This window comes from Diabrotica virgifera, chromosome 2 (assembly GCF_917563875.1).
Source record: "Diabrotica virgifera virgifera chromosome 2, PGI_DIABVI_V3a".
In the NCBI taxonomy this organism is placed as follows: Eukaryota; Metazoa; Arthropoda; class Insecta; order Coleoptera; family Chrysomelidae; genus Diabrotica; species Diabrotica virgifera.
Window position 1 is genome coordinate 263089944 of NC_065444.1, and position 875353 is coordinate 263965296.

The following is an 875353-nucleotide window of genomic DNA, read 5'->3' on the forward strand; positions in this document are numbered from 1 at the left end:
TTTAAATGGATTCCACGATAAATATGAAATATAAATCAAACAAAAAAAATTTTCGTTCTAATATTCGTGATTGTTAGATATTGTGTTCAGGAATGATAAAACCTCAAAGATAAGGCTACAGTTAAATCAGAATACACTGAGTATTTCATTCAAAACAAGATTTAATTTCGGTATTTTCAAAACCACCCATTGAGTAGTCCTTTTAACAATACAGTTTAATCGAAAGAATTAATAAGACGTTCTTATTCAGCTAATTGAAAGTAGTATAAAAAATATTTATACATGTCTGGCTAGTAAAATTAATCAATTAATTAATCGTGCAACATTATGGATAGCAATGATCGAGCTCGGCGTACCCAAGAAACTAGCTGCGGTAATACAAATGTGTGTAAGTAACTCCCTTGCACAAATTAAAATAGGAAGAAAAATATCAAATGCTTTCTGCGTAAATTCTGGACTGAGACAGGGAGATCCGTGGTCCCCATTGTTGTTTATCCTGGCCTTAGAATATGTCATGCGAAAAATGTATCCAAAAATCAAACCAGACATAACTGCTCGGGGAGCAAAAATCATACTCGCCTTTGCCGATGACGCAGACGCAGTGGCACAATCAACATTAGAAATTAAGGATATTTTCTCGAGCTTTGAAGAAGCTGCATTAAACATCGGTCTAAAAATAAATGAAGACAAAACAAAATACATGGTCGTCTCAAAACAAGAACGACGGCGAATGAGGCAAAATATTACTATAAACGATCATAACTTCGAAGTGGTTAAAAAATTTAAATATCTAGGAGCAATAATCACAAATGACAACAAATTAGAGCTAAAAGTTGAAACGCGAATAATGGCAGGAAACAGATCTTTCTTTGCAATGCAACATCTAATGAAGTCAAAACTTCTTTCACGAGGTGTAAAAATCCAGATATATAAGACCATAATACGACCAGCAGTCGCGTATGGAAGCGAAACATGGACGCTAACAAAAAGAGAAGTAAATAAATTACTGGTGTGGGAACGTAAAATCATTCGAATGATATTTGGCCCTTGCAGAGACAGCGTGACAAACGAATGGAAGCGCAGATACAATAACGAGCTAGAGTCTCTATTCGCAAAGGAAATTCTAGTCAGATATATAAAGGGCAATAGACTCAGATAGGCAGGGCATGTGATACGCAGTGACGACAATCGCCTTATAAATAATGTGTTCTGGGAAAGTCCAGATGGAAGAAGGTCTGTAGGGCGGCCTAGAAAAAGGTGGAAAGATGCAGTCAAGATCTAGAGAAAATGGGAGTGCGACAATGGGAATTAGTGACACAGGACCGACAAACATGGAAAGCAATAGTAAACGCGGCAAAGACTCACGAAGAGTTGTAGCGCCATTGATGATGATGATGGCTAGTAAAAGGTTCATCATCATCATCATCATCATCATACAACCTCTTCTGTCCACTGATGGACATAGGTCTCTCCCATTCTTCGCCACTCTTCACGGTTCTGTGCTTCTTGTTGTCGTAAAAGTAAAAGGTTAGTAAAGGCAAATTAAAATGGAGCTTCGCAGGACGCAATGTCTGACTGAAGGATAAAAGATGGATCCACAAAATACGACAATGGAGACCATGGTTAGGAAGTAGAAGCAGATGAGGGCCACAAATGAGGTGGGCTGATCACATTAAGAAGATTGGAGGACACCACTGAAAGCAAGTTGCGCAAAATAGATAACACTGGATTACATTCGGTGAGGCCTATATCCGAAGTTAGATTACTTATTTAATGCTGAAAAATAAGAAGAAGTAAAGGTCAAGATAAAATAAGGCTGCATATTTTAAGAATAATATGAAGACTCAGAGTGCTGGCTTAAACAAACAGAATGGATTTGAACTAAACGAGACAATGGAAAGAACCGTGCAGGATAGTGACGGGCAGGATAAAAAAACACTAGAGAGAAGGAATGCAATTCAAATTATAAAATTCTCAGTAGCAATAGTGTGATATTTATTCTTAAATACAGAGGTTTCCTTTCACGTCTCTACTCTTTTCTTCTCCTTCTTATTCTTTGAGTGTATACTCAAATTTCTTTGCGACTTGTATTAGGTGAAAATTGCTGTTGGAATTATTTTTGCTTAATAACTGTCAGCATAATAATACAAACGTCAAATTGACAAAATGAATCCAAAATGTGTATGTACACAAAAGCAAATTAGTGAGGAAAAATCCATAAATAGCAGTCCTATTAATACAAAAATTGTTTTAATTGATTTTGGAAAAGTACCCTTTCTTCATAAAAGGTGTAAAGATATCTTAATTGATTTAGACGATCAAGTAAGTAACAGTCTCATCTGTTATATCCATATTATATCCATATTTTTTCTTTCCCGTCTTTTGGCTTGTGTTATTTTCTCTACTAAGCTATTCCAGTCCATGCTAGTTCTGCGTCGATGACAGTTTTATATTCTTTTTTCCTCTTTGGGTTCCTGGTTTAATTCGTTTCTGATATTATCGTTGTTTTTCCTATCCAGCTACGTTTTCCCATAAATGTTTCTCAGTTCCTTCATTTCAGATTCAATTATACTAATTTCGTATCTTTTATTTATAACTAAAGTCTCGCCTATATCTTCAAGCATTTTAAGTCTTTCTACACTTTTTTCTCGCAATATCTTTCTCGATTTGCCTCGTTTTCTTGGACAAATTAACCTTCTGTACAAGTTTAGGCTTCTTCTTCTTCTTCCTCCTTGTATGTAGGCTTTAAAGCCTGTTTCTTCTTCAATATTAGCCTCCTAAATTGTTTAAGTTATCGCACCATTTTTTTCTTGGCCTTCCAATACTTCTTCGTCCATTTGGTGACTTATCTGGTGCTATTCGTACTATCCTATCCTCCGCCATTCTACTAATGTGTTAGTTCCACTCATCCTGTTTCCATTTTGTCACACATCATCTTCTTATGTTTTCGCTTCTCTCCCTATCCAACAGACTTTTCCCTGATATTCGTCAGGACTTGTCTCCAGATATGTCAGGTCTTGTCTCCGCCGTGTATGTCACTATAGGCAATATAGGTGTAATTGCTGCTTTATAGATTCTTGCTTTTGTGTCTTGTGTTAGGTGTTTGTTTTTCCAGATTGTGTCATTAAGAGATCCCGCAGCTTTACTTGCTTTTAAGCTTTGTTGTCGTACTTCCTCTTCAACATCTCCATAACTGGTTATATCTATTCCCAGATATCTAAACCTTGCTTCCTGCTTTATTATTTTCCCATCAATTTCGATTTTACATCGTAGTGGGTATTTAGATGTTGTCATACATTTGGTTTTTTCTGCTGATATTATCATATTGTATTTCTTAGCTGTTGTATTGAATATGAGTGTTAATCTTTGGAGATCGTCTTCTGTCTCGGCGATTAAAGAGGCGTCGTCTGCATAACATAATATTTGGATTTCTTTGTTTTCCATTCTGTAACCATGACCTTTACGTACTGCTTCTATTATTTCGTCCATTATTATATTAAAGAGCAGTGTTTGTGTTTATTTAAGTTTAGGCATTCGATCGAATCCTTTGTGCTTTGACAAAAGTGGTAATGCTGGGTTCTTTATACATATCCATTAATTATTTTTTGTTTCCTTTCTCCTACCCACGTACAGTCTTATTTCCGCCAAATATGTATCTTAGTATTTTTCTTTACCATTTCTTTAACATTTCCTTCTCCCTTTTATTTAATACCCATGTCTCACACACTTATTTTGTCGTCAGTGTAATGACTGTGTGGTATACTCTGAGTTTGCAATTTATGGATACGTATTTTGACTTCATTTGATTTCAAGCTCCGTATCACCACACTCATGTACTGGAATTTTTCGATCCATTCAAATTTTACTGCCTGGTACATTTATTATCAACTGGTTTTCTTTATTTCTTTATTTTAGCTGTTGCTTCCATAATCATATATTTGTTGTTATTTTTATTGATATTCAAATGGTACTTCAATGCTTCTTCGATAATATTCTTCGATCCTCTTTTTACTTCTTTTACGCACTTTGCTTGAAATTATTAAGTCATCGGCGAAGGCTATAAATTCGTGCTCGTTTTTAAAAATGGTTTCTTTTGCCCTAATTCTATTATTCTGACAACAACTTTCAGAAAGATTGGATAATGAGGTGGATAGGTAATGGCCCTTATTAATTTTATGAAATATGATTTTTTTAGCCCCTTAATGAATTTGAAGTTAAAAAATCAAGCAACTTAAGCTGTCATGGGGATACTTTTACCATTACCCCAAATTCCGGAAAATTAAATGTTGGAGAAAACCAACTGAAACTAAAATGCTACTACAAACCGCAAGCGCCATTTTTGAAAAGTGCAGATGTTTTCACTTTAACTTCATCTGACTTTGGTTTAATAATAACAGCTAGAGGAGAATCAACAGGTATGATATATTTGTTTTTTTTTAGGTATATATGCTTATATTATATAAATTAGAGCAACGGGCTTAAATGTTTTTGTACTCACGATGGGATGTTGGTGTCTTGGTAGTTACTTGACCTGCATTTTCGGTAAAATAACACGGTTCAAAGAAATTTAACGTACACGTACTAAAGCGTCCATCCTTCCGACGGAGCTAGGGCGCTGATAGGATCAGTGCCGCGTAAATGACGTTGTGTTTTAATATTTACCATTATGTAAATTAACCAACCTGATAATATTTTTAACGCCAACACTGGCGGTGTACCTTGATATTCTTGGGGATATGATGGTCCGACCGATTTTATCACAGAGCAAATATTTTTTTAATTTCACAGTACTTTGGGATGCCAACTCTTTCCTTTTCACTATTATATATTTACTATCTTTCTTTACCGACGTTTAAATTGGTAAACTGATGAAGCGCGCTTCTAGACGCGTTGTTGGTCCGAACCTTTAGCTATCCAATTAGATACTGTCCGTCTTACTACCCCTTGTAGGTGCAGATCTGCATTTTTGTTTCATTGATATTGAGACCTTTCCGGAATTCCCCAATCTTTTCAAACCTTTAGAAGACAAAGTTATAAAGGGTTGCACGTTGAAATATATTCTTTAACAAATAAAGGGTCATCCTCCACGGAAAATATTAGCTGCAGTTGTCTTTCTCTTTATTTGTTTGTTTTAGCTACCCTGTAAATATCTGTTCTCTTATTTGTCTCTATAGTTATGCTACTTTTTCGCATAAATTTGAATAAATTTGAAAGATTTGCAAATTGACGTGATGTTAACATTCTTATTCTTCATATTATGTCCTTTCAGAACGTTGGTTACCATCATAGCTATTTTAATTTTATTCACTGCCACCCTAAATAGCATGCTTGTATCAACACAATACCAATCTCGCAAGTTCTTCAACCATGAGGTTCTTCTTCGTCCTGGACTGCGTTTGCCTTCAATTTTTCCTTGCATAATATTTTGCAGCAACCTATATTTGGGACCTCTCATTACATGTCCGAAATACTCCAGATTTCTCTGCTTGATGCTTTTTATAATCTCAGTAGTCTTGCTGAGACGTTCTAGTATTGTGAAGTTTCTAATCTTCTCCACCCAAGAAACTTTTAAAATCCTTTTATGGCATCACACTGCGATAGCCTCAAAGCGATTTAGATCGATTTTATTCACAGTCTAGAGACGTTCTAGTATTGTGGAGTTTCGAATCTTCTTCACCCAAGAAACCACCACATTTCGAAAGCCTCAAGACGCTTAAGATCGATTTTATTGATAGTCCAGGACTCGACACTATAAAGTAAGACCGAGAACACGTAGCAGCGAAGTAGGCGGATCCTCAATGCCAATTTTAGGTCTCTGTTACATAACACCTTGGACATCATTCCAAAAACGGCTCTGGCCTACTCTATCCTAGATCTAATTTCACCGTGACTTTCTGCGTTACAATTGAATTGCTGTCCAAGGTATACGATTTTATCAACTTGCTCAAGTTTGGTATTATGTATTTACATATATAGACGGTTATATATTCTCTTGTTTACTTATTACGAGTATTTTGGCTTTCCGAATGTTCAGATCCAGAAATGCCTCCCTACAGCTTTCAACGACACTATCAAGTAGTGTTTGCAGATCTTCTTGACTAGAATCTAGGAGTACTGTATCGTCTGCATATCGCATATTATTGATGACTTCACCGTTCACAATTATTGTTCCTTTTTGTCTTTCAGAAAGTGCATTTCTGAAAATTCTTTCGGAGTAAACGTTGAAAAGCAGGGGTGACAAGAGGCATTCCTGCCGTACTCCTCTTTTAATATTAAGAGACTTTGATTCTATACCATCTACTAAAACTGATGTTGTTTGATTCCAATATTTTGCAATTATATGCATGCGAGCATTTCTGCCGTCCAACCAAGCCAATGTCTTTTAGAACTTCGATCAATATAGAGTGCTTAACACGACCAAATGCCTTTTGGAGGTCGATAAAACATCAGTATAAATATATGTACAGATATATCACGACATCTTTGAGCAAGTACGTTCATCCCAAACAATGCCTATCTCGTTCAAAACCAAACTGTGTGTCTCTTAAGTATTCCTCGCAATTAAATTCTTATATTGGATTAGCCTTTTCTAAAGTATTAAATTATTATATTTTAAAATAAAATAAAAATATATACCATTTTTATTAAGTTGCAATGCGAAGGCTGTCTTATTTTTCACTTAGAACAGAGAGTGAAAACTAGCACTCTAAATCGACGATTTTCGACTCCATTTGGAGTCATCATCAGAGAGGCCTAGGTTTGCTGCTCTCTGCCCCAAGTGACGAAACTCCGAGAGCTTATCCCCGCATTGCAACTGAAGTTTATGGAGCAGGTGTCTAGCGACATCTAGCAACTGAAAGTCTAAGTTTTCAACCTAATAGAAATATTAAAAATATTGAAAAATATTAGAAATATTGAAAAATATTAAAAATATTCCTAAAAGATATTTAATTGAAAACTTATTGGACCATTTTCCTGGTAAAACCTCCATGGCTTCTATAAGCTCTCGGAGTTTCGTCACTTGGGACAGAGAGCAGCAAACCTACGCCTCTCTGATGATGACTCCAAATAGAGTCGAAAATCGTCGATTTAGAGTGCTAGTTTTCACTCTCTGTTCTAAGTGAAAAATAAGACAGTTTTGCCTTCGCATTGCAACTGAATAAAAATGGTATGCATTTTTATTTTATTTTATTTTATATTAATTTTACTCTCTTTTGAGTAAATAGGTCCATTTTCCGTTGGAATTTACCAGATGAACAGACGGGGTCGTGAATTGTAAGTTTTTGAATTCCCTCTTGTCTTCTTCGCTTCAGCATCCATCTGGCTTGCAATTCTTAGAAGCCATGGAAAACGGTCCAATAGGTTTTCAATTAAATATCTTTTAGGAATATTTTTAATATTAACTTAGAATTATTAAGAAGAAAACTTAGACTTATTATATTTTTATTCATAGTTGACATGAAAATATTATTGCAGGACCTGTGATATCTGCATCTGAGAAACACATCAAATTTTTTGTCACACCTAAAGAGAAATACGGCAAACAAGTATTTTCACTTAAAAACAATATGCCCACAGAATTCATAGTTGACATGGACCACAAACAAAAATTGTTCGTTGTTAACCCAACTCGGGGTATTATAGAAAAGGAGATATATATTCGAGTAACTTTTAACCCAAAAGAATACGGAACGTACTATCAACAATTAAATTTTTTGATTTTTGGTAACGTATGTAATTTTTTCTGTACATAAAGACCCATAACCAACTATTTTTTTTTGCTAAAAAAGGGGTAGTTCCCTGGATTGGCTGTATACCTTATAGTTAAACAAACTGGAACATGAAGTAAAAACCACTTCTATGTAAAAGGTATATTTACTAAAAATTTTTAGAATCCCAATGGATTCAATAAAATGAGTTCATCAGAACGTTTTCAAACCTATCGGTCCATCATCAGTGATTTGAATACTTGCAAAATAGCCCCAGAACCAAACAATGGTTGTGATTATAAATAAATCTACATTATGATGAAATAAATTTAAAATGGCTAAACGCCGATGTTCAAGGATTAAACCTCTGGGAACATGGTGAAACTCTACCCGAGGACCCAATCAACCATCTTCGGTCAACGATGACTACTAAGAGACTTATAAGAGACCATATTATAAGAGACTTAGTAGTCATCGTTGACCGAAGATGGTTGATTGGGTCCTCGGGTAGAGTTTCACCATGTTCCCAGAGGTTTAATCCTTGAACCTCGGCGTTTAGCCATTTTAAATTTATTTCATCATAATGTAGATTTATTTATAATCACAACCATTGTTTGGTTCTGGGGCTATTTTGCAAGTATTCAAATCACTGATGATGGACCGATAGGTTTGAAAACGTTCTGATGAACTCACTTTATTGAATCCATTGGGATTCTAAAAATTTTTAGTAAATATACCTTTTACATAGAAGTGGTTTTTACTGCATGTTCCAGTTTGTTTATTTTTTTTTGCATTTCTACTGCACCTTATTGGCGGCTAGTATGAAAAGATCTATTGAACTGCAACTATACCACCCTCTTAGGTTTCTCAGCCAGGAAATTCTTCTTCTACCTATGGATCTTTTACCCTTAATTTTACCTTGCAGTATGAGCCTTAATATCTCATATTTCTAACCTCTGATAATGTGGCCTAAATATTCCAGCTTTCTTGTTTTGATATTCTTTATCACCTCTCCATTCTTTTGTAGCCTTCTTAACACTTCTGCATTGGTAACTCGTTGGATCCATGGTATTTTTAAAATCCTTCTATAGCACCACATCTCAAATGCTTCCAACTTCTTTATATTGTCTATTCTTAGTGTCCATTTTTCCATTCCATACAACAAAGTCGAGAACACGTAGCATCTTAAGGCTCTTATCCTCAGCTCCAGAGGAAGGTCTCGATTAACAAACATTTTTTTTCATTTTTATAAACGCTTGTTATTTCAATGCGCATCCTGATTTCTCTACTTTGGTCATTGTTTTCATTTACCTAGGTTTCCAGACATTTGTAGTTATTCACTCTTTTTACTTGTTTTCCCTCAATATCTAGCCTTCCTACTGTATGTTGCTTAGAAATAATCATGAACTTGGTTTTCTTAACGTTCATTTATAGTCCATATTTTATACTGACTTGAGGTAACCTATTTAGTAATCGTTGCAGTGCTTCTAGACTGTCTGAAAAAATAGCGGTGTCGTCTGCGATCCTTATGCTGTTCAAGATTTTTTCGTTTATTGATATACCCTGTTCTTCCTCTGATATTGCTTCCTTAAAAATAGCTTCGCTTTACAGATTGAATAACAATGGAGACAACTCGCAACTCTGTCTAACACCTCTTTTGATTTCTATGGTTTCTGTTTCAACATTTTCAATTTTAACCTTTTTGCTTTTTGATTCCAGTACGGATTGGCAATAACCTTACGTTCAAAACCCCAAAAGTTCTACGAGTTTCTGATGTACTCTATCAAAGACCTTTTGGTAATCCATAAAGCAGATATAGCGATCCTGGTTCATATCTAGTCGTCTTTGCGCGAGAACTTTAAAAGCGAACAGAGCCTTTCTCGTTCCTAGTCCTCCTCTGAATCCAAACTGGGTGTCATCTATATCTTCTTCTATTGTTTTGTATAGTCTTCCATGTATTATTTTGAGGAATTTAACACAATTCTTCTTATTCAGGTGCCATCTCCGCTACGGAGGTTGGCAATCATCATAGCTATTTTAATTTTTGAGGCAGTAGCTCTAAATAGTTGTTTTGAGCTGCATCCAAACCATTATCGCAGGTTGTTCAGCCATGAAATTCGTCTTCTTCCGATGCTTCTTCTGCCATCTATCTTTCCTTGCATTATGAGTCGCAGGATGCCATACTTCTCGCCCCGCATCACATGTCCGAGATACTGTAGTTTTCTTTCCTTAATTGTAAGTTCAACTTCCTTCTCTTTACCTATTCTTCTCAGTACTTCGTTGTTCGTAACTCTATCTACCCAGGAAACCCTTATAATTCTTCTATAGGTCCACATTTCAAAGGCGTTAAGTCGTCTCATTGTCTCTACATTTAACGTCCATGATTCCACTACATAGTATAGTACACTGTATACGTAACATTTTGTTAGGCGTACTTTAAGAGCTAATGTTAAATCTTTGCTACATCGGACCTTTTTCATTTTCATAAAATTAGAACGTGCTTTTTCGATTCTGACTTTGATTTCTGCAGTGTAGTCATTATTTGCTGTTATAAGTGTTCCTAGGTCAGTGTACTTTTTTACTCTTTCGATCTGTTGGCCCTCTACTATTAAGATTTCGTTAGTATTATGGTTGTTTTTACTAATTTTCATAAACTTCGTCTTTTTTACATTAAGAGAGAGTCCGTACTCCCTACTACACCTTACTATTTTACTCATGAGTCTTTGCAGGTCTTGTAAACTACCGGCTATTATTACTGTATCATCTGCATATCTGATGTTGTTAAGTAATACTCCATTTACTCTTATGCCGACTGTTTCATGTTCCAGAGTTTCTTGCATTACCTCTTCAGAATAAGCGTTAAATAATAGAGGTCATAGTATGCAGCCTTGCGTGACTCCTCTCCTCATTTCCATTTCTTCAGATGTTTCTTTTTCAATTTTTACTCTTGCTCGCTGATTGTAATAGAGGTGTGTTATTAGTCTTAAATCTCGTTCATCTAGGTTTTCAGTTTTCAGAATTTCCATGAGTCGATCATGTTTTACTTTATCAAACGCTTTATTGTAGTCTATAAAACAGACGTAAAGAGGACGGTTAACATCCAAACATCTCTGTATCAGCACGTTGATAGAGAATAATGCCTCTCTGGTACTCATACCATTGCGGAACCCATATTGAGTGTCACTAATATCCAGCTCTAGTTTAGAGTGTATTCTGGCGTGAATAATTTTCAACAGAAATTTCAAGGTATGTGACATTAAGCTTATGGTTCGGTAGTCACTGCAGTCTTTGGCATTCATTTTCTTTGGCAAACACACAAATGCTGATGTCAACATTTCTCTAGGAATGATTCCCTTGGTATAGATAGCGTTGAACAGTTCCACTATTATGTCCAGGTTTTTCTCGTTGACCAACTTTATCAGCTCGCTAGGTAATTCATCTGGACCAGCAGATTTATTGGTTTTCATAGAGTCTATTGCCTGACTAACCTCTGATTTGGTTATCTCTAGGCCCACATCTCCGGTTTGGCTATCTACGGATGTACTAGTATCTCTCTGGTCATGAAATAGTTCCTCAATGTACTCTTTCCATCGTCGTAGTTTTCGTTCTGTCTCCATTATATTTCCATTTTTGTCAGCAATATATTTGAGGTTCTTCTATTTCCTATTCCGGCTAGTTCTTTGACTTTTTTATGTAGGTTGAAGTTGTCATATCTGTTTTGCAATTCTTCTATTTCTTTACATTTTTCAGAGAAGTAGGTTTCTTTAGTCTCCCTAATTTTTCTTCTTATTTGGTTTTGAAGCTGTTTATAGTGGGTCTAATTGATGGTTTTGTTTTTTCTTCTTTCATTCATCAACTCTAGAATTTCACACTGTTTTAACACTTATATCCGAAAATAATAGATGTCGCTACAGCGTGTAAAAGCAAATTATTGTTTATAATTTTGCTTAGTGAGACAGTTTGTTTTCTTTTTGCTTCAGAGTAGACCATAGGCCTCTCTGAAGAGACCAAAAGGGTGAAACACATAAGAGGATGATGGTCGGCTCTGAAAGAGAATGGAATATTAACTGTCTTTCATTTTCATAAATTTTATTTTTAGTGAAAAATTTAATGAAATGCAAATTTTCAGGAACCTGTAATAGTATCTTTATTCGGAAGTTACAGTAAAGAGAAAGTTGACCCAGAAAAAACTTGTTACATAAACTACCCTTTACCATTCGAAGATACGGTCAACTATAACGCTTATTTCAAAGACCTTTGCCAAGACCTAAAAAATGAAAAGAAAGGTTTACCAATTTATCTGAACACAACTGACCTAGATCTGGGAACAGTGATTTTAAAAGATGATGATCTTGATTCTGGCGATTTTAATGGTAGAAATGTAGATTTTGTCTCAACAGAAACGTTGGCGGTATCGTCCAAGAATTTCAGTGTTACCAATGATATGAAACATGAAATTGTTGTTAGTTGGATAGAAGGTATTACTAAATTAACAATAATTAATAGTTATGCTTCTCTTTGCTTTTATCCTACGCTAATAACATTTCTTCTTAAATTTGTATGACATCATCAAATTTGATTGGTTTATATTATCATCTTCTTGTTTTTCTATAAATAGAGTTCTTCTATAAATAGAGCTTTTGATTCTATAAATAGAGAAGTAATATGGTCAGTAATGGAAGACCTGCAAATCCCGCAAAAGATAGTAAGCGTGGTAAAAAATGCATATAGCAACGTACTCGCTAAAGTACAAATAAACGGAAACAGATCGTCAATAATAAACCTAAGGAGAGAAATGAAGCAAGGGGACAGTCTCAGCCCAGTTTTATTTATATTAGTAATGGATAGAGTAATGAAGAGCGCTAAAAGAAGGTCAAGGTAATTACAGTCAACAATGGGGTATAGGAATTTAGTACCAATGAGAATGGAGGGATTACTATATGCAGATGACCTAGTAATAATAGCAGACGATAAAGAGAAAATGCAAAAATTAATCGATATCTGGGTGGAAGAAATAGAAAATTTGAAAATGGAGGTAAATGTAAGCAAAGCAAAGACCATGATACTAACCCAAAAGAAAAGGGAGAAATAAACCAAACGATATTTAGGTGCAAAAACGAAATAATAGAAACAGTCTCGACGTTTGAATACCTGGGAGTAATAATAAAATCAAATGATGGAAAGCTAGATCAAGAAAGATACAGGACGATAAAAGCAAATAAGATCTACTATGCACTAAATAAAACAATATTTGGAAAGGGGGAAATATATAAAGAAATAAAACTGAAGGTATACAATGCAATATCTGAACCAACTTTAATATATGCAAGTGAGACATGGGTAAACAATGCAAAACTAGACAGTACAATAAACGCAGACAGAATAAGAAATGAAGATATTAGACAAAAACTGAAACAGGAATCGATAATAACCAAGATCCAAAAAAGAAAATTAAAATGGTATGGACACATTAACAGAACGGACCAGGGAAAGCAGGTGATGGAATCAAAAAGATATGGTAAAAGAAGGAAAGAGTAGACGGTTCGGATAATCTCCCTGCTGAACTCTTCAAAAACGGCGGTGACACCCTCTTTAAACACATGCATAAACTGATAACTGCAATTTGGCAACAGAAAGAAACACCCACAGACTGGAAGTTGGGTGTACTGTATCCTCTACACAAAAAGGGAGACATGATGATGTGTGATAATTATAGAGGCATCACTCTACTCAATATGGCATATAAAGTGTTGTCCAACGTATTGTACGAAAGACTTCTCCCCTACGCTGAAGAAATAGTAGGAGGATATCAGTGCGGTTTCCGTCCTAATAAATCAACAACGGACCAGATATTTACAGTGAGGCAGATTCTTGAAAATCCCAAGAGTTCGGCGTCGACACCCACCACATATTCGTGGACTTCAAAGCCGCATACGACTCAGTTAATAGAGGTAAACTTCTACTTGCTATGGTAGAATTTAAAATACCGCTTCATCTTGTCCAATTAACTGAACTTACGCTCACAGGAGCACAGAGCGTGGTAAAGATCCAGAACGATTTCTCAAGACCCTTCCATTGCAAAAATGGACTAAGACAGGGTGATGGACTATCGTGTCTCTTATTTAACCTGGCATTAAAAAAATAATTGGAGAGTCCCAAATTAATACGAATGGTACTATCTTTAACAAATCAGTACAAATTGTCGGATATGCAGATGACATCGACATCATAGGTAGATCTAAAGAATCTCTGACTGAAGCAGTTCGGTCGTTAAGAGCATCTGATCAGAGAATGGGGCTAAATATAAATGTTCAAAAGACAAAATATATGTGTTGCACTAGGTCAAGCAACCCGACACCTACAAAAATAATAATTGACGACCTAGAACTAGAAGGTGTCGACACCTTCATATACTTAGGCTCGCTGCTAACTAAAAATAACAATGTCAGTGAAGAAATTAAAAGAAGAATAGTGCTTGCCAATAAGCGCTACTATGGCTTAAGAAGACAGATGGCCTCAAAAATACCTAGAAAAATTAAATTGACTGTCTACAAAACACTAATAAGACCAGTGCTAACATATGGCTCAGAAACTTGGTCACTTACTCAGAATGACCAAGAACTGCTCAAACGTTTTGAGCGAAAAATTTTAAAACGAATATAATATGGTGGCATAAAAGAACAAGGTTTGTGGCGCAGGCGTTACAACTTTGAGTTGTATAGAAATTTTGGAGAACCTGACGTTGTACAATTCATTAAGGTAGCACGCCTTAGATGGATAGGTCATGTAATCAGGCGAGAGGAAGATGCCATAGTCAGAAAGGTTTTTGATCGAAGAGGGCCGATAGGACAACTAGCAAGAGGAAGACCGGGACTTAGGTACCAAGACAACATAGCAACTGATTTAAAGTCTATTGGAATTAAAGCATGGAGAAGAGTTGCCAGAGACAGGAGCGAATGGAGGATTGTTCTGAAGAAGGCTTTGGCTCATAAAGAGCTGTAACGCCACTGATGATGATGATGAAAAGAAGGAAAGGGAGGCCAAGGAAAAGATGGATTGATCAGATTATAGAAATTGGACAGGAAAAAGGAAAAACACATCAACAAATGAAAGAGTTAGCAAAGGACCGCAAGAAATGGAAGATATGGATAGAGGATGAATAATACCTCCGACGCCCCTGAGGGGCATAGGGAGTTTCGAGAAAGAAGAAGAGAAGAAGTATTTATTCAGTCTTCATTCATCTCCGGTTATCCCCGGTATTACATTTTATTTTGGTGTCTCGCATCCTCTGCCTCTCCTTTGGCGTTCTTCATTTAATTACTACCATTTCTTATATCCTATATTATTGTTTTTTTAGATGACAAAGTTTTTCAAATTCTGCCTAAAAAAGCTAGTGTGCCTCCCGGAGCAACAACGTTTTTTAAATGCCTCTTCACTCCATTTGAGAATGAAAAAGTGTATTTTAGAGCATTTACTGCACAAGTCTATTGGTTGTGTGCCAACGCAATTGCTGATCCTTCTGATATTAACACTATTATAATTCCATTAACTTTATCGATAAACGTACAAGGTGAGCACCATAAATTATTACTAGGTATTTTTTTACATAATTTGGGTTCCGCGATACTTTAGGTACAAGGGAGGCTCTTTTCAATTATAAAAGTTCTGATTTAGGTATGCAGCTATGAAGCTAACATTAAAGTGGATGACAAAGGCAAAATAGAAAATTACTAATCGTCCACCAAGTTGATCATGTCTTGATAGACCACAGGGCCGCAACGAGCATGCAAGATGTGAAGAGCCCATAAGGAGTATGTTGCGAATCTGACCATCTCCTAGTACAGATAAAATATAGATGCAGAATTCAGAAAAACAGATGGGACAAACAAAAACAAACAACAGAAAGAGACCTATTGAAAGATCGAGAAAGCGATTGCAGGATGATGTGGATGAGGACGTAAGTAATCTTCTTGGCAGTCGATCGTGGATATTGGCGCCCATACCCATGGGCTTTTCGGGTGCTTTAAACTATATACAGTGTGTCAATTTGAAAAGTTGCCACCCCCTATAATTTGGTCCCTTTAGAAAAAATAAAAATATGCAAAAATATGCATGTGAAATTTATTTGTGAGGGGGACATTTAGTAGACCAGTTTTCAACTAAATTACATCAGCCTCTAGCGGAGGAGGACGCTACCCCCAAAATCTTTAATAGAAAGGGCGGTTGAGTGATACCTCATTTTAAAGATCATTCAATTATTTTTCAAAAATACCACATACCTTATATTTCTGTTCAGTACTTTTGGAAAAATCTTGGACTCAATACTCTAAAAAAATTTTGGAGTTCTAAACTCGATACTTAATATCTTCACGGTTTTACTTGATTTTTCCAAAAATACTCCAAAAAAATACTTTAAATACTAAAATACCCAAAAAAATTCAAATTGGAGTTCAATACTCCAAAAAAAGTTTTGGAGTTCTGAACTCGATACCTACTTAACATCTGTATGGTTTCACTTGATTTTTCCAAAAGTACTGAAAATAAATAAAATGTATGTAGTATTTTTGAAAAGGTAATCGAACGATCTTTAAAATGAGGTATCACTCAACCCCCCTTTCCATTAAAGATTTTGGGGGTTATGTCCGCCCCCGCTATAGGGTTGATCTAATTTAGTTGAAAACTGGTCTACAAAATGTCCCCTCACAAATAAATTTGACGTGATTTTGTATATTTTTAGATTTTCTATAGGGACCAAATTATAGGGGGTGGCAACTTTTCAAATTGATACTCTATATGGCTATCCAAAGTACATATACAAAATATAATGTGCAACATCTTCACGTCTGGTCCCCCCCTAAAAGTTTTTATATGGGCGCCCGTGGCTACAGACCGTAACGAATGGTTAGGTTTGATGAGGGAGGCTAGGACTCGAATTGGGTTGTAGAACCATAAAATGGATGGATGGATTGCTTTTCCTTAAAGTCATAATATATGGTAGCTACTTGGTTTTTATTTCCATTATATTGGAGATAATGATACTAAAGTAAAACGTATTGCATTTTGCCACGGGGTATTAATTCCTGTATTAAAAACCTATGGTTACTAAAGTGTTTATAGATTGCTATTATTCTAGGAATTTCTTTTCAAGAAGATCTGATGCCGTTAACAAATATTGGACTTAAACCCCGACATCTATATTTTGCCCCGAGTTTAGTTGGTACAATTGCTTATGAAAATATGCTTATTTACAATAAACTGCCTGGTCCTGTAATCTTTAAACTTGTGGCGCCTGTAAAAAGGTAAGTTTGTAAGCTTTTTACTGAATGATTTTAAAAAAATCCACGAGAAAAATAAACTTCCTGTAGCTGGCTGTATACCATAAATGAAAAGAATACGAGATCCTTTGTAAATGGTAAACGGTAGATTTAAAATTCCCTAAATAAGAGTTACAATCAATCGAAGAAGGTTTTCGGATTAAAAAATCCATCATCAGTGTTACTAAAAGTCAAAAAATAGTATGTCAAAACGGCAAACAGGTGTATGTTTTCAAAAAACTTTTGATAGTGTGTAAAAAATATATTTTATATCAGCTAAGTACTTTCAACACATAACGTGCCATCATCAGAGCTTCCTAAAAGGACATATTTAAGATAAGATTTTTTTTCATATAAAAAATGAGTGAAAAACTTACGTCCTCTTAAAATACCTTCATAGAAGAGCAATTGCCTAACAACACAACAAAAAACATGAATACTGGGCAAAAGCCACAGATATAGGGTAATAACCCTTTACAGTGAATAGAATCACATCTAAATTCTTTTATTAATTTATAAAGACAACATGGCTGAGTCAGACCATTTTGAGCCCACGTGAACAGCAGATCAGCTGAGGAAGACTGTCATTTATTAAAATGGTAAAGAAGGAACTACAATCTTATGCGACCTCTATATTCATAAATATTAATTAAAAAATTGAAAATGACTAAAATAGTATGCCTGAGTCACCAAAATATTTTTGGTAAAAACCCTTTAAATGTTGAAAATTTTTGTGATATACTACATATTTTTAATAATGTTTAGTGATGTTGCAAATATTCCTGAATATTACCCAGGGCAACACAGGACCCTTCCCACGTTAAATGGCCAACCAACTCTAATATGTGAGGTTTCAATCCTTAAATTCCAACCACGTGGAAGAATCCTGTGTTGCCTTGGGTAATATCCAGGAATATTTGCAACATCACTAAATATTTTTTGCCCAAAACATCTTGGTGGCTCAGGTATTTTGGCTTTTAGTAACACTGTTGATGGATTTTTTAATCCGAAAACATATTTTTAAACATACCTTTTACAAAGGATCTCGTATTAAATGATTTTAAATTCTAAAAGTGAGCAAATATATTAAAATGTTTAAACAATTAACACTGTAAAGATAATTGAAATACTATGCTTTAATAAAATTAAAAAAAGAAAAACCATAAACAATAAAATAAATCACTGAAAATGCTATTATATTTCGTACAGTTATTTTTAATTTATTACAGTATTTTAATACTTCATTCATTTAGTTTTTATTTTAAATTTATTTAACTTTTTTACACTAACACTATGATACTAAATCATAATTAATTTATATAGGGTGAATCATGAGGAACTGTACATACTCCTACATCGTATGCAGGCCTCTATGGGGAATAACAAATGACCATTGAAAAGTGTCCCATTGTTTAATAATATACAGGGCGAGTTGTTAATTTTTACAGAAATTTGTATTCGTCATAATTTTGGAACAGTCGATCTTGAAGATCGATGTGTCTCTTATTTTGGTAAATCGTTACACTATTACCACCCAATCAACTGATTTATTCAAACTAGACAAAAAATCAGGTCTGGCTTTAAAAAATTACTTAGTTTTGGTCTTAGAAAAAAGTTTCACCCTGTATACGGTTTTTGAAAACTCTAATAAGAATTTTACAAATTAGACAAATAGGTAATTAAAATGGCATGTTTATTTTTTTCCCCACACCATTACTTAATTTTTTATAAAAAAATCAAATTTGACTATGAATAAAAAGTTTGGTGAAGTGAACCATAGACTTAAAAAAATACCTTTTATTACAAAAATTATTTTTTTTTACAAAAATTTTTGATTTATAAGTAATAATACTACCACTGCTCGTGCAGGACGTTTTAAATAATACAAACTTTTTAGCCAATTCCCAGAATTTTAAAAGGAACAGATTGTTTTGAATAATATTAAAACATCTTCCTGTATAACATTTGTTTGTCAAAAAGGAGATAAACAAATAAACCTAAATTAATCAAAAACAAAAAGAAATATTTTCCCGTCGTTTTTTGCATCACTATTATCTCACCATGTATTAATACTATGTACACCTGGTTCCAAAAAAAACTGATACGACTCTTGAAGCGTATTTTGTAGAAAATTGAGCAGTGTATTTTGAAGGATAAATACTTAATATTTACATACTGTCAATGTCACTGCCAAATCTTAAAATTTGTCAGATAGCTTATTCTGTTCCACGGTTATTAGACTTTATTATTAATCTTTATTATTAATACTTTCTCCGCAACTGAGAGTATCTTATCAACTGGGTTTTTTTTTAAACAATAGATGATAAAATAAAAATATTGACAGTTCAAAAATGTGAACATTACTGCATTGTGTGTGGCCTAAGTTTGGGCTGAAAACTGAAATGTATTACATTTTTACAAAATTTTGGAATATGTTTAATTACGTAGACCAATTTTAACAGTTGTTTTCAATACAGATTTCAATCCTCTACAAATAGTTTCTAATGTCTTTTGATGTCAAATAATTAGGGAAGCTGGAATTTAACAGTTTAGAATTTTACATTGAGTTAATGCAAAATTGTGACGCATGTCAAAATTCTCAATGTATTTTAATTGTATTCATTTTCTTCGAATCCTGAGAAAACTAATAAATATTTTTGAAAAATTTAAACTCAGAATGAAAGACTACATTATTACCGAGGGCTGAAAGTCCCTGAAAACTTCTATAATATTTATTTTAATAAGTTACAGGGCTGAATTGAATATTAATTTGTTTTGTTGTATAATCCACGTTTACAATAATTATGTGATCTATTTGATGTAAAAACTATCAGTTAGATAGTTAATATAAAAGTTTAGATAGATTTAAAATAATATAAACATTTAGACCTTAATAATTAGTACAATTTATGAATTAACGTAATATGTAATCAGTTGTTTGTTGTTTGTTTATTTTATTATTTGTATGTCATAATAAATATAATGTCAGATCAATCAAATACACTGCTCAACATGATCAAATCTTACCAAGAGTCGTATCAGTTTTTTTAGGAACCGGCTGTACATATGTGTATAAAAATTATTATTTCATTCATAGTAGTCCAGAAAGCCACTGCGCATCCGCTAGGAAAAATATTCTAATACGGATTTTTTGCACAATCTTACTCAAAAAGGACCCCTTTTAACAAATTTGCATGTTGCCAGGACCAAAAGTTGGTCAACAATTTGTTGTTCAACCAACCACATATTTTTTTTTGTTTTTCTCCTAAAATTATTTTTTTGCATGGAACAATTTTTTTTAGGTTTTTTGGATTATTCCAAATAGAAAAGGTCTTCAATGACTTTTCTCTAAAGTTAATAGTTTTTGACATATAAGCGATTAAAAATTGAAAAATTGCCAAATCGGCCATTTTTAACCCTCAAAAACTATGTGAAAAACTGAAAATTTGAATGTTGCCAAGGTAAGTAGATATTCTTTAAACATCGATTGATGAAATGCCGAAGAGTTTTTTGCAATACAATATTCAAAACTCCTCTGTTTTTTATTTGCGAATCAGGCGTGCGCGACACTATTTTCCACCGTTGCATGTGTATACAGTATGGTGCAAATGAAACAAATAAATTAGTTATTTCGTAAACCCGCGACTTTAAGGAAAAATCCCGAAACAGGTCGATTTTTATTTTTAAGTTATGATATTGTGGCATATATGGTATACTAGTGACGTCATCCATCTGGGCGTGATGACGTAATCGATGATTTTTTTAAATGAGAATAGGCGTCGTGTGCTAGCTCATTTGAAAGGTTCTTCAATTCTATATTAAGAAATATAAACATTTACATAATTATTTATACAGGGTGTCCAATAATTTAATTTTTTTTTTCAATTTGTCAAATAATTTAATTTAATAAAAATTTTTTGGACACCATGTATAAGTAATTATGTAAATGTTTATATTATTGAATAGAGAATTGAAAAACCTTTCAAATGAGCTGTCACATGACCCCTATTCTCATTTAAAAAAATCTTCGACTACGTCATCACGTCCAGATGGATGACGTCACTAGTATACCATATATGCCGCAATATCATAATTTAAAAATAAAAATCGACCTGTTTCGCGATTTAGAGTCGCCGGTTTACTAAATAACTAATTTATTTCTTTCATTTGTACCATACTGTATAAACATGCAACGGTGGAAAATAGTGTCGCGCACGCCTGATTAGCAATTAAAAAACAAAGGAGTTTTGAATATTGTATTGCAAAAAACTCTTCGGCATTTCATCAATCGATGATTAAAGAATATCTACTTACCTTGGCAACATTCAAATTTTCAGTTTTTCACATAGTTTTTGAGGGTTAAAAATGGCCGATTTGGCAATTTTTCAATTTTTGATCCTGGCAACATGCAAATTTGTTAAAAGGGGTCCTTTTTGAGTAAGATTGTGCAAAAAATCCGAATTAGAATATTTTTCCTAGTGGATGCGCAGTGGCTTTCTGGACTATAGGAGATTCTGACCAATAGCAAAAATAAATGCAAATTAAGGTGATAATTTTTGATAATATCCCGTCGTCAAGTATATTACGTCGGATGCCCTTCGTTGCTACAAAAAAATACATTCAGTGACGTTAATGACAATTAATGTTTTAAAAGTTATGAAAGTGATGACTTTCAACCGTAAAATATTTTATAACAACTGTGTGTTTAACAGTACTAATTTGTACTTACATAAATAAATTACAATAAGATTTTGGTTTTGAACAGTTTTATTCATAAAATAATCGCAACAAATTGCACTCGATCTCTAAAATTAATATAGAATTTTAGAGCTCTTGTGCAATTACTACTGATAATTTGACATTTTCGTTGTTTGAGTACATAATTTGACTTTTCGTTCGCCATGGATATTATTTATTTGTGTTTCTTACACTGTGTACTTTTTTGCATTATCATATTTTACAAAATAGTTTGTCGAATCTATTTGCCAATGTAGCCGCCGGAGCTATGTACTTTATGCAGGATGGGGCATCACCACATTTCTCAGTTGCTGTTCGTCAATATCTTCATGTAACTTATGGAAATAGGTGGATATGACGCGAAGGGCCTCATGCATGACCACCTAGATCACCTTATTTTAGCCCTGTCGACTATTCCCTATGGGGTCGATTAAAAGAAATGGTTTATCGAGAAAATATCAATACGCGACAAGAACTAAGTAATTGATAAAATTATTGATTCTTGTAACATTATTAGAAATCATCCCTTATCTCTCAGGAGGTCTATTAGACAGTTGATGGTCCGACAAAGATGGATTTCATTTCGAAAATCTGCTATAAATCTCAAAAAAACTTGTTTTATTTGTTTCTTAAGTTCTTTTATGTATCTATATATACAATAATTGTTGTACACACATATATATTGTTAAATTTACTTACACATACAAATATAAATCCGTTTATGTTCAATGTTCTACATAATATGTATTTTCTTTTCGTTAATTTAAAAAATAAATTTACTGTATTTTGCCTTTTGAAATTAAACTCTGAGAATTCAATAAAACGACACTACCTATGAATCACTAAACAAATACTATACAGGGTGATGTTTTAGTATTATTCAAAACAACCTCTTCCTTATCAAATTCCGGAAATTACCTAAAAGGGTTTTATTATTTACAACGTATAGCACAAGCTGTGGAAGTATTTGGAAGTATATAAATATGTATAAATTAAATATTTGTTCAAAAAGAAAATAGATTTTGCAAAAAAAATTATTTTTTTTTAAATGCATGGTTCACTTTACTTTTAATTCATACTCAAGTTTGATTTTTTATAAAAAATTAAGTACCTAATCGTGTGGGGAAAAAATAAATACGCCATTTTAATTGCCTATTTATCTAATTTGTAAAATTATTATTAGAGTTTTCAAAAACCGTATACAGGGTGAAATTCTTTTTATGACCAAAAAGAACTAATTTTTTAAAGCCGGACCTGATTTTTTGTCTAGTTTGAATAAATCAGTTGATTAGGTGGTAATAGTGTAACAATTGACCAAAACAAGAGACACATCGATCTTACCGTTCAAAATTTATGACGAATACAAATTTCTGTAAAAATTAACAACTCGCCCTGTATATTAATAAACAATGGGAGCAGACACTTTTTAATGGTCATTTCTTATTAGTCCAAGTAATGAAGCTTAAAATATTACAAAACCTCGCAGTTTTTACAGAATGAATCGATTTGCTTGAAAATTTTAGAATAAGTAGTGGATAGTCCAAGGATCAAAATCTATATGATGCCCAAAAGCGCTTTTACTATGGGGGTGGTTGCCACCCCATCTGGGGGGTGGAAATTTTTTATTTTATTTTGACCACAAAAGTTGGGAAAAACATTCATTCTAAGCAAAAAACGTTGTATACATTTTTTTGATAAAATTAATAATTTTCGATTTATTCGCTATCGAATATGTTAGTTTTATATCGAAAAAATCAATGTTTTTAATCAGTTTTCTGCTAATAACTCAAAAAGTTTTCGTTTAATCAAAACATCTTCGCTTAACAAAAATGTAGCTTTTGAAAAAATAAACAAAACCATTTTTTTAATTTTCTTTAAAACCAATAGCAATCGAGCTATACTTTATTATATGTTAGCTCTTCTTCGTCAAATGCTAAATATTGTAGTTTTAAAGTCAAATGACGGGAAAGCTATGCATTTTTCGAAGATAACTTGTTCAAACTAATTTAAAGTATCTAAAAATATCTATCTCCAGAAATAAAAAAAGTCTCTAGCTCAAAAAATTAATGGCTCATAATGAAAAGAATGTCAGTCCCTATTTTTTCAGTGAAAAAGTGATTGGAAGCAACCCCCTAATTACCACCCTAATAAAAATTAGTCATTAACCTTGTTTTATCTTCTTTGTTTGTGTATTATTAATGGGTTCTAGAGGTTTGACTGGCTTAGAATGATTAGTTTTTAAAAAAATTGCGTTAAAAGCGAATAACGAATTTTTGGAGTTTGGTAAAAAATTCTATTTTCTTCAGAATAGAAAGGTTACCATCAGATATACGAAAAAATGTTTAAATATAAAATTGTAGTTTATTTAATTCTCCAGAAATTACTTTGCATAAATTTTTTCTACGGCAGAAATTAAGTGAGATATTAACAATTAAACCTTGTAATAACATGCAAAAACCACCTCTACCAACCCTTTCAAAGTCCCAAATTTTTGTGAATGAGGATTTTAAAAGGATTTAATATTAATAGCTTTATAGATCTTGTAAAAACCCGTAAAATTCTTTTTTACCAAACTTTTTAAGGCAAAAAATAAAAAAGTTACGGTTAAAAAATCAATATATTTTTTTTGAAGAAAAAAAAGGAGAAATCCAATTGGAAGCATAATATTGTAGGTTATCGGTATTTTTAGTCATTGGCCTTATTCATTCTTCTTTATTTATGTATTGTTAATATACTCTAGAAGTTTGACTGGCTTAGAATGATTGGTTTTAAAAAAACTGGAGTTAAAAGCGAATAAAGAATTTTTGTAGTTTGGTAAAAAATGCCATTTTCTTCATAATAGAAAGATTAGCATCAGATATACGAAAAAATGTTTAAATTTGAAATTTTAGGTTATTTAATTCCCAAGAACTTGGTTTGAAACAAATTTTTTTATGGCATAAATTGAGTGAATAGTAAATGAGTATATATCGAAAAACATTGATTTTTTAGATATAAAGCTAACATTTTCGAAAGCAAATAAATCGAAAAATATTAATTTTATCAAAGAAACATATATAACATTTTTTGCTTAGAATGAATGTTTTTATCAACTTTTGCGGTCAAAATATAATAAAAGATTCCACCCCGAGATGGGGTGGCAACCACCCCCATGGTAAAAGTGCCTTTCGGCATTATATAGATTTTGATCCTTGGACTATCCACTACTTATTCTCAAATTTTCAAGCAAATCGATCCATTCTGTAAAAATTGCGAGGTGAAAAGCTTCGCTTCCTGGATTATATTCCCCATATGGGTATTCATACGAGGTAGAAGTATGTACAGTTCCTCATGACTCACCCTGTATAATATACATTTATTTATGATTTACAATACGCGATAAACCGACTAACGAGTTCATATTCAGTTTGACTCTTACAATCAAAATTTCTCTATTTATATTCTCCGGTTCTGCTTTCTCGAAATATCCAGAATACTCTACAGTGTCTACAGAAATCCTGTCGACACGGCATTATTCGAATGGGCCCCAAGCGTATCGAGAATGGTTGGTCTGAAGACAGGTATATGCGTTTACTGTAACACCTACTTTCAGTCCACTCTGTATATAGGAGATCAGTTGTCAACTAGATCACTACTGTAAATTTTAATAGGTAAGATATTTCGGCAGCCTGATCTGATAATCTACGTATAAAATATAATTTTATTTCAGAAATCAAGTTATAACCGAATGAAACTCTAAAACTCGTTTAGACCTAACATTTAGGTCCATACGATAATGTAAAAAGAAGAAGAAAACAAGTTATGTCAGTTTTGATAGTTCACACTAACCAATATTTCAAATATTAAACATGTACAGTGAACTTCTCCAACATTACACTGAATTTGAAGATACAGAAACTCTAGAGCGCTCCCGAGCAGTCTGGTTGGAAGATGAAGAAACAAGATGGGAACAATTAAAAAACTTCATTGACGAATTCGTTATTTCACAGGAGTATGAAGACTATCTGGAACAGAAAAGAAACATTATTAAAAAGGATGCGGAAACTCAGTATGATCCTAAGGATTATGTTCAGATTCCGAAAAAGCAGATTAAAAAGGTACCAAAATATCCTTTAACAATGGAAGCCAGAAAAATGGCTGCGTTTATCACAATGTTTGAATGTTATCTCGCAGATAAAAGAAACGATGAAATATTACAACGCCAAAGGGAAGGAATTAATGTGATAAGGTTAGTCAATTAGTGTATTGCTTATTATTTTAAATTTTCTTTATAATAATCGGACATCACATTCAGAATTTTTGTTCGACCTCTTCAACGCTTGAACCTTGGGCTATGATGCCCAAGCCGTCTACGTACAAGAAGTTTCTAGTAAAAGTTGGCGTTGGTTGATCATTGGTGTTTGTTTAGGTCATTGGTGCTAGTACGCTTCTTTGAGTCAAGCCGTTTGTTTGGGCTCACCAGCGAGATATTTCCTCTCCAAACTCAAGTAGAATCGTCTATTTTGCTGTAGTGTAGTTCTTACAGTGGGGCCCTTTTTCCTTAGCCTTAGCTGAAGGAAAAAGAGCCTCAGGACGAAGAAGAAGATCCTGGTTTGCTAACCTGAGAGCATGGTATAGAAAGACCTCAACGTAACTATTCCGTATAGCAACCAACAAGGTCATCATAGCCAGAATAATCGCCAACGTTCGGAACTGACAGACATCCTAAGAAGAAGAGTAGTCCTTAAGAATGGCGTAGACTTTCTGCAGCAGGTTTCTGTGGTTGACGAGAACTAGACCTGTTATCTTTTTTTCTTCAAACCCGTTCTCGATGTGTTTGGTCAGAGATAGAACTTAACTGGTGCAGTTCCTCCCAGGTATATAACCAGCTTGTCGTGGTATGATTTTTGAGTCAACCGATTTCTCTATACAGTGAAGGTTTTTCATACAGCTTACATAGATATGTGGTACAGAAGCTATAGAAGGTGGTAAATCTTTGGCGTTTCTGGATTTTACCTAGGTTTTAGTGTAGGTACATATTTTACTTTCCTATACAATTTTTGGTATTTGGAATGACGTTCGGTAGTTATTGAGCAAGCATAGGATCCAGATTTTTGCCACTGTGCCAAAATGTTTAATTTTCTCCATGCATATTATCATCGACACTTGTAGATTCACTTTTGAGTGAATTAAGTTATTTCAGTTCTTTTATGGTAAAAGTACCTACTTTTTTTCAGATGTTGGCGAGCAGTTGATACCTGCTTTTTACGGTGTTATGATTGCCGTTAAGAAGTAGTTGGTGGACTATCTGCTTGGGAATAACGTTCGAAGGTGCTTTGCTCCCCTTTGGGTAACCATTTAGTTTTCTTATTAGGTTCCAAGCAATTTTGCTGTTTTGAGACATGTCCATACGCTCGAGGGATTTTATCCATTTGTTCGGTCGAGCTTCGCTCAGTACTGTCATAAGAGCGTTGTCATAGTACATTGTTTCCTCGAGAAGGTGTCTTTTTTAATAGTCTTTCAACATATTTAATGTACTTTTGAAGACATCTGATATACCTAGTATGAATTGTTTACTGCAGCATCTTGGTATGTGCTGCTGAGACGCCCTCTGCAAGACTTGTACAAAGGTTAGATAGTTTTCAGGTGTTAAATATCAAATATTTATAATTCATATCCGATATTGAACAGTATAAATGTATCACCCCGTATATGACATCAGCCAATTTGTTATTATATTTAAACATGTGCGGGTTATTTCATTTGTTTAATTGTTTCAATTCATAAACAATATTTTGGCAATGGACATTAATTTAGCTGACTAAGTAAAAACCTTCGTTCTTTTTGTCGTGTGGGCTATGACCCAATTCATGTTGTCATTTGCCAAGTGCTATTGGTGTTTCAATAACAGCCGATCATCCTTCACTGAGCCCGAAGATTATACATCAGGTGTTAAATCTAGGGCTTCGAGGTCGGTTTCCAGGTTGTCAAAGTTTCTCAAAGTTTTCAGGCATTTGTAGTTTGAGTGGTTTGCTAGGTAGTTTACAGATGGATGATAAGGTGAAGGCCCCGCTCTAGATAGTTAGTAGTTCAGTGTCGTCGGTAGTTCTCTATTGTTGACGTTTCGATAACGAGTCGCTTGCCTTCAATGTTGGGCCTGCATTGAATGAAAACTCAATCATCTCTGTGTATTTATTGCAGGCATATTGTGAGTCCGACACAGGAGATTACGTCTTCTTTATATTTTGTAATGCCCTCGATCAGACTGGCAATTGTCAGTTTTGGCTCTTTTCAGAAAGTTCTGAATAGGCTCTTCTTTGAATAGGCTCTGAAAAGAGTTTGTGTTGTGTTCCGGTGATGAAAGGATTGGCCACTGGCCTGTAGGGACAGTGTTTCTAGGGAGCGCCAGCATACTCTATGTACCCCAGAAGATAAGTATAGAGTACAAAAATGCACGCATGGAGGCTCATTCCTTGCTCAAATATAATTAACACATTCCATCTAACCTCTTGCATTGATATGTTTCCTAAAGATTTTGATTACGTTTTAATTCTTATAATATAAACAATAATATAAGTATGAATATTAACATTATTATATTTGAAATTGTTAGGTCAAAAATAGAAGAGATTAGAAAGCAAACAGCTTGCTCCGTAAAACAAATTACAACTCAAATCAATCAGGAAATTGACCATGAAACTGAAGAGTTCTATGCGATTTTTAACTTTGATCTCAAGCAAATAAAGCCAAAGTACAAAACAAAAATCAAAGAAGCTGTAATTTCCTGTTCGAAATTCCCACGTTACAGGAATTACAATAGAAGAGAAAATATACCACAAATTGCTAAAGCCATTTTAGAAAAACTAAGAAAATCACGAAAATCAAGTGATAATAAAATTAACCCTACAGCTGAATGGAATAAAACAAAAATGAGTAATTCCGAAGTAATACTTGATCAAAAAGAAATTGAGAAAACATTTGATAAGAAAAGAAGTAAAGTATCAGCAGAAGAAATTGTTTTACCTACAGGTATGTTCTTATTCATAAATATACTGAGTATCTAGTAGAAAATAAATCGAAATATTTATAAACGATTGTAATTTTTTTCTACTTCTTTTCCTCGATTTATTCTTCTTCTTCTTGACTAGCATTACACCTCGGGATGAGTCTTCGCCGCATCCACTATATAGCCCTCCCTCTTTTACGATCTTGCGCTTCTATTTTCCATTGTTGTACCCCAATTCTAGATAAATCGGCTTCAATAGCATCCTTCTTTTTCTAGGACTCCCTACTGATTTTCTAACATGGGGTCTCTTAAAAACACTGTCTTTAATACCCTGTCTTCCTGTGATCTTACCACATGAACTGCCCAGCTTATCCGGTTAGCTTTTATTGGTTTTCCAACGTAAGACATTTTTAGATCTCTAATTAATCTAATGAATGATTCTTCTTTTTCTGGTGCCTATCCGTTACGAATGCTGGCCATCATTCTGACAATGATAATCTGATTAGTTGCTGCCTTGAAAATCCCTGTAGTGGATGTCGCAAACCAGGTCCTCAAGTTCCTGAGCCAAGATATTCTTCTTCTTTCGACGCTTTTTTTACCATTCACTTTTCCCTGCAAAATGCAACAGGTTGTTTCATTTCTTGTGCTGTGGCCGAAGTATTCTATTTTTTTTTCTTTTCACCGTGCACAATATTTCCTTCTCTTTGTTAAGTTTTTGAAATATTTTGGCATTTGATATTTTGTCTATCCATGATATCTTAAGAATTCTTCTATATGTCCACATTTCAAACACTTCCAGTCTCTTCGTCGTTGCTTCCATTAGAGTCCAAGACTCTACTCCATATAATAAGATGGATAATATATATTATAACATCGGATGAGTCTGAGTTTCAGTTCTATATTCAAATTGTGTGATTTGAACAGCTTGGACATTTGGATGAACGCTGCCCTTGCTTTTTCTATTCTAGTTTTTATTTCTTGGGAGTGGTCCCACTGCTCATTTAATGTAGTATCAAGGTACGTGTATTTTGGCTCAGATTCTACTACTTTTTGGTTGATGGTAAACTGTACCCTCTCAATTCGTTCTTTGGTGATTATCATGACTTTAGTTTTAGAAGTGTTAATTTTTAGTCCGTATTTGCTACTAACATCTGCTACTTTGTTCATTAAAAGTTGTAACCCTTGTGCAGTGTTGGCAAAGATAACGGTATCATCGGCATATCTAAAATAGTTTGATAGTCCGCCGTTTAACAAGATTCCTGCTTCCATGTGTTCTAGGGCTCTTGGAGCCCTATAATATAATACTACACACACCGGCAAAATTAGCCGAACACCTTAAAAATGGGACATGTTTGATGTCTCTAATTTCCTAAACCACTGGTTCGATTTGAGTGATTCTTTTAGTATGTTACAGCCTTATTATTTAAGAATATCATAGTAATAATATTGTTGCTAGATAAGTAAATATCATTTTATACCGGGTGTACCAATCATACTGTGTTTTTTCTTAAAGTTTGGAACACCCTGTGGAATATTCTAGCATATGTAAAATATTAAAATTAATACTGGATTGTCGACTGAGGCTTTCTTAACATTTTTCTTTTTGATTCATTTACTTGTGTGAGATATTAAAAAAGTTATGTGCGTTAACAACTATCCATGTTTTTCATCAATAAATCCTCATAGTAGGGGAGGAAAGTATACTAAATTTGCAGTTACTCGAGCGTTATGGAGACCTATTAGATTGTGAAGAGTATGTGCTAAAATCAGAAAAAGGTTAAGTTAAGTTTTCCATAAAGTGGAGGACTTTTCATTTTTTAATTTAATTTTCCATTTGAAACAATCATTTTTCTCCGACTATAGCGCTATCTATCCATAATTCGAAAAAATGTGTCGAATAAAAGTTGCTTATTTTTACGTAAAGAATCCAAATCTGCAATAAAAATTGGGGGCTCCTATTTAAGATTTTAAATTAAATCCCCCACCCCACATCCGCGGGGGCTCGTAACACCCCACGGAGAGGGGTGGGGGGTAAATTAAAAATTTTAAATACGAACCCTGCGATATTTCGCGAAATGAACATCAGATCGTAGAACTGCAAAATACACCTATTCAATATTTTTCAAAAATCTACCGAATGGCACACCTCAATACCCCCCACGGAGGTAGGGTTAAAATCTTAAATAGGAGCCCACGATTTTTATTGCAGATTTGGATCCTTGACGTAAAAATAAGCAACTTTTATTCGCAACATTTTTTCCAATTATGGATAGATGTCGCTATAATCGGAAAAAACGATTGGTGGAAATGGAAAATTAAATTAAAAAATGGAGAGTCCCACACTTTATAGAAAATCTACCTTAACTTTTTTTGGTTTTAGGACCTACTCTTACACAATCCAATAGGTCCCCATAACGCTCAAGTAACTGCAAATTTAGCATACTTTCCTCCCCTACTATGATTTATTGATAAAAATCATGGCTAGTTGTTAAAACACATAACTTTTTTATTTTCCAACATAAGCAAATGAATCAAAAAAGAAAATGTTAAGAAAGCCTAGTATGATTGTAACACCCGGTATAAAACGACATTTACCTGTCTTGCAAAAATATTATTATACCGATATTCTTAACTAATAAGGCTATAACAAACTAAAAGAATCACTCAAATCGGACAACAGGTTTATGAAATTCGAGCCATCAAACATGTCTCATTTTTAAGGTGTTCGGCTAATTTTGCCGGTGTGTGTATAATAATTTATTTATTTAATTTTAGATCCGGTAAACAACCTAAAGGAAAACGACGCACTTGGACAAAGCATTACTGACCTTGTAGAACAATTTACAGCTTTAGACGACTTAATGGAAAATGCACATATCAAAAAGTCCCCTCCTAAAATTAACTATCCTAATGACAATTTTTTTGTATGTTATCCAAAACGACTTATATTTAACAGCTATGAAAAGGGCAAAACTTACAGAAAAACTGTCACCATACGTAACTGTAGTTTTCATCCAAGAAAATTCAGATTCATGCAACTAACCACTCCAAACGAATCTGACAAAGATTTATTTGAAATCCAGCCTCTATTTATTACAAGGGTTCATACTGGAAATACAGCAACGATTAGTATTAAATTTATGCCTGATAGAAACGAAGAAATAGTCGCCCGATTATTGTTTCTTTCGTACGATGAAAAATCCCAACAGTGTCAAAAGTTTTCCCTACGTGTGATATGTACCCTTCAGAAGCCTGACGTTAAAATTAACACTAGTGTTATACATTTTGGTAAAGTTCCAATATGGAAGACGAAAAGAACAAGCAAAACACTTAGGATCAGTAACGATGGTGCTAAACCATGCCACATTTTTATTAGAAAACTTATCGATCCGCTTCATTTGTCAGATGAAGTTAGTATTGAATTTCCCACCAGCTCAGATATTAGAGAGTTTAACAATTTGGACGACATGCGTGGTGTTGTACAAAGTATTACCAGAGAAATGGTTGAGAATGTTTTTAATAATTTTGAATTTGAGACGAAATATTTCCAGTTGGGCCCATTTCAAAATAAGGTGAGTAGAATCAGGTGGTAAGATTTTAATTCCATAGTTTTTAATTGTTCGTGACTTCAATATTATTCGTCAGCCCTGGAGAATAGGATAGCAATATCAACTCTGGGTAAAGCAACCATCAAAGCAAGAGCAGGTGGAGGCTTTTCACAAGGAGGAGTTCTGTCACCTCTACTTCGGGCAACCTTGGAAGATGATTTTCTCAAAAATCTTACCACAAAAGACTTTTATTGTCTAGGATACATTGACGATATAAGATGATATAGGATCAAAGAAATAAGATGAAAGTCAAAAAAGATGGAAAACTTACGGAACATGTAGATAGAGGCATGGGAATAAGATTCACTAAGCCCTATGCTATTTAATATAATCATGGATGAAGTCAAAAAGAACGGCAATAAAGGATGAGGAGACAGAATGTGGAAGAATGAAATTACAATTCTCTAGATGTCGCTAGGTTGCGTCTCAAAAGGTGGAATCATTGTATCGCGATGGTTTCCCTTAAATAGGCAGATTGTTTATATTCCTTTCAGAGTTGTTACTGCATAGCTTCACTGAGGAGGCATGAGGATGCTGAAATAGATATATGGAGATGGTGGTCCAACTCTGAATCGAATATAAACAAAAACTGCCTTTATCTTTTACAATTCTCTATTACGCAGACGATGAAATATTGCATCAGCATTAAACAAGTAATGGAAATAAAATACCTATGGATTACATTGTCCAGCTATGGAGACACTAAAAAGAAGTAAGGGATCAAGTACAAAGAGCAAATAGATTATAGCAGGATGCCTTAATGGCACCATATGGCGTAACCGACACATTAACTGAAATGAAATTAAAAATCTATAAGGCTAGTATAAGATCAATAATGACGTATGCATCAGAAACAAGACAAGCCACCGCCAAAACACAGGGAATGCTGGAATCATCAGCAATGAGGATACTCAGAAGAATCACAGGAAGCAATCTGAGAGGCCGAGTAAGGAGTGACAAGATCAGAAGAAAATGTAATGTACAGGGTATAAACGAGTCTATACTAAATAGAAAAAACCACGAAGTGGTAGAAGAAATATAGGCCGATTACGTAAGAGAAGGAGTAACAATTTTCTTTACAATATTACATTAAGCTGGTTGTTGCCAATTAACAAGCAAACTTGCTTATATAAAAGATACATAAAATAATCAAACCTAGAGCAAACAAAAAGTACTTTGACAGTTTATTAAAAGAAGAATTTGACAGAAAACCAGATGAGCCAACTGAGACAGTAACATCAACGGTCACCAAAATAATAAATGAGGAACAAAAACTAGAACAGTGGAGACAAGCTCTTAAAGAAAAGTAGAGTATTTGGAATGTCGTTTGGATCAATGAAGGGAAAGTAAGTGCTGTATTGTGTGATAGATAGATTCCTAGATAGATAGGATAAATTGTATAAAACTACCAAAAAACCAGATAGGATGTGCAGCTGGTTCCTAAAAAAACCGATACGACTCTTAGTAAGATTTGATCATTTTGAGCAGTGTATTTGATTGGTCTGACATATTATATTTATTATGACCATTGTATAACTAGACCATTGTGTAAATAAACAATGTTATGACAGACAAATAACAAAATAAACAAACAAACAACTGATTACATTATGTTATATGAATGTTAATTCATAAACTGTAATAATTATTAAGGTCTAAATTTGGATATTATTTTGAATTCTTGCAGTTTTCACATTTTTAAAACGATTCTCTTCTAATCTCTTCAAAAGCGTGCGATCTTCATGAGCGGTAGATATTTTTGGTCTTCCAGAACCTTGCTTTCTTTCGAGAGTTTCTTGTTCTCTTCATCTTTTACTAATATTAAATTGTTGTTCCTGTTGTTCTGTTTACGTTAAAATGGGTTTTTTACGGCAGATAGTGACCAACCATCTTCTAATTTCGTTACAATTCTTGCTTTTAGTTCTTTGCTAGCATGTGGAGCCAGTTTTTTGAGGTTGAAAAGAATACGTTATCTGACAAATTTTAAGATTTGGCAGTGAAAGTGACAGTATGTAGATAATAAGTTAATAAGTATTTATCCTCCAAAATACACTGCTCAATTTTCTACAAAATACGCTTTAAGAGTCGTATCAGTTTTTTAGGAAGCAGCTGTATCTACGGAAATGAATGTTTGGTACTTACTGGATGCTAAGATGGATGAGTGGAGTGGCAAGAAAGGATAAAATTAAGAAGTAGTGTATTAGGACAAGTCTAGGGGTGGTACCAATTGTTGCTAAAATGAAAGAGCATAGGTTAAGATGATTCGGACATGTTTAACGTCAAACGTTAATATCTGGAGGAGGCGCTAAGTAGTACATAGAGATAAAGGTACATAGGCATAAACACTCATACCAATAAGTATGGTCTAAAACTGAACATCAAAAAAACTAAATTCATGATTGTAATTAAGAAGCTATACATCAATGTGAATTTAACCATAAATAATCAACCAGTTGAAAGAGTTACGTCCTACAAATATTTAGGGGTTTGCTTCACTGATACTAATGACCAGACAAGAGAAATCAAGAGGCGAATAGAGATAGCGAGACAATCCTTTGTCAAAATGAAAAAGTTCCTATGCAGCCGGGACATAAATATAAACTTAAGAACAAGAATGTTAAGGTACTATGTTTTCTCCGTTCTGCTGTACGGCATGGAAGCTTGGACATTGAAAAAGATAAACATCAAAAACATTGAGGCATTCGAGATGTGGTGTTACAGGAGAATGTGGAAAATACCATGGACAGAAAGAGTAACAAATTAAGATGTTTGCTGAAGATGGGGAAGGAATGCGAAGTCACAAAAACCATACAAACGAAAAAACTGGAATATCTAGGCCACATATTGAGAGGAGAAAAGTACTCTTTGCTAAGACTCATAATCCAAGGAAAAATCTCGGGAAAAAGAAATGTGGGACGTAGGAGGATTTCCTGGTTGCGAAATTTAAGGGAGTGGTATGGGTGCAGTTCAATACAGTTGTTCAGAGCTGCAGCCAATAAAGTTAAGATTGCTGTGATGGTAGCCAACCTCCGATAGGAGACGGTACTGCAAGAAGAAGAAGGGATAAAGGGGATTTATATTAATGTGACCCAAGACAGAAACTTATGGAGAAATATAATTAGGAAATCCGACTTATCCTAGGGACAAAGACAAAGAAAATGGTGATGATGATGAATTGAAGTAAAACCATTTAAGTTTATTATATATAATATATTACCGTTTTCCACATATTTTCATGGTACTTTATGTTTTAGATCATCAAAATTAATATGAAAAACATTGGCTTTCCAGGAAACTACATCGAAAAACATATAGTAGAAGTTGATGGTTCCAATGAGTATACATACAACGAATTTTACGAAATTATAATCGATGCTGATGTCACTGGACATTTTATTAATGTAGTACCAGAGATCTTGGACTTTGGATCATGTTTTATAAACTCTGTATATCAATTAAACATGGAGATTAAAAACAACTCCACCTCTACCCACGCAGTCGCAGTAAAAGTCCCTTATTCAATAAAAGAATACATAAAGCCAGATACTGCATATCTTTACCTACCTCCTCGAGGTTCAAGATCAGTACGGATCAGATTTTTTGCTAGAAAAGGCATAATGGAATCTATCTATTTTGACAAAGATTTATTGTTACTAGAAGTTCCACTGGAAGTTCATATTATGACTAAAAACTACAGTGATATATTTCCTGTAGCAGTTACTATTTTTGCTGTACTTACGTGTCCAAACTTATTAAATATTCGCCCACTGGAGGACACTAGCACTGCTATAGCTTCTTCAAAATGTTTATACATAGATCTTGGTCAGTGCTCTATATACGAAACTGTAGTTACAGATCTGGTTATAGAAAATAATACAAACATAAAACAGATTTACGGATTTACAGATTTACCTTCTTGCTTAACTTTTGAGCCTAATTATGGATTTCTACAATTAGATCCAGGTTGCCAAGAACAAGTAAGGATGTTACTGCATCCTGATTACAAAGATTTTTGTAAAAACTTTACTAAAACAAAAGATGTAGATTCTTCTGTTGAATACACCGTAAATCTTAAATCAATGTACACTATTAAAACGAAAGATATATTTTTAACTACCAAGAAATTACTTTCTCCCATACAAGAGGTACTAGTCGAAATGTTTAAACCTACAAACAAACAACTACTGGAAGATATATCGAACTGTATGGAGTCAGTTAGAAAAGTATATTTCAAATCTACCAATTCTATAGATATTGATTTACACAAACTTTTAATAGATACCGAAGAGCAACATAATACTAGCGAAAATGAGGACACAGAAGAAGAAAATAGTGATACGACAATAAATGATAAAGACAAAGATATAAATAACGAATTTATTAGTGAGCAAGAGAATCCAGAAAATGAAAATAATACGGTTCTTGCAAGTGATAATGTTACACAAATAAAAATTAAATTTACTATACTAAAACCCTTGATTGACTTTTCCTATCAATTCATTCAGCTTCCTGATGCACCTTGTGGTTCCTACTCCTTCACTTCGATAGAAATTAAAGCTTTGGATATAAAATTACAAGAAGAATTTAAATACTTAAAGACTAGAAAAGGGTTAAATTTTGAAGCGTGGTTTAAAATTACCGGAGACAACCAAGAGATAAGAGTCGAACCCTCATGTGGTATTCTAAAGAGCGGTCAATCGAGAAAAATCTTCTTCATTGCGACACCTGTTATCCCAGAACATATCGTTAAAGAAACCGCTAGAGCTATAAAGTATTCTGAAATATACGAGCTGAAAAAACGGGAATACGAACGTGCCAAGCACAAGAAAAACGACAGAAGAGGTAAAAAAGAGAAGAAAGGAAAAAATAAAAAAAATCTGGCACAGAAGGCGGAAAAAAAAGTTAAGAAAAAAGGAGCAAAAAATGACAGAAAAAATAATATAGGTAAACATATTTAATATTATTTATTATTTTTCTTTTAAATAAATTTAGAAAAGAATCGGTTAGTTTGTTAAAAAAAACCTTTTTCTATTCTCATACTATAATATAAGTAGGTATCAATAATTATGATTTCACTACCTGTATCATAATGAACTTCATTATGATACAGATTTTCATTACGATACAGATTTTTAACAAATAGAATCGCGATATGGCATTCGCGATGAAGGTGGCACACGCGCAGTGACCAATGGCGAGTCAAATACATACGCTTTGACATTTCTCAATATGTAAACAAACTGACAAACTACTTAATTTGTTTGCGTTACAAAATTAATAAATTTGGAATATATTTTTTGTTGTGAATCATCCTAGAAAAATCGTGTATACAACTTACATTTAATTATCATTATGAAGCTCGTACTCTATACGAAACTCGCCGCTAGGCGGCTCGTTTCGTATCCCTCATACTCGCTTCATAATGACCATCATTATGAAGCTCGTTGCATAATATACTATTAAAATGAGCCATGATAAAGTATTTTGGTGCATTTATTTTTTGTTAATAATCAACGTTAAAACGAAGTCGTCCTCTTCTTCTTCTTCTTCTTCTCTTAGCTCGTTTTATCCGTTATGTTGTCGACAACGGCGGATCCAGCAACCTTGCAAGGAGGGGGCAATGAAATAAAAAATTTCTCGTCACTCGCGTACGCAGGATTCTTTTTCGGTATGGGCTATTACTTTATTTTTCTTCATGTACCATGTCCTTTCAGAACGTTGGTTACTATCATAGCTATCTTAATTTTATTCACTGCCACCCTAAATCAACTACGAAGTGCTTTTTCGTCCTGGACTGCGTTTGCCTTCTTTTTTCACTTGCAATATTTTGTAGCAGCCTATATTTGAAACTTCTCATTACATGTCCAAAAGACTCCACTTCTCTTCTTGATGCCTTCTATAATCTCAGTACCTAGTCTTGCTGAGACGTTCTAGTATTGTGGAGTTTCGAATCTTCTTCACCCAAGATACTTTTAAAATTCTTCTATAGAATCACATTTCGAAAGCCTCAAGGCGATTTAGGTAAGTAGATCGATTTTATTCATTGTCGAAGACTCGACACCATACAGTAATACCGAGAACACGTACTTTGGAGAAGGAATTCTGTTTTATGTTTCATTCCGTTATTGCCGTTATTCAATTGTCAACAGGACACAAAACTCATCATTTATTTTCAATGGTAATTATCTCTTTCTTAAAAAAAGGCGACACCAGGCGAAGTCTCAAGGAGGGGGCAATTGACCCCATTGACCCCCCTTGGATCCGCGCCTGGTTGTCGAATTTTTTGTGGTGCTGGTGTCTATTATCTTTTTCCATTGTTATTTAATTCTCGACATCATTTTCATTTCTGTGTTGTTTATCCCCCTGGCATTACCTGCTTTTGTTATTTAATTCTCGACATCATTTTCATTTCTGTGTTGTTTATCCCCCTGGCATTACCTGCTTTTATAATTTCATTTATTCGAGATGGAGATTTTATTGATAAATTGAAGGATTGTGGAATGTAATCTTAGATTCTCCCTAGTCTGCTTATTGATTGTCCGTTTGCCTTGCTAATTTTAGAAGGAACAAATTCAGGTCGTCTCCAGAATCTTGGTTCCAACAATAGAAGATTTCGGATATAATGCCTGGTTGCACCAACAAATATTAAGTTCCAGCTTAGCCCAGCTCAGCTATAGATCCATAATTTTTGATTTTTATCTAAGCACGTCTTAACTGAGACGAATTTTAAGATGCAATCCACGTTGGCAATCCATTGTGGCAAGCTGAAAAATTGAACCAAGACTCAATGGTGCAACGCGTATGTTTAGTAACCTAACTTTAAGGCACGTCTTAAGCGTACAGAAGCGCGTAGCGCGTCATCAATATAACTTCGGGAGATAGTAAATATCATACATTTTTTCGTAAGGTCTGCGAAACTTTGGCAACAGTGGTAATCTTTGACATTATCTAAGATAAATATTTTGACAATTATACTCATAGGCCCGCTAAATGGAAGTAGTAGAAAACAATTTTATTATTACTAAATAAATATTTATAAAAATAAAACAAAATGGGTGAAAATTTTATGTTAACATAGGTATTTGCACGAAATAATAATAATAAATAAATCATTTTGTTGTGAAGCGAAACAAGAGCGGTCTTATTTTATTTAGTTCATAGAGCGCCAAAAGCCTTTCAACCCTTTTCTTTAAATAGAACTTGTAATGAACTTTTCCAATTTTTTTAAACTATTGATAATATTGTAAGAAAAAAAATCCTTCTAAAACATTACATGAAACAACAATAACGAATTCTTAAAATAATATAAGTACTACTGCACTGAACAGATATCAATAAAGATAACAGAAAAGATAATAGAAAATCTGACGCAGGTTTGTCAAAATGACAGTGACAATTTCTCTATGTTGCCTAATTAGTCATTAGTTATAATATTGTAGCGTGATTAGTGTAATTACTTCTAATTACAATAAAACTAGCGGTTCGTAATTTATATACGACTTTATTATTTATTTATACAAGTTTACTTTACAAACTTTAGCTTAAGACTAACTCTATTCACAAAAATTATGCCTTATATATCCTAGTCGTTATTCTCGATCATTCCGGGCTAAGCCAGCTCTCCGACTATCGTGTGACCTTCCAACAACCGCGCATCGGTTCCACGTATAGCGTGCTTCGATCTAGACTTTTCTCGGCTTACGCCTTGCGGCTGGTGACTCATTGTTTTGCTACATTGCTCCCCTCTTAAGATCTGAGCGTCCCGATCAGCAACTCTAGATGAAGGCCCAGGATGGCGGAATCTACACGACTCTCCAGCTTTGCATACACCCTTCAAGAAGAAATAACAGTCTACTGTCTTTGAAGGATCCGACATCTTCGGGTTCATGCAACACACAGTAATTCGTACGCCAGTTTCTCTGAAGACCACTTCAAGCATGCTTCTCACAATCTTCCAATCCAGATTTTCTACTGCATGGCCTATTTTTGGTAAAGCCAAATCTTTGATGTCATAATGACACACGATTTTCTTCAAATTACATAGAGCACGCCATATGTTCTCATAGCTTGGCGTGTCCGTATAAGACTTCCTGGTCACTATATACAGCAAAGATCGAGGACCATCTTCCAATCGCAATACTCTTCCAATTTTAGGTTGTTGATTCCTTAACTCGTCCAGGCGGCCGAACTTTATATTGAATACGGACGAGATTCCTTTAGTCATCTCGAGGTCTTGGGCATCACAGTGGGCTAGAGAGACGTTTTCTGGAACACCAAACAGATCTTGCTGAACTTCTGTGGTCACGCCGAATCTAGCACTCTTTCTTTCTGCGTAATTTGACATAAATTCCTTAAAACTTGGCTGTGGTGCATCTTTCATCTCCTGTTGGAGGACTCGGGCTTCCTCTGTTTCATTTGAGCCAGCATATGGTGCAAGACGATTTATGTGAATAACTTTTGGTTTACCGTTTGGTAACTTCTTAATTCTGTATATTACGTCATTTATTTTCTTCTTAACTTCATACGGACCTTCCCATTGTCTTTGCAGTTTAGGACACAGGCCTCGACGACGTTGTGGATTATAAAGCCAGACAAGATCACCTACTTCGAAGCTTTCATTCTTGCATCGAGAATCATATTGATCTTTCATTCTGTCACTGGCTATCTGGATGTGTTGTCGGGCAAGTTCATGAATGTTGTTCATTCGTAATTTCAGGCGGTCAACGTAGTCTTCGCCTGCAACATGTTCCTCGGAAGGTCCGCAGCCAAACTCTAGGTCGCAGGGCAACCGAACTTCACGACCCAACATCAGGCAGGTTGGTGTTTGACCTGTAGTTTCATTTACGGCCGAGCGGTAGGCCATCAGGAATAAATGAATGTGTTGGTCCCAATCTCGCTGATGTTCAGATACAACTTTGGACAAGTGTTTACCCATCGTTCGGTTCATCCTCTCGACCATCCCATCTGATTGAGGATGCAGGGGTGTTGTTCTGGTCTTATTGGCACCAATCAATTTACAAACGTTTTGGAAAAGAGCTGACTCAAAGTTTCGCCCTTGGTCGGAGTGGATCTCCAAGGGAACACCAAATCGGCTAAAGAATTCTTTAACAAGTACCTCTGCAACGGTAGCAGCTTCTTGATTTGGTAATGCATAGGCCGCAGTCCATTTTGTAAAATAATCCATGGCTACCAGGATGTATTTATTTCCAGCATCGGTTTCTGGAAATGGACCTGCAATGTCGATAGCTACTCTTTCCATAGGACTTCCAACATTGTACTGTCTCATGGGTGCTCTCTTTTTACCAACCGGACCATTACCGGATGCACACAGTTCACATTTTCGGCACCATCTTCTTACATCATCTTTACAGTTCACCCAATAGAACCGTTCTCGAACCTTTTGCAGAGTCTTCGTAATACCAAAGTGTCCACCTGATGTACCGTCATGCAACTGACGCAATACTTCTGACACTTTACTTTTAGGTACAATCAACTGAAGCTTAGATTCTGTACCATCATCGTTCTCAAAGGTTCTGTACAGAAGATCATCTTTTAGTATCAGGCAATTCCATTGGCTCCAGTAGGCCTTGACTTCCGGACTACATGCACTAATGTTTTGCCAACTAGGTCTCTCACCTCGACGCATCCAATCCAATACTCTTTTTATACATGGATCGTCTTCTTGGGCTTCTTGTAAATGTTGTGGCTGCCATTGCTCATTAACGACGGTAGTTCGTCTTACAGGGCAAAGCTGTTCATCTACTTTAAGCCGGTGATTACAACTTTCACTGCATGGCCGTATCGAGGAAGCATCTGTATTTGAACCAACTCTTCCAGCCCTCTTCATGCGTCTCTTCGGCATCGTGTCACGAATCACCCTCCGTACCATTTCCACCAAACGTTCATCTTTTCTCTTATCGCCTTTTTCCACGGTTATTACTCGATTGTTTCGTGAAGCTTGGCTAGCTGCTTCGTGTTCCAAGGCAATAGCAAGTGCTTCATCTAAAACTTTCGGTCTTGCTAGTCGTAAAGCTTTCTGTAGTTCACTATCTTTCAGCCCATTGACAAAGGTATCTACCGCAATTTCTTCTAAAACGCTGTCTGGCACCTCCGGATAAGCCAACCGCACCACACGAGCCACATCTGCTTCAAATTCTTGCAGATTCTCACTTGCTCGTTGACTTCTATTTCTCAGTTGTGCTTTGTATACTTGTTGTAGATGGGCATCTCCATAGCGTTTTTCTAGACGAGTGAACAAGGTCTGGTAACATTTTTCTTGACCCTTAGGAATTGATCTTAATATATCTGTAGCATCACCTCGTAAAGCAGCAGTCAAGGAAACAGCCTTTTCTTGTTCGGTCCAATGATTGGCGGTCGCAATAGCTTCAAACTGTCTAAGATATATGGACCAAGAGGACTTTCCATCAAATGGTGGTAATTTGAATCTCATATTATGCGACGTTTCGTCTCTCGGTAGTTCATCTTTCACTAAAGGATCTAACGTTGCTGCATTAACTGATGGTTGTACTTTTGTATCGGTTATCCTGCTCTCTAGCTGTTTGATCTTTTCTTCTACGGTCTCTACACTTTTCTGCATCTTATCGAATGTTCTAGAAACTTCTTCAAATTTCTCATTGTTCTGTTTACAAACTTCTTCTAGTTTTTCGTTGTTTTGCCTACAGACCTCTTTAATTATTTGAGAAGTCTCATCGAATCTTTTAGCAACATTTTCGAATTTCTCGTCGCTTTTTCTACTAACTTCTTCAAGTTTCTCGTCGCTTCTTCTACTAACTTCTTCAAGTTTCTCGTCGCTTTTTCTACTAACTTCTTCAAGTTTCTCGTCGCTTCTTCTACTAACTTCTTCAAGTTTCTCGTCGCTTCTTCTAGAAGTTTCATCGATCGTTTCAGAAACAGTTTTTAATTTCGATAAGATTACTTGTTCTGCTGACTGGAAGTGGAACGTCTTTGGGTCTTCTCCGTTCTTCGTGAGGACATCCTCGAGTCGTGCTTGTAGGACTATCTTGAGCCCACTGCTGTCCAGATCCCGTTCCTCGAGCTGTTCACGGAGCTGTTTTACTGTAAGTTCTTGTAGCAACATCTTTGGTCGGCACACACGTACTTTCCAAAATGTCTTTTAACAGTCTTTCCGAATACCGAACAATCAACGCACTTTAACTATTCCCGACGAATAAAGTCCAAAAGTATTTTAAAGTCTTTCCGAATACCGAACAATTAACGCACTCCGGTTATTCCCGACGAATAAAGTTCAAAAGTCTTTTAAAGTCTCTCTGTAATTCACTTATTTATATCGCACTAAGTTAACCGAACACCGACACCAACTGTAGCGTGATTAGTGTAATTACTTCTAATTACAATAAAACTAGCGGTTCGTAATTTATATACGACTTTATTATTTATTTATACAAGTTTACTTTACAAACTTTAGCTTAAGACTAACTCTATTCACAAAAATTATGCCTTATATATCCTAGTCGTTATTCTCGATCATTCCGGGCTAAGCCAGCTCTCCGACTATCGTGTGACCTTCCAACAACCGCGCATCGGTTCCACGTATAGCGTGCTTCGATCTAGACTTTTCTCGGCTTACGCCTTGCGGCTGGTGACTCATTGTTTTGCTACAATATGTTCGATTTCTTGTTAAAAATAAAAAATTTTAGTAGGTCTAAAATGACACAAAATCTAGGCATGGGATAAAAAAGGTTATTTGAAGAAAGTGTATTTTTTTTGTTCTTCTTAATGGCGATACAATCTCGTTTTTTAATATTGTATTTAATTGCAGAGTAATTTCCACATACTAATATATTTCTCAAATTGGGCTATGTATCGCCATTCTTTACTATATTAAGAATATGTGTGCCAAATATCTCGACAAAATATTTAAAATTACAGCCACAATCTTGGACCGCGTTTGTTGCTACCTGTTGATCGCTACTGTTGCCTCTTAAGATATGTTGGTGCAACCAGGCATAAGACTTCTCATTGTGTTAAATAGATTTCGCTATAGCGTCTAACAGCAAATTATTTCATACAATTTTGCTCAGTGAGATGTTTGGTTTTAGTTTTGATTCAGAGCAGAACACAAGCCTCTCTGGAGATCTCAAGATCTCAAAATGGTGAAGCTTACGTAAGAGAATGATGGTTACCTCTGAAACAGAATGAATATTAACTGCCTTTCATTTAAATGTATTATATTTTGGTTTTAGCTCGACGGGGAAACGGAGATGCACTCCAAACTGAGCCTGAAATAAAGATTTCAGATTCAGAAATCGTTCTCAATTACGAAGACTACTATCCAGCTGAAATGAGCTACTGGAGAACTTTAAACGCTTATACAATTACTTCTAATTTTACTTGTGCAGTAACATACACAAGTGACTTTATGGTAAGGCCAAAAGAACTGATCAGTTTGCAAGCCTGCTGCCGAGTTGTTAGACCAGATTTCATATCAAAATTAAATTTTCAAAGAATAGATTTTGGCTCCGTCGTAACAGGTATGAGTCATAATCATAAATTAGTCTAAATTTATCATCTGCTGAACGCAGGCCTTCCGTAAAACTTTCCTATCTGTCTTTAGCTTCTTCATCCTCTGCTTCGATATACCTCTTGTCTTGGTCGCTATTCTAGAATCTTTCTGGTCCATCTATCATCCGTCAATCTGGCAACAAGTCCGGCCCAAGTCCATTTTGCCATGGCTATTCTTTCAACTGCATCCGTGACTCTTGTTCTTCTTCTTATTTATATGTTTGTTACTTTCAGGCCCGGCCCTAGGGATTTTGCCGCCCTGGGCAAGATCGGCAATCACCGCCCCCTCCCTTGGTAGACTCATGATATGCCATGTTACCACAGAGCAAAGAAAAATAAAATTACGGATTTGCTTTGCCTAACAGCTTGCCTCATGAGCAACTGTTTTATCGTTGTTTTTATTGACGGTGATCTCTACAAGAGCATCGTAGGTTTCTTCAATTTCATATCTGATGGGGGTAATTGCATCAATTCTACTTTTCCGTCTAGTTTCGTAGTTTGTAGTTTCATTGAAACCACAAAAGTTTCAATGTCAGGCTAGAAATATGATTTCAACGATGAATAGACGCTGCAAAAAGTTGTCAATTTTTGTCACTAAGGAAAAGAAAGAAACTGCAAACTGTGAGGATATAGCAGCATCGTTCACGACTAAGTTGAGTGAATGGCTAGAACATGGGATAAAAAATGCTCTAGGATTCATTTTGAAAATTCTGTTTTAAAATCCTAACTTCTTCCCTTTCATGTTTGCCCATTATCATACCCATGTTTTCTCATATCTTCCAAACGTATTCCCAGTTCATTCAGTTTTTGCAAAATATCTTCTGTAATCCCAAGCCAGTGGTTTCCAGTACAGGCACAAATGCAAGAAAATGTTCTGCAATTTTAACACTTTGTGAACAGGAACCTAAATTGATAAACGTACAACAATTAATAGTCATCTGTTCCACCCCAGAAATATCAGGAGTACATTCTAAAATTATACTATAATACTGTTCTGATTTCAAAAAGTTTTTAAAACTTTATTTTTGATTTGATTATGAAGGAGCTGAATAAATTCGTTTTGAATACGTTTTCCCAAGTAGTAATGCTGCTTGTTACTACTATTCGTTGTTCTCCTAACGTGCTCTTGTAAAACATAATCAGTTTTTTCAAAGAGCTCAACAAGCTTTAAAAATTTACCATTGTTTTGATGAAACAGTTTATCAGAATCGCCCCTCAATGGAAGACATTGTTGTGCTAAGAACTGTATTTTTGATACCTATAAGTCGTTTTATTACATTTTTCCAATGGCGAGTGTCTGAGTTTAGAACTTCTTGTGTTTCTTCGTCTATGGTTTTGCCCGATTCTAGTCTAATTGTTTGTTCTACCCACTGCCGCTGTGACTGTAGATGAGCTGGAGCCTTAGCGTGGCTGGACAAAGCTTCAGCCGTATGTTTCAGATTATTTATCCATTTTCAATCAATTTAATTTTGTCATTGGAAAATATTTTACAGAAAAAACAATACACAGAATTGTTTGTCAGAATAAATTAACGACTTTCTCTCAACATTTTCACCATTGCACATTTTGTAACTGTAGTAGTTAGTTGTAAATCTAGGTAATGTTATGATCTATTATCTGTTAATCTATGATTATTATTTCTTCAATTTAAAAATTGGCTCTCTTCTAAAATTTGCCGCCTCTAACTTTGCCGCCCTGGGCAGCCGCCCAGTTCGCCCACCCCTGGGGCCGGGCCTGGTTACTTTTCTCTGATAGTAATACCTAACATTGATCTTTCCATAGCGTGTTGTGTAACTCTTTTTTTATTAATTGTTCCTTTTGACAGAGTTAGTGTTTCAGAATCATATGTAGGGTAAAGGAGGGTAAGAGTACGCACTTAGTTTATTTTGGGTTGTAACTTGGGGGAAGAAAGACATAACAATATAAAAAGAAAGAACATAACATATTTGTTGAATATCGATCTTTATTTATTACGTAACAATAAAATCATATTTTATTGTGTTTAAACAAAAAAACATCCCTGTAAAAAAATATTTTGAAAAAGTTTCATTTGCGTACTCTTGAGCTCGAGGGAGGCTAAAAGTACAAATGAGATAGGGTAAAAGTACGCACTAACTAAGAGTCTTACAATGGTCGCAAACGAAAGGTCCGCTTCCTTCATACGCTGAACAGGCCTCATGCCACCATTCTGCACATATTCCACATTAAATCCAATTGTCATTAAATGACTGTCCACATCCTGGGCACTCAACAGTCTCTTCTAATTCTCGATTTGAGATGGTAGATGGTTTGAGTTGCTCAATATCAAAAGTTATATTAGTTTTGACGTTTGAAGCTTTCTTTTTGTTTTCTTTGTCACTATCCTTCATATTTTTCCTTTTGATCCGCTTTCCCATCCTTGAAATCTTTAGACTGCGTACTTTTAGACTCATGTGACATGATTCAAAGAATGGCCGCTACGTGCCTGCACTAAACAGACTATTCTCTTTAACTCCACTCACTAGATAGCTAATCTTATGGTCTTTGCCTTAATATTAATGCAAAATATGCCTACCACTGTTAAGAAACCTTAAACTCTTACGTTTTAGAGTAAAAATATTACATTCCGAAGGTGAAAAAGAACAATTTACCTTGTAAAATCCAAAGATAGAGTGTCAGGTGGATGACAATATGGTGGGTTATTCTCCAGTTAAAAGCACACTAAAACGTGAAATCACGAAATTCCTGCAGTGATGCCAAGTGTTTAAAAATTCCCTGCATACTTTTAGCCGACCGCGTACCCTTACCCACGGTACACAGAGAACCGGTATGCCGATTGTCGTCGCTAAATTTGGTTTCGGCCGCGCAGCACGTCACGTGGGAACCTAACAGATATTTGCTTATTGTTTGGATGCATTGTTTCGTATGTGGTGACGTTGAAAGTGAATAGATTGAGGCGGTTTTAAAATATTAAGCTGTTAACGATTAAAGTAATTCTATATTATTTTAGTTAAAAATTGTTGTTTATTAGCATAACTGTGTATTTTTAAAACTATTATAATATAACTATTAGTTTTATAGTAATTTATTAAAACCGAAACTATAATGCCATTTGAGGTGATATTACGCATGTGCAGAATACGAACATATATTAGAATGAGGGATATTAACAGAAAAAAGTTTTAAAAACTGCCAGAGATCCCTTGACAAAAAGATATCTAAATCTTCTAATTTTAAAAAATGATTTTATTTATAGATATTAACTCTAATATTATTAATAAAACTTTTCCCGCAAATTTGTTTTTTTTAATAATATACATAATATGTATTATACAGTAGGAAAAATGAAATAATACCCATGAACGAACATATAAAACACTCTGTATTTTCCTGTCACCGTGCCACACAAAAAATTGGGCAGCGCAAGTACATGTAATAATTATTATTACATGTATTTGCGTTGGGCAATTTTTTGTGTGACACGGTGACAGGAAAATACAGAGTGTTTTATATGTTCGTTCATCGGTATTCTTTCATTTTTCCGACTGTACATAGTATTAATATACATAATTGATTTAAAGTTAAACCAGGTTAGGAATCTAAAAATTTAAAGTGCGAACATTTTATACATACATATACAGAGTGGGCCAAAGAAAACAGTCCACCTCGATATTTGGCAGTATTTATTAGATTTTAAGGAAATGAAGAAACAGGTCGATTTTTAATCTAAGGGGCATACATTTTTATGGTACATACATCTGTCATTTGTCAACCCCCTCCCTTCCATTTCCCCCACCCCTTATTTTTAAATAGGGAATATGGGTCGTGTGCTACCTCATTTGAAATGTTATTAAATTCTTTATTCAGTAATGTTAACATTGACATAATTATTTATACAGGGTGTCCGAGAAAAATTATTTTGAATTAAATTAATTGACACAAAAAGAAGAATGTATGCAATTTATTTAAATCAAAATACATTCTACTACTGACAGAAAACAGAGAAAAATGTTTATTTGATAAATAAATATTGTTTTTCGCTTAAATTCAATATTCAACCTACCAAGAGGCAGATGGGTGGCAGCTTGAATATTGAAATTAAGCGAAGAGCAATGTTTATTTATCAAAAAACATTTTTTTGTTTTGTGACAGCAGTAGAATATATTTTGAATTAAATAAATTACATACATTCTTCTTTTTGTGTCAATTAATTTAATTAAAATATTTTGTTCTTGAACACCCTGTATAAATAATTATGTTTATGTTTATATTACTGAATAGGGAATCGAGTAACCTTTTAAATGAGCTAGCACACGACCCCTATTCCCTATTTAAAAATAAGGGGTGGGGGAGTGGAAGGGAGGGGGTTGACAAATGACAAATGTATGTACCGTAAAAATGTGTCCCACTTAGAACAAAAATCGACCTGTTTCGTCATTTCCTTAAAATCTAATAAATACTGCCAAATATCGAGGTGGACTGTTTTCTTTGGCCCACTCTGTATATGTATGTATATTACAGTCTAATAAAATGTTCGCACTTCAAATTTTTAGATTCCTAACCTGGTTTAACTTAAAATCAACATTTTTCTATTTTGTAAATAAAATTTGAAAGCCATCAAGTAATTGGTTCTATTCATCTAAAACTTCAAATTTCTTAATTGATTTGTGGTTAAATTTTTATTTTTAGTCAAATATTTTTCAACAATCTAGAATAACAGTAAGTAGACACAATTTTATGTGAAACATTTTTACAGACCCAGTAGTAAAGTGAATGTTTATATTATTTCTGTTTTATTTTTTTAATATAGTATGGTGAATGTATATTGGACAACAGATACCTAAAATCTTTATTTTTCAACGGAAATTCATGTTTAAATTAAATGCACATTGGAAAATGACAGTAAAAAGAATATACAATAAAATTTCTTATTTAAAAGGCACTGATAGGTACATAATTTTAAAATTCAAACAATATTACCGCTTCATTTAGCATTGCCGGATGAAAATTAAGGTTCCCATATGACGTCACGCGTTCGCCTTCCATGCGTGCGAACATACCGGTTCTCTGTGTACCGTGCCCTTACCCTCCTTTACCTTAAGAACCGGTAAAACACATTGGTCAAAAACCTTCCTGTTCAAACAAACTGGAATATTAAACTTGAAAATGTCGTCAATCTACCAAAGGCAGCCCATGGGAGACCTATCCTTTATATTTCAGTTATCTGATTATCTCGTCCTAAGCGAATCTCATGCCTAAATATTTGTAAGCTATTATAGTGGAACCTCGATAACTCGGATTAATCGGGACCGCAGCCGATCCGGGTTATCGAAAATCCGGGTTAGCCGGAGAATATGGTAAAAATTAATAAAATACGGTATACTTACATATAAACTCCGTTATAATTGAAGTAACATGAAATATATATATGCACAGTACCTACACATCTAAATTATTAAAAACACGCAAACACAAACTCAATCAAACGGAAGCAATCAATACAAGACTGTACTACACACAATACAGTCACAATCGGAACGATGTTATGAACAGTGAAAACTAAGACCATTGTTTAAAAAATAATTTTTTTAAATAGTCTTTTTTAAACAATGCTAAGACAGTTTGAAATAAATAAAGGAATAACAGGTGCCTGTTGTTTTCGATAAATCCGAGATAATTACCGTCGCTCTGCCGCCGTCGCCGTGTGCCATGAGTCATTTTTACTATCGTATACGTAGTTCAAATTACACAAATACACACTATCTCTCAAATATTATATTACATACTATCCCTTGCAAGATAATTTGGATGGAATTCCCCAGATTAAGAGATTGGGCCGACGATATCAAGCACAAAATAATCTGCGGAATTCCATCCGAATTATCTTGCAACGGATAGTACATTTTTATTGTTGAAATGTTTGTCTGATGAAAATCGGTCCGGGTTAGCCGGACTTCCGGGTTATCGGGGGCCGACTTATCGGGGTTCCACTGTACTTGGTCGATGATCTATGGCTTTCAATCTAAATTTTATCGCTGACTGCAAGGTCGACGCTGACTACAAAGTTGACGGTTAACCAACTGTTTGTTTATAACAGGTATGAGTGAAGTCAAGGAAATAATAATCCAAAACATAAAGTACGAGATTATTACGCTAGGTACCAGTTTATTAAATCCTACAGGACCATTTAGTATGGATTACGCGAAAAAATTAAGTATTCTTCCAGAATCCTACCTAAAAATACCTATTAAATTCAGTCCGACGAATCAACAAAAATTCGAAGAATATTTTGAGATATCTTCCACAAGCACCATTTTACCGTTGGTACTGCAAGGGTTTGGAGTGGCACCGAGTGTTTCTTTTTCACCACCATTCGTAATCTGTAGATTAAATAAAGCGACTGTCAGATCAGTAGACGAACAAGTCTTAAAAATAGTCAATAATACAGAGGCAAAAGTAAGGTTGCATTTTAAGAAATTTTTCGAGATTGAAGGAGTTATTAAACCTGTTCCGGTAAAAAGCTCAACAAAAATTGATCAAATTGGCGATGGAAAAGGTAAGTTACAATGTATAGTGCCTTCTTCTTCTTTTTCTTTCTCTTTATAGCATGATCGATCATGCTAGTAGGCTACTGCCTGTTCGGGGTCCGGACAAATAATCCCCGGACAAAAAATGCCGAACAAAAAATCCCCACAAATTATCCCTGGACAAAAAATTCCCGGACAAAAAATCGGCGCAAAAAATCCCCACAAATAATCCCCACAAATAATCCCCGGACAAATAATCCCCGGACAAAAAATCCCCACAGAAAATCCCGGACAAAAAATCCCCACAAATTTTTTTGGACAAAATATTCCCACAAAAAATCCCCAAGAAATGTTTGCTGCCGAATAGTTCTCTAAAAGTTTTCCCGTGAATGGTGGTAGATATGAGGAATAAGCTAAGGCTGTGGAAATCATGTTGTAATTGGCTTAAATTCTTAAATCTTTTGTTCATTCTGCTTTGAATAGCTCTGTTCAAAACATTGTCTATTCGTAATGATAACTGCTGGTACTGAAAACGATAATCTTGATTATACTAATGCAAAAAATCCATTCCATGCATCGCCAGGAAAGTTATACAAAGCTTTTCAATTATTTTGACTTTTCTGGTGATTTTGGGAATAAATTTACGGACATTACTATTCGTTATCCAGTTTTTAAAAAACGTAATTGAGGATCTGTGTGCATAAAAAACTTTAAAAATTTATCCATAAATCAAACCAGACATCGCTGCTCGGGTAGAGGCCAGATGGGATAAGGTCTGTAGGGCGACCTAGAAAAAGGTAGAAAGATGCAGTCAGAGAAGATCTGGAGAAAATGGGAGTGAAACAATGGGAAATAGTGGCACAGGACCGACAAACATGGAAGGAAATAGTAAACGCGGTAAAGACTTTAGAAGAGTTATAACGGCATTGATGACTAAATATTTTTGACGTTACATTTACAAAAAGGAACAGAATTTTTTGCACTACAATCAAGATTATCGTTTTCAGGACCAGCAGATATTATCACGAATAGACAATAAGTACAACATGATTCCCACAGCCTTAGCTTATTCCCCATATCTTTCAAGATTTCTGAAAAAACTCACAATTGGAATTCCAAATTTGGTAATCGAAGTTACAATTCATGCTTAATTTTAATTTCTAATCAATATTTTCGTGCCGAAAACTGGTTTCATGGCGATTGCTATAAATTTCATGCACTGAGGCTGAAAAACATTTGCGTCGATTGCATTCAAGGGAAAACTTTTAGAGAACTATTCGGTAGCAAATATTTCCGGGCATTTTTTGTCCGGGTTTATTTGTGGGGATATTTTGTCCAAAAAAATTTGTCGGGATTTATTGTCTGGGATTTTTTGTCCGGGATTTTTTGTGGGGATTTTTTGTCCGGGAATTATTTGTTTGGGGATTATTTGTGCGGATTATTTGTGGGGATTTTTTGTGGGGATTTTTTGTCCGGGGATTTCTTGTCCGGGGATAATTTGTGGGGATTTTTTGTCCGGGATTATTTGTCCGGGGATTTTTTGTCCTAGCTTCATATCTTCGTCTCTGTCTGACTCACCTTCTTATGTCCTGTATTCCACAGTTTTGTATGATGTCTTCACTTCTTATACTATCATGTAGAATTTTGCATTGTATACTTTTAAGTGTTTTCATTTCAACTGTTCTCATCATTTGTAACGTTCTATTTGTGTCTGGTCTTGTTTCTGCCGCATATGTTATGTCTTATTGTTTTTTATATATTTTGACTTTGGTATCAGTATTTAGATATTTGTTCTTCCATACGATTTCTTTCAGGCATCCCCAGATTCTAGCTGCTTTCATTGTGTGTTCTCTGACCTCTTTTGAGAGATTTCCATAGCTTGTTATTTCCACACCAAGATATTTGAAGTTATACCTGTTCCACAGTTTTGGAATCAATTTCCAATTTGCACCTAATCGGTTCTTTGGAAATTACTAGGCACATAGTCTTCTCGGTGTTGATGAGCATATTTAGTTCTTTAGCTTTAGTATTAAATTCATGCAGTAGCCTTTGGAGATTGTCTTCAGAATTGATGATAAGGACAGCATCGTCAGCGTAGCAAACGACTATAAAGAATGTGTTCCCCATCTTAAATCCAGCTGTTCTAGGAAGGTTTTCTGTTATTTTGTCCATTATTAAATTAAGTATGAAAGAACTCAGTGAATCGTCTTGACGGATTCCTGTGTTTATAACTATGCCTTCTGTTGTCAAATGTCCTACTCTTATTTATTTTTTACGTTGTTTGTTAATATCGTGTACTAGGTTAATTAGCCTGTGGTTAGCCCTTTTTCTCCCATTATTTCTAACACTTCCTTTAATCGCAACACACGTCCTCTGTCAAAAGCCTTGGTCATATCGACGAAACACATGTATGCAGGTTTATTAAATTCTATGGATTTTTCCGCTATCTGTCTGATAACTAGTCCGGATTATAAGCATTTTGCTTTTTTTGATTTTTTTGCTTATTTTTAGGATTTTTAGTAAAAACGCTTATTTTAAAGATATATTGCTTATCTTTATTTATTTTACTTCTTATGATAAACTATAGTTAAAAGAGCTATAAAACCCTAATAATTCAATAAATCATAAGAATTATTTTAATCCTTTAGGCTTAGGAGATAAACGGAAAAACCCATCGTTATACCTGTCCATGTAATAAACTAATATTTGTCTGCAGAAAGCCCAAATTTATTATATTGTTGTAAAATACTTTTCGGTAGTATCGGTACATTTGTCTAAATTTAAGTACGCACCAATCGCACCTGCAGATGTTAAAAGAACTTTTTCTACGTATAAATAATGTGTCTACAGATAGAAGACATGGCGTTTTACAAGAAAATTTTGAAAAACATATTATTGTTAATTGTTTTTATGCTAATGTCCCGGCGTAAAAAATATATTAATAAATTAATATGTTGATTATTCTTCGATTTTTTATTATATTATAGTTTAACACTTTCGTAATTTTTTATTTATTTTTAATAATACGATAATTAAAAGTAAATGTAATTTAATGTTAATGTCCTTTATTCATATTTATATTATTATATCCATGTTTACTTACAGGTTTTTTTTCTTGGACCTTATTTCATAAAAACTTTGCTTATTTTTGCGACATTTTTTGCTTATATAAGTACTTATTTTGACCTTTCTATCATGCTTATTATCCGGGCTTTACTGATAACAAATATTGCATCAATGGTAGATCTATTTTTCCGGAAACCTTGTAATAAAATGTGTAACATACATATGTCTGAATTTTCAATATGAAGGAGGCAGATAAAATTACATTATTAAAAGGATTGTTTTGTATTACCAAGTAAATTAAATTTATTTAATTTTTTATAGATCTGAAAAACAATGCTGCCAAAAAAGGGAAAGATGGTAAAACAAAAAAGGACAAAAAATCGAAATCGGACAAAAAAAGTCATAAAAGCGACAAAAAGAACAAAAACAAATTTTCGGACGAACTTACACCTGACGAACTGTATTCGATACCAAATTTTGTTCCTACAAAAGGGGCTTCACATTTTGATCTTATAAATGTAGAAAATGGTGAGATAACATTAGAAGCAAAAGCGACACGTTCAGTAAGATTTGGGTTTGGTATGAAGGACACTTTAAAAGATATGAAACAAAGAAACCGAGATAAAAGCAAGAACAGAAATAAAAAAGGGAAAGAAGAATCAGATAAAAAAAGTTTTGACAAAGAGAGAGAGAATTTAGAAAAAGATGTTAAAACTGTTTATATTGCAAAGTACAATATATTTTCTGCAGGACATTTTCTTAAAGAATTAATTTTGATATGTAATTTTAAATAAAACTATAGCGTATTATTTTGTTATTTATATTGCTCGTCATTTATGCCATTTCTTTTTCTATTACTATTATTCGCAGTTTATTTTAGTCTAAACGGGATCTATTTTGCCACAAATCTGAAAAAAATCGAAAATTTTTGCTTTTTAGGCTAATATTTTCGCCTATAACTCAAGAGATATTACTCCAATAAAAAAATTATACAAGGTACCTAAACGTTTCCTTTTTCAATTTTACATATTTGACTGGCTATAAATTAGAAATTTAATATTTACTGTTTGAAAAATAGCAATAATTAGGAAAAAGTACAAATAAATTAAGTTCATCCTTTCAATTTTTTTGACCTCAACCATAAATTACAGACTTATATCCAGCCTAGAAAAACTCTAGAATATTACCGAAACGTTTACTAAAGTTCGTTAGGATCGATTTAATAGCTTTTGCATAATAATTTTGCTATTCAGGGTCCTTAAAAAAATTGTAAATTTGCAAAATTTTGCTGTGCTTAAAATAAGCAATGTACCTAAACAGTTGAAACTTTTTCTATGTATAAAGAAAGGTTCGAGCTTTCAAACACACTTTAAAAAATTGAAATCGGTCAACTAAGAGAAGCTATGGACATTTTTAAAGTTGTGATGGTGGTAGTAGCAATAGTAGTGTAAATTTAAAATCGCGACTGAATTCTGCCGTTACGTTAGCCGCCATCTTGATTTTAATGTACCGGTTTAAAAAGCCGTATTTGCCCAATATTACCACTATTTTCAAATTTTTGATAAAAAGGGTAGGTAAGGACTGAAATTGTTGCAAATGAGATTTCCTATAATTATTTTTGTGCAGTCAATAATTTCCGAGTTAAAGGGGAAAATAGCGGAAGGGCGGGAATCATCATTATTGCATTGTATTAATTGCTCATTCATTATTAACTTTACGACATAACTAACGTATATAAACAAAAATGGATAGTATTATATTTTATATCATTTTGATCTCTCTATTTTTTTTTTGCTAAAATCCATATTTGATGTCGCACGTATGCGGTAAAGGGCGCGAACTTAAGATCTTTCGGGAAATGTTATATAGGAATTAGTTTTGTAAAGCCTTAAATTGTAGCAATTTCGATTTCCTACAATGTCTTTCTTGCAAATTTGTTCCTGCGGTTTGATTTTTTCGAGTTGAAGAGAAAATAGTGACTAAGTATAATTATTGAATTATCTTTACTTAGAGACATAAATGGATAAATCTACACAAACAAAAATAAGAGAGAATTAAGTTTTATACAATTTTGATTTCATTAACATTGTTTATGCTACAGTCAACATTTAAGGATCTACGCTACGCCTATGACAAGGCTAACGAGACACAAGCGATTAACTAACCGTAGACGCTGACGTCTTCAGCAGCAAGCCATAAACAAAACCGATCCTAAGAACTTTTTAATTTTAGTAAAAAAATGAAAGAAATCAAAATCGTATAAAAAATATAATTCTAATTCTTTCTTTTTTTGTTTATGTACAATTATGTTATAAAATTAATAATAACCGAGATTCATTTCAATAATAATGCTTCCCCCGTCCTTTCCACTATTTCCCCTCTTAACTCGAAAAATATCGACCGCACGAAAATGATAAAAAATGGTCGAAAATGGTAAAAAATAAATTGTAGTAAATCGCATTTGCAATTTCAGTTCCTAACATTTTTGTCGAAAAGTTGAAAATGGCGGAGATATTGAGCAAAAACGGTTCTCCTTTAAAATCAAGACTAACACAACAGCGGAATTCAGTCGCGATTTTAAATTTACCCTACTATTGACCTCCCCTAAATGTTAGAATTATAAAATTTGGGGCAGCTCAAAAACAATTGCTATCATGCTAACTGTACTAAGTTACAACTTAATTTAGTTTTAGTTTAATCTTCTAGTCTTCTGATGAAAATAATAATTAACGAAATATTTATATATTGTACTAACATGAGTTTCACCCAGTAAAAACCGAATCCACAGATTTTTATGTATCTTTCTTCATTAAATATTTTAGCCGTATCGCCATGAAACCGATGACGGGAATTATAAAAACGTTTGTCATAATCTCCGCGAGATTTCGAGCTAACAAAAAGCCAAAGCCTCTGATGGAAGTCTGGAATCTAATAATAAATGGCCAAGAAAGTAAACCGATCTCCTTTTGTGTACAAGGATTAGCAGACTTGCCTGCTATAGAGGTTGGAAATAATAATGAACTCATTTTATCCACAGCGCAAGTTGATACAGTAGCCAAGGAAACTTTCTTTATGAAAAATAAATGTTGCTTTAACCTGAGGTAAGGTGATATCAAAGATATTTTCTTCTTCTTTAAGTGTCGTTTCCCAATCGGAGGGTGGGTATCATCATCAACTGCATATAAACCAGTCTCTTAAATTCTTGAACCATGACACTCTCCTTATTCCTATACTCCTTCCTCCTCTTACTTAACGAAAAAGGTACGTAATACACTGGGGTGCAAAATTAACCGGACACCTTAAAAATGGGTCATTTTTGATGTCTGGAATGTCCTAAAACTGTTGTCCGATTTAAGTGATTTTTTTAATATATTATAGCCTTATTCTTTGACAATATCGCTGTAATAGTATTGTTGCTAATCAGTTAAATTTTCATTGTATACCGGGTGTACCAATCAAACTGTGTTTTTTTCTCAAAGTTCGCATCACCCTGTGGAACATTCTATTCTAGCATTTATAAAATACTGAAATTAAATTACAACTATAGCCTCATGTTTTCTCAACATTTTGTTTTTTGATTCATTAGCTTACATTGAACCATAAAAAATTTATATACTTTAACAACTAGCCATGTTTTTCATCAATACAGGGTGTTTTAAATAAGTATGACCAACTTTAAGGAGAAATTCTGCATAAAAAATAATGAGAGTTTGCTTTATACACGGTATGTCCGCAAATTTTTCGTTTCCTAGATAGGGGGTGTTGAAATTTTTCTTACAAACTGACGATTTATTTATTGCTTTAAAACCGCTTGAGATATGCAAATTAAATTTGGTGGGTTTTAAGACGTAGTTATTGTAAATTTTTTGACATACAAGTAACAATTTAATATTCACCATTGGCGCGCATACGGGTAATATGAGCGGTTATATTACCCGTATGCGCGCCAATGGTGAATATTAAATTGTTACTTGTATGTCAAAAATGTACAATAACTACGTCTTAAAACCCACCAAATTTAATTTGCATATCTCAAGCGGTTTTAAAGCAATAAATAAATCGTCAATTTGTAAGAAAAATTTTAACACCCTCTATCTGAGAAACGAAGCATTTGCGGACGTAGGTTTATAAAGCAAACTGTCATTATTTTTTCATGTAGAATTCCCTTGAAGTTTGCCACACGTATTTAAAAACACCCTGTATTGATGAAAAACATGGGTAATTGTTAAAGTACCTAACTTTTTTATGGTCCCACATAAGCAAATGAATAAAAAAACATAATGTTGAGAAAACATGAATCTATAGTTGGATTTTAATTTCAGTATTTTATAAATGCTAGAATATTCCACAGGGTGATGCGAAGTTTGAGAAAAAATAGTTTCATTGGTACACCCGGTATACAATGAAAATTTACCTGTTTAGTAACAATATTATTACAGCGATATTGTTAACGAATAAGGCTATAACATATTAAAAAATCACTTAAATCGGACAACAGGTTTGGGAAATACGAGACATCAAAAATGACCCATTTTTAAGGTGTCCGGTTAATTTTGCACCCCAGTGTATTAATAAAAATGTTAATTCAGACAACAAAAGCAATACTTAAAATTTGTCCAATTCTTGGTTTTATTGGAAGAACAAAACGATGTTCATCAATTCATTATTTTCGTTAGTTGATTCAATGTATTACGTTTATTGAATGGATGAACATCCATTTATTAATATATAATACTTCCATTATATATACCATAATATCACTTTATTGGTATTACGAACACTGTTCACTGAGTCAAAGAACACTATTCATTGAAAGAACAACATCGTTAATTGAGCGACGAAGACTATTCGTTGTGTCAATACAATAACAGAGTTATTTATACTGAATGCATTAGCTCAATGTATGCTATTAATTGATTAATAATAATTTTGCAAATCCTCCTTTTTTGTCCTAAACCTAATGGACTTTACACTGTGTGATTTCTCACATGATTTCACTTATACAATGCGTTGGAATAAGTGTTACCCCTTATTAACTTATTTAATTTAGCACAAAAGCAACACGCTCGGACAGGTCAATTTTTTAAAATAATCAAAGTATATTATAACATCAATGTTTCGAACTTTACGCGATCCCTCTTCAGGCGACAGGCACAACTTTAATTTTTTTAAATGGGAAAGTACATCATGTTATAACTCATTCAGAAGCGTTTAAAATAGTGATTCCATGTATAACGCTTTAATCCTTTTTGAGAGCGCAGGTGCAAAATTTCGATCGAATTCTTTTTAAACGCATTCATTTTTTTGGAATCCTGAGAAAACTTATCAGTATTTTTGAAAAATTTAAACGCAGAATAAAAGTTTACATTATTACCGAGGGCTGAAAGTCCCTTAGAATAAACAAAAAGTTTCTTTTGAATGGCATATTTGAAATTAAAAATCATACTAAATTTTCTCTTTTTCACCCCTGTGACTTATTAAAATAATCATTATAGAAGTTCTCAGGGACTTCAGATCCTCGATAATACTGTAGTATTTTATTCTGCGTTTAAATTTTTCAAAAATACTAATTAGTTTTCTCAGGATTCGAAATAAATGAATACGATAATAGACACACGAAAACTTCCTTCCAGTACGGACTACACTTGGAAACGAAATGAAATTATTCGGTACTTCGGCAAATAATTCTTTTTTAAACAATGGTAACGCAGAGAAGCTCTGGGTATCACCATAAGGAAAAGCCGTTACATTTCAAATGGTCAAGCAAAACATTTATTGTTTCAACAACTGCGTTTATTGTTACCATGAACGCATTGATTGTGGTTATTAAACGCAGTAGTAGATTGATTATTGCATTCGTTGTCATAGCAATCAGTTTACATCTATGGAATAATCATATATTACTCTATATTAACAACATTTGTACATTGTTTTAATGAAAGCTGTACATTGTCACGACAAACCAAGGTAATTGCTTATCATCTACGAAATCAAGAAAGTGTTTTGCTGCCAGAATTACTATTATTTATTAAATATACGAAACTAATTTATTGGCTGAATAAATTGAGTGTTATTGATTAATGTAGTCTAGTTATTTTGACAATTATTATTCAATCATTGTGACAATAACCAAATACATTCATCAATGTCTAAAAGTTCGTTGAAACAAAAAATTAAATTTTTGTTACAGCGAAATACTATTCAATAATCACTGTTAATCAATATTAAGAACTACATTTTTTTGAGTGCTTATCTTTTCCCGTATTATCAGTCTAAGTATTTCATATCGCTGTCGCAAGGATATTTTGTTAACATTTAAATACTGAAATGCCATTCAGAACTTTCTAATCAATATATAAATGTAAACTGGGCAGATCTGCCCACACCAAACAAGTTGATACTGCCCTAAATGAGACATGCAGAATAGTAACGGGGTTCATGAAACCAAATTTATATAAAACGGCGGGTTTTGCAGAATCTCCAAGACGCCAGAGTACATAGAGAAAATTGAACAGATCGCTGACAAGCGGTGTGCCCTATACATAGCTCGAATACCACGAAAGCGACTAAAATCCAGGAACAGCTTCCTTGGACCAGTGCAGGATGAACCACCTGAGTATTTTCCTCTTCCGCAGGTTCGATGGACCGGCCAGCCTCTGGAGTTTAAAACATGGAAAACTATGAATAGGATAAGAACGAGTGTCTAATCTTCGGGCTCAGCTGTAGATCTATCGTCTGTTATTGAAACACCAAAATGCACTTAGATAATTTATTGATATAGACCGACACTAGGGTACCTGCAACCCCTGGAGATGTTGCTGTACCGATACGTGGTTCGTATGAAATTAAAATGAGACTACCTTACGATGCTATATGTTGAATGTATGCGGTGACTCGAAGGAATGAAGTTGTTGTTTGTTTGGGTTTATATGACTGCGGACACTAAATCCATTCGCCAATTTTACTATTTTTTATTTTATTAGTCATTTTTTCGTATCTTATCCTAAAACTAATACTAATATAATAAACAATTCTACTAATAAATAATTATTTTTGTATTTTTTTTTTAATAATTTTTTATATATTTTTTTTTTATTTATTTTTTTCTAAATGATGTTCTCAGAGTTCCACAGCAAAAACTGCAACATTCTTCTTTAACCCTCTACTTCATTCGAAAGCTATTTTACTATGGACTGTCCAAGTTCGTCATTCATTTTTATCTACATATTTTTTTTATATTTTTTTAATTATTATATATTTTTTCTATTTTTTTTATATATCTTTTTTATATTTTTTTTTCTTTTTTTTTTGTTTTTTTTTTATTTTTTTTATATTTCTTTTCTTTTTCTTTTTTTTCTTTTCTTTTCTTTATCTTTTAACATATAACAATTTACAAGAAATACTTACTCTATATTTTACAATTACAATTTAAGCTTAATATCTAAAATATGTTTATACAATAGTCGGTATACCAACTCATTATTTTCTAATGTTAATAAATAATTTAAATTAACGGGATGGTGGACATCAGTCAAAGAATACAGTGAATTTAAAAACATATTAACTTTATTAGAGATAAGAGAACATGTCAAAATTTTGTGTTGTAGATTGCCCAACTGTCCACAAATACATTGTGGACTATCAGCTATATTAATTTTAAATAAATATGATGGAGTAAGACAGTGGTCAAATCTCATTCTGCATATGGTTCTTGTCATATCTTTTGTCGACTCCATTTTAGAAAACCAAGGTTTATCCGTTATATAGTTTCTGATGGATCTGTAGTGGTTTCCTGTATTTGCGTTTTCATCAATATACCTTTCTTTCCATTCTTTCTTAATCTCTTTGAATAAATTTGATTCAATATCTTTTGGCGTACAAAGATAATGGGTTAATACTCCTTGTGTCACCGCGTTTTTAGCCAATTCATCTACCATTTCATTTCCAGTTATTCCACAGTGGCTTTTAACCCATGCCAATTTAACAGACTTTCCTTGTTGCTGAAGTTCTATAATTTTATTTATGATATATAATTCAATGTAGTTCACTTTTGATTTAGGATTTATAGCACTAATTTTACTAAGAGAACTTTTACTGTCACTAAAAATTATAAACTTTGAATGATTTATATTAGATAAATATTTTAGTGCTTCCATTATCGCTATTAATTCAGCTGTGTATATACTCATAATAGAATTTAGTTTAAACATTTTACTAATTTTATTACTGCTATCCCAATAGGCACACCCCACACCTTCAATATTTTTTGATGCATCTGTATATAGCATAAAACAATCTTTGAACATTTGTGAACTGTCTGAGATAAACACTAATTTTCTTAAAGATAGAGGCAAATTGCTATAGTCCCTTAAAAAGCATACCTGAACTTGTTCCATAGTATTAAAGTCGATATTATAATTTGGGTGTATGTCATATTTATAAAGTTGTTTATCATATATTATCATTTTTGAATATAAATCTACTATATTTAGAGTTTTCTTTTTTATCCAATATTTTTCTGTCAAGTCTGCTAAAAACAGTTGATGTATTTTGGAAATTAAAATTGCCTTTTTTTCATACAATCTAACTAAAAGGCTGATGCCAAGTTTTTTTCGTCTTATATCCATCGGTATTTCACAGCATTCAACTTGTAGATTATTTATCGGTGTACTTCTTAGGGCTCCTATACACAATCTAAGGGATTTATTAATGATTTTGTCTATTTTACTTAAATGACACTGTGATGCGTCACTGTATAATATTGATCCGTAGTCGAATATAGCTCTTATATTATTTTTAAATAACAACAATGAAATATTTGGATCTGCTCCCCAACGTAAGTGTGATACGAATCGAAGAAGGTTTATTCCTTTTTCTGTTTTTTTAACTATATGGTCTATATGTTCTTTCCAGAGAAGCTGTCTATCCAGAGTAATACCCAAATATTTAACATAACTTTGTACAGGATAGGATATATTGTTTATTAAGATGTAATTGGGTATTTCTTTTCGTTTTCTTGTAAAAATACATAATTTGGTTTTGGAATCAGATATATTTAGTCCATGTAATTCACTCCATATTTTAATATGTTTGTCTCCTTCTTCAATGGATTTGACTGCATTTTCTATTTTAATGTTTTCTTGATAAATAACTATATCATCTGCAAATTGTAAAATTTTTGTTGAGTGTAAATTTTTTTCTATATCAGAAGTGTAAATTAAATATAACAAAGGGCTTAATATTCCTCCTTGAGGTAAACCACCCATCGCTAGTCTTGGACCAAATGTGTTATTATTTACCGATATATAAATTTTTCTACAGTCATACAATTTTATTATTTTTTGACAGAAACATTCTGGCAGACCTATTTGTATCATTTTGTTATATAGTATATTTAAATTAACGTTGTCGTATGCTGCTTCGACATCTAATAAAAGAGCTATTACTGAAGAATTTTTCGTAAACGCTAAATTGATATCTGTTACCAAATGGCTCACTGCTTCCACAGTAGAATGATTTTTTCGAAATCCAAATTGTGTTTGTGATAATTTATTGTTTTTTTCTAGCCAACTTTCGAGCCTAAGTTTTATCATTCTTTCCAGTGTTTTTGTTATGCAGGAGCTCAATGAAATACCTCTATAAGATTCTGCTGAATCAGGATTCCGATTTGTTTTGAGAATAGGAATCACCCGGTACTCTCTCCAGTTATCTGGAATATCTTCTGATAGCCATATTTGATTAAAAAAATTTAATAGTGTTTCTTTTCCTTTTTGATGTAAATTGGCCAACATAATATAATGTACATTATCTATACCTGGAGAAGTATTTTTCTTATTCTTAAGGCTTATTTCTAATTCACAGAAACTAAATGGAACTGAAAGTGGATGGTTAGAATTTTTCCTTTCCATTACATTAATTTTTGAAAATATATTATCTGGACATAATTTTCTTAAAAACTCCTCAACCCATTCTCCTTCCGTCACTGGATTTACTTGTGGTTTAAAAATGTTTTGTAATCGTTTGGCTTGATTCCACATATCTTTGATTGGTGTATTTTTGTTTAAAGTTTTACAAAAATTTCTCCATGCATTACGCTTACTCTCTAATACAACTTTTTTGGTTTTTGCTACACATTTATTATAATTTATATAATTTTGTATATTAGACTGTAGTTTAAACTTGCGTAAGGCTAGTTTTTGTTCTTGTATTACCTTTTTACAATTGTCATTCCACCAAGTTTTTCTAAATCGTGGATTAGTCCCTGTTCTCTTCTCCGGTATACATATCTTACAATATTCATTTAATTTATTTAAAAATTGTTGGTAACTTAAATTATTATCAATTTCCATGAAATTATCAGTGATAGAAGAGAAAAGAGACCAATCCGCTTTATTTATGTTCCACTGGAATTTTGTATTTACACATTCCGCTTTATTGACATTAATATTTGACTTAATAACAATAGCAAAATGGTTTGAACCTAATGTCTCGTCCACAACATCCCAATCGAAAAAATGACTAATATTTGCTGAGCATATTGTAAGATCTATTGCAGATTTATTATTGCTATTCGATCTACGCATCAAAGTCTCTTTACCATTATTTAAAATTACAAGATTACAGTCCTCAATAGCTTCTAACAGATTTTTTCCTATAGTGTCTACAGTACTACAACCCCAAACATAATTGTGGCTATTAAAATCACCACCAATGATAAAAGGCTTCTCTAGACTATTAAAAAACTTTTTCCATTCATTTACTGTGATTTTAAGATTGGGTTTTACGTATATTGAATAAATGTTTATCTTTTTGCCGGATTGAATTTTAATTGATATGCTATTGCACATTATGTCATTGATTTGGTGAAAAGTAGGACTGTTGTAAAATTTAATTAATTTTTTTAAAATTATGGCTACTCCACCATATCCGTCATCTCTATCATTCCTAAAGACATTATAACCAGTAAAGTTAATAAAATTACTTTTTTTTAGCCAAGTTTCTGATATTAATCCTATATCTATTTTATTGTCATACAAGAATTTTTCTAAATATCCCTTATTTGTTTTAATTGATCTCGCATTCCATTGAAGAAATGAAACGTTAGCCATCACGAGGTAATAATAATTGTGAAATATTGTTTTTTAATAATTCCAACGTTTTTTTATCTAAGTTGTGATTAATTTGATTTAATGTTGCTGAAATAAAATTTACTATTATTTCTCCTATATTATTTTGATTATCGTTTTGTGTTTGTGTTTTGGTAGAATAAATGGGATTATTAAGATTATAACAAGGCTGACTTTGTACTTTTGGTGTTTGCAAAATTTTTCTGCGTGCTTCCATTGTTTCTTTATCTACACTACTAGAATCAATACTACTTGATCGTTTTCGTTTATATATTGTATATTTATTAGAAGTATTTTCTTGGTCTTTGCTTACTGTTGAATAATATTTTTTATATTTATTATTAGCTTCATAATATGTTATATTTTCATTATTCATAACTTTTTTAATATATTCCTGTTTTTGTCTTTCTGTACAATCTGCTCCCTTGTCAGTAGCGCTGTGGTTTCCTTTGCACAATACACAAAGTAAATTATTCGGATTGGAACAATTAGATTTGTTGTGTTCTTCGCCACATCTTTCACACCTATCTTTTCCTCTACATTGAGCACTTATATGCCCAAATCTCAAACACTTTAAACATTGGATTATTCTGGGTGTATAATTTTCCACCTCGTATATCATTTTTTCTATTATTACATTTTTTGGTATAGACTGACCTTTAAAAGTGACAATTACGGTTCCTGTTTTTACATAAATAGTATTACCATTATCTTGAGTCACTTTCCGCATAATTCTTTTTACATGTAATACTTCGAACTTAATTCCAAATCTAGGTTTAATTAATGATAATAAATCATTATCTTCTATCTCTTTATCTACCAATTTTATAACACCTTTCTTTTGAGTAAAAAACGTTGGAATATATGCCTCGTACTGTTTGCTTTTTAGAATTTCAGAATCAATTAATTTATTAGCACTAGCAAAATTATTTAGTTCTACCTTGATTTTATTTCTACCAACTACTGTAATTTGTGTGATATTATTTTCAATTTCAGGTACTGCACTTAAAATCAAACGGGCCGTGCCGATCCTGTGTAATCGACCAATGTTACCGTTTTTATTTTCTATGTGTACTATATAAGGTGCATTATCTCCAAATTGATATCTATGTTTTAATCTTAAATTTATTACTTTATTTAAATTTTGCTTACCTGACTTATCTGTTTGATTTAAATTTGTCAAAGTTTCATCGTTATTGGAACTAAATTTGTTACTTACCTCAATAATGCTACTTGTTTGGTTTTGTTTGTTTGTTACCTTATTATTTAGCCTATTTTTATTTAATTCCTCATATTCCATCATCCCATCTCCTTCCATTTCTACATAAAATTTCTCTTTATCTGGAGGTTCAGGTGGTATACCTTCCATATTACTTGTTTTCTGAAATTTAACTTCTTGTCGCGAAATTTCACACTTTCTTACAGAGCACTAGTTTAGTACTTCTTTATACAACTAGCAATACTCAAAAAGTTAAGAAAAAACCTTGAAAATTAATAATTTTTAGGAGGACTTCTAAATAAACTCAAGGAATGAAGTTAAAGGCACATCTTGTCTAGTTGAGTTGACTCTAGTGAATCAATCTAAATGTATGTTCTCTCTTGTTGACAACATGAATTGGGTAATAGCCCACACGACCAAAAGAACAAAGGTTTTTATTTAGTCAGCACAAATATAGTCCATTGCCGAAATATTGTTTATGATTTGCAACAATTAAACAAATTAAATAGTCCGCACATGTTTAAATATAATAACAAATTATTTCATGTGATCTACGGGGTGATAAAAATATACTGTTTAATATCGGATATGAATTATGAATATTTGATATTAAACAATGGGGGTCGCTCCAGTAAAGTCAAACATGGTAAAATGGGGGAAAATAGAGCAAGATTATGAGAACTGTGACTGTGGATAAACACAAAATATGGAACATGTTCTTACATGCAGAAACTGCCCCCGTCGGTGTACCCTCGAAGATTTGTGGCTGGCCACCGTCGCTCGTCTGGGATGGCTCGTTTAATTTACATAAGAATTTAGGGCTTTAATCATCGGAAACTACTTTGTGGATCCACAGCGTAACGCTGCAAAGTGGTTCGTCTGTTTTTGCGCTTACTCTCATTTTTTTCATTAATTCTGAGGTATATACAGAGCCTATTTTACTTCAAATCTGGCCCTAGGCACTACACATTGTTCAGGTCCCTAAATATAATTTAATAATAATAATACTTAATAACTTTTTTTAAATATAATAATAATTATTTAATAGAAATATAGTTGCACCAGAAATTTTTATTAACAATAAATGGCATTTATAGGTATTTAAACGTGAGTAAAAATTGAATAGGTATAGACTATAGAGTGCATTATTGGTACATTATAGATAACAATAAAACTTTAACGGGCCAATATTGATGAAATATATTCAAGAGACTGCTCTGCTCATGTTGAATAACTGTCCTCTTATTCATATTTTTGCAGTCATTATACCAATCGGAAGTTAGAAGAACAATTTTTTGTAGAAAACAGTTTACAAGCGACACAATAAACACTGCTACATTTAGAACCGTACAGTAACTACTGGCGAAGATTTTTCCCCATTAGCTTTTAAAAAATTGCACTTTGCAAATGTCTGGTTTTTCTATTGTCCAATTGTGTAACACATTCACTAATTTTATCAATATTTTTATTTTTATTTGGTCGATTATTTATAAAATCTTGTTGAAATTCCTGATTTAAATGATTTGGCTAATCCCCTATATCGCTAGGAAAAAAAATTTACTGAACTAATTGTAGTTTTCTATAGGAGATAACGGAGATGCACTTGTGCCAAATGAAGTCGCTTGAAAATCAACAGTAGAGTCATCATTTTCTTTGATTGCAGCTCACCCTTCATCACATAATTAATTTTCACTATCACTAGTCATCACAGATTGATAAGAAACAGGATGGGAAGACGAACTTCCTTTTTGGGCACTGTTGTGGGGTGTAAAAAATGATAATATTGCATTTTTTGAGCTTGCCGTTCCTGTTCTCTTAATTTTTGCTTTTTTCGTTTTTCACTGCTACTTAAATATTTGTAACTCATGATAATAACGAAACGATTAAGAAATATAAATGTTTAAAGAAATTTAATAAAACGACTAATGATTAATGAATAGATTAATTTAACTTAAGACGCACAGGACTGAAAACCAATGCAAGCAAGCAAGACCTTATCTTTGCAGAAATCGGCATCAAACTATATATATTTTGAATAAATATTATAAGTACCTAGTTAGTAGGTATATTTATACTTAAAAGATAATAGTGAAGATACCTCTTGTTAATCCTTTGGAGTGGTGTCTTAACAATTTTGTTCATTGTTATTGAATTTACTCTTATTGTTATCATTTATCATTTCCTGTTCGTAAAACGAAAGAATTTGGAAAATTTATTTTGCTATTGCAATAAATTTTTTTGAGGATCTTTCCGGGCCCCATTAAAATGCGGGCCTGAGGTAGGTGTCTCACTGGCCTAGGGGTAAAATAGGCCCTGGGTATATATTATCTTCATTATAAAACAGGAATTATATTATGAATTCTAATTTGTTTTCTTTTTCAGTTATACTTTTATACCAGTCGATGAGTTGGTGTCTATATTACCCGATACAGGAGATATTTTACCTTATGAAGAAATCCCTATTACTGTTATGTATCATGCTAAAGCGTGCGCACCAAAAGTTGTGGAAATGGTTTGCAAGCTGTATGTAAAGCATAAGTTGGACGCAATTGTGGGACCAAACTACGACCATTTCTTTATTGTTCGTTGTGATAGAGCGTATACACAACTCTGTGTAAGTAAATTGGTATAGTCTAAGTAAGAAATATAATAGAAACACCTTTAAGAGCGGAAATATTGAACCTTTCTCTGTTTACCGACCGGTTTAAATTCGGTCTGTGCGAAGCGTTTAGTTGGGGAGCAGTTTCTTACTAGAACGTAATACTTAAGTGTATTAGTATTTTAATTGAATTAATTAATAAGTTTAACAGAACATCGACGTCATTTAATATAACATCAGGACTGAGACAAGAAGAACGCTTATTACCGTTGTTATTCAATCTTGCCTTAGAATATTCAGTAAGTAAAATATCGTCTGAGCTGACAGGGGACATGCGAATCGAGGATCAAAACTATTGTTGGCCTTTGCCGATGATCTAAGATCTAAATGCAGTTGCTCATTCTACAAGAGACGTGAAAAAGGTGTTTTCACAACTCGAGGATGAAACAGGTAACCAGGGTCTTCGAATAAATGAAGAGAAGGCGAAATACATGCTAGTAACCAAAAATCCAAGACCAAGAGTTAAGCAAAACTTAACTATTAATGACCACAACTTCGAAGTAGGAAACTAGTTTATCTATCTTGGGGTGGTAATCACAGATGACAGCCGCATAGTAAAGGAGGTCTCAGCAAGGATAGCTACGAGGAATAGAGCATTGTAGACCCTAACATCCTTATTAATATCTAAGCTGCTAAAAAGACAATCTAAATTAGATTACAATAGAAAAAACTACTTCCTGTTCCATATCTGCGTTCTGTCTATCTTGAGTGGGATGATTTCTTGCATATCTAAAAATTGTTGCTTTAAATAGAACACAATTAAGTTAAAAACTTTATATGTAGAAAATTACCATTGTCATTCTCTATTTGCTGAATTGGAAGACTTTTATCTGTGTTTTCACTTTCCTCGAGTGTCTGAACAGACATACTATTAATATTACCAGGACTGCCAATATCTAAAAAAAATAAATAATGAGCAGAATATCTTTTTAGAATCAACATACCCAATTTTAGACAATCAACATACCCAAAAATATTTTGCTTTTTTTACTTTTGAAACTGTCACTTCCTCAGACGAACTAGATTCTGAAAAGAATAAGACAAAAACTTAATATGCACCTATACTATGATATGCATAAAACATTTTTTAATGCTCGTACAAAGCAAAATATGTTTTATATCATAGAATCCAAAGTTACAAAAAAATTAAGTACCTATAAATTTAAAAACTTACCATGATCTGTTTCAGGAATATATTCCGAACTAGAATCTTGAAACAATTCCTCTACTTGATATTCCTGTGCAAGCGCTAAGATACGCATAGTTCTGCTGTTTTGATTCATATTCTAATTAATATTTCGCATAAAGTTAGGATAGAATCCTTCAATTTAGACAAAACTGATAATTTCTATGATTTGTGTCAGTTTTATTAATAAACTGGCTATTAGACCAGGGCCCATCTGTAAAAATATTAGTACATTTGGACGTTGAGAGGTGACTCAAATTTTTTTGCAGAAATTACTTGAAAATAACTCAAATAATAATATTTGAGTTATCCTCCCTCTCAAAAAGGTCCGGAACATTGTTTAAATAATCAAAATGTCAAAAAATTAAGGAAAAATTCGATTTTTTTCTTCGTTTTTTGATTATAACTTTAAAAGTATTCATTTCCGAGAAAAGTTGCACTGACATAAAAGTTGCGTAATTAAATTTCCTACAATATAGAATTGGTTAAAAATTTAAAAAAATAGTCACACTTGTTGCAAAATAGCAATAATTCCGAAAAAAAAACATACAAAAACAAGTATTTGTATTTTACGTTTTTCAACCATTTATGCTACACGTAGGACCTTTATATTTCACCCAGAAAAACTTTATGATACAGTAAAACAACAATACTGTAAATTTCATTAAGATGTCTTTAATAGATCTTGCAAAATAAATTTTGCAATCTAGCTTTCGCAAAAAAATTCATTTTTTCAAAATGTTGTAAACTGAAAGTACTGAAAGTAAAGCAGATAGCAAGTTGAATTTTTTTTGCGTATAGAAGTGTACTGTACCTTTCATTTGCAATTTTCAAAATTAAAATCGATTAACAACGACGGCGTCAGGAATTTTTTTAAATAAAAATTAATTATTGGTGCTACGCGCAGGACAGCGGATAGTTTGCTCTGATTGGGCATTCCAATGACCTTTGATAATGATTGATAATTTTAATTTTTATTACATTTCGATATAAGTAAATAAATTTGTTTGTTGCAAAATAAAAACACATACTCTATCCTTTGAAATAACACTTTTTTTAGCAAAAACTTTATTTGTTCATATATTTTAACTTATATAATAAAAGTTTATTATTTTTAAACATATGCAATTGTTTAAACAATATTTTACAGTCAATAATAAAATTAGTTTGATTTTTGTGGAATTAAAATATTAAAATACAACAAAATATAGAGTAAGAAAATAATATATTAGATAAAGATTGGAAGAAATTTTGGTGGAAATGAACTTGTGTGAATCGAACACCGCTGTCCTGCGCGTAGCACCAAAAATTAATGTTTATTTAAAAAATTTCCTGACGCCGCGGTAATTAATCGATTTTAATTTTGTAAATTGCAAATGAAAGGCACAGTACACTTCTATAAGCAAAAAAAATTCAACTTGCTATCTGCTTTATTTTCAGTCCTGCAACATTAAAATCCTGCAAATGTAAAATTTATTTTGGAAAATCTATTAAACTGATCTTAATGAAATTTACAGGGTTGTTTTACTATATCATAAAGTTTTTCTGGGTAAAACATGAAGGTCCTAGGTGTAGCATAAATGGTTGAAAAACGTAAAATGCGAATACTTGTTTTTAAACGGTTTTCTTCGAAATTATTGCTATTTTGCAACAAGGGTGACTATTTTTTAAATTTTTAATCAGTTCTATATTATAGGAAATTTAATTACGCAACTTTTATGTCAGTACAACTTTTCTCAGAAATGAATAGTTTTAAAGTTATAATCAAAAAACCAATAAACAAATCGAATTTTTCCTTCATATTTTGAGTTTTTGATTATTTAAACAATGTTCCGGACCATTTTGAGTGGGAGAATAAGTCAAATATTATTATTTGGGTTATTTTCAAGCAATTTCTGCAAAAAAATTTGAGTCACCTCTCAACGTCCATCTCAAAACAGATGCGCCCTGGACTATATATCTAAATTGTTTTTGCAATACTTTTACTAAATAGTTATGTTAAACCACTTCTCACTACAAAATAATTGCACCAAAAACAAACACAACGGCATGCAATAACACCTGATAAACAACTAATGATTGATTTACCGCGCAAAAATAGGCAGACTTTCTTCTGCATATTCTGCAAAAAGTTGTTAACTGCTCAGTTGACACCTTCTTGCAGATACGTCGAGAGTTAACACCTTTATGCACTTCAGGTCCTTTGTTAATGGGATATTAACTCCTTTTTTATATACATTTTTAGGGCTATTAATGCCATCTTTTGACAAAAGGTTTTACTACTTAATAGAAATGGATGTTAACACCTTTTTGCATTTGGTAAGATCAAATTTACAAAAATGTAAGTTAACACATTCTTGCACTAATAGCTTCAATTGAGACTGTACATGTACATGTCAATTATTTGCACAGTTGTTACATATGGAAGCGAAACGTGGACACTAAACGAAACGAAATAAGTCAGCTGCTGGTATTTGAAAGGAAGATTCTCAGAATGATATTTGGCCCTCAAAGAGATAAATTGACAGGAGAGTGGAGAAGGCGCTGCAACGCTGAATCGCTGACTAAGTTTGGTAGGTACTGAAAGCATCGTCAGACATATAAAAGCTAACCGGATAAGATGGGCAGATCATGTAGTAAGGTCAGACGAAGCCAGAGTGTTAAAGACAGCGTTTTATGAGAGACCAGAGGTAGAAGATCAGTAGAACGTCCCAGAAAAAGATGCAAGGATGATGTTGAAGCAGATTTATCTAGGACTGGGTACAACAATAGGAAATGGAAGCCCAAGATCATAGACAGTTGGAAAAGTAGTCAATAAGAAGACTAAGAAGTAGTTTACTGGTTGTGTTGTGAAGTGCAATTAATATTTCGACCAATTACAAGTGTAATAATAAAAATATCTCCTGTTTTAAAAAAAGTATTTTAGGTTTTGTATTTTTAAAATAAATAAACAAAATATCGGGAACATGCATGCATTTCTTGCTGAATTTTAAAATTTTTGAACTGTATACTTAAGTTAATTTTAGATTTACCTATGTTTTTCGTTTGCAGTCCGATAAGTACTTAGCCTACAAAAGAAAAAGGAAAATTTTGGAAAAGTGGCAATTTATTTCTCTACATAGTCTCCTTTTAGCTCAATACACTTGACCCAGCGATGCTGCAACTTCGTTAACCCGTCTGAAAAATACCTTTTCTCGAGGTCTGCAAAATAGGCTTCCGTGGCGGCGATGACCTCCTCATTCAACATAAATTTCTGCCCAGCGAGTGTCTTTTTCAAGTTTGGAAACAAATAGTAGTCGCACAGGGCCAATTCTGGAGAATACGGTGGATGGACCACCAGTTCGTAGCTCAATTCGACCAATTTGGCCATGGCGACGGCGGAGGTGTGATCCGGTGCGTTGTCATGGTGGAAGAGCACTTTTTTCTTTGCCAAATGGGGTCGTTTTTCTTCAATTCGGCGTCTAATTGGCCCAATAATTCGGCATAATAGGGCCCTGTGATTGTTTTGCCCTTATCCAGTTAGTCGATGTAGATCACACCTTGTGAATCCCAGAAAATGCTGGCCATCACCTTTCCGGCCGATTGGACAGTCTTCGCCTTCTTAGGAGCACGTTCGCCGGGTGCTGTCCACTCTTTCGAATGTTCCTTCGTTTCTGATGTATACCAGTAAACCATGTTTCATCGACGGTTATGAAACGACGTAAAAACTTCTTTATATCACACTTAAATACCGTCAAACACTGCTCTGAAGTGGTCTCACGGTTGCGCTTATTGTCTGAAGTGAGCAAACGCGGCACCGATCGCGTCGATAGCTTTCTCATGGCTAAAATTTCATGCAGGATATGACCTACGCCCTACGCGGTATTTTGAGATGCCTACTGTGTCAGCTATCTCGCGCAGCTTCAGTCGGCGGTCTGCCAATACAAGATTGTGGATTTTTGTCACGTTATTCTCCGTGATATCCATTTTCGGGGCACCTACGCGTGGCTCATCAAATACCGACGTTTGTCCACGTTGAAATTCATTAAACCAATTTTTGACGGTTGCCATCGAAAGAGAAGAATCACTGTATACAGCATCCAAGCGCTCTTTGATTTCACTGTGTGATTTGCCTTTCAAAAACAAAAATCGAATCACCGACCGATATTGCTCTTTTTCCATTTTATTAAAATCCGCGGACACGCTGACTTTTGTATGTAATCACAACAAGACTATAATTTCGATTCGGCTGAAATTTTGATATTAGCCATCTATGAGAACGCATTAAATGACAGTATACTTAATTTGCGATAGTGACGCCATCAGGCGGAGAGGCTAAGTACTTATCGGACTGCCCTAGTTAAAGTTCTTTTAGTATCAATAGTTCTAACAATAACAAGAGTAATTACGAAAGCTATTCTACATCAGTATCAGTAAGTTAACCAATATTTTACGGATAAAAGTTTAATTTTCTAAAGGACCTTATTTATGTATTGATCTTTTGTATTTTAGGCAACCCCACTATCTGACAGTTTTGATTGCTTCGAATTTGGAACCATAATCGAAAGTAACTTTAACATATTCAACTTTGGTCAATCTTCAGTAAGTTTTCGTCTTCACGTTAATTCATTAGAAGCTACCAATGACAAGATCGCGGTCGTGCCTAATTCAGGAGATATAGGACCCGGCCAACATTTGCAGGTAAATATCGTATTTTATAAACAGGCGATAAATGAATATACCAGGGGGAATCTAAAATATGCATTCCACAACCTGTTAATTTATCTTGGTAAAAATCAACCGAATTTTTTTTCCTAGTACCTACTCAACTTGTGAGTAAAACTAAGAAAATAATAAAAGACAGTTAATCGTCCAATAACCAGTCTACTTTGTAGTTGTTATTTTTTTACTGATAACAGTAGTAGTGACACTGCTTCGGGAACATCCATAAACTACGTCGTAAAAATTTTGGAGTTTTTAATACCCTCCCCCCTTCCACCGTAAAGCGTCGTTTACAGTTGACCCCCCCATACCGACCGCGACGTCGCAATTGCAACTAGTCACCCCACTTTTTAGAGATTTTTTTAAAATTCCATGTTATTTCTGGATTTTTTAAAGTTAGCTCTCCAAGTTTATTTACGAATGTATCCAAATCAGTATACCCTATTCCACGAACATACGCCTGTTTTGGTTTACTTCGACAACGAATATTTTACTGTGCAAAATAAGAAGAACGAAAGTAAATTGCAAATTACATTGTTGTTTATTGGAATAATTATTAGCGCCATTTACTTTCGTACTTCTTATGTTGCACAGTAAAATATTCGTTGTCGAAGTAATCCAAAACAGGCGTATGTTCGTGGAATGGCCCATATTACTATGTAGCTTATTAATATCTGCGTACTTTTTTCTCTCAATTCACTGTACAACTAATAATTGGTTTTATTGGGACAAAAGATAACACTTTTATCGGAGTTCCTATGCTTTCTTAACTGCATCATATAAATTTTAATATTTATTTTGTTTTGATTCCAATGCCATTTCTTTTATTAAGTATAAATAGATAAACACAATGTACTAACTAAATAGAATAGAATATTTTATTTCTCTTCATTCTTGTAGAATTGTTTCACACAGAGTATTCAGTAAATAAGTGAACAGTTTAATATTTATTGCTTCCAGACGTTGTTCTGAAAAGAAGCTTTTATGTAAAGATATAGAACAATGTTTTATTGTTTGTTAGTCTGTATAAAACTGCTAGCAATATTATTAAGGCTGTGAGTAATAAAAACAAAATGAAAAGTATGCGATAAAAATAATATACTAATTTTTTTAATTCTAAAATAGAATATATTTTTTATATTATTAAAAAATGATTTTTATTAACGTTTCGACGCCCAAATCGGGTGCCGTTGTCAAAATACAAAATACTACTCTTATTACGGGAACATCCATATTATTATTATTAATTATTACAATATTACATCCATATTACGGGAACTCTTATTATTGTCAAAATTTTTTAATAATATTGTGGCTTACTTCCCATTATAAATAGTTAAAATTGTAAAAATGCCACAAAAAAATAGCTTCAGAACAATATATTTTTTATATTCATAAACTTCAAACGACGTCGGATGTGCACTCATGGCCCCCTCCCCTGTCGTATACCGTCGTAATAAGCAAAGTCCCCCCTCCCCCTTTTCAACGACGTAGTTTATGAATGTTCCCTTCTCTTCTCTCTTACAGATTAACTTAAAAATAGAATGCCTAACAATGGGAGACAACAACTTCAATATAGAATATTCCCAGAGAAACATTTTGGAGGAAAATTCAACTTCGAACATACTTTTATTACCTATTGCTTACCATACAACTATCGGAAAAATCCGGGTAAGGAATCAAAAACAAATAAATAGTATTAGTTTAATTTAATATATATCACCAGGCTTCCGGGTTGAACCGCCTCGATATTCTCTGGGCCGAGCTTTCGACGTCCTCTCTGACGTCATCTTCAGGGTTTCCAGAGTCTCAGTCTCCTGAGTCCCCAGATACTACACTGTTGACTGGACACTGCAATACTGTTGTTTCCGATGGGGACCATTCAGTTATACCGTGGTTCGCTAGAGTGGCGCTTGTGTAGAGGTTGGCGCAAAGATTTTTGATGGCGGAATTTGGATTGGTAGGTGGAGCGGACGCTGTTTTCTTTAGCAGGGGTCTCCATGTCGAACGCAACCGGGTGCCAGCATCTCTTTTGTTTAGACAATGTGGCCGTTTTTAATCTCGATGTCTTGTAGGATAATTCTTGGTTTATAGAAGCGGATGGGGGCTATGGTTCTGGAGTGTTCGAACTCAGTTGTGTGACCTGTATGAAGATGATGTTGTTCTAGAGCTGAAATTGAATCGGAATTGTGAACAGATATAGAATTTTCGTAAATCCTATTTTAGGTTATACGATTGGTTTGGACTATGTAAGATTGATGGCACTCAGCAGAAGATATTTGGTGTACAGGGCCTCGATTTTTGACCCTTCGCTTCGTTATCAAACGTATTCGTTTCGTATCTGTTTAGTATACGAAGCGAATACGTTCGATAACGAAGCGAAGGGTCAAAAATCGAGGCCCTGGTTCTCTACACAGAGAAGTGTTGTGAAGGTGTTATTTCCCAGGACCTTCATAGTTAAGATGATAGTAGTCCCTCCATGGTAGAAAAGTAAGTTTCAGATAGTGATGTCTGGAGAGCCTTGGGACGGTAGAGCTTATCTCTGGCTTCTCCAGGTGCAAGTCCTTTTTGAATGTACGCTTTCTACGAGCATGCATGCCTTTTCTAGCCGGGATTATTACATTGAGTGCGTGCGTTTCCAAATTTAGAATGTATTTGCCATTAAAGCTACAAGAAGTAATTACAACTTTGCACTTTAATTTTCAATTTTTTAGTTTTCTGTAATTTCTCTGTCGTATACTTTTAAATTTATTTCCAGTAAAGTTGGTAGGTTGTGACTAATGTTAGAATATTTTTTAGATTGCTGAAGTTGTAGAGCATGATTTTGGTGCCCTATTTACCAAGTTGCATTTTTGGGAATATCTTCAAATCGACAGGTTTGTAGAATTTATTACTTGCGTCATATTCATCGTCAATTTATTATTGACCTGCAATCAAACGTCTTCTGAATTTGTATTTGAGAACAGACGCCATTAGCGATCAAACATTGTATTAGTTGGATTATCGTAGCTGTTCGATACTTCATTTGAATCTTTGGGGTAGTTACAAGACGGCCAAGCAAGCAAGCAATAGTGTTTAACCCAGCCTGAGAGACTTGCATACCCCTTGATACTGACATTCGGGTGATACAATTTATTAGGGCGAGGAGCATTAACTCCCAATAGCGGGCGTCATTCTACATCACCCCAATGCTCCAGACTATCCACTTCCCTCCCCACACTCTGATGCGCTATAGTGGGGTCTCTATCAGCAAAGTGCTTATCATACAAGGACGACTCCCACACGAAATCCTACCCAGATCAATGCAGGCCAGCGTGAGACGCTCTAATCCCGCTATCTCTAGTGACTTGCATCGATCTGTATCGCTTTCTCGAGCCTCAAGTCGCACTCTGGGCTACTTCTAGTTCGGCGCTCGAGTATGTGGGCCCTTATTGTCCGTTTTTTGGGTTTTGTTAGTATTTTTTTTGTGGCTTGCGCCTTTTGTTAGTGTTATGTTACGGGCTGACGCAGGTGTGAGTTTGATAGTGGGGAATTAAGGCTGATTTACAAGTCAGTGACTGACCCTGTCTCTTAATGATATGCCCGCTATTGATCTTAATACTTTCATTTCGATATTGTTGATTTGTTGTTTCTGGTTTTTTTAAGCGTGTTTGTTTTACCAGAAGAATAATTGACTGGCGCCCAAGAGAAGACAAACGCAGCAGAGGACGACCACCAACTCGCTGAAAGGATGACATTAAATGAATGTCCAAGAAATGGCAACAACACGCACAGAACCGTGGAGAGTGGCGAAAAATGGGAGAGACCTATGTCCAGCAGTAGACAGAAGAGGTTGCATGATGATGATGATGCTGATTTATTGTTTCGTCTTTCTTGTATCGGTCCTTGTCTCCGCTGCATATGTTAGGATTGGTCTTACTGTTGTCTTGTATACTTTTATTTTGCTTTCCGTGGTCAGATATTTGTTTCTCCATATAGTTTCTCGGAGGCAACCACTTACTCTTGGTGCTTTTGCTGCTTGCGTTGTGGTCTCTATTCTTAAATTCCTGTCAATAGTAATCTCTACTCCTAGGTGATTGAATTTCATTACTTGTTCTACAATTTTGCCGTCTTTTTCTAACTTACATCTACGCGGCTCTTTACTTATCACATCACTATACATTTAGTTTGTTCTACTGATATTCTCATATTAAGTTTGTTTGCTGTTATATTGAAAGTATGGAGCTGTCTTCGTAGGTCATCCTCGTTATCAGCAATTAGTAGTGCATCATCGGCATAGCATATGTAGTATCGTGATTTTATGCGCTCCCTGGAAGCACTGGTCATGTGTAAATCAGAATTAAAGAAAGGACGAGACCGACTTGGTTTGCTAATTGAGAAATTCGCTAATAACTCCCTGACAATATTGACAATCTTTGCCAAAAAATATAATATCTGCGTTTATTAGGAGTTAAAGTGGCAATATTATCGTAATTAAAATATATTTAAGTACGTGTGTCTAATTGGACGCTTTTGAATTTACTTCCCGCGGTCTAAAAGGATGGAATTTCAATCTTTTAACTTGCCACAGAAATCATGATCTGTTTTTACGAATTAATAGAAAACAGTTTAAAAATTGAAAATTAGTAGCGTATCAGTAGTATGTTGAATACAAATCAACGCCTAGCATAACCTTTAAGGTGATACAGTAGCGATCAACAGGTAGCAAAAACGCGTTCCAAGATTGCGGCTGTAATTTTGAATATTTTTTCGAGATATTTGGCACACGTATTCGTAATATAATAAAAAATGGCGGTACAGAGCCCAATTTGAAAAATATATTAATATGTGGAAATTACTCTGTAATTAGATACAATATTAAAAAAACGAGCCTGTACCGCCATTAAGAAGAACAAAAATATACACTTTCTTCAAATAAACTTTTTTATCCGATGCCTAAATTTTGGAACTACTCAAATTGTTTATTTCATTGGTAGTTCCAAAATGACACAAAATCTAGGCATCGGATGAAAAAGTTTAATTAAAGAAAGTGTATTTTTTGTTCTTCTTAATGGCGGTACAGGCTCGTTTTTTTAATATTGTATTTAATTACAGAGTAATTGATGGATTCGACCGTTACTTGATGGAAGTTCATTTTATCTAACAATAAAACACTGAAAACGTTTGTTTTCTATACTTCCACAAAATTTATTATAACTAAGTGACTACAGCTGTTTCGGCGAAGTGCCTTTCTCAAGTGATATAGTTTACAATGTGTTTGCCTTTTTAAGTCTTCAACTGAAGAGGTTGAGGTGGGGAGCTGTTTGTCTCGAGTTGGTGATTCAGAATTATATCTGTATTTTTCAGTTTATTAATTTCCATAGATTCTAAAAAAGATAGCTTAAGGCCTTTATTTTGAATATGTAGAATTTGAAACTCTTCATTGAAAGAATGATTATGATCTAGAAGGTGAAGTGCGTATGTAGAACTGTCTGTTTTTCTATTGTTGAATGCCCTTTTGTGTTCTGCTATCCGTTTGTCAAAAGTTCTGCCAGTTTGACCGATGTACGTTTTCGGACAGTCACCACAAGTTAGTTTGTACACACCACTCTGTAGTTGCTTTCTATTTCGGCTTTTATTGTTCTTAATATATTTGCTTAAGTTGTTGTTAGTTCTGAAAGCTGGTGTTATTCCTTTCTTTTTTATGTATCTGGCTATCTTTGTTGTTATCTTGCCAGTATATGTGAGAGAGCAGAAGGTACTGGGTTCTTTCTGTGGTGGTGCATACACTAATTTCAGGGCTTTCTTATGGAGTTTTTGGTTTAAAATTTTGTTAACTGTTTGTTCGTTATAGCCGTTGTTAACTGCTATTTGTTTATTGATGTTTAGTTCTATCTTGAAGTTATTTTTTGTCATGGGAATTTCTGTCAGTCTATGTATCATGCTATGGTAGGCTGCTAATTTGTGTTGTGTAGGATGGGATGATGAATTGTGTATAGTTGTGTCAGTATGGGTAGGTTTATGATATACGGAGAACTCATGTTTGTTGTGTAGTCTGGAAATCGTTACATCTAGAAAGTTTATGGAGTTATTCTGTTCTGTTTCTATTGTAAACTCAATATTATTATGAAGTGAATTAATATATGATATACTAACAGACAACTTGACCAATTTCTATCATATATTAATTCACTTCATAATAATATTGAGTTTACAATAGAAACAGAACAGAATAACTCCATAAACTTTCTAGATGTAACGATTTCCAGACTACACAACAAACATGAGTTCTCCGTATATCATAAACCTACCCATACTGACACAACTATACACAATTCATCATCCCATCCTACACAACACAAATTAGCAGCCTACCATAGCATGATACATAGATTGACAGAAATTCCCATGACAAAAAATAACTTCGAGATAGAACTAAACATCATTAAACAAATAGCAGTAAACAACGGCTATAACGAACAAACAGTTAACAAAATTTTAAACCAAAAACTCCATAAGAAAGCCCTGAAATTAGTGTATCCACCACCACAGAAAGAACCCAGTACCTTCTGCTCTCTCACATATACTGGCAAGATAACAACAAAGATAGCCAGATACATAAAAAAGAAAGGAATAACACCAGCTTTCAGAACTAACAACAACTTAAGCAAATATATTAAGAACAATAAAAGCCGAAATAGAAAGCAACTACAGAGTGGTGTGTACAAACTAACTTGTGGTGACTGTCCGAAAACGTACATCGGTCAAACTGGCAGAACTTTTGACAAACGGATAGCAGAACACAAAAGGGCATTCAACAATAGAAAAACAGACAGTTCTACATACGCACTTCACCTTCTAGATCATAATCATTCTTTCAATGAAGAGTTTCAAATTCTACATATTCAAAATAAAGGCCTTAAGCTATCTTTTTTAGAATCTATGGAAATTAATAAACTGAAAAATACAGATATAATTCTGAATCACCAACTCGAGACAAACAGCTCCCCACCTCAACCTCTTCAGTTGAAGACTTAAAAAGGCAAACACATTGTAAACTATATCACTTGAGAAAGGCACTTCGCCGAAACAGCTGTAGTCACTTAGTTATAATAAATTTTGTGGAAGTATAGAAAACAAACGTTTTCAGTGTTTTATTGTTAGAATTACAGAGTAATTTCCACATATTAATATATTTTTCAAATTGGGCTCTGTACTGCCATTCTTTATTATATTACGAATACGTGTGCCAAATATCTCGAAAAATTATTCAAAATTACAGCCGCAATCTTGGAACGCGTTTCGCTACCTGTTGATCGCTACTGTTTCCTCTTAACACTAAACAATTTTAGGTTGAACGAACAATTTAACGAAGTTGAGCCTAACACATCAGATTCCATAAATATACAGATGCCGGACTGTGTCCTAGGATCAAAACATTATCTTACACTATTAGTAGAAAATCCTACACAGTTCGATACGGAGATTATTTTTAAAAGAAAAAAAGTTTGTGAGTGTGAAACTAAGCAAACTCCAGTTACTTTTAATAAGACTAAATTGCTTTACGATTGTCCACATAGAAAAGTACTGTTGATCGAAACTACCAACCAGCAGATTGAGGTAAATACTTCATAATACCACAGATAAATACGAAATTTGTACCAGAATTTTTTTCTTCTTCGTTTTCTTCTTCCTCTTTATAAGCAATTCTGCTTGTTTATTGACGGATTGATCTCTATGGAAGGTTTTCACTCCATCATTTGCCCGTTTGGCCGATACTTCTAAAACCACAGAACTACGCGCACACAAACAGTATGAAGTTAGTTGCTAAATTTTTGAAGTTACATATCAGTGCAAATAAACAATCTGAAAAATATATTGGTGTTTTGTTAATTCAATTATATATACGACGGTGATACGATATTTACTGATAATTTATTAGTAAAATATATTTATTTTGAATATTAGTGGTAAATGTACGATAGCTCTCCAGAGTATGGTATTGTAACGGTTCACGTTACGAAATTAGCTCTTTAAATATTTTTATAATTATTTTCTCTTGATCTATTAATTAATTCCTCTAATTTTCGCGTAATTAACTATTCCTAATTATTATCTTTTATATTTAAAATTTTCTGGCAACGATGCCACACCTATTATGTTGCAGTGGCGGCCCGTGAGGTAGTGCCATAGAGCCATGGCACTACCTTGCTAACTATGCAGAAACATATTTTTTATCTTAAAAACATTTTAATGCCTGTTTATTTTTTTTGTGAATATTTCTCTTTATTTTTATAAATTATATCAAATCTGGCAACTGTGTAGCGCAATGCAAATCTACCGACTCTGGCCACCCACAGCTGACCGGATAAAGGATGAAAATCATAAAAATCCCAGTGCCGAACGGCATAGTGGCTCGTGAGAAAAGAGAAAGATTGTATGAGCATCCTGTGTAAGTGACAGAGAGAGAGCGGTATTGCACTTTTAACATACGTTTAAATTGGAGTCTCCGTGCCAGGCTCGAAATCTCGAAAAGGAAGTTAGTGGATCTTAAGATACAATGTTTTAGATCTACATATTTCTAGTTTCTTTACGCGTTCGCTTGACGCTATTGTGTTTATTGTCTACTACTGTATTGTATATTTGTGTTTATACTCTACTATATTTTTTAATTTGTAATTATTAGTTAGTGCGTTGTGATCGTGGGTGTCGTAGGTATAAAAATAATATTTTGATTATTTTCTACGTTTAATTTATTTATTGACAATGAATCAAATTAGTATATTAAAAAACTCTTTTTGTGGTTTTTCGTTAGAAAAAAAAACTACAAATTAAAGAACTCGGTCGGCCTTTACCCGATTTAAAAATTAAAAAACAAAGTGGAAATGGACAAAAACTTCGCTGTCGTAAGTTTAATAAAATTATTTATGATAAAAATAGCTGGTTGTGTGGTTGCGAACAAACTAATAAACTCTTCTGTTTTGTATGCGTTTTGTTTGGAGGTGACGAGACTTGGTCAAACAAAGGCACCGACGATCTTGTACATATATGGGAGAAATTGAAATCCCATGAAAAATCTAAAGTGCACATGAATAACGTTTTTAGCTTTTCAATGCTTGGTAAGTTAAATATAAAAACCCAATTAAATTCAGCTTATCGTGATACTCTATTTATATTTTATATCCTTTTTGACCATATCGTAAAACCGCCACAAAAAATTTAGGCAGCTGCCCGGATTCTGGCACTACCTTCCTAAAGTTATACGAGCCGCCACTGTTATGTTGTGGTAATATCACTGGTTGATTTGCTATATAAGCCACCTAACGAGAAATATTCTTTCTGTTCTGAAAATTTGACAAGGCGGTCGTGCTTTACTTGGCTGTGAAGTGCGCTAGAAATAGGTCGACGAACTTTTGGTTCCATAATGGGGGAAGGTTTCATTTATTAAATCAGTTTATTTTTAAAATACAGTTTCACTGAAGTGAAAATGGTATCCCGTGGTTTTCCCAGAATCCATCCAGTGTTTCCAGAGGGACAACAGTAATGAAAACCTGAAAAATCCGCCATTTGGGAAAATATTAAACCTTACCATGTAGACCCTTCGACCACCTGGAAGCAGCCGATTCCAGCCACGGCCACAGCCTAGTCAATCTGAGAGTAAGTCATTTGGGAGCAAGCTTATGGGAGGTTCCAGCTCCTGATTTCCTGTACACCTGGACCTACAGGAGGTACAGTTTTGCACCACCATGGTGCTAATTTTCCGGTATGCGGCAGCAACCTTTTCAGAAGTCAGTTGGGTTTGTTTGGGAACAATTAGTGTGATTTGAGTAACTATTGTGGTTTATATTGCAGACATTTGGTTGATGTATTATGTAAATATTTATTTTTTTTTTTTTTCAGATTTAGCTTGCATTTATTTGTTTTTTTATATACATAAAAGTTAAGTACGTTCCCAAACTCATGTAAAAACCTGCGGTATCGTACGTTGGGCTCTGCGTATTTGCCCAAAAGGTATTAGGTTTTTATATTTTATTGTTAATTTATGTCGATTTCATGTCATTATGTAAATTTAGGTTGTATTCTTTGCTTGTGTCCCAAGTATTTCGTCGTTACTTTATTTCATTGCATTTGCTCGGTTAATTTAAGTCGCGGTATATCATTTCTTTAGCGTTCATTCATTAACTTTGATTAATTCATTATTGTACTTTCTCTTAGTCAGGCTTGTGCCTATTTATTTGTATTATTTTCATCTTTGTCGGGTTCAATTTAGTGGTACGTAGCAAGCGTACTATAAGCATTTGGTAGAAGTCTCATGTAAGTTGTACCCTATAAACTATAATATATAAGTAAGAGGTATATATTTTTGTACATACATATAACAGGACTGTTGTTATATTGTATATCATATAATTTAACGATAACTTTTGTCATGTTAGAGTCACATTACATGCATTGTTTAACTCAAAGATTGTCAAAAATCTAGGTAGTTGTTTTTAATAAATATTTACTTATTTTGTATATCATTTATTTTTATTATTCATTTATGTTCATGTTTACTGATTTAATATATTTAATATTTGACAGCAGTGTAAGATACCTGGGAAAGTGATCGAAGATCATTTCCTGGCGCCCATGATTTGTTAGTTTTATTTAATTGGTTCTTCTTTAGCACTTATTCATCTTTATACATTTTCAGTACATTATTCTTATCTTAATATTTACCTTTTCTAGTCATCACCATTATCTACTTTGAGCTACTGTTCTTCGACAGGCATGCAAACGAGCCGTATCCATCCTTGAGTGTCAAGTTGTTCTCTTGCATCTCTTGCTAGCCAACTCTATTCAGTTTGCCTTTGTCTCTTCATACTTCTACTTCTATCCCTTTTAATTCCCCTTTCCTCAACTTCATCATCTTATCATTATTTCCCCCTACATAATACTACTGCACAAGTAGTATTTTTATTACCTCACCCTCTCTTCATTCTTGTTCCACTAGTTATCTGCGTTTTTCCTTACTTCTGTTGGAGTTTATCTTCCTCTTTACTTTCACTCCAACAGAAGTTCTTCTTCTTTTTTCTTGTTACAGTATGTTACGCGTTTGAACAAAAACCGGTTATCAGACAATATCAGATAGTAAGATGCTGAATGTATTTATATTTGTATGTATAGGTATACCTATATATTTATTTTAGAAAAAATCAAGCAAAATAATAACAATGACGATAAGTTATCATATACTAAGAGAAACGACAGTGGCGTACGAAATCCATTTGAGTCATAACAGATTATTCACTCTCTACTTTCGTGTATACGGAATACCCACAGATGAAAGCAAAGTATCTGCCTATAATACTGATTTTGTTATGGCTTTTAAACCTGTCCACTTATCCACTCGAGTTCCACCAATGCAATTGTTTTGGTTATACAATCATTCCCAATTTCCAGCCACGGTAGAAATAACCAAATCAAAAATGACCGGGATTTACAAAAAGTTAAAATATAATGTGTTTGAATGTACCCAGGATAAAAGTGAAATAAGCCCTTTTGGAAAATTTGCACTTAAGTTCAAATTTTGTCCCATTGAATATCGTAATTATACAGTAAGTGTACCATTTATATATACCTACCGGGTGGTGAATCGTCAATCGGCCCATAGGAAACTCATTATGAAATTCTAAACTCTACACTGTTGAATTCCTGCGTCCCTAATCATTTTACATCAAAAGTCACGAGAATCTATTTGTAAAGGACTTTGTATATTTGAAAATAAATTGTTCTACGAATTAAACACATTCCAAAATTTTGCAAAAATATACATAATACATTTGTCAGAGTAGTGTTGTAAAAATTAGACCACACGTAGTGCAGAATGTGTATAACTGGTTGCGTTTTGGTCACAATGAAGTTAGATACAGTCGGAAAAATGAAAGAATACCAATAAACGAACATATAAAACACGCTGTATTTTCCTGTCACCGTGTCATACAAAAAATTGGCCAGCGCAATAATCATAGAGGTATATATTAACATAGAGGCAGCCTACCTTCCGCGCTTCCTGACGACAAGATCTCATGGACTGATTTGCTGCATCTCTTTCTAACACATTGTATCGAAAATCTATGATGACATTCAGTGTGAATATAGGCACGGAAGAGGAGGACAACTGTAGCAGCTTTACTATGCGTAAGAGTGAAACAGCACTAATCCAAATAAAAAAGATGGTGTCGTCACTTCGCTCTGAATGACACTCTCTCTATGCTAATATATAACTCTATGGTAATAACTATTGGGTGCGTTCGGACGACCATAGCGGTTGGCTGTCAGCAGAAATAGGCTGAGTGGTTGCATCCAGCCGTGATAGAGAAAGCTTAGTAAATCTCTCAGCGGCTGACTTCCAGCGGTGACGTCTGACAGCTCCTGCTGGCTTAGCTGTCCAGCCGCTGTGGGCGTCCGAACGCACCCATTATTACATGTACTTGCGCCGGGCAATTTTGTTTGTGACACGGTGGCAGGAAAATACAGCGTGTTTTATATGTTCGTTCATGGGTATTCTTTCATTTTTCCGACTGTATATTAACCCATTAACGCCCAAGTTTTTTTTTTTATTTAAAAATCTTTACTTTTAGGGTTAATTTGATGTAAATGTTAATAATATAATCCAAAAAAACAAGTTTTTCGATTTCCAGTCTTTTTTTTAATTATATGGTGTTACCATATGATAACGCTGCGCGCTTAAGGAATTTTTAGTATCGCTGAAACCAAAATTTTTAATTTTGTTTTAAATATTTATTTGAGAATATTTTCATCGTCTGGTGTGGTATCCTATAAAACAATTAACACAGAAACCAACGTTGCATTTTTTACACATTGTTCGTCCAGATGTTGTACATCTGTCTCCAGCACATCGCCTTCTACTGCTTGATGTAACAAATGGTCGAAGCGATCAAAACGAAGATCTGGCAAGTTCTGTCTATGTAGACTAGGTCTTCCTGTATATAACGGACGACTTCCATATCTTGCGAGAAGAACTTGGGCCAATTCTCTCCTAAACGATAGCAAGGATATATTTTTTTTATTTTTTTATATAAATGCCATGAATTATGGACCGCAACATCCAACAACCATGTTACAATTTGCCAGTACCATTTTTTACTGCAAATTGCTACTAGGTAGGTTGAAACACACCTTGTCCATCCAGTCGGTACCCACCATATTTTGTAGTATTCAGCAATATAGTGAGGCCGACTTACTTGAATGTGGCCTTTTTCTTCATGAGAAAATCTTTTTACCGTGTCCAATGCTGAACCATTACAACTCGTAGATGCTATTGTAACAACAGAGTTATCTTTTTATCGCACCAGTAACACTATCACTTCTGCTAACTAAAATCCACGACTGAAAAAAAATAAGATTATGACTCCGTAAGCGCCCACCGCAACCATATGGTAACGGCCTACTTTGACTATTCCTACCGAATTCGCTACATTTAAATGTTGATAAAATACAACAATTTATAATAAGTTGGGGTATAATAAACTTAGTTTTTTTTTAATATGCGAATATAGTTGCTAGAAGACTATCAAAAATTGATTACGCAAAACGGATGTCCATCTTTTTCTATAAATTTAAACCACACTGTCATATGATTATCTCTCGACGGTTGAGAAAAGGCTAAAATACGAATCCGTTACGTTTTATGGGTGCCTGAAGTATTCCTAGAAACGATAGTTCGCAAAATATGTGGCTGACTAATTCCATGGGCATACCGCAGAATTTTTAAAAATAATGTGTTTTACGTTACCATATGGTAACGCTGGGCGCCAATGGGTTAAGAGCGAAGGCGCAAATATTTTACGGCTATCCCTACTTTTTGCTTCTTTACACGGCAAGTTAAGTGTAGTAAAATTCTCACTAGTATAGATATATGTAAACATTAGTTGACAATAACATTGCCATCATTAACATATATGGCTATTTCGTTCAGTTTTTGAATGTTCTTGGATAACCGTTACTTGTATAATCGTTAATTTTTTTTCCTTTCTTATTGGCTTTGGATTGCTTGATCCATTCAGCCACGATAGATAATAAATTACTGTTTGCTACAATATCCTAAATATGTACATGTGCGCACATATAATACCTATGCACGCACATACATAGGTAGATACTAATAAATAAAAAGCAAAAAAATACAAAACAGGAAGTGGAAACATTAAACTCACCAGCAGGTAGGTATACTCTTTATTCAGGGCTCTAACCAATTTAAATTATTTTTACAGATAATGAATTAGACAAAAATACTAAATGCTAATACTAAATACTAATACTAAATACTAATAAATTATACTCGTATAAGTTTTTTTTCACAGCGCTAAGGCTTCAACCCGGTTCAACACCTCGGAGATTTAGACCTTCTTTGTGTTTTTAATTTTTTAATGTATTATACTTTTTTTTAATTTGATTTGTTTTTTAATTTTTTGTTGTGTTTTCTTTTTTTTTAATTTTTAGATTATTAATTCAGTTTCAGATGATTAATTACCGAATAGGATTATTTTTTCACTACGTATTCAGTGATTACAATAATTTATATACTGTACAATAAGAACTATTAATCGAGAAAATAGAAAAAGTGATAAAGTAATTTGAATAACATATTGTTACTATGGAACGCTTAGATAAATTTTGCACATCTTTAACAACAAAATACTTGGATCACAGAATATACCCTGGTGTATTCTGTGCTTGGATCTTCCATAAATAATAAGCAATAAATAACTTTTTATTAATTTCACGTCTTAAATCAATTATTTATTAAATACACTATCAATATTACATAATAAACAACTCAAAATATTCCTGAAGCCGTTTCAAATATTAATAGCCTGTATGTCACTGTCTTGTCATCACATTCTGTTCGACTGAGTGCCTTAGATGACATAATATGTTCGACTTTTAAAATATCACCACGGATGTGGTGTTCATTTTTTTCGAATCCTGGAAAAACTAATAAATATTTTTGAAAAATTTAAATGCAGAATGAAGGTTTACATTATAACCGAGGGTAGAAAATCCATTAGAATAAACAAGAAGTTTCTTTTAAATGGGCTATTTGAAATTAAAAACCACACTCAATTTTCTCTTCTTTTTCACCCCTGTACCTTGTTAAAATAAATATTATTTCAGGGGCTTTCTACCCTCGGTAATGGTGTAATCTCTCATTCTGCGTTTAAATTTTTCAAAACACTAGTTTTCTCAGGATTCGAAAAAAATAATGCATTTAAAAAGCATTGGAACGAAATTTTGCGCCTAGCTCCTCTACAAATAGTTTTTCATGATTTTTGATGTAAAGATATTGGGGAACCAGGAATTAACCCTTAAGTACTAACATCTTAAATCAATGGCGCAAACACTAACTAACCGCCTGACAGACGGGTTTCACATTTTACTGGTTATTTTTCTTTTGTTAAATATTATAATGCAAAAAAATATTTCGATGACTTACTGAAAGTATTACTTATCTAAAAAACACAGTAATTGATCTAGTTTTTCTGTATTTATTAAACTGCAAAACATTATAACAAGAATGGAAGGATTGTTTGTGTGACTTTTGATTCCTGAAAAAAAGTGGGATAAAAATGAAACAAATTAAAGAATTTTGATAAAAATTTACAATCGAGTTAAACAAAGAGTAATAAACATGAAAATAAAAAAAAATTTAAAAAATATTAAAACAAAAAAAAACTGAGAGGCACTAAAATTTGTACAGTGTAGCAATGGTAGTCAGTGGCAACATTTTCATCACAAATTGATCCCACTTCGCTTACGTCGTCTTCTACCTCATCAAGTCATTTCAAAAGAGTTTCCTCATAGTCTTTATCCCCTTATTTGAACTTTTTGACGAACTGGGGCACATTATGTTAAATGACGAACTGGGCACAAACACTAACACCCCGTCTATTAGACGGAAATCACACTTTGAGTCTAAATATCTTTCGAATAACAACCTGCAGCAAATTGCTGAATTCAATACTAGTAAATAACAACCCAACTTGAAAAGTCATAAACGGATGACCTTCAAATTTTTCTAGGAAGGGAAATATCCCACTTTCAACAAACGATGCCGTCTGAGAGACGGTGTATTAGTACTTAAGGGTTAAACAGTTTAGAATTTCTTATTGAGTTTCCTATGGCATATAAAAAAATACAATAAAATTGTGTCAATATTAATATACCTAGGTACCTATATGTAAAACTTTTCACGTAGTTTTTAAATTGTTTAGGCCAAGATTTCCATTTTAATAAAGGGAGAAGAAACAAGACTTACTTTAAAAGGTACAGGCACTTCAAAAAGTGCACTGGAGGAGGACTATTTTTATATTTCAATGCCACAAGTTTGTAAATCTACAGGAAAGTTCCCAGTTGTGTTTTCTGTTGATTACTTAATAGTAAGGTGCATGCCGATATGTAATTACACCGAGAGGATTATTTTTATTCAAAATATTACCACCAACCTACTTATCTATTACGAATGGAACTGGTAAGTATAAGTTAATATCTTATCTAACAATAAAACACTGAAAACGTTTGTTTTCTATACTTCCACAAATTTATTACAACTATGTGACTACAGCTGTTTCGGCAGAGTACCTTTCTCAAGTGATTTAGATTACTATGAGTTTGCATTTTTAAAGTCTTTAACTGAAAAGGTTGAGGAGTGGGGAGCTGTTTGTCTCGAGTTGGTCATTCAGAATTATATCTGTATTTTTTAATTTATAAATTTCCATAGATTCTAATAAAGATAGCTTAATGCCTTTATTTAGAATATGCAGAATTTGAAACTGTTCATTAAAAGAATGATTATGATCTAGAAAGTGAAGTGCGTATGTAGAAGTGTCTGTTTTTCTATTGTTGAAATCCCTTTTGTGTTCTGCTATCCGTTTGTCAAAGGTTCTGCCAGTTTGACCGATGTAGGTAAGTTTTCGGACAGTCACCACAAGTTAGTTTGTAAACACCACTCTGTAGTTGTTTTCTCTTTCGGCTCTTATTGTTATTAATATATTTACTTAAGTTGTTTTTAGTTCTGAAAGCTGGTGTTATTTCTTTCTTTTTCATGTAGGTATCTGCATAGATACCTACATAACTTACCTACCTACAGGTAACTGGGTACTAGAACCCAGTACCTTCTGCTCTATCACATATACTGGCAAAATAACAACAAAAATGGCCAGACACATAAAAAAGAAAGGAATAACGCCAGCTTTCAGAACTAACAAGAACTTAAGCAAATATATTAAGAACAATAAGAGCCGAAAGAGAAAACAACTACAGAGTGGTGTTTACAAACTAACTTGTGGTGACTGTCCGAAAACTTACCTACATCGGTCAAACTGGCAGAAACTTTGACAAACGGATAGCAGAACACAAAAGGGCTTTCAACAATAGAAAAACAGACACTTCTACATACGCACTTCACCTTCTAGATCATAATCATTCTTTTAATAAACAGTTTCAAATTATACATATTCAGAATAAAGGCCTTAAGCTATCTTTATTAGAATCTATGGAAATTAATAAATTGAAAAATACAGATATAATTCTGAATGACCAACTCGAGACAAACAGCTCCCCACTTCTCAACCTCTTCAGTCAAAGACATTAAAAAGACAAACCCATACTAATCTAAATCACTTGAGAAAGGCACTCTGCCGAAACAGCTGTAGTCACATAATTATAATAAATTTTGTGGAAGTATAGAAAACAAACGTTTTCAGTGTTTTATTGTTAGATAAAATGAACTTCCATCAAGTAACGGTCGAATCCATCAATTAATATTTTATCAATCCGAAGTTTTATTTCCAAAGAAATAAAACCTCTAATGAGACCAAGTTGCTGCGAACCAAGCGAATGATGGATAAGAGAAGGCACGGGGAGGTCTAAAAATTGCACCTCACAACTTGTCTATTCGTCATGGCCAAATTCCAACGAACACTTGGTCCTGATACTCAGAAGTAAAACTGGTAAAACTAATACAAAATAATATGCTGTAAAACGAAATTAAGAGACGGCTTATATTTACATTTGGCAACACGGCAGTTTTATTTATTTTGACACAGCGAAGATAAAAATATACAATTTGTAAACACAATCAGTCATATTCATTATCACCTGTAACCCCAGAATAGGTACATCGTATTGTTGCGATATTGTCATGATTTCGATCGCGAGTATCATGATATTATGTTAATTACGTTTAGTGCAAGATTTACAGCACGGCTATTTACCTTAAGGCAGAGAACCCGAATTTCTGTGTAACGTGTTGTGTGCAGATAAAGTTAATTTTACGAATGGTGTGTGTAACTTTCATGATTGCAAAAAGTATGAATTTGTGGCTAGGATTATTTATAATCATCTGATTGAACCATTCGAACTTCTAAGAAGATTGAATGGAGAAATGTACTCATATGTTTTGTAACATGTTCTATCGATACTTCTTGAAGACGTAGCTTTATTGTAATAAAAAAATTTCATGTAAGTTAAAACACTATACAAACCTTACTTATTAGATATTTAATAAACACAAATATTATGCTGTTTTTCTATCACTGTTATCAGTATTTTATCAATACATATTGTGCCTATGGTCGATGATTCATGATAGTTGAGTTACAGTAAAATTATTTTAACACAGAAGAAGGAACGCAGCGTTGCCGGCTGTATTTGCTTTTCTGTGGACATTAATCAAATGCATTAAAAGTAATAAACATTTTTTTTGAAAACGGTTGATTTTACAAAAAAATTGTATCAGACTTTTTTGCTCTAAATGGTGCCCTTAACCCATACCTAAAAGGAACGCACTATTTTCCGGAACACCCTGTATACTCGATTTTGACTAATTTTACAAACATGATAAATTAAATAAACATTGTATTAGTGTGCAGAATGCTTCATCAGTTGTTAAATGGACCTGGTGAATATCTTTTGTTCTTCACACAAGACCAAGACGGGAACCAGCTTCTGTAGTGAGTAGTGGTTGCTTACGTAGACTCTGATTGTCTTTGTCGAGTCGAAGCAAGGTGTAGAGCGAAGAGCGAAAAGCTTTGTTCGCGAAGAACGAAAAAAATTGTTTAATTTTTATAGAAATAAAATTATTAATAATAATTAAGGGAGTGTGAGCCGTATGGCTAAATCTGGATAAACATTTCAAATATAAATTTGATTAAATTTTGATTATATTTATAATAGTGAAAATATTTATAATAAAGGTGCTTTTCGAATTTTCTAATTGGCAAAAATGTCTCTAATTTTCTAAAAATCTTGCCAAATCATTCTCAATTCACAAACTTGATAGGCAGCTAACCGATCTTGTCACCGGTAATATGCAAAATATTAACACAATAACGATTTAGATTTGAGATGTTTAATTTTATTAAGCAAATCTATTGGAGAAAATTGAGATTCACCAATATTACCCTTGTATATATGTATATCACTCTCAAATGAAAAATTTCATTTATTAATTTTTCACTGATGTCTTCTTTATAAAACTCGCGCTCAACATATATAAATTTTTTTCTTAAAAGGAAACAGTAGCGATCAACAGGTACCGAAAACGCGTTCCAAGATTGCGGCTGTAATTTTGAATATTTTTTCGAGATATTTGGCACACGTATTCGTAATATAATAAAGAATGGCGGTACAGAGCCCAATTTGAAAAATATATTAATATGTGGAAATTACTCTGTAATTAAATACAATATTAAAAAAAATTAGGGCACTCGTGGGAGTGCCGACAGAAGTGAAAACTTCTTACGAAGCAAGCCCCTTCGGGTACACACTCTATCCCTCCTCCGACCATTATAACTTCAGTCGAACTTATACGCAATTCAACCTATAGTATATAAATTACTAATATCTGCCGTGTCGATAACGGTCGCGAGTTCAATACTTTTTCCCCATCCAAAGTGAAGTGATATACCTACATTATATACCCATTGGGTGCATCCTATACTATTTATATATACATACACATAATACATAAACGTACAGAATGCTTTTTCTCCATCCAGAAAATGCACAAAATCGCTACATAAGTTTTCACTTCAAAAATACTTTAAATTCGGATCACTTATAATGATTGCAGTAGGGACTGTGTGGCCCCTTATGCGCTTGCTTCGCAAGGTCCTTCGGGTACACACTCTATATTATCTCCTCCAATCATTATAACTTCGTTTGAATTTACACATACGCAATTCAACCTATAGTATATAAATTACTAATATCTCGCCGTAGCGATGACGGTTGCGAATTCAATGCTTTTTCTCCTCTTCTTCTTCTTCTTCTTTTATATAGGCAGTACTGCCTGTTTTTCTTCAACGGTGCCTTTCATTCTGCCCCTAAGTTGTCATTCCATCTTTTCCTTGGGCGTCCTATACTTCTCCTGCCTAACGGTGACTTGTCCCTGGCTATTCTTACTATCCTTGATTCAGACATCCTGCTTATGTGCTCATTCCACTCTTCTTTTCTGTTCTTTACCCAGGTATTTATATTGTCTACTCCACATATGCGTCTGATTTCCTCACTTCTTACCCTATCCTGTAGTCCTTTTCCAGCAATCCTTCTTAAGATCTTCATTTCGTTGGTTTCCAGATGTCTTCGTGTTTTGCTTGTATCTGGTCTTGTTTCGGCCGTGTAAGTCATAACTGGCCTAATAACTGACTTATATATTCGGGCCTTTGTTTCCAATCTTAGGTGTTTGTTTTTCCAAATTGTGTCGTTTAGGCATCCGGCCGTTCTACTGGCTTTAATTATTTGGTCTTTTACCTCTTCTTCGATATTGTTGTCGGCTGATAGATTAATTCCCAGATATTTGAAAGTCATTACTTGTTGTATAATTTGATTGTCTAACTCCAATTTGCATCTTATTGGTTCTTTGGCAATTACTAAGCTTTTTGTTTTTTGGACTGATATTTTCATATTCATTTCTTTTGCGTTAATGTTGAACTCGTGCAATAATCTTTGTAGGTCGTCTTCGCACTCTGCTACTAACACGGTGTCATCAGCGTAACAGAGTATTTTTATCTCTCTATTGCCCATTTTGTACCCTCTTTTTTTCTTCACTTGTTTTATTATTGCATCCAATATTATGTTAAACAGTAGAGGGCTTAGTGAATCTCCTTGCCGGATTCCTGTGTTTGTTTCTATGGGTTCTGTTATTATTCCATTGACTTTCATCTCTATTTTATTTCTTACATAATATATGTTTTCTATCAGTTTTATGATATCCAGTGGTAAATTTTTCTCATATAGAAGGTGTATCACATCTTTTAATTGGATTCTATCAAACGCTTTCTCTAGGTCTATGAAACAGAAAAAGGCTGGTTTGTTATATTCTAATGATTTCTCCGCTATTTGCCTTATCACAAAAACTGCATCGTTACATGATCTTCCACTTCTAAATCCTTGTTGTTCATCCGATATATTTATGCACGCCATTATTTTCACCATAAGTATTTTTGTTGTGAGTTTCAGTATAGTGCTCAGTAAATTTATCCCTCTATAGTTACTGGGGTCTGCTCTATCACCTTTCTTAAATAACGCTATCATTTGAGTGGTTCTCCATTCTTCTGGAATTCTTCCTGTATTTATTATTTTACTTATAAGGATATTCAGTTCTTTGTGAAGTCTATCTCCTCCGTACTTTAAAAGTTCATTAGCTATTCCATCTTTCCCAGGAGTTTTTCGATTTTTCATCTTTTTTAAGGCGTTCTTTATATCTACCTCTTTAATTTCTGTTTTCTCATCCGATTCTAATCGTGGTGTTTCCAGTTCTTTGTGATTAGCTGTTTGATAAAGGTTTTTTAGGTAAGTTGTCCATGTATTTGTATCAATATGTTTTACTTCTATCAATTCCTTCATCTCTGCTCTTTGACCTCTTATCATTTTCCACATTTCCCTTTGCATCCCATAAAAGTCGTGCTCCATCTCTTTTGAAAATGCTTCCCAATGTTCTGTTTTCTTCCTTCTTACTATTGAGTTTAATTCATTTCGTACTCTTTTATATTCTTCATATGTTTGTCTCGTTCTTTTTGGACTTGTATTCTAGGTAGGTTTTCTTTTTTTCTTGGCATTTTATTTTTATTTCTTCACAGAACCATGGAGTTCTCCTTTTCTTTCGTATATGTTTACTTATCTTACGTTCTCCAAGTGCTTCCGTTGCTGCCATTTTGATATTATCTCTGATCTTCCTCCAACTTTCTTCTATGTCTTCATCCGGTGTAATGTAGTTTTCATTCAGTACTTTTTGCAATCTTCTCTGGTATAGATCTCGTGTTGACAAGTCTCGTAGCTGTTCTACCCTTATTCTTGTCTCACATTCAACAGGGTCTTCTTTCCTGTTTCTTTGTAGCTCTATTCTGATTTTTCCAAGTACTAGGTTGTGATCGCTTCCAATATTAGCTGCACTTAAACATCGTATGTCTAGTACTTGAGAGTGGTGGATGTTTCTGTTTGTCAATATATAATCAATAACGGATCTGTGTCCTCTTGTATTTTGGAATGTATATTTATGCTTTTCTCAATCCACAAAAAAGTTCTATACCTATATTATACACGCGTTGCGTGCGTCCTATATTATTTATACAGAGAGGGGCTAAATTATGGAATAAATTCATTTTCTCTAAAATGGACGACTTAGGAGAAAAATCCCGAAATAGGTCGATTTTTATTTTTAAATTACAATTTTTTGGCATACATTTCATACTAGTGACATCATCCATCTGAGCGTGATGACTTAATCTATGATTTTTTTAAATGGGAATAGGGGTCGTGTGCCACCTCATTTGAAAGGGTGTTCAATTATCTATTCAGTAATAGAAACATTAATATCATTATTTATACAGGGTGGCCAAAAAAATAATTTTTTAATTAAATTAATTGACGAAAAAAGAAGAATGTAGGCAATTTATTTAACTCAAAATACTTTCTATTGCTGTCAGAAAATAGAAAACAATGTTTATTTGGCAAATAAACATTGCTTTTCGCTTAAATTAAATGTTCAAACTGCAAAGGGGTAGGTGAGAGGCTGTTTGTGATTTAACTTGAATGAAAAGAAATGTTTATTTGTGAAATAAACATTTTTTTTCTTTACTGACAGCAGTACAACGTATTTTGAGTTAAATAAATTACATACATTCTTCTTTTTGCGTCAATTAATTTAATTCAAAAGTTATTTTTTTGGTCACCCTGTATAAATAATGATATTATTGTTTATATTACTGAATAGAGAATTGAACACCCTTTCTAATGAGGTGCCACACGACCCCTATTCCCATTTAAAAAAATCATCGATTACGTCATCAAGCTCAGATGGATAAAGTCACTAATATGTAATATATGCCAAAACATTGTAATTTAAAAATAAAAATCGACCTGTTTCGGGATTTTTCTCCAAAGTCGTCCATTTTAGAGAAAATGAATTTATTCCATAATTTAGCCCCTCTCTGTATATACATACTCCTAATATGTAGGTACCACAAACGTGAAAATTTCAAACCAATAAGCCTGTTGCCACATCCTTACAGAATGATTACCAAAATAGTTACAGGCTAACAGGCTATCAAATAAATTCGATAGTTACCAGCCTGTTGACATAGTACCATAGAACACCTACAGACAATAACGACACTTAGAAAGTGCAACGACTACAATGAACCTCTTCATTTGGTATTTGTGGATTACAATAAGGCATTCGATTCGATAGAACTCTGGCCGTATTAGAAGGAATGAATAACGCAAGGATTGATTCTAGATATTAGAATACTCCTCAAATACATAGACGACAATGCAACTATGCAAATAAATGTATCATAAGGTCTAACAACAAGCCAAATAAGAACGGAGAGAGAAGTTAGACAGAGGACAAAAACAAATAAAACAAAAGTGATGACAAGTCAATATATCACAGTTGTATTCTACCAATTATGACGTATAGAATGGAGACGATGACACTTACAGAGAACAGAGGTATCAGCCAATAGATTGAGAACGACACAGAGGGCTATCAAACGAGCTATGTTAGGGGCATCTCAGACGGAACATATACAAAATGAGGATAGGCGAAGCAGGACAAAAGTGGAATATGAAATTGGAAGAATTGAAATGCAAACGAAACGGACCTTTGTAGGACACGGGCACGACAAAATATCGAAACGTGGACGAGAAACATTGTACATTGGAGACCACGCGAACACAGTCGTAGTAGAGGAAGACCACAAAAACGATGGCTAGACGACATCAAAGCAAAAATGGGGAGAAACTGACACCAAATAGCACAAATCAGAGAAGAATTAAGAACTCATGGGGAGGCCTTTGTCCAGGAGTGGATGCCAACAGGATGAAGAAGAAGATAATATATATACATACAAAATTGTTTTCGACTAAACGATGACGGTCGCGAAATCAATTCTTTATCCCTATCCAAAAATAGGTGTTATACGTGCGTGCCTTCTACACTATTTATATATGCATACACATAATAATATAGGTATACGTACAAAATCTATTTCGCCGAAGCGATGACGGTCGCAATGACGGTCGCGAATTCAATGCTTTTTTCCCATCTAAAAAGTGCACAACGTCCTTAAAGAAGTTTTCACTTCAATAATATTACTATTATTATACGTACATTATAATAATATATACGTACAAAATTTATTTCGTCGAAGTGATGACGGTCGCGAAATCAATCCTTTCTCCCCATCCTAAAATATATTTTACATTTATTTTATATTTAAATATTTCTACACAATTTATATATGCATAGGTACACATAATAAATATACGTACAAAATTTATTTCGCCGAAGAGATGACGGTCGCGATGACGGTCGTCAAATAAATCTTTTTCCCCATCCAAAAATAGGTTTTACATTTATTTTAAATTTAAATACTTCTATACAATTTATATATACATACACATAATATACATACGTACAAAATTTATTTCGCCGAAGACATGACGGTCGCGATGACGGTCGCCAAATAAATCCTCTTTCCCCATCCAAAAATAGGTTTTACATTTATTTTAAATTTAAATACTTGTATAGAATTTATATATACATAGACATAATGTATATACGTACAAAATGTATTTAGCCTAAGAGATGATGGTCGCGATGACGGTCGCGAAATAAATCCTTTTTTCCCCATCTTAAAATATGTTTTACATTTATTTTAAATCTAAATACCTCTACACAATTTATATATACATACACATAATATATAGCATAAGCGATGACAGTCGCAATGACGGTCGCGATGACGGTCGCGAATTCAATGCTTTTTCCCCTATCCAAAAAGTGCACAACGTCCCTAAAGAAGTTTTCACTTCAAAAACGAGCCTGTACCGCCATTAAGAAGAACAAAAAAATACACTTTCTTCAAATAAACTTTTTTATCCGATGCCTAGATTTTGTGTCATTTTGGAACTACTAAAATTTTTTATTCTATTGGTAGTTCCAAAATGACACAAAATCTAGGCATCGGATAAAAAGGTTTATTTGAAGAAAGTGTATTTTTTTGTTCTTCTTAATGGCGGTACAGGGTCGTTTTTTTAATATTGTATTTAATTACAGAGTAATTTCCACATATTAATATATTTTTCAAATTGGGCTCTGTACCGCCATTCTTTATTATATTACGAATACGTGTGCCAAATATCTCGATAAAATATTCAAAATTACAGCCGCAATCTTGGAACGCGTTTTGGCTACCTGTTGATCGCTACTGTATCACCTTAATATTGTCGTCATCTTTATCTCGGAATATCCGTATAATATTAAAAAGCGAATGAATTTTTTTCACATTAAATCTTCTGGATATTGCTTATTATATGACAATATTAAAAAATATTTCCCAGCGAAATATTGCGTCGGGCTCAAAATTTTCAGTCGCATCACTACTAACTAGGCCGAGGCAAATTATTAAAAAATCTCAAAAGCTTTTTGCGCCGTTTTTCTTTATTTGATGTAAATTCTGGATTTATTCCATAATTGTTGGTAACTAATTTAGATTATTCAATAAAGATTCTTCTGATTTTTTGTAAATATTCTAGAAGCCCTGATATATTTTTAATCTCCATATACCATATTTTTATCTGACTGCACTGTAGTATTTGACTGCTGTGATTTATTGCTGTTAAAATTTTAAACAAAATCGATTAAAGGTCATAATATTAAAATTTAATACTCGGCTATATTTAATATAGCCGAGTATTATCTAATTAAACGCATTATGGACATAAAGTGAAGAGCAAAAAAAACGGAAAAAATGACGTCTGTGGTCTGGTCGACGCCGGGCCCCTTACATCGCCGGGTCCCGGTAAAATGTACCGGATGTACCGCCCTCTCGGCGGCCCTGGGCCCAACATGTGTGTTCGTTTAAGAAATAGTCAAAAATACGATAAATTATATATTTTAATCGTATAAGCGAAAATTATAATTATCGATATGTTACAAGGTTTGTAAGACTACAGTATTTACTTCTTATATTCCATGTTGCAATTTTGAGGATTTTTACACTAATGTTAAGTAATTTTGCTGATATTTAACAATTTTTGCAATAAATACGTTGAATTTACAGTGTCGATATCCCCAATTTCATAAAAATAACAGCCCGAGAAGAAAATGGTTACCTCTTACCCAGCCAGTCCCATGCTGTTACCATACAGATAAAATCATTTCATCAATCCCTAATTTCTGATTTTGTGCTGTCTTGTCGAATGACTGTCTTACGACAAGTAGACCCAACGAGAAAAAATGAAGATATTGAAAAATACTTGTTATCCGAAATCGAAAAGTTGCAAGAGGTGGCAGTTGAAAATACCCAATTAAAAGAAAATAATAGCGTTCAGTACAAAGACGCAGAGAAACAGGTATAGTATTAGTCAAAGTTTTAAAGTTTTCAGCCTAATAGAAATATTAAAAATATTCCTAAAATATATTTAATTGAAAACTTATTTGACCATTTTCCTGGTAACACCTCCATGGCTTCTAAAAATTGCAAGCCAGATAGATGCTGAAGCGAAGAAGACAAGAGGGAATTCAAAAAACTTACAATTCACGACCCCGTCTGTTCAGCTGGTAAATTCCAACGGAAATGGACCTAGTTACGCAAAGCAGTAAAACCAATATAAAATTAAATAAAAATGTATACCATTTTTATTCAGTTGCAATGCGAGATAAGGATCTAGAAAATCTAGATTTGAAAATCTTCAAATCCGCCTCTGGGTACATTAGCACCTACTAGGTATTACTTACTATTATGGGAATGAACTACAAGTTGATGAAATGTCAAACATATGACGCATTTTTTTCATATATGAATCTTTTTAGGAAAACCCTGAGAAAGATACTACTAAATACATCATGACCCTTACAATCAGAGTAAATGTTGTACATACACGGGACTTAACTAACTTCGTAAAACCGTCAGAGATTTTTACATACCATCCCCAAAATAAACTGGAAATAGATGGTATAACAGTACAACCTCTAGGAAAAGGGAGGAAAATTTCTAAAAATGATAACTTGCATAAAAATCTTATGGAAGAAGTCTTAAGAATGATAATTTCGTAAGTATATTAACTCAGTAATATCCTCATTCCCCACACTATATAACTGTAATCTTCAATAACTGTACTCAGTGATATTAAAACTGTTACACCCAGAAAGAATAATTTATTGAACTTCATTTTTTGGCATCATGGTAGATTTACATCAAGAATGAAACGATAACATTGGCAAGAATTGTTATTAACATGTAATAAAAAAAATTAATAATGTGTTTGGCGACCCCGTATACAGCTAAATACACTCCTGTACACGTCTAGGCATTGACAAAATGAGATGATCGATGTCTGATTGTGGCACCACGTTCCAAGCAACTTGAACTTCATGGATTAACTGTACCTATCAAGAGTTTGTGGAGGATGCTGCAAAGTGGACAATCTCCTTCCAATCATATTCCACACATGTTCGATAGGATTTAAATCCTGTGAAAGGGGTGACCACGGCAAAACATTAACGTCAGCTTTTTGTAGAAGCTCCATAGTTGGACGAGAAATAGGGGACGCGCTGAAAAAGCACGCGTCGACGGCCGTCTAAATATGACTGTAAAGTAGTTTATAAGATGTCATCAATATAACGCGCAGATGTCATCACAACTGGTGATCGGCTACCATAGCCAATAGCCCCTCAAACCATTGCTATAAGTGTCCTCTGTACATGCCTCTCAACAGCGAACCCGATATCTCGTCGCTTTCCATGGCGACGGTGTCTTACCATCCTACGACCATCATGTATTCCTAAACAAAATCGCGATGCATCACTGAATGCTACATTATGCCATTCTGCCACCCAATGCTGCCGTTCTCTGCACCAATTCAAACGTTGATGACAGTGGTCCGCAGTCAAAGGAAGCACTCGTCGTGGATGGAATGAAACCAGTCTAAAGGCTCAAATGCGTATAGCGTACGCATAGTAACAGGTCTACGTTCTACTGCAAACTATTGGTCAGGGATTTGACGCGTAGTAGCAAAACGGTCTCGCAGAACCAGTAGTCTAAGCGCCTATCTTGACGCTGTGGTCTGTGGTACGCCTCGACTGACCAGTAGTTGATCTTCTTCGTCTTCCTTTTACTTCGTTTGCTGACACACGCATAATCATCATTGGCGTACAAAATTAACAGAACAGTCAATTTCGCGATCCGACAAACTCATATCTCTATAAGCATTAATTCTACCCCTGTCAAAATCGCTGACATGGTGGTAATATTATTGGTGTCTTCAAACATAAGGCATTTTATTTTATTTTTTATTTTATTTATTTACGGGTTTCCCCAATTTCATAAAAAATATACATATTGTTATGCTCTACTTTTTCTATTTATTTAGATTAATTAGCAAATTCTTAATTTAATTGATTATTCAATTATTTTATTTCTTGCCTATGTAAAAACACAACTAAGTAAATTCCAAATAAATTTTCCAATCAATTTTATTCTCAGGGCTAATCTTGTATTTGATACAATACCTGTGACCTGTGGCTTCTAGTATTTCTGGTTGCTTACTTTTTCCAGGGTAGAAACAGGGAAATTGAAAACACTCAAAATCATATAAATGTAATCTATTGTTTTTATCAAATAAGCCGTGTACATAAGATTCAAAAATGCTAAAATTCAACTTTCTTGCAACAATCTCTAACTTAATAAATTAAACTCTAACTCTGATATCTCCTTGTTTTGACAAAATATTTATTTGATTAATTTCTTATATACTCATACTAAATTGAATGAATTTTACTTTTCTTCTCTTGAATTGATTTCTCAAATTTGAAATGACTAACTGCGTTAAAAAAATTGTTCAATAAACAAATAAACAAATATGGTTTTGATATAAATAAATTTTCTCAATTCCGACAAATGATTTGACTAACATTTCATTCTTCACTCCCTCGTTTTCTGGATTGCGCCGTCTTTGATTCTCCCAACACGTACTCTCTGGATGTTGCGAAAAAGTCCCTCTCGTCCAAACTGCTTCCAAGAAAAACACACAGGACTTGCTCGAATATCTTGTGCACAAACGGATAATAATCAGCTACTCGTTCTAGACAAAACAAAGGAATCTCCCTCGGACCAGGAAAATTAACTCTTCAGCCGGTCGACGATTTGGTTTCAACTTGATTCTGCTCGCAAAGGCCGATCACACCACTCTACACTGATTCTACACTTTGGACTGCTCTCTTCCGATGTCAATTACACAGTGTCTTTATTTTTCTCTCAAATCCATACTCTCACATTCATTATCCCTTCTCCTGATATTTTCCATCCAATAAACAACAACCTCTCTCAAGCCATTTATTTCTTAAGAAACCAAATATTCTTCCAACAACTTTTACAATTTGTCAAATTTCAAAGAATATCATAATTAGTTCTTTACTACTTTCTACTTTTAAAACTAAAAACTAATGCAGTTTGTTTACCACATTAAAATACCTTCCCGGAAGGATCTTAAAACCGTCTTTGTTTTCGACCACGATGTCAACTCTCTAATCACCGAATTGTGTGTTCATGTCCCGTGCATTTCGTCGAATCACTTATTAGTCGTTTCACTTTTTCCCGAAACACTTGCTTAATAGCAAAATTAAATTCTAAACAAATTTGGTGATATACAGGGTGATGAAAAACTATGATTTTATGGTCGTTGATATAAATTTAATTTTTTTTGAATTTCCTTAAAAAAACAATTCCACAACAATATATAAACAATAAGTAGAAGTAAAAGTAGTAGTAGTAAAGTCCAGTAAAACTGTAAAAATAAAACAAAAAAATAAAATTAAATGAAAGTGTGACAGCATAAAACTCTAGTAAGTAAATTACAATAAAACTAAATTTAACATACACACAATCCACGTTATGCAGTGACAATACATAATAATAATATAATATAAACCGACATTAATCAACTAACTACAGACAATAAAAAGTCAATAAATTACATAATACAAAAGTATTGACCATGACAAAAATTAACAAATCTACTGAAAATATAATATTAAACATTAAACATAAGTGCTAACCGGAAAAATTGATTTTAGTCGGTTTTTAAATACTCTACTGGAAGAAGAGAATCGCCATTCAGGCGATTCAAAGTTCTATCTATTGGTGAGTTAAGACCATAGTTTGTTGAATGATGATGTACATGGAACAAGTTATTATTTCTCAGATCATGGTTTGGAATATTAAAGTTTATTAATTTTAATAAATCAGGGCAATTGATTTCACTATTTAGGTAATAGTTTATAAATAAAAGCTAGATCATTTATAATTCTACGGTCTTTTAAGGAGTGCAAATTGAGATCACTACGGATGATGGTATAGTTGTGGTTTAGTTCAATAACATTACATCCCAATCTGTACGCTGCAAATCTTAAAAACTTATTTTGAACTCTCTCGAGACAAACAACATGAACATTATAAAATGGTGACCAGACAATAGAGGAGAATTCTAATATAGATATAACCAATGATGAGTAAACAGCCTTTATTGTATTAAGGGAAAGATCATCACAACTGAGAAGTATATAACCCAATACTTTTGAAGCCTTTGCTGTCACATAGTTAATGTGATCCACAAACGTTAAGTTTTCATCGAATATTACTCCTAAATCCTTTACTGCTTTAACATAAGAGAGCGCTTTACTGTCGATGACATACGATGATTGATATTTTTTTGCAACTTTGTGGAAGCTAATGAAATGACATTTATTAACGTTTAAAAAGAGTCTGTTTTTGTTATACACTGATTAAAATTAGACCATATAAAAATTTTTATGGGGGGCAGACGTAAAGATGTTGCACATTATATTTTGTATATTCTTTGGATAACCATATATAGTTTAAAGCATCCGAAAAGCTAGGAGGCCACGGCCCCCCCCTGCCCATGCCTGACACGTGTTTCTAGGTTTACTCTTTATCAAAAAGGCTTTGCGAAAGACCGAATTGCACAAAAACGCACCGACTAAAATAAACTAAAATAATAAAATATACCTACTAATAATAAAAAGAGCTAATAAAATAAGATCAACTAAAAATGTCTGTACCAACGGGTCTTCATAAATCGGTGTCTTCACACAAAAATTTAAAGATAAATCTTTATTTTTACAAAAAGTAAGTATACTATAAAAAAAAAAGAATGTGTGTGTACTTTGTACGCACGTAAGAAGTTATACTTCTATTATATAATTTTAACGAAGTAATTGTATTCTATTTAAATATTAAACTAACTTTCTTATCTACCACTTTCAAAAAATTTTTATTAAAACAACTAAAAAAATGAATCGTAGAGGATTGGAACCCGGGACGTTTCGAACTCTGACCGAACGCTCAACAACTAGACCACCGAGGTCATGTGATTGGCACGTACGTTTCGGATATAATTATGAGTGCAGCTGATCTCACTACTATCAACTTTGTTAAATTTCGAAACAGTAATTTCACTTTTATTTAATAATGGTACGGTAAACAATCCTCATTTTTTAATATGTTATTCCTTACAAAAATACCTTTAATTTAAGCACAAATAATTAAAAATCGTAAATTTGGGTCAAAAGTTATTAACTTTTTAAGAATTCCCATAAGAGCCCATGTTAAAACTTAACTTTGACCCTTAATAGTAATTAAACGGCACGGTAAAACATTTTTAAAAAAATCAAGTCTTAGTTTTTTTGAAGTAAACTATAACATACTAAAATTTCATGCAAATCCTTAATTCTTTGCCGAAGGTGTAGAACGTCATTAACTTGTGATATTTTGAAAATTGATCAAATTATTTTAATTTTGAATTGAAATGATTTAAGTGCACTTTACATCAACAATAAATTGAACAAGAAATTGACAAAGTTATTCAAGGCCAAATTTGACGAGTACAAAATGTATGGTTTGTAAAAGAAAATGAAGGAATTTGATGAAATAGAACAATTGGATATGTTTTATTTTGTCAAATTTCTTTATTTTCTTTTTATTCACGGCAAAATTGGATGTAGAATTGTGTTTTGTATAAGCCAAATTTGACCTTGAATAACTTGTTGTCAATTTCTTATTCAATTATTGTTGATGTAAAGTGGACATTAGAATTGAAAAAAAAATACAACAAAACATATAGTAAGAAAACAATATATTAGGTGAATATTGATGGTAATCAAATTATATAAATAAAAGTATTACATTATTACATACTATGTATTTTGGCAGATCAAACAGGTAGGTTTATACTCATGATACATTAAGAATTATTACGTACCTGTTGCTTTTAAAAACTATTTAAAAGTCACTACAATATTATAAACTGTTTTGTTTCTGTCCTCACAACAATAAAACTAATATATTATACATTTGTTTACCTTTACTTTTCCTCCAAACCACAGCTGTCCTACAGCTGCCATATTGGATAATTTTTGACATGTCATTTGAACATCCAATCAGAACAAAGTTATAATGCGCGTATGCGCCTGGGTGATGCGTATGCGCCTGGTTTTAACATATAAAAATTCACCCTCATCGCGCGTAAAGAAGTATAACTTCAATAAAACATTGATAATATTGTTATGCTGGTTCTGTTGTCAAAAAATTAGGTTCAAGAGATTATTCCTTCTGGGTGTAACACTTCTAACGTCATTGAGAATATTTCACAATCTTCTTTTTTTTTTAGAGATGTTGTCTTTGACCAGCCACTTAAAGAAATTTTAGAAGGAATGAGAGATGAAACGGACATTTACTATTCCCAATTAAAGCCTAACAAAAAAGAACCCGAAACATTGAATACAGAAGAAAGATTAAAACAATATTTGGCAAGACCGTCTTTATCGATTTTAGCAGATACATTAAAAACATTTATTCATGATGGCATACTACAGACTTCTGAAATATCTACAGTAGTCAGAAATAGAATAAAGCAAGACAGTAAAAAAGAACATGAAGAAGAAGATACTCTTGAACACGATAAAGAAACAGCTGACAATATAACTTCTGCATGCAAAGATGAGTGTGTTTGTAAAAAAGATTAAATTATTTTATGATGTCTTGTTTCAAATTTTTTATTTGGACAAATACCCAAATCAATTGCTTATTCTTATCAATTGTTATTATTAGCAAGAAGGTATGTATCGTGGGCGTACTGGGAAAATCCACAAACTCACAAAAGTAAAGTTTTGAGAAAAACGCAATTAAACATTAAGGTATTAGCTCTAAAAAATGAGTTACACTGGCTGTTCAAGTTTTGGTACTTGGATATGATTTTGAAGGATGTTAACCGGGTAATTCTCATATAAGAGGTATCGAGTCCATAGAGGATACGGCCAGGGCGAAAAGTTACTGTTTTGACAATAAACACTTATATTACGATTTTTGTCCTATTTAACTATCTTTTCACGTAAGGGCAAGTCACTTTATGCATATTTTATTACTTTTTACAAAGCCCGGGTAAATATATTGGGCAGGGTAGAGACATCAAGATCAGGGTAGATACTTATTTGGCCAGAGGATAGAATTTGTGGCAGTAAAAGTAACAAAACTAGTAATATCAACTTTAATTAAACATGGTATTTAACATAGAATCCGACTATCATTTTTACCAATCACATTCAACATTAATCAGATTTATTTCAGCCAAATTCTTTGTATTTGATTCCTTTATTTTTATAAGTTAAGCATTCTCGGGAAAGACACTGTTCGTTATATCTATTGCAACAAATTATATGAAGCAGATTTCGATGTTTTGATACAGAGATGATAATCTTAGCTTGAAATAAAGCTGTGAGCATCCGATCGATATTGGCGTGTGTAACATACAAACAAGTGTCACAAGATGATATTTTGATGTTGCAGGTCTTCATGAAAGATATGTGGAGATTTCTTAGAATATTCACAAGAACTGTGTTTTGTTTGCGATCTCCTTCCTTCGTCACATAATCTCTTTTGCTGGCACATAACATCATATTCGAGTCATTTTGGAGAAAATTTATAATTTTTGTCTTCATTATTTCAAAGCTTGCTTTGGCTGTCCTTTTATTTTCCAGTAATTGTACGTATCCAATTTTTCTTAAAAGGTTTCATATTTTTTCATTCTGTAGTATGCCGTATTTTCTCACCACTTTTCTGCTTATCATTCTTTTGAAAATTCTTTTTTTTTTATTATTTGGAAGAGAGGAATAATTTTCTTTTAATTGTTGATTGAGCACTTCTGCAAACAATAAACTTTCTTTACTATTTCTTTGAAACTTGAAAAATTCAACAGCTGTTCTACTTTTCTGTTAGGTGTCAGTTTTTCAGGCTTTCGTAATCTTTGTAACCATTTTTTGTAACATGCTAATTTAGTTTTAAGTTTATTAATTTATGGTCTGATCTTTTTTCTTATGAATTAAATATGTTTGTCTTCTGGCTTGGTCTGATTTAAGTTTGGCAGCTACAACCCTTCTGAGAATTAAAACTTTGCTAATTATTAACATCTGCCATCAATGGTGTTGCCGAAAGATTAGATATCTTGAAGCACAAGTCGCTGCCTTCGCTGTCTTGCTTTCTTTTTCCATATCTTGTGTGCCTTACGTTGCTCTGTAGGAGTCATTTGATCGAAAGTCTTTATAAGTCCTTTCTCCTTCTTATTTAAATATTTTGCTTTTCCTTTTGCTTTTGCAATTCATATTTTTCTGGATAATTTTTAATCATTTGATATCGTAGTTTCTCTGCTTTACGTTTCTTCTGTAATCTTTCTTCACGTGTTAACTTTTTCCGTGGTGCCATGATCTGTAACAATATTAGAAAATAATATAATAACAGCGTGAACTGAGAACCACCTTTATTTTTTAGTCTTTAACTATTTACCAGAATTGTTTAAATTATGTATTTAACACAGTAACATTGATGAAAATAAGCTATACCTGAGTTAGTTTGCATTCACAGTATCTCCCCTGATCAACAAGTCTCTCCCCTGGCAGTTATTTTGCCAGGGGAAATATGGCAGGAGAGAGACGTTTTCATGATAATTTTTTATGTTCTAATTGACATAAGAAATGTTTCGGTACATTATGTATCACATTTTAACTCTTACATTATTATTAAATTAGAGCAGTAAATGCAAATAAATTAGATGAATATTATAACTTTTGTGACTTACCAGTGGAGAGACACAATGACCTCACGAAGCCACCACACTGCTGGAACTTGTTGCAATAACTAACAAATGGTGGCTCTCTCATGGCTCTTGTGTTTTGCATTGCTAACTTCGCTTCGATAGATGACCCTGAGAACTATTTCAAATATATCTGTTTTATATTATGTGTTTAGTAGCTCAATGAAATTTGCCAGGGTAGATACACAAAACAAAGTGGGACAAACTTTAAATTTAAAAATTATTGGAAATAAATAAATATTGTTATATTTTTTATTAATAATAATTAAATATATTTAATGAAGTTCGTGTTTAACATATTTTAGTTTAGCAACTGATACAAAGAAGTTATGTATCGTTTTCAAATTAAACTGAAACCGGCAAGAGGACAGGCCAGGGTAGAGACATTTTTAGATTTTATAAGGCATTTCAGAAAAATATACTTTAATTGGTCATTTAATCATAATGTTATTTAATAAAGTACATTATGGTGATGTGTTTCATAGCAAAAAATAACAACTTATAGTACAAGATTTCTATTTTTAACTGATTGCCACTTAAGTTACCTCTTATATAAGAATTACCCAACCACAGGTGGTGTGCACATATATGTACATAAAAATATTTGGAAAAACATTATTTTGTTTATGAAAACTTAGAAAAATATGGAGTTAGTTAATTTTCTTTGTCATTGAATTTGCCGATTTTAGTACGGTAGATGACGAATTTAGAGATGTAGGGTTTTTCCTGTTAACATATTGATGTTGTGGATTTAATGGTAGTAACATGTCAAAATTGAAAAAAGAAATGGAGTTAGTGGATTTTCCCAGTACGCCCACGATATACAAATAGCGTTATACTTTATACAGTCGGAAAAATGAAAGAATGCCCATGAACGATCACATCAATTACATATTATTCAGATTATTAATAATATATCTCTCTCGTTTGTTATTTATTAAAAAAAACAGCAAATACAAAATATGTGATTGATGTGATTGTTCATGGGTATTCTTTCATTTTTCCTACTGTATAACGCTTCATACACAACATTGCTACCACTCCACTCTGTTGTGTCTTTTTTTATACTGTTTCTGATATTAGTGATTGTAGTAGCTTTTCCACTTCTATCCCATACGCTGTCTGATAATGTCCTCTAGACTGATTTACAGCTCGTCCACATGAGGGCGGTTTATTGCCAACGTCGAAGTCGCGGTTTACCTGAAAAACCCAACCGCCGCAGTTCAAGTTGCCAAGGAACAAATGGAATCGTACACATGCAACCGCTCCGTCGTCAAACCGCTCTCATGTGTACGATTCAAACGTCGGCTAACCGCGGCATCAACCGCTGGAAAACCGCCCTCAAATTGACAAGCACTTAGTTAGACTCTTGTTCAGAGCTACTACAGAAATCAAGGTATTATATATTATTGTATCAGTAAAATAAACTATGTAGGCCTCTTCAAATGACCCCTTTGAAATTGGCAATTTACTTCGTACTTTGGCATGTAAATTGCAAGTTTGTGTAAGTATATGAAAGATTTTCAGTTTCTTTCGTAATCAAATGGTATGCCTAGTAATTTGAATCCATTTGAATCTGGTAGGTTTTTTGACAATACATATTATATACAATTAAATTATCAGTAGTAAGTTTATTTTTAACAGTGGATTGTTGCGTGTAATAAAGTTAAAACTTAAGCACAACAACAAAACATCTAGAGATTCTTATTTTTTTGGCATCATAATGGTGGATGGGTCTTTGCCTGTCCGGCTATGTCCTTCCATTCAAACCTCTCTTGTGCCCTTCTCCATTGTCTTACATTCACAGTTTTTCGGGCTTTTCTGGTCATCCAACCATTCCGTTTTGGACCTCCTTTTTTCGTTTTCATATCGGCTTCCATTGTAACATTTTCTTTGTTGTTTTTATTTTCTTGTCTCTAGACATAATATCCCAGTTATGAGAGTCTTTTCTTTTTCACTAATTTATAATATCGTACCCTTCGTTTTATTAATTGATTTAGTCATTTCTTCTTATTCTCCATGTGCTGTCTTCCTATTGCACCGGGACATATACTTTTGTCTATCGTTCTCTTGAATGTCCTGAGCTGTGCTTCATCTTTGTCTGTCATTACGTAGGTATCACAGTCCACAAATCCCATTATAAGAATGATAAAAATAGAGCAAAAGGGTTAATAACGCACTGATAAAATTTTTAATTATATTGATTTTTGTTTTAAAATATATCAATTTGTACAAAGTGGATCCTGTATCCTCCTGAATACAGCTAGAAATTTGTCACCATTATTTCTGGTTACTTTCTGACCTTCTTCGGTGCTACTATACAACTTTTCTATAATTGGATCACCCTTCTGTAAAAAAAAAACAGAAAACTCAAAAAGGACCCCGCACAAACCTTATGGAAAATAGGTCCCAGGGGATTTCGTTCATACTTTGGGAAAATACTCTTTGAAGCATCCTGATAAAAAGTTCTCATGGGCACAACTTAATCGTATGAAGGATTTTCAAGATATAGAGGCCCAAACTCGGAAAATTATAAGATTTACGGGGTATTCCAATTCCGTGAGTTACTGGTTATTTGGCAACATGTAAAGTTTGGATCAAGGAAAAGTACTAGTAGTCTAGGATTTTTTTCCTGGCTATCCAATGGCGACCTTTACTTTGACCTTGGCCTTCAACGGACGTTATCTTCTAGAGTTTCGAGGGTTTTCGGCATTCAATTGATATAAACAGATTACTCATGGGTTTTTGGGATCGCTAAACACTAATATGCCATCAGAATTGCCCTCCGGATGACGTGGTGGCCAGACGTCATCTTCTAGAGTTTCGATGGTTTTCGGCATTTAACTGATGCAAATGAATTACTGGAGGGTTTTTTGAGGTCGCTAAACACGAATATGCCACCAGAACCGATTCCCGGAGCACCTGGTTTCCAAGGTCAATGAAAGGGGCTCTTGGAGTTTCGAGGGTCTTTGGTACTACATTAATGCAAACGGATTAGTTATAGGTTTTTGGGGTTGCTGAACACAAATACGTGATCAGCACAGACACAGGAGCACCTGGTGCCTAAGACAGGTTATCTTCTGGAGTTTCGGAGGAATCAAATGGATTACTCTTAGGTTTATGGGGTTTCCGAACATGCATACATGCATACTACCGAACATGCACTATGGCACGTCATCTTCTGGAGTTTCGAGGTCCTTTATACCGTTTTCAAAGTAAAAAATATTAATAAAATAACTATATTGTGATCTTCAATTGTTTTAATTATTTATAAAAAATATAAACTCAATTTATATCTGACAATGTTTTTCCTTCATTTATTTTAATATCATTTACTACATTCTATTTTGATAGTGGTATTCATCGTGGCCACTAGATACTCCAGAGTCTTTTATCTAAGTCATATTCGTGTTCAGCAACCCCAAAAACACAAGAGTAATCCGCTTGCATCAACTTAGTACCGAAAACTCTCGAAACCCCAGAAGATGACGTGCCTTAAGCACCAGGTACCCCGGTGTCTATTCTGATGGCGTATTTGTGTTTAGCAGCCCCAAAAACTAATGAGTAATACCCATCTGCATCAATTTAATGCCGAAACCTGTCGAAACTCCAGAAGAAGACCTGCCTTAGGCATCAGGTGCTCCGTGGATCGGATATGATATGATATCGAATTAACGTTCAGCAGCCCCAAAAATCTGTGAGTAATCAGTTTACATTAATTTAGTACCGAAAGCTCTAGAATCTCCGAAGCATGACGTGCCTTTGGCACCAGGTACTCCGATGTTTGTTCTGATGGGGTATTCGTGTTCAGCAACTCCAAAAACCTATGAGTAATCCGTTTGCATCAATGTAGTACCAAAGACCCTCGAAAATCCGTAGCCGAAAAATTTAATGCCGAAAACCCTCGAAACTCTAGAACATGACGTCCGTTGAAGGTCAAGGTCAAAGTAAAGGTCGCCATTGGATAGACAGGAAAAAATCCTAGACTACTAGTACTTTTCCTTGATCCAAACTTCTACATGTTGCCAGATAACCAGTAACTCACGGAATTGGAATACCCCGTAATTCTAATAATTTTCCGAGTTTGGGCCTCTATATTTTGAATATCCTTCATACGATTGAGTTGTGCCCATGAGAACTTTTTATCAGGATTCTTCAAAGAGTATTTTCCCAAAGTATGAACCAAATCCACTGGGACCTATTTTCCATAAGGTTTGTGCGCGGTCCTTTATAATTGTTTAATGAAAAACACATATTGACCAATAAAATGAAAATTTCACACTGAGTTGTTAATATTTGGCTTGCATAGCTTATGCAAGGCACAATTCTAGGAAAGCTCAAGAAGAAAGAACTTGAGGGAATGGTTTGAATGCAGTAGTGCAGAACTATTTCGGGCTACAGTCAACAGGGTGCACATAGCAATGATGATTTCCAACATTCGTTAGAAGATAGAACTTGAAGAAGTTATATTGACTAATAAGGTTATAAACCTCGAATACAAGCAAAGTTGGTTACTATGTGGCCAAAAATAAACAATGACTGATTACATTGACATCTGCCTTTTTATTTTAAGACTCAGATTGAGTATTTTTTAATTCAAAATGTAATTATTAAAAAGAGTATATAGAAATGGGAGGGGGCCACAGAGTTGCCGCTTTTAAAATATAAGACCTTATTTTTATCTTATCTTAATTTCTACTTTACTTACCAAATCTTCTTCTAAAATTTGTTCAAACAGAGGATGCATGGTAAAATGATGACACATCCATTCATACAAATCTTTAACATCTGTTACTGTATAGACAATACCACCTTCTGATAAAACATAAGCATATTCAGCTAAGAGATTTTGATTAATGATTCTCCATTTATGTTTCGCTTTCTTGAAGTGTGGATCTGGATATAGGAAGAACATTTTCTGTAACTAAAACAAAATTTGAAAAACTCTTTATTATTTAAATTATTTATTTCAATGCATACAGGGTGTTTCATTGGGAAACGTAATAACTTGAATGGTACATAGGGGCTATTGGGGTGGTTCTATATATACTACCTTTATTGCCCCACCAATTTTTATACCCGAGTTTTATCAATTTTGTCCATTTCTTTCTGGAATAACTTTAGAACCACCTTGTATATATTTTTTTGATATTTGGTACACACATTTCTCATTTAAAACCCAAATCAGCCAACTACTAATAACAAGAAAAATTATTTTTAAAATGGGTATAATATGTTCATTAACATGTTCCGTGCAGATGGCATACATGTGAGCCACATGATGCCTTCACCAATGTGCAGATGGCGCGCATGTATGCCATTTTTAATATGTGTTTTTCTGTCCGTTCAGAGTACAAGTCTTAGGATCAGACATCAGCACGCAATCTGTTAACTTTAATAATTTATTATTAAAAGTTAATAATACAGTAATACCCCGAACTTACGCGACAGATGGGACCGAGCGATAATCGTGTAAGTCGAATTCGCGTAAGTCGAGGTATAATTTCGTATTATGTAGGTATGTCTTTTTACAGCGTCGAGAATTTTTTCCTTGTCCTTTATAGTTGTTCTGACCGTCGATTGCGATAGATCAAACTTCTTTGATAATTCACAAAATTTCATTTTTGATTCAAAATCTTTAATTACGTTAAGTTTACATTCCAAAGATAACGTTTTTCTTTTCTTATTTGATACAGGCGGATCAGTTTTACTTCATTTGTATGACATTATTACTCTTTCAAGTCTTCTTAGATATAAAACAAAAAACCCCTTTACAAAATTAACAAACACCCACTCCATTAAACAAAACTGTAGATAAGAAATACCTAATATAAAATAAAATCGCTGATTCCGTGTGAAAAGTCCAAACATGTATAATACATTGGATGAGCTTCTGTCATATTATGTTGTATAGTCTGTGTATAATATTAATATACACGGATTATACAACATTTGACAGAGGCTCGAAACAAATGACTGAATGAAAAGCCCTATAGTGTGTGGGTGGTAATTCTATCTCGTCGATAACTAAACGATCGTGTGGCGCTCAAATAATGAATCGACAAGATTTTAAAATCGCATATCAAATAACAAATCGTCAAGATTTGAAAATCGCGTAACTCTGGGTTCGAGTAAGTCAGGGTACCTAATGTAAGTCGAGGTATTACTGTACAATAAATTGAAAATTAAAGTCAGTAAATTGTGTCAAGAATGGAAGCGAATCATTAAAATTAGCTTTTTATGCCCTTTTTAAATGTGCAAACAGATTTTGAAAATTTCAATATACAGGGTATTGTTTCAAGGTCACAATTACTTTCTATTTTTTTGTTAATCCCGGTCTGGATTTTTCTTGTGATTACTAAATGGGTCGTTCCAATATAGTTAATAAGTACTGATTATTTTCAAAATGAATACTTGTTCATTAGAGATTAGATTACTAATTTAATCTAGTTTTTGTGCTCTTTTTAAATATGCAAATGGATATTGGAAATTTCAATATACCTACATGATGTTGTTTCAAGGTCACAATGAATTTATAATTTTTGTTAATCAGGACCTGGATTTTTCTTGTGATTAGTAGTTGGCTGATTTGGGTTCAAAATGAGACATATGTGTACCAAACATCAGAAAATATACAGGGTGGTTCTAAAGCTATGGGCCCAGAAAGAAATAGGCAAAATTGACAAAGCACCCTGTAACTTGTTTATAACAATCGGTTTGGTGGGGCAATAAAACACCCTGTATATACTGCTAATAGCTATTCTCCACATTCTATTAATTATCCGTTAATTTCGTATTAGGGATAGGATTGCGTATTTGTCTGACTGAAGAATATATCGGAACTGGCTGAATGACTAACGTTGATGCCATAAAAAATAGCTATTCTCCAGAACCAACTGTTCTCTCAGTAGATCACTCTGTATTGACTATACAAAAAATACGTACCTGTCCTTTTTTGAAAAAATTTGGCAAATATTTCATAGCGTTTGACCTTAGACAAGCTACATTCTGATACTCAGTAGGATGTTGCGACCTCAATGCAGTAATTCTGTCCATAACGTAGTCAGAAACTTTTACTCTTATTTCCATTCCTAACATTAATGTCTGTGGAAACATGGGAGATAAAGTAATGAGTAAGCCACCATAACCACAGCCAATATCTGCAAATTCTATTTTCTGGGGATTATTCTCATTGTCTACAAACTTTTCTGGATAAAATGGACTCCAGTCCATGAGTTCTGGAGCATGGGGACTAAAAATAAGTGTAATAATGTTAATAATAATTTAAAAATATTTTATGAACATCTTTGGCAACTATTTCAAGAATGCATAAACACAAGCAAAATCCCTATGGAATGGAAAACATCATATCTCAGTGCTATACATAAAGAGGAAGATAAAAAGATTGTGAATATTACAGAGGAATAGCTATAACCAGATGTATGAGTAGAATACATGGTAACATTTTCAAGAATTAAATCGTGAAAGATCATTTAGATTCTGAAGCAGAAGAACAATGTAGGATTTTGAAAAGGATAATCCACTATTGACCACATTATCTCCTTTAAATACATGTTGTTCATTGACATACGGAAAACCTATGATTGTGGCCACTGAAAAAACTGCAGCAATCAATGGATAGAACGAATATTAATATAGAATTAAAAGCTGTCCAAAGTACTATACAATCAATCCATAACAAAAATAAAAACAGGGATACAAATACTTTATTTAAAATGTGCCTCAAAAGTAACTTAAAAAGACAGAAACAAAAATTTAGAACAATGGGAATACCACTCAACAACACTATGGTATATATATATGCTCAACTTTGCAGATGATCAAGTAATAGTGGCTCAAGATTACGATGACTTAAACTATATGGCCCGAAAATTAATTAAAGAATATCGTCGCCTTAGTACTATAACTTGATAACTCCAAAATTGGCGTTTTTGAGATAACTAGTTCACAAGATGTATTTTATTTGCCTCCATATTGTGTTAAAACTTGATAATTCTCTCCAAACGGGTTAAGTATTTATTTATGATTTACGAAAGTTGATAAAACTCAAATGCCCCCAATATTCAGTGCTAAAACTTGATAAGATGGAGTTATCAGGTGATTGTTTAATCGAAATAATCGTGAATGCGACATACACTGAATGCTACAACTAGCTAACTCTAGTTATCTAGTTGTAGCACGTGTTTTTCTGAAACCATTGAGCCTACTACGTAATTGCTAGCTGTTGATTTGGTTCATGTTAATGCAGAAGTTCAAGAATTGTTAGAAGATCTGGCAACCTCCATGGCGTAGGGCTAATTTTCACCAAAATAATGCTTAAATTATTAGTTTTTTAAAAAGTTAACATTATGGTAGTGCTAAAAGTTGTTAACTTTACTTTTTCATGTTATTTTCCATATTGGGAAACAAATTTGCATCATATTCCTAAATAGATCAGTAGCCAAAAAGTTAAGGAACAGTATTTTAGAGCTGCAAAGTGAATTCCGTATTTACCAACATCATGGTAGCAATAAAAATATCTTAAAATTCTTTAACCCTTAAGTACTAACACCCCGTCTCTCAGACGGCATCGCTTGTCGAAAGTGGGATATTTCCATTCCTAGAAAATTTTGAATGTCACCCGTTTATGACTTTTCAAGTTGGGTTGTTCTTTAGTAGTATTGAATTCGGCAATTTGCTGCAGGTTGTTATTCGAAAGATATTTAGGCTCAAAGTGTGATTTCCGTCTAATAGACGGGGTGTTAGCGTTTATGCCCAGTTCGCCATTACACATAATGTGCCCCAGTTCATAAAAAAACATCAAATAAGGGAATAAACACCCTTACGAAACTCTTTTGAAATGGTTTGATGAGGTAGAAGACGACATAAGCGAAGTGGAATCATTTTGTGATGAAAATGTTGCCACTGACTACCATTGCTACACTGTACTAACTATAATAGTATCTGTCAGTTCTTTTTTGTTTTAACATTTTTTAAAAACCTTTTTATTTTCATTTTTCTTACTCTTTGTTTAACTCGATTATAAATTTTTATTAAGATTCTTTAATTTGTTTAATTTTTATCACACTTTTTTTCAGGAGTAAAAAGGTAAACAGACAATCCTTCCATTCTTGTTATAATGTTTTTTATTTTAATAAATGCAGAAAAACTAGATTAATCACTGTGTTTGTTAGATTATCAATACTTTCAGTAAGTCATTGAGATATTTTTTGCATTAAAATATTTAACAAAAACAAAAATTACCACTAAAATGTTAAACCCGTCTGTCAGGTGGTTAGTTAGTGTTTACGCCATTGATTTAAGATGTTAGTACTTAAGGGTTAAACCCGTTTATCTCAGAACTACTAATTTCGAGTTATCAAGTTATAGTATTAAGGCAACCATATGATATATGGGGTCTAGAAGTAAATAAACAGAAAACTAGATACTTGTGCATTGGAGGACAACAAAAAGACCTCATATTTATTTATTTATTTATTTTATTTTACGGGCAAGCCCAATTCTACAAAAATACATAGTGTACAGAAAAAAAACAATAACATAATATAATATAAAAAAACAGACATACAGAAATATAAATATAAATATAATATTAGAAGTAAATATGTACTATCAAATAATATCATAAAACCAAGTTAACAAATTACATACGCTTCACTCAAATATTGATCCCATGTAAGTTTCTTTTAAAACGACTGATGGAGTTGTCGAACAGTTGTAAATTGTAAAGGGAGTTTGCTAAATTCAAGACTCTGGGTACGAACGAAAAAAGTGAATAATTAAACCTGTGGAATGGTACATAAAATGTTCGCACTTGTCTAGTGGTGCGAGGTGGTACAAACAGTGCGATCTTATTAAGTAGTTGAGAACAACTGCATATACCATTTAAGATCTTGAATAATAGCAAAAGGTCCCTTTGTTTTCTCCTGCTTGCAAGAGAAGGGACCTGCAGTTGATGCTGCCATACAGCGTAATCTTGATAGGTATGAAGCTTAAAAGCAATGTAACGGAAGAAACTATTTTGGACTTGTTCAAGTTTCCTAATGTAGACCAAGTAGTGTGGGGACCACACTGAAGAACAATACTCGAGGTGAGACCTGACCAAAGAGAAGTAAAGAACTCTAATACTGGATATGTTTGTAAAATCACGAGTTGTTCTTTTTACAAAACCCAGCATTTTCATAGATGTTTGAATGACATTGATGATGTGAGTATTGAAACAAAGAGAGTTTTCCAGTGTAATCCCCAAGTCCTTGATTTTATTAACAGTGTTGAGCAATTGGCCATCAATGTAATAGTTTGATAATATTGGGTGGTGAGTACGGTTAAAGTTAATTACATGACATTTGATTGAATTAAGGTTCATACCGTTAAGTGAACACCATGCAGAGAGGTTATTCAGTTCTGATTGCAATATGGCAGCATCATAATGATTTTTTATAACTTTAAAGCACTTCAAGTCATCAGCAAATAGCAAGGCGTTACAATCGTGAAAACAGTTGGTAATATCATTAATAAATATATTAAAGAGTAATGGACCCAAATGGGACCCCTGTGGTACACCTGACTTAACTGGAAAGGTTTGTGAGTAAAAGTGGTTTACTCGAACTTGTTGAAATCTTTCGGTTAAATAACTCTGTAACCACTGCAACAAAGGTCCACTTATGCCATAGGAGCTAAGCTTTTGAATCAGGAGTTCATGATTTACTCTGTCAAAGGCCTTGGAAAAGTCAGTATAAATTGAATCAACTTGAAGTCCCTCCTCCAAGGCTTCAGACAGAAAATCAACATAGGTCAACAAACTCAGTTCAGCAGACTTCCCTGTAGTAAAACCAAATTGCTGAGAGTTTAGGATCCCGGAGCTATCGAAGGTGAGGAAATCAGTTATAATACTCTCAAAAACCTTTGGTATAACACTAAGAATAGATATAGGGTGGTAATTACTAATATTAGATTTATTACCAGATTTATATATTGGTGTGACATATGAAAGTTTCCAAAAGTCTGGAAACTGACCTACATCCAAAGATTTATTAAATATATGAAACAAAGGTCGCGATAGTACAAAACTGAATTCCTTAAGAAAATTAGGTGGTATACCATCAGGCCCAGGACCCTTGTTGACACTTAATGATGAAAGCTTTTCGTAAATTTTGGAAATCTGGATACGATATGATGAGATATTGAGTTGAGACTGAATATGGTCAACATTGCAATTTAAAGTAATATCACTATAAACTGATAAAAAGTGATCTGCAAATAAGTTGGCAATATCATTGCCACATGAAGCTACAGAGTCATTCAGGGACATTGAGTCAGGTATACAATTGTTTTCACGCTTGCTACCTACAAATTTCCAAAAATGCCTTGCGTTATTTTGTATAGAAAATTCGGTGAAACGTATGTAATTGTCATAACAGCATTTAGATAGATTTTTACAATTTGTTCTCAGATGACAAAAATCAGCATAGCTTTCAGGAGTCTTTAAGGTTTTATAAATTTTATGAGCTTTTATTTTTTCCTTTAACAATTGCTTAAGCTCAGAAGAATACCAACAAGGAAATTTCTTAGTACTAAAATATTTAATTGGAGTGAAATGTTCAATGAGAGAGTAAATAATGTCATAAAACATAGCGATCATGTCGGAAAGATCTCTACCACGAAACAGGTTATCCCATTCTATATATTCTAGACATTGGTGAATTGCTGGAAAGTTTGCATTACGGAAATCATAATAATATTCGTTACCAGAAATTGACCTATCAAAAACATTAAGCTGCAATGATGTTAACAGAGGAGGATGATGAGAGTCAGGTGAAACCAGAGCATCGTCAGCTTCAGAAATGACAAGCTCTTCTGGGGCCAGGATAAGATCCAGAATAACACCCCTGCTATTAAATATAAAATTACATTGAAAAAGATTATGATAAGCACACATATTTGAAACAACCTCAATGCCATCAACTACATTTAGAGGTGATGAAGTTTGTGAGGTTGCAGAAGAGCAATAATCTTCAACTCTCCACCTAGCTGAGGGGAGATTATAGTCACCAAATAAGTGAAATTTCAGGGATGAAAACTGTTCACTTAGAAGCATCAGTTGGTCAGCATGAACTTGATAGGTGTAGGCTGGAGATTGAGGTGGAATGTATAGAGCTCCCAGAATAAGCTTGCCGTGGAACCGTACAAACAGCTGTTCAATAGAAGGATCAGATTGGATTCATAATGATGAATATTTCTTTAAAATAGCTATTAATACTCCACCCCCTCTAAGAGATGAACTATTGGATGACATAACTATGATAAAGCACTGCCATGACTACAAATATCTAGATATCAATATTTTGCATAAAATGGAACATTAGACAAAGCCATAAGAGGAAGAAGTACAGCAGGTAGAAAAGCATTCACAATGTTAAACAGTATTTTATGGGATCAATCCATCAGCAAATAAAATACACAAAAGGATATAAATATGAAACTATAGCGAAAAGTATATAAAAAGAATGAACACTGACAATGCTAAGAGTACTTAACAGAAATAGATTTCTGAAGAAGAGCAGCAGGAAGATCTAGAAGAGAAAGGATTACCAATGAACGCATTAGAGAAATGATGGGAATCAAATGAACCATAACAGATGACTTATCAACCAAACAACTTATCTGAATCGGACACATACAAACAATGGATGAATAATGAATACCAAAGGAAATACTAAAATGGCACCCAGAAGGAAAGAGAAAAGGATAAAGGATGTAAAGCATACAAAGAGCTGAGAGAAAGAAACAGAAGAGGATCTCTGGAAAACTGGACGAAGTGGCGATTGGAAGTAGCAAAACTGCTAAGAACGTTATAAACCGAAATGTAGTAGTAATACTAGTAGTAATTTAAAAATATATTTCTTACTAATCAAAACAATGATCCGCTATCGGGTTGGAATGTGCTCGTTGCCTATAAAATCGCTTCTGGGGCAACCGTACTGTCGAATTTTCAGCCATTTTTTATAGCTTCTATTTAATTATTACTGTTTAAAATTTAAAACATACAAAAAGTTTAAAAAATTGAACCATTCTAACCTTACTAACACATTTTGTCACATATTGACGTCTTGTCATCTTCTTTTTTAATTCATTTAACATAAACCTAGAAAGTTTTATTAAATAAATTAATACTACACCTATGGATAAACCTTAAGACGATTTTTTAGTCTTTGTGGAGTTCAATTCATTTTATATGAGTAAACAAATTATTAGAAATTATATACTTTTTAATAAAACTACAGTAAAATTTAAATATGTTATAATTAAAAAAGAAGAGTATCTGTCATTAATGTCAAAAAACCAATAAAAAGTACTTGTCAACAAAGTATATTTATATTTATTTACTAAAAACTTAAAAATCAGCAATCAAGATATTGCAATAATCTTTCAATATGATAACATAATATCAATATTCATTTCGTATTTTTACATTAACCAAAACTCTATAGACATGTTTCACAAGGCAGAGAATTCTAAAGGGAACTTTTTAGAGCAAACCAAGGCAGCCAGAGAAGAAAGAGCTTTAGAGAAAAAACGAGAAGCTGCTGCAAAAATAATCCAAGCTCATGTAAGAGGATGGTTATGTAGAATTCGATTTACCAGGAATATTTTGTAAGTATATTTTATTTCTATATACTAGTGTAGTTCACATTTATTTAATATAGTGTAATTTGGAGTGAGGATGTAGCCCCTCTGATGAGATCTGGGGAGACTGAAATGTACTTAAGGACTGTACTTGCTATCTTTCATTCTCTCTGTTTACTCAGATTGTGAGTACACGGAACCACCTTTCGCTGAAATTTTTTCTAGGCAAGTAGCCGAAATGTGACTGCTTGTTGTAGAGTCCCTTTCGTCTCCTTTATTCGTTGTCGCCTTGCCTTATAAGTTGTTAAAGGCAGAAATAAAGGATGTAACCAGAAATTGGTTCCACAAGAGGTTTCAGATTTATAGATCTATGACTTCTCATTTCTTTCTATAATGTAATGTCTATAAATGATGGCACAATTAAACTTCTAGTGGGTAGAGTCCATTTTTCTACTTTTGGCAATCTATTTTCAGGCATTCTCTGCAGTTAAGTCTCGTAGCTTCTATTGTGTCTATTATGTCTAGATCAATTTTCATTTCTCTCCTAATATCTTCGTTTCTCACCCTATCAAGTCATCGCAACATCGTCTCCAATAGTTCAGTAGAGTAGAGTAGAGTAGAGTATTTATTGGTAATAATGTACAAATGTACTTTTACAGGTCAGCAATAATTAAAATTGTCTAAAATTACATTAAAAGTTGACAGTACTTCAGTAAAAAAAAAACCTATTACTAAAATTTCATTCATAGTTCCACCTTAATTTTTGATTTTTTCCTTGGATTTATTTCCCAGAGTTAGGTGCTGTAAAACCCAGTACTTTTTATTATTGTTTTATAATTTTTTCTTTTATTTTCTTTTGTTATTTTAGTCTTCTACAATAGTCCTCTTCCAGTGTTGTAAGCATGTAGTCTATATCACTCTCATCTTCAGCTAGAATGGCTTGGTCGTCAGCAAAGTGTATTGTGTACAATCTTTCGTCTTCAATTAGGATGTCCATATTGCTGCACTTTCTTCTCCACACTGAGAGCACCTCATCCAGATATATTTTGAAGGGTGTAGGTACTGTGCAGCACCCTTGCCTCCCAGGCACGTAGCCAAGGGAGGGGTCCATGGGGTCCGGACCCCTTCCAAAACTGTCTCGGCTTTGGTACCAAGGCAGCAAGTTTATCCCCAAGGTATTAGGTATTATTTTTTTGAAAAAGTGAACAAAATTATTATTATTTTTTACTAGGATTATTTCTATTTTTATTCAGTGTATGGATCAACTTATATCCAATTTAAACATCAGATTTACCAAAAACGAAAGTATTCTATCAGCATTTCAAATTCTTTTACCTTTTACTTTTTATAGAAGACCAGGTGTACTCTTTTCTATGGAATCCTATATTTCGGTAGTAGTCACTTACATCGCCAGGGATGCTAAATGATATTAAAGATACAATGGTGAAATTAAGTATTAAAAACAACTTACTAGGGTGAGATTTTCGTCATTTATGTAGATGTTATATCCTACCCTAGTTTTTAATACCTAATTTCACAATTGTAGCTTTAATATCATTTTAGCGTCCCTGATGATGTTAGTAACTACTAACAAAATATTATATGAGTCCGTTTACACTGTACACAAAAGTTTGTCATCATTCTTCTTTAGACGGCTACGGCTAGGGCATAAGTAGCATACTGTCCGTTTTCTTTTGATATATATGCTATAAACATAAACTGAGAGTGGAAAACAGGCTTTCTATTTGTTTTGTGCGAATTATGGCAGTATATCACATACGATTGATATAGTACTTATGTTTATCATTCCTTAAAAAACACACAGTATCCATGGTAATGTTACGGTTGCTATCATAGACCGATTTTGTCAATTCCTTGGTATAAAAATTTGTAAGAGGTAGGTAATCCTCCGGTATCGAAATTTTTGCCAAGATAGGGACTGGCATCAATCATGTATTTGGAGAATGAATCGCAAAGCATAGCAATCTTTATGCCCGAACATCGACGGCTTACAGCTTATGTTACTATCGTTAACACTAAAGCGTCGTAATATTTACGACAGGATACCTAATTCACACACTTCCGCACAAAATTTAACTGACGTTTATACACCAATGTGTACCTACTAAAGAACTGTAGAACCTAAGTTCTTGGGATTTTGCATTGCTGAGAAATTTCGCAAAAAATAATTCAGCGTTGTATATGTTATGAGTATTAGTATTCTAGGATTAAAATAGTTTTTTTGCAAATTTTGCATATGGATCTAAAATTTATTCTGAAAATTTTTTTTTCCTTACCGTCTAATCTAACAAAAAATTTGAGTTGTGTTTGGACCCCCCTCAAGCACATTTCCTGGCTACATGCCTGCTTTACACCTTTACTAATAGGAGTTTATCTAGTTAAGTTGTTTCCAGTTTTAATGGTTCCTATAATATTTTTGTATTTTTGTAAAGTTGTTGTACTGCTTTTGTATTTTTTCTGCTTATTCCTTGTTTTTCCATTGCTACCCAAAGCATTGAAAGTGGTACACTATCATGTAAATTGTGTTCTTAATAGTAGAACAAACTGAGATGAGAAGGAGCTTGTAAACCCCAAAAATAATGTAGCATTATAAAAAATTTATAATTGTTCAATTACCCTTTCATTGCTGACAAAATATGCCTGGCCCAATCTGGGTGCTATCTCGATTTTTCGCTGCATTTACATTGTAGTGTCTTGGTCGAGATGGCCCTAGAATTGCTTCATCCATAATCTGAAAACTGATGTTATAAAAACACTTGTATCTACATACTCAATAGAAAGACAACTTGTTTCAATCAAAGTCAAACAAATACTAACCTCTAAACTCTAAACGAGTGGTGTGCATATCTGCACATACCTGGCAGTATTCATCACTCATGGCAGGCACCATCAGCATTCAAAGGGTTAAGCATTTTATCATGTATTTAGTATTTTTAAACTTTTAGGCAAGACTTTGATGAAGCTATTCCACATACACCAGAAGATGTTTCCAAAATTCAGTACAAACCTGCAAATGAAATATTTCACCATGCCCTTAAACTCTTATTCGTTTGGAAAAAAGAAAGAGACAAAGAGAGATTTGCTAAACTATGCCGATACTTAGTCGCCACTCTCAACAGTGATTCACTAAAAATTAGCTACGTAGGAGTTGCATTTAACAAGCAAACAGTGATACGGTGGATATCTCACATGAATGAGATTTTATGGAACTGTTGTGGATATTTAAATGATCTCAAACCCGAATTGTCGGGCGATATGAAAAGTATTGTAATGTATTTACATTTATTAGTTTCTTTTACAAGCACTAACACTTGGGTAGTTCTAAAAAATAAGAATATGGAGATGTTTTGGTCTGGAATGAATCAGCTATGTGCCAACTTAATGGGACAGCTCTTCCACAAAGGGTTTTATCTGGTATTAAAGGTACAGTCATATATTTTACTTATACAAAATATTTTAATAACATAAGACTATTATCTACTTACAAAATATCAAATTCACCATCTACACACAGCGCAAAATTAACGGAACACCTTAAAAATGGGACATGTTAGATGTCTCGAATTTTCTAAACCTCTTGTCCGATTTGAGTGATTTGTTTAGTATGTTATAGCCTTATTATGTAAGAAAATCCATGTAATGATATTGTTGCTAGACAGGTAAGTGTCATTTTATACCGGGTGTAACAATCATACTTTGTTTTTTCTTAAAGTTCAGAACACCCTGTGGAACATTCTAGCACATATAAAATGTTTAAATTAAAACTCAGTTGTAGCCCTAGGCTTTATTAACATTTTCTTTTTGATTCATTTGCTTATATTGAATAATAAAAAAAAAGAATGTGTGTGTACTTTGTATGCATGTAAGAAGTTATACTTCTATTATTATGATTTCAACGAAATTAATATACTTTAAACAGTTTATTTATATTTTATTTAAATATTAAACTAATTTTAATGCTTACTACTTTTTAAAAATTTTTATTAAAACAATACCAAAAATTAAAAAAATAAAAGAATAAAACACACACAAACACATTGAGAAATGCCACAAATGATTTCTGAACAATAATTGTTGGAAAAATCACTGAAATCGGACAACAGGTTTAGGAAATTCGAGACATCTAATATGTCTCATTTTTAAGGTGTTCCATTAATTTTGCCACTGTGTGTATCTCTTCTTGTCAGCATTTTCCTGTTAGTTCAGACTCGACCATCATCCTGTCCAACCTTTTCTGGTTCATCCTCTCTAGTGGTACATTTTACTTTACTTTTCTCTTGTTTACTTTTTACTATTATTATTCTACATATACAGGGTGAGTTTTTAATGTGACATTGGTTGATAATTCTATTATGGTGCAGAATCCAAAAAGTTATTTACAACAAATGTGGGCAATGATATCGTCCAGGCTTGGAAAATGAAATCATGGCAATTCGCACTTTTGATCCCACTGCTCTCAAATTGTTTAACCAGGAGATGCGTCTTCTTCCAAGACTCCTTCGATCCTGTATTCTTCCTTGTATTATTAATTTCAACTAGTTATGACACTCGTCCATCATGGCATGTCCCAGACATTGCAGTTTTCTAACTTCAATTGTATTTAAAACCCCTTTATCTTTTCCCATATCCTTCTCATTTCTTTCCAATATCCTTCTGTAGACCCATAACTCGAAAGCTTCTAATCTGTCCGAAACGTCTTTCTTTAATGTCCAAGCCTCTAACCCATAAAATAATACGGAGAACACATAGCATCTCAGAAGTCTTATCTTTAAAGAAATTGTAATGTCCCTGCTACAGAATACCTTTTTCAGTTTGTTGAAAGCGTTTCTTGCCTGTCCTATTCTTGCTTTAATCTCTTCTGTGTACTGGTTAGTTTCATTAATTATTGTACCCAGATATTTGCATTATTCAACTTTTTTAATTTGTTCTCCATGTATTGTTATGCTTTCTCGGCGCTGTTGAACTTTTGTAATTACCATAAATTGTGTCTTTTTGTGTTTAGGAACAGTCTGTTTTCTCCGGTGGCTTCTATCACTCTGTCAACCATTTGTCGAATAGTGTCGTTAGTGTTTAATCTCAAATATTCATCATTCATATCCGATATTAAACAGTATATATTTATCACCCCTTATATCACATGAACCAATTTGTTATTATATTTACACATGTGCGGGTTACTAATTTTGTTTAATTGTTGCAAATCATAAACAATATTTTTGGCAATGGACACTAATTTTGCTGACTAAATAAAAACCTTTGTTTGAAAGTCGTTTGGGCCATGACCCAATTTATCCTGCAGCTAAAAAAGAGCATGCATTAGAATCATTCACCAGAGTCAACTCAACGAGGCAAGATGTGCCTTTAAATATATTCCTTCGATGAACTTCGACGAGTCAACATGTAGCATCATCATAGAAGTCTCAGTTCAAACTTCATACGAAGTGTATCAGTAAAGTAACGTCTCCCGGGAAACCTAGTGTCAGTTTACATAAATAAATGATCTACTTGCATTTGGTGTTTCACTAAAAGGCGATAGATCTACAGCTGAGCTCGAAGATTATACAGTTAGCGAACTGTATATTATTGATTGGTCTGCCATTTACTTTTATATACGAATTATACCCTGTATAGCAGTGTGACAATTCATATAGTAAGAACAAGAATTATGAGAGAAATCTAAATATTAGAAAATAATATACAGGATATCCTATTTAAAAATTTTATGCTTTACAACTTTGATCAGTGGCGGTTTCTCCATAAGTGCACATGTGCACGTGAACCCCCTAACATTATTTTCACACCAACATTCATATATGTAATATTTATCATTCTATAAATAACGTTTTAATCTACAGTCAAAATCGTTTACAACGACACCGGCTATAACGTACAATCGGATACAACGAACAAAATAGTAGGACCCGTAAAATGACATATACAAAACGCATTTATATTGCTTATAACGAACAAATCGGTTAAAGCGAACATATTTCTTGGAACAATGGCAGTTGAAATATTGGTTACAACATACATATCTGTACCTCGGCAAGATACAACATCCATTTTTTTTTCAATTATGACCGTTTTACACACTATATTAATAAACAATTAATAATATAATAAATAATATAAATAACAAATGCATGATTTAAATGACAATAGATACAATGTTATAATATAATATTGTTTTCACATCGAATAACACTTTTTGTTGGAAAAAGTTTAAAATTGCTTTAAAATTTACTGTAAAGTTATGAAAATGGGCATTGTATTGTTGTATCTCTCCAAGGTACTGATATTGCCAAGAAATGGAAAGGAAGGTTTTATTAATTTATGATTATGATGGTATTATGTACATCCGGGCTGGATCCAATTGTAAGTCCTTTAAACACTAATTAGACCTCCTAGGCGGCTCCATGGTATCATAAGATTTTGTTTACATTATTCCACCATTTGACCCAAGACGCCAAATGGTGTGATTTATATTATTTGGGGTTTTTAAAAATAAATAGTGTATGTATGCCTACATTTTTATAATACGAAAATGAGAACCCGTTATATTATGAGTATTGTTTATTGACTACCTGTACTCATTCCAATACATATTATTATATGTATCTATGTATGTACATATTTAGATTTACATAAGTACAATAAACACATATGTTAAATATTATGTATAATATGTTATAACATATTATAGGTATAGATTAAGTTACACATTTTTGCATCAAAAACTCACAACGAGCTGACTGTTGCTACCAGTGTAATATCGTTTATAGCAACCTGTTCGTTATAACATATATGTATAACCGCTTACAGAGAACACTGGCTACAGCGTACAAAAACCACCAGTCCCCTGAAGTTCGCTATAAACGGTTTTGACTGTAATTATACAGTAATTGAAATTCGAAATAACAGATCCAAGGAGTTTATAAGTATCTAATAGGTAACATTTAATTATTTTTATTCTATTTCAAAGGAGAAAGTTCACGGATGCGAGGCCTTAGACAGAACCCCGTGTTCACCGCTCTCACAGTGGTTCCTATCCCAATGACTTTTCATACGACAAAATACAACTCACCACCCGCCCTGCTACCCGCTATAGCCCACAAGTTTAGATGGCCACAGGATCACAAGTTGGATGTGATCTTATGGCATGATCGTTGGTGTTTTCAACGTGCACGGCACACGTATGTTTAAATTTTGCTTTCATGAAGTTCGAATTTCGGAACTATATTAAGAATGGAAGGATTTGTGGGCGTAAATGTTAGCGTGGAATATTTAAAATCAATTAAATTTTCTTCATTATATTTAGAAGAAAAATTAAAAATGCCGAAACCAAATTTGTTAATTAAGAATGTACCAAAGTGCAAACGTCGGGATTATAAATGATTATTTAAAATGGAGATTTGTGTAAAAACTTACAAATTGTGTAGGTGTGAAGCACATATTTGGAGAAGAGGAAGAATAATGAATAAAATAGAAGATACGATTTTAACTATCCAGTTGATTGGAATTCTCCAATTATGTACTTGTTACGATGCCAGTGACAACTGCAGAAACAGAACGATGTCTCTCTGCATTGAAACGTATCAAAACTTTCCTTAGAATAGCTATGGGCCAGGATCGATTAACTGCACTCGCAATGTTTTCAATAAAAAAAAATGATTCAAGAAATTCCAAATTTTACTGAATTTGTTTGTGAATAATTTATCTAAAAAATAACAGGCGACTGACTTTCGTTACAAAACTTGCTTGTAACATTTAAACACTAAATTATAATTTTAAGTCAATAAAATACATTATTTATTGTAATTTTTAATAAGGTCCTTGATTTTTACAATTTGAAGACACTCAAAAACCTTTACCTACGGAAATAGGGTCTCAAGGTCTTTTTATATGTTAACATTATGTGTGCACCCCCAATATTTTACACCAGGCGCCGCCACTGACTTTGATTGACCAATGTCACACTAAAACGACATACCATGTATATGGTATAGGATCATTTTTTCGCTTATTTCATTGTAAATTACAAAATTACATTAGAGTTTTAATTAAATCATTGTTTTGTTATTTAAATAGGTACCTACTATATTTATAATATAATACTTTATTTCAGAATCTACTTTTGAGGGGTCTAGCCAGAACAAAGATATCATTTAAACATGTATCTTTATCAGCAATACTGACTCTTTCTTTGAGACCGTTAGTTGCAGCCAACTATTCAGACAAACTAATGACGATATTTTTGATAAATATTTTTTCTGTTCCTGGTTTGGTGAAACATCTTCAGAACTTGTCGTCAGAGGTAAGTTATATACGGGGTGTTTCAGGAAAAGATAACACCGTCTCTAGGATAGGTAAAAAACTGAAAAATAATTGGGGTTTGCTTAGTAAAAACTTATTGACCAAAACCTTTATTGGGGTTTGCTTGGGGAAGATTATTAATAGTCAATATTAGCAGTATTTGTATTTCAGTGCATATCTACACTAGGCAACCACAAGATATTTCCAAGGAGTTTGGAATTACTTTCTAGTCAGCAATCTATGAGAATAGTTTTTAATACTTTAGAAGGAAGCTATGCATTATGTTTACTGGCAAATTTAATCCAGATGGCATACATAGAAAGAAATAGTACCCTAAGGGAATTGTGTTTTCCAACATTTACAGTAAGTAGAAATATGTTTTAATAATATTTTTGTATTAAAAATTTAATTTTAACTATGTTCCGCTCAATTGAGGTGGAATACTATGAAAATTATGAGAAACTTGTTGTTGAGATAATAATACATACTATCACAACATGACGTTCATAAAGAACGTCCTAAAAAAGGATTTTTTTTTACTATGTCCTACTATCTTTTACTATGTTTTTACTATGATTTAATTTTAACTATGTTCCGCTCAATTGAGGTGGAATACTATGAAAATTATGTGAAACTTGTTGTTGAGATAATAATACTATCACAACATGACGTTCATAAAGAACGTCCTAAAAAGAGAGAGACTGTATCTACAGCTATTATACAGGCTGTTTCATTGGGAAACGAAAATACTTTAATGGTGAATAGAGGTCACTGAGGCCGTTCTAGGTATACTAAATTTTTTGCCCTACCGACTTTTATATCCGAGTTACAGGGTGTTTTATCGATTGTGCTCATTTATTTCTTAAGCCATAACTTTAGAACCACCCTGTATATTTTTTTAATATTTGGTACACATATATCTCATTCAAAATACAAACGACCGGCATACTAATCACAAGAAAAATCCAGGTCCGGATTAACAAAAAATTATAAAGTAATTGTGACCTTAAAACAACACCCCGTATATTGAAATTTTTAAAATCTGTTTGCATATTTGAAAAGAGCACAAAAAACGAAGTCTATTGGTTCTCTTCGATTCTTCGGCCAGACAATTTTTTGACTTTAATTTTGAAATTATATATTTAATTTTTTAAGAACTCAACATTAAAAAGCAGGTATTATTAACTTTTAATTATAAATTATTAAAGTTATTGAATAAATACCTATTTTAAAATTAATCAATACTTATTTACACATTGGAAAGACCCAATTATTAATCACAAGAAAAATCCAGGTCCGGATTAACAAAAAAACATAAAGTAATAGTGACCTTGAAACAACACCCTGTATATTGACATTTTCAAAACTTGTTTGCACATTTGAAAAGACCTCAAAAATCCGAGTTTATCGGTTCACTTTGATTTTTTGTGCAATAATTTATTAATGTTGTTCTGAAGCTATTTTCTTGTGGCATTTTTACAATTTTAACTATTTATAATGGGAAATAAGCCACAATATTATTAAAAAATGTCACCGTTGCATGTGGTTGTCTTTTTAAAGACATATCACATGCTATGATTTTTTGTGACGGATATTCTTGAGTTGGGGTTGATTTCATGTAATCGAATGAACTATATTTCAGTAAAGTGGTCCCAGGAACGCAACTCATAAATATTGGCAATATCATTTTAAAGTCTTCTACTTTAAAATGTATCAATATGTATCTGAATTGCCGATATAAATGAGTCAAATTAAATAAATTATTAGAAGAATTTTTTTACTAAGCAACAACATTTTTGTTTATGTTAGTAGTATTTTGTATTTTGACAACGGCACCCGATTTGGGCGTCGAAACGTTAATAAAAATCATTTTTTAATAATATTGTGGCTTATTTCCCATTATAAATAGTTAAAATAATTTATTAACTTTAATTTTGAAATTAAATATATTCAAATTTTTAAGAACCCTGAAATTAATAAGCAGGTTTTTAAAGCACTTTTAATAATAAATCATTCAAGTTAATGAATAAATACTAATTTTAAAAATAATTAGTTATTTGCTGCGTTAGAAGGACTCACTTACTAATCACAAGAAAAATCCAGGTCCGTATTACCAACAAAATGCAAAGTAATTGTGACCTTGAAAAAACACCCCGTATATTGAAATTTTTAAAATACGTTTGCACACCTGAAGAGAGCACAAAACTAAGTTTAATGCCCGGATTTAATTTTTTGTGCAGACAATCTAATGACATTACTTTTAAGATTATATCGAAATTTTTATTATGAATTCTCAGAGTTCTTAAAAATTTCGACATAATTTCAAAATTAAATTCATTAAATTGTCTGGCCAAAAAAATTGAAGCGAACGATCAAACTTAGTTTTTTGTGCTCTTTTCATACCTATGTTCAAACGGATCTTGAAAATTTCAATATACAGGGTGTTGTTTCAAGGCTACAATTACTTTATATTGTTTTGTTAATCACAGAAATAAAATGCATGTTATGAAAAATAACTTTTTCCACCTACCTCTGCCGAAAGTATACTTTTCCGGACCTGATTGTAGGGAGCAAAGTTGTACTTTTCCTCCCTAGGGAGGAAAATATTTTTCCTCCCTAGGGAGGAAAAGTAAAAGTGACGTAATGGTATTTCATTCATGAAATATAACTTATTGACGCCCTGTACAATATCTATTTTCTATTACGTAAGTATTTATACATTTTAACGTTTATTTGAAAACACTCTGTATTTTGCAGAATGGTAAAAAACAGTAAATTGTTATTCTAATTTAACAATGTTTACATTAATAATTTGACTTATATTTGACAGTTGACAGTTATATTGTACCTACTTGTTAGTTTTAGTTCTAATACATTTTGTTGGTTAGTTACATAAATAAATTAAGTAAAAATTAAAAAATTACTTGTTATTTGAGGAAGGTGGAAAAACCATATGTATAACATGGGAGTAAAGTGCCTTTTCCTCCCTTGAATGATTACTGCCCTCCGCTACGCGTCGGGCAGTAAACTTCATTCTCGGGAGGAAAAGTAGCACTTTCCTCCCTTGTTATACAAATAGCTATTACTGTTTTGGTACTATACGATATAATTTTACATAAAAATTGCAGGTTGTTGTTACTGGATTATTGGAAAGCTGCCAGAACTATGTAGTTAGCAAACAATCTACACTAACTCATTGGCATCCTGTGTTAGGGTGGTTTGCGCAGCCTATGGACATGTTTTTGCTCACAGCTATACCTCATGTCAAAGAGCAATTGCATTACCTGTGGAACACCGAGATAATCCAAATACTTCTTGGTAAGTATCGTTACTTAATAACTTCCTGATTTTTTCCGCACAATATATTCTTGATAATATTCTTCTCGATATTCCATGACGAATGTTGGCGATCATCATGTCAATATTTACCTTATCTGCAGCAACCACGGAAAAGCTACAGATGTTTTGTTGAACCAGGCTCTGAGGTTCTTTAACCAGGAGGTTGTTCTTCCTGGACCTAGCTTTCCAAATATTTTTCCTTGCAGAATGGCTTGTAGGATGGCATATCTGGATTCATATGTTCAAAGTATTCTAACTTTTGAGATTTGGTGGTGGTCAGTAGGTACCTCTCGGTTCTTCTTCATTTTTTGAGAATCTCATAATTTGTGACTCGTTCAGTTCACGGGATCTTAAGTGTTCTCCGATATAGACATATCACAATTTCTTTCAATCTCCTGCACATATCTTCACCATATGTGCACGATTCAACACTATAAAAAAGGACAGAGAAGACGTAACATCGCAGAATTCTATGAAGAAAGGTATCTAATTAAATGTACCTAATTATAAATTTGTATCTAACTTTAAAATGTGAAGCTTTTTTCCTACATACTTATTTTGAACACCATGTATATACGATGCCATAAATATTGTAAACAGATCCAATAAATTGCAAGTAGTTTCTTTTATATGTTCAGTAAGATCATATGTTCAGTATAAGATCAGTAAGATTTATCTGTCATCTCGAAATGAAATCATTACTTTTCTTCTTCTTTAGTGCCAACTCCATTGTTGAAGGTTGGCTATAACCATTGCGAATTCGTCTCTTACTTCTGCTTTTCTTATAAGCGTCTGTGTGCAGAACGCTTCACCAGTTGTTGAATGGACCTGGTGAATATCTCTTGTCCTTCACACAACACGGGAACCAGCTTCTGTAATGGTTGAAAAATAGTGCAGCCGATATTTGAAACAATTGTGCATTTAATGATAGAAGTATATAATTTGGACCACATATAATGCACATATAAAGGATCAAATTTAGATATGAGGCCATCTCAGATTTTGCCTTTTACAAAAGTGGCGGGTATTCAAAACGGCGACTATACATTGTGACTAATAGCACGATAACTTTTGAACCAGGCTTCAGATTTCAACCAAATTTGGTATATAGGTTCTTTTTTTGATGTATAAGATCAAGGTCTTGAACCGGAAGAACCGGTTTACCAGAAGTTGTGTTTTTCGTGGTTTATATGTAAAATATGCCGTTTTTTTTTTCATTCTTTCACCCTGTATGTATTAATTTTCAAAAAGTTAATACCGCCATTAAAAAGAGCGTAAAAATTTTTTTAGAAAATATTTTTAACTTTTTAGTTATGTTAATTACCATTTAATAAATGCAAAACGTATCTTCACATGTACCTTTATGCGGCAGATTCGTGCAAATATAAGAATTATTGTGCATTTAATGGTAGAAGCATATAATTTGGACCACATACAGGGTGGGGCATTAGTGTGACAAAGTCCAATTACTCGTTTCTCGTAAGAGATACGAGAAAAAGTTATTTAGGTAAAAGTTGGGGCACACATAGTACCATAATTTAAAAATACTTTCAAATATACAGGGTCGTCCGTATTGACAGGGTGACACAAACTTATGTTTTTTTTAATGGAACACTCTGTATTTTTTTACATTTTTGGATTCTCCTCGATGTTTCCTTTCTTAAAATATATAGTTTTGTAATATTATACGAGGTAGTTTAAAAGATAATTACGTTTTTTTGTTAATTTCGTAGCAAAATCTACACCCTGTAGAATTTTAGTGATTTGATATCAAATTTTTATTTTATGTTCAAACGATTTTTAATATAGTCTACTATTGTTAAACATTAACAGTATAGCGAAATGTTTAATTTTAGTATACAGGGTGGGTCGAAACTCGGAATGAGTATTTTCTGAGTTTTCTTAAATGGAACACCCTGTATTTAAGTATTTTAAGGAAATGATATTTTATGGTACTTTTTTATTTCTTAAGCATTCCCTATACCTAAGTACTTTAATTTGTAAGTTATTCGTGATTCTTTAAGCCAAACATTAATTGTAAGAAAAATTACGTGAAATTTTATTAGGTGACTGTGAAAATATTTAATCAAAAATAATTTTTGGAAAAGAAAATACATCATAATCTAGTCTGATCCTTAATTTATTACTATTGGATGAAATATCCCAATAAATTCGTAGTTAAGGTTGTTGGTGCGCAAAATATTAATAAAAACATACAATATTCTACCTAGTCGGCTATGACACTAAATTTCCTTAAAAATTTGATATTATACTATTTTTATAGATCCAGTTGCTTCGCTACCATTACTAATATGTATTTTTCTTATGAGAAACTGATTAATAAAATTTTGGTGCTAGTGGAATATAACAAAATGTGCTACTAGCAATAAGAATTTTTCATCAGAAATTCCCTGATAGAAGACAACTAAGAAGAGAAACGATTAAAAATATACTAGAACGGTTTCAACGGACTGATCACTTAGATTATGATAAATCTGCTCGAATAAAAACTATTGTAAGTGAAGAAAACAGCAATTAAATGTAATCCTTAGTGTCACTGAGGATCTGCATATTAGTCAAATCGTTCTTACAATCTAAATATCTTGTCTGTTGAAACCGTTTTAGTACCCTTTCAAAAGTTTCTCTTTTTGCTTGTCGTCTATCAGGTAATTGCTGATGATACATTTTTATTGCAAGTAGCTCATTTTTGTTATACTCTCCTAGCACAAAGCCATTTTAATCCGTTCCTCATTAGAAAAATTAATATTAGTAATGGTATCAAATCAACTGGAACTATATAAATAGTGTAATGTCAAACGTTTAAGCAAATTTTGTGTCATAGCCAACTAGGCAGAATGTTTGATTCATATTTTAAGCACCAACAACCTTAACTACGAATGTATTTGGATATCTCATCCAATATTAATAAATTAAGGATCATGCTAGATTATTATGTATTTTTTTTTTTCGAAAAATTACTTTTGATTGGATATTTTCACGGCTACCTAATGAAATTTTACGTAATTTTTGTTGCAATTAATGTTTGCTTAAAGAATGACGAATAACTTAGAAATTAAAGCACTTAGGTATAGGGAATGCTTAAGAAATAAAAAAGTACCATAAAATATAATTTAATTACAATACTAAAATACAGGGTGTTCCATTTAAGAAAACTCAGAAAATACTCATTCCGAGTTTCGACCCACCCTGTATACTAAAATTAAACATTTCGCTATACTATTAATGATTAACAGTAGTAGACTATACTAAAAATCGTTTAAATGCAAATAGAAAATTTGATGTCAAATCACTACAATTCTACAGGGTGTAGATTTTGCTACGAAATTAACAAAAAAACGTAATTAACTTTTAAACTACCTCGTATAATATTACAAAACCATATATTTTAAGAAAGGAAACATCGAGGAGAATCCAAAAATGTAAAAATATACAGGGTATCCCATTTAAAAAAACATAAGTTGGTGTCACCCTGTCAATACGGACGCCCCTGTATATTTGAAAATATTTTTAAAATATGACACTATGTGTGCCCCAACTTTTACCTAAATAACTTTTTTTCCTATTTCTTACAACAAACGAGTAATTGGACTTTGTCACACTAATGCCCCACCCTGTATACTACACATATAAAGGTTCAAATTTAGATACGAGGCCATCTCCGTTTTTGTTCCTTTTACAAAAATGGCGGGCATTCAAAATGGCGACTATACATATGTGACTAATAGCACGATAACTTTTGAACGAGACGTCAGATTTTAACCAAATTTGGTATATAGGATCTTTTTTTGATGAATAATATCGAGGTCTTGAACCGGAAGAATTGGTTTACCAGAATTTGTGTTTTTACTGTTTTTTTATGTAAAAATATGTTGTTTCTTTTTCAATTCTTTCACCCTGTATATATAAATTTTTCAAAAAGGTAATACCGCCATTGAAAAGAGTGTAAATATATTTTTTAGGAAATATTTTGAACTTTTTAGTTGTGTTAGTTACCATTTAATAAATGCACAACGTATGTTCACATGTACCTATGGGCGGCAGATTCGTTTTGAATGCCCGCCATTTTTGTAAAAGACTAAATCTGAGATGGCCTCATATCTAAATTTGAATCTTTGTATGTGTAGTATGTGTGGTCCAAACTATATGCTTCTACCATTAAATGCACAATAATTCTTATATTATTATTTGCACGAATTTGCGCACATAGGTACCTACATGTGAAGATACGTTATGCATTTATTAACTGGTAATTAATATAACTAAAGAGTTCAAAATATTTCCTAAAAAATATTTTTACGCTCTTTTCAACGCAGGTATTACCTTTTTGAAAAATTAATATATACAGGGTGAAAGAACTGAAAAAGAAACAACATATTTTACATAAAAAAAAACAGTAAAAACACAAATTTTGGTGAACCGATTCTTCCGAATGCCCGCCATTTTTGTAAAAGGAACAAAAACTGAGATGGCCTCGGATCTAAATTTGAACCTATATATATGTGTAGTATATGTGGTCCAAATTATATGCTTCTACCATTAAATGCACAATAATTCTTATAATATTTGCACGAATCTGCGCATATAGGTACATGTGAAGATACGTTTTGCATTTATTAAATGGGAATGAACATATTTAAAAAGTTCAAAATATTTCCTAAAAAATATTTATACGCTCTTTTTAATGGTCGTATTAACATTTTAAAAAATTAATACATATAGGGTGAAAGAATTGAAAAAAAAACAACATATTTTTACATAAAAATCAGGAAAAACCTAACTTCTGGTAAACCTATTCTTCCGGTACAAGACCTCGATCTTTTACATAAAAAAAAGAACCTATACACCAAATTTGGTTGAAATCTGAAGTCTCGTTCAAAAGTTATCGTGCTATTAGTCACATATGTATAGTCGCCATTTTGAATCCCCGCCATTTTTGTAAAAGGCAAAATTGAGGTGGCCTCCAATCTAAATTTGAACCTTCATATGTGTAGTATATGTGGTCCAAATTATATGCTTCTATCATTAAATGCACAATTCTTATAATATTTTGCACGAATCTGCCGCACTAAAAGTGGACTCTGATTTTCTTTTGTCGAGTCGAAGCAAGGTGTAATTCGGAGTTGAAATAAGTAATAAAACGTGTAGGGTGATTATTTTATCTCGGTAACACAAAACACTATTGACAATCACTGTACAATAATAACAACTATTACTGAGTTTAATACAAAACACATATACATTTTTTGCTATGTACTGAGAAATTGTGAATAAAGTGAGCCGCGATTATGAGAGTCAAGCCAATGAGTAATAATGAGAGAGAGATAAATAATTCGCGTGAACAACCGTGTAGTAATAATGAGAAATGTGAACTGTGAATTAAGAATGTATTGTCATTCGGGATATTACATTCTGAGTTATGCTAAACGCGACCGATAGCTCTGAGGCTGACTGGTAACTAACTGAAAAACTGAACTGACTGAGAGCATTAGAATTCTTCTTTCTTTCGGCTTTTGCAACAAGAGGGGAGATCAATTTATCAAACTTCTATGCGCCTCTAACTCAAATTTTAGAGTAAACAAATACTTCTAATGCGGTCCGGTACGACAAAGAGCTTTTATTAATTTTGAAAAACATAAAAATGCAACAGCGAGACCACTTGAGTTTCCAATTCCAACCATAGCGATCCACACATGATAAATTTAGGATATAAAACTGTTTTTATGTCGGCTGAAACTGTGAGAAATAATCTTAGAATCTATTGTTTTTATAGCGCAACTATCATTGAATAAAAGACTCCGGCAGGACCAACGTAAATGCGGTATTAATATAATGGATTTTTCTCGTACTCGAGTTACTTGGAATCTGCAAAAAGGGCAGATGTGTGTTCATTTTGAAAAATAGTCATATATGCGATATATTGAGATCGTATAAGCAAAAAATTATAAATATCGATATGTTATAAGATTCATAACACGTCTGCGTGATTAACCCGATTCAGTCGCGAATGTTTTTCAACCAGGATATTTGTCTAAAATGATCGGTCCATGGTATTTTCAAAATTCTCCTAAACACATCTCAAAAGCTTCCAGCTTTCTCATTAAGTCAACATTAACATTCCATGCTAATGCCATACCTCATTGCTTTTAACGGGCTGAATGAGTAGGACTTTCTTTTAAATGCTCAATGGTTTTTGACATGGTTCGTACAGATATACATAAATGACAAGTATTTCGGTGGTGATATGCTTGTATTGGCTAACAAGTAAAATAATTTCTTCTTTTTATAGGTGATCCGTTGTCAACATTAGTCGCTGATACAGAGCCTCCCGTGCAGATTATGAGCCCTACCCAGATGAGTGTAGGCGGAACAAGTTTTTTTAAAAAAGTATTAGAGAGCAAAGGTACGAAGCCAGCGATTCAGAAAACCTACAGAGCTTTGGGCAGTCCCGAAGTCCACAGGATCGTGTTGATATGTTCGCTGTATCATACCGCACTGAACACTCTAACGCAGCTGCAACTCGATATTTTAACGGGTAAGTTTTTAAATTATATTCGTTATTCCTGACGACATTTTTAGCATAATCTAAACCAACTTTTTAACGTCAACTGATTTGACGAGCTAAAAAAATTCTTTTAACGTTGTAACAAACTAACTTCTTACACTACGCCCCTGGAGGGTGACTGTAATATTATGATTGTCAAACCCCAACACATGGCCTCTCAGATCGCGGTACCTACATGATCCAATGGCTGCACATGGATTCGCTCCCGGCTTCAGGTAGGAAGACCTAACCCTTCGGTCATAACTTAACTTTCGGGTATGAGTTTCGGAGCGAACTCGTGTACAATAAAAGTGGTTTTATAGGGGTTGGGAGCGAACCCATGTGCGCCGGATCCAATGCCCTGATTTTGTGTGGTTCGAATGTTTTGTTTATATTTTAATATTTGCAGATGTGAGTAGAACACACATACCTACAGTATTATATTAGCTTTTGCTTTTATTTAGTTAACGATCAACCTTTGTATAGAAAACACGAAATACACAGCTCCATCCCATATCGTAATTTTCATTGTAAAAAACCCTAAGCCCTCTGATATTAATTATTATTAGTAACATCGCATTATTTATTCGGCTATCCAACGTATATTATGTTAAAACATTTATTATTTTTTAAGCTTGTTTTAAATGTAGTTTAGGTAAGTTGTACAGAAAAAAGTTTTGAATACTTTGTATAAACATTTTTTTAACTGATATTTTTCGGTTTTTATATTACATTTTTGATCTTTCTTAATTTTCTCAAAAAGAAGTTTATCTCATTTTTAAAGTAAAATAATTTAGTGCATTTTAAAGAATACGTCTTAAGATTAAAAAAACACCTGTGATAGAATTCTAATATATCTGTTTCAACTTGAGTAATATCCTCTTAAAGTGGTATGGTCTAAAGTCTAAGAGCTAGCAACGTTTTCGAGAAATCATTTTAAGACGGCTGATTCTTTCATATATTGTTCCCTATGCTTCCTCGAACACCGTACCGGTCATCTGGCTGCTGATACAGGTTGCGTTCATTACTGCGCAGCACACCTGTACAGGTGAACACAAAATCAGGGTGATTGATTAGTGTGAAAAAGCTTAATAGATCCGCTATAGTAATAGATAGCAAAAAAGTTAATAACAAAAATTGTAGCTAACTTTGCGCTTCACATTCCAAAATTAGTTAGAATGTTACAGGGTGTTCAATAACATAGTGGCAGACCAAACTTTGGAGCACCCCATATTTTATTTTATATTCGAAATCTTTTTAACTTCCCCATCACAAAAATATAAAGGTTTGTTATGTTATACAGGGTATTTACCAATACCTGTTTTCTTTATATCGAATACAGGGTGAGTCAAAACGCAAGCACATTATTTTCACAGTAATTTTAAATAGAACACCCTAATTAATAACTTGCTCTGAAAAATTAAAATATCTCGAAAACTGACAAACAGTGTGCCAAAATTTGTGAGAGGGATGACTTGAGCGTTATAAATAAAAAATTATAGATACTATAGATTTAATTTTAGAAAAATGTAGGTTTTTTGTGTAAACTTTTCTAAATTTTTCAATTTCTCAATTTTTCCAAAATTTGTATTTTCGTAGGTATTTAAAAAAAACTAATTTCGCAGTTGCTTCGTAATGAAATTATAAAAAGTCCTATTGTAATCCTTCTTCAATTTTTTCCGTAAGTAAAAACTTCATTGACTCTATATTGCTAAGTCATCATTCTCTTTGCCTTATCCCTGTGCGGGGTCGGCTTCCCTAATTGCATTTCTCCACACAATTCTATCTTGGGTCATATCAATGTTAATCCCTTTTACCAACATGCCCTGCCTTATCGTCTCCCCCCAGGTCTTCTTTGGTCTTCCTGTCCTACTCATTCCAGGAATCTGCACTTCAGCTATTCTTCGTATTGGGTGATTAACGTCTCGACGTTGAACATGACCACACCATCTTAACCTATGCTCTCTCATTTTGTCATCAATTCTAGACTTCTCCTAATATATTCGTTTATAATTTTATCATTCTTTATCACTCCACTCATCCATCTAAGCATTCTCATTTCCGCCACATGCATTCGTTGTTACTCTTTCTTTTTCACTGCCCAACATTCAGTTCCGTACATCATAGCCGGTCTTATAGCTGTTTTATAGAATTTTCCCTTCAGCTTCATTGGATTTTTTCTGTCACACAACATACCACTCGCTTATTTCCACTTCATCCATCCAGCCCTAATTCTACTGCATGCATCTCCATCTATTTCTCCATTACTCTGTAATACCGATCCTAGGTACTTAAAACTATTGCTTTTCACAATCATTTCACCATCCAAAGATACCATTTTATTTGTAGTAACACCACCTTTAAATGAACATTCCAAATACTCTGTTTTTGTCCTATTAAGTTTTAAACCTTTTTCCTCCAGAGCTTGTCTCCACTGTTCCAGTTTTTGTTCTAAGTCTCTTTCACTATTTCCTATTAACACTGCATCATCAGCATACATTAGGCACAATGGAATGCTACCCTGTAGTTTCGCTGTTATCTGGTCCAAAACTAATGAGAATAAATAAGGACTAAACACCGAGCTTTGGTGCAATCCTACTTTCACCTGAAAATCAGTCTCTCCCACACCTGTCCTGACAATGAAAATTGTAAGTAGTTACTATATTGCTAAGTAGTACAGGCAAACAGATTTAACTGCAACCCTCAAGGTCACTTGCACCGCATAAACGAACGTTCGCATAAACGAACGTCTGTCGTGTCCTCTCACGGTTGCAGATCAATTGATTTTACTGTAATAAACATTTTCAGGATGATGCAATAAACTTCTTTCTTTACTATTATATAAAAAATAACACCATAACCTTTGCTTTTTTCATCGTACATTTACATTGTACATTTAGTTTCCTCCAAATGTTTGTGACTTGTGAATCAATGTTTTTTTCTACAAGAGTTTTCTTACATTTCATTAAGAATTTTCAGGTAGACCGCACCCTCGGAGTAGACCGCATACTATAGTAGCTCCCAACGTTTTCACATTTTTTCAAACTAAGAGAAAACAAAAAAAAGTGTAATTTAATTTTTTATTTTAGTTTTTAAATTATTCTAGAAACCCGCGGCTTATCTGGTAGACCCGCCACTGTACGTTTCTGGAATTTTATTTCATACTTAGCGCTGCGTAGTAACAGCGAGCGTCTATATCGTTTGAAAGACGAGACGTAGGGGGATCGGTTGGGTCGCATACGGAATTGACCACATGGTAAAGAGAGAACGACGCGACAACTCAATAACGTGTTAAACAAAGATCAAGCTGCGGTGTTTTTCATTGAAAGAGACGAGTAAACAATTCCAGCCTATAGAAAAACAAGAGCATCAACCCAAGTCGAGGTTATTCGAAGTGAAATTCTAGTGTAGACGGAGCTAAAATTGTTGTTTTATTGTGTTTATTTAATTAATTTAAGGTGTGTTTTCGTTATTATTGCGTTCCGTGTTTATTGTGTTTGTGTGTATAATCTAAAACGTGATATAATTCAGGAATTTTTGTATCCTATCACCTATTAGGCGTTGTAAATGTAAAGGATGATGTCAGAATAAGTTCTACTAAAATGTAATACCTAATTGTTGGCGCCTATTTATTTTTAATGCCGGATTTATACTCAGCCATTGCCACTGTTGCTGCCGTTGTCGGAAATATTGCCTGAAATACGATATCGACGCGAGTGAGGTGTTCACAGTTCACATCAGTTCCTCGCCAATGGGCCAATGTCCTCACAACTCATTTCTCAAGAATGGAATGTGACGACAGCATCGTCTTGCTCCCTTACTCACTTGCCGCTTTGCCGGAGGCAAATGACTCGCGCTCGCGCTGCCAGTCCTTTGACTTCCATCTCGAAAACTGACTTTTGAGGGAGCGCCGTACAATGGCAGTAGCATTAGAAGCGGCAGCGCGAGTGAGCTATAAGTTAAATGCGGTATAACGTTTTTAAGAGCATAGGCGCAAATATTTTACGGCTATCCCTACTTTTTCTTTCTTTGCACGGCAAATTACGTGTAGTAAAAGTAAAATTCTCACTGGTATGGAGATGTAAACATTATTTGACAATGAAATTGTCATCATTAACTTAGAGATGGCTTTTGAATGTTCTTGGATAACCGTTACTTGTATAATCGCTTAAATTATTAATTCAGTTAATGAATATGATTATTTTTTGTGTATTCAGTGATTACAATAATTTATATATTCTTCTTCAGCCTGTATTCACCCACTGCTGGACATAGGCCTCTTCCATTTGCTTCCATCGATTTTTACTCTTGGCATTCTCATCCACTGCTTGTCCGCGACTTGTTTGATATCATCTGCCCACCTCTTCTTCTTCTTCTTCTTCAGGTGTCATCTCCGCTACGGAGGTTGGCATTCATCATAGCTATTTTAATGTTTGAGGCAGTAGCTCTAAATAGTTGTTTTGAGCTGCATCCAAACCATTCTCGCAGGTTCTTCAGCCATGAAGCTCGTCTTCTTCCAATGCTTCTTCTGCCATCTATCTTTCCTCTTCTGCGGTCTGCCTACTCCTCGCCTGTTCTCTCTTGGTCTCCAGTTTGTTAGTCTCTGTGTCCATTTTTCGGGATTATCTCGGGCAACATGTTCGACCCATTGCCACTTGAGCCTTGCTATATGTTCTTATATTATTCAATAATTTATATATGTACTACATAATATACAGTGAGCACGTAAAGGTTGGAATAAATTCATTTTTTCATGAATAGGCAATTTTGTAAACAAATCCCGAAACAGGTAAATTTTTATTTTTAAATTACTACTTTTTCTTATATATACAGTATGTCCCTGTAAGTTGTATCCATATTATGGAAAACTTTTTTATTATTAATTTTACTAAAAAAGCTATTCTTTATAAAAAGTTCTGCATGGTCCAAAACCCAAGTTTCAACCATCAGATATCATATTTTATGAATGTTATACGAGGTATGTCAAAAAGTTTGAATTTCACTCAAGAGCTTTATTTTTCACAATATTGAAAATTGCTATTATGAAAAGTTATTTGGAATTAAAAACTATATTCTAATATGCAATTACATCCTTGTAATTGAAAAAAAAATTGAAAAATTATGGATAACTAACATTACTTTCAGTTATTTCAATTCTGATAACTCTTTTATTATTAATTTTACGAAAAAAAGTGATTCTTAATAAAAAGTTCTAGATGGTCTAAACTAAAACCTAAAATATAACCATATTATATCAACTCTTATCAATTTTATACGAGGTATGTCAAAAAAGATAAATTTAGATCAAAAGTAAAGTATGTACCTTTATAGTTCAGAATATTTTAATTAGAAGGATGTAATTACATGCTGAAACATAGTTTTTAATTCTAAGTAACTTTTCGTAATAACAATTTTCGATATTGTCAAAAATAAACGTATTTTACTCTTGAGCGAAATTCATATTTTTGATATATGTACCTCGTATAAAATTGATAAAATTTGATATAAGATGGTTGTATTTTAGGTTTTAGACCAAGCAGAACTTTTTATTAAGAATAACTTTTTTTCGTAAAATTAATAATAAAAGAGTTATCTGAATTGAAATAACTGAAAATAATGTTAGTTATCCATAATTTTTCAAAAAAAAAAATTCAATTAGAAGGATGTAATTGCATACTAGAATGTAGTTTTTAATTTCAAACAACTTTTCATAATAGCAATTTTCAATATTGTGAAAAATAAAGCTACTTTACTCTTGAGTGAAATTCAAACTTTTTGACATACCTTGTATAATATTCAAAAAATTTTATATTTGATGGTTAAATCTTAGGTTTTGAACCATGCAGAGCTTTTTATGAAGAATAACTTTTTTTCGTAAAATTAATAATAAAAAAGTTTTCCATATGGATACAACTTACAGGAACATACTGTATATCATACTAGTGACGTCACCCATCTGGACGTGATGACGTCATCGATGATTTTTTTAAATGAGAATAGGGGTCGTGTGATAGCTCATTTGAAAGGTAATTCAGTTGTCTATTCAGTAATATAAACATTAACATAAATATTTGTAAAGGGTGCCCAAAAAAATTTTTTTGAAATTAAATTTATTGACGTAAAAAGAAGAATGTGTGTAATTTATTTAATTGAAAATACATTTTACTGCTATAAGAAAACAGGAAAAAATGTTTATTTGACAAATAAATATTGTTTTTTGCTTAAATTCAATATTAAAGCAGCCACCTACCTGCCTCTTGACAGTTTGAACATTTAATTTAAGCGAAAAGCAATGAATATTTTTCTAATAAACATTTTTTTCTATTTTCTGAGAGCAGTAAAATGCATTTTGAATTAAATAAATTACATACATTTTTCTTTTTATGTCAATAAAGGGCCTAGCCGGGTAAGATGGTGAAAAGTGCCCCCAACTGAATTTAAATTCCTTATAGGTCACTTTTTAGCACATATAGAGGAACTCACTTTCTGAAATTTTTAGCCCCCTAGGTGGTCACGTGACCCCCCTAGAGCCTAATTAGGCTTTTTAAGTTATTATTTTTTATCTCAGCCGCGTCAAGAGCTAGCCAAAAACTTTATTTAAAAAAGTTGTAAGTTTTAAAAAGATCTATATGAAAAAAAATTTTTTAAATTTTTTGGCGGGAAATTCGAATATTTAGAACCATTTTAAACTTTTAAATAACCCTGAAAAAAAAACTAAGACACTCGTTTTTACGAAAATCAATTATAATGTGTATTTTTGCACAGTCCTTCACCCTGAATTTTTTCAAATTTTTAAAATTGGTGAAACGTACCTTTAAAAATAAAAAACCGCATTTTTTCGGTTTTTTTTCGTTTTTTGATTACAATTTTATACATATTTTTCAAAAAAGGTAACACCGTCACTAGAATAGGTAAAAAAATGAAAAATAATTGGGGTTTGCTTAATAAAATTTTTTTGTAACGCCATCCATTTTCAAGATACAGGGCGTTGAAGGAAACAAAATTTTACACATTTTTTACGATTTTGCCGAAACTACTGGCAACATTGCAATAAAACTTGGCAGGTTTTAAGAGGTAGTTATTGTGCATTTTTTGACATACAATTAAGAATTTTATATTCATCATTGGCCCGCATACGGGTAATGGTCTGAAATTTTTAAAGAAAAAAAGATGGTACGCCACTGACATATTTCAAATTAACAATCATTTTTGAATTCCTCGTTCCATTTGTGACAAAAAATCTATCCTCCCATTTTTTCATACGACGCGTCGCTTTGTTGCAAAAAATAAAATATATTAACGCTTCCAAAATATTCGAATTGATTTTTATAATGGATGTACGAGTTAATGTATCTAGATGTATATAGAAGTTCGGATGCTTTGTAAGGATTAAGATCTTTTATTTTTTGAATAAAAATGGCGCGTCGTATGAAAAAATAAGAAGATAGATTTTTTGTCACAAATTAAACGAGGAATTCAAAAACGATTGTTAATTTGAAATATGTCAGTGGCGTACTATCTTTATTCTTTAAAAAGTTCAGACTATTACCCCTATGCGCGCCAATGATGAATATCAAATCCTTAATTGTATGTCAAAACATGCACAATAACTACCTCTTAAAACCCGCTTAAGTTTAATTACAACGTTGCCAGTAGTTTCTGCAAAATCGTAAAAAATGTGTAAAATTTTGTTTTCTTCAACGCCCTGTATCTTGAAAATCGATGGCGTTACAAAAAACTTTTATTAAGCAAACCCCAATTATTTTTCAGTTTTTTATCTATTCTAGTGACGGTGTTACCTTTTTTGAAAAATAACTATAAAATTGTATCAAAAAACGAAAAAAAAAACCGAAATAATGCGGTTTTTTATTTTTAAAGGTACGTTTCACCAATTTTAAAAATTTGAAAAAATTTAGGGTGAAAGATTGTGCAAAAATACACATTATAATTGATTTTAGTAAAAACGAGTGTCTTAGTTTTTTTTTCAGAGTTATTTAAAAGTTTAAAATTGTTCTAAATATTCGAATTTCCCGCCAAAAAATTTAAAAAATTTTTTTTCATATAGATCTTTTTAAAACTTACAACTTTTTTAAATAAAGTTTTTGGCTAGCTCTTGACGTGGCTGAGATAAAAAATAAAAACATAAAAAGCCAAATTGGGCTCTAGGGGGGTCACGTGACCACCTAGGGGGCTGAAAATTTCAGAAAGTGAGTTCCTGTATATGTGCTAAAAAGTGACCTATAAGGAATTTAAATCGAGTTGGGGGCACTTTTCACCATCTTACCCGGCTAGGCCCTTTAATTCAAAAAAATTTTTTGGACACCCTGTATAAATAATTATGTTAATGATTATATTACTGAATAGAGAATTGAATTTCCTTTCAAATGAGCTATCACTGACCCCTATTCTCATTTAAAAAAATCATCGATGACGTCATCACGCCCAGATGGGTGACATCACTAATATGATATATATGCCAAAAAGTCATAATTTAAAAATAAAACTTGATCAGTTTCGGGATTTTTTTCCAAAATCTCCCATTTATGAAAAAATGAATTTATTCCGACCTTTTCGTGCTCACTGTACAATAAAAACTAAATACATAATACTTAATCAAGAAAAGAGGAAAAGTGATAAAGTTATTTTTGTAATAATATATTGTTACCATGGAACGCTTACATACATTTTGAACATATTTAGCAACAAAATACTTCTTCTTATACTTGTTGTAGATCTGTCGATCTGTTAATTCCGACGTTGAAGTATTTCTTGGGAGGTAGACTGCCAGCTATCTCTCCATCTCCTTGGTGGTCTCCCCGGTGGACGCTTGCCTGCTGGTTATCTATGCTCCTCCATTCTTTTTACATGACTGAACCATTCTCTTCGTCTTTGCCTGCCCCATCTGACTACATCTTGCACGCCACATTGTTCCCTGATGATGTTGTTTCGTATTCTATCTCTTCTTGTCTTCCCTGCTATTGCTCTTAGTGTCTTCATTTCGGCTGTTCGTAGCATGCTTGTGTCACAGAATCCTGGTGTATTCTCTGCTTGGATCTTCCATAAATAATAAACAATAAATACATACATACATAATCGGTTGCCTCTTTTACCATTAGGTGTCGAGGATTCCTCCTTTATATAATACTCTCTGCAAATTTACGCCACTTCTTCCTATCTGCTGCTAAAACTTTTGCTTCTTGCCACGATGTTCCTCTTTTCTTGAGTATTTCGTTTACACTAGTGTTCCAGCTTTTCCTTGGTCTGCCCCTCGTGCTTTTACCCACTGCTTTGGCCTCCCATGTCATTTTCACTTGTCTCTCACCACTCATTCTTATCATGTGTCCAGCCCATTTTAACTTCTTTTCTTCAACTTTTTCGTTGAGCGATTTTACCTGTAATTCATGTCTTATATCTTCGTTTCTTCTTTTGTCTAATCTTCTTGCTCCCACCACTTTTCTTAAGTATCTCATTTCTGTAGCTTGTAATCTTTTTCTTTGTCTGTCATTAAGTACCCAGTTTTCTGCCCATATATTGTAATTGGCATATATACAGTTTTATATACTGTCATTTTGGTTTTCCTCGATATTTCTTTTTTGTTTAGGAAATTTTTATACAGTGAATAATAAGTTCTCGTTGCCAATTTTATTCTGTTTCCAATTTCATCTTCTTGTGTACCTTTGTTGTTTAACATTATTCCCAAATACTTAAAGAGGTCTACTTGCTCAATTTTTTGCCCTTCGATTTCAATATTTACAGTTGCTTCTTTGTTGGCTATTGTCATTACTTTAGTTTTCTCCACATTTATTATTAAGTTGTAGTTTTTTAGTTCTTCAGCCCAGATTCTAATGTTATCTGCGAGAGCCTTTTCAGTTCTTGCAACTAATACAATGTCATCAGCAAATGCACAGGCTTCAATTTTTATTTGTTGCAAATTTCTATACCCTATAGCGCATTTTTTAGTTTTTTTCCAACACTTTTTAATAACTTCATCCATAACGGAAATAAATAACAGTGGGCTCAACACTCCACCTTGTCTAACCCCGTCGTTATTAGAAAATTCGCCGGAGATTAAGTTACTTGTCCTGACCTGGTTTTTTGTGTTGACATACAAACTCTTTATTACACTTACAAGTTCTTCATCTACTTGTTTATCAGGCTTTGCCATATTCCTTCTCTATTGACCATGTCAAACGCCTTTTTCGTATCTAAAAACGCGAGGTACAGTGTATCGTTTTTTAACAGTGTTTTTTCAGTAATTTGCTGTAGTGTGAATATATGATCTTGTACGCTGTGTGATGGTCTAATTCCACTTTGTATATCCGCCAGTCGAGGCTCAAATTTCTCGTAGTTTCTTTTCTAGGATAACCTCGTAGATTTTCAACGCTGAGCAGAGAAGTGATATACCCCTATAATTACTGCACTCTTTCGTGTCTCCCTTTTTGTGTATAGGCAGTATTATTGAAATGTTCCAATCCTCTGGGATTTTTTTGTTTGTCCACGCTAAATTTAGTAGGTCATGTAATTCTTGTTTACCCTGTTGTCCAGGATATTTCAATAATTCAGCATCTATTCCGTCGATTCCTGCTGCTTTACCAACTTTTAGTTTTTCTAGTGCATCTTCAACTTCTTCCATCTTTATTTTAGTTTCACAAACGTCTTCTTGCCCTCTTTCAGGTGTTTCATCTGTTATCTGTGTGCGATTCTCTGCTGTTGTATTTTCATTGTTTAAAAGTTCCTTGAAATATTCTCTCCACCTTTCTATAATGGGCTCATCCTCAGTTATTATATTTCCGTTTCTATCTTTTATCTGCTGTAGTTTAATTTCCGTGTTACTTCTCATATTCTATATTCTATATAAACAATAAATAACTTTTTGTTAAGTTTACGTCTTAAATCAATGATTTATCAAATACACTATCAATATTATTTAATAAACAACTCAAAATATTCCTGAAGCCGTGTTAAATATTTAGTAGCCTTGTTTTTCACTGTCTTGTCACCATATTCTGTTCGACTGAATGCTTTGTATGCATAGATATAATAACTAGTAGATTAGCCAAGGTATGGGCCGCTCTGTGCATCGAGGTGTAACGTGTAACACCAGTATTAAGGATTGAGTGGTCTAGCCATCTTTGTCTGTCACATGCGCGGGATCGCTTGGTTAAAAGACCAATCAACTTCTGCGTTACGCTTTTTTTGCCCAGTATGTCTTGTCATATCTTAATCTGTCTATGGTTGTATGACAAAGAACGAATGTTCGATTTGGAAAATATCATCACGGACATGGTTTTCATTTTTTTTTTCGAATCCTGGAAAAACTAATAAATATTTTTGAAAAATGTACACTCAGAAAAAAAGGTCATACATCATTACCGAGGGTAGAAAGTTCCTTAGAATAAACAAAACGTTTCTTTTTATCCTCGGTAATGATGTAGTCTTTCATTCTGCGTTTCGAAAAAATTATGCATTTAATTAACATTGGAGCCGAAAGTTTGCGCCTATTTTATTCTGTTCTTTTGCGTTATTTTGCCGGTTATTAGCGCGCTCATCACTGTATAGTTTTATATGAGACAGGAGAAATGTCATTACAAAATATTACGATGTGACGTCACATGGGTTGGCGCGCTTTTTCGATCGTTTGAAATGATTTAAATACACAGAAGTTTTTATTGTACTTCTAAGTTATTATGAGTTTTTGAGGCGTGAAATTTTGGAAACCTTATTTTTAAACGAAACTGAACATGATTAAGTATGTCATAAAACAAAAATGTTCAAGTTCCCTATTTGAGCTATGGCAAGTTTAATTAGTTTAATTTGTTATTGCAAAACAGCTTTCGAAAGGTCTATTGTGAAAATAACTTGTTTTGTGCTTTAAAATGAAGATCTTTCAATTCGAAATATAAAAAAATTGTAGAGCTCGATCGGTTATTTTGTTGCTTAGATACCTTATTATAGTAGCCAAGCGGGGTTACTCGAGCGCGTTAGATTATCATATGGGGAGAAACCTGGTACCCTGAAGGTGTACATCTACCATATATTGGCTCTTAACACAGGGAAGTTCGTTAAGGGGGACCCGAAAAAAAAATCCATCCTTAAAAATACTCATAATTGTCAGATTAAGATAAGGTAAGTTAAGTACATGCAAAAGAGTGTATATTTAAAAAATCTGACTATTTGAGCGGAACGTAAGGAAATGGGTGAGTCAAAAAGATTCACAAAAAAAGCGAATATTTCGCGAAATGAACATCAGATCGGAAAACTAAAAAATACGTCTTCAATGTTTTTCAAAAATCTATCGAATGGTACTTGGAAATTTAATAGAAATTTAGAAATTTACCCCCCCCCCCACGGAGAGGGGGAGGGGGTAAATTTTAAATACAAACCCCGCGATATTTCGCAAAATGAACATCAGATCGAAAAACTGAAAAATACGTATTTAATATTTTTCAAACGTCTATCGAATGATACCAAACACGGCCCCCCACGGAAGGGGTTCGAGGTAACTTTAAAATTTTAAATAGGACCCTTAATTTTTCAAAAATCTATCGAATGACACCATACACGACCCCCCACGGAGGTGGGGTGTTGGGTTACTTTAAAATCTTAAATAGGAACCTCCATTTTTATTGCAGATTTGGATTCCTTACGTAAAAATAAGTAACTACTATTCGAGACATTTTTGCGAATTATGGATAGATGGCGCTATAATCGGAAAAAAACGATTTTTTAGAAATGAAAAAACCTCGCTAAAATGGAAAACTTAACTTTTTGGTTTTAGTTTTAATCTTCACAACCGAATTGGTCCCCATGACGCTTTAGTAACTGCAAGTTTAGCATTTAATGCTCCCCTACTATTGGTAGAAGTTATTCTTGACATCGTCCTTTACAACGCCTGATAGGTTTCAAAAAATCCTGAATACAAAGTGATTCGTTAAGAATGTCCATGAGTTGTAGATTCTAGACCTCAAAATATTAAGATTTAGAAAGTGTTTTATTTAAAAAATTATGAATTATTTTTACCCCGTAAGTTAAAACTAGATACGTAGAACGTAAGATAGATAGATCCTTATCATACTAGCCAAAAAGTGTCGGTACTGTACACCTTACTAAACTGTGTTAAATAAACGTTTCTGGCTACTACAAGAGGCGTACGACAGGGGAAAGTCGTACTTGTGGTTTACCCTTCCCAAATTTTACTCCACTGACTGAATCGCTATTATATCATCATTTGGTAGGCGCTTCACCTTTTAGATGGGGAAAAATACCTTCTCCAAATTGCGATTGCGGTGCTGAAAGACACACGGTTAAGCATTTGGTGGAGGAATGCTCCATCAGATCGTCCAGTGGCAATCGGTCCGATTTTTTAGTGGCGACCAATGAGTCGATTCAATATATTTACCAACTAAATTTTCGTTTATAAATATTAATTATTATTTATAATGCCTTGTTATCTTTATTTTTATACAAAAACTGTGATATAGCCATACGCTAAGGGAGTGTTTAAGTATTACGTAACGCGGTTTTTAAAGATTTTTGACCCCCCTCCCCCCTACGTAACGCACCTTAATGGGGCGTTCACGTATTACGTAACGCAATTTTTGAAGGTTTTTAACCCCTCCCCCCCAACTTGCGTTACGTAATACTTAAACGGCCCCTAAATAATAAAATAATAAATAGCATCATTTTAAGATTCTCCAGTACTTTCCTTGTAAATAATATAATCTTCATTCGTAACAATAAAATCATTAGTTTTCGAGATATTTGAAGTTAAAAATGAAGAGGTATAATACATTAATAAAATAGCTGTGCCGTTTCGTTTTTAACTTCAAATATCTCGAAATCTAATGACTTTATAGTTCCGAATGAAGAACATAATATTTACATACATAGCAAGTATTGGAGTATCGACATATTTGCCAAAAATAGCAATTCCGCCAGTGGCGTAGAATTTGGGAAGGGTCAACCATTCACTGTCCCCTGTGATACGCCTCTGGTACTAGCCAGAAACGTTTATTTATCATAATTTAGTAAAGTGTACCTTGCCTACACTTTCTAAAGGATGATACCTTGCCTAAAGGATGATAAGGATAATATGTCAAATTGTTTTAAAGTATTGCGTAAAAATAGTTATTAAATATGTAACACAGTACTACTACTACTACTATCGGTTTACAGCGTTCTCCGACGCCTTCCGACTCCTAACCGCCATTCTTCTCTGTTTAACCATAGACCTGAAAGGATTTCTCTTTCCTCTAGTTTTTTTTTTCAATTCCCTCCCTCCAGCTTCTTCTCGGCCTTCCTCTTTTTCTCCTCCCTTGTGGTGTCCATGCCAAAATCTGTTTAGGGATCCTGTCATCTGGCATTCTCTGTACATGGCCGTACCATACCAGTTGTTTTGTTTTTATGTCATCAATTATTGTATGTGTTACTCCCATCATTTCTCGTATTCTCTCGTTCGGTATCCGATCTCTTCTTGATTTGCCTGCTGCTCTTCTCCAGAAGTCCATTTCTGTTGCTAGTAACATTTTCTGCGCTCTTTGTTTCAGTGGCCAAACTTCACTGCCATATGTGATTATACTTTTAAGTATGCTATTGTATATAAGCTGTTTGTTCGCTTTAGATATTGTCTGGTCCCACAGAATGCCGTTCATCATGGATATGGCTCTTCTACCCTGTATGTTTCTGTCTTTTATAGCAGCATCGAGTGTTCCATCTTGAGTTATCTTCATGCCCAGGTATTTGTATTCATCGCAGTGTTTAATTTCTACCCCATCGTCTAATGTAATGGACTGCTTTGTTCCTCCAATACACATGGCTTCAGTTTTCTTAATGTTGACTTCGAGGCCCCATTTGTTACATTCTTCTATTAGCTTCCGCGTCATGTAACTTAAGTCGTCATGATCTTGAGCAATCAGAATTTGGTCATCAGCGAAACATAAAGTGTATAGTGTTGTGTCGTCATTGAGAGGGATTCAACAACCCTGCTTCAATCCTTTCGTGACCTTAAATCCCTCAGAAATCCTTGATCCAGTTTTAATTTTTGCAGTCGTTCCATTATACAGACTTTGGACTGCTTTGATAAGACCATGTTTAATGTTGGTTTGATGTAGGGTTGACCATAGTTTGCTGAGGGGCACACTGTCATATGCTTTTTGTAAGTCTACGTATACCAGGTGAACTTCTTTATTTACGGCTGTTTTTTTCTCAATAACTTGCGTAATAGAGTACAGGTGGTCTACTGTGGACCGCCCAGCTCTAAAGCCAGCTTGCTCCTCTGCTTCGTAATCTCTATAGTCATTTTCTATTTTGTTCTTAATAAGTTTCCCATACATCCTACTTATTGTGCTGTTTACCGCAATTCCTCTGTAATTTTCACATTGATCCTTGCTGCCCATTTTGTGGATTGTTGACGTGATAGATAATTTCCATTCTTTTGGTAATTCCGCACCATTTAAGCAATCTTGGAAGAGTTTTCTTAGCTGTTCTTGAAGTTTGTCTGTGCCGGCTTTCACTAATTCTGCAGGGATGTCACCAGGACCAGGGGATTTTCCATTTTTCAGGGATTTGGTTATTTCTTCCATCTCTGATTTACTTATTTGTAATGGAGATGAATTTATATGTATACCTATCGTGTTGTCTTCTATATTAACAAATTCTGGTCTTTGTTCTGTTAATAATTTTTTAAAATATTCTTCCCATTTTTCCGTTGTTATTGGTGATATAACGTCTTTTTTCTTATTAGTTCTCATATTTTTAATTAATCTCCAACTCTCTGTGCTTCTTCTACCTCCTATGTAAGTGTTGATTTTTTGGCAGTTCTTTTCCCATGATTCGTTCTTTTTTTTGAGTTATCTTCTTTCTTAATTTGGCTTGGGCTTCTTTGTAAATTATTTTATCGTTGTCTGTTTTTGTTGATAGGAACGTTTGGTATTTCCGACGTTTATCTGTAATTTCTTTTTCTACTTCTTCATCCCACCAGTATGGTTTTATTCCTTTATGGTTTTCGTCACATTTCCCCAGTGCTTAGATAAGAATCGAAAATAAAGGTGCAATGTAAGTGAGACCTAAGGTGGTCCTATCTATGAGCTGAGCTGGGCTATGCTGGTGCTTAAGATTTGTTGGTGCAACCAGGCATAAGTGATTTGGGTTACGAGCATATCTTAATATTTTGAAGTCTAGACTCTACAAGTCACAGATTGGACAGTCTTAATGAATCACCCTGTATATCCTGAAATCGACCTGTTTCCACAGCTTGGACTAGTATTAATTAAAGATGAGTGTAGTGCAAAATATTATGTTGCTAAAAATTGCAAATAAATTGACATACGAGGAGCTTCTGAATTTTAAAGCAGCCGGGCGTCCGAAACCAACTATGCCAATCAAACAGACTACGTTGGACAAAACTAGAGAAGTGAATCGATATTTTAGTGCTTCGATGTACAATGTTTCTGAATGGATTTGTGGGTGTGAAGTACAAAAAGCATTTTTTTGTTTTCCGTGTCTGCTCTTCGGTGATGATTATTCGTGGACCAAAGCTGGTGTAGTTGACTTAAAGCATTTGAAAGAAAAATCTCAGAAGCATTCTCTTTTGTCAGCTCACATAAATAGTTGTTGTAGCTTAGCAATGTTGGGATCAGTTGTCATCAAGTTGCTATCAGACAACGAGTATAACCAAGGATTTAAAACATACAATGAGAACGTTTCAAAAAATAGATTCGTTTTGAATAAGATGATCGACTGTATATTATTTTGTGGTGCATTTGAACTTGATAGGCGTGATAAACAGAATAGAAGAGAACCTTCAGACAGTCAGACAATATTTGGAGGTTTAATAGATTTTGTATCTGAAGTAGATATAATTTTTAAAGAGAATTTTAAAAATAGCGCAATTTTTAAAGATTCTTCAAATGATATTAAAAATGGTCTTTTGGATTCGATATTAGCTGTTATTCAGGGAGAAATTAGATCCGAAATTCTACAGGCTGACTTCGTTGCCATACAAGCAGATACAATAACTGACAACAACAAGGTAGCAATTATTTTGCGGTACGTTAAGGACGATGTTGTATGTGAGCGCTTTTATACACTTATACAGTCTAAAGGAATTGATATAGAATATTTATCAGCCGTGATTTTACAAGAATTACAACAAATGAAACTTAATGAACATCCAGAAAAATTAGTAGGTCAGAGTTATGATGCCGCATCTGTCAGGAGCGGAGGAATGGGGGGCGTCCAAGCCAAAATTAAAAGTTTCTGTTACACTTCTGCGCACTTTATACATTCTTACGCACATCCACTAAATTTAATATTGCAAAAAGCGGCAAGTCAGGATAGAGCAGTCAAAGTATTTTTCGCCAATTTAGAGAGTTTTTCTTCATTTTTCGGAAAGTCTCCGGAAAGAACGGCCGTTTTAGACGAAATTGTAAAAATCGGCTTAATAAAAGAAGTACCAACGTACTGGGATTTCAACACAAAAGTCATAGAGACAGTCTATACGAACAAAAGCGAATTAATAGATTGCATAGACAAAATTATCGACAGTGAAACAAACAACAGCTCTATAAACCAGGCTATGAGTTTGAAGAATTACTTAGAAGATGAGAATTTTTTGTATTGGTTGAATTTTTTTCATGCGGTGATGCCACATTGTGATGTTTTATTTGATGTTTTGCAAAAGCGCGACCTCGACATCGTAACAATAGATAAATGTATAATGAATTTTAGGAATAAAATACAGGCAATCAAATGTAACATCATGACCAATTGTGAAGTCTGTGAACTTGAGAACTCGTTAAAAAGAAGGAAAATCGAAGATTCAAAACGGCGGATTTCACTTGAAGTTTGTAACATAATTATTTGCGAAATCGAACACAGATTTGGACGCAGCAACTATTTGATACTCTCCCAATTGTTTTACTCAGATAAGTTTATATGCTATAGACAAGATTTTCCTGAAAATATTTTCAAGTTAGTGAAAACGGAATATCCTGTTATAAATCATTCAAAACTTAAGACCGAGTTGGAAGTTGTGTATAGCAGAGAAGATTTTAACAACTACGAAGGTGCAACTTCGTTTCTACAGTTTTTTATTAATCATAATTCGTGGGGTGCTTTTTCCGAAAGCGTAAAACTGTTGAAAATTTTGTGTGCGATTCCTATGAAGACCGACGAGACCGGCCGTTGTTTTTTGACATCACAAAGAATAAAAACGTTTTTCGGAAAGACGATGAGTCAAGAACGAATGTGCGCGTGGGCTATGCTAAGCATAGAAAAAAACTTCGTAAAAAACATTAAGGACTTCAACGAAAAAGTTATCGATCATTTAGCATCCCAAAACACTAGTGGGATCGACCTGGTGTACAAAACTCACTAATGTAAGTAAGCTTTTTTAACTGCCATAGTTAACGGGTGCTACTATAGTAGGCTTTCTACCCCGAGGGGACAGTCAATCTGCGCATATTGCTCTATTAAATTACTTAATACACTGCACAGTGGTTCCAAATGCTGAAAACGTGGTCATGAGGCGAAAAAAGGCGTCCCTATTTAGGGATTTTCATGTTTACAGTTGTTTTCTCATACTATCGTAGAGTCCTAATACGCAAGTATGAGCATCAGATTGGATGTATTCTGGTTCACAACTCACGAAGAACAAGTGGGTCATGCCCGGGGATATTTTGTTCGGCAGAGAAAGTGAAAAACAACAGGTATATTGAAAACGCTGTAAAACTTTTTGTAGTTTATCAATTTTATCGCTGTAAAGCAGATTCTTTCTATTAAGTATGTAGTAATGTAAGATGTAACTTAAATCGACATTTATTAACAATAAATGCCTTAAATTTGTTAATGCATAAATAGTGAAAATATACTTGAAACAATTAAAATTTTGTAAAGATGCATTGAAAAAGTACAAAATTCTGCATAATTCTGCGACTAATGTTTATTAATCTTAAAACATATGGTAAGAAGATACAAAATCACTTTGGTTTAGCTGCCTATAACTGCCTATGCATTGCTAGCAGTTGTTTGAATACAAAAGTGGGAAATGAGGCATATTACATGATTCTGGCGATTGTTGAGTATGTATGGGCAGTTGTACATTAGTAATAGGTTCTGAATATTGTACTTCATAAAGAAAATGTATTGGTAATCAGCAGTTTCAAAAGTCCCATATAATAGGTTTGTTCGTAGTACGATCCAATCGATCAGCAACCGTTGCCAACCATCAGACGCATGCGCAGTTAACAGTTAGCGCTGCGCAGTTAACAGTTCGAGTTCGTAGACTACGAACGCGCTTGCGTCTGACGGTTGGCAACGGTTGCTGATCGTTCTACGAACAAACCTAATATAAAATTTTAAACAAAAATGCGACCAAAATAAAATTTTCGAATTTTTTTCGTCCATATTGGATCCGCCATTTTGTTAAAAAAAGACGTAAAGTTAGATTTGTAATCAGCGACCTTAACCTACCAAATTTGATAAAAAATTTTCCTTTTTGATTGATATTTTCAATTTCTTTCCGCCATGTTGGATCCGCCATTTTGTTTTTCAGAAAAAATAATGCCAGATTCGTAATCAGCGATGCCAAAAACCCTTAAGAACGAAAGTAATTCCAAAATGTATAAACAATATACGCTTTTAAAGGTTCATGACCACGTTTTCGGCATTTGGAACTACTGTGCACTGTGACGTGCCAAGAACACCTTATTCTTCTTCTTAAAGTGCCTTGCATTTCTGCCTATGCATCCACCGTACATTGTCTTGTCTGGTGAGATGTTAGATATTCAGGATTAAATATTTCTGTTTTTAGCAGCATTGCCAAGCATTTCATAGCTGTGGATTCCTGTCCATTGCCGAATATTACGCAGCCATGATATCTTTCTACGTCCCAGGCCTCTCTTACCCTCTATCCTTCCTTCGAGTATTAGTTGCTGAAAAGTGTATCGTTCTCCTCGTAATATATGCCCGAAGTAATACCTAATAACATAGAACACCTAATAACATATTGTTATTGATACAAAAAAAGAATGTGTCTTTGTACGCACGTAAGAAGTTATACTTCTATTAAATTTTTTCAACGAAATAAATATACTTAACAGTTACAATACAAGAAATTGACAATGATTACCAAAAATTAACCAAAACTTAACAATGCCAAAAAAAAAAAGAAAAAAGTATGAATCGTCCGGGATTTGAACCCGCAATCTTGCGATTTCTCGATCTCTGGTCCAATGCTCTACCAACCAGGCCATCAAGGCGCATGTTAATGACGTTTCAGATATACATAATTACGCATCATGGTGACAAGTGAAATATAAAAATAGATGTTTTATTATTTTACGCCCAAGGAAGACAAATCCAAAGACACAAAATTATAATAAAATACCTTTTAAACCACCTTTTTCAAATTGCGCAAGTTGTATTATTAATATTAATGTTAATAAATGAAATATAAATATTTTGACGTTTCACAATTTGACAATTCACTTTTAACTGCAGTGCCTTAAAAATTTTAAAGCACTAGTGCCTTAAAGTAGCATTTTTAACGCCCCTATGGAGTGCTAAAAATTGCATTTTTAACACGTTTGTAGAAAAATATATTTAAAAACACTAATATATTCTTTCCACACCTTTTCTGGACTGATACATACATAAATTAAAACATTTAGTAACTAACTCCATACTGCCCGTGTGCTCATGCGCGCAGATTAATAAAATTTCACCCTCAATGAAATCGCGCCTAAAGAAGTATAACTTCAAAAAGTGACTTCACTGAATCACAAAACTTCATTTTTCGGAAAGTATCCAGAAAGAACAGCCATTTTAGACGAAATTGTAAAAATCGGCTTAATAAAAGAAGTGCCAACATGCTGGGATTTCAACACAAAAGTCATAGAGACAGTCTATACTTACAAAAGCGAATTAATAGATTGCACAGACAAAATTATCGACAGTGAAACAAACAACAGCTCTATAAACCAGGCTATGAGTTTGAAGAATTACTGAGAAGATGAGAATTTTTTGTATTGGTTAAATTTTTTTCATGCGGTGATGCCACATTGTGATGTTTTATTTGATATGTTGCAAAAACGCGACCTCGACCTCATAACAATAGATAAATGTATAATGAATTTTAGGAGTAAAATACAGGCAATCAAATGTAACATCATGACCAATTGTGAAGACTGTGACCTTGAGAACTCGTTAAAAAGAAGGAAAATCGAAGATTCAAAACGGCGGATTTCACTTAAAGTTTGTAACATAATTATTTGCGAAATCGAACACAGATTTGGACGCAGCAACTATTTGATACTCTCCCAATTATTTTACTCAGATAAGGTTATAAGTATGCTATAGACAAGATTTTCCTGAAAATATTTTCAAGTTAGTGAAAACGGAATATCCTGTTATAAATCATTCAAAACTTAAGACCGAGTTGGAAGTTGTATATAGCAGAGAAGATTTTAACAACTACGAAGGTGCAACTTCGTTTCTACAGTTTTTTATTAATCATAATTCGTGGGGTGCTTTTTCCGAAAGCGTAAAACTGTTGAAAATTTTGTGTGCGATTCCTATGAAGACCGACGAGACCGGCCGTTGTTTTTCGACATCACAAAGAATAAAAACGTTTTTCGGAAACAGGATGAGTCAAGAACGAATGTGCGCGTGGGCTATGCTAAGCATAGAAAAAAACTTCGTAAAAAACATTAAGGACTTCAACGAAAAAGTTATCCATCATTTAGCATCCCAAAACACTAGTGGGATCGACCTGGTGTACAAAACTCACTAATGTAAGTATGTATTAAGTGCTTTTAAGTGCACTAATGTAAGTATGCTTTTTTGAAGTTATACTTTAGGCGCGATTGAGTGTGAATTTTTATTATTCTGCGCGTATGCGCACACAGACAGGGCCGCGCCGTCCACGTGTGCAACGTGTGCGGCGCACACAGGCGCCAGCAATTAAGGAGCGCCACTAGAGTTGTTACAAAAATTTTACGCAGGTCAAAACAACACTTACCCATTTAACCACCCTGCATATCTCAACTTTAAAGGTAGGTACGTTACGTATTGATTTATACAATCTACATAAACAAGAAAAATCCTGTAAAGACATGCAGCCACCGGTCCAGCAGAATTTATGCTTTAAAGCCATTATACAAAAATTTGATAGAAATGTATGATGCTTTATGTAGTAAGTACCTATAACACATTCGGATAAATTTGATCTTGATTAAAAATATCAAGCTAGATATTTAGAAGATAAAATATCAACATTTACATTCATATGCTCGGTCCACATATACCTAGGTATAGTGTGAAGTTCTGATGAAAGTTAACTTCGTTAGCAAAATTTTACAATTAAAAACAATGAATATGCAGCCTGCCTTAAATGCTTTACAAGAGTTAAGGACGTAGGCGCAAAATTTCGCGGCAATGTGTTTTAAATTCATTCTTTTTTTTTTCAAATTCTTAGAAAACTAATAGGTATTTTTGAAAAATTTAAACCTAGAATGAAAGATTGCATTATTATCGAGGGCCGAAAGTCCTTAAAAACTTCTATAATGTTTATTTTAATAAGTTACATGGGTGAAAAAAAAAATTAGTGTGATTTTTAATTTCAAAGATTTCAGTCAAATGAAACTTTTGGTTGTTCTAAGGGACTTTCTGCCCTCAGTAATAATGTAATCTTTCGTTCTGCATTTTAAATTTTTCAAAAATACTTATTAGTTTTCTCAAGAGTCGATAAAATGAATTCATTTAAAACACATTGGGCGAAATTTTGCGCCTACGCCATTAAAACAATTCTTCCTCTAGTTTCGGATAGATAGCAAATTTAATGATGTTATTACTACAGTAAATGAAACTTCAGAGAAACTGGATGTGGAGCCCAGTTTTCAATCAGACACACAGTTCGGTGTCGGAATAAAAGCAAACAGTTCGATTACGAACATAAAGACGAACTGATTTTGGATCCCAAAATGTCATACAAAATTTATTTTATTGTGTTCTCGACCAAGCATTAATTTCAGTAAATGTAAGATTTTCCATATTGGAAAATCATGTTGACTCTTTCAAATTTTTATATAATTTTTTGCACGATTGATCATTTTTGACTGCTTACCGTGACAGATTTTACGTCAGTAGGTGACATTTACTAGCAACTCGACGGTAAGTAATCCAACTCGACGGTAAGTACTCCAACTCGACGGTAAGTACTCCAACTCGACGGTAAGTAATTCACTTACCGTCGAGTTAAAAAATCTCTTAATTTTAATTTATTTTTGAAAGAATAAAGAAAACTAACGAATTATTTATTAATATTGAAACTTATGGTACAATTTGTTTGCGGAACACCCTTCTTCCCAAGCCCGTTCAATTTCTTCAAATTCACTTTCGCTCATATTTTAATTTATAATAATCAAAATTGTACTTAAAATTATTGACAACTAAATAAAAACTCAATTCTCCATTGTTGTTATGCACCCTAGTTACTACCTAACAACCAAAGTTTCTATCTTGATAAAATGAATGAAACTAGTCAATATGACGAAAATGTTTAATTTTATAATTTATAATGGTATCAATCGTGCAAAAAAACGTTATAAGCATGTCGAACGTTAAGGATAACCGATCTCAGACAATAATTGAAGTCGTCGCTCCGCTCCTCCTCCAAACAATTGTCTTCGATCGGTATAAAACCCTTACCGTTCTCCATACTTAATATACTATAAACGACAGTACAGAACACTCACAATTAAAACTTTTGTGTAGAAATTTGTAAAAAAATGAGATTTAATGATCATTTAGATACATATAGAGGGAGACGATTTAATTGAAGAAATTATACAGCTTCAGCCTTTGTTAAAAGAATTAAATAATGTTTGTAAAATTTTAAAATTTATATTTTTAAACGAATTTACTGAAGTGTTTTCAAATTTAGCAATAGCTCTTCGCATTCTGCTCACTCTGCCCATATCTGATGCCACTGCTGAGTGATCTTTTTATAAACTGAAACTTAAAAAATGATTTGAGATAGACCATCAGTCAAGGGCAGTTGATAAATTTATCTACCATCTCTATAGAGTCGTCAGTATTAAATCAAATTGATATTCACCATATATTATAAACAGATTAAATGTAGTAATAAATAACACAAAAACCAAACTTCAATTTAAGAATAAAAAATAAGTTATTCAGTGAATTGGGGAAATGTAGTGCTACCTCCAATTTTTATTAATTATTGTTATGTCTTTGTGCTTTTTAAATTCTATGTGTTATGTGTTAATTTATTTATTTATTTTAAAAACTATTCTCAAGTAAGTGCCTACACCACACCCTACCAATAACTTTTCTTTGAACATATTCCTTTAAACAATAGCTCAAACAAAATAACCCTTGCTTTTCTGATCTTTTTATAATTTACTTTTACAGTTTCTTAACCAATCTTTTTGATAATTTTTACTACTTTTTCATTTAATTAGCTTTCTTTTTTATTATTTCTATGCAGTTCATAGATTTCAAAGTGTCTGGCACCTACTAGTTTATTAAATTTATGACATCCCTTAGTCATTTGACCGGGAACAAGACATAATTCAATTTAATTATTAAAATAATTTCCTATTTGTCATTTCCTATGCTTTGACCTCTGCCCGTATCGTAAAACATCTACGAGCTAAGACCATCACATTTGTACAAGTGTCTACAATAAAGTTTTCATACTTGGCTACATTCAATACACAACCACTTGAGCATTGTCTTTCTCCATTCTAACAAGTCATCACCTGTTTCACAGCACGCATCTTCCTTCAGGATCCATTCCAAATTAAAAAAAAAAAAGTTACTTTGTTTTGACCTGCGTAACATGTCTATTTACCGTATAACTCTCCCAGCAAACCAATTGGCATAAGTTGGACGAATTAATATGATAACAACTAAGTGGCAACGCATCCCTTGTAACGGCATCATTTAACTACTTGTAACGCCGACCTGAAGATGATCTATAATGTAGAGATCGAAACCGGTCGTCAAAGTATAATTAAATGATTGTGAGTAAGTCTGTGTTTCATTACTACATTTAATATGGACTCACATATGCAACCCATTCAATATTTCAATATTTTATAAACAGATTGTTCGAACTGAAGACGCGAAAAGTTAATTTTTTATAAAATAACTAAGTATTTCATGTTTTCCTACCTATATCTTTAGTTTTTTGATGCTGTTACGCCAAAGATTTATTTTTACTTAATTATTTTAACTTGCTTTATTTTCCTGTTGCATGTGTAAGAATTTTTAGTTATTTTTTTTTGGGTTACAATAAATGATTGTTCATTTTGGGCGCCATTAAATGTTTTGTACACAGGCGCTACCACGTGCTGGCGCGGCACTGCACACAAACAGTATGGACTTAATTGCTAAATCTTTCAATTTATGTAGATGTTATAGTCAAAGCCCGAATTTCAGGCACTCCTAGGTTTGACTAGGCAATCCTCAGGTCTGACTGACGGTCTTAGTCAAAGCCCGAAATAAATTACAGTTTCGGCCTTTGACTAGTCAAACCTAGGAGAGACTAAATTGGCCAGGCAAAGGTCGAAATTTAATTTTATGAAATCGGGTTGTTAGATTAGGTTTAATATAACGTCATTTTTTAATTTTAATGTTTATTATTTTTATATTGCCGTAATTAAAATAAAAAAATTAGTGTTTATTCTCACATGTTGAGGCATTATGGCATTTAGAGTTGCACAATACCTACGTTAGCCCTTTTACACTTACGTAATTTGAAAGAGCATTTATTATTGCAGTAGCATTTTATAAGTCCTTGTCCTCCAAATTTAGAATCTTTTGTACTAATTTCTCTTGGATACAGATACAGCTTAACGTCTGGAACATCTTCGAAATTAGGAAATTTCTCTTTGCATTCTCTTATTTGATTTCTTGAAAAAAGTGTGTTTATTAGTGTGTGTTAACTCTAGATAAACCGTCAATTGTTTTATCTTGTATGATATTGAAAATATTTCGAGCATCCTCTTTGGCTCTATCAAAGCTGGGGATAGGTATTGTTACAGTTTTTCCGATCGAAATTTTTTTTTTTTTTTTTTATTAACTCCCAGTATATTTACAATCTGTCACATATATAATATTGAAGGACAATAAGTAAATGGTCGGATATTTACATTGGACATGTAGGAAATATTTCCAGTGAATTATTTCCTTTACATAATTAACCTATTTATTTAAAACCGTTATTTGTTTGTTATTCTGAGTACACTTAGTTAAACCTGCTTATCAGGTCCGTTGGTTTAAATTTTTTTAAGCGGCGCACCTCACCTACTGTGTTAAATAGATCACTCGCGAGGGGGTTCACATGCGTATTTGCTCTATCCCGTTTCACTATGTCGTTTTATTTCACTTTTGATGGTGGGGATTTCCAAGTCTCTTTCTATTGCTGTATTTGGCACGTACCAAGGGGCATTGACTATTATTCTTAAAACCTTATTTTGGAACCTTTGAAGTATTTCTAAGTTTGAATTTGACGCTGTGCCCCATAGCTGGATTCCATATGTCCAGATTGGTTTTAGAATTGATTTATATACAAGTATTTTGTTTTGAATGATCAGTTTTGATTTCCTGCCGATAATCCAGTATAGTTGCTGCAGTCTAAGTCCTAGTTGTTTTCGCTTGTTGAATATATGTGTTCGCCATGTGAGGCGTTTGTCTAGGTGCATGCCTAAGTATTTCACACTATCAGCTTGTGCTAATTGGCTGTTATTTAGTTTCACTGGTGGACACTGATCTCTTTTCATCGTGAAAGTAACGTGAATTGATTTGGATCCATTCGCTTTTATTTTCCACTTTTTTAGCCATACTCCTATTTTGTTCAAGTTTGTTTGTAGGTTTCTTGTAGCTCCTGCAGGATTGTGATGGGAGGCTAGTATTGCTGTATCATCAGCAAATGTTGATACTGTTGTTTGTTCTGTAGTGGGAATGTCTGCCGTGTACAATAAATATAATATTGGGCCCAAGGTACTACCCTGTGGTACTCCAGATTCTATGTGGTAGATGTTAGTATATTCAGACTGTTGTTTTACTAAGAAAAATCTGTTAGTTAGGTATGATTTTAATAATGGATAGAAGTTGTGAGGTAAACCTTTTTTATTTTATACAATAGTCCAGGATGCCACACCTTATCAAAAGCTTGGCTAATATCTATGAATGCGGCTGAACAATACCTTTTCTTTTCTAAGTCATTGCTAATTTGTTTAACGACTCTGTGGACTTGTTCTATTGTGCCATGTTTTGCTCTAAAGCCGAACTGATGATCTGGTATGAGCTTTTTTTCCGTTAATATTGGCTGCATTCGCTTGAGTAGAAGTTTCTCAAATATTTTTGATAAGATTGGCAAGAGACTGATGGGTCTGTACGAGCATATTTCATTAGGGTTTTTACCTGGTTTGGGAAGCATTATTATTTCTGCTACTTTCCACTGATTTGGAAAGTAGCTCAGCCTTAGCATTGCGTTAAAAATTTGTAGTAATGCTGTGATTCCTTTTCTAGTGAGTTTTTGCACTATAATGCCGGTTATTAGGTCATAGCCCGGTGCTTTTTTTGGTTTAATTTGGTGTACAATTACATCTCTTATTTCCTTGTATTTAAAGTTGCTTATGGGCTGTTCCATTTGGAGAGGTGACTCCAGGTAGTTTTGTATGTCGTCCATGTCTTCTTGTGTACTCTCTACTTCATTTGGTTTAAACACATTTGATAGGTGAAGTGCAAATGCGTTGGCCTTTTCTTTGTCGTTTCTGGCCCATTTCCCCTGTTGATCTTTTATAGGGGGAATATGTTGTTGTGGCCTGTTCAATTTTCTTGTTGCTCTCCAGAGTGAGTAGTCTGTTGCTTCCGTTGGCGTTAGGTTTTCAAGATATGCCTGAACCGAGTCATTTTTCATCGTTAACAGAAGTTTTTTTAGGTCCTTACTTGCTTTATTGAGGTTTTTCTTATTTGCTGCTGTCCTTGTTTGCTGCCATTTCTTGCGTAGTCTTCTCTTTTCAGCAATTTGGTCTTTTATTATGATTGGGTTTTCGTCGATTTTATCACTGTCTTTTTGTATCGGGGTTGCAACCCAACCCGCAGTTTGAATGGAAGTTGTTAGTTTTTTTAATGCTACTTCTATATCCTCGGTTGTTTTAAGAGGAATTTTAAGATCTATACATGCATCCACCCGTTCCTGAAAGGTGTCCCAATTTGTTTTATGATTGCATACTATAGGTTGTTTTGGTCGCCCTACTATTCCCTCAAACATGGTTAAGAGTATTGGTGAATGATCAGATGACAGATCAAAGCTGGACTGTATTTTGAGTTGTTTAGTATTAATGCCTTTTGTTACGAAAAAATCTATGGCATCTGGTGTTTTCTGTGGATCACTGGGCCAGTATGTAGGTTCTCCTGTGGCGAAGTGCTTTAAGTTACTGTGATTTATAGTTTGAAGTAATTCTCTACCTTTCGTAGTTATTAGTCTGGAGCCCCAGGCTTTGTGTTTGGCATTATAGTCTCCTCCTGCTATGAATCTGTTTCCAAGCGTTTCGAAGAATTTAGAGTATTCTTGTTTTTTATTGTTATGTTTTGGAGGACAATAGACTGCAGAAACTTTTAGAATACCGCTTCCAGTATTTAGAGCAACTGTTGTTGCTTGCAGGTGATCTTTCGCATAGTTTGTTTCTTCGTTGTGGTTTATATTGCTGCGAATTATAATTGCAGTTCCACCATGGGCTGCTCCATCTGGGTGATTTGTTTGGTAGATATTATATTTTGCGATTTTCATATAAGACTTTTTAGTAAAATGCGTCTCTGCTATTAACATGATGTCTATTTTGTTTTCTTTGAGAAACGTCTTTATTTCTTCTGCATGTTGGCTCAGTCCGTTTGAATTCCATTGAGCTATTTTTAGTAACTGTTTCATTTCGATAATTGGTTAACTAGGGCTGTGATAAGGTTCATCATGGTCCCCATCTGTGTGATTAGGTCCTTCATCATTCCTTTTAACTCGGTTATGTCGTTTTGCTGTGGAGGTATCATTTGTAATGGTATCTGAGTTTGAGTATACCGTTGGTATACCGATCGAAATTGAAGGCACTTTTTTTCACTTAATTGTTTCATAGCATTAGCCTGGGCATGAAGACCTTCAATCGCATTTCCTTTATTTATTTTAATCTTTTCTGTATGTGCACAACGCATGCTCGAACGCGTACCAAGGAGATGCTCGAAATATTTTGGGTATCATACAAGATAAAACAATAATTTACGGTTTATATAAAGTTGGTACGAAATACGGAACAATAAACACACTTTTTTCAAGAAATCAAATAAGAGAATGCAAAGAGAGTTTTCCTAATTTCGAAGATGTTCCAGACGTTAAGCTGTATCTAAGAGAAATTAGTACAAATGATTCTAAATTTGGAGGACAAGGATTTATAAAACACCACTGCAATAAGAAGTGCTCTTCAAAAAGTGTAAAAGGTCTAACGTATTGTGGAACTCTAAATGCCATAATGCCTCAACATGCGAGAATAAACACAATTTTTTTTATTTTAATTACAATATAAAAATAATAAATATTACAATTAAAAAATTCTATTAAACCCAATCTAACAAATTACGACATTTTAATAGCTGATCGGGGTTTAACTAGTCAAACCCCGATTTCATAAAATTAAATTTCGGCCTTTGCCTAACCAACGTAGTCTCTCCTAGGTTTGACTAGTCAAAGGCCGAAACTGTAATTTATTTCGGGCTTTGACTAAGACCGTCAGTTAGACCTGAGGATTGCCTAGTCAAACCTAGGAGTGCCTGAAATTCGGGCTTTGACTATAACATAGATATGTAACAGCGCAAATAAGGAGCAAAACGAATATATTAGTATTTTTAGTAAATATATTTATTATAATTATTGTGTCTTTGGATTTGTCTTCCTCGGGAGTAAGATAATAAGTATTATTAAAACATTTTTATTTTATACTTCACTTGATCTATTTGTCACCGTGATTGTAATTATGTCCGAGAAGCGATGTATACAGAGCCACAGTATAAAGAGGGACAGTAAAACCTCTTCCATGTCGGCACTTTGATCAAGAGAAGTAATACTGGCAGTACGCAATTGGTAATTCACCAGTGGTAGTGGTGGATGCGGGTTTTCCCTGTTAAAACCCGTACGTTTCTATGCGACTAGCAATGCGAGAGTGGGGTAAAAGCGACTGGGAACATTGCGCGGTCGCCATGCGCGACTAGAGATTTTACTTCCAATTTTTCGGAGAGTGGTTCTACTGTCACTGTCCCTCTTTATACTGTGACAGAGCCGTGGTAGGTCATTGATAGAGCATTCGACTAGAGATCGAAAGGTCCCGCGTTCAAATCCGGACAATTCATATTCCTTTTTTATTTTATTTTTGGTATTGTTTTAATAAAAATTTTTGAAAGTGGTAAGTATTAAAATTAGTTTAATATTTAAATAAAATACAAATAAACTGTTTAAAGTATATTTATTTCGTTGAAATCATATAATAGAAGTATAACTTCTTACGTGCGTACAAAAAAACACACACATTTTTTTATTAACTACGATAGTTAAAGGGTGCTACTATAGTATGCGGTCTACCCCGAAGGGGTGGTCAATTTGCGCATATTGCTCTATTAAATTACTTAATACGTTGTAACGTGCCAAGAACGTCTAATTCTTCTTCTTAAAGTGCCTTGCATTTCTGCGTAGGCGTCCATCGTACATTGTCTTGTCAGGTGAGATGTTATATATTCAAGATTAAATAATTCTGTGTTTAGCAGCATGGCGAAGCATTTCATAGCTGTGGATTCCTGTCCATTGGCGAATATTACGCAGCCATGATATCTTTTTACGTCCCAGGCCTCTCTTACCCTCTACCATTCCTTCGAGTATCAATTGCTGAAAAGTGTATCGTTCTCCTCGTAATATAGGGCTTTTCATCGATTGTCATTTGTTTCGAGCTTCTGTCATATGTTGTATAATCTGTGTATAATATGAATATACACGGATGACGGAAGCTCGAAAAGCCCTATATGCCCGAAGTAAGACCTAATAACATATCGTTATTGATACAAAAAACTTAAAAATAATAACATATTAATTACACTTTTATAAAAAGAACTTTTTATAATACCACGTTTTTATTATTTATAGAACACAATATAAAATTATAAACTATTTTGTTGTTTTAATTCCTATGTCATAAAAGATTATTGTAATCGATTTTAAACTCATAAATCAAAGAAAATGTTGAAAATGGTAAAAAAATAATGAAATATGTTTCGAAAGAATAATAATTGTGATAGACCTTAAGGGGATCGGAACAAAATGCAAAATTTTGACGCACGTCAAAATTTTCAATGTGTTTTAAATGTATTCATTTTTTTTTTCGAATCCTGAGAAAACTAATAAATATTTTTGAAAAATTTAAACGCAGAATGAATAACTACATTATTACCGAGGGCCGAAAGTCCCTGAAAACTTCTATAAATGTTTATTTTAATAAGTTACAGGGGGTGAAAATAAAAGAGAAAATTTAGTATGATATTTAATTGCAAATATTTCATTCAAAAGAAACTTTTTATTTATTCTAAGGGACTTTCGGCCCTCGCTAATAAAGTAGTCATTCATTGTTAGGTTTTAATTATGGTATGGACTGTAATTATTTGCGCTGGAACGGATATATTGCATTAAGAAAACTATATTTATATTTGAAGTTTATTCTGACAATATGTAATCTATGCAAAACGTGAATCTTCTTTTTTATTTTCTTTGATCTTCTACGAAATTGTCAAAACAAAATTGTATAACAAAAAAAGTCAAAAAGTTTCTAACATTCATTCTGCGTTTAAATTTTTCAAAAATACTTATTGGTTTTCTCAGGATTCGAAAAAAATGAATACATTTAAAACAAAGATGAAGTAGTTTTCAATCCTAATAGCAATACATATTAATAATATTAAAATATTACTAAACGATTTTTAAATTGAAAACTTATTGGTCCATTTCCTTGGTAACACCTCCATGGCTTCTAAAATTTGCAAGCCAGATGGATGCTGAAGCGAAGAAGACAAGAGGGAATTCAAAAAACTTACAATTCACGACCCCGTCTGTTCAGCTGGTAAATTCCAACAGAAAATGGACCTAGTTACTCAAAGAAGTAACGACCAATATAAAAATAAAATAAAAATTCCATTTTTATTCAGTTGCAATGCGAAGGCAAAAAAATCTTATTTTTCACTTAGAATACGGAGCGTAGTCCAGCACTCTGAATCAGCAGAACGTAGGCCTGCTGCTCCATACTCTAAGTGACCAACACCGAGAATTTATCCCCCACATGAAATGGACCAATAAGTTTTCAATTTAAAAATCTTTTAGTAATATTTTTAAATATTATTAAGGCTATGGGTACATAATTCGCAAATATTTTACGGCTTTCCCTACTTTTTCTGCCTTTACACGGCAAATTACGTGTAGTAAAATTCTCACTGATATCGAAACTGCAGATGTAAACATTAGGTTGACAGTGACATTGGCATTAGAAAGGTAGAGATGGCTATTTCGGTTTTGTTCAGTTTTTGAATGTTCTTGGATAACCTTAACGGCCGGTTTCACAAGGTAAAGTTAACTTGTGGTTAAGAGATAACCTTAAAATTACCCCAAAATATGCGTTTCAGTTTCATAATTGTTACCCTTCTGGGTATACCCATAAGGGTAACCCACTCCAACCTCTGGTTAAAAATTCTCTGAGTTAACCATACTTCGCCGTTGACCTGAAACTAAAACGCATATATTGACGTAACTTCTGGTTATCTCTTAACCACAAGTTAACTTTACTTTGTGAAACCGGCCGTTACTTGTATAAATGATAGGATTATTTTTTCACTAGTTATGTATTCAGTGGTTACCATTATTTATATACTATACAAATAGTCGAAAAAGAAAAAAAGTTGTAAAGTTATTTTAATAATGTCCTATCACCATGGAAAGCTTAGATAAGGTTTGAACATGTTACGAACTGCGTTGTATAAATGTAGTATTACTCAATTAATTTATAAAGACTTTATTTATTTCTTTATTTGCGCAAATTAGAATATTTTACGTTGTTACAAGAAATGTGTTACTGAAAAGCGAAGAAATAGACGGTTAGCTCAATTGAAGTAAGTAATTTTTTACATAAATCAAATTACTTTTGTATTTTTCAAATTAATTTTAAATTTATAGTGAAAATATGATCTATAAAATCTATGGGTAAACCAATAATTTTCGCATTAAATTTTATTCTCGTTTAAAGGAGTAGACTATATATTGGATTGTTGGAAGTTTTTGCCGATTCTAGATATGTTTGTGGTCATATCAAATGATTTATTACTATGATTACTACAAAGCGTAGCGCCAGCCGTGTCTGCATTACACCAATCGTGATGGAATTAGTTTTCCATGTGCTTGTGATTTGTGAATTCACATTTTTACGTAATACCAAATTATTAGAATTGCACATGAGTAAAAATTAGTGACTCAGATCCCAAGCGACAAAAGAGTTACGCGAGGATAAAAATGAACAATTGTTATTTGTTAATCTTCTTCACAATTATTAAATTTTATTTGATAAAAGAATGACCTCAAAAATTAAGAATCTTCTTCTTAGTTTGTAAATTTTTCTACGACACACATTCATAAATGCTGCCATATTGTAACAAAAAAATACCTACGCCGAAGACGTCCACCCACCAACTTCACTTAAACTGAAGCAAAATACTACTAAACAAGCACATACTTCAAAAGCGTAGTACATTCTTCTATGTAGGCTGGTAAATAGTAGCAAATACTACGGAGAAAAGCAAATGCTTTTTAAGTGTAGTGAAATCTTCAAAAATGTAGTACGTACTTGAAGCATTAGCATTTACTACATTTTCTGCCACCATGGGCATGTTACTTTATAGCTAAACTCGTACCTATTTACGGCTATCGGAACAAACTCTTATAAAATAATACTTTTATTTGAACTTTAATGACTTCAAATACTTGGATTTTCCATAAATAATATATAAACAATAAATAACTTTTTATTCATTGTACGCCTTAAATCAATTATTATTTTTCAAATAAACTATCACTACTATTTAATAAACAACTCTTTGATTGATTTTATTATCATCGTAAAAGCGTTAAAAAGCAGTAGCAGAATGAACTGCTATATCAAAATAGCGGGTCGGACACATCTCTACTTGTCACTGTCTTGAGTCTTGTTATAGCATTATATTCGAATGAGTGCGTTGTATGACAAAGATAGCGAATGTTCGATTTCCTCGGACATGGTGTCCATTTTTTTCGAATCCTGAAAAAACTAATAAATATTTTTAAAAAATTTAAACACAAAATGAGAGACTAAATTATTATCGAGGGCCGAAAGTCCCTTAAAATATATAAGAAGTTTCTTTCGAATGAAATATTTGAAATTAAAAATCACATTTTCTCTTAGTTTTTCACTCCTGTAACTTATTAAAATAAACATTATAGAAGTTCTCAGGGACTTTCGGCCCTCGCTAATAACGTAATCTTTCATTCTGCGTTTAAATTTTTCAAAAATACTTATTAGTTTTCTCAGGATTCGAAAAAAATGAATCCCCATTTGAATAGCATTGCAGCCGAAAATTCGTACCGATCCTCTTAATATTGCTATTAGGATTGAAAACTACTTCATCTTTCAATTGCCAGATGACGCTAGTCACCTTGTCCATTCACGTCAGTTGCGGTGTGGGGGATAAACTCTCGGTGTTGATCACTTAGCTTACAGTAGAGCAGCAGGCCTACGTCTCTCCGATGAGACTCCAACAAGAGTCGAAAATCGTCGATTCAGAGTGCTGGACTGCGCTCCCTGTTCTAAGTGAAAAATAAGATTGTTTTGCCTTCGCATTGCAACTGAATAAAAATGGAATTTTTATTTTATTTTCATTTAAAACACATTGAAAATTTTGACATGCGTCAAAATTTTGCATTCTGCTCCGTTCCCCTTAATATAGCTAATTTTATATTAACTTATAAAATATGAATTTGTATTATACTAACTTAATAAAATAAGAAATATTAATATGCTAATTAAGGGGAGAGGCGCAAAATGTCGCCTGTCAAAATTTTCGATGTGTGTTAATTGCATTTTTTTGAAATCCTGAGAAAACTAATAAATATTTTTGAGAAATTTAAACGCAGAATGAAAGATTGCATTATTACTGAGGGCCGAAAGTCCCTGAAAACTTCTGTAATATGTATTTTAATAAGTTACAGGGGTGAAAATAAAAGTGAAAATTTAGTGTGCTTTTCAATTGCAAATATTTCATTCAAAAGAAACTTTTTATTTATTCTAAGGGACTTTCAGCCCTCGGTAATAACGTAATCTTTGATTCTGCGTTTAAATTTTTCAAAAATGCTTGTTAATTAATTTTCTGAGGATTAATTAATTAATTAGCTAATTAGTTTTCTCAGGATTCGAAAAAATGAATATGTATATTTAATACACATTGAAAATTTTGACGGGCAACTTTTGCGCCTTTCCCCTTAAAGTAAACTAAAAAAAAACTAATAAAATAGAAAATTAACTAAAAACCAAATTAGAAAAAGTACAGACATACATATTTACAATTATCTGGGAACCTGGGTTGATGACGAAAATGACCAAAATAAAGAAATTAAAGATCAAGTTGAAACTGCCAAGCCGTTTATAAAAATGAAGACAGTGCTTACAAACAAAGACTTTCAGTTGCATCTCAGACTGAGGGCTCTCAGATGCTAGATATTTTCTATATTACTATAATACGGAATGGAAGCTTGGAATAGAAGTGTTCTAAATGTGGTGTTACAGAAGAATATTGAAAATTCAGTGGGTTCAAAGGATTACCAATGTTGATGTGCTACGACATTAAAATAAGGAGTTAAATAGAAATTATGAACAGTATAAAAACATGAAAACTGGAATATTTGGGTCACATAACCAGAGAAGAAAAATATGAGTTGCTGAGAATTATTATGCAAGGAAGGATCCAAGGAAAAAGAAGCATAGGAAGAAGACGCATCTCCTCGTTGAGGAACCTTAGAGAATGGTTTAACTGTAGTTCATTACAACTATTCAGAGCAGCAGCCAATAAAGTGACCATAGCCATTATGATATCCAACCTCCGATAGGAGATGGAACTTTAAAAAGAAGAAAACAAAATAGGAAACATCCTGGATTAAACCATGGACCTCCCGATCTGCAGTTGAATGCTCTACTACTGAATGTTGTTCTTAAGCTATTGTTTTCACCCAATTTTGAAAAAATGTGAAAACTTTGTATTATCCACGTCCGTCTGTCTGTAATCACAACTCCTCCGTCAATATACCAGCTAGAATGACAAATGAGGTGTCAAATGAAAGCTGATAATCCAAGGATGGTACTAAAGGTGAGATATTTGACCTAGGCTGTCTTTCCGTCGGTCCGTACGACCGCGAATATAACTCCTCCGTCATTATACCAGGTAGAATGACAAATGAGGTGTCAAATGAAAGCTTATAATCCAAGGATGGTACTAAAGGTGAGATATTTGACTTAAGCGGTCTATGCGTCGGTCCCTCCGACCGCGAATAAAATTCCTCCATCATTATACCAGCTTGAATGATAAATTGAGGTGTCAAATAAAAGCTTATAATCCAAGGATGGTACTAAAGGTGAGATATTTGACCTAGGCTGTCTTTCCGTCGGTCCGTACGACCGCTAATATAACTTCTCCGTCATTATACCAGGTAGAATGACAAATGAGGTGTCAAATGAAAGCTGATAATCCAAGGATGGTACTAAAGGTAAGATATTTGACCCAGGCTGTCTTTCCGTCGGTCCGTACGACCGGGAATGTAACTCCTCCGTCATTATACCAGGTAGAATGACAAATGAGGTATCAAATGAAAGCTGATAATCCAAGGATGGTACTAAAGGTGAGATATTTCACCTTGGCGGTCTGTCCGACCGCGAATATAACTCCTCCATCATTATACCAGGTAGAATGACAAATGAGGTGTCAAATGAAAGCTTATAATCCAAGAATGGTACTACAGGTAGATATTTGACCTAGGATGTCTTTTCGTCGGTCCGTACGACCGCGAATATAACTTCTCCGTCATTGTACCAGGTAGAATGACAAATGAGGTGTCAAATGAAAGCTGATAATCCAAGAATGGTACTAAAGGTGAGATATTTGACCCAGGCTGTCTTTCTGTCGGTCCGTACGACCGGGAATATAACCCCTCCGTCATTATACCATGTAGAATGAAAAATGAGGTGTCAAATGAAAGCTGATAATCCAAGGATGGTCCTATAGGTGAGATATTTGACCTACGCAATCTTTCTGTCGGTCCGTACGACCGCCAATATAACTCCTCCGCCATTATACCGGGTAGAATGACAAATGAGGTGACAAATGTAAAAGTTTAGTAAAAATGACTCAAAATTAGTAAATTCGTATATCAATCCACGCAAAGTTACACGTAAAATTCAAATATCGTCTTCCAGTTCTACTTTCGATTACTTTGGGTGAAAACCTAGGACTTACGAAGTCCAATTACTTGTTTCCTTGTGGCATTTTTACAATTAACTATTTTGAATGGGAAATAAGCCACAATTAAATTGAAAAAATAATTTTATTAACGTTTCGACTCCCCAATCGGGCGTGGTTGTCAAAATAAAAAATATTACTAAATTAAACAAAATTCTTCTAATAGTTTATTTAATCTGACTCATTTATATCGGCCATTCAAACATATATTATACATTTTAAAGTAGAAGACTTTAAAATGATATTGCCAATATTTATGAGTTGCGTTCCTGGGACGACTTTACTGAAAGATAGTTCATTAGATTACATGAAATCAACCCCAACCCAAGAATATCCGCCACAAAAAATCATAGCATGTGATTAAAATTAAACGTTAATACAATTATTTTTTCAATTTAACTGTGGCTTATTTCCCATTCAAAATAGTTAACTCTACTATTGAGCTATATACGCTGTTGACTAACTTACTTTAAAACGGGATCTAAATGACATTTCATTATTTGCATTTAAAAAGGCGTAAAATTCAAAACAAAACTGAATGCATCCATGTAAAAGCTTTTGAATATTGCATTATCATCGAGTTCTGAGCTATTCTGAAAATCCACGAGGAAAATAAAATTCCTGTAGCTGGCTGTATACCATAAATCACAAAAAATACAAGATCCTTTGTAAAAGGTATATTTAAAATACTCCAATAAGGGTTACATCACAAAACAAAACGTTTTCGGATTAATAGGTAATCCATCATCACTGTTAAGCCCTAAAATAGTAAGTATAACCTAATTAATAATAGAAAATGTGATAAAAGTTTACTAAGGTTAAGAATTGACATAGGCCATACTTACAATAGCATGCATGCGTGAGCCACCAAAAAGTTATGGGTGAAAACCCTTTAAAAGTTACAAGATCTTAAATGATACTACATATTATTGTTAATGAAGATCGATCTTGCAAATATTCCTGGATATAACCCAGGGCAACACAGGACTCTAACCCACGTGGATATGATTTGCAAGGAATGAACCTTACATATTGAAAATTGAGTGTCAACTGAACTGACAGGTGAAAGAACTTCAGAAATATGTCAGTGACAGATTAGATTGTCAATGCGACGTTACGAACTATTTTGTTACTTCAGCCAATGAAATTTAAATTTTATTCTGAAATTTTTAGATATAAACATTTTAGATATATCCCGTATGCACGCCAATGGTGACTATAAAATTCTTAATTGTATGCCAAAAAATGCGCAATAACTACCTCTTAAAATATACCAAATTTCATTTCCATATCACAAACCGTTTTAGAGCAATAAATAAATCGTCAGTTTGTAAGAACAATTTCAATACCCCCCTATATAGGCTATTGATTATGTACTATAGAAAGGAACTACAACGTTAACGGGGTTTTATTATTTCATATGGTCAATGAATCTCTATATATGAAAAAACCGCGGAGTGCTACCATTTAAAGGGGTGCGTTTTTGAGAAATCGGTGAATTAGTCCCTGGGCACAGGTTACATTAGGGTGAGTTCTATGCACTTTTGGAACAAACACGTCTACATAAAAATTGTTCCTGGTTAAATTTCATATCTAAATATAACGTTGTAAGGTCAAATATACTTTTTTTTACAAAAATATATTCAAAAGAAAAAGCACAAAGAAACCCAAAAGAAAGAAATTTTGTTTTTTGTCCCATAACTTTTGTCCACGGGGATATAGGTATAGACATTGCTTCACAGAAAAAAAATTTACATATTTTTTCTTTAAAATGTTGTTTGGTAGAGGTCATTAGCATTTACAGTTTTCAAAATATGATTTTTCAAAGTTCGCCACTCACAGCAATTTTGGGCAATTTTCCTTGTTATTTCGCAAATATTGTTCTGTAACTTTTTTCTACGTAACTTTAGGCATATGAAATGGTACATGTAAGAGGAATAGAAATCAATTACCTCTAAAATATTCTACTGTATAATGTTGTACGACTTCTTTTAAAGAGGTTATCTTTTTCAAGATTTTATACTTTTAACGAGTTTTTATATTTTTTACGATTATTTTTTAAATTTCCCATTATAACTTTTTTTTCTACATTTAGGTATATATTATAATAATAAAAGAGAAAGCTTATTCTGTTTACTTTAAAATGGTGTATTATAAAAAATTCTAGGACTATTTTTGAATAAGAATATGCTTTTTCAAAATGTAATAAGTACTTGCAACGATTTTTGATTTTAGGATTATTTTTTAAATTTCTCATTATAACTTTTTTATGTGATTGTGTGTTATGATTAAATCTTATTTTTTATTGGTAATACTTTGGATCCACTTGACTCGGCCGGGCAAACTTCAAAATATGGATTAATTCCAATATTTACTGTCAAAGCTCCTGCACCACAAACTTTGCTTGAAAAAAGTAGCAGGTAAATGTACCAAAGGATGTACAAAAAACTGCGGCTGTATGAAGATAGGAATTAGTTGTTCAATATTCTGCAAAGGGTGCATGTGCATGGGTACTAATTTTGGGAACTCTAAGATAACTGAGGTGTTAGAGGAAGATATTGAACCTAATGCTAACGAAGATATGGACTTTGATTTTGAAAATTTTTTAAATGTCACGTTTAAATAATTTTAACTAAAGTGATGTTTTCTAAGACTAATGTTTATGTCATTTGTGTAAAAGAAAGCCCTCTTTATTGAGCAATATATAGTATATTCATGTACAAGAAAAAAAAGTTGAGATAATGAGAAATTTAAAAAATATTCCTAAAATCAAAAATCGTTGCAAGTACTTATTACATTTTGAAAAATAATTTATCTTATTCAAAAATAATCCTATAATTTTTTGTAATACACCATTTTAAAGTAAACAAATTAAGCTTTTTTATTATATAATATTATATATACCAAAATGTAGAAGAAAAAAATTATAATGAGAAATTTCAAAAATAATCGTAAAAATAATATTTTTTATAGCAGGTATATAATATCTATATAATATATAATATAATTTTATATTATATATATAATGTATATATATAATATGTTATATATATAATATATTATATAATATATAATATATTATACAATAATAATATTATTTTATTTTTAAATTATATTATAAAAAATCGTTAAAAGTATAAAACGTTGAAAAACCATAATCTCTTTAAAAAAAAGTCGTATAACGTTATACAGTACACCATTTTAAAGGTAATTGATTTCTATTTCTATTACATGTACCATTGCATATACCTAAAGTTACGTATAAAAAAGTTACAGAACAATATTTGCGAAATAACAAGAAAAATTGCCCAAAATTGCTGTGAGTGGCGAACTTTGAAAAATCATATTTCGAAAACTATAAATCCTAATTACCTATACTAAACAATATTTTAAAGAAAAAATATGTAGATTTTTTTCTGTAAAGCAATGTCTATACCTATATCCTCGTGGACAAAAGTTATGGCACAAAAAACAAAATTTCTTTCTTTTGGGTTTCTTTGTGCTTTTTCTTTTGAATATATTTTTGTAAAAAAAAAGCATCGTTGACTTAAAAAAGTGACATTTAGATATGAGATTTAACCAAGAACAATTTTTATGTAGATATGCTTGTAACAAAAGTACATAGAACTCACCCTAATGTAACCTGTGCCCAGGGACTAATTCACCCATTTATCAAAAACGCACCCATTTAAATGGTAGCACTCCGCGGTTTTTTCATATATAGATGTCCATTGACCATATGAAATAATAAAACCCCGTTAACGTTGTAGTTCCTTTTAGCTGTCTTATTTTGAATATAATCAATAGCCTAATATCGGAAACGAAGCATTTGCGGGCATACCTTTATAAAGCAAACTGTCATTATTTTATCATGCAGAATTACCCCTTAAAGTTTGCCGTACTTATTTAAAAACACCCTGCATTGACGAAAAACAGGGGTAGTTGTTACAAGTGCCTAACTTTTTTATTATCCAACATAAGCGAATGAATCAAAAAACAGAATGTTCAAAAACCTGAGGCTATAGTTGGGGTTTAATTTCAGTATTTTATAAAAGCTAGAACATTCTACAGGGTGTTCCAAAGTTTGAGAAAAAAACACAGTTCGATTCGTACACCCTGTATACAATGACAGTGTACCTGTCTAGCAACAATATTATTACAGCGATATTGTTAAAGAATAAGGCTATAACATATTAAAAGAATTACTTAAATCGGACATCAGGTTTAGGAAACACAAGACATTAAAAATGACCCATTTTTTGGGGTGGTGGTTTTTTGTGCCGGTGTGTGTATTCTCAGAAAACATGCCAAATAACAGCCAAAAATTCAAATGGCCCAAAAAAAAGATTTAGTATACTTATGCCATTCAGATATGATACCAGAAACCCACCATAGTTTTTATAAAAATATTTCGGCACAAGATGATGTAAGAGAAGAGGACAACAACTACGGGAAAACCTGTCGGTAACTGCCACTAAAAATGAAAGAACTATTGGCCGATATAGAAAGGTGGCCGGTATTGCCAGTTTTTGTAGTCTAGATATACATAATTGGTTTGAGGAATTTTTAAATTGGCCGTTAGTACAGGTATCCGATGTTGGCAGGTGCCCGCTAACACAGGTTTTACTGTAAAAGTAAATGTGTCTGTCTACACTTTGTACAATTTTCTCCGTGCAAAACTGTTGTAACTTTGAAATTCTAATACTGAATGTGTAGTGATTAAAAATTTTTGCCGTGCAAAAGTGTTGTAACTTTGAAATTCCTATTTTTTTGCATTATAATATTATTTTATTTAAATTTCTATTTTTGATTAATGTAATATAGGCTGAAAAGCAGGCAAAATCATAACTAAATGTTCATTTTTCTTAAAACTTGTGTCTTATTTCATCGATATTAGCACGAAAATAAACAAAATCGGCTTTATCTCGAAACTTACTTATTTTGACTTACTGCAGTCTTGCACTGAGGGTGCAATATATAAAAACGCTGAAAACTTTTTTTTTCGATACTTCCACAAAATTTATTATAAAATTGTTTTATTGCTAGATAAAATGAATTTACATCAAGTAACGGTCGAATCCATCAATTACCTATATAAAAACGTTTTAAAATTTGCTTGGGACTTGGGATAGGTATTTTCCATTATGAAAGAAACAAGATTCAGATAAGATTATTTATTGACATATTTTAGTTTAAATATTCTATGGTTTGTTTTTAATCGAGGAGGAGTAAATTAAAAAGACACGTTCACGCCCAAGAAAGTCACTAGAAAAATCACCAAATACATCTTCTTTTTTGGTTGATCATATCGGCCTTCGACGACAATCCATACATATTATATTATACCTACTAATAAGTCACTAAAGAGTTCTAAAAACAATTGTTTTTTTATATAAAAGTAGACTAAAAATCTAAAAATTAAAGCAATAATGCAGAAAATACAAAAAATCGCTGATATAACTTAATTAACCTATGAAATGCCAGTGGTGTCAAAATTTCATAAATGTCATTAGTGTCAAACTTTTATAACAGTGGATTAAACTTGTCTGAGGTTGGACCAATTACAAACAAGCATTACGGCGCTGTAAATTTGAATGATCCCTCTTGGTTTAAAAACAGATCATATTGTCAGAAAATATATTCTAATTGGTACACTATGATATTATGTACTTTTATCAACGAAAACTTTTCGTTTATAAATTTGCAAAAGTCTGTGTGTTATTGCGTTGCCACTCCTGCAATACTTAGAGCAGGTGTATCGATGGATTCTTATGTAGTTTTGCCTTCTGAATCCAAATCTGAAAACGGCATTTCGATATATCTAACCGTCTTCGAGATAATCGACCTCAAAGTCTAAAATGTGACGTCACAATCCGGTTATCTCCTACAGACGCACTAAACGTCAGCTCAAATGGTTGATTAGGAAGTAGGCTACTTTTTTTTTTAAATCTCGATTTGCCAAGCATAGGTTATTTACATTTGAGTTTGACACTTCGTGAATGTCAAACTAAATTTTAAATTAAGTATTAATAAAACATCAATGACATTTGATAGTGAATTTAATTATTATATAAAATAAATAAGATGTTCAAAAATACAATTTGAGTATAAATATTTTAAAAGCAATAATTTATTAACAGTTTTAAAAAGGTTTATACCAGTATAAATACGGCCTCCCCTTTATGATAAATGGACTGTTCCATTTGCTATAAAATTAAAATATTATGAACTCGACACAACTGGATAGTAATTGTAGAAGGTAATTTTTTTGTTTTTTGAGAATTTTGCCGAAATTAGCAAAATTACTAATTATTTAGTAATAATTATTAACTATTTAGAAATTATTTTTTTGTCGAATTGGCAAAATTATTAACTAAAATCACTAGCCAGTATTGTGTCTGTGTACATCCTTCTAATGGAAAAAATATTTGAAGATTTTTCTCAAATTATGGATACCAAGAACATTTTCATTTATAACTCTTTTATTTTTAATTTGACAAATAAAAGTTATTCTTCATAAAAAGCTCTTCTTGTTCTAAGATTTATGATGCAACCGTGTCCCAAAAGTAGGGGAACGGTCGAATATTTCGCGAACTAAACATCGGATGGAAAAACTGAAAAATACGTGTTCAATCATTTTCAAAAATCTATCCAATGACACCAAACACCAACTCCCACTAGGTGGGGTGGAGAGTAACTTTAAAATCTTAAATGGAAACCACTAGTTTTTCTTGCAGATTTGCATTCGTTACGTAAAAGTAAGCAACTTTTATGCAAGACATTTTTTCGAACTGTGGATAGATGGCGCTATAATTGGGAAAAACGATTTATCCTGATACCATAGGTAAATTATAGAAACGGTCTAATATCTCGAGAAATACACTACCAAATAAGAAACCAAAAAACAGGTTTTTAATATTTTTCGAAAACCTATCGATAAACACTAAACATGACCCTCCAACCCACCCCCTGGAGGTGGGGTGGGGGTAACTTTAAAATCTTAAATAGCAACCCCCACTTTTTATTGCAGATTCGAATTCGTCATGGAAAATAAGCAACATTTATTCGAAACATTTTTTAAAAATGCTGATAGATGGCACTAATAAATCGTATGTTTCCAATTAAAGCGCCATCTATCAACAATTCTAAAAAATGTTTCGAATAAATGTTGCTTAGTTTTTCATGACAAATCCGAATCTGTAATAAAAAGTGGGGGTTGCTATTTAATATTTTAAAGTTACCCCCACCCCACCTCCAAGGGGGTGGGTTGGAGAGTCATGTTTAGTGTTATTCGATAGGTTTTCGAAAAGTATTAAAAAAATTTGTTTGGTTTCTCATTTGGAAGTGTATTTCTCGAGATATTAGACTGTTTCTATAATTTACCCATGGTATCAGGATAAATCGTTTTTCCCAATTATAGCGCCATCTATCCACAGTTCGAAAAAATGTCTTGAATAAAAGTTGCTTACTTTTACGTAACGAATCCAAATCTGCAAGACAATCTAGGGGTTTCCATTTGAGATTTTAAAGTTACCCCCCACCCCACCTCCAGGGGGTGTAGTGGAGGTTGGTGTTTGGTGTCATTGGATAGATTTTTGAAAATGATTGAACACGTATTTTTCAGTTTTTCGATCCGATGTTCAGTTCGCGAAATATTCGACCGTTCCACTACTTTTGGGACACCTTGTATAAAATTTTATTAATGTTATACGAGGTATATAAAAAATATGAATTTCGATCAAGAGTAAACTACCTTTATAGTTCATAATATTTAAATTAGAATGATATAATTGCACATTAAAACATAGTTATTAATTCTAAACTACTTTTCATAATAGAAATTTTCCATATTATGAATTAAAATACGTAAATATACAAAGTTTTCGTTATGATAATGCTCGCATTTTCAGCTTGTATTTTATGTATTTCTTTACGGAAACATATGTAAAAACCTTTCATGTTATACGTACCAAGGCAACATAAATATTGGAGCATTTTCTTCTGTCCTGGTTTCTTCGACATTAGACTCACATTGACTATTTGAAGTCACATTAAACATGTTAATATATATTTTTATTTTTTCAAGTTCATCTTCAGTAAAAGTTATATTAAGGCCTGTGGGGTTGGTCAGTTCTTGTATAATGCAATCCATTTTTGGTTTTGCTTTTGAAACTATCTGTGCGTCTGCACTAGGATGCATGAGAATGTCAAAAAGTGTTGTCCCATAATTATTTCTTTTAAAAAACATTGTTTTGTGATAAGATATGTTTGTATGTTCGTAGATAAAATCTAATAGAACCTGATTTGGTGTATGTGTAGCTGCCTTGCCATCGTTATCTCCAGAAATAATTAAATCTTGTACAAATTCAATCCCGTGTTTATTTAAAATATAAGTTAATAACATTAGAAGACATTTTTGTTTCTTTTCTAATTTGCTGGCTTTGATAAAGGGTGTTTGTGATTCTACTAATATGTGTAAGCAGGTACCTCCATGATTGTCACGTTGACTTATAATGTCTTTGATTACATCGATATGTAAATTTTCGTCGAAAAAATTTAAAAATACGTTGAGTGTTTCATCCGAAATCCAAGGGAGCGCATTAGCGAATGGTGTTCGGCCATTTATGGTTTCAGTTAGGAACAACATATCGATTAAAATATTACTAAATGGCTGTATATTGTTTAGTTTTCGCAAAAACTCCAACACAACTTTGACGGTGGAATGATGATTTCGAGCTGAAGCTAAATGTAAACATGTTCTTCCAAGATTTACTGTTTTTAAGAGTATATTCTTCAAGTGTATGCTGTCGACATTTTCAAAAAACCATTCCAATAATAATTCGGTGCTACTTGTCCTTCCTTGAGTAATAGATTTGTATAGAATATTTTTGTTTGAGTTTAATGATATGAGCTCTTTAAACAATTGATAGAAAAATGCTCTAACAAATTCCAATAAACGTGTTACGTCTACATTTTCGTTGTAAACAGCTAGTTCTACAGGTGTAAGCCCTTGTTTATCTTTGGCCAGTAACATACTTTGCGTAATACCAGGAAATTTTATCTCTATATTCTTCAACCATTCCAATAAGGGTAAAAATAGGGGACTTGATGTACGGTTGGCCGCAATATGAAGAACTGTATGCTTGTCTTTATTGGATTCTAATAGAATTTCTTTAAATAGTGATTGTTCGTCAATGGTTTCGTATAATAAATTCATCACTTTGGAAAAAAGTTCTATCTCTTCTCTGGGTGAGTAACATATAAAAACTATATTCAATAAACCATTTTTATTTGCCAAAAGTATCTTCCTTAAAGTTGTCAAATTATTTTTCCCAACTTGTAACACTATTTGAAATAAATCTATACGTCTTAATACTAAAATCTTTTCTAAAAGGGTAAATTCTGTTTGAGTTCCGACCAATATATTACCAGTGGTTTCTGATAGGCTAGTCATAACTTTCTCTAAGATATCATAGTGGCCGTCTAGTTGTTTTATTAATACCGTAAGCATTTCTGGTTTAGCTCTCGAGTTACGGCGAGGAAATGTGTACAAAATTTCATGAAAAACTCCGTCAAATTTACTGTTTGTCAAAAGCATTTTTTCCAGGATTTTTGGGTGTGTTAGTAATTTTTCGATTATTAGTTGAGCGATATTTAAATGACCCTCGTGTGCAACAACATGTAGAATTGTATCCCTATTCTCTATTATTGGTATTTCTTTTGCAACTTCTTTTGATAATTCTGTTTTACTTAAGTCACTTTCTTCCAATTGACTATTGAAGAATTCTCGAACAAAATTGTATGCTTCTTCGTATAAGACAGTCTTAAATAAAATAGATTGTGTAATTTGTGCAGAAAAATAACAAACAACGTGTTCGCTGAAAAAGAATCCTGTAAAGCTTCTATGAATAAAATCAAGACGATCTCCCTTTAAAATTAATAAACCTATTCTGGCTAGTTGCACTCTAATATTATGAACAAAGTTATCCTTGTATATATCCGGAAATAAAACTTGGCAGGAAATTATGCGAAATTTTTCTCGTAACCAACTGGAATCTCTTTCTCGTATATCTTCAGAAGCAACTGTATTTCCTAAATTTTTCTTTTCGTCATAGAAAATGTCGTATTTTATTTCTACAAATCTGTTGTAAAGATTAAGTAATTTAAAATCATCTCCGATTTGAAATTTGTCGTAAAATACAATTTCTGCCAACATCCTCAAATGGAGAGGGACGATAACGAAGGAAGTATTTCCATCGATAATTTTATTCTTCCATTTGTTTAGTAGATTCCTAGCAATCTTATCAAACTTTATATCATCTACATAACTCCTTAGATTATGACTAAGGGTCAAAGGATCTGTAGAAATACTTGTTATTGTGTCGTTTATCTCGTTTGCATCTAAAATAATTTGCAGTTCTGTTACATACTCGGAAATTTTTTTATGTAACTCTTGCACATTGTCCTCTTCAAAAAATTTTAAACTATATTTCCAAAACTTACATAAAAACGAAGTTTGCTCTTCTTCGTCTAAAGGCTTAATCAAAATTGCCAGAGTCTGAAGAGCATTTTCAAGCATTTCCTTTTCATGGAAACGAGACGTGACGTAAATTTGAGTAACATTACTTTGTACAAGGCTTTTAATCAATGTAATCGTTTGTTTTGTATAAGTTGGACTAATCTCATCGAAGCCATCGAACAAAACAACAACCTTAGGAACCATGAATCTTGTTGATCTCTCTTCTAAACTAAATTTTAAGAGGCGTTTCTGAAAAGAATCTTTTACAAAATCGTTGGTTGTTGCCATTTCTGTAAAATAGTCAATTGCACAAGCAATATCATTCTCTGTGAAAGTAATTTCTCTTAAAGATTGTATTTTGTGTCTAACATCTTTGTCATTCAGTTTTTCTTTATTAAATGCAAAATCATTGAGATTGATTCTGATGACCCACAAAGAATTCGATTGTTTTAACATTTTTAGTGATAGCCCTGTTAAGAACGTAGATTTTCCTACTCCTGAATCATTGGAAATAATTACTATTTTGCTTTTTACGTTTGTAGGCACACTAAAGAAATTTTCGTGAAAATAATGATCAGTGCATATATAATCTTTGTCAATGTTGTTAATAATTGTAGCCATATTACCTTTAGATTTTTTCCAAAAGAGATTATTGTCTTTACAATCTAGCCAATGTAGCGATGTTACCGTAGAACTGATGTTCATTCTATAAAATTCTCTTTGTATAAATTCTTCGTCTTCTCTGTTGTCTTCATCGCCTTCTTTGTACCATATAACTCCATTAATGTCCGATTCGTCGAGATTGTATTCATGAATAAATGCGTTTAATACTTTTTCATTGACTGCGGTAATGAAAAACAACTCCTCCTTATCGGCGTTTTTGAAAATGCTGTGGTGAATTCTTTGCATGTACAGGTTTCTTTCTATATAGTATTCTTGGATATAATCATTAAAATAGAAAGCATCGTCATTTCCTATCTCAATAATTTTACCTTCAACTAGCTTTGTTAAACTCTGGTTGTCAAATATTGATCTTGCAGTTTCATGATTTATAAGTTCGTTAAAACAAACTGAAAAATTTTGAAAAGAGCATTTTCTTTTTAATAAGTTACTTTGTGATTGTTTAGTTAGATCTTGAAAGTCCGTTTGAAGTTCTTCAATTCTAACGTTATTATCGTGATTCAAATTTATAATTGAGTTGTCGTTTTTATTGAGTATGAAAATGACTTTTTTCGAGTTATTTGCGTGTCTTTCAATAATGGTTTTAAATTTATTAAACAATTTTCTCCATACACTGTTGTCGACCAACAGTTTATTCTGGTATTCAATAATTAACAAATTATGACTTTTCTCCGAGCTAAAAGAATCTATGACAAGCTGTCGTATATCTTTCAGAAGGAGTGTCCTGAGTCTTAAAAATACAAAACTGTCATGCGCTCTAAAATTATTAGAGTTCTCTAAGGTCTGAAGTAAATGAATGGAGGCAAATCGCGATGAATCTGCCAATAAAAATAAAAAATGTTTGTTAGATTTTAAAAATTCGTTGACACAATCAAGATCGTTTTGGAAATTTATGTCTAGCGCTTTTAATTTTTCGGGATAAGCTTTATTAAGGCCAGATGCCATTAGAGTATGAATTTTTTTATTTAATGTGCTAAAAAACTTTTTAACTTTATTTTTACCGAGATAGTCACTGTATCTTTCAAAGTATTGCTTAAAAAAATCAAGAATTTCTTTTTGAAACGAATGTGTCACTAAATCAGCATTTAACAGTTGGAATGTTACTCCCAGTTCCTTACTTAAAAATGTATTCAACTCATCAACATTCGGATAATTCGTTATAATACGAAACTTATCAATAAATTCTTTAATATTACTATCGAATTTATAATCATCTAATAACAATGATATTGCTACTGTGTTAGTAATCATATTCTGACACTTCTCTTGTACCAAGTTTTTTGTCTCTTCTAGATCTGCATTAGGTGATTCGAGTGTTCCCAAAGTTTTTTTTGGAAATTTGTTAGTTATTCCCGCACTATTAATTTCACTGCAAATGTCAGATATTGTCAGACATTGTGGCACTTTCTTTAAAAAGTTAGTTAAATTTTCTTCATCCTTGATAAGCGTGTGACGTTCTTGATGTAAGCGACTGCCAAGAGAAGAGGTTGTTTTTAGATACTCTTCCATTTTGCTTTCTTCGTCTTTTACTATCGTTTCAATTTTTCCAATGGTGGTTTGCAAATTACTGACTAATTGGTTGAACGAAAGTTTCGTTGTACTCTTACTTGCAGATACTTTCTTTTCTTTTTTTACTTTCTTTCCTTTTTTTACTTTCCTTACTTTTTTTACTGTATCTGAAATTGCATCTTCTAATGCAATTATACGTTTTAAAAGTTGTTCTAATGACGTTTTTGTTTTTGCTGAAGCCATTTCTAATTTTACGCTGTTTATTGTATCTGTTATAACAGATTTGTTTTCCAATACTTTTACTGTTGACAAATATTCTTCTATAGATGGAAACTTTTCACAATTTTTGGAAGTCAAAACATTTTCTAAAAAATTTATTTTCATAAATTGTAACAAGTCGTCTTTAACGCTTGGACAAAATTTGTACTTCTTGTACTTTAGTGCACCTGTGCTTTCTTCTAAATATAGTATATCATCTTGGTTAATATCGTCTTTTATGAAGTAATTTTTCCATTTAGCGATGTCTTCGTTAGTTTTATGTGCTACTAGTGTACCACCATGGTTGCGTTTATTACTCGTTTTAAAATCAAAATCGGTGTTTGTGCAAAGATCCAGTTCTTCAAATTCACTATCATGATATTCTGGGTTTGATTTGATTTTACAGAATGACAAAAAATACTTCGGCACACTGTATTCTCCTTTCTCGTCCTTAGTAGTTAATTTGTTCACCGTAATTTTATGTTTTTCAATGTCCTGTTTGTGTTTGGCCTGTAAAAACCGCCATCTACATCGGATATCTTGAAAAGTTTTTCTGTATTTAATAACAACGTCATCAAATTTTTCAGCAATATCCAATTCGGTAGCAATATCAAAATACGCGTAATTATTTTTTAGAGCTCTGTAAGTAAATAACATTAAAAGTAACAACTGATATACGGTTCCGTGTAATGAGGTTTTTAAACCTGAAGACGCATATGATGTACTTGCAGTAGATAAATTTGATTCTTGATAGTCGTCGGAATCCTCTGTCAATGTAGAAGTATTACCTTGAATAGACGTGGAGGCACATTGTGGGTAGGTTAGGGCTGAAGCTTCATGTAGTAATTTTTCAAAGTTGGACCAATTGGAAAATCTTCGTGAATTTCGTTGGATTGCTTCTAATACTGATTCACCTTTGTTGTTTGTAGCATTAACATCCCAGGTAACGTTTTGAATCAATACTTTGGCTACGTTTATGCGATTCTTTAAAACAGCCAAATGAAGCGGATTATTTCCGTTTTTGTCAGTAACATTTAAATCGACACCGGATTCAATCAACATGGCTGCTATCTCTGGACGATCAGAAATGACTGCGTGATGAATAAGCGAAATGCCATTTCTAGCATCGTTCAAATCGGCTCCATTTTCTATGAAATGCCTAACTTTATATGCATCACCTTGTTCAGTAGCATCAAATATGTTACTAGTAAGATAATCATAGTCGTCGTTTGAATTGTGGTCCATCATTTTATTTCCTTTTTAATAAGAATTAAGCCATTTATGTATTTTGATCTAAAAAGTATTATTTTAATTTAAAAAATGAACTTTTTTAAAACATATATGGAACTGGCGATTACTTGGAAATTCACGTTCAGTAGTATAATATAATAGCATAAAACAATGTTTTAATTTCCACAAAATATAATCAACTTGAATCTGTTTCACTGATTATTTCATTCATAGAGATTCTGACCAATAGAAAACTACCGAAATAAAAATTACAGCGATAATTTTTGATAATTTCCCGTCGTCAAGTATTTTACGTCAGATGCCCCTCGTTGCTACGCAAAAATACATTCAGTAACATTAATGATAATTAATGTTTTACAACTTTTTACAGAGAATCACAAGAAACAGATTTAGCAAATATTCAGGCGAAGATATCAATAAAATATTAGTTAAAATGGTTTAAAATTACAGTTTTATTCATGAAATAATCTTACCGAATTACTCTCAATCTCGAATTTATCGATTTGTTTTGCCTTCGTGACACTTTGACATAATTATTTCACTCCCCTTCGGGTCGTGAAATTAAAACTGTCAAAGTGCACTCGGGATACAAACCGATAATTTTAGAGCTCTCGTACAATTACTACTGAAAACTGACTGGCACATAAAACTGTAACATGTGTAAAAACTATAAAATTATTCTTACTATATATTTTATTATTATTATGCTTAATATTCTCAACATATGACCTTATTTAATTACTTATTTTATTAAAAAAGTCAGTTTTCAATCTAATAAAATATAAAACAAGATTAAATTAAAGACCTTATTGGGACCATTTTTTTGGTTACACCTGAGTGGCTTCTAAAAACGCAAGCCAAACGGATGCAGGAGCAAAAAGAAGATGAGGGAATTCTACAATTTGCAATTCAGAAGTTGACCCTTATACTCAGATAGAAGTAAACTAATATATGAGAACTACTCGGAGAACTATGAGTAAACTAATAAAAATAAAAATTAATAAACAGTTTTATTTCGTTGCAAAACGAAACCAAAGCCGACTTATATTTCAGTTCGTTCAGAGAACGCTACAAGCACTCTGAAGAGCGTTACAGGCACTCTGGAGAGCGCTCTCTGAAAGAACTGAAATACAAGACGGCTTTGGTTTCGTTTTGCAACGAAATGAAAATGTTTATTCATTTTTACTTATTTTATTATTTATCTTCTATAAATTTCCCACGTAAAAATTGGCTAAATTCATATTTATGTTTTATCACATCTGAGAACCACTAGCATAGGATTACACACACGTCCGTGAGAAAATCATTAATTTATCATCATTAAAAGTTTGTTATAACAAACCGGAATATTTTGAAAAGAGCACTTTGTTTTCAACGAAAACTTTTCGTTTATAAATTTGCAAAAGTCTGTGTGTTATTGCGTTGCCGCTGTTGCAATACTTAGAGCAGATTTATCGATGGATTCTTATGTCGTTTAGTCTTCTGAATCCAAATCTGAAAACGGCATTTCGATATCTCTAACCGTCTTCGAGATAATCGACCCCAAAATCCATTCAAAATCTAAAATGTGACGTCACAATCCGGTTATTTCCTACCACGCACTAAACGTCAGCTGAAATCTTTGATTAGGAAGTAGGCTACTTTTTTAATCTGAATTTGTTAAGCAAAGCAAATGTTATTATTTACATTTGAGTTTGACACTTCGTGAATTTAGCTATTAATAAAATATAAATGACATTTTATAGTGAATTTAATTATTATATAAAATAATATGTGTAATAAATGTATAAAAATACAATTTGAGTATATTTTGAAAGCAATAATACATATTATACTATATTAATAATAAATCAGTAGAAACGATTATATTTAAATTTGGTAAATTATAACTCCACTCGACCAGCGCACGACCACACAACTCGAAACACAAGTACGCAAATACGGTTGCGTGAAGCGTGGCTCAAAGCCGTGGAATTTACGAAACTCGTTCGGTCTGTAGATCCAAGTAAAGTTCTTCAGTAAAAAGTATCTTTATCATGTATGTATTATTTATTTTACAATATTGGAAAATTGTTATTTAAAATGCGGTTTGGAATAAAAAAGTATGTTCTGATATATTATGAAATTACATCCTTCTAATGGAAAAAAATATTTGACGAATTTTCTCAAATTATGGATACCAACATCATTTTCATCTATAACTCTTGTATTTTTAATTTGACGAAGAAAAGTTATTCTTCATACAAATCTCTTCTTGGTCTAAGATTTATGATGCAACCATCATGAATCAAATTTTATTAATTTTATACGAGGTATGTAGGAGTGGAGACCAAGAGAAGATAAACGAAGTAGAGGAAGGCCGCCTACACGATGGACAGATGATATCAGGCGGATTAGTAAAAACTGGCAAAAATCAGCACAAAACCGTGAAGTGTGGAAACAATTGGGGGAGACCTATGTCCAGCAGTGGACGTAAATTGGTTGGATGATGATGTAAAAAAATATGAATTTCGAGTAAAGTATCTTTATAGTTCACAACATTTAAATTAGAATGATATACTTGCACATTAAAACATAATTTTTAATTCTAAACAGCTTTTCGTAATAGCAATTTTCTATATTATGAATTTAAATACGTATATAAACAAAGTTTTCGTTATGATAATGCTCGCATTTTCAGCTTGTTAATAATAAGTTCAGTGCCAACTTGGTTAGAACAATGTCTACCCAGAACCCAATAGTTATTTTTGCAATAAATGTATAAAATATATCACCTTCGACTCAGTTGTGACTGAAGATATTTATGAACTTGATAGTTTGATAGTTTAGACAATTGTCCATTTAATTGGACGTCGGTAGGGAAGGGTGGGGTAGTTTGGTACACTTTTTTTTGAGCTTATATTTTGGTACTGTTTGTATTAGCAAGTCCAGCAAACATGGAAATAGTTAGTATGATGTTTAACGATATTATTTTTTGTAAAATACGTATAAATTTTTAAACAGTTTATAAAAAAAATTGAAATAAAATTACATACATCATTTTCCCAATGTGCCCCATGGTGGGGCAGTTTGGAACAAATAATCTCAAACTGTCCCAATGGTGAGAAACATGGAACTAATAATAAAATTGATATTTTTGATAAAGTTATTTGTGATTTTCATAAAACAACACAAAGTTTATAACACAGCTCATAAACGATACAAGAAAGTTAAATATTAGATGCCAACCTTCTGGTACTATCTGGCATTTCATTGGGATATGGCAATTTAGTTACATTGTCGCGTTACATTGGGATATGACAAGTATACCTAGAGCTAATATCATACTGTATCGGATAGAAAAATCCATAATTTTGCTTGAGGGGTAGTTTGATACACTGTACCAATCTGCCCCCGTCTATTAATCCAATCTGCCCCAACCGACCCTGGCGTCTAAAAAATTAAGTCGTCAGTTTACAATGCAGTCTATACTTGCACTTAAATATGGCATTGAACCTATAGCCGTCTTAGATTATTACATTAAATCACGAATAGCAGCACTCTTTATTTTGCCGACTTTATTACCATATGATGAAATGTTAAAAAATTTACTTTTGCCGCCTAAAATTTTCAGTTGACCACAAAATTTTTAAATGCACTCCTACACATACACGAGTTATGACGACTTCATGTCGACTGACAGCGCGCCCATAACCAAAATACCGGAAATACTGGATTGCGTTAAGACGGTAAATTCGAATAACCGAAATACCGAGCGGCCGTGGAGTAACGGCATATTCGCTGGCCTCATACGCCAGTGCACGTGGGTTCGAGCCCTGCCAAAGACAAACCATTTTCATTTCCAATAATGACACGAGCCGTTGGTCCCCCTGGGCTAGTGTACATCGGCACTAGTTACTTGAAACAGGGTTAAAGATGTAAATGGCGCCGGAACTGTCCGAAAGGATCTCCCGGCAAAAATGCCATACGATATTATTATTATTATTATTATTACCGAAATACTGGATTGCGTTAAGACGGTAAATTCGAATTGTCCCATGGTGCCCCACGTACCAATGTACCCCACTCTACCCTATATTTTGTCAATATTCATTTCAGTTACTAGCGTCCAGTTGGTACACACTGGACACACAGAAAAACTTGATTTTTTAATGGGTATTTAGAATATAACAAGAAATCAAAACAACTATTTGAGCTTACCAAAAAAACTTTAATCAAGAAACAAAATAAACTAAAAAAACTAACACAGTGTTAAAAAAATCAAATTCAAAATATCATTCTAAATAAAGAAACGCCAAAAATGGCGTTTATTTTATTTATTCAAATGGCAAATCTTAATTGAGGACCAGTTTCAAACGTTGTAATATAGTGCTAGATCCCACCCTTTAAAAGAACACGTATATTTAACATTAAATGGGCGTCCAGTTGGACGTTGGCAGTCAACGTGATAAGTTACTTTGTGATTGGTCACTTAGATGTTGAAAGTCCATTTGAAGCTCTTCAATTCTAACGTTATCATCGTGATTCAAATTTGATATTAAGTTGTCGTTTTTATTCAGTATGAAAATAACTTTTTTCGAGTTATTTGCGTGTCTTTCAATAATGGTTTTAAATTTATTAAACAATTGTGTCCATACGGTGTTGTCGACCAGCAGTTTATTCTGGTATTCAATAATTAACAAATGATGACTTTTCTCAGACCTGAAAGAATTTATGACAAGCTTTTCTATATCTTTCAGAAGGAATGTCCTGAGTCTTAAAAATACAAAACTGTCATGCGCTCTAAAATTATTAGAGTTCTCTAAGGTCTGAAGTAAATGAATGGAGGCCAATCGCGATGAGTCTGTCAATAAAAATAAAAAATGTTTGTTAGATTTTAAAAATTCATTGACACAAACAAGATCGTGTAGTAAAGTTATGTCTAGCGCTTTTAATTTTTCGGGATAAGCTTTATTTAGGCCAGATGTCATCAGAGTATGAATTTTTTCATTTAATGAGATAAAAAACTTTTTAACTTTATTTTTACCAAGAAAGTCACTGCGTCCTTTAAAGTATTGCTTAAAAAAATCAAGCATTTCCTTTTGAAACAAATGTGTCACTAAATCAGAATTTAACAGTTGGAATGTTACTCCCAGCTCCTTACTTAAAAATATATTCAACTCATCAACATTCGGATAATCCGTTATAATACGAAACTTATCAATAAATTCTTTAATATTGCTATCAAATTTACTATCATCTAATAACAATGATATTGCTGCTCTGTTAGTAATTATATTCTGGCACTTCTCTTGTACTAAACTTCTTGTCTCTTCTATATCTGCATTAGGTGATTTGAGTGTTTCTAAAGTTCCTATTGAAAATTTGTTAGTTATTCCTGCATTATTAATTTCACTGCAAATGTCAGATATTGTAAGACATTGTGACAGTTTCTTTAAAAAGCTAGATAAATTTTCTTCATCCTCGATAAGCATCCTACGTTCCTGGCGTAAGCGGCTGCCAAGAGAAGAGGTTGTTGTTAGATACTTTTCCATTTTGCTTTCTTCGTCTTTTACTATCGTTTCAATTTTTCCAATGGTGGTTTGCAAATTACTGACTAGTTGGTTGAACGAAAGTTTTGTTGTACTCTTCCTTTCAAATACTTTTTTATCTGAAATTACATATTTTAATGAAATTATACGTTTTAAAAGTCTTTCTAATGACGCTTTTGTTTTTGCTGAAGCCATTTCTAATTTTACGCTGTTTATTGTATCTATTATAACAGATTTGTTTTCCAACACTTTTACTGTTGACAAATATTCTTCTATAGATAGAAAATTTTCACAATTTTTAGAAGTTAAAACATTTTCTAGCAAGTTCATTTTCATTAATTTTAACAAGTCGTCTTTAACGCTTGGACAAAATTTGTATTTCAGTGCATGCGTGTTTTCTTCTAAATATAGGATTTCATCTTGTTTAATATCGTCTAGTATGAAGTAATTTTTCCATTTAGCGATGTCTTCATTAGTTTTCTGTGCTAAATCAGTTAGTTTGCCATTCATTTTGCGTTTATTGCTCTCCCGAAAATCAAAACTGGTGTTTGTGCAAAGATCCAGTTCCTCAAATTCACTATCATGATATACTGGGTTTGATTTCATTTTACAGAATGACAAAAAATACTTGAACACACTGAAGTCTCCTTTGTGATCATTAGTAGTTAATTGTTTCACCGTAATTTTATGTTTTTCAATGTCTTGTTTGTGTTTGGCCTGTAAAAACCGCCATCTACAGCGGATATCTTGTGTAGTTTTTCTGTATTTAATAACAACGTCATCAAATTTTTCAGCAATATCCAATTCCGTAGCAATATCAAAATACGCGTAATTATTTTTTAGGGCTCTGTAAGAGAATAACATTAAAAGCAACAACTGATATACGGTTCCGTGTAATGAGGTTTTTATACCTGAAGACGCATATGACGTACTTGCAGTGGATAAATTTGATTCTTGATTATCTTGATCATTGTCGGAATCCTCTGTCAATGTAGAAGTATTACCTTGAATAGACGTGGAGGCACATTGTGGGTAGGTTGTGGCTGAAGCTTCATGTAGTAATTTTTCAAAGTTGGACCAATTGGAAAATCTTCGTTGATTTCTTTGGAATGAATCTAATACTGATTCACCGTTGTTGTTTGTAGCAATAACATCCCAGGCAGCGTTTTGAATCAAGACTTTGGCTACGTTTATGCGATTCTTTAAAACAGCCAAATGAAGCGGATTATTTCCGTCTTTGTCAGTAACATTTAAATCAACACCGGATTCAATCAACATGGCAGTTATTTCTGGACGATCAGAAATGACTGCGTAATGAATAAGCGAAATGCCATTTCTAACTTCGTTCAAATCGGCTCCATTTTCTATGAAATGCCTAACTTTATATTCATCACCTTGTTCAGTAGCATCAAATATGTTACTAGTAAGATAATCATAGTCGTCGTTTGAATTGTGGTCCATCATTTTATTTCCTTCTTAATAACAATTAAGCCATTTATGTACATATTTGGATCTAAAAAGTAGTATTTTAATTTAAAAAATGAACTTTTTTAACTATAGGTATATGGAATTGGCGATTACTTGGAAATTCACGTTCAGTAGAATAATATAGCATAGCCTAAAACAATGTTTTAATTTAATAGTTTCACTTTCTTCGAGTAATTTTCTCCCCGTGCATCAAAATAATCAGATAGTTTAGCTGTCAAGTGTGCCTTTTAAAAACAACTCTCGTTCATTTTCACATTTTGGCGAAAGAGCCCTCCTCCTTCGGAGTCGCCAAAATATGAAAATTAACTCTAGTAGTTTTTAGGCAATATGCTTTCAAGCAAAATTATCGATAATAGTGCAGCCGATATGTGAAACAATTGTGCATTTAATGATAGAAGTAGATAATTTGGACCACATATACTGCACATATAAAGGTTCAAATGTGGATATGAGGCCATCTCAGATTTTGCCTTTTACAAAAATGGCGGGGATTCAAAATGGCGACTATACATGTAAAGAGAAATCCCGACATACAATATCTGCTGTCGAGATTCTCTTTAATTTAAGTTTGAAGCAAGTAGCTGAGACACTAATCAAAGAAGCAAGATAAAGTGAAGTGACAGTGACAAAATGTCATGAATAAACTTTCTTAAAATTACTTAATGTCATAAATGATTAAGAATTTTTTAACGTAGAATAATTAGCTTAAATTGTTGTTTCTTTGTATTTTCAGGTAGTATAATTTTAAGTTTGTAAATATTGTAAAATTAATAAACTTTGTATTTTCAGAGCAACATCAATTTAGTTTAAAAAAAGTCAAAAGTCCCAAGTCCCAGTCTATAGTGGTGTAAAAAGTAACATATTACATACATTGTGACTAATGGCACGATAACTTTTGAACGAGACTTCAGATTTCAACCAAATTTGGTATATAGGTTATTTTTTTGATGTATAAGATCGAGGTCTTAAACCGGAAGAATTGGTTTACCAGAAGTTGTGTTTTTCCTGGTTTTTATGTAAAAATATGCTGTTTTTTTTTAATTCTTTCACCCTGTATGTATTAATTTTTCAAAAAGTTAATACCACCATTGAAAAGAGCGTAAAAATATTTTTTAGGAAATATTTTTAACTTTTTAGTTATATTAATTACCATTTAATAAATGCAAAACGTATCTTCACATGTACCTAGATGCGGCAGATTCGTGCAAATATTATAAGAATTATTGTGCATTTAATGGTAGAAGCATATAATTTGGACCAAATATACTACACATATAAAGGTTCAAATTTAGATACGAGGCCATCTCAGTTTTTGTTCCTTTTACAAAAATGGCGGGCATTCAAAATGGCGACTATACATATGTGACTAATAGCACGATAACTTTTGAACGAAACGTCAGATTTCAACCAAATTTGGTATATAGGTTCTTTTTTTATGAATAATATCGAGGTCTTGAACCGGAAGAATCGGTTTACCAGAATTTGTGTTTTTACTGTTTTTTTATGTAATAATATGTTGTTTCTTTTTCAATTCTTTCACCCTGTATATATAAATTTTTCAAAAAGGTAATAACGCCATTGAAAAGAGTGTAAATATATTTTTTAGAGAATATCTTGAACTTTTCAGTTGTGTTAATTACCATTTATTAAATCCATAACGTATGTTCACATGTACCTATGGGCGGCAGATTAATTTTGAATGCCCGCCATTTTTGTAAAAGACTAAATCTGAGATGGCCTCATATCTAAATTTGAATCTTTGTATGTGTAGTATGTGTGGTCCAAATTATATGCTTCTACCATTAAATGCACAATAATTCTTATACATATTATTATTTGCACGAATCTGCCGTACATAGGTACCTACATGTGAAGATACGTTATGCATGTATTAAATGGTAATTAGTATAACTTGAAAGTTCAAAATACTTCCTAAAAAATATTTTTACGCTCTTTTCAACGCCGGTATTACCTTTTTGAAAAATTAATATACATATATGTACAGGGTGAAAGAATTGAAAAAGAAACAACATATTTTTACATAAAAAAAACAGTAAAAACACAAATTCTGGTAAACCGATTCTTCCGGTTCAAGACCTCGATATTGACATCTAACATCTCGTTCAATAGTTATCGTGCTATTAGTCACATATGTATACGCTCTGAGCTTCGCTGGTGGCGCTCCTGGCGGATTACTAATTCAACTTTCACCGGTAATTTTTAAATTTAATATTTAATTGTTATCGCTTAATATTTACAACGCAAAAAATTAATTAAATTGTAATCGATTTTTTTTAAGATTTTGCTAATTATTTTGACGTTCTATTGATAAAATATGAATTTCTTACTTCAGATACTTTCACAATTATCGTGTAGATGGCGCTACAATTAATTTATAATTACATATTACGGAACATTAAAAAAAACTTAAATTCAGTATTTAAAACGTAAATATATTTAAGTTAAAAATATATACCACAGCTTTGACCAACTAATATTTTTTATAATTAATGTTTTTACTTTTAATTTTAAATTAATCACTTTGACATTTATGTCAAATTTCCGGTAAACGTTTACAGACTTGCCACTACTGGCGCTCGCGAATTTGTAAATATCCCCTCTACGTACGAGCTCACAGCGTATAGTCGCCATTTTGAATGCCCGCCATTTTTGTAAAAGGAACAAAAACTGAGATGGCCTCGTATCTAAATTTGAACCTCTATATGTGTAGTATATGTGGCCCAAATTATATGCTTCTACCATTAAATGCACAATAATTCTTATAATATTTGCACGAATCTGCCGCATATAGGTACATGTGAAGATACGTTTTGCACTTAATAAATGGTAATTAACATAACTAAAAAGTTAAAAATATTTCCTAAAAAATATTTTTACGCTCTTTTTAATGGCCGTATTAACTATTTGAAAAATTAATACATACAGGGTGTAATAATTGAGAAAAAAACAACATATTTTTAAATAAAAACCAGTAAAAACACAACTTCTGGTAATCTTCCGGTTCAAGATCTCGATCTTATACATCCAAAAAAGAACCTATATACCAAATTTGGTTGAAATCTGAAGTCTCGTTCAAAAGTTATCTTGCTATTAGTCACATATGTATAGTCGCCATTTTGAATCCCCACCATTTTTGTAAAAGGCAAAATCTTAGATGGCCTCCTATCTAATTTTTAACCTTTATATGTGTAGTATATGTGTTCCAAATTATATGCTTCTATCATTAAATGCACAATTCTTATAATATTTGCACGAATCTGCCGCACTATAATTTTGATGCATTTGTGTAATTTACCCCCAATAATTTTTTGATCATATCCCGTCGTCAAGCTTTACGTCAGATGCCCTTCGTTACTACGCAAAATCGAACATTCAGTGACAGTAATGACGATTAATGTTTTACAACTTGTCACAGATAACACCAAGAAACAGTTTTAGCAAATATTGAAGTGAAGATATCAATAAAATATTGGTTAAAATGATTAAAAAGACAGTTTTATTCATGAAATAATCTCAGCGAATTACACTCGATCTGTAAAATTATTATCCACTTGTTGCCCTCGTGACACTTTGACATAATTTCACCCCCCTTCGGGTCGTGAAATTATAACTGTCAAATCAATAATTTTATAGCCCTCGAGAAATTACTACTGATTATTGCATTCATAGGAGATTCTGACCAATAGAAAGCTACATAAATCTAAATTAAATCGATAATTATTGATAATTTCCCGTCGTCAAGTATATTGCGTCAGATGCCCTTCGTTGCTACGAAAAAATACATTCAGTGACATTAATGACAATTAATGTTTTAAAAATTATAAAAGTGATGACTTTCAACCGTCAAATTAATATTTATAACAACTGTGTGTTTAATTGTACTAATTTGTACTTACATAAATAAATTACAATAAAATTTTGGTGTTGAACAGTTTTATTCATGAAATAATCGCAACAAATTGCACTCGATCTCTAAAATTAATATAGAATTTTAGAGCTCTTGTGCAATTACTACTGAAAATTCCGACTGGCACGGAAAACATTAACATGTTAAAAACTATAAAACTATTCTTATATGTTTTCCTATTATTATTCTTAATATTTTCAACATATGGCCTTATTTAATTACTTCTTTTATTCAAAAATTAAAAGTTTTCAATCTAATAAAATATAAAATAATATTAAATTAAATACCTTATTGGGACCTTATTGGAACCCTATTATTTTTCTGGTTACCCCTCGTGGGTTCTATAAATGCAAGACAAACGTATGCTGGAACAAAAAGAGGATGAGGGAATTCTACAATTTGCAATTCACAACTCACCTGTCCAGCGAGGAAAAATTACAACGAAAAATGGACCCTTACACTAGATCCTAGATAAGAGTAAACTAATAGAAATAAAAATGAATAAACATTTTCATTTAAAATGTTTATTCATTTTTACTTATTTTATTGTTTATATTCTATAAATTTCCCACGTTAAAATTGGCTATAGTCATATTTTTTATCACATCTGAGAACCACTGGCATACACCCACAAGTCTGTGGGAAAATCATAATTTTATCATGGAAAATCTTCGTGAATTTCTTTGAAATGATTACTGTTTCACTATGACCTATAAATGATTAAGTTTCTTTACCGGGATTAAGAAAGAATTTGATCGGATTTGTAACATTTCTGCCTCTCGTATTTTCCTCAATATTCGGTTCCGATGACGTTTCTTGTATTATTGTGTCAATTATGCTGATAATATTGCACTTATTTGAAGCGTCATAAAACATGTTAATATATTTTTTAATTTTTTCAAGTTCAGTGTTAGTAAAAGTTATCCTAACACCTGTGGGATTGGTCAGTTCTTGTATAATGCAATCTATTTTTGGTTTTGCTTTCGAAACTATTTGTTCATCTGCCTCAGGATACATGAGAATGTCAAAAAGAGTTGTCCCATAATTGTTTCCTTTAAAAAACATTGTTTTGTGATAAGTTATGTTTGTATTTTCGTAAATAAAATCTAATAGAACTTGATTTGGAGTATGTATAGCTGCATTGCCATAGTTATCTCCGGAAATAATTAAATCTTGTACAAATTCAATGTCAAATTTCTTTAAAATATAAGTTAATAATAACTTGAGGCTTTCTGGGCTTCCTGATTCTACTGTTATATGTAAACAGGTACGTCCATATCTATCTAGTTTATTTATAATTTCTTGTATTACATTAACCTGTATATTTTCGTCGAAAAATTTTAAAAATACGTTGAGTGTCATATCTGACTTCCAACGGAGCGTTTCAGTCAACGGTGTTTTGCCATCCTCTTCAGCTAATAACAATATTTCAATTAAAATATTACTAAATTGTATATTGTTTAGTTTTTGTAAAAACTCCAACACGACTTTGACGGTTCGATGAAAATTCCGAGCGGAAGCTAAATGTAAACATGTTCTTCCAAATTGTGCTGTTTTTAAGAGCATATTCTTCAGGTGAATGCTATCGACATTTTTAAAAAACCATTCCAATAATAATTGGGTGCTACTTGTCCTTCCTTGAGTAATAGCTTTGTATAGAATATTTTTGTTGTAGTCTAATGATATGAGTTCTTGAAACAATTGATCGAAAAATTCTCTAACAAATTCTAACAAAAGTGTTACGTCTACATTTTCTTTGTAAACAGCTATTTCTACAGGTGTAAGCCCTTGCTTGTCTTTGGCCAGTAACAGATCTTGCGAAACACCAGGAAATTTTGACTCAGTCTTTTTTAACCATTCTAATAAGGGTACAAATAGAGGACTTGATGTACGGTTTACTGCTTGATGAAGAACTGTATGCTTGTTTTCGTTGACTTCTAACAGAAGTTCTTTAAAAAGTGATGCGTTATCAATAGTTTCATATAATAAATTCATCAATTTGGGATATGGTTCCGTCGTTTTAGAACAACAGTTAAAAATTATATTCAATAAACCATATTTATTGGTTAAAAGCAGCTTTCTTAATGTTATCAAATTCTTTTTTACAAGTTCCAATACCGTTTGAAATAAATCTATACGTTTAAAAACTAAAAACTTTTCTAACAATGTAAATTGTGTCTGAATTCCAACTAAAATCAAACCATGAGTTTCTGATAGTCTAGTAAGAACTTTCTCTAAAATATCATAGTGGCCACTTAGTTCTTTTAATAATATTTTAAGCATTTCTGGGTTAGATCGTGAACGAGGACGAGTTACATTATGCAAAATTTCGTCAAAAGCTCCGTCATATTTACCGGTTGTCAAGAGTACTTTCTCCAGAATTTTCGGGTGCTTTAGTAATTTTTCAATTATTAGTTGGGCGATTTTTAAATGCCCCTCGTGTGCAACCACATGTAGAATTGTATCACTTCCATGTATAACTCTTATTTCCCATGCAACGTCTTCTATCAGGTCTTTGTCCCTTAAGTCATTTACTTCCAATTGGCTGTTGAAAAATTCTCTAACGAAATTGTACGCTTCTTCGTATAGGACAGTTTGAAATAAAATAGTTTGTGTAATTTGTGCAGAAAAATAAATCACAGAGTGTTCGCTGAAGAAGAACCCTGCAAAGCTTCTATGAATAAAATCAAGACGATTTCCCTTTAAAATTAATAAACCTATTCTAGCTAGTTGCACTCTTATGCCATGAACAAAGCCATCCTTGTATATATCGGGAAATAAAACTTGGCAGGATATTATGCGAAATTTTTTTCGTAACCAACTGGAATCTCTTTCTCTTATATCTTCAGAGCCAACAGTATTTCCTAAATTTTTCTTTTCGTGATAGAAAATGTCGTATTTTATTTCTACAAATCTGTTATAAAGATTAAGTAATTTAAAATCATCTCTGATTTGAAATTTGTCGTAAAATACAATTTCTGCCAACATCCTCAAATGGAGAGGGACGATGCTAAAGGAAGTATCTCCATCAATAATTTTATTCTTCCATCCTTTTAGTAAATTCCTAGCAAACTTATCAAACTTTATATCATCTACATAACTCCTTAGATTAAGACTAGGGGTCAAAGGCTCCGTAGAAATACTTTTTATTGTGTCGTTTATCTCGTTTGCATCTAAAATAATTTGCAGTTCTGTTACATACTCGGAAATTTTTTTATGTAACTCTTGCACATTGTCCTCTTTAAAAAACTTTAAACTATATTTCCAAAACTTACATAAAAATGAAGTTTGCTCTTCTTCATCTAAAGGCTTAAGCAAAAGTGCCGGTGTTTGAAGAGCATTTTCAAGCATTTCCTTTTCATGGAAACGAGACGTCACATAAATTTGAGTAACATTAGTTTGTACAAGGCTTTTAATCAATGTAATCGTTTGTTTTGAGTAAGTTGGACTAATCTCATCAAAGCCATCGAACAAAACAACAACCTTAGGAATCATGAATCTTTTTGGTCTCACTTCTAAGCTAAATTTTAAGAGGCGTTTCTGAAAAGAATCTTTTACAAAATCGTTGGGCGTTGCCATTTCTGTAAAATAGTCAATTGCACAAGCAACATCTTTTTCTGTGAATGTAATTTCTCTTAAAGATGTAATTTTGTGTCTAACATCTTTGTCATTCAGTTTTTCTTTATTAAATGCAAAATCATTCAGATTGATTCTGATGACCCACAAAGAATTCGATTGTGTCAACATTTTTTGTGATAGTCCTGTTAAGAACGTAGATTTTCCTACTCCTGAATTGTTAGAAATTATTACTATTTTGCTTTTTACATTTGTAGGAATGCTAAAGAAATTTTCGTGAAAATAATGATCAGTGCATATATAGTCTTGGTCAATCTTGTTAAAAATATTATCAAGATTACCCTTAGATTTTTTCCAAAAGATATTATTGTCTTTACAATCCAACCAATGTAGCGCTGTTCCTGTAAAGCTATTGTTCAACTTGTAAAATGCTTTTTGTTTAAGTTCTTCTCTGTCGTCTTCTTCACTTTCTTTATACCATATTATTCCTGTAGTGTATGATTCGTTAACATTGTATTGATGAATAAATATTTTCGAAGCTCCAAATTCGTTTAATGTTTTTTCATTGACTCCAGTAATGAAAAACAACTCCTTATCGGCTTCTTTGAAAATGCTCTGGTGAATTCTTTGCATGTACAGGTTTCTTTCTATGTAGTATTCTTGGATATAATCATTAAAATAGAAAGCATCGTCATTTCCTATCTCAATAATTTTTCCTTCAACTAGCATTGTTAGACTCTGGTTGTCAAATATTGATCGTGCAGTTTCATGATTTATAAGTTTGTTAAAACAAACTGGAAAATTTTGAAAAGAGCATTTTCTTTTTAATAAGTTACTTTGTGATTGTTCAGTTAGATCTTGAAAGTCCGTTTGAAGTTCTTCAATTCTAACGTTATTATCGTGATTCAAATTTATAATTGAATTGTCGTTTTTATTGAGTATGAAAATAACCTTTTTCGAGTTGTTTGTATGTCTTTCAATAATGGTTTTAAATTTATTAAACAATTTTCTCCATACACTGTTGTCGACCAACAGTTTATTCTGGTATTCAATAATTAACAAATGATGACTTTTCTCCGATCTAAAAGAATCTATGACAAGCTGTCGTATATCTTTCAGAAGGAGTGTCCTGAGTCTTAAAAATACAAAACTGTCATGCGCTCTAAAATTATTAGAGTTCTCTAAGGTCTGAAGTAAATGAATGGAGGCCAATCGCGATGAATCTGCCAATAAAAATAAAAAATGTTTGTTAGATTTTAAAAATTCGCTGACACAATCAAGATCGTTTTGGAAAGTTATGTCTAGCGCTTTTAATTTTTCGGGATAAGCTTTATTTAGGCCAGATGCCATCAGAGTATGAATTTTTTTATTTAATAAGATAAAAAATTGTTTAACTTTATCGTTACCGAGAAAGTCACTACGTCCTTTAGAGTATTGCTTAAAAAAATCAAGAATTTCTTTTTGAAACGAATGTGTCACTAAATCAGCATTTAGCAGTTGGAATGTTACTCCCAGTTCCTTACTTAAAAATATATTCAACTCATCAACATTCGGATAATTCGTTATAATACGAAACTTATCAATAAATTCTTTAATATTACTATCAAATTTACTATCATCTAATAACAATGATATTGCTACCGTGTTAGTAATCGTATTCTGACACTTCTCTTGTACTAAATTTTTTGTCTCTTCTATATCTACATTAGGTGATTTGAGAGTTTCTAAAGTTTTTGTTGAAAATTTGTTAGTTATTCCCGCACTATTAATTTCACTGCAAATGTCAGATATTGTAAGACATTGTGGCACTTTCTTTAAAAAGTTAGATAAATTTTCTTCATCCTTGATAAGCAGGTTACATTCTTGGTGTAAGCGACTGCCAAGAGTAGAGACTGTTTTTAGATACTCTTCCATTTTGCTTTCTTCTTCTTTTACTATCGTTTCAATTTTTCCAATGGTGGTTTGCAAATTACTGACCAATTTGTCGAACGGAAGTTTTGTTGTACTCTTCCCTGCAAATACTTTATCATCTGAAATTACATCTTTTAATGCAAATATACGTCTTGAAAGTTGTTCTAGTAATGTTTTTGTTTTTGCTGAAACCATTTCTAATTTTACGCTGTTTATTGTATCTATTATAACAGATTTGTTTTCCAATACTTTTACTGTTGACAAATATTCTTCTATAGATGGAAAATTTTCACAATTTTTGGAAGTTAAAACATTTTCTAACAAATTCATTTTCATAAATTTTAACAAGTCGTCTTTAACGCTTGGACAAAATTTGTATTTCAGTGCATCTGTGCTTTCTTCTAAATATAGGATTTCATCTTGTTCAATATCGTCTTCTATGAAGTAATTTTTCCATTTAGCGATGTCTTCGTTAATTTTCTGTGCAGTAACAGTTAATGTGCCATCTATTTTGCGTTTATTGCTCTCTCTAAAATCAAAACTAGTGTTTGTGCATAGATCCAGTTCTTCAAATTCACTATCATGATATTCTGGATTTGATTTGATTTTACAGAATGACAAAAAATACTTCGGCACACTGTATTCTCCTTTGTCATCCTTAGTTAATTTGTTTACCGTAATTTTATGTTTTTCAATGTCTTGTTTGTGTTTGGCTTGTAAAAACCGCCATCTGCAGCGGATATCTTGTGTAGTTTTTCTGTATTTAATAACAACGTCATCAAATTTTTCAGCAATATCCAATTCGGTAGCAATATCAAAATACGCGTAATTATTTTTTAGAGCTCTGTAAGTGAATAACATTAAAAGTAACAACTGATATACGGTTCCGTGTAATGAGGTTTTTAAACCTGAAGACGCATATGACGTACTTGCAGTAGATAAATTTGATTCTTGATCATCGTCGGAATCCTCTGTCAATGTAGAAGTATTACCTTGAATAGACGTGGAGGCACATTGTGGGTAGTTTGGGACTGAAGCTTCATGTAGTAATTTTTCAAAGTTGGACCAATTGGAAAATCTTCGTGAATTTCGTTGGATTGCTTCTAATACTGATTCACCTTTGTTGTTTGTAGCAGTAGCATCCCATGCAGCATTTTGAATCAAGACTGTGGCTACGTTTATGCGATTCTTTAAAACAGCCAAATGAAGAGGATTATTTCCGTTATTGTCAGTAACATTTAAATCAACATCGGATTCAGTCAACATGGCTACTATCTCTGGACGATCAGAAATGACTGCGTAATGAATAAGTGAAACGCCATTTCTAACTTCGTTCAAATCGGCTCCATTTTCTATAAAATGCCTAACTTTATATTCATCACCTTGTTCAGTGGCATCAAATAAGTTACAAGTAATATAATTATTGTCCTCATCTGAATTATGGTCCATTATGTTATCTTTTTTTCATTGAAAATCAAGCCATCTAAATATTTGGACCTAAAAAACAATAATTTGATACTCTTGATATTTGATGGATTCGACCGTTACTTGATGGAAGTTCATTTTATCTAACAATAAAACACTGAAAACGTTTGTTTTCTATACTTCCACAAAATTTATTACAACTATCTGACTACACCTGTTTCGGCAGAGTGCCTTTCTCAAGTGATATAGTTTACAATGTGTTTGCCTTTTTAAGTCTTTAACTGAAGAGGTTGAGGAGTGGGGAGCTGTTTGTCTCGAGTTGGTCATTCAGAATTATATCTGTATTTTTCAGTTTATTAATTCCATAGATTCTAAAAAAGATAGCTTAAGGCCTTTATTTTGAATATGCAGAATTTGAAACTCTTCATAATCATTCTTTCAATGAAGAGTTTCAAATTCTGCATATTCAAAATAAAGGCCTTAAGCTATCTTTTTTAGAATCTATGGAAATTAATAAACTGAAAAATACAGATATAATTCTGAATGACCAACTCGAGACAAACAGCTCCTCACTCCTCAACCTCTTCAGTTAAAGACTTAAAAAGGCAAACACATTGTAAACTATATCATTTGAGAAAGGTACTCTGCCGAAACAGCTGTAGTCAGATAGTTGTAATAAATTTTGTGGAAGTATAGAAAACAAACGTTTTCAGTGTTTTATTGTTAGAACTCTTGATATTGTTTATGAAGGTATTTAGGAACTAACACTCAGATAGTTGTAATAAATTTTGTGGAAGTATAGAAAACAAACGTTTTCAGTGTTTTATTGTTAGAACTCTTGATATTGTTTATGAAGGTATTTAGGAACTAACACCAGAATGTTATAGTAGGGGAGCAAAGTATGCTAAATGTGCAGTCACTCGAGCGCTTTGGGGACCTATTGGGTTGTGAAGAGTAGGTCCTAAAACCAAAAAAAGTTAAGTAAAGTTTTTCTTTTTAGTGGGCGCTTGCCATTTTTTAATTTAATGTTTCATTTCCAACAATATTTTTTCCTATTATAGTCCCATCTATCCATAATTCTAAAAAATGCTTATGCTTATTTTTATGTAAAGAATCCAAATCTCGAATAAAAATTTGGGGCTCCTATTTAAGATTTTAAAGTAACCCCCACCCCACCTCCGTGGGGGGTCGTGTTTGGTACCATTTGATAAATTTTTCAAAAATATTGATTAATATACAGTTTTTCGATCTAATGTTTATTTTGCGAAATATCGCGGGATTTGTATTTAAAATTTTAAATTTACCCCCCACGTGTTCAATATTTTTGAAAAATATTGAACACGTATTTTTTAGTTTTTCGATCTAACGTTCATTTCGCGAATTATTCGCTTTTTTTGTGAAACTTTTTAACTCACCCATCTGCTTACGACCCGCTCAAATCGTCAGATTTTTGAAATATACACTCTTTCGCATGTGCTTAAGTTACCTTATCTTAATCTGACAATTTCGAATATTTTTAAGGATAGATTTTATTTTTCGGGCCCCCCTTGACGAACTCCCCTGTGTTAAGAGCCAATATATGGTAGAGGTACATCTGCAGGGCACCAGGTTTCTCCCATATGATAATCTGACGCGCTCGAGTAACTGCAAAAATCCCCGCTTGGGCTCCCCTACCATTATAAGCCAAAAGTGCTTTTGGATTATAATAACAGAATTCTCTGTTAAACAACAATTTAACGAAGAAAGAATAATAAAACTCTTTGGATTGGTGACAAGGGATCGGGGACAAGTGAAGCTGCCATAGTGTCATCATGTGAACAAGTCAAACCATAGCTCAGATGTTACCTAGGGCGTATTAATGAAATATTTTAAACATCCATCTTTAAGTTCGCATTTTTAATCGATGTTTTCTTGACGAATTACTTGTGAAGGGTTTTTACCCACATATTTTTGTAATACTGTATCTTGGTGGTTAGCATGTAAGATCACGTAAGCACTGATGATAATTGGTCAACCAATCGAAAACTAGTTCTGTGATGTAGCCCTTTTTAGGGATTTCAAATATATACCTTTTATAAAGGATTTTATTGTTTTTTGTATTACATGGTATACAGCCAATTACAGGAAAACTTTTTCCTTGTGGGTTTAAAGAAGTGATCGTCAACCTTTGCTAGAAAAGGGAAGAAGATTAAAGATTTCCTATTTACAATTAGCCGTCGCGTCGGTTTGAAAAATATGTTCAATCTTTATATTTCTGTTAAAATCTTGTATTGTAATTCTAGTATCTGTGTTAAGACATTGTTAAGACATTTTAAATAATAGTCCCTTCACTCACGGAAAAATATTTCAAAATCTCTAAATTTTAAAGAACCGCCTAGTCCACAGTACATCGTTCTTTTTGGAAGATGATTAGAAAAGTCTTAAAAATGGTTGGTTTTAACTGCGCACTGGCGGATCCAAGGGGGGTGTCACGGGGGGTCATGACCCCCCCCCCATAATTGTAAACCCACGTATACTATGGTTGGAAAGACTAAGTGACCTTGCCTCAGAGAAAGGTAATTAAATCACCCTCAAGACCCATGACCCCCCCCCCCCCAAACAACATTTCTGGATCCGCCACTGTAACTGCGTCGTTTGAGCGAGTCTACCACTGAAAAATTCTGGGTGCAGGTTGGAGGCCTTTCCGCACGCCTCACGCCTAAACCTGTAGCTCTAGCGCGGTTAGGTTTTGTTTGCAAAACTATAAAAATTTTAATTTTAATCCAAAGATTATACGTTAAAATAAAATAAATTATTTTTGTCGGACAAAAAAGGGGCGCGATCGTAGAGTCCTACATCCGCAATATGTTATTCTAGCGCGACAAAACTCTTAATTTTCAATTGAAAGTACTTAATATGTATTTAAATATGTATAGTCCGTTCGCTATAACTTTTCCCATGCGGTACGATTCATTTTCAATCAAATTAAGTCAAAACAGAAAGTGAAACGTACGCCGATGTGTGTAGTATATAGTATACAGTATACAAAATGTATATACACATCGACGTTCGTTTCAATTTATGTTTTGACTTAATTTGATTCAAAATTAATCCGCATGGGAAAAGTTATAGCGGACGGACTATACAGGGTGTAAAAAAATACAGGTCATAAATTTAATCGCATATTCTGGGACCAAAAATAGTTCGATTGAACCTAACTTACCTTAGTACAAATGTGCACGGAAAAAAAGTTACAGCCCTTTGAAGTTACAAAATGAAAATCGATTTTTTCCAATATCTCGAAAACTATTAGAGATTTTTTATTGAAAATGGACATGTGGTATTCTTATGGCAGTAGTATTTTAAGAAAAAATGATAATGAAATTTGGACACCCCATAAAAATTTTATGGGGCTTTGGTTCTTTTAAACCCCCCCAAACTTTTGTGTATGTTCAAATTTAATTATTATTGTAGCGCCATTAGTTAAACACAAGTTTTTAAAAACTTTTTTGTCTCTTAGTAGCTTTTCCAAAAGTCAGTTTTTATCGAGATATTTGTCAAATCCACCACATATTTGTATATGGTAAAGTACGATTATGGAGACTTGGTAACTAATCCGTTCTTTAACGGTAAAATATTGCAAAACCTCTAAATTTTAAAGAACCGCTTGGATTGACATGAAATATGGCATACACATAGCTAACAAGTCAAAGAAAAAAAGTGATATTGTGCCGATATGTGCTTTTACCCTGGGGGTGAAAAAATATTCGTCCAAAGAAAGTCAGGAAATGGATAAACTGGCTAATTTTAAGTAACTTTCGTTCTATACAGTTTTTTCACTAAGTCAATAATTTTCGAGTTATTTGGCAGTGAATATGTTCATTTTTTCAACAAAACAACCACGTTTTTAGACGGATTTTCGCAAATAACTCAAATAGTAAGTATTTTGTCGAAAAAACATTCTTAGCAAAAATATAGCCTATAAAAATTTTTTAAAAATGGTGTATATGTCACGTCTCTACACCTAGTAGAAGCAGAGTTATAGCTAATGAAAAATAGGTTCATATTCGTCAAATTCCAAATGGAATACTTTAACGTGAAATAACCAAAAATGAAGCACATTTCGGGGAAAACTCATTACGACTTATTTAAAGTGTTTAAAAAAAGCTTCATTTTATTTTATAAAAAAATAAATTCTAGCATCAAAATTAAACAAGTTACGCTCAAAATAAAGTTAGTCCCTTTTGGTTTTGGTAAAAAAATCGAGAAAATCGCCCCCAAATTAGTATCGTAAATGAACTTAATCGTTATGACTTCACAAGTTTCTTGACTCGTGTATATATTGTTTATATGATCTGTAAGTTTCATCGGTTCAAAGTCCTTATTATTGAAAGGGCTGTAGTTAAAAGGGGTTGAACGAGTCACTGATCACGAATGTATGCAAATTTAGAAACACCAAATCTCAATAAATTTTTGTCTAACAAAAAAACAAAAAAATACATGATATTCAGAAAAGCAAATCTGACTTTTTTTGTTTTTCGAGATTTTTGGTATCTCTAACAATTTTTAAGTTATTTTGAAAAAAAGCATATTTTTCAAAATTTAAATTTTTAAAAATTTTACTTTGAAACCAAATTTTTTCAAAAATAAGCACTTTAAATCGATGAAACTTACAGATCATATAAACACAACATAAGTAAAATAATTTGTGGAGCGGTAACGATTAATTTCATTTAAGTTGCTAATTAGGGGGTGGTCTTCCCGATTTTTTTTTGCAAAAACAAAAAGGAACCAACTTTATTTTGAGCGTAACTTGCTTAAATTTAATGCTAGAAACTTTTTGTAAAAACAGAAATAAAGCTTTTTTTAAATACTTTAAAAAAGTTATAATGGGTTTTTCCCAAAAAGTGCTTAATTTTTTGGATATTTCACGTCGAAATATTCTATTTTAAATTTGGTGAATATGAATCTATTTTTCATTGGCTATAACTCTGGTTCTACGAGATCCAGAGACCTAACGTGTACACCATTTTTTTTTACTTTTTTATAGGCTATATTTTTGCTAAGAACGTTTTTTCGACAAAATACTTACTTTTTGAGTTATTTGCGAAAAACCGTCTAAAAATGTGGTTATTTTGTTGAAAAATGAACATCTTCACTCGCAAATAACTCGAAAAGTGTTGACTTAGCGAAAAAGCTCCATAGAACAAAAGTTACTTAAAATTAGTCAGTTTACCCATTTCCTGACTTATTTTGGACATATATTTTTTCACCCCCAAGAGGGGGTGAAAGTCACCCCCAGGGCAAAAGCACACATCGGCACAATATCACTTTTTTTCTTTGACATGTAAGCTATACGTATGCCAAATTTCATGTCAATCCAAGCGGTTCTTTAAAATTTAGGGCAAAAACCGTGAAAGAATGGACTAAATAATATGAAAATTTATTTATGATTTACATTTATAAGTATATTTTGAACCATATTAAAAAAGAAGCCACATCTCGCTAAAAGATGCTTTATCAAAAAAAATACAAGGAGGCAAAAAAGTTTTAAAAACACTGTGTTTAACTAATGGTACCGCAGTAATAGTTTAATTGGAACGTACACAAACATTTGGTGGGTTTAAAGGAACAAAACCCTCATAAAATTTTTATGTAAACATATTAAAAAAGAAGCAGCAACTCGATAAAAACTGCCTTATCGAAAAAATACTAAGAGGCAAAAAAGTTTTAAAAATATTGAATTTAACTAATGGCACCACAATAATAATTTATTTGGAACGGGCACAAAAGTTTGGGGAGGTTTAAGGGACCAAAATCCCCATAAAATTTTTATGGGGTGCATAAATTTCACTATAATTTTTCTTTAACATGTTTTTTCGCACTAACTCTTTCTAAACGCGCCTAACCAATACTCTGAAATTGTTCAGAAAGTGAACTCGCTCAAACGAAGCAGTTAAAACCATTTTCAAGACTTTTGTAATCATCTTCCAAAAAGGCTGATGTACTGTAGACTAGCCTGAATTGTCACCGCTTGAAAGTACCCCGCACAAACTTTATGGAAATTAGTTCCCAGTGGATTTAGTTTATACTTTGGGAAAATACTCTGTGAAGCATTGTGATGAAAAGTTTTAATGGGCACAACTCGATCGTATGGAGGATTTCCAAGATATAGAGGCACAAACTCGGAAAATTATAAGATTTACTGGGTATTCCAATTCCCTGAGTTACTGGTTATCTGGCAACATGTAGAAGTTTGGATCAAGGAAAAGTACTAGTAGTCTAGGATTTTTTCCTGGCTATCCAATGGCTACTTTTACTTTGACCTTGACCTTCAACGGACGTCATCTTCTAGAGTTTCGAGGGTTTTCGGCATTCAATTGATATAAACAGATTACTCATGGGTTTTTGGGATCACTAAATACGAGTATGCCATTAGAATTGAGCTCCGGAGCACGTAGTGAACAGGGCCACTGCAAGGGCCGTCATCTTCTAGAGTTTCGATGGTTTTCGGCATTTATTTGATGCAAATGAATTACTAGAGGGTTTTTTTGAGGTTGGGGGCTGAGTACCACCCCTTCTCGGAAGTAAAAAACATTATGTTTAAAGTAAGTCCGGAAGTGGATAAACTAATTCTAAGCAACTTTTTCTATGGAGTTTTTTCACTAAGTCAATCCTTTTTTAGTTATGTGCGACTGAATATGTTCATTTTTCAACAAACAAAACCACGTTTTTCGACGGTTTTTCGCAAATAACTCAAAAGTAACTATTTAATCGAAAAAAAATACTGGCAAAATATAGCTTATAAAAAATTGAAAAAAGTGGTGTGCATATGAAATCTACAGACCTCTTAGAACCAGAGTTATAGCCAGTGAAAAATAGATTCATATTCACCAAATTTCAAATAGAATATTTCGACGTGAAATATCCAAAAAATTAAGCACTTTTCGAGGAAAACTCATCACAACTTTTTATAATGTTTAAAACAGCGTTATTTTTGGTTTTTTTTTTAAATAGTTTTTAGCGTCAAAGACAAGTTACGCACTAAATAAAGTACGTCTCTTCTTTTTTTGTAAAAAAAAATCGTGAAAAGCTCCCTCTAATTAGCACCCCAAATGAAATTAATCATTACAGCTTTACAGTTTACCTTATAGATGTATTGTTTATATTATGATCTGTAAGTTTGACAGGTTTAAAGTGTTTATTGTTGAAAAAATTTGGTTTTAAAGTAATTTTTTATTAATTTTGAAAAATGCATTTTTTTTTAAATAACTTAAAATCTATTAGGGATACAAAAAATCTTATAGAGTAAAAAATGTAGATTTTGCTTTTCTGAATATTTTGGATTTTTTGTTATTCTGTAAAACAAAAATTGGTTAAGATAGGTAATTAAAATAGGTTAATTTGCATAGGTATACTCGTGATTAGTGACTCGTTCAAGCTCTTTCAACTACAACTCTTCAAAAATATGCACTTTGAATCGATGAAACTTACAGATCATATAAACACAACATAAGTAAAGCAACTTGTGAAGCGGTAACGATTAATTTCATTCGGGATGCTAATTAAGGGGTGATTTTCACGATTTTTATTACCAAAAAAAGGGCCCAATTTTATTTTGAGTGTAACTTGCTTTCTTTTGTTGCTAGAAACTGTTTTAAAAAACAAAATATAAAGCTTTTTTAAACACTTTAAAAAAGTTATGATGAGTTTTAGACGAAAAGTACTTAATGTTTTGGTTATTTCACGTTGAAATGTTCGATTTGGAATTTGACGAATAAGAACCTACTTCTCTGTAGAGAATAAGAACTCTGCTTCTACTGGGTCTATAGACTTCATACAATTATTTTGGTTTTTTTTTAAATAGTTTTTAGCGTCAAAGACAAGTTACGCACTAAATAAAGTACGTCTCTTCTTTTTTTGTAAAAAAAAATCGTGAAAAGCTCCCTCTAATTAGCACCCCAAATGAAATTACAACATTACAATTAAAACACCTACACAATTTTTTTCACTTTTTTTTATAAGCTATGTTTTTGCTAAGAATATTTTTTCTTTTTTGTTTTTGCCTAGTTATTTACGAAAAACCGCCTAAAAACGTGTTTATTTTTGTTGAAAAATGAACATATTCACGTGCAAATAACTCGAAAAGTATTGACTTAATGAAAAAACTCTATAGAACAAAAGTTGCTTAGAATTAGTCAGTTTATCCACTTCCGGATTTATTTTGAACGTATGTTTTTTCTACCCCGAGAAGGGTTGGTACTCACTTTTTTTATTTGCCATATTAGCTATGCGCACTCCAAATTTTATGGCAATCCAAGCGGTTCTTTAAAATTGGACCAAAAGCCTCGAGTTAATGGACTATAACTTTAAAGAAATACGTACCTCCTTGTATTTCATAAATTTCACTTTATTTTTTTATGTAGGTACCTACTTATATGATAAAACTGTCATATCCCTTTTTATTATTAACACAGAATTCTACAAAACCAACATCACATTCACATATTCTTATTTACGAAGATTTATATCGCACCCTTAGTATTAAAAGGGCACATCTCGAAAATTAGCGTTTCTGAGTTTTTGGCATAAATGGGCACAAAACTACTAGTACTACAACTTGGCCTTGACAGAAATTGAAAACGGAGAATATAAAGCAAGTCCCGATATAATGTGACCCTTTCGTACTCCCCTCTCCGCCAACACATCTTCCCGCGAGATAGACCCATTCAGTAAGGTGCCGATGTCTGTCGAAGCAGGTGTGTTAGTGAGCGCTCTCATTACGAGTTGAGCACTTCTATTACAAAACTTGAGGTACGTGTTGTTTTATATTTTTTGTTTTATAAAGGCACATTAAGATTAAATGCTGTATATTTCTAAAACTTCCGAAAATTTATGGGTTTATTTAAAAAGAGTTCTTTATATTACTAAAACTATTGTATGATTTTTGGAACTATATCTAAAGGATTCTTGTTATTACAAAAATATCTGTTTGATTTACAATATCATTGAAAGTTAAATCCTTGTAATACTAAAATAATTCAACGAGTTTCTTAGTTGTGTCCATAAACTACAAAGTTTTTTGGTACTAAGGCCTTAATTATTGTTATTATTTTATGTACTAACAAGTATTAAATAAGAGGGTAACCATATCTTAACCTCTTACAGATACATTGCAAAAAAATTGAAGAAATATGTCATCACGATCGCGAAGAATTATGAACCTTCTTAATGTTTCACATCTACCTGATGAATGGGAAAACAGTTGCGATAAGGACCCAAACGTAAGTTTATAATTTACTAACATGTATAAACTACTTACATATTATTTTGCATTTTTAGGTCAGCAATGAAGAAAAAGAGAACATCCCTTTAAGTTCAACATCAAAACGTTCGTCGAGATCGTCATCTAGTAGTTCCAGTTCGTCTTCTAGCGTCAACAGTAGCAGTTCGTCATCTTCTAGCAGCAGCTCTTCCTCTCGATATTGTTCACTGGAACAAGGACGATTTGTTTCCCATATCTTAAAAGGTAAAGAAATTGAAGCCCAGCCTCAGTCTTTATCATCTAGAACTACTTCACCTTCAATACTAGAATCCACAGATATCGTAATTTTAACACCACGAACTCCAGCTGTACATTACCGTATATCGCCAATGAATTCAGAAGAGAGTGATGCTGATATTAGTGACAATGATCCCACTTATAATGAACATCAAGGTAGAAAACGTTCGCCAAGCTCATCTTCAAGTTCCTCTGATGATGGTACTTCTGAAGTAGTCGCAACATCGCCCAGGAGATCGAAGAAACGTAAAGCTGATCCTACTAAATGGAAGCAAAATAACCAAAAGATAAAACGAAATGCAGGAGAACAATACATTTCTACTAAGACTAGAAACGTTGTTCCTGCGCGCCAAATGAAGAGTCCATGCAATCAGAAATGCAGATTGAAATGCAGCGAAAACTTTGATGAGGCTAAAAGACTTCAACATTTCAAATGTTTTTGGGCACTAGGAGATTTGCAATTACAGCGTATGTTTATAAAAGCAAGAATGGCTTTAGTTGAACCTAAATATAAGTATTTAAACGCTCAACATCCCAGAGCACCAAATGCTGCTTTCTACTTGTACGATGATAACGCCAAAATCAGAGTCTGCAAAACATTTTTTATCAATACGTTGGGAATAACAAGTAAAATGATTCGCACAGTAAGATATAAGACTAACAATTGCAATTCTGTTGAAGAAGATAGAAGAGGCAAACATAATAGTCATAGACGCGTGGATGACAATCTGAAAGAAGATATCATTAGATTTATCAATCTAATACCACGAATTGAATCGCATTATTTAAGAGCGTCGACCTCAAGAGAGTTCATAAGTGGATCGAAAAGTATTACTGACTTGTTTAGAGACTTTCAAGAAAAACAGAAGAATAATTCCCGAGATTCTGGAAAGTTTCATTTGTTTTATGAGATTTTTACTACCCATTTTAATTTGGGTTTTTTTCAACCCAAGAAAGATCAATGCGATCTTTGTTTACAGTATAACAACTCTTCTGCTGATCAGAGGCTTGCTCTCAAAGTCAAATATGATACTCACCTAGAAGAAAAGGAATTAAGCCGAGCAGAAAAAAAGAATGATAGAATGACTCTTGACAAATATAATTTATGCGTTTGCTACGATGTTCAAGCGATAATGCAAAGTCCCAATGGAGAAACATCATCGTTTTATTATAAATCCAAATTGAATAGCTACAACTTTACTTTGACTGTGTTAAATAAATTACCAGAGAATGAAGACGATTTTAAAGGCTATGGTGACGTGCATTGCTATTTCTGGGATGAGACCCAAGGAAAAAGAGGTGCAGTGGAGATTGGAAGTTGCGTTTTAGACTTTTTAAAGAAGGTTTGTGAGGATGCAGGTGAACATGAAGTTAACGTAACATTTGTAACAGATAATTGTTGTGGCCAAAACAAAAATAAATACATAGCTTCTTTATACATGTTTGCAGTCACTACTATAAAAAACTTAAAGGGCATAACTCACAAATTCCTTATAAAAGGTCATACGCAAAATGAAGCCGACAATGTACACATGCTGATACAGAAACAAATATCAAGAGATTTAAAAGCTGGTCCAATCTTAACACCACTTCAATACACCACCGCAATTCAGAGAGCTAGGAAAACGGGGAAACCTTTTATCGTTCATACTTTGAATCATGATTTCTTTTACGACTTGAAAGATTTACAAGTCAAGTGGGGATATCATTTCAACGTTGACGAAGAGAAGAATACCATCGTATGGAATCACATCAAAGTTATGAAATTTACGAAAGGGAACCCATTCTTTTTTCAATATAAGACATCATACAAAGACGCGTTTAAACAAATAAATGTTAGAAACAAAAGAAAGAAAATGTTGGATAATAAAGAAATATCTATCAAAACAGTTTATAGTGCGCCATTTGAGTTAAGTTTAAATAAGAAACAGGATCTCAAAGAATTAATTTCTAAGAGACTTATTGACCCTTATCATGCCTGTTACTATAATAATATGTTAATGTAACTGTTTTCTAATTGTAATTTTTAATACTTTGTTTTATTTTTGAAATGATTTATGACTATTACTTAAACCTGGTGGCTATTTTATATTTCATAGTTCTTTAGCTACTATTCCAGTCGTTAGCTATTCTATTCTATTCAAACACGACTGATTGTAAAAAATGAATATGATAGATCTTAAGCGCTCGCACAAAAGAAGAATGATTTTATGTTGAGAAAATTTGTTAATTTTTTTGTCTAGTAAATTCAGTAATTTTTTGTGAGAACTATTTTAGTTTTGTGTTACATTATAAACGTTAAGACAATTCTGGTTTTTTTTATATGACTGTCCCAAAAAGAGTGTTATAGTTTTTGTTATTGGATTTGTATGCTACATGCCTATTACTTTTTGGTTTTTGAGAATAAAGTTATTTTTTGTGAATATTTTACGATTTAATGTTTTATTAATTCCTTTACAAGAGGCACTTTTATCATTGAAAGTAGTTAAACATTATTATTACACAGCCATATTTAGATTTGTAACTTAAAAAATAGTGTATATTTAATCATTAAAAGGCTTAATTCGTAAGATGCCTTCAAAATTTAAAGAAATTTAGTGGGAGAGGGGCCTATCTTGGGAGAGATTTTTTGAAACGTTTTTTTTTAATTAAATTATTTTTTTTTTCTAATATTTCGATTATCCATTATAGAGTACAAATACTGTAAATTGTATACCTAGATTTTTATTTATCTATCTTTTCAGATAAAAATGTTATAGGTGAGTAAATGAAAACGATGAAGTTGCTTAATCTTTAATCTCGTTTTCCCAAAAGTAACGATTTTCGAGATGTGCCCTTTTAATACTAAGGGAGCGATATGTTCACGTGTTTTAGACCTCTGTCTTCCATAATCAGTTTCTAGTTCGCGCCATTTTGTATATACAAATAAAAATAAATTCCATATCGCGGTTATACATCCTAGAGATTGTGCAAACGAGAGTATTTTGTTTATATGTATATACAATGTATGATAACGTTGTTCTTGTCCTTGATTCTTGAGTTAACATACTCATATATATTCTATCGTATTTGCAATTTTTATGGATGTCTTTGTGAATGAATTTTAATTTAAACCTATAGTCAGAGAAGTTTTTCTGAAATTATTTTCTTCTGGCATCCTAGTTTTTTTACATCTAAACTAAAACAACAAAAAAAAAAATGGTTCGATGATGATTGCCTAAAATCCATAGCAGAAAGAAATATGGCTAGAAGGAACATGCTACAAAACCCCTCGCATAACAACAATGAAACGTATAAACAGAGAAGAACAGAGACAAGAAAACTAATTAAAAAGAAGAAGAGGGAGTATCAGGAACAAATAATCAGAGATATAGAAGAAAAACGAATGAGCAAACAAGCAAGACAGTTCTTCACAGGAGTTTTAGAGATCAAGACCGGGTACCAAGCAAGAACAGGAAACTTCCTTTAAAACGACAGCCGGCAGCTTATCACTGATGACAAGGATATCCTAAAAACCTGGAAGGAATACTTCTATCACTATTAAACGACTAATCTAGCAGAAATACACCAAACATAGAAGTATATACAGCTGAAATAGAATACCAATACCCGACATACGAAGAAGTAACACAGGCAATTAAAAAACTTAAAAATAATAACGCACCAGGTAGCGGTGGTATACCCGCAGAGTGCTTAAAACATGGAGGAGAAACGTTGTACAGTTCTATATACAAGCTAATTCAAGACATTTGGCGAGAAGAAACGATGCCAGATGAATGGAAAGAAGGGGTTATTGTACAAATCCACAAAAAAGGAAACAAAGAGCAATGTACTAACTACCGGGGAATAACACTCCTAAACACCACCTACAAAATCCTTTCAAGCATCCTGCTAGAAAGAACCAAAACATACACAGAAGAAATCGTTGATTTAGACCGGGTATAGATATTCACAATAAAACAGATAATGGAAAAATGCTGGGAGTTTGATCTTGAGCTTCGTCAGATGTTCATAGATTTTAAACAAGCATTTGATAGAGTAGGGCAGGGCTAGACTGTGGACAGCGATGCAGGAACTTGGCTTTCCAAAAAAACTAATCAAGTTGATACGGATGTATATGGAACGGTTACGATGTAAGGTGAGAGTTAAACAGCAATACTCGGAGACATTCGAAATAAACAATGGACTAAAACAGGGAGATGCACTTTCACCACAACTTTTGTATTTTGAATAGTATTTTGTATTTTGACAACGGCACCCGATTTGGGCGTCGAAACGTTAATAAAAATCATTTTTTAATAATATTGTGGCTTATTTCCCATTATAAATAGTTAAAATTCACCACAACTCTTCAACTTAGCTCTGGAACACATAATCAGAAGAATTGAAAAACCAACTACAGTATTTCATCGAGACGGGCCAAACTTACTATAGCATTTGCAGACGATATCGATAACAGGAAACACCCAATTAAGGATGAAGGAGACTTTCGTGAGGTTCGAGAAGGAAGCAGAGAAGATGGGGCTCCTAATCAACGAAAACAAGACGAAATATATGTATATGAGCCGCAATAACCAAAGCAGAGACAGAATGGGTCAGAACATCACCATCGATGACTTTAACTTTGAGAGTGTTAGAGAATTTAAGTATCTTGGAACAACAATAACTGAACACAATAACGGATCACAAGAAATAAACAATAGGATACAGGCCGGCAACAGATGTCTTTTTGCCCTCCAAAACCTTATAAAAATCGAAACAACTAACAAGACGTACGAAGATACAAGTGTATGAAACAATCATACGACCCGTTGTGATGTATGGAAGCGAGGCGTGGACGATACAAAAGGCAAACGAAGAAAGACTACGCGTTTGGGAAAGAAAAATCCTAAGGAAGATCTTTGGGCCTGTGATGGATGAAGCATCAGGGCAATATAGGATAAGAACTAGCAAAGAGCCCGAAGAACTTTACCCAGACGCCAACATCATAGGAGAAATAAAGTCCAGAAGACTCCAATGGGCAGGACACCTCAGAAGACATTCTGACCAAAGAACAGTAAGCCTGGTGTGGAGGAAGTGCCAACTGGAAGAAGATCACGCGGACGCCCTCAACTTCGGTGGCGAGGTAATATAGCAGGAGACCTGAAAGCTATGGGCGTGGAGAAATGGATAGAGGTTGCCCAAGACAGAGAGGAGTGAAGGCATGTTGTCGAGTCGGCTAAAACCCACGAAGGGTTGTAACGCCACGGAGTAACGAGTAATCCTAGTTTTTTTGCTTGCTGTATGTTAATCCATTGAATGGTCATCAAATATACTTTGAAAAAATAGAACAGTCTAGCGAATTTTTTAAAGTTATGGTGGTAGGTTAGCCCCTATTAAAACACTTATTTTATTGGCAAAACGGGAAATTTGCAATAAACAATTTTATGCCATTGACTAATACCATCCAATTCAATAGATTAACCAGAATATTTAAGAATGTTACCGATATAAAAATTAAAAAAAAAACAGTTCTGACTACCTAAAAGTTTATCCAAAATTGAAGAATAAACACCCTAAAGAATTAACAACAAATGTAATCTGCAGTATCCCTTGTATATATTGTCTTTTTTTAAGTAAAGAATATAAAGGACAAAGGTCAAGATCCATAAAAGATCGAATTAACTCCCACAAAAGTGACTGTACATGATATCCAGAAAGATGCACTCTTGCCACATATATTTACATGATAATAATCACATGATGGACTATAGTTCCGTCTTTCTAGAGATGGCGTTCATAGCAGAATGTACTAACAGTATTAATAAAAAATCAGACATTAACCATTTGAGTGAAATATATTCCTATTTACTATTATTGGAAGAAAGTAAATGTAATCAAAATTTTACAGGTTTGCCTAATATGTGTCATTTAATTGATTAATAATGTTGATTGCTGATATATGTTATAGTTCAGCATTGTATCTAATAGTATTAGATAGCTGTGTTTTAAAAAGGGTTGCCCAAATTAGAACTTTCATCTGTCCATGTTGCCTCCCACTCATTCTGCAGCTGAGCTATTTCGAGTATATTTCCAAGTGAAGCGGTGGCTTGGAAATACAATGAAGGCTACACAATGAGGGTGGGAGCTCACTCAAAATGGTCTTAAGCCTATTCATACCGAGTAGGTTTTTCTGCCTGACTCGTTATTAAAAATATTAGTTGCAAATGTAAAAAAAATGCACGAAGACCTGCACTTGTGTCAAGCATGGGCTCAAATGTTCTGATTATTGTCTGCACTTATAATTTTGTTGTACAACACAATTGTTCAGACATGTAAAAATATTGAGCCAAATAAGCAAATTAGAAGAGGTTGAACAAGATATGGAATCTTTTGAATCTCCAAGAAATTCAGAAGATGCTTCAGATGAAGATGGGGAAAGAGAAGAAGAAACCATAAATATTCAAATCGACGGTGGAGACATTGAGATAAAAAATGAAGATTTTGGGGGGAAAATAAATCTGAAGATATACTTTAGCAGCTACCTGTCCTACTAAAAAAACAAAAAGGTTATAAGAAAAAATTAGTTGGTTAAGCCAGAATAGCCAGTAGGTATAGGTTATTTTCAAATAAACTCCATTTTTTGCACTTTTTCCCCAATTATTGCTATTTTTTAAACATTAAATTTTTTCCTAATTAGTATAATTTTTTTTGGAATGGGAAATATCTCTCCAGTTATAGGCAAAAATATGGGCACAAAAAGCAAAAATAACCATTACGTTGGTGCTCCGTGTAGCTGCTCCACATAGTGGATACGTTGGTGATCCCGTTCGGCGCTCACCCTCGGCGCCCAATCGGTGGCGGTTTTTATGTACATAGAGGAGCGCATGCCGTATCCATTGGAGCAGTTACACGGAGCACCAACGTAATGGATACCTGCCTTTAAGTTAAATAGTGAATCTAAAATTCCTGCTCCGATGAAGCTCTTGTACAGCGAAACATATAAAGTTGACAATATTCCCTGGAAATTAAAAATATGTTTGTTTCATGTTTTGCTTTATTATTGCATATGAATTTTAATCAAGTAATCGCTAATTCGATAAATACATTTTTGTTTTAAATTTCGTTTATTGTACATACAGGGTGTGGCATTAGTACGAGGAAGTCCAATTTCTCGTTTGTCGTAAGAGATACGAAAAAAAAATTATTTGGGTAAAAGTTGGGGCATAGATAGGACCATGATTTAAAAATATTTTCGAATATACAGGGCTACCCGTGTTGACAGGGTGACTCAAACTTATGTTTTTTAACGGTACACCCTATATATTTATACACTTTTAAATTCTCCTCGATGTTTTTTTCTTAAAATATAAGGTTTTGTAATATTTTACGAGGTAGTTAAAACGATAATTACGTTTTTTATTAATTTCCTAGAAACATTCACACCCTATAGAATTGTAGTGATTTGAAATCAAAAAATCTATTTATGTTCAAATGATTTTTAATGTAGTCTAATATTGTTAAAAATTATTAGTAGGGTTGGTATACAGGTTACTAAATAGTATACCGGGTTAGTCGAAACTCAGAACGAGTATTTTTTGAGTTTTTTTAAATGTATACGAAACGAGTTCTTATGGTATTTAAATGGAACGAGTTAAAACACCCTGTATTTTACTATTGTAACGAAATTATATTTTATGGTACTCTTTTATTTCTTATTGGGCTTTAACTGGAATATATTCATACAAACCTGAGGTAGAAGAGTTCCAAAGTTTTGACAATTGGAATAGAGTATGTTATCTCCAGCTGTTACTATCTAAGCACTCGTATATTCTGGTAAAACTTGACACGTCTTCAATATTAGCAATAATTTAAAAATAATCGCAAATTATATTTTTAGTTCCTATTTAAGTATTCTATAGCCGTTTATCTTCGATTGGACGTATATTTTATCAGTTTATATGATTTTGTTGATATCTTATCTATGGTTTAACTAAAGGTGTGAAAATAGAATTTGCCAATGGATTTCGATTTATACAATAATGTACCTACATAAAAGGACATGTATTGACATGCATCTGAGTCATAGTGCATGTTAAGATACCCAATAGGAATCTACATTGAATTCCCGGTATACAGAAAAGGCATTAAAGGGGACCATATCCGGAACGAGAATTTGGATTGATATTTTTACCACGAATCCATGAAATTTTGACCTAGGCACTTGACCTAATGTATCATCCATAGGGCATTTGAGCTATGTAATTTTATTTGTGTGAAAGTTTTCAACTAACTTCACATTTGATCTTGTTCTGAAGCTATTTTCTTGTGGCATTTTTGTAATAACTACTTTTAATGGGAAATAAGCCACAATTTTACCAAAAAATGATTTTATTAACGTTTCGAAGCCCAAATCGGGTTTCGTTGTCAAAATACAAAATACTACTAAAATAAACAAAAATGTTGTTGCTAAGTAAAAAAATTCTTCTAATAATTTATTTAATCTGACTCATTTATATTGGCAATTCAGACGTATATTATACATTTTAAAGTAGAAGACTTTAAAATGATATCGCCAATATTTATGAGTTGCGTTCCTGGGACGACTTTACTAAAAGATAGTTCATTCGATTACATGAAATCAATCCTAACTCAAGAATATTCGTCACAAAAAAATCATAGCATGTGATCTGTCTTTAAAAAGACAACCAAATGCAACGATGACAGTAAAATTCTCGCGTTAGAGATTCCATAGTAAATCACGGGGGAAAACCAGGAAAAAACCTCGCGATACTATCCCGACATCGTAAGTAGTTGATCTTACATTTAATTTACTTTTCATAAAACTAATACCAAATTCTGACTTCAATATGTTTAAATTATAAATAATATTAATAATACATAGATATACAATAAGTAATACTAAAATATAAAATTTCTACTAACTCGATATGTTATTGACTTACTAATCGTGGTATTTTCTTTCTATTGACTTCCTCTTTCAGTATGGGTAACCACATCTTACTGCATTCTACCGAGGAATTTGCGACACAATTGGTTTCATTTAGCATAATTAGAGCCGCTTCTTTGATTTTTCTCTTTTTACTACCTGATTCTTTCAGGACTATACTTGAATCTCTCCACTGAACTCTATGTTCATTATCCCATGCATGTTGACATATTTGAGATCTGTCAAATTCTCTATTTTTAATATAAAACTGATGTTCACTTGTTCTAACGTTTAATGGTCTTGATGTTTCACCTAAATAAAATTGTTCGCATTCACAAGGTATTTTATAAATACAATTCTTTGTTCTTTCTTGTTCACTGTTAGGTTTAGTTTTAGATAGAATAGATCTCAATGTGTTTGTTGTTTTGAATGTTGAATTTATTTCCTATTGTTTTAAGTTTCTCGGATAGTCCTTTTATATATGGTATTGATATTTTCCTCGTATTATTTCTTGTGGATGTTATAGGATCCCGTTCTACGTTGTTCTGTTCTATTCGATCCAGTCTTGACAATTCCTTATTTATAAACGATAATGGATAATCATTTTTTAATAAAACAGATGTTAACAATTGTTTTTCTTCTAACAATGAATTTTCGTTAGAACAAGTAATTTTGGCTCTATCATATAAGGATTTAATGATTCCCTTCTTAACGTTGATGTTGTGATTTGATTTGTAATTGAGATATCTGTTGGTGTGTGTTGGTTTTCTATACACTTGAGTCTCATATCCAGTATCCTTCTTTGATACTAAAACATCGAGGAAAGGTAGAGTGTTATTATATTCCTTTTCCATTGTAAATTTTATTGTCTCTTCTTGATCGTTTATAATATTTAGGAATGTATCCAACAATTCTGGTCTATGAGGCCATATTGAAAACACATTATCTACATATCTCCACCATACTGTGGGTTTTAAATTTTGTTTAGAAATGATATTAGTTTCGAAATCCTCCATAAATATATTAGCCAATAATGGAGATAAAGAAGAGCCCATTGATAGACCAAACTTTTGTTTATAGAATTCATTATTTAGTTGAAAATAGGTATTATTAGTACATAATGTCAATAACTCCATTATAGCTGATACATTTAGTTTTGTCCTAGTTGTCAATGTATTATCATTTTCTAATTTGTTTTGATTATGTTTAAAGTTTTATCTAATGGCACATTTGTAAATAAACTGTTTATGTCAAAACTTACTAAAATATTATTTGGATTAAATTCAATATTTGAGAATTTGTTTAAAAAATGTTGTGTATTTTTTATAGATGTGTCATTATTATTTGTAAATGGTTTTATAATATTTAATAAAAATTTTGATAGTTCTACAAGGAGAATTGATGGTACTACAAATGGGTCTAAGTGGAATATTCGCTTTATGAATTTTCGGTACTCCATAAAAATGTGGTGTCTTACTGTAATGAGGTGTCATTAATTTTCTTTGATAGTACGTTAGATCATTTTTAAATTTGAATAAAGTTTTATAGATTTTGTTTTCCAGTGTCTTCGTTGGATCCTTCGTTAATTTGGTATACGGTCCATTTGTAATTAGATCTGTAATTTTGTCCTCATATTGTACTTTATCCATTATTACAGTTGCATTTTCTTTATCTGCTGGTAGAATTGTTATAGAGTCATAATTTTTTAAAGTTTTTAAAGCTTTCATTTCCTCTTTGCTGATGTTCTGTTCAATTTTATTAGATTTTTCCAATTCAAGTTTACATAGTACCCTATATTGTTCTTTTTCATGAGTTGGTAAACACTGGGATATTTTTCAATTGAGCTAATTATGTCTAATTTTGGAATAGATGGATGAGTAACAGCATAGTTTAAACCTTTTGACAATACCAAATTTTCCGTTGCGTTTAAATATCTATTTGATAGATTGACAACTGTCGCTAATATGTCATTTCTATTTAGGTTATCAAAAGTATGTATACATTTTGTTCTAAAAGAATATTAAATTTATTTAAATGTATATGTCTTTGTTTTTGATATGAATTTTGATAAATTATTTGTAAACTAAAAATAATTCGATCAAAATCAGAACTTGATATCATTCCGAAAAGCAAATCTTCAATACTAACGATATCTTGGTGAATAAAAAATAAATTTGACCTATGAAATTGTAACCTTTCCCGTATCATTGATAAACTGGCTCTATGTAGAATATTTTGGAGTCCTCTGCTTGAGTATGCTGGTCGTAATCTCAAGCCCTTTGGTATTAAATTGTTGTTCCTACATCGTCTTAAAAATTTAATTGAATTTCGACAGTGTGCCAATATCAAACAAATGAAATAGAGAATGTGGAAAAATCCCCTTACGAATAATTCACACATCCACTATTTCGGTCTGGGAAAAATTTTTTGAATAGAATCAAAGATCCAAACACCAGCTCTTAGAAATGTGTTTCGCCCTCTTCAACCTCTCTGGGCTCATCAGTAAAGATGAGAGGTTTAATATCTTTAGACACGTTCCAATCAAAAAACAACATTCGAGACCTAGACATAGCAGGAGCGTAAATCTACGCCCAATCATTTGATCTATTAGTAATTTAATACAATGAACATTTATTTTCACCAAAATTGTTGACCCCTTTTACCCTCTTTTGCCCAAACCAAGAAATCCTCAAACCCAATTGTTTCCGACCCCCCCCCCCCCCCTCCTCCCACATATTCTGCCCAATGTGTGCTGGAAGACACGTTTTATAAAAATATATTGCAAATAAACCAGAAAGTATTAGTGCCTAAAACTCCTAAAAGTTTTTTCTCAGAACTATGTTTTGACAACTTTTTAACGCAAAGCATGTTCTAATGATAGTTGAACATTATTTAAAAATATATTCTTAAAAAAATCATGTTTTTATCAAAGCTGTAAATAAAAAGTCATATACTGCGTTTTAATAATTGAGCAGCGGACATGTTACTGGATCAGAAATAGTGCCGTATCTGCATTTTATTTACAAATAGGATTTTTTACAAGGAAGAATAGTTACCAAAAAAGAAAAATAAATAGCTTATAATTGTTTATTATATACGCAAAATACCTACATGTCATAAATGTTCAAAATACAAATAATCGTAATGTTTAAAAAATGAAAAAATAATTAAAGCGGTAAATGCGCTGTGTTCAATTAAAATGCGGCAAGTACATGATACTCGCTAGCACATACCGCTTTTTAGTTGAGTGCTCTGTAGATACCGCATTTTAATTAAGCAATTATTGAAATTTAGCACATGCGGCATATTCCAATTTGTTTTTTTTTTTTTTTTTTGGTAGTAAATAAACAGACATTGCAGACATTGCAAACTTTCAGACATTGCAGAAGCATAAATAAGGTCACAAGGAAACCACATATAGCAAAAACTCGATTTTCAATTTTTTTTGCAGATACCGCGTTTTAATTGAGGACGGCAGAGTAGGTAAACTAAATTTACCCCTTGTGTTGATAAATAACGCGCATACTCACAGAACAAGAAAATGAATCAACATAACTTAATACTTTGAAACCGTATCAATCAAACAAAGATAGCCAACTGTATAGAGAAAGAACAGGTGATTGTGACAACCAAGGTTTGAACTATTGAAAAAGCCCGCAATATTAAAAAAACAATTATAAAGTCATGTATCTTGTAAGATACATTGGGCCAAAGAGGGTTAATTAATTTGCCGTAAAGGTATGCTTCTTTTTATGAGCATTTTTCAGTGCGTCACAAATGATAGAAAAAAAGATAAGTCCGTGATAACACACATTTATGACATTTATTCTAACATGACATTTTAGTTAAATCTGACAGTTGTCACATTTTATTTTCAATTTGGAATAAAAACAAATCAAATGTGTTTATTACATTTATAAAATGATATTTTCTTTGATTTGTATAGTCTTATAAATTGTACAGATTATATTCGTAGATATATTATATAATTAGTAAATAATTTTTTTTCGATTATAGCGCCATCTATTGACAACTAGAATAAATGTTATAAATGTCACCGACGAAATGTAATCACCGACGTGCGTTTTTTTCTGTCACATACAATTTAATGCGTTAGAAAGAATTCGAAAAACTGAAAGATCCTCATGAGAAAAAGTCATAATGTTTTTAACACATTGCATGCCACGTCGCTCATATAGGGCTTTTCATCGATTGTCATTTGTTTCGAGCTTCTGTCATGTGTCACATAATATTAATATATCTACGTCATACGTCTTTGGTTTGTGTCAAGGTATATACCAATAACGTATGACGTAGATATATTAATATTATGTGACACATGACAGAAGCTCGAAACAAATGACTGAGAATGAAAAGTCCTATATGAGAGACACAGATATTTTGCCAGGGGCCACGTCGCTCATTTTTGATATACACGCATGACTAACATTCATGGCCGTGGATATCAGTGGCCCCCGAGAGTAGTATCCCGATTAAAGCGTGGCACGCAATGTGTTAAGGCAGGAGTCATCAGATGGAATCTTAACACTTTTTTTCTATCGTCTTTTGCAAGTGCAAGGCAGTGCAAGACCAATATAATAATATATATGCATTAGAAACAAGACCGATACAGCCACAACACAAAGACTACTGGAAACGGCAGAGATGAGAGTACTGAGAAGAATTACGGGAAATACGCTGACAGATCGAAAGAGGAGTAAACACATTAGAAGATAATGTAACGTAAAGTGAATAAACAAATAGATACTAAATAGAAAAAGAATGGAATAACCACATAAGCAGAATGGGGGAGATACGTGTGGTAAAAATAGCAAGAGATAAATCACCAATCGGTACAAGAAGAATCGGTCGATCGTGCAAAAATGGAGTAGTGACAACCTTCCATAGAGGTATCAATCCGCCAATGAGCAAGCAGAATTGCTTATAAAGAGAAAGAAGAAGATCTTTAATCATGCTACGTGCTCTCTCTAATGCACACACTGCTTGATTAATTTGTAAAATAAATCGAGGCCAGAAAGTTTTTCAAAAATTGTGGTATAACTAATAGGCGAGCAGCAGCAACCCCTAAAATGACGACATACCGACCACGAAAATCAACTTTCAGGTGAATGACCAATTTTGGTCATTCTTTATGTTTTCGAGGTAGCTGAATCCCAATATGTTTATTTTTATTTAAAATTGGTGGAACATGTTCAAAAATCAAATTTTATGCAAAAATGTGAAAAATAAATTTTGATGATTTTTCAAATTTAACTCGCTGTATCTTCGGTCGCTGTAAATATTTCCTTTTGAAAATTTTATTGTATCATCTTTGAAGTATTTAAATAATAATGAGATTTGTCCGAAATGTTTAAAAAAATTAAAAAAGGAGTTGTTAATTTTTAAACATTTTGTTGTCAGATTTCGTTAGTTTCATGTTTACTTCAAATAGTTGAGTGACAAACTTCTCAGTTTGTAATTTTAACCAACACAGCATTAAAACATAACTCATGAAGAGGTTGTCTGGAAAATTTCAAGTCAAAATATGCAATAGGAAAAAGTTATGTGACTTTATAGACGAGTGGGACTCCCCCAAAAAACGCTTATTTCTCGAGATACTGACCACGGTGTGGTGAATGGCTAATTTTGGTCATACTTTATGTTTTTGATGGTGCTGAAAACGAAAATGAAGTTTATTTTGAATTTAAGTGGGGGAACATTGTCAAAATCGCAATTTTACCCTAAAATTAAAAAAAATCACGTTTTTCTTAAAAATAGAAGTTGCACCATTTTTTTTATAAAACATTTTGTTCTTTGTACTCTATATTTTAACATAAACTGGATTAAAACGCTAAATTTCAAATTTTGTCAGTCAACTTTTGCGATCAAACTTTGCAATTCAGGAATTTACTTTCAGCCTTTTACTTTAAAAAATTCATAACTTTTATTATAATAAGACTGAAAGATTAAAGCAGATCCCATTGTCTTCAGAAATGTGAGAGATATATACTATAAAAATTTCAGAAAAAAATATTAAAATGGAACAGAGTTGTAGCGAGTTAAATGCAAAAAAGGTGATTTAATTTTTTTTTTATTTTTAGAGTAAAATTGCGTTTTTGACAATGTTCCCCCACAAAAAAATTCAAAATAAATCTCATTTTCGTTTTCAGCGCCATAAAAATCATAAAGTATGACCAAAATTAGCCATTCAACAGACCGTGGTCAGTATCTCGAGAAATAAGGGTTTTTTGGGATGTGCCGCTCGTCTATAAAGTCACATAACGTTTTTCCTCTTGCATATTTTGACTTGAAATTTTCCAGAAAAATCTTCATGGCTTATTTTTTAATGCTGTGTTGGTTAAAATTATAAACTGAAAAGTTAGTCACTAAACTTTTGTAAGTAAACATGAATCTAACGAAATCCGACGACAAAATGTTTAAAAATAATTAACAACTACTCTTTTAGTTGTTTTAAACATTTCAGATAAATTTCATTGTATCTAAATAAAAAATTTTCAAAAGAAAATATTTACGGCGACCAAAGATACAGCGAGCTAAAGTAGTTGAAAAATCATCAAAATTGATTTTTCGTATGTTTGCTTAAAATTTGATTTTTGAACATGTTACACCAATTATAGATAAAAATAACCTTCCTATTCGGATTCAGCGACCGCTAAAACATAAAGAATGACAAAATTTGCCATTCAACTATCATGGTCGCTTTTTCGATTTCTAAGTCTCAAATTAGGGATGTGCCACTCGTCTATAATGTTATCTTACTCCGTTAAAAAAACAATATGAACGACATTTGCAATCGCCAATCAAATTCAAAATAAAACAATTTAAATATTTTGATTGATTAAAGGAAAATTACTAGAAAGGATTAATTTTATCATTTATAATTGAATATGTGTTAGATAAAACTATACTACAATTTGACATAATTATCTTTTTGTTATTAATCGTATAAACAATAATAGATAACAATACACTTGAAATATAACAGACTTTGAAATTTATAAGAGAATTAAATACAATTCCTATTTTAATTAATTTCAATAGATTTAAAAACAAACAAAAATGTAGAATTTTATATTTAAGGCCATCGGTACATAATTCGCAAATATTTTACGGCTATCCCCACTTTTTCTGTCTTTACATGGCAAATTACGTGTAGTAAAATTCACACTGGTATGGATATGTAAACATTACTAGAATGTCATGCTACTTGACAATGTCATCATTAACTTTAAAGAGATGGCTTTTGAATGTTCTTGGATAACTGTTATTTGTATAATTGCAAATTATTAATTCAGTTAATAAGTGTGATTATTTCATTCATAGGAGATTCTGACCAATAGAAAGCTACAAAAATAAAAATTAAACTGATAATTTTTGATAATTTCCCGTCGTCAAGTATATTACGTCAGATGCCCTTCGTTGGTATGAAAAAATACATTCAGTGACATTAATGACAATTAATGTTTTAAAAATTATAAAAGTGATGACTTTCAACCGTCAAATATTTATAAGAACTGTGTGTTTAATTGTATTAATTTGTACTTACATAAATAAATTACAATAAAATTTTGGTTTTGAACAGTTTTATTCATGAAATAATTGCAACAAATTGCACTCGATCTCTAAAATTAATATAGAATTTTTGCCCTCGTGACACTATGACATAATTTCACTCGCCTTCGGCTCGTGAAATAAAAACTGTGAAAGTGTCACTCGGGAAAAATTCAATAATTTTAGAGCTCTTGTGCAATTACTACTGATAATTTTTCACTAACTATTTCAGTGATTGTAATAATTTATATGTACAACAAAAACTAATACTCAATCGAGAAAAGAGGAAAAGTGTTAAAGTGATTTTTTTATAATATATTGTTACTATGGAACGCTTACAATTTTGAACATCTTTAACAACAAAATACTTGGATCACAGAATATATTATTCTGATGTATTCTCTGCTTGGATCTTCCACAAATAATACACAATAAATAACTTTTTATTAAGTTTACGTCCTAAATCAATTATTTATCAAATACACTATATATCAATATTATTTAATAAACAACTCAAAATATTCCCGATGCCATGTCATATATTTAAAATTGTCACTGATTGTCACTGTCTGACTGACAATATGCTGACAATGTTCTATTCGACTGAGTGCGTTGTAAGACAAAGATAGATTTGGAAATATATCAATATTATTTAATAAACAACTCAAAATATTCCCGATGCCATGTCATATATTTAAAATTGTCACTGATTGTCACTGTCTGACTGACAATATGCTGACAATGTTCTATTCGACTGAGTGCGTTGTAAGACAAAGATAGATTTGGAAAATATTACCACCGACATTGTGTTCATTTTTTTTGAATCCTGAAAAAACCAATAAATATTTTTGAAAAATTTAAACGCAGAATGAAATACTAAATTATTATCGAGGGTTGAAAGTCCCTTAGAATAAATAAAAAGTTTATTTTGAATGAGATATTTGAAATTAAAAATCACACTAAATTTTCTCTTAGTTTTTCATCCCTGTAACTTATTAAAATAAACATTATAGAAGTTCTCAGGGACTTTTGGCCCTCGCTAATAACGTAATCTTTCATTCTGCGTTTAAATTTTTTAAAAGTACTTATTAGTTTTCTCAGGATTCGAAAAAAATGAATCCCCATTTGAATAGCATTGTAGCCGAAAATACGTACCCATCCCCTTAAGATATCTGAATAGTTTTGATTACAGACAAATTATTATATACTTATACTAAATTTCAATAAGACACGCAGTGCATATAAACAACGATTTTAGTTGTTAAAGCTGTTCAAAATAATTTATCCACTTGCTCCATAATAACAGTATATTTACATCCCTTTATCACTTTTTCTCTTTTCTAGATTATTAGTTTTTATTGTATAGTATATAAATTATTGTAATCACTGAATACATAAATAGTGAAAAAATAATCCTATTAAATTAATGAATAATTTAAGCGATTATACACGTAACTGTTATCCAACAATATTCAAAAACTGAACGAAATGGCCATCTCTACTAATGAATACATACATCGCTGTCAACTAATGTTTACATCTATGTAGTGCATAGCTTATGCGAGTAAACTATAGTTGTCTCTATTCGAGTTTAACTGGATAAAAAAAAAGAAGAAAAGTAAATTAATATTGGAGTTATATAAAAATCAGAAGAAGCAATTTCCTTTTATTTTAGAAATAATTGTTGATTTACTTTATTTAAATGTCTGTTTATATTTCGATATCTCGATATTACCGCATTGTATTTTATTTTTAGGTTTATGCTATCAGAACACAGTACTCTACAATTTATGGTTATTTCTCTGTTCGCTGGGTCCAAATTGTGGAATAAAACCTTTTCTGGATCATTTAGCGTTTAACACCAAATGCTCCGCACCAGAATTTCAGTTACTGCAACTATTTTCGGACTGTATGCTACACTACGTCACGTAAGTAACCAATTAAATAAATAACTATTACTATCCGCCATTCTTCACTGTTTAACCATAGATCTGGAGAGATTTCTCTTTCCTCTAGTTCTTTTTCAATTCCCTTCCTCCAGCTTCTTCTCAGTAGTGCTAACCAAGGACAAAAACAGATGTATCAAGACATGGTAGACACGCAGTTAGAGTCTAAGAGATTAGCTTCCATCCCACTAAGGAGAAGACAATAAAAGAAAACTTTGAAGCCATGTGGGGAAAAATTAAAAATACTCTCCTGGAGGCAGCAAGCCAAAATATACAGAAAGAAAACCGTAAACAAAGACAACCATGGATGACAAACGAAATATTACAAATTATGGAGAGAAGAGGGATGGTAAAAAACAAAAACCTAACAAAATACAAAGAACTCAACAGGGAAATTGAGAGAAATATAAATGTAGCTAAGAAAGAGTGGATGAAAGAAAAATGTAAAGAGGTAGAAGATTTGCAAAGGAAGCATAAAGATAGAGAACTATACAAAAAGGTTAAAGAAGTCGTAGGAGTATGGAAACCCAAACATTTATCTATTGTAACAAACAAGAAAAACCAAATGGAATTATGTAAGTATATATGTAACCCATTATCCCGCTTGTGGGCATAGGGTAGTAGAAAAGTTTTTCCATTCCTGCCTGTCTTTCGCGATGTAACTCATCTGTCTAAAGGTCAAATTGGCTTCTGCTTGGGTACTTCTAAACCAAGTTTCCTTGGCCGTCCTTGTTTTCTTCTTCCTTGTGGGTTCCAATGTAACACTTTCTTTGGAATTTCGTTTTCGTTTTTTCTTTTTCGGGCCCATAGCTCTCGGTTGTTTATAACTTCGGGCCACCATATCTTGAATATTCTTCTTAGACATCTATTTATGAAAACCTGGAGTTTATTTTCTACTGTTTTAGTAAGTGTCCAAGATTAGTACTCCACTAGTACTTAGAAGTACTCCATTCTTTTTCGACATAGTACTTCCTAGATAATTAAACTCGTCTATTTGTTCTATAATTCCTTCTCTTACTCTTAGTTGTATATTTTGTATCGTATTCAAGCTCATCGATTTGGTCTTTCCTTTATTTATTTTTAATCCGACTTTGCTCGCTTCTGTTTCTAACGCGTCTATTTTTTCCTGCATTTGTCTCTTCTGCGACTCTAATAGGATGGAGAACAGTAGTGGCGATAGTACCTTGGATAGATCCTTGTTTAACCCCTGTTTCTATTTCAAATTTTCCAGATAGTTTGTCTTGGTGCTGTACTACACTTTTAAAATTATTATAACCTTCTTTGGTTAGGTTTATTAATTTTATCGGGATGCCTCTATTCTTAAGCAATATCCATATATTTTCTCTACTAATTGAATCGAAAGCTTTTTCGAAATCTATGAATACCAGATATAATAATGATTGCTGTTCTGTTGCTTGTTCTGTAATTATTCGTAATGTATTTATTAAATATATGACGACCGCCCTCTTCAAAATCCATTTTGTTCTTTCCTTAGGCCATCATCGATTGCGTAAAATGGAATTAGACCCTGAAAAACAGAAAGAAATACGTTAACAATATCTTAAAGATTTTTCTAAAGATCTAAAGAGCTATAAACATTTATACTTTAAAGACTAAGTTTTTCAACCTAATAAAAATATTTGTAAATTAAAATATTTTTAAAAGATCTTTAATTGAAAAACTTATTGGCCCATTTTCCTGGTGACACCTCCAAGGCTTCTACAATATGCAAGCCAGATGGATGCTGCAGTGAAGACAAAAGGGAAGGAATTCTACACTATGCAATTCACAACCCCCGTCTGCAGCTTGGTAAAGTTCCAACGGAAAATGGACCTAGTTACTCTATAGGAGTAATACTAATATAAAATAAAAATGTATACCATTTTTATTCAGTTGCAATGCGAAGCCAAAACCGTCTTAATTTGTACTTAGATTAGAGAGTGCAGCCAGCACTCTTATCGACGATTTCACCTCTTGTTAGAGGCTCTTCAGAGAATGCATAGGCTGCTGCTTTCTCTATAAAAATACGATTTTTTAGAGAAAGCAGCCTATGCATTCTCTGAAGAGCCTCTAACAAGAGGTGAAATCGTCGATAAGAGTGCTGGCTGCACTCTCTAATCTAAGTACAAATTAAGACGGTTTTGGCTTCGCATTGCAACTGAATAAAAATGGTATACATTTTTATTTTTATTTATACTTTAATTAGGTAACAAGATGATAGAAAAACTCAAAAGAAACAATTTGAGCTTCTGAAAATGTTCGTAAGTTTATTTTTGGCCAAGATATCGATATTTTGGCAACGAATTTCTTCACTTACTTGACTGTGAGCCGATCTTGCGCCCCATAGCGCGCCATTAAAATATCGATATCTTTGCCAAAAATACACTTACGAACATTTTCATAAGCTCAAGTTGTTCCTTTTGAGTTTTTCTATCATTATTGTTAATTGAAGTATAATTGTTTATAGCTCAAATTTGTTTGAAACCCTTATAAACAAATTAATGTACAATTTTTTTAAGTAAATTGTAATTTCAAACGGGCATAACCTTAAAACAAATGAAGATAAAGTAATTTAACAAACTTTGTTTGGAAGCCTATTAATTAAGCTTTAAAATGAGATCGTCTAAGGCTCATTTTAATTCGTAGAAGCCGAGTTACCATCGATAAAGCTTCGAAAAATACTTATTTTGCAATTTGTATTGTGCACTAATTTTAAAATATCTTGAGTTCTAATTGTTGGATTTAAGTTTAGTAAACGTTTTTTCTTCGTTTTTTATTAAGGAACAAATTTTATTTGAAACACTTTTTTATCTCTTAGTTTATGAGCCAGAGCCTTATAAAGAATTAAATTGTTTATAACAATTTTTTGACCACTCGGATCAAAATACATCCTCGAAATTCGTAGCAGCCAAAAATCCATAAGAAACCGTTGAGTTTGCCCATCAGAATTGAAAAGGACACGGTGACCCCTCTGGCGCCTAGACTATTATATCTGCTATTCAGTATGTTTACTTGAAACTTACGGACACTCAACTATCTCAATTATCAATTATCTCGAAACACTCAATTATCTCGAAAACGGCTTGCACGATTTTTTCTACGTATATGCAAGGGATTTTCTAATGCGTTCGATATTATAGTGCTAATTACATTGTTGTCAGATCTTCTGTATTTCTGCAAATCTAACAAACTTTCTTATTTCAAATGGAACATCCTATATATTTTTTGCGTTTTAAAGTCCTTAAGAAATGCTGAATATTTTTCATGTTATATTCCCTATACCTAAATGCCATAATTTCGGAGTTATTGCTACATTTATTTTAAAAAAATTTTTTTTTTTAAATTTAAACAAATTATAAAAATCTATTTTCTCGGACCAGAAGGATATTATTTTAGGTTCTTTGGATCATTGGGAACAAAAAAGGTCTTTTGTAATTTTTTCTCTAAAATTAATAGTTTTCGGGTAATCAACAATTTAAAACTGAAAAAAATGGAATAATGACGATTTTTAAGGTTTCTAAACCCCAAGTAAAAAATATAATTTTTGAAATTATAAAGTACCTAAATGTAAGCCCAACTCTTCTTCTGATAGCTTGGCATAAGATTTTTTGTCTCTTTTTATTGTAAAACATTGATTTTTAATATTTAATGAAGTGCATATGAGAGGACGGGCGATCGGGCTTCATTAACATTTACAATTAAATATTTTAAAATGAAACAACCTTAAATTACTTATCGGTATCTGATAAAATAAGGATTGATGTTGAATTTGGTACTTCGCAGTTTCAAAAATAAGATTGTTTATTTGTGTTCTTGAACCTTGAATATCGTCGTTATTCGATTTTTTTCAGTTTTAAATTGTTTATAACTCAGAAACGATTAATTTTAGAGGAAAATTATAAAATATCTTTTTTGTTCCCCTTGATCCACACAACCTAAAATAGTGTTTACCCGAGTCAAAAAAATTGATTTTTATAAGTTGTTAAATTTTTTTTTAATAAATGTAGCAATAACTCAGAAATTATGGTATTTAGGTATAGGGAATATAACATGAAAAATTATCAGGATTTCTTGGTGACTTCAAAACACAAAAAATTTACAGGGTGTTCCATTTGAAATAAGAAAGTTCATTAGATTCACAGAAAAACGGAAAATATGACAACAATGTAATTAGCACTATATTATCGGCCGCATTTAAAAACCCATACTTACCAAAACCTATAAAAATCGTTTAAGCCGTTTTTGAGATAATTGAGTGTTTCCATACGTAAAACTCACTCTGTATGTTTGTAATAGGATTAAGGTTAAGGTTTCTGCAATAACGTGATGACAGCTGTACATCCTTTTTAGAATTTACATAGACTCATATTAAAATATTTACTTTTTAGGATATTGGACGATATGGAAATGTACGAACAACAAAATCCGTTTAGACTCTCAGATTTCATCGTCATGTCTAACTTCCTCAATATATTTTTGTACAAGGCGGTATTGGGTAATTTATTTGGTAAGTGGTATTTTAAAATATGGTCAGACTAGTGCCCATAACCTTTTTCCTCTTACTATCCTTTCTTCTTCCAAACAACTGGAAGGAATCCGTAACCATTATCTTACACAAGAAAGGGGACAAAGCAGATATAAAAAATTACCGTCCTATAACACTCCTCAATGTAATGTATAAACTCCTAATAAAAATTTTAACCAATAGATTGACGACAAAATTCGACGGATACCAGTCGAAAGAACAAGCTGGTTTTAGAAAGGGATTTAGCGCAAGTGATCATTTATTAAGTATGAAAATCCTTATAGAACGAGCAAATGAATACAACATCCCTCTATATATAGCGTCCATAGATTTCGAAAAGGCTTTTGACAGTGTCGAACATTGGGCAGTGAAAAGTGCTTTGATTAACAGCAGAATTGACCACAGATATACAGACCTAATAGCCAATATATATAAAGATGCCACAACAACAATTAAAGTATACGAAGGAACACAATCAATTCAAATAAATAGAGGCGTAAGACAGGGTGACACAATATCACCGAAACTTTTCAATCAGGTTCTGGAAGATATCTTTAAAAGATTAGAATGGGAAGAAAAAGGTATAAAAATTTGTGGACAACGCTTGAACCACCTAAGGTACGCCGATGACATCGTATTGATAACCGATAAAAAAGAAGAATTGTTTGAAATGATGAAAGAATTGGACGTAGAAGCCGGAAAGATATGCCTTAATAGGAATTACAGCAAGACCAAAATCATAACAAATACAGATGAGGACATCACAATGAGGATCGGACAAGATGAAATAGAACAAGTTGACGATTATATTAGTCCTGTCGCCAAGGGGGGTACAACGGCCTCCTTAATTCAGATGGACTTACCCAAATTTTTTTTATATATTTTGACCCGTAGAATACGAATTTTTTGGGTAACAGTAGATCCGGATGTCGATAAGATTGTTATAGACAAAGAACTTGAGGAATTACATAACAGCGATTTCTCGCAAAACAAAACATCTTTTTGTATTTTTTGGGTCATTTTAAGCAAAAAATATTCCTACAAGTTTTTTCGTAGATTGCATAGTTTTCGAGATAACCGCGGTTAAACTTTCAAGAAATCGAAAAATTTCAATTTTTGAACCCGAATAACTTTTGATTAAAAAATAAAGTAGCAATTCTGCTTACCGCATTTGAAAGTTTAAGTCAAATTATATCGGTTTTGATTATTTGCATTGCTAAAAATTAATTTTTTTATTGTTAAAAAAAAGCTATAAACACATAGTGTTTCCCGTGCCTAATACATGCGTTTTAACGCATGCTACGTAGAAATTGCCTCGCTTGCACTTGTAGCTACTCTACCTACTCGTTCGATTTTAAATGAGAAATCATTGAAAACATCACTCACGCACTAGGTGTTTGTAGCTTTGTTTAACAATAAATTAATAAATTTTTAGCAATGCAAATAATCAAAACCGATATAATTTGACTTAAACTTTCAAATGCGGTAAGCAGAATTGCTACTTTATTTGTTAATCAAAAGTTATTCGGGTTCAAAAATTGCAATTTTTCGATTTTTTGGAAGTTCAACCGCGGTTATCTCGAAAACTATGCATTTTACGAAAAAACTTGTAGGAATATTTTTTGCTTAAAATGACCGAAAAAATACAAAAAGATGTTTTGTTTTGCGAGAAATCGCTGTTATGTAATTCCTCAAGTTCTTTGTCTATAACAATCTTATCGACATCCGGATCAACTGTTACCCAAAAAATTCGTATTCTGCGGGTCAAAATATATAAAAAAAACTTGGGTAAGTCCATCTGAATTAAGGAGGCCGTTGTACCCCCCCTGGCGACAGGACTATATATATCTGGGTCAAATTATAAAACTTAACAAGGAAAACCAAACAGCAGAGATCAAAAGACGAGTTAGACTGGCATGGGTGGCATTTGGAAAACTAAGCTACATCCTTAAAAACAAAAGATATCCACAATATCTTAAGACCAAGGTATACAATCAATACGTACTCCCTGTTCTCACTTACGGTTCCCAAACATGGACAAGATCATAAAAACGCAAAGAGCAATGGAAAGGCAAATGTTGCACATAAGACTATTGGATAAAAAAGAATGTGTGTGTACGCACGTAAGAAGATATTCTTCTATTATATAGGTAATTTCAACGAAGTAAATATACTTAACAGGTTATTTGTATTTTATTTAAAAATTAAACTAACTTTCTTATCTACCACTTTCAAAAAATTTTTATTAAAACAACCAAAAATAAAAAAAAATATGAATCGACCAGGATTTGAACCCGCGTCATTCCAATCACGGAGCTAACGCCCTACCAACTACACCAGCGAGGTCCTTCTAATGACATGTAAGTTTCGGATATAATTACACAACACGGCGACAAGTAGTGTAAAAATGTTATGTAGTGTAAAATAATTATTTTACTACAGAGAAACACAAATCCAAAAACGCAAGAATTATAATAAATAATACATTTACTAAAAACACTAATATAATCTTTTAATGACTTATTTGCACGGATACAGATACATAAATACCTATCTTGAAAGATTAGCAAGGAACTACATACTGTCTGTATGCGCAGGCGCGCAGATTTATGTACAATTTTACCCTCAATCGAATCGCGCCTAAAGAAGAATATCTTCAAACAGAGAAACGAGTGGATACGAGAGAAAACCAAAGTTAGGCATGTTAGACAACAAGTTGCTAAGTTGAAATGGAGATTTGCCAGACACACTATAAGACAAAAAGAAGACCGATGGAAATAAATTCTCATAAATTGGAGACCATGGGAACATAAACGAAGCAGAGGAAGGCCACAAATGAGATGGTCAGATGATATCAAGAAGCACGTGGGTTCTAGGTGGATAACTGTAGCGACAGACAGAGAAGAATGGAAAAGGATTGGGGAGGCCTATGTCCAAAGATGGGTCGAAGAAGACTAATTAGATAGATCCTTTCTTCTATTTCCTTTTCAGTCCTGCCACTATGGTTAATTGTTATGCCTAAATAGTTGTAGTCCCTACAAGCATCAATTACAGTGTTCTCATCTATGATCAGGTTTCCTGTTGGGCTTCCAATGCACAGGTACCTATTCTGTTTTTGACCAGTTTAAGTATAGACGCCATTCTTCATATTCTTTAAATAACCTTTTAGCCATAAATTCTAGGTCATTTTTGTCCTGGGCTTATCCACTTTATCAGGGCTTCGTTTAGATATATCTTAAACAGAACTGGAGAAAGCCAAAATCCTTGTCACAATCTTTTAGTTACAAGGAATTCTTCCGTTAGGGTATTTCCTACTTTAATTTTTAATGTGGCTTGTTTCTGCAATTGCTTTACTGCTACAGTAATCGTATTAATTTTTTGTAGAATTTTCCAGGACTTATAGTTTTTTTTACTGGTACTACTGCATCGTGTGCTTTTGTTAGGCAAACAAATAAGAGATGGATCTCTTCGTTCCTTGATATTTTTTTTTCAGTCACAAGTGCACAATTGGGAAATAAAATCCTGCTACCTATCTGTCAACATGCTAATAGGTCATCAGAAGAACCATCTCTTATTGTTGTTTCTTCTTCTTGGTGTGCCTATCCGTGACGAATGTTGGCGATTATCATGGTAATCTTTATCTCATCTGCAGCAGCGTGGAAAAGCTATTGTGTGAACCAGATTCTAAGGTTCCTTAACCAAGATGTTCTTCTTCTTTCTGGTCCTCGCTTTCCAAATATCTTTTCTTGCAGGATTACTTTTAGGAGGGCATATCTGGATTCCTTTCGCATAATGTGTCCAAAGTATTGTAACCTTCGAGATTTGATGGTGGTCGTTGTCTCTCGGTTCTTCTTCATTCTTGTGAGGACCTCCTAATTTGTGACTCGGTCAAACCACGAAATTCTAAATATTCTCCGAGATCTTCGTTCAAGGCCACGATTTAACACCATAAGAAAGGGCAGAGAAGACGTAGCATCGCAGGATTCTTACTTTTATACCAAGAGAAAGGTTGTGACCCTTGAAGAAGCCCCCGATCCGGTTGTAGGTGGATATAACTTTTCCGATGCGCACTCTTCTCTCATGGTTGTTGGTCCATTCTTTATTTATTATGATGCCGATGTAGTTGTAGTGCGTCACGCTTTCTACAGGAGTTGGGTTAACGTAGAGTTGTATCTTTTCTTGCTGACAATCATGAGCTTTGTCTTTTTTACATTTATACTGAGTCCATATTGTTTAGTGTAATACGTGATTTTGTTCAGAACTTATAGATCTTCTAGGTTGTCCGCAAATACTACGGTGTCATCTGTATATCTAATATTTTTTAGCCGGTACTTTTTTAGTAGAATACTTTTTTCATTTCCCTGCAAAGCTCCGATACATATTTTTTCAGACAGAGACAGAGACAAAATACAGCCTTTCCTCACTACACGCATGATTTTCACATATTCGGTGTGTACCTCCAGCTCTGAGATTTGGAGTCTGATTCCAGTGAAGGTTTCTAATTATTTTCAAATCTTGGTTGTTAATTCCTGCTTCTTTTAGTATTTGCATCATTTTGACGTGTTGTACTCGATCAAACGCTTTCTCGTAATCAACCAGACATGCATGTACGTCGCAATTGACGTATCTGCATCTCTGGAATAATACTTGTATTGAGAACAAAGCTTCTCTCGTACCAACAGAATTTATGCATCCAAAAACTGGTTAAGAGAAATTTCACTTTCACACAGCTTGTAAATTCTTTTATGGAACATCTTTAAGAACTATTTCAGGAGAAGACTCATGAGGCTTATCGCACGGTGTTCTTCGCATTTTTTGGCTCCTGGTTTTTCTCCTTTTTACGTGTAAATAATAAACTGTCTGACAGCTTTGAAATCAACAGTGGACTCAAACAGGGTGATGCGTTATCTCCACTACTTTTTAACCTTGTATTAGAGAAAGCCATGAGGTCGGCCGAAATGAAAACAGAACTGCTATCGGTTCAAGGTCCCAAGTTATTACTGGCTTACGCAGATGACAGTGATCTTGTTGGAGACTCCATCCTATTCACAAAAGCCATTTTCAACAAGGTGGAAGGAGCAACAAGCGAAGTAGGGCTGAGGATTAATGAAGAGAAGACGAAATATACGTGTATAAATAGAACGACACGAAGCGACAGGATAGGACAAAATGTGACGGTCAACACCTTTAATTTCGAAAGAGTAGAACGTTTTAAGTATCTGGTGGCCATAATCACAGGTGACAACGATGTTACTGAAGAAATAAAAGACAGAATCCAATCAGCAAATCGCTGTCTATTCGCACTGGATAAGCTTATAAAATCAAAAAATCTTACAAGAAGTTCCAAGATCAAAATCTATAACTCCATCGTCAGACCTGTACTAACATATGGATGCGAAACGTGGACCATGACCAAATCAGACGAAGAAAAGCTCAGACGTTTTGAACGAAAAATACTTAGAAACATTTTCGGACCTCACCACGACATTAACACAAATCAGTATGGGATCAGAACCAACATCAAATTAAAAGCACTCTACAATGACACCGATATTGTCCAAGAAATTAAATCACATCGACTAAGATGAGCAAGCCACGTGCACAGACTTCATAACGAGAGACTTGTAAGACTGGTATGGGAATAGATTCCTACAGGCAGGAGACCACTCGAACGTCCCAGAATGCGATGGAGATATAACATCAAATCAGATCTCCGAAAAATGAACATTCCCTTTGATCCTAGGTTGATGGAAGACCGAACAAATTGGAGGAAAGTTGTACAGTCAGCCAGGACCCACCCAGGGTTGTAGCGCTACGTGATGATGATGATGATGGTTTTTCTGGAACTGGAATAAACTCATGACATCATTAATTCTGTTGGTATTTCTCCATAGTTTTACACAATATTGTTGAGCATCTTTGTGATTATTGCTATTGATTGATTGTCCATTAGTCTGGGTAGTAGGTATTGTTGTTTGATATTTTATTATTTTTATGTATAGTCAAAATTATAAACAATAAAATAGACCTTTCGTCATACCAAATTTCATCAATTTTAGATTTTAAAACGATACACAACAACTCCCTGTTTAGCTCTCTGCACGCAATCCTAATGTTGTTGTATAAAAGAGATTGCAGAAGAAGCTATACTCCATCAGGTCATTGGTTGATCAAGGATATTAAGGTCTCCGTCTTCATAGCCGACTTGGAGAAAGGGCGTCGAGCTCCGCAACTGCTGCTACAGACCATGCCTCATGTGATTCCCCATGATGATAGAGTTAGACTTTTTAGGAAATATATTACTAACGAAAAAACCGTACTGGGTTTGACGGAGTCTGTCTGCGCGTCACCTCAATCTACGCTTATTACCGTTCACAGGTGAGTTTGGTTTATAAGTTTGAATGGATTAAATTAAATTTTCTATTTACCGTGTACTCAATTTCAAAAATATTAGATTAATTATAGATTCTGCCTCGTAATATATATTTAATTTTAGGAACCGAATTGTAGAAGATGGTTATAGACAACTGGCTATGTTACCTTCTCAATCCTTAAAGGGGGTAATAAGAGTGAGATTTATAAACGAACAAGGCCTTGACGAAGCAGGTATAGATCAAGACGGAGTTTTCAAAGAGTTTCTAGAAGAAAGTATCAAAAAGGTATTCGATCCTTCGCTGAATCTTTTTAAAGCGACTAGCGAAGAACGTTTATATCCATCACCTACGTCTGCAGTACAGGATAATCATCTGCAGCTGTTCGAGTTTGTTGGACGAATGTTAGGTGAGTACAAAATTCTTCTTCTTCATGTGCCTTGGAAATTAATATGGCTATTCTGACTTTGCTTACGGCATATCTGAATAGTTCGGCAAATGTCAATCCGAAACATTGCCGCAAGTTTTGAAGCCACGAGTGTCTCCCCTCCCTGGACCCCTTCTACTGTCTATTTTCACTTGGATACTTAGCTGTAGCCCACATAACAATTTCATGTTCTTAGTAGATTCATAGAACATACTTTTCAGAAAAAGTATATGCTGAGAATATGCGCAATTGTCATTGCGAATGTGCAGAACAGATACTGAGTATATACTACATTACAGTACTTAAACGTTATATGTATATACTTAGAATGTACTACCGCACTTCTTTTCAGTATATACCAAGAATATACTTTTTAGAATATTCCAAGGAGGTGCTATAAACCTTCTATTTATATACTTAGAACGTACTACCGCACATCTTTTTAGTATCTGGGAAGAATATACTTTTAAGAATATTTCAAGGAAGTGCTATATTGCTCAGAAGTATGTTTTCAGCATCAACTAATCTCATCTTAGGGATCTACTGGTTCTACCAAGTACCTAGTTGTTACATATTCTAATTGCATATGAGAATGGTAGATAGTACATTGTACAATATTACTTAAAAAGTAAGTATATATAAATTTTAGTTATTTATTTAAATATTATATTTATTTATCTAAACTAACCTATAAATAACAAATTTATATACTTAAGTATATGTACTTACCTACTATTTAAGTAATATTGAGTTACCAAAATGAATCATATTTTGAAGCACCGTAAACAAAATAAAGAGATTATGTATGCTCCTAGTCCTAGTCCTTTTAGTACTTTATCGTTCGCCTTCATCCTTAACACTGCATAATTAGACACAAATAATGTCTGTTTTCGTTTTCATATTTTACCGTTGTTTCCTTAATCCCTATCCAGGTAGGAAATTGTCAGAATGAGACTGGCCGTTTGCAGTTTGGTTGGTTGAGGGTTTTGGCACGTTTTGATGTTGGAATGGCCCATATCACGTCGATATAATTCCGATCCGATATTTTATAAATACTTGCTTTTACGATCTGGTGATAAAAATGGTAGATGGTGTATTCTTTCAATTCTTTGTAATTTAATGTACCTAATCCAACGATGTAAAAATTACTCATGGTAAACTCGAAATGGTAAATTCATTTCAATTATGAAAACGAACATTTTTGTTTCGTTAATACAATTAATGTTTAAACTTTTTTACCATACAATTAAAACAATTTTAAGAAATTAATTCATCCAATACTAAATACATACATAAATTTTATTAATTTTTCTAAAAATAACGAAGTTAATAATCTATAAAGCTAACATTATTATATAATATTTTTAAGATATTTTAAAAGTACTTAAGTATGTGTTAAGATTATACTCAAATATACTTGTAAAGAATATTCGATAAAGGTATATTCTAAGAATAAACTTTTACGAATATTCCGAGATAGTATGTACACGAATGTGCTCAGTATATTCGGTACGAGAATATTCTTTGAAGTATATGCAAACAACATGATATTTAGAATGTTTTTTAAGGTACATGCTATGCATATACTAAAAAGATTATACTCCGACGAATGTTGGTAGTATATGTTTTGAACATGTTGCGAACATCATTGTTATGTGGAGTATTCTATATTTACTGTGTCTCATAACGTCACCCAAGTATTATTAGCACATGCGAATGGATTACCAACGAACGTATTAGAGAAATAATGGAAATTAAAAGAACAACCACAGATGACTTATCAAGAACACAACTTATCTCGTTCGGACTAATGCAAATAATGAATGAACAATGAATACCAAAGGAAATACTAAAATAGCAACCAGATGGAAAGAAAAAACTAGGTAGACGGACGAAAATTTGGAGCAAAGGAATAGACAAAGAGCTGGGGGAAAGAAACATAGAAGTGGACAGATGGAACAACCGAACGAAGTGGCGATTGGAAGTCGGAAAGCGACATAATCCGACATGTATTACTCGTATATTTTCTTCTACTTGAAGGTTCTTTGACGTATCTTTGAGGTATCTTCGAAGGATCGGGTTAAGTGTACTTGTTAAACTCATACTTATACTAAAATCACAATATAAATGCGCGAGAATCAATCAAACCAACACACGTTGAATGTTACAAGGAACACAACCAAACCATGATTTACAATGTATGTGTATGTTACTGTGAACGTCCGAATTTGGACACACACCAAATGTCTTGGTGAAAGACCGAATATTTATAAAAATAAAAATACAAAATTTGTTATACCATACTCTGTATTAGGATACAAAATGACACGTTTCATATAGATAATCGGCGATGCATTATTGGAATATTTGCCTAGCGTCGCCGTTTGGTACTGAGTACCTCGGTTAACAGATCACTTGATTCGTTGTCGAAATTCTTTTTTCACTCATTGAATATTTATAAATCTTGTTATAGTTTCGGACTATCACCGGTGTATGTCGACAAACACAAAAGAGTTTCGGCGAATGTCGGAAATAAGCGGAAATAATCAGATATCAAATTTTATCAATAGTGGTCGTTAAAAAATATGAATTTCGCTCAAGAGTAAAGTACCTTTGTATTTCTCAATATTGAAAAGTATTATTAAGAAAAGTTATTCGGAATTAAAAAGTATGTTATAATATGCAATTATATTCTTTTAATTGAAAAAAATAAAAAACATTTAAAATTTTTCTCAAATTACGGATACCCTTGGGTATCCTATGGATATCTTGTTTAAAAATAGTCCTAGAATTTTTTTCAATACACCATTTTAAAGTAAAGAAAATAAGCTTTTTTTTATTCGACAATGTATATACCTAAATGTACAAGAAAAAAAGTCATAATGAGAAATTTAAAAAATAATTATTAAAAATATAAAAAATCATTAAAGTATAAAATCTTGAAAAAGCATAACTTGCTTAAAAAGAGCCGTAGAACCTTATACAATAGACCATTTTACAGGTAATTGACTTCTCTTTCTACTAAATGTACATTGCATGTACCTAGAAATGCGTAGAAAACAATTACAGAACAATGTTTGTGAAATAATGGGGAAAATGGCCCAAAATCGCTGTGAGTGGCGAACTTTGAAAAGTCATATTTTGGAAACTGTAAATTAGAGAGACTTCCACCAAACCCTATTTGAAAGAGAAGGGATGGAAGTTATTTTTCGCTGAAGAAACAGCTATACTTATATCCCTATGGAAAAAAGTTATGGGGCAAAAAACAAAATTGCTTTCGTTCGTGTTTTTTTCTTGTTTTTCTTTTGAATATATTTTTGTAAAAAAAAATATTTTTAACTCTAAAATATGATATTTCGATAGTAAATTTAACCTGAAGCAATTTTCATGTAGACGTGTGTGTACCAAAAGTGCATAGAACTCACCCTAATTCACCCTGTGCCTAGGGACTAATTCACCCCCTTCTCAAAAACGCACCCATTTAAATGGTAGCACTCTGCGGTTTTTTCAAATATAGAGATCCATTGACCATATGAGACAATAAAATCCCGTTAACGTTGTAGTTCCTTTTAGCTCTCTTATTTTGAACATAATCAATAGCCTACCATATAAAGTTGATACATTGTAAATCATGATTCGGGAGTGCTCCTCGTAACGTTCATCGTGTCTTGGTTTCTTTATTTCTAGTGCATCTTTATTGTGATTTTGGTATAGATATTTTTTGTTAAATTGATTATATCATTAGTGTTTTTTTTTTTTTTGTTTTAAGGTAAGGCCGTCTACGAAGGCATTGTAGTTGACGTTCCTTTTGCCTCGTTTTTCTTAAGCCAAATATCAGGACAGACTACGCAACTGTTGTATAGTTGCGTTGATGAGTTACCATCGTTAGATCCGGAACTATACAGGAGTCTAAATTACGTCAAACATTACAAGGGTGACGTATCCGAACTTGATTTGACCTTCAGCGTTGACGAGGACAGTATGGGAAAAATTGTTACCCACGAATTAGTACCAGGTGGAAAGGCCGTACAAGTTACCAACGAAAATAAGTAAGTACTTCAAAGTAGTTAAAAACTAGTAGGAACTTTTATAACGTTTCGGTTAAATTAATGTTTTTTATTGTTGGCATCTGTCAACAATATGACGTCGTCAACGTTTTTATTTAATGACAATAGATGGCATGTAGCGGGAATGCCAGAATCATAGGCCAATTACATTGCTAAATGGAATGTACAAAATGCTTTCTGGTATTATCTAAAATAGATTGTTAGAATACTCCGAAAATATATTTGGTAATTATCAAAATGGATTAAGCTCAAATAGAGCCGCTATAGACAATGTATTCATACTAAGAATGATATAAGAAAAAACTTATAAAGACGACATATAACTATATAATCTGTATATAGACTTTAAGCAAGCTTTTGACAGTGTGAAAGGAGAAAAATCGCTGGAAGATCTTCGTAATCTACATAGGTATACCTAAAAATATATGAGCCTCATAAAAATGATGTTGCAGGGTTCAACAGTCGCAGTTAGAGTAAATGGAGAACTGGCTTCCCCTATTTGACATCCATGTCGGTATGAGAAGGGAGACCCACTATCAACCATGTTGTTCAACCTAGTTCTGAAACAAAAACGAAGTACATTGAATTAAAGATTGATGACATCGAAGTTATTGGAAAGAAGAACCAAAATGTATATCTACAGAACATTGATTAGACCCATAGTAACCTATGGTTGTGAAAGCTGGATAATGACAAAAAAGATGAAGTCACAACGGCAACAGGTGTATGTTCTCAAAAACCGATAGTGTGTAAAAAATATTTATTAAAATCAGCTGTTGGACATTACAGAATTCACGTTACAATGTGGTAGCTATATTGTCTCTAAGTACATCGATGTGCTATTTAATATTTGTAAGGGTTTTCACCCTAGATCAGAGGCCTAGCCATGTATCAATTTAATTTTAATACGTTGTTTGTCAACAATTACTCTTCTATCAGGTTTTTATACCTATAAAACGAAGCTCTGATGATGGCATTTGCAATGCCGAAGACATATCTATCAGTTTGCTATCTACATTGCTATCAGTTTTTGAGAACATACACCTGTTCCCGTTTTGACTTATAAAGAAGTTTGTACGAGTCATACAGTATTTTTCTATTTAAAAAAGATGAAGCCCAACTTAGAACATTCGAAAGAAAGATAGTGAGAAAAGTATCTGGCCCGGTGCAAGAGAAAGACACATGGAGAATCAGAAGAAACTATAAGGTTAATGAATAAAGAGATATTGAAATATTTGTGAAAAATCAAAGACTGTCATGGCTGGGACATGGCCAGAAATAAGAAGATGTAAAGGGAGCAAAGAGGATATTTCTTACAAAGACAATACTTCAGTATGTATTTTTATTGATAAATAATACATAAATGTCCATATCTCTTATTTTTAGAATAAATTACATTCATTTGATGGCCCATTTTCGTATGCATCTTCAAATAAAAGACCAAACTGCATCTTTCATCAAAGGATTTAGATCAATTATCAATCCAGACTGGTTAACCTTGTTTTCGACACCTGAGGTAAGTTGTTTGCTCATTACAACAGCTAGAATCTACAACAAAAACGTTTTTATAGTGTTCATGTCATTGTCAGTATATTTTTTGTTTGTAATTTATTAGGCTATTGATTATATTCAAAATAAGATAGCTAAAAGGAACTGCAACGTTAACGGGATTTTATTATTACATATGGTCAATGGACATCTATATATGAAAAAACCGCGGAGTGCTACCATTTAAAGTGGTGCGTTTTTGAGAAATGGGTGAATTAGTCCCTGGCACAGGTTACATTAGGGTGAGTTCTATGCACTTTTGGTACAAACATATCTACATAAAAATTGTTCCTGGTTAAATTTCCTATATAAATATCACTTTTTAAAGTCAACGATACTTTTTTTTACAAAAATATATTCAAAAGAAAAAGCGCAAAGAAACCCAAAAGAAAGAAATTTTGTTTTTTGTCCCATAACTTTTGTCCACGAGGATATAGGTATAGACATTGCTTTACAGAAAAAAAAACCTACATATTTCTTCTTTAAAATGTTGTTTAATAGAGGTAATTACACTCACAGCAATTTTGGGCAATTTTCCTTGTTATTTCGCAAATATTGTTCTGTAACTTTTTTCTACGTAACTTTAGGTATATGCAATGGTACACGTAAGAGGAAAAGAAATCAATTACCTTTAAAATGGTCTACTTACTGTATAGCGTTGAACGATTTTTTTTAAAGAGATTATGGTTTTTCAAGGCTTTATACTTTTAAAGATTTTTTATAATATAATATAAAAATAAAATTATTATACAATTTATTATATATTATATAATATTATATGATATATAGTATATTATATATTATATATTATATAATACCTAATATAAAAAAATATTAGTTTTTACATTTTTTACGATTATTTTTAAAATTTCTCATTATAACTTTTTTTTCTTGTACATGAATATACTATATTACTCAATATAGAGGGCTTACTTTCTGTTCTTTAAAATGGTGTATCATCTATATTTAAATAATCGAAACCGAGTTATTCTTTGATATTTTTTTACCTTTATTATTCAAAATTATTTCTTTTACAAACATAAAAATTAGTCTTAGAAAACATCACTTTAGTTAAAATTATTTAAACGTTGACATTTAAAATTTTTTCAAAATTAAAGTCCATCTCTTCGTTAGCATTAGCTTCAATATCTTCCTCTGACACCTCAGTTATCTTAGAGTTCCCATAATTAGTACCCATCACCCTTTGCAGAATATTGAACAACTAATTCCTATCTTCCTACAACCGCAGTTTTTTGTACATCCTTTGGTACATTTACATGCTGTTTTTTCAAGCAAAGCTTGTGGTGCAGGAGCTTTGACAGTAAATATTGGAATTAATCCATATTTTGAAGTTTGCCCGGCCGAGTCAAGTGGATCCAAAGTATTACCTATTAAAAATTAGATTCAATCATAACACACAATCACATAAAAAAGTTATAATGAGAAATTTAAAAAATAATCCTAAAATCAAAAATCGTTGCAAGTACTTATTACATTTTGAAAAAGCATATCTTATTCAAAAATAATCCTAGAATTTTTTTATAATACACCATTTTAAAGTAAACAGAATAAGCTTTCTTTTTTATTATATACCTAAATGTAGAAAAAAGTTAAAATGGGAAATTTAAAAAATAATCGTAAAAAATATAAAACTCGTTAAAAGTATAAAATCTTAAAAAAGATAACCTCTTTAAAAGAAGTCGTACAACATTATACAGTAGAACATTTTAAAGATAATTGATTTCTATTCCTCTTACATGTACTATTGCATATGCCTAAAGTTACGTAGAAAAAAGTTACAGAATAATATTTGCGAAATAACAAGAAAAATTGCCCAACATTGCTGTGAGTGGCGAACTTTAAAAAATCATATATCGAAAACTATAAATCCTAATTACCTCTACTAAACAACATTTTAAAGAAGAAATATGTAGGTTTTTTTCTGTAAAGCAATGTCTATACCTATATCCTCGTGGACAAAAGTTATGGGACAAAAAACAAAATTTTTTTCTTTTGGGTTTCTTTGTGCTTTTTCTTTTGAATATATTTTTGTAAAAAAAGTATCATTGACTTTAAAAAGTGATATTTAGATAGGAAATTTGCATAGAACTCACCCTAATGTAACCTGTGCCCAGGGACTAATTCACGCATTTCTCAAAAACGCACCCCTTTAAATGGTAGCACTCCGCGGTTTTTTCATATATAGAGATTGATTTACCATATGAAATAATAAAACCCCGTTAACGTTGTAGTTCCTTTCTATAGTACATAATCAATAGCCTATATATGTATATAAATTAATTAAAATATTGTAAACGATCTTATCCTTTGGCAATTATAAAAAATCCTATCACAAATATATACGGAGTGGGCCAAAGAAAAGGGTCCACCTCGATATTTGGCAGTATTTATCAGATTTTAAGGAATTAAAAAAACAGGTCAATTTTTGATCTAAGGGGGCACATTTTTATGGTACATATATGTTATTTGTCAACCTCCTCCCTTCCACTTCCTCCACCCCTTATTTTTAAATAGGAAATGGGGGTCGTGTGCTCATTTAAAAGGTTATTGAATTCTCTATTCAGTAATATTAACGTTGACATAATCATTTACACAGGGTGTCCAAGAAAAAAATTAATTAACAAAAAAAGAAGAATATATGTAATTTATTTAACTCAGAATACATTCTACTGCGGACAGAAAACGGAAAAAAATGTTTATTTGATAAATAAACATTATTTGTTGCTTAAATTCAACATTCAACCTACCAAGAGGCAGATGGGTGGCAGCTTGAACATTGAAATTAAGCGAGAAGCAATGTCTATTTATCAAAAAACATTTTTTCTGTTTTGTGACAGCAGTAGAATGTATTTTGAAATAAAAAACTTACATACATTCTTCTTTTTGTGTCAATTATTTAATTAAAATATTTTTTTCTTGGACCCCCTATATAAATAATTATGTTAATGTTGATATTACTGAAAATAAAATTGAATAACCTTTTAAATGAGCTAGCACACGACTCCTATTCCCTATTTAAAAATAAGGGGTGGGGGAAATGGAAGGGAAGGGGTTGGCAAATGACAGATGTATGTACCGTAAAAATGTGTCCTCCTTAGATCAAAAATTGACCTGTTTTTTATTTCCTTAAAATCTAATAAATATTGCCAACTATAGAGGTGGACTCTTTTGTTTGGCCCACTTTGTATAAAGAGAGATAAACAATATTCGTACGACAAAAATACATCATAATTTGGTAAACCAGATGGTGTTTTTGAAGGAATTAGTCAGCATGCATCGGGAAAATAGTCAGCATTCAGCAGATGTTGATACTTCCTCTATTAAAGAAAGAGCAAACTAACTCAACCCCTCATCTAGTCTTACAAAAGCCTAATGCGACAAGTCACGCAGTCTCTCCGATACTTTTGTCGATATGTAAACATTGAGTGACCAAACGTCATTTGAACGTCATCATGATAAACGTCATTTGAACGTCATCATGATAAACGTCATTTTATTTTTTTATATCCCGGATAATACTTTTGTTAGTTATATTTTAAACAAATTATAATATATAGGTACATTATGTTACGTTATATTTGCATGGTTTACAAGCAAGACTTTTATTATTTTAAAAATTCTTTTGAAAGTTTGCTGATTCTAAAATTTTGAAAAAATTGGGTGAATTGACCGTAGATGGCAATTTATTGGATCCCATAGATTGGATTATAAAATTACTAGTATTGTTATAATTCTCCATAGTCTAGTCGGGTTAGACGAATAACAGGCCTAACCTTGCATTAGGAGCTGCTTCAAATTTTATTTTTCTAATCTTTAGGGAGGGTCAATATTAGTATAAATTTAAAATCTCGACTGAATTCCACCGTTGCGTTAGCCGCCATCTTGATTTTAAACGAGAACCGTCTTTGCTCAATATCTCCGCCATTTTCAATTTTTTGACAAAAAGTGTACAAACTGAAATTGTTGAAAATACGATTTTCTGTAATTTCATTTATTATCATTTTTTTCGTGCGGTCGATATTTTCCGAGTTATGAGGGGAAAATAGTGACAGTTGGAGCATAATTATTGAATTATTGAATTATCTCGTTTATTATTAGTTTTACAACAAATATGTACCTGTACAAAAATGAAGAGAATTAAATTCTACACAATTTTGATTTCTTTCATTTTTTTTGCTAAAATTAATATTTAAGGTAATACGTATGCGGTAATGGCGCGAGCGTAAGAACGAATTGATTTTATAGCAATTGTTTTTGTTCAATATCTACGCCATTTTCAACTAAAATTGTTCAAAATATAATTTCCTACAATTTCTTTTTAACAATTTTTTTCATGCGGTTGATTTTTCCGAGTTACGTGGGAAAATAGTAAAAAGTGGTGGGGGGAGCATAATTATTGAATTGAATTTTGTATCCGAGCTTCACCAAATTTTATAATTATATCCTTTAGGAGAGATCAATAGTAGTGTAAATTTAAAATGTCGACTGAATTCCGCGGTTGCATTAGCCGCCATATTGCTTTTAAATGAGAACTGTTGTTGCTTAATATCTCCGCCATTTTCAACTTTTCGACATAAATGGTGGGAAAGAAAATTGTTGGAAATGCAATTTCCTACAATTTCTTTGGCACATTTTTTTTATACGATCAATATTCTCTGAGTTAAGGAGGAAAATAATGGAAGCGGAGGGGAAGCATAATTTTTGAATTGTCTCATTTATTATTAACTTTACGACATAAATTGTACGTAAACAAAAATAAAGAGAATTATATTTTATACAATTTTTGAAACTTCCAATGAAACATCAACCAAACTAAGTATATAAAAGACATTATATACTTACATTAAGTTCACTTAATTTTATTAACTAGCGGGTTTTATTGGTTGAATTTGTCTGTCGATATTTTAAGTTTTATGTCACCTAATATATCGTGATGTTCCAACAATTTTTTTTTTTTAATTTTGGACCCTGTTGGGGGGAATTTTCCCATTTCCCCCCCTTGTAGACCCGCCACTGATTCTCTCGAAAAATTGTAGTAAATCGTAATTGCAACAATTTCAGTTCTTACACTTTTTGTCGAAAAGTTGAAAATGGCGGAGATATTGAACAAAAATTGCTACAAAATCAATCATGTCTTACGCTCGCACCTTTACCACATACGTACTACCTTAAATATTGATTTTATCAAAAAAATTAACGGCATCAAAATTGTACAAAATTTAATTTTCTTCATTTTTGTATAGGTAAATATTTGTTGTAAAACTAATAATAAACGAGATAATTCAATAATTCAATAATTATGTTACAACTGTCACTATTTTTCCCTCATAACTCGGAAAATATCAACCGCACGAAAAAAATTATAATAAATGAAATTATAGAAAATGGTATTTTCAACAATTTCAGTTTCTACACTTTTTGTCAAAAAATTGAATATGGCGGAGATATTGAGCAAAAACGGTTCTCGTTTAAAATCAAGATGACGGCTAACGCAACGGTGGAATTCAGTCGAGATTTTAAATTTATACTAATATTGACCCTCCCTAAAGATTAGAAAAATAAAATTTGGGGCAGCTCCTAATGCAAGGTCAAATGCTATCCCGACTGGGCTACCACCCCTTATATTATTATACGCTGTATAAACTTTTATTAACACATTGTCATATTAAATTTCTTTTAGCTACAACGTTTAATTTCTGGTGATAATGTTCCCTTAGACCTTAAAGATCTGAGGAAAAATTGTCAATATTACGGAGGATTTCATGATTCACATCGAGTAATCGGATGGCTGTGGGATATTTTAGAAAAAGACTTTAACGAGGAAGAGAAAACGATGTTTCTCAAAGTAAGCTTGCCCAGATTTACTTTAATTTAAAGAATTATTTATTTTCTACTCGTATTACAGTATGCAGCAAAATAAACAGTACTGAAATGAATATTGAAATGTTTATGATTATTTATATATTTAGTATACATGATACAGCCCTGCAAAAATTATTTACGACGACGTTCCCGATAAAACAGATGTTAAAGATGCCCCTGGCCATAAAAAACTTTAATTTTAGTCTGCAATTCTGAATTGTCAGACGGTGGATCCGTCTGCATCCTTCAGCGTTCCCCACATGTACGCATCAGGTGGTGTTAGATCTGGTGAGCGTCAATCTCCCAAAATGATCGCGCAATATTCGAAAAGGCTTCCTGGCCGTGTGACAAGTTACCCCGTCTTGCTGGAACCATTGTTGATTTTAAGCGTACCGTTTTCGCGACCTTTTCCATATGACTAAAAATAGTACTGCACAATAAAAAAAATTTCTGCAAAACTGAGAACCATCCTGGAGCACCTAACATTAACACGACATTTACATACGTTATATCGACGTTCGGAAACCACTTAGTTTGTTTCAATGCATGACATACACATATTTGAGGTATTCGCATTTCAGTGCTGTTTATTTTGCTGTAATATACTATTTTATTTTAAATCATGAAGATTAATCACATGTTTGTCCTTTAGTTTGTAACTAGTTGTTCCAAGCCCCCACTTCTTGGATTCGCACATCTTGAACCGCCTTTTTCGATAAGATGTGTTGAAGTTGGTGACGATGAAGATACTGGTGATACGATAGGTAAGATAATAAATTTGTAAATAATATGAAAATTAACTATGGTTTGTAAATAGAGCTGGCATACGTAAGAAACTAGGTGCGGTAAAACAAATGTATACAGGGTGTCCAGAAACTCTACCGACAAACGAAGACAGGAGATTCTTCAGATAATTTTAAGATCATTTAACCCAATTCACTTAGTCCGAAAATGCTTCCTAAGGGAGCTAGAGCTCTTTGAAGATGGCGTCTTGTAATTCGTTTTTCTTAAATACCTCCAGAATGCTTTTATTTAGAGAAACAAAAATTGGTACGCGTATTTATCTTCAATATATAAATCTAATCCATCTATTGGAAATTTCTAGTACCGATCATAGGCGTCCGTTTTAGGTAGGGCAACGGTTATTTTATCGCATAACTTTTTCATCTTTAACTTTTATGCATTTCTGACACTGGATTATTAAATTGTGAAGTATTCTAGTACTAAAAGGTACTCTTGTTTTAAACCGGTAGGACACACCGTTTTCTAGAAAAATCAATTTGAAAATTTTACGCTTTATGAATTAAAAAAAAATTTCAAAAAAAAACTGTTTAGAAAGACAAAAACTGGTACATTTATTTATATGTATGTATACACCGTTCTTAGGCGTCAACGCCCTTCGGTAGGGATCTATGGAGGAGTATCACCAAGCCGGAAGCCCTTATCCCTTCCCGTACCGCTCCTCCATAGGCCGGTCAGACGCCAGTTTATTCCAGACCAAGCCGTAGACTCTATCGAGTTTTATACTACGGCGTTGGCCTTTTATAAATTTCATGACCTAGCTGAGGCTCGAACCAGCGACCGCAAATCGCAAATCCACTAAACTTGTCGATCGACTGAGCCCCAGCTAACTGGACCGTCAAGACCGACTCATTTATTTATATTCCAGGGATAAATCGATTTCATTAATTGTGAATTTCTAGTACTGGTCATAGGCGTCCGTTTTGGGTAGGTCAACAGTTATTTTATAGCATACCTTTCTTGTCTTGAATTTTTGAGCATTTTTGACACTAGATTATTAAATTATGAGGTATTTGAGTACTAAAAGTTACTCTTACTTTATGTTGGTAAAATACTTCGTTTTTTGTTGAAAAGTTCTTTCAATTTTTTTTCAAATTCCAAAAACGAAAAAGTTTCAAATCGATTTTTCTAGAAAACGGTGTGTCCTACCGACTTAAAGCAGGAGTACCTTTTAGTACTAGAATACCTCACAATTTAATAATCCGGTGTCAGAAATGTATAAAAGTTAAGGACAAAAAAGTTATGCGATAAAATACCCGTTGCTCTACCCAAAACGGACGCCTATGACCGGTACTAGAAATTTGCAATGGATGGAATCGATTCATCTCTGAAAAGTAAATATGCACATCAATTTTCGTTTTTCTAAATAGAAGCGTTCTGGAGGAATTTAAGAAAAACTAATTCCATGACGCCATCTTCAAAGAGCTCTAGCTCCCTTAAGAAGCATTTTCGGACTAGGTGAATTGGGTTAAATTGTCTTAAAATTATCTAAGGAATCTTCTGTCTTCGTTTGTCGGTAGAGTTTCTGGACACCCTGTATAAGTTACTCCGTTGTACAAGTTTGAATAGGAGGGAAAACACCTAATGCATTCTGTGTAAATTATGGATTGAGACAGCGAGATTATGTTGTCCCCATTTGTTGTTTAACATGGCATTAGAATATGTCATGCAAAAAATTGATCCGAAAATCAAACCAGACATCGCTGCTCGAGGAGCAAAGATCATTCTCGCCTTTGCTGATGAAGTCGATGCAGTAGCACAATCAACATTAGAAGTCAAGGATATTTTCTCGAGCTTTGGAGAAGCTGCCTTAGATATCGGTCTAATAGTAAATAAGGGTAAAATAAATAAAATACATGGTCGTTTCAAAATAACAATTAAAATATTTAGAGTTAAAGAATTTAAATACACTCACCGGCAGAGAAAACGGGCACCCCAAAAAATGGGTCATTTTTAATGTCTTATATTTCCTAAACCTGATGTCCGATTTAAGTAATTTTTTTAATATGTTATAGCCTTATTCTTTATCAATATCGCTGTAATAATATTGTTGCTAGACAGGTACATTGTCATTGTATACAGGGTGTACGAATCAAACTGTGTTTTTTTCTCAAACTTTGGAACACCCTGTGGAATGTTCTAGCTTTTATAAAATACTAAAATTAAAACCCAACTATAGCCACAGATTTTCTTAACATTCTGTTTTTTTATTCATTCGCTTATGTTGGATAATAAAAAAGTTAGGCACTTTAACAACTACCCCTGTTTTTCGTCAATACAGGGTGTTTTTCAATAAGTACGGCAAGCTTTGAGGGGTAATTCTGCATGATAAAATAATGACATTTTGCTTTATAAACTTATGCCCGCAAATACTTCGTTTCTGAGATAGGGGCTGTTGAAATTGTTCTTACAAACTGACGATTTATTTATTGCTCTAAAACGGTTTGTGATATGCAAATGAAATTTGGTAGATTTTAAGAGCTAGTTATTGCGCATTTTTTGGCATACAATTGAGAATTTTATATTCACTATTGGCGTGCATACGGGATATATCTAAAATATTTATACCCGTATGCACGCCAATGGTGAATATAAAATTCTTAATTGTATGCCAAAAAATGCGCAATAACTACCTCTTAAAATCTACCAAATTTCATTTGCATATCACAAACCGTTTTAGAGAAATAAATAAATCGTCAGTTTGTAAGAACAATTTCAACACCCCGTATCTCGGAAACGAAGCATTTGTGGGCATACGTTTATAAAGCAAACTGTCATTATTTTATCATGCAGAATTACCCCTTACAGTTTGCCGTACTTATTTAAAAACACCCTGTATTAACGAAAAACAGGGGTAGTTGTTAAAGTGCTTAACTTTTTTATTATCCAACATAAGCGAATGAATCAAAAAACAGAATATTAAGAAAACCTGAGGCTATAGTTTGGTTATAATTTCAGTATTTTATAAAAGCTAGAACATTCCACAGGGTGTTCCAAAGTTTGAGAAAAAAACACAGTTTGATTCGTACACCCTGTATACAATGACAATGTACCTGTCTAGCAACAATATTATTACAGCGATATTGATAAAGAATAAGGTTATAACATATTAAAAAAAATACTTAAATCGGACATCAGGTTTAGGAAATACAAGACATTAAAAATGACCGATTTTTGGGGGTGCCCGTTTTCTCTGCCGGTGAGTGTATTTAGGAGCAAAAAATCACGAATCACAAAAAAGTAAAAAGAGAAGTTGAAACGCGAATAATGGCGGGAAACAGATCTTTCTTTGAAATGCAACAATCTAATGAAGTAAAAACTTCTCTCACGAGTTGCATAAAAAGATATACAAAACCATAATAGGATCAGTAGTCGCGTATGGAAGCGAAACATGGACGCTTAGAGTCCATGTTTCTTCGGAGAGGAAAATAGTCAGATATATAAAGGCCAATAAGATGAGCAGGACATGTGATACGCAGTAACGACAATCGTCTTATAAAAAAAATGAGTATCTCCTTATAAACAATATATAAAGGCCAGACGGGAGAAGATGTAGAATGGTCTAGAGTCTAGAAGAAGGTGGAAATATGCAGTCAGAGGGAATCTGAAGATTATGGGAGTGAGACATTGGGAAATAGTGGCACAGGACCGACAAATATGGAAGGCAATAGTAAACGTGGCAAAGACTCACGAAGAGTTGTAATGCCACTGATGATAAGGATGATGGAAATGGAACTATTAATTTTTTAATCAAAGAATAATATTCTTCTCTCTATACTTCATATAAGCTGGGTGATTCCAATACAGATTTTTAATAATCTGGATGTTCTTGTATCACGTCCTGAAAGATGTAATAGGTCTATAAGTTTGTCGTGATTAATGGTGTCAAATGCTTTCTCATGGTCTATAGTGCAAGTCTAAACATCTCTTTTCGCGAGAACGTTACTTTTGGAATACTATTCCAAAACACATTAGATTGTTTTTGTGTCTATCAATAAATGATTAATTTGAAAAAATTTACTTTAAGTTACTATATAATATCTCCTTTGTAGCTATTTACGAATTCGTAATTTTATTGGCTACGTTTAGGCCTCATTTACTTTAAAAAAATTATCTTACTCTATAACAAATGAAAAAAATGCAGAAGGGGGACAGAAAAGTATTTTTGAAGTGTGTAAAAGTTTTTAATTTCCTAGTTGAGCGTTTTCGACTTACAAAGCCATCTTCGGAGCTATGATCAAAGGTTTAAAGTACCACTAAAAAGAGAGAGGGATCCCATTTTAATTGCAAAAAATTCGTTATTTGGTGTTTTATATTAAAAACTTTGGTCGATGATTGAATGTTTTAAAGTAAATGTAGGTAATATAAGTTTTTTATATAAAAAAACTACATACGGAATATTTTGTAATTATGGGACCCCTCTCTCTGTTTAGTGGTACTTTAAACCTTTGACCATAGTTGATGATGGCTTTGTAAGCCTAAAGCGTTCAGCTAAGAAATTTAAAAAAATTTACACGCTTCAAAAATACTTTTCTTATCCCATTTTTTTAGTTCTCATAAGTGTGTAGAGCACATATCAGTCTTTTCAATCAACAATAACAAATGTTTCATTTTAGGTAGCGTATTTAGAGGATTTTTCACGATAAGAAAAAAGGATCCACAAAATCGTCTACCGACTTCATCCACCTGTTTTAATCTGTTGAAGCTGCCGAACTATCAAAAGAAGAGCACCCTGAGAGAAAAGCTCAGATACGCAGTGACCTGCAATACTGGTTTTGAACTGTCGTAAATGTTTTTTACGTCAATAAATCAGCTGATTAACAATTTATTCAAATTTAGTAAGAGTTAAGCCAAACAATTTTGAGTACTGTGTTTGTTGTAAAATATTTGTTTATAGCATATTTAAAACACAACTTAGTTATAGAATATATACTGCGAGGTATAAGTTAGGGATATAGAAAATGATATAGAAATAGATAAAGAAATGCTCATTTTCATAGTTGATTTTTTCGTCAACAGATTAACGGATTCCGCTAATTTTTTTATTATTTTAGATATTTCTTTAGTATTTGCACAGTTGTGCCAAGGTTTACTCAAACTTATTTTTTGTATTTATACCAAGTGGAAGAAAAGAAATGTTTTTCTCATGTTAAGTTTGAGACACCCGGTAGGGAATACCAGGGACCAGGTACAAATCTGAATATAGATCGGAATCGTATTGTAGTCTTATGTTTTGTGAACATTTTGTTTTTTGACTGTACCTGATATCTTTAGAAACAAAGAAAATAGGTGGTTTTACTCTTTAACATGTGTTTTAACTGAAACCAAACTAAATTAATAATAAACTAGTTAAAACAATAAACTAAAAAACTAACAGTTATACTCCAGGCTGTGGGTGAAAAATAGGTCGATTTCAGGATATAATTCAGGAATTTTTGAAACCTATCAGGTGTTGTAAAGGACGATGCCAGGAATAACTTCTACTAAAATGTAACCAAAAATATTGTGCGGTTTTTTTTATTGCGATTTTCATTTGTTAAATTTGCAATTTTTAAAGATTTTTAATTTTGCAGCTTAGGATATTGATTCTAGAGAAAAACTTTTTAATAGAAAGTTGTAGTGAATTAAAAACCTACAATTTGAGCTATGGTCAGTTTAATTTCGTTTATTGGTTATTGCAAAACAGCCCGCGAAAGGTCCAAAATGGCCGTTTTTTACAATTGCGTTATTTATTGTACAAATAATTTTTTTTTATTTTTTAAAGCTTTAAAATGATGATCTTTCAATTCCAAACATAAAAAAAATTGTAAGGCCGGATTAACGAATTTGTTGCTTAGATATTATAAATTGTTTATCCCAAGAGGTCAAATGTCGAAGGCTATAACTTTTTGAAGAAAAATCGTAGAGAGTTAGTGAAACATCCAATCTCCTTCTTAAGAGTTATATTTTCATATTCTGATGTAAATAAATACGTGAAACATTTTTAAACCTCTAATTTTTGGGTTTGAAAATAAGGGGGCAAATTTCGTTATAAACATTTAGAGCTGAAGCGGCCCTGTACATCCTATGAGTTTTTAACTTACAGACTATTGTTGCTGAAGACGAAACGAAGATTTATAAAGAAATAAAAAATTTCTACGACCAACTGAAGCCGAGCTAAATGTTGGGTTTGAAAATAGGGGGGCAAATTTTGTTATAAACATTTAGAGCTGGAGCGGCCCTGTACAACCTATGAGTTTCTAACTTACAGATTATTGTTGCTGAACACGAAACGAAGATTTATAAAAAAATAAAAAAAATTTACAACCAACTGAAGCCGAGATAATTGTTTCTTTTTTCTTAAATCGTAGTGCCTTTATTTATTACAATTAAGAAATTATTTTACAGTCATTGACTAAAGAAAGACTTATTTATCTTAAAATAAAACTTATTATAAAATATAATTACATTTAATTATTAAAAATTATTTTTAAAATCGGTGCTTTTGCGAGCGGCCGAATTTTGCAAATCGCCCGGCTCGCTTCAAATCCGCGCGCTCGGAAAATTTTTACGCAACCTTCTGAAGAAATAATATTACAAACATGATACATATTATTATATATGAAATATATAACTATATTTTTAATTTTTTCATTGTTATATAAATATAATAATAATAATAATGTTACTTCTTATTATACAATATACAACTTTTTCTTCTTGTAGTGACTATCCGTTTTGGATGTTGGCGACCATCATGGCAATCTGTACTTGCACACTAAATCGGTACTGCTGCTCTAAAAAGATTTGTAGTTGTTGTGTTGAACGACGTACGTACATTTTCTAGCAAGGTAATCCTTCGCCTTCCTGGTTCTCAGCTTCCAAATGGGGTTTGCCAAATTGCCATGATGGTCGCCAACATCCAAAACGGATAGTCACTACAAGAAGAAAAAGTTTTATATTGTATAATAAGAAGTAACATTATTATTATTATTATATTTATATAACAATGAAAAAATTAAAAATATAGTTATAATATTTCATATATATTATTGTGTATCAATTTATCAATCAAAGATAGAATAAAAATTTTATTTTTTTTTATATAACGCGGGCACATAAATTTGATACACCCTGTATATTGATTTGTAAATATTTATTAGAAGTTAGCTGTCGCGCAAGGTGGTTTCTCCTTAATGAGCTTTTCCCTGAAAAATATCAGACATTTGTAAATAAAAGTGAAGTGAAAGTTATTTAGGATTATAATTTTAAACCGATTGTTTATTACGGGAAAAGTAAAACCACAGGTAGATGTAATTATTAGTTTTTAGAAAAATAGAGGTAAAGAGAATTGGAATTTTAAATATGTTTGTTTAATGACAGGAATATTTAGATAATTTCCGAAAAGTCATTTGTTTTGAGTAGAAGTATTGTTTGAAGGAATGACTGGGTTTTTCGATTGAAACAGAGGGAGGTGGAGAGAGAAATGTTTCTGATTAGCTTGGCAATTTGGAATGGGGAAAGTTTTGTTTGAATGTTGAGACAGTTTTGGAAAAGAAAGATCATTGTGTGTTACCGGCAGCCGAGAGGGAGCAGTCAAAAGTTTTCGTGAGTAGTTCAGCAGCAAGTACTACTGTTTTGTTTTTGATAGTGGGAGTAGCCGAAAAGTGGTACGAGAGACAAATCAAATCGAGAAGAAATACCTCTTTGATTCTGTACAGTCCAAGAGAGTAAGTTACAAGAATTATCATTATAAAAATTATTTGTGACACCAAGTAAAAAAAGATACTTGGGTCTCAGGAGATTATTGTTGAGAGAAAGAGAGGAGAGAGTTTTGGATTTTATTGAACGAGTCCTGGTCAAAGGAAGCCTGGCTTGTGTTTTGGAGAAATAGTTGCTGGTATCCTGCTGGATTGTTTGCTGAGAACGGAGAGGGCTTTGATTGGTAGTCTAATATAATCAACAAGGAGGAGCTGTTTGGGTCAAGAGGAGACATCATTGTGTGTGAATCAAAAAGGTCAGTCAATAACCTATGTGATAGATTTTTTTTATAATCAGAAGTTAATTTTTTTACGTAAAAGCATATGAATTTAAGATTCCAACATTTCAAAAATTTAATAGGAAGTATAAGTAATTTTGCGAATACCAAATTTGTTTGTTAGCTGGGTTTATTAATGGTATCAAGAACAAAGCGATAAATATTTGTTTGAATTAGATTAATTTATATGGTAAAAGTTGCTTTTGGACAGTTATGCCCACAGAATTTAATTGATAAATTTACAGAACATTGCTTTTGATAATAAAGGTAATTGTATGTTTTTATTTATGATTTTTCTATTTACTTCCTTTTCCTATTTTATCATGATAAGGATCAACTAAGAGATGCTGAAACCACGAGAGAAGATAAGTATAACATAAAATAATTTAGACATTTTTTTATATTATAAAAAGGCACCCTGAGATTCTTTCTTAATTTTTATGTATGATTTGCGTTAATTAAATAATTGATCAAGTAAAAAATAATTAATATAAAAGTAATAAAAAGCAGATCATAACAACATGGCGCCCAACGTGGCGCATTAAAGTATCTCTGGTTGTGAATTTGAAAGGATAGGAAACGGAAAAACAGGTGAAGGAAAATTTATTTGCCCGTCGGAAAAAGTTGCTATATTTACAATTTATGAAATATTTTGTTTGAGTTATTTTTTTTATCTAGGTACAATTTTACATATTTATTTTATTTTTGATTGATTTGAATTTTGATAAATTTGAAAATTTGTGTGATAAATTGATTATATTTGGGGAGAGAAAAATTTTCGTCTCTACAGCATACAAGGTATTTTCGAATTTCGTATCAGGCGGGGAGAAAAATTTAACTACATGCCGACCACCAGAAGCAAAAGCAAAGAAAACAAAAAACAAGAAGAACAAGAAGAACCTATAGAACAAGAAGACATTTTCGAAACAACAATCATGGCATCAGAAAAACAGGAATTATCAGGAATAGATAAATTATTACAACTGATGTCACAAAAAATGGAAGAAAATCAAAGATAAACAAAACAAGCAATGGATGAAGCAAAAAGGACAATGGATAAAAATCAGGAAGAAACAAAACGAGCCATAGATGAAACACAACAAAAAATGGGTCAAAAAATGGATGACAATCAACAGGAAACAAAACAAGCAATAGAAGAGAACAATAAGAAAATAGAGGAACGCATAGAAAAATATGAAAAGGAAATAAGAGGTTGTTTGACAACAATGAAAAACGAAATGAAAGAACAAGAAATGAAAATTCAAAATAAAATGGAGGAGTTAACAAATTGCCAGAAGAAGGAACTAGAAAATTTGGAAAATAAGTTGAAAAATGTTATTCAAGTAGACAGAGAAGAAATGGAAAAAAGAATAACTGAAAATGAAAAACTAATTGATGATATCAGAAATCAACAAAATTCCGGAGAAAGAAGAGAAACGATTATCCATAGTACAGAGGATGTAAAAGTAAGATTTGGCGGGGATGTAAAAAAATTACACCCAGTAATTTTCATAAATAATTTAAAAAAGAAAGTACAATACATCGGTAACTTCGAAACAGCCAAAGAAACTATAAGGAACCATCTTAAAGATGAGGCGAGTTTATGGTTTGATAGCAAAGAAGGAGAATTGGACAATTGGCATAAATTCGAACAAAAGTTCCTGAGTTATTTCTGGGGAAAAATACAACAGCTAGAAATAAACAAGGAGTTGCAAAATGGGAGGTACCATGATAGAATGGGTATTTCAGAAAAAACATATGCACTACAATTATACAACAATGCAAAACATCTACAGTACAATTATTCTTCCGAACAGCTAGTAGAACTGATAGCCAGGCATTTTGAAGATACCTTAGAAGATCACATAACGTTACAAAACTACAAAGATATCGACAGTTTATGCCAATTCTTACAAATAAGAGAAGCAAAAATGAGAGAAAGAGAAATAAGAAGATCGCAACAAAATTATAGACAACGCGAAAATCAAGACTACAGAGATAGAAGACAAAACTTTAGGAGAGATTATACAAGAAGAGAATTTATTCCGAGGAGGGAAAACGAAAATAGAGACAACGGAAGAGGAAACTATGAACAAAGAAATCGGCAATGGAACGAAGACAGATATCGAGAAAACCAAAATAGAAATAACAACCGCACATATCAAGAAGACAGAAATGATAATAGAAGGAATGAACAGGAAAATCGTGGAAACCGATACGGGTCCGACAGACCAAGAGAAAATAGAAGAGCGGTAAACAATACGCAAATAGGTGAATATGAGGATGAGAGACAAAGCGACGGAAGAAGAAGCGAAGAAGAACAGCAAGCGTCTTTTCACGAAGGCGCTCACTAAACACAAAAGAACAAACAGGAATTTTTTGTCACCCGAAGGAATTTATTAAATTGGCAGGAAATAATGATAAAAGAAGTGGAGTAAATTTAAAATTTGTAGATGGTTTTATCAATGAAAAACCGATTAAAATTATGATGGATACTGGTTCGGAAATTAAATTGATTAACAGGAAATTAATAGAAGAGGTTGATTTAACGAATTTAATTTACAAAATTCCCAGGGTAAATTTAGTGGGCGCAAATAAACGGACTTTGGCAACAATAAATGAAGGAATACGAATAAAGGTTCGATTGGGGAAGAAATTTTATGCACTACAATGTGTTATAATGCCGAACATGATGCATGATATGATCGTAGGAGTGGATGAATTGTCAGAAAAACATGTGGTGATAGATTTCAAAAATAACACGATGTAAATCACAGAGGGAAAAGAAGAAGAACAGGACATTCTGGAAATGGACAAGGAACATGAGAAACGGAAAAAGGATAAGGTAGACAAAAAACAAACGGTGGAAATGAATTTGGCAATGAAGCAAGGACAGAAAAGAAAGAGGAGAAAGCAGCAGAAGATAAGTAAAGACAATGAAGCCTGGGATTCCTCGAAAAAAGAGATGAGCCCAGAAGAAGAAAAAGAAGAAAAAAGATTGACACAAGAAAATGAAGCTTGGGATTCCTCAAAAGAAGAGATGAGCCCAGAAGAAAAAGAGATCAGAATAGAAAAAGAAGGCGAAAGAGATACCATTGAAACTGTGGTATTTGAAGAAGAAGTATGCAAAATGGAGGAGGCAGAATACACAATAAACCTGTGTAAAGAAACCGAAGAAAAAGAAATAAAATTGATATGTGGAGAAGAAAAGGAGAAGGAACTGCGTGAAATATTGAGGGAGTATGAAAATTTAATAAATGAAGAAATCAGAGTAGCCAAAAAGTATGAACATTCATTTGAGGTTAAAGACTTAGGAAATTTTCGATCGAAAACTTACCCCATCCCATATAAGTACCGACAGGAGGTGAAAGGAGAAATCAATAAAATGTTAGAAGATCAAATCATAGAGAGATGTGACTCGCCGTATATCAACCCCATCGTGATTGTAAAAAAAAATCAGTGGAGAATTGAGGCTATGTTTGGATGCCCGGAATATAAATCAACACACGGTATCTCAATATGAACCACCTCTCAACATCGAGGCTATTTTGGGAGAATTACAGGACCACATATTTTTTCTAAAATTGACTTAAAACATAGTTTTTGGTTGATACCTTTAGCAGAAAAATGTAGAAACTACACCGCTTTTTCGATCGATGGTATTGTGTACCGATTTAAAGTAGTGCCTTTTGGGTTACAAAGCGCTTGTGCAGCGTTGGTAAGAGCTCTCCATACAATATTAAACAGGTATGAAGATTTTATAGTACACTACATCGACGACTTACTAATTTTTTCACCAGATACATCGAGTCATTTGAAACACATAAAAATTATCTTAGAAGAGTTGGACAAGGCCAGATTAAAATTGAATATTGAAAAATGTCAATTTTTTCAAAAAGAAGTGACATATTTGGGTTTTAAATTGGAAACAAAAACAGTTAGTTTAGCCGAGGACCGGGTAAAACTCATAGATGAATACCCAAGGCCAACGAATTTGAAAACATTGAGAGGTTTTCTTGGTACGATCAACTATTTCAAAAAACTAATTCCTGATTTGAGCCAGAAGGAGATTCCATTGATAAAATTACTGAAGAAAGGTGTTAAATGGAATTGGAAAGAAGAACAAGAGAAAGCTTTCCAAATATTAAAAGAAGAATTCTCGAAAGGAACTAAAATATATCATCCCATGTACAATTTACCTTTCATATTACGAACTGATGCGTCCATCCAAAAATTCGCGGGAGTTTTGTCGCAGATACAAAACAACCAAGAAGTGCCAATTTGTTTTATTTCCCGGGTGACAAAAACACACGAAAGAAAATACAGTGTGACTGAATTAGAGTTTGCTAGCGTACTTTTTTGTGTAAATAAGTTAAGGTTTTATCTATTAGGAGCAAAATTTACAATTGAAACAGATCATGCAGCTTTAGTGCATATCATGAAAAATCGACTGGTTAACAATCGTATAAATCGAGGCATTTTGTTACTACAGGAGTATGATTTTGAGTTTCGATACATAAAAGGAAAAGACAACATTATAGCCGACGCTCTCACACGGGATGAAGACACTGGAAAAAAGGAAGCAATTGTTTTTCAGGTGGGACTAAATATCTTGACACAAGAGGAAGGTGTATTTTCGTTAAACGAAATAAGAATAAATCAAGAAGATCTGGAGGAAAAAGAAGAGCGGAGAGGGAAAATGACATTTTCTTCAAAAGAATCGATGGAAAGGAACTATATTTGGTAACACAGACATTGGCAGAGAGGATCATACAAAAATTACACGATGACAATGGGCATATCGGTAGCAGGAAGGTTTGGCTGGTTTTTCGAGAAAACTATATCTGCCGAAAAGATTACCGGATTGCCAAAGAAGTGACCCAAAAATGCGAAATATGTCAAAAATATAAAAGCAGAAATTTCAGAAATGAAAATATGGCTAAAAATATTGTATCCCGTCAAAAATTGGATATTTGTAGCAATAGATATGTTAGTGATCTGATAATGACCACGCAAAGGAACAAACATATTTTGGTGATGGTCGATATATTTTCAAAATACGTAAAGTTATACAGTTGCCGTACGACAAAGGGGGAAGAAATAATGAGAAAGATTGACAATTTTATAGCCACAGTAGGAACACCAAGAAGAATTCTCTTAGACAATGCGACGTATTTCCGGAGTGAGCGTTTCAAGGGACAGCTTCAAGACAGGGGAATAGGGACAAATTTTGTCAGTATCCGACATCCTCAAAGTAATCCTTCAGAGCGTTTTATACAGGAGACTACGAAATTCCTTTGCATTGCTGCAAATGGACAACATCGACGATGGGATAGGAAAGTGGCAGAAATAGAAAACTATTTAAACACCATTCCAAGTACGGTGACAAAAGAGACTCCGGAATATATCATGAAAGGTGTTATGCCAGTACGCCCATGGGAAGAACCTGAGCAGAGGGAATACCAACGAGTTTTGGAAACTGTGCAGAGGAGGCTGCAGCGCAGTAATGAGAAATATCTCCAAAGATAAAATCATAATAGGAGACGACGACCAGTGACTTTTCAGAAGGGAGAAAAGGTGCTTGTAAGGGCATTACGAGTATCAAATCTCACTGGGGACGTTTGCGCAAAACTAATGCCTATTTTCCAGGGGCCCATACATCGTGCACAATGAAAATGGAATAAACAGTTATGTTCTGAGGCATGTGGAATCAGAAAAAATTCGAGGAGTTTACAATATCCATGATGTGTACAAATACCACGAATAAAGACAAATGCATAAAATTTAAGGTAGGATAAGAGAATTAGGTTAGGATAACATGATAACAAGAGAAAAGTTTGTTGTCGAGAGAAAATAATTTTTTTTGCAATTATTAAAAACAATTTTATCTCAAAACAAGGCGGGGTTGTTATTGTGTATCAATTTATCAATCAAAGATAGAATAAAAATTTTATTTTTCTTATATAACGCGGGCACATAAATTTGATACACCCTGTATATTGATTTGTAAATATTTATTAGAAGTTAGCTGTCGCGCAAGGTGGTTTCTCCTTAATGAGCTTTTCCCTGAAAAATAACAGACATTTGTAAATAAAAGTGAAGTGAAAGTTATTTAGGATTATAATTTTAAAATGATTGTTTATTACGGGAAAAGTAAAACTACACTTAGATATAATTATTAGTTTTTAGAAAAATAGAGGTAAAGAGAATTGGAATTTTAAATATGTTTGTTTAATGACAGGAATATTTAGATAATTTCCGAAAAGTCATTTGTTTTGAGTAAAAGTATTGTTTGAAGGAATGACTGGGTTTTTCGATTGAAACAGAGGGAGGTGGAGAGAGAAATGTTTCTGATTGGCTTGGCAATTTGGAATGGGGAAAGTTTTGTTTGAATGTTGAGACAGTTTTGGAAAAGAAAGATCATTGTGTGTTACCGGCAGCCGAGAGGGAGCAGTCAAAAGTTTTCGTGAGTAGTTCAGCAGCAAGTACTAGTGTTTTGTTTTTGATAGTGGGAGTAGCCGAAAAGTGGTACGAAAGACAAATCAAATCGAGAAGAAATACCTCTTTGATTCTGTACAGTTCAAGAGAGTAAGAATTATCATTATAAAAATTATTTGTGACACCAAGTAAAAAAGATACTTGGGTCTCAGGAGATTATTGTTGAGAGAAAGAGAGGAGAGAGTTTTGGATTTTATTGAACGAGTCCTGGTCAAAGGAAGCGTGGCTTGTGTTTTGGAGAAATAGTTGCTGGTATCCTGCTGGATTGTTTGCTGAGAACGGAGAGGGCTTTGATTGGTAGCCTAACATAATCAACAAGGAGGAGCTGTTTGGGTCAAGAGGAGACATCATTGTGTGTGAATCAAAAAGGTCGGTCAATAACCTATGTGATAGATTTTTTTTATAATCGGAAGTTAATTTTTTTACGTAAAAGCATATGAATTTAGTATTCCAACATTTCAAAAATTTAATAGGAAGTATAAGTAATTTTGCGAATACCAAATTTGTTTGTTTAGCTGGGTTTATTAATGGTATCAAGAACAAAGCGATAAATATTTGTTTGAATTAGATTAATTTATATGGTAAAAGTTTGTTTTGGACAGTTATGCCCACAGAATTTAATTGATAAATTTACAGAACATTGCTTTTGATAATAAAGATAATTGTATGTTTTTATTTATGATTTTTCTATTTATTTCCTTTTCCTATTTTATCCCGATAAGGATCAACTAAGAGATACTGAAACCACGAGAGAAGATAAGTATAACATAAGATAATTTATACATTTTTTTTATATTATAAAAAGGCACACTGAGATTCTTTCTTAATTTTTATGTATGATTTGCGTTAACTAAATAATTGATCAAGTAAAAAATAATTAATATAAAAGTAATAAAAAGCAGATCATAATATGTATCATTTTTGTAATATTATTTCTTCAGAAATGAGATTTGACATATAAAAGTTTATCAAGAAAAACAAATACAGTGGTAAATAGACTGTATATTATAACGGTAATATTATTAAATTGTTTTCGGTCAAAATTTAATACAAGTTACGTAAAAATTTTCCGAGCGCGCGGATTTGAAGCGAGCCGGGCGATTTGCAAAATTCGGCCGCTCGCAAAAGCACCGATTTTAAAAATAATTTTTAATAATTAAATGTAACTATATTTTATAATAAGTTTTATTTTAAGATAATATGTCTTTCTTTAGTCAATGACTGTAAAATAATTTCTTAATTGTGATAAATAAAGGCACTACGATTTAAGAAAAAAGAAACAATTATCTCGGCTTCAGTTGGTTGTAAATTTTTTTAATTTTTTTATAAATCTTCGTTTCGTGTTCAGCAACAATAATCTGTAAGTTAGAAACGCATAGGTTGTACAGCGCCGCTTCAGCTCTAAATGTTTATAACGAAATTTGCCCCCTATTTTCAAACCCAACATTTAGCTCGGCTTCAGTTGGTCGTAGAAATTTTTTATTTCTTTATAAATCTTCGTTTCGTCTTCAGCAACAATAGTCTGTAAGTTAAAAACTCGTAGGATGTACAGGGCCGCTTCAGTTCTAAATGTTTATAACGAAATTTGCTCCCTTATTTTCAAACCCAAAAATTAGAGGTTTAAAAATGTTTTACGTATTTATTTACATCAGAATATGAAAATATAACTCTTTAGAAGGAGATTGGATGTTTCATCAACTCTATTCTAGTTTTTTTAAGTTATAGCCTTCGACATTTGACCTCTTGGAATAAACAATTTATAATATCTAAGCAATAAATTCGTTAATCCGGCCTTACAATTTTTTTATGTTTGGAATTGAAAGATCTTCATTTTAAAGCTTTAAAAAATAAAAAAAAAATTATTTGTACAATAAATAACGCAATTGTAAAAAACGGCCATTTTGGACCTTTCGCAGGCTGTTTTGCAATAACCAATAAACGAAATTAAACTTACCATAGCTCAAATTGTAGGTTTTTTAATTTACTACAACTTTCTATCAAAAAGTTTTTCTCTAGAATCAATATCCTAAGCTCCAAAATTAAATAAAAATCTTTAAAAATTGCAAATTTAACAAATGAAAATCGCAATAAAAAGAAAGCTCACAATATTTTTGGTCACATTTTAGTAGAAATTATTCCTGGCATCGTCCTTTACAACACCTGATAGGTTTCAAAAATTCCTGAATTATATCACGTTTTTTCACCCACAGCCTGGAGTATTAACAAAACTTTAAAAACAGAAAGGCACATAACGTAAACAGTTCTTATCGACACCTACAAGAGTTATTTGTCAACCAGGTAAGCGATATGTACAGCGCAACATAAGAAAGACAAGATTGTTTAATGGAGGCTCGGTGTTTTGGGGTGGAATTCCCCTGGGAGTAAGTACGGATTTGGTGTCTACATGGAGGCTCTTTAAATAACGAGAGGTACATTACACATCTTTTTTTTCTCAGAACACTCTTTTCCTTTCGCACTATATATAGTAAATAATTTCATCTTGGTGGTATGATAAGAGATGGTCCTTCTGACGTATCGCACGTCGTCAGTTAAAACACATATTAAAGAGTAAAACCGTCTGGTTTCTTTGTTATTAAAGGTATCAGAGAAATTAAAAATAAAATGTTCAAAAATATGAGACTACAACATAATATCAATGTATGACCACCTTTGTACGTTTTCCTCCGTTCAGGTTGTCTCAAACTTTTGTTTCGGTTAAAACGCATGTTAAACTACATAAAGATATCAGACCGTCTTTGTTTCTAAAGATATTAGGCACATTCAAAAAACAAAATGTTCCCAAAACATAAGATTACAATACGATTCCGATATATACTCACATTTGTACCTCTCCCTAGATGGTGTTTCAAACTTAACATAAGAAAAACATTTCTTTTTTTGTACCTGATATAAGTACAAAAAAGAAGTTTGAGTAAACCTTTGCACAACTGTGTAAAAACTAAAGAAAAATCTAAAATAATAAAAAAATAGCGGAATCCGTTAATCTGTTCACGAAAAAATCAACTATGAAAATGAGCATAATTTTTTATATCCCTAACTTTTGACGAGCACTTTATGTAAACACGTCAAGATCACCTATCAGATGTGACTTCTAAGAAAACTCGTTGAAAAGTCTTAAACATTCTCCTTATTCTGTTAATACTTTAAAGATTACCCCTGTTAAATAGGTAAAATACCCTCACTCCCAGATTCATTTTTTTTTTCATTTTTTCACGTTCTATGTGATTAAAAAATAAGATTCAGCGCAATTTTAACCCTCCATGCCCCCTTCCTTCAAAAACATCATTTTTTCGTGTTTATTTTTTTTAGGTGGGATGCACTCAATTTATAAAATTCAAAAAATTCAGAGGCGTAGTTGAGGCTTTTACAAAACACAAAACATGTCTTATTGTTATAGACCCGTAGGTTTACTGCACTCAAAAAGTTTTTTTTTTTTCTAAAACGGCGTATATCTTTTTTTGAGCTGTCTACAGGTATAATTTTTTAATATTGTTCTGAAGCTATTTTGTTGTGGCACCTTAATGCAATTTATTATTTTTGTTAAGAATAAGCCACCATTTTAGTTTGAAATTAAGTTTATTTGACGTTTCGATTATTTTTAACGTTTAACGTCTAATTCCTTGTTTATTTTTTGTATTTTATCAAAAATTATACTTTTAATTTTTTTCTGATTTTTCCGTAAGGTACGCCACTTTCAAAAACCAGAAAAACTGGTTTTTGACGGGCTTTTGGGGATTTTCCCTATTTTTGATTTGATATATTTAGTCCATTCTTTCACGGTTTTTGCTCTAAATTTTAAAGAACCGCTCGGATTGACATGAAATATGGCATACGTATAGCTTACTAGTCAAAGAAAAAAAATGATGTTCGGCCGATGTGTGCTTTTGCCCTGGGGGTGAAAGTCACCCTCTCTTGGGGGTGAAAAATATATGTCCAAAATAAGTCCGGAAATGGGTAAACTGACTAATTTTAAGTAACTTTTGTTCTATAGAGCTTTTTCGCCAAGTCAACACTTTTCGAGTTATTTGCGAGTGAAAATGTTAATTTTTCAACAAAATAACCACATTTTTAGACGGTTTTTCGCAAATAACTCAAAAAATAAGTATTTGGTCGAAAAAAAATTTGTATCAAAAATATAGCACGTAAAAAAGTGAAAAACACGGTGTATATATTAGGTCACGATACCTAGTAGAAGCAGAGTTATAGCCAATGAAAAATAGATTCATATTCACCAAATTTTAAATAGAATATTTCGACGTGAAATATCCAAAAAATTAAGCACTTTTTGGGGAAAACCCAATTTAACTTTTTTAAAGTGTTTAAAAAAAGCTTTATTTCTGTTTTTACAAAAAGTTTCTAGCATTAAATTTAAGCAAGTTACGCTCAAAATAAAGTTGGCCCCTTTTGTTTTTGCAAAAAAAAATCGGGAAGACCACCCCCTAATTAGCAACTTAAATGAAGTTAATCATTACCGCTCCACAAATTATTTTACTTATGTTGTCTTTATATGATCTGTAAGTTTTATCGATTCAAAGTTGTAACATTTTTTTTATATACTAGGATTAGTTAATAATTAATTTACCCGTTGGATTAAATTTTAAACCCACTAGTACTCATTACTGGTACGCCTATGGCCGTTTCCGTAAATAACTACCCTTAGCTAAAATTGGCTATCATAACGGTACTGGTACAATTCGTGTCGGTATGACCAACGCAAATAACTGGAGTCTATTATTATAAACGGAACCATTTTTTTTATTGCAGCTTTGCCGAACACAATGTTTTGGAAATAAACCTTGCCCTTATTTTATATAGCGCTTGCTATTGTTATCTGTTTCGCATAGAAACCTTCCAAAGTTTACTATCAACCTTCCGTTAGGTATGACACTTTATACAAAGCGGCATGGCATTACAAGGTTTTATTACCAGTTTGCGTTTCGGTAATATTTCAATTAACTTTCCCTTTCGAAAACCCCAGTTAGGTTCGTTGCCTTCTCTTGCGGTCTGTTTGAAGCGCGACCCTATTTCAAAGGATCTATTTTTTTTAACACTTTACAACTCAAATACCGTTACTTTACTTAAAAACGCAAATAGGTCGGTTCCTTTTAAGAGTTGCACTTTTTTTGAGTAGGGAGATTATATCCCCACTTTTTTAGAAGGAAAGCATCGCAAAGTTTGCGAAGAGAAAGGAACTTCGTGGCTGAGTATCGTGGGGTACAGACGTCTGTCTAGTATCTAATACCTTATCTACGATCTACCTTACCTACAATATATCTTATCTGAGTGATATTCACTCTCGTATTGTATCTGTAATCGGATCTAACATCCGCTTAGATTGAATTACCAAATAACTTCAGTGTTTGCTTACTAAGTAAAGTAAATAATATAGAGTCAGTGCAGATTAAGAGGCTGAGCAACTGTAAGTGTCTTAATAATCCTACCTAAAACTATTTCCAAAAATAGAGCAATCTAAGGGCTATCTACCTCAACATATCTTCATCTGTGGTTAAGGCTAACCTCCGATGAATCTCATCAGCGATTTCATCAATACAATTTTTTATTCATTAATAAAACTTTTCATTATCAAAACCAAGTACAAACATTCACTAATTCGGTAATAGCTGTGCGATTGGCTTTTTGTTTATGAAACCAAGTAGGGGGTGGTTTTTGATTTTTGAACAGTAAACGTTTGTTAACTTTGTATGCTTTGCATTCAATTTTATTATATCTTTGTACGTTATATTTTCTATCAATCATTAAGGTTACCATATCCGTTATCTCGAGATAAGTCCTAAACCAGTAAAGAGAGATTTCTCATTATAGATGCTTGATTTGTTTTTTTTTAATTCATAACCAGGCTCTCTTTACTGTGTTTTTAATTGTGCATGTTTTTGTTATAATATGTTACTTGTATTTATTCCATCATAATTTTTGTTTATTTCTAACTGTACACCACAACACATTAATAATTGTTGGTGCAGTTTTGATGGGTGTATATACATTGTTTTCTCTTTATTTCTTGTGTTTTTTTTTTTGGACTCACCCTTCTGGTGAGCCATTTGTTTAATATATTGTTTTTTATTTATTTTACTAGTTTTATTTATCTACTCATAATAAATTCCCTGATAATAAATTACCGCTAAATATTTACTAATTAACTGTCTATATCTTTTCTTGTATTTGGTCTCAGAACCTCATTATCTTTTCTTACCTACCTGTTTTCGTTTCGAAGGTTTCTTAATTTTCCCCTTTCAACCCCAAAAAGTTAAGTGGCGCCCTGTATCTCTTCTCTTATCTACCTTCTCTTGTCTTATCTTTACCTATTTCTTCTATTGGCTCCCTTCCACGTTCCAAAAGCTAGTTTCGAACCCACGACTCGCTCTCCACCTACCATCTGGCTGCCGTCGCAGTGTCTCCATTGGTGACCTTTCTAGCACCATCAAAAAAAAAGGTTTCCGAGGTTACAAAGTGCTTATTTTTGAAAAAAATTGGTTTTAAAGTAAAATTTTTAAAAATTTTAATTTTGAAAAATATGCTTTTTTTCAAAATAACTTAAAAATTGTTAGAGATACCAAAAATCTCTAAAAACAAAAAAGTCAGATTTGCTTTTCTGAATATCATGTATTTTTTTGTTTTTCTGTTAGACAAAAATTGATTAAGATTTGTTGTTTCTAAGTTTGCATACATTCGTGATCAATGACTCGTTCAACCCCTTTTAACTACAGCCCTTTCAATAATAAGGACTTTGAACCGATGAAACTTACAGATTATATAAACAATATATACACGAGTCAAGAAACTTGTGAAGTCGTAACGATTAAGTTCATTTAAGATACTAATTAGGGGTAAAACCAAAAGGGACTAACTTTATTTTGAGCGTAACTTGTTTAATTTTGATGCTAGAATTTTTTTTTATAAAACAAAAATGAAGCTTTTTTTAAACACTTTAAATAAGTTGTAATGAGTTTTCCCCGAAATGTGCTTCATTTTTGGTTATTTCACGTTAAAGTATTCCATTTGGAATTTGACGAATATGAACGTATTTTTCATTAGCTATAACTCTGCTTCTACTAGGTGTAGAGACGTGATATATACACCATTTTTTAAAATTTTTTACAGGCTATATTTTTGCTAAGAATGTTTTTTCGACAAAATACTTACTATTTGAGTTATTTGCGAAAAACCGTCTAAAAGCGTGGTTATTTTGTTGAAAAAATGAACATATTCACTGCCAAATAACTCGAAAAGTATTGACTTAGTGAAAAAACTCTATAGAACAAAAGTTACTTTAAATTAGCCAGTTTATCCATTTCCTGACTTTCTTTGGACGAATATTTTTTCACCCCCAATAGGGGGTGAAAACCACCCCCAGGGCAAAAGCACATATTGGCACAATATCACTTTTTTTCTTTGACTTGTTAGCTATGTGTATGCCAAATTTCATGTCAATCCAAGCGGTTCTTTAAAATTTAGAGATTTTGCAATATTTTACCGTTAAAGAACGGACTAATTTTGAAATTTATAAAATGGGGAAAATTCCCAAAACCTCTAAAAACCAAATTTCGGGTTTTTGAATGAGGCGCACTTTCAAAAACCGGATTCTAGTGAACAACTTCTTCTTAACGTGTCCTCTTCTTAGTGGTTGGCTACTACAATTGCGAATTTTTGTCTGTTTTCAGCTGTTCTTATTAGCTTTTCAAAATTTACCCCTTTCCATTATCGGTTGTTTCTTAGCCACGATAGTCTTTTCCTCCCTAGTCCTCTCCTTTCTTTCGGTTTTTGCTTTCACTATAAGTTGAGCATATTGGTACTTATTATTTCTCAGTATGTGGCCTAGGTATGATGTTTTTCTAACTTTCACTGTGTTGAAAAGTTCTCGTTTTTTACCTATTCTATGCAGCACTTTCTTCTAGCGTTCTAGGGAACTACTCAGTAGAATCAAAATTTGTTTACAATGCAAATGATTAACCAATTAAAAAAAGAGGTTATGATATGGTTGTTGGCCAACGGCACCTATCGAATTGTTTTTGAATTACTAGATTCATAAAAGATTTCTGTAGAAACATTAACTTTGGAAGTCAGTATCTGAAAATTTTGGAAATATGGGCTATTTACTTTGAAAATGTAGTTGTGTTTGTAGCGTTCTCGTTCAATGTAATAAATATGTTCTTTCGGGTAACAAACTACAGCCGAAGACAATGTTCGTTTTTTAATACATTTTTATTTAGAATCAAAACATACAAAAGATAAAATAATTAGCCTTAATTACTCGTTAATTTTGTTAATAAAATAAAATATATTTATAATCTATGTATCGGATTTTCGGTTCGGGTCGATGTGACGATATTTGGTACATTAATGAATAATACCGACGAACGCGTGGATTAGGAATTATATTTATTTATTAATATGAAATGTACGTATAAGGAGAGGACATCTCGCTCAACTCGCCAGGGTTAAAGACATGTAAGGAATTACGATCACCTCTCGTGTAGGATGGGTAAAATGAAACCGTCGAAGTCGTTCAACGCACCAAGACGACGGGATATACTCCACTCACCTCTTATGCCTTGTTGTTGTTTATTATTCCCCGATCAACGCTCCGAGAATAATAATCCAACTAGGCTTTTCGTTCCGCCTTTTATACCGTCCGAGACGGTATAAAAGTACGTTTAGCTTAATTCATTGGCCTACTTTAGAAGATAAAATTATATTATCGTCACATGTTATATTGTAACACCTGTCTGCCAACATAACTTCCGAAATTTTCATGCATTTGATGTATAGAGGAATTAATTTTGTTGTTTTGTTACTACAGTGCAATGTTGTCCGTTATACAGAAACGAAATTGTGTATATGCTTGTAGGAGAGAGTAAAAGATAGGATTAACAGCCCTTGTTAAGTCTAAATTTTAAATAACATCCAACAGAGCTCCTAACCTGATACATTACTGTTTGGGAAAAAACTTTCTTGTTACGTTTACAATTTTTTGTACAAACCTCTAACTACTACATGTTTTTTTTTCTGCATATTTTTATATTTCAATAAACAATACAGAGAAATAATTATATCGCCGATGAGAATATAGACATAATAAGAATAGACAAGGCATAGTGAGCAAAATAGCGTACCGCGCGGGAAGTCGATCGGTGGTATGTGACAGACAAAGATGGCTAGACCACTTAAAGTGAATATTGTCCAATGACGTCCTTGATATTGTCGTTGTCAGCGTTACACCTCGATGCACAGAGCGGCCCATACCTTACGTAGTTTATCTTTAGTATGTCTATGGATGAGAAACCATTAGTTTGACATTTGACAAGTTATGAGACATAACTAGTCAAATGTCAAATCCTTCGTTTTTATCTTAGACAAGGAAAGAGAGAGGACGAGTAATCTTATGACCAAAAGTGAAGCCAAACCGACACCAGAGATTTTGATCATCGACGTATCTTTGGGGTATTGTTATGCATTGAGTATTTAAAATAAAAACATGAAATGTATTTAAAATGAAGAATTTGTGTACGGTAAATGTTTTATTAAGTTGCTCATATTACGTACATATGTTTCAATACGTACATATGTTTTTATTACGAATTTTAGATGATGATTTACTTTATTTTTTATGAAATTTTAACCTTCAACGAACACCCACCACTGGCAACCCATTGTTATTTTTGACGTGACCGCCATGTTTCTGGTGACAAACAAACCAAAAACTGGCTTCACTTTTGGAACGTGTGTTTTAAATGAGTGTTACCCGTCCTCTCTTTTTTCCTTGTCTAAGGTTTTTATGATGCAAATATTTGCGAAAGTAAAATCACGTGAGTAATCAGGCAACATTGTCTATTTTTCAATTATGAAGCAACTGTATTTTCTTCGTAAAGAGCCTTTATTATCGTACCTCTTCCACGGCTTGTCGCGTGGATTATACATTAATTATACTTGTTTATATGAAGAAAAATAAAAAGTGTTAGAAGACTGAAAATTTTGAAAAACTTGAATTGATACATGAAGATTTTTATGAGGCTTTTTTGACGTTAGACTTAAATTGGTATAAAATTTAGCAGATTTGATATTATTAGAGATAAGTTGCTTATATTGGCAGCGTGATCGGCAGAACTAGGTTTTAATTTGATTATGTATTTAAAGAAATATTATCCTAGTTCTATCGCTAACTAAAGCTGCTTATTGATGTAGAAAAATTAGCATTATTAAATGAATTATATACAATATATTTTTTGTATATATTATATTGGACAAATATTTATGTGAGTGTAGTTAGATTATTTGCTACCATAGTGTCAGATCTATTGAGAAGAAATTGTAAATTATTGACTTGTCTTATTTTGACTTGTAGAAACCACTCTACACTCAGATTTGTCTTTGTGGAATTTTTGAACACTATCCCGATGGTCCTCTGACCTAGAAATAAGTCACAAGAAAATTTTGGCACCTTCATTTTTCAATATGTCCCTCACACAGTTGAACACACTTTTTTCCATCAGTGTTCCAACATTTCGATAGCGTGCTGGAAGAAATTTTGCTTCGCCTGTGCCAAACCAGTACTACTACAGTATTTCATCGAGAAGGACCAAATTTATTAAGGAAGTAAAAATCTTCTCTTGTAGGTAGATGGTATATAATTTATTAAAATTTTTTAAAAAGATCCAAGTTGGACTTAAAGTGGGTACATCACTAGTACAAAACAAACGTTTTCGGACTAATCAGTCCATCATCAGGTTAAAAACCTAAAATAAGTAAACCACTGTATAAAAAGGCAAAGTTGAAATTTTGACTGTTAAAAAGTTAGGAAAAATTGAAACATGTGGTTACTTACTTCAGATCCAAAGTAGTTTAACTAACTACATACAGTCAGAAAAATGAAAGAATACCCATGAACGATCACATCAATCACTTATTTTGTATTTGCTGTCTTTTTCTATAAATAACAAACGTTTGTTATAGAAACAGACAGCAAATACAAAATAAGTGATTGATGTGATCGTTCATGGGTATTCTTTAATTTTTCCGACTGTAGGTAGGTCGTATGACCTTACCGGTATAAAAATTAAGCCATTTCGGTTACATCGATGGCGACAAGTCGATGTTATAAGAATACAATGTAATGAGACTATTCTTCATCTTGGCTTCAAACTGACAGACTGAAATTTGACATTGAAAGAATATTGACAAGACCTTCTAGATATGGAATTTTATTTGTATACAGTTATTTTGTATTGTAAAGATGCCAAAAATTCTAAATGATTGAATTTAAGTAACTATTAAATAAATGAATGAGATTGAAACCGTTTAAATTAAAAATAACATAGAATTATTTATGATAATTCTATGACTATTGAAAGCGAAAATTTTGCCTGCAAGGTAATGACGTCACTTGTTCGAAAAAAAGAAAAGAATAAAGAAAAAATGAAAGAAAATTAAAAGAAAATTTATTAAATGAAGAATATAAGGTAAAAGTATTAATGATGGAGTTTGACTGTTATGATATGCAATTTCAGTTAATTTAAAAAAGATAGAGTAGAATTAAGAGTATAACTGAAATGAAAACAAAATTAAGAGTAAGTTAATATGGCCAAATTTACTGTTGGCCTTTGCCGGCGATATTAAACCTAATATTAAACACCAGATGAAGGAAATTGTCGTCAGATTCGAGAAGGAAGCAGAGAGAAAGATATTTAATCAAGGCGGATCCAGTCTTGATATTTTTAAGCCATGAAATCTGGTGCCTACCGGGACCCCGTTTTCCTTCAATCTTCCCCTGGATGATCAGTTGCGATTGGCGGTTCCTTTCGTTTCTCATTATGTGTCCCAGGTAGCTAACATTTCTAAGTTTGATGATCTTTAGCACTTCCCTATCTGTACCTATTCGCGGTGTGCAAGTACTTGGAGGGGATACGAGAAACGATCGTGCGCGAATAGCGGAGAAATATTGCAACTTTCTTAAATAATTCATATTGTCAATTAAAATTGTCAAATTGACGTATATTTCATACCTACTGTCATTGAAGAAAAAAAATTATATATTCATCATCATTCTCTTTGCCTTATCCCTATGCTGGGTCGGCTTCCCTAATTGCATTTCTCCACACAATTCCATCTTCGGTCATATTAATTTTAATCCCCTTTACCAACATGTCCTGCCTTATCGTCTCCCCCCAGGTCTTCTTTGGTCTTCCTCTCCTACGCCTTCCAAGAATCTGCACTTCAGCTATTCTTCGTATTGGGTGATTAACGTCTTGACGTTGAATATGACCAAACCATCTTAACCTATGCTCTCTCATTCTGGTATCAATTGGTGCCACACCTAGACTTCCCCTAATATACTCATTTCTAATTTTATCGTTCTTTGTCACTCCACTCATCCATCTAAGCATTCTCATTTCCGCCACATGCATTCGTTATTCCTCTTTCTTTTTCACTGCCCAACATTCAGTTCCGTACATCATAGCCGGTCTTATGGCTGTTTTATAGAATTTTCCCTTCAGCTTCATTGGAATTTTTCTGTCACACAACACACCACTCACTTCTTTCCACTTCATCAATCCAGCCCTAATTCTACTGCATGCATCTCCATCTATTTCTCTATTACTCTGTAATACCGATCCCAGGTACTTAAAACTATTTCAAATTCCAAACATTCCAAATACTCTGTTTTTGTCCTACTAAGTTTTAAACCTTTTTCCTCCAGAGCTTGTCTCCACTATTCCAGTTTTTGTTCTAAGTCTCTTTCACTATTTCGTATTAACACTACATCATCAGCATACATTAGGCACCATGGAATACTACCCTGTAGTTTCGCTGTTATCTGGTCCAAAACTAATGAGAATAAATAAGGACTAAGCACCGAGCCTTGGTGATATCCTACTTTCACCTGAAATTTATCAGTCTCTCCCACACCTGTCCTAACACTAGTCGTTACTCCCTCATGCATATCTCTCACAATCTGTACATATTCGCCACGGACTCCTTTCTTATTGAGTGCCCACCACAGAATCTCTCGAGGAACTCTGTCATATGCTTTCTCAAGATCAATGAATACCGTATGAGCGTTGGTCTCTTTAGTCCTGTATTTTTCCATCAGCTGCCTTACAATGAAAATTGCATCTGTTGTTGATCTGCCCTGCATAAAGCCAAATTGATTATCTGATATTTCGGTTTCTTCACGTATCCGTCTATCAATTACTCTCTCCCATATTTTCATGGTGTGGCTATAGCCCTGTATTTTGTACATTGTTGTATGTCCCCTTGTTTTTGTAGACAGGTACTAATATACTGCTTCTCCATTCGTCTGGCATTTGTCCAACTTCCATAATTCTATTAAATAGACCTGCTAGCCAACTTATTCCTGTCTCTCCCAATGCTCTCCATACTTCCCCAGGAATATCATCTGGTCCGACTGCTTTTCCTTTCTTTATTTTTTGAAGCACTTGAGCCACTTCCGCGTTTGTTATTCTGGTAACCATTGCTGTTACTGTCTCCGTTAACTCCACAGGCTGTCTGTCAAATTCTTCATTTAATAAACTGTCAAAATACTTTCTCCTTTCTGCATCTCTTTTTGGAATCTTTTTCGTGAATTAGTATTTTATTATTGTCATCTCGGATACATCTAATCTGATTAAAATCTCTTGCTTTCTTTGCTCTCTGTTTGGCTATTTTATATATCTTTGCTTCGCCTTCCCTGGTATCAAGTTGATCGTATAGGTTTGAATACGCTTCTGCATTAGCTTTTGCTATGTACTGCTACTTTCGCTTCCTTTTTGGCGACCATATAGTTTTGAAGATCTATGTCCGATCTGGTTTCTTGCCACTTTTTATATAATTTTCCCTTCTCTTTTATTTTTCCTTGTACTTCATTTGACCACCACCAAGTCTCTTTATCCTCAAACTTCTTTCCTGACGTTTTCCCAAGTATTTCAATAGCCGTCTCTCTAATAATATTGGCTATTTTTCTCCAAATTGTGTTAGGGCTTCCTGTCATATTCCAACATATTTTTTCTACTATTCTTTCCCTGAATTATATATTGCTCCACAATATTGATATGATATGCAATTATTATAAAGGTAAATTTAATTAATTGTATTTTGCTTGCAGTACTGCATTTTAATAACTAATTTTATTTACTACATACAATTGTTTACGTTTTAATAACATAACTTCTTATTATTTTTTTGGACTATGGCCTTGACAATTATCCAGTAACCAGGACTAATATAATTGGCCAATATAATTAAAAGTGCGAAAAATGTTGCTGAGCATAGAAACCAGGTGTCGCTTTGCCGAACTTGCACGGTCCCAATTCTCCTCAGAACATTTTCGTTTGTGGTGTGGGTTGTCCAAGGTATTTTCAATATTGCTCTATAAAGTCAGAGTTCATAGGCTTCTAACTTATTTATCAGTGGCTATTCAACTGATTGTAATGGGAGAAATAAAGGACAACCATTGAGTTGAGCTATACCACATAGTCAGAGTTCATAGGCTTCTAACTTATTTATCAGTGGATATTCAACTGATTGTAATGGGAGAAATAAAGGACAACCATTGAGTTGAGCTATACCACATAGACTGATCTCTTATTTGCAAATAATCTAATTCCAATACTAAAATGAAATATTGTATAAAATGTAAATAAAAATTAAGGAATTGATTGTACCTATATCATATCAGCTTTTATGTTATATGACAAATAAACTCAGTGAATACTAGTGAGTTGTTTTTTTATTATTCTATATCACATTTAGCCAAATGGCTGTCTCTCCTAGATACCTACAGTATCAAAAGTATTGAGCTCTGTAGCCTGATCAGGGAACACAAAATTTTACGAAAACCTCCAAAAAAATAAAGGAAGGATGAAAATTTGGAAATAGGTAGTTGAAATTGTCTATTATTATATAAGAAAAAGTTTACAATTCTACATCCCCTCCATTTTACTAAAATTGGGAAATACGGGGTGAAAAATATTTTCTCGTGAGTGAAAAAATATACGTTCAAAATAGGCCCGGAATTGGATAAAATGACTAATTCTAAGCAACTTTTGTTCTATAGAGTTTTTTCACTAAGTCAATACTTTTCGAGTTATTTGCGAGTGAATATGTTCATTTTTAACAAAAAAAAAAAACATATTTATGGACGGTTTTTCGCAGATAACTCAAAAAGTAAGTACTCTAGCGAAAAAAATATTCTTAGTAAAAATATAGCTTATAATTTTTTTTTTTAAAATGGTGTACGCGTGAGGTCTACACACCCAGTATAAGCAGAGTTATAGCTAATGAAAAGTAGGTTCTTCTTCGTCAAATTCCAAATCGAATATTTCAGTGTGAAATAACCAAAAAACAGAGCATTTTTCGGGTAAAATTCATTACAGCTTTTTTAAAGTGTTCAAAAAAAGGTTTATTTTTGTTTTTTAAAAAAATTTCTAACATTAAAAATAAGTGAGTTACGCTCAAAATATTGTTGGTTCCTTTTATTTTTTGGTACAAAAATCGCGAAAATCACCCCTTAATTAGCTTCCCAAATAAAATTAATCGTAACCGCTTCACAAGTTACTTTACTTATGTATTGTTTATATTATCTATAAGTTTCATTGGTTCAAAGTGCTCAGTTTTGAAAAAAATTGGATTTAAAATAAAACACTTTTTTTAATTTTGAAAAAAAAATGGAATTGTTCATGGAATTAACTTAAAAATTATTAGTAATACCAAAAATCTTAAAGAGTAATAAAATGTACCTTTTGCTTTTCTAAATATTTTCTATGGCTGTTTAAAATTTGCCTAAACTCGTGTTTAGTTACTCGTTCAAGCCATTTTAACTACAGCTTTTTCAAAAATAAGCACTTTGATCCGATGAAACTTACAGATCATATAAATAATACATAAGCAAAGTAACTTGTGAAGTGGCAATGATAAAATTTATTTGTGATACTAATTAAGGGGTGATTTTCGCGATTTTTTTACCAAAAAATAAAATGGACCAACACTATTTTGAGCGTAACTCACTTACTTTTAATGTTATAAGTTTTTTTAAAAAACAAAAATAATCCTTTTTTTAAACACTTTAAAAAAGTTGAAATGAATTTCCCCGAAAAGTGCTCCGTTTTTGGGTTATTTCACATTGAAATATTCGATTTGGAATTTTATGAAGAAGAACCTACTTTTCATTAGCTACAACTCTGCTTCTACTGGGTCTACAGACCTCATGCATACACCATTTTTTTCAGTTTTTTATAAGCTATATTTTTGCTAAGAATATTTTTTCGCTGCAATACTTACTTTTTGAGTTATCTCCGAAAAACCGTCCAAAAACATGTTTTTTTTTGTTAAAAATGAACATATTCACTTGCAAATAACTCGAAAAGCATTGACTTGGGGAAAAAACTCTATAGAATAAAAGTCGCTTAGAATTAGTTATTTTATCCAATTCCGGACTTATTTTGAATGTATATTTTTCACCTTCGAGAGGAGGGTATTCCCCTCTATTTTTGAAAAATGGAGGGGATGTACAATTGTAAACTTTTTCTTATATAATAATAGACAATTTCAACTACATATTCCCAAATTTTCATTCTTTCTTTATTCTTTTTTGGGTCAGATTGTTCTTTGATCGGGCTACTGGTGGGGGTAGATATTACTGATAACGAAGTAATAATATAGCAGATCTGTCGAGGTTCAACACTATGATCCCCTGCACACAATGGTGGTATATTTCGATATGTGGAACACTTATTCACAACAAAATCTCAGCACTTGTGGCTGCAATTAAAAAAAAATTGGTACGGCCGCGAACTATGGGTTATGACCAGCTGTAGTAAAACGATTTTATTAACATTGAAAAGTAATATTGTAAGATGAATCTACGAAGCAAAAAAAGTAATGGCGTATACGCACAAATTTAGGGCTCATTGTATTGTTTGGGAAACCCAATGTTGCAACGAAAATCAAAGGTGGTAGAATAAGATTCTTGGGTCATCTGGAAAGTATGCTCGAAACATTGGGCAGAACTAGAGGCAGTAGATGAGTACCTAAAGGACAAAAAAATTAGTATTAGAATAGGGAATACAACGTCTTGATGACATATTTTATATCCAATACTAGCAGAATCAATATAGTCCAGAGAAATAAGATGTTTATCGTGACACGTCCCCCTCCAGGCCGAAACCAAATTTTTTGAGTAGTATGGACATCTATATTATTAACCTATATGTTTCCTGCAGCCGATTTTTGATGATGTACATAGTTATAAACAAATGAAGATCAAAAAACGGTAAATTTTCGCTTTTTTTGTCTATTACCAAAAAGTTAAGCACTTTAAACAAATTTGAGAGTAAGAAATTCATAAATCGTATAAAAAACTTCAATATGGCGTTCGCTGAATATGTCCATCCTTATTGGTTGCTTAGAAAATTGCAAAATAAATCATAAATTTTGAGTTTTTATAAATATTCATAACTTAGGTAAAAATTAATTTAGAATCTTCTTATTACACGGAATGCCGAGACTTCTTGTACTTAAATTATATTTTAAATTTCAAAGCAACTGGTCAAATAGTTTAAAAGTTATTTAATTTGTTTATCCCAAATTTATTTTTTTGCAACACTATAAGTCAGAAAATTATGAGGTTACAATAATACTTCGGACAGTTTATGAAAGAAGAACATTTATACTATTACCTTAATTATAAATAAATGACAAAAAATAATTTTAAACAATGTAAAATTATTTTTCAAAAACATGTCGATTTTTTGCTTACTTATAAACAATTAGAATAACTTTTTAACCGTTACCCGTAGAAAAATTATTTTTTCATATTTAGAAAGACTGAATTTTTATACACATTTAGAAAGAAAAACAACTGTCCTAGGACAATTAGGAACAAAGTTAGCCCCCCCCCCCCTTTTTTTAATTCACATGTTTTTGCAAAATAATTTTACAGTATTTAGAATTATTTTTTGTCATTTTTATTTAATTAAATCAATAGTATAAATCTTCTTCTTTCATAAACTATCCAAAATATTAGTGTAACTTCATTATTTTCTGACTTACAGCGTTGCAAAAAAAATTAATTTGGGATAAACAAATTAAATACCTTTTAAACTATTTGACCAATTGCTTTGAAATTTAGGGTATGATTTAAGCACCATAAGTCTCAGCATTCCGTGTAATAAGAACGTTCTAAGTTAATTTTTACATAAGTTATGAATATTTATAAAAACTCAAAATTTATGATTTATTTTGCAATTTTCTAAACAACCAATAAGAATAGAGATATTCAGCGAACGCCGTATCGAAGTTTTTTATACGGTTTATGAGTTTATTACTCTCAAATTTTTTTAAAATGCTTAACTTTTCAGTAATAGACGAAAAAAGCGAAAATTTACCGTTTTTTGATCTTCATTTGTTTATAACTATGTATATCATCAAAATCGGCTGCAGGAAACATATAGGTTATTATTATAGATGACCATACTACTCGAAAAATTTAGTTTCGGCCTGGAGGGGGTTGTGTCACCAACATGATATTTTTTTCCTTATTTCTCTGAACTAATAAGCGAATTTAGGAAGGCAAAAAGTTAGGCCTGGATCCCGCGTACCCAAAAAAATTGATTAAGCTGAGAATTTGTTAATAACGGTGTCTAGTCGGACAAACTTTGATGTACGGGAACACTAGAACAGGGGAAGTTCTAATTGTGGAACAGTTTAAAAATTTGGTATGGTTTGTTTAGCAGTAAATGGTTGACTTCAATTAGTGCGGTCGTAAATATTAAATTTATCTGACCTGGCCCATGTTAAGACCCACCCGGAGTGATAAGCAACTGAGGTAGACAGAGTTGGCCTTTGACAATTAACACTGACTAGACGGTACTCCTATAATAAAGCAAAGAATCCACAAAATTTACAATAATTACGACGACAAAAACAAAAAAACTGATGTAAAATATTTTGCTTTGCCTTATATACCCGAAATTAATGTTTTCAAATGAGTTTTAAAATAAATTTAATTCTTTTTTAATTGCTAAGATTATAGAAAAACAAACATTCAAACATATTTACATTTTACCTGAAACCGGGCCTTTTATACTATTGAAGTACCAGTACAAGTATTGACCATTGAAGTCAACCATTTACTGCTAAACGTACCATACGTTAGATTACGAAAACGTCCTATGTATTTTGTCGGACAGAACATCCAATTGATTTGCTACCCTTTCATTAAACTCTCTTGCAAAAATCAGACTGCTATTATTACTAACCAACACGATTCTTGTCATTTGACATCATTAAAATGCCCAGTTGGTAATAAACACCAGTCTGTATTTTGCATGAGAGTTTAATGAAATGGTAATAAATCAATTGGAAGTTCTGTCCTACAAAATACATGGAACGTTTTTAACCTGACGTTCCAAATTTTTAACTTGTTCCATAATTAAAACTTCCCCTGTTCCAGTGTTCCCATACATCAAAGTTTATCCGACTAGATACCGTTAAGCTATTAACAAATTTTCAGCTTGCTATTAATCAACTTTTTTTGGTACGCGTAATCCAGGTCTAAGTCTTCAAGAAGACCATAAATATAGTCCTAATAAAAAAAATTACACTATACAACTCAAGAAAAATACGTATATACTTTGGATTTATAGGTCAAGAAAAACCTTTCGACGAAGTATCAAGAAAAAATTATAAAATATAGTACCCAGAAGAGACATCGAGAGTATGTAGAATAACAAGAATATTGAAGAATACATAAAACACCAATAAGAATTGTGTTATAGACAAAGATATAATAGGTATATTCGCGGAGCAAATCCTGAACTTACCCAGAAGGAGACGCCTGTTCATTACAAAATTGGGCGTGCGCGGAAGTCGAATTTTTCCCTCTGAACATCTAATGCGCATGCGTTCTCCCTCTGGGTAAGTTTAGGATTTGTTCCGCGAATACACCTAATAGGGCTTTTCATTCACAATCATTTGTTTCGAGCTTCTGTCATGTGTCACATAATATTAATATATCTATGTCATACGTTATTGGTATCTACAATAATACAAACCAAAGACGTATGACGTAGATATATTAATATTATGTGACACATGACAGAAGCTCGAAACAATTGACAGTCGATGAAAAGCCCTATATCACAATCATGATTTATGATCAAAAACAGTTTATAGGGCTTTTCATTCACAGTCATTTGTTTCGAGCTTCTGTCATATGTCTTATAATCCGTGTATATTAATATTATGCACAGATTATACAACATCATATGACAGAAGCTCGAAACAAATGACAATCGATGAAAAGCCCTATGGCAAGGAGGAGGGCTATTTACAGGTTGTCTTGTCCGACGGTGGTGGGGAGACTTATATTTTTGACTTTACGTCACAAGAGTTTACATTCCCATATTTTTAAATTATTTTCGATCATTGAATGTGTGTTATTGTGTATATATGTGTATTATTTGTGTTATTATGAAATAATAAGACAAATAGTACACATTTTATCTTATACCGGGTAGTGAATCGTAAAAAGGGCCATAAGAAACTCAATGTAATATTCTGAATTGTTGAATTCCTGTTTCCCTAATTATTTTACATCAAAAGTCATAAGAGAATACTTGTAGAGAATTAAAATCTGTATTAAAATCAAAAGTTAAAATTGTTCTACGATTTAAATGCATTCCAAAATTTTGAAAAATATGATACATTTGCCACAATAGGTATGCGTGTAAAAGTAAGGCCACACGTTACTATTTAACTGACAGTGCTCATACCATTGACTTAATAAAAAAATCTTTATTATTAATCCTTTCTCCGCAATAGGGCTTTTCATTCACAGTCATTTGTTTCGAGCTTCTGTCACATGTCGTATAATCCGTGTATATTAATATTATACACAGATTATACAACATATGACAGAAGCTCGAAACAAATGACAATCGATGAAAAGCCCTATTGGGGGTATCTTATCAACTGTATTGTTTTTAAACAATAGATGATAAAATAAAAATATTGACAGTTCAAAAATGTGAACATTATTGCATTGTGTGTGGCCTAAGTTTGGGCTGAAAACTAAAATGTATTACATTTTTACAAAATTTTGGAATATGTTTAATTACGTAGACCAATTTTAACAGTTATTTCCAATACAGATTTCAATCCTCTTCAAATAGTTTCTAATGTCTTTTGATGTAAAATAATTATTAGGGAAGCTGGAATTCAACAGTTCAGGAATTTTACATTGAGTTAATGCAAAACTTTGACGCATGTCAAAATTCTCAATGTGTTTTAATTGTATTCATTTTTTTCGAATCCTGAGAAAACTAATAAACATTTTTGAAAAATTTAAACTCAGAATGAAAGACATTATTACCGAGGGCTGAAAGTCCCTGAAAACTTCTATAATGTTTATTTTAATAAGTTACAGGGCTGAAAATAAAAGAGAAATGTGATATTTAATTGCAAATATTTTATTCAATAGAATCTGCTTGTTTATTCTAAGGGGCTTCCGCCCTCGGTAATAATGTAATCTGCATCCTGCGTTTAAATTTTTCTAAAATACTTGTTTTTCTCAGGATTCGAAAAAAATCATATTACGATTCAAATGACAGTAAACTCTCGTGACGTAATCTCACCCTTAATGTTCATTGGTTAGTCGATTTAGGCAACCGTAGTAATGTCTAAGAACCGTGATTTACAATATTTATGGATGAAATAAAGTCATTTTCAAAATAAGTGAAAGAACTATTCATCGGACTTAGAGATTTCCAAAATTAGAAATCTCAGAATGAGGATTTGCATAATAATCCTAACATTCCTAACCGAAACTAAGAAACAACGGTGCTACTTCGGTATGCGGTCTACGGCAGAGTTTCTAGTTTGGTATGCGGTCTACCGTCTGATATGCGATCTACGGCAGTTTAGCTGATTCGGCATGCGGTCTACGTACAAAAACAAATTAGAGAAACTATTACAAACTTTTTATTTATTATTTATATTTATACTTTACTTTACTTGTCATACTTGTGCTTTACTTCACACTTCACGTGTTATTCTGTCTAAATCCCAAACCGAGGATTAGCGGCGTGTAATTTGGGTTGCCTATATAAACTTGAATCAACGAAATGGGCCTTGAGTGTTAATTTAAAACGCTGAAAAGACCCTTTTTTTTATTTCTCTATGAAAAGACCGTTTAGTGATAATAAAAAGGGTGGGTTGTGATTGCGCGCAGCGGTCAAATACCTCCTGCCCTGCGGTTCTCTCACTCTAATACCCGTAAGTTGGGTTTGGACCGAAGGGTTAGGTCTTCCTCCTTTCAGGCAAAAACCGATATTTACTGCGGTTGCATGATATTTAATATTAAAATAGTATTGGATGTGGTACAATGTAGACTCTTTGTATAATTACCAATTGAACAGTGAAGCTGTTAGTAATAATAAAATAGTAATGTTTGTAATAGTTTCTCTAATTTGTTTTTGTACGTAGACCGCATGCCGAATCAGCTAAATTGCCGTAGACCACATATTAGACGGTAGACCGCATACCGAAGTGGCACCGAAACAACTACCTACCTACTTATAAACGAATCTGGATAACTGAGATTGGACAGCATTAACATCATATTTAATGGTAAACAAAAATCAGAAATAAATTACAGAATAGATAATATACTAAAATTATACAATACTGTAAACAAAGCTTTAATAAATTTAAAAAAAAACGAATCGAAAATTGGGATAAACCGTAATCGTACCCCCTCCTAACTGCCAAAGTGTCATGGCCGCCGTCGGGACCTATTGTGCTGACATTTACAATGTTTACATATAGAAAAGTTTGTTTTTTTCTGCTTATAATGCCGTTTTCTAAAGATAGTAGTGAACAAAATCGATTTGCTAACAATATTTAATATATTTTAAATGTGCTAAAATTGGATTCAACAGCAAAAGTCGCATAAATAACATATAAATAACGAATTTGTTTACCTATTACAAATGGGGTTATGTGGTTGTAACTGTTTATTTTGGGAATAAAATGAAAATGATCAATTAAACGACTGGAAAACTGTAAGTATTACAATTAAAACATGTTTATCCTATCATAAGAGTTCACTTCATTTTAAGAAAGCTAATTATTATTATACAATAGACATTTATAAACTGCCATGTACTTTTAAGGTTACTTTTGATCTGTTTTCAAAGCTTATGATTAAATGTTACCTCTTTATTAATTAGATTTGCCAACAAAAGATGCATGGTTAAGGCCAAATGCAATTCCTTTGCTAAAGTCAAAAAAAAAGTACCAATACAGTTTAAAAAATTATTTTAAAAAGGTCTCTCAAAAGACATGAAAATATACAACAACTCAAAAAACTAGAGAATGTAAAGAAAGCCAGGTTATTGGAAATGGAATTCCTGTTTAATTGAAAGCCAGTAAACTATCCAAGACTTTTCAGAATCAAATGTGTCAACTTGTAAAACGATTCTTCTGACATTTTTAGTAAAAACCAGATTATCCTCAAGAAAAATTCTGTTTTAAGTGAAACTCAAAGTCATATATATAAATATAATTTTGTGAATGTGTCATCTTTGAATGAAACAAATTTTTTACCTAAACAAATAAATGTTTGGATCTAATTAAAAACAATGCTGAATCAAGTACAGTAGAAATACAATCCTTTGAACTTCTAAATGTGATTGTTAAAAGTGTCGAGATAGCTACTGCATAGGGATTCGAAAGGGATAGACTTGTTATGAACGCACTTGATCATGTACTTCTTACTGTTATAAAGTTGAAACAAAACTTATTTTATGCTTTTTTATCAGTCACTTTTAATTGTGTATCAACTTTACGTGGTACATCGTGCAAAAATTGCTAAAATGCAAACATTATATTTATTTTCTGTGTTACATTGGATACTATGATTGAATGTCTTCCTCTTTTAGATAGTGAAGTGAAGAACATCTTGAAGTTCCAATGATGTTTCAAGATGATATAAATCAAAATAATGGTTGTATGTTAGAAGGACAGAGAATACGAAGAAATGTTATTGCTGCATACTTAGTGTAGTGAAATACAAACTTCAAACATTATAATATATTTTTTTATTTCAAACATTTCATATGATTATGAAAGAACATCTTCCTCTTTAAAACAATGAAGAAGTGAAAAACATAATAAAGTTCCAACGAAAATGATTCCAGATGAGGAAAATCGAAATAATGGTTGTATGTTACGTGTATAGAGAATACGAAGAAATGTTATTGCTGCAAACTTAGTGTAGTGAATTAAAAACTTATTGTCAAATACAAATCAATTTATTTCATACTTTTATAATATATAGTGGTACAATTTTATATGTGTTCAAATAAAAATATTAATAAATAAAATGCAATAAACACAAATCATGTATATCTTACAATGAATTACAAAATCAAAAATTAATTACAAAAATATCAAAATAAATCTAAAATATTAAAAAGTAACCCATAATTTTTATAGTACCTTCATACTTTGGTTGGTACTCTAATAATTTGGAAATCCATTAAAGTTTGTAGATGGAAATTGCAGGTATCTAAAAAATATATAAAGTAACTCAACAATCTCTTTTCAATTAGGGTTGCAGTTGATAAAGATGAATGACCCTTGCTCGAGAAATCAAATGTATCTAAAAAAAAATTAAGTAACAGCTTTCTAACAAAACAATCTTAAGGCTGTAGGACACTATGCATTTTCTTGTATCATTTCTAATATCGTTTCTGATATCGTTTCTTGTATACATTTTCTTGTATCATTTCTTGTACGTACATTTGTGCCCTGTATGACACTATGCAAGTTCTTGTATCGAAAACTGTATGAAATTTGGCACGTGATTGGTCGAAATTTTGTTTGTCACCCTGTCACGTTACATTGGTATGGTACTTATGGTAGTACTGTGTCTACAGCTGATTTTAAGGATTTTATAAAATTTATAAACTTTTAAAAACAAATATTTTAATGTTATAATAACTAGAATTTTTACGTTGACTGTTGATTATTTGTGTTTTTTATTTTGTTTTGATATTTGTGCTAAAATATTTGCATTATAATTATCTTCAGTTTGATCCAAATTGGAACTATTGTATTTTCCTCTATTAAAAAATTATGCAATATGAAACCCAAAGTTATTCTAAATATATGGTTATTAGTAGAACAGTAGTCCATACCAAACGGTATATTAAGTATCAATAAAATATTTATAAATAATACCTACAAAACACAAATAAATTCATCAAGACATAAATCATATGATCTCATTTTCAGCCGCCATTATGACATTTAGAAGTTTTACCAGCAGGTTTTACGTTTTTGCTCTTTGCGCAGAAATTGTCGCAGTTATTGTACAAGAATCTGTGCCTGACACAAATTCTTGTATCGTTTCTGATATCGTTTCTTGTATCTGTGTATGACACTATACATTTTTTTGACATATCAGAAACGATATTAGAAATGATACAAGAAAATGCATAGTGTCATACAGCCTTTAGCACTAAACGGAAACAAAGATACTGGTAAGTATTAAAACATTTTTTGAAAAATCTTTCTGAAAGTGAAAATAAAGACTACTCTCTATGGGAACAACTAAAACTGGGTATGCTTTACAAAAAAATGTATCCAGAACAAACTTCTTCTCTATAAGGCAATACTACTACAAGTTTGGATGTACAGGATTTAATTCTGGGGAACTGCCAGTAACACAAATATGCAAAGACTACAAAGATTCCAATCCAAAGTCTTTCATGATGTCCGATTTTTTTAGTACCACTACCAAATATCACGCTAAACTTAAAATTCTTACAATGAAGATAGCTAAAGCTTGAGTACACATAGATAGATCCAACCAAATAAATAAAAACAATTAATGTATGTAAAATGTATGTTAGTCTTCTTCCACTTGCAGAAGATATTTTCAGTTGTTTGTGCCACTGTGAACTTAAGATCTCTAATATTAACCGATGATAAATTTATGAAAACTGATTTTAAATATTAAAAACTTTCAGAGATATTTCAATTTTCGAAACATCTTATAAGAGTGAAAAATATTCAGAGACACCTTACAGCCATAAACCAGTAAAACTAAAATATTTAATGTTTTTGTATAAATTAATATTAATATTTATGAACTTTTTAAATATATCTTTAAAAATTTTATGATAAAATGTTTTTGAGTAAAGGCAAGATTTTTTTTGTATGGTAATAGAAAAGATTAATATTTGAAATCATATACAGCATCACATTTTATAAATTATAATCTTTTTATTATAAAAATAGTAATACAGTGTGTCTACGGATGGGGTGCCCAAGAGGAAAAACTTTTTTATTTTCAATTTTAGCGAAAAATGTCATTCTTGATAAAAAGTTTTGCTTGTTCTAAAACCCCATAAAATGAACTAAAATTCAAGTTTTTCAAATCCTGCTTATTTTTATAGCCAATTTTATGTAAATCCCTATAAATTTTTGCACTAAGTTCGAAATTGTAACAATAATAACTTGGGAGAACAACCCTTTCACTTCTCTGGATTACGAAGCCAGACTTTGTCGTTCTCCTTGAATCATCCAATTATTTATTAATTAAATAATTATTAATACAACAATTTTAATAATGAAATTTATCACAAGATAAATTCTTTATTGATAGCTTAACATTGTCAAAAAAATTGACCATTCGCAAATTATTTATCGAAATTGATAGTTACTAAGCTACATTGTGGCTTGGCAACACTAGATTATTGTTAAGATTTCAAACTTAGTGCAAAAATTTACATAAAATAGGGATTTGCATAAAATTGGCTACAAAATTAAGCAGGATTTAAAAAACTTGAATTTTATTTCGTTTTATGGGGTTTTAGAACAAGCAAAACTTTTTATCAATAATGACATTTTTCGCTAAAATTGAAAATAAAAAAGTTTTTCCTCTTGGGCACCCCAACCGTGGACACACTGTATATAATTATAATACTAAAATCACAATAAAGATGCACTAGAAAGAAACAAACACAAGACATGATGAATGTTATGAGGAGCACTCACAAATCATGATTTACAAAGTTTATACATTGTAAATCATGATTCGGGAGTGCTATTTGTATCATTCAACATGTCTTGGGTTGTTTATTTCTGGTGCATCTTTATTGTCAGTTTAGTATAAGAGAATTACAAGTTTTATGTTAAATCTTCTGAATCAAATTTTTGTTAGGTATCATGTCACTCTTACTAATTTTATCCCATAAACACTTTGAAATAATACATTTTTTAGTTCCATGACTGTTATCAATTGTTGGATATCATATATTGGCTACCATATTCGCTATTGTGGCTTTATTGACAGCAGCTCTAACTAATGATGATGGAGTCGATTTTCCATACTATGGTCTTAGATTGTTCAGCTATGATTGTGAGATTCTACCAGAACCACATTTACCTTGGATCTTTCTCTGAATTATCAAATGCAAAAGTTTATATTTTTTAGGGTGTTTCATACCTAAGTATTATTGACCTAAGTATTCCAGCTTGTGTCTCTTTAGTCAAATGGAAATTATTATATGAAACTCTACAAGAACACATTCATATTATAATCAATTAAGTATATTAATTTTAATCACAAATGTTTATTGGTTGAGAGAGTGACTTTTTTACTTATGCTCAATCAAATATTTTTACTATTTTCTGTTAGTTTTTTAATAGTTATTTATGATATAAATGTTAAAAGTACACATTTAAGGCACGCATGTGAAAGTCTGCAATTCACATGAGTGCCTTAAAAATGTACTTTTTAACACACATATCATACAATATTTTTTCTGCAAACGTAATTACAGAATAATATCTACAAAAACTTTTTTCTACAACCGTGTTAAAAATTCAATTTTTAGCACTCCATAAGAGCATTAAAAATGCTACTTTAAGGCACAAGTGCTTTAAAATTTTTATGGCACTGCAATTCGTATTGACCGTATAGACAATTTTGATGTAATGTCACAAAAATATAAAAATGGAATGTCAGTCAAGTTCAAGTAAAAGTTTTTGTAGATATTGTCCTGTAATTACGTTTGTAGAAAAAATATTGTATGATATGCGTGTTAAAAAGTACATTTTTAAGGCAAACTTTCACATGCGTGCCTTAAACGTGTACTTTTAACACTTATATCATAAATAACTACCTATTACTTGAACTGACATTCCTTTTTTATATTTTTTTGACATTACATCAAAATTGCCTATACAGTCTATATACAGTAGCGTTTTTAACGCTTGTATAGAGTGCTGAAAGTTGCATTTTAACACGGTTGTAGAAAAAATAAATTTTATGTATATTTTATCTAAAAAAGTATTTAAGCACTTAAATATTTTTTCAAAAATAGAATATTTTTATGAACTTCTTTAATTCTTTTTTATTTTAACTTTAATGCAATCTGTTATCATTATAACAATATGACAGATATAAAAAATGACACAGTGGGAACTACACTCAGGGGTGAGAACTCTTTACATATTTATATTAATTTAGTCTACATTTACCATATTTCTGACTTTTTTACAAATTAGTAACTACTATCTACTTCCCAGTGGTGTAGAGATCTGTAACTTTTCTTAACCCTCTAGTGCCCTAGTTTGCCTCAAGGCGGACCATAATAAAAATTTCCATCCTTACTATTTAAGTATTTTATAGCTGCAATACCGAAACCAGCCTCTGGACTAGATCAGATAAGCATCCAGCTTTTAAAAGTTTGGGTGATCAGACAGATTTTTACCCTATAATTTTCAGTTTAGCATGATATTTGGTAGTGGTACTAAAAACATCGGACATCATAAAAGACTTCGGATTAGAATCTTAATAGTTTTTGCATATTTGTATTACTGGCAGTTCCCCAGATTTAAATCCTGTACATCCAGACTTGTCGTAGTATTGCCTTATAGAGAAGAAATTTGTTCTGGATACATTTTTTTGTAAAGCATGCCCAGTTTTAGTTGTTCCCATAGAGAGTAGTCTTTATTTTCACTTTCAGAAAGATTTTTCAAAAAATGTTTTAATACTTACCAGTATCTTTGTTTCCGTTTAGTGCTAAGATTGTTTTGTTAGAAAGCTGTTACTTAATTTTTTTTATATACATTTGATTTCCCGAGCAAGGGTCATCTTTATCAACTGCTACCCTAATTAAAAAGAGATTGTTGAGTTACTTTATATTATTATATTTTTTAGATACCTGCAATTTCCATCTACAAACTTTAATGGATCTCCAAATTATTAGAGTACCAACCAAAGTATGTAGGTACTATAAAAATTATATGTAACTTTTTAATATTTTAGATTTATTTTGATATTTTTGTAATTAATTTTTGATTTTGTAATTCATTGTAAGATATACATGATTTGTGTTTATTGTATTTTATTTATTAATATTTTTATTTGAACACATATAAAATTATATCACTATATATTATAAAAGTATGAAATAAATTGATTTGTATTTGACAATAAGTTTTTAATTCACTACACTAAGTTTGCAGCAATAACATTTCTTCGTATTCTCTATACACGTAACATACAACCATTATTTCGATTTTCCTCATCTGGAATCATTTTCGTTGGAACTTTATTATGTTCTTCACTTCTTCATTGTTTTAAAAAGAAAGATGTTCTTTCATAATCATATGAAATGTTTGAAATCAAAAAATATATTATAATGTTTGAAGTTTGTATTTCACTACACTAAATATGCAGCAATAACATTTCTTCATATTCTCTGTCCTTCTAACATACAATTATTTCGATTTACCTCATCTTGAAACATCATTGGAACTTCAAGATGTTCTTCACTTCACTATCTAAAAGAGGAAGACATTCAATCATACTATCCAATGTAACAGAAAATAAATATAATGTTTGCATTTTTAGCAATTTTTGCACGATGTACCACGTAAAGTTGATACACCATTAAAAGTGACTGATAAAAAAGCATAAAATAAGTTTTGTTTCAACTTTATAACAGTAAGAAGTACATGATCAAGTGCATTCATAACAAGTCTATCCCTTTCGAATCCCTATGCACTAGCTATTTCGACACTTTCAACAATCACATTTAGAAGTTCAAAGGATTGTATTTCTGTAACTGTACTTGATTCAGCATTGTTTTTAATTAGATCCATACATTTAATTGTTTAGGTAAAAAAATTGTTTCATTCAAAGATGACACATTCACAAATATGACTTTGAGTCTCACTTAAACAGAATTTTTCTTGAGGATAATCTGGTTTTTACTAAAAATGTCAGAAGAATCGTTTTTACAAGTTGACACATTTGATTCTGAAAAGTCTTGGATAGTTTACTGGCTTTCAATTAAACAGGAATTCCATTTCCAATAACCTGGCTTTCTTTACATTCTCTAGTTTTTTGAGTTGTTGTATATTTTCATGTCTTTTGAGAGACCTTTTTAAAATAATTTTTTTAACTGTATTGGTACTTTTTTTATGACTTTAGCAAAGGAATTGCATTTGGCCTTAATCATGCATCTTTTGTTGGCAAATCTAATTAATAAAGAGGTAACATTTAATCATAAGCTTTGAAAACCGATCAAAAGTAACCTTAAAAGTACATGGCAGTTTATAAATGTCTATTGTATAATAATAATTAGCTTTCTTAAAATGAAGTGAACTCTTTTGATAGGATAAACATGTTTTAATTGTAATACTTACAGTTTTCCAGTCGTTTAATTGATCATTTTCATTTTATTCCCAAAATAAACAGTTACAACCACATAACCCCATTTGTAATAGGTGAACAAATTCGTTATTTATATGTTATTTATGCGACTTTTGCTGTTGAATCCAATTTTAGCACATTTAAAATATATTAAATATTGTTAGCAAATCGATTTTGTTCACTAATATCTTTAGAAAACGGCATTATAAGCAGAAAAAAAACAAACTTTTCTATATGTAAACATTGTAAATGTCAGCACAATAGGTCCCGACGGCGGCCATGACACTTTGGCAGTTAGGAGGGGGTACGATTACGGTTTATCCCAAGGTTATGAGATGTTAGCACCTCATTGATCGAATTTCGTAAAAATAATTATACCATCCTTTTGCTCACGGTTTGTACAGCAATGATCACTAGGTTTCAGATTTTGATCACCTGTAGTGTATTTTTTATTAAGGGTTGAAAATTCAAGGACGAAAAAAAAGATGTTGGCACCTCATTGATCGAAATCTTTAAAACAAATGACTGTATTCGATAGGAAATAAAGCGCTGAGCAATGATCACCTATTTTGAACATTGATCAGGCTTTTTTTGCACTGAAAATAATTATTAAAGTTGCAATAACATTACCACGCACGCGCAGTCCATTAAAAATTTTATATCTAACAGGAGCCCAGTTCTTTAGCGCGGTAAAAATTTTAAACCTACTGTGAAATCAGTGCCTTCCCGAGTTTTGCTAAATTACTATGTTACGGCTAGTATTTCTGAAATATATCTATACCATCTGAAAGTTAACAAAGTGCTCACGAAAGGACACACATTTCCAGGGTTTAGTCATTAGCAGATAATTTTGTATTAATTATTTGAAAAATTTTCAAGGACAGTCACTCTTCAATCTCATCAAAATTCTTGCAAGCTTTTTACTCTTAGAACGAATCTTTTTCTTACAGTGTTGCGCGATTTTGAATAAGTAATAAATTATAAGTTCTGACCTAGAAAACTCAGAATTGATTTTTACATTATAATCACACAAAGCGGTTATAGTTAAATTTGTTGCTATCTAGAGAATGTAAAGATTATTCGTGATAATAAGAATTGTAATATATTTCTTTGTTGTGGATATTAGGACTAATATAATCCAAGGAGACTAAGTCAGATCACACTATTGGCAACTGAGCATCTTAAAACATATGTCTTATTATATGCATTGTTGTCAGGTCTAAAAGTTACTTTTTCTCTTAGAGTTTTTTATACCTACCTAATAATACTATTATAACTATTATATTATATTATATTATATTATATTATATTATATTATATTATAATAATTATACTATCATTTTTTAAAAAGGAATTTCTTTTTTTAAGCAATGATACTATTATATAAAACTGGTGATTTTTTCCTTCGCCATGCGACGGGGGATACAATCAATTGCCCTGTACAGTCGCTGCACTCAATTTTTTTCTGGCATCCTCTAATTTTATTTGACAACCAACGTTTTCTGACTCGTACTTTTTTTTTTATTTTATAACTATGAGAAAGACTGGATTGATTTGGCTAATTTTGATTTTGAAATATTTTTAAAAGTCGTGTTCTCACCATAGATATAATAACACAATAGATTAGGCCAGGTCCGAAAAATAGCCTAACGCGGAGAAGTTCGGGTCGGTGGTCTATTTATCTCTCTTTACCGGCGCTTAGCTTTCTCTCTCTAGCATATGATGGCTGCCGCCTCTGTGTCACTGTCGTTCCATTAAACCCACCTCTTGGTAGATACGCTCACACTCGCACGACAGACAAATATAGCTAGACTACTGTACTTAACCCGCGAGTAGTCGCACCGTTAGATAGAATCTCACATTATATCCTTTTTCGCGATAATTAACTTGATGAAAAATTTTGCAATTTTGAAAAAATTTCGTAAGTGCCTCGAGGAAGGGTGTAGTAATACGTAGGACTTTTTTTATTTTTTTTCTTCTTCTTCTTTTTGTGGAAATTATGGCTATGGGGACAGCCAATTAGCTTTAATAATTGTTATAAATAATATTTTTATTATCTGGACCAGAATAATATTTCATTGTTTATATAATATAATAGGTACAATAAAAAGTATTTTTCAACATTTACTCTGCGATAAAGTTTAAAATTCAAAACCCTCCAGTGATTGACAGACTCCTAAGCCTAAAAAGACTGGCCAGAAGACCAAGCTGCTAGGTCAATTCCAGAGAGTCGTCAATCGTCAATGGACGACACCTGCCACAAGCCAAGAACTTATACCATATAATTACGGGTGATTCCATTTCAAATCACTCAATTTTGGATCAAAAAAACTTTTGGATCTCCGATTTGTCTGAAAATTTGTATATATATAGCATCTGAGAGATGTAGAAATAAAACATTTAAGGTCGAATTGTCTTCTTCTTCTTTTCTCAAATTGTTATTTTAAGCGATTTTATAGTGATTTTGTATTTATTTAAACAAATTTGCATTTTCTATCGTAAAGTATCAATGAAAAACATACTATTTTAATACAAGGGACTCAAAAATGTCATTTATGTGGCATTATAGGTATAGGTAACAAGTTATTTGGATTCAAAACAGGTTTTTGATCAAATTTTATAGTGTAGAAAACGTGAAAATACCGTCATTTTCCTTCATTTCCAAAATATGTACATCATAATCGATTTGGCTGAAAATTTGCCCACAGATAGCCAAAACATAGGACTTTAAGTGGTTAGAAGGATTTGAATTATATTACAATAGTAAAAAAGTTACATGCAATATCATGGTCAAAAATATAGGCGGTTACTGTAAGTATAATTAACTCAGAAAATATCGACCTCACGACAAAAATTTTTAAAAAGAAATTGTAATAATTGTAAATACGATTTATTTTTAACAATTTCAGTTTCTACCATTTTTGTGGAAAAGTTAAAAATGGCGGAGATATTGTACAAAAACGGTTCTCCTTTAAAATCAAGATGGTGGCTAACGTAACGGAGGAATTCATTCGCGATTTTAAATTTAGACTACTTTTGACCCCCCTAAAGATAAGAAAAATAAAATTTTGAGAAGCTCGGCATGCAAGGTCAAATGCTATCCCGACTGGACTAATTATACTTTTGAGTATTTTGAGTTTGTATTGTAATGTAATTCAATGCTCCTCCTAGCGGCGCCGCTTGGTACACTTCGCGTCATATAAAACTGGTACACTTTTTTTCCCAATGTAAACCTGTGTTCAGACTGACAATTATTGTTCGTGAATCACTTCGTTGTTGCCATCACAGATAACGCAATTGCACTAAATCTAAATACAAAAAAATAACGTTTAAAATGTATATTTCGAATAATTGTAATACATATATTTAAATTACACACTTGTTCACTGTAAAAGTTATTCATTTTGTATTAATTTCAAATTAAATTTTTCATTTTTCCAGTGTGTTTTATGTATTCTACACAACTTAATGCAGTTTTGTCCTACAATTTACGAGAAACCAATCACACCTCTCGATTTGACATTAAACATAATAATTTAAAGTCATGCCAAGATTTATTATCTATCATTATTTTTGAATTGAAATATTTTTATAAATTATAATAAAAACCGAATCAATGTATGGATACTTAATTTAGATGACGGAAAATTACAATTGTTTTAGTTTTTAGTGTATTAAAAAATGCGGTCTGTCGCACAGCCCCGTTTTTACCTAGTTTGATATAATATTTTCGTTGAACTGGCAACTTTGCCCTAGAAATTGGAATGACACTTGTGATAAGATCAACTTACACAACTTGAAAAACACGATTTTCGGTTATAAGAGTTGTACCAGTTTTTTTTGACGCGAAGTGTACTATCGTATCTCGGTTAACAGAATCCTGACTCTTGGTCGAAATTTATTTTTATTCATTTTGTCATTCCCCGTTAGAGGATAGTCTAACCACACTCTGCTGCAGATATTTTAATATATGCAGTTCTTCTTCGTTTCGAGTTGATTCAGTTCAGTCTACTTGCATAGCCTCTTTGATAAGGGGTAGAGACCCCGAAACACGGTGTCAGAGGATGGCAAGAGACTCGAATTGAATCAAAACGAAAACGATTATTTTCTTTTCTAATTCAAATCATTCTAACCACTTAAAGTCTATCTGTGGGCATATTTTCAGCCAAATCGATTATAATGTATTTTGGGAATGGAGGAAAATGTAAAAATAGTTATTTATGATATAAGTGTTAAAAGTACACGTTTAAGGCACGCATGTGAAAGTTTTCAGAATGAGCGAAGCGAGTTCTGCAATTCACATGAGTGCCTTAAAAATGTACTTTTTAACACGCATATCATACAATATTTTTTCTACAAACGTAATTACAGGACAATATCCACAAAAACTTTTACTTGAACTTGACTGACATTCCATTTTTATATTTTTTTGACATTACATCAAAATTGCCTATACGGTCAATACGAACTGCAGTGCCATACAAATTTTAAAGCACTAGTGCCTTAAAGTGGCATAACGATCGTATGGAGTGCTAAAAATTGCATTTTTAACACGGTTGTAGAAAAACGATATTTAAACGTTTTATACACTATAAAATTTGATCAAAAACTGATTTTCCATCAAAATAACTTGTTATAATGCCATATAATGATATTTTTGAGTCCCTTCTACTAAAATATATTTTTTTTCATTGATACTTTACGATGTAAAATGCAAATTTGTTTAAATAAACACCAAATCATGTAAAATCGCATAAAATGACATTTTGAGAAAAAAAAAGAATAAGACATTTGACCTTAAATACTTATTTTGTATTTGCTGTCTTTTTCTATAACAAAAGTTTGTTATTTATAGAAAAAGACAGCAAATACAAAATAAGTGATTGATGTGATCGTTCATGGGGATTTTCATTCAGTCATTTGTTTCGAGCTTCTGTCATGTGTCACATAATATTAATATATCTACGTCATACGTTATTGGTATTGCCAATGATACAAACCAAAGACGTATGACGTAGATATATTAATATTATGTGACACATGACAGAAGCTCGAAACAAATGACAATCGATGAAAAGCCTGTTTCTACTTTTTTTACATATTACACAGCAATTTTTTTGTATGTTTGTTAAAGACAAGTTACATTTTCCTACTATTCTTTGTATGTACTGGTGGCCGGTGGGAGGGGTTTTAACACCCAAACCACCCCCTGGGTGCGCCACTGGTGCCATTAGTATGAGATGAGTAACAGCCATAACAGGATGTTTCTGTCGCAGCTTAAGGTCTGTTAAGAAGACTTATTCTGTCTGTCGATCTCACTCTATCTATATATTTAATATCGTTCTGTATTTTCTTGTTTGATAAGATCTACGTACCCAGTCGTCATTATTATCATGCAAATTACCTTTTTGGAATCCCTAGTTTGTCCATAAATACCTATATAAGTAGTACACGTTGTTTTTTAATGCAACCACATTTTAAAAATTACGTTTGTTTTCTGTTATCCACCTTGTTTCAAAATATAAAAGATTGAATATAAGAAATAAAACAAAGCAGGATTCGTCCTTTAAATCGCTGATACGGTAGCGAGGTTTGATAATTGCATTGCAATTTGCAACCCAGAAAATAAGCTAGCTTCCAAAATAAGCAACTTGTTACAGAATATGTTTGTTTTCAATCAGAATTGTATTGATAATTTTCAAATAACAAGTTCAATAGTTAATTTCAAAGTAAGCTGCTTATTATTACAATGTTAATAAATGCTGAAAGTTATACCTACTAAGTGAATAAAACGTTAATGGAAGCCATCGAGATGAATTATTACATATTATTTATAAATATTTACTTAAAAACGTAACTTATTTCAAACAATTTTATACTGTATTGTTCTGAAGCTATTTTCTTATGGCAACTTAGGATAAAACGCCAAATAAATTTAATTTCACACTTAAATTGTGGCTGATAGCCAAATAAAATAGTAAATTATAATTGGTTTAACGATATATACTGAAACTTAGGCAACAAGGCAACACTGTATAATCAGCTGTCTATCAAGTTAGCCAACTTGTACATTCATAATACTCCAGTAGAAGGGATAGAACTATTAACAGAGAGAGAAAAAAATTACTTCTAATGCAAATTGTTGTTACCATCAGCAGTGTTGCCTGAGTTTCAATATTTATTTAAATCAACGAACTTGGTTGAAATATTACATATAAATGTAAATATTTAGAAGTTTATCTCGATGGCTTCGATTAATGTTTTTTCCATATTAGATATAAGTTCACCATTTATTAACATTTTAACAATAAGCCCCTTACTTGCAAATTAACTATCGAACATATAATATATGTATTTATTAAACCGATTAAAGGCAAATATGCACCTATATATAGGTATATTTTTTTATTTTTAAAAATAAAATGCAAATATTGAGCATAGTTATTTATTAATATTATCTTGCCCAAGCATACTTTCGATCTAAGTATACCTTCCCAGAATGAAGACATTTACTTAAAATTAACGATACAAATAACATACACTGGACAAAGGACAAACAGATTAAAATATTTGAACGAGATAACATTGTTCAGAGTTTGGTGGTAAAAATATACGGTGAAGAGTACATTAATAACTGGCAAAATAACGGAAAACATATTACGTTGTGAAATAAATAGATATGAAACCAGTAGAGGTGGGAAATTATATATAAAAACCTAGAAATTTACCTTATATTGATAGTTTGGCTACGTATCGGAGTCAAATTATGACAGAATTTATAAAATTTTCCTGCCACAGTTTGACTCCTATACGTCGCCAAACTCATCCGATACGTCTTAAGGTGAGAAACTATGAATATAATGTAAATTTATAGATGTCTATTGATAATTTCCCACCTCTACTAGTTTCATCTCTTTTTACCTCTCAACGTATTATGTTTTCCGTCTTTTGCGTTATTTTGCCTGTTCTTAGTGCACTCATCATACTGTATACCTATTCAGCAAGAATGTTCTTATTATAGAAACTAGCTTCAACTCAATTCAATTATCAAACCTTGCTTACGCATGATAACGCAAAAGATTGAAAACATAACACGTTGTGTAATAAAAAGAGTTGAAACTAGCAGAGGTGTTAAACTATTGATAGGAACCTATAAATTTACATTACATTACATACTTCACCATCTTTAGACAATTTTAGTATGAAAGGAGTATGACAAGTGCCACTGTTACACAATTTTATAAAATTCTCCTGTCACAGACGTCTAAAGGTGAGAAACTATGTAATATAAATTTAAGTATAGCTTCCTATTGATAATTTTACATCTCTACTAGTGTCATCTCTTTTTATTTCACAACGTGTTATCTTTTCTCTCTTTTACGTTATTTTGCCCGTTATTAGCGCGCTCATCACTGAATATTTTATAAATTCTTGGCTTGTGGCAGGTGTCGTCCATTGACGACTCTCTGGAATTGACCTAGCAGCTTGGTCTTCTGCTTCTGGCCAAAGTCTTTTTAGGCGTCTGTCAATCATTGGAAGGTTTTGAATTTTAAACTTTATCGCAGAGTAAATGTTGAAAAACACTTTTTATTATACCTAATAAATAAACAATATTTTAAACTTATTTTTATTTATAAACATATTTTCCGTATATTAATTTTCGATATTGTCAAAAATAGAGATATTCTTGAACAAGGAGCACATTATTTAGACACTTTCTATACAACTAATAACGCATTTGATATCTGATGAGATTCAATGTATAGAGTAGGTATAGAGATCTTCCTCCTTACGTGCGGTTTCATAATCAGTTAAAGTGGACTTTAAATTTTAAGTTGGTAACCTTATCATATGGGGCTTTTCATTCACAGTCATTTGTTTCGAGCTTCTGTCTTATGTTGTATAATCCGTGTATATTAATATTGTACACAGATTATACAACATCTGACAGAAGCTCGAAACAAATGCCAATCGATGAAAAGCCCTATGGGTAAATGTCAATTTTAAAGTGTTAAACATCAACTAAAGTTCACTTTAACGTTGACATTTACCCATATGAATTATTGCATTGATAAAGGTAATATGAATAGTCTCCCGTTTTATACCGCTCACGTGGCTTTGGGAGTATAGCAGGGTAGTCTGCTATTGGCTCCGTGCGTCTCCCCTCTACTTACAGTCACGTGACACACTGTCAGATTTTGTCAGGACGTTTTAACATTGAGTCTTATGGGATTATTTTGTTAAACTTGAATATTTTATTTTGTAGTGATAATAACCGAATACAATTGTTAGAATTCATTAGTTATTAATTTATACTGTAATTTATAGTGCAACAAAAATATTTTCTTTTTCGTTAACAAAGATTTATTGACATAAACTGCGATAGTGAGGTTATGTATACAAAATCAAACTGATAATCAATATTGGAAATAGAAGAATTTATATCAGATTAAGTGCGTTTTTATTTTCTGTTTATATTAATACATAATATCACTAGCGTGACAAGGAATTTTTTTTAAATGTCTCATTTAAACATACACAAAGCGTCCTGATAAAATTTCAAAAAACCGCCACCATGAGCAGGTCGGTCGATTTTGTTTTGACACTTTGTTAACGCTCAGAGCGAATATCTAGGGCCTACGGTATACAAGGAAGGTAACACCTTCAACCACCTTCAACAGCGTGCCACGCTTCAACCGCCTATTATTACCCCTGGTTTTACCCAAGGTACTCATTTTATTCAGGCTGAGTCGACCTGGGGCCTATAAAAATTTTAAAAATGTCTAGTTGTTCTTGCCGGCGGTAGGATTTGAACTCCGGACCACCGGCACGCGAGCCAAGCACACTACCGCTTAGCTACGCCGGCCTCGGCGTAGCCTTAGCCATTTATTTATTAGCCTTAGCCTTTATTTATAGTATCATGGCCTTAGCTATTGATAAAGGTACCAACTTAAAATTTAAAGTTCACTTTATCTGATTATGAAACCGAGCGTTAAGTCGTGTTCTCACTATTAAATAATTTGATTAAACAGTTTGAGCAAACTCCGGAAGTACGTCAAAGTGGCGTCACAATTGCAGTTTGTTAAAATTTTAAAATCTGTGTTTTCACTATCAGTCTAGTTTGATCAAATTTTTTTTATTGAGTTGTCTAACTTGTTTGTACTTTACTTAAAATTAAAATTTTTCATTATTATCCTTATTATCCACAATGAAAACTCAGAATGTGACGTCACTAACTTTCAGTTTGCTCAAACCAGTTTGATCAAGTGGACCGTAAAGACCGCGTCCCACCATCAAATAATTTGATCAAACTGGTTTGAGCAAACTGAAAGTGACAGTTAGTGACGTCACATCCTGAGTGTTCATTGTGGATAATAATGAAAAATTTTAATTTTAAATAAAGTACAAACAAGTTAGACAACTCAATACAAAAAATTTGATCAAACTAGACTGATAGTGAGAGCACAGATTTTTAGAATTTCAAAAAAACTGCAATTGTGACGTCACTTTGACGTACTTCCTCAAGTACGTCAAGTTTGTTCAAACTGTTTGATCAAATTATTTGATGGTGAGACGCGGCCTTGATAGTCGTGACGTCAAATCAATGTTGGCTACTCTGAAAAGTTTCCAAACAAAGCAAAAATTCACACGTGGTGTTTGTTTTGGTTTTTATAATTGGAATATATTGCTTATTGTAAGATGTTTAATTTTTACAAAATGGTAATGTGTTGGGTGGTGGGTACCCGTGATTGTAATCAATGCTCATAGTATATTTCCCACCGTATTTCCATATAGGACTGGTTAAGAACCTGAAGAGCAGTAAGTACTATGTAGTGTGTAAATCCTTGATTTTGTGTAAGGACATTTATAAAATTAAAAGCAATATGATTGATATGACTAACAAAGATTGTGTCTTAAGAAAAAATGTGCAGATTATTATTAAAATAAAATAAAATTAAAATGGATTACACAAATCACGTGTATAAACAATTCACAGACGTCAAACCTTTGCTTTGTTTGGAAACTTTTTGGACCTTTTGACGTCGCACTATCACGGTTCATTATTTGATAGTGAGAACCAGAGATATGTCAACAATAGATCTGGCTAGGGATATGCTACTCAATGCATCGGCCTCCTATACTGTGGCATCGGGGGGTAACCAAAGATATTATACACATAGATTTGGTCAACTCCGAAAAATAGCGTAACGCGGAGCAGTTCGGGTCGGTGGTCTATCTATCTCTATCTACTGGCGCTTAGCTTTCTCTCTCTAGCATATGATGGCTGCCGCCTCTGTGTAAAGGCCGCGTCTCACCATCAAATAATTTGATCAAACAGTTTGAGCAAACTCCGGAAGTACGTCAAAGTGACGTCACAATTGCAGTTTTTTTGAAATTCTAAAAATCTGTGCTCTCACTATCAGTCTAGTTTAATCAAATTTTGTGTATTGAGTTGTCTAACTTGTTTGTACTTTATTTAAAATTAAAATTTTTCATTATCCACAATGAACACTCAGGATGTGACGTCACTAATTGTCACTTTCAGTTTGCTCAAACCAGTTTGATCAAATTATTTGATGGTGGGACGCGGCCTTAACTGTCGTTCCATTACTCCCACCTCTTGGTAGATACGCTCACACTCGCACGACAGACAAAGATAGCTAGACCACCGTACTTGATATTGACGTTACACCCCGATGCATTATTTAGCATATCCCTAGCCGGATCTATTCTTGACATATCTCTGGGTGTAACGCCAATATTAACCCGGAAGTAGTCGCGCTCACTTCTGTAACGTGAATAGTCGCGTGTTAGATTCTATCTCAAAATTGGAATTTAAATACGGATTTACAACAAATTTTTATTTTATATTATTTCTAACAATTATTAAAGCTAATTGGCTGTCCCCATAGCCATAAATTCCACAAAAAGAAGAAGAAGAAGAATAAATAAATAAATAAAAAAATCCTACGTATTACTACACCCTTCCTCGAGGCACTTACGAAATTTTTTCAAAATTTCAAAATTTTTCATCAAGTTATCGCGAAAAAGGATAAAATGTGAGATTCTATCTAACGGCGTGACTACTCGCGGGTTAAGTACAGTGGTCTAGCTATCTTTGTCTGTCGTGCCAGTGTGAGCGTATCTACCAAGAGGTGGGAGTAATGGAACGATAGTGACACATAAGGTAGATTATTGTATACTATCTATGAACCTTGAGTGACACAGAGGCGGCAGCCATCATATGCTAGAGAGAGAAAGCTAAGCGCCGGTAAAGAGAGATAGATAGACCACCGACCCGAACTGCTCCGCGTTACGCTATTTTTCGGACCTGGCCTAATCTATTGTGTTATTATACCTATGGTGAGAACATGACTTCTAAAAATATTTCAAAATCAAAATTAGCGAAATCAATCCAGTCTTTCTTATAGTTGAGGTTGTCAAATAAAATTAGAGGATGCCAGAAAAAATTGAGTACAGCGACTGTACATGGCAATTGATTGTATCCCCCGTCGCATGGCGAAGGAAAAAATCACCAGTTTTATATAATATTATCATTCCTTAAAAAAGAAATTCCTTTTTAAAAAATGATAGTATAATTATTATAATATAATATAATTATATAATATAATATAATATAATCTAATATAATATAATATAATAATTATACTAATATTATTAGGTAGGTATAAAAAACTTTAAGAGAAAAAGTAACTTTTAGACCTGACAACAATGCATATAATAAGACATGTTTTAAGATGCTCAGTTGCCAATAGTGTGATCTGACTATCTCCTTGGAATAAAATAGTCCTAATATCCACAACAAAGAAATCTATTACAATTCTTATTATCACGAATAATCTTTACATTCTCTAGATAGCAACAAATTTAACTATAACCGCTTCGTTTGATTATAATGTAAAAATCAATTCTGAGTTTTCTGGGTCAGAACTTATAATTTATTACTTATTCAAAATCGCGCAACACTGTAAGAAAACGGTTCGTTCGATGAGTAAAAAGCTTGCAACAATTTTGATACTCGATTCTAGATCCTGACCCGAATATTAGCGGCATGTAATTTGTGTTGATAACCTTAAATCGCGAAATGGCCTGTTTATTATCGGTGGCAATTATGTAGTTCACTTTTTCAGCAATAAAACTACACTAGCATTTGTTTCAAGCTCTATTTTATTCTTCCAAGAAATAAAGTCATCATGGTTGGAAAACTCTATTGTATCGCATTGCATAGGAATGCTATGAGAAGTTTCATAATGTTTAATAAAGTCCTTTTTAAAAGTTGCATGATAATTACACAGAGAACATTTATGATGAAATGTTTTAGTTTCTGCAGAAACTGATACATTTGTGTGCACTTTTTTGACATGAAAGTTTAAACTTGACATATCTAAATTGTTTATCACAATGTGTGCACTTATAGACGTTGCCTTTAAGCACTTTTAAAGGGGCAATTGCATCCAATTTGTCGGGATGCGAACTTTTTACATGTCTTTTTAAATCATGTTTATGTTTATACACTTTTTCGCATTTCACGCACTTATTAATTCTTTCCACACCTAACATTTTCGATGTCAAGAAAATGAAATACATACTCAAAAGCAAACACAAACACAGAACTGTAAACAGTAGAAATGATTGAATCGGAAAATTGATCTAACAGCTTCACTGTTCAATTGGTAATTATACAAAGAGTCTACATTCTACCACATCCAATAATATTTTAATATTAAATATCATGTAACCGCAGTAAATATCGGTTTTTATTCACTAACTAGTCTTTTCAGCGTTTTAAATAATTCAAATTTCGTCGATGTTTATATAATATATAGGCAACCCAAATTACACGCCGCTACCCCTCGGGTCAAGATTTAGACAGAATAATTTTACTCGGACCGAAGAGTGACTGTCCTTGAAAATTTTTCAAATAAAGAACAGAGCTCCTGTTAGATATAAAATTTTTAATGGACTGCGCGTGCGTGGTAATGTTATTGCAACTTTAATAATTATTTTCAGTGCAAAAAAAAGCCTGATCAATGTTCAAAATAGGTGATCATTCCTCAGCGCTTTATTTCCTATCGAATACAGTCATTTGTTTTAAAGATTTCGATCAATGAGGTGCCAACATCTTTTTTTTCGTCCTTGAATTTTAAACCCTTAATAAAAAATAAACTACAGGTGATCAAAATCTGAAACCTAGTGATCATTGCTGTACAAACCGTGAGCAAAAGGATGGTATAATTATTTTTACGAAATTCGATCAATGAGGTGCTAACATCTCATAACCTTATCCCAATACAGTCCAACTAAACAACTAACTGTTGGATATGGAAACTTAGACTTAGGATGGTTCTTTAGACTAAGAGAAGCCTATGAACCTGAGGTTTCAAGATTTTAGTATTCCTTTTAGTACTCTTTCAAGGATTTTTCCTTTAAGATTTATTGCACAGACGGAAAACGAATAAATGCAAATAAATATGCAGTTCATTTTAAATTATTATGGAGTTGTACGATTGAGCCCAAATGTATGCAACTTACATTACAATGTAAACCAGTTTTGAGTGTTTTCGTCTTTGATTGTTTTCCATTCAAATTTTGTTTAATAGTTATGTAGTTATAATTACGATACACTCAACCAGAGTTATAATATAAAGTTATAACGAGTACAAACTTTAGACCTGCGATAACATTTATTTCTAAAAGAGATAATTTTATGAAGGAATTAACTTTTCTATAATTATTAAAGTTGAACTGATTTATGGTTTTTGATAAACGTCGCTCATTAATGATTTCTTCGCAGAAATCTCTATAATAAATTACATCAATCGATCAATCACACTATTAACAACCTAATAGAGACCTAATATCAAACTGTATAGTTGGTTGCCTACAATGCAGGTAAGATACAAGTAGGTAAATTATTCTAAAGCAGGGTCCCCACTGGTGACGATCCAGCTGTTCGTCTCAAATATTTGATCGGGGTAAATTGTGTTAATAGGTGCGTTCGCGGGTACAGTTGAAAAATTGTCGCCGTCTAACCTCACTTAATATAAATAATACCGTTAATAGATAAATATACAAGGTATATTTACTTTTAATTATTATTAATAACTAATTACCTATTAAATTATACTACTTAAATATACCTTGTTTATTTATCTATTAACGATATTATATTTATATTTTGTATTTTAAAGTGCGCATGCGTGTTCTGACAATTTATCCATTTTTCTGACAACTTCAGGTACCCGCGAACGTAACTAATGTGGACGTGTTCGTCACATAAATCGGACGCAAGAATTTTCGACGCGCACGTTGTCGGTGCTTGAGCGAAGATGAAAAGGTTTGCGTCGCATACAGTTTGCAGTGTGGACGCAAAACAATTCCGTTATTTACTCCACACCATCTGAGCAGACGCACACAACGAACGATAAACAAATTTTCGATAGTCGAATAGTCAAATTTGCGACGAACGAAATTGCGAATAGTTAAATTTGCAGTCATTCGAGCGTTGGGGAGACCTATTGGGTTGTGATTATTAAGTCCTAAAACTAAAAAAAGGTAAGTAAAATTTTCCATTTTAGCGGGGACTTTCCATTTTTTAATTTAATTTTCCATTTCCAACAATCGTTTTTTCCGATTATAGCGCCATCTGTCCATAATTCGAAAAAATGTCTTGAATAAAAGTTACTTATTTTTACTGCAATAAAATCCAAATCTTCAATAATAATTTGGGGGTCCTATTTAAGATGTTAAAGTAACCCCCCACCACACCTCCGTGGGTGGTCGTGTTTAGTACCCTTCGATAGATTTTTCAAAAACATTTTGAAAGTGTATTTTGCAGTTTTTCGATCTGATGTTCATTTTGCGAAATATCGCGGGGTTTGTATTTAATATTTTAAATTTACCCCCACCCCTCTCCGTGGGGGTCATGTTTAGTACCATTCGATAGATTTTTGAAAAATATTGAAGACGCATTTTTTAGTTTTTCGATGTGACGTTCATTTCGCCAAATATTCGTTTTTTTTGTGAAACTTTTTGACTCACCCATTTCTTTACGCCCCGCTCAAATCGTCAGATTTTTTATTTAAATATACACTCTTTTGCATGTACTTAACTTACCTCATCTGACAATTTCGAGTATTTTTAAGGATTTTTTTGTTTTTCGTGCCCCCCTTAACGAACTTCCCTGTATTAAGAGCCAATATGTAGAGGTACATCTGCAGGGTACCGGTTTTCTCCACATATGATAATCTGACGAGCTCGAGTAACTGCAAAAATCCCCGCTTGGGCTCCCCTACCAATTAGTTCAATACGCACGTAAAAATTTACCAGTGAGAACGCGGTTTAAAATTTTAAATATTACCAATGAATTTAAACGCTCAGAATGAGCATATGCACATATCCACATCTAAAATAAAGAAAAAGGAAGGAAACTTTAATAATCTAAATTATGATTTGTTTCCACAGATCCAAGGAATGAAATTTTTTTCGTTAAATATGTCATTTTGCGTAAATTGCTATATAGGAAGTAAGTATTGGTAGTAAAGAGTCGATTTGTAACATGGATTTTTAATAATGAAAAATTTTTAATTTTGAAGTAGTATAAAAACACAAATACATTTATTTAAAAAAATTAATAAACAACACGTGAAACGAGTACAAGGCATTGGACAGAGAATTTTCTTTTTTTATAGATTTGGTTGAAAAATCTTTGGAGTATCGTAATTCCCTCTTCATCTACCAATCTGAGTAACTCAACGGGAATTTGATCAGGTCCAATTGCTTTCTCGTCTTTGTTCGATTGGTATTCTATTGTATCATTATATAATCATTATACAAAAGTTCCAATTGTTGTTTTTGCTACACTCAGTATATATATATATATATATATATATATATATATATATATATATATAGGTACTTTCATTTAGTACACCCTGTATATAGTTTCAAATTTGATTGATAATTGTATAGGTAATCATATACCTACAAATGTTTCAATTGTTGTTTTTGCTATACTCAGTATATAGGTATGTACTTTCATTTAGTACACAGGACACCCTGTATATAGTTTCAAACTTGATTGGTGTACTTTCATTTAGTACACAGTACACCCTGTATATAGTTTCAAACTTGATTGGTATTGTATCATTGTATAATCATATATACAAAAGTCACTGGCGGATCCAGGGGAGGTGTCACGGGGGTCATGGCCCCCCCCCATAATTGTAAACCCACTTATCCTAGGATTGGTAAGACTAAGGGCCGGTTGTTCGAACGCTAATCAACAATGATCATTATCAAATATTTAATTAATGTCACCAACTGTCAATGTCAACTTTGATTGGGTTGCTGAAATCATAATTATTGATTACAATTATGAAATTACTTAATCAATTATGTTAATAATTGTTATGTTAATTGATTAACTAATCCATAGCCACCTTTACTTAACGTAAAGTAAAGGTGGCTATGACTAATCTCATAATTATAATCAATTATGTTTTCATCAACCCAATAAAAGTTGACATTGACAGTAATTAAATATTTGATAGTGATCATTGTTGATTACCGTTCGAACAACCGGCCCTCAGTGACCTTGCATCAGAGAATAGTAATTAAATCACCCTCAAGACCCATGACCCCCAATAAAAATTCTAGATCCGCCACTGACAAAAGTTCGAATTGTTGTTTTTGCTACACTCAGTATATAGGTACCTACCTACTTTCATTTAGTAGGTCCACCCTGTATATACAGGGTGCGCCAAACCTCTGGTCTTCTTTGATTACGGCTAAACTATGAGATATACAAAAAAATGTTTAAAACAAAACGAATGTGTATCAAAGAGGTCTATAATTTAAAATTATTTTCAATTATACAGGGTGAGTCAGAATGACGGTATGAACCAAAGTTGTATTTTTTTAAATGGAACACCCTGTATATTAAATCATTTTTGAATATATTATTTAAAAATATGAAAAATTTGTATAAGGTCTTATGGGCCTAAAGTTAATAATTTTCGAAATATTTACATTTTTATTGAGAAAAATGGTAATATTTATAGGGTTGTGGATTATGTTTCCAAGGAAATAAAAATTTAGGTGATAGGTCAAAGTTTTTAAAATATAGTGTTATTTTTAAATAATTTAATATTTTTTACTTTTAGCCATAAAATATACAGTGTGATCACTATTTGCAAATACAAAATTTTCTCATTTTTTTTTAAATGGGACACCCTGTATATTAGTTTTGTGTTTTGTAGTAAATATTACAACCTTTCTTTTGGTATAAGGTTGTATGTACCTAGCATGTTTCGTTTTGTAGATATAGTGGAACCCCGATAAGTCGGCCCCCGATAACCCGGAACTCCGGCTAACCCGGACCGATTTTTATCAGACAAACATTTCAACAATAAAAATGTATTGCTGTTACAAAATCTCGTGAACCTAATTCATTCATTTGGTGACGTCAATATACGAACGAAACGATTGATGAATCCGACATTACTGAAAATATCAGGGTGCAGATGGGACCCTGTCGCGCAATTCGCAGCAAATAAAATAGTCGTATGTTTTTGGCTTCATTTTATTTCGGTTATACATACGCATTTTCAAGGTTCACGAGGTTTTGTACCAACTCTATGTAATATAATATTTAAGAGATAATGGAACCGGATTGAACTACATATACCATAGTAAAAATGACTCATAATACACCACATTCTTGTCGAAAACAACAGGCACCTGTATTATCCTTTATTTTTTTGAAACTGTCTGTGTTAGCATTGTTTAGAAAAGACTATTAAAATTCTTTTTTTAACAATGGTCTTAGTCATCACTGTTATTAAATAACATAACATCAGAGACGGTGTTGTGTGTAGTAAAGTCGTATTATTGTTCGCTTCCGTTTTGTAATCGTTCGTAAATTTATTCAGATTTTGTGTTTGCGTGTCTTTTGTCTATAAGGGCAACAAAACGTAAAAATGTTGTAGTGACAATGGAAAAGAAACTAGAAGCATTAATTAGAATTGATAAAGGTAAATCTTGCAGCATTATATTATGGTGTCGGTACATCTACAGTATCGGATTGGAAGAAAAATAGAACTAAAATCGAAGATTTTTTTTTTCAAAATGATAACAAAAGACAGTTTAATCGGTGCAAAGCTAATAAAGCTAAGAATGAGACTTTTGACGACGCTTTGTATGTGTGGTTTTGTGTGGAATGCGAATGTGGTTTACCAGTGTCTGTGTGACAATTATAACGGGGTTTATCTGTAAGCATACCATATTTTATTAATTTTTACCATTTTCTCCGGCTAACCCGGATTTTCGATAACCCGGATCGGCCGCGGTCCCAATTAATCCGAGTTAACGGGGTTCCACTGTATTTAAAAAAAACTATAGATTTTACGTGTTTGCGGATTTTCTATTTAAAAATTTTTTTGCAAAAAAAATAATTATAATCTGGTTTTAGAAACATACACTAAAATATAAAATATGAAAATAAAAACGTAATTAAAGATTAAAATAAATCGTATGCTAGTACAATTCAATTGAATTTAATAACTTTAAATTATTTTACAAAAAAATATTTTACCATATTAATGAATACATAAATTAGTTACTAAATTAAATAAACAACCAAATTTTAAATCAATCGTAGTAATTCTTCTACCGCAGCAACTTTCCTATACCAAATTAATAGGGCTTTTCATCGATTGTCATTTGTTTCGAGCTTCTGTCATATGTTGTATAATCTGTGTATAATATTAATATACACGGATTATACGACATATGACAGAAGCTCGAAACAAATGACTGTGAATGAAAAGCCCTATTGTTAGTTATATTGTATTTACGAGTAAGATCAGTTAATAACTTTTTAATTTACCCACATCCTGAGAACGTATAAAGTATGCTTTGAAACAAATGAACGTTATGGAAGTATATTAAGAAGTAAATAGTATCTATGTACCTACTCGTGTCACAAAATCTGGTAATAATTTCTAATGGTTTCGCCCAAAACAAATGTCATATCCAAAAATGTTTCGGTTAAAAAATTAAAATTTAAAATATAAAAAATTGTTACAAAAATTTCAACTACAAAAGTATTACCAGTTTTTGTGACACCAGTAAATACTATTTATATTAATAAATAATTTGGATGATACATTTAACATTCATTTGTTTCAAAGCATACTTTATAATAATTTTTATATTCTCAAGATGTATGTAAGTAAATTTAAAAGGTAAATTAAAAGTTTAACTAAATACAATTTAACTAACAATTAATTTGGTACAGAAAAGTTGCTGTAGTAGAAAAATTACTACGGTTGATTTAAAATTTGGTTGTTTATTTAATTTAGTAACTAATTTATGCATTCATTAATATGGTAAAATATTTTTTGTAAAATAATTTAAAGTTATTAAATTCAATTGAATTGTACTAGCATACGATTTATTTTAATCTTTAATTACGTTTTTATCTTCATATTTTATATTTTAGTGTATGTTTCTAAAACCAGATTATAATTATTTTTTTTGCAAAAAAAATTTTAAATAAAAAATCCGCAAACACGTAAAATCTATAGTTTTTTTTTAAATATCGACAAAACGAAACATGCTAGGTACATACAACCTTATACCAAAAGAAAGGTTGTAATATTTACTACAAAACGCTAAACTAATATACAGGGTGTCCCATTTAAAAAAAATGAGAAAATTTTGTATTTGCAAATAGTGATCACACTGTATATTTTATGGCTAAAAGTAAAAAATATTAAATTATTTAAAAATAACACTATATTTTAAAAACTTTGACCTATCACCTAAATTTTTATTTCCTTGGAAACATAATCCACAACCCTATAAATATTACCATTTTTCTCAATAAAAATGTAAATATTTCGAAAATTATTAACTTTAGGCCTATAAGACCTTATACAAATTTTTCATATTTTTAAATAATATATTCAAAAATGATTTAATATATAGGGTGTTCCATTTAAAAAAATACAACTTTGGTTCATACCGTCGTTCTGACTCACCCTGTATAATTGAAATAATTTTAAATTATAGACCTCTTTAATACACATTAGTTTTGTTATAAACATTTTTTTGTATATCTCATAGTTTAGCCGTAATCAAAGAAGACCAGAGGTTTGGCGCACCCTGTATAGTTTCATACTTGATTGGTATTGTATCATTGTATAATCATATTATACAAAAGTTTCAATTGTTGTTTTTGCTACACTCAGTATATATCTACATTAAATACGAATTAATAAATAATAATCTATTCCCTAAAATAAATGTCCTCGCCTTGAACAAGCGCAAGCGGAAAACCAACGACAATCAGCTGTTGATTAGACTGCTGCGCATGCGGACAACGCGAACCACACAAGGGAACAAGCGCAAGCGACGCTTCAACCGCACCGTTGCCATTTAAAAGTCAGTCTGCAACGAGCTGCGGTAGTGCTTGTTTCGTGATCAATCTTCAGAAAAACCCATTTTTATTTACTTAAACTCTTCTCGTTTCTATTTAGTTTTTTACGCTATTGACAACTGTGTGTTTGGGTTTCGAACTGTGCTATAGTTTTCCTTTGTAGTGTGCGACAAATCCGTGAAACAATACAAATATTACGCGAAACAATTAGGTTACAGGCCAGTGTTGAGGATACTCGTAATTTTGCATACAGTGAACTCACTCGGTACTTTCCCAGCATTTGACGGTCTTCAAAGGGTAGTTTATATCATGCTGTTGGGGTGAAATAAACTGTCGCACTGGGTCAATACATATTTGATGGCTGTGGCGGTTCCTAACTGCCACTCGAGGGTGTCAATGTCTGTCTCGATGAGCCTAATGCAGGGTACAGCCGGGCCTACGACCGGAGCAGGGCAACAAGGAGGCCTGCATGGGGCCCAACCCTACTATCATCCACAGCATGCCGCAGCACCGGCCCATACACAGGAACAGGTCCAACCGGATAGGCCCATTGGGTACGGAGCCTTCGGAGTTGTTTGGTAAGTTAAAGTTAAGACATGCACAGAGGCGTAGGTGGATACTGCAACAAGCAGGATACATGATAAACTTGTTTTATTTCGTCTAGTGACCCTACTAATTAGCATTCATTTCCAACGATGCATACTAATGCTGTTTTAATCGTTTCAACAAACCTTGAAACGATTCTGTGTTCAACATTACTGCTAAATACTACATAAGTTATTGACAAAATGCATTTTTTTTTGATGTTATGCATGTAGTTTTTATGTTTTTGGATAATGTTTTTGACTTTTGATCAACTTTTGTTTGTAAATTTTTCTCCAAACCATTGTCGACAATTTTAAATTCACAGTCCATTAAATTCAAGTTCAAACAAACATAATTTTCGTAGTCTGGTCATTTTCACCAAGATTTTCGCCTCTGTGGTTCCACTAGATGCCACATTGTTCCACTAGTCACTAGATTATTATTCTCTACTGTTCTTTGCACGATATCTTAATCATCGAGCTATACTTAATATTCATCCTTTTTTTAATACTTCTTCTTTTGGTATCATAAGCGAGAATGGGTCTTGGTCTGTCTGGCTATGTCTTTCCATTCAGATCTCTCTTGTGCCCTTCTCCATTGTCTAACATTCTAATTTTCAGGTCGTCTTCCAACCATCTCATCTTAGGCCTTCCTTTTTTGTGCTTGCATTGTAATGTTTTCTTTTGTTGTTTTTACATCTTCTTATTGTCTCTAGCTTGACATATCCCAGCCATAATAACAGTCTTTGACTTTTCACAAATCTTACTTTTCTCAATATCTTTCTCTCTAATGTCTTGAGTTGGGGTACATCTTTTTTTGTCATTACCAGGTTTCAATATCAATTTAAAGTGTTTCGGTGAGATAGGGTCACCTTGTTTCACGCCTTTATTTACATACTTTGATATCCTTAGAAGTTGTTCGGTTGAAACTGATCTTTGCTGTGGTATTCTTTAGACTCACTGTTAGTACATCTCTTAATTTTGAGATCTAAGATGCTCTAGTTCTTCCATAATTTTCGTCCGATTAATTGTGTCAAAAGCGCTTTTGAAATCGATGGATATACGTACCCCATTGGGTACGGAGCCTTCGGAGTTGTTTGGTAAGTTAAGACAGACACAGAGGCGTAGGTGGATACTGCAACAAGCAGGATAAATGATAAACTTGTTTTATTTCGTCTAGTGACCCTACTAATTAGCATTCATTTCCAACGATGCATACTAATGCTGTTTTAATTGATTCAAGTGATTCAACAAACCTTGAAACGACTCTGTTCAACATTACTGCTAAATACTACATTAAAATTCAATAAGTTATTGACAAAAAGCATCTTTTTGGTGCTATGCATATAGTTTTTATGCTATGTTTTTATTTGGATGATGTTTGTGAATTTTGATCAAGTTTTAATCAACTTTTGTTTGTACTGACTTGTGTTAAATTTTTCTCTAAACTTTTGTCGACAGTTTTAAGTTCACAGTCCATTAAATTCAAGTCAAACCAACATAATTTTCTTGACCTGGCCATTTTCACTAAGATCACTATATGCATCATTGTTCACCAATTGTTTTTCCATTGTTCTTTGCACGATATCTTAATCCTTGAGCTCTGGCTTGTATTATTCATCTTTTTTTCCATACTTCTTCTTTTGGCATCATAACCCTGAATGGTTTTTTGCCTGTCTGTCTATGTATTTCCATTCAGAACCATCTATTTACTGCCTTTCTTCTCCATTGTCTTACTTTCATAGTTTTCAGGTCGTCTTCCAACCATTTCGTTTTGTGCCTTCCTTTTTTTTCGTCTTCTTATCGGCTTCCATTGTAATATTTTCTTTGTTGTTTTTATATCTTCTTTTCTCTGGACATGTCCCAGCCATACCAGTCCTGGACTTTTCACAAATCTTATACTATCGTGCCTTTCATTTAATTCATTAATTTCGTTGTTTCTCCTGATTCTCCATGTGTCGTCTTCCTCTTGCACCGGGCCCTATACTTTTCTCACTATCTTTCTCTCAGTTGGACTTCATATTTTTTTGTCATTACCCAGATCTCACAACCATAGGCTACTACTACCATGGGTTACTAGTCCAGAGAAATAAGATTTTTCTCGTGACACATCCCCCTCCAGGCCGAAACCAAATTTTTTGAGTAGTATGGACATCTACATTAATAACCTTTATGTTTCCTGCAGCCGAATTTGATGATATACATAGTTATAAACAAATGAAGATCAAATAACGGTAAATTTTCGCTTTTTTCTTCTATAACCAAAAAGTTAAGCATTTTAAACAAATTTGAGAGTAAGAAACTCATAAATCGTCTAAAAGATTTTAATATCGCGTTCGCTGAATATGCCTATCCTTATTGGTTGCTTAGAAAATTGCAAAATAAATCATAAATTTTGAGTTTTTATAAATATTCATAACTTCTGTAAAAATTAACTTAGAACCTTCTTATTATATGAATTGCTGAGACTTCTGGTGCTTAAATTATATTTTAAATTTCAAAGCAATTGGTCAAATAGTTTAAAAGTTACTTAAATTGTTTATCCCAAATTCATTTTTTTTGCAACACTATAAGTCAGAAAATTATGAGGTTACAGTAAGACTTCTGACAGTTTATGGAAGAAGAACATTTACTATTGACTTAATTAAAAAAAATGACAAAAAGTAATTTTAAACAGTGTAAAATTATATTGCAAAAACACGTTGAATTTTTTATTTACTTATAAACAATTAGAATTACTTTTAACCGTTACCCGTAGAAAAATTATTTTTTCATATTTAGAAAGACTGAATTTTTATACACATTTAGAAAGAAAAACAACTGTCCTAGGACAATTAGGAACAAAGTTAGCCCCCCCTTTTTTTAATTCACATGTTTTTGCAAAATAATTTTACAGTATTTAGAATTATTTTTTGTCATTTTTATTTAATTAAATCAATAGTATAAATCTTCTTCTTTCATAAACTATCCAAAATATTAGTGTAACTTCATCATTTTCTGACTTACAGCGTTGCAAAAAAAATTAATTTGGGATAAACAAATTAAATACCTTTTAAACTATTTGACCAATTGCTTTGAAATTTAGGGTATGATTTAAGCACCAGGAGTCTCATCATTCCGTGTAATAAGAAAGTTCTAAGTTAATTTTTACATAAGTTATGAATATATATAAAAACTCAAAATTTATGATTTATTTTGCAATTTCCTAAGCAACCAATAAGGATAGACATATTCAGTGAATGCCATATTGAAGTTTTTTTATACGATTTATGAGTTTTCACTCTCAAATTTGTTTAAAATACTTAACTTTTTGGTTATGGCGGAAAAAAGCGAAAATTTACCGTTTTTTGATCTTCATTTGTTTATAACTATGTATATCATCAAAATCGGCTGCAGGAAACATATAGGTTATTAATATAGATGTCCATACTGCTCAAAAAATTTGGTTTCTGCCTGGAGGGGGTTGTGTCACCAACATGATATTTCTTTCCTTATTTCTCTGAACTATACTAAGGGTTTAATTAATGTTCTGTAGAATCTAAGTATGGTACTTCTCTCCGTATCTGTATGAGCCGTTTTACATGACCGAGATTAATTTCGAAAATTATTTCAAGAATAATAACGAAAATTTATGTAGTAAAATTATATAATTTTTCCATTGTTCCTTGTTTTACACCTACAGTTAAATCTTAACATAATTGTTGTGAAACGAATGCGTAGTGTGTAATGTGACTGACGTTAAATAGAATTTTCTTATAAATAAAAGGCCACTGATGAAAGAAAACTAAGTTAGAGGTACCATAAGAAAAGAAGAAATGTGAAATGACATTTTAAGGTTATAAGTTACAACTTTCATTTGTTTATTTTTTAGCAATATATTTGGACAGAGAAGTAAATTCTTGTGCAAAAATAATTAATTGAACAAAGCAAAGATGCTTCACTGAATAAACAAATCGTAATAATTATTGTGATCAATAACAACAAAGTTGTAATTATAAAGGTTATGTTATCGTAAACACCACCGCGTTATTCAACGTTCTGCGCAGAAACTCGCGCAGTTTACTCTGAAAACTTTCTAGAATATAGAACAGGTTCTAAATTTTTATATTGGAAATTATCATGAGAAATTTCAGAGTAAATCTTGTGTTTTACATCTAATATTTTTATTAGATAATTTTTCCTGGTAGTTATCAGCGTCAGTTTCGAAGTAAATCTCGGTCATGTAAAACGGCTCTAATGAAGAGCTTTTACGTATCTGACTATATTTTCTTCCATTAATTCTTCTTCAATTTCGGAATTTGTTTTTATTCTTCTGTTACATTTGGGCCCAGTATCGTTTTCATTATTTTCCTTTCAGATTTCAAAAGGCATCTTCCTCTTTCATGTTAAGAAAAATAATAATATAGGCTCATCTTTGTTCTCTTACTTAGAGTCTTGCTTCTCAGCAGATTTTTATTCATTCCAATTTGCATTTTGCAAAAAGCTTTATTATTGCTTATTTTTGCTTTCAGAATTCCTTCCTCTGTTCTCTCTTTTCCGGTTTTCCCTATTGTTACTCCCAAATAGCTAAAGATGGATATAAGTTATGGTTCTGTGATAGATAATAGATATTTCTGAGTTGTTGCGTCGCCACATGTATTTGTGTCATTTGTATTTTGTTTTGTGCTGGTTTATCTCTAGCCCTATTCCCTTTACTTCCTTAAGCTTCATGTACACTTAGTAAGTTTACTAGCCGCCTTTCAGCCAGTAAACAATAAACATGCCTAGTGTAAATGAGGCTTTAATTGCTCCTATAAGTGTCATCATAGTCTTTGCTATGATGACTAGATCATCTGCATATATTATCGTTTGTTTTTAAACAAGAAGGAGTAAACTAAAAAGACAGATTTACAACCAAGAAAGTCACTAGAAAAATCACCAAATACATCTTTTTTGGCTGATCCGTTGATTGAGATATATTTCATAAATGCCATTAGCGTCAAAATTTCATAAAAGTGGAGTAAACTTGCCTGAAGTTGGACCAATTACAAACAAGCATTACGGTGCGGTAAATTTGAATTACTGCTCTTGGTTTAAAAACAGACCATAGAAGTTGATCTGTAATAAGTTTTTGTTTATGAAGTTTGTCCTCCTTATTATTGCTTCCAATATCATGCTAAAGAGTGTCGGGGAGATAGTCACCTTGTTTCACCCCTTTGTTTACTTTGATCTCTTTAGAAGTTGTTACGTTGAAACTGATCTTAGCTGTGGTGTTCTTTATACTCATTATTAGCATAGGCCTCCATTTTTTGGGATTCTAAGATGCTCGAGCTCTTCCAACATTTTCGTCCGATTCATATTGTCAAAAGCTCTGTTGAAATCTATGAATATTACGTGCATTTCTCTGTTGTATTCTCTCGATTTTTGAATTATTTGCTCCACTGTATGTATGGAATTAATTGTCGATCCCCCCGGTCTGAACCTGTTCTGGTATTCTCCTAATATTCTTTCAGCGCATGATTTAAGTCTCATGTTGAGTATGTTTACTAAATAGAATTTTATAGTGGTATTTAATAAGGTTTTGCTCTGTCATCATCATCATCAGTAGCTCGACAACCCTTTTTGGGTCCTGGCTTGTTCTATGATTTTCCGCCATTCTGTTCTGTTCCTTGCTTTGTTCGTCCAGTGGGTAATCTCACAGGTTTTGCTCTGTAATTCTCTAAAAAAGAGATTAGATAAGTGTCGTTTGATTTTTCTTATCTTAAAGCACGTAGGTAGGTATTGATTTTTGTGCAATTTCTTTCCTGATAATATTCATTTTTCGTTTTCTTTACCATCTTCCGTACGCTAGCTTGTTGTTCTTAAAATGCTTTATTAACGTGGGGACTTTTTGTGCTGAGGAATTTGTTCTATTTTTCCGTTTTGACATCTATCACTTCAGATAGTAAAGCAACACCAGTAAACGCCAGAATATCATTTTGTGACCTGTTCTTTCTTACTTTTCTTACAATGCACTTGCTGAATGTGAATAATGTTGTTTTTCTTCTATAACAAACATTTACCAGCAGTTTAACCTACAATTATATATGTAATGTTATCACAATTATTGAGATATATGTATGTACTAGACTTAATTTTATGTTTTCGCACAATTCAGTCATTAACCTTTAAGATAATGATCTCGTTTGATAAGCAACTTGCTAGTTTAGTGGTGACGTAGGTATTAACTGTGTTTATACAGAGTGTCACAGATACGTTTAACATTAGACTTTCGGACACTGTTGTTTTATATTTTGCTTGAAAATCGATTTTTTTTTCTCGGTTTCTTCAAATTATCTACAGTAACTGTGGTACTACTGATAAGTACCTGCTCAACCAACATTTTAGCTGCTTTTAGCTTGAAATTGACAATTTATTGTGTATTTTTATTTTTTATTTGCGTCTAAAGTCTAAAGCACTTGTATAGGAATCTGGACGGTAAGATGGAGATTTTACAACATAACCATAACCTATTTATCTTGACCAACTTTTCTTAGAAGTGTCTGCGTTACTCCATATTTCATCCAGATAAAAAATATACTACGTTCATCCCCAAGCTAAGCTCGAAGTTACAGTGATCGGTATCGATGGGTGTGGCCTTGAATTTAGCTTGGGAATGAACGTAGTGTCTATAGTGTCTTCTCTTACCAATTTTGACTTTTTCTGAAATAGCGCCTCCACGAATAAATTAGTTCTTTGTCTAATAGCACAGATTTTCTATCGTGTTTCTTCCAAACAAAGGCTTATTTGTGCAAATTTTTTGACAATTTGTTTGTTGTTATGTTTGGCGAAGTTTCATCACTTATATTATTTAGAAAATAAAATAAAGGCACGTTTCCACGATTTGTTTGTATTATAATATCTATTAGTGGGGTTTTCTTCCTGTTGACGTTGTCCATGCTTTGTAATACTTCCTTGATTGTTTCACAAGTATGTATATATACAGGGTGAGTTTTTAGTACAACATTGGTCGAAAATTACGTTATGGTACAGAATATCCAAAAAAGTTGTTGCAGAAAAAATGTAGGCAAGGATATTCTCTAGGATTGGACAATATGCTGAACTCTACAGGGTGATTAATATGTATGTAGTAGTAAAGCAAAGCAGATGGCCTCTTTTCCGTCAAGAAATTAGAGAAGTGATCATCACATTTTTCTTGCGTGATTGGATACAGTTTTTTTAAATACCCCCTATATATTTTCTCATATTTAGATTCCTCCTATAATGCCTGTTCTTACAATATGAGGTTTCACATTACTAATATACAAGTATTTAACGAGTTATGACTATTTTTAATTCGATATCATTATGAAACACACACGCTGTATATTATAAAGAAGTAATAAATAAATGATTATTTATTTTACGTAATAAGGTAAACAATATGCTTTAGTTTTCAAATTAAGTTTAACATAAATCATTGACGAATATTCGTATACAGGGAGAAACACAAAAGAATAAGATTTTTTCATATTTTTAAACATACTTACAACCTATATTTTATTTTTTTTTTGAATGATTTCATTCATGATTCTCTTTCATTTCGGAATTTTGAAAATACCTTCAATTTTTGGAAGTAGAAACAACTTAGTTATGTGTTCTTTTATTCAATAAATAATAATTACTTAATACAAAATATAAACCATAACAATATGCAATGAATGTACCAATATTACCAATGAATATGAAATTAAGGAAATAAATCTAAAGTAAATGTTCAAAATGTCCACCTTCAACGTGTATGCAAGTTTGAAACCGATATTCAAATGACCGAACCACATACGATATTATTACTCTTTTTTCAATATTATTAAAGCTATTCTATTTTTCGTATCATTTGGCGTTGTTGGAGGCTTCTGGGATACAAGGTCTGTTCGTACAGGAATCAGAAACTATCACTGACTATCAGCAACCGCACGACGCATGCGTGTTTCAATTGTGCGAGCGCTAATATTGAAACACGCATGCGTCGTGCAGTTGCTGATAGTCAGTGATAGTTTCTGATTCCTGTACGAACAGACCTACAAGGTTTTTTTTTATATAAATACACATGATTTTTTTTTTTGAAAATTCCGGTGATCGCAGTTGCCAAACAGTTGGTCCTTTTATGCCTATCCACCTCGCAGGAGAGCTATTTAGATGATTGTGAATAAGAACTTAATAACAGTGTGATGAATTGGACAACTGTCATGTAAAAACTACATTCTTTGTCAAATATTAAGTAAACCATTTTAGAGGAAACAAAATCCAGATAAAAAAATGTGGGCCAATTACATACCACCCCAAACATTTATAGATTACCTAGTTTGATTATGACTGTTAATAAAGTAGGGATTGCTTGATCCATAGTAATGAAAATTATGTAGATTCACTGCTCACATCTCAAAAAAGCACATAATCGACAAAAATCGGTCTCCATGTACTTGCTGCTGAGACTATTGACAAAAGCTAATCTGCGATGATAATCAATTATGATATAAATATCAATTTGATAATAAGAAATTATTTTTAAAATTAAAATCAAGCCACAAAGACCGATTAAAAAGGTAATAATATGAAAAATAACCTGTACCTATAGTATTGTCAAACCCCATAATGTAAGAAATGTAAGAACGTTTTTATGAGAGGAATCAAAATAAGAGAAAATATACGGGGTGCCCTATTTAAAAAATTGTATGTTTGCTTTTACTACGTAGTTATTAATTAATCACCCTGTAGAATTCAGCATATTATTCAAGCCTGGAGAATATCTTTGCCTATAATTTTTCTCAAGAACTTTTTTGAGGAAATATGTACCATAATGGAATTATCGACTAATGTCGCACTAAAAGCTCACCCTGTATATATAGAAAATATAATATTTTTAGAACTGCCGAATTTTGTGTTATTAAAGTTCCGCAAGTATTTTACTATTAATAACAGATAATATACAGTGATGAGCGCGCTAATAACCGGCAAAATAACGCAAAAGATGGAAAACATAATACATTGTGAAATAAAAAGAGATGAAACAAGTAGAGGTGGAAATTATCGATATAAACGTATAAATTAACATTTCATTACATAGTTTCCCACCTTTAGGAGTACGACAACTGTTACAGTGACAGGAGAATTTTATAAAATACTAATGTCACAGACGTTTAAAGGTGGGAAACTATGTAATGTAATGGTAATGTATACGTTTATATCGATAATTTCCACCTCTACTTGTTTAATCTCATTTTATGTCACAACGTATTATGTTTTCCATCTTTTGGGTTATTTGCCGGTTATTAGCGCGTTCATCACTGTATAGAGACTTATTGTGACAAAACTTCGTTTGCGTGACTTGTGAAATTTATACATAAATAGTAAAGACAAAAAAATAATGAAACACCCTGTAAAACTGAAACAAATCTTATATTTAATCCTGTTGTACAGAAACTATGCATTTTGATTTTTGATCCAAAACTCCAGTATGTCTGTGTGAAATAAAATCGTGATTTTCTGGTATATCTTCCCTACATGCTCTTTCCTATACTTGTTCTTGTACAAGTACAATGAAGACCAAAACTAGTCCTTGGTTTTTTTATAGTAGTTTGTCTTGTTGTTGCAACTTGGGAAACAGGTAGTTTTACCTTACCAAAAATCGAGTTTTAAGTGAGGCATCTGCTGTCTATCTCTATCGTAGAGATTTTGACCTCCAATAGCTTCAGTTTATAAAACAGGTAGATTTTGGTACATTTCTAATAGCTAAGATTTGTTAGATTGTAAAAGATTTTATAAAATTACCTGGAACTCAAGTTTTCTTTGTTAGTTTCGGCATAAAATGAACTTATATGCCAATAAAAGAGTAAACACATAGGGATGTGATTATTTGATAGGTAGCCCAGTAAAAATCTAATTAAGACTAAATACATATAAACCTGTGATTTTTGGTTATGTTAATGAACAATTAATTGTTCATTCTATCTGATTTTGCTTTGTTTTGTTAAACAATAATAAAAAGTTAAAATAGTATATTGTATAGGATACTATACAAGTGAGAAAAAACACATTTCTCACGAGCGCAGAAGTTTGTTGGCACGAGGCAACTACCGCAAATCAAGCGAGGAAGAAATATATCATTTTCTCATGTGTTGTACACTGTACCTTTTCTATGGATATGCGATTTTGTCAAGAGTTCAAACTTCAAAATTAAATAATTTAGTCGCTTTTAGCTTATATTATATACATACATTGAAGTAAAATACATATACCTATACATGTAGGTATTTAATATTCTTAAAATATACGTTATTTATTTAAAATTCTAATTAACAGTTATTTTTGAAGTTTTGAAAGGTACCTAATTCCTGGTAAGTTTCGCTTCAACACATTTTGTTTGACAACTTTAATTGTGTTTGTGTGTATGTGACCATGGAAACGGCGATCATATGTAGAAGAACCGGCGGAAATCCCGTGAGAAAAAATATTTCTCACTACAATGGCCGACTTTTCTCACTGCATGAGAAATATTTCATTTTGAATGTATGTAAGTAGTGAGAGAAGTTGCACATTGTATAGCATCCATAGAAAAAATCATTTTGCCTGTAAAACGTTTCTTTTACAATATTTTAGAGAAAAATGGTTCAAATAAAAGTTATAGTTCTACTTTACTAGTTTATGAATTAATATACATATGTATATAAACATTTGACCGAGATAATTGCAAAAATCTTAATTTTTGCAGTCATTTATAAACGTTAATTTTGTTTTTTTTTAATGACATGTAATATAACTTTATGAAATTGTGGCAATTAATGAGTTATTGAAATGTGCTAGATTTGAGCCAGATCGACCAAATAGTCTATAAGTTATTTAATTTGTTTATCCCGGAAAGCAATTTAGGACTCTAGGGGTATTTAGGATATCACAATCGATTCTTTGAGGCTTCAATTTTAAGGTATATTAAGAAAAGTTAAGATTATGTTAAAATGGTTACTAAAAAAACTGTTTGAAAAGGGGCCGACTTTTTAGCTTATAAACATTTTATAATACCTTTGATATTTTTTTGGTACGCGCTGGTCAGTTGGCTCACTAAAAAGGTGTTGAAAAGTACAATTGTTTTTAAAGGAGCCTATTACCAATAGGAACCAAAATAGCAAAACCATGTTTCCATTGTTCATTAACATTGTACAGAAAAAAGACTGAAAATTGAATAGATTATAAATGAAAAGCTAGGTTTTGTGATCCAATGTTTATGGCATATAAAGAGACGGTGAAAGAAGTTATAACTTGTTACATTTTTATGGAATAATTTAATTCAATTGATTTTTTCGGCATTTACCAATTTTTACGTGAGGTTTTTGTCTAGGAAAGAGGAGGATTGGATGCTCTCTTTCCATGCTTGAAAATTCATTCACAATTACTTAAAATAAAACTCTCGTGCAGAAGTTGATTGTAAATAAAAGTTCAAAAGGAACAAAGACAAAAAATATCTCCTTTCGATAAAATAAATGTCTAGCCGCCGCTGAGCTGGTTCAAAACAGTTCAGTCCCGGTATAATAACACTGAAGAATCGGTACAGTATGTCACAATGATATTCACAAATTCCAAATTTACTCCTCCAATGTCCAATAACAATAATCTTCTTCCTGCATATCGACAAAGCGTCATAACCATTTGTTTAGTTTTGCGTGCGAAACGAATACATTAAAGAAGGTGAATTAGCCTTTTCAGGTGAGAAGGAAGATTTTTAAGGTCGCGGAACAGTTAGAAATGTCGGTCTGACGCAAATTTTAAAAATATATGTGCATAATATAGTGGTTCCGTAAAAACAGTTTATACGAGAGATTTTACAAAAGTATAATTCGTCACGACCGACGTTTATAAGCCAGCAAAGAAAAAGAGCCAAAAAATCAGGTTTTTGAAGATTCTAAAAGGTATATGGTGGGAGAAGCTGATGAGAAATCCTTGAAGACCTAGAGCTGATTTTATTTTGTTTTTTTTAACAATTATAAAACGTAAATAAACCGTTTTTGTCTATAAAATGTTACACCTACACTTTAGAGAAAAACGGTTCAAATAAAAGTTGTAGATCTTAAAAAGTTCATGTTCGACTGGTATATTATTTGACAAAAATTACATGATTTTAAAGTCAATTAAATGTAATATATTTCACCAGGGCGTTATTATTCAAAATAACTCCCTAGGGTATTAAATTTAAATAACTGGTTAAATACTGTCAAGTTGACAAATAACAATTTATAGTGCTGTCGCCAGGGGGGTACAACGGTCTCCTTTATTTAGATGGACTTACCCAAGTTATTTTTATGTATTTTGACCCGTAGAACTCGAATTTTTTGGGTAACAGTTGCTCCGGATGTCAATAAGTTTGTTAAACAAAGAACTTGAGGAATTACGTAACAGCGATTTTTCGCAAAACAAAACATTTTTTTTGTATTTTTTGGGTCATTCTAAGCAAAAAATGTTCTTACAAATTTTTTCGTAATAGGCATAGTTTTCGAGATAAACGAGGTTGAACTTTCAAAAAATCGAAAAATTGCAATTTTTGAACCCGAATAACTTCTGATTAAAAAAGAAAATAGCAATTCTGGTTACTTGCATTGCTAAAAATTAATTTTTGAAGTTATACTTCTTTACGGGCGTAATGACGGTGAAATTTTATATGGTAAAACCTAGCGACCGGGCGCATGCGCATTATAACTTTGTTCTGATTGGATGTTCAAATGACATGACAAAAATTATCCAATAGCAGCTGTGGGACTGTGGTTTGGTTATAATGTATGCTTGTTGCGTTTTAAAATTTGTAGGAAGAGAAACAACAAACAAAAAGTTAGTTAATGGTTATACTGCCTTTTTAAATAGTTTTCATATTATATTTTTGGACTTATTTACATAGAAGAGATGATTGTTGCATGCCAATGTGAAAGCTCATCAAACTGTGACTAGTATGCCTGCCGCAGATCTCGCTTATTCAAAGCTAAAGAATCTTTCACTGGTAAGTGTTTTATAAATAGTTGATCAAATTTTGTTATGATATTTGAACATAGGCACTTTGCACGACGCAAGTGATTGCGAAATTTATTAGTCGTTATACGGGCTCCGATACCTACCTTGAACCTACCAAAATACATAAGTAGTATGTAATACTTTTATTTACATAATTTGATTACCATCAAAATGTCTATCAATATTTACCTAATATATTGTTTTCTTACTCTATGTTTTGTTGTATTTTTTCAATTCTAAATCATTTCAATTCAAAATCAAAATAATTTGATTTACATAAGTTAAAAATGTCAAAAGGTTAATCTGTTTAGTTAGACGATCTTCGCACATAATGACAAGCTGTCTCTGTGGCTAAGTTTTAATGCGAGTGAATCCCAATACAACGCAAATACCAGCCGCGTGGTAAGTTGGTTCGAATCCCAATAGAAACTTTTATTTTTTTACTTTTTTTTTTATACATTTTATGATTGTAAGTATATTTATTATATAATTTTATTTTCAGAAAATACGTATTTAGTTAAAAAATTTTCCGACAATTAATGTTCAGAAATCATTTGTGGCATTTTTAATGTGTTTGTGTGTGTTTTATTTTTTTATTATTTTAATTTTTGACACTGTTTTAATAAAAATGTTTGAGAAGTAGTAAGTATAAATTAATTTAATATTTAAATAAAATATAAATAAAAAGTATATTAATTTCGTTTATAATCATATAATCATATAATAGAAGTATAACTTCTTACGTGCGTACAAAGTACACACACATTCTTTTTTTTTATTGTCAAACAAAACTATAAACAAATAGTGTTTTAATGCGTTTTAATGCATGCTACGTACAAATTGCCTGTTTGTAGGCACGCCTGCTATTAGTTCGATTTTATATGGGAGATGCATTGAAAACATCACTCAAGCATTAGGTGTTTATAATAACATTGTTTAACAAAAAAAAATTAATTTTTAGGAACGCAAATAATCAAAACCGGTATAATTTGACTTGAACTTTCAAATGCGGTAAGCAGAATTGCTATTTTATTTTTTAATCAAAAGTTATTTGGGTTCAAAAATTGCAGTTTTTTGATTTTTTGAAAGTTCAACATCGTTTTATTATCTGGAAAACTACGCATCCTACGAAAAAACTCGTAAGAACATTTTTTGCTTAGAATGACCCAAAAAATATTTTGTTTTGCGAAAAATCGCTGTTATATAATTCCTCAAGTTCTTTGTTAATAACAATCTTATCGACATCCGGATCAACTGTTACCCAAAAAATTCGTGTTCTACGGGTCATAAAAATACATAAAAAAACTTGGTAAGTCCATCTGAATAAAGGAGGCCGTTGTACCCCTTCTGGCGACAGGACTATTAAGTAAAACTATGGTTACCATTACCGCAATTCCGTTACGACTATTGCTGATAAATGTACTTAATTGAAAACTAATTAATTCAAAATTTATTCAAATTTTTTGCATATAAAGAATATTTAGTCGGACATTAAACGTTAAAAGCATCACGGGTATTATGGATAATAACGCATTCGATCAACGTATATACCATTCACTTCAAGCATTATTATTGGGGGTAATTACACAAGTGCATCAAAATGATCGATAATTTTGCTTGAAAGCGTATTACCTAAAAACTACTAGAGTTTATTTTCATGTTTTGGCAAATGAGCCCGACTCCTAAGGAGGAGAGTCTCAGATGTTTGCCTCTTCCTTAAACTGTAGGTGTCTAGGGACTAATATTTGAAGCTTGGGCAGAGGGAGCAGATGTGATCTGGAATTCAGGGTCCTCTCCTGATGCTTAGATTCTTGAACTAAAGCTTTCTGTGCCAGGTACTCCAAACTCTCGAGGAATGGGTGCAGTGAACAGACACTCTGTATACACGATAATTTTATTTTGTTAAGTATACATAGAGTTTACTATTTTTTATATCTAATACGGATATATCCTTCGCACTTTATGTATATGTACACCATATGTATATGTATAATTAAATGTACAAATTAAATTAAATTAAATCTTTTTAACATTACATAATATGTGACATATAGTGCAGTCACTGGAGGTGGATATGAACTATTATCTCCGATTTCGTTGAACCTCCATAGATATGCATGAAAATTGGTGAGTGTTTAGAGGATATCTCAAGGAACAAAGGTGACATGGTGCCAACTTGCGCTTTTACCCTGGGGGTGGATAACACCCCTTCTCGGGGGTGAAAATTATTTTATTGAAGGTAACCCCATAATTCGATAGAGGGACCAATTCTAAGCAAAATTTGTTATATAAAGTTATTAAAATAAATCAAAATTTTTGAGTTATTGAAGATCAAAGATTTTAATTTTTCTTGAGAAAAATGCATGTTTTTAACCGATTTTTCATCAATAACTCAAAAACTATAAGTTTTTGCAAAAAAGTTAATATTACCAAAATTGAAGCTAATAAAAAATGAAATAAATCCTTTACTAGAAAAACCTTTTAGTGTTAACTAAAAGTGAGTTATAGGTAATTGAATATATATTTTTTTCGGCGAGTAAAAAAATCTAAGTATTCAAGCTGAAATAACGGGAAAATGATGCATTTTATAACATAAACTTATTTAACGTTTGTCAAAGTACTTAAAAATATCTATTAAATGAGCCACCGAACATTAAAATTTATGCACCAAAACTTTTTCAAAATTTTTTTTTTTAATTTTTCCAAAAAATGTTTTTGTTTTTTTTTTAATAACTCCGTTTATTTTTAAGATATCAGGTTTATCTAAAAACCGTTTGGAAGTTAATTCCAAGGGCTTTTTAACCACGTTGAATTTAATCTTTTAGACCCCTCATTTTTTTAAAAATAAAAGGTTAAATGACCCCGGTTGCATGGTTTTCACAGCAAAATTTAAGATTTAATCGTTTCTATCTCGGTTATTTATTACCCTATGGAAATAGTAAACTAGGTAAAATATTTGACACAGAATAAACTAAAATTTGGGTATTTATCATTTTTTACGTATATTGAGTATTTTTGGAGTTGTTATCAAAAGAATATGAAAATTACAATAATTTTAAAAATCATGATTTTTTTAAATTATACCTTTTTTTAAAAAATATGCATTCTAAACCGGTCAAAATTATTGAAATCATTACTTATGCTAATCTAAAGAAGTTATTGTAAGGATTATTATAAATTTTAATTTTTGTGGAAATGGCGTATGTTTTATTTTTCACTTTTTCCTAAAAAATTCGAAAGGGTTCTTTTATTTTCATCATAACTTGCTTAATACGCTATTAACTTTTTCTGAAACTCATTTAATATGTAGGTATTTCGAAGTAGGTTGACAAATGATTAGCACGTATCTTTTATACATTGCATCGTTTTCCCGTTATTTAAGCTTGAATACTTAGGTTTGAGTACTCGTCGAAAAAAATACATATTCAATTGCCAATAACTCACTTTGAACTAACATTAGTTTAGTTCTTTAAATAAGGAATGTATTCAGTTTTTTATTATCATCAATTTCAGTAAGAATAACTATTTTGTAAAAGCTTATAGTTTTTGAGTTATACGTGTAAAACCGATTTAAAACATGCATTTTTTTACGAAAAAATAAAATCTTTGGTCTGTAATAACTCTAAAAGTGTTGATTTATATTAATAACTTGATATAACAAATTTTGCTTATAATTTGTCTCTCTATCGATTTGTGGTATTATTTTTAATAAAATAATTTTCACCCCCGAGAAGGGGTGGCATCCACCCCCAGGGCAAAAGCGCAAGTTGGCATTATGTCACCTTTGCTTCTTGAGGTATCCTTTAATTACTCACCAATTTTTAGAAAATCGATGGAGGTTCAACGAAATCGGAGGTGAAAACCTTCAGTGACTCCACTAATATTCCTGGAAAAGAAACCGAGGCAATTCTAGACTTAATGCATGCGAAGGGTATCGACCTTTGAGCGGAAGATAAAGAGAAGAAAGACTCGATATTTTCGGTACCCGTTCTCTTTGTTTTCAGCCCAAATATTTATAGCCTGTGACAAGGTTAGTACTGTCATATATCACTAAAAAAGACGTTTCGGTTTATGTCGTCCGACTGTAATTTTAGGGAGAGTCGTAGAGGATTAATTCATCTATATGCAAAGCACGGGGTGAGTATTGTACGGATTTTTATAGGAACTATTACAAAATAAAATAAAGTTTTTGGATTTGATAAAGTGAATTTTTTTGGATTAGATGTATGGCAGCATCAATTACAAATATTTGTACTTATATTTGCATTTGTTTTTATCATATTTTTACACTCCCATATTAACTATTAGGAACAGGTTTTGAAACCCAAACTGATCCTAATTTTTGTTTACTACCTAAGTTATTTGACATGACACATATATTTGTGTTGTATTGACAACTTTGAAATGATATAGAATTCATCACCTATAACACCAATATCTACACCTTTTCTATAAACATGTATGGAAATTTTTTTTCGGAACATAAGTAGGCCCTTCAATGCAATATGTTAGGTTCTTGATTTGCAATTAACCAGTGTAAATTTCAAGAAAATGTCGCGATGTTTCATATTTAATTCATTTGTTCCACTGGATACGTTGCACTGAACTGAGATCTCTGATTTGCAATTAACCAGTGTAAATTTCAATAATATAACGTCGCGATGTTTTAAAATTAATCCATTTTTTCGACTGTAATCCCTTTACCCCTGGCTATCGCACCTTCTCGTGTCTTCCCAGCCCGCGTGGTGTTGTCAGAGAAATTTTTGTAAATGTACTGGAATAGTGACACAAAATGTACACACACTAGGAGTACCCATCATCATCGGCTAGATACCATCAGTCCACTGCAGGACGTAGGTCTCCCTGTTTGTATCCAGAGTGCACGGGCTTATGCAGTATGAACCAATGAATTTTTCGTAATCTTTCCTTGATCATGATCTGATATCGGTCTTCCACCTTCCATCCTTCATCCTTGCTAGGTGGCCAGCACATCTCCATTTCAATTTGAAAGCGCTCTCCACAACATCTGTAACTCTGGTTCTGTTTCTTAATTCTTCGTTTGTGATCGTATCTTTTATTGTTTTTTTTTTCTCTGATTCTGGCCTTGGTTTAGAATTAGAACCTTTAGCCACGTAATTGTATAACTTATCACATCACTAACTCAGGTTTGTAATGTGTAGTGTGTGTGTTGAGTAAGTGTCTTGTTACTTTGCAAAGTCGACGTCATTGTCTTTGCAAAGAGACGCTAATTGTATCCGAACGTCTGCGGTCCCTCCGGTGAGATCTTTTTATTGTTAATTCTATCATTGAGCGCTCCATTCTCCTTTGTGCTATTCCTAATTTTGAAGCATTTTTTGTTTAGGGACAGTGTTTTTGCACCGTAGGTGATTACTGGCAGAACACACTAGTCGGAGACTTTCCGTATGTTGCTGTATTAATGTGCTATTCTTCTTGAAAGCTCGACTGTTTGGTTGCCCTTGCTACCCATGGTAAACATTTGTAATATTGTTCAAAAAATATTGACATCAAAGGAGGGGTTTAACATGGAGCGCCCATGTAACCAAATTATCTGAAGAAAATAAAAGGAGACTAGATATTCTGTGCAAAATATAGAGCTACTTAGATGAATGAAGATAATACTCGGCAATCAAGACCTAAATAGAGGCCTACTGGATCTCTGCGAAAACTGCGAGAAAATGTTAGTGACATTTCCAGGTGGACATCTAACCATGAGAGAGATGAGCCAAAGAAAAGACATTCCTGGTTTGAGAGCTATACATGTTACGCAGGCAGATTCAAATCTGAAGAAGGGTCGTGTCGCGTACAGGAATTCACAATTTGGTAGAAATGTAAACATTTCAATTCCATTCAGGGGGCATGTACTTCTGGTCCCCAGACATAGCGGGAAAATATATGCAGGGATAGCCTGAGGTACGCAGATGACACTACAGTTATACTAGCAGCGGATGAAGTCTACCGCACATTCACCAAATGACGAATTTCGAAATAATAAGACATATTTGTATACTTGGGCTCCCTGGTAAGCAACAAGAGCGATAGCTCAGAAGTACAACAGCTAAATTAATTAAAATATGGAAAGACCAAACAATACCAAGGAATACTAAACCCAGAATGGTCAATATCCCTATTTTCCCATTGGTACACACGCAGCCGAAATATAGACTCAAAAAAATCGATAGAATTAAGATCGAAGCCTTGAAAATGTGGCTCTACAAAAGAAATCTACGCGCGTCCTGGACAGAATACAGAACTAAACTGTTAATTCTGGAAGAGCCTAAGAAGAAAATCTCTAACTTATGAGCAGACCAAATGAAGAATCTTGTGGGACTACATGAAGCAGTCCGTCTGGCACAGGATTGCAGCCAATGAAGACAGCAACTTAACAATATTTAGAGTATCACCTCGCCCTGATAAGAACTCCAGGAATAAAGAGGAGACGATGGTGCCTTTATTTCTCATTGTTTTATATGCTCCCCTGTTTTTATATCTCTAGCAAAAAACCTATAGATGTTACAAATTACAGATCTTGGTATTCAAATTTCCCATTTTATTATGCCAATTCTACTTGTGTTCTATTCAAATTCTATTCCGATTGTAGTTTGTCATTAATAGTTCACACATTTTACAAAACTATAAAGATACAGTTCACAACCATATTTAATGTAATTTGCAAATTTGGACGAATTTGTGTTGAGTTAATCTGTGTCAACGAACTTCAATCTGAATTAAGGTCGGGTTTAAAATACTTTCAAGGACTCCACATTGCTTTTAATATCAGATCTATTGTTCATTCAACATAAATTTTGACTCTTAGTAAAATATATGTATAATATTATTTATAATCTTATCGTTTTTATATTTAATTAAAGCATAATGCGAAATAAAACCTATTTTTTTTGTGACTGTTTCTGCGTCATGAGTAGAAACATTATGACTATGTTTTTTCTAACTTGCCTCTACAAGACTGTACATGCCATATTGCACCACATTGATTATCGGGCGGCAACCGTGTACGTCAGTGTGTTATGGCCGTAAACTTGATAAAATACAAATATGAATTATTTGGCAGATTATACAAATCATATTAGATTTCTTTTTAATCTTCTTTTTATCATATTTTGATACTTATCGGAAGGAAAATCGAAAGACACAAAAATTATAATGAATATATTTACTAAAAACACCAATATATTTTTTTCTCACTTTATTTACACGGATACATACATACGTAACTTCAAAGATTTAGTAACTAACTTCATACTGTCTCTGTGCGCGTAGTTCATACTGTCGTTTTTATAAAAATATACTCTCGACATTTTTCCCAATCGCGCCTAAAGAAGTATAACTTCAAAAATGAGAAGAAAGAAGAAGGCCTTTATCTACATTATAGTTTGTCAGTAGGTAAATATTTCAAAACTGGTTACTTTAATAGCTTTCAAAATTCAAAAGTTACTTGATTTTTGTTTTCAACTGGGGTGTATATGAATTGCACTATTAATAAATCCATTGCATTAGCTTACGTGAATCGTGAAACAAAGGTAACGTTTTGGCGATTTTTAACGCTTTTTTATTTTTTTTTAGTCAAACCGCGAATAACAATTTGTTTCCTAGATACCGATAAAACATATTTTCTAACTAAATGAATAGCATTTGAAGTAATTTCTCCTACAACTAATAGCCTACTGATTACCTCTGTCAACAATATTTAAGTGGCCATCGATAAACCTTGGATACTAATGAAATAAGCCAAGTTAAAAATAGTACGTGTCAATAGCTAGTGTGATAAAATACGTAATGCTCCTAGTTCATTTAAAATATATTTCTAAAGGTCTAGTTCAGCGAAAAATAGATGTGATTCCACGAGTGTTTGAAATTTCGCATAAGGCCGCCCGTCCTTTAAATACATCAAAGCATCAAATGATAAAAATTTCAATTTTGTTGTGTTATATTATTACATTCGTTAGTTGGACTGCATTCCGAAAAATGAGAGACGTTTTTAAAACAAATATCCCAATCCACTTAACCCTTTCGTTCACGGATTAAAGTTTAAGCATAAAATCTGAAATTTGCAAATAACAAGAATGATTTTTTTGCGAATTTTTGATATTAGTTTTACATTTTCAAAATGCACAATTTGGTAACTACAAGATGTCCTCAGTTGACGACATCGTGGATCAATGGTGTAAAAATATTAGATTTTTTTTAAATACTGACAAAAAATAAAACCTAAAGTATTTTATTCAATAAGTAATGTATGGTAATCAAACAATTTTTTTCCTTTACTTATACAGAGATGAACAACTCAAAAGAATTGCCACTATAAACCAGTCATAAGTAACTATAGATTAAATATTTTGTTCAAAAGCTTTTAGATGGCAGCATAAGTACTCATTGGACGGAATAGGATGTCCATAATCGAGGACAATATATTTCAATGGTAAAAACACATGGAGCTACATACAAAAAATTATAGATAGGTTGTCCTCAATTGACGACACCTTGTACGAAAGGGTTAAAAGGACGGAATAGGATGTCCATAATCGAGGACAATATATTTCAATGGTAAAAACACATGGAGCTACATACAAAAAATTATAGATAGGTTGTCCTCAATTGACGACACCTTGTACGAAAGGGTTAAAAAGGAAAGCTTTCAACCAGTGCGTTCTTCCAATCCTCACATACGGAGTACGGAGCAGAAACCTTAACCTTGCTCTCACAAAAACATCAGCGAAAAAATTGAGAGATCAATGCTTTTAATAAGCTTGGGATATAGACTAAGAAACGAGGAAGTTAGTAGACGAACAAGAGTGGAAGACATTATCGAACATATTACAAGGCAAAAATTGCAACTAGTCCCGCAAAAGTTGCGGGACTAGAATGGAAAACGGCAGGTGAAAAAAACAATTGTTTGAGTGAAGACCACGGACAGACAAGCGAAACCGGAGAAGATCCCCCAACACGATGGACCGACGACCTCAAAAGAATTGTGGCCAATTGGTTAGCAGAAGCACAGAATAGGTGAAGATGGAAATATCTGGAGGAGGCCTATGATGATCAACAATGGACAAATCAGGGTTTGTCAATCAATAATGAAACCCTTCCTCACGTCACTAGGTAGATATATAAAACCTTTCTTCTGCTTCCCTATATCTCGAGTAAGGCTGATTTATGTTAAAACGGGGACGTGGACGACACGGCTGTCTTAAGGAGCACGTTGGAGAATCGTCTGATATGAAAAACATTGCCTAGTTTATCATACAACGGAACGAGGCGACACCGGGGACGTGCGCTTTCTATTGGTCTCCGGCACGTATCGTGCATGCCCCGTCCTAACATAAATCAGCCTTTATACTGTGACATGATTATGTCACCCGACAGTTTTCAGCTACTGGCCTATTTATTATAATTTAACAGACCCTTTTTGTTCGCTGAATTTGTTTGTGAATGCTTTTAAAAGGGGTACCTTTTTAACAGGTACACTGTACACACCTCGATATTTCTTTTTCATTCTAGAAAATGCTTATTTTATATTTATGTAAATAACCCTTCGATTGTTATTCTAGAATAAGATGAATTCTTCCGTAATAATCTTTCTTATTGTGGAACATTGTATAATAATGTATAAATAGGAGTTTTTGGAATTAGTAGGGCAGTTGCGAATTTGAAACCGTCGGTGTACTTTTGAATTTGTAATTAGATAAATTAGTAGATTTGGTGTAATAAATAAATTAGATATCGTAGTTTGTAGAATAAAAGATATAAATTCAGTGTTTTCCATTTGTTTAGTTGTAAGTTATTAAAAATAAATAAAGTCAACTAAAATTAAACATTAGTGCCTAAAAGACCATAGAAAAGTCAAGTCAGTTTTGTAACAATACGTTCTTGTTAAAATAAAAAATGTGGTAGATTTTCTAAAGATATTATCGCATTCGTTTAAAAGGAATAGTTTACCAAGGCGTAGAAAAGGAAGTCATAAAAATTAGTTCGTTTCATTCGGTATATAATGAGAGGAATGTCCTTTATTGTCTCTTATCGGCAGTTAATCGTATTTAATTTACTTTTGTTATCTCAACCGTTCCCCGAAACGTCAGTTCACTGTAACCGCGACTGGTATTGGTTATTGAAATATTAATCTATTGATATTATTAGAATTATCTAACAATAATGACATTTGAGTAGTAAGAATGTTTACACAAGATTTTAGCGGTTATGACCTAAACTGTTACTTTACCATATAAATTGATATATTCTATACTCTGTTTTTAAACCAGGAGGAGTAATTCAAATTTACCGCACCGTAATGCTTGTTTGTGATTGGTCCAACCTCAGGCAAGTTAACTTCACTGTTATGAAATTTTGACACTATTGGCATTTCATAGGTTAATTAAGTTATACCGGCGATTTTTTGTGTTTTCTGTGTTATTCCTTTAATTTGTAAATTGTTAGTCTGCTTTTATATAAAAAGCAGTCGTTTTTAGAACTGTTTAGCGACGTATTAATATAATATAATATTTATGGATTACCGTTGAGGGCCGACATGATCAACCAAAAAAGAAGATGTATTTAGTGATTTTTCTAGTGACTTTCTTGGGCGTGAATCTATCTTTTTAGTTTACTCTTCCTGGTTTAAAAACAAAGCATATATATATATATATATATATATATAACAGCGCTAACAGGCCTTATAGGCCTACGGCTTCTAAATTCTGGATAATATTTCTCCATTCTTTTCGGTCCTCTGCACTCTTTCTCCAGTCCTTCACCCCAATTTCTTCCAAATCCCTCTGCAGTAGTGATGTTGATTATAGTTACTTTCGAGTATTCGTTACAAATCGTTACTTTTGTATAAAGTAATCATTGACAGTATTCGTTACTTTGATTACTATGATTACTTTTGTTATTTTTGTATTTGAGTACCGGTAATCATATCGAGAATCGCATTTCTCAGTAGGTAGGTATTTTGTATAAAGTAATCATTTACAGTATTCTTTACTTTGATTACTATGATTACTATGATTACTTTTGTATTTGAGTACCGGTAATCATATCTAGAATCGTATTTCTCAGTAGGTAGCTATTTTGTATAGGTATTCCGATATACCAACGACCTTCACCGACCTGTTTAAGGGATAAAAATGATTTGATTATTATGATTACTTTTGTTACTTTTGTATTTGAGTACCGGTAATCATATCGAGAATCGTATTTCTCAGTAGGTAGGTATTAGGAATAGGTATTCCGATATAATAACGACCTTCACGAAGTACGAAGTAATCAGAGTAATCAAAGTAGATAAAATAGTCGTTACTCGCTCTGTTACGATTGGTACGAAGTAATCAGAGTAATCAAAGTAATCAAAGTAGATATAATAATCGTTACTCGCTCTGATACGATTCGTACGAAGTAACGAAGTAATCAGAGTAATCAAAGTAATCAAAGTTGATACAATAGTCGTTACTCGCTCTAATACAATTGGTATGAAGTAACGAAGTAATCAGGGTAATCAAAGTAATCAAAGTAGATACAACAGTCGTTACTAGCGCTGATACTATTGGTACGAAGTAATCAGAGTAATCAAAGTAACGATTTGCCTCTCTGTATAGTAATCGTTACTTTCGGTATTCGTAAGTAACGAGTACTTTGTAACGAATAGTTACTTTTTCAACATCACTACTCTGCAGCCTCTAACCATCTCTTCCTTGGGCGACCTCGTCTCCTTTTTCCCAATGCTCTGTCATTCAATATTCGTTTGACGTTTCTATTTTCGGGCATTCGAGTAATATGTCCCAGCCATCTCGTTGGGCTCTCTCTTTGGGCTTGAGTTGGGCTAACTCTTTGGGCTCGTATTTTTGTCGTTATTTTTGGTCTCCCATACATCCTCATTACTTCTTCATTTGTTCGTCTCCTCCAGGTTTTCTCCGCTATCTGTATACCTCCAAAAATTTTTCTCAGGACCTTCCTTTCGCATATCTGTATCTTCTTCTCCTCTTGTTGATTCATTACCCACGTTTCGCTCGCATACAACACTGTGGGCCGTATTATCGTTTCATACATTCTGATTTTCGCGTTTATTGATACATTTTTTGCTTTTAATATCGTGTTTAAGGCACCCACAACTCGACTTTCCTTCAATAATCTTTTATCTATTTCTTTTTCTTCCCTTCCAGTACTGGTTACAGTCACTCCCAGGTATTCGAATTCTGCTACTTCCTTAAATTTATATTCATCTCCTTCTCCTTTCATTTTTATATAGTTATCCTCTTTATTTATATCTCCTTTCATTACCATGTATTGTGTTTTTCCTTGGTTGATTCTTAATCCATACCTTTTTGCTTCCGCTTCGAACTTTTGGAATATTTTTTGGAGATGTTCCTTTGTTCTTGTTAGGATGACTAGATCATCAGCGTAAGCTATAAACTGCTGTCTGTTGTTAAATATGGTACCGCTTGTACTAATTTTTATCCTTCTTAGTATGTGCTCTAGTACCAAGTTAAATAAGTCTGTAGCTAGAGGGTCACCCTGTTTCAGTCCTTTATTCACTGTGAATTGTTTTGAAAAATTTCCTTCCAGTGTTATCCTGTTTTTTGTATTGTTGAGCGTCATTCTCACTAATTTAACCAGCTTTCTTGAAATACCCAAGGATCTCATTGCTTCATATAGCATATCTCGGTCTACTGAGTCGTAAGCCTGTTTAAAGTCAATGAACAACATGTGTAGTCCCAAATTTTGTTCGTAGCTGTTGTTCTGTATTAGTTTTAATAAACATATTTGATCTGTTGTTGATCTTCCTGGTCTAAAACCTCCTTGGTATTCTCCAATTATTACTCACTCGGATCTAAGCATATACTCACCCAAACTTATATGGAATCACTATGTATTTGAAACCTGCAGCTTTTGGAAGCTATAGGTGTAAATATTTTAGTTGAAACGATAAGAAGAAAAGTTGCCGTGCCCAAGGACTATATAGCAGAAGGAAGTTACGAGATCCTGTGTTAACCCGGCAGCACAAGATTGATCACGTAAATTGCTGTCTTCAACTTCAACACCAAAACTGGAATATGTATTGAAAATTGGCAAAGTGTGCTATTTTCCAACTAAAGTAGGATGTGTAATATCATATGATTAACGAATTCGTGTACTTGTGTAATATGTTCTTATTTTTTACGAAATAAACGAAGGAAACAGAATTAGGAAAAAGGAAATACAACTTAATTGCTAATAAAACATATAATGGACTAATTAAACATCTAAGATCTAACAACATCATGAGAAAAATGCAAAATATACAAAACCCTGATAAAACTGGCCCTTATATATGGATCAGAGACATGGACACTGTCGAAAAGCAATGAGAACTTAGGTACATTTGAACGCAAAATCATTTGACACATAAGGGGGTGAAAGAAGATGACGTATGGCGCAGACGATATAATTTTGAACTATACGCAGCTTACAACGAACCCGACGTCATAACATCCATAAAGATCTAACTTCTGCGCTGGATGGGCTATATTGAACGGATGTTGGAGACTGAAACAAGAAAGCATATAATGAGGCAGACACCAGTAGAGAGAAGGTCAAAGGGAAGACCCAAACTTAGATACATGGAACAAGTGGAACAAGATCTGAAAACACTTGAGACTACCAATTGCAAGAACAAAGCAAGGAACAGAACAGAATGGCGGAAAATCCTAGATCAAGCCAGGACCCAAAAAGGGTTGTCGAGCTACTGATGATCATGATGAAATACAACTTATGATTACTTGTAGCGATCTAGCTGAGGTAGATCGAAACCTAAATGGACCAAAATTGAAGAACACTGTATTTTTTAAAGTTATACTTCTTTACGCGCGATATGAGGGTGAATTTTAATAGGATTAAAACCTTTGATCCCGGCGCAGTCGCATTACAACTTTGTTCTGATTGGATGTTCAAATGACATGACAAAAATTATCCAATATGGCAGCTGTGGGACTGTGGTTTGGTTATGTATGGTTGTTGCGTTTTAAAATTTGTAGGAAGAGAAACAACAAACAAAAAGTTAGTTAATGGTTATACTGCCTTTTTAAATAGTTTTCATATTATATTTTTGGACTTATTAACATAGAAGAGATGATTGTTGCATGCCAATGTGAAAGCCCATCAAACTGTGACTAGTATGAGTGCCGCAAAATTACTGATAAAAAACCTATTAGCTCGAAGGCGTAGAGAACTGTGGATAACAACAATCAACCGGGACGATCTACGATCTCGCTTAGTCAAAGCTAAAGAATCTTACACTGGTAAGTGTTTTAAAAATAGTTGATCAAATTTTGTTATGATATTTGAACATAGCCACTTTGCACGATACAAGTGATTGCGAAATTTATTAGTCGTTATACGGGCTCTGATTGGGTGTTGAAATGATCTGTCAATAATAAATAATTGTTCAATATGAAGGTAAACAAATGTATAATATATTAGTTTTATTGTTGTGGGGACAGAAACAAAAAAGTTTATAATTGTAGTGATTTTTAAATAGTTTTTAAAGCAACAGGTACGTAATAATTGTAAATGTATCATAGGTACCTACCTATTTAAACCTACCAAAATACATAGTATGTAATACTTTTATTTACATAATTTGATTACCATCAAAATTTCTATCAATATTCACCTAATATATTGTTTTCTTACTCTATGTTTTGTTGTATTTTTCAATTCTAAATCATTTCAATTCAAAATCAAAATAATTTGATTTACATAATTCAAAAATGTCAAAAGTTTAATCCGTTTAGTTAGTCGATCTTCGCACATAATGACACACTGTCTCCGTGGCGAAGCGTTTAGTGCGAGTGAACCCCAATACAACGCCAATACCAGCCGCGCTGGTAAGTTAGTTCGAATCCCAATAGAAACTTTTATTTTTTTATTTTTTTTTATACATTTTATGATTTAAGTATATTTATTATATAATTTTATTTTCAGAAAATACGTATTTAGTTAAAAAAATTTCCGACAATTAATGTTCAGAAATCATTTGTGGCATTTTTAATGTGTTTGTGTGTGTTTTATTCTTTTATTATTTTAATTTTTGGCACTGTTTTAATAAAAATGTTTGAGAAGTAGTAAGTATAAATTAGTTTAATATTTAAATAAAATATAAATAAAAAGTATATTAATTTCGTTTATAATCATATAATCATATAATAGAAGTATAACTTCTTACGTGCGTACAAAGTACACACACATTCTTTTTTTGTTAGGGTGCCTGCATGACTTTTTTAAATAATCATTGACTGAATTTCTCTTTTAAATTGAATCACATGAATTTTTCTTTAATAATAATTAAGCTGTATCATTTTGTAAAAATTAGGTTACATATAATTTTTTTTGTAAACAGTTATGGTGCATTTTTTGTAAATTATTAGTTCCCTTTCATTTTACATTTATTTTCTTCCAAATGTTTATTATTTGTGAAAAAATATTTTTTTCTACGAGAGTTTTCTTGCGTTTTATTATTTTGCGTAAATCCTTTAGGAATTTTCAGATTGTGATTGGTACCCCGCTCACTATAATAGAACTATGTGTACAGGTAGACTGCATTCTGTGGGTAGACCGCATACTACAGTAGTATGAAAAAAATGCCATTGTTTGCTTTTGCGTGTAGAATTATATTAGAATTGACGGAAAGCTCCAAATATTGATACAAGTAAATTAAACGCAGTTTGTAGAACACGATTTTCGACATCACCTCGTCGAACTGGAGATCATGCTGCTGCGCCGACATATATGAGCCGGTTCGTCGCTTCGATGGACAGATGTGGAACCACCTGCTCGATTTGGAACAGCTGGCCATGTTTCTGAAAACAATCCTGTACACCCTAAGCGATCGTTTTTACTTTTTTCTCTTCTTTTTTTTTTCGATAATATGCTGCTACTACACCGTTAAACATAAGTTGGCAATTATTCTTCTTGAGGGCAAACAGTATTTTTTATTTATTAAATAAAACTGGTGTTACTATACAGTGATGAGCAGAAAATTGTGTTGTGTATATATACAGGGTGTCTAATTAAGTCGGCCATAGAAAGTTTTTTGTTATACGTGTTTTTGTACCGTCTCGGACGATATAAAAGTCGGAACGAAAAGCCTAGTCGATCATTATTCTTGGAGCGTTGATCGAAGAATAATAAACAGCAACGAGGTATAAGAGGTGAGTTTAAGTAGTATATCCCGACCATTTTCCGCAATCCTACAACCCCCGTCGTCTTTGGTGCGCTGAACGAATTTCGACGGTTTTCCTTTTACCTATCCTTATACGAGCGGTGATCGTATTTCCCAACATGTCTTTTCCCCTGGCGAGCTGAGAGAGATTTCCTCTCCTTATGCGTCCATTTCATATTAATAAAGTAATTCCTAATCCACACGATCGTCAATATCATTCATTCATGTACAAAATATCGTCACATCGACCCGAACCGAAAACTCGATGCGTAGATTATAAATATATTTTTGAAGTTATACTTCTTTACGGGCGTAATGACGGTGAAATTTTATATGGGAAAACCTAGCGACCGGGCGCATGCGCATTATAACTTTGTTCTGATTGGATGTTCAAATGACATGACAAAAATTATCCAATATGGCAGCTGTGGCACAGCTGTGGGACTGTGTTTGGTTATAATGTATGCTTGTTGCGTTTTAAAATTTGTAGGAAGAGAAACAACAAACAAAAAGTTAGTTAATGGTTATACTGCCTTTTTAAATAGTTTTCATATTATATTTTTGGACTTATTTACATAGAAGAGATGATTGTTGCATGCCAATGTGAAAGCTCATCAAACTGTGCCTAGTATGAGTGCCGCAGATCTCGCTTATTCAAAGCTAAAGAATCTTTCACTGGTAAGTGTTTTATAAATAGTTGATCAAATTTTGTTATGATATTTGAACATAGCCACTTTGCACGACGCAAGTGATTGCGAAATGTATTAGTCGTTATACGGGCTCCGATACCTACCTTGAACCTACCAAAATACATAAGTAGTATGTAATACTTTTTTTTACATAATTTGATTACCATCAAAATTTATATCAATATTCACCTAATATATTGTTTTCTTACCCTATGTTTTGTTGTATTTTTTCAATTCTAAATCATTTCAATTCAAAATCAAAATAATTTGATTTACATAAGTTAAAAATGTCAAAAGGTTAATCTGTTTAGTTAGACGATCTTCGCACATAATGACAAGCTGCCTCTGTGGTGCAGTTTTAATGCGGGTGAATCCCAATACAACGCAAATACCAGCCGCGTGGTAAGTTGGTTCGAATCCCAATAGAAACTTTTATTTTTTTATTTTTTTTTATACATTTTATGATTGTAAGTATATTTATTATATAATTTTATTTTCAGAAAATACGTATTTAGTTAAAAATTTTTCCGACAATTAATGTTCAGAAATCATTTGTGGCATTTTTAATGTGTTTGTGTGTGTTTTATTTTTTTATTATTTTAATTTTTGGCACTGTTTTAATAAAAATGTTTGAGAAGTATTAAGTATAAATTAATTTAATATTTAAATAAAATATAAATAAAAAGTATATTAATTTCGTTTATAATCATATAATCATATAATCATATAATAGAAGTATAACTTCTTACGTGCGTACAAAGTACACACACATTCTTTTTTTCTTCAAACGTCAAATAATGATGACATTACTTATCTAACTTGATCCTGTCAAAGTTTGATGTCTCCGCCGGCAGCAGTTTTTTTCCCATTTCTTTACGGCGGAGGGAAAGATGTTGTCATGGCAACAATATGAAACATGTCACAAAGCAACAATACAAATGTCATTAACAACAATTAAACATCATTTTTATTTATAGTAATATTAAAAGTACAATTAGTTAATGAGGCATTTTCAAAATTGAAACCGTGCAAAAATGTTCCCGACTCTTGATACGCATTGGTAATTGTTGATGATACTGATGGTCGAGCACAACTTTCAGCAATCATTCCCGATGTTGGCGAATCATGAGGGTTTAAAAATTTTTGAGCATTATATGACTTTGATAGTTGTCACAGTTAATTTCGAGTAAAAATAGCGTATGAATTGTACTATTTATGGTTGAAAATTGCTACGTTTGAAGAAAAAATAGTATACTTTATTCGGCAAAGAAGCGACTTTTCTTGACTTGCCCTCTATTACGCGCCGAACGAAGTGAGGCGCATCAAGATCGGGCGCGTCAAGAAAAGTCATGCTTCTCCGCCTCATAAAGTAATATACTATTATTAACGAAATTAACGAGTAATTAAGGCTAATTATCTTATCTTTTGTATGTTTTGATTCTAAATAAAAATGTCTTAAAAAGTGAACCTTTTGTCTTCGACTGATTTTGTTACCTGGAGCAACAAACGCAACGACCACGTTACAGTTTTATAAAAAAAAAAAGAATGTGTGTGTACTTTGTACGCACGTAAGAAGTTATACTTCTATTATATGATTATATAATTATAAACGAAATTAATATACTTTTTATTTATATTTTATTTAAATATTAAACTAATTTATACTTACTACTTCTCAAACATTTTTATTAAAACAGTGCCAAAAATTAAAATAATAAAAGAATAAAACACACACAAACATATTAAAAATGCCACAAATAATTTCTGAACATTAATTGTCGGAAATTTTTTTAACTAAATACGTATTTTCTGAAAATAAAATTATATAATAAATATACTTACAATCATAAAATGTATAAAAAAAAGAATGTGTGTGTACTTTGTACGCACGTAAGAAGTTATACTTCTATTACATGTTTATATGATTATAAACGAAATTAATATACTTTTTAATTATATTTTATTTAAATATTAAACTAATTTATACTTACTACTTCTCAAACATTTTTATTAAAACAGTGCCAAAAATTAAAATAATAAAAGAATAAAACACACACAAACACATTAAAAATGCCACAAATGATTTCTGAACATTAATTGTCGGAAATTTTTTTAACTAAATACATATTTTCTGAAAATAAAATTATATAATAAATATACTTACAATCATAAAATGTATAAAGAAAATAAAAAAATAAAAGTTTCTATTGGGATTCGAACCAACTTACCAGCGCGGCTGGTATTGGCGTTGTATTGGGGTTCACTCGCATTAAACGCTTCGCCACGGAGACAGTGTGTCATTATGTGCGAAGATCGACTAACTAAACGGATTAAACTTTTGACATTTTTGAATTAGGTAAATCAAATTATTTTGATTTTGAATTGAAATGATTTAGAATTGAAAAAATACAACAAAACATAGAGTAAGAAAACAATATATTAGGTGAATATTTATAGAAATTTTGATGGTAATCAAATTATGTAAATAAAAGTATTACATACTATGTATTTTGGTAGGTTTAAATAGGTAGGTAGGTACCTATGATACATTTACAATTATTACGTACCTGTTGCTTTAAAAACTATTTAAAAATCACTACAATTATAAACTTTTTTGTTTCTGTCCTCACAACAGTAAAACTAATATATTATACATTTGTTTACCTTCATATTGAACAATTATTTATTATTGACAGATCATTTCAACACCCAATCAGAGCCCGTATAACGACTAATAAATTTCGCAATCACTTGCATCGTGCAAAGTGGCTATGTTCAAATATCATAACAAAATTTGATCAACTATTTTCAAAACACTTACCAGTGTAAGATTCATTAGCTTTGAATAAGCGAGATCGTAGATCGTCCCGGTTGATTGTTGTTATCCACAGTTCTCTACGCCTTCGAGCTAATAGGTTTTTTATCAGTAATTTTGCGGCACTCAATGCGGAAACAATGACAAGCCACACATGAGTTCAAAAAGAGTTAGTGTTATTCTTGGTTAAAGTAATAGTATAACAAGCCACTAACAAATTATCTCAGCCCTTCGTTAATAGATGGCCCGATAAAGCTATGGTCAGACTATTGCATAGGCCTAGTTTGTTCTAGTATCTACTCGACATAATGACAAGCCATATCAAAATGGCGAACATGTAGTGAAAATCCAGCGATATGTAATTTTTTCCTAAATGTGGTTTGTCACATTATTACCATTCAAGATTAATGTAGTGGCTTATGACGTGGCTTGTTATATTATTGCATTTGGTTGTAGGATAATGAACAAAGTCCGTCAATAAAAACCAAACACACCCGTCAAAAATTCCAACAAGTTGATGGAGACAAAGAAATAAACACTGTTTAACACCTATAGGGTTGAAACCACCCCGAACTCACTCAATAATAGAAAATTCTGAATCTACATAATATATCTAAAATTTGGGTATTTATTATTAATGGAATAATGTAATAAGCCACATTTTTTTTTAAATAATAGCTGTTTTTTCTCGAGTTTCAAGTAATTTGATTAATATTGTTGTCAACTATAGTCCCATAGGGCATGATTCATCGAAATATCTAAACTAAAACAATAAAAGTTGTTACTGGATTTTTTAATATTATTTTTAACATTTAAAGTCATATATCTCACTTTTGCCTTTTTGAGGCTTGTCATTGTTTCACATTAAGCCCTTCAATTGTGCTTAAATAGGCTTCGATTGAGAGGTGTTCTTGTAGCCCCACTGAAGACGTCTAAAGAGACAGAAACGTACATATGTGGATGGTGCATCACCTCCGAACCGAATTGAAACTTAAGCTGTTTTTTTAATATGTAACTTTACTTCCCTATGGATGTCTTTGGGTCCAAAAACTTGCGACAAAGAGAAGTATGCTTTGTTAACAAGCATTATCCGTTTCCGTAGTTTCTCCTCCTCGCTGCCGTTCTCAAATTTAAGCTAATCTTGAGGAGTTTTACCTTTGTTACAGATCTCGTTAATATCAATCTGGACCATCTTATGTCTTTTTCGCCTATCAATTTTAGAAATTTATAAATTCTGCGTGAAAATTTTCGGTATCTGTTTCCTTGCAGTGGTTCTACGTATGGCATTTCTTACTTCATCGAGTGTAAGTCGTGGGTATGTTCTTCCTTCGATGGTATCTTTGGAGCTCTGGTTTTCATCAAGATGAAATCACCACTTCTCAATAGCTTCTTTGACGTTTTTCTTTATTTGTTTGTCAAGTTTGTTGTCAACTATGTTGTCCTGCATTTGCAAATCGAATATATCAGCAATCGTCTCAGTATTTTCATTTTTATTGCACCTTCAAATGCTTCGGCTAATAATTATTCTACTTTAAATGGGGCTGCTAAAAGATTTCTGTTTTTCTGAGAGAACAATTTGAGTTCTGTTCAATACAAAATAATATTTGCTCACCCTAAGTTTGTTTTAAAATTCCACATTTTAAAAGTATTTCAAATAAACATTGGTTTTGATTTTTCCTCGTACGTGTCCTGTTTATCGTGCTGTTTCGATGCTTATTCAAATATTTACAGTAAATAAAAATAAAACACAGGTAAAGCTATGTACAAATCACTTCCTGTAAATTTATAAAAGGAACAATTTAGGTCAGGCCACACAAAACTGAATTGCATAAACGCAGAGGCATGGCTCCGATAAAGATAGATAGCTTTGTTTTATCTGCAAGTAATCTGTACTCCCAGCAAATTTACGGATCATAAAAGTTCTGCTTCAATTTAAAAAACAACCACTAGACCAGGGCGCATCTGTAAAAATATTAGTACATTTGGACGTTGAGAGGTGACTCAAATTTTTTGCAGAAATTGCTTGAAAATAACTCAAATAATAACATTTAAGTTATCCTTCCTCTCAAAAAGGTCCGGAACATTGTTTAAATAATTAAAATGTCAAAAAATGAAGGAAAAATTCGATTTTTTTCTTCGTTTTTTTATTATAATTTTAAACGTATTCATTTCCGAGAAAAGTTGTACTGACATAAAAGTTGCGTAATTAAATTTCCTACAATATAGAATTGGCTAAAAATTTAAGTCGCCCTTGTTGTAAAATAGCAATAATTGCGAAAAAAACATACAAAAACAAGTATTCGCATTTTACGTTTTTCAACCATTTATGCTACACTTAGGACCTTCATATTTCACGCAGAAAAACTTTATGATACAGTAAAACAATACTGTAAATTTCATTAAGATCGGTTCAATAGATTTTGCAAAATAAATTTTGCAATCCAGCTTTCGCAAAAAAATTCATTTTTTCAAAATGTTACAGGACTGAAAATAAAGCAGAGAGCAAGTTGATTTTTTTTTGCGTATAGAAGTGTACTGTAACTTTCATTTGCAATTTGTAAAATTAAAATCGATTAACTACTACGACGAACCCCCTCCGTGGCTCAGTGGTAAGAGCGCCTGCCTTTGGATCGAAACAATCCGAAAGGTTGTGGGTTCGAATCTCACCAGGGTCAGAAATTTTTCATTTATTATAAATTAATAAATGAATATAGTTTCTGTCCTTGTGGGATCGGTACTCACCGGAGGGACCGCAGACGTTCGGATAAAATTAGCGTCTCTTTGCAAAGACAATGACGTCGACTTTGCAAAGTAACAAGACACTTACTCAACACACACACTACACATGACACTAGGTACCTAACTGTTCAAAATTACCGTACCTACCATGCCAATGGCCATTAGTTGTCGAGGCATTAGCTAAATAAAAAAAAAACTACTACGACGTCAGTAATTTTTTTAAATAAACATTAATTATTGGTGCTATGCGCAGGACAGCGGATAGTTTGCCCTGATTATGCATTCCAATAACCTTTGATAATGATTGATACATTTTAATTTTTATTACATTTCGATATAAATAAATAAATTTGTTTATTGCGAAATAAAAACACATACTCTATCTTTTGAAATAACACTTTTTTTAGCAAAAACTTTCTTTGTTCATATATTTTAACTTAGAGAATAAAAGTTTATTATTTTTAAACATATGCAATTGGTTAATCAATATTTCACAAACAATAATAAAATTAGTTTGATTTTTGTGGAATTAAAATATTAAAATACAACAAAATATAGAGTAAGAAAATAATATATTGGATAAAGATTGGAAGAAATTTTGGTGGAAATGCAACTGCGCGTGGCACCAAAAATTAATGTTTATTTAAAAAATTCCCTGCCGCCGTGGTAATTAATCGATTGTAATTTTGCAAATTGCATATGAAAGGTACTATCTGCTATCTGCTTTATTTTTAGTCCTCCAACATTTTAAAAAAATTAATTTTTTTTTGCGAAAGCTGGATTGCAAAATTTATTTTGCAAAATCTATTAAACCGATCGTAATGAAATTTACAGCGTTGTTTTACTATATCATAAAGTTTTTCTGGTTAAAATATGAAGGTCCTAAGTGTAGCGTAAATGGTTGAAAAACGTAAAATGCGAATACAGTCGGAAAAATGAAAGAATACCCATGAACGAACATATAAAACACGCTGTATTTTCCTGTCACCGTTTCATACAAAAAATTGGCCAGAGCAAGTACATGTAATAATTATTATTACATGTACTTGCGCTGGGCAATTTTCTTTGTGACACGGTGACAGGAAAATACAGCGTGTTTTATATGTTCGTTCATGGGTATTCTTTGATTTTTCCGACTGTACTTGTTTTTGTATGGTTTTTCTCGAAATTATTGCTATTTTGCAACAAGGGTGACTATTTTTTAAATTTTTAACCAATTCTGTATTGTAGGAAATTTAATTACGCAACTTTTATGTCAGTACAACTTTTCTCAGAAATGAATAGTTTTAAAGTTATAATCACAAAATCAATAAAAAAATCGAATTTTTCCTTCATATTTTGACATTTTGATTATTTAAACAATGTTCCGGACCATTTTGATTGGGAGGATAACTCAAATATTATTATCTGAGTTATTTTCAAGAAATTTCTGAAAAAAAAATTTGAGTCACCTCTCAACGTCCATCTCAAAACAGATGCGCCCTGGACTACACATGAAATCAACTTCACACGAAATATTCACACTTATACGTTAATCTATTGTGACGATCAATTGATACGATTTATTGATTTTTTAAAAGCTGTTTAGACGCTGCGATATACTGTCGCGATTGATTATAAACTGAAACAACTCGATCGTTACAATAAATTTATGCAATCCGATACCAACTCCAATCCAACTACAATTATGATAAATCGCTGCGATGTACCGTTTACACACAACGATAAATTGAATCAACTCGATCGATATCGATAAATTGCTCGGATTTATCGCGGTGTCTAACGCTTCCTAAGACGAGTAAATATTAACTCTTGTATCAGACAAATCAGTAAAAATAAATAAGTGAAGCGATTACATTTGTATACCTCCTCGGCCTTATTATGAGACATGATAAATATCATATACTCCAACTGATAATACAGGGTAAAATAGAAAGTAAACGCGGATCCGGAAGAAGAAGACACTCATGGCTTCCAAACTTACACCAATGGTTTGGACTAACATCGATCGAGTTATTCAGAAACGCCGCAAACAAAATTAAAATTGCTATGATGATAGCCAACGTCCGCAACGGACAAGGCACATGAAGAAGAAGAAGATTACATTTGTGTAGTACAGGATACTTGGCAGAAATATTAGGTTCATAGGACTGAACGAGCTCCTTTCGGACCCCATGATATACTTTGTTGCTATATAGGTGTTCCATTTTATCTTTGCCCATGCGTCATGATTCATTTTCAAACAAGTTAAAACAAAGTGAAACGTACGTCGATGTGTAGTATCGTTGATACGTACTGTCAGTGGTAATAATTAAGATATGGCTATTATCATTTTATAAAGTTGACATTACTGACATTCTGAGCTCTCTACTGTGGTCTAAAGATATAAGGCAAGAAACGAAATTGACAATCTATCGTACCTTGGTAGAGCCTATTATGACTTATGGGGCAGAAGTTTGGCAGATGACAAAAAAAGATAGGAAAAGAATAGAAGTAGTAGAAATGGATTATCTAAGGAGAGCGTGTGGTATATCTAAAAAAGATCACATCAGGAATGAAGATATTAGACGGAGGACACATACTGTATATTCCAGTGTAGATAAAATTGAAACTAGACAACTAGTGTGGCATGGTCACGTGAAACGAATGAATGAAGATAGATGGCCAAAGAAAGCTTTAAATTACATACCACACCAAAGAAGAAGAAGGGGAAGACCTTCAGTTGCCTGGGAAGAAAATGTACGGCACATCATGAAAGATAGAGCCATCAAAGAAGACGAATGGATGGACAGAAAACGATGGCGGTCGAAATGCGAGAAGCGGCAGAGGCTGTAGGAACCTCGCTGATAGATAGATAGATAAAGTTGACAACTTGACCAATTTCTATCATACATTAATTCACTTCATAGTAATATGAGTTTACAATAGAAACAGAACAGAATAATTCCATAAACTTTCTAGATGTAACGATTACCAGACTACACAACAAACATGAGTTCTCCGTATATCATAAACCTACCCATACTGACACAACAATACACAATTCATCATCCCATCCTACACAACACAAATTAGCAGCCTACCATAGCATGATACATAGACTGACAGAAATACCCATGACAAAAAATAACTTCGAGATAGAACTAAACATCATTAAACAAATAGCAGTAAACAATGACTGTTAACAAAATTTTAAACCAAAAACTCCATAAGAAAGCCCTGAAATTAGTGTATCCACCACCACAGAAAGAACCCAGTACCTTCTGCTCTCTCACATATATTGGCAAGATAACAACAAAAATAGCCAGATACATAAAAAAGAAAGGAATAACATCAGTTTTCAGAACTAACAACAACTCAAGCAAATATATTAAGAACAATAAAAGCCGAAAGAGAAAGCAACTAGAGTGGTGTATACAAACTAACGTGTGGTGGTGGTGACTGTCCGAAAACTTACATCGGTCAAACTGGCAGAACCTTTGACAAACGGATAGCAGAACACAAAAGGGCTTTCAACAATAGAAAAACAGACACTTCTACATACGCACTTCACCTTCTAGATCATAATCATTCTTTCAATGAAGAGTTTCAAATTCTACATATTCAAAATAAAGGCCTTAAGCTATCTTTTTTAGAATCTATCGAAATTAATAAATTGAAAAATACGGATATAATTCTGAATGACCAACTCGAGACAAACAGCTCCCCACTCCTCAACCTCTTCAGTTAAAGACTTAAAAAGGCAAACACATTGTAAACTATATCACTTGAGAAAGGCACTCTACCGAAACAGCAAGTAGTCACTTAGTTGTAATAAATTTTGTGGAAGTATAGAAAACTAACGTTTTCAGTGTTTTATTGTTAGATTTTGTAAAGTTATTTTATTGAAGTGTTTAATCTTTTTTCACGTCTTAATTTTGCAATACTAGTTTCTGTGATTAAAAAAGAGACCTAGTATAAAAGGTAATTCGTGAATAATTTCATGCATGGGAATAGTTAGAGTGGAAGAATTAAAGGAACATTTCACTACCTAAGACAAGTTGAAAAAGAGTAAAATGTGAAGGCCCTTATGATCCGTCAATTGCGTTTCATAAACCTATGAGTATCGTTATTTTATCGTTTTCGCTCATACTCTGTGGTGTTGATCACATGTAGGCCGTAACGCTCAACTAGCATGCTATACTATAGCATGGATGATTGGTTGCACGTTATTTTTACAATCTACATAGATACCCCAACTCCATAGCTAGACCTCTTTTTTGAGTATTGCTTCTTCTGAAAAATATGATCTTTTGCATGTTGTCATACAGGAAAGATCTAAGGTAAACGTGGCCTTTGCAGACAAAAAACATTATATAAATAAAGCCACGGTAGCCAATATTTTCTCAAAACTATCAACGGTCATGGAACTAGATGGGTTTTTATTAAGTTTACCAAGTAATTTAGCATTCCAAACACCTGCATTGCATTGTAAAACACCCTTCTGTTTAGGCTGTCATGAGTAGATTTAAAATAAACGAAAGATATAATAAAATATGTTATGTATTAATGTCATATTCCTTTGTCTCTTCCAGCATAGAAAGTTTAAAAGTTCTAAAATGAATTAACCTATTTTCACATTATATTCAATTTTTTTCCTGTTTTTATTATATTCTATTAATCTTCTGTCTGAATGTTACCTGAAATTCCAGCATACATGTAAGTTATCGGGCTGATGTTTTCTTCTAAATTATTTTATTATTTTTAATGATTTGTGTTTTTGTTTTCTGTAGCTTTTGTTTGAAGTTACGATGACCGATAAATTGTTTAGTCTCCGTTTTAAATACTATGTACATTAGTTTCGCCAGACCTGTTTACGTTTGATTTTTATTTCAACGCTTAGGTAGATAATATAATTTTTTTGTAGTAATCGATCGGTTGTTTTATTTGTGTTAATATTATTAATCTCATTTTAACAAATTAACTATAACTAAACATATTGCAACAAACTCTCAATTAGCGGAATAAACAAACAAACATTAAAAGCCTTATCGGTCACTAGAATGAACTACTCCTAAGCTTCTCGTTTGATGATACCGATACATACAAAGGACCTTTTGACTAAGAGATAACTGTTCGAGAATTACGACAAAGATAAACCCGTCGTGACCTGTATAATACCATACTTTCAATCTTTAGAAAATATCAGTTGATTTAGGAAATAGTGAATTTTTACATAGTTACAAAAAGATGATGAAGGTATTCACATTCAGCCAAAGAACTGAACTTACACTTATACCCAAGTCAAAATAAAAAACAGTGGCAATAGGTTTCAAATTGAGATCTTCTCCAAATCACGTTCTAGGTGAAAAGAAATGATTTTTTTATGAAATAGCGATTTAAATTTATGGGATCATAGTTTAAAAAAAACCTGCATTTATGTGTTTTATAGATCTGACTAAAGCCTTCGATGGTGTAAGTAAAATTAAAAGATGTGCTAAGATTGCTAAAGGAGAAAAATCAGCTCAACAGAAGATAAGGATAATTAAAGACATTGATACTAAGAACAAACCAGAATAAAAGTCGTGAATGAACTAACATCGGAAGTAGAAATCAACTCGACAATCCGATAAGGGATAGCTTGAGCCCATTGTTTTTTAATTTAGTACATTCAAAGTACAGGAAAAGGATATAAAATGGTAGAAATACAAATAAAAATCCTTTGTTATGCTGACGACGCAATCTTAATCTCGTATAACGAGGATAACCTACAGCGAATGGCACAGACTTTGAATACAATGGCGAAGAACTACAGCATGAAAATATCAACAGCTAAGACCAAATCCCTGGTAGTGTCAAGAAAACCCATAAGATGCAAAATAGTAATTAACAACGAACTAATTGAACAAGTCTCGAGATTCGAATATCTGGGAGTCGAAATATGTAGTTATGGAGATGCTAAATAGAGCGTCCGAAATCAAGCAATTAAAGCCAATTACTTGTCAGGATGTCTGAGGGATGTCATCTGGAGAAAAAAGATTAAAGGCTGGAAGGGAAAGTACGCATATCCAAATCATGTGTAAGACCGATCATAACGTACGCGATAGAAATAAGATGTGACACAGCAGAAAGCAAGAGGATACTGAGAACGTTGATGTCAATCACTGGGAAAACACTGAGGGACAATACAGAATGACAGAATAAGAGATCTCTGTAACATACAATACATAGTACGGTGGGAAAGACAGAGAAGACGAGATTGGAATCAGCATGTGACGAGAATGTACAACGAGAGAATAACCCGTAGAGCCAGAGATTCAAAGCCAACAGGCAAGAGACCAATCGGAAGGCCCTTTAAAAAGTGGCGAGATAGCTGGCAGTCAACATCACAGCTACGAATACAACTCAAAATCGGTTAAGAACAAGCCAAGAGGCCTAATATAAGAAGAAGATAGTTTAAACGGAAACATTGATTATTTTTCTTCTTGTTGTTGAGCCACTTCTATCAGAGATTGGAAATCATCAGTTATCCTGATCCTATTTACAGATGATCTAAAGAGTTAATTGATGTGCCTTCTAAACACTCTCAAATTCGCAACCATGACATCCTTCTACGGCCTGAATCCCTTTTTTCCGTCTATTTTGCCCTGAATTATACATATTTTGAAGTAATGCGAATTTTGTGAGTGGAGGATCCAGGGGGACGATCAATTCCCCTTCTCAAACCAAGTGATTTAATTTTTTTTGAATTAATATATAAAAATTATAAAAACATTCATTTATTTTTATAGAAATTTAGTCAATTTCCTCTTAACGATGCTGGATCCGCCGCTGATTTTTGTACCCGAATTAGGTGACCCAAATATGTAGTTTTGGTATGTAGAGTATAGATAATATGGATAGTATTTTTATGTAGGTATATTAAATGGCCAAGTACTTGGCCAGTATTTTGGTTGAAAATACGTTATTTTAACGTTTTGATTTCCACTTGGAAATCGTTTTGAAAATGCAAATCAAAATTTCCATTCAAATGTATACCACCTTTTTTAAACTTTCAGAAAATTTTTTATATCAATAGATTATCTAGATATCATGACAATATAATGTTAGTTAGTCAATTTGAATATGTCAGAGACTTTTATATCGTGAAAATCATTGAAAATTATAAATAATAACCAAAACATTATAACCTACGACAATGATTAAGGAGTATTTAAGGCCATCGGTACATAATTCGCAAATATTTTACGGCTATCCCTACTTTTTCTGTCTTTACACGGCAAATTACGTGTAATAAAATTCACACTGGTATGGATATGTAAACATTACTAGAACGTCATTCTACTTGACAATGTCATGATTAACTTTAAAGAGATGGCTTTTGAATGTTCTTGGATAACTGTTATTTGTATAATTGCAAATTATTAATTCAGTTAATAAATGTGATAATTTTTTCACTAACTATGTATTCAGTGATTATAATAATTTATATGTACAACAAAAACTAATACTCAATCGAGAAAAGAGGAAAAGTGTTAAAGTGATTTTTTAATAATATATTGTTACTATGGAACGCTTACAATTTTGAACATCTTTAACAACAAAATACTTGGATCACAGAGTATATAATATTATCCTGATGTATTCTCTGCTTGGATCTTCCATAAATTATAAACAATAAATAACTTTTTATTAAGTTCACGTCTTAAATCAATTATTTATCAAATACACTATATGTATATCAATATTATTTAATATACAACTCAAAATATTCCCGATGCCATGTCAAATATTTAAAATTGTCACTGATTGTCACTGTCTGACCTGACTGACAATATGCTGACAATATTCTATTCGACTGAGTGCGTTGTAAGACAAAGATAGATTTGGAAAATATTACCACGGACATTGTGTTCATTTTTTTCGAATCCTGAAAAAACCAATAAATATTTTTGAAAAATTTAAACGCAGAATGAAAGACTAAATTATTATCGAGAGCCGAAAGATTAGTTTTCTCAGAATTCGAAAAAAATGAATCCCCATTTGAATAGCATTGCAGCCGAAAATACGTACCCATCCCCTTAAGGTAAATAATTATTACTGATATAAAAAGAATTAATATAATGTGTTCGTATATACCTACTTCAATTCAAAGTCAATATGAATATTTTATTATTTATACGTTATGTGCGTATCAGATTAAAAAATTACTTAGAAAAATATAGACTCTGCTTACTTCTATATAATTTGTTTTTATTTATTTTATTTTTAAAATTACATATTATAAAATACCATAAAAAGGTTATTAATGGTGTTAGTTAATATTGTGTCTTGTAAATGAAAGTTTCCACCTACACTTACGAATGTCCTCCTTAATCTTACAAAACCATGATGTGTTTTGTTGTTAACTAATTATTTCTTTTTGTTTTAGGTGAGTTTTGGATCTTGATGATGTATTTATTCTAAAATAACATAGAGGGGGCGTCTGCTTTGGAATAAAGTCAGTAAGTCAAATAAAACGTTTTTGAAAAAAATTGCTTTACAGTAATTCCTAATTTATTCATGACACCTCTTTGATACGAACTTAATGATTTTTATTTATTTTTATATCATTTGTGACGCTAAATATTTTAGAATAGAATTAATTTCTGTAGCTTTCTTTCCTGGAGCATTCTTTTAAGCCTCTGGATTCTCACTTTTTCAAAACTATTAGGTGTTAAGGTCTTTGCAACCCCCTTGGACAGTTTCAAAAAGTATAGTACTATTAGAACGCTATCAGTGTACAGGGTGATTAATTTTTGGGTCGAAGTCTGCTGTATCTGGTATTATTTGCTCCATAGTTAAATCGGTTGAACATATCGGTCCATTTCAACAGGGTTAAAGAAATATTATGTAACCATAGTTTGAAAGAGTAGGTATATAAATTGTACTTACATGCCGATACAACGAATAGGTGCATACTAAAACGCTCAATTATGTTGGCTGTTAAGGGTAATCACTTCAGCTTTATGTCTGCACATAGAATATTGTGAAATGTTTCTGAGGAAGAGAGTTAGGAAACAAACAGATACCTACACGATAAAACTATTGATATGATTGTTCCTCAAATTGTAAATGATGTTATATTTATTAAAGTTATCTTTATTTATTATAGAGTCTTATTAAAAAATGTGTTATGTATTTGTTTATTTATTTATTGAAAAATAATTTGTTTCTAAAATATCTAAATAACACACATTTTTTTAATGGAACTTGTGTAATAAATTAAAATAACTGGTTGTAATCTACTCTTTTAGATTATTAAAGATTTGAAAGTCCGCGTATTGAATGAGTAAATTATGTTATTGTATGAAATATAAAATTGTTTAGAAATTGCGAATTTAACATTGAATTCGCAATACGCAGTCTTGACATAAATAAACCATTGTTAAAGCCCGAAATCTTATAAAAATATTTCACAAACAGAATTTACAGTCAAGGATATAACTCCGAATTGCTATTGAACAAATATTTGGGATAATTAAAAACGTGTTCAGTAATTTAGATATCTGGGAATAGATATAATAACCCGGTCTATATAGACATTTCAAATAACAAAAATTGCCGGAGAGCCAAATTTTTGTGGAGAGCTAGAGTATACCATAACAAATAAAGTTTAAAAAGTCCCCATCGATCCCATGTGTGCGTCAAAAATTCGGGGTCAAAGGTCAAAATTTGAGATTTTTTGGATTTTTTTAGAAAACGGTAAGTTTTATCAAAAAAAAACCTTAAACCAAAGTTGTAGATCTTAAAATTCTCTACAAAAATAGTTCTTACTATTTTTTTCCTAAGAGTTGCCATTCCTGAGATATCGCGATTCAAAGAGTCACATTATACATGATATGCACACGTTTCCACACCACCTGTAAGGTAGTGTACTCGGCGCGTTTTTTTACCGTGGTTTCCCCTGTAGGCCTACTCCACTAACTGTTTTGACAATTTTAGGATAATTTAAGGAAACAGTACCGGTCAAGTTCTAGATATTACCTTATTATTGATATTGATTATTGATATTGCTATTGATTATCAGGTTAACTATTGTTTTGATTTCTTTAGATATTTTAATCAGATTCATATTCTTGAAAGTCTACTTCAACAGTCAAGTCTTCTTCGATTTCATCTTCTTGCTCTTCCTCTTGATGGATGGTCAAAAATTGTTCAAATGTGACTGAGTCATTGGTCTCTTCATTAAAATCACAGGAGTCTTCCTCTGTTGTACTAAACTGGACATTTGAGCAAGACTGACCTTGGCAGTTGGTACACACTAGAGAACACAGCAACCCGACTTTTTTACATCCACATTTGGCACTACAACCTTTTTTGCAATTGCAAAAAATAGTGTTAAGGAGTTTTTCTGGAACAGGTGGGAGTAAGGTTTTAATCGGTTCCAGAGTATTATCTATTAATTTCCAACCCCAGTCTTCTGGATTCAGTTCATTGCCTAGCCATGTTTGAACTTGATAATATACTCGATAAAAATGTTGAAAAGCAGATGCTGATGTTGGAGGAAAACATGATAGTTGTACTTGTTTCTTGTTTCGCGTATTTTTTACAAAAGTTAAGTATCGGTATTTATCAAGACAAATAATTTTTTTTTGGAGCTCCATAAACCGCAAGAAGAAAGCGAATTCCTTCCGTAATTATTGTTTGCGGTGTAGAATCAAGTTCTGTAAAAACTTTACAGCAGTCAGTCAAATCTTTTTTTTCGAATAATTTAAGTACTGACGTTTTGCCCTTTCTGTACATTGCGGACGTAGTGTCGCAGCCGGTTATCGCATGTAAAAATAAATTGTACTTTTGGCATTTGGGATAAGCCGATAAACTATTCGAAGAATATATCTCTGTTCGCTGTTGAGCCCTTCCAGGTTTCAGAAAATAAATATCTTTATCTACTGGAGTCCTTGCAGTAATCAGTACCAAGAAATCAACATCTTCACCAACTACAATTGTTGTGTTTGTTGCCTTAAATTTTTCAATTGCTGTCTCAATTATAAGGACATCTGCGTCATGTTTAGCTTGTTTCACTTCAATATTCAATATGTAAAAGTTTATTGCAAATAAAGCAAAACTGAGACATTTTTAAAACTATAAAATTGTACAAATAACGGTAACGGTACTAAATGGTAGACGCTTGTAATAAGTACTTATATTCACTTGAACTGAACCTTTAGCACTAAGCCAGGCCAGGCTGCACATCAAAGAAACATGAAACGTAAATTACGTTTCATGGAAATAAACCACTGCTAAACAAATATACGTCCGGCCATTTATGAAACTCTCCGAAAATAAAAATGTGTCATGAGCATGAATCACACTCGTTTCATTGGTAGGCGGACTTTGAGATTTGTTTAGCAGTGTTTTCTTTTCATAAAACATGTTTTTCGTTTCATGTTTCATGTTTTTCGTTTCATGTTTTTCGTTTCATGTTTCTTTGGTGTGCGGCTTGCCTAAAAGAAACAGATAATATTATGAACCAGACCTACGGACAATACTGTAGCCATTGCCTATAATAGACAATCTGTTCTTTTTTAAACAATGGTATAGCCAAATGTTTTTCAAGGCCACGTGGATAGAGGAAATTCAGTTTGGGACTGATTACCTTTTGAAGAAATATTTTCAGAATAGTATAATATACTATATATAAAAGAGACACAAATAGGCATTTATACTTGTCTTAAGGGCCACATATATACGTGGCTTATATGTGCATATAATGTATAAAGTAACTTTTAAAATCGCGATATCTCAGGAATGGTAACTCTTAGGAAAAAATTGTAAGGACAATTTTTGTAGAGAATGTTAAGATCTACAACTTTGGTTTGAGGTTTTTTTTTTTGATAAAACTTACCGTTTTCGAAAAAAATCCAAAAAATCTCAAATTTTGACCTTTGACCCCGAATAACTTTTGACGCACACATGGGATCGATGGGGACTTTTTAAACTTTATTTGTTATGGTATATCCTAGCTCTCCACCAAAATTTGGCTCTCCGGCAATTTTTGTTATTTGCCAAGCATTTTGATGTCTAAGTTGACCGGATTATAATCAGTTACGGAGATGTTGAAGGTGAAGTACGACAAGAAAACTTAAAAGCAAGTAAAGCGGCGGGATTTCTTAATGAAACAATCTGGAAGAATAAACACCTAACACAAGACACAAAAGCAAGAATCTATAAAGCAGCAATTAGGCCTATATTGACATACACGGCGGAGACAAGACCTGACACATCTAAAACGAGACGACTACTAGAAACAACAGAGATGAAAATACTTCGACGAATATCAGGGAAAGTCTGTTGGATAGGGAGAGAAACGAAAACATAAGAAGATCATGCAATGTAGAAGGATGGGTGACAAAACGGAAACAGAAGTGAAACGAACACATTAGTAGAATGGCAGAGGATATGATAGTACGAATAGCACGAGATAAGTCACCAAATGGACGAAGAAGTATTGGCAGACCAAGAAAAAGATGGTGCGATAATTTAAACAATTTAGGAGGCTAATATTGAAGAAGAGACAGGCTTTAAAGCCTACATACAAGAAGGAAGAAGAAGAAGAAGATGTTCAGTAATTTAATTGTAATATCATGATCATGATCGCAATAAAACATATTTCTTCTCCAAATTTCTAGTAATTATCTCCTATGATTAAGCGTTGTTATGAATATTGATCTAGTAGATATACATATAAGGGTACTCCGTCAAAATATCCCGTCGATAAAGCTCCGACAAAATAGCCCCGACATAATATCCCGCACACAAAACAGCTCCGACAAAATAGCCTGCAGACAAAATAGCCGCGGAACAATTGCTGGGCCACAAAATAGCCCCGACAAAATAGTCCCGACAAAAAAGCTCCCTTCAGAATTCATCATGAAATAATCCCTTAAAAATATATTTTTTCGGAAATGGTAATTATCCTCTATTCAGATGTTTATCTTAACCATATTAAATAAAATGACACTTTTATAAAAAAGAACTTTTTTATAATAAAACCTTTTTATTATTTATAGGAAAGAATATAAAATAATTTAACGATAAACGATTTAACGATAAAATGCTTAAAATTCCAAAAATTACACTCTAATAAAAATAGTTATTTATGAAACAGTTCGTGAAGTATGCTTTTTGCGAACGCACGCGATTTTTAGAGCACGAGCGACAACGGAGCGAGTGCTATACATCGCGTAAGTTCGCAAAAGTACTTCACGCACAGTTTCATGCAATATTTTATCTACGATAAACAAATTAAACAACTGTAACTCTTCGTCACTGGAATTCATTTCTATTCTACAATTTTTAGAACTTTGTCATTTAAAAATTCTAACTATCATACTTTCAAACCACAAAATTGTCAAAAATTTTGATGTAAGTCATTGCTCATATTGTCATCACCATGACAACGCGAAAGTTAAGGATATTTGATTATATGAAAGTGTGCTAAAAAACCCATTGAAAGTGTGCGAAAAAGTAAATCCCATTTAAAATACTTTGTTACTTCACGCACACTTTAAACTCTTCACGCACTTCTATCTATAATGACAGTTTTCACAAACTAAAAACTTATACATAATATGACATAGGGTAGATAAAGTACTTTTTATAATATCACGGTTTTGTTATTGTACATGTACATATGTAGGACACAACATGTTTGGAAAGAATAATTAACTTATAAAATATAAATTTTTAGTAGGTGTATTAACTGTTATTTATAATTATTATTCCAAAAATTACACTAGTATGAAATAGTATTTTTTATAATACCACGGTTGTTTAAAATGGTATATATAATTTTAAGTATATAAACTTTTAATTATTTATTAAAACAATTTAAAAAAGATACGCAACAGCCGGGTTCCAACTGGGGACCTCTCGATCTGCAGTCTAATGCCACTGAGGCACCATCAATTTGTAGATATCGATTTATTAACGTACTTTAAAATATCATTGCATTAGTCACATTTTTAAAATAGTTTGAAATTAAAAAAAATCGATTTATCCATAGAGTGTGATTGGTCAGTGGGGTAAAGCTTTGTAGATCCGTTATAAGTAATAGATAGAAATAAAAGTTAATAACAAAAATTGTAGCCAACTTTGATTACAGATGGATAATATAAATAGTAAATTGTAAGTTTTAGACAATTATTCAGCCATGGCTTACTTAAAATTTGGAAAGATTTAGACCCGTAATTATTAATAATTTTGCTCTGAAAAATGAAAATATCTCGAAAACCAATAAATTTACACATAGGGAATGTTATACAAAAATTATAGTATGGTAATGGTACTTTTCGGTATTGATATAAAATACAGGGTGTTCTATTTAAAATTACTGAGAAAATAATGTACTTGCGTTTTGACTCACCCTGTATTCAATATAAAGAAAATTAGCGAAACAAACATTTACGAAAATTTTGACAATAAATAAAAAAATATGACGTCAATAAACATTGACCTTGTGCTTGCTTTGATTTATACAGGTAGTTAAACTTGTTACGATTTTCATATAAAAATGGTTATAACTTTGTAAATACCCCGTATAACATACCAAACTTTTATATTTTTGTAATCGAAAAGTTACGAAGATTTCGAATATAAAATAAAATACAGGGTATTCTATTAAAAAAAAAACAAGTTTGGTCTGCCACTATGTTATCGAACACCCTGTAACATTCTAACTAATTTTGTAATATGAAGCTCAAAGTTCGCTACAATTTTTGTTTTATTAAGTTTTATCGCTATACATTACTATAACGGATCTACGGAGCTTCACCCCACTATATAATTAATCACCCTGTATAATAGCAGTTAAATAGTGCATTGTTAGCTAGTTCTAAGCTATCCTGAAAATTTCAGGTGTCTAGGTAGCCTAGAACTATTTTTAAAATGGATTACAAAATTTGCGGAGTCCGTGACACAAACCAAGCCAAGTATATAAAAAGGTTTTAAAATGGTCTTTTCAGAGAACTCGAGCCCTGTGGCTTCTGTTAGGAAAAACCAGAAAAAAAATTCCTCGTTTTTCCTCGCGATTCACTAACACGAGAATTTTACTGTCACCATTGCGTGTGGTTGTTTTTTTAAAGACGGATCACGTGCTATGATTTTTTTGTGAAGGATATTCTTCAGTTGGGGTTGATTTCATGTAATCGAATGAACTATCTTTCAATAAAGTCGTCCCAGGAACGCAACTCATAAATATTGGCAATATCATTTTAAAGTCTTCTACTTTAAAATGTATAATATATGTCTGAATTGCCGATATGAATGAGTCAGATTAAATTAAATTATTAGAAGAATTTTTTTACTAAGCAACAACATTTTTGTTTAATTTATTATTTTGTATTTTGACAACAACGTCCGAAGCGGAAGTCGAAACGTTAATAAAACCTTTTTTTTTTTTAAGTTAAATTGTTAAATTGGTACTCCGTTAAAAGGTAAAACTTTTTATTGGGGGTGTTTTCGCCGGGGATGTTTTCGCCGGGGCTGTTTTATCCGGGGCTATTTTGTGTGCGATCTATTTTGTCGGGGCTATTTTATTTACGGGCTATTTTGTCGAGGCTATTTTGTATCCGGGCTATTTTGACGGGGCTGTTTTGACCGGGCCATTTTGACGGGTCACGACAAAGATATAGGTATAGTCGGCACAGGTATATCGTTAGAGCGTTTTCAAAAGGATAAAATGGATTTTGTGCGTAGATTCATCACTAGAATGGGGCTTGGATCTATTACCATGATCCTGAATCAAAACAAGAAGCTAAAGAGTGGTGTGAACCTAGATCTTGGGCTACGAAACGAGTTCGTGTCCAGAAACCGGCCAAGAAGGTGTTAGCACAAGTTTTTTGGGATGCGAAAGGAATCTTGTTTATGCGTTACTTGCAAACTGCTGACATAATAAATTATGATTATTAATGTAACCTTTCAGACCAGCTCAAGGAAAAATTTATGAAAAAAGACCCTGTTTGCAATAGAAACAAATCCTGTTTCATTAGAAAAATGCACCGTGTTATTTTGACAATGACCATTTTGACAATGGCTAAAACCCATGAATTAAAGGTCGAATTGTTGGAGCATCCACAGGATCCACCAGACTTGACCCCTAACAACTTCCATCTGTTTCCATTAAAAAATTATTAGTAGAAAACATTTTTCATTAAATGATGAGATCATAATATATGTGGAAGTATATTTTGCAATCCTTCCAGATTCTCACTCCTGGAATGGAATTTATGATGTTCAGGGAGACTATAATGAATACTAATAGTTAAGAGAAATAAAGAAAAAAATATCCTGTTGGTGACACAACCCCCTCCAGGCCGAAACCAAATTTTTTGAGTAGTGTGGACATCTATAATAATAACCTATATGTTTCCTGCAGCCGATTTTGATGATATACATAGTTGTAAACAAATGAAGATCAAAAAACGCTAAATTTTCGCTTTTTTCGTCTATTACCAAAAAGATAAGCATTGTAAACAAACTTGAGAGTAATCGTATAAATAACTTCAATATGGTTGCTTAGAAAACTTATTATTGGTTGCTTAGAAAATTGGCAAATAAATCATAAATTTTAAGTTTTTATAAATATTCATAACTTATGTAAAAATTAACTTAGAACCTTCTTATTAAACAGAATGCTGAGACTTCTGGTGCTTAAATCATACTCTAAATTTCAAAGCAATTGACCAAATAGTTTAAAAGTTATTTAATTTGTTTCATCATCATCCAGCCTCAAAAGTCCACTGCTGAACATAGGCCTCCTCCCCTCGTTTCCAACCCCATCTATCCTGCGCCGCCCTCATCCAGTTTTTATTTACCTTTCTTAAGTCGTCAGTCCATCTTGTAGGCGGTCGACCGACGCTTCTCTTGTCTTCTCTTGGCCTCCATTCCAATAACCTCTTCGTCCATGAGATGGGCGATGGACGAAGAGGTTAATTTGTTTATCTCAAATCAATTTTTTTTGCAACACTAAAGTCATAAAATGACAAAGTTACAGTAATACCTTGAATTTTTTATGAAAAAAGAAGATTTACACTATTAATTTAATTAAAAAAAAATGACAAAAAATAATTCCAAATATTGCAAAATTATTTTGCAAGAATATATGAATTAAAAAAAGGGGGCTAACTTCGCCCCTAATTGTCATAGCACAATTGTTTTTCTTTCTAAACGTGTATAAAAATTCAGTCTTTCTAAATATGAAAAAATAGTTTTTCTACGGGTAACGGTTAAAAAGTTATTCTAATTGTTCATAAGTAAGCAAAAAGTGGATATATTTTTGCAAAATAATTTTACACTGTTTAAAATTACTTTTTGTAATTTTTTTTAATTAAGTTTAGTATAAATGTCCTTCTTTCATAAACTGTCAGAAGTATTACTGTAACCTCATAATTTTCTGACTTAAAGTGTTGCAAAAAAAATGAATTCGGGATAAACAAATTAAATAACTTTTAAACTATTTGACCAATTGCTTTGAAATTTAAAATATAATTTAAGCACCAGAAGTCTCAGCATTCCGTGTAATAGAAAGGTTCTAACTTAATTTTTACATAAGGTATGAACATTTATAAAATCTCAAAATTTATGACTTATTTTGCAATTTTCTAAGCAACAAATAAGGATATACATATTCAGCGAACGCCATATTGAAGTTTTTTTATGTGATTTATGAGTTTCTTATTCTCAAATTTTTTAGAATGCTTCACTTTTTAGTAATAGGCGAAATAAGCGAACATTTACCGTTTTTTTGATATTACTTTGTTTATAACTATGTAATCATCAAAATTGGCTGCAGGAAACATCTAGGTTATTATTATACAGTGCGTCCATAAAGTAACGCATAAATTAATTATTTCGTAAACCGGCGACTTTAAAGAAAAATCCCGAAACAGGTCGATTTTTATTTTTATTTTCTGATTTTTTGGCATATATATCATACTAGTGACGTCATCCATCTGGGCGTGATGACGTAATCGATGATTTTTTTAAATGAGAATAGGGGTCATGTGATAGCTCATTTGAAAGGGTATTCCATTCTCTATACACTAATGTAAACATTAACATAATTATTTATACATGGTGTTCAAAAAAACATTTTTTTAATTAAAATAATTGAGACAAAAATAAGAATGTATGTAATTTATCTAATTCAAACTACGTTTTATTGTTGTCAGAAAACAGGAAAAAAATGTTTATTTGACAAATAAATATTGTTTTCCGCTTAAATTCATTGTTAAAGGTGCCACCCACCTGCCTCTTGATAGTTTGAACATTTCGTTGAAGCGAAAATCAATGTTTATTTGTCAAATAAATTTTTTTTCTGTTTTCTGACGGTAGTAAAACGAATTTTGAATTAAATAAATTACATACATTCTTCTTTTTGTCTCAATTATTTTAATTAAAAAAATGTTTTTTTGAAGACCCTGTATAAATAATTATGTTAATGTTTACATTAGTGTATAGAGCATTGAATACCCTTTCAAATGAGCTGTCACATGACCCCTATTCTCATTTAAAAAAATCATCGATTACGTCATCACGCCCAGATGGATGACGTCACGAGTATGATAAATATGCCAAAAAATCGAAAATTAAAAATAAAAATCGACCTGTTTCGGGATTTTTCCTTATAGTCGCCGGTTTACGAAAAAATGAATTTATGCGTTACTTTATGGACGCACTGTAGATGTCCATACTACTCAAAAAATTTGGTTTCGGCCTGTAGGGGGTTGTGTCACGAGAAAAATCTTATTTTTCTGGACTATAAAGTGTATTTCAAATCATAAAAGTGTATTCATCTTATCAAATAACCTGTTATTATGTCCTGACTGCGTAGATTTTTATAGCGCACAATTTGCAGAGTTAATAAATACGAGCGAATATACACAATATCTTTCAGTACTACAAACTATTAATCCTTTATTTAAGATATAATTAATCAGTTTGTGTAACAACATGTTTTTTATCGCTAACACGTGTTTGCTCCCCTAATTAATACACCTCCGATTATACATCCTGATAAGTCTATAAATTATCAGGACAACATGCACAGCAGAAGAGAAAGTAAATACGTGTGTATTCCCTGCTAGTTGATTGACAAGCGAAGTAGGTGTCAACGAATAAGGTACAACTGCACAAATAGTCACTGATAACTAGTGATAAGAATGTGGGTAATGTATCAATAAGAAAAATGATACGTGATAGACTGCAGCTACCACTCAAAACCGACTTATATAAATAATGTTAATCAAAAGTAAAACAATATTAGAACTAGCAGTTGATACAAAACATTCATAAATATACCTGTATTATCGCGGACTCGACTAAAATGAATTGTGATAATCCAAATTATACGTTTTGCAATGAGTTATAATCAACTATTTTCAATGGGAAATAAGCCACAATTTTACCAAAAAAATGATTTTATTAACGTTTATTTTATTAAAATTTTATTATTATTTTGTATTTTGACAACGACACCCGACAAACAATAATAAAATAATTTTTTTGGTAAAATTGTGGCTTATTTCCAATGTATCAATAAGAAAAATGATACGTGATAGACTGCAGCTACCACTCAAAACCGACTTATATAAATAATGTTAATCAAAAGTAAAACAATATTAGAAATAGCAATTGATACAAAACATTCATAAATATACCTGTATTATCGCGGACTCGACTAAAATGAATTGTCCAATGTGATAATCCAAATTATACGTTTTGCAATGAGTTATAATCAACTATTTTCAATGGGAAATAAGCCACAATTTTACCAAAAAAAATGATTTTATTAACGTTTATTTTATTAAAATTTTATTATTATTTTGTATTTTGACAACGACACCCGACAAACAATAATAAAATAATTTTTTTGGTAAAATTGTGGCTTATTTCCCATTGAAAATAGTTGATTATAAAAATGCCACAAGGAAATAGCTAGGACCAATGAGTTGGTCTTCAAAACTTCTAGAACGAGAAAATATTACCTATTTTGAAGTATGCATCAAGAGGCAGAGAGATCAGAAGAATTTTTTGTAGGATTGATTTACATAGAACGTTGAGGTCAATATTTAACTGAGAAAACACTGAGAGACAGAATACCGAACGACAGAATAAAAGATCTCTGTAACACAAAAGATAAAAGATATAGTTACGGTGGGGAAGACAGAGACGACGAGAGTGAAATCAGCATGTGACGAGAGTGGACAGCGAGAGAATAGCCCGTATAGCCAGGGATTCGAAGCCAACAGACAAGAGACCAATAGGAAGGCCCTTTAAAAGGTGGCGAGATAGTTGACAGTCAACATCACAGCTACGAATACAAGCTCAAAATCGGTTAAGAACAGGTGAACAGGCCAAAAGGCCTAATTTAAGAAGAAGAAAAAGATTGATTTACAAGAGATAGTCTATTCCTCGGACACACAACTCAACACAATTTTGTTAGTATGTGCATTTGAATATATGGACGACCTCAGTGCAAAAGGTAACAAGTCAAATTTCCTGGTTTTGAGGAAACGAAAAAACGGTTCTTGAGTTTTTTCGAATAAATTTTTAAATTTTTTCAGAAAACAATACAAAATAGTGGTTTTTATTGAACTTTAAAAAATTTTATAGTTGGACTTTTAATTTAATTAAATTTTTCGACTTGTTACAAAATGCACAATATTTTCCTTACTTGTTACCATTGACACAGACTTACTCGGGTACTATATCTTTTTTTCAGCAACTTTAAGGCACAAAAATACTAAATTTATTATAAAATGACTTTATGTTCTTTTACTGATTGGAAACAAGTCAACCAGGCAGTGATTATGGTGATAAATTCAAATACTGCCCTGAAGGTAACAAGTCCACTTATTTCCTTTTGCACAAATTAAATTTTTCATATTTAACTTGTTACATTCTACACGTAAAAAAATGTAGCCTTTCAGTGGTAGTTGACTTGTTTCTTTTTGCACAGAGTTAGACATTGGTAGTAAAACAATGAATATCACATGATAAAAAAATCCGAAAAATGACTTGTTACCTTTTGCACTGAGGCTGTCCATATCTTGATGTGCATAAAACACTATATCTCGATTTCCAGATATAGTCCTGTCGCCAGGGGGGCTACAACGGCATTCTTAATTCAGATGGACTTACCCAAGTTTTTTTTATGTATTTTGGCCCGTAGAACACGAATTTTTTGGGTAACAGTTGATCCGGATTTCGATAAGATTGTTATAAACAAAGAAGTTGAGGAATTACATAACAGCGATTTCTCGCAAAACAGAACATTTTTTTGTATTTTTTGGGTCATTCTAAACAAAAAATGTTCCTACAAGTTTTTTCGTAGGATGCATAGTTTTCGAGATAAACGCGGTTGAACTTTCAAAAAATCGAAAAATTGCAATTTTTGAACCCGAATAACCTTTGAATAAGAAATAAAATAGCAATTCTGCTTACCGCCTTTAAAAGTTTGAGTCAAATTATATCTGTTTTGAATATTTGCATTGCTAAAAATTTATTTTTTGATTGTTAAAAAAAGCTATAAACACATAGTGTTTCCCGTGCCTAATACATGCGTTTTAATGCATGCTACGTAGAAATAGCCTCGCTTGCACTTTTACCTCTTCTACCTACTCGTTCGATTTTAAATGAGAAATCATTAAAAACATCACTCAAGCACTAGGTGTTTATAGCTTTTTTTAACAATAAAATAATAAATTTTTAGCAATACAAATAATTAAAACCGATATAATTTGACTCAAACTTTTAAAGGCGGTAAGCAGAATTGCTATTTTATTTCTTATTCAAAGGTTATTCGGGTTCAAAAATTGCAATTTTTCGATTTTTTGAAAGTTCAACCGCATTTATCTCGAAAACTGTGCATCCTACGAAAAAATTTGTAGGAACATTTTTTTGTTAGAATGGCCCAAAAAATACAAAAAAATGTTTTGTTTTGCGAGAAATCGCTGTTATGTGATTCCTCAACTTCTTGGTTTATAACAATCTTATCGACGTCCGGATCAACTGTTACCCAAAAAATTCGTGTTCTACAGGTCAAAATACATAAAAAAAACTTGGGTAAGTCCATCTGAATACAGGAGGCCGTTGTACCCCCCCTGGCGACAGGACTAATACTTGGCTAGCATCAGACAAGCGCAGGTATTGGCATATCCACAAATTCAAACTGAGATATAGGTATAGGGTGTTGTTACTTTACAAAGGTCTATACATCAATGTATAATGAAGTACATACCCATTAGGCCTGTTTTAAGTTTTGCTGATGCAACAATTTTAGTTCTATTTGCTTTCATCATCGTTTGAATTCTCCGATTGAAGTGTCCTCTCATTTTCGTATTTCCTTAACAATTTTATCTACCTTTTGGAACTCCGGAAAGGTTGTTTTAAGTGTACAAAAGCATCTAGCTTGCTTGGGTGGCTGTGTTTTTCTTACTGCAGTTACATTGTACTATATTCATTTGTTTATTATCTCCATATTTTAGAGCTATTTTTCTTAATATTTTGTACTTTTCTCATGTACTTTACGAATCCGTCGTATCGAGAACTTTAAATTCTGTAACAAAAAGTAATCTAATGTTGCACATTTAACATTCAGAATAAATAAAAGTCACCGACGAAGATATCTACAAGTTAAGCGTGTGCAAGAATCGACCTAGTGGCCTACATTTTCGGCCGATGTGCTTATGTCACAAAACGCAACGGTGTGTACGATTTGCTGATAACTTTTAATAGTTACGGTTTTCCATTGGACTCGAACGAAGTAGGCATTCAGGAACTACTTTTGTTTTTGTTTCAATGACATGCCGTGAAATACATTTTGCATTGACGCTACAGTTGTCTTTTAAATTTTGCATATAGCCATAAAGACAAAAATTATATGTATAAACTTAAAGTACTTTATTGCTTTTCAAAATATGTCCCACCAATATTAATTCACTTTTGATGTTCAAACCAACTGGTAAAACAGTTAGTTAACAACAGTAAAACCGCAAGTCGATGGGACTTAGGTCGGGGTTATACGGTGGATGGTTTAACTATTCGATTAACAATTTCAAAAACTCTATTGTCTTTTGATCAGTGTGAGCACTTGCATTGTCCTGATGTAGGATGATTCGCCGTTGTGTGTTGCTTCGTTGGAGGTTCGCGATAACTTCTGGTAAACAAACGGGTATAGGTATAGGCAGACAGCCTCCTTGTTGAAGATATGCTTTAGTGATGGTGAATGTGGTGATTTTTAAATCACGCCGTGATCAGTGACCGTGAGTTTTAGATAACGGTGATTTTAGTGACCGCGATCGTCGTTCTTTTATGTAAAGTAACAGGTAATCACAATAATTATTGTAAACTAAACACGATCGCGATTACTCCATATTAGGTCATACTATAAAAACATATTGCTGATATTGAATATGTTTAACGCAACTAGACGACTGACTTATTTAGGTATAATATTTTATAATAGCAACAACAACAACAAAGTAATCCATTTAACAAGCAATACAAAACTTTCTTGACAACGCTTTGTCTTTATAAAACTAAAAATAACTAAAATATCAAGTAATTTTTTTATATACTTTTAAGAATGTTTTTATAAAAGAAAAAAATTATCAATAAAAGAACATAAAATAAGTACATCGTATTTCAGTTCCTAAAATTCACTGTTGGTAAATCCCCATGTTAATAATCGCTGTTCCTCAAATCGCGATCACCGAATCACAAAAATAATATTAGTGCAGTCACTGAAGGTTTTCACCTCCGATTTCGTTGAACCTCCATCGATTTTCATGAAAATTGGTGAGTAATTAGAGGATACCTCAAGGAACAAAGGTGACATGATGCCAACTTGCGCTTTTATCCTGGGGGTGGATGCTACCCCTTCTCGAGGGTGAAAATTATTTTATTAAAAATAATACCATAAGTCGATAGAGGGACAAATTATAAGCAAAATTTGTTATATAAAGTTATTAAAATAAAACAACACTTTTTGAGTAATTAAAGACCAAAGATTTTATTTTTTCGTAAAAAAATGCATGTTTTAAATCGGTTTTTCACGTATAAATCAAAAACTATAAGCTTTCACAAAAAAGTTATTATGTATTACTGAAATTGAAGATAATAAATAATTGAATACGTTCCTCACATAAAGAACTAAATTAATGTTAGTTCAAAGTGAGTTATTGGCAATTGAATGTGTATTTTTTTCGACGATTACTCAAATCTAAGTATTCAAGCTTAAATAAAGGCGGAAAACGATGCAATGTATAAAATATTCCTGCTAAACATTTGCCAAAGTACTTCGGAATACCTATCAAATGAGCTTCAGAACAAGGTAATAGCGTCAAAATTAAGCAAGTTATAATGAAAATAAAAGAACCGTTTAGAATTTTTTAGGAAAAAGTGAAAAATAAAACATACGCCATTTCCACAAAAATTAAAATTTATAGTAATCCTTACAAAAACTTCTTTATATTAGCCTAAGTAATGTTTTCGATAATTTTGACCAGTTTAGAATGCATATTTTTGAAAATAAGATATTATTTAAAAAAATTATAATTTTTAAAATTATTGTAATTCTCATATTCTTTTGATAATAACTTCAAAAATACTCAATATACGTAAAAAATTATATATAACCCAATTTTAGTTTCGTCTGTGCCAAATATTTTACCTGTTTTACTATTTCTATAGGGTAAAAAATAACCGAGATAGAAACGTTTAAATCTTAAATTTTGCTGTAGGAAACATGCAACCGGGGTCATTTAACCTTTTATTTTTAAAAAAGTAAGGGGTTTAAAAGATTAGGTCCAACGTGCTTAAATAGCACTTAGAATTAACTTTCAAACAGTTTCTAGATGAACCTGATGTTGTAAACACGAAAGGAGTTATTAAAAAAAAAACAATAACATTTTTTGGAAAAAATTTTAAAAGATAAATTTTGAAAAACTTTTGGAGCATAAATTTTAACGCTATCAACATGTTTGGGGGCTCATTTAATAGATATTGTTAAGTGCTTTGACAAATGTTTAAGTTTATGTTATAAAATGCATCAGTTTCCCGTTATTTCAGCTTGAATATTTAGAATTTTTTATTCCCCGAAAAAAATATACATACATTCAATTACCTATAACTCACTTTTAGTTAACATTAAAAGGTTTTTGTAGTAAGAAGTTTATTTCATTTTTTATTAGCTTCAATTTTGATAATAATAACTTTTTTGTAAAAACTTACACTTTTTGAGTTAGTGATAAAAAATTGGTTAAAAACATGCATTTTTCTCAAGAAAAATTAAAATCTTTGATCTTTAATAAACTCAAATAGTTTTGATTTATTTTAATAACTTTATATAACAAATTTTGCTTGAAATTTGTCCCTCTATCGAATTATGGGGTTATTTTTAATAAAATAATTTTCACCTCCGAGAAGGGGTGGCATGTGGCATACACCCCCAGGCTAAAAGCGCAAGTTGGCACCATGTCACCTTTGTTCCTTGAGATATCCTCTAACCACTCACCAATTTTCATGCAAATCGATGGAGGTTCAACGAAATCGGAGGTAATAGCTCATATCCACCTTCAGTGACTCCACTATATGTAATTTTCATTACAACCTAACTGTGGCTCAGCCCATATAAACACAATATTAATTTAATGGTCAATGATATCGAATAGTCAAATTTTAAATAAAAAAAGCAAATAACAATTTAAAATTTAAGCTTATTGTATGCTATATTCTGAGGTAAATTAGGTATTTGAATAAGCCGTTTACATTCCCCCAGAGCTGCTGAAGTGGAATCTAGTTAGTTCTGTATTAAAACTTTTTATTCCTTGAAAATACTCCGCATAAAAAATAATAATTGTGGATGTAGGGAGTATGTGCTTTCGTCAATAATTATGCCCCAAAAGATGTACTAGAAATCTATCTCAATACTTATGGATTTACGTTGTTCTGCAGCTCTTTGTTCCGGATGAATTCTATCATACCCGAAAAGTATTCCATTAATGTTAATGTTCATATTAAATATATATATTTTCTTTGTCCATATAAAACATATTTTTTGAATCGGCTCCGGCTTCCCTACCATTCCTCCCTCCAAAGGCGCAGGACAACAATCCCGATTGTTAGTCTCTGCCACAAGGGTGCGAGCAGGAACCGTACATTGTACGAACGTCTGGTTCAGACTAGTAGTAGGCTGTGCGACGCCGTCCGCTCCTGTGACGTCACCCGGATCGTCAGGGGTGCGCTGCTGGATCGATGTGGTGGGTTTCAACCTCCTCTGGGAATGTACCAAAGAGAGAGAACGGCGAACAAAAAAATCGGTTGTTTAGCGCCTAAAAACCTTACGTTCGATGTAAAACTTGAATGTTTTGCAGCTGAAGGACTAAAATCTCATGAAATTTTTAAATATTTCAAAACAACAGGATCTTGTTTTATTTCTGCTAAAAAACTACATACATAAATCAAACATTCGCATTTGGAGAAATTTTTTGTGTTGAGGGATTTATAATTGATCAGGACCTTAATTAATCATAAAATAAATAAATAAATAAAATAATAAACAACCATTCTGTGCATAGAAATTAACACTTGATATTAATAGAAATTAGCACTTGATATTAATAGAAATTAACATTAACACTGTGCATAGAAATTAACACTGTGCATAGAAATGAACACTGTGCATAAAAACACTTGAAAAGCTGAAGACTCGAAAAGGTGTACAGTCGGAAAAATGAAAGAATACCCATGAACGAACGTATAAAACACGCTGTATTTTCCTGTCACCGTGTCACAAAGAAAATTGCCCAGCGCAAGTACACGTAATAATAATTATTACATGTACTTGAGCTGGCCAATTTTTTGTATGACACGGTGACAGGAAAATACAGCGTGTTTTATATGTTCGTTCATGGGTATTCTTTCATTTTTTCTACTGTAGGTAAAGATGGAATACCACATGAACTAGGTACTGAAATATTGTGGAGAAGCAATGGCACAACATTTAACAACATTAATTAATAAAATTATAAAACACCGGAAGAATGAAGAACGAGCGAACTAATTTTACTATTCAAAAAAGGAGATAAAAATAGCCAGAAAACTACAGAGGTATCAACTTGTTAAATACTACCCGAAAACTTACAAATTTTACAAGAACCAATGAATCAGAGGATAAATTTGGCAGATAAACAACAGGGTTTTCGTACTGGAAGATTGTGTATTGTGTACAGATGCAATATTCCTCATAAAGCAAATTACTGAGGAATCACTAGATCAGGGGTCACCAATTGACGGACCGCGGTCCGCATCCGGACCGTAGGCTAGTTTTTTGCGGACCGCGATTAAATTCAGAATATAGTGTTTTGCAATTTTGAAAATGTTTGGCCATGAAATTGTGTACTATTAATCCGGTCAACTTAGACATCAAAATGCTTGGCAAATAACAAAAATTGTCGGAGAGCCAAATTTTGGTGGAGAGCTAGGGTATACCATAACAAATAAAGTTTAAAAAGTCCCCATCGATCCCATGTGTGCGTCAAAAGTTATTCGGGGTCAAAGGTCAAAATTTGAGATTTTTTGAATTTTTTTCGAAAACGGTAAGTTTTATCAAAAAAAAACCTCAAAACAAAGTTGTAGATCTTAACATTCTCTACAAAAATTGTCCTTGCAATTTTTTTCCTAAGAGTTACCATTCCTGAGATATCGCGATTTTAAAAGTTACTTTATACATTATATGCACATAATAAGCCACGTATATACATATGTGGCCCTTGGTAATCAGTCCCAAACTTAATTTCCTCTATCCACGTGGCCTTGAAAAACATTTGGCTATACCATTGTTTAAAAAAGAACAGATTGTCTATTATAGGCAATGGCTACATTGTCCGTAGGTCTGGTTCATAATATTATCTGTTTCTTTTAGTGCTAAAGGTTCAGTTCAAGCGAATATAAGTACTTATTACAAGCGTCTACCATTTAGTACCGTTACCGTTATTTGTACACTTTTATAGTTTTAAAAATGTCTCAGTAGCACCGTGAAAGTTCACGAAGAAGAAGTAGCTATAGATCCTGTATTATTATTTCAACGCATGAGTATCACTGAAGCTTTTGAGGATGAGATTGAAAAATTTTTTGAGTATGAATTAGCTCCTTACCTCTTATCACTTTTCGATGCAGCTGGAATGCGTAAAACAACAAAGTCAGCAATTTGTGATTGCTTTGAATCAGTCAATACTGAGGTTGATCGTAGAAACGCTACTTACATTATTGATGGAAGGTACCTACTACATCACGTTGTGTGGGATCGAGAAGAAACCTTTAGCGTTATTTTTGATAAATATGTTCAGTATCTACGCAGACATTACGGGATTACAGTGACAGTAGTTAACAGCTGCGAATATTGAAGTGAAACAACTGAGAATGACGCAGATGTCCTTATAATTGAGACAGCAATTGAAAAATTTAAGGCAACAAACACAACAATTGTAGTTGGTGAAGATGTTGATTTGTTGGTAGTTGGTACTGATTACTGCAAGGACTCCAGTAGATAAAGTTATTTATTTTCTGAAACCTGGAAGGGCTCAACAGCGAACAGAGATATATTCTTCGAATAGTTTATCGGCTTATCCCAAATGCCAAAAGTACATTTTATTTTTACATGCGATAACCGGCTGCGACACTACGTCCGAAATGTACAGAAGGGGCAAAACGTCAGTACTTAAATTATTCGAAAAAAAAAAGATTTGACTGACTGACTGTAAAGTTTTTACAGAACTTGATTCTACACCGCAAACAATAATTACGGAAGGAATTCGCTTTCTTCTTGCGGTTTATGGAGCTCTAAAAAAATATTTGTCTTGATAAATACCGATACTTAAGTTTTGTAAAAAATACGCGAAACAAGAAACAATTACAACTATCATGTCTTCCTCCAACATCAGCATCTGCTTTTCAACATTTGTATCGAGTATATTATCAAGTTCAAACATGGCTAGGCAATGAACTGAATCCAGAAGACTGGGGTTGGAAATTAATAGATAATACTCTGGATCCGATTAAAACCTTACTCCCACCTGCTCCAGAAAAACTCCTTAACACTATTTTTTGCAATTGCAAAAAAGGTTGTAGTGCCAAATGTGGATGTAAAAAAGTCGGGTTGCTGTGTTCTCTAGTGTGTACCAACTGTCAAGGTCAGTCTTGCTCAAATGTCCAGTTTAGTACAACAGAGGAAGACTCCTGTGATTTTAATGAAGAGACCAATGACTCAGTCACATTTGAACAATTTTTGGAAGAGGAAGAAGATGAAATCGAAGAAGACTTGACTGTTGAAGTGGACTGTCAAGAATATGAATCTGATTAAAATATCTAAAGAAATCAAAACAATAGTTAACCTAATAATCAATAGCAATATCAATAATCAATATCAATAATAAGGTAATATCTAGAACTTGACCGGTATTGTTTCCTTAAAATATCCTAAAATTGTCAAAACAGTTAGTGGAGTAGGCCTACAGGGGAAACCAAGGTAAAAAAAAAACGCGCCGAGTACACTACCTCACAGGTGGTGTGGAAACGTGCGCATATCATGTATAATGTGACTCTTTGAATCGCGATATCTCAGGAATGGCAACTCTTAGGAAAAAAATAGTAAGGACTATTTTTGTAGAGAATTTTAAGATCTACAACTTTGGTTTAAGGTTTTTTTTTTTGATAAAACTTACCGTTTTCGAAAAAAATCCAAAAAATCTCAAATTTTGACCTTTGACCCCGAATAACTTTTGACGCACACATGGGATCGATGGGGACTTTTTAAACTTTATTTGTTATGGTATACCCTAGCTCTCCACCAAAATTTGGCTCTCCGGCAATTTTTGTTATTTGAAATGTCTATATAGACCGGGTTATATGTTTAGCTCAACTTATGTGTGCGAAGCAGCTTTTTCAATAATGTTCATTAAAAATCGGTACAAATCACAGCTAACAGATGAATATCTCAAGTCCCTCATGAGAATCAGTTGCACTAAACTCATTCCACACTTCAGACAGGTTGAACATTTTTTTACACAGGAAATAATTTTTTTTTAACAAATTCAAAATTACCTTTTTGCGCCGAAAAATCTGTTTTTAAGATTTTTGGGTAATTTTAAACTAAAAAGGTTTCTTGTTATTTTTCTCAAATGTTGATAGTTTTCGAGTTATAAGCGATTTAAAATCTGACGCAAAAATACGCATTTTCGAGGCTTGAAAACTCATGTGTAAATTATTAGTGTTCAGGTTGATAAGTGCCTAAATTGAAGCTTATACATTCAACTTCAAGATTGTTACGAATATTCGGGACTTATTTTAATTTAGACCGTTGTTTTTTAATTGTTAATCGCGTCGCACTTTACATATTATATATGTACTTATGCGAAAATTCATTAAAATTTTATAATATACAAAGTTTTTTTAAATAATTTATTTATTAATTCAGTTAATTATTGCCAATGTGCTAATTAAATACGCCAATCATATAGTGCGATACGCACCATAGAGAGCGACGCGCCGCGACGACTTAAGGTTCGAGTGGACGCGCATAATTAACAGTTAAAAACAACGGTCTAAATTGAAGTAAGCCCCGATTACTCACCAGAATCTTAAAATTGAATGTTTAAATTTCAAAAATGAATAACCATTTTCAATTTCGTTGCAAAACGAAAACACAGCCGAACCATATTCTAGTCCAATCAGAGAGTGCCGCAAGCACCCCTACCGGTTTCGAAACTTATTAGTCTCTCATCAGGAGGCATATATGCTGCTCTCCCCGATCCAACCAAAACAAACCACAGCGTGCAGTCCCGGATTGCAACGAACGAAATGGCATAGATGCCCTAGCGGCAACTGCTAGCAAAAAGACTAAGTTTTCACTATAATGGCATATAAAACAACATAATGCTATTCTACACCCCACCAGAATGAAAACAATGGGAACCTTCTCTGGTTACACCTCCGAGGCTTCTACAATTTGCAAGCCATACGGATGCTGAGACTAAGGAAGATGAGGGAATTCTACAATTTACAATTCACGTCCCATCTGCTCAGCGCGGTAAAGTTGCAACGAGAATGGTTCCCTTCATACTCCACACAGAGTAAATGTAAATCAAAAATGAATAACCATTTTCAATTTCGTTGCAAAACGAAAACACAGCCGAACCATATTCTAGTCCAATCAGAGAGTGCCGCAAGCACCCCTACCGGTTTCGAAACTTCAGTCTCTCATCAGGAGGCACATATGCTGCTCTCCCCGATCCAACCAAAACAAACCACAGCGTGCAGTCCCGGATTGCAACGAACGAAATGGCATAGATGCCCTAGCGGGAACAATGGGAACCTTCTCTGGTTACACCTCCGAGGCTTCTACAATTTGCAAGCCATACGGATGCTGAGACTAAGGAAGATGAGGGAATTCTACAATTTACAATTCACGTCCCATCTGCTCAGCGCGGTAAAGTTCCAACGAGAATGGTTCCCTTCATACTCCACACAGAGTAAATGTAAATCAAAAATGAATAACCATTTTCAAATTTTAGTTTAGGTACTTAGGACGACGTCAAAAATAATATTTTACACATGAGTTTTCAAGCTTCGAAAATCCTTATTTTCGTATATTTTTCAGATTTTAAATCGCTTAAAACTCGAAATCTATCAACTTTTGGGAAAAATGACTATTTTTGTTTAAGATGACCCCAATAATGCTAAAATAGCTATTTGTATAACAAGGGAGGAAAGTGCTACTTTTCCTCCCGAGAATGAAGTTTACTGCCTGGCGCGTAGCGGAGGGCAGTAATCATTCAAGGGAGGAAAAGGCACTTTACTCCCTTATACTCCATATACATATGGTTTTTCCACCTTCCTCAAATAACAAGTCATTTTTTCATTTTTACTTAATTTATTTATGTAACTAACCAACAAAATTTATTAGAACTAAAACTAACAAGTAGGTACAATATAACTGTCAACTGTCAAATATAAGTCAAATTATTAATGTAAACATTGTTAAATCAGAATAACAATTTACTGTTTTTTGCCATTCTGCAAAATACAGAGTTTTTTTAAATAAACGTTGAAATGTATAAATACTTACGTGATAGAAAATAGATATTGTACAGGGCGTCAATAAGTTATATTTCATGAATGAAATATTATGACGTCACTTTTACTTTCCTCCCTATGGAGGAAAAGTACAACTTTGCTCCATACAATCAGGTCCGGAAAAGTATACTTTCGGTAGAGGTAGGTGGAAAACATATTTTCGGCGGCAAAAAAGGTGATGTTTTGAATTTGTTAAAAAAAATTGTTTTCAAAACGAATACAAAAAAAAACAATTTCTTTTCAAAAATTTCGAGCGGCACCCTTTTAATTTGTTTAAAGGGGATATTTTTTAACAAGAATCCGCAAAGAAACCGAATTAGAACAACCAGACAGAGGTAGCATTCACTCCGGACCCCGGAAGTGTCATAGGTTTTCGAAACGGAGCCTCAGGGAACATAATTGGTGACCCCTGCACTAGAGTATAATAGACCAGCATTTCTATGTATGATTGACTTGAAGAAATCATTTGACAGAGTAATATGTAATCCATCTGTATAATAGAGAAGTCCTCCTAGATATCATAAAAACTATTGAAAACATCTACCAAAACAACAAAATGGAAGTCAGAATAGATGAACAACTTACAGAACCTATAGACATAGGCAGTGGAATAAGACAGGGAGACTCATTGAGTCCTATGCGCTTCAATTTAATCATGGATGAAATCATCAAAAAAGTCAACAAGAAAAGAGGATACAGAATGGGAAACAAAGAGGTAAAAATACTCTGTTACGCAGACGACGCAATATTGATAGCCCAAAATGAAGATCAAGATAGTCCACAGATTTAACATAGAAGCAAGAGAATTCAATACGACAATTTCATCTAAGAAAACTAAAACAATAGTAAACAGTAAAGAATCAATCAGATGTAAAATAGAAGTTAATGGTGTCAGTATTGAACAAGTAATGGAAATAAAATACCTTGGAATTACATTGTCAAGCTACGGAGACCTGGACAAAAAGTGCGAAATCAACTATAAAAAGCAAATAGATTGGCAGGAGGTCTCAATAACACTATATGGCGAAACCCACATAATAGCATTGAGGTGAAGTCAAGAATTTGTAAAGTTGTGTAAGACCAACAATGGCATATGCATCAGAATCAAGATCCGATACAGTCACAACACAAATACTGGTGGAAACGACAGAAAGGAGAGTAATGAGAAGAATTGCAGGAAATACGCTGAGAGATCGAAAGAGGAGTTAAGACATTATAAAACTAAAAAGGGGTAGTTCCCTAGCTTGGCTGTATATACCATATAGTTAAAGAACTTTAACATGAAGTAAAAACCACTTCTATGTAATAGGTATATTTACTAAAAATTTTAAAAATCCCAATGGATTGAATCAAATATGTCCAATTCAGAACGTTTTTGGACCTATCAGTCCATCATCAGTGAATCTAAAATAGAATAAGTAATCCCACTATTAAAATTGAAAAGATGGTTGAAATTTTGAAAGTTAAAAAATGTGGTTATGATTACTTACTCAAATTAATACTTGCTAAATAGTCCCAGAACCAAACAATGGTTGTAATTATAATTCAATCTACATTATTTTGAAGTAATATTGAAAAGGCTAAACGCCGATGTTGAAAGATATAACCTCCGGGAACATGGTGAAACGTACAAAAAAAACTTATAAAAAATTATAAAACAATGTAACGTACAGTGTATAAGCGGATGGACACTAAATAAAAAAAGAATGGAATAACCACATAATCAGAATGGGAGAGACAGGTGTGGTCAAAATAGCAAGAGATAAATCACTAATCGGTAGAAGTATATCGGCCGATCGCACAAAATATGGAGTGACAACCTTCCATAGAGGTATCAATCTGCCAAAGAATAAGCAGAATTGCTTATATAAAGGAAGAAGATGTTCGTTGTTGAATATGAATTTTTAAGCAAATAACCGCTAATTCCTAACAATTCCCTAGATTCTCTTTTAATTAATACTTCGTACAAGAAAATTAAGCTGTTGAAGATAAATCGGATTGATGTATATAATGCTGGACTAAGATTTTATCAAAACTAATCCTAAATATTTCTGAAACAACTATTTTAAGGTCATCTTTATTGATATGACCGTCAGTATATAATACCAGCGATCTAATAAAATCCTACGATTAATGGTTTATTTGTTTTTTGTTTGGCGTGCTACAGGTATGCAAATCATCCTTTATATTAGTCAGGTTTTTGTGCTAGCCATGTCGAAGGTACCGTTATAATTATAATTAGAAGATAGCAGAAGCTTAACTAATTCGGTGTTCCATGATTTGAATATTTTGGCGTAAAATCGTACACTTACCGAAATGTTTTCTTAATAGAGATAATCATTAATATAACACTATGAAATAAACACCCTGTATAACAAGAAGGAATACATACATAATTATTATTTATTTTACACTATAAGGTAAATCATATATTTGCTAGTTTTCAAATCAAGTTTAAGAAAAATCATTGACGAATATTCGTAAATACCTATACAATCCAATCCCATCCGTTAAATAAGAGAGTATAAATAATGTGGAATTTTTTAACAATTTTTAGGCCCAACAAACCATTTTTAAGCTAATAAACAAACAGAATAACTTATTTAAAAGTTAAGATTTAAAAAAATTGAAGGCATCATTATACCTGCTTACGTGAATTGACAAAAAATGCTACAGAACATTGAGACTGTAACCTTAACGAACAAAAAATTGAAAAAATGACGAAATTTTGCCGGGAAGACATGGACAATAAAAATAATTATTATACGCTTTTAAAAGTATCATATTTCAAAGTTTTAATTCACGGCACCCCAATTAAAAAAAATTAAAATTGGTCCACTAGATGCTGAGATAATTGAAATTTTTAAGCCCATCAATATTTTAAATAAGCATGATTTAATTTTTGAGACGGCTGTAATTGGTATCCCCACCACTGCCTCTCGTCGATTTTCCTGTATTTTCTTTAAGTTTTTTAAAGGCAAAACAAATGTATTTGTTTAAAAAAACCTTCGTACTATTGTTGTAAATACCGTTCAACTTTGATCGATAGTAACTTCTGAACTAACTGGCCAATCTTAATGTTTTTTTAATACGCATCTTTCATTGAACTTTCGATATAAGTTTAGAAAAAAAATGTTAATTGAAAATTGGAAAAGATTCTATTTATTTATTAGTTTAAAAATTTTACAGTTGTTTAAAAAAATCCCTAGGCTCTCTTGTTCTATTCAACTGATTTCAATGATTCGCTTAAAAAGCCTTGGAAACCTTGAATGCCCTTTTATATGTAAAAAAATTTCAAATATTTAAAACTTTCGGCTCTTGCATAATTTTGAAAATTAACTTTTTTTTTCAAAAACTTAGATTGCAAAACTACTCGATCAATATTATGTTGTAATTTTATTAGGTATTTTTTTGTATTAAAAAGATCTCTTTTAAAAGATAGCTTTTAAATACCTGAAAAATATTTTTGAAACAACATGGATTTTTGACCCATTTTTAATAGTTTTTGCTATTTTTGCAATAATAATTTTTTTTCATTTTACAGTAATTTCTATCTGTGTAGGAAATTTAATTACCAAACTTTTTTGTCTATTTTAATAATTTTAATTTATTTTATTTTTTTCTATTTTATTTTAATATAATTTATTTTTATTTAATTTATTTTCATATAATTTAATTTAATTAATATTTTTGATTTTATTTTATTTTATTGGTATTATGTTTACTACTCCACATAGTGTATGGTTGCGCGATCTGCCGTTTCAGTCGTTACAGTCGATTTTATTTTTTAGAAAACTATGTTTCCAAAAGTTGAATTTTTCTAATTTTTTTCACGAATTGTTTAATAAAAAATTTAGCCCATCTTTTGAACTGTCTTTATAGTGAAATTATCATTTATAGTAAATAATATTTCTAAACGATTAAACAAAAAAAGTCTCAAAAACATAATACATGATTATGTTTTAGAATATATTTATACAGGGTGTCCCGAAAAGATTGGTCATAAATTATACCACAGATTCTGGAGTCAAAAATAAGATGATTGAACCTCACTTACCTATATACAATAGTGCACACAAAAAAAGTTACAGCCCTTTGAAGTTACAAAATGAAAATCGATTTTTTTTCATATATCGAAAACTCTTAGAGATTTTTTATTGAAAATGGACATGTGGCATTCTTATAGCAGCATCATCTTATGAAAAAATTAAAGTGAAATTTGTGCACCCCATAAAAATTTTATGGGGGTTTTGTTCCTTTAAACCCCCCCAAACTTTTGTGTACGTTCCAATTAAATTATTATCGTGGCACCATTAGGTAAACAAAATGTTTTTAAAACTTTTTTGCCTCTTAGTACTTTTTCGATAAGCCAGTGTTTATCGACATATTTTGAATATTTGTCAAATCCACCACATATTTGTATATGGTTAAGTACGATTATATGAGACAATAGAGACCTGTTAATAATCTGAAAATTTATTTATAATTTGCATTTTTAGGTATATTTTGAAAAAGAAGCCACATCTCGATAAAAGGTGACTTGTCAAAAAAATACTAAGAGGCAAAAAAGTTTTAAAAACACTGTGTTTAACTAATTGTACCACAATAATAGTTTAATTGGAACGTACACAAACGTTTGGGGGCTTTAAAGGAACAAAACCCCCATAAAATTTTTATGTAAATATATTAAAAAAGAAGCCGCATCTCGATAAAAACTGGATTATCGAAAAAATACTAAGAGGCAAAAAAGTTTTAAAAACGTTGTGTTTAACTAATGGTATCCCAATAATTAATTAATTAGAACGTACACAAAAGTTTGGGGGGGTTTAAGGGAACAAAACCCCCATAAAATTTTTATGGGGTGGACAAACTTCACTATAATTTTGTTTTAAGATGTTCCTGCCACAAGAATAATACATGCCCATTTTCAATAAAAAATCTCTAATAGTTTTCGATATATTGAAAAAAATCGATTTTCATTTTGTAACTTTAAAGGGTTGTAACTTTTTTTCTGAGCACATTTGTACTAAGGTAAGTTAGGTTCAATTGAACTATTTTTGACCCCAGAATATGTGGTATAATTTATGACCAATCTTTTCGGGACACCCTGTATAATTATACATATTTACAATATGTTTTAGAACAGATACCGCCAGGTTTACTGTTTTTTCTATTTTCTGAAAACGAACTCATTACACACAATTCACTGATTTACGTTCATTAAATTCAAAAATTCCTCGTTCATTAAGCAATGTCACTCGGCTTATTTAATCAATTACATTCAGATCTTACGCATACCTGCATAGTTAATGTTGAGTAATAGTTCTGATTCGCCTTCGAAAGATGGCGCTGCTATCTGGAGTTGCTGGGGTGCCCGAAACCGAGTTGTAATTTTATTAAGAGGGAGGCGGAGCACCCCGTGGATTGATCAAGGGGAATGCCGTCTCGTCCTGTAGACAAGACAGGAACGGATCCCTTCCGGATAAAGAAATATGGAAAAAATTCGTTCAACTTTGTCAACGTTATAGTGCTCATTGCAATAAACAAAATGTACAACAATCAAAGGCAATTTTGCAACCAGTTTTCGATAAAGATAAATTAAAAAAGTATGGACTTCGTAAGTGCTAGATTTTCACCCAAAGTGGTTGAAATATAACCGGAAGTCGATATTTGAACTCTTCGTGTAACTTTGCGTTGATTGAAATACTATTTCACTAATTTTGAGTCATTTTTACTAAACTTTAGGTAGTGATGTTAGAAGAGAATATTCTCGGCCAGAAAATTCTCTCGGGAATATTCTCGGCAAAAATGTTCTACAGAAACAAAAATAAAAACTAGATACGGGTCAAATTATTATAATTTAAAAAATATGTAGGTATATTGTTTTTGCCAATCCCACGAACCACTAGCAAGGGTGTTTATTGTTTATAGTGTCAATATTTATTGTTTTGGTGCAATATTAACGTGCAACTATTTTGAATGGTATTCATTTAAGAAGAGAAGAACAAGTTGAGGAAACTGAGTTTGTAGATAATTTAGCAACTTTAAAATATGGTGATGAGTCGGCTGAAATAATGGCAGATTTGGCACTTTATCGGTCTAAGGAGGGATTTTTTGGAAAACCATACGTTGTAAAATCAATTGAAAAACTAGACTTAATCATATGGTGATGAAAATGTTTCGGAACAAAATTAACTAAAATAGTTGTTGATATAATTAAGCATGCCTTCATCCAGTGCAGTAACTGAAAGAAGTTTCAGTACTTATGATTTTTTTATCCACTCCTAACTGCTGAACGGGCTCGTAAGGTAACTTTTATTACTCACAATTTAATAGATTCTGAATCTGAGGTCTCATCTTTTATCATACCACACCGATTATTTGCTGTTAAGAAGAAAATTTCATTTTTTTTATCAAAGATTTCAAAGAAAAAAATTTTTTCTGTTGTTTTTGTATTTTTTATATACAAACAACACTGTTGTTTCGTCTCATAATTTTTTATATAAGATCATGATTTTTAAAACCCTATTTTTCATCTTCAACAATAATTTTGAAGTGTGTCATGGGGTTCATTCTCAGAAAATTCTCCATATCGAGAATATTCTCGAGAATATTCTCCGATTTTTCATTCTCAAGAATTTTCCAACACTAACTTTAGGTCATAATTGTTTAAACGGAAATTACTTCAAAACCGGAACTAAAGATTCAAGCTCGGCTTTTTAACCTTCCGTTACTCGCGCCAATTTTTTGTGATCGAATACTCGCGCACGGTGCAGAAGACCGGGTCCAAAAATATGGGTCAGCAATATTTGAAAAAAAATTTTTTTGCAAAATTGTGTACAATTATATTATTTAATGAATATATGATCATATAATTTTGTAGATATGCGTTTGTGTCAACATTATATTACTTTAATAAAAAGTAACTTTTTTCATCATCATCTTCATACGTTTCCTCGTCAGTCGATACTTCCTCCAATAATTTTAATAATCTTTGCTTCTCCTTCTCGTAATCCATATCTAAATACAAATAAACAAATATATAAACATTAAAAATAAGAAAAATATCTTAAATTACCTTACCAATTAAAACTTACTACTTTTAATTACCTTACTAATAGCCCAGTAAATGAACGGGAAATTCGGCGATACCGTGTAATTTTCAGGGGCAACTCCGAATTGCATGAAAATTAGGATTTAGGTTCTACTTACCCTCCACTTCAAAGTTGAAATTGTGCCGTTGGTTGCTTTTACTTGGGGGGTGACAGTCACCCCTTCTCAGGGGTGGAAAAACATACGTTCAAGATAAGACCGGAAATGGATAAATTGACTGGTTTTAAGCAACTTTTGTTCTATAGAGTTTTTTACGTAAGTCAATACTTTTCGAGTTATTTGCCATTGAAAATGTTGATTTTTCGATAAAAAAACTAACAGACGGTTTTTCGCAAATAACTCAAAAAGTAAATATTTTATCGAAAAGAATATTCTTCGCAAAAGTGTAGCTTATAAAAAACCCAAAAAAATGGTGTATCAGTAAAGCCTATCAATCAAATAAAAACAAAGTTGTAGCTCATGAAAAATACGTTCTTATTCGTCTAATTCAAAATCGAATATTTCAAGGTGAAATCATTGAAACATTAAGCACTTTTCGGGAAAACCCCATTTAAACTTTTAACCATTGTTAACAAAAGTTTTAGCATTAAAAATAAGCGAGTTACGCTCAAAATAAAGTAGGCCCTCTTTTTTTTGTAAAAAATCATGAAAATCTCGCCGTGTTTAGCTCCCCAAATGAAATTAATCGCTACCGCTTTACAAAAAATGTACTTGCTATTTTTTATATGATCTGTCAGTATCACCGGTTTAAAGTGTTTATTTTTGAAAGGGTTATAATTGAGAAAGCTTGAATGGGTCACTAATCACAAGTGTATGCAAATTTTGAACAGCCATATCTTAACCAATTTTTGTCTTACGGAGAAACAAAATGAAATTAGCATATTTATAATAGCAAAACCTACATATTTTTACTCTTTAAGATTTTTCTTATCACTAATACTTTTTAAGTTATTTTGAAAAAATGAAATTTTTCAAAAATTTTTAGAAAATTTCATTTTACTATAAAACTAAATGTTTTCAAAAATAAGCACTTCAAACCAATCAAACTTACAGATGATATAAACAATACACATACAGTTAAAATAGATGGTAAAGCCAAACGATTAATTTCATTTAGGGTGCTAAATAGGGGGAGGTTTTCACGATTTTTTTACCAAAAAAAAGGGGCCAACTTTTTGTTTAGTGTAACTCGTTTATTTTTGATGTTGTAAACTTTTGTAAAAAAACAAATAATAAGCTTTTTTTCGATACTTTAAAAATGTTATTAAGGTTTTCCCGAAAAACGCTTCTTTCTTCGGTGATTTCGCGTTGAATTATTCGATTTGGAATTAGACGAATAAGAACGTATTTTTCATGAGCTACAACTTTGCTTCTTCAATTTGTACACTTTACTGGTACACCATTTTTTTCGTTTTTTTTTATAGGCTACATTTTTGCTAAAAATATTTTTTTCGATAAAATATTTACTTTTTGAGTTATTTGGGAAAAACGGTCTGAAAACGTAGTTATTTTGTCGAAAAATCAACATTTTAAATCGCGAATAACTCAAAAAGTATTGACTTACGTAAAAAACTTTATAGAACAAAAGATGCTTAAAATAAGTCAGTTTATCCATTTCCGGCCTTATTTTAAACATGCGTTTTTCACCCCCCGAGAAGGGGTGACTGTCACCCCCAAGTAAAAGCAACCAACGGCACAAATTCAACTTTGAAGTGCAGGGTAAGTAGAACCTAAATCCAAATTTTCATGCAATTCGGAGTTGCCCCTGGAAATTACACTCCAAAACGGTCATTTATTGGGCTATAATTAATAGGTGTTTTAATCGATTTTTCGTTTTATCAATAGACTCTTTTCATGGACCCAACCCTGTAACCAGAGAAGGGTGCGAGTGGAAGAACAAGACAGACAGAATAAATAATCATGTTCGTTAGTTAATACATAATTTGGCAATTAAAATGGGAGTGGTTTGATTCGTGTTGTGGACTCGACTCGACGATTTTTGTTATTTTGCAGTTTCATATTTGAGTGACACGCAACAGTCTTTTCGGGATAATTTATTGGTTTCAAAATATTTTCCTTTATTCTTGAATCTTGAATACAATTTAACACGTTGACTGCCATGAGTACCAAATGTGGTACACAGTTAACTTGCTATTTATGCTGCAGCTCTTCTAGAGCGTATTGACTCATGAGGCCTTTGTAACAACATTTTAGGGGTTAATTAATATCTATTAAGGTATTTCACACAATTTTCAACCTGAGTACCTATATGTTTGCACTCATGGCACCACGAGGGGTTTTTTCCTCAGGGAGCCATGAGCGCCACCTCTGGCACACTTAATAAAAGACCCTAATTCTAATAATGTCCTAGTTGTGACATATGCTCAAAGCATGTGCCGTCTATGATAAATGTGACACACAGAAACGGAGACAAAATTGAACCAGAGGTTGTAGTAGAGTATAATTCAGGAAAATCCTTCATATATGTATCGGATCATATAAATTCTTATAATTCATTTTCAAGAAGGTCATTTATGTTGTGTGGCCCTCAATATTTGAACTTATCTTCTGGACTGAGTACCATACATGGTACTCAAATGACACATTGGTAATGCAGGGAAAAACAGGCAAGATTGTAATGCCTTCAATAGCAAGAATCTTTTCCACCGTTATAAAAGAAAAATTACGACGTTTTTTAAAAGAAAAAAATTAAGTTCCACATTATGGCGAAGAATAAGCCGGAGTCCGAAGAGCCAGATCATGTCTAGATAATAATTCATCATGAGGTCAGTGATAGATAAGAACAAAGAAATATTGAAACACATTTTTAAAAATTCACATTGTAAGACATGAATGAATCAAATAATATAATATTATATGTAGTACCTTTTTTGTAGATGTATTTAAAAATGCAACTGAAAAGTTATTACTATAAAGAGTGATCTGTAGGTAATACCTATAACTGTGGCTATGCTTGACTTAAATAAAACAATTAGATACAAAAATTAAATATACAGGGTGTAACAAAAATACAGGTCATAAATTTAATCATATATTCTGGGACCAAAATTAGTTCGATTGAACCTAACTTACCTTAGTACAAATGTGCACATAAAAAAAGTTACAGCCCTTTGAAGTTACAAAATAAAAATAGATTTTTTCCAATATATCGAAAACTATTTATGATATTTTATTGAAAATGGACATGTGGCATTCTTATGGCAGTAGTATGTTAAGAAAAAATTATAGTGAATTTTAAATACCCCATAAAAGTTTTATGGGGGTTTTGTTCTTTTAACCCCCCCAAACTTTTGTGTACGTTCCAATATAATTATTATTGTATTACCATTAGTTAAACACAATGTTTTAAAAACTTTTTTGCCTCTTAGTACTTTTTCGAAAAGTCGAGTTTTTATCGAGATATTTTGAATATTTGTCAAATCCACCACATATTTGTATATGGTTAAGTACGATTATGGAGACTTAGTAATAATATGAAAATTTATTTATGATTTACATGTTTAGCTATATTTTGAACCATATTAAAAAAGAAGCCACATCTCGATAAAAGGTGCCTTATCGTAAAAATACAAAGAGGCAAAAAAGTTTTAAAAACACTGTGTTTAGCTAATGGTATCGCAGTAATAGTTTAATTGGAACGTACACAAACATTTGGGGGGTTTAAAGCAACAAAACCCCCAAAAAATTTTTATGTAAACATATTAAAAAAGAAGCCGCAACTCGATAAAAACTGCCTGATCGAAAAAATACTAGGAGCCAAAAAAGTTTTAAAAATATTGAATTTAACTAATGGTACCACAATAATAATTTAATTGGAACGTACACAAAATTTTGGGGGGGTTTAAGGGAACAAAACCCCCATAAAATTTTTGTGGTGTGCACAAATTTCACTATAATTTTTCTTTAAGATGTTCCTGACATAAGATTGCCACATGTCCATTTTTGTTAAAAAATCTCTAATAGTTTTCGATATATCTGAAAAAATCGATTTTTATTTTGTAACTTCAAAGGGCTGTAACTTTTTTAATGTGCATATTAATACTAAGGTAAGTTAGGTTCATTCGAACTATTTTTGTTCCCAGAATATGTGATTTAATTTATGACCTGTATTTTTGTTACACCCTGTATATTATGACCTTTATCGACTTTTATTTCGATGAGAAAGCATACGATAGCGTCCCAGGAAACAACTGTGGGAAGCAATGAGAAGAATAAACGGTAGAGAGAAATGGGTGAATATAACACAAATACTATAAGTGTGGACGATTCCACTTCAAATCACTCAATTTTGTATCAAAATAACTTTTGGATCTCCTATTTGTCTGAAAATTGGTATATAGCATCTGCGGGATGTAGAAATAAAACATTTAAGGTCGAATTGTCTTCTTCTTCTTCTTTTTTTTTCTCAAAATGTTGTATTAAGCGATTTTACATTGATTTGGTATTTATTTAAACAAATTTGCATTTTCCATCGTAAAGTATCAATGGAAAACATAATATTTTAATGGAAAGGACTCAAAAATGTCATTATATGGCATTATAACAAGTTATTTTTATTCAAAGCAAGTTTTTGATCAAATTTTATAGTGTAGAAAACGTTAAAATACCGTTTTTACATTTTCCTCCATTCCCAAAATACATCATAATCGATTTGGCTGAAAATTTTCCCACAAATAGCCAAAAACATAGGACTTTAAGTGGTTAGAAGTATTTGAGTTATATTACAATACTAAAAAAGTTGCAATATCATAGTCAAAAATATAGGTGTCTACTGCAAGTACAATTAACCCGGAAAATATCGACCTCACGACAAAAATTGTTAAAAATAAATTGTAATAATAATTGTAAATACGATTTATTTGGAATAATTTCAGTTCCTAACATTTTTGTCGAAAAGTTAAAAATGGCGGAGATATTGAGCAAAAACGGTTCTTCTTTAAAATCAAGATGGAGGCTAACGTAACGGAGGAATTCATTCGCGATTTTAAATTTAGGCTACTATTGACTCCTCTAAAGATTAGAAAAATAAAATTTTGGGCAGCTTGGCATGCAAGGTCAAATGCTATCCCGACTGGACTAATATACTTTTGAGTCTGATATTATTGCATGTATTTTTTTGTATTGTCTTCTTCTTCTTCTTGTGCCACTCCTATCGGAGATTGGAAATCATCAAGGCTACCCTGACTTTGTTAATCTTGTTAATAAAATAGCCCCGTTAAATATTTTAATAACAATATCGCAAAACTTAAACGGATAGCAGTAGGGAAAATACTTGTGTATCCAAATTAACTATAACGGTATAGTTGTTGAACTGGAGAATATTTTATATAACTTGAATGAAGTGAATACTGGTAGTGACCAGACCGAGAAGATTATTTCTAGAATTGATGCTAGACTAAGAGCCACTAGAGGTGAAATTTGCTAATAATTTTAGGCACCTTAAGAGTCTAAAACTTACATCTTCTTCTTCTTGTGCCACTCCTATCGGAGATTGGAAATCATCAAGGCTACCCTGACTTTGTTTACAGCTGACCTAAAAAGTTCATTAGTGGTACAGCCAAACCACTCTCTCAAATTCCGCATCCACGATTTTCTTCTACGGCCTGGATTCTGTTTTCCTTCTATTTTTCCTTGCATTATATTTTGAAGTAATGCGTATTTATGACTTCTCATCAGGTGACCCAAATACTCGAGTTTTCTTCGTTTTGTCGTTAATAAAATTTCTGGGTCTCTTCCTATCCTTCGTATTACTTCAAGATTTGTGATTCTTTTAACCCAACTTATCTTCAGCATTCGACGGTAGCACCACATCTCGAAACTTTCAATATTTTTTATGTTGTTCTGTTTGAGAGTCCAGGCCTCTACACCGTATAATAGCGTGTTAAATACGTAGCGACTTAGCATTCTTAATCGTAGAGGGATGCTTATATCTCTGTTGCAGAAGAATTTTCTCATCTTTATGAAGGTGGCCCTGGCAATTTCGATACGTCTTTTTATTTCATTGTTTTGGTCTCCAGTTTCGTTTATTAAAGTTCCCAAGTATTTATAACTTGATACTTTTTCAATTTGAATGCCGTTTATACTAATATGTGCTGGTTGTGTCATGATTTTACTGAAGACCATATACTTGGTTTTTTTGATATTAATGTTTATGCCATAATTGTTGCAAGCAATATTTATGTTTGTAAGTAATCGTTGTAATTCTTCTACTGTTCTTGCAACTAGTACAGTGTCGTCTGCGTATCGAATATTATTTACAACCTCTCCATTGATTACGATTCCTTCATTTGCTTGCAAAAGGGCTTCCTGACAGATGCTTTCACTATATACATTAAATAGCAGTGGTGACAAAATGCATCCCTGTCTTACTCCTCTACGTATTTCTATTGCTTTTGATATCTCGTTTTCTATTTTGATGTTAGCTTTCTGATTCCAATATAAGTTGAGAATTATTCGCAGATCTTTATTATCTATGTCTTTTCTTTCAAGAATGTCTCTTAGCCTATCGTGGCGTACTCTGTCAAACGCTTTTGCAAAATCGATAAAACATGCATGTACTTCTTGATTAACGTCTAGGCATCTTTGTGTAAGAACATTCAAACCGAAGAGAGCTTCTCGAGTACCTAGTCCTTTTCTGAACCCCATCTGTGTATTACTAATATCTGACTCCAACTTTTGATAAACTCGGTTGTTGATGATTTTTAGAAATATCTTTAGTAGATGGCTCATTAAAGATATTGTTCGATGTTCTGAACATTCTTTTGCATTGGATTTCTTTGGCAGTGTAACGAATGTAGACAGCAGCCACTCTTGAGGTATAATACCAGTATTGTATACTGTGTTAAATAAGTGCAATATTATACCTATTGATTCATCATTCAAGAGCTTTAGTAATTCAGTAGGAACCTCATCGGGTCCATTTGCCTTTCCAGTTTTGGAATTTCTAAGTGCCATTTCTACTTCACATTTTAGGATTTCAGGTCCCGTTTCACCATTTACCTTGTCAATGTTATTTCTGTTGTCCTCAAACAATTCTCTTATGTATTCACTCCATCTATTAATTTTTTCTGTTAAGTCTACAATAATATTTCCGTCTTTTGTATTGTAATATAATTCAAATCCTTCTAACCACTTAAATTCCTATGTTTTGGCTATCTGTGGGCCAATTTTCAGCCAAATCGATTATGACGTATTTTGGGAATGAAGGAAAATGTAAAAAACGGTATTTTAACGTTTTCTACACTATAAAATTTGATCAAAAACTTGTTTTGAATCAAAATAACTTGTTATAATGCCATATAATGACATTTTTGACTCCCTTTTATTAAAGTATTATTTTTGCATTGAAATTTTACGATATAAAATGCAAATTTGTTTAAATAAACACCAAATCACTGTAATATCGCATAATAGTACATTATATACCGCGGGACTGAAGTAGTACATTTAATCCTGAAGGTAAAGTTTATGGCCCGACCGCAGGGAGGGCCATAATTTACCTGAAGGATTAAATGTACTTCAGTCGCAAGGTATATACGATACTTTTCGTACTTCCGGTATGATTTTATTAATTATTTCAATAATTTCAATCAGTTTTTTCTCTCTTCAACTCATTTAATAAACTGTCTTTAAAATAAGTTACCATAGTAACATTGCGTTGTGACAGTTATAATTTAGAAACATTGTCATTACTAGTGTCATTGTAAAGAAACATTGTTATTGATAATTATTGGTATCATGAGTGAAGAAGGTGTATCTGATATTGATAAAAGAGCAGCCGAAGTAGGTGAAGAATTGTTACCACCGAAATCTAGAAAACTATACGAGCAGCAGTACGATGCTTTTAAAAAGTGGTGCCGCTTAAAAAATGTGAGACAACCTACTGAAAATGCGCTGTTAGTCTACTTCGATGATAAATCAAAAGCGGTTTGTGCCTCAACTCTCTGGGCACATTACTCAATGCTGAAATCGGTTATTAACATTAGAGAAGATATTGATATAAGTAAATTTCCAAAATTATTAGCTTTTTTGAAGAGAAGAAATGAGGGATTTAAGCCAAAGAAGTCAAGAATTCTCACGTCTGAGCAGGTAGATCAGTTCTTACGGGAGGCTCCGGATGATAAATATTTAATGCTTAAGGTAAATTTGGAAATTTGTTTATATTCAGAAATTTTAAGAAATCAATTTTTTTGTAGGTTGCACTTATTTTGGGCGTTGCGGGAGCTTGTCGTGGAAAAGAGTTGGTTGATTTAGAAATCGACGATGTGAGAGATTTGGGCGATTCCTTCCTAATTGCGATTAGAAACACCAAAAATAAAATTGACCGAAATTTTGTGATCAAAAATTCAGAAAACAGTGCCATCAGTTTTGTGGCGATATTTCGGAAATATGTGGCATTGCGAAAGACAGGGACAACTCATTCAAAATTTTTTGTTCAATACATCAACAAAGAATGTACTACGCGAGTAGTAGGAAAAAACATGTTTGGTACAATTCCACGGCAAATAGCAGCTTTCTTGAAATTAGAAAATGCGACGTCTTATACGGGACATTGTTTTAGACGCACATCTGCGTCTTTGTTAGCTGATTCGGGAGCAACAATAGACGTGCTGAAGAGACATGGAGGATGGAAATCCTCCAACGTGGCCGAGGGATATATTGAATCGTCTATTAAAAATAAACAAAAAATTTCAGATAAAATATTTGGTCAAGTCGCCGATTCGTCCACTATAGTTATGCCACAGTCCTCATTCTCGCTTCCTGTTTCCGCAGGATCTTCGAAACAAACACCAGTTCAATATGAAAAGGACCTATCTGTTACTCGTCAGTTACCTGCTGCATTAACCCAGGAAAGACTGGTCAATATGACGAACTGTCACAATATTAATTTGAATATTAACGTTAATTACCATTCTAATTAATTATATTTTTCAATAAAATATCCCTTAAATTCGTTTGTTTGTGATTTAATCGTTCCGGGAGTTTCGTCAATATTTAATCCCGGAGGGATTAAATGTGACACTTTAGTACCTGTCACAAGGGAGTGAAGTTGTCACTTTAGGCCCGGAAGTACGAAAAATAACATTTTGAGAAAAAAGTCTCGCAGTCCCTCAGAAGCTATACACCAAGTTTCAGAAAAATCGGAGATCCAAAAGTTTTTTCCAGAGTGATTTGACATGGAATGTACCGTATATTTTTAGAAGAAAAATAGTAAAACAAAACAGAAAGTTCATAAATGAATACTATCAATAGAAATTGGAATAAAATAATTAGTTGCATAAATTAGTTTAATACAAATATTAGATCAAAATTCTGTAAGTTTATAAGTTGGCCACACTTTCCTCTTTTTTTGACCGTACCTATATCAATAAATTAATTGCTCACTTTTTACCTGAACGAAAGTATAGGTTAATTACATTTATACATTCAATACATATTTCTCTTATTTCGTTGATACGGTTAACAATAATTGTTTCATCGCTTGACACCAAATTACTCGACCAAATGATTTTAAAAGCAAAATGCTCGATAACCATATGTAGTATAAAACTTCACCTACCTACAATCGACAAAAATATGTAAATATCGCACTGATTACTTCAATTAAAAAATTTTGAATAAATCTGCTCACTTCCCATTTCATGCTTCTCGGTTCGGTTCACCTGCAAAACGTATTTCGAGCTATAACAGCCAAATAAACAAAAATTGCGGCAAACCAGGCAACTGTCACTCAACAAGTTACATTCTACTAGATATTAATAGTACGGCGGCTAACTTTACAAATGGATGGAAAGTAAACAAATTGTTAAAAATACGAATAATACGAATCATCTAAAGAATCCCGTGGAATTAAGAAAGTCATGCTACGTCTTTTTGTTTTCATACTTGAAAAAGTCAGTGGCCTGTCAGAAAGTGGAGTTGAATGAGGAGGTCATCGCCACCATGCAAGCCTACTTTGCAAACCTCGAGAAAACCTATTTTTCAGACGGATTAAGCCCATGGCTACATAATTCGCAAATATTTTACGGATATCCCTACTTTTTCTGTCTTTACACGGCAAATTGCCTGTAGTAAAATTCTCACTGGTATGGATATGTAAACATTACTACTTGACAATGTCATCATTAACTTAAAGAGATGGCTTTTGAATGTTCTTGGATAACTGTTATTTGTATAATTGCAAATTATTAATTCAGTTAATAAATGTGATAATTTTTCACTATGTATTCAGCGATTGTAATAATTTATATGTACAACAAAAACTAATAATCAATCGAGAAGAGAGGAAAAGTGTTAAAGTGATTTTTTAATAATATATTGTTACTATGGAACGCTTACAATTTTGAACATCTTTAACAACAAAATACTTGGATCACAGAATATATTATCCTGATGTATTCTCTGCTCGGATCTTCCACAAATAATACACAATAAATAACTTTTTATTAAGTTCACGTCTTAAATCAATTATTTATCAAATAAACTATATTATATCAATATTATTTAATCAACATTCCCGATGCCATGTCAAATATTTAAAATTGTCACTGTCTGACTGACAATATGCTGACAATATTCTATTCGACTGAGTGCGTTCTAAGACAAAGATAGATTTGGAAAATATTACCGCTGACATGGTGTCCATTTTTTTCGAATCCTGAAAAAACTAATAAATACTTTAAAAAATTTAAACGCAGAATGAAAGACTAAATTATTACTAAGGGCCGAAAGAATAAAAAAATCTTAGAATAAATAAAAAGTTTATTTTGAATGAGATATTTGAAATTAAAAATCACACTAAATTTTCTCTTAGTTTTTCACTTCTGGAACGTATTAAAATAAACATTATAGAAGTTCTCAAGGACTTTCGGCCCTCACTAATAACGTAATCTTTCATTCTGCGTTTAAATTTTTCAAAAATACTTATTAGTTTTCTCAGGAAAACGAAAAAAATGAATTCCCATTTGAATAGCATTGCAGCCGAAAATACGTACCCATACCCTTAAAGAAGTTACCTATATTGATAAAACGAGCTAAAAAGAAAATTGAGAATATAAATGACCACTTTTCCAAAATTTTCTTTTTTCTTTTGTAGGGTAAGTACCTACTTATCCGACCGTCTTCGTGTGTATTCTGCAATCTAAGATCACTTTTTAGATCCCTGTAAACAATATAAAATATTTTTACGAAAAACCTTGCTTAGTAAACCAATAAAACGTCAAGGTGTATGGTATTGATATTATTAGCAGATCTCAAGAACAAATAACGTCCCTTTCGAATTAATGTCAGATGTACCCTACATGTTTTATACTATCTACCAAAGAGACGTAATGCCGAGTTGGTCAAAATTCCTCCATATTTCTTCTTCTTCTTCTTAAAGTGCCCTCTGCTCACTGGAGGTTGGCAACTACAATTGCAAACTCTTGTCTGTCTTCAGCTGTTCTTATTCATCATCATCACCATCATCATCAACCTCAACGGCGTTACAACTCTTCGTGAGTCTTTGCCGCGTTTACTATTGCCTTCCATGGGAAATAAAGATGATTCAGATTTTATTACAGAATAGGGCATTTACTATGTGCTTACGTATTTCAGGTTTAACCTTACACTCAACGAAAAAGGTACGTAATATCAATAAAAATGTTAATTCAGACAACAAACGCAATACTTAAAATTTGTCCAATTCTTGGATTTATTGGAACAACATAGCGATGTTCATCAATTCATTATTTTCGTTAGTTGAGCCAATGTATTACGTTTATTGAATGTATGAACATTCATTATGTATACCGCAATATCACTTTATTGATATTATGAACTCTGTTCACTGAGTCAACGAACACTATTCATTGAAACAACAACGTCGTTAATTGACCGACAAAGACTATTCGTTGTGTCAAAACAGTGTTATTTCTCCTAACGGATTTCGTTGATTTCTACAATTATTTCCGTTTATTCTTACAATTAATTCCGTTCATTCCCACAATAAATACGGTTATTCTTACAAGCAATTCTATTCATTCTTACAATCAGTTTCGTTCATTCCTACTATGAACGTATTTTATATCAATAATTACTGAATTCATTAGCCCAATGTATGATATTGATTAATAATAATTTTTTAAATCCCCTTTTTTGTCCTAAACCTAATGGACTTTGCACTGTGTGATTTCTCATATTATTTGACTTATACAGTGCGCTGGAATAAGTGTTACTCTCACCCCCCCCCTTATTAACTTATTTATTTTTAGCACATAAGCAAAATGCTCGCACAGGTCGATTTTTAAAATAATCAGAGTATATTATAACATCAATGTTTCGAACTTTACACGATCCCTCTTCAGGTGAGAGGCATAACTTTGATTTTTTTAAATGGGAAAGTACATCATGTGGCAGCTCATTTAAAAGCGTTTGAAATAGTGATTCCAAAAATGTATAACACTTTAATCCTTTTTGAGAGCGCAGGGGCAAAATTTCAATCGAATTCTTTTTAAGCGCATTAATTTTTTTTGGAATCCTGAGAAAACTAATAAGTATTGTTGAAAAATTTAAACGCAGAATAAAAGTTTACATTATTACCGAGGGCTGAAAGTTCCTTAGAATAAACAAAAAGTTTCTTTTGAATGGTATATTTGAAATTAAAAATCATACTAAATTTTCTCTTTTTCACCCCTGTGACTTTTTAAAATAATCATTATAGAAGTTCTAAGGAACTTCAGACCCTCGATAATACTGTAATATTTTATTCTGCGTTTACATTTTCAAAAATACTAATTAGTTTTCTCAGGATTCGAAAAAAATAAATACATTTAAAAATAATTCGACCGAAATTTCACGATAATAGACACACGAAAACTTTCTTCTACTACCGACTACACTTGGACTTGGAAACGAAATGAAATTATTATTCGGCACTTCGGCAGAGGTAACAGCATGGTTCAAGAAAGAATTATTTTTTAAACAATGGTAACACAGAGAAGCTAGGGGTATCACGATAAGGAAAAGCCGTTACATTTCAAATGGTCAAGCAAAACATTTATTGTCTCAACAACTACGTTTATTGTCACCATGAACGCATTGATTGTGGTTATCAAACGCAGTAGTAGATTGATTAATGCATTCGTTGTCACAATCAGTTTACATCTATACAATAATCATATATTACTCTATATTAACAACATTTGTACATTGTTTTAATGAAATCTGTACGTTGTCACGATAAACCAAGGTAATTGCTTGTCATCTACGAAATCAAGAAAGTGAGTTGCTGCCAGAATTAACATTATTTATTAAATATACGAAACTAAGTTATTGGCTGAATAAATTGAGTGTTATTGATTAATGTACTCTAGTTATTTTCACAATTATTATTTAATCATTGTGACAATAACCAAATACATTCGTCAATGTCTCAAAAGTTCGTTGAAACAAAAAATTAAGTTGTTACAACGAAATACTATTCAATAATCACTGTTAATCAATATTACGAACTAAATTTTTTTGAATGTACCCTCTTCAGAGTACCGTATAGAGGCATTAGTTCCTGACTCTTTGAGCTATTGCCTTCTGTGTTTGTCGGTCCTGTACCACTATTTCCCGTTGTCTCGCTCACATTTTCTCCAGATCTTATCTTACTGCATCTTTACACCTTTTTTTAGGCCATCATACAGACCTTCTCGCATCTGGCTTTTCCCAAAACACATTGTTTATAAGGCGATTGTCGTTACTGCGTATCGCATGCCCTGCCCATCGTAGTCTATTAGCCTTTATATATCTGACTAGGACTAGATTTTCTTTTCCGAAGAGAGACTCTGAACTCGTTATTGCGTCTACGCCTCCATTCGTTTGTCTCGCCGTTTCTGCAAGGGCTATTATATCATTTGAAGGATTTTACGTTCTCATTACTTTCTGATTAGCTGTTCATTTAGTCCTGTTCATTGTCGGATGTCTCATAGTCTTTTCCTTCCTAGTCCACTCGTTCTCTCGGTCTTTCCTTTCACTATTAGGTGAGCATATTATGGTACTTATTATTTCTCAGTATATGGCCTAAGTGTGATGTTTTCCTCCATACTAAAACTGTGAAAATGCCAGTAAATGTACGAAGAATGGCATGGTGAAGGTTACACATTATTTAGTTATTTTAATGAACTAATATCAACATCTGAATCGATAAATAAAGGGGCATAAGTGCTAATTAATGCGATTGCCTCACTCTCCGGTCACAATTTTTCTGCCATAAATAGCTATAACCGGCATTTTTCTCGGTATATTTTTTTCTTCCTGCATGTTGTATGCGTTTATAGTGTTTTAATGTTACATGTATGGTGTTACTTTTAGAACAAAAGAATTATCTTCTATTCTTTCCTAGCAATAAAAATGAAAAACAGTGTCGATTGTATAATGAATGCGTTAGTGCGATATATATAGTCAGAGGCTCTTAATTTCTGTCCATATTAACGTAGAAATTACATATACGAAAGAAACTTATTTTTTCGTCAAACGTCAAATAATGATGACATTACTTATTTAACTTGATCCTGTCAAAGTTTGATGTCTCCGCCGGCAGCAGTGTTTTTTTCCCATTTCTTTACGGCGGAGGGAAAAATGTTGTCATGGCAACAATATGAAACATGTCACAAAGCAACAATACAAATGTCATTAACAACAATTAAACATCATTTTTATTTATAGTAATATTAAAAGTACAATTAGTTAATGAGGCATTTTCAAAATTGAAACCGTGCAAAAATGTTCCCGACTCTTGATACGCATTGGTAATTGTTGATGATACTGATGGTCGAGCACAACTTTCAGCAATCATTCCCGATGTTGGCGAATCATGAGGGTTTATCCCACCGACGACTTAATTATTTTAATTTCTAACATCTAGACGACTTTGATAGTTGTCACAGTTAATTTCGAGTAAAAATAGCGTATGAATTGTACTATTTATGGTTGAAAATTGCTACGTTTGAAGAAAAAATAGTATACTTTATTCGGCAAAGAAGCGACTTTTCTTGACTTGCCCTCTATTACGCGCCTCACTTCGTTCGGCGCGTAATATCGGGCGCATCAAGAAAAGTCATGCTTCTCCGCCTCATAAAGTAATATACCATTTCACGTTAAAATTGGTCAGTGCAAAAAAATTTCTTCATTATACAAACATTACAAATATGTATTGAATAGCCACACAAACACTACTGGGACTATACTTAAGGAATCCATTTTTATGATGAACTCAGGTATGATGACTCTAGTTACTAATCTTCAGAGAAGACACGTTGACGGACAGAACGTCTATAGACGTCTAATTTCCATTGATGTAATGTGACACAACGTCTATAGACGTTGCATTTTTCCCCGTTCTACTGTGCAAAATACATATAGTGTCACAACACTTGATTATACATTTGACGCACTGTCCGTCAACACAATTATACCATCTAGAATCTAGAGAACAAAAAGTCCCAAATATTAATGGGGACTTAATATGGTTCACTGATGGATCTAAAACTGCCCATGGTACTGGATCAGGAGTCTTTGGGCAAACATGCAACTACCATAAATCTTACAGCCTAGGTCAACATCTTCTTCTAATATTAGGCCTCTTGGCCTGTTCTTAACCGATTTTGAGCTTGTATTCGTAGCTGTGATGTTGACTGCCAGCTATCTAGCTACCTTCTAAAGGCCCTTCCTATTGGTCTCTTGCCTGTTGGCTTCGAATCCCTGGCTATACGGGCTATTCTCTCGCTGTCCATTCTCGTCACATGCTAATTCCTCTCTCGTCTTCTCTGTCTTCCTCACCGTACTAGGTCAACATACAATTGTTTTCAGGCTGAAGTTTTTGCTTTGGTGGCTTGCATTGATGAAGACCCTAAAGCTAAGAGAATCAACCTTTACACAGATAGAAAATGGGCTATTCTGGCAGTAAAGAACCCTCTCACCAAATCAAAACTGGTGAGAAACTGCAAAGATCTACTCAACAACCTGGCAAAAGACAATAAAGTGTCTTTAATATGGACGCCGAGTCATGAAGGGGTGCATGGGGAAGAACGAGCAGATATGTTGAAGGTCCAGAACCTTTCTGTGGCATCACTAAAGATGCTACTTAAAACGAGACCCAACAACAGGGAGACAATAAAGAAGTAGGTAAATGCAACAACTTGTTTAAGTACCGTCTTCCATTCGGAGGTTGGATATCATTATCACTATCTTTACTCTATCTACCTGTGCTCTGAAGAGTTCTATTGAACTGTATTTAAACCAGTCCCTTAAAATTTTCAACCACGACACTCTCCTTCTTTCTATACTCTTTCCTACTCTTATCTTTCTTGCAATACTTCCGTGTTCCTTTTCTTCTGTGACCATGCTGTTTTAAGCATCCTTCTGTTCACCCTATTTCAAATGAATGTAGCTTATTTATGTGTTCTTGCTTCAGTATAATTCCATATTGTAGTAGGTATCGAAAATATGTAACATATCAGAACTCTTTCTTACTCAACAACGGGAACAACAAGAAGGCAAATGCAACAACTGGAAACTTTTACTAACGACACAGATACCTTAATCTTCTAGTTGATATTGTCTCCCCTCTTTTCCTCTTCCAGCTTCGCCACATTTCATCTTTCGATTTGCGTCTGCTCATCTCTATTGTTTGTGTTGGTAATCGGATTTTGGAAACCTTCACAAGAGAATAGTATGTAATCATACAGAAGTAAAAAACTTCATTTGTACAATGGTATAAAAATTTTATTAAAAACTATTTAAAGTCATCCAAAAGGATCTGCAAAACGTTTTCGATCTAGATCAGATCATCTTCAGTGCCTAGAACGAAGTATTTCCACGTTAGAATGAATGCAAAAGGTTAAAATTGTGACTAGTTAAAGAAAAAATGTGGTAATACTCACGTTCTGCCTAGTACATGTAACTAGCAACCTTATGAAACTGGTGACATCGAGAAATATGGTTTACATTTTAAATCTATAATATTTATAGCGACTCGCAAGTCGATGTTAAAGGATTAATTTATATGTTAGGAGTGCTCAAAGGGCAACATGGTTCCCTGCTCGATAAAAAATCGTGGTTCTTGCCAGTTCAATGGACACAGACCAACAAAGGTGAAGGAGATGACAATCCAATTATTAGACAGAAGTGACATGACAAGACAGGAAGTCAATTTTTGGTTATGAATATAAAATAGTGTTTTTAGAATTTCGATTATTACTTAAACTGAATGTAGATTAATAACTGTATTAAGTGAAATTTAAATTATAATAAATTAGGAATATAATGAAAAATCGAAAAGGCTACTCTCTGTTACAGAAAAAACTGTTGTTACTGTTAAATTGATAAATGTTACTCATAGTAGAGTCAGTGACGTCACTGGTGACAGTTGTGAAAGAAGACGAATATTTAATTTAATTTGAAGTAAAAAGTGAAAGAAAATTAATTCAATGTGAACAACTTCAAGACCTATAAAGGTAAGGTACATAGTAATGTTGTAAAAATAACAGAGTAATGATGTAAAAATAGAAAGAGTATTGTTGGTTGCCTATTATTGTAGTTGTGATCGTTGTTGCAAATTGAAAAAATATTCTAATTTAAATTTATTCTCTGAATTAGTGAACTGATAATTTGACATTTATAGAAGGTAATGAAATAAACAGATTGAAATGTATGAAATATAAAATACTATAAAAGATTTACGGATTTAAAAGTGTACATTTGAACTGGTGACAGCTGTGAACGAAGACGAATATTTAATTTAATTTGAAACAAAACATGAAAGAAAATTAATGCAATGTGAACAACTTCAATACCTATAAAGGTAAGGTACATAGTAATGTTGTAAAAATAAAAGAGTAATTATGTAAAAATAGAAAGAGTATTGTTGGTTGTCTATTATTGTAGTTGTGATCGTTGTTGCAACTTGAAAAATATTCTAATTTAAATTTATTGTCTGAATTAGTGAACTGATAATTTGAAATTTATAGAAGGTAATGGAATAAACAAATTGAAATGTATGAAATATAAAATACTATAAAAGATTTATGGATTTAAGAGTGTACATTTGAATGAAAGTTATGTAATCCAGATTGAATGTTGGGATTATTTTCGATATGAAGTAAAAATTCGAGTTGAACTGATACACTAAATTGATAAACTAAAAATTTGAAATTGTATAGTTAGTAACGGAGTAACAGATTGAAATATTGTCAAAGGAAGTTAATGAATAGTGTTGAAAAAGAAAAGAATAACTAGAGCAAGAAGTGCAAGAGGAACCGAAAAGACAGAGACACGAGGCATGGCAATATAACTTTGTGGTTGGTAAAAAATTTTTTCAATATGCCCTTGGTCTCTTTTTCTTTCTCTTTCCCATATTTAACTATACCTTCCTTAACACAACTTATCCTTTTTTCATTTCCAATTTTTCCTTCATATATTTCCCAAACACAAAGTTATTGCCATCCCTAACACAGTTTACCCTGTTTCCTTTCCAACCTCCTTTATTAAAAAAAAATTTTTACCAACCACAAAGTTATATTGCCATGCCTCGTGTCTCTGTCTTTTCGGTTCCCCTTGCACTTCTTGCTCTAGTTATTCTTTTCTTTTTCAACACTATTCATTAACTTCCTTTGACAATATTTCAATCTGTTACTCCGTTACTAACAATACAATTTCAAATTTTCACTTTATCTATTTAGTGGATCAGTTCAACTCGAATTTTTACTTCATATCGAAAATAATCCCAACATTCAATCTGGATTACATAACTTTCATTCAAATGTACACTCTTAAATCCATAAATCTTTTATAGTATTTTATATTTCATACATTTCAATCTGTTTATTCCATTACCTTCTATAAATTTCAAATTATCAGTTCACTAATTCAGACAATAAATTTAAATTAGAATATTTTTCAAGTTGCAACAACGATCACAACTACAATAATAGACAACCAACAATACTCTTTCTATTTTTACATCATTACTCTTTTATTTTTACAACATTACTATGTACCTTACCTTTATAGGTATTGAAGTTGTTCACATTGCATTAATTTTCTTTCACGTTTTGTTTCAAATTAAATTAAATATTCGTCTTCGTTCACAGCTGTCACCAGTTCAAATGTACACTTTTAAATCCGTAAATCTTTTATAGTATTTTATATTTCATACATTTCAATCTGTTTATTTCATTACCTTCTATAAATGTCAAATTATCAGTTCACTAATTCAGACAATAAATTTAAATTGGAATATTTTTTCAATTTGCAACAACGATCACAACTACAATAATAGGCAACCAACAATACTCTTTCTATTTTTACATCATTACTCTGTTATTTTTACAACATTACTATGTACCTTACCTTTATAGGTCTTGAAGTTGTTCACATTGAATTAATTTTCTTTCACTTTTTACTTCAAATTAAATTAAATATTCGTCTTCTTTCACAACTGTCACCAGTGACGTCACTGACTCTACTATGAGTAACATTTATCAATTTAACAGTAACAACAGTTTTTTCTGTAACAGAGAGTAGCCTTTTCGATTTTTCATTATATTCCTAATTTATTATAATTTAAATTTCACTTAATACAGTTATTAATCTACATTCAGTTCAACTAATAATCTAAATTCTAAAAACACTATTTTATATTCATAACCAAAAATTGACTTCCTGTCTTGTCATGTCACTTCTGTCTAATAATTGGATTGTCATCTCCTTCACCTTTGTTGGTCTGTGTCCATTGAACTGGCAAGAACCACGATTTTTTATCGAGCAGGGAACCATGTTGCCCTTTGAGCACTCCTAACATATAAATTAATCCTTTAACATCGACTTGGAGTCGCTATAAATATTATAGATTTAAAATGTAAACCATATTTCTCGATGTCACCATTTTCATAAGGTTGCTAGTTACATGTACTAGGCAGAACGTGAGTATTACTACATTTTTTCCTATAACTAGTCACAATTTTAACCTTTTGCATTCATTATAACGTGGAAATACTTCGTTCTAGGCACTGAAGATGATCTGATCTAGATCGAAAACGTTTTGCAGATCCTTTTGGATGACTTTTAATAGTTTTTAATAAACTTTTTATACCATTGTACAAATGAAGTTTTTTACTTCTGTATGATTTTTTAATTGTGGTATACAGCCAGCTACTGGGTATTTTCCCATTGATTTTAGAATAGTATGTGTCGCAATCTGCTCCTCTCATACTTCTTACGCCTATTATGCTACTATACTTTATTTCTCGTTAAGAACGGAACGTTTGAAGAATTTGCTTATGAAGAACAGTGTTGCCAAACATCTCAGGCACGTGTTGCTACTAAAATACCGATATACGATTCATTCTAATAATCAGACGGCGTGGCATCGGTGCGCTTCTATCGTCCATAAGAAATACGTAGCCCTATGCCCTATCCAAGCCACGTTCCGTTCTTAACGTGAAACGCGCTGTAGTATGGCTGCGATCAAGACATGATCTATATGGTTATTTTTTCTTACATGGTTGGATTTTCATCTTGCCTTTTGAATATTTACATTCTTTTTTCACATTTACATTCTATTTATAACTGTATAAACCTGTTAGGTATACTATTACTATAATTAAATTTATGCTTTTAATAAAAGCTTTATATACATATAGCTATAAATTAAATCTGTTTGTTTTTACGATTATATTCGATTATGATTTTTTAAATAAAAGACATAAATAATTGTTAATTTTGTCCCGTCATGCGACTACATCATTGTTTTACGATTATGTAAGTTATTCTAGGATACAGCATATTATTTACTTCATATTAACTACTACATCACGGGATCATGCATTCCAGGACATAAAAGCTGGATTAAAATTAAGCTACTACAACAAATTTAGAGGGTAGGTACTTCAATGGATTAAACCATTATTATGTAGTCCTGTCGCCAGGGGGGTTACAACGGCCTCCTGTATTCAGATGGACTTACCCAAGTTTTTATTATGTATTTTGGCCCGTAGAACACGAATTTTTTGGGTAACAGTTGATCCGGATGTCGATAAGATTGTTATAAACAAAGAAGTTGAGGAATTACATAACAGCGATTTCTCGCAAAACAAAACCTGTTTTTGTATTTTTTGGGCCATTCTAACCAAAAAATGTTCCTACAAGTTTTTTCGTAGGATGCATAGTTTTCGAGATAAACGCGGTTGAACTTTCAAAAAATCGAAAAATTGCAATTTTTGAACCCGAATAACTTTTGATTAAAAAATAAAATAGCAATTCTGCTTACCGCATTTGAATGTTCAAGTCAAATTCTATCGGTTTCTAATATATACATTGCTAAAAATTTATGTGTTTATTGCTAAAAAAAGCTATAAACACATAGTGTTTCCCGTACCTAATACATGCGTTTACATGCATGCTACGTAGAAATAGCCTTCCTTGCACTTGTACCTACTCTATCTACTCGTTCGATTTTAAATGAGAAATCATTGAAAACATCACTCCAGCACTAGGTGTTTATACTTTTGTTTAACAATAAAATAATAAATTTTTAGCAATGCAAATAACTAAAACCGATATACTTTGACTTGAACTTTCAAATGCGGTAAGCAGAATTTCTATTTTATTTTTTAATCAAAAGTTATTCGGGTACAAAAATTGCAATTTTTCGATTTTTTGAAAGTTCCACCGCGTTTATCTCGAAAACTATGCATCCTACGAAAAAATTTGTAGGAACACTTTTTGGTTAGAATGGCCCAAAAAATACAAAAACATGTTTTGTTTTGCGAGAAATCGCTGTTATGTAATTCCTCAACTTCTTTGTTTATAACAATCTTATCGACATCCGGATCAACTGTTACCCAAAAAATTCGTGTTCTACGGGTCAAAATACATAAAAAAAACTTGGGTAAGTCCATCTGAATACAGGAGGCCGTTGTACCCCCCCCCCCCTGGCGACAGGACTAATGATAAAGACGATAAAATAACAGTACAGGAAGTCTAAATATGCAATATGAACCATAAAAAAACGAAAAAGGAGAAAAACATTTTCAAACTACAGAGGGCTAAGTGTCATAAATTCACTCTCAAGACTAAGGAAAAATAATAACAAATAGAATTAAAGAAGAGATGACAGATGAGGAATAACAAAATGACTCGTTCACTTAGATGCTGTATAGACAGCCTATTTTCTTTAAAGTAGGTTATTGAAAAAAAATTAACCCACAACCTCTCAACTCATAGTTTTTCTAGATCTGGCTAAGGCATACGATATTGTTCAATAATCTGGGTACGGTATTTCTCATGAGCATCTTTCAGTGCGTCACAGTTTTTCGATTTCTTTCTAACGCATTAAATTGTATTTGACAGAAAAAAAGGCACGTCGGTGATTACAGACATTTATAACATTTATTCTAGTTGTCGATAGATGGCGCTATAATCGAAAAAAAATTATATTATTTACGAATTATATAATACATCTACGAATATAATCTGTACAATTTATAAGACTATACAAATCAAAGAAAATACCATTTTATAAATGCAATAAACACGTGTGTGTGTGTGTGTGTGAAAAAATGGCTTGGATGCGAGTCCGTTAGCCACAGATTTTTATTTTATTTTTACCTCAATTTATTAGTTTTGTTATATTTATACCTATTTTACTTAAATGACTATATTTGTTTCTTTCAAGTAGTTTATGAGTAATTTAAATATTTCCATTTTATGACAACTTAGTAGATATTCTATACTAATTGGAAAATGAACTTGTGTTTGTCGTAAATTGTAATATAATTGATTTATATATCTCTCGTTAATTTTGCATTCCAAGAAAATATGGTTTAAATCTCTAATCGAAACATTATCACAAAAACAGACTGATGAATTAATTATTCCTAATTTGTGCAGATGTGCCTCATATTTCCCGTGTCGAGTTTTTAATCTGACGATAGTAGAAATATCTTGCTTTGGCAGGTTATATTTAAATATGTATTCAGGTGGCGGAGGAAGTTCTTGATGTAAAGAAAAATATAAATTTTTTGACATGCTTGTAATATTTTTCCATTCTTTTTTTCCATATTTTATTTATTCTAACTTTGACGTCATTTATTGCATCTGTCGATAAGATGTGAGTTAGTATCTCACCTTTTTTTATTGCATTTTTGGCCAACTCATCCACTTTCTCATTACCCAATATACCGACATGCCCTTTTGCCCATATAAATACTACTTCCACTTTAGACAAATTTGATTGTTTATAAACAAATTATAATTTTATTTGACAAATAAACACAATTGATTTGTTTTTATGCCAAATTGCAAATAAAATGTAATAACTGTCAGATTTAACTAAAATGTCATGTTAGAATAAATATAAATGTGTATTATCACGGACTTACCTTTTTTCCTATCATTTGTGACGCACTGAAAAATGCTCATGAAAAGGACCATAGCAATGGAAAAGCAGGGAACAAACAAAAAATATAAAATCAGTACAAACGATTTTACAAAAATATGACTATAAACATTGAAACTGGAAACAAATTAACTAGAGAGATTCCTGTGGGATCTCACTATATTTTGATGGGCTTTACTAAATTTTCTCCAATTGGTACTCCATTTTTTAAAATTGCTATTATCAGTATCCATTTTTTTAATGTATTCGGTGAATTTGTTCAATGTCTTAATCATTTCTTTTTGTTTTAGGTAAGTTTTGCCACATACATATTGCTGTTTAGAAATTTTGGTAAGTTCGTTTTCTCTTCTAAGATTGCGAATAAAATTTTCTTTATCCTGACAATTTTTTTATTGTCGTTTTACCAGACTCCAGTATCAGCCTAAGAAGGTATCCATTGAATTCTGGCAGGAAACGATGGGGCATTTTTTTTTTCAAAATCTTTCTTCTTCTGACCGAGTATGACACTAGGCCAGAAAACTACCCTGAAGGTAGTACTGGATTATCCATGTTGCGGCTAAAACCTTAAGTATGTCTCCAGAGTAGTGGTCTTTTCATTTAATAAAAAACTAAAATTTCATACGAGGACCATCATCTTATCAATATATTATAGTATACATATCGCCCTAATTCAGATTTGCCTATCCTAGATAGACGATCGATATCAAGGCCCCAATAACATACAGACTCTCATTTGAGGCCGTCCTATAGGCACCAGACACAATGAGAAGCATTCGCCTTTGCGAAGTCTTTAACAGCCTTGCATACTTCGTCGTGTTCAGCACGTTACATCACACGGGGCAGTGTAGGTTACCACCAACTGGAAAACTCCATTTAGCACCTTTCTTTTGGTGCTACCTGGGCCTCCAATGATGGGCATCAGCCGTACCAACTCCTCCAGACTTCGGTTCTCCTTCTCCACTGTCTTTTCGGCGTGTACTCCGAACCTCAGTCCTTCTTACAGCCAGACTGCTAGGTACCTCTTATCCACCTACTCATACGACGCAAGGCTGTGTGCATTCCCGCCCTCATCTGCAGTCTTAGCACCCTATCGTACAGGACATTCCACAAGGTGGTAAGTAGTATCGAACCCTGCAGAACAACCTGCGATAACCTGATACTGGTATATTTTTCCCTTATGGACCTGTCCGTAAAGTTTCTATCAACCACGTTGACCAGGTACTCACTGATGCCCATTTATCTCAGCCTGGACATAATTTTTTCCATGGTGCCGTGTTAAAGGCATTCTTGATGTCTAGCAAGATGAGAGCCACCCATCTCTTTGTATCCTGCGTGACTAGAGAGGTCACTTCTGAGACAGCATCTATGGTGGACCTTTGACCTTTTGACCATGATGGTACATATAATATACTTAGGGCCGGTTGTTCGAACGCTAATCAACAATGATCACTATCAAATATTTAATTACTGTCACCAACTGTCAATGTCAACTTTGTTTGGGTTGCTGAAAACATAATTATGGATTACAGTTATGAAATTAGTTAATCAATTATGTTAATAATTGTTATGTTAATTGATTAACTAATCTCATAATTATAATCAATTATATTTTCAGCAACCCAATCAAAGTTGACATTGACAGTTGGTGGCAGTAATTAAATATCTGATAGTGATCATTGTTGATTAGCGTTCGAACAACCGGCCCTTAGAGAATTCAACCAAAAATGGAGTTAATGGAACTCATCCCATATAGGGATAAACGGAAGAGAAGAATAATGATGGTTATTTTTGGTGCTTTGTACCTATTTGTACATATTTATATTTCTAATAAAAATGCCATCCTTATTATTTCAGTAGCACACGTGCAATAGTTTTGAAACTTTAATTGGGTCAAATCACTTACGAATAGGTGTTAAATCACAAAAACGTGGGTACCTACCTGATAATATAAAGCATTACGACATGGAATTTTTATTTTTAACGTTGGATGGAGGTTTATTACAAAATGCATCTTTGTTGATAAAATAAGTAGACCAGCTCCGAGCGTGAAGTTTACTTTTGTACGTATCTTGCGCTCAAAGCTGATATAAATATGTCACTGCCTTTCTTTTGATAGTTCATGCGTTCCATAGAAAGGTATTCGTATTCGTGGTTATATTTGTCACAATGAATGTGAGAAGACTAAGGAAAACGGCTTTTGGAGTACGTGTTGCACAAATATGTTTGAAGACAAATGTATTGATAGATATTCTAAAACAATCGGCGTATATTGAAATCCAATCAACTTGATAGAAGCTGTTAGGTGTATTTTCAAAATATATTATTCTTTCGATTCAATTTGTTCCAATAATACGTATGTATACGGAGACCATCCAGTAACTACGTAAGAACACGAAGAAAAATATTTTATTTATCTTAATCAACAAAAAAAGTGACATCAATTCTACAGAGAACCCAAAGTATTCCGCCTGATCACTTAGGACTTTCATCTTTAGCTCATTCTGAGCAAAAAAGGTCTCTTGCCGTTTTTTTCTAAAATTGATTGTTGTCGAGTTTTGAAAAAAAAATTTGAAAAATGCGAAAATGGCCATATAACTCGACAACAATCAATTTTAGAGAAAAATCACAAGAGACCTTTTTTGCTCAGAACAACCTAAATTATCTAAAAAAAAATCGTTCGCAATGAAAAAATTTTTTGAATTTGTTTAAAAAAAATTGTTTAAACAATTTTTCGACCACGGCACCGCCTGGTACCATGTAGATGTGTCATAAGGACCTCTTTTTGAGTAAGTTTGTGCAAAAAAATCTAATCGAAATATTTTACGCTAACGGTTAATATTAGCGCTAATTGTTAATAATTAAAAATAACAGCTTTGTAATAAAATAATGACAAAAATCTCTTCAGGACCTTGAAGAAGGGGTTTGAAACTTGATTTGGTCACTTTTTGAATTTCATAATAATAATTTTTAATCGAGTTGTAAAAAAATATTGTTCGATTTTTGTGAATTTGTTTAAAAAAATTATTTAAACAATTTTTCGACCACGGCACCGCCCGGCACCCTGTGGGTATGTTATAAGGACCTCTTTTTGAGTAAGTTTGTGCAAACAAATCGAATCGGAATAATTTCGCTAGCAGGGGCGATGATACAGCCCGGTCTAAAATATTTTTCTTTGTGTCTAAATATAATTGAAGTGAATTATTTAAGAAGTCACAAGGTCGAAGAAAGAAAACGCATTAATAGACGTGGGAAGTGACGAATTTCCCAAGACATTCTTTGATACAAATATTTAAAAACTGCTTTTGATAATTTTTGTTAAATTTTATTATAAGTTTTTTAAGTAAACTATTTCAATATAGAAAATAATAAAAACAAATCTGAAGTGTCAAACACTGCAACTGTCAAATAGGTGTTACCAATTTGTGCCAAAATGTCATCTGTGTTCGATCACAGTTACAGTGTGTTCCGAACAAATGTGCTTCATAAAAACGCTTTATAATCCATTTATACAAATTAAATGAAACAAGTTATGGTATATTTCTTTTAAGTTTATATTAATAGAAAGCTTTAAATATTATTTCTACGCGTATATAATAAAATATGTCTAGTGGCTGTAATTCCAGCGTACTTGCTAAACGATTCTATTTAGTGTTGGTATCATGTGACGTCACTTGCTATGATGCGAATGACATGCAACGGTATTTATACTGTACGAACTATATACAAGTTCTTTCATTGGTATTGTCTTCGTAAAGAATAAATTTTTCTAGGCCTTCATCAAAACACTTTTATTTTTAACTTAAAGGTCAGCGTTACTACTCTTCTATTGTCTTGTGAAACATACACAGAGAAAACAATGATTTTGTGGTGCTTTGTTCCTTTGTCTACTGTTTTTTCTATTCGTAGAAAAGGTGATTCACTAACTGGCCACTTAGAACTTACGTTAATGGAGAATGCGACGCAGTATATAGAAAAATTGTGAGTAATCGGAAAAACGTCAAAAACGGGTGCACATAATGTAAATTCTAAGTATACAATGTTACATATGACATGTTTTAGCTATTAGAAAGGGCCGGCGTAGCCGAGTGGTAGTGTGCTAGGCTAGCGTGCCGGTGGTCCGAAGTTCAAATCCTACCGCCGCCCGGCAAGAATAACTAGACATTTTTAAAATGTTTATAGGCCCCAGGTCGACTCAGCCTGAATAAAATGAGTACCTTGGGTAAAACCAGGGGTAATAATAGGCGGTTGAAGCGTAGCACTGGCCCTGTTACCTTCCTTGTATACCGTAGGCCCTAGATATAGCAGACTACCCTGCTATACTCCCAAAGCCACGTGAGCGGTATAAAACGGGAGACTATAGCTATTAGAAACTAAATATTTATATATTTTAAAATCATTCAACGGTCGCAAATTGCTGCATAAAAAAATGAAGATCATGATCAGATTATAATAATGTAAATTTTCCGCAAATCGCCAGGAAATTTTGACATTCCTGTCAAAATTTCTTGAAGAAAAAGTCAGGACTTCCTTACTGTAAGGAAATGTCATTTCCTTAATGTAAGGAAATGATATTTCCGTACAGTTGTTAGTGTTCTACATAAATGATAGAAAATTATTAATAATCCATAAAACGTCTGTATGCATTTTCGTACTTTTCTCTTGATTTCTTTGGCAATAATTCTAATGAAGCAGTATTTACTGCCTCAACCAGCTCTGGAGGAGTCCCAGGAATGGAAATTTCATCATCACTTATCATTTTACTTTCGAGAACACCAGCAATTAAATTTATAAGCGTCAAGTTTGACAATTCAACCTCAATACGTTTCCATAGTAACCCAAGTAATTTTATTAGGAATTTCAAAGCACCATTTATTTGGGAATAAAATTATCGCGTTTTTTTTAAATCAATCAATATCTGTCGAATTTTAAACGATTTGCGGAAAAATAGTATGTTTACCTCGTAGGAAAAGCCACATTCCTGGACTCTGTGTTGCTAAGTCTCGGCTTGCGCCTCGACTTAGCAATCTTCACAGTCGTCCAGGAATGTTAAGCTTTTCCTACCCGGTAAACAATGTACTATTATCATAATAATACCGAAAACTTAAGTCATATTTCATCGTTGGTTGCAACCAAAAAATACTGACAAAAAGATATGGAGTAAAATTGAAAGAAGGCCCAATACTGGTATTAACAGCTAAAAAACAGCCTTTAAATGGCAAGTAGTCTTTGGCATTCTCTTTAAATGTACACATGTCAAAGGTGAATGGTGTATAGGTAATCGATTTTGACAAGAACTATGACCCTGAAAATTTCACGTATACTGGTGTACTAAATCGGCATAACTCATAGCTCTTGTCAAAATCCAATACCTATACTTTTCCCATTCAAAAATACCATTCAGGTGCAGATTAAAATCAATTAAAGTCAACCAAACTTATATGGAATCATCTGATATTTTTTATTATTTTAAGCGAATTAATGCTGAATGAAAATTTCTTCCATCGTATCTCTCAGGAGTCTAACTACAGGTTATAGAACCAAATCTACATACCTGCGAGCTCTTAAAGTTGGTTGGATGAAAATTAAAGGTAATCGAGAGCGAGAGCCAACAAGAGCTCCACAACTAGCCACAAACGAATTCGCCGGTTATCACTATTTAAACAGATTCTGGTCTCGTCTGAAAAAAAGCACAAAATTCCAAAACTGTTAAGGGAGCTGTATGTGTTCTTGAGCCCACTGGAGGCGGTCCAAAACATGTCTAGATTGTAGCTGAGGAACTCTTATTGGTCAACGTCTCCTCAAACCTTAATCTAAAATTCTTCTTCTTATTGTAGCCAACGATACTCTGACTCCTGTAGCATGCCTGAATTCTCTTTGGAGGTCTGGTACAGGCATAGAAGAATTTTTACAGATGGAAATTCTGATATATCTATTCTGTCGATCATTGGTAACTCGGGGTCTACTAGACCGAGCATTATTCCGTATCGAGTTTGTCTCCAGGAACCTATTCCATATCCGTGAGACATCACTCTGAGAAACACACACTCTTTCCGCCATGAACCGCTGTGAATGGCCTTCTTTAACTAAATCGATAACTCTTATACGGTCCAACTCGGAAATTAAAGTACGATTCATTTTTAATCACGTTTTCAAAAATTTCACCAGAATAATTTTTTTTTTTTTATTTAGCTAATGCCTTGACAACTAATGGCCATTGGCATGGTAGGTACGGTAATTTTGAACAGTTAGGTACCTAGTGTCATGTGTAGTGTGTGTGTTGAGTAAGTGTCTTGTTACTTTGCAAAGTCGACGTCATTGTCTTTGCAAAGAGACGCTAATTGAATCCGAACGTCTGCGGTCCCTCCGGTGAGTACCGATCCCACAAGGACAGAAACTATAATATTCATTTATTAATTTATAATAAATGAAAAATTTCTGACCCTGGTGAGATTCGAACCCACAACCTTTCGGATTTTTTCGATCCAAAGGCAGGCGCTCTTACCACTGAGCCACGAAGGGGTTCAATAAATTTTTTAAATGTTTACACCTTGGCAAAACCAGGTCAATTAAATGGGTAATCAAATAAAATAAAAAACCAAAAATGGTGTATTTTTTATAAAAAAGGCCCATTAAATATGTGATAAAGATACGGATTTATAAAAGCGTAAACATCGTGCATACGAGGGGTGATGCATAACTTTTGAAACTATGTGTATTCAGTCACTTTCGTATGGAGCCAATACGAATAAAATCCTATTTCTAAAATCAAAAATCCTAATTCTACATGTTATGAACGCCAAAAGGTGTCAGTGGCACCTGACTCAAGTAGCACAAAACGACTTTTTGGCGTCAGTGGCAGCGAATGTGTTAATATACTGATTTTGACATGTTTATGCACTTTTGGATGCATTTTATGCACTGTAAATGCAATTAAGCATTTTCTCAAACAAATTTTATCTAATAAGTGTGTCCCTAACTTGTTATTTCACTTTGACTTGTTCTCCACTTAATTTACAACTTACATTATCTTTTGTCATTTATTGCGTTTGAAATGAAACTACTGACCCTATTGAAGTATATTAACTCTTGTAGTTAATAACATTGTTATCCAGACGTCAGCAGCGATTGCATTAAAAGAGAAGAGTTAGTGTTATAAGTCCATATAACCGTTAATATATGCCTCAACACTTGCACAAAAGTCAGGGTACGTTATACTATAAATAGTAACTATAAATAATAAAAATTAAAGGCTATATTTAAGCACATGACTGCCGTTGCATGCAGAAATTATTATTATACATACAAAGCAGCGCATTTACTCGTATGTGGTTAGCTAGAGTAGGATTGCATACAAAGGAAACACATTTTCGATATTTTTAGCACAAAAGGTCGAAACGCACTTCACGATATTATCGTCTTAAAAGGACTTTTGATATTTATAAAATATCCTTGTTCGTGTATTTTCAATGTTTTCAGTTTGGTTTAGTAACTTTTGCATGACTTGCCAAATGAAAACGTTCAAAAATCGGTTAAATGTCTAGAACTGCACTCTTCTGACGTTTATTCAATATGAGTTGACCTTTACCGCCTTTTTCTTAGTGATTACTTATTATTTTTGTACTACAAAGTACTAAAAAGTGTAAAACCAAGGATCTGAGAATATACCCGAGATTACTTGAAGAGTGGATATATATAACGGTCCAAGTGACAAAAAATCAATATTTCTGTTTTTTTCATTATAATGATCTAGGCAACAATGCTGTTAATATTATGGGCCAAGTGACAGTTGCATTGGAAACATCTCTAAATAAATTTAACAGATAGCGTCCGCCGTTACGTATAGTGTTCCGTTTTTTACATTTAGTGTTCCGTATATTTTTGTCACTTGTCCCGTTATACAGGGTGTTAGTAAATAAGTATGAAAAATTTTAAGGGCTAATTCTACATGAAAAATTAATCCCGGTTTGCTCTATAAACATATGTCCGCAAATGCTTAGTTTCCGAGAAACGGGGTGTTGAAATTTTTATTTCAAACTTCCAATTTATTTATTGCTCTAAGACCAGTTGAGCTATGAAAATGAAATTTGGTGAGTTTTAGGAGGTAGTTATTACGCATTTTTTGACATATAATTAAGAATTTTATATTCATCATTGGCGCGCCTACGGGTAATGGTCTGAATTTTTTTAAAGAAAAAAATAGTACGCTACTGAGATATTTCGAATTAAAAATTATTTTTAAATTCCACGTCTAATTTATGATAAAAAACCTTTCTTGCCTTTTTTTCATATGGTGCACCGTTTTTATGCAGAAAAATAAAACATATTGACGCGTGTTTTTCATTTTTTTTAGTACATTATCAATAAATAATATCCAATATAATAATACTAAACTAGAACAATAACAGAAAATATTACTAATAAGATTTTAACTAGGTGCAGAGCTACAACAAATGTTAAAAATGATCTCCTTTAGAGGTTATAGAAGAATTTTATATTCATCATTGGAGCGCGTACGGGTAATGGTCTGAATTTTTTAAGAGAAAAATAGTACGCTACTGAGATATGTCAAATTAAAAATCATTTTTGAATTGCTGGTTCAATTTGCAACAAAAAATCTTTCTTGCCTTTTTTCATATGCGGTGCCGTTTTATGTAAAAAAATAAAACATCTTAACGTTTACAAAGTATTTGAACTAAGTTTCTATGCATATGGAAACTACCTCAAATACTTTTTGTATGTTTTTATTTTTTTGTATAAAAACGGCGCCTCGTATGAAAAAAAGGTAAGAAAGATTTTTTGTCGTAAATTGAACGAGGAATTCAAAAATGATTTTTAGTTTGACACATCTCAGTGGCGTACTATTTTTTTCTTCAAAAAATTCAGACCATTACCCGTACGCGCGCCAATGATGAATATAAAATTCTTCTGTTACGTGTAAAGGAGATCATTTTAAACATTTTTTGCAGCTTTGCACCTAGTTGAAATCTTATTAGTAATATTTTCTGTTATTGTTTTAGTTTAGTATTATTATATTGGATAGTTCTTGATGATGTACTAAGAAATGAAAAATACGCGCCAAGATGTTTTATTTTTCTGCATAAAAACGATGCATCATATGAAAAAAAGGCAAGAAAGGTTTTTCATCAAAAATTAAACGTGGAATTTAAAAATAATTTTTAATTTGAAATATCTCAGTGGCGTACTATTTTTTTCTTTAAAAAAATTCAGACTATTACCCGTATGCGCGCCAATGATGAATACAAAATTCTTAATTGTATGTCAAAAAATGCGCAATAACTACCTCCTAAAACTCACCAAATTTTATTTTCATAGCTCAACTGGTCTTAGAGCAATAAATAAATTAACAGTTTGAAATAAAAATTTCAACACCCCGTATCTCGCAAACGAAGCATTTGCGGACATATATTTATAGAGCAAATTGGCATTATTTTTTCATGTAGAATTAGCCCTTAAAATTTTTCATACTTATTTACTAACACCCTGTATATCTCCACTCTTCACTTACTCCGTGGCGACAACCCTTCGTGGGTTTTAGCCCATTTCGATAACATGACTCCATTCCTCTCTGTCTTGCTGCCTTGAGCAATCTCTATCCCATTCTCCATGCCCATAGCTTTAAGCTTTCCTGCTAGAGTGTCTCGCCACCTGAGTCGAGGGCGTCCACGTGGTCTTCTACCAGTTGTGACTTCTTCTTCTTCACGGCCGACAAATTTACGCTAGCAGTAGCATTAAAATGAAGAGTGATAAATGAAACCAACAGCGATAATACTGGGCGGCTCCACGATGCTGTAAACTGTCGCTCAAGATCGGGAAAAGACGCGTCGTCAAGATCATATCGCAGACGGATGCCCACCTGCAGTGCATCCCTTGCAGGCCCGTTATCGCCGGCCCTGCATGGAGCCACTACAAGACCAAGCAAGATGCGGCGCTATGCACGTTGTAAATTTTGTCGCTCTCGTGGAGCCATGATTTTACAGCTGTTTTGCCGCCGCAATTTTACTGCTACTGCTAGCCGTTCGCTTAGGCTCGATTCACATTTGCGTGCTTTTAGGCCGCGTGCACGTTGCGGGCGATCGCTGGCGGTTGCAGCAGTACATGAGTTGAATTTATTCACTGCACACTCGAGCTGGCCCGCGGCGTGCACGTGAGTGTGCAGTGAATAAATTCAACTCATGTACTGCTGAACCGACAGCGATCGCCCACAGAGTGCACGCAGCTTGAAAACACGCAAATGTGCATCGAGTCTTACTATTCGTCAGAATGTCTTCTACAGTGTCCTGCCCATTGGAGTCTCCTGGACTTTATTTCTTTTATTATAGTAATGTTGTTCTGAAGCTATTTCCTTGTGGCATTTTTATAATCAACTATTTTCAATGGGAAATAAGCCACAATTTTACCAAAAAGATGATTTTATTAACGTTTTGAAGCCCAAATCGGGTTTCGTTGTCAAGATACAAAATACTACTAAAATAAACAAAAAGGTTGTTGCTAAGTAAAAAAATTCTTCTAATAATTTATTTAATCTGACTCATTTATATTGGCAATTCAGACGTATATTTTTAAAGTAGAAGACTTTAAAATGTAATCGAATGAACTATCTTTTAGTAAAGTCGTCCCAGGACGCAACTCATAAATATTGGCGATATCATTTTAAAGTCTTCTACTTTAAAATGTATAATATACGTCTGAATTGCCAATATAAATGAGTCAGATTAAATAAATTATTAGAAGAATTTTTTTTACTTAGCAACAACATTTTTGTTTATTTTAGTAGTATTTTGTATTTTGACAACGAAACCCGATTTGAGCTTCGAAACGTTAACAAAATCATTTTTTTTTGTAAAATTGTGGCTTATTTCCCATTGAAAATAGTTGTTTACCAAAGAATCAATTGCGATCTGCTAAATAACTTGTAATATCCAAATTACTATACAGAAAGTTGGAGGTTAATGTGCAACAATAAAACTCTAACTATGGGAGCCAATTGTTTAAGGCTTCGTCTAGCTCAGTCACTCAGGTGTAGGTACGTCTTATCTTAATTGAAAATGTGTGAAATGAGTCTTGGAAGGGACAAATACAACATGAAATTAACTAATCATATTTATTTTACATTAAAAAATAAAATAGTATGAAATTTTATTATCAACAAAGCAAATCCTGCCTGAAGCTTTACAAAATATGAATGATACTTATGGCATTGTTGTTGTATGCACTGGTGGCTTCGTGCAGTTGGATCACTTGTTGAAGGTAGTTAGAAGGTAGATAAATCTAGATGCTTTTCATCTGTGTCTTCAGGTAGCCGTTGTGTTTTAAAGGGCAGCTGCAGTTTCATTTCATCGTCGTCGATATGGTGCACCAGGAAGTCACTCTCGACTAGTGTTGGAAAATTCTCGAGAATGAAAAATCGGAGAATATTCTCGATATGAAGAATTTTCTGAGAATGAACCCCATGACGCACTTAAGAATATTGTTGAAGATGAAAAATAGGGTTTTAAAAATCATGATCTTATATACAAAATTATGAGACGAAACAACAGTGTTCTTTGTATATAAAAAAAAATACAAAAACAACAGAAAACACAACATTTCTTTAATAAAAAAATGAAATTTTCTTCTTAACAGCAAATAATCGATGTGGTATGATAAAATATGAGACCTCAGGTTCAGAATCTATTTCTATCATTAGCTCATCCTAGTCATCTACAATCTGCATTTCAATGTACTGATGAGTTGTGGGATTTTGTGTTTCAGATGAGTGGCCAGCTCAGTCATGGATTGGTTTACGTCTAACAATTTTAAATTGTGAGCAATAAAAGTTATCTTACCAGCCCGTTCAGTAGTAAGCCGGTTTCTTTTAGAGGAGTGGATAAAACCATAAGTACTGAAACTTCTTTCAGTCGCTGCACTGGATGAAGGCATGCTTAATATATCAACTACTATTTTAGTTAATTTTGTTCCGAAACATGTACCTTTTCACCATAATATGATTAAGTCTAGTTTTTCAATTGATTTTACAACATATGGTTTTCCAAAAAATCCCTCCTTAGACCGATAAAGTGCCAAATCTGCCATTATTTCAGCCGACTCATCACCATATTTTAAAGTTGCTAAATTACCTACAAACTCACCTTTCCTCAACTTGTTCTTCTCTGCTTAAATGAACACCATTCTAAATATTTGCACGTTAATATTGCACCAAAACAATAAATATTGACACTGTAAACACCCTTGCTAGTGGTTCATGGGATTGGCAAAAACAATATATCTACATATTTTTTAAATTATAATAATTTGACCCGTATGTAGTTTTTATTTTTGTTTCGGTTTTTGAAAATATAGAAAATTTTTGCCGAGAATATTCTTGAGAGACTTTTCTGGCCGAGAATATTCTCTTCTAACATCACTACTCTCGACAAGGGGGACAATAAAAATATAAAATTAGGCCAAAAAACTAAAACGGATACAACATTGTTTTAGCATCTGCACACGTTTTTAAAGATTTCTTGACAAGTTTTTTAAGATTACAAGGTTAAAGAAATATTAAATAAAAAGAGCGAATCGGCAAGCATCAGCGGAATATAATAATTAAATTTTACAATAAATTATTTAAATTAATGAATATACCTGCGATTAAAAAGCTTGAAAATAAACGGGGTCTGAAGAACTAAGGTTATGTATAAAAAATAATATAAGAAATTATCAAAAAAGACACTGGATATACACTGGGGTACATAATTAAATGCAATAATATGAAAATTATGTCAAAAAAGAATGAAGACCAAAAAAGGCATGTATACTTAGAGGATCTAAAACAAAAAGGAAACATTAAAAAATCAGAACAATTAAACCAACAAATTATTATTAACCAGTATATTTTTGGAACAAATGACCAATGTGGTTTACTGATAATATAAACGATAACAATATTGGAAAGTCTAGTCTAGTAGATTACGTGACTAATTGTACGTGATTTTGTTATCATAGTTAAATGTGTAGTAAATATATCCAACTAAATAAATAAAATACTTTTTGTTTTAAATGAAAAGTTATATTCGAAAAAAAAATGTTGATGGGCTCGACCGTTACTTGATGGAAAATCGTTTTGCCTAACAATAAAACACTGAACCTTCTGTACACCCAGCACATTCTGCTTTATCACTTATAAAGGTAAGATATCAACAAAAATAGCCTAACACATAAAAAAGAAAGGAATAACTCCAGCTTTCAGAACAAACAACAACCTAAGTAAATACATTAAGAATAATAAGAGTAAAAGGAAAAATTAATTACAGAATGGTGTATACAAACTGACATGTGACTGTCCAAAAACTCACATCGGTCAAACTGGCAGAATCTTTGACAATCGTATAGCACAACACAAAAGGGCTTTCAATAACAGACAAACAAATTCTGCTACGTACGCTCTTCACCTAGATCAGCGATACTCAACCTTTTTCTTTCCTGGGCCACATAGTAGCTATTGCTACGGCTTGCGGGCCGCAATCAAGATGAAGTAGTATACAGGGTATTTCATTGGGAAACGGAAATACTTGAATGGTGAATAAAGGTGAATGAGGCGGTTCTAGACATACTAAATTAATTGCTCCACCGACTTTATAACCGAGTTTTATCGATTTTGCCCATTTCTTTCTGGACCCATAACTTAAGAACTACCTTGTATATATTTTTGATATTTGGTACACATATGTCGGATTTAGAATACAAACCACCCAACTACTAATTACGAGAAAAATCCAGGTCCAGGACATTTTCAAAACCCGTTTGCACATTTGAAAAGAGCTTTAACACATTCACGGTCACGCTTCATATGTAGACACGTCTTCTTATGGAGTAAATGACTTCATATGCAGTCGTATCCGTGAATGTGTTAATGGAGTTTCCATTTTTTGCGCAGACAATTCAATGACTTTAATTTTGAAATTATGTCGAAATTTTTAAGAACTCATACTTTCAAAACAAAAATTTCGATATAGTTATTTTAAAATTAATGTCATTAAAATTGTCTTCGCAAAAAATTGAAGCGAGCAATTAAATTTAGTTTTTATGCTCTTTCTAAATGTGCAGACGACTTTTGAAAATTTTAATATAAAGGGTGTTGTTTCAAGGTTACAATTATTAAAAAAAAATTGTTAATCCGGACCTGAATTTTTCTTGTGATTACTAAATGGGTCATTGCAATGTAGTAAATAAGTATTGATTATTTTTAAAATGAGTATTTGTTCATTAATTTTATTAATTTATTATTAGAAGTTAATAATACCTTGCTTTTTAATCAGAGTTCTTAAAAATTTCCATATAATTTAAAATTAAAGTCATTAAATTGTGTGCCTCACTCCCAAACACGTCTCAAACACATCGGCACACTATCAAATAATTAGTGAAAACACGTGAAATTTGACAAATAATTTGATCACAGGGCCCTTCAGTTAGCCTTCGGGCTGCATAAAAAACGCTAGAGGGTCGCAGGTTGAGTATCACTGTTCTAGATCATAATCATTATTTTAAAGAATAGTTTCAAATTCTTCATTTTCAAAATAAGGGCCTTAAGCTATCTTTATTAGAATCTATGGAAATTCATAAATTTAAAAATACCGACATAATTCTAAATTATCAACTTGAGACAAACAGCTTCCTACTCCTCAACTCATTCAGTTAGAGACTTTAAAATGCAGACAAATAGTAAAATATACGGGGTCCGGACAAATGATCCCGGACAAAAAATCCTCACAAATTATCCCTGGACAAAAAATCCCCAGACAAAAATCCCCGGACAAAAAATCCCGGACAAATAATCCCCACAAATTTTTTTGGACAAAATATCCCCACAAAAAATCCCCAAGAAATATTTGCTGCCTAATAGTTCTCTAAAAGTTTTCCCGAAATTTTACTAAATTTCGAATTCCAATTCCATGCCGAAAACTTCAAATTTTACATGACAAGAGTGTGAGTTTTTTCAAAAATCATGGAAGATATGGGGAATGAGCTAAGGCTGTGGGAATCATGTTGTAATTATTCGCTTAAATCTTTTGCTGACTGCGTTGAAAACTATGTTTAAAACATGGCCTATTATCTGTGTGCATCACCAACGCATTTAAAATAAAATGGGGAGTGCGACAGGGAGACACAATTTCACCAAAATTGTTTACAACATTATTAGAGCATATGTTTAGGAACGCACATCTGAGTGAAAAGGGAATTAATGTCAACGGAAAAATTCTTAGTCATGAGATTCGCTGACGATATTCTTCTTGCTTCTTTTTGTTCTTTTTGCTGACAGCATCCATGATATTACATTCAAATATGAGCAAATATTTCTTGGGGATATTTTGTCCGGGGATTTTTTGTCTGGGGATAATTTGTGGGGATTTTTTGTCCATGAGGTCCTAGCTTCTTGAAAACAAAATTTTTCAGTGTCTTATCATTAAAAAATAAATTGAGTTAAGTTATACTTTTTAGTAAAGGAATACTAACTTGTGTTATATTAAATAAAATTTAAAGTCGTATGAAGTATATGGCAGACTTGAATTGCAATTTGGTGCTCCCACGCTTCTGTAACCTTTAAACTGGTCTTGTCTCACCAGAGAATAAATAAAAAATAACAATAATACATTCAATTTAACTTTCAATGCCGGCTGATCATATTCTGGTTTAATGACACCGAAGTCAATGGTTCATGGTTCTAGCAGTTCCAATGTTTACAGGGTGAATGTTACCCTAAAATAATAATGTAGATAAAGACACTTATGTTGCATCTAATGTGCAGATAACTAGTAACTTACTTCAACGCAGAAGTAAAAGATGCAAAATTAAAGTTTGGAAGAACATATCTATACTAAATTTACAATCAAGGTGCAGTAGAAATAAACAAACCAAGACACGTTAAATGCTACTAGGAGCACTCCCGAATCATAAATTACAATGTATAAACTTTGGAAATCATGATTTGGGATTTACAATGTATATGGTACATTCCATGTCAAATCACTCAGGCAAAAAATTTTGGATCTCCGATTTGTCTGAAAATTGATATATAGCTTCTGCGGGACGTAAAAATAAGATATTTAAGGTAAAAAAATCTTCTTTTTTTCTCAAAATGTTATTTTATGCGATTTTACAGTGATTTGGTGTTTATTTAAACAAATTTGCATTTTCTGTCGTAAAGTATCAATGAAAAACATAATATTTTAATAGAAAGGACTCAAAAATCTCATCAAATGGCATTATAACAAGTTATTTTGAATCAAAACAAGTTTTTGATCAAATTTTATATTAACGTTAAAATACCGTTTTTTACATTTTCCTTCATTCCCAAAATACATCATCATCGATTTGGCTGAAAATTTGCCCACATATAGCCAAAAGATAGGACTTTAAGTGGTTAGAAGGATTTGAATTATATTACAATACCAAAAAAGTTACATGCAGTAATATCAGACTCAAAAGTATATATTAACCCAGTCGGGATAGCATTTGACCTTGAATGCCGAGCTGCCCAAAATTTTATTTTTCTGATCTTTAGAGGAGTCAATAGTAGCCTAAATTTAAAATCACGAATGAATTCCTCGCCGAGGAACGTTAAATATAAAACGTTAGCCGACATCTTGATTTTAAAGGAGAACCTGTTTTGCTCAATATCTCCGCCATTTTTAACTTTTCGACAAAAATGGTAGGAACTGAAATTGTTCCAAATAAATCGTATTTACAACTATTACAATTTCTTTTTAACAATTTTTGTCGTGAGGTCGATATTTTCGAGTTAATTGTACTTACAGTAGACGCCTATATTTTTGACTATAATATTGCATGTAACTTTTTTGTTGTTGTAATATAATTCAAATCCTTCTCACCACTTAAAGTCCTATGTTTTGTCTATCTGTGGGCAAATTTTCAGCCAAACCGATTGTGATGTATTTTGGGAATGGAGAAAAATGTAAAAAACGGTATTTTAACGTTTTCTACACAATAAAATTTGATCAAAAGCTTGTTTTGAATCAAAGTAACTTGTTATAATGCCATATAATGACATTTTTGAGTCCCTTCTATTAAAATATTATGTTTTCCATTGATACTTTACGATAGAAAATGCAAATTTGTATAAATAAACACCAAATCACTGTAAAATCGCATAAAATAACATTTTGAGAAAAAAAGAAGATTTTTTTTTAAATATCTTATTTTTACGTCCCGCAGAAGCTATATACAAATTTTCAGACAAATCGGAGGTCCAAAATTTTTTTTGCTCCAAAATTGAGTGATTCATGTTCGAGAAAAGTTGTATCGACATAAAAGTTGCGTAATTAAATTTCCTACAATATAGGATTAACTGAAAATTTTAAAAATTGCCACCATTGTTGCAAAATAGCAATAATTTCGAAAAAAATATAAAAAAAACAAGTATTCGCATTTTACGTTTTTCAACCATTTATGCTACACTTAGGGCCTTCATATTTCACCCAGAAAAACTTTATGATATGATAAAACAATACTGTAAATTTCATTAAGATCGGTTTAATAGATTTTGTAAAATAAATTTTGCAATCCAGCTTTCGCAAACAAAATTCATTTTTTCAAAATGTTGCAGCACTGAAAATAAAGCAGACAGTAAGTTGATTTTTTTTACGTATAAAAGAATACTGTACTAAAATCGGTTAACTACCACGGCGGCGTCAGGAATTTTTTTAAATAAACATTAATTTTTGGTGCTACGCGCAGGACAACTGATACGTTCGCTCTGATTGGGCATTCCAATGGCCTTTGATAATGATTGATAAATTTTAATTTTTAGTACATTTCGAAATAAATACAATAATCGAACAATAATCAAAATAGGTTGATTTTTATGGAATTAAAATATTAACATACAACAAAATATAGAGTAAGAAAATAATATATTAGATAAAGATTGAAAGAAATGGTGGAAATCAACTTGTGTGAATCGAACACCGCTGTCCTGCGCGTAGCACCAAAAATTAATGTTTATTTAAAAAAATTTAACGCCGTGGTAGTTTTGACGCCTTTCATTTGCAATTTTGCAAATTGCAAATGAAAGGTACAGTATTCTTCTATTTGTAAAAATAATTTAACTTGCTATCTGCTTTTTCAGTGCTGCAACATTTTGAAAAAATGAATTTTTTTTTGCGAAATCTGGATTGCAAAATCTGTTGAACCAATCTTAACTAAATTTACAGTATTGTTTTATCATATCATAAAGTTTTTCTGGGTGAAATATGAAGGTCCTGAGTGTAGCAGAAATGGTTGAAAAACGTAAAATGCGAATATGTACTTGTTTTTTTCGCAATTATTGCTATTTTGCAACAAGGGTAACAATTTTAAAAATGTTTAACCAATCTTACATTGTAGAAAATTTAATTACGCAACTTTTATTTTAGTGCAACTTTTCTCGGAAGTGAATACTTTTAAAGTTATAATCAAAAAACGAAGAAAAAATCGAAATTTCCTTCATTTTTTGACATTTTGATTATTTAAACAATGTTCCGGACCTTTTTGAGTGGAAGGCTAACTCAGTTATTATTATATGGGTTAATTCTAAGCAATTTCTGCAAAAAAATTAGAGTCACCTCTCAACGTCCATCTCAAAACAGATCCGCCCTGGACTAAAGAGAGAAATCTAATTTACGATTGTCAGAGAAAATTTCTGTTAGATATATTTGCCGCAGTTTACAAATTTTTTGAGCTTTTTTAAATATGATAAATAAATCCACGAAAGAGAGAATAATTATAGATACGTTTATTATCTGAAAACTTTTCTCTTCAGAACCACTCTGTAAGTTGACGTAAAAGAAAACATAACGCGAGAGGATGTGTGATCGTACGAAGACATTGTGGTATACTTGGACCCGTCGCAATACATCGACCACAAAATACCTAGAGAAAAAGAAAGAAAAGTGATACCGGAGGAGAGAAGGCCGACTGCCTAGCTGGGATATTTTTAAAAATGAAACAGGTATGTTTGGAAGATCGTTATATTACATACATGTTATAAGACGTAAGACGCAGTAGTATGACCGCAAGCAGAGATGCAATCAGCTGAAGAATGTATTTTAATGGATACAACATGTATATTCCATCAAACCAGTAATTTCAATCCTTATTGTATACGGACAAAACATGAAAAATTGTAAAAACTGTAGGTATCATGCCGATAATGAAAACAACACAGCTTGAAGTACATATTATATAAATGGGGATTTATAATTACATCAAACAAAATAATTAACAAAATTGACAATAATGCGATAATTGAGGGCTAGAGTGACTATTGCCGAATGAAGATAATTAAGATCAAAATTGGGACATTATTTTCTTATTTATTCTTACTATCGTGTGATATTCACCAGATTTTTTTTAATACTTACATAAATATATTAAATTTCTTTGTATTAAACATTCAGTGACATTTATCCCAATTAATATGACACATTTACAACTTGTCAAAGTGAACAGCACACTATAGCAAATATTCAGACGAAGATATCAATAAAATGTTCTTCTTCTTAACGTGCCCTATCAAGTCCCCTTGATGTTGGCGATTAACATGGCGAAACTGTCTCTGTCTCGAGCTACTCTAAATAGTTGTTCTGCTTTCTTTATTCCTATCCTCTCCCTGATATCCTTCAACCAAGAAGCCTGTTTTCTACCAATTCCTCCGCGTCCTTCGATTTTACCCATCATAATAAGTTGAAGAATATTATACCGGTCTCCCCTTACTACGTGTCCAAAATAGGCCATCTTTCTATAATAAAATATTAGTTAAAATTACTTATAAATAATAATAGTCTCCCGTTGAAGCAGAGATGCAATCAGCTGAAGAATGTATTTTAATGGATACAAAATGTATATTCCATCAAACCAGTAATTTCAATCCTTATTGTATACGGACAAAACATGAAAAATTGTAAAAACTGTAGGTATCATGCCGATAATGAAAACAACACAGCTTGATGTACATATTATATAACTGGGGATTTATAATTACTTCAAATAAAATAATTAACAAAATTGACAATAATGCGATAATTGAGGGCTAGAGTGACTATTGCCGAATGAAGATCAAAATTGGGACATTATTTTCTTATTTATTCTTACTATCGTGTGATATTCACCAGATTTTTTTTAATACTTACATAAATATATAAAATTCAAGTCTTTGTATAAAAACATTCAGTGACATTTATCCCAATTAATATGACACATTTACAACTTGTCAAAGTGAACAGCACACTATAGCAAATATTCAGACGAAGATATCAATAAAATTACTTATAAATACCTACTGTTTTATTCATGAAATAATCTTACCGAAGTACACTCGAGCGCATAAAAAATTGTCGATTTTTATTGTCTTCCTAATAATTTGACATTAGATGCCGAACTAAAAGTTAATTATGGTTTATTTTCTTGCATATGACAGTTGTCAAAACTAGGAAACTCATAAATAAATAGAGATTATTTCATTCATAGGAGATTCTGACCAATAGAAAGCTACAGAAATTAAAATTAAACTGATAATTTTTGATAATATCCCGTCGTCAAGTATATTACGTCGGATGCCCTTCGTTGCTACGAAAAAATACACTCACCGGCAGAGAAAACGGGCACCCCAAAAAATGGGTCATTTTTAATGTCTTGTATTTCCTAAACCTGATGTCCGATTTAAGTAATTTTTTTAATATGTTATAGCCTTATTCTTTATCAATATCGCTGTAATAATATTGTTGCTAGACAGGTACATTGTCATTGTATACACAGGGTGTACGAATCGAACTGTGTTTTTTTCTCAAACTTTGGAACAATCTGTGGAATGTTCTAGCTTTCATAAAATACTAAAATTAAAACCCAACTATAGCCACAGATTTTCTTAACATTCTGCTTTTTTATTCATTCGCTTATGTTGGATAATAAAAAAGTTAGGCACTTTAACAACTACCCCTGTTTTTCGTCAATACAGGGTGTTTTTCAATAAGTACGGCAAGCTTTAAGGGGTAATTCTGCATGATAAAATAATGACAGTTTGCTTTATAAACTTATGCCCGCAAATGCTTCGTTTCTGAGATAGGGGGTGTTGAAATTGCTCTTACAAATTGACGATTTATTTATTGCTCTAAAACGGTTTGTAAAATGCAAATGAAATTTGGTAGATTTTAAGAGCTAGTTATTGCGCATTTTTTGGCATACAATTGAGAATTTTATATTCACCATTGGCGTGCATACGGGATATATCTAAAATATTTATACCCGTATGCACGCCAATGGTGAATATAAAATTCTTAATTGTATGCCAAAAAATGCGCAATAACTACCTCTTAAAATCTACCAAATTTAATTTGCATATCACAAACCGTTTTAGAGAAATAAATAAATCGTCAGTTTGTAAGAACAATTTCAACACCTTCTATCTCGGAAACGAAGCATTTGTGGGCATACGTTTATAAAGCAAACTGTCATTATTTTATCATGCAGAATTACCCCTTAAAGTTTGCCGTACTTATTTAAAAACACCCTGTATTAACGAAAAACAAGGGTAGTTGTTAAAGTGCTTAACTTTTTTATTATCCAACATAAGCGAATGAATAAAAAAACAGAATGTTAAGAAAACCTGAGGCTATGGTTTGGTTATAATTTAAGTATTTTATAAAAGCTAGAACATTCCACAGGGTGTTCCAAAGTTTGAGAAAAAAACACAGTTTGATTCGTACACCCTGTGTATACAATGACAATGTACCTGTCTAGCAACAATATTATTACAGCGATATTGATAAAGAATAAGGCTATAACATATTAAAAAAATTACTTAAATCGGACATCAGGTTTAGGAAATACAAGACATTAAAAATGATCCATTTTTTGGGGTGCCCGTTTTCTCTGTCGGCGAGTGTACATTCAGTGACATTAATGACAATTAATGTGTTAAAAATTATAAAAGTGATGACTTTCAACCGTCAAATATTTATAACAACTGTTTGTTTAATTGTACTAATTTGTACTTACATAAATAAATTACAATAAAATTTTGGTTTTGAACAGTTTTCCAAATTGCACTCGATCTCTAAAATTATTATCGAATTGTTTCCCTCGTGCCACTTTGACATAATTTCACTCCCCTTCGGGTCGTGAAATTAAAACGGTCAAAGTGTCACTCGGGAAAAATTCGATAATTTTAGAGCTCTTGTGCAATTACTACTGACAATCTACCTAAAAATATTCTCAGTATAATATAATAGGATAATTGATGACAAATCCTTGAAGACACATAAATGATTTTGCTTTGTTTTTTTAAACATTCATAAAATGTGAAAAAATAATTTTTTGCCTATAGAACGTTTCTTATACATTTTAGAGAAAAATGGTTTAAATAAAAGTTTTAGTACCTATAGCTCCTAAAAAGTTTTTGCGAGTTTCTAAACTGAAACTGAACTGATTGCAAATTTTAGTAAGTATATTTTATAAAATGCATCATTTTTCCGTTATTTAAGGTTGAATACCTTATTTCTAAAAGGTTTTTCAAGTAAGGGATTTATTCAATGTTTTATTAGCTTCAATTTTGGTAATGATTTTTGAACATTTTTGTAAAACCTTATAATAATTTTTGAGTATTTTATGAAAACCTGCTTCGAAACATGCATTTTTTTACGAAAAATTAAAATTTTTTATCTGTAATAACTCAAAAAGTATTGATTTATTTTAATATCTTTATATAGCAAATTTTGCTTAAAAGTCCCTCTATCGATTTATGGGGTTTGCAGGGTAATAGCGCAAGTTGGCACCAGTTTATTTTTGTTTCTACCTCTAGGTATCCTCTAACCACACTACGCACTAAGAAGTATTTTATTTAGTTAGCTGGATATCTTTACTAAACATTTAACTCTGATAACAAAATCATGAAAAATTAGTCACGTAATCTACTAGACTTTCAACCAAAAGAAACCACAACGATTAAGAATCATTTTTCTATTATCTTAAAGTATTAACCACACTCCTAATGAACATATTTATTCCAATATTGTTATCGTTTATATTATCAGTAAACCACATTGGTCATTTGTTAAATTGGACATGTTCCAAAAATATACTGTTTAATAATAATTTGTTGGTTTAACAGTTCTGATTTTTTAATGGTTCCTTCTTTTTTTGGTCTCCTAAGTATGTCTCTACACTTTTTGGTCATTATTCTTTAGTGCACAATTTTATTATTTTTACATTTAATCTTAAATTCAAAATAATAATATCAAGAAAGCATCACATGAAAGGGGCTAGAAATGGAGGCGTGTATTAAGATCAATACTAAATTACTTTTTATCAATTATGTCTCTATGTACATATATTAGTACGAGAAGTTGTTCTTTGGAAAAACTCCAGGTCAAAGCTGATGACCTAGGGCCTACCAGTATTTCCTGCTGGCGAATTTTTTGATTTGCATTCTTACTTGAACTTCATGCGTGTCCCATTTCCCTACATTTACATCACCTTGTCTTTCCTTTCTTCGCATGCACCTTCGTTTTCTGGGATGTAATGCCTTTCATCATAGTAACAAGCTGGTCAATTTTGTCTTCATCTTCTTCCTCTTTTACAGTCCTAACTTTACTGTACCCGCCAAAGTCCTGGGTAGCTGATTCGTATTCGAGGGCGGCAGACAAGACATCGACCAGCGTCTTGTGACGAGCTAATCGCAGTGTTCTTTGCATTTCATGATCACGAAGGCCATCAATGAATGCTTGAACATCCAACTTTTCCATTTTGTCTGCAGGAGCTGTTGGCTAAGCATATCGTACTAACCTGGCATTATCTACCTCATATTCTTCAACAGCTCCATCTCTCTTTTGTCTTCGCTTTTGAAACTGCACATGATACACATGCTCCAAATGTTCATGACCATATTATTTCTTGTTTAGTCTCTTCTTAAGCTGTTCGAAATTATCTGTCTCCTGTACGACTGTGGTATTAGAAAACGTTTTGTTTTCACAAGTTTTTTTCTAAAATGAATAGCTGTTGAGATAAATATGTCAACAAAAGGAGAAAAAAGATTAAATTTTTTAAATTGTTTTCACAAATTGTTGAATAAAAAATTTAGCCCACCTTTTGGGGTGCCCGCATAGTTAAATTATCAAATTATCATCTACTATGTATTTCGAAGCGATTAAAGCAAGAAAATAGGATCATATTCTGGGATGGCCAAGATCCTTGATAGTCCGAGCCGTTTTTCAAAATTTGAAATTTAAACGATTATTTAAAAACTGCAAGAAAGGTATTCAATTTTTCTTTCAGGGTTTGAATTTCACGAATTTTAAAGTGAAATAAAATGGATCACATCGTTGTTTCAAATATGCAAATAATTCTACAAGCAGCCTTTACTAATTCAGGATACTTCGATTTTTCACCATCCTTCCATCTTTTTCTGGGACTGATCTTCTACGGTCTCTCAAAAAACATTGTCTTTAACACTTTGTCTTCCTCTAATCTTACCACATGACCTGTCCCTCTTATGTTGGCTTTTATGTCTGATGATGTTTTCAGTACCATTCAGAGTCACCAATCCAGCATTGCGGCGCCTTCTCCACTCTCTTGTCAATTCATCTCTTTGAGGGCCAAATATCATTCTGAGAACTTTTCTTTCAAATACCAGCAGTTTATTTATTTCCCGCTGATGTAGAGTCCATGTTTCACTTCCATATGTAACAATTGGGCGAATAATTGGCATGTACAGTCTTAATTTAGATTAGCAGCTTAGATCTTAATAATGACGATAGGGAGTATAATGCTCTATTCCACGCAACTATCCAAGTTGAGACCTCTTTTTATATATGGTTGTCATCTGTGATTATCGCCTCTAGATATTTAAACTTTTTTACTACTTCGAAGTTGGGTCTAGGACGTTTCATCGCCGCCGTTTCGATGCCGCCAGTTCGATGCCGATGCCGGCCGATTCATCGCCAGTCAATTAATCGCTATCTGATATATTTCCGAATTTTCCACAGTTACAATTATTAGTTATTTTTAGTATTAATTAGGAATTCTAGGAAATGCGAGATATGACGGCGATGAAATGGACTGGCGATGAACCGGCGGCATCGAAACGTCCCATTCCGTCAAAGTTGTGGTCATTAATAGTTATGTTCTGCCTAACTCTTGGTCTTGGATTTTTGCTTACTATAGTATATATTTCGTTTTCTCTTCATTTATTCGAAGGCCCAGACTACCTACTTCTTTCTCGAGTTGTGAAAACACCTCTCTCACGTCTCTTGTAGAATGAGCGAATTCACCTAGATCATCAACAAAGGCCAACAATAGTTTTGATCCTCGATTTAGAAATCCCCTGTCAGCTCAGATGATATTTTACTTATTACATATTCTAAGGCCGAATTGGATAGCAACGGTGCTAAGGGGTCTCATTGTCTTGAGGTTACACTTAGTTTTTTAAATATGTTGTCAGTAATTGTAAGATATTTTGAAACATAAAAATTGAAAGTAATTCAGGTACATTTATTGAGAGCCACAAATTATCCCACAAAGAGCCATAGTTTGGCCACCCCTGAATACGATTTACCCAACCCAAAACAAATACCACCTGGTCTAGTAGAAGAATCATTAGAAATTATACGCCAAAAATATCAATGGCACAGAATACACTAAACCTGAGTAGGCATTGCTTGAATAACACCTTTTTCACCTACAAGGTTTAGAGATACAAATAAGTTGAAGGAGCGCCGATGCATGGGTTCACCACTGCCATTCGTAATACCAAACCTTTTTGTGCAGGATATAGTAACAAAGGCAATAAATAGAGTATAAAAATGTGTGTACTTTTTACGCACGTAAAAAGAACCCAAGACCTCTCGATCTGTAGCCGAGTGCTATACCAATAACGCTACGACGCCGACGTCTCTGTTTGTATAGTATCGGGCATAAAGACAATAATTCACGATAACAAACAGACGAAGTGAAGACAAATCCAAAGACACAAAAATTATAATAAATATATTTTCTAAAATACTAATATCACACCTTTTTTTGCACTGATATATTTATACATATTAACTTGAAAGATTTAGTAACTAACGCCGTACTTACTGTCTGTGTGCGCATGCGCGCAGGATAATAAAAATTCACTCCCAATCGCGCCTAAAGAAGTATAACTTCAAAAAGTTAAAACAGTTTTAAGATGGCTACTCTACATCTACGATTGAAAAAGCACGGAAATTCCGCAACAAAATCAGAGATCCGGTAACATAGATAAACGATGGTTGAACATACTTTGATATTTATTACTCCTTATAATTTTAAGTACGCTTTTGAAGGTATAATCGAATAAATTAGAAACATGAACTATCCGACACGTCCCCATCATTTCCAAGTCAACGATCTGTTATCTTCGCCTCCGTTGTCAGGAATGTGAATAGTAAGGACTGATTTTGAAATTAATAGTCCGCATTTAAATGCTAATGTATACTGGAAGGCGATAGTTTATTGTCCGAAAGGAGTATTTCGAATCGGGTCACTTATTTCCGTGTATACTTAGTCATAGACACTCTTATCGTTCAAAACTAACGTGTACCATACCAGTTTAGTTTTTGAAGTAACAGTTGGGTGGTTCAGTGTCCTTTGTACGTTGTTGTCGGGTTAATACAGGTCACTTTTAAATAAAAAACACCGTAGTTATTATTGACCATATACTTTTTCCTTTAAAAGCTTTTTAAATTGTAATAACATTTTCAAACCGTTTTTCAAAACATTTTCAGCCGTTATTTAATATAATTTGTATGATTTTGATTTATGACTCAATATCTTGTGGTCTGGCATCCATTCTCATTCTTCCTGAGTCTTGCCATGCATAAGATCAGTATTGCAGATAGTAAAAATGATCTGCAGAAATAACAAAAGTTACGAAATCGTCAGTTTCAGCAGTTTTGCTGAAATTTTAAATTTCTGGTCCCTTATTCGTTATACTGAAATCTATACATATAAATATATGTAGGTTTTCTTTAAAGACAATCGTAATAAAAGTCCGTTTGATGTTTAACAGTTTTAATTAATAAAATAGATGACTAAATTATTGATACCATTAAATTGACGAAAAGTAAAAGTGAAAAAGTGTGTAATTGCGACCAAAATCTTACGTGTTCTTATTCTTACAAAAATGAAATGTATTTATAGATAATTTGCGTCTAATCAATATAATACCCGTCTTAATTCGTCTTTTCTAAGTATTATTCCTAAGAGCGCGTCTGGTCGTCGCTGTGATGTTATATCGACTGACTATATTCCTTCCCACACAACCAAAATTCTCTTACTGCTAATCTTCGTCTATTCACGGTTTAATTCGTTTTCGTGAGAACTACCCTATTAAAATTTGTTCAAAGGGCTCTACTTGTTATTTTTATGTCTTTAAGGACGATTGAAAATAAACACAATCTTCTTACCGCCACCCGCCGATTGGTTCCACCCATCTGTCCACACATCTGTAGCTGTGGGCGTCGACCGACGTTCGTTCGTTTCGTGTTTGTACTAATAATTAAGAAAAATTATATATTACATATATATTCCGTTTCATAACGTCTTACGACGTTGTCCGACTCCCAAACGCCACTGTATTGTGTCCTGAGTTAGGTCTTTTTAGATTTCGAGCGCTAATCGCTTTCCTAACTCCCAGATTCCAGCTCTGTGCTGGTCTTCCTCGTTTTTTCTTCTCTAGGGGTTGCCACATCATAGTTTTTTTAGGCATTATTTCGTCCTCCATTCAGCTCACATGCCCATGCCATATGAGCTGTTTTCTCTCAATATCCTCAACTATAGTGCCCTCTACACCCATTTGTTGTTTTATTACTTCATTCCTTATTCTTCCGGCTCTTGATATTCTCATCGATCTTCTGATGGCATGCATTTCCGTGGCTTCGACCATTTTCTTATATTTCTCGGTTATTCTCCATGTCTCGGCTTCATAAAGTAGGCTAGTTTTAACCATGTTCCATTTGCTTTTCTTTGATATTTCTTTACTCCATAGAACTCCGTTTAGACATGCTATAGCTCTTCGTGCTTGTATGATTCGATGTTCTATTTCTCGGTCGTCTTTTTCTATACTGAAATCTACGTTTATAAAAAAGATTTCCATTATACAATACTACGCGATACAGCGCTGAGCAGACTAATAGAAAAATCGAAATGTTTTGTTAAAAACATGAGGCAGTTCACAACATAATAGCTAACTTTTCCAAAGACTGTGAATTCTAAAAATCTTGATGAAAGTGAAACACAAGTGTTTAACTAAAGCTACATAGAACGCATTGAAGAAAAGAGCAGATATTGAGAGTCTCAAGCCCCCAACCATTCTTGTTACTCCCAACCATATATACTCCGTTTTCGACCAGCTAACCTAAAATCCTCCCTCTTAAATAGCTCTTCTCCAACATTTCTGTGGTCTCCTCTACTAACACGATATCGTCAGCAAAGAGCATTGATCAAGGAACCATCATCTTTCCACATCTGTGTATAAGCTTAGTTACAATTGCAATTAGTTTCTTACCTCCTTCTAATATCATATTTGTGGTAATCCTATCTTCTCATGCAGCTTTATTTCTCTTCATGTTTTCCAATGCGGTAGTTACCTCTGAAATTGTTACTTTTGGCATTATTTCCGATCCAACATTTTTTATTAATTTCCGTGCTGGTCTCATTTCATCGTCAGTATGCTTTCTCTAGTTGTGATTTCATTTTCGTCTTTTCCCATTAATGATATTAAAATAACTTAAAACCATAAAAATTTACAAAAATGTATCGCAAATTTCTTCAAATGAAATTTGCGATGCAATGACATAAATATGAGAACTGACACAATTATTATGGTTTCAAGTTTATTTTTCGGGTCTAACTACAATGCTATTATGCAAAAAGTTATGTTGTATCGCAGATTTAAAATGAGTTTATCTCGAAAACAGTTGAGTTTATCGAGATGAATGAGTATAACTTTTTTAAGTAGAAATGTTGGGAGAATAAAAATTTTGATTCAAAATGTATGTATAGTGGGGGATGAAAAAAGTTGAACGTATTAACTGATCGCTGAAAGACGTATGTGGCGCCCTCTGGGTAATACATCATTTTTGGTGACGAATTTAGATTTCTCATCCCAAAAAACCCCAGCTTACCAAATTTCGTATTATTATTCCATGCCTGTCAGGAAATATTCAAGAATAAATAAAATAAAAGTTTAACTTTGACACCCGTATTGTATTTCGGTTATTGTCAACTTTCGTACTAAGGTAAATTAGCTTAAATCGATCTATTTTAAGCTCAGAAATCTAAGGTTAAGAAGCTATGGCCCATTCTTTACCCTGTATATGTATAAAAGTAGTGTGTATAACTTTCATAATTACTTATATGAATGTGACATAATCCAATACCTTGGATTATCCTTGATTTCGATTTGCTAAGATTATATCTTAAGTATTATATTTTTTAGTCTGATGTTCGTCTCTACTACTCCTTCAGACATCACATGCCCACAGCTGCATCACCTGTATATTGTATAACACCTCAGTTTCATATTATTTTTAATACACGGCATAAATTAAATACGAATGAAAACAATACATTAACCTTAACACCTTCTTACCATCAATATTAATGACTAGAAAAGCCACACCGTGTTAAAAATTTCCCCTATTGCAATCCTCCCTACGGACAACATGCAAATGTTGCTATATACATATATAGTGCAGTCACTGAAGGTGGATATGAGCTATTTCCTCCGATCTCGTTGAACCTCCATCGATTTTCATGAAAATTAGTGAGTGGTTAGAAGATACCTCAAGAAACAAAAGAGACATAGTACCAACTTGCACTTTTACCCTGGGGTGTATGGCACCCCTTTTCGGGGGTAAAAATTATTTTATTAAAAATATCCTCATAAGTCGATAGAGGGACAAATTCTAAGCAACATTTGTTATATAAAACTATTAAAATAAATCAATAGTTTTTGAGTGATTAAAGATCAAATATTTTAATTTTTCGTGAAAAAAATATGTACATGTTTTAAAGCAGTTTTTCATAAATAACTCAAAAACTATGTTTTTACAGAAAAGTTATCCTATACAAAATTGAAGCTAATAAAAAAATCTAATAAATTCCTTACTCAAAAAACCTTTTAATATTAATTCAAAGTGAGTTTTAGGTAATTGAATGTATATATTTTTTGTCGAGTACTGAAATCTGAATACTCAAGCTTAAATACCGATAGAGCTATGCATTTTATAAAATATGTATTTATTAAACACTACTTGTCAACGCACTCAGAAATACCTATCAAATGAGCTCCAGAAGAAGTTAATAGAATCAAAATTAAGCAAGTTATGATGAAAATAAGAGAACCCTTTTGAATTTTTTAAGAAAGAAGAAAATGTAAAAAATAAAACATACACCAGTTCCACAAAAATTAAAATCCCTATAAGATTTGCTTTATTTTAGCATAAATAATGACCTCAAAAATTGTGACCGGTTTATAGTGCATATTTTTGAAAAAAATATATGATTTAAAAAATATGAATTTTACAAATTTTCGTAAATTTCATGTTATTTTGATAATAACTCCAAACATACTCGATATACGTAAAAAAATGATATAGGAACAAATTTTAGTTTTTTTATGACAAAGACTAATTTTTGATTATTTTTATGGGATAAAAAATAACTTTTAGAAACTTTTAAGGGGGGGGGGGGTATGGTTTGAAATATTTAATTTTTTTTTACTATTTCAAATAAAAGTGCATACTTTCAAGACTACTCTCTGAAAATTTCAAAATATTCGGAGTAAAATTACCAGAGATACAGCGTGTTGAATATCTCTACCTTCGACTCACGACCTTTGCCGCGACTTCGCGCCAGCACGCTTGAGCGTAGTGAGAAACGTTAAACAACTGTTCGCCTTCTTTTTTGTAGATTACTCCTCGATTCAAAAAACATATTCCAATGTGCATCACTTTACGATTTGCCAGACAAATAAGAAGATGAATATACAGTTGTCAAAACTTTAAACTCATTTTTCTCAAAACTGCTTGCTTTTTCAAATGCGGTAGACTGAAAAATAACTCGGCCGATCTACCTGATATTTTGCACAGATTTTCTTGAGACATTTCATGAGGTAACAACGTCGAGATATTTTTCTTTTTTGCTTATTTTTTGTTCAACAATAATAAATCTGTTGATTTTCACAAAAATTTTACCAAAAATTTCATTTTTTTGATTTCTGAGTGATACCAAAAATTCAAAAATCGTTAAAAATAAAAAACTCGACGTTGTGACCTCGTGAAACTCATAAGCTAATTAATCTTTTTGAATTTTTTGTTTCGTATGATCTAGTGACGAGTTCTGATGTCCACCGCAAAATCCACTTTTTTGTGAGCTGCCTGTCAAAATTTGTCACCACTGGCTTACTTTTCAATATTTTGGATTGAATTTTTTTCTAAATATTCTTTGAAATGTACTTAATATGTTTATTTAATTTAAAAATAAAATAATTGTACCATAGCTTCGAAAAAAATTCACAAAAATATGCTTGATATGTTGATTTCAAACCATACCCCCCCCCCTTAAAGCTTAAATTTACTTCGAGAACCATGTAACCGCGCTTTAACCTTTTATATTAAAAAAAATTAAGAATATACTTATAGGATTTAACTCAAATTTACTTTGGTTTTATAGCCCTTGAAATTACCTTTCAAATGGTTTTTGGATGAATCTGATATAAAAATTAACGGAGTTATTCTAAAACAACAATAACAGTTATGAAATAACACTTTATGAAAAATTTGTTATTTTTAAAACTTACAATTTTTGAGTTATTTATGAAAAACCCGTTTACAAGAAACATTTTTTTCACGAAAAATTAAAATTTTCGATCTTAAATAACTTTATATAACAAAATTTGCTTAGAATTTGTCCCTCAATCCACTTATGAACATAATTTTTACCCCCGGGAAGGGGGAGAGAGAAAGAGAAGGTGGCATCCACCCCTAAGATAAAAGCGCAAGTTGACACCATTTCACTTTTGTTCCTTGAGGTATCCTCTAACTACTTATGAATTTTCATGAAAATCGATGAAGGTTCAATGAAATCGGTGGTGAAAAACTCCAGTGACTGCACTAACATGCAAATGGTGCTATAGACAAGCTAGTCGTACCAGTTTCTTGCACAGACACGGTGATTAATGTTGTACGAATGTACCGATCGCGAAGAATTGCAGCCAGCGATGAGATATAATAATAAAAAAGTTGTACATGCGGCAGGTGAAGAAGAAGAAGTCACCTGCCCACTAACTCGTAATCGTCTGCCGATATTGTTGGAGGTACCACGGTACCAGCACGCGACACAGATGAGATTTTTTGCCTTCCGCTGAAATTAACGAACTCATGAACGTATCGATAGGGGTGGCAGATTTTTCTTGACTGATCTAATTTTATATATTTTTGAATAATAATAATAATATGTAAGCACTACGAGCCTAGTAGGCCCATGGCTTGATGTACTATTCTTTTCCACTCCCTTTTGTCAGTCGCTTTTCTTTCCCAGTTCCTTACGTTAATTCTTCTCATATCTTCTCTAACTCCATTACTCCATCGTGACCTCGGTCTTCCTCTTCGTCTTTTCCCTGCCAATGCACTAGATAGTACCATTCTGGGAATTCTAGATGGAATCATCCTCTGCACATGGCCCAACCATCTAAGTCTTTGCGCCTTAATTACTGCTAGTATGTTAGGATCTTGATAGAGCTCAGTTAGTTCCTTATTTGTTCTTCTTACCCATTGTCCATTTTTATATTTTTGAATACGAATGTTTAATTGCTCGATTTACTGAACTACATATTGTATTACTTGATAGTGGTTCCGTCGTTTGGGAAGGCACTAATTTACATATTATTGTACTTGTACAGAATTTGAAGATTCTTACTAAGCCACTATGCCCTATGAAATCCAAATTTATCTAGAATCTCCCTATCAACTTGAAACTCCTCAAAAATTTTACATTAAACGAAGTCAATATTATATCATTCATAACAGATTCAACCCCAAAAAGTCCCAAAGGTATGACCCAATTATCGTAAGAATTTTAGGGCAATTTACCAAGAAAAGCCCTACCTTATTTTACACTGTATAATGCCGTTTTAAGAACAGGATATTTTCTTTTAGTTTGAAAATTAACCCAAATAATCCTAATTCCAAAACCACCGGAGGAAATAAAGCCCTACAGACCTATTAGCCTCCTCCCATTATGTCTAGAATCTAGAATATTGGAAAAACTGCTGTTATCCAGAATAGTTCCAATTTTAAGGGATAAACAAATAATACCTCATCACCAGTTTTTCTTTAGGCCACAGCTCGCTACCACTGAACAAATCAATGGAAAACAGAAAATGTTAATCCGGAATATTTTTAGACTTCTCCCATGCATTTGACAAAGTATGGTATGCCTTTTATACAAAATCAAAAATCCCTTCCAAAAAAATCACTTCCAAATACTAAGGTCCTATCTGCAAGACCGCAGATGGAGAAAACACATTTTTACCAAGCAAAAACAGCTGGGCTTTAAACTCCGCAAACTATACTGGTTAAATCGAAAGTCCTCCGAATGATAACTAATGCTCCATGGTACGTTCCAAACAAGATGGTCGCACGAGACCTCAAAATGACAACTGTCAACGAAGAACTCACCAAACTCTACCAACGATATGAACAGAGACACTAACAGACTACCCCAATAATCTAGCTCAAAACCTAATGACACAACTAATCAGACAAAGACTCGAATGAAGAAATTCAGCCGACCTGTTAACTATAAACTAGTCGCAGAAGCCCAATAGAATTTAGTATCAGAAGCCCAACCAAATTAATCTTGAAAGACATATGTGGCACTATTCCAGTGCCCAGAATCCATAAAAAATTGTCGTCAATGGGCACTTTTCTACAAGACGTTTTTTAAATATTGTACAGACAATTTACTTTTTGTAATTATATTTCAGATTTTACATACAGGGTGATTGATTAGTAGGGTAAAGCTCAATAGCTCCGCTATTGTAATAGATAGCAATAAAAGTTAATAACAAAAATTTTAGCCACCTTTGAGCTTCACATTACAAAATTAGTTAGAATGTTACAGGGTGTTCGATAACACAGTGGCAGACCAAACTTATGTTTTTTTAAATGGAACACCCTATATTTATTTTATTTTAAATTCGAAATCCTGTTAACTTCTCCATCACAAAAATATAAAGGTTTGTAATGTTATACAGGGTATTTACAAAGTTATAATCAATTTTGTATCAAAATCGTAACAAGTTCAACTCCCTGTATAAATAAAAATAAGCAAAACAACAATGGTTTATTAATGCCATATTTTTTAACGTATTGCCAAAATTTTCAAGAATGGTCGATATTGCTAATTTTCTTTATATCAAATACAGGGTGAGTCAAAACGCAAGTACATTATTTTCTCAGTAATTTTAAATGGAGCACCCTGTATTTTATATCACTATTGAAAAGTACCATTACCGTACTTTAATTTTTACATAACATTCCCTATGTCTAAATTTATTAGTTTTCGAGATATTTTCATTTTTCAATGGACCAGTAGCGTGGCCACCAAAATCACCAGAATTTAATAAACTGGACTGATTTTTTTGGGGTTACGTTAATAATGAAGTTTATAAAATACCTCCAACAACAATGGATGAGATGAAAAATAGAATACAAAGTGTATTTCGATGTGTTAATTTACAAATGCTCCGTAGAGTAAGTAGCTCATTCAATGATCGTTTTTAGGCGTACATAAATGTGTTAGATCATTTTGAACACCTTATGTAATTAAATATTAAAAATATTTTATTAAACGTAGCTTCTAATTTTTTCAAACATGTTTTTTTGCAAAATGTATTACTGATAAATTATGTTTTGTTCTTTATTTGTTACATTTACATACAAAAGTAGTGTTTAATTGTGTTCACAAAATATTGTATTTTGTGTTTGTATGTTTTTTTGTAAAATTTATTACTAATTTTCTTTGTTTATTTGTTGCATTTACATAAAAAGATAGTTTTTAATTGTTTCAAAAATGTTGCATGTAGTTGTGTTTTTGTTTGTAAAATGTATTACTAATAAATTATTTTTATTTCTTTATTTGCTACAGTGTTACATTGATTACCGGATTGATAATCGGTAATCTTCAATTGTCAATTCAGTCATGGCTTATTTAAAATTTAGATAAATTTAAACACCTAAAATAATTTGCTCTGAAAAATGAAAAATGTTATATAAAAATTAAAGTACGTTAATGTTACTTTTCAATAATGATATAAAATACAGGGTGTTCCATTTAACATTACTGAGAAAATAATGTACTTGCGTTTTGACTCACCCTGTATTTGATATAAAGAAAATTAGCAATATCAATAATTCTTAAAAATTTTGACAATAAATAAAAAAATATGGCATTAATAAACCATTGCTGTTGTGCTTATTTTTATTTATACAGGGAGTTGAACTTGTTACGATTTTCATACAAAATTGGTTATAACTTTGTAAATACCCTGTATAACATTACAAACCTTTATATTTTTTCGATGGAGAAGTTAACAGGATTTCGAATATAAAATAAAATATAGTGTGTTCCATTTAAAAAAACATGAGTTAGGTCTGCCACTGTGTTATCGAACACCCTGTAACATTCTAACTAATTTTGTAATGTGAAGCTCAAAGGTGGCTAAAATTTTTGTTATTAACTTTTATTGCTATCTATTTCAATAGCGGAGCTATTGAGCTTTACCCTACTAATCAATCACCCTGTATACTCGTATTGGGATGTTAATTAAAAAATAATGTTGTGTACATGAACGTCAAGATATGGAACTGCAATTTTAACATGAACATTATTTAGGAGTAGAAAAAGTCGTAAGTTTCCCTCTCCACATCATCCAGTGATGGTGTGGGGAGGTAAAATTGATAGGTACAGTCCAGGAAAATAATAATTTTATCGAATATAGCATACGGAACTCTCTGAATCGATTAGGAAAACTTTTTATTTTATCAACTTATTCCAGATTACCATAAATGCACTTCTAATCCAAAATCCGCCCCAACGCCAGCGTCTCTTTCGGAATCGTATTGTTTTTGAATCTCGCAAAGCTCGTACATAAAGAACGTTCACACGAATGTAAGATCTGAAATAGTCGCGACAACATACACACACGTATCAGCGGACAAACGAAACGAACCCATTTGGTCATATTATGGTTCGCTGCTCTGGAGTTCAGCTAACAAATCTAATATGAAAATACCAAGAATTCAATCTAAAACTCTAAAAACGATCACTGAAGTCCCTTGGTGTATCCAGGATGGCGCAATACATATTGATCTGCAGGTACTAACATTCTCTGAAGAGTGCAAAAGACTGAACAATATCAAAATATCAAAATAGATTGCGCGTGCATCCTAAAACACAATGGCATACAATCTTCTCAACAACCAACAAGCGGAGAAATTGAAGCTATATGATCCCTTGGACCTACCTAACCAATCCCGATAGTGCGTAAGTAGTGGAAGCTACATGTTCAACACAGATATAATAACCTGTAGATTAGGCTAGAGCTATGGGCCGCTCTGTGAATCGAGGTGTAACGCCGATATCAAGGACGCCATTGGTCAATATTCATTTTGAGTGGTCTAGCCATCTTTGCCCGTCATATGAGCGGTATCGCTTAGTAAAAAGAGCTAGATAGACCACCGATCCATTGCCGCGCGTTACGCTTTTTTGCTCAGTATGCCTTGTCTACGGTTAACATGTCTCTGGTTCAACAGCGCCCAGCCATTGTAGTCTTGTCTTGCCATGTTTAGTTTTCGTATTCGCGTATCTGTGTATGTGCGCATCCCACCAGTAAAGAGACCAATATGTGTTGTTCAACCTTACATCTCTCTAACATTGTAAAGACAAATACTTTTACTTATTGTTTTTATTGTAAAACATTATAAAAAATCTTAGATGTTAAAAAAACCAGTGCCGCCCAAAATCCCGACAGCCAAAATCCCGACAGCCAAAATCCCGACAGCCAAAATCCCGACGGCCAAAACACCGACAGCCAAAATCCCGACGGCCAAAACACCGACACGCCAGAATCCCGACATGCAACAATCCTCGCATAAGTAAAATACCGACTTTTGTTTAATATTTTAATACAAAATACTTTTGTTTACTAACAAAAAATAAAAAACAGATGGCCATAAACAAAAAACAAGAAATAAATGTAATTATATGTTAAAAAGAAACTTATCAAACCTGTCGGGATTCTGGCCTGTGGGGATTTTGGCCTGTCGGGATTCTAGCGTGTCGGGATTTTGGCCGTCGGGATTGTGGCTGTCGGGATTTTGGCTGTCGGGATTTTGGGGTAGACCCAAAAAAACTACCCCCACATCTCTTCCAACTCTGAGTAACGTGGTCTCATTCATTTTGTGTACCTCAAACATTGTTCATGTACTAACATATGGATGGGAGACGTGGACCATGATCAAAGCAAACGAGGAAAAGCTCAGACGTTTTGAACGAAAAATACTTAGAAAAATTTGTAACGCAATTTGTAACACAAACCAGTATAGGATCAGAACCAACTTCGAATTAAAAGAACTCTACAATGACACCGATATTGTCCAAGAAATTAAATCACAGCTACTAAGAAGGTCAGGTCACGTGCATAGCCTTCATAACGAGAGACTTGTAAGACTGGTATGGGAGGAGATTCCTTCAGGCAAAAGACCACACGGACGTCCCAGAACGCGATGGAGAGATAACATCCAAGCACACCTCCCGAAAATGAATATTTCATTTTCCATTTGACCCTAGGTTGATGGAACAGCGAACAAATTGAATAAAAAGTTGTACAGTCAGCCAAGATCCACCAGGGTTGTAGCGCTACGTGATGATGAAACATTGTTCATCGTTTTTTGTGTTACAAGATGTGAAGAAGAAATTTTATCGAATATAGCATACGGACCTCCGTGAATTATGCATCGTAATCGATTAGTAAAACTTTCTGTTTTATCAACTTATTCCAGATTACCATAAATTCACTTCTAATCCAGCCGTCCATGGAAAAGAGATTAGTTAAAATCCGCAATCCGCCCCAGCAGCGTCGGCGTCTCTTTCGGAGTGGTATTGTCTTTGAATCTAGCAAAGCTCGTACATAAACAACATTCGCACGAATGTAAGATCTGCAATAGTCGCGACAACATACACACACGTATCAGCAGACAAACGAAACGAACATAGCCGTAAATCCAGTTGGAATCAGACAGGAAGCGGTGTCGGTGACGGCGCGCCGGGAAATTACAACGAGCTACAGTTCTCCGACGCGACGCGGACGCGACGATACCAACAATTCGACGCTATTCCATATTTGTTAGGTACTGTTAGCCTGCTTTGCTTTTTAGATTTTATTTATTGCCTATCACTTTGTAATAGGAGAATCATTTCAATGAATGCAATAATTATATGAACAATTTTACAGTTGGATGCATTTACGCATACACTTCAAGTTCTTCTCATTGATAAATTATAATTGGAATGATTATAATTATCGAAGCTTCCCATTTTGGGTATAATATTAAATAAAATGGGAACGGAGTTCCTATACAAACTACAGTTTGTACGAGTATACAAAATAATACTCCAGACAAATAAAATACCTGTTCCCATGACTTTGACCCGACCAGGTATCTGATAAGTTTTTGCATGTTTATGGGCATCGATAATAGACGGAGAGGCAGCGCTGAAAAATCTATTTGAATTTACTAAAACGAGATTTTTCACAGTTGATTACTGTGAGTGTGTAGAGAAACACACTGCGGTTGGTCAAGCGAAACGTAGAACAGGGGTTACTGAGAGGGTATCAAAGTTGCTTTCCTACGAAGGTAATTATTTCCATTTACTAAGGCTGAAAATCAGTACACACATTCTAAATTAAATATAAATAAGAGTTATTATAGTCGGTCAGCTGTATGACGGGACAGAGCCGGTCGGTCGGCCCCAATAGTCAATTGAGGACATGAAGCATTTTGGCTCGCAATTTTTTCGTCCAGCGTGGATTTACTTGAAATTTTCACAGAAGGTAGGGAATAGTCCAAGGATCATTTTCTATATCATGCCGCTATCATACGCTAAAACATTGGGGGTGGTTCCCACCCCATCTCGGGGTGGACCCTCGAATTAACCATGTAATTCGATGGAAAAAGTGATTCTAAGAAAAAAATGTTTTTTACATTTTCTTCATAAAACTAATATTTTTTGAGTTATTCGCGCTTGAAAATAACAGTTTTTCGACGAAAAAATTGACTTTTTTAGAGGTTTTTTTGAGAATACCTCAAAAAATATGCATTTAATCAAAAAAACTCTAGATATCAAAATTGTATCTTTTAGTAACACAAACCAAATTATTTTCCAATAATATCTTTAAGACCAATTCAAACCGAGATACGGCATGTTAAAGGTTAGCTTTTTTCGTCAAATGCATAATTTAAAATATTCAAAGCCAAATAATGGGAAAAATTTGCATTTTTCGAGGAAAACTTAAATATAATCTTTTTTCAAGTGTATAATTAGACCTTTCAAAAAATAATAATAAAAAGTTTCTAGCGTGAAAATTAAGCGACTTAGGTATAATCAAAAAAATGTCGGTACCTGCTTTTCTCTACGAAAAAATCAGTGAATACAACCCCCTAACTACCTTCCTAATTCAAAATTGGTCTTCACGTTTCTGTAGTTCCTTGTATATTTATATTATCAATACACTCAAGGAGTTTGACCTATTTAAAATGCCTAATTTTGTAAAAATATTATATCTCACTGTGCACTGATTTTCAGCCTTAGTAAATGGATTTAATTACCTTCGTAGGAAAGCAACTTTGAACTGAAGCAACCCTCTCAGTAATGAGACCCCTCAAAAATGATTTTGTAGGATTTTTAAACAGCTATAAGACTGTGTAAATTAAATTCCGTAAGATGCCTTAGTTTTTAATTGGGGCGGGTTTAAAAGGCTCGAATAAGGGGGTGTTTGCTGGAGGTTTTAAACAGCAATATCTGGCTAACTATTCAATGTGATGAAAATCTATGCACAGGGTAATTTTAGTCATTAAAAAAGCTACAATTTGGAAGGTTATAATTTTTTTCATATCTTCAGTATTTTCGGAGATATTTTGAAGTAAAAGGTGAAAAATACCAAATTGCAAAAAATCAATTTTTCTTTAAACTCCAATTTTTCTAAAATTAGGTATTTTAAATAGGTCAAACTCCTTGAGTGTATTGATAATATATAAATATAAAAGGAACTACAGAAAGGTGAAGACCAATTTTGAATTAGGAAGGTAGTTAGGGGGTTGTATTCACTGATTTTTTCGTAGAGAAAAGCAGGTATCGACATTTTTTTTGATTATAAGTCGCTTAATTTTCATGCTAGAAACTTTTTATTATTTTTTTTTGAAAGGTCTAATTATACACTTGAAAAAAGATTATTTAAGTTTTCCTCGAAAAATGCAAATTTTTCACATTATTTGGCTTTGAATATTTCAAATTATGCATTTGACGAAAAAGCTAACCTTTAACATGCCGTATCTCGGTTTGAATTGGTCTTAAAGATATTATTGGAATAGAATTTGGTTTGTGTTACTAAAAGATACAATTTTGATATCTACAGTTTTTTTTTATTAAATGCATATTTTTCGAGGTATTCTCAAAAAAACCTCTAAAAAAGTCGATTTTTTCGTCGAAAAACTGTTATTTTCAAGCGCGAATTCGAAAAATATTAGTTTTACGAAGAAAGTATAAAAAATATTTTTTTATTAGAATCACTTTTTCCATCAAATTACATGGTTAAAATGTAAGAAACCACCCCCAATCCTTGGACTATTCCCTACCTTCTGTGAAAATTTCAAGTAAATCCAAGCTGGACGAAAAGATTGCGAGCCAAAATGCTTCATTTCCTCAATCGACTATTGGGGCCGACCGACCGGCTCTGTCCCGTCATACAGCTGACCGACTATAATAACTTTTATTTATATTTAATTTAGAATGTGTGTACTGATTTTCAGCCTTAGTAAATGAAAATAATTACCTTCGTAGGAAAGCAACTCTGATACCCTCTCAGTAACCCCTGTTCTACGTTTCGCTTGACCAACTGCTGTATGTTTCTCTACACACTCACAGTAATCAACTGTGAAAAACCTAGCTTTAGTAAATTCAAATAGATTTTTCAGCGCTGCCTCTTGGTCTATAACCTATGTTTCCTGCAGGGGATTCGGTGGACTTTTTAAATTATTAACAATGTAGGGCCAAAAGTGCACCATTTTAAAAACTTTTGTCTACCAGTAAGAAGTTGAACGATTTTGGAGGTAAATATCCTTAGTGATGTAACTTTTATGCTAAAAACGTTTTTGTAAAGTATTCCGAAAATTCAATATCCTGAGTGGAATTCAAATGGGATCTGTGATGTCCTTTATGATTCAATATTTACTCTGAAGATCTATGTGCAGAAGCCGAGAAAGCAATCTTTGGTCAGAGGAGTTCAGAATTTTACTTATTTGCTATGGAACTTGAAGAAAAAAACTGTTCTGTAATCTACTTCTATAAATACAGGTCAGCATCCGAGTCATGGGCCACATGGGAGACATGGGTCGTAACCGAAGCGAGCAGTAACAAAATAATAGTTTTCGGAATGTGTTGTAATTGTAAAGAATAGAGCCAAAAACTCTTCTGCTCACTTCAAAGTGGAAAACAGGTGATGAAAAACGCTGTCACATTCATCATGACTGCAAAGAATCAAGAGCCAATGTAGACAAACTTACATGTAGACCATAATGATCGCCAGCATCTAATGAAGATGTGGTACTACAAAAAGAAGTAGAAAATGTGTACACAGAAATTTATGGCCCTACTACGTAGTGAATTTTCAAAATAAATGAAGCAATTGTCATGTTCTGTTGCTCACAAGAGCAAACGCCTGGTAGTTTTATTCCATTTCTATAATATTGCATTTTGTAAACATTTTGAATATACTTTCTATTGTATTATTTTAATTTATATTTTTTCTTTACAGGTAAGTTCCTCAAATCAAACTGAAAAGTTGGTAAGTGCTATCAGCATAACTACGACAATATTATTATTATTGTCCTTTATTATATATTCTTATTGAACAATAAAAAAATGTCTTCTATATATTGTATACTGTTGTCTAAGTTACAATTTTTGAAACAGCCAAGATTCTAGTACCTGAATGTTCCTAAAAAATACATGTATATCAAGGAGAGAAATAACTCTAAAATAATTACCCGGGTAAAGTGCGAAGTCTCGCGAGGTATCGATAATATCCGATAGTAAGTCTGAAATATAATTTAAATAGTTCAGATTTCGGGCTTTACTCGAGTAAAGTAAAAGACATTCTACCTGCTGCTTGGTTAAATTCTTAATTAGGTATACTGTAATAAATACAACACAAATAGATATTATTAATTTGCTTCGTTTTACAAGGATAAAACATAATCACATTTTTGTATAGTAGTGTAACTAAAGCTTTATGGGTTGATTACTATTTTTCGCAAGGTCTCTATCTAAGAAGTACCATCTTCTCATACCGATTCGGAAGATACGCAAAACGGGTAACTACAAAGTTTTATATAACGGTCGCTGAAGAATGAAACAACTAATCTGATGGTGATGTACGCTTGACCTCATTGCCTAATGATGCTGTGAATTATGCGGTTCATAAAAATTCGCAAATAATTCAACACCTCGGTATTTAAATTGCATCAATATGGGTGTATTAAGGTATTTATGTATTTATATAGATGATTTATGATTATTAGTCGAATGATGATGTACTATGAAGGAAATGCTTCATTGATCATGCCATTATATCTATAAATAGACTTTATTATAGAACACACAATTAAAAGAGCAATACTACAATGAATTATAGAAAGTTTGTAACTTGTTCAGAGGATATTAAGAAAGGCATGTTAAGATACTAAAAATAAATAGAAAAAAAGAGATAGTAAAAAGTCAGAATACACTGACACAAACAAAAGGAAGTATGACACGAGTGGAAGCAACTTCTACCTGTAGGGTGTAGGACTGAAATGCACTGTCATTTCAATTCTGCACGAATCTCTTCCATATCTTTTATCTTGTGTCATCGCCTTTGCTTCTCTCCATGTACTACTACTTTTTGTCAAATTGATTTGCAATTACATCATTTCAAGTCTCCCTAGGTATTTCTTTCTTCTTTTTACCCTTTGTTTTAGTTTACCGTATATTTTAAACCGACACTTTATTTTTTAGTCGTTGCAGATGACCACACCAACTAACTGTCTTTTTTTCACATACTCTGCCATCGACTATTTATAATTCATCTTCCTATAACATTGTCTCTTAAACGATCTCTTCTAGTTACTCCTTGTGCCCTTCATAAAAATCTTATCTTTGAAATAACGTGAATGACTCATCTTCAATAATTATATTATGACACTGATTTTAAAATTTTGATGTAAATTAGGGTAAAGTTAGGTAAACGGGTAATTCTAGGATTAAGGTGCGATGTACTCGCCAGGTTCTGGTAAAATAAATGCAAATGTAGAGCTGCTGGAAATATTTTTGTAACTCCAAATGCCACAGCAGCTTGTCTTTTTTTAACAAATATAGATTATAATTTTTATTTCTGCAGTATTTATAGTTTTACTTTCCTTACTTTTGTAAAATGCTTTTTTTTTTATTAAACTGAGATATCTTTTAAACAGTTACGGCCTAATCATTACTACATATGTACTTAATTACATTATTTTGTCCAGACATGTCAGTCATCATATTATTTATATATTTTTGAACCAATATCGCGTTACATCAGTTCCATCTTTGCTGGCGAGCCACAAATCTTCAAGAGTACACCGATGAGGAGAGTTTCTGCATGTAGTAAGATACTCCATATTTTGTATTTCTCCACTGTCATAGTTCACATCATCTTGGTATATTTTCCCCATTTTGCCATGTTTAATTTTATTGTAGCAACCTCATTATCTTCTATTGATAGTTTTCCACGTTTTGAAACCCAGTTATTGGCCGGTCTATTGAAGCTGCGCAAGAGGAACCTATTCGAGCGGTTCATTCTACACTGTTCTAAGGAGGCATTTCCGGAATTTCTTTCTAGGGCATGCCGCTCTCGGACTATTGTCCGCGATTTGTTATCTGTGGTAGATTTCAAAGTGGCTTTGGTTTCATACAACCCGTTACTATTCTGCATGTTTCCTCTAGCGCACTATCCACTTGTTGGATGTGGGTAGATCTGCTCCAAACGGGGCACGCATACTCAGCAATTAAAAAAACATAGTGCCTATTCCGTTGTTCTTAAAACTCCAACACATGCACCCCATTTCCTTTCCGTTAGCTTTCTGAGTATGCTGTTCCTAGTTGTTCCTTTCCCTCTCATGTTTTGCAGTATTATCTGTAGGTAAGGGACCGGTCCAGTGTTAGTCCAAGATATTTAGGTTGGTGTGTGTTCTTAATTTATTGCCATTACAAGCAATTTGGAGTTTTCGCTTACCTTCCTTTGCGCGAAGATGGGAGGCACAGACTTGGGTTTTAGAAAGATTCAGTCTCAGGGCGAATTCTGCAGATAGTACACAGTTATTGTGGTTAAGGCAGGGCGATATAAAAAAATGCCTCGCATTCATTGTCTTCGTTAAGTGATTTTATCTACTCAGATTTTTAGATATTGACCAGACTGCATCGTATAAGTACTTACGCCATACAATTCGGTTGGGCAGAGATAAAAATCATCACATAAAAATAAATTCGGTTGGGCATCAAAATTTCATAGATTTCCGACAAGCGTACGATAGTATTAAAAGGGATCAGATGTGGAATGCAATGGTAGAACTTTCAGTTCCAAAAAAACTTATCCAGCTTGTTAAGATATGCGTAAATGGCTGTAGATCCAGAGTACGGATAGGTAACAAACTCTTAGAATCGTTCGAAATAAGCAGTGGCCTGAAACAAGGAGATGCACTGTCACCTCTAGTTTTTAATATAATCCTGGAGAAAGTAGTAAGAACAGCACAAATTAGAACAGAATTACTGACAGTAAATGGACCAATATTACTACTAGCATACGCGGATGATATTGACATTGTGGGAAACACAGTAACCAATGTGAAAGAGACTTTCAATGAATTGGAGGTGAGGCAAGGAAAACTGGTTTAATGGTAAATGAAGAGAAAACCAAATACATGTGCATCAACAGACAAAAGGGACGAGATAGAATTGGGCAAAATGTTACGATAGTCCCATATAACTTTGAAATAGTGGAGAGTTTTAAATACCTCGCAGCAACAATCACTGCAGATAACGATATCACGGAAGAGATTAAAGGGAAAATTCGGGCAGCAATTCCACAGTACTATTAAAGCTAAGAGCCTAACAGGAGCATCAAAGATCAGAATATATAAAACAGTGATTAGACCGGTGCTCGTGTATGAGTGTGAGACGTGGAATCTGACCAAAGCAATTGAAAGAAAACTTAGATGTTTTGAGAGAAAAATCCTCAGATGAATCTTTGGACCTTATCACGACCCTAACAGCAATCAATACCGAATGAGAACAAATGCTGAGGTCAAGCAGATGTATAGAGCGAGCGACGTAGTCCAAGAAATTAAATCTCAGCGTCTAAGATGGGCTGGCCATGTCCATAGACTTCCTAATAACCGCCTTGCCAAACTGATCTGGGTGGGAAGCTTCCACAGGAAGAAGGCCCTTAGGACGCCCACGAATGCGATGGAGAGACAATATATGGTCAGATTTAAGAACAATGGGGCTACCCACTGATCCAACTACCATGGACGACCGTTCGAGATGGAAGCGAGTTGTGCAGTCATCCAGGACCCACTCCGGGTTGTAGTGCTACCAGAAGAAGAAAAAGAAGAAGAAGAGATAAAAATACTTGAGCTTCCTCGTCGCATAGGATTAGCCTGGGCAGCTTTTGCTGGCCCAATTGGTACCTGTTTGGTACTTCCTATGACTTTGATATCTTCCAATTTAATACTCCAAAGTTTGATACTTTGATCTTTTGTAAATAATACATCGGCAATGTTTAGTTCGCTCAGTGTATTCGTACTCTAATGAATATACAATAAAAATAGTTTCGTCTTAGTATAATCAAGCGACGAATAGACGGTATTCGTCGCATTTCTTTCGGTTTCTTGCATGCATTTGCGAGCAAAGAAAAGTAGTAGAAGGAACTAAGTCGCGACAGCCAAGAAATATAGCTGTAAAATGTCTGGATCGAAAATCTAAATCCAACAGTAAACAAGTTTTATTGAGAATTTAACGGCTTGTAATGGTTTACATGTAAATTCCATAATTCTGATTTTAAAGATTGTTTTACATGGGATTAAACCACAATAATAAACATGGGAATAAAATAGTTTGAGGACTTCTTTAATTCTGATTTTATACAAACAAAAAGTAAAAAATAAAAATGTACAGAATAATTTAACCAATACATGCAGAATCCTTAAGGGGAGGGGTACGTATTTTCGGCTGCAATGCTATTCAAATGGGGATTAATTTTTTCGAATCCTGAGAAAACTAATAAGTATTTTTGAAAAATTTAAACGCAGAATGAATGATTACGTTATTAGCGAGGGCCGAAAGTCCCTGAAAACTTCTATAATGTTTATTTTAATAAGTTACAGGGGCGAAAAACTAAGAGAAAATTTAGTGTGATTTTTAATTTCAAATATCTCATTCAAAATAAACTTTTTATTTATTCTAAGGGACTTTCGGCCCTCGGTAATAATTTAGTCTTTCATTCTACGTTTAAATTTTTCAAAAATATTTATTGGTTTTTTTTAGGATTTGAAAAAATGAACACAATGTCCGTGGTAATATTTTCCAAATATATCTTTGTCATACAACGCACTCAGTCGAATAGAATATTGTCAGTCAGACAGTGACAATCAGTGACAATTTTAAATATTTGACATGAATCGGGAATATTTTGAGTTGTTGATTAAATAATATTGATATAATTTTGTGTATTTGATAAATAAATGATTTAAGACGTGAACTTTATAAAAAGTTATTTATTGTGTATTATTTATGGAAGATCCAAGCAGAGAATACATCAAGATATATTCTGTGATTCAAGTATTTTGTTGTTAAAGATGTCCAAAATTGTAAGCGTTCCATAGTAACAATATATTATTAAAAAATCATTTTAACACTTTTCCTCTTTTCTCGATTGAGTATTAGTTTTTGTTGTACATATAAATTATTACAATCACTGAATACATAGTTAGTGAAAAAATTATCACATTATTAACTGAATTAATAATTTGCAATTATACAAATAACCGTTATCCAAGAACATTCAAAAGCCATCTCTTTAAGTTAATTATGACATTGCCAAGTAGAATGATATTCTAGTAATATTTACGTATCCATACCAGTGTGAATTTTACTACACGTAATTTGCCATGTAAAGACAGAAAAGGTAGGGATAGCCATAAAATATTTGCGAATTATGTACCCATGGCCTTAATGTGGATTTTCTTATAAACCATAGTCGAAACGTTTGAAATGGTGAAAAGTAAAAAGAAATAGTAACAGGATGTAACCTATTATATTGAAAAAGGGAAGAAACTTTAACACAAAGATTGAGAAAAAATATTTGCAGGCGATCTGTGACCGGGAAGTAGAAGGGGTGAATTTTTAAGAGTAAAAAACAGTTTATTGTAATTTTCGACAAAACTACAAGTGCAATAAAAAAAGTTAAATGTTAAAAAAAAGTTAAAAAAGTTAATCAAAAGATCTAAATTTGTAATTTATATCATATTCCTTGTAAAATATACACTGTGAACTGCTAACTCATGCTAATAGCTAATGGCCATAGATCTCACATATTAATTTAAATAAAAAAAATAATGAAATGGACCTTTTTTATGTTTAAGAATCGAATGTTAAGATTATTGGTCATGGCCTGGTGCCTGGTCAATTCTAAATTTAAATTCATGTATTTGTATATTTATGTATGTACTAATTAAATGTTTTTACTGCCATGGTAATGATACGGGAATGGTCCGATAAATATTTAGCATACAAAAGAAAAACGAAACTTTTGGAAAAGTGGCAATTTATTTCTCAACATAGTCTCATTTAGCTCGATACACTTGACCCAGCGATGCTCCATCTTCTTTACCGCATCTGAAAAATTCGTTTTCTCGAAGTTTGCAAAGTAGGCTTCCGTGGCGGCGATAAACTTCTGCCCGGAGAGTGTCTTTTTAAGTTTGGAAACAAAAAGAAGTCACACGGTGCCAAATCTGGAGAATACGGTGGATGAGGCAGCAGTTCGTAGCCCAATTGAGCCGGTTCGTTGTCAAAGTGGAATAGCAATTTTTTTTTGCCAAATGGGGTAGTTTTTTTCTGCAATACTTCGGCATAGTAGAATCATACGTCTTTTGATGTTAGGAAATTCAAGAGTATAGGTAGCTACATAAATGATATAATATAGAAATAGAGAAAGAAATGGCGTTAGAAAACAAGCATATGATATTAGAAATGCTATTAAAACCTATGTTAATAGTAACGCAGCTGGGTCCATTTCAAAATGATCGTTATTAACCACAATTAATGACGATACTAAAAATAGTCTATATCGTAGTATGTAAATAAATGTTAGATTAAAAATAATGCAAAAATCTATAGTCCAGGAACCGAAGCTATTCACCTCGCAATTTTTACAGAATGGATTGATTTGGTTAAAAATTTGAGAATAAGTAGTGGATAGTCCAAGGATCAAAATCTATATCGTGCTGAAAGGCGCTTTCACCATGGGGGTGGTTGCCACCCCATCTCGGGGGTGGAAATGTTTATTCTATTTTGACCACAAAAGTCGATAAAAACATTCATTCTAAGCAAAAAATGTTCTATTCATTTTTTTGATAAAATTAATAGTTTTCGATTTATTCGCTATCAAGATTGTTAGTTTTATATCGAAAAAATCAATGTTTTTCGATATATACTCATTTACGATTCTCTCAATTTTCGCCGTAGAAAAAATTTTTTCAAACCAATATCTTGGGAATTAAATAACCGACAATTTCATATTTAAACATTTTTTCGTATCTCTGATGCTAATCTTTCTATTCTGAAAAAAAATGGCATTTTTTTCAAAACAACAAAAATTCGTTATTCGCTTTTATCTCCAGTTTTTTAAAAACCAATCATTCTAAGCCAGTCAAACTTCTAGAATCTATTAATAATACATAAATAAAGAAGAATGAATAAGGCCAATGACTAAAAACACCGCTAACTTACATTATTATGCTTTCAATTGGATTTCTCCTTTTTTTTTCAAAAAAATATATTAATTTTTTAACCGTAACTTTTTTATTTTTTATCTTAAAATATTTGGCAAAAGAATTTTGTAGGTTTTTATAAGATCTATAAGGCTATTAATATTAAATCCTTTTAAAACCCTCGGTCGCAAAAAGAGGTGACTTTGAAAGGGTTGGTAAAGGTGGTTTCTGCTTGTTATTACAAGTTTTAATTGTCAATAGCTCACTGAATCTTTGCCGTAGAAAAAATTTTTGCAAACCAAGTTCTTGGGAATTAAATAAGCTACAATTTTATATTGAAATATTTTTTCATAGCTCTGATGCTAATCTTTCTATTCTGAAGAAAAGTCTATTTTTTACCAAACTGCAAAAATGCATTATTAGTTTTTAACTCCAATTTTTTTTAATTATTCATTCTAAGCTGGTCAAATTTCTAGAACCTATTTATAATGTATAAATAAAGAAGGCCAAATAAGGGCAATGACTAATTTTAACTAGGGTGGTGGTTAGGGGGTGGTTTCCAATCACTTTTTCGCTGAAAAAATAGGGATTGACATTCTTTTTATAGTAAGTCATTTTATTTTTGATCTACAGACTTTTTTTTATTTCTGGAGATAGATATTCTTAAATACTTTAAATTAGTTTGAAGAAGTTATCATCGAAAATGCACAGTTTTCCCGTCTTTTGACTTTGAAACTTCAATATTTAGCATTTGCCGAAGAAGAGCTAACATATAATAAAGTATTGCTCGATTACTGTTGATCTTAAAAAAATTTAGAAAAAGCGGTTTTGTTTATTTATTCAAAAGGTACATTTTTGTTAAGCAAAGTTGTTTTGATAAAACGAAAACTTTATGAATTATTAGCATAATTACGTATTTTTTATGGGAAATAAGCCACAATTTTACTAAAAAATGAATTTATTAACGTTTCGAAGCCCAAATCGGGTTTCGTTGTCAAAATACAAAATACTATTAAAATAAAACAAACATGTTGTTGCTAAGTAAAAAAAAATTCTTCTAATAATTTATTTAATCTGACTCATTTATATTGGCAATTCAGACGTATATTATACATTTTAAAGTAGAAGACTTTAAAATGATATCGCCAATATTTATGAGTTGCGTTCCTGGGACGACTTTACTAAAAGATAGTTCATTCGATTACATGAAATCAATCCCAACTCAAGAATATCCGTCGCAAATGAAACGTTAATAAATTCATTTTTTAGTAAAATTGTGGCTTATTTCCCATAAAAAATACGTAATTATAAAAATGCCACAAGGAAATAGCTTCAGAATTATTAGCAGATAACTGGTTAAAAACATTGATTTTTTTTTATATAAAACTAACATTTTCAATAGCGAATCAATCGAAAACTATTAATTTTATCAAAAAAATGTATAGACCTTTTTTTGCTTAGAATGAATGTTTTACCAACTTTTGCGGTCAAAATAAAATAAAAAATTTCCACCCCCGAGATGGGGTGGCAACCACCCCCATGGTAAAAGCGCCTTTCGGCATGATATAGATTTTGATTCTTGGACTATCCACTACTTATTCTCAAATTTTCAAGCAAATCGATCCATTCTGTAAGAATTGCGAGGTTTTGTCCTATTTTAAGCTTCATTACTTGGACTACTATACATATAGGTATTGTTTTCACCCATTTCTTTCGCCACATCTTACGAGCCATATCTCTTTATTTCAAATACCCTCAAAATTAATTTTTCAAGATCCATCTTCAGACGCACGTTGCCGCAGGAAAAACAAACAAGTTTGTATTTTGAAAGTAGTCGTCCATACACGTGCATAATCTGACGGCTATTACTTATTCAATATAACCGTTCCTATTTATATGCCCGTGTTTGTTTCTATCGTCCGACTACGCACGATTACGTCAGACTCTTTAGTCTGACGTTAGTCCAATGTAACCGTAGCCTTAGAGCCCGTTCACATGACAGGCGTTTAACGGGCGATTACAACTACATACATTTTACTTGAAACCGTTCACCTTAAGTCATTAAAAGGCGCGTTGGCATGTGAACGGCGTCAAATGAAATGTATGTAGTTGTAATCGCGCGTTAAGCGCCAATCGTGTGAATGCGCTCTTAGAACAAGCACTCGCGCTGCCTGTCCTTTGAGTTTGGTCCCCAAAACCGACAATTGAGGGAGCGCCGTGCAGTGGCAGCGGCATGAGCAGTGGCAGCGCGGATGACCTATTTGCACACTCATACTGCCCACATGCCTACCAAATTCCCTGACCAACTGGATTGAGTGTAAATTCGGCATTACACATGCGGTAAAAACGACCACGAGTCCTATTGTAACAGAAAAGCTTGTGTTGGAGTGAAAGTAAAGAGGATGATAAACTCCAACAGAAGTAAAAAAATTAAATTTACTAGTAGTCCATTCGTTCACGGTTTTTGCTCTAAATTTTAAAGAACCGCTTGGATTGACATGAAATTTGGCATACCCATAGCTTACATGTCAAAGAAAAAGAGTGATATTGTTCCGATGTGTGCTTTTGCCCTGGGGGTGACTTTTACCCCCTTTTGGGGGTGAAAAAATATAAGTCCAAAATAAGTCCGGAAATGAATAACTGACTAATTTTAAGCATCTTTTGTTCTATAGAGCTTTTTCGCCAAGTCAACACTTTTCGAGTTATTTGCGAGTGAATATGTTCATTTTTCAACAAAATAACTACATTTTTAGACGGTTTTTCGCAAATAACTCAAAAAGTAAGTATTTTGTCGAAAAAACGTTTTTAGCAAAAATATAGCCTGTAATAATGGGGAAAAAATGGTGTACGCGTTAGGTGTCCAGACCTCGTAAAATCAGTGTTATAGCCAATGAAAAATAGATTTATATTCACCAAATTTCAAATAGAATACTTCGAAGTGAAATATCCAAAAAATTAAGCACTTTTTGGGGAAAACCCATTATAACTTTTTTAAAGTGTTTAAAAAAGCTTTATTTTTGTTTTTATAAAAAGTCTCTAGCATTAAATTTAAGCAAGTTACGCTCAAAATAAAGTTGTTCCCTTTTGTTTTGGCAAAAAAAATCGGGAAGACCACCCCCTAATTAGCAACTTAAATGAAATTAATCGTTACCGCTCCACAAACTACTTTACTTATGTTATGGTTATATGATCTGTAAGTTTCATTGATTCAAAGTGCTTATTTTGGAAAAAATTTGGTTTTAAAGTAAAATTTTGAAAAATTTTAATTTTGAAAAATTTGCTTTTTTTCAAAATAACTTAAAAATTGTTAGAGATACCAAAAATCTCAAAAATCAAAAAAAGTCAGCAGTGCTTTTCTGAATATCATGTATTTTTTTGTTTTTCTGATAGACAAAAATTGATTAAGATTTGGTGTTTCTAAATTTGCATACATTCGTGATCAGTGACTCGTTCAACCCCTTTTAACTACAGCCCTTTCAAAACTAAGGACTTTAAACCGATGAAACTTACAGATCATATAAACAATATATACACGAGTCAAGAAACTTATACACGTCGTAACGATTAAGTTCATTTGAGATACTAATTAGGGGGTGATCTTCCCGATTTTTTTACCAAAAAAGGGACTAACTTTATTTTGAGTGTAACTTGTTTAATTGTGATGCTAGAAATTTTTTTATAAAACAAAATGAAGCTTTTTTAAACACTTTAAATAAGTTGTAATGAGTTTTCCCCGAAATGTGCTTCATTTTTGGTCATTTCGCATTAAAGTATTCCATTTGGAATTTGACGAACATGAACCTATTTTTAATTACATAGTTATAACTCTGCTTCTACTAGGTATAGAAACGTGATATATACACTATTTTTTAAAATTTTCTACAGACTATATTTTTGCTACAAATGTGTTTTCGACAAAATACTTACTATTTGAGTTATTTGCAAAAAACCGTCTAAAAGCGTGGTTATTTCGTTGAAAAAATGAACATATTCACTGGCAAATAATTCAAAAAGTATTGACTTGGTGAAAAAACTCTATAGAACAAAAGTTGCTTATAATTAGTCAGTTTATCTAATTTCGAACTAATTTTGGACATATATTTTTCACCCCCGATAAGGGGTGAGACTCACCTCCAAGGCAAAAGCACACATCGGCACAATATCACTTTTTTTCTTTGACTTATTAGCTATGTGTATGCCAAATTTCATGTCATTCCAAGCGGTTCTTTAAAATTTAGAGGTTTTGCAATATTTTACCGTTAAAGAATGTACTATAAGATGTTAGCTAATGGAACAAAAATGTGTGGCTTCTCCGTTGAGAAGCTGAAGTAAAGAAATATTAAGGAAAGCTGAAGTTATAAAAATACTACTTGTGCAGTAGTACTTGTATGGGGAATGAAAATTGAAAAGAGTACGATGAAATAGATGGACTGATTATAGAAGTATGAATAGACAGATGGACTGAATAGAGTTGGCTAGCGAGAGATGCAAGAGAACGACAACTTGACACACAAGGATGGATACGGCTCGTTTGCATGCCTGTCGAAGAACAGTAGTTCAAAGTAGATAATGATGACTAGAAAAGGTAAATACTAAAATAAGAATAATGTTCTGAAAATAAATGAAGGAGAATAATTGCTAAAGAAGAACAAATTAAATAACACTAACAAATCATGGGCGCCAAGAAAATGATCTTCGATCACTCTCCCAGGTATCGTACACTGCTGTCAAATATTAAATACATTAAATCAGTAAATGTGAACATAAAGGAATAATAAAAATAAAAGATATACAAAATAAGTAAATATTTATTAAAAATAACTACCTAGATTTGCACAATCTCTGAGTTAAACCACATTGAATTATTAAGTGACTCTAACATGACAAAAGTTATCGTTAAACAGCACATACAATATAACAACAGTCCTGTTATATGTATGTTACAAAATGATATACCTCTTACTTATACATAGGGTACAACTCACATGAGACCATTTACCAAATGGTTATAGTACGCTTGCTACGTACAGCTGAATCAAAAACCGACAAATATAAAAATAATATAAATAAATAGGCACAAGCCTGACTAAGAGAAAATACTATAATGAATTAAGTAAAATTAATGATTGAAAGTTAAGCGAAGAACTATAATATACAACCGACTTGAATTGACCGAATAAATGAAGAAAAGCTAATTAACACAAAATATTTGGGAAACAAGCAGCTAATACAAGCTAAATTTATATAATGACATGAAATCGACCTAAATAAACAATAAGATATAAAAATTAATACCTTTTGGGCAAATACGCCGAGCTCAACGTACAATACCTCAAAATTATACATGTTTGGGAACTTACTAAATTTATAAGTACCTATATCAAAAACCAAATAAATGCAAACTAAATCTTAAGAAAAATAATTAATAACATAATACATCAACCAAATGTCTGCAATATAAACCACAATAGTTACTCAAAGTCACAAAACTGATTCCCAAACAAACCCAACTGACTTCTGAAAAGGTTGCTGCCGCATACCGGAAAATTAGCACCATGGCGGTGCAAAACTGTACCTCCTGTAGGTCCAGGTGTACAGGAAATCAGGAGCTGGAACTGACTTACTCCCAGATTGACTTGGCTGTGGCCGTGGCTGGAATCGGCTCCTTCCAGGTGGTCGAAGGGTCTACATGGTAGGGTTTAATATTTTCCCAAATGGGGAATCTTTCAGGTTTTCATTACTGTTGTCCCTCTGGAAACACTGGATGGATTCTGGGAAAACCACGGGATACCATTTTCACTTCAGTGAAACTGTATTTTCCAAATAAACTGACTTAATAAATGAAACCTTCCGCCATTATGGAACCAAAAGTTCGTCGACCTACTTCCAGCGCACTTCACAGCCAAGTAAAGCACGACCGCCTTGTCAAATTTTCAGAACACGTAGTAATATTCACCGCTACCAACCCACGAAACTAACAGGTAGTTTTTAGTGTGTTGAGGTATGGCGTCATATTACAAATCAAACAGTGATACCACAAATAATTAGATGTGGCATCGTTACGAGAAATTTTTAACTATAAAACATAATAATTAGAATAAGTTAATTACGCGAAAATTAGAGAAATTAATTAATAGATTAATTAATTAATCGTATAGTAAATAGTTATAAAAATATTTAAAGAATTCAAAAGTGATTCCGTAACGTCTCAGATCGTTACACTACTATTCGGTTGAAATTTTGACATCGGGCGGTGGAGCTGAGTGTTTATCGGACCGCCTACGTACACAGATTTGTGTATTTTAAAATATCGATGTTGATATTTTTGTGCATATTAAAAAGTGATTAATAAAATCTGCATAAAAACAAGAACTAATGTATAACCAAATTGCTGATAATAACTTGTTGTTAACTAGCTATTAAAATTTACGTTTATCGACATCGACGACGTATAGAAATCGTAAATAAATTAAAATACTCTACTTGAACTTAACTATGACATGTGTTTGAGATAACTATAACACGAAAGGCTAAGATATTTTATCAACATCTTGAAACTTTTAGTTTACGCCATTTATCGATTATGGATGTTAAGGATTTTTTAAATCCTTGGCTTCTGTATGAATTGGCGTCATATATTTTTAGTTCTGTACACTTCAATCTTATATACGAGGGTCATTCGTAAAATAAGGGTCCCTTTGCCTCTGAAAAATGGTTCCACGTGCTGGGAGAAATCTGGCAACACTGCCTTACACATAGTGTTGGAAAATTCTCGAGAATGAAAAACCGGAGAATATTCTCGATATGGAGAATTTTCTGAGAATGAACCTTATGACGCGCTTATGGATATTGTTAAAGATGAAATAGGATATTAAAAATCATTAAATTGTATACAAAATTATGAGACGAAACAGTGTCCTTTATATGTAAGAAAATACAAAAACAACAGAAAACAAAATTTATTTGACAAAAAAAATGAAATTTTCTTAACAGCAAATACTGGCCGTGGTGATCTAATCTGAAAAAGATGAGGCCTCAGATTCAGAATCCATTTTTATCATTAGCTCATCCTGGTCATCTACATTTTGCACTTCAATGTACTGATGAGAAGTTGTGAGAGTTTGATTTTCACGAGTCGCCAGCTCAGTTATGGATTAGTCTACGTAACAATTTTAAATTGTGAGCAATAAAAGTTACCTTATCAGCCCGTTCACCAGTAAACCGGTTTCTTTTATAGGAGTGGATAAAACCATAAGTGCTGAAACTTCTTTCAGTCGATGCACTGGATGAAGGCATGCTTACCGTCATTGGACGAACCGAACAACTGTGTTGGCTGAAAAGCAGTTGATGAATGTGTCTGTTGATCCTTTTCAAATAATTGTCTCGCTCCCACTGGACATTTAGCACATTTTACTAAATGTTTTGTCATTTTTGTTGCATTTTTCAAGTATTGATTATCACAAAATTTGCAAAAGTACTTGTTTTACCTTGTACACTTTTAATTTTACAGTACTTCCATATATTCCATTTAAAGCGAGCACCACACTCTCGCGAAGTTACTTCGGGAAAGTTCACCGAAGTCCGAAGTACCCGCCACTACACACTCATTCTACTTCGCGAGGAACACATTCACGCCGGGCGATAAGGACTTCGGTTCCTTTGACTTGGTCTCAAAAACCGCTTCAGAATGCAAGTAGGCCGAGGCGCAGCAAAGTCGCATGAACAACCTGTCTTCACTCTCGTACTCGCTGAATTTCGATCGACTTCGCGAGTGGTGTAGTGAGCGTTTTAGGTTTTTTAGTAAATTATGCTTTACTTCGATCCATTATAAATATAGCACCAAAACAATAAATACTGACACTGTAAAAGCCCTAGCTAGTGGTTCATGGGATTCCTCAGCCCCGACTACTCAGATTTTCGGAGATTTGATCTAAAATCGCGTGAAAGCGAAAAAGCATTTCATGAGCGGAGCGGCAAGTAAGTGTTTTGAGCTTCAATAATAATAAAGTTTGGGATGCAAAAAAATACTAGGTGAATTGGCAAAAACAATATAGAAAATTCTCGAAAATCATTTTCTGTCCGAGAATATTCTCGCTGAGAATTTTCTGGCCGAGAATATTCTCGAGAATATTCTCGTTTTCGAGAATATTCTCTTGAGAATATTCTCTTCTTATATCACTACTTACACATCAACCTTTCCTCTCTCTTACCACACCACTTTCGCCTCGCTGCATTGCTCAGTATCGGCCTAGCAGCCTTTGAAGATGGAGGTTGCGGTTGCTGTTACCGCCGATATGAAATTCATGCTGTCATACGTTTTTTAAATGCAAAATTGATTTCACCTGTTGACATTCATCGTCAGTTAATCAAAGTTTATGGATAAAAGTGCATATCTGTTCATGTTCGCTTTTTCTTCTTTCTAGCATGATAGATCATGCTTGTAGGCTACTGCCTGTTCATTGCCATCAAATCTTCCTCGGACGATGAGGTCCAGCATTCTTGCCATCGTTTTGGTGGTCTACCATGTGGGCTTTTACTTGCTGGGTTATGCGTTTTTGCGCTTTTACCGAGTCTGCTGTCCTCCATTTTCTTTATATGTTTGTTCCAATATCTTCGTCTTTGTCTGACCCACCTATGTCCTGTATTCCACAGTTTTGTCTGATGTCTTCACTTCTTATTCTGTGACGTAGAGTTTTGCCTTGAATACTTCTTAATGTTCTCATTTCAACTGTTCTCATCATTTGTAACGTTCTATTTGTGTTTGGTCTTATTTCTGCCGCTTATTTTATCATCATCATTCTCTTTGCATTATCCCTATGCGGGGTCGGCTTCCCTAATTGCATTCCTCCATACAATTCTATCTTGGGTCATATCAATATTAATCCCCTTTACCAACATGTCCTGCCTAATCGTCTCCCCCCACGTCTTCTTTGGTCTTCCTTTCCTACTCCTTCCAGGAATCTGCACTTCAGCAATTCTTCGTATTGGGTGATTAGCGTCACGACGTTGAATATGACCAAACCATCTCAACCTATGCTCTCTCATTTTGGCATCAATTGGTGCCACACCTAGACTTCCCCTAATATACTCATTTTTAATTTTATCCTTTTTTGTCAGTCCACTCATCCATTTAAGCATTCTCATTTCCGTCACATGCATTCGTTGTTCCTCTTTCTTTTTCACTGCCCAACATTCAGTTCCGTACATCATAGCCGGTCTTATGGCTGTTTTATAGAATTTTCCCTTCAACTTCATTGGAATTTTCCTGTCACACAGCACACCACTCGCTTCCTTCCACTTCATGCATCCAGCCCTAATTCTACTGCATGCATCTCTATCTATTTCTCCATCACTCTGTAATACCGATCCCAGGTACTTAAAACTATTGTTTTTTACAATCAGTTGACCATCCAAAGATACCATTTTATTTGTAGTAACTCCATCTTTAAATGAACATTGCAAATACTCTGTCTTTGTCCTACTAAGTTTTAAACCTTTTTCCTCCAGAGCTTGTCTCCACTGTTCCAGTTTTTGTTCTAAGTCTCTTTCACTATTTCCTACTAACACGACATTATTAGCATACATTAAGCACCATGGGATGTTACCCTGTAGTTTCGCTGTTATCTGGTCCAAAACTAATGAGAATAAAAATACGGACTAAGCACCGAGCCTTGGTGTAATCCTACTTTCACATGAAATTTATCAGTCTCTCCCACACCTGTCCTAACACTAGTCGTTACTCCCTCATACATATCCCTCACAATCTTTACATATTCACCAGGGACTCCTTTCTTATTGAGTGAACACCACAGAATCTCTCGAGGTCGAGCCGCTTATGTTATATAGGTCTTATTGTTGTTTTATACATTTTGACTTTGATTTCAGTATTTAGATATTTGTTCTTCCTTACGATTTCTTTCAGGCATCCCGAGATTCAAGCTGCTTTCATTGTTTGTTCTCTGACCTCTTTTGAGAGATTTCCATATCTTGATTTCCGCACCAAGATATTTACAAGATTCCACAGTTTTGGAGTCAATTTCCAATTTACATCTTATCGGTTCTTTGGAAATCACTAGGCACTTAGTCTTCTCGGCGTTGAGGAGCATATTTAGTTCTTAAGCTTTAGTATTAAATGCATGCAGTAGCCTTTGGAGAATGTCTTCAGAATCGGCGATAAGGACAACATCATCAGCGTAGCAAACGACTATAAAGAATGTGCCACCTATCTTAAATCCAGCTGTTCTGGGAAGGTTTTCTATTATTTTGTCCATTATTAAATTAAATATTTGAAAGGGCTCTAAATATGAGCCCTTTCAACATGTTCGCAACGAACGGAACAACCGAATTTTCGTTCGGCCTTTACTGAATTCTGTGCCCAATTTGCGAACATGTTGAAATAGTAAGCACTTTTACCCATAAACTTCGATTAACAACTGACGATGAATGTCAATAGATGAAACATGTAGCAAAGATTTAACATTAGCTCTTAAAGCACGCCTAACAAAATGTTACGTATACAGTGTACTATATAATGGAGTTGAATCATGGACGTTAAATGTAGAGACAATGAGACGACTTAACGCCTTTGAAATGTGGACCTATAGAAGAATTATGAGCCTGGGTAGATAGAGTTACGAACAACGAAGTACTAAGAAGAATAGGTAAAGAGAAGGAAGTTGAACTTACAATTAAAGAAAGAAAACTACAGTATCTCGGACATTTGATGCAAGCGAGAAGTATGATCCTGCGACTCATAATGCAAGGAAAGATAGATGACAGAAGAAGCATCGGAAGAAGACGAATTTCATGGCTGAAGAACCTGCGAGAATGGTTTGGATGCAGCTCAAAACAATTATTTAGAACTACTGCCTCAAAAATTAAAATAGCTATGATGATTGCCAACCTCCGTAGCGGAGATGGCACCTGAAGAAGAAGAATCACATCATGAATTTCACATTGGTGGTAACAGCTACCCCAACCTCTATCTTCAAAGGCTGTTAGGCCGACACTAAGCAATGCAGCAAGGCCAACGTGGTGGGGCAACAGAAAGGGAGAGTTGATGTGTATGGCAGTGTTGCCAGATTTCTCCCAGCACGTCGTAATCTTTCTCAGCGGCATAGGGAATGACCCTAGTAAAATAATTTATCATAAATATACATCGATCTTGTCTATTGCAGAACATACGGCTCTTTAAAAGTCTACCAATTGATTTTCGGTATGAAAGGTGTCGATATTATTTTCTCGTTGGTGAACTTGGTCCTATATACTTCGATACCACTATCGTGGTATCGTTCTATTTCATCGTCGTCGATCACATAATCATATCTTAAACTGTTGATCCTTTTTTGACTTTTAATGTTTATTTCTGATGGTTTAAGGTTTTTTCGAATAGTTTCTTTTTTATGTAATGGGGGCAGGCAGGTCGCCACAACCTCCAATCCTGATAGTCCGTAAAAATTTTGTAGAGGGGCCTTCTACCCTTATCCAATTGGCTTCAGCTTTAGGGCCCTGGAAACTCGTCCCCACCCTCATTTGGAGATAGGATTTTCTGACTATAAGATAAATAAATAACGTTTCAAATTCTATGTCACACGATACCCCTTTTCTGTAAGATTTTAGGGATGAAGACCACCACGCTTTGGTGGTTGGAAATTGGAAATGATAACATTTTTTCAAAATATGCTCCCCTAAAAATAAAAATTGACGGGTCCTAGTATTTTTCCTTTTTTTGCGTTACCCATAACAAAACCTTGCTGGAAAGTTTTTGATGGCCTACCCTGTATATCGATACGTATTTCCTGCCTTTAAGTGTTCTTAAATATTGACTTTATATCCGCTCTGAAAAATTCTGGTAAAACATTTTGTCCTTGTCCTTATCACGACCTAAACCAACTTTTTCTGTGTTCCAGATAATCGCTTATTTGGCTTGGGATTTTTATAAATGCTTTTATTCAGTGAAGTACATAATATTATATCGTTTATTGGGCTTTATTTTAGAGCTTATTATTCCTCTTCATAAGGGTGGTGAAAAATCTAATGCCTGCAACTATAGACCTATTGCCATACTACCGGTACTCTCCAAAATTATTGAGAGACTCATTAAAACTCGACTTAAGTCCTTAATGTTTTTAACAACATTTTATCACAAAATCAATTCGACTTTTTAACTAATAAATGTACCACTGATGCCATGTTTTCTGTACTACATGAAGTTTACCAAGCAGTAATATTTATACTGCCACTGTTGTCTGTGACTATGTCAAAGCTTTTGATTGTGTAAGTCACGACATCTTGATTAAAAAATTAAATTTATATGGAATTCGAGGTATTTCTTTGAATTGGTTCCAATCCTACTTGAATAATAGGAAACAACTAGTTCGAGCAAATGATACTGACTCTAGTCTCAAAAACATTGTATGTGGAGTACCCGAGTACCACATACAAGGTTCAGTATTGGGTTCTCTTCTGTTCCTTATCTTTATAAATGACATCACTAATTTAAAAATCGATGGGAAAATTTTTCTTTTTGTTGATCACTTGGAGCAACTCAACTGGAGTACCCGAGTACCACATACAAGGTCCAGTATTGGGTTCTCTTCTGTTCCTTATCTTTATAAATGACATCACTAATTTAAAAATCGATGGGAAAATTTTTCTTTTTGCTGATCACTTGGAGCAACTCAACTATTGCATCTCTTCATGAAACTATAACTTCGGATCTACTGATGATCTAAAGAAAGACCTGGTCTGACTCTAATTTACTCTCTTTTAACGTAGATAAAACAGTAGCATTATCCTATAAAGGAGCTCTTCAACCTTTGCCTCTTAATAACAGCCAGATCAGTACCGTTGATTCTGTAAAATTTCTTGGTATTTTTTTAGACAGCAACCTCAAATGGTCTCTTCATATCGATTCGTTAAGTAAGAAATTCGCCTTAGCTTGCTATGCAATAAGATCTGTCTCAAGGGAACTCAATTTAGCATATTCTAAAATAACATATTTTTCGTTGTTCGAGTCTCATCTTCGATATGGTCTTCCTTTTTGGGGTTCTAGTACAGCTGCTCAATTTGATGTTATTTTTAAATTGCAAAAAAGAGTAATAAGATATCTGTTTGGCCTCAGAAGATCTACACATTGCAGAAGTTACTTCAGAGATCACGGAATTTTAACACTTCCATCTTTATATATTCTAGAAACGGTTTGTTTAATTCGTAAACACCTTCATGTCTTTCCAGCAAGGCCCAATCATCTTTACTCCACCAGAAATTCAATATTTGATATTTATTTACCGTTCCCATCCACTGAGTTATGTAAAGAAATCTATATTATATTCCGCAAAAAAACTTTACAACCATCTCCCTTTGCAACTTAAATCTGCAACATCGTTCCCAAAGTTCCGTAAAATGACAAAACCTATCTATCTAAAAGACCATATTATTCAATAGAAGAAGTTCTTAATGAATAACAGAAAATTGGGTTTCATACGCAGTAGCTTAAACTTGTCAGTTTTATCTAATTTTAGTAAATTGTAGTTGTTATTTGTTATTGATATTATTTTTCTATTATTTTTCTTTTGACTGTATGTAAGCTTTGTCCATAAAATTGTAAAAAAATTCGGTGACAATAAAGCATATTTCTATTCTATTTCTAGCTTTGAGTGTGTTTTCAAGCTTAGCCCTTTCGCGGACACGTCTTCATATGCAGACACTTACAAAGGGAGATGACTGTCTGCATATGAAGACGTGTCCACGAATGTGTTAAATTGTCGCACAATAGGTACTAGAATACCCTATCTACATTTTATTTCGTACAAGTATGAGTAGAAAAATATGATAGTGATTGAAGTCTATTTATAAATATAGTACTCATGATTTGTTATCTGTTTGTTTAAAAATAATTTACTAATCACATATTTTAGTTAATATATTAATCATAAACAACTATAAACACAAAAGATTTTTAAAAACTTAGATTTAACACGTTTTATCATAATGATCACATTAATAACCGCAAAATATAAATGCTAATTTATAAAACATCTATCGTTATTTTCCTCTCTAAAAATGTCCTGTATCATCGTAGTAGAGTAAATGATTAATAGATCACTAACAACCTTTTTCCTTTTCTATACAAGTAGAGTTTTGAATGACAAGACAAATAATACAGACTTCTAATAATTTAACTTTGACATGAAGCTTGTTCTGTAGTCTCCGTTTCTATATAATTTTTACCTATAGACAAGGCGAAAACGGCGGGTTCGTTGGAAAAAATATTCCCATGAGATTTTTTTGCATAATCACATTCGTGAGATATTCCAGAATAAGATTCAAGAAGTCGCCTACGCGAAAAGTGGTCCAAATTTTTTTAACAATTTTTTTTTTAATCAAATTGCAAAAATGAATGTTTTCGGCTCGGACAAATTTTTTTAGATATTTCGGACCATTCGGGACAAAAAAGGTCTCTTGTAATAAAGTTGATCGTGTTCGAGTTATAAGCAATTTAAAATTTGAAAAACGCGAAAATGACCATTCATGACTAAATCAAATTTAAATCCCCCCCCCCCCCTACATGATCCTGAAGAAATTTGTGTCAGTAATTTATTACTAAGCGGTTATTTTTAATCATTAATAATGAGCGGTAACATCGTATTGACGCAGCTGTAAATGTGAGTGCGAGTGAGATGCGCCATTGGACTGCCGGAATGGCATCTCTTTTGCACTCATCATGGACGGCCGCCTAATACGTGTATGGCGCTCATTATTATTACTTAAAAATAACAGCTTAGTAATGAAATAACGACAAAAATTTCTTCAGGATCTTGTAAAGAGGGATTTAAACTTTAATTTACTCACTTTCTGACTTTCATAGTAATAACTTTTAACCGAGTTATTAAGCCTTGAAAATCGCCATTTTTCGTTTTTTTCAATTTTAAAATGCTTTTACCGCGAAAACGATAAAGTTTAGACAAAAATTACAAGAGACCTTTTTTATCCAGAATGGTCCAAAAAACGTAAATAAAAAATTGTACTGGCCGATAATATTGATTTTTTGCAATTTGATAAAAAAAAATTTGGACCACTTTTCGCGTGGGCGACTTCTTGAATCTTATTCTGGAATGTCTCACGAATGTGATTATGCAAAAAAATCTCATAGGAATATTTTCTCCAAAGAACCTGCCGTTTTCGCCTTGTCTACTATATTTAAGGCATTTATTGTGTCTTTAAACTTAAACTAGGTTTTGTGTCCTCTTTTCGTAGAAGTCTAGCGCCCAATTGGACAACATTAAAAACGCTCGTTTTGATTTAATCACCAGCGTCATGACACGTTCAAATACACAAATAGGTTACTTATAGTCGACCCTAATTTTAACCAGTCATTCATTAATAGCATTTAGCTCCCTACCATTTCCTGCATTCTTCTTGTTCTCGTAGCACTACAATCCGGGGTAGGTCTTGGATTGCATAACTAGCTTCCATCTCGAACTGTCGTCCATGATAGTTGGGTCAGTGGGTAGCCCCATTGTTCTTAAATCTAACCATATGTTGTCTCTCCATCGCATTCGTGGAGGTCCTCTAAATGATTACTTTATACAAAAGTAACGATTTGTAACGAATACTTGAAAGCAACTATAATCAACATCACTACCTAAGGGCCTTCTTCCTGTCGAAGCTTCTTTGTATGGTTATGGTAGACATTTACTTAAAAATACAAATTACACACAATGGACAAAGGACATTATTGTTTGTCCTTTGCACTGTGTGCCCTTGAAACATATGTGCTAAAATTAATTTTGGCTATTTTTTATTTGTAAAATTCATATATTTGAGCATTCAACCGTATCTTATTGTGCATATTTAATTATGTACCAGAAAAAATCAGCCACCGCACTATACCTTCAAGCCGAACTAACAAAACCTATAAATCTGACCATTCCACTATATTTCTTACTTACACTATACCTACGAACGTACATCTAGTATATCTTCTTCTTCATGTTCATTCGGAAATATGCATCTTGAATTTTACTGCTCTAAAAATTTTTGATTTTGTCGAATAATAAATTTGATAAGACAGTTTCTACACCATTGTCTTGAATACCATGCCGTCATTCCGCTAAGTTTTATTTACCATATTAATGCGACGTGCAAAGCTATTCGTCACCTTCTCTAATATTTAGTCCTAGCCTAGAATAGCAATAATATGCCAACCCTGTCATCGTATTTCAAATTCCTGCGGTTTAATACCTATATAATTACGTAAGGGACATAACCTCCAATTTTTATACTTTATTCATAACCATCGTGAGTTGCGATATTCGAACATACTTCAAAAGTCTTACGTGTCCGAGAAATAACTTCCTGGAAAATATTCTTAGTAGAATAAGAAAAACTGTAAACTGTTATGTATGTAAAAAATCAACGTAGAAAATTCAGAATCTTTGAGAAACAAGAACTTTGGTTCTGTTACTTGTTATTCATGTAAAAATCAGGGTTTTGCGTTATTTATAACTTTGATAGTCCATTCTACTCCAGGGAAATAAACAAGAAATAGACCATGTTCGGGTTTGTGTATAGTCTGGGCTGATTATCGGAGAATAGGCCATTTTTGGGAAAAGTTATTTACCAGCAATTTTATTGCTGGAGTCGAATCTTATGATTCTATATATTAATAATATATTTATGCAAAGTCCGCAGATAGTGTGCTACTTTTTTTATAAACAAAATGGCGCCCGAAAATCGTGTTTTTTTCAATTATTGCTCTAGAACTCCGAAGATTTTAAATTTACAACAAAAACACTCGAATAAAAATTCACCATGATTAAATTCTGCATAGAGACGTGTTTTTCCCGATCTGCTCCGATGAAAATTTTCCTCGGAAAATGCGGGTTTTCCCAACAAAATCTTTAATTTTCAAATAAAGTTTTAGATAAGTAATTATTTACCAATAATTAAATAATTTGGTGACTTAAAAGCCTTCTTGGTTTAGATGATAGTTCCAGAAGCTGGTGAAAATGAAACGAATATTTTAGCAACAATTCAATTGTTAATTAATAATTTACGGTCGCAATAATAACCAAAATAATTATGATGCATTGATCAAATTTTGAAATGTTATAAAGATGAGATGCCTATTTAACATTTTGTCGACAAAATATAAATTTTTTATTTTTTTGCATAATCTTTAAATGTTTAAAAAAAATAGTTATAAACAAATTAACGTTTCTCAGAAAGTTTTTATTATATTATAATTTTAAAAAATAGCTAAAATGCGCATTTCAAATATCTTGAAAATGAATGCTTTAAAACTTTTTTGCAACCATTTGCAAAAAAGTTATGAAACAGCAAAGTAAACATACGATCACTACGGTGTTAATATTTTTTTTAATTCTTTCAAAGCGTAGAAGTGAGTTTAAAGTACAAGCTAATTATTTATAAAACAATATCGATTATCAGCTTAATGGGTATATTTTAATTAAAGATTATAAATATATTTTTTTGTAATTTACACGCGCGAAAGTAGAATAATACAGTACCGTAGCTACCCGCCCACATACACAACTCGCGCGAGTTTAAGCGTGTCAGTCGCTTCGAGTGAACATTTTATCTCCGGCTCTGTATCAAGCCTACTTTCGCGCTAAAAATTACAAAAAAAAGTATTTTTAATCTTTGATTAAAATATAACCATTGCACTAATTTTTGACATTCTTTGTGAGTAATTAGATTGTACCATAGACTCACTTTTAAGCTTTGAAACAATTAAAACAAATTATAAACAATGGAAATATCGTATATTTATTTTGCTGTTTCCTAACTTTTTTGCAAATGGTTGGAAAATTTTTTTAAAGCATTCATTTTCAAGACCTATGAAATACGCATTTTAAGTATTTTTTAAAATTAAAATATAATAAACAATTTCTAAGAAATGTTAATTTGTTTATAACAATTTTTTTTAAACATTTAAAGATTATGCAAAAAAATGAAAAATTTATATTTTGTCGACAAAATATTAAATATGCACCACACCTTTATAATCTTTCTAAGTTTGATTAATGTCTCATGATTATTTTGGTTGTTATTGCGACTGTAAATTGTTAATTAACAATTGAATTGTTGCTAAAATATTCGTTTCATTTTAACCGTCTTCTGAATTTATAATCTATACCAAGAAAGCTTTTATTTCACCAAGCTATATAATTAATGATAAATAATTACTGACCCAAAAAATTTATTTGAAAATTCGAGATTTTGTTGGGAAAACCCACATTTTCCGAGGAAAATTTTCGTCGGTGAAAATCGGGAAAAACTTGCCTCTATGAAAAATTAATTTGGGGTGAATTTTTATTTAAGTATTTTTGGTGTAAAGTTAAAATCTTCGGAGTTATAGAGCAATAATTGAAAAAAATACGATTTTCGGGCGCCATTTTGTTTATAAAAAAAGTAGCACACTATCTGTGGACTTTGCATACCTATATTAATAATATATAAGATCTTATAATTCGATTAAAGCAATAAAATTGCTGGTAAATAAACTTTCTTTGTACTTTACTAATTAGACCAACGTATTATAACTATTTTTTTTTCAAAATTTAAAGATTATGCAAAAAAAAAGAAAAATTTTTATTTTGTCGATAAAATATTAAACAAGCATCTCATCTTTATAATCTTTATAAGTTTGATCAATGTATCATGATTATTTTGGTTATTATTGCGATCGTAAATTGTTAATTAACAATTGAATTGTTGCTAAAATATTCGTTTAATTTTCACCGGCTTCTGGAATTACAATCTATACCAAGAAATCTTTGATGTCACTAAGTTATTTAATTATTGATTAATAATTACTTACCTAAAACTGTATTTGGAAATTATAGTTTTTGTTAGGAAAACCCGCATTTTCCGAGGAAAATTTTTGTCGGAGCAAATCGTGAAAAACATATCTCTATGCAGAATTTAATTGCGGTGAATTTTTATTTGGGTGTTTTTGTTGTAAAATTAAAATCTTCGGAGTTATAGAGCAATAATTGAAAAAAATACGATTTGTCGGCGCCATTTTGTTTATAAAAAAAGTAGCACACTATCTGCGGACTTTGCATACCTATATTATTAATATATAGGATCTTATAATTTGATTCCAGCAATAAAATTGCTGGTAAATAACTTTTCCATGAATTTTGCTAATTAGCCCAGAGTAGTATGTAGGTATCATAATATAATGCAAAAAGTAGAGATTTTCAATTAAAAGCTCTTAGTGTTTTTAAAAGTCCAAGAGGAAAATAAAATTCCTGTAGCTGGCTGTACACCATAAATCGCAAAAATACGAGATCCTTTGTAAAAAGTATATTTAAAATTCCCTAAATAAGGGTTACATTAAATCAGGGTTTCAGGGTAATCAAGGGTTTTCGGATTAAAAAATTCGTCTTTCAGGGTCACTAAAAGCCAAAAAATATCATGCCTGAGCCACCAGAATGTTTTGGGTAAAAACCCTTTAAATGTTGAAAATTGTTGTGATATACTATTTAGTGATGTTGCAAATATTCCTGGATATTACCCAAGCCAACACAGGACTCTTCCCACGTGGTTGAAATTTAAGAATTGTAACCTCGCATATTGGCGTTAAATGGCCAACTGGCAATTTAAGGATTGAAACCTTACATATTGGAGTTTACAATCTTTAAATTCCAACCCCGTGGGAAGAGTCCTGTGTTGGCTTGGGTAATATCCAGGAATATTTCCATCACTAAATATTATTAAAAATAATATGTAATAAGTATATCACAACAATTTTCAACATTTAAAGGGTTTTTACCGAAAACATTTTGGTGGCTCAGTCATGCTATTTTTTGGCTTTTAGTAACATAGTCTAGGGCCCATCTGTTTTGAAATGGACGTTGAGAGGTGACTCAAATTTTTTTGCAGAAATTGCTTGAAAATAACTCAAATAATAATACTTGAGTTATCCTTCCTCTTAAAAAGGTCCGGAACATTGTTTAAATAATTAAAATGTCAAAAAATGAAGGAAGAATTCGATTTTTTTCTTCGTTTTTTGATTATACCTTTAAAAGTATTCATTTCCCAGAAAAGATGTACTGACATAAAAGTTGCGTAATTAAATTTCATACAATATAGAATTAGTTAAAAGTTGAAAAAATAGTCACCCTTGTTGCAAAATAGCAATATTTGCGAAAAAAAAACATACAAAAACAAGTATTCGCATTTTACGTTTTTCAACCATTTATGCTACTCTATATGCTACTCTATATTATTTTCTTACTCTATATTTTGTTGTATTTTAATATTTTAATTCCACAAAAATCAAACTAATTTTATTATTGTTTGTGAAATATTGTTTAAACAATTGTATATGTTTAAAAATAATAAACATTTATTCTCAAGTTAAAATATATGAACAAAGAAAGTTTTTGCTAAAAAAAGTGTTATTTCAAAGGATAGAGTATGTGTTTTTATTTTGCAATAAACAAATTTATTTATTTATATCGAAATGTAATAAAAATTAAAATGTATCAATAATTATCAAAGGTCATTGGAATGCCCAATCAGAGCAAACTATCCGGTGTCCTGCGCGCAACACCAATAATTAATGTTTATTTAAAAAAATTCCTGACGCCGCACAGTGGTTCCAAATGCTGAAAACGTGGTCACGAGGCGCAGAAAAAAGTCCCTATCTAGGGATTTTCATGTTTACAGTTGTTTTCTCATACTATCGTAAAGTCGTAATACGCAGGTATAAGGATCAGACTGGATGTATTGTGGTTCATAGCTGAGGAACAAGTGAGCCATGTACGAGGTTATTTTGGCCGGCAGAGAAAGTGAAAAAGAACGCGTATATTGAAAACGCTGTAAAACGTTCTGTAGTTTATCAATTTTATCGCTGTAAAGCAGATTCTTCTTTTTTAAGTATGTAGTAATGTAAGATGTAAGTTAACTTAAGATTTAGTAACAATAAATACCTTAAATTTGTTAATACATACGTCACAAATAGTGAAAATATACTTGAAATAATCAAAATTTTGTAAAGATACATTCAAAAAGTACAAAATTCTGCATAATTCTGCGACTTATGTTTATTAATCTTAAAGCATATAGTAAGAAGATACAGAATCACTTTAGTTTAGCTGCCTATAACTGCCTATGCATTGCTGGCAGTTGTTTGAATACAAAAGTGGGAAATCACGCATATTACATGATTCTGGCGATTGTTGAGTATGTATGGGCGGTTGTACATAGGTAATAGGTTCTGAATATTGTACTTCATAAACAAAATGTATTGGTAATCAGCCACTTTAAAAGACCCTTATCATATAAATTTCTAAACCAATATGCGTTTAAAATAAAATTTTCGAATTTAAACTACCAAATTTGATAAAAAAATTTGCGTTTTGATTGATATTTTCAATTTCTTTCCGCCATGTTGGACCCGCCATTTTGTTTTTCAGAAAAAATAATGTCAGATTCGTAATTAGCGATGCCAAAAAACCTTAAGAACGAAAGTAATTCCGAAGTGTATCAACAGTAAACGCTTTTAAAGGTTCATGACCACGTTTTCGGCATTTGGAACCACTGTGCGCCGTGGTGGTTAATCGATTTTAGTTTTGAAAATTGAAAATGAAAGGTACAGCACTTCTATAAGTAAAAAAAATTTCAACTTGCTATCTGCTTTATTTTCAGTCCTGTGCCAGTTTTAAAAAATGAATTTTTTTTGCGAAAGCTGGATTGCAAAATTTATTTTGCAAAATCTATTAAACTGATCTTAATGAAATTTGCAGTATTGTTTAACTGTATCATATAGTTTTTCTGGGTGAAATTTGAAGGTCCTAAGTTTAGCATAAATGGTTGAAAAACGTAAAATGCGAATACTTGTTTTTGTATAGTTTTTTCCCAATTATTGCTATTTCGCAACAAGGGTGACTATTTTTTAAATTTTCAACCAACTCTATATTGTAGGAAATTTAATTACACAACTTTTATGTCAATACAACTTTTCTCGGAAATGAATACTCTTAAAGTTATAATCAAAAAACGAAGAAAAAAATCGAATTTTTCCTTCATTTTTTGACATTTTGATTATTTAAACAATGTTCCGGACCTTTTTGAGAGGGAGGATAACTCAAATATTATTAATTGAGTAATTTTCAAGCAATTTCTGTAAAAAAATTTGAGTCACCTCTCAACGTCCAAATGTACTAATATTTTTACAGATGCGCCCTGGTCTAACACTGATGATTGGGGATAACCCTTTATTGGGGAATTTTAAATATACCTTTTACAAAGGATCTCGTATATTTGTTTTTAAAAGTATTTTATGAGAGCTTTAAAATGGGCCGAGATAAAGTTAGCTCATTAGTTATGTTATTAAAAAACAAAACAATTATCTCATAAAAGAAATTAAATTAATGAGCTTTCTACAAAAATGAAAATTAATCTTATTCCATGTACAAATGTACAGTTAACTTAATTTATGTACACTCCCCGGCACAAAATTCGGCAACTCAAAATTTTTGATTAAGATTGACAATCTATAACTTTATTATTTGTATTCCGATTTTCAAGATTCTTGAATCAGTTTGTAGGTACATGTATTGATGTCGTTTGTTATTATTCCGGTAAAAAAAAACTTTTGCTTAGATAGCATTATACGGGGGTGACTGGAAGTATTGTTTTTTTTTTTCATAACTTTAAAAAATTCTGTGAAAAAATTGGAGGGCTGATTTTATTTCATACTCCTTTTGTATTATCCTAGAGGTATCACTAAGGTTTTGTTTTTTGAATTATCCGAATATCTCTTTTCTTGTAAGAGTTGTAAATAAAAACACTGCTTTGAAGGTTTATTTAATTAAAAATATCAAACGCACTAAAATTAACAAAACAAAACAATTAAATAGCGGCTATGTCCACCTCTTGCAGCAAAGACTGCTCGCAATCTGTTTAGCATCGAATAAAGATGTGTTATCCTTGCCTGGGGAATAGCCCGATATTCCTCTACCAGGGCCATAACTGTACCAAATTTTCTGGAGGCCTAGGATGACGGCGAATAGCTTTTTTTAATTCACCCCATAAATGATCAATAGGATTGAGATCTGGGCTGAATGCGGGCCATTCTAATATTTTTAATCCAACCTCTATTTTATGAGTTAATCAGTGTTTTTATTTACAAAAAATGGTACAGCTCTTACAAAATTTTAGTGATGCCTCCGGGAAAATATGACAGAACTAAAAAACAAAATCAGCTATTCCATTTTCCACAGAATTTTTTAAAGTTAGGAGAAAAAACAACGCTTCCATTCACCCCCGTATAATGCCATCTAAGCAAAAAAAATGTTTACCGGAATAATAACAAACGACACCAATACATGTACCTACAAACTAATTCGACAATCTTGAAAATCGGAATACAAATAATAAAGTTATAGATTGTCAAATTTAATCAAAAATTTTGGTTGGCAGAACTAGGCCACTCAGGACACTCATCTCAGTAGCTGACCTGATCAATAAAGATAATAAATATCGAAAATTGAGAATTTTTAACAAACATAAAATACTATTATTTGAAGTATATACTATGAAGTTTTAGACGTAGAAAAATCTGGGATTTTATTTCATTTATAACTTTGATTCGCAGGATACGTCTCACTATATCTGACCTGATCAACAGAAATATTGCATTAACCCTAAACCCTCAAGGGCCGACCCTGCTCGAACCCATGTCACTTCTCGACATCATAATATCTGGATATAAGAGATACCTCGAGATCCATACGAATTCCTTTGTAATGAGTCGAATAATTTTGTAGATTTACGATTCGAGTTGACCTGTGGGGACATTAAACAAAATGGTCTTCAATTCAACGTGAAGATACAACAAAAGGTTTATAGTTTTCTTCAAATCGCCGGCAAAGCGTCCACATACAGGACGTCACGGTTTTTAAAGTGAAATACTCTGGTGAGGAAAGCAATTATTATTTAACTGTGTAATACGTATACTCATGGACAAAAATATGGAATATTTTGAAATTATTGTAAATATAGGTAATAAAATGAAAGACAGTTAATAATTAAAAATAAAAACCTTATCTTGTAAAAGGTATATTTAAAATCCCTAAAAAGGGCTATATCACAACAAAACGTTTTCGAAATAAATATTCCGTCATCAGTGTTGTCACAGGTTTACATGCTTTAAGCCACCAAAATATACGGGTAAAAACCCTTGAGTTGTTTTTTAAACAGTTGAGGTTACATTATATTATCCAATTTTAAAGGATGTTAAAAATATTTCCAGGTTAACCCCTGGCATCACATGACATCATATTGGTTGGGAAATTTGTAGGTAGGACCTTACATGGCAGAGTTTAGGTGACAACTCGGAGTTGTCGGAGTGTGAAACCAAGAATGATTGGGAGCAAGCAGTTCATGACGAATCAGACAGACTTTGTGCCTCAAGCAGACTTTGCTGCCTTAAACCGAAGTATGCCTGATTAGCCTGATCAAATGAAAGCCGTAATTAAGGCTGGTGGAGGTAGTACACCCTACTAAATATCGTTTTTCACAAAAAATGTTACAATTAAAAAAAATACTTTTTGTTTCTTAACAGATTTTCAAGTTTTTTGAATTTTTTATTCTTTTTTTCTGTGTAACATTCTTGTGTTGTAATAAATTTGACTTTTAAATGTTGTTTTGTTTATTATTAAATACTCAATTGGGAACATCTTGAACTTTTTTAAACGCCAGTTTTTTTGTAAAAATCTGAGTGTCTGGTTAATTTTACACTCCAGTGTAGTTTTATAAACTATAATTTACAAAGAGAAAGGCTCTAAGAAGTAAACGTGTCATCCTGTAGAGTCTTTTAGGTGAGATGAATAGTCGAAAATGATTACCGAGAAGCGGGAATGACCTGTAAAATATATGAACTGAAAGCGGAACGTGAGAAGTAAATAGAGACGTTAATATTTTAGACTAGGTGACACATATGAGATGGTTATTGAAAATAATATGGAGATGGAGTTCTTGCTGAGAAGTGAGAATATCCCACATGACGAATGGACGCGGAATGTTTTATATGGTTTTGGATCGTCGAGAATTTTAAGAATTCTAGTACTATTTATGTAATAAATGAAGTACGCCAGGTTTTTGTATATTTGAGAATGTACTTGTAGAATAATTTGTTTTTAAAGAAAGAAAGGCTAATCTTTACAGATCAGTTAGAAAGTAAAGTTATAAATATTGCTGAAATTTGCAATCAAAATCGAACGGGGCCAGTTCAGTTAGTCTAGTCTTCAGAGATTTGATCATCTAAAGGCAGCGTTTAGACACCGCGATAAATCCGAGCAATTTATCGATATCGATCGAGTTGTTTCAATTTATTGTGTGTAAACTATTTTTTTTTCTGTAAAACATTTTGATCTAAAACTTACCAGAAAACTTCTTTGTACTCTCTATTTTAACATAAACGTGATTAAAAAGCTAAATTTTAAACTTCGTCACACAATTTTTGCGATTAAACTTTGCAATGCACAAATCCGCACCTTTTCCTTTGAAAAATTCATAACCTTTATCAGGATAAGAATAAAAGCCTGAAACAGGTACCATTGTCTTTAGAAATGTTGGAGCTATATACTGTAAAAATTTCAGAAAAAATATTAAAATGGAACAGAGTTGTAGCGAGGTAAACGCAAAAAACGTTTTATTTTTTTTATTTTTGGGGTAAAATTGCGATTTTAACAATGTTCCCCCACATGAAATTCAAAATAAACCTCATTTTCGTTTTCAGCACCATCAAAAACATACAGTATGACTAAAATTGGCCATTCACCTCTCCGTGGTCAGTATCTCGAGAAATAAGCGTTTTTTTGGGGGGTGTTCCGCTCGTCTATAAAAAAATCAATAAATCGTAGCAATTTATCGTCACAATAAATTGCTCGCATTTATCGCGACGTCTAAACACCACTTAAGCTCCTCATAGACATTGCATGTGTCAATTTGTGACCTACCAAAATGTAGGTTAAAATTTTCATGAAAAAATTTATTGTATCTATAGTCCTGTCGCCAGGGGGGGGTACAACGGCCTCCTTTATTCTGATGGACTTACCCAAGTTTTTTTATGTATTTTGACCCGTAGCACACGAATTTTTTGGGTAACAGTTGATCCGGATGTCGATAAGATTGTTATAAACAAAGAACTTAAAGAATCACATAACAGCAATTTTTCGCAAAAAAAAAACATTTTTTTTTTTGTATTTTTTGGGTCATTCTAAGCAAAAAATGTTTGTACAAGTTTTTCGTAGGATGCATAGTTTTCGACATAAACGCGGTTGAACTTTCAAAAAATCGAAAAATTGCAATTTTTGAACCCGAATAACTTTTATTAAAAAATAAAATAGCAATTCTGCTTACTGCATGTCAAATTATATCGGTTTTAATTATTTTCATTGCTAAAAATTAATTTTTTTATTGTTAAACAAAGCTATAAACACATAGTGTTTGCCGTGCCGGCCGTGCCCAATGCATGCGTTTTAATGTACGTAATCTACGTAGAAATTGTCTGTATGCGCGCCTACTCGTTCGATTTTAAATGTGAAATGCATTGAAAACATCATTCAAGCACTATGTGTTTATAGCTTTGTTTAACAATAAAAAAATTAATCTTTAGCAAAGAAAATAATCAAAACCTATAGAATTTGACTTGAACTTTTAAATGCGGTGAGAAAAATTGCTATTTTATTTTTTAATCAAAAGTTATTCGGGTTCAAAAATTGCAATTTTTCGATTTTTTGAAAGTTAACCGCGTTTATGTCTAAAACTATGCATCCTACGAAAAACTTGTAAAAACATTTTTTGCTTAGAATGACCCAAAAAATACAAAAAAAAAAGTTTTGTTTTGAGAAAAATTGCTGTTATGTGATCCGGATCAATTGTTACCCAAAAAATTCGTGTTCTACGGGTCAAAATACATAAAAAACTTGGGTAGGTCCATCTGAATAAAGGAGGCTGTTGTACCCCCCTGGCGACAGGACTACTAGTGTTAACTGTATTTTATTGTACTCTCAGGATACTTTTAATAAATAATTCGTGCATCATTTTTATATTAAGTTTCGAATCTAAGTATGTACTTAAAATTCCTTACCAGAGTAATGGGACTCTCTGATTGGAAATGCAGTTATGTGGCTATCGGTAAGTTCCAGCATCAATTATGTTCCATTTTATATTTTCCCCCTTTAATCTGTAGGTATCAAACCACATACCAAAAATCTTTTAATTCTCTTTAGCCTTTCTCTTCAAATGGCGTCAATACTTAAAAAAGCACCTTCACACCTATCTTGTTTTAGTCTGATCAACATTAACAAAGAGCTTGTAACTCCTTGTCCTATCTTTACCTCCTTCATTGCATTTTCTTCTTCTAGACCTCCATTACTTCTATTAATCCTTGCAGATATATATCCTGTTCGTTTTTTTGTTGTCATACCGTAAAAGTCACGAAAAATAATGTTCCTTTGATCTTCATTCAATTTTTCAAAACATTTGATTAGACACCTAAAAAGGTGTCTTGGTGGGGTGTAGAATAGCATTATGTTGTTTTATATGCCATTAGAGTGAAAACTTAGTATTTTTGCTAGCAGTTGCCGCTAGGGCATCTATGCCATTTCGTTCGTTGCAATCCGGGACTGCACGCTGGGGTTTGTTTTGGTTGGATCGGGGAGAGCAGTATATGTGCCTCCTGATGAGAGACTAATAAGTTTCGAAACCGGTAGGGGTGCTTGCAGCACTCTCTGATTGGACTAGAATATGGTTCGGCTGTGTTTTCGTTTTGCAACGAAATTGAAAATGGTTATTCATTTTTCACCTAAAAAATTTATTTTACAAACTCAAAAATATTCTATTTTTTATTGTCTTACTTGCACTGAGGTCCTATTTGCTTTGCTTCCATGGCCTTATTTTTGTAGCTAATATATTTCTGCCCTTTACTCTTTTGATAACATTACGCTGATATTCGTCCAATTTCCTAATTCACTTACGCCTTACCAACCAGCACTGGTGGTTGGTTGATTGTTTGTTCATAATAATTTTAAAATATGAACGTTTCTCTTCCAATATACAGAAAACTTTTTGTAAGCAGCAATAAGAACAAACAATAGAAACACTATGAATTTTATAGGTTATGGTAAACGTGGTTATGCAAAATGACAACTGACAATTTAGTGCGGAAACAGCCTTAGTCCGGGACTAAGGTAGTCTAAGGTGGACTAAGACAATATATGAATATTTTAAATCATTATAAAATCAACTATACTTACGGGACTTAGCTTACATGTCTTCTTCTTCTTCTTTTTATATAGACATTACTCTGTCTGTTTTTCAATATGCCTCCAGTAAGTTGTCATTCCATCTTTTTCGTGGTCTTCCCACTGATCGTCTTCCTATTGGGGAACCGTCTTTCGCCGTCCTTACTACTCTATTTGTTGTCATTCGGCTTATGTGGCCGTTCCATTCTACTCTTCTGCTTTTCACCCAGTTATTAATGTTGTCCACCTTGCATCTCCTTCGTATATCTGCACTTCTAGCTCTATCCCACAGCGTCTTACCATCGATTTTTCGCAATGTTTTCATCTCTGCTGTTTCTAGCATTCTTTTTGTCCTTTCTGTATCAGGTCGTGTTTCTGCCGCGTATGTCATTATTGGTCTGATGACTGTTTTGTAAATTCTGCCTTTCACTTCTTTTCCGATGTTTTTATTTCTCCATATTGTTTCATTCAGGCAACCTGCGGCTCTGTTTGCTTTATTCACCTGGTCTTCCACTTCTGTTTCGGGCTTTCCGTAGCTGCATAGTGTGATGCCTAGATATTTAAACTCCATGACTTATTCTATTATTTGACCCTCCAGCTCTAATTTACACCTTATTAGATCTGCTGTTATAACCATGCATTTAGTCTTTTTTGGGGAAATTAACATGTTAAATTTTCTAGCGGTTATATTAAATTCGTGCAGGATACGTTGTAAATCATCTTCACTTTGAGTTGCGTCGTCTGCATAGCAGATTATTTTAAGTTGTTTTTCTCCCATTTTGTATCTCTTTAGCTTACATGTTGGTGTAATAAACTCAAAATTGCTCAAAATGTGAAAATTATATTGGTATTTTAAATATTAAATTGATCAAGTTTCATTAATTTTTGTTTGTTTTGTTACAGGTAAGTTTCCACCAATACAAGGAAGATAAAAACGTCTTAGTACGTAAGTAAGAGCACTTTTTTGTACATTATTGTGTACATAATATGCACGTAATTTTTATACATGTTGTCAGGCGCGGATCTAGAAATTCATAATAGGGGGGTCAGACGTACCGCAAATATTTTGTTGTCCAGATTTAGCAATACGACTCATGCTTACTCTAAGGATACAATTCAGTCATCTCAGATACCTACGGTATCAAAAGAATTGAGCTATGGTTGACAGAAAAAAATAATAAATAATAAAAAAAATAGTTACAGACCAAATACAATAGGGGGGTCCATGGACCCGTTGACCCCCTCTGTATCCGCGCCTGCATATTGTGTAACTGGTTTCGATATATAATTAATAGCAAACATTGACTTTGTACTCTGTAAATCAGTAAATCAATTACGTATTTAGGAATGTAACAAGTTGACATGATTCAATTTCTTGTTAATTCCCCCCACGAAATTTATATTTTGTTATTATCTCAGGGAATTCGTCTAGTTCAGAGGTTCTCAATCTGCGGTACATGTACCACTGGTGGTACATATCATTATTGGCGGTGGTACACAAAACACAGAAAAAATTAAAATAGTAGTACTTAGTAAGTATTGATAATACAATTTAAAAATACAGGGTGTTTGATATAGAATGGGCCATTGGCGGTGGTACACAAAACACAGAAAAAATTAAAATAGTAGTACTTAGTAAGTATTGATAATACAATTTAAAAATACAGGGTGTTTGATATAGAATGGGCCATAGCTTAACCTCAGGTTTCTGAGGTTAAAATAGGCCGATTTAAGCTAACTTACCTTAGTACAAAGTTTATAATAACCGAGATACAGGGTGTCAAAGTTAAACTTTTTTTTTATTTATTATTGAATATTTCCTGACAGGTATGAGATAACAACATGAAATTTGGTATGTGGGGATTTTTTGGGTCGAGAAAACTAAATTCTCTACCAAAAATTATGTATTGCCCAGAGGGCGCCACATACGCCTTTCAGCACTCGTTTATTACGTCCAATTTTTTTTATCCCTCACTCTTTATAATTTTGACATTAAAATTTTTATTCTCCTATTAGTTTTACTTAAAAAAGGTATACTTTCATCTCCCTAAACTCAACCGTTTTCGAGATAAACGCATTTTAAATCTGCGACACACCATCATTTTTAGCATAATATCATTGTAGTTACACCCGAAAAATAACTTAAAACCATAAAATTATCCAAAAATGTATCGCAAATTTCTTCAAATTGAATTTGCGATTAGACAAGGCGAAAACGGCGGGTTCGAAGGGAAAAATATTCCCATGAAATTTTTTTGCATAATCACATTTGTGAGACATCCCAGAATAAGGTTCAAGAAGTCGCCCACGTGAAAAGTGGGCCAATTTTTTTTCAACAATTTTTTTTTAATCAAATTGCAAGAATCAATATTTTTGGCCCCAACATTTTTTTTTTAATTTTTTGGACCATTCTGGACAAAAAAGGTCTCATATAATTTTTCTCTAAAGTTGATCGTTTTCGACTTATAAGCAATTTAAAATTGAAAAAACGAAAAATGGCGATTTTCAAAGCTTAATAACTCGGTTAAAAGCTATTATTATGAAAGTCAGTATATGACTAAATTAAAGTTTAAAGCCCCCCCTACAAGATCCTGAAGAAATTTTGGTCATTATTTTATTACTAAGCTGTTATTTTTAAGTAATAATAATACGCGCCATGCACGTGTGCGGGGCTGTAAATGCTGAGTGCGAGAGAGAAGCCATTCCAGCAGTCCAAAATTGTGCATCTTACTCGCACTCACATTTACAGCAGCGTCAATACGATGTAACCACTTATTGTTATTAATTAAAAATAACAGCTTAGTAGTAAATTAATGACACAGATTTCTTCAGGACCATGTAAGGGCGACTTTAAACTTTGATTTAGTCACTTTCTGACTTAAAATAATAATTTTTGACCGAGTTATTAAGTCTTAAAAATGGCCATTTTCGCGTTTTTCAAATTTTAACTTGCTTATAACTCGAAAAAGATCAACTTTAGGGAAAAATTATAAGAGACCTTTTTTGTCCAGAATGGTCCAAAAAACCTTAAACAAATTAGTACGGGCCAAAGATATTGATTTTTGCAATTTGATTAAAAAAAAAATTGTTAAAAAAAAATTGGCCCACTTTTCTCGTGGGCGACTTCTTGAACCTTATTCTGGGATGTCTCACGAATGTGATTATGCAAAAATATCTCATGGGAATATTTTTCCCAACGAACCCGCCGTTTCCGCCTTGTCTAGATGCAATGACATAAATTTGAGAACTGGCACAATTATTATGGTTTTAAGTTGTTTTTCGGGTGGAACTACTACAATGATATGCTAAAAATGATGGTGTATCGCAGATTTAAAATGCGTTTATCTCGAAAACGGTTGAGTTTAGGGAGATGAAAAAAGTATACCTTTTTTAAGTAAAACTAATAGGAGAATAAAAATTTTAATGTCAAAATTATACAGAGTGAGGGATAAAAAAAAACGTAATGAGTGCTGAAAGGCGTATGTGGCGCCCTCTGGGCAATACATCATTTTTGGTAGGTAATTTAGTTTTCTCGACCCAAAAAACCCCCACATACCAAATTTCATGTTGTTATCTCATACCTGTCAGGAAATATTCAATAATAAATAAAAAAAAGTTTAAATTTGACACCCTGTATCTCGGTTATTATAAACTTTGTACTAAGGTAAGTTAGCTTAAATCGGCCTATTTTAACCTCAGGAATCTGAGGTTAAGCTATGGCCCATTCTTTACCAAACACCCTGTATAGGTGGTACCAAAAATAATAAAAATAACTGTAGGTGGTACATCACTCAAAAAGGTTGAGAACCGCTGGTCTAGTTCCTTTAGGTTTTCATTTAATGTCTTTAATTGGTATATTTTCTTGATTTTTTACTTTCATGTTAGAAGTTTATCAAAAATATAAACAAATACTTAAGACACACAATAAAATGTTACAGATAACCTATGCTGTTAAATCTTGGCTTGTTAAAGGTGCAGGAATAAGGGCTTCTTATCGTGCCATGTTGCGCTTCTGTCTTGCTTTCTTCTTCGACGGTAGAGCTTGAGTATTTCTTCTTGGGCTGTCTATATTCCTCTGCATTCTGGTCTTCTTTGTGTCAGTTGAGTATTACTAACTTACTTTCCGTGTCCTCTCCAGTTCTTAGTTTGAGTCTTCCTCAATCGCTATTATACAATTATACAATTTTTATTTAGATCATCTGCAGTGTGGTTTCATCTTTGTAATCCTGCCATCTTCGACATCTTTTCATTTTTTTTTCAAACTAAGTTTGTTTTGTCCCTCTTATCTATTTCGGATCTCATTGATAACGATTATGTATTTGTGACTGCCTGTGTTCCTAACTTATTACCGGTGGTTCATAATACCCAGAACTTTGTAGCTGATTTAATTTTCTTTCTTTCTTACCTGTTCTTTTGACATCTCTTTGCATGGAATGATTCATTCATGAATGAATGAATCAATTCCTTTTTTAGTGCCTCCCATGGTTTATTTACCTCGTATATGATATGATAACATCTGTGCTTTTCTCAATCTCCCCTAATATATCTCACATATGCTCCTGGGGGCAGTAAATTTAAAAAATGTAAAAAAATAGCCTACAGCTTACTTGTTCAAAAATCTCCCAGCAATTTGAAATTACGTGGTAACGGATTGCATGAAGTAAAGTTTGAGTAATAGCTAATGAATCGCTTCAACTCGTTCGGCATTTTCAAAACCAACAATTTCTTTAAAAATCAATCTACTGTGTGTTTAAACTCATTGAACTGTGTAACTATTTTTCCTCGGGTGCTTCTGGATCTAAATTTCGACGAAATAACTGTAATCAGTTTTGTGTCGTGTACAATCGATTACCAGTTAGTCAAATTAATTGAAATCTAATAGATTTGTGTTTTAATCCCTATCAAAAATTTAACTGTTGCGATTAAAATCGTTATTTATAGAAGTTTGCAATAAAACAGTATTAAGTACAACGGGCCTTGTAGGCCTACGGCTAAATAGTCTACATTTCTAATTACATTTTATTTTAATCTTCTAAATTTTATTTAATTATAAATATGAGGTATACCTATATGTCTCTTATACAGTCCTTCACCACCTCCTTCCATCTCCTTCTGTCCAATGCTAGTTCTTTCCATCTCTCAATGTTACTCTTCTTCAGGTCTTCGTGCACACTGTCCTTCCATCTTTTCCTTGGCCTGCCTTTCCTTCTCTTTTGTATTGGTCTTCGTGAGAGTGCCATTTTTGTCATTCTGTTACTTCCCATTCTCTCCATGTGTCCCAAAAATCTTATTCTCTGTGATTTAATCGTCGTCGTGATCGTTGGCTCTTTATATAGTTCTTCAAATTCTTTATTGGTTCTTCTCCACTGACCTTCTATTTTCACACCTCCATATATTGCTCTTTGCATTTTTCTCTCCCATCTTTCTAAAAAGTTTGTTTCCGTCTTGCCTTTATCTCCCCTTCCTCATGACCATTTTCATCTATTTTGGCTCCCATGTAATTAATTCCTTTGGCTCTTTTGAACGAGTTTTTTCTTCATCTATTTATACTATGATGTTATTTTCTTTTTCTTTTTTGGATCTCTTCCATTATCATATACTTTGTCTTTTCTTAATTTATTTTAAGTCCCAATTTTTTGGCTTCTGTCATTATGTTTTTCATTAACTTTTGCAGTTCTTTCTTGCTTGTTGCTAATAGTGTCAGATCATCTGCAAATGCTATGCATTGATGGCCGTTTTTAAATATCGTTTCTTGCAAGTTTATTCTGCTTTTCCTGATTATTCCTTCCAATGTCAGATTGAATGCAGTTGTTGATAGTGGGTCTCCTTGTAATCCTTCCTTGGTTTCAAACTTTTTTGGATGTATGCCGTTTTCATGCTATTTCGTTTGTTGTGTTTTCCATCGTCATCTTTACCATCCTGACAATTTTACTTGATATCCCCAATTCTTTCATCAGTTCGTACATCTGCTGTCTGTTTACTGTGTCGTAGGCCTGCTAAAAGTCGATAAACAAAGCATATAGTACTGTTTTATGTTCGTAACAGGTAGTCTCATAGGCGTAACCAGGATGATCCTAAGGGGGAGGGTTACAACTACTGGAAGGTCTCTGAGGGCTATGGTGCAAAGTACATCCCAATGGGGGGTTATAACCCCCAAAACCACCCCTGGTTACGCCTATGGGTAGTCTGTATTTCTTTTAAGGCAAATATTTGGTCCGTCGTTGATCTGTTATTTCTAAAACTATCCTGGTATTCTCCCAATATTTTCCGAATATTGATTTAGCCTTTTTCTTATACTTTGTGCCAAGATTTTGTAAACTATTTCTAGTAGTGCGATGCCTCTATAGTTTTCGCATAGCATTCTATCACCTTTTTTATGTATCGGGCATATCCTTGCTTTGGTCCATTCTTCTGGCATTTTTTCTACTTCCCACATTTTTTTATCAGGTCATGCTCTGTGGGTATTTCTATTGCTATCTGATCCTCTTCAATTTCATGGTTTGTTTCCTTGTGTACTTTATAGTACACAAGTTTCTCATTATTTTTTCCGGCTCATTTAGCAGTATCCCTTTATCATCTCTCATGTATGGGTTGATTAAGTATGAGTTCTTTTTAACTCATTGAACTGTATAACTATTTTTCCTCGGGTGCTTCTGAATCTAACTCGACGAAATAACCGTAATCAGTTCTGTGTCATGTACAATCGATTACCAGTTAGTCAAATTAATTGAAATCTAATAGATTTGTGTTTTAATACCCTATCAAAAATTTAACTGTTGTGCATTTGCGATAAAATTGTTATTTATAGAAGTTTGCAATAAAGTAGAGTGTGGAAAATCGCCTGCACGTGTCAATAGTCCAGCAGGACTTTTAAAAATGCATGAATGTGATGCAGAAAAATTACATTTCTTTAACTAAACCAAAAGACTAATGGGATTTTTAAACGCAAAACTATTTTTGTATTTATTTATAATTATTATTTCGAGCGATAGGAGAACTATAAAAAGGTTTTAAATGAGAGAGGTAGCACTCACCTCAAGAATTAAAAACCAATTATTTAGATCGTTTACCATCGAAAGAATTTAGAAAACTATCTTTTCTTCTCGATCGAGATCCGCTTCCTTATTCCAAAATGAAGAACCAGTATTTTAATTTTAAAACATTTGAAGATAGGTGAATAGCAACAATGGTCCTTTCCGGTAGCCACCTCGACCACCAGGCATGACACCTCTAGATTTTTTTGTATATGGGCTGCATAAAAAATGAAGTATTATATCCCCATCCCTTTACAAAAAACTAAGATTGTGAACTTAAAGTTCGCAATGCACTCAATTATTTCCCTGCAGCAATGATATATTACTGTAGAAACCCTGTATAAATTACAGTATTTTTGTAATCACTTGATATGAAGTTCTATAAAAATAAAAGATAGTTGGAGGGTGTTTTGTTACAGGTACGTATCCATACAAGGGTGAACCCCGCTCCGTGTAGCAGCTCCACATAGTGGATACGTCGGTGATCGCCGCTCGGTGCTCACTCTCGGTGATTCAACCGGTTTGCGGTTTATATGTAGGGGAGCGCATGCCGTATCAATTTGAGCAGCTACACGGAGCGGTGTTCACCCTTGTATGGATACGTACCTTGAGATTTTAGGAACCCCTATTCTAGTATACAGTGTGTCAATTTGAAAAGATGCCACCCTCTATAACTAGGTCCCTACTATAGAAAATCTAAAAATATGCAAAACACGTCAAATTTATTTGTGAGGGGGCATTTTGTAGACTAGTTTTCAACTGAATTACTTAAACCTTCAGCAAGGGCGGACACAACCTAAAAATCTTTATTGGAAAGGGAGTTGAGAGATACTTCATTTTAAAGGTCGTTCAACTACCTTTTCAAAAATACCGCATACATTGTACTTCGATACTCTACTCTATAGTATAGAGAACTCCAAAAAATTTTTGGACTATTGAACTCCAAATTGAATTTTTTTGGAGTATTGGAGTATTTTTGGTATTTTTTGGAGCATTTTTTGGAAAAATAAAGTAAAACCTTAAAGATATTAAGTATCGAGTTCAGAACTCCACAATTTTTTTGGAGTATCGAGTCCAATATTTTTCCAAAAGTACTGAAAAGAAATATTATGTATAGGGTAGGTATTTTTTGAATAGATAGTTGAACGACCTTTAAAATGAGGTATTACTCAACCCATGTTTTCAATAAAGATTTTGGGGGTTATGTCCGTCCCTGCTAGAGGGTTGATGTAATTTAGTTGACAACTGGTCTACAAAATGTCCCCCTCACAAATAAATTTGACGTGTTTTTGCTTATTTTTAGATTTTCTATAGGAACCAAATTATAGAGGGTGGCCTTTTCAAATTGACACACTGTATGTGTCTTTTTTGCTCCCTGTATTAATGATTCCTTTTAAATACTAAAACCATAAGCAACTAACGATTCCAAAAATACTTGAAACAGATCCCCTAAATGTCGGTAAAACGAGCCGCTTCCATGAACACCAAATTAATAGCAAAAAGTAGATATGTATCGCGTCTATCATTGCCTACATCTATTTTATATTTATAATTATTATTTCGAGCGATAGGGGACCTATAAAAAGGTTTTAAATGAGGAGAGAGAGAGAGGGAGCACTGACCTCGTGGGAGTACTCGCGGGGATGGTTTCATCGACCTCGGCGACGTCGTCGTCTTCGGCGTAGACAATTTGGAAACTAGATATCTTCACGAAATGGCGCGTTAACCCCAACCAACCCCAACGGCTCGGCGCGGGCGAGGCGAACCCTCCTTTAGTAAAGTAGATTACACGGGACGCTAAAAAATCCTTCGCTGGATTAATAAAATATGACACCGTACAATGAACTTAAACTTTAGTATTTAAAATGTGTGGTGCAGTCATAGATATTATTGTTACACTGCTTTAAAAAGAACATTATTTTTTGTAAAGTCAGGATTTTGACTAAGTTTTCAATCTAATAGCACATAAGACAACACCAAAAAATGTTGTTCCACATCCTACAAGACTGAAAACAATGGGAACCTTCTCTGGTAACAACCCCGAGGCTTCTACAATTTGCAAGCCATGACGAATGCTGAAACTAAGGAAGATGAGGGAATTTTACAATTTATAATTCACGTCCCATCTGCTCAGCGCGGTAAAGTTCCAACGAGAATTGTAGAAGCCTCGGAGGTGTTACCAGAGAAGGCTCCCATTGGTTTTAGTCTGGTAGGATGTGGAACAACATTTTTTGGTGTTGTTTTATGTGCTATTAGATTGAAAACTTATTCTTTTGCTAGCAGTTGCCGCTAGGGCATCCCTGCCATTTCGTTCGTTGCAATCCGTGACTGCACGCCGAGGTTTGTCCTAATTGGGTCAGAGAGAGCAGCATATGTGCCTCCTGATGAGAGACTAATAAGTTTCGAAACCGGTAGAGGTGCTTGCTGCACGCTCTGATTGAACTGGAATAATGATGCGGCTGTAGTTTCGTGTTGCAACGAAATTGAAAATGGTTATTCATTTTTGATCAAGATTTTGAATTGCGAGTCAAAAGCCCGGCAAAAATTACGTTGGTGCTCCGTGTAACTGCTCCAATGGATACGGCATGCGCTCCTCTACTTATAAACCGCCACCGATTGGATCGCCGAGGGTGAGCGCCGCTCCGGTAGCACCAAAGTAATGCATACTAGTGATGTAACGAATGTCATTTTTTGAACATTCGCGAATACGAATGCGAATATCTGCTACCGACATTCGCGAATGCGGATGTTTTCTAAATGTATACCTAATGAGAAGTTAATTGACATCTAATAGTGTAAATAAATCTGATTCTTAAGGAATCTTAAGGCTTAATAAAAAGACCAAATAGGTAATAAAATAAAGGCTGATAATGTGATTATCCGAAGTTAAGTTATAGGTCTGGATCCCGCGTACCTAAGAAATGTTGATTAATAGCAAGCTGAAAATTTGTTAATAGCTCAAGGGTGTCTAGTCGGACAAACTTTGATATATGGGAACACTGGAACAGGGAAAGTTTTAATTGTGGAACATCAGACTACGAAAACGTCAGATGTATTTTGTCGGAGAGAACTTCCAATTGATTTGTTACCCTTTCATTAAACTGTTATGCAAACATCAGACTGCTATTACTAACCAACATGATTACTGTCATTTGACATGTTCTTCGTGTTCCACTCATTAAAATGCCCAGTTGGCGATAAACACCAGTCTGATTTTTGCATGAGAGTTTAATGAAAGGGCAACAAATCAATTGGAAGTTCTGTCCGACAAAATACATCTGACGTTTTCGTAGTCTGGCGTTCCAAATTTTTAACCTGTACACCATTAAAACTTCCCCTGTTCCAGTGTTCCCATATATTTATAAAAAAGTTAGTCCGACTAGACACCGTTAAGCTATTAACAAGTTTTCAGCTTGCTATTAATCAACTTTTTTGAAGTTATTCTTCTTTAGGCGCGATTCGATTGAGAGTAAAATTTTTCATAAATCTGCGCGCCTGCGCACACAGACGGTATGTCGTTCGTTGCTAATCTTTCAAGATAGGTATGTATGTATGTATCTGTATCCACGCAAATAAGTCATTAAAAGAATATATTAGTGTTTTTAGTAAATGTATTATTTATTATAATTCTTGTGTTTTTGGATTTGTGTTCCTCTGTAGTAAAATAATAAAATATTATGTAGATATAACATTTTTACACTGTCTATTTGTCGCCGTGTTGTGTAATTATATCCGAAACTTACGTGTCAATCACAAGGACCTCGATGGTGTAGTTGGTAGGGCGTTAGATCCGAGATCGGAAGGTCGCAGGCTCCAATCCTGGGCGATTCATATTTTTTTGTATTTTTGGTTGTTTTAATAAAAATTTTTTGAAAGTGGTAGATAAGAAATTAGTTTAATATTTAAACAAAATACAAATACCCTGTTAAGTATATTTACTTCGTTGAAATTACCTATATAATAGAAGAATAACTTCTTACGTGCGTACAAAGTACACACACATTCTTTTTTATTTTCTTATGCGGGATCAAGACCTATTACCTTTCTTTAATAAAAAAAGATGATAAGTGAATATATTTTGATTTTATTATCCTAATATTATCTTCAAATTATTTTTCTGATATTCATATTCGCAAAACATTCGCACAAATTTTGCGAATACGAATGTGAATGCGAATATTCAAAAATATGCGAATATTCGCGAATGCGAATACGAATATTCGTTACATCACTAATGCATACGTGCCTTTTAGACGGGCCTGTATCGTCGCCCCCGTTAGCGAAATTATTCCGATTCGATTTTTTTGCACAAACTTACTCAAAAAGAGCTCCTTATAACAAATCCACAGGGTGCCGGGAGGTGCCGCGGTCGGAAAATTGTTTAAACAATTTTTTTAAACAAATTCAAAAAATCAATATTTTCATTTCTAACTAAATTTTTTTAGATCGTTTGGGTCATTCTGAACAAAAAAGATATCTTGTGATTTTTCTCGAAAATTGATTGTTGCCGAGTTATAATACGCGATTTAAAATTTAAAAAATGCGAAAATGGCCATTTTCAATGCTTAATAACTCGATTAAAAATTATATTATGAAAGTCAGAAACTGATCAAAGCAAAGTTTAAAATCCTCCTTAAAAATCTTGAAGAAACTTTTGTCATTATTTTATTACAAAGCTGTTATTTTTAATTATTAACAATTAGCACTATAGGCCAGTGTGTATCGTCGCCCCCGTTAGCGAAATTATTCCGATTCGATTTTTTTGCACAAAGTTACTTAAAAAGAGATCCTTATAACAAATCCACAGGGCGGCACCCTGTGGATGCCGCGGTCGGAAAATTGTTTAAAAAATTTTTTTAAACAAATTCAGAAAATCAATACTTTCATTTCTAACTAAATTTTTTTAGATCATTTGAGTCATTCTGAACAAAAAAGATATCTTGTGATTTTTCTCGAAAATTGATTGTTGTCGAGTTATAATACGCGATTAAAAATTTTAAAAATGCGAAAATGGCCATTTTCAATGCTTAATAACTCGATTAAAAATTATATTATAAAAAATCAATGGGAAAATCCCAATAGTTGGCTGTATACCATAGTTTAAAAAAAAAACAATACAGAAGTAAAAACTTCGAGATGTATTCTGGTATAAAATCGTTTAATACGATTTTATACCAGAATACAAGTTTTTACTTCTGTATTGGTTTTTTTTATATTATAAAAGTCAAAAAGTGATCAAAGCAAAGTTTAAAACCCTCCTTAAAGATCCTGAAGAAACTTTTGTCATTATTTTATTACAAATCTGTTATTTTTAATTATTAACAATTAGCACTATAGGCCAGTGTGTATCGTCGCCCCCGTTAGCGAAAATATTCCGATTCGATTTTTTTGCACAAACTTACTTAAAAAGAGATCCTTATAACAAATCCACAGGGCGGCACCCTGTGGATGATGCAATTTTCCGACCGCGGATGTGGAGGTGCCGCGGTCGGAAAATTGTTTAAACAATTTTTTTAAACAAATTCAGAAAATCAATACTTTCATTTCTAACTAATTTTTTTTAGATCATTTGAGTCATTCTGAACAAAAATGATATCGTGTGATTTTTCTCGAAAATTGATTGTTGTCGAGTTATAATACGCGATTTAAAATTAATGCGAAAATGGCCATTTTCAATGCTTAATAACTCGATTAAAAATTATATTATGAAAGTCAAAAAGTGATCAAAGCAAAGTTTAAAACCCTCCTTAAAGATCCTGAAGAAACTTTTGTCATTATTTTATTACACAGCTGTTATTTTTAATTATTAACAATTAGCACTATAGACCAGTGTGTATCGTCGCCCCCGTTAGCGAAAATATTCCGATTTGATTTTTTTCCACAAACTTACTTAAAAAGAGATCCTTATAACAAATCCACAGGGCGGCACCCTGTGGATGCCGCAATTTTACATCTCCACATCCGCGGTCGGAAAATTGTTTTAAACAATTTTTTTTAAACAAATTCACAAAAATAATTTTTTTACTTCGAACAAATTTTTTTTATATAATTTGGGTCCTTCTTAGCAAAAAAGTTTTCTTGTGATATTTCTCTAAAGTTGATTGTTGTAGTAATACGCGATAGGCTTATTTATTAAGCCTTGAAAATGGCTATTTTCGCATTTTTAAAATTTAAATCGCGTATAACTCGACAACAATCAATTTTAGAGAAAAATGGCAAGAGACCATTTTTGCTCAGAATGCCTCAAAAATTAACAAAAGAATTTTGTTAAAAATGAAAATATTGATATTTTGAATTTGTTTAAAAAAATTGTTTAAACAATTTTCCGACCGCGGCACCTCCTGGCATCCTGTGGATTTATTATAAGTACCTATTTTTCACTAACTTTGTGCAAAACAATCTAATCGAAATAATTTTGCCAACATGGGCGACGATGCAACCTGGACTATAGCACTAATTCAGAATGGCCCAAATTATTTAAAAAAAAAATGTGTGTGTACTTTGTACGCACGTAAGAAGTTACACTTCTATTATATGATTTAAACGAAATTAATATACTTTTTATTTATATTTTATTTAAATATTAAACTAATTTATACTTACTACTTCTCAAACATTTTTATTAAAACAGTGCCAAAAATTAAAATAATAAAAGAATAAAACACACACAAACACATTAAAAATGCCACAAATGATTTCTGAACATTAATTGTCGGAAATTTTTTTAACTAAATACGTATTTTCTGAAAATAAAATTATATAATAAATATACTTACAATCATAAAATGTATAAAAAAAATAAAAGTTTTTATTGGGATTCGAACCAGCTATCAGCGCGGTTGGTATATTGGGGTTCATTCGCCTTAAACGCTTCGCCACGGAGGCAATGTGTCATTATGTGCGAAGATCGACTAACTAAACGGGTTAAGCTTTTGACATTTTTTAATTAAATTAAATTATTTTGATTTTGAATTGAAATGATTTAGAATTGAAAAAATACAACAAAACATAGAGTAAGAAAACAATATATTAGGTGAACATTGATAGAAATTTTGATGGTAATCAAATTATGTAAATAAAAGTATTACATACTATGTATTTTGGTAGGTTCAAATAGGTAGGTACCTATGATACATTTACAATTATTACGTACCTGTTGCTTTTAATAACTATTTAAATGTCACTACAATTATAAACTTTTTTGTTTCTGTCCTCACAACAATAAACTAATATATTATACATTTGTTTACCTTCATATTGAACAATTACTTATTATTGACAGATCATTTCAACACCCAATCAGAGCCCGTATAACGACTAGTACCATACTGTCGGTGTGCGCATGCGCGCAGATCAATATAAATTCACCCTCAATCTCAATCGTGCCTAAAGAAGTATAACTTCAAAAAATTTGTTTGAAATGAAAAAATTATTTTTGTGAATTTGTTTTAAAAAAAATTGTTTAAACAATTTTTCGACCACGGCACCGCCTGGCACTCTGTGGATTTGTTATAAGGACCTCTTTTTGAGTAAATTGTACAAAAAAATCGAATCGGAATAATTTCGCTAACGGGTGCGACGATACAGCCCGCTCTATTTAGAGCCAGATGGGCTTGAGTACATAATAATATGTATGCATATTATGCACTTTTATGTCCCCTCAATACCTCGACGTTCTTTTTTATATTTTTTGGTGCGTAGATTCAATTTTTCGAGGGTATCTCCTAAAAACTATAGATATATGTATTTAATTTTACCAAAATAAAAATTGTTCCTTTTGAAAAAATGAACAAAACGACATTTAGTATATACTGATCCAATTTTTAGAACAGGAGTTATAACAAATTTCGGGAAAATCAATTGCAGAACAGGCATTCGATGGGGCTTTTCCAAGTATAACTTAGCTGTCATACGTGCGATTAATTTTCAAATTAAGTTAAAGGTAATTGTGTTAGCTTAAAAAAACTTGAAAATTACATTTAATAAAAAAGTTATTATTACAATTAAACATAAAAAATTTCACTAAAAAGTTGCGATTTAATTTGTTTATAAGAGATTTAAACAAAATAAAGCTATAAACTTTAAATCTGACTAATAGAAGTTATAGAACAACTCAAAACGAAATATTTTTGTCAAAAATTAACATAGAAACATTTACCAAAGCTTAAAATAATCGTTTTGAGTTGTTCTTAGTGCAGTCACTGAAGGTTTTCACCTCCGATTTCGTTGAACCTCCTTCGATTTATATGAAAATTGGTAAGTAGTTAGAAGATACCTCAAGAAACAAAAGTGACATGATGCCAACTTGCGCTTTTACCCTGGGGGGTGCAAATTATTTTATTAAAAATAATCCCATAAATCGATAGGGTTTTGGCTTAGAAAAAAGTGAAAAATAAAACATACGCGATTTCTTTAAAAATTAAAATTTATAGTAATCCCTGTAAGAGTTTCTTTATTTTAGCATAAGTAATGACCCCCAAAATTGTGACAGGATTAGAATGCATATTTAAAAAAATATGATTTGAAAAATCAGAACTGTTCAAATTTTCATAAATTTTTTTTTATAATAACTTTAAAAATGCTGGATATACGTGAAAAATGATAAAGATCCAAATTTTAGATTTTTTAATAAATATTTCAGTTTTTTAATTACTTTTGTAGGATAAAAAATAACCAAGAAACGTTTAAAGACTAAATTTTACTGCGTGAACCATGTAACCAATGCACTTTAACCTTTTATATTAAAGAAAATAAATTATTTAAAGAATTAAATTTAATACGGTTTTATAGCCCTTGAAATTACCCTTCAAATGGTTTTTGGATAAACCTGATATTATAAAAATTAACGAAGTTATTCTAAAAAACAATAACATTTTTTGGAAAAATTTTCTTAGCATAAATTTTTGAAACATTTTTGAAGCATAAATTTTGATGCTATCAACTAGTTTTGGAGGTTATTTAAAAGTTATTTCTGAGTACTTTGGTAAGTACATAAATATGTGTTATAAAATGCATAGTTTTCCCATTATTTAAGCTTGAATACTTAGATCTGAGTACTCTCTAAAAAAATATACATTCAATTACATATAACTTCACTTTGAATTAATTATTAAATGGTTTTTCGACTGGAATTTATTCTATGGTATATTTCACGAATATACGACTGTTTTGGATTATCGCGACAACGAATATTTTAGTGTGCAGCATAAGAAGTACGAAAGTATTTTGCTCTAATAATTACTCCAATAAACAACAATATAATTTGCAATTTACTGTCGTTCTTCATATTTTGCACAGTAAAATATTCGTTGTCGCGATAATCCAAGAGGGTCGTATATTCGTGGAATGGGGTATATTTTTTATTAACTTCAATTTTGGTAATGATAACTTATAACTTTTTGGTTAAAACTTATAGATAAAACAATATTCCTTTTTTAATGTTTTTCAATAATTCCATCGTTCCTTCTTTTTTTCGGTTTAAATACAACATTACCTCCATAATTTTATGAATATTTCGTTCACATTTCTCCCCACTATATTCGCTTCTTTCGTTCGATACAGCAAAAGCAAACCAAGCATCGAACCTAAACTCACGCACCCTTGTTCTCTCCGTCGAAAGAGGCTCCACACTCCACTCTGGGTATGAATTGATGGACCAGGCACAGTCACGTCTGAGGAGGGGAAAATTAATAACAAAGAGGAAAAAGAGAGATTAGTTATGCTAATTTTTGAAATGTTGAATGAATGGTAACTTTGAGATGGAAATGGAAAAGTTTCGACGGGAGCGAACTTAGATTCGAATTATGTATATTTTGAGGGTCTGGTGGTTGTTATTTATTAGGAAAGATTTTTTTGACAAATACTTAAATAACACGAGAGGGTCGTACTACGTGATCGTGATAAAGCCGTGGTTGGACTTAAAGGAAACATTAGAAAATTTCCAAAAAATGTATACAAATACATAACATTATAGTAGAGATGACAGTAGATAAATTAAAAAATATGTATAGTCTAGTCGCAACATAGGGGATCCCGTGGGCACTTTTAGGTCGCCGCGATTTGATGGGTTTTTTGGGTCGCTGAATCCAATGGAAGTGGTCTGGAAGGCCAAATGTGGTGCGTTTAATTGTTATTAACAAATTATGGTAAAATTAGGTGTTTTTCAGGAATTATTAGAAGCCCTGTAAATAAATTGGTAGTGTTATGGTCTTCTCTGGTGTATTTTTGGTCGCTGAATCAAATGCGACTAGTCGCGATTACTTAAAATGTGTTCTTATTTTGTTAATAACAAAATATTTGTTTATTTGTCTTTTTCATAGTATTTTTATACGCTAAATCGATTGCCACTAGTCGTGATAGCTTAAACCACGTTCTGACTTTGGTATTAATAAATTATTGCAAAAATAACGGTTTATAGTACGTTCACTTATGATTTTTGCTCTAGGTTTTAAAAAACCACTTGGATTGACATGCAATCGCATACACGTAGCTAACATGTCAAACAAAACAATTGATATTGTGCCGATGTCTGCTTTTACCCTGGGGGTGATTTTCACCCCTTTTTGGGGGCGAAAAAAAAACCTTTAAAATAAGTCCGAAAGTGGATAAATTGATTAATTCTAAGCAACTTTTGTTCTATACAGTTTTTTCACTAACTCAATACTTTTCGAGTAATTTTTGTTTTTTTGTTGAAAAATGAACATATTATATTCACTCGCAAATAACTCGAGAAGTATTGACTTGGTGAAAAAACTGTATAGAACAAAAGTTACTTAGAATTAATCAGTTTATCCAATTCCGTACTTATTTTAAAGGTTCCTCTTTTCACCCCCGAAACGGGGTGAAACTCACCCCCAGGGTAAAAGCACACATCGGCACAATATCACTTGTTTTGTTTGACATGTTAGCTACGTGCATGCCAAATTTCATGTCATTCCAGGTGGTTTTTTAAAATTTAGAGCAAAAACCGTGAGTAAACGTACTATAAACCATTATTTTTGCAATAATTTATTAATAACAAAGGAACGTGGTTTAAGCTATCACGACTAGTGACAATCGATTTTGCGTATAAAAATACTATGAAAAAGACTACAAACTTGCTGTAGATAACGCATTTCGAGCTTTTCGGCGAATAAACAATTATTTTGTTATTAACAAAATAAGAACACATTTTGAGTAATCCAAACTAGTCGCATTCGATTCAGCGATCAAAAATACACCAGAGAAGACCTTAACACTATCAATTTATTTACAGGGCTTCTAATAATTCCTGAAAAACACCTAATTTTACCATAATTTGTTAATAACAATTAAACGCACCACATTTGGGCTTCCAGACCACTTCCATTGGATTCAGCTACCCAAAAAAGAATGTGTGTGTACTGTGTACTTTGTACGCACGTAAGAAGTTATACTTCTATTATATTATTTAAACGAAATTAATATACTTTTTATTTATATTTTGTTTAAATATTAAACTAATTTATACTTACTACTTCTCAAACATTTTTATTAGAACAGTGCCAAAAATTAAAATAATAAAAGAATAAAACACACACAAACACATTAAACAAGCCACAAATGATGTCTGAACATTAATTGTCGAAAAATTTTTTAACTAAATACGTATTTTCTGAAAATACAATTATATAATAAATATACTTACAATCATAAAATGTATTAAAAAAAACAAAAAAGAAAGTTTCTATTGGGACTCGAACCAGTGCTGACAAGCGCGGTTGGTATTGGAATTCATTCGCATTCAACGCTTAGCCATGGACACTATGTGTCATTATTTACGAAGATCGGCTAACTAAACGGATTAAACTTGTGATATTTTGATATTTTGAAAATTGATCAAATTATTTTAATTTTGAATTGAAATGATTTAGAATTGAAAAAATACAACAAAACATAGAGTAAGAAAACAATATATTAGGTGAATATTGATAGAAATTTTGATGGTAATCAAATTATATAAATAAAAGTATTACATACTATGTATTTTGGCAGATCAAATAGGTAGGTTTATACCCATGATACATTAACAATTATTATTACGTACCTGTTGCTTTTAAAAACTATTTAAAAGTCACTACAATATTATAAACTTTTTTGTTTCTGTCCTCACAACAATAAAACTAATATATTATACATTTGTTTACCTTTACCTCCAAACCACAGCTGCCATATCGGATAATGTTTGACATGTCATTTGAACATCCAATCAGAACAAAGTTATAATGCGCATGCGCCGGGCTGATAGGTTTTAACATATAAAAAATCACCCTCTATCGCCGGTAAAGAAGTATAACTTCAAGAAACGTATAATATAGTCGGTTCGCTAAACTCAGACGCAACTGGCTAGATATTTTAGTCGATAATTCTTTTGTTTTTTGCCAATTTTGCAAAAATTGGCAAAATTACTAACTATTTAGTGATTATTAACTATTTGGTAATTATTTTTTGCCAATTTTACTAAAATTGGCAAAATTACCGACTAAAATATCTAGAAAGTTGCGTCTGAGTTTAGCGAACAGACTATACCACCATCAAATCGCGGCTACCTAAAGGTGCCCACGGGACCCCCTATGTTGCGACTAGACTAGTAGGTGTCTAGTCGCAACGTAATTCGATATTTTTAAGACATTCCAGAAGCCGCGACAGATAAAATGTTTTAACAACCCATTAATCATTCAGAATTAGTCGACGGATATTAGTACAGTTAAAATAATTTTAAGACGATAACTGGTCGATAATGATTTAATGAGTGAAATTTAAAGTTTTTTCTACTTTATTGGCAAAAAAAGCAAGCTCATTAGCAGAACCCAATTAAAAATTATTTTGCACATCATATTTGAAACATTATTTGGTTGAAAAATCTCATTTTGGTTGCCAAAAAAATATATTATTTGTCTGGACTAAATTACAGTTCTGTTTATCTTAAAAGGGATATGTTACTATCAACATTCACACAGTGTTGCCAAACTGAATTTTGTTATTTTGAGTGTAAATTTTCCCAGCGATCTCCGAGGGTACACATCACATAAGGCGACGAAATAAAGTCTAAAGGCTAACTTTTTTAAAGTAAGACGGATCGTTATGAAACCTTTTGTATTCGATTCAGGAGAGCTTAAGGAAAATTCTTAAACACTTAGCATGAGGGACAAATAAAAGCATTGTTGTAGGCGGAAAATCCATTTTCCAAAGTGCATCTCAAAGTGTTGAAAATATAAAAATTCACAACTCGAAAAAATAATCATGGAAATGAGTTAAATTTTCATACTTCGGGGATTTTTGAGGGCGCTGAACAGGAATATCGAATCAACGAAACTGTAAGAGGTACCGCATACCGCAACGTGCATGTCTCCTGGAGTTTTATGGAAATTCATTATGAAAATCGTTGGAACTTGTTATCCCGAGGTTTTTGAGGTCGCTAAATACGAATATGGCTTCGGCGAGTTTTACGAGGTACCTGGTGCCCATTATGCATGTCATCTACTGGAGTTTATTAATAGTTGAAATTTATTATCTCGGGGTATTTGAGGTCGTTGAACACGAATATAGCATCAATGATGATGTACGAGGTACCTGTTGCCCGGTATCTACGTCATCTCCTGGAGTTTTATGAAAATTCGTTATAAAATTCAACAGTGAGTAACAATATCAGTAAGTTATTTTAATTCAGAGCGCGAATTATGAAAACAAATAATTCGGTATTTTTTTTTTTTAGTAAATGCGAAATATTGTTAGATAATAAATATATTATAAAGATGTTAGAACCTCGAATATATTATTAAAACTCTCAGAAGCCTTAAAAACCCCAGAGTAACAAGTTCCAACAAATTTTATTACGAATTTCCATTAAATTCCCGGAGACGATGTAGCTACAGGGCACCTGGTACATCGTAAAGCATCTTCATTGCAATATTCGTGTTCAGCGATCTCAAAAACCCCCGAAATAATAGATTTCAACTATTTTCATAACGAATTTTCATAAAACTCCAGGAGATGGCGTAGATACCGGGCACCAGGTACCTCGTACAGCATCTCTGAAGTAGTATTGGTGTTCAGCGACCTCAAAAACCTCAGGATAATAAATTTCAACGATTTTCATGACGAATTTCCATAAAACTAAAAGAGACGACGTGCATACCGGTATACGGGGCACCAGGTACCTCTTAGGGTGCGTTCACTACGGAGACCAAAGGGTGGTATCCTAGCCTAGAGCAGGGGTCGCCAATTATATTTCCTGAGGGTCCGTTTCGAAAACTTATGACCCTTCCGGGGTCTGGAGACACGAACTTCCTGTCTGGTTGTTTCAATTCGGTAAACAAATCAGAAGGGGGCAGTGCGAAATTTTCAGGCAGAAATTGTTTTTAACAATTTTTTTAATAAATCCAAAACATCACCTTTTTTGCTCCCGAAAATATGTTTTTAGCATTTTTGGGTCATATTAAACAAAAAAGATTTTCTGTAATTTTTCTCAAAACTTGATATATCAAGTTTTAAGCGATTTATAAACTGAAAATGCGAAAATAAGCATTTTCGAAGCTTGAAAATTCATGTGTACATTATTATTTTTGCGGTTGCCAAGTTCCTAAATTGAAGTTTAAACATTCAATTTCAAGATTCTAATGAGTTATCGGGGTTTATTTGAATTTCGACCGTTTGTTTTTATTGGCGTATTTAATTAGCACATTGGCAATAATTAATTGAAAAAATAAATAAATCATTAAGAAAAAATATGGTAACAATAAATTATAAAATTGTAATAAATGTGAAGTATTTGTTGGGCATTCTTTGCAGAAGTACGTATAATATGTATAATAAGTGCTACGCAGCCGCACCATAAATTGCGATGTGCGGCTACTTAAAAGTCGTGTGGACTCGCATAATTAACAATTAAAAAACAACGGTCTATATGGAAGTAAGAGTAAGTCCCAATTACTCGTTAGAATCTTCAAATTGAATTTATAAACTTTAATTTAGACACTTGGCAAACTGAAAACTAATAATTTACATATGAGTTTTTAAACCTCGAAAATGCGTAGGTATTTTCACATTTTTCAGATTTTAAATCGCTTATAACTCGAAAACCATCAACTTTTGAAAAAAATGATAAGAGACCTTTTTTTAAATACAATTTTCGGGGCTAAAAGGTAATTTTGAATTTGTATAAAAAGATTGTTTTGCCCGGCCTCCCGGGTCCCTTCTGATTTGTTTAAGGGGACATTTTTGAAGAGGAATCCACAAAAAAACCGAATAAGAAAATTTGTCATTCTTTACAAAATTAAATTATCAGTGAGAAAAATGACATTTTTTATTATGTACAACCTGTCTGAAGTTTGGAGTGAGTTTGGTGCAACTGATTCTCATTGGGGAGTTGAGATATTCATCTCTTAGCTGAGATATGTACCAATTGTTAATAAAGTTCTTTCTTGATAAAGCCGTTTCGCACACATAAGTTGAGTCAAACATAATATATAATTTCATGGCCAAACATTTTCAAAATTGCCAAACGCTATATTCTGAATTTAATGACGGTCCGCACAAAAGTAGCTCACGGTCCGGATGCGGACCGAGGTCCGCTAATTAGTGACCCCCTGGCCTAGAGCATGGTATCGTACTCTTCATATTCGCGAATTCTCGCATTTAAAATAATGCATTTATTTTACATTGCGATCGATAATATAGTTTCGATATCCAGGTAAAATAAATGCATTATTTTAAATGCGAGAATTCACGAATATGAAGAGTACGATACCATGTTCTAGGCTAGGATACCATCCTTTGGTCTACGTAGTGAACGCACCCTTAAAGCTTCGCTGCTTCACCGACCCAATTTTCGTGTTAAGCGACCTCAAAAACACCCCGAGTAAAAAAATTGAACTAATTTCCATGATTATTTTCAGAGTTGTGATTTTTTTATTTTTTGAACACTTTGAGATGCACTTTGGAAAATGCATTTTTCGCCTACAACAACGCAATTTTTATTTGTCCCTCATGCCAAGTGGTCAAGAATTTTCCTAAAGCTCTTTCGAATCGAATTCAAAAGGTTTCATAACGATCCGTCTTACTTTAAAAAAGTTAGAGGTTAAGGCGATTTTAGTGCTTTATTTTCTCGCCTAGCACTTCTGACAAGGCTTGTATTAAATTATTCGTACAATCAATATTTTATTTGTAAAAATCTCGCCGTCCCACCTCCACCTCCACGTTCGATGCCCGCGATCGCAATATCTGTTGATCGCCAAACAATGCAGCAAACCGTTAATACGTATCCGAAATTTCAGTTTCAGCCACAGTACACGAACAGCATTTACACGGAAATACTGGACCTTTTGTAGTCTCGAAAAATTTCGTGACAGCGAACAATAATAACCAGAAATCGCATCAAAAAACCGCAGACAGGGCCTTGCCATATGCCAGCTTCGTCACGCAAATTCTGTGCAGATTCGTTCTGTTCGAGACGATTTCTTTTTTCGGCTTGTTTTTTTGAAGGTTGGCTTGTGTGATATAGACAGTTGGTAGATGCCAGTTTTAATTAAATTACATTAAGTTTTGATAAAGAAAAAACAAACAAAACCTTATCTGTAGATAAACAAATAAATATACGAACATATTTAGCACTCTCAGAGAACAACTTCCTGCACAGAAAGTTCATAAAAGAACTAGACTCTTGCACAAATTTTATTAAACAAATAATGTGCGTATCTACATAGATAATCTTCTTCTTCTTAGGGTGCCTGTCCGTTCCGAACGTTGGCGATCATTCTGGCTATGATGACTTTGTTAGTTGCTATACGGAATAGTTGTGTTGAGGTCTTACCATGTTCTCAGGTTAGCAAGCCAGGATATTCTTCTTCGTCCTGGGGCCCTTTTTCCTTCAATTTTACCTTGTAAAATGCACTGGAGTAGCTCGTATCTGCCTTGATTTCTCATTATATGCCCTAAGTACTGCAGCTTACGGCCGTTCACGATGTTGACTAAATCTGCGGTTGTGTTCATCCTCCGTAGTACTTCTTCATTGGTGACTTTGTCTGTCCATGGTATCTTCAGGATCCTTCTGTACAACCATAGCTCAAAAGCTTGAAGTTTCGATAAAGTTTCCGCCTTCAAGGTCCACGTTTCTACTCCGTATAAAAGCACTGAGTACACGTACCATTTAAGGAGCCTTATTTTTGTTTTTAGAGTGATGTCATGGCTCTTGAACACAGGGCTCATAGTCAAGAATGCACTCTTTGCCTTTCCGATGCGACATTTAATCTCTTGAGTATTGTCCCACGACTCATTGATTATAGTGCCCAAATAGTTGTATTGTGAGAGACGTTCAATTCTCATTTGATGATCATTAGCTTGGTTTTGCTGGTGTTTATATCTAGTCCATATATTCTACTGGTTTCAGTTATTTTATTCATTAAGTTTTGCAGCCCTTCTATGGTATTGGAAAACACTATTGTATCATCTGCATATCGCAGGTTATTGAGATGCCTTCATCAATATCTTTTAGAGCCTCTTCAAAAATGTGCTCTGAGTACAGATTGAATATCAGCGGTGAAATTAAGCATCCCTGTCTCACTCCCCTTAAGATTTTGACCTGATCTGTATATTCTCCATCTATTCGGAGCTTAATCTGCTTAAATAAAAAAAAATATTATCTTTTAGAAGTACCTAAAGGCCCGTCCTCACTTAGTAGCATAAAAAAATGATTATTTCCAGGCAGTTCCAGTCAGGCATTTTCCAGCCAAATCCAGACGAGAAATACCAAATTAAAGTGACTGGAAATCTGGGTTTTGATCTATACTGTTTTGTTTGAAACTGTGTCTCTGATCATTATGATCCACATAATTGGCCTACCGAACGCACAATTCGCTATACCATCAGTAAGTTTGAAACCCAGTTTTCGTTAGTGGATAACACAACATGACCAAAAAGACCACATTCAGCACGTACTGAAGAAAACAGAGCGGAGGTAGCGGATGGTGTACGCGATAGTGATGTTTATTATATGTAGTTACTTTCGAGTATTCGTTACAAATCGTTACTTTTATATAAAATCATCATTTACAGTATTCGTTACTTTGATTATTATGATTACTTTTGTATTTGAGTACCGGTAATCATATCGAGAATCGTATTTCTCAGTAGGTAGGTATTTTGTATAGGTATTCCAATATAACAACGACCTTCACCGATCTGTTTAATGGATAAAAATGATTTGATTACTATGATTACTTTTGTTACTTTTGTATTATACCGGTAATCATATCGAGAATCGTATTTCTCAATAGGTAGGTATTTTGTATAGGTATTCCGATATAGCAAGAGCTACTATCTAATCTACATCGGCAAATGGCGTAGATCTAGATAAAAATATAGGGTTCTCGCATTCGATCTTTGTTAATGACATACATTACATATTTTACGTATACCATTACACCTCTCTCTGTTTCATCTTCTACCTTCTCCTCACTCTCATACTCTTAAAACGCTTCATACCGATAACGATATTCGATAACACTCGTAAAATACCGGTCCCGTCCGTTACTCGCTGGGATACGATTGGTAGAAAGTAATCAAGTGTACTGGTTGTAGACACAATAGTCGTTACTCGTTCTGATACAATTGGTACGAAGTAATCAGAGTAATCAAAGTAGATACAATAGGGCTTTTCATTCACAGTCATTTGTTTCGAGCTTCTGTCATATGTCGCATAATTCGTGTATATATTAATATTATACACAGATTACATAACATATGACAGGAGATCGAAACAAATGACTGTGAATGAAAAGCCCTATAGTCATCACTCACTCTGATACGATTGGTACGAAGTAACAAAGTAATCAGAGTAATCAAAGTAATCAGAGTAGATACAATAGTCGTTACTCGCTCTGATACGATTGGTACGAAGTAACGAAAGTAATCAGAGTAATCAAAGTAATCAAAGTAACGATTTGCCTCTCTCTATAGTAATCGTTATCTTCGGTATTCGTAAGTAACGAGTACTTTGTAACGAATAGATACTTTTTCAACATCTCTAGTACGCGAAAATAACGAAGAATCGATTCGTCGCCATCCCCAACAGCTTGGCTTGTCGTATGCAACACCTTGACGTATATTACGTAAGGATCTTGGTTTAAAAGCCTACAAAATTCAATTAGTGCAAGTCAGTCGACAGTTCAGTCGAAGTGCTCTTGATATGCTTGCAGAAGATCCACTGTTTTCGAAAAAAAATTGTTTTCCGATGAGGCCCATTTTTGTCTTGAGCTTACGTGAATAAACAAAATACCCGTATTCGGGTTGATGAGCAATCCGAAGAGGTTCAAGAGTTGCCATTACATTCAGAAAAAACAACTGTTTGGTGTGGTTTATGGGTCAATGGAATCGTCCGTCCATATGTCTTTAAAACAGAGGCCAGCCAGAATGTCACTGTGAATGGAGACCATGATCGTGCCATGATAACGGACTATTTGCTGTCAGAAATTGAAGCTCGTAGTTTCAATATCATTTGGTTCCAAAAATATAGCGCCAATTGCCATACAGACCGTGAAAGTATGGCTTTGCTGAGAAATCGATTCGATGAGCAATTTATTTCACGCTTCAGACCAGTAAATTGGCCGCCTATATCCTATGATATCACACTTCTAGACGTTTTCCTTTGGGGCTGCTTAAAGTGTATAGTCTACATGAATAAACCGGCTACGATTGAGGCATTGGAGGCCAATATTATTCGAGTCATTGGTCAAATACCAATCGAAATGCTTGAACGCGTCATCGAGAATTGGAACTTCAGAAAGAACCGTCTTACCGCAGGCACGGTCCACATTTGAAAAAAATTATCTTTAAGAAGTAATTGTAAGTGAATGGTTCTTGTTATGACAATAAAGATTTTGAAATAAAATTCATTTTTTTCATTGTTTTTTCTTTTTGAAAAAAGTACCTCTAAGTGAATGACCCTTTATATCCTATTTATTAAATACGTATTCTTAAACGGTTTTGATAAGCAGATCCCCTTCTTGCCTTCTTTATTTAATGCAATGCTACAACAACAATCTGTCCAGCGCCCTTGTTTGCTGAAATATTATCGTACTTCCTAAAATCTAATCAAAAACTAAAATTTATCTTTATACAATTCTCCCGACAATAGAAAATGATAAAGCGTGGAAAATTGTACATATTCCCATTCTCCGTCGTGTAGGTCCAGCCTTCCCGGTGCTATTATATTAATAACGGCCTTAATAACCTCAAAACTTCAAAGAGATCAACGCCACCCTAGACTACATCCGACCGTTAGTGGTAACCAGCATCCAACGTTGCCAGAACTTTCACATTATATCGCTCACACCCTGGCGAGGGTGCTTTAATTGAAATAAAACAACTAAGATAGCGTGCAGAGTGCTTTCAGAAATGGCCTATTCTTGAAAACTGTTGTAGATAATAAATTGTAAAGGTTGAAAGTTTAACCGCAAGAAGTGATAAACTATTAAAAGCTTTAAACATCTTAAACAAACTCATAAATACGGTAAGTATAACCAAAGGTTGATATAATACACCGATGGCCAAAGAAAATGCAATCGCTGATACTCATCCATATTCTTATTATGGCATGCCACAGGTCTTCTAAGTTCACTGGAGGACGTGGCAATCGATTAGGTTTCGACTTATCATAATTCCACACATGTTCGATGGGTGCCAAATCGGCAGGTCCTGGTGGCGACCAGTCTCGCGATAGTCTGGCGAAAGTCTCTATACCAGATTCTTGTATGAACTCCATGGTTTCACGGGCAATATGAGGTCTTGCGGTATCCTGTTAAAAGATCGCATTTGAAGTGGTTTATAGGTATGGATGAAAAACCGATTACAGTACTTCAACAATCGTGGAGCTGTCAGAGTGCCGTTAATAAGAACTAGAGGTGATCTGCTTTCCAAACATATAGCCCCCATACCATAATGCTTGGTTGTCTTGCTGTATGACGTCCACCAGCAAGTCTATATTTCGTCTCTCACCTCGAAAATGTCTTAACATTGTGCTCCCATCAGAGCCACCCAAACAAAACAGGTTCACCACTGGAGCAAACAAAATTCCATTGGCCACTCCAGTTTTGCCGAGCTTTAAACCTTTCTACGCGTCGAGTCTTATGCTGGGTGTCAAGGTAATAAAAAATTCGGACAATAAACTGTCAATCCCATTCCAAGTGATCTGTAATTAACTGTTCTTTTTGAGACTACTTGTACAGGATTTATATTAGCATCCAAAAAATAAGAGTAATCCATATCGATTTAATTTTTAAAGTCTTAAACAAATATTATTTACATGTACTGTTTACATTACGTAAATGGGTGACATTGGTTTTGCAATGTAGGCCACTCGTTTTGAAAACACTGAAGTCAGCAGTTATGTTACTATTAAGAATTCATGGTCACATTCAGATATAGTCAATCATAACAAAACAAATACGATTTATTTATAGATACGGAGAAAGTAAAGAAGAGATTATTCATTATTCAGACATCGACGTGGTTAGATCGAGACGTTGTCCACCAGTCCACCAACTAGTTACTGTCGTATTTGGTGTTCTAAATAAATATATTCTGGTAAATAGTGTTTTAACAAATCAACCCCATCATCGGGGGTAACAACAACCCCCGTACCACCATACCTTCCTGTAGCTGCAACTAAATCATCTCTTATTTAATGTACGCTGTTCCGTCTATTTCTGAAAGCAAGAGATATTATGATGCCGGAAATCATGGCCTTGCAATAATCTAGATTCTAGGACGTCTAACGTGAAATTCACACTGGGATTGCAGTACGGTTAAGATAGGAATGCGCATTCAGTGTTGCCACAGTTCCTGTGCGACGCTCTTGAGAGAGCAATCAACAACTGGTGAAGACCGACAACGATAAGACACCAATAAGTCTCATGATTGGATCTAGCTACTACAAACTCTTAACACCGTTGATGGATTAGCTTCAACTCTACTTATTGAAATTTCCCGTTAACCAAAAGCTGTCATTTGTTCTGTTGCTAATTCCAGTATATCAGTATAATATTCCATGCAGCTTCATAAATAGTTTTCCATTGTTCTTATATAAACTTAATAAAACTCAACAAACTTCGCAACGCTGCATTTTTCGTCTGAAGCTCAGACTCTGCAAACGTAGGGCGATTGTGTCCCTTGTCGATGTGCTTCCCTCTGCATTTCGATTTCAGATTGTATCATATTTTTGAAATGTTGCTTCCTTGCTTGGAAGGCAACCAAACGTGCTGAAAGGAAGTGCGATGGGAATTCTATCGATTCTATTATGAATGTAATAAAATAACTTATCTTGAAGTTATTAAAAAATTTAATAAAAAACCAAGTCCCGTTATATTTTAAAATTAAAACGATATTTGGTAGTTAGATTATGTCTTTTTATTCACATTAAGATTTATAGCCCGAATTCATGTTGAATTAAAGAACAGGTTGACCAACAAATCCTCAGATTGTTGTGGTAAATAAAACAAACTTATTTACTTAAAAAAGTCATTAAAAAGGCAAGTCTCTGTGTTTGATGTGTTTTATGCTCATCTATACTGACACTTAGTGGTGTTGCCGTTTCTCCTATATAAAAATTGTTGCATTCACAGTATATTTTATTTACCTATAATATGCAATTCTTTAATATCTCTTATGGTCATTTAGGTTTGGATTTGGACATATTAAGTCTCATTCTTTTGGTTGTTTTGAATGTTGTTGTGATGTTGTACTTATTTACTATGCTTTTTAGTTTTTCTTAGTTTTTCTGATGAGCCCTTTACTATGGTATAAAACAGTGGCGGCTCGTTGCCTTGGAGACAGGGTCGGCAAGGTTTTTTTGTCTCCTCATATAGGTATACCATCAAACTAAAAGACTTAAATCATCATAGGAGATTTTGTTGTTTTTTGTTTTTTTATTTGATGTACTTGACATTCTCTCTTGTTTCATAGTGTTTCGACAATTAATACGTGTTGATTCTTTTGAGACAAGATAAATCCCGTTTATTTGAGGCAGAAATTGGTGGTAGTGGTGATAAGAAAATTGATGAACAGTTTGTTATAATGAATTGCAGTACTTACTACATAGAATTATACATACATATTTTGTAACCTATCCCACTTTCTGAAAATATTTGGATCGGCATAATTTTTAAGTACCTACCTAACTTGTTATAATAAATATCTTGGAAATTCTTTGGCGAAGGTAACTTTTAAATTTTGTATCGTCAAAGAGGTCAAAAATTTGCAAATCTTCAAAATTCGAAAAACGAGTATCTATTTGCATATATTAGTAGGTATCCAAAATTTCAAGATATACCTGGTTCGGAAATATCAAGCGAATCCAAAATGTGACTGTGTATATATTGGAAACTACTATCATTACGAAAATCTCTGAGATTTTGCACCAGCTTTCGTATTCTATTTTTTTAATAAATAATGTCAGTTGACTGATTTTGAACAATAATGAATATCTTGGGCAAACTCTGTCTTAAAAATATTTAAAAGAATATTAAAAGAGTAATTATTTAATAAAGTTCTCAAACCGATTGCTTCACGGATCGAGGTATCGCCAATTTCAAAATCGTCGCCTTCGATAATAAAATCAAAAACTTCCAAAAGCTGTTCACGAAAATCTGCTATAGATACTAAAACTACCAGAGATAATCTGCCTAGATAAAACTAATCGAGATTTAAAATTTCATCGCGTCTGACAAACTGTTCGCTTTTTTTTTCGAAACAAATTTGTTCTAAAGCAGTAATCCGTTTAGGTGAGCTAAACTGGTAAGAAAAGACGATATTCTTTATTTTTTTACACGTATCATGCAAAACTAAATTCATTATATGCGCATAATAGTGAGTAAATAAAGCTTGTGATGCAATATGTAGTTTTAACTTTTGACTGGAGACCATTCAATTCACCACACATCACAGCAACGCCGTCATAAGATTGCCCCAGTTTGCCCTACCAATTTATTTTTGATATCAAAAGATTTTAATCTGTTCTTTAAAACACCAAAAATATATTCTGCCTTATTTAGTCTAAGATCCGAACCTAAATCGACCTTCACCGGGCTGATAATAGAATGAAATATATTTTATAATCAATTAAGTATATTAGAAAATATATTAAAAATAGGTTCGCTAAAAAAATCCTGGACAGACTATTTTTAATTATTTTTTGAAAAATGATTTTTATTAAAATATTGCAATATCAAGATAATAAGAAAATTTTGTTTTGACTGAAAGTGTGAAACGTATAGAATGTGCAGCTATTGGGTTGTCCATTATTTACCTGGGCGAACTACTGGGTTGGCAGGTATAAACAGGTATGTCGATGCCAGTTACTTTCACTTGATTTGATAATAGAAAAAATTTTATATCACCATAAGCGCTGTTTTATTGCGAACACGTTGATATAGGGTTGTCTGCAAAAAATTCGGTCCTACTAGAGGTTTGCGAATTTTAAAGATTTGAATTTTATCACGCGTGGAAATGTATGACATCGCAGTCGCCTGTGATGGGACCCTGAATATAAGAAAGTGCGCATGCTCGGTATGTAAACTGTAGAGGGTAGAGGTACCTCGACTACCCTCCATATAGTTTTTTTAAACGAACAATTTTTATAAGTTTCATCAGTAAAATCACTTAAAGACTCGTCCGAGCCACACAAAAAACACTTTTTAGCCATTTTTTATCACAATAATACAGAATAACACGTGTTTTCGATGCAATCCAATATTATAGCTACTCCAAAATAATACGCACTGTTTACTATATGGAGGGTAGTCGAGGTACCTCTCCCCTCTACAGTTTACATACCGAGCATGCGCACTTTCTTATATTCAGGGTCCCATCACAGGCGACTGCGATGTTGGGTCCTTTATTATTACATTGTATATTTACCTCGGATCTTTACCTCTGTCATACATTTCCACGCGTGATAAAATTCAAATCTTTAAAATTCGCAAACCTCTAGTAGGACCGAATTTTTTGCAGACAACCCTATATCAACGTGTTCGCAATAAAACAGCGCTTATGGTGATATAAAGTTTTTTCTATTATCCAATCAAGTGAAAGTAACTGGCATCGACATACCTGTTTATACCTGCCAACCCAGTAGTTCGCCAGGTAAATAATGGACAACCCAATAGCTGCACATTCTATACGTTTCACACTTTCAGTCAGGACAAAATTTTCTTATTATCTTGATATTGCAATATTTTAATAAAAATCATTTTTCAAAAAATAATTAAAAATAGTCTGTCCAGGATTTTTTTAGCGAACCTATTTTTAATATATTTTCTAATATACTTAATTGATTATAAAATATATTTCATTCTATTATCAGCCCGGTGAAGGTCGACTTAGGTTCGGATCTTCTACTAATTGCTTTTACTCACGTCTCTAAAACCTAAAAATCTCTCACAAATATTACCACGTAACGCGTATCGAACAACAATAAATGATAATTGTGAATGACATGATAATCAGAAGTTTCATCTACTTCCAGCGAAAAGCAAATTGTTTTCTAAATCTCAGATTCAATAACGTTATTCAAAATGTAACTATTTGATTAGGTATATGTAGTAGTTCATTCTGTATTACGAATACACTTCGAATCAGAAAGTAAATATTTCTAAAACAATTTCATTATTTTCTCTATAATTACTTTGATTTTTAACAAATGCTTCGATCCATCATGTCCACTAAATGATAATTCCTGACAACTTAAAAAAATTACAATATCAATTAAACGACGTAAAACGGCGTGATTATTTTTGACAATTTCTGCCGATGCGATCTGGCGATGCCAAATGAAACACCGACCGGCAGATTTAAATATGCCGTACCTGCCTACGGAGAGAATGTATGTTCGCTTGCTCATCATCGACTTGTTATTTCGTTGAGTTTTACGCGTAAATCGTCAAGCTACGGAGTGCTACGGATGAGTTAGGTACGGCTAGCCGAAAAGTCAGATGAATGGCTCGGATCATTCATTTTTTGAGAAGTCTGTTATGCGCAGGGATCACTTAACGCTCGGATTGATCAAATCCTTTTAAAAACCATGAATATTTAGTCTGTATTATCTGACAGATTTTTTTTTACTTCACAGATACAAATATTAAAAAAATTTATCTATATAAATGTGTGGGTCGGCACTGCCGACCCTGACCGGCCGCCACTGGTATAAAAAACAAAACACCATAGCAAGCAGAAGCGCCCAGAAGAGGACATTAAGAGATGACAATAATACCATATGTAATGGGCTTATCAGAAAAAATAAAATGGCTGGGAAATAAGTACATTACACCATTCAAAACAACCAATACATTGAGATCCATTCTGTCCAAAACCAAACCTCAGCACACAAGAGAGATCAAAGAACTGCATATGTAAAATACCCTTGGCATAACAATTTTTATTATTACCAGAGAACGGCAGTTCTCGTCAGTGGCGCACAATACCCCTACATGCGACACTATATTGTACACGAAATTTTCTATTTTCTAAATCTAACTGAATTGAAAATTGGGCCAAATCCCATCTTCAAGTTTAAGAAAAGACAGTGACACATCATCTATGGCGAGCAGACTTCCCCGTGGGAGCATTTTTTTGTCTTTTCGCCTACTATTCCTAGACTGAATTGTTACCTAAAAGGTAGGAGGGGACAAAAGGTCCTGGAGAAGACATTTCACCAACCTTATGAGTTTGAAATCCCTTGTAGTTTCATAGAGTTTTGAAACTCTCGCTGAAGTTTGCTTTACTTATTTTAATATTAATTTTTTTATATACGGTTGTGAATAATCTTCAATCTTTACATAGTTTTAGTGTGTGACTCAATGAACTTATGAAATAAAGACGAATATAATTAAATTCGATTGTTTGACGAAGGCCCTTTAAAAGGTGGCGAGATAGCTGGCAGTCAACATCACAGCTACGAATACAAGCTCAAAATCGGTTAAGGAACAGGCCAAGAGGTCTATTATAAGAAGAAGAAGAAGATTGTTTGACACAAGAATACAAGAATGACAACTTCATTACATACAGACATAAAACCCTTAAAATTGCTATTTTTGAAATATAGGCTATTGATTATGTACTATAGAAAGGAACTACAACGTTAACGGGATTTTATTATTTGATATGGTCAATGAATCTCTATATATGAAAAAACCGCGGAGTGCTACCATTTGAAGGGGTGCGTTTTTGAGAAATGGGTGAATTAGTCCCTGGGCACAGGTTACATTAGGGTGAGTTCTATGCACTTTTGGTACAAACATGTCTACATAAAAATTGTTCCTGGTTAAATTTACTATCTAAATATAACTTTTTAAAGTCAAAGATACTTTTTTTTACAAAAATATATTCAAAAGAAAAAGCACAAGGAAACCCAAAAGAAAGAAATTTTGTTTTTTGTCCCATAACTTTTGTCCACGGGGATATAGGTATAGACATTGCTTCACAGAAAAAAAAACTTACATATTTTCTCTTTAAAATGATGTTTAGCAGAGGTCATTAGGATTTACAGTTTTCGAAATATGATTTTTCAAAGTTCGCCACTCACAGCAATTTTGGGCAATTTTCCTTGTTATTTCGCAAATGTTGTTCTGTAACTTTTTTCTACGCAACTTTAGGCATGTAACGGTACATGTAAGAGGAATAGAAATCAATTACCTTTAAAATGTTCCACTGTATAATGTTGTACAACTTCTTTAAAGGGGTTATCTTTTTCAAGATTTCTTTTAACGAGTTTTTATATTTTTTACGATTATTTTTTAAATTCCCCATTATAACTTTTTTTCTACATTTAGGTATATATTATATAATAAAAAAAAGAAAGCTTATTCTGTTTACTTTAAAATGGTGTATTATAAAAAATTCTAAGGTTATTTTTTAATAAGATATGCTTTTTCGAAATGTAATAAGTACTTGCAACGATTTTTGATTTTAGGATTATTTTTTAAATTTCTCATTATAATTTTTTTATGTGATTGTGTGTTATGATTGAATCTTATTTTTTATAGGTAATACTTTGGATCCACTTGACTCGGCCGGGCAAACTTCAAAATATGGATTAATTCCAATATTTACTGTCAAAGCTCCTGCACCATAAGCTTTGCTTGAAAAAATAGCATGTAAATGTACAAAAGGATGTAAAAAACTGCGGTTGTAGGAAGATAGGAATTAGTTGTTCAATATTCTGCAAAGGGTGCATGTGCATGGGTACTAATTGTGGGAACTCTAAGATAACTGAGGTGTCAGAGGAAGATATTGAAGCTAATGCTAACGAAGAGATGGACTTGATTTTGAAAAATTTTTAAATGTCAACGTTTAAATAATTTTAACTAAAGTGATTTTTTCTAAGACTAATGTTTATGTATTTTTTGTAAAAGAAATAATTTTAAATATTATAGGTAAAAAAATATCAAACAATCACTCGGTTTCCATTATTTAAATATAGATGATACACCATTTTAAAGAACAGAAAGTAAGCCTCTTTATTGAGCAATATAAAGTATATTCATGTACAAGAAAAAAAATTATAATGATAAATTTCAAAAATAATCGTAAAAATTGTAAGAAATAATATTTTTTTATATGAGGTATTACATAATAATATTATTTTATTTTTATATTATATTATAAAAAATCGTTAAAAGTATAAAACCTTGAAAAACCATAATCTCTTTAAAACAAAGTGGTACAACGTTATACAGTAGACCATTTTAAGAGTAATTGATTTCTATTTTTATTACGTGTACCATTGCATATACCTAAAGTTACGTAGAAAAAAGTTACAGAAGAATATTTGTGATATAACAAGGAAAATTGCCCAAAATTGCTGTGAGTGTCAAACTTTGAAAAATCATATTTCGAAAACTATAAATCCTAATTACCTGTACTAAACAACATTTTAAAGAAGAAATATGTAGGTTTTTTTCTGTAAAGCAATGTCTATACCTATATTCTCGTGGACAAAAGTTATGGGACAAAAAACAAAATTTCTTTGTTTTGTGTTTCTTTGTGCTTTTTCTTTTGAATATATTTTTGTAAAAAGAAGTATGATTGACTTTAAAAAGTGATATTTAGATAGGAAATTTAACCAGAAACAATTTTTATGTAGGTATGTTTGTACCAAAAGTGCATAGAACTCACCCTAATGTAACCTGTGCCCAGGGACTAATTCACCCATTTCTCAAAAACGCACCCCTTTAAATGGTAGCACTCCGCGGTTTTTTCATATATAGATGTCCATTGACCATATGAAATAATAAAACCCCGTTAACGTTGTAGTTCCTTTTAGCTATCTTATTTTGAATATAATCAATAGCCTAATATCTATAATAGAGCAACTGCCTTTTTCTTTGTTCCGTAACGGTCCATTCGATTTTTCGATATAGAGCTACTCCCGTTGAAAACTTACAGTCACAATATCCGCATTTATTGTCACAATGGCACCCTTAAGGGTAATTTAGTATCTCTCGTTTTCCCTTTAGCTCTACTCCATCTAAGGGTACAAAGACCCCGGATCGTAATGCAACATTTTCGAGCCGAAATATTTCGCTTTAGATGTACAACAAGAGGGTTTCTCTATTCTAATACCTGCTTGGAGATTTACTTTTGAATTGAATTAAAAATATGTGTGTGGCAAGATAAGTAGTATTTGATAAACGTTATCAAAAAATTAGCTGAATTAATGGGGAACAGAAATTAAGCAAATTTTCAAAAGGTCTAATGACTGAGAAAAATTGACAACTTGTGACAAAAACTCTTTTTTACATTGTTAAAAAATAATAGGTGCCACTATAGTATGAGGTCTACCGCCGCGTTTCTGCTATATTTTGTGGTCTATCGAACAACACTATAATCTTTACTCAGAAGGGTTTGCACACAAAAATGAAAGGCAACAAACCGTTTTACATTGTTCACTGATTTTTCTCCAAATTACTTGTGAATCAATATTTTATTCTGCAAGAGTTTTCTTTCATTTCATTATATTCGGCAAATCCTTTAGGAGTGTTCAGATTGCAATCGGTAGACTGCACACTATAATAGGTAGAGTCCTTTTCATGAGCATTTTTCAGTGCGTTACAAATGATAGAAAAAAAGGTAAGTCTGTGATAATACACATTTATGACATTTATTCTAACATGACATTTTAGTTAAATCTGACAGTTGTCACATTTTATTTGGAATTTGGCATAAAAACAAATCAAATTGTGTTTATTGCATTTATAAAATGGTATTTTCTTTGATTTGTATAGGCTTACTAAATTGTACAGATTATATTCGCAGATATAATATTATATAATTCATAAATTCGTAAATAATTTTTTCTTTGATTATAGCGCCATCTCTCGTCAACTTGAATAACTAGAATAAATGTTATAAAGTCTGTAATCACAGACGTGTCTTTTTTTCTGTCACATACAATTTAATGAGTTAGAAAGAAATCGAAAAACTGTGACGAAAAATGCTCATGAAAAGGACCTTATACACAGGTAGACCGCATACTATTGTGGCACCAAATGAATGCTTTCTCCTGGTATATTTCTCTTCTCACCATCACACTCATGGTTCTGGACGACGAAACGTACCTATACTAGCTTAAAAACCTCTCTGTCTCTGGTCTTTTATTTTAACTCATCCATATTTTGTCTTTTGCATATTTCTGTAATTGAGTCGATCTTTGGCCTTCTACACGAGGTGATCTTTCCTTGAATAATAAGTCTTTCAAGGTTTCCTGTTTCCATGGTCTGCTCTCATAACATATCCAAAGTATTTTAATTGTTGGAGATGGACTTTACTGACCGTTTAGTGACCTTTAGCTCATTTAAAAATGAAATTATTTGTCCTATGACACGGAATTCGTAACACTCTTCTCCAACAGAATATTTCAGTGACGTCTATCTTTCTTCTTTCCACTTGTCTTGGGGTCCATATCTCAGTATTGGGAATATCAGCAGTTGATAAACCTCATTTTCATTCATGAAATTTGAGAGTCCTTCCATATTTTGGCCACAGCGATTTTTTCTAGATCACATCTACGTTTTATACACCTTTTGTTTGTGATCAATGCTCCCAGATAAAAGTATGAGCTCACAACCTCAAACCGATCAATCGTGGTTATGTGTAGATGATTGTTATTGTAGTCTATCCCAGTGTTGCCAATCGGCGGATAATTATCCGATTTGCGTACCTTTTTGAGAGTTGTCGTATCTTCTTCGTATCTTTAAATAAATCGGATATTTGCGGATATTTTTCAGTGTATCTACCATCGACTAAAACTTTCTCATCCATATACATATTCCCAACACCAACAACACATTAATTTTGTTTGGTTCCGCCCAAATTTTTATAAATAGTCTATACTGGATGAATGTTAGTGACATCCAATACATTTCATCTTTTGACAAAAGGGACATGTGCCGATTCTTTTATTTAGAATTTAAATGCACAAGTGCATCCACTTAAGGCTAAGGCATACTAATACAATTCAAATTTCAAAAACCGTCTGCCGTCCGATGTTATTGCTTTGATGAGTATTAGTTCGATGAGTATGAGTTTATTGCCGTCCGATGAGTTTTTAGTTTTTAGTCTTTAAACTTATGAAAGCTAATTCACGCACGATTTAGTTTTATTTTCATTTTATGTAGGTAGTAACTCAGGACTCGATAAAAATAATGCATTTTAAAAGCATTGACCAGAAATTTTGCGCCTATGCTATTAATGTAGCTGTAGTTTATTTTGTATTGATTTATTTATTATTTATTTTTCCAGTACCTAGTTTAAGTAGTTATTACGTTTTAATAAAATAATATTTAAAAGTTTTTTTTTACTTAAATAATTATAATAAATTAATATAACGATCCAAATAATGAAATATTTAGATTTATTTATTTATTTAGAATTTAACCCTTACGATAATACAAAATACGAATAATATAATAATAGTAAGTAAATAGTATTTACATACATGAATTAGGTAATAATCAGCTAGGATACGAGAGTTTCATCTATAAACGAAAATTTTTAAACCGTGAAATAGAGAATCCAGTAGATTAAAGGGCCGGTTTTTCGAACACTAATCAGAAATGGAATCAACTGATCATTATCAAATATTTAATTACTATCAACGTCAACTTTGATTGGGTTGCTAAAAACATAATTGATTACAATTATGAGATTAATTGATTAATTAATCAATTATGTTAATAAGGGAGCGTTCAAGTATTACGTAACGCAGGTTGGGGGGGGGGGGGGGGGGGTCAAAAATCTTCAAAAATCGCGTTACGTAATACTTGAACGCTCCCTAATTGTTACGTTAATTGATAATTAATAATTAATTAATCAATCCGTTATGTTAATTATCATAATGATAATTGATTACAATCAACTGACTGGCGTACGAACAACGGATTTTGTTATTTGATGGTTGTTAAAGGGACTGAAAGAATAACATTGGTAACATTGATTTTAATAACAGAATAATTTTTGACCTAGCGTACCTTTTCGTGACAAATCGGATATTTTTCGAGCGATCATCGGATAATCTAGAGAAATGGGATTGGCAACACTGGTCTATCCACTGTCATGATCTTTGTCTTTGATATGTTTAACTGCAGACCAAATATTTGATTTTCATTTTCAACCAGTCGTATGAGATCAATTAACTCTTCCTGACTATTTGCAAGAAGAGCTGTATCATCTGCAAAATGTAGGATGTTTTAAGCTATTTATTGAAATAGTTCATGGGTGGATGGAATTTCTAAACGTTTTGTAGAAAGGGGATGAACTTAAATGAATGAACACCCCCGAAATAAAATCCTGTCTACACCACTGTTTAGGTGTTGGTCGTTAAAATTTCCATAAAGTTTTACTGTAATGCCTATATAGTTGCCGCATATCCATTTCCTTTGTCAGAGTTAAAATTATGATGTTTTTATACAATTTAATTTGTATGGGTTAATAACCACATTCGTATATTATTTCTAGTAGTTATGGAAAAGCCATAATGATTATTTGCATAATAAAACGTGCATCCTTTGTCAACTTCACAAGAAACCAGTCAGTTTTATTTTTATTGCACATTATACGCTTATAACCGTGAGAAATTTCCATTCTAACCTATAAATTAATTCTTGCTGGATGTCCGCCCTATCTACTCCTCCACATTATTGAAATGCTCGACAATTACATCTATATTGCACCAATGCCCAGATGGATTTACATTCACACATTCACAGGAACAGGTAGCGTAACATAACAATCTAATACAAAATTCACCATTTCAAAAGACTACATTAAGTCATTAAGCTATATGTGGGATTAGCAAGTTTTTTAGTATCAACTACGACTCTCGCCTGTCACTGCAATAATATTCAACTGTCTGACCTTTCGAACTACGCTCATTTTCAATTTTTCAAGAAACCAGCCTTTCACAAAATTTTTTTCGGTGTAGGTAGTCACTCGATACTTTGCTTAATGAAATTGTTATCCAGCTGGGACAAGTCTAGTGGTTATAATATACAGGGTGGGGTGTAACAAAAAGGCAGGTCATAAATTAAATCACATATTCTGGGAACAAAAATAATTTGATTGAACCTAACTTACCTTAGTACAAATGTGCACATAAAAAAGTTAGATGCAAAATTAAAATCGATTGATATATCGAAAACTATTAGAGATTTTTTATTTAAAATAGAGGTGGGACATTCTTATGGCAGGAACATTCTTTTAAAAAAATAACAGTGAAATTTGTACACCCCTTAAAAGTTTTATGGGGGTTTTGTTCTCTTAAGCTCCCTCCCGCAATATTCGTGTACGTTCCAATTATAGTTATTAAGGTACCAAGGTATTTTAAGCATAATAACGCTTGAGGTTAATGATCTGTATACGTTGACCGAAAGCGTTATTATCCATAATACCAGTGGTGCCTTCAACGTTTAATGTCCGACTAAATATTCTTTATATGCAAAAAATTTGAATGAATTGCAGAACTCGCTATCGCTCATTCTGCAAACTTTCACATGCGTGCCTTAAACGTGTACTTTTAATACTTATATCATAAATAACTATTAATCGAATTTATATTTCAACTTGTAACTGACTATAGGATTATATAGCAAGTTGTTATAGCAAAATAATAAAAAACCTGTCTGAACCATACACAACCCTAAACCCTCTTCGCGAGGTTATTGCTTTCATCATTTCGAAACGACAAACCTGAATGCGATCACCGACCCATGGAACCGACGTCCACGACAACGACCAAAGAATCCGAGAATCCGCGTGTGTAGCGTGTTTTCTAACCCCCCGGCACCGCGTCTTTCTTTTGCTTTATTTTTATCTCAATTTTTTATTGTTTCTCGATGCTTTGTGCCTTTTTTACCACGAATATCATCAGTCATGTGCGCTTCCGCGAACACATGACTACCACGATTACTATAAAACGAGAGATTAAGAAGAGCCATCGGAAGATATGTTTTCGTTTAAACAAGAATACGATGAAGTTTTATGAAACTAATAGAGGGATCAGATGCAAGTTGATTATGTGTAGTTAAAATTAAACTGCATAGAAATGCAAAGTGCATAAAAATCAGCTCACTTTAAACTTTTGACTTGAACTATACAGGGTGTCTGCGTAACTTGGAACCATATGGGAAACTTTTTTAATATCAATTTTACGAAAAAAAGTCATTCTTTATAAAGTGCTCTGCATAGTCTAAAACCTAAGATGCAATCATCAGACATCAAATTTTGTCAACAGTATACGAGGTATGTCAAAAAATATGAATTTCGCTCAAGAGCAAACTACCTTTATATTTCAAAATATCAAAAAATTTTATTATGAAAAGTTATTTGTAATTAAAAACCATATTCAAACATGCAATAACAGTCTTCTACTTGAAAAAAAAATTCTGAAATTTTCCTAAATTACCGATTCCGAACATCATTTTTATTTATTAGACATGTAATAACTCTTTTATTAATAATTTTAGGAAAAAAAGTTATTCTTCATAAAAATCTGTGCATGGTCTAAATAAACCTCAAGTTATCCAAGTTTGTTAATTTTATACGAAGTGTGTCAAATAATATGAATTTAGAAAGAATTTAGAATTTAGAAATTCTTTCTAAATTCATATTATTTGACACACCTCGTATAAAATTAACAAACTTGGATAACTGATGGTTGCATCTTGAGGTTTAGACTATGCACAGATTTTTATAAAGAATAACTTTTTTTATAAAATTATTAATAAAAGAGTTATTACATGTCTAATAAATAAAAATTATGTTCGGAATCGGTAATTTAGGAAAATTTCAGAATTTTTTTTTTCAAGTAGAAGGCTGTTATTGCATATTTGAATATGGTTTTTAATTACAAATAATTTTTCATAATAAATTTTTTTGATATTTTGAAATATAAAGGTAGTTTGCTTTTGAGCGAAATTCATATTTTTGACATACCTCGTATACTGTTGACAAAATTTGATATCTGATGATTGAATCTTAGGTTTTAGACTATGCAGAGCACTTTATAAAGAATGACTTTTTTTCGTAAAATTGATATTAAAAAAGTTTCCCATATGGTTCCAAGTTACGCAGACACCCTGCATATTTGAAGTTATATTTCTTTACGATCGAGAGTGAAATTTTATAAAGCTGGGCGAATGCGCACACAGACAATATGTATTTCGTTGCTAATATTTCAAGATATGTATGTATCAGCGCTGTCAGCGCAAATAAGTCATATTATATCATATAAAAGGATATATTAGTGTTCTTAGTAAATGTATTATTTATTATAATTTTTGTGTCTTTGGATTTGTCTTCCTCGGGAATAAGATATTTTATAATAATAGTAAGTATATTTAAAGTATTTTTGTATACTCAACTTGGTCTATTAAATTTGTGAGCATGTATGAGAAATCTTTTAACCTGTCAAAGCAATGGGAACATAGCTCAGTGGTAGAGCGTGTGACCGGAGGTCAAGAGGTCCCGGTTTCAAATCCCGGACGATTCATATTCTTTTTTTTTTATATTTTTGGTATCATTTTAATAAAAAAAATTAAAAAGTGGTAGGTAAAGAAAATTAGTTTAATATTTAAATAAAATACAAATAACCTGTTAAGTATATTAATTTCGTTGAAATCATAATAATAGAAGTATAACTTCTTACGTGCGTACAAAGTACACACACATTCTTTTTTTTTTTTCAGAAACTATTACTCGGATTAAAAAAAGGGATATATACTGAATTCGCTCTATCGAGATTCACTTTGACACTGACGTTAGTAATTACTTTTTTGGGAAGTTCATTTGTCAGAAGTGACTGGAAATTACTACACAACCAACGCACCTGCTCATAGCCAATATTCTTAATAGTAAACAGACATAAAAATAACATAAACCTTACGCCAATCAATAATTATTTATTTACACCATTATAATGTATTGATAACAAATGAGAAAATTATTTTTCCACCTACCTCTACCGAAAGTATACTTTTCCGGACCTGATTGTAGGGAGCAAAGTTGTACTTTTCCTCCCTAGGGAGGAAAATATTTTTCCTCCCTAGGGAGGAAAAGTAAAAGTGACGTCATGGTATTTCATTCATGAAACATAACTTATTGACGCCCTGTACAATATCTATTTTCTATTGCGTACGTTCCTATACATTTTAACGTTTATTTATAAAACACTCTGTATTTTACGGAATGGTAAAAAACAGTAAATTTCTATTTGGATTTAACAATGTTTACATTATTAATTTGACTTATATTTGACAGTTGACAGTTATATTGTACGTACTTGTTAGTTTTAGTTCTAATAAATTTTGCTGGTTAGTTACATAAATAAATTAAGTAAAAATGAAAAAATGACTTGTTATTTGAGGAAGGTGGAAAAACCATATGTATAACATGGGAGTAAAGTGCCTTTTCCTCCCTTGAATGATTACTGCCCTCCGCTACGCGTCGGGCAGTAAACTTCATTCTCGGGAGGAAAAGTAGCACTTTCCTCCCTTGTTATACAAATAGCTATATTGTACAAAATAAAAATATTTTGTAGAAATAAACTCCACAAAATTTTATGAGATTAGTAGACACTCCCACTATTTCTAATAATTCTTCTTTTTTTTAATGAAAGATTAAGTTAATAGTGTGAGGTAGGAATTTTTGTGTTGTATGTTTCCTATTCCGAATGTGTCAAAGTGAATCTCGGTTGAGCGAATTCAGTATACCTACTGTTTGAAAGATACAGAAGTTCGAAACCTATAACGCCCGAAACATACTTGGCGTTTTTTTTTTCGATCGGAAATTTTACCGTCGCGTCGCCGCCGTATCAGTACTAGTGCGTAGGATGATATTGAGATCTACACATTGTGCTGAAAAATGGACGATCGGATTATTTAACGATGACGATCGGATTATTTAACGATGGCGGTAGAAAGTCAGAATTTTGTCGGATTTTTACCAACTACGCCGAACTAGTGATGTAACGAATATTCGTATTCGCATTTGCGAATATTCGCATATTTTTTAATATTCGCATTCGTATTCGCGAAATTTGTGCGAATGTTTTGCGAATATGAATATCAGAAAAAAATAATTTGAATATAATATTAGGTCAATAAAATCAAAAATTTATTCACTTCTCATCTTTTTTTTTATTAAGAAAAGGTAACTTAACCTCGTATAATCACATTATCAGCCTTCACGTTATTTTATTATTTGGTATCATGTAATAAAGCTTAAGATTCAGATTGACTTACACTAAATATCAATTAACTTCTCATTAAAAATTTTGAAAACATTACGAAATAGGAACATATTTAAAAAAACTGAATATTCGAATACGCATCCGCATTCGCGAATGTCGGTGGCAGATATTCGCATTCGTATTCGCGAATGTTCTAAAGATGACATTCGTTACATCACTACGCCGAACTGGTGGCATACGTGACTACACATATTATGTCCAAAAGTTTAGAATATTGGAATAATAAATTTCATCTTTTTATTGATTTTTATGTAATATCAACTCTTCTGAATAGTTAAACATCATTTTGTGGTATAGTTAAAAATAATTTGGCATAGTTAAAAATAATTTTTAATAAAACTAATAATCGGTATTTATTTCATTGGCCTGCATGCATGCTTGTAGGCGATTTAGCATGCTGTCGATTAACTGGTCGAGCTGGGCTTGCTTATTTCTCTCCCATTCTTCACAAGCAGCATCTTTTAGTTCTCGAAGTGTAATAGGGGGATTGTTTTGCTTCTTGATGCGTGTTTTGAGAATATCCCAAGCATGTTCAATGACGTTCATGTCGGGGGAATTCGAGGGCCACTGCAATGTAGATATTTCTTCTTCTTCTAGAAAATTTTGCACTGCTGCTGTTTGACGAAGAGGCGTGTTGTCATGCATAAACACAAATCCATCTCCTACTGCCCCTCGGAATAGACGCACGACAGGATTTAAAACTTATGTTTTTAGGTATATTTTGAAAAAGAAGCCACATCTCGATAAAAGGTGCTTTATCCAAAAAAGACTAAGAGGCAAAAAAGCTTTAAAAACACTGTATTCAACTAATGGTGCCACAATAATAGTTTTATTGGAACGTACACAAACGGTTGGGGGGTTTAAAGGAGTAAAACCCCCATAAAATGTTTATGTAAATATATTAAAAAAGAAGCCGCACCTCGATAAAAACTGGCTTATCGAAAAAATACTAAGAGGCAAAAAAGTTTTAAAAACGTTGTGTTTAACTAATGGCACCACAATAATGAATTAATTGGAAGGTACACAAAAGTTTGGGGGGGTTTAAGGGAACAAAACCCCCATAAAATTTTATGGGGTGGACAAATTTCACTATAATTTTGTTTTAAGATGTTCCAGCCATAAGAATGATACATGTCCATTTTCAATAAAAAATCTCTAATAGTTTTCGATACCTATATTGAAAAAAATTGATTTTTATTTTGTAACTTCAAAGGGCTGTAACTTTTTTTATAAGCACATTTGTACTAAGGTAATTTAGGTTCAACCGAACTATTTTTGACCCCAGAATGTGTGGTATAATTTATGACCAATCTTTTCGGGACACCCTGTATAACGTTGGTTATTGAATAAAAACGTTCCACAATTAAAAATTCCCCTGTTCCAATGTTCCTGTACATCAAAGTTTGCCCGATTTGATACGATTAATATATGGACAAATTTTCAGCTTGCTATTACTAATCTTTTTTCTTCAAACGTCAAATAATGATGACATTACTTATCTAACTCGATCCTGTCAAAGTTTGATGTCTCCGCCGGCAGCAGTTTTTTTTCCCATTTCTTTACGGCGCGCCGCGGCGGAGGGAAAAATGTTGTCATGGCAACAATATGAAACATGTCACAAAGCAACAATACAAATGTCATTAACAACAATTAAACATCATTTTTATTTATAGTAATATTAAAAGGACAATTAGTTAATGAGTTTTCCATTTTCGCACTAAATTTGCGCTTGCGGTTGCAACAACAATAAGCTGTCTTTAATAATTGCAAACAACTGTCAAACAACTGTAACCAGGGAGACGCAAATCCCACCGACGACTTAATTATTTTAATTTCTAACATCTAGACGACTTTGATAGTTGTCACAGTTAATTTCGAGTAAAAATAGCGTATGAATTGTACTATTTATGGTTGAAAATTGCTACGTTTGAAGAAAAAATAGTATACTTTATTCGGCAAAGAAGCGACTTTTCTTGACTTGCCCTCTATTATGCGCCTCACTTCGTTCGGCGCGTAATATCGGGCGCGTCAAGAAAAGTCATGCTTCTCCGCCTCATAAAGTAATATACTATTATTTGGCACTAAATTTGCGCTTGCGGTTGCAACAACAATAAGCTGTCTTTAATAATTGCAAACAACTGTCAAACAACTGTAACCAGGGAGACGCAAATCCCACCGACGACTTAATTATTTTAATTTCTAACATCTAGACGACTTTGATAGTTGTCACAGTTAATTTCGAGTAAAAATAGCGTATGAATTGTACTATTTATGGTTGAAAATTGCTACGTTTGAAGAAAAAATAGTATACTTTATTCGGCAAAGAAGCGACTTTTCTTGACTTGCCCTCTATTATACGCCTCACTTCGTTCGGCGCGTAATATCGGGCGCGTCAAGAAAAGTCATGCTTCTCCGCCTCATAAAGTAATATACTATTATTTGGTACGCGGGAATGTGGAATACCACTGCTACTGAAATATCCTCAGGAATGTTCCCAAGTATTTACCCTAAATTTTTTTTAGAAACACTGTTTATTAAATATTAAAAAAGTGGTTCCGCCCGGGATCGAACCGGGGACCTTCTGCGTGTAAAGCAGACGTGATAACCGCTACACTACGGAACCAGTTGCTAATACATCTGTGGATTATTTCGATTAATTTAATCTGTACAAAACCTGTTTTTAATGCCTAATTAAAAGCTGAGATTTAAGTACCGTATCGTTTTATTTATTTAGACATTCTTGAAATTGTTTTAACTTAAAGCTACATAAGAAGATGGTCAACGCGCAAAAAATCATTGTTTATGGATGGACAGATATTGATCGTCGTGTATATTAAAATTAGTATTTTATTAGTATTTTACAGGACTTTTAGTGATTATTACGAATACTATGAGTTTATTAAATTTTAAGAATATTCGTAGACGTTTTAGGTGACTAAATTGTTATCTTTATCACAGTTTAATTTTAAACATTTCAAGTTTATTTACATTTACAATATATTATGGAGAGATATATTTTATTGAGTATTTTTGGAAATATTAAAAATCGTTTTCAAGTTAAATCAAGCTTTATTATACTTTAGCCCAAACTGATGACACCAACCTTCTAGCGTTATAGCTTTTAGAAAATATTCAGAACTTATAATTTGGTGATCTGTTAAAATAGTTCAATCTTCTTCTTCTTCTTCTTCTTGATGTGAGATCATCATGGCAATCTTTGTTTTATCTTCAGCAGCATCTAAAAGCTGCACAGATGTTATGTTGAACCAGGTTCGGAGTAGTGATGAGTAAAACAAGCTTGCAAGCTTGGTCTTGGTCTTGCAGCTAAAAGGCAGTCTTGGTCTTGGTCTTGCACTAGCCGGTCTTGTTCTTGGTCTTGCTGCAAGAGTCTTGCTGGTCTTGCTTTTTTGGTAGTAATAATTTGAACCAAACAATTTCGAATAAAATGTACATTGAAATAAATACAGATGTGAATAATGAAACTATATTTTTTGCTTTAAAATTTTAAAAGAATGTAGAATTTAGTTTCAAACGGATACCAATTTTAACATTATACATTCACCTAATTATTTCATTAAAAAGTATGTTTCAAATGTAAAGGTTTATTTTCAAATTTCAATTTTAAGTTGAATTGAGACACTATCTGCTTTTTATGTAGCATATGATATAAAAGAAATAAAATGTGAAAAAAAAGAAGAAAAAAGAAAAAGTTATTAGTTACATTTTATTTTATTTGGAGGAAATACGCCCTTTATTTAATTATACATACTTACATACAAGGCAAAAGCGAAACTGTTTTTTATGTGGAGAAAAAATTTAAAAAACCTTCAATTTTAACCAGATGTAAAATTCCTATTGAAATGATGCATCGAACGTGAACACTGATTTCTCATTAAAAAAAATTATTTTCAGTTCATATGAACGTTTAACCTATAAAGTTTGTACACATACTTAGTAAACATTCTGCATATACAGGGTGGCTGTATAGTGTGACAAGGCTCGATATCTCGGAAACTGTTCATAATAGAGAATAACTGAAAATAGAAAAATTAAAGAAAATCATTTTCCAAAGAATCCAGTACCGCTCAAAAAAATTTCATTATTTTTAGCTTTTAAGTTTCAATTAGAAACAAATATGGCGGAAAATCTATTATACCGGAAACTGTTGAACTGTCATAGGAATAATTGTATTTCTGTTTCTACATGTACTGTTTTTTAAATGTCATTTTTGAGTATTACAGAAACGACGTCATCAGTATACTTTTCATAAAATGTGTTCTTATATGACAGTCTTAATACGGAGCATTTTTTTTTAAATTCGATTGTGCTCTCCTTTTTTTTGACGTTCGATTGTTTTTTTTGTTATTTGAGTGGCCTGCTTACGTTAAATAACCTGTACTTACTGTTGTAAAATTATAAGATAACGCTAGAAAAGTTAGAAGAGGATTGTTAAAACCAATTCCCCTTAATCTGTTTTACTACCGATCAAAGTATATATCAAAATTGTTGATTTTTAGCTTAAAATATTGTATATTTTAAAAATTCGATATTTTTAAGGTTTATTACAATGTCAGTATATATTATTGAACTAAAAAAATAAAGTTAAATAATAAAAAACCAATTTCGCGGAGAAGTGCAAGAGTCTTTCAGGTTGGTCTTGGTCTTGCGTAGTCTTGTAAGGTTCGGTCTTGGTCTTGGTCTTGCTGCAAGGCCAACACAAAGACCGCAAGACCAAGACCAGTCTCGCTCATCACTAGTTCGGAGGTTCTTTAACCAGGATCTTCGTCTTCCTGGATCTCGCTTTCCAAATAATTTTCCTTACAGGATGGCATGTAGGAGGGCATATCTGGTCAAGAGTTTAATCTTATATACCATTGAAAATTTACCTTTCTACAAAAACAAAAAACGTGGTCGGGAAACTTACTAAAGGGCTGCTGTATTCAACTAACACTTGGTTGAATTTGATTTATTTTGGAATTTTTTACGTGAATGATAAGTTACAAAGCAGTGAAGCAGCTGTCCTTACAATTTGTTATTTAGAAATGATTGTAATTCATCCAAATGATGAGCCGCGCAGGGGTCCGGAAGCCAATCATACTGTAGGTTGGCAACTGGTACTGTCATTGATTTTAGATCGATAAGGTACCAGTTGGATAAAGCGCTTACTGATAAAGTTCTATTGTATAAGTACACATATATTCGCCATTTTACATCATATTAATTTTGTTTTTCTCTTCTAGGTAAGTTCTCCAGTCACTCATAAAGATAGTAAGTATTTGATTGCATGATTCGTTAATTTTATTAAAGTTTTCTTATATTCGACTATAAACATATTAATAAAGTAAATATTTAAATTAGGGATATTAATAAAAAGATAAAATTTGAATATCTTTTTTTTTGAGGTGGGAAGGTGTCCCAGGTGTGTCGGATTCAGTCCGTCCTACTTCATCTTGACTGGCCGCCTACCGACTAAACCCACCCCCTCTTTCTCCAGCCGACGAGTCTGGAACCGCTCTTAGTCGATGTCTGACCCGTCGACCTTACTCCTAACTCCTCTTTGGCACTCTTCGCGCGCATTCCATGGATTGGGTGGCCTCCCGCTCCCCCCTATCGCACAAGCCTTACGCCAGACCGGCCGGTGAAGCGACCATCCACGCGCAACCCATGTGCGGGCTGGGCGACCAGTGTGCCCCCCATCTACGATGGAACTAGCAAAACAGAACCAGTTGGCAATTACGAGTAACACCAATCATTCATACATTCATCGATTCACACTCGCATTCATACCCATTTACTCCAGGTTAAAAAGGGAGGCAGTCAGCGAGGTTGGATGTAAAATGTCCTCTCCCACTAGCTGCCCCAGGACAGAACAAACAAAGAAATAACAAATAAACAGAAAATAGACAGAACGAAAACAATACCCAAGACAGTCGGAATGGACCAGATGTAGAGAGTCTTCCCCATACTAGCGCTATCTGTTACGACGTGCACCAAATAAATAAATGAAAATGAATGAAAATTTGAATACCTGGAATATACTATTTTCCCTCCATGTATCCAACTTTTTCTCAAATGCTGGTTTGGTATTTCCAAGTTACTTTTGCTATTTGGAAATTTTAGAATCATTTGGATGTGAAAAGGAAACTTTTATTTCTTTTTATTTTGCCATAAATTATTCGCCAAACATAATTATACGTAGGTATATCACATAAAAATGGTTCGGTGTTGCATATGATGTCATTAGGTTGACTTTCGATTTCACAACAGCGTTACTACATTATAATCGTGAGTATCTTCTGTGAGTGATAACTACGATAAAAGTGGTATAGGTCATATAATTAAATTGTCAGTAAATATTTTTTAGTACAAATATTATGCAGAATGAAACAAACAGAGCTTGTTAAGCTGTTGCGTAAGTTGTTTTATCTTACAGTTAATAATAAACTTCAAATATCAGATACCAGATTACAACTACATATTGTACATACATATCTCATTGTTCTATCGTTTATTTAATGACCGAACCTTGTATCTTTGAACAGATACTGATTTACGATTTATAAGCTGCTCACATTTTAGTTCAGTCAATGACGGTGTTTGGCTCTGAATTCCTTCCTAATGTTACAATTTATTTGGTATTTTCACAGTAATAGATCAAGAAACAAATTCTAACCTATGTCAAAATATCGATGGTGAAAGTTCCCAACCTCCTATGTCATTTTTGGCTATTTTTTTTTGTTACCCTAAATTAAAGTGAAAAACAAGAAGGAATACTTGTGAACAGTGTTCTGAAAAACAAGAAGGAATACTTGTGAACGGTGAAGCCATCAATAATTTGCGATATGAGGACGATACAGTACTCCTAGCTTCTAGTCATCTGCAAACACTACTTAATAGTGTCGTTGAGATTTGTAGGGTGTCAAGTCTGGATCTGAACATACGGAAAACCAAAATACTCGTAATAAGTAAACAACAGCATATAAAACCGTCTATATATGTAAATAATACCAAACTTGAGCAAGTTGATAAAATCGTTTACCTTGGACAGCAATTAAATTGTAACGCAGAAAGTCACGGCGAAATTAGATCTAGGATAGAGCAGGCTAGAGCCGCTTTTAGAAGGATGTCCAAGGTGTTACGTAACAGAGACCTAAAATTGGCATTGAGGATCCGTCTACTTCGCTGCTACGTGTTCTCGGTCTTACTTTATGGTGTCGAGTCCTGGACTGTGAATAAAATCGATCTAAATCGCCTTGATTGAGGCTTTCGAAATGTGGTGCTATAGAAGAATTTTAAAAGTTTCCTGAGTGGAGAAGATTCGAAACTCTACAATACAAGAAGGTCTCAGCAAGACTACTGAGATCATAAAAAGCATCAAGCAGAGAAAGCTGGAGTATTTCGGACATGTAATGAAAGGTCCCAAATATATGTTGCTACAAAATATCATGCAAGGAAAAATAGCAGGCAAACGCAGTCCAGGACGAAGAAGAACCTCATGGTTGAAGAACTTGCGAGATTTGTATGGTGTTGATACAAGCATACTATTTAGGGTGGCAGTGAATAAAATTGAGATAGCTATGATGGTAACCAACGTTCTGAAAGGACATGGTACATGAAGAAGAAATTAAAGTGAATATGTATTTTTACTGTTTACAAGCTCCTATGTCGTTATTTCATTAATTGGCTTCTAGATGGCCATATATTTATGAAATAACGACATCATCATCAACCCGTACGCGTCCACTGCTGGACATAGGTCTCCCTCAGCTCTTTCCATCTTTCTCTGTTTTGTGCGGCTTGCATCCAGTTGATCGTCAGCCCATCTGGTTGGTGGTCGTCCTCTGCTCCGTAGTGCTTCTTCTCGTGGCCTCCACTCCAATAACGACATAGGAGCTTGTAAACAGTAAAAATACATATTTCTCTTTAATTTAGGGTAACAAAACAAAATATCCAAAAATTGACGTAGGAGGTTGGGAACTTTCACCATCGATATGTTTTTCTTCTAGGGGTGGTTCCCACCTCTTCTCGTCAAAATAAGCCCAAGAATCGTTAGAGGACCTAATTTTAAGTAAAGAGCGGTTTTATAATTTTTTTTAATAATATATTTTCGGACGATTTTTGGCGAATAACTTAAAAACTATGCATGGAACGAAAAAAAGTCTAATAAACATTTTTGTAGCGTATAAAAAAACAAAGAGATTTGGTTTTTCAGAAATATTCTAGTTGCAATATAAAGTGAGATATGGTAGGTGAACGGAATTTTTTTTATGAATGCTAGAATCGTTGAGTTCAACTCGAAATAAGAGAAAAAAGATCGATTTTTCGGGTATACTTAATGCTGACAACACTTTTTGTAGTGATTGAAAAGATCTTTAATGAGCGCTGTTAAATAATGTCAATTACATTCAAACTAAGCGAGAGAATATGCAAACAAGCACATATATTTTAAGAAAAAAATGAGCAATATGTTTAACTCCGCATCTACCAGAATTTAAATACATCGTTTTCCTTGTACAATACCTTTTATTTTAATGTTGTTTCTATGCTCAAAAAGTTGGACTAGTTTGAAATGCCTGTTTTTTGAAAAAAATGATCAAAATTATAGAGCGCATTTTTAAACCTTCTTAAAATCTGCCATTTTGTTTGTGTATCTCGAAAATGATACGACACGAAAAAAATAATTCAGTACAAAAATGTAGGTTTTTTTTTAGTAGTAGTTTTGTATTTCGAATTTTTTTCAGTAGTGTAGAAAATCTGTCAGAGATCTTTCTTGCGTTTTTTAACCCTTTTGAAAACTATAGATAAATAATTATAGAAAACTAAATTTCGTTTAAAATGGTTTTTGAATGGATGCCGTATCTTGAAAATGAACGGAGTTATTGTAAAAAAAGCAAACAGATATTCTCCTATACACCCACATCTTAACTGCTTCCAATTTTCTGCAGATATCTTCGTTGAAGGTCCACGATTCAACACCATAAAAAGACAGAGAATACGTAGCGTCACAGCATTCTTACTATTATACCAAGAGAAAGATTGTGGCTATTGAAGAAAACTTCTACCTTCTGTTGAAGGTGGATCAAGCATTTCCGATCCGCGCTCTTATCTCTTGATTGCTTGTACATTCCTAATTTATTATGGTGCCGAGGTAGTTGTAGTGCCTCACTCTTTCTACATGGGTTTGATTGACATAGAGTTGACCTGCTGTTCTCTTTTTCTTGTTAATTACAATAAGTAGAGCCTATTTTCAAAATTTCACCAATACCGATGCATTAGGATAGAAGTTATAGGTAATATCCAATTTTTATTCTCATTGTATATATATGTAATATCGGTTTACAACGTTCTTCTACGTCTTCCGATTTCCAATCTCCATCTCGTTCTGTCATTCCATAGATCGTCCTCGAGTTCTCTGTCCCTGATTTCTCTATCAACTCCTTCTCTCCAACTTCTTCTAGGCCTTCCTGGTCTGCGCCTTCCTCTGGGTTGCCATTCGAGGATTTGTCTTGGTATTCTATTCTCCGGCATTCTCCTTACGTGTCCGTACCAGCTGAGTTGTTCCGTCCTGATGTCGTCAACAGTAGTATGTGTAACCCCCATGATTTCTCGGACTCTCCCGTTTGTTATTCTGTCGCGTGTAGATATTCCCGCCGAACGGCGCTAGAAGTCCATTTCTGTTGCTCTAAGCATTTTCTCTGTTCTGTCTTTTAGGGGCCAAACTTCGCATTCATATGTTGTGATGCTTTTTATTATAGTGTTATATATTCTTCTTTTATTTTCCTTAGAAATATTTTTATCCCATAGTACGCTGTTCAGTAAGGATATGCCTTTCCTTCCCTGTATATTTCGTTCCTTAATAGCTGCATCTAATTTTCCGTGTTGAGTGATCTTTACTCCCAGGTATTTGTAGTCTTCACATAATTTTATTTCTTGATTTTCCTCTACACGGAGGCTATGTTGGTCTCCTCCGATACTCATGTATTCAGTTTTTTCCATATTCACTTCTAGGCCCCACTCTGTAAACTCTTCTAATAGTTTTCGCATCATGTAAATAAGATCTTCAGAGTCCTGTGCGATGATCATCTGGTCATCCGCAAAGCACAGCGTGTACAAAGTTGAGTCCGTTAGTGGTATGCCCATTTGCCCATATTCGTACATTTTTTCTTCCATTTGTTGAGTGCTGCTTCGAGGTATATTTTGAATAGTGTTGGTGAGATACAGCATCCTTGCCTTTAGTTACTGTGAATCCAGGTGTTATGAGATTTCCCGTTTTAATTCTTGTTGTTTGTTGGTAGTACAACGTTTCTACGGCTTCAACCAATTCTATATTTACATTTGTTATCTCCAGTGCCTCCCATAATTTAACCAGCGGGACACTATCATACGCTTTTCTAAGATCTACAAACATCAGATGGACTTCTTGGCCACGGCCACGAGCAACTTTCTTTTCAATTATCTGAGTAATGGAGAAAACATGATCTATTGTAGATCGACCTGCGCGAAAACCAGCCTGTTCTTCGGCTTCCATATTTTGGTATTCTTCTTCTATTCGATTTTTAATAAGTTTTCCATATATTCTGCTGATACTACTAGTGAATGCAATTCCTCTATAGGTTTCAGGTTTTGATTTATCTCCCTTTTTGTGGATAGTGCTCAGATGTGACTCTTTCCATTCTTCAGGTTTTCATGGTTATTCAAGCATTGCTGGAAAAGTTGTCTTAGTAATTAGAACTTTAAGTCCATATTTGATGAGTTCCGGAGCTTATTTCCTGGGAAAGATGATTTGCCATTCTTCAACTGTTTGCATATGGTTTCGACTTCTCCCTCATTTACTCTGATTGGTGATCCTATCAACCTGAGGCCTTGTATACCGTTGAATTGTATCTGTTTGAGGGGCTCTCTTGTCTCTGTTAGTAAATCTTCAAAGTATCCTTCCCAAGTTTGTGGTGATATGGACTGAATAATGTCTTTCTTTCTGTCGTTTCTTAAATTTTTTAATAGTTTCCAACTTTCTGAACTTTGGCTTCCACCTATGTATGTATTTAGCATGGTACACTTTTTTGTCCAGGATTCGTTTTTCTTTTGACATATTTTTCTTCTGACCCTCGCTCGTATTATTCTCATTGACTGGAGTAATTATTACATCTGCATGTCTCATTGTTCTATCTTTACTTGACTTTCTTTACTTTATTTACCGAACCTCGTATCTTTCAACAGATAATGATTTACGATTAATAAGCTGCACACATTTAGAAAAACCTTGTTTATTATGCTACAATCATATTGTTTTGGAATTTACGAGGTCTTAGAAAGCAATGCAGTGATCGTAAATTGAAAATTCAACTCGATATATAATCTACAGTGTATTTATCGTATTTATGGCACCCGTATGCGTACGTTTATTTCCTTTTTTCTTTCCACACGATAATTACGATAGTGACTTACAGTGAAATATGCTATGTATATAACTGTGGGGTATGTCAATTATACACTACGATGCGACGGTTAGTAAATCTTAATTTTCAACAAGGTGAATGGTAGAATGCAAAAACAAAAAAGGCAGTTGGGAGAGTAAATATCGTAGGTAAGAGTATAGTGACAGTTTTCGATCAACAAGAAATAAAAAAAAAACAATTCAAGGCACTACTGGCTCTAAAATTACACGATTTGAAGTAACCTATTATTGGCCAAGCAATGAAAAAATAAGTAATACAATGTTTGTTTAAAATAATAAAGAACGTCCTAATTGAAGATTATCATAACCTGGTCAGCACAACATCTGTGTAGCTTTTCATCGCTGCTGCAGATAAGATAACGATTGCCGTGATGATCGCTAATATTCGTCACGGATAGGCATATCAAGAAGAAGGAAGATATTGCTAGTATCAGCTGCAATTATTTTAAGTAATCTTTAGGTATTTTCATTTACAAAGAGCCGATGATTCTCTATGGAGTTGATTCAAAAAGAGAAGGCAACAACCTATTTGACTTTTACAGATGGTTTGTCTACGCAGTTAGGCCTGGATCCCGCGTACCAAAAAAAGTTGATTAATAGCAAGCTAAAAATTTGTTAATAGCTTAAGGGTGTCTAGTCGGACAAACTTTGATATATGGAAACACTGGAACATGGGAAGTTTTAATTGTAGTGTAGAACAGTTTAAAAATTTGGAACGTCAGATTACAAAAACGTCCCATGTATTTTCATTAAACTCTCATGCAAAAATCAGACTCCTATTACTAACCAACATGATTCCTGTCATTTGACATGTTCTTCGTGTTCCACTCGTTAAAATGCCCAGTTGGTGATAAACACGAGTCTGATTTTTGCATGAGAGTATAATGAAATCGTAACAAATCAATTGGAAGTTCTGTCCGACAAAATACATGGAATGTTTTCGTAGTCTGACGTTCCAAATTTTTAACCTGTTCCACAATTAAAACTTCCCCTGTTCCAGTGTTCCCATACATCAAAGTTTGTCCGACTAAACACCGTTAAGCTATTAAGAAATTTTCAGCTTGCTATTAATCATTTTTTTTTAGTAACCGGGGTCCAGGTCTATAATATTAACACTTATATAGTAGACCAGGGCGCATCTGTAAAAATATTAGTACATACATTTGGACGTTGAGAGGTGACTCAAATTTTTTTGCAGAAATTGCTGGAAAATAACTCCTATAATAATATTTGAGTTATCCTCCCTCTCAAAAAGGTCCGGAACATTGTTTAAATAATCAAAATGTCAAAAATGAAGGAAAAATTCGATTTTTTTCTTCGTTTTCTGATTATAACGTTAAAAGTATTAATTTCCGAGAAAAGTTGTATTGACATAAAAGTTGCGTAATTAAATTTCCTACAATCTAGAATTGGTTAAAAATTTAAGAAGTAGTCACCCTTCTTGCAAAATAGCAATAATTGCGAAAAAAACCATACAAAAACAAGTATTCGCATTTTACGTTTTTCAACCATTTATGCTACACTTAGGACCTTCATATTTCATCTAGAAAAACTTTATGATACATTAAAACAATACTGTAAATTTAACTAAGATCAGTTCAATAGATTTTGCAAAATAAATTTTTCAATCCAGCTTTCGCAAAAAGAATTCATTTTTTCAAAATGTTACAGGATTGAAAATAAAGCAGATAGCAAGTTGAAATTTTTTTGCATATGGAAGTGTACTGTACCTTTCATTTGCAATTTGCAAAATTAAAATCGATTAACTACCAAAGCGTCAGGGTTTTTTTAAATAAACATTACTTATTGGTGCTACGCGCAGGACAGCGGATAGTTTGCTCTGATTGGGCATTCCAATGACCTTTGATAATGATTGATACATTTTAATTTTTATTACATTTCGATATAAATAAATAAATTTGTTTATTGTAAAATAAAAACACATATTCTATCCTTTGAAAGACCACTTTTTTTAGCAAAAACCTTCTTTGTTCATATATTTTAACTTAGAGAATAAAAGTTTATTATTTTTAAACATATGCAATTGTTTAAACAATATTTCACAAACAATAATAAAATTAGTTTGATTTTTGTGGAATTAAATTATTAAAATACAACATAATGTAGAGTAAGAAAATAATATATTAGATGAAGATTGTAAGAAATTTTGGTGGAAATCAACTTGTGTGAATCGAACACCGCTGTCCTGCGCGTAGCACCAAAAATTAATGTTTATTTAAAAAATTTCCTGACGCCGCGCCGTGGTAATTAATCGATTTTAATTTTGCAAATTGCAAATGAAAGGTACAGTACACTTCTATAAACGAAAAAAAATTCAACTTGCTATCTGCTTTATTTTCAGTCCTGCAACATTTAAAAAGAATGAATTTTTTTTGCGAAAGCTGGATTGCAAAATTTATTTTGCAAAATCTATTAAACCGATCTTAATGAAATTTACAGTGTTGTTTTAATATATCATAAAGTTTTTCTGGGTAAAATATGAAGGTCCTAAGTGTAGCATAAATGGTTGAAAAACGTAAAATGCGAATATTTGTTTTTGTATGGTTTTTTTCGCAATTATTGCTATTTTGCAACAAGGATGACTATTTTTTAAATTTTTAACCAATTCTATATTGTAGGAAATTTAATTACGCAACTTTTATGTCAGTACAACTTTTCTCAGAAATAAATAGTTTTAAAGTTATAATCAAAAAACCAATAAAAAAAATCGAATTTTTCCTTCATATTTTGACATTTTGATTATTTAAACAATGTTCCGGACCATTTTGAGTGGGAGGATAACTCAAATATTATTATTTGAGTTATTTTCAAGCAATTTCTGCAAAAAAAATTGAGTCACCTCTCAACGTCCATCTCAAAACAGATGCGCCCTGGACTATAGTTCAAAAATCGAATAAATAATACATTTCCAGATCGAATACATACTCATATAGTAGTCTAGAATTAACCATTCAATTTCAATGAAATTTTACTTTAATGCAAAACAAAATGTTGTATTGAAATTACCACTGTTTTTAGTTTATTAACATCGATTTTTATTTTCAATTTTGATTTCATTTCATCAATTTAATGAAAACAAACGAATCCATTTGCACACAAAAAGCTAATGAGCCATTCTCTATTTCGTAAAAATGTTCATACACGTTATATTTTATATAGGGAGCAGCGGTATCATCATAACCTTTCCACTCTAGTGTGCAGTATAAATATTGAAAATGTTCATCTACCGAAAGGTGGTTTTTCAACCAAGTTTTACGTTTACTTTTCCGCTATATAAGGGGCCGTTGAGACTCTCTTCCAGACATCTTTTATGAAGGAAAATAATACGGGATGACATAAAAAAAGGCAAAACGAGGTGGAAGGGTGTAATGTGGACTATCTCTCGATGCAATTAAGGCAGTTTATGCCAGTTGTCTAGTTTTAGAATCATTACATTGTGGATATTTTAGAAGCATTATTAGTCCAGTCATCATAGATGAAAACAGTGGCGTAACCAAAGAGGGTTTGGGGGTTGTAACCCTCCCCCATTGAGATGTACTTTGAGCTATATACGCTTAACACCATTACTATTCCATATCCCCTAGAGTCCCTCAGTAGTTGTAACCCCCCCCCTTAGGATTATCCTGGTTACACCTTCTTTTTCCTCTTTATAAGCAATTTTGCTTGTTCATTGGCTAATTGATACCTCTATGAAAGGTTGTCCCTCCATTTATCCATCCATCAATTTATTATTATCTATGATGTAGAATTAAAAAATACATACAACCCTTAATTTTCACTCTTCTATCACCAACCCCTATTTGTTAATAGCCATCTATATATTTACATCTATAAGATTCTCCTGTCACAGTGTTAGTTTCCATACTCCTCCGAGACCGCTTGACCGATTTTTATGAAATTATATAATATGTATATTCGGTAGGTCTTAGAATCGGTCGTAATCTATTTTTCATATCCCTGAGTGATAAGGGGAGTTCCCCCTAACATTTTGTAATGTTAGGTGGGGTTGTGTGTACATAACGTACTCTATAAGACTACGAGTACATACAAATTAAAAAAATTATGATCAAAATCCATCAACAAGTTCCAGCGATATTAATCGCAGCATATGTTTGCAGAATCAGTTTAATTTTTTGAGTGCACGTATTTTAGTAATTCCCCTCCACCGACCACGAATTAATTCCGTTCGGACGCCATTTTTAAAGCTTTATTAACCACTCTGTTGGGGTTCAAACTTTACTCAAACTTTTACACATAACCTATATATCTTCAACTTCAAAATGGTTCTAGTTAGGTTGCTTAATTGTTATAAACAAAGCAGCCGTCAATTAAATAAAAAAAGTGGCTAACTTTGACCGTAATTAACCTAGGCTTAGTTTTGCTTTAAAAATTCGTATAAAAATACCAGTTTTTCAAATTCCATTGTAGTTTTAGCCTACAGTCAATATTAACAAAGTTATTCAAATTGTTTATAAGCCAAAAATGACTCTATTTTAGTAAAATATTTTCTGAGTGATAAAAATGACTTTTTAATGATTTTTTAAATGCTTTGAAAATATGACTATTCTTCTGTCATGTTGTTTTCACAGAATTGCTATATCATTATTATTTTCTGAACAAAAACATTGCGAAAAAAAAGCTATTTTTGATAAACAAATTGAATAAAATTTAAACTAATTGACGCATCGTCTTTTTTGCAAAATTTTGTGCATTGTACGGACTGTTTGACTCAACTTTTCATGCAATATGAAAGTCCTAAATTCATTTTCGCAAAAGTTATAGCAAATTTTTTATTTTCTAAATTTTAGTTTTATTTTGCAATATCCGAAGCAACAAATAATCGGACCAAAATTCAAAAAACGCTATTTTAAACCGTGGCTCATCTACTAAAAGAAAAATATTATAGATAAGACATTTAATTACCCTATTTTTACCTGTAGAGATTTAAACGAAAAAACTCTCATTTTTGACCCTTATTTGTTAATAACTAAATTTCTCGTCCAAATAAAATAGTACCCAAAAAAACCCATTGTCAACCTGGCTGCTCAAGTGTCCCGAACATGGTATATTTTTGCCTTATTTCCCTGGTGTAGTAGTCTTTGTGTTGTGATTGTATCGGGCCTTGTTTCTGATGCATATGTTATTATTGGCCTTACACTGGCTTTATAAATTCTTGACTTCATCTCAGTGTTAATATGTCAGTTTCGCCATATAGTGTTATTAAGGCATTTTGCCAGTCTATTTGCTTTTTGTACTTGATTTCTCACTTCTTTGTCCAGGTCTCCGTAACTTGACAATGTAGTTCCAAGGTATTTTACTTCCATTACTTGTTCAATACTGATTGATACCATCAATTTCTATTTTACATCTGATTGGTTCTTTCTTGATTACTGTTGTTTTAGTTTCCTGAGATGAAATTGTCATATTGAATTCTTTTGCTCTTATGTTAAATCTGTGGACTAATCTTTGCAGATGATTCTTTGAAGATGTTCTTCAAATGATGAATTCAGAACGTCTGCTCATAAGCATCATAAAGAGAAGAAAAACAGAGTACTTCGGCCATATAATTCGAGGACCTAAATACCATCTGCTTCGCCTTATAATACAAGGAAAAGTGGAGGGAAAGAGATGGATTGGTCGAAAAAACTTTCATGACTACGTAATATTAGACAATGGTGTGGCTTCACACTAGAAGAATTATTTCGCGCAGCAGTCAATAGAGAAAAATTTCAGGAAATTGCAAACATGATGACGGCCAACGTCTGAATACAGACACGGCACCTAAAGAAGAAGAAGAAGATATCTTCTTGTGCATCATCCAGATGTCTTCTTTATACTTGGGCCACAGTGGTGCACACATATAATCCCTTGCAGAATTTACGTATTATATAATTATTTTCATTCCTTGATTTTCTACTTTGCTTAGGGACTTGGAAGATTCTCAGAGACTGGGAAATCAGTACCAAACAAAAAATATTTGTATGCTTTGAAAGAGTAACTAAAAACAGCAACAAATTTCACAGAGTCCAAAGCCTTTTTGAATACCATCGTTAAAAGTTATCATGTATTAAATTTCAAAATACAATAATTCCATTTTAAAATTTTTATTTGCACGTATTTGTTTACATTCACTGATTTGTGAACCGATTCCTTCATTGGCAGTATCGTTTCCCATTGAAATATTTGTTCAGGAACGGCTTACCTCTATTGCAATCGTCAGAACTCGCGATAATCAGTATTTGTATCTAAAGTTTACGAAATTTTCAAGGAAAATGGTTTCCGCTATTTGTTATTAAGCAAGTTCTGTATAAAAAAGAAAAATATAACCTTCGAATAATATTAAACCTTGCAACTTATGTGTTACAACATAAGAATACTGAGATTCTAGTTAACGGGGGTAAAACAAACAATTCTGCAAATTGATGATTTTGTAAAACAATTTAGCATTTTCATTACGTGTAGAAAAATTAACAAAGCACACAAAAAATATTTTAATTAGTGCAGTCGTCTGAAACGAAAATGCTACTGAACCTCTAAAAATTATACGAGCAAGCTGAATTTGAGTATGTCAATTTTGGGACCTTATGAAAGATGCAAAAAGGTTTGCCACTGCTCCCCAAGCTTCCCACTCATACACTCAAAAAAATTTAGTTCGTAATATTGATTAACAGTGATTATTGAATAGTATTTCGTCGTAACAACAATTTAATTAAGTATTTTCTATGGGAAATAAGCCACCATTTTACTAAAAAATGAATTTATTAACGTTTCGAAGCCCAAATCGGGTTTCGTTGTCAAAATACAAAATACTATTAAAATAAACAAAAATGTTGTTGCTAAGTAAAAAAATTCTTCTAATAATTTATTTAATCTGACTCATTTATATTGGCAATTCAGACGTATATTATACATTTTAAAGTAGAAGACTTTAAAATGATATCGCCAATATTTATGAGTTGCGTTCCTGGGACGACTTTACTAAAAGATAGTTCATTCGATTACATGAAATCAATCCCAACTCAAGAATATCCGTCGCAAAAATTTATTTTAATAGTATTTTGTATTTTGACACCGATTTGGGCTTCGAAACGTTAATAAATTAATTTTTTAGTAAAATTGTGGCTTATTTCCCATAGAAAATACTTAATTATAAAAATGCCACAAGGAAATAGCTTCAGAACAACATTAACAATTTAATTTTTTATTTCAACGAACTTTTAGACATTGATCAATGTATTTGGTTATTGTCACAATGATTGAATAATAATTGTGAAAATAACTAGAGTACATTAATAAATAATGGTAATTCTGGCAGCAAACCACTTTCTTGATTTCGTGGATGAAAAGCAATTATCTTGGTTTATCGTGACAACGTACAGATTTCATTAAAACAATGTACAAATGTTGTTAATATAGGGTAATATCTGATTATTCCATAGATGTAAACTGATTGTTGTGACAACGAATGCATTAATCAATCTACTACTGCGTTTAATAACCACAATCAATGCATACATGGTAACAATAAACTCAGTTGTTGAAACAATAAATGTTTTGCTTGGTCATTTGAAATGTAACGGCTTTTCCTTATCGTGATACCCCGAGCTTCTCTGTGTTACCATTGTTTAAAAAAGAATTCTTTGCCGAAGTGCCGAATAATTTCATTTCGTTTCCAAGTGTAGTCCGTACTGGAAGGAAGTTTTCGTGTGTATTCATTTTTTTCGAATCCTGAGAAAACTAATTAGTATTTTTGAAAAATTTAAACGCAGAATAAAATATTACAGTATTATCAAGGGTCTGAAGTCCCTGAGAACTTCTATAATGATTATTTTAATAAGTCACGGGGGTGAAAAAGAGAAAATTTAGTATGATTTCTAATTTCAAATATACCATTCAAAAGAAACCTTTTGTTTATTCTAAGGGACTTTCAGCCCTCGGTAATAATGTAATGTTTTATTCTGCGTTTAAATTTTTCAAAAATACTTATTAGTTTTCTCAGGATTCCAAAAAAAATGAATGCGTTTAAAAAGAATTTGATCGAAACTTTGCATCTGCGCTTTCAAAAAAGATTAAAGTGTTATACATTTTTGGAATCACTATTTCAAACGCTTTTAAATGAACTGTCACATAATGTACTTTCTCATTTAAAAAAATCAAAGTTGTGCCTGTCACCTGAAGAGGGATCGCGTAAAGTTCGAAACATTGATGTTATAATATATTTTGATTATTTTAAAAATCGGCTTGTCCGAGCGTTTTGCTTATGTGCTAAAAATAAATAAGTTAATAAGGGGTGGGGGGTAACACTTATTCCAGCGCACTGTATAAGTGAAATCATATGAGAAATCACACAGTGTAAAGTCCATTAGGTTTAGGACAAAAAAGGGAGATTTGCAAAATTATTATTAATCAATAATTAATATCATACATTATTGAGCTAATACATTCAGTAATTATTTAATATAAAATACGTTCATATTAGGAATGAACGAAACTGATTGTAGGAATGAATAGTATTGCTTGTAAGAATAACCGTATTTATTATGGGAATGAACGGAATTAATTGTAAGAATAAACGGAAATAATTGTAGAAATACACGAAATTTATTAGATGCATCAAGCAGTATACGTTAGGAGAAATAACACTGTTATTGACACAACGAATAGTTTTCGTCGGTCAATTAACGACGTTGTTTCAATGAATAGTGTTCGTTAGCTCAGTGAACAGTGTTCGTAATATCAATAAAGTGATATTATGGTATACATAATGAAAGTATTATATATTAATAAATGGATGTTCATCCATTCAATAAACGTAATACATTGGATCAACTAACGAAAATAATGAATTGATGAACATCGCTTTGTTGTTCCAATAAAACCAAGAATTGGACAAATTTTAAGTATTGCTTTTGTTGTCTGAATTAACATTTTTATTAATATTACGCACCTTTTTCGTTGAGTGTAGGAGGAAAACGGGAGACAACCTTTTACCAAGAACATGTACGCCGTAGAAAAAAATGTTTCAAACAAGAAATGTAGCTAAGATAATTTTGAACAATGTTTGATAGAGGTTAGGAAACTCTTTCAGAATGTAGATAGAACCGCAATGTGCTGAATTGGTGGCTCTGCATGGTAGTGAAAACATCGTCAGACATATAAAAGCTAACTAGTTAAGATGGGCAGGTCATGTGGTAAGATCAGAGGAAGACAGAAGACAGAGAGGAAGACATAATTTTTTGAGAGACCAGACGGTAGAAGATCAGTAAACAGTCTCAGAAAAAAATAGGATACTGTTGAAGTCTATTTATCTAGGATTAGAGTACACCAATGGAAGCACAAGATCGTAGAAGATGTAGGGTCATAGTGGATGCGGCGAAGACTGACCCCGAGTTGTAAAGCCAGTCAGGAAGAAAAAGAACAACAACAAAATAAAAGAATCAAATCCGAGTAGTGAATCAATCCGACGGAATCGAATCATTAAAAATAACGCATTGGCTCCGTTCTGGTTTCCGATTCTTTCATATTTTAAGTAATTCGGAAAGTAAATTCAGCTTTCTATACTTCTGTATTGATTTATGAGAAAAGCTACTTTTCGTGCTCCGCTGGGTGCATTTCTGTAATTAAAAAAATGAAAGTTACGTAAAACATCTTTTAGATTTTGTACTATTTAATGAATGAATAAAAATTGATTAGATTTTATTGTTGAAAGTTTCTTCAATTACGGAAAACAGTTCAATTTGTTGTAATTAACGTGACATAATATTAATAAGGCACAAGAGGAGGTGTTTCAGAACATTGTACACCAAAACTTAATGTAGCTCTAGATCACGAGTTTGAACAGGAGCAGACCATTCTTCTTTACATTCATCCCTATGTATCGACGTCCCTAATTATATTTCTCGATAAGTTTCTATCTTGAAGCATACCAATATTGGTCCCCTTTACTGACATTGCTTAAGCGTCTCGCCCTGTCCAGATATTTTTTGGTCTTCTTCTCCTACTCCCCTCAGGAACTCGATGATCACCAATTTTTCGTATTAGGTGATGAACGTCTTGACATCATCTTATAAGCCTGGATCCGCGTACCAAAAAAAGTTGATTAATAGCAAGCTGAAAATTTATTAATAGCTGAACAGTGTCTAGTCGGACAAACTTTAATGTATGGAAACACTGGAACAGGGGAAGTTTTAATTGTGGAACGTGGTTTTAATTGTGGAATGTGTCATCCTGATAACTTTATGATTGTGAAAACTAGCAGGTTGTTTTTAAGTTTAGTCAATAGCAACCTTTATATTATATATAAAAAAATGTTTGTCTGACAAATATGTTGGGCAATGTCTTAGGTCCGACACGTAGAACATGTCAAACGGCAGGAATTATATTAGGGAAGTGCAATTAGAACGAAAACATGCATTGTTTTGGAAAAATTAAAACAAGCTTATATTTTTCTAAAACTGCTTTTGTTAGTTTATATACTTGTTATAGTAAATCGAAAAAAAAAATTCAATTTTTTTCTCAAATTACGGATCCTCATCATCATTTTATTACAATTATGATAACTATTTTATTGTCACTTTTACGAAAAAAAGTTATTCTTCTTAAAATGCTCTCCCTGGTCTAAAATCTAAGATACAACCATCAGATATTAAAACTTTTTTAATTTTGTACGAGGTATGTAAAAAATATGATTTTTTCTTAAGAGTTAAGTGCCTTTATTATTCACAATATTTTAATTAGAAGGATGTAATTGAACACTAAAACAAATTTTTTAATTCCAAACAACTTTTCTTAATAACAATTTTCGATATTGTGAAATGTAACGGTATTTTACTCTTGAGTGAAATTCATATTTTTTGACATACCTCGTATAAAATTAATTAAATTTGATATTTGATGAGTGCATCTTAGATTATATACGATGCAGAGTATTTTATAAAGGATAACTTTTTTTCGTAAAATAAAGGTTAATAAAATAGGTTTCAAGTTACGCGAGTTTCGAGTTTGAAAAGTTGCGGTACGAGCGCAAGCGAGTTTTGCAATTCAAACGAGTGAGAAATTACCTTTCTGCACGCGTTACACACTATACTTTGTCTACAATCACAGTTTTTGCTAAAAATAAAAATCACAATTTCCAAACGAAGATTTATTATAATAATAAATTATAAACTTTAAACTGTATTTAATTAATACTAAACAATTTAAATTCATTATACCTAAACAAATTATACAGAAATCAGTTGTTTGAATTTAAACTATTTTAAATAATTATTACAAAATAATGTCACATTTATTGACGTTATATTTATGCAGTCACGGGGTTCCACCAAACCTACTTCATTCGACGTATCTTGTTGAGGTTGCTAAATCCTTATTGGTTAATTGATAATTATAAAATGTTTATTAAGAATAAAATTGTAAAATAAAACAGTTGTATCGTCCTTAATTTAATTTCTACTCTATACGCTCTGAGCTTCGCTGGTGTCGTTCCTGGCGGATTACTAATTCAACTTTCACTGGTAATTTTTAAATTTATTATTTAATTGTTATCGCTTAATATTTACAACGCTAAAATGTAATTAAATTGTAATAGATTTTTTTAAGATTTTGCTCATCATTTTGACGTTCTATTGATGAAATATTAATTTCTTACTTCGGATACTTTCACAATTATCGTGTAGATGGCGCTAAGATTAATTTATAATTACACATTACGGAACATTAAAAAACGTAAATTCAGTATTTAAAACGTAAGAATATTTAAGGTAAAAATAAATACCACAGCTTTGACCAACTAATATTTTTTATGATTATTGTCTTTAATTTTAATTTTAAATTAATCACTTTGACATTTATGTCAAATTTCCGGTAAACGTTTACAGACTTGCCACTACTGGCGCTCGCGATTTTATAAATATACCCTCTACGTACGAGCTCACAGCGTATAGTTAAATATAATAATTGTAGGTTATATATTTGTCAAACTTTAACCACGGATGTAAACAGAATATGACGTTACTCAGAATGAGGTAGTCTGCTTTGCAGAAAAGAACTTTCCGGCACAGAAACGTCACAGGAAAGTGCATTTTGAATAGTGGTTGTAGAAAAAACCGTTTGAGAACTTCTTTAATATTAAGATTAAAATTTGGGTTGTTTATTGACTCTAAATGAGTTTTAAACAAATGTTTGTATACCAAAATGATGATCCGCGCAGGGGTCCGGAAGCCAATCATACTGTAGGTTGGCAACTGGTACTGATATTGATTTTAGATCAATAAGGTACCAGTTGGATAAAGCGCTTACTGATATTTTACTCTATTAAATAAACATTGCAATAAAGCAAAAAAAACATAAATTTAATTACATTCTTTTTCTGTTTCAGGTAAGTTGATCTACATCGCAATATGGATCATTTATAAATTAGTAAGTAGTAGACGTAAAGTTCATACCAAACCCTTCTTTCAGTGCGTCAATGATAAAATGTCTACTAAAGTAGGATGACAATCTTAATTTTATCCCTTGACATTGTGAAAGTATGCAACTATCCGTCAACGAATACATAACTTTCTGAGTTCTATGTAGACAAGGCGAAAACGGCCGGTTCGTTGTGGAAAATATTCCCATGAGACTTTTTTGCATAATCACATTCGTGAGACATTCCAGAATAAGATTCAAGAAGTCGCCCACGTGAAAAGTGGTCCAAATTTTTTTAACAATTTTTTTTAATCAAATTGCAAAAATTAATATTTTTGGCACGGACAATTTTTTTGTAGGTTTTTTGGACCGTTGTGGATAAAAAAAGTCTCTTATAATTTTTCTCTAAAGCTGATCGTTTTCGAGTTATAAGCAATTTAAAATTTAAAAAAACGAAAAATGGTGATTTTTAAGGCTTAATAACTCGGTTAAAAGTTATTATTATGAAAGTCAGAAAGTGACTAAATCAGAGTTTAATGCCCCCCCTACAAGATCCTGAAGAAATGTTTGTCATTATTTTATTACTAAGCTGTTATTTTTAAGTAATAATACTGAGCGCCATGCACGTGTTTGGCGGCCGTAAATGCTGAGTGCGAGAGAGATGCCATTCCGGCAGTCCAATTGTGCATCTTACTTGCACTCACATTTACAGCCGCGTCAATACGATCTAACCGCCCATTGTTATTAATTAAAAATAACAGCTTAGTAATAAATTTATAACACAGATTTCTTCAGGATCATGTATAGACCGGGGCGCATCTGTAAAAATATTGGTACCTTTGGATGTTGAGAGGTGACTCATATTTTTTTGTAGAAATTGCTTGAAAATAACTCATATAATAATATTCGAGTTATCCTCCCACTCAAAAAGAACCGGAACATTGTTTAAATAATCAAAATGTCAAAAAATGAAGGAAAAATTCGATTTTTTTCTTCGTTTTTAAATTATAACTTTAAAAGTATTCATTTCCCAGAAAAGTTGCACTGACATAAAAGTTGCGTAATTAAATTTCCTACAATATAGGATTAACTAAGAATTTTAAAAATTGTCACCCTTGTTGCAAAATAGCAATAATTGCGAATAAAACATAAAAAAAGAAGTATTCGCATTTTACGTTTTTCAAACATTTATGCTACACTTAGGACCTTCATATTTCACCCAGAAAAACTATATGATATATTAAAACAATACTGTAAATTTCATTAACATAGGTTTAATAGGTTTTGCAAAAGAAATTTTGCAATCCAGCTTTCGCAAAAAAAATTCATTTATTCAAAATGTTGCAGGACTGAAAATAAAGGTTTTCAAAAAGCAAGTTGAATTTTCATTTACAGTAGAGCGTCGATTATCCGAACTAATTGGGGGACATGGGAGTTCGGAAAACCGATTTGTTCGGATAATCGAATTATATTGAGATTGTCATACATATTTATCCACAAGTTAATAAAAACCATATTTATATAACTGTATATTTGTTTATACCTTGACACCTAGTATAGTATACCTAGTGACAAATAGCAATTAAACAAAAAAGTGCAGTCTTTGCAACAACATATTTTTGGATACACAATTGAAGAAAATTGAAGATATTTTAAGCGTTAATTACTAACACTTGCTCAGTACTCGAGTGCGGGAGTCGGGAGTTCGGATAACCGGTCGTTCGGTTGATCGACGTTCGGATAATCGACGCTCTACTGTACATATATAAGAATACTGTACCTTTCATTTGCAATTTGCAAAATTAAAATCGGTTAACAACCACGACGCCAGGAATTTTTTTAAATAAACAATAATTTTTGGTGCTACGCGCAAACAGCAGATACGTTTGCTCTGATTGGCAGTCCAATGACCTTTGATAATGATTAATAAATTTTAATTTTTAGTACATTCCGATATAAATAAATAAATTGGTTTATTGCAAAATAAAAACACATACTTTGTCCTTTGAAATAGCACTTTTTTTTAGCAAAAACTTTCTTTATTCATATATTTTAACTTAGAGTTTAACATTAACAAAGTTTATTATTTTTAAACATGCAATTGTTTAAACAATATTTCACAAACAATAATCAAATTAGTTTAATTTTTGTGGAAGTAAAATATTAAAATACAACTAAGTATAGAGTAAAAAAATAATATATTATTAAATAAAGATTGGAAGAAATTTGGGTGGAAATCAACTTGTGTGAATCGAACACCGCTGTCCTGTGCGTAGAACCAAAAATTAATTTTATTTATAAAAATTCCTGGCGCCGTGGCAGTTAACCGATTTTAATTTTGCAAATTGTAAATGAAAATCAACTTGCCATCTACTTTATTTTCAGTTCTGCAACATTTTGAAAAAATGATTTTTTTCTGGATTGCTGGATTGCAATATTTATTTTGCAAAATCTTTTAAACCGATCTTAATGAAATTTATAGTATTGTTTTATTATATCCTAAAGTTTTTCTGGGTAAAATATGAAGGTCATAAGTTTAGCATAAATTGTTGAAAAACGTAAAATGCGAATACTTGATTTTTTATGGTTTTTTCGTAATTATTGCTATTTTGCAACAAGGGTGGCAATTTTTAAAATTTTCAGTTAATCCTATATTGTAGGAAATTTAATTACGCAACTTTTATGTCAATGCAACTTTTCTCGAAAATGAATACTTTTAAAGTTATAATCAAAAAACCAAGAAAAAAATCGAATTTTTCCTTCATTTTTTGACATTTTGATTATTTAAACAATGTTCCGGACCTTTTTGAGTTGGAGGATAACTTAATTATTATTATATGAGTTAATTCCAAGCAATTTCTGCAAAAAATATGAGTCATTTCTCAACGTCCATCTTAAAACAGATGCACCCTGGACTAGTAGCGGAGGTTTTAAATTTTGATTTAGTCACTTTTTAACTTTCATAATATAGTCTAGGGCGCATCTGTTTTGAGATGGACGTTGAGAGGTGACTCGAAAGTTTTTTGCAGAAATTGCTTGAAAATAACTCAAATAATAATATTTGAGTTATCCTTCCACTCAAAATGGTCCGGAACATTGTTTAAATAATCAAAATGTCAAAATATGAAGGAAAAATTCGATTTTTTTATTGGTTTTTTGATTATAACTTTAAAACTATTCATTTCTGAGAAAAGTTGCACTGACATAAAAGTTGCGTAATTAAATTTCCTACAATATAGAATTGGTTAAAGTTTCAAAAAATAGCCACCCTTGTTGCAAAATAGCAATAATTGCGAAAAGAACCATACAAAAACAAGTATTGGCATTTTACGTTTTTCAACCATTTATGCTACACTTAGGACCTTCATATTTTACCCAGGAAGACTTTATGATATAGTAAAGCAACACTGTAAATTTCATTAAGATCGGTTTAATAGATTTTGCAAAATAAATTTTACAATCCAGCTTTCGCAAAAAAAATTCATTTTTTTTTAATGTTGCAGGACTGAAAATAAAGCAGATAGCAAGTTGAATTTTCTTTTGCTTATAGAAGTGTACTGTACTGTACCTTTCATTTGCAATTTGCAAAATTAAAATCGATTAATTACCACGGCGTCAGGAAATTTTTTAAATAAACAATAATTTTTGGTGCTACGCGCAGGACAGCGGTGTTTGATTCACACAAGTTGATTTCCACCAAAATTTGTTCCAATCTTTATCTAATATATTCTTTTCTTAATCTATATTTTGTTGTATTTTAATATTTTAATTCCACAAAAATCAAACTAATTTTATTATTGTTTGTGAAATATTGTTTAAACAATTGCATATGTTTAAAAATAATAAACTTTTATTCTCTAAGTTAAAATATATGAACAAAGAAAGTTTTTGCTAAAAAAAGTGTTATTTCAAAGGATAGAGTATGTGTTTTTATTTTACAATAAACAAATTTATTTATTTATATCGAAATGTAATAAAAATTAAAATGTATCAATCATTATCAAAGGTCATTGGAATGCCCAATCAGAGCAAACTATCCGCTGTCCTGCGCATAGCGTCAAATACTTGTTTTTTTTTTGTTTGGTTTTTTCGCAATTATAAGGGTGACTATTTTTTAAATTTTTAACCAATTCTATATTGTAGGAAATTTAATTATACAACTTTTATGTCAGTACAACTTTTCTCGAAAATGAACACTTTTAAAGTTATAATCAAAAAACGATGGGAAAATGGAATTTTTCCTTCATTTTTTGACATTTTGATTATTTAAACAATGTTCCGGACCTTTTTGAGAGGGAGGATAACTCAAATATTATTATTTGATTTATTTTCAAGCAATTTCTGCAAAAAAATTTGAGTCACCTCTCAACGTCCAAATGTACTAATATTTTTACAGATGCGCCCTGGTCTAATAATAATTTTTAACCGAGTTATTAAGTCTTAAAAAGGGTCATTTCCGTGTTTTTCAAATTTTAAATTGCTCATAACTCGAAAAAGATCAACTTTAGAGAAAAATTATAAGAAACCTTTTTTGTCCAGAATGGTCCAAAAAACCTAAAAAAAAATATTCCGAGTCAAAAATATTGATTTTTGCAATTTGGTTAAAAAAAAATTGAACCACTTTTCACGTGGTCGACTTCTTGAACCTTATTCTGGGATGTCTCACGAATGTGATTATGCAAAAAGATCTCATGGGAATATTTTTCCCAACGGACCCGTCGTTTTCGCCTTGTCTAATGTATAATAATCACGATAGAGAAAATTCAACAAACTATGATGCATTGAAAGAAGAGTTTGGTATGAACTTTATAGTTTTCCTTGAAAAATTTGATTTATGACACTTTTCCCGAAAGAAACGTTAAAACATGTTGATGGTCGCTTTTTGAACTTCTTGTCACAAGTTCGAATGATGATACTGTTTTTACCGGACCGTGAGCTTTAATTTTTAATTACGGCATTTCGGTTCGCTCCATCTACTGAAATATTTTTAAGTTTGCGATATTACAGTTTGTAGGAAAAAGGTCTGTTGGTGAAATAATCACAAAAATGAAACTTTTTGAGTTAATACACTTTTGAACGGCATGTGCGATGTTTTTCTTGGTATAAGTGATTTTTCAAAGGAGTAAAGTGCTTTCTTCACCAAATTTATCAATTTCCCACACTTCCTTTGATTGATAGCATCCCCCGTCGATTTATAGAAAATACGTGCCTCAGTCTAGACGTTGACACATCATTCAAGAACGGCCGTACAGCCCGGTTTGGCCCCTTCGGCTCCCCTATGGTAGATGCAGTGGCGTACATCGTCCGCACTTTGATCAATAAGTTGACGAACCAGCGACCACAGGCCTGCACCGGACATTTGGGGACCGGGGGCCGGTCAATGCCATAATGATAGTTCGAGAGAAGCTCTAGGAGGTCATTATTTGGGGGTTGGGGTAATTTGAGAGCCTGTATAGGTATATTATAATGTAATGCTAGAGGATTGGGAAATTGATATCGATTTTGGTCTATGGTATGATATATTTAGTCCTGGCGTCTTTTGTGAGATTTCATATTAATACGATTTATAGTAAATTAATTATACGACTATTTTTCTTGTTAAATGCCTTTAACCTTCCGATGACCAACCTTTTTTTGTTACACGGATGACCAACGGTGGTCAAAAATGACAATTGACAAAAAAATTAAGTTGTTTTAAGACATAAAATAATGTATTCGTAATCTTAATGTTAGTATTGTATCAATAAATGATAAATAAACATTATAGTTTGATAAAATTGATCCAAATAATGCCATAACCCAGACATCCAAAGTGAAAGTTATCTTCCAACACCAGATTGTTCTATATGGTCCACATATTGTTTAGTAAAAAGTTACACCATTTTCAGCGTCCGGTTTGGGGGGGAGAAGTCGGTAAATTACTAGTTTTTTTACGTTTTTCGTCAATATTTCTAAAACTATGCTTTAGCGTATACAATGTTCTATACAAAAATGTTCTACATACAATTTAAAACAAAAAAGGTCTTATACGTAATTGTTAAAAAATCAACGGTTCCAGAGTTACGGAGGGTGAAAAGTGGAGGTTTTCGATACTTTTTATATTAATTGGGCAATTGATGATTATTTTGGATGGTGAGGTTGACTTCAAGGGCTTATCACTAACATACCATCGGCCACTGAAATAGCAAATTTTATTTACAAAACCCAATCCTGTTAAAGAAAATTTCTATAAATTGCCCAAAGAATATAAAAAGTATCGAAAACTTCCACTTTTCACCCTCTGTAACTCTGGAACCGTTGATTTTATAACAATTATGTATAGGATCTTTTTTGTTTTAAATTCCATGTAGAATATTTTTCTATAGAACATTATTTACGCTAAAGTATAGTTTTAGAAATATTGACGAAAAACTTAAAAAAACTACTAATTTACCGACTTTTCCCCCATCTCCCCCACAAACGGGACGCTCAAAATGGTGTAACCTTTTACTGAACAATATGTAGCCCATATAGAACAATCTGGTGTTGAAGAAAAACTTTTACTTTGGATGTCTGGGTTAGGCCTTTTTTTGGACCAATTATACTATACTACCTCCGTAACTTTGGAACCGTTCATTTTAGAAGGATTATGCATAGGACCTTTTTTATTTCAAATTTAATGTAGAACATTTTTGTATAGAAGGTTGTTCATGCTAAACCGCATAGTTTTAGAAATATTGACGAAAACCCTAAAAAACTATGAATTTATAGATTTCTCCCCCCTCTCCCCCCCAACCCCGACGCTCGAAATGGTGTGACTTTTTTCTGAACATTATGTGGACCATATAGAACAATTTGGTGTTGGAGGGTAACTTTCACTTTGGATGTCTGAGTTTGGGTCTAGTTATACCATACTATTAGTAAAACATATTTTAATTACAACTGAACAAAAACAGGAATCATCATTCTGAACATAGAACTAAAGAAATTTTAAAATAGACACTAATTTACGTCGCCACAGGTTTAACAAACAATTTTTTTTCAATATTGGAATGTTTCTTACAAACAACTCCACATAATAGACGGTATTTACTTAATATAAAATTGGAACATGGAAGGCCAAGGGAGTTCGTCTTTGACCCCAAATTCAAAAAATATTTTTTTTTCGTAAAATATAGGGAATTTTTTTATTACAAAATATGAGGGTATCTAGAATGATATTAAAGTCAAATAAAAAAATAATGAGTTAAAAATTGAAAATATTTCTGAATTTATTAAACAAAAACATACACTGGGGTCTTTTTCGATTTACTTTTCATCAATTACACAGATAATTCTCAAACAAAGAAATGCTTTATAGAATAGGCAAGGAAAAGGAACTTTTCAACACAGTGAACGTTAAATACATCATACCTAAACATCATCCTAAGCCATATACTGAGAAATAATAAGTATTATACCGATATGCTCAACAAATAGTTAAAGGAAATATTGGGGGAAAGAGGGAAAAGGAAAAGACTATAGTGGCTAAGAAACATCCGACAATGGGCAAGGTTAAATTTTGAACAGCTAATAAGAACAGCTGAAGGTAGGGAAGAGCTTGTAATTGTAGTAGCCAACTTCCACATTGAGGAGAGGGCACTTTAAGAAGTGCACTTTTGAAATCCATCAAAACTATCAATGGTAAGTGAAAAAGCTGACACACAAAAATATCTGTATCTCTACATAAATCTATTAGTACAGAACTATCCCGTTTTAATTTATGAATAAAGGAAGATTATCACACATAAAAAATTGAAGAGACTGTCACTGCGTGAGACCGGTATGCGTTAATAATAACGGTTCCACGGACAATACAGTAATTCACATTATTTTGCAAGCGAAACCGTCCTATTCACTTTCTGTACACTTGAACTTAATACAACGAAATAAAATAAAATCCAACACTCTTATCTGTTCTGACCTAGATAGCAAGTAGGTATTTGGAATGAAAACCGATTAAATTTATCTAACAGACCGTTCCGTTATTGTGTTCCGTTTTTTAAAATAAATTACATGGTGCACACGCCCACGTGGAATGCAAGAGATTAGCAGATAAATTGGGGAATTAATTGGTCTTCCTATTTTTACACCGACTTCGTGACAACCGTAGATTGTTTGGTACTTTTCATCTAACGCATGCAATAATTGTTAATAATTTTCATTTTAACACATTCGCTGCCACTTATAATTCAGTCACTTTCGTATGGAGCCAATACGAAAAGAACCCTATTTAATTACACAGCTTATTAACGCCGAAAGGCGACAGTGGCACCTTACTCAAGTAGCACAAGACGCCTTTTGGCGACAGTGTGTCAAGCTAGGAATCGAATATCGATATAAATGACTATACTCTGACAATATTAACAAGATTCATTGTCACACGTCATTCAATATTGGTCAAAATAGTGTATGTGTCACCTTCTTGAAATTATTGTAGGAGTATAGGTTCCCAAATGAATAAGATTTTTTGTTTAAACTGTTTTGATACCACAAAATACATTTAAACTCAAAGTACGCAACAAGATTTTTTTTAATGGCATAGTCCTAGTCCTAATACCTAGTCATTCAGCCAGTTTCAATAGATTCTCCAGTCAGACAAATACACAATCCTATCTCCGTCTCCAAGTGCGTCTCAGACGCACTTTGTGACCAGAACAGGCCTCATCTGCTGGAGTTTTGTAGAAATTCTTTACAAAATCGGTGCAAACTCGTTATTAAATGTCTCCGAGACATTTCGTGTCCAGTAGGGGACTTGTCTACAGTAGTTTCATGAAAATTCGATACAAAATTTGTTGGTCCCGCTCATCAGGTGCCTTCGATGATATTCCTCATCAGCGGCCCCAAAAGTCCTCAATTAACGACTTTGCATACTGATTTTGTATCCAATTTTCACAAAACTCCAGGAGGCGAGGCCCGTCCTGGTCACCAGGTGCGTTGGAGACCATCGCCGTCATGATATTCGTTATCAGCGTCCCCAAAACCCCTCGATTAACGACTTTGCACATTGAGTTTAAATGTAATTTCCACAAAACTCCAGGAGGCGATCTCCCTTCGGAGACGACTTCCCATCCTGAGCTCCAGGTGCCTCGAGGACCATGGCCATCCTAATATTCGTGATCAGTGTTCCCAAAAAACTGCGAGTAAATGAGTTTGCACTGACTTTGTATTCAATTTCCATAAAACTCCAGATGAGATCTTTTATGGGCACCAGGTGCCTTGGAGACCATCGCCGACATATTAGTGTTCAGCGACCCCAAAAACCCCTAGTAACGAGTTTGCATTGATTTTGTATCCAATTTCCATAAAACTCCAGAAAACGAAGTCAATTATTTCCAAACTACAAATTTATCGAAAATGCATTTTGGAAAATGTGTTTTCCTCTGTCAATAATGCAATTTTTATTTCGTCAGCATCGTATTCGTTTACAAAGTTTCCTAAGACTCTCACGAATCGAATGCAAAATGTGTTTCATTGACATTCATCCAACTGCAAGATTTGATAGGTTTGAGCTTTTCACTGATTCATTGCATCTTTTTCTTCAATTTTTGTTGCCTATAAGTTTAAAGTTTGTTCTAAATAGAGTTGAGAACATTATGTTAAAAAAAAACCAATAGAATTGACTATTTTTTAGACTTTCCTAATATTTTAAAATTTTGGGATATAGTTACACCAGAGAATGATTTTATGATCCCTCTGCTAAAAGCTAAATGTATAATTTAATTCCCCACTCCAGTTCTGTTTGTATTTGCATACGCATGTGTAATATTCCATATTATCACTAATAACATTCAGCATGTAGAGTGCAGATTGTGAAGTTAAATAATGAAGTTCATGAACTGCATATATGCGCATGTATACGCTAGGCCTCGATGTCCGTGTGGCAAATTTACATCCATAGGTATGCATCAGCTGGTCCAATTACGACTCTAGGGGTGACTCCGTTTTTCTATTTAACATTCATATACATACTGTATATTTCATCATCGGTTGGTTGCGTTTATGGTTTATTTAATCTAATACAGAATTTAAAGACAACATAAAAAATTATAGGTGTTTCATTCAATATATTGGAAATTAATTCGAAATAAGCAAATTATACCATCTCGTCATGGTCAATTTGAATTCCGTAATAAACACTCGACAATAGACCAATCGCATAACAAATATTATAGAGAGCTATACCTTAGGTACCTTGGGATTACTATTATTATGCGAGATTACAGAAGGATTTCAAATAATTTATTTCAAATATTTCTAAAAAAAGTTATAGAGAGTGTCTCGAATATAAAATAAACATTTTTTTCTTAGAATTATCCCAAGAAATCTTAAGAAAATTCAGAGAGAACTCCAGAAGTCAAAAAAATGGTAACAACAAAAAAACAGGAAATTAATTTGTTGTCCCTCATCTCCCAACAGAGTAGTCTTTAGGTTAAGTTAGTATAGTGTATGACCTCTACAGTTTTGATTACTGTCCTATATCTGTTAGGCAAACTCATGATCAGATGGTAAATGTCAGTCTTTATGCGGTATTCTGTTCCACTCCATTGAAAAGCCCTGTCTTGTATTGAATGCAATATTTTGGTGTAAGATGCGTCTCCCCAATATATCACATACATGCTCAATTGGATTTAAATCTGGCGATTGTGCAGGCCATGGTGAAACCTCAATTTCATTATTGTCGAGGAATGTTCGCACGACCCTGGCAGTATACGGACGCGCATTGTCGTGCAATTGAAATTGGAGACCATTTTGTTGTGCAAAGAATACAACAATAGGTTCGAGAATAATATCGCGGTAGTATGTTGCATTTAGAAACCGTTCGAGATTGGTTCTTCCACTAAGAATGATGCTACCCCATACCATTCAACTGCCGCTTTGCTGTTTATGAGTCACCTGCACAGTGGCTAATCTTTCAGAATTACCAGATCATCTCCAAATTTTTGTCCGTCTTGTATCTGGTGTAACTGTAAATAAATGGGGACTCATCTGTGTGAAGTAGAGGCCCACTCAAGTAGTGTAGTATAGTTGGGACAATCTATATAAAATATGTTTTAAGTTTTAAATAACTTTATCAAAATATAATATAGGGTATTAGCCCGATACGAAGACACTGACTTTTGACCGTGAATTATAAACGTGATGTATTCATATTATGAAAGAAGTAAAAGAAGTATATTAAAGTGTGTAAATGTATTTTAATTTCCTTAGCTAAGCGCTTTCGACATAAAAGTCATCTTCAGAGCTAATGGTCAATATATAAAAAGTACCGGCTACTTAGGATTGTATTTGCTTGCATCGCGTTAAGAAACTTGGAAGTCTGGTCAATTGTACAACTCCGGCTGATGAAAGTTAGTTTAAATTTTTAATTGTTCCTTACTAAAACAATAAGAACAACCACTGAGACGATACATACATATAAACTTTTGTCATGGTACAGGTTTTACCCAACCATTTTTGAGTGATAAGAGCTGGCGACTGACTGACATTCAAAAAAATAATTATATGTATGTATCGTCTCAGTGGTTGTTCTTATTGTTTTACTAAGGAAAAATTAAAAATTTAAACTAACTTTCATCAACCGGAGTTGTACAATTGACCAGACTTCCAAATTTCTTAATGCGATGCAAGCAAATACAATCCTAAGTAGCCGGTACTTTTTATATATTGACCATTAGCTCTGAAGATGACTTTTATGTCGAAAGCGCTTAGCTAAGGAAATTAAAATACATTTACACACTTTAATATACATACTTCTTTTACTTCTTTCATTCATTTTAAGTGTGTACAAAACCTATCAGTTTTTCAACTATTCATATTATATGCCGGGTATAAAAATGCAGTGTAGGTGAATTTAGAATTAGAGTTAGTATTAGAAACTTGAGATGTACAAATGTAGTGGTATAGGTAATGTGACGTCACATTACCTATACCACTACATTTGTACATCTCAAGTTTCTAATACTAACTCTAATTCTAAATTCACCTACACTGCATTTTTATACCCGGCATAATATGAATAGTTGAAAGACTGATAACGTCCGTTATTGTAAACAATTATGGTTGAATCACCGTTTGTTCGATGTAAATTTAATGTTAGCCAAACAACAGAGTTTTAATTAATATGAACCCATAAGGCAATATTCACACTTATTTATGACATAACCCAATTTGCGTATTCTTGTGACTACTGCAGTTGATAAGCGTGATTTCCTCTGGATGACACAGGCACTCTCACAGCTCTTCAAACATTTAACCGTACTTTATGCAGTCAGTCTATTTCTAATGGTTTAGCCACTTTACAAACACCTGATGGGTCTCTTGCAGCCTCATTGGTAATAGTGATGCAGTTGCAGTGCGATCTCGGAAAGTATGCAACCTAATGAAACGGTCTTCAATATGGTTGGTTATCCTTGTACCTGTATGACGTTTAGCAACATCAACAGTTTCTTGAACCCTTAACCACAAACGACTAATGATACTTCTGTTCGTGTGGAGGATCTTAGCAACGTCTCTTTGACTTCTGCAAACTTGAAGCATCATAATAGCACGCCACTGCGTTTCGCGATTGAAATGATGTCTCTCTATTATTGGCAATTGCAAAACTAAATAAAAATCCTCATCGAAAATCAAATACCAATAAAGAAATATTACTTTTTATCTTATAGACAAAAACGCATATTGAAGTTTTGTTAAATTTTTTATAGCCATCCTTATTAGCATTACCTCCAAGTTGGTACAATAATCAACAAAACAATAAAAAGATTAAAAACATAAACTTATTTTTATATTTGCAGCTAACATTGACTTAAAGCTATTAATATAGGTGTCCCCTAGGCCCTAGATTATTTGATGTGTATTATTTTGTAGTGGAAATGACCAGTTTCTTCCAAGTGGAATGTGGAATGAAGAAACTTGTTCTGGTTTTCCAATCCAGTATGATAGAGTAATTTGTACTAAAATTTTACAGTAACAATACGGTATTTTAAAAGGAAAGAATATAAAAAGAAAATGATTACGTATACACAAGAATAATTCGATTTCCAATGGATTGTATAACGTTGAAAAACAAGGAAAAAACGTAAAAGCTTCGGCCCAGTTTTTCCTTTGATTGGGGGTTTTTATCTAAAGATCCGTTATCCGATATAATATCAACGCAATCTCGATGTTTCAGATACACTGATAGCTGCTGGGTGATATTTATCTAGGTCGCATAGTTAATAAAAAAAGTTATAATTTTTTATTAAGTTCAAGTGTACAGAAAGTGAATATCAGGTTTTCGCTTGCAAAATGTGTAATAAAATACCGTGTTTCTATGGTGACAATGGAACGCTATTATTTCACAAATACCGCAAGACAGTGGCGGATTGGAAAATAATTATCTTAAGAATATGACTCAAATTGTTGCTTCTTCCGTGTTGTGTAATACACAAGTGGCCTGTTATATGTTTGGTGAGAGCTTAAAGTCGGATTTATGTGCTTGTTACGCACGGGGAGCTATACTATAATACAGTGATGAGCGCTCTAATAACCGGCAAAATAACGCAAAAGATAGAAAACACATTAAGTTGTGAGATAAAAAGAAATGAAACTAGTGGAGGTAGGAAATTTAGTGATAAAAACCCATAAATATACATTCTACTTATTGTTTCCCACCTTTAGACGTATCGGACGAGTTTGGCAACTGCCACTGTGACAGTGACAGTTTTAGTTGACATCCTCTTCTGATAAGTCTAAAGCTGGGCATTCACGGTCAATCCATTTGGAGCCACGCCAAATGGCTTCAGTCAAATGGATTGACGCCAAAATCATAGTCCATTCACGATCACTCCAAATTGGTTATCATTTCGTATTTAACGTGGTTAAACGAAGAAGCACAATGTCCGATTCCGAAGATTACCGAAGAAGAACTCGGCGTAGAATGAACGAAAAATGGACGTGGGTTTGGACATTAACGGCAGGGTGGCGCGATGGCATGACGCGGTGTTTCGCCACTCACGAGCAGACGGCACAATTACTTGGCGTCAAGCAACGGCATGACGCGATGGATTACGGAGCGAATAGAAATCCGGATTTTGACATGACGCCAAAAAAGCAATCATGCTTCAACACTGACGATCAAAATTTGGCTGTATATCACGCCATTTGACGCGATGGCATGACCGTGAATGTCCAGCTTAAAGGTGGTAAGCAATAGGTAAATAGAATGTAAGTTTATTAGTTTTTATTGCTAAATCTTCCACCTCCACTAGTTTCATTTTATTTTATCTCACAACTTAATATGTTTTCCATCTGTTGCGTTATTTTGCCGGTTATTAGCGCCCTCATCACTGTATTGTATTATATTGTAGCTAAATAGTGAAATATAATTTATATTATAGTACGTACGACGTACACCCACAGATGATATAGGTATATTTCAGAATATGTAATATATGCTTAGTATCTCGTAAAAAGAAACTAGTAAAGCACTAGTTAAAAAACTCCCTAATTCTGCGTTTTTGGTCTTCGTTTAGCTAGAACTTAATAGCCAGAACGAAATAGGTCATACGTGATAAACGTATGTCGGTTTGGAAAACTAAAAAGTGAGGAGGAGTATAGCGGCAAACAAAATATGCCCTAATATAAAATACCGCTCGACGAGGCATATTCGTCATTACTATAATATACAGGGTGTAACAAAAATACAGGTCATAAATTAAATAACATATTCTGGGACCCAAAATAGTTCGAATAAACCTAACTTACCTTAGTACAAATATGCACAGAAAAAAAGTTATAGCCCTTTGAAGTTACAAAATAAAAATCGATTTTTTCGAATATATCGAAAACTATTAGAGATTTTTTATCGAAAATAGATATGTGGCATTCTTATGACAGGATCATCTTAAAGAAAAATTATAGTTCAATTTGTGCTTCCCATAAAAATTTTATGGGGGTTTTGTTCCCTTAAACCCCCCCAAACTTTTCTGTACGTTTCAATTAAATTATTATTGTGATACCATTAGTTAAATTCAATATTTTTAAAACTTTCTTGCCTCTTAGAACTTAGCCCTCCGAAATTACAAAATGAAAATCGATTTTTTTCAATATATCGAAAACTCTCGAGAGATTTTTTATTGAAAACGTGCATGTATCATTCTTATGGCAGGACCACCTTAAAACAAAATTATAGTGAAATTTGTCCACCCCATAAAAAATTTATGGGGATTTTGTTCCCTTAAACCCTCCCAAACTTTTGTGTACGTTCCAATTAATTCATTATTGTGGCACCATTAGTTGAACACAACGTTTTGAAAACTTTTTTGCCTCTTAGTATTTTTTTCAATAAGCCAGTTTTTATCGAGATGCGGCTTATTTTTTACTATATTTACATAAAAAATTTATGGGGGTTTTGTTCTTTTAAACCCCCCAAATGTTTGTGTACATTCCAATTAAGCTGTTATTGTGGTACCATTAGTTAAACATAATGTTTTTAAAACTTTTTTGCCTCTTAGTCTTTTTTTGATAAGTCAACTTTTATCGAGATATGGCTTCTTTTTCAAAATATACCAAAAAATTTAAGTTATAAATAAATTTTCAGATTATTAACAGGTGTCTATAATCATACTTAACCATATACAAATATGTGGTGGATACGACAAATATTCAAAATATCTCGATAAACACTGGCTTATCAAAAAAGTTCTAAGAGGCAAGAAAGTTTTAAAAATATTGTGATTAACTAATGGTGCCACAATAATAATTTAATTGGAACGTACATAAAAGTTTGGGGGGGTTTAAGGGAACAAAACCCCCATAAAATTTTTATGGGGTGCACAAATTTCACTATAATTTTTTTTAAGATGTTGCTGCGATAAAAATTCCTCATGTCCGTTTTCAATAAAAAACCTCTAGGAGTTTTCGATATATGAAAAAAAATCGATTTTCATTTTGTAACTTCAAAGGGCTGTAACTTTTTTTGTGTGTGCACTATTCTATATAGGTAAGTGAGGTTCAATCAACCTATTTTTGACCCCAGAATCTGTGGTATAATTTATGACCAATCTTTTCGGGACACTCTGTATTATGTTTCCGACAGGTTTGTAATGTAGTGCTGTGATGTTGGGGGTTGCTGGACGAAGACACTCCCGAACAAACAAACTTAAACTTTTTACATATCTTTATTCTTACAAGGTTAAAGGTACAGTTACAACTACGTCGACCGACATTATAGTTAGGATAGGTCAAGGTGACCCATATCTCGGTAACTATATCCCCTGACCACGCGCCAGCAGAGTTCAGCGAACACACTGATACAACAATGAATGTCTCAGGTACTCGACCTTCCCACTTATATCTTATTATATTAAAAACAATGCCCATATGTATTACCATATATGGTTATGCTATACGTATTTCAATAATGACGTGTGCTGTGTTTGCAGTCTTGCGAATGAGTTGAATACTTTGAACTTTGCTACTATCGTAATAAATTATACAAATTGCAACTATAATATTGACCTTATTCTTATAACAAATAAATTAGGAAAATTCCGTGAGGGTTGTCGTGTACCATCACATCTCTCTGGGCGGGGAAAAGATGAAAGGGAATTTCAGTAACAATTTCCTTTCATCTCTATTTTATATTATTTATGCTGACTGACGTCTCTCCTTTATAAGAAAATTAAACAAACATATTAAAGAAAATGAGAAAAGAAAAAAAATGAGATATATAAATATTTACACTGAACCTTAAGTACTAGTAAAAGTCTTATGGTGGACTATTATTACACTTTTACACTATAACACTTTTCAGTACTTATTCTTTTTATATATTATACAGCTTAACGTTATTCTTATGTATGACTACTTGTTTACCCTTTTTCTCAATAATTACGTTAGGCGTTTCATCTTTAATTACGGTATATGGACCCGAAAACAAACAGTTAAGTTTTGTGTTTGGCTCCTTTTTTATTAATACCTTATCTCCTGGTTTATAAGTTATTTTACTCGTTTTGGCATCATATATTTTTTTTTTTGCTGTGTTTTGTATGTGTTAGTGTTTCTCTGGCCTCCTTTGCGGCTACTTGTAGTCTGTATTTCAGTTCCATGGGATAGTCGTCAAAATTATACAGGGGTTCTATTTCGTTTTGAACATTTGTCGGCAGTCTACATATTTTTCCGAACACTAATTCGAACGGAGTATAACCCGTTGCTGAGTGTACTGAAATGTTATACGAAAAACAGAAATATTGCACCCATGTACTCCAATTTGTAGGGAATTTTGATAGTTGTATCCTAAGGTACGCATTTAAATGTTTGTGAGTATTTTCTAAAGCTCCTATTGTTTCGTGGTGATATGCTGTTGAGTTTAGTTTCTCTATTTGCAATAATGAGCATGTTTCCTTAAATGTTCTTGCCATAAACTCTGAGCCTTGGTCTGTGACTATTTTTCTGGGTACTCCATACCTCAGAATAAAATTTTCTACCAATGCCTTGGCTACTGTTTCGGCTTCTTTGTTCTTTATTACATATCCTTCTATGTATTTACTTAGCTCACATTGCAGTGTCAATATATATCTATTCCCACTGTCATCCATCTCAAATGGTCCTACTAGATCTATAAATATTGTGTCGAATGCGCAGGTGGCAGTCGATGTGATAGTTAGAGGTTGTTTGGTTATGATAGAATGCTTATGTCTTTGACAATCGTCGCATCTCTTCACAAATTCCTCGATATCTTTTCGTAAACTATTCCAAAAATAATATTTCCTTATATTTTTGTACATTCTATTTATTCCGGCATGCCCTCCTGTTGGTAACATGTGAAAATCATTAATTATAATTCTTCTTAATTTTTCATCTGCTATATTCTGTTTGTCTTGTACTATACATATTTTGATATCTCTTTCTTTAAATATTTTAGGATCCTTTCTTATCTCTTCAATAATTGGCTGATTCTTATTATTCTTTACTAGTACTAGTTCCTTTATATTCTTTTGTGCGCACATTTGAATCAAGGCTCTCAACGATGCTCGTAGCGCAGACGTTGATCGAGGTTCTTGATATGTCGAGTTTCTCAACGACGCTCGTAGTGCAGACGTTGATCGAAAATCTCGAATCAGATAAATAATATCGTCTTCTTCATTGTACAATATACTACTATTTGTATTTTCTTCAGCCGAATCTAGCTTCATTGTTTTGCAATCGTCCTTGTCTATCAGTTTTACCTCTACCGCACTTTTCGGGAATTTCAACAATTCGACTACGTCTGGTTGATCAGTCCATTTGTTCTTCGAATCGGTGATTTCCTCCTGCTTTTTCGTTTGTGCTCTCGTCATCACTAATATACTTTTCTCTGAGTCCTTATTTAGTTGCTTTAGTTCTTCTGATGTAACTTCTATTCGTGATAAGGCGTCAGCTGTTACATTTTCAGCTCCTTTCACGTATTTAATTGTAAAGTCGTATTCTTCTAACTTCAATCTAAATTTGGTTAATCTGCTGGAAGGGTTTGTCATACCAAATAGGTACACCAATGGTCGGTGGTCTGTCAAAATAATAAATTCTTTCTGTAGAAGGTAATGTCTCCATTTAGCAATGCTCCATACTATTGCCAGTAATTCTTTTTCTATCGTAGGATAATTCATTTCCGCTTTATTAAGTGTTCTACTGGCATATGCTACCGGTTTGTCATTCCCGTTTGACAAAGTTGCTCCTAGTGCGATGCCAGATGCATCTGTCCGTAGAATAAACGTGTTCTCCTCCGATAAATCTGGGAATTCCATTACGGGGGGGTTTGATAATGACGTCTTGAGGCTTTCAAAAGCTTTTTGGCATTCTGTTGTCCACTCAAATTTTACATTTTTCCTTGATAGTCTATTTAGAGGTGCGGCTATTTCTGCAAAATGATTGATATGTTTTCTGTAATAATTTGCAAAGGCTACGAATCTTTTTGCTTCTTTTGCATTTTGTGGTATTGGATATTGTTCCAATGCGGTGATCTTTTCCGGATCTGGTGCTACACCTTTATTCGAAATCTTGTGTCCTAAATATAATAGTTCTTTTTTCATAAACTCGCATTTAATTGGATTTAATTTCAGATTTACTTTCCTTAGTCTCTCTAATACCTTCACTAAATTCTGATTATGCTGTTGTAGACTGTTGCCAAAGACTATCAAATCATCAAGATATATAAACATGTTTTCATAATTTAAACCTGACATTGCCATAGTCATGGCTCGTGAGAAACATCCTGGGCTTGTCTTTAACCCCATCGGAAGTCGTGTCATTTGATATTGACCTCTATCGGTTGCGAATGCTGTGTACGGTCTGGACTTAGAATCGAGTTCTATTTGGTAATATCCTTGGTATAAATCTAAATGTGAAAAATATGTTGCTCCTGATAAAGCGTCTAGGATTTCTTCTATGCATGGTAATGGAAATCTGTCATTCTCAATTTTGTTGTTTAGTTGTCTGTAATCTATCACAACTCTCCATTTCTTGTTTCCATTTTCATCGTTTTTCTTTGGCACTATAAGTAGTGGAGATGAGAATTCTGATATTGCATTTTCAATAATCCCGTCTTTTAACATTTTGTCTACTTGTCTATTTATTTCCGTTTTTTGTCCGTGTGGTAATCTATACGGTTTTGTATAAGCAGGTGATACTCCTTTTTGCAATTTTATTTTTGCTTTGTATACGTCCGTCGTTGTGCATGGATCGTTTTCTAAGAAAAACACATCGGAATATTTTACACATATTTTTTCTATTGCTCTTTTTTCCTCTAGCGATAAATTTTTTGTGTTTATTATATTCAAAAGTCTTTCGGCACGACTCACCGATTGTTTTGATTCTCCCATGTGGAAAACGTCGAACTTGTCTAATCTTTCGACCTTCGGTCTAAAATTCTTAACAATTATTTCTCTATCATTGATATTTAATATCCTTATTGGTATTTTTCCGTCGACTGGTTTTGAGACTGTTCCTGCCGAGAAAATTCCTTCCGCTATCTCCTGTGGTATAGTTACAAAATCTCCGTAGTGTGTCCCGATCTCGAAAAAAAATAATTTTTCACATCTCCTAGGTATTATTATCGTATAAATTTCTCCCATAGATAGCATTTTAAAATCTCTTCTCATTCCTTCTACATGTAACGATAATTTTAAGGATTCGTAATCTATTGTAGCAAAATATTGGTATAAAAAATCGCTACCAATAACCCCATCGACTTTATTTGTGAAACTCTTCATAACTGCAAATTCCTGTGTCAACGTTATCTTCTCTGAGTTATCTAATATTTCAAGGTCACACAATAAGGTTCCCCTTGTATATATAGTTTTTCCGGTAACACCTCGCAAGCTAATACGTCGGGTTTTGTTTATGTCGGTGTAGTTTTTATCTAAACATTCTTCAAATAAAACGCTGACTGTTGCGCCAGTGTCAATTAATAGTTTTTTGCGTTTTCCTCTGTAATAAACATTAATATAATTTAATCCACTTGCTGTGGAATTATCTGCCTCCATTTGATGGGCCACGAAAAAAATCTACTTCTTGTATTGTGCTTGTGTGTGGTTGCTCTTGGCGGGGCTGCTCCTCTGTTGCGAAATATGCTCCTGGTGAATTTCTGTTGCTGGGGTTTCTACCTTGCGACCAATTATTATTTCTCCCTCGATGACCATGTCCTGCTCCTCTGTTTCTTTGAGACCTACCTCTGTTATGATATTGTCTTACTTCGTTTCCATTTGTATTTCTATTATTATATGTCTTGTTACCTTCTTTTCTCCTGTCAAAACTATTTTTGTATCCGTTTGTTGTATTTCTTCTTCCGCCTCTATATGTTTTATTCATGTGGTACATTCCTGCAGTTTCCGTTCGAGTTAGCGATTCTTCGTTCTTTGCGCTTGTTATCGCTTCCGCAAAAGTGCTAAAGTTCTTGGCTTTCAAAATTGTCTTTATCTTGTCATTTTTTAAACCGTTAGTAAACACGCTTATTGCAATTTTTTCGTTTACTTTGGCCAGCACTTCTTCTGCATCTCTGTTTCCCTCTGCTTGTGCTATTGTTAATTTAGCCATGAGCTCCTCTAAACTTCTTCCAAATTTTTCTATTGACCTATTCTCTTGTTTCGCTGAGTTGATCTCCGCTGACAGAACAGGGATAGATTGTTTTACTAGAAACTTTTCTTTAATATCGGTTATTAGTGCCGCGTTTGAGTTGTAAGTGGTCTTCAGTCGTAATTTTGCTGCTTGCGTTAGTTTCACCTTCAACAGGTACTTTGTTAGTTGCGGTTTTCCTTCATCATCTAAAAATTCATCGTACAGTTCAATTGCGTCTATGAATGCTCTAATTGATTCTTCGGTGTTTCCTATGTGAGGGATCAGGTTCCCTGCTGTTTTCAGTTCGAATTTCTCTCCCATCTTGTCGTTGTTATGTTCAACTTGTCTTTTCCGTAGTTCTGTTTGGACTTTTCCGATCTTTTCTCCAATTTTTGCAATAATATCTGCAATGAATTTGTCTTCTGCTGCCTTACAGCTGTCACCTTTGTATATTTTATGCACCGTCCTAAACTGTTCCGTGATAGTCCTGAGTTTTTCCACCCATTTATCTGTGATTAGCTTATTTTTCCTTCGTTCTATAGTGTCTTTTGTGAGATTCCTATTTAATATAGTTATATCTTCCAGAATACGTTGAAATCTTTCCTCGAACATAAATTCGGCTTGGCCTGACTACGTTACTCAATAGTATATGGCCTAGTGTCTCGAAGTCTCAATTACTTCGTAAAGCTTATCATTGCCGTTAAGTTTATCAAATATAACAAAATGTAACATATAAAATAATATAATAAAACATAAATGTAAGTAAAATAAAAGGATCAATAATATTGGATAACCGTCAATATTTAAAGTGTCAGTAAATAAGTAAGTGAGTAATTATATAATAAAAAAAAAATCAAAATTTCAATATGAAAATAAAAAAAATAGTCATCAAACTTACTTCATAAGCAGTTAAACTGTATTGTATTAAAAAGAAAAATTACTCACGAATATGGGTTCATGTGTCTATGCATTTGGTCCTGGATTCTGGGCGTCTAACCTCAGCATCTCCATTGATTTAGATACTTCCTGTCGGATGTGGCGTCGAAGCTGCTTCTTCCATCGTCGATACAGTAGCCATCCGACGATGATTATGGCCAGGCTGAACGATACAATTCCCAAAACTCCCGGGATTGATAGCTTCTCGTTTTCGCCGGTTTCAGCTGTCACACCTCCGCTGTTGCCTGCTTGGTTTATGAAGATCTGTTCCTCTTTTTCTTTATTCTGGTTGTTTCCCATCTTACGTGTAGAGCTGCATACCTCAATCTATATGCGAACCAGAAAACTCCATTCTTTAACTTAAGGCACGGGTCGCCATGTGATGTTGGGGGTTGCTGGACGAAGACACTCCCGAACAAACAAACTTAAACTTTTTACATATCTTTATTCTTACAAGGTTAAAGGTACAGTTACAACTACGTCGACCGACATTATAGTTAGGATAGGTCAAGGTGACCCATATCTCGGTAACTATATCCCCTGACCACGCGCCAGCAGAGTTCAGCGAACACACTGATACAACAATGAATGTCTCAGGTACTCGACCTTCCCACTTATATCTTATTATATTAAAAACAATGCCCATATGTATTACCATATATGGTTATGCTATACGTATTTCAATAATGACGTGTGCTGTGTTTGCAGTCTTGCGAATGAGTTGAATACTTTGAACTTTGCTACTATCGTAATAAATTATACAAATTGCAACTATAATATTGACCTTATTCTTATAACAAATAAATTAGGAAAATTCCGTGAGGGTTGTCGTGTACCATCACAGTGCAACTCGACCTGGGACAATTTTATGAGTGTTTAGTTATACAATACATTAAATAGTGCAATCCATCTTTCTGTTGGAAAGTGCACATGGAAAATCAGTTGGGCTAATGCAGCGAGAGCCCGACACCACAATGGTCTAAAAGATGCTGATTAATTTAACAACTGAGGTAAGAAACACTTCAAATTTGTTCAAAAGAAGAAGAAAAAATATAATCCTTACCAGACTAATTAATAACTAAAGATCAGTTAAGAATATTAAAAAAGAAATAAAGCGGATTTTCACAATATTAAGAGCATTGATTTCGCTATTAAAATCGCTATTAAAAATCGCTACTTCAAATTTGTTCAAAAGAAGAAGAAAAAATATAATCTTTACCAGACTAATTAATAACTAAAGATCAATTAAAAATATTAAAAAAGAAATAAAGCGGATCTTCACAATATCGATATCGATATTAAAATTGCAATACAATTGTTTAGTCTTAGTCAATCGTACGAAGTGAGAAAGCATTTATTTTGAAAAAAATGGAAAGAATGCAAATGATAGGTTCAAGTACATCGTCAATACACGCTCATAAACCTACAATTAATTGTGAACGAAATATCGCTCCGCCAATGGCTAGATCATTTAGACGTCAAAAACGTTCACTAGAAGAGTTGGATGGCCTACTTTTGTACGTAGTCATTACGTAAAAGTGATGTTTCGATGTCAGAATAGAAGCTCGTTTTAGACAATGAAAGCCGTATTGTAATGCGATTATACCTTCCTGATGGCCGCCGGATAAATTCATTCGGCTGTTGTTCTGTTGTGTTGACCGTTACTGCTGAAAAACAAATGCTGTACGGTAAAACGATAATAAAACATAACCTTAAAGGTATTTAGGTTAAAAAAGTAACGACTAGGCCACTTTTGAATAAGTAAATAGAATGTATTTTATTTATCTTATTTAGTTCTTGCAGTAAAATGTATGTACACAACAGTAGTAAAAGAAAATAAAGATGCAAATTAAAGTTATTTTTCTTCTGGTTTTTACCAAACCAAAAGAGATAATTTTAAGGTTTGGTGCATTAAAAACTATTATGAAGTAATAACGAACCATGTTAGGTGGAATTGATGAGAACTTAGAAAGAGAGGCCAAATATATATAAAAATATAAAAGAGGGGGAAAATATACCAAATGCAGAAGACCAATGTCAACGCAATTATCATATTTTAGTAGTAGAGCCAATCGATAATGAAGAATAACCTACAAAGGAAAAAAATGTAACTATAATGTAAAGAATATTAGCTACGCCTTTGAAGGGAAGACACCTGACGGATGACACCTGGAATGGGTGACATTGATTATTATTTACTTCCAATTACATCCCAATTAGTTTATTCTGAGACACTTTAACAGTTACAGTTTACTTTAGGGCTATGCAGATTCGAACGCAAACGAAGACTCAGTGGAAGCAGTGACTCTAACGAGTGGTGTCTCATAATCCATGATCTTAAACGTCCACCATCTTTTCAGAGCAGAATTTGGAAAAGAGGATATAACCCGAATGTCTGTTCGGGGAACATCCATAAACTACGTCGTAAAAATTTTGGAGTTTTAATACCCTCCCCCCCCTTCCGTCGTAAAGCGTCGTTTACAGTTGACACCCCCCCACATACCGACGTCGCAATTGCAACTCATGACCCCCTTTTTAGTGATTTTTTTTTAAATTCCATGTTATTTCTGGATTTTTTAAAGTTAGCTATCAAAGTTTATTTACGAATGTATCCAAATCAGTATTACTATGTAGCTCATATCCGCGTACTTTTTTCTCTCGATTCACTGTACAACTAATTAGCTTTATTGGGACAAAAGACAACACTTTTATCGGAGTTCCTATGATTTCTTAACTGCATCATATAAATCTTATGAATCTAACTACAATGTACTAATGTACTAATTAAATAGAATAAAATATTTTATTTCTATTCGTTCTTGTAGAATTGTTTTACACAGAGTATTCAGTAAATAAATAAACAGTTTAATATTTATTGCTTCCAGACGTTGTTCTGTATAGAAGCGTTTGTTTAAAGACATAGAACAATGTTTTATTGTTTGTTATTCTGTACAAAACTTCTAGCAATATTATTAAGGCTGTGAGTGATAAAAACGAAATGAAAAGTATGCGACAAAAGTAATATACTAATTCTTTTTAATTCTAAAATATGGTATTTTTTTATATTCGTGAACATCAAACGACGTCGGATGTGCACTCATGGCCCCCTTCCTCTTGTCGGATACCGTCGTAATAAGCAAAGTCCCCCCTCCCCCTTTTCAACGACGTAGTTTATGGATGTTCCCTTGTCAGGTATTAATCTCGGAGATCAATATACCAAAGTAGAATATAACCAATTGGTATAAACATCTATCCAATTGTCAGACCACAAGCTGTCCCATTGAGAAGGAGATTTAACTTCAGAATGTCAAGCTGGGAAAAGTATGCAGCATGCTAGATTTTGAGCTGCTACGTCTTGAACCAGAACCAGAAATGTATGAAAACTTATAGAATTAATAAAAAATGTGTCTAGGATGTTATCCCCAAGGGATGTAGACTATATGATGCCGGGATGACTAGCGAGTCCAAAGAAGTAACGAGAACATATGAAACCCTCTACGTAGCTGATCTTTTTAGCCACGGAGAGGACACACAGTATGAAAATAGCATGGAACCATGTTAAAAAACACTAGGGGTAGACTAAATCAGGCGACAAACGACCTAAGAACTCAATTTACACTAAGAGAACTCCACACATTGGTATGAACTACCAAAAATACATTGAAGAGCGGTTCGAAGAAAAACTTATAACAGTGGCTGCTTTTGTAAATCTGACAACAGCCTATGACACAGTAAGGCACAAAACGCTGCTCTAAAAATTGTATGGCAGTCTCAACGGCCACAATTTAGTAAGGGCCATGATGTATTCTTTACTGCAAAACAAACTTTTTTGGTCATGCTGAAGGACAAAGCAAATAGGTGGAGAGTTCAAACGAACAGCCTCCCCACAGGAAAATGTTTTAGCACCAATGATTTTCAATATACTATATATACAAACGGCCAACCCACGCCGACTAAGCACTTCCTCTGTGCTGAAGAAGAAAAACAAAATATTTAAAATATAGACGAAAAACAAGTTGCACTGTACTGTAAAGATGGTATATGTTTTTTTATGCTGAACAAGTCATTTCCATTGGATTTTAACATTAATTAAATTCTTGATTGATGGTTTAATCCTTGGTAACCGTTATGTCTTGGAGACCAAAATTGATTTTCGATTTATTGCAATGACACTTAATTTAAATAAAGCAATTTTACCATAAAATCGCACCTAGCTACTAGCTTTTGCCGAACAATAAAGATACGGTTCATCGATTTTGTAACACACTGTAGAAAAGAAAGTTCCAATTCCCGCCACTCAGTAATCGTAAAGTATAAAACGGTTTTCATGGCTGATTAGTTTTATTGGTGAGAAATTGTTGCAATTATATAATTGTTTGGGGGTGTCGCAAAAATAACCATGGCACTATGGGAAAGGGAGTGGTGTCGCTGTGGTTCTATAACTCGTTCAATTCACTTTAATCATTTAGTGTATCTATATTTATTAACGCAATTCCCGTTTGTCATGTATAAATAAACAAGAATGAAAAACCGCTAAACTAAACGCGATAAAAATGAGTGGCGCACAGGCGCACATAATATTCCAGCTATAGAGAACTGATACGAATATTACGTGGCGCAAAAATATATTTTCATTTTGATGGAAAATAAGATTCTAGTTTTATTTTGAAATATTTTCCGTAATATTTGCTAAATTTGAAGTAAAATTGTATTTCAATCTCTCTCAATATTGCCTCAAACAAGAAATTGAAGAGTACTGTGGACAGCGGCATCTCCCTGCTTTAATCCCTTTTTAATTTCAAATTTTCTTGTTGCGCTCCCTTCTACCCTTACTCTATTGTCGGTCTTCATTATGGTCATTTTTACTAGTCTGATCATCTTTTCCGGAATTCCAAGTACTCTTAGGGCCGGCCTGGTACAGACGCCTTCTTATCAAGGGATCATAAGCTTGTTTTAAAATCTGTAAAGAGGAGGTTTAACTTTAGGTGTTGGCTGTTGCTCGTACGTACTGCTCTGAATAATTTTCAACACGAATATTTGATCTATGGTGGATCTGCTCTTTTTTTAATCCTACCTGGTATTCACCAACCTGCACGTATAAGTACCTTTCCAGTCTGCTTCTTATGACTGGCGAGTATCTTACATGTTACATCTAGGAAAGTAATACCCCTGTAATTTTCGTACAGATCTATCTCCCTTGTTATGAATGGGAAATACTATTGCCTCTCTTTATACTTCCGGCATTTCCTCTCGCTCTATATTTTCGTCCAGCAAGTTACAATACTACCTTTGTTAATTTATAAATGAGAATAGAGTGAAGAATTCTCGTTCAGCAGAAACACTTTTAATTACAGAAATCAAGCTTCCTACTTTAAACAGTGAATAGTGTTTTTTTAGAGATTCAGTAATAAACCTTTTATTTTATGTGCAGTTTATCGTCAATGTAATTACCACTGTGATTTCTTATTGTTGGTAAAAAATTTATTACAAATCAAATAAATCCCTGAATAGATATTTGTGAAATCAAGTAATGTTGAAAACGAAAGGCGCTCGACTCAAGAACACGCGAGGAAAAGTTAGTGTATATTAATACCGTTGTGATCGACCTAAGACCTTCTTTGTAATTAGAGCAAAATAATTATTATCTCACACTAAACAAAATTACATTTCGTATACAGTATAATATTGTTTATCGTTATTCATTTTCTCTACTGAAATGTTATTAAGGTTTCGTAAATTGATAGTTTTCTCTTTTTTCTTGGAGATTATTATACAATATGGCTTATGGTGGTTTGTAAGAAAAGTTTAATTACACTAACTAATTTTAGAGAATTACCTTGTACACTTTTAGGAGAGAAAGTTAAAGAAACTATAAATAAAAGTATTAAAAAGAGCTTTAAGCACACTTTTGTCCGTTATATAAAGGTGAGCAGCATCCAGAACTAACATACGATGCTCACCCACTCCAAAAGGTTCCAACAATCTTAAGGGGTTACATAGGTCTTGCAAGTAAAAAAAAGTGACTTTTTAAAAAAATATATCATGAAAACTAAAAATTATTTTTATTTATAATTGGGAGGTGTAAAAGTATAGTACTTAAGGTACTCTCAAAAAAATTTTCAGCCAAAAATATTCATTTTTGTAGAGTTGACTGCAATTTTTCGACAACAGCCCTTTTTTGCGGTGGGAGCATAACTAAGTCCAGTCTCATCTGAAATCAAAAAATCAAAAAGTTTCTTGTAGTTTATACCTCTGGCTAGTGAATAAACGAAGGAATTTAAAAAAAAAATGAAATTTGAAGATTTTACATAAGTAACACATTTTCGACCCCAATTTTTCTCATTTTTTCAAAAATTGCCAGTAAAAAGTAGTTTTTTTTTTATAAAACAAAAACAACTTCACCTAATAAAAATGCCTTCGTTCATTCACTAGCCAGAGGTATAAACTACAAGAAACTTTTTGATTTTTTAATTTCAGATGAGACTGGACTTAGTTATGCTGCCCACCGCAAAAAGAAGGGCTGTTGTCGAAAAATTGCAGTCAACTCTACAAAATGAATATTTTTGGCTGAAATTTTTTTTGAGAGTACCTTGAGTACTATACTTTTACATGTTCCAATTATAAATAAAAATAATTTTTAGTTTTCGAGATATAATTTTTTTAAAAAGTCACTTTTTTACCCGCAATACCTATGTAACCACTTAACACATTGGCTGCCGTGAGATACACATGTCCGATAACAGCCGTGTGACACACCGTAGTTGTCTCAATAGCATAGAAAGGGGAGCCTCATGGCTGTAGGGACCAATTTTTTTTAACATGGCAGCCAGCGTGTTCAAACGGTCTAGACGCAGCATTTCGAGCTGTCCTAACACGTTCCACGCTCATATAAAGTCCTACTAAAGCCTCTGAAATATATCACGATCAACCCTAATACTCTCCAAGCTTCGCTGAACTACTTCAGGAGCCTACGAAACACTGTAGACAGTCATAATAGATTGTAAGCTTCAAAAAAAGTTCTGTAGAGTATCTGAAGTTTCCTAGTGCTTCAAATACTCTGGAACAAGCTTCAAATATTACAAACTTTTCATGCAATTAACAAAAAAAGGATTCATCTGATTTTGCATGAATCATTGAATAAATATGCAAAATGTTGCAGAAATAGTGCCCAAAATTTTTAAGAAAGAAATCTAGAATTATTGGATCAGCCACCGTATTCGCCAGACTTGGCCCCCTGTGAGTTTCTTTAGTTCTTAGGACAAAATCGGAACCTAAGGTATAAGATTTGACAATGTGGAAGCAGCGAAAGCAACCCTTTAAGTAAAACTTTGTAAAAATGTTTATATTCATTAGTTTAATACGGAATCTCACTATGGAATCGCTCTACTATGGAATCTAAATTTTGATTCACGCATATAAAGCTAAAGAAGCATAGAGAATTTGCATCCCATGTCCTCTATCAGCTATCCAATTGTGATTGGATAGTAAAGACGCGGAACAAACATAGATGGAAATATGGATATAATGGACAAACCGTGGCTGATTGACGATGATGACTGACTTCTTTAAGGAAACATGACATCTATTATTATTTTGTAAACCTAAACTAGTGCAAAATCATAAAGACGTTATTTAAATATACACAATTATAACTTTTTCAGTTAAGATCCTTGAAAAAAAATTTCTCTTGTAATTGTGTACATATTTACGTTAGAAAACGGATAATGCATCTAATTATGTGCATTGATAAATGTCCTTTCTAAATTTATCTTAAGTTTTACACCATGAAAATAGACTGAACTGCGAAGTTTCACACAAACACTCATCTCATGGAGAGCTTCGAACTTTTCGAGGCCGTTTACCTAAATATAATATGTACATACATAAAAGCAGCAGCAGCAAATATACGAGGTGAGTCTGCAGGAAGCTAGGACAAATAATCCCCGGACAAATAATCCCGGACAAAAAATCCCCACAAATTATCCCCGGACAAAAAATCCCCACAAATTATCCCTGGACAAAAAATCCCCGGACAAAAAATCCCGGACAAATAATCCCCACAAATTTTTTTGGACAAAATATCCCCATAAAAAATCCCGGACAAAAAATCCCCAAGAAATATTTGCTGCCGAATAGTTCTCTAAAAGTTTTCCCGAAATTTTACGAAATTTCGAATTCCAATTCCATGCTGAAAACTTCAAATTTTACATGACAAAGGCGTGTGAGTTTTTTCAAAAATCGTGGAAGATATGGGGAAGGAGCTAAGGCCCCGTTCTCATGACAGGCGCTTGATTGAACTATACGAGGTGAGTCTGCAGGAAGCTAGGACAAATAATCTCCGGACAAATAATTCCGGACAAAAAATTCCCACAAATTATCCCCGGACAAAAAATCCCGGGACAAAAAATCCCCTGACAAAAAATCCCCACAAAAAATCCCGGACAAATAATCCCCACAAATTTTTTTGGACAAAATATCCCCACAAAAAATCCCGGACAAAAAATCCCCAAGAAATATTTGCTGCCGAATAGTTCTCTAAAAGTTTTCCCGAAATTTTACGAAATTTCAAATTCCAATTCTATTCTAAAATCTTCAAATTTTACATGACAAAGGAGTGTGAGTTTTTTCAAAAATCGTGGAGAATATGGGGAAGGAGCTAAGGCCCCGTTCTCATGACAGGCGCTTAACGCGCGTTTTGATAACGCGCGATTACAACTACATACATTTTACTTGAAACCGGTCACATGCCAACGCGCGTTTTAATGACCTAAACGGGGCCTTAGCTCATTCCCCATATCTTCCACGATTTTTGAAAAAACTCACACTCTTTTGTCATGTAAATTTTGAGGTTTTCAGCATAGAATTGGAATTCGAAAGGTAAAATTTCGGGAAAACTTTTAGAGAACTATTCGGCAGCAAATATTTCTTGGGGATTTTTTGTCCGGGATTTTTTGTGGGGATATTTTGTCCAAAAAAATTTGTGGGGATTATTTGTCCGGAATTTTTTGTCCGGGATTATTTGTCCGGGGATTTTTTGTCCAGAGATAATTTGTGGGGATTTTTTGTCCGGGATTATTTGTCCGGACCCGTCTGCAGCGGAGCATAGGTTGGTCCCCAATTCAAAGTCGCTGAGCTTGAGGAAACTCGCTTTTGAGATACGAGCTGCAAAGGCGATTGATGTATGGTGTGAAAATTTTACGTTGAAGGATATTTTACGTTGAAGGATATTTTACGTTGAGCTTAATCTGACACTGTATTGTAACCCGTTTTCCTGACCTAATAAACCAAACCCAAGCAATTGGACTTGTAAGTCCTAGGTTTTCACCCAACGTGACCGGAAGTTGAACTGGATGTCGATATTTGAACTGTTGGTGTAACTTTGTGTCGATTTATATACAATTTCTCTGATTGTGGGTCATTTTTGTCAAATTTCCGGTCATACCTTTTTAACCGGAAGTTACATCAACACTGGAACTAAATATCACATGTACTATTTCTGTGACTGTAATGTGGCACTTCCGATTACACCTTCTGGACTGGATGTGATATAAAAACCGAAAAGTATATATTTATTTTCGTCTTTCTAAGGCGCGTCGCGTCGAGTGTTATATCACTTGTACTATTTCGGCGACTTTAAGGCCCAAACCAGACGGGCCACTCTGCAGCGCTACTCTGTGGATCCACAAAGCAGCTTCAGATAATTTACCGTGGGTTCTTATGTGAAGTGGACGGCGCACCCCAGACCAGCGACTGTGGCGAGCCACAGTCGCCGAGCCTCACTGCTATTGGCGTCCACTAGTGGCAAACGCCATTCAGACGGACCACTTTTGTGGTAAATATAAATAAAATAAAATATAAATTCAAACATAGATATTTACAATAATAATAATAATAATTCAATATAAAATAAATAAATAAAAATAATAATTCAATAAATAATTTATTAAATTTAACAAAAAAAAAAGACTACCAACTCTCTTCTGAAAATAGAGGGACTGTTTTTATAATTTAGAAGGGAGTTGATGGTACCAAAAATATTTTAACAAATATATATTGTTTATTTAAATTTGTTAAATGTATTTGTTAAATGTAATTAATAGATTATGGCAAATTAATTAATAAATTGTAAAAAGAGATTAAGTAGTTTAGTAAAAAATGTAAAAATATAAAAAATATCTGTAATCCCATCAGGAAAAAACGACCTGGATTAGTCACTAGAGGCCAGGTCATATGTATAAACAATAAATAAAGTAAAAAAAGTAAAAAAATAAAAGACTAAGTTTTTCAACCTAATAAAAATATTTGTAAATTAAATATTTTTAAAAGATTTTTAATTGAAAAACTTTATTGGCCCATTTCCTGGTGACAACCTCCAAGGCTTCTACAATATGCAAGCCAAATGGATGCTGCAGTGAAGACTAAAGGGAAGGAATTCTACACTATGCAATTCACAACCCCCGTCTGCAGCGTGGTAAAGTTCCAACGGAAAATGGACCTAGTTACTCTATAGGAGTAATACTAATATAAAAATAAAAATGTATACGATTTTTATTCATTCAGTTGCGGTGCGAAACCAAAACTGTCTTAATTTTTACTCAGATCAGAGAGTGCAGCCAGCACTCTTATCGACGATTTCACCTCTTGTTAGAGGTTCATCAGAGACTGCATAGGCTGCATTTCTCTGGCCCAGGTAAAAATCTTCGACATATCCATCTCCCACCGCAACTGACGAGATGGTAGTAGGTGCCTAGCGGCATCTGCTAAATAAAAGACTAAGTTTTTCAACCTAATAAAAATATTTGTAAATTAAATATTTTTAAAAGATTTTTAATTGAAAAACTTTATTGGCCCATTTCCTGGTGACAACCTCCAAGGCTTCTACAATATGCAAGCCAAATGGATGCTGCAGTGAAGACAAAAGGGAAGGAATTCTACACTATGCAATTCACAACCCCCGTCTGCAGCTTGGTAAAGTTCCAACGGAAAATGGACCTAGTTACTCTATAGGAGTAATACTGATATAAAAATAAAAATGTATACGATTTTTATTCATTCAGTTGCGGTGCGAAACCAAAATTGTCTTAATTTTTACTCAGATCAGAGAGTGCAGCCAGCACTCTTATCGACGATTTCACCTCTTGTTAGAGGTTCATCAGAGACTGCATAGGCTGCATTTCTCTGGCCCAGGTAAAAATCTTCGACATATCCATTGGCTTGCATATTGTAGAAGCCTTGGAGGTTGTCACCAGGAAATGGACCAATAAAGTTTTTCAATTAAAAATCTTTTAAAAATATTTAATTTACAAATATTTTTATTAGGTTGAAAAACTTAGTCTTTTATTTAGCAGATGCCGCTAGGCACCTACTACCATCTCGTCAGTTGCGGTGGGAGATGGATATGTCGAAGATTTTTACCTGGGCCAGAGAAATGCAGCCTATGCAGTCTCTGATGAACCTCTAACAAGAGGTGAAATCGTCGATAAGAGTGCTGGCTGCACTCTCTGATCTGAGTAAAAATTAAGACAGTTTTGGTTTCGCACCGCAACTGAATGAATAAAAATCGTATACATTTTTAAAAAAATAAAGGACCACTTTTGTAGCTGCTGCAGATGTTTACGAGAATTTATAGGTGAGCACCTAAAATGACTTTCGATTCGGAATGGTTTTTGATTGAAGTGTAAAACAGACCGGATATATGTGATACAAGAACCCGAGGGCATATTTATAGGGCATTAAAAGGAAAAGCGTGGGACGTCATCTTTGAATTATTTGTTTCTGATTTTAAAGAAGGTAGCCCTATCGAAAAGAATAAATCCCATAAGCAATGTTTTCTCTATTTATATTTACATTTTATTATACATTGGATGCATTTGAACTGATTAAAACAAATACTTACAATCTTGTTTGTTTATTTATGTTAAATAGTGGGGTCCCATCCTAGGTTAAAAAAGGTTTTATTGTTTGTTGTTGAAAACAAAACGATAAGATATCAGTTAAAAGGGGGTTGCAAGCTAACATGTTTTTCACTTTCACTCAGTTGTCAATTTGTATCAAATTATTTTACGCCTGTAGGATACCAGACGTACTGGTTTATTTTTTATGTGCTTCTTTCTGTGATATAGCTGTTTTTGTCTGGTTCTTCTTAATTCCATTTATGGAGTTTATTGGTACTTTTTCAAAAGCGTTAAAATTTTATAAAATATTTAAAACTATGGATATTACAAACACTGATTTTGACGAACACACTTTTTTAAAAAATTATTAGCCGGCAAGTTTTTAATCATTTGATTAAACTTACTGTTTTTTCTCACCCATTACATTAAGCGCCGCACCCTTCCAAACGATCCACTTCGCAGCGTAGTCGCCGGCGCTAGAAAATCGCCTGTTTCAGCCACTCTGTGGATCCAAAGAGTAGCGCTGCAGAGTGGCCCGTCTGGTTTGACCCTAAAACAGTACTTGCAGTTGCAACTTTAGAACCGCAAGTCCTACGTCAAATTTCTCACTTTTAATACTATCCTTGAGTTCTAAGCTCTCACCCGACGACTCATTTATCATTCTATCAGTTCTAATCTAATAACTTAGGAGTTATATTCTCGGGCAGATAGACGGAAGAACAGACAGGGATGAAACTGGAAGCATATATATTTGTGCTAAGGCGCGTCGAATAATATATCGCTTGTACTATTTCGGCGACTTTAAAATAGTACTTTAGGTTGCAACTCTAAAAGTCGAAGTCCTGAATCAAATGTCTCACCTTTAATACCATCCTTGGGTTCTAAGCGTTTCCGTTCGATACCTTATTTGTCATTATATCTGATCTAATGACGTAAAAGTTGAATTTTTCAAAATGAGTGAAAACAATTATTGTACTTTACTTTGATTCAAAGCTTCATGAATAAGAAATGCTATGTGTGAAGATTAAAGACAATATACTGATGACAATTGTATAGCAAGAATCTTAAAATTGTTGTTAATATATTGCGGGTGACAGTGACTTGCTGCCATCATCATCTGTGGCGTCACAGCCCGTTATGAGCCAAGGCCTTCTTCAGAACAAGCTTTTCTTCATGCTCTGACTCCAATAGATTTTAAATAGTCCTATATGTTGTCTTGGTACCTAAGTCTAGGTCTTCCTCTGGTTCGTTATCCTATCAGCCCTCTTTTGTGAGCTCTTTACCAGGCTCGCCTTCAGAAGGACTTTAAGATCTACATTGTTATGGTTTGTTCAACAGTAAATGGTTTGAATTCAATTAGTGCGGTCGTAAATATTATTAAATTTATCTGACCTGGCCCATTGTTAAGACCCACCCGGAGCGATAAGCCACCGAGGTAGACAGAGTTGATCTTTTGCATTTAACACTGACTAGACGGTACTCCCATAATAAAGCCTAAAATAAATTTTACTTGAAACCGGGCCTTTTATACTATTATCGGTTAATCCGGGCTGTTTATAGTGGTAACTAATTGAACTTAACCATTTACTGTTTAACACACCATAAATGTATATAACTTTTTTATACATACAATACACACTGAACTGTAAAAAAATTCGATCCACCATGCATTTTAAACTAGTCCAACTTTTTGAGCATAGAAATTAATGCACCAAAAATTAATGTTTATTTAAAAAAATTCCTGACGCCGTGGTATTAGTTAACCGATTTTAATTTTGCAAATTGCTAATGAAAGATACAGTATTCTTTTATGTAAAAAAAATTTAACTTGCTGTCTGCTTTATTTTCAGTGCTGCAACATTTTGAAAAAATGAATTTTTTTTGCGAAAGCTGGATTGCAAAATTTATTTTGAAAATCTATTAAACCGATCTTAATGAAATTTACTGTTTTATTTTATCATATCATAAAGTTTTTCTGGGTGAAATATGAAGGTCCTAAGTGTAGCATAAATGGTTGAAAAACGTAAAATGCGAATACTGGTTTTTTCCGAATATATTGTAGGAAATTTAATTACGCAACTTTTATGTCGGTGCAGCTTTTCTCGAAAATGAATACTTTTAAAATTATAATCAAATAACCAAGAAAAAAATCGAATTTTTCCTCCATTTTTTGACATTTTGATTATTTAAACAATGTTCCGGACCTTTTTGAGTGGGAGGATAACTTAAATACATATTATTATATGAGTTATTTTCAAGCAATTTCTGCAAAAAAATATGAGTTACCTCTCAACATCCAAATGTACTAATATTTTTACAGATGCGCCCTAGTCTAAATGTGTTAACATTATATCCGTAAATTCGATCATTTTTCTCTTTCACAAAAAAGTCTCGTTTCACCTACCATATTTATCTCGGTTTGTATTGCACTTAGATTTCTGAATAAACGAATCTCTTTATTTTTTTCTTAAGTTACAAAAATGTTTTTTACACTTTTTTTCGTTAGATGCATAGTTTTTAAGTCATTCGCAAGAAACCGTCTGAAAAGGTGTTATTTTTCAATAAAAATGGTAAATTTTCAATCACGAATAACTCACAAATAACACAAAAAAAATGTATAGAACATTTTTTCCTGTGGATATTTTGACCAAAAAAATATCTACCCCCGGGAAGGACTGGGAACCACCCTCAAGATAAAAGCATATATTGGCATAGGGTAGGTTTCTTGAGCTATTCCCTACTTCCTGTGCAATATCAAAATTGATCATTGACTGAACCAAAAATAACTCCATTGAAATAACTTCTGTACATTGGCCAATCTCAGTAATGAAACGGATTATCTATACACAGTGAAGAAACTGCTTCATATTAATTTATTTAATAGAATCTACAAGTAGGTGATGTAACTTCGCTGAACACAAAAATATTTGTCTTGTTTGTCAGGTATATTTTTTTTGCCAACAACTTGGCTCTATTCGCCATCAGAAGTAAACATCTCTAGCAGGTAAAAATAGTTTTCAATGCAGACGTTTCCTTTCAGCTTTTTCAGACTAGTGTCGGGACGGGACAGAATTTCGAGGGGGATCCGGTATGACCTTGAGAAGCGTGGGAACCACTAATCATCGAATACTGTGTATATTATGTTTTATGTGTGATCGAGTATTTATTGGTTGTTGGTAATTTTGAACGTCAAAATATTTGTGTTTACCGTCCACCTTTGATCAACATTCGATATTTATGAAATTACTTTTATGCATGTATCCTTAAAAATAATAAATAATGCACTAAAATACGGGGAGCTGATGATATTTATAGTATTTATAATTTCCTAAAAATAGGAATGCCAAACTGGGAATAATTAGTACTAATATAAAATAAAAATCAGGAACTAAGGATTTGGACGGTTATAGCGCGGTTACAATGGTAAGCTATCAAGCCGAACTTTATGCTCCTTAATAAGATTTTATTTGATATGACTTTGTAACAATGGCACCATCATCTTTTTTTGGTAGTTGGCTCTCTCTTCGTATTCCAGCACCCCACCCATACTAACAACCTTTACCACTACCGTCGATGCGCGCTGGAACAACGTCAATTATTATTTAGAATAAACTTACGTTGTGTTTAGTCTGCTGTCCAGATACCCACTACAACTTGTGTCTATGTTTATAATTGAAACAGACTGTATGACTTGTACACATTTCTAAATAGGTCAAACCGGCAAACAGGTGTATGTTCTCATTGATATTGAAAGTGTGTGAAAACACACACACTTTTTTACACACTTTCAATTTCTTTGAGAACATACTCCTGTTTGCCGGTTTGACCTATGTTTATAATAACTATAACTGAGAACTTGTTACGCTTCTTTTATAACTATTTATAACTACAGTAGTACGTTTTAGTTACAAGGAATAAAACACCTGCATAATAAAAAAATATATTGTATGTATTTCTGCATAAACAAAACATATTGTCATATTAAATCCAAAAATTCGGTCCGCGATCATATTTTTTAATTTTATAATTGTTTTGCGTTCGGATTAGCGAACGTTCGGATTACCAGGATTCGGATTATCGATGCTCTACTGTATATATATATTAGTCGATAACTAACAGTGATTTTTGGTTTCAGGTAAGTTGACTACTACGTGCGATAAGTTTCAGTTCGTAAGTAATGACATTAGTTCGTATTAGAATAAAATTCAAATTCAGAGTCGCTGATTCACTTAAGCCTTTTGTACTGCTGCGTTTAAACAATTTCTGTCTCGATTATGGCTCTAAAAATTAATCCACAAATGAAGCTGCCAGCTCAACAAACCCTTACGTATTGTGTGCCGACGATTTTTATTTATTATTAAAATAATTCCTAGAAATAAGAATTATGTACTTGATGAAATCAAGCTATGAATTTTTTATATTTATATCGACGCATCAACAATGCAGGATTGTTGGCCTGTTTTTGGCTTATGTAATTAATGTAACGAAGCTAGGACAAATAATCCCCACAAATTTTTTGGACAAAATATCTCCTCAAAAAATCCCGGACAAAAAATCCCGAAGAAATATTTGCTTCCGAATAGTTCTCTAAAAGATTTCCCGTGAATGTAAAAAACTCATTTTTTTAAGCCTCAGTGCATGAGAGTTCTAGCAATCGCCATGAAACCACTTTTCGGTACGAAAATAATGATTAGCAATTATAATTAAGCAAGAATTTTGTGAGCTTTTTGGCTGTGGGAATCGTATTGCAATTATTCGCTTAAATCTTTTGCTCATGCTGCTTTGAATAACTCTGTTCAAAACATTGCCTATGTCGTGATGACAACTGCTAGTCCTGAAAACGATAATCTTGATTGTAATACAAAAAACATGTTTCTTTTTGTTTTAACGTCAAAAACTATTTAGTCATCATCATCATCAATGGCCCTTATAACCAATGGCTTTTATAACCCTTCGATACTCTTTGCCGCGTTTACTCCTGTGCCACTACATATTTCCTATTGTCTCATTCCCATTTTCTCCAGATCTTCTCCGACTGCATCTTTCCACTTTTTTTAGGCCGTCCTACAGACCTTCTCCCCTCTGGCCTCTCCCAAAGCCTGGTTTGGTTTGATTTTTGGATAAATTTTTAAAGTTTTCTTATGGATGCACACAGATTCTCAATTACGTTTTTTAAAAACCGGATATCGAATAGTAATGTCCATAAATTTGTTCACAAAAGCACCAAAAAATCACAATAATCGAAAAGCTTTGAATAACTTTCCTCACGATGCGTGGTTCTGGCATTGGAATTGAAATTAGTGGAAATTTCAATAATTTTTTTGATACAAAAAAATCTTAATACTGCTATATTATTATCTGCTCTCATGCACTGAGGCTCAAAAACATTTGCATCGATTGCATTCACGGAAAAACTTTTAGAAAACTATTCGACAGCAAATATTTCTTAGGGATTTTTTGTCCGGGATTTTTTGTGAGGATATTTTGTCCAAAAAAATTTGTGGGGATTATTTGTCCGGGATTTTTTGTCAGGGGATTATTTGTGGGGATATTTTGTCCAAACAAATTTGTGGGGATTATTTTTCCGGGGTTTTTTGTGGGGATTTTTTGTCCGGGGATTATTTGTGGGGATTATTATTTGTCCGGACCCCAATGTAACGCATAGCAACAATGTTGAAAGTCATTTTTGTACAACAATAGTTAATGGGGTTTTGACCAGGTTTTGTCCAAACTTTTCACAGAAATATATACAAGGGAAAAGTCGTTCCCAATGGAACATTTTAGTCATTTTTTTATGACATAAGAAACTGGAGACTGAAGGCTTAGTTAGAGTTCTATTAGCACATAGAACAAGCTTGATTTTGATCAGGATACAGCACTAACGACCATTTACTATTGATAAATTACGTGATAGAGAAGTCTGCCGAATACAACAAAACATTGGCACTAGAAAGCATTCGATACTACAAGTGAGAAGATAATATTAAAAGCATTGACATTGAATGTCGAATAGACCGTCGCTACACTAACATAATCAAACGTATCTACCAAAATGCCACGACTAGCGTAAGACTATCTGAACAAGAAACAAATAAACTATGTATTCAGCGAGGAGAAACACTCTTAGAACACTTTTAGAACCTACTTGTAAGAAGACAGATCTGAAAGAGTATGATATCGATATAAATGGAGAGAAGCTTTAGAATGTGTGATTCGCAGATGACATCATCCTTTGTCGATCGTCAAATCGACAGTCGTATGGATGATGCACTTATGTTGGCAAAATAATATCACGCTTCCTTGTAGGACGGACTAAAGATTAGCAAGACGCAAATAATGGCTAATCTGGTTTCGTACATTAAACTATGAATTTAAATCGGATTTACCCATATGCCTCAAAAGGAAAATATTTGACCAGTGTGTGTTACTTGTACTCACTTGCGGAGCGGAAACATTAACACTCACAAAAAAGGTACTGAACAAGATTCGCGTAACTATCAGAGGGCTATGGAGCAACCGATGTTAGTGTATCTCTGAGAGACCGTATCTCAAACGAAGAAATACGTCGTAAAATAAAAACAACAGACTTTATTGATAAAATCGTGTTGCTAAAGTGGATTTGTGCAGGACACGTCGCCAGATTATTAGATAACCAATGGACAAAATGTATTATCAAGTGGAGACCAAGACAAGAAGCACTTCGGAGCAAAGTACGCCCAGTAACTGCTTGGGCTGACGATTTGAAGCATGTTAGCAGTAACTGTACACAAGCCCCACAATACAGAAACAGATGGAAAGAGCTAAGGGAGGCGTATGTTCAGCACTGGCCATATGATGATGAATATTTAATACGTTCAGTTAGATTTTATGAAACGATAAGATAAGCAAGGAGTTTTGGGTATACGATATTTTTCTAGGGCAGTTTCTAAGTTGTCAGGGATGTTGTATTTATATTGACGCTTATTATATTAGGTCACTGTAGCAGGAATTATTTTACCCTCCGAGATCACTATTGCACATTTTCATATACAAGTTTATTTTAGCATTGAAATAATTAGTCATGAATACATTCATGAGTAAAGTTAATTTTTGATTTCCAAAGTTATTACAAACAAACGACTACTGCTCGCTGTAGTGGTAACGCCATTATACATTACTGGTTAGAATGGTTTTATATTTGAAATGAATTGTATAAAAGATCTCACCAGTTCGAAGTGCGACGAGGCGTAAAAGCACCGAGTGACATAAGTTTGAAATTGTTTGGAATTCTCTTCTTGATCCAAATGCATCTTGCGGTTACAATAAGATTCGCTACGAAATTATTACGCATCAAATACATACCATTCATATTTATTACCTGTTTTTCTCCTAATAATCGGTTTTGAGTAAACCAGTTTCACTTGCTGCTAGAGAATCCCACACAAAATAAAATTGTTTCAGTGCTGTATCTGGGTATTCCTTTTTTTCTAATATCGTGTGAAAGTTCTAGTGGAATTTGGCATATTAATTTATAATTGTTAAATATAATTGTTATTATTTAAAGTTGTTTACAACGTTTTTGATGCCATCAAACCATCGTCAGTAATGTTTGAAACATTGGCAAAAAGTCACTTACAAACAGTGTTGCCAATCGGCGGATAATTATCCGATTTGCGTACCTTTTTGAGAGTTGTCGTATCTTCTTCGTATCTTTAAATAAAACGGATATTTGCGGATATTTTTCAGTGTATCTACCATCGACTAAAACTTTCTCATCCATATATTCCCAACACCAACAACACATTAATTTTGTTTGGTTCCACCCAAATCTTTATAAATAGCCTATACTGGATGAATGTTAGTGATATCCGATACTTTTCATCTTTTGACAAAAGGGACATGTGCCGATTCTTTTGTTTAGAATTTAAATGCACAAGTGCATCCACTTAAGGCATACTAATCCAATTCAAACTTCAAAAACTGTCTGCCGTTCGATGTTATTTATGAGTTTTTAGTCTTTAAACTTATGAAAGCTAATTCACGCACGATTTAGTTTTATTTCCATTTTATGTAGTGCATTGCTTAAGTAAACGTTTCCAAATTTCTCGCACATGAGATGTAGTTAAATCTAGTTATTTTTTGTAAAGTTCTATCAAATCTAATATCTTAAACAAAAAAATTTCATCAAAACATGTTATAATTGCCTAATTATATTTATGATTTTTTTGAGGAATGTAATGGTACTATGCAGAAAATAACTTTCCGGCACAGAAACGTCACTTTTCTGCACACTACTGTCAGTTATTCTGTGAGAAAATATTAAGTTTGTTAACATAAAATTGTACAGAAAAATGCATTTGGAATAGTGGTTGTAGAAAAATCCACTTATTCGAAACTAGTAATATCTGGATATCTACTAATTAACTCAAAAATCCTTCAAATTTTTTGCCTATAAAAATTATTTAGTCGGGCATTAACATTGAACGCACCACGGGTATTATGAATAATCACTTTGATACCTTAATAACTACAAGACTGTCAAATACATTTCTATTGTTTTAGTTGTAATAAATCTTTAGTTGTTAAAAGAGCGTAGGCGCAAAATTTCGGACCAATAATCTTTAAACGTATTCATCTTTTTCGAATCCTGAGAAAACTAATAAATATTTTTGAAAATTTTAACGCAGAATGAAAGATTACATTATTACCGAGGGCTGAAAGTCCCCTAGAATAAACAAAATGTTTCTTTTGAATGAGATATTTGAAATTAAAAATCATACTTAATATTTTCTTTTCCTTTTACCCCTGTAACATATTAGAATAAAAATTATAGACGTCTTCAGGGACTTTCGGCCCTCGGTAATAATGTAATCTTTCATTCTGCGTTTAAATTTTTAAATAATACTTAGCTTTCTCAGGACTCGAAAAAAAATAATGCATTTTAAAAGCATTGACCAGAAATTTTGCGCCTATGCTATTAATGTAGCTGTAGTTTATTTTGTATTGATTTATTTATTATTTATTTTTGCAGTACCTAGTTTTAGGTAGTTATTACGTTTTAATAAAATAATATTTAAAAGTGTTTTTTTTACTTAAATAATTATAATAAATAAATATAACGATCCAAATAATGAAATATTTAGATTTATTTATTTATTTAGAATTTAACACTTACGATAATACAAAATGCGAATAATATAATAATAGTAAGTAAATAGTATTTACATACATGAATTAGGTAATAATCAGCTAGGATACGAGATTTTCATCTATAAACGAAAATTTTTAAACTGTGAAATAGAGAATCCAGTAGATTAAAGGGCCGGTTGTTCGAACGCTAATTAGAAATGGAATCAACTGATCATTATCAAATATTTAATTACTGTCAATGTCAACTTTGATTGGGTTGCTGAAAACATAATTGATTACAATTATGAGATTAATTGATTAATTAATCAATTATGTTAATAATTGTTACGTTAATTGATAATTAATTATTCAATCAATTATGTTAATTATCATAATGATAATTGATTACAATTAACTGATTGGCGTACGAACAACGGATTTTGTTATTTGATGGTTGTTAAGGGGACTAAATGAATAACATTGGCAATATTGATTTTATAACAGAATAATTTTTGACCTAGCGTACCTTTTCGTGACTAATCGGATATTTTTCGAGCGATCATCGGATAATCTAGAGAAATGCGATTGGCAACACTGCTTACAAACGGCATTTAAACCTCTAAAATGTTAGGTTAAAGTCAATATGAGTAGGAGCCAACGAACTGTCAATACTGATGGAATAGGCATGAAGAAAATTAATGCCGCCAACATACAAGAGAGAGGTCCTAGAGAGACAGAGAATTTTTCAGGTAAAATTTGACAGGCCGTGTAATTCCAGTTGCCTATATCAACTTAAATCGGGAAAATAGACCTCATATTTTTATAACTCTATTAACTTAACTTAATTTTTAAATACTGCCTATCAGCCCTGATACCAAGTTAAAAAAATATGAGGTCCATTTCCCCGATTTCAATTGATATATTATACTGCCTGTCAAATTTTACCTGACAAATTCTCTGTCTCTCTCAGGACCTCTCTCTTACATGTTGGCGTCAATCTTGCTTCACTATTTGAATGGGACGGGACCATTCCATCCGTATTGACAGTTCATTGGTAGGAGCTCAACAACCTTCCACACGACTTTTGACTCATCCTTAGATTAAAGATCTATTGTAACTCATCCTTAGATTAAAGTTAAAGTTGTTCTTCCAGACTAGGCTTTTTAGCAACCTGAATGATGGTATTCTTTGACACTTCTACGAAGTCATGGGGCTCGGGTTGATAATGCTCAAATGTATTGAGCGTTATTCTATCCAACCCTGGGCAGTTGCACATAACGTTTTCTCCCGTCTCGTGATCAGCCTGACAGAATCTTCAATTCGCACTTTTTGTAGTATGATTTTATTCGAACATTATGTTCCTTTCAGGCAACAGTGACCTGTAGGAGACCTACGATGATTCGCAGATCATTCCTATTCATATCTAGTCGAGCTTTGGATCTACGAAAGTTCGTATATAAAAGCCTTCTAATGTTTGAGACCTATTTGTTCGTACCATTGATTAACGTTTCCTCAGTTCCACCCGTCCGACATTGTTTTTTTGGTTGTGCTTCTTGCTATGCAAACGACAGGTTCTATGTTTAATGATTTTTTGTCCCTCCCCTGGTAAGTAGGTCCACTTTTCCGTTCCCTTTAATACCAGATGTCGTGGCACCCATAGAAACTGATACTTTTTTCGATCCGAATCAGATTTGAAGATAGTTCCAAACTAACTTGGGGTCAATTCGATTTGGTCCCAGGTCCCAGTGCCTTTAATGTCACCTGACTAACAGATATAATTTTTATAGATTTGCTCCTGCAGGTCCTCTTTATTAGTTCCTGGAGGCATATTTCTTTAGCATACATTTCCACTTGGAAGATAGCAGAGTAATTACCTAGGCTTTCACTAAGGCTAATCTTGATTTCCCTGTGTTGTTATCTCGTCAGAAAAAGAGATCGAAATCGCTCCCTTCTCTCAAATAAAGTTGAAAAGTAGCCACAGAGTCTTGAAGAAGGTGAAGAAAGAGTAGAGCTCCAGCAGGAGGGCTCACAGAGTGTAGACAGTGCGGTAGGTAGGTAGTGATGTTGATTATAGTTACTTTCGAGTATTCGTTACAAATCGTTAATTTTGTATAAAGTAATCGTTTACAGTATTCGTTACTTTGATTACTATGATTACTTTTGTATTTGAGTGCCGGTAATCATATCGAGAATCGTATTTCTCAGTAGGTAGGTATTTTGTATAGGTATTCCGATATAACAACGACCTTCACCGATCTGTTTAAGGGATCAAAATGATTTGATTATGATTACTTTTGTATTTGACTACTGGTAATAATATCGAGAATCGTATTTCTCAGTAGGTAGGTATTTTGTATTTTGTATAGGTATAGATATAGATCTAGATAAAAATATAGGGTAGTCGCATTTGATCTTTGTTAATGACATACATTACATATTTTACCCCCATTATACCTTCCTCTGTTTCATCTTCTATCTTCTCTTCACCCTCACAGTGTGAGGCTCTGAGGCTCACACCCTTAAAACGCTTCATACCGATAACGATATTCGATAACACTCGTAAAATACCGGTCCCGTCCGTTACTCGCTGTGATACGATTGGTAGAAAATAATCAAGTGTACTGGTTGTAGATACAATAGTCGTTACTCGCTCTGATACGATTGGTACGAAGTAATCAGAGTAATCAAAGTAGATATAATAGTCGTTACTCGCTCTGATATGATTGGTACGAAGTAATCAGAGTAATCAAAGTAGATACAATAATCGTTACTCGCTCTGATACGATTGGTACGAAGTAATCAAAGTAACGATTTGCCTCTCTGTATAGTAATCGTTACTTTCGGTATTCGTAAGTAACGAGTACTTTGTAACGAATAGATAGATTCTTTTTCAACATCTCTATAGGTGGGCAACACCCCGTTTCAATTATATTGAAATTTTGATTGATTATTTATTTTGCTACCCTGTATAATTGTACAAGATATCTTCAAAATAAAATAAATTTTAATGGGTCTTTTCTATGTCACTTAGTATATTTTTTTGTTATATGGGTATATTATGTATTACTTCTTTTGGTATATATGAAGTATTGTCTCTTCTTGTCATATTGCATAAACTCTTGCTGAAAAAGATGTCAAATCTTTTTCAGAGTGTTCTCTAAGAATTTATTGATTTAGTTGCTCTTCCCCTAACCCAGTGGTTTCCAACTTATTTGTACCTGCGCCCCCCCCCCTTAAAAAAAATTGTTGCGCCCCCATATTTTTCTAACAATCTAATTTCATAAATACTCAACTGTACAGGTTGGAAACCACTGCCCTAACCGTATATATCAACTATCACTGCTCATTGAAAACAATTAATTGAAGATAATCGACCTTTTTTCTGGGTTATCAGGCCGTTCTTGCCAAACCAGATTTATTGTTCAAACTCTTCGACGTTATTTTTCTGGGGTTCGTGGGATATTTTCTGGTACTTTCTTTTATTATTAGTTTTATTTGTTTATTGTGATATTTGGTTTCAAACCGTGTCGTATTGTATAATTCCTTCTAATTTTTTCGGTGTCATGTCTTCTTTTTTCTAATCCTTCATCTTTGGTTTTCTTAAAACGTTGTTTACTCCTGTCCCTAGTATGCAAAGTTCACTGTTATCGCTTTAATATACATACTACTATGAGATACTGTTGGACATGCAACAATGAAGTCCCTTACTGACCTTAATATCCTATTTTTTTATTATTATTTGTTGTTATGAAGCTATTTCCTTGTGGCATTTTTATAATCAACTATTCTAAATGGAAAATAAGCTACAATTTAACCAAAAAAAAAGAAGATTTTATTAACGTTTCGACGCCCAAATCGAATGTCAACATACAAAATATTACTAAATTAAACAAAAATGTTGTTGCTGAGTAAAAAATGTTTCTAATAATTTATTTAATCTGACTCATTATATCGGCAATTCAGACATATATTATACATTTTAAAGTAGAAGACTTTAAAATGATATTGCCAATATTTATGAGTTGCGTTCCCGGGACGACTTTACTGAAAGATAGTTCATTCGATTACATGAAATCAACCCCAACTCAAGAATATCCGTCACAAAAAAATCAGCATGTGATATGTTTTTAAAAAGACAACCAAATGCAACGGTGACAGTAAAATTCTCGTGTTAGAGATTCCATAGTAAATCACGAGGGAAAACCAGGAAAAAAAACCTTGTGATTTACTATGGAATCTCACGAAAAACACGAGAATTTTACTGTCACCGTTGCATTTGGTTGTCTTTTTAAAGACAGATCACATGCTACGATTTTTTTGTGACGGATATTCTTGAGTTGGGGTTGATTTCATGTAATCGAATTAACTATGTTTCAGTAAAGTGGTCCCAGGAACGCAACTAATAAATATTGGCAATATCATTTTAAAGTCTTCTACTTTAAAATGTATAATACACAGTGTGTCAATTTGAAAAGTTGCCACCCCATATAATTTGGTCCCTATAAAAAACATTTTGTAGACTAGTTTTCAACGAAATTACATCAACCCTCTAGCGGGGGAGGACACAACCCCCAAAATCTTTAATGGAAAGGGGGGTTGAGTGATACCTCATTTTGAAGGTCATTCAATTACCTTTTCAAAAATACCACATGCCTTATATTTCTTTTAGTACTTTTGAAAAAATCTTGGACTCAATGCCCTAAAAAATTTTGGAGTTATGAACTCGATACTTAATATCTTGATATCTTGTATAAATATTTATATAAATATATCATATAAATATATAATTGTATAAATAAAATATCATAATATATTTATTTAAATATATCATGTAAACCATATATTACAATGTTACCACTCTAATTGGTGTGCTAGTTTCAACTACTCAGCAGAATGTAAGTATTCTCCACATGTTTTTTCTAATTAACAGTCACAATTTTAACTTTTTTGCCTTCAACTAACGTGGAAATACTTCATTCTAGGCACTGAAGATGTTCTTAATTAGAACGAAAACGTTTTGCACGACTTTTTATGAAGTTTTTTAATAAATCATTTTATACCAGTATACAACTTGGTTTTTACTTCTGTATGAGAATTTTTTAATGGTTGAAACTTTCATATTAATTTTATCAACACAAGAAACTGAAAAAATGATTAAGCGAAAGAAAAAATATTGATTTATTTTGAACCACTGCACTCTAGAGACCATACCTACCTTGTAATAAACAGGAACAAAAACAAAGTTAATGGAAATGCATCATACATGTGACTTATCGGACTTTGTCTACTTGGCGCGCACCGCGTATGATAAACGAGTATACACCTATCTCGGCCGGTGCACGGTGCAGCAGGATTTCAAGTTTATTTTCAGCAGTATAGAGTTTTGATCGTCGTACGTTAAGTTAAGGATGTTGAACTTCTCGGTCGTGTGGCTACGATGATTGCGTCGGCCGGGTGGCTTGACTCTTGGTCTTGGTGGACGGCGGATCCTCTCTTCGGCTCGGGCTCGAATATGTTGCCGCTGCCTGCTGCAGGTCCGCCATCAGCAGCGGACGGGCCGGTCTAGAACAGGTTCAAGGTCGCGGCGACGGGCGGACGGAGTTTCCTTTGTTTCTTCTATTGATCATCAGATTTGGGTGACTCCGCACTTGGACGGTGTCGATGCATTCATTAGCGGCGTATTAATCATTATTAAAAAATGTCTCAAACTTTTTTATTTTTAACGTAAATAGTGTAGTATGTTCATTGATAAACATCAAATAACTTTTTCCTTGATTAGGAAAACATTTGTCAAGCAACATCTCTGTTGGCAGATTTGAATTCGCCAAGAATTTGTCTGTTTCACCGACCATTTAGTCATATTAGTCATAAATATCAGCAAGAGTTATGCTCATACAACTGAAAGCAAGACCAATCGACATCGAGTTGATATGACAATTTCAATGTCAATCGAAAGGTGAAGGAAATAGCTGGAAAGTTCCGAAAACGCAGCAGCGGAAAAATAACAGATGATGAAGGCAATCTTGCCATAACCAAAGAAGATAAAAAGAAAGTATGGGAAGAATACTTGGGGAAATTTTTCGACGACCTTAGAACAGGAAAAGAACCCACCATTGAAGATAATTCAGGTCCCGAAATCCTACCAGAAGAAGTAACCACAGCCATCAGACAAATGAAGGATGAAAAGGCACCGGGACTTGATGAAATACCTGCAGAACTGCTAAAGCTATTAGATGGAGCACAAATAAAAATAATAGTTGAAATATTTAATGACATATACAAGGCAGGAAAAATACCAGTAGAGTGGCTCAAATCTAAGTTTGTACCGTTCCCCGAATAGTTTGAAAAAAGAAAAATAAATCATGCATCTCCATTTTAATCTGAAAATTTTCCCATGGAAAAATGTAGATGGGCAGGGAAACATAGCCAGAATGACAGATGGGCGATGGACAAAGAGGTTATTGGAATGGAAATCAAGTGAAGACAAGAGAAGCGTCGGTCGACCACCTACAAGATGAACCGACGATTTAAGAAGGATAAATAAAAACTGGATCAGAGCGGCGCAGAATAGGCAGGGTTGGAAACAAGGAGAGGAGGCCTATGTTCAGCAGTGGACTTTTGAGGCTGGATGATGATGACTAAAGCTATTTTATTTCTAAATTTAAAAAGGTCGTTGCTACTTGATTCCTTAGCATATTGTGTTTTGAAAAGAAACGATTTTTAAATACAACACGTATCGACTTGCAATTTTTTGCACTGTGTTTGGGATGACCTCAGGAAAAAAGTCTACAAGAGAAAAAGGGGTGGGTAATTGCATTTAAAGTGCATAAAATTCATCCAAAAGTGCATAAACATGTCAAAATCAGTATATTAAGGGCCAGATTTTGCTACTCGGGGGTTTGTGGGGTCGCTGCACATGAATACACCATCAATAGCACCTGGTGCCCAGGGTTTTTTGAAGGATTTTCGGTTCTAAATTGATGCAAACACAGTTTATGACGTAGGTGAAGGCCTGTGGCTATCTGGCTCTGAATATCGTTTGTTCTTAGAAACCAGCTCTTTATTTTTCGATAATTACGAATTTGAACATTTTAGAGCACATTTTACATGTACAATTAATTAATACATTTATGATTTATCACATCATTTATCACTTTTCATCATTTTGACCCTCGTTGAGGAATTTTCTTCGTCTTCGCTATTGCCACTGTCATCAGCATTTAGAACGGTGAGTTGGGTGCAACTGCTGCCTAAATAATTTTTACATGCAACTGTACAAGATAGCATGTACATGCACCAGGACATCCTCTCACAATCTGTAGTAGGGTTCTTCTTCTTCTTAAGGTGCCGAGACCGCTTGTCGATCGTTGGCTCTCATGTTGCCCAGCATATTAACAATGACTGTCTTATTTACAGCCGCACGAAATAGTTCAGTGGTACTTTTCACAAACCATTGGCGTAGGTTTTTAAGCCAAGAAGTTGTACGGCGGCCCACACTTCTTTTTCCCATTATTTTACCTTGCATGACAAGGTATGTCATATTTTTCTGGGTGACGCATTATATGACCAAAGTATTCCAATTTGCGCCTTTTAACTGTGTTCAGTACTTCGCAACTTTTATGCAAACGTTGCAAAACCCTTTCGTTTGTGACTCTTTCTACCCAACTGATCTTCAGAATACGGCGGTAGACCCACATCTCAACTAGGTTTTTCAAAAGCGATTCTGTCAGGGTCCATGCTTCAACCCCGTAAAGTAGTACTGGGAATATATAACACCGAACCATTCTTATGCGAAGTTCCAAATTTAGATCATGACTGCACAGGATTTTCTTAAAATTCATAAAACTTGTTCTTGCTTTGGCAATTCTACTTTTTATTTCTGTACTAGGGTTCCAGCTTTCATTAATATGAGTACCCAGATATACAAGATTATTTACTCGTTCAATTGAGTCATTACCGATTGTTACGTTAAAGTTATAATTATTTACGACTATAGGCTATTGATTATGTACTATAGAAAGGAACTACAACGTTAACGGGGTTTTATTATTTCATATGGTCAATGAATCTCTCTATATGAAAAAACCGCGGAGTTCTACCATTTAAAGGGGTGCGTTTTTGAGAAATGGGTGAATTAGTCCCTGGGCACAGGTTACATTAGGGTGAGTTATATGCACTTTTCGTACAAACACGTCTACATAAAAATTGTTCCTGGTTAAATTTCCTATATAAATATCACTTTTTAAAGTCAAAGATACTTTTTTTTACAAAAATATATTCAAAAGAAAAAGCACAAAGAAACCCAAAAGAAAGAAATTTTGTTTTTTGTCCCATAACTTTTGTCCACGGGGATATAGGTATAGACATTGCTTCACAGAAAAAAAACTTACATATTTTCTCTTTAAAATGATGTTTGGTAAAGGTCATTAGGATTTACAGTTTTCGAAATATGATTTTTCAAAGTTCGCCACTCACAGCAATTTTGGGCAATTTTCCTTGTTATTTCGCAAATATTGTTCTGTAACTTTTTTCTACGTAACTTTAGGTATATGCAATGGTACATGTAAGAGGAATAGAAATCAATTACCTTTAAAATGGTCTACTAAATTTTCCATTATAACTTTTTTTTCTATATGGTATATATTATATAATAAAAAAGAAAGCTTATTCTGTTTACTTTAAAATGGTGTATTATAAAAAATTCTAGGGTTATTTTTGAATAAGATATGCTTTTTCAAATTGTAATAAGTACTTGCAACGATTTTTGATTTTAGGATTATTTTTTAAATTCCCCATTATAACTTTTTTATGTGATTGTGTGTTATGATTGAATCTTATTTTTTATAGGTAATACTTTTGATCCACTTGACTCGGCCGGGCAAACTTGAAAATATGGATTAATTCCAATATTTACTGTCAAAGCTCCTGCACCACAAGTTTTGCTTGAAAAAATAGCATGTAAATGTACCAAAGGATGTACAAAAAACTGCGGTTGTAGGAAGATAGGAATTAGTTGTTCAATATTCTGCAAAGGGTGCATGTGCATGGGTACTAATTATGACTGAGGTACTAATTATGACTATACTAATAAACTGAGGTGTCAGAGGAAGATATTGAAGCTAATGCTAACGAAGAGATGGACTTTGATTTTGAAATTTTTTTAAATGTCAACGTTTAAATAATTTTAACTAAAGTGATGTTTTTTAAGACTAATGTTTTTGTAATTTTTGTAAAAGAAATATTTTAAATAATACAGGTAAAAAAATATCAAAGAATCACTCGGTTTCCATTATGTATTTAAATATAGATGATACACCATTTTAAAAAACAGAAAGTAAGCCCTCTTTGTTGCGCAATATATAGATAGTATATTCATGTACAAGAAAAAAAGTTATAATGAGAAATTTCAAAAATAATCGTAAAAAATGTAAAAAATAATATTTTTTTTATTTATTTTATTTTATTTATTTATTGAAATATACATCCACCAGGTATAAACCCATAAAGGTGTACATAAGAAAACTACATACATTGACTGAACACTTGATGACAAAATATAAAATAAAATAAAGAATAACCAAAAATGTTTCTGTTGTTAATACACATACACAATAATAAACAAAGACCTTAATAAAGAAAAATAACATGGCATCAATTCGATAAGCTATTGCGTATTTCGCGTTTAAAGATGTTAAAACTAAGAAAAAAAATGTCCACAGATCTTAAGTTATTGACACTTCTGCACATACTTTTTATCGGACAATAGAAATTATGTTGCGAATTAGGCACCGAAATATGAAAAGTTACACCTGAACGTGACACAGCTCGTGGTACATTAAAGTCTACAAGACTAAGTAAAACATCGCTATTAATTAGGCAATTGACAATTTTGAAGATGAATATTAGGCCGTTTATTTCACGCTGCTTACGCAGTGAATGGAATCCAAACTCAGAAAGGAGTAAATTATAGCTATAGCCTCTAACCGGATATCTGTTATATTTTTTGAGGTAACAATATCTTAAGAATCTTTTTTGAACAGATTCAAGATTAGAGACAAGTTCTGCATGATTAGGATTCCATACCACGCTGCAGTAATTAAGTTTACTACTAACTAGTCCAAAATATAAACTACGCAAAGCTTCCACAGACGTTACATCTCTGCAGCTTCTAATAATATATCCTAAAGATTTGGTTGCTTTAGAGACCACGGTATTAATATGAGTTGAGAATGTTAATTTACTGTCAAATATAACACCAAGATCTTTAAACTCTGAGGTAAAAGACAGTAAAATGTTGTTGACCTTATAATCGAAATGTATGTTATTGATCTTTCGGGTATAGGACATTACTTTACATTTCTTTATATTTAAGGATAGTTGATTATCGAAACACCATTCATTAATGGCAGAGATATCCTGTTGAAGTTTAACGCAGTCGGAAATATGGTTAATTTTGCGAAATATTTTCATATCGTCCGCGTACAACAGTGTTTCAGAGTCTACGATGGAGCAGATATCATTAACAAAAAGGAGAAATAATAAGGGACCCAGATTTGACCCCTGAGGTACTCCAGACGTGGCAACAAAACGAAAAGATCGAAAGCCTTGATATTCTACGAACAAACTCCTATCAGTTAAATATGATTTCAGTAATATTTGAAAGTTATTGGAAATTCCAAACTGATCTAATTTTGTTAGCAATTTATTGTGTGAGACTCGGTCAAATGCTTTACTGAAATCAGTGTATATGACGTCCACCTGTTGTCTTGAATCTAAAGCTGACGAAACATATTCTGTAAATATACAAAGATTTGTTGCCGTACTCCGAGCTTTCACAAAACCATGTTGACTGCTGGTAATCAAACAACGCACATGAGCATACAAGTAATCTGTCAAGATAATTTCGAACAATTTAGAGAATGCTGATATAAGAGCGATAGGTCGATAGTTAGATATATCAGAGTTTGAACCTGATTTAAAAATAGGACAAACTCTTGTATTTTTCCACGCAGCTGGAAATGCTGTTGTCTTAAGAATGAGGTTAAAAATTACAACAAGTGGTTCTATGAATGACTCGACGTGACATTTAAGTATCGAAACAGGAAAATTATCAGGACCGCAGGAAAATTTATTTTTTAATTTCTTTGCACCTTCTATAATATCGTTACTGGTAATTTTACCGATATTAAAGTAAGAACTTGGATTATAATTAAAATAAGATGTAACAGAAGGAGAGCTATTACTATCAGAAATATAAACACTCTTAAAGAAGTTTGCAAATGCGTTTACTATATCTTGACTCGTGGTAAACTTATCACTACCGTATTTCATCAGACCAGGTATCCGTGATTTATTATTTTTGGCATTAACAAAGTTCCAAAATTGTCTCGCATCTGACTTAAAAGAATTTTGGGATCTTTCAATAAATTTTTTATATTCTAGTTGTATTTCTAATTTAATAGTTCTCCTGAGATCTTTAGCTCGTTGGAGGTAAAAACAATATTTACTTCGTCTATACATTCTCAGATAATGATGTTTACGTTTAACTTTGGCGATTATTTCAGATGTAAACCATGCTGGATATTTTTGAGATCTAGTTGAACTAAGTGGAACACATTTACCTATAATTTCTTGGAGAGACAAACTAAACGAATCTACAGCAGAATCTACATCTGAAAAATGTTTTAAATGACTCCAGTCCATTTCGGTTAAAAGTTTGTTAAATTTATTTACGTTATATTTTCTAAAATTAAGACGTTTCTGATTCGGAACAAAATATTCATCTTCTTTGACTTCATACGGAAAATAACAAGTTAAAGCAGGATGATGATAATCAATAGGAACTAAGGCATTGACTTCAGGTGTAACTTCGCAACTAAAAACTGACGGTGTTACAATCAAATCTAATATCTTTCCATGTATATTTTTTATTTTGTTACATTGTACAGAATCTGTATAGTTTAATAGTTGAACAAATCTATTAATTAAAGGAGTTATTTGACTATTATTAACATAATATGCCGCAAGATCTGTTAAATTAAAATCTCCAATCAAAACGACCTCATGAGTTTCATGGAAAGTTTCAATATAGTCAAAAAAATCAGAATACTCACTAAATGTCACGTTAGGTGGAATATAAACTGTTATAAAGAAGATTGGTTTGATATTGGTTTTGAAAACTTTAACACATAAAACATCAATTTTTTCTATAGGAAACACTACACTATGTTGTTCTGAATGACACACGTTATTATTTACAGCAAAAATCACTCCTCCTCCAAACTTGCCAAAACTTCGATCTTTACGATAAACTGTGTAGGTGTCTTCAGGAAATAGTTCACTACTGCGTACTCCATCCCGAAGCCAAGATTCTGTGATTGCAATAATGTGATATTGTGATATTAGGACATTTTGAAAAAATATAGTTGTTTTCGAATTTAGACCGCGACAGTTTTGATAGTATACAAAAAGGTTGTCATTATTTTTCGGTGATCCAGTGGATGATACTACAGGTTTTTTGAGACAATAAATGGTAGATTATTTTTGTATTTTATAATCAAATTTTTTTGGTATATAATTTGGTATATTTATATTAGGTATTATATAATATATTATATAATAATTTTGTTTTATTTTTATATTATATTATAAAAAAATCGTTAAAACTATAAAACCTTGAAAAACCACAATCTCTTTAAAAAAAGTCGTAACGTTATACAGTAGACCATTTTAAAGGTAATTGATTTCTATTCCTATTACGTGTACCATTGCATATACCTAAAGTTACGTAGAAAAAAGTTACAGAACAATATTTGCGAAATAACAAGGAAAATTGCCCAAAATTGCTGTGAGTGGCGAACTTTGAAAAATCATATTTCGAAAACTGTAAATCCTAATGACCTCTACCAAACATCATTTTAGAGAGAAAATATGTAAGTTTTTTTTCTGTGAAGCAACGTCTATACCTATATCCCCGTGGACAAAAGTTATGGGACAAAAAACAAAATTTCTTTCTTTTGGGTTTCTTTGTGCTTTTTCTTTTGAATATATTTTTGTAAAAAATAGTATCTTTGACTTTAAAAAGTTATATTTAGATAGGAAATTTAACCAGGAACAATTTTTATGTAGACGTATTTGTATCAAAAGTGCATAGAACTCACCCTAATGTAACCTGTGCCCAGGGACTAATTCACCCATTTCTCAAAAACGCACCCCTTTAAATGGTAGCACTCCGCGGTTTTTTCATATATAGATGTCCATTGACCATATCAAATAATAAAACCCCGTTAACGTTGTAGTTCCTTTTAGCTATCTTATTTTGAATATAATCAATAGCCTACTACCTGTTTACTAATAACCATAAACTTTGTTTTTCTTGCGTTGAGTTCGAGTCCATATATCGCGCAGAACGCCACCATTCGGGTCAATAACGCTTGAAGATGTTCAATTGATGCTGTCACTAACAAGGTATCATCTGCGTATCTGATATTGTTCATAAGCATACCATTAATGAATATGCCCTCTTTTGCGTTTTCCAACACTTCATTTAAGATTATTTCAGGGTAAAGATTAAATAACATTGGTGACAATATACAGCCTTGTCGAACTCCACGCTTGATTTTTACTTCTTCAGAGCACTGATTCCCAACCCTAACACATGCAGCCTGGCTCCAATACAAATTTGCCATTATTCTAATGTCCCTACCGTCCAGTTAGGGACGTAATGTCCCTAATAGTAAAGGTGTAAATAGTAGGGTTACAAAATACCATTCTCATTAGGTTAGGGAGCCTGCGTTCCGAGTCGTTTGTATGGGAGAAAACTCATTGTTTTCCAGCGCCCAACCCCATTCCTAGCGAATTTAAGGCATGTCCATACCATGCCTGAACTTGAAAATAAACTCTTCTTCCAACATCCGGAACGGATAAGCACTTTAAGAAGACGATGTGTTGTATTAGTCCGTCCACTGTTAGACTAAGAGCCGCTATAGGTGAAAATTCTTAATCATTTTAGGCACGACGGGACCCTATAACTTAAATAGTAGAACCTAAAAGAAAACGTTTGAACACTGTGCCGCCACTTTTCAGTGGCACATGCGTCTACAGTGGCGCATCAAACTTTCCACTTATGGACGGGATACATAAATTAAAAAATACCCTCCCTAATTACCAGAATTTAATTTTTTTAATTTTTCTAAGTTTTATGCGATTAAGACATAAGATTCATCGTAATTTTAACCCACCACCCCCTTCTCCCTGCCCCCACCATCAAAAACTTTATTTTTCGATTTTATTTTTTTTTTTGGTGGGATGCAATCAATTTTAAAATTTCAAAAAATTTACACGCATAGTTAAGGGTTTTATAAAACACGTCTATTTTTTATAGACCTGTAGGTTGAGTGTACATAACCTCAAAAAAATTTAAAAATTTTTTTTTTTTTGAAAAAAAGTATATAACATTTTTTTAGGGATAGCTGCAGATCTAATTTTTTCTTAGTCTTGTGTATTTTATCAAACACTATATTTCTAATTTTTTTCAGATTTTTCTGTAACGTTGGTCACCTTCAAAAATCCAAAAAACTGTTTTTTAAGGGGGTTTTGGGGGGTTTGAACGTGTTTTTCTGATTTTTAAATATTCTAAAGAACTCAGTTACTTCAAGTTACATATAACTTATAAAAACAAAATTGATTTGATATATTATGAAGTCTATAAAATAGGGAAAATCCCCCAAAACCCCCCAAAAAACAGTTTTTCGGATTTTTGAAGGTGGGAAGACTTACGGAAAAATCTGAAAAAAATTTAAAATATAGTGTTTGATAAAACACACAAGATTAAGAAAAAATTAGACCGGCAGCTATTCCTCAAAAAAAGTTATACGCTTTTTTGAAAAAAAAAATTCTTTTAATTTTTTGAGGTTATGTACACTCTACCTATGGGTCTATAAAAAATAGGCCTGTTTTATAAAAGCCTCAACTATGCGTGTGAATTTTTTGAAATTTTAAAATTGATTGCATCCCACCAAAAAAAAAATAAAAACGAAAAATGAAGTTTTTGATGGTGGGGGCAGGGGGAAGGGGCTGGTGGGTTAAAATCACGATGAATCCTATGTGTTAATCACATAGAACTTAGAAAAATAAAAAAAAATTAATTCTGTTAGTAAGTTCTGTTAACTTTTAATTTATTTATCCCGTCCATAAGTGGAAAGTTTGATGCGCCACTGTCGACGCATGTGCCACTGAAAAGTGACGGCACAGTGTTCAAACGTTTTCTTTTAGGTTCTACTATTTAAGTTATAGGGTCCCATCGTGCCTAAAATGATTAAGAAATTTCACCTATAGCGGCTCTTAGTCTATGTGAGCATAATTTTGGCTGAATCTAGGTTTGTTAGATTTCATAGCTACCATCATGTACATTCTGAGAGGCTATCATTCAGCCAGCTCGACGTATGGTTGATCATCGTCTCTTACGTAAGCATTATGTAGAGGGTTGTTTGTAATATTCATAGAACTCGTGGTTGAACCTTTTTCTCCAATGTTGTCGCAAATGCCTCTATTGTACATGAATGTACATAATATATGTAGGATTCCGTAAAGACAATCGTAGACCGTGTGATGTGTAACAGTTTTAATTAATAAAATAGATAACTAAATTATAGATACTATTAAATTGACGAAATGTAAAAGTGTTTGTGTAATTGCGACTAAAATTTTACGAGTTCTCATAAAAGAAAATGTCTTTGAAATAATCGCGTTTATCTACTTAATATATGACCGGCTTGTCAATATACAGGGTGAGTCATAACTATAGGGACATAGACTAAGGACAGGTTATTTGGACCAAAATATGGCTATTGGGCCAAATATACCTTAATAAAATGTTGCTGAGAAAAAAGATACAGGGTGTTAAAGTTAATTTTTGTTTTTCGTTTTTTGCTAATAGTTTCCCTGTATATTTATAAATTTCTATCAAAACTGGCACAGAGGCATAATCTTAGACAAAAAATAGTATTTTATTTACAATTTTACGTTTTGTCATAAAGGGCGCCACGTGGATCATTCCTGATGATCAAATTGAGTCTAAACTTTTTCTGATGAAACTTTTTAGTAATTTTTATTAGAAAATATGACGTAAACATCATTTTTACGTAAAATTGGTACTCTTGTTTAAACATGATAATTTCAACCGTTTTCGATAAAAACGCAATTGAAGATTTCAGGAACTCAGAAGGGGATATCAAATACCAAACTAATAAACAAAGTTGCAACTGAAATGATTGTGACGAGGCATTTCAATCAAAAAAGTAATGATTACTTTTAAAAAATGCAACACTACACTACACTGTCACATCAAAAATAATTTACTCTGAACAAATGACATTTACCAACAACAATTATCTGAGTCCAAAGCATACTTTTCATAAATGAAATAATATTTGAAATCCGTTTTTAAGACTCTAAGCAGTTCGACTGCGTTTTTATCGAAAACGGTTGAAATTATCATGTTTAAACAAGAGTACCAATTTTACGTAAAAATTATGTTTACGTCATATTTTCTAATAAAAATTACTTAAAAGTTTCATCAGAAAAAGTTTAGACTCAATTTGATCATCAGGAATGATCCACGTGGCGCCCTCTATGACAAAACGTAAAATTGTAGATAAAATACTATTTCTTGTCTAAGATTATGCCTCTATGCCAATTTTGATAGCAATTTATAAATATACAGGGAAACTATTAGCAAAAAACGAAAAACAAAAATTAACTTTAACACCCTGTATCCTTTGTCTCAGCAACATTTTATTAAGGCATATTTGGCCCAATAGCAATATTTTGGTCCAAATAACCTGTCCTTAGTCTATGTCCCTATAGTTATGACTCACCCTGTATAAGTACGTATTAAACTTTGCGTCCTTTCGATTATTGGAAAATACAATCTCTTTCCTCATTCGAATCTCAAAATCGACTGCCTCTCGCATCCCTACGCTAAAACAAATTCTCTATATCTAATCTCAATTTTCCGTTTTAACCTATTAAAATTGGATGAAAGTATGTACCGACTTTTTCCAATAAACGAAAACCAATAAAATTAGTCAAGACGGCTACTTTTTCGTTGGAACGGACTGTATATATGTAGAATTGTAAATATTTTACCTTAATTTTTAAGACTACTGTATATAATTTTTCTTAATTATTATTACGAAAACGAAATAAGAGTCTCACGCATAAGAACACATGTGCGGATTAGCTTGGGGATCAGGAATCGGAGTTAGTTGAGACGCAAGATAAACATAAAGCGTCGTTTAAACACAACGACAAGTCACAGCAACTAGTTGTGATGACAAGTTGAAACGCTGTTTAGACGCTGCGATTCAATGCGATACCACCTTCAACCCAACTCCAACTTTGATAAGTTGTGCGATGCACCGTTTACACACAATGATAAGTTGCAACAACTCGATTGACCTTGATAAGTTGTTTGATTTATCGCTGTGTTTAAACGATCCTTAAAGGATCGTTTAAACACAGCGATAAATCAAACAACTTATCAAGGTCAATCGAGTTGTTGCAACTTATCATTGTGTGTAAACGGTGCATCGCACAACTTATCAAAGTTGGAGTTGGGTTGAAGGTGGTATCGCATTGAATCGCAGCGTCTAAACAGCGTTTCAACTTGTCATCACAACTAGTTGCTGTGACTTGTCGTTGTGTTTAAACGACGCTTTATGTTTATCTTGCGTCTCAACTAACTCCGATTCCTGATCCCCAAGCTAATCCGCACATGTGTTCTTATGCGTGAGACTCTTATTTCGTTTTCGTAATAATAATTAAGAAAAATTATATACAGTAGTCTTAAAAATTAAGGTAAAATATTTACAATTCTACATATATACAGTCCGTTCCAACGAAAATTTGACCCCCCAGAAACTCAGAAACAAAGAGCTTTTTCAAAATTTAAAAAAATACGTAAGTTTTTAATGGGAGGGGGACGAATTTTCCTGCAAAATTCATGCCCTCAAATGTAACCCCCTACAGCCCCGCATCGACCACCACTTTTTTTAAATAGCAAGTGTGGTCGAGTGGCACATGATTTAAAAGGTAATTTTTTCTCTAAATGACGCTCTATTTTTTTTAATTTACGTAATAATTTTGAAAATAATTTTGGTTTTAAAACATTTATTATAAATTAGTTAAATCCAAAATTATCTTTAAAGTTATTCCGCAAATTATAAAAAAATTACAGGGTCCTGTAGAGAAAAAAAAATACCTTTCAAATGATGTGACTACACTTGCTATTAAGAAAGCTGGGGGTTGATGCGGAGCAGGGAAAGGGGGACGAATTTTACATGAAAATTCGTCCCCCTTTCGATACAAATTAACATGTTTTTTTAAATCTTGGTTTCTGAGTTACTGGGAGGGGGGTCAAATTTTCGTTGGAACACTCTGTATGAAATTCTTAATATAGTTTCAGAGTTGTGTGGACTGTGTTTTTGAGTTGCTGGTTTAAGTGGAATTTAGACAGGGATTATGATAAAGGTACAGACACTATTAAAAGTTTTTACCCGTCACTGTTTCACTACGCGCTATTCTATCTCGTCACATATACGGGTTTCACACGCGGTTGCTTCCCGTACGAGAGGATTGTGACTATGGGTTTGTCGATTGTGGTGTGAACTGATGTGGCGTACTTAGATTTTTTCTTTCAATAAGATATTTGTGTCAGCTTCAACGAGCTTCTCAAATCCTTTTGATATTATTTGTAATAATGATATCGGCTTGCCAGATGAAACTCCTGGCTTTAGAATCATTAAAACTTTAGCCATTTTGTCAGCATTTGGTACGTACGTTGAAATGATGCATTTCGGTGCAACTATATCAATTTTTTTTGTCTCTTGTTTAATTAATTTTTAGATAAATACATAATATCTAAAACCAACGTCATTCTATAAATACTGTTGTTATTTTGCGTTATGCTTTAAAAGGAAATCAATAATTGTAACAGTTTTAAAACTTCAATTTCATTTCTTTAAATTACCAACCCCTTAACATTGACCCCGAGTACGTCTTTTGTGCTTTGGGTTGGACCCCGCTTTGATTTCTTCGAATCACTTTTGACGGTCTGGCGATGATGTCTGCGGGATACCGTCTGGGAGTCGATGATCAGTACGATATTTCCGGTCTTAACCGATTTTAGATGGAAACGATAGGTGATAAGACGTAACGTACATGATTTTGATTGCTATGGACCTTGTGTATCGTCCAGGTATTCACCATGCGTGAATCATGAATCATGACTGTGATGAGTAAGAAGAACTTACGAATAACCACAGAAATGTTATTACATAATTAAATGAGGATTATAAATACACTCAGGTGCAAAAAAACCGATCCACTAAAAATTTGGTCATTTTTGAAGTTTCGAATTTCCTAAACCTGTTGTTCGATTTAAGTGATTGTTTTACCACGTTATAGCCTTATTCATTGACAATATCGCTGTAATAATATTTTTGCTAGGTCATTGTATACCGGGTGTACGAATAAAACTGTGTCTTTTTCTTAAAGTTCGCATCACCCTGTGGACTATTCTAGCATTTATAAAATACTGAAATTAAAACCTAACTATAGCCCCAGGTTTTCTTAACATTTTGTCTTTCGATTCATTCGCTTATATTGGATAATAAAAAAGTTAGGTACTTTAACAACTGGCCATGTTCGTCATTAGTACAGGGTGTTTCTAAATAAGTGTGACACACTTTAAGGGGTAATTTTACATGAGAAAATAATGTCCGCAAACGCTTCGTTTCCGAGATACGGGATGTTCAATTTTTTTTTACAAACTGACGATTTATTTATTGCTTTAAACCAGTTGAGATATGCAAATCAAATTTGGTGGGTTTTAAGACGTAATTATTGCACATTTTTTGACATACAATTAAGAATTTTTATATTCACCATTGGCGTGCGTACGGGTAATATTATCAGTCATAATACCCGTTTGCGCGCCAATGGTGAATATAAAATTCTTAATTGTATGTCAAAAAATGTGCAATAACTACGTTTTAAAACCCACCAAATTTGATTTGCATATCTCAACTGGCTTTAACCCTACGTTAGGCGCGTCGTTACTGCTGACAAGCTTAGGCGCGTGGTCTACGATTGTAGACCAATAGTTTTTTGTCGTATAATACCGAATTTTGACAAAATTAACATTAGTGGTTAATAACATGTTTATTTATGTTCGCACTTTGATATTAGATGTGTTTTGTTCCTTGGCTTTTCTCATTTTGACAGTGGTAAAATTAAAAACGAGGTCATGATTTTTGGGTCTTTATTCGCTAGTAAATGAAAATGGTCACAAAAATAAGCTCAGTTTAGTAAAATGCACAAATATTTTTTATATTTGAACTTATAGAATGACCAATAGGGATAAATAATAAAGAATAGAACTAAAAAGTAAAAAAATAACAAAACTATTAAATGGTCAAAGTGGCACAATTTTAGTCCGTCAAACATTCAGTGCAAATATCCCCAAAATGATCCTTGAATGCAAATGTGTCACATTTTTGGCATGCCCTTCTTGTCGACATATTGCAAATTCATGCACAAATACAACATCGTCCCACGTAATTTGTTGAAATATTAGGGGAAGGGGGTACGACTTCTTGAACTCCGAGCAGTACGCTCGTCGTCGTCTAAGTTCTCGTAGCAGTGAAGGCATAGTTGATCCATATTCAATTTGCTGTTTGATTAGTTCCCATGCTAAGTTTTCAATGAAGTCGCTTCTTGAAACATTTTCATTTATGTTATTAGCTTTATATACACAGCAGGCTACATATTAGCTTTATATATACAACTAAAAACTGGAACGCGCTTAGTCGCGTGGTCTACAGTCGTAGACCAGTGCTCTTTAAATAATGGTAAAAAAATAATGCAAACAGATCGAGGGCGTTTAGCAAACTGAAGAGTAATTTGGAAGTGGAAGTATTAGTGATAGCTACTAAGCGGGATGGAGGCGTATGTGCAGTTTTATGCAATTGGCGACCACTTAAAGGAGAGTGGTCTACGATTGTAGACCACGCGCCTAACGGAGGGTTAAAGCAATAAATAAATCGTCAGTTTGTAAAAAAAAATTGAACATCCCGTATCTCGGAAACGAAGCGTTTGCGGACATTATTTTCTCATGTAAAATTACCCCTTAAAGTGTGTCACACTTATTTAGAAACACCCTGTACTGATGACGAACATGGCCAGTTGTTAAAGTACCTAACTTTTTTATTATCCAATATAAGCGAATGAATCGAAAGACAAAATGTTAAGAAAACCTGGGGCTATAGTTAGGTTTTAATTTCAGTATTTTATAAATGCTAGAATAGTCCACAGGGTGATGCGAACTTTGAGAAAAAGACACAGTTTGATTCGTACACCCGGTATACAATGACCTAGCAAAAATATTATTACAGTGATATTGTCAATGAATAAGGCTATAACGTGGTAAAACAATCACTTAAATCGAACAACAGGTTTAGGAAATTCGAAACTTCAAAAATGACCAAATTTTTAGTGGATCCATTTTTTTGCACCTGAGTGTACTATGAAAATTACTGGATTATTAAATTATCGACAAGATGAATGATTTTATTTTATTTAACTTATTTCATTATCATCAGGACTTATAGCCCAATAAATGACCGTTTTGGAGTGTCATTTCCAGGGGTAACTCCGAATTGCATGAAAATTTGGATTTAGGTTCTACTTACCCTCCACTTCAAAGTTGAATTTGTGCCGTTGGTTGCTTTTACTTGGGGGGTGACATTTACCCCTTCTCGGGGGTGAAAAACGCGTGTTTAAAATAAGGCCGGAAATGGATAAATTGACTTATTTTAAGCTCCTTTTGTTCTATAAAGTTTTTTACATAAGTCAATACTTTTCGAGTTATTCGCGATTTAAAATGTTGATTTTTCGATAAAAAATGTTTTCAGACTGTTTTTCCCAAATAACTTAAAAAGTAAATATTTCATCGAAAAAAATATTTTTAGCAAAAGTGTAGCTTATAAAAAAACGAAAAAATGGTGTACCAGTAAAGTCTACAAAGTGAGTAGAAGCAAAGTTGTAGCTCATGAAAAATACGTTCTTATTCGTCTAATTCCAAATCGAATAATTTAACGCGAAATCACCGAAGAAAGAAGCGTTTTTCGGGAAAAGCTTATTAACATTTTTAAAGTATCGAAAAAAGCTTATTTTTGTTTTTTACAAAAGTTTACAGCAGCAAAAATAAACGAGTTACACTGAAAAAAAAGTTGGCCCCTTTTTTTTGGTAAAAAAATCGTGAAAACCTCCCTCTATTTAGCACCCTAAATGAAATTAATCGTTTGGCTTTACCATCTATTTTAACTGTATGGTATGTGTATTGTTTATATGATCTGTAAGTTTGATTGGTTTGAAGTGTTTATTTTTGAAAACATTTGGTTTTATATTAAAAAAAAAAAATTCTAAAAATTTTTGAAAAATTTCATTTTTTCAAAATAACTTAAAAAGTATTAATGTGATATTAGTGATAAGAAAAATCTTAAAGAGTAAATAAATGTAGGTTTTGCTATTATAAATATGCTTGTTTCATTTTGTTTCTCCGTAAGACAAAAATTGGTTAAGATATGGCATACACTCGTGATTAGTGACCCATTCAAGCTTTCTCAATTATAACCCTTTCAAAAATAAACACTTTAAACCGGTGAGACTGACAGATCATTTAAAAAATAGATAGATAAGCAAATTGTTTGCAAAGCGGTAGCGATTTATTTCATTTGGGGAGCTAAACACGGCGAGATTTTCATGATTTTTTACAAAAAAAAGAGGGCCAACTTTATTTTGAGCGTAACTCGCTTATTTTTAATGCTAAAGCTTTTGTTAACAATTAAAACAAAGCTTTTTATAAACACTTTAAAAAAGTTTAAAAGGGTTTTTCCCGAAAAGTGCTTAATTTTTCGGTAATTTCACCTTGAAATATTCGATTTGGAATTAGACGAATAAGAACGTATTTTTCATGAGCTACAACTTTGTTTTCATTTGATTCATAGACTTTACTGATACACCATTTTTTTGGGTTTTTTATAAGCTACAATTTTGCTAAGAATATTTTTTTTGATAAAATATTTACTTTTTGAGTTATTTGCGAAAAACCATCTGAAAACGTAGTTTTTTTTGTCGAAAAATCAACATTTTCAATGGCAAATAACTCGAAAATTATTGACTTAACTAAAAAACTCTATAGAACAAAAGTTGCTAAAATCAGTCAATTTATCCATTTCCGGTCTTATCTTGAACGTATGTTTTTTCACCCCCGAGAAGGGGTGACTGTCACCCCCCAAGTAAAAGCAACCAACGGCACAATTTCAACTTTGAAGTGGAGGGTAAGTAGAACCTAAATCCAAATTTTCACGCAATTCTGAGTTACCCCTGAAAATTACACGGTATCGCCGAATTTCCCGTTCATTTACTGGGCTATTATTATTGTAGTTAAATATTACAGGCATTCAAAACGTTTATTATCTTAACTAAGATTTACAAGTCATTGGCGATAATTATATTTTATTTCTTCTTCTTTTCTTACATCACTCCGTTTCTGTACCAATTTCTGTCTACTTCCGAATCCTATTCGAATAACCTAGTTCTACTGCCCTGGGATCCTAGATGTATGTTTTCGGTAAATATGTATCTGGTCTTACGGAATCTTCTTGTGATCTGGTGGTAGAAATGCTTGGTGCTCTTCACAGTCTCTTTCCTCATGGTGTGTACTGAAGTATTTCTTGGATCGTTGAATTTATTATCCTGTCCTGCCATGGATGTCCTTTAAAGAACTTGTAGTATATCGTATCTGTTCTTATCATGTACTTTCAGTTGGTTTCTGCCGCAGAATTCCATATTGGTCCTGCATACAACATCACCGCTCTAACGCAGGCCTGGGATAACTGGATATTTTTGGCCTGTGGTAAAGGGTTGGTTCTGAAAATGAATAGTTAGATCAATATCTTCGTTATCTGTCAAGATGGATTTCTAGGTATTTGACGACTTCGTCTCCTTGCATGAACTGGGTCTTTTCTGCGATGATTTTTATTTTCCATTTGGCTGTATTCTGTTTTCTCTAGATGGATGTTCAGTTTTGATGATGCTTCTGTGGTCATTGCTGCTTTTTATGCTGCTGTTTTGTCAACATAGAGGGCTGTATAGATTATGGAATCAGTGCGCAAATCTGAAACAACAATATTATATACAACAACGGCGATAAAATTTTCGATTTCAAATTGCAAATTTTGTTTTCGCCTCACTGAGTGATCTTGCTGGTTGCAGTTCACAATTTCTTCCTTTTCTGAATCCAAATTGGTCTTCCTGGAGAATTTTTCTTCTTTAAGCAGTATCTGTACATGTAGGAACGCTGTACATTTGAATTTACTCCTAGTAGTCCGTTTATTGCTATTAGGGGAGTGCATTTAGATTTTCACTTCGGAAAAAATCAAACAAGATAAAACTTTTTGTAATTTCATTTAGAAGTGTTTAATAAACAACATATCAAAAAGTTCTACTCGAGAAGTGGGTGCTTCATTTTTTATTAAACAAATGAACAGTGAAGTTAGATGTTTTTTCAAATAACTCCGAAAATATAACTTTTAGAAAAAAACTGACTTGACCATTGAAAAATTCAGAAAATTTTACAAAAAAAACCTTATATAAAGATTTTTCTAAAATTAAATCTCTAGCTTCTGTAATTTTTTATTTATAACGCTAAAGTCACCCTTCTCACACACATTGGCGCACTGTAAACTAGCGTTGGAAGAAGTGCACGGTTGAGTTTTTTTAATGTAATTCTTTAACTAATGGATCAAAAGAACTTTTACAAATTGGACATGAAAGAAGATGAAATAAGCTATCTTATGGTTGTAATAAAAAGAAATGAAATATATGGACATAAGTACGGTGTGGGCGGAAAATGAGCCTTACATGAATTTTGTTTAAAAATGATTTAAAAATGTGTAACTAATACAATTTTACTTATAAAACTCTCAAATTTGCACAACTTACCTCTTAATCATCTTACTAAACGATGTTTTATTCAAAAAAAATCTCAAAAATTTAATTCAAATAATACGATGTCTCAAAAAATGTAACTTTTGAAAACTTCGTAGTTTTACAGAATTCCCACTACTTTAAGACGGTATTACTCAAGTTTGAATAAATCTAATACAATTTTTTTTTATATTTTTTAAAGCTTAGGATGTAATCTTTAAAAAACACTAAATTATTTTAGTTTAAAAATAAAATAAATAATTTCTTTTTGAGAAAACTAAGAAAGATAACAAAAATGTAATACAAAAACCGAAAATTACCAGTTGAAAAAATGTATATACAGAGTGATCAAAACTTTGTTCTGTAAAACTTACCTAAAATACATTTAATAATAAGCTTCAACAATAATAAATGTTCAACAAAAAAATTTTTTTTAGCTCTTATACAGTATGTCTGCGTAACTTGGAACCTATTGATAACTTTTGTAATATCAGTTTTACGAAACAAAGTTATTCTTTATAAAATACTGTCCATCGTATATAACATAAGAAGCAACCATCAAATATCAAATTTTGTTAATTTTGTACGAGGTATGTCAAAAAATATGAATTTCACTCAAGAGTAAAGTACCTTTATATTTCACAATATCGAAAATTTTTATAAAGAAAAGTTGTTTGGAATTCAAAACTATGCTCCAATATGTAATTATATCCTTCTAATCGAATTTTTTTTTAAATATTGTTTCAAATTAATTATACCCAACATCATTAAATTTTCACTTATTATTTATGATAACTGTTTTATTATTAATTTTATGAAGAAAGTTATTCGTCATAAATAGCTGTGCATGGTCTAACACTTAATATGCAAATAAAAAATATTATATTTTATCAATATTATACGAGGTAAGTAAAAAAATTATATTTCGCGCAATAAATATGTACCTTTATAGTTCACAATATTTCGATTAGAAGAGTGTAATTGCATATTGACACATCGTTTTTAATTCTGAACAACTTTCCATAATAACAATTTTTAGTATTATGAAAAATATAGGTATTTTACTCCTAACTGAAATTTTTATTTATTGACATATCTTGTACAAAGTTGATAAAAATTGATATTTTATGATTGGATTTAAAGTTTTGAGAATATGCAGAGCTTTTTACTGAGAATAACTTTTTTTATTTAGGTAAACAAACACGTTTTATAAAAAAAATTCTGATTTTACAACTACTTTTAAGGATTTTTAGGAAAAAATCCGCCATTTTGAATCCGCCATTTTGAATTTGCCAATTGTAATGTCAGGTTCGGGTTCAGCATAATCAAAACTAAAATAAAAACATTTTTTATCAAAATAACATGTTGAATTCACCCATATTCTTAACATTATTTATACAAAACAATTGTTATTGTTTAAACAATTAATAAATAATTAGCGGCGAAATTTGTGAGTAGAACTTTTTACTTTAACATATTTATAAACTAACAAAAAAAGTTTTAGAAAAATATAACCTTGTTTGATTTTTTCCGAAATATTGTATCTTTTCGTTTTAATTGCACTCCCCTATATATTGTATAAGTTTTGCTTTCCTGGAGCTCTTCTTCATTTAACAGTTCCTATTATTCTTTTCCTGGGTTTATGCTCCTGGGGCACGCCTTCCTTTGAGTGTTCCTAATCTTCTTGCAATTTATCCTGGGTTTATGCCGTCTTCTTCTTCAAATGTTCATTCATTTCTGGGCTTTATACTTTCGTAGTTATGTTCCACCATTTCGATAGTTTTTTTAGTGTGTAAGACTTCAGACCAGTGGTGAGGTGGCCGCTGCATTCCCTAGCATTTGTCTTCTTAGTGAGACAAAGAAAAGAGAAGTAAAAGATGGTTTTGCTTGTTTTTGATTCAGAGGGATGCACAATCGCTGGACAGCTGTTTCCACCACTTCAGGCTTCCTCAACAGCGCTAGCGTGCACTCCTCTGAATCGAAAAATAGCTCGACCATCTATTTAAGGGGGATTTGAAAGATCATTCAAATTCAATTTGTTATAGATGTCGCTGGATCGCGTCCCAATGGGAATTTTAATGATCTTTCAAATTCCCCTTAAATTGATGGTTGAGCTGTCTTTCGATTCAGAGGAGTGCACGCTAGCGCTGTTGATAAAGCCTGAAACGGTGGAAACGGCTGTCCAGCGATTGTGCATCCCTCTGAATCAAAAACAAGCAAAACCATCTTTTACTTTTCTATCTTTACTCAGATTCGTGTACTAGGAAGTTCCTCTTCTGTCCTTTTCCTAGACGAATGAAAACGGAATGTGATTGCAAGGAATCCTTTTTGTTTTTTATATTCGTCGTCTGCGGTCTTATAAATTGTAAAAGTCGCGGATTAAGATTTAAATAACTATTTACCATTTTAATTTTATTATAATGGTGAATTCTACATCTTCGTCTTCTTTGAGTGCCTCTCCTATCGGAGATTGGATATCATTAGGGCGATTCTAATTTTATTTACTGCTGTTTTGAACAAATCGTTAGTGGTACAGCCAAACCACTCTCTCAAATTTCTCATCCAGGACATTCTTCTACGGCCTGGATTTCTTCGTCCTTGGATTTTTCCTTGCATTATGTTTTGTAGGAATGTGTACTTTTGTCCCCTCATCAGGTGGCCTAAGTATTCAAGTTTTCTCTTTTTTATATTCAGTAGAACTTCTGGCTTGTTATTTATTCTGCGTATTACTTCTTCATTTGTAATTTTATCCACCCAACTTATTCTTAGTATACGGCGGTAGCACCACATCTCAAAGCTTTCAAGATTTTTAATATTCCTCTGTTTAAGAGTCCATGACTCAACACCGTAGAGCAAAGTACTGAATACATAGCATTTTAACATTCTAGTTCGTAGATGAATACTAATATCACGATTACAAAATAATTTTTTCATTTTTATAAAAGTAGACCTGGCAATTTCAATACGTCTTTTTATCTCGTGATTTTGGTCACCTGTTTCATTGATAAGAGTTCCCAAGTATTTGTATTCGTTTACTTTTTCAAGTTGGGTACCGTTTATTGTGATACTAGTGTCATTTATTGGATTCTTACTGAAGGTCATATATTTGGTTTTTTTGACGTTCATCCTTATGCCGTAGTTATTTCTACATCTGAGACTCTTCAATTTGTAAAGAAAAGAGAAATCAATGGTACCCAGGAGAATATGGATTCGACAAATAACTGAAATAAAGGAAAAAGGGATTGAGGAGAATAGTAGCAGAGTATTCAAAATTGAACAAGAATAAGTGCAATAAAAAAATTTAGATCACTGGAATATCATGCTTATAATGCACAAAGAAACGAGAAGAATAAAGTTTGGATATTAACGATTTGTTCTTCTTCTTATTTTTGTATAGACATGACTCTGTCTGTTTTTTCAATGTGCCTCTAGTAAGTTGTCGTTCCATCGTTTTCGTGGTCTTCCCACTTATCGTCTTCCTATTGGGGAACCGTCTTTCGCTGTCCTGACTACTATTTGTTGTCATTCGGCTTATGTGGTCATTCCATTCTATTCTTCTGTTTCTTACTCAGTTATTAATGTTATACACCTTGCATCTCCGTCGTATATGTGTACTTCCAGCTCTGTCCCATAGAGTCTTACCATCGATTTTTCGAAGGGTTTTCATCTCCGCTGTTTCGAGCAATCTTTTTGTCCTCTCTGTGTCGGGTCGTGTAAAAAGGCTTTCTTCTTTTCTTCACATTTTATCTTAACTTCCTCTCTAAACCACGGGGTTTTCTTCTTTAATATGCGAGTATTCGTTACTTTTCTCTCTCCAAGTGATTCTGTTGCAGCGTTGATTATGTTATCTTTGAGTTTTTGCCAGCTTTCATCGATGTTATCGTTTTCTAATATTCCATTCTCAGCAATTTTCTCTGATATTCTTTTCCTGTATAAGTATTCCGTGGATTCCGTATGTAGTCCTTCGACTTTTATTTTTGTTTGTGTTGGTGCTGCCCTCTTGGGTATGAAATATTTCATAATGATTCCTATTTTACATAATACTAAGCTATGGTCGCTACCTACATCTGCTGAGTTGAGGCATCTTACGTGATTATTTTTGATGAATGTATATCTCTGTTGGTTACAACATAATCTGTCATAGATCTTTGTCCACGGGTGTTATTGAATGTATATTTGTGTTGGTCTTTGATGTCAAAAAATGTGTTGTTTATTCTAAGTTCGTTATTCGTGCAGAAGTTTATCATCAGTTCTCCATTTTCGTTTTTAACATTTTCATTGTGTTTTTGCTTAATTCCGGGTATTACTTGGTTACCTATTCGAGCGTTAAAATCCCCCAGTATTATCATCTTCCCTCTAACTTGATCTACTACTTGTTGTAATTCGTCATAAAAGATTTCCCTTGTTGTTTGAGGCTTGTTATTTTCTGGGACGTATACTCCGATGATGTTCAGGTCTTCCTTGTCCATTCTAATTTTTGCTGTGACAATTCTTTCCGATATAATATATTGACACTCTTTGATGTGATTTTGGTATTTTTGATGTATTAGTAATGCTACACCTTCTTTGGCCCTGTTTTCTTTTGCTACTCCACTGTAGATTAGTATATCTTTGCCTAATCTTGATTGTCCTTTTCCTTTCTTTTTTGTTTCCTGTAGAGCGCATATATCTATTTGTTACAGCTATAAATACCTAGAAGACAGCCTGTATAAAAAATTATTCTGTTAAGTCTACTAAAGCAATTCAAAATATAAAAATTCAAAAGCAAACGGGCATGACCTCTTAACGTGATTCCAACATTTATAGTCGAATCACGCGGCCTTCTTGATTTCCGTTTAGTACTTCTATACGTATATTCTTACGATTAAATACATGAAAACAACAGTGATATGTCTACATAACACTTCCTTTTTTGTTGAAGGAATAATAAAAACAAATGTTTCTCTGACGTTTATTGATAATCAATGTTCTTTATCTCAACTATATGTATGTATAATCATATATGTGGTAATTTTGAGTTTTTAAAATTTGAAAAATACAACAATTTAATGAGAACACAGGTGGTGATAAATTCTTTATCACTCCAATATTTCCGGGGCCCTCTGTCTTCTGTTTTGATTTTTTTATTTCCTTATTATCATCATCATTCTCATCCTGTTATTTATAATATTTACATGTGGGTCCAAGTCACCTGATTCATTCTTGTTCTTTGTAAAAAGGCACTAATTCGTTGTTAATCCTTCTTTTCCACCCGTCTTCTGTCTCCCTTTCTCTTTTCCTTTCCCATCTTTCAGAGCATCCTCATCCTTCTTATGCCTCCTCTACACCTCGGCAGACGCGTCCGCCTACGGCATCTGCGTATGCATCCGCAGAGATGTGTTTGTAGATGGGTAATTTGATCGTTTGTTGTTTATATATCACGTCGGCGGATGTGTCTGCGAAATATCCGATTGTAGTCGGTTTTTACAGGACAGATCAAAGGGTTTCGGTGCGAACGTCCGATGCCTCTCCACTTGCCGTCTACACTCTCGACGAAGTCGATCGAAGTTAAGCAAGTACGAGAGTGTAGACAGCCACTTCTGGCAACTTTGCCTCGCTTGAATGTGTTCCTCGCGAAATAGAACGAGTGTGTAGTGAGGTACTTCGGACTTCGGTCAACATTGGCGAAGTAACTTCGCCGAGAGTGTGGTGCGCGCTTAAGACGCATTAGTTTTCGCAGTGAATTCAATGTAGATATTGCGTCACCCGAGAATTAACACAGACTGAACGATTTACAAATGTGTACCTATAGATGTGTGGTCAGCTCGTGATGATACATCGGCAGATGCATCCGCAGACCCGTCTGCCGATGTGTAGAGGAGGCATTATGTAATATCAAATATCATTGCTTCATAGGCATATTTGCCGAGGTCAAACAGATGTAAAGGACTAGCGACGTAGTTCAAGAGATTACATCCTAATGTCAAGATGGGCAGGTCATATCAATAGACTCCCTAATATCCGCCTTGCGAAGCTAATCTGGGAGGAAGCCCCGACAGGAAGAAGGAAAACTTACAATTTTTAAGTGATTTACGAAAAACTGCTTTAAAACATGCAGTTTTTCACGAAAAATTAAAATCTTTGATCTTTAATAACTCAAACAGTATTGATTTATTTTAATAACTTTATATAACAAAGCTATAATTTGTCCTTCTGTCGATTTGTGGAGTTACTTTGAATAAAATAATTTTCACCCCCGAGAAGGGGCGGTATCCACCCTTAGGGTAAAGGCGCAAGTTGGCACCATGTCACCTTTGTTTCTTGGGGTATCCTCTAACCACTCACCAATTTTCGTGAAAATCGATGAAGGTTCACCGAAATTGAAGGTAATATGTAGTTGATTTTTACCTTCAGTGACTGCACTATACAAAAGAAATTGCAATTTACTGATCTAAATGCGCGTACTTTGGGAGCTCATAAATTATTAAATGATATGTAGTAGCCAAATAATTAATTTAATGCATTTTAAGTACAACACTCTTTTAAGCCGCGAAGATGGGGTAGTTTTCTTGCGAAGGGGTTGTAGCTCAATAATCGAAATGCACGTGATTTATTAGTTTATTCTTAGAATATATAACCTATAGGAATTATATCCGCGATAAGATATACATATTTTAATTTTTTTCAGCATGTTTCTCTTAAGTTAAATCAATTAAAGGGTTATTTTGGGGTGAAGGGGATGGGCTCAAAAATCGAAACTATATCATTTCAAGAGCTCATAAATAGCTCGTAATTCTGCCGCAGAAGTCGATTGAATATTCCTATTTTTAAAATTCCACTAAAATATTAAATTCCTGCTCAGTGGAACGAGCTCAAAATTTCTAATTTGCGGAATATGAGAGCTCATAAATAGCTCATAAATCACGTGTGAAAATTTTCCGCAGAATTTTAAAAGGCAGTTAAACATTAGGACACGTCATGCCAACAATTTTTTCGATAATTTTTAAACAATATGTTTAATTGAATAAGTTGGCAGGACTCAGAAAATTATGAAAATTTCATTATTTTCATTACATGTTTGTATATCTATATACTCCCTTAGTCCTTTTGCAACCCTCCTGCCCAAAAAATTTTCTTCATAAAATTGATAGTATCTTGTCATTCTATGGATATGGCAGGACTCAGAAATTCATCGCAACTCCCCATTTTTTCCTCATGAAAAATCTTATTTTCACAGGAAAATGTCACAGGAAACCCGTGGATTTTTCCATAAATTGCAAGTATTTTTTCTAACCTTCCAGTATTGCAAAGAGCAGGACTTAAAAAATCGTGGTTGAAGTTCTGTTAATATCTCCCGGTTTATATCCTATGTTGCTGCGCGATATTTTACAGCTCAATCTGGTTATCCACTACATTCACCGTGGGACCCATTTTCGCGCTTCATTTTACTGCTCCTACAGCGCCGTAAATTGTCGCTTGTCTGGCCGTAGCCTTAAAAGGATTTTGAGAGAACATCCACCATTTTTTTAATAGTTGTAGCAGTATTTTATTCTACAGCAGTGTGAAGAAGCATTCCGTAGTTGATGTAAAAAACAAATAGTGATATAAGATAAATTCATATTGAAAACAAAGAAGAATGGGCAATGGTATGACATACCACATGCCAGTGTCTATTTTCTGAAACATCCACTTTAGTGTAGTTGAGGGTTAAAAACATTTTATGTTCTACACAATTAATTTTTTTATTATACCAATAAAACAGCTCTATATCAAATTTCTCGAGGGATGCCATAAAATATCATTTTAACTACATATAATATATCCAATCACAAAATTACCGTTTTAATCTATATATCGTTGCCATCTTTTCTTAAAAATGATACAAAAGACCGATTTCCTCTGCAGTTAAAAGAGGCCATTCACCAAAAAAATCCATCCGTGTACCGGTAGGCAGGCCCACGCAGGTGCAGGTGTCGTACCTGACGGTCAACTTTTCTGTTTTACCTGTTTTCATACCTAGATATATTTTAAACGAGTTGGCACCGAGAGAATTAAGCGTCGTTTAAACACAACGATAAGTCACAGCAACTAGTTGTGATGACAAGTTGAAACGCTGTTTAGACGCTGCGATTCAACGCGATACCACCTTCAACCCAACTCCAACTTTGATAAGTTGTGCGATGCACCGTTTACACACAATGATAAGTTGCAACAACTCGATTGACCTTGATAAGTTGTTTGACTTGTCGCTGTGTTTAAACGATCCTTTAGAACTACCTGTACAACTTTTGTTGGAAGTTGGGAGGCCTGGGATTCTATTCAGTCGGTTCAGAAGTGCTGTTCGGTGGATGGATTTTCGGAGTCTTGATCCCAGAGAGGTACAAGAAGCATTTTACGAGAGGATTTGTGTATAATGGTGTAAGGGCCGTTGCAATCTTCTGAATTTTTAATATTTAATATGCCCCCAGAACCCATTAGAATCTGAAAAGATTGTAACAGGTGAAATATTTTTCTATTGTCCAAATAAAAATATTCAAAAAATAACGATTTTCGATATAAATTCGAAAAATATGCGCAGAGGGTGTACTTCTAAAAGTTTTGAGATATGTGATTGAGCCTCTGAGACTAATAAAGGCACATATAGAATTTAGGACATTGTTATTGCTAAGAATAAACATGAATAAAGTAAAAAGTAAGTTTTAACAAAGTAAATTATCAATCGAAGTAGTACAGAAAACGACAATAAATATCGCTCCCATACCACCAGATTGACAACAGGTGGAATACTCTCTTTGGTTACACCTCCTGAGATTTTCAAAATTTATAAATCAAACAGGATGCCGAGGAAATTAAGATAAGAGAATTTTAAATAATTCACAACTCATCTGCTCAGCGTGGTAAAGTTCCAACAAGAAAGATTCCTTAATACTCCTACAAAAGAGTAAATGAATTAAAAATGTATAAACATTCTCAATTTCTTTGCAACACGAAAATGCAGCAGCTGCATAATACTCTGGTTAAATCTGAGAGTGCAGGAAGAGTCTATACCGGTTTCGGAGGTCTTTTCCCCCTCATCAGTAGTCCCATACCATACATCTACCGGTAGATTGCTCTAGTTCATCCGTGACATTTCTTTCTTTGCTATTCGGAAAGGCCCAAAGTATGATACGTGAAGAAATCGGAGAGAAGAAGATATGGGACTACTGATGAGGGGGAAAAGACCTCCGAAACCGGTATAGACTCTTCCTGCACTCTCCGATTTAACCAGAGTATCATGCAGCTGCTGCATTTTTGTGTTGCAAAGAAATTGAGAATGTTTATACATTAGTAAGTTTTAACTTTGGTCTTCTTCTTAAGGTACCATGTGATTGACCCTCTGAGATTAGATTAGGGACATACTTATAGAGTTTAGGACGTTGTTATTGCTTAGGATATACATGAAAAAAATAAAAAGTGATTTTTAACTTTGATATTCTTCTTAAAGTTCCTTCTGCTATCTGAGTTTGGAAATCAGACTAGTTCGACTAAACTGATTGGGACTAATAATAAACCTAAGAAAAACAACAAGTTTACACAGTGGACATAATTTGAAATTGAAAAATTCTATAACGATTTAGAAAAAGTATTAGCATCTGCAGAAGATCGAGTAGCCTCGCAAAGGTGATTGCCAACGTCGGATAATTCTGATATGGCACGTGAAGAAGAAGATTAATTATATTAATATATTATTATATCGGCGCACATGGATTCGCTCCCAACCCCTATAAAACCACTTTTATTGTACACGAGTTGGCTCCGAAACTCATACCCGAAAGTTAAGTTATGACCGAAGGGTTAGGTCTTCCTACCTGAACCCGGGAGGGAATCCATGTGCAGCCTATTATATTAATAATAGTGTTATGATCTGCTTCTTATTAATTTTATATTAATTATTATTTATTTGATTAATTATTTAATTGTCGCAAATCATACATAAAAATTGAATAAAAAATCTCAGGGTGCCTTTTTATACTATTAAAAAAAAATCCAAATTATCTCACGTTATACTTATCTTCTCTCGTGGGTTCAGTATCTCTAAGTTGATCCTAATCGGGGTAAAATAGGGAAAAGAAATAAAGCAAAATATTAAAATAAAAATACAGAATTGTCTTTTATTTATCAAAATCAATACTCTGAAATCTACCGAATCTAAAAACCTGTGGACACAGATGTCCGAATGAAATTTTTACCACTTAAATTTATTATAGTTAAAAAAAAACAATTTATCGGTTTGTTCCCGATGACTTTGGTAAAACAAACTAAACAAAACAAATTTATGTATTCGCAAGATTACCTATATTTACTATTTACTTTTTGAAATATTGGAATTTTAATTCATATGCTATTTACTCAAAAATTTAGTTTCCGAACATAAAAATCTCTTTCACATAAATTGACTGACCTTTTGCTTCACTCACTCTCATGTCTTCTCGTGACCCAAAACAGCTCTCCCTCGTTGACTATGTTAAAGGCTACTTATCAAAGCCCTCTCCTTTGTCCAGCTTCAAAACTATCAGCATACCAGCACCAATTCTCCAACAAGCCGGGTCTCTTTTGACACGTACTCGATTCAAACAAAACTCCAAAAATTCTCTGCTCTCCTTCTCACAATAATACAGAATCAAAGAGGTATTTCGTCTTAATTTGATCTGTCTCTCGTTCCACTTTTCAACACTATTCTCCACTATCAAACAGCCACTGGTATCTGGTAACTAACTATCCACTAACAACGTCGAACCGCTCCTTAGCGATGCCAAAAACATAATGACCTCTTTTTCAAACTCTCTCAATCATCCAATCCATTTTTCCCCTTCCACATTCTAAGAATCAGAAACATTGACTTTTCCATTCGCCAAACAAAACAGTCACCCTCAAAATTATTCCGATCATCCTAATTACTTTCTGAGAACTATATAATATTTACTCGTGTTGAAACAAAGATACTAAAATTCCAAATTTCTTTTAAATTATCAATTTCTAGAAATTGATAATTACCTCTACCCTAAACAATATTTTTCCATTTTAAATCTAAATACATCGTTATTTTCACTTTAATTATTCACAAAAGTCTTTAATGGTTCATCGGAAAGCTCATTAAAAGAGAAATCTACTTACATCCAAACTTAATTCTAATAAATATCTACAGCTCAATATACAGGGTGTATCAAATTTATGTGCCCGCGTTATTTAAAAAAAAATAATTTAATTTTTATTTTGCTTTTGATTGATAAAGTGCAAACACAATAATAGTTTGATAGTCGAAAATAGCCGGGCTTTGTCAGCAAATTTTAGCACAAACGATTAGTTTATAAAATAATTTAGGCCGATAAGATTTGTGGTATGTTGTACCTATTACATTTTTTATCAGCTAAGCTAAGATGACATATTTATGTTTCGATACGATATTATTGTCAACGCAAGAAGATTATGATTAGAAGGCATTTTGGGTATTGTGGTGGTTATTATTAAAATCTGGACAATTAATTTCAGAACGAAGAAATCGTCTGCTGGGAAAGCATGTACAAAATGTTTTATTTTTACATTATACTTAGGACCTCGCAATACGTATCAAATGTGTTAAGTATTCTCTTAATGGATATTTTGATTCTCTATGTATGCTTTTGGTATTGTTCATAATGCGCATGAGTTTAATTTTCCAAATTTTTGTTACATATTTTTTTAGCCTCTCATAGAGTCTCTATCCATCTAAGCATATACTCGAACTAGTATACTCCCTAAAACGACACTCGGTCCTACCTGCAAGGCGCAAGAGTCTCGCCTCAAACCTTGCACGGTCAGTCTTGGTCTTGGTTTTGCTAAAATTAGGCGGTATGGGCTTGGTCTTGGTCTTGCGAAAATGCAAGAACAAGACCAAGAATGCAAGACCAAGACCGCTTTTGGGCAATACTAGAACAGGTGGATACAGACAAAAATTAGGCCTACAACAGTTGCTTCAACAGAAATAAAAAAATATTTTAAAATAAAAAAGTCTAGATCAAAGGAACACTTCAAAAAATTTCTAGATAGAAAGAAAGATATCTACTATAGTACCGGAAATATTAAGCAAAAACTAACCTCGTCGTAGCCATAGATGAATAATAAAATAGAACAATGAATGAGAAAAGTAAAAGAAATCGAATCTCATTACAGAAAATAAAGAGATAGTACAGTATGCGGCAAAATAAACAGTAATGAAATCAATATTGAAATGTTTATAAGATTATTTAGTATACATATAGCTTTGCAGATGTGGCTTTATCGTCGAATCTTGAAGATATCTTATACCGACCACATTACTAATGAGGGTGTTTTGCTGAGAATGCAAAAAGAAAAAGAACTGTTAATCAAAATAAAAACAGCCAAAATCGAATACCTCGGTCACATCATGAGGAACAGTGAAAGATATGGACTGCTGCAACTGTTCTTACAGGGAAAAGTAGAGGGAAAGCGCGGACCAGGAAGGCGAAGGATTTCGTGGCTGAAAAATCTACGTACGTGGTTCAACACAACCACTACAAATCTTTTCAGAGCAGCAGTGTGCAAAGTACAGATTGCCATGATGGTCGCCAACATCCGAAACGGATAGGTACTACAAGAAGAAGATAGCTTTGCAAACATTATTCACGACCCAACAAAACAGATGTTAAAGAAGCCCTCTGGCACGAAAAAATATTTAATTCTAATCCGCAATTCCTGGATGTCAGACGGTAGATCGGTCTGCCCTCTTCAGCATTCCCCATATGTACGCCACCACCAAGTGGCGTTAGTCTGGTGAGTGACGATCTCCCAAAATGGTCGAGCAGTATTCGAAGAGACTCTCTGGCCATGTGACAGGTTGCCCCGTCCTGCTGAAACCATTGTTAATTTTGAGCTTGGCCAACTTTCGCTACCTTTTCCGTAAGACCGAAAATAGTATTCCGCGATAAAAAAAATTTCTGCGAAACTGAGAACCATCCTGAAGCACCTAACATTACCTTGACATTCACATAAGTTATAACGACGATTATAAACCACTCCGTACGTTTGGACTCATGACACACACAATTTTTTTTTTGTGAATTTGATGGCCTTGGCCGAGCCAATTAGCCAAACATTTTGTTATTTTAAAAACAAACAAAGGGCCTAGCCGGGTAAGAGTAAGATGGTGAAAAGTGCCCCCAACTCGATTTAAATTCCATATAGGCCACTTTTTAGCACATATAGAGGAACTCACTTTCTGAAATTTTTAGCCCCCTAGGTGGTCACGTGACCCCCCTAGAGCCTAATTAGGCTTTTTATGTTTTTATTTTTTATCTCAGCCGTATCAAGAGCTAGCCAAAAACTTTATTTACAAAAGTTGTAAGTTTTAAAAGATCTATATGAAAAAACCTTTTTTTTAATTTTTTTTAAATTTTTTGGCGGGAAATTCGAATTTTTAGAACAATTTTAAACTTTTAAATAACTCTGAAAAAAAAAAACTAAGACACTCGTTTTTACGAAAATCAATTATAACGTGTATTTTTGCACAATATTTCACCCTGAATTTTTTCAGATTTTTAAAATTGGTGAAACGTACCTTTAAAAATTAAAACCGCAGTTTTTCGGTTTTTTTTTTGTTTTTTGATACATTTTTATACATGTTTTTCAAAAAAGGTAACACCGTCACTAGAATAGGTAAAAAACTGACAAATAATTGGGGTTTGCCTTATAAAATTTTTTTGTAACGCCATCCATGTTCAAGATACAGGGCGTTGAAGAAAACAAAATTTTACACATTTTTTACGATTTTGCTGAAACTACTGGCAACATTGTAATAAAACTTGTGGGGTTTTAAGAGGTTATAGTTATTGTGCATGTTTTGACATGCAATTAAGGATTTGATATTCATCATTGGCGCGCATAGGGGTAATGGTCTGAACTTTTTAAAGAATAAAGATAGTACGCCACTGACATATTTCAAATTAACAATCGTTTTTGAATTCCTCGTTCAATTTGTGACAAAAAATTTATCTTCTTATTTTTTCATACGACGCGCCATTTTTATTCAAAAAATAAAATATCTTAACCCTTACAAAGCGTTCGAACTTCTAGTAGTTTCTACATCTACATAAATACACATAAACTCATACATCCATTATCAAAATTAATTCGAATACTTTGGAAGCGTTAAGATATTTTATTTTTTGCAACAAAACGGTGCGTCGTATAAAAAAATGGGAAGATAGATTTTTTGTCACAAATGGAACGAGGAATTCAAAAATGATTGTTAATTTGAAATATGTCAGTGGCGTACCATCTTTTTTTCTTTAAAATTTCAGACCATTACCCGTTTGCGCGCCAATGATGAATATAAAATTCTTAATTGTATGTCAAAAAATGCACAATAACTACCTCTTAAAACCTGCCAAATTTTATTGCAATGTTGCCAGTAGTTTCGGCAAAATCGTAAAAAATGTGTAAAAATTTGTTTTCTTCAACGCCCTGTATCTTAAAAATGGATGGCGTTACAAAAAAATTTTATTAAACAAACCCCAATTATTTTTCATTTTTTTACCTATTCTAGTGACGGTGTTACCTTTTTTGAAAAATATGTATAAAATTATATCAAAAACCGAAAAAAAAAACCGAAAAAATGCGGTTTTTTATTTTTAAAGGTACGTTTCACCAATTTTAAAAATCTGAAAAAATTCAGGGTGAAAGATTGTGCAAAAATACACATTATAATTGATTTTGGTAAAAACGAGTGTCTTAGTTTTTTTTCAGAGTTATTTAAAAGTTTAAAATTGTTCTAAAAATTCGAATTTCCCGCCAAAAAATTAAAAAAAAATTTTTCATATAGATCTTTTTGAAACTTACAACTTTTTTAAATAAAGTTTTTGGCTAGCTCTTGACGCGGCTGAGATAAAAAATAAAAACATAAAAAGCCTAATTAGTCTCTAGGGGGGTCACGTGACCACCTAGGGGGCTAAACATTTCAGAAAGTGAGTTCCTCTATACGTGTTAAAAAGTGACCTATATGGAATTTAAATTGAGTTGGTAGCACTTTTCACCATCTTACCCGGCTAGGCCCTTTTTTTGTTTTTTCAATCAGAGGAATTTTTTCTGTATTTCTAACTCTAAATACATAACAAACTAACATATTACAATTATTATCTAAGTAATACACTGTTTTGGTTGTAAATATTTTTTTGTAAATATTTTTTTTTGTATTTTTTTATTATATTGTTAATCTGTTTTTTATTATTATCTTTTTATTATTATTTTTTATTAATTGTTTTTTTTACTACGCTAAGACGTAAACCCGATTCAACCTCGCGGAGGTTTACATCTTCTTATTTTTTTTGCTTTTTCTGTTTTTTTTTTCTTTTTTTTTGCTTTTCTTTTTCTTTTTTTTTTTTGTTCTTTTCTTTTTTCAATTATTTTTCAATTATGATATACAATAATTACTTAAATCTACAGGGTTTAAAAAAAATAACAACAAAACAAACATGCTTGCTTTGCTTTAACAAAAGTACTTAAATACAGGGTAAATTTTATTGCTAAAAATTATGTTTACAGTTTTTGATATGTTCGTAAATTGTGTTTAATGTATTAATATCTTCAGAAAAAATCAAATTGTTCAGGTAGGCGGGAAGTGGAATTTTTAATATATTAAGATTATCATAAAATTTGTTTATATTTACTGATTGATGTGAACATTCGAGGAAAATATGTAGCAGTCACCTTCTTTTCCACACTCACATACAAATTTGACGCGTACGCATTTTAGTACTGTTTATTTTGCCACATACCGTACATTACAGTGACTATTCTATAATAGATTTTTGCTTTATTCGAAACAAAGAATGTTCTGCATAATAGTGATTAATAGACTAGCCTCCCCTATTACTCACTGTGTCCCGGCCATGCCTAAATCTATTCTCTTATTCCGCCAGAGTCTGTGGAACAGAATAGATTTTCGAATTGAAGCGTAGTGCGTGAGGGTGGATGTTTTGTACTCCTGCTGATGGGCATGGTCCAATGTGTGGTGGTGTGGCGTGGTGGTGTACGCCTGTCGGGGTCAATACACGGTTTAAGAGCGAGTTTAGAATTTAATCCCAACTATATAATACTACAACTGAAATGCTTTTCAAGGTACAAAAACGGTTTTAGCTTGAAGAGTTCTTTTGAAAAGTTTATAAAGGTTGTGCTGAAAAGGGTGGCACTCGAGAAGATAACTCGATTTATAATTTTTTGTTTATTGCTGCGATGCTCTGCTAATAAATGTTTGTCTTTGAATTGACTGTTTTCGATTTTTACATCTTAGAATTAGACGAATTAATTTCAAATGTGTGTTACGTCAGGAATAGACTTTTGGGGGGAAATAATTTTTGGAGTAGTGATAACCATGGTGTGAAGCAAAATACAATTTTAGACAAACATAAAAAATCTGGTTACTGGTAATGACATTTAGGTATAGGGAATAGTACATGACAAATAATCAGTATTTCTTAACCTTTAACTACCCGCGCATCAAGTTATAACATAACTACACGCGTGGCGTACTTTGTACGCCACAAGAAAATACACTTAAAAACAGCGGATTTGTTTAATTTTTTTTTGAAAAAATACACTTAGTTGTTTGTTATAAACCTTATTCGGCATCAGTGAATACTTGGAGTTCCTTTCCAGTAAGCCAATTGGGATTTATAACTGGAATCATGGAATAACTGGATTCCATGATAAATAAAATTACTAATAAAATTTTTTTTAAATGTGATTTTTTACAGGAGAAAAAGTATTGTTTACAAAGAAAAATATATTTTTTGCCATAATGACTAAAAAACAATTAAAATATGTACTTATATTACGACTTATAGTAATATAATCCTGGGGGTATATTGTCCACCACCGGAAACAACAAATAATAAAATTTAAATTACGATCTTTCCAGAACGCCGATTATAACGAAACTAAAACCAAATTGTAAAGCACATTCCAGTGATAGGTTAGAAAAATAAGCAAGGTCAAAAATTAAATTTTTAAATATATTTCCAGTAGAATTCTTATATCTGGCGTACAAAGTACGCCAGCGCGTGTAGTTAAAGGTTAAGGACATCAAAAGGCAAAAAAATATACAGGATGATCCGTTTGAAATAAGGAAATTCATTAGATTTCCAGAAAAAGGGAAAATTTGACAACAATGTAAATATCAGCATAATATCGGCAGCACTACAAGACACATCAACATATAAAAATCGTTTCCGAGATAATTGAGTCGTTCCATACAAAAATTTCGCTGTGAGTAGTTACTAATTAACTGCCACCGATTTCTTGTATTTTGTTCAATATATTATATACAAGGTAGCGAAAAAGTTTAGCAACACAGTAGTTTCTCGGAAACCGCTAGTACGATTTTTATAGATTTTGGTGGGTAAGCGTCTTCTAATTCGGCCGATATTATAGTGGTAATTACATTGTTGTCAAATCTTCCGTTTTTCTGCAAATCTAATGAACTTTCTTATTTTAAATGGAACACCCTATATATTTTTTTCGTTTTGAAGTCCTTAAGAAATACTGATTATTTTTCATGTTTTTCAGTATTTTTTCACGTCCTCTCATCATTAACAATTAAAAAAACAATGGTTTAGAACGAATCGTGCCAAAATTCTTATAGGGAGCTGATAGAAGGTTTGAGCTTGAATTTAAGTACTACTTCGTTATTTTAAAAATGTTCGTTATTTTTACTTATGTTTTTGAACCTTGAAAATCGCCATTTTTTTATTTTTTTTTCAGTTTTAAATTGTTTATAACTCGGAAATGATTAACTTTAGAGAAAAATTACGAAAGACCTTTTTTGTTCCCAATGATCCACAGAACTTAAAATAATGTCTACCCGGGCCGAAAAAATTGATTTTTCTAATTTGTTTAAAAATTTGTTTTTAATAAATGTAGTGATAACTCCGAAATTATGGCATTTAGGTATAGGGAATATAACATGAAAAAGAATCAGTATTTCTTAAGGACTTCAAAACGTAAAAAATATAAAGGGTGTTCCATTTAAAATAAGAATGTTCATTAGATTTCCAAAAAAACGGAAGATTTGATAACAATGTAATTACCACTACAATATCGGCCGCATGAGAAGGCACTTACCCTCCAAAATCTATAAAAATCGTTCTAGCAGTTTCCCAGAAATTACAATGTTACCACACTTTTTCGCTACCCTGTATATAACACCGGTTTATAACGTCCTGCGCGTTCCGATTCCTATTTTCTTCCCCGCTTTGATCTGCCCAATCTCCTTGTCGTAGATTTCTCTCATACATTACTTTCTGGATTCCACCTGCCCATTTTCCTTCTTTCAGGGGGTTGCCATTCCATTATCAGCTTTGAGAGTCGATGTTCCTCCTTTGTACATGGCCATACCAAAAAAGTTGATTTTGTTGGACTTCTTCTATAATGTTTTCTTCTTCTGATTACTTCTTCTATTTTGTTCAATATACTTTTTGAATTATCTCTTCCTATAGTTAAAAGAACAGAAACAAATTACAAAAGATACAGCAAGCAATGAAGATTAACGGCTCTTTCCTTAAGGATTTGCATATACTATAATATGTATGTGCATGTGGGTTGTACAAGTTTAAACATTACAAACGACAGCATCATCCATAGTTGATTACATCAGTGTTAAAGTTGATTCTCCTCTCTTGTGTATAAATAATTATCCCTCTAATTCATTTAATGTCGCAGTAGTATTCCGCCTCGACCTGGCAACCCGTCTTTGATAATAAATATAAATATCTTAATAAATTATTCTTAACAAGGGCCATTGTGAGGCGAACATAATGACGACCGATCTCGGATAGGATTAACCTATACATCTTTCAATTTAACTGCATTGTTAATGTCGTCCGTGTAAATATCATTGGATTTAGGTTGTTAGCCGATAGATTAGATTGTCGAGCTTGTATATTTAAAGGCGATATGTATCAATAGGCATCAAGATAGCAAGAAACGACGTAAATAAAGAAGAATGGTATAGGTATAGGTGAAGCTAATTTTTAATGTATTTCTTCTTCTTTACGTGCCATATCAGAATTATCCGATGTTGGCGATCACCATTGCGACGGCTTCTTGATCGTCTGCTTCTTCTTCTTCCTACTTTATTAATAGGCTTAATGCCTGTTTTACTTCGGTTTTTAGCCTCAATTGACATTGTCTGACCATCTTTTTTTCGGTCGTCCCAATGATTTTCCATTTGGCGATTTGTCTCTTGCTATTCGTACTATTCTATTTTCTGTAATTCTTTCTATGTATTGATTTTATTCTATTTTTCTTCTTTTGGTCCACATGTTTATTTCTTCTATACCACTTCTCGCTCGTATTTCCTCACTTTTTACTCTGTCTCTAACTCTTAGAGTTTGGTTTGTTATATTTCGTGAGACTTTAATTTCTGCTGTTTCCAGCAGTCTTTGTGTTTTCGCCGTATCTGCTCTTGTTTCCGCTGTATACGTCATTATCGGTCTTATTGTTGATTTATATATCCTGGTTACCTTTTTTTTAAAGAGGGGGGTCTGGAATCTTCAAAAGACATCTCAGTCCAGAACGCCGCACAGTGGTGAATTTTGCCGAAAACCTGGCCAAAATGCACAAATTTAAGTTTATATATTGCGAGAAATTTTATATGAATCTTGCTCTGTAGGTTTCGGAGAATCATAAACGGCCGTTGAGGATAGAACAATACAAGCATATCACATATTTATATTAGTGTAAAGTTGGGATTGAACGAAAGCGGACCGAATAAAATTAAAGTGTGTTATACAATTGAGGCATTGTTAGGTTTTCGTTTAAAACTATAGACGTGTATTATTTTGTTATTTTAGAGTGGATGCTATTTCTCGAGGTAAATGGAGTATTTCAATATACTTTTTAGATTCTTTTTCCTAAAATAAACTTTATTTACAACATATCTACAAAATGATGGCAAGAATGTTCAATCGTTTTCCGTTTACCAAGTTTTAAAATGGGAAAAGTAAAAAAGTCAGCTTTGGTCAGCAAAGATTTTTTGCTTAATAAATAATTCAATATGTAGATAAATATTCCTCAAGAAATCATCTGCAACAAGTTGCAAACTTAGCGGAATTCTTCATTTTAAAAAACTGTAACATGCTGGAGAATTTCTACGTTAAGAGATTTTAATGTTATGTTCAGTTAATAAAGTAAGAACAAAATATGAAGCAGCAGATCCAGTTAATTTACAGTTTTTTTTACACAAGAACCGCAGTTTTTTGTTATTTTTTTTGCTTTCTTCTTCTTTTTTTTTTAATCTTTAAGTCATTTTACCTTTATGTATAGGTCTATCTTTTTGCTTTCTTATTTTTATATTTTATAATAATTTTGGTCGTGTGAGTCCAAAAATTTTGCCTTTTAAAAAAATGCATAAACGATACTTTATACTAAGAAGCCAACAATAGGTAGGTCAACTATTAATACATAGTAATTGTTTTGTAAATGGATCTGATTAATTATAATTATTACCTACCAATGTGTGGCTTCTTAACACAAAGTTTCGTTTATGCATTTCATTTTTAAAAAATTAAAATTTTTGGCTCAACGACCAAAATTATTAAAAAATATAAAAGTAAGGAAGCAAAAACATAGGATTATATATAAGAGTAAAAGGACTTACAGATTAAGAAAAAGAAGAAGAAAGCAAAAACATAACAAAAAACGGCGGCTGTTGTGTAAAAAACTGTAAATTTACTCGATCAGATGCTTCATATTTTGTTCTTACTTTATTAACTGACCATATAACATTAAAGTCTTTTCATATACAAATTCTCCAGCGTGTTATATTTTTTTTTAAATGAAAAATTCCGTTAAAGATGCATTTGGCTGCAGATGATTTTTTGAGGAATATTTACATACATTTTGAACTATTTATTAAGCAAAATATTTTTGCTGAGCAAAGTAGACTTTTTTACTTTTCCCTTTTTAAAACTTGAAAAACTTAAAACGATTGAAAATTCTTGAAAATTTGCAAATATGTTGTAAATAAAGTCTATTTGACGAAAAAAAAGTCCAAAAAGTATATTAAAATACTCCACTTACCACCGGACATAGCATTTACTATAAATTAACAAAATAATACACGTCTATAGTTCTAAATGAAAACCAAACAATGCCCCAATTTTATTGTAACTCACTTAATTTTTATTTGGTCCGCTGTCGTTCAATCACAACTTTACACTAATATAAATGTATGATTTCATAGGCGTCCATGCCCATGGGCATGGCCACGCCCCCCCCCTAGCTTTTCTGTTGCATTAAACTATAATTATATTGTCATCCAAAGTATACAAAATGTAATGTGCAACATTTTCACCGTCTGGCCCCTCTCCTAAAAAATTTTTATATGGGCGCCCATGCATGATCTGCTTGTATTGTTCTACCCTTAACGGCCGTTTATGATTCTCAAAAACCTACAGAGCAAGGTTCATATAAAATTTCTCAGGGTATACCTATAAACTTAGATTTTTACATTTTGGCCAGGTTTTTGGCGAAATTCACCACTGTGCGCCGCCTGACTGACCTTAGTGCAGGATTCATTCTTCGTAGCCCCAGCGATAGTTCCCGAGGTTCTTTAAAAACGCTCTCTCGTCGCCGAGGCTACGCCGAATGCCTACCTTCTAAACCAGACCCTCCTCCATCATCCAGCGCTCCGAAAGCGGAATGACCGCTGCAAGGTCGACATCGCTTCCGAGGCATTTTACCTTCATTTATCCACAGACTGTAAGCAAGGATGCCTTTCCTTTTCCCCGTTTCCCCCTTTTTTTGGTCCCAAAATTGGGTTTTTGTTTGTATGGTTTTTTTTTTAGCTTCTTTACCACAGTCTGTCTTATACAATCTAACTCACCTATTTGCCTCTCATCAAAACTTATTCCCTCTACCTTCTACTTACAGTATATTTCCCTCTCACCCCTATCGTTGGTACAGCTGTTTTTCCTCCTCTTCTTTCTTCTTGATCACTACACGGATATAGTTATGTATACTAGTCCAACCAGATTTATTTTCAGTCATTCTCTCAATCATTTCTCGCACTGTCACAAATTTTACACCTGTCTCTCTTTCCATTCTGTTCCTTTCTATTATCCATCTGTTGCACTCTAGCATCGTATGTGGAACGGTGTCCGGGTGTCTGCAGTATAGACATTCGTCAGTGTCAGCCTTTCCAAACCTAGAGAGGTAAGCTCTAAAACACCCGTGTCCCGTGAGCACCTGCGTCAGGAAATAATCCAGTCGCCTGTGACCACAGTCAGCACAGTCCATGGTTTTCGTTTCTATTGTGAGGTATTTGTTTCTCCAGATTGTGTTGTTGAGACATCCTGCTGCTCTGTTCGCCATGTTCACTTGTTTTTGTACTTCTTCCACTCTCCACATCTTCTGCTATATGGAATAATTATTGATATCTGAGTCCCTTCACGAAAATGTTTTAACCAAGAAAATATAAATATGTCCTAGATTTTTCATAGACATTTTCTGATGTTTAACAGTCCTTAGCAGTTCTCTATCTTATGTTGACCCTCTTTAGTATTTCTCCATTAGTTTTCCTTGCTGTCCAAGGTATCTTCAGTATCCGTCTATGCATCCACATTTTCAATGCTTCAATTTTGTTTATAATGTTCTTCCACTCTGTTTGTTCCCATGCATGAAATTATTCACGGATTACTTTTTATAGTAGGTCTCTTTTTTACTCACAGAGACTAGTATCGCAAAATTAAGCCATTTCCCCATAGAAATCACAGTAAATTAAACAATACTTTGATATCTTGTTTGCTATAATTTTGACGTTTATAATTGAGGCGGTTAGAAGTAAAAGGGTTTAAGTGCACTTTTTTGAAATTTTACTCATAAGTACAGATTTGCATACTTAAATGGTATTAGAAGTTTGTGGTAAAACGATTTAAGCATATTTCGCCCTATAGTCGCCATCTATCGCCATTACATTTAGTTCACTGAAAACAATTGCAGTTTGCTTTGGTAGTAAACAGGTTTAACCGTGCGCTTGAACCGTTTTACCACAAAACTATTTTTAGTAGTCTGTAAAAACAAATAGTAATAAACGGGTTTAAGTCCGCTTGAATTATTTTACCACAAAACTATTTTTAGTATTCTGTAATGTGTAAACCCGTGTTAATACAGGATTATTTTTTAAGTAAATAAATACTAGATTTGTGACCAATTTTGAAGACTAATTAAGCATTATGCAACGTGCCAGTTGTAGTTATACACTGTGGATAACATCCGTGACAAAAATGATTAGTAATATGTAGTTAACATTTGCACTTGAACCGTTTTACCAGTAACATTTATCAACACCGTGTACCGATTGAAGTACATTTTTTTAATAATTGAGAAAAAAAGGAAGGATATAGTAAGAGTAATAATATACCCTTATATTTTTATCATTTTATAGTACATTGTACACTAGACATATTCTAGTTTAGTGACTTCCTAGAATTTATAAAACTCAAACAACTTTGAAGCTTATTATATCAGAACTGAAAATGGTCCCTCCATATCGATTTGTTACGGAAGAAACTCTCTTCAGCCTGCTATGCTATAAGATCTGTTTCGAATGAACTCAATTTAGCATCTTCCAAAATAACATATTTTTCTTTGTTCGAGTCACATCTTCGTTATGGTCTTCCTTTTTGGGGTTCTGGTACAGCTGCCCAATTCGATGTTATTTTCAAATTACAAAAAAGAGCTATAAGATATCTGTTTGGCCTCAGAAGAACAACACACTGCAGAAGTTACTTCAAAGATCACGGAATTTTAACCCTTCCATCTTTGTATATTTTAGAAACTGTTTGCTTAATTCGTAAACATCTACATGTCTTTCCACCAAGATCTAATCATCACTACTTCACGAGAAATTCTACGTTTGACGTCTATTTGCCGACCCCGTCCTCGGAGTTAGTAAAGAAATCGATATTATATTCCGCAAAAAAAATGTACAACCATCTCCCCCTACAACTAAAATCTGCACCATCTTTTCCCAAATTCCGTAAACTGACAAAAGCCTACCTGTCTGAAAGACCATATTATTCAGTAGAAGATTATTTTAGTCAATAACTAAGAAATTACAGTACCCTTTGCACAAGTAGTATTTTTATTATTTTTTTATCTATATTTGGGTGTCATATGCAGCAGCTTAACTTTTTAACTTTTAAACCTTTTTTATTAATTATTAGGTAGACTATGGATTTGCAATTTATTTAAATTTTTGCAATTGATTATTTCTGTTTTAACTTCGATTTATTTATTTATTTTATTTAACTTATTGACGATTTATGTAATTTTAGTAAATTGGATTGTTACTGTTTTGTTTTTTTTACTATTTATAAGCTTTGTCGATAAAATTGTAAAATTTTTCATGGCAATAAAGCATATTTCTATTCTATTCTATTCTAACTATCAAAACTGCGCTTAAACCCCTCAATTTACAGTGATAGTGACATTAGCGTATTTGTCGTGTTTATTGGTTTATTTACAAATAATGAGCATAATTCAAGAAAAATTCAGACGAAATTTGATATAGTATACAGGGTGTTTGGTAAAGAATGGGCCATAGCTTAACCTCAGATTCCTGACGTTAAAATAGGTCGATTTAAGCTAACTTACCTTAGTACAAAAGTTGATAATAACCGAAATACCTTCAAAGTTAAACTTGTATTCTTAACTTAACTTCGTCAAAGTTAAACTTGTATTTTTTATTTATTTTTGAATATTTCCTGACAGACATGGGACAACAACACAAAATTTGGTAAGTGGTACTGGTACTGAATCCACGAAACTGAAACGCCACTGGCGGAATTGCTATTTTAGTACAATTTTTTGATTCTCCAATACTTTCTATGAAAATAACATACTCTTCATTCGTAACGATAAAGCCATTAGTTTTCGAGATATTTGAAGCTAAAAACGAAGGAGCATAATACATTAATCAAAATAAGTGTGCCTTTTCATTTTTAACTTCAAATATCATGAAAACTAATGACTTTATCTTTACGAATGAAGAGTATATTATTTGCATAGAAAGTATTGGAGAATCTAAAAATTATGCTAAAATAGCAGTTTCATCAGTGGCTTAGAATTTGGGAAGGGTCAACCATTCACCTTCCGCTGTTGTACGCCTCTGGTAGTAGCCAGAAACGATTATTTAACATAATTTCATAGGGATATGCCAAATAGTTTTATAGTACCCGGCACACGTAGTTCTTAAAGTTTTAAATAAAGAATAAATTACATATTATAAAAAAATAATACTTTAAAATAATTTGACATATCCATGTCATACTTGGCAGAAAGTGTAGGCACTGTACACCCTACTAAATTATGTTAAATAATCGTTTCTGGCTACTACCAGAGGCGTACGACAGGGGAAAGTAAATGGTTGACCCTTTCCAAATTCTACGCCACTGATGAAACTTATTTTAGCTTAATTTTTAGATTCTCCAATACTTTCTATGCAAATAATATACTCTTCATTCGTAACGATAAAGTCATTAGTTTTCGAGATATTTGAAGTTAAAAAAATGAAAAGGCACACTTATTTTGATTAATGTATTATGCTCCTTCGTTGTTAGCTTCAAATATCTCGAAAACTAATGGCTTTATCGTTACGAATGAAGAGTATGTTATTTACGTAGAAAGTATTGGAGAATCAAAAAATTGCACTAAATTAGCAATTCCGCCAGTGACGTAGAATTTGGTAAGGGTCAACCATTCACGTTCCCCCGTCGTACGCCTCTGGTAGTAGCTGGAAACGTTTTTTTAACATAATTTAGTAAGGTGTACAAGACCAGCACCACTTACCAAATTTCTTGTTGTTGTCAAATGCCTGTCAGGAAATATTCAAAAATAAATAAAATAAAAGTTTAACTTTGACACCCTGCATTTAGGTTATTATCAACTTTTGTACTAAGGTAAGTTAGCTTAAATCTACCTATTTTAACCTCAGGAGTCTAAGGTTAAGCTATGGCCCATTCTTTACCAAACACCCTGTACATATTATATTATTATGTAATTTTCAAACAAAAAATGGATTTTTTTTTGTACCGAATTCAGGGATTCCTATCACCTGTCTTCCCGTTTTACTATTATTGCTTTAATATTTGGATGTCCAGTTTCTATATATGTAGTTCTTTCAGTGCCTGTTTAATAGATACATTTTTTCATTTTATTAAAAAATATATTTTTTTCTCAAAAAAATTTTTTTATATTGTAAGCTTTTTAGTATATAATTGCAAATATTTGCCACCATGTTGTTGTTCTTTTCGTGCAGGCAGTTTCCAGGATGTTTTCATTGAGTTCATTTTAAATAAAAGCGGAAAAAACAACACATCCTCATGGTAAATAAAATTTCGGACCACACACCTGTTCATTCCCGTAATTATATCACATTTTTCGGAAGGCCTTTTCAACACCCTCGTTGAAAAAAAAAGAAATCCAATCTGCTGTAGTGTAACATAATCATACTGCCTCCCGTGAGTGGAAACCTAAATATTTACTTACATTAGTTTTTGTTCTTTTTCAGGGCCGTGACAGACCCCAGGGACGGCAGACGAGTGGCACTGAAGAAATTACCAAAAGTGTTCCAATCGGTAATATCCTCGAAGAGAGTTTTTAGGGAATTAAAAATGTTATGTTTCTTCAAGCATGAAAACGTAAGTACGACTTTGATATGATAAGTATGCGTAACTTAAATATTGAATTGTTAAATAATTATAAAATATGGCAAAGAGAAAATGATTAATAAATGTTAGTAAATTAATAAGATACAAAAAATTTTGATCCAGGAAAATTTTTTTCCTGACTTTTATACACCTGTCATTACAGTCCAGCCAAGTGACTTGTGTTTGATTGAACTGAAACAATAAATTAACAATAAAAACTAACAACAGTTAACAAAACTTTAAAAAGATAAAAACACATAATTTAATAGTTCTGATCTACACATAATAAAAAAAAATAATGAAAGGAAAAGCAGTCGGACTAGATAATATTCCTGGGGAAGTATGGAGAGCATTGGGAGAGACAGGAATAAGTTGGCTAGCAGGTATATTTAATAGAATTATGGAAGTTGGACAAATGCCAGACGAATGGAGAAGCAGTATATTAGTACCTGTCTACAAAAACAAGGGAGACATACAACAATGTACAAACTATAGGGCTATAAAACTACTTAGCCACACCATGAAAATATGGGAGAGAGTAATTGATAGACGGATACGTGAAGAAACCGAAATATCCGATAATCAATTTGGCTTTATGCAGGGCAGATCAACAACAGATGCAATTTTCATTGTAAGGCAATTGATGAAAAAATACAGGAATAAAAAGACCAACGCTCATATGGTATTGATTGATATTGAGAAAGCATATGATAGAGTTCCTCGAGAGATTCTGTGGTGGGCACTTAATAAGAAAGGAGTCAATGGCGAATATGTAAAGATTGTGAGAGATATGTAACGACTAGTGTTAGGACAGGGATAGCGCTTATCAAAAAGGTACCAACAGCCATTTTGCAGTTTTGAGTAAATTAAGATTAAAGATTTATCAGTTTTAAAAATCGGCATTTTATCATTTTTTAAGTTTCTCAATTTTTTTAGGGGAAAGATTGAGTTTAGATATTTGTCTTCTATAAAAAAATATAATAAAATAGTTTTTCTCTTTTTTGTAGTATGAAATGGCGCTTGGTTCTTTTTTGATAAAATCTAAATAATGTATATGAATCTGTTTAAATATTAATTTTAGGATTTGGATCTTTTATATAAAACTACTGTTTACTTGGATCCTTTTATTAAATAACAGAACATTAATAAGTTGTTCGTATCATTCAATTATAACCTTTTTTTACTAACCTGTCAACATTCATTAAGCGTTCATTACATTTTAATGTACATTTACACTGAAAGTCGATATATGTTTTTGTTCCTTCAATATTCCTTTCAGTGTGTAGTGTTTTTTGTTACCGTCTTTTAATTTTTTTTCTGGATTTAAAAGACTGTCCGGGATATTTTGCAAATCCCCCTTTCTTTAGTCGACCTGCTAGACGAGTGTGGTGTTGTGGTTCATCTTCTTGTTCATCATCTTGTTCTTGGTCTGTAGAGTCAAATCAGACTCATCAGCTTCTTTAATCATCTTATATATTTCAGCACTTCTTAAAGAGGATTATCAGAAGGACTCTACGAAAACACGTTAATCAAAAGAAAACCAAATGATTGAAATAAATTGTCAAAAGGAATCCAAGCGACATGCGACATGATAAAACTTTCGTCGCTTGGATCCGTTTAGAGATAAACAGAGTCCTATAATTCATAACACGCAACTTGGTAACCTTTGCCAAAAGAGGTCTCTGACGTTTAGTTGGTGCTTGGGACTTTTTAGATAAACAAAGTTTAATATTATCGGCCAGTTAATGTAATTAAGTCAGAAATGGCAATTTGGCGCTTGGTACCTTTTAGATAAGCGCTATCCGGTGTGGGAGAGACTGATAAATTTCAGGTGAAAGTAGGATTGCACCAAGACTCGGTGCTTAGTCCTTATTTATTCCCATTAGTTTTGGACCAGATAACAGCGAAACTACAGGGTAGCATATTATGGTGCCTAATTTATAGGAACATATTTATAGGATTTTTAGTGTTAATAGGAAATAGTGAGAGAGACTTGGAACAAATACTGGAGCAGTGGAGACTAGCTCTGGAGGAAAAAGGTTTAAAACTTAATAGGACAAAAACAGGGTATTTGGAATGTTCATTTAAAGATGGAGTTACTACAAATAAAATAGTATCTTTGGGTGGTGAAAAGCAATAGTTTTAAGTACCTACCTAGGATCGGTATTACAGAGTACTGATAAATGGAGGTGCATGCAGTAGAATTAGGGCTGGATGGATGAGGTGGAAATAAGCGAGTGGTGTGTTGTGTGACAGAAAAATTCCAATGAAGCTGAAGGGAAAATTCTATAAAACAGCCATAAGACCGGCTATGATGTACGGAACTAAATGTTGGGCAGTGAAAAAGAAAGAGGAACAACGAATACATGTGGCGGAAATGAGAATGCTTAGATGGATGAGTGGAGTGACAAAGAAGGATAAAATTAGAAATGAGTGTACTAGGGGAAGTCTAGGTGTGGCACCAATTGATGCCAAAATGAGAGAGCATAGGTTAAGATGGTTTGGTCATGTTCAACGTCAAGACGTTAATCACCCAATACGAAGAATAGCTGAAGTGCAGATTCCTGGAAGGAGTAGGAGAGGAAGACCAAAGAAGACCTGGGGGAGACGATAAGGCAGGACATCTTGGTAAAGGGGATTAACATTGATATGACCCAAGATAGAATTGTGTAGAGAAATGCAATTAGGGAAGCCGACTCCGCCTACGGATAAGGCAAAGAGAATGATGATGATGATGATGATAGTGATCGATACATAATATTTATTTGTCGACCAGGTGAGCGGTATGCAGAGCGCAACATAAGAGAGACGAGATTGCTTAATGGAGGCTCTGTGATGTTTTGGTGCCGTTACTCAATATTTAATAGAGGTAAATATTCAGATATTGAATTGGGCCCCTTACAGTCCCGAAATGAATCGTATTGATCATGTATGGGATATTGTCAGTAAACAATAAGAATTTTTCAGATCCTTCCTGCTTCCCTGCAAGAAATTATAATTAAATATAGAAAGTATGGTTATTGCTACCTGAAACTCCATAGACCAAAATCAAACAGCCTCCATATCCAGCATGCCTAGACGATGTGGAGCTGATATTATAATTAGAGGGAGAACACGCTATATTATTATACATTATATTTCTTTCTGTTTTTGTTAGTTTTGTTAACTGTCGTTATTTTATTGTGAATCTTATATGGTTTCAGTTAAAACATACGTTAAAGAATGAAACCGTCTATTTTCTTTGTTTTTAAAGATATCAGGGATATTCGAAAAGCAACAACACCCTTGTACCTTATCCTTCCTACGAGGTGTCTCAAACATAGCACAAGAAAAACATTTGCCCAACAGTGTAAATACCAGAGAAAATGCTAAAAAGAAAATTGAAAATCCGTTAATTTGTTCACGAGAAAATCAACTATAAAAAATGAGCATCATTTTTGGTTGTGCAACTTTTGAGGTTTAACTCTGCAAATTTATTAATAAATAAATTGTATTAAAAGGTTTAAAGCCTTTGACGATTATAATGTTAATATAAAGTAATAATAATTGTATACGTAACCTTAAATGAAAAAATGCTTTGGTAGCATTAAGAGTGAGTAATTAGTCTGGGCACCAATGTAAACCCCAAAAAGATGAATCACAACTCAAGGGAATTCTCTCTGCACTCGGAACCCCTTTCGTCGATTGTATTTGTAGAGAATTGCATAATCGAGAACATAGTGTTTAATCAAGAAAATAATAAACCGATTCTCCCTAATGCCAAACGTTGAAGGGTTTAGTGTGCGGTTGGTCACCGCCATAAAAAATTTCCAACTAGTGACATGTGACGAACGAGCCTGTCGTTTTATACAACCACTACTAATGACTTTATTATGATGAAATATTTATATGATATTAAGACAAATGACTGTAATTAAAATTACATTTTTGACTACCTAAAGTTTGATGATTCGATTTCCACTTCGGAAATCGTTTTCGAAAAGATTATTTAAGAATTTTGTTGAACAGAGTTTCTAACCGCAAAGTTGTTGTTGAAGAAAAAGAAAAAAGACAAAAACCAAGAAGGGAAACATTCAAGGTTGCACAATATGAAGTATTGAGCTACTTTTAGATGAAAAAAAGATAGAAATTAAAGAAGTAAAAAACTCCCAAAGGAAACAATATTTCAAATGTTTTGTCTCTGGCAGTAGTGTAGTAAAATAAGCAGTCAATCAAATAGTACGAAATTAATCAAAAGCAAATATTAATTAAGTGCAAAATGGGTCATCTTTAATTGCAGTGGGTATAGCTAAACAAGCGCACAACACAATGTAAGTCTTTACATTTTTTTATACAGAGTGTCCCAAAAGTAGTGGAACGGTCGAATATTTCACGAAATAAACATCGGATCGAAAAACTGAAAAATACGTTTTCAGTAATTTTCAAAAATCTATTGAATGACAGAAAACACGACCCCCCACTCCACCCCCTGGAGGTGGAGTGGGGGGTAACTTTAAAATCTTAAATGAAAACCCCTAGTTTTTATTGCAGATTTGCATTCCTTACACAAAAGTATGAAACTTTTATTTGAGATATTTTTTCTACTTGTGAACAGATACTTATAATCGGAAAAAACGATGTGTCGTGATACCATTGGTAAATCATAGAAACGGTCTAATATCTCGAGAAATACACTTCGAAATAAAAAACAAAAAAATACATGTTTAATATTTTTCAAAAAACTATCGAATAACATCAAACATGATCCTCCACCACATCCCCTGAAGGTGGAGTAGGGGGTAACTTTAAAATATTAAATGGGTGCCCCCATTTTTTATTGCAGATTTGAATTCCCCATGAAAAAATAAGTAACATTTGTCCCAAACATTTTTTAGAATTGTTGATAGATGGCGCTATAATCGGAAAAATACGATTTATTAGCGACATCTATCAACAATTCTAAAAAATGTTTCGAATAAATGTTACTTAATCTTTCATGTGGAATCCAAAACTGCAATAAAAAATGCCGGTTCCTATTTAAGATTTTAGAGGAACGAAGATGGCACTTGAAGAAGAAGAATTTAAAATAACATACAAAATGCAAGTGTCCCGATTTTTTTTACCAGGAGTGTAGATTGATAAAAAATATAAAGACCCTCTATTTTGTCGAAATAGATAATGCAACGTCAATATTATCAATTATTTTAAATGAACTTCCTTTGTATTTTATATCCGTGTCGTCTGTGACATTTCATTCCCCTATTTTCGTGCGCGTGGTATTTCCGCCTACCAATTTCTTGATCGTCTCAACAAAAAAGACAAAAATATTGTGTTTCTTTCAGCGTGGTGTATTAATATATCTCGTTATCATTATTATTAGAATTTTCCAGTGGTAGTGGGTATATTGTGATGTGACGAATTTGAATAGCGACCGGTGTTATGTCCCGCATCTATCGCTTCGTTCAATGGGTTTTTTATTAACGTACAGGAGTGTACTTAATGTCGAGGTACATACCGAATAAAGTAGTGTATTGAAATTAGCTGAGACTCACCGTTTGTTGACATGTGTTAATTGAAGGATAGACTAGCATCTACAGGGTGTCCAGAAACTCTCCCGACAAACAAAGACCCAGTTCCTCAGATAATTTTAAGACAATTTAACCCAATTCACCTAGTCCGAAAATGCTTCCTAAGGGAGCTAAAGCTATTTGAAGATGGCGTCTGGTAATTAGTTTTTCTTAAATACCTCCAGAACGCTTCAATTTAGAAAAACGAAAACTGGTACGCTTATTTATCTTCCAGAGATAAATTGATTCCATTCATTACGAGTTTCTAGTACCAGTCACAGGCTCACGTTTTGGGTAGGACAACTGGTATTTTATCGCATAACTTTTTTGTCTTTAACTTGTAAGCATTTTTAACACTGGATTATTAAATTGTGAGGTATTCTAGTACTAACAGGTACTCTAACTTTAAGACGGTAGAATGCACCGTTTTCTAGAAAAATCGATTTGAAAATTTTTCGTTTATTGCATTTGAAAAAAATTTGAATTTTTTTTTTAAAAAGACATTGTATTTCACCGACTTAAAGCAAGAGTAACTTTTAGTACTAGAAAGACAAAAAAGTTGACAAATAGGTATATATATGCAAATACATAAAATAACCGTTGACCTACCCAAAACCGACGCATATGAGCGGTACTAGAATTTCGCAACTAAGGAAATCGATGTATCTTTGGAAGATAAATAAACGTACCAATTTTCGTTTTTTTGAAATTTTTTTTTTCAAAATCTACAGACGAAAAATTTTCAAATCGATTTTTCTAGAAAACGGTTCATCCTACCGGCTTAAAGCAAGAGTACCTTTTAGTACTACAATACCTTTCAATTTAATAATCCAGTATAAAGAATGTTTAGAAGTTAATGATAAAAAAATTCTACGATAAAATAACCGTTGCCCTACCCAGAACAGGCGCCTATGACCTGTACTAGAAATTCGCAATGCATGAAGAATGCATTTTCTCAATAGAAGCGTTCTGGAGTTATTTAAGAAAATCTACTTCAAGGAGCTCTAGCTCCCTTAGGAAACATTTTCGAACTAGGTGAATTGGGTTAATTTATCTTAAAATTATCTTTAGAATCTCCAGTCTTCGTTTGTCGGGAGAGTTTCTGGACACCCTGTATATAGCTTTAAAACATAATAGCATAGCACTAAAACCCAAGTATGTGCATTTCATCTCAACAACCATTTGGCGTATGTAAAACTGAATATTTCTTGGGAGGGACAACACTTTTAACGGACTGATAGGCCCAAATATCTTGGAATGACACTAGACCTGTCACTAACATATAAATTCCACTGTCAGAGCACAAGACAAAAGGGAAGAAACAACCTTCTCCGGAAGCTTGTAGGGAGCAAGTGGGGTGCGAACCCTCAGGTCTTAAAGTCAACAGCTGAGGCCTTATGTTTCTCAACAGGGGAATTTGCTCAACAAGGAAAAGGTTTATGAGAAATGTCAGCGTCGCACCACCTGAACTGTTCCCCCTACATTCAGAACGACCTAATGGAATGAACCTCTACTGGAGAACCTGGCGGACTCTGAACGGCATACGCACAGGTGTTGCCTCCATAAAACAACCTCATTAAATGGGGCATCAAGACAGATAACGACGCACTTTGTGAATGTGGGGAAATACAGAACATGGAGCACCTGAAAGTATCCAGATTTTGCATCATCACAGTGCACCCTTGATTATTTATGGCTCGCAATTACAAAGGGTGTAGACGTAGTCCAATAATGGGCAGAAAAACTGCAGTCGGATCCAGACACGAAAAAGTAAAGTAAGTAGAATAGCATCGAAGCTTATTGGCAGGTACGAGATCGGCGTCGATGGCTCGCGTCGCTTGGCATCACGACGCTAAGGCAGGACTCTTCCGCGCTTAACAAAAAACTTGCTCGTCTCAACGGATGGTAAAGCTATGCCTTTTTCATAGGGACAAAACTCCTTTCTACTCGGTGGTCCAATAATCTGGTCCGATGTATTTCGAATCTTGTTTATGACCTTGGCATTGCCGATTGATCAGACTATTTCAAGAGGAATATTCAGACGACAAGCTAAAAATAGGAGAACAGGTGGAAGAACCAGTATGAACCATTAAAGTAGCAAAAGCTTAGCACCAAAAATGAAAAAATTTCTAGGCGGGAAAGGAATAGAATGGTGAAGACTATACTAAAAGAAGCGTGGAGAATATAGACGATCCTCAAAAGTTGGGAAAGCAATTAAATAATATCCATTCATAAGATCTGAGATCAAGGACTATGTGGAAACTACTAGGACTAATAGAAGGACTAATACTAATATTTCAATATTAGTCCAGGGTAATAAGGATTTTCTCGGGACACTCAAAGATCCAGGTAGCTGACTACTTTTTTAGTTATTGTAGACCTATAGGGAGAAAACCTACCTGTTTTCTGCCTAGAGTTCTTGTCCGTTTTTTAATTATTAACAATTTAGTGCAAAAATCGCAATTTTTTCGATTTTTTGCACTCCATTCAAAAACTAAATAGTTGACATAAAATACAAAATTCAGTTTTTTAGAACATTGAAAAACCTTCAAAATGCCGATTTTTAGTGAGTGATGTATCAAAATGTATTAAAATCACTATTAGCCGAGTGATAGTATCCGAGTGCAAAATGCATTTAAAAAACATAAAAAAATAATTAACATAGTCAAAAATCCTAATGCCACATTTTTAAAATTTTGTAGTTTATAAACATTTAGAATAACTTTAAAAATGTTGTCCGTAGAAACAATATTTTTATATATTCGAAAAGATAGTATTTTAACACGAATTTTCAAATAAAAAAATGTAGCCTGGGCTCATTTGGGACAAAGTTAGCCATATGTTTTTTTTAATTCATAGCTTATTTGTTTATAATAATTAAGGAATCTCATTAATGCCATTTTAAAGAATGGGATTTGTATTTTTTCTTAAAAAATTTGCACAAACATTATACCTTCACAGCACCCTCTACGATTTTTCAAAAATGTAGTGCAAACGATTACTAGTGGGAACCTACAAATCCAGCGAGTTAAAATACCGAAAAACAATTTCAAACGAATATAATTTGCTGTATCTCCGGATCAACTCAATGGATTTTGATCTTCCTTTTTTTAATTGGTATGTAATATTTAGGTACATTACAAATATGCAATTTGTTTATAAATTTATCAATTAATAAACAGTCTAATTTGTTTAAACAATTCTTGAAAAAATATTTTTTTTACAAAAATCTATTTTTTTAATCATAGTATCATTAATGATCACAGAAAAAGTTAAAGTACACTTTAAAAAATACATGATTTTTATTAGATAATTATTTTAACTATTTAGAATGGGAAATAAGCCACAATATTATTAAAAAATGATTTTTATTAACGTTTCGACGCCCAAATCGGGTGCCGTTGTCAAAATACAAAATATTATTAATATAAACAAAAATGTTGTTGCTTAGTAAAAAAAATTCTTCTAATAATTTATTTAATTTGACTCATTTATATCGGCAATTCAGATACATATGATACATTTTAAAGTAGAAGACTTTAAAATGATATTGCCAATATTTATGAGTTGCGTTCCTGGGACGACTTTACTGAAAGATAGTTCATTCGATTACATGAAATCAACCCCAACTCAAGAATATCCGTCACAAAAAAAATCATAGCATGTGATCTGTCTTTAAAAAGACAACCACATGCAACGGTGACATTAAAATTCTCGCGTTAGAGATCTCATAGTAAATCACGAGGGAAAACCAGGAAAAACCTCGTGATACTATCCCGACATCGTAAGTATTTGGTCTTACATTTAATTTACTCTCAAAATTAATACCAAATTCTGACTTTACTATAATTTTGTTTAAATTATAAATAATATCAATAATACGTGGGTATATAAGTAATACTAAAATATAAAATATGTACTAACTCGACTATTGACTTACTAATTGTGGTATTTTCTTTCTATTGACTTCCTCTTTCAGTATGGGTATCCACATCCTACTGCATTCCACCGAGGAATTTGCGACACAATTGGTTTCGTTTAGCATAATTAGAGCCGCTTCTTTGATTTTTCTCTTTTTACTATCTGTTTCTTTCAGGACTATACTTGAATCTCTCCACTGAACTCTATGTTCATTATCCCATGCGTGTTGACATATTTGAGATCTATCAAATTCTCTATTTTTAATATAAGATTGATGTTCACTTATTCTAACGTTTAATGGTCTTGATGTTTCACCTATATAAAACTGTTCGCATTCACAAGGTATTTTATAAATACAATTCTTTGTCCTTTCTTGTTCATTGTTAGGTTTAGTTTTAGATAGAATAGATCTCAATGTGTTGGTTGTTTTGAATGTTGTTGAAATGTTGAATTTATTTCCTATTGTTTTAAGTTTCTCGGATAGTCCTTTTATGTATGGTATTGAAATTTTCCTCGTATTATTTCTTGTGAATGTTGTAGGATCCCGTTCTATGTTGTTCTGTTCCATTCGATCCAATCTTGACAATTCCTTATTTATAAACGATAAAGGATAATCATTTTTTAATAAAACAGATGTTAAGAATTGTTTTTCTTCTAAAAAGGAATTTTCGTTAGAACAAGTAATTTTGGCTCTATCATATAAGGATTTTATGATTCCCTTTTTAACGTTGATGTTGTGATTTGATTTGTAATTGAGATATCTGTTGGTATGTGTTGGTTTTCTATACACTTGAGTCTCATATCCAGTATCCTTCTTTAAGACTAAAACATCGAGGAAAGGCAGGGTGTTATTATATTCCTTTTCCATTGTAAATTTTATTGTCTCTTCTTGATCGTTTATAATATTCAGGAATGTATCCAACAATTCTGATCTATGAGGCCATATTGAAAACACATCATCTACATATCTCCACCATACAGTGGGTTTTAAATTTTGTTTAGAAATGATATTAGTTTCGAAATCCTCCATAAATATATTAGCCAATAATGGAGATAAAGAGGAGCCCATTGCTAGACCAAAATTTTGTTTATAAAATTCATTATTTAGTTGAAAATAAGTATTATTAGTACATAATGTCAATAACTCCATTATAGCTGATACATTTAGTTTTGTCCTAGTTGTCAATGTATCATCATTCTCTAATTTCGTTTTGATTATGTTTAAAGTTTTATCTAATGGCACATTCGTAAATAAACTGTTTATGTCAAAACTTACTAAAATATTATTTGGATTAAACTCAATAGTTGATAATTTGTTTACAAAATGTTTTGTATTTTTTATAAATGTGTCATCATTATTAGCAAATGGTTTTATAATGTTTAATAAAAATTTTGATAGTTCACTACAAGGAGAACTGATGGTACTACAAATGGGTCTAAGTGGTATGTTCGCTTTATGAATTTTCGGTACTCCATAAAAATGTGGTGACTTACTGTAATGAGGTGTAATTAATTTTCTTTGATAGTATGTTAGATCATTTTTAAATTTGAATAAAGTTCTATAGATTTTGTTTTCCAGTGTTTTCGTTGGATCCTTCGTTAATTTGGTATAAGGTCCATTTTTAATTAGATCTGTAATTTTGTCCTCGTATTGTATTTTATCCATTATTACAGTTGCATTTCCTTTATCCGCTGGTAGGATCGTTATGGAGTCATCATTTTTTAAAGTTTTTAAAGCTTTAATTTCCTCTTTACTGATGTTCTGTTCAATTTGATTTGTCTTTTCTTAATTTAATAATTTTTAATAATATTGTGGCTTATTTCCCATTCTAAATAGTTAAAATTGTAAAAATGCCACAAGAAAATAGCTTCAGAACAACATTAAGATAATTATTTATTGAAGAATTTAGACGATTTATTTATTAAAGTATACCTTAACTTTTTCTATGATTAATAGGGATAGTATGATTAAAATCATGGATTTTTGGGAAAAATTATTTTTTCAAAAATTGTTTAACCCTTAAATGCCCGTGATATGAAAATAACCATAAATGCCCATGTGGGGTCTCCTAGGGACCCCACTAAAATTTTCAATTTAGTAACGTCATTTAGCACTGACTAAAAGGAAAACACGGTTAAAAATAATTTTAAGCATATTTGAATAATTTTTATTTATTTTTCATACAAAATTAACGGCTTTTCTAGAAACAAATTATTTTCAATTCGAACAAAATTAAAATTAAATAATAATATACGCATATAACTTTTAGTTGCAATTTTTACATACAATAGTTTTTTCTTTTCTGTGCACCTGGCATATAAATTTTTTGCAAAAAGAGCAAACGGTATTCACTTGTCTGTCACAGTTTCGCGGACACTGGTAACAACGAGCACGTTTCTTAGCTGAATGGACGGATTGAGTTGCAACTTCGGTAGTTGGGTTTACCATTGGTATGCCACAATCTTTTAGAGCAGATTTTACATAGGCTTTATGTTTTATATATTTCGCTCTTTTTTCCATGTTGTTTCGAGCAAGCTCAGCCCCTAATTGTAACAGGAAAATACGTCTTCGTGAAAAATTATTTTTCTTCCAATCAGGATTTTTTTCAATGTATAAAATATAGGCATTTAGTGCACATATGTCTATAATATTCATAAAGAGCCTGAATGGCCAACGAGCAGTTCTTCTTTTACAGGAATATTCCCTAATCAGTTTGTCGGCATTATCAACACCACCCTTGGTATTATTATAGTCTAAAATCATCAAGGGTTTGTTTTGAGAGTCTTGACAAATTATATCACTATCGTGTTGACTTGAAAGAAGATGTACCATCCTGTGTATTTTAGGTATGTACGAAACCATAGCTAATTCTTTAGTAAAAGCAAATATTGACGACTCCGCAGGTCTTTTTGTCAAACTTAGTTGTGGTGGTGTATCAGGTTTATTTTTGCGGACGGTCCCAAGTAAAGTAAGGTTTTTAGATAAAAGATATTGAGCAAGAGGAACACTGGTAAAAAAGTTGTCAGTTGTAATTCCTCTCCAACTGCCATGATATGGTTCCACCAGATCTTTCACAACACGAAATCCCTGATTTTTCTCTATTGTACCACCTGGTAGTTTTCCAAGGTACACCTGAAGTTTTGATAAATAAGATGTTTTAACATCCGCGGCAGCCCAAATTTTTATCCCATAGCGGCAAGGTTTTGATTTTATATATTGTCTAAAAGGACACTTTCCTCTAAAACTCACTAACTGTTCGTCAACGGTTATATGTTCGTATGGTTCAAAGGCTTTGTCACAGTTAGAGACGAACATATCCCAAATTACTCGTATCGCCGCTAACTTATCCTGTTCCTTCCGCTCCACCCTGGTCACTTTGTCATCAAACCTCAAGAAACTCGATAATTCTTCAAATCGGTTCCTAGCTAATGCGGCTGTAAAAAATGACCGGCGTATTGAGGTGTCTGTAGACCATATCTCTCGTGTCGATTCTTTCCCACACCTTAAAGCACCAGCTTTGATAAGTGCTCCTAAAAAGCTATCCAGTTCATTGTTGGTAAGTACCGTCCACTCTTTTTTGTTATTCGGATGTTTTTCGTTCCACTCTTGATAACGCCTAACAGCTTCTTCATTAGTATGAAGGCATATGACATTCTTCATCTCTTCGGTCAAAAATAAATTGAAATAGTCTAAAAACGTGTTGGAATTTTTACTATAGTTTGTTAAGCCTGGATGTACATTTATAATATTTTTTTGTTGCCTCTTGGATCTCACGAAAGGTAGGCTATTCCACTGCATTCCAGATTTGGATGTATATGTTGGACCACTAACCTCACTAATATTATCGTCCAGTTCGGTAGGTTCTGCATCTGATTCCTTGTCACTGTTGACTTCTAAATTGTCCTCAGTTTCCGAAACATTTTCCTCAAAAACATCTTGCTCTTCGCTATCTGATTCGTCGGTAATCTCATAGTCGAAATCGGAGTCTGATATCCCTTCTTCTATATTTCGGATAATTTTTTCATGTTCTTGGTCGCTTATTGTCATTTTCATTCTCTTACGGTCCATTTTTCAATGTAAACTGACGAAAAATGTTAAAAATAATAAAAATATTCTGGTGCCTCTAAATGCCCAATCGGGGTCACAGCGAGACCCCACTTATCTAAATCTCTCTTACAGACCACTGCACCTCACGAATGTTCGTGGTATACTAACAGACAGGGTTGCCAACGACCGAACGTCGTTTTCTACTAGATTTAGGTATAAAATCTACTAAATTCTACTAGATGGAGGATAAAATCTACCAAAAATTCTACTAAATTATTTGCTCACAAAATGACACTTGACAGCCAAAAAAGAAGAAGAAATGACAGATGACAGCCCAAAAAAGAAGAAGAAATGACAGATGACAGCTAAAAAAGAAGAAGAAATGACAGATGACAGGTTATTATATGTTAAAAACAACAAAAACCATGTTTATTTAAAATATAATAATTTTTATATTTACATAAACCACACATAAACAACATAATTGAAACTTCTAAAAAATAATTAAAAAAATGTTAAACACTTATTCTATAGAAAAGTATATCCTCTCTAGGAGAAAGTGGTGAAAACAAGAGAAACAAGTTGATTTAACTAATACCATTGATTAAGAACTACCCTTTTTTTTAAATTCTAATACATTTTGTACATTTAATTTTTTTAACGTCACTTTCTTGTGCTTAACACAGTTTACTATCAAAAATTTTACTTCAAAATTAAGTTAGTTTAACGTTTTGAATTGTAAACTGATTTTAATATAAAATTATAGCTTATTTCCAGTAAAAATAGTGCATTAGAGTTCATTTCTAACTCTCAATAAACCCCTACTGATAAAATGTTGCAAGTCTGCAAGCATTGGCAATTTCATCTGATTGCACATATCACAAAAATATCCTCTCTAAGAAGAAATATGTAGGTAAAAATAAGTTGTATTTAACTGAAAGGATAAGTAGTTATTAAAATGAAATAAATTGTCTCTATTTATTATAATATGGGTAACATATTCATAAATACAAACAAGGAAATAATAATATTATATTATAAGTGTTGTATCCCATAAGTCATTTTTAGGGAGAATGTGACTTACACCGTTTGACTTCTGAGGCATCCATATGTAAACATGTAAAAGACAACTATAAGTTCTATGCAAAAAAATATCAAATCGTATATTTTGTACAAAATTCATTTACTTAAACAACATTTACTCAACTACTTAAAATATTTTCAATTTCCTCTAATTCTAAACCTACAATGGTATGTTTGCTGTCTTTTGTAATGTCTTTAAAGGTAGGTATATCGGAATTAAAATAACATTTGTATATATTTTTTTCTCCTTATGAACTTTTATTTACAATCAATTTCTTAAAAGTTTTAAGTAAGTTTGAATGAAATTTTAAGCAAGGAAGGAGGAGCATCCAATGATGCTTCGTCTTATAGGTTTATTTCACTGTTTTATTAAATCTTGTAGCCACGTTCGCTTGAGTCTTCTGTGTATTCGTCCATTGGTAGATATGTTTGATCAGTTCGTTGTCTTGGTTTCTTGTTCGACTTTCATGGTTGGTCACTTTACGCTGTATTTCATGTATTACGAAGGGAATATTCAGATCATTGTGAGATTACTGACATACCAGGGTGCGCCAGTAATTGGTCTAAGGACTTTTGATTGAAATCTCTGTATGGTTGTGATGTGTGTTAATTTAGCACAATCCCAGAGATGGATACCATACATCCTAATTGATTTCAACATGGCTTTGTATAGTAGTAATTTGATATTTAATGACAATTTGGATATGCTACCAAGGAGCCAGTACATTTGTCTGAACTTGAGATCCAACTGCCCGCATTTCATTTAGAGGTGTTTGTTCCATGTTATCCTTTGGTTGATATGCAATCTAAGGTATTTAAGATGCAATGTAAACTAATTTGAAAGCACAAATATCATTCTTGAGACGAGACATTGTGGAAAAGTTTAGAATTTGTTAAAATGCTGGATTCAAAAGTAGGAGTTTAATACAACAGATATATAACATAAATGGTATTAACAATATAAACAGGTTAATACAATAAAACAAAGGTTTAAGTATTTATTTTTTAAATTTTAATACTTTATGCATTGGAATCTATAAAGTTTTGAACTAAGACCAAAAGTATGACACTTTCATTTGCATGCCATCAGCATTTGTTTATTTAAATGTGCTATAAAAAAAACACCATAAATCCAATTCCTTTACTTATTATTTTTTTGTCCTTTAAAACAATTTGTTTATTCATACATTTTTGCTAGCTGTGGAAGTTCTTTTAACGGAATGTGATATAACATACTTTAAATGATACTTCAAATCAAACACCAATATCATGTACCTATGTATTTATAAATTTATTAACAAACTGCAGTCCAAGAAAAATAATATATTATCAACATTAGCCATTTACAGTAAAACCTCCGTTAACCAAAATAATTGGGGGTAGGCTGTTTTGGATAACAAGAATTTCAGTTAAAAATGACATTGTTTTTGTACTCTTCTTTTATCAAATTACATAGTATTGGAGAGATATAGCTACAAAACATCATTGTCAAAGGGAAACACAAAAGAAAATAGAAGAATTCTTTAAAAAAACACTCTAAACATGTTCATTTTCCTTGATTTTATTGCTTTTTGATTAATTTCCTTTATATTGACAAAATTATTGAAACTGTCAGCCATTTCGGTTAAACGATGTTTTGGTTAAAAAGGTTTCGGTTAACGGAGGTTTTACTGTATTTGCCTTAAATGGCAACATTTTAAAACAAACAAACACACATTACACAAAAAGTTGCACTAGACTTTCTCCTGGTTAAAAATGTATAAAGGTACTGCCACAGTTTGTTCGAATTAATAACCGCAGGCTCAGTTGCCAATATTTCAATGTTTTCTCTAAACAACTGCCATAGAGGTATATATTAACATAGAGGGAGCCAACCTTCCGCGCTTCCTGACGACAAGATCTCATGGACTGGTTTGCTGCATCTCTTTCTAACACATTGTATCGAAAATCTATGATGACATTCAGTGTGAATATAGGCACAGAAGAGGAGGACAACTGTAGCAGCTTTACTATGCGTAAGAGTGAAACAGAGCTAATCCAAATAAAAAAGATGGTGTCGTCACTTCGCTCTGAATGACACTCTCTCTATGCTAATATATAACTCTATGACAACTGCAATATTTGTAAAGCTGCTATTATTGGAACAAAAGGTATGTTGCATTGCATCTCATTGCACATATTAATACCAAAAATCTCTTTAAAATACCAAACCTTCTTTCAACAACAATTGAAGCAATTTATGATTGATTAAAAAGCACTTCAACTGCTGTCGAAGATTCTGCTATGGTGTCATTAATAGGTAGTTGACAAGTGGATATTCCCTAACAATACATTGTCCATAAATTCCCCATTTTATGTGCCCATAATCCATAATATGCAAAAGTATTTGACAACTCCTAAAATAGAGTATTTTTTCTAAATGCACTTCCATAATATTGTAGGATGAGTATTATGGGTTATATTGCTCTTTAAATGACAAAATACTAATTAAATTCAACGTTTTACTCTTTTTCATGATCTTTTTACTTTTTATATATATTACAGGTAACAAAAATAGAATTTTAGCACATTTTAGAGGTTATTTTTATATTTTTTTACAAAAATAAAAATATTTAATGTCATTGTCATTTGTCAAAATAAAAGATTCCTTTCTTACAACCAAAACCTACTAAAATCTACTATATTTTCTACCAGATTCTAAAATCTACTAGATTTAAAATTTTCCCACTAAATCACAAGAAATTCTACTAGATCTAGTAGAAAATCTACTAAATTGGCAACCCTGCTAACAGAAAACGTAGGAGACACGTCCACACAAATACCTGATTGCGCGGTTGCCAAATGTTTCAAATAAAGATATTATAGCCAAAAATGTATGTCTGGGGTCCCATAGTGACCCCGATTGGGCATTTAAGGGTTAAATAAATTATACTGTTTATTAATTAATAAATGTCTAGATTGCATATTTGTAATGTACAGAAAAATTACATACAAATTAAAAAAGAACGATCAAAATATATTCAGTAGATCCCGAGATTAGAAAATGATAGTAGTTTTAAGTTGTAGTAAAAACTAAAAAAAGTTTTTGAACTCGTGCATTTGTCGGCTCCCAGATCCCCCTTCACTTACCACGACTAGTAACCAATTGAACTACATTTTTAAAAATTTGTGTAAAAATACCAGCTTTTCTAATATGTAAAATGACTTTTTCTACGGACAATATTTAGTTATTCTAAATGTTTTTAAACTACAAAATTTCACAAATTTGGCATTAGGATTTTTGACTATATTAGATAATTTTTTTTATCGTTTTTTAGTACATTTTGATAGTATCAGTTTTCTACTTTCATTTGGCATACGCAGAATTGCCCTATCTTCATTATTTTCTGTCTTATGTTATTGCAAAATAAAGGTCTCTGGAATAAACAATTAGAATAACTCTTAAACTAATTAATGGATCGGTCTCAAATTTTGAGAGTTTGTTAAGTACCCCAATACCCAACTTTAGGTGAAACACTAAAGTTCTAAGGTAATTTTAGTAAAAGTTATTAACAAATAACGATTTTCACTTATTTTGCAGTTTGCGTAGCAACAAATTCACTTTTTAACTTTCAAAAATCGGCATTTTGAATGTTTTTTAATGTTTTAAAAAATTAAATTTTGTAATTTTATGTCAACTATTGCTTTTGAATAGAGTGCAAAAAATCGAAAAAATCGCGATTTTTGCACTAAATTGTTAATAATTAAAAAACGGACGTGAACTCTAGGTAGGAAACAGGTAGATTTTCATCAGTTCCGTCTTCTTACGAGCCTGTCTGATGACGGGTAAACTTAGAAACACGTGTCAGAGGATGGTAAGAGACTCGACTTGAAACGCAACCGTCTGGATATTTCGTCTATGTTTATATATGTGTACTTAAAGAATTAAGATTGTTCAAAAGCCGTGCCTGGTAATACATGAATCATAATAAAAATAGGTCGCGTATATAATTATTTCACACGAATGAGTAAAGTGTAAGTTGAGTTTCGTCTACAGTCTACACTTTTTTCCGTAATAATAGATAACATATTTAATGGTCTTTACTGATTAAATTTTTGACGGTTTTAAACAGCTGGCTACAACAACCTTTTCGTGTTCGTGAATCTTGCTTTCCGGGTTCTTTATTTAGATATGTCAAAACAAAGCGATTTGATTAGACTTTACATGTTATAATAGTCAGTTTATTCTGAAATCTGAAATAAGTAGGTACACGTAGTTTCATAAGTTTGTATCACCCAAAATTTTCGATATTATTAACTTTAAGAAACTCCCGTTACAGATTATTTATAAAAAAACGATAGTTTTTTTTATTGTTTAAAAGAAATACTGTTTTTTTAATAAATCTTCTTCACTTGCCATATCAGAATTGGCGATCACCGTTGCGAATATGAAGGCTTCTCGATCTTCTGCAATATGGAATAATAATTCGTCCTCCATTTTATATTTTGAGTCCATTCACGAATATTTTTTAACCAAGAAACTTGTTTTCTTCCTACAACTCTACGGCCCTCTATTTTGCCTTTAGGGATCAGTTGTAATATTTTATATCGACTTCCCCTCACTATATGTCCCAGATAAGACATTTTCCGCCGTTTAACAGTCTTTAGCAATTCTCTATCTTTGTTGACCCTCCTTAGTAGTAGTTCATTAGTTTTTCTTGCTGTCCAAGGTATCTTCAGCATTCGTCTATTAATCTTCATTTCCAGTGCTTCAATTCTGTTCATAATCGATACTTTTAGTGTCCACACTTCTGTACAATACAAAAGTACAGACCATTCTTGTCTGAGTCCTAAACTGAGATGATTATTGCAAAGAAATGACTTCATTTCCATAAAAGTAGTTTTAAGTCATTGCTATTTTACGTTTTATTTCTATGTCTGGATCTAGCTGGTTCGTTATCACAGTTCCAAAATATACCATTTTGTGAACTTTCTCAACTTGGACTCTATTTAATGGAAGCTCTGCATCTGGATGTATGTCACGACTAAAAACTAAAAATTTGGTTTTGTTTGAGTTTATTTCAATGCCGATTTCCTCTATTACCTCGTGAATTTGCCCTTCCAGACCCGGAAAATCTAAACGAATATTTCGTTAATGTGAGTAAAAATATAACTTCTACTATTTTGCCACAAAAATATCCCATTTCCTATCTCCCCAATTCAGGAGTGTTCCCGAATTCATTCGTTTTAAGACCAATCGATACATCTGAACTGATCCAAACTATCAATAGTATCAAAAGCAAATCATCCTGTAGTACTGACGACTATCCATAAAAATCTTCTCAAATCTCACAGAAAATGTGTTGGAAATCCTCGTCTCACTAATTAATGATTCCTTTGAAAGAGGCAAATTCCCAGAGTGCCTAAAGATAGCCATTATTATTCCCCTTCATAAGGGTGGTGAAAAATCTAATGCTTGCAACTATAGACCTATTGCCTTACTACCGGTACTTTCAAAAATTATTGAGAGACTCATAAAAACCCGTCTTATGTCCTTTCTCATTGATAACAACATCTTATCCCAAAATCAGTTCGGCTTTTTAACTAATAAATGTACCACTGATGCCTTGTTTTCTGTGCTTCATGAGGTTTACCAAGCACTAAACAATAATCTTTATACTGCCACTGTTTTCTGTGACTATGCCAAAGCTTTTGATTGTGTAAATCACGACATTTTGATTAAAAAACTAAATTTCTATGGGATTCGAGGTATTTCTTTGAATTGGTTCCAATCTTACTTGAATAATAGGAAACAACTAGTTAGAGCAAATGATACTGACTCTAGTCTCAAAAACATTGTATGTGGAGTACCACAAGGTTCAGTATTGGGTCCTCTACTGTTCCTTATCTTTATAAATGACATCACTAACTTAAAAATCGATGGAAAAATTTTTCTTTTTGCTGATGATACCAGTATCATTTGGAGCAACTCAACTATTGCATCTCTTCATGCAACTATAACTTCTGATTTGCTTAAGATAAAAACCTGGTCTGACTCGTCAGACCTCGTCATGACTACTCCACCAGAAATTCAAATTTTGATGTCTATTTACCGATCCCGTCCTCTGAGTTAGTAAAGAAATCTATATTATATTCCGCAAAAAAACTATACAACCATCTTCCTTTACAACTCAAATCTGCAACATCTTTCCCCAAGTTCCGTAAAATGACAAAAGCTCATCTATCTAAAAGACCATATTATTCAGTAGAAGAGTTTCTTAATGACTAACTAAGAAATTACAGTAATGTACAAGTAACCAAACTTATCTATATTTGGCTGTCACATGCAGCAGCTTAAACTTATTAGTTCCTGTCTATAAATAGTTTACTTTGTTGTATGTTCACTTTGCAATTTCTATAAATTGTTGCAATATATCGATTTTGTTTTTTTTTCTTTACTTTATTAACTTATATTTTGTATTTATGTATATTTTTTTATATTGACGATTTATCAAATTTCAGAAAATTGTATTTGTTATTGTTATTGTTAGATATTATTTATTTATTTTTTCTGACTTTAATTAAGCTTTGTCCATAAAATTTGTATAATTTTCAGTGACAATAAAGCATATTTCGATTCTATTCTATTCTAATACGATCAAGCAGAATTTTGAGACCATAGGGGGGTACGGGATCACGATCATATTGCGATCGTTTTTTGATACATACCTTCGGGTTGGGTATTGCCCGTTGGGAGATTCACTTCGTTAGACTGGTTCTATAAATAATTAATTGATGGATTCCTTGATGATACAATACAATACATTAAGAAAACCAGAACCAAAAGAAAAAGCCATTACAGAGTGGTGTTTACAAAATGACATGTGTTAAAAAACGTCGGTCAAATTGGCAGAACCTTTGACAAACGGATAGCAGACACAAAAGGGCTTTCAATAATAGAAAAACAGATTCTATGTACGCACTTCACCTTTTAGATCATATCATAACCATTCTGTTCATGAACAGTTTTATATTCTTCATATTCAAAATAAAGACCTTAAGCTATCTTTATTAGAATCTATGGAAATTAATAAATTAAAAAATACGGATATATTTCTGAGTGACCAACTTGAGAGAAACAGCTTCCCACTCTCCAACCTATTCAGTTCAATATTGTAAAATGCAGACACATAAATAGTAAAATAAATCACTTGAAAAAAGCACTCTACCGAAACAGCTGTGGTGACATTAAGTTATATTAAATATTAAATTTTGTCGAAGCATTGAAAACAAAAGTTTTCACTGTTTTACAGTTCTATAAATAATTGTTTGTTATTTTTAAGAATCAATATTTGTTTTTACTCTGTGATAGACAAGATGATTTAATATTTAAACGGTAGGTTTAGCCAAGAGACAAAGAACATTATTTATGCTGTGCAAGTTGCACCTAAATAAATGCATTTATTATTTAAGATATAAATATTTAATCACATCTATGAAAACATTTATTATTTATTCATTGTTTAGAGCTTTAATTAGCGTGTTATGAATTGTTGAATTATGAATTGTTATGAACGTGGAAGATAATATTTATCATTATTTTTTGTTTCCAGGTTCTCTCCGCCTTAGACATTCTTCAACCCCCACACCTGGATTTCTTCCAAGAAATGTATCCTTTTATTAACTTACTTAAAAAAATTATACTATAAGTTTAGGGTAAGTACTTACTGTACAGTTAATATTATTTGCGCGTGACAGTTATTTAGAATTCATAAAAAAAAGTAATTGTCTGTGGATAAATTGGAATACTAAGGATTACATCTGGCTAAAATTTGGCTGTTTAGTGTTTGATTAGATATATACCCTAATGAAGGAAACGATAAAATCGGCAACATTGCTTATGAGAATGAGGTGCATTGCTACTGTAGAATGACGAATGAACGAATCGGCGCGACATTACGTGGATAGCGGGCAAGCAGTGTTGCCATTTATAGTGCCTCTTTCTAATTGGAAACTAAACAGTTTGTATCTATCGCAGCATCAACAAACGTCATATTAATTATAAACGCTTAAAAAGGAGTTAAATAAGAGTTACTACTAGTAAATATTACGTGTTCTCATTAATATATACTCTTGTACTTTTGTGACATTTGTTACAAATTAAAATAATTTTTTATATATCAGGTGAACATGTCCAAAATTTTGCAAAAATAAAAATGTACCTCCAGAAACGTAGATTTTGTTACTTTTATATATCAAAGAAGTGAAAAAATAGTAAAAACTCATAGAACAAACTTTTTTCAGCAGTTTGTCCTCGGCCAAGATAGTTGGTGATACACCCACGCCATGAAAAAAGTTTTAATGTGTTTGTAACGTTTTTTTGGCCGTTTCTCCCGTTTTTTTTTTCTATTGGTGGTGTACGGAAGACAACTATAGTGCATACATGGTTAAAGAAAAATTGTAATACAACCAGATACTATTAAGATGATTAGTCCAGGGCGCATCTGTTTTGAGAGGGACGTTGAGAGGTGAAGCATATTTTTTGCAGAAATTGCTTGGAATTAACTCATATAATACTAATTGAGTTATCCTCCCACTCAAAAAGGTCCGGAAAATTGTTTAAATAATCAAAATGTCCAAAACTGAAGGAAAAATTCGATTTTTTTCTTAGTTTTTTTATTATACCTTTAAAAGTATTCACTTCAGAGAAAAGTCGCACTGACATAAAAGTTGCGTAATTAAATTTCCTACAATATAGGATTGGTTAAATCATTTAAAAATTGTGTCCCTTGTTGCAAAATAGCAATAATTGCAAAAAAACATAAAAAACAAGTATTTGCATTTTAATATTTTCAACAATTCATGCTACACTTAAGACTTTCATATTTTACCCAGAAAAATTTTATGATATAGTAAAACAATACTGTAAATTTTATTAAAATCGGTTCAATAAATTTTGCAAAATAAATTTTGCAATCCAGCTTTCGCAAAAAAAATAATTTTTTTCAAAATGTTGCAGGACTGAAAATAAAGCAGATAACAAGTTGAATTTTTTTTACATATAGAAGAATACCGTACCTTTCATTTGCAATTTGCAAAATTAAAATCAATTAACTACCACGGCGTCAGGAATTTTTTTAAATAAATATTATTTTTTGTTGCTACGCGTAGAGATGCATCAAGTCAAACTAGTTTGATTTTATTCAACAAACTTGACTTGACTTGAAAACCAAACTTTATTTGTAAAAAAGTTTGACTTGACTTGATTTCAATATCTTTAGGTTTGACTTGAAATCAAACATCTTCAAACAGTTTGAAGTTTGAATATCATATTGCGTAACGTGTTTATTTCCAATTCTAATTGAGAGCGTACCGATTTTTTTTTTGACTTATTTGGATAGGTCTGAATCTGCTACTCCGCAAATTAGTTTGTAGTTCATATTATTCAGAAGTATATGCCTGGCTTGTTTATTACGTTCGTTTTGAAGTGTGTGCTTTATGAAATAATATCTGAACCTGAATATTTTTCGGCCCAGAATAAATACCAGATCAAATTGAGTCTGATCTTGAAGGTATTCCCAGTGCAAAAATTAAGAGAAAAAAATCTGTATACTTGTATTATGTAAAAATAAAGAACAGCGTTATAAAATGACAAATACTGAACTAATTCTTTAAGACGACATTGCAAAGTCGCAAAAAATTCATTAAACCTACTCTATCAAAAATATATTATTTTGTTGTTCCTTCATACATTTTTGTTAAATGGCCGTTCAAGTACATATTATTACGAACCGCAATTTTTAAAGCTCTTACAACCTCTTTATCCCATCTGTATCTTTTCATCTTTTATTGTGAAGAAAGGTCCAGCTATTTATTGCAAACACGTGTTATTTGATTTGGTTAATACAAATTTTAAGATTTTTTCACTTGAATACTATTGTCCTATTGTAACATGAGCGGAGCGTGAGGGGCAATATAATACAATCCAGGGGTTCTATTTAAAATATAAACGAAAGTTGAAAAGTTGGGAGATTGTGATTCCGTAGTTTTTATTATTTAAGTTAAAAAACAATGGTACGTAACGCGCTGTTCGAACCCCCTCTCACCCCTGTATAACGCGCCGTAACGTCTTACATGGCCCCCTCCCCCAACTTGCCGTACGTAATACTTGACAGCTTCCAAAGTAGATTAAATTACACTTGATATATGATCAAAAGCTCTTCTTCAATACAAATGAATGAAAATTTGCAGACATATGCATTCGCGGGAAGAATACACGAATAGTCAATAAAAAAAAATTTTATGTTTATTAATTGTTTAAATAAAAAAACGACTTTTTATGGAAAATGCTTAAATTCTCTTGTTTTTTACAATGTAAAAACTTTACATTGTAAAGTTTTACGGATTGTAGCTAATGATATGAACTATACATAATTTCACTTTTTACGTTAATTGTTTACATTATGCTTCATAAATAAACATTAAAGTTTTAATTTTTTTGCCGATTCCGACTACTTTTCATGTTAGCACATCTAACATATTTTAATAAACATGACGATATATTTTAATGTTTGAAAAGTGTAAGACTAAAAAGTAAAAAAATAAAAAATATGAAAAAATATTTTTAAGAGACGCTTTTCTTTAGTTACGAGTGACTAAAATTAAAAATATTATAAAAAAATCAACCAAAAACCAAAAAATAAAAAAAATTGAAAAAATCTAACACATTCGTTAAAGAAAAGCGTGGGGCGAAAACCGTTTATTCGATGAAGACACGCCACGCTTTTCTTTGACGAATGTGTTAGATTTTTCAATTTTTTTTATTTTTTGGTTTTTAGTTGATTTTTTTATAATACTTTTAATTTTAGTCACTCGTAACTAAAGAAAAGCGTTTCTTAAAAATTTTTTTTCATATTTTTTATTTTAATCTAGTAACACTCAAATATAAAAAAGTTATATCAATAAAACGAAACTTGCCAGCAAGCAATTCTAAGCATACAGGAATATTTTCAAAAAATTTACCCTATTTTGATTATAATCGCTTCCTGTATCAAGATACTTTTATGTGACACTCATTTTATTATTAATTTTCTTATCTTAATTGGCACCTAACATGTCAATCTCGACAAAAAAGTATATCTACTAAATCAATTATTTTTCAAACCCTTTTCAAACTAGTTTGACAAACAGTTTGAATTTTCAAACCTGTACGATTGACCAGTTTGACTTGACTTGAATTATATGTCAGAAGGATTGACTTGAGTTTGACTTGAAATTAAGTCAAACTCAAGTCAAGTTCAAACATTCAAGTCAAACTTGTGCAACTCTAGCTACGCGCAGGACAGCGGTGTTCGATTCACACAAGTTGATTTCCACCAAAATTTCTTGCAATCTTTATCTAATATATTATTTTCTTACTCTATATTTTGTTGTATTTTAATATTTTAATTCCACAAAAATCAAACTAATTTGATTATTGTTTGTGAAATATTGTTTAAACATTTGCATATGTTTAAAAATAATGAACTTTAATTCTCTAAGTTAAAGTATATGAACAAAGAAAGTTTTTACTAAAAAAGTGTAATTTCAAGGGACCGAGTATGTGTTTTTATTTTGCAATAAACAATTTATTAAATAAATTTATTTATTTATATCGAAGTGTACTAAAAACTAAAATTTATCAATCATTATCAAAGGTCATTGGAATGCCCAATCAGAGCAAACGTATCCGCTGTCCTGCGCGTAGCACCAAAAATTAATGTTTATTTAAAAAAATCCTAACGCCGTCGTAGTTACCCGTTTTTAATTTTGAACATTGCGAATCAAAGGTACAGTATTCTTCTATATGTACAAAAATTCAACTTGCTGTCTGCTTTATTTTCATTCCTGCAACATTTTGAAAAAATGAATTTTTTTTGCGAAAGCTGGATTGCAAAATTTATTTTGCAGAATCTATTACACCGATCTTAATAAAATTTACAGTATTGTTTTAATATAACATATAGTTTTTCAGTTTACTATCATAGTTCATATTACGTTTTCCAAATGGTTGAAAGACGTAAAATGCGAATGCTTGTTTTTTATGGGTTTTTCGCAAATATTGATATTTTGCAACAAGAGTGACAATTTTTAAAATTTTTAACTAATCCTATATTGTAGAAAATTTAATTATGCAACTTTTATGTCAGTGCAACTTTTCTCGGAAATGAATACTTTTAAAGTTATAATCAAAAAACGAAGAAAAAAATCGAATTTTTCCTTCATTTTTTGATATTTTGATTAGTTAAACAATGTTCCGGATCTTTTTGAGTGGGAGGATAACTCAAATATTATTATATAAGTTATTTCCAAGTATTTTCTGCAAAAAAATATGAGTCACCTCTCAACATCCAAATGTACTAATATTTTTACAGATGCGCCCTGGTCTAGATCGCTAATGCGCAACCTCAAGTAGTGGTACTTTTACCTTCTATTGACCATTAGCTCTGATGATGACAATTTTGTTGAAAGAGCTTAGCTAAGGACATAAATACTTTTTACACATTTTGACATAGGTACTATTTTTTTTTCACTTTCTTGACTCATTTAAGTGTGCACAAAATCAGTCTTTCAACTACTTTTAAATATAAAATCCACAAGGAAAATAACGATTTTTTTCTGTAGCTATACCATCAATCACAAAAGTTTTATTGAAAAATCCTTTGTAAAAGGTATAAAAATTAAAATCTCTTTAAGGGCTACATCACAACAGAACGTTTTCGATTTTGTTACAAAATCATCATCAATGTTAAAATAAACATGTTGAATGCTAGCTGAGCCACCAAAGAAATACCATGGTGAGAATCCTTTAAATGGTATGTAGTTATTTTATAAATGCATATTTACTTAAGCAGACTGCATAACTTAAGCAGACTGTATAACTTAAGCAGAAATATCATGTTAATGAATACTGAGGTAGTAGCTCCTTGTAACCGAATGTAAGTACGACACGTTATCATTGCATGATTATAGACGGCATACATCTGCATGTGTTTGTGAGCTTGAGGACGTTTGTCACCGCCCCCGAGTTTTCATGCATATGTATTTGTCTGCTATCTTAACTACTTTTATGTATATTGTTCAATATTGGCTTGATCTTATGGATATTTAGCATCTTTTATAACCAGACATTGTTCTAACTCTGGTTTTTATTTGTAGTATTTAGTGACTTGTAACCGTTGACTTGAAGATGCTCGGCACACTTTAGAGAGCGAAACCGGTCGTCGGAAATTACAATAAATGATTGAGAGTACGCATGTCTTTTACTTCATTCAAAATGAACTCTCACATGCAACCCATTCAACATTTAAATGCATATTTGCTTGAAATTCCACATGATGGATATAATTTATAAGGAATTATGCCCTTAGATAAAGTTTGAACCTTCCCATCACGTGGGATGTAAAGTGAGTTGTTTTTGTCTCTACATTACGACAGTCTGATGGCAACTGACTATATACCATTTAAAGGGTTCTCATCCTGCTATTTCTTTAATGGCTCAGCTAGCATTCGACCTGTTTATTTTAACATTGATTATGCTTTTTTAAGAAAATTGAAAACGTTCTGTTGCGATGTAGCCCTTAACGGGATTTTAATAATAGTTATTTATGATATAAGTGTTAAAAATACACGTTTAAGGCACTCATGTGAAAGTTTTCAGAATAAGCGATAGCGAATTCTGCAATTCACATGACTGCCTTAAAAATGTACTTTTTAACACGCATATCATACAATATTTTTTCTACAAACGTAATTAGAGGACAATATCTACAAAAACTTTTACTTGAACTTGACTGACATTCCATTTTTATATTTTTTTGACATTACATCAAAATTGCCTATACGGTCAATACGAACTGCAGTGCCTTAAAAATATTTTTTCTACGTGCGTGCAAAAATGTCTACTTTCGCGCACGCATTTTAGTTTAGAAAGTTTCACTTTTCCGCACGCGTGTTACTTTTCCGCACGCGGTTTTTACTTTTCCGCACGCGTGTTAATTTAGATATGTTAATATGGCCTTAAAGTAATTATAATACATGCAATAAACTAATATTTAGATATTATTTACTAATTTATTTCAAATATATCTTATTGTGTTTCTGTTTTAATGAAATTAACGCGACAATTCGATGAAATAAAATTATTTTGACATAATATTCGAAAGTCAAATCAGTAGACAATAACAGTCGTTTTGAATCATCGCCATGGAAACGAAGATCGTCGTCATGCTAACTAATTATATTGAAAGTTTGGTTTTGACAACCTTCTCAAAGAATTAATTTGTGTATGTATTTTCATATTAATTAAATTAATTGATTAAGATTTGGTAATTTTTTAAAGACTCTTAGAAAAAATATTGTTCCTAACTCTTGCAGAAAGTCTCTTTTCCGCACTCGACTGCTTGCCGAACTCCCGCTTTGCATCGTTCGGCAAACTGCAGTTGCGTGCGGAAAAGAATGACTTTCTGCACTTATTAGGAAAATAACTATTAAAGCACTAGTTCCTTAAAGTAGCATTTTTAACGCTCGTATGGAGTGCTAAAAATTGCGTTTTTAAACGGTTGTAGAAAAAAGTTTAAGGATTTTTCAATAAAACTTTTAAATTATGTTTGAACATTCATATAAACCTCACTTCGTGACGTCACGTATATTTAAGTATAACAAACGATCCAATGATTAAATGATAGTTTTTCACGACTACAGAGGTTGAAATTGTCGTAGTCGTATATCTTAATTGTATATCTCGAGTGTGACCAGGCGTTCGGCACAGCCACTGAATGAACAAAGTTAATCCAAGTCATTTTTAAATAGGCAATTAACCGTTGGCGGAAGTTGTAAATTAAAAACGCTACGACTATGTACTTTAGGCTCGACCCCGAAAGGTTAACAATATGAAGAGGATTAAATGGTACGGAAAAAACAACGCGTTCTTTGGCCGTTAGATGAGATACAGTAGAGTATATTGACATGTGTGTATGTGATAGGATTTATAATTTATATTTGAAATATGAGAATTCTAATGTTACGCTAATGTTACGTTAATGTTAATTCTAATTCGGTTTTAGAAAAGTATTGGGAACAAGGGAAACTCCCAATGCTAACATTACTCGATCAACGATCATGGAAAGCAATTTACGGCTGCTTTATAGATTTTGAAAAGGCATTTGATAGGGTTCAACATGTTGGGCTGTTTAACTATCTAGAAATGATTGGAATAGATGATAAACATCTGATCTGAGACCTCTACACCATCTATATTGGAATCAAGAAGCTTCTATTCTGGTAGACGGCAAATAAACAGATGAAATTTGCATTCAAAGAGGTGTCAGGGAAAGATGTGTGTTATCCCCAACTTTGTTTAACGTTTATTCATAAATAATATTTAAAGAAGTCTTGGAAGGGCAATGCGGAGTTCGAATTGGGGGAGAAACTATTAACAACATCAGATATGCAGATGACACAGCGATCATGGCTGAAAGTGTCGAAGATATTCAATTACTAGGCCGAGTCACTAGAGAATGCTCCAATAACGAACTTGGCATAAATACAACAAAGACAAAGTTACTTGTGGTTACAAAGAGCATTATTATGAAACTTCTTAGGTACTGGAGTCTCAGTGCTTCTGGTCCATGAGGTTAAATGGAGAAATTATTATACCAGGTGTCCACTTATATTTTCCCCCATTTTAACTGCCTATAACTTCTAAACGGTTTAAGATAGAAATATGCGGTTTTCGCTGAAATGTTTTATTTTAGTAAAAGTTTTGTCTGAATGGATTGAATTTTTTATATCGTTTTCAAATACGAAATAAAAAATAGGGGATTTTTGAAAAAACTTTGTTGAGTTTTTTTTAATGGAACACCCAGTATATTTTTTTGTAAATTGAAAGAAAGGTCATTCACCTATCCAGCGATATAAAGTTTTTCAAAATCGGTTGTCAAATCACTGAGTAATTAATTTTTAAAATGAGGGGTGCAACGTGGATATCACATACCTAAATAACATAACTGAGCAAAATGATATTATGTTATGTGATTTCCACATTGCATCTCTCATTTTAAAAATTAATTGCTCAGTCATTTGGCAACCGATTTAAAAATTTTTTATATTGGTGGATAGGTAAATGACCGTTTTTTCAAGACAAAAAAATATACTGGGTGTTTTAATAAAAAAAGTTAACAACTTTTTTTTTCAAAAATCCGCCATTTTTTATTGAAAAGCGATATAAAAAATGGGCATTTACCTAAAAACTTGAAAAAACGGTCATTTATCTATCCAGCGATATAAAATTTTTTAAAATCGGTTGTCAAATGACTGAGCAATTAATTTTTAAAATGGGAGATGCAATGTGAGAATCACATAACTTGCTTAGTTATGTTATTTAGGTATGTGATATCCACGTTGCACGTCTCATTTTAAAAATGAATTACTCAGTGATTTGACAACCGATTTTGAAAAACTTTATATCGCTAGATAGGTGAATGAACTTTCTATCAATTTACAAAAGAATATACTGGGTGTTCCATTAAACAAAAGTCAACAAAGTTCTTTTCAAAAATCCGCAATTTTTTATTTCGTATTTGAAAGCGATATAAATTATTCATTCAGACAAAACTTTTACTAAAATAAAACATTTCAGTGAAAACCGCATATTTCTATCTTGAGCCGTTTAGAAGTTATAGGCAGTTAAAATGGGTGAAAATATAAGTGGACACCGTATTATATACATTTATACATATATCCTGCAGACTGTGGGTTTTTAGTCATGTTTGTACAAAATGCCTAATCCAAAATCTTGTTTAAGATTTAAGTTCAGAACCTCTATAGGTGCCTTATTCAGTTTAAGAACCTTTATAGGTGCTTTATTATTCAGATAACATTATTAACGGTCGAGTGAGTTATTTATTTATACACTACTGTCTAGATTCTAGATATAGTTTAAACAATCTTTTTTTAAAGTAATCAGGTACGTTTTAATAACGAAACATAAAATAAGTGTACCTACTTTAATTTTATACGCTGTACATTATCTGTTTCAAATTATCTATAAGGAATTGTAACTAGCAATTATTTCAACAAACCACATTGTTTTATTGTTATAAATTATAGTAATAACTATGTAATAAACCAGAACAATCTAAATTTAGAAAAAAGATAATTTGTTCTGTTACAAAAGTTGCAATAGGTTGCTACAATTTCAACACGAAGAATGGGTAGTGAGGCCGCGTTTTCCATTTTTGGTTAATTAGACACACAAAATAATAAATGATAGTATTAACTTTAATTAAAAATCAATATTGCGTTCTCCCTCTCCCCTTTTTTAATAATAATTGTTTGTTTATCGTTACTAGAAAGGATTCTCGTAAGTTACATCGCCTCATAGTGTCATGAACACTGGGCTATTCTGGGCTGTTAGTTTAGTTATAACTTTTATCATCATTATCCAGCCATCCAAAGTTGAACATTGGTCTCCCTTAATTTCTTCCAGTTCTGTCGGTCTCGAACTTCTTTCGTCCAATCTCAACCGATTCTTTTGACGTCGACTATCCATCGTGCTTGTCTACCTCTGCTTCTTCAGTCTGTTCGTGGTTTTCATACTGTAATTTTTTGGGTCCACCGTTCGTCATTCTTTCTGGCTACATGGACCGCCCAGTTCCACTTCAGCCATGCTATGCGCTCTATGATTTCTATGACGCCTGTTCGTCTTCTTATTTCCTGAATTTGGTTACTGTGGCCTGGGTTAAGGAAAGTGTTTCGGTGCCGTAAGTCATGACTGGAAACAGTGGAAACACCCATTGGTTGAACGTGTTCTTTTTCAAATAGTTTGGCATGTTGCTCTTGGAGATGTCTGATAGAGCTCCATAATGATTCTTCTTTGCAATTCAACACTTTGATTGTCCCTGGCAATTCGAATTTCATGACGTAAGTATTTATATTTATGAACTAATGCAAGTTGGTTGCAGTCGACTTTTGGGTTTTGGTTTTGGTACCAGATTTGTCATGTATTATGTCTTTATTTTTTGCATTTTTCTCCTCTCTTCCATTAATACTTGTGTTGTGTATCTTCTGGCTTTCCTATATAGTAATTTAAGCCATTTTGGTCTGTATTTGTATTGTTTTCGAAATTGCGGTGTTGTTTTCTTCAAAATGCATTTATATTATTACGCTCTGTACTTCTTTTCGATCATACAGTATCTCTTTTTCCCAAGGTCTATTTCTATCGTGGCATTTACCCTTCTGTGGTCGCTTCCTATTGAAAACTGATTTAGTACTGTAACACCCACATATTTGCCTCAGGAGTATCAAACAAATATTTGATCTAAAAAAGGTGATTTGAGCTTCTTGGCCTCTTCCAATTCTGTGCAACAGCATTTCGTTCGTAATATGATCGGTCCATGGTATTTTCAAAATTCTCCTAAAAAGCCACATCTCAAAAGCTTTCCAGCTTTCTCATTAAGTCAACATTAACAGACCAAGCTTCGGCACCATAAACAAGAATAAAGTGGATATAACATTTTACTATCCGATATTGGATTTGCATATTGAGTCTTTGATTACTCAGAAATTTCCTCATCTTCAAAAAGACTGCTCTTGATTGCTCTATTCTTAATCGAATTTCTATTTCGGATTTAGATATTCCGTAATCTAGACCCCTAAGTAGTTCATTTTGTCCACTTGTTCAATATTTTCATTTTTTATCTGGATCCTTTTCATGACTTCACAACTCTTACTGATAACCATGATTTTTGTTTTTGTATGTTTATTGTTAAACCAAACTGTTCCCCGGTATCAGAAATTGTCTTTAGTAGCGTCTGCAGGTCTTTCTCACTTTCAGCGATAATAACTGTATCGTCGGCATAATGAATTTTATTTATACAGGATGTCCCCGAAAATAGTGCGTTCCTTAAAGGTATAGGTAGAAGGCACCATGTAGAGCAAAAAAGTCTTATAACATTTTTTTCTAAATTCAACCGATTGGCCAAAAAATCAAAATACATTTTGGTATGCAAATTGAAATCTGACAACTATGTATACAAAAATCTGAAGATAGACAATCAGAATTCAAAAATAGTTGCAGCATTGGCCTTTGGTATTTACATTAAACCCTGTCTTCCTCCTTAACAAACAAACAAATTCTTGTTTTGTTTGATTTTCAAACATGGGCTGGTATAATTATTTTGCAGGTGTCTACCTTTCGGACCTACATTTTTGGTGTCAATAACCTAAGTCACCAACAGTTCTGGTACAGTGATGCCAAATTATGAAATTTTATGAAAATAAAAGTTCGCTTATATGGAGAACAATGTAATTTTTTTTTGGAAACGGTTAAATTTAGAAAAAAATGTTATGGGACTTTTTTGTTCTACATTGTGGATTATATCCATACCTTAAAGGAACGCACTATTTTCCGGGACACCCTGTATTTTCACCATTTATCTTGGTCCCTTCTGTACAGTTTTCAAGTGCGTGTGTACCTATACAACTCTTCGGAGGATATATTAAATGGTAATGGTGAAAATACATCCGTGCTATTTCCATCAATGTTACCGCACTGTTCATGCCAACAGGCTATGGAAAATCAAATATACAGAAATAGAAATATGATAGACCAGTTTCGGCATTTTTTATATCTTGACACCCTAACAAACGAGAATCTGCAATTACGTAGGTACTTTTTCACAGTCTCTGACGATTTATAAATCATGAATACAAACTGAGCAACATAATAAATCTAAATCTCTATGTTGTAACCGATTCCGTAGTCAAAGCATTCCTCCCATTATACATAAACCTATCTATGTGTTGTTATTTAAATGTGGTATTCATATTCAAAGCGTTCCCGAAACGAGTTGAGGGAGCATCGGTGCTTCATCCCCCCATCTCATATTGCGATCCCGCTAATAACGTTTTAAACTCCACTAGCTCCTGTGATCTCGGGATAGGCAGAATACACCGAAATTATTTCGAGTGGCGAAACTTTGTAAAGTATGAACGCATCCTATCATATGTTAACGATCATAGATGAATATCTGCCCCAGGATAAATATTTGTGTATAAATTATAGCATTAATGTATATTAGCGTGAATAACTATTCTGGGTTTTGGATTATTCATAACAAAGCTAAAATATATTGGCTATTAGGTATTTAAAATATAATTAGTCCAGGGCGCATATGTTTTGAGATGGACGTTGAGAGGTGACATTGATAGAGGTGATATTGTAGGAAATTTAATTACGAAACTTTTATGTCAGTACAACTTTTCTCGGAAATGGATACTTTTGAAGTTATAATCAAAAATCGAAGAAAGAAATCGAATTTTTCCTTCATTTTTTGACATTTTAATTATTTAAACAACGTTCCGGACCTTTTTGAGAGGGAGGATAACTCAAATATTATTATTTGAGTTATTTTCAAGCAATTTCTGCAAAAAAATTTGAGTCACCTCTCAACGTCCAAATGTACTAATATTTTTACAGATGCGCCCTGGTCTAAATTAGATAATTGCAGTAAAAACATTTCAGATGAGGATTATTATACCACTGGTCTCCTCTAAATAATAAGATAAATCCTCAAACTGAAGACTTTCTCAATAAATCACAGAGTGGCAACTACTGCTCTATCAGGTACAATATACTGTAACGTGCGTAAGTTATCTATATAAAATTTAGAGTTTCATGGAAAAAATATATATGTTCGTTGGTCTAAGAATATTAATTGGCAAGGATGGACCTCATGGCGAACTAAAATTGTCTAGTAAAGTAACATCGTCTTTCGATTCTCTGAACTTCCAAGAGATATGGTTCCTACCTATGATTAGAAAGAATACGGCCTTAGAAGCGTCCAGGCATAATCTAACGGATGGTAACTGCGCAACGTTACCCGCTCGAGCAAGTGCGCTAACCAACTGTCAGAACCTGCAATCTCGAGTTGAACAAGATTACTATCAGACCTAATTTCCAGCTCACGTTCTTGGCAAAATATGCTTCCTAATCATAGGAAGAGCCGGCATCGAAGGATCAAAAAGCGACGTCGCTACGAAAGCTCCTGCGTCGTAAGCCAGCTATCCCTGTCGTGACTTTTTCAACATCTCTTTCTGAAAACTCTTCAAGCCGAAAATACCCCTTTGCTTCTAAGGAGACCTCTTTCCTCACTGAGCTGGCGTTAGGACAACTGCGATGTTTTTTACGAACGAATAAGGCTGGAAGTGGGTTGAAGCTCTCAAAGCAAGCTGAGACGAGCTGGCACGAGGCTGACACTATTCAATCTGTCTATCGAATAGGTGATAAGGTAGTTTGAATATGGATAGAGCTCATATCTTAGCAAATAAATCAATACAGACTGCCGCCTATGCGGATGACATCAGCTATCACTCGCAGAAGAGAAGAGGCGGCAAAAATATATTAGCAACTAAAAACAGTGGCAAAAGAGACCGGACCAGAAATATATATTCCAAAGACATAAAGCTCACACAGGTAAGATCTAAAGGAAACAGACGCAGAGTGACAGAAAAAAAAGAAAAGGTGTAAGTCTTTCAAAGAAAAGTCATAAGGAAGATTTCCAGGTACAACCATGAACTCTAACTGTTTGAAGTGACACCGAGCTCAGAATTCATTGAAATTCAGAGACGCCGTTGTGTAGGGAGAATGGAGGGAGAAATATTGTGAAAGAGTCCCAGGTAATAAAATGCAGGGCCAAAAGAAAGGCCAAGGACAGGTAGGACGATGAAGTGGCAGCGGATGCGCAAAATTTGCTAGACCCGACAACCTGGTGAAGATCAGTGCGGGACCGTTAAGGTTGGAGGCATAGCTTGGAGGAGGCCAACGCTCGTTTTGGGCTGTAGGGCTATCGGAGAAAGAGAGAGAGAAGAGGAGGGAGCTACCGAAGCACACGTTTCAGTTATCGACTAACTAAAGAAATAAAGAAACGAACCCTTTTGTAAAATTAAGTTTCTTTAGCAAACATTGTCCTTGGGAAGTTTATTCCAATAAGCAACTTGAAGAACTTGGCCAAAATATTTAACTTTAAACAAGAGACGGGCAACAAAATAAGACATGAAGAAACATGAGTTCTTTATAGTTTCCATGATATGCTAGCACCTGTTCCATCTTAGGAATGAAGCCTGATCGTATATATTGCCGTTATGGTTGCACTAATGGGGGGTGGACAGACGGACTTACTAAGCAAAGCAAAAAAAATAAATTTTTATTTCGATCCAGTCTAAAGCTATTCATCTTTTAATACAAATAAACAAAATAACGTACAGTAGGAAAAATGAAAGAATACCCATGAACGAACATATAAAACACGTTGTGTTTTCCTGTCACCCTGTCACACAAAAAATTGGCCAGCGCAAGTACATGTAATAATTTATTGTTACATGTACTTGCACTGGACAATTTTCTTTGTGACACCGTGACAGGAAAATACAGCGTGTTTTATATGTTCGTTCATGGATATTCTTTCATTTTTCCGACTGTATATCAGATGAAAGCTTCAAACCGTATGTTTTTTTTATTTTCAAAATATAAATTTACTTTTTATGGCAGTCTAAGACGAGCCATAACTTTTATATTGCCTTGATAAAGTTCTTTTTGGAACAAGTTGCTAATGACGAGAGCAGTAACGAGTAGTAAACAAAAACAAGTATTTGACAAAGGAGCAGAGATATAAAACGCTATCTGTTAAATGACGGAAAGGAGATACAAAAATATATATATCTCGGTTGAAGGCCCATAATGCGCAAGGCCGTAAATTATCGTTGTTAATTTATGGCCACACACATATGACTCCACGCGGTGGTCCCATTATAAAGACGTAAATATTTTTACAAAAAATTGTATCAATTATTGTCTCACTAACAGATTGATGCAATACTTTTTCAAATTATAAGGTTTCATCCATGTGGGCTGTCTGCTGTCATCCAACTATAAGTTGAAAAAAAGTTGAAAAAGTGGCCAATAATCATTCACAAATTTTTTGACCATATGATATTTATACTAAAATCTCAATAAAGGTGCACTAGAAATAAACAAACCAAGACACGTTGAATGTTACGAGGAGCACTCATAAATCATGATTTACAATGTATAAACTTTGTACTTAATCATGATTTGGGATTTACAATGTATATGGTACTTACATTCCATGTCAAATCACTCAGGCAAAAAATTTTGGATCTCCGATTTGTCTGAAAATTGGTATATAGCTTCTGCGGGACATAAAATTAGGTTATTTAAGGTCAAAAAATCTTCTTCTTTTTTTCTCAAAATGTTATTTTATGCGATTTTACAGTGATTTGGTGTTTATTTAAACAAATTTGCATTTTCTGTCGCAAAGTGTCAATGAAAAACATAATATTTTAATAGAAGGGACTAAAAATGTCATTATATGGCATTATAACAAGTTATTTTGATTCAAAACAAGGTTTTGATCAAAATTTATAGTGTAGAAAACGTTAAAATATTACATTTTTCTCCATTCCCAAAATACATCATCATCGATTTGGCTGAAAATTTGCCCACAGATAGCCAAAACATAGGACTTTAAGTGGTTAGAAAGATTTGAATTATGTATATTACAATACCAAAAAAGTTACATGCAGTAATATCAGACTCAAAATTATATTAGTCCAGTCGGAATAGCATTTGACCTTGCATGCCGAGCTGCCCAAAATTTTATTTTTTTAATCTTTAGGGGAGTCAATAGCAAGCGCGGCTCCTCCTTAGGGTCAATTGGTCAATGACCCCCCTAAAATAATCTCATAAAAATACCAATTTTATTAAAAATATCTTTTATCTAAAACTTCACTCTGAAATATAAAATTCTCTCTCAGCAGTCTGCATTGGCAAAACAAATATAATAGATATAATAACGTCGCGCCTCGCGCTATACACAAGCCCGTGGCTGGGCCGTATTTTAAATTGTCTATATACAGTTCTTATGGCTTATGGACAAATGCATGTAAAATAGAAAAGAGACGGCAGATAGCAATTTCGTGGGCGAGAGTGGGAGTGACCTTTCCGTCGTATACCTCTAGTAGAGTCGACGGCCTCACGTTTAGTTAGTTACCGTCTGCTGACCGCACTTCACGGCAGGTCTATATCGATCGCGGCGTATTTGCGTAATTTATTTTGTTTTGTTGGATTTTTTTGTGATTGTAACAAAAACAAGATGAGTGTTGTTGACGAAATAATTGCCTTAAAATCTGCTGGAACACTAAATTATGAACGGCGGCTTGAGAAAAAAGAAAGTGGTCGACCAAAACCAAACATGAATTTAAAACAAACAACAAAGGATAGGGGTAAGGACATTCAAAGATATTTTAAAGAATCAATGTACAATTTGTGTGATTGGATTTGTGGCTGCAGTGTGAGAAATGCATTTTTTTGCTATCCGTGTTTACTGTTTTCGAATGACGCTGTATGGGCGAAAAATGGAGTAACTGACATTAAGCATTTAAAAGTGAAAATTACAAAACATGCCTCTTCAACTACTCATATAAATTCATCAATGAGTTACGCAAGTTTAGGACGTGTTAACATAAGACAGCAACTTGATAGTGTATATCGTAAATCTGTGCATGACTTTAATGAATTGGTATCTAAAAATAGGTATATTTTAAACAAACTAATCGACTGTGTAAAATTTTGTGGAGTTTTCGAAATTGCATTGCGCGGTCATGACGAAAGTGACAGCTCCAATAATCGTGGAATTTTTCTGGGCCTTATCGATTTTGTTTCTGAACTGGATTTAATGTTTAAAGAACACATTGAAAAAAGTACAGTATTTAAAGGAACATCGAAAACAATTCAGAACGATATTTTAGAATCAATGTTAGCCATTGTGCATACTCATATCATGAAGGAGATTGGCCAGACAAATTTTGTGGCCATTCAAGTAGATGAGACCACAGACAGCTCCAATAAAACGCAGATGATTATCATATTGCGATATGTATTAACTGGTATTGTACATGAAAGATTTTGGAAATTTGTTAACCCCCTAGGTACTACAGCACAACATTTAACTAATGTAATATTGGAAGAACTTCAATTATTAAAAATTAATGAAGCACCTGAAAAATTGATTGCCCAAAGTTACGATGGTGCATCAGTCATGAGCGGTAAACTGGGAGGAGTACAAACAAAAATTAAAGAAATATACCCAAATGCACACTTCATTCACTGCTATGCCCATCAATTTAATCTTATCCTCCAAAAAGCGGCGAGTCAACACAAACCGATAAAAATATTTTTTGCAAATTTACACGGATTTTCGTCCTTTTTCGGCCGATCTCCAAAACGTACGATGGTTCTGGATAGAGTGGTTAAAGTAAGGCTACCTAAAGCTGCGCCTACTCGATGGGCTTTCAATACAAAATGTGTTGAAATTGTATACACTTATAAAGATGATTTAAAATCTTGCTTAGAGGAAATTATTGATGAGGAGCAAGATGGTAACAATATAAATCAAGCAACTGGTTTAAAAAGACATTTGGAAGATGAGCATTTTTTATTTTGGTTAAATTTTTTCCATAAAATAATGCCCCATGTTGATATATTGTTTAAACAATTGCAAATGCGAGACATTGATGTTATATCTGTCAAAAATTGTATCCTGTCTTTTAACAACAATATCCAAATAATTAGAAATACTATTTTGGAATCAGAAGTACCAAGCACATCAACAGCAAAAAAAAGAAAAACTACTGCAGAGGATCCAAAGCGACGAACTGCACTTGAAATTTGTGATATTATTATATCTGAAATAAATCACAGGTTTAGTTTCAATGATCATCTCATGATTTCACAGTTATTCTACATAGAGAAATTTGAAGCATACACTACCAACTTTCCGCAAAATATTTTAAAAATGGTGACGGCTAATTATCCCACAGTGAATATTTCCAAACTAAAATCGGAACTTGAAGTCTTATATTGTCGTGAGGATTTTCGCAATAGTGCTGGTGCAGTAGCCATACTTCAGCTTTTTATTAACATGAATTTGTCTGAAACATTTTCTGAAGCAGTGAAGTTATTAAATATTTTGTGCACACTCCCTATGACAACCGTGGAAAGTGAGAGATGTTTTTCTACTTTAAAAAGAGTAAAAACATTCCTGCGTAATACGATGGGACAACCTAGACTTAGTGCCTTGTCTATGCTGAGCATCGAGAAAACGCTTGTCAAGAGCATTCCAAATTTCAATGAGAAGGTCATAGACTATTTTGCAGAACTAAAGGATAGAAGAATTGACTTAAAATATAAAAATATTTAAAGTAAGTTTCGTTTTAATAAATTTACAATTTATTATACTATAAATATTCCTATCTATATATCAGTCAATAACCTGTTCATACCATTTTTCCTATATTTTTTAAAAGATTTACTCTAAAAAAAGACAAATTTAATTTTCGGAAAACTAGGGTAAATAGTATTGAGTTTTATCTAAGTCTGTATTTTTTATCTAAAATATAAATGCTAAAAGATCTTTTAAATACTTTAAAAAATCAACAGTTTGAAGTTTTCAAACCAAAATGACCCCCCTGAAGATTGACCCACGAGCCGCCGCTGGTCAATAGTAGCCTAAATTTAAAATCGCGAATGAATTCCTCCGTTACGTTAGCCGCCATCTTGATTTTAAAGGAGAACCTGTTTTGCTCAATATCTCCGCCATTTTTAACTTTTCGACAAAAATGGTAGAAACTGAAATTGTTCCAAATAAATCGTATTTACAATTTCTTTTTAACAATTTTTGTCGTGAGGTCGATATTTTCGTGTTAATTTTACTTACAGTAGACGCCTATATTTTTGACTATGATATTGCATGTAACTTTTTTGGTATTGTAACATAATTCAAATCCTTCTCACCACTTAAAGTCCTATGTTTTGGCTATCTGTGGGCAAATTTTTAGCCAAATCGATTATGATGTATTTTGGGAATGTAGAAATATGTAATAAACGGTATTTTAACGTTTTCTACACTATAAAATTTGGTCAAAGACTTGTTTTGAATCAAAATAACTTGTTATAATGCCATATAATGACATTTTTGAGTCCTTTCTATTAAAATATTATGTTTTCAATTGATACGTTACGATAGAAAATGCAAATTTGTTTAAATAAACACCAAATCCCTGAAAAATCGCATAAAATAACATTTTGAGAAAAAAAGAAGAAGAAGATTTTTTGACCTTAAATATCTTATTTTTACGTCCCGCAGAAGCTATATACCAATTTTCAGACAAATCGGAGATCCAAACTTTTTTTGTTCCAAAATTGAGTGATTTGAAATTCCTTCACAAAAGGCAATGAATGAATTTAACATCATAAAATGAGCCAAACCATTTTTAGTTAGCTGACTGACAAATTGGATAAGTTGTTTAGAAGGATTTTTCCTGGGATGTATCTTAACATTTATAACATATTATTTACTTTGTTCATATAAAAAATAACGGAGTCAAAACTTAACAGAGAATTCAGAAATTAGAACAAACAATAACTAAAAAATTTTTGAAGTTTGAATTGATTCCTTTCTAGATGTTTTCTAGTTTTTGTGCATGTTACATCCTGGAACATTACATTTAAAGGAAAAAACAGATTATTGTAAACAGTTAGGAAAGTCACCAGCATTAAGTAGTAGTCCTTTTGTTTACAGAAATATAAAAAGGAACTTTTTGTGGTCTTTACTTGTTTCTCAAAGCAAGTAAACAGGTGCCTTAATAATATGGAGAATAATATGAACTTACAAACATCTAAAAAGAATAGAATCTAAAAGACACGTGATTCTAGCTGCTTTTCACAAGTTACGACGCGTGACTTTGGATAACAAATTGCATTCGTGTGTTTTAAGGTGGTGTTTTATTTTCTGTTACAGTACATTTGTTTACTGATTTGTTACCATGTCAGAAAAATAGGTTTTATTAACGATTAATCAAAAGGTAGAGCTCATAAGTAAAATTGAAATCAAAAATACAAACTTTTTCTTTATGTGCGTCAAAATCAGAAAGCTCTTATACCATGAACAAAAGAAAAACAATGAAAAAAAAACCGTCTTACGTGAAGTTAAGACAGCGTTGGTAGAATGGGTAGTCCAAGTTCGTAACATGGTTAAACCCATATCAGGTCCAATAATTGCTACAAAAGCAAAGGAGATTTTTCAACGTATTGGGCTCAGATGGAGATTTTGAAGCATCATCCGAATAGCTGACTTGTTTTAAACAACGCTATGGGATAAAGGAGATAAGACTTCTTGGAGAGAACCTCAGCGGAAACCAACACGGATTTGAGGAATTTTAAATTCATTTCCTCAAATGACAAATGATCTAAGCTACGGACAAATTTACAACACAGAGGCGAATCGGTGCGCCTTTGCCAGAAATGTCTTTCAACTCGGACACTAGCTTAGCAAATGAAAGTGAATTGGGGGCTATAAATCCAGCAAAGAAATGATCAAGATTATATCCTACAGGAAGTCCCAAACTGAAATAAAAAGTGGTTAGTAGGGCAAAACAAACCTTTATAATAAGGACACTAGAGGAGAAAAACTACCTTCAATCCAAAAAAGTGTGGATATATAAACAATATTTCAATAGTGATTTCTAAACAAAGGGAAACTACAGAGTAGTTACTTGGCTCAAAAATTGAAGACGAATTTGACTGATAAGAATTTCTGAAGTCAGTCACTATTCTGGACTGTATTTACGAAATCGCATCTGCGTGCCAGTCTGTAAAGTCTTCAACAATTGTGAACTCACTCAACAACGAAAATTGTGAAGAACTACAAGTAGTCTGGGCTGATTATCGGAGAATAGGCCATTTTTGGGAAAAGTTATTTACCAGCAATTTTATTGCTGGAATCGAATCTTATGATTGTATATATTAATAATATAGATATGCAAAGTCCGCAGATAGTGTGCTACTTTTTTTATAAACAAAATGGCGCCCGAAAATCGTGTTTTTTTCAATTTTTGCTCTATAACTCCAAAGATTTTAACTTTAGACCAAAAACACCCAAATAAAAATTCACCGCAATTAAATTCTGCATAGAGACGTGTTTTTTCCGATTTACTTCGACGAAAACTTTCCCCGGAAAAAGCGGGTTTTTCCAACAAAATCTTTAATTTTCAACTGAACTTTTAGATAAGTAGTTGTTAATCAATAATTAAATAACTTGGTAACGTAAAAGCCCTTTCCGTATATATTATAATTCCAGAAGCCGATGGAAATTGAATGAACAGTTTAGCAACAATTGAAATGTTAATAAAAAATTTACGGTCGCTATAATAACGACAATAATTATGATGCATAAGAATAACTATGATTTTTTCATAAAAAGACACTATACCTGTCTAATGTACTTTACAGAATTAAATTGGACTATTTAAGCCGCCTCAGGAATATTTTAAAATTATAAACAATTTTTTGGCTTATAAACAAATAGAATATCTCGGGAAATATTAAACTAAATTAAATTATGAAAACGGCATTCGAAAGACAGCGGCAGGACGCTTCTTTTAAAAGAAAAAAACGTTTAATTATGACGAGTGGTTCCTGAGATACAACCGGTTAAAGTTGACCGAAATTTACGGCAAAGATATAAACAATAGGATCATAATTTTCAAACCGTCACCTTTTTATTTTTGTCCTCTTTCTCCACACCAATTTTCATATCTTTAAAATCCTCATAACATATATTATTATAATAAAAACTATCGATAATACGTGTGAAAATTGCCAAAAATAGCAAAATTCCAATCAAAAATTAGGTTGGAGAAAATGTAACCCTCAAAGTTCAAATCGGTATACGTTAAAAAAAATGCATTTTCTCGGCTTCCCATGGAGCAATTTCCTTCATTCTTTTTTTGTTCCCAAGTAACTCGAGTAGAGCCATCGAACTAACGCATTAATAAATGTCAAACTTGCTTTTGTTTTGTTATAATAAATTAATTTATTTATTATAACACAATATTTTAATTTGTGTAAATAAAAATTGTTTAAATAATTATACAGCTTTCAAATGAGAATATTTATGTTTTTAACTTTAAAAGGTAGTAAGTTTATCTAAAAAAAGCCTACAACTGGAAAAAATATGTAATTTTCTGTTCTTATAAATAAATTAATCTATTATAACAAAACAAAAGCAAGTTTGACATTTAATAATGCGTTAGTTCGATGGCTTTACTCGAGTTATTAGGGAACAAAAAAAGAATGAAGGGAATTGCTCCATGGAAAGCCGAGAAAATGCATTTTGTTAACGTATACCGATGTTGAACTTTGAGAGTTACATTTTCTCCAACCTAATTTTTGATTAGAATTTTGCTATTTTTGGCAATTCTCACACGTATTATCGATAGTTTTTATTATAATAATATATGTTATGAGGATTTTAAAGATATGAAAATTGGTGTGGAGAAAGAGGACAAAAATAAAAAGGTGATGGTTTGAAAATTATGATCCTATTGTTTATATCTTTGCCGTAAATTCCGGTCATCTTTGACCGGTTGTATCTCAGGAACCACTCGTCACAATTAAACGTTTTTTCTGTTAGAAGAAGCGTCCTGCCGCTGTCTTTCGAATACCGTTTTCACAATTTAATTTAGTTTAATATTTCCCGAGATATTCTATTTGTTTATAAACCAAAAAATTGTTTATAATTTTAAAATATTCCTGAGGCCGCTTAAATAGTCCTATTTCAATTCTGTACAGTACATTAGATAGGTATAGTGTCTTTTTATGAAAAAATCATAGTTATTCTTATGCATCATAAATATTGTCGTTATTATAGCGACCGTAAATTTTTAATTAACATTTTAATTGTTGCTAAACTGTTTATTCAATTTCCATAGACTTCTGGAATTATAATATATACGGAAAGGGCTTTTACGTTACCAAGTTATTTAATTATTGATTAACAACTACTTATCTAAAAGTTTAGTTGAAAATTAAAGATTTTGTTGGAAAAATCCGCTTTTTCCGGGGAAAGTTTTCGTCGAAGTAAATCGGAAAAAACACGTCTCTATGCAGAATTTAATTGCGGTGAATTTTTATTTGGGTGTTTTTGGTCTAAAGTTAAAATCTTTGGAGTTATAGAGCAAAAATTGAAAAAAACACGATTTTCGGGCGCCATTTTGTTTATAAAAAAAGTAGCACACTATCTGCGGACTTTGCATATCTATATTATTAATACATACAATAATAAGATTCGATTCCAGCAATAACATTTATGAGAAAAAAAAATACAAGAATGATTATAACTGGTAAACAAAAATCAATTTAAAAATTACGAAATTGTTTATGTAAAAGTTTATGTCCAATTCCACGGGAGTCTTTATGTATACGTCGATGAAACCAAAGAACCGAAATCGTCACAACGGAGAACATTGATAGAGAGAAACTATAGAGATCAGAATAGCTTGTTACAACTGCTACCACTTTCACTGAATTTAATTTTGACTTTAAAAACATTTACGTAGTACTTTTTGTTTACGGGTGCCTATAAGGCTTTGATTAACGAAGACCGACACTTTTTACTTTTTTCACAACACAAACTGCTCTTTCTCCTCTGGAATCTACCCTGTCTTCTTCTCTCTTGCCAAAAAACTGTCTTGGCTGACTTCCCCTTCCATCAATAACATACCTTCAGTTCTATTGGCCAACACCAATATACCTTTTCTTCATATCTCACCATATCCAAATTACCAATTGTCATTACTTTTTATATTTTCTAGGAAATTGGAAATTCCGTGTTTTTCCAAATAGTTCTGGTAAACTCCGATAACAACAACGTCTTTCGTATATCCTCATTCACCCGCAAATTGTTCTAAGAAGCACTTTCTATTGAATTTAACCGCACTGGTAACATTATAAACATTTGTCCAAAATTCATAGAATTATTTTACCATGTTAAAATAAATTAGTGGGTAATTTCAATCGGTACCTATTTTACATGGTGAATACAAAAAAATTAAATATTTTAAACACGAAATATTTTAATGTAATACAAATTGACAAAATGTATGCATACAAATTATTATACAATTGGATAATTAGATTTTCTTCTTCTTCTCTGCCTTTATTTTTATTTATGACAATATATAGGTATACGCAAAATTTTCCATTAAACCCACGCATTAAAATCTGAATTCGCTGTATTTTTTACGGTTAACCTGTTATCGGAAAGGTTCGATTTACAACGGTTATAAAAGTTTTAATTGTTCGTGCGACATGACGATAGTATATCATTGTTGGTCGATTGAAAATATTCAAACAAATGGAAAAAGATTTAACAATCATCCAGGGTGTTATGGAAATATGTATTACCAACATGAAAACGTTCGTATAGAGAAGCATGACAGATATATTAGTCCAAGGTAATAAGGATTTTCTCGGGATACTCAAAGATCCAGGTAGCTGACTGCTTTTTTAGTTATTGTATCGTAGACCTATAGGAAGAAAACCTACCTGTTTCCTGCCTAGAGTTCGCGTCCGTTTTTGAAGTTATACTTCTTTACCGGCGATAGAGGGTAAATTTTTATATGGGAAAACCTAGCGACCGGGCGCATGCGCATTATAACTTTGTTCTGATTGGATGTTCAAATGACATGTCAAAAATTATTCAATATGGTGGCTGTGGCACAGCTGTAGTTAGATTATTTATGGTTGTTGCGTTTTAAAATTTGTGTGAAAAGAAACAACAAACAAAAGTTAGTTAATAGTTATACTGCCTTTTTAAATAGTTTTCATATACCTATATTTTTGGACTTTTGGACTATTTTGGACAAGGAAAACTCATTCTAATTTGGCAAGTACCTAGTTTTTATTATAATCATATTGTAATTATACATTTGGATTAGGTTGAAATACATACATTTATTTTTTCAAGAATGCGGATTTTAGAGAGAAATCCCAAATTAGGTTCGATTTTTATTTTTAAATTATGATTTTTTGGCGTAGATTTATTTATCTAGTAGGTATGTAATGCTTTGATTTACATAGGTACTTAATTTGATTACCAACAAAAGTTCTACCAATCTTCATCTAATATATTGTTTTCTTACTGTTTTGTTATATTTTTATATTTTCTTCCACAAAATTTAAACTACATAATTTTCAAAACAATTGTCAAACAGTAAAACGTTCAGTTACCGTATTTTTCCACATGATAAATAATGTGCGATTGGACGAGTGAGTCTACGCTTCGATTACGAGTCAAAGCGGCACGAAATTCAAGGGTTCAATTCCCGATGCAAGTTTTATTTTTTTATGCATATTATGATTGTAAGTATATTTGTTATATAATTTTTTTTTCAGCAAATGCGTATTTAAAATTTTTGCCAACAATTATTATCGTCCAGAAATCATTTTTTCTTTGTGGCATTTTTCAATGTGTTTGTGTGCTTTTTATTCTTTTATTTTTTTAAATTTTTGGTATAGTCTTAAAAATCACATAATATGTAGTAGAAGTATAACTTCTTACGTGCGTACAAAGTACACACACATTCTTGTTTAATTATTAACAATTTAGTGCAAAAATCGCGATTTTTTCGATTTTTAGCACCCTATTAAAAATTGACATAATAAATAATTGATATAAAATTACAAAATTCAGTTTTTTAGAACATTGAATAACCTGCAAAATGCCGATTTTTTAAAGTTAATTAATTTGTTACTACGCAAACTGCAAAATAAGTGAAAATGGTTATTTGTTAATAACTATTACTAAAACTACCTTATTACTTTAGTGTTCCACCCAAAGTTGGATATTGTGGTACTTAACAAAACTTTAAAATTTGATACCGATCCATTAATTAGTTTAAGAGTTATTCTATTTGTTTATTTCAGAGACCTTTATTTTGCAATAACATAAGACAGAAAATAATGAAGATAGGGCAATTCTGAGTATGCCAAATGAAAGTAGAAGGGTGATAGTATCCAGATAAAAAATGAATATAATCAAAAATCCTAATGCCAAATTTTTGAAATTTTATAGTTTATAAACATTTATAATAACTTTACAAATATTATCCGTAGGAACAATCTTTTTATATATTCGAAAAGCTAGTATTTTAACACGAATTTTCAAATAAAAAAAATTAGCCTAGGCTCATTAGGGACAAAGTTAGCCATGTGTTTTTTTAATTCACAGCTAATTTGTTTATAATAATTAAGGAATTTCACCGATGCCATTTTAAATAATGTGATTTGTATTTTTTGTTAAAAAATTTTCATAAACATTGTATCTTCACAGCACCCTCTACGATTTTTCAAAATTGTAGTTCAAACGGTTACTAGGGGGAACCTACGAATACACTGAGTTACAATTCCGAAAAAGCAATTTCAATATAATACAATTTTCTGTATCTCCGGATCAACTCAATGGATTTTCATCTTTCTTTTTTTAATTAGTATGTAATTTCTACGTACATTACAAATATGCAATTTGTTTATAAATTTATTAATTAATAATCAGTCTAATTTGTTTAAACAATTCTTGAAAAAATATTTTTTTACAAACATCTATTTTTTTAATCATAGTATCATTAATGATCATACAAAAAGTTAAAGTTCACTTTAATAAATAAATTATTTTTATTAGATAATTATTTATTGAAGATAATTTATTTATTAAAGTATACCTTAACTTTTTGTATCATTGCAAACAATATGTATACAACGTCAGAGCAAAAAGAAGGCAAACGAGGAAAGGGGAAAGGGAAAGTAAATCAAAAGTTCTATGCCGCTGCAAATATGTACACAAGTAGAAAGTAATAATCCTACAAGTCAATTTGCTGAATTCAAATCGTTTATAAAAAAGTCATTCACTGTATAAAAAGCTTTCTCCAGCAAATAAGCTTTCAAGGCCTTGCGAAAAGCGGGAAATGCTGCAATAGATTTGATGTTAGATGGCAGGTGATTGTACATTTTTCTCGAATTGTATAGTATAGAGCACTTAACCAGCTCAGACCGTGGGGTTGGCAGATAAAGATTATGATCCACGTTTCTAAGGGGATAGTTATGAGTGGGTCTCTCTGGACCTTCTGATGCATGTTTGCGGATTAAACAAACGGATTCAAAAACAAACAAAGAAGGAAGAGTTAATATCTTAAATTTTTTAAAGAATTCTTGGCAATGATCTCTGCTATTGAGTCTCAGGGAGTAACGAAGAGCTCTCTTTTGTAGTTTAAAAATACGCTCAAATTGAGTCGCATAACACGTACCCCAGAATGGAAGCGCGTACCGAAGGTGAGACTCAAAAAGGGCATAATAAACGGTCCTAGATGTTGACAAATTCATTTCCGTAGCAACTGATCTTAGCGCAAAACAAGCAGAACTTAATTTTTTGTGTAAGGCATCAATGTGCAAGTTCCATTTTAGAGACTTATCCACAATAAGCCCTAAGAACTTCACCGATTCAACTACCTCTAGACTGTTGTTATTAAGTACTAAAGGTTGCATCATACTGTTGTAAGGTAGGACTTTGGTTTTAGAAACGTTAAATAACAGGAGATTCGAATCGCACCACGATTTAATGGTGACTAGGTCTGTAGCTATGGTATTGCGAAGATCCATAATATCCGTGTTACTCCAAGTAATACTAGTATCATCTGCAAAGAGACATATTTTACCTTTAATGTTCAGACTAGAGATGTCATTTATGTATATCAGAAACAATATAGGGCCTAGAACTGAACCCTGAGGTACCCCACATTCTAATGGCATGCAAGAAGACGTATTCGTGTCAACCCTTACAAACTGACTTCTTTTATTATGATATGATTTAAGCCATTTAAGAGCATTTCCCCTAAATCCATAGTGCTGTAATTTGTCAGTCAAGATGTTATGGTTTACACAATCGAATGCTTTAGAGAAATCACAGAAAATTGTTGCTGTAGAGTGATGGTTGTTTAGACTGGAGTAAACATGATCGAAAAGGAAGAACATAGCATCATTCGTGCATTTGTCACTCAGGAATCCAAATTGATGTGGAGTAAGCAATTTGTATTTCAACAGAAAAGATAAGATTCTTTTTTTTACCAGACTTTCAATTATCTTCGACAACGTGGGCAGGAGTGCAATAGGGCGATAATTCGAAGCAAGATCTTTATCGCCTCCTTTATGTATAGGAATAATTATCGCTGTCTTAAGGCAGCTTGGAAAAACTCCAGTTTCAGTTTCAGAAATGTCAAACTGCAAATAGACAAATTACATATTTGTAATGCACAGAAAATTACATACAAATTAAAAAAGAAAGATCAAAATATAATCAGTAGATCCCGAGATATAGAAAATGATAGTAGTTTTAAGTTGCCTTTTTTAGTTTTTCAACTCGTGCATTTGTCGGCTCCCAGCTCCCCCTTCACTTACCACGACTAGTCACCAACTGAACAACATTTTTAAAAATTCGTGTAAAATACCAACTTTTAGAATATGTAAAATGATTTTTTCTACGGACAATATTTTTAAAGTTGTTCTAAATGTTTATAAACTGTAAAATTTCAAAAATTTGGCATTAGTATTTTTGACTATATTAAATAATTTTTTTATCTTTTTTTAGTACATTTGGATATTATCATGTTTCTACTTTTATTTGACATACGCAGAATTGCCGTATCTTCATTATTTTCTGTCTTATGTTATTGCAAAATAAAGGTCTCTGGGATAAACAAATAAAATAACTTTTAAACTAATTAATGGATCAGTCTCAAATTTTGAGGGTTTGTTAAGTACCCCAATACACAACTTTAGGTGAAACACTAAAGTTCTAAAGTAGTTTTAGTAAAAGTTATTAACAAATAACGATTTTCACTTATTTTGCAGTTTGTGTAGCAACAAATTAACTTTTTAACTTTCAAAAATCGGCATTTTGAAGGTTTTTCAATGTTCTAAAAAATTAAATTTTGTAGTTTTATGTCAACTGTTAAGCTTTTGAATGGGGTATAAAAAATTGAAAAAAATCGCGATTTTTGCACTAAATTGTTAATAATTAAAAAACGGACGCGAACTTTTTATTCAGGAAACAGGTAGGTTTTCACCCTATAGGTAGGTGGATAGGTGGATCTTTGAGTGTCCCGAACATGGTCTATTTCTAGCTTATTACCCTGGAGTATATGAGGTAATAATTATTGTTATTATATTGTATTGAGACCATGGCCTTTACAAAGAAAACCTTAGAGCAGCTCAGTACAACTCAAAGAGCGATGGAGAGGGCCATGCTAGGGATTAGTTTGAGAGACAAAATTCGAAATATCGACATTCGTGAAATAACAAAGATTACTGATGTCGCAGAACGTATAGCAAGGCTCAAGTGGCAATGGGTCGGACATGTTGCCCGAGATAATCCCGAAAAATGGACACAGGACTAACAAACTGTCGCGGGCAAGCAGTGGATGAGAATTGCCAAGAGTAGAAATCGATGGAAGCAAATGGAAGAGGCCTATGTCCAGCAGTGGACGAACACAGGCTGAAGAAGAAGAAGAATTATATTGTGTATTACAAATATTTCCATTTGTCAAAATCACGAAAATGGGGGATACAATGGGGGAAAATGGACATATATTATTTATTTTGTCAATATTTTGCTTGTATCTACTAGCAACATCTGTATTGTTTACCAACTTTCGAAAATATTCACTAATGTTTATTTATTCACTGCTTAAAACTAAATAAAGTCGTTCAAGTACTTCTGCAACTAAAAACTACACAAAATCGACAACAAAATGTTCGGAAAATTCAACTAAAAAACTGTTAAAGGTACGATTCCGAACAAGACCGCAAACCGCAAACTGCAAACCGCAGACCGCAGCGACAGACCTACTGGTTCATATGGTTTCTTAGGACAAGGACACACCAGGCGACGCACGTCGATTCGACGTCGAGGCAGCTTAAAACACATGGCGCGGTGTAACAGCGGCAGCTATGCTACGATTTAAAGTATTTGTATTTCGTTGTTGCCAAATTTAGTCGCGTGTTGGCTGCTGTACGACACGATGTCTGAAAGTTATGACGATTTGTCTTTTGTAATAAATACAAGTTTACTTTATCTTAGATTAAAGAAAAAAAGAAACGCAGATATTGGATACATCCTATCATAAAGGGACGAAAGTATAAGGGATTTTTTACACATTATATAACGAAATTAATATATAAAGACCCAGAGAAGTTTTTTAATTTTACAAGAATGTCTAAAAAATCTTTTCAGGAGTTATTAGTAAGTATTAAAGAGTAATGAGAAAGGCACTCCGCCGAAACAGCTGTAGTCACTTAGTTATAATAAATTTTGTGGAAGTATAGAAAACAAACGTTTTCAGTGTTTTATTGTTAGATAAAATGAACTTCCATCAAGTAACGGTCGAATCCATCAATTATTTAAAGAGTAATGTTCAAGAAATAACACCGTTATGAGGGAAAGCATATCACATAGGAAAAACTATTTATAACTCTAAGAGGCTGTCAACCCATTAATTGGGAAATAGTGATGTTTCACAAATTAATATTAACAAAAAAATTATTCAAAATAAAGTCAAAGTACGTATCGAGAAAGACGAAAACCAGAATATACAAAATCGTAATAAGAGCAACAGTCACCTACGGATGTGAGACATGGGTGCTAAATAAAACAGAAGAAGAAATGATAGAGAGTTGAGAACGGAACGTACTTAGAGCTGTTTTCAGGGGAAAGAAGAAAGAATACAGATACAGAAGACGGCTGGCATAGAAGCACCAATCAAGAATTAAGGATGCTTTACAACGGACCAAGTATAACACATATGATACACATATAACACAATGATACACAAAGTCATAAAGAATCAGGTGGGCAGGTCATGTCGAGGGGATGGATAAGGAAAGAATGTCAAAGATGGTACTGCTAAGAAGACCAGTTGGGACTAGGAGACGAGGTAGACCAAGAAAAATACTGCAAGAAAGTTTCAGGAATATAATAGTATCAATGGAAATTACAGACTGGAAAGAGAAGGAGAAAAATAGGAGAACCATAGTTCAGCAATGTTTACATAATATACATCAAATAAAATTATATAATAAGTTAGTAGTATAAACTGTATTATGTAAAATTGTAAATACAAGGCCTGTAGAGCATAATAAATAAGGTAAGATAACTGTTTATTATCTTTATTTTTATGGAGTCAATAATTTTATTGTTATTAAAGTCAATCCTTCTGACAAATAACTCAAGTCAATTCAAACTGGTCAATGGTTACAGATTTGATAATTCTGTTTGACTGTTTGTGAAATTAGTTTCAAAGAGTTTGAAAAATAATTTATTTAGTAGCTTACTTTTTTCCAGATAAAAATGTACATAATTAAGTCGCCCTTTAAGCTATAAGACAAAAAAAATAAGAATACGATGAGCCCCATATAAAAATAATTTGATATGGGAGTAAAGAATTCAAGTAAAAATATAGTTCGAGTCTGTAATTTCCATCATTAAACAAGATTTGGCAACACCCACAACAAGAAACGCCAAAGAACCGCTCAATCGTCTGTGTTGCACCACGATACACGCATTTATGATATGCCGTCAAAGTCATAAAACCGATTGGCGGTGGATGGGTTCCAGGATATGTCGCCAGAGAACCGCTGCATCGAAAATTTTAAGAGCGTCTGGTGTGTGTCACAGCATCAAAATATAGTAAGGGATGCGTCGCTATCGACATCTCAGCGGGGGTTCAGTCGACGTACGCCGCCCCGTCTGTGTTACCTCTTATGAGGTTGATGTCGAGTAGAGCGGCACTGTCGCCACCGCACGCAGAACGTCGCCACCGCAGACCGCAGGACTGCACCAGAACCAGTAGTGTCGCCGACCGCAGATCGACGACACGTATTTTTGCTGTTTCCAAATTGACTTAAATTGAAAAGAATTGAATTTCTTTTGAAAATGAGTATTTTAAATGAATAAGAAGGGCAATTAATTAATTGTTTAGCAAAATATTAAGTTATTTACGAGGCAAGCTTCCTTCAAATTGTTTACTTTTAAATAGGGACCTAGTTGATTTCCTTTTTTTTATAATGCAAAAGTAAAAGATAGTCGTCATCTTCTTCTTCCATCAAAAGATATAACATTAATTCATCGTTGTTCATTGCGTCTGACATCCTACTTATACGACTTTTAATATTATACTATTATAAATTCCCATCGTGCAATGCTGTTGTCGATATTATGTAGATGAAGTGCAGTTCTGCTCGGAATTGGTCTGACCGCAGACGACACTGTCGCTGCAGTCTGCGGTTTGCGGTCTGCAGGCTGCAGCCTCTTTCGGAATCGTACCTTAACGGTAAAAAACTTAAGAAACAAACAAATACAATGTTTGGCTCCAAACGGTGTCATAAACCTCAAAGTCTTGGAATGCCCTATTCATATTTGTCAAAAATATGACGTTACCGACATTTTATAGTATAGGGGAGAAGGGGGTAATGAGAGCCAGTGGGTAATGGGAGCCACCTTATTATTACGGATTGGAATGCCTTAATATAATTGCTGAACGCACTCTATAGTCGAGGAAATAAAGCATTTTGGCTCGCAATTTTTTTGTCCAGCATGGATTTACTTGAAATTTTCACAGAAGGTAGAAAATAGTCCAAGAATCATTTTCTATATCATGCCGCTGTACGCTAAAACCTTGGGGGTGGTTGCCACCCCATCTCGGGGGCGGGAATTTTTTAATACATTTTAACTATGTAAATCGATGTAAAAAGTGATTATAAGAAAAAAATGTTTTTTACATTTTCTTCGTAAAACTAATATTTTTCCGAGTTATTCGCGCTTGAAAGTAACAGTTTTTCGATGAGAAAATCGACTTTTTTAGAGGGTTTTTTGAGAATACCTCGAAAAATATGCATTTAATCAAAAAAACTGTAGATATCAAAATTGTATCTTTTGATAACACAAACCAAATTATTTTCCTTTAATATCGCTAAGACCAATACAAACCGATATACAGCATGTTAAAAGTTAGCTTTTTTCGTCAAATGCATAATTTGAAATATTAGAGAGTTATCAAGTAACTCGAGGAGAATACGGTAACGGTATTTTAGCAATAGAGCATGCGCAGTATGAATATTGAATAACGGAAATGATTTTAACGTTAACGTGCTCCGTTACGGTAGGTCGGATAGCGGGCTTAAATACGGTAACGTTAGCAGCGAATCGCACCAATTCGGCAGGACTCGGAGTGACTCGGCCATTTCAGTTCTGTCATGTTCATGTAATAAATAAATATGTTGTGTTATGAAATTTTATTTTGTATGTTAACAGGTGTTTTGTCTTTGTTTTCTTGGCTTGGTTTTGGTTGACTGTTTTGGTTTGGTTGAGTTTAAAGTTTTAGTTCCTCTCAGCATTACTTACCAGTACAGGTATGGCCAGTTTCTGTTACAATTATATCTGGTATCCCTAAAAATTGTACAAGCCTTGGAATATCCTGTTTTTCAAACCGAAAATACTGTTTGGCTTGTTCAGGTTCTAAGGTATCGAAATTAAAGACAGGATGTACATTTTGATTTTGAAGGTTATCATCATTTAAAACGAGATTTAGTATTAAGTACTCTATATATCATCGTCATTGGCTTCAAGTAACATTGCCTGTTCTAAGATCTCTTCCATATTTTTTTAGAAAAATTTGAAATCCAAATTGTACAAAACAAGGCAAAATTACAAAATATGTATCTTGGGTGAAAGAAAACAAAAACAGAAAAGAATTTAAACAAATTTAATTATTTTGCTGTCAAATACGAAATTTGACTGGCAGCTGCCAACTATTAACGTGAAGCAGAAATTCGACCACTTGATAACTCTAAAATTACATATACGTTAAAACTTACACCGTAAAAAATAGCTATTTGTATAACAAGGGAGGAAAGTGCTACTTTTCCTCCCGAGAATGAAGTTTACTGCCCGACGCGTAGCGGAGGGCAGTAATCATTCAAGGGAGGAAAAGGCACTTTACTCCCATGTTATACATATGGTTTTTCAACCTTCCTCAAATAACAAGTCATTTTTTAATTATTACTTAATTTATTTATGTAACTAACCAACAAAATTTATTAGAACTAAAACTAACAAGTAGGTACAATATAATTGTCAACTGTCAAATATAAGTCAAATTATTAATGTAAACATTGTTAAATCAAAATAACAATTTACTGTTTTTTACCATTCTGCAAAATAGAGAGTGTTTTTAAATAAACGTTAAAATGTATAGACACGTACGTAATAGAAAATAGATATTGTACAGGGCGTCAATAAGTTATATTTCATGAATAAAATACCATGACGTCACTTTTACTTTTCCTCCCTAGGGAGGAAAAATATTTTCCTCCCTAGGGAGGAAAAGTACAACTTTGCTCCCTACAATCAGGTCCGGAAAAGTATACTTTCGGTAGAGGTAGGTGGAAAATAGCGTTTACGTGTCAAAATAACGGATGGATAAAATTTTACTTGATAACTCTCTATTCAAAGTAAAATAACGGAAAAACTTTGCATTTTTCGAGGAAAGCTTAAATAATCTTTTTTCAAGTATACAGTTAGCCCTTTCGAAAAAAATATAATAAAAAGTTTCTAGTCTGAAAAGTAAGCGACTTATGATTAAAAAAAAATCGGTACCTGCTTTTCTCTATGAAAAAATCAGTGAAAACAACCCCCTAACTACCCTCCTGATTAAAAATTGGTCTTCACCTTTCTGTAATTCCTTTTATATTTGTATTATCAATATATCCAAGAAGTTTGACCTATTTAAAAGACCTAGTTTTAGAAAAATTGAAGTTTAAAGAAAAATAAATTTTTTGGAATTTCCCATTTTTCACCTTTTTTTTCAAAATATCTCCGAAAATACTGGAGATACGAAAAAAATGATACATCACCAAATTGTAGCTTCTTTAAGAACTAAAATTCCTTTGTGCATAGATTTTCATTACAGTGAACAGTTAGCGAGATATAGCTCTTTAAAACCTCTATTTACGAGCAAACACCCCCTTATTGGAGCTCTTTAAACCCACCCAAATTAAAAACTGAGGGATCTTACGGAATTTAGTTGACACAGTCTTATAACTCTTTAAAAATCCTACAAAGTCATTTTTAAAAAATCTTTTCATTGCCAAAAATGAAGGAGCTATGTTTATAAAACGATTTTTTTTTTCAAAAAATTCGGCTAGTCCTCATGTATAATTTTCAATGTATGTATAATACCACAGAACCGGTTCGTATACTGGAAGATGACTAAAAAACTATTTGTATTTGTACATACATATTTGTAAATTCGTATTTTTGTGTAAATAAATGTTTTTGTAATTCTTTAATTCTACTTTTTTTTCTGTGTAGACCTATTAAAATATCTACTTATAAAAACTGTAATGTTATTAAGGGTGATTTTTAAGGGATGAAGTATTATGATATTATATCCTAAAGTATAAAACAATCATTATTTAACCAATCAAAACCAAATTTTACCCATATTAATGTATACAATGTTTTTATATAATTTTTGACAATAAGGGGTTGTTTACACCCATAAAGATAATTAACGCCCTTAGGCATGATATAGAATATGAAGTACAGGGTGAGATGATCCTAATTCCAAATTTTTATGTAAATCGATGCAAGCCGAAATTATTCTTTTAGGATAAGTAAATTTTTTATATATAGCTCCAACAAGGGTGGTTTTAAGGGTTGAAATATTATGATAGTATATCTTAAAGCATAAAACATTCATTATGTAACTAATAAGAACCAAATGTTGACAATATTAAAGTTTAAAATGTTATTTTATAATTTTTTACAACTAGGGGTAGTTTTCACCCTTACAAAACCAAAAGCGTACAACGGCTCAATATAGAAAATGAACTAGGGGGTGTAATGAGCCTAATTCCAAATTTTTGTACAAATCGATGCTGGACGAAAAAATTGCGAGGTTTTGCCATTTTTTCAGCTTCATTTCCTCGACTACTACGGTTGATCTTGAGCTGTGATGGCTCATAGGTACTGCGATTATTTAAATCAGTTCGTATTAAACTGTTCACCGGAGGTGGGTGAAATTGCGCAATATTGTTCTAGCGATACGTGGTAACTATTGGCACTGCTAGTATGTACTACTGGTTTTTCTCAGATCCAAATTATTTTGTCACTGTAGATTCGTAAGAGTATGTAGTTTCATTGCATCAGATCTGATTTTCTGTTAATATGTTTTTATTTTAAACATTTTAAATAAAAAATGCACCTTGGGGTAATGAGAGCCACTGTGGCCTCCATTACCCCAATATGGTAAATACAATGGTTTTACCAAGGTGGTAGTAATAATGTTAAGTGTAAAGTGGTGTAATATCATGGTGGTAGTACCTACAATGTGGTAATACCAAACTTAAAAAGAGCAAACAAAAAAATGATAAAACCCTAAAGATAAACCATGCAGAGAGCCCTAAAGGATATGTTTGTAAACATAGCCCTAAAGGATATTTTTCTTAGATTTAGGTTGTTATATGGCCTTTGTTGGAAATTATCTTGACTTTTACTATTAAAACAACTGATGGCTCCCATTACCCACATGATGGGGTAATGGGAGCCACATCCTGTTTTTTAAATTTTTTTAAATAAATTCTATTATAAGTAATTCTTCTTCTTCTTTAGGTGCCGTGTCTGTATTCAGACGTTGGCCTTTATCATGTTTACAATTTCCTGAAATCTCTCTCTATCGGCTGCTGCGCGAAATAATTCTTCTACTGTGCAGCCACACCATTGTCTAATATTACGCAGCCATGAAAGTTTCTTTCGACCAATCCATCTCTTTCCCTCCACTTTTCCTTGTATTATAAGTCGAAGCAGATGGTATTTAGGTCCTCTAATTATATGGCCGAAGTATTCTGTTTTTCTCCTCTTTATGATGCTTATGAGCAGACGTTCCGAATTCATCATTTGCAGAACATCTTCATTGGAAGTGTGCGAAACCCACGATATCTTTAGGATTCGTCGATAGCACCACAATTCGAATGCTTCTATTTTGTTTAGCATTGTGGTTTTTAACGTCCATGTCTCACAACCATACAATAGGATAGACCACACATAACATTTCAGCACCTTCTTTCGAATATTCATCGACAGGTTTCTATTACATAAAACTGGTTTCCAGGTCATAAAAGCCTTCCGTATAAGTAATTACCTTTTTTTAAAAAATGTCACATATAACAAAACTATACATGTAAAGGTTCCTATATAAATTTTTAAATTTGTTTAAAGGCTAATAGTATGGTTTAAATGAAAATATTTTCTTAGTTGGCTCCCATTCCCCCCTCTCCCCTATATATAGACAATATAATAGTAAAGATCGGACAGTGTGTTATTAAAAACAAGAAAAAGTTAGAGATTCTGAAATTGTTTTCTTATGTTCTTTGATTTCATTTTTCCTATTCCACGTTTGCAACAAGCTGCAGGATCTAAATTTCAGGATTCCAAGAGGAGAGCAACCGTAGAGGTCTTTGTGTCTGATTTTAGTGATAGCATTGTGGTCTTTACATTTTTCTTACCTTTAGAATAAATCTTTTTCAACCTTAACACATGCAGTTAATTCATAAAACGCATATTTCCTGGGAAAGTTTTCAACGTGTTTCTAAAATAAGGCACATTGTCTATTTTCGCGTACACACTTATAGTATTTTCTATAGTAAAACCAAACACAAATGTTTGGCACACTTTCTCGCCATTGACAAACATTGGCCTTGTCAAAAATTTTATTTTGGTGAGTTATGTAAAAAAATCATCCTTGGCTCGTTACTGGGAAATTATTAGCTTTGTCAAGGTGCATAGATTTTGACTGATGTGCAACGTGTTGGGTTCTAATGGGTATATTTTTAAACATACTTAATAATTGCTATACATAACATTTATTTAACAATAAAATACTGAAAACTTTTGTTTTCAATACTTCTACAAAATTTATTATACATTAATGTCACTGCGGCAGAGTGCCTTTCTCAAGTAATGTGTTTTAATATGTGTGGCTGCACTTAAAGTCTCTGAGAGCTGATTATCTCAAGTTGTTCATTCAGAATTTTATCTGTATTTTATATTTCCATAGATTCTAATAAAGACATCTTAGGCTTTTATTTTGAATATGAAGAATTTGAAACTGTTTATTAAAAGAATGTACATGATCTAGAATGTAAAGTGCGTACGCATTCTATTATTGAAAGCCCTTTTGTGTTTTGTTATGCGTTTGTCAAAAGTTTTGCCAGTTTGACCGATGTAAGTTTTTGGGCAGACTCCACATGTCAGTTTGTATACATCTTTCTGTCATTTCTTTTTTTTTCTAAGGATTTGTCTAGTTGTTGTTCGTTCCGAAACCTGGTGTTATCCCTTTTTTTATGTGTGTGGTTATTTTTTTTATGGGTTATCAGTCTTATCAAGTGTTTTTAGTCTCATTCTCATTCACACATAACAACAAAATTTCTTCAGCCAAACGAAATATACCATCACTTTCCAATTTTGTCAAGTTTATCTGTACTCAACAAATTAGATCAAATTATCAGTCATCAAAACACTCACACATTAATCAATAACTTAGAATTGTACATTTATGTACATATTAAACAAATTCTGATATCCTAAACGTATTTCGTAAAAGCATTTTTAATAATTCTAAGTCTATTAACTACCACTTCTGTAATATCCTAATGTGTTGCTGACTGCATAACCCCTAGTACCTATTTATCATTTGTCATGTTTATATATATTTAATCATCACATATTTCACAATTTTACATTTATTTTCGAATATTTCTAACACCAAAATATGGATATTTGATAATGTTTTATTTTCAACATCAACAACTTTAAATTCGTTGGCTGAAGTAACAAAATAGTTCATAACGTCGCATTGACAATCTGTCACTGGCATACTTCTAAAGTTCTTTCACCTTTCAGTTCAGTTGACACTCAATTTTCAATATGTGAGGTTCATTCCTTGCATATCACATCCACGTGGGTTAGAGTCCTGTGTTGCCCTGGGTTATATCCAGGAATATTTGCAACATCCATCTGTTTTAATAAAAATATGTAGTATCATTTAAGATCTTGAAACTTTTAAAGGGTTCTTACCCATAACTTTTTGGTGGCTCACGCATGCATGCATAAGTATGGCCTCTGTCAATTCTTAACCTTAGGCAACTTTTATAACATTGTCTATTATTAATTAGGTTATACTTACTATTTTAGGGCTTAACACTGATGATGGATTACCTATTAATCCGAAAACGTTTTGTTTTGTGATGTAACACTTATTGGGGTCTTTTAAATATACCTTTTAAAAAGGATCTTATATTTTTTACTTTTTTTTCTTGTCTGTATATGTGGTAGAGCAGAACGTACTGGGTTATTTCTGTAGTGGTGGGAAGACTAATAAGCTTTCTGGGCTTTCTTATGCAGTTTTTGGTTTAAAAGTTTGTTAATTGTTTCTTCGTTCTACCAATTGTATCTCGAAGTTATTTTTTGACATGGGAATTTCTGTCAATCTATTTAATATGCAAGTAATTCTGTTTCATAACTTGACACAAGACAACAAAGTGTTTATAATGTATGTGTCAAGGTATGAGATGATGGAAAGGAGCAAACAAGCGGACTCGTTTGCAAAAACAGTATGTAAGAGATTCTCCACAAGCCTGACTAACCTCGATTTTGGATCAAAAGAATCAAAGTTTTCATTTGGCAAGTGGGTTCTTTACCATTTATTCCACTTGCTTGACAGTATGTATACTAAAACCACATTCTCCCTTTCTTAGTGCTCGTATCAATAATTAAAGATATTATGTTGTTATACGGTTGAGATATGATCCCAAAACGTGTCCAAATAAGTCAAAAGCTTCATCGCTAATCATTTTCATTTGGAATCATATCCATTTTTCGCCTTCTTGTAATAAATATCTAGCAATTTAGCAATTCCTAGCAATTTCTAGCAATTTAGTTCATTTTACATCTTTATTCACCGAAAACTGAAATATACGTCTATACGTGATTTAAAACTTGTAAATTTACGTTTTTATAATGCTGGTCTCAACTCAACGAGACATTGTCAATTTTATAATAATTTGATCTTGTACATAGCTCGTACACTTATAATTGCTTTAACTATTCTATGACCCTATAAATAAAACAAAGTAACTCTTCCTGGCAATATTTTGATTTCTCCCAGGGCTATAAAACTTGCCCAGATTAGCTACATATTCTCACTAGGGGATAAAATACTGCTGTATCAATATGTGCTCTACTTTATTAAATATCTGCCCGATTTATTTTTATACTATTGATTAAATCTCTATAGTATACCATAAAACTAAAAAAAACTTGGTTGGAAATTTGAAACAAACGCGACGAAGTGAAGCGACGTAAAAAATGAGGCGTCTGTAGAGCAGCATATGGGTCAAAAAACAGGGGTTATCAACCCTTAATTCTGGCTCGGTTCTTTGCTCTTTGTCAGTGTTATTTTAACGTCACGAGTTGTTATAAAAAAGCATACAAAGAATCACGTAGGGTTGGTCTGAAGGGTAAAAGAACATTTAAATGTTTTATAGATTCAACTTTTCTCTATTCTCTATATAAAATGTATATATATATTATCTAAAAATAGAACTGTGTTTTATACCAACGGCATATTGATTTCAGTAAATTCGTTGTTATATTTAAGGCACTGAAATTTTCATACAGGTTATAGATTTCTTGCGTCAGTTTATTTAAAAAAATCATGTCGATTCTACAAAAGTTCTATGCCCACTATCTCCACTCTCGGTTCACGATTCAGCTCTTATTGAGTATATCTAGACTTTATCATTCAAAATAGAAATTAATTTCTCATGTTGAACAGTGGCAAATGCTTTCTTGTCAACGACAAAGTACATTTCGACAACATTAACATTTCGACATCTCTTTATACGAACCTGGGTGGTAAATAATGCCTAAATCGCTTCTAAACCCAAATTAGGGTTTGCCAATATTTTCTTCACCTGTGATATGTACTTTCTGGAGTGAATGATTATCAGAAATAAACTTTGTATAACTTTTCTGACTAGTTTAGAGGTAAAATGTCTTCTCAATCCATATTAACCTTTCAGTGCTAACGTGAAGTATTTTGACATAAGTGCTAACGTCCGTCTCTGGGACCGTATGTTTTTACATGCCCTAGTACTGTAAATTTTACAAATTTTTAAAATTTAATTACTTCAAGGGTTTTATTAAATACTTTTTTATTTAAAATAAGTGCAGTTTTATTTAAAAATTATATTTATAAACACTTATTTGGACAAAAATAATTCCTTAACAAAAACAAGCAACTATTCTAAAAAGTGAGAAAAAAAAACCCTAAAATCTTACTTTACACAAAAAATTTGCTAAGTTATTTTTAAACTAAAGATGAAATTATCCACTTATAATAACCATACTTAAGCAATTCTAATAATACGAAGTAACTTTACACTTAAAAAAAGTCAATCTTTTTCTGAACATTCTACACATATACCCTTTATGTGTTCTAAGCACATAAATTTATTACATGAGTAACAACTGTACTTTGTTTTTCGACTTTTCGAGTTCATTTCTATTTCTAAAAAGTAAAAAAAAAATATTTTATTCACTAAAAATACAACGCTGAAAGTTACAGTCCTTACCTTTAGCACAGCCGCAAAAGCTAACATCCGTCTCTGAGACCGAAATCTTGTGTAACGAACGAACTATGCATCTACGTTCAACAATATTTTAATACCATCAACGGTTAGGTAAAATATGAAGCTATTGAATGACCTAGCCCGAATATCGAAATAGATCGTTAATTATCGGTATGAATAGGTTAGCTCCGTCTATGAGACCATGCGTTAGCACTGAAAGGTTAACAAACTTATTGACAAGCTTTATTCTTCTTTTAAACGTTATTATTTTTAGATAACAACGAGATTCTGGCCCTTTTAAATCAGAGTCATCTCATTTACCAACTTTCTTGTCTCGAATGTGATGGACAGTATATAGAGCAAACATAACAGCGATTAAAACAAAGAATATCGCAGCTCAAAAATGACTGCAAAACAGAGAAAAATGCTTTGCAGTAGCACAACATTCCAACAAAACAGGACACACATTTAACACATTTAACATTTAACACACAGAAAACAACTATAAAAAAATTATTTCTCGAAATGTACCACCATATCGATAAAAACAAGCAAATCTATCAATTATAAAACAGATACTTACAAGCTAAGTGATATGTATTGCAATATTTTAAAATTCTGAGAAACTAAATTAACATCTGGTTCGATAATAAAACTAAATAGTTGGCCCTAATTAGCACACGTAAAAAAAGGACTGAACTTAGTACCTACACCTTCAGATGCCCGAAGACCATCATGTGTTTTGCCGCTAATAGAATTAGTAGGTGCAAAATTTTTTAAAAATAAACATTCAACGAAATATCGAATTTCCGAAATAAATTTTGGGCTTTCAATTAGATTTCGCTTTTATTTTAGTGTACTATTTTATTTTTACCCATTAGGAACTACTATTGATCTTGTGAATCACCAAATGTAGCAATCTTAAATATCTTTCTACTTTGAATTTTTACAAGGTCGTTGATTAAACCCCGTTTTAAAAGATGCCCCTTAGAGCTTGAAATTATTAGTCTGCATCCTTGGACGGTCATTTCATTACAATCTCATTTCTGAAGCTCTCTTGGAAAGCTATAGAGATTCACAGAGGATGCAATTTAATGTTACCAGAAAAAGTGTAAACAAACGTAACACGTAAACATGTTAAGTATTTTTCTAGTTTAAGAAATAAAATACTAGAAATTGTCATTTCTAAAAACTACTGCATGCATTATGTTTAGTATTAATAAAAAATCCTTCACAAATAACTCATACCGCTCCATGCAATGTTTAGAACCAGATCTGTTTTGTTATGGATGTCATTTTTTTACAAGACACACACGTGTGTGTTAGTGACGTCACACCCTTCTAGTATTACATAAAATCCCGCCCCAGTGTTCCACCCCACTGGCTCGTAGGTGCTGTCAACAAAACTACAAATAACAGTGGCGTAACAAAACAACTTTTTATAGTTGTACTATTGTCTCATTTTAAAATAGTACATTCCTTGATAAAACATTGCCAATGTCTTTATGGGAGGTGTCGTATTGTTCTTTTTACATTTGTTTTAATAATCAATTAATTATTTATTAATGTTTCAATCGGATCAGCATTGATCATTAAAAGCATTATTTTTTTCAACTTAAATTACTATTAATGCAAGGGACAGACTCATTAGTATGACTTAGATTTACACTAATATTAACAATAATAAACTATGTTCTGCTTTCCACTTTTCCTTTACCAACTCAAAGGACTTCTGCCTCTTCCTCTTGATTCATCTAACCATATCTGTGTTATTAGAAACTGGATTACTTAACATTTTCGTGTAGAAGAAGTTATTAACAGTATTCAGTTTCATGTGTCCATGGAGGTCATTGTTCCTTAAGTACCATAGGGTGTTGTTCCTGCTTCCGTTTTGTCATGCATGTACTTATGTTCTCGCTTTTCTCTCTCTCTCTCTCTCTCTCCAGTAGTTATTTCCTTGATACTATTCGAAGTATTTTCATCGCTGTCGTCTTTAGCAGTCATTTCGTTTTTTGAATAATGTGTCGGATCTACTATATCCAATGGTCTTTTCTGTGATTTGTCTTAGTACAAACATGGCTTCTAAGTACGATCTTCCGGGTCTGAATCTCCGTTGTTCGTCTGATAATGGTACCGATTTATTAGGTTTGTTCTAGCATCAGTTCCAAACGGTTTGAAACCATCAGCGAATAGTGGACCAGCGTGAGTAGAGGAGATAGCACTGGTGACTGTATTATGTTCTCTCACTGACCAACTGTTTGCTGACGGTTTCTGACTAGTTTGACGGTTTGCTAGAACAAACCTATTGATTCTATTTGTTAAGACTATTGTAGTAAGCGTGATAGTAAGCTTGATTGCGGTTCTTGTTGAGGTCATCTTTATGCTATTTCTGTCAGAAATGGCATCCTTATGCTATTTCTGTCTGTGCTGTGCTGTGCTATGCTGCTTCGTTTCCATCAATACCAATTATTATTATTATTCATTATTTAGATGATGGAATTATTCCGATTTTACCATTTTCTCTAAACTACCATTTATTTTCTCTTTACAATCTTGCTTTTAGGATTCACATGATTTACATAGAAGTAAACACCAACACACCAAGGGAACCCACTGATTGTCTTCACATTGGGGAACCGTCTCTCGCCGACCTTACTACTCCATTTGTTGTCATTCGGCTTATGTGGTCATTCCATTTTACTCTTCTGTTTTTCACCCAGTTATTAATGGTGTCCACCTTGCATCTCCGTCGTATATCTGCACTTCTAGCTCTTTCCCATAGTGTTTTACCATCGATTTTTCATCTGCTTGTGTTTTCATCTCTGCTGTTTCTAGCATTCTTTTTGTCCTCTCTGTATCAGGTCGTGTTTCTGCCGCGTACGTCATTATTGGTCTGATGGATTTTTTTGTAAATTCTGCCTTTCATTTCTTTTCCGATGTTTTTATTTCTTCATATTGTTTCATTCAGGCAACCTGCGGCTCTGTTTGCTTATAGGATTTTCCACTTCTGTTTAGAGCTTTCCGTAGCTAGATAAGTTATATAATAAGAAAATGCTGAAGTATTTGGAAAGTCTAAATTGAAATTGATTGTTCGGCGTTACGTACTCAGCACCAACTCCTGTATTCCATTGGGATACATGTTTTATTTGATTAAATTAAGGTTATTGCTTCCATATAGATCTTCCATTTAGATTGACCGATGTGTTTCATAAATATTAAGTTTAAAAAAATATAATACATAAAATAGAAAACATTCTGTTACGCCCCTGATGCGTGTCACATACTGTTCAGCAGCTGGTCTGCAAACGCCAGTGAGCCAAGCAAAATATAGACCACTTCAGGACAGGATGGAGTTTCATATGATAGGGACGGATCATGGACGTATAAACACAGATGGACTCAGTTATTTACATAAAATTGTGAAGCCAAAATTATTTTAATAGGTCACAATCTAACCACCTTCACATGTTGTCACGTATTTTTATTAAAATTTCTTATTCGCGTATCGCTGAAAATTGAAAATGTTACTCTTTTATGTCGTGTCTACAGATGCTATCGAACTAAAATAATAATTTTTCAGTTATATTAATTTACATAATTGAATAGTAATTAAAATATCAAGTGTTCATATCATTGAATAATAGATATCAACCAATTATTGTATATGTAGAAGCACTGAAACTATTAATAAATGGCAACGGTGTTTGCATTTCTGTCTACAAACGTCCATGTCAAATATTCCATGTTTGTTTACTTTTTAAGGTAATTGAGGAAGAGTAGTTTTTCGCTATTTTGGCTATATTTTGAGTGATATTTTGTGAAAAGTGAAATAAACGGACTTCATTAAATTGCGGGGTCCGAGAAGTTAGCTACAGATACAAGGAAATGAAGGCCTAACAGTGTTGCCATGTGTTCTTAGAATAAATCGGGAAAGAGCATGTGATATATTTTTATTAATTTATTTATTGACAATAAATGTAAAACATTAACTATGTAGATAAAATAACGACAAAAATTTTTAAATTTTTTAATGTTCTCTAATTATCTCGAAATACCAAGATTTTAGTATCAATAATAAAGTTAAAAAGTGTAAAATAAGTAAAATTCTGCTGCTTAAAGATTTTACTATATATTTTTTGTTTATTATAATCTATATGAAAATGAAATTTGTAAAATAAAGTGCAAAGTAAGTAAAATTCTGCTGTTTTAAGATTTTACTATATACTTTATTTATTATCTATATAAAAATAAGATTTGTGTAAATAATAAAGTCGCCAATACAATAATTACAGATTATCTAGTAATATTATTACATAGCATCTTTTCAGTTGAACTTATAGCAATCGAAAAAACTCTAACATTGATTAAAGACAAAAATATTAAAAAGCTGTGATAATAAGAGACTCCAGAATATATGCAACTGAAAATACAGATATACAAGTCCACAGAAATAATAAAGCTGTGATACAGGCTCCAGACTATATGCAACTGAAAATACAGATAAACAACATACAAGTCCACAGTACGTTGTTCGGTGACGGAAAAATATATAATTTGTCTAAAATGGAAATGGTAACTATTTATATGGGTAAAGGGTAGGTATATATTTTTTTGTATAAATATATAATATGTATTATAATTCCATAAAAAAACGTCAACCTGGTAACAAATGTAAATTAGTGTTGTGTATTATAATGTAATGTTTATTATTATTAATTAAAGTACTTATTTGAAATGACAAATATCGCGATAATAATGTGTTTTATTTATCAAACCGACAAACGCAGAAATTAAAAAAAATTGCTATTTGTAATAAGTATAAATAATTTACATAAAACTGTCAGAACATTAATAATTAATTAAAAGAAATATATGTGAATCTAAAGTGAATCGCTCTTCCCGCATTTGCGCTATGTTCAAAAGTCTTTCACGTGCTACAATAGTTGTAGGCATTTTAATATTTTAAAAAATACAAAATGAACACAAAAATAACGTACTGACGAAGTAAACACTTTTCAGTAACTAAAAGCATTTCAGGTACATTCATTCCAAATAATAAAAAGAAATATAATATAATAAAAAGAAAGTCATACAATGTATATCTGCGGAACATCTGTGCAATCTGGCAAACGCAAATTTAAACGTTCTCGCTCTATTGCCAAATCTACTCAGTAACCTATCAGGACAATTGCCACAAAACAATTTTTAATAATTAACTGCAATTAATATCAAAAAAAACAACAAATATTTATTCGTTCGTATTTTACATACATTAAAAAATAGCAAAATCCACAAAATAATGTAAAAAAGATAGTTTTCAAAGTTTTCTCTCTATATTTGAAGCGTGCAACATATTATACATTATATACATTATAATTACATGGCAACACTGTCAAACTTCAATTCAACGTTCTATGAAAATCTAATGTGGCTAACTTCTCGGACCATCCAATTTAATGAAGTCCAAATAAACATATGTATAGTATTTTTACTACAAAAACGTTATTACGTAGGTCAAAATTTTTGACGTAAGAGAACTGTCAAAACATTAGAATGTGACTTTTCATTATTGCCGTGTTTATAATAAACATAGCAATAATGAAAAGTCACATTCTAATGTTTTGACAGTTCTCTTACGTCAAAAATTTTGACCTACGTAATAACGTTTTTGTAGTAAAAATACTATACATAACAATGGTGCTACAGTGTTACATTTGCAAAAAAAACTAAACATTTATATCCGGATCTTTCATTTCATTTGTAAGTACTGTTTATTTACTTTATTCGCGATGAAAAACAAAGTAGCTGACCTCTGGTGGAATAAATTTAAACTACTATAAGTGGTATAAACAAACCAGAAAATTGTTGATTTGAATGGAATTTGGTCACTATTAAGAAATTTTTAGTAAATTTCAGCATTATGAGTACATTAAAATATTTTAAATCAAATCGGTATTGTTCTATTCCTCAATTGAATGTTTGTTTATACCATTTATATCGGCCATTTTCTTGCATTCCACCTGCCCTCTATATTCCGTTTCAATCGCGAATAGAAGGATGAGGAAGTCTGTTTACATTTTGAAATATGTCTTTCATAGGCGTACCATTGGGTCCTACATATTAACGTATTGAACAAGATATTAGTTAATTAAATTATATATTTTTAAATTGTAAGTAGACATCATCTGATTTAAAAAGATCTGTTTAGTAGCTTTTTAATTTGATATAATTAATAAATAATATAATAAATAATATAAATAATATAAATATAATAATAAATTAATTTTATATTTCTCATGAATTCAAATAAATTAGTGAAATGAATAAAAAATTATTTATTTTTTATGTAGGTTTCCAAATAATATTGACGATCGAACTATTTGGGTAGCAAATTTAGGAGAAAACATAAAGATTTCAAAATATTCCCTAAATATTTATACAAAAAACCATTATCCCCTAAAACAAAAGAACAGTTTTTCAGTTATTTAGATGTTTTTAAAGAATATATAATCAATCTATCCTATGGGTTAGTTAATATTTTAGAAACCAGAAGAAAAACAGGATTTCTAGGTTTTGTTGTCTGTAAAGAGAGTCTGAAAGGTCTATGTCTATATGATACTTATTTGGTGAAAAATAATAATTTACAATATATTCTAACGTATAAAATTTCTCAGGACCATCTAGAATTATTTTTTGCTGCTGTGAGGAGTCGTGGAGGATTCAACAATAACCCTACCGCAAGACAATTCGAAGGAGCATATAAAAGATTAATAATTCAGTCTGAAATAAATGCTGGGAATACAGGTAACGTCATCAACTTTGATGCAACCTCAATACTGTTTTGTGGTAGTGGACAAAAATTGGAAGATGATATTAACAACCTAAATTTTCTAAATTCCTCAAATTGGTGTTTGACTAATTATGTGGATGATATTGTCTCTTATATTTCAGGTTTTGTTTCAAGGGGTTTGAGTAATATCATAACATGTACTAGATGTAAACAATTATTATTTGATGCAAATGATGAAACTTACTCTAAACTTCAACAGAGAAAACAGTATAAAAACCTTTCAAAAGCATCTTTTTTGGTTATTAAAACTTGTAAAGAAGCTGAAAAATATTTCAGATTTTTCAATAAAACTTTCAATATCTACAACAGACGAGCTAAAAACCTTATGAATATTTTGATTAATAAAACCATACAAAATATCCCAAAATCAATTTATGAGTATTTCGGTGACCATATGTATGATGAAGATGCAATCAATGGCCAACTTTTAAAATGCAACTTTTAAAATTGATTCTTGAGAAATATTTTAAAATGCAAATTCATCATGAAACGAATACTAATTTAGATTGTAACACAAAGCGCATAAGAAGCGTTCTTACTAAGACTGTTTTATTTCGCAATCAATAAATTTACTTCTGTACCAACGTCTTCTATGATAATGTCTATTACCATTTTTTACTTTAATATTTCTGTTCGCTAAATAGCTTTCCAATAATTTTGTGTTAAATTCCAGTAAGGGCTTTGGAATTATCGATAAATATTTTTGTAGCAGAAATCCTTACTTTGTCAAAATTTGAAAAATATGTTTTAATACATTATCAAATAGCCCAGTCCGGATAGCATTTGACCTTGCATTACGAGCTGCCCCAAATTTTATTTCTCTAATCATTAGTGGGTGTCAATAGTAGTGTAAATTTAAAATCTCGACTGAATTCCCCCGTTGCGTTCGCCGCCATCTTGATTTTAAACGAGAACCGTTTTTGCTCAATATCTCCGCCTTTTTCAACTTTTCGACAAAAAGTGTAGAAACTGAAATTGTTGAAAATTGCGATTTTCTATAATTTAATTTCGTTTATTATAATTTTTTTCGTGCGGTCGATATTTTCCGAGTTATGGGGGGAAAATAGTGACAGTTTGAGCATAATTATTGAATTATTGGATTATCTCGTTTATTATCGTTTTACAACAAATAAGTGCCTATACAAAAATGAAGAGAATTATATTTTGTACGATTTTTATCTCTTTCATTTTTTTGATAAAATCAAGATTTAAGGTAGTACGTATGCGGTAATGGTGCGAGCGTAAGACCTGATTGATTTTATAGCAATTGTTTTTGTTCAATATCTCCGCCATTTTCAACTTTTCGACAAAAAGTGTAAGGGCTGAAATTGTTGCAATTACGATTTACTACAACTTTTCGAGAGAACCAGTGGCGGGTCTACGTGGGTGGAAATGAGGAAATTTCCCCCAACAGAATCCAAAATTTAAAAAAAATTGTTGAAATATAAAAATATATTAGCTGACATGAAACTTAAAATATCGACAGACAACTTCAACCCATAAAACCGGCTAGTTAATAAAATTAAGTGAAATTAATGCATATAAGTTACTGTTATTATGTATGTCTCTTATGTACTTACTTTGGTTGGTGTTTCATTGGGAGTTTCAAAAATTGGATAAAATATAATTCTCTTTATTTTTGTTTATATACAATGATGTCGTAAAATTCATAATAAATGAGACAATTCAATAATTATACTTCCCCTCCGCTTCCACTATTTTCCCCTTTAACTCGGAAAATATTGATCGCATAAAAAAAATTGTAAAAAAGAAATTGTAGGAAATTGCATTTCCAACAATTTTAGTTCCTACCCTTTTTGTCGCAAAGTTGAAAATGGCGGAGATATTCAGCAACAACGGTTCTCCTTTAAAATCAATATGGCGGCTAATGCAACTGCGGAATTCAGTCGAGATTTTAAATTTACACTAATATTAATCTCCCCTAAAGGAGAGAATTATAAAATTTGGGGCAGCTCGGAAGCAAGATTCTATTCAGTAATTATGCTCCCCCCACCACTTTTTACTATTTTCCCACTTAACTCGGAAAATATCAACCGCATAAAAAAATGTTTTTAAATTGCTTTTAAATCAATCAGGTCTTACGCTCGCGAGATTACCGCATACGTACTACCTTAAATATTAATTTTAGCAAAAAAATGAAAGAAATCAAAATTGTTTAGAACTTAATTGTCTCCATTTTTGTATAGGTACATTTTTGTCGTAAAACTAATAATAAACGAGATAATTCAATAATTATGCTCTAACTGCCACTATTTTCTGCCATAACTCGGAAAATATTGGCCGCGCGGAAAAATTGAAACAATAGAAATGATAGAAAATCACATTTTTAACAATTTTGGTTCTCATACTTTTTATCGAAAATTTGAAAATGACGGAGATATTGAGCCAAAACGGTTCACGTTTAAAATCAAGATGGCGGCTACGCAACGGCGGAATTTAGTCGAGATTTTAAATTTACACTACTATTGACCCCCTAAAGATTAGAAAAATAAAATTTGGGGCAGTTCCTAATGCAAGGTTAGGCTTGTTATTCGTCTAACCCGACTGGACTACAATAAATATACCTAGGTATGTACTTTAATTTGACCAATGTATGGTTTTTAATTGATTTGTTTTATCGTAATATTATTTGATACCTATTAAAAAATTAACTTGAGCTTAACTATATTGACATTATATTAATTTTAATAACAAATAAAATTGTATTTTATTTTTTCTATAAAAACGTGATTCTTAATAGTTATACTCTGTTTTTTTTTTAATTAAATTCTTTGAACGTGTTATTATAAATTATTACTACTTCCAATTATTATTAACGCCTGAATTATTATCCCCACAAGTAAAAATTCAAGCACGCTTATGCTCATTGAGGAAGCGTCACATTCTATCGATACCCGTTTTACTCCCCTTTACCCTCTGGCCCAGGAGTATGGAAGCTTCAAAACAGTGTGTATTCAAGGTATGGTATTGCTGAGTCCATCTGTGTTTATACGTCCATGGGACGGATATTTAAATTTATCGAATTCGAAGAGCGAAAGAATCAGAAGCAGTTGACTGACAACGTCATAACGATAAAATCATACACAAAACATTTCACATTGATTACATAGTTATATCGATAATCGAAGGCTTTTAAGTGAAGGCGTCGGTAATTTGTGTAAGTTCTTTATTATGATGATGGGATGATTGTTTGCAAAATTACTCGTGCGACTGAAGGTTACTTTTTACGGATGAAAATTATTGGTAAACAATAGAAAATTGTATAATCGTAAACTTATACAATCAATGTTCTTACTTCTTTACAGTTTTGTATAGTAATATCGACCATTGGATTTCAATATAAAATTCAACCAAGATTTTATTCCTTATAGTCACCAAGTGAGTCGGAGACCATTGCCGTGATGATATTCGTAATCAGCGACCCGAAAAAATACGATTAACGAATTTGCACACTGATTTTGTAATTAAATTTTCACAAAACTCTAAGAGACGTAGCCCGTCCTGGTTACCAGGTGCGTCAGAGACCATTGCTGTCGTGATATTCGTGATCAGCGTCCCCAAAAATCCCTGAGTAATGAGATTGCGAAAATTCGTTTCCACAATTATTTTCAAATTATAAATTGATCATTTTTCATCACTTATATGCAATTTGGAAAATACATTTTTTTTTGTTCTATAATGCAATTTTCATTTCATTATAATTTTCGTTCATAAAGTTTCCTAAGGCTCTTACGAATTGAATGAAGAAAATTTCGTATGTTTTGGGCTTTTTTCTGTTTCATTGCCTCGCCTAATACAAAACGCAGAAAATTTATGTTTAATGAACTAAAACTAAACCATCTAAAAATGCTCCATACACGATATCACGTCCTTCCATCGAAATGGCATATACCTTAATATGTTGTTAATGACATATACCTTAATGGCATATACCTTACATGTTGTTTTTGCTTTGTTTGGATTACACACGTGTTACCATTATGTCTAGATTCACCTTTTCCGTACCTGTATACATACCCAGAGGTGTTTGCAGTTTCTACCGGAAATGTCAATTTATTTCGCGATAAACCTTATTAACTAAATAAAAACCATCATTTTGTCAAGTAAAAGTGTTAAAGGAAGCAATTAGACAAAAATCGATGAGCAAACGATTTCTATGAAGATTACCGGCAATTTAACAATTAAGTAATTTCTAGTTGAAGTTGAACCTCCTAATGCTAATGAAACGATGATACTGCGAGCGTTTGCTTTGCATACAAGCCAATTATCATTTGCCACTATATGGATAGTTAGTTCCAAAGAATTCTAATGATTTTATGCTGGTATAACACACGATGATGAATGTACATGGAGCACGATGTATAAGTTCAGTGATTTATCGGTAGAACTTTCGATTTTGGTATAATTTACAATTTAATATATTATTAGAAGCTTTTTGAAGTGCTTTAGAGGTTTGACACAAGAAAGCGTCTCTGATATAATTTTATTAGAAAGCGAAATTTATTAAGGCTTTAAAGGCTCTAAGAAAATATCCATTGATATCAATATCAACCACCGAGGAAAGAAAGAGAAATGAAGAATTATAGAATACCAGAACTTACTGGATACTATCCCTTTCCATCTTTTTTTTTCTTTGGAATGTCTGTCTGTTTTACACCGATCATAATATAGCTAATTGGTGCCTTGTAAATATTTCACTTCAACAGATCTTCTATATGCCAGATAATATTATTTGCCGCTAGTATACAAAGGAGCAGTGTGCCTTTCACGCAAAGTTTTCTATTGCTTTCCATTTTGGATACAAACCCAATCTGTTTGAAAACTCTACAGGAACTTACGCTGAAAATTCCGAATGTATTTCTGAAGATCTTTAGTTTTTTTTTCTAGTCCAATGTGACGTGTTTTTGAAGTATTCATTGTTTTGGACTGGATTTTTCGCTATTTCCTATTTTAGTTGATCTAACTCCTCATCTTTCTGGCTAAATAGTTAAAGTGCTAAAGCCACAAAAAAAATTCAGAACGTGCTTTGTTTTTTGGATGTTAGCACTGGGTCGCCGTGTTCGCTGAACCACTGGTGATATAAAAAACTCTAACATGAAGTAAAAACCACTTCTATGTAATTGGTATATTTATTAAAATTTAAAAAATCCCAATGGATTGAATAAAATGTGTCCAATTCAGAACGTTTTCAGACCTATCGGTCCATCATCAGTGAATTTGAATACTTGCTAAATAGCCCCAGAACCAAACAATGGTTGAATTTATAATTCGATTTACATTATTTAAAAGTAATATTAAACAGGCTAAACGCCGTCACTTGGTAGTCAGCGTTGGCCTAAGATGGTTGCTTAATTTTCCTGGTAGGGTTTCACCATGTTCCCGGAGGTTATATCTTGTAACATCGGCGTTTAGCCTTTTTAATATTACTTTTAAATAATGTAAATCGAATTATAAATTCAGCCATTGTTTGGTTCTGGGGCTATTAAGCAAGTATTCAAATTCACTGATGATGGACCGATAGGTCTGAAAACGTTCTGAATTGGACACATTTTATTCAATCCATTGGGATTTTTTAAATTTTAATAAATATACCAGTTACATAGAAGTGGTTTGTACTTCATGTTGAGAGTTTTTTAACTATATGGTATACAGCCAACCTAGGGAACTTCCCTTTTAGTTCACTGGTGATATCTTTTCTTTTGAAGGACTGGGTTCTGAAGTAGCCAGCCTCCAGAGTCGACAGAGGAGAAAGGGTTGTGATGAACGGCGCTTTTCAGAGTCTTGATCCTAAAAAATAATATGATTAGTTACTGAATTTACGATATTATTGAAATTAAGAAAGAACCATTGAATGAATGAGCGAGTTTTAGGGAGTCAAGCTTTATATTATGCGATCTCCCTTTTACTATTTACACTTTTTCTGTTTTTCAAAACTAGCTTCAGTTTTGTTTCACTTATACATAATGCACAACACACACATTTATTGAACTGATCGCAAAGGACCTTCCATTGGCTTTTTCAACAGTAAAATAAGCGTGCAAACTAAATAGTACTTGAATTTTTAAAACAAGTCTCGTCATTTTCGCTGTCAATACACAAACTATTTCTAATTATTACTATGTCAAGCTTATTGGGCTATTATTACTTTATAAGAAATTGATTTTTATAATGTTTAAATTTTCTTTTAAAATAAATATAGCAATAACTCCGAAATTATGGCATTTAGGCATACGGAATATCACACCAAGAATAATCAGTATTTCTTAAGGACTTCAAAACGCAAAAAATATACAGAGTGTTCCATTTGAAATAAGAAAGTTCATTAGATTTCCAGAAAATGGAAAATATGACAACAACGTAATTAGCACTATAATATGGGCCGCATTAGAAACCCCTTACCCACCAAAATCTATAAAAATAGTGCAAGCCCTTTCCGAGATAATTGAGGGTTTCAGAACTCACTCTGTATATCTACCCTTACGCTAATCTCTCAGCGGTCACTCATTAAAACCACATTAAATCCTAGGTAATAACTAATCTGGCTGTAACAAATATTTTGCAGGTAGATGTAAAATAAAATTGTGTTTCTTCTTCTTTCTCGAAACTCCTTAAGGCTGATTCACATAATAGCTCAGGTCACGCTCCGCTCACGGTCAGCTCAAGCCACGATCAAAATATTCTCTCGGAGAAACCACGCAGTCAAAAAAAAGGGACGGAACTTGACCGTCGTGTTTAGTGCGGATAGCATGATTAAGATGCGTGTAAGAATAGTTGACCGAACCTTGAGATGAGCGTGAGCGGACCGTGACCTGAGCTATAATGTGAATCAGCCTTTATGCTTCTTAGGGGCGTCGGAGGTTTTATTCATCTTCTATCCATCTCTTCCATTTCTTGCGGTCCTTTGCTAACTCTTTCATTTGTTGATGTGTTTTTCCTTTTTCCTGTCCAATTTCTATAATCTGATCGATCCATCTCTTCCTTGGCCTCCCTTTCCTTCTTTTACCATATCTTTTCGATTCCATCACCTGCTTTGTTAGTCTTCCCTGGTCCATTCTGTTAATGTGTCCATACCATTTTAATTTTCTTTTTTGTATCTTGGTTATTATCGATTCCTGTTTCAGTCTTTGTCTAATATCTTCATTTCTTATTCTGTCCAATTTCGTTTTTCCTGCTATTTTTCTTAGCTGCTTCATCTCCGCTGCGTTTATTGTACTGTCCATTTTTGCATTGTTTACCCATGTCTCACTTGCATATGTTAAAGTTGGCACAGAGATTGCGTTGTATACGTTCAGTTTTATTGCTTTATCTATTTCTTCCTTTCCAAATATTGTTTTATTTAGTGCATAGTAGATCTTATTTGCTTTTTTCGCTCTGTATGAGATTTCTTGATCTATCTTTCCATCCTTTGATATTATTACTCCAAGGTATTCAAACGTCGAGACTGTTCTATTATTTCGTTTTTGCACCTAAATATCGTTTGGTTTATTTCTTCCCTTTTATTTTGGGTTACTATCATGGTCTTCGTTTTCTTTACATTTACCTCCATTTTCAAATTTTCTATTTCCTCCACCCATATATTGATTAGATTTTGCATTTTCTCTTTATTGTCTGCTATTATTACTAAGTCATCTGCATATAGTAATCCCTCCATTATCACTGGTACTAAATTCCTGTACCCTATTATTGACTTTAATTGCATTGACCTTCTTTTAGCGCTCTTCATTACTCTATCCATTACTAATATAAACAAAACTGGGCTGAGACTGTCCCCCTGTTTTATTCCTCTCCTTAGGTTTATTTTTGGCGATCTGTTTCCATTTATTTGTACTTTAGCAAGTACGTTTCTATACGTACTTTTTACCACGCTTACTATCTTTTGCGGGATTTGCAGATCTTCCATTACTGACCATATTACTTCTCTATTTATAGAATCAAAAGCTGCTTTAATATCTATAAACGTAATATATAAGTCTTCTCCTATTTCGTTTTTCCTTTCAATTATATTTCTCAGTATGTATATATTATCAGTTGTTCCCCTTTCCTTCCTAAAAGGAAAGGGGAAAAGTGTGTTTAAAAATCTAAATCCTTTCATAACCTTGTTAACATGGAACTGTCTTGATAATGTTGAGCAAAAAAGTAAAACTGCTAGGCAAACAAACATTTCCGCCTAACACATGCAGTGTCCATGAATTATATCAGGATTTACTGTGAACAACTTCCACAAGGAAAATAAGTTGTTGTAGCTGGCTGTATACCATTATTCACAAACGATTAGTAAAATCATTTATAAATGGTATATTTTATTTAAAAATACCTTACAGAGACATCACAGAAAATGGTTGAGAGTACTGACTCACTGTAGGGCCTCATTACAATAATTATAATCAACTGCCTCACTTTATACTTCGCGGGTATAAAAACCTAAAATTAGTCGGTACGTTACACTTTCTGACCGATTCTCTCCACTAAAAAGTCTTGCACTTCCATTCCTTCCTCTCGCTGTCTAATTAGCACGCTCCTTTTTCGTTTTATGTCACTAAAGAAACGATTTTTCGCAATTAAAATCACAAATCCGGTTTGATATAATTACCAGATTAACGATTTTAATCTCCGGAATGCATTAACCGCGAAATATCAACGATGCGATACAACGAAAAGTCATAAAAGGTCCCGATTATTACACAAACAGTGCCGACCTAAAAAAGCAGCCCGTTGATGAACTAATTTCCAAATAAAACGAAACGTCTATTGAAATGCGAGCTGTTCAGCTGGTATCGACGTGGTGTTATCGTTTTTATTGCCAGCAGGGAGGTATGCTACGGTTTGCATCTAAACATTCCGTATATGTATTTGGACCATAGGAGTTTTCTATTGGTTCGTTGCAGCACGCGGTCATATTTTAACCAATAGGCGGCGAGGTTCCAGATGCATATACGGAATGTTAGTCCGTCCCAAATTCATATACGGAATGTTAAATATCGTACACCGATAAAGATAAGTTTTTTTAGAGTCTTTTAAAAGGAGATTGATTTTAAAATACTTGTTACTGTATTATTAAATAAAAATAAAACAATTATAGTATTTCGAATGTTATTTGGTGCGAAATTCATATGCGGAATGTTAATTATTCGTAGACCAAAAAATGGGACTTTTTATTAATCAGTTAAAGGAGACTGATTTTAGAATACCTTTTTTATTAATGTATTATTAAAGAAAAATAAAACAATGATTAGGTACCTATTTGGTGTATTCATAAATGGGATGGTATAGATTTAAGAGACATATTTCTTTAGTTGACTAGGTTTCGCTTTCTCAGAATTTTTAATGACTTTCACGTGTTATTAAGTATGTTTAGATCTGTTTCAGCTATTCAATTCTGTTGAAGTTTAGGGCTGTGTGCTATCAGACGAAAATAAATGTTAATTTGGTTATAACGTTTGCGGTTGTGTTTTAAATATTATTTATTCTATCAAATATTGTATATTTACATAATGGATTTGCCAAAAAGTTTTAAATACATTGTAATCAATGAAAATAAGTACCGAGTCGACATTAGAAATGAAGAAGACATGCATAAATGGCTAAATGAATAATGAATACAAAAGTATTTATTTTTCAAGCTGGAGAGCTACACATACGAAAAAAAATACTATAATTGTTTTATTTTTATTTAATAATACAGTAACAAGTATTTTAAAATCAATCTCCTTTTAAAAGACTCTAAAAAACTTATCTTTTTCGGTGTACGATATTTAACATTCCGTATATGAATTAGGGACCGACTAACATTCCGTATATGCATTTGGAACCTCGCCGCCTATTGGTTAAAATATTACCGCGTGCTGCAACGAACCAATAGAAAACTCCTATGGTCCAAATACATATACGGAATGTTTAGATGCCTACGGTTTAGCGATGTTCAAAAGGTAGGAGTACTGATTTTATGTCTCTGTAACTTTTTTTGAATGATGGAGTTTGGAATTATGTACGTTAAAAATTATTCAAAAAGAACTATCCTATGCCAAGAAAGGACTATGTGACAGTGGAATTTACGGGACCAGATACAGATGAAAATCCAAATTTCTCTTTTTTACGTAGTTACAGTATGCTTACCATAAAGTTATTAATAAACTTTCTTCTGAAGAAATTGCCTTTCGATAATGAGTGTCTTGTTTCTCTATATTCGGACCTACAATTTCCAAAAAGCCTGCATGGTTCATCCTTTAATAGTCCTTAAATTTCTCAAGATGAAGGTTCAACTGTTCTTGTGAAACAATTGCTGGTGAACAAAATGCATTTTAATTTTTTGGTCAAACGGTTGTATTTAGAAAAAATGTTAGAAGAGTTTTTTTTTCTTCATGGCGCCCTATATCTATACCTTTAAGGAACGCACTATTTTCCGGGACGCATATTTACAGATGCTAACGTGTGTAGACACCAGGGTGTTGAAATCGGTAGGGTTTGGAAAAACAGTACATTTACAGATGCTAGCGTGTGTTGACACCAGGGTGTTAAACTCAGTTAGGGTTTGGAAAAACAGTACATTTACAAATACTAACAGATTTGGACATTTGAGTGTTGAAACCAGCTAGCTTTTTTAGTGGTTATACATGGATAGATGCTAACGGCTGTTGACATTAGATTTTATACAGTGTAGTGCAAATGTCTGGAATAAATTCATTATTTCGGAAGCCACTGACTTTAAGGAAAATTCCTGAAATAGTTACATTTTTAATAATTTTAAATTATGACTTTTTGACATATATATCATACTAGTGACGTCATCCATCTAGGAGTGATGACGCAATCAATGATTTTTTTAAATGAGAATAGGTGTCGTGTGCTAGTTCATTTGAAAGGTTATTCAATTCTCTATTCAGTATTGTAAACATTGACATAATTATTTATACAGGTTGTCCTAGAAAAATTATTTTGAACTAAATTAATTTACACAAAAAGAAGAATAATATATATGTAATTTATTTAATTCAAAATACATTCTTTTGCTGTCATAAAACAGAAAAAATGTTTATTTCATAAATACACATTGATTTTCGCAAAAATGTTTATTTCATAAATACACATTGCTTTTCTCTTTAATTCAACGTTCAAACTGCCAAGAGACAGATGGGTGGCAGCTTGAACATTAAAATTAAGCGAAAAGCCATCTTTAATATATCAAAAAACTTTTTTTTCTGTTTTCTGACAGCAGTAGAGCGTATTTTAAATTAAATAAATTACATACATTCTTCTTTTTGTGTCAATTAATTTTATTCAAAAAATTTTTTCTTATAAATAATTATGTTAATATTTATATTACTGAATAGAGAACTGAATAACCTTTCAAATGCGCTAGCACGCGACCCCTATTGTTATCTAAAAATTCATCGATTACGTCATCACACCCAGATGGATGACGTCACTAGTTTGATATATATGTCAAAAAGTCATAATTTAAAATTAAAAATCGACCTGTTTCAAGATTTTTCCTTAAAGTCGCTGTCTTCCGAAATAATGAATTTATTCCAGACATTTGCACCATACTGTATAAAATCAATGTCAATAGCCGTTAGCATCTATGCATATAGCCACGAAAAAAGCTAGCTGGTTTCAACACTCTGGTGTCCAAATCTGTTAGTATTTGTAAATGTACTGTTTTTCCAAACCCTAACTGATTTCAACACCCTGATGCCAACACACGCTATACCCCATTCCACAATTCCACGAATATATGTCTGTTTGGGATTATCGGCACAAAGAATATTTTAGTGAGCAAAATATGAAGAACGAAAGTAAATTGCAAATTATATTGTTGTTTATTGGAGTAATTATTAGAGCAAAATACTTTCGTACTTCTTATGTTGAACACTAAAATATTCGTTGTCGCGATAATCCGAAACAGACGTATATTCGTGGAATACACCATAGCATCTGTAAATGTACTGTTTTTCCAAACCCTAACCGATTTCAACAGCCTAGTGTCCACACACGCTAGCATCTGTAAATGTTTTGTTTTTCCAAACCCTAACTGGTTTCAACACCCTGGTGTCTACAATACACACGCTAGCATCTGTAAATATGCTTTCGGGACACCCTGTATAGGTCATAGACCTCGTCTTCGATTCGACACATAATATAAATAATAATAGATACTACTATGAGGACAGTACAGTAATTGAATATTAATTGGATTAACCATTTTGTCGTTATCCACACTAAATCATTCTCCAGCCCAAAGTCCTTGTACGTCTGAAACCGCATCGACCTTCAGACAAACCTCTGGCTTCAGATTTGGCAAAGGAGAAATACGTATGTTAGAGGGAGACTAATGTGGATCTACTCCAAAGTTTGAATGGAAAGAGGGTGAAAGATTTATACATTTCGTTCGCATCGGATATTTGGAAAATTCGTTACTAATGCGGCTCGGGATTAGCGATTCTGAGGTGAAATTGGTTTTGAAATTGAAAGGAGGAAATAAGTGGCTTTATTTCTTTTATTTGAGGTAGACATCGGTGAAACAATTGTGACAGAAAAGGCTAATTAGTCATATTTAAGTATTATGTTATAAGGGATTGAGCCACGATTATTGGTGTAATGAAAATTCCATTTTTATGAAACTATAGTTTGACGTTTCGATTTTCACTCAGGAAATTGTTAAAAAAAAAAGAATGTGTGTGTACTTTGTACGCACGTAAGAAGTTATACTTCTATTATAATAATATAATCTAACTTCATATTATGATTTCAACGAAATCAATATATCTACTTTAAACAGTTCTTTTGTATTGTATTTAAATATTAAACTAATTTTAGAAAGAACTAAAAGAACACCAAAAAAAAAAACGATGAACTACCACCGTTTTGTATACACATGATCATTTCTCGGATACTAAAAACACTAATAATATATTCTTTTCACGCACACCTTATTTGCGCTACATAACTTAAAAGATATAGCGACTAATACCATACTGTCGGTGTGCGCATGCGCCCAGAAAAATAAAAATTCACCCTCGTGCCTAAAGAAGTATAACTTCAAAAGGAATTATTCTAAACAATTCTGGGAAGATTTTATAACCTGATTTCTTTAGGCTATTTATTTTCAATAAATGAAATATTTGGCCTAGATCTTATGGACCATATGAACTTGTGGTTGAAAAAATTGTTTAGTGTGTTATTGCCCCAGACCTAGGGGTATCAAATTCTGAATGTTTTTGTGTGTTATTTTGTGTTTATTTGTTTGTGTAAAATTGTTCTGTATCGATTGTTAAAAATTAAATTTTTAATTTTGTCCATGGTTGTGTTGTGTGTTGTATCATCATCATTCTCTTTGCCTTATCCCTATGCGGGGTCGGCTTCCCCAATTGCATTTCTCCACACAATTCTATCTTGGGTCATATCAATGTTAATCCCCTTTACCAACATGTCCTGCCTTATCATCTCCCCCCAGGTGTTCTTTGGTCTTCCTCTCCTACTCCTTCCAGGAATCTGCACTTCAGCTATTCTTCATATTGGGTGATTAACGTCTCGACGTTGAACATGACCAAACCATCTTAACCTATGCTCTCTCATTTTGGCATCAATTGGTGCCACACCTAGACTTCCCCTAATATACTCATTTCTAATTTTATCCTTCTTTGTCACTCCACTCATCCATCTAAGCATTCTCATTTCCGCCACATGCATTCGTTGTTCCTCTTTCTTTTTCACTGCCCAACATTCAGTTCCGTGCATCATAGCCGGTCTTATGGCTGTTTTATAGAATTTTCCCTTCAGCTTCACTGGAATTTTTCTGTCACACAACACACCACTCGCTTCTTTCCACTTCATCCATCCAGCCCTAATTCTACTGCATGCATCTCCATCTATTTCTCCATTACTCTGTAATACCGATCCTAGGTACTTAAAACTATTGCTTTTCACAATCATTTCACCATCCAAAGATACCATTTTATTTGTAGTAACTCCATCTTTAAATGAACATTCCAAATACTCTGTTTTTGTCCTACTAAGTTTTAAACCTTTTTCCTCCAGAGCTTGTCTCCCCTGTTCCAGTTTTTGTTCTAAGTCTCTTTCACTATTTCCTATTAACACTACATCATCAGCATACATTAGGCACCATGGAATACTACCCTGTAGTTTCGCTGTTATCTGGTCCAAAACTAATGAGAATAAATAAGGACTAAGCACCGAGCCTTGGTGCAATCCTACTTTCACCTGAAATTTATCAGTCTCTCCCACACCTGTTCTAACACTAGTCGTTACTCCCTCATACATATCTCTCACAATCTTTACATATTCGCCAGGGACTCCTTTCTTATTGAGTGCCCACCACAGAATCTCTCGAGGAACTCTATCATATGCTTTCTCAAGATCTATGAATACCATATGAGCGTTGGTCTCTTTATTCCTGTATTTTTCCATCAGTTGCCTTACAATGAAAATTGCATCTGTTGTTGATCTGCCCTGCATAAAGCCAAATTGATTATCGGATATTTCGGTTTCTTCACGTATCCGTCTATCAATTACTCTCTCCCATATTTTCATGGTGGGGCTAAGTAGTTTTATAGCTCTGTAGTTTATGCATTGTTGTATGTCTCCCTTGTTTTTGTATACAGGTACTAATATACTGCTTCTCCATTCGTCTGGCATTTGTCCAACTTCCATAATTCTATTAAATAGACCTACTAGCCAACTTATTCCTGTCTCTCCCAATGCTCTCCATACTTCCCCAGGAATATCATCTGGTCCAACTGCTTTTCCTTTCTTTATTTTTTGAAGCGCTTGAGCCACTTCCTCGTTTGTTATTCTGGTAACCATTGCTGTTACTGTCTCCGTTAACTCCACAGGCTGTCTGTCAAATTCTTCATTTAATAAACTGTCAAAATACTTTCTCCATCTCTTTTTGACATCCTTTTCGTGAATTAGTATTTTATTATTTTCATCTCGGATACATCTAATCTGATTAAAATCTCTTGCTTTCTTTGCTCTCTGTTTGGCCATTTTATATATCTTTGCTTCGCCTTCCCTGGTATCAAGTTGATCGTACCTATAGGTTTGAATACGCTTCTGCTTTAGCTTTTGCTACTGCTACTTTCGCTTCCTTTTTGGCGACCATATAGTTTTGAATATCTATGTCCGATCTGGTTTCTTGCCACTTTTTATATAATTTTCTCTTCTCTTTTATTTTCCCTTGTACTTCATTTGACCACCACCAAGTCTCTTTATCCTCAAACTTCTTTCCTGACGTTTTCCCAAGTATTTCAATAGCCGTCTCTCTAATAATATTGGCCATTTTTCTCCAAATTGTGTTAGGGCTTCCTTTCATGTTCCAACATATTTTTTCTACTATTCTTTCCCTGAATAGACCTTCCTTCTCATCTTTTAGCATCCACCATTTGATGTTTCGTGGTCCTCTCCGATATTTTTGTTTAGTTTCGCTTTTTACTTCGATGTCCAGAACAAGCAGCTTATGTTGTTGGCTTACTGTCTCACTAACTATTACCTTGCAGTCCTTGCATTCACGTATGTCTTCTTTCCTTATCATGAAGTAGTCTATTTGGGATTGATGTTGTCCACTTTTGTAGGTAATAAGTTGAGTTTCTCTCTTTTTAAAGAATGTGTTAACAATCGCCATATCCAATGCTGTTGCTAATTCAAGCATGTCATCTCCAGCTTCATTTCTAGTTCCAAAGCCTAATCCCCCATGTATTGTTTCATATCCTGTCTTGGCTTGGCCCACATGTGCATTGAAATCACCTCCTATTATAACTTTCTCCTCTGCTGGAATATCACTCAGTACGTCTCCTAATTGGTCATAGAAAGCTCTTCTTTCATTCTCACCCAGACCTGTTTGAGGAGGTCTCCACACATGTGTTGTGTGTTGTATATGTATTATATATGAAATTTTCGATGATTTGTAGGTATTTTTCTATTTATATTTCTATTTGTAGGTACTTTCTTCTTCTTTAGGTACCGTCTCCTCTAAGGAGGCTGGTAATTTCCTTTTCATTTTTCATCTTTCTAAGGACCTCAACATTTGTTACCAACTTATTTTTAATATTCTTTGTAGATCCACATCTCTAATGCTTCAAGTCGGTCGCTTATTTCTTTCTTTATGGTCCATTAATCCACCCCATACAGCAGCACCGAAAACACATATGAACCTAATATTCTTATTTTGAGTTGCAATCTAAGGTCTTCACTGCATAATACTTTTCTCATCTGGTTAAATGTTGCTCTAGCTTGCCCAATTCTCTTTTTTATTTCTTCTGTATACTCTTTATTTTATACGTCGAAATCGTTAGTCCGCTTTCCTTTCTAGCCTTTACTACATTATCTAAGAGTGCCCGTAGGTCTCTGCAATTAGTATAGTATCATCGGCATATCTGATATTGTTGATGGGTCTGTCGTTGACTTTTATTCCAATTGTTACATTTTCGAGTGATTTTCTAATTATTTCTTCCGAATATAGATTTTTATCTCTTTTTATCCCTACTTCCTCCGAAAGTTCTTTATCTACTCTGACTTTTGCTGTTTGGTTAAAGTAGAGATGAGTTATTTTTTTTTTGTCAGTGTGTTTATCTTTAAGCAACTGTATAAGATGGTTGTGTAGGACCTTATCGAACAGGGGCGGCCCGTCGGGGTAGGCAAGGTAGGCGCCGCCTACCCTCTTCACATGTAGTACAATAATATAAATTATTAATATAAATTACTTATTTCAAAATTGTAATTTATAAATTTTGACACAATATCTACAATAAAATAGCAAAAATTATCCAAATTATTTTTAAAAATATCCAAAAAATTTTCTCCGTAGTTATAATTATTGTACGCTCCTTGTAGTATCAGTAGTACGGTATAGATTCTATATTCTCCTTGGTCAGGCACTCGGGAACGTAGCCTGAAATAGAACGACGCCAACACCGAATTGACGTGCGATCTCTCTCTGTTTACGCGAGAGCAGGCCTGCTGCAGGTCTGCTCGTAGCGACCGTATTCTACGATTTTGAACGGGCGGATAGGCACAGAGTCTTATAGCCGGACCTACAAAATTTTATCAGTTGCTTCTCTTGTGTCTTGTGAAACTGTTTTAAAATAATTGTTTTTTGATTTTGGCTGTTATTAGTAGGTTAAGTATTGAATAAAACTAGGTAGGACAATTTAAATTTGTTTATGAAAACTGAATAATGTGTTATTAGATTATATAGATAATTAAAAATTTAAAGCGAGGTTAATTGTTAACTTATCAATTTATTCGAATAGTAAATTATTATTTGATACATAAATAAAATAAGTAATATTTGACGTTGTTGAAACGTAGGTGTGTTAGTTTTATTGGTGGAAAAACTTTAGTCATCGAATATGAATATTTTAAACGATGTAATATGCAGTTTGATCGAGACGCCTTTTTCAAGGCGCCAAAATCAAGAAAGATTAGTAATTATTTCAATGGGCCGGCCTTTACAAAATTTAACAATTTTATCCACAGATAAGACAAAAGACAATCGACCATTTTCGAGATCGTTTAAAACAATATGGTATGAAAATCATAAATGGCTAAGCGGAAGTTATTTTAAAAATTCACTTTTCTGTTGGCCTTGTCTGTTGCTCTCAAATTTGAAGCAAAATGTTTGGGTGAGTCAGGGATATTCAGATTTGAAAAATTTATCAGCTAGTGTAAAAAAACATGAATCTTCGAAAGAACATTTAAACAATTGCTTAGATTTAAAATGGTTAGAAAAAAATAAACAAACTACTGACAGTGCTTTCGCTGGACATATTTCTCTATCTAATAAGATATATAATGGAGAAGTTGAAAAAGATTGAAGAAGTTGAAGAAATTGATGTTACAATTCTTTTAGCAAAACAAGAACTTACATTTCGCGGTCGTGATGAGAGCCATAATTCTTCAAACATGGGTAATTTTAAAGAAATTTTTAATTTAGTAGTTAAACGCGATCAGGAAATCCAGGATCATGTTAAAAAATAGAAGGGGTGTTCACGGGTTTGTCAAAAACAATACAAAATGATTTAATAGATTGTCTTGCCGATTACGTAAAAAATGAAATTTCAACAGAAATTAATGAAAGTCAATTTTTTTCTATACTAGCTGACGATACTACTGATATAACCGAAAAATCACAGTGTACTTTAACAATCCGTTTTGTTAACAAAGTTGGTCAGGTAACAGAAAGATTTTTAGGGTTTTTTGATGTTAGCGATAATAGATCTGCAGACGCTCTATATAGTTTAATTTCAAACGTGCTTGAGCCATATGATTACAAAAATAAATTAATCGCTCAATTTTACGATGGTGCAAGTGTAACGGATTACAATCAAAAATTAAAGTAGATGCTCCAAAAGCAATTTTTACACATTGTTGCGCTCATAGATTACATTTAGTATTGCAAGACGGCTCAAAATGTATTACAAACTGTAGGCTATTTTTTGTCGCCTACCCGAAGTATATGTGTAGCCTACCCGCATACTGAGGTCACGAGCCGCCACTGTTATCGAACGGCTTATTGTAATCAATAAAACAATCATAGAGTGGTTGGTTTACATCCATACATCTTTAGATGAGGACGTTAAATCCAAATGATGAATCTGTTTATAAATAATGCCTCTTTAAATCTTGATGTCTTGTTCCACTTTTCTGAAAATTCTTAAATTATACGGTGGTCATTACATTCTCTTGCATTAGTTTTTTTTCGCTAATGTATCTTTGAATCTCTTCTTGAGAGTGTCTCCGGAGTGCTTTTGGTATTTTGTTGTTTCTTTTCTTCAATCTTGTCGAATTACTCGTTTATAATTGACAACGGGTAGTCATTTTTAAGTCAAAACCTTTGTTAGCAGGTTTTTTCTTCCTGGAATACATTTTCATTAGAGTTGGTGCCTCGGGCTCTATCATACAGGGATTTAATAGGGGTTACAGGGTTTTCTGTAGATTTTTGTTGTATATCCTGTGCCATCTTTTGTGATTAGCACATCCAGAATGGAATGTTATGGAATGCAATTTTTGAATTCTTCAGGTCAGTTCCTTTACCGCCTGTTTGCTTTGCAAATTATAGAAAGCACATATTTAGTATTTTCCTTCATTGATTTCAAACGTAACAAATCTTCGGATTTTTATTGTTTTTAATAGATGTCGATGTAGCGTCTTGTGCACATTATTTTTAAAAATAATGGGTAATATGAACGACATATTTTGTTTCAATCGGAAAGCTCACTGCAAGTTCGCTCTGAGGATTCCATAAGCATGAAATACGTATATCCAAATGGTAGTGCTCTGTATTGAAATTAAATCTTAACTGCTTGTCGTTCGAAAATTTAAATTTTGATTGCACAGAAGAACATGCAGATATTTTGTTCTTCTTGTATAAGTACTTCGATTAGAACCTATTTGTCTGCTGTTTAGGGTCATTGTATAGATTTTACATGCAGTAAAAGATGTTCAGTTCTTTTAAATAAGCCAGGCGAGTGAAAAAATACCGAAACACAAGATAAAAAATCAAATATATATTTAAACACCATACAGAATGACATCAAATAACAATTTTTCTGTATTTTATTTCCCTTATAGACAATATTTGAGCTAGCCACCGTCGCTACAGCACTCTCTACAAGGACCGGCCCTTCCGGCAATAAATTTTCGGGCATTACCGGGATTACCGAGAAAATTGTAGTCACTGCAGTACGCCAAATATAGGAAAGAAAGAAACGAAGACCCCTTTGTTTAGCGGTGGTGACAATTTGGTTGTTGGGGATATAATTCGGGGGCGAGGAACTTTGCTATGGAAATTACAGCAGCCTGGACGCCACGATTCGATCTTGGTGCATAATATCAACGCAACGAGTATTCCAGCGTGAGGGCGATGACTGGAATGCTGATAAGACGACTATCTGGATAAATTGATATTGCTTAATGTGGCGGAAAAGTAGTTATTAAAAGATTAGTTTGATTGATGGGAAACTTATTAAAATTAAGTCACATATTACATATTGTTGAGTTCTGAGGGTGAACGTCAATAAACAAATGAAAATAAAAGTGTTCTGTACCAAAGCATGTGTACTGATGAGGCACCTATGCCAGTTCAAATTTGTTAGCGTCTAAAATAAATTACAAGATATTCCACGGAAGTCTTATAGTCCACGGAGCTATATTTTGACAGTATTTTTTGGGCGTATATGGACTTTAAATTTTCACTTAAACTTGGTAGAAAATTAAGGCGTGTACAGTTTGTGGACTGTACTATAGGGTGCGGTTCACATACAGACAATAGCCAAAAAGGCTTACCCCTATAACTATTATTTCACTCGTGCAGCGATAGTCGTCACATAAGCAGGTTTCACACGCGGTGGTTCAATAAGAGAGACGGTATCAAATAAGTAGGTTTCTGTTATCGCATAGCAGGTCTAAGGGCTTGTCCATATAAGAGCGGTTTGCCAACGTCGACGCCGCGATTTACCAGTTTAAGGGGCTATCCTAGTGTAAAAGTACGAAATTCATATACTTTTTTGGGAATTTCTAAAATAAAAAGTACTGTATCAATTGTTTTAAAAATTTGCATGAGCATTTATTATACAGTGAGCACGTAAAGGTTGGAATAAATTCATTTTCTCAAGAATGGACGATTTTGGAAAAAATCCCGAAACAGGTCAATTTTTATTTTTAAATTGCGACTTCTTGGCATATGTATCATACTAGTGACGTCACCCATCTAGGCGTGATGACGTCATCTATAAATTTTTTAAATGAGAATAGGGGTCGTGTGATAGCTCATTTGAAAGGTGATTCAATTCTTTATTCAGTTATATAAACATTAACATATTTATTTATACAGATTGTACAAAAAATTGTTTTTTGAATTAAATTTATTGACATAAAATGAAGAATGTGTGTAATTTATTTAACTCAAAATACATTTTACTGCTATCAGAAAACAGGAAGTAATGTTTATTTGACAAATACATATTGTTTTTGGCTTAAATTTAATATTAAAACCCACCTTCCTCTTGACAGTTTGAACATATTTAATTTACGCGAAAAGCAATGATTATTTTGAAATAAACATTTTATTCTGTTTTCTGAGAGCAGTAAAATGTATTTTGGACTAAATAAATTACATGCATTCTTCTTTTTATGTCAATAAATTTAATTAAAAAAATGTTTTTTGGACACCCTGTATAAATAATTATGTAAATGTTTATAGTACTGAATAGATAATTAAACTACCTTTCAAATGAGCTATCACACGACCCCTATTCCCATTTAAAAAAAATCATCGATGACGTCATCACGCCCAGATGGTTGACGTCACTAGTATGATATATATGCCAAAAAGTCGTAATTTAAAAATAAAAATTAACCTGTTCCGGGATTTTTTCGAAAATTGTCCATTCTCGAGAAAATGAATTTATTCCAATCTTTACGTGCTCACTGTATATAAAGAAGTACATGTAAAACAATTTTCATAAAAAAATATTGAAAATTAATAGGTCTGGATCCCGCGTATGAAAAAAAAGTTGATTAATAGCAAGCTGAAAATTTGTTAATAGCTTAAGGGTGTCTAGTCGGACAAACTTTGATATATGGGAACACTGGACCAGGGGAAGTTTTAATTGTGGAACAGGTTAAAAATTTGGAACTGACAGACCACGAAAACGGCACATTTATTTTGTCCGACAGAACAGACTTAAACTCTCCGAACAGAGATTAAACTCTCATGCAAAAATCAGACTGCTATTTATCACCAAATGGGCGTTTTAATGAGTGGAACATGTAGAATATGTCAAATGACAGGAATTATGACAGGTGATAAATAGCAGTCTGATTTTTGCATGTGAGTTTAATCTCTGTTGGGAGAGTTTAAGTCTGTTCTGTCGGACAAAATAAATGTGCCGTTTTCGTGGTCTGCCCGTTCCAAATTTTTAACCTGTTCCACAATTAAAACTGCCCCTGTTCCCGTGTTCCCATATATCAAAGTTTATCCGACTAGACACCCTTAAGCTATTAACAAATTTTCAGCTTGCTATTAATCAACTTTTTTTTCATACGCGGGATCCAGACCTATAAACGATTTATGCGCCATCAACTGGCACCGTGAAAATAAAAACATAACTCTACTGCTGCAGTGATTGGGACTAATAGAGATCCTGAAACATAAAATTTCAACTTATTATTGAAATTATAAGTTATTTTCTATACCATCAACTAGGGGTTTTTTGATCGGATAAAAAATGTCAATTTGGCGGTTTTTGAAATTGAAAATGTTTTAGCTAATTTTAAAATTTTTTTCAATAGTTCGTTATTTTTCCAAATTTTAATATTTTTTAAAAACCCTAGTTGATGGTATAGGAAATAACATTTCAATAAAATCACTTTTCACAATTTTATGTTTCAAGACTTCTATTAGTCCCAATCACTGCAACAGTAGAGTTATGTTTTTATTTTGATGGTGCCAGTAGATGGTGCATAAATCGTTTAATTTTCAATATTTTTTTATGAAAATTGGTCAACATGTACTTCTTTTTAAAATAAATGCTCATGTAAATTTTCAAAACAATTGGTACAGTACATTTTATTTTAGAAATTCACAAAAAAAGTATATCAATTTCGTACTTTTACACTAGGATAGCCCCTTAAACGCTGGTAAACTCGCGGTTGTATTTTTTTCTATATTAACTTGAACTGCGGCGGTTGGGTTTTTCAGGTAAACCGCGACGTCGACGTTGGCAAACCTCTCCCATATGGACTCAGCCTTACTTCACTGTATTCTTACGCGATTGTTTCTCTTAAGAGGTTTAATCGTCTTTAGCGGATTAGCGGTTTTTTTCTATAACGGACTAGCGGCATTTTTTCACTATATTGTTCCTTTTTGAGTAGTCGTTATCACTGAGAGAGGATACAAGGGCGAAAAAAGCGTCTTTTCACTTCAAGCGTCAAGACGAGAAGTCAGAAAGATTCACGGTATTTTTCACCACGTGGCAACTAATGGTTATTACTAACAGGGGATAAAATAGAACGTATATTCTCTTCGACAGTCAAAACTAGAGAGCGCGTCTTTCCGTTTGTAGGGTTCAAAAATGTCTCTATTTCTAAAGGAGTAGGTAGAGTTAATAGTAGGAATTATTAATCTTCTTCTTCTTCTTCTTCTTCATGTGCCATCTCCAAGAAGATAGGCAACCATCATGGCAATTCGCCCTTTCGATACCGCTGCTCTAAGGAGATACGCAGAAGTGCAGTTAAACCAAGCTCTCAAATTGTTTAACCAGGAAATGTACCTTCTTCCATGACTCCTTCTACCCTGTATTCTTCCTTGTATTATTAATGGCGACAAGTTATAACGCTCGCCCCTCATGACATGTCCCTGATATTGCAGTTTTTTAACTTTAATTGTATTTAAAATTAATATTAATGAGGGCTGTATTAAGTGATAATCTAGGATTTGATATAATGAATAATATTATATTATTTTTCGCGTGTGAAAAATTTGACACTTGGTAAAGATTAAGCGTTTTAATCTTAGAGTCTCTCTCTCTTGTCGTTTCCCCATTACTGAGGATCGTGATTTCTTCCAATATTCCTAACAATGTTTCTCCATTGGTCTCTATCTTCAGCTGCTCTAAGAGCTTCGCAGAATGAGTTTCCAGCTGAATTCTTTATTTGGTCAGACCATCTAGTTGGTGATCGTCCTCTTGATCTTCTCCCCGGAACGTTTCCAGAAACAATTAATCTCTCCAAACTGTCGTCACCTCTGCGAACCACGTGACCAAAGAATTGCAGAATTCGTTGCAGACATATTAATTGTGAACAGCCTTTTTTTAATATTGAGTTGGTTTAGAATGGAAACGTTTGTCCTATGAGCTGTCCAAGATATGCGCAGCATTCTTCTCCAGTACCACATCTCAAAGGCATCAATTTTTTGGCGCTCGCATGCGCGAAGAGTCCAAGTCTCTGCTCCGTATAGAAATATTGAGAATACAAGGGCATTCACCAGTCTCATCTTGATATTTTGAGAGATAGATCTGTCTTTCCAAACTTTAGTTAGGCGACTCATCGCATTTTTTGCCATACCAATACGTCTCCGAACTTCTGCTTCACAGTTATCATCGTTAGTTATACTAGACCCGAGATAGATAAAGGTGTTTGATACCTGGTATTCCTGTAACATGTTAGTCAGTTGAATAGTGTCGAATCTGTCGACCACCATTATTTTTGTCTTAGCTTTATTGATTTTCAGACCAACTTTATTGCTTTCGTACTCAACTCTTCGCAGAAGATCAAACATTTCTTGCTCATTTGCATTAAGTGTAGTGTCATCAGCCAATCTTAAATTGGAGATTTTCATACCAGCTACTGTTACTCCACCGGCCCATCCTTCTAAAACCATCCTCATGACATGTTCACCATAAATGTTAAATAAGTCAGGTGACAACACGCATCCTTGTCTAACACCTCTCTCGGTCTTGAATTGGTTTGAGAACTTCTGATCTAGTCGTACTGTCGCTATATTAGACTGGTACAGATTTTTAATAAGTGTCACCAAGTGCATTGGTGCGCCCATTTCTATTAAAGTTGACCACAGATTTATCCAGTTTACACAATCAAATGCCTTTTGGTAGTCAACGAAGCATATAATCATAGGTACTTGAAATTCTCTAGACTTTTCAATGAGTTGTCTTAGGTTCAGGATTTGTTCCCTTGTACCTTTACTCTTTACAAACCCCGCTTGTTCCTGAGGTATTTGGTAATGTAGATAGGTTTTTAATCTGTTTTTGATGATATGCAACAAGATTTCACTAGCTAGCATGTGTTATTAGTGACAGTGTGCGGTAGTTTTCACATCTGGTAGTAGTTCCTTTTTTGTGTAGTGGGATATAAATTGAGGTACACCAATCAGATGGCCATTTTCCTAAATTTCAAACAGCGACACAGATAGAATGGATGATATGTAATCCTTTGTCACCTAGTAACTGTAGTATTTCACATGGTATTGAATCAATGCCTGGGGATTTATTTCTCTTTGGTGATTTAATTGCATCTTTGACTTCAGCGAGTAAGACAGTAGGTTCTCTAGGGTAGTCAGAAGGGCACTGATTTTCTGCTGATACCTCGTTATTTTTATATAGCTCGTCACAGTAGTTTCGATATGTTTCCAATATTTCATCAGTATCGGTCTTTAAATTACCTTCCTTATCTATTACAGACCACTTTTGAGGTTTAAATTCTCTGGTAAGGAGTTTGATCTTCTGGAATAAGTCCCTCGGCTCATTTCGACAGCCATGTTCCTCTATCTCTCTGCATATTTGAGATATGTAATCAGCTTTATCTTTGCGGCACTGTTTTCTGATTTCTCTCGATAACGCTCTGTATTCATCGTTTGTTCCGTATCTAGTTTTATGTTCTTTTCTGCGTTGAATCACAGTCCATGTATTATCGGATATCTATGACTTACGGCCAGTGGAAACCGCTGCCTTACTCTGCTGAATCTTAGAGTGCTAGATTATAAAAATAATGTATATTCCTTTCAAAAATATACGAGGATTATGCAATTAAAACCCATCTTTGGTCCAGAAAAAGTTAAGTTACAAATGTATCTACAAATAAGTACCACTATAATAAGGCACAAATCCTATTGTTGCACCAAGCCATGTATACCAAGCGAATTACCTTTAAACACCTTTGTTCAGTGGCCCAAAGATGTGAAAATCGCATGGTGATAAATCAGGTTATAAGGTGGATATCTAATGTTCTCCATTTTTTTCGTTGTAGATTTTCTTTGTAGATTTTCTTTCATTGTCGTGCAGAAGAAAAACACTACGTGAGGGCTTCCTTGGATGTTTTCCTTCTTCTTATGGTGCCTATCCGTTCCGGACCTTGGCGATCAGCGTGGCTATCCTAACTTTGCTGGCTGCTATTCGAAATAGTCCGGTTGTCGATGTAGTAAACCACTTTCTCAGGTTTATTAGCTTCTGTAATTCCGCGAGCAAGTGTCCTTCATTTCATGGTCCAAAATAGTTTAAGTCCAAAACATGCGATCCATACACATACATTTTTTATATGTATATGAATACATCAATATTTATATGTATATATCAATCAAACTGTATTTTTCCGATATTTTTAACTCAACTACGTATCGCAAATACAAAACAAATCTTTATTGTTGAATGCCCTTTGAAATGAATATTCAATTTTATAATTAATTTTGATGTATGGCCGTAATTTCATTCGGTGAGTGAATTACAAATTTTAATGAATTAAAATATAAAATATAGAATTGTACAGAAATACGTTAACGTTTTTGATTTTTGAGCTTGCCTGATGTTTTTTATATAATTTTAAAAATTAAGTTATTTTCTCTGAAATATAAATGCAAATTCAAAATGTGGAATATTCACTAGATAAATACAGACCGTTTACAGAAATATAAATTAGGGCAACTAAAGCCGTAGGTATAACTAAAATACAGAAAGTAAACGATAGGGAAATTAGAGAATATAAATTATAACAAATAGAAAAAAAAAACCACGTGGAAGGCTTTGAACAGAAAAATAGAGAAAAAGGAAATAAACCCGCATAGTGTCTTTTTTAGTAAAGGGAGCAAACATAATTCAAAAAAACTTAACACTTAGGAGCAAATAAAAAATATAGAAGGTTAACTGGATATTGCATGAATTTTAAATAAGCACACTAAAAATCATTTGTTGTTTTGACATAGCTTTAGTGATCAATTCAAAAATTCCCCTAGCCTAATTTTCGAGTTGTCTCCCCCTTTTGGAAATATTGAATGTATTTTAATTTTTGTCGATAGGACACTCTGATCAAAAGATATTGATTTTTTTCTATCGAGTTGATACAAATTTTATTTAAAAAAATTATTTCGCGCGCGTAACTGACATTTACAAATCTCCTGTCGCTTCAAGCGTCGTTTCTGAACGTTTCTGAGAACTATTCACTCTGTATAAAAAGTGCTAATAAACATTTTTATTTAAAATGGTCTCAGCTACATTTCTTGTTTGTATTTTTTTTCTACGGCATAAAGATGCTTGGTAAATGGATGTTTTCCGTTTTCCCACAATGAATGGGGGTTTTAGGGAGAAGTCCGGAGGTAGGAGTGGCAAACTTTCGTGCATCTTTTTTGGGGTCTCAAAATTTATATTCACAGCAAAATGCAGCTTGCTCGTCAGATTTTTAAAGGTTTAATGACATTTTTGTCCCTGGCGCCTGGACTATGTTGGTTATAAAACCTTGTGACGATAATATAATTTTATTATCTAGAGTACGCCAATGTATTAAGCAAAAGGTGTTTCTATACCGTCTCGGACAGTATAAAAGACGGATCGGAAATCCAATTATTGATTCTCTGTGCTTTGAACGGAGAATAATCAACAAAGTATAATAGGTAAGTTAATTATATCCCGACCATATTCCGAAACCTTCCGAACCCCATCGTCTTGGCGAGTTGAGCGATTTCGACGGTTCACAACCACATCCCCTACACGAGTTGAGCGTAAATCCTTACATGTCTTAAATACCTCTGGCGAGTTTAGCGAGATTTCCTTTTCTTATCTATCCATTTCGCGTTAATAAATAAATGCTATTCCTAATCCAATCGATCGTCGTTTAGTATTATTTATTCATGTATCAAATATCGTCATGTCGATTCGAGATTTACGAAAGTCCGATATGTCGATTGTGAAATATATTTTTATAACGAAATTATCGAGTCTTCTTCTTCTTAACGTGCCCTATCAAGTCCCCTTGATGTTGGCGATTAACATGCCGAAACTGTCTCTGTCTCGAGCTATTCTAAATAGATGTTCTGCTTTCTTTATTCCTGTCCACTCCCGGATATTCTTCAACCAAGAGGCCTGCTTTCTACCAATTCCTCTGTGTCCATCGATTTTACCCATCATAATAAGTTGAAGAATATTATACCGGTCTCCCCTTACTACGTGTCCAAAATAGGCCATCTTTCTATATTTGATGTTATCAAGCAGCTCGCTGGTAGCATTTGCTCTCTTAAGGACTGCCACATTTGTCAGCATAGCCGTCCATGTTATTTTCAGAATACGTCTGTGCAGCCACATTTCAAAGGCCTCCAAACGGTTAATGGTGGATATTTTTAATGTCCATGCTTCGACACAATACAAGAGGACTGACCAAATGTAGCATTTAATCATGCGCTTTCGAAGTTGAAGTTGCAAGGAATCATTACAGACGAATGACCTCATTTTTAAAAATGTCGTGCGGGCTATCTTGATTCTACATTTTGTCTCTTTATCTGGATCTAGTTGTTCAGTAATATGGCAACCAAGATATTTAAAACTGGGTACTCTTTGAATTATATGACCATGAACATATAACCGTGAATCTTGATGGGCCAAACGGCTAAATACCATGTATTTTGTTTTTGAACAGTTTATATTTAGGCCAAACTCTCTTCCCACTGTGTCAATGGCATTTAAAAGGTGTTGTAATCCATTCATATCATCACTTAAAATAACTGTATCGTCTGCATATCTGATTGTATTTATCAGAATTCCATTAACTTTCACACCCCATTCCAAATTATGCAGCACTTCCTTAAATATTCTATCTGAATATAAATTGAATAACAGTGGGGACAGTATACAACCCTGTCTGACACCTCTTTGTATTTTGCATATTTCTGTTGATTTTCCATTTATGCAAGCTGTCGCTGTTTGACGCCAGTATAATTTTTCTATGATTCGTACATCTTGACTATCAACTCCTTTATCCTTTAATATTTTAATTATTTTGTGATGTTGTACTCGATCAAAGGCCTTCTCATAGTCAATAAATACAACAAAGACGTCTTTACTTTGATCTCGGCATTTCTGCAATAACACATTTAGTGCAAAGAGTGCGTCCCGGGTTCCCAGTCCATTTCTGAAGCCAAATTGTGTTTCATCCTGGTCTTCTTCACATTTATCTCTGATTCTACTGTGGATGATACGTAGAAAGATTTTCAAGGTGTGGCTCATAAAGCTTATCATTCTATAATCGCTACAGTTTTTCGGACGTTGTTTTTTTGGTATGGTTATGAATTCGGACTTTAACCAATCTTCAAGGATATCACCAGTCGAATAAACATCATTGAAAAGTTTGACTAGTATTCCAATGTTTTACTCATTTATGAGCTTTAACATTTCTGTAGGTATGTTGTCGGGACCAACGGCTTTCTTGTTTTTTGCCAATTTTATAGCATGTTGTATTTCTGATTTTAGTATTTCTGGTCCTTCACCTTCATCTAAAGTCTCCAGTTCTTCGGGTCTATCATCATTATACAGTTCATTTATATAATTATACCACTCGAATTTCGTGTTCGTCTATTATCATTTTTCCCGACGAATCGGTTATAGTATGTGGAGTTTTCTTATGATAAAGACGAGCTACTTCTCTAACTTTTTTAAACATATTAAACGTATCATGTTTTTCATTTAACTTTTCTAATTCCTTGCATTTATCCTCCATCCATTTTTCTTTAGCTACCTTTATTTTTTGTTTAATTAGTTTCTGTTTTTCTTTGTATTCTGTTTTGTTATCTTTCAGTTTTCTTCTCTGCTCCATCAATTCCAGGATTTCATCAGTCATCCATTGTTGTTTTTTGTGCCTCTGCATCGTTGTTGTATATTTTTCCATTACTGTCCAGGTAAGATCTTTAGACGTGTTCCATATTTCTGTATTGTTTTCATTTGTTGAATTCTTTAGCTGATCATTCAGGTTATTTTCTATTAGCGTATTGTTGGATGTTGATATATGTAATTTTGGTGTTTTGGGACTTTCTTCGACTTTTTTGAGCTTCACTTGGATGTCAGCTATTAGAGGGTTATGGTCTGAACCGATATCTGCACCAGGATATGTCGTTGATCTCTTGACACCATTCTTAAATCTCTTGTTTACTAGAATATAATCTATCTGATTTCTAATTATATGAAGCGAGTTATCTCCTGGTCCCTTCCATGTATATAATCTTCTTTTGTGTAATTTGAACCATGTATTTGCGATTATCATGTCATGTTCTTGACAGAACTGGTATAATCTATCGCCTCTTTCATTGCTCCCCCGTAGTCCATATTCACCTATCAGGTCAGATCTTCGTCCTTGACCAATTTTCGCATTAAAATCTCCAATAATATCTAATAATAATATCTAATAATATCGAGTACTTAAAGCTAATTACCCTAATTTTTTGTATATTTTGGTTTTGAAATAAATGTCTTATCCTTTCTTCGACTGTATTTGTTACCCGAGGTTTTCACAATCTTTATATCGAACAAGAAATTGATAGACGTTATAAAGCAAATACGAAAACTCAAATGGTAAATCTTGCGTGATACAGAAAGAATATTGACGATCATGGGAATACAATACAGAAAGAGAAAAGACTTCAGATGAATGTAGGGTGTCGTGTTCGCCACTTTATGTTGAAATTTACTGATTTTCCGCATGAATATCGTTGTTTATATTGCAGTTGTGTCATTCGAAGCATTAACGCTTCGCAATGACTCCATTAATGATTAATTAACAGATGTCAATAAATTAAGCATTAACCCCGGAAGACGTCCAGTATCTAATTTCGGCCCTAATTATCTATTCTACATGTCCTGATCGCTGTGGTCACACTGACAATAGAACATGGCCGGTGTATCAGAATTTAATATATATCGGGGTTGGGAAAGGGGCGCGAGGGGTGTGAGGGGTGTGCCGAAATGGACGGCATATGTATACATCCCTGTGCGTTCAACATGAAGAGCATTAGTTAGGTTATGTTGTGTTGTGTATGTAATATTAACGAGACGTTGTTGCCGTGGCAACGCTATTCTGCGTTCGATTAAGCCTCGTGTGACTAGATTACTATAGTCTCCAATCAAAATACGTGTATGCCGGCTACACTAATGATTCTGGACAATAGTGGTAGATTACCTAAGTGAATTTAAAAAAATATTGGGTTGAGAGGGATTTGTACATTCAAATCCATAACATGTACTCGACAGTTTTTTTGCGATTGCTATACTCTTATCGACTCTTAATTCTATATGGGAACATACTTTTTCCTAGCCTTCTGTCGTCCTTTTTTGCATATAGGCCTCTCCCAACTTCTTTCGTCGATCTCAAACCTGAGCAATATTCTTCCAATTTGTTCCAACTATTTTTGTTTAAGTCATCTACCCATCTAAGCTGTGGTTTTCCTCTTGATCGTCTACCTTGGTAAGGTCCCAAGTTTTGTATTGTGGCGTTTCAACGTTGGTCTTTTTGTCTAGCTGGGTGGGCTGAGACAGTGGCGTACCGATAGATCAGCCGGCCCTAGCTCCAGTTGGGATGCGGGCTTAGCCGCCCAATAAAAACTCACATTGTATAACACGATTATCGAGCATCTAGCCTATTGTATTGGAATTCTTTTTATGAACCACCGTATAAAACTTGCATTGAATATCCCAGTTTCCGAATTTCTGCAACTTTGTAGTTTACCTACAGCTTATTCATGGATCGTGTTACATAATATAAAAAAATACAAGTGTTTGAGTTAGCACGTATAGGCAGGCACCGGCGGTTAGTCTTTAAACAAGGACTTCGGCAAGCAGGTAAAACGAGCAAGGACCTTACAAAAGTGTTCCCTGTGTTTCTTAATAAATTTTGATTTCAAATATTTTGATGAATAGTTATTCTTCGTTTTTATTAATAAGTATCTAGACAAAATTTAAAATTTATTAAGCAGTTACATTTCGTAGTGTGTACTTGTGTAGTTCAAAATGTCCCCATCAAATTAGAAACAAAAGAAGCAAAAAGCGCTTTAGAGCGGGCCCCTGCGGGGTCCGGGCCCTGGTTCCGCGGAACCCGCGGAACCATGCTCAGTACGTCACTGGGCTGCGAAGCTCCATTTGAGTTTGGAAATTTTTGTTGTGATATATCTTCGATTTTTCTTTTTGATTTTAACCAGTTGTTACTGTTTCTATCTCACGGTGGTATACATAACATTGCCCGTTCTATTTGTGGCTAATTTGTTCATATTTGGCTACGGGCCAGGTTTGGCGTCCACATGTTACAATAGGAGGCACAGGTTGAACACTTTTTCAAGTGTCCAACCGAGTTTCCAATCCTGCCGATGCCAATCTTGCTCTTCTATTGATTTCTGCACCTTGATTCTCTTTGTTAAGTTTCAAAATTTGGCCTAGTTATACATTCTTGAACTGGTTTTATCTCACATCCATTTATAGCCATACATCTGGGGTCGTCTGTTTTAGTTTTTGTCATATTCATTTTTTAGGCCGACGTATTGCCGAGTCTTCCACCATAGCTTGCAGTTTCTCGAATGTGCTCGCTATAATCACGACGTCGCACAGTGTCTCCAAATGCTGAACACGTGGTCATGAGGTGAAAAAAAGTCCCTATCTAGAAATTTTCATGTTTACAGTTGTTTTCTCATACTATCGTAGATTCCTAATACACAGGTAGAAGGATCAGACTGGATGTATTCTGATTCATAGCTCAGAAACAAGTGAGCCATGTCCGAGGTTATTTTGGTTGGCAGAGAAAGTGAAAAAGAACGTGTATATTGAAAACGCTGTAAAACGTTTTGAAGTTCATCAATTTTATCGCTGTAAAGCAGATTCTTCTTTTTTAAGTATGTATGTAGTAATGTAAAGTGTAAATTAACTTAAGACTTAGTAACAATAAATGCTTTAAATTTGTTAATGCATAAATAGTGAAAATATACTTAAAATAATCAAAATTTTTTAAAGATACATTCAAAAAGTACAAAATTCTACATATAATAATTCTGCGACTAATGTTTATTAATCTTAAAATATATTGTAAGAAGATACATAATCACTTTGGTTTAGCTGCGTATAACTGCCTATGCATTGCTGGCGGTTGTTTGAATACAAAAGTGGGAAATGACGCATATTACATGATTCTGGTGATTGTCGAGTATGTATGGGCGGTTATACATAAGTAATAGGATCTGAATACTGTACTTCATAAAGCAGATAAAGAAGATGTATTGGTAGTCAGCAATTTCCAAAAAGTCCCTTGTAATATAAAATTTTAAACAAATATGCCTTTAAAATAAAATTTTCGAATTTCTTTCGGCCATATTGGATCCGCCATTTTGTCTTAAAAAAAGTAATGTTAGATTTGTAATCAGCGACCTGAAACTACCAAATTTGACGAAAAAATTTGCGTTTTGATTGATATTTTTAATTTCCTTCCGCCATGTTGGATCCGCCATTTCGTTTTTCAGAAAAAATAATGTCAGATTCGTAATCAGCGATGCCAAAAACCCTTAAGAACGAAAGCAATTTGGCATTGTATAAACAATATACGCTTTTAAAGTTCCATGACCACGTTTTCGGCATTTCGAACCACAGTGCGTCGTCAGTGTATCTCAAGTTTAACTTGTCTTGTTGGTTCATTAGACTAGTCTTTTCGAGCTATACAAGGTTTTGTAGAAGTCTTCATCGATTTTTCTTTTTAATATTTGTCCTTCTCTTCCCTTATTATTGTTGCCTTTAATTTTGATAATTATCTGAACACCCAGTGTTGTTCTTAAACATATTAAGCTTCTGTTGTGGTTCCATTTTTAATGCCATATTTTAATTCTTTTATAATCGTTTTATTTAGTTCTTCTATTTAGAGAACAGAGATGCAACTTTAATATTTTTCGTTTTATAATATTGTTGAAAGAAGTGCGTAACAAAAAATACAAATCAACATGTCCAAGAGTTTTTTCGAACACGCCTCCATTTATTTTTAATCGATCACACTATATAAAGCAATAGTCGCATGGTTCACAGTGGTATAACCGGCGCTCTCACCAAAAGTTCGAAGTCACTTATCTCTAACGCACTTTTTGCCATTTTCTGCATCATTCCAACCACATATCATCCGCCGCGAATATAAAATAAATAGAGGGAATATCAGTCTTCAGAATTGTTCAAGAACGCCTGTCAGAATCGTCATATTGGTGTCATCAATGTTTAGATTGAAATTTAAAATGGAACTATGGAAATTCAAAAATGTTGTCCTGGCATTTTGTTTTTGAGGAGGTTTCAAGCAAAACCGAATAAATCCACTTTTTACGAAATTTTCGTTAGTGACCAATATCGGTTCATTTTGTTAAATTACACCATATATAAAAATATATATGTGCAAAAACGAATTTTTAAGGTGATATTAATGTTTTCATGCAAAACCGAATAAATCCACTTTTTGTTCAAAACCAAATAAATCCAAAAATACGCATTTTTTACTTTATCTCCTTATGCAAATATTTCATTCGACCAATAGATGGTACTAGGGAGTTATTAGAGATGCGACGATGTTATATGGGAGGTCAGATATTTTGTCGTTGATTGATTCGCCTCTGCAAAATTACCTTAACAAGATTGTTGGAATATCATACTTGAATTTGTTTGAAAAAGACACAGATTCAAAAAACTAAAGAAATTAAAATTTTAATTTCATGCTTTCAGCATTATCGATTTGAGCCCAATCTGAACTTAGGCGCACAATTTACAAAAAGAGAAAGTCTTTAAAAAAATTTTTGCTATCCGAAGTCAACCTGCGAATTGCCATTCCACCAAAAAGTGTTCAACAACTTATGGAAAAACAATTTGGAAAGGAGTGGAAAAGTGACGAAACTTTTTTGTGGTACACGAATCTTTTATGTGAAAATAATAAAGTTGAACATACTAAGGAAGTACCTCAGGAAGAAAAAGGGCTAAGAAATGAATGTGACTCTCTAGAAGAAGAGTTTGCACTTTATTTTTAAATGCACTATTGGATGTGCTGTTAGTCTACTAAACGCCATATGCTTTTGATTTATGTAGGTATTAATAATAAAAATAGTACTTTTGTTAATTCTTGTTAATAAAGTTAAGCAAAATGAAATAAATCCAGTAATTTCAAGCAAAACCAAATAAATCCACTTTTGTGTAAATTTTCTTTTGTACTAAATAGCACTTTTTTAAACTTATATTGTAGGACAAGTTTTATTATGACTTCTCTAATAGTATTTGCGAACAAGGTAAACAAAAACATAATTACTTTTTGCGTCCCAGAAAAATCCTATTTTTCCAAAAATCGTTTTTAGTGAATTTATTCGGTTTTGCTTTTAAACCTCCTCTTTTGTTCTCTAAAATTTTCTTTTATCTTTAATCTAACGTTGGGCCAACTGACATGGGAAAGGGCTCATATCTGATAAATACGTAGAAACATTTCAATATCCCCTTCAAACATTTTCTCTTAAAACTAGAAAGAAACTTTTATCCCCATTGTAAGCATGCCTTTATGCACGCTTTAAAAATAGTTTACTATAGCTAAGAGGTAACATCAAATAGTCATGTCATCGACCTATTTCCTTTGTCTTTTTCTCTTTTTTCATATAACTAACCGCGATTTTTTTCTGTAATAAAACGGAGAAAGGATAGCGATCGTCTTGAAGTTGCTTTATCCTCTAATGGGCTTTGGATTTTTCTTCGCGAAGCACCAGGGAAGGCTCCGGTTACTGTGGATTCTAATTCGAATGTAAGATACCTATGTGCGTGTGTGTATGTGAATACGGGGTGTTGTATATATTAAGATTTTTAGATTTCCTAATTAGAGTCAATATTTTTCGTATTTCGAATAAATGCTGGATGAGAACATGCTCTTTTGATCCAAATTTATAATATTTTAGAATGTAGGAAGGTCTCAGATACAGAATACATTATTAAAAATATAATATACACTAATTTAAATCTAGAAACCTTCCTTAATTAGAACCATTCTTTGTTAACATCCTGCATCTCTGCCTTCTACAATTTACAAGGCAAAGAGGCGATGAAATATAAAACGGAAAGGTTTCTACAATATTCAATCACATCCCGTTTTCATATAGGAAAAGGTAAAAGAAATGGTTCTTTAGTACTCACAATCTGAGTAAAGATAGAAGTGAAAGAAAGGCAATTTATGTTTTCTTTCGATTCAGAGGCAGGGCATAATCTGCAGACAGCCACTGTTTGTGGTATAACCTTCATCAGTACAGATGCCTCTGGATCAACAGAGGTTGTTGATGTCGCTGTTTGCGCCTTCAGTGGGGATTTCAATTTATCTTTGGAATTTCCCTTAAATAGGCAATTTTGTTTTGTATTGATCCAGAGACGGGGGCATCTGTACTGATGTAGGTTATACCAGAAACAGTGGCTGTCTGCAGATTATGCTCTGCCTCTGAATCAAAATAAAACATAAATTGCCTTTCTTTCATTAAAATATTTTATTCTTATGACTTTTTTTTATAAGAAACATTTATTTTTACAAGAACATGAGAAGAAGGAGATGGACCTATTGATCTCAAACAAAAATGCGAAGAAGATAACCTGTTTGGCTTAAATTCAATGGGATTTTCTTTACAATAAGATGAAATTATGTACTAAGTTTTAAGATTCTAGATTGTAAAAAGTATTGTGGTCTTTATCAAACCTTAAAAATTTCAGTTGGATGAATCAATTAGATTATTTGTTTATTCCAGAGACCTTTTTTTGCAATCACATTAGTCAAAAAATAATTAAGATATGATGAATTAATTCTACGTATACCAAATAAAAGTTTAAGAGTTAATCTATCAGAAGAAACAAGAAAAGAATCAGATACCTGGATTTGCCACAATTCCGAAATGAGTATTTTCTTACTTATTTCCCTGTACTATTGATAAGTATCAAAAATTTACAGTATAGGGCTTTTCATTCACAGTCATTTGTTTCGAGCTTCTGTCATGTGTCACATAATATTAATATATCTACGTCATACGTTATTGATATAACCAATGATACAAACCAAAGACGTATGACGTAGATATATTAATATTATGTGACACATGACAGAAGCTCGAGACAAATGACAATCGATGAAAAGCCCTATTACACATTTACTTCCAAACAGCAAATCAATCGGTCTTCTCCATTCTCCTTATCCCTGCAATTCTTGCCAATTAAATGAGGCCTATAGAATCAAAACCTGTTAGATCCATGTCTTGAAATTTTGTCAGGAGGCAAAAAAAAACATTAAAAATGTAAATGTTCCAAAAATTATCCGGCATTTATTAATCAAAAGGGCATCAATAAATATCATAAAATGGCACTCTAATTTGTCATTTTTCTGTATGCCCCTTGCATCTTCAGAAATTTGTACTTTTAGTTTGGATTTAGCAGAACGAAACATTTAGGATTTAGCAGGTTTTGATTCTGATGGGCTCAAATTTTGCCAATAAGTTTCATGCAATATTAAATGTTCACTAGGGAAACAAAAACCCGATCATATTTGCTAATTTTACACTAAATCACACTGAGTTGAATTAGTTCGTGTTTCTGCAACTTTGCATTCATTTTTTTATATATTTTTTAATATGATTCTCTCTCAGAAATTCTATACACTTCTTATACAATAATACTTACATTACATTCAACGAAAGTATTCAGTTCATTTGGATAATATTGAAATTACTACAATTCCGATATAAAACAAGTTTTAGTTTTAAAGAGAATAGAAGAACATAACCCTGGACGAGTTTCTGATTGAAAAATATTTGTTGCGAACACCGAGTGAAGATACGTGTCTGAAACCAATAACCAAAGCGGTACCAAAGACGTTACTTAGAAAAGGATAAGAATATTTTTATGTTTTCCAAAAATCTGAAAATGCCTAATTATGTCTTAAATGGATGGTCCGAATTTACAAAAACAGTACTGCCAAATCATTAGAATGTGACTTTTCATCATGGCCACGTTAATGTCATTACTTGTCAGATATTTTCTTTGTTTGTGTTTACTGTACAAATAATATCTTTAATTCTTTATTCTAATTAATGATGTCATCGGTTTTCATTTCTTGCCGAAATATATTAATAATACGCCGAAATATTTGTAATGTTAATTAACGTAAATAAACATCAACTTTCAAATTGACATTTCTCTAGCACAGCTATACGACACCCACACAAAACTTTGGAAAACACAGAAAAGTGTCAACATGGCATTATAATAAGAAAAACGTAATCGCGATTACATTGAGAATTTTAGAATTGACCATTCCAGGTCACGTGACTTTCGACACCGTTGCTGAGGGGCAAAAATTGTGTTTTTGGTGTTATTTTTGCTATTTTCTCGCTTTATTATAAAAAATCTGTGGTTTTAACTACAAAAATTTCAAATATTGGATATAGGACACCCTCGTAGGGGATGCAAAAACCCGGTATAATCGAAAATAAGTTTTCTTGGCCCATATCGTCGTTCTGTTTACAGTGTATTGTGATTATAGTTATTTAAAACATTTCGGTCTTTAAATGCGGCTGGTATTATAAAAAAAACTTACTTTATATCTTTTACCTTTACTGGAACACTTTCAAACTGAACAAAACGCTGGTATTTCAATCATATTCTTAAATTAAACAATGGTTTTCTACACTTAACCTAGTTTGTTTACAATATTTTGCCCATCAGTCGCTGTCAAATGACGTCACCCTGGAATGGTCTATTATATTAATTAATTAACCAAAAACATTTTTTATTATTAATGTAAATTTTATGAAACGATCCTTTAAGTTAAATACACTCCAGAAAATAATAATTTTATTTAAATATATTAGACAATCGTACGTTACTGATATGACAGTTCTGTGTTTCTACATTTTTACTTCATTTCGTACACAATTTGATTCAAAATATAGCTTAAAACGCTGTATGTACTGTTTTTATAAATTCCTACATATAATATTAAATATAGCTTAATTTAAAAACTATTGTAATTTTTGTTGTGTACCTATACTTGTTGTGTTTGAATTGAGAAACATATGCCAAATCAAAATGCTTCTTTAATAGATTATTTTAAACAAGAACGAAATAATGGGATTCCCTTTTACCATTAACTGCAGAGAAGTAAGTTAAAGAATTTAGATTTCTTAGATTAGGTTTATTAGAAATAAGATTATTATTAGATTTAAAGATCAGAAAGTTTTCTTATGAATTTTAGCGTTTGCAGTACCTACTTAGTTTTAAAAATATTAAATAATCTATTTTAATGATTATACCTCCACTGTGATAATATTGTTGTTAATTAATATATTTCGGCAAGTAATGAAAACCAATTGACATCATTAATTAGAATAAATAATTTATTAATTTTATAGTAAACAAAAAAAAAGAAAAATATTTTTGACAAGTAATGACATAAACGTGGCCATGATGAAAAGTCACATTCTAATGTTTTGACAGTGCTCTTACGTCAGAAATTTTGACCTACGTAATCTTGCTTTTGTAGTAAAAAGACTATACAACACTTTCGATTTTATGTAGCCAGGAACATCTTAAAAAGATAAAACAAAAGTATAAAATCGTCTTATCGTTAAATTTTTTATTCAAACTATGTAGGTACAACTAAATTTGAATATAATAATTCAAAGTTTACCTTATTGCTAAATTAATGTATACTTAATCACGTGTTCAAAATCAGTCTAGAATTACTTAATAATTTATAAAGTAGATATTTTACCTTTTTATCTCTTAAGTGCCAAATTTTAATTTGGTACAAATATGTCACAATGCCAAGAAACACCACAAACCTTGTTACCACTGATGGGAGTTAATGGAAGTATTCTCACATCATAATAACCCCCTCCCCCTATCAAATTTTAGAAAAATGAGTTTTTCTAAAAATTAACAAGAAGTTTGTAATTTTAAAATAGAGTTCAAAACATAATTCTTATACATATTCTAAATAAAATTCGTAAATTTCGTAAATAAAATTCTAAATAAGTAATTCCTAATAAAAATATAAACCATATATTCAAAATTCAAAATATAATTTTTATATACTAAATAAATTCCGAGAAATAAACACGTACCCATTCTATCCTTCTATATCTTTATCTGCAAAACAAAGAAAATTGCAAAAAACATTGCAGAGATAAACAAAATCAAAAGTCTACATTTGCAGAAAACTTTATCTACTCACCGTATTTGGTAATATAAAACAAATTTGTTACAAAATGTTTACGAGGTTTTTTATAGTTTAATAAAAAAAACTAAAACGTACACTGTCTATTTATAGAATAATTGCACAATAAAAAAAATCACCAAAATAAAAAACACTATTTCTTATAAAAAATTAAAAGTTTATCAAAACAGCCGAGAACTTTCTGAAAAATGCAACAGGTGGCATATGTTATCTGTTATTAGTTATCAGAAATCGGTAATAATAAAGATACAAGCCAACTATTGCCAGGTAGCGGCAGTTTTATATTATCAGTGCAAAAAGTCACTAACAAAATTCGGGGTAAAATACTAAAGAGAAGGGTTAAACAAGTGTACAAAAAAACATTATTAAGAGGGGTATGGTTTAAAATTTTCGATTTTTTTTATTATTGTAAATAAAAGTGCATAATATGGTTCATTCCACCAACATACGTCTGTTTTGGACTATCGCGACAGTGAATATTTCAGTGTGCAACATAAGGCCGCACATCAAAGAAACATGAAACGTAAATTACGTTTCATGGAAACAAAACACTGCTAAACAAATATACGTCTGGCCATTTATGAAAGTCTCCGAAAATAAAAATGTGTTATGAGCATGAATCACACTCGTTTCATTGGTAAGCGGACTTTGTGATTTGTTTAGCAGTGTTTTATTTTCATGTAACATGTTTTACGTTTCATGTTTAATGTTTTTCGTTTCATGTTTCATTGGTGTGCAGCTTGCCTAAGAAGTACGAAAGTAAATGGCTCTAATAATTATTCCAATAAACAGCAATGTAATTTGCAATTCATTTCGTTCTTCATATTTTGCACAATAAAATATTCGTTGTCGAAATAATCCAACACAGTCGTATATTTGTGGAATAGGGTATAACTATAAGAATACACTCAGAAAATTTCAGATTAATGGGAGTAAACTTACCAGAGATACCTCTATCCATATTTTCAACCCGCTCTCTTTTGTAGATTACTCCGCGATTCAAAAAATATATTATGGTGTGCATCACTTTACTATATGTTTTATGCTTACTTTTTGTTTAGCAATAATAAATATTATGTTGATTTTCACCCTTTTGTTACAAATAATTTCGCTTTTTTGACTTCCGAGTGATACCAAGAATTCAAAAATCGTTAAAAATAAAAAACTCGACAGCGTTACCTCGAAAAACTCAAGCTAATGAAATCTTTTTGAATTTTTTATTTCACATGATCCACTGATGAGTTCTGATGTCCAGCGCAAAATCCATTTTCTTGAGGTGTCTGTAAAAATTGGCCACTGTTGGCTTATTTTTCAATATTTTTCCTTGAAAATTTTTTTGAATATTCTTTGAATTGTACTTAATATGCTTATTTAATTTAAACATATAGTAGTCATACCATAATTTCGAAAAAAAAATCACAAAAATGTGCTTGAAATGTTGATTTCAAACCATACCCTCCCCTTAAATTATATTGTAGTACGTTCATGTTTAACAGAACATTTTACCATGGCTAACAACAATTTTTGTTAATGCCGTGAAATTAAGTCCGATACGAGTAAATGGAATATTTGAAGAAAAATACAAACTATGCACAAGAGTATGAACACCAACGGGTATTCACTTATACTTGCTCGACTGCTATCGTGGGAACTTCTTGAATATCTTCTATCTTCTGTTTTCTGATGCTATTTGAGGATGCGCTGCTACAGCCTTTGGGAACAAGAAGCGGACGAATGAGTGAAAAAAAGGTAAATCCGGCTTGGTGAGATGGTACCAGTTGAAAAGAATAATGTACGGTATTTTGGTTTAGAATTAGGTCAGTTGAATTTGTTGATTATTTCAAGTAAAGTCGGTTCTATATTGAAATGTTTTCAGTTGAATATTTACGTTGCAACTTTACAAATCTATACAACTTACTGTATACCAGAGAAGTCGAAAAGAATCACATTAGATTAGCCGAGACGAAAAGGATATTAAAAAGCAATAAAGAAATATTTTTGGCAGTTTCTTAAAAGAAGGATTTGGCCGTTTTACTAACAGAGACGGTGACAGCAATGGTCTCCAAAATACATACTCAAGGAATTAAAAAAAAGAGAGAGAACGTTAGAATCAGCGGTAGATAAAGGTGAAATAAAATCTGGTGTGGAACAGAATCGAAGAAACTTATATAAAATATAATATATTAAAATTCGTAAGGGAAAAAATTATAATGGTCCCAATGTTAGACTAGATTTGATTCTACTCTTCGATTTGTTAAAATTATTTGTGCCGTCACCTTGTTGTATTGGAACCATTTTCTACCCGACTAAATCCTCATGCTGCCTAATGATTTATCTATCTTTTTGAAACCATACCTCAAGAGACTGGTGTCATTAAAGACATCCTTATCCAACAATAAAACACTGATAACGTTTGTTTTCTATACTTCCACAAAACTTATTACAACTAAGTGACTACAGCTGTTTCGGCAGAGTGCCTTTCTCAAGTGACATCCTTATCCACTGATTTTTTTGTGTCCACCTCATCTTTTTATTTGGCTCGTTATCATCCTTTTGCCCGTTTTTGTTCTGGCTTGCTAAATAAAAGTGATTTCAATTCATTGTTCTCCCAAATATCCAAATCTCATCTAAAGTGAGTTTTTCTCACTCCCTACGCCGACCTTCTGTCTTGATCACCAAGCCATTGCAACCCCCAGTCTTAATTGATAAGTCAGTGTTCCATACCAAATTTTTGAACAAAAACTGGTGTCACTGAGTATGCATTTTTTTTATTTCATTAACCCGTCTGATCCAATATCTCTGTTATCACTGAAGCTGAAGTTGAAGCTTGTGTTTGCTACCCACTGTTGTTTCCTACATCCAGTCTAGTTGTGTATCCTGTACAAGTTGTCTTTTGCTTGGTATGTGCTAAATATACCAGGGTCTCCTGTTGGTTGCCCATATAGTTAGGAACTCTTTAAAGTGTTTAGATCAGAAAGTTACTGTTGTTTCCTACATCCAGTCTAGTTGTGTATCCTGTACAAGTTGTCTTTTGCTTGGTATGTGCTAAATATACCAGGGTCTCCTGTTGGTTGCCCATATAGTTAGGAACTCTTTAAAGTGTTTAGATCAGAAAGTTCTGAACCGTAATAAGGGTAAAATGTCATCAGCATCGATACCGCATAGATATCCAAGTGAAATCGTTAGGTTATTCAGCAACCAACCCAGAAAGAAAAAAGTTAATGTGCAACATGATCATTTTAAAAATCTTCTTCTTCTTCCTTCTTGTATGTAGGCTTTAAAGCCTGTTTCTTCTTCAATATTAGCCTCATAAATTGTTTAAAATATCACACCATCTTTGTCTTGGTCTGCCAATACTTCTTCGTACATTTGGTGACTTATCTCGTGCTATTCGTACTATCCTATCCTCCGCCATTCTACTAATGTGTTAGTTCCACTCATCCTGTTTCCATTTTGTCACTCATACATTTATGTCTTCTACATTGCATCATCTTCTTATGTATTCGCTTCTCTCCCTATCCAACAGACTTTTCCCTGATATTCGTCGGAGTATTTTCATCTCTGTTGTTTCTAGTAGTCGTCTCGTTTTAGATGTGTCAGGTCTTGTCTCCGCCGTGTATGTCAATATAGGTCTAATTGCTGCTTTATAGATTCTTGCTTTTGTGTCTTGTCTTAAAGGTGTTGGTGTTTGTTCTTCCAGATTGTGTCATTAAGAGATCCCGCCGCTTCACTTGCTTTTAAGCTTTGTTGTCGTACTTCCTCTTCAACATCTCCGTAACTGGTTATATCTATTTCCAGATATCTAAACCTATCTATTTTAAACAAATTAGATATTGTAACGACACTGAAATTTATAATAAAAATTTTCGAACCTTCAAACTTTTAAATGGGTTATTTATGGTACATTAAATTTATTTTGCTATTTACAAATGGATTTTGTGTTATTCTTTTTCTTATCTTTCAGTGCGTCACAGTTTTTCGATTTCTTTCTAACACATTAAATTGTATGTGACAGAAAAAAGGCACGTCTCTGATTACAGACATTTACAACATTTATTCTAGTTATTCTAGTTGTCGATAGATGGCGCCATAATAAAAAAAAATAATTTTTTTTAATTAGATAAAAATATTACAAATATAATCTGTATAATTTATAAGACTATACAAATCAAAGAACATACCATTTTATAAATGCAAGAAACACATTTGATTTGTTTTTATTCCAAATTGAAAATAAAATGGACAACTGTCAGATTTAACTAAAATGTTATGTTAGAATAAATGTCATAAATGTGTATTATCACGGACTTACCCTTTTTCCTATCATTTGTTACGCACTGAAAAATGTTCATGAAAAGGACAATATCATGCATTTATTTAACATTTAATGAAATGTTATTCAAATCTTATCAAAAACTTTACATTGAAAAAGCTACTTATAACGTACAATACGTAAGTTTATTGGCCCAAACTCGCCATAAACTCCAGTGACATCGAACTCGAATCAAGGAGCGTAGTACCCAGGAGGTGGTACTATAGTGCAGCGGCTAGGCGACCTTGGCAAGTGGCACCGGCACCAAGAAGATATCCACCACAACCGGAGATGCCGATGATCAACACGGAGAAGCGGATTTGAAGCGGTACCGACGCGGTACCTAGTTCACGAGATTTCATTTGTCCGGTGTACAATGTTGTTGTCCCGTCCCATCTTGTTCAAGTTTTGTTTTTATTTTTGTTGTTGTTGTTGTCTTTCTCCGGTACTCGGACTCTTGGTTGTTCACCTCGCTGTTTTATGGTAACTGAAGCTTATCTAGTGAAATACTTTAAGAATTCTGTATCAGTTCATATATTCTCTTAGATTAAATAATAAAACTGGCTTCGTTTGAATTTTTTACATTATTTGTATCCGATAATTAAGTAGGTTTTTGAACTCGGTAATATTTTTTTATCCGGTTTTTATTGGTACCTAGAGATATTAATGAAAAACGAAGAATAATACACACAATGTTATTATAAGAAGCTTTTATTAAACATCATTATCTTCTTCTTTTTGTGTAGACACGACTCGTATCTGTTTTTTCAATGTACCTCCAGTAAGTTCTCGTTCCATCATTTTCGTGGTCTTCCCACTGATCGTTTTCCTATTGGGGAACCGTCCCTCGCCGTCCTTACTACCCTATTTGTTGTCGTTTGGTTTATGTGGTCATTCCATTCTACTTTTCTGTTTCTTGCCCGGTTATTAATAGACGGAGAGCTAGAGCCGAAAAATCATCGTCATAAGTAATATGGAGTTTTTCCTGTGAAATGTGTTCTTTGTACATTGACAATTATGACCCCTTTCAGGCTGACACCTCAGTGAATACAGGAAGTAGCAATAAGGGATGAAAGGGAAAAGTTAGTGCAGTCATTAAAGGTTTTCACCTCCTATTTTGTTAAACCTCCATCGATTTTCATGAAAATTGGTGACTAGTTAGAGCATACCTCAAGAAATAAAACTGATTTGGTGCCAACTTGCACTTTTACCGTGGTGGTGAATACTACCCCTTCCTGCGGGTGAAAACAATTTTATTAAAAATAACCCCACAAATCGATAGACGGACAAATTTTAAGTAAAATTTGTTATATCATGTTAATAAAATCAATCAATACTTTTTGAGTTATTAAAGATGAAAGATTTGTCTATTTAAGAGCATGTGCGTGAAGTTACGGATGACAAAAAGAACATATTAATTAATTGTATGTTAATAAAATATTATTTTTATATTATTTCGATTTTTAATTTTTTCTATCAATATAAACTGAATATGTCCAGAAACTGGGGGTGTCTAATACTAGGTACATTTGACATACATATTCGAATACACTTTTGCTAAATTTATAATATCGAAATAATATAAAAATAAGATTTTAGTAACATACAATTCATTAATATGTTCTTTTTATGATCCGTAACTTCACGCATGTGCTCCTCAAACAGACAAATCAATGATCTTTAATAACCCAAAAAGTATTAATTTATTTTAATAACATGATATAACAAATTTTACTTATAATTTGTCCCTCTATCGATTTGTGGGGTTATTTTTAATAAAATAGTTTTCACCCCCAAGAAGGGATGGTATCCACCCCCAGGGTGAAAGTGCAAGTTGGCAGCAAATCATTTTTATTTCTCGGAGTATGCTCTAACTTGTCACCAATTTTCATGCAAATCGATGAAGGTTTAACAAAATAGTAGGTGAAAATCTTTAAAGACTACACTAACTTTCCCCTTTCATCCCTTATTGCTACTGCCTGTATCCACTGAGGTGTCAGCCTGAAAGGGGTCATAATTATCAATATACAATAGACACATTTCACATGCCAAACTCCATATTACTTATGACGATAATTTTTCGGCTCTAGCTCTTAGACTATAATGTTTTCCACCTTGCATCTCCGTCGCATATCTGTAGTTCTAGCTCTGTCCCATAGTGTCTTACCATCGACTTTTCGAAGGGTTTTCATCGCTGCTGTTTCTATAATTTTTTTCCCTTTCTGTAGGTATCAGGTCGTGTTTCTGCCGCATATTTCATTATTGGTCTGATGTCATGTCAATTATGATAAATAAAATTAAATTATTAGGCTGTATTAGGCTTATTAACGTCAATGACTACCCAATGACCATCAAGGAAGAGATAAAAGTCGGTAATTGTGTACACGTGACGTCCCTCATCCGTCAGACGAGAACATCCGACAATTCCAACGACAAGTTCGACCAAATGGTTGCAGTTGCAGGCCAGTCTCTAAATCAGGTGGAGAAAAGGAAATTAAGGGAATTTCTTCGGCAGTATCGTACAAAGTATCTTTGTACCAAAGGAGGAAAGACAGGAAGGACTACCGTTGTCAAACATAAAATTGACACTGGTAACGCTAAGCCAATTCGTCAAACAGCTCGATGATTACCACAGGCGAAGAGAGAGGAAGCTGAAAGGATTGTTCAAGAAATGAAGAAAGAAAGAAAAAATGATAAAACCTTCTACGAGCCCATGGGTCTCTCCGGTGTTCCTGGTCAAGAATAAAGACGGAACTACGAGGTTCTATGTGGACTACCGTTTGTTGAACAATGTTACCAAGGACGATAGTTATCCTCAGACCGACGACACGTTGGCTGGAAGTAAATTGTTATCTTTGTTGGACTTAAAGTCTGGATATTGGCAGGTAGAAATGGACCCTGTACATAAGGAGAAGACAGCCTTCACTAGTTCACTACGAGATCTGGATTGTGGCAATTCAACGTTATGCCATTTGTACTCTTTAATGCTCCTGCGACATTTGAGTGGTTTATGGAACATGTGCTAAAAGGGTTATTTTTGAAAACGCGCCTGGACTATTTGAAGAATTTAGAAGCCGCTTTTAATCGACTTAAATCTGTCCAGTTGATGTTAAACCTCAAGAAGTGCCATCTACTTCAAAGTAGTAAATGATCTAGGTCATATTAGTCAGCAAAGAACCCTGTGCGTGTATACGGGGTGTGCAAGAAAGTCTTAACAATTATAATATATTTTTTCGACTCCTACGAAATCTTCAGTGCGTTGTTCTAATTACTTGATTCAGTATGAATGCATACAAATATATACAAAGGCAGATAGACAATAAAAAGTATATTAAACCCCTCGCATGTATATGAATAGTTAATTCTGTTTCCTGCGCTCATATTATTTGATATTTCTTAATCCGTCACTAATTGCAATTTCTTTTGCAGACAACATTAACTGTACAGTAGGCAAAAATTATTTAATTGTAACGTTATTACCGCAATTACTGTCTCGTGTTTTCCTTAACATGTTGATTTCTAGATATGTAATTACAGAGTTGCTTCAAAGTGATCTACATAAAATTATAGTCTCACATCAACCCCTTTCATCGGACCATATAAAAGTTTTCTTATACCAGATTCTTAGAGGTAAGTAAAGAATTAATTTTTTTATATATAGTTAGATATATTAAGTGCCCCACATTTTTTGTAGCGATCTTGTTTTTACCTGATGATATCAGTATGAGAGCTAACATGGGTTAAGCTGATATAACGAGGAGTTCAGCAGCATTGTTCACTTCCTGCTTCTTTGCTTAATAATATTTAAAACTTTTAAAAACACTTCCAGAATACAAAACAACATAAAATCTAATGTAAACAAGATTTATGATATTTTTATGCTGTTATTAATATGCTGACAGTGTTGGAAAATTTAAGAAATTACTAAGGAAGTAAAACTTCTCTTGTAGGTAGATGGTATATAAATTTATTAAAATTTTTCTAAAAAGATCCAAGTTGGATTAAAGTAGGTACATCACTAGTACTTACAAAACAAACGTTTTCGGACTAATCAGTCCATCATCAGGTTGAAACCTAAAATAAGTAAACCACTGTATAAAAAGGCAAAGTTGAAATTTTGATTGTTAAAAAGTTAGAACATGTGGTTACTTACTTCAGATCCATAGTATGTAGTTGGAACTAACTACATAGGTAGGTCGAATGACCTTACTATTATAAAAATTAAGCCATTTAGGCTACAACAGTGTCGACAATAAGTCTATGTTAAAAAAATACAATTAGACTATAATGGAGTCTTCATCTTGGCTTCAAACTGACAGACTGAAATATGACATTGAAAGAATATTGACAAAATTTAAGACTGGTGGCAAGTACTGAATGCTATAACCATATAATTGGTTAGAGAAATATCAACGCTTCATTGAACTGCGTGGTAACCATGATCTAATCATTGGTAAAACTTTGTTCATTGAGTAATCCACAAACTGTCATGGAAGTCGACAGACTTCCAGACGCACTTTCAATCAAATCTACCTTAATGCAATAACTAAACAATGCCCTTGTTAAAAGCTTGACCAACCACAACAACAGAGTTATTCAAACCACTCTTGCAAAGGGGCCTGGAGAGAGAACAAGTTCCCCAAAGAATGGAAAACGGGAATTATAATAATAAAGATTCCAAAAGGATAAAACATATTGCGAAAACTAGAAAGGAATCACACTTCTGAATACCATATATAAATTAATTGCAATAATTATCAACCACCGATTGACACACAGTGTGGAACCAATGTTAAGTAAGGAACAAGCCGACTTCAGACCAAACTGATCATGCATATACCAAATTAACACACTAAGAGTAATCGTAGACTAGTCGCAGGAATTCAATCTCCACCATTCACATCCTTTGTGAACTTTAAGAGAACCTTCGACACGCTCACACGTATGGTCATATGGAAAGCAGTAAAGGAAATGGGTATACCAGAAAAAAATCAATCTTATCAAAGAACTCGAGAACGAAGAAGAAGAAGAAGAAGATTTATGGAAGAATCTTGAGAATACACTGACCGCGTCATTTACGCATTGAGGAGGTTCGTCAAAAGCTCTATAGAGAAAGGGAGTTTAGAAGGAAACAGGGATCGGGAAGAAAGAATATTCACGGATTCACATACCAAAAAAAAAGCCCTCTTATTTACATCAAATAATACATGAAAAAAAAACGATGTTATCAATCAATGAATTTTGTTGCTGTTTACTGCGCATTTGAGATGACGCCTAATATCAAAAAGAGTCTCAAGCTGTATTTGACGAATAGTATATCGTTGACAGTGTAAAGTATTTTATATATTTAGGATTCCTAGTTACATCTTACATCCGATAACAATGTTGTTAAAAAAATTAACACACATACAGGGTGTTTCATTGGGAAACGGAAATACTTGAATTGTGAATAGAGGTCACTGAGGCGGATTTTTCTTTTGATTAGTAGTTAGGTGGTTTGGGTTCTAAATGAGACATGTATATCTACCAAGTATCAAAAAAATATACAAGGTGGTTCCAAAGTTATGGATGCAGAAAGGAATGGGCAAAATCGATAAAACACCCTCTAATGCTGGGGCCACAGTAACGTCTAATGCCGTTAATTAACGCGTTATTTAACATTAAAGAGAGGTGCAGCGACGACTTAGCGTGCTAATTTGTTATTGCCATTATTAATGCCGTTACACGTTAGGGGATAGATCGGGTGGCGGTTTTTTTTTTGGACACTTCAAAGGAGTTACTCCGTTACTTATCGCGTTGTTGTGGCTACAATTGCACTGTTTCAACAAGTTCTAGCTTGCAGCGCAGCAGAGTAATTTGTTTTGTGAAATAGAATACATACTATTGAAAAATACAGAATGACATAATATTCTATGAAAATGGAGTGGAGTAATTAGAAAATAATTGAATTTTTCACAGTGTTTGAAACAGAACCTTGTTTATGGGACAAAAATCACATAAAAATCGTAGTGTTCATGGTGACGCTTGGCGTCGAATTGTGCAATCATTATCTTTTCTAGCGACGGTAGAAGATTTGAAAAAGAAAAAAGACACACTTATGGGATACTATAGGACTCATTTAAATAAATATAAATAATCGTTAAAATTTGGGATGGGAACGAATGAGGTATATAAAACAAGCTGGTTTGCATAAAATAGCACTCATAAAATATAACAGCGTAGCAGCTTCGACTTCCATCTTGAAATTATTGGATTAAAAAACGCGTTTTCTGCTCTAGGCGTTAAAATAAGTGTGGCCAGTCACTTTAACGTTCAGTTTATTCCATCATTTTTGGTGTGTACGTTAGACGTAGGATAATGGACGTTAGACGTTAACGTTACTGTGGCCCTAGCATACTTGGGTTATAAAAATCGGTGGGACAGTTAAATTTATTACCTTTATAATGTAATATATCTTGAACCGCCTCAGTGACCTCTATTCACCATTGAAGTATTTCCCACCCTGTATAATAGCTTAAAAATGGCATCTAGCGGATAAGACGCAATTTTGAATTATACAAAGATTTCATATCGCTGGTTCATGTAACTAAAAGAAGGAATAATTTCTAAGTATAATCGATAGAGTAATACATATTTATCAGAATTAATGTAAAAGGTTTGTTCGCATTTCCAGGTAGCCGGTTACGTGAGTGTGTAAGTACATTCGTGCTGGCCCGATTACTAATACCCATTCGATCCTTTTTTATCCGGTTAGTTTATTGGATCATACAGTTACAATGAAAACCACGATGTACAGGTACAGGTATTTTAAATATAATAATTCAAAGCTTCTTTGCCAATTATAATAACGAATATACTATCTGAGAAAAATTATATTAGTTACTATAAAATCTTGGAATCAGACATAATTAGAAATGAAAATACCACATATTATGTCTAACGTAGTACTGTAAATAATAGCTAAATTAAAATGACTCAATCTACAAATAATTAAACTATCAAGGTTGAAAAGCTAAAATATCGACAAATATTATCAAAAAAAAAATAAATTGTAAGTAGGTTGGAAGCTATACTAGCTACAGAGATTGACACACACAAATCAAAAGTTGCTTTGTTGAGCAAAACAAAAAATTCTGTTAGCGAAGTGATACCCTCATAAGAAAACTTTTTAAGTTCACATTTTGTCAATTCTCGAATCGTTGCACTACAACAATTTTGAACTTTGCATTAGAAAATGAAATTCGTTTGGAAATCCTGAATTTTTGACAATGGCAATGATAATGCATAAGAAATTAGTGAGCATAGCATAACCCTTTATGAACCAAGTTGTAGTTCAGATATCAGTATAATTTTTCCAAACAACGATGAACCTACAGAAACTGCCAGCCATGATGTGCCAGTTTACATGCTCCATTTAATACCAAATACATGATGATCTAATTCTTGCCCTCTAAAAAGACAAAACCATGGACATAATACACATTTTTAACAGTCATTGGCAAGACTGGCAGTTTACAGTAGAGTTCTTCTTCTTCTTTGTCTAGCCATTCACGTCCACATCTGAAGATAAGCCTCTTCAAGTCTTCCTTTCCATCGTTTTTTATTGTACGCTACTTGTAGCCAATTTTTCCCGGCAGTCCGTTTCAGTTCATCTGTCCATCTCATAGGAGGTCTGCCTCTGGGTCTTTTGCGTTGGTATGGTCTCCAGGTTAGAATTGTTCTGTGCCATTTTAATGATTTTTGTACCACATCGGCGACTTTGGTTTTCTGTCTTACCCATGTGTTTGTTTTTCTATCCTTAAGTGATATGCTTAGCATTGCTCTTTTCATCGCATGTTGAGTACAGTAGAATTATTAGAAAACAATAATTGCATACCATTTCTGTACATGATGGTGCACCGTGATACAATATCTACATCCATCTACGATGAAGACCAACTTAGTATTAAATATGAAAAGTAGAGTTATCACCTTGTCAGATCCTGACTATCAAAACATCTGCTCTCACAAAATTAAAAACTATAGGTCAAACAGATGTCTCACAAACAAGAAACAAACGGAGTACCATTCTATACCATATTATATTATATAATATACACAATATCAAAATTGGAACCAGAAATAAAATAAAATAAATAAAAACGGTGTCGAAGTTCCACACCAAACTAAAAACACCCTTACATATTAAAGAAAGCTCCAATGTGGTGTACTCTCCACCATGTAATTATTATTTACAACACGTTATATATTGGAGCAACGTTCAGGGATATGTCAGGAAGAGTGAGACTTTAATCTATAGCAGAGCCTCTGCCTTAAGTGAACATTCAGTCAGGATGTGACTCCAATCTATGACTAAGTAAAAATATTGTAAAGGGTAAGAAATCGCAACAAAAGGTACTGTTTGGAGTAGCTTGATAATAAAGCGTAGTCTTATCACAATAGCGCACGCAAGCTGGCACATCATTGGTCACCTGAGCTTGTGAAATTCTTTTTAGCAATTTCAATTTGTACTGCACTTAGATTGTTTCGCTTATTCAATTACGTTAACTTTTTCCATTAAAGTAAGATCCTTTCTCTACAAATATAACGATGCCATAATTCACTTGCAAACTACACTAGGTGAATTCTAAATTAACTAAAAATTTTCTTTACATGCAACAAAGTGGGTGGGCACCTAATTGAAATTTTCTGACAAATGAAAAAGTACTTTATGACCTGTGGATGTTTCAAGGAAGTGTCGAATAGGTGCTAATAAACGTGACATTATTTAAATTTTTAGAAAATTGTACATACAATGTTATTCATTTACCTGAAAAATATTAGGGAGTAAATGGAAACGTTTCGGGACCTCAAATTTCTATTCCTTAAACTGGAATATTCCTATCAACAGTATTCTAATAAGCGGGTTTGACTGTTCTGGAACCAGTTAACACATTTTTGTTTCTTTATTGCGCATATTAAGGATGCTCGAATGGGCGGTAAACGAATATACAGAGTGTTCCAACTAAAATTTGACCCCCTCCCCAGAAACTCAGATTTCTTCAAAATTTAAAAAAACATGTCAATTTGTATTGAACGGGGGACGAATTTTTATGCAAAATTATGCCATCAAATGTAACCCCCTACTACCCCGCATAAACCCCTAGTTTTTTTAATTAGCAAGTGTAGTTGAGTGACACATCATTTGAAAGATATTTTTTTTCTTTACATGACCCTCTAATTTTTTTTTAATTTGCGGAATAACTTTAAAGATAATTTTGGATTTAACTAATTTATAATAAATTTGTTAAGTCCAAAATTGTTTTCAAACTTATTACGTAAATTAGAAAAAAAATACAGTGTCGTTTAGCAAAAAAATTACCTTTCAAGTGATCTACCACTCGACCACACTTGCTATTTAAAAAAAAAGTAGGGGTCTGGGTAAAAAAAGCTTTTGGTTTCTGAGTTTCTGGGAAGTTGTTCTGGGCATTTGTTGATAACAAACTAATACTTGTTTATTTCTAATTGCAGGTTTAAAATATTTACATTCAGCTAGGATATTACATAGGGATATTAAACCTGGGAATCTTCTGGTTAATAGTAATTGTGTTCTAAAGGTAAGTACTTCTTTATATCATTACGTTCCAGAAAACAAAGCTATATATAGCTAGAGTTAGTCTGTGGTTCTTACTATTTAAAGTTTAATTATACTATGGCTACTCGTGCGGATTTCGCTTTGTAATAAAGAGGACTCATTCAGGAACAAGTGGTGTATAAAATTAAGTGTAATTGACTTGGTAAACGGAAATGCAAATTAAGATTTCTGTTTATTCGATTAATTTTCAAATTTTATACCTCTAATATACATATACATACATTTAAATTCCGTCTTTTGACTTTTGGATTCAGTCGTTACCGTAGATATAGTAATAATCTACTGAATATACGATTCGGGGAAAATGAAGCCGATTTTTCAAAGTTTAGTGTGCATGTTGTCCACATGTCCACTAGGTGAAACAAATAAGGGGGCAAAAAATGTAAACAGTCTTTGAAATTTCACTTATTTCCCGTGATATTTATTTTACTCTGGGCTAATTAGCAAAACACAAGGAAAAGTTATTTACCAGCAATTTTATTGATGGAATCGAATCGTATGATTGTATATATTAATAATATAGGTATGCAAAGTCCGCAGATAGTGGGCTACTTTTTTTATAAACAAAACGGCGCCCGAAAATCGTGTTTTTTTCAATTTTTGCTCTATAACTCCAAAGATTTTAACTACACCAAAAACACCCAAATAAAAATTCACCGTAATTAAATCCTGCATAGAGACATGTTTTTCCCGATTTACTTCGACGAAAATTTTCCCCGGAAAATGCGGGTTTTGCCAACAAAATCTTTAATTTTCAACTAAAATTTTAGATAAGTAATTGTTTGTCAATAATTAAATAAATTGGAAATATAAAAGCTCTTTTCGTATAGATCATAATTCCAGAATCCGATGGAAACTGAATGAACAGTTTAGCAACAATTGAATTGTTAATTAAAAATTTACGGTCGCTATAATAACCACAATAATTATGATAGATAAGAATAACTATGATTTTTGTATAAAAAGACATTGTACCCATCTAATATTCTTTACAGAATTGAAATTGGACTATTTAAGCGGCTTCAGGAATATTTTAAAATTATAAACAATTTTTTGGCTTATAAATAAATATAATATCTCGGGAAATATTAAAGTAAATTAAATCATGAAATCGGTATTGGAAAAAAGCGGCAGGACGCTTCTTTTAAAAGAAAAAACGTTTAATTGTGATGAGTGGTTCCTGAGAAACAACCGATCAAAATTGACCGGCATTTACGGCAAATATATAAACAATATGATCATAATTTTCGAACCATCACCTTTTTATTTTTGTCCTCTTTCTCCACACTAATTTTCATATCTTTAAAATACTCACAACATATATTATTATAATAAAAACTATCGATATTACGAGTGAAAATTGCCAAAAATAGCAAAATTCCAATCAAAAATGAGGTTGGAGAAAATGTAATCTCAAAGTTCAAAATCGGTATACGTTAAAAAAATGCATTTTCTCGGCTTCCAATGGAGCAATTTTCTTCATTATTTTTTTGTTCCCAAGGGACTCGAGTAGAGACATCTAACTAACGCATTATTAAATGTCAAGCTTGCTTTTGTTTTGTTTGAAGTAATGTTGACAGATTTCTTAAGTATGTGCTAGGAGTACTGTGTCATTCGCATATCGCAAATTATTGTAAACTTCACTGTTCACAATTATTGCTTCTTGTTTCTCAGAAAGTGCATTTCTGAAAATTCTTCCAGACTAAATATTGAAAACCAGGAGCGACAAGAGACATGAGACATCCCTATCGTACTCCTCTTTTAATATTAAGAGCCTGTGATTCCAAATCGTCTACTAAAACTGATGTTGTTTGATTCCAATCTTCGTCTTCTTCTTATGCAATCCACTAATGGATGTTCGCGATCACGTTTGACCATTTTTCTCTATCCCTTCCAGTATGTATTAGGTCTCCTGTGTTTTTTAGTCCTGTCCATTGTTTGACATTACGGAGCCATGACATTTTCTTCCTGTCCACTCTGCTTCTTTCTTCGATCTTTCCTTCAATTAAGGTTTGCAGAAACTGGTATCAAATTCCAATACCAAATCCAATTCCAATATCAAATACCAAACTGGTATTGATTCCAATACAAATTTACAATTATGCGAACGTCTCTGCCTCCAGGAAGATCGTCACTGCCATCTCTTAGAACTTCGATACTTTGAAGGGATAGATGTACTGGCTGGCTGCCTGGTTCCGGTACAAGTTCTTGATAATGCTTATCTCTTTACTACCTAACCCAATCTGTTTGAGCAGATCTATAAGTTTTGACATCCTTCACGTTATCGAATGCCTTCTCATAATATATAAAACATTCCTCTGGTGATCGAGACCGTATATTACAGCCTACTTGTTGTTTTTAAAAACAACTGAATATTAATTACTTTAGTTCTATCAAACATCCTTACTTTTTTAGTAATTGTGTACATACATTATTAGGATTTTATTTTAATATATAAAATAAAATCAGAAATGGTGCTTTATAAGTTTTAATAAAAAACTTCTACATGACAATTATATAATTAACTAATGTCAGACACATAGTGTACGCGCTGTTTCACATTATAAGAATTTAAACGTGCGAGGGTTCGAACCACAACAACATTCCAATGGTGCCTCATGTAATCATATGGGCTGTTTCATATAAGAATTTTGAACGTGCGAACAATAAGAATTGAGTCGCACGAAGATATTTTTCTGTGTTGTTTTGTATATTAGTTTTATTTACACTTTGTGGCTGAGGTCGGTACATGATACGATGTCGTGATACAGTCGGAAAAATGAAAGTCTTACCTAATTCGTCAAATTCACTGTTAAGTGCACGGTATACGGTATACACCATGCCAAGCATTTTTTGTCAAGTTTCTATCTTTATATATTTCTATATAATAATATAGTGTAAATAAAAATAATATACCAAACAACACAGCAAAATGTCTTCGTGCGACTCAATTCTTATTGTGTGAAAAGGACAAGTGCCTCAAAACTATCACACGAGAAAACCCTTGTACGTTCAAAATTCTTATAATGTGAAACAGCCCTACATGAACTAAAAACTAACTTACAGTTTACATATTAGTAGTATACACTTTTCCTAACACTCTCCCTTAAACTGTAAAGTGAGAACATTAAGAAATTAAACATTGAATTGAATAATATAAACAATTAACTACATACACATTAAATACATATACAATACATAACAAATATGATTACAAAAAAATCTGGTTACAGTCAAACACATAAGACAACCAATAATACTTTGATGTGGAACATTATTTAAATGAGATTTAGTATCTTTGCATTTGCCTAATTTTACATTTTGTTCCAGGTTTTGTTTGGAGTTGATACTCCTTTCACATCTAAGAATCCAAATCTCTTTAAAACATTGTAAATGTATTTACTTTGACTTAGATAAATTGTATTATTACATCTAGATATTTGAATGCCTAAAACCTTTTTAGTTTCCCCTGTTTAGTTAAAAGTTTTTTAGTTTAATTTGTTTTTCAGATCATTCAACAATTCTTGTTTCATAGATATCTACATTATTGTGAAATACAAAGAAATCATCAACATACAAAATTATTATAGTAATACACTTTCCTTTTTTTTTTTAAATAAACGACGCCCATTTTTTGATCTTTGAAAAACAGATTTACTTAATTCTTGATTAATCTTATCATTCCCTAGAAGCCTCTTTCAATCCATAGGTTGATCGTTTAAGAAAACAAACTTTTTCAAAACAAAAAACCCGCAGTGGAAGCGTGCTGGGCCCATAACCTATTAGGATTTTATTTTAATATATAAAATAAAATCAGAAATGGTGCTTTATAAGTTTTAATAAAAAACTTCTACATGACAATTATATAATTAACTACTCTCAGACACATAGTGCACATGAACTTGAAACTAACTTACAGTTTACATATTAGTAGTATACACTTCTCCCAACATACATAAATCATTAAAGCATTAAATAATTCGTTTTTTTTTATTTTTGTAGATCTGTGATTTTGGTTTAGCAAGAGTAGAAGAACCCGACACGAGCAAAAACATGACCCAAGAAGTAGTTACGCAGTACTACCGGGCCCCCGAGATCCTCATGGGCACCACGCATTATTCCGCCGCGGTAGACGTGTGGTCAGTGGGTTGTATTTTCGGCGAGCTTTTAGGTCGTCGGATACTCTTTCAGGCGCAGAACACTGTCCAACAGTTAGAACTGATCACTGAGCTGTTGGGCACGCCCTCCATGGAAGACATGAAGCACGCTTGCGAAGCTGCCAAGTCGCATATGTTGAGGAGAGTACCCAAGCCACCGTCGCTGTCCGCGTTGTATACTCTCTCATCACAAGCGACGCATGAAGTTGTTCATTTGTTATGCCAAATGCTGGTTTTCAATCCGGTAAGTCTTCAGATTTTTTTGTACTTTTAAATAAGTTTGTAATTATCCTGAATATTGATATTTTTAACAACTCTCCTAGAAGAATCCTTATGCCACAACCTGTGGGAAGTAGAAATAGGGGTAGGCCAAAACTCAGATGGAAGGATGGTGTAGATGAGGATGTGAGAAAAATAAGCGCAGCAAACTGGCAACGTTGGCAATGGATAGGACTGACTAGCGTAATAGACTTGGGAAGGTTTCATAGGGCTGTAGCACCATTGATGATGATGATTGATAATTTTTAACACTGTTGCTTTCAACAATACAATGAAGTAGAGGTACACTGAGAACAGTGGGACCCATGTGTCCCAAGATCAAACCGTGATACTCCGTAACGGAGTACCTATGGAGACCTATCTGTCTCCCAATCGCCGCCCTCCACCCCTCCCCATCGCAAGACATAACGAGTGAGAAGGCTTTCTACTGAACGTTACTGAACTAATACTATCTAGCTAGATATGGTCCCAAAAGGATCCAGAAGAAATGTATAGTTAAACAACTCTAACATGAAATACTGCTTCATGTTAAAAGCCACTTCTATGTAATAGGTATATTTATTAAATTTTTTTAAAAATTGTTAATAAATATACCTATTACATAGAAGTGGTTTTTACTTCATATTAGAGTTTTTTAACTATATGGTATACAGCCAACCTAGGGAACTACCCCTTTTTAGTTTAAATATATAGTTATTTCAGTGCGTTTTTTTCTTTTTCTGTCTTGGGTCTTCCTCATCAAATCGTTTGAGGCACTGTCTGCTTCCTGGTTCGCGTGTTACCCCCTATTATCTGTTGAAAAACGATCTCTGGCAAGATTTTCAAATTAAGTAATATGGTATGTCCAACTTCTGGCCAAATACTATTCCAAGAAAAAGAGTTCTGTGTGAAAATAACAGACGCTCCTCACATAGTTTTAAGTTTGACATTTGTGGCCTGTGTTCGAAAGAAAAACATACAGCTTTAGTCCAGAAACAGGCGAGCCACTCTTATGGCGAGACTTATTTTAAAATTGGAGAATTGGGAGAATTGCACTCATTGATTTGAAAGTTGGTTTAAACATAAAGTTGGTTTAAACATACATTTTGGAAAGACACAATACATGACAAACCTGGTACCAAGCGAAAATCCAAAAGTCGACGTCAACGAAATAGCATTGGTCCATAAATATAAATACTTAGGGCATGAAATCCAAATTGCCAGGGACAATCAAATTGCCGAATTACCAAGAAGGACCACCTTAGCATGGGCCGCATATGGAGCTCTATCAGACATCTTCAAAGCAACTTGCCAAATTATTTAAAAAAGAAGACTTTCGACCAATGTGTGCTTCCAGTCATGACTTACGGCGCCGAAACATTATCATTAACCCAGGCCACAGCAACCAAACTTAGAGTGACCCAAAGAAGAATGGAACGATCACTACGTGAACTGACTCTCAGAGACAGGGTCAGAAATGAAGAAATCAGAAGAAGGACAGGCGTCACAGATGTCACAGAGCGAGTAGCATGGCTGAAGTGGAATTGGGCGGGCCATGTAGCCAGAATGAAGAACGGGAGGTGGACCCAAAAAATTACAGTGTGGAGACCAAGAGCAGACAGAAGAAGTAGAGGTAGACCACCTACACGATGGACAGACGACGTTAAAAGGATTGCTGGGAACTGGTCACAGGAAGCCCAAGATCGACAAAACTGACAGAAATTAGGGGAGGCCTATGTTCAACTTTGGATGCAGAAGGCTGGATGATGATGAGGATGAGGATAATGAATTCTTCTAAATGGTTTTGTACAGTTATTACATGTTTAACTTTTGTGAATAAAACCAAATCATCAGCTATACTGTTTCTTTAGTAGTGGAGAGCAATATCGTTCATAACCACATGAAAAAATTCTGATATAGTTTTCTTGTATTTTCTTTGTTAAGATAGTACCGGTACGGAAACAGAAAGTTCTTAATTGTAACAACTTTTCTATGAATCTTAGCATATTGCCTTTGGTTCCCCATTTGTGTAATTTTGATAATATATTAAATCTACAATCTGTGTCATATGTCTTTGTCATATTGAAGAATGCTGCAATGCAATCTGTTACTGCTACCACTGCTACTGCTATTAATTTGTTTAGGCAGGATCTATTTGGACTAAAACCGCTTTGTTCAGGAATTAAAAACTTATTCTGTGATAGATATTGAATTCAATACATTTTTCTGTTTTAGGATAAACGAATAACAGTAGTGGAGGCGCTTGCACATCCATATTTAGACGAAGGTAGGTTAAGGTATCACTCTTGTATGTGCAAATGCTGCTACACAACGGCGAGCGGTATGAGGCAGTATACGTCAGAATTCGAAACTACAGCACCACAACCTTTCGACGACCATTGGGAGAAAAAGCTTAACACTGTACAGCAAGTTAAAGGTAAGCAATCAGAATGATTTAGCATATCTAGCACTTTATGTTAGTTTTAATCCGGATCCTAAAGATATCGTGGGTTTCACACACTTCCAATGAAGATGTTCTTCAAATGATGAATTCAGAACGTCTGCTTATAAACATCATGAAGGGGAGAAAAACAGAACACTTTGGCCATATAATTAGGGGATCTAAAACCATCTATTTCGCTTTATAATAGAAGGAAAAGTGGAGGGAAAGAGATATATTGGTCGAAAGACACTTTCATGGATTCGTAATATTAGACAATTAGTCTAGGCGCCAAATAGAGTTCACCTTGTCCTTTTCAATTCTGGTGGACAAACTCAACGGTTTCGTATGGATTTTTGGCTGCTGATTACGAATTTCGAGGGCAGATTTCGATCCGAGTGGTCAAACAATTGTTATAAACAATTTAATTGTTTATAAAGTTCTGGCTCATATACTAAAAGAGATAAAAAAATGTTTCAAATAAAATTTGTTCCTTAATAAAAAACGAAGAAAAAAAACGTTTACTAAACTTAAATCCAATAATTATAGCTCAAGATATTGTAAAATTAGTGCACAATACAAATTGCAAAATAAATATTTTTCGAAGCTTTATCGATCGTAACTCGGCTTCTACGAATGGAAATGAGCCTTAGAAGACCTCATTTTAAAGCTTAATTAATAGGCTTCCAAACAAAGTTTGTTAAATTACTTTATCTTCATTTGTTTTAAAGTTATACTCGTTTGAAGTTATAATTTTCTTAAAAAAATTATACATTAATTTGTTTATAAGGGTTTCAAGCAAATTTGAACTTTAACATTTATACTTTATGTAACAATAATGATAGAAGAACTCAAAAGGAACAATTTGAGCTTTTAAAAATGTTCGTAAGTTTATTTTTGGCCAAGATATCGATATTTTGGCTACGAATTTCGTCACTTACTTGACTGTGAGCCGATCTTGCGCCTCATAGCGCGCGTTTAAAATATCGATATCTTGGCCAAAAATACACTTACTAACATTTTCATAAGCTCAAATTGTTCCTTTTGAATTCTTCTATCATTATTATTAATTAAAGTATTATTGGTTATAGCTCAAATTTGTAATTCCTCACCTGATGCTGAAGAGGAGCCGCCGTCCTCGATATGCACCCACAAATTATTCAACAAGTCATCTCGAATGCCAATGGTACCAAGACCACATCTAGCTAGGAACGCTAAGAAGTAATTGCAATTAGGTGTCCAAATTTGCTAAGAAGGGCTTGTATAAAGACCGTTGTAGTCTTGAGTATACTAAATTTAAAATGTTGTAAATGGAGTATACTAAATTGAATGGGAATAAACCATAATTTTACTTCAAAATACTTTATATTTGATGTTTTAAATGATGTTTAATTTCTAATGATGTTTTTTTTTCTTTTTTCAGAGGAGATGCATAAATTCATAGCAGAACAACTAAACACAAGTAGAGTCCCTTTATGTATAAACCCCCAATCTGCGGCATTCAAGAGTTTCGCCAGGTAAGATGGCCGCCAACGCCGCAGACCAGCGCAGCGCCATTGCATAGGTGACCGCACATTTCACTTACCTCTTGGTGTACGTTATTTTTTATTAATTTCTGTCATTATCTGTTGCCTTCCGGAACTATATATGCTGATAGTGGTATTATCGACGTTTATGAAGAAGGGAATCAACTGTATTAACAACAACATATGTGTATGGTACGATGAAGCATTGGATTTGGTTGTTCTTCTTCTTTACCGGCTTTACAACTCAGTTTGAGAATCTTCGACACATCCACTATGGCCTTTCAACTGCTACGATTTTTCGCATCCATTTCCCATTGTTGTACCCCAATCGTAACTAAATCAACTCCATTATCATCCTTCCATCTTTTTTTGGGACAGCCTACTGATCTTCTACCGCCTGCTCTCTCAAAAATCACTGTCTTTCACACTCTTTCTTCCTCTGATCTTACCACATGATCTGCTCATCTTATTCGTTTAGCTTTTGTATGTCTGACTACGTTTTCAGTACCATACAGAGTCACCAATTCAGGATTGTGACGCCTTCTCCACTCTCCTGTCAATTCATCTTTCTGAGGGCCAAATGTCATTCTGAGAACCTTCCGTTCAAATAACTACAGCTTATTTATTTCCCGCTGATGTAGAGTCCAATTTTAACTTCCATATGTAACAAGTACTTGACATGTACAGTCTTAATTTAGATTGTTTTGTTAGCAACTTAGATCTTAATAATGATGATAAAAGAGTACAATGCTCTATTTTCCGCAGCTATCCTTGCTGAGACCTCTTTTTCAATTGGTTGTTATCTGTGATTACCGCCCCCAGATATTTAAACTCTTTTACTACTGCGAAGTTGCGGTCATTAATAATTGTTTTCTGCCTAACTCTTGGCCTTGGAATTTTAGTTACTAAAGTCCATTCATTATACAGATTCCCAACTGTAAACAAACGCGCATGGAAGCTAAACAGGGTCGTCCTGAAGTGTATCTTAAAAACCAATACGCTACCTACAATTTGAATTTGCAGACTGACCAGTTTGGACCTGTAAAATGAGAATTCGCCTCGTTTAGGGCAATAAATTACATTTAACAGCCTCTTGACGAATGAGACGGCGAATAGTAACACGTTCGTTTGTTTATAGTTGGGAATTTGCTATTTGAATGTGGTTTAGCATGTCTTCTCTCCATTTATTCGAAGATCCAGACTACCTGTTTTCTCCTCGAGTGAAAACACCTCTCACACGTTCTTGTAGAAGAAGCGTCTGCATCTAGATCATCAGCAAAGGCCAGCATTAGTTTTGTTCCTCTATTCGCAAATCCCCCTGTCAGCTCAGACGATATTTTACTTATTGCATATTATAATGCCAGATTGAATAGCGAGGTGATAAGAGGCCTCCTTGTTTAAGTCCTGATGTTCTACTAAATTTCATCGATGTTCTATATCCTATTTTTACCTGTGCATATGAGTCTGTCACGCACATTTGAGTTAGCTCCCCTAATTTTCTTGATATTCCCATTTCCAGCATCGCCATGGCCATAATCTGCTTCTTTTTATCGAATCATATGCTTGCTGGAAATCTACGAAAATATTGTGTACATCTCGGATGAATTCCCAGTTTTTTTTAATATTTGTCGAATCGTAAATATTTGATAACATTGTTGAGCTTCCAGCACGACAACCGCATTGGTAATCGCCTAAAATATCTTCCAAATACGGAGTGAACCTCTTTAGCAAGTTGACTGATAGAACTTTATAAGCAAGCGATATTCCTCTATAGTTTCAAAATTGTTTGTATCTCCTTTCTTATGATTAGAACGCTTCCATTCCATTCCCTAGGAATTTTCTGTGGTTGCCATACTCCGAATAATGTCATAAAATTTTTGATGTTAAACGTTTCCTCCTTTTGTTATCAATTCTTCATTTATACCATCATTTCTTGGCGCTCTATGATCTTTAAGAGATGCTATAGCATCATTTTCTTCTTAAAGTGTTGGTGCTGATATTTCCACATCTACAGAATTGAATGTAATATCTGCTTTCTCTATCTCACTTTCAATATTTAGTTTAGTAAATTCTGAAAGTACTTCTTCCATCGTCTTTGTTGTAGTTAATACAGTTTTTGGCATTTAGGATTTGAATCATCATATGACTGATACTTTTGTATCGCCGACATCACCTGTGTAATAATAGTTCACTGATGTTCGAATCCTAAATCGGCTTCCCAATTTATAACGGTTATAGATCAATTCGCTCTGTTAATTTTAAATTTTTATTTCTCATTTGTACATACCATTTTTAAATCTTCATGTCTCTGCTTGAGCAAAATAGGCATCGTCGTAGGTGTAGAAGAACTATGTGAATGATATTTTTAGAGTATGCTGTTGTGTCGTCCCTATTTGTAATATACCTAAATGTACATAACTTAATGTCAGTGCAACCATATTTAAATAAAAAAAAATATACAGAATTATTAAATAATAGATACTGTAGAGTTTTAGCGTCATATACATTGCCTGATGTGATCTTATATTTTTTTATGTACTTAATTTTGAAAAATTCTTCAAAAATCTTTAAAAATCAATATATTCCAGATATAATTAAAAGATAACTTTTTTCTAGAATATAATAGAAAAAGCACAAACTTGGCGCCCAATTGATATTTTTAGAGTATGCTGTTGTGTCGTCCGTATTTGTAATATACCTAAATGTACATAACTTAATGTCAGTGCAACCATATTTAAATAAAAAAAATATACAGAATTATTAAATAATAAATACTGTAGAGTTTTAGCGTCATATACATTGCCTGATGTGATCTTATATTTTTTTCTTATGATATATATGTACTTAATTTTGAAAAATTCTTCAAAAATCTTTAAAAATCAATATATTCCAGATATAATTAAAAGATAACTTTTTTCTAGAATATAATAGAAAAAGCACAAACTTGGCGCCCCAACGTGGGGCCATGTGTAAAAATAAAGCAATCACCTAGATTGTTGGGTGCCAATTGTTTAACAATAAAATGACACCTCAGTTGTTTAACTATAAAACGATACTTGAGATGCCAATTTTATTGTTATGGATTCGAATAACGCTTTCTCTTCTAAGTTTCACAATAAAATAAATGTAAAAATATACTTTAACTTAAGTTAAATTAGAGATACATACTGTTACATCTGAAGGAGTGGATGAATGTATTCTTCACATGCAGATAAAAGTAGGCTGGAGTAGCAGCAGCATGGATGTGGGCTGTGGTAGCAATATTGATGTTAGCTGTAGCCTGTAGCTGTAGTAGCGTTGATGTTGACTTTCTACACCCCTTTAATAAGCAGTTGTTGTGGTGAACCCTATACGTGGATCAATTGGATAGTCCAGTTAGAGAGAAACCTGGGACTAGGAGTGGCAAACAAATATAAAAAAATTAAACACTACACTACTTAACAGTTATTAAATAAACAACATAATATGGAAAAGGAGATAAAACTGAATCCATTTAAAAAAATTTAGCCATCGTTTCATGAACAAACTTCAAGTGAAAAGTAAATACCGCTTGTTTCGCTTCCTTAAATTTCAAGTAACTTTTTTAGGAAAAATAAAAATGGTTTTAAGGATACCAGGTACATGTAAGTATGCTCATAATAGAAAACAGGACTTTTGTTCATGATAATTACATAATTCATTCACTTATAAAAAATATTGTCTTATAATACCCGTTACAGTAAGCAATTGATTTATTTCGACATCGGTTAATTATATCGGTTATTTATAGATTATTAATGAATAAATATAAGCTAAAAAGGAGTTCTTACGTTATAAACATTTCTTTCTTGTGATTTGGTATACCTTCATCGAGCCCAGCCCTGATTTCTTCGTCCTTCAATCTTTCCCTTTACTTATTATATTGTTAGGAATATGTATTTGTGTCTTCGCATTAGATGGGCCAGGTATTAAAATTTTCTCTTTTTATGGTACTAGTTCATACCTTTTGTACATTCGCCATAATACTTTTTCGTTTATTCGTTTGTGACTCGGCCAATCTAGATAGCACCGCATTTCAAAACTCTCAATGCTTTTTATTTTGTTCTGATTTAGAGTACATGCTTCCACGAAGTACAAGGTACTAAATACATATGTTCCTCACATTCTTATCCGTTTAGAGAGACTGATATCACGATTATTAAATAGTTTCTTCATTTTTATGAAAATAGACCTAGCAATTTCAATACCTCTTTTGATCTCGATGTTTGATCATTTTTCTTGTTTATCATAGCTCGTATTGTATTTGTCCCAGGTATTGGAATGAATTGTAATTTACTAAATGTCATATACATATAAGTACTACATTTTTTATTGGTATTAATCTGTATACCGTAGTTATTGCACACTCTATTCATATTCTTTAGTAAAAGTTGGAAGGTCTTCCGATGTTCTTGCCAACATTACTTGTGGAAATATCGCAACAAGTAAAGCATGACGTGTAAAGACTTTTCTTGTGCATCTAATACTTGGGTACTCAGCAAGTAGGTGTATTGGTTTCAATTTAGGTAGCAGATACCGATAGTCCAGAGAAATAAGGTTTTTGTCGGGACACTTGACCAGCCGGGTTGCAAATGGATTTTTTGGGTACTATATACCTAATGCATTATAAATACAAAAATGCCCGTCACAGTTCGAACGAGAATTTTAGTTATTAACAAATAAGGGTCAATACAGGTAACAATAGGATGATTAAATATCTTATCTAGAATAATAATCTTTTAGTAGATCAGCAAAGGTTTAAAATGGCAGTTTTTGAATTTTGATCTGATCATTTGTTGCTTTGGAAATTGCAAAATAAGACAAAAATTTCGAAAATAAAAAATTTGCTATAACTTTTGAAAACATTACCTTAAGACTTTTATACTTCACGAGAAGTTGAGTCAAACAGTCCATATAATGCACAAAAATTGTTAAGACGATTCGTCAATTAGTTTAAATTTCATTCAATTTGTTTATCCCAAAGCGCTTTTTTTGCAATGTTATTGTTCAGAAAATAATAATGATATAGCAATTCTGTAGAAACCGCATAAAAGAAGAATACATATATCTTCAAAGTGTTTAATAAAATCAATAAAAAGTCATTTTTATCATTTCGAAAACATTTTACTAAAGTAGAGTCATTTTTGGCTTATCAACAATTTGAATAGCTTTGTTAATATTGACTGTAGAGTAAATCTACGGTGGGATTTCAAAAGCTAGTATTTTTACACGAATTTTCAAAAAACACTTTTCGCCTAGGTTAATTACGATCAAAGTTAGCCACTTTTATTATTTAATTCACAATTGCTTCTATATACATAAAATTCTCCTCTAACAGTGTTAGTTACCATACTCCTCCGAAACGGCTTGACCGATTTTTATGAAATCTTGCACGTATATCCTGTAGGACTGAGAATAGGTTTTATTCTATTTTTGATACTCATAAGTTATAGGGGGGGTTGTCCCCTTGAATTTTTTATATTTTTTTGAACAAAATTGTCTACCTTATTTTTATATGATGTAGAATTAAAAAATACATACAACCCTTAATTTTCACTCTTTCATCACCAACCCCTATTTTTTAATAGCCATCTATATATTTACATCTATAAAATTCTCCTGTCACAGTCTTAGTTGCCATACTCCTCCGAGACCGCTTGACCGATTTGTATGAAATTATATATGTATATTCGGTAGGTCTTAGAAACGGTTGTAATCTATTTTTCATATCCCTGAGTGATAAGGGGGTTCCCCCTATTTTAGGTGGGGATCCCCGATTTTATAATGTTAGGTGGGGATATGTATACATGACGTACTCTATAAGACTACAAGTACATACAAATAAAAAAATTATGATCAAAATCCATCAAAATGCTCCGGATATATTAATCGCAGTATATGTTTGAAGAATCAGTTTCATTTTTTGAGTGCACGGATTTTAATAAATCCCCTCCACCGACCACCAATCGATTTCGTTAGGACGTCATTTTTAAAGCTTCATTAACTACTCTATTAAAACTCAAAAGTTTACTCAATTTTTTACACATAAACTATATTCCTTCAACTTCAAAATGGCGCTAGTTAGGTTGCTTAATTATTATAAACAAGGTATCTTTCAATTAAATAAAAAAAGTGGCTAACTTTGACCGTAATCAACCTAGGCAAAAAGTTTTTTTTTGAAAATTCGTGTAAAAATATCAGCTTTTCAAATCCCATTGTAGTTTAAGCCTACAGTCAATATGAACAAAGGTAATCAAATTGTTTATAAGCCAAAAATGACTCTACTTTAGTAAAATGTTTTTCGGAATGATAGAAATGACTTTTTAATGATTTTTTAAAATACTTTGAAAATATAACTATTCTTCTTTCATGTGGTTTCTACATAATTGCTATATCATTATTATTTTCTGAACAATAACATTACAAAAAAATGCTCTTTAGGATAAACAAATTGAATGAAATTTAAACTAATTGATGAATCGTCTTAAAATTTTTTGTGCATTATGTGGACTGTTTGACTCAACTTCTCGTGCAATATAAAAGTCTTAAGGTAATTTTTTCAAAAGTTATAGATATATACAAATTTTTTATTTTCGAAATTTTAGTCTTATTTTGCAATTTCCAAAGCAACAAATGATCGGATCAAAATTCGAAAACTGCCATTTTAAACCTTGGCTCATCTACTAAAAGAAGAATACTATAAATAAGAGATTTAATTACGCTATTTTTACCTGTAGCGATTTAAACGAAAAAACTGCCATTTTTGACCCTTATTTGTTAATAACTAAAATTCTGGTCCGAACTGTGACGGCCATTTTTGTATTTATAATGTATTAGGTATATAGTACGCAAAAAACACATTTGCAACCTGGCTGCTCAAGTGTCCCGAACATGGTAAATTTTTGCCTTATTTCCCTGGTGTACGAATCGACATTGGATTTGACAATTAGGCCAATAAGCCGAAAAGCCTTAAAGCTGTCATTTAACAGGAACAATATCACTTGACTAGTTTTTTTCGATAAATTATAATTTTAATAATAAATTAAGCTTTAATATACTTTTCTGGGAACCGCCCACGTTGTATATACTTATTAGACGTAGTATTTTAGGTTAGGAAAAATATTATAATTTACAAAGGTTTTTCGTTTATTTATATTTCTGTTCTAATAGATAATCTAAAAGTACAATTCTAAAATTTCTTTTCTAACAATTTATGTTTTTTAACCTTGTGTTCTAACATTCGACAATATCAAATACTACTAAAATAACGTACACCAAATGGTGCTAAGTGTTATTTTTTAAAGTAATACTCAAAATCACACACATCATAACATTTTTAACCAAGTACAGGGTGAATCAATTCAAAAAATTGCGCCAAAAAATTTAAACTCGTTTGTCAATCAATCGTAAAGATATTTTGGCGAGATGTGTTGATTCACCCTGTATATAAAATGATTTCCATGCTGGCGCGTGCGTGTTGTTTTTTACAATTTTTTTATCTTCGTAGTTAGTTCTTCCTATCTTCCTTGTGTAGACTTAGATAAACCCTTCTGTAGAGATAATTAGAATCGAAGTACTAAAAATGTTGCCTATGTTTTTATCTAAATTATTTTTCTAATTCAAAAATTTTACAAAATTTGACTTCTTCTCACAGTTGAAACGAGAATAGTAGCATTTTTTATTGTGATTAGTTGAGATAGGTACTTGTTTGTTATCGTGATGTGTATTGTTCGTCTCCACAGATCTCTGTCTCTGGTGTGAATGGCCGTAGCTCAACGGCATGATCACTGGCCTCATATGCCAGAGCACGCGGGTTCGAGCCCTGCCAACGACAATCAATTTTTCATTTCTAAAAATGATACGAGCCGTTTCACCGTGCCTCGGAGAGCACGTTAAGCCGTCGGTCCCCCTGGGCTAGTGTATATCGACACTAGTTACTTGAAACAGGGTTAAAGATGTAAATGGCGCCGGAACAATCCGAAAGAATCTCCCCGGCAAAATTGCCATACGATATTATTATTATTATTTCTGTCTCTGGTCATTTCTTTTAAATCATCCATAGATCTTTTGCTTATTCCTGTAATTTGGTTGATCCGTCTTGTTGAGGATCTTCCTCGTGATCTTCGGCGTTATAAATTTCTTGTGATAATGAGTCTTTTCATGTTTTGCGTGTCTGCTTAAAACATGTTCAAAGTATTATAATTGTTGGAGATGGAGACCTTTATCTCATATAAAAATGAATTATTTGTCCTGTGTCGGTCCATGGAATTCGTTACATTTGTCTCCAACATAACATTTCAGTGGCATCTACCTATTTTCTTTCCCCTTGTCTTAGTTTTACTGCATTTTTGTCTTTGATATGTTTAACTGCAGACCAAATATTTGACTTGCATTTTCAACCAGTTGTATAAGATTAATGAGCTCTTCCTGACTATTTGCAAGAAGGGCTGTGTCATCTGCAAACCGTAGGTTGTTTATTTTTCGGTCATTTATTGAGAATCCCTTTCCCCATTCTTTCAAGCGCTTTTCTAATAATATGCGTTCCATATATGGTAAATAACTAGCGGTTGTTAAATAATTGTGTAGCGGTTACGCTACTAATTAAATTAATTCAATTAAAATTGGATTAATAATATCCCTCAAGAAATTCCTTGTGATACGCCCGCGATCGATCTACAAACGACATTTCTCTGTGCACACGCAAAAACATCGTTGGAATGAAGCGGAGTTGATTTCTCGATTGGAACTTTAGTTGGTCAAAAACTCGTCAAGTAGACACGCCATTATTTAAGTGACGGAATTGAAGCAAGATTTTGGGATGGTATTAAATATACATAATTAAAAAGGAAATCAATCATCAGCCAAGACCATTTACCAAAAACTAGTAAATCAAAATTAAATATATAGTGACCAAAAGTGGATAAATAGGTAAACAAACTTATTTTTCACAGTACTATTTAAGTGAAAATTTGAAGTCCATAGGAATGCCCTCTTGGCACTGTAAAACTTGTTGGCTGCTGTGTGAGTAAGTCCTACTGAGAATCCTGTTGCAATCAAATCAGGTACTGGTATATCCAAACAAAAAAAAAACAGCAAACTCTATGGGGAACCCATACCCGCGTTGCTAACAATCTGGTACTAACTGGTACATAATTAAATATTCGAGTGAGTAAGTTTTCAAGTGATGTAAAGTGACGGAATCTAAAATGTAAATTTTATCAAATTTAATTACATTCTTTATTACAATCTGTGTACCAGCACAGGTTCACTGCACTGGACCAAAACAAAAACATTAAACATTAGGTTAGGTATATGTCATGTCAAAATTTCTGAAGCTACTTTCAATGCAAACATGACAGGGACATTGCCTTAGATGCGCATGACAGAAGGCTGCCTGATATCTGTTGAAACTTTTTATATATTACGTCATATAAAAAATGAAAAAAAAGCCTAATGAAGGGACAAGAAATAAATTGGAATTAAAGTTTGACAATAGAAAAAACATGACCTTATTATGTTGTTTGCAAATGAATAAAGAATATTATGCTATATTTTGCAAAAAGTAATCCCTAACTCCTAAGAAATAACTCCAATGATGAATTGGATTTTATAACGAAGAAATGAAAAATATATGTATCACTTACTGAAAAAAAAAAACGCCGGTAAATCTGGCATCTTGTTCTATATGGAGTTCTTTTAAAGGTGTGTGTTCAACTTTAACTGTTCCAGTAGTCTGTTCGTATAATTCAGTTATAAGCAAAAATAAGTGTTATGGTACGCATACTTCTTTTAGTATCTGACATAAGTGTTGCCATTGGACCCCATCGAACGCTTTGTGATAATATATAAAACAAATGTATAGAGAGTGTTGAATTCCCTAGATTTGTCTTTTATTTGTCTTATGTTCAGGTATTCTCAATCTGATAGTTTATCGAAGTTGTTGAGGTGTTGATCTAGATTTCACCTTGGGCCTCATCCAATACCGCTCTACATATATAGACTCCGGGTATAGATTAAACAGGATAGGGGACAGGACACAACCGTCTCTTCCAATCTTCCAATGTTATTTGTTCTACTTCGACTGTTGACCTTTGGGACCAATAGAATCTTGAGAACCTAGGTTTTGTTCGTTAATCACTGTTGTTGTTAGAATTTCAATCGTCTTTTGATGGTTAACGCAATCAAATGCCATTCGGTAGTCAACAATCATCACCAGCAGTAGCTATTCCATCCTTCGTCGAATGTAAGCCTCCCTAGTTTTGTCCATTGATTACCGTTCAATGTTTGTTGCATCCATTTTTAAACAGCGAATTATATATAGGTAATTTAAATAATACCTATCTTTTTTATTTTTAAATTAGAAAATGTTACTTCTATCTCGTACGCCATTAAAAAACACAGGCACATTTTTACCCTTTCACTTTTCTTTGAAAACCTTTACTTTCTGTATTCATAGAACATTTTACCGATTTTTATTTATTCATATATATTTGTCGAATATTTTATGTACTTTGATGTTTTTTTTATAATAAATGCATGGAAGTCAAATCTGTATATATATGATATAAATACCATTGACTGTGTTGACTTTTCATATCACATAATATTAACTTTCACCCACTCACAAACACACTATATTCTATGTAGCACATATTTGTTTTATTTTAAGTTTTAATATAATAGAGAAAACAGGGCACATTGTTGTGCAAAAATACAAAAATAACTTTTTAAACTAGGAGTTTGTTAGTTGGTTAAGTACCCTTACTTATCCGATACAACCAATTAAATAGTTTTTTATGTGTCAAACGAAAAGGAAAAAACAGCTTCAAGAGTTCGCCTTACGGATATTATGTATAACGATTTTTGAAAACAGAATACAGAATTACAACCTTTGATTATCTCTTTTAAAACTGGTTTGGATTTTTTTCTAATATGTAATCAATGTTTATCTTTTTCGCTTTTTCTGCCTATTTAGTCACTTTGTTGCCCATTTTGTTCTTGCTTTTCCTCTCCTTTCAAACTCCCTTGCTCCCAGCTCTCGTATTTCTCTTGGCAAATTTTCCTATGTCAGTCTTCGTGTACGAAAATGGGATTTTTCTAGATGTTCCTAGGAGTTGAATTTAGTAACCACCAAAAAGGGATCGCACTCGGGCTGCCAGTTGAAATAGAAGACCATTTTGGGCCAATGCCAAGAAACTGAAGGTGTAATAAGTGCTTCAGCGAATTCAGAGGCTGCTACTGAGAAGCAAATTCGGCCATTCTTGCTTTTATCTCAGGTTGCGCAACCATCATATTCTACGTCTTCCTATGCTTCTATTTCCTTAGATATTTCCTACATAATCAGCATAATCCTGCATAATATTTATTCACCCTTCTCAGAACTTCTTTGTTTGTGATTTGTTCTGTCCAAATATTTTCAAAATTCTTCTATACACGCACAACTCGAATGATTCCAGTTTTTTCGATGCTGTCGCATTCAAAGTCCAAGCATCCATTCCTTAAAACAAACTCGAGAAAACGTAGCACCTCGCCAATCTTATTCTTAGCTCCAACTTTAAAGCTCTTCTGCAGCTCTTCTTCCTTTTTTTGCCGAAACCCTCTAGCCATTTCTATTCTGATTTCCTGGAAGTAATCATTTGTGAGTTAATGTTGTTCAATATATACTACCACCAATACAATGTGCGTACATTTTAATTTTCTGCATAATAGTAAACCAATTCAAAATTTAATTTTTTCTTCTCTCTCATCACCATCTGATTTATCTTTATCATTATTACTAATCAGTTCACATTTTTTTAACTAATTTGATCAGTTTAATTTTATAGTCAAGTTGTAGTCAACAGTTAAATATAAATAATTTTAAATTCTAAATTTTGTAAAACACATTTGTCTTTTCCTTTTTTAAAACAATACATTTAAGTGATAGACATTTTCAGAAATTAAAATCTTTATCATATCATTGTTTTGGATCATGACCTTTTGTTAAAACTTTTGAAAATCGACTACCTTTTTCCTTTACTGTCACTTCAAGTAGGTCCTTACCAACTTTTGACACTTGGCAGACCTCGTTGACCCAAGATGGTTGGTTAAGGTTCTCGTTTAGAGTTTAACCATGTTCCCAGAGTTTATCCTTTAACATCGGCGTTTAGCCTTTTCAATTTTACAATACTATAATGTAGATTGAATTATAATTACAACCATTGTTTGGTTCTGGGTATAGTTAGCCAGTATATATGAGTAAGTAATCATAACCGGAATTTTTTAACTTTCAAAATTTCAACCATCTTTTCAATTTTAATAATGGGATTACTTATTCTATTTTAGATTCACTGATGATGGACTGATAGGTCCGAAAACGTTCTGAATGAACTTATTTTATTCAATCCATTGGGATTTTTTAAAAGTTCAGTAAATTATGCCAGTTACATAGAACTGGTTTTACTGCATGTTAGAGTTTGTAAACTATATAGTATACAGCCAACCCAGGGAACTACTACCCATTTTGAGTATATGCATATTTGTTTAGCCGTTCGATATTGGTTACGTTTATTTCCCGAAGATTCTCGTTATTTCTTTGAGTTTTGGATATTCTTATAAATTTTGTTTTCTTGACGTCCATTGTTAGATGGCATTCTTTTTCATACTCAGTTATTCTAGTCACCTCTTCTGGTCTATCTTCAATGTTATCGGTTAAGATGACAGTATCATCCGCATGTCGAACATTGTTAATGGAAAGGAACTCTATTTACCTTTATTCCAGCTGTTTCACTCTCAAGATCTTTTTCCAGGATCTATTCCGAGTAGGCATTAAAACGATTTGACGATAATACGCATGCCTCTCTTACTCTGCGGACATATAAATACAAGAAATATATGCACTACATATATATTTAATTTTTTTGTACAATTACAGTGATTCTTTACCCGGTGATTTCTACAAATGATTAAATCTCTTGTTTTGAAATTAACTGTGTAAAAATCATAATGTATCATTGGTGGTTGATTTCTGTGCAAAATATAGTAAAACTTCATCATCTTGAACATATTTGTGAATATATCATCGTAACAGTGTTGCTTTTATGAGCTATTAGCTGTTTGAAGTTTGAAAAGTTAACATCATCAATAACATTTTGCAATTATTTTTAAGTATTTAAATTTTGTTTGCCGTTTCTTTTCAAAGTACATACCTACATTTGTAAAGAAATAATAGTTATGTTTAATTGGGTTTTTGTAAAAAACCTTATTTTCAAAATTTTCCTTAACTTGACTGTCAGTGCACTACTGTATGCTATTTGTGCGAGAAATAGAGAAATTGTCAGAAGAAGTTGTTGAAGAACTAGCTCGAGGAAATAAGATCTGCAATTTTTTTAGGTCTTCTAGGCCTATATAAAACACCTATATATTTGATGCAGAAATTTCGGCGTCTTTTTTTCTTCATTCTTAACAATTTAGTGTCACAAATGCCATTTTCCTTTAAACTTTCAAATCTGTTCATTTATCAACTGTACCTAAGTTGAAAACACTCTTGTTAATAGAACCATTGTCTCTATTTAAGATTCCTAAAAAGAATTTAAGAAGTGTGTTACGATGATGTTTTTCTGCTCTTGGAAATCTTTTATCCCATAAGTAACCTTATCGTTATAGTAACTACTTATAGATTCTCCTCATTTGTGACTCGGTCAGTGCACGGGATTTGAAGTATTCTCCGATATAACCACATCTCAAATCCTTCCAATCTTCTGCGCATATCTTCGTTCAAGGTCCACTATTCACCACTTTAAAGAAGGACAGAGAATACGTAGCATCGCAGCATCGCAGCATTCTTACTTTTATACCAAGACAGAGGTCGTGGCTCTTGAAGAAGTCCCCCATCTTCATATATTCTGATGCTGAGGTAGTTGTAGTGCGTCATTCTTTCTAGAGGGGTCTGGTTGATGTAGACCTGACCTTCTGTTGAGTTTTTGTTGTTAATTATCATAAGCTTTGTCTTCTTTACGTTTATATTGATTCATAAGGACTTGTAGGTTTCAGTAGCTTGTAGCTTGTCCTATGAGGCAGGTGAGGCAGTGCCTCACCAGTATATCAATCGACTATTTACGTTATTTCGTTGTTTCATAATCAGTTTTTTAAATATAATTTCGCTTTTTGAAATTTCCTAAAAAACTTTATTTTTATAAAAAAATTAAACTCGGTACGGCCCTGACTCTTTATCTTTGTATCCATCTTCCACGTGCCAGTATTAAATGCATCTATGCATCATGCATCTCATTCCAACTTTCTCAAATCATTACAGATGAAGCTAGCCTCACGGCCATCCTTGTCTAGCATACTACCATTTCTTAAAATGGGACAACGACGACAGCGGCAAAATTTGAAAAATGTGCTATTAATTCTGGGAACGAAATTCATCTATCCTGGAGGCCTGCCTCAGACACGTGTTTTTTTAGTTATGAAGTTACATGACCTTGCTTCCCTTATTTGCTGTGGACGCTCTGTTTAGTACTTTCTCTCTTTTGTTGTGTAAAATTTGAAGTTGTCGATATGGAATTGAAATTCAAAATTCTATACACTGAGGCTGAAAGTATTTGAGTCGATCGCATTCACGGGAAAACTTTTAGAGAACTAATCGGCAGCAAATATTTCTTGAGGATTTCTTGTCCGGAATTTTTTGTGGGGATATTGTGTCTAAAAAATTTGTTGAGGTTATTTGTCCGGGATTTTTTGTGGAGATTTTTGTCCGGGGATTATTTGTCCGGGGATTTTTTGTCTGGGGATTTTTTATCCAGAGATAATTTGTGGGGATTTTTGTCCGGGATTATTTGTCCTAGCTTCGTCCTAGCGTTATGACGTCACAAAATCGACCTTCCGGCCATTAAAGAGAAGTTAACCATCATAATAAAATTCCTCAGGTGTAGTGTGCCTCACCACCTTCTACTATCACGAGCCGCCCCTGGTAGGTTTTCTAGGTTGTCCGCAAATACTTGCTATAGTGTCATTCTCATATCCTGCGTTTTTAGTTTGTATGATTATAAAATAGTTTTAAGAGTTGATTTGTCTATAACTCCTGCATGTAACAACGAATATTGGTGTAAAATTAGTATTTTTAATGAAAAATCAAAACTAGTATTTATGAGAAGTAACGGCAACAAAAATTTAAACACACTGTAGTAATTCAGTTATTAAACATAACGGCTCAAGTAAGATGATGGTTGTTGTACAGGAAGGATGATAACAGCTGTGCACCCTTCAAGAAGACCCTAGAAATTCTGTTATCACCCGTCATCTTTCTCTGTGCTGCGTGACTGCATTTCTTTTTTTAGGTTAGTGCTTTTATTTTTTTATTATTTTTTTTATTGCATCGTCGCACAAATTCGCATTTGTCTGTTCATTTTTGTTTAATACGTTTAATAATTTTGTTTATAAGACATGCGTTAGACCCGTACTGACATACGCAGCAGAGACAAGGGCCAAGACAACAAAGACCAAATAAATAATGAAAACAACAGAAATGAAAACCCTAAGATCCATAAGGGATATCACACTCAGAGAGAGGATACGATACGAAGACACATTGAGAGAGCTAGGCGTTCAAGACGTAGGTCGGATGGACCCTGAACGGATATCGAAATGGGCGAAGACACTGAATTAAAAACCTTTTCTTCTTTCTATCACTTCATTTCTAGACAAAAATGGACGTACGCATTCACAATTTTTTACGTCTTCTTCTTCTTTTAATAGGAGTAGGTCCTGTTTCTTCTGTTACAGTCTCAGCTGCGATTCCGAGCTCTAGCTCTCGTGGTTTTTTGGGTCTTCCTATGGGTCGCTTGGTGTTGAGCTTCAGTTAGACGGAGAGGCAGCGCTGAAAAATCTCTTTGAATTTACTAAAGCTAGATTTTTCACAGTTGATTACTGTGAGTGTGTAGAAAAACATACTGCGGTCGGTCAAGCGAAACGTAGAACAGGGGTTACTGAGAGGGTATCAAAGTTGCTTTCCTACGGAGAATCGATTTAAGGATCAGTACACACATTCTAAATTAAATTTAAATAAAAGTTATTATAGTCGGTCAGCTGTATGACGGGACAGAGCCGGTTGGTCGGCTCCAATAGTCGATTGAGGAAATGAAGCATTTTGGCTCTCAATTTTTTCGTCCAGCATGGATTTACTTGAAATTTTCACAGAAGGTAGGGAATAGTCCAAGGATCATTTTCTATATCATGCCGCTATCATACGCTAAAACCTTAGGGGTGGTTGCCACCCCATCTCAAGGGTGGGAATTTTTTATTACAGTTTAATCATGTAATTCGATGGAAACAGTGATTCTAAGAAAAAAATGTTTTTACATTTTTTTCGTAAAACTAATATTTTTCGAGTTATTCGTGCTTGAAAATAACATTTTTTCGACGAAAAAATCGACTTTTTTAGAGGGTTTTTTGAGAATACCTCGAAAAATATTCTATATATTCTTGGCGATAAAAAGTTTCTTTAAAAATGATTTTGTAGGATTTTTAAAGTGCTATAAGAGTGTGTAAATTAAATTCCGTAAGATCCCTTAGTTTTTAATTGGGACGTTGTTTAAAGGGCTCGAATAAGGGGGTGTTTGCTGGAAAATAGAGACTTTAAACAGCTGTATCTGGCTAATTATTCACTGTAATGAAAATCTATGCACAGGGTAATTTTAGTCATTAAAAAAGCTAAGTAATAGTAAGTAAGTAAAGTAAGTAAGTAAGTAATAAAAGTAGTTTATAATTTTTTTCGTATCTTCAGTATTTTCGGAGATATTTTGAAGTAAAAACTGAAAAATACCAAATTGCAAAAAATAAATTTTTCTTTAAACTCCAATTTTTCCAAAATTAGGCATTTTAAAAAGGTCAAACTCCTTGAGTGTATTATAAATATAAAAGGAACTACAGAAAGGTGAAGACCAATTTTGAATTAGGAAGGTAGTTAGGGGATTGTTTTCACTGATTTTTTCGTAGAGACAAGCAGGTACCAACATTTTTTTGATTACAAGTCGCTTAATTTTCATGCTAGAAATTTTTATTATTATTTTTTGAAATGTCTAAATGTATACTTGAAAAAAAGATTGTTTAAGTTTTCCTCGAAAAATGCAAATTTTTCCCATTATTTGGCTTTGAATATTTCAAATTATGCATTTGACATGAAAGATATTATTGGAAAAGAATTTGGTTTGTGTTACTAAAAGATACAATTTTGATATCTACAGTTTTTTTTATTAAATGCATATTTTTCGAGGTATTCTCAAAAAACCCTCTAAAAAAGTCGATTTTTTCGTCGAAAAACTGTTATTTTTAAGCGCGAATAACTCTAAAAATATTAGTTTTACGAAGAAAATGTAAAAAACATTTTTGTCTTAGAACCACTTCTTCCATCGAATTACATGGTTAAAATGTAATAAAAATTCCCACCCCCGAGATGGGGTGGCAACCACCCCCAAGGTTTTAGCGTATCATAGCGGCATGATATAGAAAATGATCCTTGGACTATTCCCTACCGTCTGTGAAAATTTCAAGTAAATCCATGCTGGACGAAAAAATTGCGAGCCAAAATGCTTCATGTCCTCAATCGACTATTGGGGCCGACCGACTGGCTCTGTCCCGTCATACAGCTGTCCGACTATAATAACTTTTATTTATATTTAATCTAGAATGTGTGTACTGATTTTCAGTCTTAGTAAAAGGAAATAATTACCTTCGGAGGAAAGCAACTTATACCCTCTCAGTAACCCCTGTTCTACGTTTCGCTTGACCGACCGCAGTATGTTTCTCTACACACTCACAGTAATCAACTGTGAAAAATCTAGCTTTAGTAAATTCAAAGAGATTTTTCAGCGCTGCCTCTCCGTCTAACTGAAGCTCAACACCAAGCGACCCATAGGAAGACCCAAAAAACCACGAGAGCTGGAGCTCGGAATCGCAGCCGAGACTGTAACAGAAGAAACAGGACCTAGTCCTATTAAAAGAAGAAGAAGACGTAAAAAATTGTGAATGCGTACGTCCATTTTTGTCTAGCAATGAAGTGATAGAAAGAAGAAAAGGTTTTTAATTCAGATGAAGTTTCAATTAATGACTTACCTCACATTATAGCTAGAACTTGCAATGTGTAATATATGAAGCCCACCTCAAGATATTCGAGAGTATATATACTGAGAAAGGTATACGGCCAGTACAAATGGAAGACGGCACATGGAGAATCAGGAGAAACGACGACAAAAATGAATTAAATGAAGGGTGTGATATTGTAAGATTTGTGAAAAGTTGAAGACTTATGACTGAGACATATCCAGAGACCAGAAGATACAAATAACAACAAAGAAAATATTACAATAGAAGCCAATAGGAAGACGAAAAAAAGGAAGAACGAGATGGTTGGATGACGTGGCAGACGACCTGAAAACCATGAACATAAGATAATGGAGAAGAAGGGCACAAGAGAGACCTGAATAGAAGGACATAGCCAGACATGCAAAGAACCATTCAGGGTTATGATGCCAAAAGAAGAATAACTAGCAATGTATAGATAATAACCGGAAATTGGCAAGCAACATGCTAAGATTGCAATAGGCAGACGAAGAAATTGTTAGATGTTGAGACCTGATTGATCGTTTAAAAATTATAAGAACTAATTATTCAAAAATTGTACTAAACCAAATACATATCATATACCTAAGTTTTATTGGCTTCGATTAAAGTGATTGTCAATGTTTATTGCACGAAGTGAATGAAAAAAAAAATCATCAGTATAGTGAACTTTTTTGATAAGAAAAGGAAAAGATACGATATTAATTCGTCAGATTCTAGAATTACTATGACCTAATTTTACCTTATTATAATTCTTAAAATCCTTGCTCCGAAACATCAGAGATTGGACCCACACAACAGGGAATGACCTAATTCATCAAGCTCAGAACAGAGAGAGATCGCCAACCTCAATAGAGAAGGCACTTGGAAGGAGTGGGATAATTTTTAAAAAATATACTGTCCACTCAGAAATCATTAAAGAACAACAATGGATGTAAACGAACCGTAGCCTCCAAGGTCGCCAGACATTACTTCTATGGATTTCTCAATCTGGGGCATGCTTACGAACATCGAAGATCGATACCATCAAAGATCTCTTTAAAATATTTTTTAGTTAAAATTATGCGAAGTTGTACGAATATGTTTCTTTTTATAGTTTTTTATACATAGTTGCGTTTTTCTTTCACTTCATACAGACTTGACACATTTACACCAGCTTTGTCACTGTAGATACAACTCTCCATCATCATTCTGAATTGGGTTATTTTAAAAACAAAAGGTGAAAGTTACAGCTTACTAATAATATATATGTCGAAACCACAAATCATTTTTTATCATCTATGCACCTAATCATCTGGTGACTGGAATATGTTTTATGAATTGATAACTATTTTAAATGTATATATTATGTTCAAATTTGACAAAGTTTATAACATTTTCTTTTGTTTTATTTTTTGGCCTTGGTTTGGAACCTTTAGTGACTACTTCAATAATCTGAAATTTTTGTTTTGATGATATTTCTCTATATTCTAAATACGGTTCTATTAGGTACCAATTTTCAACTCAGTAGTATGTTTAATATAATAAGGTATTATTTTCTAGCAGCTTATAAAAAGATAAGATATGCTAACTTATTATTCTTCTTCTCGCAGCACTACAAACCGGGGTAGCTATTGGCTGACTGCACAACTCGCTTTCATCTCGAACAGTCAGCTATTCGAGACCAATCTGACCATATGTTATCTCTCCATCGCATTCGTGAACGTCCTAAGGGCCTTCTCCCTGCCCTCTTTCCAGGTTAACTTGATAATGCGTTTATTATGAAGCCTATGAACATGGCCTGCCCATCTTAGACGTTGGGGTTTAATCACTTGGACTACGTCGCTATCCCTACACATGTGTTTGACCTCGGCATTTGTTATCCAGTGGCGTAACCAGGGGGGTTGGGGGTTATAACCCCCCCCCCATTGGGATGTACTTTGAGCTCTATACGCTTAACACCATTACTATTACATACCCCCAGAGACTCTTCAGTAGTTGTCTCTCTCTCCTGTCGTTTCCCCATTACTGAGGATCGTGATTTCTTCCAATATTCCTAACAATGTTTCTCCATTGGTCTCTATCATCAGCTGCTCTAAGAGCTTCGCAGAATGAGTTTCCAGCTGAATGCTTTATTTGGTCAGACCACCGAGTTGGTGATCGTCCTCTTGATCTTCTCCCCGGAACGTTTCCAGAAACAGTTTATCTCTCCAAACTGTCGTCACCTCTGCGAACCACGTGACCAAAGAATTGCAGTATTCGTTGCAGACATATTGTGGACAACCTTTTTTTAATCTTGAGTTTGTTTAGAATGGAAACGTTTGTCCTATGAGCTGTCCAAGGTATGAGCAGCATTCTTCTCCAGCACCACATCTCAAAGGCATCAATTTTTTGGCGCTCGCATGCGCGAAGAGTCCAAGTCTCTGCTCCATATAAAAATATTGAGAATACAAGGGCATTCACCAGTAGTTGTAACCCCCCCTTATGATCATTCTGGTTACGCCATTGTTGTTATCATTCGATATAGTATTCGGGTTCTTTTGACAGTGTCCACATCTCACACCCGTACATGGCACCAGTCTAATCACTGTTTTGTATATTCAGATTTTTGATATATTTTTGTTAGGCTCTTGGATTTAATAGTGTTATGAAGGCTGTACATACATCTGTTTCCTCCTGAAGTGTCTATTTTGTATCTTTGGTGATATTGTTATCTGAAGAGATATTTTAAACGTTCCACTTTGCCAACTGTTCTGGGGTGTGGGGTGACGAAGAGTTTTGTATGTGCATACTTTGTCGCATTGTTCCTATTCGTTTCGAATATTGGCAATCGTCGTCAAAGTAGACTTGTCAAACTATACACGCAGATTTTTCTTTTTGTTCCTCTCTAGGAGTAATTCTGATACTGATTCGCACGGTTGGCCAATCCTTCTTCTAACTTTGGTGATAACAGGTTAAATTAATAACCAAAGAATCTCCTCTCTCCTAAGGTGAGCCCATTCGCCTCTAAGCATACCTTTCCTTGGCTGCTATGCTCCAGTTATCTACACCTGTACACCTATTCATTGACCTTCCTACTGGCTGCCGTCCCACCATAATTTTACTAAGCATACCAAGTGTTCTGTCATCCATTCTTATATGCATAGTATTTTTGCATAATTTTCTATAGAGAGTTCTTTGTAACATTACTGCTATATCATTAACCAAAGAATCTGCCAACATTTAATTAGTCTCAATGGTCCAGCGTATTATGATGATAATTATACCACTCCAAGTGAGTTTCCACATTTACAGATCTGTTCAGTAACACTACTTTATACTCTGTACATAAGTTGGAGAGTCTGGGAGTTCAATAATTCTGAAAGTAATCATTCTTTGTATGATATGTCATGTGCCATTGCAGTGTTTTTTATCGTATTAACCTGCCGACCTGGCAATAAGTAGCTCCTCGAACATCTAACAGAAGTCCACGAAACACAAATCTTTTTTAAGGATGTTCGTAGATTCCCAGATCCAGGTTTTGCTATACTATACAAGATTTTTTTTGCTATGAACTATACAAGAATGTCAGTTCAATCGTTTAATAATCTTTTGGATAAATTAAAAAATTCAGTTAAGGACACTGATACTCCTATGCGAGTTATGATACTCCTATCATAACTTCAGAAGAAAAATTGGTGATTACTTTAACACTCTCTGATAACACGTACATGCCAGATTCATCTGTATTAAAACAAAGAGAAATCTAAAGGACCGAAGTACTATAGATCTCTATAGGTAGGAAAAGAGAATTTTTGGAAATAACCTTTAATCTGAGCCGTCTACATTCTGCACCTGTCGACTGATCTAGGTAAAAATCCAACAACATTCTGCTTCCTAGTACTCAAAATGTGAGTAAAAATAAAATAGAGACTGCTTACGATATAATTTGCTTCAGGGGCCACCACCATCACTTGACATATGTTTGTTCCTTATAGAGTCATCAGACTCCATAAGAAGACATGTACATATCAGGTACTCTACAGGCAGTTCTGTTGACTCGTATAAGGAAGAAACATATGTCAATTTATGGTGAAGGCCCCCTGAAGCTGTCTCTCGTTACCATCTGCAGTACTTTTACTCTACTTACATAACATTTTTTAGGATACAAATTTTCCTATTTTGTTCCCCAGGCTGTAGTAAACTACACACGAACACGAGGCAATTTTAGTTTCAAAATACGCATTAAAAATATTATTTAAGCGAAGCTGTTAACCTTTTTCTGTAAAAAGTAACCCAATTCAGTGTATCATTGAATACTTGTTAGGTATGAAAAGTACACAAAGTATGCTAACGTTATCTTTTTTATTTTCCAGTTCGACAGTAGCCCACCCATCAGAACTACCCCCTTCACCGCATCAGTGGGAATCACCCAGGGTGGTTGTACGAAGATAACGGTCGTTAATGTATATTGTACCATTCTTTGTCTCTCTATTTACCTTTTAAAAATGGACCTTCTAGTAAATAGATACTCGTCTTTACACCAAATATAAATCAGGGATTCTATGCAATGTAAAAACAAGCAAACAATACGGGACAATTTTTCGCGCTGAACAAACATTCGTCATAGTGTGTGTTTTCGTGTATATTTAGTCGGCCAGAGTGTGATTTTATCTTACAGCTTGTCCACATGAGGCGGTTTGCCAACGTCGACGTCGCGGTTTACCTGAAAAACCCAACCGCCGCGGTTCAAGTTGCCAAGGAAAAAATAGAAGCGTACACATGCAACCGCTCCGTCGTCAAACGACGGTGGTTGTAAGTTAACTAGGGGAGGAATGGGACCGCCAGTCAACCGCTCTGATGTGTACTATACAAACGTCGGCTAACCGCTGCGTCAACTGCTGGCAAACCGCCATCATATGGACAAGCGCTTACATACAATAATTTTAAGTAGATCTGCCTAAATAGCCTGTCGCGTAGTTTTTGGCAAGTTTGATTGTATTTGTTAATTTTTTGTGTAAAAGTATAACTGGTCTTTCATCATACAGCATCTAAACCTTTATTGGGGCAATTACAATTTAGTTTGAGAGATACGCAGAAAGATGAATATATGTATTTACATCACGAATATGTAAACTACAGTATCGGAAATAATTTAACGTAGGTATTAACTTTAAACGGTAGGAACGGAGAGAAATATATTTAAAACGGCATTGCGATATCAGGTTTAATATTGGGACTAACTCAAAAGGAGAAGCTCAATTGGTTTGATAGGCGGAGCCACTGTTCCGAGATAACTCAGTATTATCTGATCATTCACGGGAGGCTGTACTGAATTAAGATTAAAATGGACGAAAGAGTACTTATTTTAATTAAAAATAACATATTATTTGGTATTTTCCAAATAATATCTATATTTTTTAATATAGGTTTTGTGGAAGTGGTAAGTGGTTAAAGTGAAGTCAAAATTGACTTCAATTGTATCTTTTTTAGTGATCACATGATCTCAATTAAATTCTCACAGTCCGTAGGTAGTTGCTTAAAAATTTGCTTGTATGAAAATACAAATTGTATTACAGAAATTTGGGAAAAAACTGCTATTTGCATTTCCAGAAAATTTTGAAAAAAATAAGCAAATTGTAGATATAATTCATTTCAAACATATTTTCTATATGAAAATTTCCACATGCGTTGAGAAAAACGAGTTTTCTTGGAGATAAATTATTTTAAAGAGTGCATGTGTATTTTAAAGTTCTTGTCAGAGTCTTCTTTCGGTGCGTCATTAATTTTGACGTCATATATGATTTTAAGGATGTCGGGAATCATTGCATGCCATTTTAGTTAAATCTGACAATTGTCAGAATCGGAATCAGCCTAAAGCTTTTATTTGCAATTTGGTATAAAAACAAATCAATAGTGTTTATTATATTTATAAAAAATTCTATTCTTTGATTTGTATAGTCTCATATATTGTATAGATTATAGTCGTATAGATAACAGGTAAATCATTTTTTTCCGATTATAGCGTCATCTATCAACAACTAGAATAAATGTTATAAATGTTATAATCACGGACATACTTTTTTCTTGTTGTTGTTCTGAAGCTATTTTCTTGTGGCATTTTTGCAATTAACTAGTTTTAATGGAAAATAAGCCACACTTTTACTAAAAAAAATGGTTTTATTAACTTATTTTATTACTTTTTTTCTGTCACTTCCAACTTAATGCGTTAGAAAGAAATCGAAAAACTGTGACGCACTGAAGGAAGACTCTGGGAAGAACCATAATATCTTGTTATTTATTTTGATTTTGCACAAGTAAGCCTAGGAGGTAGATAACGGAGTAAATGCTGCTTTGAGACACGTGATAAATATGATAATCCCTTAAACATTTATTAGCCTTGACCACTTGATGATCATTTATTTATGACCAAATCTCTTGACTTTTAGTTGAATTTGTTTTGCCTCTTCCATCTTTATGTTTATGAGATCATTTGTCATCAGCCAAAGCGAGAGATAAACAAAGAAAATAATGAAAAAACGTAAGATTGGTAGTTTGTATAATTATAACATAATTTATGACTTTGGAGACAATACAAAAAAAATCACAGAGCATAAAACATCCACTGTCATATCTTTCCAGCCAAAGCTGGCTGTGGCCTACAACCATAATAATACAAAGTAAAATACTTATCTGCTGATTGGGATGTGACATAACCTCAATAATAACAACAAATTGGCGGTTGTATGCATCTTTTCAACAAATTTCTCTCTTAATTGTCTTTTGATAACGATTTCCGGTGTGGAAATCAAAACGGTATTTTTTAGGTAAATAAATACATAATTGTCATTACAACCCAACTGTGGCTAATCCTATATAAACATAACAGTTATCAAAAAAATGATTTTTGCTATATGATGAAAAATCAACAACAAAATATTATATATCTAGAGACTGGAAAATATGCACTAAAAAATGTCTAAAATATGCATGCAATATGCATTTTAAAACAAGCTGAATATGCACAATTAACATGCAAATATGCATTTATATATGCACTTATTTTTATATGAATAATTTTATGGTTTACGTTAAATACATAAATAAATAAAAAATAATAAAAATAAATAAATAGGTTTGAATTTAAACCAAATTGTATTATTATTTCTTAATATATTTTTTTAACTTCAGGTTTTGTGACAAATAAAACGGCAAAATATTTTATTTTGACCACAAGATAAATAAGAGTACAATAAAATAAATGTACATATTTTTATTGTTACAATATTGATTCATATTTTCTAAACTAATATTATAAAAAGAGTACAATAAAACAAATTTACATATTTTTATTGTTACAATAAATAATCATATATTGATTCATATTTTCTAAACTAATATTATGTCTTCTATCTGTTAATATTTGTTTATAGGCAGAAAAAGATCTCTCAACGTCACAAGATGTAATTGGGGCATATTTAAACTTTGCTATTAGAGACGGATCCATATTAATATTTTCATCGAAGTTTCCAAAATTGATTATATTATTTATTGAACGCAATAAAGTGAAACCCTCATTTTTGTTTAAAACGTCATCAAGTTTATCTTTAATTTTTACTCCAATTTCCCCATTCAGATTTGTTATTTTCTGTTTAACCGAATCAACAATAGACATACTATTGTGAAGACATAAATTTTGAGCCTCTAATTTTGTAATTGAACTTTCAATGATATCGAAATTCGATTTTATATACAACAATTGATTTTTAATAGACTTTTCTTTAAAAATATTTTGACAGTTATCAATAGCGGTACAAGTCGGATCAAAACTTGAAATAACGCTTTTGATGTCGTCGTAGTGTTCAGATAAAAATATAGCACTTTTAAGCCAAGTTCCCCATCTGGTTAATACTGGTTCTGGTGGTAAAGGAATATCGGGAAGCATCTCCCTATATACCTGTACACGTAGTGGTGCTTTCAGAAATACTTTTTTTACATTATTTATTAAGGTGTTTACATTGGGAAATTCAATTCTAACTTTCTCTGCAACTCTGTTTAGGCCGTGCGCCAAACATGTACAGTGAATTAAATTAGGGAAAAAGATTTTAAGATTGGATGCAGCTTTCATCATATATGAGGCGGCATCACTAAGCATTAATAATATTTTTTCAAATGGTACTTGATCAGGTAAAAAAAAATTTGTTAGGGATTCGTTAACAAATCTAGCTATTGTAGCATAGTTTGTTTTTTCCAAACATTTTACACTAATTAAGTATGAGTTTTTAAAATCGCCAGAGTCGTTAAGAACTCCAACAATTAGATTCGCAATTTGTCGACCCTTTGTATCCGTTGTTTCGTCGACGGAAATCCAAAGATATTCGGCTTTTAACTGATTTTTAATACTCGTCATCACATCTTTGTAACATGCACTGACATATTTTTTCCGAAGAGTTGAAGAACTTGGTATTTGAGCTGGTTTATCTTTAATCTTGCAATAAGTTTTTAAAAAGTTTTGACACGATTTATGTTCTAACTTGTGCAGAGGGATATTGCAGTTCAAAAAAAAATGGCATAAATCCTTTGCAAAGGTTTCTTGCCCAACTGACGTATTCTGAATCTGCAAACTGTTCTGTAGAATCTGCTGGCGAGGTTTATTATCATTTTTTGATAGCTTAGTTTGGTGAAGTGAAGTTTTTATGTGTTGAACTACTTGGAATTTCTTTTGACATGGAATCTGGAATATAATGATAATGATGTTTTAGATGTTTTCGTAAATAGATACCTACATTAAAATGATCAAACTTTTTAAACCTCCCCCAATTTTTTTTTATTTCTCAAAGTGAAATTGAAATCGTCAAACAATAAAGTACAGTCAGTGTACCGTAGTATACAGGGTGGGCCACTCTCAACACCTCGCTCTGTATAAGCCAAACCGTTGCGAACTTTAAAAAACAGTTTTTGAAGAAATGGGACGGTTTGTCATTTTAGAATAGACAGACACATAGATGTGCAAAGAAGTTTGATAAGTTTAAAAATCTATTGAAGTGGAGAACTTACCTTTTTATCACAAATGGTGCAAAACATACTTTCACTGTCGATAACTTTTAGATGATTGTTACTTCCAATCCAACTTCTGAGAAGACTTGATTTTTCCCTTGCTACTTTAGGCATTTTCACAATAATAATAAAATGATTTTTTTACACAGTATAGTCAATAACTTGCAATCACAAAAGTTGAATAATCGGCGATTGATTTAAGACTAACCATTCATAAAATAAAATAATCTATCCTACCCTTAAAATGCTTAAAATTTCGTTTTGGTTGGTTTTCCCAGAATAATTCATAGTTGGCCGACACCAGCAGAAAGTACAGGTAATATTTGTAATGTTATTCAAAATATAATCGGTATTTACTTAGGTAATTTGTAAATTCTGAGAAGTCTATAAATCTTAAATATCCGGATAATGATACCTGCAGCTATAAATAACGCCCATTATGTTTATGGGTACAACAACAAAGGAGCTTAACAGCAAAATATTTACTTTCACATTTTATTTTAATGGATGTTGATGTTACTAATATATACCTTATTTTTAAATGGGGTAGAGTAAATTCCCATCAAAATATGCATTTATATGCTCTTAAATCTCCAAATATGCAAGGCATATGCATTTATGAAAAACATGAGAAATATGCAGCATATATATGCATATGCATTTTGCATATAATCCAGTCTTTATATATATCGTGCTGAATTTTTAAATTTTCTACATTATATTTAACTAATTTTACTACAAGCACAATTTTCTGCAAAATCTGGTCGTTTTATGTAATTTTTTATCGATAATTTCAATTGTAACAATATTTTTATAACTGGGTCATTGGTGTACCTAATATTGTACACTTATACAGGTACATGAAGTTTTTAATATTTTCTGTTTATATATAAAAGTATATATTTTTAATGATTTTTGAGCCTTTGTATTCATTAATTGTATATTTTGGAGTACAATGTTATTGGTTCTTTGATAGGTGGTCTCGCTAATGACCTAGATTTTAATTTTGAAAGCTAAATTATTTATTGTTTTACAGAAGGAGATAATCAGTCTCCGAAAACATTCGGTTCATCAAGTGTTTATAGTTATTATTTTCTCTAAGTATTATTTTAACAGGTTTAATTGCTTTTAATTCAACTCTATATTGGCTATTCCTATTTAACATTTATATTATACAGGTATGTCTATTTATACAATAATTACAATAAACTCAACAAAGTTGGTATATTTATGTCATATAAAACAAAATGCATAATAACACTACGAGAAAGAAAAGAAAACACTCGTTTTATCGAAATTTGGACGAACGGAGGCTCATCGTCAGGTCCTCGATTACAGTTACTTAACCGTTATTTTTTAATTAACTTAAATAATATATAAGGAAAATAATAACAGTGAATACTTTTCAAAATATGTTCAAAAACAAATGGATAGGAATAATTATTCAATTACTAGTAATCGTAAGGCTCAAAACTATTGAAATCAACGAAATAACAGACAACGTCAACGAAATAATTAATTTAAAAAATCATCTTTAGAAAAATTTAAAAATCCTCTTTAAAATAAAATGAATTTGTAAATTCATTTGGACCAAAATGGCGGACGACTTGCGAATATGACAGTCTGAACTATGACGGTCGATAATTCAAACTCTATAATGGGTCGACCCAAAATCTCGACTGTTATCAACACACCTAACTTCACGAGCAACTTTGACAAATCCAAAATGCATAGGCACCAAGTTGGATACGACCGTATCATATACACAGCTTACATAATACATATTAAGAAAAATAAATATATATACAGGGTGCGCCAAACCTCTGGTCGTCTTTGATTACGGCTAAACTATGAGATATACAAAAAAATGTTTATAACAAAACTAATGTGTATCAAAGAGGTCTATAATTTAAAATTATTTTCAATTATACAGGGTGAGTGAGAACGACGGTATGAACCAAAGTTGTATTTTTTTAAATGGAACACCCTGTATATTAAATCATTTTTGAATATATTATTTAAAAATATGAAAAATTTGTATAAGGTCTTATAGGTCTAAAGTTAATAATTTTCGAAATATTTACATTTTTTAATGTTGTTCTGAAGCTATTTCCTTGTGGCATTTTTATGATTAATTATTTATATGGGAAATAAGCCACAATTAAAATGAAAAAAATAATTTTATTAACGTTTCGACGCCCAAATCGGGTGCCGTTGTCAAAATACAAAATATTACTAAAATAAACTAAAGTGTTGTTGCTAAGCAAAAAAATTCTTCTAATAATTTATTTAATCTCACTCATTTATATTGGCAATTCAGACATATATTATACATTTTAAAGTAGAAGACTTTAAAATGATATTGCCAATATTTATGAGTTGCGTTCCTGGGACGACTTACTGAAAGATAGTTCATTCGATTACATGAAATTAACCCCAACTAAAATATTGGCAATATCATTTTAAAGTCTTCTACTTTAAAATGTATAATATATGTCTGAATTGCCAATATAAATGAGTGAGATTAAATAAATTATTAGAAGAATTTTTTTGCTTAGCAACAACACTTTAGTTTATTTTAGTAATATTTTGTATTTTGACAACGGCACCCGATTTGGGTGTCGAAACGTTAATAAAATTATTTTTTTCATTTTAATTGTGGCTTATTTCCCATATAAATAATTAATCATTTACATTTTTATTGAGAAAAATGGTAATATTTATAGGGCTGTGGATTATGTTTCCAAGGAAATAAAAATTTGGGTGATAGGTCAAAGTTTTTAAAATATAGTGTTATTTTTAAATAATTTAATATTTTTTACTTTTAGCCATAAAATATACAGTGTGATCACTATTTGCAAATACAAAATTTTCTCATTTTTTTTTTAAATGGGACACCCTGTATATTACTTTTGTGTTTTGTAGTAAATATTACAACCTTTCTTTTGGTATAAGGTTGTATGTACCTAGCATGTTTCGTTTTGTAGATATTTAAAAAAAACTATAGATTTTACGTGTTGGCGGATTTTTTATTTAAAAATTTTTTTGCAAAAAAAATAATTATAATCTGGTTTTAGAAACATACACTACAATATAAAATATGAAGATAAAAACGTAATTAAAGATTAAAATAAATCGTATGCTAGTACAATTCAATTGAATTTAATAACTTTAAATTATTTTACAAAAAATATTTTACCATATTAATGAATGCATAAATTAGTTACTAAATTAAATAAACAACCAAATTTTAAATCAACCGTAGTAATTTTTCTAGTACAGCAACTTTCCTGTGCCAAATTAATTGTTAGTTAAATTGTATTTAGTTAAACTTTTAATTTACCTTTTAAATTTACACATACATCTTGAGAATATAAAAATTATTATAAAGTATGCTTTGAAACAAATGAATGTTAAATGTATCATCCAAATTATTTATTAATATAAATAGTATTTACTGGTGTCACAAAAACTGTACTTTTGTAGTTAAAATTTTTGTAACAATTTTTTTTATTTTAAATTTTAATTTTTTAACCGATACATTTTTGGATATGACATTTGTTTTGGGCGAAACCATTAGAAATTATTACCAGATTTTGTGACACGAGTAGGTACATAGATACTATTTACTTCTTAATATACTACCATAACGTTCATTTGTTTCAAAGCATACTTTATACGTTCTCAAGATGTAGGTAAATTAAAAAGTTATTAACTGATCTTGCTCGTAAATACAATATAACTAACAATTAATTTGGTATAGGAAAGTTGCTGCGGTAGAAGAATTACTACGATTGATTTAAAATTTGGTTGTTGATTTAATTTAGTAACTAATTTATGTATTCATTAATATGGTAAATTATTTTTTGTAAAATAATTTAAAGTTATTAAATTCAATTGAATTGTACTAGCATACGATTTATTTTAATCTTTAATTACGTTTTTATTTTCATATTTTATATTTTAGTGTATGTTTCTAAAACCAGATTATAATTATTTTTTTTGCAAAAAAATTTTTAAATAAAAAATCCGCAAAAACGTAATATCTATAGTTTTTTTAAAATATCTACAAAACGAAACATGCTAGGTACATACAACCTCATACCAAAAGAAAGGTTGTAATATTTACTACCAAACGCAAAACTAATATACAGGGTGTCCCATTTAAAAAAAATGAGAAAATTTTGTATTTGCAAATAGTGATCACACTGTATATTTTATGGCTAAAAGTAAAAAATATTAAATTATTTAAAAATAACGCTATATTCTAAAAACTTTGACCTATCACCTAAATTTTTATTTCCTTGGAAACATAATCCACAACCCTATAAATATTACCATTTTTCTCAATAAAAATGTAAATATTTCGAAAATTATTAACTTTAGGCCTATAAGACCTTATACAAATTTTTCATATTTTTAAATAATATATTCAAAAATGATTTAATATACAGGGTGTTCCATTTAAAAAAATACAACTTTGGTTCATACCGTCATTCTGACTCACCCTGTATAATTGAAAATAATTTTAAATTATAGACCTCTTTGATACACATTAGTTTTGTTATAAACATTTTTTTGTATATCTCATAGTTTAGCCGTAATCAAAGAAGACCAGAGGTTTGGCGCACCCTGTATATAATCTATTTAGAAATTGAATTAATGATGCCATGCTATTATATTTATTATACGTGACGTTTGACAGTTAAAGTTGTTGATGTTTTGCGCCGCACCCCTCTATAATTTGTAAATTATATAAATTAATTCGCACTAAAAATGGCGGACCACTTATAGAGAATTGACAGTTAACATGACAACTGACGTCATATCCACCATCTTGAAATGAGACGTCAGGTTAGAAATGGTGGGGATGTCCCAACCGGTGGATTTTTTCCTCGTGATTTACTAGGGAACCACTAACACGAGAATTTTACTTTCATCATTGCATGTGGTTATTCTTAAGTTAAAATTGATTTCATGTAATCGAATGTCCTAATTTCTAATAAAGTCGTCCCAGCAACGCAACTCATAAATATTGGCAATATCATTTTAAAGTCACTTACTTTAAAATGTATAAAATATGTCTGATTTGTCAATATGAATGAGTCAGATAAACTTAATTAGAAGAATTGTTTTACCAAGTAACAAAAACAAAAATTTGTTTAATTTATTAATGTTTTTTATTTTGATTAAGATTTCCAAAGTGGAAGTCGAAAAGTCAAATAAGTCTAATTTCAAACTTACATTGTGGCTTTTTCCAAATAAATTAGGCCCACAAGTAAATAGCTTCAGAACAATATTTATAGTTTTTGCCACACAATGTGGGACATTCTGGAAAATTTAGCGGCCGTAGGATCATCCACGATGGTTCGATCACGCCAGATTCATTTACGCGACGAGGGGAGTCCGTTATACAACATGTAATCTCTTTCAATTTTATTGAAATCCATGAAAAATGAATAAGAAAAATAATAAATAAATAATAAAGGTATGTACTTTATTCCATCTTAAAAGTATTATTTAAAGTTAAAAAAACATAAGCTTCGAGCTAGTCTACGGTACCACCCACTGTAACACTTTTTTGTGCACGGTTGTCTATTTATGAACCAAGGCTCGTATGATTAATTAGTTATTGAATAATTATTCCAACAACGCAAATTATTATACGTACATCTTACATTTTATTTTGTTTAAGTAGAAACACTAGATGCATAATAGTAACCCTATACTCTGTATAAAAAATATGTCTATGAATCCATGTTGAAAATCTAAATGTATGTAAAAATCGTAGCGGAAGTTAAACACGACAAAAACTACGAGTCACCCTGTAGATACAGTGTACAGAAATCACTGCCTTGATTAGTTTAGACGAAAATTAGAAATATTTAGTTATATAAGACTGGCAATTTTTTTTCACTTTGAAAACGGTAGACGGTAGCCAGAGGTGATGATTGATTCTATACATTTAAGCGTTTTATTGCAAGATTATTTTATGTAAGTTTTAATATCGTAACTATTAAACAACGAATCGAATACCTACTGAACATTGCGAAAATAGAAACATTACAAAAATTTAAATCGAAGTTTAAATTGAACACTACATACTTAAAAGTATTAAATTAAACGACATAATCGATGAAAAAAGATATTGTCCTTTTCATGAGCATTTTTCAGTGCGTAACAAATGATAGGAAAAAGGGTAAGTCCGTGATAATACACATTTATGACATTTATTCTAACATGATATTTTAGTTAAATCTGACAGTTGTCACATTTTATTTTCAATTTTAAATAAAAACAAATCAAATGTGTTTCTTGCATTTATAAAATGGTATTTTCTTTGATTTGTATAGTCTCATAAATTATACAGATTATATTTGTAATATTATTATCTAATTAAAATAAAATATTTTTTTTATTATGGCGCCATCTATCGACAACTAGAATAACTAGAATAAATTTTGTAAATGTCTGTAATCACGGACGTGCCTTTTTTTCTGTCACATACAATTTAATGCCTTAGAAAGAAATCGAAAAATTGTGACGCAATGAAAGATGATCATGAGAAAAAGAATATAACTATCCGGGAACAGTATGTCCCTACTGGAAATAGCAGTTGCATCAGCAGTAGCCTGCCAACAACTGCCTCTCATCAATCAAAGAGATCTTGAGCTAATACCTTAGATACTACAGATTCCAATATCGTAATGAGTGGTAAGATCAATAACAATTTTGAGGAAAAATAAAAAAAAAATTTTTTAACTAAGCTGTAATCTTAAAATGTTTTATTCCTTTCTCTTTCTATCTGTAGTTTGATTTTCTTTCAAGTATGTGTCTGATTTTCATTTTTTTCTGTTAAATATTTGTAATTCAGCTTCTTCAGTTATTTTGAAGTGACCAAATTCAGATTTTTTAGTCTTTCTATGGCGAATAGTCGTGGAGACTGAAGATCCGGATCATTACGCTGGGCAGAAAGACTCAAAATAATTACGAATATTATTATTAATTATAAAAAAGAATAATTATAAAGTGACTTTTTTGGTGTACAAACACTTTCTATATCTAAAGATTTTATTTTTCTGATACTTTTATTTACCTTTTTACTTCTAAATAGGGAACCTGTGGGATTGGTGACATTAAAAACCACAATGCTTAGCAAATTAGAAGCATTCGAATTGTGGTGCTGTTGACAGATCCTAAAAATATCATGGTTTTCTTCTTCTTTTGGTGCCTATTCGTTTCGAATATTGGCGATCATTCTGGCTATAATTCTTTTATTAACGGATGCTTTAAATATATTAGTTGTTGTTGTGTAGACCCATTTCCTCGGGTTCTTTAACCATGATATTCTTCTTCTCCCAATTCCTCGCTTTCCAAATACTTTGCCTTGAAAAATTACCTTCAGTAATCTGTATTTAGTGTCGTTTCTCATTATGTGTCCGAGATATTCTAACTTTCTCCTTTTAATGGTATACATCGCCTCTCTTTCCCCACCCTTCGTAATACGGTCTCGTTGGATATCTTGTCCGTCCATGATATCCTTAGGATTCGCCTGTATAGCCACATCTCGAAGGCTTCAAGTTTTTTCTCCATCGCTTCAGTGAGTGTCCAGGATTTAACTCCGTAGTATAATATTGAGAGGATATAACATCGTAGGAGCCTTAATTTTATCTCCAGATTAAGGTTGTGGCTTTTAAAGAGTTTGGTCATGTTATTGAATGAACTAGCCCTCTCTATTCTACATTTTATTTCTTCTGAGTGATTCCATTGTTCGTTTACTATTGTTCCAAGATAGGTATACTGTTTTACTCGGTCCACTGGTATTCTAGGTATTCTTGATAAGTAGTTGGGCGTCTCTAATTTAATTTTTGATGATGGCCATAAATTTAGTTTTTGATATATTTACTTGTAGTCCAAATTTTTTACTTACTTCATTTGCTTTGTTTATTAGTTGCTGTAAACTGTTCAAACTGTCTGCAAAAATAACGGTGTCGTCTGCATAGCGGATGCTGTTTAGGAGTTCTCCATTTAGGAGTATTTTATGTTCGCAATTTTCCAAGGCTTCACTAAATATTTCCTCTGAATATAGGTTAAATAATATAGGTGAAAGTATACATCCTTGCCTAATGCCTCGTAGAATCTGGACCGCTTCCGTTGGTCCATCTCATGATTTTAGCACACTTTTAATGAAGTTCTTTAAATGATGAATTTAAAACGTCTGCTCATAAACGTCACAAAGAGGAGAAAAACAGAATACTTCAGCCATATAATTAGAGGACCTAAATACCACCTACTTTGCCTTATACAAAAGTAAAAATAGACAGAAAGAAACTTTCATGGCTGCGTAATATTAGACAGTGTTGTGGTTCCACAGTAGAAAATTATTTCGCTCAATAGCCGATAGAGAGGGGTTTAAGGAAATTGTATACATTATGACGGCCACCGTCTGGTTACGGACACATACATACCTAAAGACCACTTAACTGGAGAAAGGCAACCCCGCTCCCTTAGCTTTGCATGGGATTCCCCCAGGCATCTGGCAATGCAAATAAATAATAGGATTTTGTTTATTCCACTCAGCATTTCCCAAAGTGTCAAATGAACTTATGAGATTTACAGAGAAAAAGATTTAAAAAATTTGACTCGGTTTGTCCAAGGTAATTTGGGCTGTGTAAATAAACATTAATTTAAGTATGCTTTCTTGTTCGGAATTAAAGTGTTTCTCTTTCGAAGATTTTTGTAAGACGCAAATTAAAACGTATAAAGGATGAAAAGAAATGCTACAATAATGGATTGTAGTTGTAGTACTTGCTTAGCAAGTCGTACACTTGTATAGAAACAATCATCACCTTTGATGTAAAATTGTGACCTTTTGTCGCGTCACAGATTAGTGTTGCTCAGTTGCGATTATCTTGACAAACTTTTTTATTTTCCTGCAATTTTCAAACGAAACTAAAATGTGCTGTGATAAATATAGGAAGAACTCTTATTGACTTTTTAATGGTGTTTAGTTTTAATTCGTAGTAAGAGAATCGCGACCGGTCAGCACCACCTTCATCAGATTTGTTCTTGTTTTCATCGTTCGATTTCATTATTTGAGGTATTAATTAGCTGCCGACGGCTTGAAGGCAATTTTGAAGTATTTTAAAATTAAATTGAATTTTACAATTACTTAGAGAGGGTAGTTACAGAATTACATGATGCATCTTTTGACTGTTTTAATATTTGATATGTGAAAATTTAGGTAAATTGAAGCAATTTAAATGCTTGCTCAGTGGGGTCAGGGGTTAACAGAAACTACTCTGATACTGGGGTCGAAATGGGGCTATAAAGAAGAAGGAGCAAAAACACTCAATCGTTCAATGCGAACGGCGTTACAGTGTGTTGTTCGGAGAGCATTGGCATGGATACGTTTTAGTGGGATGAAGGGAAACAAGGATACTTACACATACATTGTAGGACCCTCCTACTATTTTAATAGGACGCCGCACAGTGGTGAATTTTGCCGAAAACCTGGCCAAAATGCAAAAAATTTAAGTTTATATATTCCGAGAAATTTTATATGAATCTTGCTCTGTAGGTTTCTGAGGATCATAAACGGCCATTGAGGGTAGAACAATACAAGAATATCACATATTTTTATTAGTGTAAAGTTGGGATTGAACGAAAGCGGACCGAATAAAATTAAAGTTAGTTATACAATTGTTGCATTGTTAGGTTTTCGTTTAAAACTATAGACGTGTATTATTTTGTTATTTTATAGTGGATGCTATTTCTGGAGTAAGTGGAGTATTTCAATATACTTTTTAGAGTCTTTTTCCTAACATAAACTTTATTTACAACATATTTACAAAATGATGGCAAGAATGTTCAATCGTTTTCTGTTTACTTCTGGGAAAAGTAAAAAAGTCAGCTTTGGTCAGTAAAGATTTTTTGCTTAATAAATAACTCAATATGTAGATAACTATTCCTCAAGAAATCATCTGCAACAAGTTGCAAACTTAGCGGAATTCTTGATTTTAAAAAACTGTAACATGCTGGAGAATTTTAACATTAAGCGACTTTAATGTTATTGTCAGTTAATAAAGTAAGAAGAAAATATGAAGCAGCTGATCCAGTAAATTTACAGTTTTTTTTACACAGAACCGCCGTTTTTTGTTATTTTTTTTTGCTTTCTTCTTCTCTTTTTTTAATCATTAAATCCTTTTACCTTTATGTATAGGTCTATCTTTTCGCTTTCTTATTTTTATATTTTTTAATAATTTTGGCCGTGTAAACATTTTGCCTTTTTTCAAAAATAAAATCCATAAACGATACTTTATATTAAGATGTCAAAAATATAAAGGTCAACTCTTAATACATATTAATTGTTTTGTAAATGGATCCGATTAATTATAATTATTATCTACCAATGTGTGGCTTCTTAACACAAAGTTTCGTTTATGCATTTCATTTTTAAAAAAATTAAAATTTTTGGCTCACGCGACCAAAATTATTAAGAAATATAAAAGTAAGGAAGCAAAAACATAGGATTATACAGAAGAGTAAAAGGACAGATTAAGAAAAAGAAGAAGATAGCAAAAAAATAACAAAAAACGGCGGTTCTTGTGTAAAAAACTGTAAATTTACTGGATCAGATGCTTCATATTTATTCTTACTTTATTAAGTGACCAGATAACATTAAAGTCTCTTAATGTACAAATTCTCCAGCATGTTATATTTTTTTATGAAAAATTCCGCTAAGGATGCACCTGGCTTCAGATGATTTTTTGAGGAATATTTATATACATTTTGAACTATTTATTAAGCAAAATATCTTTGCTGAGCAAAGTAGACTTTTTTACTTTTCCAATTCTTGCCAATATGTTGTAAATAAAGTCTATTTTACGAAAAAAAAGTCTAAAAAGTATATTAAAATACTCCACTTACCTCCAGACATAGCATCCACTATAAACTAACAAAATAATACACGTCTATAGTTCTAAATGAAAACCAAACAATGCCCCAATATTATTGTATAACACACTTAATTTTTATTTGGTCCGCTGTCGTTCAAATCACAACTTTACACTAATATAAATATATGATCTCATACGTGCCCATACCCATGGGCACGGCCACGGCCCCCTAGCTTTTCTGTTGCTTTAAACTATAATATATTGTCATCCAAAGTATACAAAATGTAATGTGCAACATATTCACGTCTGGCCCCTACCCTAAAAAATTTTTAGATGAGCGCCCATGCATGATCTGCTTGTATTGTTCTACCCTTAACGGCCGTTTATGATTCTCAAAGGCCTACAGAGCAAGGTTCATATACAATTTCTCGGGGTATACCATTAAACTTAAATTTTTACATTTTGGCCAGGTTTTCGGCGAAATTCACCACTGTGCGCCGTTTGGAAAGGTCCTCTGCTTCCCTATCGGATACTAACTGGACAGATACTTTTAACTTACAGATAAAAATTGGGGCAATACTCACAGGAAATTCCTCTTTTGGGTCTAAATAGGCAACTTACATCCTTCGTGGGCTTCTTTGCCCGATTCTTTTTTCTTTGCACTAAAACTCATTACAGTGTTCGTTAATATTTTTCCCAAGGGTGGTATAAATAAAAAAAGGGAACATGATTAAACTGTTTATTGAAAACTTCTAAAACTTCGTCATTTATTATTTAAAAACAAAGGAAACACAGGAAAAAAATCAGTCAGTATGATGCATATAAAATATATAGTTCTGTAATTAAGTTCTCCTCAATTTATACTCATAATAATAATAAAAGAAAACTTAAAATTTTGTGTTGGTGCAAATTTTTAAAGTTGTCTTCAAGCCCCTAAGTTTGCCAAAACTTTCTTAGTTATTAATTTGATTTTAAGACTAATGTAAAGACTGTGAATAGTTAGCGAACTTAATATTGGAGCAGCTCTATAAAAACCCTTATTAGCGAAGTTTTGTTTACCACGGTTGCCAACCTAAAAACGTAGATGTATTAGTGTCATTCGGTGTGGATATTAAGTGTGCAATTGAGAATATAGAGACTGTTGATAAAAACCGGAAACTTTTTGATAGTCGGATCCCGGGAATGTTGAGGAAAGGAGAATTGGTTGATGAATGCTCTAGCATCTTGGTAATTTTTTAACTAATCTTAATACACGACATTTTAAAAAAATTTTATGACTTAAAACGGTCTCGAATCCTCTGTACGTTGGATACTCTTAACTTTAAACAAACTACGTACAATGTAATATTTAATTCTTTATATGAATGCGTATTATTTCGTCTACAGATGAATATAAAAATATAGTAACTAAGAGATCAGGACTGTTGAAAAGCTGTGGTGCAATTGGCTTCTTTGTTTCTTCTTCTTATTGCACTGTCTCCTTTCGAAGGTTGGCAATCCAAATGGGAATTGCAGCTTTAAAAACTGCCTGCTGCACGAAAGATTTCTGCGGATGAGTGGTGAAACTGTCTCCTCAGGCTCAGGTCTTTTAGCAAAGAGCTCTGACGTCTTCCTGCTGACAATCTGTCATGTACTTTACCTTCTAATATGATTCAGAGTAATTCATATCTTTCACCTCCCAACACATGACTCAAAAATCTTATTTTCCTCCTTTTGATAGTGCTTAGGAGTACTTTTTGTTTCCTCATGCGCGGAAGTACTGCCAAAGTTTATATCCATGGAATTCCCGCCTGTATATATTATAGATTTCAAAGGCATCTATTCTTTTTTCTATTTTAGAGTCCATTGTCCAACTTTCACAACCATAGGGAAAGACAGAGAAAACGTAACATCTGATCAATCGGATTCTGAGGTCCAAACTAAGGTCTGATCGTGTAAGAATTATTTCCATCCTCATGAGTTTTTTCTAGGCAGGATTTCTTTTTGGGTTACATTGCTCCCAAATGTTATGGAAATTACCTGTTCTATTATTTGTCCCTCGACATACAAATGTACGTTTATTGGTGTCTTTGAAAATACCTTATTTTGTAGTCCTTTGGACTGTATCATCAGCGTACCTGATGTTGGCTATTTTGGCTTTTAAAAAATATAAAAATACCAAGTTTTTTGTAAAAGGTATATATTAAAATACCCTAAATAAGGGTCACAATACAAAACGTTTTCGGATTAAGGAATCCATCATCAGTGTTTAAAAGCCAAAATTTGCATGCCTGAGCCACCAAAATGTATAAGGTAAAAACCCTTTAAATGTAAATCATAAAGTTATTTTACATATTTATATAAAATTCATCGGATGTTATAGATAAACCTGGATGTTACCCATTGAAATCCAATATGTGAGGTTTTCTCCAAAAAAAGTTCCAACCACGTGGGGAGAGTCCTGTGTTGCCCTGGGTAACATCCAGGTTTATCTATAACATCCGATGAATTTTATATAAATATGTAAAATAACTTTATGATTTACATTTAAAGGGTTTTTACCCTATAAATTTTGGTGGCTCAGGCATGCAAATTTTGGCATTTAAACACTGATGATGGATTCCTTAATCCGAAAACGTTTTGTATTGTGACCCTTATTTAGGGTATTTTAATATATACCTTTTACAAAAAACTTGGTATTTTTGTGATTTATGGTATACAGCCAGCTACAGGAAGTTTATTTTCCTCGTGGATTTTGGCTTTTAGTTCCGTTGATCTTAATTCCACCATGAACCTCGTCTACTGCTTCTCATTTAAGACATAAAGCTTCTGGCGTTACTGCTTTGTGTAGAATTTTAAAGCTCTACTTGCAACGTTCTTTTTGACTAAATATGCGTAATGTTTACAAGATTTTTGAAGTTTAAAACTTACTTTATTCGCTGTCGATATTAACTCCACCTTTCTTCGTTACTTTGGAATAGTATTTTACTTTAATTGCCAACTAACCAGTTCTTTTTAATTCAGTTCAGTCTTCTCACAAGTCTCTCTGATGATAGGTAGGCCTTGAAACAAGTGTTCGAGAATGGCGAGATACTCGAATTGAGTTGAAACGAAGCCGTCTTTAAATATTTATAGATATTCGTAAGTTTAATTGTTGATTTATTGTAAGAGCAGTCAAGTTTAACTGTTCCTTTTCCTTTTCTTCCTTTTCTTAAAACAAAGTTACAAGACAGCATTATTTTCTTCTATTATTGTTAGCTTATATTTTTTTAAATTTGTTTCTCCTAGAGACTTCCTTTCTTTTAGAGATATTTCCTCCTGTTGCGCGCGTACTGATGGAATAAAAGTACAATATTACACAATCTGTATGTCTAATAAATCAAGCACGTTCTTCCGGCCACTATTCTCTTAAAGTGTTGGCTTTAACAGCATTGCCTTTTCATTTCTGCACAGACTGCTTGTTTACTATGTGAAAGTTAAGTTCGTTTGATGAAATAGAAAACGTAACGCTCTGCAGTCTGTTGCGCATACTTGAGGAGTTCCCTACACTTGAAGAGTGGACATATATAATGGGTAAAGTGATAAAAATACACAATCGAGAAAAATGAGTTTTTATCTGGAAACGGATCACTAGACTTAATGGCGGACGCTATCTGTTGAATTTATTTAGAGCTGTTTCCAATGCAACTGTCACTTGGCCCATAATGCAGGTTAACGGCATTGTTGCATAGAACATTATAATGGAAAAAACAGAAATATTGATTTTTGTCACTTTGCCCGTTATATACAGCGTGTCTACTTAAATTGGAAACATATGGGAAACTTTTTTATTATTAATTTTACGAAAAAATCTTCTTAGTTATTCTTCATAAAAAGTTCTGCATGCTCTAAAACCTAAGATTCAATCATTAAATATCAAATTTTATCAATATTATACGAGGTTATGTCAAAAAATATGAATTTCGTTCAAGGGTAAAGTACATTTATTTCTCTGAATATCGCAAATTCTTATTATGAAAAGTTGTTTGGAATTAAAAACTAACATCAAATATGCATTTATATGCTTCTAATTGAAAAAAAAAAATATTTTCCAAAATTTTCTCAAATTATGGATACTTAACTTCGTTTTTATTTATTACACATAAGGTAACTCTTTTATTATTACTTTTACGAAAAAAGGTATTGTTTATAAAAATCTCTGTATGTCCTAAGCCCTAAGATGCAATCATCAGATATCACATTTTATTAATTTTATACTTCTTCTTAGCCTTCTATCGTCCACGTTTGGACATAGGCCTCTCCCAACTCCTTCCATCGGTCTCTATCCTGAGCAACATATTTCCAATTCGTTCCGGCTACTCTTTTAATATCATCAACCCATCTCATCTGTGGTCTTCCTCTCGGTCGTTTACTTTGGTAAGGTCTCCAATGTTGTATCGTGGCATTCCAACGTTGGTCTTTTTGTCTAACAGTGTGGCCTGCAAAGCTCCATTTAAGTTTGGCAACTTTTGTTGTTATGTCCTCGACTTTTGTTTTTGATCTTACCCAGTCGCTCCTCTTTTTATCTGACAGTCGTATACCTAACATTGCTCTTTCCATAGCTCTTTCTGTTGTAGCTAGTTTATTCATATTTGCCTTGGTTAGGGTCCAGGTTTGACACCCATATGTCATGATAGGAAGGATGCACTGGTTGAACACTTTGGTCCTCAAATATTGAGGTATTTTGCGGTTCTTAAGTATCCAACCAAGTTTTCCAAATCCTGCCCATGCTAGTCTTGCTCTCCTATTAATTTCCGCACTTTGGTTTTCTTTGTCAAGTTTCAGGATTTGGCCTAGGTAGATATATTCCTGGACTTTTTCTATCTCACTGCCATTTATAGTTATGCGTCTGGGGTCATCTGTGTTTGTCATTATTTTTGTTTTCTTCATGTTCATTTTTAGACCGACGTATTGGGAGCTGCCTGCGAGTTCCTCTATCATAATTTGCAGTTCCTCGAATGAGCTCGCTATAATCACAATGTCGTCAGCGAATCTGAGGTGATTTAGCTTCTTGCCATTAACGTTAATGCCATAGGTTGACCAATTTGTCGTTTTGAAGACGTCTTCTAGTGCTAGGTTGAAAAGCTTTGGCGATATTACGTCTCCTTGTCTCACGCCTCTCTTAATAGGGATGGGATTTGTATTTTCGTCTAGTTGTACTATCATAGTTGCATTTTCATATATATTATGTATTAGTTGTCTATATCTCGAATCTATTCTACAATTATTAATAGCTTGTTCTATGGCCCACATCTCGATACTATCAAACGCCTTTTCATAGTCTACGAAGGCAAGAAATACGGGTAGTTGGTATTCATTTGCCTTCTCTATCAATGTTCTCATTGTCAGCAGATGGTCTGATGTACTATATCCTTTGCGGAAGCCAGCCTGTTCCACTGGTTGGTAATTGTCCATTTTGTAGGTCAACCGGTTGTTAATAATTCTCATGAATAGTTTGTATACTTGACTGAGCAACGATATCGGTCTATAATTCTGTAGGTCACATTTGTCCCCTTTTTTGTGTAAAAGTATTACTAGACTTTCGTTCCAGTCTTTAGGGATCTTGCTATTATGGAGACATTTATTAAATAGCTCTGTTAGTATAGGGATTGTTACTGTCTTGCTTGTTTTCAAGAGCTCGGCAATTATACCGTCCTGTCCTGGAGCTTTATTATTTTTTAGTTCTTTTAAAGCTCTTTCTATTTCGAATCCCTTTATATTTGGTAGTACTTCTGATCCCACGTTTTTTATTTTTCTTTTGACGTTCTCCTTTGTTGATTCATTAGGCTGGCTTTGCGAGCTGTACAAGCTTTTGTAGAAGTCTTCGACTATTTTTGTTATTTTATATTTGTCCTTCTCTTCCTTACTATTGGCGTCTTTAATTTTAATGATTTTTTGAACACCCAATGCGGGTCTTAGACATTTTAAGCCTCTGTTGTTTTCAATGACTCGCTCTATTAAGTTCTCATTCCATTTTTGTAAGTCGCGTTTTAGTTCTTTTCTAATTGTTTTATTAAGTTCTATGTATTCTTGAGTATGGCGTTTGTTTTGCGTTAGTAGTTGTCGTCTTTCCGTCATTAGTTGTTTAGTTTCGTTGCTTATTTTGTCTTCTTTAGTACTTGTTTTCTTTGCGACCTGTAGTCCGGCTTCGAGAAGGTTCTTATTGATGTTTTTGTTAATTTCGTCAATTTCATCTTGATTATGTGAAGGATCATATTTGAACTTATCCGCTAAGACCTCTCGGAATTGCTCTTCATTTGTTTTTACTTTAAAGGCATCTATTCGCGTTGTTTTTTTAAATATTCTTTTCCTCTCTTCTTTCATGTTAATATTTATTTTTGCTCTAACTATACGATGGTCACTACCCGTTGTTACGTTGTTTATTGTTGTTACGTCTTCGAATATTCTTTTGTTGTTTGAGAGAAAATAGTCTATTTCATTTTTGGTGGTTCCGTTAGGTGCAACCCATGTCCACTTTCTGTTAGGTTTCTTTTTGTAGAAGGTATTCATAATATACATGTTTTCTTGTTCCAGAAATTCCATAAGTTTTTCTCCCCTTGTGTTTCTTGTGCCGAATCCAAATTTTATACTAGGTATGTGAAAAAATATGAATTTCACTCAGGAGTAAAGTACCTTTATTTGTCACAATATTGAAAATTGTTATTACAAAAAGTTGTTTAGAATTAAAAACAATGTTTCAGTACGAAATTATATCCTTCTATTTGAAATATTGTGTAATATAAAGGTACATACTATACTCATGAGCGAAATTCATATTTTTTGACACACCTCGTACAAAATTAAAAAATGTTGATATATCATGGTTGTATCTTAGTTTTTAGACCATGCAGAGCTTTTTATGAAGAATAACTTTTTTTCGTAAAATTAATAATAAAAGAGTTTAGTATCATATTTGTAATAAATAAAAACGATGTTGGGTATTCATAAATTTGAGAAAAATTTGTAAATTTTTTTTTTCAATTAGAAGCATGTAATTGCATATTTGATCTTAGTTTTTAATTCCAAACAACTTTCCATAATAAGAATTTTCGATATTCAGAGAAATAAAGGTACTTTGCCCTTGAACGAAATTCATATTTTTTGACATACCTCGTATAATATTGATAAATTTTGATATCTAATGATTGAATCTTAGGTTTTTATCTTTAGGCATGCAGAACTTTTTATGAAGAATAACTTTTTTTCGTAAAATTAATAATAAAAAAGTTTCCCATATGTTTCCAACTTAAGTATATCCACTCTTCACTTGCCAAACTGTACTTATTCATTTTATACAATTTATTGTACTGTCTTGTTGAAAATATGCAAAAATGTTGGCCGAATTTTTTTATCTGAATGCTGTAACGGTAAATTAAAAAATATATAGCAAAAATATGTTAATGTAAATAAATTAATCTTTATTTACCGTTTTTAAATTATATTTTTATATTTTTATCACAATGGTAGAGCATTTATGAGCTTAAGTAATTTAGAGGGTACTAGGCCTAGATCCCGCGTACCAAAAAAGTAGATTAATAGCAAGCTGAAAATTTGTTAATAGCTTAACGGTGTGTAGTCGGACAAACTTTGATGTACGGGAACACTGGAACAGGGAAAGTTTTAATTGTGGAACGTCTGACGTTTGAAACCTGTAACTTGTTCCACAATTAAAATTTCCCCTGTTCCAGTGTTCCCGTACATCAAAGTTTGTCCGACTAGACACCGTTAAGCTATTAACAAATTTTCAGCTTGATATTAATTAACTTTTTTTGGTACGCGCGATCCAGGCCTATACGTTTATTCTTTCGGATCTGGCTCATGTGTTTATATTCGAGTATATTAAACGTTCGTCTGTAAGTAGTGAATTTTTTTCTGTATCTGTAAATAATTTTAAACTGTGTAGTTTTTAGTTAGTGAATTTTTATTATAAGACTTTTTGTAGGAAATTTTTCAATTCAATTTTTTTGTGTAAAGTGCGTCGCCCAATAGGCATTAATTATTTTTGTATTTTAACGATGATCTTTATATTTTTCATTGCGTTGGTATATGGTGAAGTTGAATTGAAAAAAGTATAATTATTCACCATATTTAAAGACTGTATGTCAGTTTTGTCGATGGTGTATGGCAATCTTGACATATTATGACATATATATTGGTGTCGTATTTGGTTTTCTAACAATTGTATATATTCTTGAGTATGCTTTACTCATTTCTTAGATATAAATTACCTATTATGTTCCATTTTTCTCTAAATCTGTAATATTTCTATGTTTAATACAAAAAAATACAAAAAAATGTAGTTAGGATGATGTGACATGCTTTAAACATATTAATATTATTACACAACCGGTTTGATTAAACTGTTCCGATTTTTTTAAGATTTTGTAATTATATTCCAATGATTTTTCCAGCGATCTCAGTGATGAATGTAAATATTGAATTATAATTGATACTTTTTTCAAGTAATGGTCAGTCTATATTACTTTAGTATACTCTGATATAAAAAAATAAATGAAATCTCAAACTAATGTGTTCTTTTTTCAACCCATTCCCTTAAAACAGTTCAGATTTTTATTTAGCGTATGGCTACATTTCCAAAAGCACAACCAGAATTAAAAAATGGCTTCGCTACAAAGAGAGCGAAGGTACCTACTGTTAGCTTTTGCTGACTTTGTTGACATAATTGCACAATCCACCACAGATGCCAAAGAGGTTTTACCCTTTTTGAAAGGGAGGCCGGGAAAATTCGCCTTAATGTCAACTAAGATAAGAGCAATTTACCAAAAATTCCAAGACGAAGAATTAGACAAAACATTTCGATAAATGAATACAATTTCGAAGTTATCAAAGAATTCAAATATTTGGGAGTAGTGATAATAGTCGAAAAATGAACACTTATGAGTCGAGAACTGACAACTTATGAAAAAGATATAGCAGCTAGAGTCATGTCAGGAAACAGTGCGTATTACTCCCTGGCGACACTACTCTCAGATCAAAATTACTCTCAAAGGCAGCTAAACCCAAGGTATATAAAACTATAATTCTCCCTATAATAACGTATGGGACTATGGGAGTGAGAAGTAAATACAGAACCAGCGTGAAACAACAAATTTATTAGTCTTAAGAACGGAAGATTTTCCCGACGATCTTCGGGCTTGGTACGAGACGAGATAACAGGAGAATCAAGACGAAGACATCGAAGCAAATCTTATAAGATGGGCAGGACAAGCACTGATGTCGAATGATGAAAGGCTACCAAATACAACCTTCTGGGAAAGGTGCGATGGTAGGTCAGTTGCTGAAAAAGATGAAGAATGCAGTAACGAGTCATCTACGTTTGATGGAGGTACAACTAAGGGAGATTTTTCTACATCACCGGTAACCTTTACTCCGAAAGAATTTTCAGAAATGCACTTTCTGAAAAACAAAAAGGAATAATAATTGTGAACGGTGAAGTCATCAATAATTTGCGATATGCAGACGACACTACTCATAGCTTCTACTCAAGGAGATCTTTGCGAACATTACTTGATAGTGTCATTGAGAGTTTTAAGGAAGCAGGTCTGAATTTAAACATACGGAAAACCAAAATACCTAGTCATAATAAGAAAATAACAGAATATAGAGTAGGCACTTGCAATATGGCCGAAAAATTTTAAGACGGTGGAGAGGCAAATAGAGGAAAGTCTAGAGATTGAGTGATTTGTTCTGTGTTCCGTCCATGAGATCCGAAGCATTCTTCTCCAGCACCACATTTCAAAGGCGTCAATCCTTTTTCTGTCGTCCGATTTCATTGTCCATGTTTCGGATCCGTAATTAAATATGGGAAAAATTAAGGCACGTATGTACTAATCTTATTTTTGTGTTCTTCGACAAGGAGCGATCTTTCCAGATTTTCGATAATCGACTCCTAGCGTTTTTGGCCATGCCTATTCTCCTACGTATTTCTGTTTCACAAGATCCTGTATTACTGATGTAGGATCCTAGATAATTGAACTCGTTAACCACTTCAAACTGGTCTAAGGCTCCTGTTGTCTGAAGTGAATTTGAATAATCTACTATCATAATTTTTGTTTATTGATCTTGAGACCACATCTATTGCTTTCGGCTTCCACTAGCTGCAGCAGGCTGGACATTTCTTCTTCGGATGCAGTTATTAATGTTGTATCATCTGCATATCTGCACGAGATATCTGCTTGGAGATCATCTGCATATCTGAGATTTGAGATCTTTCCTGCGATAGAAATACCGCCATTCCATTTGTCGAGTGCCTTTCTCATTATATATTCCCCATAGAAATTAGAAAGACTTGGAGGTAGAATACATCCTTGTCGAACTCCTCTACCTATTTTAAAACGGAATGGGACGTTTCGATGAATGGGAAAGAGCAGCCACAGACAGGCAAGGGTGGAGGCAAAAAATAAAGGAGGGCAAGGCTCAATTTGGGCTGTAGTGCCGTAGAAGAAGAAGAAATAATCGAGGACCATATTTTTTTTAAATAGAGAAAAAGACTACGAAATACCTGCGATTTCGATATGGTCTGATTTTAAAACTGATAAATAAGAACTGTGACAACTTTTAAACCAAAGAGCGATTCCTTAGAAAATTGTAAAATAATGTATGAAGCTGGAGACAAAGCTTATTATACAAGATTAAATGAAAGCAACTCTTATAGAGTAAAACCCAATGTAGGCGAAGAGAAGTGTTAAAGCTGTTTATTGTTACCCGCGCAAATTTTTTCAATTGAAAAAAAATAGTTTAACTGATTTTGGATATATTTTACCCTCTAGAAATATTTGAATAGTTTACTCAAATCTCGAAGAAAGTAAATTTGATCTGAACTCTATGGTTACATTAATAACAAGATCATCAGTTGGAGTTAGATGGATCATCAGTTAAATTGGAGTTATAGACGCTGGCTTGAAAGAGCAAGTAGAACGCGAAGCTGACTATTGAGTAAAGGTTCTAAGACCTAAGAAGAGTTGTTGTCACCATTAAATTACTTGCTTCTCAAGGACTAGATTTTAGTTGATCCCGTGAGGATTTAACGAGTCGTCATAAGGGAAATTACTTAAGTTGTCTTGTATATCTTGTTTTGACAACTTCTTAGCTCAGCATTTACAGCGGAATGCGAATAAAGAAAAAGGTTCAGTTAGCTATCTGTCTAACCAAACTTGCAATGAATTCCTGGAAGCGATGAAAACAAAAAATGTAGAAACTTTTGACGCTGTAAATCCTTTACTTAAAAACTACGGATCCATCAAACATTTTTCCAGTTAAGCAATAATAGAGACAAAAAATCAGCAGTTAGAAGTGAAGCCAAGGCACTGCATAATAAAATGGATACCTTTGAGGCAGGTTAATTTGGATATTCTATTGACACCGATTTGGGCAAGGATTTTAAAACGAGTGAATGCAACAAGCAAAACGTTAGAAACTGTGGAATTGGACGTGTCAATTGGAGTAGAATTAATGACATTTGAGCTTTGTTGGAGACGTAAGAAATAAATTAAGCGAAATTGAACCAGAAGACAAAAATATTTTTTGTGAAGGCAATAATCTCAAACATATTGTATAGAATTGGCCTTCAAAAAACAAAGAAAAAAAAACATTTCTCGATGAAGCAGTTGAAAGTGAAACAATTTTAAAAGGACAAGAGATATTCAAAATTGGAGTACCTATTTATTGTTATATGCCAATGTTTCTCAAGATCTTTTAAAGAGAATATAATGCTACAAAGATGTTACATCAGCTGTTAGATGTTTTTACGATAAATAAAGAAAAAGTCAAAAAGTGAATTAATATTTTATGCGAGGAATATAAAAAAGATGTTGATGAAACCAAAGAGAACTTGCATAGTGAAATTATTCATTATAATATAACGTTATGCTAAAATTTCAATAAACATTTGAAAATTTCGTGTCATCCAGGATGTAAGGGCAACTTTTGCCAATTTTTAACTTTACTGCAAGTTTATTTGACGATACCAATTTCTAATGCGTCAGACGAGCGATCTTTTTTGGCTTTAAAAAGAATTAAGATATTGAAGGTCAAAGGATCAAGAAAACCTAGACTCATTATCACTATCGTATTGTAAAAAATGAAGAAGTGGAGCAACTGAATTTTGATAGAATTAATATGGCAGTTTGCTAATGGCTAGTCAAGAAAAAAAGTGAGCTAATTTTTGTCATATATTTTTTAGAATACGCTTTTTTGTTTGTCATGTGTTGTTCTGTAGAGCTTTCTGTTTTTTTATATTTTTAAATGTATTCTTTGGAATATTTTTTACGTTTGCTATTTTTCTCGTTTGTTTTAAAAATCTCTTTTAAAATTTGTAAAAATGTATGGGTTTTACAATAAACTTTTATAGTTAATGGAGGTTAATGCATGTGTTTTTTTTTTGTTAAAAAGTTTACAACGAATAGCAATGAAGGGGCCCCTAAATCTCTAATGCCCAGGGCCCGAAGTTAGGTTAAACCGGCACTGTCTGAAGTCGATGAAGCCATAAAACACCTTAAAAGAAATAAATCACCTGGTTGCGATGACATCACGGCAGAACTTTTACAGAACGTGGGTGAACATGGTCTCCAATTAATGTGGAGACTGTGCAATCATGTATGGAGAATCGGCAAATGGCCCACTGATTGGTGTACCGCATTCATAAGAGAGGCGTAACCACAAAATGTAGTAACTACCGAACCATTTCACTAATTTCACACCCAAGTAAAATTCTGTTGAGAATCATCAAGTGTCGCATGCAGACATACCTAGATAGACAAATACCACAAGAAGAGGCAGGCTTCGTGAAGGGTAAAGGCACAAAGGAGCAAATTCTTAATATGCGACAACTCATTTAGAAAGCACGAGAATTCAAAATTCCGATGATCATCTGCTTTCTGGATTATCACTATTATCAGAAGGCATTTGACTGTGTAAACTGGACAGTTTTGTGGAAAGTTCTACATGAGATGGGGGTTCCTGATCATCTGTCAGCTCTGGTGAAAAGCCTATCTGTATGAGAACAGTGAAACCAGAATAAGAATTGAAAACCACAAGTCCAATCCTTTTAAAAGGGTCTAGGACGTTTCATCGCCGCCGTTTCGATGCCGCCAGTTCGATGCCGATGCCGGCCGATTCATCACCAGTCAATTAATCGCTATCTGATATATTTCCGAATTTTCGACAGTTACAATTATTAGTTATTTTTAGTATTAATTAGGAATTCTAGGAAATGCGAGATATGACGGCAATGAAATGGACTGGCGATGAACGTTCTTATTTATCAGTTTTAAAATCAGACCATATCGAAATCGCAGGTATTTCGTAGTCTTTTTCTCTATTTAAAAAAAATATGGTCCTCGATTATTTCTTCTTCTTCTTCTACGGCACTACAGCCCAAATTGAGCCTTGGCCTCCTTTATTTTTTGCCTCCACCCTTGCCTGTCTGTGGCTGCTCTTCTCCATACACGGACTTCTAAAAGGGCTTGTGCGTCGCTGTTTACTGTGTCTTCCCAGCGCTTTCGTGGCTTCCCAACCGGTCTCTTTCCTTGCATTCTAGCATTCAGTGCTCGTTTTGGTAGCCTATCCTCTCCCATTCTTATCACATGTCCGGCCCATTGCAATCTTTGTAATCTAATGAAGTCTGACAGGGGCGTTTCCTTATAAAGTTGATAAAGCTCGTTGTTGTATCGACTTCTGAAGATTCCGTTTTCCCTCACAGGTCCTAGTATTCTCCTAAGTACTTTCCTTTCGAATGTGTCGAGTTTGTTTTTGGATGTTTCTTTCAGCACCCAGACTTCACTGCCATAGCATGTTATTGGTCGAATTAAGGTTTTATAGATTCTCATCTTTGTATTTCGGTGGACACTTTTAGACCGAAATATATGGGAGAGGGCAAAATAAGCTCTGTTTGCCTGCGTTATTCTCTTCCTTATTTCTCCATCTTCTGATCCGTCGGCATATATTTCTACTCCCAGGTATGTAAACTTTTCAACCGTTTCAATGTCATCTTCATGTATAATGTTTTCTGGGACTATATTTCTTCTCGTCTGAGTCATTATTTTTGTTTTTTCTGTGTTAATTTCCAGACCTAGCATTTTTGTTTGTGTTTTTAACTCTGCATATGTTTCCTGTGCTCCTGTTGATGTTCTACTCATAATATTAATATCATCAGCATAAGCGGCCAGTTGAACCGTTCGGTTGGTCAGTAGATTTCCTCGTCCAGTTTGCATTTGCCTAACCGCATACTCCAGTGCCAGGTTAAACAATGTTGGGGCCAGCCCATCTCCCTGTTTTAGTCCCTGCGAAATGTTAAAAAAGTCTGTCCGGTGGTTTTGTATTCGTACACATGCCTGAGTTTCATCCATTGTGGCTTTAATGAGTCTTATTAACTTGTGTGGTATTGCCAATTCAGCCAATATATAGTATAGTTTGTTCCTTTTGACTGAGTCGTATGCCTGTTTGAAGTCTACAAACACGTTGTGAACATCAATATCGTGTTCCCATGCTTTGCTCAAGATCTGTTTTACTGTGAATATTTGATCCAGTGTCGATCTTCCCCGTCGGAAGCCCGTCTGATACTCTCCAATAATATTTTCTGCTAGTGGTTGGAGCCGCTGGTTTATAATATACGTGAGGACTTTATATGCTGTACACAGTAGAGAGATTCCACGGTAGTTTTTGCACTGGAGTTTGTCTCCTTTTTTATAGATCGGGCATACTATACTTTTCTTCCAGTCGTCGGGTATTTTCTCTTCTTGCCATACGTCTCTGATGAGCGCGTGGATGTGACTTGCTAGGTGGTCGCCACCTACCTTATATAGTTCTGCTGGTATTTCTCGATTATTTAGCGGACTTTAATTTGTTATTAATAAAAGGAAGCGTCCCTACGGGCCCTTCCGGGACCCGGGCCCCTGGGCGCCCGCCCCAAGCGCCCAATGGATAAAACGGCACTGACTTCAGACCTTAGAATATCTGGTTCTAGGGTTGTTGTTGAGACTTGCAGTGCTATTATATGATTAATGTTAGAAGTTTCAGCTTTATAGAGTTCTGTGCAGTATTTCTTCCAAGTCTCCAGAACCGCATCCATATCGCTTACCATACTACCTGTCTCATCCTCTATAGCGTAATTTCTGGGTTTGAATCCCCGAGCCAGTAACTTAACTTTCTGAAAGAGATCTCTTGTTTCATTTCGATGTAAGTGGATTTCTACTTCCTGGCAAATGTTAGACACATATTTGTCTTTATCTTTCCGGCAATTTCTTTGGATTTCTCTTGATAAGCTTCGATAGTCGTTTAAATCAAAACTGCCAACTTAAAGTTGCCTTCTTTATTCTATAATTTTCCATGTTTGGGCAAGACTACAAGCAGTCAATAACAATATTTACATTTTAATAAACAAACATTGAGTTGACAAGTATGTTCAATTGACTCTGTCGAAATTAAAAAATCAGAAGGATTACCACCAGACCTTTAACAGTTTGTCTTGTAGCACCGCAATGGCGATTTGGGGAGGGTATTTTTCCCCACCTGAAAAGTAAATCGGAGCATCTCTTGTTCTTGTTGCGTTCAGTGTGGCCCAGATTTTTCTTGGTTGGTCGAAAGCTTCTGGTCTGGTTGTAATACATGGCATATTTCGGTGCCTTCTTCTCTCATCCTTTTCGCTTAACGGTCGGTTATCTTAAAATTCCTTCCAATTGGAATTCTTACAGGATCTAGACTAGAGGGTTGTATCTTGAGCGAAGCCTACTTGTGTCTCTGCCGGTGATACCAACATAGGAATTGAGCACGGGATTGGCGTTAATTTTTTTATACTCCCTGACAAGATCATATTCTCGGGGAGCGTGTGGTGTGCGCCGCATCAACGCACAGTACTTCGCAACGGGATAAACGGGTCCCAATGTTGTCGATCTAAGTATAGTCGCTGAGTACACAATTTTTACAGAATATTATTTCGCTTTTTGAAAATACTTCGATAAGTATCAGGGAAAAGTCTGTTGGATAGGGAGAGAAGCGAAAACATAAGAAGATCATGCAATGTAGAAGACATAAATGGATGGGTGACAAAACGGAAACAGGAGTGGAACGAACACATTAGTAGAATGGCAGATGATAGAATAGTATGAATAGCACGAGATAAGCCACCAAATGGACGAAGAAGTATTGGCAGGCCAAGAAAAAGATTATGCAATAATTTAAACAAATTAGGAGACTGATATTGAAGAAGAAACAGGCTTTAAAGCCTACATACAAGAAGGACGAAGAAGAAGAAGGTTTGAATTTTGCAGTCATCTACGTGAGATGTTCGTTAAAGCTTAGCGTTCTATCGAGTGTCACTCCTAGGTATTTTGGGCGTTTAGTGTGGCTGAGCTTGCCTTCAGGAAGGCAGGCTACTTCCGTCTTGGCGGCATTGGGCTGCAGTCTCTAGCGTAGGAAACATCTCCCGAGGGTAAGCAAATCATTTGCTAAAGGTTGCTCAATAGTTTGCTTCAATTCTTTATGGCTCATAGCCAGCGCCTAGTCTCCTGCATATCCGGACTTCTTTGATGTGGTTTCGGGCATGTCTGTCATATAAAGAATAACGGGTAGAGTGTCAACACCGTTCCTTGTGGAACATTTGGGTACTAGTTGCTAGTCTTATGCCCATGATGACTTGAAAACATGATACATAGCACAGCAATCACAGCATTGATGACAAACATGATCTTTCTGCATGGAATCAATCTGAGCCCGTTTCTACACAGCTTAATTTTAAATTTTTCACGTCTAATTGGCTTTAACCTAAATTAAGCAAGTAGTAAGTGCTAGGGCTTTGCCTGTACAGCTACGGGTTGGTCGAAATCCTGTTTTTTCGCAAATATATACTGCAGTATTGTTTGGATAAACCTATTATACAGGGTGAGTCATGAGGAACTGTACATACTCCTACCTCGAATAGAGGCCCCTATGGGGAATAACAAATGACCATTAAAAAGTGTCTGCTCCCATTGTTTAATAATATACAGAGCGAGTTTCGCATTTTGACAGAAATTTGTATTCGTCATAATTTTTGAACGGTCAGATCGATGTGTCTCTTATTTTGGTCAACCGTTACACTATTGCCACCTAATCAACTGATTTATTCAAACTAGAAAAAAATCAGGTCCGGCTTTAAAAAAATTAGTTCGTTTGGGTCTTAGAAAAAATTTCACCCTGTATAAGCTTTTTGAAAACTCTAATATGAATTTTACAAATAAGACAAATGGGCAATTAAAATAACATATTTATTTTTTTCCGCACACGATTGCTTAATTTTTTATAAAAAAATCAAATTTGATTATGAATTAAAAGTTTGGTAAAGTGAACTATAGATTTAACAAAATTAACTTTTATTACCAAAATTAATTTTTTTTGAACAAATATTTAATTTATGTTACCACCAATTAACTGATTTATTTAAACAAGAAAAAAATCAGGTCCGGATTTAAAAAATAAATTCGTTTTGGTCTTAGAAAAAATTTCACCCTGTATACGCTTTTTGAAAACTCTAATATGATTTTTACAAATTAGACAAATAGGCAATTAAAATGGCATATTTATTTTTTTCCCCACACGATTACTTAATTTCTTATAAAAAAAAATCAAATTTGACTATGAATAACTAAAAGTTTGGTAAAGTGAACCATAGATTAAAAAAAATACCTTTTATTACAAAAATGAATTTTTTTTGAACAAATATTTAATTTATGTTATCACCCAATCAACTGATTTATTCAAACTAGAAAAAAATCAGGCCCGGATTTAAAAAATTAGTTTGTTTGGGTCTTAGAAAAAATTTCACCTTGTATATGTTTTTTGAAAACTCTAATATGAATTTTACAAATAAGACAAATAGGCAATTAAAATGGCATATTTATTTTTTCCCCACACAATTACTTATTTTTTTATTAAAAAATCAAATTTGCCTATGCATAAAAAGTTTGGCAAAGTTTTTGCATAGATTTAAAAAAATTAACTTTTTTTACAAAAATTAATTTACAAAAACAACGTTTTTGTTAAAATTAAAAGTTTTACCATTTTTTTTTTCTATAACACGTCTAGATCTAAAACTTCCCATAACACTTCTTTTGGACTCTATAGTTTAACATAGACGTGATCAAATTGATAAATTTTAAATTTTTCCACCTAATTTTTGCGATTTACAAGTTTGCTACTTTTACAAGAAGAAGATTGAAAGTCTACAACAATTTTCATAGTCTTCACAATGGTAAGAGGTATGTGCTGTAAAAATTTCAGAAAAAAAATATTAAAATGGAACAGAGTTGTAGCGAGTTAAACCGTGAGTTCATTTTTTTTTCATTTTTAGGTTAATTCCGATTTTGACAAATTTGATTTTTTAAGAAAAAATTAAGTTATCGTGTGGGGAAAAAATAAATATGCCATTTTAATTGCCTATTTGTCTTATTTGTAAAATTCATATTAGAGTTTTCAAAAAGCGGATACAGGGTGAAATTTTTTCTAAGACCAAAACGAACTAATTTTTTAAATCCGGACCTGATTTTTCTCTAGTTTGAATAAATCAGTTGATTGGATGGTAACATAAATTACTTATTTGTGCAAAAAAAATTAATTTTTGTAATAAAAGTTATTTTTTTTTAATCTATGGTTCACTTTACGAAACTTTTAATTCATAGTGAAATTTGATTTTTTTATAAAAAATTAGGTATTCGTGTGCGGAAAAAAATAAATATGCCATTTTAATTGCCTATTTGTCTAATTTGAAAAATTCATATTAGAGTTTTCAAAAAGCGTATACAAGGTGAAAGTCCCAAAAGAACTAATTTTTTTAAAGCCGGACCTGATTTTTTTCTAGTTTGAATAAATTAGTTGATTCGGTGGTAATAGTGTAACGATTGGCCAAAATAAGAGACACATCGATCTGACAGTTCAAAAATTATGACGAATACAAATTTCTGTCAAAATGCGAAACTCGCCCTGTATATTATTAAACAATGGGAGCAGACACTTTTTAATGGTCATTTGTTATTCCCCATAGGAGCCTCTATACGAGGTAGGAGTATGTACAGTTCCTCATGACTCACCCTGTATAACAATATTTCAAATAGTAATTGCAATTGGGCGGTAATTTTCTGATGGATAATTTATCTTTCCTTGGTTTTAAAATGGCGACGATTTTGCTCTTGAGTTGGTGGATACATTTTTTTGAGAACTTTGCAAGCCATTACCTAGGAAATCTTCTTTTTTGTTTTAAAAACTCACCATGAATCCCAACAAAGAAAGGGGCTTTTCCCGTTTTCATTTCATTAAGTGCTTCCGTGATTTCTTAACTCTAGTTTTCTTAACTTAAGTTGCGTCCAACCTTTTTGGGGTGCTCAGGGGGTAGAATGTTCGGGGGTAGACTCTATGTCGGACGCCACTTGGTTGTGTTACTAGATTCGTTGTGGAATAAACGTGGGAACAAATGTACAAGCAAGGCACTATAATAAAAGTATAATTATAAAAACAGAAGAAACCCCCAAAAAAAGTGCTCAAAAATATTTTATCAGGAAGTATGAAATAGTTGTGAATAATCGACGAAAAAGAAACTTATTAGCGAAGAGGAAAATAATGGAAATATGAAGGACACACTCTCCATCTTTGAAATACTATAGCAATAGACAATTTGTTAAAAATACACATCTTACACTGTATATTTTACAATTCTTTCTAATAAAACCACTGCGACCTGGATTCAATTTACATATACGGTCTAATCAGGTGATTTACAGTCCTAGCAAATGGCTCACATTTGTACATATTAAGAATAATAATCTCAAGCGATACGAACGTTTATAGCACGAACAAATAATATTACTACCAATGTGATACTGAAATGTGGCTGTCTTGAATACCTATATTATTAATAATTACAGATTAATGGCAGAAAAATTACTAGATTCGTTCTGGCCATTAAGGTAGAGTTGCATAATGTTTAGATGGGATCTTATATATTAAAAGAATTGCACTTATGGTATCGTAACTAAATGTATGCAGACTAACCGGTTAGTAGATATTATGTTAGTGTGGGCTATTATCTAAGAAAATACATTAGTTGATAAATAATTACTAGTCTATTAAAATGTTACATTTTTTAGACATTAGCGTGCATTTGTAGTTTAAGTTCACGTTTGTGGGTTCGACACCCTGGTCCCCGGCCCATGCTCGGCCCCCGTCTTGGAAAAAGGGGTATCTCGTAAACTAGTAACCCTATAAAAAATTTTATATGTACATTATTTGTAGCAAATTAAATTGTCCAACTTTATTCCTATTACTCTTTATCGTAAAATGGAAAACGAAAATAAAAAAGTTATATACAATAACTAAACACTTTTTAACAAAATTTCCTTTGGGCTTATATCCTTTTTTGGTAATTGTTCAATAAAATAACAGAGTAGAGTTGCGTGGCGTGGAGTAATTTTCCGAATTGGAAAATTACATAACAGAGTTATTTAAAGATGATTCAACGACAAAGAATCTACGAAGAAATACCATCTAGCAGAGATACAGGTCCTCCGATCCTAATCTCAGAAGTTCAGAAGGCCATCGACCAAGCGAAACGAAGGAAGGTTTCTCGTCCTGACGAAATACCCACAGAATTGTTACAACTATTAGATAATGAGAGTGTTGGGATTATCACCTCCTTCTTTAACAAGATATACATCAGCGGCAAATTGCCAGACAACTGGTTAGAATCAATATTTGTAACTATTCCCAAGAAAAAGAATGCCAGACAGAGACATTCTAGCGACTATCGACTTATCAGTGAAATGAATCACACGCTCAAAAATTATATCAAAATATTGCATTTTCGCATATACAATCTTTGTGAGGGGATAACTGGTAATGAACAGTTTGGTTTCCGAAACGGTATGGGTACTGGGGAAGCTCCCTATGTTGCATGCGAATACTGTTACAAATGGCAGAGAGTCTGGAAGACCTTCAAATCCTATTGAACGTTGTAAACAAAGGCCTTAACAATCAACGCAAAGAAAACAAAATGGATGGTGGTCGGAAAAATTAATATCGAAGACTCAGTACTAAAATTAGATAACAAAATCCTGGAAAGGATGGAACACTTTAGATATCTGGGTAGCTGGATTGACTTTAGGGTTGAGAGCGATGAACAAATTTCGAAGAAGTTATACTTCTATTATATGATTTAAACGAAATTAATATACTTTTTATTTATATTTTATTTAAATATTAAACTAATTTATACTTACTACTTCTCAGACATTTTTATTAAAACAGTGCCAAAAATTAAAATAATAACAGAACAAAACACACACAAACACATTAAAAATGCCACAAATGATTTCTGAACATTAATTGTCGGAAAATTTTTTAACTAAATATATACGTATTTTCTGAAAATAAAATTATATAATAAATATACTTACAATCATAAAATGTATAAAAAAAATAAAAAAATAAAAGTTTCTATTGGGGTTCGAACCAGCTTATCAGCGCGGTTGATATTGGGGTTCATTCGCCTTAAATGCTTCGCCACGGAGACAATGTGTCGTTATGTGCGAAGATCGACTAACTAAAAGGATTAAACTTTTGACATTTTTGAATTAAATCAAATTATTTTGATTTTGAATTGAAATGATTTTGAATTGAAATGATTTAGAATTGAAAAAAAGAATGTGTGTGTACTTTGTACGCACGTAAGAAGATATTCTTCTATTATATAGGTAATTTCAACAAAGTAAATATACTTAACAGGTTATTTGTATTTTACTTAAAAATTAAACTAACTTTCTTATCTACCACTTTCAAAAAATTTTTATTAAAACAACCAAAAATAAAAAAAAAATATGAATCGCCCAGGATTTGAACCCGCGTCATTCCAAACACGGAGCTAACGCCCTACCAACTACACCAGCGAGGTCCTTCTAATTAACATGTAAGTTTCGGATATAATTACACAACACGGCGACAAATAGTGTAAAAATGTAGAAACACAAATCGAAAAACACAAGAATTATAATAAATAATAAATTTACTAAAAACACTAATATATTCTTTTAATGACTTATTTGCACGGATACAGATACATAAATACCTATCTTGAAAGATTAGCAAGGAACTACATACTGTCTGTGTGCGCAGGCGCGCAGATTTATGTACAATTTTACCCTCAATCGAATCGCGCCTAAAGAAGAATATCTTCGAAAATAGATCAAAAGGAACGAACGATTAGGCTTAGTTTTCTTTAATATTTAAAAGGGAAATCCCTGTAGTTCCTTCGAATTCATTTTCTTCGATTAATTTGGATATTTCCATGATGTTATTGCAGGTTTCACTAGAGCAACTGAGGCACACTGTAAAAAATTTGAGGACTGCTTTTTGGCAACCACACATACTTCCGCAGCTTCCATTGCATCTTCAGAAAATTAATTTCAGAAGGTCGGAGGGTACTGGAATTCTGGAAGTTTGGATTGTTATCCAAATTTTCCATGCCTTTTCCATCTCTAATCTCCAGGAACACACTGTTTGCTCAGCCACGACTGAAGCTGGTGATAAACTCAGAGACTGTGAAAATAGGCTGCATCTTGTGTTGGAGGAGGCGATGATAAGTTTAACGCATTTTTGGTCTCTGTCTTTATATATATATATATTTCCACCATATAAAGAGACGGAAAAACCACAGTGAGCAAAGATGGCTCGACTTTCTAGCTGAGAAATAATGGTATTCCGCTAGCTAACTCAGGATGTTTCTGTAAAATTTTAGTAAATTAAAGTTTTTCGATCTTGTAAGCTGTTAATATTTTGCCGCATCCTGAAAAGGCATGGAGACACAGCAAATTCTCTGCAATGACGTCACCATATGTAAAACTTGAAGGACGGTATAATTGATCCGACTTAGACCCTTTTGTATGTTTAAAAAAATATATTGGACTACGTCCTTCCTAATTCCGTGAGTAAGACAAGAATGTCAATGTTCTCTGCTACGACAGTCACAAAATCATGGGATTAGGATGCAGCAAGTACAGAACGGATGAAGACTATATCTGCATCTGATTTAGCCTGGTCGACACTAAAACCCACTGCTGATAAAGCAGTTTTGAGAAAGTCTATTAAGTTTGTTTTGTTCTTTTCATTACCAAGAAATTTATCTTGGAATAATTTTGGTACGATGCTTTTATTAAACTTTATTTCTATCGATTGGCGCTTTTTCGTACGACGCAAGCGCATAAACATAAAAAGCTGGACAAGAATTTAAATTTCCAATCAAAAAGTGGGTTATTTTTTAAACACACTGTTTATTATGTTGTAATGCGTAAGTGTTTTTAATACGTAATTTTGAATAAATGTGGTAAACAGTTGATTAGCCATAAGTGGGAAAATTACTGTCACGACGCCTTTAGGTGGCATTTTTTTAATAGCGTAAAGGAAAATTTACTTAAACAAATGCAGATTAAATAGAACAAAAATATAACAGCTTACCACTCCTACTTGCATACCTACCTTTAAATCAGTTAATTTTTTTATTACACTATTATTCTTTTTTAACTATACCTATTAAAAACAATCGTTGCATCAAATTACCAAAAATTTCGCTTTCTCCCCACAACATGTTGAAATCGATGGTTATAGTGATTTATGGTAGAAACATAGAAGTACACCTGGTAAAATTGGTATTAAACTCATACCCAACCAACTAATTTTACATTCAACTGGTGACCTCGAACCTTGCGAGAGGAGTTTTTGACTCAAGATGACATAATAAATTACAATACAGAATGATTCAAACATCTGGATAATATCTTCACGCTAGAATTACCAAACTAATTTTTGGGTAGTTTCTAGTTCTAATAATGGATATAAATACGAGGCTTGTTCAATTAAAACTCATCTTTGGCCCAAAATAAATTATTCTGAAGAAGAATTATTGTACAACATTTTGTATTTCTTCGGCCAACTGAAAACCATTACCTTTTAGCAGACTTCTCAACATTCATCATCATCAATAGCGCTACAACTCTTCGTGAGTCTTTGCCGCGTTTACTATTGCCTTCCATGTTTGTCGGTCCTGTGCCACTAATTCCCATTGTCGCACTCCCATTTTATCTAGATCTTCTTTGACTGCATCTTTCCACCTTTTTCTAGGTCGCCCTACAGACCTTCTTCCATCTGGCGTTTCCCAGAACACATTGTTTATAAGGCGATTGTCGTTACTGCGTATCACATGCCCTGCCCATCTGAGTCTATTGGCCTTTATATATCTGACTAGATTTTCTTTTCCGAATAGAGACTCTAGCTCGTTATTGTATCTGCGCCTCCATTCGTTTGTCACGCTGTCTCTACAAGGGCCATATATCGTTCGAAGGATTTTACGTTCCCACACCAGCAATTTATTAACTTCTCTTTTTGTTAGCGTCCATGTTTCGCTTCCATACGCGACTGCTGGTCGTATTATGGTCTTATATATCAGGATTTTTGCACCTCGTGAGAGAAGTTTTGACTTCATTAGATGTTGCATTGTAAAGAAAGATCTGCTTCCTGCCATTATTCTCGTTTCAACTTCTCGCTCTAATTTGTTGTCATTTGTGATTGTTGCTCCTAGATATTTAAATTCTTTAACCACTTCGAAGTTGTGATCGTTTATAGTAATGTTTTGCCCTATTCGCCGCCGTTCTTGTTTTGAGACGACCATGTATTTTGTTTTGTCTTCATTTATTTTGAGACCGATGTTTAATGCAGCTTCTTCAAAGCTCGAGAAAATATCCTTAATTTCTAATGTTGATTGTGCTACTGCGTCTACGTCATCGGCAAAGGCGAGTATGATTTTTGCTCCCCGAGCAGATATGTCTGGTTTGATTTTGTGATATATTTTTTCCGCATGACATATCCTAAGGCCAGGTTAAACAACAATGGGGACAACGGATCTCCCTGTCTCAGTCCAGAATTTACGCAGAAAGCGTTTGATATTTTCATAGGCGTAACCAGGATGATCCTAAGGGCGGGTTACAACTACCTAAAAGGGGGGGGGGTTACAACTACTGGAAGGTCTCTGAAGCTTATGGTGTTAAGCGTATAGAGCTCAAAGTACATCCCAATAGGGGGGGTTATAACCCCCAAAACCCCCCCTGGTTACGCCTATGGATATTTTTCCCCCTATTGTAACTTGTGCGAAGGAGTTACATACATTTGTGTAACCGCAGCTAGTTTCTTAGATACGCCGAGCTCGATCATTGCTTTCCATAATGTTGCACGATTAATTGAATCATAAGCCTGTTTGAAGTCTATAAAGATCTGATGCACGTCTTGATTATATTCCCAATACTTTTCAAGCATTTGTCTTATTGTAAATATTTGATCAATAGTCGATCTGCCAGACCTGAAACCACACTGGTAGTCACCAACTATTTCTTCAGCGTATGGTACTAATCTTTTTAATAATATTGAAGCCAATATTTTATATGTAGTGTTGATTAGTGAGATTCCTCTGTAATTCATGCATGATTCCTTTTTTCCTTTCTTGTGTATGGGTACGATAATACTACCACACCATTCTTTCGGCATTATTTCTTGTTGCCAGGCCCTTTCTATTAATTGATGGATTTTACTTATGAGTTTATGACCGCCTGTTTCAATTAGCTCGGCATCAATATTGTCGAGACCAGGGGATTTATCGTTTTTAAGCGTTTTTATGGCATGCGTAATTTCTTCCATGCTTGGTGGGGATATTTATAATTCGGCCGTTTGATACTTATGTTCTCCGTTGTTTCCACCATTTTCATTGTTTTCATCAGTGAAATTTTGGATATTCAGGAGCTCTTCAAAATATTCAGCCCATCTTTCTATTATTTTGTTTTCGCAGCCAGCATTTCTCCATTTTTATCTCTTACGAAGTTGGGTGTCCTTATATACGAGCCTCTCTTATGTTGTCTTACCTCTCTGTAGAAATTTTTACTTTGATTGTGTATGTGTTCTCCTTCTTCTTTTTCAATTTGTTGTTGCAGATAAGTTCTTTTTTTGTCTAAGTGTTCTTCTAGCTGCGGCTCTCTCTCTGTAGAATCGTATACGTTTTTCTGATGGGTTCGACAGATAATCAATTCTTCTTTTGTTTGTTTCGTTGAGTGTTCTTTCACATTCCTCGTCGAACCATTTTTCTTTTTTGTTTTTTTCGTTCTTCCGATAGATTTCTCTGCTGCTTCTGTAATAGTTGTTTTTATGGAGTCCCATCGCTGATCTACATCTTCACTTTCATTTTCATTTATTTCCAAAACCTGAAACCTATTTCTTAATTCTACTTGGTACTGTCTTTGATTATTTTCTTCTTTCAGCTTCGCCACATTCTATCTTTCGATCTTTGTGTGTTTATCTATTGTTTGTGTTGAAATTCTTGTTCTGAGCTTGGCCTTTACGATAAAATGGTCTGTGTCGCTATCTGGCCCTCTCACAGTTCTTACAATTATTATGCTTTATACTGTGCTTATCACCATTGGTATATCAATCCCAATATATATGATAATGTTGATACTCAACATTATCCTGTGCTTATCACCATTAGTATATCAATCTCAATAATTAGATGATATCCACGACCTAGTTGGAATTTTAGATTAGCGCACTGGAAGAAGTTCTCTGAAATGGACTTCGTGGACGGATTGACGCATGTGAAAATTTATAAGCGCATTTTCTCGAAAGTGCTGGCCGAGAAATAGCCGATGAGCACTTACACAATATTGATACAGCTAGTCACTAAAAATGGATGGAGACTGTCGAAAACCACTTCAAAAAATAAAGCCGGTAAGCATGTTGCGAAAAATTGGAAGAGCTAACCAACTGGAATTCAGAGCAGATACAATATCTCATAACAAGGTTGCCCCCGTATATTTTCTCTATACATAGCTCTACGAGAAAGAACACATAATATCAAGGTGAAAGAAGACAAAAGCATAAAAAATAGACAAAATAGAATATTAAACAAGAATTCGTATTAGTGAAAGCACACATGCACTGAAAGAAATAAAATCATGTAAAAAAGCACCTGGGTTTGATGTCGTTCATCCTGAGTTCCTGACACACAGTGAAGCATACACGAAACATTGGCCTGCACTGTTCTACATTGATATACTTCACTCAGGCAGCATTGCTTATTCACTTAAGGAACAAAGATAATTGCAATTCCAAATTCGGGCAAACTAAATGATAAGCCAAAAAACTACCGCCTCATAGTCCTACTTAGCGTGGTATATTAACTACCTATTAGAAAAGCTTCTCTTCGACAGAATTAGTCAGATTAGAGACCAATGAAAAAAATTTGTTAGGGGTATTGGAGGAAATTACGATCCTCAGTAATTATGAAACTACAAGAGAGGGGCATAGTAAGATTGTATATATCGCTGTTGCGCGTGAAAGGGGGGACAAGTCATAAAATGTGAAAACGAGAAAAACACTATTTAAAATTTTACAAAAAAATGATGTTTTTTTACAGATGTTTTGAATGATAATCTACTTGAAATTTGTTTTTACATGTACTTTTCCTACATGGATTAAGATTTTTTTGCTGAGTATTTGGGAAAAAAATATGTTTAAAACGATATTTGTTTGACTTACCTCGTTTTTCACAAATACTCACATGACTTACCCCCTTTGTAGTTGAACATAATAACGATAACACAGGATAATGGAAAATTTTATTACGTTAATACAAGCTTACTTAAGTGCTACATTATATTTATGTACTAAAAACATTAAACATAAATTACTTATGCATACAAATCTAGCTACAAGATACTTCAAACTTTTAATCGTCGTCAGAAGTTGATGAATCCGGGAGCACATCAGCTAAGTCTTTATCTGTGGGTAGATTTTTGTAAAAGTCCCACAGTGATTCTGATATATACGGCAGTAAGTCCATCAGGTGCTTTTTCTTTTCTATCGTTATCGGCACAGGCTTGTTATATGCCTCCTTGGGTAATAAATTTATAGCCGCTTTTCCCCTCTTTTCTAAATCTACGGTCTTAAAAGGTTCTTCTTTGTCAAAGGACAACTTGTATTGAAACTGGTTAGATTTTTCATACCGTAACCAACGAAATTGTCTCCAGTTTATCTTGTTATTTTGAGTATCAATTTTGCGGTTAACTAATACAGAATTAAATAAGCCACCAAAATTAAGAAACGCAGAGCGCTGCATTTCTGTAACTAAAAATTGACGTTTCCTCCCTACTTGCCGAATTAGTTGAGCCCAATCATGTGGATGTTCTATTTGACTACTAAATTTTTTCTTCTTTTTTTCTATTAAACTATGATCCGTATCGCACTCCATATGTGTATGGCCTGGTATTAAAAACTTGTGTTCAATAATTTTTAAATTTGCAGAGCATTGTAAAGCAGTTAAACAAGCTGCTGTTATGAACCTGTTCTTATTCTGGCCAGGACAGCAGTCTGAATACATTATTACGTGTTCAACTTTAGGATCTAAATCTTTTGTTAGGTATTGATATAGGCAGGAACTAATTTCATTTCCGCCCCGTTTTGCTAAAGATTCATGCCATAAATAGCAGTGGGCTTGTGAGTTATCACAGTCGTGAACTGTTGTAAAAGATTAAATGTCCACAATTGCCTCTTGTAAAACGACTCACCACTGTGGAGGTCTGGTGTTGGCAGGCATTGCTGGAGATCAAAAGTAATAGTTTTCATTTTAGCATTATCCTTAGTCAGAAATGTATCGTCTTCTTTGTTTTTATATCCTTGATCAGCTTGTAAATGGTGTTCGTTTAACTCTTCTTTTAGTAGTTTTATTTCATCCTCATTCTTGCACATAGTAATTTTCATTTTTAATTTGTCACATTTACCGCATGTGTCTTTCTTAGGTTTCTTTATAGTGATGTTAAGGCTGTGAAATATGTTTTCGTACATTTTACGATTAATAAAATTATCTGGGTAAATCTTCTTGTAAGCTTCATAAATAGCAGTGAGTGTGTAGTTTGAAGGTAAATATTTCCTCGATGACTGCCTTCTTGTATAGTGACTTTCATATAAGGGGATAGATAAAATGTGATCCCTTGCCCTTATTTTTTCATCATCTGATACCTTCTTCCGATTTTCATGATATCCTCGTTGGTCTAATGTCATTACGCCTGATATTTGAGAACATTTTTTCGCTACTATAACTTCTATGAATTTCTTACTAATATTATAAGTTTTCATAAAACAGTCCTTGCAAGCAACAGAACGAACGCCATGAAGAGGGAAATGATAAATTATGGTATGCTGTCGGTACCGTTGTTTGCTTGGGTCAGAACACCTAATTCGCATAGAACTCTTCTCTTTAACATCCATGAGAGCAGCTATATATTCTAACCTACGATTGTAGCTTCCCATTTCCCAGAATTCTTTAAAAAGTTGCAAGCGAACTTCGTCCTTTATTTTTTCCTTGCACTTATTTCTACATAATTTCAGTTCTTGCATAGTTTTTTCTTTAATCTCTTTTCCAGTTCTTGTAACATACGCCTTACCAAAATTTCGTTTTTCTCGTCTCTCTTGTCTCATTTTTCTCGTTTCTTTGTTCGTGCGTTTTTTAACTTTCTCGTGGACTTGCCCGTCTAAGTTATATTTGTCTACTGCAGTATTATTTATATCTTCTTCTGAATTGGCTCTTCTTTTTTTTCTTTCTACTATATCGCTGTCCGCGGCAAAGCTATCATATTTTTCATCCTGCGCAGGGACAAAATTTGGATCTGCAATACTATCATCTGATGAAAAATCTAATAGATCCTGAATTTCATCTGGAAGTGATGCAGCAACGCTACTGGCGTAGGACATCTCAGACTCATCTCGGGCATGTTGCTCTAAAATGCAACAAAAATAAAATTAGCTAATAAAATTTTTATTAGCAAACAACAAAAGAACGACACTAAATGCGCATTTTGTTTTTGTTCATATAATTTCTTCCATAGTTTGTATTACGTGTACCCACTTTTAATAAAATTATTTATTACTTACCAGAAGGAAAGGTTTTCTGCATTGGTATAATCCCTTCCAAGTAATCGTCAGCATTTGTACATCTTTTATTGCAATTTTCTAATACAGTTTCCTTATCTGAACAATATATACGAACATTCTCTTGTTCATCTGTAAAACAATATCCCATTTATTTTATTTATTCTGTGTACACATTATACATACAGAAATAACTGGATAATTTTAGATTACAGTAAAAATATTTCCACTACCAGTGGAAAATAAATTATGATTTTACTTACCATCGGCATTTAGCATATTTAGAATTTGTTTTCCTCTAGACATTTTTTAATTTTCACTTATTATATTGGTATTACTAAATTTAAACAAATATTTTTATTTTGCAATAATAATCACAACTATGACTCGTTTTGCATACTAATTTATAGGTTATGTGTGTTAAGTTGGTTGCTCGCTACATTAAAAGCTAACCGTGAATAAGGGGGCAAGTCAAGTTGTCTCATTATTCACTAAGAGAAATACTGATATGGGCAGTGCCAAAAGGAATATGTTAACATATCCCTTTTTACACTAAACTTTATGTACTATTTTGTAAGTGCCTCTTTTGGAACAATCAACTTTACATACAAATTCAGCTACATTGACTAGTCCCCTTTTACACACAATTAAAACATACTTTTTTCAACCTATATTTGAGTTAATCCCGTTTTCATCAAAAATTTACTTGTCCCCTTTTTCACGCCCAACAGCGATATACTAAGGATTTCCACAGTTTTTACTGTATTCCTTCACTCAACCGTTCTCTCCAGTTCTTTCTGTTTTGTCAGTCCTCTTCTTGTAGAATTCTTCTCTCCATTGCTTCGTCCACTTAATTTCTGAAGGATCTTCTGAGTCGGTCTCTCTTCCTTCTTCCTATCGGGCTCCACTCTGTTTTCTGTTAATCTATTTATCCAAATATTTTGATCTGCTCTTCTGACATGTCCGTACAAGGTTAATCTCTTTTGTTCGATGTAGTCTATTATATCTGAGTTCACTCCCATTCTTCTCTTAATCTCTATGTTATTTATTCTATCTCTTCTTGTTACTCTGCAGCTTCTCCTTAGGAATTCCATCTCTATTGCTCATATTTTGATTTTGATTTTCTTATTTATTGTCCAATTTTCACACCCATAAGTAAGGGTACTTCCTGACATGGTATTGTATATTCTATAGTAAGATTGAATTGTTCTAATTTAAGACCAATTTTATTCGCTCAGGAAATGGTATCATTTTTCTTTCAATGTTTCTGTAAAGATTGGAGAAGACATTTGTTCTGCAAATCAGTGCTCAGTAGGCCAAGGATACGTTGCTTTTGTTTATTGAAATTGTGGCAACGTAATTTAGTTGCCCTCATTGGTTTGGTATGGTACATCGGGGCAGGGCCCACTTGTGAGCCCTTCAGACACTTAGACCTCCTACGGCCCGGCGGGTCCATTGTGTCACCCCTATCTTACGGACCAGATCCATAAGAACCTGGTCTAAGGGGAGTTCATTAGCAGTGAACCTGGTAAGCTACTGGACTGGTTCTGTAGTACCTAAAGCTAATCACAAGCATGTATTTTGAATGTATTCAAGTTTTTTTAAATATGTTCTGTTAGCTGTATAGTAGCATATATCATCTGTATACGGTAAGTAAGGTTGTATCAGCAACCCCAAGAGTTATTTGACACTATTTGACAGCATTCTGTTGACAGTTTTATATAAATATTTAGGTAGCACCGTCGATAATAAAGTGAGCTGTGAATAGAAAATTCGATGTCGTAGTGCAACCACCTAGGCAACCAAGTGACTTCATATAACGTCGAGGAAACGTCAGCTTTGGTTGAATAGATACACGTGTTTGAACATTACGTCATATAGACGTCTTTTGTAAGTGATTTTAAATACGTAAGATTAATGACGTTAAAATACGTTTAAAAAACGTTTTCATTTCAGACAGCCAAATCTGACGTCACAAAATTGGGAGGAGCTTAAAAAGCTTGTTTGTATTGACTCCAAACAATTTCGTTTATAACGTTGTTCATAAGAAATTTCTCCTTTATTGTTTACGTGATTTGTGTCTTGTGTGATAAAATAAGACTTTTCATTTAGATATTTAGTTGAAGAAACGTGTTAATTGAGAGATTTCTATTCGTGTTTGCTCAGTGAGTTAGTTTAATGCAGTAATTCTTCTTTTCAACTATTTGAGGTTATGTTTATTTGTTTTTGATGTTTATTTTCCGTTAATGAACTAATTATGTGTTATCGAGTTTAATTAAATTAATTCTTAGCCTACATTTTCATGTTACCTATTTTTTATACTATTTTGAAACATCTGAAAGAGGTCACTTTTTGAAAGTATTAAAAAGTTCATTTTAACGACGGCGACGTGTAAAAGTCGTGATATTTTTGACGTTTTAAAATCGTCACAATCTCGACGTGAAAAAAATGTAGATACAATGACGTTTTAAAATCGTCCCAATTATAACGTAAAATCGATGAGACAAATACACGTGATTTTCAACGTCAGTACTACGTCATAGAAACACGTCTATTGGTCATTTTTATGACGTGTTATCTACGTTATACAAACGTTTGGTTGCCTGGGATGGGCGTCCATACCCATGGGCAGGTGGGGCCTTGGCCCCCCTGGCTTTTCGGGTGCTTTAAATTATATATGGTTATCCAAAGTATACAAAATATAATGTGCAACATCTTCACGTCGCACAGTGGTTCCAAATGCTGAAAACGTGGTTATGAGGCGAAAAAAGAAGTCGCTATTTAGGGATTTTCATGTTTACAGTTGTTTTCTCATACTATCGTAGAGTCCTAATACGCAGGTATGAAGATCAGACTGAATGTATTCTGGTTCACAACTCAGGAACAAGTGGGCCATGTCCGAGTTTATTTTGGTCGGCAGAGTAAGTGAAAAAGAACGCGTATATTGAAAACGCTGTAAAACGTTTTGTAGTTTATCAATTTTATCGCTGTAAAGCAGATTCTTCTTTTTTAAGTATGTAGTAATGTAAGGTGTAACTTAAATCAACATTTATTAACAATAAATGCGTTAAATTTGTTAATGCATAAATAGTGAAAATATACTTGAAATAATTGAAATTTTGTAAAGATGCATTCAAAAAGGACAAAATTCTGCATAATTCTGCGACTAATGTTTATTAATCTTAAAACATATAGTAAGGAGATACAGAATCACTTTGGTTTAGCTAACTATAACTGCCTATGCATTGCTGGCAGTTGTTTGAATACAAAAGTGGGAAATGACGCATATTACATGTTTCTGGCGATTGTTGAGTATGTATGGGCAGTTGTACATAAGTAATAGGTTCTGAATATTGTACTTCATAAAGAAAGTGTATTGGTAATCAGCAGTTTCAAAAGTCCTTTATAATATAAAATTTTAAACAAAAATGCAGCTAAAATAAAATTTTAGAATTTCTTTCGTCCATATTGGATCCGCCATTTTGTTTAAAAAAAAAGTAAAGTTAGATTTGTAATCAGCGACCTTAACCTACCAAATGTGATAAAAAATTTTCCTTTTTGATTGATATTTTCAATTTCTTTCCGCCATGTTGGATCCGCCATTTTCTTTTTCAGAAAAGATAAGGCCATATTCGTAATCAGCGATGCCAAAAACCATTAAGAACGAAAGTAATTCCAAAATGTATAAACAATATACGCTTTTAAAGGTTCATGACCACGTTTTCGGCATTTGGAACCACTGTGCATCGGGTCCCCCCTAAAAATTTTTATAT

At 32.9% G+C, this 875353-nt stretch overlaps 8 protein-coding genes, 2 long non-coding RNA genes and 1 other non-coding gene across 15 annotated transcripts; 6 read left to right on the forward strand and 5 right to left on the reverse strand.

Moving 5' to 3' along the window:
- Nucleotides 1-2166: 2166 nt before the first annotated feature.
- LOC114333651 (uncharacterized) lies at nt 2167-108973 on the forward strand. The gene is made up of 17 exons (XM_028283584.2): nt 2167-2322; nt 4196-4415; nt 7477-7730; nt 11839-12187; nt 15067-15279; nt 16843-17008; nt 57291-57569; nt 69196-69427; nt 75150-75338; nt 76887-77030; nt 78159-78235; nt 82691-82958; nt 86531-86938; nt 91619-91875; nt 101975-102266; nt 102727-102965; nt 108600-108973. The coding sequence occupies exons 1-17, from the start codon at nt 2167-2169 to the stop codon at nt 108952-108954; spliced, it is 4098 nt and encodes a 1365-aa protein (XP_028139385.2). The 3' UTR covers nt 108955-108973.
- A 4284-nt stretch (nt 108974-113257) lies between these two features.
- LOC114333654 (tRNA (guanine-N(7)-)-methyltransferase) lies at nt 113258-124210 on the reverse strand. Its single transcript, XM_028283588.2, has 4 exons — nt 124003-124210; nt 118020-118326; nt 115783-115998; nt 113258-113422 (listed from the first exon to the last, which is right to left on the reverse strand). Exons 1-4 carry the CDS (start codon nt 124092-124094, stop codon nt 113297-113299), a joined length of 741 nt encoding a protein of 246 aa, XP_028139389.1. The 5' UTR covers nt 124095-124210; the 3' UTR covers nt 113258-113296.
- Nucleotides 124211-124455: 245 nt separating this feature from the next.
- LOC114333656 (ubiquitin-protein ligase E3B) lies at nt 124456-269106 on the forward strand. 2 transcript variants are annotated; one of them, XM_028283591.2, is made up of 15 exons: nt 124458-124748; nt 127688-128165; nt 132868-133056; nt 133227-133418; nt 136184-136373; nt 142702-142947; nt 240467-240638; nt 245045-245163; nt 251241-251559; nt 251678-251961; nt 255749-256028; nt 257433-257562; nt 263296-263460; nt 264130-264241; nt 268895-269106. In XM_028283591.2, exons 1-15 carry the CDS (start codon nt 124588-124590, stop codon nt 269065-269067), a joined length of 3210 nt encoding a protein of 1069 aa, XP_028139392.1. In that variant the 5' UTR covers nt 124458-124587; the 3' UTR covers nt 269068-269106. The 2 variants fall into 2 exon arrangements, with proteins under 2 accessions (XP_028139393.1, XP_028139392.1); XM_028283592.2 differs by lacking the exons at nt 257433-257562; nt 263296-263460; nt 264130-264241; nt 268895-269106 and adding an exon at nt 256499-257364 and having other exon boundaries at nt 124456-124748.
- Nucleotides 146190-166721, forward strand: LOC114333658 (uncharacterized). Its single transcript, XM_050644605.1, has 2 exons — nt 146190-146414; nt 159208-166721. The coding sequence occupies exon 2, from the start codon at nt 159230-159232 to the stop codon at nt 161330-161332; it is 2103 nt and encodes a 700-aa protein (XP_050500562.1). The 5' UTR covers nt 146190-146414; nt 159208-159229; the 3' UTR covers nt 161333-166721.
- Nucleotides 187914-230124, reverse strand: LOC114333655 (uncharacterized). The gene is made up of 2 exons (XM_050644603.1): nt 229939-230124; nt 187914-194851 (listed from the first exon to the last, which is right to left on the reverse strand). The coding sequence occupies exon 2, from the start codon at nt 194804-194806 to the stop codon at nt 188552-188554; it is 6255 nt and encodes a 2084-aa protein (XP_050500560.1). The 5' UTR covers nt 194807-194851; nt 229939-230124; the 3' UTR covers nt 187914-188551.
- On the forward strand, nt 221242-224269 carry LOC126880613 (uncharacterized). The gene is made up of 2 exons (XM_050644604.1): nt 221242-221931; nt 221990-224269. Exons 1-2 carry the CDS (start codon nt 221842-221844, stop codon nt 224213-224215), a joined length of 2316 nt encoding a protein of 771 aa, XP_050500561.1. The 5' UTR covers nt 221242-221841; the 3' UTR covers nt 224216-224269.
- Nucleotides 269107-301556: 32450 nt separating the features above from the next.
- On the forward strand, nt 301557-302915 carry LOC126880614 (uncharacterized). Its single transcript, XR_007696652.1, has 2 exons — nt 301557-301886; nt 302766-302915. It is a non-coding gene; the product is annotated as an uncharacterized LOC126880614 (long non-coding RNA).
- Nucleotides 302916-311588: 8673 nt separating this feature from the next.
- On the reverse strand, nt 311589-314816 carry LOC126880615 (uncharacterized). The gene is made up of 2 exons (XR_007696653.1): nt 314703-314816; nt 311589-311910 (listed from the first exon to the last, which is right to left on the reverse strand). It is a non-coding gene; the product is annotated as an uncharacterized LOC126880615 (long non-coding RNA).
- Nucleotides 314817-330046: 15230 nt separating this feature from the next.
- Nucleotides 330047-828678, forward strand: LOC114332601 (serine/threonine-protein kinase NLK). 4 transcript variants are annotated; one of them, XR_007696651.1, is made up of 10 exons: nt 330047-330601; nt 669906-670035; nt 692235-692290; nt 789044-789150; nt 795031-795116; nt 799157-799555; nt 801805-802006; nt 803433-803573; nt 818774-818873; nt 825987-826120. XR_007696651.1 is itself a non-coding variant. In XM_050644606.1 (9 exons), the coding sequence occupies exons 1-9, from the start codon at nt 330381-330383 to the stop codon at nt 826063-826065; spliced, it is 1374 nt and encodes a 457-aa protein (XP_050500563.1). In that variant the 5' UTR covers nt 330047-330380; the 3' UTR covers nt 826066-828678. The 4 variants fall into 4 exon arrangements, 2 of the variants coding, with proteins under 2 accessions (XP_050500563.1, XP_050500564.1); XR_007696650.1 differs by lacking the exon at nt 818774-818873 and having other exon boundaries at nt 803433-803602; nt 825987-826114; XM_050644606.1 differs by lacking the exon at nt 818774-818873 and having other exon boundaries at nt 803433-803526; nt 825987-828678.
- Trnav-uac (transfer RNA valine (anticodon UAC)) lies at nt 553904-553976 on the reverse strand. The gene has a single exon. It is a non-coding gene; the product is annotated as a tRNA-Val (tRNA).
- Nucleotides 828679-870098: 41420 nt separating the features above from the next.
- Nucleotides 870099-871886, reverse strand: LOC126880975 (uncharacterized). Its single transcript, XM_050645058.1, has 3 exons — nt 871844-871886; nt 871584-871712; nt 870099-871429 (listed from the first exon to the last, which is right to left on the reverse strand). The coding sequence occupies exons 1-3, from the start codon at nt 871884-871886 to the stop codon at nt 870117-870119; spliced, it is 1485 nt and encodes a 494-aa protein (XP_050501015.1). The 3' UTR covers nt 870099-870116.
- Between the last annotated feature and the right edge of the window lie 3467 nt (nt 871887-875353).

Bases quoted from the DNA above. Each gene is read 5' to 3' on its own strand.
- LOC114333654 (XM_028283588.2), bottom strand. From the start codon at position 124,094: ATGGCTGAAAATTCGACAGTACGGTTGCCCCAGAAGCGATTTTATAGG. The intron at 118,327-124,002 runs GTAAGAAATATA...ACTTATTTTTAG, and splicing joins GCGGATCATTGTTTTGATTA to TCCCCATGCTCCAGAACTCA. The intron at 115,999-118,019 runs GTACGTATTTTT...ATTTTGTTTTAG, and splicing joins ATTTTTTCAAAAAAGGACAG to TTACAGAAAATGTTCTTCCT.
- LOC114333658 (XM_050644605.1), top strand. From the start codon at position 159,230: ATGAGTGTAGTGCAAAATATTATGTTGCTAAAAATTGCAAATAAATTG.
- LOC114333651 (XM_028283584.2), top strand. From the start codon at position 2,167: ATGAATCCAAAATGTGTATGTACACAAAAGCAAATTAGTGAGGAAAAA. The intron at 17,009-57,290 runs GTAAGTTTGTAA...TAAATATTTTAG, and splicing joins CTTGTGGCGCCTGTAAAAAG to CCGTATCGCCATGAAACCGA. The intron at 77,031-78,158 runs GTAAGGAATCAA...AATATTTTTTAG, and splicing joins CAACTATCGGAAAAATCCGG to ATTGCTGAAGTTGTAGAGCA.
- LOC114333655 (XM_050644603.1), bottom strand. From the start codon at position 194,806: ATGATGGACCACAATTCAAACGACGACTATGATTATCTTACTAGTAAC.
- LOC114332601 (XM_050644606.1), top strand. From the start codon at position 330,381: ATGGCTGTGGCGGTTCCTAACTGCCACTCGAGGGTGTCAATGTCTGTC. The intron at 670,036-692,234 runs GTAAGTACGACT...TTTTGTTTCCAG, and splicing joins GTTTCTTCAAGCATGAAAAC to GTTCTCTCCGCCTTAGACAT. The intron at 799,556-801,804 runs GTAAGTCTTCAG...TTTCTGTTTTAG, and splicing joins AAATGCTGGTTTTCAATCCG to GATAAACGAATAACAGTAGT.
- LOC126880613 (XM_050644604.1), top strand. From the start codon at position 221,842: ATGTCATCACGATCGCGAAGAATTATGAACCTTCTTAATGTTTCACAT. The intron at 221,932-221,989 runs GTAAGTTTATAA...TTGCATTTTTAG, and splicing joins GTTGCGATAAGGACCCAAAC to GTCAGCAATGAAGAAAAAGA.
- LOC126880975 (XM_050645058.1), bottom strand. From the start codon at position 871,886: ATGTCTAGAGGAAAACAAATTCTAAATATGCTAAATGCCGATG. The intron at 871,713-871,843 runs GTAAGTAAAATC...ATTGTTTTACAG, and splicing joins AAATATGCTAAATGCCGATG to ATGAACAAGAGAATGTTCGT. The intron at 871,430-871,583 runs GTAAGTAATAAA...GTTGCATTTTAG, and splicing joins GCAGAAAACCTTTCCTTCTG to AGCAACATGCCCGAGATGAG.
- LOC114333656 (XM_028283591.2), top strand. From the start codon at position 124,588: ATGTTTCACAAGGCAGAGAATTCTAAAGGGAACTTTTTAGAGCAAACC. The intron at 240,639-245,044 runs GTAAGTAACCAA...TTTACTTTTTAG, and splicing joins TGTATGCTACACTACGTCAC to GATATTGGACGATATGGAAA. The intron at 251,962-255,748 runs GTGAGTACAAAA...TTTTGTTTTAAG, and splicing joins GTTTGTTGGACGAATGTTAG to GTAAGGCCGTCTACGAAGGC.